Source organism: Eschrichtius robustus, chromosome 15 (assembly GCF_028021215.1).
Source record: "Eschrichtius robustus isolate mEscRob2 chromosome 15, mEscRob2.pri, whole genome shotgun sequence".
NCBI lineage: Eukaryota > Metazoa > Chordata > Mammalia > Artiodactyla > Eschrichtiidae > Eschrichtius > Eschrichtius robustus.
Window position 1 is genome coordinate 21,901,019 of NC_090838.1, and position 1,153,433 is coordinate 23,054,451.

At 42.4% G+C, this 1,153,433-nt stretch overlaps 8 protein-coding genes, 1 long non-coding RNA gene, 4 other non-coding genes and 4 pseudogenes across 21 annotated transcripts; 11 read left to right on the forward strand and 6 right to left on the reverse strand.

Moving 5' to 3' along the window:
• Positions 1-45,034: 45,034 nt before the first annotated feature.
• On the reverse strand, positions 45,035-45,403 carry LOC137777740 (cAMP-regulated phosphoprotein 19 pseudogene; annotated as a pseudogene).
• Positions 45,404-47,394: 1,991 nt separating this feature from the next.
• Positions 47,395-55,893, forward strand: MRPL33 (mitochondrial ribosomal protein L33). The gene is made up of 4 exons (XM_068564589.1): positions 47,395-47,481; positions 48,337-48,355; positions 50,096-50,202; positions 55,587-55,893. The coding sequence occupies exons 1-4, from the start codon at positions 47,460-47,462 to the stop codon at positions 55,634-55,636; spliced, it is 198 nt and encodes a 65-aa protein (XP_068420690.1). The 5' UTR covers positions 47,395-47,459; the 3' UTR covers positions 55,637-55,893.
• RBKS (ribokinase) lies at positions 55,871-141,696 on the reverse strand. Of its 2 annotated transcripts, none has more exons than XM_068564588.1 (8): positions 141,501-141,696; positions 115,637-115,769; positions 109,133-109,196; positions 108,132-108,194; positions 104,199-104,363; positions 96,358-96,449; positions 90,721-90,909; positions 55,871-56,137 (listed from the first exon to the last, which is right to left on the reverse strand). In XM_068564588.1, exons 1-8 carry the CDS (start codon positions 141,593-141,595, stop codon positions 56,054-56,056), a joined length of 885 nt encoding a protein of 294 aa, XP_068420689.1. In that variant the 5' UTR covers positions 141,596-141,696; the 3' UTR covers positions 55,871-56,053. The 2 variants fall into 2 exon arrangements, with proteins under 2 accessions (XP_068420689.1, XP_068420688.1); XM_068564587.1 differs by lacking the exon at positions 55,871-56,137 and adding an exon at positions 57,490-57,701.
• A 290-nt stretch (positions 141,697-141,986) lies between these two features.
• BABAM2 (BRISC and BRCA1 A complex member 2) lies at positions 141,987-584,265 on the forward strand. Its single transcript, XM_068564980.1, has 12 exons — positions 141,987-142,097; positions 145,743-145,894; positions 190,592-190,668; positions 234,552-234,646; positions 280,427-280,621; positions 299,047-299,121; positions 381,516-381,625; positions 485,477-485,576; positions 488,596-488,666; positions 491,503-491,585; positions 545,763-545,916; positions 583,885-584,265. The coding sequence occupies exons 2-12, from the start codon at positions 145,767-145,769 to the stop codon at positions 583,946-583,948; spliced, it is 1,152 nt and encodes a 383-aa protein (XP_068421081.1). The 5' UTR covers positions 141,987-142,097; positions 145,743-145,766; the 3' UTR covers positions 583,949-584,265.
• Positions 151,001-155,625, forward strand: LOC137778101 (mitochondrial import receptor subunit TOM6 homolog pseudogene; annotated as a pseudogene).
• A 51,617-nt stretch (positions 584,266-635,882) lies between the features above and the next one.
• Positions 635,883-658,949, forward strand: FOSL2 (FOS like 2, AP-1 transcription factor subunit). Of its 4 annotated transcripts, none has more exons than XM_068564763.1 (4): positions 635,883-636,993; positions 646,928-647,179; positions 651,648-651,755; positions 654,214-658,949. In XM_068564763.1, the coding sequence occupies exons 1-4, from the start codon at positions 636,892-636,894 to the stop codon at positions 654,733-654,735; spliced, it is 984 nt and encodes a 327-aa protein (XP_068420864.1). In that variant the 5' UTR covers positions 635,883-636,891; the 3' UTR covers positions 654,736-658,949. The 4 variants fall into 4 exon arrangements, with proteins under 4 accessions (XP_068420864.1, XP_068420867.1, XP_068420865.1 ...); XM_068564766.1 differs by lacking the exon at positions 635,883-636,993 and adding an exon at positions 638,384-638,971; XM_068564764.1 differs by lacking the exon at positions 635,883-636,993 and adding an exon at positions 639,077-639,159.
• Positions 658,950-945,640: 286,691 nt separating this feature from the next.
• Positions 945,641-970,217, reverse strand: LOC137777881 (uncharacterized). Of its 2 annotated transcripts, none has more exons than XR_011076663.1 (4): positions 970,092-970,217; positions 969,527-969,666; positions 948,255-948,417; positions 945,641-945,791 (listed from the first exon to the last, which is right to left on the reverse strand). It is a non-coding gene; the product is annotated as an uncharacterized lncRNA (long non-coding RNA). The 2 variants fall into 2 exon arrangements; XR_011076662.1 differs by having other exon boundaries at positions 969,959-970,192.
• LOC137777799 (ubiquitin-fold modifier 1 pseudogene) lies at positions 964,349-964,741 on the reverse strand (annotated as a pseudogene).
• A 234-nt stretch (positions 970,218-970,451) lies between the features above and the next one.
• Positions 970,452-1,007,190, forward strand: PPP1CB (protein phosphatase 1 catalytic subunit beta). 2 transcript variants are annotated; one of them, XM_068564279.1, is made up of 9 exons: positions 970,452-970,545; positions 970,776-970,915; positions 989,032-989,163; positions 991,261-991,491; positions 993,688-993,792; positions 995,592-995,663; positions 1,000,075-1,000,226; positions 1,002,795-1,002,929; positions 1,005,437-1,007,190. In XM_068564279.1, the coding sequence occupies exons 2-9, from the start codon at positions 970,864-970,866 to the stop codon at positions 1,005,539-1,005,541; spliced, it is 984 nt and encodes a 327-aa protein (XP_068420380.1). In that variant the 5' UTR covers positions 970,452-970,545; positions 970,776-970,863; the 3' UTR covers positions 1,005,542-1,007,190. The 2 variants fall into 2 exon arrangements, with proteins under 2 accessions (XP_068420380.1, XP_068420381.1); XM_068564280.1 differs by lacking the exon at positions 970,452-970,545 and adding an exon at positions 970,659-970,677.
• Positions 1,007,191-1,009,341: 2,151 nt separating this feature from the next.
• LOC137777771 (phosphatidylinositol 4,5-bisphosphate 3-kinase catalytic subunit alpha isoform-like) lies at positions 1,009,342-1,012,826 on the reverse strand (annotated as a pseudogene).
• A 9,759-nt stretch (positions 1,012,827-1,022,585) lies between these two features.
• Positions 1,022,586-1,054,907, forward strand: SPDYA (speedy/RINGO cell cycle regulator family member A). 2 transcript variants are annotated; one of them, XM_068565044.1, is made up of 7 exons: positions 1,022,586-1,022,603; positions 1,023,773-1,024,025; positions 1,026,028-1,026,086; positions 1,028,475-1,028,560; positions 1,033,511-1,033,682; positions 1,041,077-1,041,374; positions 1,054,819-1,054,907. In XM_068565044.1, exons 1-7 carry the CDS (start codon positions 1,022,586-1,022,588, stop codon positions 1,054,905-1,054,907), a joined length of 975 nt encoding a protein of 324 aa, XP_068421145.1. The 2 variants fall into 2 exon arrangements, with proteins under 2 accessions (XP_068421145.1, XP_068421146.1); XM_068565045.1 differs by lacking the exon at positions 1,022,586-1,022,603 and adding an exon at positions 1,041,449-1,041,451 and having other exon boundaries at positions 1,023,791-1,024,025.
• On the reverse strand, positions 1,054,854-1,073,562 carry TRMT61B (tRNA methyltransferase 61B). 2 transcript variants are annotated; one of them, XM_068565043.1, is made up of 7 exons: positions 1,072,843-1,073,562; positions 1,068,008-1,068,108; positions 1,065,098-1,065,290; positions 1,057,030-1,057,121; positions 1,056,094-1,056,320; positions 1,055,300-1,055,377; positions 1,054,854-1,055,216 (listed from the first exon to the last, which is right to left on the reverse strand). In XM_068565043.1, exons 1-7 carry the CDS (start codon positions 1,073,554-1,073,556, stop codon positions 1,055,173-1,055,175), a joined length of 1,449 nt encoding a protein of 482 aa, XP_068421144.1. In that variant the 5' UTR covers positions 1,073,557-1,073,562; the 3' UTR covers positions 1,054,854-1,055,172. The 2 variants fall into 2 exon arrangements, with proteins under 2 accessions (XP_068421144.1, XP_068421143.1); XM_068565042.1 differs by lacking the exon at positions 1,068,008-1,068,108 and having other exon boundaries at positions 1,065,098-1,065,288; positions 1,072,926-1,073,559.
• TRNAR-UCU (transfer RNA arginine (anticodon UCU)) lies at positions 1,070,377-1,070,449 on the forward strand. The gene has a single exon. It is a non-coding gene; the product is annotated as a tRNA-Arg (tRNA).
• A 13,802-nt stretch (positions 1,073,563-1,087,364) lies between the features above and the next one.
• Positions 1,087,365-1,136,283, forward strand: WDR43 (WD repeat domain 43). Its single transcript, XM_068564513.1, has 18 exons — positions 1,087,365-1,087,600; positions 1,094,224-1,094,361; positions 1,098,350-1,098,471; positions 1,110,180-1,110,300; positions 1,111,069-1,111,208; positions 1,115,291-1,115,393; positions 1,115,918-1,115,982; positions 1,117,963-1,118,134; positions 1,119,672-1,119,758; positions 1,120,953-1,121,084; positions 1,122,400-1,122,531; positions 1,129,058-1,129,144; positions 1,129,745-1,129,776; positions 1,130,766-1,130,829; positions 1,132,885-1,132,998; positions 1,133,507-1,133,576; positions 1,135,713-1,135,762; positions 1,135,864-1,136,283. The coding sequence occupies exons 1-18, from the start codon at positions 1,087,376-1,087,378 to the stop codon at positions 1,136,053-1,136,055; spliced, it is 2,046 nt and encodes a 681-aa protein (XP_068420614.1). The 5' UTR covers positions 1,087,365-1,087,375; the 3' UTR covers positions 1,136,056-1,136,283.
• Positions 1,110,698-1,110,782, forward strand: LOC137778239 (small nucleolar RNA SNORD53/SNORD92). The gene has a single exon (XR_011076817.1). It is a non-coding gene; the product is annotated as a small nucleolar RNA SNORD53/SNORD92 (small nucleolar RNA).
• On the forward strand, positions 1,120,271-1,120,348 carry LOC137778237 (small nucleolar RNA SNORD53/SNORD92). The gene has a single exon (XR_011076815.1). It is a non-coding gene; the product is annotated as a small nucleolar RNA SNORD53/SNORD92 (small nucleolar RNA).
• Positions 1,121,281-1,121,356, forward strand: LOC137778238 (small nucleolar RNA SNORD53/SNORD92). Its single transcript, XR_011076816.1, has one exon. It is a non-coding gene; the product is annotated as a small nucleolar RNA SNORD53/SNORD92 (small nucleolar RNA).
• Positions 1,136,284-1,153,433: the final 17,150 nt, after the last annotated feature.

Consider the following 1,153,433-nt stretch of genomic DNA (forward strand, 5'->3'; position numbering starts at 1 on the left):
ATCTTTGCCTCCATTCTTTTTCCGAGGTCCTGGATCATCTTCACTATCATTATTCTGAATTCTTTTTCTGGAAGGTTGCCGATCTCCACTTCATTTAGTTGTTTTTCTAGGGTTTTGTCTTGTTTCTTCATCTGACACATAGTCCTCTGCCTTTTCATTTTGTCTATCTTTCTGTGAATGTGGTTTTTGTTCCACAGGCTGCAGGATTGTAGTTCTTCTTGCTTCTGCTGTCTGCCCTCTGGTGGATGAGACTATCCAAGTTATTTTATTTTAAACCATGGTATGCAGTGGAGGGTAAAGATGCAGTGAATATAGGCCTTTGTACTGCTGGTAACAGTTTAATTAGTACAGTCATAAAGAAAGCAGTTTGTTAACATATGTCAAGAGACGTAAAAATGTTCACACTTCTTACCTTAGAGCAATTCCACTTATGGGAGTCTAACCCAAGGAAATAAATGAAAAAGTAATATTTAACATTATGATAGGCAAAATTTGGGCATGACTTAACTGTCTTTCAATAAGGGAATGGTTAAATAAGTCATGAAAAAAATTATGACCTTCTCCATGCTGGAATACTATATAGTCATTGAAAATGGTGGTTATAAAGACTCTCATAACATGGTGGAAATGCTGAGAAGTTAAAGTAGAATGAAAAAAGTAATGTACAAAATTATATGCATCGGATTTCCCTGGTGGTCCAGTGGTTAAGCCTCCGCACTTCCGCTGCAGGGGGCATGGGTTCGATCTCTGGTCGGGGAACTGAGATCCTGCATGCCATGTGGCACGGCCAAAACCAAAAAACAAAATTTTATGCATGTAGGATTCCAATTGTACAAAAAGAAACTGTAAAGAAATAGTAGCAAAATGATATTGGTGGTTATGTTAGAGTGTTGGGATTAATGTGGTTTTTCTTTTTTATTCTTTCTGTAATATGGTTTATTTTTGTAGTAAATGTTATATTTCTTTAAGAACTGCAAAATCGTTGGAAATTATCAAAAGACTCTGCTTCCTTTCTCCTCTCTGGATTTGAGTTTCTACCTCTATAAATGAAGCAGTTAGACTAGAAGTTGATGACTTCTAAGTCATCCCGGTTCTGATATTGTATATTCTCTGATACAAGCAAGTGGCTCTTTCTGTTATAGATTCAAAGCCAGAATTCAGTATTCATGCTGAAAATGGACAGATCAGACTGGAACCTGTTTTGTGACCATGAGCTCAGGTTATGCTTACGTGTATCAAAGCCTCCATATTAACTTGAAGAAGAAGAAAACAGAATGTTGTTTGAATCTGCGTAGACACACCTTTACGCTCAATGTTCCCACCAGGACTTGGGGTCCTGGTGCTGGGTGTTTGAGCAGTGACTTCCCAACTCATCCCAGTGTTGAGGGGCTGTGTCTTGGACCTGCTCCCTCATTTTCCCTGCTATGAGCTACATTGGAGACCCAGTAGGATTTCACTGACCCTGGGATACAAATGAGGCTGGCAGTCAGGGGAAGCATGTTGTGAGTCCACTGATCTGGAGAATGTGTGTGTGTGTGTGTGTGTGTGTGTGTGTGTGTGTGTGTGTGTATGAAGGGGCAAGGCTGGAAGAATGCCACTCTGCTGGCACAGCCTTCGTCAGAGCCCTGAAAAGGGCTGAGTGGGCTCTGACTCAGCTCTGTGACTCACTCTCTGTACTGCCGTCTCCATGCTCTGGGCACATCCTCTGGACCATTTCAGCTCAGCCTCCAGTGGAGGAAGGCGAGATTTGGGCCCGTACTCCTGGATGACTCACCCTGCTGAGCTGGAAGGAAGGGGCCAAAGCCCCCTCTCCTGCACACCTCATCACCACCCTGCCTCCCCAGGGGTTCCCGTGCAGCCCCAGACCCCATGCGGAGGTTATGGCTGCTCCACTAGAGGCTCCCACCCCGGTGCTACCCACCCAGCCACACCTCCCTGCTCAAATGCCATAATTTCCTTGGTCCCTTCACTTGATTGTCCCCTGTGCTTCTTGTGGGCATTTGAGGTCAGCTTATAAGGAGACTTGTAAGGCTCTCCTGGATTGCCTGTCATTCTGTCCTTCACCTCTCACAAAACTTTACAGCTTAGGAAATAGTTTTATATCTCTATTGTCATTTGATTCTCTCTGAGACCCTAAGAAGGCTGGCAGGGCAGCAAATATCACCATTGGACAGGGAAGGACGCTGAAGGTCAAAGAAGCGAAGGAACTGTTAAAGAGATTCATGAAGGGTATTGAGGGCCAGGATGGACAGAGGCTTGCCGGGGAAGGGCACGGCTGTCAGGGGAACTGCAAGGCTTTTGGTTGGACAATGGGCTGGGGAAGAGGGACAGTGCTGGCCAGTTTGTGACATGACGAGAAATATGCCTGCCTGAGGGCAGAAGACAGATGAGGTGTTTTGACTTTATGCCAAGACCAGCGTGAACCCATTGAGGAGTTTTAAGCAGGGGACCCGGGGCGGGGGCATGGCAGGGAACCGGAGGCGGGCACGCCGGGAGGCTGTTTCCATGGTGCGGATGAGAGTGGCTGGAATGCCTGTGTGCAGTGGATCCTGGGACGGTGTCAACCCTGAGAACGTTGTATATGTTTATTCCTGTAAAGGGGGTTGGATTTCTCTGGAGATGGTGACTGGAGCCAGGCAGTGGGTGAGACAGCTCGGGGAAGAGGGAGGGGCACTGGGGACACCAACACTTAAGAGCTGAGCAAAGGCAGGTGCGGCCCCTGCGACAACACCCTCACAGGAGGAGGGCACGTCATAAGTTAAAGCACCTGCCCGCCGTGACTGCCTTCCATGTGGACAAGGCCCTGTGAAGGAGACGGGTTACTCTCACCTCACAGAGGCTCATGGGTGAAATGACCTGAGGGGACCCCTAGTTCTCCCTGTCGTGGTCCCTCTCCTTCTTCCACCCAATGCGGGGCTGCACGGGTCACCAACTGAGAACATAGCCTTGGCAGGCTGCCAGGAAGTGGCCTCTTGGGAGAGTTCCCAGAACCTCCAGTGTGCTGTGGCTGCAGGCTCTGGGCTCTTTGAGCCCTTTTAGCCTTGGGGCGTGCTGGAGGGGGTAGGGTTTCCAGATAAAGTATAGGATGTCCAGTTAAATTTGCATTTCAGATCAACAACAAATACTTTTTAGTATAAGTATATCCCAAACATTCCATGGGATATACTTATATTTTTAAAGTATTTGATGCTTATCTGCAATTCAAGTCCAACTGGGTGTCTGTCCTGTATTTTTATTTGCTAATACAGGACAGACACCCATGGGGTACCTCATTGTCCTCTGCATACCAGGGCCTGTGGGATTTTCCTTCGTCTGAGGCCATGTTAAGACCTAGCCTCTGCATCCCTCAGCATGTGGGGCTCAGGGTCACATGGGGAGACATGCCCTGTCCCTGATGGCCTTCCAGCTTCTGGTTAGCTGGCGTCTAACCCAAGCTACTGTGGCCTTCCACGTGCCTGTGGCTTCCCACCTGGATGGATAGCCCTCTGCCTCTGATCGTGAGGCCTAACAAGTAAGGGCACCAGGACTCTCCTGCTTCAGCCAGCAGCATCTACCAGGGTGTTGCATCCAGGCCCAGTAGGTGGCCCAGGAGCCTGCAGCCCTCGGCCAGCCAGCAGCTTGCACTGTGGCGCCCAGGCTGAGGACTGGAGGAAAAGGGAGGTGTAAGCTCTGCACATAGGGTAGTGGAGTGTGTGTTTGTTCAGAGGCCTGTGTTAGAAAATGGCAGCGCCACACCTGGCCTGGGCTTTATACAGTTCAAGGCACTTTCGAGCGTCTGAGCTCGTTTGACCCTCACCAAGTCGCAGTCAGGTGAGCAGGGAGGGAGCTGCCTCCTCCTTTATGGATGAGCCACCTGGGGCTGAGAGAGGTTAGGTCTTTGCTCGGAGTGACCAATCCTAACACATGTGAGAGTGGTGGCTTCACCCTTACACAGAGCAAAGTGATAAAATGTGCTGCAGCTCCAAGGAGCCTGGGAGTTGAAGCTCTGGGCGAAGTTCCTCCATTCTCACAGTAGGGGGCAGAGCTGAGGCCTTGCTGTGAGAACCAGGTGGACAAGTCTGCCACCCCACCCTGGCCATAGACAAAAAACAGGCCAGTTGCTCTCACTGGTGGAGCTTGAAGAGCTTCCTCAGGATGCATCTTATCTCCATCCTTCCTAGACATGGGTGGGGGGGAGAGATCTTGGTGAGGACCTCCCTGGAGCAGCAGGGCAGGGTGCTGAGTGCTGTGAGTGAGGATCTGGGTCCATCACAGCAGAGTCTTGGTGGATGCTGAACAGACTTTGAAGGAGGAAGACACAGCGATGTGTGTGGCCGAAACTGCACACGTGAAGGGTTGTGTATATTTATTCCACAAGTATTTTCTGAGCATCCACTACATGCCAGTCACCGTTCTAGGTACTGGGGATACCGCAGGAAAGAACAAATATGCACACACAGATGCCTCACAGATTGTCTTCTCTTGCTAGTGAGCTGACTATCTTGACCCCAGCAAATGGAATGTAACATTCAGCCCCTTTACCGGTTTCTAGAAAAAAACTTTTCCCTCCAAACATGGGGTGGGGTAGGGCATGTATGTATGGGGCAAGGGGTATTTTGCTAAAGATTTACGGGGCCATGATGAGAGGCCATCACCCCTCTCACAGCCTCTCACTCTGTGAATCAATCCTCAGTGTACATGACCCTTCTCCTAAGTCCCGCTTTGGCCCTGCAGCCATCCTGGGGGTGCAGTTCCCTCCCTTCATCTCCCACCGTGAGCTCCCAGCCCAGCCAGCCTTTCTCCAGCAGTTTTCTCACAGACATCCAATCTTGGGAGGGAAGCCTTTTGCGTCATTCCACTGTCACTGTTTGGTCTTGAAGGACACAGCCTGTTACTGGGAGGCCCCTACTTTCTGACGTGGGGTTGTTGTCCCTCGCCCATTTCTACTTCTCAGAATTATTCCAGGGTGAAATGACCTCGTGTCTGAAAAGAACTGTACTCAGAACTCTCCAGCACTGTAGGTCATGTCAACCAGAAACACACTTGACAGTGACTTGCTCTCAGCGTTAGGTCAGCCAGCGGAAGACCAAGCACAGTGTGTTTACAGGAGGAAAGGTTGAGCTGCTCCCCTTTATTTTGGATTGGATGTAACCTTGTCCTCACTCTTTTGTTAACAAAATAAAACAGTAAACACATACTATCATCAAAAGAACATTGACAGCCTGTGTTTATGTTATGTCTGTCTCTATTGCAACTGCTTTGTAGATTTTTAACAAAATGAGTTTTCACTCAGTGTTGGGGGGTATGATAATTAAAACAGAGGGAGGGCTGATTATTTTACTGTGTCTTTCATTCTTGCTCTTTCTCTTCCTTTTTTTTTTTTTTTTCTCCCTTAAAACAGAGATATTGACCCTTCCATTAACATTGACTTTGGCCATCTCTGACAAGGCCAAAGCAGAGAAATTGGGTTCTAAGAATGTCTGTGTTCACTCTGCGAAGACTCCACTCGGGAGTCAGGCAAATGCTCTTTCCGTCCACTGTTCCCAGGGGCTTTATTTGCTGCTCTGCCCTACCCTTCCTGAAAAGGACCTTCCGGGGTGATCTGGACACACGAATATGTTGCCTAGGGTGAGAGATGTGTGAATGAGGAGAGCAAGGAGAGAGGAAAGGAAAGGAAAAGAAAAGAGAAGAGAAGAAAAGAAAAAAAAAAGGAACAATGAGAGAGGCTAGAGAATCAGTGTAAGCGTTGTGAACTCAGTGACAAGGATGACAGACACAATGGTCATTTGTACCTTTTAATCAGGAGTTCGATCTTTTGGCTGAAAGTAACAGAAACACAGCTGTGGTTAGTTTGAGCCCCAAAAGAGGTGCTGGCTCACATGAGCTGACTGTGGAGACAGCAGAGAGGGAATAACTGCGTTCATGGACACCCTCGGGACTCGCCCTCCCTCCCCTCTTGGGTGTTGGTTCCACTGCAGCTCTCAGGGCTATGCCAGAGCACAGAGAGCTCCTCCCACCAGCTCCAGTACTGACATAAACCCCTGAGACATCTTGGCAAACAGCAACATCCCATTTTTCAGTCGTCAGATTTCAAAAATGTTAAACTCTGATACTCTCAGCTATCAGTGAAGGAATGGGAAAATGGAAACACTAATGCTCTGATACACTGCTGGGAGGTTGTAAATTGTCCCAGCCATTTTGGAGGGACAGTTGGCACCATCTATTCTGATTTTATATATTTTTAATTTATTTTTTGGCCACGCTGTGTGGCTTGCGGGATCTTAGTTTCCCGACCAGGGATTGAACTTGTCCCCTCGGCAATGAAAGTGCAGAGTCCTAACCACTGGATGGCCACGGAATTCCCTCTATTCTGATTTTAAATGTGGATACTATTGCTCTGATGATGCCACTTCTCAAAATCCTGACCAGTAACTCTCAAACATGAGCATAAAGAAATATCGGCAAGGGTTATTTGTAGCACAAAATTAGGAATAACTTAAATGTCCATCTTTAAACCATGGTACATTTTATACTCTGAAAATATGGAAACTGTTAAAAAGAATGAAATACGTACTGACATAAACCCCTAAGATATCTTGGTAAATGAAAAAAGTAATTTGCAGAATGACACATAATATGGTATAACTTAAGCATAACCAAAAACAAAACCTTGAAGTAATAATAGATATACCTGTGTGTATGTTTATAACATGTATTTCTAATTGTATCCAAATGCCTAGAAAAAGTTCTGGTGAGGGACTAAGATTAGGTGTGGAGATCGTAGGAGACTGTCAGGTTTGAATTTTTTCAATGATAACACATTTATGTATAATTTATGTATTTAGACTTAATGTTTAAAACTTAAAAAGAAAAAACTATGGAAGCATTCTGATTGGTTCAACTTGGGTCATGTGACTATCCCTAGACCAATGCACTGTGGCCAAGGCGTCCCTAGGGTTCTACAACTGGCCCCACGTGGGTTATACATTCAGCCCTGTGAACAGGGGAGCAACACACTTGATTAGCAGCTCTTTCCATAATTACATGTTGGAGTGGTGAAAGAGCCGTTCCCCCCCAAAAAGGGAGGTGCTGTCCTAGGCAGAAAAAATGGTAAGTCCCTATAGTGAAAGCTTTTGAGCCAGCATTGTCGTTGTGGGTTTATGTAGGTGTCATCCAAGGCTGAAAAAATTTGTTCAATATATTTCTATTACGATATAGGACAAGGATTTGTTCTGCTCACTGCTATATACCCAGAACCCGTGGAAGTTCTGGGTATATAGTAGGTACTCGGTATAATAATAGATGTTGGTTGAATGGAGACAACACTACACTACAATAGTCTATGATTACTTTAATAGTAATCTACAAATGGATCGCTGCAAAGGCAACTCCTCCCAATGCTCTCAGCTAGGGCAGAGGGAGAAAGGAAGAGGAAGACAAACCACCAGCTCAGGACTCCTCCCAAGGCCAGGGAGTTGCCATGACAAAGGCTGGGACAGTTTGACAATGACCTGGACTAGATGTGGGAGCCCCAGGCCTGACCCCAGCCCCTGTCACCCCCTCTACAAGAGAACTTGATCCTGCTGGGTCCTGCACCCACCCCACCTCCCTACTTCCTATGGGCTGAGGTCTTCCCTGGAAGGGCCCAACCAGCTGGAACCTTTCTTCCCGGGCCTGCCCTCCCAAGAGCATGATGGTGGGATGAGCTTCCTTTAGCCAGGTCCAGAGCGTGCCGTCCAGGACCTCTGTGTCCCGGACCATGCAGTTATCCTGTTCATGATCTCCGCTGCCATGTGGACACCCCAGCCCCTATGCCTCCTTTGCTCTTGAGTTCCCAGAATGCCTCTCACTTGAGCATGCTTTCTGAATGGAGAAATAGGGGAAAAATAATATTGTCTTAAGACAGAGCATTGAAGTATTATAATATTATACAAACATATACATAAATATATAATATATTGATACTATAATATTATAATGTATATAGCATCCATATTTCTACATAGTTTATTTTTGGGGGTTGAGACTTTATTGTAGATATACAATTTTGTATCTCTCTCTCTCTCTCTTTTTTTCTTTTTCACATACAAATCACAAGCATTTTTCCAGGTCATAAAAAAACTTGTGAAGTCATTTTAATTAAGGCCAGGAGAGGCCAGTGTAGAAACCAGTGTATATTTCTAGGCAAAGGAGTGGAGGGAGGAAACACAACGATGCTGCAGGGTAAAGGAGTTCAGCCAGGAGTCCAAGTGGGGCCATGAGGGAGGGTGCTGAGGTGGCAGGGCTGGTGGTGTCCTGGATGAGGAGGCAGATTGCCCCCTGCTTTACTTTCACTCCTGCTCCAGTGACCCTCAAGAGACCAGGCAGTGAGCCTATCTTTAGGTTCGATGGGTTTTCTGGTTGGAGAAATTTGAGAATTTTAATTGTGGCAACCAAACCGATTTAGTTGCAGAATGCTGGGCTGAGTCTGGCTTGGCTGAGTCTTCTGTAAGAAACCAAGAGGAGCTAGAGGTGTGCGTGTCTGCTGGAGACGAGAAACCCAAGCCAGGTAGCCCATGAACTGTGCAGATTCCAGGATGGGTTTTCAGATACCTTTCCTTCACTTCCCACCAGCTTGTCCCCTCCCCAGCCTTGTCACTGCTGGCCACCTCAACTCCCACAGCTGAGAGTCTGACTGATGAGCACCTCCATCCTTTGCTCTCATCACTACCCAGCATTTGATGAGTGTCATTCATTCATTCAAAATATTTATTGAGCAGCTTCTGTCTGTCAGATACCAGGTTATGCTGTTGTTATAAGACACATCCTTGTCCTTAAGAAGCTTCCATCTATCCAGCAGTCAGATCAAGGGACCACAGAGATCACCCAACCTTTTGTCTGACTAACAGGAACCACCCCTGCCCCTGCCACGGTGAACTGATGACAGCTTTGCACGCTTCCGCAGAAGAATACACACGTGCAAAGAGATTTGCATACAATTGAGGGCAGCACCAACTTCCTGGACCCATTTATGACTTAAGGGTCTATGTTCAAGCAAACACTTGATCTGATTTAACCAATTTATTTTATAGATCAGGATACTAAGACCTAGAGAGAGAAATGACTTGTCCATAGTGGATTAGGGGCTGAGTCAGCCCTAGAAGCCAGGATTACTGGCTCCTCAGACACTGCTCCACCAGACCTCCTCTCTCTTCCCTGTTGGCTGGAGGAACCTGGCTGGAGAGGGGACGTGGGCCAAGCCCAGGGGTGCCAGCCTATAGGTTCTCGTCTTCACCAGTCCTCTGGCTCCTGGGGCATACGGGCTGGTAGTCAGGAGCTCCCTGAACAGTTGCTCTGACCCTGATCACCCCAACAGGTTCCCCCCAGACGTCAAGGGAAATGTTGTGGAGGGAACAGGATGTGTTTTCCTGCAAAATCATTTGTCTCGCAAGATGATTTGCATACTGGTGGGGACACAAATGTCATTCCCTGCCCATTTCCTCCCTAGAGAAAAGTGTTCCCATCATAGCTTTCCCTTCAAGGGAGGAGACAGCTGTGTGGGCCCAGTCCCAGCCCCAGGGGACAACTTCCCGATGGAGGGGAATCAGATGTTAGTGAGGGCTCCTGGAAGTACGGAGCCTCCTTTATTTGACCTCTTCCCACTCCCAGGACTTGGCTGGAAGGGACTCATGGCTCCAGCTCTGGCAAACAGCCTGCTTCTGTGATCCCTGGAGCCCTGGGCATCCCACCTTGCTCTATATTATTGGAGTTAAATTACTGGGGCGTCAGCTGCTAGAAGAGAGGGTTGAGGTGATGATAGGTGAAAAATAACAACAAATACTTAGTGCTTACTCTGTGCCAGACATTACTCTAAGCTTGTTACATGTATTGTAAATTCATTTAATCCTCACAACAATCCAGTGAACTTGGGTCTGTTATTTTTCCCATTGTCTACATGAGAAATCAAAGTTCACAGAGGTTAAGTACCATGCCCAAGGTCACACAGCTGGTAAGCTACACAGCCAGGATATGAACTCAGCCAATCTGCCTCCTAACTAGGGACTCTAAACACTGTGATATAAGAGGGAGAGTTAGAAGGCTGAAGGATTATTCTAACCCTTGAGGGCTGTGCTATAGTCCAGAAACATGGGCATGGCATTCAAGGCCCCTTATGATCTGGTTCCAGCCACACTGCTCCTACTGTGATCCATTACGAAACACTCCATGAACCTGCCCCAGCTGGTCTGCACTTACTGTTTCCCCTGTCCAGACAGCACTTCCCCATTTCTCTGTCTGAAATGTCTATCTGAAACCATGCAATTTAGATTGGGACTTGAACCCACAGTCTTTGAACTGAGATCACACACCTGGTCGCAGGACTTAATGAAACTCAGATTCTTGATGTCTTATCACAGAAAGGATTCAGTGAGAGACAAAGTGATAGGTAAGAAGTGGATTTATTTAGAGGGAAACACACTCCACAGACAGAGTGTGGGCCATCTCAGAAGGCAAGAGCGGTACCAGGGCACGGCATTGTCAGTTTTTATAGGGGTGGGTAATTTCATAGGCTAATGAGTGGGAGGAGTACTCCAGCTATTTTAGGGAAGGGGCGGGATTTTCAGGAATTGGGCCACCGCCCACTTGTTGACCTTTTATGGTTGGCCTTGGAACTGTCATGGCGCCTGTGGGTGTGTCATTTAGCATGCTGATACGTTACAGTGAGTGTGTACTGAGGCTCAAGGTCTAGTGGAAGTCTTGTCCGCCATCTTGGACCTAGTTGGTTCTAACCATTTATGTCGTGTCCTATGGCTATGTCATTCTTTTAAAGGTTGTGCCCTGCCCCCTTCCCTCCTATTTCGTATCCACTGAGAACCTCTGAAAAGCCCTTCCATCTGTAGGCCGAGTCAGGTAGGCCCTTTTCTTTCTTTTTTTTTCAATGTGAGTGACCCTCATCAAATTGTCCTCTAATTATTGGCTAATGAGTCTTTCTTACTTCTAGATTTTGCTCCTAAGGGCTGATATCTGTTTTATTCATTTCAGACTCCTCAACATTAAACCCAGTACTTGGTAAATACTCAGCAGATGTCTGTTATGTACAGTGAACAAAGCATGTTGCAAAATAATATGTACAATTTGCTAAATATTGTATTATGTACACTGTAAATGTATCACAATCCAGTTATATCCCAAAATGTTAACAATGATTTTCACAGAATTTGGGCTTTACAGGTGATTTTTATTTCTTTGTTTGTATATCTGCATTTTCCAAAACTTCCATAATGAACAGGTATTACTTTTGTAATACCAAAGGCAAACTAAATTATTTTTAAATTGTTTTGGAATGAGTAATAATGCTAATAATTTTTGAGCACTTACCACATAAAAAAATTAAGGACTTTATATGTACTGTCTCTCATGCTCACAACAGTTCTCTTTGGTAAGTAATATTGGCATTATTACCATTTTACAGATGAGGAAACTGAGGTCCAGAGAGATCAAGTAACTCACTCAAGGTGACACAATTAGTAAATAGTGGGGTTGAACTTGGAGCCCACCTTGTCAGACTCAAGAGCCTGTACTACAGCCTCTCTGCAACCACCCTCTAGATGGAAGATGGGCAAAAGGAAAATTTCTCCTTTTAAAAAATCGACCTTTTATTTTGAAATAATTTCAAACTCAGAATAGTATAATGAACTTCTGAATATCCTTCTCCAAGATTTAGCAGTCATTAATGTTTTGCCACATTTGCTTTATCACTCACTTTCTCTCTCTCTCTTCATATATATGTATTATTATTTTTATAACAGCTTTATTGAAGTATTACATCCCATACAATTCACCCATTTAATGTGTACAATTCAATGGTTTTTAGTGTATCCACAGATATGTGCAACTATCACCACAGTCAATTTTAGAACATTTTTGTCACCTCAAAAAAGAAATCCTATATCCTTTAGATATCTCCCCCATAAACCCCACTCCCCCCAGCCCTAAGAAGCCATGAATCTCCTCTCTATTTCTATAGATTTGCCTATTCTGGTCAACACATTTTGGACATGGAATTATATATGTCATTTTTGTGACTCGCTCTTTCACTTAGCACAATGTTTTCAAGATTTATCCTTTCATACTGCATTCCTTTTTATAGCCAAGTAACATTCCAGTATATAGATATATGCTACATTTTATTTATTCATTCATCAGTTGTTGGACATTTGGGTTTTTTCTACATTTTGGCTATTATGAATAATGCTGCTATGAACATTTGTGTACAAGTGTGTGGACATAAGTTTTCATTTCTCTTGGGTATATACCTAGGAATGGAATTGCTGGGTCACATGATAATTGTATGCTTAACTCTTTGAGGAATATTAATGTGCATATTATTACTTCTGGACCATTTGAGAGTTAAGTTGCAGACATGCCCCTTTATCCCGAAATACTTCAGAGAAAACAGACCAAGGACATTCTTTTTCATAACTACATTTCAATGATCAAATTTAGGAAATTTAACATGGATATAATATTATCACCTATTATATGGTCTATATTTAAATTTTGCCAGTTATGTCCTTTAAAAGTGGCATTTTTTTTTCCTGATCCAAGATGCAACCCAGGATCACGCATTGCATTTAGTTGTCTTTGTCTCTTCCAGTTTGGAACAGTTCCTCAGCCCTTCTTTATCCTTCTGTGGCTTTGTAAAATGCCCCTCAGTTTAGGTTTATCTGATGTCTGGCTGGCTGAGCTTCCAGTGTCCATTTGGTGGGCACTGAGGTCAGGTCAGGCAGCTGCAGACCGGAGGAGCCCGGCCAGGGCACAACCTCAGGGGAGGAGCTTAGGGGAAGCTAAAGGAACCAGGGAGGGGACACCGCGGTGGAAGATTCCCCACCTGGAGGATTTAGTGGGAAGTGACCCGAGAAAGACTGGCTCTGTGGGGACTTCTCCCTCACCCTTTCCTGGGAACTGCTAAGAGGGAACGAGAGGGTGTGTCTCGGGGCCAAGTGCTTCCTGTTGTGGCTTCACAGAGGACTCCTGAGGCCTCGACCAGCCTGGGCCCCGCCTGGGAAAGGCTGCAAAGAGAGACGTCGGGATGTCCGGGAAAGGGCGGGTGGGGGAGACCAGCAGGCCCAGTGCTAGGAAGGAGCTGCCCCTTTCTGGGAAGGACTTTGATGCAAGAGTCCACCCCTATACCCCTCCCTCCCCCGTGCCCTGCCCTCCAGCTTCCGGCAGCCCCAGCTCGGTTCTCTGGAAGGCACTGGGGGGAGGAGGCTGCCTCCGATTCTAATCAGAGGCAGGAGATGGAGATGGGGAGCTGGAAAGCATCTTGCTTCACTTGGCCCTGAGCCTGTTTGTTCTGCAAGGACTCCCAGCCCAAGGCCCCGCCAACCTTTGCAAGAGGCCTTCTAGGAGTTCCGTCAACGTGATGGAGAGGAGCAGAATCTTCAATCCTGATCCCCAGCTGCCAGACAAAGTTCTGCCTGAGGCAGCAGTGACTTGTCCATTTGTTCATTCATTCATTCATTTTGTGGCTGGAGATCCCTGTTCCTCAACCTTCTCTCTCCCTCTTGGGGAAGAGGCTCGGTGGGGCTCCCAGGTGGGCATCCTGTACCCAGCTTGCTTCTGTTGAGAACACCTCTCCTCAGAGCCCCAGAGGACCTGCCCTCCCTCAGCTCCAGGGCCTTGGGTTCAAGCCACGCCAGGGCTGAGCCGACCCCAGCTCAGTTTACAATGTGGTAACCGACACCACCTGGGAAGGGCAGAGCCTTAGGGAGCCAACCAGAAAGGAGTAAAGCAGGGAGAGGAGGAAGGACACTAATACTTTGAGCACAGAGTGAGCCCAGAGACCAGCAGGCACGTGGTCATCACCTGAGTTCACGCTCTGACCGCCAGCAGTCAAGCTCTGTTCTGTCCTCACAAGCGTTGACAATTGGAAAAGTTCATGTAAAAACCCAGACTTCTGATTTTTCTTGACAAACGAAAAGATCTGGCAACCCTGAGCCTGCGTTCCGTGTGGCAGCCATGGTAAGTCAGGAAACCTTATTGCTGAAGTTCTCTTCACTCCTATTACCCGCCTATTCCCCAAGGGCACCTGTGATCTCTTTAAGGCCTCACCATCACCTTGTGAGGCCAGGGACATTAACCCCACTTTATACATGAAGAAATCAAGGGGAGAGGTCAGTAGCCTTGCCTAAGGTCCTGGCCAGGGAGAGGCAGAGCTGTGCTTCTCACCCAGGTAATCTGCTTCCCGGTCCATGATCTCTGCATTCCCCTCAACTTTTTCCTGGTCAGAGAGCTGGTACTCCCAGCAGCAGCTGGATGGACTACAGATGCAGACAGCAAATGAAAACCCTCTGGCTGCCCAGGTCTGGGGTTTCGTAGGCCTCAGCAGAGTCCTAAGCTGGGCAAACCAGCTCTCAGCGGAGGCTCTGGAGAGGCAATTCTTTACCCACGCATGGAGCGGGAAGTGACTGGTCAATGGTCCCACCACCACTCAGGCAGGCGAGAGGACCCGGGCACCTCTGGTCAGTCTAGGTGGTGTCTCCCTTCCTGGCTTCTCTCCCCTTCGCTGGAAGCAGGCTCCCTCTGGCAGCATCTTGCTCCATTTGGCCTTTCTGCCACACATGGTGCAAACTGATGGCGCAAAAGGGCCAAAACCATCGCAGTCTGCAAATCACAGCGCAGTCCAGACCAGTCAGGCTTCCTCGAGCAAAGCACTCTTTCTGGTCAGTGGTACGTTCTCTTCCTGGAGAGGCTGGCTGACCCTTTTCCTGGAAGGGCTTGTCCAGTATTCCCCAGCAGTTTCTAGGAATGAATGGAGGATCAATGCCTGAGGATTACAGGGTGCCAGAGGAAGCAGGGTAACTGCTTTATAAAAATAGCTCAGCTGTGTATGGCACCTTACAGTTTATAAATCCTTTCACATCCATTATTATGTGTATTATTTGGTTCTCAAAACTTGATGAGCCAGATAGAGCAGTAATTGGCAAATATAGATCATCTAGGAAAGGGCACGGAATTCTGAGTTCCATTCTCAATCCTGCCACTTACCTTGAGCAAGTTCACGCCCTCTTTTTTAGCTTTTATTTCCTCATTCACTAAAAAAGATAACAAATTTTTTTATAATGGGTGAACTGTGGTGTTTTTTTTAGTTTAAATAAATTTAATTTAAAAAGATAATAATCTCTCCCAGCAAGGCTACTCTGCTTTATAACTCCAGGGGGTGCTATTTACATGGAATACCATATGATGGGTCCCCTTGAAATTGTGCCACAGGTGGAACTCCTCATATGCATGTCATGAGGATTAAATGACATAATTTATGTGCTAGCACACAGTCTGGGAGATAGTAGGTGATTAACAAATGCTTGCCAAGTGAATGAACTGCTCACTCAGTCACGATGGATTTTGAGGGGCACTCACAGGAAGAAGGAAGTAGTACTGGCTCCCTGTGGCTGGTGTTGCATTTCCTGCCCATTCTTCTGTGACTCTTGCCAATTTGCCCTTTGTCCTAGGCCTCTGGGCTCCCAGCCGGCTGGAGGCACAGACTTATCTGTGGGGACTGGAGAGTTGGGCCTGGGCTGGGTAATGACCAGCCTTCCGCTCACTTGAAGTTTCCGCTGGGGAGCTGGAAGCCACAGCATCCAGATGGCTAATTGCTTTGTGCCTGTTTCTGCAAATCACAGTGATTCACTGTCCCTGCTGAAAACACGCTCTCTTTTCAAAGATTTAATGGTTTCCAAAATTAATTTAGCCTCATCTGTTATCCCCCTGCCCTTCTGCACTGTCCCCTCCCCCCCAATATCCTCCCCTGTCCCAGGATGGAGCTTTCTGCTCCAGAAAGCCGGCTTTCACTCTGCTAGGCATAGTGGAGAAGGTTGGGGAGCACAGACCCCTTTCCAGGGTCACCTGAGCACACACTTAATGTGGATTTTTGGGGAAGAAGCCTAGGAGGGAAGGGCTGATGTCAGGGACACACTTATCTCTCACCATCCTACATGGTTTTGGCCACCCAACCCACTGACACTCCTAGACGAAGAACTCCAAGGAGCTCCCATTTGCACTGCTTTGCTTATAAAACTCCTAAAGATCATCTGTTTTTTACATGTGAGGGACATGGTCAGCTTTGTTTGTTTTAGACAGCTCATTATGGGTCCATGAGACCTTGGGACCAGATCCCTGGCTAAGAAGCCAGATTTTAAGGAGTTTACCTCCATCCGATTCTGTATTGTTTCTTGACCATCTTTAGGCTTCTGTTCTTCCCCAGTAACATAAAGGTGATATAATCCTTACCTCTGCCCACTGTTCATTTATTTAATAAATAGTTACTGAGCCTCCCTGTATATCAGGCATGTGCTAGGGATTGAGGGTACAGTAGCAAAAAAAGCTCCACAATCCTGGCCCTTCCAGAACTCAACTTGCAGTCTAGAGTGGAGAAAGAAAAGGCCCGTGGCCAGCAGGCTGATATATTCTCTGTTAGGGAACATCAGGGGCTAAGGGTGCACCCCATCTTGTGGAGCCAGGAAAGGCTCCCTGGAGGAGGTCATGCCTGAATTAAGTCCTAAGTGATTAGAAGGTGTTATCTTGAGGAAGAAGAAAAAGAAAGAGGAGAAGGAGAAGAGGAAAGATGAGCAGTGTCCAGGTAGAGGAAATAGCATATGTAAAAGCCCAAGGCAGGAGAAACCACGGTTCATACTGAGGATCTGCAAACCAGTGCAGCATGACTGACAGGAAGACAGGGAGAGCAGGAGTGGTGAGAAAGGTGGCTGGAGACAAGCGTGGGGCCAGAGCAGCAAAGGCCTTTTAGCACCTAATGGAATCACTGCAGTGTTTTAAGCATGGTCCAACGTGTGCTCTGGAGAAATCACTCTGGCTGCAGTGTGGAGAATGGATTGGATGGGGTAAGACTGGAAGTAGGAAGGTCAGGTATGCAATGGCTGCATCTCAAAAGCATTCTGAGACCCTGGGCGAGATACTGCTAAACATTTTTTATGATACAAGTCAAGAAAATATCTTTATGGATTTGTAAAATTCTCTCTGTAACTCTTTTGGATTTTGCTTTATATATGTCAAGGCTGTGCTGTTGAAAACATTCAAATTCCCAGTTATTATATCTTCTTGGTGAATTGTTCCTTTTATCAGTATGAAATGTCCCACTTTGACCCTTATAATGTTTTTACCTTAAATTCTATTTTATTTTGTCCATCAATAAGGGACTAGTCGAATTGATCATGGTATATCTATACAAAGGAGTACTATGAAGTTGTGAGAAAGAATGAGGGGCATCTCCGTACGTTCCTATTGAGTGATTTCTAGCACATATGAAATATAAGATGAAAAAAGCAGGGTGGAGAAAACAAGTATTGTATGCTACTGTTTATTTGGGAAAAAACATTCATCTACATGTGTGTGTTTGCTTATATTTTAAAAAGGAGAAGAATAAATCATAACATTAAAAAAAAAAAAAAGTTCTGTCTGGGAGAGAGACCAAGCAGAGAGGTCATTGACAGAAGCTAGACTTCTCTGAGTAAACAATTTCATGGACTTGACTTGTGAGCCATATAACTACTATACACAATTACAAAATAATTAGCATAGAAAAAAGCAATTCTTAAAAAGAAAAAGAGAAAAAAAAAAAGAAAGAAAAAGAAATGATACTAATTACGTGTCAAATTGGTGGCAAAACTTAAGGAATTATTTCAAGAGACTTAAAAACACAGTAATTTGAGTATGTGACCGTAGAGGAACATACCTTATGAAATGATTACAAAAAACCCTGTAAAAATATGAAACTTCTTTTTGTAATCATATTGTTAGTAATATTATGAATATTCTGAAATTATTATATATAGGTAGAATGATGCAAATAAGAAATTATGTTAACGTCATTAGGATCCAAGGTTTTCAGTGAATGAGAAAAGAGATATAAATATAAAAATCAACTAAATTAAGTAAAATCCTAAATTTGAATTGAAAATATGGACTTACAATCAGTAAAATAATCTGCTTTCTAGTGAGGTCCACTGAGAAGGTCTAGAAACCATTACCAGCCTGGTGACAATGAGCACCTCTAGACCTAGACTGTGATTTCTAAGTACCATGTCCCACTAAAAGGACCAGGACTCCTTAGGGGAAATAACTGATTACAGGATAGGATAATGTACAGGATGAGTGTGGAAGTATCTAATATAGTCAAATTCATAGAGACAGAAAATAGACTGGTGTTACCAGGGATGAGGTGTTGTTTAATGGGTAGAGAATTTCAGTTTTGCAAGGTGAAAAAGTTCTGGAGATCTGTTTATAACAACGTGAAAATAACACTACTGAACTGTATGCTTAAAAACAGTTAAGATAGTAAATTTTATGTTATGTACTTTCTTACCACAATTTTAAAAAAGAATAGGTTCAAGGCAAAAAAAAAAAAATTGTGTGATAACAACATTGTGTTTATTTTTAAGGAGAGTCCTTAGCTGTTATGGACACATACTGAAATATTCACAGTTTAAATGATAAGATATCTTGGACTTGCTTCAAAATAATCTAAGACAAAGATGGGGGAGTAAGTGGGGTTAGAGTTGAAATAACATTACCTACATGCTGATAGTTATTGAAGTTTCTATAATGGGTATGTGGAGCATCATGATACTATTTTCAATATTTTGCTTATGTTAGAACATTTCCATAATGTATTAGTCAGCTTTTCTGTGCTAACAATCCTTTAAATCTCATTAACAAAGTTTAGGGAGGCACTCACTCTTGGGTGTGGGATTGGGGCTCAAAGGTCTTTTCACATCTCAAACTGTCACTGTTTCCTTTTGTACAGGTTGGTGGTTCTTTTGATGATATAATTCTCTCAAAAACTTTGTCTTTTTTTTTTTTTTAACTATTTGAGTTCAGTCAACTTTGTGTGTCCATCATTGTACCCATAATTCTTTTGGAGACTTGTGTCTCATTCTAGATTTCATCATAGATATTTTGAGTTAATCTGCTTCTGTGGAATCCTGTCCATAATCTCTTTTGTATCCAACTGAAAGGATTTACTGGGGGACCACCTCATTCTATTTAGAGTTTTTTTTAAACAAGTTAGTTGCTTTAGTGGTGTTTCTTCCTCCCCTACTTTCCTAGACTCTAAAAGGAATAACTGATGTTATTCATCTCATCCGTTTCCAACATGCTGCCTGACCCATGGGAGTGTCTCAGGAAATACATGCTGTTGTTGAACTAATGACCAGATAAATGAAAACCTGTTCAGGTAACCAATTTTACCCTTAGATTGTGAATTTATTGATACTTTTGAAATTAAAATGTCCATGTAATCAGCTCAGTATTTCGTGAGCACCCCTTAACCCAAGTCTTTGTTTTACATGGCAATTTTGGTGGAACAAGATGGGTGGGGATGTGGGATCTGACCGTGAAAACATGGCAAATGACTTATTCCCTTTGTTTTCCTCTACTAGTATTGAAATTATATATTCTATTTCCCAACATAACAGCAAATTTATGTTTTTTCTAACAAAGCCTAAATTAATTCCTACTTCTAGCCTGCTCTCAAGTCAGACAAGGATCTAAGCTTGATGTACCCTCCCTCAGAACTCTCTTTCTTATTTCAAAGCCACAATTATTAGTCTTCTTATTCTTACTATTTGTACACAGCACTTAATTATATTTACTACAATGTTTTAGTGTTTCTTTTTCCTCACCATAGATTCTTCTGATTCCTACCTTCTGGGTTCAGTTTTCTTTTTGCAAAAGCATTGTCTGTGAGTAGTAATATTTCTAAGTGCTTGTATGTTTTAAATTATCCTTGTTTCACCTTCACTCTTATTTTTTTTTAAGATTTTTTTTTTGATGTAGACCATTTTTAAAGTCTTTATTGAATTTGTTACAGTATTGCTTCAGCTTTGTTTTGGTTTTTTGGCCCCATGGCATGTGGGATCTTAGCTCCCCAACCAGGGATTGAATCTGCACCCCCTGCATTGAAGGCAAAGTCTTAACCACTGGACCACCAGGGAAGTCCCTCACCTTCCGTCTTAAACTATAGTTTCGTTTAGTACAGAATTCCAGGTTCACAGTGATTTTCCATTAGAACTTTGATGCTATTACTTCATTGTCTCTTAGTCTCTGTTGTGGTACAGGAGAAGTCTATTATCAGGTTGATTGTTTTTCCTTTTTAGGTCATCAGTTCTTTCTTTTACTTTTAGAATTTCTTCTTTACTAATGGTCCCTGGTTTCACTATAATGCTTCTGTATTTCCTCATTTCTGAAAAATCCTCAACCATTATCTTTTAGAAAAATGCCTTTTGCTAAACTCTCCACTTTCCCCCCAGAATTCTTATTATAAGAATGTTGGGGGCTTCCATGGTGACGCAGTGGTTAAGAATCCGCCTGCCAATGTAGGGAACATGGGTTCGGGCCCTGGTCTGGGAAGATCCCACATGCTGTGGAGCAACTAAGCCCGTGCGCCACAACTACTGAGCCTGCACTCTAGAGCCCATGAATTTTGGGGTAAAATCATCTTCCCTCAGAATTTTGGAGTCATTGTCTTCTGGGATACAGTATTGTTTTGCGGTGTCAACTGTAATTCTGATTCCTAGGACTTTTTAAACTCACTTTTTTCTTTCTGAAAGTTTAAGGATCTCCTCTTTTCCCTGTTGCTATGAAACTTCATGATACTTCAATGAGCGTTTTTCATCCTTTATTTTGCCAGGCTGGAGTTTCGGGACTTCTACTTCTAGGCGAGTAAGTTTTAGGCTTTGGTAAGTGAGAAGGATGAGATGGGGTATGAAGCTTCATGAGCTGTAGCTTGAGATGTCCAACAACACGTACCAGGTGATAGGTCAAAGATTCAAGGGGCCAGTGACCTATCCCTGTACCTACTACCTCTTTAAAATAAACTAACTTCTATTTTTATCAAAGTATATAGAAAAGAATCAAATAGAACCTTCTATATTAAAATCTTTTATATAAAAGCATCAGCCCTCTGCCCCTCCCTCCCTGTTTGTAGTCTGCCTACGAAGAGATAGTTACTTCCAACTCTTCTAGCTGTTTTCTTCTGATGATTTCTGCTTTTTTTTTAAAAAATATGCTTATACTGATATTTCTTGATACTGCATGGACCAACTCTGCCATGGCATCCTTGTGACCTTGCACATATCCAAATAGGCTACAAAAGCAAAAGGTTGAACCACAGCTAGTGTAAGTCTTGGTGGAATGCCTTGTGATCCTCCCAGAAGATGAGAGGATGGGAGACTTGTAAGGAGTTACTAAGAAGCTATCTCCACTCACCTCCCTATCTTCCCTCGAAGGCTGTCACGAGACAGGTTCTCATTGCCTTTGGGTTTTGATGAGATACAGGGTTTTCTACCCTGCCCCCATACCCCCGGGCTTTAGGTAATCAGTTCTTTTTCTCTCTTGGCTTTAAAACTTTAAAATTTATTCTTGATATTCTCTAGTTTCACTATAATGTTTTTAATATTATCTCATTTCTGGAAAATTCTCACATATTCTTTGAAAAAAATTACTTTTTGTCACCCTTTTCACTTTCTCCCAGAATTCTTATTATAGGACTCTTGCCACTTCTTTCTTATCCCATCTTTCCATCTCTTTGATCTTTCTGGTTATGACCTAGGAGACTTCCTTACTTCTGTTTTCCAAATCATTAAAGCCCCATACCTCAGAATAGAGCTGCAGAATATAAAACTGCTTAGCCACAGTCTAGAACTGGCTCCGCAGTAACATGTATCCCACAACTCATGTTTCAGTCATCCAGCCCCTTTTGTTTCAGTGTATTTGTTTGTTTGTTTTTTGGTGTATGGGACCAGGATCACAGGGAGCTGGCATCTTTGGCTTCTTCCCTTTGCTACCTATGTGAGTAAAAAATTGTCTAAGTCTAAAGGTGGCTAATTGTATCTTTACTGGTTAAATCAGTTAGGGCTTGACTTTGCTTTGCCTTGTATGCTTGAGCTTGACAGATATTTTCTGTTGATTTCCTCCATGGTAACTGAGGTTTTAGTTTTCTTAACATTTCCCCTTTTCTCATGTTCCCATGTAAGTGTAGCATGATTTAAAAAATTAAATCAATAGTCAATGCTTATTTTATTATGACTCTGTAAATAGTGTTTACTGCTGAACAATGGTATTGCATAGTTATATTCCCTCTGACTTTGTGATTTTCTTGCAGTTAACAGTTGCCATAGTTTTTCTTTTGCTTATTTCTTTTTAATAACTATTGCTAATATTCAAAATGTTCTCTACATATCTGTTAAATATCTAACAATGTTTTTTTTCCAAATATTCAAATGTATCCAATAATCTGTCACTGTCCTCTCTCTACCACCCCCACCCCCCATACCCTCTGTCTTCTTGCTTCATTTTGAATGAGTTGCTCTCTACACCTGGAGCTCAGGTGTCATTTTAGGACTTCCTTTTATCAGTCTTCTCCTTTGAATTGCTCCTCTGTTTTCTGGAATTTCTTTATTCCTCCTTCTTGGCTTAGTTCTTTCATTTCACTGAATCACACCCTTCACTATCTTCCTAAGAAAAGGTATGTGGGAGGTAAAAATTTTGAGTTCTTACAAATCTGAAAACGTCTTTATTCAACACTTACACTTAGCCTTTATTTGGATAAGTACACAATTCTAGGATTAAAATAATTTTCACTCAGAACTTTGGGTTCCCAACACTATCCTCCAGTATCCTATATTGCTGTTGAGATGTCTGATGCCACAGCTTCTTACTCCTTCACATATTATGTGATTTTTCTCTCTAGAAGCTATGCTGTTATTTCTTTTATCTGGTTATTCTGAAATTCAAAATTATTGCCTTGGTATTTTCCCTCCATTCTACTGGACATTTAGTGGGTACTTTCAATTTTGATATTTATGTCTTTCATTTCTGGGAAATTTTCTTACATTGTTATTATTTTAAAAATTGTTTTCTATCCTTTGCTTTCTCTGTTTTCTGAAACTGCATACAGATGTTGGAACTTGAATAATCCTCTAACACTCTTTTCTCTCTTAATTTTCATCTATCTTTCTATTCTACTTTCTGGGAGATATCTTCAAGTTTATTTTCCTACTCTTTTGTTGAATCTTTTATTTTAGCTGTCACATTTTAAATTTCTAATTGCTCTTGCTCATTCTCTGATTATTCCTTTTTTACACCATCCTATTCTTTTTCATGGATATGCATCTTCTTTTAGCTCTCTGAGGCTATTAAATATATACATAAAATTTTAAAAATGTTCTTCTTATATTATCTCTTCTTCCTCTGAGTTCCTTTTTTTTTTTTTAATATTTGTTTGCTTTGGTCTTTCTCTTTCATGTAGGAGACTTTCTGCAAATTCCTGGTGATTCTGGGCTATCCATTCCTAGGTAACATTGAGCATCAACATGATTGGCAGCTGTGTGTATGGGCAGGGATTTGACTGGTGGGCCTCACTCTCAGGCCATTTCATTGGGAAACCATGAAAAGCCAACACTTAGAGGACTTCTCTTGGGGGCTAGTAAATTTTTTTCCAGTGAATCTTCTATCCAGGGAACATATGCCTGAAAGTTCCTTTCTGGGAGTTTGGTAAGGGAAGAGTGCTGCAGAGGGCCCTACTGTTATCATGTGTACTTACACTTAATCAGTCATCTGCCCTGTAATCTTGCTGGAATCCCTGAATTCGGGGATGCTCTGATTCAATTTCTCTAAAGAAAAAACCTCCACTCTCTGGTGGGGCATGGTTGCCTGACTGTGTGAGATTGGAAGGGGATCTAGAGTTGTAATTTTTCCATATATCTCTTTCAACCAGTTCCCTAGGGTTTAATCCCATGCTTCAAACTCACTTCTTGCAGAACCTGCTGCCTCCAAGTCCCCTGCCTCTCTGGGCTCTATGGGGAGAATCTGCTCACTCCTCACCATCAGTTTCCTCTCCAGGTCCTTCAAGTCTTGGTTTCCTCTGCTCTGCTAACTCTGTTACCGTTCTTCCAGCCACTTTCAATCGTCCAAAAATTACTGAACTCAATCTTGTCCACTGATGTCCTCACTTCCACCCTCTGTATTCTCATGGGTCTATACTTTAAAAAGAATTTTGTGGGGTCTGTGGAGGAAGAGGAGATAAAGATACACGGTCAGTTTGTTATCTCTAACTGGAAGTTCATACCTATTTAAAAAAATGTTTCCAGATTATATAAATAGTGCCTTGTAGAAAATTTGAGCAGTTCTTTAAAGCAAACTCTTATGATCCTACCATCCAAAAATAATCAATATTAACATTTTGGTGTATGATGCTTTTTAAAAAATAACCTTTTTATTTTAGAAAAGTTTTAGATTACAGAAAAATTACAATGATGGTACAGAGTTCTTATATACCCCACACCCAATTCTTTCTATTATTAACATCTTACATTAGTATGGCACATTTGTCATGATTAATGAACCAATATTGGTACACCATTATTAGCTAAGTCCAATCTTTATTCAGTTTTCCTCAGTTTTTTTCATTTCCTTTTTCTGTTGTAGGATCACATCCAGAATACTATGTTATCTAGTTGTCATGCTTCTTTAGGCTCCTCTTGACTGTGACAGTTTCTCAGAATTTTCTGGTTTTTGATGACTTTAATAGTGTGGGGGAGTACTGGTCAGATATTTTGTAGACTGACATTCAACTGGGATTTGTCTGATGTTTTTCTCATGATCTGACTTGGAGTATGGATTTCTGGGGGAGGAAGACCACAGAGGTGAAGCACTAGTCTCATCACATCATATCAAGAGTATGTATATCGATATGACTTGTTACTGTTGATTTTGACCTGATGACCTGGCTAAGGTAGTATTTGACAGGTTTCTGCACTGTAAAGTTACTCCCCCCACTCCTTTCCATACTGTTCTCTTTGGAAGGAAGTCACTATGGACAATCTACAACTTAAGGATTGAGGAGTTATGCCCCACCTCCTTGAAGGCAGAGAGTATCTACACATGTTATTTGGAATTCTTCTATATGGGAGATTTATCTATTATCCCTCATTTATCTAATTATTTAATTATTTATTCATATTAGTATGTACTCATGAATATTCATTTTATACTTTGGGTTATAATATGGTAATATCTTATTTTCTTGTTCAAATTGTTACAGCTTTAGCCATTAGGAGCTCTTTCAATTGGCTCCTGTGTTCCTTTGTGTTCTCTACCGCACCACCTCCCCCCATCATTGTGGAGTTTTGAGTACTTCCTTACTTTCTGGCATTATAAGATGCTCCTGGACCATCCTGTATTTCCTGCCCCAGTTCTAGAATCAACCATTTCTCCAAGGTGACCTAGTCCTTTTATTGGAGAATGGTATTAGAAACCAAGATCTGGGTGCTAGGTGTGCTCATTGCTACTGGGATGTCATTGCTTCTACATCCTCTCAGCTGACATAGCAAGGAAATAGATGTGTATACTAACCCATGTATGTACGTATATCTATAAATATTTCCATATGTAACCATCTGTATCGATATTAAGTTAAGCATGATTTCCCACTTATGTCTTCAATTCTAATTCATTACCACATGGATCGTTCTAGCCTTCTCTTGTCTGTAAACATCTACTCCAACAATAAGAAACCTGGCTCCCACCATGTGCCATTCATTTACTTAATTATTCAATTCCAATGTACATGTGTTGTCAACCACCCACTTTTTAAAGTAGGAATTTAATTATTCCCAAACTACTTATTTCACATATCCAAGGTTCAATAAAGGACTTTATGACACTCTGTCCTTACAGCCCCTGACCTGTGCCAACCTTCAGTTTGCCAAACTAAAATGCCAATTCTCACATCGATGTCCTCTCCAGGATTTGGGTTGATTGTTTTTTTCTGGTCTCTCTCCAGCTGAAATGTCCTTCTGTAGGTCTACTGACAGGAATGCATCATCCCAGATATTCCCTGAGTAACAAACTCTTATTCTACCAAATCTATGCCTAAATCGTTGACCAGGTGGTGTAAAAGGTAGAGCTTGTCTCTGCTGGGAGAGAGGAGTGCGTCCTCTACATTCTTCCTCACCATGGACAGAGTTCTCAGAAGCCACTTTGGCTGTAGCGAGAGATAGAAGTATCCCTTAATGGTGTGTTCCCATATCACCACACACCACACCGCCTGAGGAAACACCACTATAAATAGCACTTGGTCTCCTTACTAGTCCACCACAGCCGAGTTAACCCAGACATGATGGAGACTTGGTGGGAAGAGGAAAAAGCAGAAAAACAGATAAAGCAAGAAGAGGAGAGGAAAAAGGACAATGGAGAAAGGGCAGTGATGATATTAATAACATATATAATTAATGATTTTAATAATTACATTTGCAAAAAACTTGCACATGCATGGTTTCATTTATTTCATTAAGTAGAATGACTCATAAAAGTATATATTTAGTTTTAACCTATATCTTATAGGTTAAATTGGCTTTTGTGTGTTCTAGATTTAGGGATAGGTACATGATCCAAGCTGGACCAGTGAGAGTTGGCCCTGGGACTATTGCTAGAACTGTTGGAAAAGAAGCGTGTTCTCTTTCCATTGGGATTATACAGTAAGTGTGAATGGATGGTCAATATATCTAGTTATTTGTTTGCTTATTTATTTGTTTATATGCATAGAAGAAGATCTGAAGACAGTATCCCAAAATGTTAACATCAATTAATTTTTGGTGATAGGGTAATTGGTGATATTTATGGTTTTTACACATGTATGTATTATTTATATTTTCTATAAAGTCATATATTACATTTATATTAACATAGATTTTTCCTGTTATAAATTATTGTTTTTAATTATTTTATAATATACTTATGTTACAAAATATAAGTACATAGTAATATGTTTATAATATATTGTTATCTAAATAATAGATTAGTGTAATTTTTACACTAATATAAGACAGAAGTCCTTTACCCCCTAAAGTCCATCTATTCTTTCCCTTGGCTACTGACTCAAACCCAGTTCCCTATGCCTGGTAGGACATGCATCCTTAATCGCAGGATAATCCAGTGTCCTAGAACAACTTTTTTCAAAATAAAGTTTTTTACCTTTTCAAAGTAAAGTATTTATGAAAAGGTATTTTTCAAAATAAAATACAATATTTAGGAACTGAGAGGTTCTATTGGTTTTGTCCACATCCCATCAGACGCTAGGCCTCATCAAAGAACAGGCTGTGTTCTCAGCTGGCAGTGGCAGGAGGGCCAGGGACAGAGGGACCAGTTTTACTTGACTTTGTAGTCATTTTAGAAGGAGCTCAGTAGTTTTTTTCCATAGCCCTGCCAGAGAGGGGAACAGCTCCCACCCCCCCAACGAAAGAGAAACAGCTCCAGTGGCAGCCCCGTTCTTCCTGGGGTTCCCTCCTCCAGTGTTTACGAGAACCCCTGGGAATTCTCCACAGACTGGGCTGCCCTCCCTGCCAGACGCCTGCTCAATCCTGCTCTCTCCCACCGTGGACACAGGCCCCACCCTCAACTCCCCAAAGCACAGCCAAGGCCAGGCTGCAGCATTAACAAAACTCCCCATAACCCCTGAAGAGATGCCACTCATTCCAAAAGAAAACCACCTTTTATAATAACGACTCAGAGCCTGTAGTTTCACATTGTTCTGAATTGCATTGTCTCTTTTCCAGAACAGGTTTAAGTTTTATCCCTGCGTAACACAAAGTCCTATTAAAATATTTTCCTAAAAACAAAAGGGATTATTCCCACAAGAGCAATTTGCTTCCACCTCCACAGAAGATAGAGGAACTGGGATTAAAAACCCAAACCCACGCAGTTTAGCATAGCAATTTGTCCTCTTTTCTCACCATTGCAGTTTTCAAAAACAGGAGAAACCACTTTCTACACATTTTCGTATCTACCTATTAGGAAACAAAAGCCTGAGTCTGACAGAGGGTCAGGGGCTTGGCTGGGGGGGTGGGAATGGGGGGTGGGGAGTGGGGGGATGGGGTGTCGGGTGTGGGAGAGACTTAGGAGGAGGGTGGGAGGTCAGTGGACACAGAAAGCACCAGTTTCCCAGAGGCTGGCACTTTACATCTTGGAGTCAGATATGGGGAGAGAGGGACAGACAGCAATCACAGGCAGTTTGCCTGACCACTGAGTGTTTGTTATTTCATCTTCAAAGGAGGCACCTGGGAGAGCGCACCTCTCAGGCCCCTTCCAGCTCCCGAACTCTCCATACCTCAGCCAGGTCAGTGAGGTAAGGGGCCGCCTCCCCAGGTGTAGGTCTCCACAGACCTTTTCCGGGATTACATCAGCGCTCATTCTTCCGCCTCCAAGGGCGCCTACACTTCCCTCCTCCCCTCCCAAAACTTCTTAGCTTGAGATAACACGCTTTTGTTCTCTCGCTGACTCCACACCCCTGGGGAGAGGGAATGAGGAAACCTTCGGGAAAATTCGGCCTATCTGATGAAGGTAAGAGGTAGGAGGCTGCCCTGTTACTCCTCACGCCTTCCAGGTTCCCGAGGGCCCCGGCCCAATTCAGGAGGCGTTTCTGGGCTTGACTTCCTGGCAGGTGAGGCTCGCAGACACTGGGGGTGCTCAGGAGGGTGGTGAAGGCCCTTGGCTCATAAATCCTCATCTTGGGGATTCATTAGGGATTTTTTTCCCAAGGACTCCACCAAGGAGGAGGTGGTTGTCTTCTAATGGCTTCTCATCAGACTCATGATCAGGTCCAAACTTCTCAGCCTGGCATCCTGGATTCTGCAGAATCTTGCCTTGGCCTTCTTTGCCAACCCCTTCTTCTGCTATTCTTCCCAGACCCACTGAGCTGTAGCTACATAGAACTACACTATTCCCCTGGACATGTTATACATGTTCATGCCTCTGTGGCTACTTTGCATATTCTGTTTCCTCTGTCTGGAGTGCCCACTGCCACTTCTCTTCTTAAAGAACTCCTATTCATCCTTCAAGAGCCTACTCTAAAAGTCAGCTGCCTCTTCAAAGCTTTACTTGACTCCCCAGGGTTGGTTGCTCTGTGCTCCAAGGCATAGGGTTCCTTCCCTGGCTCATCACCCAGTAGGGTAATTATTAGGATTTGCATGTTTAAATTCCTCCTAGTTGCTCCTCTAGGGCAGAGACTGTGTCATTCACCTTTGTAAACCAGTGCTGGGCCCTAATAATTCCTCAGGCAATATTTGTGTAAGAATGAACACCATTTCTGCTGGATTTGTGGTATTTCTGAGTAGTATTAAGAGAATGCTTCAGTTACCATGGACATTTCCTGGCCCACAGCGCTATGTCTCCAGACAAGGGTCGTATATCTGTCAGTCTGTGTATTCACACAGCATCAGTACGGTACTCCTCATATAGTTTTACATGTGTTTTATTTATTTTACACATTTACCTGCTGGGTGGTTATTACAGTTACCATCATAAGACGAAGAGACTGAGATGCCAAGAGATTAAGCAACATCATGTTCAATGTTATAGTACACGCATGGCAAAGCTGGAACTTGAACCCAGGTATTCTTGCTGCAAGAGCCACAAGATCTCTGCCTACACCAGAGATTCTCAATAACGAGTCTTTGAATCAGCAGATCGGCCTCACCTGGGAACTTGTTACTCATGCAAATTGTTGGTCCCACCCCAGACCTACTGAATCAGAAACTTCTAGGGTGGGCTCAGCAATGCCTGTTTTGACCACCTGCAGGTGATTCTGTTGCATGCTCAAGTCCAAGAACCCAGGCCTACATCATCGTAGCTACTCCAGTGGCTGCGCAGAGCCAGAGGAGGGCGCTCCAAGGCAAACCTTTATCCCTGAATAGTCATGGCAGCTGGAATGGAAACCTAGCCCCAGGTAGAAGGGAAGAAAACGCGTGGACTGGGAGTTAAGAGCCAGAGTTCTAGTCTCACCGGTTCTGCAATTATTATTTATTTATTTATTATTTTTGGCTGTGTTGGGTCTTCGTTTCTGTGCAAGGGCTTTCTCCAGTTGTGGCAAGCGGGGGCCACTCTTCATCGCGGTGTGCGGGCCTCTCACTATCGTGGCCTCTCTTGTTGCGGAGCACAGGTTCCAGACGCGCAGGCTCAGTAGTTGTGGCTCACGGGCCTAGTTGCTCCGCGGCATGTGGGATCTTCCCAGACCAGGGCTCGAACCCGTGTCCCCTGCATTGGCAGGCAGATTCTCAACCACTGCGCCATCAGGGAAGCCCCGGTTCTGCAATTATTGACAGTGATTTTGAGCACCTCTCTGGCCCTCAGTTTTCTCATCTGTAAAATGAGGATGTTGACGAAATGATCTCATCTCTAATTTCCCTTTATGCTCTGTCATTCAGCTCTCCTTTGGAATGTGTTGTCCATGCCAGGAGTGGAATGAAGACGGGGTATGAGTGCTCATTTTACATGAATTTTTCCCATACTTGGAAATTGACATTTCCAAATTCCAAATCCTTGGACGAGCTATCCTCTACCGTCTTCTTCCTTAAGGGCAGGAAGTGGGAGCAAACATTTGAGTTGACTCATGAAACTTTATTAGGCAAAAAATAGAAAACCGTTTGATGACACTGCTTTGGACCCCCTTCTGTTGCCCGAGGCTCCTCCCCCGGGCCTTTCCCTGATTCCTCTCCTGTCTCCTGCTTCCCCACTGTGACTATGCCAGACCCTCTTGCTCACAGGACCATCTCCCTGTCCTCCCTGTGAGCTCATGTGCGTTCCCTGCCCCTCGACATGGGGATGCCCAATTCACAGGCCTTGCTTACTCACCATCCTTCTGAGGAAGGGGGAGGGATGATGTGTCAGGGTGACTTCCTAGGTGCACCAGGGGCTCAGCGGCCGAATGGGGGTGCCCATGGACACAGTGAAGCCCTATCCTACTGTTTTCATGTGGACCTGAGGGCTTTCCCAGGTGTACACCTACTAGTGGGTGGGGCTGTGCCTCCTGCATACCTGGTGGGGCCCAGCATTTAAATGGCAGCTGGATAACCTCCTGTGTACAGCAGGCTGAAAAGAAGGAAGAATGCCTCCTGCCCCTTTGAGATGATGATGGAGATTCAAGACAAGTAATTGCATTGTAAAAGTAGAGCCCTGAATCAGAAAGGTGGGTTGAAGAATTTTAATCACTTAGGACCTGGGTGTCAGCAGGAGAACATGGCTGAGCCCTCAGGTCCGGAGGGGCTGTGAGAATGTGGGTAGTTCTAGAAGTCAGTCAAGGGAGATATCGCCTTCAGGAAAACCACACGTGCCAGATAAACAGCCAGAGTATCTGTCAAATCAGCATCATACTCAGAGAGAGACTTTCAGCGTGAGGTTTCCAGAGTCCGTGAAAAGCCTAAAAACTGCAGGACATCACGTGTTGCTGGCAGCCCTTGGGTTAAAAGCCAAAGAAGGTGGTTCTTAAACAAGGTCCCAGGAAGAGCAGGAGCCAATGTTGATTCTTCATCAGCTTAAGCTCAGGGAGGCTGCACGTGTCAGCTGCAAGGGACCCAGGGAAGCTGGATACCTCTGGGACTGGGCATCGGTGGAACTACGCGTTAATAAAGAATATGTGTATATTCCAAACTCATCAGATCGTGTACATTAAATATCTTCAGCTTTCTGTATGTCAATCATACCTCAATAAAATGATTTTTTTTTTTAAAAAAAGAATATGTACGTGGATTTGTGTGTAGCTATAGCTTCTAATATACCCTTTAAATCAACATACATTGTTAGTGGTTATTGATTTCAACCCAGTACCCTGGATTCCCATGTTAACACCTTTGGTTGATGGCTGCTCTCTTTTTCCATCCTGAGCCCCCCAGAGTGGGCCTGGTAGTTGAGTTTAACCTGGAACCTGATGACCTGCCTCAGTGGCCCTGGGACTTCCCAGGATCCAGGGGGCTTGAAGGCCTGGGGAAGAGCCAGGCATCAGTTAAGCTTTCTGGCACTGCTCCAGGCTGAGTCCCTCCCCTCTCCCGTCTCCTCAGTCTGTTCCTGTCCCAGCTCAGCCTGAAATTGGCCTGCTCTCCTGCAAGACTTCGATTAAAGGAGTCTTCTGCGTATGTTCAGAAAGGATTTCAACCTCCTTAAAATCTCCTAAACATCCTACTCTCCAGCTTATATGACTTCACAGACCGCAGAGCACTCATTTCTGGTGTTGTCTTCCATTCAAAGATTGGCCAAGTCCAAACACTTCTGTCCTTTGTTGCTGAGGTTGTGCAGGAGAGAGGAGATGTGAGCTATAGTCTGAACAAGCTGATGCAATCCAGCTGTGGGCTCTTTGGCAAGTCATTTTGCTTCTCTGGGCCTCAATTTTATCATCTGTAAAATGGGAATACTGTTTCAGATGCCCTCTGAAGTCTTCCAGCCCTAACATTCTGAGATTCTGGAGCCCGCTTTGGCCAAAAGAGGAGGCTCAGAGGTCCTGTCCGTCACCCCACAATGCCCAGGTGGAGGTAGAAAGGGATGCGTGCAGTGTCAGGACAGCAGGGAGGACCCTGGGCCCGATGAGTGCTTTCCCTTCATGGGCTTGGATTAGAGGAGTGCCTGTTGGGTGGGGCCTGGCTGGAAGGAGTGAGACAGTCTCCCCCAGACCCCCCCTGCCTGAGTGGTTGCCTCACAGGCTGTTACGTAGCTCTCACCACTTTCCAGGGTGGGGCAGGGAAGGGCAGCTGGGGAGCAGCTGATGCAATAGGCAGGCACAAGCCTGTATTCTTCGAAGACTAAGCAAAAGTTGGCTGGGCTGGGCTGGGCCAACCTGGGCTGCAGTTGCAAGGCCCTGCTCTTTGCAGAGCTTCAGCTTCCTCTTCTCTCCTTAGAGCTGAAATGGGGTTCACTGTCTGGTCATCAGAGCCAGTAACTGATACTTTGTCCATTTACTCCTGGTGCTCTTTAACCTGTAGCTGAAGAGAGTATCCTTGAACGCTAGGAATGTGGACATGCGTGAGTGTATACACACACCACACACATACCACGGCCCCGCCACACACAGTGGGGTCATCCAGAGGTAAGAAAGATAGTTGTTTTGAGAATCTGCTCCCACCAGACCATGCTTCCCACGAGCTCTTCCAGGAGGAAGTGGATCCAGTCAGAAGGATCAGAGAGTGTCAGAAGATCTGGAAATTTCCTCTATATAGTCAAAGCCTCAAAACATGCCCTTGGGAATGCCATTTCTATTCAAGGCCCCATCTATCAAATATAAATGAGACTCTGGGCTACTTTTCATATCCCAGGGACCTGGACGCCCAGAACACAATAACTCTTAACAATCTTTTAAGTTAAAAAAAAAAAAAAAAAAAAGAGTCTGAGAGGGAAAAAAGAGAAGGTGCATCAAGTCTTTGACAAAGGAAAATTGCTAAATATTGCACTCAAACTAGCTTGATGATGAGCAACTATACCTCCATCATAAATTGCAAAGAACTTTGTCTGACTAAACCTATGTTTCAAGGCTCTACGTTCCCTGCAAATGGCTCAAGAAGGAAAGTCAAAGTACAATTAGGCCCTACGTCACTCATAATCATCATGATTTACTTTGTGCTTACTATGTTCCAGGTCCTGTGCTAAATGATTTACATGAATTTTCACATTTCATTCTCACGAAAACCCTATGAGAGAGTCTATTATAATCCCCATCTTACAGATGCAGAAACTGAGGCACAGAAGTTTAAGTAACTTGCCCAAGGACAGAGGGCTAGTAAGTGGTAGAGCCAAGGTGTTAAGCTGGTTCTCCTGAGTCTGGAGCCTAGGCTCATAACCATCTGAAAAACCCACATTTACAAATAGAGAGTTTAAGAGGGTTAGAATCCTTCAGATCACAAAAGGGTTCATCAGAATGTTCTCTACACCCCAAATTCCTCTATAGCTTCAGTCAATAAAATCCATAATTTTATTTTCTGGAGTTCATGTCCAAATTTTAAGGAACATATTTTTTTAACATAACAGATAGACTTTTGCTCTTTGGGAAGGGTCACTCCTAGAACTTTCATCAAATCAGTTCATTCTGTTAATAGTTAAGAACTGACTTACTGTCTTATTGGTACTGAATACATTTAGAAAGGAGGTTTGGGCAAGGTAGTTATACTTTAAGTATGAATTTTATAATTATACATTTGTATATATTCACACATAATCAAATTTAATCAAATGGACAGCCTGAAAGAGTGAAATTATAGTGTTTTCATCGTGGTGCAGGAGTTGGGGGCTTTCTTCTTGAATTGGCCATCAACTTGATTTATAGATGTTTTATCTCATTAACCTTAATGTCATGGAGCTAATTAGTAACTCTGGAAACTGCAAAACACACTAGAAGCAGTCCCGTAGCTCTTTAACTTCACCGTGCACCAGATTAAACTGGACCCAATTATTCCCAATCACAGAAGACAACTTTTGAAAGGCTTTGCCTCCTTCATTTGGAATGGCTTACTGGAATGAAAATCAAGCTTGATGTGGATCCTGATTTTCCTTTTGGCCGCACACCATGTTACATCAAAACAGTCTGAATCCTTCAAAAGCTCTTGCTTCACAGAGAGACAGGCATATGCACATTGCAGTGATTGCCCCTGTTTGGGTAAAGTCCTCCCAGGACCCTGTGGAGGGTCCCGAGGATCTCACTGCCTGCGTTCTGCCTGCTGGTGAGCATCAGGGCAACATGTTGGGACCCAGCCCTGTTCAGGAGGCTGCTGTCTTGAGCATGGAGAAGGTCTCTCAGGTACTAACAGTGCTATGGGCATCCTTTTCCTTCCCATTCCCTCTTCTTACTTCTGGGGCCAAGATGCTGAGGCAGAGGTTGTTACAGCCTTTCTTCCCTTCTAGCTTTCTATGGGAGGATTCTGAGCTGCTTGCCTTCCCACCCCTCCCTTCCCCCCCACCCATGCCCCCATTTCTTATGGCTGAATTAGATGGTGGCTAGGATGCAAGGATGATAGACATCAAAGAGGCTAAATTAATCTACATAAGAAAAAGGGGGAAGCTACTCTCTGGAGAGAGAATGGGCTGGGTACGCTGTTGAGTGGGATATTGGGTGAGAAAAATGGCCATTTTTTCAAGAAATTTCTCAAAGATTTACATGATTTTTAAGGCATTTGGAGTTTAACTTACATTTCTTTTGAATTGGATACCATGTGAAGATGGAACTTCATAAGAGAGAAAGAAGGCTCAGTTTGTTTGTTGTTTTGTTTTGTTTTGGTTTTTTTGGCCACCAGCGGCTTGTGGGATCTTAGTTCCCCAACCAGGGACTGAACCTGTGCCCTTGGCAGTGAAAGCGTGGAGTCCTAACCACTGGACTGCCAGGGAATTCCCTTTTTCTTTTTTTTTTTTAAGAAGGCTCATTTTATTCAAGTTACATGTCAAATAATTTTCTGAGAAAGGAAAGTGATTTGGGTAGAAAAATTCAAGCTGATGACTTGCAGTGAGGTTTTTTGAATTTGCATGGTCCTTGGACAGGACTGTGAAGTGTAGGAGTAGTAGAGAGCAGCCTGTGATGAAATATTATCAGGTGGGGATCCTTGGATTTGTGGGTGAAGCTGAGGTTTCCTTTGGGGTGATTTCACATGACCAAACTCCAGTGCTGGAATAGGTGATACAAAACTTTAATCTCTTTCCTTGGTTTAGTTTGCAAATGGACTAGATTGTTAACATACAGACAAATTTTTGTGTGGGGACTTGCTCCTTAAGTGCCAAACTGATGTTCTAATGCCGTTTGACATGTCTCCCGGCCGAGTGACTCAGCCCTGGCCTCATGAACCCTCCACAGGCTCTCCCTCCCTCAGGGGTGCAGGTGTGTCCCCACCTTGGTCAGAGGCCAGGAAACTAACCACAGTATCCTGGCTAGAGACATAGGCTTCTGCCTTGGAGGCAAAACAGGGTGAAACACAGGCAGGCAGGATCCCAAACCACAGAAACTCAAGTTAGGTCATCTTTGTGAACATGACAATTCACTGTCTCTCTCGGTCAACAAAAAGAAACACAGACCCATTCAAAAATGGTTCTAAAAGACTGAGAATATGCATAACTATGGCAACTTGACATTGAATGCTATTCCAAAGCAACTGAGAAAGTTAATTAGCCATTCTTTTCACAAGCCAAGAAAGGTGTAATGATACATTCACACCCGTCTGTAGCAGGACAGTCAAGTACAGGAGTTTAAATCACTTTTCTGGCAGGCAATGAGTACAGTGTTTGAGTTCGTGTTCCCTCCTCACATGCACCTGGCAACTTGGGGGACTGCATGCTGGGCAGGAACCATCCTTCTGGGAGATATTGCAGACATTCACAGGATTGTCCCTCTGTGGGACCTGCCTCTCTGGGACAGTTAGAAATTACGTTGAAGATCAGGTTATGGGGGAGGAAGCCATGATGGAAAATTATTGTTCCTTTGAAAGTACTTATTCACGGAAACTTTGCTATGACTGGTATGGCCATTACCGTGGTCATTTCATTTTACCTTAAACGTGGACCCCAGTCCAAGGCGGAGGTAGATAAGCCCTTGGGAATGCACAATTACTACTTGGTTCGCTTGCAGGAATCAAGCAAATGAAATTGATGATAAAAATGACACTGCTTTAGAAGGCATTCTCTCATGTTCACAGTATATTTAAAATAATCATTAGGAAAAAGGGCCTGGTGTTTTGAAGAGTCTGTCAGAAATCTTCAGCCCAATTTGTTCCTAGGACAGGATGAGAATGGAGTTACTTCGGTTGAAATCCTAACTTCTATTGTCAGGATTATGCAGAAAGTTTGGATAATGCTACACATAGGAGAAACAAAGAGAAACACTTTCTCTTCTAGACTGGCATCCCTGAAGACTAGGAATAAAATCACTTCAACTATGAATTACTGATCTGTTCCTCTAAGGCTAGTTAATAATGAACACTGTTTGTCCTTTGTAGGATTTAATATTTCCCCAACCCACAAGAGCCATACTGGTTGCCTTTGATCCTGGGCTAGGTCTTACTGACATCTGTTTTTTGTTTTTAAATTAATTAATTTATTTATTTTTGGCTGCATTGGGTCTTTGTTGCTGTGTGCGGGCTTTCTCTAGTTGTGGTGACAGGGGGCGACTCTTCGTTGTGGTGCGCGGGCTTCTCATTGCAATGGCTCCTCTTGTTGCATACAGAGCACAGGCTCTAGGTGCACGGGCTTCAGTAGTTGTGGCACGCGGGCTCAGTAGTTGTGGCTCGCGGGTTCTAGAGCACAGGCTCAGTAGTTGCGGCACACAGGCTTAGTTGTTCCGTGGCATGTGGGATCTTCCCGGACCAGGGCTCGAACCTGTGTTCCCTGCATTGGCAGGCGGATTCTTAACCACTGCGCCACCAGGGAAGCCCCTGACATCTATTTTAAACAGAGGAAAGAGGGGAGTATCAGAATTGATGCTGACTGTATTAAATTCTACCCCTTATGTACATGCTTGAGGCAGCTTCATGGAATCCCTCCTCCAGACCAGATGAGTTATTTCTGGAGCTGTGGCTCCTTTGGCCACCCATACCCCACTGGTTGGCTCAGCCCCTGCTTCTTGTAGCAGACCTACTTGAGAACACCAGTGTATTTCTTGGCTACATTTCCATATAGCCTTTTAATCTTCACAGATGAGACAATTTAATACACTCCTACCTCACATGGCCATGAGTTCTACTCTGGGCCAACATCAGGACCAATCCTGTCCTTGGCAGAGGGCTAGAAAGACCTTGATCCTAGAAGTTGGCATCTAGTCATGATGGTTACTGGCCCCACTCTAGCCTCATACCCTGGCCCTAGAAACTGGACTCTTACCTCATCCATTCACTTGACAAATATTTATTGAGCACCTACTATGTGCCAGGCCCACAAATATGGCAGTAACTAAAACATGAAAATACTCACCTTTCTCTAACTTATACTCTGTTTTAAGGAACCAAGTCTTGTCTTACCATTCCCAAGTTTCAACATTGGTTCCCTGATCAGGAAGTCACTTCTTCTAGAACAATCTTTCTCAAACTTCAATATGCATACAAATCACTTGGAGCTGCAGATTCTGATTCAGTGGGTCTAGGGTGGGGTCTGAGATTCTGAATTACTCACTAGCTCCCAAATGTTACTGCTGCAGCTGCTGGGGATGTTGCCTGGATTACGTTTTGAGTGGCAAGGATGTACAGCCAGTAGCACCACCAGTGAGTCTGTTAGAAACACAGAATCTCAGGCCTCGCTTCAGACCTCCCGGCTGAGAATCTGCCCCTTGACAAGATCCCCAGGAGTTGAGAAACCATGATCTAGAACAGTGATTCCCAAAGCACAAGCATCAGAAGCACCAGGTGAGAATTATAAACTACCTGGGGACCGCCCTCCCATCCCTCACCGAGTTGTATTATTGGGTGGTGAGCACCCCAGGTGATTCTGATGGATACCAGGTTTGAAAACCTCAAAGAGCATTTGCAGAGGGCACTCTCCTAGGCTCATGGGACCTCACAGTGAAAAAAGCTTTAGAGTTGATCTGACGATAATCATCTGAGATTGCGGGCTCCTCTGAAGTGATCGTCACACAAGTCCCAGGTAAGAAACTGAGGCCAGGTCCTTGTGCAGGGGCCCGTGGCTAGTACACGGTGGCGCTGGGCCTTGCTCCAAGTTCTCCTTCCACCGCAGCCGCCTCTCCTGCTGCTGCCGTGCAGCCCAGGCCCGCCCACCCCAGGACTACCTCTCCTTGACCATGCCCCCAATCTTCCTCTCCTCCAGCCCCTCAACGCCAAACCTCCACACCCTCACGGCCGCTTTATTTCAGCACCCACAGTTGCTACCCTCTCCCCACCCATCAACCAGACCACACGTTTAACTGGTTGGCTTTCCCCAAAGACTGATTCTGCCAGCCCCTCGATAATGTTTTCAGCTCTTTGGGAGAGGTGCAGTGCGTGGGTGGGAAGGTGTTGTCTGCTGGCCTTCCATCCATCTGTCAGGAAGGCAACTAAATTTCCTGCTCTTTGTCTGCTGTTTCAGCCCCTCTTTTGCTAAGCGTCCTGCAGCCTTCTGGAATGTATGTGAGCACCTCCTCTCTTTGCTTACAGCTTCGACTTTCTCGTTCTTTCAAACTGGCTACGTTCTCCCCTCCCCTGCCTACACAGGTAGGTGCTACTCACCGTCAAAGTTAAATGGACACACCTGGAACTTATGGTCTAAGGTAGAGGCCTTATTTCGGAGTCCACAGATCCCTAGCCCAATAATGTAAAATCCTGACTGTACACTAGAATCTCCTAGGGAGTTTAGAAATCCAGATTGCACTCAGATCAATTAAATGAAAACCTCTGGTGGTGGGAGGCAGGCACCAGTGGTTGACAGCTCTCCCCAGGTGATTCTGATGTGCAGCCAAGGTTGAGAACCACTGGAAAGTCCAGGTAAAATTGTTTCTGGATGGGCATATGTGCATTTGGTGGAAAAGCTAAGCCATAGCCTTTAGCAGATTCTGAAAGTCTTCAATGATACTTTTCTCCTTACCTTCCTCCCCCTCAAAAAAGGCGCAGTGACTGGTCTAAGATAACAAACAAGAAGAACTTACCAGTTATTACAGAAACACCAAATACATGTGTTAACTAAATAAACAGGCACCAACGTGTAGAGCAGCAAAAGTGCCTATTGTTGCTCCTCAAGCGAAGGGCACTTGGGAATGTTGTGTTTGGTGGGATGGGAGAGTCCCTGCCTCTCTCCCAATTAGCCAGGAAAACAGTGTGATTTCAGATGCTGCCACTGCAGAGATCTGATCACACCACTTAACTCCCCTGCTGCCCACAGAACCAAGGCCAAACCCCCGACGATAACATCCTGGTTCCTTCCTTCCTGGTTACCCGGCCCCAGGCATCCTTTCTAGTCATTGCGCTCATTTCTTCACACACTCTAGCCCCAGAAGGATGCTCACTGCTCATTGTTTTCGACACCTCTCTGCCTTTGCTTCTATTCTTCTCCTGGTGCCTCCCACTCTCCCTGTCTCAAGTCGACATGGGAGGGGAGGTAGGATTGAAGAGACGGAGAACGGCTGGAGCAGGGTTCCCTAGTACAGAAGGTGCTCAGTCCATATTTGTCAAAGTGAGTGGGGCAGCTGCCTTGTGTTAGGAGCTCCTGCTGGGGGGTGGGGTGGGGGGGGGAGAAATATACAGAGATTCAGAAGCTCTGGCCCTCAGGGGACTTAGATGCCAGCAGGGAGGCAGACCAGTGATCCGGGTGCAGGAAACATAATAGGTGCTCTTAAGGGAATCTGTGGAAGGGAGAAGTGGGGTAGGATGGGGAGTGTAGGGTCAGGAGAGACTTCATCCAAAAAGTAACTGATACTCTTCCAGAAAGGGCAGACCCCAGTGAAGAGAGATGGGGCTGAACTAGGAGAGCGAGGCCAGACTATGGAAGGCAGTGAATGCCAACCCGAGGATGCCCACTGCTCACAGATTGAATCTGGTTGGTGCCCCCAGGTCCTGCCAGCTTTTAGTCTTGCTGCCTCAGGAAGTGTTTGCTATAATACTAAGCTGTTGAAGCAGAGGACCCAATTTTGAAGCTGTCCCATCTGCCTGCAGGTGTCTGAGCTTGTGAAGGTACCAGCTTTTTGCAGCCTTCTCCAGCAGAGTCTCCCTCCTCAAATGCCCATGTTCCCAGGCCCCTGGGACACGTCAGGGAGCCAGAATCACTGACGCTGTAGACAAGAACGGTGGCTGTACTTCCCAACTGTAAGTCAGGCAGGACATAGGTAGGACAGTGGGCTGGACAATGGGCAGTCAGGGACCTCTTAACACAGCAGAGGAGGCGGGGAACAGCATCCAGATCCTCGGGGTTGAATCCCAGTGCTAAGAGCTGGGAATGCGGTGTTGACCAATGCAACACAGACACTGTGGCTAAAGCCCCGCGAGAGTAGATATTCAATAGATTTGCTCTTTTCCTCCATCTACTTCCCTGGGTTAAGAATCTAGGTTAAACGGCTGTACCTTCTCCCAGCTGCAGAAAGAGGATGAGTGCCCCTCCCGTAAGGACTATACCCTTTCCATTTGGGCTTCCAGGATGATCTAATTGTTCTTCACTTTAGTAAGGCACAGAGGGCTCATTACGTAAATTCAGGCAAACATACACACCCCAGATCATGAATTACATCTGTATTAATAAACATTTTAATTAACACTTACCAACTGCCGACGAAGTATGAGGTGTAAATAACACGTGGGTGCAGGTTGAAGTAATGAGACTAGAAAGCCACTGCTTCCTTTCTACTCCATTCAAGAATTTCAAGAAACAGTGTACATGCTATCTCTTTTAAAAAGTAATCATAAGTTCTGAAGCCCGAAACAATCAACAATACACAAATACTTACCATTGTTTGCCATTTAAATGTAAATATTTATTAATAATTTAACATTTGTTTTTTGTTTGTTTGTGTTGTCTTTGGCTATGCCTCGCGGCTTGTGGGATCTTAGTTCCCCGATCAGGGATTGAACCTGGGCCCTTGGCAGTGAAATCGCGGAGTCCTAACCATTAGACCGCCAGGGAATTCCCAGTAATTTAGCATTTGTATGGTGCCTCTCTTCTCAGATTTATTCATTCATTTATTCAACAGATATTTGATAGAGGCAGCAGGCATTGTTTTAGGCACCAGATTACAGCAGTGAGTGAATAAGACAAAATTCCTGATCTTAAGATGTTTACATTCTGGTGAACGAAGATAGACAATAAGGAAATCAACAAGTACACAAATAATATTAAATGGTGATAAGTGCTGTAGGAAAATATAAAGCCAAGTAAGGAGAATAGGGACGGTGTGTGTGTATTGCTTTTTTAAATAGAGTGGCCTCACTGATTAGGTGACATATGAGTGACAGGATTTGTTGATGGATTAGATATACGGTGTAGGAGAAAGAAGTGTCAAGTTGGCCGCCGGGGTTTTTATTTGAGCAACTGGAAAAATGGAATTGTCACATACTGATTCAGAGGAAGCCTGTGGGGTGCAGCAGAAGTTTGGGAATTTGATTTTGGACATGTGATGTCAAGTAGGCAGTTAAATACACTAATCTGAAGTTCGGAGGGAAGGTTGGGACTGGAGACATAAATTTGAAAGTCTTCAGCTTGTAGATTTTTAAAAACAAACCAGATGTGACCTTCAAGGGAATGAGTGTAGACAGAGATGAGATTCAAGGACTGGATCTGCCTTCATGACCTCATCACCTCTCAAAGGCCCCACTTGCAAACACCATCACACTGGGGATTAGGTTTCAACACATGAATTTAGTGTGGGGCTGGGGGGTGGGTGTACACAAACATTCAGTCTATGGCAGATACTCTGTAACTGTGGTCCCAAATTGTTTCTGAAGTGTTGTTTCCTATCTCTGAGGCAGCAGAGGTCTTAAGTGGTCTTCTGCTCCAGGCTGTTCCTGCTGCTGCCAAGGTGTCTCCAGGGCTCTCTCCTAGCTGGACCAGTCCTCTGCATGGTCAGACAGTGTGAGAAGGAAGTACGTAATGGGAAGTATGACAAAAGGCTGCAGGGCCTGTGGGTGGGGTTTGAAACCTCAAACTGGAATCCAGAGCAACAGCTCTGGAAGAGAATGTGGCCATTCCATAGTCCAGAGTTTCTGTGACCTGTGGAGTCTAAGATTCTGAGGACATCCCTCAAGAGATGAAGCTTTATATTACACTGTGAGCTCCGGAGACAGATTTCATTTGCATGAAGATTCTATGGTTTAAAATAAAGCTTGAAATCCACTAAAATCTAGTCCAGTGGCTGTGCATCAGATTGTGGCTTCTACAAAAAGGAATCAGAGCACCTTGGAGAAATGGCTGATTCCAGGTTTGGGCCAGGGAAAGTACAAGGTTAACCTGAGACAGCTGGTGACAGAAAGCAGGGAAGGAAGTGTGTCAGAAGAACACTGGGGACTTCCCTGGTGACGCAGTGGTTAAGAATCCTTCTGCCAAGGCAAGGGACATGGGTTCGAGCCCTGGTCCGGGAAGATCCCACATGCCACAGAGCAACTAAGCCCGTGCGCCACAAATACTGAGCCTGCACTCTAGAGCCCGTGAGCCACAAGTACTGAGCCCACGTGCCACAACTACTGTAGCCCATGCGCCTAGAGCCCGTGCTGTGCAACAAGAGAAGCCCGCGCACCACAATGAAGAGCATGCCCTGCTTGCTGCAACTAGAGAAAGCCTGCGCGCAGCAACGAAGACCCAACACAGAGAAAAATAAATTAATTAATAAATTTATTTAAAAAAACCCAAAACATTGGACCAACTTGAAGGGACGCCTAATGACCTACTTTGGGAAAATTCAAACATCAAAAATAATAATGACCATGTTTGATTATAAAACAATGATTAAAAATCCATTAAAGTGATACTAAAAAGTTAAAGAAAATTACAGAAAGGGGAAAACCTCTTTGTCACCACTGGAAGTGACTCATGCTAAGTTCTTACTCTGAATGTTAGTAATTAAAGAGAAAATAACTAGCATTTACCCTGACTTTTTAGGAGGAACTATAATTCAGCCTCAGCTGGTTATAGAAAACTCTGCTTTTATTTATTTATTTATTTAATTAAAAAAAATTTTTGGTCGTGCTGCACAGGCATGCAAAATGCAGGATCTTAGTTCCCCGACCAGGGATCAAACCAGAATCCCCTGCAGTGGAAGCACAGAGTTTTAACCACTGGACCACCAGGGAAGTCCCTAGAAAGCTCTTCTTTACAGAAGAAAGCTAGCAAATGAATAAGAAGTTAAATGTTAGAAAAATTACCATTGTGTACCCCCAAATGTAATTCCTGAGTCATAAAAAGATCATCAATGGATGCTAAAACCATGAGGAAAGGTTCTTGGGGAGCAGGATATTCTCATATGCCAAAGTACCACCCTACAGAAAACTGCAAAGAGAAAGAAAATCTACTTTTACAACGGAGAGATCTAGAGATCACCCAACCTAGCACTAGCAGGGGGACAGCCTGACATTCTGGACCTCCTGATATGTTGGGATATGAAGCTGAGAGCATCGTGTCCTCTTGTCAAAAGTGTTTTAAATGAAATCTACTCAAGCCTTTAGACTTACCTTCCAATTTACAGGAAATGCAGGGGATAGAAGAATAAGTAAAATGACCACATAAGAAAACAATCAGACAAATTCAGTATTCAAGGCACTCCACAAGAAACTAGCTCAGTCTCTTTAAAAATTCAGTATCACAAAAAAGAAAAAGTGAGGGGTTTTGTTTTAGATTTGAAAGAGATTAAAGATTTATGACAACTAAAGATAATGTATGATCCTTGACTGGACATTTTTTTTTGCAATTTTATTTTTTAAAATTTTTTGGCCATGCCACATGGCATGCAGGATCTTAATTCCCCAACCAGGGATTGAACCTGCACCCCCTGCATTGGAAGCACGGAGTCTTAACCACTGGACGGCCAGGGAAGTCCCAGACTGGACACTGCTTTTGAAGAAACCAGTCATAAAAGACAATTTGCCTCTGGCTTAGAGATTAGGAAACTATTAATTATTTTTTGAGAGGTTGTGCAAAACTACTGTATTTACAAAAATGGCACAAAAGTGAATTCAACTGTCAATGCACGTGCACACTTCATTCACATCTTCAACAACAAAAGGTATTCTAACACTATAAAACTGAATAGGAATAGTAGCTTCAACAGCAGCTATTAAGCATTAGAGTCACATAAGTTACACCAGAATGGGCAAATATTGCCCAAGTAAAATTCTATTGTTAAAGCTGAAACAGATTTAAGGCCATTCAAGTTCAAGCACAGGATACAAATCTTTTGAAGCCCCATCTATTTGTGTTTGAAATATGTGACCTTTCTTCTAACTTGCGGTCTTAAACTTCTGTTTTACAAAATCCAAAAGGAAAATACAGACGAAATCAATACAACAGAGGTTATATTAAATAAGAGTAACATACAAAGCTATAACTAAGATGAATTAAAGAAAGCCAAAACATTAAAATTGTAAAACTTGCTTGTTACTTGTTGGAACCAGCCCTACACTAGGAGTTAGGTAATATATACAATTATTTTCAAGTAGATTACTTTATGTTGCTCTAACATGTTCTTTTTATCAGTGCACTGTTAAACTAATCAAAACTCTACACATGTATATTCCCTTACATACACACTACCACTACCTGCAAAGCCATAATTCTCAAATGGCTTAGTGAGTGAAAGGAAATAAAAAGCGGAGAAGTAACATATTAAGGAGAAATAATGGGAATTAGAAGATTCATGCAGTTCAGCTCTTTTAATTAGCCAGCCAGCTTGCTAGCAACAAGAGATGGTTTCCTTTGAGGAAGGTCCTGTGGAGTGGGAACGTGGTCACCAGTGACCTCTGTCTGATCCGGGCTGCAGTAGGAAGTTGCTTGTTCTTCATTTTTGCTTTGGCCATGTTGTAATCCCCAGAATCAAAATATTTTTGCCCTTTCTGCAGTCTTTCCTTAAAATACCTGAACCTCCAGGCTTTTGTCCCAGATGAGGGTATCTTGCTTTTAATTTTGCTTCTTCAGCTTTCTCTGCACTAGTCACTTTGTCTTCCATTTCCTTCTGCTCCTCCTCAGAGGCTGGAAGTCCTCAGGGACTTCCATGGACACACTGCTCCCTCTTACCCAGCTTCTCCCCCAAACTATTAATTTTTTAAGGAATAAAAACACTATTGTAGTTATAATGATCTTATTCTTGAGAGATACTTAAATATTTAGGAGTGCAAGGTTATGTCTCCAATTTGCTTTAACACAGCTTAGCCAAAAGCCCTAACCATATATGTAGGCATATACATATGCATATTTAAAAAAATTCCATATACATCAATATACATAGCAGAATCTTAACATTTGTTGAATTGGGTATATAGTTTGTTCATTATACTATCCTTTCTACTTTTTGATATATTCGAAATGCTTCTTCATAGAAAATTGGGGAGGGGGAAGAAATACTGTACAGACTCTGGGCCTCTCCTCTGGCATCCAGGTCTTTTAAAAGACCCTAGATGACTGATATACCTTCAGGAATGAGAATCACTGATCCAGTGCCCACACTGAGCCTGAAACTGAGGTCTGAAGAGTTGAAATGACTTTCTAAGGGACAGAACAAAGACTAGAATTCACGTTCCTTGGCTTCCAGTCCTGTGTTCCTTTCTTATAGATCCCCAAAAGGAATTTCCTAAATAAGAAACCTTACCTTCCTGAACACCTGAAGCTCTTGTTTGTCAGCAGCTGAACTGCACAAGGTAAGGAAGGGTTTGGGGACCTAGAGGGTGCTCAGTTGCTGGAATTAAGTTATGGGGGAAAAAACCCATTAGAGGTACTAAGGGCAAGGAGAGTCCTAATTTTAAAAATTGTGTTGTATTGGAGAGCTACATTTTGTCTTTTTTTTTTTTTTTTTTTTTTAACTTTTATTTATTTATTTATTTATTTATGGCTGTGTTGGGTCTTCGTTTCTGTGCGAGGGTTTTTTCCAGTTGCGGCAAGCGGGGGCCACTCTTCATTGCGGTGCGCGGGCCTCTCACTGTCGCGGCCTCTCTTGTTGCGGAGCACAGGCTCCTGACGCGCAGGCTCAGTAGTTGCGGCTCACGGGCCTAGTTGCTCCGCGGCATGTGGGATCTTCCCAGACCAGGGCTCGAACCCGTGTCCCCTGCATTGGCAGGCAGATTCTCAACCACTGCGCCACCAGGGAAGTCCCCATTTTGTCTTTTTAATAATTTTATTACTTGCAGTGAGGATGATCCATGAGAATAAATCTTTCACATGTTTGTAAAATTTAATATATAGGTAAAATCACAGATTAGAAAAAATCCTAAAGTCCTGATTATTGGGAAATGAGGTTTCGGCTGAAGTACCTGGTGTTGAAGGAGCCCAGGTTCCTTGCAGAGAGGTGAAGATTGGAAGATGGCAAAGTGGTTAGGTCCCAATGTCTAGAGGGAAAGGCATGAGTCTTTGCAGTCAGACAAAATCTGGGTTCAAATTCTGACTCTGCCGTTTACTAGTTTTGTGACATTAAGCAAGTTATGTCAGCGCTCCCAATCTCAGCTATTCGGTCCCTATTGCCACGCAGGTGCTTAGATACAGCAGTTAACAAGATGCACAGGGCCCTGCCCTCCTAGAAATCCAACATATAATTAAGGAATAGGGATATTCGGGTGGAGTTCTCAATTCTGGAGGGACTGAGAGTAGATGTTAACTAGGTGGAGATGGAGATGGGCCAGAGGAGGCAAAAGAAGGCAACAAATTTAAGGAAATAACGCGGGAGCCCGATAGCCTGAAGCGGCTGAGGAACATAGGGAGTTGCTGTGGCTTTAATGTAGGCGGCTGCGATTATTTATGAAACATGTATGGAAAGCACCTAACTCTGACCCAGAAGTAGGAGTCAGGGTCTGGGTCGCGAACCCCGAGCGATAACAAAGTCCCTCTCCAAAAGGGGAGGGGACTCCACACTCCAGCACCACAAAAGAGACACCTGGAGTGTAAAGAACACAGCTTAGAGGCGGGTTCAGCCCTGAGATTTACACAGGGGGCGTGGCTTCGGAGCACTCCCGGAATCCTCTTCCGGAACAGGCCTGTGCCCCGGAAGCAGTTATTCGTTGCGGGAATTCGGACCTGTTACCGAGGCTGCTGTCGAAATGTTCCTGTCCGCGGTCACCTGTAAGTGGGGCTGGAGGCGGCGGCAGGGCCTGCAGCGGGGTCGGGAGGCCGTGACAGGCGGGCCCCGGGAAGTTGCGGGGTGGGGTGCGCGCGTCGGCCGGGAAGCTGCCGCTGCGACTTCCCAGGCCTTCAGGACTACAGCGCCCGGCATGCCCCGCGCCGCGCTCACGGCGGGGCTAGTGGGTCTCGGGGGTCTGGGGCGCTGGTTTTGGATCAGTTGCGGTTCGTTCGGACTGTAGAGTCAGCCCGGCAGGAGTGGGGCGCTTTCCCCCGGCCTCTGTAGCGGTGTGTCAGTAGAATCTCCGGACGTGCTAACTGGGGAAAACCTCTAGTTCAGTCGTTTAGAACTCTAAAAATGAGGAGCAGTGATTGACTCTAGGTCATACAGCTGGGCTGGGAAAGAAGCCCTCTGGCTCCCAAGACAGTGTTCTTCCATGCACCAGGCTGACTTCCCGGTTAGAGTTAGTTTCACTTCTCCACCTGATGTGATGGTTGTTGGAGTTTGCACAGGTTACCTTACCAAACAAGAGGCTTGTTCTAGTGCAAGTGTTTGCACCTTAGAAGAGGAGCAAGTGGAGCAGATCTTAGTTTAGGAAGATTTAAAAGGTAACCAGTCCAACTGAAAAGAGACTGCATAGCATTACATCCAGAACTGTGGTGGTCTGATTGGATTTTTAAAAAGCTTCTGTAAAATCCTAACGGGATCCCTAATAGCTAGGGAGTAGTTACTTGAGTGACAATTTATGGCCTACTTCATGATTTAAATAATTTTGATTATCCTGACATTATATGAGCTTTGCATAAGCAAGATAATAAATCGTTATTTTTCTTTTCTCTTTCCTCCCTACAAAAAAGTTGCCAAGACCAAGTCAAAGTAAGTAAAAGTTTTTCTCTTTTTAAACTTCACTTGTTTATGTTAGATTCATTAGTCCCACTGCTGCCAATGAATCCTTATGTTAAATTAAGCATTTGGCTTCAATTTTCTAAAAGTTGATTTGAGGATTAGTTACTTGATGAATTATTTTGGCCCTATGAACTGTTTCAAAAAATATTTTCCCTCCTTCCCAACTGACCTACTTAAGTGAACATTCAAATAATTTACTAAAAGTTGCTCTTGCTGTCTTGTTCCTAAACAAATCATCAGGGTCCCCGTGCTCTCTTTGGACTACCACTGCAATTCTGTTTCCTCAAATTGAGGACCAAGGGAAGTTTGTCTGGAGCCCACTACAGGAATCTAGCAGAGCAAGCTGTGATTTGATTAATCGACAGAGCCTGTTTTATTGAGTTTTGTAATCCTTTGCCTTCATGGTGTAAGCATTTCAAAAATAGCAAAGGCTAAAGATTCCATGCTGTACCAGAGAGACTATAAATACCAAACTGGTATTTCAAAATAAATTTTGTAGACAGTAACCGAAGTAAGATTTTCTGCGTTAAAAATAGAAAAATTCTAAAGCAGCCTTTGTTTACAACCCAAGACACATCACAAATCCTTAAAACTAGGTTTTTTGGATTAAAGTTAATGAAAAACATGTATGTTAGTGTTTTACCCTCAATATTTTTTATTGATTATTATAGCTTTTCCCACAATCCAGTTATTTATTTCCCACTTTCAGGTTCTGTAGGAATCTCCCATGCCTTCAGTTTCTTTAGAGATGCTCCCTGCCTGTCATGTTTGAATCCTTGTGCCATTTGTCATATATGTCTTGCCTTACAGACCTTGTGTACACAACTCACCTTCCATACTATTACTGTTAGTTCTTCAAGGTGCAGATGTGGACTTACAGGGCTTTGCATTTCCTGTAGTGCTTTCCACAGAGTAAGCACTTAATAGATATTTGTTGAATCTTTTTGAATGAATGACTAATTATCGTCTATCTTAATCAACAGATATTATATCCCTCTTAGTATGAGGCACTGTGCTGTACATTGAAAGGGATGCAAAGATGTGTAATATATCTTAGCTATATTGTATATTTGAATGCTTCAAATTCTTTTTTGGAATTAGATGAGAAATCAAATAGCATGATCTACATAGGGAGATAAGACATGTGCAAGAGTAACAAATAGTATGAGGTATTAAAAGGTCCAGTGAGGCAAAATATGAACTTTAATGCTTTGGATGACTAGAACTTAAACAAAATATGAAGGGGAACAAGGTTTTGCACATTGTCAATGTAAAAGTTCCAATACCTTTATTCAGTCCTTTCCTGATTTTACTCTTATTACTCATCCCTGGAAGATAGGGCTCTTCTGAGACAGCCATCTTCCTGACTGGCCAGCTAGGGTTACCAGTACTTGCGTATTTTCCCCACTCCTGACTTCTGCTCTTTCTAAAAGGTGGGTGTCTGAGTCTGTTCCCACAGTGTGGTTTGATTGTTCTTGTTGCTTTGGTCAGGTCATTACCAAGGCACGCTGTGTAATGGAACAAACCTTGGGAATCAGAACCTTTCAAGCTGTGATATATGGAAAAATGGGCTGTCTTAGAACTGAACTTAAGGCTTAAGTGATGTCTCACAAGTAATACTGCTGAATAGGGTTCTCAGAATGTGCCATCCCCCCATGACTGATTTTGTTCTGTTTCCTCAGCTTGTAACAACTTGCTTTTAAATCTTAGAACAATTCTGGTGAAAATGTTGAGCCAAGCTGGAACAGGTTTTTCCTTCAACACTAAGAGAAGCCGACTACGGGAGAAACTGACTCTCTTGCATTATGATCCAGTAGGTAAGATTCAGAGAAGTTACTCCATAATAAATTCAAATGCTTTCAAGGCCTGATGCCCCTTTCAGATTGATGCTGAACATCTTTGGCAGTTTTGCGGCCCCTTTGTCACTATAGCATTCATTCCAAGTACATATTGAAAGTTTACCGTGGTGCTAGTTAGTATCCCAGGTGCTGGGATATGCGAAGACACAAGATAGACTCAGTACCTGTGGCTTTGGCACTTACAGTCTGGTTTTGGAAGGGAGAGAAAGGAAAATTGACAAATTATGCTAAGTGCTATGAGAGAAACAAGCAGGATGCTGAGATACAGGATGACGTTGGGGGGAGGTGGAGCCTACCTTTATCCTTTAGATAGGATGGTTCAGGGAAAGTCTATCCAGTAGGAGATAGTTAACCAAAGATTTGAAGGTGAGAAAGCAGCCATGTAAATAGAATAGGGGATATTGTTCTGGAAACAGAGAAGAGTCTTGAAAAAGGGAGGGAATGTTCTGCTGGGGTCGTCTGCCCAACAGTGGCAAGTAATTAGGTCCAGATTCAAGTTAAAGGAGTATGCTGTCTATATATTAGAGTAGGAGGGTAGGAAATTTCATTTGCTGTTTTGTACCATCTGCTAAAATGACATAGTAAGTGACAAATGGCCTCAGTGGATAGAAACATTTGTCTGAAAAAGACAAATGTTCCCAAGTCCAGATAAAAAGGGTCAGCACCCTGATTACTGTTGGTGGTAGCCTATCCTGTTTTTGGATTTCATGAGCCAATTTATGCAAAATTAACTAGCAAACAAAACTGCAGGCCATTCATCTCATTTTTGTGCCTTTGCTTCTAAACAGCCCCTTTATAATTGCCTCTTAATAATGGCTGTGCCAGAGCTTCTGGGTTGGTAATCACGTGGGGATTCTGGGAGACTGGCATGCTCAGAGAGGGCACAGAAGCTTCACTCCCCTTCCCCGTACCTTGCCCTGTGCGTCACTTCCATCTGGCTGTTCCTGAGTTACTGTCTCCAGGCGGATAGTGTCAGAGTTGAGTTGAATTGTGAGACACCTGGTTGGTGATCAGAGTTGAAACTGGTGCTAGAATCTTATTTATCCAAATTAATCCATGATATAATGAAAGATAGGCACTTAATGTCATAATCAACTTTTTCTTTAACTAAGAACAAGACCTGCTAGACTCACTTGTGGCCAAGAAGGAGCAATGGGACCGAATTTACTTTCCCACTTGAAACTCAACAACAACAAAAGGACAATATAGGCAACAAAAACAGTGATCCTTGAGAGAAAGGAAACAAACTAGTGCTTGTGAATAACCAGACCAAATGGAAAATTCTGTCTTCTTTGTTTACCTACACAAGTCTTCAGGTCTTCAGATATGTGAATGCATAGTAACATAAGCACCCATACTCTCCGGGCAATCTGAACCGCATGTTATAGGTTAGGAATCTGGTACCAAGGATCTTAATCAAGGACACACAGCTAAAATATGTGACAAAATACAAATTTGAACTCAGGACTGTCTGACTCCAAGCCTAGGCCCTGAATCACTACGTATGGACCTGTTATCGAGAGATTTCATAGGAGGCGAAAACTCACTTACTGGTGCATGAACTGTGGTTGGGCATTAATGCGAATCTGGCTGACAGCTATGTTACTAGCTGCTTTCAGAGTTTGTACGGAAGGTCTCACAACCACTGTTCTTTATGCTGCATTCGTCAATGTCTAAGAAAAACAAAAATAATACCACCTTAAAAAAAAAATGAGGGCTGTACCAATGTAAGGAGGCATTTAAAAAAGGCTCTGAGAAGCCCAGTTGTCAGCCTAAAATTGGTATAAATTCCATTCTTTAACAGAAATAAAATTTCCTGCTGTTTTTTTGGTGTTAAGATTTCTGGTCATTCTTTATTATAATAAAAAGGGGATTCTAGGTTTGTACCTGATAATTAGGAGTCTGAATTTCAAGATGATATCTCATATGGTGGAAAAATTATTAGAATGATAAGGTATATGTTTTAGTCTGCGTTGATATAACAAAGTACCACAGACTGGGTGACTCATAAACAACAGATCTTTCTTTCTCAGAGTTCTGGGACCTGGGACGTCCGAGATCAAGGTGCCAGTATGGTCGCTTTCTGGCGAGGGCCCTCTTCCTAGTTCATAGGAAGGGGTTCTTCTTGCTGTGTTCTCACATGGTGGAGGGGCAGGCAAGCTCTGGAGTCTCTTCTATAAGAGAATGAATCGCATTCATGAAGGCTCCACCCTCATGACCAAAGCACCTCCCCAAGGCCCTACCTCCTAATACCATCATCTTTGGAGGTTAGGATTTCGATGTAAATTTGGGGGAGCGCAGACATTCAGACCATAGCAATGTGATATTGGATTGGTGTGGTGGTTTTCTCCCTCTGATTTCTTTGTATCAGCTGGTGAAAACCCGAAGTGATGAACTTTACAAGAAAGTAGCTGTTTTTCTAGCATTTTAGCTCCTTCAGAGTTTTTTAGGAACTTGTACAACATTAATAAATGTTGATTGAATAACCTTCTCTGATATTTTAAGTGTGAAAATGTATTGGAATTTTCACTGTTAGTGTGGAGGTGTTAGGAACTTATTATTTGTCAGACTGATTTTAAGTTTTGAGATTGGGAAAGGATACAACCATAAACAGTTCTGACTGTAAGTTGAAAGTGGAAGAAAAGATTCATATATTACTTTCAAACAGATGATTAGAGCTTTTCTGATAAGGAATGGTTGGAGCCATGACAGCACAACTTTGTCTCTTCTGAAGAAGAGAATGTTCTGGGATAGCAGAGCGATTGGCTTTCTGCCCACTTACTGAATGCCGTGGGGGCTTGCGTGATGTTTGCCTTGCGGCCTGCCCCATTGCCCAGGGTACCAAATAGCTTGGCAGTTCTCCCAGCATATTTTACTGCAGTGAATAAATGGTTAGTTTAAGGGTAATGTTTTGCTTGTCTGCTTTATGAAGGAAATCAGGCAAGGAAACATGGAAAAATTCCCAATTATTTGAGTACTTTATGGTATACTCTATGGCTAGAACCAGCCTAAGTCCTTTCAAACTCCTTTTCCTCATATAAAGCTAGATGCAAATTTCCAAGGAGGAAGGATTAAAGGCTGAGGCATAAGCTTATTAAACTTTGTTAAATATATGAAGGTTTATTATAAAGAAAATGAAAACTTGTCAGTTTTAATTCCTTGGATGACTAAACAAGACAATATAGACTTTAATTGAAGCAGAATAGATTTAAATTAGATGTAGGGAAAGAACTTGACAGATTCATTCTTCTGTGAATTAAGCAGCAAATATTTTGACAGAAAATTAATTTATGTTTATGATTGTGGATAGCAGTGTGTCATTTCAACTCATCTAACACATACTGAGTGTTTGCTGTCTGGCAACCTGTGAGGGAGATGGAGTTATCCCTCTCATAGGGAAGAAAGCTGAAGGAAAAGTATTTTGAGAAATTTGCCCAAGGACTCACAGTAGATAAATGGTGGAGCCAAGGTTTGAACCCAGTCTTTTTGACTCCAGGCCCCATATTTTTTCTATTACATGGAGCCAAATTAGTCTGTTTTCTTTTTTTTTTTTTTTTTTAATCGGGACCTTCCCCTGCGGTCAACACTGTCATTCTTAACCTCTTATCACCATTTCTCTACACTATATGCCCTTTCCTGTTTTAGCTCATCCAGATGCTGCTGCTGCTTTAGAGGCTAAACTTGACCCTCTCTGTGAGGCGTTTCCCTCACCATTCCAGTCCCCTTTGATCTTTAGGTTCCTGTGGGGCTTACTGGACATCCATACAGGCACCTCATGATATACTGGTATTGAAGCAGGGACTTTTACGCTTTCGTAAATTCCACTTTGCCTAGCACAGTTTTGTGAACTTAAATATCTGTTCTTTGAATTAAGGGAAGGAATGCAGCAAGTAAATCAAAATTTTTATGAATAAAGCCTTGCTTTACTAATATTCATCAGTTACTTCTGTTCAAGGTCATTTAAATCATCTCCTGACTGGCTATCCATGAGACAAATTCTTTTTTTAATCCATTTTTTAGTTCCATGTAGAAAAACATGGGGGAAATATTTCTTGCAATGAATAACATTGTCTGATGGGAAGCTGTTTGGGTTCTTTACTACTGTCTTACAGTGCTTTGTAGTCTTCCTTGGACTTTGAAGGAGCATCAGTCCTACTTATGTTTGATATTAGATGATTTGAAGTATATTAAAAATATCCCTATATACAAAGTAATAAAATATGTATTTTAAATTTATAGATAAAATTCTGTTGACTGGTTAATGGTTATTAATTTCAGCTGCCCATCAGAATCATCTGAGGGTTTTGAAAAAATACAGACTTCCAGTCCCCCTCTAGTTGTACAGAACCAGAATTAGGGTAGAGGTGGAGGTAAGAAGTAGGAGTGTATTTAAATAAGCTCTCTAGCTAATTCTTAATCATAGACAGTTTGGGAATCTCATATACAGGGTATCCATATTGATACAGAAGAATAACAAAAAAACAAGGCTAAAATCTCTTTATGTGGTAGGGACAAGTGAGTTGCTGTTGTGTCTTAGTCTTTTGAGTTCCTGGATCTTCCTGGATGCACTGTTTTTGGTTTTTTGGCAAAGAAGAATTCAGGTGGTTTGTGTGTGTGTGTGTGAGAGAGAGAGAGAGAGAGAGAGAGAGAGGGAGGGAGAGATGTGTGATGTTAATGGAGTGCTATAATAGGGCGTTACAGGAACTATGAAAACCTTATTGCCTAGCATCTAGTCTCTAATCTTTCACCCAGGCAGTTAGAATTTTTGTTTTGCGTGTTTCAGAGAACTGTACTCTGTTACGATGTTTAAAATAATAAGATTTGGGTTATGATGTTAAATCTATTACCAAACTTGAAAATTTATATTTGGGTATATGAAACCATTTCTGGAAAGTACAAGGTTTAATGTGTATTTACTCTTTCAGCCAGGCTTCCTTTTCTTCTGTGGTCTGCTCAGTTTTTACTGCTTTTTTTCTGGAGTCTAGCTCTTGCTTTACTTCCTACAAGAGTGGACATTAGCTGGGTGAAGACATTGTTTTTCATTTTTTTGCTTGTAATTTTCTTTTTTTAAATTTGATTATTTCACATTGGTTGAAATGTGACCTTGTGGGGTACCAAGGATGCCACTGATTGGCTGGTGCACCTTCCCTTGTTTTCCTTACCATTTTCTCCAGTCTTCTCTGATCTCTGGGATTGAGGAACTGAGTTAGCAAGTCAGCTCCATCCTCATGACAAAGGAAAGTAAAAGAAGAGAGGGCTCATGGTCTGATATGTATTTTTATTAAAAAATGGTGACGATACTTTTTAGTTTTCTGCTACAATCCTTTTTTCTCCTCCGACAGTGAAAAAAAAAGTCCTCTTTGTGGAACAGAAAAAAATACGCTCCCTCTAAACAATGGATTGAAAATGAATTTGATTTATAAATGAGAAGACTGAGGGCGGGATACTGATTCAGAAATTCTGCAGCGTGTAATGAAAGAAGAGGAAATGGCATGGAATCACTGCCTCCTGTGATTTGAAGGCCATTGTGAAGGAAAACAATGCAGTGAAAGAAAGTTCTTCATATTAGGACATACATCATTGCATCACATTTATTTATCTTTCTGGATATTTTTATAGCCCTTAATAAAAATATTAAAATAGCCTGTACTATTGTCTCTTAGTGGTGTTTTCCCCCACTATTTGAAATTTTAAAAACTACATTCCTAAAAAATAACCATTGTTTCATATAAGAAAAGAAAATTTTCCATAGTGAGATTTGTGCAGGAGTTTCCAGTCTGCTCTTTCTTGTACTTCACAGAAAAGGCAGTCACAGTCCAGAGTGATCTTGAAAGAACTCCCGTGCAGTAGCAGAGATGGCAGCAGTGAGCAGGAATGGCAAGAAGGGAGCCAGCTGTAACACAGAAGAAACCAAGAGAACTGCTATTTTTGCTTTGTGCTTATATAATTAGAAAAATGCCATTGGTCCATATTCTCAAACTCATGTCTCCAAAGTAGTATCTAGGATTTTCTAGGACAGCTTTGGACTGCTTTAACTCCTAGATTTTTTTTTTTTTTTTTTTTTTTAAATAAGAGGTGCTATAGTATATTTCCATAAAGCTAATGGCTAGGGCTTCTGGGGCAGTGGTACCACACAGCTAATCAGCTTGGAAATCCCTATCAGATAAGGACTCCTGCCCTACCCAGATCTGTACACTTTGCCACTCAAGCTATTGTTTACTACAGATTTTCAAAATTGCCCATTTTCTCCTTTACTTGTCAAATTTCTGGTTGAAGGTAAGGATCAGCTCACATTTTGAGCTCTGCTGGTACGTATCCTACTGCATTTATAGGGGAGAAGGATAGAGTGTTCACCATGACCACAAGCATTAAGAAACCAATGTTGTTCCAAAATAACAGGTGTTCCTCCCTGTGGCCCAATCTGTCTCCTGAGGAAATGTGAGCGCAGCTCTCTGGAAATGAAATTAAGACAGTTGTTGAATCTTAGAGGCTTGTGGCATTATAGTCAATCAGCTATTTTTCTGGCATCTTTTGTTAAAGCTCTAATTCAAAGCAATACTAGGTGAGATCTTGGCTGTTTTTAGATGGAAACTACATTGTGGTCTTGGGTTACAAGAAAAATCCTTCACCTGATCCTACCTAAGCCCAGTGTAAAGGGTCTGTGACATGCATGAATCACTTTTCAAAAAACTTAGAATCTGGCTTAGCAAATGACTTGTCTATTCAGCACATGGGCTGAAAGCAGCCCACAGGTGGTATTTACAATTAAAAAAAATCAGTTGCTGATACTTAAATGTTGAAAGATTTCAATAAACATCCAAACTTCTGGCTTCCCTTGCAAAACCAGAAGCTTTGACAACACTAAAGGCAAAGCTGAATGTCAGCGCCCCGCTAAGGAACTGCTTGAGTGGCCCAATTCATATGCCTCCTTCCCTTATTTAACATTCTCTGCTCTGACTCTAGACGCCGTTGTATGCAACCTCTGCTGTATGGTGTACATTATAGTATCATGATGTGTTGGCAGTAGAGTTTGCTGGTTCCTGAATAGTAGTATTGTTTGTACAAGTCTTCGTTGTGGAATCCTTAATTCTGTCTAGTTGACGTCTGCATGAAAAGCAAAGAAATCATCATTATAAAGAAATGAATGAAGGCTTGAGGATGACTTAGTAAATGAAAATAGTATTTGCAAAGAAAGGAGAAGATGACAGTAAGTTGCTAGTTAAGAGTGGCCATCCCCAAGTACACTTTATTTCCAGGTATATTTATTTTGGAGTTAATAGCAATCAAAACAGATCAAGGGGCAGGTCTTTTTTGTACGGATAAGATGACTGTGTTCCTATAGCCTGGACACTGACTGCTGCGATGAAATTGGATCTCTTGAGCATTTCTTCCAAGGACAGATTAGGGTAGTAAGCCAGGTAGAAGGCCAACGCTCCCACAAAACTGTCACCAGCGCCCTGTAATTAAAAGCACAGTTGTAGAGATAAGCATGTGGCCATCTGTTGCCCAAACTGTATTTTCAAAATATATAAGTACACTTTTTATCTTAAAATAGTTTTAGATGTACAGAAAAGGTACAAGGATAGTAGAGAATTTCCATATACCCCACATCTAGTTCTGTAAACATCTTACATTATTATGGTACATTTGTCACCACTAACGAAATAATAGCATTATCGTATTAATTTAACTACATACTTTATTCGGATTTCACTAGTTTTGCTTAATGTGTTTTTTCTGTTCCAAGATCTCATCCAGGATACCTGGATTACATTTAGTTGTCATATCTCCTTCGACTGCTGTAGGCTGTGACAGTGTCTTAGACATTTTGTTTTTGATGACCTTGATAGTTTTGAGGACTGGTTGAGTATTTTGTAGAATGTACCTCAATTGGGATTTGTCTGTTTTTCTCATGATTAAACTGTGTTTACGGTTTTGGGGAGGAAGACCACAAAGGTGAAGTGTCATTCTCATCATCTCGTATCAAGGGTACATACTGTCAACATGACTTATCACTGATGATGTTAATCTTGAGCACTTGGCTAAGGTAGTCTTTGCCAGGTTTCACCATAGTAAAGTTACTTTCTCTTTTTATACTTGCTCTTTGGAAGCAAATCACAGTATAGTCCACACTTGAGGGGTGGGGAGTTGTGCTCTACCTCCCTGAGGGTGGAGTATCTCCATAAATTATTTGGAATTCTTCTCTATGGGAGATTTGTTTCTTCTCCCTCATTTATTTATTCAGCTGCTCATTTATATCAGTATGAACTCAGGGATATTTATTTTATTCCTTAGGCTATAATCCAGCACTACATTATTTATTTTGCTGCTCAAATTGTTCCAGCTTTGGCAGTTGGGAGTTCTTTCAGTTGGTACTTGTGTCCCTTTGACATACTTCCATCATTTTATTTTTTGAGCACTTTCTTATTTTCTGACATTATAAGATGCTCCAGGCTCATCTTGTATATTCTCTGCCCTAGCCCTAGAATTAGCTGTTTCTCCATTACAAATTCATGCAGAATGTGGTGAGAGCCATTCAGATGTTATTTTCAAACTAAATGTAGGGTCATATAAGGCTTAGTTCCATTTCCCCTGAATCTCCATAGGCCCAAATTGGTGAAGGCCATGTAGGGACCCATGGAAATAGAAAATACCAAAGAAAGTCTGTTGACCTCTGCCTTCAGGTAGGGCAGTACCTAGTCATGTGTTCATCCAACAAATGTATTTAAAATAAATATGATGATACAATTTCACTTGAAAAATCATTCTGGTATTTAACAGCTTTCAGGGTCATTTTCCAGTTTTTCCCAGTTTGTTGCTTCCTTAGTCCCAAGAGCTTTCATAACAAATATTGAGGCTATACCTTGGTATGCACGATTGTTTCAGTTGCAGTTTAAGTATTTACTAAGCTGTGTGCCTAGCACAGTGATGGGTACTTGAAAAAGAATAAAATCAATTGTGGATTAAATGCTAAATAGTGTGGCAGAGTTTATAAATACTGTTGAATTTTAAGGAAGGGTTGAAGAAAGCCTGCCTAAGGGGAATCCTTATGAAATGAGACAGATTTATAGAGAGAAGGAAGGCCTCAAAGAATAAAGATATAGGAGGAGGAAGGAACAGAGTGAGCTCATGAGACAGTGAATGGCTTTAAGGAGAATGACATTTCCCCTTGTTTACACAGATAAGCAGTCAATATTCAACTTGCCAAGGAGTCATAGTAACTCAGGTGTGAACTCAACACTTTCCTTCCTCCCATAAATGTTTTCTGAGTACCTAAAATATGTCAAGCTCTATGCTAGGTGCCTTGCAATTGTTTATTATTAAGTGTTTCCTGAGGGAAACAACGGAGAAAGAAAGAGACAGACAGGCATGCCCTCCCTCAGTTCACAACACAGCAATGTGACAAGAGAAAGGTCTGAAACCAGAGAAATTATGAGCTGGGTGGAGGGTGTATTATGAAAACATGGAAAATACTACAGTATATGAAGAGTTATGGCAAACTCTAAGATTTCAAGTCTTGATTCCTCCTTACATCATACACAAAATTAAATTCCAGGTAGGTTAAAGGCTTGAATGTAAAAAATAAAACAGGGGGCTTCCCTGGTGGCGCAGTGGTTGAGAATCTGCCTGCCGATGCAGGGGACACGGGTTCCAGCCCTGGTCTGGGAAGATCCCACATGCCGCGGAGCAACTGGGCCCGTGAGCCACACCTACTGAGCCTGCGCATCTGGAGCCTGTGCTCCGCAACAAGAGAGGCCGCGACAGTGAGAGGCCCGCGCACCGCGATGAAGAGTGGCCCCCGCTCGCCGCAACTAGAGAAAGCCCTCGCACAGAAACGAAGACCCAACACAGCCAAAAAACAAAACAAAACAAAACAAAACAGTAACATAGTATGAAAATTTAGATGAATATTTGAATAATTGCAAGCAGGGAAACCACGAGCCAGTCAGTAAACCCAAAAGCCATAATGAAAAAAAGATTAGATTTTAATTAAAAAAAATTTAAAAATATATGTCCAAAGACACTGTAAATAAAGCCAAATGGACTTCCCTGGTGGTCCAGTGGTTAAGACTCCGTGCTTCTGCTGCAGTGGGTGCGTGTACAAGCCCTGGTCGGGGAACCAATATCCCGCATGCCGCGCTGTGCGGCAAAAAAAAAAAAAAAAAAAAAAGATCCAAGTTAAAAAGCACAAATGTGGTGAAAATTCTTGTTAATACATATGACATACTCCTAATACTCAAAGAACACCTTCAAATTGCTGGAGAAAAGACAAATGCAGGATAAAAATGGACAAAGGATATAGGTCTGCAATTTCAGAAAAGGAAATGTAAATGGCCAGTAAACAAACATGAAAAGATACTACGTTATCAGCTGTTAAGTAAAATGCAAATTAAAATAATATTTTTTACCCATCAGATTGATAAAATAGTAAGATTGATAGCAAGAGCAGCAAGATGAAGATGGAGAGGACAATGATACTCTCATATATTGTTGGTAGGAATGTGGAAGAGTAATACAGTGTTTGTTAAAAAATGTGTGTGTCCTTTGATTTAGCAGTCCTGCTTCTGGAAATCTACAGAAGTGAAAACTCCTATAATATTGGGCTATGTGCTCAAAGATGCTTATTGCTGCATTGTTTCCAAAGGCAAAACACTGGAAATAATGTGATTTTCTATCAAATAGGAGAATGGATGAATAATCTCGTACATTTGTATTATGGAAAAATATGCAGCTATTAATACGAAAAGGTTAGCAATACATGCACATACCTGGAGAAATGTCCATTAGTTAAGCCAAAAAAGATTTCAGCATCATGATGGATAGGAGGTTGCGGGGGTGGGGGGGGGAATGGAAGAGAGAGGAAAGAGAACACCTGTGTCTATGAATATGTGTGTATTTTTTTTTAAGAATACAGAGAAAAATGAAGAAGGATTTGTATCAAATTGTTTTTTTAATTAGTTTATTCGGCTGCGTCGGGTCTTAGTTGCGGCACGCAGTCTCCTCGTTGCGGTGCGCGGGCTTCTCTCTAGTTGTGGCGTGTGGGTTTTCTCTTCTCTAGCTGTGGCGCACGGGCTCCAGGGCCCGTGGGCTCTGTAGTTGTGGTGCGCGGGTTCCAGAGCGCGTAGGCCCCGTAGTTTGTGGCACGCAGGCTCTCTCGTTGAGGCGCGCGAGCTCAGTAGTTGTGTCGCGCGGGCTTAGTCGCCCCGCGACATGTGTGATCTTAGTTCCCTGACCAGGGATCGAACCCGCGTCCCCTGCATTGTAAGGCGGATTCTTTACCACTGGACCACCAGGGAAGTCCCGAGAAGTTTTTAACAAAGGAAATTTTACTAACGAAGTTAAAAAAAAAATCAGGATCGGTCACGGTGTGAATTTGCAAATGGGCCAATTTCAGCCTCTGAATGATTTCCCTCTTTTTCTTAGTTAAGTGGACATCTACTACAAGTCGGGGTGAACTGAACTGAGAGAACCTCTTGCCTGCATTTGGAGATACCCCATCTCATTGAGGCAATTTCCTTTGCAACTAAGGACTAGGCAGTGACGCCCTCCTGAAAGTCCAGGGGACTGGGAGGAACATTTTCTGGCTGTGACAGTGGTTGCAGAAAAACTGAATTCTGGGATGTTAGTGGCAGCGTTGTGATGGTGTCCAGTGCCCCACGTCAGTAACACAGCTGGTCGATTTGTTTTCAACCAAGAACCTTGATTGAGGCAATCCCGTGTATTAAACTCCTCTGAGAGGCCAGAAATCTTGTCTAGTTCTTTCCTATCTGATGACTCCCCAGAGTTATACAGTCCTTAAAAGTAGTATATGCTCAATTATATGACTGCTGATGGGCCAACTCTCAGCTGCCCCAGTCTCCACCTTCTCACCGGAAGTGAGATGGTGGGGGTAGGGGTGGTGGTCCACATGCTTCTTCACAAAGAGGGCAGCAGTCTGGCCTCATTCCCCAAACACAGGGAAGTAGGGAGACTCCTGGGGCCATCAGCTCAAAGATGTGAAGGCCAGTGAATACTATTTTAAAAGTCACATTACATCCAACAGTGGAAAAGCTCTTTGAAATTTAAGAGTGAAAAGGTAGAAAAGTACTACTTAACTTTCACCAAAGAGTGTAAGGGAAAGAAAGGGAGTGATATATATTCATTTGCACTTCTCTTAGGCATTTAAAACATTGTACTGACGATTGTGTGTACAGGCCTACAGTCTGGGACAACCTGAAAACTCTCTGAGGGCAGAGACCATATCTCTGTCCCCTGTGTCTCTTCCACTGCCTCACCCAGTGCTTTGAGTTGGCCTGACTCATGGTCCTAGTTCCATCGTGTTTTTCTCTTCCAGTGATCTCTTCCAAGGGGGCCAGATGTCCCTTTCTGAACTACATGTGACTTTCTTTTGTGTCAGTGAAAATGGAGGTTAGGTTGCCACAGCCCAGAGTTACTTGATAGTCTCATTGTTGAATCTATTTATACCACAGGGCTTTCAAGTGCCAATAAATTACTCGGCTGTTGATTCACATCTTCAGTATAACTATTTTTATACACTGGTTATAATTTTTTTTTAATGGAAAGTGCTTTAAAAGTAGAAGCTGTATTGTATCACTGTGATTTTCCTGTAAGTAAAGTACTTTCCAATCAATCATTCTTGGAATAATGGAATAGTTCTCATTGATACAACATGATGGCTTTAACCTTTTACTGAAAATTATTTTTGTGCCAAAAGGGGTGATGGCATAATTCATCTTTCTTCAATAAAAATACCCACGTGGCTACTATTCATTGCCTTCTCACAATAATTGCCTCTTAAGGAAGAGCCGCTCTTAGAGAATGGATGTAGCATTCTGAAATTCCTGCTCTCCTGAGGGCCTGCACACTCCTGGGTCCTGAGGGGTTCTGGCCTGTGGGACCCGGGAGGCAGATGCAGGAACAGTGAAGTGGAAGGAGCAAAACACACCCTATGGAATACCTGAGCCCTCTGGTGGGGGCCTGGGGGAGGGCGAGGCACTCTGCAGGGCTGGTGGCGTAGGGATGACACTCATCAGCAGCTGGTGAGAGGACCCCAAGGGGAGAATCTGAGAGGTGGGTGCTCCTAAGGACAGCACCTAGAGCTGGGGTGTGGGGTTGCGGGGAGGCAGTGTGGCCCTGGGGAGTCTGGCTGCTCATTTCCCTTCTCCTCCCTTTCAGACCATCCTCTCTGTGCAGCTGCCCGCACTCCCTGTTCCCTCCCACTGCCCCTTGCCTGCCTGAGCCCTTGACCGTGACCCCGGTCTGCTCTCTCACTGAACTTAGCAGCTCACGTCCCAGTCTCTCAGGGGTCTGCTCTCTGACGACAGAGGGGAGCACAGTGATAAACCTCTTGGAGCTGGCAGGCAATGCCTGCAAATGGCTGCAGGTGCCACCCCAGCAGAGCATGCCTACATGCTGAGCCAAGTCCAGGTGGTCCGCAAGGGCTCTTCTGTCTGAGGTTCTGCTCAGAGTCCTCCTCTCTGCTGGGCACTGTGCAGGTTATCGCCTTTGTTTCCTAAGAACCCTGTGGAGGTGGGCGTAGCTGGGGCTGCAGTGTCTGGTCATACAAGGTGGCTCTGCACGAGGGTGCCCCGGTGATGGGGTGACTGTGGGTCTGCAGGCCGTGCTCAGCTCCCCAAGCTGCGCCTATTCAGAGAGGCGCCTTCTAATTTGCACAATGTGCCATGGAGGCTGGCAGCAAGCCTGGGGGATCCTTATTTTAAAACTGAGGAAACTAGGATTTAAGGAGGTTAAGTAACTCGCCCAAGGTAAGAATAAAGGTGGTAAATGGCAGTCAAGATTGTACCAAGGACATCTGTGTGGAAATCTAGCAATAGAGCAGGTGGAGAAGCTATTTTGGGAGAGAGATTGGGCTTCTGGCTACTGCTCAATTTTTCCTATTTCCCCATGGGAGGGGCTTATGGTTTCTATAGCGATGAAGAATTACAGGGATGAGAGTGAAGACCGTGAATCTTTAATGATGTCCCTCTGTATGGGATCCCGTTTCCCACTGCGTGCTTGGGGCAGGAGCAGAGAAGAGAATGGGAACCAGAGTTGCCCTGGGCAGGTGTGGGGGAACAGGGAAGGTACAAAGGGAGTAAAGATTTCAGGAAAGAATAACCAGATGGGGCTTCCCTGGTGGCGCAGTGGGTAAGAATCCGCCTGCCAATGCAGGGGACACGGGTTCGATCCCTGGTCCGGGTAGATCCCACATGCCGCGGAGCAACTAAGCCCGTGTGCCACAGCTACTGAGCCTGCCCTCTAGAGCCCGCGAGCCACAACTACTGAGCCCGTGAGCCACAGCTACTGAGCCCACGTGCCACAACTACTGAGCCCACATGCCTAGAGCCTGTGCACCGCAAAACGAAGTGCAGCCTCTGCTCGCAGCAACTAGAGAAAGCCCCCGTGCAGCAAAGACCCAACACAGCCAAAAATAAAAAAATAAATAAATAAATTTATAAAAAAAAAGAATAACCAGATGAATAACTGGAGAGTCTAACCCGGGTAAAGAAGGAAGAGAGGTCAGGAGGGGGTCAACAGGCCAGAAGAAAATGGAGGGAACTAAGGAAAGTGAGAACACAAGTGTAGGAGAAGAGGTGAGAGAGCTGGTTGTGGTCAGAGTGGGATGTGAGGTTTATTCCCACAGAACTGAAGCAGTGCCAGGTATTAACCATTTCCTGGGAGTCGTCATGGGAATGGGAGGCTGGAGTGGAGGTGAAGAGTCCCTGGAGGTGAGGGCATCTAGGAACTGTGAGTCTTGGTGATGGTTCATCCTCATGGTACTGAAGTCGTCCTATGATGGTAGCACTGGGGGGGGGAGGTGTGGAGAGAGAAATGGTGATGTAGATGCCAGGCTTAGATAAACAGAGAATGACCAGGAAAGGAGGTTGAGCCTTTATAACTGAATTGTATGAGCCACGAAGATGCAGGAATCTCTTCAGGGGGGTAGAGGAGGGATGGCTGGAAGCTGCAAGAATGTGCTTTGGGATCAGGAGCCGCTTTCACCTATAAGGGCTGTATGGGGAGGTAAGGATGTAAAAGAGCTTACTTATGAGGAACAGGACAACCATAAGGTTTAGAGGGGAGAGAAGCACAGAGCAGTAAGGCACCCTCCTGGGTCCCTGTGTCTCTCTGACCCTCCTTCTTTGTCTCTGCCATGGTCTCTCTTCCTTCTCCCCCACCATCCGTATTGGTATTTCCTCAGGTTCTGTCCTTCACCCACTGCCCTTCTCATTTCCCCTAATTTCCTGGGTGTGTCAAATACTGTGCTGTTATGGTTTTGACTGCTATGAATATGAGGCGTCCTAAGTCATTATCTTTAGCCCACACTCTCCTCTATCTTGGGATTCGTGTATCTTAACTACCTGTGAGTCAGCTCGACCAGCTGCAGGTCTCTTGCAGGCAGTTCTAACTCAACATACCCGAATCGAACTCATAACTCTGGCTGAACATGGGCCTCTTCTTATCTTTTCAGTCTGTGGCAACTCTACCCTGAAAATCTGGGGGATCTTCTGGATAATCACCAGTTGCCAAGTTTAAATTCTAAATATTTTGCTAATCTGTCCTCTCATTTCATCCCTACCCCATTGCCCTACTTCATGCTCACATCACCTCTAAAGGACCACGTTAACTTCCTAACTAGTCTCTCTGTCTCCAGTCTGGCCCCTTCCACTCCATCCTTCATACTGCTGTAAATCAGGCCACCTTACTTCCATGCCCAAAGCCCTTTGATCATTTCTCATCTTTCTTAGGATAACATTTTAGTTCCTTAGCATGGCACATGAGGCGCTGCCGCCCACCTACCCAGTTTCATCTCTTACTTTTTCCTACTCACGCATGTAACCACAGGTCTTCATTCATTGAGATATCTCCCCTTGAACTCATCCTTAGACTGACTCCTACTCCTCTCCTAAGACTCAACTCAGTTATTAACTTAGTCATCTTATATTTGCTGACTGGCACCATATTCAAAGCACTGTGTTTTCCCTGATCCCAGGAGTCTGGATTAGGTACCGTCCTAGATGCCCCTGCTCTCCTCTGTGATCTTCATCACGTCCACGCCCTCAGACTAGTGCAAGGCCAGGCTCGCCGCTGAAATACATGCTGACTGAATCAAGGACCATCAGGAGGCTGGGTGTTGAGTGATTAGGTGAGAAGCACACGGTGTCCCAAGAATGCCCTGTAGGAGGGATGATAATGAGACAGACTTGTGAAAGTCCTAGTTTGCCAAATTCCAGTTGATAGAAAAGTGGGTGAATGGTAAGGCATGATGGGTATTAATTGTGGCTGGGGGAAAAAAAAAAAACAACAAACGCCATGTGGTGAAAATCCCCAAGGTAAGAACTTGTCAGGCGCCTACAACAGAAACCCAGATGATCTTGCAAGAATGATGTCATCATGAGGCTTCATTTGTTAGGAATCTGTACCCACGCTGGATGATTCATCACCCAAACTGCCAAGGGACCCTAACAGTTAAAGTCCTTGCATTCCTCCCTGATTTGTTAACACATTCCATCTGACAAGTAGATACCACTTTCCTTTCTTTTCAAAACCTCTCCCTACACAAAGCTGTTCAAAGCCTACACTGTGGACCTGAATTCCTCAGCCAGGCTCGTGGTTTTAGAGGCCAGGGAAAAGGCAAATGGGATGAAATATGACTAAATCCCAAGTCAATGTGCTATTTCTTCTTCATAAAAAAGAATATTGCAAGGGGCTCAGGAAAGGGACAGGATCAGTGCAAACCCACCAGGCTCCCTGCTACTTTCCACCCCCGTGCAGGCAGGGCCGCTGAGGTGGCGCTGAGGTGGCTTTACCCTCAGGCTAACTTGGTGGCAATTTCTGCTTTGCTCCTGCTTCCAAGTTCTAAGAATGGGGCTTCTGCCTCTTTCCTGTTTGCAGGAGGTTGAGGCATGAACAGCTGGTGGGGCCTGGGAGAGGAAAAGTCATTCTTTGTCCTTAAAGGGCTAATCATGGAGGGGCAGGAGACATGGATCTTGGGGAAGAAGCACCGAGGGAACACACACCTGGAATTGAATCCCACCTTCTTCCCTTTTAACTGTGTCATCTTTTGAGAATGGTAAACTACAGTGAAGCCCCTCTGTACACAGCTGGGAAAAATGTTTTTCTCAAGTGGGAACATGTTTTCTCCCCTGGGACAATGCAGTAAGTGGTGTGGAGTTAAACGGGCCTGACTTTAAGCCCTGATTTCACCACTTAGGCAAGTGACTCAGCCTCTTGTGTGACCTCTCTTGTGACTATTTATCTGTAATATGGGAACCTACCTCATAGGAGGTAAATACTGAATTGGATAATGTATGTGAAAAGGCCTAGCACAGTGCCTGGAGCAGAGCAGGTGTTCAACAAAGGTGGGGGAGACTCGATGGTACCATCTTAGACGCCCCTTAACTTGCTAACTTTTTTGGAAAATAAAAGCCCATGATCTAAGTCAGAGGGTTCTAAGGAACAAAGAGGGTCATGATCCTGCGGATCCCAGGGCCAAGGGGTTTATGCTGTGCCTGGCTTCATGTTCCCAGCTCCAAGTAGAAGAGGGCATTAGGAATGCTCTCAGTCTGGAAAGGCAGAGGAGGTAGAAGCATGTCCTGTAGCTCTTAATTACAAGGAAGCCAGGTTTCAGAGAGTTCTAGCAGTGGCCATCTGTATGTGCTGGGGTCTCTGAAACCCATTTCACTGTGAGGGCAGGGGAGGTACTTTCTGAGAACTTCAGAGTTTGTGAGCAGGATATTAAAGAAATGTGAAGTGAAGAGTATAAAGGTCAGTGCAAGACTGGGGAACCTGATAAATCTCACGCTTTCATTTGGGTGAAGGAACAGAGGGAGAACAGTGAGTGAGGGTTTGGGGAGAGGCCTAGAGCTGGGAAGGGCTGCAGGACAGCATGGGAAGGAAGTGACCTGCTGGCGGGGAAAGCTATGCACCTCTACCTGTGCTGCTGCTTTGATGGAGGACCCTGCTTTCCATCACAGTCAGCCAACCACTGGGCAGAGGGCTCCTGCCAGGGAGAGGAGGTGGTGGCAGAGCCCGGAGGATGACAGGCAGGCTGAACAGATGGGGCGGGGACAAGGTGACTTGAGAGGACACTCCTCTAGCCATGCTGGAACCCGAAGTCAGGGCTTCTCATGGTTAGTGATGGGCATGGGCCACCCTCTCCACCTTCTCCATGTGACTGACCTCACCACTCACTCCAAATGTGAGCAGACCCTTCATTCCATCCAGGGCATGCATTCTCGGGGGTGAAAATTCATTCTTGTGTGTGAGGGACGACCACAGTATGTAAACAGACAGATACACACACACACACACACACACACACACACACACACACACACAGAATATGAATGAATATCTGTGGTATTAAAATTTCATGGAAGAAGAGGACAGTTAGGAAAAAAATCTCTTAAAAGGCTCCTTGAGGTGGGTGAGTGGGTGGTGATAAATGAAAGAAAGGTGTTTGAGAAACACCAAAGTAGGGCCTCTTGCCGCAAAGAACTGCCAGTGGCCCAGTCAGGGTCTTCCGGTGCATTAAGAAGCCCTAACCAGCAGCCTCCAAATTACAAGGCTCGCTAGGCAGGTGTTGGTAGCTCCCTGCTTTCTTTCCACTGAGCCAGAAATTCCTACATCTCCCAGCCAGTTCCCTTCCTGTTTACTTCAATCTACAGTCTCCATGGCCACCAGTGAGCCGTAGGCAAGCCCCAAGCCCTGGAGCCAGGACTTTAACCAGGAGATTAGAGCTAGCGTGGCCTGGCCTATCTTGCCGAGGCCCTATCTTGCCGAGGCAGGAAAGGGCAAAAGTTCTCTCCTGGGCAGACAAAACTGAGTAGTCCGTCTGATAAACATACCACGAGATACAATGCTGCTTATACAAGAGCCCCGTTTCACAGCTTGAATCTGAATATTTCTATCTTCTCTTATCAGCGCATATTCACATCATAAGGATGAGATCATATCCTTTCCAACTTCAACCTTCCAGCCTTCCCTAACCAGATCAGTTTAGGGCAACACGATGGACAGTGAGAATCCAGTTTTCTTATCATTATTGTGTAAGTGCTGCTGATTTTTATTCTAAATAAATCTGTAGGGAACATAGACTACTCATTATGTCATAAATGTCCATGACTTTGGCTTCAACTATTAGCCACCTTAATTTATTACATTTAAATTTCAATTATTTGGCTAAGATAGTCTGCTTTTAAAATACTCTGACTAAAAGAAAGCAAATATTTTCTGCCTTAATATATTTCAAATGATCACTATTTCATATCGATCCGAAACCACATGTAGCAAAGTTTTGATGTGATTTTTATTTGTCTTTTAAACAGGCATAATGTATTCCTTGGCTCTACAATTTATTAGCAATTTGACTTTTTAAAAAAACAGCTTGATTGAGATATAATTCATATGCCAAATAATCCGCCCATTTAAAGTATACAGTTCAGTGTTCTTTAGTATATTCACAGGGTTGAGCAACCATCACCACAGTCTAATTTTAGGAAATTTAATCCCCCCTAAAAGAAACCTCGGACCCATTAACAGTTACTCCTCATTCCTCCCCACTCCCCCCAGGCCTAGGAACCACTAATCTACTTCTGTCTCTACAGATTTGTTAAATAGGCACACATTTTGAGCAAAATAATTTCCTATTCTAATTCCATAATTAACCAACAGCTTATTTTCCCATAATTAACCAATAATTTAATCATAATTAACCAATTAGATTCTTATTGAGTCTCTTGATTTTAGCTGCCACTTTGTGTGAAAAGTGAAGTTGATGTTGGCCTAGTGGGAACTGTTTTCTGTGTTACTAAAACTGCATTCCCAATAAGCACTAAGGCAACAGATTTAGCTTCCTTCCTGCCCAGATATGTTCACTCAACAGTCTGTAAAGCTTTAAAGTTAAGTTACAAATGCACCAGGAGCTTGGTGTTTTAAGAATTCCTATGGTGAAGTTGTTAGTAAAGCCTAACCTCTGAGGGAAAATCCACCCACATTCTTCTCAAGCACAGACACATTAACTGGTCGGTCTTAAAATCTCAGTTTCTATAGATTTGGTTTGCTCGAGGGATTTTGTTTTTGGGCCTCTCTGCAATGACTAGTATATGGCAATGAACACTCTCGCTTCCTTGCTGAAGGTCATGACTCCCTTGCACAGGGCTGAAATGGGTGGTTTCAGTACAGACCCTTTCACTGCTAGTGTGTGACAAGTTCTGGGCACGAGAGTACAGTGCCCACATACACAGTCCATCCTTACTCACCATCGCTAAGCTTTCCATAGAAAATAGCATGTCTGAAAATGAATACATCTTCCTAGCCCCTTGTAGCCACCAGTCAGGCAATGGTTTTCCTTTCTTAGCACCAAATAAATTGGTGGGCTGAAATGGCAGAATCTTAGACACATCCACCAAGGTGATGAATCGGTCATTATATAAACAAAAAGGTGGATCTGGCCAAAGGAATGATAAATACAGGCCTTTCTCCAACTCTCTGCCCTGACATAATGCTCAGACTACCAGAATCCTGTCTGCAGAATGACACGACTTTCACTTTTCACTTTTTTTAGTACTTTCTGGTTTACAGAGCATATTTGTAGATGTGACTCGCTTTGAATCTCATTACAATTCTGTGAGGTAGGTAAGGGTGGGTCTTTCATTTTCCAGATGAGAAACCAAGTGTAAGAACTTGCTCAAGGTCAAATGACTAGGTGGCAGAACCGGGATGTCTCAGGAAGGCCAGTCTCTCTTAAAGCAGTCCCCCGGAGAGGCCATACATGTACTACAACTTTGCTCAAAAACTTTTGGAAACTTGTTCTTTGGAATGCCTTAAAAATCAGTAGCACATCTTTGAATATCCTCAATGAAGGCAATATTTCATCTTCTAAGTCAGTGGTTCTCAAACTAGATTGTGCCTCAGAATTGCCTGGAGGGCTTGTTAAATGCACATTGCTGGGCTCCACCCCCAAAGTTTCTGATCCATTAAATCTGGGGTGGGGCCCAGGATTTGTGTTTCTAAAGAGTTCCCAGGTGATCTTGATGTTACTGGTCCCTGGCCACACTTTGAGAACCACTATCCTAAGAAATTTATTTCTGGAAAGAGTGAATCATTTAAAACCGTCTAGTGATTAAGGTGGGGGGATCAAGCTAGGAAATTCCACCAGTGGCCAAAACAATGGGTGACTATCAAGAACAACACTGGCTCTGGGGGAAATCTGAATAAAGAGCTCCAAAAAGGTTCTGAATAATGGCAGTTGATCAGACTAATCCCTTTGGATGCGTGCTCAAGAATGCTTCTCCTGAGTGTTTAGGAACACATTGTGCAGTCGTACATGTCTGAGATGCTCATTATCAACCTTTTGTTTTCCAGCTTTAGAAAAACAAAAGAAACCATGTAGGTGACATCCACATTACAGAGAAACAATATTAAGGAAGGATTAATAGCTATTTACAGCAGCTGAACTAGTCAGACTGGTAGAGTGGGGTCCTTTCAGAAATGCTGCAAACATGATGGGTGTGGAAGATGAGGGGAAAATTTTGACTCTTCCTACCCTGACTTTTCTGTTGAGATTAGAATGGAAAAAGTGAAGAGATCTAATTTTGGATGCCAAAGATAAACATGCAACATTTTATGGGGAAAAAAATTCTAGCAGAAAAGAAAAATGAACTACATTAGGTACTTAAGCTGGGAGTCAATCCTTCATGTCACAGTAGGGAAAAAAGAGGTGGAGAACTGCCTAAATATTGGTTCTAATTTTATTTTCAATTCTACATTACATTAAACTCTCCATGTACTCCTTTAATTTACAGCAACTGCTGACACAAATTGGTGTGCCTTCTCTTCTTTGACATCAGTATTTCTCTTGAATTATGCATTTCCATCTGGAATGAGGTTTATGGGGCCAAAGCCTTCTTTCATTTAGATGGATGAAAACAGAGAGGGATCAATGGGGAGTCGAGTGCAAAGTCAAAGTAAGGTTGGGAGATATATGTTCAAGGCAGCATATTACTGCCCCAAAAGATTGTAAGGGGTATTAAAAAATGACTCTGGTCTTCCAATTTTCAACATATTGATTAAAATTCAACTACTAAAGAACAAGAAAAACTCTACCAACCTTCATCCCAGAACTGCTAGATTTTTTATTTATTGGTACCCTACTAGTATTTAATAACAATTTGCAAGAGTACAGTGATCATAATAACTGCATCACCTTGATTTGATCTAAAATTGAATCAAAGGCAAAAGAAGTTGCCAGCCTGATGCCACGTTTCACCTATCCCAGCCTCACCACCTGAACGTACATGGTTGAGGTGTTCTACCTCAGAGCTTAGCACCATGAACTGGTCTGGTTCCATTATTGGTGACAAATTCCTGGTCCAAGTCAGCCAGTGGTCCATACTGACAGGTCATTTGCTGGCTCCATCTGGGGCCCAACTCAGCGTCTCGGAGTCCATTCTCAGCTTCAGGTGTTTGATGGGTTCTGGGTTGGCCAGTCACACCAGTATTGAAATGGACATTCTGATGAATCTGTTTTGAGCTAGTTTTATCCTATAAGCAATCCTCAGCTATTTCTGAAAACCCTCCATTTTTAATCTTTACCCATCACCCACTCCATCCCAAGAGTGGGAATTGGGAGTAAAGTGAAAGTCTTTGCTCTATACATTGCTTGATAGTTTAGAAAAGAGAATTTTATGTTTTAGTGATAATAATTTCATGTGAAAAATGTTCCTGAGTCAATATGGCCTCATGAAAGCAGCTCGATCATGTTCTCTGGCTGAAAACGGCTATGCCCAGTAGCTACGTCATGATGTCACTTCCTCTCCAGCAGAGCCCTAGTTTGACAGTGGCCGGCCAGCCTGAAGAACCTGTGAGGGTCTATTGTCAACCTGGGGTTCGGCCCTGCTCTAGCAACCTGGGAGTGGGTGGGCCAGGAGCCCAGGAGCCCAGCGGGCTGCCTCGGTGCCTCTTCAGGGGCAGGGCCAGCATGCGCACAGCAGGCTAGCCACACAGAATGGCCTGTGGAGACTTAAGACTGGTTAAAAACCCCATTCTGCCCAAAATGTCTGTGGTGTATTAATTTATTCTATAATTTAAAGAATTCCATTATTAATGAAAGAGAAGTAGAATCCTGAGTATGAGCTAAAACTGGAATAAAAAAGGCCCATTCTCCAGGCACTATTAATGGAAGCTTTGTATATAAATAACTTTATATACTGGTGAATAAATGGCACTTAAAACTAAAATGTCTGTTAGTGATTCACTGGGTTCTAAAGACTGCCCTTGCCTTCTGTGGTCAGCGATCTTTTTTCTTTGTGACTCCACTATTCTAGACAGAAAACAGTTAATCCAATATGATTTAGTATCTCACAAAAGATTCCACTAAAACATTTTCTGCCAAATGTTCATCTTCTAACAGCTGCTTTTTTATTTCAGTGAGAGGTACTTGAAATAAAATCATTGTTCTCTGTGAAAACTGCATGCTAAATAATACAGAGCTACCAGATTATTAAACAGCAAAGGCATCTGATAATATTAGCACCAACCACAGGTCCCACTTCTGCTGATGCACAACATTTTGAGTAATCAGTCATTGCACAATATTATATTTATATCCTTTTTTGCTTGAGCTGTTAGGCCACAAAATCAGCAGGCAGTTGCTGTTATAAAAGGGTTCTTTAGGTTATTTATAATGTTTCTGCTTCCTTACAGTTGCTGCTTCACTCTTGGGTCTTGGGCCAGGTCTACACTGTGAAGACGAAGGAAGGAACTGAGCAATTGTTCCGCTAATCTAACTGCTGAAAGCTGGTGGGGATGATTCACAGCACACTGTGTGTGCCTTGGCTGGAATATCTGGTATTTTTGTCTACACAACCCAAATTCATCACATATTGGCTGATTCGTCACTTCATCAGGGGGAGAGTGTGTAGTTTCGTGAAGGCTCTGTCTCTATCAGGAGTAAGCTAGTGTCTTGGGCACAGGTGGTAGGGCGAGATATCTGAACTAGCGCTATGTTGCACAAGAGTTTCCTTCAAATGTTATTTACTTTACATGAAGGATAAGTTTCTGCTCCAGATGTTTCTCTGTTGCATAGATCAGTGCTTCCCCCAAATGGTGGCAGGCAGCCCGGCATGCCTAATAGAAGGGCACATAGGAATCATCAGGGTATTTCATTTCATTTTCTTTTTTGTAAATTACACGGGCATCTTCCTGTTCCACCTGCAGAGAATCACTGATGATGTGAACTGTTTCTAATGGGAGTAGGTCTTAGCGCTTAGGTAAGTCAGGGCTCCAAAAAATGCTGAAAACCATGGAGGCTGATAGAATGAGCTATTTGTTTTGACTATGAAATAAGCATCTAACGTAGGCCCCCCCCCCCAATTTTTTAAAAAAGGAAATGGACTACCATTATGTCCTCTGAATTCTTTTTTTTGGTGGGGGGGTTGGGGTGTCTTCTGAATTCTTAAGAATTCTTAAAGCCACTTCTCCACATCCCTGTTGCCACGTCCCTAGTCGAGGCTGCTATGATCTCTCAGATCAATGTAACTTTTTTTTTTTTAACATCTTTATTGGAGTATAATTGCTTTACAATGGTGTGTTAGTTTCTGCTGTATAACAAAGTGAATTAGCTCTATGTATACATATATGCCCATATCCCCTGCCTCTTACGTCTCCCTCCCACCCTCCCTATCCCACCCCTCTAGGTGGTCACACAGCACCGAGCTGATCTCCCGTGCTGTGTGGCTGCTTCCCACTAGCTATCTGTTTCAATGTAACAGTCTCTGGATGGTTCTTCCTGCCTCCAGTATTATGATCTCCAATTTATTCTTCACACAGCAGCCATGTTAATCTTTTATAAAGTATAGATCTGATCAAATCTATCCCTTGCTTAACCTCTTATCAGTGGCTCCCCACTGCCCGCAGGAGAAAGTGCAAACTCCCAGGAGTGGCAAACGAAGCCCTTCACGACCCATCCCTGTTCCAGCTGTCCCTCATCCTTTCCCACTCTTCCTGTACTCTAAGCTCTTTCCAATCAGAACTAATTGAAAAGGCACAGACATGACCTGCTGTCTTGCCTCTGGGCCTTTTCATGAGCTCCTGCCTCTGCCTGGGTTACTTTCACTAAGGTGAAGACAGCCCTCCGCTCATCTCCTTCCCTGGCCCTCGAAGCAGGTTCGCTGGGCGCCTCGGGCCAGGCGGACCCCTCAGCTGCACGCCCGCGGCACCTCGGGAGCCTCCCTATCACGGCACTTCTCATCCTGTGTGGGCTACACACCCTCCTAGACGGAAGCGCTGTGTGGCCAGGGTCTGTCTTATCACAGCAGCATGTCCCCCCCCCCACGCAGAAAATTCAGGTCATGCGCGAGGAGATGAGTGCACAGTGGGGTGCTCCTCACCCCTTCTGCCATCATTTTCCACAGGAGTCTTTTCCATTTCTTAAAGAACTGATTTCAGTTCTAGAGGGCACTTTTGCTTCATCAGCCCTGGAACTACGAGAATAAAGTGCCAGGCAGCCCCAGGATCCTGACTACGAAGAAACCCTATTTAGGATTCTCTCTCTAGTAGTTTTTTTAAAAAAATACATTTATACATTTATTTATTTTTGGCTGCATTGGGCCTTCGTTGCAGTGCACAGGCTTCTCATTGTGGTGGCTTCTCTTGCTGCAGAGCACAGGCTCTTAGGTGCATGGGCGTCAGTAGTTGCGGCACGCGGGCTCAGTAGTTGTGGCTCACGGGCTCTAGAGCACAGGCTCAGTAGTTGTGGTGCACAGGCTCAGTAGTTGTGGTGCACGGGCTTAGTTGCTCCACGGCATGTGGGATCTTCCCAGACCAGGGCTCGAACCCGTGTCCCCTGCACTGGCAGGCGGATTCTTAACCATTGCGCCACCAGGGAAGTCCCTCTAGTAATTTTAAAAGATGTAAGACACGGAAAACAGAAGGTCTAAGATATACCTTATAGGGGTTCCAGAAGGAGAGGATGGAGAAAATAGAGGAGAGGCAGTAATAAAAGAGAGAATGGTTGAGGATTTTTCAGAATTGATGAAAAACACAAATACTGAGATTCAAGAGGAACAAAGAGTCATGAGCAGTAAAAATAAGAATAAATTCAGATCTGAATTCACTGCAGTAAAACTGCAGAATGGCAAAGATCAAGAGAAATTCTTACAAAATATTACTATTCTTCTGTCCAAATGTGTTTCTAATTAGATTCCCACGTGCTAAACCTAAAAGTTGAAGTCTCAGTAAAGAGGATTTTCCTAACTGGGAACAGGACAGTCACAGGGAGGTCATCTCGCAAATGTAACCATGATCGTTCTTTTCCCAATTTTTGTTTGTTTTGACCAAGGATGGAAAAGGATATAAAACTTCCTGTTTTTAGAGAATCTTTCAGGGAAGATGTAATTCACCTAACTTCTGGTCCCAAATCACATAGCTTTTTCAGGGGTTGTCCCATCGTATGGCACCCTCCTGTAGATTTTAAAGGAATGGAAGTAGGAGGAGGAAAGTGGGAGTGACTAGTTAGCCCTTTAAACTCTGTCCCCCTGTAGTACATTTACTCACCCACACATGCACACATGAACACATGGCATTCATGTCACTCACAGATCATTCACATGGAGCACACATTATCCACATTGAAAATACACAAAGTACACACACCACTAACCTAACACACACATACTCATACTTTCACGCAAAGGGCAGGCAGACGTTCAGCAAGCTATGACCCACATAGCTGTTTTCTCACTTCCTTGTCCACCTCTATCAGCAGCAATGGGCACTGAGGGCAATGGGCAAGGCTCTAACTCACGGGGCTCTACACTTTGGCTCCAAACGTTTTTTCACCTCCATATAATTCTAGGCCTACCCAAGAATCATCTTCGTGCAATGGAAACCACTTAGGAGACCTACAGTACAGTCCTGGCAGCTCTGCTCCTGAGGACACTATTGCAGCATCCTAGGAAGACGGGCAAGGAGTAGACTACCAGCTCACTGCCATGTCATCACACTGATGTCCAGGGCACTGAAGGAGTGGGAAGAAGAGGAGCTTAGGCATAGGAAGCTCAGAAGTCTTAACTGTAGATGGGTAAGCAATCTCCCACAACCTCATACCATCCCTTCATACCATCCCTTCTTACTGGGAGAGGGACTGTTTCCTGTCCCTTCAATTAGGTGCCTTCGAGGCCCACAGAACACTCTAAATCTAGATTTTGCTCTCCTGACTTTTGCTAAGGTTTTTTTTTTTTTTTTTTTTTTTTTTGGCTGCGTTGGGTCTTCGTTGCTGCGCATGGGCTTCCTCTAGTTGCAGCAAGCGGGGGCTACTCTTCATTGCAGTGTGTGGGCTTCTCATTGCAGTGCCTTCTCTTGCCATGGAGCATGGGCTCTAGGCATGTGGGCTTCAGTAGTTGCAGCATGCGGGCTCAGTAGTTGTGGCTCGTGGGCTCTAGAGCACAGGCTCAGTAGTTGTGGCACACGGACTTAGCTGCTCCATGGCAAGTGGGATCTTCCCGGACCAGGGCTCGAACCTGAGTCCCCTGAATTGGCAGGCGGATTCTTAACTACTGCGCCACCAGGGAAGTCCCTTGCTAAGGTTTTAACTGTTGTTTTTTCCTCTCCATTCTCCCTCCACCCCCATACCCCCCTTCTCCCCTACCATTGCTCTTCTTTTAGTCTCTGGCCATTATGAGTTCTGAAGCAGGGCCAGGTCCCCTTGGGAGCCCCTAATATGCCCGGCACTAGGCAGATGTACATGCAAGTCCAGTTCTGGCCATGGGACGGTACTTTAGGAAAACGGAAAAAAAACAGTCTTGTATCTGGCCCTGCTTCAGTTCCTCAAAGTGAAGATGACATTTCTGGTAAGCAGTTACAATTAGATTTTTAGAGCCCTGGGTTTTCAAATGATCACAAGCAGGATTAAGAAAGATAATTTAAAATGTTTAATTCTGCCTGATTAGCTGGTAATTGAAGTGATCTGCTGATGTGGAAGTAATGTAATAGAGTTAATATGCCCCCCGGCATGACAGATGTCTTGTGCCTTGTCGATCAGTCTCTTTAGCAATTACCTTGTCCTCTGTCCTTTTTTTTTCTTTTTTAATAGTCAGTGAACTTCTTTTTGTCATCTTCATCCTTTCTGGCAGCCAGAGTCAGCAGACTTCGCACAGACATCATGCCCATTTATTGGTATCATTCCTAAGTTTTAGATGGCTATTTCAGGGCTTCCCTGGTGGCACAGTGGTTAAGAATCCGCCTGCCAATGCAGGGGACACGGGTTCGAGCCCTGGTCCGGTAAGATCCCACATGCCACGGAGCAACTAAGCCTGTGCACCACAACTACTGAGGCTGAGCTCTAGAGCCCACAAGCCACAACTACTGAGCCCGTGTGCCACAACTACTGAAGCCCGTGCGCCTAGAGCCCGTGCTCTGCAACAAGAGAAGCCACCGCAATGAGAAGCCCATGCACCGCAACAAAGAGTACCCCCGCTCGCCACAACTAGAGAAATCCCACGCGCAGCAACGAAGACCCAACGCGGCCAAAAAAAAAGAAAAAAGTTGGCTATTTCAGAGCCTCATTTGGATATGGATTTTCTTTATTCTATGATGCCAATTTCAGAGATGTCATTTACCCTCTGTAAGTTTTCTTTTCTTTTTTTTTTTTCTGGCCTGGCCTTTCTATGACTCCAGGGAAAACAATCCTAGGATATGTTTTAAAATGGGAAACTGGGTAAAAGTGCCTATGTGACCCTTTGTAATCCAAAACTTCCTCCCCCAATCCTGCTCTGTCCCTAGGCAGTCACTGGCTTGCTTCTGTTCATTATAGACAAATTTGTGTTTCCTAGATTTTTATATAAATGGAATCATGATATACGTACTCTTTATTGTCTGGCTCCTGCTCGGTGTAATTATTTTGAATTCATCTATTTTATTGCTGTATAAATAGTTAATTCCTTTTTTTTTTTTTTAAACATCAAGTCATTTTTTTTTTTTTTTTTAATAGTTACTTTATTTATTTATTTATTTATTTATTTATTTATTTATTTTTGGCTGTGTTGGGTCTTCGGTTCGTGCGAGGGCTTTCTCTAGTTGCGGCAAGCGGGGGCCACTCTTCATCGCGGTGCGGGGACCGCTCTTCATCGCGGTGCGCAGGCCTTTCACTATCGCGGCCCCTCCCGTTGCGGGGCACAGGCTCCAGACGCGCAGGCTCAGTAGTTGTGGCTCACGGGCCCAGCTGCTCCGTGGCATGTGGGATCTTCCCAGACCAGGGCTCGAACCCGTGTCCCCTGCATTAGCAGGCAGATTCTCAACCACTGCGCCACCAGGGAAGCCCAAGTCATGTTTTTTTTAATGACTTTTTTTTCCTCCATATTTTAAATTTATTTATTTATTTATTTATTTTTGGTTGTGTTGGGTCTTCGTTTCTGTGAGGGCTTTCTCTAGTTGCGGCAAGCGGGGGCCACTCTTCATCGTGGTGCGCGGGCCTCTCACTATCGTGGCCTCTCTTGTTGTAGAGCACAGGCTCCAGACGCGCAGGCTCAGTAGTTGTGGCTCATGGGCCTAGTTGCTCCGCGGCATGTGGGGTCTTCCCAGACCAGGGCTCGAACCCGTGTCCCCTGCATTAGCAGGCAGACTCTCAACCACTGCACCACCAGGGAAGCCCAGTTAATTCCTTTTTATTGTTGAGTAGTGTTCCATTGTATTGACATAGCACAATTGTTTTACCCATTCACTTGGATGGACATTTAGGTTATTTTTTGTTTTACAAATTAACTATTTGTAAATATTACAAATAAAGATACTATGAACAGCTGTTAAAAAAATGGGAAACTGTGTAATTATTTTGTTTGCAAATCATTAAAAAAGAGCATTTGTATCTGAGATTGATTGTTTCCCTTGGCACATTCAGCGTGGCACTGAAGGACTATAAGGAGTCCTGTAGATCTTCTAGTGCCCTGAGAACACTGGAGCTCAGTGAGGCTAAGTGACTGTAACACACATACTAGTTATTTTCCCAGAAGGAACTGGAACTCTTTCGTTATTTCAGGAGGACCTGTTATTATATGCAAAGCACTGTATTAAGCATTGGGGTTGCCCAAAAAGAACTCTCTGAGCTGGACCTTGAGGATGGGTAGGAGTCTGCTAGGCAGGGAAAGAGTAGTGTTTTTTCTTTCCTTAAACTGGAGAACTAGTTTGGGAAGATTAAAAAAGAAGAATTACATTTTCCTTAGCCTCTCTAGTTAGTGGTTCAGACCCTTACTTAAAGAAGTTTGGGCTTCCCTGGTGGCGCAGTGGTTGAGAATCTGCCTGCCAGTGCGGGGGACACGGGTTCGAGCCCTGGTCTGGGAAGATCCCACATGCCGCGGAGCAACTAGGCCCATGAGCCACAATTACTGAGCCTGCGCGTCTGGAGCCTGTGCTCCGCAACAAGAGAGGCCGTGATAGTGAGAGGCCCGCGCACCGCGATGAAGAGTGGCCCCCACTTGCCACAACTAGAGAAAGCCCTCGCACGGAAACGAAGACCCAACACAGCCATAAATAAATAAAAAAAAAAAAAAGAAGTTTAATGAAAAGATATTTTGGTTACAGACTCTAGGAGTGGTGCACCTCTCCTCCTTGATCATTCAAAGACAAGAATGAATGAAGTGATCTGTGCCTGAATCTTTGACATCTGGGCTGGCACCATCCTGCCACATTGCCAGCCATGCAATTCTGCTCCTTGCCCTGTACAGGAAGGTGCTGGAGTTGAATGGCAGTGGGACCTGGGTTTCTCTCCAGTAATGTACAGAGCCAAGGTCATACCCACCCTGTGTGATGGTGAGTAGTGCAAGCTCCTGGTACGTGCTACCTGGTTATGCCACCGCACCCCCCCCCCCAACCCCGCCCCGCAGATATCCAGGTAAAGTGAACATTTAGGCACACAGGGACCTACTAATGAGTGCTAAGATGTACTGAGTGCTTACATGAGCCAGGCACTGTTCTTAGACTACACATGAGTTATTGCATTTAAGTGAGGCTGCACTGTACTGCACAAAGCAAGAGTGGAAGCATCTGAAAATCTAGAGAAATGGAGCAACTTACAGAAGCCTATAGCATGACAAGTGGCAAGGAGTCGGTGCTGGAATGCCAAATAGAAGGGACTGGACGCTAGGCAGACTGCCACCAAATCAAGAGGGTGTGGTAAGGAGGACATGGATGTCAGGGTCAGGCAGACAGGCAGACAGACCTAGAATCAATTCCTGGCTCTGCCGACTTACCAGCTGGATAACTCTGGGCAGGTTGTTTACCTTTGGGGGTATAACTTCCTCCTCTCTAAAGTGGGCATTAGCCTGTCTTGCAGGGTTGTTCTGAGCGTGTGAGAAAATGCATAAATAGTCCAGCACAATGCCTGGCCTAGTGTAGTGCCCTGCTTTTCATTATTAGCCAAAGGATCCTTATGTCCCCAAGAATCTGTAAGAATCAAGGAATTTCAGAGGTTGAAGACGACTCAGAGATCACCCACTCCAGACACATCATGTTTGGATGCACAACCTGAGCCCCAAACATAATGAGTCATTTGCCCAAAACTGTCTGCTAGTTATTAGTTAAATCAGGATTAGAACCCAGGACATCATCTGCCCTTAGCCACCAGGACCGATGATTACAGTTGAACCATACGAAAAACTCTTGAGATATTTCACTAGAAAGGTGATTTAGGCTGATCCTGTTCATTTGCCTCAGCTTATTTTCTCACAGAACAGCTGATTTTTCAGCATTCACTTTAGGTCACTTCTGAAGCATGCTGATTGGCTTTCTTGCATGTGTTAGTCTACTTGGGCCACCATAACAAAATACCACAGACTAGGTGGCTTAAACAACAGAAATGTACTCCTCACAGTTCTGGAGGCTAGAAGTCCAAGATCGAGGTGCTGGCAAGATAAGTTTCATTCTGAGGCCTCCTCTCCTGGCTTGCAGGAGGCCACCGCCTTGCTATGTGCTCCCATGAACTTTCTGAATGCACATACAGAGAGACTGAGCTCTCTGCTGTCTCTTCTTATAAGGACACTAATCCTATTGGGATCAGGGCTTCACCCTTATAACCCATTGCATCTTAATTACCTCCTTATAGGTCCTATCTCCAAATACAGTAACTTTGGGGGTTAGGGCTTCAACATATAACTTTTAGGGGAAGCACAATTCAGTCCAAGGGCTTGTGTTACATATGTTCCTTCATCCCTCATGAGCCCTTCCATTCAGGTCTGTTTCAAATCAGAGGTATATGAACGACGAAGTACATGAACTATTAAGTAAGTACCTCAACATGAGGCATCTCCTATGGCCTGGCCCCTTTTATAGCTCCTCCAGGTCATTCATTAGCCAAAGACCAAGAAATGTGGCAAAGCCAAAGTCTAGATCATTCATTCTGTTATCAGTTGAGAGAATGAGGGTTGAAGAGTTAAACCGAAATATATAAACAGACTCATTCAGAAAGAAAACTTGAACATGAGTGAAGTTTCTCTGAAGATCTGCCGTGCATTTGAGTGATGAACAGAAACAGTGCAGCTTTGACATTTATTCTGATATTTCCAAAGGAAACTGTATAAAATAACATGTTTTTGAGGGAAATTTTTTCTTTAGAAAGATTAAGAAAAAAACTGTCAGAAGTGTGTAGTGAAATATCCAGATTTACAGAGGCTGAAGTGCTGTGGCTCTGAAAGGCATGTGGATCTATTTCTTTGGCATCAGGACTCTATTCCATTCAGAGGTCATCCTAAGTCAAAGGGCTACTCAGCCTCCACATATAGAGATTTGGGAAAGCTTGAGAGGTTCTTTATGAGATCAAGAGTGAACAGTGGCTAATTCGGCTCCTTTGTGAAAATAATGCCCAGTTGCCCTTTGAGAAAGGATATCACCTATCTTACTTGCTAGACATGGCTCCAAATAGTTTTTTGCTATGTCCCCAAATCATCTTTACTCCAAATTTCAAAGTAATACGTGAAAAATGCAAACAATTCAGAAGAATATGGAGCAGAACGTAGAGGTCCTCCTTTATAACACTTTCCTATCCCCCATCCTGTTCCCCTTCCCATGAGTAATGGGAAAGTCTGGTGGTTTTGTTTGTTTGTTTTGGATTTTAAATTATACTTTTACTTACAGATAGCTAGAGTTATTTTATTTTTTTAGAGTTATTTTTAAATCAATGGCACCATACTATTATCATTTGACCTTCTCCTACTGATGATTATATAGACCTGTCTAACCGATTTTTTGGTTATTACAAACAAAGCTGAAATAAACATTCTTGTACAAATATTGATATATGTGAACACTTCTGTAGGACAGATTCTTAGAAAGAGATATACTGGGTCAAAGGGAAAACATATTTTAAAAATTGGTATTGTCAAATTGCCTTCCAAAAACATTCTATGAATTTATACTCCCACCAGAATTATATGAGAGCATGTGTTTTTCCAATTTATTTGGACTTTGACATTATCAGTCTTTATTTTTTGTTGACCTGATGGGCAGTGAAGGCAATCTCACTGTTATTTTGATTTGCATATTCCTGATTTCTTGTAGGGTTGAACAGTGTCTCATTTCTTTATCTTTCGTATTTCTTCTTCAGTGACTTGCCTACTTACTTTATTCTAAAGAAATGTTTCATTTATTTTTGGGGATGTAGAGCCTTCCCATAATGACACATATTAATCCTCTGCTGTTGCAAATATTCAAGTTTGCTGTTAACAGATATTCAAAAGTACAGATATTCAAAATTATGCATAGAAAAATCTAGGCGGATTTACACTAAAATGTTAACAGTGGTTACATCTAAGTGATAGGATCATGAATATCTGACTTTTTTATACCTTTCTGTGTTGTCTGCTCTTTTCTCCTCTTGAACACTAAGCATGTATTAATTTCATGAGTAGAAAGTAAAAAAAATAATAGAGTGATTGGTGGGGTAAAGGTGATGAAGGCTCTCAAAGCAATTCTAAAAGAGCATTTCCCAAGGTACTTTGAGTATTGGCAGTATCAATATATACTTAATTCTCCTAAGGTCAAACTTTGAAGGAAACAACAGTCACTTCTTGGATAATAAATTGATATGGAGATACAGTTAGTCTTATTATTTTATAGTTACCTCTTTAGCACCCAAGATTCTATCATTCTTTACCCACTGTATTTTATGGCCCAACCCTTTCTGAAGTATTGGCAATCAACAGTGAGGGGCACTCAAACATTCTGGCTATAACAGAAGCTTCTGGACAGAAATGTGCAAAATCTCTATTCAAGGACAAAATGGCTGCTGAGCTACAAAGTCCCCTCAGCGACTCCACCAATTATTAACAAATGCAAGGAATGTACATGTTGATCAGAAAGAAGGAGGTGGGAGAAAGAAAGAATGGTTTGCTGGGGAACCACAGTTTAAGGAGCGTCACAAAGACTACCACTGGCAGTGCCGTGGGAGACCTGGTGAGTACTCAGTCCTCTCAGCAAGACTGTGGCTCAGCAGGAAACAGTGTCTGAGTTTGCCGGAGTTGAGAAACATCTCTTGAGAGCACCCAAATTCAATCGTTCTACTTACATCTGACAAAATTAGTTTGGCTTTCCAGTGGCCAGGCGGCTGGGGATGGGAAGAGGGTGTAGGCTGGGGGGAAGGTCACACCAAGATGGAAATAACGGCCCTTCAGATGTTGGATTTTCAAAGACTGAACTGTCATTCTGGATGGTACCTCAGAAGTGGATTAATGGGAGCCTATGCTTGTGAGCAGCCTGGATGGCAGAAGGCCAGACCCCAGGATGGGGGGACACACCAAGGAGGAGTTACCTTGGAAAACTGTGGGTAATCCACCAGCCCCAGCAATCACCCCGCCCTCATGAGTGCTTCCACGCCAACTGTAACAGAAATGATTCCACTTCCTACTGGTGCGGTCTCTAGTTTGGAGCTGCGTCTCCAGCCCCGAGTTGTCCCTTGGGGGCATCCATGCAGCTGGGCTGATGCTGTCTCATGCCTCACCAATAACCGTGAAGACTACAGGACTCAAATGCAACGGATAGAAAGAAAGAGGAATAAAAAATAGGGAAGACGAGTCCCCCCTGCCCCTCGCCTTTGGTTACTCTCGCTTACTTACATATCCTGAATTATGATGATTTATTACAAAGTGAGTGATTCTTGAGAAGACAGATTTAGCTTAGGGGCTGAATTCTTGAAATTAAGAGTGTCAATGTAGATTTTAGGACTTAACCATTTACATGAGGAAATTTATAAATCGGGAATTTTACAGAGCTTTATAGGCCAAGGATAATTAAGGTTACAATATATCACGCTATCACAGTAATCCTAAAGTGTCACCATGCTTATATGTGTGTAACTCTGACTATGGAGCGAATTATTCAGTGCAGTCATGGACACAAGAAGGCAAAGCCCCTGACCTTCAGGTTGGAAGGACTTGAGTGAGGACATGAGCGCCAGAGATGGGAAAAGAGACAAATCTGTCATGTCTTCCAAACTGAGCCGAGGACATCTGCAGCTACTGCCACCATCTCACTTTAGTACAAGGGGAAAAACAGATGTAAAAATAGAGGCGATACATCCAACTATTAACACTGAGGCAAAACTGGATATAGCAGTCTGCAGAGGCACAGCGTAGAGCAGGCGATGGCTCCTGCTAGGGCAGGCTGTCTCCAGTGGACAACGTGCCAACTAACTAAAGAGGTTTCCGCCATCCATGCCAGCATGATTGGCAAATAAAAACTAGCTATATTTAGGTTGCACAGCAGGATTTTTTTGTTAAGGTGTAACATCATAAGGGATGAGGAGGAGGAGAAAAGCGAGAAGGTTACAAACTGCCCGAGAGCAAGTAATACCCTCCTGACAGGAAAGTGAAGGAGCCCATCTGTTCAGAAGAAAATGCCTCCCTGGGAGTTCCTCACCTCCCCAGGTGAATTAGCTCCTCTTTACCAGACTTATGAAGAAGCTGAACAGTTGTGTGCAGGACAGGCAAGAATTTTAATAATGAGTGCTGGATGAGAGGAGGAAGACAGCATGAAAAAGCTGAGGGAGACTCTACAGCCAGAAAATAACTACCCTTGTTTCCTGTGTCACCTCGGTTCCCCTGGGGGGATGTTAAGCGTCCAGTCAGTAGATTCAGTACAGCAATTAAGTGGAAGATTCTTTATCGAAGGAGTATCCACTCATTAGTGAAGTGCTTTTTGTTGTTTTTGTTTGTCCTTTGTCTTCTCAATTGAGATATCATACACATGCCCTAAAATTCACCCTTAAAAAAGTGCACAATTCAGTGGTTCTGAGTATATCTACAAGGTTGTACAACCATCACCACTATCTAATTCTAGGACACTTTCGTCACCCCAAAGAGCAACCCTGGGTACATTAGCAGTCACTTCTCATTCTACCCTCTCTCCAGCCTCTGCTAACTGTCAATTTACTTTCTGTTTCGATAGATTTACCTACGCTGGATATTTCATATAAATGGAAGCATACAATATGTGGCCTTTTATGTCCGACTTCTTTCACCTAGTATAATGTTTTGGATGTTCATCCATGCCGTATCATGTATCAGTATTCCTTTTTATGGCTGAATAATGTTCTATCATATGTATATACCACAATTTGTTTATCCATTTATCTGTTGATGAAAATTTGGTTTGTTTTCAATTTGGGGCTATTATGAATAATGCTGTGTGAACATTTCCGTATAAGGTTTTGTGTAACATATGTTTTTTTATTTCTCTTGGCTATATACCTGGAAGTAGAAGTGCTGAGTCTGTTGTAACTCTAAATTTAACTTTTTGAAGCACTTCCAGAGCATTTTCCGAAGTGGCTACACCATCTTACATTCCTATCAGCAGTGTTTGAGGGTCCTGATTTCTCCACATCCTAGTCAACAGTTGCTATTATCTGTTTTTGATTATAGCCATCCTAGTGGTGTGAAATGGTATCTCATTGTGTTTTGCCTTTAAAAAAAAAATCCAAGCCATCTGTATTCATAGTTCAAAAAGACAAAGCTGAAAGTGTAAATGCCCCATCCCTCTCCACTCCTATTTCTATGAGGCAAATACTTTAAATTCTTTTACTGGTTTCTTCTGATTTTATCTTCTATTTCTGGTAGTATGCTTATACTGTTGTCTTTTAAAAAAAATCTGTTTTAGATATTATCTCTTGAATTCCAACAATGGAAAATGAGCATTTAATTCTCTTATCTTCCCCTATGTGTACACAAATACACACTCACTTTATCTTTCCATTTTCACAGTATGATTATAATCTCTCTTTTTGGTTAAATCAATAATTGGCACTTACATTGTTATGACTATGCATTCATAGCCATGTGGTGTACAAAATTTATATTTACTTAATCATACCTTTTCCCCTTAGACTCCAGATGACCTAGAGGACAAAATTTGCTGTTTTTTTTTTTTTCATTTCCTCAGTTTTCTACATATTCATTACTACTTCATCCTCAAATTCTACAAGAGCTAAAAATCTTTGTGCATATTCAAACACACAGGATATCTGGATATTCCACTATTTCTTTCTTTTTCCTTTTTTCGTTTTTGTTTCTGGGAGACGTTCCTTCCAGAGCCCGCCATGCTCCTGCTCTAATCTGAACTGACTGGGCACGGGCTTCCTGCATAGCTATTGTCCTGGAACTTTCCTTCATCGTCACTGACTTCTCTCTTAAGTTGCATCACCTGTTTCCTGGATCTCATATCTTCCTGTCTTAGTTTTATCCCAGTTTACAATAGCGTATCTTCCAGTAGCTTCTTTATTCCTCTCTTCCTCCATTACCATCTTGTTTTTGTTAAATATTTTCTAGTGTACCATTTTAATCGTCTTGTTTCTTTTAGGTGTTTTTTTTCTTTTTTTGGTTCTTTTCTTAGTGATTGCACTGGTGATTCCAGTTAACACCTTAATCTAGTTTAGATTAATACTAACTTAATTTCAGCAGCATACAAAGTTGTTCATGGATGCTTTCATGCTACCACGGTAGAGCTGAGTAGCTGTAACAGAGCATGTATGCATATGGCCTGTAAAGCCTAAAACTTTACCATCTGGCCCTTTACAGAAAAAACCTGCTGACCCTGATCCAGCGTCCTGATCTTCCCGATCCCATTTTCTCTCTCCTGCCTCCAAGCATTAAGCAATCTGTTCTCGCTGAACTCTCACTGTGTTTCACCTTTCCTGAAACCTAGAAATTAACTGCAAGTGCTAAGAAACCAAATGAAAGAGCACAAAACTGTATCAACAAAGTGTGAAAACCTCCTTGGTGCACATCGCTGTACATAAGATGCTCAAAGTTATAATCCGTCATGATCTGTGAAATCCAGTCCTTCAACATGAAATTATTGAGGATTATTACTGCTGATTCCAATTTGAACATTTCCAAGGCTAGTTTCTCCATCCTTTAATCCTCTGCCCAAGCAGTGCATTTCCACATGAGTGTTCTATGGTGGGCATGGGTGGTTTTACTCTGATCAGTATCTATTTCCCATCCTCTTATAAGAGCTCTTTGATTTTTATTTGACACTGGGGATGGGGACATGATGTGAGGCACAGTGTGAGTAGGCTGCTGCCAGGGACCACCACCTGGAGGGCACCTGTCTGAGCTCAAAGCCCACCAAAGGCAAGCAGAGCTGACAGGGAGAGGGTGAGCAAGTGAGTCTTGATGACACGGTTTAGCTTCTGCATTCTGCTGTACCTTTGAACCTTCCACTTATGTGCACCAAATAAATCCCTTGTTCTGTGTAAGCCGTTTGAGTTGTGTTCCTGGTGCTTATGAGCAAAAGGAGTCGTGACTGACACAGACTTTGAAGGCAGAGGCTGAGCCACTTCTGGGCAGTCACAGAGGTCCAATAGCTTCATGAGGACCCTTTGTTTTATATTTAGCAAAAGAAGAACAAACTCTTCTGCTTTAGTTCAGGACCTGGAATAGTTTTAGTCTAATGCAGGATTGACTTCAGAACTAATAAGGAATCTCTCAAATTCAGGTTACTGTCCTTGACAAAACAGAAAAACTAATGGTTTCAGAAATAAGTAAATATGATGAGAATAACATCGCCAAGTATAGTTTATCAAATTCCTGATAAAGCACATTTTAAAAGGCAATCAGGGGCTTCCCTGGTGGTGCAGTGGTTAAGAATCTGCCTGCCAATGCAGGGAACACGGGTTAGAGCCCTGGGCCGGGAAGATCCCACATGCCATGGAGCAACTAAACCTGTGTGCCACAACTACTGAAGCCCATGCGCCTAGAGCCCGTGCTTCGCAACAAGAGAAGCCACCGCAGCAAGAAGCCCGCGCACTGCAGCGAAGAGTAGCCCCCGCTCGCCTCAACTAGGGTAAGCCTGCATGCAGCAACGGAGACCCAACGCAGCCAAAATAAATAAGTAAGTAAGTAAGTAAGTAACTGAAAAAAAAAAGACACACACACACACACACACACACAAAGGCAATCAGGATGTAATTTCATGTAATAGAAGCATTCCTTGCACTTATCTATTTCAATGCATATTCTTAACTAAAACTTCATCAGATGCCCTTAGGCTTCTTTTTTTGATAAATGACCCACATTTTAAAGTCTTTTCTAAGCAAAGAAATAAACATATTTTATAAATAATAATATGTCAGTTTCTTATAGGTAAAAACCCTAAAATTTTTATTCTTCCCCAACTCTAATTTCTTGTCCTTGACGTTTACTTACTTTTCTAGTCTAGGCCATAAGCAAATAACTTTTATTTCCCCAGCTTTAGAGGAAGACTGAGCCTTTTCCTAACTTGTTTCCTTTCCGTCGCTGCTCTGTAGCCGTGCCTTGTCCACTTAACCTGCTTGTCCTTAACACAGCACCTCACACAAGTGTCTCAGTTTTGAACCTCCAGCTCTGTTACTTCCTTGCATTAGGATCTAGAGCAAGTTTCTAAATCTGTAAAATGAGGATAATAATAGTACCTGCCTCATATGGTTGTTGTAAAGATTCAATGAGAGGTATGTGAAAGAGACACAGTAAGCACGTAGTAACGCTATTATTACTACGATATAATAACCAGTGGTCCTTGTGATTTCATTCCACGCAAGAGGCTTGTAAGACCCGGCGATGTGTTTACTGTTCAAAATCTAGGCCCCATGAGGGCAGAGACTTTGTCTTGTTCATCACTATACATATGCACCTAATATATGACTGGCATATAATAGGTATTTAATAAATACTTATTTAATGAATGAATGAATGAATATAGGTAATATGGGTATAATTTTACTGATATTCCAATTTTATGGACGAGAAAACTGACTCAGAGAGGTTAAGTGACTTGTATAAAGTCCTACAGTGGGTTAGAAAAGGTTAAGATACAGTTCTCCTGCCTGATTGTCCTCTTCCCCCATATTACCTCTAAGGGCCTCTACCGCGTGATCCGAAAATTCAGGTGCAGTATCTTAGTTACTAAATGATGATTTTCAAGGGCCAAAAAGGATTCTGAAATTGAAAAACCTACCGTAGTATCCACAGCTTTGACATTCTCTGTGGGAATGTGCTTTGGGACAGGCTCTGTCTGTGACAGCATCACACATCCTTCAGCACCTAAGGTGATGATTACAACCCGGCAGCCCCTTTCCATGAGCACCAACGCAGCCTTCCCAGCATCCGAGGGGCTACCGACCTCAAGGCTGGTCAGAATCTCAGCCTGAAATACATACAAAAAGAAAAGAAACTGTGGTGAGAATAAGTAACTGGGTCTGCTTCTAGATTAGATCTGTTTTTCTAGGCGATGTCTCCCTTCTTTTTCATAACAACCAATGCAGTGGGGAACTTTGGTAGGTACTGGCTCAGGAAAATAAATAAAATAAAACAATAATAACAATGACAACAAAAAAGCTATAAAAGACATTCTTGAGACAACTGGGGAAATTTGAATGTGGCCTGAATATCAGATGACGGTATAGAATTACTGGTAATTTTCCTAGGTGTGATAATGGTATTGTGGTTCCTCTTAGGAGATGCAAGCTGAAGTATTTAGGGGTGAGGGATCATGCCTGCAACTTTCAAATAATTCAACCAAAACAAAAATAAATACACACAGGGGAGAGGGGAAGCCAGTGCAGCAAAATGTTAACAACTGTTTGGGTGGAGAGGATATGAGTATTCACTGTATTGCCCATTCAGCTTTTCCTTATTTGTGATGATTTTCATAATAAAGAGTTAGGAGGAACAAAGAGAGTTTTACAAAAGAAATAAGGGAAGTGGGGAGGGAGGAAAAGAAGAAAGGAAGGGGCCACTGCCAATGATTTTTGGTATAAATCATACCCATACATTTCACACCTAAATTCTTTCAGGCTTCTCTTGGGCCATAATGCCTTTTGCATATTACTAGTTTGCAGACCACTCATTTCTTCTGTTTGTTTTGCTTGAGTAGATGGAAGCAGAGTAGGAGAGGCTCTGATATACAGCAGAAAAAGCAACGTGCTGATGTTCAGAGACCTCCACTACTCACTAACTCTGGAAACTTCCCCAAGTCACATAAAGTCTGTAAAATGTAGGGCTTGGACAGGATCAGTAGTTTCCTCCTAGAATATAAAAAATCCTCTGGATGAAGTAGGGGTGAGGGGCTGCAGCCCTGCTTCCTCATCCAGGGAACCTTTATGGTTCTGGGATTGGCAGCTGAAAATTCACTGGACTAGATGAATTATATGATACTTTTTGACTTAGAAAGTTTATAACCAAATTTTGTCTTTTCTCTATTACAGTTTAATCATATACTATCTCTTCCTAAGAATGGGTGTATCCCTTCCTTTGCTTGCCCTGAATGTGCCCAGACTAACCCTTCTTGGTGCCTGTAAATCATTCCACAGTGTCTGCTCATTCTTGGTGTCAGTCTTCCCAGGAGCATGTGTTTCATTAACTTGACCATGTAGCCCCCAGCCCCCCCTTACCATCTTTTCCATAGACCCTTTCTTTCAGTGTGTGTGGGTTATACTGTGAGGCCACTTTCTTTTTTCTTTTTATAAGTTTTGCATTGATCTTCATTACTGGGATATTTGTGTTGAGTTGGATAGTTTATATTCAGAAATATCGATTTCTTGTGGTTTTTAAAAACGTTTTAAACAGCTGTTCTTTAACGAAAAATCTTGAACATGAAAAATAATGCACACCCATGTACATACCACCCACCTTTAATACATTTTACTTTATTAAATTTTACTTTATTTGCTTCCAATATTTTTCTTTAAAGAAGTTAAATGATATCTTCCAGATATATTATTTAGCATTGTGCTTTTCACCTTAACATTTTAAAATTTGTGTTGATATATGTAGCTTTCTAAAAAAAACTGCACTGTATTCCATACTGCAGATATATGCTACAGTTTGAACAAAATCTGTTCTCTTTTTCATGGACACTTTGGTTTTTTCCATTTTCCCCTTTTACAGGCATGTACTCCTTCTTCCTCTGGCTATTTAAAAATATATTTTTTTTAATTAATTAATTAATTTATTTTATTTTTGACTGTGTTGGGTCTTCGTTTCTGTGCGAGGGCTTTCTCTAGTTGCAGCAAGTGGGGGCCACTCTTCATCGCGGTGCGCGGGCCTCTCACTGTCGCGGCCTCGCTTGTTGCGCAGCACAGGCTCCAGACGCGCAGGCTCAGTAATTGTGGCTCACGGGTCCAGCTGCTCCGCGGCATGTGGGATCTTCCCAGACCAGGGCTCGAACCCGTGTCCCCTGCACCGGCAGGCAGACTCTCAACCACTGCGCCACCAAGGAAGCCCTAAAAATATTTTTATCTTTATTCAACCCCTTGATGTTATGCAGTTCCACTAAAATGTATGTTAGTAGAAAGTGATATTTATTTATCTTATGTGGTACTTCTAACACGCTTCTCATCTTTTGAGGGCTCATGCCTTTTCTCAGTTCTAGAAAACACCTTGCAGTGTTTCCTCTAACATAGCTTCTCTTCAGTTCCCTCCATTCTCTTCTTCCTTCATTCCAATTTGACACATGTTGAAGCCTCTCAAGCTGCTAATAACTTCCTCTTTAACAGTTAAAACTATTTTTCTTTCCGTGCTATTTTCTAGGTGAATTGAGTTTTCTACCTCCAGGTGAATTGATCAAGATTCACTTTCAGTTCACAAATTCTTCATTCCAGTCTGATGTTTATCTTTCTAATGAGTGCTTTAAAAATTTTTCAATGACTGTTTTTCATTTTCAGGACTTCTAATTGGTTGGTTTTCATATTCACAGACTGTTGCTTTGATTCTGTTTCTCTTTCACAATTTCTTCTCCTTTTTTAAAGAATGAGAATCTTAATCATACTTATTTTAAAGTCTTTTTGCATTGTTTTATTATTTGCATTTCATCTTGGGCACATTTCTCTTCAGATTGTTGATTCTGCTGGATCTCTAGCATCAGTACATTTCTTCACCTGCAGGCTCACTCTGCTCGCAGTGAGTTGGAGAGTCTGCACATTTCACTCCCATCAGGTTTATCCCTGCCTTTCTAGTGGCTTTACAGCTGCAGCCACTAGGTCCCCAAGGGTCTCTAAACCAGAGCCAGGTGTTAGGTCGGCAACAGAGAGTTCCTGTTCTGGGGGTATTGGCACTAACTGCCAATCCAGTCGCTAAGTCATCAGTTGGCTTGGTTTTCTTCCTGATCAGAGGCAGTCTCTCTGTCCTCCTGTCTCTGCAGGTTGGGAGCTTTCTATATGTTGTAGCCTCAAGCAGCAGGCATAGCAGCTTTCTCCACTCTTTTTCCTTAGCAGGGAAGCCTTAGCCCAGCACCTCTGGTTTCTAGCCTGGGCACTGCTCCAGTCTCCCATGAGTGGCACACTTTCAGTGCCCATTACCCATTGGAGGCAAACTTCCACACACCTATGCCAGCTTCTGGGACTGGAGTACAGCACACCCAAGGCTGAATCTCTGTGATTTTGTTCCATTTCTGATCTGTGGAGTTATTTATCTTGTTTTTGAGCTTGTGAGTATATTTTCATTGTCTCTTTTTGTATTTATATACCAATGGTTTGTGTGTGGCACAGAGGGAATATCTTAAAGCATGAATTTACACTGTTATCATGATTAGAAGTCATCTATGAGAATGTTAAGCTTTAAAAATTTTTCTTTTTTCTATTAATTTTTTTAAATTAATTTTTATTGGAGTATAGTTGATTCACAGTGCTGTGTCAGTTTCTGCTGTACAGCAAAGTGAATCAGCCACACATATACATATATACACTATTTTTAGATTCTATTCCCATATAGGTCATCACAGAGTATTGAATAGAGTTCCCTTTGAGATCAATTTCCTTAACGACCAGAGTTCATTCATTTATTCGTTCATTCAATAAGCATTTACTAGGTGCCAACTATGTGCCGAGTACAATATAACAGATGATAATTTCCAAAGATAACTATCAATATATATCACATCATACATGCTCTTTTCACACTGTGACAATGACAATCTTCTATTGAGAGGTGGGGTACCAGGGTGGACTTTCCTATGTCAATCAATAGAATGGGCCAGAAGAGATGCTGTGTGACTTCCAAAGCTAAGTCATAAAAGCCACCATGTCTTCTGCCAGGCTCTTGCGCTCTCTCTCCCTCACCCTTTCTCAGGAGACTGGATCTTGTTGGAACCCAGCTTCCATATTGTGAGGAAGCCCAGGCCACAAGGAGAAGCCATGTGTAAGTGTTCTGGCCAACGGCCGCATCAACTAGCAAGCATGTGAGTGAAAGAAGGTTCAGATGATTCCAGTCTTTGAGTCTTCCAGCTGGGACCCCAGATATCGTAGAGGAGAAACAAGCCATGCTGTGTCCTGTCTCAATTCCTGATGCACAGAAACCATGACAGACAATAAATAATTCCTGTTGTTGTAAGCTACTAGATTTGGGGGTAATTTATTATGCAGCAATAGATAGCCATTGGGATACAATAGTGAATAAGAGATGTCTGTTCTCTCCCAGGAGAAGACAGAGGTATTGAACAAGCAGTCCGAGCTGTGATGAGTGTTTGAAGAATCATTAGAGATGCTCTGTAAGTATCTAGCAGGGAAATCTAAGCCAGTTTGGCAGTTGAGGGTAATCTAACTTCTTATTGTGAAATGGTCACTCTCTCCCACAATTCCTTTTTCCTAGCACAATGCCTGGCCATGGCGGTTGCTCAAAAATATTGCATAACCTATTGTGGCTTCTTAAAATTAGTTTCCTTGTTGCAGTCTTCTTTCTTATTTCCTTTATGTTCTGAGAGGTGAAGTTAATAAAAAGGCAGGTCAGGAAATCCTAGAAACCTTCATTCAGCCTTTGCACCAAATGAAAAACTAATAGTTCGTTAATTATAAACTTTCTTTCTCTGTATGTTGCATTGTATAATATGTCTTGCCTCCCAATGTTGGATGAGAGTGCTGGTCTAATACTGTTTGGCCTATAAGAGGGAAAATATTGAAATTTTCTTCCTAAAATGCTTTAGAATGGCACGATATGAATATATTGATGGAGATTTTATGCAGATATATACATTATGACCCTCAGGTGGACTGAGACGGTGCTCCCCTAGCGGAGTGGCCACCAGGGCTTCCCACGGCATCAATGGAGAACCTGTCTGTCCACCAGTGCAATCACAGGGTCTTCACAACAGAATGCAAATGCTCCAGGGTTGTACATTAGTTAGCATTGCTTGATAAAATACAGGACTCTCAGTTAAACTTGACTTTCAGATAAACAACAAATAATTTTATGGTATGTTTAGTATATTATTCCTTATTTACCTGAAATTCAAGTTTAATTGGGCATCCTGTATTTTTGTTTGCTATCTCTGGCAACTCTAATACTAACAGTAATTAGTCCATAGACTATGGTGATTAAAAAAGAAAACAGAAACTAATAGTATGAGGGCAGGGTGGGGACTAAAATTAGCTGAGGTTTGATAAATGCCCAATTATGGGTATGACTAAGGGAATCCTTTTTCTTCTAGGACTCACTAGTTTCCTTTTCTCTACATCCCAGTCATTCAAAAAAATCTGTTTTCATTATGCCCAAGAATTCACATGCAATCAAGTTGATGAGGTAAGGCCTGATTCTTTGCTTTATCCACGTACATGAAAGTCTCTTGGTTTCTCAAGGAATGAGCAAAACCTTCCATCCTTACCTCACTTTCATTGCAGCAGAACACATCTGAGAGAGTGTAGAACTGGGGGTCTAGGTCAGCAATGGCGGGCGCTGGGTTGAACAGTGTTTTTACTACAAAGGAGTGAAAAAGGGGTTCCGTGGTTATCATTTTTAACATGGTGCACTTATGGACATTGAGTAAGGGAAGTCCCCAAGTACAACCATATTCCCCATTGGATTAAAAATCAACTTAGTTACAGATGTAGAAAAGTCTGGAATCTCAATCTCTGTGACAGCCTAGTAGCAATTCCTTCTTATGTCCATGTGCTCTACTTTTTACTTTACAACATTTCAGCTTCAAGGGCAAGCATCAATATTTACAACTAAGGTGATTACAAAGTTATGGCAAAGGACAACAAGAACATTAAACAACAAGAACAATTAAAATTAAAAATTTGAATGTTGTGGCATGAAAGGACACATATAAATGTGAACATGCAGTCTGGTGAACATTTTTGTGGGTTACTGTGAGTGCTTAGATGCAAGGCTAGTTCATAAATCCATTTTCCAGGAAAGTAAAAAAGAGATGATAGAAAGGAAACAATGAAGAGCTTAAAAATTTCCTGGTAAGAATGGTAAGTAGGAAGTTCATGTACATATCCACGTTTTGAACACCTATGTATGTCTTCCAAATATGTTGCACTTACTCATGCAAACATACACATTCACACAAAAGCTTACAGTCTTGGCTTCTGTGGGCAATCTGGGAATGTAAAGGAAAGGTTGATAAAGGAGGAGAAATTCAATCAGAGGCTAAGAGCTAGCTCAGACTACAAGAGGAGGATGGATGGGGACAGCAGAAAGAGGAAAAATGAGAATGTCACGGCCATCACAGTGTTAGAAGAAGTACATTTTTCAGAGGAGGAAAGTGAACCTCAGAGAGATGAGGTCAGTCTAAGGTCCTAACACTGGGAGACGGTTAAGCTGGGTCCCTACCCAGGGTCCTCCAGCTTGAAGTCCAGGGTTTGGTTGTTTCTAAAGTGGCTGCCTCTCTAGGCCAGGACTCTCTGTCCACAGCAACACAAGCCCCCCATGCCAATTCACAAAATTTAAAAACAGCCTTTGTTCTGGAACTTTGTAAATTTTTTTTTTAAGTATTTAGAAGTTATATTCATAGGAAGCTCTCCCTCTGTCAAAACACTTATCCACCAGAGTACCCAACTAGATTGGTTGGTCTTCTTTCTTCTACCCAGGTCCACTGACTTATGTGCGTTTAGTAACCTTAATTTACTATAAACTCATAGAGTAAAACTCTCTAGCTGCAGTCCCCAGAGACTCTTCTAGAACAGTGGTTCACAAACTTGGCTGCATATCCGCCTCACGAGGACAGCTTATTAAAATGCCTGACTTCTGGGCTCCACCTCAAACCCACTGAATCAGAATCTCTGGGGGTAAGGTCAGTGAGTGTGCACATTGACAAGTTCTCCACGTGGCTCTCCCATGGCTAGTTTGGCGCTGATGCGTTCCACGTTCCTAGGGAGATGTGTATCAGCACGTGGCTGGTGGAAGCTGTCCACCACTTCTGCCTAGGGAGGAGCTAATCTACTGCTGCACCTTCTTTGGTCTTACTTAACATTTTGGTTCGGTCAGTGGATCTTGTCCAGTGATTTATAGGCTAACACTATTCCCATGTTTTCATTATTTTAGAATCTAGAATGTCCACCCACAGAAATTCTATGGTATATTTTTGGCTGCTCATATTTTTGCACAGGGTTATTGTGAGGCTTAAATTAGAAAACGGATGTAAGAGCCCTGTGTAAACTGTGAAGTGTTGTACAAAAGTAAAGGATTATTACTGTTATTATATTGTCCTTTACCCATAGCCCAACACCCCCGCCTGTCCACCCATCTCTTCTGCCTTCTGATGGAGTTTTTAGCCTGGCAACAATCTCTCTCATTGGTTTTCCCGCTTCTGCAAGGTCTCAGAGATGTCAATTATGCATAAAAACCATCATTGCCCAGCATTCTAACACACCCATTTACTTTTTACGTTTTCAAAATAAATATGTTGTTCCCTATTTTCCTCAAGCATTAAATTGAAACACCATTGCTCACCTAATCTGATCCTCAAAGCTGCACTCAGCAGCTCTGAGCACAGGTTAGAGCAAGCTATCAGTATGCAACAATAGGGTAGAGCCATTCTTCTTATAAAAGTTCCATTTTATCCTAAAAGATCCTTGATCCAGCAATTCCTTTTCTAACCCTGTCCTACAGACATACACAGGCCTGCAAAGATGAGGTACAGTGACGTTCATTCAGCTCTGCTTGTAACAGAAAAAAACCAAAAGAAACCTAAGTATCTATCAGAGTGGATAAAAAATTATGACACATACACCCAATGGAATGCCCTGCTGCTGTTCAAAAGAATGAAGCAGATCTCTGTTTTGTCACAGAAAGACTTCTATAATTTATTTATAAGTGAAAAAGGCAGTTTTATAATAAAGTCTATGGTAGGATCCCCCTCTTTTTTGAACAAAACAAATAAAACATAACTATATGTGTATTTACATTTATACACTTACATAGAAGAGAAAAAAGTCTGAGAGGTTACTCACTAAACTAATAAGTGATTAGTTACAAAAGGCTGAGAATAAATCTGACCACAGATTAACTGCTACACATCATGCAAAGACATAATTCTTAAAATATATATAATATCTCACATCAAAAAACGTGTACATGGGCTTCCCTGGTGGCACAGTGGTTAAGAATCTGCCTGCCAATGTAGGGGACATGGGTTTGAGCCCTGGTCCGGGAAGATCCCACAAGCCACGGAGCAACTAGGCCCGTGTGCCACAACTACTGAAGCTCGCGTGCTTAGAGCCCGTGCTCCGCAACAAGAGAAGCCACCGCAATGAGAAGCTTGTACACCGCAACAAAGAGTAGCCCCTGTTCGCCGCAACTAGAGAAAGCTGGAGTGCAGCAACAAAGACCCAACGCAGCCAAAAATTAATAAATAAATAAATTAATAAAAAAAAAAAAAGAATTGCTAGTGTATAGATACACAACAGATTAAAAAAAAGAAAAAATGAGTACACTGTGAGTGAAATGATGTAATGTCTGGGTTTTGCTTCAAAATAATCCAAGGTTGCAATGGGGGATGGGAGTAATAAGTTGGGGTATAGGTGAAACAAGATTGGCCAAGTGTTGATAATTGTTGAAGCTAAATGAGAGTATATATGAGTTTACCATACTTGAAATTTTTCACAATAAAAACAATTTTTTAAAAACAATTTATTTTATTTATTTATTTTTGGCTGCACTGGGTCTTAGTCGCTGCATGTGGGCTTTCTCTAGTTGCAGTGAGCGGGGGCTACTCTCCATTGCGGTGCACAGGCTTCTCATTGCAGTGGCTTCTCTTGTTGAGGAGCACGGGCTCTAGGCACACGGGCTTTAGTAGTTGTGGCACGCGGGCTCAGTAGTTGTGGCTCACCGGCTCTAGAGCGCAGGCTCAGTAGTTGTGGTGCACGGGCTTAGTTGCTCCATAGCATGTGGGATCTTCCTGGACCAGGGCTCGAACCCATATCCCCTGCATTGGCAGGAGGTTTCTTAATCACTGCACCACCAGGGAAGTCCCAAAAACAAATTTTAAAGAAACAATGACATTGAATTTTAAGCAACAATTGCTGGATTGAGAAATTCTACAATTTAATTTGACTGTAAATACTGTATAAAAATAATCAAATCTTATTTGCCTGTATCTTAAGAAGGGAAAGCATTCTTACCAAAAAAAAACTGGATACACAGGCTTAGAGTCTAATAACTAAATTTAGGGGAAAAGTGAAAATACCATAAAGAAAGGAGTCTCTTTGGCTCATGCTACCATAAATAAGCATGAATACTTTACCACGATGAAAAAAAAGTGAAGAATTAGCAGATGTAGTTCATCAAAGAAGAATGCAAATTTGTAATAGTCAAGATGAAAAAAAAACTGATGTCATCCTGGAACCATGCAAAACTAGAGAACACAGGATGTACCATGGAGTAACTTGGAGTTGCAGAGGTGACTGACAGCACCCAACAGTAATTATTATCCATTACAACGTATGACGGACTAAACTCCCAGTTGTCTTAACAGCATGTCAATGGCTGGCGCAATAATGTCAATGAGGAACTGGTGAGGCCCAGGGAGGCAGTTGTACAGGCGCAAAGACAGGAAAATGAGGTGGAAGCTCTTAATGATGTCACCATGCAGGGCAGGGGGCTGGACAGCTAAGAAGGCCCTAATAACGAGCTCAGAGAAACAGGGGGAGAAAATCACCCTAAGTAAAGAAACCATAGGAAGGTTGGGCTACCCAAAACACTGGCTTGGCAGTCTCCCACTCTAGAGGTTCTTCTCTGTGACTTGAGCAGCAAAAACACCCAAAGCTTGGGCTATGTGCTGGTCCATGTTATTGTGAAAGTCAAGGCGGCCAGCCAAGAAATTTTGTTTGCCAAATGGAAAAGGACTAAAGTGGCATTAAAAGATATTTTGTATCCTACCTAGAGTTTAATCTTGGCGATCTTACAATCTCAATTATTTATAATTGTTCCTGTAATGTCGCATTTGCTTTGAAATGGATATAAAGACCAGAACCAACAGGCATAATTTCATCACAAGCAGCTGTACCACCAGCTCTGCCGTGGGCCTAAGTCACACCACTGCGACCTAGAGAGGAGGGGGCTGTAGAGGGCTCCCAAGTCATTTTTGGTGTTGCAGGTGCTGTTTAAAACCAATGCTTTCATTTTGGTAAAGAGAGCGATTTCGGAGACAGTATATTCAAAGATGAAGGCGGGGGGTCTTTTTCCTCTGTATTTTAACAACTGATATATAATCCAGTTATACAATGTATTTAATTCAAACGTCACTGCTTGTAAGTATACAGATAAGTACACAGATGAGGGAGCTGTGATAATAAACCCATAGATGATGATGATGACAACAAGGATTTTACCATCTTTCTTGTAGATGGAATAATGCTGACTAGCACATATGCAGCCTTGTGGGGTAATGGACAGGACACTCAGCACTCAACAGATCTTTACGCTCTGTGATCAGCCCATTCTCACACTGTGACACTGAAGAACTGTGAGAGCTCTCAGAAAATGAGGCTCAGTGCAAGGAACTGACTTACTTGCATGAGGTCCCCCATTTGGTAAGTGATTGATTCTGAATTCAAAGCCATACTTCATGACTCCCAAACCAGTGCTCCTTTCATTGTACCACTCTTCTCTCAGGTGAGAATGTAGACGCATTAAATTCAAACACACACACACACACACACACACACACACACACACACACACACACACACACACACACACACACACACACACACACACACACACGCCACTCACAGTATAAAATCTGAGCTGTGTCTGACTGGTAACTACCAAATGGGGACCAGCTGAGTTCTAGACAGAGGCTCCTGTGTGCTGGGGCGCTTGCGTGTGTGTTTTATGAGGCAGATAGGGGACACATTGCTGAGAACACTCTAGGGTCTTGTCTCTGTGACTCGAGCAGTAATAACACTCAAAGCTTAGGCTACATGTTGGACATTGTTACAATTCATGGATTTCACTTTTCTAGAGATACTCTTCATAAAGGCTCTTCCTTGATATCAACGGGATGTGGCAGTTTCTTTATTTAAAGTATGCTCTAGGACACAGAACTTGGGTCTTGGAGTGTGGAATCCTGGTTTCTACAGTGACCTTGGTTGAGCTAATTACTTAACCTCCCCGAGTCTGTCTTCTCCCCTTCAATCTGGGAGAATAATGCCTGCCATATTTTTGTCATAAGGTTTTTCTGAGGACCAAATATATATGAAAGTGCTTTATAAACTGTAAAGTACATATAAGTGCAGGAATTACTACTTCCAATATTACTATATAAGAAAGATCATGCAGAATCACTACTTAGGCATGCTGGCTCTCAGTAAAAATGTGAAGTAAGCTAGGTGATCTTTGGCTCTCCATCACCTACCCCCACCCATTCCTGATGCCCCAGATCCTCCAGCTCCTCAACTAGAAGAACTGCCTGGCAGGTGATGGAGGAGGCATTGCTGGACGCTCCCCCCCCACCAAATGACAGCCTGAGTCAGGCTGCCTGTCCATCCGGGTAACTCTAGCCTCACCTGTGAGAGGTTAGCTCCTCAACTGTGGTTCCTGTACCTTTCTCTCCGCCACAAGCTGGGTAGGTAACAGGCCATTAGAATAGGACAGAGGGAGCAGTCATCTCCGAGAAGCAAGGGACAGTAGGAAAAAAAGAAGTTACATGAGAATATACTTTGACCTGTACAAGGAAAGACAGGAGCATGAATGAAGTGGCACGGTGTACTCACACCACCTGATTACGATGAGCGCAGTCAGTGCAGAGAATGCTCACCATAAGCCTTAGACTTTATCTGTGACACCCTGAGAAAATGTAACCAAATGGGTTTTGGCTTAAAATTCTTTCTGACAGCTTCGAGTCCATTAAAAATACATTAAATGTCAGTGAGAATTTGCCACAGCATGTTGTTTTGCCAAGAGGAAATTTGTTAAATCAGGACATACATTTTAAAATTCTCCACAAAATCATTTCAGTAACTTATTTTCCATTTATTGCTATGTAGAACACTATACACTTTGAGAGAATCACTTATATAAACACACAGATACATACACACACTTACTGTTCTTTTTCTTCTTCTTTTTTTTGGTTTTGTGTCTTGATGAGAAAGTTTTATTTGGAAAAGTCAATGTGGTTCTCTCCCTATTTTCTTCTTAGTATAATTCACAGAACTATGGCCACAATATCAAGGAGAAGCCACTGTCTTAGAGTGGCTACTTTTTATTTTGATTTTTTTGACCAAAGGGTGCTGAGATCAGGATATTATCCTAATTTTAATTTAAAGAGAGAAGTGAAAGAGAAAAGAAAACTGGTGTTTACTGAGAAGTACTACACCATACTTGGCATCATAGTTTATTTCATTCTTAGACCAATTCTGTAGGGGAGTATTTCTGTATGCATTTAACAGACAAGGCTCAGAAAACTCAGATAATTCTGCTAAGACCACAAAGCTAACAAGGAACAGAAATGGGATTCTAACTCAGAAGACGCTTTCCCCACCAGTCAGTAGTAAAAAAGAAGCAAACAGAAAGAAACTATCTGGAGTTTCAAAAAGTTGGTTATGTGCTGGGGTTGAGAGAAGGGGAGTGGGTGGGAGAACAGATGAATCAAGATTAGCCACGAGTCGATGACTGTTGAAGCTGGGTGATAGGTTTCCTTATACAATTCTGCCTGCTTTTGTGTGTTTGAAAATTTCCAAAGTCAAAGATCAAACAAAACAAAAAGAGTCGCTTAAAGGACACTGACAACATAGAAAATATTACATATAAATAATCTTTTGTTGTTTATAGAAAAGACAATAAAGTTTTACAAAAAGGAGAAAGAACAAATCTTCAGTTCCTTGAGATGTTTATCCAAATGTACCTGGGCAGTGATTATACATGACCTGCAGCTTAACCTCTGGTTGTCAGAATGGAACTCATTCTACTACTTAGAGTGTATCTTGGACAATGGGCTGCTTCAAAGATTCTAGTTACTACTTGAATTATTTCTGCTAACTAGATTGGAGGTTTGTATTTCAGAATATCAGAAATGCTATTCATGTTATTTTTTCACTATATTTAAGGTTTTCTAACATTATCGAGAACTACAGGAAGACAGTGAATCTCACAGATGGGAGAAAGAATATTTTACTGCAGAAAAAGTGTGGCTTTGCTTAACTTGAAAGGTTAACTTTCACTGAGACAGTGATAAAAGCTTTTACAGAAAGAAGGACAAATGTGTAGAATTACCTCCACTGCCGTGGGCTATTCTCAGGGCTTCCAAAGAAGCTGCTGGAGTTACTTCTAGCTGGCAGATCATTACTTTGGCTCTGCTAATGGCACTGGCTGCTTCCCTCAGGTCTTCAGTATTCAAAAGTAAATTTGCTCCAGCCACTATAACGATGATATTCTGGCCTATAAAGAATTTTTACATGTTTATACTAAAAATCAAGCAAAACCAGGCAACGACATCCTGCAATGTTACAATTACCCTTAGAAAGTCATTATATATAAAATGTGTTGTAGGTATTAATTCTAGCATTTCTAAGCCATTCAGGTTAAATTTCGTATTCCTAATGGATCTTCCTTTACATCTCTGTAGGAATCACATTATTCTGATCATCTTGAGCAAAATCTAAAAAAAAAGATTTCCCTTATCAATATTCTTATATATTTACAAAGAATATTAGCTGATGAATTATATATAACATACTTAAAAATTTTCTCTTATGGGAAATGGCTGGTACAATATATGTGGTAAAGATTCTGAATCCTAAATGACAGAGGTCATAATGATGAGCATAAACAGGAATCAGCTTGCTTAATGCTAAAAACTAATGCTCTTTAGCATGCAGTCAGTTCATGTGTGTACCCCAGGGTATTCAGAAAAGTGATTTTGTAAATCAAAACACATTTTATGATATCAAACATGAAAAACTATACGAGATAACTTAAGGTAGGGAGAGAGTGATATTTGGCCTATACTGTACTAGATCAAACAGAAGCAGGACTAAGGAATCTTGTATGCTTATCACTTGGACCCACTCTCTACAATCCCACGCAAGTGAGGGAGGAGTGGTGGTGCATTCTCTCTGTCAGGTGAACTCTCAGGAACTGTGCTGTCCAATACGGTGGTCATGAGCACAAGCCACATGGGGCGACCGAGCACTTGAAATGTGGCTTGTCTAGACTGCGATGTGCTTCAATCGTACAATACATAGCAGATTTCAAAGACTGAGTTGTAAGAAAAGAAGGTAAAATATCTCATTAATTTTATTTATTTATTTATTTAAATTTATTAATTAAGTTATTTTTGGTTGCATTGGGTCTTCGTTGCTGCACATGGGCTTTCTCTAGTTGTGGTGAGCGGGGGCTACTCTTTGTTGCGGCGCGTGGGCTTCTCACTGCAGTGGCTTCTCTTGCTGTGGAGCACGGGCTCTAGGCACGCAGGCTTCAGCAGTTGTGGTGCGCAGGCTTCAGTAGTTGTGGCTCGCAGGCTCTAGAGCGCAGGCTCAGTAGTTGTAGTGCACAGGCTTAGTTGCTCTGCGGCATGTGGGATCTTCCTGGACCAGGGCTCGAACCCGTGTCCCCTACATTGGCGGGCGGATTCTTAACCACTGCACCACCAGGGAAGTCCCTCATTAATTTTAAAGAACATTTTGATTTAATGTTGAAAGGACAATATTTTGGATATATTGAGTTAAGTGAATATATTAAGTGAATATATTAAGATTAATTTTACCAGTTCCTTTTTACTTTTTAAAATGTGGCTAATGGAAAATGTAAAATTATGGACATGGCTTGCATTATATTCTATAGGACAGCCTGACCTAGAGGGATGAGTTGCATCAGTCTTTTCTGTGCTCTAGGCTGCTTGTGCTGATCTTGTATAGACGTGACCTAAAATTACCTCTGACCGCAGAACACATGCTGGCCTATCATCTTACCACAGATGTGTTTGTTGGCCAAGGAGGACTTAATAAAGTGGGGATGGTTCAGCATAAACCCTATCTCAGTACTGGAAAAATTCAAAGTACCCGCACACTGAAAGACAGCATACCTCCTTGCCGTTCTCCTTCAGTGACCTCATTCTCTCGGCTACAGTCAACTGCTGCTCTGTGTTGCTGACTCCTGAATAGACATTTCTGGCCTGGCCTTGGCTGATGAGTGACAAAGCCCAAGACGAAAGCTGTCTGGTGGACACTGCCATATGGCTAGCTCGTTCATGCCTCAAATTAAACTTGTCAAAACCGCTACTCATCCCTTCATTTAAAGATGCTGATTGTTGTCTCTCTGGGTATTTGTGTTAGCTCTTCTACTACAATCTATACTCTTGAGGGCATTACCATACACTATAAACCAGACAAAGTCTACCATAACAGGCACCCCATACACAATATTAAATATCTTTGCACGGAAAATGCAGTATTTTGTTACACAGATAAGGAAGAAACAGAACTCGATATCCCTAGAACACAAAAAAGAGTTAAACTTTAAGGCAGGGAATGAGCTGCTGTTAGCAGCAATAATTACTTAAATGTAGCTTAAAATAATGGACACAGACGGTTGTTAGAATGAAATCTTTTGTCTACTGTCTTTAAGTGGAATATATTTTTTTGGGGGTTGTTATTGCAACTTTGAGATCACTAAAGTAGAACTAAAAATACCATAACTTCATGATAAATGATTTTGTGAAACTGCATTATAAATAAAAGACATATTGTGACAAATCCTAATTTAAAACAATGCACTCTAACTTCTCACAAAGCAGTAGGTTCTTCTGTCCTAGGTGCTCCATGAAATGCTCGGTCCTTCTGAATGCTAATTCTGATTTAAAAAAATCTTGTGTAGCTGTTTTTATACTTAAAATAGTTGGCAGCAATTATGAAAAGTTTACTCGAGGGTAAAGGGAAGTTACTGGGTTTTTTCCCCCCATAAATTTATTTATTTATTTATTTTTGGCTGTGTTGGGTCTTTGTTGCTGCGCGCGGGCTTTCTCTAGTTGCGGCGAGCAGGGGCTACTCTTCGTTGCGGTGCTCGGGCTTCTCATTGTGGTGGCTTCTCTTGTTGCGGAGCACGGACTCTAGGCACGCGGGCTCAGTAGTTGTGGCATGTGGGCTCAGTAGTTGTGGTGCACGGGCTTAGTTGCTCCGCGGCATGTGGGATCTTCCCGGACCAGGGAACGAACCTGTGTCCCCTGAATTGGCAGGCGGATTCTTTTTTTTTTTTTAATTTAATTTAATTTAATTTTATTTAGTTATTTATTTATTTATTTATTTATTTATTTATTTATTTACTTATTTATTTATTTATTTATTTATTTATGGCTGTGTTGGGTCTTCGTTTCTGTGCGAGGGCTTTCTCTAGTTGCGGCAAGTGGAGGCCACTCTTCATCGTGGTGCGCGGGCCTCTCACTGTCGCGGCCTCTCTTGTTGCGGAGCACAGGCTCCAGACGCGCCGGCTCAGCAATTGTGGCTCACGGGCCTAGTCGCTCCGCGGCATGTGGGATCTTCCCAGACCAGGGCTCGAACCCGTGTCCCCTGCACTGGCAGGCAGATTCTCAACCACTGCGCCACCACGGAAGCCCGGCAGGCGGATTCTTAACCACTGCGCCACCAGGGAAGTCCTGGAAGTTACTGTTTTTAAAAGACAAATGTTTCAACTATTGCAAGGCCTTGTGACAGGCATAGTTGTATATATAGACTTTTGAGATTTGGTTGCTGTTTAAAGAGCAGACAAAATTGAACACTAACAATAAGGTAGAAGTAATTGGTTGCTGCCATTTGCTCAGTAAATAGTCTATAAATATGATTCATCAACTTTCTTTTGCACCCATATATTTACATTTATTTACTTAGTGTAACTGAAATGACAGATGAATACTTAACTACTTTTAGAGAGAAATATCAGTTCTGGGTTCACATGAAGGGTAATGGGATGCTACAGAATATAAGTATAATTTTGAGGCAACTATACCACTTCATATGTATTGGATGAACAATTTTGTATTTGAATGATCAACTAGGGAAGTGTAAGTAAAGGGCAACATATATATTTAGATTGGAAAGACCACACATTAGAACTTGGAGTGGTGGTTATGGTAAGAGATCCATAGGAATAGGGTAAAAATTGATGCTTCTGCTCTAGTTCTGGAAATGATACTCCAATATGTGAAACACATACCTTCATTACTGACAATTATAGAAGCAGTTCCTGTTGCAGCATCTTTAGTCTGATATGTAAATTCTAAAAGAAAAAGGAAATCACAGTCACGTATGTACAGCCTGGCAAGGATAATCTATTTTAACAATTTCAATGCACCACTAATCCTTGGAAAAACTTTTTAACCTTTAACCATCTGGAATGATAAAAAAGAAATAAGTAATTAGTGCTAATTTATACCCATCACCTATACAATGAGGAAAATACAAGTCTTCACACTTAGTTGCGCCTTTTTTCTACATTAGTGGCAACCCAGCAAACCACCCCCGCTTCCGATGCCTTCAGATTATTCACAGTTGTACACATATGCATTTTTCTAGACCACCATATTTCTTTTCTTCAGTGAAAGAAATGACAGACTTGAGATGAAAGACTAAAGGTCAAACTCATAAAATGAAATTGTTTAACTTTCTTCATTTTCATAAGCTTCGCATCTCATCAAGAACTATGGTCTGGCGTGTAGATGGAAATGTTGATCAGGCAGCCTTTGGCAGCAGCAAAGAGCCTTGAACTGGAGCCAAAGACCTGCACTCTAGTCCTGGCTCTGGCTCCAGCTAACTGTGTGCTCTTGGACAAATTCAGAACCAATCTGGCCTTCGGTTTTCTCTTTTGTGAAATGATGGTATCAGCATCAGTGGTTTCTAAGATCATTTCCAGCTATGACATTCAATGACTTTTCTTAAGATATCTTTTGTGAATGCAGCACCTGTTTTCTCTTGTCACCTACTTTTGAAACATTTCTATGAGATGAACGCTTGTGACCTCCTATCATTTTATTCCTGTCTGGAGAAACGTACATGAAAGAATTAACCAAAGGATATTTAAGCAAGACTAGACAAAGTTGTGTATAAAAATTCTCTGGCCACCAGGGGAGGATCTAATAATTCTATTGTATTTTCAACTTGTAACCAGATTCCAGAAGAAAGTTATAAAAACTAACTTTAAGAAAGATGAAATTTTACCTGTAGAAATATCATTCTGTTTCAAGTTTTCTATATAATCATTGCCAAAGGAATCTTTGCCAACCTGTACCAAAGAAATGATGAACGTTAGATTTTTTACATTTAGTAAAATGCTACAAATGTAGTTTTTAGAATACTTAGCATTTTAAAAGGGCATATCTGCATGGTACTTTGTAAACATTAACTAATTAATCTTCTTAATGTAAGATGCTATACTTGATTTCAGCCCAAAGAATTGTTATATATTAATGTTCCATTTGTATCCTGCCTAAAACGTGAAACATTTAGTGACTGTCACAAGTTCTGTAGCTTCACTCTCATTTTGATCTTTTCATATGGAAATTGCCATTGAGACAGAGCTGTCCACCATCAACAACCCTCAATATTTATGAAGAATCTCAGCTGTTCATACTTCAGTATAAATGAAGGTATATTTGTAATGACCTGCCTGGTGTTTTAGAATCTTCTTATCTTCTCCACTGACCCTGACATGGGGCAAACAGGAGGGAATTTAAAAAGTCCTAGCTAACTTGGGTAAGTTGGTGTAGTGGAATTCTGTTGTTTTGCATCCTAGCATCCATTCTGGTAATGATACTTCGATTTTTCCTTTGGACTCTTTCATTCACAGACAACATGATTAGGGTTGCACATTTTTTACAATCAATGAATCTATATTGACACATCATTATCACACAAACTCCATACTTACATCTGGGTCTACTCTGGGATTGTACATTCTTTGGGTTTTGACAAACGTATAGACATGTATCCACCATTATAGTCTCATACAGAATAGTTTCACTGCCCTAAAAATCCTCCGTGCTCTGCCTATTCATCCCCCCCTCCTCTTAGCCCCTGGAAACTACTGATCTTTCCACTATCTCCCTAGTTTTGTCTTTTCCAGAATGCCATATAATTGGAATCATACACCATGTAGCCTTTTCAGAATAGCTTCTTTCACTTAGTAATATGCATCTAAGGTTCCTCCATGTCTTTTTGTGGCCTGATTACTCATTTCTTTTTAGTGCTGAATGATATTCCATGGCATGGATGTACCAGTTTATTTCCCCATTCACCCACTGAAGGACATCTTGGTTGCTTCCAAGTTTTGGCAATTGTGAATTAAGCTGCTATAAACATCCATGTGCAGGTTTTTGTGTGGATCTCCTCCTATTTTTACTTTTAACCAGCTTGTCACCATTTAAATATCAGGAGACTCCACAAAAACAAACACGTTTCTGGGAAGTCCTGAAAATTTAGAGGTCCTGGTAAACACCAGGCTTACATTCTTGCAAGACAACAGAGCTGAACCTGTCTCATTAGTGAGCACATGCTCTCTAGTTCACCATAGCCCCCACCTGGCCTACTGCAATGTATGTTACCTGTTTGGCCCCATAGGCTTTTAGGCTTGCCACACCTGAACTATACTTCTATTTTTCTGTCCTGCAGATGAGCACGTTGTCAGTGGATAACATCTCTATCTAGGTCTCAGCAGTCCTGGTATATTCTGCTCCTCTTTGGACATATCAACAGAAAGAAACCTAGAGGTTTACTTGATCAAGAACCTCAATGAGTGATGATAACATTTCCTGGTAAGCTTTTAGACTGTCTAGGTTAAAGGTCAGAAAATGTTTTCTGTCAAGGGCCAGATAGGTAGTAATGATTTAGACATTGCAGGCCAGATGGTCTCTCCTGCACCTATTCAGCTCTGCTATTGTAGTGTGAAAACAGCCAAAGACAATCTGTAAACAAATGGGTATGGCTGTGTTCCAATAAAACTTTACTTACAAAAGTACATGGTGACCAAGATTTGCCCCATGGGACATAGTTTGCTGACCTCTGATTTAAATGCCACCTCTGATGCCTTCTTCCTCAAGGAACACTTTTCCCTGTGCTCCTTTTCTGGTGGAAATGCTGATTAGGCAATAATCTCAAATAATATATAAGTTGTTATTAGCAGAATTTCTATCTCTACAATGAAGTACAGAGGGTTGCTGTGGGGAGAGTCCCCTGGTAGAAGGAGGTCATCGACTAAAGGTTTCCTTTATAGAAGGCTGGCCATTTTCTACCAGGTAAGAGCCAAGGCATCCTGTTTCTTAGGTCAAAGACTCATACCAGAAAACAAAATCTTTGTTATCTCATCTTTTAAAAAAAAAAAATTTATTTACATTATTTAACTCTCTCCCATGGGTAATCAAAAGTGTTGTATAGTTGGGAAAGTATCATTATAAGAATGCTGTAGGAATTAAGAAAGGCCATCCCTAGGCATGTGGAGCCTGATACAAATTAGAGCAAAGGAACTTCTCTACCCTTCCCTATCAGTTTTTTTTTTTTTTTTAAATTTATTTATTTATTTATTTTTTGGGTGTGTTGGATCTTCGTTCCTGTGCGAGGGCTTTCTCTAGTTGCAGCGAGCTGGGGCCACTCTTCATCACGGTGCGCGGGCCTCTCACTGTCGCGGCCTCTCTTGTTGAGGAGCACAGGCTGCAGACGCGCAGGCTCAGTAGTTGTGGCTCACGGGCCTAGTTGCTCCGCGGCATGTGGGATCTTCCCAGACCAGGGCTCGAACCCGTGTCCCCTGCATTGGCAGGCAGATTCTCAACCACTGCGCCACCAGGGAAGCCCCCCTATCAGTTTTATACAGGCAAAATCTGTTTAAGGTGAATACCAAGGGCAGGCTTGATAAATGGTGCGATATTACAAATATTATGAAGTGCCAGGATTCGGAAGAATTGTTGGAGGGGAGGAAGAAACCAAAACATGGAGTTTTGCCCTCAAGAAACTGATAATATTGGAGGGAAAATAAGACATGGAGACACAACTATAACAGCAGGTGGAATATCATGTGCATCAGAGGCCTAATTAGGAAGGGATTTCATGCTCAGGGTGTGAAAGCTTTTGCAGGCTTGCTGCAGCTGTATTTTAGAGGCTTCGGTAGCTGCCTGTCTTCTTCCTGCCCAGAGAATTACCTGATTGGCTACATCCCTCAGTGGTTGTTATGGTTCCAGATTTATTCTAATAGTGATTTCCTGGCAAATCTGTTGGCTGGCCTTCTAAGTTCTACATGAGAAGTGGAATAAAATCCTTTGTTTTTGCCTTCTTTGGTATTCTCTTGTCAAAAATAAATGGAAAAATAGCAACACTGTTGAGGATTAGAAGAAGTCGACTCTAGCTCCATTAACTTCGCATGGAGGTTGTAGTGATACATTACAAAGTAAAAGTAGTGAAATAAGCCTAATAGGAAGACAATATTTTCATCTGTGTCATGGAAGTCAGAAGCCCCTTCACATTAGCTGTGTGATCTGGGGCAAGCCACTTTAACCATCTATAGGCTTCAGTTTCCTTATCTGGAAAGACCCAGCCAGTTTGCTGCGAAGGTAAAATAAAATAATACGCATGAAAGGACATTGAAAACTTTAAAGGATTAAGTAATATGACTTGGTGTTATCATCATCATCATCATCATCATGGCTGTACTCCTGCTACTATGGCTGCTTCTCTTGGGGTAGGGGCAGGGCTACTGCTGCTTGGAGTCAATCTTATAAACTACTTTCCTGCCCATCTAGTTCTCCCAGACGCTTCTAATTCTTCCTGTTGCCGCCTATCTTCAACAGAAAAGCAACTGATCGTGGAAGCAAGCATGTGGGTGCATTATTTTAAAAATGAGACTGTATTACTGTTATTATTTTAATAAAAACATAACAGCTCCATTAATGGTTTGGTGTAAATAATGCTGTTAATATAACCATGTATCTTGGGAATTCCCTGGTGGTACAGTGGTTAGGACTCCACGCTTTCACTGCCGAGGGTGTGGGTTCGATCCCTGGTTGGGGAACTAAGATCCCACAAGCTGCCTGGTGAGGCCAAAAAAAAAAAAAAAAAAAAAAAAAAAAATATATATATATATATATATATATGCATACACACACATATATATGTATATATATACATAACCCTGTATCTTATTCCTTTCATAAGAACAATATAGCCAACTGGGAGCATATCTATGCCCAGGGTTACAATATTCATTGTATTGAAGCGGGGACAAAAAGCAATGGAGATCTGAGTCCTATTTAAAAAGTCCTTTACTAAGTGAGAGAGTAGCACTGACATAGATACGCTACCAAATGTAAAACGGATGGCTAGTGGGAAGCCGCTGCATAGCACAGCGAGATCAGCTCGGTGCTCTGTGACCACCGAGCGGGGTGGGATAGGGAGGGTGGGGCCCCCTATGATCCTCGGACTGTGGCCTCGGCCCGCGACTCAGTTGAGTACTGACTACACAACTCTTAACTACCTGAAGTGTTTCATTACACGTGTCACGGTACGCATCTCGATGGATTCTTGCTTAATAGCCCTCATCACAATGTCCTGACAAATATTTCCCCTTAGCTCGGTATCAGATGTTGTGCCTGTGCCAGTGCTCCTCCATCAGAGCTCGAGTCTGAGCTTGTTGCAGGGCAGTAGTAAGTTAAGGTTGCTAAGAAAATTTTCTACCTGTTTTTCTTTTGCTCCATCTGTTCATTTTTATCTTGAGTGATTTCATGATTTTGGTTTTCTACTTGGAACTTGTTATCTTTAAGAGACCTGCTATAAGGCAGTTTGGCTAATTTGCTAAATAAAATATACTTCATAATTGAATGAAATATTATGATTAATGGATAACAATAACTCTTATTATAAAAGATATTTTTCTTTTTAAGAAGCCTAAGAATACAATGCAATTTGTTTAAGCTTAAATAAATCATGTCTAATGGTCCCAGGGTATCTAAGCAAAGTAACCTTGTATAGGTCTTAGCTGAAGCCATGTTTCCATGTCCTTTCTGTACAGACACCCAGGCTAAATTCCACTGTGGGGCTAAACAACAGACGACTAAATCAGTCACAGTAGATATAAAGAACTTTCAAAATTGTACAGGTGCTCAAATAACCATCATACACAGACCAGAATAAAACAAATAGCACCTCTGTTTAATCAGCCTCCTTACTCGAACATTTCCCCAAATGCAAAATAGAAATATTTGAATTGTGAAACTCAACTTGGGAAATGAATCACGAAACCACAGGAGTGGATGTGAGAGAAACAGAAGGCATGCGGGCTCAGTAGTTGTGGCTCGCGGGCTTTATGGTGTGTGGGCTCAGCAGTTGTGGTGCACGGGCTTTGTTGCTCTGCGGCATGTGGGATCTTCCCGGACGAGGGACGGAACCTGTGTCCCCTGCATTGGCAGGTGGATTCTTAACCACTGCACCACCAGGGAAGTCTCCCAGATTCCTTTCTGATCCAAGATACAGCATTAGAAGAAAATAGCTTAGAGATGAGTAAATCATCAGTTATTAGACCAAGTTTCCAAGAGCTGTGTTGCTGGAGTGAAACCTGCTAAAAACAGGATGATTTATGCTGTTGTTTAGAAGCTGGACCACAGAAACCCACTGGAGTAGGCTAATTCCCCTCACTTCTTACACTCCAGTTATAAACTCATTAAATTCAGGGAATGCAGCATTAAGTTATTTGAGGACTGCTACTTCCCAGAGGATTCAGTGAGGTAGAAACTAATATGAAGGACATGGAAGATTACTCTCTCCTATTTAAATCTTTAAAAACAACGAACCTGGGCTTCCCTGGTGGCACAGTGGTTAAGGATCTGCCTGCCAATGCAGGGGATATGGGTTCGATCCCTAGTCTGGGAAGATCCAACATGCCATGGAGCAACTAAGCCCGTGCACCACAACTGCTGAGCCTGTGCTCTAGAGCCCGCGAGCCACAACTACTGAAGCCCGCAAGCCTAGAGCCTGTGCACTGCAACAAGTGAAGCCACCGCAATGAGAAGCCTGTGCACCGCAACGAAGAGTAGCCCCCGCTCGCTGCAACTAGAGAAAGCCTGTGTGCAGTGACGAAGACCCAATACAGCCAAAAATAAATAAAAATAAAAATAAATAAATTAAAAAAAACACGAACCTCTCAAAGACTCATACAGATACTTAAACATGCATGTACATGTACTTGTTTATAGCAGCACTGTTCACAACAGCCAAAAGGTGGGAACCGCCCATCAGCACATAAATGGATAAACAAATTGTGGTATATACAATGGAATATTATTCAGCCACAAAAGGAATAAAGTACTAATACATGCTATAAGGTAGATGAACCTTGAAAACATTATGCTAAGTGAAAGAAGCCAGACACAAAATGTCACATATCATATAATTCCATTTATAGGAAATATCCAGAATAGATAAATCCATAGAGACAGAAGGCAGATTGGTGGTTGCCAGGGGCTGAGGGGAGGGGGGGGAATGGGGAGAAACTGCTTAATGGGCAAGGAGTTTTTACTTTGGAATGATGGAAATGTTCTGGAACTAGATAGAAATGGTGGTTGTACAACATTGTGAATGTACTAAATGCCACTGAATTGTTCACTTTAAAATAGTTTAAAAATATGAGCTCATGTCTTAAACCGGGTTCTCGCCTCTAGAACCCTCTCCACCATACTTTACACTTACCTTGCACACCATAGATGTCTTTGCTCCAAGCCTAGCAGCTTGGACACACTGGTTGGCACCTTTCCCTCCAAAGCCAATAAAAAACTTATGACCATGGATGGTTTCACCAGTTTTTGGCAGACGAGAAGTAAGGCTATCATAATTTTAAAAGAGAAGGAGAAAAAAAAAAAAAAAAAGCACATTGGTAACTGCAGTCAAGTTAAGCTCTTCAGAAGACAGAGGGAAGTTTATCTGATGGAGCTCTAGTCTTAGCAGCCAGAACTGCAGGCAGAAGCAGGAAAGATTACCTTTTCCTTGAAGATAACATTCAGTAGTTTGCATCACTGTCAAGAACGCATCTGCTTGACAAAACTCTTCTCTCTCCCACTGCCCCACAGCCATACTGCTGTAGCTCTACTTCAGATGACAGCTCTTAGAGTCTGTACTGCATCAGGGTTGTTCACGGGTGCCTCTGTTTTCCATCTTGGGGAACTCTTGGAGGGAAGTAATTTCATATTCCCCCTTCCCAATGCCCAGCACAGAACTTTATTCACAGTGGGACTTAATAAATGGGACCAAGTTATTGTGCATATCTGTATAGGTTTATCTGGTCATTTACAAGAAGCAGGAAGTGTGCCAGGATTCTGGTAGTCCTGTTCAGGACCTAAGGAGAAGAGGGAAGTTGCAATTCGGGGCACTAAAGAATCTTATTTGTTTCCTTCCGGGTGGGGTGGGAGTGGGGTATTTAGATGGCAGGGTTAGGTTTCAGTCCTAGTCTCCTCCCCCTTCCCTATTAAGATGTTATTTAATCCCGAATTCTAAGTCACCTTGGGGATTCATTTTTTCCCTGGGTATCTCCCGTGTATACCTGAGGGATACATTAATAACTTTGTTTGTTTTTCTCTTATTCATCTGTTTTTCATTACAGGGGTCTCAGCCAAGAACTTAGAAAGGTAGAGGGAAGATTATTTTTCCACCCCTACATCTCTTTTATATATATATAAATAAAAGCATTCTTAAGATCTAAGTTTAGTTTAAAATTTTTACTATGGAAAATTCCAAACATATAAAACTAGAGGAAATGCTATATTGACTTCCCCTATCCCCATGTACCCATCACCCAGATTCAACTATTGTCAACTCATAGCCAATCCTGTTTCAGTCTATACCTTCACTGACTTCTCCAAATGCTAAGGATTTTTACTGACATTACTGTCTAATGAAGATAATAGTAAACGAGGCAAAAAGCATCAAAGACTTGCTCCAGGATATGATTTTCATAACACTGAAGGTGGAAGATGCGAGGAAACAGAATCTTTGAAGAACAGATAACTTTAAATGGAAAAGGAGTTCTGGGTATAGGGGCAAGTGGAGAAGATTGGCTCAAGTGGCATGAGGACTGGTTGAATGGCCACAAAGAGGGCCAAGGGCCAGATGGAGCCAATGGAGAGATGGCAGGTGCTCCAAAGGTTAATTAGCTTTAGACAGGAAAGAAAGGCCAAGAGAGAAGTTCACAATAACTCAACTGAGAACCTACTCTGTTTTAGCAGATTAGAAATTTACATTCATTTCCCACCTAGGCTGTGATCTAACTGAAAACAGCCTGTCTGCAATGGAATGACATACGACTGATGCCAAGAACACATGATCATGTCAATAAAAACCAAGTTTGACCTATGAACCTCCTTTATGTATTTCTAAAAGTCTCAATAAATTGGGCCAAAACTACTCCATTCCCTAGCAGTGCCCTGTCAAATACGGTTATTTGAGATTCAAAAGAGACTCATCAATAATTTGAAAACATCCCACTCTACTCCGCCCCTTTTCAATTCTATTTTTATCTTGGATTCTAAATGCATTTATAGTACTGATGAAAAAAATATACATCTACAAGGTTCACTTCTGAAAAAGGTACTCAATCAAGAGAAAAATGGTTTTAATGTAATGTTATTATCCTGTCATTTAATTTAGCAATGACAAGTGATGATGAGATTTTGATTTGCATCAGAAATCTTAAACATTTTAGGATTCTGTTATGAACAGGCAATGATGAGTAATCTGTGTGATTGAGTAACTATATGAATTCTTGGCTTATTGATGCTGCTGCAAACAACATTCATAGCAACCTTAAAAAGAAAAAATATCCAATGTGGCTAAAAACAGGCCAAAATAATTAGTAAGACTGTCACTAAAGAAACTCATGACTTCCACTATATTTATACTTAGATCTGGGTCATAACTCACTGGTTTGAATTGAGTGTATTTTTTATTATCAACTGTGGGAAACCATGAAAAATATATCACCAGATTATTACCGGGATGTACGTGTTTGTGGGGGAGGAGTGAAATCAGGGGTGCTGCGTGTATGTGTTTGATGTGGGAGCAGATGGCTGGGATTTAAACTCATTTCTAAACAACTTATATTAACACAAGCACTGTACTAATTTAGCCATCACTGAAATTCCTCACTCCTTGGAATGCTACTATTTTCTTTTCCTTCTACATCTTCGTCCTATTCTTATTTCCTTCCTCCCTGAGTTGTCGCCTTGCCCTGCGTGAGGATAGGGACCAATGTCTGCACCACCTTATCCCCATTTGCTGACTGAATGAACCTTTGTAAGAGTCTCCTGTTACCTCTGAAGGGTAGCAGAATATGCTACTCCAAAATATGACTGGAGAAGGACGTGCTACTGCAAAATATGCTGCTTTGGTATATTGATTATCTTGACTGTAGGCACGTGAAAAACAGCAAATGCAGGGAGAGGCTTTCTCCGAACTCCCCTTATCTGCCTACGGACAGATCCTCCCAAAGGAACTCAACTGCCATAAATCCCCTTCCTGGGAGTTTCATCAACCAGAGAGGATTGACTCTTGTCACAGGAGAGACTAGAAGTCAATACCACGCCTAGACAGACATTGTCACAGACTGTCACAACTCCCATCTATTCTTCTAAGGGGCCATTCATCTGTCCTAAAAATCATTCACTCTCCCCTAAAAGACCTACCACTCCCCTCCCCCTTCCCTATTAAGATGTTATTTAATCCCGAATTCTAAGTCACCTTGGGGATTCATTTTTTCCCTGGGTATCTCCCGTGTATACCTGAGGGATACATTAATAACTTTGTTTGTTTTTCTCTTATTCATCTGTTTTTCATTACAGGGGTCTCAGCCAAGAACTTAGAAAGGTAGAGGGAAGATTATTTTTCCACCCCTACATCTCTTTTCCATGTCTCCCTGTATGGTATCCGTTCTTTCCTCTGAATTGAAGATGTGGAGGTGTTGACGAATGAGGGAGAAGAGGCTGGGATGACTGTGCAATTGTCTGGCAATAAAAATTCCATGTTTTACAAGACCTTGCCCACTGCATTCCCAATATTGGCAGCATTCCTTTCTATAAGCAAGAACTGTAACTAGAACTCATACTATCATTCCTTCATTCACACATTAATTCAACAAACGTTAAATCAGTGTTTTCCAATGAACCTCCTAAGGGCAAAGTAAGCTTGCTGACAATGAGATAAAACCTAACCATGATGCTAATAACACATGAGTGAAAAAAACATGTCACAGAATAAGGAGATTAGTATGACCTGATTCATGTTTCTTAAAAGGAAAAAGATACATGTTCTCATATGATATGTAAATGCACAGGAAATGAAATGTTAATGACAGATACCCGTGAGAAGGATGGGAGTGGGGGGCAAAAGTGCACGGAAGTACAGTAAGTCCCCTACTTACGAACGAGTTCCGTTCCGAGAACGCATTCGTAAGTCCAATTTGTTCGTAAGTCCAACAAAGTTAGCTTAGGTACCCAACTAACACAATCGGCTATATAGTACTGTACTGTACTGTAATAATAGGTTTACAATACTTTTCATACAAATAATACATAAAAAACAAGCAAACACAAAAAATAAAACATTTTAATCTTACAGTACAGTACCTTGAAAAGTATGGTAGTACAGTACAACAGATGGCATACAGGGGCTGGCACTGAGTGAACAGGCAAGAAGAGTTAACTGACTGGAGGAGGGAGAGGAGGTAGGAGATGGTAGGATCGTCAGCAATAGGAGACGGAGGGTAAGCTGCAATTTCACTCATGCCTGACGTTGATGGAACGCACGTTCGCATCTTGGAAAGTTCACAACTTGAAGGTTCGTATGTAGGGGACCTACTATATTCAACAAGAGTATCTTTGTGTTTTATGGGAAGCCACTTGTGACTACTTCAGATTCATCTGGCCTCGCCGCATCTTTTTCTAGCCGTCAGTTGCCTCCGGCTGGCTTCTTGCAGGTGCAGCCTAACAGAGCCTTGCCCAGGGCCATCCTCTCCTCACTCCAGGATTTCTGTTTCTGTTCTGGGCTGTTCTGCAGGACAGAGCAACCTGTTAAACACATCAAGTATCTTGGTATAAGCTCTTCTGCTTCCCGGCTTCACTTTCCCTGGCCCTCACTCTTGCTCCCTGGATCACAGTCCAGCACAGAGGATGTGCACTCAAGCCTTTGTCTTATTGCCCTGCTTTCTGTTGAAAGATAGTTTATTGCTGATTATTTTTTTAAAAGTGAATGAATTAAACAGTGGAAAGTGAATTGGAGAGCAACTAGAACATGAGTTACAAACGGGCAGAAGCATTTCTGAATTATAGATCCTAATTTACTTTGAATTAGGCTTTTCTATCTTTTTTTCTTTATTAAAATCATGAAATTAAGGTCAGGTTGAGGAAAGGACCTGCACAAAGCACCATCCGCTGTATGAAAGCATCACCATAATTCTTCCCAATTCAAACATGAGCTCTTAGTAGGGTGTCAAAGACAGACCAATTAAGTGCTCAAAGGAAAAAAAAAAAAAAAAAAAAGGGAAGCAGTACTGGTAGAAATATATATACTGTTGCTACCATTTAAAATTTTTAAATAGTGTAAATTTCTGAATGAAGGAGAAAACCAGTCATAAGAAATATATTTGAATTTAAAACAAATTCGTAACTTTAAAATGTCATGATATTTTATTTATTAAAAAAAATTTTTTTTTAAAAATGTCATGATATTTTAAAGTTGGACAGAAGGAAGCACCGATAAATGTTCAGGTGGCCCCCCAGTCTTCTGGGCCATGAGAGGTCATGCAGTTAGAGTTTGGTTGTATGAGGAAGGAGGCCTGAGCCACTTACAGATTGCATTACCTTTGACAGCTTTTCCCTCTTTGAACCAGCTTCTTCTCTTGCAAAACAGGTTTAATAATACTTGTCAACTCCTTAAATGCCTGGGTTTTGTACTCTGAGTTATTTCACTGACAGGTGTTACCAGAACAACTTATCAATTGCTTTTAACTTCTTGACAATGATGTGCCTGTTACAGATTCTCAGAGATGATTCATATCAAAGGAAGGAATGACCTGGTGAAACGGATAAGAAGCGATTTGACCAAAGAGGTTACACTGATACTGGCTCCAGCCAAAAGTCAAGGAATATGCTGCTTTTTGGCTTTTGAATTCCATCCTTTCTTCTTCTGGCTGTAAGCTTCTGACACTGTACACCCCTGTAACAGGGGATTGTACCATTAGTTATCACCCAGTTAACATTCATTATGCTCATTTATTATTCCTACTGCCTGTATTTTTCAACCATATCTATTCTTCCCAGCATTTGTGTATGTCACATTTACAAGCATGGGGTAATTCCCAAACCAAGCTAGTGATACCTGTTTCTACCTCTGTAAAAAGAACTTAGCCTTGCAGCTAAAACTTCATTTTGTGGTGCCTAACCCTAAATTTGCATACATACACGTATGATTTATTTAAGGAAATGAAACATGAATTATGCTTTAGATGGTTCTTAACTGATTTTGATTTCTAACTTATATCTTTTCCTAGCTAACAAGCCTGTGGCTAAAAAGTCATTTTGTCTGAAGATGCAGCTACTCTTGAATTTATAGAATAGATAAACAATACTCTAGTCAGAAGTGGCCAGCCTTTCAGAGTGTCATATACTTGACCCTTATTTATTTAAATTTTGCTTAGGTGTGAGAAAGTGTGCTAGGCATTGGGAGAGCCAGTAAAGCCAAGCATGTTATGGTCTTCTCCCACGTTATGGTCTTACATGGCTTTTCATTCACACCTCTGTTCAAATGTTACCTCCTTGGAGAGGCCTTCCCAGACCACCTTACAGGTGAGATACCCCCTTCCTAACTGAATTTTTGTAAAGCATTCATTCATTCTGACAAATAACACTAGGTTTTTGGATCAGATCCAGCCTTTTAATTACTCTTAATTGTGTTAGTTCTCCATGTCCCAATCCCCTGTGGGGTGACATGATGAGAGAAACCTTTAAATCATGAATTTTGGGAGTTGATGTAGGACAGCTGACACAGCTGCTGTTCCTCCTCCCCTCTAGGGTGGGATGGGGCAGAGAGAGAGAGGGAGGGAGGGAGGGGGGAGAAGAATATGACCTACTGACTTTTGCTCTGTAATGTAAACAAATCCTCTTAGGGGAAAGGAGGGAGAGGTCTTTAGGTTTACAATCCCTAGAATGTAAATAAATGTATCCAAGGAAAAAGTCTCTAAATCTCTCCAGAGGTCTCTGACTTGTACAGTTTGTCTGCCGTTCAAACATTCTTTAATCCAAGTGCCAACAGTCTTTCTCAGAAAGTCATGATCATGCACAAATGTGGAAACGTTCATGGAGCATTGCATCCCAACAATTTTCTTCATAGCAATATCATTGCCCAACGTTACAACACTCACTTATTTCTTTCCTCTTGCCCTAGCTTCTTTTGGATTAATTGTATTCCATTTCTTCTTCACTACTGATGTGTTATTAACTCCACCTCTTTTTTTCTATTTTTTAAAAGCGATTGATCTAGGGTTTACAATAAGCACTTTAGTTTAGTTTATTTCCAAATATTACTAAACCACTTTACTTATAAATGTAATCTACTTTACGGTAGTATTCTCCCATTACCCCTTCCTAACCTTTGTGTTATTACTGGCATACATTTTACTTCTACATAATATAAACCGTACAACACTGTGTTATTATTTTTATTTGGATTGTCAATTGCCTTTTAAAGAAATTAAGAAATGAAGAAAAGAACGCTTTGCATTTATCCATAGATTTACCATTTCTGGGACTTTTCATGCCTTTGAGTGGATCTGAGTTTCCATCTAGTACTATTTTGGTTTCACCTAAAGAACTTCCTTCAATATTTATTGCAGTGCAAGTTTCTAGTAATAAATTCTCTTGGCTATTGTTTTCCTGTCTTTATTTCCCCATCATATTTGAAGGATATAGAATTTTATGTTGACAGTTTATTTTTCCAGTACTTTAAAGATTTCATTTTTTTCTGGCTTGCATTGTTTCTAATAAGAAGTCTGCAGTCAATCTTCGCTCCCCTTATGTAATGTGTATTTTTCCCTCTGGTTGCTTTTAAGAGTTTCTGTTTATAATTGGTTTGCAGGAATTTGATTACAGTGTGCTTTGCTATGGTTTGCATTATGTTTATCCTACTTGGGGTTCACTGAAATTCTTAGATCTATGTGTTTATATTTTTCATAACATTTGAAAAAAATTCAGCTATTGTTTCTTCAAATAGTTTTTGTGCCTCTCCCACTCTTTTTTTCTTCTTAGATTCCATTTACACACGATAGACTGCTTGTCTCATATCACAGAGGCTCTGTGCATTTTGCTCAGTCATTTTTTCCCTCTACGCTTCAATTTAGATAATCTCTATTCACTGTCTTCAAGTACAGTGATCCTTTCTTCTCTAATGTCTACTCTGCTGATAAGCCCATCAAATGAATTTTTCATTTCAAATACTGCACCTTTCATTTCTTACATCTCTATTTGGTTCTTTTATACGTCTTCCACTTTTCTCCTCATTATGTTCAAGTTCTTCTTTAAATCACTGAGCATATTTACAAGGGCTCTTCTAAAATCCCTTTCTGTGAATTCCATCATCCCTGTCATTTCTGTGTTGGTTTTGACTTTTGTTTTCTTGGTTATGGATAACATTTTCTTGATTCTTTGCATGTCTAATGACTTTTGATTGAATGCGGAACATTGCAAATGTTACATCGGGTGTCTTAATTCTATTGTATTTTTCCAAAGGGTTGAACTTTTTCAGGCAGTTAATTTGTGGATCTGTTTGATCCTTTGAGGAATGTTTTTGAGAGTTGTTACAGTGAGTTTAGAGTACCTTTACTTTAGGGCAAGTTTACCCCTTCTAACTAAATTGTGATCCTTCTTGGATCTCCACTGAATGCTCCAGCGGTTCAACAATGTCTCTGGCTGGACAGAACTCAACACCTCCCATTCCTGTACAATTTCTGGGACATGTTCACCTTAGAGCTCTCCAGTAGTTGCCCAGCTTTGTGGAGTTTCTATATATATCCATTTAGCATTTAGCAACAGAGTCAAGGGGACTCCTCTGCAGATTTCTGGACTTCCCCCTGATTAGCTCCTTCTCTTCCAGTATATGTTCCCATAAATCCTAGCCACCATGGTCATCCTAAGTTATGAACTCAGTTTTCTCAACTCACTGATGCTGCCATGCTTCCCTTGAGTTCCTCCTCTCTGTGCGATGGTCAGTAATGTGCCTCCAGGACTTACCTTGTTTGTCTCCTTTCTCTTCTGGATAACACTCCTGTTGTCCAATATCAGAAACAGTTGCTTCATATGTTTTGTCCCATTTTCTAGTTGTTTATGGTGGGAAGGTAAGTCTTATACTAGTTATTCTAATATGGTCAGAAGTAAATATTTTTGAATGAATGTTCTACACCTTAAAAGACACTTAGTTGGGATGACAGAATCCCACATACATAATAAATCATACAGGGACTTCCTTGGTGGCGCAGTGGTTAAGACTCCGTGCTCCCAATGTAGGGGGCCTGGGTTCTATCCCTGGTCAGGGAACTAGATCCCACATGCATGCCGTAACTAAGAGTTCACATGCCACAACTAAGGAGCTGGCGTGCCGCAACTAAGGTGCCCACCTGCCGCAACTAAGGAGCCTGCCTGCTGCAACTAAGACCCAGCACAACCAAATAAATAAATAAATAAAAAGCAAAAAAGCATATGGCTCCACATTAAAAAAAAAAAATCATACAATGAGGTGAGAGCAGGGCAAAAGTGCTATGTATGACTGTAGCCCAAGTAGAATGGTTATTAAACAAATGTGGTCAGAATAACAGAGACAAAACAGGCTCACATCCTTCTTCAGTCTTCCAACGTGGGATAGAGGACTGAGTACAGAAGGTACCAGAGGCATACAGGTCAAAGTATTAAAAATATATCTAAAAACTAAAACACTGTCTAATGTCAACTAATCTTTTTGAATAATTATATATATATATATATATATACACCTCCTTACTCCCAGCTGAGAAAAGTCCTGGAGAAAGAATAAAAGCTTGGCTAGGGAGGTGCTGAATGAGCTAATTTTGGAACTACAAGGTGCAAGAGGAGAGGGCAGGAGAAATACATATACGTATGTGTATGGGGGATTAGTGAGTGGGGATTGGACAACTATAGGATGGCATAAAGGTATGTGGGACAATCAGGATGCAGAAAAAAAGAAGCAGAAAGAATTGTTGAGACATTTATCAAAGTTCCTGATGAAAAATGTTTTAATTCATTGAAGAAGACAAGCAAAGTATGAGAGTGTCAAATAACTATAGACCAATATTTTATTTTCTATTTTTCCAATTAATTATAGTAAATTTTAAATTTCAAAATGACTCCTGTCACCACATTGTAATTATCTCTAGGCTAGTTCTTCCTGCCATCTGCTGGTGTAGGTAAAAGAAATATAAATGGAATTAATTTTATTGTAAGCAAAATATGATTAGAAGGCTAAATCAGCACACAAAAATAATGTATTCTGGAATCAGTTATTAAAAATGTTAATTTACCTACTATGTTTGGTTTTTAGTGCTCATGCTTCTTTCACATTCCCATCATCATGAATAATCAAGAACTGATTATATTGTATTTGGGCTTCACAATACATTTGTAAGATGGGTCAGGATAGGCATTATCATCATTTCTGTCTTAGGAAGGAAGTGAGAACTCAAAAAAGTAATGGCTTATCAAAATGTACACAGCTGTTAGGTAGATGAGCCTAAATCTTAATTCTGGATTTAGGATTCCACTGCCATGGTCCTTAAATCATTCTATGCTACTTACAATCAACTTTCTCTCAATTTTTTTAGATGAAAACTTTAAAAATCTACTCTCTTAGCAATATTGTATTATTAACTATAGTCACACTGTTGTACATTACATCCCTGTGACCTATTTATTTTATAACTGGGAGTTTGTTCCTTTTGAGCCCCTACCCGTTTCACTCACCCCCACCCCCACCTCTGGCAACCACCCATCTGTTCTTTGTATCTATGAGCTTAGTTTTTAAATTAAATATATATATTTTTAAGATCCCACATATAAGTGATCTCAAATGGTATTTTTCTGACTTACTCCACTTAGCATAATGCCCTCCAGGTCTATCTATATTGTTGCAAATTTTTCTTTTTTTCTTATGGCTGAATAATATCCCATTGTGTATATACATACACCACATTCTCTTTATCCATTCATGCATCAGTGGACCCTTAGATTGTTAGTTCTATTTTTAACTTTTTGAGGAACCTCCATTCTATTTTTCATAGTGGCTGTACCAATTTACATTCCCACCAACAGTACACAATGGTTCTCTTTTCTCCAACACTTATTTCTTGTCTTTTTGATAACAGCCACTCTAGACAGGTGTGAGATGATAATACATTGTGGTTTTGATTTGCATTTCCCTGATGATTAGTGATGTTGAGCATCTCTTCATGTACCTCTTGGGCATCTATATGTCTTCTTAGGAAAAATGTCTATTCAGAACTTCTGCCCATTTTTTAATTGGATTTTTTTTTTTGCTCTTGAGTTGCAGGAGTTCTTTATATATTTTAGATATTTTTTCTCAATTTTGACTGTAATATTGGACATTCAGTAGATATAACAGAAATATTTAACATTATTTTTATGAGCATAAAAAATAGCAAATTCTGTATTGAAAAAGACTTATAGTTCATTGCATCGCTCTACTTCTTTTGATTGTGACACTAAGTGATGTTACAGGGGAGAGTGGTGGCCTCCACTACACTGTCATAATAGTTAAGTATTCATTCTTAAAATCTTATTTGTATTTCAAATCTCTTTGCATAACCTATTCGCTATGATTGGAAATTTCTTTCCCCTTCTTCTTTTTGGAGCTAATCTATATGCGTCCTTTGAAATTCAACTCAGATATTACTTCCTCTAGGACTCCGAATGTAACCATGTGGGTTAGCTGCCCTGCCTCTACTCCCTAGCAATCTATGCATGTTTGTCTCATAGCCTGTATCACATTTGCTTCTGTATCACTATGGCCTAAGACTGTGCCTATACACATCAAGTGTCCAATAAACAGCTGTTAAAATATACATACATTAATAGTGCCAGATACCATTTTTTGAGTGCTTATCATAAGACAAATATTGCACTAAGCACCTATGACCACTAAATCACTTAATCCTTACAATAACCCCAAGACAAGGTTATTATTTTCATCTCCATTTCACAGATAAGAAGAATGAGAATTAGATTAAAAAACTTACCCAAGCTCACCCAGTAAAAGATGGCAGAGCCAGGATTCAAACCAAGGCTGGTCTGACTACAAAACCCATTATAAGATATTATGTACAAATGTACTTAATGTCCCTTGGAATTATTTATATTTCATGTTTTTATAATTTCTCATGTAATTTCTGGTAGCTGTACTTTTGAAGAATATTGGAGTTTTGCAAGCTGAACCAAGATGGTAAGGTGGAAAGACCAAATAGTGTTCCTTTCCTTAGAGTTCAGGAGGAATTCAGGAGGAATTAAGTTGATGGGTCAAAGAAGACATAATAATGGTATTTAGAAAGTAATGAAAACTAAATTATAACAACAACAACAACAACGACAAAAAGTACAAGTATACCTCAGAGATATTGCTGGTTCAGTTCCAGACAAGCACAATAAAGCGAATATCGCAATAAAGTGAGTCAAATGAATTTTTTTGGTTTCCCAGTGCATATAAGTTATGTTTACACTATACTGTAGTCTATGAATGTGCAATAGCGTTACGTCAAAAAAAACAATGCACCTACCTTATTTAAAAAATACTTTATTGCTAAAAAATGCTAACCATCATCTGAGCCTTCAGCAAGTCATAATCATTTAGCTGGTGGAGTGTCTTGTCTCGATGTTGACGGCTGCTGAGTGATCAGGGTGAGGTGTCTGTGGCAATTTCTTAAAATAGGACAGTGAAGTTTGCCACATCAATTGACTCTTCCTTTCATGAACGATTTCTCTATGTAGTGTGCGATGCTGTTTGATAGCATTTTACCCACAGCAGAACTTCTTTCAAAATTTGAGTCAATCCTTTCAAACCCTGCTGCTGCTTTATCAACTAAGTTTATGTAATGCTCTAAATCCTTTGTTATCATTTCAACAATCTTCGCAGCATCTTCACCAGGAGTAGATTCCATCTCAAGAAACCACTTTCTTTGCTCATCCCTAAGAAGCAGGTCCTCATCTGTTCAAGTTTTGTCATGAGATTGCAGCACTTCAGTCACATCTTCAGGCTCCATTTCTAGCTCTCTTGCTATTTCTACCACATCTGCAGGGACTTCCTCCACCGAAGTCGTGAACCCCTCAGAGTCATCCATGAGGGTTGGAATCAACTTCTTCCAAGCTCCTGTTAATGTTAATATTTTGACCTCTTCCCATGAATCACAAATGTTCTTAATAGCATCTAGAATGGTGAATCCTTTCCAGAAGGTTTTCAATTAACTCTGCCCAAATCCATCAGAGGAATCACTCTGTGGCACGTTTAGCCTTATGGAATGTACTTCTCAAATAATAAGATGTGAAAGTTGAAATTACTCCTTGATTCATGGGCCACAGAATGGATGTTGTGTTAGCAGGCATGTAAACAACATTAATCTCATTGTACATCTCCACTAGAGCTCTTGGGTGACCAGGTACATTGTCAATGAACAGTAATATTTTGAAAGGATTTTTTTTTTTTTCTGAGCGGTAGGTCTCATCAATGAGCTTAAAATATTCAGTAAACCATGTTGTAAACAGAAGTGCTGTCATCCAGGTTTTGTTGTTCCATTTACAGAGCACAGGCAGAACAGATTTAGCCTAATTCTTAAGGGCCCTAGGATTTTCAGAATGGTAAATGAACACTGGCTTCAACTTTAAGTTGCCAGCTGCATTAGCCCCTAACAAGAGAGTCAGCCCGTCCTTTGAAGCTTTGAAGCCAGGCATTGACTTCTCCTCTCGAGCTATGCAAGTCCTAGATAGTATCTTCTAACATGAGGCTGTTTTGTCTGCATTTGATAACCTTTTGTTTAGTGGAGCCACCTTCATTGATGATTTTAGCTAGACCTTCTGGATAACTTGCTGCAGCTTCTACATAAGCACTTGCTGCTTCACCTTGCACTCTGATGTTATGGAGATGGCTTCTTTCCTTAAACCTCATGAACCAACGTCTGCTAGCTTCAAACATTCCTTCTGCAGCTTCCTCACCTCTCTCAGCCTTCACAGAATTGAAAAGAGTTAGGGCCTTGCTCTGGATTAGGCTTTGGTTTAAGGGAATATCGTAACTGGTTTGATCTTCCATCCAGACCACTGAAACTTTCTCCATATCAGCAACAAGACTGTTTTCTTTCTTACCATTCATATGTTCACTGGAGTGAACTTTTAATTTCCTTCAAGAACTTTCCCTTTGCATTCACAGCTTGGGTAATTGACGCAAGAGGACCAGCTTTCCACCTGTCTCTGCTTTCGACATGCCTTCCTCACTAAGCTTAATCATTTCTAGCTTTTGATTTAAACTGAGAGATGTGTGACTCTTTCATTCACTTGAACGCTTGGAGGCCACTGTAGGGTTATTAATTGGCCTAATATCAATATTGTTGTGTCTCAGGAAATAGGGAGGCCCGAGGAGAGGGAGAGAGATGGGGGGAATGGCCAGTCAGTGGAGCAATCAGAACACACAAAACATTAAGTTTGAAGTCTTATATGCGTGCCATTCATGGTGCCCCAAAACAATTACAATAGTAACATCAAAGATCACTGATCACAGATCACCATAACAAATAAAATAATAATGAAAAAGTTTGAAATATTGCAAGAATTACCAAAATGTGACACAGAGACATGAAGTGAGCAAATGCTGTTGAAAAAATGGCGCCGATAGACTTTCTCAATGCAGGGTTGACACAAACCTTCCATTTGTGAAAAACTATCTGTGAAGCGCAATAAAGTGAGGTACACCTGTACCAAAGAACTGCTTATAATTTTTATCAAGACAGCCTAAAGGACTTGGGAGTTGAGTTTCTTTAAGATTTTTGGCAGAGTACAGTTGACTCTCGAACAACTGGCTTGAACTGTGTGTATAGCCAGATTTTTTTCACTAAATACATACTACAGTGCTACAAGACCCATGGTGGGTTGAATCCACGGATGTGGAACCGTGGATATGAAGGGCGACTGTAAAGTTCTTCGTGAATTTTTGACTGTGTGGGGGTTGGCACCCCCCAACCCCTGCGTTATTCAAGGGTCAACTATACTTGTTTGAAAACAGGTAACTGAAAATTTAGATTTGTTATTTCTCACTTGGAAATGAAGACTTCTAATTTAGAAAAAAAAAAATCAATATTATTGCTACCACAGTCTATGGATTGTAACATTTTAAATCAGTGGTAAAAGTCCAGATGTAAAATATAATATGTAAAAGGCACTTAAAAACTGTTGCACAAGTTAGTTTCTGCAATATTATGGAAGAACTGCATTAGAAAACATTTTTGACCAAAGAGGAAAAGCCAGTATCTAATACGTGATATATCTGGGAAACAAACTAAGAACAAAACAAAACACCTCCAAACAAAATAACCCAAACTCCAAACAAAACCCCCAAGTTTCGTTTAGAAAACAAGTCGACCATATACATACAAAGATAATTTATATCTGCCTTGTGCAGATATACAAGAAATGCACCAAGTCAAGCTAGTATTATAAAAATTGTGAAGAAAGTAAAGAAAGATAGATGGAGATTATTTAAAATGTTCATATGAAAATTTTAAGACCACAATCAGTTGTCATAAGAACTTTACACAATTCCAAGAAATCTTCCTTTATGATTTTTGTTGTATGTTCCTTAAAGATCATATAACAAAAGGGTAACGCATCACTATGTGGATACTACTAACAAGTGATTAAACTTATATCCAATGAGGCAAATTTTGACTCAGTATAGCTATGGAAGAAATATATTGGAATCATCTCAGACCCGTTTCGGGATACCCAGTCCACTGTCAGCACACATTTATTGTGTTACTATATTCCAGGCTTTGTTTTGAGGTTCTGAGGACCTCCAGACCCTGTCCTCACTGAGCTTACAGTCAAGTGTTAACACTGTATGCTCACTGTCAAAATGGAGAAAGATCCAGCCACTTAACTAGGAGATAACTATCCTGAGCAGAACTCACGTAATTCAAGAACTGATATCCACTGGACAGTGTCACGTGATACAATGTGTCAGGAGTTAACACTTTGTATTATCACAGCTGACAGACTGTATAACCAGGTATGGTGCCACTTAAAAATTGATGTGCTCATCTGTGCCAAGTATGCCTTCCCAGGGTCAGGAATAACCCTATCCCCATTCTCTCAAAGGGTAATTTCTCCAAATTACTACAGTATTTTGCCACATTCACACTACTTCATAGCTCCTGCTTTTACTGATAAATGCTTGTTCCCCACCCTGGTGGCACATTAAAATCTATGGGAGGAATTTATTTCAAAAAATATTGATGCCTGTGCCCTATCCCTGGAAGTCTGGTTTAATTGATTCTAATTGGCAGCCAGTGTTGAGACCTTTTTCTTTCTCATTTCCACAATATTTTGTGCTAGCTGGAGTCAATTTTATGGCTCCACTTTCATTTTTACACTATTAGTTCCTTTGCTGCAGAAAGAACTCTCTTTCATGCTAGAATCCTCACAGTTTTTTTTTCCCTCTGAACACTCTCATTTAAAATCTTAAGGGGTGGCCAACAGAAAAATGGACAAAGGACACATGCACGGGCAATTCTCAAAAGAAGAAATACAAACCAACAAACATCTGAGAAAAAACTCAATCTCACTAGTAGTAAAACAGGAGATAATATTTATCACCTTTCAAACCGGCAGTGTGTTGGTTAGTTTTCCAGGAAATAGGCGTTTCTCACATTGCTAGTGGGAGTGTAGTTTAGAACACTTTTTTATGAAGGCAAATTGGCAATATATTACAAAAATTTTTAAAAATGTTATTTCCCTTGATCTAGAAATTCTACCTCTATGAATTTCCAGAAGGAAAAAGACACAAGTCCAAAAGGTAAGTGTTCAAAGAAGTTCATCATAGCAAATGGAATCAACTTACAGGTATAAATTTAGGACACTGAATTACTTATCTCCAAGTAATACAGTGGTGACAACAATGCTGTGGCTGAGTGTGGTGGTAGGGGAGGAGGTGTGAGGTTACTGAGCTCCTCTTCTGCACAGTCATCCCCCCGCCCCCAACAAACATATACCTAGAACACGTATGCATGCACGTGGGGATGCATAATTGCATAAGAGGACATAAAAGGGGGATTGCTAGCAGGAGCCAAAAATAAGAGACAAAACAAAAAAATCTCACACAATAAACTGGAATAGGAAAAGGAGGGTAAGATGAAGAGTAGGTAGTTTAAAAAGAAATGCAAGATAGGGAAAGGAAAAGTGGTACAACTGCTATGGAAAATAATATGGTGGTTCCTCAAAAAATTAGACAGAATTACCATATGATCCAGCAATTCCACTTCTGGGTATATATGCAAAAGAACTGAAAACAAGGACTTGAACAGATATTTGTACACCCATGTTTTATAGCAGTATTATTTACAATAGAGCAAAGGTGGAAGCAACCCAGTGTCCATCGATGGGTGAATGGATAAACAAAATGTGGTACCGACACACAGTGGAATGTTATTCAGCCTTAAAAAGGAAGGAAATTCTGACACATGCTACAACATAGATAAACCTTGAAGTATTATGCTAAGTGAAATAGGTCAGTCACAAAAGGACAAATACTGTATGATTCCACTTACATGAGGTAGCTAGAGAAGTCAAATTCATAGAGAAAAAGTAGAATGGTGGTTGCCAGGGGCAAGGGGGAGGGGGGACAGGGAGTTATTGTTTAAATGGGTACAGAGTTTCAGTTTGGGAAGATGAAAAATTTTAAATCATGGTCCTTTTGAGTTCACGGTTCTCAACCCTGATGCATACTAAATTTAGAAAGTGATCCAAAAAAACCCCAAAGGGGACTCTGTCCAGCTGGAAGAAACTGACCAGGTGGGGCGGGGGGGGGGGTGTCCCTATTTTTATTTTTTAAAATTAATTTTTATTGGAGTATAGTTGCTTTACAATGTTGTGTTAGCTTCTACTGCACAGCAAAATGAATCAGCCATACATATACATATATCCCCTCCCTTTTGGATTTCCCTCCCATTTAGGACACCACAGTGCATTAAGTAGAGTTCCCTGCACTATACAGTATGTTCCCTGCACGGGGTCCCTACTTTTAAATGTTCCCTGCTGCAGCCCTTTCCCTTCTTGGCAAAGACAAGCTGTAGGCAAGAGGAGATAAAAGATTTTGATTTTTCTGTTATCTTAAAAAAAAAAAAAAAAGTTCTGTAAATGGATGGTGATGATGGTTGTATAATACTTGATACCACTGAACTGTACACTAAAAAATGGTTAAAATAATAAAATTTATGTTTAGTGTATTTTACCATAGTAAAAAATATGAAAAAAAACCCTCTAAAGGACAATATTAAGTCCTCTGATACAGATAACTACATAATTTGCTTTTTCTCCCCCCAAGGAAAATGCTCCCTAGTAGCACTTTTGAATACCTTCTTGTCTCTTGCAAATATATGTCAAACTTCTGAAAGGCTACTCTAACCTTCACAACAATGTGTTAGTATTTGAGAGTCAAGAGATACAATTTTAATCCTGGCTCCAACCTTAACGGTATTTGCTGGGGGAAAATCACTTAATTCTTCCCAGCCTTGTTTCCAATAATTAAAATGAACAGTGTGGAACACAAAAATGAACTCAAGGTTCTTTCCTACTCTAAAAGTCTCTAGTTTCACAGTGTTTCTTTAAGTTCCCCAAACACACCTTTGCTACATTATAAATATCTTTGTTACATGGGTGGTGGAGTTTGTGTAGTTTCTGTTTTTACGAGTACTGGTATACTTAATATCTTCTTAGTTTCATTATCTCCAATAAACAGTTGTGAATTTCCTGAGCTAAATTTGTCATTAATTTCTCCATACAATTATAAAAGCAAATCAATATTTTTTCTTAAATCTCAAAACCAATTTTGGACTTTTCCTCCCAAGAGGGGATTTGACTGCCTTTTAATTATTTGATAATACATATTTTGATTTTTAAGGAATATAATCTTTTTCCCCTGCTAAAAAGCATGAAGCATAGAATGCTTTTGTTCCACAAAATGAGATTCTTTCCAAGAACTCCAGTTTCCAGGTCTTATCAATTTGGGAAAGCTAACTGTCAGTAACAGGGTTTGCTCATGAAGGACCAGAGAGCAGATGCTTGACTCATGCCCATTTTTCTTTATTTTTTTAAAATTTTTATTTATTTATGGCTGTGTTGGGTCTTCGTTTCTGTGCGAGGGCTTTCTCTAGTTGCGGCAAGCGGGGGCCACTCTTCATCGCAGTGCGCGGGCCTCTCACTATCGCGGCCTCTCTTGTTGCGGACCACAGGCTCCAGACGCGCAGGCTCAGTAATTGTGGCTCACGGGCCTAGTTGCTCCGCGGCATGTGGGATCTTCCCAGACCAGGGCTCGAACCCATGTCCCCTGCATTGGCAGGCAGATTCTCAACCACTGCGCCACCAGGGAAGCCCATGCCCATTTTTCTTAACATGTTTTCAACTCTTTTACTCCCTAAGTATTTCTTTAACCTTTAACCTCTTCTTTATCCCCATTACTACTGTCCTAGTTCAGGTCTTCATCAACTCTTGTGAAGACCATTGCTTTACCTTTCAAAATGGGTCTCTCGGTCTTCAAGGAGAATGTCTTTGATGCCTTCAAAACATTGCCTTCTTTTACATCTGCCTTGGGCACTGAGAGAGCTATGTGAAATACAAATCTGACCATGTCATTCCTATACTTTGAACACTTCACTGGCTCCCAGGGTCTACAAAATAAAGCCCAAGCACCTTAGCATGGCTGATGAGGTCTTTCATGGACACCTTCCATCTGATGATTAGTGTGCAGTGTGCAGACCCAGGGGTTGCTGTCCCTGGCACACCCTGGCATACCCACATCCATGACTTCACTCCCTGTGTTCATCCCAACTGGCCAGAATGATTCCTCTTCTTCTTCTTCTTTTTTTTTTTTTTTTTCCCTGGATTAGCACCTGCTTATTTTTCAAGACTTGGTTCAGGAGGCATCTTATCCAGGAACTTTCCCCTGTTCTCCCACAGAACCTGCAGGTACTTAGCACACCATACTACAATGATCTATCTTTGTGTTCTGCCTTCTTTGGACTATAAGTTCCTCAAGAGCAATGACCATGTTATACTAATTGCAGTATCCCTAGCACTTAGCACACTCTCAGTATTTCAGTATTACATACAAGTAATCAAAATACTGGAGCAACGTTCATCACAAAGCCCACTTCACCTTGCTCTCCCTAGAATGCAGACACTAGGGCACGAAGAGCTGGCCAAGTAATGGATTGCAAAAGGGACTGCTTAGTAATACCAAACAATAGGTGCTCTTTCTTTGTCATACGTAATTTACCTTTTAACATATATTTTCTTTGAAGGCACCAAAATTACCAAATTTCCCATGAATGATTTCATTTGAATTTAGGGAATTCAGTTGACAGAAACATGTTTAATGAAACATTAATTTAAAGATTGATTGGTAACTGATAAGCAACTTTGAAGACCAATTTAAGGAGCAGAAAGAATAATGAAGGATGATATTATATTCCTCTACTATTGCGAATGCATGATACTTCTTGGACCAACATTCCTCTGGCTTTTACTTTCCTGAAAAAGTGACTGCCAAAGTGATTTTTCTGTTCTAAATTTGACAAGTCAAGAAGCTTCTGGTGGAAGGCAGGTTAGAGGGTACCGTAATATGTCAGACACATGTAACCTTTTCTAGGTACAGTATAAAATTTTGGCCTTTTTTTTTTTTTTAAAGTAATCTAGGTCCAACATTTCATCCACTTTGGATTGAAAAGCTTCTAAATTCACTTATGCCACCTTCCAATTAAAATCTTTTGAGAATTAAGCAATCATTTCCTGACTTGCCAAGGATTAAATTTAGATGCTTGGTTGAACATGAGCCTTACCTCTCCAGCCATCACTTTTAATTGGAGCATGTAAAAGGATAACACAGGGTTTTAGTTGACATCATAGTCTATTGCCATGGAAATGTAAACATGGGTTTGTATTAAGCTTGTCTCAAAGCAAGTTTTAGGGGTACAGAGAGATGTGAGACAGGAGATAAATTATGTAAAATGGATCCTCTCAATGTTGGAGTGCCCTTGGAGCGCAGACCTCAGTGATCTCATCCTGTCTCATGGCTTTAAATACCATCTATACACTGATGACTCTCAAATTCATATCTCCAGCTAGATCTCTCCTCTGAACTCCAAACACATATATCTAACTGTCTTCTTGACCCCTTCAGCTGGATGTCTAACAGGCATCTCAAATCTCACACGTCCAGCCTGAGCTCCTGACACTGCCCTCTCCCTACGCAACTTGCTCTGTCACAATCTTCTACATCTCAGCACACATCAATTTCCCCTTCCACTTGCAGAGGGCATAGAACTTGGGGTAATCCTTGACCTATCTCGTACTCCTCAGCAAATCCTGTCAGCTCTACCCTCAAAATATAATCAGAAGATGCCCACTTCTCCCCACTTGCACTGTTTTCAAGCTACCATCATTTCTTGCCTGGATTATTGTAATTGACTCTGACCTGGTCTCCCTGTTTCTGCCCTTGCGGGTCATATTAGGTCACTTGTCTGCTCAAACCCTCCACTGGTCTTTCATTTCATCCAGGGTAGGACCCAATGTCCTTTAACCATCAATTGCCCTCCTCTCTCCCTTATTTTCGTCTTCAGCTACACTGGACTCCTTGTAGTTCACTGATAATAAGAGGTCTGCTCCTGCCTCAGGGCCTTTGCATATGCTCTTCTTCTGGTTCTCTGTATGGCTTGCTTCCTTTCTTCCTATAGGTCTTTACTCAAATCACCTTCTCAGTGAGGCTTTCCGTGGCCAATGATCTAAAATTACTACTTTCATCCCCCTTTCATGCTTTATTCTCCTACTCAGCATTTATCTAACAGAGTATGTATTTTACTTATTTCTAACTGATACTGTCTGTCTCTTCCACTAGAATGTAAGCTCCATGAGGCAAGGATTTTTTGCTGTGTTTTTCATTGCTGTATCCTCTGCACCTTGGGAAGTCCAGAGGCACATGGTATAAAATCAATAAATATTTGCTGAATGAATAATTTTAAAAATGGGTGACACATGTCATAAGAAATAAAGATTAGTGAAAGCATGATTAACCAAGGTCTATGAGCCTAACGTCTAAAAAGTTTCATCTGTTGTTGGGTTCTCATGGGAATCTGTCTTTGCAGGAACTTTGACTTAATTTTCCACAAGAACAGACTTGATTTCTCTTATCTTTGCAATGTGGAACTTCAGAGATGATTGTTGAAGGAGGAAGAGAATAATGATAAATACAGGTGGGTATTAAATAATGTTCATTGTTTGTCATGTTGGGTGAGCTAATGATTTTTAAAAATTATTAGTACATAGAGCTTACTATTCATAGTGGACTGAAATTAGAAATGAAAAAAGTTGCTCATTGATTGAATTAGCAGTGCCTGGCACACAGTAATGTAATATATAAAGTGAGTTGGACTTGGATGCCATCCAAGAGGGCTTAGTTACTGAAGTAGTTTTATTTCTAAAGTGATTTTACAGTATAGGCATGGGTGTCCAGGCTGGTTATGGTTAAACTTAGATAGGAAGTAAGGAACAGTAATGACGATACTATCTTTAGACCTGAACATTATAAACCCTTAGTTGTTATTCCTTGCCAGCTTACAAAGTAAACACTTAATGAATGCACAGACTATAAGCCCTTAAATGAACTGTACATGAAAAGGGCAATAAATATGAGCCAGAGTTAGAGGTACAATGACATAATGGAAAGATAAAGGTTGAGAAACCTGGGTTCCCACTAACTGGCTGTATGATTTGGGGTGAGTCATTTAACCTCTCTTAATTACCTCATCTGTAAAATGTGGAGGATGGACTGATAGGCTTCAATGATTCTCCAAGCTCTAAGTATTATAAGATTTTTTGACTTTAATCACTGTGGTATGCAGAATTATGCCCCACCCCCAGACCAACCCTGCCTCAAAGATGTCCACATCCTAATCCCTGGAACTTGTGAGTACATAATGTTACACGACAAGGGGGGAATAAAGGCTGCTAATAAGCTACCTTAAAATAATGAGATTATCCTGAATTATCCATTTGGGCCCAATGAAATCACAAGAGTTCTTAAAATGTAGAAGAGGGAGGCAGAAGAGTGAGTGTCAGAGTGATGACATTGCTGGCTTTGAACATGGAGGAAGAGGCCATGAGCTAGAATGTGAGCAGCCTCTAGAAGCTAGAAAAGGCAAGAAAAAGATTTCCCTTAGAGCCTCCAGAAAGGAACGCAGTCCTACAACTTGATTTTAGCCCAGTGAGACTTGTGTCAGACTTCTGACTTGCAGAATTATAAGTATTAAATTTGTACTGTTTAAGCCATTAAGTTTGTGGTAATTTGTTACAGAAGCAATAGAAAAATAATACAATCATGATATGTACCATAACCAGTGAAGTTGGACCCAAGTTTATCACAGAAGCAGGCTTTTAAATAAAAATCCTATACTCAGGTATTCTGTAAATATCTTCAGAGGCAGAAGTAATCAGAAAAGAAATCATGAAAAGTTTGTTAGTAAAGTCGTGGGAGAGAATCTATAGGGGAATAAAAAGTTTTAATAGTGACTCATGTGAAGAACAGAAACCTGGATATCTTATAAAGGAAAGAAAATGGCAAGAGAAGAGAAATTAGAAAGGTTATCCAGGGACTTCCCTGGTGGCGCAGTGGTTAAGAATCCGCCTGCCAATGCAGGGGACGTGGGTTTGAGCCCTGGTCCAGGAAGATCCCACATGCCACGGAGCAACTAAGCCCGTGAGCCACAACTACTGAGCCTGCGCTCTAGAGCCCGCGAGCCACAACTAATGAAGCCCACATGCCTAGAGCCCGTGCTCCACAACAAGAGAAGCCACTGCAATGAGAAGCCCGCGCACCGCTACGAAGAGTAGCCCCCGCTCACCGCAACTAGAGAAAGCTTGCACAGCAACAAAGACCCAATGCAGCCAAAAATAAATAAATAAAATACATTTATTAAAAAAAAAAAAAGGAAAGGTTATCCACAATGTAAGAGTTTCTTCTCTGGACCTCACTTTACTCATCTATAAACTGAAGAGATTTAGAGATTATAAATAATCTCTAAATTCCTCTAGCTCTGAAATAAGCTTTTAAATCCTGACAGATGCTAACATGGGCATTTGAGACCCTGCCCTCCCCAAAGTTTGAAGAGTATTCATCTCAGAAAGTACTATAATTAGCGTTAATGTGTGATGGTCAAGCTTCACAGAAAGCTCTTAGTTTAACAGGAAGGTGGCTCTGAATTCTAACCCTGGCATTCTTATTCAGGGAGAGTGCGTGGGAAAATTATTTAGCTTTCTTTCTCTTCTGTACTTCACGTATAGAATTATGGTAAAATTTTAGCTAGATGGATTTTCTAAGGAATGAATTATTTTAGATATCTGAAGGTTTATTCCTTTATGTAACTAAACTTTAAGTATATTTGATGGAACTATTTCTAAAATAAAACACGTGCCCCATTTGTATATAAAATTTAACGATTACCATATTCCCTTTTCTTGAAAAGAGTCATTGCTAGTAACATCAATTACTATAGTGAACTGTCAGACGGTGATGCTCTAGACAGCAGTCAGCAAACTATGGCCTGCAGGCTGATTTTGTAAGGCATAGTTTTTACATTCTGTACCTGTTAAAAAAAAATAAAATAAAAAAGAATATGTGACCTAGACCAAATGTGGTCCAGAAAGCCTAAAATAATTACTATCTGGCCCTTTGCAGAAAGGTTTGCTGACTCTAGCTCTAGAGAAAGATGTGTAGGCCTCTTCACCAAATGTCCAGAACTAGATTGGACTTTATGTTCTGTCACTAAAGGAAGCACATCTATCTTGGCACAATGTAGCTCAAATATCTGTGGGAAAAAAAAGGCTCTTGGTGTTTTGTTTTTTTGGCCACACTGCACACCTGTGGGATCTTAGTTCCCTGATCAAGGACTGAATCTGGGCCCGCGTCAGTGGAAGCGCAGAGTCCTAAACACTGGACCGCCAGGGAATTCCCCAGGCTCTTGGCATTTAAAACTCTTTTGTTGCTTGTTGATACACTGTCCTCACTCAAGTTTTTGGTGATTACTATAACTGCCCCTTGCAGTCTCTCCCCCTTTCTAATCTCCACCTTTCTAATCTCGGTCTGGAAATGTGATAACCTAGTTTATAAACATTTTAAGCAATATAAGATTAAGTTGGTTATGTGAAGATCCTAAAACTATTTTCTAAGTAAAACACAGGTGGTTTAGTGCAGGGATTTGGTGACTTATTCTGATTGTCCCAAGGCCTTTTTATTTCATATTTCCAGGTTCTCGGCTATCCTTTGGAAAAGCAAGGTTGCAGGACAGATAAAGTCTTACTGTAGTATAATCATTTTTTATTTTTATAATATAAAAATAGTATTATATCTAAAATGCCACTCACCAAAAAATTAAACTGAAGCAACCTAAATGGTAGGATTTCTTGGGATATGTTTTTTTTTTCTTTATAATAAATAAACATTGCTTTTATAATCAAAAAAGCCATTTTCATTAAAAAAAAAAGATAAATTGGGAAGATCTCTTCATCCAATCTCACTCTCAACTATTTTCATCTAGCATATTTTGTTTATTTGATCACTTTTAAAAAAAATGGTTGTAAATATTGTGTTTACGGGTTTTTATTTTGACTCACACTTGGTTTGCCATAGGTAACCTATGGTTACTCTAATACTGAAAAATAAGCGGTAAAGATGAAATGCGGGAAAGCCAACAATCAATACGGTGAAAGATGACCGCCTAAAATTTTGACCTCTGCTCCACTCATTTTATACACGTTCACACGAATAATACCCAATCTGGATAATATTATAGCTCAAAACACTTTAGTTCATTTAGTCTTCAAAACAACGCCGTGAGGCGGGCACATTCTCGGGGGTAAAATGACGTGGCCAAAGTCACTCGGCTAGCCAGAGGAGAGTTCAGCAGCCTGGTCAAGAAAACAGGAGCAGGTCTTTGGAGGCGCTGCTAGTTACACCAGAGCTTTCCCTACACCCCGGCCTTTATGTTCCCTCATCTGACAGTTACGTTTACAAACTCAAACCCTGACTCTTCTACCCTGTCAAGGCACGCTGCGGGCTGGGGAAACCTGGAGCTCACACCACAAGTCAACACTCTCCATCCCCAGAGCCCCAGTGCCAAGGCAGTGAAAAGAGAGAGCGCAGTCCGCCCTTCGCTCCAGCCGCAGACTCTGCGTGAGGGCCCCGGACTAACCTGACCAGGTCGGTCATGCAGGAGCCCACCACCACCACCGCCGCCGCCGCCACCTTCTCCTGCCACTGCCTCCCGGGTTCCCCAGAGGCGGCCATTGCGCAAAGTCGGCGCTCTCCCACCTGGAGGCTGCCCTTTAACCTTTGCCCGACCCCGTAACCAGAGACTCCGCTTCCACGCTCCCTAACGACGCGGGCCTTCCGGACGCCCACGCGGGTCGCCCACCTGGATGCCCGAAATAACCCCGCCCACCTACTGCCCCCAGTTCTCCCAGGAATTGTCTCCCTGCACAGCCTCTCGTTACAGAGCCCTCCTAATCGTTCCACGCTCCGCGCAGCTCGCCGCGCACGAGGCAGGCGCGGAGGAAAGAACTTTCAGGCACTGCGGGGACGCCCTTCCGAGCGCCCGGCCTGGCGCGGCCGGGGACGCGCACGCCGCCCGGCTCCTGGGCCGCAGAGGGGGCGGGGCGGGGCAGGACGTCCGGGGACGCGCACGCATCTGGCCCGCGGTGCGCGCGCAGGTTGGTGCGTCGGTCGGGGGCGCGCTCGGGTAACCTGTACCCCCACGTAGTCGCCGGTTACCGATCGGACTAAGTTCCAGGTACCTGGACTGGGGCTGGTGCGGGGAGGTTGGATCCCGAGTCGCACAGGTGGCGCTGAGGACCGTGGTTTAAATATGCCCAGGGCTCGCCTTCTCTTCCTATAGAGAAGGCCCCTGTTCCAAAGATGCCCTGCTCATCCCCATCACGCTGGTCCCCTCAAGAACGAGCCCCCAAGGCCAGAGGCTGCTCTCTCCACACTTAGCCCGCCCCCTGGTCCCTGAATAAGCTCAGACTCCCTCCTTCCCGCCTGATGAGGGAATCATACAGTTTGGGGGAAGGAAGAGCGTCCCCTTTTAGCTGTCCCGTTTTAGAGCGGGGTGGTCATTCTTTGGGTTCGAGCCGACTTGTTTTTCTTGAATGTTGCCCCTTGGAGAAATTGCTTCCCAGTGTAACTTCCCTCGTGCGCTGTATGACGTCGACGTGACGCAGCAGGACGCCACCCCTTTCCGTTCCATGACGTAAGCTGGGCACATGTTTCCGTGTTTGTCATCCCATCTTAATTGCAAGAAACTAGGCGATGCTTTAGACGTCTTTGTATTCCCCAGACTACCCATCAAAGGACCTCATGTGACCCTATCTTGAGGCAGCAGACCCCTGTAAAAATTGTATTTCTGCACTTTCCTTCTGTATGTTATACGTCAAAACCAGGAAATAGAAAATGCACAACTAGCATTCAAGGGAGGCTGGCCACCGTAAAATTTTGACTATCTGGGATCTATTATTGTGCTTTGATGTGTAAAAGCTACTACTGGGGGGTGATCTCTCATCCGTGTCCCTGGCTCAAAAGCCAAAGAACCATCATTCTTGGCTGTTTGGTGACCTCTGATTTTGGAGTCAGGTTTTTTTTTTTTCCTCTTCCTTAGAGAAGTCACAACAGCTACGGTTGAAACATTTTAATGCTGCATGAAATCTTGCACTGTCAAAAGATAGTATTATGGCTGTTCTGGAAACAAAGACAAATTCATTCCTTCAGGTGTCATTCTAAGGTCATGACAGTTGCTGAATTGGATGGGATGTTGTCACCTGAAGTATAGTTTGGTTTCTGGAGCAGGTTTGTTCCCTTTAGCATTTGCCTAGTGAATCACTCAGGCCAGCTTCAGCAGTAGGCCAACAGTAGTCTAATTTGTTTCTAGTTGTCAAGCAACCATTAGTTTAAATTCATGACTTTTTGTTCATTTTACTAGATGTATGTGTTAAAAGAAACATAAATTCACTTTGATGCTTTTCTCTTTGGTAATTGAAGTTATGTTTATTTGAGAAGAAGATGAGTATAGTGGACTTTGAGAGAGATCGGAATTTGAATTCCGATCCTTCTGCTTGCTAGGTTTGTGACTTTGAACAAGTTACTTAGTCTTGCCGAGCGTTGGTTTTCTTATCTGTGAAATGGGAACAATAATACTAATCAGAGAACAAGGTAGTTACTGGGAAGTAAATGAAATTACAGATAGAGATGGATAATATAGTGCTTGATACTCAGTAGATTTTCAGAATGTGTTGGTTCTGTTTCCCTTTTTCATAGAAATGAGAGGTAAAATAATAATAGGTATTGGGGGGAAATACATGGAAGAATAATTTTGTAATGTAGGTAAGGTCCTTTTGCTTTTTCCAAGATGAGTATTTCTGTTTTGCATATGATCTAGATAAGCATCCTTTCAAGAACTGTGACATCAGTGGGTAGAAATAAAAGTGGAAATGTTGCAGAACAGGAAAAAAATAGACTTCAAAGTGATAATATGGTCTAGTATACTATTCAAAGACAAATTATAAAAGTTATCCATATCATCTGTAAAATGGGAATTCTGATATATGCCTTACCGTCCAGAGTTGTGAAGGTCCACTGCACTAATGTATATGGAAGCTCTTTATAAGTGATAAAGTGTTATGAAAATGTACATGATTTTAATGACTGAATACAGTGCATTAGATGTTTATTCTTATTTTGTGATGAAATATTGGAATGGTGGAGGAAGATCATCTGTTAAGTGGTCGGAAGAGGAGGTCGTTTTATATTTGCAGAAAGGATGATTTGAGTACTAAAGTATAAAGCTTTATCTGCTTCAGAGGTACTTCTGGGTGTCATCACTATGTAGGGTCACAGTGTTATTATTTTTTGAAAGATCACTGCCCTTTATTACTACTCTGAAGTGATTAAAACAGGTACTAGTTTTCAACGTTTAGCAGGGGGCTGTAAATCCTCATATGGCATTATATATGAAAACTAGAACGAGAACATCATTTACTTGTAATTGTAACTTGCAGGAAATTAATTTGCTTTTGATGTGGGATTACCCTTTCAGATCGAGGAAGAAAATGATCATTTAAATTGACTTACTCACCTCTGAAAGTGGAGGCTTTCATTTAGAAATCTATTAAGAGGAATTCAGGTACTCCCTCCTCCAGCCCCGTGGGTTTCCAAGTAACTTAGAGATGATTTATTGGTTTTACTTTTGTATTTTCAAGTCTAAGAACTTCTTAGTGCCTTAAAGTCAAAAACTTTTAGATCCATGTTAGTTTGTGTTGCTTAATATCTGGATAGGTGTGTGCTTTCATGATTTAATTGTTAAGTAGATTTTTGCCACATCTCAGATATGCTATCTTCTACCGAATTTTTTGAGGGCATAATGTCTTCTCTTCATACCTAAATATTTCTCTAGCTTTTGTCTCCTTATTCACATAGTTATTAAAAGATGTTTATTGGGTGCTTAGTGTGTGCCAGGTACTTTTGTTAAACACTAGGGTTTCAAGATAGTTCTGCAGGGGACTTCCCTAGTGGCGCAGTGGTTAAGAATCCTCCTGCCAATGCAGGGGACATGGGTTCAAGCCCTGGTCCAGGAAGATCCCACATGCTGTGGAGCAACTAAGCCCGTGCGCCACAACTACTGAGCCTGCACTCTAGAGCCCGTGCTCCGCAATAAGCGAAGCCACTGCAATGAGAATCCCGCGCACCGCAACAAAGGGTAGCCCCCTCTCGCCGCAACTAGAGAAAGCCCGTACGCAGCAACTAAGACCCAACGCAGCCAAAATAAATAAATAAATAAATAAATTTATTAAAAAAAAAAAAAAAAGTTCTGCAGGGAAGAGATCACTAAGCAGGTAATTATAATACACTGTGGAGGGGAAGTAATTAAAAGAGCTATAGCAGAAGTAAATAATTTCTAGTAAGTACCAATTGCAAGTAGGATATGCTTCTTCTAGAATTTTACATAGTTTTATCAATCGAGTTCTTACTGTTTGTGGGGACACAGAGGGAGGGATTCCTAACCTAGTGATGTGTGTGTTTTGTGTGATGCGGAAGAGGATTGTCAGTGAAGACTTCTTGAGGCTTCAACTAAGGTAGGACCTGCCAGTTGTAAGATAGAGTGGGACAGCTTTTAAGTACAGTGAGGCAACGTAGACATTGGCTTTGGAAAGGGGGAGGAAATTGGATTTCAGGGGTTGCTGCTGCTCCTGAAAAGTCTGCGTCCCGAGTAGGTGAGCAGTAGGGAGATGGATTCTTCCAGAGGGTCATTGGAAGAGGCTGCTCTAAGACAGGAAATGAGGTATCATGCAAGAGATACTTCTGTGTGCTGTGCTAGTTTCCAGGAAGCGTGTTATGTCTCGTTCCTTTGGATATTCTGATCATCATTCTTTCCTTCTCCTTTCAGTGGTGATTTGCAAGTCAAGCTAAAATGTCTCCGGAAGTGGCCTTGAACCGAATTTCTCCAATGCTCTCCCCTTTCATATCTAGCGTGGTCCGCAATGGGAAAGTGGGACTGGATGCTACAAACTGTTTGAGGATAACTGACTTGAAATCAGGGTATGTACCAGAACCAATCCAAGCTTTACCTAATAGCAAACCTTTCTCACCAGGCTTGTAAAAATTGAACACCACAGAAATTCATCAAGTCATGACCTTATCACGTGTTGACTGGTTTTGTCCAGTTCTTGACATTTTATGTTTCAAGTTGTTTTAGCTGTGCTGTGGGCCATCGCTTTATGATCAGAATGTTCTTTTTTTTTTTTAAAGGCATATCTCTTTGTTAACAGTGTGCCGTGTGGTTTTTAGCAAGTGTGTTTTTCATCATTGACTTGTTTTCTTGCTGTGTCTTCTGCAATTCAGTATGCACTGTAAGAGTTGGGATTTGAGATTGCAAATCTGACATTATCTGATAGAGTCTCTCCTAATAGGAAAATTATAATAGCCAAAAATGAGTCATTTTTCACAACTGAGTTGAAACAGTAATATCTCAGGCCAGAAATGTTGCATTAAAATCCCAACTTTTTCCAAGGGGGGAAAGCGGGGGGTAGGGAGTGGGATGGATTGGGAGATTGGGATTGACATATATATACTAATATGTATAAAATAGATAACTACTAAGAACCTGCTGTATAGCACGGGGAACTCCACTTCTCTGTACAGTAGAAACTAACACAACATTGTAAAACAACTATACCCCAATTAAAAAAAAAGCAAACCCAACTTTTTATTTTGAAATACATTTACTTAAAGAAAAGGTACAAAAATGCTACAGAAAATTAGCATCCTTACATGCTGATAATTACTCTGTAAGCCTTATTTGAATTTTGCCAGTTTTCCCATTAATGTCCTTTTTTGGTCCAGGATCCAATCCAGGATGCAGATTGCATTTAGTTGTCATGTCTTCCTGGTCTTCCCAACCTGTGACAGTTCCTGTCTTTCTTTGTCTTTCATGATTTTTAAGCTTTTAAAGGTAGCACTGGTTAGTTACTTTGTAAAATGTTGCTCAGTACAGGTTTGTCTAGTGTCTTCCCTTTATTAGAGTGAGAAACATTATTTTTCCACCCAAGAATACTACAGAAGAGATGTTGTACCATTTTCAGTGCATCAAATCAGGGAGTACATGATGTTCATAAGTCTAGTTATTGGTATATTAACTTTGACCACTTGGTTAAGATTGTGTGTACCAGGTTTCTCTACTGTAAAGTTAACTGACTTTCCCTTTGTAATTCGTAAGTGTCTTGTGGAGTGACATTTTGAGACTGTGCAGATGTTCTGTTTCTCATCATACTTTTGTCCATTAATTTCAGCATCCATTAATTGTTCTTGCCTGCAATAATTGTTACTGTGGTTCTTGTATAGGGGTGATTTTTAATGTCCCTATTCCTCCCACATTTAGTAATTTGAATTCTGTAAAGAAGCACTATTCCTTCCCACCCCCCCAGTTATTTATTTCTTCTGTTATTTATTTATGTCAGTATGAATTTTTAGGTATTTATTTTATTCTTTTGGTTATAATCCAAATACTATATTCATTTATTTTTTTGGCTCAATTGTTCTAGCCTTTGTCATTGAGAGCCCTGTCAAGTTGGCTTTTGAGCATATTCCCATCATTTTTTTTTTTTAATTTATTTTATTTTTTTAAATTTATTTATGGCTGTGTTGGGTCTTCGTTTCTGTGTGAGGGCTTTCTCTAGTTGTGGCAAGCGGGGGCCACTCTTCATTGCGTGCGCGGGCCTCTCACCATCGCGGCCTCTCTTGTCGCGGAGCACAGGCTCCAGACGCGCAGGCTCAGTAATTGTGGCTCACGGGCCCAGTTGCTCCACGGCATGTGGGATCTTCCCAGACCAGGGCTCGAACTCGTGTCCCCTGCACTGGCAGGCAGATTCTCAACCACTGCGCCACCAGGGAAGCCCCCCATCATTTTTTGAGCATTTTCTTACTAGAAACATTACATTCTTGATTCTCTTTTAGCTTTTGTTTTTTAAGCTCTTTTGTTTTTGCCTTCTGCAAATCTTGCTATTTTCATACTAAGCTGAAGACCTGGATATAAGGTAGTAAGTTAGAGAAGACTAGGTTAGTTGGACATTTTATTGGAATGGTAGGCTGCTTTTTAAAAGATCTGGTATTACCTTCAATTTAATTAATTAGCAGGCCTGGGGTTTCCTTTTAGGGTGATGAAAGTGTTCTAAAATTAGTGGTGATGGTTACACAATTCTGTAAATATACCAAAAATGATGGATTTATGCACCTATAAGGGTGAATTTTATAGTTTGTGAATTATATCTCATTAAAGTTGTCATTAAAAAAACACATCTGTGTACCAGGGATGTTTGCTGGCTTGTATGGCTAGGACACGCAAAAAGGTCTTTTTTCTTTAGTTTGTCACAAACATTCTTTTCAGAGGTATTGAAGACATGAGAGGGGACTGATGGCCAGAGGACTGGGGACTGGTTTATGTAAGATGATGTAAACATATAAACCCAAACTTCCTACTCTTCTATTGGTATTCTGAGAGAACAGTTGGATTCATCAACATAAGGTCACTTTACTTTTTTGTAGACTCCCTTTTCGGTGCTTCCCAAATCCTGAATGTTTAGTTGAGTGTTTAAATGCAAATAGTGGATCTGATGATCAATTTGAAATGAATACACTAAACCTGGCTCTGTCTGGACTAGCTCTGTGAAAAATATTTGAAACAGTGTTTAATGACGTGTAGTATTTATGGAATTTACTTTCTTTTGATTTAAAAAAAGAATAAAAATACCTCTACCTACATTAACGAAGCTGTTACACATAAAATGATGTGAAAAGCCTTATTAATCTAGAGCATTATTGATGCCTTTTATGTAGTACGTGGCTGAAAGATTCACGAAAGTTCTTTCGAAGCTCATTAACAATTCTTTTCTCAATCCTTCCATCAACCAAAGTGTGAATTCCTCAAGTTTCTATAGCAAAACAATGGCAGAGTTAGAGAAGAGAATTTTTTTCTTTTGGTGTGTCACTTTTGGCATTTCCCTTTCTTTTAGATCAGCAGCACTCAGTTATGAGAATTGGGATTAGCATTTGGAATTTCTGTTAACTCAAATGGCGCATACCCTGTAGGACACAGTGTACACGGAAGGTATAAAATGAGGAGACTGATTTTTAGGGGTCATAAGAACCAGTCTTGTTACTATATATAGCTACTTGCCCTTGAAGAGATGAGGTACCAGAGTATCTATATTCTAGGTCTGACTCACAGAAGGAATAGATAGGCAAGAATCTATGCAAAGTAAGTTTTGTTTTTTTTTTAATCGCAATTCATCTTTATTTCTCTTATGGCAACTAAATCTTTCTACCTTATCTAAGATTATGTGTGTTTCTAAACTCCGTTGCTAGGCTGTCAGTATTAAGGCCGGGATTCTTGTTTAATTAATTAATTTTTTTATACTCTTTTTAAAAAAATTTTTTATTTGTTTTTGGCTGCGTTGGGTCTTCATTGCTGCACGCGGGCTTTCTCTAGTTGCGGCGATGGGGGGCTACTCTTCGTTGTGGTGCGTGGGCTTCTCATTGTGGTGGCTTCTTTTGTTGCGGAGCACAGGCTCTAGGAGCATGGGCTTCAGTAGTTGTGGCACGCAGGCTCAGTAGTTGTGGCTCCCGGGCTCTAGAGCACAGGCTCAGTAGTTGTGGTGCACAGGCTTAGTTGCTCCGTGGCATGTGGGATCTTCCCGGACCAGGGAGCGAACCTGTGTCCCCTGCATTGGCAGGCGGATTCTTAACTACTGCGCCAGCAGGGAAGCCCTGCCCATCTTTTAAGTGGATTGTTTATATATTTTTTTATTGATCTTAAAATATTATTTACGTATTTTGGATACTAATCTTTCGGCAGTTACATATATTACAAATATCTGCATTTAGTCTGTGGCTTATGTTCTTAATTTGGTGCTACTGATGTCCAGAAGTTTTAATTTAATGAAGTCAGATTCATCAATATTTTCCTTTTTAGATTTGTGCCCGTGTGTGTGTGTGTGTGTGTGTGTATTTGTAAGAGAGAGAAAGGGACCACTTCAGGAAATTCTGTCCTACACAAAAGTAATATATCTTTCTCTAAGAATTTTAAAGTTTTCCTTTTTTGGTCTTTAAATAGGAATTTATTTTTTCTGTAAAATATATTGTGAGATAGGAGTATAGTTTTTTCCCCCAATGGATAATTGGTTGTCCCAGCATCATTTATTGAAAAGGTCATCCTTTGCCTGTGGCCCTGCAATGCTACCTCTCTTATTAAGTCAAGTTTACATCACTCATGGATCTGTTTCTAGGCTTTCTGTCCTGATCAGTCAGCCTCCTTGTCCTGTGCCAGTTCCCACTGTATCAACCATTACAACTTTATAGTATGTCATGATAGCTGGTAGAAAAATTTCTCCTCATCCATCTTATTCTAATACTTAAAACTTGTCTTGCTTAACCGTATATCCTAAATACTTTTTGTTAACCTCATTTATTTTATTATATATATTTTTTGGCCATGCCACGTGGCATGTGGGATCTTAGTAACCCGACCAGGGATTGAACCCTGGGCCATGGCAGTGAAAGTGCTGAGTCCTAACCACTGGACCACCAGGGAAGTCTCAATAACTTCATTTAAATGGTTGCATACTGTTCTATTATGACGTACTGTAATTCATTGAACAAAACCCCCTCTTTTTAACTCATGGAGGAAAGGAAATGAAGGGAAACTGACCTGGTGAGGGGCTAGTTGAGAATTGATGGTTAGAAAAGCTCTCTATGAGGAAATGACATTTAAAGGTGAATCATGAAAGATGAGGATAATTCAACAAAGAGCTGGGGAATTTGCTGTAAAAAGGGAATACCATGTTCAAAGGCAGGAGAAAGCTTCCCATGTTCAAGGATCTGCAAGGCCACTGTGGTTGGACTATAGGGAGGGAGTGTGAGAGGGAAATGAGATTCTAAAGATAGTCAGGGGCCAGATTATACAGAGCCGGGTGGGCCATGTTTGGGAACTTGGATTTTATTCTGGGTGGAATGAGAAGCTATTGAAGGATTTTAAGCAGAGTGACATGATCTTCTTTATATTAAAAAAAATCACTGGTTGTTATATGGAAAATGGCTTGTGCAGGATAAGGTAGACTAGTTAGCTGTCCATTACAATAGACCAGGTGAGAGATGGTGGAGTCTTGGAATATGGTGGTGGCAATGGAGATGGAAAGAAGTGAATGTATTTATAAGCTGTTTAGAAGGTAAAATGATGAGTTTGTTAAATTTGGGTTTTGAGAGAGAATCAAGAATGACTTCTTTGTTAGCTTGAGTGAGTGGGTAGGTAGATGGTCATGCCATCTGCTGACATGGGAAGGTGAGAAGATTGATGGAGGAGCTGCTTTAATCTGGATTGATTGTTGTCTAGGTCTGCCAGGCAGCTCTCATTGTATCACTGTATCATTCCCTTAGCCTCTTTCCTGTGTTGAATCTCATATCTTACTTTCTTGTTTTACCCTCTAGCTTTGTTGGAGCATGTACTCCAATAGCATCCTAAGAAAAGGAGAAGAGGAGGTTCATTTTTGAGTTCCTGCAAGTCTGAAAATATCTTTATTCTACTTTAAACTTGGTTGATAATTTGGGCAGGTGCAAAAGTGTAGGTTGCGCATTATCTTCCTTTTGAATTTTGGAGGCCTTGATCTGTAAGTTTGGGAACCCCCAACACATATTGTTGTTTTATGGATGCAGTATTTTCTTTTCTGTAGGATATTAATTGTAGTTTTTTTTTTTTCAGTTGAGGTATAGTTGACTAAATGTTTAAAAAATGTTTAAATATTTCTTCTATACCTTGCATTATCTCTGTTTTGCTCTCTGTCTTTCATGTTGGTGGCTTTCCTTAAACTGATGATTCTTGGCTGTCCATGTCTATTAAAGGCTGAGGTTCTAAAATGTGAATTTGAAGCTCTTTGAGCATAGGTGGGCTTGTCAACTACTGAGCCTCACTGCATTGTGATCAAGCAGTGTGGTGTTGTGATTTATATTTATCTCATATATATTTGGTCTTCAGCCACAGTTCTAGGCTCATAGCTTCCCAAACCCTTGAAATTTCCTGAATGACAAGAGCGGTGAAGTAATATTTGGTCTCTTGTCCTCAGTTCCTGAAAATGCTTGAGGGAAGGTGACTTTTGGATCCCACCCAAGGGTGGGAGCTGGTTGCCAGGAGAACAAACCATGTGCTTGGAGGGTTGGAACTTTCAGTCCCACCCCTTGACCTTTGGGGAGGGAAGAGGGGCTAGAGGTTGAATCAATCACTAATGGCCAATGATTTAATCAATCATGCCTATGTAATGCAGCTGCCATAAAAACCCAGAAGTTCTGGCTGTTGATTCGATCCTTTAATGTCCCTTTATAGTGAGTCAGTAATCTAGTGAGTAAATGGGTTTTCCTGAGTTCTGTGAGCTTTCCTTGCAAATTAGTAGAACCTGAGGAGGGGGTGGTGGGAACCTCTGATTTATAGCCGGTGGGTCCCTGGCATCTGAAGTGGAGGTGGTCTTATGGGACTGAGCCCTTTAACTGTGGAATCTGATTTTATCTCTGGATAGACAGTGTCAGAATTGAGTTGAATTGTCAGACACCAGTAGGGTGAGAATTGCTGTTGGTATGGGGTAGCCTCCACACATACATTGGAATTGGGTCCAGGAACTGTTTTTCAGGCAGTAAAAAACCTGGCCTTTTCATTAGGTGATTGTCAGTTTCATTATCTGGAGGTCTTTTCTCTGGGGCTATAAAAAGTTAAAGTGCCTATATGGATGTATATATTCCTATGTGTCAGCAAAATTTCAGTTATTAGACCAAAGAGTATGTAAATTTTAAGGCTTTTGATGTATTTAGTATATTGGTTTATTGTATTTATATGTAAGGATATGTAAATATACACATACTTGTTTTCAGAAATGTATTATCAATTTATACTCCCACTAGTAGTATATGAGGATGCTAGTTCCTCTAGTTTTGATAATATCAGTATTATAAATTTTGTAATATTACTTGCTAATTCAATAGATGGAAATGGTATTTGCTCTTTTATTTTGCTTCATTTATTGGCATGTGTTTGCATGTCTGTGTGTGTGTGTGTGTGTGTGTGTGAAAATTACGAATTCATGACATTTGTCCATTTTTTTGGTGGGGTATTTGTCTTTTTCTTATTGATTTGTAAACTTTTTATATATTATGAAGATTAACCTTTTGTCACAGGTATTATAGATGGTTTTTCCCGAAGTTTTCAGTGTCATTCAATTAAATTAATTTATTCAATATGCAGAATATCTTAAATAGCATTCATTTTTGAGGCAGTAATAAATGTACAGCATACAAAAAAATAAAAGATAAAAAAAATAAAAGATACAAAAGGGTATTAAGCAGAAGATAAGTCTCCTTTCTATTCCTTTCCCCAAATTTTCTTCTCTGGAGGAAACTACTGCTTACCAGCTTCTTTTACTTCTTTTTAGAGGTGTTCTTTGTAGATGTAAGCCCTCTTTTTTTTTTTTTTATTTCTCTATAAGCAATAGCTGTGGTAAATTATTACAGTAATGGCTCCTGATAAGGCCTGCCTATCTTTATTTATCTCTTCTCCTTTGAATATGATTTTGTCCTTCCTTTCATCAGCAGGTAGAGTCTACTTCCTCACCCCTTGAATCTGGGCTGGCTTTGTGACTTGCTTTTACCAGTAGAGTGTGGTGAAAATGATGTCGTGTGGCTTCTTAGTCTAGGCCCTAAGAGGCCTTGTGTTCTGCTTCACTCTTGTGGAAGAGCCCCACCACCATGTTCAGGAGTCTCCTGGTCTAGTTTCCTTTAGAAAGAATGGCTCAGGTATCCCAGCTGTCCCAGCTGTGCTCAGCTCCACAGCCAACCCATCAGCTGAGTGCCGCTGAGTGGGTGAGCCAGGGAGAGACCAGCAGAACTGACTGGCCAACCCACAGATTGATGAGAAATAAAAATTGTTTTCTTAAGCCACTAAGTTTTGGGATGGCTTGTTATGTAGTAATAGATAACTGATATAGTAACATATTAAACATTCATATTAACTTGATATTTTGAAGATTATTTCATATTAGTACTTATAGAGCTGCTGCCTCCTTTTTAATCTCTGCATAATATTCCAGTGTGTGAATGTACTATAATTTAATCAGTTATTATTGATAGTTGTTCAGTTTGTATCTATCTTTTGCTATAACATGGGGTTGTAAAGAATCTCCTTTTGTATTTATCTTTGATATGCCAAAACTTTTACTTTGTAAGTTGTCATCAAATCTATTTCCTTCATGGATTTTTTTAACATTTTGCACAATTAATGCCTTTTCTACTTTGAGACCACCTATATTTTCTTCTGTAATAGTTTCATTTTTATTGAAAAGTAGTCAATTAATCTGGAATTTATTTTGGTGTATAATACACTGTAGAAATGGGATTTTATTACTTTTCTAAATAATTATCTAGTTATTCCAGCACTGTTTATAAAATAAATCCTTTACTCTGTCACTATTTTGAAATGCCATCTCATATGCTAAATTCTTATATTTATTTCTGACCTTCTATTTCTTTTCAATGGTCTGTATTTGCCTTGTACAATTATATAGCTTTTCAATTATTATAGCTTTATAATATGTTCGAGTACTTGTGGTCTCACCTGCTGGGAGTTTGACATTGCATAAAACTTCTTTATTTATTTAGAGAGAATGGACATCTTTACAACAAGGGTCAGCAAACTTTCTGTAAAGGGTCAGAAGTAAATATTTTAGGTATTAAAATATTTACCATCTTACTGTTTGTGTTGCAGCTACTTAGCTTTGCCATTGTAGCACAAAATCTATGATGATACAAAAATGAATAAATGTGTTCTAATAAAATTTTATTTAAAAAAATAGGTTAAGTGGCCCATGGATCATAGTCTTACAATATTGAGTATTCCTGCTTTATAATATTGAGTATACATCTTTAGCAATATGGTCAATTTCTCTTATTCACATCCATTTTTGTGTATGTGAATAAAGATTTGTGTTTTCTTCATTGTGTTCCTGCACATTTACTGTTAACCTCCTAGGTGTTTATTCTTTGGCTGCTATCATATGGAAATTCTTAGTGGTTTATTGGCATATATGAAAGCCATTATAGAATTTAAAGTAGAATCAGGAGACATATTGGAAAATTTAATATTTCAGTAATCTCTTATCAGAATACTTAAGAATACTTAAGAATTTGGAGAAAAGAAACATAGCCAGGACCAGAAGAGCTCAAGCAAGGCTGGAGAGAGGGGCTGGGTAGGCACAAGCCAGAAGTCAAGGTGGATGGGGCTGGAGCCCAGTGAGCCATCTTTAGAGGTGTTGGATCACAGCATGATATAATGGTGAGCATGTAGGTTTTTCAGCCAATGAGGTCTGAGTTTGAATCCTGATTTTACTGCTTAGTAGCTTATGACCTTTGGCAAGTTACATACCCTTTCTGTGCTTTCTCTTAAATGGGGATGATATTAATAATTATCTTATTAAGTAGTTATTGGGGTGAGAGGCCTTGCGGAGCCCAAAAGTGCTGCTGTGGCTTCCAGTGGGGTTGACATGAACACTGCTGGCTCGGTAAATGAAGCTCCTGAAATTCTGGACGACGTGGGATATTGGCTTCAGGGTGTCTACCACTTCGCCACTGATAGGAATGATTTCTGGAAGAACTTGATCCTCAGTTTGGGACTTTTTGCTGCGGGAGTTTGGCTGGCCAGGAATTTGAGTGACATTAAACTAATGGCCCCTCAGCCTGGCGTGTAGCCAAAAAGACACATAGAATCCCTGTGCTGTACTTGAACCTTCCAGAAACAGAGCCTCCAGTCTGTGACCATCATAAGACTTGCCCAGAGGGGCACCTTTCCTTCCCTGCCTGATTTCCTTTCTTTGCTGAGTCCACTCAGAACACCAATCACTGGTGAGCAGTCAGGCTTCAGCTACAGTGTTGTTTTCTGTTCTGTAAAGTTCTGTACATAGTTCCTAAGTTTCTGCAGGGGATGATCTTTGCTCTTGTCCTGAGGAATAACCTAATGGTATTTTAACAAATACTTGAAATAAAGACTGCACATAAAGGCAAAATAAAAAGTAGTTATGGAGATGAAATGAAATAACTTATATAAAGCACTTAGAATAGCTTGGTCATAGTGCTCAATAAATAGTAGCTACTATTATATTATTATTGTAACATTATGTATAATGTATATATAATATATTTTCATAGTTTATATGTATATTATATATATTTATTATTTCACTGTATTATCGTTGTTAGTTGGTAGAATCACATTGGCATTCCAGAATCAGGGACTCTATAAAGAATGAGTGTCTATGCAAGCGATATAAAGGAGCTGTCTAATAAGACCCAGGCGAGCAGAGCAAGGTAAGAGCTCACACATGGGGGCTTCCCTGGTGGTGCGGTGGTTAAGAATCCTCCTGCCAATGCAGGGGACACAGGTTCGAACCCTGGTCCGGGAAGATCCCACATGCTGTCGAGCAACTAAGCCTGTGTGCCACAACTACTGAGCCTGCGCTCTACAGCCCGCAAGCCACAACTACTGAGCCTGTGTGCCACAACTACTGAAGCCCACGCACCTAGAGCCTGTGCTCCGCAATAAGAGAAGCCACCGCAATGAGAAGCCCGTGCACTGCAACGAAGAGTAGCCCCTGCTTGCCGCAACTAGAGAAAGCCCTCGCAGTAACGAAGACCCAATGAAGCCAAAAAGAAATAAAATTAAATCTTTAAAAAAAAAAAAAAAAAAAAAAAAAGGAGCTCACACATGTATTACAAAGGTCAGAAATCATAGAGCAGAGAAGGACAGGAGAGTCAGAGACTTTTGTTTCCAGGGTAACTCTCTATCCTGTTCATTGATTTTTTGGAGATCTATGGAGACAGGAAAAAGTTAATGTGGCTAACTTAGACCCTGCAGGTGGATATAATTTGGAATATTTGATTAGGTTGAAGAATGAATGAGCATGGAGATATCAACTTTTTTTTTTTTTTTTCCAGCAGATAGAACCTAACAGTTTTCAACAGCTATTAGAGATTGAACATTGCTTGTCTTAGGCAGAGACATGCAGCAGTTCTTAGCAGAGGGTTGAAGAAGCCTGCCTGGCAAGGCCTGGTAAGATGGTGTGCAGGCTAGATTAGGGAGCCCTGTTGGAAGGTGGAGAGCTAGTGAGGGCAGTGGTGGGTGGGGTTGTGGATATTTTGTACTTAGGATTTTTTGGGAAAAGTCAGCGTGGTGGTGTTGGCCTTGACTCAGTGAACCCTGCAGGCACTGGCCTTGGGAACTTTTGCTAGGATTCCACAGTGTTCACAGAGTCTGGGGTGGTGAATGCTAGGATAAATCTGAGTCTGGAGTTTTAAATGTTTGTCAGTCTTGGGCTTTTCATGCCCTGCAGTGACTTAATTTCAGTGTGACTTCACTTGGTATGGAAGTTGGGGAAGGGGAAGAGGTGAAGGGAAGTAGCCAGTCTAACGTGTAAAGGAAAGAGGTATAAGATTAATTTAGTCTGTTCCTAGCTCTACTTTGCATTGTTAAAGAGAACAAAAAAAATCATTCCTACTGTTATCTTTTGTCCTCTCTATTCTGTGCAATTTTAAGGTAGTACTTTTTGACTAGTTTTTGTTTAATTAGAATGACAAATCTGCAAAATTCTTTAAGATTAAAGCGGGGCTCTTTTATACATGTTGATAGGTACATAAATCTGTTTCAGGGCTCCAAATTAACTGTCCTGTGCCATCAGTCATATGTTAAAGGACTCCTTATGCGCATGTAACACAGACCCCTTTTTAGCTTCCACGTTGCTTGAATAATCTTGCTTTTTGGTGCCATGGTCTTGAGAAATAATTTCGTAATTTTCCTTTCCAGGGCCACATTTCCTGAGTCATTTGGTTATCTTTCTAATGGCATGTTATGAAAACTGTTTTTCCCATTGACCTTGCTTCTCTTGACTTTTTGAAAAACGTATCCTTTTTGTTTTCTGAAAAGGTTTTTATCTCAGCCTTTGCTCTTGCCAACTTATTGATAAGAGATCTGGAATCAAGTGGAAGTTTTGGGAAACATCTTGATGTTCTACTGTTAAGTAGGTATAATGCCCTCAGAACAATTGCTTTTTTCATCTATAGACTCCTAAGACTTTTCCATTTAAAAAGCATTATTTAAAAATTTTTGTGGTTCGGTAAATTATTAACATGGAGTTTCAATTTCGGGCTTAGCACATACTTTGTTTTTAATGTGGTAAAATATACGTAACACAAATTTACCATTTTCACCATTTTTAAGTGTACAGTTCAGTGTCACTAAGTACATTCACAGTGTTGTGCAGCCATCACCACCATCCGTCTCCAGAACATTTTTAATCTTGCAAAACTGAAACTCCTTGCGCATTAAACAATAACTCCCCATTCCTCCCTTCCCTCAGCCCTTGGCAATCACCATTTTATTTTTTGTCTATGAATCTTACTACCTTAAGTACCTCGTATAAGTGGAATTATGCAGAATTTGTCTTTTTGTAACTGGCTTATTTCACTTAGCATAATATCTTCAAGTTTTATCCACGTTGTAGCATGTGTCAAAATTGTCTTCATTTTTAAGGCTGAATAATATTCCATTGCATGTATAGGCCACATTTTGTTTATCCATTCATCCACTGATGGACACTTAGTTTGCTTCCACCTTTTGGCTATTGTGAGTAATGCTGCTATAAACACGGGTGTGCAAACATCTTTCTGAGTCCATTTTCAGTTCTTTTAGGAACATACTCAGAAGTGGAATTGCTGGATCATATGGTAATTTTATGTTTAAGTTTTTGAGATATCACCATACTGTTTTCCACAGTGGCTGCCCCATTTTACATTGCCACCAGCAATGCACAAGGGTTCTAATTTTTCCATATCCTCACCAACACATGTTGGTTTTTAATTTTTTTAAAAAATAATAGTCATCCTCATGAATACGAAGTGGTATCTCATTATGATTTTGATTTGCATCTCCCTAAAGTTGTTGAGCATCTTTTCATGTGCTTATTGGTCATTTGTGTATCTTCTTTGGAGACATGTCTATTCAAGTCCTTTGCCTATTTAAATTTTTTTGTTGATGTTTTCTAGTTGTAGGAGTTCTTTATATATTCTGGATATCAAATTCCTTATCAGATATATGATTTGCAAATACCTTCTCCCATTCCATGGGTTGCCTTTTCACTCGGTTGACAGTATCCTTTGATGCACAGAGTTTTTACTTTTGATGAAACCTAGCTTATCTATTTTTTCTTTTGTTGCCTGTCCTTTTGGTGTCATGTCCAAGAAATTAGTGCTGAATCCAATGTCATAAAGCTTTCCCCCTATGTTTTCTTCTAAGAGCTTTATCATTTTAGCTCTTATGGTTAGGTCTTTATCCATTTTTAGTTTTTAATTAAAAATTTTGGGGTATGGTGTAAGATAAGGGTTCAACTTCATTTTTTTTTGCACATGGATATCCAGTTTTCCCAACACTATTTGCTGAAAAGACAATCTTTTTGCCATTACATGCTTTTAGTATTGTTGTTGAAAATCATTTGATCATATATGTGAGGGCTTATTTCTGGGCTCTCTATTCTATTCAGTTGGTCTATATGTCTGTCTTTATGCTAGTACCACACTCTTTTGAATACCATAGCTTTATATAAAGTTTTGAAGTTGGGAAGTGTGAGACCTCCAACTTTGTTCTTCTTTTTCAGGATTGTGTTGGATATTAGGGAATCCCTTGAGCTTTCATTTGAATTTTAGGATGGCTTTTTCTATTTCTGCAAAAAATGTCATTGAGCTTTTGATAGAGATTGCATTGACTCTGTAGATCGCTTTGGGTAATATCAACATTTCAACAGTCTTCAGTGAACACAGAATGTCTTTCCATTTGTCTGTGCCTTCTTTAATCTCTTTCAGCAATGTTCTGTAGTTTGAGTGTCCAAGTCTTTTGCCTCCTCGGTTAAGTTTATTCCTAAGTATTTTATTCTTTTTGATTCTGTTGTAAATGGGATTGTTTTTGTAATTTCCTCTCCAAACTGTTTATTGTTAGTATATGGAACTGCCACTGAATTTTGTGTGTTAATTATGTATCCTGCAACTTCGGTGAATTTGTTTATTAGTTCTAACAGTTTTTTTTTGGTGGAATCTTTAGCGTTTTCTGCATGTAAGATCATGTCATCTGTAAACAGAGGTAGTTTTACTTCTTCTTTTTTGATATGGATGCCTTTTATATCTCTTTCTTGCCTAATTTCTCTTGTTAGGACTTCCAGTACTATTTTGAATAGAAGTGGTGAAAGCAGGCATCCTTGTCTTATTCCTGACCTTACAGAAAAGGCTATCAGTCTTTCACCATTGTTTATTTTTTTTTTTCCTTCAATTTATGCTTTGATTGAAGCCTTTGGCTGAGAAGGCAAACTAAATTAAGTACTGTGAGGAAAGCTAAAACAGTGCTGAAATTGTGAACTTATTCTTGAACTGTAAATTCTTATGAAAATAGCTTCTGTAAAGGAGGCTGCCCCAAGATTTAAGCCAGAATAAGTAGCAGGGAGAGCATCCTCATAGTTTTAGAAGCAGCTGAGGTTCTGAAAACTCAAAGAGGCTTTTTTACCTTTTCAGTCTGTGCGAGCACATAGATTTACGTTCACACTGTATTTTTAGCCTTATAGTGTAAATGTATCTGAGTACATACTGCTCCGTGTAGGACTGAGGGAATGCAGTCAGAAAGAATAGAGGGAACCAACGTGTAGACACTTTGGGCTGCATACTAGTGGCTTTTAGTGGAATTCTTCCTATAAACTAATCACGATGATGGTAGCAGTAATAGTAGCTGCTACACCACCACATCGTGTCCTAGGCACATTAGCTACACTGCCTTTTGCAACATCACTGCACAAGGTGTAGGTGTTGGCATCCTCTTGTTACAAGGAAGGAAGCAGTCCTGAGAGGTCAAGGTGAGGGTCCCAAGCTGCTACATGGCAGAACCAGGATTTGATACTAAGTCTCTGACTGCTCAGTCCTTTTGCTTTCCCCTAAATTTGTTGTCCTTGTTTGATTTTAGTTCTGATACCATATCTTAAGCTCCTTTAAGTATGGACCTTGATTCATTGTGGTACCAAGAAAGTGCTGGTCAGATAATAAATGAAGGTACTGCATATATGTTCTTTGGTTGGTTAATTTGATCTCTGAGAAGCTGATATCACTTCTCTAGCCTGCCCCTCTCTTAGCTCCGTCTTTCTGTGCTTGCTTCTCTTTAAAGGCTGGAGAAGGCTGTGCTGAAATTGAGTCAGGCCTTTGTGTCATTAGCACCCCTCTAGAGGGAGTGGAGAGCTGTTTATCAATACACCTGCTTCTACCCAGAGTAGAAACCTGTTAATTGAGAATTAACGACCCCCAAAATATTATTCCTTGTTATTGTTACTGTATTAGTGTGTAGACCAGGCTGACATTGGTTAACTCAAGCAACTCTATATTGAGCAGTAAGGACAATAATGTAATAAGAGCTGTTATCATGAATAATGCTATCATTATGAGTGCTTTGAAAGATACTATCACATTTGATCCTTATAATAATCCCTTAAGGCAGATGAGGTAACTGAGACTCAAGTAAGTTAAGTGACTTGTTCAGGGTTGTCTAGCTAGACCATTCCATCAAAAGCAGGTCTCCCCTGTTTTTCTCCATTACGGGATCCAGCTTCTTGCCAATTTCAAGCATATATTGCCTCAAAGAAGGCAGGGGTCTCATCTGGCATCACAGCTGTGTCCTCAGTGCCTAGAGTAGGACACGGCACAGTAGAAGAACAATAAGTATAAAGCTGGGAATCTGAGAGTAGATTTCGTGGTTCCAAGTTCAGGGCTATATCGCAGTTGTCTCCTGGGGTGAAAAAGGTCATTACAGGGCATCATGGATCAAAGAAGTGGTTCGTTGTTGCTACTGCTCCCTTCCCCTGGACATTAAAGGTCTAAACTCATTGATTTTAAAAAACTTTTTTTGAAGTACAGAATACATGCAGAAAAGTACACCTAATCATATGTTATGTAACTCTGTGAATTTTCACAAACTGAACATGTCTGTGTAATGAGCAGCCCGCGAAACATGTGAGCAGCCCGCGAAACATGTTTCCAGCTCCTCACACATCCTCCTGGTGCTCTTCCTCCCCTGTCACATGCACAAGGATAACTACTGTCCTGCCTGCTGAAAGCATAGGTTAGTTTTGCCTTTTCTTTTTTTTTAAAAAAAATTTTTTAAATTTATTAATTATTATTATTATTATTTTTTGGCTGTGTTGGGTCTTCGTTTCTGTGCGAGGGCTTTCTCTAGTTGTGGCAAGCGGGGGCCACTCTTCATCGCGGTGCGCGGGCCTCTCACTGTCGCGGCCTCTCTTGTTGCGGAGCACAGGCTCCAGACGCGCAGGCTCAGTAGTTGTGGCTCACGGGCCCAGTTGCTCCGCGGCATGTGGGATCTTCCCAGACCAGGGCTCGAACCTGTGTCCCCTGCATCGGCAGGCAGATTCTCAACCACTGCGCCACCAGGGAAGCCCAGTTTCGCCTTTTTTTAAAAAAAAACTTAATGTAAGTAGAATTTATATTCCACAAAATGCCGTTTGGTGTCTGGCTTCTTTTGTTCAACATTATGTTTGTGAGATTTTATATTGTTGTGGATGTATTGATTCTCCTGCTTGAGTAAGGAGTATTCCATTATTTGAACATAGCAGTTTTATCTCTTCAGCTGTTGGAGGGCATTTGGGTAGCTCCTAGTTTTTGTCTTTTATGAATAGTGCTGATGTGAACATTCTAGTACATATCTTTCGGTGAATGTATATATACATGTTTGAATCCTTTGGATTTTAAATTAACTATTCATTAAGTAAACATTTAAAAATTATTTCAGTTTCATATTGTATCTAAGTAAGGGAGAAGGTTATGGAGGGAAAAAAGAAGCGATGGAGGGAGGCAGAGGGACAATATGGGGAGATAAAATTGGGACAGGAAAAGATTGTAGAGAAGAAAGGGTGAAGAAAGCCAGAGGCAAGCGTACAGCCATTGAGAGGGACTCCTCAGTAAAGTGAGCTACTGAAATGGAATCCTGTCCCAATCCTGAGTGTGGACTTCAAGATATCATTACTTCTTTTTCTTTTTTTTTAATTAATTAATTTTTTTGGCTGTGTTGTGTCTTTGTTTCTGTGCTAGGGCTTTCTCTAGTTGCGGCAAGCGGGGGCCACTCCTCATCGCGGTGCGCAGGCCTCTCACTATCGTGGCCTCTCTTGTTGCGGAGCACAGGCTCCAGACGCGCAGGCTCAGCAGCTGTGGCTCATGGGCCCAGCTGCTTCGCGGCATGTGGGATCTTCCCAGACCAGGGCTCGAACCCGTGTTCCCTGCATTGGCAGGCAGATTCTCAACCACTGCGCCACCAGGGAAGCCCAAGATATCATTACTTCCTGAAATGCACGTGTCTCTTTAGCCTCATCAGCTCCTCTCAGAGGCTCTTTGGCCTCCAGTCCAGCCACTGCCCTCCATCTGCAGTGTCAGCACCACCAGCTGTTGTCTGACTAGTCTCTTCACAAGTGTTCTAGCTCCTCTCTCATCTGTTTTCTACCTAGCAGCCATTTATATTATTTTCAGGAAATCTAAAAAATGTAAGTTAAAAATCAAAAGTAGATCTTGTGATCATTCAGAGCTATTGAATGGCTTCCCTTTGCTCTTAGAATAAAACCTCCAAATGCTCAATGATTTGCCATGTGATTGGGCACCTCTCCCCTGTTCAGCCTTATATTGTGTTGCTTTCCCCGTGGTTTACTTCCGTAAAGCTTCACTGACCTTCTCTTTGTTACCAGAAGGCCCCAAGCCCTTTTCCAGTGGGGGCTTTTGCTCACCTTCTTCCTTTTCCTGGATCATTCTTTCTCCTCCTGTTATGAATTGTTTGATTTCTACAATGCTTCAGATTTAGCTTGAATGTAAATTTTTCAGAGTTTCAGAGGGCTCTCCTAGCCCCCATCTAAATTAGATTTCCTGGTTGTGTTCTCCTGTAACATCTTATTTTTTTTTTAACTTTTTATTTTATATTGGATTATAGTTGATCAGCAATGTTGTACTAGTTTCAGGTGTACAGCAAAGTGATTCAGTGATACATACACATGTATCTATTCTTTTTCAAATTCTTTTCCCATTTAGGTTGCTCCTGTAACATCTTATTTTAGCACTTCTGCCATTTGAAATTATATTCACAGCTGATTATTTATTTAATGCTGTGTCTTATGCCATACTTTTAGCTCCATGAAGGCAGGCACCATGCCTGTTTTGTTCAGGACCTTACACCCTGTATGTGGCACAAAGTAGGCACTCAGTAAATACTTGTTGAAGCTCTAAGAAACTGTGCTGTGAGTGGAATGATCTCAGTGACCCACCACTGGGAAGTACTGTCTGTATTGCCAAAGTGCCACTAGAGGAGTGTTGATCAGGACTGAATGGCAAGTAGGTTAAGTGTCAGTCTACAGTATAACAGGTATTGTATGACTGTATCTGTGTACAGAAGTCTTCTATACATGTGTACATATGTATATCTAAACGTATGGAGGAAGGTTTGGAAGGATATTTAAAAACCTCAATTCAGTGGTTAACTTGGGAGAGGGAAGGAGTATGAGCCGTGAAGGGATACTTGGTACTTTGATTTCCATAGTATTATAATTTTTTTTATAGTGAAAGGTTTTTACTTGTGTGATTCATTTAAAAAAAGGTAGATCTGGCTTAAAAACAGTTTCTGCTGTAGGAGCCCAGAGGGATGAGACAGCATCAGGGGAAATTTTTATTAGTATTAGGAGAAAACACAGACATTGGGATAGAAGGTAGAAGAAACGGACTTGAGGAAGAATGAAATTCAAAAGAGAGCATCTTTGTCACTTTGTGCTCTTCCCGGTGTAGGTTTATCATCAGGACTCTTTGTGTGAGTATATACTTTATATTGTAGGAATGACAGAACTTTCAATAGCATTCCTGGGAAAGAATATAAAATTTATTTTACTGTGAATTGGATATTGGATACTGACCATGGCCACCAGTGGATTCAGAGCTCTAAATAGACAATATCTATCTATCTGTCTCTCTCTCTATCTATCTATCTATCATCTTTTTACCATAAAGAAATGGACAATAACTGTATTTAGCATTTGTGAGTAGTATAAAGCTCTTTTTTTCATTGGCTCTTTTTTGCCCTCAGTAAATCTGTGAGGAATGTTTTTATAATCATCCCTTTAAAATTTTTTTTAAAACATGTGAGGACATAAGTCTCAGAGAGATTAAGCAACTCATTCAGGGTTACTTAGCTGATAAGTGGTGGAGAACAGGACTGGATCCCAGGTCTTCTCTGCCAGATATTATTTATTTATTTTTCAAGAAAGCATTGGCCAGAAAAAGATAGGAATCACTTATTAATATAGTATACTGTGAAACAGGTGTTTTGGCCATCTACATTTGTGAAACATCTTTAGATATGGTAGTAAGAAAACCCATTTACTGGATGGATTTCAGAAATTTCTTAGGCAGTTGAGACTAAAACTTAAACATCAGGAAGAGGTCAGTATTAGAAGTCATTCAGAAAAAGTAGCTGTCTAAAATAACAATATTTTCTAGGCAATAAGTTACTACAAATGAGCTGGCTCTCAGTGTTGCAGATAATTTGACAAGAGTTTGTAGATGTCTACAAATTAAAGACTAAACAATTTCATAGTTGGAACTGGGGCACAAGTTAAACACATGTAGTTATTTTATTGTCTGTCACTGATTCATTCTTTGACCTAAATTCTCAGACTCCTTCGTATTTTTTTTTTTGCTTTTTTCCATTATTCAAGTTATTGAACAGTTGGAAGCTTAAGTGATGTTGCAAATTTTAGCTAAAAGCATGTAATTATTGGCATTCTGGAATAATTTCTTATAGCACAGCCCTGTGTATTTATTTAATTTTTCCTAAGAGTAGTATTGATTATATTTTTGGATAATAAAAATGTCTTCAGGAGTTGTTTGTTATTGGCAGGTTTTTATAAATACACTAGTCTCCCTTTATCCATGGGAGATATGTTTCAAGAACCCCCAGCGATGCTTGAAACCACAGATAGTACTGAGCTCCATATATACTTATGATAAAGTTTAATTTATAAATTAGGCACAGTAAGAGATTAACAGCAACAATAATAAAATAGAACAATTATAACAATATACGGTAAAAAAGTTATGTGACTGTGGTCTCTCTTTCAAAATATCTTGTACTGTAAGCACCCTTTTTCTTCTTAAGATGATGGAGGTGATCAAATGCCTACATGATTAGGTGAAGTGAGGTAAATGGTACAAGAATTGTGCCTTAGTGTTAGGCTACTAATGACCTGATGGTTGGTCAGGAGGACGATCATCTGCTTCAGGTGATCTTGGATCATTGAGCCCTGATGATGTCAGCAGTTGTATGTCAGGAACAGACTATGACATGGTTGGGGATTCCTGATGGGACAGCCCGAGATCTCAGAAAGGGCATGAAACTTAAAACTTATGAGCTGTTTATTTCTGGAGTTTCCCATGTAATATTTTCAGACTTTGACCGTTGGTAACTGAAATCTTGGAAAGGAAAACTGCATTTAAGGGGGGACTACTATATATTTAGTATATCCATCTTTGTACATATTTGTGTAAGAAATAAAAGAATGTGTAATCAGAAGGGATTCTGGGGACCAAATAGTTCAAATGGAGAATTGAGAGTCCAGGTAGATTGGCAGAATTGCAGAGATACCAGGTCTTTAATCATGAGTTCAGGACGCAGCAGGCCAATACTTTAGGTGTGGAGGCCTAGGATTTAGAACTGAGCTATACTATCTTTAGACTTTCTAAAAAATTATGACTTGCTGCCACAGATTATGCCAGCAGTCATATTATAAGATTGGGTGACCCTTCCAAACTGGATCGTCAAATTAGTTAATATCTTCTTAACAGGAATGAATCCAAGAACGTGTTGGAGCTACATCTGGATGCAAATGAAGTAGTGTTACAAATTCTGAGCAGTCAGATAGATAATCCAATGATAAATTTTAAGCAGTGAGCTATATTGATATTACTGTCAACTTAGCAGGGATATCAAAAGAACACTTGGCAAGGAGTAAATAGTGTTTGTTACTGTAGTGGGAAAACCAAAGGGAATAGAGAGATTGGGGGACATCAAAGTAAAGCAGTTTATCTTTATGGTCAAGGACCTTCAGCATTTAAAGGATATTTAGATAAATGTTTCTCAAACTGTCTTTGGTGAAGGACTAGAGTTTTAAAAAACTTCCAGTCTGTCACCAACTGATACTTTTCTAAAATATAATAAGAAAGAATTACTAGAAAAATGAAATATTTATATTAGATCCTTCTTTATATTAGATTCATCAAAATTAAAACTACTCTTATAAATTGCTCTAAAAGTTTCTAAATTCTTACTCTCAGTATCTGTGCTTGTCTCGTCATGGATTAGTAATAGTTTATAGTCTAGCACTGGTCCATGGGCCCCACTTTGAGTGTCACTATTCAGAGGATTTCTACATTCTGACGGTCCCGGAGTTGGCCTTTTTGAGAATTCTACCTGAGGGGTGAGACAGTGTAGTACATTAGTGATAAGTAATTCCTAGCTACACATTGGATAATCTGAGATACTGGTTTCTTTTTCTTTTGAAACAAATACAGTAGAACAAATATGTTAGAAGCTTATAAGAATGAAGACTTCTCTCAAAACTTTCAGTTAGTTGGTTCAGTAAAAACTCAGACAGAGCATCATTACTTTGTTTATGTATTCTACATATAGACCAAAGAAGCATGACTTTTGAGTAAGGAGAGAATGTTTACAGTATAGTCTTTTCTGGGGAAACCTTCTTCCTTTATTCCTGCGCATTCTAAAGATCAAACATTTAAGGACTTCCCTGGCGGCCCAGTGGTTAGGACTCTGCGCTTCCACTGCAGAGGGCGCGGGTTTGAGCCCTGGTGGGGGAACTAAGATCCCGTATGCTGTGTGGCATGGCACCCCACCCCCACCAAAAAAAAAAAAAAAAAGATCAAACATTTTTTGCTATTTGCTTGTTAAAGCTATATATGGATTTATATTTTCTAAGTTGATAAACATCTTAACACTATGCCAGTGACTTGGGTGGCATTTCAGTTTTTCTGTCGAAACTGATGATTTTTATTGACTGGGCTGGGCACATTAAGTCAATTTTTATTATATTGTTTTTTGTTAAAATGTTAACATTTGCCATTTCAGGTGGTTTAATGTAGTTCATGGTAGAATTCATTTCTTTATAAAAACTTAATAAAGAACTGGTGTTGGCTTTTTAAGTCGTGTTATAGTATAATATTGTCTTAATCTAGTCTAGAGTTAACAGAATTTCAGGATCGGAAGGCATTAAACCCTAACAACCACCATGTGATATATTAGCCCCTTCTAATGCTTCCCTGCTAAGCGCCTGCCCAGGCTGTGCCTGCGTATCTCCAGTCACAGGGAAACTCCATGAGTCCCAAGGCCACTTATTGGGCAGCTGTGCTGTTAGAAAGTGCTTTTGTGTCACTTCTACATCTTGACACAGTATGGAACAAACAATCAGTCCTCGATGCGACAGCACTTCACATAAATGAAGATAGCTGTCATGTTTTGTATTTTTCTCTTCTGCAGGCTGACACATAGCCTTTGCTTATACCATGTGATTTGTGTCCTTTTACCATTCTTGTTGGCTTTTCTGAATGTGATCCAGTTAGTCTCTCTGCTTCTCAAAGTGTAATACCTAGAGCTGAATGACATGTTTGAGGGATGGTTTTAACCAGTGTGGAGTACAGTACTGTTATGTTCATTTTTCTGGAAGTTATATTCTCTGAGGTTGTATTGGACAGAGCTTTGTGTTGCAAACCATTGGCAGGTTGTAACCCATTGGTGTGTTATAAAATCATTTTAGTGGGTCTCGATCCACATTAAAAAAAATATGAAATAGGATAGAATTGAATAAAAAATATCAGTGCATTTCATGTAGTAGAGCTAAGTATTACAGAAAAATGTTTCAATTTGTATATATAGACACATAGACACTCGTGTATACACACGTACCCGTATATGTACATATATACTCAGCACATGTGTGTGTAGTGAGTGGTGGTATAAAGTGGTGATATGTAAGTTTCTTACTGTGTATCAGAAAGGTGTGAAAGCCTCTGGTCTAGACTAGAGGCTTCCCCTCCTTGCTTTTCTCTGATGGCTCCTTCTGTTCTCTTCCGGCTCTGCTACCACTTAGATCCTCCAGCTGATATTCTTCTCTTTGTTCGCCTGTGGGTCCTGCTGTGCAACATGAGGGGCATCCTGAGCTCCATTAGATTTGACTTGGGACCTGGGAAAATCATTTTACTGCTCTGATTCAATCTCTGCACGATGGGACCCCTTCTGATAATTTTTGTCTGTGGAATAAAGAAGGCATAGTAATGAGTTGAGGGGGTCAATTGAAGATTTTTGTTTGTTTGTTTGCTTTAAATTCTGAAAATTATTACCCAAGCAAAATTAAGGCTTTAATGAATACAGTGTTTGAGATAGACTTTCCTTCTCCATATTTCTGGTTTTGCAATTTGTGCTTTTGAATACTCCTAACAGTAATTATATACTCTGTGCCAGGCCCTGTTCTAAGCACTTTATATGTATCAAGTCAGTGGATCCTCATAACAGCTCCATGGAGTGTGACTGTCATCCCCATTTTACAGATGAGGAAACCAAGGAAGAGACCGATTATTTAACCTGCACGAGGCTTTAAAATTCATAGTGTATAACAATTGTATCTCAAATGGCAATCTAAGAAAAAAATCCTCTAAAACCACCTACACCTAAAATCCATGGATGGCACATTTGTCCCATTATCTTGTAGTTCCAGATATGCTCATATAGCAGATGCTAAGTTTTTTCATAATCACTTAAAGAGAAGAATTTTAGAATTTAAAAAACTTTTCTTTCATCTTTGGAAAGCACCTCTCACCAACAGGAAAGGGAATCCTTTAATGACACTTCAGAATCTATTAACTCTCCCTCTTCCCTCCGCTCTCCCATTCTCTCTCCCCTTCTCCATTTTTACCTCCACCTTGTTGTCTGTTTCTACTGCGGTTCACTCTTGTACTTTTTCTTGTTGTTTTTTCTTCTCTCTGTCCTCCCCTGTCCCCTACCAGTTTTCCATTTATTCTTTTCTGTACCCTGCCTTTGTACTGTTCATGTTCGCTCAAATTTATTTATTTATTTAAATTTTTATTTTATACTGGAGTATAGTTGATTAACAATGTTGTGTTAGTTTCAGTTGTACAGCAAAGTGATTCAGTTATACATATACATGTATGTATTCTTTTTCAAATTCTTTTCCCATTTGGGTTATTACAGAATATTGAGCAGAGTTCCCTGTGCTGTACAGTAGGTCCTTGTTGGTTATCTATTTTAAATATAGCAGTGTTCAAATTTATTTTTCATAAGAAGAAATATACTGAGCACCTAGTAAGTGTGAGGCACTGTGGAGATACAAACAAATAAAACGAATATCATGAAAATCAGTAAGAGGAAGATCAAAGCTCTGCTAGTTCATTCCCTTGAGAACGTGAGCCACTGGAGCATGCCAAGATAAATACTCTCCAGTCCTTTCCTGTAAGGAGCAGGAATTGAGATTGGGATTTAGCATATAGGTTATAAATGGTATAAAATATAAAGCAGAGTTCAGAGAATAGGGAATACATCCATTTAGGTCATGTTTGGGGTCAAGGAATGAAAATGGTGGCCTAAAACTGTTACAGGAATATTTTTATTGAACAAATTAAGTACTTGATATAAAAATTGCTTTTTCTAAAATTATGTTGTACATTAATTGTAAAAAACAGTATGTAAGGGCTTCCCTGGTGGTGCAGTGGTTGAGAGTCTGCCTGCTAATGCAGGGGACACAGGTTCGAGCCCTGGTCTGGGAAGATCCCACATGCCGCGGAGCAACTGGGCCCGTGAGCCACAATTACTGAGCCTGCGCGTCCGGAGCCTGTGCTCCGCAACGGGAGAGGCCGCGATAGTGAGAGGCCCGCGCACCGCGGTGAAGAGTGGCCCCCACTTGCCGCAACTAGAGAAAGCCCTCGCACAGAAACGAAGACCCAACACAGCCATAAATAAATTAAAAAACAAACAAACAAACAAACAAAAAACAGTATGTAAGTTGGCCTTGTCCCTGGGTATTTCTATAATATTTTTTAATGTAAGAATCACCAGCATTCCCACAGTTGGAATAGGAATCCATCCAGGACATTTATGTAATTTGTTTCAACTTTGATATGACCTTGGAGTACACTTGTCCTCTCCGGCTCCACTTGCTCACCTGTACTATATATGCAGTAGTTTTCAGGTGCCTCCTGTGTGCCACCAGGTAGGCTGCTGAGCACTAAGGGATCCAAGGTTTAATGTACTCTAGTTTATTATAGAGCTTTTGTTTTAGCAGAGCATCTGTCTCCTTGGTTTTGCCCTATTTAAGGACACTTGCAGGTACTTAGTTTTCCTTCCTCTCTCTTGATCAGATCCAACTAATTCTTAGAGCCCGGGTTCCAGTGAACCTTCCTTGACTACCTGCTGAAAGTGGTTTCTCTGCTCTCTCAACTCCTATTGTGCTTATTTTCTTTCACCACTAATTTGGCAATTAATCATGTTAATTGCTTTGTGACTGGTATCTATTGTTGTCTTGAATTGTTATTTAAATTGTGCCTTGTTTGACTTTCACAGGTTTGATTTTTGTCTTCTGATTACAGTTCAAGGTTCTTGAGAATAGAGACTCCTTTCTGTATCTCTTATAGCAGTGATCTTTTTTGATTATGTACCTCAAATAATTTGATTATGAACCCCTAATACATGCATATTTATTTAATTATAAAACATACTTGTATATTATAAAACATATATGACATATATTGAAAAGAATGATACACACACTATTACTGTATATAAAGTAGATAATCAACAAGGACCTACTGTATAGCACAGGGAACTCTACTCAGTATTCTGTAATAACCCATATGGGAAAGAATCTGAAAAAAGATATATGTATATGTATAACTGCATCACTTTGCTGTACACCTGAAACTAGCACAACATTGTTAATCAACTATACTCCAATATAAAATAAAAATTTAAAAAATGATATAAAATGAAATAAGCATTACTGTAAACATAATTTACATAATTTTAACATGGTATTTTCACTTGTCATACCTGAAAAAGTAATCTTTTTAAACTCAGGGCACTTGAACAACTATGTGGGAACTGAAAGAGAGTGCCAGGGTCAGTCTGTATATTACGTATTGGTAAGGATTAATTTCTCTCTCTCTGTCCATATATATATATACACACACATGTACATATACATATATATGCATATATATATATATATACACACATACATATACATATATATGCATACACACACACACACACACACACACACACACACACACACTCTTTTCCCCTGAGTTTTTCTTCCTGCATCCTAGTGCGTTGTCTTACATACTCACGTGAAGACAGACCATGGACCATTGACCTGTTAGGTGTAACACTTTAAATTTTATTTATTTATGCGAGGGCTTTCTCTAGTTGCGGCAAGCGGGGGCCACTCTTCATCGCGGTGCGCGGGCCTCTCACTATGGCAGCCTCTCTTGTTGTGGAGCACAGGCTCCAGAAGCGCACGCTCAGTAGTTGTGGCTCACGGGCCTAGTCGCTCCGCGGCATGTGGGATCCTCCCAGACCAGGGTTCGAACCCGTGTCCCCTGCATTGGCAGGCAGACTCTCAACCACCGCGCCACCAGGGAAGCCCGGTGTAACACTTTATATAGTCATCTTAGTAATGTTCAACAAATACTTATAAATTGATTTCAAGTAAAGAAATGTGTATCCCCCATCACAAATTTTTGGAAATGTTTCCATAAGAGTTAAGAAAAATTCAATTAAAGAAGAGATGAAGATCATGAAAATAGCTGTTTCAAAATTATTTAGTATTATGGGAAAGGAAAATGTGAACTTGCATAAGCACTTTTTCATAAGTTTATCGACCATTTGGATCCCTTTTTATGAAGTGCTCCTTTGGGTCTGCTAACTTAGTTATCTTTTTCTTATTAACACTACAGGAGTTCTTTATATGGTCTGGATATGAGCCTTTAATCAATTTTATAGGTTGCAGATATCATCTGTCACTCTGTGGCTTGTCTTTCACTCCCTTAATGGTGTTTTTTGATGAACGGGAGATCTAATATTAAGGTGATCCTATTTACCCATCTTTTCCCTTATAGTTAGTGCTTTTGGGGAATTTTTGTTCACCCCAAGTTCTTGAAGATATTCTTACATTATCTCTCTCCATCCCAAGTTATCTTCTAAAAATATTTTTCTTCACTGTTTACATTCAGAGCTTCAATCCACTTAGACTTGATTTTTGTGGAATATTACCAGGATAGGGATCAGGTTTCATACTTTTCACTGTAAGTATACCCAGTTGACCCAGCACCATTTATCGAAAACAATTTCCTTTCCTTACTTCTGTGTAAAGATGCCTTTGTCATAAATCAAGTGTCCAGATATGTGAGGATCTTTCCCTGGACTCTCTATTCTGTTCCACTGTTCTATTTGTCTGTCTTTGTACCAATGTCATTATTTTAATGATTTATAGTAATTTTTGATATCCAACAGAGCAAGTTCTCCTACTGAGTTTTTTTCCTTACTGTGGTAAAATATAACATAAAATTTACTATTTTATCCATTTTTAAGTTTACAGTTCAGTGGCATTAAGTATATTCAGATTGGTGTGCCGTCATTATCACCATCCATCTCTAGAACTTTTTCGTCTTGCAAAACTGAAACTCTGTACCCAATAAACACTATTTCTCCTTTCCCCTCAGCCCCTGGCAACCATCATTCTATTTTCTGTCTTTTTGAATTTGACTACTCTAGGTACCTCATATAAATGGAATCATACAGTATTTGTCCTTTGGTGACTGGCTTATTTCACTTAGTATAGTATCTTCAAGGTTTATCCATGTTGTAGCATATGTCAAAATTTCCTTCCTTTTTATTGATTGATTGATTTTGGCTGCATCGGGTCTTAGTTGTGGCACATGGGATCTTTCGTTGCGGTGGGCAGGCTCTTTGTTGTGGTGCACAGGCTTCTCTCTAGTTGTGGTGCGCAGGATTCAGAGTATGTGGGCTCAGTAGTTGTGGCACGCAGACTCTCTAGTTGTGGCATGTGGGATCTTAGTTCCCTGACCAAGGTTCGAAACCCTCTGCATTGGAAGGCAGATTCTTAACCACTGGACCACCAGGGAAGTCCCCAAATTTCCTTTCTTTTTAAGGCTATTGAATAACATTCCATTATATGTATATACTACATTTTGTTTATCCATTCATCAGTCGGTGGATACTTGGGTTGCTTCCACCTTTTGGTTATTGTAAATAATTCTCTCAAGTTTTCTTCTTCAAGAGAATCTGGTCTATTCTTGGTTCTTAACATTCCATTTAGAATCTGCCTTTCAGGTTTCAGGTCAACCTAAGGAGAACTATCATCTTTTCATTATGTTTCTCTTAATCTTAACACGATATCTATGTTCATTTTTGTTTATTTTCTTCTTAATAATAGCTTTCTAAATAGTGTTCTTGTGCATCTTTTGTGACATTTGTTTCTATGTATTTGATTGTTTGATGTTATTTTCGATGGCATCTTTCTAAAAGTTTTTATTTTTTAACTGATTGTTGATGGTATATAGATGTACATATACAGTATACAGTTGATTTTTGTTGTATGTTCTTTGTCTAGCAACTTTACTAAACTCACATATTATTTCCAATGATGCAGATGAAGATTTTAAAAGCTTTCTACATGCAGTCATATTATCGGCAAATAAGTATAGTTTTATTTCTTCCTTTCCAATATTTATACGCTTATTTCCCCATGCTACATACTGTGTACTAGCCAGGACCTCCAGTACAATGTTAAGTAAAAGTAGTAAGAAAGGATATCCTTGTCTCATTCTCTATCTCAAAGGGAAAAATTTAACATTTTGTTACTAAGTATGATGTTGCTGTAGGTTTTTGGTAGATGGCCTTTATCATAGTAAGGAAGTTTCTTTTTTAAAAAAATTTATTTATTTTATTTATTTTTATTTTTGTCTGCATTGGGTCTTCATTGCTGCCCGCGGGTTTTCTTTAGTTGCGGCGAGCAGGAGCTACTCTTCATTGCGGTGCGTGGGCTTCTCATTGCAGTGGCTTCTCTTGCTGCAGAGCATGGGCTCTAGGCACACGGGCTTCAGTAGTTGTGGCACACAGGCTCAGTAGTTGTGGCTCTTAGGCTCTAGAGTGCAGGCTCAGTAGTTGTGGCGCACGGGCTTAGTTGCTCGACAGCATGTGGGATCTTCCCAGACCAGGGCTCGAACCTGTGTTCCCTGCATTGGCAGGTGTATTCTTAACCACTGTGCCACCAGGGAAGCCCCAGAAGTTTCTTTTTTTGGTCCTTGTTTTCAAAGAGTTTTAAAAATCATAAATGGATATTTAATTTTATCAAACACCCTGCACTTATTGAGATAATCCTCTTAATTTTCTTTTTTATTCTGTTAGCAGAGTGAATTAAATGCACATATTAGAAAAGAAGAAAGGTTGGACAGTAATGAGCTAAGCATCTATCTCAGAAAGTTAAAGGATTCCCCCCCTCCTAGTTAACGGCTAAAAATAGTATTTGAGCCCATCATTCCTACTGAAATCATATTGCAATTTAAACCACATTTTTGCTATAAGAACACCTACTAAGATTTAAAAATACTCCCTACTCTAAAGTAGAGTTGAAATCTCTCATTTATAAATGGAGATATAGCATGGAAACTGAGAATAACAGTTGATGCCACATGAACTGGCAAACACATATTTTTGAATATTTTAATTTTATAATTTTTAAAACATTCTGGGCTGACTCACTTATTCTGGTAATGGCATTTTGGATTCCTATGCTAAGAATTAAATCTATCACTTTCTAGTAGGGCTCAGAAATAGATTTTAGGCTTTAGAGATGTAGAGGATGTATTTGGTATATCAGGAACATCATATGTCATCAAGTAGGTAGTTCCATTCTCCTGGATAATGATCTAAAATAGTGGTCCCCAACCTTTTTGGCACCAGGGACCAGTTTCATGGAAGACAGTTTTGCCATGGACTGGGTTGGGGGATGGTTCAGGTGGTAATGCAAGCCATGGGGAGCGGCAAATAAAGCTTCTCTCGCTCACCCACTGCTCACCTCCTGCTGTGAGGCCCGGTTCCTAACAGGCTGCACACCGGTACTGGTCCGCAGCCTGGGGGTTGGGGACCCCTGATCTAAAACATCTACTTCAGTGTGATTTTGCTGCCTCCTTTTACCAATTTTAATTCATGAGTCTTCTTGTAGAAATGCCTAAGACTTGACCTAGTGGGTTTTGATACAGTCAACTTAGATGGACCATAATTCCCTTCCAAGACTGAGGGTGAAAGATTCTGTGAATCAGAGGTTCAGATGCCTTCACAGATAAAATGCCCATTTTATAGATTATTTAGATAGCTGTTAAGATATCCTACTTCTGTCTTCTAGCTTCTTTACTGCTGACTTTCAGTCTAGAAACCGTGATAATTTTGAAACTGATTTAGTCTGAGTGGAATTATTGATATTAGATTTAGTTCAGAGAAAATAAATTAATTCTGTAAAATGGAAATGTGCTGAATATCAACTGACAATAATTCACTCTGATTTATAACTTAATAGTTATTTAAAATGCAGTTATTGGTCTTTGAGCCTGTTTTTTCTTTATACTCACCTGTTATTTTAGGTTGCCAAAGCTGAAGACTTCCTTCTTAGCTGCTGTTAAATATTGTTGGTTAAGCACAAACGTCATTATCAAGAAAACAGGAAGCTATGTAGGAGAACATGCCAAATGGTGAATTAATAGTCAGGGTAAAGGAAACTGACGTAGACTCAGGGAAGGAACCCTAGACTCATCTACTTTGTTCTTTTTAGGTGGCTTGGAGAATAGAAATGGTTTGTCATTATTTTTTCCAGAAAGTATGTCAAATAATAGGTTTAGCATTAAACTAGAAAGCATATATTTTGCATTGTCTTAAAAATGCTGATGTCTTAAATGTTGTAGAATATCTTCATATAACTTTGTTAATCCAGATTAATTCTTGGCTGTCACTCAAATCATATAAAGTGTTGTGAAATTGCCTACCTTTTCCTCTTTAGAGTGAAACTCTACTAATTAGAGTTCGATCTCAGTAATTAGGAACAAGTAATAATTTAAAGAGGATTCAAATCCAAATTTATGTTTCACTATTTATTTAAAGAGTTTGCTGAATAAATCAAGAGTGTCAACATTGTGGCGCCTATTTAATCAAGTTATAAGGTTATAAGGGCCTTGTTCCCTCTTTTGCATCATTGATTCACATGTATACAGTTCATATTACTGAGAAATCATTTTCTTTTCATTAAAGCACATGTGGTTGAACACTTTTTGGCAACTTATTGTCAGCTTTTACTTTCCATTATTATAAGTACTTAATAAAAACACATTTGTTGAAAGGAGTTATAATTCACATTTTTCAGTAAGTCTGATGGTTTCCCCTTTAATTATTGAGAGATGATTTAGTTTGGTGGTTAAGAAAATGGGCCCTGGAGCTAGACATCCTGGGCTTGGATCCCAGCTCTGTCACTTATTAGCAAGTTGCATGTCTTCTGTTTGCCTCAGTTTCCTCATCTGTAAAATGGAGATAATAATAGCATCTATTTCTGAAGGTTGCCGTGGGCTTAAATAGTTTAATCTAATTAAAGAACTTAGAACAGTGCTCGCCACATAGTAAATGCCCAACAAATGTTAGCTGTTGTTGTTATTATTATTTATTGTGAAAATAGAGTAATTTTAGGTAATGACTTTAAGTTTAAATTCTGAGTTGCATGTACAACTCTTCAAAGGGAGGACCTTCCACAAATAGTCACACTTTTAGCTTTCTCAGAGGTGAGGATGAGAGCGCCTTCCCAATTCCAGTTAAATCATCAGTTTTTGTCAGGAAAAGAGCACTAGACCGGGAATCAAGTCTTATGCAAACCTTTCATTCAGCAAACCTTTATCTCCATACATAGTCGGTGGAGTAGCCACGTTATGGACACCAGTGCTGCTGGATTCTAGAGATTTAAAGATTTAAAGATGCTTAGGCTTGGGCTTCCCTGGGGGCACAGTGGATAAGAATCTGCCTGCCAGTGCAGGGGACACAGGTTTGATCCCTGGTCCGGGAAGATCCCACATGCCGCGGAGCAACTAAGCCCATGCACCACAGCTACTGAGCCTGCGCTCTAGAGCCCGTGAGCCACAATTACTGAAGCCCGCGCGCCTGGCGCCTGTGCTCTGCAACAAGAGAAGCCACTGCAATGAGAAGCCCGTGCACCGCGATGAAGATTATTAGCCCCCGCTCGCCGCAGCTAGCGAAAGCCCGCGCGCAGCAATGAAGACCCGATGCAGCCAAAAATAAATAAATAAAAATTAAAAAAAAAAATTAAAAAAAAAAAAGAAAAGATGCTTAGGCCCAGGAGACTAAGATGTGGCCAGAAGTGGAAGTGGTTTCTAATCTGTTGTCATCTGTAAAATGACAGTTTTTGAGTTTAGCTGATGATTACAGTCATACAGTAAAATTTCATCAGTGCTGGGTGCTTAGCACTGTGCTAGATGCTGTACTAAGACATTTTTAAAACTGTAAAGCAGTTCTTGGCACCAAGAATCTTAGATCTGGTAGGAAAAACAAACCACAATTAGAAAATAGATCAATAATAATATTGAGAGTCATGATTAGATGTAAAATAAGAGATCATAGGAATGAGAGTATAAGAAGGTTATTATGCTTAGCATTTCAGCGTGCCAATGGTTAGCTGCAATTTCTGTAATAAAGAACCAGAGTAAACTGCCTGATTTGTTGTTAACCTGAATCCCCGCTTGAGAATTCCCACTTGCATAATCTTTTTAAAAGGGAACTCAACCCACTTTGTTCTCCCACATGTTAAACTTTAAAATCTTGAGTCCCCAGTATATTGAGGTAATTAGAATTTAGTGAAAGATACATTTTTAGAGCATAGTTCACCCCAAAATCCTTTTTATGTTATAATGCCAAGATATGTGTTTTGTTCTTGTCACTGCTGTATTCCCAGCACCCAGCACACTGCCTGACCTATAGTAAGCACTCAAGAAGTATAGTTGAGAGGGAATTCCCTGGCGGTCTAGTGGTCAGGACTCCATGCTTTCACTGCTCAGGGCGTGGGTTCAGTCCCTGGTCGGGGAACTAAGATCCCACAAGCCTCTGCATGGTGTGGCCAAAAAAAAAAAAAAATTAAACAAACAAAAAAATATGTTGAGAGACAAATTTGAAATTACATTTAAATTGTCAGTAATTTCTAAGTCATTTAAAAATTATTTTACTATTAAAAGATACTCAGTTTGGAATATTGGGTTGTTTTTTTTTTTCCACATTTATTTATTTATTTATTTTTTTCACACACACACACACACACACACACACACACACACACTGTATTTTATTTTTACAAGAGATAAATAGACTGGCACCAAGCATTGTACATGGATGACCACAACAAAAGCAACAATGATTGCAATTACCAAACATGAAACACACTCATATTATGTCATAATATTGACATTCAGTCCAGTAATCCTCCACTGTAACAGCTCCTTTACTTTGCAGTGAAAATTGATTCGTATATTCTTTGCCTCTGAGTCCTTGTGGGATTTTTTTTTTTTTTAATTCAGACAGAAAGTCACAAAAATTATACTCATCCTCATCAGTTCACTCAGTCCCATGTAATTAATTTTTTTTTTTTTCATCTTGATCTTTTGTTAGCACTTTTATGAGTTCATCAGTTTTTCATTAGAGTTCTGAAAATGCTTATTCATTCAGTTCAGCAGTACAGTCAGTTACCAGAAACCTGTACTTGTCAGAGTCTTTTCCATGACTTTCTTGAAGATGAAACCCTTTTATAGGAACATATTTGCAAAATCATCAGAGTACACCCAGAACTGTCTGTAAATGACAAAAGACTTAAAAATGACCACGGTTAAAGATTTGATGAAAGTTCATAATAATGCAGTTGACAAGAAAATTAGTTATTTCTGAGATATACATTTTAAAGTAATAACTAGGATTATTACTTATAACATTATACCAGAACATATAAGATTTTTAGAAATTTCATGTAATGTCTGAAACATTTATATTAACATATTTCCATACAAATACAAATATAAGATTTTTAGAAATTTCATGTAGTGTCTGAAACATTTATATTAACATATTTCCATACATATTTCCATACAAATACAAATATAAGATTTTTAGAAATTTCATGTAATGTCTGAAACATTTATATTAACGTATTTCCATACAAATAACCCAATGAAAGTTTAGTATTAGTTGTTTTGTTTGTTTTTTTATACTGCAGGTTCTTATTAGGCATCAATTTTATACACATCAGTGTATACATGTCAATCCCAATCGCCCAATTCAGCACACCACCATCCCCACCTCACCGCAGTTTTCCCCCCTTGGTGTCCATATGTCCATTCTCTACATCTGTGTCTCAACTTCTGCCCTGCAAACTGGCTCATCTGTACCATTTTTCTAGGTTCCACATACATGCATTAATATACGATATTTGTTTTTCTCTTTCTGACTTACTTCACTCTGTATGACAGTCTCTAGATCCATCCACGTCTCAACAAATGACTCAATTTCGTTCCTTTTTATGGCTGAGTAATAATCCATTGTATATATGTACCACAACTTCTTTATCCATTCGTCTGCTGATGGGCATTTAGGTTGCTTCCATGACCTGGCTATTGTAAATAGTGCTGCAATGAACATTTGGGTGCATGTGTCTTTTTGAATTACGGTTTTCTCTGGGTATATGCCCAGTAGTGGGATTGCTGGGTCATATGGTAATTCTATTTTTAGTTTTTTAAGGAACCTCCATATTGTTCTCCATAGTGGCTGTATCAATTTACATTCCCACCAACAGTGCAAGAGGGTTCCCTTTTCTCCACACCCTCTCCAGCATTTGTTGTTTGTAGATTTTCTGATGATGCCCATTCTAACAGGAGTGAGGTGATACCTCATTGTAGTTTTGATTTGCATTTCTCTAATAATTAGTGATGTTGAGCATCTTTTCATGTGCTTCGTGGCCGTCTGTATGTCTTCTTTGGAGAAATGTCTATTTAGGTCTTCTGCCCATTTTTGGATTGGGGTGTTTGTTTCTTTGATATTGAGCTGAATGAACTGTTTATATATTTTGGAGATTAATCCTTTGTCCGTTGATTCATTTGCAAATATTTTCTCCCATTCTGAGGGTTGTCTTTTCGTCTTGTTTATGGTTTCCTTTGCTGTGCAAAAGCTTTGAAGTTTCATTAGGTCCCACTTGTTTATTCTTGTTTTTATTTCCATTACTCTAGGAGGTGGATCAAAAAAGATCTTGCTGTGATTTATGTCAAAGAGTGTTCTTCCTATGTTTTCCTCTAAGAGTTTTATAGTGTCCAGTCTTATATTTAGGTCTCTAATCCATTTTGAGTTTATTTTTGTGTATGGTGTTAGGGAGTATTCTAATTTCATTCTTTTACATGTAGCTGTCCAGTTTTCCCAGCACCACTTATTGAAGAGACTGTCTTTTCTCCATTGTATACCTTTGCCTCCTTTGTCATAGATTAGTTGACCATAGGTGCGTGGGTTAATCTCTGGGCTTTCTATCTTGTTCCATTGATCTATGTTTCTGTTTTTGTGCCAGTACCATATTGTCTTGATTACTGTAGCTTTGTAGTAGAGTCTGAAGTCAGGGAGTCTGATTCCTCCAGCTCCATTTTTTTGCCTCAAGACTGCTTTGGCTATTCGGGGTCTTTTGTGTCTCCATACAAATTTTAAGATGATTTGTTCTAGCTCTGTAAAAAATGCCATTGGTAATTTGATAGGGATTGCATTGAATCTGTAGATTGCTTTGGGTAGTATACTCATTTTCACAATGTTGATTCTTCCAATCCAAGAACATGGTATATCTCTCCATCTGTTGGTATCATCTTTAATTTCTTTCATCAGTGTCTTATAGTTTTCTGCATACAGGTCTTTTGTCTCCCTAGGTAGGTTTATTCCTAGGTATTTTATTCTTTTTGTTGCAATGGTAAATGGGAGTGTTTCCATAATTTCTCTTTCAGATTTTTCATCATTAGTGTACAGGAATGCAGGAGATTTCTGTGCATTAATTTTGTATCCTGCAACTTTACCATATTCATTAATTAGCTCTAGCAGTTTTCTGGTGGCAGTTTTAGGATTCTCTATGTATAGTATCATGTCATCTGCAAACAGTGACAGTTTTACTTCTTCTTTTCCAATTTGTATTCCTTTTATTTCTTTTTCTTCTCTGATTGCCGTGGCTAGGACTTCCAGAACTATGTTGAATAATAGTGGTGAGAGTGGACATCCTTGTCTCGTTCCTGATCTTAGAGGAAATGCTTTCAGTTTTTCACCATTGAGAATGATGTTTGCTGTGGGTTTGTCATATATGGCCTTTATTATGTTGAGGTAGGTTCCCTCTATGCCCACTTTCTGGAGAGTTTTTATCAGAAATGGGTGTTGAATTTTGTCAAAAGCTTTTTCTGCATCTATTGAGATGATCATATGGTTTTTATTCTTCAATTTGTTAATATGGTGTATCACATCGATTGATTTGCGTATATTGAAGAATCCTTGCATCCCTGGGATAAATCCCACTTGATCGTGGTGTATGATCCTTTTAATGTGTTGTTGGATTCTGTTTGCTAGTATTTTGTTGAGGATTTTTGCATCTATATTCATCAGTGATATTGGTCTGTAATTTTCTTTTTTTGTAGTGTCTTTGTCTGGTTTTGGTATCAGGGTGATGGTGGCCTCATAGAATGAGTTTGGGAGTGTTCCTTCCTCTGCAATTTTTTGGAAGAGTTTGAGAAGGATGGGTGTTAGCTCTTCTCTAAATGTTTGATAGAATTCACCTGTGAAGCCATCTGGTCCTGGACTTTTGTTTGTTGGAAGATTTTTAATCACAGTTTCAATTTCATTACTTGTGATTGGTCTGTTCATATTTTCTGTTTCTTCCTGGTTCAGTCTTGGAAGGTTATACCTTTCTAAGAATTTGTCCATTTCTTCCAGGTTGTCCATTTTATTGGCATAAAGTTGCTTGTAGTAGTCTCTTAGGATGCTTTGTATTTCTGCGGTGTCTGTTGTAACTTCTCCTTTTTCATTTCTGATTTTATTGATTTGAGTCCTCTCCCTCTTTTTCTTGATGAGTCTGGCTAATGGCTTATCAATTTTGTTTATCTTCTCAAAGAACCAACTTTTAGTTTTATTGATCTTTGCTATTGTTTTCTTTGTTTCTATTTCATTTATTTCTGCTCTGATCTTTATGATTTCTTTCCTTCTGCTAACTTTGGGTTTTGTTTGTTCTTCTTTCTCTAGTTTCTTTAGGTGTAAGGTTAGATTGTTTACTTGAGATTTTTCTTGTTTCTTTAGGTAGGCTTGTATAGCTATAAACTTCCCTCTTAGAACCGCTTTTGCTGCATCCCATAGGTTTTGGGTCGTCGTGTTTTCATTGTCATTTGTCTCTAGGTATTTTTTTATTTCCTCTTTGATTTCTTCAGTGATCTCTTGGTTATTTAGTAAAGTATTGTTTAGCCTCCATGTGTTTGTCTTTTTTACGTTTTTTTCCCTGTAATTCATTTCTAATCTCATAGCGTTGTGGTCAGAAAAGATGCTTGATATGATTTCAATTTTCTTAAATTTACTGAGGCTTGATTTGTGACCCAAGATGTGATCTATCCTGGAGAATGTTCCGTGCGCACTTGAGAAGAACGTGTAATCTGCTGTTTTTGGATGGAATGTCCTATATATATCAATTAAATCTATCTGGTCTATTGTGTCATTTAAAGCTTCTGTTTCCTTATTTATTTTCATTTTGGATGATCTGTCCATTGGTGTAAGTGAAGTGTTAAAGTCCCCCACTATTATTGTGTTACTGTCGATTTCCTCTTTTATAGCTGTTAGCAGTTGCCTTATGTATTGAGGTGCTCCTATGTTGGGTGCATATATATTTATAATTGTTATATTTTCTTCTTGGATTGATCCCTGGATCATTATGTAGTGTCCTTCCTTGTCTCTTGTAACATTCTTTATTTTAAAGTCTATTTTATCTGATATGCGTATAGCTACTCCAGCTTTCTTTTGATTTCCATTTGCATGGAATATCTTTTTCCATCCCCTCACTTTCAGTCTGTATGTGTCCCTAGGTCTAAAGTGGGTCTCTTGTAGACAGCATATATATGGGTCTTGTTTTTGTATCCATTCAGCCAGTCTATGTCTTTTGGTTGGGGCATTTAATCCATTCACGTTTAAGGTAATTATCGATATGTGTGTTCCTATGACCATTTTCTTAATTGTTTTGGGTTTGTTTTTGTAGGTCCTTTTCTTCTCTTGTGTTTCCCACTTAGAGAAGTTCCTTTAGCATTTGTTGTAGAGCTGGTTTGGTGGTGCTGAATTCTCTTAGCTTTTGCTTGTCTGTAAAGCTTTTGATTTCTCCATCAAATCTAAATGAGATCCTTGCCGGGTAGAGTAATCTTGGTTGTAGGTTCTTCCCTTTCATCACTTGAAGTATATCATGCCACTCCCTTCTGGCTTGCAGAGTTTCTGCTGAGAAATCAGCTGTTAACCTTATGGGAGTTCCCTTGTATGTTATTTGTCGTTTTTCCCTTGCTGCTTTCAATAATTTTTCTTTGTCTTTAATTTTTGCCACTTTGATTACTATGTGTCTCGGCGTGCTTCTCCTTGGGTTTATTCTGTATGGGACTCTCTGCGCTTCCTGGACTTGGGTGGCTATTTCCTTTCCCATGTTAGGGAAGTTTTCGACTATAATCTCTTCAAATATTTTCTCTGGTCCTTTCTCTCTCTCTTCTCCTTCTGGGACCCCTATAATGCGAATGTTGTTGCGTTTAATGTTGTCCCAGAGGTCTCTTAGGCTGTCTTCATTTCTTTTCATTCTTTTTTCTTTAGTCTGTTCCGCAGCAGTGAATTCCACCATTCTGTCTTCCAGGTCACTTATCCGTTCTTCTGACTCAGTTATTCTGCTATTGATTCCTTCTAGTGTAGTTTTCCTTTCAGTTATTGTATTGGTCATCTCTGTTTGTTTGTTCTTTAATTCTTCTAGGTCTTTGTTAATCATTTCTTGCATCTTCTCAATCTTTGCCTCCATTCTTATTCCGAGGTCCTGGATCATCTTCACTATCATTATTCTGAATTCTTTTTCTGGAAGGTTGCCTATCTCCACTTCATTTAGTTGTTTTTCTGGGGTTTTTTCTTGTTCCTTCATCTGGTACATAGCCCTCTGCCTTTTCATCTTCTCTATCTTTCTGTAACTGTGGTTTTTGGTCCACAGGCTGCAGGATTGTAGTTTTTCTTGCTTCTGTTGTCTGCCCTCTGGTGGTTGAGGCTATCTGAGAGGCTTGATGGGAGGCTCTGGTGGTGGGTAGAGCTGACTGTTGCTGTGGCGGTCAGAGCTCAGTAAAACCTTAATCCACTTGACTGTTGATGGGTGGGGCTGGGTTCCCTCCCTGTTGCTGTGGCGGTCAGAGCTCAGTAAAACCTTAATCCACTTGACTGTTGATGGGTGGGGCTGGGTTCCCTCCCTGTTGGTTGTTTTGCCTGAGGCAACCCAACACTGGAGCCTACCCGTGCTCTTTGGTGGGGTTAATGGCAGACTCTGGGAGGGCTCACGCCAAGGAGAACTTCCCAGAACCTCTGCTGCTAGTGTCCTTATCCCCACGGTGAAACAGAGCCACCACTCGCCTCTGCAGGAGACCCCCCAACACCAGCAGGTAGGTCTGGTTCAGTCTCCCCCAGGGTCACTGCTCCTTCCCCTGGGTCCCGATGCACACATTACTTTGTGTGTGCCCTCCAAGAGTGGGGTCTCTGTTTCCCCCAGTCCTGTCAAAGTCCTGCAATCAATTCCCACTAGGCTTCAAAGTCTGATTCTCTAGGAATTCCTCCTCCCGTAGCCGGACCCCCAGGTTGGGAAGCCTGACGTGGGGCTCAGAACCTTCAGTCCAGTGGGTGGACTTCTGTGGTATAAGTGCTCGCCAGTCTGTGAGCCACCCACCCAGCAGTTATGGGATTTGATTTTACTCTGATTGCGCCCCTCCTACCGTCTCACTGTGGCTTCTCCTCTGTCCTTGGACGTGGGGTATCCTCCTTGCTGAAGTCCAGGGTCTTCCTGTCAATGATTGTCCAGCAGCCAGTTGCGATTCTGGTGCTCTCGCAAGAGGGAGTGAGAGCACGTCCTTCTACTCCGCCATCTTGGTTAATCCTCGGAATATTGGTTTTTTAAACCTTAGATCTAACTGTGTGTTAGGACAAGTTGCCATTATACAAATATAATTTTAATGAAGTTGGTAACTTTTTATTTACTAGCATTTTCATACTTGTGTAAGGAAATGCCTTTCTAGGAGAATGAACTTTCCCACTGTATTAGTTCTCTGTAACTGCATTTGACTGCAGCTTCATGGGAGGCCTTACACAGTTCTGGTGTAAGGGTTCCCAAACCCTGCCACATAAGAAACTGTGAGAGATAATAAATGTTTGAAATGTGACATTTTGTGATATCACAATATAAAGACTTTCATATACTTTACCTGAAGGCTCTTTACAGGTAGATCATCCTGCCTTCTTTCCTTTTGTAAAGGAGTGAAGCACTTTAGAAGAAAAAGATAAATCAAGCCATCATAGCCAAGTTTCCTGAGGCAAATATAAAAAGAATGTATTTAGCTTTAAAATATTTATATAATTGTAGAATAGTTCATGTTCATTATTAATCAAAACAATGCAGAAAGGTAGTTGAAGAACATTCTAAAAATCACCCCAAATCCTGCTACATTTTGGTGACGGTCCTTTTGAAATCTGTTATGTACATAGACATACACACACATTGATCTATCTTTTCCGTACGTGGAGCCATACTATCCATATGTGGTTTTCAGTATTTTTTAACCCATGCCCTTTTTTGATTAACAGAAAAACACTCTTTGAGTGTGATTTGAAATTTTATGGTATATTAAATAACATGACCAAAACCAGTTTTATTTTATTTTTTTATGTTTTTTAATAAATTTGTTTATTTTATTTATTTATTTTTGACTGCATTGGGTCTTCGTTGCTGCTCGTGGGCTTTCTCTACTTGCGGTGAGCGGGGGTTACTCTTCGTTGTGGTGCACGGGTTTCTCATTGCGGTGGCTTCTCTTGTCGCGGAGCACGGGCTCTAGCCTCTTGGGCTTCAGTAGTTGTGGCACACGGGCTCAGTAGTTGTGGCTCGCGGGCTTTAGAGCACAGGCTCAGTAGTTGTGACGCACGGGCTTTGTTGCTCCGCGGCGTGTGGGATCTTCCTGGACCAGGGCTCGAACCCGTGTCTCCTACATTGGCAGGTGGATTCTTAGCCACTGTGCCACCAGGGAAGTCCATCCAAAACAAGTTTTAGACAGAGGTAATTTAAAAAGGGGAAACATTTTAGTTTAATCTTAAAAGAACCTTTAGGTAACATGACATTGGTTTGTTTCCCATAAAACTATTTATCCTAGGTAATATGGAAGACAGAGCATAACAAGGTATTTTAAATAATTTTCTCAGTATTTAATTGGAGGAGAAACTGCCTACTTTTTAGGAGAGAGAGACCAGCTTAGCCTTTCTTGCCTCTGTTCCCTTGAACAGTTCAGTTCTTGGCCCCAAATTTGTGTATACCTCTCAGCAAAACAGAAGCCCTACAGTTCACTGGAGATTAGTGACATAACCTGTGTATACTCCTGTTTGAGGAGTATTACCCCTGCCACCATCCCCACTTCAAGTAAGTGATCTTTCCAACAACAGACAGGACTCTTCTAAGGTGAGTTTTTCTTCTATCTTTTCTTCTTTTTCGTGCTGTGTTAGTGGCCTGTATAGATTGGCTGGCCCACCCATGGATCTGCCTCTGTGTCCACGTGAGATTTGGCTGTCCTCTCACTCTTCCAGCTCTTGACTTGCCTTCTCCCTAAACGTGTGCTTCTCTGCTAGTTGCCCCTGTTGAATAAATCTTCTTGTCTCCCTTGCCACTGCTGTTTCCCTCATCCAAGTACCTAGCATCATTCTTGGCCTGAAATGGACTCGTTTCTGGTCTCCTCGTTTCCGTTTTGCCTCTTTACAGTTTCCTTTTCCATACAGTATACTGGGTAATCTTTTAAGAGCTTAGAATCAGATAATATTACTCTTTCTAAAACCTTCCTTTGTGCTTAGAGTAAAACCTGAATCAACTGCCACCACTTGCAAGGCTCTGCGTGGTCTGTCCCTTGCTTAATCTCTTGTCCTAATCTTTTGCTGTTTTCTTTCTCAGTCACTCTGCTCTAGCCGCATTGCCCAGACTTAGCAAGATTCCTTCCCCCAGAAATATCAGAGTTGTTCCTGCCTTCACGTCTTTGCACCAGCTGTTTCCTCTGGCTGGAACGCTCTTCCCCAGAGCTTTGCGTGGTTGGCCCCTTCGCGTTATTCAGGTTTCAGATTTCACCTCCTCCAGGGGTCTTCCCCAGTCTTCCAATGTAATGTGGCTCCTGTTTTATTGCAGCTCGTTGTTTTATTTTCTTCATCACATTTAGCAATCTTAAACCATCTTTGTGTGTTTGTCTCTTTTTTTATCATTTCTCCGTCCCTCGCTAGAATTTAATTATCGTGAGACTGTAGCTCTTGTCTGTCTTGTCCACCCTGTATTCCTAACACATAGAGCAATGTTCAATAAATGTTATCTAAGTGAAAAGAATCAGTGAGTGAATCACGCAGGTGGAGGAATGTATTTTTTTACACCCTGAGGTGGCTGGAACCAGCCCTTCAAGTAGGAAGGGAGGAAGGTGAAGAGGCAGAGCACAAAAACACTTTCCTAGTCGTGGTTAAGGCATAAAGTGAATAATATAAAGTGTGGCCTCACCGTGAATGTAAGAATTTAGAAACTTAATTCACATTGAAGAATGATGAGTTACTCAAACAAACCAGAATCAGATTAATCCCGAGGATTTCCTGTACTATTAATAACTTCACTCATTAAGCGATGTAGGTAATTTGATGATCTTCAAGACCCCAAAAGACACTTGATTGAATATTTTTTTAAAAAATCATTTAAAAACATTGCTGGTTGAATATAATATACGAGAAAAAATTCTTAGTGTTGCTTATAGGGTCATTTCTGTCCGTTTGTATTTTATAATGCGAAAATTTATGTGTTTTCCATAAGTGTTTTCAAAGAACTACTATGTTGTGGGCTAGGAAAGATTATACTATAAGAGAAATATTTTAGTACCTTTAAGAAAATGTGCCCTGAAGAATTTTTTATATTGAAAAGGAGACTGTGTTCTTAAAACCTGTAAAAAATTAAAGTAGATTACTCTGCAATGACTAGTGCAATTTTGTTTAGTTTATAAACTAATATTTTTATTGGCCACTAAAGATAAAGAGGAATAATCAACCTAGTGATTTATGTTAAATACATTAAAGTTTCTGTCTGCTTCTTTTCTCTTTCACATTCAAATAGTTTTGGGGAAAAGTAATAGTTAATCTGAGATCTGAGTTAGTTTTTTTTCGAGCCAGCACTTCTCAAATTTAGTTTCAAATGACTGTTGCCCTTCAAAGTGGCCATCTCGGAAAGTTGTACATTTGTTCTAACAATGCTTCCATTCCTTAAACTACTTTTGTAGGTTCCTTTTCAGAAATGTTTCACAGGCGGTTTTGGAATTATGAATGAAAATTAGCCTTCTTTACAAATTAAAAACGTTGCTTTTTTTTTGACTACATGAAGACATACAACTTCCTTAACTGACTTCATATTACTATTTTATTAATTTATGAAGCCAATACTGCTGTTATGCAGTTGAAGTTATGACGCAGAAGATTATGAGAGATATCTTACAAAGTAAATCTCTGTAAAGAACAAAGAGTATTGTATAACTTTGTGCAGTAATAGATTAAAAAAAAAAACAAGCTGTTGAGACCTGGGTGACTAACTCACCCCCCTTTTAGATTTGCATTTTATCTGAAACTGAGTGCAGTGCATTGTGCTCTGCTACAGATGTAAGTTATGGGGTGCCAAATCTAGAGGAAGCGCCTTATTTTCGGGAAAAGAGAGAAAACCATCTGGTACCAGAAAAAGGCCAAAAGTGGGCTCTTTTTAGTACTAACTGAGTGAAAACTAAGAGTCTATATTTAAAATATGACCATAAAACTACTCTTCTTTTACAGTTCTTGGCATCAAAGACTACAGACCTGTTTTGGATCATATACCTGTTTTCAAAGTCGAGATACACTTCTTTGAGAGAAGTAGTTGAAGCAGTGTTGGTATTTATTGTTAGAAGGCATATAGGTTTTATTGTGGGATAAATGAATTATTTGTTTGAGTGCGAGTCTTGTTGTGTCTTGGCCTCCATGACCATTAAGGGCTTTTATTTTGTTCTATAAGCCAGTGTTTTAATCGTTTGTCTTTAAGGATCACTTTTTATTAACTTATTAAATATTGTAAATATGCGGGGTTTTAAGAAACTCTTTTCTTCTCTTTCTTTTTTTTAAAGCTGCACGTCATTGACTCCTGGACCCAACTGTGACCGATTTAAATTGCACATACCATATGCTGGAGAGACATTAAAATGTAAGTAAATGATGACTCTTTTACTGAAAAATGTAGATTACAGTGCTAGCTATTGGATTTTGTGCTTTAGTTTGTATTTCTGGCTTTTAGGTGTTATCTCCTAAGATACTGATCAGAAGGATTTACCACTTTTTGAAAATTTGTCTTTCAGTCCTAGTTCTAGTCAAAGTAAGGCATGCAGCTCAATATCAAAAAAACAAACAACCCAGTCCAAAAATGGGCAGAAGACCTAAATAGACATTTCTCCAAAGAAGATACACAGATTGCCAACAAACACATGAAAGAATGCTCAACATCATTAATCATTAGAGAAATGCAAATCAAGACTACATTGAGATATCATCTCACACCGGTCAGAATGGCCATCATCAAAAAACCTAGAAACAATAAATGCTGGAGAGGGTGTGGAGAAAAGGGAACCCTCTTGCACTGTTGGTGGGAATGTAAATTGATACAGCCACTATGGAGAACAGTATGGAGGTTCCTTAAAAAACTAAAAATAGAACTACCATATGACCCAGCAATCCCACTACTGGGCATCTACCCTGAGAAAACCATAATTCAAAAAGAGTCATGTACCACAATGTTCATTGCAGCTCTATTTACAATAGCCAGGACATGGAAGCAACCTAAGTGTCCATCGACAGAGGAATGGATAAAGAAGATGTGGCACATAAATACAATGCAATATTACTCAGCCATAAAAAGAAACGAAATTGAGTTATTTGTAGTGAGGTGGATGGACCTAGAGTCTGTCCTACAGAGTGAAGTAAGTCAGAAAGAGAAAAACAAATACCGTATGCTAACACATATATATGGAATTTAAAAAAAAAAAAAAATGGTCATGAAGAACCTAGGGGCAAGACGGGAATAAAGACGCAGACCTACTAGAGAATGGACTTGAGGATACGGGGAGGGGGAAGGGAGAGAGTGGCATGGACGTATATACACTACCAAACGTAAAATAGATAGCTAGTGGGAAGCAGCCACATAGCACAGGGAGATCAGCTCGGTGCTTTGTGACCACCTAGAGGGGTGGGATAGGGAGGGCGGGAGGGAGGGAGACGCAAGATGGAAGAGATATGGGGATATATGTATATGTATAGCTGATTCACTTTGTTATAAAGCAGAAACTAACACACCATTGTAAAGCAATTATACTCCAAAAAAGATGTTAACAAAAAAAAACAAAAACAAAAATAAAGTAAGGCAGTCGGCAGGGAGTAAGTTGTGGTCAAGTGGGCATGCACACGTTTTATCTTTTTTAGCAAAGGTCAGAAATACAAATGGCTACAAGGTCAGACTGGTAACATGAATGAGGGAAGCAGGCTAGGTGTGGCAAAGTGGGGAACTCCTACCCAGTTTCGAGGGGTTGCCCTTACTGATTTATTGAGTAAAGGCAGAAATCTGAATTTTTATTTGAGTTCTCAGTTTTAGATGTAGGCCACTTCTTCAAAATTACAATGTGGGCCAGCATTATGCAGGCCAAACCAATGTGTGTGTGGGCTGGCTTGAGCTCTTGGACCACTGGTTTGTGACCTCGATGAATAGTATGCAAGACCTACTGTAGGATTTAGTCCACCATCTACAGCATCTGCCTAGGTTGCATCAGCCCTTCTCTGCCATAATTACCAGTACTGAAGCTCTAGCCTAGTGTGGAGATGATGATAGCTTTGGTTGGTTAGTATCAATAATCTCATCAGGAATTTTCTTTCTTGAAACTGTACTAGTGAATGGGGGTATGAAAGTCTCTCAATTCTTATACAGAGGAATAAAGAACAAAGATGTTGAAGGTGGGACAGATGGGTAAGCGGTGCCTTTCAGACCACTCTAGGCTAGGAAAGGCCACATCTTAGTATTTGTAGAATCACTTTATATTAATTTACCAAATGCAACGTGAACCAAAAAATTTGTGACATGCTGACTTGCTAACCTTTCATTGTTAGATCATTCTCTGGAAACCATTAAAATACAAAAGAATTTCACCTGTCTGAGGTAGTAGGGACAGACTAGGTTGCTACTTTTTTGGGGGAAAAATATTATTGACTAAATTTGAAGAAAATGATCAAAGTAAATCATTCACATTTACTAAAAATGTAAATAATTCAAACATTTTTTAATACATGAAAACAGTAGTCCTCTGTTCCATTTCTCCCCAGCCCTAGTCCTGTTTCTCAAGGCAACCACTTAAAATATTTAAAAAAAATTGTTTCAGTGTTTAGTTCTCCTGGGGATGATCGCCCCATATCTAAGTAATATGCTTATGCCTCTGTTTCTTGGCTTATCAATTTTAGATATTACTATCTTTTGATTTCCTGCTCTGATGCATAAGGTATCAGCCTATTTTCACTGCACCCTTTCTCTCTCTCTTCTCCTCTGTAGTGTAGTTATATCACCACTATCGGTGCCTGTGTTGGTTACCCTGTAACTTCAAATTTTTTCTTTTCTTTTCTTTTAAAGGATCATTTAAAGCATTGTATTATATAGTTAAATGAACAGCTCCTAAAAGTTCTTAGTAAGTGCCTGGCACACAGTTATCACTGTTATTACTTAAGCAAAATCTCTATGCAGTAATGATGACCGCTTAGTATGCTTTTATTTAGTTTCCCGTTAACCATAGACAGTGTCTTTTGGCTCCCCACTTTATAAGATGAAGATATTAGCCCCTGCCCTTCCTTCCATTCCTCTTCCTCACCTCCCAGCTTCTGTCTTCTGTTATTTTCCTTTTGCATTGTCAAGGGTGATAACTTACTGTCTGTTCTAAATCTACAGTTGCCATCTGTGCCTTGTCTACAAATTGCTTGAATGATTAACTCTGCAGGCCTGCTCCTGCAGTTATCACTATGGGATTTACCTTTATTATTCTCTTGGATTTGACCTTGTAGTGTAGAATCTGTGTATTGAAAATTCTGTGTTTTTAGAATTATGTCTTGGTAAACAGGTTACCTTGTTATTTTGCTGGACCACAGTCTCAAACAACTTGCTCAGATTCCACTCCTCCCTCTATCCTTCCACCTTTCCTGTAGCTCCTCTGATAATTTTTTATTAACACAGTCATAATTAGGTATCTTAATTTTTTTTTTTTTAATAAATTTATTTATTTATTTATCTTTGGCTGCATTGGGTCTTCATTGCTGTGCTTGAGCTTTCTCTAGTTGTGGTGAGCGGGGGCTACTCTTTGTTGTGATGCATGGGCTTCTCATTGCAGTGGCTTCTCTTGTTGCTGAGCACAGGTTCTGGGCACATGGGCTTCAGTAGTTGTGGCACACGGGCTCAGTAGTTATGGCTTGTGGGCTTTAGAGCGCAGGCTCAGTAGTTGTGGCACACGGGCTTAGTTGCTCCACGGCACGTGGGATCTTCCCGGACCAGGGCTCGAACCAGTGTCCCCTGCATTGGCAGGCGGATTCTTAACCACTGTGCCACCAGGGAAGCCCAGGTATCTTAATTTTTAAGAGCTCTAAGAGCTCTGTTCCTCTTTTGCAACATCTTGTTCTTATTTTATGAATACAGTATCTTAAAAGTTTTTGAAGGATATAGTTTTTTTTTTTTTTAGTTTTTTTTCTGTTTTCTGAATTATTTTGATTTTCCCCAGGGATTATATTTTTATCATCTTTTATTTTTTTACCTCTGCTATTCTATAGCCTTTCCTCAAATAAAAGATGGGTTTTGGTTGTCCGTTTATATATAAAACATGATAAAACTCTGATTGGGACTTCGGTATAGGCAGGACTTAATTGAGTATGTGGGTTAATGGTGGGCAGGCTGTTAATATGAGCACCCCTATGTGTCATATTTGGAGTTCAGCTGTTCTGGCTCTCCCCCAGATAGCTTATTCTGTTTTTTAAGAAAGTCTTCTGAATTTTTTTCCTGGGGATACACATCTGGCCACCATGCCATTTTTGGGAGATGGGTATATATAGATTATTGCCTGTGGAGCTTTTAGTCAGTCTCCCTGTTCTTAGCCCCTAGTCTCATTCTTGCCTCTCCTTACACCGGATGACTACAAGTTTTTATGGCTTTACCAGGACAGATGGCTTCCTCTTCATCAGTAGCCTCTTCCTCTCATTATTGCAGCCAAAGCTTTCTCTGCCCTATCTCTTCAAGTACTACTCTTCCATCTGCATTCTGCCTTCTAGGAATTTGTGGAAATGTTGCTACTGTTTTCCCTTCCTCTTCACTCTCCTGTTGTTTTTGATTTTTATCTTTCTGTTCCTCCACTATCATTTAATGAGAGGGTGGGTCTTAGAAGAGAGAGGAAATAAATGTTTGTGGTCAGTCCACAGTCTTGAGCCAGAAATAATGTGACTTCACAAAGATCTTTCTAGCTGTATGAGTTTATGTTAGGAAGCATTTACTAGTATCCTGTATCCTCTCACTACTGTAAGATTTTATAACTTTGGTGATTAGGGTATTTGGACTGGTATTTACCATATCTTGTAGTTATGTCCTATTAAGTTATTGCTTGATATCATCATTATATGCTAGAGACTTAATTTAGCCTGTAGAATGCTCTATAATAATTGAGTAATAAATGAACTTTATAGACTGAGATTCTTGCACATTAAGGTGAGTCAGACTCCTAGCCTTAAGCAGTCCATAGCCAAATAAAAGGAAAAGACAACTGATTATGGAAACTGTATATACAAAAGTTTATTGAATTGGAAAAATAAGAATGTGACATTCTGTTACTTGTATCAGTCTTTTGCCAACAGAAATTCAATCTTTAGAAGTTATTTATTGTACAAGGAATTTGTAATTGGAACATCGCTCTTAACAATTCAGAAAACAGGAAGGACATACAGTACTTTGCAGATTTGGAGTCTGTTTCTATTTTGTCTTTATATATTTTACTCTGCCTTCTCAAAGCAGATTAATGACACTATTATGTAACGAAATTTTATATTTTGAGATATTTTATATACTAGGAAACAGTTCTTCTATAAATTTTGCAGTTAATGATAGTAAGAATGAAAGACAAAGGAGAGGGCACATTTCTACTCATGAATTCATGAATTTATTCCTACAGAATTACCCACGTGTAAAATGAAATAATTGAAGTAAAAAAGACCAGAAGATTACAGTACATTAGGAATGACGTTATTGTCTCCTCAGCTCTTTTCAATGTGAAGAGAAAACTGTTGGGCATTGAAAGCGTTGCCAATTTGTGTAAGATTCTCATGGAAAATATCAAAGGATATCTGAATTAAAGAGAAGTCCTTCTAACACAACATCGTAAAGCAAACATGCTCCAATAAAAATTAATAAAAAAAAAAAGTCCTTGAATTTCATGATTGTAGAAGAGACAACTGGTACTTACTTAAAGAGGATTGGAAAAGTGAATCTTCAGTGATCAAATTGATTTAAATAAAACAAATGTTAAGATCTAGGATGGTGCCACTAAAATGAGTGAAAATATGCCCATTACAGCAAAATTCACAGAGGAAGATCAGCGAGATTCTTATAAATGCATATTTGTAAAAATAGTCACGCGCTATAGCACTTAACTCTTGAAGAAATTATTGTTTGTGTTTTTTTGTGTCCTATTTAAATAGGGCGGGTGTGAAGCTGTTTTGCTCATATTTTATTTCTAACCTGTACATTATTGCCTGGTATTTAGAGGGGAATTTGTGTTTGTGGAATGAATGGACCATGTTCATTCTTTGGATATGATAATGAAGAGGTTTGATGAGGAAGTGACAGAACTCTGAAATATTCTCAATTTTACAAGTTTTTTGAGTAACACTATTATGTAACTATAAAGAGAGATAATTGAAATATTTTAAGTTATATCAAGCAAATCTGTGGCCGAAATCAAATGGTTTCCTAACACTGGTTTCAAATTTGAAATTATCTTTTGTTTAAAATTTCTATTTTTCATACTAACAATTTATTTTAATCAGGGACTGTTTGGTTATAAGAAACCCATTGGAACAAGCATAAACTAAAGAGTTTGTTTGTTTGTCTTTATAAGGAATTAAGTGAACTCCATGGTGCCCAAGGGCAGGAAGTATAGCCAGGCCTCATAGGGACTGGACGGGTGGCAGACACAATAATAGCTGGTCAGCATCTGTGTTCTTGTACGTCTTTGTCTTCCTCCCGAAACATATTTTCCTGTCACCATATTCACTTTATTCTTTTTCCCCCAGATTTCTGTTTCTCCTCATGTAGAGCAGAAATGGCTTCCTGAGCCCCCTAGGACATGGTGACTAAGTTCAAGGCCACGAGAAGACAGTCTATGGTCTTCGAGTGAGAGGGTCTGTTTGGCATCTTGGGCTGGGTGTCCACTTGGGATCCAGTCATATAGCCAAGAGCTCTGGTTCATGTATTATCATGGTTACTAGAGGCCAGTTTAACACAAAGTGAGCATGGGCTGGGCAGGTACCCAGAGAGGTATCTATTAGAGTTCTTTCTAAAGAGATTCCAAGTGAAACTAGAGGCATTTTGCCTTTGTCCTTAGCAGTAGAAGCAGTGCCATTGTTTATCATCTGAGAGGAATGATGAATATTTCAGAGCCATTTGTGACAGAGTCAAGAAGTCATGCCAAAAAATGATCTCCAAAGGTTTTGAAGTTGAAAGACTTTCCCAGAGGAAAAGCCTTTTTTTCAGAGGAAAAAGTGAAAAAAAAAAAAAAAAAAGATTATGATTTGAATGATATGTTATGTCTCTGTGTCTTCAGAGGAGCAGTATAAAATCGAAGCATTTCCAAGGCTTCGATACTGTGTCACTAAATTTAAATTTGTATTTTTTGGAGAATGATTACAACAAAAGGAAACTAATCTCAGAACTGCTATTTAAATGGAATGTATCATTTAATTAAACAGTGGTCAAATATACACAGAGATTTTTATAGACAAATTGTAAATAGTGTTCCAGAACTTCTGCTTTACTGAATCTTGAAATTTGACTTCATTTTTATCCTATCTCAAGTGGTTTGGCTGCCCTGTGTGTGTGTGTGTGTGTGTGTGTGTGTGTGTGTGTGTGTATGCATTGACACAGTGCTTCTTGCATCTCAGGTCTATTATATATTACTTTGTCTTAGCTAATCAGCATAGTAAACTCAGAATGCTCTTTTTTTCTGCTCTTTGTCCTTTAAAGACTTCACTTATGTAGCAGTGTGTAGAGACACTCAAGGGCTTTGCCTGATGGCTGTCAAACATAAACTAAACGCCAAACTGGTAGCACCAGAAGGTCCCAGTGGTGTTTTGGAGAAGTTTGTTGCATCAGCTGAAAGAGATATTAAGGTTCTGTTGATTTAATCTTATCTGTAAGAATTTTGCACTTTGCTTGGTTTGTTCTTATACCTTATATCCTGAACTTTGGTCAGTAGGTCCAAAGGTTGGCTGCTGTGGCTGTAGCTGTTGGCAGTCTTGTTGGGATGACAGTGTTATTTTATGAAAAATTTCTTGTATTGTTTAAAATAAATAATCTATTTGGAAAATGTTAACCGAGTAATCTTTCTGCTTTAACCTTTTCTCCCTTCCCTTCAGTATTTTAGCGACCGAATCCCACAGCCTAGCATTCGAGGCTGTCACAGTCTGCCCTTCCAGCCTCTCCTTGGGCCCCCTCGGTGGAGCTCAGCTGACGACAGTCCAAGTCAAAAGCCTATATACATTGTACTGGTTGAAGTAGATTTTTTTTGATAGTAGCTTTTATTAAGATATATTTTACATACCATAAAATTCAGTCTGTTTAAAAAAATTTATTTATTTATTGTTGGCTGCGTTGGGTCTTCGTTGCTGTGCGCAGGCTTTCTCTAGTTGCGGCGAGCGGGGGCTACTCTTCATTGCGGTGCGCGGGCTTCTCATTGCGGTGGCTTCTCTTGTTGTGGAGCATGGGCTCTAGGTGCGCGGGCTTCAGTAGTTGTGGTTCGCAGGCTCAGCAAAGTAGCTTCTATGTAAAGAAAACAACCTAGAAACCAATAATCACATTCAAAGTTACTATTAAACCAATAGTCACATTCAAAGTTACTATTAAACATCTGTGCATTTTGATTATTTACAAAATATAGATGATTACCTCATTAAAGGTTCTCTCTGATCTTGCATCAGCCTCATTGTAACTTCACAAGCTCTTCGAAAAAGACCTTCTGTTCCCATAGGACCCATTCCGTTAACCATATTATGAGTCAGGCGAAATGGAACAGTTTCTGGGACCTCAAAGTTTTCTCCCTTAAAACAATGAATTTCATTAAAAAGTAAAAATTTTGGAATTTTAAAATCTTTATGCAAAAAATTTAGAGCTTTTAGCGAAGAGCAAACATACCCTCAAAATATTTGTATTTGCAACTTACGTTAGAGGCCTACATCCTGAACGAGCCTTATGACTCTACCTTTGCTTTTGAGGAACTGAAACACAACTCCTTGGATAAGATCTAGAGGATGGATGGATTCATCTTTCACTGAATTACTAAAGTGAATAGCATTATAGAGCAATATTTATGCATTCAATATTTAGCCTTATATTAACTCCCTTAATGTCCTTCTTCAATAGTATAAAGTAGAAACAAAAATACTCTCATAATTTTCTTCTTTTCTTTAGGACTTTCACTTTAAAACAGGAGGGGAAAAGAAATAGCCAAGCGTTAGATGCTCACAATCCCTGAAACAGGAAATGTAGCATGTAATATAATGAAGTCCAGTTCATTTATTTTCTGCCATTCTCTAACACCTGCCTTTCCTAGGGCTTTTCCATCCCTAAATTCCTCTCTTGTATGAATCCCCTGTACCAGTGGTTTATCTTTGATTTGTTTTCAGTTGGGTCTGTGAGTCACCTTTCTTGGTTTCCTGTGACAGCAGACGGCAACCCATAGAGAATGAGGGTGAAGGAGAAAGTGGGTTTAATTATTAGTCTGCCTTTCAGGATCATAACATTGGAAAATTGGAGGGGGGCCTTAAGGAGAGTCCAACAACCTTATTTTATTCCCAGACCTCAGTCTGGACCTACAGAATCTGAATTTCCTGTGATGTTTCCTAGGTATCTGCATTAAAAAAAAAAACAAAAAAAATTCTTAGGTGCTGCTGCCAGGTTTGGAAACAATCACATTAAACTACTCTGTCTCTCTAAAAAAAAAAAAAGCCTATATACAAGTGATTTGCTTGTTGTACTTCTCAAATATCCTGCCTTTCTTCCTCTTTCTACTTTTGTTCACACTGTTTAGTCTTCAGTAGGATGGACCAAGGCAATAGTAAAATGGCTGGACTGTTCTGTGACATATTTGGTTCTTCATTGGCACTTGCCAACCTGCTGCTCTGATGGCTGTGCTCTCTGTGAGGCTCCTTGGCTGGGACTCCAGGATCATCTGCAAGGAGAGGAGGATTGAACCAATTTTACTAGGACTTGTAACAGTTGCGCTAAGTAAAAAGTTGGACACAGAAGTCCAGGAATTTAGTTTGGCATCATGCCAAGAGGCATTATAATTTTTCTTGGTAGTATATTTCATTTTACTTTATTTTTATCTTTTTAAAAGATTCATTTACTTAAAGATTATTATTATCTAGCGTTCAAGGTATTTTTAGAGGCTAATTAGGGAGGCAGGTCACCTTTGATTTAGTGAATGTTCTAAAAAAATGCTCATTGAAAGTCAAGTAATAAGTGCTAATTTTGTGGATTAGAGATTAACTCTCCCTTAGATTTTGAGGATTCCTTTGTCTGGTATTTCAGAATGTTTCTTCTTGGAATTCATGGAATGTTGGAAGAATTTTTAATAATAGCAACTAACATTATTAAAAATTTGTAAAGTCAGAAGTCAGCTTAGTTATAGGCTAACTATATATCTATAAAATCTGGCTTTGATGCTGATTATAGTTTATTAAAAAATGACTGATAAAATTGCTAAGACTAACTTATTGAGCATATATTTTATAGAGAGTTAGGCTTATTTATATACATCTTCTCATTTAATCACACAGTAACTTTGAGATAGAAATTTATATCCCACTTTTTTATATTAACGTTATGGAGGTATAATTTACATAAAATAAAATGTACCCATTTTGATGAACAATTCCATACATTTTGGCAGCTATAAATAGCTATTTAACTACACCACAGTCAAGACGTAGAACATTTTCATCCTCCAAAGATATAGAACATTTTCTTTCCTCCACAAGTCAGTTCCTTCCACCACCATCCCCCAACCCTTGATCCTTATCTTCTCTCTGAAATTATAAACGGTTTTGCCTGTTTTAGAATTTCATATAAATGGAATCATATACTATGTAGTTTTGGGTGTATGGCTTCTTTCATTCAGCTTAATGTTTTTGAGATTCATCTATACTATTCCTTATATCAATGCTTTGTTCCTTTTATTGCCAATAGTAGAACATTGTATGGATATACCACAGTTAAAAAATAATTCATTCATCTGTTGAAGGGCATCTGAGTTATTTCCAGGTTTTGGCTTATATGAATAAAGCTGCTGTTAAATTTTTGTACATGTCTTTTTGTGGAGATATGTTCTCATTTTCTTGGGTAAATACCTAGCAGTGGTACTGCTGTGTTGTAAGCTAAGTGTATGTTAATCATTAAACTGTTTTCCAAAGTGGTTGTACTATTTTACATTCCTACTAGCAATTTACGAGCTCTCTAGTTATTCCATATTCTTACCAACATTTGATATTGTTGGTCTTTTAAATTATATTTATTCTAGTGGATGTGTAGTGGTATCTCATTGTAGTTTTGCTTTGCATTCTCATGTGCTTATTGGCTATTCATATATCTTTTGTTAAGTGTTCAAATGTTTTGATTGGATTGTTTTTTTTGTTGAGTTGTAAGTGTTCTTTATATAGTCTGGAAAGAAGTTGTTTGTCTGTTTGTCAATATTTTCTCATACGTCTATGGCTTCTCTTTTCATTTTCTTAATGGTGTCTTTCCAAGAGCACAACTTTTTAACTTTGATGAAGTCAAATTTAACATTTTTTCTTTGTTGTTTATGCTTTTGGCTTCTTGTTTAAGAAATCTTTGCCTACCTGAAGGTCTTAAAGATTTTCTCCTAGAAATTTTATATTTTTTACCTTTAGCATTTTGGTCTATGATCCAATTTGAGTTAACTTTGACCATATGCATGTTAATTAACCATTTAAGTGTGGGCCCATTTCTGGACTTTACATTGTATTCCACTGATATGTCTATCCTTATGTGAGTATAACTCTGCCTTGATTATTATAGCTTTGTAGTAAATCTTTAAGTCAGGTACTATAAGTCCTACTACTTCTACTATTTTTATGTCCATAGAAATTTTAGAATTAGCTTGTTAATGTCTGCAAAAATCCTGCTGAGATTGCATTGAATCTGGAGGTCAATTTGCGGATAATTAAGATCTTAATAATATCGAGTCTTCCAATGGATGAAAATGATAACCTCTCCATTTATTTAGGTCTTCTTTAATTTCTTTAAGTATTTTGTAGTTTTTAGTGAGCAGGTCTTGTACAAATTTTGTTAAATCTACCTCTGAATATTTCATATTTTTTGATGCTAATTTATAGTATATCTATTTTCAACTTTCTTTTTCTAACTCTTTGTTGCTAATATATTGAAAATATAATCCCCCCATATTTCTTTTTCTTGCCTTAGGGCACTGACTAGAGTCTCCTACATGTTGTTGGATTCAAGTGATGAGAGCAGACATTCTTGCCTTGTCCAGATTTTAAGGGAAAATGTATAGTCTTTCACCATTAAGTATAATATTGGCTGTATATTTTTCACAGACACCCTTTATCAGTTTGAGGAAGTTCCCTTCTATTCCTAGTTAATTGAGAGTTTTTTGTTTTGTGTTAAAATCAGGAATGGATGTTGTATTTTGGCAAATACTTTCTTCATCTATTGAGATGATCATGTGGTTTTTAAAAAATTTTATTAGTATGGTGGATTGACTTTTGAATGTTCAACTTACCTTGCATTTCTGATGTAAACTTCAGTTGGTCATGATGTATTAGCCTTTTTATATGTTGTTGGATTCAATTTGCTAAATAAAATAGTTTAGAATTTTGCATTTATGTTCATGGATGATATTGGTTTGTGGTTTTCTTTTATGCTTGTTACTGGTTTTAGCATCATGGCAAAACTGACTTCAGAACAGAATGAATTGTGAAATGAGAACCATTTTCCTCAGTTTTGGGGAATAGTTTGTGAAGAATTCATATTATTTCTTCCTTAAATGTTTGGTGGAATTCTCCAGTGAAACCACTTTAAAGTACAGATTAAATTTCCTTAATAGATATAGAACTTAGGTCATCTACTTCTCAAGTGTCAGTAGCTTGTATCTTTAAAGGGATTTGTCCATTTCATCCAAGTTGCTGAATTTATTGGCATAATGTTTTTCATAATGTTCTCTTGTTTTTTTTTTAAATATGTAAAATCTGTAATGTTGTCACATCTGTTCTTCCTGATATTGGTAATTTGTTTCTTCTTTTTTCTTTTTACCAGTCTGGCTAATTTTTTAATTTTATCTTTTCAAAGAACCATCTTTTGACTTTATCCATCTTCTCTGTTGTATTTCTGTTTTCTATCTTATTGATTTCCATTCTGATCTTTGATATTTCTTTCTTCTCTTACTTTGGGTTTTCTTGTTCTTCTTTTTCTAGTTTATTAAGTGGAAGCTGAGGTCATTGATTTGAGATCTTTCTTTTATGATATTGGTGTTTAATGCTATAAATTCCTATCTAAGTACTGCTTTAGCTCTGTCCCTCAAATCTGGATATGTTATATTTTCATTTTAGTTCATCATATTTCTTATTTCCCTTTTGATTTCTTTTTTGACCCATGGGTTATTTAGAAACGTCATTTAGTTTCCAGAATTTTCTAGATTTTTCAGATATCTTTCTTTTAGTGATTTTGAATTTAGGTCCATTATGGTCAAAGAACATACTTTATATGATCTACATCTTTTAAAATTTACTGTGACTTGTTTTATGGGTTCTGGTATGGACTGTCTTAGTAAATGTATAGCATCTTGTGAGGGTACAAAGTTGGTGTCAGTACATGCCTACGTTTCTGTTAATTAACTTTGTATCTTAGGATGATTCCCTTTTTTTGCACGATTATGGTACTGGCAATAGTGACTTCATATCAGAAAAGAGGGACTAATAGTTTTTCAGAATAGGTAAAGCAGAGACTTCTGGTCTGACCTAAGAATTAAAGGTATTTAGGAAACCAGGTTCTTAATGGAAGTGTATGGAGGGCCCAGATGTGCTTCTGTTTCTTTTGAACTAGTCCTTTTTCTTTATTATTTTGGCCCTTAAGGGCATTGAGCTGCTCTCACCTCCAGGATATTTCAACAGACGTTAGCATAAGACCTTTTGGGGCATTTGATGGGCATTCCAGATGGCACAGGCACTCCAGATCACTTCTGGTTGCATGGCAGGCTTTATGCGGCATTTTCTGATTGCTGATCTCCATTGATTTTCACTGGATCATTAGTCTGCTTTAGGGGAAATAATTGAGATTGCATATTTCCATTCTCCCAAAGGATATGAACCATGTCTAAATTTCCTAGTATGTGGCATCATTCATATTAACTTGTATATGTTGATTCTTAATAAATCAATCTCTATATTTATTTGTGTGGCAGATATGGCTCTTCCGTTTCTATCAAAATAAAAAATGAGACTTCTATTTGATATAAGCAGCCTACCTCTTCATAGAACAGTTCTTTTAATACTTTTCCCAGGCTGCTGTCAAACCTCCAATTTATTGAAATCCTTCTTCACATTTCCAGAGTTAGGCGAGAGATCTTTTGATTCTTCTGCTGGTTCTATATCAGCATATAAAAAACAAAACCAGCGGTGGCTTTACCCTTCCCATTTCCCTTTTGATGCCATTCACATTAATACCATTAGTAACAACCCCACCAAAAAACAAATCAATCAATAAATAAGATTCTTGTTTTCCTTCTGCCTTTGGCTACAGGGCTTGGTTGTAAAAGGAAGAGAACAAAGTGTTTTAGTAGGATCATGTCTTTAGCGGTGGGGAATTAGAGCCATTAAAAAAAATAAGCAAGTTAAAAATTGTGGCCAAATAGGAAGGTGGATGCGAAGGGATTTAGGAACTTCCAGGGAGGTCTCTAGACTTCAGATGAAGTCCACATACATCTAACTTGTGGGGGAGGTGAAGGGACAAAGGAAGAGAGAGAGTTAACTTGAGGAGAAAGAGAAAGAAATTTTAAAAAAGTTTTCATGCAGTCTGAATAAAATTTATATTTCCCCCCTCCTTGGGCCTTAGAAATTAGACTCTTTTCCTATTATTGTCGCTCTATATGGGAAACCCTGTTTGATCGTGGTGCTGTAAACCTAAATTGATGTGGTTGCATTCAGCGTATAGAAAAGTTCCAACTCCATCTCTAGTTAGTTCTTCCTTTGTACTTATGCCTAAACCTCTCCATCTGGAGAAGTGCCAATTTGCCACTAAATTTAAATAAATAAGAACATTTCTCATCAATAGGGGTGGCAAATTTAGCCCCTCTTCAGAGCACTGAGCAATTTATGACCATATGTTAAATACCATAAAACAGCTTTAAAGACTTGGTCCCTGGCCATTGCCAGATTGCACCGTAGGAGTAGGCAGCACTGTGAGGGGCTGGGAATGTTTCCTCCGGCCCTTGGAGGCCTCAGTAGCTCCCTGATGTCACAGCCAAAGAGGCCTGTTTTCAAACATTCCCTTTATAAAGGTGAAATACTAAAAGATTCAATTTTGGCATTTGGGTGCAAAGAAGGCAAGGCTTCTTTTTGATTTTTAAGGGTCAAAATTAGTATGGAAAGTGTTGTGTGGGAGAATGAGTAACTTGGCAGCAGTGAGTCCAGAAGGCAGGTCTAGGAATAGGTAATAGATATCCTACTCATTCTTTTTCTTGGAGCATGAACTGGACTTTTATAAGACATAAGCAAACCAAATGTCACATGTTTCTCAATCGTTTTCATTTTGCCAACTTTTATGGAATTAATATTAATGTTAAAAACAATTTTTAAAATTTTGTCCTATAGGGCTGCCAGTTCTAAGGATTTCTTTTCTTCCAGGAGGATGACTCATTATTTGGTGAACTCCAAATATTAGTTTTTCTTCTTACCATCATCACAGCCTGTGAATCATTTATGGCATTCAGTGGGCTTGTGGCTGAGAAAATGAAGGTGTGTGCCAGCAAACATGTGATTTTTGGTCACGTAAGTGCTGTAGGACCTTAGATGGACTTCTAACATGTGAGGAAACCACTGGTTCAGGCAGGGGGCAGTGTTATTAAATAGGAATAGGCACCAAGAAGCTTTGTACAAGATGTTTCTGACTATTCTCTCTGAAGGATAACTCTTCCTACAAAGGAAAATGATGAAATTTGGCTGTCAAAAGTACAGGATTCCTAGCCTTCTTAAATGTGTAAGTGCCAGCCCGAGGGCTGATTTCCTGTCAGTTCCTGTGTGGTCTGCACTACATCCTTCTTGCAACAGATCAGTATTTTAGGTCATCTATCATAACTGCTATCCTGTAAATTCTTGGAAATTTGATCTCAGTTTGCAGAAGGCAGCTGGCATACTTCTCTAGGAAGTGCAGCTGGAGAGCTCCTGTCTCCCTCTTCCTCAGGCCAGGAAGTACCCTATTGTTATTCATCGTTGCTTTCTTCCTTTGAAAGAACAAAAATCTTCAAAACTTTGGCAACTTCTAAAAGTGCTGGGTAGCAGTTTGAAATTACCCTTTCCATTTTGTCGGTCTAGGGCAAAAACTTGAGTGATCTTTGACATCATTTGTAAATCTTGTCTGTTTTTTTCCTAACACATGTATATGCATTAGTGGAAGTTTTCCCCCCATTGCAAATGAGTCATGCTTAAGTCTTCAGAGTCACATGGGGTACTTCATTTTATTTCGGGCTTTGATTTTCAAGGATATTCTAATGACTTAGGCCATGTTGTTGCCCAGTTATTTCTTCTCTGTGTGTCTTCCTCTTAACAGTGGGAATTTTCAGTTCCTGCTACCAGCATCCATTAAGACTGTTCACCTTGGATATGACTTCAGTATTTGCATTGGATTTTCACTCTTTGGAAAGCAGAGATAATTTAAAGCACATGTCTTCACTACTTAATGTGAAGATAAATGTCATCTTAGTTCTAATTTGTCATGCCACAGTGGGTGAACTATGTTGTGGGACTTAGAAAAGAGCAATTTTCTTACTTTCTTATGACTCGGAGGTCACATTTTGACAACCTGATTTTATTCATGTAGAATAGGAGTTACCTTTAGCCCAGTTCGTCTGAGAGAAGAACCTGTTTATAAAGAGAATACAGACCCATGCATGAGTTATTTTAAGTGGCATCCTTAACAGTCTGTCCTGGAACACATCATTTCTACTTCTGACTCTTCTTTTCATATTTATGAAAACCCCATCTTCTGTGAGGTTCAACATCATTGGCGTAGCTCTCTGTTTCTTTTGTGTTCTGGTTCTTAAGATGAGAGGAAAGGAAAGAGAAATTGTGCTGCTTTACAGAAAAAGTGAACTTTCTGAAGGTGGATTTTATGTCAGATTTATGGACATCAGGCAGTATCATCATAGAAACAGACTGAATCCTGATAATGCACTAAGGAGAGCATGAAGGAAGAAATTTGGATTCCAAGACATGGGAGAATTTGTTATCCAGATTATTTATATCCAGTCAAATCTGTGGTTCCTGAAATAACATATTGCTAAACTCTAGGGGCGGAATCCCTGGGATCTCTAAGGTCTATATGCCCCACATAGTAGCTGATCAGGAAATGCTTATTTATTAAATGAGTGAGACCAGAGCACTAAAAGATTATATCTTATGTGGAAAGTCTCAGTTGGAAGGATACTAATTTTCAGTGGGACTTTCAGTGGGACAAGGGCGTATCTAAAGATTTGAGAAAGAGTATCATGGTTTTTGCACTGAAGACAGGGAAAGAGAGCTCTGAAAGCTTATATAAATCTACCAGGTTGATATGCATGTTTAGAAAGAACCAGGGAAAAGACTCACAAAAGTAGTTTTGCCAACACTTGGCTACAATAGGACTAAATGACTTTACTTTGTAAAGAACAACTCTTGATTGATGAATCTCTTATTTTAAAATGATGAGTATAATACATTGGGAAGAAAAGAGTAGGTTGAATTTATCCTGAGAGTAGCAGCGCTTTTGATTCTGTCTTCAGGATGGGTCCAATAAGCAGATCATGAAATGATTAGTTAGACATGAAATACGTTGCTTGACAGTATGCCTAAAGACTGTCATGACTGAAGAATGAATGCTACCTCATGTTGAAATCAGACAATTTGGTCATCCTAATGTAGAGCAAATTGCAAAATGTTTTCTTCTCCAGTTAATTTTTTTTTATTGTTCTTATCTTCCTGTTTCTTCTTTTCTGTTTTTCTAAGTGTAATTTCATTACTCTTGGGTAAGACAAGTTCCAGGCAATCACCCTTAAACATCAGATTGTTTACTTGCTTTCTCAGGGTTGGCCATCTCCTATAGAAAGGAAAGAATTCACGAATCTCAGAGCACTTTCTCCCATCCACTCATCCAGTCATTGCTCAGCACCTCCTCAGTCCAAATTCTGAAGCCCAGTATTTGAGGGCCTCCATTGTTTGGCACTATCATAACCTTGCCAGCACTCTCTCTTCTCTTTACCCCCTTCTTTACTCTAAACCAGACAACTTGGACCATCTGTCTCTAGCCTTCATTTTCAACTCTATCTGCCCTCTCCCTTCTGAACATCTGGTTCTTCCCAGTGTAGTCTGCTCATCATCCCCTGGGCACGTAATTTGCTTTCTACCCCCCAACTTTTGCTAATTCTCTTACCCTTGCCTACAATTACCTTCTCAAGTTTCTTTGTTTATCTAAGCCTACTATGGACAGGACTAAGAGTAGACATTTTAAGAGAGAATTGATTAGACTGAGCATGATTTTATTTTTTTAATTTTTTAATTTTTATTTATTTATTTATTTATGGCTGCGTTGGGTCTTCGTTTCTGTGCTAGGGCTTTCTCTAGTTGCGGCAAGCGGGGGCCACCCTTCATCGCGGTGCGCAGGCCTCTCACTATTGCGGCCTCTCCTGTTGCGGAGCACAGGCTCCGGATGCGCAGGCTCAGTAGTTGTGGCTCACGGGCCTAGTTGCTCCGCGGCATGTGGGGTCTTCCCAGACCTGGGCTCCAACCCGTGTCCCCTGCATTGGCAGGCAGATTCTCAACCACTGTGCCACCAGGGAAGCCCTGAGCATGATTTTAAACTGAAACAAAGTAGTGAAGTAGGAGACTGTGGCAGACTGTCCAAAGATGGTCACGACAGTATCTCCTGTCCTGCGTGGTCTTCTGTACTGAGTGTGACCTTGCCATTCCTCCTTCAAGAGTTGGAGTATAATTTTCCTCCCCTTGAATCTGTGTGGGCTTGTGATTATTTTGACCAATAGAGTATGATGCAAGTAATGCTGCTTGACCTCTGAGGCTGGGTCATCAAAGGCAATTCAGTGTTTGTCTTATTAGCAGGAACACTTGGGTTTGGAGCTTTGAGCCACCGCATGAGAAGTCTGACTGTTTTGAGTTTGCTATGCTGTCAAGTAGCCAAGCCGCATGAAGAGTTCACATGTAGGCACTGCAGTTGGCAGTTCTTGCCTTGGGGTTATCCCAGCCCAGGCACCAAACATGTGAGTGGAACCATATTGGACCCTTCAAACTAGTCTGTCCATCAGCTGAATTCCACTGAGTGATCTCAGGCAATGCTGTGAAGAGCAAAAGAATCAGCCACCTACATTCTACCCGGATTTCTAACCCACAGAATCTGTGACCATAATAAAATGGTTGTTATTTTAAGCCTCTGAGTTTTGGGGTAGTTTGTTCAGTAGCGTTAGTAATTAGAATACAGACCCTGAAGAATAGCTGTGGAACAAGAGCCTGTAGGAGGATGGCAGAGGTGGAATCAAGAGCAGAGACCAGAGGTTAAGTCTCTAGAGGGAAGAGGAAAAGACAAAAGGATTAGGAAAGAAACGGGTAAATTTTGAGGAGGAAGGGTGGGGAATTCACACTGATGATCTATTAATTATGTATGTGTATGTATATATATATATATTTGAATATATGTTATTTATTTTCATATTTGGATGAGGTTGGAGTTGAAGTCTCCTTCCAAGAGGTGGAAGGTCTGGAGAGGGCTTGGCTGCGTGGTGGAGAGTATTCAAGACAGTGCAGATAACTGACCATCAGGTCCTTGCCTTTGACAAATACTCTTGTGAGGAAAGAGAGTGGCTTGGTGTTTAGTCATTACGGTGTGCCTTCCTTGCGTGAGCTTTGTGCGTAGTGTATACTGTCAGTGTGAAGTACTGGGAACCCTTGGAAGAAGTACAGGGGACTCTCTCCAGAGGAGTGCCTTGGACCACCACGACTCTGTGTGAGTTCTGAACCTCGACATGGCTCTTCAGGATTTCGAATAACCCAAAGATGCCTGTGGTTTTGGGGAATGGAAGGGATCCTACCTTTGGAGTGGGGCATTGATTTTAAGTAGCAGCTTTCTTGAGAGAAGAGGGGAACAAATCTACAGTTTTAGTTATGGAGCTTCAGAGGGCTTTTGTCCACATTGAAGACTCGGCGCGTGTTGTGATTGAGTGGTGGAATTGCTTCTATAAAATAATTGTTTTCTGTAGCCATCCAGCAGTCTGGCCACCAGACACATGCAAGTCAATTTGTTTCTGTGAAGGATTATGAGCTCCATGTCTAAGTGTACTCTTAAGAGTCTGGGAATCCTGTAGTTTTAGATAGTTTTCCATTCAGTAAAATATTTAATTTGTTGAAATCTTTTAACTAATGTTGTAAGAAGAGAGATGCTGTAGCCTCACTGAAATCCTATTACTGGATAAAAGAGCGCTACTTTCATGACAGGGTCACCATGATGTATCAACCCTTTACTTCACGTGTTGTGGTCAAGATAGAATTTGCCCCTGTGTTATAAGGAATTCTACTATATTTCACTTGGTCTCTGTTACATGCTTTTAGATTATACCATTTCTTAATTTTTTTTTTTTTCCCCACTCTGTTGGAATGACCTTGGCACTTCTGAGATGTTGTGACTTGTTTTGCTTATTTCTCCACCCTTTCCCTGAAAATTGTGATACATGTAGATAACTTGCTCTTACAGACCCTGCTTGATTTGTTTCTTTCTGACTTGCGTAATTTTCCTGGCTGGAGCTTGACCGTCTCTGTCCTTTGTTATCATCAACTTAAATTATCAAACAGAAACACTGTCATCGTGATACCATTGCTTTTAAAAAACTGTTCATTTTATGTTGCTTTCTTTTTCTTTTTTCCTTTCTTTTTTTTTTTGAATGTTGGCTAGAGCTTTAACTGTTTTTACTTTGGTAGTGGTTTTACTTTTTAAAATTTTATCATTCCTTGTTTCTGTAAAGCATTTTCTTTTATCTACTTTTGAAGAATTTTAATCTATTCATCCTTATTTTTCAGCATCCTAAATTTTCATTCATTTCAGTAGATTTCCCCCCACTTTAGCTTCTGTGGATTACGGGACTTGCTTTTGTTCATTGTTAGACTTGTTTGACTCTGTCGTGTGTGAACTCAAAGGATCTTTCATACTATTTTTTTTGAATCTTTCTTGGTCCAGCTGCTGGGCATTTCAGAGTTATTTGACAGTAGGAAGTATTATTCAGTTTTGTTTTTTTTTTTTTCATGAATTCCACAGGCTAGTGCTTGGTTTTCACAAAGTTTCTGAAAGTTTATGAGTGGGCTTTTGCACAATCTTCCAAGCCTTGTTTTGTGGGAGCTGAAGTAAAAGGCCCAGGCTGAGATTGTTCTTTGTGTGCTCATTTGCTTCTGCTGCTGGTGTTCTGGTTTGTGCCAGTGGATGCAGTCAGCAAAAGACACATTGCTAAACAATGAACTCAGAATTGAAAGAAAGATTGGTGTGGTTTTTTTTTTTGTTTTTTTACCCCATCTAGCATTCTGTGGTTATTTCTCCTGATTTTTTGGCAAGTGTTGCTCGTCTGTGTCAAGCTGTGGCCACAGCAGCTTTAAATTTTTGCTTTGTATAATTCAGCTAGGAATTAGAAAGAAGTATTAGCAATCATATAGCATTCCAGATTTTCCAAAGTATTTTTACTTAAATGATCTCACTGTAATTGCCCAACAACTTTCAAGAGGGCCAGTTGCCCTGTTTTACATACAAGGGAGGACTCACAGAGTCCAAGTGACTAGGTCACATAACTGGGAAGTCAGGGAGCCAATTCCAAGACTTCTGAGTACAAGCCCGATGCTTTTCCCACTGTAACATGCTGGGAAAGAATTATTGTCTTTATTACCATACACTCACAATTGGCTTCTTAGTAGAAGCAGATAAGAGCAAATCAACGTGGTGAGAAAGTGATGCAGGGAATAAGAACAAGCAGTGGCATTGCTGAATAGGAAGTAAATACAACATCAAATGTTAATGCTTCAGTCATACGTCAGCTGGGAAAGGTGGTGGTCAGTTTGACTAGTACCTGACTGGGAAACGAACTGACAAACTTCCACTTTTGTGTGGATCTCTCTTGGACACTTGAAGAGTAACAACTCATGGTTGGTTATTTTTGTTTTGTTTCTGAGGGCAAAAATCACAAGCAGAAGCTGCTGAAAATAGAATGAGAAGTTAATCAGGTTTATGAGAGATAAAGCCTTAGTTTCAACTCTGAGATGTAGAGAATAGTCTGAAATGCTGATTTTACTGTGTGTGTCTTTAAGCCTGTGATCTTCAGTTATCTTATAGACCCTAAGTTAGCAACATAGCTTTATGATTCAGATCTATTATTATCTGGCCGAATACATCTTTCATTGTCTTAATTATATCTTTGTGATATAGTAAAATCTGTTGTTTAATTTGCAATCAGATCACAAATTAGACAACAGTTTCGAGCAACTTTCTAAAATCACTTGGATGGTTTTGATTTAATGTGGGAAAGATGAGGGAAGAAAACTTAAAGGTCAAGATAACTTAAAGGTCAAGATAATAAGGTGGACCAGATATGTAGAGCTAAACTTTTTGGGCACTTTTGAGTTGAAAAAATTGGCTTTTCATTTAAAAATGTACTTAACATTTATTTTGAAATGAAATTATCAAAAGATTTTGACCTTAGCATAAGCTTTAAATATCAAATACTCAGTTTTATTTTATGAAACAAAAGGAATCTGAAAGAAATTAGACATGATCAAAAGCAAATTTAATTAAAATAGAATATTCTACCTTCAACCTATTAGTCTTGCTACAATTCCTCTTAAGAGACATGGATTTGTTAGAATTTATGTCATCCTAATAATTAACTGAAGTGAAAGAATTTTATTTTTAGAGCTACAGACTCTTTGATGTCATCTAATCCACTACTGATTGTAGCAATTTCTTTAGTAGTGTCCTTGGTAAGTGGATATATAGCTACTATCATTAATAGGAATCTTATTATTCATGAGACAGCATTGCAGTGCTCTTCAAAAAATATTTTTGTCCCAGAGACAAAACAGCTTTATTTTGTCATCTGCATGACAGTTTTATGGTACTGAAAGGAGCACTCAGTGGAATTCCTGTTTGAATTAATTAGCCAAGCCAATATTCCTTTTATAGTGGTGATCTTTTTGAAAAAATGGAATTACTGGAATTATTAGAACTACCAAGTAATTATCGGGGTTGAGGAATTGTGGATAATGGTAGCAGACTGCAATGAAGAAAAAACATGGTCCTAATATTTAAAGAAAAGGAAGGAGAGATATATTCTTAAAGTGACAGTTTAATTTTTATATTGATGTTGGGTAAGCTTCAAGAGCTGGTTATTAAACAAATGGTCTGAGAGCATTTAAAACATGTTATATCTTTAGTAGCCAACATAGGTTTACTTAGAAGCAAGTTATGCCAACCTAACCTTATTTCTTTTTTGATGGTAGATCAGCTGACATAGCAAATCATTTCAGCAGAAAGCTTTTTTTGTTGCTGTTTTTTAAAAAATATTTATTTATTTATTTGGTTGTGCTGGGTCTTTGTTGCGGCAGGTGGGCTCCCTAGTTGCAGCTCACGGGTTCCTTAGTTGCGGCACATGGGCTCCTTAGTTGTGGCATGAGAACTCTTAGTTGCAGCATGCAATGTGGGATCTAGTTCCCTGACCAGGGATCAAACCCGGGTCCCCTGCACTGGGAGCGTGGAGTCTTAACCACTGCGCCGCCAGGGAAGACCCTCAGCAGAAAGTTTGACCACTTTCATGTGATGTCTTTCTGGATATGTATGCTGTTAAATCAAAAAATGGTTAAGTAGATTCGCAGTAAATTGTACAATCATTGGAAAGTCTCTGAATGAAGTACTCTAGGGTTGTATTTTTGACTATGTTTTGTTCAAGATTTTTGTGAGTGATATGGACATATTTGCTCAACTTGTGGAGAACACAAGTTTAAAGAGACTGATACAATGATGCGAGACAGACAAATCCCAGTAGGCTGGTATGTTGGTTCAAAAACAACAGGATGAAATTTAACTGTGTAAAGTCCCTTATTTAGATTTCAGAAATTAGCTGTGTAGGTAGAGGAAGTCAGTTACATGAAAAACAATCTGGGATATATAGTATGAACCAATAACATGATGTGACTACTGAAAAAGCTAACTCAATCTTTTGCTGTATTAACAGAAACATTGGGTCCCCAGCTAGGAATTAGGTTCTTCTGCTGTGTCTGTGACATAGTGGACTATACATGAGTATGGTATTGACAGTTGGGCAGCACAGTGTAGGAGAAACATTATCAAACTAGTGTGTGTATGACAGAAATCACGACACATAGGCAATGCTTGAAGAAACCAGGAGTGCTAGTTTTTAAAGATAAAAAGAACTGGAAGTGGAGGCTGAGAGAGGTTAAGTAAATTGTCCAAGATGGTATCATTAGTTAATGGCAGATCCCATTCTCTACTCTTAGTTCAGCGTTCTTTCTACTCATCACAGTCTGTTCTCCCAGAAAGTATTAAAACCAATACTACCAGGGACAGGTTATTAGGAAGAGGATTTGGGCTCTGCACAAGAGCTTCTAGTGATTGGTGTTGTCCTCTAATATACTGAGTTCTTTGTTACTGGAAGAATTAAAATAGATTCCATATAACTTGTTTATTAGAGACATTGTGTATTTTAAGGGATAATTGTAAGCTGTCAGAAACTGAGCTGGTTATCATATGTGGAGGGCGATCAACCATATTCCTTTTTACATCTCTTGTCCTGGTTAATTATTAATAACGCCCTCTTTCTCACTCTAGGGTGTCCCAGTTTGGATGATAAATTGTATGATTGCCTTCATTATAAGGTCCCTTCCAACTCTGTGTCTGCTGAATGAAGATTATTTCAACATAAATTATATTGTTTGTCATCAGAGATCAACTCTGGTGTCAATATGTGGAGGCTTTGAGAAAGTCCCTTAACTTTTTTTTTGGAAAATTTCAAATGCAAAAGTAGGGAGAGTGGTATAATGAATTCCTAGGTACCTATCACCTAGCTTCACAATTATCAGTTCATGGTCCATCATGTTTGATGAGTCCTCCGTCAACTTTTTCCCGGATTATTTTGAAGTAAATCCAGAGTGTCATATCACATCATCTATAAATATTTCAGTATGTATTGCTACGAGATAATGACTCTTTTTTAAAACATAACTTTACTATCATTGTAACACTTTAAAAAGTTGATACTAATTCTAAAATCTTTCATTACCAGGTAGTATTCAAATTTCCCTGAGTCAATGTATACAGACACACACGCACACACGTAAACAAAATGTGCATGTGTGTTACACACACACATATGTAAACAAAATGTGTGTGTGTTTTACAGTTTGTTTGGATACTGAGAGTGTATATATTGCAATAGACTGATGTATTATTTACAGTCATCTCATCCCTGGTCCCTCCTTCTTTCTCCTGTTTTTCCTTTTCCTCTTCATGGTGTTTTTCTTTCCTGTTCTCCCTCCTCCTCTTCCTCCTCCTTCAGTCTTTTTTCTCTCTTCTTCTTTTTTTTTTTTCATTTTCACTTTATTTGTGAAGAAACTGGGGCATTTGTCCTATAGAGTTTTCCCCCGTCTGAATTTTGATGATTTCAGCCATGTCATTTGCTCCTGTGTTTCCTGTATGAATCAGTTTTCAAAATAATGAGTAGTTTCCTTCACATCTTCCAAAGATAACGTGATTTTTTTTTTTAGTGTATCATGATTAACTCATGGTTAATTGGTTATTGATGTGTTTTAGCCCATTACACTTATTATTGTTGTTGACGCTTGAAGTGACCCATCTTTGGTCAGTGAGAGAGCCTCTTCGTGGTGTTTCTGAGTCTTGTCAATATGACCCCAAAAGCCTTTGATGGCTTTCTTGCTTTCTGGCATGACCAGATATTCCAGGCTCATATTGTACTTTTTTCATTCCAGGCCTCACGCCAGCATTTTCACTCTTCCTCTCCCTCCAGGGAACAACTGCGGGAAGCAATTTCTTGTAAGAAATTGTTGCACTTTGCAAAGTTGCATGTCTATCTCTAGTGAGTTGCTGAGCCAGATTCTCTCAGGTCTCAAGTTACCCCTTGGTTTGTTTAAGTTGGTAGATCAGGCAGCTTTAATAGTTTGAGCCATTCTCCTCTTTTTGAAGTAACTTGGTTGGTTTGTTCAGTCTTTATTCCTTTCTTTGCCTTTTGAGTACAGGCATGCTGTGTTCCTTTTCTGCTTGTGAAATAGAAGTGGAAGGACCAAAGCCTTGTCTCATGATGCTGAACTTTAGTGGCTCAGACCAAGTGCTGAGCAAAACTGTCAGAGGTGTGATTTTGGAAACTCCCACCTAGTCATGGTTAGATATTAAACATTTCATTTCTCCAGGAGGAATGTACATTTCTTCTCTGAACAGCCAAATTTTCTGCCTTAAGTTTGGATACTTAGAACAGCAGAGCCTGAGACAAGGATTTGGGTACATATAGTTTATTTGGAAGGTGATCCCTGGAAACACAGTGAGGGAGTGGGGAAGAGAGACAAGGGAGGCGGAAAAGCCAGAAAAGGGTGCATAAATGAGTGGGTTATTGTTGTGGGTAGATGGGGTTAAAGCCTACTTCCAGCCTCCCAACCATGTAGAACTCCTCCATATTGTCCCAAGGAAGGGCAAAGAAGTTCTTTAGATATCCATTCTCATCCTTTGGTCTTAGTGTCATTCACTTTCAGGCACTGTAGCTTTTTGTCTGTTTGGTTTTTTTTTTTTTTTTTTTTTTTTTGCCAAGCTCTCTTTTAGGCCAGAGAATGTCCTTAGGCAGACAGGTGAAATTACTTGAGCTGGTTTATAGTGTATGTGGGGGGTAGCAGGATGAGGAGGGGAGTTAGGGAAATGGGGAGTGGGGTTTGGGGTGGGGAAGTTGTTTTGCTCCCCAGAGACCATTTGGCCATATCTGGAGATACTTTTGGTTGTCACAACTGAGGGAGGAGGAGAGTGTTACTGGCTGGCATCTAGTGGGTAGAGGCCCGGGATATTGCTAAACATCCTACTCATAGAGTGGCCCCCTACAACAAAGAATTATCCAGCCCCAAATGTCAGTGGGACTGAGGTTGAGAAGCTTCCGTGTACAGGAATCCAGAGCTGCAGTGAGTGCTGAGGTGGGTGGACCAGGTGGATATGGGTGGGGCAACAGCGGCATCTGCTACACTTCTCTAGATATGCTTTGGGTTTCCTACAACTCTGCTTTTGCTGACGATGTTCCCTTCCTAACTTCATTTCTAAATCCTTTTCATTCTTTAATTTTTTGGTATATGTTCTGTATTGTTTCACTTTTTATGAAAGAATATATTAATGTATTTTGTAATTTTTTTTTCTTTTAGAGTTGTTTTTGTTATCTAACACCCAGCTCAAGTGCCACTTCTTTGATGAAGCCATCTCTTATATTCCTTACTAATACCTCCATTTTCAGAATTTCCATGGCATGTTATTTTGTCCATTTAATGTGACACTAATCAGTTTTAACCTTATACTGTTTTTTTCTTTCAGATTGTTATTTTTAAAAATAACATCTATCCTATAAAAATTTTGAAAGAATTGTACGATGAACATCTGTAAAATCTTTATCTTATTTGTCAGTTGTTAACATTTTACCATATTTATTTCTCTCTTTACTCACACACGTGTGCATACGTATGCAGATATAGATTATATTTATATCTATATATCTAAATCTTTTTGCAGAGCCATTTTAAAGTAAGTTGCAAACATTTTGATACTTCACCTCTAGTACTTCAGTATATATCTCTCATTAAAAGGACATTTTTCTTCTATAGAATCTCAATGCCATTATCACGCTCAAGAAATTTAACATTGATACAATAGTATTATCTAATATGTGGCTCATATTTATATTTCCAGTTGTCCATTAATGTCCTTTTAGCTTTTTTCCCCTGATCTGTGGTCCAGGGAAGGATCGTCACTGTATTTACTGCTCATACCTCTTTTATTTTCTTTAATCTAGAATAGTTCTCTTACCATTTTTTTTTTTTCCTTCACTCATGATATCTATGGTTCTGAAGACTCCAGGCCTGTTGTTTTGTAGAATGTCCCACAGTTTGGTTTGTCTGATTATCTCTTCATGATTGCATTTAGCTTAAACATGTTTGCCAAGCTTTCTAAACAGGTGGTGTTATATCCTTCTCAGTGCAGTCATCATAAGGTCCGTGATGCCCGTTTGTTCCATTGTTGGTGTTGCTAAGTTTGACCACGTGGTTAAATTAAGGTAGCATCTGCCAGATTTCTCCATTATAAAGATACCTTTTTTTATATTGTAATTTATTAGTTATCTGTGGGCTGATATTTGAGACTATCCTGTTCCCCAACAAGTTTTTGTCCAATGGTTTTAGTATCCATTGGTTGATGCTATTCTGAATCAATAATTTATTAGTGTTTATAGTTATCTTCATAAATGTCTTACCTCTAAGATCATACCTCCTAGATTGCAACCTTAATTGGAGTAGAATCTCTTAATTCTTATTCTGTTACTGACATGACGTAGAGTATTGTATATGCTCAATATTTTTTGAGGTATTGAGTGAATTAACAAGTAAAGATTATCTCTAAAAATGAGAAAAAAAGCCTTCTTTTATCCTGCCAGTTCAACCTAAATCTTTACAGTTACATACTCTTTTTTCTTAAGCTTCTTCAAGTATAGAATAATCAGTTACCTTTTTTTGTGTGTGTGTGTGTATTGCGTCACATACAATACTATGATTTTTTCCATGGTATCCTCCAAATGGCAATGTCTCTTCTCTGTAAATGCAAAGTTACTTACTCTGTATATTTAAATCAACTTTTTTATCCATCTCACTATGATATTTAGTTCACAGAAAATGAAATGTAAATACATAGTAATGTAGACGCTATATACCTAAATTAATTAATTAACATCAGTTTCACTATGTCATGACAGTCATTATTACTGATTTGTTTAAAAATTATATTTGATACCTAACTACTTTCTAAAACTACAAAAAACAATCATAGAAAGGTTGAGAAAGCTTACTTTCTTTTTATGGTTTCAGATGCATTTTAGTCATTAAAAAAAGTTGGTAACAAATTGTATTAATGAAACATTTTGTGAATATGCATCAGAAAATTATTAAGATTAAAGTTGTCTACAATAGAATATTTATTACTCAATAAAGTAATGCTAATTCATAGCATTTGACTTAAGATATTGTTATTTTATGTGCTGAAATAAGGATACAAAATTTCAAGGTTAAAGGTTCATTTAAAGCATAGCATCTGAAGATGGGACATTATACCCCTTTCCTAATTAGCCTAAGTTTCTAAGAATCAGCAACATAGCAAATTCCCTTTGACATACCTAAGAATTATGTAGCTTAATTTCCTGACAACTGTCTCTTTTTATAAACCACTGAAACAACTGACATGTTTTATCTGGAGAAAAGAAGACTAATAGAAGAAGTCATTTGCAGATGATTTAGGTACTGCCATGTAGGATAATGCTTAGGGTAGGACTTCCATGAATAGGTAAAAGTGATCTGTAGGCATATATATTTTTTCTGTACAAGATAGTACTTTATGCATCGACTAATGACTGCCCAGCAACAGAATCTGCTGCCTATGAAATAGTGAGCACATTTTACCTGGAAGTGGTCATGGAAGTTTGCGTGACCGTCTTACTTTCCCTTCATTCCCTTTGTTCTCTTCTTTCCTTTTATTTGTTCCTCTAGCTCTGTGCTGCCTAGCGTGGTCACTGCTAGCGACAAGTGGCAATGGAGTATTTAAAATATGGGTGATCTGAATTTGAGATGTGCTGTAAATGTGACACAACAGATTCTGAAATCTTAGTACTAAAAATAATGTAAAATATCTCATTAATTGCCTTTATATTCATTGTGCATTGAAATAATACTGTTTTGTATCTATTGGCTAAATAAATAATTAAGATTAATTAATTTTAGTTAATTGTTTTGTTTATGATTATTTATTAAATATTTATTTATTACAATTAATTATCAGTTCCAGATAAGAAGGAATATTCTCCACCCTATCTCTCTCAGTGGTTACAATTAAAAACCCTAGAATACCTAAAGAATATAAACAGCAACTACCTGAGGACTCAGAAAAATAAATAATAGCAGACATACTAAGAAGAGAGATCAAAGCTCAAAGAACGGCCCATATAGAGTTTAAAGGTTAGTTTCCTGTCGCCCCCCGCCCCCCCCCCATTTTTCCTTTCCCATCTCCTGGTTTAGACCCTAGAGTACCCTGGATCCTGGAACTATGCAATGGACCTGGACAGAAGAAGCTGCAAGGAAAACCCTTTCTCTCGGGTCAGAAGATCAAAAGGGTGGGGTGGGGGGGCTTTAGGATGGAGCTTTTTAAACTCTCCTGGCCTTAACTCAGGTAAACTCCAGTGGTGAAACTGGACTCCTGCAGCAGCCTCTCTAACTCTTTTGCTGCTTCACCTTTAGGTGGACACAGTCATGGGAAGCACACGAGAACTTGGGAAGGCTAAAACTCCTGCTTTCTAGCCGGAACACCAGGAAAAGGCACCCCTGGGAGTCAGAGAGTATAGAGGGAAATCACGGAGAGCTGGAGAAAAAGCTGGAGAAAAAGTGAAACTGATGTTAATTAATTAATTTAGGTATATAGCTGGAGAAAAGCATCCTTTAATTTGTGTATGGAATCTCAGGCTTATTTTCGAACTACACATGTATGGAACTGGACAGAATCAATATAGCAAAGGCTTTGAGAATTAAACTGTGGTGTAGACTCTTGCCCAGGTCCCTGACTGGTCTCTGGGTAACATACACTTGGGGAAAACCAGGATAGCATTAAAAGGCTTTGAAAACTCTACTGCCATTTGAACCAAGTCCATAGAACATAGTTTAGCACTTTCAGTCTGAACCTAACTTTATATCAACTTATTTGACAGCTTAAATGAACAAACTCCTTGAAAGACATAAATTATCAAAACTCACTGCAGAAGAAATAGATACTCTGAATAATATTATATCTATTAAAACAATTGAATTCATAGCTTTAAAAAAGCAATCTTTCAAAAATAAAACTCCAGGTCCAGATCATCTCAGGCGAATTCTACTAAACATTTAAGGAAGAAATAGCACCAGTTCACCACAGTCTCTTCCAGAAATTGAAGTGGACACAAAATTTACCAACTCATTTTATAAGGCCACATTCTCCAGGTATAAAAACCAGTCAAAGAAGTACAAGAAAAATAAAGTTTAGACCAGTATCCATCATTTGAAGAGAGAAGCAACTCTTCAAAAAATATCAGCAGATTGAATCTAGCAGAACAAAAAAATGTATCATGACCAGGTGGGCTTTATCCTAGGAATAAATAACACGTTCAACATTTGAAAATCAATCATGTTATTCTCATTATTTACAGACTAGTATACAAGATAAACTGTATGATCATATCAATAGATGCAGAAAAAACATTGGACAACATTCAAAATCTGTTCATAACAAATACTTTTAGCAGACTAGGAATAGAAGGGAATTTCCTCAACCTGAACCTGAAAAGACATCTACACAAAACCTACAACTAACATCATACATGGTAAAAAAAACTAATGCTTTCCTCCTAAGATTGAGAACAAGGTAAGGATGTTTACTTTCACCACTCCTGTATAACTTTATACTAGAAATTGTAGACAGAGTAGTAAGGCAAGAAAAAGAAATAAAAGGCATGCAGGTTGGAAAGGAAGAGATAACACTGCCTCTGTTTGCCTCTGTTTGTGTTCTAGCGGGAAGTGACACAGGAAACTGTTACAGAGTAGAAGAATCTCAACCCTTTGATATGACATGATTGTTTATGTAGAAAATCCCAAGGAATTTTTAGAAAACTCCTAGAACTAATAAGTGAGTTTTCTGTGGTTGTAGGATACAAGGTCAACACAGGAAAATCAATCATATTTTTTTATGCTAGCAAGAACAGTTGGAAACAAATTTTAAAAACAGTGCCATTATAATAGCTACTCTCTCTCAAAATAAAGTACAATAAATAAAATGGAAAGAAAAAAGAAATAGTTATAAATTTAATAAGATATGTTCAGGATCTATATGCAGATGAAAGGAATCAAAGACCTTGGGACTTCCCTGCTGGTGCTGTGGCTAAGACTCCACGCTTCCACTGCAGGGGGCACAGATTCCATCCCTGGTTGGGGAACTAAGATCCTGCATGCCACATGGCATGGCCGAAAAAAAAAAACAAAGGAATCAAAGACCTCAGTAAATGGAAAGACGTATCATATTGATGGATTGGAAGACTCAATATAGTTGTCATTTTTCCTAAATTAATCTATAGTTTTAGTGTAATTCCCATCAAAATCCCAGCAGGATTTTGTAGATATTGATAAGATGATTTTAAAATTTATTTGGAAAGGCAAAGGAATTAGAATAGCAAAATAATTTTGGAAAGAGGAACAAAGTTGGAGGAATCAGACTACTAAATTTTAAGACTTGTCATCAGGGTGGTACAGTATTGACAAAAGAATAGACATGAATCAATAAAATAAAATACAAAGTACAATAATGGAACCACATAAATATGGTCAGTTTATTTTTCACAATTATGAAAAAAACACTTCAATGGAAAAAAGGGGTAGTCTTCTTAAAAAATGGTGCTAGAGTGATTGAGCACCTCTATGCCAAGGGAAAAAAAATAACCTCCATCTATATCTTAAACCATGTACAAAAAATAATGAATCACATTCTGAAATGTAAAATTTCAAACTATAAAACTCTGAGAATAAAACATAAGTAGGAAGTCTTTGTAACTTGAGTTAGGCAATGAATTCTTAGATACAGCATCAAAAACACAATCTGTAAAAGAAAAAAGTTGATGAATTGGATTTCACCAAAATTAAAACCTTTGTTCTGCTGAAGATGCTGTTAAGAGAGTGAAAAGATAAGACACAGTGGGAGAAAATATTTGTAAATCACATATCTAACAGAGGACAAATTTCAAGAACATATAAAGAGCTCTCAAAAGTCAATAATAAGAAAACAAACAACTGAATAATAAGCAATGAGCAATAGATTTGAACAGTCTACCAAAGAAGATATACAGATAGCAAATAAGCATGTAAAAAGATGCTCAACTTCCTTAGTCATTAGGTAAATGTAAATTAAAACCATAATGAGATGCCATGAGACACCTGTTGGAAGCACTAAAAACAACAAGGACTATGAGAACAACAAACTGACCACATCAGTTGGTGAGAATGTGTATCAGTTGGAACTCTCATGCATTGTTTCTGTGACTATTAAATGAAACAGCCATTCTGGAGAAGAGTCTGTGACTATTAAATGAAACAGCCATTCTGGAGAAGAGTTCGGCAATTTGTTTTAAGGTTAAAGATACACTTTTTCATATGATCTAGCAGTTCCACTCCTAAGTATTTACTAGAAATGATAATCATTTTTCTAGAGATGGAAATTTTGTATTCATACAAAAACCTGTACATGGATGTTTGTAGCTGCATTATAAGACTGGAGATAACCCAAGTGTCCTTCATTGGGTAAATGGATAAACAAACTGTGGTACATCCATACGATGAAACACTAGTCAGCCAAGGAAAGGAACAGACTATTCATACATGCATTTAAATGTATCAATACATTTGGCTGGATTTTAAATACCTTACTATATGATTCTAAATATGACATTCTGGAAAATGTGAAACTGAAGGGACAGAGAACAGATCAGAGGTTGCCAAGGATGAGGGATGGTGGGAAAGTTCAACGACAAAGGCATAGCATGAAGAGATTTTGGAGGGTATCCTAATTTTGGTAGCATTTATACAAATCTATGCATGTGAATCTACACATATGATAAAACTCATTTAACTCTACACAAAAAAGGTACATTTTACTGTATATAAAATTTTAAAAAATAGTTAAAAATTTAATTTCATCCTTTTCTTTTTACTCTTTTCAAGTTGCTACTAATAATTTTTAAATTATGTATATGGCTTGTATTATATTTCTGTTGCGCAGCGCAGCTTAGATACTGGAAATGCAAATAAGGAGTACGTGTGGTCTCAGTCTAGAGACAGGAATCTGATAGAAGGAAGTCTCATAAGGAAAGGAGGGAAATTTAAATGATCTCAGTTTAATCTACCCCCACTTTCATCCTTTCCTCTACAGATAATTTTTGAGGGCCTGTTTCATGCAAATTATAACAACTCTCAGATATAATTCTTTATAGTCTCTTTTTCTTAATATAGGAAAAGAAATTTTACCTCTTAAGACCAAAAAATGTGCTGTACAATGGAATCATTGGCAGTATCTCTGAATTTGTGGGGAAAACAGAGTGTATGTTTGAGGCATTTGATAAGTTTCTTCATCATATCCTTGTGATGAATGTTCAGGTTTGTAGGTTTTTTTTTTTGCAAAATTTTAAGATTTATTAATTATTGATGCTGTGTAACTGAGCATTTTAATTTTTATATTTTTCTGCATTTAAAATGTTTCTACATATTTGAAATACTTCATGTTTTAAAAAGATATCAATCAATTAAAAAAATAGTAGGCATATAGATGGTAGATAGACAAAAATGATAGATAAATGGATAGTGATATGGGCATAGACTAGATCCTAGTACTTCATTCAGCCTTTTACTAGTCCTAAGCATGAGGGACTCCTATAAACTTCAAATAAATAATCCACACGTGTACAAATGTTGTAAGTTACAAAGTGCTTTCGAACCTATTATTTCATTAGAACTAGACAGCATCCCATAAGGTATGAAGAACAATGATTTTCATGTCTTACATTTTTTTCAGATGAGGGAAATGAGGTTCAATGAGTTTCAATGATTTATAGAAGGTTACACAGATAATATACTGTGAAACTATTACTCAAATCTAACCTATTCCCTTGCCAATCTACCCTATAGGAAGGAGTATGAGGGGGTAGGGGAAGTCTTTACTACCCTGTCTTGCTGTCACCCAGTGGATTGGGGAAGAAAGGGTAGAAGAGAACTGAGTACACACACTGAACCTCAGAGGTGGGGGTCTGCTTCGTGCATGGGATACACTCGTGGTCCTGCAGGCCTCCAGTACGTGTCTTTTGGTAGAACCTGGGCAGACAGTCCCCACAGACGGCATTAGAGGTAGCTGTACAGTTAGCCTTCTGGATACGATTGATGACAGCACAGGTGATGCAAGTCTGACATCTGTGGTGGCCCCAGCTGCTTTTGTATCTGAGGGGAGGGCAGGCTGTGCAGTATGCATCTCTACCTTCTCCGTAACCACAATCCTGCTAGTACTGGAGGGTCTCCTGCAGAGGTGGGGAGGCGGCTGTGGCTCACCGCGGGGACAAAGAAAATGGCAGCAGCAGTTCTGGGGAGGACTCATTGGCGTGAGCCCTCCCGGAGGCTGCTGTCAGTCCCACCCAACAGCCTGTTGGCTCCAATGCTGCAGGTTTGTAGTATTTGGGGGTAAATATTATTGTTTGAATGATTGCACCCAAGAGGTACTGATAATTGAACTGTGGCTGCCAGAGAGGGAGTTTCCCAGAAGCATGGTTAGCCAGTCTGTGTATAACTTGAAAGTGAGAGTGCCAGCCCTAAATTGGAATAGAACCTAAGAATATTCTGATGGGTTGTAAATAGAGAGGTGAATCTAACAAGATTGAAATGTAATAGAGATAAATTTAAACTCCTGAAATGGCTTCCGAAATTCAGGTATCCAAGTTAAGAATGAGGGATATATGGCTTAGCATTAGTGTATATGTAAAATTTGGGGGCTTTTAGTTGATAGGACGCGTAATATGAGTTAACATTGATATGGCTGCCAAAAAAGCTACTTCAATTTGCAGTGGTATTTATTAATAGAAGTTTAGTATCTAAAATGAAGGCATGGATTTTTTTTTACTTGATTCTGTGTTCTTTAGAGCACACCTGGAATCTTGTGTTTGGTTCTGGGTATTACCCTCTAAGAGGACTGTTGACAAACTGGTACACATGCAGAGAAGAGAGAGGAGACAGTGATAAAGGAAATGGAGACCAAGTCATAAGAGGAATAGTGAAAGAAACTGGGATATTTAACCTGGTCAAGAGGTGACTCATGGTGGGGTTGAAAGAGAGGTCTCAAGAACTGCCTGCAAATAATTGAAGGGCTCTGATATTAAAGTGAAACTACACTTGTTCCATAAATTCCTAAGAACCAGTAGATGAAATTTTCAGAGAAAGATAGGTTGCATTTCAGTGTAAGGAAACACTATCAAGAGTTAGAACTAACTTTTGGAAATAAGTTAACCTCTCCAAAATCTTTTGTAGAACTGTTGCTTAAACCTGCCTTTCTGTTGAAAATCTCCTTCAGCCTAGCATTTCCACAAGACTCTTGTCTGACCCTTACTTCCCATAATTGGGAGTTTCAGTAAATAATCATTTTATGTAGCCACTGATAGGAATAATTCTTCCATCATTGGCAAAATACCACTTATTTACCATTTGAATTGCTTCTTTGAAACTGTGTTTTCCTGGCAGTTATTTAAGCTTAAGATAGACAAAATAGCACTATACTATAAGAATAAGGAAAGGAGCTTGTGGACAAGCTGTGTTCCTTCTGTAACCGGGGAGCAGGACATGTGGCCCGCTCTGTGGATCTGGTGATTGGGCCTTCCTGAGATGGTGCTGATATGCTCTGAAGAGTGTCAGCTGGCAAGGCACAGCATGTAAATAAAAACTTTCTAGCACCGATTGTGATTTCTATGAAGAATTGTAGATGTGTATTTTCAAAGAGAAGTTTTCCTGCCCCATTGGTCCTACAGTGGTAGTCTGTCAATTTTCAGGGAATCATGAAAAATAAGACTTGAAACTGCCATTTTGTGGTTACGTGTTTGTTATACTTCTAGCCATTCTAGGTGTTTTGTTTCTTTACTTTTTCTTTCTTTGTTTGTTTCTTTCTTAACCTCACCTTATATCACCTCTGATCCTATTTTTATTTCTTTGTTCTCTTGCCTGCTTTTCCTTTTTATGAAAAGTTGGAGTAAGCAGTATCCAAGTGATCTGTACTCTGTGTTTGTATCATCTTCTCCAGGGTGAAATAAAGGAAATGCGATGTTATTGCTCTTCTCCATGATTTGTGTTGGTCTTTTTCCACCATCTCTGCCTTGAGGTCAGGGACTATGTTTTCTACTTCCTAGATAACTCCCCAGGTATCTAATATGTGCATCTGTGCATGGTGGGTTTTTAATAAATGTTCTCGTCTGATTTACTGACCATTCTCCCTAGCAAGGAAACATTGCTGCATTTTATTCCCAAGAGGCTATAGAGTATTAAGGTAGAGTGTTTTAGGAGTTCTTTGAGGTTGAAAGTAAGATTTTGAGAAATTCTGAAATGTAAGAGTGTGAAATTCTGAAAGATATTTATTTCTTTGTTTTGAAAATTACTTGTATAATATTTTTACTATGTGTAATATGGTAATCTCTATTTTCTTTCTCTCTAAAAGGATCCTTTCAGTTGAGGGTGTAATAATTGGTATACATTGTTTCCTTTAAAAAATTTATTGCGTATTTAAATAATTTTGGCAGCTTTAAAAAATTTTTTCAAATCAATGAAAATTAAAAAAAAATTAACACTCCCAGTACTCTCTTTTAAAAGGACCCATTTGGGGAACTTGTTGAAAAATAAAGGTCTTTGTAAGTATTCATCTTATAAAAACATTCTTTGCTTTTAAAAAGGACTCATTGCAGAGTTTCTTTAAATGGAGAACTCTCCAATTGCATTTTCAAGATGATTTTATTTATAAAAAATAATTTACTCATAACCGTTGAGTAAACACTTTCTAATTTATTTGTGTTTAAGTTTGGATTAAAATGGGATGAATTTTTGCATCAGATTAAAGAAAACAATGGCTTTATTGAGATATAATTCACATACCATGCAATTCACTCTTCGAAATGTACAATTTAGTGGTTTTTAATACATTCACGAAGTTGTGCAACCATCAACACAAATTCCAGAACATTTTCATCTCCACAAAAAGAAACTTTGTGCTTGTTAGCAGTAACTCCCCACTCCCCCGTTTCCAGGCCCCTGGCTACCATCAATCTACTTTCTGTCGCTATGGATTTACATATTCTGGACATTTCATAGAAGTGGAATTACACAACAGTCATACAATATGTGGCCTTTTGTGTCTGGCTGTTTTCACTTAGCATAAAGTTTTCAAGGTTTATCCACATTGTAGCATATATCAGTACTTTTTTTTTTTTTTTTAATAGTTGAATAATATTCTATTATATGTATATACCACATTTTATTTATCCATTTATCAGTTGATGAACACTGAGTTGTTTCTTTTTGGCTATTGTGAATAATGCTGCTACAAACATTCATGTGCAAGTCTTTGTGTGGACATACGTTTCCATTTTTCTTGGGTGTATACCTAGGAATGGAATTGGTGGGTCCTGAAGTAACTCTATGTTTAGCATTCTGAGGATTGCCAAACTGTTTTCCAAAGCGATGGCACTGTTTTATATTCTCACCAGCACTGTATGAGGGTTCCAGTTTCTCCACAGCCTCACCAACACTTGTCATTATTTGTCTTTTTGATTGTAGCCATCATAGTGGGTCTGAAGTGGTATCTTATTGTGGTTTTGATTTTCATTTCCTTAATGACAAATGATGTTGAGCATCTTTTCATACGTTTATTGACCATTTCTATATCTTCTTTGGAGAAATGTCTATTCAAATCCTTTGCTCATTTTTAATTGGGTTGTTTGCCTTTTATTGTTGAAGTAAAAGGGTTGTTTATATTCTGGGTATGAGTCCTTTATCAGATATGTGATTTGCCAAATCCTAAATCCAAATTTTTTCCCATTCTGTGGGTTGTCTTTTCACTTTCTAGGTATTGTTCTTTGAAGGACAAAAGTTTTAAATTTTTATGAAGTCCAGTTTACCTACTTTTGTTGCTTGTGCTTTTGATTTATCATCTAAGAAAACATTGCCTAGTTATGAAGATTTACTCGTATGTTTTCTTTGAAGATTTTTATAGTTTTTGCTCATACACTTAGGTCTTAGATCCATTTTGAGTTAATTTTTGTATATGGTATGAGTTGGGACTCAAGTTCATTCTTTTGCATGTGGCTATCCAGTTCTCCCAGCACCATTTGTTGAAAAGACTCTGTCTTAGTCTGTTCAGGCTGCTATAACAGATTACCATACACTGGGTGGCTTAAACAACAGATGTTTATTTCTCACAGTTCTGGAGGCTGGGAAGTCTGAGATGAAGGTGCTGGCAGAGTCATTGGTGAGGGTCTTCTTCCTGGTTCATAAACAGTCTGTCTTTTTGTTATAACCTCGCATGGCAGAAGCGGGAGGGGCCTTCTCTTGGTTCTCTTTTATAAGGGCACTAATCCCATTCATGAGGGCTCTGCCCTTATGACTTAATCACGCACAAAGGCCCACCTACAAGTACTGTCATACTGGGGATTAGGTTTCAACATATGAATTTTAAAGGGACACAAACATTCAGTCTATAGCAGACTCTTTTATTTAAAAATTTTTTTAAAATTGTGTAAAATATATATAACAAACATCTCAGTAGTGTTAAGTACATTCACATTGTTGTGCAATCTCCATAACTCTTTTCATCTTACAAAACTGAAACTCTGTACCCTTTAAAGAACAACTTCCCATTCTCCCCTTCTCCCAGCTCCTGCTAACCACCATTCTCCTTTCTGCCTCTATGAATTTGACTACTCTGGGTACCTCATATAAGTGAACTTATACAGTATTTGTGTTTTTTATGACTGGCTCATTTCACTTTCCATAACGTCCTCAAGGTTCATCCATATTATACCATGTGTCAAAATGTATTTGTGTGTGTGTGTGTGTGTATGTATGTGTGTGTGTGGACCATTTTTAAAGTCTTTATTGAATTTGTTACAATATTGCTTCTGTTTTATGTTTTGGTTTTTTGGCCACAAGGCATGTGGGATCTTAGCTCCCTGACCAGGAATTGAACCCGTACCCCCTGCATTGGAAGGCGAAGTCTTAACCACTGGTCTGCCAGGGAAGTCCCAGAATGTCCTTTTTTAAAGCTGATTAATATTCCGTTGTATTTGTACACTGCATTTTGTTTATCCATTCATCTGTCAATGGACACTTGTGTTGTTTTCATTAGTCTATCGTGAATAATGCTGCTGTGAACCTGAGTATGAAAATATTTGTTTGAGACACTAACACTGATTTCACTTCTTTTGAATATATACCCAGAGTAGAATTGCTGGATCATATGGTAATTGTATTTTTAAATGTTTGGGGTACTGCCATATTGTTTTCCATAGCAGCTGCATCATTTTACATTTCCACCAGTGGTGCACAGGGGTTCCAGTTTCTCCACAACCTCGCCAACACTTGTTATATTCTCTCTCTCTTTTTTCTTTAATAGTCATCCTTATGGGTGTCAAATGATGAAAAACTCTTTTTGCCCCACTGAATTGTCTTGGCACCCTTGGCAGAAATCAATTGACTATAAATATGAAAGTTTATTTCCAGAGTCTGAATTCTGTTCCATTGATCTGTATGTCTGTCCTTATGTCGTTACCACACTGTCTTGATCACTGTGGCTTTGTAATAAATTTTGAAATTGGGAAGTGTGAGTCTTTCAACTTTGCTCTTTTTCAGGATTACTTTTTGGCCATGGTGGATCCCTTGCATTTCCATATAACTTTTAGGATTGGTTTGTCAATTTCTGCAAAAAAATAAGCCAGCAGGATTGCATGAAATCTGTAGATTAATTTAGATAGTATTGCCATCTTAACAATATTAAATCTCCTGATCCATGAACATGAGTTGTTCATCTCCCATATACGTAGGCTTTCTTTAAAGTCTTTCAACAATGTTTTGTAGTTTTTAAAGTGCAAGTCTTAACACTTCTTTCGTTAAGTTTATTCCTAAGTATTTCATTCTTTTTGATGTTGTTGTAAATGGAATTATATTCTTAACTTTATGTTTGGATTGTGTGTTAGTAGTGTATAGAAAAGCAGTTGATTTTATACATCTATCTTGTATCTTGCAACCTTGTGAAACTTGTTTATTAGTTCTCATAGTTTTGTGTGTGTGTGTCTGTGTGTGTGTGTGTGTGTGTGTGTGTGAATTCTTTAGGGTTTTCTATATGCAAGATCATGTCATCTGTGGATAGAGATAAGTTTAGTTTTTCTTTCCAATCTAGATGCCATTCATTTCTTTTTCTTGCCTAATTGCCCTGGCTAGAACCTCTAGTACAGTGTTGAATAGAATTGGCAAGAGTAGATATCCTTGGATCAGATTTCTAATGTTTAGTGGTTTGGAAATATGTATTACTGACAGTGCTCCTTTGAGAACTTGAAAATCCAGCTTTGTGTCCTCCTGTAGTAACAAAAGTAATAAAATTTCTTCTATTGGAATTTAGCATGCTATTTAGTTTTTGAACATCAAGGCACAATAGATTCTAGCTTGGCTTTTTCCAAAACTTTAATGCCTCTGTTCTATTAACTTATGGGTATAGTTGAGTAAGAATGAGTAATCAGTACATTTATATTGTCTTTGCCTCTTAGTCTTGGCTTGGGGTAATGCTTTATAGTTAGAACACTTGAAGGAAGTTTATAATTTGTAATAGATATAGTTAAAACCAGGGATAATGATTGTGGTAGGGTGAAGGAGAGGTAGTGATTGTACTACTTTTGATAATTTAATTCCACACCCAACTTCTGAAGAGTCTATTTTCTTGTTTAGATTTATTCCCTACAGAAAGTGGTAGAAGTAACTCTTCCATACTTTATTCTTTTTTTTTTTAAATAAATTTATTTATTTATTTTTGGCTGCGTTGGGTGTTCGTTGCTGCGCGCGGGTTTTTTCTATTTGTGGTGAACAGGGGCTACTCTTCATTGCGGCGCGCGGGCTTCTCATTGCGGTGGCTTCTCTTGTTATGGAGCACGGGCTGTAGGCTCACGGGCTTCAGTAGTTGTGACACGCAGGCTCAGTAGTTGTGGCTCGCAGGCTCTAGAATGCAGGCTCAGTAGTTATGGTGCACGGGCTTAGTTGCTCTGCGGCATGTGGGATCTTCCTGGACCAGGGCTTGAACCTGTGTCCCCTGCATTGGCAGGCAGATTCTTAACCACTGCACCACCAGGGAAGCCCTATTCTGTACTGTAGATTTTGTCAGTACTTAGCCAATTCAGAGAACAGAATTTCTTTCATATATTGAGCATTTCTTGAATATATTCTGTATCTATTGTACTTTGCCCTGTCGGAGAAGACATGAAATAAGTATAAGAGCATATTTATTCTCTGAATGCTTACAAGATATTTAGGAAGATCAAGTTTATGTCCTTACTTTGTACTGCTGTGTATTTGTGCTGCAGTGTATATGTTCTGTCCCCCTCACTAAATGTAAGCTCCTTGAGGATAACCATCTTTGTATTGACATGGTATGTATCATAGTGCCTCACATGTACCATGTGTTTATTATGAATTTTTAAAATTAATGGAGCTACGAAACCAATATAAGACTACAGTTAAATACTCACTGAATGGCATAACCAATCAGTATTGTTGAATTTCAGAAGTAACAATGATCAGTGTGTACTGGATTTATTAGGGAAGGCTTCATGCAAGAGAAGGTAATTAAGAGGGCTCATACAGGATGAGTAAGAACTGAGCAAGGGGAAAGAGCATTTCAACTAGGTGTCATAGTTTGGAGGTCAGCGAGTGGATCATGTTGATTGGAATAGAAAATTGGTATTGGCTTGTAGATAGAGAGAAGGGTGGGTAAATAAGGAACATTGTGTTTTGGAGGCCTTAAATGCCAGTTTGAAAAGTTTGCTCTTACTCCATTTGACATTAGAGAACCATTGAAATTTTTTGAGCTAGGATGTTTTGGGGCAAAGCAGTACTTTAAGATTTATTTTATGATAGTATGTATTATGGGCTGGACGTATTGGGAGACCATTTAAGAGGGTATGGTAGTAATTCTTCTAGTCTGTTGAGTCCTTAAAAACAGAGTTTTTTGTTTGATCTTTCATGCCCAGCATAGTGCCTAGAGGAGAGTTCAAATTTTTGTTCTTTGGATGCATAACTGTATGGACTAAGTCATCTGGGCCTGGGTTGAGCTGTTAGCAGTAGGAAATATGCATATGCGAAACATTTTGGGGAAAAAATTGAGATGACTTGTTTTCTAAGAGTATAAAGGGTGTGGGTCAGTTCAAAGATGACATTAAAGTTTCAGCATAGGTGACTAAGGAGTAGCAGTGCCATCCCTAGAAATGGGGAAGTCAGTTAGGGGAAGAGAGGAGTGAGAAAAGGGATAGTCATGAGCATGTTTTTAGACTTGTTGAGTTTGAAGTTGAAATACATAGTACACAGGGTTAGAAAGGCTCAAATGAAAACTGAATTCTGAATGTTTGAATTTAGATGTCACTATGAAGATATTATTGTTTGAGCAGTAAAAATGACTGGACTGATACAACACTATGTGTGTGCATGGGTACAGAGGTTGTGGGCATGTATGCAAGTATACACACTCTTGTACACTAGAACCCAGTATGTGTGTTAGATTGTGGATATACTAATCTGCTTGTTGGTGTTAGTGGAATGATGAGGACTGATTCTTGGGGTGAGCAGAGGGAAAAAAAAGGAAGCTAAAGAAGGAGAAAGGAGAGGAACAGAGAGGTAGAAGATCTTATAGTACAAATTTGCCGAGGAGCTTTTGTAATTTATCTTATGCTTCAATATAATACTTTCAATAGTAATAACACTGTTACTAACAATAGTAGTACTCCTGTTTGACTTGTTGAGTGCTTACCATATGCCAGACACCTAGCTAGACATGCTATCTCTTTTTACCCTCATAACAAATCTGTGATGTCAGTACTATTATATCTTCTTTTTACTGATGAGGAAACTGAACTCTAAAGAAGTTAAAACTTGCCCAAATGACTTGAACTAATAAATAATTAGGAGATCCTGTGGTTTTAAATCTGACTTTTTGGACTCCAAGCCAAATGTTCTTTCCACTATACCAAAGGTTTGTGTGTTTAATTTCTTCAAGACAAGGACTTTATCTTCAGAAAATCAGTCCTTGATAAAGGCTTATTAATTAGCAGGCAGTGATTGGACAGTAATGTTTCCTATTAACAAAATCTGCATGTACTTTGGATGTTATTGCTTCTACTTTTCTACATGGGTATTTATATTTATAGTGTATTAGGAGGTAACACTTTCTGATTGCATGCTGTGGATGTTAATTTAAAAGAAGATATCAGTTCTTTCGTTTCTGAAAGTGCTTTTCAGTATTTTTGTTAAACTTCTTTTAGAAGTTTTTCTGATGCACTCCTCAGATCATTCATACATTTGCAAGGAAATAAGAAGGGCTGACATTTTCTTTTATTTCAGGGGATATCATTTTCAATGCCCAGTACCCAGAGCTGCCTCCCGACTTTATCTTTGGAGAAGATGCTGAGTTCCTGCCAGACCCCTCGGCTCTGCATGTGAGTACTGCAGGCCTGTTTGGATGATCTCTGTTTGCTGAAAGGAGAATAAAGTTAGCTTCTGATAATTCTTTAACAGATACATTTGCTGAACATATGGATTTTTTCCACCCCTTTTTTCTCTGTCCTATGAAATAAGTATAACTCGTTATGTGCCAAAATAATAAGAGATTTTTTTTCATTGCAGTTTTACTTTCAGACTATTTTGAATTAATGAAAACCTCTAGCATATTGGTTAAAATATATTTACTTCAGCTGAAGGAGACATGTTGAAAACATTTTCTTTGTTTTAACTTAATATTTCATGCCTGCAATCAATTTTCTAATGTTTACTAACACTTCATCACGGGGCTTGTTAGGGGAGTGTTTCTTGGCTCTTCAGGAGGCCTTTTTTTGTATAGAAGTGAAAGTGGCAAATTTGGACTTACATCTGCATTTTCTCAGTATTATTATCAGAAGGGTAAAGACCAGATTAAGTGTTCTTTATTAAGCAAGACCAAAAACTTTGTAGTTGAAGTAAAATGTTTCTGGATTTAAAGCAGAGAAAAGGGTGGTAGTACTTGTCAGAGCACATGTGGTTTGTATAAAAAATGTTTTTTTCATGGCTAGTGGAGAAAAGCATGTGCCATTTTGTTTAAAAGGTCTGACCAGACAAAATGTCTCTCTCTTTCCCTTCTCAAGTTTGAATTTGCTATGATGCCTATACCATAAGAGGTTCTATTATTGTTCAAAAACTATGTTCTTAGTTTTGTTTTTTGGAAATTTTTTTTTGTCTCATTGAAGTTTTGTAATTAAAAGTTTGAGGACTTGCTTTGAAATCTTGTCCCCCCTCCCTTTTTTAAAAGGGAAGTATTAAACAGGAAGTACTAACCCAAACCTAAAGAATTATCTTAAATTTTGGAACACAGCTGTAAAAATACAGTTGGCAAGAGTAGGATGGGTTTGTTGCAAAATTTCTAATAATTACACATAAACTGTTACTTTAGTTGATTTTTTACAACATTGTAGTTTAAGTATGGTCCCTTTAGATGCTTTGTGTTACAAATTCACCCCATATTGAAGCTGAAGGCCTTACCTGGAGAAAATAAGGCAGAAGTACCCCTGCAGATCTGTCCTGTATTAAATACGCCCAGTGGAAGGTAGCATATGCTAAATGCCAAAGATATATTACAGGCTAAGAGCTCCAGAAGTTTAAAGAAGCTTGTCAGAAAAGGCTTTGTTGCGGAGGTGAAACTTATAATACTTGAAGAATGGAACAAAAGTGGGGAGTGTGGCACAGAGTATTTCAAGTAAGGGGAATGACATAAACAAATGATATGTATAATATATTGTAGAAGAAGGTACTTGACAGGTTTGCTGAAGAGTAAGTTAATATAAGGAAGGGCTAGAAAAGGTTAGAAAGATAACTTGGGATAAGATTGTGGAATGCATTGAATGCTAGGTTAAGAGCCACTGAAGGAAATGATACTTGGAGAATTATCTAACAGCAGTGTGGTCTGTATAATGGATTAAGAGAGATTGAGGACTGTTGTAAAAATCTGTGGGGGGGAAGGGGCTTTGAGCTAGCATGATGCAAGAGGGAACACTATGATGGAAAGGATAAGAAATATATGTTTACAATTTCTCTTTTTGGAATTGCCTTTAAAATTTACAAGGCACATCTTCAATATTAGCAAGGATTGTGAGTATAGACGTTATCTTTCTATCTATCTGTCTATCTCTCTATTTATTTTGGTGAGAGTATAGACTTTAAAAGCTAGAAAGGACCTTAAGTTTTATCTTATTCCACTTTTCTGTTTTAATATTCAGGAAATCGACCTAGATTTATTTTATTTTATTTTTTTAACATCTTTATTGGAGTATAATTGCTTTACGATGGTGTGTTAGTTTCTGCTGTATGACAAAGTGAATCAGCTATATGTATACATATATCCCCATATCTCCTCCCTCTTGCATCTCCCTCCCATCCTCCCTATCCCACCCCTCTAGGTGGACACAAAGCACCGAGGTGATCTCCCTGTGCTATGCGGCTGCTTCCCACTAGCTATCTATTTTACATTTGGTAGTGTATATATGTACATGCCACCCTCTCACTTCGTCCCAGCTTACCCTTCCCCCTCCCCGTGTGCTCAAGTCCATTCTCTACGTCTGTGTCTTTATTCCTGTCCTGCCCCTAGGTTCTTCAGAACCATTTTTTTTTTTTTTTAGATTCCATATATATGTGTGTTACCATACGGTATTTGTTTTTCTGTTTCTGACTTACTTCACTCTGTATGACAGTCTCTAGGTCCATCCACCTCACTACAAATAACTCAATTTCATTTCTTTTTATGGTGGAGTAATATTCTATTGTATATATGTGCCACATCTTCTTTATCCATTCATCTGGGAAATCGACCATATTGTTGTGTTGGAGTTGATATTATAACTTCACTCTTCTGATGTTTAGTTGTTTTTTTTTCTTTTTTTTATAAGTGTAAACAACTTCTTATTTATTTATTTAATGGTGCATATTTTATTTTATTTTTATTTATTTATTTATTTGGTTGCACCGGGTCTTAGTTGTGGCAGGTGGGCTCCCCAGTTGCGGCTCGTGGGCTTCTTAGTTGTGGCTCACTGACCCCTTAGTTGCAGCACACAGGCTCCCTAGCTGTGGCATACGAACTCTTAGTTGTGGCATGCATGTAGGATCTAGTTCCCTGACCAGGGATGGAACCTGGGCCCCCTGGAGTCTTAACCACAGCGCCACCAGGGAAGTCCCCTGATGTTTAGTTTTGAGTGAAGTTATCATAAATGTTTTTGAGAAATTAGCTGAAAAAGAACAGCCAAAAAAATAAAGCACTATATCTAAAAGAAAGATTACAAATCTAGGGGAACACCTCTCTTTAGCTATAGTTTATCTAAGACCTCAGGCAGGTTACCCAGTGCTTCTTTATGGACCAGTCAGCTGGACAAGCCTAGATAAGCAACCAGGATACACCCTGCACTAGCTGGGTGAGGTCTACACAGCTCTGGAGGGTGCCCTGTATCTTTGCAAAGAACGGTTTGAAGTAGCTTAAAGGATACACATAAGGTTAATAAAAATATATGAGGTGCTCTAATCCATCTGATGAAGCCACTTTTTTCTAAACTCAGACTCTTCATTCAGGAAGGTGAATTTCATTATGGACTTTGAGATTCTCAGCTGAATGGAAAGTACTAGATAGATACCAGATCTAGAGATAGGTATCTCATAGATATCAGGGAATCATAAAATTATCGTTAGGATCTTAATGGTACAGTTGGTCCCACTTCTGGTTTTACACTTGTTTTGTTTTACACTTGTTTTGCTAGAATAATTTAGGAAGCCTGTTAAAAATACAAATTTTTGAACCTCACTGGACATACTGAATTAGATAGATGCTTTAGGGAGCCACAGAGTCATTAAGTTCCCTGGGTGATTTTTATGTGTTAGTCTGCTATTGTGAACTGCTATTGGGAACCACTAATTGAATCCATCTCTTACAGTAATATCTCCAATAGAAGGCCATTTGCCTTTGCTTGACATTATTTCCAGTGAGGTATCATTTTCCATTTTGGGAATAGCTCTGATTTTTTAAAAATAACTTCTTTATTGAGACATAATTTATATGCCATACAATTCACCTATTTAAAGTGTATAATTCAGTGTTTTTTTTTAACATCTTTATTGGAGTATAATTGCTTTACAATGGTGTGTTAGTTTCTGCTTTATAACAAAGTGAATTAGCTAGACATATACATATATCCCCATATCTCCTCCCTCTTGCGTCTCCCTCCCACCCTCCCTATCCCACCCCTCTAGGTGGACACAAAGCACCGAGCTGATCTCCCTGTGCTATGTGCTGCTTCCCACTAGCTATCTGTTTTACATTTGGTAGTGTATATATGTCCATGCCACTCTCTCACTTCGTCCCAGCTTACCCTTCCCCCTCCCCATGTCCTCAAGTCCATTCTCTACGTCTGCGTCTTTATTCCTGTCCTGCCCCTAGGTTCTTCAGAACCTTTTATTTTTCTTAAGATTCCATATATATGTGTTAGCATATGGTATTTGTTTTTCTCTTTCTGACTTACTTCACTCTGTATGACAGACTCTAGGTCCATCCACCTCACTACAAATAACTCAGTTTCGTTTCTTTTTATGGCTGAGTAATATTCCATTGTATATATGTGCCACATCTTCTTTATCCATTCATCTGTTGATGTACACTTAGGTTGCTTCCACGTCCTGACTATTGTAAATAGAGCTCAATGGACATTATGGTACATGACTCTTTTTGAATTATGGTTTTCTCAGGGTATATGCCCAGTAGTGGGATTGCTGGGTCATATGGTAGTTCTATTTTTAGTTTTTTAAGGGACCTCCATACTGTTCTCCATAGTGGCTGTATCAATTTCCATTCCCACCAACAGTGCAAGAGGGTTCCCTTTTCTCCACACCCTCTCCAGCATTTATTGTGTGTAGATTTTTTGATGATGGCCATTCTGACTGGTATGAGGTGGTACCTCATTGTAGTTTTGATTTGCATTTCTCTAATGATTAGTGATGTTGAGCATCCTTTCATGTGTTTGTTGGTAATCTCTGTATCTTTGGAGAAATGTCTATTCAGGTCTTCTCATTTTTGGATTGGGTTGTTTTTTTGATATTGAGCTGCATGAGCTGCTTGTATATTTTGGAGATTAATCCTTTGTCAGTTGCTTCATTTGCAAGTATTTTCTCCCATTCTGAGGGTTGTCTTTTTGTCTTGTTTATGGTTTCCTTTGCTGTGCAAAAGCTTTTAAGTTTCATTAGGTCCCATTTGTTTATTTTTGTTTTTATTTCCATTTCTGTAGAAGGTAGGTCAAAAAGGATCTTGCTGTGATTTATGTCATAGAGTGTTCTGCCTATGTTTTCCTCTAAGAGTTTTATAGTGTCTGGCCTTACATTTCGGTCTTTAATCCATTTTGAGTTTATTTTTGTGTATGGTGTTAGGGAGTGTTCTAATTTCATTCTTTTAACATGTAGCTGTCCAGTTTTCCCAGCACCACTTGTTGAAGAGGCTGTCTTTTCTCCATTGTATACTCTTGCCTCCTTTATCAAATATAAGGTGACCATATGTGTATGGGTTTATCTCTGGGCTTTCTATCCTGTTCCATTGATCTATGTTTCTGTTTTTGTGCCAGTACCATACTGTCTTGATTAATTTCAGTGGTTTTTAGTTGTGCAACTATCACCACAGTCAAATTTAGAACATTGTCATCACCTCTAAAAGAAATTCCAGACCCATTAGCAGTCACTTCCGTATCCTCCCCACCCCCACCTGTGTTCACTCTCAGCAGTAACTAATGTATATTTCTGTCTGTTTATTTGCCTATTCTGGATATTTCATATAAATGGAATCATATAATATATGGTCCTTTGTGACTGACTTCTTTCACTTAGCATACTGTCTTCAGTGTAACATGTATCACTACATCATTTTTTGTTGCCAAGTAATATTCTATTGTATACATGTACCACGTTTTATTTGTACTTTTGTCAGTTGATGAACATTTGGGTTGTTTCCACATTTTGGGTATTATAAATACTGCTGTTGTGTGGACATATTTTTAGTCCTTTTGGATATATAGGAGTGGAATTACAGGGTCAAATGGTAACACTATGTTTAACTTTTTGAGGAACTCCCTGACTGTTTTCCAAAGTGTCTGTACCATTTTACATCCCCATTAGTGGTGTATAAGTGTTCCAGTTTCTTCACATTCTCACTAACACTTATCGTTATCTATCTTTATGATTAGACCCATCCTAGTGGGTATGAAGTGGTTATCTCATTGTGGTTTTTGGTTTGCATTTCCCTGATGGCTAATGATGTTATGCATCTTTTTCTTTGTTAATTGGCCATTTATTTATCTTCTTTGTAGAAATGTCTATTCAAATCCTTTGCCCATTTTTAAATTGGGTTATTTGTCTTTTTATTGTTGAGGTGTAAGTGTTCTTTATATATTCTGGGTACAAGTTCTTTATCAAGATATATGACTTACAAAATTTTCTCCCATTCTGTGGATTTTTTCACTTTCTAGATAGTATTGTTTGAAGGGCAAAAATTTTTAATTTTTAGGAAGTCCAAGTTGTCTTTTTTCTTTTGTTGTTTGTGCTTCTGGTTTCATATCTAAGAAACCATTGCCTAGTCCAAGTTTAATAATTTTTGCTCTTACTGTGAGGTAGGGGCCTTGCTTTATTGTTTTACAAGTGGAGATACAGATGCCCCAAGCACAGTTTATTGGAAAGACTATCTTTTCCTTATTGAATTGTTTTGGCATTCTTGGCATTCTGAAACTCAATTGACTATAAATGTGTGGGTTTCTTTCTGAATTCTCAATATGTATACCCGTACCACACTGTCTTGCTTTCTGTGACTTTGTAATAAGTTTTGAAATTGGGAAGTATGAGTTTTTGAATTTTGTTCTTCTTTTCCAAGATTGCTTTGACTAGTGGGTTGCTCTCATTTCCACATTAATTTTAGGATCAGCTTGTCAATTTCTGCAAGGAATCCAGCTGGGATTTTGGAAGAGATTGCATTTAATCTGTATATCCAGCTAGAGATTATTTCTATTTTAACAACATTAAGTCTTCTAATCCAGGAACATGAAATGCCTTAACATTTTTAAGTCTTTCGTTAATATCTTTTAATTTTGTAATTTTCAGAGTACAGGTTTTACACTCGGTTTGTTAAATTTATTCCTAAGAACTTTATTGTTTTTGTAAATAAACTTGTTTTTAATTTCATTTTCAGTTTCACATTGATACTATACAGAAACAATTGATTTTTGTATATTGATCTTGTATCCAGCAACCTTACAGCTCTAACTTTTAACATAAAGTTTTTCTTTCTATTGAGCAGAAATCTCTTTACAGAATTATGTTCTTCATCTTTTTCTACTTTTTTGATGTAAATCAGTTTGTTGTGGAAGCTGGGTGATTACATATTTTGATATTGAGATGTGGTCATAAAATACTGATATTGCTTTTCCTTTGATCTCTTAAACTCAACTTAAAGTGTTTCATAAGATAGAAATGGAAGCAGCATTGCAATTAGCTTACAGTATGTCTGGGAGCTTCTTTTAAGATCAACATTCATAAATTGTAGTAGATTTCTTAAAAATTTGCCTCATTGCTCTACATTATATATGCTAATAATTTATTCACCAAACCATGTAAGGTAATATTAATTGAAAGTTATGACCTAAGGCCTAAACAATGGAGATAAAGCCTGAACTCTACACCATATGAACCAGCAATCCCATTCCTGGGCATATATGCAGACAAAACTATAATTTGAAAAGATACTTGCACCCCTATGTTCATAGCAGCAGTATTTACAATAACCAAGACATGGAAACAACCTGAATATCAGTCAACAGATGAATGGGTAAAGAAGATGTGGAATATATATATAGGAATATTACCCAGGCATTAAAAAGAATGAAATAATGCCATTTGCAGCAACATGGATGGACCTAGAGATTATCATACTAAGTAAAGTAAGTCAGAAAGAGAAAGACAAATACCATATGATATCACTTATATGTGGAATCTAAACTATGACACAAATGAACATATCTATGAAACAGAAACAGACCCATAGACATAGAGAACAGACTTGTGGTTGCCAAGGAGGGTATGGGGGGAAGGGAAGAATTAGGAGTTTGGGATTAGCAGATGCAAACTGTTATATATAGGATGGAAAAACAGCAACATCCTGCTGTATAACACAAGGAACTGTACTCAATATCCTGTGATAAATCATAATGAAAAAGAATATTGAAAAGAATATATATATGTATAACTGAGTCACTTCACTATACAGTAGAAATTAACACAACTTGTAAATCACTGTACTTCAATTAAAAAAAAAAGCCTGAACTATACTCTAGATATACTCTATACTATACTCTAGATATATATATATGTGTATATATATATATATATATATATATATATATATATATACACACACACTCTAGATATATAGTGTTCTCTGGTTAGCAGGGTTAGCACACTACTTTATTTAATAGACAATATGAGAAAATCATGTGAATACAACATAGTACATGGCAGAGGGAGCAGTTAATTTGGTTTGGGGCTGGTGGTGGAAAGTTTTTAATACAACAATAACATGATAATCATCCAGTTAATCTGTGCTTAGAAGTATTTTTCAGGGACACTTAAGAAGAGTTGATTCTTGGTTGGAGAGGTTGTTTGTAGAGCTTTTTGCTGTTTGCACTTTTGCTTTGAGCCTCAAGTCTGAAGCATATGCTGATTAAAGAGCTGTCCCTGCCCTATAAGTGAATTTGTCAGTGACTTTGCTTTCACTCTGTTCTATCTTATGTGTTTGCCATACTGTTTCATCTGTCATATTGTAACTAAGAGGCTGACTTATTGATGCCCTCCTTTACTAATGAAAAAGCATAAAAATCAACAACAGACAAATTGGGGAAAATCCTATCTGTGGGTATTTATTGATTACACACTGTGTGTCCAACACTGTGTTATATGGAATTTGACCTCAAGGAGGCTAAATTTTAGGGAGACATAGATACATGAAAACAAATGGCCATAGGTGTATATACTTCAGTGCTGGAATACTTGATACCAAGAAGTGCTGTGGGATAATTACATAGTGTTTTCACATATATTATGTAATATGAGAGGAGAGGATGATCACTAAATTAAGACAGAGGCTCCATTAAAATGAAAAAGGGGGCTTCCCTGGTGGCGCAGTGGTTGAGAATCTGCCTGCCAATGCAGGGGACACGGGTTCGAGCCCTGGTCTGGGAAGATCCCACATGCCGCGGAGCAGCTGGGCCCCGTGAGCCACAGCTGCTGAGCCTGCGCGTCTGGAGCCTGTGCTCCGCAACAAGAGAGGCTGCGATAGTGAGAGGCCCGCGCACCGCGATGAAGAGTGGCCCCCACTTGCCACAACTAGAGAAAGCCCTCGCACAGAAACGAAGACCCAACACAGCCATAAATAAATAAATAAAAATTAAAAAAAAAAAGAAAAAGGGAAAATTATCATGGGTTGGAACTGCAGGATTAAAATCATCAGAAAGAAGTTGGAACTTGTGCTGAACTGTAAGTGATGGGTCTGCTCTAGCGGTTATAATTGCTTCTCCTTCCATTCTATTCCGTGCTCACTCTTTTCCAGCCACACAGGCCTCCTTGCTATTCCTCCAAAAGTCTGAGGACCTCCTTAGAAACTTTTTATTTGCTATTTACCAGTTTCATTCCCTTCTGCCTGGAACCTTCTTCTCCCAGTTATCTGAATGGCTTGTTCTCCTCCTATCTTCAAATGTCATTATATAAGAGAGGCCTGCCCTGACATCCCTATGCAAAATAGTAGTAACGCTCTCCCCATTACTTTCTCATCATTATCCTGCTTTATTTTCTTCACTGCACTTTATCACCATTTGATAAATTTGGGGCTGCTTATCTATTAGGTATCTGTTTCTGCTAAGGTGACCAACTGCCCTGTTTGTCCCGGAGTGAGGGATTTTCTGGGATTTAGTATGTTCACTGCTAAGACGGGACAGTCCCAGGTAAACTGGGATACATGATCACCTTTGTTTATTCACTGGATTGGAAGCTTCTTGAGAGAATGGAATTTGTTTTCTTCACTGCTGTATCCTAGTGTCTAGAAGGGTACCTGGTGCATAGAGGTGTGCAGTGTGTATCTGTTAGATGAACAGTTTGCCTTTAAGGTTCTGCATCCTTAAGGGACTTGTTGGTTTCCAAGACTAGAAAATGTCTTAAATGAAAATTTCAAACTAGAAGAAAGAGATTCAATTTTTGAGAAATTTGTAGGATAAAAATCAGTTAACAGAAACTCTGAAGCTGTGATTTTTCAGCCTCGCTTTTGTAACACCGTGTGGTGTGTTCAGCTGCCTTAGAGGGTATTGTGAAATTCTTTCCCCCCAAAGTAATAGTGATAATTCACTTTAATTTAAAATAAAATTGCATAAAGGAGGAAGGGTGGATCATATATTTAAATGAGAAGAACATGTTGCAATTATAGCATGGTTAGAAACCACTGATATCTGACTTCCTAGTTTGAAGAAGGTGACGACGATTTTGTGTTTGCGACAAGCATCTTCAGGGTAGGGAACCTAACGCTACTGCAGGTACTGCCCACTGGTTGTGTAATTATTTCACTGACTCTGTTCTGCTTGTGGAATGTAAGTGTAGAAAGAGTAGTGTGCTCACACCTTGTTGCTTCTCCTTCCCTGCTCTTCTCTGTGCTACCTAAAGAAAGACATCTTTTGAATGTGTCCGTGGAAAATAGTGTCCGTATCCTGTGTACATGAAAGATATTTGAAATATATGTGAAGAAAGCACTAAGCTGAGATAGACTGCATGGCCCATTGTTCACAAATGCCATCCAGATGTGTGGTGCTGCTGTTCCTCGACACTACCATTGCCACGGCCATTAACATATTATAAAATAGAACGCTCTGCATTTTTATAAAAGACTCATCCTTCACCCTCAAGCTGGACATAATGCTCAAGACAAATAAGTGAACAGAATTGCAGCCTTGGGTGATACGAGCAGGAAATAGAGGTATGTGCACACGGTGCTGGGGGGACATGGAGGAGGAGCAGTTTATCAGATCCATGGATAGTAAGTGTCAAGGACTTAGAAACATATTATTTGGTTGTTTATAAATAATACACATTTTATGTAACTTATTGAAGAATAACATGCCTAGAGAAGAGTGTACAAATCGTAACTACCTAGCATGGCAAATTTCCAGAAAGTAAAGACATTATGTAATCGGCACCCAGATCAAGAAACAGAACATATCCAGCTTCCAGAAGCCCCACTCATGCCCTCTCCCATCACTGTGACCACCTTGCCCAAGAGTAAACACTGTGCTGACTTTCTCACCATTATTAATTTGCCTCTTTTTGATCTTTCTGCAAATGGAATCAAACAGCATGTACTTGTGTGCCTGACTTCTTTCACTCAACGTTTATTTGGGAGCTTTACCCGTGTAGCTGTTGTTGTTGCCTGCTCGTTGCTCATAGTGTTTCACTGTGTGAGCGTACCACGGTTCATTTATCCATTCTAGTGTTGATCAACGTTTGGATTATTTACATTTTTTTTTTGCTGTTGTGAATAGTGCTATTATGAATATTCTGCATGTCTCATTGGACATATGTGTGCATTTCTGATGGGCGTATACTGAAGGGCAGACTCACTGGCTCACGTTGTGTAGAGGATTAAGGGGAGGACTGTTAATATATACACATGTGCATACACACATAATTTTGATGGTATGTGTTATAAATAAGTCTTTAAAAATACAGTTGTAGAAAAACAGAACATCTTGAAAGTACAAACAGGGTACACTTAAAATGAAACTTGACCATTTTGTCAGTCAGCGTTCAGTCAGGAGACAGAAACCATATCAGTAATTTGAGGAGGGTAGAGGAAGAATGCCCCAAAAGGAACAAACTGGGAAGACCCTTTACTCATGGCTCCCTGCAACCCCCCAAGGCTGAGACTCTGACCTCCTTGTTGGAGAGGGTGTGGCTACAGCCCCCTGGATGATGGAGACCCTCACTTGGGGGTTCTGGTAGGCCAAGGCTGGCAAGTAGAAATGGGCTAGGTGCCAGTTAAACGGGCTGGAGGGTGAGCACTGCTGGGTCTCCTGTGTGCCTCTAGCAGCTGCACCATAGGTGCAGCTCTGAAAAGTGCACTAGAGCCAGGGTAAGAAGCTCCCTTTCTGTCACGCCTTGCACCGTCCCTCCATCACTTTCTATTGACAAGCTAAACATTGCACCAGCTGACAGAGGAAACATGTTTAGAGGGCCCAGTTCCAGTTTCATAAGCAGGACAAAGAAGAGTAGATTTGGGAGATGAGAGGCAATAAGGGAATAACCAGCACAACTATGTAACACCAAACTTACCTTCCAGTTTATTTTTTCTGCTGTGTCTAATTTGCTGTTAAACCCATCTAAAGAGCTCTTAATTTTAGGTAATATATTCTTCAATTCTACAATTCCATTTGGTTCTTTTCTATAAGTTCTTTAGTGAATTTAGCTTTTCATCTATAGTTTTCTCCATTTTCTTGTACATACTAATTGTATTTATTTTCAAGTCCTTATGAACCAATTCCAATATCTGAAATATTCTTGGGTCTATTTGTTTTGCCTGCTTTTTTTCTTTATCAGTGATATGATTCTGTATTTGGTGTTTCTAGTTGTTTTGAGTGGATGTCAGACATTCCAGTTCAAAAACAATAGAGGCTCCAGGTGATGCTCTTTTCTTCTAGAGAGAAAGTTCATTGTCCCCTCTCACAGGCAGATACACGTTGACCGATCACCTTAATCCAGACAGGGACTCTGCTGGGTTGAGGCTGGTTTATGGCTTTGGTAAGGGTACGTCTGCCTTTGCTTTACTACTGTTTCTGAAGTAGAGCTCTTCAGGGTTTTTAACCAAGAGTCTGGAGTGGCCACTGTTCTTAGACCCTTTTAAGTGCTTTGGCCAATAAAATATTTTAAAAATAGACACCATGTTATTTATCAAATTATTTGAACACCTGCACAGCATGGATCTCATGGATCTCCCTGAGAGGTCTCATATTCTAAATTTTGTCTTGTTAAGCCTGCTGGTAACTCTGCTCTGCTTTTCAGAAGCGGTTGCTTAATTTTTAGCTTCTTGCCCTTGGGCTGCCCCAGAATTTATCAGATGTCTTGAGGGGAACTGGCTGCATGTTTGAGGTCTCTCAAGACTCTGTTCTGATGATTTTTCTGAGTCCAGCAGCAACTTTGTGCTGTGCAAAGCCTGGTTTCTCAGCCTCCTTCCTGTGCCCAGAATTTGCAAATGTCCCAGGGATACCTCTCCCTGATTCTCTCTCCTTTCTGAATTCTCAGCCCCTCCAGTTCTCATTGCTTCAGCAGACGTCGAATACCTTCAACTATCTGGCTTTCTGGTTGTTCTTACTGAGACTGCTGGTTTATACAAAGCCACTCCATCTGATCTGGAAGCATAAGTCAGTTGTCCTACATATAGTTTTGCCCTTTACTGACTTATATACACTATTGATACTATGTATAAAATAGATAACTAATGAGAACCTACTGTACAACACAGGGAACTCTACTCAATGCTCTGTGGTGACCTAAATGAGAAGGAAATCCAAAAAAGAGGGGATATATGTATACCTATAGCTGATTCACTTTGCTGTACAGTATAAACTAACACAATATTGTAAAGCAACTATACTCCAATTAAAAAACAAAACAAAACAAACAAAGCAAAAGTACAAAACCTTAGTGGACCATAAATACCACTTCCTATGTTGGCAAGAATACAGAATTAAGAAAAATCATTATTAATAATAAAAATACTTAATGTTAATAAAATTTCAATAACATTAATAAAAATTATTAAAATGCCAAAAAACAGTGTACTTCTTCCTTTCTTACGAAAACCTAGATTTTTTAAAAATTTATTTATTTATTTATTTATGGCTGTGTTGGGTCTTTGTTTCTGTGCAAGGGCTTTCTCTAGTTGTGGCAAGCGGGGGCCACTCCTCATCGTGGTGCGTGGGCCTCTCACTATCGCGGCCTCTCTTGTTGCGGAGCACAGGCTCCAGACGCGCAGGCTCAGTAATTGTGGCTCACGGGCCCAGCTGCTCTGCGGCATGTGGGATCTTCCCAGACCAGGGCTCGAACCCGTGTCCCCTGCATTGGCAGGCAGATTCTCAACCACTGCGCCACCATGGAAGCCCGAAAACCTAGATTTTAAGTTCCAATAGATTTTCCTAAGGTGGAAAGAAATAAGGGTAAACATTATTTAGAGATGGCATCTCTAGTTCTCTTGATCTGAATGCAGCTTGGATTCAAAGGATGCATCAATGTATGATCCAAGTGAATATGAGAAAATTATGAGAAATTTCGATGCAAACTTGGTTTATGTGCTGATGAGTTAAAAACTCTGTATTTCCACCATTATCTATTTTTACTTATCAGCCATGGAAACATTTTATGAGGTAGGAAATATGCTGATATTGTTATTCTTTGAAAAATGTACCTCCTTAGGGGAGACAGTGGAAGGCCCCTGGTCTAGGAATGATGATTTATGAGTTCATCTATTTTTTCAAAGGTGTTGCTACCATAACCAACTGTGGAATAAGATGAGTATTAATGTATACACATATGCATACACACATATCATTTTGAAGGCATGTGTTACAAACAAGGCTTTTAAAAGCACAGTTGTAGAAAAACAACATCTTGTAAGTACAAACAAGGTACATTTAAAATGTTCACTCTTGAAGTAAGTCAGAAAGAGAAAAACAAATACCGTATGCTAACACATATATATGGAATATTAAAAAAAATGATTCTAAAGAACCTAGGGGCAGGACAGGAATAAAGATGCAGACGTAGAGAATGGACTTGAGGAGATGGGGAGGGGGAAGGGTAAGCTGGGACGAAGTGAAAGAGTGGCATGGACTTATGTATACTACCAAATGTAAAATAGATAGCTAATGGGGAGCAACCCCATAGCACAGGGAGGTCAGCTCGGTGCTTTGTGACCACCTAGAGGGGTGGGATAGGGAGGATGGGAGGGAGATGCAAGAGGGAGGAGATATGGGGATATATGTATATGTATATGTATAGCTGATTCACTTCGTTATAAAGCAGAAACTAACATACCACTGTCAAGCAATTATACTCCAATAAAGATGTTAAACAAAAATAAATACCAAAAAAAAATGTTCACTCTTATAAGACAAATGAAAAAAAGGCAAACCAACTTATTTTTTGAAATCTAATGGCAAATATAACATTTAGCATATATTGCCAGTTCTGATTTACTCAAGTGAATTTGTAAAAATGCTTTTGGGAAAATGAGGTACTGAACTGCGTGCATGTGAAGCATTTCAGTTCAAAAACTGCTTATTCAGAGGAGTTACTTGATGATCAGTTTTGAAGATTATTCATTGTCTTTGGTTGGTCATCTCTGTCATCCTCTCTTTATCACCTTTTTTCCTCTCCAGCACTCTTCTCAAAGAGTTGGATTTTTAAATTATAACAGGGTATTTTTATTATTAACAACATATAAAATACAGATAAGTACCAATAAAAACAAATCCTTAATCCCACAGTTTAGAGATGAGTATTATTAACATTTTAGTGGATTTACTCTCAGTATTTTTCTATGTCTTTGTCACACGCATACATGTCCTTTACAGTTTTCAATATATATTCTTTTACCTTACATATTATTGTAAGCATTTTTCCTTTGACATGATGAATTCGTCTGAAGAATCTTTTAAAATTGGCTTCTGTTCTTTTGCCCTGTCCCTGATGGTTAGTGCATCCCCAGGAACATAAAAAGTGTATCTCAAACCAGTCCTTTTTCTTTACTTTCAAGTTTGTTTTTCATCGAAAACAAGGAACTTCACTTAAGTGAAATGGGAATAATTTGTGAATTCTTAATACCTAATAGTTGGTGATTATAATATTACTTAATATTACAATAACTTGCTTAAAAAAGTATATTAATTCATCATTGTAAGTCTAATTTCTGTGAACAGGGATTCTACCCACACTTCTCTTAAGAAAATAGAGGTGAAATTAAGGTTTTAGTGAAACAATATCCAAGTTGTTTTTGGCTAACATGTATACAGCATTGAGTAGAGATAAAGCACTCTACCTTTCAAGAGGACTTTGATTTAATTGGAGAAACAGAACTTAAACATAAATAGAGAAATATTGTAGCATATTGTTACAATATTGTGTATTGTCATAACACATTATATATACCTCTGTAGCACTACTATTTTGTCCAGTTGTTGTTTGTTTACATTTTTTGTCTCCTCTGCCATTCTGAGAACACCTTGCAGGCAGAGACCATATATATATATTTTTTTTCTTAACATCTTTATTGGAGTATAATTGCTTGACAATGGTATGTTAGTTTCTGCTTTATACCAAAGTGAATCAGTTATACATGTACATATATCCCCATATCTCCTCCCTCTTGCGTCTCCCTCCCACCCTCCCTATCCCACCCCTCTAGGTGGACACAGAGCACTGAGCTGATCTCCCTGTGCTATGCAGCTGCTTCCCACTAGCTATCTGTTTTACAGCTGATAGTGTATATATGTCCATGCCACTCTCTCACTTTGTCCCAGCTTACCCTTCCCCCTCCCCGTGTCCTCAAGTCCATTCTCTACGTCTGCGTCTTTATTCCTGTCCTGCCCCTAGGTTCTTCAGAACCTTTTTTTTTTTCTTTAGATTCCATATATATGTGTTAGCATATGGTATTTGTTTTTCTCTTTCTGACTTACTTCACTCTGTATGACAGACTCTAGGTCCATCCACCTCACTACAAATAACTCAATTTCGTTTCTTCTTATGGCTGAGTAATATTCCATTGTATATATGTGCCACATCTTCTTTATCCATTCATCTGTCAATGGAGACTTAGGTTGCTTCCATGTCCTGGCTATTGTAAATAGAGCTGCAATGAACATTGTGGTACATGACTCTTTTTGAATTATGGTTCCTCAGGGTATACGCCCAGTAGTGGGATTGCTGGGTCATATGGTAGTTCTATTTTTAGTTTTTTAAGGGACCTCCATACTGTTCTCCATAGTGGCTGTATCAATTTCCATTCCCACCAACAGTGCAAGAGAGTTCCCTTTTCTCCACACCCTCTCCAGCATTTATTGTGTGTAGATTTTTTGATGATGGCCCTTCTGACTGGTGTGAGGTGATACCTCATTGTAGTTTTGATTTGCATTTCTCTAATGATTAGTGATGTTGAGCATCTTTTTATGTGTTTGTTGGCAATCTGTATATCTTTTTTGGAGAAATGTCTATTTAGGTCTTCTGCCCATTTTTGGATTGGGTTGTTTGTTGTTTTGATATTGAGCTGCATGAGCTGCTTGTATATTTTGGAGATTAATCCTTTGTCAGTTGCTTCATTTGCAAATATTTTCTCCCATTCTGAGGGTTGTCTTTTTGTCTTGTTTATGGTTTCCTTTGCTGTGCAAAAGCTTTTAAGTTTCATTAGGTCCCATTTGTTTCTTTTTGTTTTTATTTCCATTACTCTAGGAGATGGGTCAAAAATGATTTTGCTGTGGTTTATGTCATAGAGTGTTCTGCCTATATTTTCCTCTAAGAGTTTTATAGTGTCTGGCCGTACATTTAGGTCTCTAATCCATTTTGAGTTTATTTTTGTGTGTGGTGTTAGGGAATGTTCTAATTTCATTCTTTCACATGTAGCTGTCCAGTTTTCCCAGCACCACTTATTGAAGAGGCTGTCTTTTCTCCATTGTATATTCTTGCCTCCTTTATCAAATATAAGGTGACCATATGTGTATGGGTTTATCTCTGGGCTTTCTATCCTGTTCCATTGATCTATATTTCTGTTTCTGTGCCAGTACCATACTGTCTTGATTACTGTACCTTTGTAGTATAGTCTGAAGTCCGGGAGCCTGATTCCTCCAGCTTCGTTTTTCTTCTCTCAAGATTGCTTTGGCTGTTTGGGGTCTTTTGTGTTTCCATACAAATTGTAAAATTTTTTGTTCTAGTACTGTGAAAAATGCCATTGGTAGTTTGATAGGGATTGCATTGAATCTGTAGATTGCTTTGGGTAGTATAGTCATTTTCACAATGTTGATTCTTCCAATCCAAGAACATGGTATATATCTCCATCAGTTTGTATCATCTTTAATTTCTTTCATCAGTGTCTTATAATTTTCTTCATACAGGTCTTTTGTCTCCTTGGTAGGTTTATTCCTAGATATTTTATTCTTTTTGTTGCAGTGGTAAGTGGGAGTGTTTCCTTAATTTCTCTTTCAGATTTTTCATCATTAGTGTATAGGAATGCAAGAGATTTCTGTTCATTAATTTTGTATCCTGCTACTTTACCAAATTCATTGATTAGCTCTAGGAGTTTTCTGGTAGCATCTTTAAGATTCTCTATGTATAGTATCATGCCATCTGCAAACAGTGACAGCTTTACTTCTTCTTTTCCGATTTGGATTCCTTTTATTTCTGTTTCTTCTCTAATTGCTGTGGCTAAAACTTCCAAAACTATGTTGAATAATGGTGGTGAGAGTGGACAACCTTGTCTTGTTCCTGATCTTAGAGGAAATGGTTTCAGTTTTTCACCATTGAGAACGATGTTGGTTGTGGGTTTGTCATATATGACCTTTATTATGTTGCGGAAAGTTCCCTCTATGCCTACTTTCTGGAGGGTTTTTATCATAAATGGGTGTTGAATTTTGTCAAAAGCTCTTTCTGCATCTATTGAGATAATCATATGGTTTTTCTCCTTCAATTTGTTAATATGGTTTATGACATTGATTGATTTGCATATATTGAAGAATCCTTGCATTCCTGGGATAAACCCTGCTTAATCGTGGTGTATGATCCATTTAATGTGCTATTGGATTCTGTTTGCTTGTATTTGGTTGAGGATTTTTGCATCTGTGTTCATCAGTGATATTGGCCTGTAGTTTTCTTTCTTTGTGACATCTTTGTCTGGTTTTGGTATCAGGGTGATGGTGGCCAGAGACCATATCTTAACTCATCTTTAATTTCCCTAACACTTACTTGTGGTATACGCATTTAGTAAGTACACACTACTAAGGTTTGTTTTGTTTTGTTTTGTTTTTAAATGAATGAATATGCTAAGTACCACATTAATGGTACAGGAGTTCTGATGAAGTGTTGATTATTGTGCCTTTATGGTCATCTGAGGCTTTATGAGGGAGGAAGGGTTTTAGCTGGGTCTTTAAGCAGCGGTAGGATTTAGAAAATGAACAGAGGTAATGGCACTGTAGTCAGGAAGACAAAGCTACAGTGAAGTATCACAAACCAAGTATGGCATGTTGAGAGCATTGAGCAAACCAGTTTTCTTTTGTTTTTTTTTTTAAATTGAAGTACAATTAATTTACAATGTTGTGTTAGTTTCAGATGTACATCAAAATGATTCAGTTGTGTGTGTGTGTGTATGATATTCAATATAGTTCCCTGTGCTATACAGTAGGTCCTTGTCATTTATCTGCTTTATGTATAGTAGTGTGTGTATGTTAATCCCTAACTCCTAATTTATCTCCCTCACAGCGCTGTCCTTTTTGGTTACCATAAGTTTGTTTTCTGTCTGTGAGTCTATTTTTGTTTTGTAAATAAGTTCATTTCTATCACTTTTTTAGCTTCCACATATAAGTGATATCACATATTTTCTTTCTCTGCCTGATTTACATAGTATGATAATTTCTAGGCCCATCCATGTTGCTGCAAATGGCATTATTTTGTTCTTTTTTATAGCTGAGTAGTATTCCATTGTATGTATGTACCACATCTTCTTTACCCACTTGTCTGTTGATGGACTCTTAGGTTGCTTCCATGTCTTGGCTATTGTAAATAGTGCTGCAATGAATATTGGGGTGCATGTATCTTTTCAAATTAGAGTTTTCTCTGGTTATATGCTCAGGAGTGGGATTGCAGGGTCATATGGTAACTCTGTTTTTAGTTTTTTAAGAAACCTCCATACTGTTCTCTACCGTGGCTGTACCAATTTACATTCCCACCAACAGTGTAAGAGGGTTCCTTTTTCTCCATACCCTCTCCAGCATTTATTATCTGTAGACTTTTTAAATGATGGCCATTCTGACTGGTGTGAGGTGATACCACATTGTAGTTTTGATTTACATTTCTCTAATAATTGGTGATATTGAGCATCTTTTCATGTTCCTGTTGGCCATCTGTTTGTCTTCTTTGGAGAAATGTCTATTTAGGTCTTCTACCCATTTTTTGATTGGGTTGTTGTTGTTTTTTTGATATTAAGCTCTATGAGCTGTTTGTATATTTTGGAGATTAATACCTTGTCAGTCACATCGTTTGCAAATATTTTCTCCCAGTCTGTAGGTTGCCTTTTTGTTTTGTTTATGCAAACCAGTTTTCTTGGAGTAGAGTTTGCATAGGTAAAGAATAGAAAATATAGTTACAGAAGTAGATGGAAGCAAAATTGTTAGGGGTTTAGGATACAAAAGATTATTCATTACAGATTTAGGCTGTGATTTTAAGAAACTGCTGCAGTCTTAGGTTTTGTTTTATTTTGTTTTCCTTTTTAAAAAAAATATGGTTTACCAAGACATGCTTTTGTGAGATATTCATGATCTGAAGATATTTTTTCCCCTGTGGTATTAAGGATTCCAGAAATTTTTGATGCCTTTATTTTTTAGCCACCTGTTGGTGAGTACACTTCTGGAAATAGTTATGAACTTCATATGTGTACATTAGTTTTTCAGAGGAGTCAAATTTTATTTTACATTTTTAAAGAAAAATGTGTACTTGATTGTTGATTATGTTCCCTCAGAATGTCTAAATTGATTATTTCCCATTCTCTACTTGTTTCAAAGGCTAGTCTTACAGCTAGCTTACTTTGTGTGCTTTTGGTATGCAGGGCCTTGTGAGTGAAGGGCTATTTATTTTTTAATAAACTTGTAATTTTTAGAACTTTCAGTTTTAGAACTTTTAGCTTTAGATTTACAGAATAATTGCAAAGATAGTACAGAGAGTTCCTGTGTACCCCGCATTATTTTGCCTATCACTAACGTCTTACATTACTATGATACATTTGTACAATTAATGAACCAATATTGATTCATCATTATTAACTAAAGTCCACACTTTATTCAGATTTCCTTTGTTTTCTCCTAATGTCCTTTTTCTGTCTAGGATCCCATCCAAGATACCACATTACATTTAGTTCTTTTGTCTGTTTAGGTTCCTGTAGTTGTGACAGTTTCTAAGACTTTCCTTGTTTATGATGACCTTGACAGTTTTGTGGTGTACTGGCAAGGTATTTTATAGAATGTCTCTCAACTGGGATTTGCCTAATATTTTTCTCATGGTTAGACTGCGGTTATGGGCTTTTGGTAGGAGGACCTCAGAGGTAATGTGCCATTTTCATCACATCATATCTAGGGTGCATACTATCAATATGACTTATCACTGTTGATATTATCCTTAATTACTTGGCTTGAGAGAGTGTTTGTCAGTTCTTTACTGTAAAGTTACTCTTTTCTCCTCCTTTCCATACTGTCCTCCCTAGAAGGGAGTAACTGTGTGCAGGCCACACTTAAGGATTGGGAGGTATGATATACCTCTTTAATGGCAGAATATCTACATAATTTATTTGGAATTCTTCTGCATGGGAGATTTGTGTGTTCTCCCACATCACTTATTTATATCAGTATGGACTTATTTATTTTATACTTTGGGTTACAATCCAATACTACATTATTTATTTTGCTGCTGAAATTGTTCCAGCTTTGGCCACTGGAAGCTATTCAGTTGGCTCCTGTATCCTTTTGACATGCCCCCATTATTATAGGTTTGTTTGTTGGATCACTTTCTTACTTTATAGCATGACAAGATGTTGAGGCCCATCTTATCTCTTTCCTGCTCTTGTCTTAGAATCAGCCATTTCCCCAAGAAGCCCTAGTTCTTTTAATTTTATTGGAGAAAGGTATTAGAAACCAAGATCTGAGTGCTAAGTGTGCTTGTTGCTACTGGGGTGTCATTCCTTTTGGGTCCTCTGAGCTAACAGAGCAAGGAAACACACATATCTATAAATGTTTGTATATATTAACCATTTGTATCTATATTAAGTGAAACATGATTTTATACTGATGTCTCCAACTCTAATCCACAACCACGTGGATCATTCTAGTCTCTGGAAAGGGATATTTTAACATATCGTTTGTGTGTCCTGATCTCTGCTCTATTGTAATACTATTTCCAGCTGCTTATTTGTTAGTTAATTCCTTCTACAAGCATGTATTGAATCTGTACTATATTTAAGCCTTTGTACTAGGTGTTAGGAATACAAAGATGAGTGATTGATGTAGTTACGCTTTCTTCAGTACATGTTTATCAAATACCTCTGTGTCAGCCCCTGTGCTCCATGCTCATAGTTCAATAATAGAGAAAATGTGGCTGCAGATAATTATGATATAAGGTAAAAAAGAAAGGTAATAACAAAATTCAGATGGAGAAATGCTTCAAGAAGGGAAATCACACAATGAATTGTATCAATTAGAACCTGGTAGCATTCAAGTGCCAGAAAATGTCACCTAACTGGCTTAAGTAAAAAGAGGATTTATTGGTCCACATAACAGAAAAGACCAGGGATAAAGCTAGCTTGGGGCATGACTGGTTTTAGGATCAAACAGTGGCATCAGGGCTTTGCTCTGCCTCCTGCTTTGCTGACATTGTTCTCACACCCTTCATAGCATCTCCTAATACCTCTAGGTCAACATCACAATACCAGAAGAAGAGCAAATCTGACATCATGACCAGAAGTCTTAGAATTGAGACTTGTTAGTCTTTTTTTTGTTTTGTTTTTGTTAGTCTTGATTAACCTCACTTGGGTCATCATATCCATGAACATTGTTGCCTGGGGGATAGAAGGTGATGGTCAGCCTAGCTTTGTACATGTGCTCCATTCCTTTCACAGGTGTTGGTTTTATGATTATTAATTGAGCTATACATTTTTGTTTTGTGATGTTGTCTAAATATTTGTTATATTTTACAATAAAACATTTAAAAAATAATTGAATACATTCAGCATTCAAAAATTAACGTAATTGCTCAGATTCAGGAAGTCCAGTTAATCCTAAGAAGGTAGTATAAAGAAAAGCACTTCTAGATACATCATGGCAAAATTACAGAAAACCAGACAATAAGAAAAATCTAAAAATAGCCAGAGAAAACAAAAGAGCAACTGTTAGACTGTTAGTTGACTTCTTATGGCAACATGGAAGATAGAAGACAGTTTAATGATATCTTTAATGTGATGAAAGAAAACCACAACCATTTAAAATTTGTATCTAGCAAAAATATTCTTCAAGAATTTAAGTAAAATAATGACATTTTTAGGTAACAAAAGCAGAGTTCATCATCAGCAAACCTTTACTAATTCTTCAGGGAGAAGAAAAGATTTCAGTTGGAAGATTAGAGATGCAGAAAGGAATGAAGAACAACAAAATCAGTGAAGGGAGATAGCAGTAAAGAGGGGATAAAATTATAAATCATCCAGAAGGTATTTCAACTACACCTATGTTATACATTTTGGTGGATGTTAGCACTTATGTTCCCAATAAAATTTATGTAGGCAAATATTAAAATTAAGTGACTTTTTCTTGGCGTTTACTTGGGAGTGGGGATGTGGGTGTCTATAGGGTGAGGAAAAAAATAGCATTAAAGCTTGGCTTTACACGTGGTCAACTTAATATTGACCATGTCTGCCATCCGTCCTTTTACTCTTCTGTTCTTGTATTGCTTTGTGTAATACTGTGATTCTTTCGTGGGGACCACTGGAAATATACTGAGCCTCCTATCTCCTGAAGATTCTAATTTAGGTATTTAGTCTAGGTTAGAGCCTGGGCACCAGTGGTTTTATTATTATTTTTAAAAATAAATTTATTTATTTATTTTTGGCTGTGTTGGGTCTTCGTTGCTGTGCGGGGGCTTTCTCTAGTTGCAGCAAGTGGGGTCTACTCTTTGTTGTGGTGCGCAGGCTTCTCATTGCAGTGGCTTCTCTTGTTGCAGAGCACGGGCTCTAGGCGCACAGGCTTCAGTAGTTGTGGCTCGCAGGCTCAGTAGTTGTGGCGCATGGGCTTAGCTGCTCTCTTCGTTGCAGTGTGCAGGCTTCTCATCGTGGTGGCTTCTCACGTTGTGGAGCACGGGCTCTAGGTGCACAGGCTTCAGTAGTTGTGGCTCGCAGGCTCAGTAGTTGTGGCTCGCGGGCTCTCAAGCGCAGGCTCAGTAGTTGTGGCACACGGGTTTAGTTGCTTCGGGACATGTGGGATCTTCCTGGACCAGGGCTCGAACCTGTGTCCCCTGCAGTGGCAGGTGGATTCTTAACCACTATGCCACCAGGGAAGCCCCACCAGTGGTTTTAGAAAGCCAATTCTAGTGTACAACCAGGGCTGAGACCTAAGGGTACTGAAAACAAATATGGTTGAGATAGACCTGAATTCTAGTTTTAGCTCTGTTGATTACTGTGTGGTTTATGCTGGCCAAGGTACTTAGCATCTATACATTTATTTATTTATTAATAAAACTGCTAATATTAGTACCTCTATCTCACAAGGCTGTTGTGAAGAATAAAGAAAGTAACATTTGAATGGAAAAATGGAAATAAAACTAGAGGTGTAGAAGCCAAAATGACCAAGGGCAATGTATAATCTTAGCTATAGAAGGTTTAGCAGATGTTTGTATTTTCTGAGAAGTCCTCTGGTTTCCCTTTATAACTCAAAGCAATTTATTCTGATCTTTGAGTTTGCATTTCAACTCATATAGAAGTGAGGTTTTGTACTTATTGAAAGTCTTTAGGGTTGGGATTATTTTGCTATACTTGGATTATCTACGGGGATGGAAACGTTAAAAAGGAAAAGAATATTATAAAATTTGAAACTGATTCTAATGTATGCTTTCTCCAACATTTTTAAAAAGGAAAAAAAAAAACAAAAAAAAAACAAACCCTTAGCCATTTAAAACAGTTTTTCAGATAAATTATCTGTATCCGGCTGAGAATTTTATGCCAAACTGCGGCCCCCACACAAGCTTTGGAGAGCCAAGATAGTTAAACCTGCAAAGTAAAGTGCCAGCTCAACCCTTACAATGGTCTGATGTAATCACTTAACCAGAGAATGGTTTGTAGCCTTGAATTGACAATGACTCAGTAGACCCTGTATACATTTTTTAAATGTTTTTAAGTTGTTGGGATTATGAAAATACCATAGAAGCACAATATTATTATAAGCAAAACATTCAGCATATTTAATGCAGTTTCTTGAATATGTTTCAAGAACATTTGTGAAGAAGCCAGATTGAAAAGTAAGAAGTCTGGATTATAGATTTTTAAAAGAAGGACAGCTAATTACTTACAGTATCTAAAATATAGTGTACCAGAAATGATCAGTCACATTTTTAAATCAAAGGAGTCCTTTAGAAGATTTGAAAAAATTAATTGGTAAGAATAGTAATTAATATAACAATTGTAGATAATTTGTATGTTTAAAGGTACATTTTAAAAGGATTTATTTCTTTTATTACTTTGGCGATGTTTGCAAGGTTAACATGAACTTTTAGCACAGTCAGCTTCTACGGGAATTATTTTAAAAATGTAAAATTTGTCTCAATGAAACTCGATTTAATTTAAAAATTAGGTTATTATATTAAAAGTGTAAGTTAACCATTTGTTTTACTTTCAACCCCTACCTAGGTAATACTACTAAACCCAAATTCACTAAATCCACCCACATTAAATTTAAAAGCATTTTAGGGTCAGGAAAAGATGAAATAACTGTTTCCAACATTTGAGTTTGTGTGTTTGTCTTGATATATGAATAGAACTGACTAGAAATAATTTTGGTATTAGTTATAGACTTATGTTATAAATGTATCTTTTGTAACTCATAGTGAATAAATCATAGGCACCCTTAATTATATTTTTACCAAATCAGAAAATCCGTATTAGTAATTATCAAACTTTTAAGACTAAAAATAAACAGCTGAAATACTCTCCATGAACCTAATGACTTCCACTTCCTGAAGAGAGCCTAGGAGCCATTTCTCAGTTTTTTTGTTAGTAATTTTTTGTACCTTTTTATTTATAACTATTTAAATTGTGATCTAAATTTTTGTGCTATTTTGCAACATGCCCTGTGAGAATTTTTTTCCTAAGAAAATAATGCAGTGTAAGACGTTAATAACATTTAAGATAAAGGATAAATGGAGATTTTGAAAACTGAGAAACTCTTTTAGCTAGATTAAAAAATTATGATTAGTTTAATGATATAGCTTTTTTAACTTTTAGCATAAATTTAACTAGCGATTTTTAGAAATCAAAGCAAAATCTTAGATATAATTTTTAGAAATCAAAGCAAAACAAAATTCTTTATAACTATAGAATTGCCTCATTTTAAAAAAACTTTGTATTATGGAAAATTTCAAACATATACAAAAGTAGGAAGTATTATATAGTGAATCCTCATGTGTCTGTCACCCATAATAATTGTCAGCTAATAATCAATCTTGTTTTATCTGTACCTTCATCCACTTACTCCCTAGCATACTATTATTTTTTTTAACATCTTTATTGGAGTATAATTGCTTTACAATGGTGTGTTAGTTTCTGCTGTATAACAAAGTGAATCAGCTATACAGATACATTTATCCCCATTTCTCCTCCCTCTTGCGTCTCCCTCCCACCCTCCCTATCCCACCCCTCTAGGTGGACAAATCCTGTACATTTTGTCATTTCATCTGTGAATATTTTGGTATGTTACTAAAAAAGATAAGGAATCTTTTAAAAAGCATAACCAAAATACCATTATCTTGTCTAAAAAAATTAACAGTAATTCTGTAGCATCGTGAAATAACCAGTGTTTAAATTTCAAATTGTCTGAATCAAAATCTATGCATTAAGATTAATTGTTATGTCTTTTAAATATCTTTTTTTTTTTTTTTATACATTTATTTATTTATTTATTTATGACTGTGTTGGTTCTTCATTTCTGTGCGAGGGCTTTCTCCAGTTGTGGAGAGCGGGGGCCACTCTTCATCGCGGTGCGCGGGCCTCTCACTATCGCGGCCTCTCGTTGCGGAGCACGGCTCCAGACGCGCAGGCTCAGTAGTTGTGGCGCACGGGCTTAGTTGCTCCGTGGCATGTGAGATCCTCCCAGACCAGGGCTCGAACCCGTGTCCCCTGCATCGGCAGGCAGACTCTCAACCACTGCGCCACCAGGGAAGCCCCTTAAATATCTTTTAACTTGTAAGTTTTCTCTGTCTTTTTTCCCCCATTTGCAATTTATGATTGAAGAAGCAGAGATATTTGTCTTATAAAATTGCCACAGACTAGATTCTGTTGATTGTATTCCCACGGCACAGTTGAACATGTTCCTCTGCATTTCCTATGAATTGGTAGGTGGAAATATGTCCCAGATTTTGTGCACCTTCAACCACCTGGTATGTAGTCACAAACCAAAAATAACCCCCACCCTCCCAAAAAAAAGAGGTTCTGAATTTTGTTGTAGGGACTACATGCTGTAATGTATACATGAGCTATAGAGGCATCTTTAGTTTTTATTTAGATAATTGTAAATAATGCATGACTGAAGATTAAAATTTACAATGACACTGGTTATAGCAAAATGAGGCAAATGTTTGTATAGTAGATAGAAAAGAACTATCAAAAGCAACAGAAGGATTATTAAGGTAAAGTATCCTGGACTCATTCATTTTAAGGATAGCCTATTCACTTAAAAACCTCTAATGATCCACTGTATATATGTACCACATCTTCTTTATCCATTCCTCTGTTGATGGACATTTAGGTTGCTTCCATGTCCTGGCTATTGTAAATAGAGCTGCAGTGAACATTGGAGTGCATGTGTCTTTTTGAATTATGGTTTTCTCTGGGTATATGCCCAGTAGTGCGATTGCTAGGTCATATGGTAGTTCTGTTTTTAGTTTTTTAAGGAACCTCCATACTCAGCCATAAAAAGGAACAAAATTGGGTCATTTGTAGAGACGTGGATGGACCTAGACTGTCATACAGAGTGAAGTAAGTCAGAAAGAGAAAAACAAATATCGTATATTAACGCATATATGTGGAATCTAGAAAAATGGTATAGATCTTATTTGCAAAGCAGAAATAGAGACACAGATGTAGAAAACAAATGTATAGATACCAAGGGGGAAGGCAGGGGTGGGAGGAATTGGGAGAGTGGGATTGATACATGTACACTATTGATACTATGTATAAAATAGATAACTAATGAGAATATACTGTATACCACAGGGAAACTCTACTTGATGCACTGTGATGACCTAAATGGGAAGGAAATCCAAAAAAGAAGGGATATATGTATGTGTATAGCTGATTCATTTTGCTGTACAGTAGAAAATAACACAACATTGTAAAGCAACTATACTCCAATAAAAATTAATTAAAAATATTCATTTTTCTCTAAAAAAGAACACCTCTAATGATATCACTGTTTTTAAATACATACTGGCAGTGTAATATGCTCTCATAAAAATGACCTTGATTCATCGGGAAAGGTGAATTATATTTAATATGGCTTATTTTTAAAGAATAACAACAACTAGAGAGTCAACAGTTTGGCACTTAAAGGATTGAAGAATTATGTATCATAGCTGTAAAATATGGTGTTATGATTAATCTGCAATTCTTGTTAATACTATATGTAAATATGTACATTTTAAAGATAGGAGTCATATAAAAATTACAGAAATTCTGCTTTATCAATAATAACTGGGAAATAAGGTATACTGGTTAATCAAATATTCAGACTCATAAAAATTTACTGTGGAAGTTATATATAGATCACCAATTCTTTTAAAATAATTGGTTTTTGATAAAATACCCTTTACACTAAACCTATAACATAATTTGATCTTTTTTTGATGATTCAGAAGCTTTTAAGGGGCTGTTTATAGCATCAGAATTATTATTAAGCTTGATTGTCATGATGTTGTAGCTGCGTAGTAGAGTTGATTAATGCAGATTTCCAAAGTTATATTAACTCCTAGAGAATTATCACTGGATTAGGAAAGCCCAAATGGGCTTTGTGACTGTGGTGTTCATAGAGAGCCAAGCAAAGAGACTTATAGGAACCAGTATGCATGGATATATGTGAGTGGCTGCAGACATAGATATATGTTTACATGTGTGCACATGTGCACATATTACTGTTAAATTTATAATGAATATTGTTAAACACATAACACATATATACCGACTTGTGACATGTGCAGCCATTACCAGTACTGAGGAAATTGCAAATTGAAGGAATTTGATCAAAATTTACCAAGAGGAAATTGGCTCTGAAGCATAATGATTTTGGCTGGAGAAGATAGTGATCCTGGCACAGTACACTCTCTATTTCCTTGTGAGGGCTCCAAGATGAGAAGAATTAGCTACATAGAGGCAGCTGCTTGGTAGTTTTCTGGAAGCACAATTATTAGGTTTATGAAAAACAGGAAGATCAACAGCTCATGCAGGTTTTTTGAACGGGGAACTGATTTAATGTGCTATTTTGTACCCCTTGGACCTTGTCTGTTGAGCCATGATAATTTGATTTTGTTTTTAATAATTTTTTAATTCTTATTTTAAGTGTGCTAGCTTTTGGAAAGATATGATATCTTAAAACGCTTTTAAGATAATATTTTTCAGACTGTTCAAACTTTTAATGATTGATGACTATAATTAGTCATATTGCAATATTGTATTTTCAGAATTGCTGTCCCGTTTTCCTTTGTCTACTTCTGCTCTTAACCGCGGATTAGCTTGGCTCCCAAAAGCCGGTGTCTTTATTGACCCTGGAAAATTTTCGGATCCTTTAATATATTTAACTTAGTTTATGATGAATTGAATAGTAGTGATCATTCATTTGACAAATAATTTGAGTGCCCACGTTGAATAGCCTATGATGTCTAGTACATCCCTTGTGCAAAGATCAATAAGATACTGTCCCTGTTCTCAGATAGTTTATAGTCTAATAGAGGGAAGATAATATGAAAGAACTGTATCACCCAGACAGTCATTCTTCGTGAACATTAGTGGGTGCATTGAATAGGAGAATTTTCTTTTTATCTTTAATTTTCAATGCCTGAGGACTTTAGCCATTCGTTTTGCATTTTGCTTATGTGACGCCAATAAACACCTTATGTATCTACCATAAGTGAAGGAAGCAAGGAAGGAACTAAAAAATATCTTGGTAAATTCCCTAAAGTCTTAATTCAGGTGTTGCAAACTCAGATGCCTAAAGGAGCCAGCAGGTAATACAAATGAGTGAAAAAGATCAGTGTATATAGCACAGTGTATAGCAGGTCACAATCACCACAATTGGTGGTGATTGTGACCTGCTGAAGTGTGTATGTTTTGTCTAAAGATTTTCAAAAAAAAATTTTGTGTGGGTCAGAGAAAGCATGTCTGCAGGCTGAGGCTGCCAGTTTGCAACCCCTCTGTAATTCCTTAATATAAATGGAACCATCATAAAAGCATTTGAGAGGAAAGATGTGATTTAAAATTAAACACAAATAAATACTCCCAATTTAAGAATGATGACACCATTTGGTAAGCTATTTGGTGTTTTTTTTCTGGGGCATAGATGACATTGGATTAGGAATGATGGGATCCCAGGAGGAGCTGCCTGGAAGATATAGATCTAGGCAGATGAGGGGATCAAGTTTAGTAGATTCTACTACTGTAGGAGAAATAGGAATTCACAAGAATGATCTTGGCTCTCCATTGTTGAAGATTTTTTTCTTTCAGGGTATGGATAGCCCTGGATTTCAGGTGTTAATTATTGTTAGAAGCAGGTCACAGGTCTGGAGACACGTTCTGTTACTTCCTGGGAAATATGCAGGGCAACTTGAATGGAAAGTTCTAGTGGATGGAGTCTTTAGCCATCATTTAAACAGTGGATCTTATGTGAAAGCCTAATGAGTTTATGTGAAATTATTTGGGTCTTTGATCACAATAAGAAAATTTGTCGGAAAGATGATCAAACTTCCTGGGTTTCTACCTTGCTATCAGAATGTCTGAACATGACTCCAAAAATCACGAAACAGATTCTCTAGGGCCAAGGAGTGGGTATCACTCCAGGCTTACTGAATCAGTGTCTCAGAGTGTAAGATCTGAGAATCTGTCTTTTTGAAAGATACTTTTACAGTTATTCTGAGGATGGGAACTACAGCTGTAGGTAGACAAGGTTTCATATACTTGCTGGAAGATATCAGGTTCTTTGGTCAATGAAGATTGCATATTGACAGCCCTCTATTGAAGAATTTTTTAAAAAGTGGTGTTTATTGATAGAAAGAACCCCATTCTGTTCGATAAAAGTGTGTTGATGGTAATAGATATTGGTGGCTTAGGATGTAAGGGCATTGTTAAGGTTCTTGAGGCATTTCATTAGAGGGGTTTGTATCTGTGATTGTTTACCCTAACTGAGATCCAGGGAAGATTGTTTGGGTGGTACAATTTGAAGTAGATGCTTTTGTTTAGTTGACTGTGAGGAGCACCACAGTTTTGAAACAACTGATGAGAGGAATGGCTTTGGGGGCTAGAGAGGGATGGTAAGTTTAAGGAAGTGACAATTCATGAAACCGAGTAGTCACTGTGTATTGCTAAGTTGACAAATGGTTTGAGGCTGTCACTGTGGCTGCTTTGTGGGGGCCTATTTTCACTCTCTCTGGAGAGAGAATTTGTGCAAAAGATATAAAGGTTTACTAGTCAAAGCTACACACTTCAAGCTTGGCATGGAGCCAGCATTGATAAGACACCATAGTACAGTTTGTCCATGCTGATTGTTTCACTCAAGTGGAGGAAAGGTAAAAATATCTCCTGTTTACAGGACCATGAAGCCAGTAAAGACCTCCTCTCTAAGCTCAGTGCTAATGAAGGGCTGGGCTGCGGCTTGTTGTATGCCTTCCCAAGACACGTGCCAGTAATCAAAGTGTCCTTATCTGGACTGGAACGGTTGTTCACTTTTCTCCTTTGTATCCTTCAACAGGACTATTGGCTTTTTCAGAAGTCTCGCTTTATTACCCACTGAATCAATTACCTTACTGGTGTTTGAAAAGCTCTGGGATGGGGAACATCTCAGATACCTATTTCAGATCCATTTTAACTAAAAGTGTATTGAATGAGTTGTAATATTAATATATAGGACTGGACTCTTCCTTCCTTCCTCCCTCCCTCCCTCCCTTCCTTCCTTTTAATTTACTTTTTCCTTAAGAGAGATGATTTTAATCATTGTTGGGTTAGTGGAAATAGCTTGATCCTCTGTGTAGATTTTCCTGCAGATAATGTAAGAAGCTGTCTAACTTTTTTCTCTAGCAGAAAACATAAGGACCCACATCAAATCTATACTTTAGATTAAAGGGCTTTTAAGTAGTTATGAGTTTATGCATGTCTCCCTCTATTCTGTGCCTTAGAGGAGGTAAAATAGTGATATGGTGTATCAGTACTCTTTTATTTCTTCTTTCTTTCTTCTCCTTCTCCTCCTTACTCTTCTTCTTCTGACAGAAAACCTGATTCAAACTGGCTTAAACAATAGAGGGAGTTCATTGGCTTACAGAACTTAAAGGACCAGAGGTGGGCTTCAGATAAGGCTTGGTCCAGTGGCTACAATCGTGTCATTTAAGGACCTAGTTTCTATTTCTTTTCTTCTCTGCTCTACCTTCCACTGTGTTGACTTTATTCTCAGTCTCCATATCCACCCAGCGGCTCAAATCTCTTCCTTTGTGAATATAAAATTGTTACTCCAATTCAGACTTTGTATTCTCCTATCATGGGAGGAAGGAACACTTTTATTTCTCAGATGTCTTTCATTTTTCTCATTGGGTTTGATTGGATATGTGCACGTAGCTGAATTTCCTAGGCGCGTAGGAAATGTTGATGGGGTTAGGCAGTCAGGACCTGTGGAGCTTGAAGTGGAGGTTCTTACTCAAAACCCATGCCTGAGAATGGGGAGGGGTGGTTTCCCAAAGGACATTTGGGATTGTGTTACCAGAAGGGAAATGGGTGTTGAAAATCAAACAATAGATGTCTACAAATGTGGGTTTAGACCAAGGACATTATATGGACCTAGGGTGAGGTAGAGTTTTTAGGGGGAAGGATAAAGACATTGAAAGCTCTTACTACCTTGTGTATTGCATTTAGCGGATGTCTTTTCCTTTAGTTCCCCTTTAGTTCCTTTAGTTTACATGGCTTTTCCTTCCTTGCTCTTATAGCTGCCTGTGGCTGGGGCAACAAGAAGAGCTTGAGGCAGCCTCCTTTTCAGTTGGAGTTTCCCCTGATCATTCACACACAGACTGTGTTACTAGGACACTGGTTGCTCTAAGCCCACTGGCCAGGAAGGCCCAGGACTGGGATTTTGGCTAAGAGGAAGAGGGTCTGGCAAATACTGCAGGCCTAGAATTAAGTCCAGGGAGCTCAGCTAAGGTGAGGAGAAGCAGTTGTACAGTGTAAATCATTGTAGCCCAGGGGCCAGGTCTAGCTAGGGAAATCATCTAGGGCAGGGGTCAGAAACCAGGGGTCAGAGCTTGCAGGTGTTTGGTTAAAAAATAACAACTTGGTTGAAGCTGTTTGTTCTCTGTCTTGTACCATACTGCTCATTCCTATAGGTCTTTTTGTGATTATCTCTGTGATTAGTTGGAAAGAAATGAGAATCTACCCTGAGGTCTGGTCCTGACTGAGGCAGAAAAAAAGTTGTCTTGATAGGGGAGAATGGATAGGACTCCTGTGATGTTGTGACTCACCTATGGCTATAATACACTCAATGCCAACAGAGGATCACTTCAGTCATCTTTTGCCATGATTTAAATAATTTGCTCCAAGCTTAAAATCTCTGTGCAGATGGGATTCTTAATCTTCTAAGTTTAAAAGACTCCTGAAGACATTTTGTAATGAAAAGTGAAACCCTAACAAAGTGTTTGCTTTAACTAAATGATTGCAGTTAATTTCTTGTAAAGAAACACAGAAGCACACTTTAACTTAAAATAAGCTCACACTGTTGTTTCTTGTAGTACAGCCAGGAAAACCAGTAACAAGCTGTTTCCTTCAAAATCACATCCCTGGATGATATTCGAGCAACCTGGACAATTTAAATGCATCCCCAGGAAAAACAATTTGAATTAAGTTGGAAATCATATTTGCTAATTTCCTTTCTGCCATTGCAATGTTGCCTTTTATTCTCAGAGTCTGAGTAGCCTTGATTGAGAAGGTGTGTGGCATCAGTGTCTCAGGTAAATAGTAACTTTCATTTCAGAGCCACAGCCAATCTTAGGTCACAGAAGGATTTTTTTGTTTGTTTGTTTGTAGTTGTTGGGGTCTTGGTAAACTGGATGCATGCACAACTTAAAGGAATTTAAATTTCTTTAAAACACTTTGTTGGCCAGACAGAAGGATTTCTAATGTTTAGGGTTCATTAATCAAGTTTTAGTCTACACTGGCATTTTATCCAAAATTGAACTTAATAATATTATTTATTCGTACTTTTTTTTGAGAAACAGTAGGTGTAAAACTTGAGCATTTTGGCCCCAAATAGATTTGATTTTGTATTTGAAAGATAGCACCTTAAAGTTGTGTGGACAAAGACAACATCTTAGGGAAGAAATAGAGTGGATTTAGTTTTTATTAAATTCAGCACTCAGTGACTTTAGTGTTTCCAGTCTTAGTTCTTTTATACACATTTTGGAAAAGATACCATTCCTATTCTCTAATTGGTTGTACTGTTAAGAGAAGAAAGGCTAGTAAAGGCTCTGGGAAGGGTACTCTTTCTTTTCAAGAATGTTTCACTTGGGGAGGTGGGTTTCAAGATAGAAAAGAATCTGCTCTTTACTCTCTTCCTCTTAATAAACAAGGAAGGCTGGATCAAGAGATGTGGTTTGAGATTCCTTTCTTCCTCTGCTCCCTCCCACCTCCCTCCTTGTTTCCATCTCTCCACCCCCAATTCCAAAGAAAGAAACAGAACTTAGAAAATGTGCTGGGTGATCCTAGAGACCTATTTGAAGTGGTAGTTCAGCATGTCATGAGGCTGCATGCTGGTCACTTTCTTTTTAGAGGAGCTGACAGGTAATCTGTAGAGCAACTTCTGATGGACAAGAAGGGATATTACAATTTTTTGAGTTTTTTAAATGGAGCCAAAGCTATAATTTTTAGATACTTTTGTACATTTTAGATTAAAAGCATGGTTGACTGTGGAAGAAAGCAAACAAGTATGTCAGTTCCAATGAGTCTGTCACCCTAGCACAAAATTGGGATGGTAGAGAAATTCTGGTGTGATGCACCAGTAGGTCATCTCTTGGTAGATATTTGAAGATTCCCCAGAACTCCTCTGTTAATTGGAAGTTTCGCTTACCTAGCAACTGTCGGTGAGGCTGCCTACTGAATGGCATTTCAAAAAATTCAGATTTAGAATTCTTTATTTTGCTTTTTCTTCCTTATGAGCCTGTTGGTTCTATCATGAAATCATGTGGGAAAGTGATTTTTCATAAACTAAGCTATTTGTGTATTTTGATTGATTGTAAGCCAGGGAATGGACTGCTGTATTTTTTTTTTTTCTGCAAGAAAATAAAAAAGACTTCTAAGAAAAGCCTAGATCACAAAAAGGCTTAAAAAAAAAGAAAAAAAAAAAAAATCCCGGGAAGTTGGTTGTTGATTGAGAGGGAGGTCAGAACCTTGGAGAGCGCTAGAGAAAGCAGGGGCAGAACCACAGCGAAAGCTGCCATGACTGGCCCCAAACAGACTAGATTTTTTTGAGAAGATGGCATTTCCACTTTGCTTATTGTCAAGATATGTATGATTTAAGGAGATGAATCCCTTTTACTCCAATCATGAGCTGTATACATAGACTAATTTGGTGACTTGGGACTATAGTCTTAAAAACTAGAGAAAATGCTTTTCTTCAGCACATCTTGAAGGTCCTCCAGGCCATTTTATAATTCTGGATTCCTCCTAGGAGGGCCTCCGGGGTCAAGATGAAGATGGTCACAAATAGGAAGGGTAAAAGAAGCATAAGATTTCAGAGAAGTATTCACTACTTATTAGACTACCCCATTTTTTCCAAAAAATAAATTTTTTTTTTCAAATGACATCTTAGGTAAAACTTCAACAAAACCCAAACCCAAACCCAAACAAACCAAACCAAACCAAACCAAAACCAAAAGCAGAATGGCAGAGGTGTCCTGGTTAAAACAGGTTAAGAGGTCGGAGTGCCTTCTACTCACATTACTTCAGTAGCAGCCACTGAACACAGGCTGCGAATTGCCACATTTTACCAGAATACATTCAGTTTACTGGTCAGACATAGTTCTTAAGTAAGTGTGAGAATTTAACTTAACTGTACTTTCAGGAATGCTTTTACTAGCCCATATTAATCCTAGAAGTGGCCTTATATTGGTTGTCTTCTTAGCTATTCATTTGGATGTCACAGATTTGCATCTCTTTCTAATTAACTTCTGTGCTTCCAAGAAGCTACTGAGTTTTCAAGACTGTAATTAACAACAACTTCAAAGGACATGGCAACGTTCTCACATCTCAGACTCAGTCAGCTCTGCTTATAAGAATGAAGAGAATTATTAGAATATTTGAAAATAAAGCCACTGAGGATTATAAAACTACCCTAATTAAAATTTTGCCTTACCAATATTTATTTCTGTGAGTACTCTACAAATTTTATTAGAGCAGAATACAACTCCGATGTTCTTTCCCCTTCCACATGCCCCAGTTTGTTTTTAATAGTTGACTCTTCTCAAATATAAAATGCCAAAACATTAACTACAAGTTAATTATAACTATAAGGGATATGATTGGGAGTGCTGTGTTGTCCTTTTTGTTAGCTACATGACTATAAATACATGAAGGGAAGTTACATGGAAAAGGAAATAGACTTGCTCTGTATAGTCCCAAAGTTAGTTTCTCTTAATCCAACTTTCCTCTCACCCACTCCCAAATTTATGTTATGTTAACTCTACTTTAAGAAGTTAAGAAGTTGGTATATTTTAAGAAAGTATGAAAAAATGTTTAAAGTAATTTCACTTAAATTATTTCAGATGCTATATTAGAGGAGTTATAAATACTCAACCCTGTTCTAATGTATAGTGTAGACATTCATTTCTGATAATACTTGGTCCTCTTAAAAACAGATCAAATAGAAAATTTATTTTTGTTATCTTTTGTATTCTCCGGATGAAGTGACATCTTAAAAATTCATGCTGTTAAGTTACAGTTCTGTTAGAAATGTAAGATGTCAACTGGTCATTTCCTGAGACTTTCCACTCGAGGAGTGTACTACAAAAGAGTTTTGGTTGAGAGAAGAATACATTCCTACAACTGTGACTGTTACATTATAGCATATTGCATTAGCTTTCTGGAAATGTTCTGTGAGGCTTGGAACTTAGGAAACACCAGGTTCAAGGTTACTTGAAGCGTATTTATTTAGAAAGATTTATTCTCCAGAAGGCTGTGGAACTAACTTTTAGCTGATCAGAAGAGATGATTGAAGTCTCATAAAATATGTAGATGGCAAGTGGAATTTCTTAAACTTTGAGATTGAGAAGCAGGTTGAAGTGAAATGTCTGAAGTATGCTATTTTATTTAAAATTTACCTTTTTTCCATTATGGTATATGCATGTGTTTTGCATGTGCACATATACACATATACATACATATCTGTAGAAACATACTCAGAAAATTTGGAAAATATAGAAAATTAGGAAGAAGGGAAAAGAAAAACTCTTCTAAACAGCTCCCAACTATAGACATCAGTTGTTAACATTTTTTATAGTAATTTTTCTGTGGATAGATGGTTTTTGCTGTGGAGGGTTGGAGGGGTAGGGGTAGTCAAAAATTGTGATCATAATGTATATATAGTTTTATATCTGTCTTCATTTAATATTTTAATGAAAGTATTTCCTATGCTGTTACATAGTATTTGTGAACATATTGGCTGCATATTATTCCTTTGAATGACTATAACAGTTTTTCAACTGTTTCTTATTATCAGGCTTTTTAGGTTATTTGCAATTTGCAATTTTATGATATTATAAATGACTCAAAGTATATTTTTTGTCTATGAAGATTTTTTTCCCCCTTATTTTTGTTGTTTTCTTAGATAGATTCCCAGAAATAGGATTTCTAAGGGTATTGAGATTTTTGAGAATGAACATTTTTAAGACTCTTGATAAACAGGATTTCTAGGGGTAATTGAGGTTTTGAGAATGAACATATTTAAGATTCCTTTTTTTTTTTTTTAGTTGGAGTAAGTTGCTTTGCAATGTTATGTTAGTTTCTGCTGTACAATGAAGTGAATCAGCTATATGTATACACCTATCCCCTCCCTCTTGGGCCTCCCCTGACCCCATCCCACCCATTTAGGTCATCACAGAGCACTGAGCTGAGCTCTCTGTGCTATACAGCAGGTTCCCATTAGTTATCAATTTTACACATGGTAGTGTGCATATATATATATATATATATATATATATATATATATATATGGGAAAAAAAATCTTCCTAAAAAAATCATATATATAAAATGCTTGTACCAGTCTGTGCTCTCGTGTGTAAAGTGTCTGTTAAACTACATCCTCACCAGCATTAGTTATTTGTTTACAGAAAGAACTTGGCTAATTTAAGATGTAAATTTTGTTTCTAATAATTATTGCTTGATTTTCTTCTCTTGTGGGGAATGCTGGGTGAGGGGCAGGCCAAATTAGTAAGTCCCAGGGGAACAAGAAACAACTTGTGGGACTGAGGCCCTGTCTTGGAGTAAAAGTCAGGCTAATGAGTTCAAACTAAGACCTGATCCAAGGGAGCCAGTTGAACCATGGGAAGCAGGTCATGGAGCTTCAAAGAGGAGAGGAGGAAGCTCCGAGTGAGCACAGCCAGAGGTCAGATGTAGGAACACCCAAGAAGGGCCAAACGTTGGTACTTTACGAGGTCCCAGTGTGGCTCCTTCTGGGGGATAAGAGTAGTCTTCTTGGAGAGTGGCGGGGGGGGGCGGGGATCTGATAGTATAGGTTGGGAGGGAGACTTACCTTTATTCTTTACACTCTTTTATGCTATTGGAAAAACATGCTATTACTTTTACCATGTATATATTACTATTTCAATGAAATATTAGTTTATGAAAAAGAAGAAATCAGGAAAATCACATTTCTTTGCTTATTAATAAGGTTACATACTTTTCATATATTGTTTTTTAACTTTTTATTGAGATGTAATTGACATATAATATTGTATTAGTTTTAGGTGTACAACATTTTGATTTGATACGTATATGAATAACGAAATGAGTACCACAATAAATTTAACTTTCATCACTACACATAGTTACAGATTTCTTGTGATGAGAACTTTTAAGATTTATTATCTTAGCAACTTTCAATTTTACATGGTAAATTAACTGACTGTAAAAAAAATGTTCTTTCTAAATCCTTCTGCTGTCTTAACTCTTGGAGTAGTATAGGTAGAAGGCCTACTTAGTGCTATATAGTACAGTATTGTATGTTGTATACAATGCTAGAGAGTTGTGTGAAATTTTATAGTAAGAAGTTTCAGACAATTTTAAAGAAGTATTTCTAATTTATGCCTGTACTTTATCCTTTTATTAATTGAAAATTTTTATTATAAGCTTTATTTTTTAAAAGAAAAATTTTTTCCCTTAGAAGATTTTTTTCCCCTTCATTATTAGGCAGTGATGGTCCCAGGGCTCATTTGCTAATTTGCTTATTTCCCTTCTTCATCTCCCCAGCGCTGTGAACCTAGTACATTGTTTCCCAGCTTTTTTCATATATTGGTGCCATTGTGAATGAATTTGCTTCAGTATGGCTGAGAAGCCTTGTTTTGAATAAGTGAGATGTGATTTGCGGGTGAAGTGAGTTAGGCGTCTGAAAAAGTTATCCTTAGCTATGTTTCTCACATAAGGAAGCTCACATAAGGAGCTGAGGATTGGTTGTGCCTTTTCAAGCCTGCGGGGCCATTGATCTGGGAGGATAATGTGCGTGGTGGAGTGTATTGATGACAGAGATGTGGGAAGGTTGAAGGTCACATGAACAGGAACATCCCTCAAGTCAGGCAGCCTGGACAGGGAACCAAAGTGAGGAATCAAGAATTATTGCTAGGTGGGAGACAGGTTGTGGCTACAAAGAGGCAGATGCCAATTCTTTGGTTAGAAACGGATATTTTAAGTGACCTGAATGGGGGAAGGTTGTCAGGTTTACATTCTACACTCTCAGTTCTACACTTGAGTATCCTCAGAGTTATTCAGCCTCTCTAGTTAACCAGTCTTGGAAAAAGCACTGCTGTGATACCTTCCCTGAACTGCTTCATAGGTGTCTGGTGAGAATGAATAAAGTTTCATAATAGTAGTTACTTCTTTTGCTTTTGTCTCTTTTATTGTATTATATCACTTTCTCCTAATGCATTTTCATTACTCTTTTCTATGTTAGTATATTATGTGTCCTATGCCTATTCTTCTTGACCATCCACATTTCAGATTTCCTCTTTCATGTATTACCAAAAATAAGCAGAATAAGAACTTGGTGCATAGAGAGAGAAACTTATTTTTCTTTTTTTCATAAAGAGGCCTCTTAATTTATGCTCTCTCAGTCTTTCCTTGAGGAAGCTTTGGGTATTTGTCTCTATCTCCTACTCAAGAGAGTGGAAAACCCCAATGTCCTGCATTGTTAGACTTGTTTTTAAAATATGCTTTAGTCTTAGGAAGTGACCAAAAAAATCTTGTATATCTTCAGGGTTCTCGCCTTTGAGGCCAAGTAGTTCAAAGCACAAATTACTTAATATGTAAAAGTGGTCAAGTAGCAGTAGTAGAGGAATTTTTATCACTGTGACCGTGTCTCTGCTTCCCTTGATGGGAACGTTTTTCAGCTAAATCATTTCCCAGTGAAGTCTTCATTGAATGGCCAAAGAGGTCAAATGCATTTCCATGTATTGGGAGGTTGTATTTAATGGAAAGGGACTGCTTGGCATGTCTTTACTATGCATTTAACAATTAGATTGAATCACTTGAAATGAATTCAAATTGGTAAGAGGTGTTTGCCAGCTTATATGCTTTCATAATTAAAAAAAAATTTGTGGATGTAAGCTTGTAACTTGCCAAATAGCTAAAGAGAAATGATAGAATTAAGAGTTTAAATTGAGGCAACTAAAGCTTTTTCTTTTTGTACTGGAACAAGGACTTGAAAGGAATACTTGACCAGGAAATGGAAGATTGTGTATTTTTCCTATTTATCAGTGTTTAATGATGATCTCTGAAGGAAATGCATAGCCAGCTATATAATGATCACTTTAAGTTCTATACTGTGTTGTTATATCCTTCTGCGGTCTTGAGTAGCCCCAAAGGACCTCAGGCTCTTGAGGTCCAGAGGTTTGCCTGTGAGGACTTTGTACTCTTTCTGTCAAATCGCTTCATAGCAAGGGCCCTCTGTCCTTCAGTGTAGCATGCTGAAGCTCTTACTTTTTCCTCTGTTCATCAAGTCTTCATTTGGATATCCCTTAAGACCTATCTTTCCTGTAAGTTTAGTGGTGTCTCCATTGTCATTTAGTCCCTAAATCAACCCATGCAGTGGAGCAAAATAATTACCATCCTTTTAAAGGATGCATTTCTTTACCTTTTGTTTGTTTCTTTTGATAGAAGACTTTTCTGGTGAGATTGGTCATGATATTAATGAATGTGGTTTTTAAAAATTATATACATGAAATATGTCAACATTTGGAAGATCTGTATAACTCAGTGAGTCAGTATTTTCTAAATGATCAATGCATGATACAAAGTCATACACGAGTAAAAGCTTCATTTAAAGTGTAGGATAGACAAATGGAATTTAGGGTAAGAGTATGAAGTGTTTATTAATATAGTTTTATCCTACTGTATAACACAGGGAACTATATTCAATATCCTGTAATAAACCATAATGGAAAAGAAAAAAAAGTAGTTTTAGTTTCCACATTGCAACTAACCTTTAAGAAACTGCCACTTGTTGAGTTTTGGTGTAGTATCAAAGAAGATCCAGAATTATTTGAAAAGGCTATTAAAATACTCCTCTTTTTTCAAAGTACATATTTGAATGAGGTTGGATTTTCTTCATATACTTCAACCAAAACAACATATTGCAACACTGAATGTAAAAGCACGTATGAGAATCCAGCTCTTTAATTAAACCAGACATTAAAGAGATTTGCAAGAATATGAAACAATGCCATGCGTCTCATGAGTTTTGGGGAAAATACAGTTTTTTCATTAAAAAATGTTTTTATGTTAACATGTAATAAGATTGTTATTTTAAAATGAATTAATAAATATTAAAAAAATTTCTCAGTTTTCATTTTTAATATAGTAAATTTAACCCATATAATTCATATATATAGAAGCTCCTTGGGGTCCTCAATACTTGTTAAGAGTATAAAAGGTTCCTGAGACCAAAATGTGTAAGAACCTCTGCTGTGGTGCTTAAGCAGGGACTTGGAGTCAAATTGCTTAAGTTTGAAACCTAGTTTTATTGTTTAATAGCTCTGTGACCTTGGATGAGATACCAAACTACTTTTGGCCTCAGTTTCCTCACCTATAAAATGGTATAATAATATAACATAGGTTGTCATAAGGATTAACTTGAATAGACGAAAAGTTCTTAGAACTTCTATAGTACTCAGCAAGCTATATAATTACTACCTGTTGAACATTTGTAATGTATTGCTGTTTTCCTTTATAGGTGCTAAATTTCTAGCTTTCTAGAGATTGGGTGTTTTTGGGTATTGACCTGGTCTGTTATCAGTGAAGTCCCTGATATCCTTAACTTCTCTACCCCTTTTTCTTCTAAGTCAGTGGTTCTCAACCTTTGCTGCATGTTGAATCACCTGGGGAGCTTTAGAAAACAAACAAACAAACCTCATTACCCAAGACGTACTCCAGATTAACTCAGTTAAACCGGAGTCTGGAGGTGGGAGTAGGGCCCAAGCATTAGTATTTCTAGGTGATTCCAGTTTGAAGATTGATGACCACCACTCTAAAGCCTGAGTATTCAGACCCTCTACCCTGAGATTCTGTCTTTCCCCGCATGTTCTCAAGCAAATTGTAGCTGATTTCTCTCTCACCTCTTGTATCACTGTACTTGGAGGGGAGGTAGGTGTTCCTGCTCCTCAGTGCTGCTGGCAAGGAAAGGTCATTCCCTTTTCCCGGACCCCACCCCCAGCCTTGAAACTCAGGCCCTCAGGCAGTGGGACCCACCACCCCCTCCTTGTTGTTATCTAGAGGCATTCTTTGAAGATTTTAGCACATGGCTCACTGTTATTTTCTCAGCAATATTGCTCTTGCCGTGATTCCAGGTGATTTAATATTCATACAAATGCTCCTCCCAACATGCAGGCCTCTCAGTCCCTGACTTCCTTTCCTCTAGTGGTCTCGTCCTTCCTTCACGTCCTCAGCCAGGCACATGCTCAGCCAGGCCTCATCAGTACCGCTATAGATCACCTCCATCGTCTCAGTTGCAAACATCCCATTCTCTGACCACGCCTCGTGTCTTTCCGATTTCCTCTTTTTAGCATCTCAACTCCAACAATTCTTCCAGCTCACCAGGACCTTGGGTCCTACCACCTTTTCACTAACTCTCACTTCCCTTATGAACTTACTTTGCTTTTTCCTGGCTTAACATCAGTGGTCCATAATTATGATCATTCTTTTGCAAACCCTCTAAGATCTCTTGCCCCTCTTTCTTTCTTTTGTACTTACCTGGCAAAATCCCAACCTTTGTTAAATCCAGATTCCTCCCACTCCACATTGCACCCAGGCAAGGGAATTTATGCTGTTGGTCTCACTTAAAAATCATACCTCAAGCTCAGTGGGGCTTTTGGTGCTAATTGGAACGCCTCCTCCATTTCCCCAGTCCATTTATTCCTCCCCCATTTCCCCAGTTCATTTATTGTTTATTGTTCTAAATGACTATTTCACACCTTCTTCTCAAACTTCCCATATCCCCTCCTTCTTCCTCACTCTCAGCTGATCACCTTATTTCAAGGAGACAACGTAAGCTCCCAGTAGAGAACCGCCACAAGCTCTTATCAGCACTTAGGACAGCCTGCCTGCATCTGTACTCCTAAGCTGGCCTCTTCTCCTGTACCTACGGATGGACTCCCTGTGCTCATTGCTAGGGCAACCCTCTTGGAGATCCCATCCCTACCTCCCTAATCGTCATCTTCTCTGGTGGAATCTTGCCCCACCTCCCTTTACATCAGCACGTTCCCCCCTCTATGGGGATATTCCATCAAGCTGTAAACATCTGAGCACAACTTTTTCTTGACCCCGCTTCTGCCTCTGGTTACCAGTTTGAATTGTCTGTATTAGCTGTCTGCAGTTTCTTTCTACTCATCCTATCTTTAAACCTCCACAGTCAAGCTTCTATTTCACCAAAGTAGCACTTGCTGAGCACACTATTGACCTGTGTCAATAGACCCAGCAGTCAATTGCCAAGCCTCATGTTACTCTCAACACCATTTGACCCAGCTGATCACTTCTCTTTTGAAGCCCTTCCTTCATCACTTTTCAGGGATGCATGCTTTATTTTTCTCGGTAGCATTTATTACCATCTGATATTGTTTATTATTTATTTTGGCCCACAAGAACGTAAGCTCCTTTAGCAAGGACTTGGCTTGTTCCTGTCACTGCCTAGAACAGTGGCTGATACAGAATAGGTACTTGATAAGTATTTGTTGAATGAATGAGAGCTTAACAGCTACTATATACTTACCACATCTTTCCCAGCTCCTTTCCTGGTCATAAGCTATCAGAGACATTCCCTTCCTCTTTTTCTTTGAACTTTGCATTTCCTAATTGTATTTTCCCTCATCTCTACTCCATTCCTATCTTTTTCAGGCTGAACCACCACCATTGTGCTTATATTTCTGTGGGGTGCTAATGTTTACAGAGCATTTGTTTATGTCTGGTATTACAGATGCAGATGGTCTGTGGATCTGAGTTGAATGACATTAGCTTTTAATGCTGAATTTAGGTGCAGAGGGAAATAAATTAAAATTATGAAAGACTATGAAGCAAATTCAGTCTTCCAGGGCTACAATTATGGTCTTCTAGGATGTTTAGGTTTCTTGTTTTGTTACTACCCTACTTTACACTTTATATTTCTGCCTACCCACGGTGGAATTCTCCTTGATTTTCTGCAAGAATTTTTAGAAGGCAGGAAAAATCACCAAGCTCAAAAGACCCTTCTAACTTCAGCTCTGAGTTTATCATAAATTAAGAGTAGTCTGTTTCCCTGTTAGACTGTTGGTGGGAATGTAAATTGGTTCAGCCACTATGGAAAACAGTATGGAGGTTCCTTAAAAGAACTAAAAATAGAGTTGCCATATGATTCAGCAATCCCACACCTGGGCATATATCCAGAGAAAACTCTAATTTGAAAAGGTAAATGCACCCCAGTGTTCATAGCAGCACTATTTACAATAGCCAAGACATGGAAGCAGCCTAAGTGTCCGTTGGCAGATGAATGGCTAAAGAAGATGTGGTACATGTATACAGTGGAATACTACTCAGCCATAAAGAAGAATGAAATAATGCCATTTGCAGCTACATGAATGGACTTAGAGATTATCATACTAAGTGAAGTAAATCAGAAAGAGAAAGACAAATACCATGTGATATCACTTACATGTGGAATCTAAAATATGATACAAAGAAACTTGTTTACAAAACAGAAACAGACTCACAAACATAGAAAACAAACTTCTGGTTAACAAAGGGAGAAGGGGGTGGGGGAGGGATAAATTAGAAGTTTGGGATTAGCAGATATATTATATATATATATATATATTATATATATCTAAAATAGATAAACAACAATCCTACTGTATAGCACAGGGAACTATATTCAACATCCTGTAATAAACCATATGGAAAAGAATATGAAAAAGATTATATATACATATATGTTTAGCTGAATTACTTTGCTGTACAGCAGAAACTAACACAACATTGTAAATCAACTATACTTCAATAAAAAAAAGAGTAGTCTGTTTCTCTTAGATTTTCATTATTCTTTTTCTCTATATTGATGTGCTAATATGATACTGGATTTGTGTGAAAATGCATTTGTTACTGGTCTTTTATTTTTGGCTCCTGCAGAACCTTGCCTCCTGGAATCCATCAAATCCTGAATGTCTCTTACTTGTGGTGAAGGAACTTGTGCAACAATATCACCAATTTCAATGCAGCCGCCTCCGTGAGAGTTCCCGCCTCATGTTTGAATACCAGACGTTACTGGAAGAGCCGCAGTATGGAGAGAACATGGAAATTTATGCCGGGAAAAAAAACAACTGGGTAAGGTTTTTTGAGAATGGGAGAAAAAAGGTCACTTTATCTGCAATAGAATAAAATAATCAATTCAGACATGCATTTATAATAAATCCTGGCCATTTCCTTAGATAAACATGATTTAGGTTGCCCGTGTACTTTCTCAGTCTCACATCCGCAGCCCCTGACTTCTGAATATCTGCGGCTGCGGATGTGAGACTCCAAATTTTACAAACTTCCCAGGCGGTATCTTTGAGAAACCAGATAAACATTAATGTCTTTTCAAAACTCTGAATTATGAGAAAGTATATAGTATTCCAGTCAGATGAGAGGGGTCAGTAACTCTGGAGGTAGCCAGCTTATACGGATCCTTTTATAATTTCTTTACATTGTATGATCCTTTAAAAATGCACGTCAGAGTGTATCACTCCTTTGCCCAGCACTTTCATATCCCTCTCTTCTTCTTTCATAGTAAAAGCCGCAGTCTTTCCAGAGGTGTAAAAAAGCTGTACATGATTCCTGTCACCACCATCCTCCATCCATCATTCCTTCTCTCTCTTCGTCTCCCACTTTCCTGTCTAAAAATCATCAGCTCCAGCCTCTGTAGCACCCTTGCTGTGCTGCAGACACACAAGATATGCTCCTGCCCTAGGGTCTTTGCATAGCTTTCCCGTTGTCTGGCATATTTCCCCTGGATATTCGCAAGGCTAATATCCTTCCTCCTTAACGTTTTTACTCATGTGTTATGTTCTCAGCAATGCCTATATTAATACCCCCATTTTTTTTTAAACAACTTTTTTTGGGTATAATTTTGATACCATAAATTCACCTGTTTTAAGTGTAAAGTTTAATGGTTTTTAATGAATTTGCCAAGTTGAGCAACCACCATCAATCCAGTTTTTGAGTGGTTCCATCACCCCAGTAATATCCCTCATGCCCATTTATAGTTAATCCTATTCCCACCCCCAGCCTCAGGCAACCACTAAACTAGTTTCTGTCTGTATAGATTTTCTTTTCTGAACATTCATGCACAGGCATACTTGGGAAGTATTGCGGGTTTGGTTCCAGACCACTGCAAATAAGCAAATATCACAATAAAGTGAGTTACACGAATTTTTTGGTTTCCTAATGCATATAAAAGTTATGTTTACACTACACTGTAGTCTATTAAGTGTGCAATAGCATTATGTCTATAAAAAACAATGTACATACCTTAATTAAAAAGTACTTTATTGCTAAAAAATGCCAACTATCGTCTAACAACAGAGAAGGTTTACAAACCTCCAATTTATAAAAAATGCAATATCTGAGAAGGGCAGTAAAATGAAGCACAATAAAATGAGGCATACCTGTGGTGGAATCATACAGTATGTGGTCTTTTGTGACTGGATTCTTTTACCTCACATGTTACGTGTGCGGTTCATCCATGTTGTAGCATGTGTCAGTACTTCATTTCTGTTTGTGGCTAAGTAATAGTCCATTTGGTGGGCATACCACATATCCATTCACCAATTGATGGGCATTTGGGTTGTTTCTGCTTTTTGACTGTTATGAATAATGCTGTACAGACATTCACGTGCAGGTCTTTCCAACATCTCTTTTTAAAATTGTAACTTGTACACCCTCCCCCGACCCTCACCCTGCTCCACATTTTTTTTTGCATCTCTTTTTAACAAACTATATAATTAACATATTGTATTAGTTACATGTTGCCACATAAAATAATCATACCAGAATTTAGTGGCTTAAAGCAATAGCATTTATTATCATAATTTTTGTTTGCCAGGAATCTGTGTAGACCCTGTGTTTGAGGGTCTCTCACAGACTGCACTCAAGGTACTGGCCAGGGCTGTAGTCACTCAAGGCTCAACTGGAGAGAGATCCATTCTAAGTTCATTCATGTATTTCTTGGTACCGTTCAATTCTCTGTGGGCTGTTGACCTGAGGGTCTCAGTCTAGTGCTGCCTGTTGGCTGGAGGCTGCCCTCAGTTCCTTGCCTCTTCTTAGGGCCTCTCCACAGGGCAGTTCATAAAATGGCAGCTGGCTTCACCAGAGCGAGTAAGCAGGAGTGAGTATGTGAGCAAGACAGAAGTCACAGTCTTCATAACCTAATCTCAGAAGTGACATCTCATCAATTTTGATGTATTCTGCTTGTTAAGTGCAGTCTACACGCAGGGGAGGCATTACATAAGAGTGTGAATACCAGAGATCACTGGGAGCCTACCACACTTACGTATTATGTTTATTGTTTGTTTGTCTCTCCCCAGCGGAATGTAAAATTCCACCAAGGCCAAGATCTTTGTTCCATTCACTGGAAATATAGTAAACACCTAGAACAGTGCCTGCCATATTGTTTACATTCCGTAAACATTTGTTGAATGAATTAATTAATAAACTCTAGTTTATTTAAGCACAGAATAAGTTTAGGTTCCCTTCTCTGTGTTAATTCTTTCAGATTTCACTTAGTCTTTCTTTTCTTAGGTTAAATATGCCTTTCCCCTTTTGTTCTTCAGCTCTTTCTCAAAGGACATGTTTTCCAAGGTTTTATACATGATTAATGCCTTTGAATCAGTAGGACTAAAATTCATCCTTGTTACAAATCATCTTGTGTTCAGTTCAAGGTTTTTTTGTTATTTTGTAAATTTATTTTGCTTATTTTACTGTGGTAAAAGACAAAATGAAATTTACCGTCAACCATTTGTAAGTATACAGTTTAGTAGTGTTAAGTATGTTCACATTGTTGTGCAATAGATCTCTAGAGCTTTTCCATTTTGTAAAACTGAAACTCTACCAATTTAAATACTAATTCCTCTTCCCTCCAGCCCTTGGCAACTACCTTTCTACCTCCTGTTTCTATGATTTTTGACTCCTTTAGAGACCTCATATAAGTGGAATCGAACAACATTTGTCTTTTTGTGATTGGCTTATTTCGCTTAGCATAATGTCTTTGAGGTTCATCCATGTCGTAGCATGTGACAGGATTTCTGTCCTTTTTAAGACTGCCTGGCATTGCATTGCATGCATGTGCCACATTTTGTTTATCCATTCATCCGTCAGTGGACATTTGCATTGCTTTCACCTCTTGGCTATTGTGAATAATGCTGACTACACATGGGTATGTACAAAGATCTTGCTTTGAATTCTTTTGAATATATCCCCCAAAGTAGGATTGCTGGATCATATTGCTAATTCTATTTTTAATTTCTTTTGTGGAATCTCTGTACTGTTTTCCATAATGGCTGCCCCATTTTACATTTCTACCAGTAGTGCAGAGTTCAAGGTTTTACACTATTGTTTTGAAACTTTAATCTGTTCATATGGATAGTAAGGAAAACTTTATTAAACTTAGTGTATCCTCTAATCCCAACATTTTTCTTATTAAAAAATCAACTTAGTTGTCCTCTCAAAAGAGGTGTTAGGTTAACTTGACATGACTTCTTGGTGAACCTGTCTGTGTTGTCTTTAGTGCCGATAGATTCCTTTAAAGACATGATTGGAATCACCGTCAAACTAATTGATCTTTAGTTTTTAGGATTTTCCTTCCCTCCTAATTCCCCCTTTTAATATTAAGGCTGAATTTAAGTATATACAGTTTTATGGTACTATTTCTTTTTTTTTTTTAATTTTATGTATTTATTTATTTATTTATTTATGGCTGTGTTGGGTCTTCGTTTCTGTGCGAGGGCTTTCTCCAGTTGCGGCAAGCGGGGGCCACTCTTCATCGCGGTGCGCGGGCCTCTCACTATCGTGGGCTCTCTTGTTGCAGAGCACAGGCTCCAGACGCGCAGGCTCAGTAATTGTGGCTCACGGGCCTAGTTGCTCCGCGGCATGTGGGATCTTCCCAGACCAGGGCTCGAACCCGTGTCCCCTGCATTGGCAGGCAGATTCTCAACCACTGCGCCACCAGGGAAGCCCTATGGTACCATTTCTGATCTAAGGATTTTTAAAATTATGTTCATTGGCTCAGCTAATACTTGAGATATAGTTCTTCTGAGTGTAGAAGTTTAAATTCATTTAAAATAGCTAGGTAGTTTGAATTTATAGTATATTTAAAACTTCTCATTTAATGTTATTGATTCTCCATTCTTTAAACCTACTACTGCTACATTTGCCCCAGTTTATTTTGATATACTATTGAGTAATTTGTAAGCATTAGGGCAATGATTATGGACTTAGGGTAAGTAAAGAAACTGAGAATCCTGTAAGAAGGCAAGGTGGACAATTAGAGGTTAAGCTTGCAGCTGACCAGCCCTAGGGAGGGCCCAGTGGAAGTAGGAGCCGAGACTCTAGAAGTAAAAATATAGGCATACGAGTTAGTTCCTGGTCTAGGAACAGGGCATAAAGGTGAGTCTTGCAGGATGAAACACATTTGAGCATGGCATGCTGGTTCAGGAATATGTTAAAGGACAGCTTGCTAATGGAATACAAATCCAGACCAAGAATTTGGGTGACAAACACAGGACCCTAGCAGAAGGAAAGCAGTTTGGTTTTGAGCCGAGATTTTTTGAATCAGGGACTGTAATAGTTTCCTATTGCTGCTGTGACAAATTGCCACAAACTTGGTAGCTTAAAACAACACAAATTTATTATCTTACAGTTCTGGTGGTCAGAAGTCCAAAATGGGTCTCCCTGGACTAAAATCAAATTGTCGGCAAGGCTGCGTTCCTTCTGGAGGCTCTAGGGGGGACTGTTTCAGGGCACTGAAGAAACTGGCTGATGTGCTTCAGAGATATTATCTTTGAGATATTAGGGAGAAGCAGAAAGGTCCTAGGGATTGTAGAAAGCAAAAACATTCTGGAGATTTTTGAAAGAATTACACTCAGGTCTTTAGGTGGATGATTCGCAGACACTTAAATAAGAATGCAGTAGTCAATTGGAACAGCAGTTGGGTAACTAGGTCCTAAAGGAAGGTGGACATAGACAGCAGTATAGCAAGAGGAGGTCAGGGGGTTATATGGTTGCAGAACAACTTAGAGGCATAGCATACGTGGGGGACAAGAATTAGAAGCACACATATGACTGCTTTACTGATTAGTAAATCATATCTATTATGTCTTTTTGGAATATTGAAGCAAGGGGACATTTTAATATGAAATAAATTGATATAGGAAATAAAATATGAAAATTAATATATTCCCTAAATAAAATTATTATAAGAGTCACTATGTTCTTCCTGGGCTAAATGTGAATCCATGTATTTTGGTTCTCCTGATTCTACTAGGCCATCTGATAAATATTTTCTGTAATGAGTCCAAGACTGTGCATAAGTATTGAATACCTTTGGATTACAACATCCTGTATTCATTTGAGAGGATGGTGACTTTTTGTTTTCGCCTTTGCATCACGGAGTTTTTCTTTTTGGAACATGTGTTTACATTCTTAACCTTACATTTCTGCTCTAAAAGTAAGAGGCTCTGAAAAACCTGAGATGCCTCTTCCATTTTACCTTCAGCTGGCAAAAGGGAAAACCATGTAGTAGAAAGAGGGAGAGGGCTCTGATCTCCTGTCAGCCTTCTGACAAGCATATTAATTTGAAATACAGTGCTCCCTCCACACCACTGCAGACACTCTTCTTTTTCCTCCTCAATTTCCAGTTAGAGGATTTCAGCAAGTGCACATTTGAAAGTAAACATTAAAAAAACAAACAAACAAACAAGAAACGAACACAAACTCTTTATTAATTCTTTACCATGGTCTTTTTATGAAGTCATCTCTCTTATTGCCTTGTCCATCTCCTTTAATAAGTAGAGTTTTGAAGATTGTATTCTTAGTCTATGCTGGTTTTATAATTTTTAGTAAACACCAGTATTTTTTTTAGTTGGGAGAAAACAGATGATACATTGGGATGCAAGCTTACCTGTTCACAATGAACAATTCTAATGTTCCTGCATGATCAGAATCATTTTTAAAAGGTATATTAAAATATTTAATTTTGAAAGATATATTAAATAGTTATAGATTCACAAGAAGTTGCAAAATAGTACAGAGAGGGCTTGTATACCCTCACCTGGTTTCCCCCAGTGGTTATGTTTTACATAACCAAGAGATTGACATTGGTACAATGTATGTGTATGCCATTTTATCACATGAGTAATTTCCTGTAACTACCACTGCAATTAAGATACAGATTACCACAAAGATCTTCCTCCTGCTACCTCTTTGAGCAGAGTTATTAAGATTAGAATTTTAATTTCAATGAATGTCACAATGTAAGCTATAGGTGTTAAAATTGTATATACTGTTTTGCTACAACATATCAAAATAAAGGTACATTATAAGTTTTCTCAGTGGGTAAAACCTAAGGTCTCACTTTATATTGTATCTGTCAACTGCCTTGTCAGCATTTCCTGCATGTGTCTGTTATAGCTAAAGAACCAGAGTCTGTTAATGGTGACAGAGCGCAGTAAGCAAATTTGTGAATTTTTCTTTGGCTTTTGTTTTAATTCCCAGAACTCAAAGTTAGTTTATCATCCCTAATATTTTGATTAAAGGCATTTGTCTTTCCTGCCGTGAAATGAAGGTTTTGAGATGTTCTAAAACCACATATTTTCACATATTTTACATATTAAAGATCACCAGTGGGTGATCTGTGAGATAAAACATTTTCTTAGCAACCGATTTTTTCCTTTTGTGGGCATTTTCTTAATAATGATATATGTTGGAGAATGTGAAACAATTACCGTTTTTTGTTGTACCTGACCACAAATCCCAGTAAGATTTTTAAAATTTATGGCTTATAAATTAAACTCTGGCAACATTTAAAAATATGAAAGGAGCCATTTCATGATAGCTCCTCATTTGAGTTAATGACTTGATGCTTCTGTCACCCCATCTTGCTGTGATATTACATTTGAAGGGAAAGTATATGAGCACTGTTAAAAGATAAACTGAGACATATCAAAATTTTTAAGAGTTTATTTGAGCAAACACTGATGCAAGGTGGTTAGGAGTGTTCTACTGATAAGAGTTACGGGCAAGGTTTTTACAGAGAGGAGTTGGACGCAAAACAAGGAAACTGATTGGCTAGAGCCAACGTGGTTGCATTTTTTGGGAAAGACTAGTTGACTGTTTGGGATTGGCTGTTCTTCTTAACCTTGAGGCATTTACAGGAATTGATTCTGGCTTAAGTTGGCTACCAAGGCATTAGAGCCTCCTCACTCTTCTGGCCTCGTTGTTTGATTACTTTTAGAGCAGTGTGCTTAGAGTGTAAGCTCCTCTAGGGCAGAGGCCATCTAGAAATGTGTTGGAGAGAGAAGTGATCTGGGAGGTGGGAGCTTTGGATTCTAATTCTGTCATTAGTTGTATTTTTAAAATATTTACTTATTTTGGCTGTGCTGGGTCTTAGTTGCGGCATGCATGCGGGATCTAGTTCCCCAACCAGGGATCGAACCTGGGCCCCTTGCATTGGGAGTGCAGAGTCTTACCCACTGGACCACCAGGGAAGCCCCTGTCATTAGTTTTTGTGTGTGTCTGACTAAAGCGTTTCCCTGTGTCACTTTGCTGGAGATAACTACTCTGTCACCCCAACCTTGACACAAAGATTAAATTAGATCTCCTGTGTGCGAAGCAAACAAAATTAAGCGAACGGTGGAGTTGTGTAATACAAAGTATTATTGTTATTATTATTAGCCTTCTTTTGTATATATTGGAAGTAACTTATTATAGTAGTTGCTCAGTAAATTGTAGTTCAGTGATTGTTCCTGTCTTATCTCTGAAAATGCTGTTAATCATAAAGTACCATGTGTGGACGAGTAGAAGCTGATATCACCAAGGTGTAGATTAAGTATGGAAAACAAGGGGAAGGGGAGAGTTACTTTTTAAGAAGGAGAGTGTTGCTTATCTTTCCAGGAGTAGTTTTGGTGGGGTTCTGAGGTTGGGGGAACAGATTTCAGGGTATCAGCAAGGGAAGTGGTGAAGACGAAGTAAAGGCAGTAAGTTCAGATTGTATTTGGAGGAAGAAGGAAAAAACATATTAGCTGCAAGAGGCATGGGTCCCATGTTCATTCCCACTAACCAGGTGACATTTACCAACCTTCCTGTTAGGAGTGTTCCAGGTTCATAGCATTTGGTAGCTCAGGTAGCTCTTCAGGTATTTGTGACAGGGAGTAACTAACTTAACATAGGAATTAATGTTAGTAGAAAAATATCTTGAACTGTGCTGTCCAATGGAAAAATATCTTGAACTGTGCTGTCCAAAACAGGAACCGCTGACTGTACATAAGTGACTGTTGAGCACTTGAAATGTGGCTGGTCTGAATTGAGATGTATGCAAGTGTGAAATACACAGCAGAGTTCAAAGAACTGGCACAAAAAATGATCTTGTTAGTAATTTTTTAATGTTGATACGTGGAAATGATAATATTCTGGATATATCGGGACATATTATTAAAATTAATTTCACCTGTTTTTCTTTATCTTTTTATTTTTTTTTAAAGATTTATTTATTGTTTATTTATTTAAATTTTACTTCTGGCTACGTCGGGTCTTACTTGTGGCATGCGGGATCTTCATTCAGGCGTGCGGGATCTTTCTTCATGGCGCGTGGGTTTTCTCTCCTCTAGTTGTGGCGCGCAGGCTCCAGGGTACGTGGGCTCTGTAGTTTGCAGCACATAGGCTCTCTAGTTGTGGCACGTGAGCTCAGTAGTTGTGGCGTGCGGGCTTAGTTGGGATCTTATTTCCCCGACCAGGGATCGAGCCCGGGCCACTGCTGCATTGGAAGGCAGATCCTTTACCACTGGACCACCAGGGAAGTCCCTCTTTATCTTTTTACATGTGGCTGTTAGAAAATGTTAAATAATCTCCAATGGCATATGTATATATGGCTCACATTTGTGTATTGCATTCCTTCTCTCTATCTCTCTGTCTCTTGGGCAGCACTGGTCTAGAATGGTGGGAGAGGAGGGCGAGAGTGCTCAGAGAGAGATCAGAATAGCTGGAGGGTCTGGAAGTGGACGGCCTTTTCACTGCTGGCCACGAGGATGGAGTAGGTGTTCAGTGACGCCAGTCAGCCACAGGGAGCAGGGGATACAGGGGGCTTCTCATCATCCCCCTTTAATTTATGCTACTTGGGAGTTATGTTCTGATGGCATTTGACCTGTGGCAGGGATAAACTTGTGGCTCTCCTTTGGAAAGAGTGTAGCATGGTAGTCAAATCTATAATAGTCACTTCTTGAAACTGTCCAGATTTGTTTGTTTGTTTTTGTTTTTAACCACATGGAACTATTATGAGTTGAGCATTATTTAAAATAAATGATCCCAGGACAGAGGCTCTCACAATTTTATTGTTTGCATAATGGAATTTGTTATATTGGATTTTGACCTGTATGTCAGTAGGAGTACTTAGGATCTTGGTCACAGTAGTTTATACCTCAGTTTTTTAGTTTATTCACTAAAAGTAGTGTGTGTGTGTACCTAAATTGCTTTATGTCACCAGACATTTAAAGTCAACATGATAGCTTTTCCAATCTTACTTTTTTTTTTTTAAATTAGCCTCCATTTTTTAAAAAAAATTTATTTATTTATTTATGGCTGTGTTGGGTCTTCGTTTCTGTACGAGGGCTTTCTCTAGTTGTGGCAAGTGGGGGCCACTCTTCATCGCGGTGCGCGGGCCTCTCACCATCGCGGCCTCTCTTGTTGCGGAGCACAGGCTCCAGACGCACAGGCTCAGTAGTTGTGGCTCACGGGCCCAGTTGCTCCGCGGCATGTGGGATCTTCCCAGACCAGGGCTCGAACCCGTGTCCCCTGCATTGGCAGGCAGATTCTCAACCCCTGCGCCACCAGGGAAGCCCCTTACTGACTTTTAAAAGGACCTTTATTACTGTTTTTTTTTTTTTTTTAATACAAGCATCAGTAGAAAATTCAAGTTTCCTTTAGCAGCAGGGCCAGTCAAGTGGAAAAGACCTGGTTTTACGGAAACATTATGAAACAGAGAGGGAATCCTTTGCCTGCACCTCGCACAGCAGCGTGTGAGGGAGGGCTGGAATGGTGCCGCTTACTTGCATTTGTGAAGCCACTTGTTTGTTCTGAGTCTTGGGTGCCCCATTTTCGATGGTATTTAGATGTTGGGAGCACCCCTCAGCATGAGGAGAACCTACGAGTACCTCCAAAGGACCGGCTCAGTCTACTTTTTATAAATTTTTTTTTTTTTTAAACTTTGGGTTTGTTTATTTATTTATTTATTTATTTATTTATTTATTTATGGCTGTGTTGGGTCTTCGTTTCTGCGCGAGGGCTTTCTCTAGTTGCGGCAAGTGGGGGCCACTCTTTATCGCGGTGCGCGGGCCTCTCACTGTCGCGGCCTCTCGTTGAGGAGCACAGGCTCCAGACGCACAGGCTCAGTAATTGTGGCTCACGGGCCTAGTTGCTCCGCGGCATGTGGGATCTTCCCAGACCAGGGCTCGAACCCGTGTCCCCTGCATTGGCAGGCAGATTCTCAACCACTGCACCACCAGGGAAGCCCTGAGTCTACTCCACGTAGTAAAAGGAAAAAGATGAAGAATCTTGTATTTGATGTGTTCTGTAAGAAAGCCCCTCATACTTTTTTAGGACTTTTGGGAAATGTACATATAACTCAACCCTGCCTCCCCCGAAGAGTTTCCTAGTTTTTCAGTTATTTTCAGTGAATTTATGGTAACATTAACTTTTTCACTGCAAAAACTGTGGAAAGAGTGTTGATTAGATCAGGAGGCACCTAAGCCAAACAGAGGTCTTGCTTGAGAGTTTGGAGTCAGTTCTGAGAGTGAGATTGGTCTTGTTATGGGTAGCTGGTGTGTAACATGTAACTCTAGGACCTTTTTTTCTCATATTATCTAGTCAAAAGAATCAGAAAGTGGTAAATAGAGAGAAAGTAAGACGAAGCACAGAGAGAGCAGAGATAAGAGACAGAGAGAAAATTCTGGGGGCATTAGAGTCCTTTGAACTGAGGCTGGGCTGCTTTTTTTTTTTTTAACATCTTTATTGGAGTATAATTGCTTTACACTGGTGTGTTAGTTTCTGCTGTATAACAAAGTGAATCAGCTATATGTATACATACATCCCCACATCTCCTCCCTCTTGCATATCCCTCCCACCCTCCCTATCCCACCCCTCTAGGTGTGGGCTGCTTTTTTAATCTTAGATTCCCTGAGATACCGCATATCTTTTAAATAAATTCTCTTTTATTTGCTCAAGTTAGTTTGAATTAGAATCCTGTCACCTGAAACTAAGAGTCTTAACTTAGTTACCGCCACATCCTGTAAATCTCTCTCTCCAAGCATCACACTGTAATATTTTGTTTGTCTAGTCAAGATAAACAGACTGTATTTTGTTGGTCTTAAGATCTCCATTACCCAGCCTGGGACTTGGCATGGTAGGTGCTCAATAAATGTTTGTTGAATAAATGAATGAGTGCATGAATTATGAGCATCTCATCATACACACTTTTAATTTTACTTTTCAAATCCCTTAACATTTCTTTGAGTGGGTAATATGTTCATAGTGTTCAAAAATCAAAATGTATTAAAAGATATATAGTAAAAAGTCTCCCTCCCATCATTGTCTTGTGTCCACCCAAATCAAACCACCTTCCTTTGCTTCTCCCACCCCAAATAAGCACTGGTGTAGCTTTTACCTATTGTAGTTTTTCAAAGTTTCTTTATGCACATATATGCAAATGGTAACATATAGTACATACTTTTTATGCAAATGGTAACATATATACTCTGTTTTGCACCTTACTTTTGACTTAATATAGCTCAGAGATTTTTTTCCATATAAGCGTTCCTTTAAAAAAATAATTGTATATTATTACACTGAATAATTGAACCATAATTTATTTAATCTGAATTCTATTGTTGGGCATTAAAGTTGTTTTGAATCTTTCGCTGTTACAAATAAGACTGGAATAAATAATCTTGTACATGTCACTTTGCATGTGTTCCAGTATGTCTGTAAGATAAATAACTAGAAGTGGAATTGCTGGATCAAAGATTATGTGTGTTTATAATTTTATCACCAGAATGCCCTCATAATGTTTATACCAATTTATTAACCCAGCAGCAGTATATGAGAGTGGTTGTTTCTCCACAGCAGTGCCAATCATAAATCAAACTTATTTGCAGGTTTCTGTCAGGTTCCACTTTGCATAATGGCCGGGTAGCTCCTATTAGACTAACCCATCCTCAGATATAAAGCCATGTGCCTCAAGGCACTGGAGAGTGATCAAAAGCAGCAGATACTAGATGGGGGTTGATACTTAGAAGGGAAAGCAGAGCTTATGGGACAAAATCCAAATGTTTAATATGCGTGAAAGAAAGCAGGAAAATATTTGATTAAATAATGCCCAGATATTTCCAAATACGGTGGAAGACATACATTTACAGATTCAAGAATCTCAACAAACCCCAACCAAGACAAATGCAAGGAAAAAACAAGGCACATCGTAGTCAAAATACTGAAAACTAAACATAAAGAGAAAATTTCAAGTGACCACAGAACATAACACTTTATATGTAGGTGAAAATTATTTGTGTCACCACTAACTGTTCATCAAAAACAGTGGAGGTGAGAAGACAGTACAGTGATATCTTTAAAGTGCTGATAGATTTCTGCCAATTTGTTTGGTGGAAAATGATGTTCAATTTAGTTTTAATTTGTATATTTTTTGATATGAATGAGGTTTAGAATATTTTCATATGTTTAAGAGTCATTTGTATTTCTTTTCTGTTTATCCTTTCCTGTTATTCTCTTGGGTTTTAAATCTCTTTTTCATTAAGAGCATTAGCTCTTTGTGATGGAGTTGAAAATATACTTTCCTCAGTTTGCCAGTTGTCTTTTAACATTGCTGATGGTGTTTTTTTCCATCCAGAAAATTTTTATGTTCAGGTAGTCAAGTTTATCTATCTTTTCCTTTGTGGCTTCTGAATTAGAAAGTCATTCTCCGCTGCAAGATTTTATAAAGACATTCGTCAATGTTTGCTTCTTTACAGTTTCAGTTTTTACACTGAAATTCTTAATCCACTTGGACTTTTTCCTTATATATGATGTGAAATATGGATCTAAGTTTTATTTATTCCTTTATGGCTCCAGTTGTCCCACACTATCAATCACGCACTAAATCTTTTTGGGCTTATTTCTGGACTTACTTCCTGTTCCATTAGTCTGTCTGTTGATTTAACACCAGTACTATGCTGCTGTAATTACTGTGTGTTTATATGCTGCTTTGTTATCTGGCATAACTAGCCTCCTCTCATGGCTGGTATTGATTGTTTATTTTTCCACATGGTCTTTTGACTCAGCTTTTTAAAGTTCCCTCAAGTAATGAGCCCCAAAGCCTGAACAGGCCAGGTCTTCCTGAAAATGCTCTCAGAGCACTCTGCCCTTTCATGGATAGTATTTTTCACAGGTTGTAATTTATAGGAGTATTATTTTGGATTAATGTCTGACTCACTCACTCACTAGACCATAAGCTCCAGGAGGGCAGGGATCTTGTCTCTTTTACTTACTATATTTGCAGTGCCTCGTATAGGGCCTGGCAGATTTTAGGCTCTGTACAGTAATGAATGGATGAATAAATTTTAAGTCTTAAGGTTGAGTTCTGACTCGTTTATTACTCTCTCAATGACTGCAGGCAGGTTTCTTGACTAAGCCTCAGTTTTCTCATTTCTAAAATAGGTATAAATGAGTTATATCTGCTGAACAGGGTTTGAGAATAATTAAATGATATATCTTAGAAAATATTTTTGTGAAGTGTGAGATGTTCTAATCAGACTAACTTCGGCTTTCCTTCTCACGTGTGGTAGATAATTATGCATTTAACAAGGAACAACCTCCAGATTTAGGCTATTGGTTGTCAGAGTCTATTTAAAGAATCATCCTTACCAGGCTGTCACCAGCTAAAGTTATAGGCACTGTTGAGTATTTCTTAGCTTTTAGCTACCTAAGCAGTAAGAGCAGTCAATTTCAGATGACAGCTTGTTTGTTGACAGCGAACAGTCTCTAAAAAAAGAAATAAAATTTCCCTTTGCAGAGCAACCTGGGTTTGGAATCCATTCTGCGCAAGATGTCTACCTGTCACTTCTGAAAGGAAAAGAGAACTATGACACAGCTGCTATTACCAGAAGAAAAGCTTAGACTTAATAAATTGCCCAAACTCCATGTTGTTAGTTTAAGTTACTTGCCAAGGTACTATAACTTGAAAAAAGGAAGGATGCACATATTTATTGCTAATGCTGGGGAAATTGCCATTAAGGCAGTTGGCAGAACAGCTGACATTTTAACAGTCATAGGTCAGATAATCTTCTATGTCTATCCAAGAGAAGATTTGACCAAGGATTGACAAAAAGAAAATCAAATGATTATGTTGACTTGGCTGCATCTAAATGTCTCATTTTCGGCTTACAGGAAAGATTGCTATGGAAGCAATCTTTTGACGTTGCAACAGAGTGGCAGTAAATTGCTTGAATAACTGTTGGAACTTCAAATATAAAAACACAGGAAGAGTCACTGTCTGAGGTAGAACTCCAGGAGGATTTTTCACTTGTGTTTTACTCCTCATATAATGTTTATGGCTCAAATTTTACATTAAGACATGTTTTAAATCACCACTTACTCAGTTTCACAAAAAAAGATTAGCTTATAGGTCACAAGGAAAATCAGTGGCAGAACTGAAGACTGAATTCTAGAACGTTAGTCTCCAACATTTCCAACGCTGTTAGAAACAAGTACTAAGTTTTCTTTATTCTCTCAAAGGCAAAATAAAGAATGTATAGTAGGTTTGAAAGTTGGAGATCATAAAGCACTTTTTATGGTTTCCAGTAGACCAAATTCTTTTCACACTCTTAAGTTTCTTTTATTTTGAATTTAGTTGTGTAAATCAGCCCATTGCTGATAAACACAAATTAATATTAGTCCTGAGATCAGCATTTCTTTTATTATAAATTTAGCTGTATAAATCAGTCTTTTGCCAATAAACATAAATTTATATTAGTTCTAGGATCAACATTTTGAGAAGGGATAAAGTAGGGATCGTCTGAGCATTTTTAAAAGAATGTTGGTCTAAAATAGCCAGTAGAATAAAAATACATTGTACAAACTAAAATAGGGCAAAAGAGCTACAGTGCAGTACGTGAACTAAAATAACTAGCAGTTCAAATGAGTCCAAGTGCTAAATATGTAATTATCTTTCCGATTACCTTATATGTACAAGAGTTGTTTTAATTTTTTAAGTCTCACATTTCACTCCTTTTGTTGTTGTTTTCAAAAAAACACATTTTTTGTGTATTTTTCACATCTTTGCTCAATTGTTACCTTGTCAGACTCCTCTGTGAAGGAGCTAAATCCCTACCGTTTGAGACTCTTGAGCCAAGGAGGGACATAATCTGATGAGTGTGTTGAAAAGATCTCTCTGCCTGTGGTGATGGGAATCGACTGCAAGTGAGCGAGGGCAGAAGCAGTTAGGGGTAGTTGCAGTCAACCAGGCTGGAGATAATAATGGCTCAGATCAGGTGGTTGTGGAGGTGGTGAGAAGTGGCTGGACTGAGGATATAAATTGACAGTGGAGTCAGTAGGATTTGCTGCCATTTGGAATGTGGAAGCAAGAGAAAGATAGGAATCAAGGATGATGCTGAAGTTTTTGGCCTGAGAGACAGAAAGAATGAAATTGCCATTCACTGAAATGAGGAATAAATATCAAAGGAAAAGCACAAAATCAGGATTTTTTGTTTTCATCGTGGTAGTTGGATAATGAAACTCGAATTAGGAAGAGGTCTGGGATGGAGATAAAATAGTTGAGAATCATCAGCATATAAATGGTATTTAAAGTCAAGAGCCTGGATGAGCTCACCTGGGGGAGTGTAGATAAAGAAAAGAGGTCTTGGGGTTAAGCGTTGGTACACTTCATTGTTTAGAGGTTGGGGAGACCAGAGGGAGGGCCAGTGGAGAAGCAGGGAAGAGCCAAGAGAGACTGGGATCCTGGAAGTCAAGTAAAGAATGTTCCAGGAAAAAAGTGATCAGCTATGTTGGAATGCTGCTGATAGAACAGTAATAAGATGAGGACTGAGAAATGACCATTGGATTTGGCAATGTTGTGGTCATTGGTGACCTTGAGCTGTTTTTGTAGAGAGGTGTGGAGGAAAGGCTGACTGGGAGAGGGTTCTGGAGAGGATAATAAAAGAGGAAATGTAGACCTCGAATATAGACTAATTCTTTACAGGAGATTATTTTGTAAAGTAGAACAGAGAAATGAGATGGGACCTGAAGAGGGATATGAAGTCAAGAAAGACCTTTTTTAATGATGTTTGCATGCTGATGGGAGTGAGTGGGTAAACAGGAAAAAATACAGAATATAGGAGAAAGAATGGGGACAATTGTTGGGAACATGTATTCTTTTGTGAGTGTTCCTCCCTCTATAGTACTGTATGCAGCACTAAAGGAAGACTTTTCTCTTCTTCTTCCCAAACTCCTACTGAGCTAGATGCTCCTCTTATAAGTTCCCATATAACTCTGTTGCTCCTATACTTAACCCTTTCAAAGTATGACTTCTGGTACTTAGGGCCAAAGAATCACACTTCACAGGATATGTTAGTCCTCTAGGAGCTTAACAGTACACTAAAACCACATCTTTCTAGCAATTTTGGACTATAACAGAAGGTAAGAATTTTATTAGAATCTTTCACAAACCTTCTCCTCCCATCCACAATGACAAGCTCTTTATAGATCCTTAAGTAGCTCTTAACTATTCTCTCAAGTGTTGAGTTGCAAGTAGCCTGCACGATTGGGGTTCCATACTGTGTCAAGAATGATTCTGAGGTTTCTGGTCTGAGAGACTGAAAGAATGGAATTACCATTTACTGAAATGAGGAATAAGTATCAAAGGAAGAGCACAGCTGCTCAGCTTTAAGGAGTATCGCTGTTTCTCACCGTTGGCATTCCTGGTGACACAGTGACTTCTGGGACCTCAGCTTTGATTCTGTCCATTTGGTTCTCTCTTTTCTGCCTTTTCTGTCATGGGGTTAGGCTTGTGGTGATGAAGAAGTGATCTGTCCTTAGCCAGAGGTTGATGTAAGTTAAAAGATGTTGTAAGCAGTAAAACAGCAGACAACTATGCAGATTGTAGTTACCATTTTTATCTTTTGAGCTTAAGGTTTATATTTCTGTTTGCATTTTCAAGGTTTTAGGTCAGAGTTTTAAAATTAGGGCCAGGACCTTGAAGCCAGTTGCTTGGGTGTTTGTAGAAAGGAGTGGTGGCTCTTGTGGAATCTTCTGTAAGAGGTGTGCATGCCTCCTTATGTGCGTTCATCCACCCATCCATAAAAAATATTTGTAAATGCCTGCTATGTTTAAAGATGTGCTAGGGAGTTTAGGGCTCTCATTTTTTTAAGGGGGGGTAGACAGTGGAGATTCAGGGAGCTGTCTAGTGGTCATAATATGAAAAAGGTGGAGACCTACTCTTTAGAGTAGCTCTAGATCATCCCCAGAGTTCTTTATTCAAACAGAATTTCATAATGAAACCCAAGATGTCAAAATCCCAAGCTGCACTGCAGGCTTGCTGCCAGAGAGGCTGGAAGACCCAGGACCCCACCAGCTCAGCACCCCTCTTTGTTGCCTTTGCAGAGGTTTCTTAGAAGCCCTAGGCGTCTGCATAGCCCAGTTGGAAAAACCCCTCCTCTAGACTACGCCAGAGTTTTTTTAAAAAATGTGATTCCTTAGCCTTTCCCATCATAAAAAAGAAAAAATATTATTATGATTTCCCATCATCATAAATTGAGAGGGAAACTTTTTTCTTTTGCATGAGTTTTCTCTTTTAGAAAAAAATAGAAGCTATTATTTAAGCTTAGTTAATGTTTTAAATCACCAAACCTCTGCACATCTTTCCTATAGAGACTAGTTCATGGAAAGAATTACTGAAAAATTTTAGTTGATGATAATGATATTAACAGATTGTCAAGTGATTAGAGTCTTATTTGGGGTACCCACTGATGTACTGCTTTATATGCGTGGGTCGAAGTTTGACCTTTGTTTTTACTTCCAGACATACTATAAAGGATGGTGATTTATGTCATTAGCTTATGGGTTATAAATATTAGTGAAGTGGTCTGAATGCTTTAGTAAAGTCAGATGAATCGAATGGGCAGGTCTGTGCCTATTGTTTGGATTAAAAAAAAAATCACACATTCATGTATTCTTTTCATCCTTTTAAAAAACAAAAAGGTAAAACTACTGCATTATAATTCTATTGCACATTTAAAATGCAGATTTAAAAAATTCTAATTGTGCTTTTTAGTAACTAATAATTTAATAGTGCTTTTTGATCCTCCCCTACTTTTTCAACCTTCTTTTCTTGCTTGATGTTAGGAAACCCAAATTGAAGATACCTGCAGTTCAAACAGGTTGAACTTGTGGCCTTGGCTGTAATTGTCACTTCACAATCTATTTTTTATTTTAATCTTATTATTAAACCTTTTTGTTCCCTGCAGACTGGTGAATTTTCAGCTCGTTTCCTTTTGAAGTTGCCGGTGGATTTCAGCAATATTCCCACATACCTGCTCAAGGTAAAAGTATATGATTATCAGTATGAGAATGTAAATGAGCTTTTTAAGTCATTATTTAACTCCGAGTACTTGCATGGTTTGCCAGCATTTTGTTCAGATGATGAATTCTATTAAAAAATATATTACATGAAGATCCACGGAGTTACTGTTACCTAAAAGCTAAAATAGTGGCCCTAAAAATCATTTCAAAATGGATTTTCCTTATCAGACAAAATTAGTAAAAGCAAATTAAACATTGGAAAAAAAACTGCCTTTGGTTAATAATCTTTTGGGGATGAAAGGCTCTCTTAGAAATTATCTTAATATGCATTCTGTCTTTAAGTAGGATTGCATATTAACTATGCTGTGCTAAAGGATGTTTCATTTTCTTTATTTATGTCGCAGTTGATCCTGGGCACCTTGAAAGTTGGACTGTCCTGGAGAGACCTAGAATTGAGTTAGGCCGGTGTATATGGCATTCTTTAAAATATGATGCAGGCAACTTGTGGCTTGGGAGCAGCTACTTTGGGAAGGGGTCTGCAAAATGCTTTGTAGAGGAAATCCAGATCCACACTAGGCTGTGGTTAGTGTGAAAAAAAACTAAATGGACCAGGGAACCAGCAAGTTCTGAACAGGAAGCCTTAAGACAAAGGCCTAAGTTTATCGTAGATGTAGATTTGGGTCGTAATTTAAGGTATCTCCTCAGCCATCTTCAGCCCATGGTGATATAGCTTTGCTCTAATGTAAGAAAAATTTCTGCCTTCCAAATTTGATGTTGTTCAGAGGGTTAATGGTATTTATTACAGTGTAGCGAGAAGACAAAATCCTTGTGCAAGTGTTCCTGCATATTATAGTAGTCATAAATAACATTAGATCTTAATCTTGATAATGCCTGGAAATACAGTATAGTCTGGTATATAAACTATAGACCATAGGAAAGATTAGGGAACACTTTTTTTTTTTTAAACATTCTACCCAAGGGACTTATTAGTTTCTTTTCCCCTAAGTAAAACATGGGATTTTTGTGCCTCATTAAACTTTCATTTTTAGTTTCTAGTTGACTGTTTTCCCACTGTGTATCCAAGAGTTGTGACCTGTGATTACCAAGCATAATTAATTTGGTTTTAGCAGTTACTTTGCTCTATTAGAATAGCAAGCAGTCTCTTTGGAAACTCTTAAATCACAGACTCATTGACCTCTATATGTCCAGTTAAAACTCTATTTCTGCTCATTTAAAACAAAATTCAGTAGTATATGAGAGTATATTATTCATATAATCACTTTAATCCATAATTTACAGTTATAGTTCCTGTGTTTTGATCTGTTGGGCCTTATCAGTTTGAATGGTTGTCCTGTTTGTTTGAACTTAGTGTTGTCTCTGCTCATGTTCTTGAAGGTCAGAGGAAAAAACATACTTCTTGGATCATAATCTATATATTTTTTCCTCTTCAAAACCAAATTTCCATGTTTTCTATTCTAAGACTTCTAACTTTATATTGTTTTGCCCTAACTTTCCTTGCCAGTCAGATAGGAAAAAGGTGGAACCTATTTGGCAGAATTGGGAACCTCTTTGGCAGAATTGGAAAGCATTTTTCCCTTCCCAAAGTACAATGAAGTGATTTTTCTACTATAGATTAAATGCCTACCTTGCAGCACTAATGTCTTTCTGGATCTTTAGTTCCTGCAGAGAGGAAAAAAAACAACAAGGATAAAAAAAGAGAAACTCTTGTATAACACAAAACAAGGGCAAAAAAATACCTACCTGCATACCAAAAGTAATCCAGAATACCTGTTGAGGGTTTTAAGATCTAAGTTCCTAAAGTTGTTGTATCATAATCTTGGGACATTTGGCTATATGCTTAAAACTAAGTTTGCATTAGGAACTGTTCTACATGTTATCTGCATTTGGATGCTCCTAATCTAATTACCTGCCTGCTGTCTGATAGTCTTAAGTCCAAAAGTAAATTCCTCAAATTCCTAGGGTTAGGATACTCTTCACAGCATCAATGTAGTTTTGCCTCACCATCTCAAAGAAATGAAAGGTAAAGTAGAACTTTTAAATATTGACATATCATGGAGTTTGACTACATATCCTACCAATTTGCTACAGTGAAATTTTATCACCCTATGATGAAGCCATCATTCACTCATAAGTTTATATTTCCAAGTGTACATGTTTTATCCACTAATGAAATTTTTTGATGTTAGAATGAAAAAGTCATGAAATATTCAGTGATATGATTTTGCCTTATACTATACTCCAAGCATATATGGTTCTTTTTTTTTTTTTGGCTGCGTTGGGTCTTCGTTGCTGCGTGTGGGCTTTCTCTAGTTGTGATGAGCAGGGACTGCTCTTCATTGTGGTGCATGGGCTTCTCGTTTCGGTGGCTTCTCTTGTTGTGGAGCACGGGCTCTAGATGCGCTGGCTTCAGTAGTTGTGGCACGTGGGCTCACTAGTTGTGGCTCACGGGCTCTAGAGCGCAGGCTCAGTAGTTGTGGCACACGGGCTTAGTTGCTCCACGGCATGTGGGATCTTCCCAGACCAGGGCTCGAACCTGTGTCCCCTGCATTGGCGGGCAGATTCTTAACCACTGTGCCACCACGGAAGTCCACGTATATGGTTGTTACATGGGATAGAATGAATTCATTCTGAAAATGAGTCCTGACTTTAGTGTCTGAGTTTTATTCTTAGCTGTGGTAAGTCAAAGGGTTAGATAAATCATTTACATAAAAACTCAGTCAGTAAAAAAAAAAATACTTCTGTATTAATTAGGATTCTTTATTTCTGGGTGATAGGACTCCAGCACAAACTAGTATAAATTAAATGGGAAATGTGGTACAAATCCTCTGCTTCCATAGTCCACGTAGCAGGAAATAAATTACAGGTAGGCATAGACTGACTTTCCCATGTCTGTCCTACTTGGGCGCAGGTGTGCACCCCTGAACTTCTCAACTGAAGAGAATACGCTCCATCCATGTTGTTGCAAATGGCAAAATTTCATTCTTTTTTATGACTGAGTAATATTCCATTGTATACAAGTACATCTTATTTATCCATTCATCTGTTGATGGACATTTAGGTTGCTTCCATATCTTGGCTATTATAAACAGTGCTGCTATGAACATGGGGGTGCATGTATCTTTTTGAATTAGTGTTTTTGTTTTCTTTGGGTAAATACCCAGGAGTGGAATTGCTGGATCATGTGGTAGTTCCATTTTTAGTTTTTTGAGGCACCTCCATACTGTTTTCCACAGTGGCTGCACCAATTTACATTCCCACCAACAGGGTACCAGGGTTCCCTTTTCTCTGCAGCTTTGCCAACATTTGTTGTTTGTGACCTTTTTGATGATAGCCATTCTGACAGGTGTGAGGTGATATCTCATTGTGGTTTTGATTTGCATTTCTCTGATGATTATTGATGTTGAACATGTTTTCATGTGCCTGTTGGCCATAGGTATGTTTTGTTTTTTGGAAAATGTTTATTTCAGTTCTTCTGCCCATTTTTAAATCAGGTTGTTTATTTATTATTTTATTTTTTTAAAAAATTTTTCATTGAAGTATAGTTGATTTACAATATTGTATGTACAGCAAAGGGATTCAGTTATACATACATATATTCTTTTTCAGATTCTTTTCCATTGTAGGTTATTACAAGATACTGAATATAGTTTCCTGTACTATACAATAGGTCCTTATTGTTTATTTTATGTATAGTAGTGTGTATCTGTTAATCCCGAACTCCTAGTTTATTCCTGCCCCCCCCATCCCCCTTTGGTAACCATAAGTTTGTTTTCTATGTCTGTGAGTCTGTATCTCTTTTGTAAATAAGTTCATTTTTATCGTTTTTTTTTTTAGATTCCACATATAAGTGATATCATATGATATTTGTCTTTGTCTGACTTACTTCACTTAGTATGATAATCTCTACGTCCATCCATGTTGCTGCAGATGGCATTATTTCCTTCCTTTTTATGGCTGAGTGATTTCAAATTAGAGTTTTCATCTTTTCCAGATATATGTCCAGCAGTGGGATTGCTGAATCATATGGTAACTCTACTTTTAATTTTTTAAGGAACCTCCATAATGTTCTCCATAGTGGCTGCACCAATTTACATTCCCACCAACAGTGTAGGCAGGTTCCTTTTTCTCCACACCCTCTCCAGCGTTTATTATTTGTAGACTTTTTGATGATGGCCATTCTGACTGGTGTGAGGTGATACCTCATTGCAGTTTTGATTTATTTCTCTAATAGTTAGCAATATTGAGCATCTTTTCATGTGCCTGTTGGCCATCTGTATGTCTTCTTTGGAGAAATGTCTATTTAGGTCTTCTGCCCACTTTTTGATTGGGTTGTTTGTTTTTTTGATATTGAGCTGTATGAGCTGTTTGTATGGGTTGTTTATTTTTTTGATATTGAGTTGTATGAGCTGTTTATATATTTTGGATAGTAACCCCTTATTGGTCATATCATTTGCAAATATTTTCTCCCATTTGGTAGGTTGCCTTTTCATTTTGTCAATGACTTCCTTTGCTGTGCAAAAGCTTTTAAGTTTAATTAGGTCCTGTTTGTTTATTTTTCCTTTTGTTTTCTCTGCCTTAGGAGACAGATCCAAAAAATATTGCAGTGATTTATGTAAAAGAGTGTTCTGCCTATGTTTTCGTCTAGGAGTTTTATGGTTTCAGAACTTACATTCAGGTCTTTAATCCATTTTGAGCTTATTTTTGTATATGGTGTGAGAAAATGTTCATATTTCATTCTTTTACATGTAGCTGTCCAGTTTTCCCAGCACCGCTTATTGAAGAGATGGTCTTTTCTCCATTGTATATTCTTGCCTCCTTTGTCATAGATTATTTGACCAGAGGTGTGTGGGTTTATTTCTGGGCTCTCTATTCTGTTCCATTGATCTATGCATCTGTTTTTGTGCCAGTACCATACTGTTTTGATTACTGTAGCTTTGTGGCATAGTCTGAAGTCAGGGCATGTGATACCTTCAGCTTTGTTCTTCTTTCTCAAAATTCTTTTGGCTATTAGAGGTCTTTTGTGTTTCCATATGAATTTTAGAATTATTTTTTTCTACTTCAGTGAAAAAATGCCATTGATATTTTGATAGGGGTTGTATTGAATCTGTAGCTTGCCTTGTGTTGTGTGCTCATTTTAACAATATTAATTCTTCCAATCTGTGAACACGTTATATTTTTCCATCTGTTGTGTCATCTTCAATTTCTTTCATCAGTGTCTTATAGTTTTCTGAATACAGGTCTTTTACTTCCTTAGGTAAGTTTATACCTAGCTATTTTTTTTTTTTTGGATGTGATTGCAAATGGGATTGTTTCCTTAATTTCTCTTTCTAATAGTTCTTTGTTAATGTATAGAGATGCAACAGATTTCTGTATATGAATTTTGTATCCTGCAACTTTACTGAATTTATTGATGAGCTCTAGTAGTTTTTTGGTGGCATCTTTAGGATTTTCTATGTATAGTATCGTGTCATCTGCAAACAGTGACAGTTTTACTTCTTCCTTTCCAACTTGGATTCCTTTTATTTCTTTTTCTTGTCTGATTGCTATGGCTAGGACTTCCAATACTATGTTGAATAAAAGTGGTGAGAGTGGGGTGCTATCATTCTTTCATATAGTAGGGGAAAATAGGTAATAGCATGACTGTTTAAAATGTGTGTGTATGACAGTCACAAAATGTGACTTGTCATCAAAGATTGAGTTTTAGTAAATTTTCCGTTTTAAAATTCCTCACTCTCCTCACCTTTCCTTAGGAACAGGGAAGAATTTTGCATTCTCTGCAGCCGGAAGAAGAGAATTAGGCTAATTAATCTCCCTGGATTTTTTTTTTTTGATGAATTCTTGCATTGTCCTTTATTATTTGGAATTGTTTGAAAGTCCATTTATTTTTACATATTTGCTAGGAAGGAAACTGATAACTTCCCCCAAATATTCTCTTTTTTAAAATATAGCAAGCTTGTTAGAGTGATATGTATTGATTATAGTTGTTTCTCAGCAAGCATAAGGTAGCAAACATCAAAAAGCCCTCTGATCCTGATAACTGAATATAAATTCAAAGACTGTTCATTACAAAATTTTTTCTCTAAACCACACATTAAAAGATGCTTCAGAATGTGATACCTTTTAGAGGCAAGAATATACAATGGAGAAAAGACAGTCTCTTTAATAAGTGGTGCTGGAAAAACTGGACAGCTACATGTAAAAGAATGAAATTAGAACACTCCCTAACACCATACACAAAAATAAGCTCAAAATGGATTAAAGACCTAAATGTAAGGCCAGACACTATAAAATTCTTAGGGGAAAACATAGGCAACACTCTATGACATAAATCACAGCAAGAACCTTTTTGACCCACCTCCTAGAGTAAGGGAAATAAAAACAAAAATAAACAAATGGGACCTAATGAAACTTAAAAGCTTTTGCACAGCAAAGGAAACCATAAACAAGACGAAAAGACAACCCTCAGCATGGGAGAAAATATTTGCAAATGAAGCAACTGACAAAGGATTAATCTCCAAAATTTACAAGCAACTCATACAGCTCAATATCAAAAAAACAAACAACCCAATCCAAAAATGGGCAGAAGACCTAAATAGACATTTCTCCAAAGAAGATACACAGATTGCCAACAAACGCATGAAAGGATGCTCAACATCACTAATCATTAGATAAATACAAATCAAAACTGCAATGAGGTATCACCTCACACCAGTCAGAATGGCCATCATACAAACACTAAATGCTGGAGAGGGTGTGGGGGAAAAGGGAACCCTCTTGCCCTGTTGGTGGGAATGTAAATTGATACAGCCACTATAGAGAACAGTATGGAGATTTCCTTAAAAAACTAAAAATAGAACTACCATATGACCCAGCAATCCCACTACTGGACATATACCCTGAGAAAACCATAATTCAAAAAGAGTCATGTACCACAATGTTCACTGCAGCACTATTTACAATAGCCAGTACATGGAAGCAACCTAAGTGTCCATTGACAGATGAATGGATAAAGAAGATGTGGCACATATATGCAATGCAATATTACTCAGCCATAAAAAGAAGCAAAATTGAGTCATTTGTAGTGAGGTGGATGGACCTAGAGTCTGTCATACAGAGTGAAGTAAGTCAGAAAGAGAAAAACAAATACCATATGCTAACACATATATATGGAATCTAAAAAAAATGGTTCTGAAGAACCTAAGGGCAGGACAGGAATAAACACGCAGACGAAGAGAATGGACTTGAGGACACGGGGAGTGGGAAGGGCAAGCTGGGATGAAGTGAGAGAGTGGCATGGACATATATACACTACCAAATGTAAAATAGATAGCTAGTGGGAAGCAGCTGCTTAGCACAGGGAGATCAGCTAGGTGCTTTGTGACCACCTAGAGGGGTGGGATAGGGAGGGTTGGAGGGAGACGCAAGAGGGAGGAGATATGGGGATATATATATATATATATATGTATAGCTGATTCACTTTGTTATAAAGCAGAAACTAACACACCATTGTAAAGCAATTATACTCCAATAAAGATGTTAAAAAGAAAAAAAAAGAATTTGATACCTTTTAGTTTAGGGAATTTTTTGGATCCAATAAAGTCACACTTAATAAGCAGCTTTTAGAAATAAAGACTGCTTTAACTCACTCTTGTGAAATCTGGTTTTAAACAAAACAGTTGTCTGGTGCTTGAAAGACCATAAAGAATTCACAGGAAACCCTCATGTTATCTGAAAGGAAATAGTTTCTAATCAAATAGGGGTAGGCATACCTTTATAAAAGTAAGAATATGTACCTGGAAGAACGTGCCATAAAAGTAGAGTGCTTTTTATTCCAGTAATAAGTCTGCTTTATCATTGCTAAAATTGAGCCAAAATCTGCATTTGAGGCTTAATCACAAGATAGTAAAATTTTAGGCTTGTAGGCCATGTGGTCTCCATCACAACTACTTAACTTTGCTGTCACAGCATGAAAGCAGCTACGGACAATATCTAAATCAATGATTGTGTCTGAATCCCAGTAAAACTTTATTTAAAAAAATAGACATTGGACTGGCTTTGGACTGCAGACAATTGTTTGCTGGCCCCTTTTCTAAATTATGGGATGGAGGGTGGGGGAAATTCTTCACAAAGGCACCTGGGGCATCATAGAAAGATGAGAAAAAGATTTGGTTCAGTGAGTTTAAGTGGATTTTAATACCATGGTCTCTTTGTTTTTATTTTACTAGCACCTTCAGCTTGGTTGAAGTCTCCCTCCCTCTTTTCTTCCCTCCTCTTCCTTTCCTTCCTTGTTTTCTTCCTTCCTTTATTCCATCTTCTCTCTTATTTTTAAATAATCTGTTAGCAGCATACAGTTTACTAAATTTTCTTCCAAGTCTTAGTTTCCCTAACTGTTAAAATGTGATTAGGCTATAGCACAACACATTGGGTTGTTGGGAATATCAATGAGATGATGAACATGATGGTACTTAATACATTTCTGAGCTTGGAGTAAATGCAGAATAGAAATGGTTTTGATTTTATTTAGTCATTAATTTATATTTCAAAGTATTGAATTTATTGTGGTCTAGGAAGAAAGTAAGCATTTCATTGAAATTAAGATAGAGTTATGTTTACTACTTCTTTTTCTTCTGTCCTGTTTTTCCCCCATCTAGAATTCAAAACCCAAATTTTCACTTGCCCCAAATTTTCAGATATAATTTATGGTAATTCTGACAGTAGTATTTTTCCCTACTGAAAATGAAGAATAGTCACAGGCAGCTTCTGTGAACTTCCTCCTTTCAGTTTTCTTTTATTGTTTTCTTTTGCTTTTATTTTTTTATGGTGTACTTGTGTTTTTATCTTCTAAATTATAATTTTAGAATGGAGCTGTGTCTCAAATCACTATCAGTTGACCTGCTTTGCTACCCTGTCCCCATATATCTTGATAGTTCTTTACGTACAGTGTATTCTGTTACATACAATGCTTTAGTAACATGGATTAGTTCGCACATGATTGATAAATAGTGGAAGTATGTCAGTATAAGTCAGAAGTTGCCATGGTTTAGTTAATAGTTTGACCACTGAATAACAGCAGCTGAATGAAAGTACACTAATGCAGATGAACTAACAAGCTGTGGAGGGTTTTTGTATGGCACACAGTGTCCATTCACTCCATTCCTTTCACGTGGCTCAGTTTTGCTGTACACTCTGTATTTAAGTATTTATCGCATGGTTTCTCCCCGTCTTTGTGGAAAGAAACACAAGACAATAAGCCAGAGCTTTCCCTCTCTGGCATCACTACATTTTGTCCAAAACCTGCTTCTCCGCTATAACTTCTAATGATGATGTCCCTCTACTCTTTCCCATAACTCAGCAGTTTCAACCTTTCCTTGTAGCCCCTTTCATTAAGTTATCTTCAGCTTTTTAAAAGTCCTATATTTAGTATAATAATTCTTTGTTTATTACGAATATAGCATGTCATTTTAAGTACATTAGAGTTTTATTGGATTTACTTTGGTTTTTGTTAATGCTACGGTTACAAAGTTGTACAAGCGACTAACTGTAAAGTAAGGTCTAGCCTTGCTATATTTTTCTCATAAGCCTCTTATTCTTAATGTATAGTTTACTAAAATGCAATTTTTTAAAGGAATGCATTTTCACATTACAGCAAAAACAATTGTATTCAAACAACCAGAGATTCTGTTCTTTTATAGGCTAGGCAGCTTTAGTCCTTTATACTTACATGTCATGCGATTTTAAAACCTTCTCTATCCTCATACTTCTCTTCAGGAGGTATTCCAGATTGCCAGCATCTCTCTTAAACTGTGGTGTCCAGAAATAAGCACAAAATTTCAGATAGGATTGATCAGGTCAGTGTTCATTAGAACTTTGAACTTCACCATTTATTGAGTATGTATTGAGTTTGTAAAAAAAACCCAAACTTCCTTATTTTTCTAATCCTGTTTTATGCAGTTGGTTTTTTAAGGCAAAGTATAGACGAATCCCTTCATACTGTCTTTTTGAATTTGCCCTTTTTGTTCAGCCTGTTTATGGGGAAGGTATTGCCACCTATAATTCAGAAAGGGAAGTATGGATTGGAACCAACTAGCACAGTGAGGGTAACAGGAATTATGGGCTGTGATCATTACAGGTTTACCATTTTTTATTCGGAGCTGTTTTCTCAATGGTGACATTTCCTCTCCCCACATCATAAGGTTACCACCTGGCACATGACAGGGCTAGTGTCAGTTTATCAGTGTCATCTGTTACCATTAATCCATTTTCATCAATCAGCTGACCTACAATTCAAATAAAAGTAAAATCTGGTTTGGGGCATAAGATGATTGCATAGTCAATAGTAATGCAAGTCATAATAATTTCAGTACCGTAAGAGAAGTACAAAGTTCTTTAATGGGTTGGTGAGAGGTTACATCTAGTTAGAAAAGACCTTTATAAAGGAGGTGACATTTGAAATGGGCCTGAAAGACTCGTATTGATAGAGAGAAGCTAGGGAAAATATGAGCGTGGTTTTAGTTGACAATGAAAGAACATTTGGAGAACAGCAGAAAAGTCTAGTTTGCCTAAATCACAGAACATGTATACAGACTAGTGGGAGATAAGAAAAGAAAGGCATTTTAAAGATATAATGATATAGACAGAGCCTTAAATATTCAACTAGGGAGTTTAGTGATTGTTTTGAGTGATTGCTTTGAGTAGTACTATGATTGGGATTGTATTTAGGAAGAGAAGTCTGCCAGGAGACATATATAAAATGATTGGGGAGAAGGAAGAGGGAAATGAGGCTGATAGTCAGGGTTCAAGGGATGTAAAACTGAATATTAAGGGTCTAGGTGACCACGTTTCAGACTTGCTGAAGTTTTCATACCTGTTAGCTGACGTGCTTACTCACCTAACTCAATGATCAACCTGGGAAAATGAGGGAGAGGAAAGGGTGCAGTCAGAACGTTCTAGTCAGTGCTACCCAGAGTGTATGTTTTGGTTCATGATGAGCTAAGTTCAGAATTGATAGTCTTTAGAAACATTTAAAGCAATTTGACAGAATAATCATGTCTGTTGACTGTAATGATAAAAATATTGGGTTTGCATTTTGATGTTTAAAATTTTTTTCTTTTTATAAGAACTCATTTTTAATGTATTTTATGAAGCCGTCAATATGTGAAGAATTAGGAAAAACAAAACAAAATGAACAGTAACAGGTCCTTCATTGTAGATATTTTGAGGAGCCCTGTTCTAGCTCACACCTTGCGTTCTAGGGCCCCTGGCTGCCATTGCCTCTCTTATCCTGAGACACAGCAGTCTTTTTAAGTATCCTTGGGGGTTTTCAGTTTTGTTCTTTTTGCTTAGCTAGGTTTTGTATTCACGGTTACACAATGTTCCACTCTCCTTTTTTTCTTAATAAACGCACCGCCAGGATTTGGAGTAGGAGAAGGAAACTGCAGCCCTTGATTAGGATGGCATCTAATATAGAACTGGAAGAGAGGGATTTTTTTCTTTATAAAATATTTTAAAACAATTTTAACCAGCACACTTATATTTTGATCTAGTTTCATGACAAAACAATGTCACAGTGATACCTGCCCTCTTTCTAGCATTTTTCTGAAGATCCCTTTCCTTCCTTGAATCCATTTACTGCAGCTTTGTTTTTACATGATGACCATATTGTTGGAATGGGTGACACCCAGAAACAAGGTTGGTGTCATTATTTGTTCCAAGGGTGCTTATGCAAAGCTTTGACTCTCTTGAAGCAGGATAGACAATGGTTTAGGTTTTTCAAGCTTTGTGCTAACTCTACAGCGTAGTCTATACACCCTGAATGTCTATTCGGTGTGTGGGTACTTCATGAAAATAGTCTTTTACATAAAATCCTGGAATATTGATGGTGATGGTATTCTTAGTCTCTATTCCATAGACCAGCACTTCACAAAGTGTGGTCCTGGGACTCCTGGTATCGCCAAGACCATTTCAGAGGGTCCGTAAAGTAAAAACTGAGTTCAAAATAAAATTAAGAATTCATTTACCTCATGATTGAGTAGTGGAATTTCCCAGAGCCTACATGGTGTATTAGTTAGTATGTAATCATCACTCTGATGGCTAGTGGTGTGTCTGCTCATGTTTTCTTGCATTTTAAAAATTTCTTAGTGTTTACCAAAACATATTCAAGAAGAAATAGATAACTTGAATAGTCTTATGTCTATCATAGTTAAATAGTTAAATACCTTCCCATAAAGGAAACTGCAGGCACAGATGACTTCACTGGTAAGGTTTATCAATCATTTAAGGAAAAATAATACACAAATTCTACACATTCGTTTGGAAAATTGGAAAGGAGGGAATGCGTTCTGACTGATTCTATGAGGACAGCATTACCTGATAACAAAAACCAGACAAAGATATTACAAGAAAAGTAAACTACAAATGAATCTCTCTCATGAATATAGATGTAAAATTCAAAATGAAATTTTGTATTGTACTGAAATTCAGTATAATAATATATAAAAAAGATGATATATCATGACAAAATGGAGTTTGTCCCAGGGATGCAAGGTAGGCTGCATATTTAAAAAATCAACACTATGATTAACCATATTAACAAACTAAAAAGAAAGACTGTATGATCATCTTAATAGCCACAGAAAGAACATTTGACAGAACCAAACATCCATTCCTGATAAAAACTCTCAGCAAACTAGGATCAGAAAGGGACTTCCTCACCTGATAACTTGCATCTATGAAAAGTCTATAGCTAATATTATACTTAATGGTGAAAGACCACTGTTTTCTCCCTAAGGTTATTAGCAAGGCAAGGATGTTTACTTTCACCAATACTGTTCAATAGTGGAGTTTCTAGCCAGTGCAATAAGGCAAGAAAAAGGAATAAAAGGCACTCAGAGTAGAAAGGAAGAAGCAACTGTCTTTATGCACAGATGCTAAGATTATTATGTAGAAGAACCTAAGGAATCTACAAAAAAACTTCTATAAATAATAAGTGAATTTTGTCATGTTGCAAGATACAGGATCAATATATAAAAATCAATCATATTTCTATATACTAACCAGAAATAATCCGATATTAAATTTAAAAAATATAATTTATAATATAAAAATATGAAATATTTAGGGATAAATATAACAAAAGATATGAAATATCTGTATGTTAAAAAGTATAAAACACTGCTGAGTGAAACTAAAGAAGACCTAAGCTAAAATATATACCATGTTCGTATATTGGAAGACTCAATATTGTGAGATGTCAGTTTTTCCCAAGTGAATATATAGATCTGTCTCAATCCTATCAGGTCAAAACCCAGTGGCTTTTTTGTAGAGACCATCAATCTGATTCTAAAATTTATTTTGAAATACCAAAGGCCTAGAATAGCCAAAACAATATCCTGAAAAGAACAAAATTGGAAGACTTAGACTCCCTGATTTAAGGACTTATTATAAAGCTACAGTAATTAAGAAAGTATGGTGACAGTTTTAAAAAGGCAGATAGATCAATACAGATCAGTGGAACAGAAGAGTATCCAGATATAGACCCATACATACAGAGACAACTGATTTTTGACAAATGTGGAAAGACAATTCAGAAGAGAAAGTATGATCTTTTCTACAAATGTTGCTAGAACAACTGGATATCTATCCCCCCCCCACAAAAAAAGAAAAAAGAAACGTTAATCCATACCTTTAAATCCATAATTTAACTCAAATGGATTATGAACTGGAAGTTTGTACCCCTTAATCTCCCTCACCTATTTCTTCACCCTCCTCCCCTTTGGCAACCACCAGTTGTTCTCTGTGAGTATGTTTCTGTTTTATGTTTGTTTATTTGTTTTGATTTTTAGATTCCAAATATAGGTGAAATTGTACAATATTTGTCTTTCTCTGACTTATTTCACTTAGCATAGTACTCTCTAGGTCCATCCATGTTGTCCCAAATGGCAAGATTTCATTCACTTTTTTGTATGGCTGTGTAATATTCCATTGTGTATATCACATCTTCTTGATCCATTCATCTATGGAAGGACATTAGGTTGCTTCCATATCCTGGCTATTGTAAATGATGCTGCACCAAACATAGGGGTGCATATATCTTTTCAAAGTAGTGTTTTTATTTTCTTTGGAAAAATACCCAGAAGTGGAATTGCTGGATGGTATGATCGTTCTATTTTTAACTTTTTGTGGAACCTCCATACTGTTTTCCATAGTGGCGGCACCAATTTACATTCCCGCCAACAGTGCATGAGGGTTCCATTTTCTACACGTCCTCACCAGCACTTGTTTTTTGTTGTCTTTGTGTTTTTGATTATAGCCATTCTGACAGATGTGAGGTGATATCTCATTGTAGTTTTGATTTGCATTTCTCTGATGATTAGTGATGTCAAACATCTTTCCATGTGTCTGTTAGACATCTGTCTGTCTTCTTTGGAAAAATGTCTGTTCAGATCTTCTGCCATTTCTTAATCAGGTTGTTTATTTTTTGATGTTAATGGTACAACTTCTTTGTATATTTTGGGTATTAACCTCTTATCAAATATATCATTTGCAAATACCGTCACCTATTCAATAGGCTGATTTTTGTTTTGTTGATATTTTGTTTTGCTGTGCAGAACCTTTTTATTTTTATTTAAAAAAAATTTTTGCCCATGCCACGTGGCATGTGGGATCTTAGTTCCCCGACCAGGGATCAAACCTGTGCCCCCTGCAGTGGAAGCGTGGAGTCTTAACCACTGGACTGCCAGGGAGGTCCCTACATTGATGTAATCTCATTTGTTTATTTTTGATTTTGTTTCCCTTGCCTGAGGAGATATATACAAAAAATATTGCTAAGCCTAATGTCAAAGAATGTACTCCCTTTGTTTCTTCTAGGAGTTTTATAGTTTCAGGGTTTACATTTAAGTCTTCAGTTAATTTTGAGTTTATTTTTTGCATAGGATGTGAGCAAGTAATCTAGTTTGATTCTTTTGCCTATGGCTGTCCAGTTTTCACAAGACCATTTAGTGAATAGGCTGTCTTTTCCCCATTGTGTGTTCTTGCCTCTTTTGTCATAGATTAATTGACCATACAAGTAAGCATGGGTTTATTTCTGAGCTCTCTGTTCTATTCCGTTGATCTATGTGTCTCTTTTTGTGCCAGTACCATACTGTTTTGATTACTGCAGCTTTGTAGTGTAGTTTGAAATCAGGGTATGTAATACCTCCAGGTTTGTTCCTCTTTCTCAGGGTTGCTTTGGCTATTCAAGGTCTTTTTTGTTTCCCTACAAATTTTAGAACTATTTTTTCTACTTCTGTGAAAAACACCATTGGTATTTTGATAGGGATTGCATTGACTCTGTAGATTACCTTGGGTAGTATGGTCATTTTAACAATAATAATTCTTCCAATCCATGATTATGGTATATCTTTCCATTTGTTTCTTTTGTCTTTAATTTCTTTCATCAGTGTCTTATAGTTTTACAAATACAGATATTTTTCTTTAAACCTCCTTGGTTAGATTTATTCCTAGAAATTTTATTCTTTTTGATGCAATTGTAAAGGGGATTGTTTCATTAATTTCTCTTTCTGATAGTTCTTTGTTAGTGTATAGAAATGCAACAGAGTTCTGTATGTGAATTTTGTATCCTGCAACTTTACTGAATTCATTTATTAGTTCTAATAGGCTCTGGTGGCATCTTTAGGATTTTCTATGTATAGTATCGTGTTATCTACAAACAGTGGTAGTTTAACTTCTTCCTTTCTAGTTAGGATTCTTTTTACTTCTTTTTGTTGTCTGATTGCTGTGGCTAGAATTTCCAGCACTATGTTGAATGAAAGTGGCAAGAGGGGCATCCTTGTCTTGTTCCTGCTCTTATAGGAAATGCTTTCAGTTTTTCACTGTTGAGTATAATTATGGCTCTAGGTTTGTTATATATGGTCTTTACTATGTTGAGGCATGCCCCATATACCCACTTTGTTGACAGTTTTTATCATAAATGGATGTTGACTTTTGTTTTTTCTTGTTTTGAATTTTTGAATTTTATTTAATTTATTTTTTTATATAGCAGGTTCTTGCTAGTCATCAATTTTATACACATCAGTGTATACATGTCAATCCCGATTGCCCAATTCATCACACCACCCCCCCCACCAGCCCCCCACCGCTTTCCCCCCTGGTGTCCATACGTTTGTTCTCTACATCTGTGTCTCAATTTCTGCCCTGCAAACCAGTTCATCTGTACCATTTTTCTAGGTTCCACATATATGCGTTAATATACGATATTTGTTTTTCTCTTTTTGACTTACTCCACTCTGTATGACAGTCTCTAGATCCATCCACGTCTCAACAAATGACCCAATTTCGTTCCTTTTGATGGCTGAGTAATATTCCATTGTATATATGTACCACATCTTCTTTATCCATTCGTCTGTCGATGGGCATTTAGGTTGCTTCCATGACCTGGCTATTGTAAATAGTGCTGCAATGAACACTGGGGTGCATGGTTCTTTTTGAATTATGCTTTTCTCTGGGTATATGCCCAGTAGTGGGATTGCTGGGTCATATGGTAATTCTATTTTTAGTTTTTTAAGGAACCTCCATACTGTTCTCCATAGTGGCTGTACCAATTTACATTCCCACCAACAGTGCAAGAGGGTTCCCTTTTCTCCATACCCTCTCCAGCATTTGTTGTTTGTAGATTTTCTGATGATGCCCATTCTAACTGGTGTGAGGTGATACCTCATTGTAGTTTTGATTTGCATTTCTCTAATAATTAGTGATGTTGAGCAGCTTTTTATTTGCTTCTTGGCCATCTGTGTGTCTTTGGAGAAATGTCTATTTAGGTCTTCTGCCCATTTTTGGATTGGGCTGTTTTTTTTTTAATATTGAGCTGCATGAGCTGTTTATATATTTTGGAGATTAATCCTTTGTCCATTGATTCATTTGCAACTATTTTCTCCTATTCTGAGGGTTGTCTTTTTGTCTTGTTTATGGTTTCCTTTGTTGTGCAAAAGCTTTGAAGTGTCATTAGGTCCCATTTGTTTATTTTTGTTTTTATTTCCATTTCTCTAGGAGGTGGGTCAAAAAGGATCTTGCTGTGATTTATGTCAAAGAGTGTTCTCTCTATGTTTTCCTCTAAGAGTTTTATGGTGTCCTGTCTCACATTTAGGTCTGTAATCCATTTTGAGTTTATTTTTGTGTATGGTGTTAGGGAGTGTTCTAATTTCATTCTTTTGCATCCTAAGATGCAAATTTCATTCTTTTACATGTAGCTGTCCAGTTTTCCCAGCACCACTTATTGAAGAGACTGTCTTTTCTTCATTTTATATCCTTGCCTCCTTTTTCATACATTAGCTGACCAAAGGTGCAGGGGTTTATCTCTGGGCTTTCTATCCTGTTCCATTGATCTATATTTCTTTTTTTGTGCCAGTACCATATTGTCTTGATTACTGTAGCTTTGTAGTATAGTCTGAAGTCAGGGAGTCTGATACCTCCAGCTCTGCTTTTTTCTCTCAAGACTGCTTTGGCTATTCAGGGTCTTTTGTGTCTCCATACAAATTTTAAGATTTTTTGTTCTAGTTCTGCAAAAAATGCCATTGGTAATTTGATAGGGATTGCATTGAATCTGTAGATTGCTTTGGGTAGTATAGTCATTTTCACAATATTGATTCTTCCAATTCAAGAACATGGTATATCTCTCCATCTGTTGGTATCATCTTTAATTTCTTTCATCAGTGTCTTATAGTTTTCTGCATTCAGGTCTTTTGTCTCCTTGGTAGGTTTATTCCTAGGTATTTTATTCTTTTTGTTGCAATGGTAAATGGGAGTGTTTCCTTAATTTCTCTTTCAGATTTTTCATCATTAGTATATAGGAATGCAAGAGATTTCTGCGCATTAATTTTGTATCCTGCAACTTTACCAAATTCATTGATTAGCTCTAGTAGTTTTCTGGTTGCATCTTTAGGATTCTCTATGTATAGTATCATGTCATCTGCAAACAGTGACAGTTTTACTTCTTCTTTTCCGATTTGTATTCCTTTTATTTCTTTTTCTTCTCTGATTGCCGTGGCTAAGACTTCCAAAACTATGTTGAATGATAGTGGTGAGAGTGGACATCCTTGTCTTGTTCCTGATGTTAGAGGAAATGCTTTCAGGTTTTCACCATTGAGAATGATGTTTGCTGTGGGTTTGTCATCTATGGCCTTTATCATGTTGAGGTAGGTTCCCTCTATGCCCACTTTCTGGAGAGTTTTTATCATAAATGGGTGTTGAATTTTGTCAAAAGCTTTTTCTGCATCTATTGAGATGATCATATGATTTTTCTCCTTCAATTTGTTAATATGGTGTGTCACATTGATTGATTTGCATATATTGAGGAATCCATGAATGCCTGGGATAAATCCCATTTGATCATGGTGTATGATCCTTTTAATGTGTTGTTGGATTCTGTTTGCTTGTATTTTGTTGAGGATTTTTGCATCTATATTCATCAGTGATATTGGTCTGTAATTTTCTTTTTTTGTAGAATCTTTGTCTGGTTTTGGTATCAGTGTGATGGTGACCTCCTAGAATGAGTTTGGGAGTGTTCCTTCCTCTGCAATATTTTGGAGTAGTTTGAGAAAGATGGGTGTTAGCTCTTCTGTAAATGTTTGATAGAATTCACCTGTGAAGCCATCTGGTCCTGGACTTTTGTTGGAAGATTTTTAATCACAGTTTCAATTTCATTACCTGTGATTGGTCTGTTCATATTTTCTGTTTCTTCCTGGTTCAGTCTTGGAAGATTATACCTTTCTAAGAATTTGTCCATTTTTTCCAGGTTGTCCATGTTATTGTCATAGAGTTGCTTGTAGTAGTCTCTTAGGATGCTTTCTATTTCTGCGGTGTCTGTTGTAACTTTGTTTTCATTTTTAATTTTATTGATTTGAGTCCTCTCCCTCTTTTTCTTGATGAGTCTGGCTAATGGTTTATCAATTTTGTGTATCTTGTCAAAGAACTAGCTTTTAGTTTTATTGATATTTGCTATTGTTTTGTTTGTTTCTATTTCATTTATTTCTGCTCTGATCTTTATGATTTCTTTCCTTCTATTAACTTTGGTTTTGTTTGTTCTTTCTCTAATTCCTTTAGGTGTAAGTTTAGATTGTTTATTTGAGATTTTTCTTGTTTCTTGAGGTAGGCTTGTATAGCTATAAACTTCCCTCTTAGAACTGCTTTTGCTGCATCCCATAGGTTTCGGATCATCGTATTTTCATTGTCATTTTTCTCTAGGCATTTTTTGATTTCCTCTTTGATTTCTTCAGTGATCTCTTGGTTATTTAGTAACGTATTGTTCAGCCTCCAAGTGCTTGTGTTTTTTACGTTTTTTTCCCTGTAGGTCATTTCTAATCTCATTGTGTTGTGGTCAGAAAAGGTGCTTGATATGATTTCAGTTTTCTTAAATTTACTGAGGCTTGATTTGTGACCCAAGATGTGATCTGTCCTGGAGAATGTTCTGTGTACACTTGAGAAGAAAGTGTAATCTGCTGTTTTTGGATGGAATGTCCTATAAATATCAATTAAATCTATCTGGTCTATTGTGTCATTTAAAGCTTCTATTTCCTTATTTATTTTCATTTTGGATGATCTGTCCATTGGTGTAAGTGAGGTGTTAAAGTACCCCACTATTATTGTGTTACTCTCGATTTCCTCTTTTATAGCCGTTAGCAGTTGCCTTATGTATTGAGGTGCTCCTATGTTGGGTGCATATATATTTTTTTAATTGTCATATCTTCTTCTTGGATTGATCTCTTGATCATTATGTAGTGTCCTTTCTTGTCTCTTGTAACGTTCTTTATTTTAAAGTCTATTTTATCTGATAATGAGTATAGCTACTCCAGCTTTCTTTTGATTTCCATTTGCATGGAATATCTTTTTCCATCCCCTCACTTTTAGTCTGTATGTGTCCCTAGGTCTGAAGTGGGTATCTTGTAGACAGCATATATATGGGTCTTGTTTTTGTATCCATTCAGCAAGCCTGTGTCTTTTGGTTGGATCATTTAATCCATTCATGTTTAAGGTAATTATCGATATGTATGTTCCTATGACCTTTTTCTTGATTGTGTTGGGTTTGTTTTTGTAGGTCCTTTTCTTCTCCTGTGTTTCCTACTTAGAGAAGTTCCTTTAGCATTTGTTGTAGAGCTGGTTTGGTGGTGCTGAATCCTCTTAGCTTTTGCCTGTCTGTAAAGCTTTTGATTTCTCCATCGAATCTGAATGAGATCCCTGCTGGGTAGAGTAATCTTCGTTGTAGGTTTTTCCCTTTCATCACTTTAAATATGTCCTGCCACTCCCTTCTGGCTTGCAGAGTTTCTGCTGAAAAATCAGCTGTTAACCTTACGGAGATTCCCTTGTATGTTGTTTGTTGCTTTTCCCTTACTGCTTTTAATATTTTTTCTTTTGTATTTAATTTTTGATAGCTTGATTAGTATGTGTCTCGGTGTGTTTCTCTTTGGGTTTATCCTGTATGGTACTCTCTGTGCTTCCTGGACTTGATTGACTATTTCCTTTCTCATGTTAGGGAAGTTTTAGAGTATAATCTCTTCAAGTATTTTCTCAGACCCTTTCTTTTTCTCTTCTTCTTCTCTGACCCCTCCAATTCGGATGTTGGTGTGTTTAATGTTGTCCCAGAGGTCTCTGAGACTGTCCTCAATTCTTTTCATTGTTTTTTCTTTATTCTGCTCCCTGGCAGTTAGTTCCACCATTTTATCTTTCAGCTCACTTATCCATTCTTCTGCCTCAGTTATTCTGCTATTGATTCCTTCTAGAGTATTTTTAATTTCAGTAATTGTGTTGTTCATCACTGTTTGCTCTTTAGTTCTTCTAGAACCTTGTTAAATGTTTCTTGTATTTTCTCCATTCTATTTCCGAGATTTTGGATCATCTTTACTATCATTAGTCTGAATTGTTTTTCAGGTAGGTTGCCTATTTCATCTTCATTTATTTGGTGTTGTAGGATTTTACCTTGCTCCTTCGTCTGTAACATACTTTTTTGTCATTTCTTTTTTTTTTTTTTTTTTTTGATGGGTGGTGCGCTATTCCTGTCTTTCTGGTTGTTTGGCTGAGACGTCCAGCACTGGAGTTTGCAGGCAGTTGGATAGATCCAGGTCTTGGTGCTGAGATGAGGACCTCCGTGAGGCCTCACTCCAATTGATATTCCATGGGGTCCGAGGTTCTCTATTAGTCCAGTGGTTTGGACTTGGAGCTCCCACCACAGGCGCTCAGGCCCCACCTCCGGCCTGGGAACCAAGATCCCGCAAGGTTTGTGGCATGGTAAAAAAAAAAAAAAAAAAAAGTAAAAGAAAGAAAGAAAAAAAGCAGTACAATGTCAAAGAATAAAAAACAAAATAAAATTAGAAAGATAAAAGACTTATTAGGAAAGATAAAAATATAAAAGGATCAACAACAGTGAATCAAGAAGGTAAAACAGAACCCTGATCTAAAAAGAGGAAAAAATAAAAAATAAATAAATAATAAATAAATCCTTGGCTCTGGGGGTGGAGTTTAGGCAGGGGTGGAACCTAGGCAGGGGCAGGGTTTAGGGTGGGGCGGGACCTAGGCAGATGTGGCGGGGTGACGTTTGAGCATGCAGCGGAGCCTAGGCGGGGCGACGGTTCAAGCGTGGGTGGGGCTTCTGCTTAGGACCCGAGCAGAAGGGGAGGGGCAGCACATTGAAAGTAGGGCCTCCGGAGTGTGGGGGTTCCGGAGTTTGGAGGTAGGGCCCTGAGTGAGGGTGTGTGGGTGGGGTTTAGGCCCAGCGCATTGGAGGGGGTCTCAGAGTTTAGAGGTGGGGCTCTGGGTGGGGGTGTAGGGGTAGGCCTTGGGTTCTGCAGGGCAGGAGGGAGGCTCGGAGGGCAGAGGATTAGACCCAGGAGCCCAGTAGGCTCCCCAGTGCCTAAGTGGACTAGGAAAGCACTGGCTGCATTCCCTTCCATTCCTTCGCTCCCCTCCCCCACTGTCTCCCCCAGGGTCTCCTGTGTCACCACTGGACCCCTAACCTTGGGTGGGTCCCGCTAGGTGTTGGAATTCCTCCCCTCCCCCAGCCACCCCTCAGGGGTGCCAGTCCCGGAGGTCTGGCCTTTACTTTTGCTCCCCTTTCCCTCCCTCCCACTCCCTCAGGACCCGTGCAGCTGGAGGAGGCCTAGGTGGGCAGAGGATCAGGCCCAGGATCTCAGCAGGGTCCTGGTGGCCCAAGTGGGCAGGGGAAACCTGGCCATGCTCCCTATTGATTCTCTGCCCTCTCAGTGGTTCCCCAATCTCCCCCTTCAGGTGTGGGATCCCTTCCCCTCCCCCAGCCGCCCCTCTGGGGCGCCAGTCTCGTCCTGCCTCCACTTCTCCTCCCCCTTCACTCCTCTCACACCCCATGTCCTACCCGGTCACTGGGGGTTCCTCCCATCCCCTTAGGTGTCCTTGGTCCCCCACCGGTGCCTGGTAGGTGCCCTAGTTGTGAGGAGATGAGAATCCCGCGTCCTTCTAATACGCCATCTTTACTCCACCCTGTATTCCATAGATTTTGAATCATTGTGTTTCCATTTTCATTTGTCTGCAGATATATTTTTATTGACTCTTTGATTTCTTCAGTGACCCAGTGGTTCTGTAGCAGCATATTGTAAGCCTCCATGTGTTTGTGTTTTTTGCAGTTTTTTTTTCTTGTAATCGATTTCTAGTCTCATACTGTTATGATCAGAAAAGATGCTTGATTTGATTTCATTCTTTTCAAATTTATTAAGGTTTGTTTTGTGGTCTAGCATGTTATCTATTCTGGGGAATATTCCATATGCACTTGAAAAGAATGTGTATTCTGCTGCTTATGGATGGAATGAATATACATATAAGTCCATTTGATCTAATGTGTCATTTAAAGCCTGTGTTTCCTTATTGATTTTCTGTCGGATGATCTGTCATTGATGTAAGTGGGATTTTAAGTCCCCTGCTATTACTGTGTTATTGTCAGTTTCTCCCTTTATTTTTGTAGTAACTTTTTGTATTTAAGTGCTTCTATGTTGAGTGCATTTAGATTTACAATTGTTATATCTCCTTGTTGGATTGCTCCCTTGAGTGTTATGTAATGTCCTTTGTCTCTTGTAACAGTCTTTATTTTAAAGTCTATTTTGATGTAAGTATTGGTACCCCAGCTTTTTTGTTTGTTTGTTTCCATTTGCATGGAAGACCTTTTTCCATTCCCTCACTTTCAATGTGTGTGTGCCTTTAGATCTTAAGTGGGTCTATTATATGCAGCTTATATAGAGGTCTTATTTTTTTTTTTTTTTAACAATTTAGCCGTTTGGTGCATTTAGTTTGTTAACACTTAATGTAATTATTGATAGATGTGTACTTACTGTCATTTTGTTAATTGTTTTCTGGTTGTTTTTGTAGTTTTTGGTAGCACTGCTCAGTAGAAATATAATGCAAGTCACATATATGAGCTATGTATGTAATTTCTAGTTGCCACATAAAGAACTAAAAAGAAACAGGTGGAAATAGTTTTAATAATATATTTTATTTAATCCATCGTTATTCAAAATATTATTTCAATATATAATCAAAATGAAAATTATTAATGAGACATATTATATATATTTTTTGTACTAAGCCTTTTAAGCCTGGTATGTATATTACTCTTTACCACCTCTTAGTTCAAACTAGTCATATTCCAAATGCTCAATAGTCACATTTGGTTAATGGCTACTATATTGGACAGTACACCTCTACACAGTGGGAATGAAGAACACCAGTATGGAAAAAGAAGTACAGAGGAGAGAGAGAGAAACAGTACTGTCAGTAGTGAGGTTTTTGGTTTCATTCCTTGAGGTTTGAGGACCTGTCTTGTCTCTAACTCCTATGACCAGCTGTTCTTTGGAGTTTTTGAGCCTTTCCAATAGTTTTCCAATAAATAATCTTTTTTGCTTAAGTGAGTATCATTTGGGTTTCTGTCCTTTATGATCAGAAAAATCTTGACTTGTACATGAAGACATTATTGTCTCCATTTTTTTTAGATGAGGAAACTAAAGCTGAGAGAAGTTAACTGGGTTACGTGGGTTACCTTATCTGTATGTGGCAGGGCACAGGGTTTCAGTTCAGGTTTGTCTCACTTGAAAGCCCAGGCTCCTTCCACCACAAGAAGTTGTCATGGAAGCTAGCAGTAGAGCAGACCTGTTTCTTCACATAAAGGGGTGGAACTTTATTCTTACATATTCAAAGGTCAACAAGTTCTTTCTAGCCTCTTATAGTGGAATTATGAAAATACTTCTTTTTTTGACAGGAACTTTTTGGTGGGAACATATTCTACCTCCACCCCTCTCTAAAAAGTTACTTCAGCAAGTCACTTGGCCGTGAATGGAACCTGCTTCAGTCCTCCATATCTTGTGGTCACATATGTGCTGCCTTGTATACTGGTGGAGTCATCCAACCTTGTTTCATTTGAAATCTATTACAGCCTCTCCAGGCAGCTTTATTAGCACCTCTAAACAATTACATCATTAAAGAGCAAGACTTATGAGCCCTGTTAAGGCTGCGTAAGATCTGTTTTCCACCCTGAATATAGTTAAGCAAGATCTCACAATAATTCTAGAATGATTCAGTCTTTTCTCGGTGCCATAACTGATGTTGCAAAAAACTGGAAATCAACATGAGGCTATTCTTTTTTGTTTTTCAGTCCAATACTCTGCTGTTCAGTTGATAGTTGATCCATTTTAGGAAATTGTCATAATCCCATGTGTTGATGATTAACATGCACAGAGCTGGGGTTTTATGCTAGAACACTCAGGCAATCCATAAACTGAGTAAAAGAATTTATATTTGATGGCACAGAGCTAGAAATTCAACTTAATTTATTTACCTTGTTAGCACACTATCAGATGTTTCATTATTAGACAATAACATAACAGTTCAAGGCAGTTTAACTTCAGTGGATAATGTGACATAAAGCTCCCCAAAATTAAAATCTACAAAGCAAGAGTGCTCTCGTATTTACAAGTGTGACGTCTGAACCTGCTACCACCATCACATCTCTTATTCAGAAATTCCATCCATGCCTCTTTTATGCCATGTATTAAAATTTTAAGAAAAAAAGATAATACGTTCACATTAAGGGTCTTCCCATTCATGATCCTGTCATATAGCTCTTGCTGCACACCCACAGTTTCTACAGTTGGCAGCCAGTTCTTAGTGCTGTGGGAACTCTGCTCATGAGATCCTGGCCATGATGAGAGTCACCTCCTTGGATCTGGTTCTTCTTTAATCTCCTCTCTATTTTCTAAGCCTAAGTAGTCTGGTTCTTTCCTTTCTTAGGTGTAGGATGTAAGAAAGGAAACTACATCTGCACACACACTCAGTTTGGAGGGGCTCCTGGGGTAGCTGGCAAAGCTCTGTTTCTTGACCTGGTTGGTTCTTTCCAGGGTGTTTGCCTTTTAGTAATTCACTAAGCTATAGATACTTTTTTGTGTCAGTTTCAGTATTTGTAGTTGTATTTTTCAAAAAGAAGGTAAAATAATAAAAATAAAAACAATGTATTGAATGTAGACAGTTTTTTTTTCATTTACATATCCATGTTGTATTTTATTGCTTTGGCACAAAGACTATTGCAACGTGCACAAGGAAAGATCAGCTATGATGTAATTTTCACTTAAAATGAGTTTCTGCTTATAACATAGACAATTTTCTGGAGGGCATTAAAAAAACAATTATCTGAGTCATATAAGAACATTTGATTAAGTTTTAGATTAACCAACATTGCCTTTTAAATAGCTAGTGAGAAATAAGAATGATACAATTTACATATATGTCAATGTCTACCATAAGTAAATTGTATTTTTCTAGACTTGATATTTAGAGAATAATAATACTAACATTAGTATTTAATTATTGGGTGCCTGCTATGCCTTGAACTGTTCCAGATGATTTAAATATTTCATTTAAATAACATATCAGGTCTATGTGCTAAGTAGTACTATTAATGTCAGAGTCAAATATTTTCAGGAAGATTAAATCAGTTTCTCAAGGTCTCTAAAATGGTAAGCCAAAGAGGAACACTTTGGTCAGAGGTGAATGTAGACAGTTTTAAGGAATTATATTTTATCTCCATTTATCCTGCCTAGTCTTATCTTTTGCTAAGAAACTCAGGGCTGTGAAATCTATTATATTGTATGGAAATCCCCTTCAGAGCCATCCTTGGGAAGGGGTCCATCCATTCAACAAATATTATTGAATTGTTACTGTGTTAGGCACTGTACTTGATGCTGAGGATATACATGGTGGAAAACATGATATATGTGATCTGTGTCCTCACTGTGCTCTCTAATCATATGAGTGATACCACAGGTTAAAAGGCTATTTATTCTTTAGTATACTCTTTGGGAATATTGTCATAAAGATTTATATTTATATCTGAAGTCATTCTTCTTGGTAGACATTTATCCCATAGGTAGCACAGCAGTTATTTACTATTGCATAATAAATTATTCCAAAACTTAGTGCCTTGAACCAGTGAACATTCATTATGTCATAGCTTCTCTGGGTTAGGAATTTGGGAGTCACTTAGCTGTGAGTTTCCAGCTCAGAGTCTTTCATGTGTTTGCTGTCAGGATGTTGGCAATGATGTAGTCATCTGAAGGTTTATCTGGGCCTGCAGCATCCGCTTCCAGGATGGCTCGCTCTCAGGGCTGTTGGCGGGAGGGCTTGATTCCTTATCACATGGGCCTCTCTATAGGCTGCTTGAGTGTCCTCACAACATGGCACCTGACTTTCTCCGGGGTGAGCAATCTGAGAGAGTAAGGAAGAAGCTTTGGACCTAGTGTCTGAAGTCACACAGTGTCACTTCCCTTCATTCACTTCTTTAGTAGTGGCTTAAGTCCAGCCCATACTTAAGAAAAAGAGAATTAAGCTCTAATTCTTTTTTAAATTTTATTTATTTATTTATTTATTTTTGGCTGTGTCGGGTCTTCGTTTCTGTGTGAGGGCTTTCTCTAGTTGCGGCAAGCGGGGGCCACTCTTCATCGCGGTGCGCGGGCCTCTCACTATCGCGGCCTCTCTTGTTGCGGAGCACAGGCTCCAGACGCGCAGGCTCAGTAGTTGTGGCTCACGGGCCTAGTTGCTCCGCGGCATGTGGGATCCTCCCAGACCAGGGCTCGAACCCGTTTCCCCTGCATTGGCAGGCAGAATCTTAACCACTGCACCACCAGGGAAGCCCAAGGCTCTAATTCTTGAAGGCAGGAGTTTCAAGGAATTTGTGAACATATTTTAAAACCACCACAGGAAGTAAGTAGGTAAATTGGGAGATAGAAAGACAGGTAAATACTAGGACCTGAAAGCTTATGAGCATTATGTTATCCCTGTATCCCTCTACTTACTTACATCAATCTTACATTCCAACCATACCAAACAATTAGCTTGAACGTTTGTCACTCTTCCTTGGTTTTGTGTCTTCTTCAGTCTGGAATCCTCTGTGTTACAGTTTCTACCTGTTGAAATCTTACCCGTCAGATGTGTGGCCTTATACCACTGTTACTTCTAGGAGGAGTGAAAGTTTGAGGAAAGGCCTAAAGGTAGACAAGTTTGAATTCTGTTCAAGGAAAAACAAGATTGTTGAGTGTGGAATGCCAGACTAAAGGGTTTGAACTTCATTTAGTACGTGCTCAAAAGTCAGTGGCAAGGTACAGTCAAAGGGATGCCTTAAGATTTCACTGCGGATGGCACACGGAGGCAAGGAGCATAGGTTAGAGGAGACAGCAACAGTCTAGAAGGGAAGTGATACACTGGCAGTGGTACATAGGAAGGAAAGGATGATGTTTGTGAGTTTAAGCCCCTTATGGCAGACTTAGTCTAATTCACCTTTGTATTTCCCTGCATTCTGGTGTACCATCCTGAACACAGTATATACTCAGGAAGAATTTGCTTTTAAAGAAAAAAACACATATGTGTAAGTATATAGTATCTGTAGAATGATTTCATGGCAATGTAGATGAAGGAAGATTCACTTGTACATTATTCAAGTGAACTCTCCCTTTTCTACTGATTTTTTAAAAAAGAAACATTATGATCCACATTATAGCAATTAAAATCTTAAATCTAAAGAAAACATGAAAAAGGAAATATAATTCTAGAACTCATTCTATTTTTATTTGGTATACATAGTTTACTTGGTGTGATGAGACTAGCCTAATAAAGGATAGAAACAGACTTCTGATTATGTAATAGCCTGCAATTATTTTTATGACTATTGCATTCCAGTCTTCTTATGCAATATTTACAATGTACATGTGTGGCAAGGGCACAAAATACAAGTTCTAACAATCTTAACCGTAAATCAGAATCAAGTCACGCAATGTAACATTTGTGAACTTACTTGGCTGAGGCAGACAACCTTTGTTAAGAATGCATAAAATTCTAAGTTTACAACTCTGTGGTAGATTTGAGGTTTTAAGTTCTAAAATTTAATTACCCTTCCCACCCTATAATTAATTCTGCCAAGACATTTTGATATTGGTTTAATTGTGAAGATGGGGGAAAACTTGTATATTACATTTTGGAAAAAAAATGAAATGTTTTAAATATTGTATGCATGTGATGAGAATTTCAGCAGATTATGGCTACAAAAGATTATGATTCAGCCTGAAAACATAACCTATGGAAAATCATCAACTGTGCAGAATGAGCTCTTCCAGATGACAGATCTTACTAGGAAAACCTGCCAATAAAAGAGAGAATGCTAGAAGAAAAAGAATCCTGTTGACTTTCAACATATGGCCTCGACACTGACATTCTTATAGCTTTTAGTTTATAGCAACCCAAAATAACTGGGTTGATAAAAACCAAAAAAATGAATGCATGAAAAAAAAAAACCAACTCTGCTCTGATTTTTTTTCTTTTATTTCAGAGGACTTTTTTTTAATCTTTTATTTTATATTGGAGTATAGTTGATTAACAATGTTGCAGTAGTTTCAGGTATACAGCAGAGTGAGTCACTTATACATATACATGTATCTATTCTTTTTCAAATTCTTTTCCCATTTAGGTTATTAAAGAGTATTGAGCAGAGTTCCCTGTGCTATACAGTAGGTCCTTGTTGGTTATCTGTTTTAAATGTAGCAGTGTGGGGACTTCCCTGGTGGTCCAGTGGTTAAGAATCTGCCTTCCAATGCAGTGGATGTGGGTTCGATCCCTGGTTGGAGAACTAAGATCCCACATGCCGCGGGACAACTAAGCCTGCGTGCTGCAACTAAGACCCGACGCAGCCAAATAAATAAATAAATTAATTAATTAATTAAAAAAAATCTATAGGCCTAATGCTTTAAATAAATAAATAAATAAATATAGTGATGTGTACGTGTCAATCCCAAACTCCCAATCTATCCCTTCCTCCCCCCTTCCCCCCGGTGACCATAAGTTTTTTCTCTAAGTCAGAGGATGTTTTTAATGGAGTAAGTATGAACGTGTCTGTGTATGACAGTGATGAAGGGGTACATCTTCATTATATTTTCACCTTTCAGGATAATAGAGACTCCTAGCAAACTGAAAATAAAGACAAATATCCATATAAATTTATGCATTCGTGAGAAAACTTGAATCATTGCCTACTATCCTCTTTATTGGTTCTCTCAGCTACATACTCCCTGCATTGGTCCTTTTCTTCCCCTGTCTTCTTTCCAGGGATCTCGCTTTTTATCCCTTTCTTTAGTTCAACCTTTCGACACTGCTTAAAAAGAAAGGGGCCACTTGAGATGATCGGTTTACTTCCTTGGTACTCTACAGATTATACAATATGTCTAAAAGTTCTGTGATTGTTAGCTCATGTATTCGTTTTCACTTTCATTCAATATTGAGTACCTACTGTGTGCCAACCACTGTAGTAGAGAAACCCATAGTTTATAGGATAAATCCTGTCTGATGTATTGATATTTCCAGATATCTGTGGAATATAATGGATCAAAGAGTTAGTTACAGAAAGTTAAAAGTATAGGTCAAGTCTACCTCTAATATTTCCTTCCCTGAAATGGAACAAACTCAGATAGTCATTCCCTCTAGAGAGCTCTTAGTTTCTCCTAAGTTCCATTAAGGTTGCCCACCAGCATGGGGATTGTGGTGCTAGTTTAGAGCAGGATTGGCCCAACAAGAAGATTAACTGCCAAGTAACTGCAAAGCAGTGGATAAATGCAAACACACAAAAGTGTCAATGTTCCAGCTCTGCTGATTACTAATTGTTTGCCTTGGTACATCCACAGTTACAACCTACTTCAGAGAGTGGCTCTGAAGATTAAATGAGTTGATACCTGTAACTGGTTAGTTCAGGGACCACCACAGAGCACTCGAGGCATGTTACTTATTATCATTCCTATTACTATGATTGTTACAAAAAAGAATTCTTAAAATAACAGGACAAATATTTACTAACTACTATGATTTACAAACAAATCCAAGCCTAGATGTTACAATAAATAAACTCAAAAGAGTTAGACCTACTTTAAGGCACAGTTTCAAATAGCTTCATTAAACCTAACCGTAATCAAAGTACTTTTTCACTCTGTTTTCTCTAGGAAAGTCTTTCTTTAAGAAAATCTTTTAATCTTTTTTAATTCGCACGAAGCTTTCTCGTGTCTTTTTCTGCTTGCTCCGGGGTGCTATGAAAACTTACCCCTTTGTTAGCTAACCTGAAAGTTTGTATTTATGGTAGCTCCTATTCTGATGCCCCACTCATGTCTCTTTTTTCCTATGGAGAGAAAATACTTTGTTATCTCTTACTTCCAATGCCCACACCTTGGCTGTCTTCAAAAATCCCCAGGTAATTATTAATTTTGACCAGTAAAAAAAGAAAACTAAAACATTAGATCACATAGGAAGCATCATCCTGTTTTATCCCCAGTTCCGGGAAAAACTCACTTACTACTGTAGTCTCTGAAGTACCTTCCTTATTAATCTTAAATTGTCGACAGCTTGGCTTTGCACTGGCAAAGATATTTGCTTAAAGAGGTTATGCATTCCTCTATTTTTATGGATATTAAGACGCAGGTAGTGTTTCAAATGTAAAGTTCATTGGACTTTACTCTCAAGTAAAAGTTACACTCAGTATGGGTGCACTTTAGTTTTTGTAAATTATACCTTTAAAATAAAAAAAAAGGTGCTAAATCCAGGTAGGCCCTAGGCAAGAGCTCAAGCTTGTAGTCAGACAGCCTGTGTCGGAACTACAGCTACACGCCCACCACTTACTGTGGAACCTTGGTGGATTACTCAGACCCATTAAGCTTCAGTTTTCTTAATTATAAAGTAGTAATATCTGTCCGAAATGTCACCTATTAAGAGCACTCTCCCGTGACTTCCTGTGCCCCATCCCAATCACACCTTCTTCCTCACTTCAAAAGTAAGCACTGCCCTGACTTTTTAGGAAGAAGCCCTTGAGATTCCTTATGGTTTCATCACCCAAGTGTGTATCCCTCAACTATATTTGTGTCTTACCTGTTGTTTTAAATTTGATGTGTCTTTTAAGTCTTTTTTTGTCTACAGGTTCCTTCTTTATTCTTTACTTTTTTTGTTGTTGTTGTCAAGAACCCAGGTCACTTACTTGCAGAGTTTCCCACAGTCTAGATTTTGCTGATTGCAGACTCATTGTGCTGTGAAGCATGTTCCTATGTATTTCCTGCAAATCGGCAGCTGAATCGAAAGGCTTAATCAGATCTGGGTTTAATTCCTTTGGCAAGACTATAGGTGGTAGTGTGTTCTTTTATCAAGAGGCACGTAAATGTCTGGTTGTCACTCTTTTTGTGAAGGTAGCAGCCATTGGTGCTTAATGCTTAGATCCATTAATTCATTGGGGGTTGCAAATGGTGATGCTGTAATTTTATCATTCTATGTATTAGCTGGAATAATTGAATAAGGAGATGCTTTCTCTCATCTACTATTTGGTTATCCAGTGATACAGTTCATATGGGAAAGGCAGGTTCAAAATCACTGAATTCCAACCCCCCCCCCAATTTTGTTTCTATAATGCAACTCTGTTCGTTTAAATTTAATTCTTAGTCTCTTCCTACCAATTTACATAATGATTAAATTCCTGAGAAGTAGTTAAGATTTTCTCATGTTATGTTACAGTGGTTTGAGGGGGAAAACAGCTTGGGTTTAGTTCCTTTGGTAAAACTATAGGTGTTCTTGCCTTATTCTTTGAACAGTAAAGAAAATTTGTGGGAAACAGACTATGTTGAAAACTTGTTGATGCAACACAGTGATTTACAGTGTTCAGTTGTGCTCACTCTCAACCTGATGCGTCTGTAAACTGGGCGGTGCTCTCTGGCTGTGTTGCACCCACGCTCTCTCTGTGGAGCTGGCGGCAGCGCTGGTCACCCTCCCTTTGTCTTCAGTGCATCTGAGGACCACCCCCCCCCAGTTGTACTTAGTGGTGATGGCCCTTTGCTGCTTCCTATCTGGCCATGATTTCACTTAGGAGTTTAACACTCCCCCATCCACCAAACCACAAATGAATTCAAAGAGCGTAATCCTGGAATTCTATTTCAGCTAGACAGTTGCGTATGTGGTGTTTCCATTGGAGCTGAAGCTGGTGAAGCTGATAGAGACCAGACCTTGAATGTTGTAGAGAGCAGACTGCATTTTGTCAGTTTTACTTTTCAGAAATGTTTGAAATGGTATGTAGAGAATTAAGAATTATCTGTTACCACAGCTTTACTCTTGTGACAAGAGCCATGACAACCCAGAACCATGACAACCAAGCCATGTCAGCCAGGAGTCCTTCTCTGACCCTGAACTCAGTTCCTACCTAAGATTTAGGATTGCAAAAGCATTGTCTAACGAAGAGTCAGTTATATGCTTAGGGAGATGCTTGAAGTGGGTGCCACTTGACCTTCAGATTTCTTCATTGCACTCATTTAGGAAAAGTTGATAGTCTGCTGCGCTTTGAAGTCTCCCTTTGTCTCTATTTATTCATGTGTAAGCTCAAGTTTAGAACTTTTTTTGGTTGTTCAGATTAACATCTCTTAGGGCCATATGGAGTTCTCTCTAATCTCTAGTCAAATATCAGATGCCACTGGTACCATTTATATTTCTTTATTCAGCAGATGCAGAGTGCCTTATTTCTGAGAGAAGAGTCTATGACCAACACTTAACGGGACAAAATCCAAATTTAGCCCTTTGTAGATTTGTGTGTGTGCCTATAAATAAAACAGGATTTTTACTTCCCTAACCCTTCCTAAGTGTCATTATACTACTGGTAAATCTCCAGTAGACCCATTTCCCTTTCTGTGGACTTTCACATTCTCTCTTCTTTTCTGCCCTCCATGGCTTTAGCAGGGGTGAGGAAAGATGAAAAGTTTGGAGTATTTATTGGAGGGAATGGTCACCCAAGCAGACAAGGACCAGTGGATGGCACTTGTTTACCATCCATAGACAGCCCATTGATTTGGATAAATTTGGATTTTCAAGCTCTTGTTTAAGATGTAAAATTTCCTTGAGAATAGTGAACTTTATACTTTTAGTGTACATTTAACTAAATAAGTATTTGAGATTATGCTTCTGCCAGAAATTTTTGGGGAAGGGAGGTTTGGTATAGACCAGGAAAAGGAGGGCAGTTTTTTAAGAAGTTCCTCTAGGGCATGCCTAAGATAGTCACAGATTTTCCCAGTTCATGGACCCTCGGGACCACATCTGTATCGAACCTTGAAGATTTTCCATACTACTTAGTTAAGAAGTCAGCTGTTGCCTTTGCCTGCTTCCAGTTTTAATACAAAGTACACCCAATACAGCTAATACAAGTTCTGACAAGCAAGCTTTTTTCTTGATCACAATGGAAACTATTTGGATCTAGCAGAATATGCTGGGACACACAATTGTCTGGATTGGACCACACCTCTGTTAAAAGCTGAGAGGGCTGCTTTAAAATAAATTTTTTTTTAATGCGGATTAACTTGGCCTTCAGGCTCCTAACAAGTTAGTGAGGGAGCTGTACAGCCGTGAGGCCCCACCTCTGCAGTAAACAGGGGCTTCCGAGTTCATATTGGCATTCCCTTCTAGGCAAGGAAAATTTGTCCTTATTTAAGAAAGGATGAAAGTGCAGTCATCCCTCAGAATCTATGGGAAATTGGTTCCAGGACCCCTGAGGCGCTCAAATCCCTTATATAAAATAGCATAGTATTTGCATATAACCTATGCACCTCCTCTAGTATACTTTAAATCATCTCTAGAGTACTTATAATACCTAATTCAATGTAAATGTTATGCAAATTGTTGTAAATACAATGTAAACACTATGAAATTAGTTGCTGATGGTCAGCAAATTCAAGTTTTGCTTTTTGGAACTTTCTGGAATTGTTTTTCCTCAAATATTTTTGATCCGTGGTTGGTTAAATCTGTAGATGCAGAACCCTTGGATACAAGGACCAACTGTAAGGTTAAGTTTGAAAAAGCATTACACCTTCCTATTACCATTTCAAATTAGGGTTACCATAAAAACAAAGTGAGTGAGTGAGTGAGTGTGTGTGTGTGTGTGTGTGTGTGTGTGTGTGTGTGTGTATGCACATACAAGCCCAGGGTATCTTTTTTCAGGGTCGCCACCTGCTTTTGTCTACCATGTAAGTCTTTGTGTTCTACAGTTTTTGACAGATATGGAAAGTCATTTTAACTAATTGTTCAAATGTAGTATACAGTATTTTCTATTGTATACTTCAGAAGTTACTGCAGTAGGCAGCTAACTCAAATTGAGTGTTCTTTGGCGTGTGATTACTATAACTATAATACAATCATTTTCACTTCATTTGAATAAGACTCTCTACTTCCTCATTGTCTCACGGACTTTTCCTCATTTATTGTATACATTTTATATTTTATATTGTATAAATTATATATTATAGATTTTTAGACTTAATTAAAATCTCGAGGTAGAAAATTTCATCCATTTTTATAAAATTTTACATTTAAAACGTTTATGGAAGTAACTCCTGTTTTAGTAATTTAACATACAGTTTAACTGAGGTTGTTTAAATCCTAGATGACCATTTAACATTTTTAATAAAGAATCTTATCATTTCATTTTTTTTCATACTGTATTTCTGTATTTCTGTACCATGAGCTCTTAAAAGACAGACTCAGTGCCTTATTCACCGTGTATCATCAGTACCTAATTTAGGTGATCAGCAGTGTTTTCCAGCTCAACATATTCTTTCATTAATTGTAAATTGGCAGGGGGAGTAAATGACTTGGAAAATATATAAGAATTCTCTCAAATACTATCGTCTTTCATTTTCAGAAGCTGAGCAAACCTTTTAGCCTTTAGGTTTTGGAGACAAACACTAACATTGCCCAAAGCTTTGTCTACTAACTGACAATAGAATTAAATATAATTAATGGGAGTGGAGAGACTGGTTAGTTATAAAAGTGCATAAATGTTTGTAACAACAAAGCACAACTTTCTATATTTAAATATCTTCTTACAGCAGATATAAGTAAACTTTTTGCTCTTTAAGGACTAAAGTCTTAAGAGAAGACTGCAGCTCTTTGTTCCTATATGTTTTATGAATTTAAAATATTTTTATAGAGTGTATAAGATGCTATTAAAATTGTAGTAACTTTTGGCTTTTATGCTGTAGTGTAATTATCCTTGATTACAGACTTCAGAAGAGGTAGTGTACGGAAGAGCTGTTCATCTCACAAAAAATTTCACATAAGATTCCAAAACTTACATTCTAAGAACAAAGGCTCTTCTTTTTGAGGTACCTTATACCCAAATAAATGTTATTTCAGAGAAAAATGAAGGTTTTTGTTTTTTTTTAAAGACAACTGTCTTTGGTTTTGAAGAACAAATATTCTTTAGCATGGATTGTTGTGAACACCCAGAATGTTCCCAATACCGAGTTTGATCATATCGCTTCAATTCTTTTCCTAACCTCCCTCCCCCTCTCTCAATCCCACCCTAAAGAAAATGGCACCAGATCATGTTATCAGACTTCCTTTCTTTAGTTCACTAGAGTTTCAGTGTCTTGGGAAGGTAGGACAACGTTAAATGTAGTTTTCATGAAATCCATTATGTCAAGACAATTAAATACTAGCAGAGAGGAAGCAAAGATGACCACTAGGTTTCTGGCTTGGGTAACTGGCTAGATAGTGGTGCCATTTATTTAGATGGGGAGGATAGAGATAAGAGAGAATACGAGTTTGGGGTGGGGTGAAGAGGTTGAAACATTGACTAAGAATTCCAGTTTGACGTGTTAATTTGGAGTTGCCTAGTAGACGTCTAGGCGGAGATGTCCAGTAGATAGGATCTGTAAGTCTGGAGTTTGGAAGAGAGGTTGAGGTGGAGATATAAACTTGGAAGTATTTAGCATGGAGGCATTGCTTAGACGCATTGGAATGCCTCTGGTCATCTGAAGAGAAAGTGTAGAGACAGAAGAGCCCAAGCCCTGAGGATTATCTAGAGGTCTTGTAGAGGAGAAGCAGTCAATAAAGGAGACTGACAAGGGTGGTTACTGAAATGGTAGAAAAATGAGGAGAGAGTGGCATTGCAGAAGCCAAGAGAGGAGATGTTCCAGAAGAAAGCTTGGTCACCTGTGTCTAATGCTGCCGAGCACTGACTGAGAGGAAGACAGTGTTAAAATATGTTGGCTAGATTGTTTGTTCTTCATTTATTCATTCATTCATTTGTTCACTTGTTATTCATTAAAGAAGTGATTCTCAACTCAGATCTTAAAGTTATTCATATTTGCAACTTGAACCAGTTTTTCATCTCTTAGTTTTGTGTTAATCGAACATACACATTAACATATACTCTCAAATAAATTGGGGACTATTGATCTCAACTTCTCTAGCAAATTACTTCCTAAGTAAGGGAAATTTACAGAGGGAAAAATGACAATAAAAACCATTTCCCGCACCGCAAGAAAGAGTAGCCCCTGCTCACCGCAACTAGAGAAACCCCGCGCGCAGCAATGAAGACCCAACACAGCCAAAAATAAAATAAAAAATAAATTAAAAAAAAAAACAAAAAACATTTCTCAAAAAGCCATCAGGTGTGCCAAAGTAGTCTCAAAAAATTTCAGGGTGGTGGATAATTGGGAAAGGTGATAGGGAAGGCTATGTAAAAAGGTAGGGAATACATAGGCACTTCTTTGGATTTCATGTGTTTCTTTACCTGCATGATGGGTAGATTGGCATTAATTGTATCTGTCTGGACTATTTCATTAAAGGAAAAAAAGCTCTTGCACATATATCTAGAGAAGGTCTTCAGAATTTGATGACTCCAGTGACAGTGTTTCTTCATTTTCTTTTTGTTGTCATACAAATAAAGTAGGAATTTGAAAAAAAGGTAAATAAAGGCTCTTTGCTTCCTTTATTAGGAAATATAGCTTACTAAAGAAAAGTTTTATAATTAATTATTGAATTGCAGTATTATTTTTTTTATGTATTATAAGTACATTATTTCACTGTTGATAAAGTAGGACCATTGTATTTGTTTGTTTGTTATTTTAACAGGATAAAATCACAAAAAATTCAATACGTGTACATGGGAGAGACCCAGGAAAACTGAGTAACTCCCATTGTATACGTTTTTAGACAAAATTTTGAGCTCTAGGCCCTTGGTCAGGTATCCTTCCTTCATAATTCTTTTCATAGGAAATTCAGAGTTTAATTACATTATTTGGATTTACAGTGCTTATTAAGGAATATGATCCTCTGTAAATAAATGCACCACCTTTAATTTGAAGTAAAGGGGGGCGGATTTCATTTTATTGATTGAAACAGTGTCAAAGGCATTAGAAGATTTACTTTTTTTGTTCTCAAATGGACCATTTTTGAAGAAGGCAGAATTATCCCAAGGTTTTATTGTTAGCAGCATAAACAGTGAAAGTTATTTTATACTATTTTACAAATATGTTACCCAAAAATCAGTCATGAATCTTGGCTCATAGTTAACTTTCTACTATAGATATATTTCTACAGATTTAGTGTACATTTATTTTGCATAGTGAATTCTTAAAAAGGAACTACAGGAGCTCATTGTTTAAGGAACCCTTCAGCCAATCCTTTTATAAAATGAATAACTTTTTGTAAGTTCAAATTTTTAGATTAGATTTTTCAAAGTAGTTAACATTGGGTACCCTTTATCTTATTTGTCCTTAATTAATGGTGTGACTCTGGGGAAGTTAAGAAACCTCTCTGAGTTTCAGCCTTCTTATCTCTAATTCCAGAATTAGACTAGATAATCTCTGAGCTTCAGCCTTAAAATTCTGTGATGCTCATTTTAAAAACAACTGTACCATACAGCATTTAAAAAATTGTTAAGAACCTGTGTATTCTTAAATGAAAGCAGTATTAGAACATTGAAAAAAAAAAGTGAGTATGATCTCAGTAACGTAGATTTGTCTGTTGGGCAGACTACTTGGAAGAGGCAGAAGAAGCCGTAAACTACCTGCCTCATCTAAGAGGAAAAAAAATCTCCAGAAATAACGGAAGAGATGGTACTGCTTTAGATGAGCTATCTATCAGCTGATGGCTTTTTTTTTTTTTACTGCGGTAAAATATATGTAAAAAAATTTACCATCTTAATTATTTTAAGTAGTATACAGTTCAGTGATTTAAATGCATTCATATTATTGTGCAACTATCACCACTATCCATCATCATAACTCTTTTCAACTTATAAAACTGAAACTGTATGTCCACTGAACAATAACTTCCCATTCTCCCCTCCCTTCAGCTCCTGGAAATCACAATCACACTTTCTGTCTGCCTGATTTTGACTACTCCAAGTACCTTGTATAAGTGGAATCATATAATATTTGTCTTTTTGTAACTAGCTTATTTTACTTAGCATAATGTCCTTAAAGTTCATCTATGTTGTAGCATATTGCAGAATTTCCTTCCTTTTTAAGGCTGAATAATATTGCAATATATATATATTATATATATATATATATATATATATATATATATATATATATACATACCCACATTTTGCTTATCCATTCATTTTTCAGTGGACACTTGGGTTGCTTCCACGTTTTAGCTATTGTGAATATTAAAATAGGTGTACAGATATCTCTTCAAGACCCTGCTTTCAGTTCTTTTGGGTATATACCCAGAAGTGAAATTGCTGGATCATTTGGTATTTCTATGTTTAATTTTTTGAGGAACCATCATACTGTTTTCCACAGCAGCTTTACCATTTTACATTCCTACCAGTGGTGCACAGAGTTTCAATTTCTCCACATCCTTGCCAACACTTGTTGTTTTCTGTTTTTTTGAGACTAGCTGTCCTAATGAGTGTGAGGTGGTATCTCATTGGTTTGATTTACATTTCCATAATAATGAGTGATGTTGAGCATCTTTTCATGTGCTTAATTGGTCATTCATATATCTTCTTTGGAGAAATGTCTAAGTCCTTTGCCCATTTTCGAATTGGGTTGTTTTTTGTTGTTGAGTTTTAGGCGTTCTCTATATATTCGAAACACTAATCCCTTATCAGATGTATGCTTTGTAAACATTTTCTCCCATTCTGTGGGTTGCGTTGTTATTCAGTTGATACTATCTTTTGATGCACAAAGTTTTAAAATTTTCATGAAGTCAAATTTATGTTATTTCTTTTGTTACTTGTGCCTTTGGTATCATATCCAAGAAATCATTGCCAAATCTAGTGTGAAGCTTTTGTCCTGTGTTTTCTTCTAAGAGTTTTATTATTTTAGTTCTTACATTTAGGTTAATTTTTCATTTTGAGTTAATTTTTGTATATGGTGTTAGGTAAGGGTTCAACTTCATTCTTTTTCATGTGGATATTGTTTTTCCAGCACCTTCTGTGGTGATGGTTGTTGAATAACAGTGAACAAAAACAAGCGATCCTGTTATGAGAGACCAATTGTGCCCTTGGTTTTCAGTGCCCTGTAGACCATGCTGTTCAGAGCATGGTTCAAATAGAAGAAAATTGCTTTTAAAACCACGTGAAATTACCTTGGCATTCTCATTTTTAGTAGCCCTCTACAAGCATATTAGTTTTATTATTTCATTGAACTCCCTGTTTGATTAACTGGTGACTTGATTTAGTAAACATTTGTAAGGGTATGTCTTCCCTGGAGATATATTAAGCTTGGAGTATGTAAGGCATCTTTTCCTCTTCAAACAGTGTTAAGTTAGGAAAGTATTGTGGTAATATTATGAGTACAATTGTCTAAGAACATTAAGAACCTTAGTCTGGATCTTTATAACCATAAAAGGCAATGTGTCATGCTTTCCTGTTTTGCATGGATGAGAAGGGAGTAAAAAACACCAGAAGAATTTTTATTGCATAGAAATATTTCCTTCCTAGCAAGCAGTGTGTGAAGCAATAATGAGACTAAAAAACAATCTTATATAGTAGGGGGAGAGGAAGGCAGAGAAACACAGTGCAGCCACACAGACTTGAGGGCTGGTCACGAAGCTGCTGATTCCAGCCAGAGTCCCTTCTCCCTTCCTGCACAGCTCTTTACTTTAACGTGGGTCTTCTCACAGCCCTCCAAGACAGGCTGGACATGTTGTAGCTTCCTCTCTCTAGAAGAGGAACTTGTCAAAGTCTGTGGTACAGATAATTGGTGAAGACAGGCTAGAACCACACTTCCTTAATTGCCAGTCTATGGCTAAGACCAGGGAAGTATCCTGGTGTTAAGTTGTTTTCCATGAGGCAAATTACTCAGTGCAGAAAATGTCACTTTTAGTGCATCCAGTGGCAGCCTAACCATTGTAGACCATCACCACTAAATACCACCAGTCCACCTGAACTGCAGGTTGGAGAGGAGCTTAAAGTGGTCATCACACTTCAACACATCTTAAGAGTGCACATTTTCCACCAGCCTGATTTACAGTGGGCCCCTCTCACATTTTTAAGCCATGCTGCTCTCACTTCTTTTACTACCATTTCCTTCATTTCATCCCTAAAAGAATTTAGGTTGCTGAGCAGAAATGGCAATCTCTTTTTACACCAAATTAGAAGAGACCCACGGTTTCCTTAGTTTGCTTCAGACCCATTGCCTTTCAGTAGACCAAACCTGCTTCTTTCTCTTGGTGTGGAAATGAGACAGCTACCGAAAAGGCACAGGAATAAGTTCTATCAGATGCTCTTCTAAAGCTGTGTTTACATGCAGTTTATTTTTTAAACAATTCTGTACTATATATAAGAAGTGAGGTAATAATACCTTAATATATATTCTTATAGATTATTATATAGTAATAATATGTTCTGTAACTTTTTAGTAATGAGTTAATAGTAACAAAGTGAAGACAACCTAAAGTTGTTTATTTTGTTTGGAGGTGAGGAAATAAATCCTTAGACTAAACAAACAGAGAGCTGCCTAACATTTCTTTGGTGTGACTGTGATGTGATTGTGGGACATTGTCGTGGGGGAGAAAAAATTAAAAAACAAGCCATTCACTCTGATACCAGTCATTTGAAAGTGAAGAGCAATTGTTCTTCAGCATAATGCATTTTTCTGTTTTAGGTTAGAAGTGTTGCATTCCCGGGAAGACACTACAGTGCATTCTCAGTGCAGTGCAAATATGTGGTGTTAGTTCTCTGATGTGGTTGAGAATTGGCATTGCATAGCTTTAAAAGACATATTTTAAAGATGGAAGTATGAGGACCAGAAATATGGGACGAGGGAATACTTTATACCATCTGAATTCTGTTAGCGGTTAAACACAGCAAAGGCTCAGTTACCCCTGGGTTCCAGTCCCAGCTTTATCACTGACTCGGACCATGGGCGAGTTATTTAGCTTATTTATGCCTTTGTATCCTCTTCACTAAAATGAGTGTAATACCTGTCTCATAGTCTCATTGTAAGGATGAAAGTAAATAATGCATGTCCACTTCATATAGTCTCTTGCATATAAATCCTCCAAAAATGATAGTAGTTGAGGTAGTTGTTATTTTTGTGGTACCTTAGTTCAAAGGCTTTCAGAGTATTTTACTAAGAGACTCTAAGCTTGATTAATCCAGTCAACATTACAGTGACTAGAAATGTTCTTTCACCTGGAGACATACCCCTTCATTCTTTAGTCATTTCTCCTCTCCTTTATGTACCTTCCCTCCTGCTCTAAGTGAAAACTGATTCTTCCCTCTTTTGTGGAGGCCTCATTTTTTCCCCACTTATCCTGATTTGTTGAGAAAGTATTAAAATGTAGTCATTTGTCCACCTGTACCATTCACCTCAAGTAATCATGCTGACTTTGTCCATCTAGGACTCATTCCCACCTTTTTAGGCAACCTCAGTACCTGGGTCATGTCTCTTTTCCATCCTCTGCCATCCTCCTTACCAACTTTGGTATGTGAGATGGTAGTGCATTCATCATTCTTAAGCCTGCTAGACTCTTTTTTTTTTTTTTAAATTGGTACTGTGGTTTGTTAAACTAGCCAAGGTATTTTTTTTTTTTTTTTTGGCTGTGTTGGGTCTTCGTTTCTGTGCGAGGGCTTTCTCCAGTTGCGGCGAGCGGGGGCCACTCTTCATCGCGGTGCGCGGGCCTCTCACTATCGCGGCCTCTCTTGTTGCGGAGCACAGGCTCCAGACACTCAGGCTCAGTAGTTGTGGCTCACGGGCCTAGTTGCTCCGCGGCATGTGGGATCTTCCCAGACCAGGGCTCGAACCCGTGTCCCCTGCATTAGCAGGCAGATTCTCAACCACTGCGCCGCCAGGGAAGCCCCTGCTACACTCTTTACGCCTCCATCTCTGCTCCCCGCCTCCCCTTTCTGCTGTACCTTGTACTCCATCATCGCTGCTGCACTTCTAAGATCTCAGTTCTCTCCTCTGTTTGCAGAGTCCTGAGCTGCTGCCTCTTCCATCCAGGTCTGTGGAGCTGTGTCCTTGCCTTGATCCATTCACTCCTAGACGCTGCTGATACCCTGCCCACCCTTGTCCCAGAGACCTGCTGCTTCAGTAACACCTCTGTGGCCCTCCTAGCCACACGCTTAGTCCACTGCGTTAGTCGCTGTGTGCGTTCCCCCTTTTTGCAATCTGATGGTAAAACATTAAAGAAGAAATTCCCAGAACCATGCTGATTTGGTCCACTACAAATTTGTGATTCTAATTTCGTTTTAGGCCCTTATTGTGGCTCGACAGTAATTTCTTATCAATTCTGTAGCACATTCTCTTCAGTGACTAAAAATATATATTCCATTCTCCCTGTGCTTCCAGTTCTAAACTAGCCCACCCTTCCTCTTGGGAGATGATCTTGCCTCTCACTTTACTGAGATTATTGATGTTTCTTGCTACTGTGCTTGTACGCTCATTGTCCCTGGGAGATTGATGACAAAATGTTACCTGGCAGCATTGTATCTCTGAGGTCTGATTGAGCCTTTAAGTAAGCAGGTATCTAACTCTCGCCTTTGTCCCAGCTTTAGAAAGTGGCCATCTTTGAAATAGATGATGTTTCTTTTATTTGTTTATTTATTTATTATTTCTTTATTTAGGGCTGTGTTGGGTCTTCGTTGTTGCGCGTGGGCTTTCTCTAGTTGCAGCGAGCAGGGGCTACACTTTGTTGCGGTGCGCGGGCTTCTCATTGCAGTGGCTTCTCTTTGTTGTGGATCACGGGCTCTAGCTTCCCAGACCACGGATCGAACCCATGTCCCCTGCATTGGCAGGCGGATTCTCAACCACTGCGCCACCAGGGAAGCCCCCGATGATGTTTCTTTACTTGTATGTGTGTGTTCAGTTTATTCATTGATCTGTATTTATTGAGTATAGTGTCCTGTGTTAGGTAGGTAGTAAGGAAAATTAGAAAGAGAGTAAAACACATAGCCCGCCCTCCGTTTCTCTGAATTGATAATGAGGGAGACATACCCACCTAATTTAAGTAAAACTTCATTATTATGCACTTGGTTCTAACCATGAATTTGGTTACCTAAGAAGTGTCCTGCCCTTTCTTGTGGTGCAGGGTAGAGCAAGGTGCCACTTGACGGGCAGCATGGCTGTCTTTTCCTTCCGACTCCAGGGCTGCGGCAGCTGTTATTGTACACATGAGCGGTGGAGACAGCAGCAACCAGACAGAATTTTTACAGTTGCGCTAAACACTTGGAGAGGCTCTAAAGTAGTAGGAACTACCAAATTGATTAGAATAATGGGTCTGAAACGGCCTCTCTATAGGGTGTGTGTTGGCTTTTTAAATTTTTTATTTATTTAATTTTTATTGGAGTATAGTTGCTTTACAATGTTGTGTTAGTTTCTGCGGTACAGAAAAGTGAATCAGTTATACGTATACATATATCCACTCTTTTTAGATTTCCTTCCCATTTAGGTCACCACAGATCACTGAGTAGAGTTCCCTGTGCTATACAGTAGGTTCTCATTAGTTATCTATTTTATACATAGTAGTGTATATGTGTCAATCCCAATCTCCCAGTTTGTCCCATCTCCCCTTCCCCCCTTGGTAACCATAAGTTTGTTCTCTACATCTGTGACTCTGTTTCTGCTTTGCAAATAAGTTCATCTGTACCGTTTTTCTAGATTCCACATATAAGCGATATTATATGATATTTTTCTCTTTCTGACCTACTTCACTCTGTATGACAATCTCTAGGTCCATCCACGTCTTTGCAAATGGCACTATTTCATTCCTTTTTATGGCTGAGTAATATTCCATTGTATATATGTAGCACATCTTCTTTATCCATTCCTCTGTCTATGGACATTTAGGTTGCTTCCATGTCCTGGCTATTGTAAATAGTGCTGCAATGAACATCGGGGTGCATGCATCCTTTCAAATTGTGGTTTTCTCCGGGTATATGCCTAAGAGTGGGATTGCTGGTTCATATGGTAGCTCTATTTTTAGTTTTTTAAGGAACCTCCATACTGTTCTCCATAGTGGCTGTACCAATTTACATTCCCACCAACAGTGTAGGAGGGTTCCCTTTTCTCCACACCTATAGGGTGTTTTAAGAGGGAAATTAGAGCTGGGCTTGGAAAGGAGATGTGTCGTTTGATGAGGTGGTGTGCAGAGGACATCTCAGGGATATGAGTGGCAATCTTGGCTGGAACAGCCTGAGAGCAGGCCTCGACTCTGTTGAGAGATGTGCACAGATAGGGCATTTCTCTAGAGGACAATGTATACATAAACCATTGTAGAAACTTATACATGGAATCTGACCATCATTTTGTGTGTGTGTGTGTGTATGTGTGTTGAATTATATTTGAAAGTAGAACTTGGGTGGGCTCTATAACCCAGGCAGTTCCTTTTCTCCTTTCTAGAGTTATAGGTCTTGAGGGAGCCAAGGGGTATGTGGAAGGAAAGATGTTTATTTTGCAAGTACCCTTGGGTGTCTTCATTTTGGGTGGTTTCCTGAAGAGATAGTATCGATGCCTTTTCATGTGCTCTTGACATTTTAGTCTGTTGCTGGGGAGAGTAATCCTAGAGATTTGATCCATTGGAGGAATCCAAGGAGCCTAAGTTTTGGACTCTGACAGCTGGTCTAGGACAGTAGTTTAGGGCCTATGGTCTATGGTCCATGAAAACGAGTCCTGAGAAGCCCTTCTTTCTTCTCACAGTCTGTTAGGAAACCATGGTAAAGAAAGAAACCCAAGGTAACCTTAAGTGTCCCCATTTTTGACACTTTCCCAGTCCTGTGTAATTTATTTTAAATGATAGAATGTGTATTCAGGCTCTCTGAGTGTCATTTTACTTAGTGTAGTGTTAGAAGCAAACCAAACTAATATCTTTTTTATTTTTGTTTAAAAAAATAAAAAGAAGATTGCTCTTACAGAATGAAGAGTAATAACTAGTAAGGACTAATAAAAGGAAGGCATTACCAATCCATTTTTACAAGAAATAACACTTTCAACCTCTCTATTTTGTGTATTTCCTAAGTTGAATACTGCTCTTAAATGTCATTTATAATCAGATATAGGGAATGTTTTAAATATCACAGTTCAGTGGGGGATGAATAGAACATTACTTGTATTGTGTTAACATACGTTGTTTTAAGGTGCATATTAAGCTTTATTGGGCAAAGAGATAAATATATTTTGTCTCTGTTAATGTTTAACTCAAGTAACAGTAAATCTCTTAAGTCTACCAAAACATGAAGCCATTGCACAATACATTGTACATTATAACTGTATTCTTCAGAAGTGATTTATGCATCTGACTTTTATGGCACTGAATTTCAAAACCTCATAAAGAAATCATTTTAGAGAAATGTCATGCTGACCTGTGTTGAGGGAGAGGTAAGATTTGCCTATGTGATCAACTTCATACCAACTTCATTTTCAGAATTACAGATGTAGTTGAAAAGCTGCATATTACAGATATTCAATAAATATTTGTTAAATGACTGCATTACTTGAGTTGTGTATTAATGATCCGTCTAAAATTCGAGATTTTTAGCCCCAATAACTGAAAGTTTATTTCTTGTGTATCATGTTATCATTCCTTCCTGTTGGGCAACCCGAAGAGAATCTTAGTGCTTCTGGGACGTTGCCTCAGGATCATCACAAACTACTTGTATGTACTTTAAAAATTCATATCATAGCATCTTTAATATATGGCAGTTTTAATATTTTGGCATCTCCTACACATTGACTTATCAGGGAAAATTATGTCTTTATTTTACTTTAAATGAAGTACTGTTTTCAGAGATGATTTCCTTAAATCCATCTGCACTGAAAAAATGTAATTAATCTGACATTTTGTAAAGGTTTCATTGAATTATATTCTTGTCTTATGCTGTACAAGGATAAGTAAGTATACATTTTCAGCTAAGATTGGCTTTAAGATGTGTTAAGGAAAAAAGATAACAGTACGTATTTTATGATCAATATATTTTAATTAGTCAATTTTCAAATGAGCTTGTCCATCTGTAAATTGTAGATAGGATATGCCCTAGTGCAGAGAAAGGTATGATTAGAGCTTAGACAAATAGAAGAAAGAATTTTCAATATATCTGTGTAAAGCTCATATCCAAGATAGGCTGGTTTGTATATGATCCGGTGTACTAACACATTGACACAGTCCCCAGTACAGGGAAAAACTTGACTTGGGCTTTAAAACTCAAATACCCTTTGAGTTCATAAAACAGTTTTTTTTCTTTCTAACTAAATTAAGTTAATTTAATTACTTATTAACCACAGTGAGTTAATTTAGACCCCAAAGTAAACATGCCTCCATCTTGGAGAAGCTTACATTTTCACTTTACAGATGAACAGGTTTATCAGTGAATACTTGTTTAATGCATGTTGATACCTGTTTCAGGGTTAACAATTTTTTTTTTTTAAGTTTAGCATGGCATATAGTTCCTTTTGTGATTGATTGAGGTATTTTTTTGCCTCAGGAAGGAAGGAAGGCAAATGTTGAAATATGCTTTCAAGGGCCTTATCTATTTTTCTAGTCCTATGACTTTATAATTTAACTACTGTAAAACTTCACTTAGAAATAGCAATACAAGAACTTATTTAAGGTGTACTTTCCCCCTATTCAGATTAATAATTTCAAAAAAGTTCTTATGGTAAGCACAAAAGTGCTCCTGTAACTCTCCAATAAATGTATCTTCCTTGATTCCAACATGGTTTCTTAAATTGTCTCTAATGGCTTCATATATTTCAAAGTATCTACATAGTCAACCTACCTTCCAAACTGGGAGAAAACAAATGTTTACCTTGACTTGGTTTTCCTCTGCTGTGCCACTATACTTTAGCAGCCTCTTGATATATTTTTGTTTAAAGAATGCAAAATTAATTTGAAAATCAGTTTAAGCAAATCTTAATTAGCAGAGAAGCAACCCTGCTGTTTAAACAAAACAAAAAAAAATCTACTCATGTAATTCGTTATAGTATATCTGCCTGTTCATTTTTTTCCTTCTTTAATGTAGATAAACAAAAGGTGACTGTGTAGGCAGTTTGGACCCTTTCAGTGTGGAGACTCTTACCTTTCAGTTCTAGGAAATTATCTTATATTTTTCCTCTGAAAGTTTACTCCATTTCATTTTCTTTGTTCTCTTTCTCTCGAACTCCAGTTTGTTGGAAATTAGACTTCTGGATTAGATTTCTTTCCTTTTGTTTTATTATGCCTCCCCTGGTTCTCTTTGCTTTTTTCATTCTCCTTTCTGGGAGATTTTTTTGTCTTTATCTTCAGTTTTTCCATTGAATTTTAAATTTTGCTATCATATTTTTAGGATATTAATTCTGTGGGGTTTTTTAATTTCACTTCTTCCCTGAATCCCTTCTTTTTTATGTTGGAAGCTTTCCTTGAAAGCCTGGTGGTTCTTTTATATTTAAGAATGAGATACTTAAATGGAATAAAGAGTACATATACTTGAAAAAAAAAAGAATGAGATACTAAAAGTCTAAATAGAAGCTGTGTGTGTATGTGTGTGTATGTGAGAGAGACAGAGAGGAAGAAGAGAGATTGATTGTGTATTTGTGGGTGTGTAAGGAGTGCGTGTTGATTGAGGGCTCAGCTATGGAAAAGATTCAGGCAGTGAGCTATCTTTTTCATTGGGAGATCCTCAAATGCCGGTATCAGTAGGTATTTCTGGGGGAATTTTTAACTTCTCCAGAGAGTAAATTTTTTGTCTCTTGCCTGGAGATGGAGGAGAGGTGTGAGAACGTAGAGGCCTGGCTGCTGACATTCTAGGAGTGAATTTCCACTTTCAGCTCTGTGATGTAAAGAGCTAGAACAACCTAAGTCCCACCCTTACCACAAGAAGAAAAGCTGGACAGACAGATTTTCATGAAACCATCACAGAACTAAGGTCACAGAACAAATGACCATCCCAAAACCTGGAAAGAGACTGGGGCCTTCAGTAGATGCAGGACATAAGCATTCCCTTACCTGAGGTAGAAGTCACTGGATGCTTGTAGGATGATGAAACTAGAAATTTTGATGAATTGCTGGAAGCCAAGGCTGTTGAGAACCTGAAGTTTCTGGGGCCCGCAGTCATAGAACGGGCTCTCTTCCTTTTTTGCAATCTTATACACACCTTGAATCAATACCGCTCTTTTCAGCCCTGCCTCTGACCGCAGCTCCCACAGAAACTAGTACCTCTGTCCTGCCCTTTGGGACTTTCTCAGTGTGAAGAAACAAATGGGAATTTACTTCTCATCACCATGGCCTTCTGCAATTTAATCTGTCATCTTAACTGGAAGTCTTCTTCACAATATATTGTTGACTGAAAATAGCCTGTTACAAAAAAAGAGTGTACAGTATAAACCTCGTTTGTGGGTGATATTTTTCTTCTATTTGTATTTTCTCTATAATGTTACAAATAAAAAATGTTTAACAGAATTTTCAGAAAGCAGAAATATACCTGTAATTATTCACTACTACTTAGAAGATTCTCTTTGGTTTTTTTTCAGCTTGTTCTCATCTAGATGTTTAGGATGATAAATGACTAGTATTCTACTGAAACTTGCCATTTGGGTGCTTAAGGTGGTGACTAGCATAGTTCTTTATAGCTGGACCCCAGTGATTGCCTTAAAGCTCACTGTTAGGATCCCCTCCCTGACCCGAGGGCTTTAAGTTGAACTGCTCTGGAGCTGCAGGCGTGGAAGATGGCCCATGGACTTCTGCAATTACTCTCTTCTCCCAGGTGAGGAAACTTTTATAGGACAGGGTGGCTATTTAATTCCCAGGAAATTCTGAGCTGCTCGATGCCAGTGGTGCTCAACCTTGGCTATACCTGGAGAGCTTTCACAACTCCCAGTGCTTAGGTCTCATCCCAGACCAATTAAATCAGAATCTCTGGGGAGGGGACCCAGGCATCTGTAGTTTTTAAAACTCTCCAGATGATTTCAGAGTCACTGCTCTAAAGGGCAAATTAAATGTTTTCATTTCTAAGTAGCCCTCTGGATCTTCAGGGAGAATCTGGAAAAACAATCTCTGGACTCACTGTATCTCAATACGCACCTGGCAGGATTCTGTAGCCACTTCATACCCTTTGACTAACAGGCTGTGCTCATTGTGTGTGTGTGCGTGTGTGTATCTGCCTTGATGTGACAAATCTTTAGCAGTAAGAGGAGAGGCAGTCTCTTCTGTTTTTTATTGTATCCCGAGTGTCTAGAACAGTCCCTGTTCTAATAGGTTATCAAAGATATTTGCGAAATTAATGATTTCAGCTTTTTAAATTTTTATCTAAAAGGGGGCAAAGACTGTTTAAATGGTCAAAACATCATTACACATTCTTGATTTTCAAGGGCTCTACCAGCCCGGAGTGTGTGGGATTCAGTGAGGAAAGACCTCCTTTTCCTATAATGTGTGTATTGAAAACCTATGGTTTGCACAGGGCTTTGATGGCTATGATCAAACACACACCTCTGACATTGTGCCTAGGAAGAACTACAGCTCAGAGAGCCAAACCTTTGGAGAAATAACAAACATCTCAATACAAAAGCAAAAATCACTGTGAACCAGATTCATTTTTCCATTTAACAACTATGTCTTGGCCATCTCTATCTTCTAGTCATTGTTCTAAATGCAGGAGGCCCTGAGGTGAGTTTAACAAATTTCCTGATATTGGTAAGTAATTTTAAAATACACCTTTAAGGCCTGATTTTCATTCTTTTCACCGTCAGATTTTGGGCCAGAGCCCAAATGATAGATTTCTGGGTATTATAATAGATGATGAAATTCATAATTACATTTGAAACTTACAGTAAAAAACCTGATGAGAAAATAATTAATAGTTATTTTTATTGTCCTTATTTTACAGAAGACGAAATACTTTTCACGCACTTTGAGTAACTTGCCCACGTTTGTAACAAGTAGTAGCTCAGTTGGGACTTTAATCTAGGTCCTCTATCTTCAAATGTTAAGAGTAAGAGGCTTAATATTCTACTTGTTACCTTATGGCAGATTGGATTGACTTTGTACTTGGTGCAATGAAATTAAATACGGTTAAAAAATTTAGTCACCATAAATAAGCTTCAATGCCATTGATATTTGTTTTGAAATTACCTAGTAGCTATCACTGTTAAGCTCTGTGGTGGTGTTTTGGCTTGTGTGCGTGCATGCATGTTTGTACGTGTGTGTGTGTGTGTGTGCGTGCGTGCGTGCGTGCGTGCGTGCGTGCGTGCATGTGTTTAATGAGTTAGCATTGTTTTACAGAAAGATGTGGGCATTTGAAGGTGCCCTCAGATGAGTTGGCAGAGCCACTCATTACACTTAGGCAGGGTTTTTCAGTCGCCAGTGTTCAGATAATCTTGGAATAATTTTTACCTGTCTTCGTTAACAGGGATTATATTTATAACTTCTTAACTCCTAATACATGAGTAAAAGGTGGCAATCAAGAGGTGGCCAGATGACAGAGAGCTTGTATCTGGCACAAAGAACTTAGGTCACTGAGAAAAGTAAAATACCTCTTGTAGTTTCTGTTCTAGCTGTTGTTTTCATGTCCTCATTGTCTTTCCTGGAGGTATCACCTATCAGTCCTATTTTGACTTGAAATAGATAGAAATGCTTCTAGCTCAGGGTCACTCCAAGGCGGTTATACTTGTTTAAGATCTCTATTCTTTAAGATAGATTTATCTTCTGGTTTACCTCTGGAAGATATTCATGTGTAAATTATACATGTAGCCAAACAAAGGGCCCGTGGCCAAGTAGAGTGATTTTGCTTCTGGAATTAGAGGACAAGGGTTAAAGCCCAGACTTGCCATTTGCTGTGAGTGTAGCCTTGAGCAAGTTGCTTAGCTTTCTGAACCTGTTTTCTCACCATGAAGATTAGGATAGTACTATTTAGGTTTCTATTTTCCTGGGCTTTGGAAGAATCAAATGAGACGTGTCAAACACATTCTTAACTACCAAGTGCTATGTAACTAATAGATATCATTTAAAAAAAATCTACCGTGGTGATAATGTTATTTTCCTCGCTCCTTAGCCTTAATAATATATTTTCCCCTTGTAACACTAGCCTTGTCAGTTTAATTTTTCAATTTCACATTTCATATAAAGGTAGGAAAGTAGTCACTTTGTTTTCACATTAGCTCTGCTCTCCATCAGAACCTCTTGTTTTCCAGCCCTAAAACAATTAAAATGCATCCTAGTGTCAATTAGGACCTTGTTTTGATTAAAAACGGTGTGACCGACAAATACTAGCTCCTTTGAGAGTTTTTTAACCAAATGGATACATGATACTTGGGGTTATTTGCTCAGAGTTGCAGTGTCTTCTGGTGAACTTGCATGGGAAAGTAGGGGTGCCCTTCCCGGGGCGGGGCCAGGGAGAGTAGAATGTGTATTTGGATGACTGTAGGAATGGGAAGGAGTAGTGTTCCATCTCTCCCTGTGGTGTGAATGGAGCAGTTTCCTTCCTCAGAGTCAGGGAAGTAAGTACAAAGATATAAACAGTAAATAAATACAAATCTCTGATGTTTAACATCATCCAAAATAACCCCCTTGTCTCTGAAAGGTAAATTGTTAGAACCAGGGAATATGGAGTTAAAGTGAAATATGGCTTAGTTTTCTCCTTATGCTAACTTGGGGAAATAATTTTGTCAATAAGTTGTGTATAGTATGCTTATATGATAATTTCTCTAATTGTCTTACACATAAAATTTAGCAACCATTCTCTGGGTTTGCCATTTTCAGTCTATGCATTGCTAAAATCAGCGGTAGATTTCAGCCCATCAGTGTAGTTCAGTAGAACTGGTTATTATGAGGTCAGAGTAACTCTAATACCTATCTAGGTTACTGCAAGAACAGTAAATTACAAACCATTATCCTTCATGTGTGAACATAGATACAGAAAGCTTTAACAAAATGTTAGCAAATAGAATTTAGTATTATATTTAAAATGGTAATAATACATCACAACCAAATGGAGTTCCCCCTGGAATACAAGGTTGGTTTAACTTTCAAAAATCAATGTAATTAACTGTATTAATAAAATAAAGAAGAAACATCACATGAGCACCTCAGTAGAAACTGGAAAAACATTTGACAAAATTCAACACCCATTCATAATGAAAGAAAAGAAAAACTCTCAGCAAACTATGAGTAGAAGGGAACGTCTTCAATCTGATTAAGGGCATCTGTAGTAAACCTGTAACTAACATCATACTTAATGATGAAATGTTGAATGTGTACTCCCTAAGATCAGGAAAAAGGCAAGGACGTCTGCTCTCCCTACTTGTATTCAGCATTGTACTGGATGTGCTAATCTGTGCAATAAGGCAAGAAAAATAAATAAAAGACATAATGATGGGAAAGGAAGAAGCAAAACTGTCTTTGCAGACGTTACAATTGTGTGTGTAGAAAATCCAATAAAATCTACAGAAAGGCTGCCAGAACAAAGGATGAATTTAGCAAGAGCACAGGATACCAGGTTAATATTAGAAATAATTTATTATATATACTAAGAGAAAAACTAGAAAATGTAGTTACAAACAATAACATTTAAAGTAGCATCAAAAACATAAAATACTTAGGAATAAATTTAATTAAAGATGCGGAAGAGATCCACACTGAAATCTATAGAATATTACTGAGGTAAAATATAGACCTAAAACAATGGAAAGATAAACCGTGGGTGGAGCCCAGGAATCTTGAAAACACCCTGGGATGCCTGGAAACAGGGGCCTGGGTAAAGAATAGGTTAGAATGGGTTCGTAAATCTCCCATAGTACTTTGTACCTAACCAGCCAATCTTAATCATTATATCCAATTTCCCTTTCCCTCCCTCCCTCCTTCCTTTCTTCCCTTTCACACACACACACACACACCCACAGTACCCTGATCACTTGTACTTATTTCTGCCACTCTCAATGGACTGTGAGCCCTTATAGGTTCAGGATCATAGGATCATACCTTCTTTGTCTTCATATTCTCAACATCTGGCTTAGTCTCTCTCTGGCACACGTGCACTGAGTGAGCGGTGCAAAATACCTTTTGCTGGTATTATCTTCAGGCCATTCTCTGTGGTTTCCACTGAAGTATAAAAATGGCAGCCTTTGAGGAACTTACAGTTTAGTTAAGATGCGATTTGTCCCTATTATATTTAGTCTTATTGAGTTTTAGTCATTAACAAGTCTTTGAGTTATTTTGACCCGGAGTTGAAGAGTATTCATTCTGTCCTTTAAGTTTGTGTATACCACTTTACCATCACAAAACTCTCGTGAAGAGTGTTTTATGTGCTCATGCCAACAATTCCATGTGGTAGACAGGACAGATACTATTTTTTGCCATTCTCAGGGGAGGAAATTGAGTCAGAAAGGTTAAGCAACTTGCACAGGGTTTCCTAGCTAGTAAGTAGTAATGCTGGGGCCTGAACCCATGTCTTTTTATTTTCTTTACTGCACCACACCACTCACCACCATCTGGGCTGAGACATTTGCCTCTCTTTTGCAGAAGACAGCATGTCATCCGCATAGCGTCAGCACTCTGCTACCTTTATTCTCTGCGTACCCATACCTTGCCTTTGGGGCCTAGAGCCAGCTACTGTGTTTACTTGTAATGAGAATAAATATAGAACATTAATTTCCTTGTGGTTTTTTGGTTCCTTTTCAATTTTTAACTTATCCTTAATTTAGTTTTGTTGTTATTTAGCCATTCCTTTGTTTGTTTACTTGTTCATTCTTTTATTCATCCAGCAAATGTTTATTGACCATCTACTAGGTATTTCAGGCACTGAATAAAACCGGAGCTGAGCCCTCAAAATGCTCACAGTTAGTGGGGGAGCAGATAAGAAATCAATTATTATAATAATTAAGAGAGCAGTACAGATTATCTTGTGAAATATTTGAACCCAATATGAGAATCAAACACTAATACTGTTGTGAGAGATTGGTGGCATGAATATATGGGAAACCAGGGGTCTGGAGGGGGCTAATTTATGAGATGATAACCAAATTCTTATCTGTCCTGAGCCAGGTTGAGGAACACATTGAAATAGCCAGGAGTATTTTCTAGCCTGTTCAGGGCAGGGCCAGGTTAGATTATCAGAACAATGAGCTGGCCCCTCCTCAAATTTAATTTAAAAGTTTTAAATTAGATTTGAGAAAGTTTTCCATAAAAAGATTAAAAACAACACAAGTATCTATATGTGGAGAAAGAGATGACAAAATTATGTTTAAATTCAGTGTTAACATCTGTAATGAGGATGACTTATGGTCAGTATAATAAATGCTTTATTAATTCAGAGACCTTTTTAGTCTTGTTCATGGCTGTGCCTGGCCCAGGGTAGGTACTCAATAAGTCTCTATTAAATTTCAATAAATTTAGAGGCATTTAAAAAAATCTAAATATAGGTAGAAAAAGAAGATTGTGTTAGTCACAGAATACAGAGTTTGAAGATACTCCTCTTGGTCTGACCTAAGTATTCAATTTTTTAAAATTATAAACTTCAGCATCCTTACTAATAATGAATCTGATGAATATTTGGCTATATTATTACAAGTTAAATGTAGGTTAAGTCATATAATTATAGAATGTTAAGAGTAGAAGAGCTTTAGAAATCATCTAGTTCAGTCTTAAAATTAATGTAAATAAGTAGGTTTTTCAGTCATTTATATGGCTCAGAAATTGAAATATATAAACAGGTGTACATTGAAAAAACTCACTCCCATCCCATTTCCATGTGCTCCATTCCGCTTCCAGTTCCCTATAGGTAATCACTTTTATTACTTATTCTTATATATTCTTCCAGGATTTCTTTATGCAAGTACATGTGTGTGAGTGTGTATATATATTCTTATTTATCCTCGTCCTTATACAGAAGGTGGCATACTACATACACGACTCTGCATTTGGATTTTTTTACGTAACAGATGTATCTTGGCAATCTTTTCATGCTGTATAGCTCCCTCTTTTGTTTCTTTTTTTTTTTTTTGTTTTGTTTCTATTTTTTTCACAAATGCCTAGTAGTCTATTATGTGGACGTATCATGGCTTCTTTAATCATCCTCTACCGACACCCGGGTTGTTTCCAAACTTTGTCTATTATAAATAAAGCTGCAGGTGAGTAACCTTGTATATGCATTATTTCCTGTGTTTGCTGGTATATTTGTAGGCCAAATTCCCAGAAGTAGGATTGCCAGGTCAGAGGGTAATGCATTTGTAATTTTGATGTGGATTGGCAAGTTTCATCCATAGCAGTCCTCTCATTTTATAGGTGAGGAAGCTGAGGCTTTGGGAGTTAAATCACCCATTAGGAGTGATGGAGCGAGGACATTTCTCCAGGAGGCCTTTCTAGACCAAATTTGGGTCAGGTGCATGTCCTCCATGTTTCCATAATACCCTTTGCCTCCCCTAACAAAGCCTTTATCACATGTACTGTAATTGTTGATTTACTTTCCTGTCTTCCTGACTACATGCTCATCGCTATAGTTCTGATACCTAGCACAACACAGGGCCTGATGCAGAGTGGGTGCTCGATAAATATTTGTTGATCGGATGAATGGAAACAAGTTAAGTCTTCTCATTCATAGTCCAGAGATCATTCTATTCCATTTCTCACTCTAACACTCAACTTAAAAAACATGTTAGCTACACAGATAAATGCAAGATATAGGGAGATGTATTTAGAATTGTTCATGTGAAAAAGATTTAGGGTATTCAGGAGTCATATGAAAAGAACTGGGAATCAGCTGTTAAAATTCTCGTGTAATGTAAGACTTCATTAATGGAAGTGCCATTTCCAGAACGAAGGAGGTGATAGTTCCCAAAGCTGTCTCTGGGGTTTTAAGTAGTAGTATAATTCTGGGTGCAGCATCCTAAGAGGCGTGTAGGTGAAGAAGAGGACCAACAGCGGAAGGTGATTAGGAGAGTGAGGACCTGGATTTCTACCAAGTATGTTAAAAGAACTAGGGCTATTTATGTAGGAGAAGAGACAATTTAAGGAAGATGTTCTGCTTTTAGATATTTTGAAGGGCTTTACAGAGAGTAGAAGACTTTTCTCTGTAGTTTCAGAGGGGCTAACTGGAACTCTTAAGTCAGATTTACAGATTTTAACTCAATGTAATTGAATCCAGAAGTGAATGCACGGCCTCGTGAAATGTCATAAATGGTTTGGCTTTTTGGGTTCTCTTCACGAGGAAAACAAAGCAAGTCAAGACTTGTGCGGAGTAGGAACTAGCCCACCTAACACAAGTACTCCCCCCACCCCCCAAGAGAGACCTCTTTTCCAGGGAGGGACCACTAGAGAAGTTGATTTCTGTGGAGTCCATTCCAAGGGGTTGCAATGTCAGGAAGGAGTATCTGAGGAAACGCGAGAGACGTTGGAAATAGGGTCAGGTCCTGAGAGTGAGGAATTCAGCCCCCTCGTCAAGTGACCTGAGGTTCAGAACTAAGTTTTAGTTTCAGTAGGTAACCAGCATGAGAACCACTCCTGCTCTTAGCCACATATGCTAAAGGCTCCATAGAGCGAGTGCGGTCTGACGCCCGTGTGGATAGTTCAAGGGCCACATGCATATTGCACACTGGCTTGAACCTAGTAGTAGTCCTTAAAGCTGGGTGAGCAGGGTAAGTGGGGCCTAACAGGAAGGAATTCAGGCAAAACAAAGGTTGAATGGCTGATATCTGTCAGAAGTGTTGTTCTAAAAATTGAACTGTACGCGAGTTGTGCAAAGCTTGGAAACCTATTGACGTATGTTTAGACCCTCATTTAGAAAAAGAGAGGTTGCAACAATTTGGGAGTATTATTGATCTGAAAAAAAATCAAGCTATGGTGGAAAAAATAAAGGAAAACTTTTTTTTCCTCAGTGGGGGTGGGGTGTGGGGGAAGGTACAGAAAGAATACTAGGTAGTCTAGGCTTTGGGGTGAGCACGAGGGGTCAGGCCGACAATTTCCCAGTCCTTTCATGTCCAGTGTCACTGAACCATGCCCCAGCTATTTCCATGTATATGTGGTTTACATAGTTACCATTTTTCAGTAGTTAGAGAATATTCCATTATGTTAATATTTCAGAGTATTATCAGCCATTCTCCTCATATCATTAGATATTTAAATTCTCTCTCCTTCCTCCCTCCTTCCCCTCCCTCCTCCCTCCCTCCCTCCCTCCCACCCTCCCTTCCTTCCTTCCTTCCTTCCTTCCTTCCTTCCTTCCTTCCTTCCTTCCTTCCTTCCTTCCTTCCTCTCTCCTCTTATTTCTAATAACACTGCCATGAACATCTTGTACTAATTCCTGCTATTTACTTTAGGATTATTTCCTTGGAATAATTCCCCCAAATACAATTATTGGGTCAAAGGATAAGCACAGTTTATTACACATTTCCAGGTTGTGTTCAGGAAAGATGACACCAGTTTATTCCCAACAATGTGAAAATTATCTCCGTGATTAATTAAAGCTCTGTTTTCTGTGGGATGCATCAGACCCAGAACCTTGCCTTGGAAACTAAACCCATCCATTGGCGAGGATGGTCACTCTCGGACGGTAACTAGATAAAGGCAAGGCATTCAAGCTGGCAGAAGGAGAGACCGGTTACAGTAATTGATATTTTATTTCAGTCTCTAAGAGCATGAACAGGAGCAAGGTGGGATACAGTTGTAGGAGATCTGTGATGCCTGGCAGCCAAGCACCTAGGAAAAGGAAAATAAAACTCAGATTCTTTTATTGGGATGCATAGAAAGTAAGTTTTTGGCCATATGTAATCAGGCTAGACCCATAAAACATAACCAGAGAATCTGGGACTAGCTGGGGAGATGGCTGGGGAGGTGGGAACAGGAGGCAAAGCTTTGTGTACTCCAACCCTGGCCTAATTGGATTTTTGTCACTTTAATTTATTTTGCTAAGTTAATAGTTATACTTATGATACCTTAAAATGGTCTTTCATTGCCTTATTAAGCTGTACATCTTTCCAGGGTTCATGTTTCTTGGACTGCTTTTTCAATTAAAGTCTGGTTATTGACTCTTTTTTTTTTTATGTGCTATGGATAGTAACCTTATATCACGTTTTTCACATTTCAGTATTCTGCTCTCTCTGCCCTTTAGCTATCTAATATTATATTGGTATGTTTGACAGTTGATATATTTGGGGGAATAGAAATTTTTTTATAATTGAAAATATCTTGTCTGTGATAATATTTTACTTTTGGGGAGCAGTTTTAAAGTTCTGTCTCTTCCATAGTTGGAGTAAATAATGCTGTTCTGGTATCTTCTACATATAATTTCACTCTTTAGCCTGCACGTATGGTATGAGCTTAAGGCTCTAAGTTAGTTCTTTGCATTTCTGTTCACTTCTTAGTTGCTCACTAGCACCCTTTCCTCTAATAGGATTGCTTCTGGCTGATCATGTACTAACCCTTTGTATTTATTTATGAATACTATTTTGAGTTTTTTCTACTTCAACTAATACCCTATCTTTCTTAAAAAGATAATAGTTTTTCTTTTGTAACAGTTTAAAATTTGATAGTTTGAAACCGCTATCATAACTTCAGTGTTTTTCCTTTGGTATTTTTCCTACTTTTCAAACACATGTGTTTTAGTACTAATATCAAGTTCTGTAAAATCAGTATTTTATTTAATCTACATAATAATTTAGGGAATGTTGTCATCTTTACTATATTTAGTTTTCCCAGCACGGAGCAAATTATATTTCTCCATTTATCCATCCTTATTTCTGCCGTCAGACTTCATGTCATCTTTGATTAAGATGTCTCTAATTTTCTGATTTAAATTAATACACACTTATTGAATTTTTTGGTCAGCATTATAAATGGGGTCTCTTCCAGTGCGTTTTCTAGCTGTGGCCCATGATACATAGGCCTGTAGTAGTTTCAAATGGCTTTTTATCCTGCAACTTTGCTGTTAAAGTATTTTAAATAATATAATTTTTTAATTATAATGACTTAGTTATTTTAAATAATGACTTAGTTATTTTAAATGACTTACTTAGTTATTTTAAATGACTGGTTATTTCAAATTGACTTTATTGAGTTATATAATCATATAACTTTATAACTTGATGATACTGAATTATGTCATATATAAAACGTATTTTTTCTTACCTTTCTGTGTTTATACTTTTAAATCCTTTTCTTCTCTAATACCTAATGGCCCATTCAGTGACGTAACTACCTTTTTGCTTCCCTAAGAACTAGGAAGTAGGGGAATCAAATTACCCAGTGAAAGTTGCAGCCAGCACATAAATGGATAAAGGTATTCACCTGTGATATTCTCTCTGGGAGATGAAATGGATCCCAGGTGAACAATATTAGACCTGTTTGAATGTGATCATGCATCTGGAGGAAGAACGTATCAAACAAAAACTAAGGAAAGAACAGGAAAAAAAGATTGTTATAGAGTCAGTTTGGCAGTAACTGCTCCAGTGTTATCCAGTATAAAGGATGGGTGAGTTTTGAATAATCTGAAAGTAGAGTTGGATGCAGGAGGATGTAACTCACAGACTAAGCACTCCTAGTGTCCCATTGGCCCCACTGACAAGGTTATTCCTAAGGTGAGAATAGGGGCTTGAAATATTCCATTCCCTGTGACTGTGATTTATCATTACAAAGCAATGGACTGACATAATGGGGAAAGAACGCACTAACCATATGAACTTAGAATTATTTTAGTACCTAATTTCCCATGGTAAACTAACAAGTTAGCATTCTGGCTGTACGTCACCTACCCCTGAGCAATGGCTCTGCAGTTGGTGTGCAAACAGAATCGAGTTTCTGAGCCCAGAAGGCTCACTAAGAATACAAATTTGCTCCTGAGGCCTCTTGGAGAGAGCCCGACGACCTGGTTGTGGTGTTTGCGTTGGCAAAAGGCTGAGAATGGGTATTTTAGTTTTCTACGGGCACTTACTGCAATGATGCTATGATTCTTACTACTTTCCTCTCTTCATGTGACAAATTACATTATTTTCCTTGTGTCCAGTCATGCAGTCCAAGTATAAACTTTGCTTGTTCGTAATGGAAAGTTATTTTAATGTGGTCTTGTATTTTACTTATTAAGATTTTTATTTAGTTATCAGAGCCATACTCATAAAAAACCATTGTGAATATCTTGTCTGTTTATGGAGAATAAAACTATTTTTGTCTTCATCTCCTAATGTATATAAATGTTGAATCACTATGTTGTGAAACTAATGTAATGTATGTCCGTTAAAAAAAGCTATATTTGCCTTGTGAAGTAGATTGAAAAGCATAACATTCTTATCTATTTTTTGGAAAATTTAGAAACATTCTTACCAAACTCATTGGCCATAGGCATTTTTAAAATGGTAATTTCTAATAACTTTTTTTTGTTGTAAATTGTCCGTTCCAGTTGGCTATTTCTGGATATCTCCTTTTTGTTTTCTTGTTATTTTGAATTTTTATCCATTCCCATTTAATTACTAAATTTATTACCAGGTAACTAAAATTTTATATTGCCCTAATTTTAATTTTTTATTTATTTATTTATTTTTTAAAAGTTTTTTTTTTTTTTTTTGGACATGGACCATTTCCAAAGTCTTCATTGAATTTGCTACTACAACATTGCTTCTGTTCCATGCCTTGGTGTTTTTTTTTGCTTTTTTGGTTTTTTTTGGCCACAAGGCATGTGGGATCCCAGCTCCCTGACTCCCCGACCAGGGATCGAACCTGCACCACCTACACTGGAAGACAAAGTCTCAACCACTGGACTGCCAGGGAAGTCCCATGCCCTAATTTTTTTTAAAAAAGTATTTTCTAACTAGTAATCTTGATTTGATAATATGAATTTTTCTCTGGATTAATGTTATGTTTTGTTATGTTTTTTTCTGCTTTTGATATCACTTCTTTTCTCTTTTCCTAAATTCTTTTAGATAGATTCTTAATTGTTTTTATTTCTTTCCTTAGTAATCTAGACAGTTAGAAAATCTTTTGTTTAAGAGGTCTGATCTTCCTTAATATGGCTGCCTGACTTGTAAAAGTCCTATTAGTTGAAATACTCTCTTTATGGATATATGTGTATAGCCATGAGTAGCTCATTTGAGAACTGTCTTCTAATCTTCACACTCAAGTGATTTTATTACATTTTATTTCAATAGTGATAGGAAGCACAAAGAAGACGACACTGGAAAGGAGGCTCTGACTGAAAGAGAGAAGTTATTGGCTGTTGAGGGTTTTTTTGTGGGTCAACAGAGAGAAAACAGCCAGGAAGTGAGCTGCCAAATGAAAAGGCAGGTGAAAGCTGCTGGTCCATGAGGTGTAACCCTGAATTCAAAGTCAAGGGGCTGCCTGTAGGCCAAGCCAAGCAAGTGGCTTTAATATCATCAGTTGTGGTGCCACTCATTTATTATGGTCAGGAGGGACCAAACAAGAAACTGATTCTGCACAGACAGGCCAGGGTTTGCCAACAAAGAGTTTACACACACTGAAGGCAACCGACAGGTATCGTTTCCAGGGACATGGGCCAGGCTCAGTGTGCATGGATATAGCAAGGAACAGGTGGGTCAGGTATTCCAAGGTGATCTGGGGTAACAGTGACAATGATGGTGGCCGTAGTGCTGGCTACCCTTTACAGATGTTGTTATTGATATAATAGTTTTATAACTCTTCCCATTTTACAGTTGAGGAAACAGAAGCTCGTCCAGGTTTTAAATAATTTATCCAGCCAAGTTGACATAGCGAGTAAGCTGTGGAGCCATGATTCTCACTAGCCTGTCTAATCCCGAAGCCTGTGCTCTTTCTACTGTATCCCATGGCCTGGCATCTAGCATGCACAGAAGCATTCACACATGATTCAGACGGCTGACAACAGGATTACAGCTGCTGAACCTAGGATGGAGGTTATATGTTTTTCAAGTCTGGCTTTTCCATACTTAGTTTATGTCAGCAAGAGCGGGCAGGTTATGTGTTGGCAGGTAGAGTGAAGCAAGGTCTCCTAAATTCCTGCCACTGAGATTATAATTCTAATGCTCCTCTGCCTACTTCTCTCACCTGTGCCAGAAGTGATATTTGTGTAAGTTTATGGAGCAGAGTGAGGGCTGAGGTAGAGTCTGTCTTCCCAGGCTGTGAGTCAAAGGGCTTCACCTCTGGTTGCCCCGGTCCCCAGTCTGCGAGAGGAACCTGCAGGGCTCGTGGGGTGCCCCACCTTGTAAGCTAAAGCCTGTGCAGGCAGCCACCCAGGTTGGGGGAAAATATTTGTTCATATTTATTTTTATCTCACCTTCCTAGAATTTCTACTGTTTGTGCATGTTTTATGAGGTTCATAATGTATTGGCACAGTGGTTCATGTATATAGCTTACAAGTAAATACATATAAGACATATTGATGTGGAGCCCAGACATTTTTTACTGACAGCTTATGATTTTAAATGTTTGGAGGTCAGTACGCTAGGGCAATAGACTCCAAACCTGGATGTGCAGTTCAGTCCCTTGGTAACTTGAAAAAAAAAAAAGTCCAGATTTCCTTGGCCCAAACACACTTACTGAATCATATTCGCCAGGGGTAGGGTCCAGGAATGTGTTTTTAGACAAGGACCAGAATTGGAACCACTGCTCTAGGGTATGGTCCCTAAAAACAATCTTACTGCTTTCAGTTGCTGGAAAAAAATCTTAGTGCCATTGGTAACGAATAGACTATTGGAAACCTGTAGTGCTTTGAAGACTGTTTATGGATCGGCTTACTTGTTTATTATTTGTTAACCCCTGTTGAAAGGTAAGCTCCAAGAGGTGGGCCATTATCTAGCCTATTCCCCTCTTGTTCCTAGAATAGTGCCTGGCACATAGAAGTATTCAGTAAATATTCGTTGAATGAATGAATAAATAATGAAACCCTTTCCCCACTGCGTTTCGGTAATACGTGTCCTTTCTTCAAATACCAAAGAAAGAATTGGTTTCAGCTGGGCTGCCGTCAATTTGAATGATTTGGTAAAGTCCTTGGTTATTCCACTGAGCTGATTGCCATTTTTTAATGGTCAAAAATTATGTTAATTCTCATATTTTATTGTATTTTTAATGCCACCAAAGAAAATAGTGGAGGTTGGAAGGTGACGTAGAGGTCCGCTTTTATTTCATTTCTCATTTCAGATCCCTGTGTCTTTAAGGAAAGGGCTATGCTACAGCTTGGTCATTCTCCAGATCCAAGAGGAAATGGATTGTAGCAGTTGTGCCTTTGTAGAGCAGATGTTTTGGTTGGAAAAGCTGTCAACCATCTGACTCATAATAAATCCTCAATTCCAGTAAATTCCCAGTTTTCAGTTACAGTAGGTAGGATGCAAGAAAACAATGTCTTCCACTTTGGGATCTTTGAACTTGTTTCACGTATTAGCACCGCTCCCTGTGCGTTACTGTGTGTGAAAGGACGAAACACTAGGGGAGGTTAGAGCAATTTCAGGAATAGACTCAGTCAGTTGGTGTGTTTGTAAGGGAGACCACTGGAGTTGAACCAAAGCCACTGACTTGCCTGACATAGTACTAATGACGAGAAGTGTAACAGCATTGAGTTTTCTTACATGTTCCCCTATTAAAATCATTTCTAAATTATGTTAATTTGAATAATCTATAAACAAGCTTATAGTTTTCTGTTTTATGGTTTCCTTCCTTTTTTCTCCATAAAACTTTGAAAGTAATTATATGGTTCCTTACATGATAGCTTGAATTTTAGAAAATTTGTTTTATGGGGAAATCTGCTCAATACATATAAGCTTCTCAAAATTCTACCGAGACCTATATCCAGTGTTCCATATGGATAAATCAGGATTAGATAAATAATATTAAACATATCAGATTTTGTATTATGAGCTCGGTGGAGGGAATTCATTATTGACGTAGTAACGTGCCATCTCATTGTCCTCCCTCTGCTTTTATCGAGCAGTCAGTTTCTTTTTAACCATCACTGAAGTGAGAAGAATACCATAATCTTCACAGAGATAATTGAAGAATTCCAGGTCCCATTGCTTCTTCGTAGAGCGACAGTCCCATTGCTCTAGTCAGGGGCCTGGCTTTGACTTCTGAGAGCTTCTTAGGTGACCTCTTCTACCAAATGAAACATTAAAATTTGGGAGTAAGCAGTTCATTTGTCCAGAACTCCTGACATTTCCTGGGTTGGTCTTTGGCTTTCTTATCCAGCACCAAATTATTCAGAAGTAATACTATTTTCTTTACACTCCTTCTGTATCATTTTGTTCTTTCCAGTTTTAGCTGATAAGGGGTCATTATATACTCAGAAAACCTCAGTTAACACAGTACATTTAGAGAGCATTTTTTGGCCTTTATATTCTAAGGCACGTTTGTATATCTTCAGAATTGCTGTTGCATCTCTTCAGTGATGGAAAAGGTAGATAAAACTGTGTCCCTGCATTCACCCACTGATAAAAACTGGTATGTGGGTGAGTCATACCTGGCAAGAGGTAAGAGGCAGACGATTCCGACTACAGCATAAAGGGGAGAAAGCAGAAGTGGTCAGTTCCATGAGAACATGTCTTATTCATCTTGTCTCTCCCGTAGTGAATAGCATGTGATGCCTTGCACGTAACAAGCCTACTGGATTGTAGTGGGAAAAGCATGTGCTATGAGTTAGAGAAGACTGAATTTATTTCCTGATGCTCCACTTACTAGTAGAAGATTTGGGATATTTTCCTTAATCTCTTTGAGAAATTTTTAAATCTGCAAAATAGAGATGACTGTATCTATCTTACAGGGTTGTTGGTGATGTAAGTTTAGGCGTGATGTATGGCACCCAGGCCGAAATCAGCCTTATTAAGTGATTTTCTATAAGAAGCACAGCTAACCCAGGTTTGACTACTTTAGACATCAAATCTTGACTCCAGGATCAGGTGGAGGTCAGCCATTCCACATAGATAGCTATAACCAAACCTGGCAAGGTTCCTTAATTTGGGGAATATGGCAATATTTGGGGAGATTACTTAACCTGTGTTATGATTTGAGAACTATACATATTTTATTACACAATTAAGCATAAATATGTACCATAAAACTTTGAAGCATGTGTGTGTAATGGGTTTCTGATTTAAGATTCCAACTTCTCTCTTCCTTTTTGTTTGTTTTGTTGTTGTTGTTGTTGTTGTTCTTTTATGGCTCTTTCCACTCTCTCTTCCTTTTTGTTCCTAAGAGAACAGTGTCTTTGTATGGCCTGGTCTGGATTTTATCATCTTTTAATTCTTTTCTTTTTTTATATTTGGAAGAATCTCAAATTTATAATAGAAATGGAAGAACAGTACAGAGCATTTGTTTTTTTTTAACCATTTGAGAGTAAGTTGCTCTGTGATGCCCTTTTTACTTTCATGTACTTTAGCCATTTCTTATAAATATGTACAGTCTCCTACACAATCACAGTATAATCATAAAAATCAGGAAATTAACACTGATGCAATACAACCATCCAAATCTAAGACATCATTCAAATTTCACCAATTATCCCAATGATTTCCTAATAGCAGAAGAATTCCGTTTAGAATCATAGATTATATTCAGTTGACAAGTCTCTTCAATCTGTAATAGTTCCTCAGTTTTTCCTTGACATTCACAACCTTTTTGAAGATTATAGACCAGTTTTTTAAAATGTCTCTCAATTCGGGTTGTCTGATGTTCCATTATGATTGGATTCTGTTTATGCGTCTGTGGCAGGAATATCACAGAAGTGATGCTGTGTTCTTCTCACTGCCCTCTCTCACGTGGCACACCCTATCTGTTTGACTCATTACCAATGTTGTGTTCACCTTCATGACTTGTTTAAAGTGGTGTCTGTGAGGCTCTCCCCTGCAAAGTTACTTTTTTTCTTTTGTAATTGGTAAGTATTTTGTGGGGAGGGCCTTTGAAACCATACAAATGTCTCGTTTTTCATGAAACTTTATTTATAGCAGTATGGACTCATGATTTCCCATTTGAGTTAATGGATTATAGTCAGTTACCATCATTGTTTATTTTTATTTTTATTTTTTTAACATCTTTATTGGAGTATAATTGCTTTACAATGGTGTGTTAGGTTCTGCTTTATAACAAAGTGAATCAGTTATACATATACATATATCCCCATACCTCTTCCCTCTTGCATCTCCCTCCCTCCCATCCTCCCTATCCCACCCCCGTAGGTGGTCACAAAGCACCAAGCTGATCTCCCTGTGCTATGCGGCTGCTTCCCACTAGCTATCTATTTTACGTTTGGTAGTGTATATATGTCCATGCCACTCTCTCACTTTGTCCCAGCTTACCCTTCCCCCTCCCCGTATCCTCAAGTCCATTCTCTAGTAGGTCTGCATCTTTATTCCCGTCTTGCCCCTAGGTTCTTCTGACCATTTTTTTTTTCTTTTTTAGATTCCATGTATATGTGTTAGCATACGGTATTTGTTTTTCTCTTTCTGACTTACATTATTGTTTATTTTGATGCTCAATATTATTTCTATATCTATCCGTGTGTATTAAGCAACTATGTTCATACGGATACCTCCAATACCAATTTAATATGCTGGATTTGTTCTGTTTTCCTCTTTGTACGTATTTGTAACTTTCTTCTTTGAAAGTGATAAATCCAGTTCCCATTCTCCATAATATAATTTGGATATATTAGCCAGCGATAAATCCCATTCCTGTTCTCCGTAATATATTATGGATATATTACCCAGCGATAAATCCCGTTCCCGTTCTCCGTAATATATTGTGGATATATTACCCAGCGATAAATCCCGTTCCCGTTCTCCGTAATATATTGCGGATATGTTACCCAGCGATAAATCCCGTTCCCGTTCTCCGTAATATATTGTGGATATATCACCCAGGGATAAATCCCGTTCCCATTCTCTATAATATATTACGGATATATTCCATTGGTTACACAGCCCCCACCCCCACCCCCCCCATGTGACCAGTCTCCCATTGTTGCTGCTGTCTCTCCCTCGTGTGGGCACCCTCCGCACTCTGCTTGGGCTCCGACACCCTACACCAAGTTGCCTTTCTATGGGGACATCCTTCTCGCTCTGCTCTGGACCACTGTAGACCTTCCACCCCCACCCCACATTCAGCCTTGCTCTCCAGTCCATCTTTCCCAAGCTGTTAGAATACTCTTTCTAAAGCAATCTGATCATTTTATTACCTTGTTTGTAATCCCTTTTTGCGTTGCCCTTAAAAAAACAAACTCCTGGCTGAACTGCATCAAGGTTGTTTACGGTTGGTCCCTTAAACTTGTCCAGCTTCATCTGTCACCCCTCCTTACTAGTGCCATCTGTTTCAGCCTTCCTGAACATTGCCCTGAATGTGCCATGTACCTCTGTACCCCCGTGTCTTTCTATGCACTGTTCTCTCTTTGTTTCACTCCCTTATACTTTTTACTCCTTTAGAGCACTGGGATTCCTTCCAACTAAAAACGTTATCTCCTTGAAAAGCCGTATGTGGCAGCCAGTTTTGCCCTTTCTTTAACACCTCTCCTTCTTCCTGCCATAGATTCACACCTCTCTTATAATACACCTTTATTCTAACAGTTTTAATCAGGTGGTCAGTTATTGTTTTTTTTTATTGTTTATTTAGTTTTCCTACTTGTCTGTAAAGGCTTTGAGGGCATGTGTCCCTAGCACCTTCTAGGTAGTGCCTAACACAGAATAGGGTATTAATACATGTTCGTAGAATGAATGAATGCATGAATCCTGAGGTCAGTCCCAAAGGTATACTCAGTATAGAAGGAGAATGGAAATAATTGAAGACAGAAGAAAATAAAAGAAATCTGCAATATATTTTGCCCAGGATGCATAGGCTTAGTAGGTCCAGCCATGGTTTATCTGGGGGAAAAGCCCTATTTAGTTTGCTGAGGCATTGGGAAGGTTTTCTGCCCGTGTAGTTTTTTAAACGTGGTTTGCTTGTTTGTTTTTTAACGTAGTTTGTGAAACCTGTTTTGGATTGTTGTGCAGATTTTCATGTACACTTACCAACATTTGATTCAGTAAGTAACAGACGCAAGAGCTAAAGGGTTCAACCTAGTCTGCTATCTTAATTGTATTCTTTCATGCTTATTTGATATAAACTTTTTTCAGTAAGTTGAATCCACATTCTAATGTGAACAAGAAATGTTAAGCTGTTAATAGCTTCCCTGGAGAATTGCAACTTGCTAGGATGCTTCAGTACTTTCATCATCATTTATGTATCGTGAAATGTCACAATTTCTGTTCATAAGCACAAAACTGCAAATGTACGTCAATTGGTCTATCTTAAACCTGTTATTAGCTTAGAAATTAAAAAAATATTCTTCACTAACCCAAGCCAAGGATAAGGTCTAACTCAATTTATAGTTCTTCTAAATCTGGTCATCAGCACCTCTATAATTAGTAAAGTTCTAAATAACAAAGCCACCTACTCAATAGTTATGTATGCTAAGTCCAACATTTAGAGTTTTCCATTTTGGGAACTTTTTAGTATAATATGTTCTTCATATGCAAATTTCTACTCTTAATAATTTCCTCCTGTTTGGGGGGATCTTACATTTCCTTTTTGATTCACACAGACCTCATTTAGTAAGCGGCATAGAGTTTTCAAAGCAGGTTTGGATACAGTAGATTGACGTAGTGAAAAAAAGCACTGATGCAGGAGTCAGCAGTCATGGGTTTTGGTTTCAGCCCTGTGACTGATCAACTCTGCACATTAGACAAATCACTTCCCTTATCTCGGTTTCTCCATCTGTAAATCTATGAAGTGTGGGTATTGGAATCAATGACTACAAACTTTATTTTTAATATAATAGAAACCTTTTTACAAATGAAATCTTTCTCCCAGTGCCCGGTATACAAAATGCCCTGTATATGTCTTAAGACATATACTTTAAGGTACACATGATCCCAAGTTTTCCCCAGAACACAGGGTAACAACCCCTGGCCCAGATCTCGAAGGGGTCTTTTTTATTTTTAACGTTCTCTGATTTTATTTACCCTTCGCGCATGTCATTTCACCTTTGGCACATTTCCAACATCATTGACCCGAAGGGGATAGTGTTCACAATGCCAGCTCTCTTGACCTGGCCCCTTTCTCTGGCTCCTCCATAGCTTATGGATGTGGCTGGTTAGAAGAATATTTGAAGAGTACCTTACTGTACTTTTCAGTTTCTACCATGATTCTTTCCTCCATTTAACTCTGAGGTTTTGGAATATACCACAGATACTTATTTTTAAATCCTAAACTTTGTCTCAGATACCTTCCACACTCTTCCACAGCCCCGTTCAACATCACAGTTCATCTGTGTTCTCCTCCTGTTTAATCACAGGATGGCTATCTCAGTCCATTGCTTTTCAGTTCTCTCTTTATTTTTGGACCTATTTTCTCTCCCTTAAGTGTCAGTTCTCTAAGCTGGTGCTTCTGAAACTTTAATGTTCTACAGATCATCTAGGCATTTGTTAAGCATCACCCAGGTGAAGCTGGTGCTGTTGGTCTGATGAGCAAGGCTCCATCCACACAGGCTTCATTTAGCTGCCGGCTGTTCACAAATGTAATGCCACATCTGCCTTTGGGGTCTGGTACTGGTCCCCTGTGTCTACACGTTTTGAACTAGATAGTCTGGAGTAAGGAAGTGGTAGGACTGTCTTCACTGAAAAACATCCAAAGCTTGCTATTTAATATCATGCATGCTGGGAAAGTCGGAGCTTCCTTTCGCTGCTTTCTACCACCTCTAGAAGTTTTGCTTTTTTCCTCTTCGGATGCCCATTGCTCTCCTGCTTTATCTCCTCTCTTATAAAAGTATAATGCCAGGAAAGAGTCTGATGAATTCACCCTCAATACATAGAAGAAACTGATGAGTTTTCAGCCTTACCTTTTAAGGATTAATCACGTCCTATCTTATCGGATCTCTTATTGAAGAAGAAAAAAAGAACATTTCTCATCTTGATGTGTTTACATCTGCCTCTTTGAGTTGGGAGATGGATTCTTGCAATTCTTTTTTTCCTTACTGTTTCCATCAAAATGTCTTGCCCATGGTAGGTAAATCATAAATGAGTATTGACTTAGTGATAGCACATGGTGTGTTGTTTGGAAGTTGATTAGAAATGGCAAAAAGATTGCTCTTGCCTTTTTGTCTTGTAGGGTTTGCTCTCTCAGTCAAGTGTTTGAACTTGACTTTTCCTCTTATTCTAGGGGATGACCTGAACCCAAGGGATAATGGCTCATTCTGCCCCAAATTACACCTACTGATTTATATTGGAAAGTCAAATTAATAAGGTACATAGACCTCTGCTGTTTCTGCTAGGGAAGTCTGCTTGTGGAACCCATTTTTGGATCAGCAGTTTACTGGCAAGCATATGTGATCATTCTTTCACACACATATTCATACATTTGTTCATCAAATACTTATTCGGTGCCTATTTTTGTAGTAGGCACCATTCTAGGCAGTGGGAGCACGACAATGAATGAAACACTGCTCTTAATACATGATACATGTATACATGTATACACGATAAGAGCACATATCTAACTAACTTTAAAATGCAGATGAAACAATGAAATGTTACCATATGAAGGGTGTAGCTACATACCTGTAGGATTTCAGAGGAGAAACCATTACATCAGAGGGCGGGATCAGGAAGTCTTGTGAGAGGACATGGCATCTGAGTGGCACTTTAAAGAACAGATAGAATTGGGAGATTTGGGGTTGGGGGAATGCAGGGCTGGAAGAAGGCATTTAGGATCGAGTGGCAGGATGGAGTTCGGGCAGCTGCTGCAGTTAGGGTGTGTCAGCGGCAGAGTGGGAAAATGAGGTTGGAAGGATACCTTGGAGGGGCTGGAATGCCAGGCCACTGTAGGGCCAGGGTGCACTTTTGAATCTGAGAGAAATGCAGTGTTTACTTCTCAGAGCTCATTTTCTGCTCTGGAATCATTCCTCCAGCCAGTTCCAGAGGGATATGGCTCTAAGCCTCTAGTTCTTTTCAGAGCTCCTATATGCCCTTTAGGTTCTGCAGATAACATCAATATGCAAATCAAAAGATCTCTGATTACTTCAAGGAGAGAGTGTCTAGTAGGCTCCATTCTCTGTTTTAACACCTGTGGCTTGTGATTGTCGCCAGTTAATGAGGGTGCGGCACCAGGTGGCTGAAACAGCATGGAAGTAACCAGTTGCCTAGTTGCCATGGGCACCAGACTGTTTGAGCCAAATGATTCGCTGGGTGGGTGGGTGCAAAGGTGTTATGCACTTCTAGGGTGCCGTTCCCTTCTGTCCTCACGCACAGAACCACACAGGAAGAATCTCTAAACCCCATAACTCAAAGCCACCTAGCCTGGAAAGGATAGGGTGGAGCTTTAATAGTAGAAAGAATAGCATGGTAATGGAAATGATGTCAGACCAAGAGTCGGGGAGGAAGGAGTAAGAGAAATGAAACTTAACATTTACCAAGCACATTCTTCATGCCTGGTTCTGTGCTTGGCTACTTTCATATACATTTGCCGAAGCCTTGCAAACCTGTTGCTTTCCATAATGCCCACATTTGGCATGTCATATGGAAAAAATATAAAAACATGCAGACTCTTAGCAAAATTTTTTTATTTCTGTAGCTAAAAGATCACCATTTCTGTGCAGTTGTTAAGTTGTATGATGAACTTGCAAAACGTTGTATGTGTTCAAATGGCTTGCTGCTGCGGCTTGTCCGCCTTTAGCGTTGGCACCTCCAATACCTTTTCATTCACTGGGTGAGGTTTAGGGTGGCTATAGAGCGGGGAGTGCAGGCTGTTCCATCCAAGGCCCGGGATGGGTTACTGTGCTGTTTCAGGTCCACCAGGATGAGAAGCAGTAAGTGCAGGAAAATAGCCGAGCTGCAGCCAGAGCCTGACGCTGCGGCAGATTGCTCTAGCAAAGCTTTCTTCTGGCACGTGCGGAGGCATGCCGCTCACCTTTGTTCTAAAAGCCCTTTCTAGGCTCTGATTAGGGCCTGGCACTGCGTAGCATGTAACAAGTATTCAAATAACTCAGGAACGAAAGTCTCTTCTTAGCACTTAGTTCTGTAAGTTTCAATTTGCCATGGTTATCATCTATATTAGTCAGTTTAATAATTTACAAGAGAAAATGCTGGTTATAAGTGAAGGAAAACCACTTCAAACCAGCAGAAAGCACGTAGGGCAATTTATTGGCTTTCCAAAGCTGGGAGAAGGTTGAAAAGCCAAACAACAGTAGGAGCAGGACACAGCTGGACCAAGCACCACGGGAACTCAGGGTGTGAGTGCTACCCAGGGCGCTCTTCTCTCTCAGCTCTGCTTCTCTAGGGTGCAGGCTTTACTCTCTCACCCTACAGCCTGGCCTCTTCCATGAATGGGAAATATGGCTACTGACAGTTTCTTTCGCCTGTGCAAAAGGACTGGACTCTTCCGGGACCCATCAGCTGTTCTCAGGGGGTTGGAAGTGGCATCTCTGCCGGGAGCTGTAAGGATCGGGGCTTACGGGTGGGGACTAGAAGAGAGAGGGGCTTCCCAGGAGAAGAGAAGGTGTCAGGCAGGTAACATCACAGATGTCCACTGTATCAGCTACCATTTCAAATCTGTCTTTTTCTATCCCTTACAAAGAGCTGTATGAACTACTTACATAAAAGCTTTATCTACCTTTTCCTTAAGTTATGGAACCATACTGGGGATGTGGTAAATGGTGTCGTATTTGTTCCATATGCGCTTAAAGAAAACTCACTATTGTTTTAACTTGTTTTGTTGGGCTCCTGGATGACAGTCTGGCACAAGGTTTGTATCTGTAGATGTGCATAAAGTCACAACTCAGATGCCTGAGGATGCGGTTTAGTTTGATTTGTAAAACAGTTACAAAAACTGATGCTTATATAAATAAGCTTAGCTTCTTATCAGACTCATTAAGAACACATTGTTAGGGTAATAGGGGAAACCCCACACTCCAGATTCTTTCTCTGGAAACATTGGTGAGTAGAGAAGGTGGTGGAAGCCAGGAAACATCCTGTGCTTCCAATGAGGACCCTGGCTGTACTGCGATTCCCCCCCCCCCCCACCCACCCACCCACCCACCACCACCTCCAACCCTCTGGAGAGAAGGCTCCATTTTACACACCTTTTAGTCAATGCTGTGATTATTCAAAGAAAGTTGGTGGTTCTCAAGGCTATGTCTGTTAGGTATAATAACCGTTGGGACAGGAGTTGACCAACGAAATCTTGATCATCATCATTTTAAAAGAGCCAGGAATTTTTTTCCCCAAAGTTGTTTGCACAGCATGTGTTTCAATTTAGTTTTATAAACAGAAGCTATAACCAACATATTAAGGTTAAGTACAGCTTCACAAGCAGATTCCTGCATAAATGAGAGCAGTGAAGTGGTTTTTGTTTATGAAACTAATAAGCAAGATATAAAAAAAAACAAAACAAAACCCTAACCCCACACTGTATGGTGACATCTCATAGTAATGAACTCAAGATGTGACTTTTAGAAAACACGGGTAGGTGACAGCAGCTCTCCCCTGGTATCCTGGACTCCCCTTCTAAGAGCTGGCTGTTCCAAGAACATTGTAGTTATCCTTTCCCGGCCCGACAATCAGCTCTTCTTATTTCCACTGAGTACAGTTAGTTAATCGTAGAGTGTGCCTAACCGTACAGAATTGAAGGAAGATTGATGTTATGGCTTAGAACTCCACAGCCCTCATCAGTGTTCTTGGGGAAGCCACCCTCTTTCCTTCGCTGAGTCTGTGTGAAGATGTCAAACAAATACATTTTATTTGGCATGGTGACCTTTATAGCTTTTAGTCTTCATACTCTTAAAATTTCTTGCTCCGCAGTTTCTAAAAGTAAACACTAAAACACATAAAGCATATACTCCTCAATTAGTTTTGAATACCCATTGGTGCAGGCAGGATAGTCTATTTGGGATAAAAAGGGCATAAGAAATGGCTCCTTAAGTTGCTTATGGTCGTTTGGAGCACACAGGATTTAGACACCAAATGGAGGACAAGTACATGTATAGTAAACCTCTGCTATCTTTTCTGCATGTGGGTTTCCAAGTTGTTTATATCTTTCTTTGAGCACTGATACTGAGTCTTTTCTTTGTGCCCAACAACATGCCAGTGGGTATAGCATCATGGCTAAGAGTCCAGGTTCTGAGTCAACATACATGGGTTCAAAATTCATTTTCACCATTTAATCACTTTCAAGCCTCAGTTTCTTCATCTGCAAATGTACAATAATAGTACCTACCTTTTAAGGCTGTTATGGCAATTGTATGAGATAATGCACAGAAAGCACTAAGCAAAGTGACTATTGAATAAACACCGAATATATGTCAGCTGTTGTTATTAGACATAATAGGAAGTAGGAGATCTCTACCCTGCCCTCAAGAAATTCAGTCTGTTTGGAATTTAAAATATACACTGCTTAAACAGCATGGGGAATTCATGAGGCAACATGTACAAACTACCAAGGGTAGACATAGATCACACTGCAGTTGAAAGGAATCTTAATGGAGCAAGCGAATTTACAATCAGAGTTAAAGAAATTAAAGTCACTGGGACTTCCCTGGCGGCCCAGTGGTTAAGACGTCGCCTTCCAATGCAGGGGGTGCGGGTTCGAACCCTGGTTGGGGAGCTAAGATCCCACATGCCTCACGGCCAAAAAACCAAAACATAAAACAAAAGCAATATTGTAAGAAATTCAATAAAGCCTTTAAAAAATGGACCACATTAAAAAAAAAATCTTTAAAAAGAAAAAAGAAATTAAAGTCACCACATTAAGTCACCACATAAAGTCATTAAGAAAAGGAGAGAAAGAACATTTTAAATTGTGCTTTATTTTTTAATTGAGATATAGTTGATGTACAATATTATGTTACCTTCAAGTGTACTACATAGTGGCTTGACATCTACATACATTATGAAATGATCACCACAATATTATTGACCATATTCCTTATTTTGTATATTATATCCCTGTGGCTTATTTATTTTTTAACTGGAGGTTTGTACCTCTTAATCCCCTTCACCTATTCTGCCCTTCCCAACCCCCTCAAGAGAAAGAGCTTTTTGATAAGGGAAATGGCAAGGGCAAAAGTGTTAGTCAAGATCTAGTAAAATATATGGGGAGTGGCCCAGTTTGTCTGGACCAAGCAGAGGGAATCTTTTTACTCCCATTTCTATTTGGAGAAATCAAATCAGACGTTAACTCTCTTAAAGGCTACCTTCACAAGATATATCAATGTATCAAAGTAATTTTTAGGCAAGAACTCAGTATGTGGTGAGATAAGCAGTAACTAGGCCTTCAGAACCCCAACCCCAGTGCTGCAACCCCTGCTGCATGGAAAGGAGGGGCCCAGGGCCAGGAGCCACACCAGCAGGCAAAAGGGCCCGACGCGACACGACACGACGCCCATTGATTCCTTACTCTTGTATCCATTTTGCTTTCCGACTACACTGCCTTTCCTTGCACTTGTATATTTCCCAGCACTTTGATGAAGAGGAAATGACCTGATTTCAAAAAAAATGACCAGTGTCTTTATTGGACAGAGACCGCTTAGCAGTGAGGCCAAGGTCTTCTGTTAGGTGCATCGTTTTCCTTGTTCTTCCATATTTCTTTTGCTTAGATTTAATTCCATTCCCTAGCATGTTCATTGTCATATCTTAATGCTAGTAGAATACAAATTCAAATTTTGACTGGAACTGCTTATGCTGACGTATAACACAGTGAGTCAAGAGGACTTTTTATCCTAAATCTCCTCTCTCAAGTAACGAGAGGCCACTGCCGAGTCTCCATAAGCTGTCTTTGACCGCTCTCTTGAAACTTCCATTCCCTCCTCACTCCTTGCCCCCTTCCCCTGCTTGCATTATTCTCCATAATATTTGTAACATATTATCTATTTTCCTTACTTTGTTAAATGTTTGTTAAATGAACGGTAGCATCATGAGAGTCTTATTCTCTTACTTGAAAGAACTTGACTTTGAAAAATCTAAATTTATGTAATTTGATGACGAATCTGTAATATCAAAATACTGGGCCTCTAAAGTACAAACCTCACTTAGTATATTTTAAAATAAGGTTCTGTGTTTGGAATTTTTAACTTGCTTACATCTTTTCAAAAGCTCATAGCTTTCGTATAATGAGGTGCTTACTCAGACCTAGTTTTTTCGCCCTAGGAATCATGATTAATCCTGGGTCTTGTTTAATATCGTTTTAAATGTAACTCAAAGTGGTTCTTACTCTATTTTTGACAGACAGTATAATAGCTTCCTTATAGTCTTTATGTCCACAAACTGGTTTTGCTAGTAATGGTTATAGCTTTGTTGTAAGCCTTTTTGAATTGAGAAATACAGTGGCTATGTGACATGTGGTTTGTAATATATATTGTCCAGCTAATGTCTATCAGCAATTAGTTAATTGTTAGTTTGTTCCTGTATTGACACTCAACATATAGGGGCTTGTTTAATGGCTGCTTTCCTCACTTGGAAAATTAGCATATCAAAAAGGTACAGCATAGTGATAAATTGTACTTGTGTTTGCTTTCATTTCCAAGGCTAATTGTTGTCTTTTCTACACCCTTTTGCTATTTGCAATGAGCGGCGATTGAGAATAGGTGTATAGATAAACCATTATGACCTAAGCAGAATGTTAACTTTTATTAGTCGGTATACCCTTCGCTTACCTATGGTTCAGCTTTGAGTTTTCTTTGATAAAATCTTAAGTAGTCATAGATTTAAGGAACTAAAGAGATAAATATTGAGAATCTTTCTGGCAAAAAGCATTTTCTGTTTAACTCCATTATTTCCTCATTCTTACAGTCATTCCTGCATTAATTCAGTTTTTTTCAACCAATTTGCTATATATTTACTATGTTCCAGACACTGGGGATACAGAAATGAACAGGAAAAACTCCCAGCCTGCATGGAACTCACCATCTAGTGACTATTCACTGCAAGCCGTAGGAACCCCTTTGTGCTACAGCCAAGTGCCGAGCCAAATCCATAGTTAGTTTTCAGCAAAATATCATGGCCATTATTGCCTCACCCTATGTATATCAGTGCCTGACATGCTTTTGTAAAGGTAGGAGCCAGTATTTTTATTTTTTTTATTTTTATTTTTTAGCTTCAGCAGATTCGGCATCTTTCCCCCATTTTAGCTTGTTGCAGTTTCAAATGGTGCAGATAGAAAGCCCTGAAAATGTATACTTATACATTTTTAAATGTCCCCTACTACACTATAACCACCCCCTGTTTTCCAAATGCTGCCGTTAGTGGTTACAATAATCATCTGTAATGTTAGCTTCTAAGAGCCATGGTACAAGAGCTTCTTTTATAATTTCCCAGATGGAAAGGAACACATGTACAAGCCTGTTAGAGTTGCAGAAACTGGAAACAGCTCTGTGTGGATTTGTATTTTTGGAACTCTTTGGGCTTATTTAAGCTCTCAAAGTCAAACTTACGTATCCATTAGGAATCAAATACCAACTCGGGGGAAAACTCACGTGCCACACCAAGGGGAATAAATCATATTAAAGTAGTTCATAAAAGGGAACTCCTGGAAACAACTATTTTCATATTCAGAGTAATGTTTCGTGTACTTTTTGCAGGACGCCAGATAATAAATGTTGATTATATAAACCAGGGTCATTCCGGTTGTTTGGAGGACTGTCTCTGAGCATTTCTGTTCTTTGCTTAAGTAGTAGTGAAATGAGAAGTTAAAAAGCAGGAAAGGGAAATAATTATAAATTATCCATAGGCATATGGAATGAAGCTGTTAATTAAAAGGGTTTTTACTGGCCCCAGGTTTTGCAGTGTTTTTTTGTTTTTACAGAGTTTTGTGACTTGAGGTCAGAGCCTTGACCTTTAACAAGGAAACTTAGTCATTGGGGAAAGGTATCTGAAAGTCAATTCAATGTTAGTTCTTTTTTTATTGCCTCTCTTAAGATGATCAGCCCAACTCGAAAGGGTGACTACTTCTACACTTAGATTATAAAATGAATTTGTCCCGGGACTTCCCTGTTGGCATAGTGGTTAAGAATCCGCCTGCCAATGCAGGGGACACCGGTTCAAACCCTGATCCGGGAAGATCCCACATGCCGTGGAGCAACTAAGCCCGTGAGCCACAACTACTGAGCCTGCACTCTAGAGCCCACAAGCCACAACTACTGAGCCTGCGCACCACAACTACTGAAGCCTGCGTGCTCTAGGGCCTGTGTTCTGCAACGAGAGAAGCCACCGCAGTGAGAAAGAAGCCCACGCACCGCAACGAAGAGTAGCCCCCTCTCGCTCTAGCTAGAGAAAGCCCACACGCAGCAACGAAGACCCAACGCAGACAAAAATAAATAAGTAAAGTAAATAAATAATAAAATAAAATGAATTTGTCCCTCTGAATGTGAATTTTTTCAAGCTCAGCTTCAACCTTATTTTAGATATTTTATGAGTTTTAGAGTCATATAATTACATAGTTTCTATTTGTTGAGACTATAAGTATTTTTAAAATTTTCCATCCTTACTTTGCAGAAAGGAATATTCAAGGTTGGATTCTTTATCATCTATAAAAGAGCAAAAAGTGATAGATAAACTCAGACTCCCAATCTTGGCTTTCCTTTTAAAACCGCTAGTTCTAGGGACCTTGGTGTACCTGGCGGGGGGGGGGGGGGGTGGGTGGGTTGGGGGGGGGAGGACAGGAGCAAAGAGCCAGTACTTAGTTTCCAGACATCACTGGTGACAACAACTTTTGTAAAGCAGGTTGCTGAAAATCACTAGGTGTGGAGAAAAATGGTTAGGAATTAACATTAAATTGTTTATTGATTTATCCATTCAGCAAACATTGGGTGGTTTCTGTGTTCCAGGCACTGTACTAAGATCTTCCTTGTACATACTTCCTGTGTCATACCACCTAAAAATATATTCCAGATATACATGTGTATTGCAAATCTACATGTAAAAATAAAATTGTAACAATGTTAGATGAAAAACTAGGAAAATGATTAAACAACCCCTGAGTTATTAACCAGATTTAACTCTATAGAAATCTAAATTTTCTTCTGATCTCAGAAGAGCCCCTAGATAAAGTCAGAAGTCAAAAAGAGAAAATATTTATAATACACGCGATAGACAAGGGTTAGTAAATCTAATAAACAACAATAACAAAAAAAGTCTAAGAACCTTTAAGCAAAATGGGTAAAGGATTTGTTGGGAAAATTTACAGGAGAAATGTAAATGACCAGTAAACAAGTGAAAAAAATTGCCCAGCTTCATTCATTGAGTCTAAATTGAGATACCATTTTCCAGCTATCAGATTGCCAACATTAAATTAAAGAGTGACAACAGCCAGTGTTATCCAGTGACTCAGGATGAACGGAAAGAGGCTCTCTCTCATACTGATGCAAATTCATGGGTCCAAATTTGAACTGCTGCAAAATTTTTTGAAAAACAATCTATTAAACTCTATTAAAATGTAAAATATTTATAACCTTTGACCCAACAGCTGAGTTTTAGTTGTCTCCTAAGAAATATGAATCCCACTAGTAAAGGGTATATATACAAGGATATTTATTGTAGCACTATCAAGTAGCTAAGAACTACAAACAACCTGAATGTCTGTTGCTAGGGGAATGGTTAAATAAAAAATAAATCCATGCCGTGGAATATTATGTGGCTATTTAGAAAGCAGTTGGTAGAGTCCTGTGTATAATATGACTCCATTAGGGAAGACAAGACACAGGGTTAAAGAGTTATTTATATGCAAGTGTGTGTGTGTTTTTATGATCATAGAAAAAGCTGTTTAAGGCCACATACACGGTTACTATTGGTTACCTTGAAAAGTCAGGGTGGAAATGCTTTTTCTTTTAAAAACTTCTGTATCATTTGACTAGTTACAACAAGCCTAAATTTTGTAATGTAAAACGAAAAGACAATTGAGAAGTTATAAAAGAGAGAATGAAAAGGGAAGGGTAAGTGGCTAAAGAGACAGAAGAAGACCAGGAGAGTATAGTTTCTTAGAAGCAAGAAAGAATTTCCCGAGGAGAGAGATTTCCATGTTAAATACTGTTTAGAGATGAAGTAAGCTAAGGACCGAGAGGCATTTGCTGTGTTTAGTGGCTGCCTGTGGGAAGAAGTAGGGTCAGAAGGCTACTCTAGTGGGCTAAGGGGAGGCTAAGAGGAGGGGAGGGAGTGAGGCAGGGAGTGTGGACCACTCTTTCAGCAGTCTGTGCAGGGGAGGAGAGAGAGAACCCAGGGAACTAGGCAGAGACCAGCATGATTCTTTTCTTTCTTTTTAAAATGTTTATATTTTAAGATGGGAGAGACTTCCGGTCCTTGTCCCTATGTATACTTGCCACACTTGTGCATCCTATAGGCACAATAGAAGGCAAAGCGAGGACACTGAAGATGCTAGAGGTGAGCAGGTGAGCATGATGTCCAGCTTCCTAGGATGCAGGAGAAACAGGGCTGAGGTTAGTTTTAGATCAAAGGAAGGACTTCATATCTGAGATTCTCACAGCTCACGGGCAGTGATTCTTAAAGTCTGGGTTGGGACCCTCCTAGGATGGCTGCTGAGCCCTCCTGAGGACCTGTGAACTGATTCAGAAATGTGGGTCAGTTCTTACCGGTCCTTTGGGGTGAAAGATGCACAATGCTATTAAGTTTTTTAAAAAAAACCTACATTTGACTTGGAGCCACTATCAACCAGAAATAAATTATTAAGGGTTATTAAAATTTGCTATTCACAAATTGAAATCAACATGCTACGAGAATTTATTCTAATTTGGTATTTTCTTCTGGCAGTCTGGCAAATACTCAGTGCTTGGCAGTAATCGTAAAGCACATGCACATAGTTGTAAATCCCACAGTTTTAATTCAGGACAATTCAGTGTATCATCCGTGTTGGTTTGGGTTGGTTATGACATTCGATTGTTGCTATTCTTGCTTTTTAATTATAAATTACAGTAAGTTTAGCTTTATCGTTATCAGTCTAGTTTATTGTGGGTTGTTTGATTGACCTCTCAATGTTTCTTGATACATATTTGGATCAACAATGTTTTTGTCGTGATATTCTTATAAGTAGCCTTTTAAGATACGTATGTCTTGTGGTTCACATATGAATCATCCATAATCATTTTGCTAAAGCAGATATGTACATAACACCCTGCCGTTTGCATGTACAGTGGAATACTTCATAGTGATATGCTTCTTGGTAATGTTTGCCATTTAAATAACGTATTATCAAGGTAGATATAATAAAATGACTGGGTATTTTAAGATTTTGTTGTTGTCTAGTGATATAAATCATGTTTATAATGCTTCTTCATCCTAGGAAAAGTAAATTTTAAGCCATTTGTATGCATTATGTAAATTATAAGCCATTATATATCTTGCTAGCAACATGTTTACTGTAATTTGTTAACTATGTTTTTGTCTAATTCTCTGTTGTCACCAGATTCACTTTTCCCCTCTTGGAATGTGGGAACAAGTGAAATTGGTGGCAGTCTTTTTCTCACTGTGGTAGGCTTTGGTCAGAAAGTTTGAAAGCTATCACTCTAAAAGAGTGACTAGGTAGGTGGCAAAGGATGTGTGGCGTCTTGAATCCAGGTAACTCACACCACTGGTCTCATTGCTAGTGGGCTGTAAGCTGGTCACCAGAAAGGTGTCATGAGAGAAGGAACTGATGGCATTGTGTTTTTCACTAACTGTTTAAGGATGTGAATGAAGACCCGGGAGAAGATGTGGCCCTCCTTTCTGTCAGTTTTGAGGACACTGAAGCCACTCAGGTGTATCCTAAGCTGTACTTGTCACCCCGAATTGAACAGTAAGTATCCATGTCATTTATGTTATGTAGCCTGATGCTTCTCCTTGTTAATCAAACATGCTTGCTACCTCTTTTGCCACTCTTAAACTCTTAAAATGACTTCTCTTTATTGACTTTTGTTTTCTTAAAAATGAATTATATTCAGAGTTTAGATTTCAGAGTAAATGCAGTTAGTATTTGCCGCTGTGATCTTTGGATGAGACTTAGTTGTGCAGTTTGTGATGTGAATACTGTGCATGGTAGATTGGATTCACAATTGTGACTCCTTCCAAATGCCCCTGTGTATGTACGGTTACCCGAAAGAGGACTGCTGAACAACATCCTACGCAATTTCTTGTGTATTTGTAATGCTTCCAGTTGTTTGCAAAAAGGTAACCAGTATCCTGACAGTATTAACTTATTTAGATTAGTGAAGGGAATAGAAAAAGCAGATAGCTTAAAACGATGACGTGTTCGAATTATTTTTCTGTGTTGAAATAGTTCTATATAACTTTACACAACATTCAGGCTACATGGTACAAGTAGTTTATTTTATTTATTTTTTTTAACATCTTTATTGGAGTATAATTGCTTTAGAATTATGTTGTGTTAGTTTCTGCTGTATAACAAAGTGAATCAGCTATATGTATACATATATCCCCATATCCCCTCCCTCTTGCGTCTCCTTCCCACACTCCTTATCCCACCCCTCTAGGTGGTCACAAAGCACCGAGCTGATCTTCTTGTGCTATGTGGCTGTTTCCCACTAGCTATCTATTTTACGTTTGATAGTGTATATATGTCAGTGCCACTCTCTCACTTCGTCCCAGCTTACCCTTCCCCCTCCCCGTGTCCTCAAGTCCATTCTCTACGTCTGCGTCTTTATTCCTGTCCTGCTCCTAGTTTCTTCAGAACCTTTTTTTTTTTTCTTTTAGGTTCCATATATATGTGTTAACATACGGTATTTGTTTTTCTCTTTCTGACTTACTTCAATCTGTAGGACAGACTCTAGGTCCATCCACCTCACTACAAATAGCTCAATTTCATTTCTTTTTATGGCTGAGTAATATTGCATTGTATATATGTGCCACATTTTCTTTACCCGTTCATTTGTCGATGGACACTTAGGTTGCTTCCATGTCCTGGCTATTGTAAATAGAGCTGCAATGAACATTGTGGTACATGACTCTTTTTGAATTATTGTTTTCTGAGGGTATATGCCCAGTAGTGGGATTGCTGGGTCATATGGTAGCTCTATTTTTAGTTTTTTAAGGAACCTCCATACTGTTCTCTGTAGTGGCTGTACCAATTTACATTCCCACCAACAGTGCAAGAGGGTTCCCGCTTCTCCACACCCTCTCCAGCATTTATTGTGTGTAGATTTTTTGATGCTGGCCATTCTGACTGGTGTGAGGTGATACCTCATTGTAGTTTTGATTTGCATTTCTCTAATGATTAATGATGCTGAGCATCCTTTCATGTGTTTGTTGGCAATCTGTATATCTTCCTTGGAGAAATGTCTATTTAGGTCTTCTGCCCATTTTTGGACTGGGTTGTTTGTTTTTTTGATATTGAGCTGCATGAGCTGCTTGTATATTTTGGAGATTAATCCTTTGTCAGTTGCTTCGTGTGCAAATATTTTCTCCCATTCTGGGGGTTGTCTTTTCGTCTTGTTTATGGCTTCTTTTGCTGTGCAAAAGCTTTTAAGTTTCATTAGGTCCCATTTGTTTATTTTTGTTTTTATTTCCATTTCTCGAGGAGGTGGGTCAAAAAGGGTCTTGCTGTGATTTATGTCATAGAGTGTTCTGCCTGTGTTTTCCTCTAGGAGTTTTATAGTGTCTGGCCTTACATTTAGGTCTTTAATGCCTTTTGAGTTTATTTTTGTGTATGGTGTTACGGACTGTTCTAATCTCATTCTTTTACATGTAGCTGTCCAGTTTTCCCAGCACCACTTATTGAAGAGGCTGTCTTTTCTCCATTGTATATTCTTGCCTCCTTTATCAAAGATAAGGTGACCATATGTGTGTGGGTTTAACTCTGGGCTTTCTATCCTGTTCCATTGATCTGTGTTTCTGTTTTTGTGCCAGTACCATACGGTCTTGAGCACTGTAGCTTTGTAGTATAGTCTGAAGTCAGGGAGCCTGATTGCTCCAGCTCCGTTTTTCTTTCTCAAGATTGCTTTGGCTATTTGGGGTCTTTTATGTTTCCATACAAATCGTGCAATTTTTTGTTCTGGTTCTGTGAAAAATGCCACTGGCAGTTTGATAGAGATTGCATTGAATTGGTAGATTGCTTTGGGTAGTGTAGTCATTTTCACAGTGTTGATTCCTCCAATCCAAGAACATGGTATATCTCTCCATCTGTTTGTATCCTGTTTCATTTCCTTCATCAGTGTCTTATAGTTTTCTGCATACCGGTCTTTTGTCTCCTTAGGTAAGTTTATTCCTAGGTATTTTATTCTTTTTGTTGCAGTGGTAAATGGGAGTGTTTCCTTAATTTCTCTTTCAGATTTTTCATCATTAGTGTTTAGGAATGCAGGAGATTTCTGTGCATTAATTTTGTATCCTGCTACTTTACCAAAAGCATTGATTAGCTCTAGTAGTTTTCTGGTAGCATCTTTAGGGTTCTGTATGTATAGTATCATGTCATCTGCAAACAGTGACAGTTTTACTTCTTCTTTTCCGATTTGGATTCCTTTTATTTCTTTTTCTTCTCTGATTGCTGTGGCTAAAACTTCCAAAACTATGTTGAATAATAGTGGTGAGAGTGGGCAACCTTGTCTTTTTCCTGATCTTAGTGGAAATGATTTCAGTTTTTCACCATTGAGAACGACGTTGGCTGTGGGTTTGTCATATATAGCCTTAATTATGTTGAGGTAAGTTCCCTGTATGCCTACTTTCAGGAGGGTTTTTATCATAAATGGGTGTTGAATTTTGTCAAAAGCTTTTTCTGCATCTATTGAGATTATCTTATGGTTTTTGTCCTTCAATTTGTTAATGTGGTGTATCACATTGATTGATTTGCGTATATTGAAGTATCCTTGCATTCCTGGGATAAACCCCACTTGATCGTGGTGTATGATCCTTTTAATGTGCTGTTGGATTCCATTTGCTAGTATATTGTTGAGGATTTTTGCATCTATGTTCATCAGTGATGTTGGCCTGTAGTTTTCTTTTTTTGTCACATTTTGTCTGGTTTTGATATCAGGGTGATGGTGGTCTTGTAGAATGAGTTTGAGAGTGTTCCTCCGTCTGCTATATTTTGGAAGAGTTTGAGAAGGATAGGTGTTGGTTCTTCTCTAAATGTTTGATAGAATTCGCCTGTGAAGCCATCCGGTCCTGGGCTTTTGTTGGTTGGAAGATTTTTAATCACAGTGTCAATTTCAGTGCTTGTGATTGGTCAGTTCATATTTTCTCTTTCTTCCTGGTTCAGTCTTGGAAGGTTGTGCCTTTCTAAGAATTTGTCCATTTCTTCCAGGTTGTCCATTTTATTGGCGTATAGTTGCTTGTAGTAATCTCTCATGATCCTTTGTATTTCTGCAGTGTCAGTTGTTACTTCTCCTTTTTCACTTCTCATTCTGTTGATTTGAGTCTTCTCCCATTTTTTCTTGTTGAGTCTGGCTAATGTTTTATCAATTTTGTTTATCTTCTCAAAGAACCAGGGTTCAGTTTTACTGATCTTTGCTATCGTTTCCTTCATTTCTTTTTCATTTATTTCTGATCTGTTCTTTATGATTTCTTTCCTTCTGCTAACTTCGGGGTGTTTTTGTTCTTCTTTCTCTAATTGCTTTAGACGTAAACTTAGGATGTTTATTTGAGATGTTTGTTGTTTCTTGAGGTAGGATTCTACTGCTATTCACTTCCCTCTTAGAACTGCTTTTGCTGCATCCCATAGGTTTTGGGTCGTCGTGTTTTCACTGTCATTTGTTTCTTGGTATTTTTTGATTTCCTCTTTGATTTCTTCAGTGATCTCTTGGTTATTTAATAGTGTATTGTTTAGCCTCCATGTGTTTGTATTTTTTACAGTTTTTTTCCTGTAATTGATATCTAGTCTCATAGCGTTTTGTTTGGAAAAGATACTTGATATGATTTCAATTTTCTTAAATTTACCAAGGCTTAATTTGTGGCCCAAGATATGATCTATCCTGGCGAATGTTCCATGAGCCCTTGACAAGAAAGTGTTTATCTGCCGTTTGTGGATGGAATGTCCCATAAATATCAGTTAAGTCCATCTTGTTTAATGTGTCATTTAAAGCTCGTGTTTCCTTATTTATTTTCATTTTGGATGATCTGCCCATTGGTGAAAGTAGTGTGTTAAAGTCCCCTACTATTATCGTGTTACTGTCGATTTCCCCTTTTATGGCTGTTAGCATTTGCCTTATGTATTGAGGTGCCCCTATGTTGGGTGCATAAATATTTACAATTGTTATATCTTCTTCTTGGATTGATCCCTTGATCATTATGTAGTGTCCTTCTTTGCCTCTTGAAATAGTCTTTATTTTAAAGTTTATTTTGTCTAATATGAGAATTGCTACCCCAGCTTTCTTTTGATTTCCATTTGCATGGAATGTCTTTTTCCATCCCCTCACTTTCATTCTGTATGTGTCCCTAGGTCTGAAGTGGGTCTCTTGTAGACAGCATATGTACGGGTCTTGTTTTTGTATCCATTCAGCCAGTCTGTGTCTTTTGGTTGGAGCATTTAATCCATTTACATTTAAGGTAATTATCGATATGTATGTTCCTTTTACCATTTTCTTAATTGTTTTGAGTTTGCTATTGTTAAGTCTTTTCCTTCTCTTGTGTTTCCTGCCTAGAGAAGTTCCTTTAGCATTTGTTGTAAAGCTGGTCTGGTGGTGCTGAATTCTCTTCGCTTTTGCTTGTCTGTAAAGCTTTTAATTTCTCTGTCTAATCTGAATGAGATCCTTGCTGGGTAGAGTCATCTTGGTTGTAAGTTTTTCCCTTTCATCGCTTTCAGTATGTCCTGCTACTCCCGTCTGGCTTGCAGAGTCCCTGCTGAAAGATCAGCTGTTAACCTTATGGGGATTCCCTTGTATGTTCATTGTTGCGTTTCCCTTGCTGCTTTTAATATTTTTTCTTTGTATTTCATTTTTGATAGTTTGATTAATATGTATCTTGGCGTGTTTCTCCTTGGATTTATCCTGTATGGGACCCTCTGTGCTTCTGCACTTGATTGACTATTTCCTTTCCCATATTAGGGAAGTCTTCAACTATAATCTCTTCAAATATTTTCTCAGTCCCTCTCTTTTTCTCTTCTTCTTCTTGGACCCCTATAATTCGACTCTTGGTGCGTTTAATGTTGTCCCAGAGGTCTCTGAGACTGTCCTCAATTCTTTTCATTCTGTTTTCTTTATTCTGCTATGTGGTAGTTATTTCCACTATTTTATCTTCCAGGTCACTTATCCGTTCTTTTCCTCAGTTATTCTGCTATTGATTCTTTCTAGAGAATTTTAAATTTCATTTATTGTGTTGTTCATCATTGTTTGTTTGCTCTTTAGTTCTTCTAGGTCCTTGTTAAACGTTTCTTGTAGTTTCTCCATTCTATTTTCAAGATTCCGGATCATCTTTACTATCATTACTCTGAATTTTTTTTTCAGGTAGACTGCCTATTTCCTCTTCATTTGTTTGGTCTGGTGGGTGTTTACTTTGCTTCTTCATCTGCTGCATGTTTCTCTGTCTTCTCATTTTGCTTAACGTACTGTGTTTAGGGTCCTCTTTTTGCAGGCTGCAGGTTCATAGTTCCCATTGTTTTTTTGTCTGCCCCCAGTGGGTGAGGTTGGTTCAGTGGGTTGTGTAGGCTTCCTGGTGGAGGGGACTGGTGCCTGTGTTCTGGTGGATGAGGCTGGATCTTGTCTTTCTGGTGGGCAGGACTGCGTCTGGTAGTGTGTTTGGGGGTGTCTGTGAACGTATTATGATTTTAGGCAGTCTCTCTGCTAATGGGTGGGGTTGTATTCCTGTCTTGCTAGTTGTTTGGCATGGGGTGACCAGCACTGGAGCTTGCTGGTCGTTGAGTGGAGCTGGTTCTTAGCGTTGAGACGGAGATCTCTGAGAGAGTTCTCGCTGATTGATATTACATGGGGCCGGGAGGTCTCTGGTGGTCCAATGTCCTGAACTCGGCTCTCCCACCTCAGAGTCTCAGGCCTGACACCCGACCGGAGTGCCAAGACCCTGTCAGCCACACAGCTGAGAAGAAAAGGGAGAAAAGAAAGAGAGAAAGAAAACATAAATAAAATAAAATAAAATAAAATAATTAAAACAAAAAATAAAGAAATATTATTACAAAATTTTTTTAATTAAACATTTTTTTAAGTAATAAAAAAAAAAAGGAAGAGAGCAACCAAACCAGTAAACAAATCCACCAATGATAACAAGTGCTAAGAACTATACTGAGATAAACATAAAAATCAGAAACTAGTCAGTTGCACACAGCAAGCCCCAAGTCTACAGTTGCTCCCAAAGTCCACCGCCTCAATTTTAGGGTGATTTGTTGTCTATTCAGGTATTTTACAGTTGCAGGGTACGTCGAGCTGCTTGTGGAGATTTAATCCCCTGCTTCTGAGGCTGCTGGGAGAAATTTCCCTTTCTCTTCTTTGTTCACACAGCTCCTGGGGTTCAACCTTGGATATGACCCCGCCTCTGCATGTAGGTCACCCTGTGGCATCTGTTCTTCGCCCAGACAGGAGGGGGTTAAAGGGACGGCTGAATAGGGGGCTCTGGCTCACTGAGGCTGGGTGGAGGGAGGGGTACAGAAGGCGGGGAGAGCCTGTGGTGGCAGAGGCCAGTGTGATGTTGCATCAGCCTGATGCACGCCGTGCGTTCTCCCGGGGAAATTGTCCTTGGATCACGGGACCCCGACATTGGCAGGCTGCACAGGGTCCCAGGAGGGGAGGTGTGGGTAGCGACCCGTGCTTGCACACAGGATTCTTGGTGGCTGCAGCAGCAGCCTTAGCGTTTTATGCTCGTCTCTGGTGTCCACACTGGTAGTCACGGCTCACGCCCGTCGCTGGAGCTCATTTAGGCAGTGCTCTGAATCCCCTCTCCTCGCGCACCCCGAAACAATGGTCTCTTGCCTCTTAGGCAGTTCCAAACTTTTTCCCAGACTCCCTCCCGCTAGCTGTGGTGCACCAGCCCCCTTCAGGCTGTGTTCATGCAGCCAACCCCAGTCCTCTCCCTGGGATCTGACCTCCGAAGCCCGAGCCTCAGCTCCCAGCCCCCACCCGTCCCAGCGGGTGAGCAGACAAGCCTCTTGGGCTGATGAATGCTGGTCGGCACCAGTCCTGTGTGCGGGAGCCTCTCCACTTTGTCCTCTGCACCCCTGTTGCTGCGCTCTCCTCTGTGGCTCCAAAGCTTCCCCCTCGTCCACCCCCTGTCTCCACCAGTGAAGGGGCTTCCTAGTGTGTGGAAACTTTTCCTCCTTCACACCTCCCTCCCAGAGGGGCAGGTCCTGTCCCTATGCTTTTGTCTCTGATTTTTCTGTTTTCTTTTGCCCTACCCAGGTACGTGGGGAGTTTCTTGCCTTTTGGGAAGTCTGAGGTTTTCTTCCAGTGTTCAGTAGGTGTTCTGTAGGAGCTGTTCCACATGTAGATGTATTTCTGATGTATTTGTGGGGAGGAAGGTGATCTCCATGTCTTACTCCTCTGCCACCTTGAAGGCCCTGTGGTACAAGTAGTTTAATATCACATTTGTGTTTTAACTCAATAACTTTATTCTGCAGTAATGAATCTTATAAGGACTAACCTTGCAACGTGCTTATTGTTGGCTAAAATTCTTTACTAGCTTATTCTACTTCAAAGGAAGCTGAGGTTCACCGAAAATGGATTGTAAGCAGATTTGGTTGGGAACTTCTGACAGGACAGATTTTTCATCAGCAGAGAGAGTTTTTACAGACCAATTGAAATGTATTATTAAAATTCTCTGTAAGTCATTTAGTCAGGGTTGGCTGATTTCTGTCTGAGATGTGGTCACCATCCACATTCATGTACTAAGCTGTTTTCACCCCCTCTGTCCTTAGTTGCTTTAATTTATGAATCATGGACATACCGTCTTACACACTGATAAAAGACATGGCTGTTTATCCTCAAATATGGAAGATTATGAGCATTAATAACCCACAGGCATTCTCTGCTCTATTTATATACATGACAGCACCTAGAACAGGATCTTACAGTAACAGGCGCTCAATGACTGTTTTCATTTATAACTGAAAATACTGACTCATAGCAGTAAGAGGCCAAAGGGTGTTGAAGGCAGTACAGTGAAGTGGTAACAGGCAAGGGTTCCAGGGTTAAGCATATCTGGTTTAAACCTGGGTTCTGTCACTTAGCAGCTGGCAAAATAGGTAACATCTTTGAACTTGTTTCCTCATCCGTAAAATAAGGGTAATAATACCTATTTCATAGTGTTGTTTTGAGCATTCTATTAAATACTGTTCATAAAGCATTAAGTGCAGTGCCTGGCACTATAGCAAGTAGTAGCTATTAATGTTATTATCACTGATATAGTTTACAGGAGAAGAGTGAGTGACTGAGTGAGTGGGTTAGTGGTTAGTAGGACAAGTTGGGGCAGAAAAGGAGAGGATGAGTAAACAAGTGAGTGAATACTAGTTCTGGAGTAGCCACTTAGTACATACATAATGAGTGAAATTAAGAAGGTATTTTGGTGATGACAAAAAAGAGTTATCAATAAAGCATCACAAGATGTGGGTAATAAGAATGTATCAGTTAAGCTGCAGCCAAGAATTTGCCAGCTCAGGAAAGCAATGTTGCCAGCATCCACATTAATTTTCCTTGAAGTGACTGCACCTACTTTGCAAGTAAACTTGCTAATAAAATATTTCTCACTCTAAAAGTCAAAGATAGGAGGGGAAAAATTATTGGTGAAGGGAATATTTTAAAAGTGATTTTCTATTTCTAAAATCTAACTTTCTACATTTACCCCCCTCTTTTTATGTTAAGAACTGGCCACAGCTTACTTTTCCAGATCAGTTTCCGGTCATTTCCCCTTCTGTAGCCTGTCCTTCACTTGAAGTTTTCTTAATTCACATGTACTCTCTTGCCTCCATGCCTTTGCTAAAGCTGTTACCTCCATGTAAAATGCCCTTCTCTAATGCCCTCTTTGCATTGAAATATTGTACATTTTCTAAGGCCTTAATCAAATGCCATCTACCACCCATTCTCCCTGAGCACAATTAGTCTAGCCTTCCCCTGAGCTCTTATAACACTGAATTTATATCACTCTTATACTCTGCCCACCACAGATTTAGTTAGTGGTGTGCGGTTTTTTGTTGTTTTTTTTTTTCATCTTTTAACTATGAAGCAACTCAAGGGCAAGGAACACGTCTTTTCATTCCTTTAATGCTTTTACGAATGCAGTACACAGTAAATAATAGCAAATAATAGTAAATAATTGTCAGTGTTCTAGGTCAGTAAGTAATTCTCACAAGAAAATGTGAAGATGCTGCACTGAGAAGTTGTACAATTTTCCTGGTTGATACAAGTTCACTTAGTAGAACTGCATTTGTAATACCAAAGAAAAACGAACAAAAGTTCTTATGCCCTTCAGTAGAAGTTGTAAAAATAAGGTTTTAGAGAAAGGTTAAAATGGAAAGTGGCCAAATTGTGGTATGACCTTCTAAGGGCTTACATAGTTGCTAAAGTTATTAATATCTTTGGTTAACTCTTGCAGAGTTCAGAGCATAGAAAAGAAGTAATGTCATTTCATTAAGGCCAAGGTCATAGGATAGATTATAGGAACTGAGTGAAGAGAGGTTGGTACTATCTTTGATATTGTGTTAAGCTCTCATTTGTTTTCTGCGTTTCATGCTATCCTGTCAACTTTTAACTATCGAGGCGTTGATTATAGAGTCAGACTTGGAGAGTTCTTTCAGGAGTCATGGGAAAAGCATCCCATGTGGGCCCGCCCGAAGCTGATGCCAGAAGCTTGCCCTAGCCGAGGCTTGTACTCTTTTTGGCTTCTGCTGTGGCTCTTTCTAGGAAGTTCCAAGCCCCATGCAGTGTATTTGACAGGCAGAGGCCCAGGAGACCAATAGCCTGATCCACATTAGGTAAAAATTGTCAAGAAAAGACTCTCCATGGGCATGGAAGGATATCTTGAGCTTGGGAGAGCCCCCATTTTAGTCTGGCTGATATATCTCTGCCCCAGCTTGTCTGTGCAGTAGGCAAGGGTACTGTGCTCACGTTAACTAGTCTCAGAAATAGGAGAAGGCTACTTTGGGGTCTTGTCATCACATGTAAGGAAAGGGATCATTTACTGTACCCTAAAGATTTCTAGGGACATGGATATCAACTGCCCCCAAATTAGAGACTGCCACAAAAGGGAACATCTGTCAGAGACATTGGGTAGAGAGCTCCCAAGTGTATTATAATTTATGAAGCTCTGCAATGCAGTCTCACTTCAGAAGTCTGTCCTGGAATTGTTGTCTGGTGTTTCTGGCAGCGCTGGAAAGCATGACTGACTGGTCGCCTTTATAGTGTTTAGATGCGTGTTGTTTCCTGGTCTCCCGCTGTGTGCGTATATGGCTTGCAAAGTAAACGCTTCTGAGAACTTTGTGTTCTTCTCCAACAAGGGACATTTATGAAACGCACATATTTCAGGGTCCATACATTTGTTTTCCGAGGAACCAAAACCAGTCAGTTGAATTAGACACAAAGGACTGTTCATTAAATAAAAAATAGTTAGTGGTAAAGTATGGAAAAAAAGCTAGTGGTAAGTTATGCAAATTAAATTTTGGTTGAATAATAGGAGTTGGCCGGGGGTGGGGGGGGGGGAACTAGATTCCAAACCAGTTGCCTTTTTTTACTGGCATAAAAGCTGGAATCGTAGGATAACGTCATCAGAGCTGGCACTAAACCTGCTCTACCTTCCCCTCCTCCCCAGACTGTTGGCAGTTCTGGTGGTGACACCAGAGGTTAAATGGGCAGCAGAGGCTGCACAGTTCTCTTCCCCAAAAGGTGTGGGCCCTTTCCTTGGCTTGAGCTGGTTTGTGGGAGTAGTTTGAAGAAAACCAACTCGTCACTCCCTGTGCTGTTCCCACTCTGTGCATAAAAAGAGGACTTCAGCCCCTGAGGCGGACCAGGTGGCATCTTTCACAAGTACAGAATTTGTTTTTAGAACTTTGTGTTGTTGAGTTACAGCCCCGCCTTGGAAATAAATACTCAAAGCTTACCAGCCCACAAACACTCACCATTAGTGAGGCCTGTGCGCCTGCAAATATCCATGCATTCATTCTTTCAGGCAAAAAAATGCAGTGAAAAGTGACCAAGTGTAAGGCCCTTTGCTAGATGCTTCAAAATGAGATATGGCTTATGCCCTTAGTTTGCTTATAATCAGTAAGGGAGATAAGAACAAATATGACATGTTCCAACTTGTATGTAGAAAAAGCACGATTAGATTTGGCATTAGAAGCCCTCTGTTCCTCCACTTGCGAGCTGGCAGTCTTGCTCAAGATACTTAACCTTTTTGAGCCTCATTTCATCTTCTGTAAAGGGGGATAAATCTTAGGCTTCAGTTTCATCCACTCCAAGGTGGGATATATATGAAAGTGCCTAGTGTAGTGTTTGACTCATGGTTGATGTTCAGTTAGTGCCTCTTGAGTTGTATAAACACCTAAGAAAAGACATTAACTACTGAAAGACTTCAAGGGAAGAGGAGGAGATCACATTTCCAGTCAATTTGTGAGGAGGGGACTTTGGAAAACTTTGGAAGTGTGGCATTTCCAATGCAGTGTGGCTTTTCTAGAGATTAAATATGTAATACTGTAACAATAAAAATGTATTTGTTTTGTGCTTTGAAATGTTCAGATTGCTTTAAGATTTACCATCCCATCTGATCTTCGTGATAATATTCCTAGCATGAGTTTTTTTTTAATTGAAGTATAGTTGATTTACAATGTTGTGTTAATTTCTGCTGTACAGCAAAGTGACTCAGTTATACATATATATACATTCTTTTTTTATATTATTTTCCATTATGGTTTATCATAGGATATTGAATATAGTTCCCTGTGCTATACAGTAGGTCCTTGTTGTTTATCCATTCTGTATATAAAAGCTCACATCTGCTAACCCCCAACCTCCCACTCCATCCCTCCCCCAACCCCCTCCCCCTTGGCAACCACCAGTCTGTTCTCTATGTCTGTGAGTCTGTTTCTGTTTCATAGAGAGGTTCACTTGTGTCATATTCTAGATTCCACATATAAGTGATATCATATGGTATTTGTCTTTCTCCTTCTGACTTAACTTCACTTAGTAGGATAATCTCTAGGTCCATCCATGTTGCTGCAAATGGCCTTATTTCATTCCTTTTTATTGCTGAGTAGTATTCCATTGTATACGTGTATGACAATTTCTTTATCCATTTATCTGTCGATGAACATTTAGGTTGTTTCCATGTCTTGGCTGTTGTGAGTAGTCTAGCATGAGTTTTATAATACATCTTTTTCCCTCTAAAACCTGGAATTCTTAGACCCTTCCTAGCATCCTTCACTGCTTTTACTTCCTTTTCCAACCCATTAAATTATGCTAAATTATGTTTCCCGTGATTCCACCCCTAGGCCTCTTTCATGGCCTCACCTCTTTGTGGATGATCCTCAAATCCCTATTTCTAATCCCAGCTTTTCTCCCTGTTTGCAGATCTGCTTTTCTAGCCACTTGATAGATACATCCTTTTGTGTGTTCGGTTGACGCCTCAAATTCAAAGTGTCTGAAACCAAACTCATCATTCCTCCAGTAGATGAGTGTTTTCTGCTTCACAGCCTTCTTTCTGTTCACAGCACTCTCATGGTCTTCCGTGCCCAGGTGCTGCATCTCAAGGGCAATAGCCAGCCCACTGTTTTATACTAGAAGCCCTATCTCCACAATATCTCTATTTTTGTCATTCCTCCTGTCATTTCACTTCAGTCCTTCAATTGCCATGTCTCCTGATGGCCTTGTAACTTTTCCTCCTATTTCAGTTTATTTTGCACAAAACTCTCACTATCTTCTTGAAGTAAGTTCCGGTCATGTAGTGTCCTTTCCTTGCTCCACACCACCAGTGCCTCCCTGTTACCAACTGAATTAAGCACAGCTCTCTCATCACCCAAAGTATTCTCTGTTTTAATCCCAGCTTGCCTTTCCACCCTGATCTGGCTTCTATATATTTCCTGTTGTTCAGCCAAACTCGTTTTTTGTGTGTGATTTCCTGTGAACACCCTTTGTACTTTTTTCATTGTTGTATCTTTGCTTGGACTGCTTCTTATACTAGAACATTGAATTTATTTTCCTCTCCTATAGGGTCTGTCCTCTTTATTCTTCTCCATCGCCACCTTCTCCGTGGAACTTTTCTGCCCACCACCACCTGCCTCTCCAGCATGACTGCACTCTCCCCTCCTGTGTTTGTGCCTCTATTATCATACTGTTTCCCTGGACTATAAACTCTATAAGGGCGGGCTGCTTTTTCCAGCAGTTGAGGGTTGGTGAGCCACAGCCTACCTTCTGCCAAGCTGGCCCTGCCCTTGGGTCCCACGTGAGCTCAGCCGTAGTCGCCACCTATTGGACTCCCTGGTGGGGCAGAAAGCTTTGGACCTGTTGGATCCCTGTGCCTGCAAAGGCAAGTGGTTTCCATTGTTGTTTCTTGTTGCTGTGCTTTGTGGCTAGCCAGCAGACTTGTTTCCCTGTGAACCCTGGCCTTGTTTCTGAGAGGTGGAGCTTTATTTTGTAGGAGTGGCTTATCAGCTGAATCCTGGAAGTGGTACATATGCTTCTGATCTCATGTGACCTGTCATCTACTCCTGCTGTGGCCTTTCCAGCCTCTCTTTCCCTGCCTTTACCCCCACAGTGTGCCTGGCCACAGACATGGTCACTTGGAACATTTGGATAGCCTGTAATCCACAAAGACTGGGATAAGCGGAAATTTGACTAAAGGGCCTAGAGAAAGGGGGTGGGGAGAACTGAATATTAAAGTAATACTTAGAATTATGGGTGAGATTTCATGAGATTATGGATATTAAATTCAGATAAATCAGATAAAATAAGTTTTTTAAAAGCAATGAGCAAATTCAATATTTTGTGATTTTATTTAAATTTGATACTGAATGCAACATCTTAACGGGATGGGGAATTTTCATTTTAGATGCTCAAAAGATTTTTTAGAATAACTAGAGAAATTGTGCAACTAAACACAGGTAGATTTAAAAGAAAAGTAAATCTTGCCTTTCATTTTTAAAGCTGTATCAACTCTCTCAAGAAATGAGACCCCAGATCTCTTGGGATGATTTTGTGTCAGGATTTAAGTAATAGAACATCATAGTAAACATGGTTTAATTTAGCCTTACTTATGTTTGCTTGAGTCACTGAGATAATCCTATAATAAATATTGTGCTCCTGGAGTGGTTTTTTTTTTTTTTCTCTTTGATAAATATATAGTCCTGAGTATGCTAAGACAACCAGCTGTCAGGAGAGATGTGTATTTGGTTTTAGTGGAGTGAGCTATCTTAGTCTCTAGGGACTTGAGATGTTCATTTTACTAGTCCGGGAGCAGGGCCAGAAGGGTTCTTCGTGACTTAGAATGGAATTCTGAAGAGTAAGTTCAGCAAGTTTTCATTAGTGAGTTTGGCCTTTTGTCTTGCCTGTGCCTCCCAAAAGATCAAGAGCTCAGCCTGCACTTGGAAACATTACAAAAAAGACCAGAATGGAATTTAGTTCGGGGAAAAAAATCGATCAGTCCCCAAATACCATATTTTTGGAAACATTCTGGTGCAGAACTCCTGTCCCCCCAGCCGCCTAAGTTAGAGACAGATTAATGTTTTTATCTAGCTTTCTTTTTAGGCAGACAATAGACATTTAGAAAGAAGATGTATATAGGTCTGTGATACCTTAAATCTCACTGGTACATGTTTCTTAAACTTGTTGGACCCTTAAGCTCTGTCTTAGATTTATTTTGTGTCTTTGGGCAGTTCTGTGTCTTGTTTCTTTCAAATGCTGTTCTCTCTACAGCATAATGATTAGCTTAAAGCTGTAAGATATAATGTGTCCTCATTTAAAAGCTGAGGCCTAGCACCTTTCTACTAAACATCTCAAGGATTTTGTGCAGAGTTTTTTCTGTAATGAAGGCGAGAACCTTATGATTTTCAATTTAACAGTATATCTCAACAGCGAAGCTCTGAGCACGGATCATTACGTGCAGTCAGTGTTCATTTATATTTATTCACAAGTAGGAAAATATTCCTCAGTGAAAGGTCTGAGATAAAGAGTGGGTAGTTCATGAAAACATTAAGCTGTGTTATAGGCGGGAACAGAGAAATAAGAAAGCGGAAGAGAAAATAGTCTAGAATGTTCCAGAACTGATGGAAGGCACCAAATAGAAGAAATACAAGGAATCTCAAACAGGCTAAATAAAAAGAAATTGACACCTAGATACATCATCTGAACAGCAAAGAGGAAAAGTATCTGAAATTGACACACTATGTGTAAAGGAATAGCAGATTGACACCAACCTCGTTGACAACCTTGGAGAGTCATGGACTTTACCCCAGAAAAATGTACAGACACAGAAAGTTCAAATAAAGTTCTGAAAGTAACACACCTGCCCCTGAAGCCAATTCATAAACTTCATTTAAGGATCCTTGTTCTAGATTTCATTTCTTCATTGTTAATTGCCTTCTGTACTATCTCATGCTGAAACAATCCTGGAAGCTTCAAATTTAATATCTAAAGTGCAGATTATCATCTAACATTGCCCATCTCCCCTTCCTCAAAATCTACTCTTCTCCTATGTTCTTATTTTCATTAATGACTTAACTGTCCTTCTACTGACCACAGCCATGAAACCTAGGCATCCTATTTTTGACCTTCCTCCCGCCATTGTTTCCTGTATCTAAACAACTGCCACTTGATGTTGCCTCGATGGTGTCTCTCACATTTATCTCCTCACCCTTCCCCCCAGCCGTATTTCAAGACTCTATGTTCCTAACTCTTTGCAGATTAATCTTTCAAAAGCATAACTCCATCCATGTCACTGCCTTGCTTAAACACTCTTAGTGTCTCTTTACTGAACAGGCGAAAAAACTGCCTGCTACATTGTCCTGTGTGAGGAGCTCAGTGCCCACCATACTCCCAGCCCCTGTGTACCACATATCCCAGACACGTGAACCACGGGCGATGCAACCAGGGACAGGTACTTCTGGGGATTCTCCGTAATATGTTTTTTTATAGGTGTAGCTGTATTTGTTTAAAACTTTTTATCCGACATTTTTAGGTGTGTTGTAGCAAGAGGACTCCTTAGGTTATCTAGGTGGCCATATTGCCAAGATGTTCTTCTGCCTTGTGTCTTGATTGTTCTAGTTTCCACAGGGTCGACTATGATTGTAGATGTGCTCTGAATGATATTCCACTGATATTCTGCTGTGCAGCTGTTGAAACTCTTTCCTGTTTTTCTTTACTTCTTGTGTTTTTTAGTAAACCTCTATCCTTTCAGATAACTTAGCTGAGCCATTGTCATCTCTCCATCAGACTATTGAAATACTGTTCTAAGTGGTCTCCTGCACCCACTCCTTCCCCTTTTCCATCTAGTTGCCACTCTGCAGGTGGAGTGGACTTCCGAGAACAAATCTGCTCTCATCATTCTCTTGCTTAAAAGCCAAGTTCATCCCCTTTCCTCATAAATGATCACTCACCAGCTTTATCCAACTTGTTGCTTTTCCCCATATCTCCCAGGCATATTCCTTTTTTTTTTTTTTTTTTTTTTAAACTACCTAATCTAGTATATCCTCAAGTTCTAGCATTTTTTTCTTCATACTATCTTGAAGTCTGAACTCCTCCAAGTCTATTTCTTCCTATCTTGTTGTTTCAGTTAACTTCCTTTTTAATCCTTTTTGTCAATAACTGGATGGAAGTAGAAACTAGTGTGTAAATGATGAAATTATGAAAAAGATGGTCATCAGTGCTATGAGGCACTTATCCCCATTCCTTCCAAGTATGAAGAACGATCTTTAATGTCGAAACCTTTTACATGAGGGTGGAAGGAAGGCTTGACTACAAGGAGTCAGCACAGGAGAATTTTTTAGGATGATGGAATTGTTCTGTATCATGATTGTGGTGGTGGATATACAACTCTATGCATTTGTCAAAACTCATAGAACTGTGCATCACAAAGACTGAACTTTACTGTGAGTAGAAAATAAACTAAAAAAACATTTCACAGACCTATGCAGATAGAAGTAATACTTTTAGCCTTTCATGTTAATAAGTGAATTAAATGCCTTTTAAATGAACTTATATTTTTTTAATCACAACAGGTTGTATATGTATTTGAACAATGGATACATATATACACTTGTATATGCTGTATATTTGTGGATATATATGTATATATATGCATGTAGGTGTGTGTATACATATATGTATATACACATACATATTTTTATGTATGTGATAGCTCTCTCTCATACACACACACACACATCACACACACACACACACACACACACACACACAGCATTTATTTGGTCCTCAGATGCTTGGTGTCCAATAAATTAGTAAACCTGTAAGTCTAAGGCCCTATAGTGTCATGAAGCCAACAGATTGGGAATGTTCGCTATAAGGGGTATATAATGAATGATCATTTTTCTAAGAATTCTGTTGATTGATATTTGCTTCAGTAAGAGCACATTTTAACTGCTTTCTTGCTCTCAATATAGCTAACATAATCACTATGTTAGGAAGCACCCTTTAACCTTATTATTTTGGCTCACAGTGAAATGACTGATTCATGAAGACCCTGCCACTTGCACTCCTCTCTGCCCAACACAAACACCTAGGTTTCTTAATTTAGCTCACGGTGGGGACAGAGGTACTCCAGGAGCAAGGATCCAGGGTACTGAGCCCTGACACTTGGGAGCCTTCCTCTTGTGTTTGGGCCTTGACCTCCATGAAGCTCATGTGGTTCATAGCACTTCTGTCCCAGTGCTTCTAGCTCTCAGACGTTCCACTGGTTCTCATGTTTCCCAATATGTTTCTATCTCCATGATCTGTGAATTGGTCTATTACATTAATGTATCTTTTACTTAGTTTACAGAGCAGAGTGTGGATGTCGATAGGGGGATAAGTCAGTTGGGTTTTAAAAATAAAGTCATTCTATCTCGTCTTCTCCCTGAAAATGTGTACGGTTTGTTATATCCACAACATGACTTCAAAGGGTAATTATTTAGTACCAAAAAGTAATGGCATGGTTCTTGATTACAAGTGTTTGGCGTGAGTAGGTAATGACTAAGGTTCTTAGTGTATAAAATTTATATATAAAGTGGAACCCCTTATACCATTCTTGGAAGAAAGGTCTAACACCAATGTTTCAGATTTTCCTTTGTGACCTGTTACTAAAGAGCAGGTGATTTGATCCTGGTATGTCTGATTTTGAATCTCATAATACAGGGCTAATAATCTTATTGGATTTTTTCTGGACTTGTTAAAATTCAGACACGCTGTCTTTCACTAGCAGCGCTAATGACTTTAATGAATGGAGAAGCCTTTAGTTTTAAACAAAACAAATGATGAGTTAACATAATATCGTAAATAGGACCATAACAGGGAATGGACATCTTGTCTGTGAACATTATCTTTTATAGAGGGCTTCAACAAAATAGAGGTCATTCATTTTTTTTTTTTTTAACATTTTTATTGGAGTATAATTGCTTTACAGTGGTGAGTTAGTTTCTGCTTTATAACAAAGTGAATCAGCTATACATATACATATATCCCCATATCTCCTCCCTCTTGTGTCTCCCTCCCATCCTCCCTATCCCACCCCTCTAGGTGGACACAAAGCACCGAGCTGATCTCCCTGTGCTATGCAGCTGCTTCCCACTAGCTATCTGTTTTACATTGGGTAGTGTATATGTGTCCATGCCACTCTCTCACTACGTCCCAGCTTACCCTTCCTCCTCCCCGTGTCCTCAGGTGCATTCGCTACTTCTGTGTTTTTATTTCTGTCCTGCCCCTAGGTTCTTCAGAACAATTTTTTTTTTTTTTTTTTAGATTCCATATATATGTGTTAACATATGGTATTTGTTCTTCTCTTTCTGACTTACTTCAATCTGTAAGATAGACTCTAGGTCCATCCACCTCACTACAAATAACTCAATTTCGTTTCTTTTTATGGCTGAGTAATATTCCATGGTATATATGTGCCACATCTTCTTTATCCATTCATCTGTGGATGGACACTTAGGTTGCTTCCATGTCCTGGCTATTGTAAATAATGCTGCAATGAACATTGTGGTACATGACTCTTTTTGAATTATGGTTTTCTCAGGGTATATGCCCAGTAGTGGGATTGCTGGGTCGTATGGTAGTTCTATTTTTAGTTTTTTAAGGAACCTCCATACTGTTCTCCATAGTGGCTGTGTCAATTTACATTCCCACCACCAGTGCAAGAGGGTTCCCTTTTCTCCACACCCTCTCCAGCACTTATTGTTTGTAGATTTTTTGATGATGGCCATTCTGACTGGTGTGAGGTGATACCTCATTGTAGTTTTGATTTTCATTTCTCTAATGATTAGTGATGTTGAGCATCCTTTCATGCGTTTGTTGGCAATCTGTATATCTTCTTTGGAGAAATGTCTATTTATGTCTTCTGCCCATTTTTGGACTGGGTTGTTTGTGTTTTTGATATTGAGCTGCATGAGCTACTTGTATATTTTGGAGATTAATCCTTTGTCAGTTGCTTCATTTGCAAATATTTTCTCCCATTCTGAGGGTTGTCTTTTTGTCTTGTTTATGGCTTCTTTTGCTGTACAAAAGCTTTTAAGTTTCATTAGGTCCCATTTGTTTATTTGTGTTTTTATTTCCATTTCTCTAGGAGGTGGGTCAAAAAGGATCTTGCTGTGATTTATGTCATGGAGTGTTCTTCCTATGTTTTCCTCTAAGAGTTTGATGATGTCTGGCCTTACATTTAGGTCTTTAATGCATTTTGAGTTTATTTTTGTGTATGGTGTTAGGGAGTGTTCTAATTTTATTCTTTTACATGTAGCTGTCCAGTTTTCCCAGCACCACTTATTGAAGAGGTTGTCTTTTCTCCATTGTATATTCGTGCCTCCTTTATCAAAGATAAGGTGACCATATGTGCGTGGGTTTGTCTCTGGGCTTTCTATCCTGTTCCATTGATCTATATTTCTGTTTTTGTGCCAGTACCATACTGTCTTGATTACTGTAGCTTTGTAGTACCATCTGAAGTCCGAGAGCCTGATTCCTCCCACTCTGTTTTTCTTTCTCAAGATTGCTTTGGCTTCAGGGTCTTTTGTGTTTCCATACAAATTGTGCAAGTTTTTGTTCTAGTTCTGTGAAGAATGCCGTTGGTAGTTTGATAGGGTTGCATTGAATCTGTAGATTGCTTTGGGTAGTATAGTCATTTTCACAATGTTGATTCTTCCAATCCAAGAATGTGCTATATCTCTCCATCTGTTTATATCATGTGTCATTTCTTTCATCAGCGTCTTATAGTTTTCTGCATACAGGTCTTTTGTCTCCTTAGGTAGGTTTATTCCTAGGTATTTTATTCTTTTTGTTGCAGTGGTAAATGGGAGTGTTTCCTTAATTTCTCTTTCAGATTTTTCATCATTAGTATATAGGAATGCAAGAAATTTCTGTGCATTAATTATGTATCCTGCTACTTTATCAGATGCGTTGATTAGCTCTAGTAGTTTTCTGGTAGCATCTTTAGGATTCTCTATGTATAGTATCATGTCACCTGCAAACAGTGACAGTTTTACTTCTTCTTTTCTGATTTAGATTCCTTTTGTTTCTTTTTCTTCTCTGATTGCTGTGCCTAAAACTTCCAAAACTATGTTGAATAATAGTGGTGAGAGTGGGCAACCTTGTCTTGTTCTTGGTCTTAGTGGAAATGATTTCAGTTTTTGACCATTGAGAATGACGTTGGCTGTGGGATTGTCATATATGGCCTTTATTATGTTGAGGTAAGTTTCCTCTATGCCTACTTTCAGGAGGGTTTTTATCATAAATGGGTGTTGAATTTTGTCAAAAGCATTTTCTGCATTATTGAGATGATCACATGGTTTTTCTCCTTCAATTTGTTAACATGGTGTGTCACATTAATTGAGTTGCATATATTGAAGAATCCTTGCATTCCTGGGATGAATCCAACTTGATCACGGTGTATGACCCTTTTAATGTTCTGTTGGATTCTGTTTGCTAGTATTTTGTTGAGGATTTTTGCATCTATGTTCATCAGTGATATTGGCCTGTAGTTTTCTTTCTTTGTGACATCTTTGTCTGGTTTTGGTATCAGGGTGATGGTGGCCTTGTAGAAGGAGTTTGAGAGTGTTTCTCCCTCTGCTGTATTTTGGAAGAGTTTGAGAAGGATAGGTGTTACCTCTTCTCTAAATGTTTGATAAAATTCGCCTGTGAAGCCATCTGGTCCTGGGCTTTTGTTTGTTGGAAGATTTTTAATCACAGTTTCAATTTCAGTGCTTTTGATTGGCCTGTTTATATTTCCTATTTCTTCCTGGTTCAGTCTCAGAAGATTGAGCTTTTCTAAGAATTTGTCCATTTCTTTCAGGTTGTCCATTTTATTGGCGTATAGTTGCTTGTAGTAATCTCTCATGATCCTTTGTATTTCTGCAGTGTCAGTTGTTACTTCTCCTTTTCATTTCTAATTCTGTTGATTTGAGTCTTCTCCCTTTTTTTCTTGATGAGTCTGGCTAATGGTTTACCAATTTTGTTTATCTTCTCAAAGAACCAGCTTTTAGTTTTATTGATCTTTGCTGTCGTTTCCTTCATTTCTTTTTCATTTATTTCTGATCTGATCTTTGGAATTTCTTTCCTTCTGCTAACTTTGGGTTTTTTTTGTTCTCTTTCTCTAATTGCTTTAGGTGTAAACTTAGGATGTTTATTTGAGATGTTTGTTGTTTCTTGAGGTAGGATTCTGTTGCTATTCACTTCCCTCTTAGAACTGCTTTTGCTGCATCCCATAGGTTTTGGGTCGTCGTGTTTTCACTGTCATTTGTTTCTAGGTATTTTTTGATTTCTTCAGTGATCTCTTGGTTATTTAATAGTGTATTGTTTAGCCTCCATGTGTTTGTATTTTTTACAGTTTTTTTCCTGTAATTGATATCTAGTCTCATAGCGTTTTGTTTGGAAAAGATACTTGATATGATTTCAGTTTTCTTAAATTTACCAAGGCTTGATTTGTGGCCCAAGATATGATCTATCCTGGCGAATGTTCCATGAGCCCTTGACAAGAAAGTGTTTATCTGCTGTTTGTGGATGGAATGTCCCATAAATATCAGTTAAGTCCATCTTGTTTAATGTGTCATTTAAAGCTCGTGTTTCCTTATTTATTTTCATTCTGGATGATCTGCCCATTGGTGAAAGTAGTGTGTTAAAGTCCCCTACTATTATCGTGTTACTGTCGATTTCCCCTTTTATGGCTGTTAGCATTTGCCTTATGTATTGAGGTGCCCCTATGTTGGGTGCATAAATATTTACAATTGTTATATCTTCTTCTTGGATTGATCCCTTGATCATTATGTAGTGTCCTTCTTTGTCTCTTGAAATAGTCTTTATTTTAAAGTTTATTTTGTCTAATATGAGAATTGCTACCCCAGCTTTCTTTTGATTTCCATTTGCATGGAATGTCTTTTTCCATCCCCTCACTTTCATTCTGTATGTGTCCCTAGGTCTGAAGTGGGTCTCTTGTAGACAGCATATGTACGGGTCTTGTTTTTGTATCCATTCAGCCAGTCTGTGTCTTTTGGTTGGAGCATTTAATCCATTTACATTTAAGGTAATTATCGATATGTATGTTCCTATTACCATTTTCTTAATTGTTTTGAGTTTGCTATTGTTAAGTCTTTTCCTTCTATTGTGTTTTCTGCCTAGAGAAGTTCCTTTAGCATTTGTTGTAAAGCTGGTCTGGTGGTGCTGAATTCTCTTCGCTCTTGCTTGTCTGTAAAGGTTTTAATTTCTCTGTCAACTCTGGATGAGATCCTTGCTGGGTAGAGTCATCTTGGTTGTAAGTTTTTCCCTTTCATCACTGTCAGTATGTCCTGCCACTCCCTTCTGGCTTGCAGAGTCCCTGCTGAAAGATCAGCTGTTAACCTTATGGGGATTCCCTTGTGTGTTAATTGTTGCTTTTCCCTTGCTGCTTTCAATATTTTTTCTTTGTATTTAATTTTTGATAGTTTGATTAATATGTGTCTTAGCGTGTTTCTCCTTGGATTTATCCTGTATGGGACTCTCTGCATTTCCATACTTGATTGACTATTTCCTTTCCCATATTAGGGCAGTTTTCAACTATAATCTCTTCAAATATTTTCTCAGTTCCTTTTTTGTTCTCTTCTTCTGGGACCCCTATAATTCAGATGTTGGTGCATTTAATGTTGTCCCAGAGGTCTCTTAGATTGTCCTCAATTCTTTTCATTGTTTTTTCTTTATTCTGCTCTGTGGTAGTTATTTCCACTATTTTATTTTCCAGGTCACTTACCCGTTCTTCTGCCTCAGTTATTCTGCTATTGGTTCCTTCTAGAGAATTTTAATTTCATTTATTGTGTTGTTCATCATTGTTTGCTCTTTAGTTCTTCTTGGTCCTAGTTAAACGTTTCTTGTACTTTCTCCATTCTATTTCCAAGATTTTGGATCATCTTTTTTTTTTTTTTTTTAAAACATCTTTTTGGATTATAATTGCTTTACAATGGTGTGTTATTTTCTGCTTTATAACAAAGTGAATCAGTTGTACATATACATATGTCCCCATATCTCTTCCCTCTTGCGTCTCCCTCCCTCCCACCCTCCCTATCCCACCCCTCTCAGTGGTCACAAAGCACCAAGCTGATCTCCCTGTGCTATGCGGCTGCTTCCCACTAGCTATCTATTTTACATTTGGTAGTATATATAAGTCCATGCCACTCTCTCACTTTGTCCCAGCTTACCCTTCCCCCTCCCCATGTCCTCAAGTCCATTGTCTAGTAGGTCTACACCTTTATTCCCGTCTTGCCCCTAGGTTCTTCTGATCATTTTTGTTTGTTTGTTTGTTTTTTTAGATTCTATATATATGTGTTAGCATGCGGTATTTGTTTTTCTCTTTCTAACTTACTTCACTCTGTATGACAGTCTCTAGGTCCGTCCACCTCACTACAAATAACTCAGTTTCGTTCCTTTTTATGGCTGAGTAATATTCCATGGTATATATGTGCCACATCTTCTTTATCCATTCATCTGTGGATGGACACTTAGGTTGCTTTCATGTCCTGGCTATTGTAAATAGAGCTGCAATGAACATTTTGGTACCTAACTGGTTTTGAATTATTGTTTTCTCAGGGTATATGCCCAGTAGTGGGATTGCTGGGTCGTATGATAGTTTTATTTTTAGTTTTTTAAGGAACCTCCATACTGTTCTCCATAGTGGCTGTATCAGTTTACATTCCCACCAACAGTGCAGGAGGGTTCCCTTTTCTCCACACCCTCTCCAGCACTTATTGTTTGTAGATTTTTTGATGATGGGCATTCTGACCGGTGTGAGATGATATCTCATTGTAGTTTTGATTTGCATTTCTCTGATGATTAATGATGTTGAACATTCTTTCATGTGTTTGTTGGCAATCTGAATATCTTCTTTGGAGAAATGTCTATTTATGTCTTCTGCCCATTTTTGAATTGGGTTGTTTGTTTTTTTGATATTGAGCTGCATGAGCTACTTGTATATTTTGGAGATTAATCCTATGTCAGTTGCTTCATTTGCAAATATTTTCTCCCATTCTGAGGGTTGTCTTTTTGTCTTGTTTATGGCTTCTTTTGCTGTGCAAAAGCTTTTAAGTTTCATTAGGTCCCATTTGTTTATTTTTGTTTTTATTTCCATTTCTCTAGAAGGTGGGTCAAAAAGGATCTTGCTGTGATTTATGTTATGGAGTGTTCTGCCTATGTTTTCCTCTAAGAGTTTGATGGTGTCTGGCCTTACATTTAGGTCTTTAATGCATTTTGAGTTTATTTTTGTGTATGGTGTTAGGGAGTGTTCTAATTTCATTCTTTTACATGTAGCTGTCCAGTTTTCCCAGCACCACTTATTGAAGAGACTGTCTTTTCTCCACCATATGGATCATCTTTACTATCATTACTCTGAATTCTTTTTCTGGTAGAATGCCTGTTTCCTCTTCCTTTTTTCGGTCTGGTGGGTTTTTACCTTGCTCCTTCATCTGCTGCCTATTTCTCTGTCTTCTCATTTTGCTTAAGTTACTGTGTTTGGGGTCTCCTTTTCACAGGCTGTAGGTTCATAGTTTCCGTTGTTTTTGGTGTCTGCTCCCAGTGGGTAAGGTTGGTTCAGTGGGTTGTGTAGGCTTCCTGGTGGAGGGGACTGGTGCCTGTGTTCTGGTTGAAGAAGCTGGATCTTGTCTTTCTGGTGGGCAGGAACACGTCTGGTGGTATGTTTTGGGGTGTCTGTGACCTTATTATGATCTTAGGCAGACTCTCTGCTAATCGGTGGGATTGTGTTCCTGTCTTGCTAGCTGTTTGGCATAGGGTGTCCAGCACTGTAGCTTGCTGGTCGTTGAGTGGAGCTGGTTCTTAGCTTTGAGATTGAGATCTCTGGGAGAGCTTTCCCCATTTGATATTACTTGGGGGTGGGAGGTCTCTGGTGGACCAATGTCCTGAACTCGGCCCTCCCACCTCAGTGGCTCAAGCCTGACACCTGGCCAGAGCACCAAGACCCTGTCAGCCACACGGCTTTTGGGAAGTCTGAGGTCTTCTGCCAGCGTTCAGTAGGTGTTCTGTAGGAGTTGTTCCACATGTAGATGTAGTTTTGATGTATTTGTGGGGAGGAAGGTGATCTCCATGCCTTTTTCCTCCGCCATCTTGAAGGCGCCTCCCCGTTCCTGAAAAAGACTAAAATCTGTTACCTTGCTAAATTTCAGCTAAACCAAACCATTCATTTAAAGAAGCTGTACATCAGTGGAAAGTTTATTTTACCAACAATCCTTTTTTTTCCTACATGCCAAGAGCTTTCCCCTCCCACTTTTTAATCCTTCCTTTCCCTACTCCACCCCAGTGTTTAAAAAGGATGATGTAAGATTGGGTTGTTTTGTGCCAACTTTTCATCCTGGAACACATTTTTATAGCCGTGTTCCTCTGAGAAAAGTTTATGACAAAATGGTGATAACACTTCCACGTTTCCCTTTCCTCCTCTCACCTAGTGCTTTTTTCCCAACTTCGATTTTGTCAGAGTTTGACATGACCAGTATAATATGTGTGCTAAAGCCAAAGAAAATTATTTTGAAAGCTTTTGAGGATTTATTAATTATACTCTCATATAGGAGTCCTTGGGAAAAAAACAAATTGTAGAGTATATTATTATTTTTTAATCTTAGATTTTTCTGTTCATACAATAAGGAAACCCTTCAAAATATTTGTTGGTAGGTATCATTTGTTATGGTGATTGGCTTTTGTTATTTCTAATCTGTTAGTGACTGTTCATTTGCTGTTTGCACACTCTTTCTTAAGGGTGCAGATAAACTTGTCCCTGTTTGTTCTCGCTCGGTGGAGAATTTAACATTAAGGGTCCAAACGGTAGAAACAGCTGAAATGGTCAACAGTAGGGAAATAACTTAAAATACTTTGGCATAGAATGAAGCAGTAAAGAACTAGGTAGATTTCTGTGTACTCACATGGAAAGTTTTCTGAGTTGAAAAAAAAGAGCAAATATCAGAAAGATGAGCAGAATCGTACATTTTTATGTTAAAAAAAAGCTAAACATGAAAATCATAGTGTATGTTCTCTACAAGTGAGTGTGTGTGTATGTGGGTGTGTATGTGTGTCCTGGATACTAATTATAGCTGATGCTTAATGAGTACTTATGTCACAAGTTTTTAGTATGCTATACCCATTAACTCATTCGGTCCTTACAACATCCCTATAAAGTTGGCTACTACTGTTGTCCCCATCTTCTAGATGATGAAACTGGAATTCACAGAGGGTCAGAACCTTGCTGAGTCACCTGCCTAGCAAGTGGTGGGACTGTGGTTTGAGACTAGGCAGTTTGACTCTAACAGGACTAAGGGTACAGATGAAAGGGAACTTTAGACTGTTGGTAATGCTTTAATTTTCTTCAGGGTGAATCTAAGCATTTCAATTATGAAATTAAAATTAATTTTTAAAAAAGTGGAAAAGAATCATATTGGAAGAAATCTACCATATATTGATGATTTATGTACTTTTTGGTGGAGCCTGTGTTCTGCATATAATAAATGCTATTTTTGCTGGGCTCTGAACATTTGGTAATTGTCTGAAGTACTTTGCTTAATCCCTCTCATCTTCTAGAGTTTCTCAACCTTAGCAATGTTGACATTTGGAGCTGGATAATTCTTTTCTGTGAGGGGCTTTCCTGTTCAATGAGAGATGTTTAGCAGCATCCCTGACCTCTACACAGTCGATGTCAGTAGCTCCCACCAATCCCCCAGTCATGACATCAATAATATCTATAGTGTCCCCTGGGTGAGGGACGGCAGGAGATGCAAAATCACTCCCAGTTGAGAACCACCAGTCTACTATTATCATCCTTCAGGAACCTTCAAGAGTCTATTTGTACCTGTGCTAAGCCTTAGAAATATCTTCCATTCACAGTATTGAACAGTTTTCCTTTATTATATATTGATATGAAGGTTGTGATGCCTAGGTCATGCACAGCGGTTAGAAACTGAAATACACTCTTGGACCCTATAGTACTCTCCAGTTATTACCCTTTTTATGTCTTATTCACAACCTTTAGTATTTACATGCCATGGGTGCTGTATAGCCAGCTTGCTTTTAGAGTCTCTCCAGTTCACTGTCTGTCTACTTCCTATCCTCCCGTACTCTCAGGAAGAAAGACCACGGTCTCTACTTGGTACCATATTTACATTGTGTTTCTCCATTTGAAGCTTTGATCTTTTTCCTACTTTCCATTCCACAGACACATATTTCCTAGTCAGTCTTCAGTCTCCTCACAGGCTTTGTTGAGCAGAGCAGTTTTGCATGTTTACATTTCTGGGCTGATTTTTATAGCCTTTTTGGAAGGGTCCCCCAACAGTTTAGTTCCAAGGACTAACATAGCTCGAAGACCAACAGGGCCCAAGGTCTGATTCTGCCTTTTGCCCCATTTCTCAATTCTCGGGAGATAAATGTAGTTGAGTCAAAAACAGAATCTTCCCCTCTGTTCTCCATAGCTACTTTACCTCTCTTCTGGCCCACCTACCTCTCCCATCGGGATTAAGTCTCTAGTGAAATATAAAGGCAGGCACTGGTTAAGAGCACTGCTTCACGATAAGACAGATTTGGGTTTGCTGCCTGACTGCGACTCTCTGGTTATGTGAACTAGTGTAAATTATTTCTCTGTAACTCGGTTTCTTCATCTATAATCCTCATAGAATTTTTGTCAGGATTGAATGAGAGAATGTATATAAAGGGTTTAGCATAGTGCACACTAGATACATAGCAAATTCCTGTTTTATTATTACTGTCATCCCGGTCAGCAGCATCATGTGCCTCCTCCTCTTGAAATGTTTGGAGACCCCAGTTTTTGAAAATTCTACTCCAAATACTATCCACCAGGACCATAGGTAATACCAGTCTCTTGAATTCATTTAGGGTAAGCTAGTGGGGGAAATATAAGAATAGACATGAGAATGTCATGATAACTGTGACAGCCATTACCATCAGTGGACCACCTTAGACTCTTGACAGGCTAGAACTATTGAGTGACTCTGGATGCTGCTCGGCCTCTGAGATCTTAAGGCTGAACTGGGCTTTTGATTGGAACTAGGCTGGGAAGTCTTCAGCCCTCTAGTGAATTCATTCTGATCCTAGCTTGGGTCTTAATCTTAAGAACTCTTATATGGATCAGATTCCCAGAACTTCTAGGAATTTTAAGAAAAGCCAATACGGGCTTTTCAGTTCAGTGCAGACTTAAAGGTGTCCAGGATTCTCAAAGGGAGTCCTGGAACTAAGGAAGTCTTCTGATTTCAGCAGATTGCCTTGGCCCTGAAATTGGACTAGTTGCAGAATGAAGTAGGATCTGGAGGATCTGCCCATCATTTGAAGCCTTTCTGGAGATCTGAAAGGAGGATTTTGCCCTTAATCACTGTTCTTCTACATAATCACTATTGCTTGCATACCAGACAACTAGAGATTTTCAGTTAGTTGCAGAGTGAAGAGAGGGCCTATATAGACCCTGACCTTGGGCTGAAGGGTTCTGAACTCAAAGATCACAATAGGCCCCAGGGCAGCTTTACCCTACCAAGCCTGGCGTGGAGCCTCTATTCCCACCAGCTTTTTGGAGCCCTGTCCTTTCTTAGAAATTAAAGTTGCTTACTTCTTCATTTTAACGAGTCATTTTTACCTTTCTTTTACATCATTTGCTTAAGTTCACACCTCTGTGATATATAACACCGCCATCAAACAGATTAAGAACTTCAGAAATATTATTTAGATTTGCCCCCTCCCTTTTTGTCTTTTGTTTTTAAAGAAGAAAAGACAAGTGGTAAGAAATTGATCATTTTTCCCATCAGGAAATTCTTTCGGTAACAGGACACATTTTCTAATGTGGATGTTATACTCGTTTTGTTTTATGGTCCCGTCCTGTGCAGGGCAAGACATTTAGCATCCTTAGCCCTGCCTGCTGCATGAATAACCCCTCAGATATTGAGACCACTTAATATGTCCCCATATATTTCCATATGCCCCCTAAGGGGGTGCTATCATCCCAGTTGAGAAGGAAAGTAAGAACCTTTTTCCTTTGAGTTCCAGATTATAAAATGAACACTTTGTTAGATTGCTTATTTGAGACTCTTATTCCTGTTCTTAGCAGAGATTTCCAGGAGTCCCAGAAGTACTTTACTCTCATTCTGTGGTTGTCTAGCCTGTTACTTTCAGATCAGGATCTCATCTCTTGGGACGTAGCATCCACAGAGACAATGTCACATAGCTCAGGCTGGCACATTCTAGTTTGGCTTTCCCCTTCCCTGATACGCTGCCCTTCGAATCGGGCTGCACAGAGACGTCTGCTTTGGTGCCACAGTAAGGTCATCATGGCTGGTTTTTAAGCTTACTAATTTTTCAAGTGTGGGAAGCCCCCCAGTTATAAGTTACATTTCAAATTGTACGCATATGTTGGTTATTTGGACTCTGGGGCATGTTTTGCCGTAGAAACCATTCAATACATAGTTAGGTTACCAAGGAAACTGGATGTACTCAAGCCATAGTGCCTGCCATGTATAGTGCCACATTCTGAGGGGTAGAACCCAATCCTTTTTCTTTCTCTTCCGTGGCTGTCACCTGTACAGCTTGCCTTGCTGGGCCGTGGCAGGGAGCCAGCAGTGATCCAGTCACAGCAGATTGTGCTGGCTCAGTTCAGCCGACAGAAGTCCGTACGCCAAGAGGCCTCCAAAGCTCAGGCATATCTTCTCTCTACAAAGTATAAATGCAGGGCAAACAGCAGTTGAGCTGTCACTCCGTTCTGGACTGTTATCTGGAACAGTAATAAGCGACTCTCCTTTATTGCTTGTGAAACCCCTCCACATCCCAGAGCCAGGGGAACTGGAGCCAGAAAGAACGCAGAGCGGATGGAGTACTTTCTTTTCTTCCTTATGTTATCAAGTGTCCTTGCAATAAATGACTGTCTCTGTAAGTTGTCCATGTGGACCCTGTGTCACCCAGAGAAAGCCAACCAGCTCAAACCAGACAGGGGGGCCTGTCCACAAAAGCTTATTACCCCATAGTCTAGGTTCTTGAGTATGAATCACATTTCCCTGTCATTTGTCACTTATTACAGTAACGATAGGAATCGAACAACCTCTAGACCCATTGTACTGTTCTAAAGACAGGAATGGTAAGAGTATTATTGTTGTCGTGTTTTTATTGCCTTTTTTGAAATTAAGCTGAATTTGGGCTTAAATGTTTATAGTGCCTATTTGTCACCTGCCCTGTCCCCTGGCATGGTGGGTTACAGTCGACCTGCCAAGCACTGGGCACATAGTTCTCAGCCCTTCCGTGTTAATTCCTTAGCATCTTCGCTTGGTGTCCTCTAGTCAGGGCGATGGGTACCATCCTACTGTCTTGTCATCACCCTTTGGGGCTTCCTTATTTTAGTCTTTTATTTCCTGTCTTTGTATGCTGGCTTAGTAACAATATTTTCACTTTACATGTATATTGCACTTCTGACTTTAGAAGTGTATTCTCCATTGTTATCTTTGCAGGCTAGCTAGGACGGGTATGGCCATCTCCATTTTCCAAAGTGAAAATCAATACTCAGATACCTTAAAGGACTTGCCCAACTCTCACACCCTCTCCCGGCAGGTCTGGAGCCAGAGCTCAGGGCTTCTGGGGCCCAGGCTTCTCGTGCTCTTCCCACTACGACGCTGTATGCCTGTGCTGTTGCTGTTTCCTGTAGCTCTGCTTACTCCTTGCTGTTTTCCTTCTTTGGATCTTTACTTTGGCACTAACCATTCCTACTAGAAAACTAAGCTTCCTTCTCTAGCTGCTCTAGTCAGTGTTCTTGGCACTTTGGCCCTGGCAGCCTCTTACTTCAGCAAATTGGCACCCTAGGACAAGCTCCTGCCATAGCATATTTATTAGTGAATTGGTACCTTTGTGCATTTTATAAAGTGAATTAATGCCTTCAGGTATTCACCTTGATGGTTAATAATCGTATTTTGTTTTATATAGTCTTTTCATCAGAAACATATGTTATCTTCCATTATGTAGGGGAGGTTAACTAGTTAAATTACTTGTCTAAAATCTTAATAATAAGAGCAGAAGAGGGGAGAAGGGAACTCATTTCTTTGAGGAGCTCATGTGAACCAGACACCTAACTAGGAGCTTCAAGTATGGGATCTCATTTCGTCCTTGCAAAAGCCCTATGATGTTTTATATCTTACAGGTGAGGAAACTGTAGGTCAGACAAGCTAAGTAACTTACACTGCAAGGAAAAAGTAGAGGGAATATTAAAACCTAGACTTCTCTGTTCTGAGGCTCATGTTCTGTCTACTCTCCCACGTACCTTCGTCTTGGGCAAAGGGCGCCTGTTTGCAGGGCTTATAGTAACAAACAAAAGAATGCCCTGGACCCAGGGTGACACAGCAGGGAAGGAGGGAAGCTGGAGGACAGCTGTTTCTTTTTCCTGACAACCCCCAGAAAGGAGCGAACACATTCCTTTTTCTTTCCTCTAAAGATCATAGATCTATTGACAAATGCTCCGATGTATGAGCTTGTTGCTTAGTTGAACTAAGGTAAACTAACCAAGAGCAATGTGTCAGTGTTTTAGTAGCTGTTCAAGGCGGGCCCGATCAAAGACGTCACCCATGCTGAGCAGTTAGAAAGCTGCTTGGGAAGAGCGCTGTTTCTCTCTCAGAAAGGCAGGGAGACCTGGGGAAAGAGGACCAGCCCGGAAGGCAGGAGTACCGTGCTGTAGCCGTGTGACCCTAGGTTAGTAAGTCACCTCACCTGGCTGGGTTCCAGTTCCCTTACCTGTAAAACATGGGAACTGAACTGGACGGCCCTCCCAGCAACTGCAATTTTATTATCATAAAAATATCTTTATGGTATTGGTAGGAAAAGAATCTTTAGAAAACAAGACCGTGAGAATGATGAAAAACCTCTTGCTACTCAAGTCCTTGCCAATTACAGTTTTTTGTAGTGTTAATAGCTCCCAAGGGTCTGACTTTTCTAAAGAAAATAGGGGGCCACAGGAGGCAGTGCTCCTATCAAACTTGTGGGTAAGATAGTTATTGATTAGTGAATGACCGGGGAATAGTGTTTAGGGCCTTTAAAGATACCTGTGATTTGGGGTTTTGCTTTGTAGGTTTTAAAGAAAACATATCTGAGGTTTTAAAATTTCTCTTGGGCACTGTGTTTGCAGCTCTTCTCACTGACTCCAGATGACTTGTGATGCCTTGTTTATGCGTACATGCTCCAGGCAGATAGGCTGCTCTTGAGGTGTGGAATAACTAAGAAAGGAGGATAATGGCATACTTTTTCGCTGGACAGTCAGATTTTTCTACAATAATTCTTAAATAGTGAGCTAAAACTAATAGCTAATTACTAATACTTATATAATAAATATGAAGAAAACTATAATTTAGAGCAAGATAGTTAAAAATACTTTCGTGCAATTTGGTCTCTTCCTTAATAAACTAAACATTTTAACATTTGCTGTTTAAACTACCTCTGGCTTTCCCTAAGTAGGAAATTCAGTTCAAATCCTTTCTTGGAGAGGACAATTTCCAGAGCTTTCTTGGGTCGTCAGACCCCTTTTGGTGTCAGTGGTCTTCCTCACTTCTCACAAGCATGAATACTCACCAGAGGGTGGGCGGGTTTGCACGGTAAGGCAACCAGATTACTGACTGCCGCTGCACCGTGAGAGAGAACCTAATCCTTCCAGGCGCTGTTTTTATTTTAAAGGAATGATTTTTAAAGGAGTAATCCAAGTGAATATATCATGGAATATGTAAGAGAAAACTTACTGGGTAGTTATGTTTTCCTGAGGCGTTTTGGCTACAGTAAATGGCCCACAGCATCACTCTTCTGCATGCTCAAAAAGCCACGCTTATGTTTAGCAACACGTCTCTTTTTAAAGGTTTAAAACTCTTGCTTTAAAAAAATTTAGAATGAAGATCCATGGACCCCTAAGGGGTTGGACCTCAGCCCTCTGCCCTGGCCTCCTAGAATTGCAACAGGGCTTTGGCGCTTTCTTGCCACGTTTCAGATGCTTTCCCAGGTCGGGCTTTCAGGACATTGGGCAGCTTCTCAGCTCTGGCCAATGGCCTCAATACAGCTTTGATTTCTCTCTAGGCCAACCCTTCCCCAGGGAAGGGGTGCCTCAACTTCAGGAGATCTTCGCCCTTCCCCAGGTCTAGTGTGGGCCTTTTTTTTTTTTTTGGTTTTGGCGAGGAGAAGGGACCTTGCAGGAGCTGAGTGGTAAGGAGAAGCTGTGAGGCTTCCCTGCTTTACTGTGAAGGTGTCTGGGGTGCGTGGTTGGCCGGGAAGGACTGGGGATGGGAAGAATTGGAGAGAACCAGCAATTGGAAAGAGCCCAGGACAAACGAAGCTGCCTACCCGTAATGAATTCATGCTCTAACACCAACAGAAGTATCAGTATTTTGGTTTGTAAAAATAGTGTGATACCAGAATACCGAAAACCAGCATGGTAATCACTAGTAAATTTCTCTTGCTGGGGTAAGGAAGGGAAGGCTTCACAGAAGAGGTGTGATTTGAGCTGAGTCTTGAGGGACAGTCACCAGCTACTAGGCATTGAGCCCTAATTACAGATCAGTTGATTTGGCTGGTGACTATACCAAGAGTTTCATGTAAAGTTACACAATGCTGTTGCTTGCCAGTAGTTCAGTCTGCAATTTAGTTGGGGGGGAGGGGGGGAGGGGGTGTGTAGACAGTTCTCCTGTTCTTCAAAGCCGTGTCTCTTCTACCTCTTCTCGTCTTTGTAATAAAAGCTTCCAGTAATCACTTGAGCAGTTTTGTGTGTTATTCTTAGTGGGTAACACTTTGGTACATTAACACCTCATAACATTTCACATAGAGTTGTTTTTTTCTCCCCCATGACTTTAGCATTTAAGAATGTAAAGACACATTAGGGTTTTGGATCCTGTTTCTCGGAGGCTCCTCTTTTCAGAGGCTTATTCACAAATGGCTTGTTGTTGTTTTTTTTTTTTTTGCTCATACTTTTTCTTTAATGGGCATTAAATTGGCCCATTGTTTGTCACACCTGTTCTCTGAGCTGCTAGTTGGTGTATTTGAAAATGCGAAGCGTGTAACAATCACTTTTTCTATCTAAAAGGCTTTTCTTCTGCTTTATTCCTGTTCGTATACATGTGGATTTCTTGATACTGCATTTTTGGAATGGCTTTTCAGTTCAGCTTCTTTTGGTCAAGACTTTGGAAATACTAGTGCAAATCTTAGCCACTTAAGTTGCTGTCTGATTGAAACTATGTTAAAAAGTAATTAATTCATTTCACTTGGTTTTGCTGTCTTTGAGATCTCTCTGTCTTTGCTGAACGTGTTGAATCAGGATTTTGGTGTTTTATTAGATGGCTTTCTGGAACCCCAAAGCAGTGCTTCTCAAAAGTGTGATCAGGAGACCACTTGTTTATAGTATAGATTACTTGACTCCATCCCAGACCTACCAAATCAGAATTTTGAGGGCTCAGAAATCTGGATTTTTAAAAGCTTCGTAGGTGGTAGTGTGCACATAAAGTTTGGGAAGTTCTTCCTTGAGCATTTATTTATTTGGGATTTATTACCTAATTTACTCCAGGACATGCATGAGTGAGTTTTGGTCTTTTGTTCTGTGGACTCTCTTTGATTTGAATTATGTGAAGCATATTCCTCAGAAAGAGTAGGGTCATACTTTCCCTGGTATTCAGCAGTGTTACAGAGAAAATTAAGCTCCAACAGTATTATCTAAACCCAAGTCACTGGACCCTCTTGGGCCTCTTGTTTGTGTGGTGCTTTAGAAATATACAAGGGCAGCAGACCTACATGTGATGCTTGGAAATCACCTTCCTGGGTCACAGAGGACTACATAGTGCATTAGACATCAGAATATAGCTAGTCTAAGCTCTGGAGCCTTATAATAATAGTAATTAACATAATGATACTTTGTATTTCTCAAGTGTCTTTAAGCCCAAGGCCTTCAAGTGCCACATTAAACATGGTATGCAATGCCCTGGCAAGAGAGGTCAGTGTTAAGTTTCTCAGTTTATAGATTTAGAACCTGAAGCTGAATAAGAAGGTTAAGCTTGTTCAACACTTTTCTGGGATAAATGACACATTCAACTTGGAGAAACGGGATTATTTCAAAGGAAACGTTTGTGATTTGTGGGGAGTTGGGAGAGTGGTAGTGGTAGGGTATTTTGGAATTCCAGAGTATATCCTGAGTGAAAATACCATTTTTGGTTACTTTAATTTATGCCTTTAGTAACTAGAGGTGTTTACCTGGAAAACACCATCATTTTATTAGAATTTCTGTGCATTTTATAAATCTCATATTCCCTCAGGCTCCTTCATCTGCCTTTCCTTTACTGGGCCTTCTTTATTTTTCAATCATTTATAGAGTCAGAGAGTATTAAAAATAAAAATAAAACCTTAAAGATCATATCATCAGGCCCCTTTGTTTTACAGGACAAGATACTTGGGACTAGAAAGATTAAGTAAAAGACTCACCCAAAATGGCCCACAAAGTTTGGGTATGAGAGATATGAACGTTTAAATTGTACTGTCTTAGCAAATTTCAATTCTGCACTACAGTGTTACCAGCTGTAGTCACCATGTTTTACATTAGACCCTCAGACCTTATTCTGTTACAGCTGAAAGTTTGTATCCTTTTACCAGCCTCTCCCTAATCCCCCTACCTCCAGACCCTGGCAACCACTTTTCTGCTCTGTTTCCAGAGTTGTTTTTTTTTGTTTTTTTTTTTTTGTTTAATAGATCTTTTTTGGAGTATAATTGCTTCGCAATGTTGTGTTAGTTTCTGTTGCACAGCAAAGCGAATCAGCCATATGCATACACATATCCCCATATCCCCTCTCTCTTGAGCCTCCCTCCCACCCTCCCTATCCCACCCCTCTAGTGTTTTATTATATATCTTTTCTCAAATGAGCTAGAACATATATTAAATGAATACAGTTTAATGTTGAGAATCAGTTCAGGTCCTTCAGAGACCCTGTGTAGTTATCACCATATTTTCTTCCCCTTTTTCTTTCTTTAATATTCTTTTTTTAACTTCAACTTTTGAGCCTACGGTATTTCCTTGCTATTACTACCTTTTAAATTTTCTCCCATTTGCTCTTCCTGTATTCTTCCTATCATCTCCCTTCTCTCTCTTCTGCTTTTATGAACTAATACTATTGCATCCTAAGTAATTAAATATCCCAGAAAAATAAGATTGAGTAGGTTTTTTTAAATTCTGAAGATCTTTAGGGTTTAGAAAAAGCAGACTTAAAGAAAAAATAAAAAGTACTTGGAGACTTCTGGAATATTTGAGGTTTTTTTTTTTTTTTTTTTAAGCACTTCAGCAGCTGTGGAAATAAATCATTCTTTATTATCTCAATCTTCAGCCTCCATTAGCTCAGCTGCAAGTGTATACACATCTAGCACTGATCTTACGGGTGATTTCTGGTGACTTTTGCCTTACAAATAAAATGAAGAACAGTTCCTAAGATAACAGATTGAGAATTTGAAGAGAAGAAGATAGGAAATTTATTCACTTATTCATCAAATAATTGACTGATAAGGATCATCTCCTTATAGATTACATTGTATTTTAATGCAAGCCGATGAGAATCCTGGTGATTTATGCAACAGAGTTCTTCATCTTCATACCAAGATAACTGAGCTAAACGTACACAGTAAGAGTACTTGGGAAAAAATGGAAAGGGCCATACAAAAGCCTTGAATTATGGACTTCTTATTTGAAACAGTTCAGCTCTGTAAATATTTATTGGGAATCTAAAAAATAGATATTAGTGTACTAAAGGCCAGGTGCTGGAGATACTGAGCTATAGGGAGAAAAGTAGGAACAGTGAGGGAACATAGTGTTTATTCTTCCCTCTGGGGAAGAAAAACAGAGGGACAGAAATACTAACCACATAGTTCCCCATCCTGACCACCAGATGGGGCTGTCAACCATAGGCAGCTCAGTTGCTGTTCCATCAGGCTTCCAATTGGATAGCAAGGAGGTGGAAGAAGTGTGGAACTAGTTGTGGTATATGTGGATAATTCATAACATGAGATACCTGTATGTTAGGCACAGTATTTACCTGAATTCTCTAGCTCAGTTTACTGTTTTTACCTCCTCTCTCTAAGAAGAAAATTAGAGTAATCTGATGTGATTTGTTTATGAAATAATGCTAGTTATTATTAACTCTTCCTTTTCTGATGTTTACAAATCTATTTTGGGTGCAAGTACGGATAGCTTTTTCTAAGTATATGTACCCACACTTAAGAGACAACATGAGAAAACTTATTTCCTACTTTTTCGGCCTGTAATCTTGCTTTCCTAGTTAGTTTTTACTCTTCCTTCAAGATTCAGATCAAATGTCACCTCCTCGCCAGAACCTTTCTTGGCACTATTCTACCAGACAGAGTTAAGAGCGCTCTCTTTCATACTCCTACATGACTGTTTATGCTCTATAATAGTTTTTATCTCATTGAATTAAATTTTTTTCAATTTATCTATCTTTGTCACTAATTGGAAGATTCTAGAGACCATATAGTATTTATATTTCTATACCCACTGCTGAGTACAAAACCAAATACAAAACCTGGTGAGTATCCATCACAGAATAAGTAAGTTTTAAATATTTGTGACTTATAGTTCTTCATAGACTATTTAAAGAATATTATGTTATTAGTAGTTACGGAGTCTTTCCCAGGATTATAAATAAGCTATCAGGAGTCATCTTACAAAATAACTGATTTTAGAAGACTTTTAGAAAGAAGCATTTATCTTAAAAGGGGAAGGGTTATAGGATTAGTTCCAAGGACCATGCCATATATATGGCTTAACTTTTCTTACTATAGTTTGCTCCCATGCAGCCAACTTATGGAATTTTAAGACTTATTTGGAATTTTCATTTTGTGACTTATTTGGAATGCGTTTTTTATGACTTTGATTGAAGAGAAATAAATATTTTCTTTAGATGAGTTTAAGTAGTCTAGGGACATCTTTGAGTAGTAGGCCAAAATTGATTCAATATTATGAATTTTTAAGTGGAACTTAATAAGAAAATGTGATTCACTCCATTCAATTCAATTGATAGAAATCTTTTTCATAGCCAACTTTTCTTTAAAGGGAATTATGTGTTTCTGTTTAGAAAACAAACGCATTTGTCTATAATTTTTAGACTTGTGTGAGGATGAAAATGGTAAGCTCTTTAACTTAAAGAAAATTGTAAGACTTTTTTTTTCTTATAAAAATAACATCCCAGTTATTTCCCTGTGTATGGAAAATTTCTGTTTCTCTAATCTTGACTGGGAAAGTTTCTCTTGGGCAATTAGGACTCTAAAGAAAAGTATTTCATCATCTTCAATGAACATTTATCAGGTGATTGCTATGGGAAGGTCATATTACAGCCCCTTGGAAAAATCCCACTTATCCAAAGGTGAGACTCCTGACAACCCCCTGGAGAAGAGCCTTGATCCCTGGACTAAGAGAAGGGGAGTTTGAGTACTGAAGAGCCTATTTTAAAGACACACTCTGATTTTGTTTTATACTGACCTGGCAAACTTGCTTAGCCTATTTTTACACCCATAGCATATATGAAGCAACATATAAGAAGGTAGGTCGGCTGCTCTGAGTATACTTTTGGTAGCAGGAGAAAATACAGCTTTAAAAAGCAGCAAAAAAACCCACCTCAAATAACAGTATATTAACTGACATCTCCAGTGTTGGCTCCATATCATCGATAGAGTTTAATAGAGTAAAATTCATTAATTCTGTTCAGCAAATTATTTAAGGACATGAGCTGGGGGATCAGGTAGGCCTGGGTTCTAATCTCAGATACACTACCTACTAATGATAAAATCATGAGTGATTTACCCAACCATTCAAGCTGAACTTTTCTTCTATGTCAGGAATATGATGAAAACAATTTAAAAACAAACCAGAAAGTTATCTATCACAAATATAACAAAAGTTAACATGATTTCTGTATAAACTGGTCAGAACACTTAAGATCTCTTTGTAAAAGGATAATAATGTCCTTCAGTTTACAAAAGAATAAGACAACTAACAAATATGGAACCATGTTCACTGGCGTCTAATAATTCAAAATAAAAACAGCACAATACTTGCAGCAGGTCTAAGTCAGCAGGACAGTAAAACTATACAAATAAACTCAAAATGAAGAAGCTAACATAGGGAGAAAAGATAGAGATCCAAAGGAAAAACAACAGTGTCTGCTTATATAACGTTCTTTGTAACAGGAAAGTTAAAAAATGCTGATATACATGCTGTTCTCTTAATAAGGTAGCTCCCACTTTATGCCTCACTATGTGGTCCTAAAACTATCAGTAGCAAAGGTAGTTTTGGTAAGGGACTCCCTGTCCCCACTCTGGATCTCTGTGCTATTACTGTTTGACCCCACTAAGAGGGTTCATCTCTTAGGACTGGCAATATTCACACTTACATTTGCATTTTCCATTCCTTAGACCTTCCTGCTCTGCCTCCTTCGTTATTTGGAAGCCAAATTCTTAACCTTTCAACAGTATAAAAAGGCAGTGTAACACAGCTTGAGACTTCTACCTTACTTCTTGATCCTACTTGGCTAATGCAGCTTTTTCCTGCATTATTTTTATTTGTTATTGCATGACTGACACTTTGACTTTTTAGATAGAGATTGTGGGAGGTTTTTTAAATAGAAAAGAAGTTAAAGTTGGCAGAGTAGGAAATTTTTGTTTATTCTCATTAAGGCCTTTGTCCTTTCTTTCTCAGTTTCAAGTTATCACCTGTGGTTTAAGCTATCTGGCAGCCTCAGTTCTGCTTTAGTTCATGCCTGGAAATTTTTACTGGTATGGAAAGCATATTTTGGAGCTTTAGTATCATCAACAAAATTCTCTTTTTCGTTTGAGTGGGTGAGGGAGAAAACATTTGATCTGAAATTCCTATGTTCTGAGTGAATTGATTTATGTCAAAGCATTTCAGGAGTTTGTTTGTTTGTAGAAATGAAAAGTATAGTCCTCTATTCATTCAACCAATTTTTTGAAGTGCCTGTCACATGCCAGGCACTCTGCTAACGCTGTTTGGGTGGGGGTAGGGAGTTGTGGAATAAAGATGAAGATGTCACAGCCTCAAGAGTAACAGCCTACTGGTGGAGAGGAGCACGGCAGTAACCAGCTGGTACACTGTAGCAGTCCTGTACTGGAGGTGGGCACGCAGAGCCACAGGAGCCGAGCCGAGAGAGCCATGAGCTTGGTCTGCTGGAGGCCCCAGGCCTGCAGAAGGGGTGACTCCTGCCTAGGACACTGGAGGAAGGATAACATCTTTCCAGGAGGGGAAGGAGAGGAAGAGCACTCCACACAGAAGGGACTTGGGAACTAGGCCCAGAGGTGAGAGTGTGCCTGGCATTTTTGGGCACTGTGAGGGGACCAGTACAAGTGTCTAATCATGTGTCGTCCTAGCTGTAGCTCAATCATGTGCCAGAATTTAGTTAGCTAATGCAGGTACCTAACTAAAAGGTAATGATCCAGTAGGGTTCCACATCCTCGAAAAAAAACCCAAATTATTGTTGTTTAGAATGTTCTTTTTGGCTGGGCCCTATGCACGTAGCTTACCGACGTGTTCAGGCTGAAGCCGATGTCCCTTCAGGTCCCTCAGCCACCTAGCCTGCTGGGTTAGTGTCTCTCTTCACACATAACGTTCACAGCATTTCCCTCATTCACTCGGCCACGGTGCCGGGCTGCAGAAGCAACAGTTTAAAGGAGGCCACACACGTGCCCTACGCATAAGCACCACCCACACAGCCACACAAATATGCTTTTTTGTATTCCCTCCCATTATTCCTAATAAAAATTTGAGTTCCCAGGAGGTGCTTTCTAAATATTTGGTGGCTTTTTTTTTTGGGGGGGGGGGCACAAGCACTAGCATCTAGCACATGCAAATATCACATACAGATTTATCCGGAGAACTGAACTAAGTGAACTGGAAAGGGACACAATAAATTGTTTAAAAAAAAAAAAAAAACAGTGGTGGGTGGGACTTTATAATGAATAGTGAGTGTGGGCAAATGAGCAAAGGATGTGATTTGGTGGGTGTTAGTGACAGTAGTGAATCGGAGAGTTTGGAAAGTACAGAAACTTGTGGTCCAAGCGTTGTCAGAATCTGGTACGTGAAAGATTTCTACTACTCATGTTTTTCTTTTCTTTTAATTCAGTGCTATTTAGTCAAATTTCTGGAGACTACTACAAGGTTAAAACTATTAGGTGTGGTTTTCTGTGAATTTATTAGTGGTGGTTTGTAATCGTGGTGATCCCATTTTTCAATCGTGAAGAGTCAGCTTTCCAACAGATTCCCATTAGAGGAAAGGCTCATAACTGAGGAATTATTTGAACCTGCCAGACACCTTCAGGGAATTATGGGTAAGCAGTTTTCTTTTCAAGTGGCTTATAAAGCATTTGAAAAATGGCATTGTGGGGCAAAGAGCACATGTCCAACCATTGCCCTTTTTGGGAGAGGAACACTAGTTGGCACGTTCTCGTCTTGAGTTGCCTGAACCCCAGGGCTACTTTGTGACCCCTAGGGCTCTTGGGGTGGCTCCAGAGCTTGGGGTTGGCGCTGGAGGAAGCCGACGATCCACCCAGGGCTTGAGCAGGTCTCAGTAGTGCAAATGACCCCAGAGCTTGTCGTGGGCATGGGGACAAGAGTTGGGCTCGGAGTAGGTGGAAAGCGGACATTAGATATAGATTAGATGAGGATATGCCAATTTATTTTCCCCGTTTTCAAAGAGTGTCTGTTTTGGTCCAACCTCTTAATGTCTCAGAGCTAGCTCTTTCTTCCTTTTATTCTGGAAATACTCAGAACCCAAACTCTCCTTCCACTTTTCAAACAAGGGTCAGCCAGAGCTCTGCAGCAGACCTGTCCCGGATATTATCCTGAAACCCCTTGAGCAATGCTGAGCCCTGCATTCATAATGTAAAAGGAAACACAAGTGGGTGTGTCCTTTCTGGCACTTGTCCCCCTCCAGTTTGTTCTTTTGTGGTCAAAAAGTCTTGCACAGCAGTTACTCAATGCCAGGCTGGCACAGCTGCAGCTAATTTAACCACTCATCTGTTGAGTTAGGTGCTATTTCCATTTTGCAGTTGGGGTAAACTGAGGGATGAGATAGTTAATTGTTTAATTTAAAGCCAGAGATAGACTCTGGTGGATCTAGGACCAAACATTTGGACATCCTTTTGTTGCTTTCAATTTCAAACATAATTCACTAGATTATACTGCTTGCTATGCCTTAATTAGTGTAAGTTTAAAGTTTAACTATTGTAACCATCTCTTCACATCAAATACTCGTTCGTAAAATGAACACCGGTGGTTTCAGATGAAGCCTTTTGAATTTATGCTCAGGTGGCCAGGAGTTGGCAGTTGTTTAGACAGAAAATTTAGAAATTTGAGATGTTGTACTTTTATCGTTTACATGCTGCTTCCAGTAGGTGTTTAGCGCAAGCTGAAGAAGGTACCATCTTTGAACTCTGAGTGCAGGGCTCACACCTGGGCAGTAAAGATAAAGGGCACTTGAAACGTATACCACTTTCTGCAGAAGGACACTGTGAGAAGCTAGAACTTGCATAATGGTTAAAGTACAGACTCCGGAGTCAGACCAGGGTTTGAATCCCACCTTCAGTACTTACTAGCTGGGTAATACTGGACTAGTTTCTTATGAGTCAGTTTTGTCGCCTGTGAACTGGGCATAAGGACAGTTGTGGGGATTGAGTAAAACATGTAAAGCACTGAGAGTAGCGTCTGGCATACACAACCACACCCAGGAAGCACCATGCAGGAGAGCTCTTACCGGCGTGGCCTCCTCTGTGCCAGGCTCCTTACTAAGTGCTGTTATGCTCATTAACTCATTTCATTTTCCACATCAGCCACCCAGGTAATCCTCTTCCTTCCACGGCTAGAACAGTGTTAGTTGAACATTTGCATTTTGAAGCATCTTGACTGAATGTGACACTGCATTGGTGACATTTTGATAGTTGTCACTGCATGGTTTAGTTCCAACATCTTTCAGCACATTCAGAAGCATCAACCTTTACATGTTGGGGCGTCTCCAGCAGCAATTATAGCCACAAATGAAGAAAAGCTATACATGTTCCCATAAAATATCGAGATTTGTGTCACAGGCCTCTGGTGACAAAGACTTGTTGAACTGCTAGATGTCAGCTTTTTTTTTTCCCCTTCAGATAAAATTAAACTGTGGAGTAACCATCCAATCCATAAGAATAAATTGGTTTTTCAATCACCATTCTATAGAAAATCAAAACTCGTACCAAATATCTTTACGTATAAACATTTTTTATTGTATATGGACAGATAGAGTGGGGTGCCCCAAAGAAAAGATGTTGGAATTGTGTTTGGGGGCTGGCTTCTGGCATTTCCCCCCCGTGAGATCCTTGCTCTTCCCACACGCCTTTCCAGCCTGCAGCTCCTCTGCTTTCTCCATGACCTTCTTCTGAATGTGAAGCTCTGAGTGCTGGTACTTGTTCCAGCCAACTCAGTAGGTGGACTCTGGTAAGTTTTATAATTAGTTTTCTTAACAGCCCAAACTGGCTACTTTCAAAGTATTTCTGTTAAATGTGGCCTCTTGTGTTATATGGGGGTAAGTCAGTAGCTGGCTCTACTGGGAGGCTTTAGAGATGTAGAGAACTATATGCCTATGGGGAAAAAAACGTTTTTTTCTGGACTTGAGGCAGGTCACAGAAAATGGATATCTGAAAAAAAAATCCCATATGACTTAGATGATCAGGGCACCACGGTTATCACAACTTAAACTCCTTATGTAAATAACATAGAGCTAGGAACAAAGGTCTAGGAAAGAAGCATAAGGCAGTCACCACTGCCTGGTACTTAATAAAATGCCAGATTTAGACATGAATGCCATAATGCAAGAGAATCATGAAAAAACTGTGCTTACCAGGCCTTAGAAAGAGAAAAGGGAAATAAATAGAAAGAGCAAGAGAAGTTTTGACTACAGCCAGAAACAAAGATGAAAGGTGAGGCAAAGCCTGTCCCCATCTTGACACTGTGTACTCCTAAGAGTGAAACTCGTATAAGATGGGTTGGGCTGATGGCACTGGGTCAGAGGGCACAGAATTGGACCCACGTGGCCCAAGACTCTTAAGGTGAGGTCGTCTAGCATCATGAGAATGGGAATTAAGGCCACCTACCCTTGGGGGGGTGTTTCCCTGAGGGCGCTGCCCGCTGGAAACTGCTAGAGTGTTCCCGTCTGGGTTCACCTCTAGGCCCACAGCTACTCACCTCTACTCAGCTGGGGAGGCAGAAACTAACAGGTGATCCTGGAGACTGGAGAAGAATTTTTCTATGGACCTTTCTTCTTAACAGACACTCCCAGACTCAGTGACTGCTTGCAAGGGGCACAAGGAAACACTCTTTCAACTTACTGTACTTAATATCTTGATACCAGGGACCATAGGGGTGGAAAACAAATGCTTATCCCTCTAAATGTGACATGTCTTGTCACTTTAATGCAAGCAGTAAAAATATAGTATTGGTGGAAACCTGTACAAATAGAGCAAAGCAGTTCTGCACGTACATTCGATTGGTATTTGCTCTTCCCCTCTATGTGGTTTTTGTCGTGTCCGACACGACTGAGTGGGAGCTCCCCCCACCCCCCAGCCCTAGCTGGAGTTAGTGGAGTGTGTCCCGGCCTGGAACAGGCCTCTTGCTAGGCTGTCTGAGCGGAGGGAGCACGAATATAAACCTCGGGCACATAAGGACACACACAGGCCACAGAGCCTGTGAAGGGCTCTGTCATGTTCCCAATGGACAGATGTTTATCCCACAGCATTCCTCTTGGGGTTTGTCCAGTGCATTAAAACAGCAACAACAACAGAAAGAAACTGTTTAATTATTCCCTTTTGCTGCCTTTGCTTGTTTTGTTTTGCTCTTTTCTTTTCCCATACATTAAGAACTATTCGTGTGAGGAAATTCTGCCCAGCTGCTTTCTGGAACAGACCCTTCCCATAGCTTAAACCAGGAACCCTTTGTTCTTGGATCAGAGTGGAGCTCAGATTGCCTTGTCACATGTATCTTGGCGCTTCTTTCCTGAAGTTTATAAGCTTTTTAAAATCCATTTCCTTTTTACCCCAAAGACGATCAGCTTTCATAACTTTTCTTAAAGTGAATTCATCCAGAGCCCTTCATTGTTGCAGGTTTTCTTCTATGGTTCAGTCAGTATTTTAGTCAGCAATCATATATTAAGCAGGTACTAAGTCTGGTGACTACCATACCACTATACTAGGTATCAAAAGAGAAATTCAGCTCTTTTCTCAATCATTGGTTGTTCATATTTTCATTTACTTACTCATTTCCTTCATTCAAGAAATACTTTTTTAGCTTCTAGTGTCTACCAGGTCTGCACTGGGTGCAGAAGAATCAGTAATGAGCAAAACCAGACGTGGTCCTTGCCTTCAAGGAATTCCCAGTATAGTGGTGGAAAAAGACATGGAAAGAATTAATTGCAGTTCAGGGTGATACATGCTGTAGTAGCAGGGTGTTCAAGATTCTTTGAGGAGTGGGAAGAATGTAACGGGCTCTGCCTCAGGCATCAAAAATAACTTCACAGAGTACCTAACATGGGAGAGTATTCTAGACAGAGACAACAGTATATCCAGAGACAAGGAGGTATGAAAGAGTACATTTGGAAAATGATAATTGGTTCAGTGGGGTCAGTATCTAGGGTGCAAAACCAGGAGTTACAGGAGATGAAGCTGGAAAAGTAAGATAGGCAGCCAGGTTGGTAAGGTCATTTTACATGCCAAGTTTAAAAATCTAGGGTATGTTGTATAGAAAATGTGGTGACGGGGGCGGGTGCTGGCAGTAAAGGCTCTTAAGCAGAGAAAATACATACTCAGTGTTACGGGCTGAATTGTGTTCCCCCAAAATTCATATGTTGAAGCCCTAAACACCACCACCCAGTATGTCAGAATGTGACTGTATTGGGAAATAGGGTTTTTAAAGAGGTAATTAAGTTAAAATGAGGTCATTAGTGTGGGCCCTAATCCATATGGCTGGTGTCTTTATAAAAGAGGAAAGTAGGGCACAGACACGTACAGAGGGAAGACCATGTGAAGACACAGGGAGAAGACCCTCTACAAGTCAGGGAAAGAAGCCTCAGGAAAAAAACCAACCCTGCCAACACCTTAATCTTGGACCTCTAGTCTCTAGAACTGTGAGAAAATAAAGTTCTGTCATTTAAGACAATGACTAGTGAAACACTTTCAAAGAGAATATTTAAGTAGCTTAACAAAGGAAAACATTTTTGAGAATCCTTAAGGATTTCAGAAATATATTTATTTGTTAAGTACAGTTGGCCCTCCATATCCATGGGTTCTGCATCTGTGGATTCAACCAACCAGGGATTGGAATATTCAGGGAAAAAATTCCAGAAAGTTCCAAAAAGCAAAACTTGAATCTACTGTGCTCAGGCAACTATTTACATTGTATTTAGGCTAATTTACATAGCATTTACATTATGTTAGGTATTATGAGTAATCTAGAGATGATTTAAAGTATTTGGGAGGATGTGCGTAGGTTATATGCAAATACTACACCATTTTATATAAGGGACTTGAGCATCCATGGATTTGGGTATCTGCTGGGCTCCTGGAACCAATCTCTGACGATTGCTGAGGGACAACTATAATCTGTGTATTTAATGACAGGTTATTTTTATCTACTTGTTAAAGCAGTGTAAGTCCCTTTAGTAGACAACACTTTGTTGGCTGAGATTTAGTTACTCTATGTATTCCAAAGTAGTTAATCTATGGTACCTATAAAATCGAGAAGATAATAATGTTCTGATGCTAATTGTTTTTCCCATGCTGTCTTATTTAATCTGCATTTCTACCCCATGAGGTGGATACCATTAATATCTTTCTTATTACTGATGATGAAACAAAGTCTTAGAGAAGTTAGTAATTTTCCCAAGACCACACCACTAGTAAATGTCAGAACCAAATTCTTCTATTTATCTGGCTAAATGAGGGTTTTCAGTAATACTTGGAAAGACTTTCTTGGACCCCGTCCAAGTGCTTTCTGTTACGGAAGCAACTCAAGGAACCCAGTGTAACGCACTTTCACATAAAAGGTGTTCCTGTGGGCTAGACTTGGAAAATACTTTTAAAGAAGGTCCAGCACAGAGGTGAACCATTTTATTATAAAGGGCCAGAATTTCCTGTGTTGGATGGATAAAAAAATACATCTTCTCTATCTTTGGCTATTATAAAAGTTTTATCCTTTATACCAAATTTAAAAATTTCACCAGAATCTGATATTCTCGGAAGGTCGTCACTCATAGCCTTGCATACTATAATCAGAGTATGTTTGTGACTTTTATAAGCCATGGCCTGCTACCTCTGGAAGTCTGCTTGTGGCCTGGTGTGGTATCATGGGGGTTCGCCAGTCTGCTTTGTATGGGCAATAATCACTCCTAGTGGCTATGAATTTTCTCCTTTCATTTATTCCAAATTCTCCCCCCATTTTGAGGTTTTGGAAGGTGGGGGTGTGCAAAAAATGAAATGGGTTGATTTTATGACCCAAGGTCTTTTGAACCTTTTCTGTCCAATGCATTGTTGAAAGTTATCAGTGTGTTTATAATTCTCGGAGGACAGGAAGATTAGTTCTGAGCAAGGTTCTAATCTCTGAAACTTGTCTCTTAAATGGATTTGAAGGACCTGCCTGAAAGTTGAATGGCTTCAAGTCAGACTTGAAATGCAGATAAGAAGATATTAGTATCTTCACATTTTTTTCCTTTGTGTCCTATCTGGGCACAGATCTGGTAACTTCCCCTGTGGTGCAAGATAGTTTAGTCTCACTTCTCCCCAAATCAGTTAATTCAACCAAACTTTCAGAAAGACAGAGACACTATAAGTAAGGGTTCTGTCTTATTACTCAGTCAATTATTGGTTTGACACTAATACCCCTTTTTTCTTCCTCATGGTGCGGTAGGGCTTCTGAGCAAACTGATGAAAGATGTAGCTTACCTCCAGTATGTGGGCTTCTGATTATCTTCCTGCTCACATTGAAGACCCGATAACTGAATTTTATTACGGGTTTATTTAGACCTTTACTTCTTTTGAAACCCCAGTAAAGGACTATGGGTCAGTTTTTAAGAGCCCTTTTGAACCCTGTATTGGAATTTTATTTCAGGCTGTGGTAACAAAGCTTGAAACATATTACTTTAATTATTGTTGTAGGTGTCTTTGGTTAAGGGGGAAAAAATCACTTATATTTTAAAAACATTTTTATTTTACTCTAAGTATGTCCAATATTGATGAAATGGTTGCTTATTACCCATTCTGGATGATAATTTGACAATATGTGTTAAAAACTTTTAAAAGGTTCATATCAATTTTTCCAGGATTTCAGTGTGTTGATACAGTTCTAACCTGGGTCTAACCTAACCTAACCTGAGGCCTTTTTAGCTGACATCTTTATGTTCTTTGTGACCTCTTCAAAGACACAATCTACATATCCAGTAATAAGGGGTTAACTAAGTATGTTGTGACATATCAGTATCACAGAATCCTGTCAGCCATTTCAAAAATAATTAATGGCATGAAAATATACTTATAATACAGGGCATTCCAAAAGCCTTAAGTGCAGTTTTAAGTTTTAGTAACTTCAGAAGTATAAAATGCTTCAAATTTTCAAAAAACATTCTTTGAAAGTTTAATTATTTAAATTTATTTTCCACTTATTTCACTTTGTGAATTTTGAGAATTTTGAGTCATTTAAAGTTTCTTGTTTCAGGTAACATTTGTCAGAGAGACTAAAACAAAAAATGAAAATCAAAAATTTATCTGTTTGAAATTTTACAAGTAATGCGTATTTTATAATCTTAAGCACTAAAACTGTAAAACAAAAGATAAGTAGAGGTGATAATTTATTAAAGTAGACTTTTTAAACAATATGTGCAGCTTGATTCCAATTATGTAAAAAATATATTCTTGCATGCATTGGAAAGTAAAAAGGAAGGCTATTTCCCTGATACCCCAGAGGGTATTTTCCTCTGTGCTTTTCTCTATTTTTGAAGTTTTCTACAATGAACATGAACTACTTTTCTTATTCAGAAAAATGTTATTTAAATATTTTAAGTATTAGAACTAATATTTTGACTTCTCTGAAACCCAAAGATCACAAGTAGTGTGTGTAAAAAACTAGGAATATTAACTCCATCCACCAATTGCCATTAAAGTAATTAACTTAGCTATTAACTCTGAAAATAAAGAACAATTATAAAGTATAAGAAAGATTCCTCCCTAAAATAGCTAAAAGCTATGTTACATATCTTTATGTTTGATTGAAAGTATCACATTTTTAAAAGTTATTTTTAGATGTTTGTGAACTACAACGGAATCATACAACTGTAAGAGGGAGATTAGAGGGCGTTTTGGTTATTATTGTTTTGTATTTTATGGTTCTAAGAGATTATACAAAGATAAATGGGTAGAAGCTATAAAGGAAAAGAATTTAACTTTGCAAGAAATTAATTTCTCTCTCACATTTTGAAACATTTTTAAAAGAAAAATCAAACAGTATATCCATAAAAGGATATACAAATTTTAAAAAGTTTTAAGTGAAGAAACGATATAAAAGGATATACAATGCAAAGTACATTTCCTCCATTCCCAGACCCCCTAGACTTCCAGTTCCTCTCCCCCAGGATAGCCAGTTACAAGTCTGTGTGTTCTTCATGGGTATAAAAGTGTTCATGAATGTACCTTTTCTGTCACTTGTATGATATTGAACTATACAAAGTATGCTGCAGCCTTTTTTTTCTTTTTTTTTTAACTTCAAAGTATATCATGGAGATTGTTCCATATTAAGCCAGGTGGGTCCATTGGATGGTTATAACATAATTCATTTCATCAGATCCTCGTTGATGGGCATATGAGTTTTTGTTTTCATTTTTTAGTCTTTTGCTACTATCACTAACAATGAATATCTTTATATATACCCTGTGGAGTACTGTTAAAACAGTCACATCTGTCAAATGATGAGAGATGGTGGTGATATTCTCATATCCCTATAGCACTTGATAGTTTTGAAGGCTTTTCCCCTATATCTCCTTATTTGCCTCATTTGTTTGCCTTCTGAAATGGTTAGTTCTCCACTGCTGGAAGTGGGCTACCATCAGGTGCATTTCCAAGGTTGCTATGGAGAGAGGATCATTCATTTAATGGTTGGGGGTGCCCTCTGGTTAGGGAGTCAAGAAATGAGGCAATCCATTCTTGTTTTCCTGTCCAATAGGTCTTCCCAAAATAAAGGCTTTTTTTTTTTTTTTTTTTTTTTTTTTAGCAGTTGGTGTTTTCTTACTAATACCAGCTGAAGACAGGGGAAAGAAAGAGGGCGATCTCGTTGTGCTCTAATTGTTTTTCATGTTTAGTGCCCTGTGCTCATTTTTAATTGGACTGCTGTGGGTGAGAATTTCATTTACCCTTTGCTTGAGGTACCGCTTAATTCAGTATTACTTAATAAATTATGTCATTGATACCAGGGCCAGCTCTTCCCGGGTATGTGTAACACCTGGAATGTTTAGTGACTTGTAAGAGACGTGTCAAAGAAGTTATAGATTTGGACCTTATTTTCTTCAGATTTTAAAATTGATGTCATTTCCTTCTGTTCAGCTAACTTAGAAACAATGGCTACTTGATTTCTTTGTGTGTACATTTTAGAACAGAGGACTTTCTTAGCAGGATATATGTTCTTCAGAGTTTAGTTCAGGGATATGATTAAAAGGGACCAAAAAAGTCAGAGGAACTTGGGAAATGTAACCGTGCTGAAGATTACCTACCTCTGTTGTGTTTTGTTTTCTTCTGAGGGGTGCATGTGTGTGTTTACATTATTCAACATACCATCCTTAATAGAAATGACCGGTCCTTTTCTTCTGGCATCTGATAGCATGATCAGGTGAGTGCATTTGTTCAGGGCTTTGAAGAACAACATCTACAATAATATGCATGGGTTTGTCTCCCTATTTCTAATTGTTGGACATTCATTGTGTTAATTTTTCCTATCAAAAAGGCAAGAACAGGTTCTTGTAAGCCTTTGGAGAATCTCCGCTGAATGGTTACAGAGCAGGGAAGATGCACCTGTGTTTCATGCCCCCCCCCCCCACATTTAGCCCCAGTATACGTACCCTGCGTGCATTTGCTTCCCTGTTCTGCTTCTGGCTCCTTTGGACAAGAAGAGCACTGAAAGGGGAGGGGGCCAGAAGTCCAGGGCTGAGGGACTCTGCCTTGACATGTCTTTTTTTCCCCCGGACATTCTGGAAATGTTCTTTCTATCAGCTTATAGTTCCCTGCACAGAAGACTTGTCTCAGCAAGATGTGGCTGATCTCAGAGTAGTGTGTGTGTGAGATAAGTAAGGACAAAAGTATTCCTGTGTTCTCTTGTTGAATAGAAAAAGAAATCAAATTCAGAGTATCATCAACAGAGCATTCCAAATATGCTTTCTGGGACTTGGCAATTTAAAGCAACTTTTAAAATCTAAAACCTCATGTATTAGTCAGCTCAGGCTACCATAACAAAACACCATAGACTGGGTGACTTAAACAACAGAATTTTATTTCTCACAGTTCTGGAGGCTGGGAAGTCCAAGTGCAAGGTGCCAGTCTGGTCAGTTTCTGGTGAGGGCTGTACTCCTGGCTTGCAGAGAGCTGCCTTCTCACTGTCTTCCTCACATGGCAGAGAGAGCAAGCTCTCCAGGTCTCCTTTTATAAGGGCACTAATCCCATTGGACCAGGGCCTTGCCCTCATGACTTCATCTCACCTAATTACCTCCCAAAAGCCCCAGCTCGAAATACCATCACATTGAGAGTTAGAGCTTCAATATATGAATTTGAGGAGGGCACAAACATTCAGTCCTTGCCTGAGTTAGTCTTGTGGGGGGTGCCCTGGTACAGGTTACCATCTACTTTTGACAAGACCCTAATTGAGCAAAAACTGACTAATGATATATAAATAAGTGACTCTGTTTACTTTTCCCCCCCTTTAGTGTGTACAGTTCACAGTGTAGTCCAAGTCTCTAGGCCTCATAAGACTTCAGGCAAGGACCAGGTAGGCTGCCAGATCCCTCAGATCCACACAGGCCCAGGGAGGGGTGAGGAGGGTTTTCTTTTTTAATTAGCTATCTGGGATGTCCTAGGGTTCAGAGCACCAGGAGGGTGTACTTGAAGTCATTAAAAGCGGCTACAGTGACCCAAGCCAGCTCCAGTGATCTGGCTCCCGGGTTTCGGAGTGCAGCAAGGGCGAGACTTTGGATCACACTGAGTGTGGCTTTAGTGTGTGCAGACTGCCTTCATGCCAGGATCACAGTGTCCCTGAATTTTCCTTGCTGTTTTTAGATTTTTAACTCAGTCAAGTCCAGTTGTTGGATTAATGTGATGTTGTCATTTCTTTTTGATTTATCAGTGCATCGCTTAATGATGTACTGCCAAGAAATCAATGACAGCTCTGTATTGCCAATGAAAGTTTCTGGCAGCTGAAAGCATTCTGTGGTACAGGTTGATACATGACCTTTGGGTTTGCAAGCCTTGGATATAATCCAGGAGAAAACGAAACTGAAGATGAGATTGAGAAATCGGATTTACAAAGTTTAAGAGAATTAGGAGGATGAAGAGAAAATAAAGATTAACCGAAAACTCCTTTAGTATACAGGCATTTGAGTAAAAAACAAATTATTAAGGGGCAGGATCCCTTGCTTTAGAGTAGAATGGTACTTTCCAGCCACTTTATCTGTGAAGCATCTTTCACTAAGGAGTTTTAATTTTCCCATTAATCTTTGTAATAAAATCAGAAATGTAGTTTTCAGTACGACTGTGCTGTAAACCCTTGGGATGGCCTATTCGTCCATTCATTCACTCATTAAACCAATATTTATTGGGTACTTACTATATACCCGGCAGTGTTCCAGGCACTTGGGGGTACAGCAGTGAGTGGAACGGACAAAAATTCCTGCCCTCATGAAGATTACGCTGTAGCTGGTAGAGACAGACAATAAAATAAACAAGAAAAATGCAGAAAAATAAAGCAGGGAAAGGGGATAGGGTGTGTGGGTGGGGGTAGGGGTGAGAGATGAAGTCAGTCGGGGGAAAAGCCTCCCTGGGAAAGCGACATTCGAGCAGAAGGAAGTACAGGGGCGAGCCGTGCGTAGATCTGGGGGCAGGAGCACTGTGGAGAGGAGAATCGGCAAGCACAAAGGCCTGAGATGGGAGGTTACTGACAGTGATCAAGGATCAGCAAGGATCCCAGCGTGGCTGGAGCACAGCGTGGCAGTGGGGAAGATGAATGATGTGATCTGTCGTTTTATCAAGATCACTCTGACTGCTGTCATGTGAATGGATGAAAGGGACAAGGGTAGAACTCAGGAGACCAACTAAGAGGCTTCTGCAAGAATCCAGGAGAGGGGAGACGGTAGCTTTGAGTAGAATGATAGCAGCAGAAGCGATGATGAGTGACAGGTTTCTGAATATACTGAGACAGTTGAGGATTTGCTGATAGACCGGATGTGGAGTGAGAGTGGAATTAGGGGTAATTCCAGGGTTTTTGTTCGGTTGGTTAGTTTTTATTGGTTTAACTTGAAGAATTGAATTGCCCTTTACTGAAATCAGAAACACTGTGGGTAAAGCAGGTTTTCGGGAGAAGATCAGGAGTTAGGTTTTGGATGCATTAAGCTTGAGATGTCTGTTAGATCTCTAAGTGGATGCGTCAGTTAGACAGTTGCGTATGTGAATCTGGAACTCAGGGGAGAAGTCTGGCCTGGAGATACGTATTGAGAGTTGTTGATAGATAGGTGGTATTTAAAGTCTTGAAACTGGATGAGCTCATGTAACAAGCAAGGGTACGATGGAGGAGAGAAGACCGAATCTGAGCCCTGGAGCTCCAGCATGAACCAGCCCAGGGCAAAGGTGAAAGTCTAAGTCCATGTCAGCAAACTTTTCCTGGAAAGGGCCATAGAGTGAAGAGTTTATGCTTTGTGGGCCAACAATTCAACTCTGCCAATGTATCACAAAAGCAACGATAGACAATATGTAAAGTAAGGAACAAGGCTGTGTTCAATAAAACTTTGCAAAAACAGGCAGCAGCCTGGATTTGGCCCATGGACCATAATTTGTACCATAATTTGTACATCCCCGCACTTGTCTCTATGCCAGGAGTTTCCCTTCTTCTTTCTTTCTTAGACTCTGGGACTTTCTTTTATTCCAGGAGTCCCTTTCGATTAGATAGCCATAGCGTGTAGTAGAGCCAAGAGAAGTCCTAAATTCAAGATTTTACTTTAAGTTCTGTGCCTTGTTATTTTTTAATTCACTTATATGAAGAGAATTACATAAAAATTACTGATGATGCGATGATGGATAATCAATAGAGGTCAGTTACAGAGAAGGAGGCATATTTGCAGCAGGAAAGGTTTAGGCTGTATATAAGTGAAAACTTTTTGATGGTAAAAGTTGTTAAATATTTTACCCAATACAGTTTATGGGATAACTGTCTTAAAAGGTGTTAGTTTTCTTTTGATTTTGTTTTTTAATGTTACTTCTACAATTTGGAGTAATCTGTGTACATTTCATAGCCTGAGGACAAAGGTGTAAATGCATGGCATTGAGTTTTCTTTTTGACCATTGATAGTAATTATCTGTTCAGTTAGTAATGTGTGTTTAAGGTTCCTTCATGTCTTTTTATGGCATGATAGATCATTTCTTTTTAGTGCTGAATAATATTCCACTGTCTGGATTTACCACAGTTTATTTATCCATTCATCTACTGAATGACATCTGGGTTGCTTCCAAGTTTTGGACATTATGAATAAAGCTACTATAAACATCCATGTGCAGGTTTTCGTGTAGACATAAGTTTTCAACTCTTTTGGGTAAATACTAAGGAGCACAATGGCTGAATTATATGGTAATAGTATGTTTAGTTTTGTAAGAAACTGCCAAACTCTCTCCCAAAGTGGCTGTACCATTTTGCATTCCTACCAGCAATGAATGAGAGTCCCTGTTGCTCCACATTCTTCACCAGCATTTGATGTTGTCAGTGTTCTAGATTTGGGGCATTCTAATAGGTGTGTAGTGGCATCTCTTTCCCTGATGACATGTGATGTGGAACATCTTTTCATATGCTTATTTTCCATCTGCATATCTTCTTTGGTGTGGTATCTGTTAAGGTCTTTGGCCCATTTTTTATTTTAGTTGTTTGTGTAATTATCCGTTCATGGGTCTTGGTTGGTTGATTGGTTGGCTGGCTGGTTGAGGAGGCGGAATTAAAAGTGTACTTCCAAAGAATTGTCACTGATGTGTAAAAGATCCTTATAACCATCTAAAGAAACTAGAACTATGAAGAGTCAGCGTCAGAAAGGATTTGGAGTGTTTGTACTGTAGTTCAGGGTTCTCAGCCTTTAAACAGAAGACCGAGTTGGGGTGGGGGGAATCTGCTGTGGAATTATTGCAAAGACTGCAAATTCACATGTACACCAACTGTTGTTTGCAGACTAAATAAATAATGTCTAACATCTGTATACCATTCCTTTACAAATGAATACAGACTCTGCTGTGATTAATAACTTGGAATTTTATTTTCAACTGTCACTGCATTGAAAGTCTCTTTTTATCATTATTTATTTTCTAATTGCACAGATTCTTGAAGTATAACTGCTGCCATTCGATTAGTCCGAGAGGGGTTTTGATGTGTTAAAATGTCCCTCATGCTTGAAAAGTTTGGGAAACGCGTATCTAGTCCAACCTCCCAACTTACTTTACAGGCCGGGACACTGAAATCCAGAGGAGTTACCTGACAGCCTTGGGGTGGTGGAGACTGTAAGTAATAAAGTAGGGACTAGATCCTAGTTCTTTTGGATCCAAAAGTGAGGTTTTTTTTTTTAAGTACGTCATTTATGGTTCCCATTAATCCACAGCATCCGTTTGAATCAGGAAAATTCACAAAAATATACTTCTTCCCTCAACGTAAGTGAAGGTCATATAATAATAAGGCATGAAGTAAGCAAGCCATAGCAACACAACGTGACACATGATGGTACCTGGGTTCACCTGAGAAAAGACGGAACATTTCTCCAGCCCAGCAGCCACCTTACCGTGGAGCCAGTCACCAGCGCAGACAACATCTAAACAAGCCCGGCAGGTGTTCACTCCGTTACCATTCTTACGCACATTCTGCAGACACACTGTCAAACCAGCCACACAGCGTTGCACTTTACTTTTGGATAGAAGATGCTACACAAAAATAAAGTGCATTGATCTGTTTGTGAGAGCTGAGGGCAGACACCAACATCTGGTAACCAAATGGCAGTGGTGTACAAAATGCATCTTCTGTTTATGTTTGTGTGTATTTTTCTTTTTTATAGTTTTTTTTTTTAAAGAAAGGATTTATTTCTCTTGGGAAATCTTCATATCAGAGAGCCACAAGGTAGTTATTTGCTCACAAAGATACATACATAACTCTTTCCTTTGGGCTCTTATTCACACAAAACTTAACTCCTAGTCTGTTGAGCAATAAAGTTTGCATTTGGGCACAGGAGATAAGTGTACACTTGCTCGGTTGTGTCGGCAACTCCTTTACTATTGTTAGCTTTCTTTTGTAAGTGAAATAAATCTCAGGCTTTCTGTGAACCTTAACCAAAGATCCAGGGCTGTGACTTGAGAAGATTATTTGCACTGTCTTCTAGTCAATTCTCTCTCTCTCTCTCTCTCTCTCTCTCCAAGTAGTTTTACAACTCATGAAACAGTTTCTGTATACTGCCTTACATATAGGAGATATTTCATATTAAATGCATCATTGGATGACATGCACACACTACTTTGTGAGGTGGCTTTAATTAAGTCACTTATTTTCTTACGACTTTATCGTGATCATTTTCTCTCTTGGTTCATAATAAGATGGAAAAGAGTTCTGCCTCCACCATTCTGAGATTTTGTGCTCCTCTCTCATGTTTACTGAGGCTGAAAAGAATAAATAAGGCTATTTAAATCATGGGTGACTGTAACCCATTTATGTTGAGAAACTGGGTCTTTGAATAGGTTAAAAAGAACATAAAGGCAGGTGTAGAAGGTGCTCGTCAGCTGAAAAGACCTACCCAGTTTGGGGTAGTATTAATGTATCAAAACCTCATTTCTTATCAGAACCAATTATATTAGAACAAACTCCAGAGATAAATTCATCTGCCTGCAGACAGAGCCATACACCTGAACCCCTGGTGGGTGTTTGTGTTTGGGTGTGTTTCTAGGTAGAATGATCTCATGTTCTGCCCTTACCGCAGAATTGTGCAACACTGACACACACCTGTGTTTTGATCTTTAAAATCTGTCATGGTTACATATCAAGCAATTTTAAAAACCTTCATGGATGATCCGGAATGCACACCTGCCAGAAACATCACTGGGCACAGTTTTGGAACTGGCTTGGACTCCTGTAATGTTAAACTTCAGTTATATTGAAAATAAATTAGGTCTCAAGTTCCAGTCTTCAGCCTGAGACTCTTGTCTGAATACATATTGGTCCACAGGTGATCCCCAGGGCAGGGGTCAGTGCGTGAAAGCTTTCCAGTTTACTATTAAAGAAGAGTGGGGACAAACTACCTAGAAAGTAAAGCAGATTACCTCGATCACCACCTTTCTTTTATTTTCATTATTTATCTTAAATACTTAAGGTATTTTTTTGCCCTTTTAAATACATCTTTTTCATAAAAGTTATTATTTATTTATTTATTTATTTATTTATTTATTTATGGCTGTGTTGGGTCTTCGTTGCTGCACGCAGGCTTTCTCTAGTTGCGGCGAGCGGGGGCTCCCCTTCATTGTGGTGCGTGGGCTAAAAGTTAGTTTTAAATGTGACAAAGCACTTCCTAAAAGAATTGGTCTTATGTGGAATATCACTGATTTCTTTCTGTAAAAGCTGGTGAGTACCCAAAGGTAGGATTTAGTGTGGGAAATGGTAAAGAAGAGTGAAAGAGAGAGAGCTGAAAACACGGCTTCCTTATTTAAAAGAGAATGACTCATGAATGCAAATTAATGCATTTCTGTTATGTCTGCAAATCCATGGTTAAGTCCTACCTTAGCCTACCACCATATTTTCAGGGCAAAATGTTGATGCAGTAAGTTTTTTAAAAATTATTTAATTTTAACTTTTTATGGGCCATTTCAAAAATATACAAAAGTAGAATAGTATAATGAACATCAGGTAGCCGTCACCATCCTTCCTTTATCTGTGGTCAGTCTTGTACCCCACTCACTTCCCTGTCCCAGCTGCCCCTCCCCCCCCCCCCCCCCCCACACACACACTGGATTGTTTTTGAAACAAATCCAGAAATGCGTGGCAAGAATTTTCACCCTTATGGGGAAATTTTAGAGGACATTACTGTCAAAAGGGAGGTGAGAAGTATGGTCTAAAGGAGAAAACAGAGGAGAAGAGAGGCAAGTCAAATTCGACAATACTGAGGAAGGGCTGTAGCCTAGCTCATTATTCTGTACTATTTATTGTAACACTGTGGATCATAAGGAATTCAACATTTTTAATAATGGAGAAATAGGTTTTGATTGTACCCGTTACTGGCTCTGTGGTATGTGAACCTTGGTTGCTGACTTTTTTCTGTTGCATGCAGTCACCTCTCTCTCCTGAGCACCTCTGTAACTCAGCCCGGGTCTTGCCTAGGAAAGTGACAGTAGCAAGATACTGAGCTCCTAGAGACCTGTAGAGAAAAGCCACTAGACTGAGCATCTTGAGGGCAGGAGCCATGTCTGTTTTGTGTCTTTTTTGTTGTGGCTTCCACAGTGACTGGCAAATATTTGTTAAATAAGTATATTCTTCCATCTCTAAAGCTCTCACTTGAGTAAGTGGAGGAGGAATTGCAGAGGCCTTTTTGCCTACAGTTCTGCTCTACAGTGCTTTAAAGACAAAGCAGAGTCATAGGAACAGTTCAGGGGATTCTTTGTACTTTGAGTCTTTTAATGTAAAATTTTATCTATTCTGTCAATTTATCTGTATATTTGAAGTCTAAAGAAAAATCTTGATAATGGCCTCTGACTTTTACTAACAGAATTGAAACAAACACACACACATATATACACATAGTATTGTTATTACTGTTCTTCTATAAGAGGACCATTGGGATTACTTTTTAAAGATGCTTCTTTACTACTTTTGTAATTTACAAGAGCATGCTTCCCCTTATCCCACCCCGAGTCCAGGCAGTAGATATGAAGGAATTCTCTGGGATTGAACCTGAGGGTTGCTGGGCATCAGAAATACAACACAAATCCACCATTGATTGTTAATGTCTTTGGGTCCATAAATATCAGCAAATTTTATATGAGGCATGGTGGATTTTGAACTAATGTTTCTTAATTAACTGTGCTATAATGACACTGTTTATTTTCCCCAAATACACCTGTCCCTTACAAATTATTCCTGTTTTTGTTTTTAAGGGAATACTGGGTGGGGTACCCTTAGCACTCTCTGTAGTGAGTTTGGGTTAAGCAGCTACCTGTTAAATACAGCATTACATATGACTCTCACAGCCATTCGCTTACACAGTCTCTGTTATCTATAGCCTGCAATGTGGATTGAGATGGTTGACGTGGAGGAACTCAGAAAAGTTGAGACTTGCATAAGATGATAAATTGCAAACATAGGCTAGATCCTAAGTATCTTATTTGCAAGTTTGATGTTTTAAGCTCTAGACTAGGTAAACCCTGAGACATTGCCGCCATATGATCTGCAACACAATGCCAGCCTCATATATTTGCTCCTGATGCCTCTCATGCCCTCCTTTCTGGGCATATATCACTTTCTTCATCCTACCTACACATTCACCTGTGTGACAAGGGCATAACATCCCAACCATCTGACTCGCTTGCCACTTAAAAAACTCTGTTGATGACTTCCTTAAACTTTGTGGTGAATAAGCTTGAAACTGATTTATTATGTGGGTCAGGGGGACCCTACAGTTCAAGGGCTTGAAAACAAGTTGGTTACAGTCTTGAACTATGCTGAGAAATAGTTAGGGCTAGAATCCAGAATCCAGTAATGGGCCTGAAATCACTGAAAATAATTCTCGGATATCAAAGGGTAGAATTTGGCCTGTGTCTTATAAACAACTGCCTGTATCTTGTAAACAGACTCAATCAGATAGTAACAGGTATTTGTCAGAACTGCATATACCAGAGACCGAAATGGAAAAGTGGAAAGAAGCCATCATGAAACTAGGTTTCCCCCAACAACAGGCCTTGGGGCCCTTTTAGAACTGCCGTCTAGGTATGTAGTGGGATGGTCTCTGCCGTCTAGGTGTGCAGTGGGATGCTTTCCTTCCTTGTGAGCTCCCTAAGGACAGGAAGGCAAATCCACACTTACTTGAACCCCTTAGTCTCTAGGCTACAGTTGAATACAACAAACACATATTTAATATTTGGTTTTTTACCTGCTTAATTGTAAGTTAGTACTGAATACAGATAGACTAGAGTTTTAGACAAGGTTTGCTGAATTTATGAGTCCCTTCATTAAAAAAAAGATTTATTTCCTGTTGCCTATCAATATTCCAAGCATTGTAGATTTATAATTAAGTATAAATTATAGTGTTACTCCCGAGGGGCTTGCAATTTAGTTGGGCAGAGAAGACATATACAAGAAACAATAAAGAACACAACAGTATACACCCACTGTAATGGCTAAAAATAAAAACAGCGACCAAACCAAGTGTTGGCAAGGATATAGAGAAACTGGAACTTTCATGGGAATATAAAATAGTCTACTACTTTGAAAAGCATCTACTTTGAAAAGCAGTTTGGCAGTTTCTTACAAAGTTAAACATACACCTGCCAAATGACCCACTCGTTCTACCCCCAGGTATTTAGCAGAAGAAATAAAAGCATTGTCCACACAAATATTTGCAGATGAATTTTCATAGCAGCTTTATTTATAATAGCTAAAAGGTGGAAACAGCTCAAATGTCCATCAACAGGTGATTGGATAAATACATTGTGGCATACCTATACAGTGGAATATTACTCAGCAGTAAAAATGAATGTACTATCGAAACATCCAACAATGGATAAATCTCAAAATAATCATTCTGAGTGGGGAAAAAAAACTAGACAAAGAAGAGTACATACTGTATTATTCCATTTATATAAAATTCTAGAGAATGCAAACAAGTCTACAATGACAGAAAGCTGATCAGCGGTTGCCTGGGGGTAGGAGTGATGTAGTTGCAGGAGGGAGAGATTACAAAGTGCAAGATACTCTGAGGGATGATGAATCTGTTCATTATCTTAATAGTGATGATAGTTTCTCGGGTGTAGTGTATACGTATGTCAAAAGTCACTAACATTGTATGCTTTGAAAATGTGCAGTTTATTTTATGTCAGTTTTTCCTCAAAACTGTAGGAAAAAAAAATATTGATTGCTTAATATGATCATTTTCATTTAACTGATGACATCAATCAAAGAGATGTTTCTGACTGGAGCTCAGTGTCCTACTGATGTTGGCAGGAGATTATACGTGAAGCCGGGTAGAAAAGCTAAAGCAATCACAATTTGTGGGTCTTTGTCAACTGGACTGGGTTTCTAGCGCCTTTTCTTAGCTTGTATTTGCATTTGTTTCAAAGAAACTGTTCCTGAGCAGTAGTTCTGTACCTATGAAGAATAAATCAGGCACATTATAAAATTACATTTTGGTTAGATTTTAATTTGTTCGAGTTAGAGGCTGATAATTCTGCACTCCTGAGCCCTTCCTCCTCAGGTATTAGGCAAGACGCTAGATTTATGCACTGCACTGAGTGAACCCAAGTCAACCCTCAGCGAGGAGTCTGAAGGCCTGGTCTCTGGCTGTGTCTGTGCCACTTAATAAACACTTGACATTGGCAAGTCATGTCACACAGTCCCAGTTTCCTCATGTGCAAAATGAGAGTAATAATAATACCCGCCCTGCCTGCCTCCCAGAATTGATATGAGAGTCATATGACCATTCTTTAAAAACTGTAAAATGGCATAAAAATGCAAGGGGTTATTGCCACTTCTGTTGTTATCTTGCCTGGGGTTTCATTGCCTGCTTGTTCGTTGCTCAAGAAAACCCAAGGTAGGTAATCTTCGCAGCTTACAAGAAGGAAAAGAAGGCTATGTCATGAAACTTCTATGTAGAGACAGATGATGTCACTAAAACTTATGACATTATTGCCACGGACACCCCACCCTGCTCCTTCAAAAGCAGTTCTCTCTTCCCTTTTTTCTCTTCCCTTCTCTGCTTCCTCATTTTGCTTCATTCACTTAGTCAGCAGATATTCCCTGAGCACCTGCCAGGTGTCAGGTCCTGTAGGCAATAGAAATAAAACAAGGAAGAAAACAGATGAGTCACTGCCTTTGAGAAGCTGCCCTTAAAGTGGGGGGAGGGGGGCGGGGGGAAAGTGGGGTGTGGTACAGTTTGATAAGCGTTACGAGGGGGAAAGGAGGAGGTGCTCTGGAGCACTTGGACCCCCTGATCCAGATGTGGGGAGTCGAGGGAAGGAGACATTTGAACTGAGACCTGAGGATAAGGAAGGGTTAGCCACGCAAAGCATGGGAGCGAGCGTTCCACTCGAAAGAAACAGCCTATGCAGAGGCAGAGAGGAGAGCTTAGTGTGACCAGAGGTTACAATGGAAGGCAGGTGGGCGAGAGACAGATGACGATGTTTCCTGGGGACAGATCGTGTCGGGGCTCGTGGTAGGAGCAGGGGAGACCATGGGTCCGTTTGTCAGCTCCCTGTCTCTGCAGTAGGTTTTCTGCTCACAGCTCCCAAAGTTCCTTGTGAAGTCCTGTTGGTGGTCCTCAAGATTAAGAAGGTTGCTAGGCAAGATTTTCTTGGATGGAACTAAGCTTATGGTGACCAGACTGACTTTGTTTACATTGTTTTTCTGCCAAGAAAACAGAAACCTCTCCAAATAAACAGTGACTGTCACTGATGCTGGTTAGTAAAACCGTACTTTTCAGTGTTTCCCTCACAACTTGTTGTATAGTTCCAACATAGGCATTTTAAATGGGAATCCTATTACCAGAGAGAAAATTGTGCTCTAGCAGGGAAAACCAGAAAGATTTGAGTACAGGGGAAGCTCTCTGAGGTTAAATGCAATGAGGTTTTTTTTAATAGTAGGATAATTAATTTCTGTTTCCCCTTTTCCCAAATGTCACATTGGTGTTTTTAAACACCTTGGGGAAGGTATGCTAACTTTTGCAAGTTGCAAGAATGCTGTTAAGAACACATCTGCAGTTTTTGCTTATTTGTACTTGTGTTGGTCTTCCCTTTATCCTTCTGTTTTATAGCTTTAGATTTGTTTGGACACGGTTTCTTCTATACTTTTCAGATTTCTTAGTCTCTTATAGATAGTAATACGATATAACCTTTACAGAATTTTCCCCAGGTGTCAGGATAGTTTATTGTTTATTTGTTTTTATATCCAGATTTCTGTCTGGGAAAAAAAATTCCTGTGACATGAGAATTCCAGAGGGCAGGGGCATGGACCCCATGGAGCCAACTCCTGGATTCATACTTCAGCAACCGAGGGAAGACAGTTTCCTTCCTTTTAAGTGGGGGGTGTCTTAGAAGGCCAGAGTCTCTAGGTACACTAGTGAATCATCATTGAACAAAAAAAATGTGTTGTCTGTTCACATTACATATGTGTGTGTGAACAACCTGTGTGTGTAAAAAGTGGCTCTCATCGGACATAAGGTCTCAGTCAGTGTATTTGACACAGGCCATTAGTCAACTTACCAGCAGAAATGAGTGTGCCAGTTTGAACATAACACATTTTTCACACAAAACAGTTAAAAATTCAAGTCTGTCTAATACAGAAGTAGCTTTGGGCAAGTCTAACACACACATAAAGTATCAATTTGAGCAAGCAAAGACAGAATCCCATCCCAGAGGCACTGGGGCTGTGACTAGTGCCAACAAGTTAGAAGGTACTGCACCGTGAGCCGCCATACTTTAGAAGTAAGCGCCAGCTTCCACCGTGGTGAGCATCGTGCCTCTCACAATAGTGCGTAATTAATCCAAAGTTAAAGACTTTTTTCAGAATTAAAAAAAAAATTTTTTTTAAGCTAAGCTTGGTGTTTGGAAGCAGGGACTCAGCAGACAGTGTCCACTCTGCCATTCACTTGGCCTGTGTCTGTGCGCTTGTCACTGATCTTTTTTTTAACCTCAGTTTCTTCATCTCTGAATTGACACACCAGTTTACCAATGAAAATGTCAGCTCCAGGAGGACATGAGCCTTTATTTTCTACTGAGGAACAACATTATGGGTAGAGGAAAAATACGTTCTTTTGAGTCACACTGACTCTTGGCTCAAAGCTTCAGCGCATGTGTGTCCTTGACCAATTTATTTAGCCTCTCTGAGCTTAACTCCTCTATCTGTAAAGAAGCAGCTCATAATACTTAACTTACCAGGCTGAAAGAAGAAGTAAAAAGAAATAGTGTATGTGAAATCACAAAACAGAGGACTTTTATGCTTTGTGAGTGCTCAGAATGTGCTTTTCTCCTGTTTACAAGTACCGCAAATACTCGCTATGGAAAAGGGGCATGGCATATTAGCTTAGAGCGTTTCCTCTTTACAGTTATCTACATGTCCTACCCTTAAACCTAGATGGAAGATGAAGATGGTAAAAGAGATTAGCTAGGTAACAGCTATTTTTGTTCGAAGGAATCAGGAAATTATGTCTACTACAGCTATGCTTTAGAGCCCTAGTAATCACACCTGAATCATCGGCATCATCTGGGGAACTTTCTGACACAAAATATACGTCCCAGCTTCTGTTTCTCCCCGTAAGTAAGATTAAGTACCTGAACAACTCTCTGACTAAAAGCTCTGGAAATGAAATAAGATAAAATAAAAACTGAAAGAAAGTAACATAACCTCAAAAGCCAGAAATAATGTTTAAGCAGGAATCCAGCAGAGTAGGTTAGCACTCAAGTCAGCTTTCACCCAGAGACATCTACCTAACCATGATGCCCTTGGACTTGGGTTCTGATAACTTGTTGGATGTAGGGGACAGGAGCCAAATCCAAGGTTTTGCCCAAGGTGAGGAGTCTAATAAGAGGGACCCATATAAAATTGGGGCCCCAAAGTGCAATACCCTCCATGTAAAGATAAATGAGAAAGGAATCTGTAATACAGAAGGGGACAGCAAGGAAACATGCCTGCCATGACCTTGGTATTAGATAGAAGGGAGCAAAAGCTCTTTGCTGGGGATTCACAACTACAGGCAGCCTTCAAGCAAGTTTGCAGCCTGCATTTATACTGTCAGAGGGTCTGAAAACCTTTAACCAAAGACTTTCCTTTAACATAGTTTTGGGTTGTTGGTACCCAAGCTGCCTTCCTGCTTTACATTCAAAGCACCTGCCCCCTCCTTACCTTCCTTGCCTTTAGCTGCAGTTACTAAATACCAGGAGACTGGGTCTTCTTCCAGTCTTCAGATATTAGAGCTTTTAGTTGGCTGCAGTATTCTTCGTTAATATCAGTCTTACCTCAGGCCTTTAGGTAAGCAGAGACCCCCTGTGATATCCATAATCTTGGGTCTTGACCTGCACGATGCAAGTGGGAGGGGGAAAAAAAGAGAGAAAAGAAGAGAGCTTTTTAACTATGCCCTAACTATATTAAAAGTCAATTCTGATCTTAATAACCCTCCCCAAATAAACAACCCTAAAGCAGGCTCTTTGTGGGCTTTAGGGATGGAGGGCAGGGGGGTGTGGATTAAGAGTGTGGTCATTTTGGCAGCAGGACAGAGAGGGGAGCATTCTGACCAGAGCAAGACCCCCTAGGGCAGCCAAAGAAGGAGAAAGTGGGTGACTGGGCCTTAGGGCCCCTAGGGCCGCTCCCACTAAGCAGCCTGGGAAGGCAGGATCAGGAGTGCCCACTGTTTAGGTGCGATTATTAAAAGCTAGAATTTGGGGTTTGTTGGCTCGAATTTGTGTACCTGTTCCCATGGTTCTGTCCCAGCATACCTTTTAGTGCCTTCCTTGTCTTTGCAGTTCTTGGACTCGTTTTTATAATGCAGTGCTAATCCCTTTGCTGGGTCAGCATTGAGGACAGACAATTGATTTTGGAAGCATCGTGCCAGTTGGTGTAATCCCAGAAGCAAGGTGGCATTTGTTACATTGCATGCTGAATTGACTTCTTGGCCGACTCACAGCCTCTGCTCTTTCATTACCTGCTTGCAGCAAGTTGCATGTTTTACGTGCATATTCTTGGCTAGGCTGGCACAGGTTAGTGCCACCCAGCTCTTCCTGTTCCTAGCCTGTATATGCTGCTCAGGCGGCTGTGGGTTTTTCTAGCAGATTACAGTCTTTGTTTCTCAGTGTAAAATTTTCACAAAAGACTTTGTTCCCTACCATACACCCAACTCCTGGAATTGTGCTTGGCAAACAGTGAGTGCTCAATAAATTCTCTGAATGAATTCTTATTTTGTATAGACTGCAGTTAAAGTCCAGAGGATAAAACTTAGAGTAGGTATTCGCTAAGGAGATGAGGAACTAGTGTCCTAAGGCAAGACTGGAGAAGAGCTCAGGAATTGTGTTCTCCCTTAATTTGGCAGTAAAGCAGGTGAGGAGTAGAGAACCAGCTAGCGTGCTGGGTCAAGGTTGGCAGACTGGGTTCTAGGAAGGTAGCAGCATGCAGCAACTGAAGTTTCGAGAGCCTATAACCCTTGAGTTTCTGGCCAAAATTTGGGAACCATAGTCAGGTATAGAACGAAATACCCTGGACAGTAAGACAAAGTAAGTGCTCCGTAATTGACAGTAAAGCAGGGCATGGGTAGAGCTGGGCAGTCCCCAACACCCTGTTCTTCTGTAAAGTAAGTATTAGGAAACCCCTCTTCATTCTGTACGTGGTAATAAGAATGAACTGCTAATCACAGTTAGCACTGCTGTCTTCTCCACTAAATGTATGAAATGTGCCTTTTAGGGGAATAACACATTTTACTCTTGCTTACCTTCTTCACGGTTGATTTAGAACCTACTTTCTGAACAACCCTTCCTATCTATTAGGCTATTGACAGCGCACAACACTAAAAGGAGAAGGCAGGACGAAAGGTTGAGCCTCTGCACTAAATTCCTTTCCCTCATCAGTCATTGTTGAGTCTTCTGTGTTCATTTTTCACGGATCACCATTCACCATTTGCCTCTCACTAGGTCCAAGTGTCTCTCTGCTGAATATTTTTGTACATTATTACCGTCTACTAATGGAAGGCTGCAAAGGCTAATCATTTGTTAGAGAAGTGAATGAAATATAATGTTATCTATAGATATTAACCCTCTTCTTCACTCCCTGTTAATAAAAGCAGTGTATCATTTCAGATGGAAAAAAGGACCACGAACTATCCATCTGTAACCATCCTGCGCACGCACTCAATTAGCCACAGGGGTCAAGTGCATATTAGTAGGCAGCTGGGAGTTTGCCGAAGCAATTAATTGGCCTCCTCCTCTAGGAATAATAGTTTAAGTAACTTCCTCCTCTTGCTTACTTGACTGAAACAGCCAATCAAATTCAAACAATAGGTAGCATCATTGACCTTTCCAAAAATAGACTAGAACTACAAGGTTTGGCTTTTGTAATGAAAAACTCTAGGCCATTTACAAGTTTACGAAGTTTTTTGTTTTTTTTTTTTTATGGGGTGGGGGGCGGTAAATTTCACTAATAACCAAAGAGTTATATCCTGTGTAGAAAACAAACTTATGGTTACCAAAGGGGAAAGGGGGTGAGGGTGGAGGGGAGAGGGATAAATTAGGAGTATGGGATTAACAGAGACACACCACTGTATATAAAATAGACAAACAACAAGGACCTTCTGTATAGCACAGGGAACTATATTCAATATCTTGTAATAAACCATAATGGAAAAGAATATGAAAAAGAATATATATATGTAACTGAATCACTTTGCTGTACACCTGAAACTAACACAATATTGTAAATCAACTACAGTTCAGGGTTTTTTTTTAAGTAGGGAAAAAAATGTAGGAAAAAAAAAGTTATGTCCTGTGTTTCAGTAAAAAAAAAAACCAGTATGCTATTCTATATTAAAATGTCTTTTTTTGTTGTTGTTTTTAAGGATTTAACTATAAGGAAAGAAGGAATCCTAGTATTATACAATGAGGATAGCAGAAATAAACAAGATGCCAGATTTTAGAGATGAATCTGAATTTCATATTCTTTGGTCCTAATATCACATAATGATTGTTTTTACCCAAAAATACCATATGGCTAATGTGGACCCTCAATCTCCTCAACATTTGTTTGCTGCTTTACGCACACATTTTCATTTATATTTATTTTTTATATACGGGGCTTCGAGTAGGATGCCAAGAGAGATGATATTTTTGAGGAAGCCAGTGCCCACTCAAAGAGGCTGTGATGTTGGCCGAGGTGCCACATGGCGCTCTAAATCTCCATGTGCATAAGGAGCACCCTTTAGCTTGTGGCTTTAGTTGACACCAAGAGACAGACTGTTGTTAATTTTGCTTAAAAGCTCTTCTGTTGTGTTTAGGTGGGTTTTTAATATGAAGGGAAGGAAAGAAAAAAATCAAGAACAAGCGTGGCCAAACTCTTAAGATTTGGCTGTATCAGGAGTTTCATCTCCATTTTGTAGCCGCATCTAATCCTCCACAGCTTCTTGCCAGGGATTTCTTAAGTCTTGAGACTTACAAAGATGCTGGCAAGAAACTGCAGTGCATCAGCAGGAACAGGTTGCAAAATGAAGACAAAGCCTCTGGCAAGACGCAAGGACTGGTAGAGGCCTGGCCACAAAGCGGAGCTGAAGCTCCGGATGGTGAAGGATCACCGTGGTCACAGTACAGATGCAAAGACGGGATGTTCCTCCCTCAGGGGAGTCACGTGGGGTGAGCCACGGGGATGGTTGGCCAGGGGAGCAATTGGGAACAGCAGGCCAGGGGTATCCTTTACCAGAGGAAGTTAAAAGCTTTAGAACTGAGAGTGCTCCGAGGTCTCAGAACGATCCCTGGATGCAGTTCACTCCTCCACTCTGATAAGGAGTGTGCGACCAGCTGGAAAAGCACTGCTGGGTCAGAGAAGGAAAATAAACCCTCGGGAAGATACCAGAAAGATTTGGTTAAATACTGCTTAATGGAGGGCAACTCGTGACCGGGGTGCTTACTGTGTTCCCAGTATCGGATTACTTTAGCTTTGCTCTGTTAGTTGTCCTCAACTTTGACCTTCCTCTCCCCCTCCCTGGCTCCTCCCCCACCCCACCTGTCCCCTGCTTCCTGTTGCCCCCCCTCCCTCCTTCCTTCCCTTCTCCTTTGGTGCCCTTTCCCTCCCTTTCTTTCTCCGTCCTTATCCCCTTTCCCTTCTCCTCCTCAGATTTAAGAAGTGACTTTTCTCTCAATAGCTTTATCAAGGACTGCTTATATTCTTACCGTGTTAAGAAGCTCCTCAGGACTTCCCTGGTGGCACAGTGGTTGGGAACCCGCCTGCCAGTGCGGGGAACACGGGTTCAAGCCCTGGTCCGGGAAGATCCCACATGCCGCAGAGCAACTAAGCCCATGCGCCACGACTACTGAGCCTGCCCGCCTAGAGCCCGTGCTCCGCAACAAGAGAAGCCACCGCAGTGAGAAGCCGGCACACTGCAATGAAGAGTAGCCCCCGCTCGCTGCAACTAGAGAAAGCCCGCGCGCAGCTGTGAAGACCCAACGCAGCCAATAAATAAATTAATTAATTTAAAAAAAAAAAAGGTTCCTCAAAGGATAGAAAATTCTACTTTAATTCCAGCATCTAGTTGTTTCAGAAGCAGCAGGGTGAATTGGACTTGACAAAGCTGGACTTAGTATTATTGCTCTAGTTTATGTGTTGGGAACATGTTAGCTGGGGCTTTTGTTAATTTAATACATGCAGCTGGGGGAAGAGTAGGTCATGGCATTATTTAACATTGCCCATAACATTATCTTTAAATATCCAAAAGAAAAAATTGAACCTATGAGTACAAATAATCAGAACTCTCATCTTTGCTTTAGATGTACTGAAAAAGAGAGAGAGAAAATAAAAGCAAAAAGGAAAAGAGACTTAAATATAATAAAAATTTTCAACAGGTAGTGCAAAATAAAGCCTGTAAAACACAATACAAATATGTGCCTTTAGTGCTTCAAAAATGGGAAATTCCTCCCATTTTTTACTGCCATTGATTATGGCAAAGTGTTGGCATGTATTTTGTACCTTAACCTCACCTGTGTCCTTACACCCCCTCAGAATGAATACATTCTTATTGATGAACCATTGTGGGAAACCTCCTGTATTACCCCTCATGTATAGGGTAATAATGTGCCAAAATTAACACATACCAGAACTAGGAAAGTCAAAATGAAGTGTCAGAGTGAGCTAAGGTGACAGGTTGTACTTTGACCTTGGTAATGAATTCACTTAGTTTACTTCTTTTAAGTCTCTGTGAATATGTTGTCCTAGGGCTGCCTTATATTTTAGGATCTGGGTTTCTCATTTCAAAGCATTTATCAATTAATTCCATAAGAAAAGGGCTTACTTGTAAAGGCTGCTGTGAAACAATTTTGATCCACTGTAGCCGTTAAAAAACAAGTAGCAACATCAATATTTTTCATTTGCTTTAAGTCTTTTATATTCAGATCGATCCTCATCACTCCATAGCCTATTTTATTTTATTTATCTGCATACCTCAGTCAGTAATTTTAGGGAGAACTTCATGGATAAGTATCAACTAATTCCTGCCCATGATTTTCTACTTTTTTTGTGTGGGTATGAGTATCTATGGAACCTCAGGGTGGAGAGTTGAATTTGTCCTGCTGGTTAGTTAATATAGCACAGTATCATGACCACCAGCCTGTTCAAGGGCTGTTTATTTTCTCTTATTACTTCTTAACCCTCATCTCCATTTGATTCCCATTCCCATTAATAATGTTTTTGATATGCCCTTGAAATAGGTATAGTGTAGTTTTGTGGACTTTACGTAAGTGATGCTTTTCATTTACATAGGTGATATACTAAAGTTCTTGTTCTGTTTCTTACATTCACTAGGCTTTACGCTTTTAAGATCTTTCCTTTTATATGTAGGTTGTTGAACCTGATTGCCATGTGGGGTTCCATACCAGGCATCCACCACATTTTGCTTTTCATCCCCGTAGTGACAAACAGCTAAGTTGTCTCAGCGTGCTGCAGTGAACATTCTTACAGCAGGGCCAGATCGCCCTTCCGGAAGGGCTGTGCCGATTTACAATCTCATCAGCAATCCTGGAGGATGCTCGTGCTCCCACATCCTCGCCAATACTTTGTATTCTGTGAACTTATAATTTTTGCCAATCTTAATGGCATCTTGCTTTAATTTTTATTTCTCTGATTACTAGGAGACTGATCATCACTTTGCTTTTACCCGTTTAAGTTTCCCCTTCTGTGAATTGCCTATTCATATTTTTTGCCCATTTTTACATTATTTCATGTTGATTCCCTGGAGTTCCTTACATATTTTAGTTATTAATCCCTTGTTTCAGTCTTTGCCATTACCTTCTCCCTGCATGTTACCTATCTGTTCATTTTGTCTGTCAATGTCCCATCTTTGAACAGATATTATTTATCCTATTTAAATTTTTGTAGCTTTCCGGGAAAAATATAATTTTTTAAATAAATTTATTTATTTTATTTATTTATTTTTGGCTGTGTTGGGTCTTCATTGCTCACGCGGGCTTTCTCTAGTTGCGGCGAGCGGGGGCTACTCTTCGTTGAGGTGTGCGGGCTTCTCTTTGAGGTGGCTTCTCTTGTTGCGGGACATAGGCTCCAGGCGCGTGGGCTTCAGTAGTTGTGGTGCGAGGGCTTCAGTAGTTGTGGCACGCAGGCTCAGTAGTTGTGGCTCGCGGGCTCTAGAGCTCAGGCTCAGTAGTTGTGGCGCATGGGCTTAGTCGCTCCTTAGCATGTGGGATCTTCCTGGACCAGGGATCAAACCCGTGTCCCCTGCATTGGCAGGCGGATTCTTAACTATTGCGCCACCAGGGAAGTCCAGAAGTATAATTTTGTATTTGCATTGAACTAGAGATTGGCAGTAGATGGTATGAAAATTATGATTGTTACTAGGCCATGACCTTAGAGAATTTAAGAAGCAGCCTGGTCTCTGAGACAGAAGCAGCGTGCAGAATGTTACCTAGGAACTTTTAGGGATGCATAAGCACAGAGGCCCTACAGTTACCTGCAGTATGAACCAGTGCTTGAGTCACCTGTGGGGCTTGTACTGGCTCTTTGGAATATCTTTTCTCAGTCTCTATAGGAATAGGGTCACTGCGACAGTGCCACTTCCACGCTGGGTTGGTAAAAAGCCTCTTTTACTAGATTCTCTAGTCACTGTCTTCTTCAGCCAACCTGGATCACTGAGCCATTGAATTGAGGACAGCTGCCCAGGACAGTCGCTCGTGCATGCAGCCGACTTTCCATGAGCTTTTGCTGTGATAAGACACTGCTGTGTGGGGAATTATTTGTTACTGCAGCATTGCCTAACCTATCGTAACTAATAAAGTAGGTACTGTTATCGTCCCCCACTTTACGGATGAAGAAGGCACGGAGAGATTAACTTGCCCAGGTTTCTGACTTTCTGACTCCAGAGTCCACCATTTTAGCTTCAATGCAGTTTTTCCTGTGAAATTAATGAGATCTAAAATTTCAGCTGGCTTAGGTCCCAGCTCTTTTGTAGAGTATGGATTGAAGCTAAGTAACTTACTTTGCTTGTTTTAACTAAATAGACATTACCAATCTGTGGCATTTGTATGTACCTGACTTATAGCTATAGTGGATGAATATAAATTTATTCCTCCCAAAGGGCACTAGAGTAGTTTGGCTACTTCTAGAGGAGTATATAATTTTACCAATACTTCAACTTTTAAAATTATAAAAATTACATTGCTGACTTTCTTTTCAAATTGGGCAGTTTTTTCTGATTATTCCATGGAAAATGTATTAGGACTCAGGGAAGCTTTCATGTAGAACAGAGATGGAAGGAAAGATAAAATTTTGAAGGCTGGAAGGGTTTCCAGGTGAAAGGGTCTGAAATGAGCAAATGTATTTATTTTCCAATATTTGTTGAGCACCCACTCTTCTGGGTGCTACATATTTGAGCAATATAGGCAAAAATCTATGTCCTCATGGTGCTTATATTCTAGCAAAAGGTAGGAAAGAATAAGGCAGGTATTCACAAAGCTTCCAGGTTATAAAGCTCAGAGGTAGATAGGGAACCTTGAATGCCAGCCTTAGGAATGTGTATGTAATTCAGCCAGAAGGAGAGAGGGCCAAGAGTCTCCCATCAGGATGACCTGATCAGAGCCATAGACCAAGACTCCATTAGACAGGTGGAACTCAGGAATATTAGAAAGATCAGGAATGGAGAGTAACCAGAACTGTTGACATCTTTTCTGAGTCTTCATTTTTCTTCTGGGTTCTTGATGATGATGATGATGATGATGATACTGATCCATGAGATGGTGATTGGGGCCTGAGATCCCACCTGTGTTCCACTTGCACAGCTGCTCTTGTTGCCAAGCCAGTGCCCTTTGGCATGTTCCTCAATCCAGAGGAAGGGGCATCTTTTTGTCATTTATCTTTGGGGGAGGGGTATATCATTTTATAAAGATTCCTTATATGCCTACAGCAGCCCTGATTAAGTGGCAGTGCTAGGATTTGACTGCAGCCCTTCCTAACTACAAACTCTGTGTGATTTTGCCACTATTTACCACTATTATGACAACTACCCCTATTACTACTGCTACTACGACTACTACGATTACTACTACTACTACAAGAGGGAGGAGAGGGAGAGGATAGCATCTGATATTTCTTGAGTGCTTGCCCTACGCCAAGCACAGCATTCAGTGATGTACACGCGTTATTTCATTTGATCTTCACAGTCTCCCCGTGAGGTGAGTACTGATACTAGCTGTCTAAGTGGCAGAATGGGGATTGAAGCCAATCTTTCTGACTCCAAATCTGAGGGCTTACCCACTGTAGTAGTAGCTCCCCTGAATACTTAAGGATGAAGTATCTCAGAAAAGAGAACTGCTGCACTATTAGAAATCAAATAAAAAACAATAACAAATTTTTAAAGCAACAAACTTGACCAGGGGATAGCATTAGTTCAGTATTCTGTCAATAAATGTTTCACATGATCTGTATACACAACCATCTTGAATGCTGGCACTTGAGGGGAAAAAAATAAGGTTAAATTAGAGGACACTGTAAAAATAGATAAAGATTGTTGTGAAAACAATGATGGCGATTTTGGGATATTTCAAAGAGAGTTGAAATTTGGTGGTATAGGCCGACTGTTAATCAGGTCTAATTTCATTTCCTTTTCCATAATATGAGTATATGTCTAGTTCACTGCTAAGTCCTGGTAGCTTCTCCTCTGTGATTTAGGTCCCTGGTTTCTGCTGTTATTGTTTTCATTTGTGTTTTGTTTCTTTGCTTCATAAATGGAACAGGGAGAGGGAATACATTTTTCCTGAGCAATTCATAAAGAATTGTGAGTGAGAGGGTGAGGTGTTAAAGTGTGTGTGTGTGTGTGTGTGTGTGTGTGTGTACACCTGTGAGAATGGGATTGCCCACCTGCACCAGATTTCACTGAGCTGTGACAGAAGATTCTTGTGCAGGTAGTTAGCTCTGGGTACCGCTCTCCAGAGTTCATGCTGGTCCAGAACAGCCCGGCTGCGATCAGAACAGATTCAGGGTGGGACAGAGAGAGCCCAGCCCAAGATGTTGTGTCTGTAGCAGGCCATTCATGTTTATGGAACATTTCTTAACTGGATATTGCTATTAAAAAAAAAAAAAAGCTGAATTGTTGAGTTTGGTTTATAAGTACTGTAGGACAGTGGTTTTTGAGAACTTTAATAGTTTTTTTTAAGTTAGCAGAAATACCCCCTTTTCCAACCCCAATATTTACAACTTAGAATCAGGACCCACCCTCGTGGGACTCTGCTTACTCAGTCTTTCCGATGTCCAAAAGGGGCCCCTGAGGCCCTGCCTTCTAGACAAATTTTTCTTTTATTGTACCTTTCCCACAATTTCGGTTTCCTTTTCTTTTTTCTTGCATACCTGCTTGAGTGTTCACCCTCTTCTCCTATTCTTCAGACCTTCATGTAAGTTCCTTACATAAAGGAACTTATGTTCCTACTAACAATTTTCTCCTCTACCTGTTTAGATAGGATTTGACAAACCTACCAGGTGAGCAAGGGCTCTGGAGTTGACAAATGGGGTGATGGGGTAAGCAACCTCTAAGAGAGTGTCAGATAAACTGATTGATGATAGGTTTCACCCTCTTTCTTCTTTGATCCTTGGTCCCCTTTCTCTGCTGGGAGGCCAGAAGCGCGGGCAGGTGCTTCTAGTCACAACTCTGCCTCTACCGGCTCTGTCTGTGTTCTCAGGCAAGTCTTTTAACATGCCTGAGTCTCAGTTTCCTGAAATGTACAATGAGGCTAAATTAGGTCTGAGGGTCCCTCATAAGTTATTTGCAGTAATAAGTTTGGATATTCACGGCCAGCTGAGTTGGTCATAGTTGCTGTCACACCCCATTCCCACAGCTCAGAGATCTTTTACTGGCTAACTGTGGGCCCCCGGGCTGTGTGTGTCCATAGCAGGAAGTCAACAGCTCTCTCTCCTGATTCTTCCTCAGAGTGGAGGTGGAGTTGGGGTGATGATTACTTTGTTTATCTCTGAGGCAGTGTTTTCTGTCATGGCTGCATTGGGTGGAGAAGGTTCCGATTACCTATTCTCTATCTGTTAGGATTGGCATCTCACAAATTGGGGGTGGAGACTTGGCCAATAATAGAAACTTTGGACTTTAGCCTGATCTTCAGATTCCCTGTAGAAGGTGTGGCCTGGGGGAAAAGGGTTACCTTGATAAGGAACAGAAAAAATTTTTTTAAGTTTCTAGACACTGACTTATAAGCATTGCCAACTGAGAGGAGGGAAGGCCTGCCAGGTTAGTAGAAGATGATGTATGTGCTGTAATCGTGTTGTTATTGTTGTCACATTACTCATTCATTCATTCAACATACATTCACTGAACAGCCATGTGTCAGATACCTGTCCAGCCACTGAGGGTTCTTTATTCCTCAGGGCCAGTACTGAGGACTGTTTTTACTTAGACATTTGGCCTGCAGTTAGGGTTTCCTGCCATTAGGAGGTAGTGATTTTTTTGATCATGCTGCAAATCCAATCCTAGGGATTGAGATATAGGCATGGTTTACTTGAGATAAAGATTCTTGTATGATTTACCTTTTTAGAAGCAAAATTATTCCATAAAATAGGTAACCTTAAACTCTAAAGCTACACGTCTATAATTTAAAGTAATTGGTATAGAGAGAAAGCAGAAGTCTAGGTATAATTATGTACCTTGTTCACATACCTTTAACTGTTCTAATTGTTAACCCTGTGGTTCCATTTCCATAGTGTCTAAAAGAGGAACTTTCCATTCTTTTCTTACGCCTCTTTCCTTAAATGTAGAAATCCCTGGGCTCATTGGCTCCATGGCTTTGAGTAATGTCGTTCCATCTCTTCAACACGTTAGCCTCTTGAAAAAGAAAAGCCTGCAGGGGGAGCAGGGGTAGGGGAGAGCCTTTCTTCTGTGGCTCTCCTCCCCTGCCTTCCTGCCTTGTATTAATTTATAAGATATTTGGTACCTCTCACGCGTCTGGGATGGAGCCAGGTCCTATAGCTACAAAGATAAATAAGAAAGATGTGTTTCCACCCTTGAGCTGCTCACAGTCTACGAGGAAGAACAACATAGGAAATAGTAAATTATGCTACAACATAGAAAGTACTGGGTTTTAAAATTTTTTTTTAAATTGTTTTTAAATTTAAAATTTTTTAAATTTTGTATTGTTAAAATTGTTCTTTTTTGTCATCGTTTTAAAATTTTTATTGAAATATAGCTGATTTACAATGTTGTATTGGTTTCAGGTGCACAGCAAAGTGATTCAGTTATATACATATATGTATATATCTGTTCTTTTTTAGATTCTTTTCCATTATAGGTTATTGCAAGACACTGAGTATAGTTCCCTGTGCTATACAGTAGGTCCTTGTTGGTTATCTACTTTATATATAGTAGTGTATATATTTTAATGCCAAACTCCTAATTTTAGAGCACTTTTAATGCACGTACAGAATTACCGTAACACTTGGCACTATGGTGCTATTCGAAATATTTAACAATCAGTATAGCTCTGGCAATGATCAGTCAGAATTTATGGAACTCCATCATCAGAATGGAGCCAGCTGGTGCTGTTGCTCTGGTGTGTACAGGCTGAGTATCTGTGATGCCTGGAACACGCAAACTATGATTGTGGTGCACTGACTGATCAAATCCAGTCTTTATCCCATGTCCCTAGGAGAAAGTGCTGTGTTTGCATTATGAATGACGTATACTAGAATAGGAGAGAGTGCTGGTAACTTCCTGGAAGACTAAAGAGTAAGCGTTTCACCAAGGTTTGATAATGGTTAGGCTGGATATTAAAGAAGGCCTCGGAATGTGCCCAGTGGCAAAGGTGGTAGCAGGAGATAGTATTTCACCTTCACGTCTCAAGAAAAGAGAAAGATGTCAAAAGCATGTGCTCCAGTGACTTTTTTTTTTCCAATGAAAAAGGAATTATTTTCTGTTTTTCCCCTTGAGAAAGAGTTATAAAATGCAAGAGAAAGAAAAAGCAAGGGCAATCAAGCCTTCCTCCTCCTAATAGTGCCAGTAGAAACTCCTGGATTAGGTGTTCCTTGAAAGTGAAGTACAGTAGTCATTAAAGCTTATTCATTAAATACTTTTGGCCAGTCCCTTAGAAATGAATCTCCAAAAAGGTGATTTAATTTCTTTTAAACAAAACACTTAAAACATTTAAGCAGAATACTTAAAACAGAGATTTTGGAACAGAGATACAAAGTGATTTCATATCAGGGTTAAATCTTAATTCCTTATGCAAATGAAGACAGAGGTAGACAATTCAAATATTTTAAATCTGGTTTCAGAATGAGATCTATATATGATTTGGTTCTCCAGGTTTATCATGATACTTTTCTTGGCTCAGTAATAAAGTGAGTTTGCATTCCCTGAGCATATAGTAGCCAGAACCTTCAGAGGGTACCACAGAATTTCATTCTAATGTTGTCTGAATTTCCTATTAGTCACCACAAAAGAGAATAGTCAGGTTGGTTTTGGAAACTGATTAACTGTTGTCTTTACGTTGAGTTAGGTTGGGACTTAAAAATATATATATATATATATATTTTTTGTAAGTGAGGTGAGAAGTAAAGTCCTTTTCTCTCTTTTTTTTTAAATTTATTTATTCATTAATTTACTTATTTATGGCTGTGTTGAGTCTTCGTTTCTGTGCGAGGGCTTTCTCTAGTTGTGGCAAGCGGGGGCCACTCTTCATCGCGGTGAGCGGGCCTCTCACTATCGCGGCCTCTCTTGTTGCGGAGCACAGGCTCCAGACGCGCAGGCTCAGTAGTTGTGGCTCACGGGCCCAGCCGCTCCGCGGCATGCGGGATCCTCCCAAACCAGGACTCGAACCCGTGTCCCCTGCATTGGCAGGCAGATTCTCAACCACTGCGCCACCAGGGAAGCCCTAAAAATAATTTTTTAAGAAAGTTTTCAAACATCCGCAAAACCAGAGAACGTAGTATAGTGGGCTCCAGATAGTCATCCTCCATTTTTAACATTTTGTCATACTTCATCTATCCTCTCTTCATCACTTTTTAAACCTGCATTCATTTGTGTGTATGTATGCACATGTGTGTGTAGCTCTGTGCAATTTTATCTGATGTATAGTTTCATGTAACCATCTCCGCAATCATGATCTAGAACTGTTACATCACCACAGAAGAACTCCTTTGTGCTATTTTACATTTGTACTATACTTAGAGATTTATTTATCTATCTATATTTAGAGATTTATTTATCTATCTATCTATTTTTGGAGCACAATTATAAAAGGTACTATGCTTTCAATTTTGGTTTCCATATGTTCATTACTAGTATATATGGTAATATTAATTTTTATATGGTAATCTTATATTCTACAACCTTGCTGATTTTGTGTATTAGTTCTATGAGCTTTTAGTAGATTCCTTGGGGTTTTCTACATAGGCAATCATGTCATCTGCAAATAAGGACAGTTTTATCTTTTCTTTCTGATCCATATGCCTTTTATTTTATTTTCTCACCTTATTGCACTGGCTAGGACCTCCAGTACTATTGAATCAGGGTGGTGAGAGCAGACATTCATGCCTTGTTCCTGAGCCTAGGTGGGGAAGCTTTCAGTCTTTTACTGTTAAGTATGATGTTTGCTGTAGGATTTTTATAGAGGTTCTTGATCAAAATGAGGACACTCTCCTTTATTCCTAATTTGCGAGTTTTTGTCATGAATGGCTGTTGGATTTTATCATATTTTTTCTGCGTCTGTTGATATGCTTATATGATTTGGCAAATGCCATCTATCCTGTAACTGCTGCCTTCCCCAAGTACTCATTGCAGGTCTCATATTGCCAGTGGTAAAATATGTTAATCTAAAGAAGAGGAAGATTCTAGAGAAAGCAGTTTGGCATATGAATTCATGTTACTGTTAATTCTACATCTATGAATGTTAAGAAGAATTGGTCAAATACTTGTTGAAGGTCTGACCTTTGAGGTTCGTTCCTTTCTTAGCATTGTTGTAATATTTACTGAGGCAGGTATAGAGCAGAGAAGTTAAGATAATGCACTTTGGAATCAGATTTTGTTCTAATGTGGCCTTCATCATTTACTAGCTTGTGTGACCTTAGGCAGACTACTTAACTTGTCTAAGCCTCAGTTTCCTCATCTGTAAATGGGGCTAATAACTATCTCATGTTGTTGTGAGGATTAAATGAGGTAACATATATATATATATATAATGCTTAACAGGTAATAGACATTTAATAAGTGCTCGCTGTTGTTGTTATTTTGTTGTTACAACAAAACACAATATATTTTTTGTATACAAAAAAATACAAGTGTTTGTATATTTAACAGTAATTTATTAAACTCTCTTTAATATGCAACAGAGTTATATTAAGTGCAAATTCAGTCTTAGAAGAATGTACCATTTAATTTTCAAATATCCCATATATTTGAATAAAAGAATGAAAACTTTCTTCTCTTCCGTCCATCCAAGACCAGTCAGTGTTTGGTCCTTACCCTCCCACTCCTTCCCTTTGCACCTGTCCTCTTTTTCTTCCTTTCTCCTTCCTCTTCATTTCCCTGTATTTTTGGTAACAATCAAGCTGTCCTAGGTGAGCCAATTTCTACCCCTCCACTCTTGCCTACTCTCATGGGAATTTCCTCTTTCCCTTTTTCCTTCATTTTACTTTTTCAGTTTCTCATAGTTCCCATAGTTGTATTTTAGGCTATCTTTCTCTTTAATCTCTTCCATTTCCTTGGAGAACCTCAAGACGGCCCAGCAACCTCAGGACAGCCACTCCTCATGGTTTGCTCTTCTATTTCTGAGCCAAAAACGACCATGATCATGACTAAGCTATCTGAGAGACACCTGAATCCAAAGTAATAATAATAAAAAATTAGTGACATTAATGTCTAAAAGCCTGATGGTGCCCAGAATTCCTTAATAGAATCTCTACTAAATTTTCTACTTCTCTCCTCATTTTCTTTTAATTAAAACTTCCTTTCCTCAAATGACAGTATGAAGAAAAATTAAAAGCTCCAACTTAATTTTTGGTTAATTGCTACATTTCAAAAGAATTCACTTCTATTATTTTCTCAATGCAAATTTACGGTATTTCTGCCACTTTATGAATTTTAAAAAGCTTTAGTGGATTGGCCCGAGTCTAACCTCCTTTATAACATTCTTTCTAAAGGGAAATGCATTCCCCAAACTCCTCACAAACAAGCCAACTTTAGGAACCCACTCTGTTGGTAAATTGGGCCCTCCCTGTACTAAATGTCCCAACTTGTAGAGGATTGCAATTCTTTCAGGTGTTTTAGAGAACCAAACCAGCCTGCAAGTGTAGTACTTGGTTCATCCTCCTTGGAAAGAAACCCATCTAATTAGAGTTGCCATGACAATTCTGTTTTCATGCAGTGTAACAGGCTTATTGACCTGAAGTCAAGGTTGATGGAGCACAGGTACAAGTTGGTGACAGAAACCATCATCCATGATCTTAGAGTATTGGCTCCATTTCCCTCCTAGATGCTTTTCTAATTTATGCCCCTAACAAGCATGTATTAAGCACCTATAGTGTGGAAAGCTTATATACGTCCATGAAATATCTACCGTAAGAAGAAAGAAACAATGTAAAACCCTCTCATGGGCATAGAATAAAATCCAAATACCTTACCATCACCTTCATAATCCAGCCCCTGCCAGCACATTTGACCTTCTCCCGCCCTCCCCTGTGCCCTGCACTTTGGCCTCATTCGTTGACCTCTTTCTGTGCTTCTAGCGCTCCAGGTTCTTTGCCTACCATTTGAGCTTTTGCACTTGCTCTTCCCTCTGCCAGAAAGACTCTCTTCCCCCAGATGTTCACTTGCTTGGCTCCACTTTACCATTTGGGTGTCAGTTTAAATTTATTTCCTCAGAAAGGCTTTCCTTGATTGCACTGAAGTTGCCTCCCACATAAACAGTCATGCTCTTAAACATTATGATATTTTATTTCCTTCTTTGTGCTTTCTGTTCTCCTCAGTTATTTTATTATCATTTATTATTATATTGCTTGTCCCTTAGTAGAATGTAAACTCTGTAAGAGAAAGAACAATTGTCCTGTTCCTTGCCATGTCTATAAATATTTGTTGAATGAATGCATTGAGTGAGTGAATGAAGAATTTCATGATGCTCAAGAAAGGCTCCATGGATTGCTGCTTATTTATTTTGGAAAAGGTGATGGATATGACTGGACAGACATAATGGCCAGAAGGCATTTTATGTGTGAGGAATGATCTATACTAATAAGTGCTGTGTGGAGGTCAAAAATCATTTGTTCAGTAAGAGCATTTTTGAGTATCCAGATGAACTACAGTGAAGGGACCACTTGGAAGGTGAACGTGAAGGAAGCTGGCTCAATGGATTTCAGAATGTTAAGGAAGTAGTTCAGGTTTGACCTGAGAGATACAGGGACTCATTCCAGATTCAAGAAAATAAACAGTGGGCCTACAGTAGAAAAAGCAGAAAGCCTAACATGCTTAATTTAAGCATTTCTCTATTTGAAGAAACATGTCTAATGTTGTAGAGTCTCAGGGGAGAGGAGAGAAAGAGGGGCCAGTGAGACTAGTGACCTAGAAAGTTTAAAAAGAACCTTTAACTATGCTTTCCTCCAGGATAAGTTGGTTTTTGAAGTTCATTGAAAGTGTGATTTTTTTCAAACAGTTGACAGTGGATACCCACTAAACGAATTTATTTTTTAGTTTGGTTTGAATGTTGATTCTCTTTCCTATGAAAGAAACAATCAAGTACAGAAGCATTAGAACTCATTAGATAATAATAATAAATAACATTTTAAACTATGAGGCACAGGATTCTTTAATTCACTTTTCACAGTAACCCTGTGAGCTTCATTATTATCTCCATTTTACAGATGAGCAAAACTGAGGCTTAGGGAAGTTTTAAACAACTTGCCCTAAGGTCAGTATACTAAGTGGATATTGGATTTCAAATCCTTGAGCCCATCAGTTCCAGAGCAAGAGCTCTTAACCTCCGCCTTTTTCTGGCTCATTCACACTTTAAGCTAATTTTTTAAAAGTTTTTATTTCATATCACGTATGTATCTCCATGCTTTTATTTGGGATGCTGACTTTCCTACTAAAAATAAATTACTTCTTTTTAGCCCACAGGTACATATTGCTTGCCTACTATATTCAAGGTATTAAATAGCATATTAACATTAATTGAAAAATCACCTAGCCACTTATATATTGTATTACGCTACAGAAAATTAAGTTCATTGAACTCATATTTCCTTTCCCTAAAATTCTCTTTGTGTGTCATATAACAGTAGATCTAATATAAACATAAGAATTGAAAGCATAATTTATATGGTTTGGGAATAGGGTTTTTTATGTTGATATTTAAAAGAGAAAAAAGTTACTAGAATGAGGAACTGCCTTATATCTTTTACCTAGTTTTACCAGTCGTTTATATTTTGCCCCATTTGCCTTAGTATTCTGTGTATCTGTATCTATATATTATGATTATTTTTAACTCAGCCATTTGAGTGTAAGTTGGGGACATGGACGTTAGCCTAAATGCTTCAAATTGTATTTCCTAAGAACATGGGCCTTCTCTTACATAGCCACAGTGCAGTCATCAAGTCAGGAAGTGTATCACCGACACAGCGCTATTATCTAATCCACAGTCCATATTCTAATTTTGTCAATTGTTCCCATAATATCCCTGTTAGCTATTTTTTACTCTGGTCCAGGATCCAGTCCAGGATCACATGTTGCCTGTAGTTGTCGTGTCTCTTTGTTTTTCTTTCGTCTGGAATGGTTTCTCAGTCTGTCTTTATCTTTCTTGACCTTGACAGTTTTGAAGAGTACAGGCCAGTTATTTTGTTCCTCAATTTGGGTTCATTTGGTACTTCCTCATGATTAGATTCAGATTATGAAATTTGGCAGCAGTGCTGCAGACATGGTGTGTGTCCTGAGTGCATCATACCGAGACGCACGTGAAGTCAGTTTGTCCCAGGATTGGTGATGTCAGCTTTGATCGCTTGGTTAAGGCGATGTCCACAAGGTTTCTTCACTGTAATGTTACTAGTTTTCTCTCTGTGATTAATAAGAAATTCATGGAGACAAGTGTTGAGACTATGTAAGTATCCTCATCAGACTTTAACCCACTAGTTTTAACATCCACTGATGATTTTCTAGCTTCATCTTTCCTTCTACATTTATTAGTTGGCTTTCTACTGTAAAAAAGAGCTTTCCTCATTTATTTATTTATCCATTCATCTGTCAGTAGAGGACTTAATGATTCTGTTTTATTCCATAGAATATACGCCACTACTGTCATTATTTATCTTGTTGCATAAAGAAAGATAAATTCATCTCATTGTATTTGCTTTAAAAAACAGTTGTATTTTGAGTGCTGTGTAGATTTCTATGGCTGCTGTAACAAATTGCCACAACTTTAGCAGCTTAAAACAACATAAATTTGTTATCTTACAGCTCTATAGGTCACAAGTCCAGTGCAGTTCTCACTGGGCTAAAATCAAGGTGTTAGCAGGCTGTATTCCTTTTTGGAGGCTCTAGTGGAGAATCTGTTCCCTTGCTCACTTGGGATGTTGGAAGAATCCAGTGCCTTGCAGTCATAGAAGTGACATCCATGTCCTTGCTGGAGGTCAGCTGAGGGCCTTTCCTAGCTTTTAGAGGCTGCCTGCATTCATTGGCTCATGGCTCTCTTCCTCCATCTTCAGAAACAGCAGATCCAGTCCCTCTCACACTTCAAATCTTTTCTGTCTCTTCTTCTGTTGTCACATCTCTCTTACCTACTCTTCTGTTGCCTCTTCCACCTTTAAGGACTCTATGAACAGATTGGGCCCACTCAGATAATCCAGGACAATTGTGTCAAGGTCCTTAACCTTTATTGCATTGCAAGGTCTCTTTTGCCACGTAAGGTAACATGTCCACAGGTTCTGGCGATAGAGCTTGGACATCTTTGGGGAGCCATTATTCTGCCCACCACAAATGCTTATCCTTGTTCAAGCCTTGTGCTAGGAGCTTACTTCTATTTAATCAGACAAAACGTCAGGCAGAGGATTACAAGCAAAGAAACTGTTCAGTGAGAGATTATTTCATGTTTAGTTAAAAGGAATAGGCTTGTAGTCGCAAGTGGGAGCTGAGAAAAGTATGTAGTAGTAACAGGGCCTCAACAACTGTGCTTGAAAGGTTGGACAAACCATTGAGGAGTCAAGCGAGCATGTAGGGCTTCATGTCCAAGTGTCCCTGTTGCAAAATAAAACTGTGGTGCTACTGTCTGCAGGGACTTCCCTGGACCCAGGCTGGTGAGCAGAATCATGTTGGACAGTAATGGCTCAGTATTCCTGTTTCCTGGATTTAGTACCTGCCCTCTTTACAGCATCTAGACCTTCTGCTTCTGAATAATGTGCTTTCCTCAACTAGTCACTATTTCTTAATTTTGTGCCAGAGAAGTTTGTACATTAAGATTGGATCTTTCAGGTGTTATAGGATTTCTCGTAAAGCTTCTTTAATAAGAGATACTCCCAGCTTTCTGAATCCAAATAGCTACCTATCTGTCTACACCACTGCATTAGACCAGAGTGGAATGATGGAACCGAAAGAGATCTGAGAGTTAGTTGGCCCCATCCTCATTGTGCATATAAGGAAACTGGACAACAGAAAAGCTAAGTGATTGCTAAGGCCCCACCGCCAGATGGTCTGTGGTGGGAGGCCGGGGGTTGGGTGGTGGTGAAATGTGTGGCTTTAGGAATTAAATGTCCTGGCTCGATCCAGTGTCCATGATTTACCAGATGAGTTAATTGAGTCAGTTACTTAACCTGCCAAGCCTTACTGTTTATCTGTGAAATATATCAACCTTACAGGGCTTTCATAAGGATTAAATAAACATAATAAATGAGAGTTCTCAGTACAATGCCTGGCTCCCAGAAAGTGTTCAGTATGTGTTAGCTGTTATGACTGTTCTTCCAAATAATGGTGGGAATCAGATCAATAATATGGAGTCCCCACGTCCTCGGGAATTTTAGGTTCCCAACCCCAGAAGCAAACTGTACTACCCTGCTCACCACTCAGGTGCTCCATTCATCGGGTCCTTGCCCTTCCCTTTCCACCCTCGCCTGCCAAGTTCAGGACCTTCTATTCTTTACATTCACTTCTGTTTATACCCTGGTCCCCTTCACCCACACACAGGTAATAAATGGCAACTGTAACTTTCCAGTGGCACCAAAGAACAGAGTATACAGGGTAAAATGTCATAGTTGTGTCCGACTGTAGCTCCCCCTTAGTCTGAAGGTTACTCTGAAGCATGACCTCCTCAGCCCCAAGTGGAAAGTGGAGTAAAAACCCCTCTGCACTTGGATTTCCCTCAGGTGATCTAGAACTATTGTCCTCTCACCATCACTGCCCACCCCCCCATACACACACACACCTACTTCCTCTACTTATTTCTTTTACCCTGTCCGTCTGTCTGTCTCTACACACACACACACACACACACACACACACACACACACATACACACACACACACACACTGAGGCCCAAGGAAGGTCTCTAAGACACCCAGGCAGACCCTGTTTTCTCTGATTCTCTCCCTTTTCTGCCTCTGTTTCTTTCCATTCCCGTCTGGGGGCTGCGCTATAGCTATCTTCTTCCCTATGCTCGGGGCTTCTCTGGCCTGGGTGGTACCACCCTCTTCCTTAGGACAATCAATGAGCCTCAAGTCTTCACCTCAGTGAAAAGAGGGGAAATATGATTTACTGGGAAATGCAAAGTAGGTAGATTTCGTGTTTTCACAATGTCGTTCCTGCTAGCTCTTTTTGGGTTTTTGTAGTTACTGTTGTTGCTTTAGTTTAGTCACAGAAATGGTATGATATGTTGCATACCGGTCTGCAACTTGCTTTTTTCTCCTTTAACAATACATCACGGCCAGTTTTCTAACTCAGGACCTGTAAGTCAGTGTCATTCTTTCTCGTGGCTGCATCAGAAGATTTTACTCTAATGGATTCAACTCTGCAATTGACAGATACTTCAGTTGTTTGAAATTTGTTGTTTACGTTTGTGATTTGGTCCTACCCATACGAACCTGTCATTTATTCTCTAGGAACTGGCGTTCAGTCCTCTCCCTACTGAGGAGGCTCCAGTCTCTCAGAATATGCTCGATAGCATATGTTGAGTCTGGAGGACAGTTGGTGTGTTTGCTGCTCAGGCAACGAGCATGGCTGCAGCTTTGTAGTTTGAGGATATGATGTGAGTGAGTGTGAGGGCTCCTCTGGCTCTGAAGAGACCCTGATCCCATGTTAGTGCCCAGTAAAATGAGGAAGTACTCAGAAGAGACAGTTGTCCTGAGTTTGCCATCACCTGTATTGAGAAGCAGTCTTGGTCCGACTGGGAACGAGAGGTGCTGATGTGAGCCCAGCCCCCTCCTGAGGGGCTGTAAGCTCTGAGATGGACCACTGAGCCCTGCATACTTTGATGCTCAGTATTTGCCAGGTGGCCCCGAAATTGTGGATCCCTCCTCTGCCTTTCTCCTCGAAGATTATCCACATGGACTTCTATGGGATTGTTATTTTTGGAGAGTACTCAGGACTCCTGAGAGTTATAGAGTGTCTTAAACTGAACCCTTACATCAAGGGGTCCATTCAGCATGTTCTTTTGTGTGAATGGGTGAAATTGATGCCACTGATGCCATATTGACACACTCACTACTGCAGGGTCAGGATTCAATAGCTATGGTTCAGTCATACTTTTCGTTTACTTATTTTTAAAATATTTATTTATTTATTTATTTGGCTGTGTCTGGTCTTAGTTGCAGCATGCAGGATCTTCGTTGCGGCGTGTGGGATCTTTCCTTGAGGCGCGCAGGCTCTTTAGTTGCAGCACGCGGTCTTAGTTGCCCCGCGGCATGTGGGATCTTAGCTCCCCGACCAGGGATCGAACCCATGTCCCTTGCATTGGAAGGCAGATTCTTAACCACTGGACCACCAGGGAAGTCCCAGTCATACTTTTTAAATAAGTCATGTTGACAGCTCCCTCTGTGCTATTAGTATTGCTCTGTTAGTAAATTTTGAGTGTTTTGGTTTTAAAAGCTTAAGAAAATAGTAGTAGTCAAAATTTTGAAGCAACCAAGAAAGTGAGTTGCAAAGAAGTTATCAGGCCAATTTCAATTATATCTGACCAATTAAATTGGCATCATCCTTGTCTACATTTACCAGAATTCGTTTCCTTCCCGACTCAAACTTTCTCCTTCTGTTGCATCTTGTGTCACTGGGTTAAAGAAAGAAAACACACCTGCCTTCTGGGGTTGTCACATTACCCACAAACCCAGATTTCCCTGAACTGCCCGGACCAATGTGCTCTCCTGGGCCTCCTGCTGCTTCTCACCAGGCCTGCCCTGCAGTCTTTGTCTGGGAGTATGTAGACCTGTGTTTACTGTTGTGGCTGTTTAGAATCATCTATTTTAGAGAACTGGATAAAAATAGCATTTAAACCGATGGAGGTATTTTTAAAGTACGAGATACAGGTAAATAAATTATGATATTCAGAAGCAGTCTCCAGTTTTGCACAGATGGGTGTTAACAGAACTGAACTCCTACTTCCTTCATTAGTAAGTGAACAATTTATTTAGTAAAATAAAATGTTTTTTAAATGACAGGAATCTACTCAATACATGTTGTTTTTGTTAAAATTCTGACTACGCTGATAGCCTCTTCAGTCCCTCACCTCTTCAGATTCCCAGATGTCCTTTTTCATCATCTTTTTCCTCAATTACTTCTCCCCAGTGTCTCCAGAAAATGGGTCCTGCCGCTTTCCGGGTGGGTTTTGGAGCATGCGGTGTGGAGGACTGGGGGTTCTGCGGAGGGGAGCAGCGCCCCCAACCAGCATCCGTGTGGTGTTTCGGTAGAATGATAACTTCTGTACTCACATTTGTGGTCCTTTCCTGGGGCGGTAGCTGGGACAGGGACCAGACACCTCAGCTGCAGCAGCAGAATGTGGGGCGGAGGCGGGGCTTCTGCGCAGGCGCTAGCCCGCAGCCCCCGCTTCCCTTCACTGCCTTGCCTTGGTCCTACTCTCTGTCCTGTTGGGCAGCGTGGGGCTGTCGTGGGGAGGAGGGGCAGGAAGACGGGCAGCTGGAATGACATGGATGACTTGGCTTTTAAAGGTGGAGCTGGGGCCAGACTGAATGTTGCTAAAGTTGGCAGACCAGCAATCTTGCCTGTTAGCCGAGAAGGTCGTTAACTCCGAAGGATCAAAGACTCCTCCTTCTGTATGTTTGACGTGGTAATTCTTCTGCTGGTGCCGGGGCAGTTGAAAACCTGTCCTATTAGTTCACATCGGAACCAGCTGCAGGATTTTTTTTTTTTTAAAATCACACATTTTTCCATCGTAAGATTCTAATATGTTACCCTAGAACAGGGATGGGAGGAGAGAGATTTCTTCTCCTCTCCCTTCTCCTCTCCCCAAGAGAATCTCTGGAGGCTATCACATCACTTGGGTGTTCTGGGACAGCTGAAGGTGGCCGGTCACTGCCTAGTGGCTTGTCTGTGGCCCGCTCAGGTCTGCTTGTTTCTGCTAGAGATGATGTTCAAGAGCAGACTGACTTCCCACATTAACCAGAATCGCATGTGACTACGCCGTGTGAACCAAACCAAAACAACAACAAAAGTACTTCCCTTCATGCCCTGAACAGTTGGGTTTACCAAGTTAGTCACAAAAGATAAAATCACTACATCAAAAGTGCTCAACCTCTAACTGGTGTTTTCATTTACGATGACTATTGGCCAGCTGTTGTTAAACATTAACGATAACACATGTATCCTGAGGACAGGGAATAGTGACTTCCCAACGTTTGGGGGTTGTGGCACCTTATCGTTGTCTCTGAATGGTTTGGATGTTGGGCACATGTTTTTAATTTAAAAAAAACAAAACAAAACACTTTAACTTTACACAAACCCTCTTGTGATAAGTACAGACATCATCAGAGCCAGACCCAAGAGTTGCTGTCGCCTGTAAGCTGAATACGTCTTTTCAACGTCTGCACGCAAATTCAGTCTGAACTTTCTCTGGCTTGCTAAAATTTGGGGTGCTTCGTGCTCCAGTCAGTGGTACTTGGAGTGATTGCACCTCCCGACCGCAGAAGTACGCCTGAATAATGCTTTAGGCCTCTGCTGACAACCCCGAGCTCTCACAAAACTTTGAAGGTTTGGCCCACATTCCATCAAGAAGCCAACATCCCCATCCTAAGTACAGGCCTAGCTTAAGGTTAACAGTAAGACCAACATTTTATTGCTTCATTTTCCTATTAAGCTCTGGGTCGCTGATTGAAGCAGAATTCCAATGTATTGACACACCACCACATTGTTAACACGATAGGGAGGATTTGATTATGGGAGAACAAATCCAAAAACGGTAAATTGGCAAAAAAAAAAAAAGAATCTGGGGTCTTGCTTCTCAAGGCAGCTTTTGTGGTTGCATTCCTTTATTTGATGTGGTTCCCTCCTTCTCCTGTGCCAAACGGTGCAATGTGGGAAAAATGATGAAGTTGCAAAAAAGGGCGGGCGCGGGGTAGGGGCACAGGAGGAAATAGGGAGTGAACTGTTTAGTGACAGGAGAAAGAAGACAGAGCTTAGGGATCAAAGACAAAAATACCTGTCTCTCCAAGCAGGAAGCAGAAAGAAACACAGGAGTCCTTTCCCCGTGCCCAGGTAAAGACTGAGCCACTGTCAGCTGGCACCTTTCAGGCCAACCCGGCCGAGCGCAGTAGACAGAGCAGCCGAGAGCTGCCTGCAGGTGAAAAGAACAGCTTGAGAAGGTCAAGGCTGAGCGCTGTGCATTACCAAGAACAGCGGGGTTAGCCTGGGAGGGCCCGGGGGAAGAGGGCTGGGGAACAAAGGCCGCCTCCCATCAGCAGCTTATGGGAACCAACACGTTTTAACAGCAGCCAACCTTGGAGGCAAGTCCCAGGGCAGCATTGGAACCTAAGTGAGGAAAAAGGTTTCCATGCAGGAACAGGATTTTATTTATTTACAATTTTCAGGCTGGGCAGCTTTTCTACTGTGTGGTTTGTGACTACCCAAAGTGACATTTTCTGAATTTTAAAATTATCTCTTTTTGCACTGTGAAAAGAGCATATATGATTCATCTTAATATTTCTGAGGATCAGTCGCCAACGAACAGCTAGTATTTCGGGTGGGAGGAAGGCTTTTGTAGGCAGCTTTTTCACCTAGCATAGAAGTAAAAGCACCAGAACATGCCTCAAACGTCATTTGAGATCATATAAATAGCTCTCTCTTGCACAGTTCTAATCCAGTATCATTATGAGAACTCCCACAGTCCACGAGTTGCCTAATGTTCACCTCACCCTTGCCTGGAAAAGGCTAATGCTTGTGGTTTACCTGCTGATCGAATACAGTTTCTAAGAGGTTTGACCCAAGGGCCCACTTTTCATTTTGGCTAATCTAATCTAGGTCTTTTGGCCTATATTTCTTCCTGGATATTTTTCCTACCTTCAGCATCTGTAGAACTTTCAAGTGATCCTTTAATCCTAGATCAAGAGTCAGAAAACTACAGCCCGCTGGCTGGATCTGTCCTGCAGCCTGTTTTGTATGGCCTGCGAGCTCAGAATGATTTTTACATTTTTTAAATGGTTAGAAAAACATTTAAAGAATAATATTTTGTGACTTGTAAAAATCGTGTGAAATTCACATTTCAGCTTTCATGCATAGAATTTTCTGGGAACACGGCCGTGCACACTCGTTTACATATTGTGTATGGCTGCCTTCCTGTTACAGCATCAGAGGTTAGTAGTTCCGACAGAAACCTTAGGGCTGCAAAGCCAATACTTACTATCTGGCCCATTACTGAAAAAGTTTGCCAACCCCTGTCCTAGACCCTTAAAACCTTCTTTTTCACAGTGACTGTTTCAGAAAAGATAATATACACTTACTGACTTCTAATGTCCATTTTGGAAATTTAACTCTCATATCTTTCCTTACTTATTCTTTCAACTTTAATACCACAAATATTTATTGAGTGCCTACAATGAACTTGGCCTTATTCTTATTTCTGGTGTTTTAGCAGTAAACAGAACAAAGATCCTCGTTCTGGAGGAGTTTACATTCTAGTGAAGGGTGATGGGGGAAGACAATAAACAAATACAATATGTAGAATGTTTTATGGAGATATACGCCATTTATACATCCTTAAAAAAGGTAAGACAAGGAAGAGAGGTTGCTGGAAAAGGTGGGTTATTTTAAATAGGTTGTTGAGGAAGCCTTACTGATAAGGTGGCATTTGAGTAAGACCTGAAGCAGGGGAGGAAGCCCAGTAGATGGCTGGGAAGAGAGTTGCGGGCAGAGGGAACAGCAGAAGAATTGAGCCAGTGCACTGAGATGGAGCAGCCCCAGCTTATCCTTGGAGGCCAGAATCCAGAGGAGAAGTTATGTTAGACTGGACTGGGCCTAAGGAACCAATCGGTTGGAGCTGCCGTGGGCTGAAACGGGATGAGAGCAGGAGCAGTGGGTTTTGCAGGCAGAGTTTGCTGGCGAGCAGGTTAAGTCTGAGGTGCATTTTAGACATCCAAGTGGAGGCGTTCAGTAGGCAGTTGGCCACATGAGTCCTGAGTTCAGGAAAGGTCTGAGCGACAATATAAATTTAGAAGGTGTCGGTATAAAAGAGGTATGTTAAGCAAGGAAACTGGCTGAGATTCAGGCTCAAACCCCAGACCCTTCCTTCTCTCCAGGACATCTCTCACTCTATGACTAAACAGAACTTCTTTTTTAACCTTGAATTTTCTTTCCCGCCCACTTCACCATTGGCATGCATCAGGATGTACCATCATAGCTTCTTATTCCCTCTCCAGGCAGATGCCCTTTTACCAGTAGATATCCCAGGCAGCCCAAAGTATGAAATAGGCTTTTCTCATATTGGGGCAAAAAGCTGCTCACCGTGGTCCAGGACCCACGGTCTGCTGTCTGCAGAGTTCCTAGCCTATGGTTATTTGCCTTGCCTTGTTGAGTAGTCTTTGTGTCCTCCTCCCTTCCAGCCCCAGTCTTGTTTTACTGCTCTTAGCCTTGCCTTCTGGTTAACCTGCATGTGACTGGACTTCATTTTGCCCATGTACACACTTAGCAGCAATCACCTTTTTTCTAGTTGTTTCCATGAATGTCTCATCTCCCGTACTAGGCCTTGAGCTCCTTAAGAGCATATCTCTGCTTTCTTCATCTCCTGTTTTTGTCCACAGTGCCTTTCAAATAGTCAGTGACCTAATACCTCGGGGATAGGAGGCACATTTGCTTTTACCACACACCTTCCCGTCCTCAGTCCCTGTTGTGCATCCTCAGGGTGAGGTACAGAGCAGGGTGTGAGGACCACCTGCACCTGCATCCACTAGGGAAGCAGGTCCCACCTCAGACCCGCTGAACTTAATCAATCAGCTTCTCTGGGGTGGGGCCTGGGTATCTGAGCTTTTAATAGGCTCCCTAGATCATTCTTACGGAATCATGAAAATAGCGCACAGGAAAGATTCCAATCCCACTTTGACTGTTGCCAGCCTTAAACCTTGGACAAGGCATCTATTTCAAGCCTCAGTCTTCTCATCTCTATAGTGAGTATATTAATACTTGTTACCTACTGTGTAAGGCTGTTGTAACAATCCAAATGAGGAGCACTTTGGAAACAAATTGTAAAGCGCTGTGTACCAGTAGCCTGGCTAACCGCATCTGGTATCTTTTCATTTCTTTGTGTGTGCAAGCCAGGCTCCAGCTACCTATAGATTAGCTCTTTGAGCACAGAGACCAGTGATGTGTGTGAAGTTGCCTCATGCTGTTCATAGGCCTGAGCTTTTAGTAAATGGCAGCAAACAGGAATCAGGTGGGTACACTTCTCTACCCGGTCAGGCAGAGGGAGTTTTTTCTCTGCATCTTGTTTTGACCATCATTAAAACCTGTGTGCAATGAGGAGGAGGGAGTTATAAAAATGCTTGTGGGTTTAGTCTAGGGTAACTATTGTATGCATTGATTTTTTTCCCCCAGCTTTATTGAAGTATAATCGACAAATTAAAATGTAGGATACTTACAATGTACAATGTAATGGTTTGATATATGCATGTATTGGGTTTTTTTTCAGTAAGTATGTTTCAAAAGTAATTCATAGGAAAAATAACCTCTACCTGTGTAGTAGCAGAGCAGTAAAGCCATTCATTGGCGCCTCAAAGTTGTAACAAACTCAGAATAAATTCACTCATTCCTAAAGGCTAGTATTTGAAAATAGTTTCTCTTCTTAAAGAAATTGTGGTGGAATCGTACTGCAGGTAACACGCCAGGGATCAAGATACAACAAGAGGAAAAAAGCTTTTCTTTGCCTTTGCCTGTTCATGTCTTGCGTGGCTGGGCATCATTATAAGTAGTTCATACCAAATCTTTTTTTTTTTTTTTTTAACATCTTTATTGGAATATAATAGCTTTACAGTATTGTGTTAGTTTCTGCTGTATAACAAAGTGAATCAGCTATATGCATACGTATATCCCCATATCCCCTCCCTCTTGCGTCTCCCTCCCACCCTCCTTATCCCACCCCTCTAGGTGGTCGCAAAGCACCGAGCTGATCTCCCTGTGCCATGCAGCTGCTTCCCACTAGCTAGCTATTTTACATTTGGTAGTGTATACAAGTCCATGCCACTCTCTCACTTCGTCCCAGCTTACCCTTCCCCCTCCTTGTGTCCTCAAGTACATTCTCTACGTCTGTGTCTTTATTCCTGTCCAGCCCCTGGGTTCATCAGAACCATTTTTTTTTTTTAGATTCCATATATATGTGTTAGTGTATGGTATTTGTTTTTCCTTTCTGACTTACTTCACTCTGTATGACAGACTCTAGGTCCATCCACCTCACTACAAATAACTCAATTTCGTTTCTTTTTGTGGCTGAGAAATATGCCAGTGTATATATGTGCCACATCTTCTTTATCCATTCATCTGTCGATGGACACTTAGGTTGCTTCCACGTCCTGGCTATTGTAAATAGAGCTGCAATGAACATTGTGGTACATGACTCATTTTGAATTTTGCTTTTCTCAGGGTATATGCCCAGTAGTGGGATTGCTGGGTCATATGGTAGTTCTATTTTTAGTTTTTTAAGGAACCTCCATTCTGTTCTCCATAGTGGCTGTGTCAATTTACATTCCCACCAACAGTGCAAGAGGGTTCCCTTTTCTCCACACCCTCTCCAGCATTTATTGTTTGTAGATTTTTTGATGATGGCCCTTCTGACTGGTGTGAGGTGATACCTCATTGTAGTTTTGATTTGCATTTCTCTAATGATTAGTGATGTTGAGCATCTTTTCATGTGTTTGTTGGCAATCTGTATATCTTTTTTGGAGAAATGTCTATTTAGGTCTTCTGCCCATTTTTGGATTGGGTTGTTTGTTTTTTTGATATTGAGCTGCATGAGCTACTTGTATATTTTGGAGATTAATCCTTTGTCAGTTGCTTCATTTGCAAATATTTTCTCCCATTCTGAGGGTTGTCTTTTCATCTTGTTTATGGTTTCCTTTGCTATGCAAAAGCTTTTAAGTTTCATTAGGTCCCATTTGTTTATTTTTGGTTTTATTTCCATTTCTCTAGGAGGTGGGTCAAAAAGGATCTTGCTGTGATTTATGTCATAGAGTGTTCTGCCTATGTTTTCCTCTAAGAGTTTGATAGTGTCTGGCCTTACATTTAGGTCTTTAATCCATTTTGAGTTTATTTTTGTGTATGGTGTTAGGAAGTGTTCTAATTTCATTCTTTTACATGTAGCTGTCCAGTTTTCCCAGCACCACTTATTGTAGAGGCTGTCTTTTCTCCATTGTGTACTCTTGCCTCCTTTATCAAAGATAAGGTGACCAATGTGTGTGGGTTTATCTCTGGGCTTTCTATCCTGTTCCACTGATCTATATTTCTGTTTTTGTGCCAGTACCATACTGTCTTGATTACTGTAGCTTTGTAGTATAGTCTGAAGTCCAGGAGCCTGATTCATACCAAATCCTAACAGAACATCTGCTAAGTTCATTTGTTGTTTTTCGGGGCTTTAAAAGCTTTAAATGCTTTTCCATATGCTAACAAAATCCTGATGGTAGTCATCTGTTAAGATTGTCCCTCAAAGGCTTTTCTGAGATGCTAACAAACTTAAACACATTTCTGAACAAAAACTTGGTTAGTGTTCATGTCATTGGACAGACTCTGTTTGCAATTACAATATTCTCATCTTTTGTATTTCTTTAAGTGTAAAGTTTCCTTGCTTGCATTTCACCTCCTGTCTCCTGGAAAGTGTCCATCAAGTCCTCTGGCCCTCAGAGTTTCCAGGGGTTCATTTGCCTAGAATGAAAACGTGCCTAACCATTTCAGTTCAGGTACCTAAATAAGTTTAATTAATATTCCTGGAAACAGCCTCACGGGCTCAGTCAGCCCAGGCATCTGCCTGAAACACCCAAACCAGGAGGAGCCTGATGGATCTGACACATGTGGAACCAGATGTCACAAAAGTGATCATTGGGGCTTCCCTGGTGGCGCAGTGGTTGAGAGTCTGCCTGCCGGTGCAGGGGAGACGGGTTCGAGCCCTGGTCTGGGAAGATCCCACATGCCACGGAGCAACTGGGCCCGTGAGCCACAACTACTGAGCCTGCGCATCTGGAGCCTGTGCTCCGCAACAAGAGAGGCCCGCGCACCGTGATGAAGAATGGCCCCCACTCGCCGCAACTAGAGAAAGCCCTCGCACAGAAACGAAGACCCAACACAGCCAAAAATAAATAAATAAAATTAAAAAAAAAAAAAAAATGATCATTGAAGACCTGAGAGTGGGGTAGATTTAGGTCAGAGAGACCTGGATTTAGATGCCCTTCTGCCATTTTACCACCTACGTGACTTCAGAGATGGTTATGTAGCTTCTCTAAGCTCTAGCCTTCTCATCTGTACAATGGGATAGCACCTCTCTTGGAGATTGATGTGAAGAAGAGAGGATATCATATAGGAAAAGCACTTGGTATAGTGCCTAATACGTAGTACTTCATAAATGGAGCTATTATTCACTACTCCATTCTGTGGAGAATTCATTTTACCAACTAAATCCCTCATATTGCCTTTTAAACTCTCTTTATTTACACTGTGACTAAGCAAAGAATACCTGATTCAAATTATCCATATAGTATGCCTTCACATTTTTAAATTACTCTATTTCATAATTCCGTAGGCTTCTAAGTAACTTAACTTAGCAATTTCAACTTCTTTAGACTTTGCTCCAAATAGGAACGTTTTCTGTGTGTTTAATCATACTTATCATTGTCTCAGAACATTTCCATTTTTATATGTCCCTCTAAAAATGGGAAACAAGAAATGGAATATAGTGCTCTAAGAAGACCTGATTTTATGCTGTGAAGTATGTTTAGTGGAAATATTAGATCAGGTGCATAAATGTAATAGAGCCAGGCCCACACTGATGCTTCAGTGAACCTCTCATCCAGTGCGACTCCCCAGATTTTCTCCTACTTGTAAACTTAACTTGTCATTCTGATCTTTTATTTTCTTCTCCTGTTATATTCATTGAGTTTTTTTCCATTTTGAATTACACCCTGATTTTGTTTAACTGAGTGGTGGAGAGACTCTTAAGAGGCTCCAAGTTGAATCTATAAAATGAGACAAGGGCTAACAGCAGCTCTAGAAAATGCTTTACTAGGAAAAAGAAAATCCAGTTAGGAAAAAACAAAAACAAAAAGCAGACTCTTTCCATGGTGTAGTGTTTATGTACTTTTGGGTTTTCAGAACCTACATATGATTTTTTTTTTATCCTACCCAGTTAACTTCTTGTGACAGATGATATCTTAAGAAAAAGTGAGATGACAAGGTGATGAATTTCATGGATGAAGGCTTTTTGAGGATAATTTCAGCCACTTATACTGTTTCAGTATGTAGGTAAGGATTAGTAGGGGTAAGAGTTTTAGAAATTCCACACCATCCTTCTTATGAAAGAATGTCTAAAAAGAAGGACACAGGCTTTGGAACCAGAAAGACTGGGATTCAAACCTATCTCTGCAACTTACTTGCTGGGTAATCTTGGACCTGATACTTAGCGTCTTAGAACCTCAGTTTCCTCATCTGTAACTTGGGCTAATTAGGTCTATCTGGCAGAGTTCTTGGGAGGTTTAGAGATAATGAAATGCCTATCAGAGTGCCTGGCAAAAGTGGATACTCAATAAATAACAGTGACTTTTGTTTTATTGTAATGGCTTTCCTGGCAAGCCACCAGGAAACATACTCTGTCATTATAGAGTGCCCCAGATTCTTGAGGTCCCTGGCATTTCTCTACCTTGAAAGGAATTAACAGTGGTGCCCTAGTCACATATTCAGAATGGAAAACTCAAGTCCTTAAACAGATTTAGGCATACAGTTCGTGTTTGTTGGATTGAATTGAAGGCTCACCTTTCTTTAGATTTCTCTTAGCTTGGGGCCTAGTGGCCGCTGGTGTCCATCTATCATCCTTGAAGTTCCCCATTTCCATGCTTCACCCTCCAACACTCCCCTGAATCATACTACGGAGGAGGCAACCAGGGCAACTTCCTCTCCCTCAGAACCAGGTTCAAAGGCAGAAGGGGACACTAAGGCCGATTCAAACATCTCTGACCTAACCCTGGACATAGAACACTCACACAAGAGGCATTCTTGAATAACGTCTCTCTTGGAGCGCATGGTGCTATTTTAATATTAGTGTAACTCTAATTGTTACTTTAACCCTTGAGAGAGATGGGTCCTTTTGAGAGTAGTGTTTTCCCCGCTGCACTCGGGAAAGTTGAGTAAGACCAAAGAGAGCAAACTTGGCAGCAGCAGGAACTACAGCTGAAAATCATTGGCCCTTCTCCTTTTCTCCAGTGCCAAATCATGTTTTCTTCATTTTATTTGGCCAGTAAGGTAAAGCCCAACATGGGGAGAAGGGAGTTATTATTCCATAATGAGTTAAAACTCTATTGTCCCAAGTCAAGCTTGCAGACAGGCTGACTGCCTGCATTTTTCCATGTCAGAATGCTCAAAAATATTTCCTTTATGCTGTTGACTGTAGCCAATCCAAGTCTTCAGTATTAGAGACGCTCTGAATACTTGCTGACAGAGCAAGGTCCACAAGGGCTCAATTAGCTGTATTTGCATGGAAACAATAGTATTAGTACATAGACAGTTCTTATATTTTACTTTTAGAGCCAAGGAGACAGACCTGGAAATGTTTTTCTGGCTAACTTTTGGTCTGTTCAACTCCACTGTTGGAAAGGTTTCTCGAGCTCTGGCCTTGTCCTTCTAATTTCTATCCACAGATTCAGTTTCAGTTCTAAGAATTATCAGGCAGTTTCATGTTTCATTACAGTCCATAAAGAGATAGGCGGTGCTTTCTCATCAAAGCAGCCCTTTTCACCCGTTTCTTCTCCCAAGTTCAGCCTGAGACCCTGCCACACCAATTTTGGTTCCCCACCTTTTAGCCCTGCTTTCTCCCTGCACCACTCCAGAGATCAGAAGAGTCTACAGCCAGTGGTCCCTTTCATCTCCCCCTCACCCCTTCCCCAGCCCCAACTCAGCCACTTAGTGAGTTAGTGAGGCCCTGCTTCTCGCCAGCCAGCCCTGCATTCCTGGGAATGGCTGAGTGAGGCCGGGCATCCCTGCACAGGGTGAGTTTTCTGTTGTACATGCTCAGTCCAATATTTTTTGATTCATGAATATTAAAGGATTCGAGATCACAAGGCCTTACCTCCTCCATCTTGCACACTTTGAAAACATAATAGCTCTTTTATTTCAAGGCACTTGACTTTGTTTATTCAGCGCGATCAGGGCAGCATTCAGGCTACAGCAAGCCTGTTAAATATTTACCAATGAGGCGGATATTTATACATGAATCAGCGGCACTTATCAGCGTGTGATGCTGGAAGTCAGGTTCAGAACCCTCACAGGCAGAGAAACTGCTGAGTTAAATAAAGTGTGCAGCGAGCGTCCTTTAAAAAATCAACTCTCATTTAAAACTGTCCTTGCTGGTATCTGAAGTGCTTCACACATTGAGGCTTCCCCTGCACAGCTAAGTCATTCACAATTGGACATGACAGAGTGGTCGGTCCCTCACATCCAAGAGGCAGTGAATCCGGTTGTTTGATGGTTGGGGTGGGAGAATACTGAGGTGTGAACAAAATCGGGAGGAATACTTGTCCTGCTGCCTTGTGGAAAGCTGTAAGGGGAGATGGGCTGTACAGCACAGTGCCTGCTTTGGTGGTGGTCTGAGTACTTCTAAAAGCCCTTTAGCCTCACTGGAATCCTGACCCTGCTCACTTACCAGCCATACCCACTGTGTCTTTCCATCCCTGTAGCCCTTTTTTTTTTTTCCCTAAGATTTAATTTTTTATTTATTTTTGGCTGCATTGGGTCTTCATTGCTGTGTACAGGCTTTCTCTAGTTGCGGCGAGCTGGGGCTACTCTTCATTGCGGTGCGCAGGCTTCTCATTGCGGTGGCTTCTCTTGTTGCGGAGCACAGGCTCTAGGTGCGTGGGCTTCAGTAGTTGTGGCGCATGGGCTTAGTTGCTCTCTTCGTTGCAGTACGCGGGCTTCTCATTGCGGTGGCTTCTCTTGTTGCAGAGCATGGGCTGTAGGCGCACGAGCTTCAGTAGTTGTGGCACGCAGGCTCAGTAGTTGTGGCTTGTGGGCTCTAGAGCACAGGCTTAGTAGTTGTGGCGCACGGGCTTAGTTGCTCTGTGGCATGTGGGATCTTCCCAGACCAGGGATCAAACCCATGTCCCCTGCATTGGCAGGTGGATTCTTATCCACTGCGCCACCAGCAAGTCCCCTTGTAGCCCTTTCAAGATTAAAATCCCCCCTGTTCTCAGGAAGGCACATAATTCAGCAGTAACAGCAGCCTGGACTCTGGCAACAGGCTTCCCTGAGTTCAGATCCTGGCTTTACCATTTCCTAGTTGTGTGAACCCAGGGAAATTTCTTCTGCTCTCTGAGCCTCAATTTCTTCACTTATAAAATCACAGTGATAATTCCCACCTCGTTGAATTGTGGAGAGGATTAAATTAGATAATGAGAAGGCACCTAGCAGCAAGGGTTAGTTCTTGATAATCACAGAAGCAGAGTGCAGAGAGATGGGCCTGGCAGCAGAGCAGCCGGTCTTTGGATTTCTCCATACCTCTGCTGCTTCCTATTATTATAGGTAATTTTTTGTTTAATGGCTGTATTTCAGAGGCAGAGAGAGAGTTTCAAGTTGAGAGGATTACCCACACGCTGTTTTCACTCCTTGTATTCAATTTAGTGAATGATTAAGAACTTATCCTGTAATACTATTTACAGGTCAAAGGCCATTACTATCAATTCCAGAGAACTGTCTGAATTTTTTTATTTTATTTTATTATGTTAAGGATTGTTCCTCTAAGCAACCTATGAGAAGCCTGGATCTTGGTATTCTCTGTTATGCAGATATTCCAAGAACCACAGGCTGTAAATGCTGGATTTATTTTTCTTGTACTATAGAATTTTCTTCTTAATCCGTTTTCCATCCTAATGGAACCATTAGACACTTCCAGTGAGATGTGTGCCCTCTGTATACTTTTGCATGAAAAGAGGGGACAGAAAGCCTTCCTCTCGTTCACAGAAAGTCATAGGAATTTTCCTAGCCTTCTTCAGAGTTGAGGCTAAATCTCATCCAGTGTCTACTCTGAGAGTAGCAAATGGAAATGAGGTTCTTGCTGATTCTGTGCAGTTGCAGGGTGTACGTGATATATTAATGTCATACTTAGTCAAACGCTGTCTCAGAATTTTCTCAGTTGTCAGAGTTATTGTGCTTTTTAATTACCATCTGAGTAGGATAAGTCAACAGCGAATACTTCCACTCCATATTGAGTTGCTCACACCACCTGGAATTTTATTTGTTTCTTGGGATTTCTCATTCCTGTAAATAAATAAACAAAATATTCATTTTTACCAGAAAAATTAATTTCAGAAATCTGTAGTCAGTAGGGAGACAGGCTGGATCTGGAGTCCTTTGAGTAGTTACATATATTGTTCCTTGTACCACAAACTCTAGACTGAGTCAATCTGCTCTACACTATTTGAGAATGATTTTCTAGACTGTTACTGTTATGAAATGTTTTGCTTCCATTTACAACCTCGTTACTATGGGGACTTGGATAATGAATAATCACAACATTAAGAGATTTTAGGGGTCTTTTTATATCCCGTTGTCTTACAGAGAGGCTTTAAGAGGCTTACAGAAATATACATGTTAAAATAAAATTCAAATAGGAAAAACAAATTAGGACCGAAGGAAAGTGAGAGTAGGAAAGAAGATGAAATCAAGATTAAGGATGATATACAAAATGCATGCTATAAGGTTCTGAACAATTTTTTTAATAATCTTACGCTGGTTAATTAAACTGAAAAGAGAATCTCCAGGAAAGTTCTGGAAAATGTTTCTGGATCAACAGAGTCTTAGTGTTTGGATTGATGATTTTTGACTGTACCTTCTTGTTTAGATGAATTAAATATCAGTGTTTACTGGGATTAGTTGCACACTTCCTACCCATATTGACCCACAGACACGGGACCCCGGTGTTTCAGAAAATGTTTAATTAATTGCCACCATTTAAAAATTGAGAAGTTAAATCATCTGGATTTCTGGCTTCACTTGAAAAATTAGGATCTGGTAAGACCAGGCTTGTATTCCTCCATGTCAGAGATAGCTGGGGCTGATCAGTGAGAGCCCTTCCCACTGTGCACAAAATCCCCAGTTCCTTCGAGAGTCCCCACCTGGTTCTCTCCACTCATTTACAAAACCTGCCTGGGCTGGGTAGACCCCAGGCTTTTGCATCCCCTGCCCTAGACCACCTGGCTCACACTAAGAATGAGGAAACTAAAGCCCAAGGAGGCTGCCCAAGGCAACAAAGCCGGTGAGCTGCAGAACTAGTCCCTTTGGTACGCTATTACACCATTGTGTCAGTTCAGTTTTGTTCAGTTTAATGAATGACTTACCTTTGCTCAGCCCAATTATGAACTGGGCATAATCAAGAGTATAAAAGTCTGTGTTTCAGTAACAGGTACAATCCATTAATGTTGGTAAGACATTTACCCATGCCAATCAAAATTTGCTAATTTGTACTGTTGTGTGATAGGATCAGGAGTTGTCGTTAATCATTAGTTGTTAGTCATGTGTAACATGAACATGTTGTTTTAACAAAATGGATAAAATATATATGGAAATGTAGTCGTGAAGTGAAGCCCCTGTAACCCTCATCATTATTTCAGGCAGTTGGTGGGCAGAGCTGGACACGAGAAGCCAGGTCTGTTTGGGGTGTCACTTAAACTGCCTGAGCCCTAAGAGAAGTGTCCACTGTACTCTTGTCCTTTCAGTGCGCTTGGCGGCTCCTCAGCTCTTCATATCCCAGCTTTTCCAGGAGGAGGATGTCTCATTGATTATGTTCCTCAAGTGTGCCACCTGCTCACCAACAAGGTAAAAGCAAGTCCCCTGCCTCCCCCACCTTGTGAGGCTCCTTCCTCCAGTGTCATCTCCCCAGCATCCTGGTGCACACACCGTCCTCTCCACCCCATCCTCTTAGTTGCAGCCTCTGTCTGACATCGACCTTTCCTACTTTGAATTACATCTCATCAATTTCTCCCCTGATTTCTTTGCCCTCCTTCCTTTTCTGAGGATTCTGACCTCCTGTTCCAGTCTTATCTTCATCTTATAAATGTATATCTCCTCTTTCTTGAATTTCCTTTATGCCCTAAGTTTTTGCTAGATCTTACACCTTCTTACAGTTTAAAATTTTGGAACTCTTTCATTTCCCAATTATCTGTTGCATGTGTGTGTGTGTGTGTGTGTGTGTGTGTGTGTGTTTGCCACTAGTTAATATCACAGTAATTCTGTAGAGCTGCTTTCATCTCTTCCTGCTTTTCTGTACTGCACTTCTTAATAGTTGGTTCTTGATTCTCCCTGTCATGTCTAGGAGCAGTTTGCCAGAGTCCTGCTTCTAGGGGCAGGATTTCCAGGTCAGCTTGTCTTATAGTCAGGCACATCAGATTATCTAAAGCCGTCTCTTAGCTGTGTGAATGAGCCCTTACATTGGCAAGTAGCTGCGTTTCCACTAATGGTTGTTGTCAGCTATTTCTACAAAGTATAGAATATGCTTGTTAATGTCCAGCCAGTGTATTTAGCTAAAAATCGGAGATATTAATCCGCAAGCAATACTGACTTTCTTTCTTCTCCCACATGGACTCAGTTTGCTTAATTCCCAAAATCCTATTTTCTTTGCTCCTGTTGACTTGTTCACAACGGCTTGGAAAATAAATCTTTTGTTTGTCTCTTTCATTCAAAAGATAGCTCATCTCTATATAGAAAATATTTTAGAAATATAATAATATTTCAAAGGCTTCAGTATTACTTTTTAAATGTCAGAGAAACTAAAACCTGGCAACTCCACAGTCTGTGGGCTCAGCACAGATTCCAGGGTATTTAACTCTCACGGAGTGGCTGCTTCTCGTTGGACCAAATTCCCGCAGCCACTGCCCTCCTTCAAAACTGATCAGAGGACAGAGTTCTTATTTACACTGGGGGACTTTGCACTGCCTTCAAATCTGTATCCCAGTATTATAGAGAAAAATGCAAATTTGGTCTTCCAGAACCAAGAAGAAAAGCCTTTTTAAAGCTCTCCAATTGAGATTAATTTCTAGTCATACATTTTCCTCAAAAAAATTATAATACCATTTTCCCAGAAATACAAGAATCAGTCAGTTTTTCTTATCTGGTTCCCTTTCATTAATTTTGCTTGTCTTTTAAAATTGATGTTCTTCTACTTGCCACAAACGAGGACAGTATGGGCTGCTTTTAGAAACAATCTCTTCAAATGAATTTCCGTAATTACATTGGAATCTATCTTTATAGCCAGTTTTGTTGTGGGTTTCTGTTAGAATGGTTTTCTGTTTTTAAAATCAAGTATACAGAACTGTTTTCATCCCCTTTTTAAACAAAGCCACTTAAGCAAACTTATCATCTGTTTTTCTTTTCCCAAAATAACATTTCTGATCCTGCATTAAGCCTGCAAAGCAAGCACTGTTTTTCTAAATTGACATAAAGCCCCTTTTATATAAATAGAATTGTTTTACTTTTAAAGGGTACAAATGGCTATCAGTACCAATTGTGTCAAGGTTATTTCAAGCACTTTATCTCGAGCTTTTGTTATCCATGGAAACTCAGTGTGACTACAGCCAATGTAAACAATTTGGGGGGTCTTTTTCTCCCACTGTTTCTTTCAGCCATTATGAAGACATTTCATAAGGAATGTATTTTTGTGTTAGAAGCTGATGGGTAAATGACTAACTTTCAGATGCCTAGCTTAATGAGTTCACAAATTTTTTTTATAGAAACTGTCATTTGGTGATAACAAGGAAATATAAAAAGGCAAAATAAAATCTCCTGTTGTAACACTCCTTATTCTGAATGTTATGAGCTTAAAAAGAAAGAATTGAGCATTACTGTGCCTTTTCAATAGGCGTTGTAGTTCAAGATAATCAAATAGACCCATTTGATGAGAGGAAGCTCTTCTTTATAGAGAATTCCAGCTGATAAAGGCAGATGGAATGAGAGAATACAAAAATCACCATTCTCTCAGGCCCTAGTGAAGCAATCGATACAGACAAGGATCTCCAACAGATGGTAAAACCATTAAGTAAAAGGTTCATGGGAACTAGATCTTCCCATGCTTTGAGGGGTGTACCCCTGGATTACTCACTATGGCAGAGGGGAAACATCCCCTTACAGTAGAGTGGTCTGGATGGCATCACCTTAACCAATGATCAAACTCAGTATTACCTAGGAAGTTTTCTTGCCCAAAATATTTAACCTGAATCTAGTCACACCTTTAGCTCTAACTTCCAATTTTAGAAAATATAGAAGGTAGAGAAAAAAGGAAGGAAACAATCAGAGAATCGAGAATACAGAATAAGACAACTAGCCCAATCTCTTTGGAAAGTCAATATTATATACACACATCCACACCCCAGGAGGTACTATTATTCTATAGTAAAAGACTTTCTAAATTAAATGCCTGATCCTTGTTTACGCCCTGCTTTTTTCAAATATGTTTTGGGGACAATTGGGAAGTTTTGAAAATGGACAGCGTACTAAATGAATTCAGAGAATGATTACTAAATTTGGTATGACAACAGTATTGTGGTTATGCAGGAAAATGTCTTGTTTTTCGGAGATGCATGCTGAAGTGTTTAGGGGCAAACTGTCATGATGTCTCTAATTTCCTTTGAAACATTTCAGCAAGATTGATTGACGGGTTGATAGGTAGGTAGATGGCTGGATAAAGCAACTAGACACAATACTCACAGTTGTTGAATGGAGGTGTGGGAATATGGGTGTTCAATTTGCTATTCTTTCTACTTCTCTGAATCTTTGACATTTTACATAATAAAATGTTTAATGATTTCCTACCCCACTTCTCAGCTTTGGGTTCCTATTCCAGGTGCAGTATGTGATTCAAGGCTATCACAAAAGAAGAGAGTATATTGCTGCTTTTCTCAGTCACTTTGGCACGTAAGTTCTTTGTTTAAACCACGAATCAATGACGCACTCACGTCCTGATGACCCTAATACAAGGGCTTGATTAGGAAAATAGCAGTTCTTCCGTACGATGCCTCTGAATGCCATTTTGATTCTTCTTGGTGCGTTGCTTACACTGAAGCTCCCAGGAAGGCCTTTTTCTTTGGCATTCTTTAGCAAACAGTAGAATCAAATGTCTTCCCGGAGCAGCAGCATGACCAGCCCCAAACACTGCAGTAACAGTGGGCGTAAGGCCTGCTTCTTCTCGGGCTCTTTAGAGTCTGCACAGCACTTGCGCCTCCGTCATCACAGAGCAGCCATGAGGTGAAGCAGGCAGGCATGGCTGGCACATTCTACCGAAGACAGCCCCGAAACCTTGGCCAGTTCAGGCACCCGGCGGAAGTCACACACCTCGGGGAGAGAAAGCCAGGCTGGGATCCTGTTCGCAGAACTCAGGTCTCCTGATAGGAGGACCACCACTCCCCACAGGGCCACAGAGATTGGCGGAGGAAGTCTGGCGTTAGACACCATCGCGATGACTCACACTTGGGATTAGGAGTTGGAAGAAGGTCCCACAAGGGAGGAGGGAAGTGTGTAGCTGCAGTTCCAGGGTGGGCATCTCCTCCCGCCCTCCCTGTGCTCTGGCCCTTTCCTTCACCTTGCCTGTGGTGGGCTGCTCTGCAGCTGTTTCCTTACGATGGTAGAGCCCTTATCAACCTTCCCCTCAGGGCTTAGTTGGGAGGCGGGGGGTGGGGAATGGACTTTCCTTACAGTCTCTTTAAAAGGTGGATCCTCTACCTACCTGAGGGGACTAAGCCCTAAGGGTTTTAGTGGTCTAGTTACCTCCCACCTTATTCCAGAGAAGGGGTGGGTGTGTGTGTGTGTGTGTGTGTGTGTGTGTGTGTGTGTGTATTAAAATTTTAAATAAGTAAATGAAGAAATTAGGGCAAAAGGAATAAGAAAGAGAAGATGAGGTCAAGAATAAGGTTGGGGGAACTTCCCTGGCGGCCCAGTGGTGTTAGGACTTCGCTTTCCAGTGCGAGGGGTGCGGCTTCGATCCCTGGTCGGGGAGCTAAGATCCCACATGCCTCGAGGCCAAAAAAACCAAAACAGAAGACAGAAACAATTTTAAGAAAGACTTTAAAAATGGTCCACCTCAAAAAAATCTTAAAAAAAAAAAAAAGAATAAGGTTGGGATATAATTTTACAAATGTGGCATAATTATAAGCAAAATTTCCGACTCCTCAAAACAATTTCAAGAAATTTTCTCATTATCCACAGTGAAATTTGTCATATCCCCAAAATAGAAGTATCGATATCTAAACAGTATGACTGCCTCTCACGTGAGTCTCTAATACTTCAGATTTTTTTCAGCTTTATTTATGAGCATTTTGAGAAAGTGCTTATGATACAAACAGTGGTTAATAAATGACACCGTTTGTCTTCTCATTTTTGAGTAAGATTATCTTTCTTATATATAATCGAAAATGCAGATGTTAACACAATGACCGCCAAAGCAGGTTGCACATACCTCAGGGGTGTGTGCCCCACCTCGCTCCATTGGTATTCACGAAAAGGGTGAAAATTGAATTTACACTTGTTTTTAAATCTCATTCGGTTCATGTACATTTTTGTGTTTTTTTAGACATATAATATAGTAGTACTTGTATACAATTACGAAATCATATACAAGTACTACCATATACTGTACTATATGCGTAATGAAAAGGATTCCGTGCTTGTTTTTGCTTACGGGATGCAGGATCTAAAAAGTTTAGATATCAGTGTTATGATGTTGAGTAAATTACGTATCCTTAAAAGAAATACAAACTGGTGAACAGAGTTGTTGACTTAAGTCAGCAGATCTTAGTGATGTATCAACAGTCTTTGAGCAAATCACTAAGCCTTCGGTGCCTTAGTTCCTTTACATTCCCAATGAGTTCAACTGTTCCTTCCTACTTAAACCTGGAGGCCATCAGTATTAATGGTCTGATTGGCCTGACTCAGCCAGGATGAAGGCATCTCTAAGGACAACAAAGGCCTCTTTGTGTGGACAAGAGAGAACATTATCCTTGTCCTCGCTGTGTGGTTAGTAGTGGCACGTTATGGTAACACCCCCCCAAGCACTTAGCTCTTGAGGGAAATGGGGGAGGTGAGCCTATCAGAATTCTCTCCAGGCCCTTCCATGCTCACAGGGTGTTCTCCATTGACGCATGAGGTGTGCATCTCCCATCTGAACCCAGTGTCCACCCAGCTAACATTGCTACTTTGTCTTGAGCCTGGTGGGGAAGATAGGGGGACACAAGAGAAAGGATTCCAAATACTTCGGAAGAAAGTAGTATATAATCCTGTAGTTAGTAATATTGTCACTGCTTGTTACTGTTCAGTGCCTAAGTGAAAGTGAGACTTCACTATCACTGTACAGACATAGGGTCATTGTTGCCCTGATTTCTTCATTTGTCCTTTTGCTCATCACTAGTAACTAACATTTGCATAACATTTTACGGTTTACCTTACTTGTTTTTCACAACTCCATGATGAAGTTTACACATATGATTATATTTGTTTTACAGATGAGGAAACTGAGGCTCCAAAGGTTAAGTGATTTGCCCGAGGTTGTAACAGATAGTAAAATGGCAAAGCTGTAACTTAAACCTAGCTGCTTTCATTCCAAATCCCACATCCTTCCTGTGGTAACACTCACTTGTCTTATATGCATCTCGGATTCAGTAACCCTGACTTTATGAGTATATTCTTTACTTGTTTCCATCTCCTTTATACCTTGTTTTTATGAGGGTTTTTTGTTTGTGTGTATGTTTTTATTACTTAGGGGTGTCGTGGAATATGATGCAGAAGGCTTTACAAAACTCACTCTGTTGCTGATGTGGAAAGATTTTTGTTTTCTTGTACACAGTGAGTATACTTTTGCTATTAGCATGGCAGCCTGCATTTAAAAATGTACTAAACCACATGTAATAATGAACATGACAAACTTTAGTGTCCTGACTTGGTTCCTTTTACTTTAGCATAAGTATATTTACTGCGTGGTCTTCAAGAGAAAATATCTCTAGATCAGTGGTTCTCAACCAGGTATCATTTGCTGCTCAGGGGACATTTGGTAATGTCTGGAAACATTTTTGTTTGTCACGACGGGTAGGGGACCAGGGCTGGCGGTTGTTACTGGCATTAGTGGGTAGAGGTCAGAGATGCAGCTAAACATCCTACAATGCATAGGACAGGTCCCTAAAACAAAAAGTTATTGAGTCCACAATGTCAGTAGTGCTGAATTTAAGAAACCCTACCCTAGAGAGATTTCTGTTTTCAAAGTACCTTTCCAGATTCAGGCCTCAAAACTTTCAAGATTACTCGAAACATATTGCTTTGCTCATTTGGTTATCATTCTTATTAAGCGAAAAAAATCTGTAACTTTGGTAATATATAATATATATCTTAAAGGTGAGACTATGTTTTAATGAATTCCTGACATGACTTCTCAGTGTTTTCCACACAGTAGGCACATTTAAATTCCTGTTGTATTATATTAATCAGTCAGTAAACATTGCTCCAGCTTTTCCTTAATGGATCATTTAGTCTCCGTTGTATATTTCTTTGTTATATAAGAACCAGCGACCCATCGTGCAGGGTTTAAGTTGCAAGTCAGCTACGAGCTTTATTCTTTAGTAATTTGATATGCAACATGCCCAGACTTCAAGCCAAAGGCACAGAAGTTTCAGCTCTCCTGAGTCCAGTTACAGAAAAGCAGTGGGTTTGGGTTGACTTCACTCAGTATATGGAACTATACCCTAGACTTTAATAAACTATTTCAGGATGCACAGCTTTGGCCCTGTTTAGCCAAGCTGTCAGTGTAAAGATAATGACTTGGGGGCATTTTTCTTCCCCAGCAGTTTTACTTTCTTGGTTATGATTCGCTTAGGCTAAAATAGTGCTTAATTTGTCTTACCTGACATCACATCAACAGATAGTAGGGGAAGAAACCCAAAAATGTCCACAGTGGTAGAGGGAAGAAAGCGCTAATGAAAACCTTACCACGGTATAATCTACATAGAGATAATTGAGAGTTGGCCATACGTACTTCTAAGAAGTTGGTTATCCCTATCGTTTAAGGTATTTCCCAATGATAACCACCTTGTCATGCAGCGCTTCATACGGAGCTCCTACTCGATAACTAGTCTTACACTGGGACCATCTTTTCAAATGCATCTGAAAAATGCAAGCATGTTGATCGATATTAATTACGCGTACAGATAAGCAGAGAGTTGGAGAGGTGAAGATTTTCATCTTGGGTGTGTCTCCAACTAATTATATGACCTTGTTCAAATCACTAGGACAAGCCTCCCTCTGTTTTAGTTCCCTCTTACGTCACTGGGGATTTGGTTGGTAAGTCCTGTGGAGACATCAGCAGATGGAGCTTAACCTACAATACAGGGCCAGGTGGAAGAGGAGGTCCCACAGTCAAGGCCTCCTGGCACTCTCCTCTTTGCTCACCATCTTCTGTGGCTCTACTGAGCTGAGCTGCGTACTGCTGCTTCCAGCTCTCACGTTTAATTCTGACCTTATCACGGCTTTGGTTTTCTGTTCTGAGTGTTAATCACTTTCTGAGATCTCACTTCCTATTTGCTCTGTCCACTTTGCCCCACCATCTTGATCCCAGTGATTCTGTTTCTAGCCTGGTAACCTGACCCCAGATCCTGACTGTATGCTTCGTTTGTGTCTCATGACCCTGGACAGCTGCCTGGGGGATTAGTCTGGTGTGTTTCCCCTAGCCCAGCTCAGCAGTAGGGACCTGTACCCTGCCATGAGTGGTGGTGGCTATGGTCTGAGGCCTCCCAGAGTAGCTGTGAGAGAAGGACGCAGAAGGAAGGACACACAGAAGGACAGTTACAAACAGTAAATTAGATGACTGCTTCAACCAATTTCTTCATCCCAAAGTGGCATGAAATCTCAACAGTTTGTCCCGAAACTTACTTTGGTCTCCTAGCCATGATTCCCTTTTCAAAAAAGATGATGTCAGATCATATCAGATATAAGGGAAAAAAAGATATCCTTGGCACTGGTCTTTCTCACCTGTGTTTTCCACGTGCAACTCAAGGATGCCGGTTCTGGCGGGGCCTGGCAGGAGAGCTGTTCAGGGATAGAAGCGCATCCGCCTCTCAGCTCCTGCCAGCTCTCCTCTCAGTGCGTCCAGTGTTATGGCAGTTCTTGTTCCTCTGGAAGGTCTGTTCCCCAAAGAATGTTTTCCCCACAGTACCGTGTATCCACTATTTCTTACAGCCCCTTCTCTACCTTCCTCTGTCACATGCAAAATTAAGTCCTAAAGTCGTATTTTCACTTAGTTTTGATTACCTTCTTCAGAAACATAGAACCCCCAGACACTCATGAGAACAGGTACAGGGACCTCGAGATTTGTTGAATTTACTTCTTCCGAAGTGTTTCCTTAGGCTCTTACTCCTTTCCTCCCCAGGCCGTTTGCTCCCCGCTCTTAGCGTCAGGGCCCACGTTCTCGGCTCTTTGGCAGATAAGACCTTGTCTGTGAATCAAGGGACTTTGATGCTGTTTCCCGCTCCATCATTAACTCACAGCCTGTCTTTAAATAAATTATTTCCACCCTTTTGCGTCTTTCTTGTATCTAAAATGTAGGACTTGTAACGTCAGAGTGAAGCTTGGTTAGGTAATGCATTTTATTCAGTCATACAGTTAAGCATCTGAAACTTACCTTCTTTTGCAAGCATCTGCTTGCTTGGTTACAACCCCCATGGGACCACTTATTCCCTTTTTTCTTGCCATGAAGATGGGAGTTGAATATGGGGTGGCAGAGACTTAATGATAGAACGTTGCCTTGAATTATTCTGAGATCTCAAGAACAAGAAAAAGGAAGAAGGAAGCGCCTAGAGATGGAGCCAGTCTTCTGTGGCTGGTTCACCGCTCCATGCAGATTGAAGACCTGGCAGGACACCCGATAACGTCTCTGCTCTCCCGCACCCTCTGTTCTGCCCAGGCCCGGGAAGAGGTTTGTCGAGAGGGCAGGTGCTGGCAATAATTCTGAGCATTCTGGATGCTAGAGGAAAGGTGCACTCCTCTCTTGAGGCTGATGGCTGTGACCTCAGACCTTGCCAGAGTGTTCGGAAGTAAGAATGCCCTAGGGGAGAAAGAACATTGTACGTAGTCTGGGATCTCTCAGGAGACACTGCAACTTCCTGGCGTTCTGGCAGTTCCAGGAGTGGGAGCTGTGGCCGTGGAGAATTTTCATCCATTTATTCCTTCTTTCTTTCCTTCATCCATATCAACATATCGCAAGATTTGGAACCACAGCAGGATCAGGGACTTGCTTTCATTCAGAAACTGTTTTCAGAAAGGTTTCCTGGCCATCATCTAAGAATTATCTGTAGTGGTTATGTAGGTAATTCTGTATTTGCCAAGCTGTATTTACCTCTGGAGGTAGATGCTGTCTTTAAGGCAGCAGCTTTTCAGAATACTGGATGACAAGAGAACCAGATAGCAAGGCACAGTAACACAGAACAAAAGCAACCACTGGGGAAAATTGGCTGTTTTTCATGGGCCCCTGTCAGCTGCACTGTAAGGAATGCAGCTGCCTAAGGTCACAGGGTTGCTGCTTGAAGGAGAGGGTATTGAGATCTTTTCCAGTTACCTGTAACTCCTTGGTAGATGACCCTCTGAGTCATCCAGCCTGGACCATAGGCCTTATCTCCCTGGCAAAATACATATTAGACCAAATCTGACCATCTTAGGTGTTCCATTTCATTTCTTCTCTTCTCGACCCCTAACCCAATCAATTTAATCCAATTCACCTGAGTTCTGAGTTGATTGAGAACCTGCTGTGTGCTCAGTATTGTGCTAGGTCCCAGGGGATATAATAAGTAAATAACTCAGGCTTGACCTTAAGACACCTAGAGTCTCCCGCAAGGGTTGGTTGGCCACGGCCTATGGGCCAAACTCCACCCTGAGTCTATTTTTATATGGCCCTTGAGCTAAGAATGGTTTTTATGTTTTTAAAGAGTTGTTAGGGGAAAGAAAAGAAGAATATGCAACAAAAATGGTGAAGCCTAAAATATTTCCTCTTTGACTCTTTACAAAAGAAGTTTGCCAACCCCTGATCTAGTTAATAAGAGATCAGATAAAGGTGTGGTACACTGATACGCATTTTTAAAACCAAATATTCTCTAAGCTCGCTTACTGTATGCAAGGCACAAAGTGATGAGTGACACAGAGAAAACTTCATATGTTATATATATAAGAGAGAATTAGAAAGAGAGACACCATCCCTAATGGAGTCTAATGAGAGAGACAGACAATAAAGAAGTCAACTAACACATATATGTTACAGATGGTGACAAACACCATAATGGAACAAAACAGAGGGCTTTGAAAGAGGCTAAGAGGGGAGCTGTTGTTAGGATGGTCAGCGAAGCCTTCTCATAGGCGTTGACATTTCAGCTGAGACCTTAATGAGCAGCCATTCAGATTCAGTGAAGAGATTTCAGGGGAAAAAAAGTCCTCTTGTGCAAAGAGCTACAAAAGGTAGCAAAGGGCTTTGCATGAGCCAGTGTGACTGGAGCACAGTGAGCAAAGAGAGTCACACAAGAGAGGTTAGAAAGAGAGTCAGGGCCAGATAAGATAGTGCCTCACAGGCCATGTGTATCAGGATGGAGTGGTAATAAACACTTGAAAAACAATGGTTTAAGCAAGATAGAAGTGTATTTCTTTCTTGTGTATAAGGAAGCAGTCCAGGGCTGGAATGACATATCCAAAGGTCACATGGGACCCAGATTTTCCTTCAGGCTTTATACTCCATCATCCCTTGGGTGTGACTTTCTTGCGTATAGGCCAAAAAAGCTGTTGGAGCTCCAGCTGTCACGATCCAAGTAAGAGAATAGAAAAAGGATGGAAGGAGGGTACAAACCTTCTTATTTACTGAGACTTTGAAGAAGTCTCATGCACCACTTCCAATTACATGTCATCGTTCTAGAACTTAGTTCATAAGGCCTCAGCCTGTGTGCTAGGGCAGACTGGGAAATGTAGTTCTTTTTCTGGGGCAGCAAGTGCCCAACTAAAAAACAGAGTTCTTTTAACTTGAGTGAGAAAGAGAGAATGCCTATTTAGTAAGAAACTACTAGTCTCTCTCACATCAAGGAGAGGAGTTTAGATATAGGTCAAGTTTCCATCAGAAAAGAGATGGCACATCACACAGGTAACTAGGGAGAATTCAGTGGAAGGACTGTGTCCAAAGGTTAAAGAAAACCAAAAGGGATGGTTAGCAGCAGCAGCGAGTCTTTACCTTCCCTAGGACTGCATGGGCAAGAGGAGAGTGTGGTTACCAGAAGCTGGAAAGAGCTATAGCTGTAGCTGTAGGAAAGGGTTTCCTGGCAGGAACTGGGGAAAGCCTTTGGTTGAGGAAGGTAGCTACTACTAACAAATGAAGGAAGGATTATTTCTCCTTTCAGTTCTATCGGTTTTGTTCTTAGGTACATGTACGTTTATAATTGTTATATCTTCCCACGTATTGACCCTTTTATCGTTATGGAATGTTCCTTTTTGTCTCTAGATATTTCTTGTCTTAAAGTCTATTTCATCTGATATTAATAACCCATCCCAGCTCTATTTTGTTTATTGTTTGCTTGGTATACCTTTTCCAGCCCACTGCTTTCAACCTTTTTTTTAAATGCCTTTAAATCTAAAGTGTGTCTCTTGTAGACAGCATATGGTTGGGTTTTGCTTTTGTATACGTTTAAACAAACTCTGCTGTTTTATTAGAGAGTCTAATCCATTGACATTTAATGTAATTATTGGTATAGTTGGATTGGGGCCTGCCATCTTGATATTGTTTGCTGTTTGTCTCATTCCTCTTTTGTTTCTCTTTTACTGCCTCATTTTGTGTCAAACAAATGTTTTTAGTGTACCATCTTAATTTCTTTGTTGATATTTTAGCTACCTTTTTCTTTTTAAATTTTCTTAGTAGTTTGTTCTAGAGATTGCAGTATCCATCTTTAAATTAACACAATCTACTTCAGTTTAATAGTGACTTAATTCTGGTAAAATATAACAACTTTGCTCCTCCTTATCCCCCTTGTTTGTGCTATTATTGTCATATATGTTATATCTATATATGACATCGTGTAAATATAACAATGCAGGTTTTTCTGTTAGTTATAAACAATCTTATATTTTCAAAAGAAATTAAAAGAAGAAAATAATTTGCATTGTATTTTGCTCTGTCCATTATTTCAGGTAGGTCTTAGTAGGACTTTGAATGCTCTGTTACTCCATTTCACAGTTGTTATAGTAGAGGCAGAAGGAGGTGGCAGGGTTTATTTGTTCTAGCAGATGATGAGTTTCTTACTCTGATTTTTCTTCTTTATTTTCAATAATTAAAGTTCACACAGATTCCCTAATATACTTCTTTTGGTATTTGTCCTTATCTGTCTCTCTTTCCACTCATTTGGTCATTCATTAGTTTTAAGCTTACATCAGTCCAGAAAACAGTAATTTTGCTTTACAGAGAGCTCAGTTTCTGGTAAGACTTTTTTTTTCTTTTTTTCTTTTGAAAGCTAGAGGAAATTGACAACTGCAGACTAATTCTGCTAGTCATTTAAATAATTCTTTCCTCATAGGCCTGTAATCAAGGCCAATAAGCTAGAAATCAGGACAGCTTTTGAAATTTTAAGTAAAAATCAGAGCCTTCTGTTTATTGTTGCAAATGCCCCTTCCAAGCTCTGATTGTGTCAGGCTGTGTGATTGCTAGTATAACCAAGGAAATTATTTGCATTGATGTGTCACCGTCGTTTCACCACTCAAAGCAAAGCTGCGAAATTGACAGCCACTCAGCTCCTGAGCAAAGTGGTGTGAACTCATCTCTTTGCCACAGAAACAATGTCTTGTAGAATATTTAGCAGCAACAAACAAGATGGCTACTAGATAATTCAGTGAAACCAAAGCTGTGTGGTTTCCCAAACCTGCTTGCTTTTTGGATACAGATCTCATTTTTATATAAATAAATAGATTTGAAGAGTAAATCAGAATAAACAAAGTGATTAAAATTAGGAACCACAATGATACGCATTAGAATTCATTTCAAGCCAGATTTATAAAAAGTGTGATATTATTTTAGAATTAATATACTTACCTCAGATCAGGAATATGTAAAGCTTTGTGGTTTAATTTTATCATTTTAGTAGTAATAATAACTATCAAAGCAACAGGAACTAAAATTGATTATGAACAAAAAGTGAAACCAGTCAGTTCTCTGTACTGTTCAAAATGATTTAAAAATATAGAAAAAGATAAAAGAAAATCTACTTTCTAATGCAAAATGCCTTTTTGCTTTGCTTAAGAGAACTATGGGTATTTTAGATACTTTAAACATTTGGGTTAATTTTTATCCTGGACTTCCTTGAAAGTGGTTAGCTCTGCTGGGCAAAGTGGTTTTCGTCTTTTGATTACACACACAAACACACCCTCTTCAAGGTTTACAGCTCAAATAGCTCCAGTCCTTTAGCAACCACTGTCACTATTTTGATTCAAATTGAAACTTCTGTTTCATGTTTAGAGTCTACTTCCAGAAAGTCTTTTTTTTTTTGTAATTTCTGACCCTGGTTTGAGAATTCATTTCATTAATTTTCATTGGGAACATTCTCTTCATTCTAATACCTTGTGAGACCTTTTCAGTGACCTTAAAGGACTTCTTGTAAGGAAAGAGGTCGTAAATCAGATACACAATACCAAATACCCTCTTATATATGTTACATTATTCTTTTCAACTGTAATTGTTGGATTAAAGTGATTGCTAAAGTGAGTTTATCTGATGAAAGAAAGGTCATGAATACTCAGTGATTTTGACTTAAAAACGTATGCAGCGCCTTTGAAATTAACAAATTGTAACCCAAGAAGGCACCTCACTCAATGAAAGAAAGGAAGCTGTTTACAAAGAGTAACTTTTATAGTATCAATCTCATTCAGTATAACCTTTTCTTAGAATTAATTTTAAAGTATTATTGAAACATGGGCATTATTTTGGTTGTAAAACTTTTGCTGTTGTTGAAGATAATAGTTATAGTAACAGGAGTTAACAGATATTAAGTGTATACCATGCTCTAGAAATTGTTCTCAGTACCTTGCGTATATATATTGTTATTCTTCCTCACAACACCCTTCTGAGGATAATTACTAGTAGTGCCCCATTTTACAAATGACAAAATTGTGGCACAGAAAGGGTAAATGTATTCACTGTGACAGAGTTAGGATTTAAATCCAGGAACTGATTCCAGAGCCTATGTGCTAATAAACAATATTACTATAATGCTTCAGGTCATTGCTTGGCAGTATCCCCACGTATGTGATGAATGTCGAAAGCCTTTGGAGTTTCACAGAGAACTGTAAGTCCCAGGAACAAACGTAGAGGGTCAGTGACCATGCATGCACTGGGAGATACGCATATACTGTCTCATCTCCCAGGAATGTAAGTGGGCATCTCACCAAAGACATTACTGATCTGAAGGCAGTGAGGCATGAAGCTAGTGTCACTCCTCAGTGATGGTGACAGTTTGTCTAGCTGCGATCCCCTGTCCAGTGGCACAAATATATTGGCTCCAGTAGGGTTTCACTCTGTGGCCATAGAAAGAGAAAAGTAAGTGACTTAATTAAGGAATTATCAGCTCCTGCAGCCACTATAGAAAACAGTATGGAGGGTCCTTAAAAAACTAAAAATAGAGTTACCATATGAGCCAGCAATCCCATTCCTGGGCATATATCCAGATAAGACGAAAACTATTATTTCCAAAAGATACATGCACCCCAATGTTCATAACAGTGCTATTTACAATAGCCGAGACAGGGAAGCAACCTAGGTGGCCATCAGCAGATTGATGGATAAAGAAGATATGGTATACATATACAATGGAATATTACTCAGCCATAAAAAAGAATGAAACATTGCCATTTGCAGCAACATGGATGGACCCAGAGATTATCGTACTAAGTGAAGTAAGTCAGACAGAGAAAGACAGATATTATATGATATCACTTATATGTGGAATCTAAAAAATAATATAAATGAACTTATTTACAAACAGAAACAGACTCACAGACATAGAAAACAAACTTATGGTTACCAAAGGGGAAAGGGGGGGAGGGAGAAATTAGGAGTATGGGATTAACAGATACACAGCATTGTATATAAAATAGATGAACAAGGATTTTTACTGTATAGCACAGGGAACTATATTCAATATCTTGTAATAACCTATAATGGAAAAGAATGTAAAAAAGAATATATATCTCTCTCTCTCTCTCTATATATATATATATATATCTATATCTATATATCTATATCTATCTATCTCTGAATCACTTTGCTATAAACCTGAAACTAACACAATATTGTAAATCAAGTATAGTTCAATTTTTTCTAAATGAAGATTGGGGATAAAAACATAAAACAATAATGAAACAAACAGAAAAGAATTACCATTTCCTGATTATCAAAAACTAGATTTAACCTGCTTAGACATAGTAATGTGGTCAGTTATAATGGTTCATTATACAAAGTCCATGCAAACCTACAGCCAAAGAGGTTTGCATAGATGTGGGGTAGCCCAGGTTCTAAGACAAGTGGGAGTGGTAGGAACTGTGGCAAGCTGCATGCTCCTTTACATGATTTTGATTTTTTTTTTTATACAGAGTACAGTCCAAGCATTTCTGTGGGCTGGATCTATCCTGATAGCCTATGAATCTTTTTTTAAAAATACTTTTTATTATAAAAATTTCAAACAAACACAAAAGTAGAGAGAAAAATATAATGAACCCCCATGTACCCATCACCCATAATTGTAGTTTTGTCTACCTTATTTCTTTTTTTTTTTTTTAATTTTCTGGAATATTTTGAAGCAAATGTGAAATATTATTTCACTTGTAAGTAATTCAACGTGCATCTCTAACAGATAAGAATTTTTTTTAAAAAGCTGTATCCAAATAACATTATTACATCTAATTCTTTAATATTATCTAATACCCAGTCTATGTTCAAATTTCCCTGTTTGTCTCAAACATGTTTTTTTTACAGTTAGTTTGTTCAAAGCAGGATCCAAATAAGTCAAGACCCATAAATCTTGAAAATCTTTCTTTAGAAAAGAAATGTGGACACAAATAATGGATATCACCACCCATTTTCCTTCCCCATAATTTAGTTAAGAAAGTAAGGGGTGAAATCGTTGAAAACATCGCTTCACCCATGGGCCTATAGGAGACAACCTCTTACATTAGTGTACCACCTTACAGTTTTAAAGTGCTTTTAATTATCTCATTTACAATATGAGCTATCTATCTCTATGCCAGTTTTGAATAGAATTCTTAGCAGTTAATTGAATGGTTAGAGGTCATCTTGCCCAGGGGTTTTTAACATTTTCTTGTGCCAAAGACCCCTTTGGTGACCCCTCTGGATCCTTTCTTCAGTGTTTTGAAATGCATAAAATAAATTATGCAGTACTACAAGGAAGCCAATTATATTAAAATACTATTATCAAATCTTTAAAAAGTAATAACAGAGATATAAGAGCTTCTTTGTAAATACCTTAAATAACAATATCCATGGCAAATCTAATAACCACTGCAATTTTGAAATAGTGATGAGCATAAAGAATATTTGAAGATATGAGCAACAACCACAATGTGATATAAAAATATCTGTGATTTCTCTTGATAACAAAGTCAAAGTACTGCTAACACTGCTACAGTTGGTTGCCTGCATTCATAATTAGAGGAAATGCTAAATTTCAGTTAAAAGTAGTGAATATAAAGACATACATTTTTCCCATGCAAGTTCCCAGATGCCCTGAATTTTATCCAAGGACCCTTGTGGAGGAGGAGGAGGTGGTGAAGGGGGGTGCATGGACCTCAGATTACTGAAAACTCTCTGTATTACAGGGATAGGATGTGGCTGAATGCCTGGACCGAGGCCATGCATGATGTTAGGGGAAGAATAGGACTAGAAACCAGGTTTCTTAAATCCAGTTATTTTTCCTATGTTTGAATGGCTCAGTTCTAAGATACTAAGACAGGTGAGTACTTTTACAACCGTATGTGTTCAGTATTGTACTGCCGACATCTTAACATCTTAGCTTGAAGAACTGAGTAATGTTCAGCATAAGGAAAAAGCCAGAAAATAACGCTCAGATTTAAGGTTTAATGACTTCTCCATTTGCATATTGTATGCTTCCTAATTGTACAAATTCAACTTTCGTAAGTCCGCGAAGCATATTTTTTTCCATCTTTTTTGAGGTATAATTTCCATATAGTAAAATTCACCCGTTTTAAGTGAACCCTTAAATGAATGTTGGCAACCACGTATGGTCATAGAACTAGCACCACAGTCAAGACATGGAACATTTTCATCACCCTAAAAAGTTTCTCTTGTGGCTTTGCAGTTAATCCCCTCCCTTGACCTCCAGCCCCAGGGAGCCACTGATCATATTTTCCATTACTATAGTTTATTCTGTTTTAGAATTTCACAAAAATGGAATCATAAAGAGTATAGTCTTTTATATTTTCTTTCTTTCACAAGTCTTTGTGTGGACATATGTTTTTATTTCTCTTCGGTAAAAACCTAGGAGTGGGGTTGCTGGATCATATAGTAAATATACGTTTAACTCAGTAGCATACTGCCGTACTGTTTTCCAGAAGGCTGTAAGTTGTTACATTCTCACTAACAGTGTATGGGACTTCAGTTCATTCACATCCTCTCCAACACTCGCTATTATCAGTCCTTTTAATTTCAGTTGTTATAGGGTGTGTAGTAGTGTCTCATTGTGGTTTTAATTTACAATTCCCTAATGGCTAGTTGAGCATCCTTTCATGTGCTTATTTGCCAAGTAAGTTATTTTGTGAAGTGTCTGTTCAAATCTTTTTTCTGTTTTTAATTGGATTGTTGTCTTATTTTTGAGTTACGAATTCTTTATATATTTTGGATACAAGCCCCTTTTCAGTTGTATCTTCTGCAGATCTTTTTTCCCAATCTGTGGCTTGCCTTTTCATTTTCTTAACTATGTCTTTCAAAGAGCAAAAAAATTAAATTTTGATTAAGTCCATTTTATTACTTTTTGATCTTAAGGGCCATGCTTTTTGTGTCCTGCTTAAGAAATTCTTGCCTAATCTAGTTCAGCAAGAATTTCTGCCTTGTCTATTCTAAAAAGATTATAGTTTTAGCTCTTAAATGTAAGTCTGTGATCCATTTCAAGTTAATTTTTGTGTATAGTGTGAGGTAAGGGGCATGCTTCTTTTTTTTCTTTTTTTTTTTTTTTTTTGTAAACTAATAACCATGTGTTCCAGCACCATTTGTTGAAAAGACTGTCCATTCCTCATTGAATTACCTTGGCACTTTTGCCAAAAATCAGTTGACCAAATAAATGTATATCTATTTCTGTAATCTCTAGTCTGTTCCATTGATCTATGTATCTATACTTTCATTTTATAGTAAGCCTTGAAATCAGGTAGGATAAGTCTTTAACCTTGTGTTTCTTTTTTCAAATTGTTTAGGCTGCTTAGATCTTTTACCTTTTCCTATACATTTTAGAATTAGCTTGTCAGTTTCTTCACAAAAAGAATGATTGGGATTGCACTGAATATATAGCTCAATTTGGGGAGAATTGCTGTCTTAGAAATACTGAATCTTCTGATTCATGAACATGGTATATGTTTTCATTTATTTACATCTTCTTTAATTTCCATTAGCAGTGCTTTGTAGTTTTCAGTATACAGGTCTTGTACATCTTTTGTTAAATTAATTCCTAAGTCTGTTTTAAGCTAATGTGAATGGAGTATTTTTTTAATTTTCATAGTCTAATTGTTCATTGTTAATATATAGGGGTACAATTGACTTTTGTATGTTGACCTTTAGTAGATTTCTTAGAATATTATGTACACTCTATATGTCATCTTCAAATGAAGACAGTTTTACTTCTTCTTTTCCAATGTGTATTCCCTTCCTTGTTTCCTCCTTCCCTCCCTCCCTCCCTCCTTCCCTCCCTCCCTCCCTCCTTCCCTCCCTCCCTCCCTCCTTCCCTCCCTCCCTCCCTTCCTTCCTTCCTTCCTTCCTTCCTTCCTTCCTTCCTTCCTTCCTTCCTTCCTTCCTTCCTTCCTTCCTTCCTTCCAGTGGCATCCAGACCTGACCTATGCCATAGCTATTCTCATTTGTTTGTTGATTTAGTCCTTTATTCACCACATATTGAACATCTGCTTTGGTTCAGGCACTTTCAAGACGCTAGGGATACCGGACGAATACTGCCTGTTCTGGAATGGCTCAGTCTAGTGAGGAAGATAAACATATAAAAACAACAGTGAAACATTTAAAGTTCAATGCTAGGCGTACACCAGATGTTTCAGGAATGCAGAGAAGGGGCACCCAACCCGGTAGGACAGGAGGGCTGTAAGAACATTTCAGACAGAGAGGCTAGCGTAAACAAAAGCACTGTGGGAAAACACAGAGTATACGTGAGGAACTGTAAGTGGCTTAGAATTCTTCTAATGTATCAATATAATAGAGCCTGAAGAATGTCTGATTGAGCTAGCGAGTCTGTAAGAGCCCAGAACTCAGAGAGCATCGTATAGCAGTCTGACGGATATGGACTTTATCCTGAGGATAGCAAGAAGTTACTGAAGAATGCTCAGTAGAGAAGGGGCATATATTTGCTTTTTATAAAAAGAGATTATTCTGATACTATGTAGAAGATGATTTGAAATGTGAACCTGGAAACCTAAAAAGATAGTTTAGGCAAAAGATGATTAGACCTGAACTAGAGCAGTCATGATAGAGATGAAGGGAAAGAAAATATTTCAAGAATGGAAGTAAAACTGGCAAAACTTAGTAGTTGATCCCAGTCAAGGACTAAGAAGAAGTAGGATGATTCCCAGGTTTCTTCCATAGGCATCTAGACAGCCGATGATGCCATCATTTGAAGCAAGGATTACGTTAGGAGGAGCAGATTTGGAAATGTTGAGCCCAGTTTGGGATATGTTGAATTTTATGAGCCACTGGATATCCAGGTGAAGAGTCAACGAGTGAACATTTACATGAAACAAATGCATGGTGGAGGCTCTCACCAGCTTCACCTGGAATCTGTCCCAAGCTAGAAACCCCTGGTCATCCCCAGTTTGGATGATTCAGAACTATTTGGCCTGACTGAACCCTTAACAAAAGGATTCAGTCATACTTCGCACTGAATGGGGTTCTGGTTTGGAACTTGAAACCTTGTTGGTAACTTTTCCTCCCATAGAGGTGGTCCAAATTCTTGACATGGCCTGGCCTAGAATGTACTGAAAGAGGCTTTGGGGAGTGACTTCTGGACTGAGAATGACCCTTGGCTAGATTTAAACCCTTGTATTCAGATAGGTGAGGGTGAAGGGAATGTCAAAACACAATTAAAAGGACAAATACTGTGTGATTGCACTTATATGAGGTACCTAGAGTAGTCAGTTTCACAGAGACGGAAAGCAGAATAGAGGTTACAAGGGAATGGGAAGACAGGGAGTGGGGAGTTGTTGTTTCATAGGTAGAGTTTCAGTTTGGGAAGATGAGAAAAGCCCTGGAGATAGATGGTGGTGATGTTTGCCCAACAATGTGAGTATACTTAATGCTACTGAACTGTACACTTAAAAATGGCTAAAATGGTAAGTTTATGTTCTGTATGTTTTACCACAATTTTAAAAATGAACAAATAAAAAATTCATTAGTGGGCAGGCATCTTATTCACATTTCATCAGTCTCAGTCAACCTGGTATTTTTTCTTTATCTAATTCATTCTCAATCAGAGGTTACTAAGATGATAAGAAGTGACCTCTAATGATAGGTGGTGATGATGAAGATGATAATGCCATTGTTTTGTATAAATAGTGTCACTTATTACTGAATGCTTATTATGTGCAAAGTACTGTACTAAGTACTTTACATTCCTAATTCCATATAATTCTCTCAACAGCCCGATAAGATGGCTACTTATCCCCATTCTACAGTAGAGGAAACTAAAGCACCTAGAAATGAAGTAACTTGCCAGAAGTCGCACAGCTAGTAGTAGAAGGGAACAGCATTTGAACTAAGACCTTTCCAGAACTCTGGTTCTCAGCAGTTCACTAAAGCTTCCCAGCCCACGTGCTAGGACATACTGCTGGGTTGCGGACAGGCTACAGATAGGCTACTGATGGTTTCAGTCCTTGGAGAAGCTGGACCCTATGGTCAGTGACCTCTGCCAGCCTCGTAAATTTTTCCCATAGTGCCATAAAATCATAGCACTTTCTGAGTACATGCTATGATTTGAAAGAGGCTGGGAAGCACAGTACATATACTATATAACACTATATACGTAATATAGTGTATATGTATTGCCACTTCTATAACACTTAAAAGACTCTAGGTATGTATACCGTCAGGAGAGTCCCTACCCCAGTGTACATGGTGGGTACAAATCCTAAGTCTTAGTTCTTTTCTGTAAATGAGTTACTTCTCCCAGTGCTGCTTCTGATACTCCCAACTATGAATCTGTCTCTTTGTACTGTGAGTCTTTTGAACTCTCCCAAGTGTTGAAAAGGCGGATTAAGGATTCCCTGTCTCCAGGGAAACCATAGTACCTGCCAGTGATCAGCAAACTTTGCATACAGGTGAGTCTAGTGAAGATAATTACAAAACGAATCTATCCATGAGGCGAGGGAATTAGCAAACTGCATTCACATTTTAAATGCCAGGCACCCAGCAATCTCTGACCTAAACCATTGTCACCCCTCAGTTTGTTTCCCAATAAAGATACAAATTTAGTTCTGTGCATTTTTCCAGTTAGTCTGTCAGGTTAGACATAGGGTCTCATTTAGCTTTATAGGTCCTAGCATTTGTAGAAATGGGGTTTGTCTTTTTATGTCCTCCCAGGTGGCAGCTGCATTTAACTAACTCCATGAATGTTTAAGCGTATTCTTTGTGACAGGCACCATACTGAATACTAAAGATATAGGGCTGAATGGGACATGTTCATTTTCTAAAGGAACTCACAGTCTGCTGTACTCAGATTCCCTGAGGCTTCTCCCAATGAACAGTCTTCTTTTAAAACCTCTTTGGCTATGCTAATATTTCTTATTTTTTCATTTGGCTGTAGCGTGGAAACCTCATATGTTTTGTAAACTGTCTCCTGTGTCAGACAAATTAAAAGAATTTGCAAAGTTAATCCTTCAGCTCGTGTTTGGTTGAGACCTCAGAAATGAATTGTGGTCTCAGCAAAGCATCTCTCAGTGGCATAACCTTTGTTTTATGTTGGAAGAATGGAGTGGGCCAAACCTTCAGTTCAAATCATTCCACCACAGTCAGGCAATGAGGAGGTAGAACCCATTTCGATGGGACAGTGCTTGAACATTGTGTTTACAAGAAGATGAAAGCATGCGCAGTTGGCCTCCAACCAAGAGGACAGCATACTTCAAAAGACCCATTCTTCTGGGAGGTGAACAGCCCAAGATTGCAGGCTTAGTGGACTCTGCAGAGAGTAGACAAAAAGAGACTCTACCCTCAAAGGTTCAAAGACAGTTTACTCCAACATGGTTCCTTGTTTCCATTATGGCCGAGATCGTGGAGGCTGCAGAAAACCAACACAATCCGAAAGAATTGCTTCTTGATTTCAGCTTTTCAAATTTAATTCTTGTAACAACTAGAAAGTCCTTTGAAACAACCCTGGGTTTAACTTTGTTACCCTGAGAGCATTTGCGTTTTAAGCCACGTTAAGACCCAAGGAGTTACTGACTAGCGGTTATAGTGCAGAAGTGGGAGGAAAGACCTCAGCTGCTATTTCTAATCTCATTTTGTCTGGTAAAGTGAGTTAGGTCAGCCTCAGTTTCCCCATGTAAAGTGATAATATAATTAAATCAGTTGGTGTTCTTAAACATAGTAATATGGTAAGGGGCAGAAAATTGAAAAGCAGGGGTTGCTGCTCCAGTGGTCCCCACTCCATGACTCCTGGGTATTTCCAATGTGGGGAGACATGCAGGGGGTAAGACCTTGTCCAGAATTCTCTGGCGTATGCAGACTTGTACTAACACACACACACACGGGCACACACAAATACACACCCCAGTGATAACACTCAGCAAACTTCATCCTCCTGGAACTAAGTAAGGCCGTGAGGAAAACAGAAGTAACTGTCACACACACACACACACACACACACACACACACACACACACAATATAGGAACCGTCCCTAAGAATGTCCCTTAAATTTTGCATTTTATTGTTTGAATAAGCAATATATTCACCTAGTTAAAAAAAATGCACACTATGAAAAGTCTCACCCTCACCCCTGCTCAATCCACCCTGTTCCTCTTCTTGGCACTTTTATTAGTTTTTCAATTCCGGCTTACAGAGTTTCTTTATGTGAATAAAATAAATATAAATATATATTCTTGATTCTTTTCTTTCTTACGTTAGAAGTAGCATATTTCACACTCTGTCTGCACCTGGAACAAGTACTTTTATCTTGTTACCACGGATGTGCAATCCCTAACATCCCCTCAATCTTGGTTGCTGAGTTAACACAAAGACTCAGACCCTGCAGCTTTCCAGCTCTTAAAAATCTAGGTGGGATTTGTATTATGCTTTGTCATTCCCAAGTTGTTACTAGAAATGTGTCTTCAACACCCTGTATAAAACTTTTCAATATTTCAAAGTACTTTCCTATTTATCATCTCATGTAATTTGTATCTCCCCAAGCCCCGTGAAGTTTTAGGGCAGGTATTGTCCTTGTTTTAAGGTGAAGAAACCAAGGGCAAAGTCATGTGCATTGGGCACACACCTGGGTCTCAGGGCCATCCTCTATACCTAATGCCACTTTACTTTTCTGTTTTCCAAAAACAAGGGAGAAATTGCCTTCCTCCTTTTGTTAATACTTCTCCATATTTACCATACGGTCTTTCGTAGTTTTTAAAAAATTTTTCCTTTGAGATAATTGTACATTTACATGTGAGTGTAACAGATAACCCAGAGGAATCCTGTGTGCCCTTTACCCAGTTTCCTGCAGTGGCAGTAACATCTTGAACAACTGTGGTACATTATCAACAACCAGGATATTGACAGTGACACAACCAAGACGCACAACGTCTCCATCACCCCAAGGATCCCTGGTGCCATTTTATAAGCACACCTCCCTCCTTCTCTCCTCATCCCCAGCCCTGACCCCTTCTTACAGACATACCCACACTCTAATCTATTTTAATGGAGGTCGTAGTAGTCAGGAAAGCCTAACATACAACAAGCAACCCCCATCTCTGTGGCTAACAGTAAAGGTTTATTTTTTTGTGCTATCACTTCACCAACGGTCATTAGGGAGTGGGGGAGGGCTCTGCTTCAAGCAGGCATCCTGGGACCTGGCTGCTTCAGTTCAGTGGCTGCACCATTCCCTGGGGCCTCGGCATCCTCCACTGCATCTTCTGCCTCAGACCAGCACGTTCAGGGTTGTAGGGGCCAGGTCTAGAAGTGGTATTTATCCCTCCCGTCCACAGTCCATGGGTCAGAATTCAGTCATGTGACTCTACCTCGCTGCAGGAAGGCTGAGAAATTTGTTTGACTTTGCCCAGGAGGAAAAGTGTTTGAGGAGCACGTGTACAAGAATAGTCATGGTGGCATTGTTAGTCGTGGTAAAAACTAATGGGGAAGTAGATAAATAAATAGTGTTAAACTCACCCCATGGAACATTACACCGTTGTGGAAATGACAAAACCATATCTGCACACAGTAAAGATGAAATCTTAAGAAACCCAATGTTGACTGAAAGAAGCAAGTCACAGGAGACATACTATGTGATAGAATTTGTATATGAAAAGCTCAAAAACAAGCAGAACCAGATAAAATATTATTTAGGGATACAGAAATAGGCATTAAAACCACGTTTTTAAAAAAACAAAAGAATGGCAAACAGATACTTGAGGATAGTGGTTATCTCTGGGGAGAGAGGCAGGGGGATTGAGTGGAGAGGGAGCACACAAGGCGCTTCGACCTGCGGGTAGTGTCTTTGTTCAGAGAGGGAGTGTGGATTCATTCACGTTCTATTTTTTCACTATGTTAAATGTGCATTACAAGTATTCTTTGACATGTATCAAACATTGCATAGTAATTTTTAAAAAGAACTGGAACACTATCATTAGTAGTAATACAAATAAATCTTTATTAGTTCTAAGAATGTGACAAGGAGCAGACCCACCACTTGAAAAGGTGACTATCAGTTGGTGTCCCTCATGCTGTGAAAGTGACTCACTTTGGGGCTGGGTGCCCCTGAGATCACAAACGTTGTTGGCCGCCATGGTTTTGATCAGCCCCAGTGCCCTGGTCAGAATCCTGTCTGGTTCTCCTGTATGGATCAGTCGTCTTCATACTCTCAGTGTGTAGTGTGACTTGTTGTGTGCCGAAGGGATTATTCCTTGCAGAGAAATCCCGCAAAGCTATATTGTGATCCTTCCCAGTGAAAGGCAAGCACTATGTATCTAAATTTCCTAAAAACCGTCCCTTTAAAAGTATCTCCTACCTACGAAGATGCAACTAAATCCCAAATTTCAGCAAACAAAAGCTGAGGCTTGTAACAAACAGGAGTCATGGCTAGACAGTTATCACCACAGGCACAGGTCCAACTTCCAGGGCAACCAAATGACTTGATAAACACATCACATCTTCTTTATCGCTAAGTGAAAGACCTAAAAGAAGCAGCACGGTAACAGTCACCAGCCAGGATCCATCCCTTATCTGGCTGCTGGCAAACCAGCTTGTAAATAATCAATCCAGCCCTCTGGGTTGCTGTTCTCTCCATCCCACCCCCTTCCCCCTTCTCCTCCTCTGAAGTTTCAGCCTCTGCCGTCTCCACCCTCTGTAGGGGATTCTGTGCTCTCTGCACCCAGAATGAGTCAGCATATGGATACATACCCACGTTTTCAGGGGAGTGGACTGAGGTTATCAGAAAACGCAATTCCTCTAACCATAGATAAAAATCAAGGCATTCACGGCAGCCTGGAGAGTTAGTTCAGCAGCCGCAGCCCGCCCTCTGGAACAGACAGTACAACTCCTTTGGGAAATACCTTGCTGGGGAGTGACTTTTGGTCTCTTGGGTAAAATGTTCACTTCTCAGACAGCAAACCCTTTGTAAAAGGGAAACAGACTCCGTCAAAACTGGGTGGCGACGAGATAAAGGCAGGCCACTCCTGTTTGAATGTTTGTCATATTGGTGGGGATTTTGTTTAACAAGGTGCCTACCTTATCTGTCTTCTTTAAGATTTACAGCTTCAGAGCCCATAAAAGGGAGGCTCCAGATATGAACATGGGCTGTAGAAAGAGTAAAAACAAACCCAGACTGTTCAATAAAAATAATCTGAAGATATTTTGGATTTTGTTCTTGTCGTTTTTTTTTACACTGAAGATCACATCAGAGGCTCTAACAGTACTTGACTAATAGTACTTAGCAGTACTTGGCTAACATACATATTATGAAAATGCTGGAAGGAATATTGCCTTGGCATTGTTTATAGTACATGTGCTATTTTTCTCTACTCTGGCCTGGAAAACAGGGTTAAGGCCACTACTTTAATTCAATTAAAAATTATTTTTTGAAGCCCCATCTTGAGCCAGGCAGTATATCAGGTACACAAATAAGATATGGTCCTTCCCTCAAGGAACTTAAAATTAGAAAATCATCAGTATAGCCCACTGCTCCAGAAAATTATATTAAAATTGTCTCTTAAGAAAGGACCAGATCTAAGAACAAGCCCGTTTCGTGCTGATGTCTGGTACCTGTGTTGCCACTTCGTGGGCTTTATGCTTTGGAGAGGGTTTTGGCCACTGCTGCTATTGGTCATGGATTTGATTGAACCTGAACTGGAAACCACCTTCATCTTCTCACTCCTGAACCACGAGTCCTGTTCACCCCAATGGCAAGATTCTTCCTTCCATCTGTTGATATCTTCTCCTGTTTCTATGGAAGAGAAAGTATCTGGGCCCTCAATCCACATCGCACTAATAGTTGTCGTTTAAAGACCACTCACTGTGAGACGATCACTGTGTTAGATACTTTATGTGCATTGTCTCATAATCCTTACAACAATCCTGCCAGATAAAAATCACGATTGCCATTCTCCAAATGGAAAGGTAGAAAGCAGAGAGGTTTAGTAACGTGCCTAAGATCCCACAGGTGGTAAATGCAGAATGATTAAATCAGGTCCCAAATGTTTAAATTCAAACGCTGAGTCCTTTCAGCTCTGCCTTGCCTCATCTTACTCACACAATGATGTAATGCTATTATTTCTTGATTCTTATAATGATATGATCTTGCCCTGTTTCCCTGGGATGCAGGCGTCAGTTATGCAGAGGGTACGTGAATGCCAAGTTGACATATACAGATTATGTGCCAGAGCCTTGGAGACAAAAAGGATGTAGAGCATCTTATTTGGTTTTCCCGATTTAGAAGATGATAGCTGTCCATGAACACACAGCTAAAGCTCTGTGGAATGCTTTACTTGTCTGGCAGTGTCGGAGATAAAGGGAGGCAGCTGCTTCACATGTATGGAATTCTTCAGAAGAACGCAGACCCAGAGTCTTAGAGTTTTCACCTCTCATTCAAATAGAAGAGGTTTTTGTAAATGCAAGGTGGTTGGGTGTGTTTGATTTGGTTGGGCCTCAAGCTGGACCAGAGCCACCACCTGCCACTAGGGCTACTTCCTGCTGCATCAGGGACATTGTTCCTTCAAGGTCTCGCCCGCCCAGGGAGTGAACCAACATAACCTCCTCTCCTCACAAAACGGGCCCTCACGGGCACCACTGTGCCTCCAGCTGCAGGGACGTGACTCAGCCAGTCTTCAGATAGTTCCTGGTGTTCTTGTTCAAAGAAAGAAATTCTGAGAGATCAACCTGTCAACGTATTGTGAAGGAAAGAAGGCTCTTAAATATCCATGCCACTCTTTTTTTCAGCTTTTTTGAGGTATAATTGACAAATAAAAATGGTATATATTTAAGGTGTACAGCTAGATGTTATGATATATTATATACTGTGAAATGGTCAACACCATCAAGCAAATTCACATACGCATCACCTCACATAGTCACCTGGTTTTTTTCCTTTTCTTATTTTTGTATGTGGTGACAACATTTAAGATCTACTCTCCTAGCAGATTTCAAGTATACAATGCAGTGTTGTTAACTGCAGTCACCATGCTGTACGTTAGATCTCCAGAACTTATCCATCTGGCATAATTGAAACTTGGTACCCTTGGGCCAACATCCCCCCATTTCTTCCTCCCCCACAACTCTGGCAACCACCATCCTACTCTCTGTTTCCAAGAGTTTGGCTATTAAGATTCCACACAGAAGTGAGATCATGCAATGTTTGTCTTTCTGTGTCTGACTTATTTCACGCAGCACAGTGCCCTCCAGGTTTATCCATTTTGTCACAAATGGTAAGATTTCCTTCTTTTTTAAGGCTGATTAATACTCCATTGTCTATGTAAACCACATTATCTTGATCCATTCATCCATCGATGGACATGTAGGTTGTTTTCGTATCTTGGCTCTTGTGAATAATGCTGCAGTGAATATGGGAATGCAGATATCTCTTCAAGATACTGATTTCATTTCCTTGGATGTATACCCAGAAGTGAGATTGCTGGATTATATGGTAGTTCTATTTTTAATTTATTGAGGAATCTCTATACTATTTTTCATAATTAGTGAACCAATTTACATTCCCATCAGTAGTTCCCTTTTCTCCATATCATTGGTAACATTTGTTATCTTTTGTCTTTCTGCTAAGAGCCATTCTAACAGTGTGAGGTGATATCTCAGTGTGGTTCTGATGATTAGTGATGTTGAGCACCTGTTGGCCCTTTGTGTGTCTACTTTTGAGAAATGTCTATTCAGGTCCTTTGCCTGATTTTTAATTGGGTTATTTGGTTTTTTGCTATTGAGTATGAGTTTTGTAAATATTTTGGATATTAACCCCTTATCGGATATATGGTTTACAAATATTTTCTTCCATCGCATAGGTTGTCTTTTCACTCTGTTGATTGTTTCCTTTGCTGTGCAGTAACTTTTTAGTTTGATACAATCCCATTTGTCAATTTTTGCTTTTGTTACCTGTGCTTTCGGTATTATATCCAAAAAATCTTTACCCAGACCAATGTCAAGAAGCTTTTTCTCTATGTTTTCCTCTAGTAGTTTTATAGTTTGGGGTCTTATGTTCAAGTCTTCAATCTATTTTGAGTTGATTTTTTATATGGTGTGAGATAAGTGTCCAGTTTCATTCCTCTGCATGTGGATATCCAGTTTTCTGAACACTATTTATTGATGAGACAATCCTTTCTCCGTTGTGTGTTCTTGGTAATCTTGTCAAAGATCAGTTGACTGTGAAAGTGTAGATTTGTTTCTGGGCTCTCTATTCTGCTCCATTGGTCTATGTGTCTGTTTTTATGCCAGTACCATACTGTTTTGATTACTGTAGCTGTGTGATATATTTTGTAATCAAGAAGTATGATGCCTCTAGGTCTGTTCTTCTGGCTCAAGATTGCTTTGGCTATTTGGGGTCTTTTATGGTGTCATATGAATTTTAGGATTTTTTAAAATTTCTGTAAAGAATGCCATTGGGATTTTGATAGGAATTGCATTGAATCCATACATTGCTTTTGGCAGTATGGTAAATGTCCATGCTCTTTACAGTAAGGGTTCCATTAACATATAGAAACTGAAACAATACCATAATACTGGGAAAGATTTTAGATACATACAGAAATCAGGTATCACCCCCACATTCATCCTTTATAGAGCCATTAGTTAAAAGGGAAAGGGCCAACCAGGAAGGTTAACTGTACAATGTAACATTGGAAGACTCTGCCTATCAGTTTGAAATTGGCAAGTTTAAAATGGATTTTGAAGTTTCATAGATGTGTGCTTAAGCTTGGTAATTACCCTCAGCTTATGAAATTTATGCTAATTAGTAACATTTAATAATTTCAAATGATTACTCAGTTAATTCTAGGCACATGGTAGATTCTAGAGGTGGTTTCTACTGTTAAGGGCATTAACTTTTGGTTGGCATGTTTGTAGAAAGTACAGATACAGTGGGTACAAATACCTTTTAAGAGGAGAGGAGAAGGGAGAGTTAATATTAGCTGGTAGAGAATTGGGAGAATTCTTCTGGGAAAGCATCCAAAAGGTTTTAAGATTCTACTTTGAAGGTGGGGTATGATATACAGGAGATAAGAGATTCTTTCTAGTATTTATTCCACTTTAACTATTCACAAAAGCAGCAATGGCGGTCCATGACCGAACTATGTTCAGAGCTGTAATTCAAAAAGCCTAATAGAAATCAAACACTTATCCATGATAAAGTCGTATCATGGATAAATGAAATACTAAATTTTTTGCTTTGGTTTGAAATTGTGTCAGTTTGGTTTAGTAATGTGGCTATTTCCTGGGGAAATGATAGTTAAGGCAAAATCTCTTAAAACCTGTAGCTTCCGGGAGGGAAATGGAGTGGAGGATGAACCCCATATAATAAAAGGGGTAACCTATTGCTTGGACAAAGGCTCAAAATAAGGGGAAGGCCGACATGGACCAACTCCGGGATTCCAACCTCAGTGTAAGTCAGAACAGTCTAGTGAACGTGTGCCTTCATAGAAGTTCATATTTGCTCCAAAGGGTGGTGGGGTGGAACAGAAAGCTGAGAACTGGACAGAAGTTTATTCAGTTTGTCTCAGATTCAGAGGTTACCACACAAGGTAAACCAATAGTCACGGAGCCTCTCCCGTGTCAGAAAAACAAGCTGGTGCCAGACAGTGTCTGCCAGCACGTTGCTCAGGGTCTAGCAGGGAAGTCTGGGAGACCAAGAAAGCCCACAGCAGGGTAGGGATTTCCAGAGTTCTGTGGAACTGGAGAAGGTTCTGAGGAAGCGGGAGAAGGCTTCCCTAAGACCCCATGTGAACTGGGAACTGACAGGGCTGAAGTAGCAGGTGGAGTGAAGAGCGATAGGAGATGGGGAGGCTGGGGCCCAGCAGCACCCGTGCTCACTCAGACCTGGGAGAGTGCGGAGCCCTCCAACACAGGAGGTGGTCTTCACAGCCACCGCTCTCCGCCAGTCTTCCGGAGTCCACAGAACTCTTTTTACGCTGGCTGGTGGAGATAAAAGATAAGAGCTAAGACAGACACATGGAGCTGAAACAGCATCCCAGGCTGGGAGAGGGTCTTTACCAGATTCCCTGGATTGAACAGCTTCTGTTCCACCCAGCATTTAATGGCAGGACCCGACTCCGTGAACTGAGGCTCCAAATCTTGGAATGGAGGGTGATTGCTCCTCTTCTTGTACCCTCTTTGTCCGCTTGGGTCCCACAAGGTTCCAGCCCCGATCCTACATCAGGACCCCTCAAAGCCTTGAAAAAGCCCGACACCTGGACACCTACCTCCCTGCCTCTCTCCTCTCCCCACCCTCCTCTATTACTGAATCAGAATCCAGAATGGGTGGGGCAGGGGGCGGGCATTGCTGAACTTGCATATTTTAAAAACAAGCTTCCTAGGTAGGCCTGATGCGTAGCTAGTCTTGAGAACTACGCACATAGTAGAAGGAACACTCACTCACAGTCAGAAAACCTGGGTTGAGTTTCCAGCCTCACCATACACTGGCCCTGAGACTGTCTCCTCACCTGTAAAATGGTATTGTTGTTTATCCCGCCGACTTCACAGGGTTTTGTGAAGATTAAATCACATGAAAGCCAACTGGAAACCCTCACGTGCTCTGGGAATGCAGGTGCTACTTACCCCTGTTTGCCACTCCCCTGCCTCCACCCCAGTTTAGAGCCAATCCCCTCCCTCCTGGATTGTTTCTTGGCAGCTGGTTGGTTTGTCGCTCCTGCGCCCTGCCACCAAGTTAATCGTCTTGAAACACCACTTCCATTGTGTTTCTCCCCTGCTCGGAAGCGCCCGCCGGCCTCTCTCAGGACACAGGCTCCCCTTGCCCACCGGGCTTTCTCTCTCACTCAACTTTGGCCTCTTTGCTATCTCTCCTTGACCTCCATATATTTCTTGCACCATTTTTTAAAACCTATCTCCAGTTTTCTAACCTGATCACCTCCATCTCAATCTGAATAACGTCATTGTGAGACTTCAACGTGTATTATATTGAATGGTTCTTTCATTGTCATGCGTATTTGCTTCATTATTCCCGTTAATTTGCTTGCCAAGGTCCAGGATTGCTAGGCCTAATTGATCTTTTAAATTATGTTATTCTTACGTGCCGTGCCCCCCACGGTGTTAGGCACTTGGCAGGAGCCCAGGGACCCCCCCGCACTGAGCTGGGAGGGTGCGGTGCTCAGAGCACACTTGCAGTCTATAAAGCACTTTCCTTTACAGGTGTCTTTTCGTCATCTCAACCCTGAGAGGTAGATAGTTATTCTCCCCATTTTGCAAGTGAGGAAAGAGGCTTGGGGAGGTTGAGTAACATCAAACTTGCGAGAATGACAGGGAGACAACGGGACACTGTGTCCTGAGGGAAACCAGAGCTCGGCGGAGCCCACAGTGGGGTGTAGACGTGAGCGACAGTTCCTGCAGGCAGTCCTCAGGCCACGGCGGGTGCCCGGGGCTGAGGCTGAACTAGTGAGGTCCGAGCGGAAAGGACCAGACCCAACAGGCTGCAGTAGGTACCCCTTCAGGGGGCAGCTGCTCCCCAGGGTGAGGAGCAGAGGCCGGGTGACTCCAGCTGGCCTCCTCCTTGGGACAAGTCAAGTGAGCGGGAGATGGGAAGGATTTAATGTGACTCAGCCTCTGCCCAGGTCGAAGCCATGCAGTGGGCTTTGTAGGCCATTTCCTGGGGAATTTTCAGATGGACCAGTAATTTCATCTTTCTATTCCAAAGCGTCCCTGTGCCCTGGGGGAGGCTGATGATGTGGCCATCCGATTATGGCCAAGTGGTCTGATCTCTTAAAGGAGAAGCTGAAACAGCAGTGGAAACGTCCTAGGTTTAGAGGTATCAGTAATTCCATTCCTGACCAAACACTGATGAGAAAGAAACCCTTCCAGTCTTCTGGCTTCAGCCAGAGTGTAGATTAACAGTGCTTTGATATTTCAGTATTGCTACCTAATTTATGAAGGTACAAGCTCCTTGCCGGTAACCTGCTCCTGCCTCAGGTTGCATTCATTGTACTTATTGACTAACTGGAACAGGCCTGGGGTGGGGCTGCTGAGAGCTGGCAACGCCAGGCCCAGAAAGGCAAGCAAGCTAAAGACCAGCAGGCAGGCCTGAGGGTTGGACAGCTACCCAGCAAACGGGTGGAGTACCAAAGCTTAGTTGTGTGGGTAGAGAATCCAGGGCGCAGTGAGGGAATCGGCTACTGGGACAATAAAGATTAATGTCGAATACATATGCATTTATTAGTGTGGCTGGGTCTTTTGTCAAAAATGTCATAAATTCACAGTTCAGGATGTTAGCGTAAGTAAGATTACTGATATTTCTCCTTCAACAGCCAATAAGCACCCCTTACTAAAAGTTCAGAGTCTTTGATTAATCTTCAACTTGAAATATTAAAATTCTGGTTTTCATAAGCTGTTAGAAGTAGCTTTCAGAGGATTTCTTCCCCCACCTCCACCCCAAAGCCCTGCCCATATCAAAGGTTAGGAGTAAACCGTATTTTCCTTAAAACATTTGATGAAACCCTCCTCCCTTCCCCAAGTCTACCAAATTTTGATCTTAAAAAAAAAAAAAAGGGGGCTAATATGACAGTAAGATTTGTACCTTCACAAGTAAATATTACAGTTTAGCTGGGTAGCTTGTGGAAGCTTGTCAGGTCGCAGTGACTCACTTGCATAGATGAAGTTATTTTTAGAGATGTAATTTGTACTGTTTAGAAAAGAATAAAGAGATGGTAAAAGGCTAGATCGCTCATTATAGTTTACAGAGCTCATGAACCCAGCATCCATGCGAAAGATGACTAAGCAACGGGTCGGTTGGTACTTTCTCTCAGAATTTTACAGACATGAGTCACCCACTTGAGATTGCAGACACAGCACCGAGGTACCTGTGACTCAGCTCCCATTTAGGATGAGCACTAGAATTCAATTCTGATACACTTTTGTAGTTAAGGACTGAGGAAATTACGTAGCAAAGCAAAATATGCCTTTCTGCCCCGAAGCCGTCGGATGTTTTTAGCAAGGATTGATTTATCTTCATCTCTGGCCTTTGAAAGACTCTGCTTGTGGTTCGTGCTGGCTGATATGACCGTTCGGTCTGCTGCTGTCCATGGCAGTGCCACCTGACCCTAGGGTACCGCTGTCCTCAGTGGAAATCTCAGCTGCACCCTTTCTGCGCTAAGCTGCCCAGCATTCATTCAGGCCCACTTCCTTTAACCAAATGTGTGTGTGTGTGTGTGTGTGTGTGTGTGTGTGTGTGTGTGTAAGTCTTCAGCCTAACATTAAAATTCTAGTTTTCTTAAGCTGGGAGAAATAGCTTTCAAAGGCTTGCTCCCTTCACACTGTACCCAGGTCGGGGAGTAGAAGAAACAAAAGGATATTTTCTTAAAGTTTTTTTGTATGTTTTTTTAAAAGCCATATACACAAACATACATACCCACGTGTGTGAACACACATTGGTAAGAATGATCTGTGTACATAAGCAGACTTGTGGAAGTAAATGCATTATTCTCTCTGCGGGGCTGGTACTTTGTTCTCAGGCGCAGGGCTTTGCTGGCCAAGTGACCCCGGAGGTACAGCCTCCCGCTAGGATTGCTCCCTGGTCATCAGCACATGCTCATTATGCAGTCCCTTTGGAGTTAAGCCCTCAGAACTTGACCCGTCCTTTCAAACACACAGAAAATGGTCCTTTGCAGTTTGTAGACGTATCGATAGATTATTCATAACCAACAAAGAATTTTTTTCTTTTCTTTTTTTTTTTAGCATTTGACTTCTTTCTTTCTTTGTTTCTTTTTATTTATTTATTTATTTTTTGGCTGCGTCGGGTCTTAATTGCAGCAGGCGGGATCTTCGTGAAGGCGCCCGGGCTCAGTGGTTGTGGCGCACGGGCTTAGTTGCCCCGTGGCATGTGGGATCTTAGTTCCCCGACCAGGGATCGAACCTGCACTCATTCCCTGAATTGGAAGGCAAATTCTTTACCACTGGACCACCAGGGTAGTACCCAAAGAATTTTATATTTTTTACTTTTATCAAAGAAACATGAACATGGTTACAAAAGCAAATACTCCACAAAGAAATTCAGTGAAAAGCAGAAGTACTCTGCCCCACGCAGCTCACAGACAATCACTTCTAACCACTTCTGTCACCCGGCAGTTACCTGTGAAACCATTGCATTCCTCACCTGTTGTGCCTCTGTAGCACTATTACTAAGAACGTCAGGGCATGCAGAGGTTAAAAACTTGGTCCTGTTGTCAAAGAGAAAAGCCTTGTGTCCGTTCAACTCAGACATGTGCGGACCTCCTAGAGACGCAGCCCTCTGTTGGGAGCAGTGGCCACAGAAATGGGGAGGTGCACTAGGAGTTTGCCTTCTGGTGCGGGAGGCGGATATGCAGATACAGTAATACAACCCTTGTGCGGAGAGCCATAACACAGGCGTAAAATACAGGTGTATAAAACCCCTTCTGTGGGGTTTTACGGAAACGCCCTAGAGCTGCGTCTTCAAGTGCTAGCAGAACTAAGCTGTGGAGATAACCAGGAGAGGATGTCCCAGAGAGACTAGAGTGCTCGTGGACTGATGAGGTGCATTCAGAAGATTGGGAATAATTCATAAAGTTGCATGTTTAGGGTATGTGAGTTAAGGGAGTAATGGGAGATGAGGCGGGAAAGAAATGTGCCTGAGGATGAAGAGCCTTGCATGTAAGGAGTTCAGAGTATGTCCTGTTACTCATGGAGAGTCTTGGAAGGATGCTAAACAGAGCTGTGACATTATCTCACTTATGCCATAGGTCTGATGGCAGAGTGGAGGATGAATTCAAGTGGGAAGAAGCCGGGGGTAGGAAAACCACTTGGGATAACTAGTCTGGGCAAGATAATATAAGGCACTGAAACAGTGGAACTAGGGAGGGGGAGGAAAGGACAGATTCTAGAACTACTTCAGACGCGGTGGAACTACTTCACCAGCAGGCCTTTGTGAACACTCAGATTTAGGAAGTAAGGGAGAGTTGCAGATTGCTGTGTAATTCATGGCTGGGATAGCCAAGTAGAGAGTGGAAACTTAAGAAGGGGCCCAGGGGGAAAAGCGGGGGGCAGGGGGGAATGAATTCGGGGATTGGGATTGACATACATACACTAATATGTATAAAATAGATAACTAATAAGAACCTGCTGAATAAAAAAAAAATAAAATTAAAAAAAAAAAAAAAAAAGAAGGGGACCAGAGTTGAGGGGAAAGACAATGAGTTTGAATATATTGAGTCTGAGGTGTTTAGGTGGTAAATAGGTGGAGACAGGCAATAAATAGCCAAAAATGTGAGGCTGAAGCTTAGGGAGAGCCATCCTAGTTGATGCAGATCTGCAATCCACGTAGCATGGGACTGGGGGAATGGCCACAGGACGAGCCTGTAACATGAGAGGACTGAAAACAACTCTGGGGACGGCGGCAGCTGGTGGCAGTCAGGAGACAGATGGAGACGAAGAAGCAGCAGCGAGGAAAGATGAGAACCAGGAGAGAGGGACACCAGGAAGGCAGGAGTGGCAAGTGAGGTGAGAGTGAAAAGCATTTGCTTTGGTAGTTAACATGCGCCATGTTAGGGTGGGAAAAGCAGTGAAAGAAACATCCATGCATTAGAGTTGGGGGAAGCCAGGTGTGAGTGGGTTATGGAATTAATTGACAATGAAGAAGGTGAGCCAGACCTCTTTATGGGGTTTAGAGAATTAAAGGAGGAGCTAATGGGAAATAGCTAGTAGGGGTGGTGGTCAAGAGGGGTCCTTATGGGAAGAAGAGATTCTTCAGCAGGATGAGAAGGGAACCAGTGGAGGAGAAGTTACAATTTAGAGGGAAAAGAGAGAGAGAGATCATTGAAAGACAAAATCCTAGAAGTGGCTTAAGGGTATGGAACCTGGAACACGGGTCAGGGAAAGAGCTTTGGACAAGAAGGAACCCCACCTCCTCTGAGACAGAAGGAAAGGATGCACATATGAGAGGTGGGGAGGGAGGAAGTGCCAGGAAATGAAGATAATTCGCCCTCGAGTGTCCATTTTCTCTAAGAAGTTTGGAAGCCGGATTATCTCCTGAGTGAAAATGTCAAGGATAGGATTCGGCTTTTTAAAGAGACAGAAAGTTTTGGCATAGTCATCAGAGCTGGCACAGCACACTAAGAGTAGTTTACTTCATTTCTATACTACCAGCACCTAACAGTGCCTGGGGTGTAGCCAGCACTCAAAAATGTCTCTGAATCAATGAATTTTTAAATTGTGGTCACAGAGTAGTATTTTAGAAGTTATTATTTTGCAGCTGAGCATGAATAGATGATACGGTTGGGGATGTGGCCCTGGGGAAGTGGGTGCTGGATAGGTTGCCCTTGTAGATGCTGAAGTTACCCTGGATGGTTACAGAAACCAGAGTGGAGAGGAGGACTTGAGGCCAGTGCAGACATTATCAAGAAGTTAGTGTGTAACCAGGAGACTGAGTAGATAACAGCAAAGAGGATCAACACAAGTGATCTAGCCAAATGGTAGAAGCTTCGAATGGGGATGCTTTTCTTGGGGGCAAGGCTGAGTGTGTAGGTGAGTCCGGGAAAACAGGTGGCTTCTACTCAAGGGAGTGGCCAAGGGAGAAAGCCAGGTTTCACGTGAGACAAGGAAGTGGCAGGAACATTCTGAGAAGAAACAAGAAGGCGTCTCTCGGAGTAGGAGCAGAGGTAACCACAGTGCGGTACAGACTGGGTGTTTATCCTGAGAGGATCCAGAGTGACAGAGGACATCAGGAAAAGACAGGAAGACGGATTTTCTTTTCCGTTTTTGTCTTTTTTTTTTTTTTTACAGAAGATGAGCCTGGGGCTTCCCTGGTGGCGCAGTGGTTAAGAATCCGCCTGCCAATGCAGGGGACACGGGTTCGAGCCCTGGTCCGGGAAGATCCCACATGCCGCGGAGCAACTAAGCCCGTGCGCCACAACTACTGAGCCTGTGCTCTAGAGCCCGTGAGCCACAACTACTGAAGCCTGTGCACCTAGAGCCCATGCTCCGCAACAAGAGAAGCCACTGCAATGAGAAGCCTGTGCACTGCAACAAGAGTGGCCCCCACTCGCCGCAACTAGAGAAATCCCGCACGCAGCAACAAAGACCCAATGCAACCAAAAATAAATAAATAAAATAAACAAATTTTTTAAAAAAAGATGAGCCTCACTGAAAGTGAGAGACTAATTAGCTAGGGAGAAGGTGGCTGAGAAAAGAGATATCTGGGGGTCTGCACAGGGACAGTGAGTAAGAAGGCAGCCCCAGCAGCAGAGAAAGCCATGGTGAGAACTTGACACTGTCTTCAATTCTGCAAACCCTCAGAGAGCCACAGTTAACTGGTGGTCGGATTGTCCAGGACGCCACCTCCACTAGCACATGTATTCCAGGAGAGCTACTCCGGAGGCCTGGACTGTCCCAGCTCCAAAACCCAATCAGGATAGATCATATCTTGGGTCACAAATCAAGCCTCGGTAAATTTAAGAAAATTAAAATTGTATCAAGTATCTTTTCCAACCACAACACTGTGAGACGAGATATCAATTACAGGAAAAAATCTGTAAAAAATACAAACACATGGAGGCTAAACATACACTACTAAATAACCAAGAGATCACTGAAGAAATCAAAGAGGAAATCAAAAAATACCTAGAAACAAATGACAATGAAAACACAACTACCCAAAACCTATGGGATGCAGCAAAACCTTCCCTTCTAAGAGGGAAGTTTATAGCAATACAATGCTACCTCAAGAAACAAGAAGCACCTCAAATAAACAACCTAACCTTGCACCTAAAGCAATTAGAGAAAGAAGAACAAAAAACCCCCAGAGTTAGCAAAAGGAAAGAAATCATAAAGATCAGATCAGAAATAAATGAAAAAGAAATGAAGGAAACAATGGCAAAGATCAATAAAACTGAAAGCTGGTTCTTTGAGAAGATAAACAAAATTGATAAACCATTAGCCAGACTCATCAAGAAAAAAAGGGAGAAGACTCAAATCAATAGAATTAGAAGTGAAAAAGGAGAAGTAACAACTGACACTGCAGAAATACAAAGGATCGTGAGAGATTACTACAAGCAACTATATGCCAATAAAATGGACAATCTGGAAGAAATGGACAACTTCTTAGAAAAGCACAATCTTCCGAGACTGAACCAAGAAGAAATAGAAAGTATAAACAGACCAATCACAAGCACTGAAATTGAAACTGTGATTAAAAATCTTCCAACAAACAAAAGCCCAGGACCAGATGGCTTCACAGGTGAATTCTATCAAACATTTAGAGAAGAGCTAACACCCATCCTTCTCAAACTCTTCCAGAATACAGCAGAGGGAGGAACACTCCCAAACTCATTCTACGAGGCCACCATCACCCTGATACCAAAACCAGACAAAGATGTCACAAAAAAAGAAAACTACAGGCCAATATCACTGATGAACGTAGATGCAAAAATCCTCAACAAAATACTAGCAAACAGAATCCAACAGCACATTAAAAGGATCATGCACCATGGTCAAGTGGGGTTTATCCCAGGAATGCAAGGATTCTTCAGTATACACAAATCAATCAATGTGATAAACCACATTAACATATTGAAGGAGAAAAACCATATGATCATTTCAATAGATGCAGAAAAAGCGTTCCACAGAATTCAACACCCATTTATGATAAAAACCCTCCTGAAAGTAGGCATACAGGGAACTTACCTCAACATAATAAAGGCCATATATGACAAACCCACAGCCAACATCATTCTCAATGGTGAAAAACTGAAACCATTTCCACTAAGATCAGGAACGAGACAAGGATGTCCACTCTCACCACTATTATTCAACATAGTTTTGGAAGTCCTAGCCACAGCAATCAGAGAAGAAAAAGAAATAAAAGGAATCCAAATCGGAAAAGAAGAAGTAAAACTGTCACTGTTTGCAGATGACATGATACTCTACCTAGAGAATCCTAAAGATGCTACCAGAAAACTACTAGAGCTAATCAATGCTTTTGGTAAAGTAGCAGGACACAAAATTAATGCACAGAAATCTCTTGCATTCCTATACACCAATGATGAAGAATCTGAAAGAGAAATTAAGGAAACACTCCCATTTACCACTGCAACAAAAAGAATAAAATACCTAGGAATAAACCTACCTAAGGAGACAAAAGACCTGTATGCAGAAAACTATAAGACACTGATGAAAGAAATTAAAGATGATACACACAGATGGAGAGATATAGCATGTTTTTGGGTTGGAAGAATCAACATTGTGAAAAGGACTATACTAGTCAAAGCAATCTACAGATTCAATGCAATCCCTATCAAACTACCAGTGGCATTTTTCAGAGAACTAGAACAAAAAATTGCACGATCTGTATGGAAACACAAAAGACCCCAAATAGCCAAAGCAATCTTGAGAAAGAAAAAAAAAAACGGAGCTGGAAGAGTCAGGCTTCCAGACTTCAGACTGCACTACGAAGCTACAGTAATCAAGACAGTATGGTACTGGCATACAAACAGAAATATCGATCAGTGGAACAGGATAGAAAGCCCAGAGATAAACCCACGCACATATGGTCACCTTATCTTTGATAAAGGAGGCAAGAGTATACAATGGAGAAAAGACAACCTCTTCAATAAGTGGTGCTGGGAAAACTGGACAGCTACATGTAAAAGAATGAAATCAAAACACTCCCTAACACCATACACAAAAACAAACTCAAAATGGATTAAAGACCTAAATGTAAGGCCAGACACTATCAAACTCTTAGAGGAAAACATAGGCAGAACACTCTATGACATAAATCACAGCAAGATCCTTTTTGACCCACCTCCTAGAGAAATGGAAATAAAAACAAAAATAAACAAATGGGACCTAATGAAACTTAAAAGCTTTTGCATAGCAAAGGAAACCATAAACAAGATGAAGAGACACCCCTCAGAATGGTAGAAAATATTTGCAAACGAAGCAACTGACAAAGGATTAATCTCCGAAATATATAAGCAGCTCATGCAGCTCAATATCAGAAAAACAAACAACCCAATCCAAAAATGAGCAGAAGACCTATATAGACATTTCTCCAAGGAAGATATACAGATTGTCAACAAACACATGAATGGATGCTCAACATCATTAATCATTAGAGAAATGCAAATCAAAACTACAATGAAGTATCACCTCACACCGGTCAGAATGGCCATCATCAAAAAATCTACAAACAATAAGTGCTGGAGAGGGTGTGGAGAAAAGGGAACCGTCTTGCACTGTTGGTGGGAATGTAAATTGATACAGCCACTACAGAGAACAGTATGGAGATTCCTTAAAAAACTAAAAATAGAACTACCATATGACCCAGCAATCCCACTACTGGGCATATACCCTGAGAAAACCATAATTCAAAAGGAGTCATGTACCACAATGTCCATTGTAGCTCTATTTACAGGAGCCAGGACATGGAAGCAACCTAAGTGTCCATCCACAGATGAATGGATAAAGAAGATGTGGCACATATATACAATGGAATATTAGCCTTAAAAAGAAACGAAATTGAGTTACTTGTAGTGAGGTGAATGGACCTAGAGCATGTCATACAGAGTGAAGTAAGTCAGAAAGAGAAAAACAAATACTGTATTCTAACATATATGTTTGGAATCTAAAAAAAAAAAAAAAAGGTTCTGAAGAACCTAGGGGCAGGACAGGAATAAAGACACAGACGTAGAGAATGGACTTGAGGACACGGGGAGGGGAAAGGGTAAGCTGGGACAAAGTGAGAGAGTGGCATGGACATATATACACTACCAAACGTAAAATAGACAGCTAGTGGGAAGCAGCCACATAGCACAGGGAGATCAGCTCGGTGCTTTGTGACCACCTAGAGGGGTGGGATAGGGAGGGTGGGAGGGAGGGAGACGCAAGAGGGAGGAGATATGGGGATATATGTATATGTATAGCTGATTCACTTTGTTATAAAGCACAAACTAACACACCATTGTAAAGCAATTATACTCCAATGAAGATGTTAGAAAAGGGGGGGAAAAGAAATCTGCATCAGGCACGTCTTGCGGCTCCCCTGACCAGAGGCTCAAAGTGCAGGCTGCAGCTGATTACCTGACCGTGAAGAGGCACGGAGACACTGAGAGTAAACAGTTAGAAACTTTTACAGCAATTTGACATTGCTCTGGCATCCGAGCATGATTGTTTTTCTGGTCACTCAGTTTTATTTTGTCAGTGTGTGACAGATTGGAAGTTAAAGTAAAACACAACAGAAGTAGCCCTTCACCTCGGAGCATTTGCGACGCCCCTCTGCAGTATGTCCACTTCCGCCTGAGGCCTTGACACAGGAACCCCCGCTCCTCCGACGGCGCTCAGCGGCCTGTCACCCTGCTCTGGTCCTGCAGTCCCAGGGGCCATCACGGCCTGTCCAACCACAGTGTTTCTTGGCCGTAGAGCTCAGCACCTCATGAGCAAAACATGGAAGAGGGTGAAACATCAGCTGGTGCCACTAACTGGCCTGCCCGAGGGGCCCCTCAGAACCACGTGGTGTCTGCACGCTGCTTTCTCTGCCACACGCAGGTGAATGTGGCGGCAAAGTAGGTGTCCCTGGACGTGAGGGTTAGTCAGCCAGAAACCTCAGGACAGTTCAGCAGTGATGCACATCAGCAAAGCAAGGCCATTGATCTCACTATCTACTTTTTATCATCCAGAGAAAAATGGCATATTATGAAACACAGAGGAAGAAAATAAAGTCTGCCTAGTAGCTAGGCAGCCTCTCTTCCTCTGAACACCAGTGCGTTTAATGCACCCTCCCACTTCAGGACTTCTCATTCTATAGTGTGATTATCTTGTTTACTGACTTTCCCCAGTGATGAGCTCTTTAGGGCAGAGTACATTTTTGCTTCATCTCGAAATCCCCTGCCCTTTGCACAGGGTTAGTGCAGGTAGGGCAACTCAGAGCCTTTGTAACTAAATGTACAAACTCACATACTCTTTTCTTATTTGACTTATAATAATGCATGTGGTGCTACTCTCATACCAAATCATAACTGATTTTTAAATAGTTAAAAACCCCATAAGTCATTCTGTGCTGTGCTAAAAGATGCCCTAACTCTCACCGGTCAAGAGTCCCATGGTCGGGAATGCTCATGGCCACCATCTTTGAGTTTCAAACAAGCAGCTCTCTCTTCTCTGTTGTACAAGTCTTAAAACTTCCCTGCACTTTAAACCAAATACATAAACATGTACATACATATATTTAGATAGAGGTGTGTGTGTGTGTGTGTACACATATAAAAAATGGCACCTCTTGGTAAAGCATTCCTCTAGACCTGGGGATCCCACACCTTTCCTCTGGATCCATATCGGTGCCTACTCAGGGCACCCCTTTGCAGATTCTAGTTTAATTTTTCCATGCGCTAGGGATAAGTGATGACTTAGCAAGTTGAACATTTAAAGAATCAAACCTATTTCTCCATTCAACCAATTCATAATATACCTAAAGTGAACCCTTTGGCTTAACAGAAACAAAGGTAATTCCATCATAGAGAGTATTGGTAAAGGGTCAAGAATAAGGTGGGGCGGGTGAGAATGGCCGTTTTACAGTAGGAGCCGCAGGCAGGCTGAATGAGAAGGGATTAGCTGTTGAGTCCACATCAGGCTCTGCTAAGGTGTGACCAGGTTTAAGGTACTTTATGTTAAAGCCCTTTGGATCTTCCCTCTCTTTTTTATTCCTAATCTGATTCTTTTCATCTGTCCTTCAATGCTCTGTGTATATGAACTTCAGCTTCTGTGTTCATAACCTTAGTCTTAACTGGAGCCTGATGGGCTGTACCACACACACCGTCTTAAGAAGGAAAAGCTATGTGGGCCTTCCCTGAGCTGCCCACACCAGCATGCAAGAATTGTATTTTTATCCAGGAGACCTTGGTTAGTCCCTATAGGCTAGAACAAGGGGTAGAATTAAGGTAATTAAGCTGGCGCCAATGTGTAGGACAGGTAGAGAAGCAATTCCTCGACGCTGAGAAAGCTTATTGAAATAGTTCAGGTGTGAATTGATTAGTATTTGGAGCTGACCTAAAAGGGTTGGCATGGGAGGCCTAATGCAGTTGTTCTTAGGTTTAACCAAAAGCGTATTCAGCTGTGTAAAGCGGACTGATATTTTTAAAAATATACATTCCCGGGGCTTCCCTGGTGGCACAGTGGTTGAGAGTCTGCCTGCCAATGCAGGGGACACGGGTTCGAGCCCTGGTCTGGGAAGATCCCACATGCCGCGGAGCGACTAGGCCCGTGAGCCACAATTGCTGAGTCTGTGCGTCTGGAGCCTGTGCTCCGCAACAAGAGAGGCCGCAATAGTAAGAGGCCCGCGCACCGCGATGAAGAGTGGCCCCCACTTGCCGCAACTGGAGAAAGCCCTCGCGCAGAAGCGAGGACCCAACACAGCCATAAAAAAAAAAAAAAAAAAAAAAAAAAAATTCCCACTTCTCTTTGTCCACGATGGAAGTAGATGTGCCTCCAGCCCCACCCGTCCCCTCCCGGTGGGACAGCACCTTGTGGACAGTCCTCTCCAGGATGTGCTGCCAACAGTGAGCCTTTCCAGAAATGGAAACAGCAGGATGAAGAGTCAGAGTTGACTCAAAGGTCCTGAGCGTGGTCGAATATTAGATCCAGTCTGTGAGGGTGAGCGAGGAGCAAGCTTATGGCTTTTATTTCAGACATGTGGCCTGATTCTTCCCCTGTCGATAGCAGGACATCCTGATGATGTCAGAACCATGGGTTTAAAATCTGAAGAAAGACTTGAATTCAAGGTCCAGCTCTGTCACATAACTGTAATTCTAAATGAGCTTCTTTCTGTCCCTGAGTTTCAGTGTTCTTAACTGTGAATGGGGGTAATATGCCCCCTTGAACATCACAGATGAGACGATATATATGAAAACATTTAAGCCAAAAAGCTTGTATTATGACATTCACCAGGCCTCTGGGATTATCAGACTGCAAAGGTGAGCAGTCAGAGAAGGATGTGGAGATTTTGACGGCATCAGAGGATATTGAGAGACTGGGCTTTCTGGAACTTGCTAAAGGAGGAAGGCTGAGGGCCAAGCCTCCAGGGTTAATAGTCCCTCACCTGAGCTTTGCGAGGGGCTGTTACTCGGATGGAGAAAAGAAGACGGTAAACATTTTAAAAGGAAGGGAAGTACAGATCAATACGGTGTCATGGAAATCACGGGAGAAGAACAGAAGTGAGCAACGGTGTCAAATGCCATTAAAACCCCATAGATACGACCATAAAATATTTTCCCAATCAAAAGGAAGAAAACAAGGAAACCAAAACATCAAAAATAAAAATTCTTAAAAGTCTGAGCTCATTGTACCCAGGGGAATAACTCGTAAGGTCTGGACGAACAACACATCCTAGCCCTCCTCTTGGTCTATCACGGCTGTGCGGGTCAGTCTCAGACCTCTGTGCACTTTCTGATTCATGGCCAGAGAACGTTGCTTGCCTGTAGCAACTCCTGGCTGAGATGGCAGATGAGCCAAAATGCCCCTGAGTAGAAACTCCTTCCAGAATGTCAGAAACAAGCAGTAAATCTAATTTGTAGCACTTGTGGTAGAAAGAACACGGGCTTCAGACCCAGACGGCCCAGGGCTAAGCCTGGCCCCATCTCTTCTTCATGGCTGCCGGAAAGTGCTTGGCCTTGCCACACGCATGGCCTTACTCCCTAGTAAAAAGGGGCAAGAGAGAACCATGTGGCAGGAAGCACCCAGCACATTGCAGTATTCAGTAAATGTTGATTTCCTTCCTTTTTCTCAGCATTTAAAAAAAAAAAAAAGAAAGAAAGAAAAAAAAAAAACAAACCAAGGAATGGAACACAAAAATAAAAACCACCATGCCTAATTTTTCTGTAGCAAGAGATTTTTCAGAGTTGCGTTAATGGAGAACCCAAAGTCATACTGTAAAAGCAGCTTTGGTAGCTGCGGTTACTTTCCTCCTGCAGGGAGATTTGCCAAGTCACAAGGGGCATCAGACAGTGAGGCTCGCTGGATGCAGGGTCAAGACCTGGGGTTCTCTGTCAGCTGCCTAAGCAGCTCACCACTCCGTACCACAGGGCTCGTCAGTTACCAGATGGACAGATGATTTCCAAGGCCCCTTGCTGAACTGTGATTTAACAAGTATGTCCTCTGTTGTGATAAGACATGGCGATTTTTAAGTATCTCACCTGCCTAGCTCAGCTCTGCCCTGAAATCATATCCGTCAAAAACACAGCCAAAAGGAAGGGAATAGACCAAAGAGGTGTCACTTAGTCCGTGTGTTTCACTCACAGGGACCTCAGGCCTGACTCTTACACCTGCTAATAAGTTTGGTGCACTAGTTCCCTAGTTCCTAGCAGCTTGACTGTCCAGAGAAGGTCTGTGGTATATAGGTATAGCCTAACCTATAGCCTGAGCCGGGAGATGGGGGTGGAGGGAACCAAGAAACTATAGACAGCAGATGCTAGACACTTAGACACACTTGCCTCATTCAGCCTGACGTCATGGCTGTATGGCCCACTCTGAGAGCTAATATTCATAATTGCGACTTTGAGTCATTTAAAGGGGGATATGGGGCTTCCCTGGTGGTGCAGTGGTTAAGAATCCTCCTGCCAATGCAGGGGACACGGGTTCGAGCCCTGGTCCGGGAAGATCCCACATGCCGCGGAGGAACTAAGCCCGCGCGCCTAGAGCCCGCGCTCCGCAACAAGAGAAGCCACCGCGATGAGAAGCCCGCTCGCCGCAACTAGAGAAAGCCCGCGCGCAGCAACAAAGACCCAACTCAGCCATAAATAAATTTATTTATTTTAAAAAAAATGAAGGGGGATATGGAAGAAGTAAATGTGAAGGCTGCTTTAGAAAGATTTCAATCAAAAACAATAAAAAGGAAAAAAAAAGTTTTGGAGCTTCCAGTTATTGAGTGCAAATATGCTTCTCTTAGGAGAACGGTGATCCAATACCTTTGCTTGAAAATGATCTTATTCCTTTACATTTGGATGTACAAGTCAAGCAACTCAAGTCAAGGGTTTGCCTCAACACGCTCACCTTGTGTTTCACAATGTATTCTCTTTAATTCAAGTTAGGAGAATATGACAGTTTAAAAACATCATTTTAGACAGCAATCATACTTTCATCTGAAGTGAAATTTCTAAGCAGAGTTGCTATCAAGGAAGAACATGAATTAATTTCCATTCTCCTACTGAATCCCCCACCCCTTCTCACAGAAGAAATAATGACTAAGGAGATGGCCAGAAAACAACTAAACAAAAACTTGGATAATTCACGAACCAAATAGGAATCTTGAAATATACAAAGATTGATTACATTTCTGGTCTTTTTTATCCAAGCACAAAGGAAAACTGACCAAGTTTTCATCAGGCTTCCCCTCTGTTCAAATGTTTTCTGGTCTCTGGTCAACTTTTGCTGCAAAACCCATTTGACCTTACATTCTCCAGAGCTATGATTTTTTTATTTTAATTTGAAGGAAGAAGATTATAGAATTAAAAATGAAGAGTTCCTAAAGACTCCTGAATTTGCCCCACATAAAATGATGGGCAGAACTAACTTGGAAGCTTAATTGAAAGAACCTGGCTACCTTTAATCTATGGGTTGTATTTTCTAAACTGGAAGTCAGGTTAGAAAAAGAAATTATATAGACTCAGGTTTGTTTGTTTTAATTGCTTCTAAGAGAAAAGTGAGTAATAATAAGTATCATTTATGAATATCTTCTATGTGCCAAGTATTCTACATATATTCATTATGTCATGTAAACCACCCAACAGTCTTGCAAGGTAGGTATTATCCCATTTTAGAGATGAGAAAACCTAGACTCAGAGAGTTTAATAAATTGCCTGAGGTCACCCAGGTCATAACCGATAGAGTAGGAATCAAGCCCAGATCTGTCAAATTCCAAAGATTGTATTCTTTCCACTGTACCATCCTGTTCTTACATTCCTTTAGGCTCCAACCTTTATTTATTGAGCACTTTCTATGTGCCAGATGTTGTACCACCTGCTTTACTTTCAACCTGGAGGTTGGAGTTTTTCCAGTTTTATGGATGAGGAAAGAAGCTCAGTTAATCTACCAACGTGATACAACCTCTAAGTGGAACCTAGGTTGCCACCTCCAGAGCACATGTTCTTCACGTGACAATTCAGCCTCACCGAGATAAGCTCTTTCCTGTCCATCTCACCAGATGGAACTGAACCTAAAGCAACCAAAGAATGGAATGGCTTATCTTTGAACGTTTCCATAGCCACCTAATCTAGCGGGTCAGACATTTTCCTGTAATTTTGATACCCCAGCACAGTATAAACCTGGAGTGGAGGATGTTTGGCATGTGTAATACACAAATAAAAAATAAGTTCATGCAGGTTTCTGCATAGGGGAATGACATGGTGACCAGGATTTTAACCCTGTCTTATGAGGAAACACAAAATCACTCTTGAGGGGCCTGGTTTCCAAGCACTGCCACGTATTTGGCCTAAACTATGTCCCACCCCAATCTTACACCCAATCCCAAATCTCAGGCCCTACGGTAAGGATTGTCCGCCTAGGAAGGTAGAGTTGTTTGAGAGAAAACGGAAGACTCCTGTAAACCGGTTACAGGCCATCCTCAGGCTTGCCACGCAGGGCCTCCCTTTGACTGTAAGGGACGCACTAGTAAGTCTCAGGGGATGTTTCGTAAAGAGGAATCGTTTCCCAAACTGAGACGTGAATGACTGCGCTCCTCTAATAATAAATAATAACATTTTTGATTTATGTGTTATACCTTGCAAAACATTCTCCATTCTAGAAGATTTCTACCATGTTGGGGGTATTTAAATTGCAGGAAAATGTCTGACCCACCAGAGTGGGTGGTATGGGATATCTCCCCTAGAAATGTTCAAGGGTAACAGTGCCCATGGAAGAAAATCCACACTCCTTTGCTTTGTGCTCACGACTTTGCACAGTTTGGCATCTTTATCCAGAGCCTCTCTGCACCGGCATCCTGTCCTCTGGGCCGGTATTCCCTCTGCCTGATCACCCGCATTCCCTCACTCTCCTCTGCTCTGACTCCTCGACACTGTTCCCTCTGCCTGGAATTCCCTCACCTTTCTCTCTCCCTTCCCACTGCAACTGCCTGTCGGAATCCTGGTTGTCTTTCAAGGCCCTGCTTATCTAACAAGCCTTCTAGAAGCCCTGAGATGGATTATCTTTCCACCCCACACCCCAGGCGGTTACTATCTCTATTATAACCCTCACCATCGCTTCCCTGCCTGAGAACAGTGACGGTCAAGTGCGTGCTGGCGTTGTCCTGTCAGGGGGAGGACCGGGCTTTGGTCAGCTTGGCCTCCCTAGAGCCGGCTCATAGTAGATGCTCCACGAATGCTCGTCAAATTAGATACTTGTTGCTGTTTTCTCTAGGATATAAAGCTCGTAACCAGACCCTTTCAAAAATAAAAATAACTAGATTCGTTTCAAATTTTTTTTTCTTCATAAAGCCAAGTTAGTCGTCCTTCACTTTGGAGTAGTCTCAGTATTTGCAAATTTGTGCCTGGTAGGATATTCTAATTTTTAAAGACTGGAATTTAAACTGACCAGTGTCGGTCCTGCTGCTTTGAAAAGTTTTGTCCTTTCCTTCTAATCATTTGCATTTGGTACATCAGCCGTGCATTTTTGAAATTAAAAGCTTATGACTCTTTAAAGACTTTGCCCAGCTTTTAAATAACAAGGATTTTGCATTTGAATATATTTTAATTTATTTAAGGATTATTTTAATCAAATTCTTCCTTAATTTAGCCAGATTTCTGTTTTAATCCTCCCAGGCCAGGACTTTATTTATTGTGACTACATTCTTTTAAAGATAGAAGTTTAAACAGTATTAAATGCTGTTTATGGTGTTCTCTCTTGCTAGATTTTTTTCTGCATCTCGTAGAAACATGTTTCCTTTTTCACATGTCTAGTGCAGTCAACATCTCCTCACTTTTATGATCTCTGCCAGTCAGTCCCTAGATACATAGCAACTACTTGATTGTGTCTAGCCCAGTGTTCACATGTGGAGGATATAAAATAACAAGAACGCTTCATCGTTAGCAGTTCAGCCGAGGCTGGATTATGGGGATGCGGAGGATGGAGAACTCAGTGAGTGACAGAGCGGGCAAGAGAGGTGTCCTGGAAGGTCACAGAAGCAAGAGCAGGTTGAAGGGACTGAACAAGAAGCCAGGACTGAGGAAATACCAGGATCCACAGGATCCAAACGGGATGCAACCGCAGGGGACACAGAAACCAGGTGGCACTGCAGGAAGCACAAAGTGTAGCCCACCATCCATTTCCAGGAAGCATGGGTCCTCAGGTGTAGCATGGGGCCTGCAACATGGGATGTGCTCACAAAACGTGTGATGGATGAAGAAATGGACGAACCAGGGAAAGCAGACAGAGAAGCGCTGGCGTAGGGAAGGTTTCTCATGCTGGGGACCCCTCGGTCCTGGCCTCAGCCACTGGTTTTCTCCTTTTCTCCTGGTGAGGACAGCCCCGAGTGGGCCTTGTTCAGGAGTACGAGTTGGACGCATGCAGAGTTCTGGGACAGAGGCATTTCCTACAAGTTGAGTCTTGATGAGAGGAAACCCAGATAAACCCAGAAAAGGGAGGAGGGCCCTCCAGGAAGGGAGAGCAGCTTGGCCACAAGCTTCCAAGGCCAGCGTCAGCTCCCTTCATCTTTGCATCACCCGTTGCTCTCCGCATGTACCAAGGTGAGGGCAGTGGTGGAAAAGAAAGTGTGATTGATAAAATAGGGCAGGTTATGGCTTTTCTAAATTGAATATATACAATACCAAAAGAGCCAAATAAAAAAGGAAAATTGTTATGTCTACACAGTATCGAAGCTTTATCGACTTCTTTCCTCTCTACGGAGTATCCTCCAGACTCCCATTCTGATTCAGCTTTTAACCTTCTAGAACCAACTCAAAGTCCATCTCGTCTGCAGAGCTTCCACCTCAAGCAGGGTCCCCCTTCCTCTGCATGGACACCATGTTCACGCCTCAGCCGTTGTCCGATGTGCTTCACTGTGGGAGCTTCTCCCCCTTTCTCAGGCCTCCTGTTCCCGCCCATGCTCAGGGCATGGACACCTTCATTCTCCCTGGCACCCTACCTTCCACTCAGTAAATTTGGGAGAAAAGGAGGGACCCAGCTGACCAGCTGATTTTGCCAACCTGACAGTGTTCTCACGAGAGAATGTGCATCTTCTTAGTGCCTGTATAAGCTGTAGTCCAGTTTTTATGCACCATTTTCTACCATGCTTTTTATTTTTCTTTACAACTTTGGTGTCTTTTTTTCCCATGAAGACCATTCAGCTTCCCTGACCCTCTTAGTTTTATAAATGCTCTCATTTTTAAAAATAGTATTTATTTGAATATATATATATATATATATATATATATATATATATATAGATAGATCATATAAAACATACCTACGTACTTTAGAGACTAATAAAACACCACCAGGACTTCCCCGGTGACGCAGTGGTTAAGAAGCCGCCTGCCAATGCAGGGGACACGGGTTCGATCCCTGGTCTGGGAAGATCCCACATGCCACGGAGCAACTAAGCCCGTGCGCCACAACTACTGAGCCTGCGCTCTAGAGCCCGTGTGCCACAACTAGTGAGCCCGTGAGCCACAACTACTGAAGCCCGAGTGCCTAGAGCCCGTGCTCCTCAACAAGAGAAGCCACCGCAATGAGAAGCCCGCGCACCACCACGAAGAGTAGCCCCCGCTCGCTGCAACTAGAGAAAGCCCACGCGCAGCAACGAAGACCCAATGCAGCCAAAAATAAATAAAATTAAATCTTTAAAAAAAAAAAAAAACACCACCAACTTCAGAAATGGAACATAACGCCAGTATCCTAGAAGCCCTAAGCATGTCCTTCTCAGAAGTAACCACTACTCTGAATTTTATGTCAACTGTGCCCTTGATTTTCTTAATAGTTCTATCACCTAACATATGTCCGTAAACAATATATCATGAATTTTTCCTGTTTTTGAACTTTATATAAATGGAATCATGTTGACTGTTTTCTGCTGCTATGAATATGTGTCTTTGCTTTTTGAAAAACTTTTAAAAACTGTAAATATTTAAAGCCTACTCAAGTATGTAAAAAGTACAAAAACAAATACTATGTATCCACCTTAGCCAAATCTCAATATTTTGCTATAAGTGCTTCTGGTTTTGTTTTTGCTTTGTTTTGTTTTGTTTTGTTTTTAAAGAAAGAGCATGTTATCAAATTGGTTGCAGCCCCCTGAGCACCCCTCCCTGATGCATTCCTGTCCCCCTCTCCTTCCCCATTACCCCCAGAGGGAACTACTATCCTTAATTTGGTGTTTACCATTCCTGTGCACGTTTTTATGCTTTTTACTCCATAGACATTCATAAACAGTGTGTAATAATGTATGCATGTTTTTGGACTTTGTAAGGTCATACTTAACAGTGTTCATCTATAACTTGCTTTTTTCACTGAACATTATGTTCTTGAGATTTATCTATGTTGATACACGTAACCCTAGCTCATTCGTTTAAACTGCTATAAGGTATTCCATTGAGGAATGTACCACAGTCTCCAGTTGATGGACATTTTAAGATGTTTCCAATTTTTGTTATCACAAACATTGCTACAGCAAACCTTCTCCTAACTACCTTCTTATGCACATGCGGCAGTATTTCAGGAGTGGGAATGCTGAGTTATGAAGTACGTACATCTTCGCTTTTACTGTACAAGAGGTTATAGAAATTTACATTTGCATCATCAGTGATGAGAAATCCCAGTGTTCCACTTCCTTGACAACACTTGAGGATTGTTGGGTTTTAAAATTTTTGCCAATCTAATGGTATGAAGTGGAATCTCCTTGAGGTTTTAGTTTTGCCTGTCCCTTAAATGCTCCTTTCCTTTAGTTCAACAAGCCTTTAGCAATGTGTCATGCTGTGTGCTAAGTGCTAATTCATGGCCCCGATCCTTAGGAGTGCTCGGTCTTTGCGGTGATTCCTACCTGGCGAGGCATGTCAGAGTCACTTAAGGTGCATTTTCAGGAACCAGAGGTCTGAGGTGGGGCCCAGGCATCTGCAACGTCAATTCCAGGGTGATGCCGATGCTCACTTCCAGTTGAGAACCTCTGAGCTCGTGGCGGGAGAAGCCGAGCTAATTCAGCCTGGGTTCGTTTGTGCGGGCAGGTGGGAGAACCTGGCTCTCCCTGGGCCAATGCTATGGCATCCCTTTCACCTTGAGATTCTTCTTACAGTTTTATTTGATTGGCTCACTGGGTGTTGGAATGATTAATTTGTATCTGTTGATAGAAAGTACCTCAAAAGCAAATGCTAAACACAATGTAAGCAGAGGCCGGGCTTCCTATAAGTTCACCCATCTGGGGCAGCTGTAAACTCGGAAGGAAACAAACAACAGCAAGAGAAGGAGGAGGAGGAGACAGTCTCTGAACTCAGAACAGTGCCTGAGGAAAGCGACCCAGAGCTCACACAACATCACTTCATATCGTGCAGCCCCTGATCCACGCCGGGTCCTGGTCCTAGGGATGGATAGTCAGCCATGCCTGACTCTTCAGAAGCTGAGATACATGCGGGGTGAAGTAGACAAAAGGCAAAGAGAAGAGGCAAGAGAGAGAGACCATATTGAGACCGAGCTGGCCTTGGTGAGAAGTGGCAAAGGAAAAAGAGCTGGCTAGGAAAAGGCAACAGAAATAAATAGAGAAAGTTCGTGGTCGGGGGCAAACAGCATGCACATCCCAGTAGCCCTGGGGACCTCGGTACCACACTAAGGGCACATCAACTCTTTAACAGAGGATGGTTTGGGGGGTCTGGTAGGAAGTATTTGTGAAAGAGCAAGCGAAGTCTTCTTAACACTTGAGACTCTTGTGTATAATGGTCTTTCCATGTGTTCTCTGTCATCAAGAAAAGGCTAAATTATTTTCAGTATGTTATATTTACTGAGACGTGAAAGTCTGTACAAAGTTTAGAAAGATACCCATCAAAAGAGTTAAAATTAAACACTGTGAAAATTTATGCTGTAGTTAGAAATTTCACATATATGGAGGAGTGTATAAAGTCGGATTAAAAAAAAAAATACAAACTAAGGAAAAGGACGAGTAGGGGGAGAGAAGGAATATTTATTTAGTACCTGCTCTTTTTTTGTTCAGTTCTTTCAACAATGCTATAAGAATTATTATCCTCATTTTGCAGATGAGAAAATCAAGATTCAAAGAGATGAAATGTTTTGCCTATGGTCTCACCGCTAATAAATGAATGAGGCTAGGATTTGAACCCATTTTTATCTGACTCCAAAGGCTGTAGGTACCTTTTTCCATCATACCGTGCTGTCACCTCCCATATTAGGATTTTTAGCGTTTACAGCAAAATTCAAGAAACTCCAGGCTTTAGTTTGGTAATACTAGTAAAACCCCAAAGGTAATCTGTTTACATGATCAAATCACAAAAAGATAGTGAAAAATTGAAACCAGTTTAATAACATGTGGTTAATATTTAGTCTCCTTGGTCACTTAAGTGAAAGGCAGTGATAGTAAAAGGAGACACCATTTGATTTTTAATGCCTTGAGTAGGGACACTTCTGAAGTGGAAAACTTGACTTTTATACTTCTTGTAGGCCATGTATGGTATTTAACTTTCTAGTGGTTAGAATCTGTGTGTCTCAGAGGTTTAGCGTGTGGTTAGTAAGATCAGGGGTGGTAAGTAAATAAATGGCAGCTTCCCTAATTGGTTGTGTGCCCACTGTGGGGGCAGCCTGGGAAGGAGACGTGTACAGACTGCTTTTAGGAAGAATTGACCTCAGTGGGAATCATCTTTGGAAGGGAAGTTTACAGCCATTCAACGTGGGGTTAAAACTGTCTCCTAATGCGGCTTCGAGGAACCAGAGGGGCCTGAGAGGACGGGAAATGGGAATGGGCCATTACCACCACAGAGTGACTCCATGAGCACCTTCCCTGCTAAGCCAGGAACACACGAGTGTAGAGTTTGGAAGGTTTGGAGAAATGAAATAATGGCTGACTTGTGAATAATGACGAAAATATTTGGTGATGTGACTCCCAGGGAAGCAATTATGGTTAACCCCTCGTTTGTTCGGCATTTTCAAGGATTGAACCGTCCCACATAACTGACTTTTCCAGACAACTAAAACTTTCCTATTGCTGCGCCTTGAATGTTTTTAACCATGCTTGGTGGAAATGTTTTTGAAATAGATTATACAATTATCCTGCCTCCTTGAACAGAAGCTGCAAGAAATAACATTTCCTTTTGTTGCCTTTGACTGCAGGTCTGAGAAGACCTGATTAGATAGGTTTAAATGGTTAGGGCTTGTAATCGTCTCACATAACAAGAAATCCAGAGCTGGGCAGTACCAGAGAATGATGAATTCTCAGCTCAGTGATGTCAGGCTGACTTTCCGCTCATGGTCACGAGATGGGCGCACAGGTCCAAGCCCCAAGATCTCACATGATAAGATCTAGGCGAGAATGAAATGGGGGCTTCTCCGTACATGTGTCTTTAATTAGAGAGGAAAATATTTCTCAGAAGACCCCTGGCCAACTTCCCCTCAGGTCCCATTGGCAGGACTGAGTCACATTTCTATACCTTGGTTTTATGGGAAGTCTGAGGGAGTGAATACCCAGCACTCTCCGACTATGGGGTGGGAGGAGGGCTCTGCCCGTAAAAAAGAAGGGTGGAGAATGGCTGTTGGGTAGGCAACCAAGAGTGTTGGCCATATTACCAAGATTGGGAGTAAACGTCACTATGTACGGTTATAGCTTGAGGGATGGTCGAGCTTTTTGCTCCTACACTGAATCACCCCAGACTGGGCTGCTTTTTGATTTCCTAAGTCTGCTTTTATTTAGTATTCTCTCTCCTTGCTTTATGCCAGACTGCTAATTATCACTACTTGCTGTTAATGTCCCTTGCCCTAATCTTGCCATAATTAGATTTTTTTTTTTTTTCTGGAAAAACCATATGATCAAACTTGTTAGAACTATGCCTGAAATGTTGAGTGAGTATCTGGCAGCTGTCCTGTGGGTCGGATACATAGTGTGGCATTTCTTTTGGCTGTTCAGTGTCACTTTTCCATTGTTGAGGTTTTGGGGAAAGTGAGCAGTTTTTAGAGAGTCTTATGAACTTAGAGAAAACTAATGAAGTCTTCTTCTGGTGCAAGGATGAGCACATAGGGCCAGTTACGCTTATTTACTAGAGAAGGTAAAACCGTCGGAACTTCAGCATGGTTTAGAGAGAGGCAGCAAAGTTTATCAGTGCATTCAGCCCCCTCTCAAAGCTGCACGGAGGGTGGCTGCTTGGACAGCACCACCAGCTCTGGGACTGTGGCCAGGGGAACCTGTTACTGCAGCCACTGTCCAGTATGAGGCAAGCTGGTGCAGAACTTAATTATTCCTGCCTTCTGCCAGGGTGTCAGAGCCCTGTGAGTGACTCCTGTGAAATGCCCAGCTTGAGCAGAATTAGCAGTGTTTGGATGTGACTTGTTTCAACAAGTTCTTGAAGAAAGTAATGCTTCGGAAATGGTTATTGAAATTATACTGAGCAAGTGGGGACCATGGCTTCTGTGACTCGAGAGCTGACCAAAATTCAGTCTCTGTATACAGAAAGAAGGAAATAGGAAGCAGTTGTGAACATTAATACTGACAGTGAGTAACTGAACCAAATGGAATGATTCTACTCTGGGAATCAAACCCGAGCTAGTAGACGGGTTGGGTTCTAAGGAAGCAAATGTTAAAATGTTCAGATTTGACATGGCTGAGATGATGAGCCCAAACTGCTTAGAGCCTTGGGAGTTCCATAAAGCAAGTTAGCTGTTTGAAGGCCCACCAGTCATTATTTTACTATGCATCAGAAAATCATGACTTTAGCCTATAGGCAAAATGTGAAGTGTCAGAAACATTCGGGGATGAGGAAAACAAGTTTTAGTTTTTTTAAAATTCTGACTAATTTGCACCATTCAAATCATTCTTCTAAGAAAAATGCAAAGTATTTCTCATAAATAGTTTATTTATTCACTCCTTCTTACGCATAGAACATTTTTAAAGAAGCCATCCTTTTAGTGACTGCTGACTGATCCAGGCAGGATACACCCTAGTTAAGCTGAGCAAGATATTTATATTTTTCTAATTTTCTTTTCTCATATGTGAATTAGTATGTGGATTACCGATTGTACCTTTGAAGGACTCTGACCAGTCCTGCCCCCTTAATAATGTAGCCACTGTGTTTGAGTTTTAATATTGGCTTCAAAAAAGCTTCCAGCAACTCATTTTCTAGAAAACAAAATAACAGGAACAAAAAATATAATGCATTTCAAAGCTCCAAAAAGCTGGTAGCTTGAGAATCATGAAGCCTATGGTATTATCTGTATTACTGGGATACTGAGTGGTGACTGTACTTACTTTGAATTTGTAAATTATTGCCATTGAATTTTATTATTTGAAATTATTGCTGTTTTGAAGGGAAGCTTGCATGTTAAATGCTTTTCACCAATGCCATTGCTATTGCTTTGGGGGTTAATCTGAATCTCATTTTAATGTGTGGAAACTTATATATACTATAAACATAGTTGAAATCAAAGGAAAGAATATGTGAATAGGCATTTTTCTAAAATTAATCAGAGGAAATGAAATGAGTAATCAGAAAAGAGATAAACAATTTTAGAAAACGATATTTATTCAAAGTGACTGAACACGGGACTTCCCTGGTGGTCCAGTGGCTAAGACTCCACGCTTCCAATCCAAGGGGTGCGGGTTCGATCCCTGGTCGGGGAACTAAGATCCCACATGCTGCGTGGCGCAGCCAAGAAAATGTAAAAAAAAAAAAGAGAAAAAACAAAAAAAACCCAAAAAGACTGAAGACATTACAGATGAAGCTCTGTAAGATGAAGGGATTCCAAAGGGTTTTCTGAATCCAATTACTTACCATTTGAATTAGTCTGTTTTTCATGTTTTGTATTATTCCTATATGTTACCAAATCTTTGCTTTGGCACAAATAGACATGTATTGAAACTGCATTGAGGCACTTGGAAAATGTGATTAAAGAGTGGACATTCAAAATCTTGCCACTTTTCTTTGGTCGTGGTGTGATTCATTTGTCAGAAACCCCCTGCAGCACTGAGTCAGAGTCAGATATACTTAGACGTCTAAGAGGCCTTACCAACTGGACAGTTTTTTAAGTTTGCTGCAAGCCTAACTTCCCTCAAGAAATCATTTTGGGTACTTAGTGGGCCTAATCCAAGTCAAGTGTCACCCTAACTGACATGGTGATACATGTATAACTATCTAGTATGTATTTTTCTGTCATGTATTTGCCTCGTGGAGCCGAAAAGTTGAACCCGATACATCCTTCACAGTGGAGACTTTAGCTTACTAAATTGTAATTTTGACGTAGTGAGTATGTTGTGAGGAGGTTATACCAGTAGACCCAAGAGCAGGTGGCAATGTGACCGGTAGAAGGAGCTTAGGATTTAAATCATAGGACTGGATTTGAGTCCTGTGTCTGCGTAGCTATGGCATGAGCAAGTTAATAAACCTCTCGGAGTCTGTTCATCTGTTGAATGCAGCTGGTAAAAATAATGTCTGCTTCAAGGAGTTGTAAGTATCGAATCAGATAAAGTATATAAAGGTACTCTGCAAAGCTATAAAAGTCTATACACATCTTTCTTATTATTTTTTGTAAATTAATGTGCCTGTTCTGTGTCCTTCAAGTAGGTAACATTCACAGAAATACACATTATATGCCTTGAGGAATGTGCCATTGAAACAGACTGCATTTTTAATGATGGTTTGCCTCAACTGAAAGCAGGAAGTCATTTTTTTAAATTTATTTATTTATTTATTTGGCTGTGCCAGGTCTTAGTTGCACCACGCGGGATCTTCATTGCTACGTGTAGGATCTTCAGTTGCAGCATGCAGGATCCCTGGTGGTCCAGTGGTTAAGACTCCACACTCCCAATGCAGGGCGCCCGGGTTCGATCCCTGGTCAGGGAACTAGATCCCGCATGCATGCCACAACTAAAGATCCCGCATGCCGCAACTGAAGGAAGTCATTTTATTTTTTAAAATTGAGTTAAGGGATCCCAAAATGAACAAATAAAGCACATAATACTTGTTAACAGCAAATATTAGAATCAGTCTATACTACAACAGTAGACATATGTAGTCCCTGTTGCATTCCATTAAAGAACTCCTACTGGTTTAGGGGATATATATGGTAACACATATGGAAAAATGTAAAACTGCTGAGTATCAAAATTCACTGCTTGATTGGAAGTAAGTGATAACTTTATTTTTTTTCTGGTGGCCCAGTTGCCATATCCTATAAAAAAGAAAGATTATCACTTGCCCTCTTGATCCCCTTTCCAAATCCATTCTTTAAAGATGGTCTCCATCCCACCTCCTCCATCAAATTCTAGATGAGGAAGACAGTGCCTAACCTTTGAGGAGTTTCTGATATAATGGAGACTTAAAGCAGATATACAGCTAACTCCTCTATGGAATAGTGGACAAGGTAAGCGCCACAGCAGGTCAGGTGGCTGGGGGTGCCCAGCTTCTGTAACCATTTCCTAGTATTCCTTCAGCACCTGCACATCAGGCCTCATATTGGTTGAATTTTTATTTATGGGTGATTTGCCTCTCTACCTAGATTGTAAACTCTGTGAAGACAGGGAAGGCACCTTGTATTTCTTGGTCTCTCTCTCCATACCTTTTACCTAAGCCTTAACGAGTATTTGTGGTTCAAATAGTCTTGTACCCAACATTCAGGTTTAGCCAAAAAAGTGTATTAAAAGGCATTTAAGCCCTAACTTTCTTTTCCTTTCTTCTGTCTTTGCAGTTGACCTGCCGCTCTTTTTTCCTCGAGACCAGCCGACTCTCACATTCCAGTCCGTCTATCACTTTACCAACAGTGGACAGCTTTATTCCCAGGCCCAGAAAAATTATCCATACAGCCCCAGATGGGATGGAAATGAAATGGCCAAAAGAGCAAAGTAAGTGAATCAATTGTTATTTCTTGCAAATAGAAACATTTTGTTTATCTAGTCCAGGAGTTGGGCAAGCTACTGCCTGCAGGCTAAATCCTGCCCTGTGCCTGTTTTTGTAAATAAAGTTTTATTGCAACAGCCACACCCATTTTTAAACTTATTTTCTATGGCTGCTTTCATGCAACCATAGCAGAATGAGTAGCAGAAACAGGCCACATATGGCCTGGAAAGCAAAAAATACTTGTTATTTGGCCCTTTATAGAAAAAGCTAGCCAACTCCTCATCTAGCCTCATCAGGTAAGATTGCCTTTTTTTCTTTTTAAATGGGTTATATGATTTTTCTGAAATCTACCTTTCTATTTATTTTATTTCTTTTTTAAGATTTATTTATTTTTGGCTGCATTGGGTCTTAGTTGCGGCACACAGGCTCTTCGTTGCGGTGCGGGGGCTTCTCTAGAGTTGTGGCGCTAGGGTTTTCTCTTCTCTAGTTGTGGCATGCGGGCTCCAGGGCATGTGGCCTCTGTAGCTGTGGCAAGCAGGTTCCAGAGCGCTTGGGCTCTGTAGTTTGCGGCACGCAGGCTCTCTAGTTGAGAAGCGCGAGTTCAGTAGTTGTGGCACACGAGTTTAGCTGCCCCGCGGCATATGGGATCTTAGCTCCCCGACCAGGGATCCAACCCGCGTCCCCTGCATTGTAAGGCGGATTCTTTACCAATGGACCACCGGGGAAGTCCCTCTACCTTTCTATTTAGATTAGAGAATAAGTACTAGGTAGAAATTGGAGTTAAGGAATAACTGGTGTCGATGAAGAAAATATTGGCATCTACTTTCATTTTTTTTTTAAAGGAAAACTTCAGCTGACAGTAAACAAATAGAATTTTTGCCTAGTAGTCAACACATGGATCCAGTACCTAGTTTTTCATATGGACCTATAATGTCTTTGAAGGAACAGAGTGAATTAGATATCCCATTGCATCTCTGCAGCCATTACCCAAAGTAGGGCCTATGTCTTCTTTGATTGAATAAATGGCTACACAAATAGCTTAGGACTGTTAAAATCCTTATGGAAGTAAGTTGGGAATTTGATAAAGGTTGAAGTTAGCTGGAGCTTGGAATTTAGAGGTACTACTATTGCACATGAATCTCTCTATAGAAAGCTTTCACCAGTCATATGGAATACGTAAATGTAAATGCAGAGAGTTTTTTACAGGTAAGACTTTAGTATCTGGAACACCAGTCTTCACAAACCATGGCCTTCCTAGATTGAAGCAACAGTGGATCAACACCATAGCTTCCAAAAGTAAATCATAGGAGTGGCAGGTGGTTATTACTTTATCACTCCGTACAGCCATATGCTCACACCTGTGATCCCAGCTGAAGGATGATCAGATCCAAAGAATCACAGAAATGAAGAATATCAATTCAGCATCCTCTTTATTGCTCATCCAGTATTTACTGAGCATCTACCATGATCCAGGCAATGTGCCCCTTTCTGGGGATACAATGATAAATAAATTAGAAATTGTCCATGTCTTCATGGAATTTATAGCCCAACAGGAGAGATCAAAGCCTTTATCATACCAAACATTGTGACGGTTTTAAAGTACCTACTAGTAAAACCTGGCCTTCCAGACCTAGAATGCTCCTTGATTGGTAAGACTTCTTGCTCTTTCCTTCCCCTCCCGGGGCCTATTTCCATCCCCAGGTACCCACTGGCATCTATATGTTCTGTAGTACAAGACCTTCACTCATAGCAGGGTTGGGGCTCTTTTAAATAATGACAGGGTAGCTTTCTCTAGAAATCCAGACCTCCCCAGATTCACATGTGGAATCCAGAGCTGTTGTTTACCTGAACCTTTAGTGTGCCCTTCCTCCCTGTATTCCTCTTTGTCTGTGATGCCCAAGTCTGAAATTCTATTTAAGGGAAAAAAACAAACATATGCAAATGTAACTAATAACAATGAGTAAGACTGACTTATCTTGAAATAAACTTGAAAAGGGGGATTATGATGTAAGTTTTACATTTGAGGGATTGCAGTTGTTTAATTCTCCGGGCTTTCCCTGTGTATACATAGGATCTGCCCTTAGAAGATGGGCTGTTATTTGTGGTATGTGCTGTGGAGTCTGAACCAGATGTGTTTTTGTGGTTTCCATGGCAAAGCTATCTCAGTGTGTGTGTGTGTCCGTTTGTCCGTATACGCACACGCGCGCTTCTTAAGTAGACATTTTAGAATGTATGAATTGAGTCTTTAAGGAGTTGCAGACCACAAGCCTATGATTTCAGTATAGGAATATCGTAAGTGAAGCCTGTTTATCTTAACAGATTGGTTCAGAGTTGCAAGAGGCATTTGCTTTACTTTACCAGCCTAAAGAAAACATCCGAAGTAATGTTAAAAAAGTCTGCTTTCTACTGTAGTGAAGATGGATCCATTTTAAATGTAATAAAAGAGAAAGCCAGCAGCTCATGCTAGGAAGAAGAAATAGTTTAAAAGCTCCTTCTTTAATTGACCTGAGTAACTTCCCTGAGCTGTGTCAGAAGGCCAGGTAATGGATAAGCACAACCAGAGAACTGTCCTGCAGTACAGACCAGAGTTTGGTGGAGAAGGTGGAGAGACAGGACAGAAAGAGAGAAAGGTCAGCTGCAGCATTCCTTACACCCCCTGCTGAAAATATTGTATGTACACAGTGCGTAAAAGGCTATAATTCACTTGGAGAGCTCTGCCCAGGACATAAACACTCTCACGGTTTATGAACAGCGCTAGAGCCCTTTGAGTGGAGTCAGCTGCTTATTCCCTCCTGCAGAGCAAAATTCTAAGCATGTGAATTCAGAAAGGACACTTTCTGGCCAGGGCTCTTCCTGTGACATGTACTTCTTGCTCGTGGCTGTTCAGCAAATTCTGTCCTCACGAGTGAATTACCCTCTGCTGGGTGAGCACAGGCTTCAGGGTCATGTGTGCCCCAGTTCCTATCACAAGTTCTAATCTGTAAGCTCTGTGGCCTTGGGCAGGGCTATTAACCTTCCCGAACTTCATCGTGTAAAACAAGACTGTACTCCTCCCTGCTGATGGGCTTGATATGAAGGGTCAGTCAGTGGGTGGACATGTGAAAGACCCTTGGGTTTAGCTTCTGCTTTGTCCCACGATGCCTGTGCCCACTGCTTTCCTCCTGCTGTCTTTCTGCTCCTGCAGGTCTACCCTTCCTTCCACATTCTTCCTTATGGTTTTCCCATCCATGCTAACTTGCAGGCAGCTCTTTCCCCTCTTTCCAGTGTTGGTTGACTGTTGGTCATATACTGCTTTGAAATCTCTTTTGTATTATTCTTTGATTTTTTTCACATCTTTGTATATATCTCATTTCCTTAATCGACCTGTGAGTCCTTTGAAGGCAAGGGTTTTGCATATATCTTTTAAAGATATCTTTATCTTTTAAAGATATTTATTGTCGTGTAATTTACATACACTTATAATTTACATACAATGAAGTGGACAGATTTAAGTGTATCTTTTTTTAAAAAAAATATTTATTTATTTTTGGCTGCACTGGGTCTTAGTTGCAGCATGCGGGATCTTTGTTTTTTAGTTGCAGCAGGTGGGCTCACAGTTGCGGTATGCAGACTCTTAGTTGCAGCACGCATGTGGGATTTAGTTCCCCAACCAGGAATCGAACTCGGGCCCCCGCATTGGGAATGCAGAGTCTTACCCACTGGACCACCAGGGAGGTCCCTAAGTGTATCTTTTGATGGAGTTTTGACAAAGTTACCTTCCACCCCTTTCCAATTAGTCTCCTCACCCCCAAGACAACGCTGTCTGATTTCTATCACCATGTCTTAGCTTTTCCTCTTCTAGATACTTCTTATAAATGGAATAATACAGATTGTACTCTTTTGTGTCTTTTGTATTCAACATAATTATTTTAGAGTTATCTGTTATGGCATTCCTTTTTTTTACTGCTGAGCAATATTTCGTTATATGAATATACTATAATGTACTAATCCATTCATCTGCATATTATATTTAGGTTGTTTCCAATTTGGGGATTTTTATGAATAGAGCTGGTGTGAACTTTCTTATATAAGCTTTTTAATAGACATATGTTTTCAATTCTGTGGGTAGATACCTGGGAGTATGTGTATGATTAACTATATAAGAAACTGACAACCTTTTTCGAAGTCGTACCAGTTTATACTCCCACCGGCAATATGCTGGGTTCCAGTTGTTCCGTATCCTCTCCTCCAACACTTGGTATTATCAGTCTTTTTAATTTTAGCTGTTCTGTAGGGGATGAAGTGATATCGCATTGTGTTTTTAATTTTGATTTCCTGATGAGTAATGATGAGCATATTTTCATGTGCTTATTGGTATGTCTTCTTTTGTCAAGGGTCTGTTCAAATTTTGCCTATTTTTAATCAGGTTGTTGGTCTATTTATTATTGAGTTTTAAAAGTTCTTTATATATTTGTCAGAAATATGTATCAGAGATATTTTCTCCTAATCTATGGCTTGCCTTTTCATTTTCTTAACAGTATCTTTTGATGAGCAGAAATTTTTTATTTTTAATGAAATCTATTTTATCAGTGTTTTAGGTTTTTTTTTTAACTAATTTATTTTATTTATTTATTTTTGGCTGCGTTGGGTCTTTGTTGCTGCGTGTGGGCTTTCTGTAGTTGTGGTGAGTGGGGGCTACTCTTCATTGCGGTGCGTGGGCTTCTCATTGCGGTGGCTTCCCTTGTTGCGGAGCACGGGCTCTAGGCGCCCAGGCTTCAGGAGTTGTGGCTCGCTGGCTCTGGAGAGCAGGCTCAGTAGTTGTGGCGCACGGGCTTAGTTGCTCCGCTGCATGCGGGATCTTCCCAGACCAGGGCTTGAACCCGTGTCCCCTGCATTGGCAGGCAGATTCTCAACCACTGCGCCGCCAGGGAAGCCCTATCAGTGTTTTATTTTTATGTTAATGTTTTTGTATCCTCATAATTATTTGCCTTCCACAGGGTCATGAAGAGATTCTCCTATGTCTTTCTCTAGAAGCTTTGGTTTTGGTTTGACATTTAAGTCTATGATCCATCTCAAATTAATTTGGGGGTATGGTATGAGGTAGAGGCTAAAGTTAGTTGTTTTGTTTATGTATCTCCAGGTATTTAAGCAACATTTGTTGAAAAAAACCTGTCTTTCCCCGTTGAATTACCTTCATGCCTTTGTCAAAATAAATAGACCATACATGAGTGGCTCTATTTCTGGATATTCTATTTCATCTATCTATTTTTCTGTTTATATACCAATACCAATGTTTCTTAAAATCAGGAAATGTAAATTCTCCAACTTTATTCTTTTTAAAGATTGTTTTGGCTGTCCTAGGTCCTTTTTTTTTTTCTGTATACGTTTTAGAATCAGTTTGCCACTTCCAACCCCAACCTGCAAAAGAAAAGCCTGCTGAGATTTTGATTGGGGTGGCATTGAATCTGTAGGTCAGCAAGGGAAGAATCGACATTTTAACAATACCGAATTCTTCCTATCAGTAAACATGGTTTTATTTAGATCTTCTATAATTTACCTCAGAAGTGTCTTAAGATTTCAGTGTAGAAGTCTTGGATATTTTTTAATGTTTTTGCTTTTATTGTGAATGATAGCTTTTCAGATTTTATTTTCCAGTTGTTGCTAGTATATAGAAATAGAAATGATTTTTCTATATTGACCTTGTGTACTGTGACATTGCTGAATTTACAATCCTACTAAGTTCTAGTAGCTTTTTTGTAGATTTCTTAGAACTTTTTACATAAATAGTCATATCATCTGTTAACAGCTTTACTTCTTTCTAGTGTTTAAATCTTTACATTTTTTAGTTTCTTTCTTTTTTTTTTTTTTTTTTTAACCTACTTGCACTGACTGGGACCTCTAGTCCAGTGTTGTACACAAGTGATGTGAGCAGACATCTGGCCTTATATTTCCACATTAAAATTGATGTTAGCAGTAGGTTTTACATAGATGTCTTTAGCAGATTGAAGAAACTCCCTTATATTCCTACTTTGCTAAGAGTTTTTATCATGAGTGAGTGTTGAATTCTGTAGAATGCTTTTTCTGCCTCTATTGACATGATCCTGTGGCTTTTCTTTTTCTATTAAAGTGGTGAATTACATTAATTAGGTTTTGACTGTTAGACCAACCTTGCATTCCAGGGATAAATAAACCCTTCTGAGTCATGATATTTTACCCTTTTTTATATTATTATATTTGATTTGCTAAAATTATGTTAAGAGTTTTACATCTGTGTTCATGGATGATAGTAGTCTGAAATTTCCTTTCTTGTGTTGTCCTTGTTAGACTTTGATAATAGCACTACACTGGCTTCATAAAATGAATTGGCAAGTTTTCCTTCCTTATCTGTTTTCTGAAAGAGTTTATGTAGGTTTGGCATTATTTTTTTCTAAACGTTTGGTAGAGTTTATTTGTGGGGAAAAAAATTCAATGTCTATACTAAATACAGGGATGTTCAGATTTTTTAAATTTTTTCTTGTGTTAGTTGTAGCAAGTTGTGGGGTTCTTTTAAGAAATTTATCCATCATATTTAAGTTGTTGAATGGATTGGCATAGAATTGTTTATAGCATTGTCTTATTTTCCTTTTAATATCTATGGGGGCTATAGTGATATAACTTCTTTTACTCCTTACAGTGAAAATTTGTATCTTTTTCCTCTCCCTTTTTTTTTAAAACAGTCTACCTACGGGTTTATCAATTTTTCTAATCTTCTCAAAGAAACAAGCTTTTACTTTGTTGATTTTATCCATGGTTTGTTTTCCATTTTATTAATCTATGCTTTCATCTTTATTATTTCCTCAACTTATTTTCAGTTTAATTTCCTCTTCTTTTTCAATTTTTTCAAAATAGAAGCTTAGATCATTGATTTTAATCCTTTCTTCTTTTTTAATATAAGCCTTTAAAGGTATAAATTTCTCTCTGAAGTTTGCTTTAGTTGTATCCTGCAAAATTTGATATGTTGTTTTTTCTTTTTTGTTTTTATACAGCAGGTTCTTATTAGCCATCCATTTTATACACATCAGTATATACATGTCAATCCCAATCTCCCAATTCATCCCACCACCACCACCACCACCCCCTGCTGCTTTCCCCCCTTGGTGTCCATACGTTTGTTCTCTACATCTGTGTCTCTATTTCTGCCCTGCAAACCAGTTCATCTGTACCATTTTTCTAGGTTCCACATATATGTGTTAATATACGATATTTGTTTTTCTCTTTCTGACTTACTTCACTCTGTACGACAGTCTCTAGATCCATCCACGTCTCACCAAATGACCCAATTTCGTTCCTTTTTATGGCTGAGTAATATTCCATTGTATATATGTACCACATCTTCTTTATCTATTCGTCCGTCGATGGGCATTTAGGTTGCTTCCATGACCTGGCTATTGTAAATAGTGCTGCAGTGAACATTGGGGTGCATGTGTCTTTTTGAATTATGGTTTTCTCTGGGTATACACCCAGTAGTGGGATTGCTGGATCATATGGTAATTCTATCTTTAGATTTTTAAGGAACCTCCGTGCTGTTCTCCAGATTAGCTGTATTAATTTACATTCCCACCAACAGTGCAAGAGGGTTCCCTTTTCTCCACACCCTCTCCAGCATTTGTTGTTTGTAGATTTTCTGATGATGCCCATTCTAACTGGTGTGAGGTGATACCTCATTGTAGTTTTGATTTGCATTTCTCTAATAATTAGTGATGTTGAGCAGCTTTTCTTGTGCTTCTTGGCCATCTGTATGTCTTTTCCATTATCATTTTGTTAGAAAAAGTTTTTAACTTCCTTTGTGATTTCTTTTTGAACCATGAGTTATTTATAATCGTTCTGCTTGAATTTCAAGTGTTTGGGGATTTTTCTGGATGTTTTATTGTTACTGATGTTTAATTTCTGTTTTGGTCAGAGATTATAATCTGTATGATTTTAATCCTTTGAAATTTGTTGAGACTTGTTTTATGGCCCAACATGTAGTCTATCTTGATAAATAGTTCATGTGAACTTGAAAAGAATGTGTGTCCTGCAGTTCTGAGGTGTAGTGTTCTATATACATATTAAGTCAAATTACTTGTTAGTGTTATTCAAATCTTCTATGTCCTTACTATTATTTTTTGTGTTTATTATTATAACAGTTACTGAAAGGAGGTGGTAAAATTTCCACCTATGCCTTTGGATTTGTCTGTTTCTCCTTTTAGTTCTGTCACTTTTTGCTTTTTGCATTTTGAAGTTTTGTTATTTAAGTACATACATATTTGGAATTGTTATGTCTTCTTGATAAATTGGCCATTCTGTCATTATGAAATGATTCTTGCTATTTCTGATAATACTACTTCACTTGAATTCTGCTTTTTCTGATATTAATATAGTTACACCAGCTTTCTTTTTCTTTTTTAATTTTTAATTTTTATTTTTTAACATCTTTATTGGAGTATAATTGCTTTGCAATGGTGTGTTAGTTTCTGCTTTACAACAAAGTGAATCAGCTCTACATATACATATACCCCATATCTCCTCCCTCTTGCGTCTCCCGCCCACCCTCCCTACCCCACCCCTCTAGGTGGTCACAAAGCACCGATCTGATCTCCCTGTGCTATGCGGCTGCTTCCCACTAGCTATCTATTTTGGTAGTATATATAAGTCCATGTCACTCTGTCACTTTGTCCCAGCTTACCCTTCCCCCTCCCCGTGTCCTCAAGTCCATTCTCGACATCTGCGTCTTTATTCCTGCTTTCTTGTGCCTATTTTTTGCTTGGTATATCTTTTTTCATCCTTTTGCTTTCATCCTATGTGTGTCTTTATATGTCAAGGAAACCTTTTGTAACTTGGTTTTTTAAATCTAGTCTGATAATCTCTGCCTTTTAATTGGAGTATTTCATTCATTTACATTTCATATAATTAATGAGCTGGTTGGGTATAAGTCTGTCTTCTTACTATTTGTTGTTTAATTTCCCCTGTTCTTTATCCCTTTGTTCTTCCCTTCCAAATCTTCCATTTGATTTATTTGAGTATTTTTTAGTATACCATTCTCTCTTCTATTGGTCTTTTAGTTATAGCTCTCTGTATCATATTTTAGTTATTAACACACTAAAATATATTCTTAATTTATCTCAGTCTACCATGAATTAATATTACAACAGTTCAAGTATAATGTAGAAACCTAAAACAATGTAATTCTCTTGTGCTATTATATTCAGATGTTTCACTTCTTCATATATTATGAATCCCACAGTACATTGTTATTACTTTGGCTTTTAATAGTCAGTTGACTTGTAAAGAATTTTAGAAAAGAAAGAAAAATTATGCTCCATTTTATTCTGGCTTTCTGCACATCCACACCCAGGCAGATAGATAAAGTTTCCCATTCTCTTTACCACTTGTCTGAGCCTCCCTCCTCAGAGGCCTGGCATTTGAGTAACATAAATACAGAGAGGAAATGCATGTGGCAGTTAAGAGCACTGACCCTAAAGTCAAGAGAGAGTTGGGTTTAAACCTGTCTCTGCTATCACTAGCTGTGTGACTTTAGGCAAATTCATAGTCTGTCTCCTTATCTATAAAATAGTGAAGCTAGTTTAGAATATCAAATGGGGTGTGTGATGATTTTCTATTGTTGATTCCACAAATTTTATATCTTAAAACAGTACAAATTATTATCTCACACTCTCTGTGGATCCAACACAACTTTCCTGGCTTCTCTGTTTAGGGTCCCAAAAGACTAAAATCAAAGTGTTGGCTGGGGCCGTTACCACATCTGAGGCCCAGGGCCTCTTCCAAGCTCATTCAGGTTGTTGGCAGAGTTCAGATCCTTGTGGTTGTAAGACTGAGGTCCCTGCTTCCTTGCTGGCTGTCAGGTAGAGGCCATTCCCTGCCACATGGACCCCTCCATCATCAAGCTTGCAGTAATACATCAAACACTCATGTTTCCAATTTCTGACCTCTGTGTCACTGACATCTAGTCTCTGGTTTAAAGGGTTCATTTGATTAGGTCAGGCCTACCAGTTAATCTCCCTTCCTTAGAGTCATCCATCGGTTCCATGTAACATAACCCACTTACAGGAATGAAATTCATCATTTTCACAGTCCTGGGGATTATACAGGGAGTGCACGCCAGGGGGTGAGGAATCTTAGGAGCTATCTTAGAATTCTGCCTACTACACAGGGTAATGTAGGTGAATTGTCCAGCATAGGATCTGGCATGTCATAAGCATTCAGTAAATGTTAGAATTCAGCATCATCATACCTGGAGGAAAAACAGAGATTTTTAATTAAAAGATAGCGGAGTCAGCATTGCTAGCTACACATGCAACCGAGTAAACAGTCCCTCAAACCTCAGTGACTTGGCCAGAGATTCTTAAGTTCTAGGCTGCTCCATCCATGGCTGCTGTCCCCTATGGTTGTGTCTTCTTGGTGCCAGTACAGCCAGTTTGAAAAGTGGAAAAACTCCATGCTTCAACTGTATAATCTACATAAAACCAACTATCACTTAAAAAAAAAAACTGAACCCGCTATTTACCTACCTTGGTACCTTATACACAGCTTTAGCTCTGTCTAAATAAATGAGTCAGATAATTTTTTATAATCCTTTCTAGTTTGATAAATCTATGAATAGGTGGAGTGAGTTTTCCCTGAGTTTCATTGTATAAAGCATTAGGTTGATCCTAGAGGCCTGAGTATGTTCTCAGAACAGCACTGAACCCTAAAACTACCTACTGCAATGGCTTGTCACACATTAAATCCATTATATAAATGGAATATTTCAAAAAATAGCTTCTCATAGTATGAGTGTGTTTCATGTTTGGTAATTGCAATCATCGTTGCTTTTGTTGTGGTCATCCATGTGCAATGCTTGGTGTCAGTCTATTTATCTCTTGTAAAAATAAAATACAGTGTGTGTGTGTGAAAAAAAAAAAATAGCTTCTCGGTCAACACATGGGGGCAATTCATCATGAACCTTCTAAAACATTTTGTTGTTTCCCCTCTTGACTCCATGTCAGAAAGAGATGTAATTTTCTTATTTAGAAACTTATCTAGATACTCCCAAAGCAATCCCTAATTTCCCATATGTGGCTCTTCACCATGCATACTTCTATTATTTGTCATTCTGTTGTCTTTGCAGAATAACTTTCTCTTTCAATCATTTTTTAAAATTGTACATTCTGGGCTATTTCAATTATTTTTCATCGTTAATACCTTAGTATTCCCAAAGACACTGTTTCCTTCAAACTTCTCATTAGCTGCTAAATGCTTCAATCCAGTCTTAAGCATTAGCCCTCTAAGTAAAACAGATAAAAATAGATCGTCTCTCCTCAAGAGAAGGGGGTCACCTGATGTGCTCCTCATCCCTATCCCTTACTGTGGCCTCCGGGGCCCCTCTGGGAGGCCATGGAGCACAGCGTGGAAACCCCAGTCCTAAGAGGGCACTTCACAGTACGGTCGCAGGAGCCCTGAGGCCTGAGAATTCTTTAGAGACCAGGGGAGGGCTGGTGGGGAGAGGGGTGATCTTGAAGCATAAGTGGTTATAATGTGAGCCTACTCACATCTTCTGGTTAAGATTTAATTGTGGCATCAGGCCTCTCTCTGCAGTCCCTGTGCTTGGTAAGCTGGCCAGAGGGAACCCTGACTGAACCAGCTTTGGGGCCCAGGTATCCAGTCATCGCTCTGTGTTAGGGAAAACCCTGACGGGGACTTTGCAGCCCTCTCCCTCTCCCAGGACCACTAACCGCCCCCCCCCATCCCTCCCCTTTATATCTGTATTTTTGGAACTCCCATCTGGCACCCGGGGGTAGGGGTTGACCGGGAAGGTAAGACTTGCGGCCACTGTGACTGCTCACCCTCACAGCTGCAGAACTGAGCCATTCTGGGCAGGAAGCGTCCTGGGAATGGAAGGGGGAGCCCCGAGCTAGGCAGAGCAACCAGGCTGGGGCTCCCAGAAAGCTCGGCCACAGGGGGCGCATCGCGGCTCAGACCTCAGTGGCAGAGCCTGCAAGCCCGGCTGCTGCTATGATTCATGGGTTTTCTTTTTTTTTTTTTTTTTTTTGCCTTGAGTTTCCTAGGAATAGTTCCCTTTAAAAACTCCCAACCTCATCTCAGCTGAACTCCCCTCAAGAGAGAAGAGGGAATTTTCCAGGCCCAGGCCAGCCTCGCTTGGGGGATGAGAGCACCCGTAGAAGACAGGAGAGGAACCAGTGATGGTGCCTCCCGAGCAACTGGGGAAGGCTAAGGGCGCCAAACCTTCCTCTCCCCCACGCGCCCTGGGTTCCCGTGTTCACAAGCTGACCCATCCCTCCTAGGGTTTAGAGAGAGAGAAGTTGTGAGGAGAAAAATAAAGCAAATAAATACCATGAAATTCTTGGATCTTTGAACTCTCACAGAGAATCATTTTGAAAAGTATCTTCAAGGGATTTGGTTTGTTTTTTCTTTCAGGAGAGAGAGCAACAGAGACGGGGAGGAATCCAGATCTGCCTGGCATCCAGGCATCCTCTCCAAATTGCGTAGGTCAGAGAGAACATGTTATTTGTTAGAACCTGACATCTGTTGCTGTGAAATGATAAGCTCCATTAAAAAGCCCGGCCATCAATTACTGCTGATACAGCCCTCATCCTGGAGTGGGCCGCTCACCACACTTCCAGCCTGTGCAGACCAGGCTGTACCAGGCGCGGAGCGTTCGCAGCCCCACGCAGCCTCCCCGCTCCTTCCACAGGACCTCTCAGGCCATCTCTCCCAGGCTCTCCATCTGGGTTCCTGGCTTCCTTTGATTCCACTCTTTGGCCGCTCTGAGGGCTGTTTTCAGGACTGAACCCCCTGTCCGTGCTGCTTTCTCAGTGGGAAACAGGGTGAGGCTTTACTCTCTGGTCGCAGTCATGCAAGCCGGAAGGAGCTGCACACAGAAGAGTAACTGGGAGATGAACGCATCTTAGTCGGGGGAATTCGCTTAGTTGTGCTGTTGTGAGAGCTCCTGATCAGCTCAGGCTTGGGTTCTGATTATCCCTCCCAGGATGGGAAAACGTTCATGATAGCCAAGTACACCTACTTCCTCGTTTGTGAGTTACAACCCTACATTTTCTTGGAAAAATAGACAGATGTCCTATAAAGTCAGAAAGGAAGGAATAGGGGAGTTGGTTTTGGATTTTTATAGTATACCAAAGTAGAAACACACGCTTATTCATGGAATCGGAGTCGCCTTTGAACGGTTGGAAGGAAAAACGTACAGTAAGTAAAGAAAATGCAAAGGATAACAGCCTGGGAGTTAGGAGACCTGGGTCTCATTTGGACACCATTATTAATTTCCTGTGTGAACTTGGAAAAGACACTTCACCTTTCGGGGCCTCAGTACCCTCATCTGAAAGTACTGGGCTGGTAGCTGATGATCACAAAGCTCTAACATATTTCTGGGATTTTAAGTGAAAATTGTGTTTAAGGTAGTTTAGCATACGTTTTAATTCGTGTTGACAAAATTCCATCTGTGTTGCCAGAGGTCAGACACAAATTGAAAACATTGCTAAATGGAATTAAGTACACTCCGTACGTGATGCCTTTTTGTACAACCCGTATCTAATATTTATAGAACACTTCAGCTGTGGGACGTGCACACATATGCCCTGAACACACACACCCAGTAAAATACTTCTAGATGTAATACTTTTTCAGATGTCAAGTTAAAACAGCTTCTCGGGAATTAGGCTTGACTGTTCAGATGTGCGTGTTGGTTTCTGACAGGTGCCGCCGGGGCTGCTCAGGGCTTATGATGTGGAGTCCAGCCAAGGCAGGAGGGCCAAGCCGCATGGTTCTATCATTTCTCATTAAGGCATGCATTCTAGAAATAGGGGAAGCATCAAAGAACGACCATCCAATCTGTGCACATCATTAGTGACAAGCAGAGGCCTTGCTTCTGCAGAAATGGGATTCTGTCTTGTCTGTGGTCAGATCCTTCAGCACAGGGGCCCCCTGTGAAAATGAACTAGATTCATGACTTGTTAAACTCACAGCTTTATAGAGGTGAGCAAAAACAGGGAGCAGATATTAGGGTAGTAACCACTGTGCCAGTGACCTCCAAAATCCACAGCCAATAGCAGAGCTAGGTTGGGTGACCAAGCAGGGATGCATTTAGAAAGGTAAGTGTGACAGTAGGGGCCAGTCTCAGGACGTGGAACACGCAAGGAACCTTAGGCATCATCTAGTGCCACCAGAATTGAGTATGGTCAGCATTAACCATTGTGGTGGAAATTAAATGGAGTGATTGGTATATTTAAAACCCTCAGCACAGTGATTGGCATAGACTTGACATTCACTTCATCATTTTCATTTCCTGGAAGAACTTGTTCAAGGCCATGCAGTACAAAGATTAGAACCCTTTTACCCAATCACTGGTCCAGGGCCGGCCCAAGCCGCCTCTGACCTCTCCCCTTTACTCTGCCTGTTTCCTGCTCCCTTGCTCACAGGAGAGCACAGTGGAGTCAAGGGCTGGAGGGCAGCATGCCTGCATCCACGTACCCACCACCTTCCCTTGGGGCGGCCGGGCATCGAACCTTCTTCCTAGTGGCTCACCCAGCAGGCTGAGGGACACTGTGGCCACGGGGAAAGCCCAAGGTATTCTTGAGCAGAAATAGCTCTCCTAAGAGTATGGAGACCTGACACTGAGTACCTTTAAGGGAAGGTGAACATTCCTGTGGCTGAACTTACTACTATAATCAATGGGCAAAAGAAGAAAAGGGGTATGATAATGGAGCAGGCCAAAGGAAAGACACTGCTTCACAGCTGCCTCCAAACCAGCCGGAAGGCTGCACATCAAGAAGAGGACAAAAAAATTCCAGTGACTCCTATCTTCCCAGACAGAACTTCTGGCACTTAGTCATGCCTAATGGAAAATGGAAGCCAAGAAAGCAGAAGTGAGGCTGGAGTGATCTAGGGTAGTCCTTATCCAGAGTCACTTCTGAGGAGAAAAAGTGCCCTGGATGGTCAGGGCTGAGTTGCCAGGTAGAAGTGCCATAGCCATGGGGAGAACAGGCTTTAGAGCAGCCGTGATTATAGGAATCAAGTGTAACAGTGGCTTCTGCCGTGAAGTTATTGCTAGTAATTCATTCAGCAAACGTTTTAAGAGCTATATACACTATAGTTGACCCTCAAACAATGCGAGGGTTAATCCACATATAACATACAGTCGACCCTCTGTATCCAGAGTTTCTCCACATCCGCGGATTCAACCAGTCATGGACTGTGTAGCACTGTAGTATTTACAATTGAAAAATATCCGTGGTTAAGTGGACCCGCGCAGTTCAAACCCATGTAGTTCAAGGGTCAACTGTATATACAGAGTATGTGCAAAGCACTGGGGACCACAACACACACACACACACAGGGTTGCTGCCCTCCAGGTGCTAAAACTCATCCACCTGTTGTGAAGAGTCCCAACTACAAAGCCCGCTGATTGATTTTTGGAACCATCCATCACTGGTTGAGATTCTGTTCCAATGACAGGGCATCCATGGCATTAACTACTCAGTACACGGAGTACAAGTCAAAATTGCAAAGTGGGAAGCTCTGTAGCTCTTCTAAAAATCAAATTTAGAAGACCAAAATTTTCCATTATTGATCATTTTGGGGATCGGATAATCTTTAAACTGTCATTATTTCAGTCTCCCAAAAAAGTGAAATTTATGGGAACGTATATGTAAAGGCAAGACTATGTTGTTTCTTTCTGAGAATAAGTGATAATGGATCAACCAGTCTCTCCTGATCATCTTATAGACAATAATAATAATAAATATGCATTGAGGGCTTTCACCGCACCAGCACAGCTGTAAATGCTTTATAAATTTTAATTCCTGTGATTCTTGTAACAACCCTATGAGACAGGTACTGCCGTTGTTACACCTATTTTACAGATGATGAAGCTGAGGCCCCACAAAGTGAAGTGACTTGTCCAAGGTCACAGTGTAACTTAGTGTAGGAACTGAGGATATACCTTGGGTTTCCCAACTTTTAGACTGGCATTCTGCTCTTATAATGCCCTGCCACTCTTCCTCAGACTGATTGCCTGAGTTATCCCAAAATTGCCAGGCGACTGAGCTCAGCTGTCTGTCTGGAACTGCAGAGTCTCTGGGTGCTCTGCCTCGGTCGACGCTCAGGTTTGGCGAGCCCCAGTGTGGATTTGTAGTGGCAGTCATTTTGATTAGGTCCTGCCCAGATCACCAGCATTTTTCCCATTCTTTTATTCATTCATTCAGAAAATATTTATTGAATTCAAAGTAGGTATCAGGCACCATGTTAAGTGATGCGTGGGACACAGTCTGCCTTCACTGGACCAGAGGTGAGATGAAAATTCTACATAAATAACTCATCAGGCAGCAGCATGTGCAACATGCAGGTGAAATGCAGTCGGAGTCCCGAGGAGAGGCGATGATGTCTGTTTCCTGAGATTGAGGTGGCTGACGCTGGAGGGTGGGTAGGAACTGATGTGCAGAGATGGAGGGAGGACACTCCTGCCAGAGGGAACAGAGGCTCAGAGGCCGGGAAGCATGGGGTTCCAGGTAGGCCAGTCTCCTTTGAAGAGGGCAGCAGTAGATGAGGCAGGAGAGAAGGAAAGAAAAGAGGCAGGTAACAGAGTTCTGCACGGTAGAAGGAACGATGCTCTGGGATCAGACCAGCCAGAATTCAAATCCTGGTTCTACCACTTTCTGGCAGTATTTTGTTACCTCTGTGGATGTTGCTTTTCTCATCTGTCCATGAGGATAACAGTCCTCTCTCACAGTGGACTGTGAATGTTAAGTGGGAAAATGATGGTAAAATGTCTGGGGTATTGTTGGTGTTCAATTAATGGTAACTTGTTATTAACTGCTGTGCTAAGACACTTGATCTTCTTATTGCCTGTAGGCAATAAGGTTTTTCTTAAATTAGCAGATTACATATTGATACAGTGACCTGCCTTGGCATAGATATATAAAGCATAATAGAGCCTTCTTGCCTTGGAAATATTAAGGAAGGCAGTAAAAACTGAGACCTGTGGTCACACTTGTGCACCACTATAAAGGAATGCTTGTCTTGGGCCCTTTCACCTTTTCTTTGCCACCTCAATGCCCAAGAGACCCACTGTTTATTCTCCAGAGTTAGGGTTTCCAGTTTTAGCAATTAAAAATACAAGTTGCCCCGTTAAATTTGAACTGCGTGTAAACAACAAATAATTTTAGTATAAGTATATCCCATGCAAAATTTAGGACATACTTATACTGAAATGTTATTTGAAGTTTATTTGAAATTTAAATTGATATGGGCATCCTTTGTGGAGGGACAGCTCAGGAATCGGTCAGAAAAATCTGTCCGCCTTCCTGGGGAGGGGGACTCACCCGTCCTCTAGTCTTGTCCCTCAGGTAATAAAGGCTCTGCTCAGCAGACTTTGGCAGTGCCTTTAAATCACTTCCTGGGTAGAGACAGTAAATGCTGATGGGTCCCGCTGTGTGTGTTTGGGGCAGGATGTCTTGTACCAGCCTTCACATCTCCCCAGCCTTCTTTCTTCAGAACATTCTCACAGACAATTGGCAGAATGAAAACAGCCTTTGTGGTCTGATAACTTGTCTCACGGAATAAGTGCAAGCCCTCTTTCACAGAGCTTCTTCCAGGAACATTGCTAAAAGTGGCGACTTTAGCTGTCCCTGTGGCGTGAGTGACTTGAGGCGGCCAGAGCAGGCATGATGGTAACTGACCACATGCTCCCTGCTCTGGGGAGTCTGGGGACCGCAGTACTGGAGCTGGGAGGACAGTCCAGCTGCCTCACGATGCAAGTGAAACAAAGAAGACCCAGAGAAGGGAAGTGCTTTGCCCAAGGTCACACAGCTATCCAGAATTTGAGTCTGAACCTCAGCCTGGGTCTACTACCTTGAGTTCTTCTGTAATAATTCAGGGCGTCTGAGAATTCCCAATACACTTGTTTGGTTGACTTGTGAACGTTTTCTCGGGACTACTTGACAACTGTCATCTCCAGATCTCCACTCGGCTGCATGTCCTTCAGCGCTGCCACTCTCAGCTTCATGCTTGCCGCCCCTAAGAGCAAAATCACTACTGGTGCGGAGTTCATGGCACTTTCTAGACCAGCTTGATCTCAGCCCTCCTCCCCAGCAGTGCCTCCTTGCTGATCCCTTTGCCCCACCCTGACCAAGTGTTCCGCGGTTGAGATGGAAAAATCCATCTCAAAGTAGAGGGCTTTTAACCTCACTTTCAGAGGAGTAATTTCACCTCCACGTAACAGGAGGTGAAAATTAAAACAAAGCAGGATGTAAGTTGGGGCAGTATAGCACCCTTGGGTTTAAGTGCCTTTGACCTGTTCCCCTCAGATTAGAGTGATTAATCTGGATGCCAGAGAGTTCTTAGAGGAGCCCTTTACTCAGTGGTGTCGCTGGCGAGGTGGCATTAGCCCTAAGACCAGCTTTATATGCACATTCGGAAAACAAACCTGGCCGGGTGGGCAGAGCCGGCCCACGTGGAAGCCCGGAGCGGCCATCAGGGGGTCTTCCACTCTTTTTTATTTGCTTGTTCTTGCCACAGGCTGTCATGAGACCAAGAAAACTTGTTTTGAAAATGCTTGACAGCCGAAACAACCTGTTCTCGGCTCTGGACGAGAGGGTCTGTCCTTTCTGACTATTTCTGTACTGTTTGATGTTTGACTAGCTGCTGACTGGAAAAAATGAAGTTGCTGTTTTCTTCTCATATTGTTCACAGGCAAGTGCCAGTGGCTTGCCAGGCCCTTGTTTCCCGTTTTTTCCAGCCCTCCACCAGAGACATTTTAAGACAGTGCCTGAGTTTAACTGATGAATGAACATTAGCGACATATACTTATGAGGATATAACCGATGGTTACATCTCTGCAAGCCGAGCTCTGTATGTGGGTTGTCTTTCCCAATCCCATTAGATTTCAACCTGTGATTTCCCACTTGTAGTTTGGTCCTCTCTGGAGAAGTTGAATGTGTGAGTCAAAATCTCCAGTTATCCCAGTGGCTACTTTGGCCTTCCGCACTGGTGGCTCTGAGGCCAGCAGCAGCACCTCTGTTCCTCCCCGGGGTCTTGGTCTTAGATGGTCTCAGGTGGGTCCTGTGACTGGGAAGGAGCCACTTCACTTCTTTTCTGCAAATAGAGGGGTTGGACAGGTAAAGAATTGACAAACAATAGCCCCAGGGCAAGCTTAGCTAGCTGCTTGTTTGTATAAATAAAGTTTTATTGGAACACAGCCCCACCCATTCATTTACATATCGCACACGGCTGCTATCACTCCAAGGGCAGAGTTGAATTGCAGAGACAGGGTATATGGCCTGCAAAGCTGAAAATACTTGCTGTCTGGCCCTTTACAGGAAAACATTGCCGATCCCTGGATTAGATGACCTTTAGGGTTTTCAAATCCAACTTTCTATGACTTTTGAACTCGTGCAGTTCTTTTACAGCACAAGCTCCTGAAGCACCTAATAAGGGGATGACCAGAAGGGGGCCTCTCTCTTCCCTGCAGTAGTTACAATGCAAAGCACGCCTTGAGGTTGCTGAAATCTACACAGGGAGGGGGCTTATTCTGCTGTGTTTTTATAGTTTATTTTGCTGTATGTCTGTATTCGTTTATTGGTCTGAGGGCTCTGGCGTCCGTGGGGTCCACCAATTTTGGTAAAAAGACACCCCAGCTGTATAAGTCTGACTGAATTCAGTGGCATGGTTCAAGGTGGGACACCCGTCTGTACCCACGTGGAGGAGAACACTGATTCATCTGCTTGATAACTATGGTAGGAAAGGGAGCCAAATGCTGCCTTGAGAACCTGTGTGGCTGCCTGGACCCACCCCACCCGCCGTTTGTGTTTGCCCGTCTCTGAGTCTGAGCAGTGAGATGGGGCAGGATAGCTCAAAGTGGCAAGGTAGGTTGGTGGCCATGGTGAGAAAAACAGGAAGAAGCCTTGAAAAATGCAGAGACTAGGGAAGAACTAATCTTTTTAATCTTCTTCCCCTGGTGCCAGTCCAAACAAGATTCTAACATAAAATTTGCATCCCAGTGGCATGCATCCCATACCCACGTTCCCAGGGCATAATAGGGGATCCAAAGCACAGAACTGCATGGTCCCCCGGTCAAGGCCTCCCTGGCCTATAAAGAACTTCTGTGCAGACTAGAAAAAGGTGCCCCTTTGGGTTGGTGCAGACTTGGCTAATAGCTTTGGGTAAGAAAAACCTCCCCCTTTCTCTAGGCATCTAGCCCTGGGCGAGCACACAGCTGAGTAAGTGGGCAGGGACTGGATTTCAGCCCCCACTTGCTCGTTTGGCCAGACTCCTTGGTGCAGAGCAGATGCTGCCCTCCCCAGTGGAGCAGCCACTCCTGCCACCTGGCATCTTAGAAGTCTGGGGGGGGCTCCTCTCACAGGGCCTTGCTGACCAACAACAGGTTAACTCTGCTTGGCCTTGGTTTTTGAGACCACAGCAGCCTGGGCTGGTCCCCCGCACGCCCAGTAATACCCATCCCCTCAGCAGTGCCACAGTGCAGGGTGGCTTAGAGCCCCGGGGCTGGGAGCACAAAGACGTGGTCCTCCCCCAGCTGCACCAAGGGCCCTGATCTCGTTGAGGTGCTTATTTTGGAGAGCCCACGTCCTGGCTCTTCTTTGCCAACTTCTGACCTAAAACTGGCTCCGCTTAAGGAATGCACATAATGTTCCACAGAGTTAGATCTCAGAGGTAATATGCTAGCAGCACAAAGAAATTTGCTAAGAGGGCCAGAACAGACGAGCTCACAACGGTGGGGACTGACCTCACTCCCCAGGCGCTGGGTTACGCGTCGCCCAGTGTGCGCGGTGACGACATTCTGCCAGGACACCCTCCTCTGCAGGGTGTGTTGTCGGCATGGTTTTGAGAAGGCTGTTATGAACTCTCCGTGGGTGAGACAGCTTTGTGGTCAGATCTGGTTTCCACCTCTCAGCTCACATTGGAAATTGTACTGGGGCCGGCCGGCCATGTGGGCAAATTTTGAAAGATTCCTAACCTACCCTTTTCATTCTGCATCTATCAGCGGTTCCCAGCAGTTCAGAGGCCAGAGGATTGGGAAGAAAAAGAGGCTGGGAGCCCGGAGGAGCCGAGGATTCAGTATCTACTTCCTGTTCCCTTTCTTGGATCTTAAAAGGCTCCTGGGAATAAGAAGGAATGTAGTTTGTCACTGTTCTGAGCCCCTTAACCGTGCAGAGCGCTGTGCTAAGGAGCAGTTAGAGTCGTGTGGACGAGAGCACTTCTCTCTGTGCCCTAGAAAGATGCGATCGGGAGGAGAGTGGGTGGAGTGTGGGCGTCAGTGTGGCTGCACCCCGTAGGGAAGGGTGGTGGGAGCCCGTGAAGTGGACATTGGGGAATAGCCCTGTCCGCTAGTTTCGGACCAGAGCCCCAGGGCCTAAGAGAAAGAAATCTCCCAGTTAGCAAATGCTCCCAATTTAAAAATTTTACTGTTCCAAGTCACCAGACGCATGATGATGCCGCACACCTTTAGCTGCAGAGGTCATGGCCAGATATGGGGTGGGGAGCAGCGCTCAGAGGGCCCTTCTAGTGGAATGTGGGTGCGCCAGAGCCATGCCTTTCCTGCTCCAAGCCTGTGGCCACAGAAGGCCCTCCGGGGCTGGCAGTGTGCTGTCGCAGGGCACTGGCTCATACCTGAGCCCCACTCTGCCTTTACCACGCACCTGACCTTGGGTAGGTTACCTACTCTCTCCAAGCCTGTTTCTTCATGTGTACAGTGGAAGTAGAGTAATGCTATCTATTTCACACATGACTGTTGCTTGCATTAAAATGAAGTTGTGTTTTTTTTTTTAACATCTTTATTGGAGTATAATTGCTTCACAATGGTGTGTTAGTTTCTGCTTTATAGCAAAGTGAATCAGCTATACATATACATATATCCCCATATCTCCTCCCACTTGCATCTCCCGTCCATCCTCCCTATCCCACCCCTCTAGGTGGTCACAAAGCACCGAGTTCATCTCCCTGTGCTATGCGGCTGCTTCCCACTAACTACCTGTTTTACATTTGGCAGTGTATATATGTCCATGCTACTCTCTCATTTCGTCCCAGGTTACCCTTCCCCCTCCCCGTGTCCTCAAGTCCATTCTCTACATCTGTGTCTTTATTCCTGTCCTGCCCCTAGGTTCTTCAGAACCTTTTTTTTTTTTTTTTTTTTTTTTAGATTCCATATATATGTGTTAGCATACGGTATTTGTTTTTCTCTTTCTGACTTACTTCACTCTGTATGACAGACTCTAGGTCCATCCACCTCAGTACAAATAACTCAATTTTGTTTCTTTTTATGGCTGAGTAGTATTCCATTGTATATATGTGCCACATCTTCTTTATCCATTCATCTGTGGATGGACACTTAGGTTGCTTCCATGTCCTGGCTATTGTAAACAGAGCTACAATGGACATTGGGGTGCATGTGTCTTTTTGAATTATGGTTTTCTCAGGGTATATGCCCAGTAGTGGGACTGCTGGGTTGTATGGTAGTTCTATTTTTAGTTTCTTAAGGAACCTCCAGACTGTTCTCCATAGTGGCTGTATCAATTTACATTCCCACCAACAGTGCAGGAGGGTTCCCTTTTCAAAATGAGGTTATTTTTAAAAGCATATTATAAACTGTAAAATACCAAGGATCAAGTTAGTTCATTTACTTATCCAACAACTATTAAATGCCTACTAGGTGCAGGTACTTTCAGGCAATGTCCCCGGTACTCCAGGCCCTCCTGTAAACAGGAGCTATTCTATAAATGTGTGTTAAATTAAAGTGAAACAGGAGTTCCTCAGCTAGGCGATGGGAGAGGAGGGTGGGAGGAAAGGAAGCTGCTCTGGTTTGAGTTCCTACCGTGTGCCTGGCGCTGTTGCCTGACAACCACCGCATGGGTCCTTTGGGCCCATCAGAGAGAAATACATGGAGACTCGGGGAGGGTAAGTGTGACTTCCCCGAGACACACAGCCACCAACTGACAGACCCATGTTTGAGTTCAGTTCCCTCTGATTCCAGATGTTCCCTTGCCACAGAATGACACTAGCAGATTTCCTCTCTAGCCCACTTTTCTCCTCCCAAGCCTCCCCCAGGTCAATAAGCCAGGCCAAATCCAAGCCAGAGATGATCACCCCTGATTCGAGGCCGGTAAGTGGGAACCATGTGGAATCAGAGCAAAATGAGGCTCTATCACCACAAGCCAAACCTCATGTTCACAAGGGCGCAGGTTTTAGGAGAACAATGGCCTCCGATGCATGCTCGGAATTCCTTCCATGGCAAGCCACTGTGAGAAAGATCTCACCCAAACAATGTACTCTTGGCCGAGGGAGGGCGGGTGTCTTTTCAGGCATAAAGCTACCAGCAAGGACCCAGAAGTCACTCAAGGGAGTTGTTGGTTTCCCCAGAAGGTCTAGCTTTTTGAAATCAACTTAGCAAAGGATTCTATTCGCCCCTCCGCCCCCGCCCCCCTGCCCCCCAGTGCTGAGTCCTCCCTTGTCTCTAACCCCTGGGAGAGGAGGAGGGGCATGGAGCTCCTGTCCTTGTGTGGGTTTCCAGCTCAGCAATCAATGAGTCCTTTTCTCAAGTGTAGCACCAAGTATTTATTCTGATAAAGGATAAAAAAAAATTTTTTTTAAGAAAAAAGAAGAACTAAAGAGGTTGTTGTCTGGCTTGGTCTCCAAAAACCAGTCCTTAAACAATTGACAGTTATTGCCTAGACTTAAGATGATCGATTTAGGAAAGAAGGATCTTCATTCATTGTCATTCAGCCATTCAACAGAAATTTAGGGTATTTCTGGGTCACTGAGGTGCAGCCCCCAGAAATGAACGCAGGAAGCCTCCCGTGCCTACACAGGGGAGGAAACATCTGAAGAGCTGCATTTAAAGATGGGCAGACCCACGGCTCCAGAGCCAGTAACACCTGGGGAACTCCTGCCCAGGAAGTCAGCCTGGCCCTGGAGCTCAGAGCACACGGTGGAGGCCTCAGCTGCTCCCACCATTCAGTTCACGAGGCCTCACTGAACCTCGGCGAGACAGCCACAAAGCTCCACCCAAGGGTGACCACAGAGGTAGACAACGTGTATACAAGGGACACCAACCAGCAACCCCAGGCAGTTTAGGTAGGATTGTTTTGTTCCAGAAGGCAAAAGGAGGCCCCATGGGTAGGGGTTCCCAGGGGACAAATTCCAGTTCAGGAGAAGGAAAAACATTGTAACTCTTACAGGTGCTGCAGGCTCTGCGGAGGGCCTGAGGCTTATGCCAGGCCTTGAGTGTGAGTAGGTTTCGGGTAGATAGGGAGGCCCCCAAAATGTTGCATGGTTCAGGAAAGTACCCTTTACCTGCAAAGCAAAGGGACTCCTACATAGCTGGCTCCCAGAATTGCCAAGGAGAATTAATTATTGTTTGTAAAACACTCTAAGATTCCCCGATGAAAGACCTTGTATAAATGCAAATTATTATTATTGTCATTAAAAGTGCTAGACGTCTGGCCTGCTGGATGATGGCCTGGCAGAGCTCTGAGCAGAAACGAAAGCCAACTCCAGGCAGAAAGCTTGTTCTGGTTGTTCCAGAGCAATAGCAGGAAGAAGGAGCTGGCGGAGGAGGGCTTGGCCCCCGACTGTGAAGTGAAGCCATCCAACTCCCACCCAGAGTGAGCAGGCAGCAGTCTGTCTGGGAGTCCAGGGCCTGTGTGTCCCCTGAGGGCCAGGCCTTACTCAGATTCATCCCTTGCCCCCTGCAGAAACCAGCCCTTGTCTAGCTCAGGAGCTCAGCATGGATGAGTGAATGTCTGGTCGTCTGCTGGTCTGAAGGGTGGATGCTGGCCTCCATTCTTGGGGTCCTAAGTCAGATCCGGAGACAAAAGGGAGATAGAAACCTCTTGCCATGCCTTTGATGGTACTTATTAAGGAGGGAACCCCTTTAGCAAAGCACAGGGAGAGGTCATTTATTAAATTACTGCTTCCACTAAAGAAACTGTCTCTGGCTAAAGTGGTTAAATTGATCCCAAAGCAATAATATTAATAATGGATAATGGTACAGTCGGCTCTCCATGTCTCGTGAGTTCCACATCCGGAAAATATTTTTAAAATATTCAAAGAAAAAAATATATATTCAAAAAAAAAAATTCCAAAAAGTTCCAAAAAGCAAAGTTTGAATTTGCCAAACACAGCAGCTATGTACGGAGCATTTACATTGTATTTACAACTATTTACATAGTATTTACATTGTATTAGTCACTTAAGTAATCTAGAGATGATTTAAAGTATACGGGAGATGTGCATAGGTCATATGCAAGTACAGTCGGATCTCCGTATCTGCATGTTCCATATCCGTGGATTCAACCAACGGAGGATCAAAAACCAGAGTTGGTTGAATCCAAGGCTGCAGAATCCAAAGATATGGAGGGCCAACTACTATGCCATTTCTTTTTAATATGAATTTATTTATTTATTTTTGGCTGCGTTGTGTCTTCGTTGCCATGCACGGGCTTTCTCTAGTTGTGGCGAGAGGGGGCTACTCTTCGTTGTGGTGCAGGGGCTTCTCATTGCGGTGGCTTCTCTTTGTTGTGGAGCACGGGCTCTAGGCGCACGGGCTTCAGTAGTTGTGGCACGTGGGCTCAGTAGTTGTGGCTTGCGGGCTGTAGAGCGCAGGCTCAGTAGTTGTGGCTCGCAGGCTCTAGAGCGCAGGTTCAGCACAGGCTTAGTTGCCCCGCGGCATGTGGGATCTTCCTGGACCAGGGCTCGAACCCGTGTTCCCTGCATTGGCAGGCGGATTCTTAGCCACTGCGCCACCAGGGAAGCCCTACTATGCCATTTTATATAAGGGACTTGAGCATCCTTGAATTTTGGTATCTGCGAGGGTCCTTCCTGGAACCAGTCTCCTGTGAATACCAGGGGATGACTGTATGTTAGACCTGGAAGTAAGCTCAGAAGCCATCCCCTCACTTTACAGATGAGGCATTTGGGGTACAGAGAGGCGAAGTGGCTCATCCAAGGTCACATAGCAAGTGAGAAGCAGAGCCAGGATCACAACTCAAGCTTGATTATGTCAGGGTAATAATACCTCGCATTTTATAGTACTTTACAGACATGGTACTTCTCAACAACCCTGGCGAGTTTTAAGATGACAGATGACTTTACTGTTAAAGGAACCTTCCGGGTACCCTTTGCTCTTCTGGGGCTCGTTATTCAGAGAACATTTATGGTGCCTCCCATGTGCACTTGTGTGAATTGCACGTGCCCTTCTTTTCCTTCTCCCAGACATTCAGACTAGGCCTTGTTCTTCTGTAGGGTGCATTAATACTTCCAGGAACCAGGTGGACAAGTGAGAGGGAGGTCAAGTTCATCCCTTTCACCCCTTGTTATCACGGTCATAATTCTACTGAAAAGTCACCCAATGCAGGTCCCTAAATGAGAGCTAAAGATACCAGTCACCACCTCTGAACACACAAACCTACGAGAGGGCGGGCCATTTAGGGGGGTTTGTAAGAACAAACGTAGGTATAATGGGAGTTGGCAGTAAGGAGCCCTCAACATTCATTACTGGGCCACTGGCAATTCCAGTTTTATGGAGTTTTTCTGTTTTTGTTTTTGTTTTTTAAAAACATAAGCACCTTTTTAAAATTAATTAATTTATTTTTATTTTTGGCTGCATTGGGTCTTCGTTGCTGTACACTGGCTTTCTGTAGCTGTGGCGAGCAGGGGCTACTCTTCTTTGTGGTGCACAGGCTTCTCATTGCGGTGGCTTCTCTTGTTGCAGAACATGGGCTCTAGGCGAGCGGGCTTCCATAGTTGTGGTTCATAGGCTCTAGAGCGCAAGCTCCGTAGTTGTGGCACACGGGCTTAGCTGCTCTGCGGCATGTGGGATCTTCCAGGACCAGGGCTCGAACCCATGTCTCCTGCATTGGCAGGCGGATTCTTAACCACTGCACCACCAGGGAAGTCCAATTTTACGGAGTTTTAATGAAGGAGAATGAGATATACCTAAAATGATGTTTGGGAGGGGGAGGATCACCAAATCAAAGAAATTTAGAAATCACCTCTCCCATGCCTTTGTTGTGTGGATGAGGAAACAGAGGAGTGATTCAGTGTCACACAGCAGATCTCGAGGGGGAGGCCCAGTCTCTGCACTCAGCTGCCAGCGCCTTTTCCGCTGGAAATCATGGCGTTGTGGAAAGAATGTGCTCTTTGGAGTCCAGCAGCTCTGGAATCATAAATAGCATTGCCACCTATTAGCTGTGTGATCTTAGAAAAGTTACCTTGCATCTCTGAATTGTAGATTTCTCATTGGCAAAAATAAAGATATAGGTGTCCCCCACTTTTTGAAAGTTCGCTTTATGCCACTTTGCTTTTACAAAAGACCTACATTAGTACCTGTTTTCAGTAACTAAAAGACATCCAAAGAGGATTTTCACTTTTATCAAAAAAGGCAAAAAGCAAAAATAGCATTCAGCGTGTGTTTTGTGGCGAGCCCTTGTAGAGGCAGCGTGCGCCCCGAGCAGCCAGAGTGGCGCCGCCAAGCTCCTTCCCCGGGAACCACACTCGGCATCTCAGCATCAGGCCACCAGAGCTTTGAACTGTGTCTGTGAGCATCTTGCTTTGTCTCATTTTATTTTTGCATCCGTTAGCAAGATGTGTCCTAAGGTTATTGCTTCTTCGCTTTATGCCATTTCGAAAGGTTTCATAGGAATGCTCTACTTTCAGATGGTGGGGGGAACCTGTACTAACACCTGCGTGGTAGTAGGCCCATTAGGAGGAGTAAATGTAAAATAGTATAGATGAAAACAAATAGCGTGAAGTCTAGCATGTAGTAGGCACCTCCCTTCCTTTATACTCCTGGCTTCCAGACTTTTTTTCACCACAATCCACAGGAAGACATTTATTTTACATCCACAAAAGTTTCACACACAAAAAATTCTACTTGCCACATGTGATGTACTCTGATTTTGATTCCATTTTATTTTAATGCTGGTCAAGACCCACTAGGTCGATTTCACAACCCGCTAATGGATCACACCTATCGTTTGAACAAGCCTGTTTCATACCATGTGTGGATATCATTTATCCACATTGTATGTATGTCCTTCCTTTCGTTCCAGGCCTTTCCCCCCTCCCTCCCTCTCTGTAACTGGCACACGGCCACACAGCTAGCTGTCGCCAGCACGTGCCGGGCCCTGTGCTCGTGCAGGGTGGAATGAGCCCTGCGGGCCTGCAGGGCAAGTGAGCTCTGCTGCTGCGCCCCTCCCCATCTTTGCCATGAACCTCAGCATGGTTGAGAGGACCCGTAGGGCCCTCCACCTGCAGAAGTTCTGCCTCCTGCCAGCCTGCTGTGGAACTTGCCCACACTCCCAGCCCAGGAGCCCACCTGAAGTTCCCATTAAGGCCATTGCACCCCAGCAGGGAGGGTAGGCCTCGGATGTCCTCTCCCATCCAGTAGTTTCTTCTTTTGGAATTGCTGCTTTTCCATCTGTAAGCCCAGAGAGCCAGGCGTCTGGGAATATCATTTCAGCTGCTGGGCAGGGGGATTAGACTGAAGAGGGACCATGGCCGTCCTTGCTGCCCCTCCCCCAGATCTTCAAGGGGTATCTGTGAGCACCCAGCTAGGAGGGCGAACACCCAGAGTGTGGGCGTGACCAGGGGGTGCACTCAGAAGGCAGCAGGCAGGGGCCCAAGCCGCGCTGGGAGACAGAGCTTCGGCCTCTAGATGCTGAGAGTCTGTTGGGAGAAACCCAGTTTACAACCAGGCAAGCAATACTTAAAAGCCCCAGAGAGACTCTCTGCGGGGAAGAAGATTGTTTCATGCTCCAAAGAGTTGATCTCCTAAGCGTTCTGTAAGCCCTTTGGGGGTCCGGCACCGTCCTGTGCGGGCCGATGCCTGGCGGTGCTGAGCGGAAGCCTGGAGGCACCATCCCCGCTGGGGCGTGACCAGGCCCCGCACTCCTCGTGGTCAGCTCGCCTGGGACCCCGAGCACTTCCTCTTTGAAGGCCATCCTTTGGTTTTTTCCCTGTTGCTGACTAATGGGGGGAGGGTAATCTGTGATTTTGCCGGTGACTCACCGCCATCAGACAGGCGGCGGCTTCTCCCCAGCAGTCCAGCGCAGGTGAGTTGCGTGAGTAGGAGATCCCAGCGCCCTCCACGGGCATCTGCATGGCCACCAGCAGAGCCAGGGCCGAGCTCCCGCCCGTGCGGTCCTGGGCAGAGCCAGCAGAGAACATGAGACGCCCGTTGCCAAGGTACCTGCCATCCGAGGCACACCAGGCAGGCGCAGATGGTGAGACAAGGTGGACAAGGGGTGGTGGCTCTGCTCTGGGGTCCCAGGCCTCAGGCAGCACCATATTCCTTAGCCCCACCTACCCACTCTCTGCCCTAGCCTTAGCCCAGGCAGGTGCACTGCATCATCTCAGCTGACACACCCCACCCCGGGGGAGAGGGGGGCCGGCCTTTCTCAGTGGCCACGCTGCTGCCCCCTCCTCCCAGCTTCTCATCAAGCAGGTTCACGACGGAAAGAGCATCAGCCTGAGAGTAAGGAGATAGGGAGGATGGGCTCAGATTCTGCCTACTAGCTCTGGGGCCTTAGGGCAGCCCCCTGGGACAGCCATGCATGCATTCATTCATTCCTGCTGTCAGGCCCTAAGGAAGGTGAGCACCATGGGGCACTAAGGGTGAACCACCACCAGATTCTGCCCTCCAGGGGCTTCCAGAGAAGAGCTAGGCCATATGAGAGGGACCATCAACTTCTCCAGCCCTTAGTTTTCCCTTCCCTGTAATGATCAGACTATGTGGCCGCTAAGGTTTCTTTCTGTTATAAAATTTTATAATTCTAAAGTACCTCTTTAAATAAGCCAAGCTTTCACAGTCGTTTGAGAAATGTTTGTTGAATTGCTGTGCGTCGGGCTCTAGACTTGAAGCTGGGCTGCAGAGATGTCTGAATATGAGCAGCGGGGCTTGCCGTGAAGGAGCTTCTAGTGGGACGTGGGGGGATGGCTGGGCTGTGACGGACGCTTGCAGACAGAGCTGGGGGCCCAGGGCAGGAAGGCAGCCCTGCGGCTGGGGGAGCCCACGAGGACTACCCTGCCCCTCCCTCTTTGGCCAGTTGGCCCACGTGGCCTCCTCCCCTCAGACACTGCAGCAGGGGGCGCCCGGGGAGCAGAGGCGACTACAGCCCCCGACCCCGACTCCTGAGCAGGGCCTGGCCCTGCAGTTGCAGAAGCTGGCTGCACGCTGCTCAAGCCCCAGAGGAACTGGCCCGGCTCCAGGAGGCCTCCTCGGAGAGTCTCAGAAGGAGAAGGAACCACTAGGTAATTGTGATCGTTTCAGTACGCATTGACAAATACCCTATGATTTAGAAGGAGCCAGATTTCATCCCAATACTTTGATGTCTAGAAATGGATCCCAGTTGATTGTTTGTTGAAGTCCTCCTAAAACAGCATTTTATTTAATTCAACACATGCTGAGACTACGGTCTCAGCCTTCTCACGGGCGAGGAGCCCGAGCTGTATAAGACAGAGCCTAGACACCAGTCTAAACATCTCAAAACTCAAGGCTGACCATGGCTGGGCCTGAGGTTGGAGGCCACTGTGCCATGGAACCCAGCAGAGGGGAGATTGATTCCAGCCGAGGGCGAGGACCTCTGCCCGAAGCTGCGAGCGTGTGATTCTGTGTTCTCGGTATGATATCAAGCCTTTGCACCTCAAGCGTGTTAGTTTCCTTGTTTTGCGATCTTGGACCCCCTAAAAATGAACCAGGCCTGCTCAAGGGTTGGCACATTTAGGGAGACTGTATACATGAACCAGTTACAACCACTTGTTTGTTCCTAAAGCCCATACCAGCAGCCAGGCTGACATCGCTCAGGGCACAGCTACAAAATAAGCTCCCATCGTGCCGGGCACTTGCTTACCAAGGCGCCCAGAGTTGGATGGGCCGTCTTCACAGTGGCCTTTGGAGGGTTTGGGGTGACCGGCATTGAGGCAGAACCGGGTCTCTCTATAGAGATTCTGTTATAAGGATGACCCCTTTGCCACGGGGACAGCAACCCCAAATGAGTCAGTATTTACAGTGGCCGTTCGGGACAATGAGGACAAGGCAAGACCACAAGGATGATTAGCGGGACTTGTCTTACACTATTTACAGGACTGCTTTGATTTTCAGACCGCAGTCGGCTTGCGTATGACTGATTAAAAACATGTGCCAGTTGAAGTCACAGCTGCAGAAGAAAACTGGAAAAAGAAAGGAGCCCTTAGATGTTTGGGAACTTGCCTCTATTTGCAAAAATGAATTCTGACTTGATTTGTGTGTCCTTGGTTTCCTGACGAGGAGCTCCGTGTCCCCGAACCTCTCCTCCCACCCTGCCTGGTCCACCGCCGCCCTGGCCTGGCTCAGCAAGCGTCGTAGGGCTCCCCTTACGATTGCCCAGAGAAAAGCATGTGGGAATTCCAGAAAGAGACTACTGAGTCCAGTTTGGGAAAAGAGCAATTGTTTAGGCTCCTGCCAAATAAAAGGCCCCAAGTATATGAGGCTAAAGGCGGCAAGATCACAAGGTCTCCTCCTTGAAGTCGCGCTCCCGCAGCAAGACGAGCTCCGGTGGCACTGGGGTCAGGGTGTATCTTAACTAAACTCGCTCAGCGTCTGTTTTCTCACCTGCAAAGTGGGACCTTGACTCCTGCCCCACGGGACAGTGTTGTGAGTGCCACCTATGCGATGTTTAATCTGCTTTATGGGCTTCCTTCCTCTTTCTCCGGAGTCTCCAACCTCTTAGGGCTTTTTATTCTCTGTTTTTGTTTTCATTTTCTTAAAGCCGTACTGATTCAATTGTTCAGATGTTGATTGCATGGATTTTTGTTCTTTTGAAAAGGTCCATTGAATAAATCAAGACCTATAATTCCAGCAGGGAAAATCCCTTTTGATGAGCCTTGTTGAAGAAAGTTTCCTGACTGCCTTCATCTCAAGGCAAGGCCTCTGAGGATCTTCCTGACAGCTCCCTGTCACCACTCTCTTTAGTGCCGCCAGAGCCCCTTCCCCAGAACACATAGATGATTGGATTTTCCAGGCATTGTTTCCCCCGACAACTTAGTTTGAGCTCCCTGACTCTGGACCTCCTCTCAGCTGGAGGGCAGACATGGCCGAGAGGAACAGGCCTTCCTTCCCTCTCACCAACTGCCTGTAGTTCCCTGAACACCTGATCGGAGCTCTGCCGTGTTTGTGAAAAAGCATCCCAGATAAGGCGACCACCATCTCCCCTCACCACCATCACCTACGATGCGTCGGGGCCTGGGCTTGGCTGGTGCCTCCATTGAACAGGTGAAGAGGCAGGACACAAAGAGGTTAAGTGGCTTGCTCAAGGTCACGTGGGTGTCTCAGAACCATAACTGGGTGGCGCTTAGAGATTGCCAAGTATCCGTCTTCCTGTTAGAGGTGAGGAAACTGAGGCCCAGCTCCCGATGACCCAGCGAGCCAGGGCCTGGACTAGAGCCCGTGTCTTCTGCCTCATGGCTCAGTGCTCTTTTCACTTGCCCCACTGCCTCCCCTTTATAATACTTGTTGCTGGACAGAAAAAGGTCTGCTTGAGGACTGGGCCCACTTCAATACCCCCGTCTGGGGTAGCCAGAGCCACGTGATTCTTAAACGTCCATCTAGTCCACGGCTGCGACCTCCCCCCAACCAAGCTTTTGACCAGAGCCACACACGGGAGCGCATGCAGCGGCTCAAGCAGAAGCCGGCCGGGCGCAGGCGCCTCCCGCTGGTACCACGAGCACGCCTCCAGCAGCTCCGGGCTGCATTTCAAGAGGTACGCAGTGTCCCAACCACTTTGGCTGGGTGTCCGATGCTGAGACTGACCACCTCTGTGCCTCCAGCTGCCAGCTCAATACGATACGTGAAAAACGATCCAAGAAGGCCCAGGGGAAAGGATGAGCCGGGAGCAAGGACCATAGGACCTCTCCATCCACACAGGGGTTTTCTCTTCTGCAGCCACACATGCCCTGGCTGTCCGCCTCTCCCCTCAGACCCAGCTGGGTCCCCACAGTAACAGTTGACACCCGTTGATCAACTGGTTTGCCAGGTACCAGGCCAAGTGCTTACACAGAGCATCTCATTTAATCCTCATGAGGATCATCCTTTAAGGTAGGCGTCATGGCTCACCTCTTAGAGTTGAAGAAATTAAAGCTAAACCAGTGAGTCACTTGCCCAGGTGGTACAGCCAGTAAGGAGCAGGGCCAGGCCTTGAGCCCACACTGCCTGTCCTTCACAGCCTCCAGCCTGCAGGGCCTTGGAGGTCATCAGGCACAGCTCCCTGCCTTGAAGATGAGGGATCTGGTGCCCAGAGAAGGGAAGAGGCTTACTCCTGGACCCAAGGCCCAGAAAAGTAGACCTGCTGAGCAGCCCAGCACCCTGATTCCTGGCCTCAGGGGTCTGTCTACTCCGCCCCTGCTGTGCCTGTGAGCTGAGGCCATGAGCCAGTCCTGCTTCCAATTCATGGAAAACCTACCTGGCCTCAGCCTGGGGTCAGTTCTTTAAGTTTTATCCTGCTAGCCTGAGACTCTGGGATCGGATGGAGTTGTGATCTTATAAAACCCAGAGTGAAGGGACTTCCCTGGCGGTCCAGTGGTTAAGACTCCGTGCTCCCAGAGCAGGGGGCACAGGTTCAATCCCTGGTCGGGGAACTAAGATCCTGCATGCCCCACAGCGCAGCCAAAAAAATAAATAAAACCCAGGGCAAAGGGACTGAGATCAGTGAAGAGGGTCAGAGCCTTATGTTGTCCGAAGGCAACATTTAGCTCTAATTTGGTCTAAAAATAATTTCTCTTCCAGTGGGAGTAGAATGAGGAGCTTGGCTGCCTCGAGGCCTCTCTCCCTGAGGGCCCTTTTGGCCAGTTAAGGGGGACGTGAGAAGACCTTCCCCCCACCCCCCTGTAACACGCTTACACTTTTAAAGCTTACCATACACTTTGTCTTTGGGTGAAAGCGTTTTTTAAAAGGTGACAGACAACTAGTGCCATTGGCAAGCAGTATACTCTGGGCAGCTCTCCATTTTCTCTGATAAAAACTGAAATAAATGAAAACAGCACTTCAAAAGAAAACCTATCGATGGATGGGAGCCAGTTGTCATTTTCCCCTTCCTCCTCCCCTCCCTGAGCCGACTTGGTGAGGACCCGCGTTGAGAAGGACTCACTGACAACAGCTGGCAGCATCATGCCTTTCAATAGCCCTTCTCCGCACTGCTTCCCCTTGGCGTCACACCCTTTGCCCTGGCAGGGAAAGCCCAGGACACCACAGGAAACTTCAGAACTTTCTGAAGAAGGAGAAAGCTTGCTTTAAAGCTTGCTCCCTCTTGCCAAGACCTTTCGGTCTAAGGAGCTTGCACTGGTGTGGCCCCTTCCCCAGAAGTTTCCAAGGAAAAACTGAGCTGATGAGATTTGCCCAGTGTGAGGCCGGGCCTGAGGAGGGAGAGCGGGGGAGAGACACCCCTGCCCCGGTGCCCAGGGCCCGTTCCAGCAGCAGCCAGCACCACTCCCTCATCGGGCACCTATCTTGGAGCCAACAGCCTGTGCCCCTGATGTCCTCCCCTGTGACTTGGGACAGGGACGCCACCCCGCCCAGTGGTGCTGGGGTACGTCACACTCCACGGTGTCCGTCAGGCAGTAAAGCAGATGCAGCGGAGACGGGCAGCAGCCTGTCAATATCTGACCCTCTGAAGAAGGGCCACCAGGCTCCCCTCCAGCAAACACAGATATCGCTGGGGAGATAGCAGCAGGTGAAGCACAGGGAAGGAACGAACGGCCTTCACGTCCGAGGGGCGGCAGCCAGTTGGCAAGGTTCCATCCCACACGTCTTGTGTGTGAGCGTCACATCAGGGTGGGCTTGTTGCCCCTCCTCGCTGTGGGGAAACAAGGCTCAGGGCTTCTCTCGCCCGGCCAGCCTCACCCTCGGTCAGGGGCTCCTTCTGCCTCATCACAGTGCCCCTTCCCATAAGGACGATCGTGGGCAAGGGATTTGCGGTCCTAAGCCTCAGAGAAGGTGGCGGCTTGGCTGGATCAGGATGCAGGTGGAGTTGTGTTTACCCTTCTCACTAACTGTCGGCATAGGTTGAAGTTTGAGAACGGACGACAGTTTTATAGTTTTCTTCCTCAGAACCTAAACGTTGCATTTGCCTGCTTTGTGGGGTTGCTTTCTGTCACTTTCCTCGACTGCGTGCAAGGGACGTGCTTGAACTGCTCTTGCAAACCTGGTGGCCATCGGTAGTTACCTTAATTACAGCCGTGAAGTCCACACTGGGCCCTCTGTATGGGCAGGCCTGTGGGGTCACTGAGAAGGGGACATGCCCCCTGCTTTCCAGGTCTGGCAGTGCAGCCCGGCCAGCAAGCCGTGTGCACACGTGACACGTGCCCCAGCAGAAGCACAGAGAGCGTCTGCAAGCAGGGAGAGAACCTTCTGGTGGCCAGGGAAGCCTTGATGGAGGCAAGGGCATTTGGCCTGAGCGTAACTAAAGCCCCGAGGTGGAAATGGCACGTGTGAGGAAGAGCAGGTGGCCAGACTGCAGGGAGCGGGCGTGCGGGCTGGCGTCCTGGCCGGTGCGTGGGCTTCGGGGGCTTACAACGCCCCCCGACTGCACGTGACATCACAGTGAGGAGCCTTACCTGCAGTTTTTCTGGGAGAGGATCCTTAGCTTTCTCAGCTTCTCAGAGGTGGGGGGAGGCACGATCCCAAAAACGTAACCGAGGAAAAGTGCAAATAGTAAAAATCATGGCATGCCAGGCTGCGAGTTTGGGCAGATGAAGGGTCTTGGTTGGGGTGGTGGCAGAGACCCACATTCAAAGAGAATTGATTTAGTTGCAACAGAAAAGCGAAGTAAGCCTTTTGTCTCGGGGAGAAACAGCAGTCTTGTGAAAGGTAACAAGACAGGGAGCCCAGGTGTTGGGACACCGGGGAGGAAGAGGAAGAAACTTCAGGATGAATTCATCGCAGGGGTTTAGGGAGAAGTGGAAACTGAGGGTTCTGTTACAGAAGTACCAGGGGGCCGAAGCACTTTCAAGTGCGTAATATTGATGAAAAAGTGCATTTGGAACACACTGGCTTGAGTTATAGAGAGACGTCCAGGTCACAATGTCCTGCAGGTGGTTGGAAATGTGGGCCTGGAAGTTTGGGAGAGAAATAAGGGCTGGAGACCCAGATTGGTTGGTGGCGGGGTTGGGGGGAGGTTCTCTGCTGAGGGTGTTTCGAGCCTGAGAGGAAGCGAGGGGAGTGGCGAGCAGGACGGGAAGAGGCCAAGGAGAGATTTCGTGTGGGAGTGGGGAAGGCGGGAGGGAGAGAAGGAGGGACGGAGGGGGTCTAGACGTGTAATGTCCCAGGGAAAGAGAGCTCCCAGACACAGGCGCCCACGCGTGAATGTGGCAGAGAGGCTGCAGAGACTGGGACTGAAAAAATTCAGCAAAGCACGGAAATTTGAAAGAGGGTTTCCGGTGACTTGGCATTAGGGGAGGGGATCAGGCAGGTGTCATCAGTGACTGCTCTTAGCGGCGATTTAGCGGCGACCCCGGGGCTGCTGAGTTGTGTGGGGCTCTTCGCCGGACGCTGAGCCACCCATTTGACACTGAACCGCCGACACTGAACCACCCGTTTGAGTTTCATGACTGCTGAGCAGTTCTCTGCTCTCTTCTCACGGATGGGCTTCACCTTGTTGCCTCTCGCAGCTTCAGCAGGTCTGCCCTCTGCCTTTAAGTTAGCTCCCCGACTCCTAATGTGGGGCTTCTGACCTCCTGGGAGCCTGGAGTGCCCAGCTTATTAGAACCATATCCTAAATAACATAGACGTGGGTACGGTACTGAGGCCTTTGTGGTACTGATGGTGACAGGTGTCTTGGTGGCCCTTCCTAGCTCAAGTCACAGGTCCAGGTGAGCCACTTCTGGATAAGTCCACTGTGACTGCTCTGATCTCACAGGCATCAGGGGTGCGGGAGGGAGGGCTGGGAGACACACGGGGTGCCCACCGCAACCTCTGCGGCTTCCTCTCCCTCTCCTTTCTACCTCACCCTTTCTCTTCCGGAAGAGTGTTTAGTTCCCAGCTCCTGACAAGCCATCCCATGCCCCCAGGCCTCTGCTCCTGCTGTGTCTTTTGCCTCGAACACCTGTAAAATGGCTACTTCACTGCCTCCTTCACTGGTTGCCCAAGGCTGGTGCCTCATGGCATTGCCATAAATGCCCTCACCACCGCAGTTGGTATTTCTTACGTGTCTGCTCCTTCTCTAAACTGAGATCACCTGCATGGCAGGTGCCACATCTGGGTCATCTCACAACCCTTGGCACCTCAGGCAGTGCCTGGTACAGTCAGCATGGCATGTGCCCCCCTCCTGCTGTTGGACAGAGAGCCTGCTTCTCCAGATTCGAACCTGGTTGCCGGAAAAGCCAAACGGTCTGCCCCAGACCCTGTCACTAGTCTGTGACTGACCAGGGAACATTCTCCTGATACCCAGCCTGGCTTTCTTTCCAGCAGATCAAACTACAAATATGTCTGCCAACAAATGGAGACCGTGGATCACTTAGAAATCCCTCTTATTAGACCCTCTCTGTCTATATGAAGTCAAAGATCCACTTGAGTAAAAGTGCAACCTTGTTGATATTTCAGATCATGAAAACGACTGGGTGGTTGGCTTGATCACTCTCTGGCTTGTACCCTTGGACCCTTGGCTTTGACCTGGGGAAGGGCAGACGGAACCCGAGTACTGATGTCTAATAGGAATTGGCAGCCAGGAAGGTCCGAGTACAAGCCCTTTAAATATCCATGAGAGATAGCACGGTAGTGAACTGTATGGACCTCCCTTGGAAAAATCCAGAGGGCTTTGCATCAGCAGGGAAGGGAATCCAATCCAAGATGCATGAACAATAAATAACAACTGTTCCGAGTTAGGTTGAAAGCTCTGAGTTGCACTTTTTTTTTTTTTCAAAGTGTTTGTGCTAACCACAATTTTTTTTTTCTCCCCCTTTCCCACCAGGGCTTATTTCAAAACCTTTGTCCCTCAGTTCCAGGAGGCAGCGTTTGCCAATGGAAAGCTCTAGGAAACACCAGTCTTGAGAGGTGGCCAGCCAGACTGCTCTGTCCACATGCGTGTCAGCACATATGGCCGCTTCCTGGAAGCCATTGGAATGTCTTCACGGCAGCATTTTGCTCACACAGCAGCTTTGCGCCCCGACTGGAACCCAAACTTGAGCTGGCTGGCGGGAACCTGGGCCCCAGAGCCCCTCACCTCTGGTTGCTCCCTCTTTGTTTCCTTCAGTATACTGCTTAGTTGGAAGAAATAAAGTCACAAATCAGGATGCTGTTATTTTTCCAGGGAACGTTAAGACATCATAAATGCACACACCCTGATTCCAAAGCCTTTGTCTCTGAGACCTCTTTTAAGTTTTCAGATAAAACACCCATTTGCTTTTTTCTTTCCCCCTGAAGCCAGCGCCTTGTGCGTGTGTGTTTCACACCCAGCCTTTCCCATTTGGACAGTCCCTCATTGGAAAGGTGCTGCCTGAATGAGTCTGACCAACTGGCAAGGTTTCAGCCACCTACCCAGCTGGGCCCTAGGCCAGCACTCGGGAACAACTGGGTGCCAGCGTCAAACGCCGCTCCCCCATCCATCTCCAGGCCCCTGTGTGTGTGCCGTGTACAAAGCCCATCCTGACCCAGGAGGTAGTCGTTAAAGGTTGCTGAATGCATCAAGGAATCCACCCCTCTCTCCATCCCTCCTCCCGAGGCTCATGGGAGAGTTGTTTGGGCTGACGAAGCACTGTGCGAATTATACCTGAAAGACACAGGTTGGGTCCCGTGGGTGATCCCTGGGCTCAGGCCTGCCAGCTCCGCAGCCATCCGGGAACGGAGCGGGGGAAGGTACCCTGAGCAAGCTCCATCTTCCCTAAATTTATGGATTCTCAGAGCCAGGTGGGGTTTCAGAAGTCATCTTGTTTCCACCCCCAAGCCCTCTCCCCTGCTGCTCCCTTCAGTGTCAGAGGCGAGAACTAAGGCCCACGAGCTACAGAAACTCTGCCAGCAAATTAGGGCAAACCTGGGAGTCGGGAGCCATCACACGACTTCCCTCAACTTACACCCAGGCTGGCCACAGCCAACTTGCCTGCCTGACAAGGTCTAGTTTAGTTTAGCGCCGTTCCACCCTGAGGGCTTTCGACACAGGGAAGTGGGACCTCGGCTCGGAGGCGAGAGAAACCAGCAGGCTGAGTGGCCTGTGCTCTTACTTCGGCCCACCTGCCTCTCCCGCTGTAGGGCCCGCACAGGTGGAACCCAGCCTCTCACTCTTCCCTCAGCTCCTCTTGTTGTTGGGGGAGCTCAGTTTCACCACGTCAGCCTGAAAGGGAGCCAGCTCGGGGCCCTTTTGGGGGCCAGTGAGGGTACCCCTCCATCCTGTATTCTCCAGCACCCAGGAATGTTCTCAGGAGGTGGGAGAACAGGTAGAACAGACCTCCCAGCTTGGCTTCCAGCCGAAGCGCTGCCCAACTCTGAGATCTTTCACCACTTGAGTACTTTGCCTTGAAACCTTGGGAATTCCCATGACAGAGAACAGTCCAGTGTCCTGCGTCGGCGCCGTAGCTTTGCCGTCAGCCGGCAGTGTGACCCTGAGTAAGTCACTTCTCCGTGTAGTCAGAACCACCCGGCGAGCTTTTTAAAGAGCTGCTGCTCAGGGCCCCGCTGCAGGCCCGCTGAATCATACCTCATTAGCTGGGGCTTGGGCGTCCGGATTTTGATAAAAGTCCCCAGGTGATCCTGTTGAGCATGTGGTCGCAACCATGCTGGAGTCTCTTCTGACCCTGGCCAGCTGCCTACCTCCTCTGCCCCAGGGCAGCTGTGTGCCAGTTTCCACTCTCCTGCACCGTGACACGGTCACTTAGGATGGAGGGGCGTGGATTGGGCTCGCTGCCCACAGAGCCTAGAGTAGACAGACTCAGGGTTTGCTTCAGACCCCGTAAGGGTTTCCAGCTCCAGTTCTAGCCGGGGGTGGTTGGCAGCTGTGGGGCGAGGTGAGGTCACGTGGCCTGGACCCCTGGCATTTCAAATCGCCAGTCCGCAGTGACAGCAGCCAGTATTGGGCAGTGTGACCTGGGAGTGGCCCTCCTGCCCCGCCAGTCTCTTGGAGTCCAGATGGCTCAGGCTGGCCAGATTGTCGACGGTAGCCCGCACGTCTGGGAAGCAGGCCCAATCCAACCAGAAGTGCTGTCCTGCACTTTATCTCAGCACATCTCTGCAGCAGACCTGTGAAGTAAGCAAGTGAGGAGGGTCGCCCCTATTCTACAGATGAGGAAGCAAGATCAGAGAGGTTAAGTGAGTTACCCATGATCACCAGCCAGTCAGTGCCAGAGTCAGGACTCAGCCTGGGCTCCCAGCTCCAGATCCAGTACCGCTTCTCACGTTCGTCCATGACTCTAGTAAACAAACTGAGACTTCTTTCTTCCCCAGCGAAGGATGATGTACTATGTGTAGGTTTGTGAGCATGGAGATTATATGATTTTTAAGACTTTTCAGCCCCCTTAGCACAGAGGGAAGGAGTTTGGGCTCATTTTCTTACGCGGAACCAAAGAACAGACGGTGACAATAGCCACTTCATATTTCAAATGCCAGGGACTCAGAACCAGTGTTTGTTTGTGAGATTTTTATCTCTACCCACAACAGCAACGGAAGCAAGCGGCACTTGTAAATGGGCGACAGTCGCCTGTATATTTTTTAAACACTTCTTGCTAGTTCGGCCCATCACTGAGCATTGTACCTGCGCACAGAGTGCAGCCCAGGACTAATTAGTAAATGGCTATAAAATGCTTTGAAGATCAAAAGTGCCATATACGACAGCACATTATTATTACCTTGTAAATCCTGTCTCCAGCTTACTCGGCCCTTGTAATATCAGTTGAATCTTTAGCTCAGCACAGACAAGGAAAAGGACTCAGATGTTATGAATGTTTACTACTAATGGCTGCATCAGGGCATCTCCTGGGGTGCCGGGGAGGAGGCATAAGAGACCGGGGCAGCCAGTGTTCAGCCTTCTCCCAGCCTCTCAGTTTCCTGAGGACCCACCGACAACAGGGAGAGGGTGCTGTGTTAGAGAAAGAGAGAGAGAGAGCTCGTTTTCTCCTGGGGATGAACTGGAAAGAGGATGGGCTTGAGGAGGAGAGAGACTTGTATTTGAATCCTGGTTCTGCCCACTTAGTGGCTGGTAAATATTTAATGAGCAGTTCTTCAGCAGTTTAAAAAAGAAGAGAAATAAAAGGAGGGGGCTGGTTTGTATTGTTTGCCAATTTCCATGGTGTAAATGCTCCCACCATGACCGATTCCAAGCTCCCAACATGAGGTCACTGGATGCAGGCTTGGAAAGAGCAGGGAGAGTCGAGTGGTGGGAGCCTCTGTTGGGGTGAGCGGGCTCCAGTGTGGATCTTTACTTAATCTCACTGAGTTTTGTCTTCCTCATCTGTAAAATGGGAATAAATACCATCTGCCTCCCAGGGTTGTGAGAATTAAATAAGAAAAGTATATAAAGCACAAAGCACAGAGCTTGGCGCATAGAAACGTTTGCTAAACGGTGGCTGTTATTATTGCAGACCAGAAAAAGGATTTTCTGATGTTGACTTTGGCCTTTTCCTAAAAAGTCAGAATGCCCCTGTTAAAAAGTCCTGCCAATGAATATGCCCCCTTTGGAAGAGTGACCCTGTCTGTGTGACTAGGAAGACAAAATGATGTCATCTTGATTTTAACAAATGAGGGGTTAGATGTATCTGTGAGAGTTCCCTCCACCTCTGCCCCACGCTCGTCTTGCTTGAACTCTCGGCAGGTCCTCAGCCTCTCACAGTGACCTGCTTCTCTGTTCGGCCTCCCGCCTCCGCATAGGCAGGAAAATCTAGAGCCGCACAAGCCACTTTTGCTTCTGACTCAGTTTCAGTTCCTGACAGCTACAGACCCTTGTTTTGGAGTCACAGCCTAGCCAGAGAAATGACCACATTCGGTTTGCCTCTTGCTTGGGCCTATAAATAGAACAAGCCCAGAACTTGCCCCAGTTCATGGGGACTGGCCTGTGCCACAGTTCTTAACGTGAATGTTAAGAACAGCATCTAATGGTAACGTGACATCGAGTTCTGTTAATGGCAACATGATTAATTCATTGGTGCTTTTTAAAATGAAAACAAGAGAAGAAACATCACCTTTACGTTTATGCATCTTTGGTACTCACGGCACTGCTAGGAGAGTAAAAGTCAGGAGAGTAGACCAGACGTGTAATAGACGCAGGGTACTGAGTGGTGGTAACAGTGATCACTGCCCTTAGTGAGCTATGAATGACATTCCATACTAGCTACTTTTCTAATCCTTGTAACAACTAAGTGAGGTAGGTGTTATTATCCCCATCTTATAGATAAAGAAACTAAGCCTCAAAGAAGTTAAATAACCCACGTACAGGGAACGGGTATATTTCCTTATTCATCCATCGTATCTACTTTCCCTCCCTTCCCCTCTATCTCTCCCTTTCCATCCCCTTCCTCATTACACAAAGGAAGTGAACTCAGGTCTCTCTGTTTCTTTCTACTTCCTTTTCCCAGCTTCTCCAAATGAGATATTTATTGAGCATCTACTGTATACAGAGCCCTGTATAAGACTTTCATATACTTGTTTTTGCTATTTTCCCCAGGAGGAGAGGGGCTTGGGGTGGTGGGGGCTGGCCAAGGTCAGATGCTGGTTCCAAGGCCAGGCTTCACACAGCAGTTCTGTGTGTCTGTGTCCCCAACTAAGATACTTTGAAGCAGTCTTTGTAGATGCGGATAGGTCTAGCTATGTGGCTGTCTAAATATACATAAATAACAGTTGATTTTCAGATGGTCGAGCCAGGGCCAGCCCACAGTTTTAAAAAAAAAATCTGACTTCAAAGCTTGTGCCATATTCTCAGGTTAAAGTCCAACACACACTTGGTTGAAATAATGGCCTGACATCTGGGAAAAACAAGACGAAAATAGTTGTTCTGATCATTAAGGAAAATTACCAAAGGAAGGTATTACCAAAGACAGCAGGATCCACGACTGACTCCAGGTTAAATATGCAGTAACGCCAAAGGTTATTTCCTAACGTAACTCATGTTTTCCTTCTCCAGGGTTCCCACATTGGCGCCTTCATTCTCTGATCCCCTTCACAGAGCCACACTTTACAAGCCTGCAAGGTCATGCTTGGGGTCATGATAAATTATGACTAATGATGGCAGTAAAAGTAGCCCCACAAGCAACCCAGGAATGACCAGCGTGGCCCTCCCTGCTCTGGGCCAGCTGCCTTGGTACCATCTTGGAATGAGCCAAATGGCGTGGGACAGACACTTGCTCCTCCAAAGCAGAGCCCACCGTCCCCTTCTTTGAAGCCCCCGGAGAGCAGAGTCCCTCCACAGAAGTCTCCTCATTCCAGGTTCTCTTTGGAATCTGCCCTTTGAGCTGGTTTAGGAACCACTCATAAAAATTCATCCCTTTCAACTCCATGATCACATTTCTGCCACAAAATGGGACTCCCAGCTCCCGGAGACCTGTGGCTGTTTGGGCAGGTGCCAAAAGAGTAGAAGCTAGGAGGGTACCAGGCGCCTCTAGAAATAAGGTGGTGGGTGGGTGTTAATAGTGACGGTTGCCCTCTTGAGCACCGTGAGTGATATTCCAGGCCCTGTTCCGGGTCCTTTGCATCCATTCCCTTCTTGGTCCTCTGACCCTTCAGAGAACTAGGACAGGCCACCGCTGCAGAGAGAGAGCCAAAGGGAGGCCTCAGGGCTCTGATGGCAGTTCCTGAGAAGTACAAAGTCATTTGAGGAAGGCAATGTCGTCCACCTCCCCAGGGGAAATTTTGAAGGGATTTCGAGTCATTCGGGTGCGTGAGTAGGTTCGTGGAGGGGGTTTTACCTTGGGTTCATTTTACAGCCCAGCTGAATGAAGGCTGGTGTCATGCCTGGGGACACGAGATCTGGGGCAGGGGTCACTGACACGGCCAGATTGCCCTGAGGGGAGACGCATTCCACCTCGAAGCACATGCGCACCCACACACGCACACAGGGTGGCTTTAGATGCCCTGATGCTGCTTAGCCTGCCTCGGTGCCCACTCCCGGGACTCAGCGCAGGCACAGGTTGGGGGAAGACGCCTCACCGCAACTCCGCACCACAGCTCGCAGCCTGCGTGGGCCGGCGGGTTGCCCAATCCAGCCCTCTCCCCGCTTTCCACCCTCACTGAGACCCAGGCTGCCCTCTGGGGCACCCCCTTGCCTCGCCTGCTGTCCCCCCAGCCTCCCAGGACTGGTGGCCCGCACCCTCGCCCACTCCAGCTGCTGGCCGATTGGCGGCCGGCAGCCACCGGGGAGCAACCCCTTCCAGAGCTCTCTCCAGGCTGGAGCCTCGCGTGGATGAAACCGAGCCCTGGGCTGATTGGCTTGTTGTCAGGAGTTGAGGCCCCGCGGGCTCTGGAGCCAGCTGGCCTGGGTCAAGTCCCGCCTCCACCACTTACTGGAGGCGTGACGTTGAGCAAGCCGCTTGACCTCAGTTTCCTACCCTGCAAGCAAATGGGGCAACTACCTGCGTCCTGGGCCTGGCAGAGGACTCAGTGAATCCGGACGTGTGAGGTGCTTAGACCAGCGCCGGCAGAGTAAGTGCTCAGGCAAGGCTGTCTTTGATGCTAGTGCCTTTTAGGTCTGATGCAGGCTGCTCCTTGCCTTCTTTTTACTGCTTCCTTTCCTTTCCTATCCCTACCCTTAAGCTTCACCTGACGAAAAAAAAAAAAAAGAACCCTTTTCTGCCCCTGACTTCCAGTCCCATAGACGCTACTCCCTCCTGGAGCACCTGCGACACCCCTGCTGCCAGCTCTCCCTCCCCCACCAGCCCCACCAGCCTCACCAGGCCCGCGGCCCCTCCCCCCTCCCGGGGTCCTCAGTGAGCCTGTGCTGGGTGGGCAGCTTGACCTGAGGTCCCCAACTCGTCACTTCCATCAAGCTCCTAAGACCCCCTTGTTTCAAAATTTTTGCTTATTAAACTGCATTTCTTAAGTAATCATTTATTTCCCCTTTGAAACCAAGGACTTACATACTTGCTTACATCCCGGTGAGCGCCGGAGACTGGAAGTTACCTCACTGAGTGGGCATGTTTCCAGTCAAAACTAGAACCCTTTACTAGCTGGGGTTCCTTCTTGCTGGTAAACATGCAATAAACATTAGCCTTCCTTAAAATCTTGACTGTCGATGACGAACCCCTTTCCTGCCTTTCGGAACCCCTGTTAGAAAGCCTGGTCTGCCTGGGCCAGGCCCACAGGCTAGCTGGAGAAACAGGAGGAGCTCCCAGTGTAACCATCACAGCTCCCTCTCCAGCACCCCGTCCCCCACTCGTTCGCATGTGAGCCACCCTGGTCTCGAAAGGGCACCCAGAGAGTGAGAAGCAGGTTTCCAGGTCTGGAGAGGGTAGCACCATCCAGAAACCTTGAGGAGAGTCCCACACCCAAGGAAGGGTGGGCAGGCCTGCAGAGGCTGTAGGAAGAGGTGCCAGGGCCATCCTGGAGCCCAAAGATGGGCTGAGTTCAAGGAGGACACAGGTGAGCCCAGGCTGACAGGTTAGGATAAACAAATGTAAATTAGAACAGAAATCGGTGCCCAGCCAGGCAGCCCTCCATCTGCTCCACACTTGTTTACTGAGCACTTTCTATGTGCCCAGAGGCGGGAGTTGCTTCCAGGGCAGAAGTAAGAATTGAATCCCATTGATGCGTTAGACAGACATCTGTCAGCATCCCCACTGATCCTGGCACTGAGGCTGTACTGATGATAAGACCAGCCCTGCCCACAAAGAGCCGGGGAGATAAGGCAAGTACCCCCTCCCCTGCTGCTGATAAGCTATGGAGGCAGTGATAAGCTGTGTGGTGAGAGCAGCAGATTCACACTCCTTACGTCCAGGCCATGCAAATCAGGGAGGGCTTCCTGGAAGAGGGGCCAGCTAAGCACAGACTCAGCCTCTTGGCCGCACCAATATTTTATCCCTTTACCTCACCATGATGTTTCAACTTCCTGGCGAGTTCCGCAACTGGTCTAAGGAGAACATGATGCCTAGTTCGGATGCATTCAATTATTTCTTGAGCATCTACTTGGCGCCCAGCACTGTTCTAGACACTGGAGATAACAGCAGTGAATAGAGCATAACAATCCTTGCCCTCATGGAGCTTCCAGCCCCATCAGGGGTGAGGGAGCATGAACAAGATAAGTAGGAAATTGTGCACGTGGTAGAAGATAAGAGAGGAGAAGAAAAATAAAGGAGGGACAGTGGGAGTGTGCTTTTAACCAGGGTGGTCAGGGAAGGCCTCACTGAGGAGGTGACATGTGAGCCAAGACCTAAAGTAGGAAAGTGGAAGGGGCAGGGCACTGCCCTCCGCCTTCCTCTCCTGGAACCTGCCCCATTCCCAGGCCCCAGTATGGGCTTGCCTCAGGTCCCCAAGGAACCCACCCAGAAAGTCAGTCCTGGAACCCAGAACATCCAGAGGTGGCAGGCAAAGAGCAGCGAAGCGAGAAGCCTGGGCTGAGTCCTGGCTGGCTGCTCTCTGAGCCTCAGGTCCCTCATCTATAAAATAATGAGCCCTTTTCACAGGCTGATTATGAAAATAAGGCTGACTGGGCCTGGGGAGCCTTTGGGAACCACGAGATGTAGCAGCTATGTAAGCAGTTCGCCTCTGCCACCACTTAAGATAGAGGCCCTCCTGCTGCCCAGCCGGGGCCTGGTAGAGGTGCCTGAGGACGCGGTGAGGGTACCACCAACTGCAGAGGACATGTGTGCTGATGCCCATCTCGCCTGCACTCCCCTGCTGGCCCAGCGGAGGGTGGAGGGGAGAACGGGGGGCAGGTGCGCCGGCAGCGGGCCGCCTTTCCCCCCACTCAGCTCTAGAGAACCCGATGTGGGTGAACAGGGTCCCCTGGGGTGCTGAGGAGGGACCACAAGGAGTCCTGCCTGAAAGCTCTGCTTGTTGGGTCCTGGATCAGCCCGAGGTGGGTGTGACCTGGAAGGTGGGCACCTGGGCAGGTGTCACAGCCAGCAACAAGCTCCCAGCCCTCCACGTCATTCCCATCAACACTGTCAGTATCCTAGTCTTTTTCTCAACATGAAAGGAGCAGAGGACAGAAGCCACTCGTGACCCATCCTCCTAACATGACCGTGTTTGGTGGGGGGGTGTTAAACAGTGTGCAGCAAGTTCTTTGTACCTATTCCACGGAGGGAAATGATAGCCCAGCTGCGGCCTGAGGAATAAAGGCATTTCCTTCCAGTCTTTCTTTCTATTCTTTTTTAACGTGTTTAAAAACAATACAAAACAATTTTGTATCCTGCTTTTCTTTCTACTTAACATGATTTCATAAGGGTTTGCCATCTTGCTACAGTCAGCACAACCATCTTTGAAAGATCTACCTCATATTTCTCCATAGTTCCTACACCACGTCCTTTATTTGGGGCCATTTAAATTATTGCTTGATTTTCTCTATTATAAATATATTCCATAAATAATTACTTAAGTCTACTGTAGGAAAGGCACTAGGGCAACACTAATCTGGGGCGATTCAATTAGCAAGCAGTAGGGGAATGGGTGTGGTGGTGGACCAGCTCATGCCTCAGAGACTCCAGAGCAGGGGGGATGGGGGAAGGTGCTGGAATATTCTGGTAGGGTGGCGGAGGAAGGACCGAGGTGGGTGCCTTGGGTGAGACCCCGCGGAGGGTGTTGTGTCTCCAGGCTGAGCTGAGGGGGGCGGTGAGGAGAACAGAGGCAGTCAGCCACCGAAACGCTTGGCTTCTGAAGGCCTTCCCACGAAGGCTGAGGTGTCCAGCTGCTGCAGGTGGACACAGAGAGCCCTGAAGGCTTGTGAGCAGCGGAGGGACAGAATCAAAGTGATACTTAAGGCAGGTCCATCCGTGTGGTGACTGGAAGTCAGCCAGCAAGGGGCAGAGGAGCCCAGGGCCGGCAGCTGCTGAAGGAATCTCACCTCGAGGTGAGGCCGAGGCGGGGGGCCCTGGAGCAGGGGGGGTCCTGGGAAGGGGAGAACAGGAAGAGATGGGAATGAGACGGCATGCGGGGACAGCGCCTGGGCTTTGAGACCAGCAGGCACAGAGCGCGAGCAAGGCAACCTGCTGGTGGCCAGGCCGCACTGCTGCAGGACCCGGCAGGGGCAGCGGGAGCCTGAGTCCTCTGTCTTCAGGGCCTGGGCGTGGAAGCAGCCGGGGGGAGCCCACCCGGGGGCAGGCCCAGGCGGAGGCCCCAGGGAGTCCCTGAAACCTGGCCTTTACAGACCTGTGGGCATCAATGCGGGAGGAGCTCTGAGACCAAAGGGAAGGCCTCGGAGCCTCAGAGAATTAGTGGGAATGCCCTCTTCTGCCAGCCTCTTGCCAGCCAGGGCCTATGGGAGGCCCAGGGGCTTGACCTGAACACAGCCCAGAACCCCCAGGCTGGAGGGAAGGCAGCAAACGGTCTGGAACCAAAGAGACAAGAGTCCTCACTGAGCCACTCACTGGCCACATGACCTTCACGTCTCTGAACCTCAGCTTCTGTGTCGATCCAGTGGGATGATAATAGCACCTACCTAACGGGCTGGTTGTGCCGATTGGGCAAGATAATGGACATAACACACCTGGGATGTAACAGACAGACAGTGGATGGGAGCTGCTGCTACCATTACCGTTATGAAGGTGCCCTCAGCCCACCCCCAGCTCTACCCCAGCCACACCTGGCCAGCCTGGGAGGCTTTGGGGGCAGCAGCTGCGGAGGGGACGGCCTAAGCCCTTAGCACCCGCCTGGCACCATTCACAGACCAGCACATCGCAGAGGTTTCCCCGAGCTTCCCTTGTGAAGGCCCCCGGCTGGCAGCCTCAGTGCTGGGGCACTGCACACACTCTCCTAGGACACCTACTGTGTGCCAGGCTCTGCTGGGCACTGGGAGATCAGCTCCAAGAGACATCAGATCTGGCCTGCCCCCAAGGCCTCCCACAGAGAAGCAACTACATTCCAAGGAGATCGGGAAGAGGAAGAGTCTATGGTGGAGGCGAAAAAGGGCTCTTGAGATAGATTCCAGCTAGGGGATCATAAAATGTAACTTGGGAGAGGTGGCACTTGTCTGTCCCACGGGCTCAGATGGATGGGAGCTGGGAAAGAACATCCCAGAAGGAGGGAGCTGCAGGGGAGTCGGCTGGGCCAAAGGTGGGATGGATGACAATTCCCATCTGTCTACCCCGTGCCAGCCCCAGGGTCAGACCCTTCGCCACATCATCTCTCACCCTCACAATGACCCTAAGAGGTAAAAGTTTTTATCCCCATTTTACAGACAAGAAAGTGGAGTCCCCATAGCGTGACCACACGGCTCATAATAGGCATCACTAGGAGGAGAACGCAGGTCTCCGGGCTCCCTCTCCCAGGCTGCAGGCCGTGGGGTCTGAGTGGAGGCGGAGGGGAGCCGAGCAGGGAGGCATGTGACCACACCCACACGAGCCAGGGTGTCACCCACTCTAGGAAAAGCCACGGTGTCCCCCCAGCACGAGTCCTCTCTGAGGCATCTCCCTGGGACACAGGAGACCCTGGCAGTGGGGAAAGACCCGGAATCCAGCCCTTCCCAAGCTGCCCGCCCCGTCAACCCCCATCTCTGCCTCTACTCCTGCCACTCTGTGGGAAAGGCGGGAGGCAGGGGGCCTTACCCAGGCAATGGGCGACCTTTACTCAGGCACTTATCAATGCATCACCAATGTCCAGGCTTCTGAAGACCATCAAGACCATCTGGGCCAACACTAACACAGATGGGCAAACTGAGGCCCAGAGAGGGGCAGGGACCCAGCATGAGGCTAAAACCCAATCTGACTCCCAGTTCAGTGCTTTTTCACCTGCCTCTTTGACTCAGCTGAGGCAGGGACTAAGCAGGCTGGTCCCCAGCATCACGGGGCCGGTGCAGGAATAAGGTGGGAAGGAAGACCTCAGAGGCCCCGTGGAAGGCAGGCGGGTCCTGATCTGCAGGGGGCCTTCCAGCTCAGGCCCACCTCGTATAGGGAGGGGGGAGGAGGTGAAAGTGCAGCCCCTGCCTCCCAGCTACTCAGCAAACCCTGGAGCTGGGCCTGGGGCTGCAGCAGCCCAGAAGGGGCACCTTTTTCCAATTTGCCCTCAGGCCCTGTAGAGACCGCCCACAGCCCGGATTAGAGTCACCTGGCCCATTCTGGAAAGGATCCCTGGCCGGCTGAGGTGGTTGCTGCAGCTCGCTGTTGGAGAGCCCTTTGGCTTGAGGGAGGGCAGGAGGGGGCAGTGGCGCGTGGAGCGCTGGCCCGGCCCTGGGCGGGTTGCCTCTTTTCTCCTGCCCCGTCTGGGAGCCACGACTCTGCGTCTGTTTCCAGGTACTGTTTGCTCGCATTGTGCCCATTCCTGTCAGGGCCACAGGCATCTGCTTTGGGCTCCTGCCTCTTCCCACCCCGGCCCCTGGCCTCAGCCCCTGGGCCCCCCACCCCAGAGCCCCACTGGGGCCGCCCTTACCCCGCGTGGGGGGCTGCCACCCCTGTCCAGCTGCAGTAGGCCAGCGCTCAGTCCTCAGGGCCCCTGGCCCGGCTTCGAGCCCCTAGGGGCCTGGCAGCCTCCCCACCTGTGCTGAACGTCAATCCTGTCCGGGGGCCCCGAGGCTCGCGAGGCCTCCCACGCGTGGGCCAGAGCTGACCTCCCTCTGCCTTGTGGGCTGCGTGATCTCAGCAAGACTCTCCCCTTGAGTCCGGGTGTGGGTGTCTATCCCCCCTCCTCACAGGATGCCCTGAGCTGTGGACCCCTACCCCTCGCCCACGCCTTCCCTCTCCATCGTGAGACTCAGAGCTGCCCGACAGTGACCCAAGGCTGGGGAAGGGAGCTTTGTGTTTGGTGTCTCCTTTCTTCCAGCGGCTCAAAGCACTTTTACAAGCATTAATCTCCTTTATCCACCCCCGCTGTTGTTTTGTTTGCTCTTTGTATTTTATTGTTAGCTGAGGTTTTGCGTTTAACCCTTGGGCACCCAGCAAGGCGTAATTCCTCAAGCCCAAGGTGGAGCAGTCACTGGACGCCTCCTGGCCAGCATGACTAGAACCCGGGGGCCAGGTCCCACCCGGCTGCTGCCCAGCTCCTTCTCCCGTACCTGCCTTTGATTGGGTATCTGTCCGCAGCATCCGCCCAGGCAGCAGGGAAGCTGTCCCTGGGAGGCCACTGCCGGATGAGCTGTGAGGTGGTGGCCCCAGAGGCCACGAGTTGTGGGAAAGAGAGCGCTAGAAGGGGAGGCGGGAAGCCTAGGTTCCGCCAACCGCTGCTGTATGACCTTGGGCCAGTCACTTCGCCTCTGAACCTGGTTTTATTGAGGTATACGACAGGGGTGATGAGACCCTTGTGGCTGTCAAATCGGAGTCTGTGACAGTGATCTGTAAATGCTTCAGCTCTGGGCAAACATGCAGGACAGAGCACTCCACCGTCGGGACAGACGTCAGTTGAGATGACCCCGTGGGGATGTCAGCCCTAGTTCCCACTTGGATTCTAAGATGAAAGGAGCTTGTTCCCTTCTCCCCACATAGCTCTGAGCCTGCGCTCCTGGGCCCAAGTGGCCAGAGCAGAGGGCAGGGGAGGGAGGTGGGTCAGAAATCAGCCTCAGGTGCCCCCAGATAGATGTCCTGACCTGAAGGGGCTCCTTCCACTGCTCTGCGCCATGGGAAGCTTCTGTAATTCGTGACTCTCAGACAAAGGTGCACCGTCACACTGCGCCCACATGAGGCGAGGGTGATGCCAGCCCCTCCAGGGCCCGTCAGTACAGGGCCCGCCCTGTTGGTCTGTGTGGTTTGCTGCCGTGGTGCTGGCCTGCCCAGAGGGAGGGATGCGTTCTCTGCAGACAAGGTCGCTGTCTGCTGACTGAGTCTCACCCCCATGGGTGCTGAGCCTGCACGGAGGGGTGCTTTATTCTAATTCACACAAAGGTGCCCAGTTTCTGGTGGAGGCCCTGCATGACTGGGCCCAGTCCAGGGCAGGCCACGGTGGGCAGGCCACAGTGGGCAGGAGGGGGTGGCCCGCCACCCTGCTCGACAGCGGGCTCACCTTGCCCTCCCCGTCTGTGGCCCTGGAGCCACCCCAGAGCAGTGGAAAGCATTTCAGCATTTCCTCCTAAACAGACCAGTATAATAACAATACACCTTCCCCAAGCCCTTGTTTGAAATTCCAAACTCCCCAAAGCTCTGAAAACCCAAAGTTCTTTTCATAACCTATATGGCAGCAAGACCTGGCCTGATCAAACATGAGGCTACCTATAATTTTCCCACTTTGGGTGACTATTCATGGGTGTTAATGAGGAAATACTAATGTGTTTCATCACGGGGTACTGCCCAGACCTCACTGGATTCTGTGAGGTGTTGGACTATGCATTATATTACCTTCCTAAAAATGCAAAAACATATGAACTCTGGAACACAAGTGACCAAAGGTTCCAGATAAGAAATTCCAGATCTGTGATAAGCAGCACTTAGCGTGGGCCTTGCCATATCCCAGACACTGTGCTGAGAACTTCTCTCATGTAATCCCAACAACTCAACTTATTTCCATTTTATGGATGAAGAAACTGAAGCCCAGGAGGTTCTGTAACTTTGCCATTCACGCAGTTAACTGAGGAGGGGGTGCCAGGATTTGAACCCAGGCAGTCGGGCTCCCTGCTATTAACCTTATGCTGTAAAGATGAGGAGACTGCGGCCCAGAAGGCAGAGGGACTTGCTTGAGGTCATCCAGGGAGTCCGGAGTGGAGCTGGGCCTCGGTCCTAGAGCCCCCCAGCCACGCCTGCTCCTGCTGACTGGGGGCCAGCCGGCGGTGGCAAGTCCCCCAGCAGTTGCCCAAGGGCTCACAGCCTGCTTGGGCTGAGTTTGTCCAGCCCATCCGGGAGAGTTTAAAATAGAACATGTTCCCATGGAAAGTTTGAAGATTTCACTGGATTGAAACCAGATGACCCTGTGCAAACAGACCCCACCAGCAGGCGCAGGGTCTGGGTGTGTGCTGAGCCCCACGCCGGTTCCCGGACCGCCCCAGGGAGAGAAACTGCCAGGGGGCTTCCCAGAAGCCAGTGACACAGGACACCGGACAGGACGGCCAGGCCTTGGCTGACGGGTAGGGGCAGGAGACCCTCTTTCCAGCCGGCAGAGAAGCATCCCCACACTTTCACTGGCTCCATCTGTTTTCCAGTTTCTGAAGATGGACAGAGAATCTGGAAGAGCATTTCCCCATTGCCACATGCTTCCAGTCGTTTCTCTACTCCACTGACTTGTTCTCCTGCAAATTCACTCCTTTATTTGCACACCAACAGTCATGCAGCAAACTTACAGAGCATCCCTGGTGAGGAGGCCTGGCCGCGTGTGAAACACTCAGGACACAGCCCTGCCTTTCAGAAAGGCCCGGACAAGCTGAACCGTCATCACAACAGGGCCGGGGGTTTAGGCTGCGGGCACAGGAGCAACCCCAGGCTGGTCAGGGAGGGCTTCTCAGAGGAGATGCGAGCAGGAGCCTGGAGGCAGGGAGAAGGGGTGTTCTGGGCCAGGAGACAGGCCTGGCCACTCCAGCACAGGTGCATAGAGAGGACGAAGGGTGAGAAAGGGGCCGGAGGTAGGCGTAGGCCCCATTAAGGGGCTTCCCAACCCCATTGGGTTGATCCTGAGGACGCTGGGGAGGCAGGAGAGGATTCCACATCTTCCTGGATCCAGGCTGGTCTAGGAAGACTCGTCTCCTGGCAGTGGCCACGTGGAAGTGACCGGAGCATTTTCCACGTCAGTCTCCTTTGGGGCAGGGCCTGCCCCTGTCACCTCTGTAAGCCAGCTCCTGACACGGTTCTTCAGGGAGAGAGTACTGAGCCGAGGTGACCCAAGGGCCATGATTTCTAGGTCATAGAAATTAGACCTAGAGATCATCACAGGAGGATGGCCTAGCGATTGTCATCCAGCACACAGGTCACATCATGGCCCTTGGGTCACCTCAGCTCAGTGATCTCTCCCTAAAGAACCATGCCAGGAGCTGGGCTACAGAGGTGACAGGGGCAGACCCTGCCCCAAAGGAGACAGACGTGGAAACTGCTCAGGTCACTTCCACGTGGCCACTGCCAGGAGATGAGAAATATTTATGGGTAATAATATGATGTCTAGTGTAGAGAATGGACTTGAGGACACGGGGAGGGGGAAGGGTAAGCTGGGATGAAGTGAGAGAGTGGCATGGACATATATACACTACCAAATGTAAAATAGCTAGCTAGTGGGAAGCAGCCGCATAGCACAAGGAGATCAGCTCCTTGCTTTGTGACCACCTAGAGGGGTGGGATAGGGAGGGTGGGAGGGAGGGAGACGCAAGAGGGAGGAGATATGGGGATGTATGTATATGTATAGCTGATTCACTTTGTTATAAAGCAGAAACTAACACACCATTGTAAAGCAATTATACTCCCATAAAGATGTTTAAAAAAATAATATGTCTAGGATTCTTTTCAAGCATTTTTTAAAAGTGGGGTGGGAAGTGAAAGAGATTAGAAAATGTTGATGTGTTGAAGCTGAGTGGTGGGCTCACGGGGGTGGGGGGTTGTCATGATACTCCCTTTTCCTTCTTTTGAGTGTATTTGGGTTATTTCATGATTTTTGTTACAAGTATAGAGAAGATTGTGTGAGTTTCCAGAACGCTGACTCCACAGAGCGACTGGAACTGGGCAGACGGGACCTCAGTCATCCCTCCTTGGAAGTGGGTAGGATGGGGGATCCTCTGGATTTAGGAGGCCCAGAGGGGCCTCGGGCCTCTGGCTCAGATGACGGCACCCCAAGTCGCCCAAGAGACCACCCCCCACTCTCTCTAATCCCCTCATCCAGCCAGTCACTGGCCCTTCTTACTCTACCTCCAAAGTTGAAACAGAGAGCAGTGCCCAGGGATGGGGGTCCGCCCGGGCGGGCGTCGTGCTCTTTGAGAGCAGAGGTCTAGGCCGATGGCTGCCAGAGAGATCAAGGGGCTGGTCATTGATGGCTGACCCTCACCATCCTGGCCACCTGCAGAGGTCATTGGGCCACAGCGCACAAGGTTGCCTGAGGGCCTGGGGTGGCCACATTTCTGCTCCCTGTTTCACCCAAGCTTGGCCTTTAAGTGGGCCTCACCAGGCCCACTGTGGGGATGGCAACTACATCCTGGGGACCTTGCTGCTCCCGGGTTCCAGAGCCAGAGGCCTCGGCTGGGCAGCTGGATGGCAGAGCAGTACGGAAAAATGCTGCTCACCTCTCAGAGAGGCCCCAGTTAATTACCATGGCAGGAAGGAGAGCGAGGAGCCTTCCAAGGCCCAAAAGAGGCAAACCTGCCTCCCCCGGGGGCCCGGCTGCCAGCCCAAGTCTGGATAATTTGAAAAGCCTTCCTGCTGATTCCTTCAATCTCCACCCAGATGCTTAATGAAGACAACGGTTTTTCCGTGCTTCTCGAGCCGCCGCACTCAGCCTGTGCCAGCCCCACGGGGCTGTGCGGGCCGACAACTTGACTTTCCCAGGCTCCTCCCACCCGGAGCAGGGCCCAGGAGGCAGCTTCTCAGTCACGAATCAGCCTGTGAGGCTGGCTCTGAGCCTGGGCCTCCTGCCAGGAGCGTGAGCCAGAGGGAGCTGGGCTCAGACGCTGTCCCAGGCCTTCGCTCGGGGCTTGCTGCCCTTGACCCTGCCCCTTCCCCACCTCCGAGTCCACCTCCCCAGGGTCCTGCCGGCTCTGGGGCCCCAAAGAGTGACTCCTGTTGATGGGGGAGCAGAGGACGGGCTGACGAGAGAAGGGGGTGGCCAAGGGCAGAGGGCAGAGAGGAACTGCCAGGGCTCCGGCTGTGGAATGAACCCCCCGAGTGCAGGAAAGATCTCCCCACCCCCATCAGGGCCTGCAGGCAGAGTGGGCAGGCAGGCAGCTGTGGCCACCTAGCAGTGACTCGTGATGACCAGCCATGATTTGGGGGATAGAATCCGAGGGGTCCGGAGGCCCTGCAGCCAGCCCAGCCTGCAGCATGGACACGCCTGTTCCAAATGAGCTCTGGGAGCCCAGGCCAAGGGGCGCCCTGCCTGCTTTCCTCCCAGGCTCTCCCGGAGACCACCCACGTGGGCTCTATCAGCTCGCATTATTGTCCAGACCTCCAGCTCAGCCCACAAACCCAGCAATCTCGGAGCTGCTCAGGCTTTCCTCTTGGGGACTGCTTAGTCCCAACAGCTGACCCGGGAAGGCATCTGGGCCACAGGGAGTGAGGCAGGAGGTTGGCATAGAGCAGAGGAGGGTGGCCCAGCCCTGGAGAAGCTCCCTCCTGGACCGGCCATTGACCCCAAGGACACAATCTCCTGAGAGGAGCCCAGGCTGCACCAGGGTGGAGGCTATCACCCAGCATCTGCTCTGCCCTGCGGATGTCCTTGATCTCTCTTCCCAAAGGCACCCCCCCTTCCCATGCCCGGGGCTCTGCCCTGATGGAACTCTTTGCTGCTCCCATGTGCACCATGAAACTTGACTCATGCTGGTCCCCTCTTGAGAGCGCCCTTTGCCTCCTCTGTTCCCTTCACGGAGCCCTGGCTCCCCTGCACACTCAGTATATCTTTCTGGAACATGGGTCCTGCCTAGGGTCAGAGGTATTGGAGCGTTGTGATCAGGACCACAGTCCTACGGTCTGACAGTCCCAAATTCAAATCCCAGCTCTGCCACTTCCTACCTGGGTGACCTTGGGTGAGAGACCGAGGCTCAGTTGCCTCATCTATAAAATGGGAATAATGGCCACTTCGCAGGTTGCTTTTTAACAGGGATTCAATGAGACAAGTGTGTGACATGCTAAGTGCGGGGCGAGGCACGTAGTAACGCGGTGACCATGAACACTGCGGCGGTGGTGCCGGCCCTTGTCCCTGTCACGGTCCCTGCCAAGAGTGTAGGTTCCCTGAGGACCGGAACCATGTCTTTTTGTTTCTGTATTCTCTCCCCTCCCTGCGTTCCCCGTCACACCCTGCGGAGTGAGTGGGACTGGCACGGGGTGGAGGCCCAGTAAGAATCTGGATCGAGTAGAAGGAGATGGGGCCCCACTGGGAAGACAGAAGGGCCATCATGCTCCCCAGCAGTGGACAGGTCTGAAATGAGATGACTCTGGGTTGCTCTGGCCACCCCCAGCCCCAGCCTGAGGTCCAAGCTCCTTCTGAGGAGGCCCCACTCAGCCAGGACCCCTCTGGCCGTGGGTACGAGTGCCCTCGGAAGGGAGATGGTCTTGCCCTGGAAGCCCTGGAGACCTCTGCTTCGCGGAGGGAAGGTAGCATCTGGGCTCCTTTCTATGCAGCAAACAGTCCTGAACACTGTGTGCCAGGCCTATTGCTAACTGGGGCCTTGGGCAAACCTCTCTGAGCTCTGGGTCTGTCATCTGTCACTGAGCACTCTATAAATCACCTACTTCAAAGGGCTGTTAGAACATTAAATGAGATAATAAAGCACAGAGCCTGGGATAAGGTGGGTATTCAACAGTCGTAAGCGGTCCCTTCCCCGTCCCCCCATCCCCCCGCCCTGGTATACCCCACCCTTTGTGTGGTTGGCAGGGGGCAGGGAGGGGGGTTGTGCCCTGGTCTGAGGAAGGTGAGGGGTCCCCGGGCTCAGGCTGCTACTGTCTTCCTGCCTTCTGTGCATGGCGGCTCAGGGCCCGGTGCTCTGTCAGCTGGGGCCCAGGAGGTGCCAGCCCTTCCTTTCTAGCCTCAGGGGCCCCAGCTCCTGCCCTGAGCCTGATTCCTACATTTAGAGAGCCCTGTCCAAGCCAGTAGGAACCCAGGTTCTCGGTGCTAGAAAACCCCCTTCGGTCATCCCAGGTCAGCCTGACCCTGGGCCAGGCCTGGGGACTCCTTCCTCTGCCCTCTCTGAATCTTCAAAGGACGAGTCAGTGCAGGCCCCATTTTCCAGGAGCGGCCGAGACTTTGAGATGTTAAGTCTCTTCTGGTTTATCTGGAGGAAGGAAGATGACGTCATGAGGTAAACCGCACAGCCTGAAACCACGAGGCTGGGTGCCCCAATGATGTTTGCTTTTCAGCAAAAGTCACTCATGTGCACAGAGGGACAGAGAGCCTGGGCCATTCTGGTTAGAGGGGAGCTGGGAAAACAGAGGGAGATTTTCAAACATGGAACCGCAAGAAAGGAGAGGGCTCCCAGACAGGACAGACGTCAGAGGCCAGGCAGGGCGGCTTCCTGGGGCGCTGCGGGGGGGGGCCCCCTGGGCGGCGTGGCTCCTTGGCACCTGAGGCACTGAGGATCGTGCTCACCGTGGTGGGCGTAATGAGTAGCAATAATCATAGTAATGTTGGCAATAAATGTCACGTACGTGGGTCCATTACCCTGTTACCTCCTCAACAGCACCCCATGAGGTCGGCGCGATCCCCACGCAGAGATGAGGGAGAAGAGACTGGTGGGCCTCTGCTCTGTGCTTTCAACCTTGAAATGACACCGAGGCCCGTGTGGAGGCTTCCCGGGTTCCAGCCCCGTAGTCCCCACCTACTTACTGAGTTACCCTCCGCGAGCCTCAGTTTCTTCATTTGTTCCACGTCCTGCCTCGTAAGCTAAGAGATTTCCTAAAACAAACCCTACTCTCCAATCTCATTCCATTCCTTCCTCAATGCTTTGAGCAGGTTTCTCTGGAGAAACTGGCTCTGAAGAGCAGGCCCGGCACTGGTCCTGATGGACTGGCGAGTGGGGGTGGAGGGCGTGACCTCTGTGTAGGGGGGACCAGTGGACAGCTCGCCTGAGGACAGAAAGCTGTACGGGGAGACCAGGTCTGCACGCCCCCTCTCCAGGGCTGCATGAGCTGGGGGTGGGCAGTGCCTAAGGGAGTTTTCTGTAGCTCTGGGTGGGTCTGGGCGGGAGTGTAAGGGTAGGTGTGATGCCCACAGGGGTGGGTGAGATCCCTAATTCTACGGCCAAGACTGTCCAAGTGCACTGACCTGCCCCAGGCCCCAGTCCCTCTGCTCCGGGGAGGGGCCCCCGCGCCCGCTTAGACCTGCTCTGAGGGCTGCAGGGGCCGCTGTGTCAGGCAGGGCACGGGAGGCTCAGTGCAGGGAGTTGGCCAACGTTTCTTCACTGGGGTCGCAGCTATTTGGGCTGAAGCTCACCCTTTTCAGTTCTTTTCCTTATAATGCAGATACCCCGTGAGAGGGACAGCACCCCGTCATCCTCCAAGGTCAGCGTGCAGAACGATACACCGACACCCAGCACAAGCTCTCGTTTTATAGAGGAGAAAACTGAGACCAGAGAGGGGACAGGATTTGTCCACAAGCACGTGATTAGCTGTCAGCAGCGCGGGAGCCAGGACCCAGTTCTCGCTCCCTCTTTCCCTCTCTTGCTGTGGGGCTTGCCCTCCCTGTAGCTGTCGTCATCCTACTATGAATTACCCATCGTATTCTTTCCAAGGTACCCCCAGCTGCGAGCAGACAGCAAGCTTGGGGTTGAGGAGCCCTGGCATGTAGATGTGGAGCTGAGGGAGGGTCCCGGGGGTCCAGGGGCTAAGGGAGGCTGCCAGAAAGAGATATAGCCTCCCTTGCCACTTTCCCAGGGCCAACTCAGCACCTTAAGTGTGAGGGTTAGTCATAAGCAACTGCTTGACCTCAAAAGTCGTAGTTCACTGGGTTGGTGTCACAGTGGTGCTTCCCTGACTCATGGCCCGGGATGACACGAAGGCCTGAGGAACCGCCGGAGATCCCACTGGCCCAGCCAGATGCTCTGGGGTCCCTCCTGCCTGCAGCCCTCTTGCCTGGTGACTGGAGCTTTAAGGAAAGAGAGCCATGGGCAGTGGAAGGTGGGCGGAGAGACAGGCAGCTGGGGTCTAGCCCTGCATCTGCCTGGGCTTAGTGGGGGTGCCCAGGGAGTTCCCTTCCCCAGGATCAGTTTCCTTGTCTGTAAAATGAAAGGTCAGATTAGATGGTCTCTGGGTTTCTTCCCAGCTCTGAGAACCCAGCAGTTTTCAGGGAGTTCAGGGTGGTTTGGGCTTGAGGACTGTGGCCCCCAAGAGCTGCCAGAGCTTGGAGCCCTCCCACCCTGCTCCCATGCCCTCCAGGTCCCACTGGAGCCAGGCTGCCTGACCCTCAGAGCTCACCCCCTGCCCTGGCTCCATCCATGGGAAGAGCCGTGGTGTGTCTTGGCTAAAAGGCCTCCCAGATCCCTGAATCCCACTGTCTCCCAAATGGGCAGAGTGAGGCCAAGAGAGGGTAAGGAACTTATCCAAGGCCACAAGCAAGCCAGGGACCAGCTTCCCACAGTGTCAGTTGCCTTGTGTTTGCACCTGAAGGAAACCTCTCGTGGGAGAGCTGGAAGCAGCCAGGTGAGAAGGATTCCTCAGCAGCCCCACCTCCATCGCTCCCACCACCAGCATTTCCAGCATCGGCTCTGACCCTCCAGCACCAGCACCATCACTTGCCCTCCCCCTGCCCCTTCCCCTTCCTTCACCAGTACTTATGGGCTCTTTTCACTCACTCATTCTCAGAGGTAGGATAGTGCCAGTAGGAAGCAGGATGCAGAGCCAGGCAGCCTTGACCTGGGGTAAGCTTTTATTCTCACTGTGCTTTAGTCCCTTGGCTGTGAAACGGGCATGCTAAAAATATCTTCTCAGAGGGTTGTTGGGAGGCTTAAATAAGTCGATACCATAAAGTGCTTAGAACAGAGCCTGGCACATTTACTCAGTAAAGATTACCATTCATTCATTCATTCATGCATGCATGCATTCACTCATTCTGTCCTGACTGTTTCCAAATAGGTTAGAGATGACTCACAGTGGAAAACACAGTTATAAGAGGCCTTCAAAGTCAGGTTAAAAGAATACAAGGCTGGGGTAGAGGAGGAGAGAGTTGTCCGGGAACCGTGGGCTGAGCTGCTGTCGCATCTGAGCACAGCTTCCAGGCAGTCTCGTCCAAAAGCTAGTGCTGTTGGTGTCAAGCTCTCCTTTTCTGATAAAAAGAAGTGTATCAGCTTTTCAGGAGAATAGATTTTTCTGGTTCATCGTTATAAATGACAATGTATTGGGCAGAGCCTCCCCCTGGCCTCCCCCATCCCATCTTTTTGAATCCACCCTTGAGAAACTCGGGGCTCCTTTTCATGCCATTCCGCTCCTGGCCTCTAGAAGCTGGGGAACTGGGAGCGAAGGCCTCAACCGCCCCAGGACAAGGTGCTCGGGGAGCGGAGCTGGCAGCTTCTGATGCCAGGGGGAACTCTGGGAAAAGCCAAGTCAGTGAGACATGAAGGGCCTTCCCTCTGATGCAGAGCGAGCCCCCTCCCGTGGGCTGCTTCCCAGCAGCCGGAGCAGCAAGTGCCCCCGGCAGGGGGACTGGGAACGGTCGCCGAGAAATCCCAGAGCTGCCCACACACTTCCCCTTCTCTCAAATGCCAGGAGGTGAGGGGAAGGTGAGCAAGGCGCTCCATACTGAGTCACTGGAAAGACTGGGGGACCCACTGGGGAAGGGTCTCATTCCATCTCCTCCAGCATCCCTGAGAGGAAGTGCAGTCATAGGTGTGGCCTGAGACCATCTCCGCAGACTTAGCACCAGGGAAGAATGGAGACTGCGAAGGCTCCCTCTCCCCTGCCACCCCCCACACTACGCATGTTGTACACACACACACACACACACACACACACACTTCACCACACACACACACACTTCACGAGAGGGCGCTGGGGACAATGGGAACCTCTCTCCCGTCCTGTGAGGCTCTGCCTCATTTGCGAAAGATTCACGGAGCCCTCAGCTCTCCAGGAGTCCACCTGAGCGGCCCCCCAACTCCCCTTCCTAAGCCAGGCCCCGGGGGTGGCTTCCCAGCAGCCTGTGGGCTTCCATCCTCAGCTGCGGGCCTCTGTGCAGCAGGAGAAATCCCCCTGCTCGCATCCCTCCCTGCAGAGAGCCCGCAGGGGAGCCCATCGCAAAGGGCACGGGCTCCTGGGGCCCCAGGGAGCAGCTGACCCCCATCCCCCATCCCTGTTGCCCTGAGTCAGCGGGAGGAAGCAGGGGAGCTGGCCCAGCAGCTGGCCTCGCTGCTCTCCCTCTTGGTTGGGGAAATGCCTTTGGTGCCAGAACATAACCATCCAGGATGAAATGATTCGCCCACATCGAGGTCTGCACTAGCATGGTTTGTCCGGAGGGGTTTTTGAGGGCCGACACTAGACATGAGTGTGAGGGAAGTCCCAACCGGTCCTTGGTCCTCTCCTATAATTTACAGCTGGTATCAAGAGGCAGAAAGTAACAGAGGCGGGTGGGGGGACTGGGCTGGGACAGGGTTGCATTTCGGCTTGGGGCCAGCGAGGTGGCTGCGGGTAGAGTTGCCTCGTCTCCAGCCCCACTTGGTGCTTATCGCCTCTTACCTGGACTGTGGCCATAGCCTCCTCGTGGTCCTGGCCCAAGCCTCGCCCCTCTAACTGATGTTCCGTTGAGACTGCGCCCTGTGTGCTGATCAGGGGCCTAGTCTGTTCCTGGTTCCGACACCTTCAGTGGCTCCCACCGCCCATGGGGAACAGAAGAGTGTCAGGGCCTCGCAGTGGGCCTCAGGCACACCTCCAGCCCCTCCCCACTGCTCTAAGAGAACTCTCTGCCCCAACCAAAGGCCCTGGGCTCTTCTGGCTCCAGGCCTCTGCTTCTCCTGGCTGCTCCTCCTGGCTGCTCCTCCTCTCCCTCCCCTCAAGGCACAGCCCAAGCTCCACCTCCTCCAAGAGGCTTTGCCTGACTGTCCCATCTGAGGGGGAACATCCTAGGAACTCTTGGCATTCACCTCTTGGGGAAAGAACCCAGTTTTGGAGCCAGATAGACCTGGGTTAGAGTCTTGACTCAGTTCTAATCCCATTCACTCGTTGCAAGTCACTTGGCTTTTCCGAGCTTCCATCTCCCACTCGGTGAATTGGAATAAGTCCCACCCTGCAGAGTACTTGGGGGTATGGAAACTGAGAAGCATCTGTTATTTTGGCCTTTCCAGGGTCCATTCCTCTTTCTTTGGGTGATATCAGGGATTTGTACTCGGCTATGTGGTCCAGGTAGGGCTAATCTTACTTCCTGGTTCCAGTGTGAGCACATGATCCAGGCCCAGCCCGTAAGAATATTCCTTTGCCCTGGCCACAGAGATAGGTTCCCAGGGATGGACATGTGACTCACACCAGGCCAGTGGGAATCATACTTGGGACTTTAGCTGGAGTTACTGAGACTTCATTTCCATTGAAGTTACTAGACTTATAGAAGGAAAGCTGGAGCCTTTAGCCATTGTTAAGTGTTGAATGGTGTCTCCCAAAAAGATACGTTCAAGTCCTAACTGCCTCCGAAGGTGATCCTATTTGGACATAGGCTCTTTGCAGATGTAAGCAAGTTGAGATAAAGCCATTCTGGATGAGGGTGGACCCTAATCCAATGACCTGTATCTTTATAAGAAGAGGGAAATTTAGACATGGAGACACACAGGGAAAAGGCCACATGGCAACAGAGGCAGAGATGGGAGTGATGCAGTTAGAAGCCAAGGAACACAAGGATTGCCAGTAACCACCAGCAGCTGGGAGAGAGGCCTGGGACAATTCTCCGCTCAGCACCTCCAGAAGGGACAAACCTCGCCAACACTGTGATTTCAGACTTCTGACCTCCACAACTGGAAGAGAGTAACTAGCTGTGTGTTAAGCCACCCGCGTTTGTGACAGCAGCCACAGGAAACTTAATACAGCCACCAAATGAGAGGCTGTGCCTGAGACTGAAGCCAACCCTGGAAACAGGGCCTCGGACACACACTCTTGGCACCATGGCAACACTCGGATCCGACAGGAGCTGAATCAAGAGGTTTAGGGGACTTTTCAGTTGCATGAGCCAATTTATTCCCTATTTTACTTCTACTTAAGTTGCTTCAGCTGAGTTTCTATCTCTTTCAACTGAGAGAGGCCTGGCTGATATACAGTGAATATAAAACACACAGCACAGTGCCCGGCCAATAGGAAGCTCTGTGTGGTTACTATTACCGCTGTTGTTGTTGTTTCTATTCCCAACTAGACTGAGCGCTCTCCAGAGAAAGGGCCACATCTCTTGTCTGTGTTGCTGGCTGAGTTCCCTGGAAGCAGGCTCTCAGACAGCGTGCAGGATGTTTCTTAGGGAGTGGACTTGGGATCAACCCCTGGGGTCAAGGGGACAAGGAAGCAGGACTGGGCAGAGGGGAGCCGAGGAGAGATGCCCAGTGACAGCCTCAGCCAGCCCCATGGGAGTTCTGGAACTAGAGCTGCTCTCCAGAGTCATTCCAAATGGGCCCTTTATACCCTCGAATCCATCCGTCATCAATCTGTGCTGCCCTGGGAAAGGCGAGATCTTGGGAGAGGCAGCTCCCTATAGCTGAGGCCATGCCTGAAGGGGCAGATGACTGGCTGGCCCTCTCAGGAACTGGGGCAACAAGTCCTCACCAAAGGGGATTGGGCTGGGCCATCATGATGCCCAGCACACTCGGGGCATAACTCAGAGCCTGGCATCCAGTAATTAGTCATTGTTGAAAACATTCCTTCATTCATCCAAACCCAAGGTTGATGGGGCAAAATCAGGTGTCCTGGTGGTCTGAGACGGAGTCCTTCAGGAGAGGGACCCTGGTGGTGGTTGGACCTGAAGGAAACACCACGACGGGGCTGGTGAGGATGTGGTCAGGGTGGATGTGACCAGGATTGGTGGTTCGGCCTTGCCTGGCACAAAGCAGGTCAAGGGAGTGCTGAAGGATCAGGACGCTGAGGCAACGTTTCAAGTACTTCTCTTTAGCACTTTAGGCTCCTGGGGCTATACAATCTCTCTTCCTTTCTTGAGTTGATTTCTGTGTGTTAGGGTGGAGTCTGGAGGCTGGCTAAGTCTTTAAAGTTTCCTTTCTTGTGTCTCTCTTGCCTCCGCAGGCAGCTCTTCCTATAGCTGGGGTGTCCCCCAATCCCAGCCCCAAAGAGTGGCCTCCTGCACAAGCTCCACAGGCCCAGGGCCTAGTGATCTGTGCTGGCTGGGCCAGGCCCTCCTCATCAGATGAGAAACCAAGACTCAGAGAGAGGAAGCTCGCTGTTCAAAGTAACAGTCAGTGGTTGAGACAGGAAGCAGGACCCACTTCTCCCTGCTCAGCCTTCCTGGTGCGCAGCGCAAACCGCAGCTCAAGCCACAGTCCTCTGTCCACGGAGCATCCAGCCCTCTGCCTTCAGCTGCTTCGTGCACAGGGCTGCCTCCTCGGCACAGTGTTTGGGGACAGGGGCTGCCAGGCTGCACGTGCCACGGGGGTTAGCCCGGTGCCTTGGCTGAGGGTCACGCGGGTGTCAGGCCTCCCAAAGCCTCTCCAGGACGCGGGGAGCAGCCAGAAGGCCCTCCGGGGCCACCTTGTCCTGCCCTGTCCCCTTCCCCTGTCACAGGTGAATGGAAAGTCTGGAGGTGAGACCTTCCTGAGGCCACACAGTGAGTCGTCCTGTTTTCCCTACAGTTACTCCCCTCCCTGAGTTTACTTAAAACCCTTAACTCTATCTTATTTCCAAATGGTCTTAACAGAGAACACAAGAATTGTTTTTTTACACCGACTAGACCATACACCTCTTAAGGGCGGGTTGCCAGCAGGGAAGGATGCTGCGGATGGGAAAGGCAAACCACTTCACCTGTGCGCCCCTGCCCCGCTTAAGTAACCTAGTCTGCTGTCTAAGAAGGTGGCTCCGTTAGGTGCAGGTCATTTTGCTCTGTGAGCACCTGGCTGGCTTGGACGTGCAGAGAAGGGTCTAGAAGGAGTCAGGCAGGAGGGGATGGGGAAGCTGAGTGGACTGCCTGACAGAGGGAGAAAACTGGAGAGGGCACACAGGGAGGGGAGGGTGGGGGGAGAGAGCAGGGCGGGGCCGGAGCCCATGAGAAGCTGAGGCCTGGGACTTTGGGGCCCTGCAGGGAGAGGGCAGATGGAAGTCTCGTGACTGAAGGGCATTTGGAGAACCGGAGCGTGCTGTGTTCATTCGGAAGCTCTTTGCTTCTCTGTCCTCCCCGTCCACTGGCCGGTGAAGACCTCTACCTCTGGGTGTGGGAGAGCTGGCTTTTGATGGAGAGAGAGGAAGGGACAGATAGCCTGGGCTTTCACAGGGTGGCATGGAGAGAGAAATGCAGAGGCGGGGCCCAGAGGCTAAGGGACCCTGAACCTAAGCCCCCCATCTCACCCCCACTCTGGGTGATCTGCAAAAATCCTGGGGAGGGCCCTGGGTTCCTCGGAGCCTGGTGTGGGGTTTCACATTGATCCTGTGAGACCCCAGCCGACTCGGTTACAACTACATTTTCTGATTTGCTCTTTCCCACGCCTCTCTGTGGGAGCTATCGTTTTGCCCATTTTCCACCAGAGGCACCTGGGGCCCAGAGAGGTTAAGAAACTCACACCTGACCCCACTCCTGGCTGATTGCTGAGCTCCCCCTAGCTCTCTAAATACTCATGCGCTGCACGTGGAGGGGACCGAAGCACAGGCCCTGGCGCTCCATAGATGTGGTTCGAATTCTGCCCTGACACCGACCAGCTCTGTTACTTTAGGTAAGTCAAACTCTCTTCTGAGTTTCAGTTTCCTCATCTGTAAAGTGCGGGTTCTGATTCAGGCACGTGTTACATGCTGAATGAGTATTAATATCATCATCATTATTACTCAGCAACCAGAGCCCCGGATTGAAGCCCTCCCCCGGGAGAGGCTCGTCCTGCCGAGGGAGTCGCATCCTTCCTGCCCTCCTTCCCTCTCCCTCCCAGGCTCTGTGATAAGGTGCTTTTAGGACAAGGCTCCAAGTTCACCCAGGCTTTTCCAGCATGCCCTGTCCCTTGAGGAGCGAGGGTCCTACCCAGGAAAGAGGCAGCCCTAGCGGTGACCCTGGGAAGGGCCTGTGACCACACAGGCTCCAGGAGGGGACTTCGGGACCAGGAGCGTGGCCAGAAATGGGGGGGATGGAGGCGTGTGGTAGAGGCTGGTTGCTTGGTTCCCAGCTTAAATGCGGAACTGCAGAGACTACCCACCGGTCCACAGGCCAAGGACCGGCACCCTTCCCTGCCTTGCCATGCTCTCCTGCCGCAGAGTTCCCAGAGTTCCTGGATCCTGTTCCTGGATCTTAGGCTTGACAGATTAGTGCCTGTCTGGACCGGAAAACCTGTTCTCGACATCCCCCGCCGCCCCCCCCCTCCCCCCCCCCCCCCCAGTCCCCTGCCTCCGCCAACGACCGCCTTTCTCTCCTCAGTCTGAGCTGCAGGAATCCAGGCCCTGGCTGGGGCTCCCTCCCTCGTCCCCTTTCTACCCCGGCATCTGCTCAGCCTCTGAGCAGCCACCAAACCTGCAGCGCTCTGCAGTCCTGGGCTCAGGGTGCTGCAAGATTCAGTGGTCCCTGTGGCACCGGTGCCCTGTCTCAACTTCAGGAGGTGTCATTACCCATTTTCCAGATGAGGCCCAAGTTTCCTCAAGTCCATGCAACTTGCCCTTGGGCCGCTGGGATTTGAGTCAGGGGACTGGCTGATGCCAAAGGCTGTCTGGAACTGAGAAAGGGAAAGGGAGGATGGGGCGGGGGTGTGGGGAAGATAACCAGTTCTCCCTGTAAATAGAACGTGTCAATCACATTTCTTGGGCAATGTCTGCAAATGCCTTTTAGCATCACTTAAAGACATTTAATTACTTAATACAAATAATAATAATGATAGTGACTCTGCTGGGCTTCCTTTGTGCCAGGCACATCCATTAACTCATTCAATTGAATTGGTCCTCAAGTTGAGATTAGAAAAGCCGCCCCTCCCTCAACAGCAGTTCTGGCCAACCGAATTCTGCTTGCCCTGACGCCTGGCCTCCCAGGCTGTCAACTCCCCTCTCTCACCTCCTTACCTGAGCCCAGGAGAGGACAGGACAGCACTCCCCCAGCTCTGAACTGCTGGTCATGTGTCGAGCTATTTCACCCTTATTAAGAAGAAAAAGAAGTCACCTCCCCCTTGGGGTCTTCTCAGCCAGCCAGGCCACCTGCCCCTCCACACTGTGGCAATCTCCATCAACCTCCAGGTCATGACCCCACTGGCCTTGTCACTGACTCTGCCAGCTCCTTGGCTTCCACTTGGGGAGATTTCAACAGTCAGGTGCGCAGTCCATTCAGGTCCTTGCCTCACAGTTTCTTGACGTTTCCAAGCCCCATGACTTATAGCTTTTCTTCAGCAAGCTACCCCCTGGCCAAAATCTGAGACTTGACCTCACTGGAAAGGGCTCCATTCTTTCAAATTCCCATTCAGAATGCACTTCAACTTGCTGTGCATCTATGTCTCCTGTATGCCTTCCAGGGACCCCCTCTACCTTCTTTTCTCCCACTTGCCCACCTTCCTTTCCTCCTTAACTCCAGGAGCCCTCATTTCTGTTGCACATTCACCTGCATCCTGTTTCCACCCCACCAAGACATCCAACCAAGACAAGAAAAAAAGGGAATGCCAGGCTCTTCTCACTTATGAATATTGATACATAATTCTGAAATAAAATATTAACACATTGAATCAAGCATTATATTCTAAAAAGTACATCCTGACCAAATAGACTTTATTCAGAGAAAGAGATGTGGTTTAATACTGCTAAATTTTATACAATGACTCATATTAATATATCAAAAGAGGAAAAACAACTTGGCCATTTAGATGGATGCCAAAAAATATATTTTATAAAATTCAATATCCATACCTGCTTTAAAAAAATAAACTCCTAGTAAAATTGAAATAGAAGGATCCTTCTTTAATGTGGTTTTAAAATATCTATGTCAAACCAATAGACAGCGCCATGCATGATGTTGAAACATCAGGGATATTGCTATGAAAGTCAGGCATAAGAAGAGGGTGCCAGGATTTGCCACTGTTCTTTAACATTATTCTGGAACAGACAATCAATGCTATTGGTTAGAGGCAATTGCCTAGAGGCAATGATAACCCAGTAGCAATAAGCCATCAAGAGCCCACTTCTTAGTTTTAAAAAAATATCATTCTCCACTAAAAGGAACCAGAGCTGATAGCTGATCCCAGGGCTAGAACAGGAAAAATACAAGATGAGTTTAAAACATCTTTTTGTGCCAGAAACTAAGGAAACAGTCAAAGAATAATGGGGACATGTCAAAATGACACAGGAATCTGCCTGAAGGCTAAATCTGGGACAATCTGAGCATCAAAATAAATAGTGATGGTAACAGATTACAACCTTTTGATTAAAATAAGAATCCGTGAGTCTATACTGATATAAGGGAATAAATGAATAAATGATGGAGAATGGAAAACTCTTCCTTACAGTAGAATGCCAACTATATGTATAGAACGAGTGATGGAAATAGATATTCACCATTTGGCAACCTTCCTAGTTGTTGAATAAGGCTGGAGTCATCAAAGGATGCTAAGGCTGGTGGGCGGAGATTTGACGAGGAACAGGGTATTGGTGTAGTATTGGAGTATCTCCCCACCGCATACTTATCAAAGACAAAGAAAAAGATGGTGAGTTGATGATGGAGAGACCTGGCAGGCGCCAACCTGACCTGGTGATCAAGGTTAACATCACTGTTGGTGGGACAGGTCAGTAACACATGCCCAGATGTGATGTCCTGACATGAGCACAGCAGCATTTCTGTGGTATTCTTGCCAAGAGTGCACACCCTGAGAGTGAACACAAGGAAACGCTGGAAAGATCCGCACTGGGGGACATCCTCAGACTGAATGGCCTGTACTCTTTAAGACTGTCAAGGTCGTGAAAGACAGGGAAGGATGGACCTGTTCCAGATTGAAGGAAACTAATGAGGCATGACAACTAAATGCCACTCAGAATCCTGACTTGGATCCTGGACCAGAAAGGCAAATGAGGCATTGTTGGGACAGTTGGAGAAACTTGGATGGGGTCCATGGATTAAAGGATGGCTTGAAACTAATTTTGATTTCCTAATTTGGAGGGTTGAATGATAGTAATGAGGAGAGGGTGTTGTTTGGGGGAAGTACAAACTGGAGTATTTTGGGGTCATGGGGCAACCTGTCTACAAGTTCTTATCAAGTGGTTCAGGGGGGAAAAGGCAGATCTATATATATTTATGAAGAGCGAGGGAGAGAGAGACCGGGCACAAATAGAGAGAGAGAGCACAAATGCGGTAAAATGTTTATCAGAGAATCTGGATGAAGGGGATATAGAAGTTCTTTGTATTGTTCTTGGAATGTTTCTATAGGTTTGAAGTTTTTTCAAAATAAATGATCAGTGAATAAACCTCACACCCAGTCATGGTGCAGACAGCTCCCACCCGGCTCTGCTGACAGGTGCAAATGTGTGGTACCCAATGCTCAGGAGCACTCTTGCTCCTGGTTAGCTGCCCCCTTCGTTCCTGACACAGAATCTCTAAACTTTCGCCATTGGCTCAGCCTCCCATCTGTCTCTCTCTCCCTCCCCTTTTGTCAGATGACCTAACTCCGGTTTTTCAGAGAAATTATAGGACATCATGAAGGGTCTCTCTTAATTCCCCTAACATCTTTTCATCCATCCTTAGCGTTTTTTCTTAACACACTGCAATATGGTTCATCTAACCTTGAGACAGAGAGTAAAACCCCCCTCACTACAGTGCCGTGGGTAACAGGTCAGGTCTGTGATTTATCACCCACGGAACGGACACCCTCCTAGAGGCCTTAGGCTCTGGTCTGCATAGATTGTTCTCTACAACTGTGACACAGCTATCATCTGAGATGTCTCTTCACCACTCACCTGTTTCCATTCCTGGTTTCCTAGCTCTTCCCCTTTTCACCTTGTTTTGGGGGAAAGTACCTCAAATAACAGCTTCCAGTGAAAGGATTCATAGGAGGTGAACTTTTTTTGAGATTTTGCACGCCTGAAGATTTTGCATATCTAGTTATTGTATATATTTTTCTATCCTCACACTTAGTTTTTAGTTTAACCATGTATTGGTTAGAGATTGTTTTCCTTCATAATTTTAAAAACATAGCTCCCTTGTCATTTTGCTTTCTTGAGAAGTCTGGGTTCATTTGGATTCCTGATCCTCTGCGTGTGACCTGCTTTTTTTTCCACCCTGGAAGTTTTTAGGTTCTTTTATTTCTCTCCATTCTGAAATTTGACAACGATGGTCCTTGGTGTAGGTCTTTTCTCAACTATGGTGTTAGGCATTTGGTAGGTCCTTTCATATTGGTCACCCATTTTATCAGTGCTGGGAAATTTTTTTGTATTGTTATTTCTTTGATTATTTCTCCCCTTAAATTTGTCCATTATCTTTTTCTGAGATTATTTACAAGCAAATGTTGGAACTCTTGGATCCACTCTCTAATTCTCTTTATCTTTTACTTTTCCTCTTTCCTAATTTTTTGCCTTTTTACTCAGTTTTCTGGGAAAGTTTCTCGACTTTATCTTCTGACTTTTCTGTTAGATTTTATTAAGGTTTTCTATCAGGTTACTTTCAAAGAGCTCTTTTATTTTCCAGTGTCACCTTTTAAAATATCATCTTGTTCTTATTTCATGGATGCAGTAGCTTCTCTCATTTCTTTGAATAGTATAGGTCATTTCAAAAGGCTTCTTGTGCCCCTTATTGGTTAGTTGGAGGCAGGGGAGTCTCAAAATTGCTGTGCTTCAGGTTCCCAGCCAGAGCCTCTATCCTGAGGCCTCTCACTTTGACAGTTACCTGTACCCCTTATAATTCCATCCCTTCACAAATCCTGCCCATCTTATGCCCATTTCCTTAGCAGCTTGCTGCCACTTCTCAAGAAAACACCCAGGGATCGAGCCCTACAAATACAATCCCCGGAGCAGGCACCTCAGTCCTCCTCCTCTCCATCTATGTCAGGGCTCTATTGGAACTGAAGGTTTCATAGGAATTTCTGGTGACAAAACAATCAATGAAGGAACTACTTTGGGTGAGAGGGACCTCCCAGTTCCCTCCCTATGGTACCAATTAGCTCCCTCTGTCCTTGGGGAAATGGTCTCAAGGGATGGCAGTGTGCAGGAGCTGGCGCCAACCAGCTTAAGAGAGCCGACTGTCAGAGTTTCGAGAATTGGGCGAGCTGGTTGATGTCACATCAGTAGCTTGAAGTCAGCCATAGTACTTATACCACTGAAATTGGCAAACACTACATGTCAAGTTTTTTGGTTTTGTTTTGTTTTCTGAGAGCTTGGTATTAAACATTTACAGCATGTCCCTGAATATCAGTGTCCCACATTCGGCGCTCTGGTTCCTAGGGAGTGGGGCTGAGGGGCAGGACAAATGCCTGCAGTTGTGCAGTATGGCAGCCCTGATGGGGATGCACGCTCTGAGGCTGGGTTTGCTGTGGAACACCTCTGTAGCTTGCTACATTAAAGCACTGATTTTACTTTATGTACTTAAAATCATGGCTTATTCTGCAAACTAGTGCAACTTGCCTTCAAACTACCAGCTCTGGGACACCATATCCACATAGCAGGGCACCAGGGAGCCAGCCACAAGCACTGGGGGCTCCTGATTGTCTCCAGGAAACAAATGGGCCTCCCCCAGAAAAGGCAGGCGGGGGCTCTCTAGTCCAATGAGTCCTCAATGGACCGACAGCCCAGAAACACCCACCTCGTCAGTCTTAGAGCCTCATGCTTCTTCACCTTCTTGAATGCCCTTGGAGAGAGAGCTTGGAAGGCTGGACTGGCGTTGGTTCACCGGAACTTGATATGATCCCACCCTCAAGGCGACAAGAGGAGTTTGGGCAGCTAAGCGTGAAAGGGAGCATCTGTGCCCAGCACCCCAAAGCAGTGGGCTGCCCTGGGTCTCCACTCTCCCTGTCCTGTCGTGCCCTCTGCTTTCATATCCTGCTACGGCTTTTCTTCCAGGCCCCCCAGCGCCAGCTTCTGCCGCCCAGCCAGACCGGGGATGGGCTTCCCCGAGGGAAGAATCAGGGGAACAGGTGAGGAGGCACCCCACCAGCCCCTCGTGGACCCTGGCTGATTGGTCCTAAGGAAGATGCTCAAGTGTACCCTGGGGGCTGAGGATACAAGAGCCAGGGTGGCAATAGATTCTAGGAATGCTGGGCCAGCTCTTCCCTTTTCCATCCTGCTCTGACTTAACTTCTCTCTGTGCCTTGGTTTTCCCAAATGTGAAATGGGGCTAATCACCCTCAAAACACCCTTGCAAGGTACTAATTACCATCTGTAAGAGACTGTGAGATCTTTGGATGGAATATAACAGTACTAATAATGGATAATAACACTCTGCCCTTCTCTAGGGCCTTTCATCCATGGATCTCAAAGCCTCTTACAAACCTTAATTAATTCTCACTACACCCCAGTGCAGGAGGCTGATGGTCATTAGCCTGATTTTACTGATGGGGAAACAGAGAGAATCCAAGAGGTGGGCTTGAGGCCACACAGTAAGTCGGCAGCGCCATGAGGGCTAGAACACACAGCCCCCGGCCCCTGGGAAAGGCTCAGAAAATGTGGGCTCCAGCCCAGCCCTGCAACGAGGCTGATGGGACAGCGGCAGAGCCTTCCACCTGCCAGGGCCCTGGAGTGGCTGCCAGGGGAGTCTGGACCACTGAGTTCTGGGGACACTTGGGAACATAGGAGGAGGTCCATAGCCATGGGTTTTGGTAGCTTGGTCCAGCGATTTGGGAAGAGAAGTAACACTGACAGGGCGCCTGGTGCGTGCCAAGGCCCTGTACAAGGCACCTGTGTTATTTGATCACACCCCACCTGTGAGGTAGGCATATTGCTCCCATTTCACAAGTGAGATTAACTGGCTTGTTGAAGAAGCCACCATTTATGCTCACCTACCATGGACCAAGCAACATGCTGGTGCCTTCACTGTCAACAATATGGGCCACAAGTCATCTGGGGAGCATGAGATGGGGAAACTGAGGTACACAAAGGAAAAGTGACTCGCTCAGTGGTGTGACCTTGGACAAGTCATGTTCTTCGACAACCTCTCCCTTCCCCCACCACCCTCAAGTCCTCAGAGTCCCCCAGCCCTGACTGCCTCCCAGCCCCAGCGCTCAGGCGAGGCTGAATGAGACCACGGCGGGAAGGGCTTTGAAGTGCTCCGAGGCAGCACCCAGGTCCTCCCAGGGGAAGATGAAAAGCCTCCTGTCCTGGGCTCTTTGTCATCCCACAGGGAAGCTCTCAGAAGATGGAAACAGCATGGTCACCTGGGCTGACCTGGGATCACCTGGGGACGGTGGCCCATGGGCTTCCCTCCAGGCCTCTAGGGAGGCCTCCCATGTCCTGCCTGGGGGACCCTCTGGGGAGGACCGGGCTTCCTGGGACAGAGGGCTGAGGGTGTCCCTTCCCACCGGAAGAGGCCAGGGAGAGTTTGAGGCCAGGGCGTGTGACTGGCCAGCTAGGGCCCCTCTCTGGGGCCCAGTTCTCCAAGGGGGTTGACCTAGGAGACCTCTGGGGTCCCTCCCAGCTCTGACAGTCCCCGAGACCCTGACTCAGAGCCACACTCCCCAGAATCTTGGCTGTTTTTAATGATTGCCTCACAGGAGCCCAAAGAGTTTGTTAGAAAGCAGATTCATCCCAGTGACAGCGGTGGGAGCTCTGGGCCCGAGCAGGGTGTCTGGAGACCAGGGTCGGACCCCTGGCCCCCACAAACAAGCTGTGTGGTCTGGACAAGGGCCTTCCTGCTCCTTGCCTCAGTTTCCCTGTTGGTAACGTCTGTGGGGAATGCCTGAGGGGGCTTTGAAGGCTGGAGGAAAGAAATGAAGGAGATGGGGGCAGGGGTGGGGGGCCGTGCAGGGGACACGGTGCTCACAGGGTAGAACGGGTCGGGGGCAGGGCGCGGGGTGGGGAGAGGACCGTGGAGTGATATTCGGCAGGGCTGGGGGGTGGAGGCGGGAATGCAGCTCCAGCAGTGGTTTTGCTCACTGCCTGCTCAATGTTGATAGAAATACTACCTAATATTTGTACAGCCTTTTACCCAAGTTAACAAAATGCTTTCTCTCCTGTGTTGTCTCTTTCAATTCCCCTCCCCACCCGTGGGAGAGGTATATGAGCACTCCCAATCTACAGATGAGGAAACTGAGGCTCAGAAAGATGAAGTAATCTCAAGGACACCTAAGTAGTAAGGGGCAGACCCAGGCCTCTCCCTGAGACACACTTCTCTAGAAAGTTCCATACCACAGAGTCCCTCCTGGAACCAGTGTTGGGCAGGTCTGACCTGGGTTGAGGGCCTGGATCACAGAGCCCACTCGCTGGGCCCTTTTCCTCTTCCAGAGGCCCCTTGGATTGGGGGTGGGGCGTTGGCCCCGAGGGAGAAATCTCGGATGGTGAGTCCAGGGTGCGGCCAGCAGTGGGCGGGAGGCGCTGGAGGCTGCCGCTGGCTGGGCAGGGCAGGGCAGGGCGGGCACGGGAACAGTGTGACCTGGACAGCGTGACCTGTGATAATTGAGTGCTGCACGCAATGGCTGCTGCGGAGGTGGTGAGGCCCCCCCGTGCCTGGGGGCGGCCTCACTGCCGAGGCTGGGTCCTCCCTGCCTCCCACCTCCTGCCCTGCTGGTTCCCCTTTGGCCACAGCTCCGCAGCTTCTAGGAGGCGATGTTCTTTCTCCCACCAGGCAGATCTTCACCTGAGAGCCTGCTCAGACCTGCCTTCCTCACAAAGCTCGGTAGCAACTCCCTGGGGCAGAAAATGTCTCTTCTGAAAGCAAGACAAGAGTTTAATTAAGCCCTAAACGCGCACAGTTGAGCCTGAAATTAGGGTGGTGACAGGAGGGGTAGAAGGCAATCAAGGACGGGGTGGGGGCGGGGTGGGGTGCTGAGGGGGGTGGTTTCAGCCTATCCCTGGCCCAGCTGAGCAAAACAAACCTGCAAGCAAACATTTACAGAGCCCGCGGGCGCAGTTACAAAAACATTTCTAACCTAGAGAGGGGAGAATGCCATGTTCCCTCTCGTGTTTGGGGTAAGTCTGTAGGGGATTTGGAAAGTGGAAAGAGGGAACCAGGAAGTAAAGCGAGGCCACCTCCAAGACCAGATCCCGGGTCCCTGGGTGTGTGGGGTGGGAGCTAGGGGGGAGCTAGGGGGGAGCTGGGCGTCCTGTTGTGACTGCAGCTGGGCAAGGGGGAACCCTCCTCACCCCCAAGGCCAGCTGGGCTCTGTGTGAGCCAGGCCGCCACACGCACAGGTGTGCCAGGGTTGGGGCTCCTGCCCAGCACCCAGCCTGGCTCACCCAGGTGGGCAAAGCTCATCCTGCTCCCCAAGGAGGCAGGCAGCAGCCAGCCAGGAGGTGCCCGATGGGCTGGGCTCCCGGCTGTAGGGACAAAGCAGCCGACACTGGCTTTGCAGACGGCTGCGGGTCTTGGGGGCAGTCAGGTGCTTTGTTGGGGGGCACTGGCCTCAGTCCCCTTCTCTCCTGTCCCCAGGTCTCCCCAGATTGTTGCTGAGACAGTCAAACCACAGCCTCCTCCTTTACCTGGCAATTAATCCTGCTGTGCCCTGCAACTTGGGTTGGGTCTTAGTCTGCCAGGGACTGAAGCAAGAAGAGATGGGCCGGCAGGCGTGTTATCACTTGTCTCGGGAGCAGAGAGGCGGTTGCCACAGGGCCCCTGCGTGCGTGTAGACGTGCATGCGTGGAGCAGTGAGGGAACAGGCTGTCCTCGGAGTGCGTGCCTGGCCCTCCTTCCGTGTGTGTGTGTGTGTGTGTGTGTGTGTGTGTGTGTGTGTCGGGGGGAACTGATTTCTGTCACTGAGGCACGGGACCCAAGGGCAGACCCTGTTTGGTTGACGCAGAAGCTCCCGTGGGCCCCCATCTGACAGGCCATCTGATCACTTAGTAGAGATGCTTGTAGGTTCTTTGAATTTAAGGGACACTCTGCTGAAGACACCAAAGTGGGGGCCTTTGCTGGGGGCCGTGGGGAGCACCAGCCAGGGTTCGGCCACTAAGCTGTCCCCACTGGCTTTTCCTAACTCAGGCCTTAGACCCTGATGGCTTCCCCTTCCCAGGACAGATGGGAAATCCTGGCACAGCTTTCCAGTCCCCGAATCACAGGTGTCCTGGAGGCATGATGACCGCTGGGCAGAGGGTCAGGAGAGGCCCGAGGGTCATTCGGGGAAGCCTCCCTCACCCATCTGTGCTTATCTCCCCTTGCCAGCAACCCTAACCCTTATCCTGTGGCTACTGCAACAAATTACCACAAACTTGCTGGCCTAAAATGACAGAAATTTATTCTCGCACAGTTCTGGAGCCCTGAAGTCCAAAATCAAGGTGTGGGCAGGGCCTCTTCCAGGCCCTGGCAGCTGCGGTGTTCTGTAGCCTTAGCGCACCCGTCTCTGCCCTGTCTTCACGTCGGCTTCTCCTCTGTGTGTGTGATCTCCCTCTGCCTCACTCTTATAAGGACACTTGTCACTGGATTTAGGGTCCATCCAGATAATCTAGGATGACCTCCTCGTGTTGAAATCCTTAATTTCATCACATCTGCAAAGACCCTTTTTCCAAATAAGACCACATTCCTAGGTTCCGGGGATGTGGACCTGGACATATCTTTTGGGAGCCACCTGTTACCCCACCCAGCGGTCAGTCAGCCATGGGTTGGACCCCTCCAGTGATGGGAAACTCGTTACCTCATGGGTTGGCTCAGTTCGCGTCCAGACAGGTCTAATTATTTTAAAGTTCTTAACTTGGGTGGAGTTGAAATTCCACTCAACAGGAACCTCTACCCACTGGCCCTAGTTCTGTCCTTCAGAGCACATAAAATACACCTAAATAAATAAACTCTATTCCCACTACCTCCTGCCCCCGATTACAATGCAAAAACAAAATCAGAAAAAGATGAGCCAGCTTAATCCTGGTGTCAGAGACAGTGCATAGACCCTGAGGTCAGGAGACCTTGACTCACTGGTGGCTCTGTCCCTAGAACCTTGTGCCTCGGTTTCCTCACCATAATGCCAAAGGGCTGGCTGAATCACTATTTCCAAGGGACGCTTTTGGAAAATGCATCCTGGGTATTCATAATTTGCACTGGCCTACAAAAGCCTGTGAGAAGTCCTGAGTAGAGAAACCCACTGAAGTCAGTCTTTTCCAAACTTATTTGAAAATAGAGTCGTTTTATCGACTACCATTTTCTTTTATCACCCCGCAGAACTTCTGTGCTGCTTTGGAAGGAGGACCGATCTCTGTGATGCCTGGGCATCCTTTCCAGCTTTCACAGTCTGTTGAGGTCAAACCAAACAGCTGAGTTCGAGTCTTTGGTTCCCATCCCCAGAGTTGTTGCCAGGCGTTTTGCTGGAAGTAACAAATGATCCATTACATGATGAGAGTCAAGAATCTGGAAAATGAGAAGCCCTTCCCCCAAGCCGCAGACAGCCTGGGCAAGGCTGCGGGGGAAGGCCTCCTCCCAAGGGCCCCGGGCCTGCTAGGGGCCCTTGGGAGGAAACCACGGAGGAAAGAGCATTTCTGCTGCTGTGCCCCACAGGACCTGCTCACCACATCCCTCGGATCCAAACTTCACCTCCACCTCAGACTCCACCTGCCCGGCCCTCCCTCGTTAGACAAAGCTACCTCGGAACTTGCCTCTCCCAAAGCTTTCTGCTGAAGGTCCCAACGAAATCCCTCCTACCTTTGCTGGGGGGAAAAAAATCTCAGAGAAGCTGGATCTTCTGAAATGGGAGCGAGAAGAAACCTGGACCTCCCAAGGGAAAGACAGGGCTGGTGGGGGAAGAGAAGGGCCTGAAGCTGTGTCCCAAGGGGAGAGGAGAGAGAGAGCCTGAGGGCGGGATGGGTGGAGGTGCACGGCTCCAACTCTGGGCCCAAGAGAAAGATGGGAACGTTGACACGAAAGCTAAATAAGGAGACTGGCATAGACTGAGAAGGCCACCAGGTTTATTTCCCTGGCGCCAAGCGAGATTACGGCCAGGCTACTGTCCTCCCCCAGAAGGGGCAACCCAGCTCAGATCCACCTTGTAACGTAAGGAGCCGCTGTGGCCTGACAGTTTCGTCTGCGGATACGGGTTCACCATGCTCTCAGACACAGATCCAGGCCTGTTTATTGAGCACCCATATATCAGGCACTATGCTAGCTGCTTTCACACGTATTCTGTTTAATCCTTACAGCCCCTAATATTTTACAGGTGAGCACGCCAAGGCGGAGGTTTAGTATCTTGCCAAAAGTTGAGAGGCAAAGTGAGGAATAGAACAGGCTCTGGCTCCCAATCCCACCCCCCAGCTTTTGATGGTATTTAGTGATGCAGCCCCTGGGTCCTGATGGTGTGGGCAGTTCTCCCGTAGGTCGGGCCTGAGTCCCTCCTACCCTTGCCTGAATTGGATCGGATGGAAGGGCCATGTAAGTAGGTTCGTTCTGCTCCCAACCCAGCCTCAAGAGACATCAGGCATCCTCTGGTACACGTAGTAGCCTTGCAGTTACTGGGGTGGGGAATGTTGGCCTTCTGTTGACGAAAAGAAATAGATGTGATAATAAATAAATGCCCAACCCAGTGCAGCAATCGATGTCCCTAACAATAAGGCTCTATGTTTGCTCTTGGCTGTGGGTTATATTCATTGGCTATAGTCACCGCTCAGGAGCCCCTGGGTGTGTCATCCGGGTGGGGCCCCAGGCACACTTACCAGGGGAAGGAGCAAACCTTCCTGCCTTAAGCTACCAGAATTCACCCCAGGAAGTGAGGCTCCTGCAGACCTGCTTCGGAGTGCCCCAGACCAGAGTGAGGAGAAACGTACCAGGTTCATGGGGCAGTGGAGATGGTGCTCTGCACTTTGCATCAGGAAATGAGTCTGGTCCCAGCTCTGCCTCTGCTGCCCTGGATGATCTGAGGCAAGCCCGTTTCCCTCTCTGAGCCTCGGTTTCCACATGTGTAAAATGGGGTAGGGAGGTGGGGTTGTACCCTATGATCTCTCATGTTCCTTCTAGCTCTGACATTACAGGACCCTGTAGCCACGGCTCCTCCTAGAGTTGCTTTATGTATTAAGCACATGGGCCCCTAGCTGGTGGGTGGGCACCCTCAGTGCTCCAAGAACCCAAGCTCTTCCTCTGTGAGGTGGCTGGATGTCCATTCCTGCCTCAGCTTCCCCAAATCCTTCCTTTCTTTTCCACTTTCTCTAGCTGTCATGTGTATCGAATTCCCTAGTTTGCAAGACATTTTCAGAAACATTATCCCACTGGAACCTCAACCCAACCCTGTGAGATAGGCAGGGAAAGGGATGCAGTGCTCTCAGCCAACCATGTGTCAGGCCCTTCCTGTGTTGTTTCACTGAATCTTCCCCATAGCTACAGAAATCCTTTGGGGAATAAGCAGAGTATAAATAAATAGACAGTGGACGGATATTTAGATGAATGCATACATGCATAATCCTCACCATGGCCCTGAGGTCTTGGTGTTATTATCGTCACCACATCACAAGGGAGGAAAGTGAGGCTTGGAGGGGTTCAGTAACTGCCCAAGGTCCCCTGGCTCCCAGGCAGCAGAGCCAGGATTGGAACCCAGGCCCCTCTCATCTAAGCCCATGGCCCTTTCTGAGCATTGAGCTGTGCACAAATCAGCATTCTCTGCCCCACTTTGCAGATGAGTGAACGAGGTGTATAGAGATGAAATGATTTTGTCAGGGGTTTGCAGCTCTGAGTAGCAGAGCCAGAATTCAAACCTTGTCTTTCGCCTACACACCTAGGGCTGTTGAAACATCTCAGTTGCCTCAAAAGAAAAACCAGTGGTGTCCCTTCTTCCCTGCCTCCTTCCTTTCTTCCTTCCTTCCTTCCTGCCTCTTTCCCTCCCTCTCTCCCTCCCTCCCATTCTTCCTTCCAGGAACATCCCCTACCTCTCAAGTGCCTCCTTGTCCGAGGCAGGCAATCGCATGATGTGCTCATTGTGCAGATAACAGGGCCACCGCTCCTTGGGTTCTGTGTGTCTTTAGGGGTGCGGGTCCCCACAGCAGCCCATGCGCTCAGTGACCCACAGTAGCTGATCCACAGGGGTGCCGGGGTGGGGTGTGCTGACACCCAGGGGGTGCTCAGTAGGGGTTCTGGCAGCGCCTGCCCCCTCTGTGAGTGTCGTACTTGGGGTGTCTGTGAGTCTGTGCACATCTGCCCTCTCCACATGAGCACGCCCCAGACGGTTGGTGTGCTGGGGACTGCCCGGCGGGGGCGGGGGTGGGAGCATTGAACGTGGACGCTGCCCTCCCAGGCCCTCGCCCACTGCGGTCCCCCCCACCTCTCTCCTCTCAGTCTCCACGCTGGGCTCTTCCCCCTCCCTTCCATCCTGTACCAGGGTGATCAGCTTAAAGCTAGATTTTTATTCTCTGGCTGTAGCCCATGATTTGTGTCTCTCGAGTAAGGCAAATACAAACAAAACAACTTCCCCCTGAGGGTAGCATTCAAACTTGTTTGGAAAACTCAGGCTTGAGGCCGTAGCTCACATTGCGTCTTCTTCTAAGAAATTATCGGTGGAGGATCATATGTGCTTCAGATCGTTCTCCCTCTCACATATATATCACAATTCAGATCTCTCTCCCGCTCACGCACACGTGCGTGTGCGTGGGCATGTGTGTAGGGGTGGCATTTTAGGGTAAATTTATTGACGTATAAAACATACATCCAGTGAAGTATACAAATTTGTGTGCACAACTCACTGAGTTTTCACAGCGTGAACACACCTGTAAGCCTGACCCAGCCAAGAAACAGAACTCAGCCCTCATGCCCTCCACTCTGCCTGACCTGCAATGACTTCTAACATCATAGATTCGTTTTGCCTTTTAAAAATTATATAATGGGGGGGCTTCCCTGGTGGCGCAGTGGTTGAGAATCTGCCTGCTAATGCAGGGGACACAGGTTCAAGCCCTGGTCTGGGAAGATCCCACATGCCGCAGAGCAGCTGGGCCCGTGAGCCACAATTACTGAGCCTGCGCGTCTGGAGCCTGTGCTCCGCAACAGGAGAGGCCGCGATAGTGAGAGGCCCGCGCACCGCGATGAAGAGTGGCCCCCGCTTGCCACAACTAGAGGAAGCCCTCACACAGAAACGAAGACCCAACACAGCCAAAAATAAATAAATAAATAAATAAATAAATTTTAAAAAAAAAATTATATAATGGAACAACACAATCAGTATCGCTTTGTGTCTGGCATCTTTTGTTCATTGTATTTGCTAACTTTGTATATGTGTCTAGTATATATAGACACACATATACATATATGTGTGTGAAAAAATACATATGCTCCCCCCCTTTTCTTGCTTAAATATTCTAAATCAAAATGCAAACGTTATGTCATTTAATCCCCATGTTTTTCAGTATGCATCTAAAAAATATGACTATTATCTTACGTGAGTGAATGCCAGTATCTTACCTAACCAAAAAAAAAAAAAAAATTTCCTGGGCATCACCTACAATCCCATCCATACTAAAATTTCCCAAATTGTGTGTTTATAAAGGAAATTCATAGATACAGGTGCAGCTCTGACCCCCATCAGCGCACCTGTATCCTTTTCTCACTCCTCAAGTTGGTGTGTATTAGCGTTGCCTTTGGAATGAAATCCAAACCCCTCCAATGTTAGCCACAGATTTCCAAGTCTGGCTCAGCGCTCACAGAATGGTCAGTGTCAGCTGATTCAGACTCCCCTCTGGTTTCTGAATCCCCTTTATAACACCTACCAGGTTCTGGCCTCTTTTTGAACATTTTCCCCAAACTGCCCATGAAATTGACATGATATCGCCTTCCTTAGGCTGCGGTCAACTCTGCCTCCCCCCCGGCACCAGTATCCCCCCTTTAGCCCTAGCCTCGTCCTTTGGGGCCATACCAAGTAGGCTTAGCTCTTTTTCCACAGGGAATGCCTTCAGGTATTTGAAATAGCTCAGGACCGTTCTCTCCTCACCCCCACCCACCCAGACTATAAAATTTAGGCCATGCCCCTGGACCTAGTCAACCCCATCACTTGATTCTTGCCCCTACATACGCCGACTTCCCTGAACTTGGGCTCTTCCTAATGCTGTCTGCTCTGCAACCTCCCCCGCCTTCACGTGTCAGCATCTCATCAGACTCCTGAGGCCAATGTCACTGCCACCACCTTCGTGAGGCCTTTTCTCAGGTGTTCCACCTGATATGTTCTCACCCTCCGCGTTAGCCAGAGAACCCTGGTGGCTGCCTTGTGGCGTTTAGGGGTGCCTTGCGCTCTGACTTGTTTTAAAGTTGTTTGAGAATCTTTCTCATCCCTCACCAGATTCCAAATTCTTTGAGGCCAGCCACTTTCTTACTTGGCATCGTTTATTTTTGAAATGTCTAGCAAACGGTAAGTGCTAACAGTAGGTGCTGTTTATGGGCTCACTGGTGGACTCTTTTATTTGCAATTGACAGATACCCAAATCAAATTGGCTCCAATAGAAAAGGGAATCTCTTGCCATAGGATGGGAAATCCAGGAACACAACCACTTTAGGCAAGCTGGGGTCCAGGAGACCCAACAAAGTCATCAGAAACCTGTTGTTCTCCATCGCTTGGCCCTGCTGCCCTCTGGGTTGGCTTTATGCCTCACAGTCTCTCCCCTGTGAAGAGCATGGTCTCCCAGTTGGAAAGAGAGTATGTCTTTCCCAAGGGTTTCAGCCAAAGCCTCAGGTCTGACTCTCAAAGGCCAGTCTTGGGTCATCAGCACACCCTGAAACAGTCAGTAACTGTGGCCAGGGAAGTGGGTGTTTGGTTTGGCCAGGACTGGATCATGTATCCTGAGTCTATCCCTAGAGCTCAAAGGTTAGGATCAATGGGGAAGTGGAGGTTCACCCAAAGGAAAATCAGGGTCCTCCTACCAGAACGGGGAGTGGGTGCTAGGCCTGCCAAACGACAGAGATTCAGCAGTGCTGGAAGGAGCCCTGGATCAAGCAACAAGGCCTCCTGCTCTTGGTCATTCTCTGAGCTCCTCTTGTATCCGCTACAGACCCAGCATGTGAAGGAGAAAAGCAAAGGCCTGGCACATGGGAATCTGAAGACTTGGGTACACCCTGCTCTGCATGCAAGGTGGGTGTGACCTTGAGCCCATGGCTTACCTTTCTTGAACCTCAGTTTCTTAATCTGGAAAATAGGGCCAATAATGTGGGTCCTGGCTACTGCATAGGCTGTTGAGAGGATCAGATGACACCCTGGTGGGTGGAGTGTCTAAGTGTGTAGAGATGGTTTGTCATGATTCCATGCAGAGCTAGGGGGAAGATTCATTAGCGCCTTCTATACCATGAGTCTGGTGCCTGAATGCACGTGTTCAAATTCCAACTCTGTTTCTCTTTTGCTCTGGAATCTTGGGTGAATTTACCTCTCTTGACTTCAGTCTTCCTCATCTGTTGAATGGGGATGATTGTAACTACCTCATAGAGTTGTTGTGAATATTAACTGAGTTAATATATACGACAATTAAAACACTGTCTGGTACAGGGGGAGCCCTATTAAAGGTTTTTATAGGTGTCACCATTGTTGTTGCTTCATGCCTCCACTATTGTGTGTGTTCTCTTTATTTTTCTCAGCTAGATTGTGAACTGCCTGAGGGCAGGGTCCATCCAGGCTTCAGGTTTCTCCTCCCCCTTCCTCTACATGCTGGGCAAATCCTGGGGCCAGGCTGATGGGTCCCACCCTCTGACCAGATTAGAAGTGGAGGAAGCCTTCCTAGAGCCTCTGGCCTGGGGTGGGGCAGGAGGGGGGAAGCTCATGCTGGGTCTGAATAGCCCCCTGGGTTTCTGGGTCCTCAGGATAGGAGGGTGGGAGAAATGTGTTTTCATGTGGGACTTGAAGATGCCTGGCAGGAGACTCATGCCGGATAGAGGAGTGGTGGGGAAAGAGTTTCCCCCTTTAGGGCTTCCGTGCATCCCTTGCCCTATGACCGGGCCTATGTTCAGTCCAGCCTCTTGGTGGCAGATAAGAAAGCAGGGGCCTGGAGATATCAAGGGACTTGGCCCAGGTCACAGAGCCGGCCATAGCAGGGCCGTCCTTGGACCTCTGTTTCTCAACACAAAGCCCAATCTGAGCTGCCTCTCCTCATGCAGATCTTAGACCCAGAAGAGGAAGCGAGCAAAGCTGTCCTGTTCCTCCTTTCCAGACCCAACTAACATTCCTACCAGAGGTAACTTCTGTTCTGACTCATAAAGATATTTCTGAATAATAGCACTGGTCAACTTATCTCTGGAATGTATCCGGCTTAAACACACACACACACACACACACACACACACACACACACACACGCATACACACACGCGCACACATGCAACTGGGGAAGTACCTTCTTCCTGGCTGAGTCTTTCTAGGGCAGTCACTACTCAGAGTCTCCTAGGGGCCATAAGTGGGGACCAGAAAGGCCTCATTTGCATATGCTTTCTGAGAAGTCTTGCACGGACTTCAATATAACGCTAAATGTGGTCTAAGGCAATCAAAAGGGCTTGTTGTTGTTTGCTTGTATTCTTTAAATTGAAGGTAACATACAGTAAGGTAAATAGATGCCCTAATCCGAGGGTAGAACTTGATGAGTTTTTCACATATGTACAGATGTAACCACCACCCAGATGCAGAACATTCAGTTTTAATATTATTATTAGGTTGGCCTCTAGAGCGATAGTTTCTGGACTTCCTTGCTTTCACATCTCCTCCTTGGTGTGAATCCCATACATGAAATGGGAATCATGGTGGGTGAGGGCCCATGTCATGTCTCAGAATACTGAAGCCGGTGGGCCCCTCTTGGAATGTAACGGAGGTTGTGTTAGGCCACAGGGAGGAGTCAACATTGCTTATTCATCCAGCTCTTTCCTCCAGATGCTGATCTCTTCTGATCCGTGGTTCCCAGCCTTTCTTTCTGCCCCCACACCTGAACGATACAACACATTCCCTCTGGATTAGTGGCTGAATGTATCAGTGACGTTTAAAGGGAGGGGAGGTGCAAGCTTGAAAAGCTGTGTGCGTTATTCTCATGTTTACCCCGACTCGGGGTGAGATGTGAGACTTACTGATTGACTGTATTTCCCCCATCCTGAAATGCCACCCATGAGAAGATACCTCTGGGTTTAATAGCATCCTTGCTGGTTATTCCTCATTTGCTGAGTGTGCCTTTCCCACCCCCACCAGATCCACTGCTCACCCTTCCTTGCCCTTCGCTGTGCCTGGGAGGCTGACAGGGGATGGGAGAGATGGTCTGGGATCCTTTCCTCCATCCTCTTCAGTGTCTTTCTGGCATGGGTTGCTTCTCTTTATCCTGCTGGATGGCCTTCCTCTGTGGTCCCAGTGTGCAATAGGTTCTAATAACACTATTTTCTTCCCTTTTGAACCCTGGGCATGGTCACAGCTTCCAGCTGTTACTGGGCCTTGGGTGCGGCAAGATCCCTTGTTGCTCTCTTAGCCCTGCTCACACTTCTCTGTGGAGATGGTCCATTTTTAAAGCCTCTTCCTTTGAACCATCCGGGCTGAGGTCTGTTTCCTGATGGACTCCTGAGTGATCCAGAGATCTTGGGACAAACAGAAACGCTTCTGGATTAAATAGTCACTGATGATAACATGTACCTGGCTTTCAGAAATGTTCAAACATCATCAACATGTATGGTTTACCATAGAGAAATGATGGCAGATTCGCTCAGGCATGGTGGATAAAGGACCATTTATTATTAAGCCATGGACTTTGCTTCTGACCTGTCAAGCCTGGGAGCATGGATAACAGGCAGAGCCCTGGGTGTAAAGTCAGGTGAGATGGGTTTGAGTTCAGGCTCTGGCAACCATGGGTTGGGAAATCTTGAGGAGGCTGCCTTGCCACTCTGCTCCTCGGCCTCCACTTTGGCAATCCAGAGGCACCCTGACTGTTGTTACATCTCTGGCACAGATGTTATGTGAGGAAAAACGAGGCCATGTATGTGAAAGGGCTTCATGAACTGTCCAGCACTCAGATGTGCAGGCAACCATTTCGGGGCCAAACACTGGACAGGAGGCACAGAGGAAGAAACACCTAACTTCAGTGCAGGGAGGTCCCAAGACCCAGAGAGGCAATGAGAAGGTGGCACAAGCTACCTTTTTCTCCCCATCCCAGCTTATCGCCTCCTCTTCCCTCACATGACATGACCTTTCCGTACCCTGAGTGATAGTGCTGGGCAGAGAATTAAGGAGAACCTCTAAGTGGAGGAAAAGTCATGCACCAGAGGAAGTCCATGCTTTCTGGAGACCAGTAAGAGAGAAACAAAGACATTCCAGTAGGAGGCAGGTCACACATGTCCTAGGTAAGAGGAAGAGCCTGGAGTCATAGAGGCCCAGCTGTACTTCCAACTGGGTCACTAACCCTCTAACTAATTCTCCTGGTCAAGTTACTTAATCTCCCTTTCTTGATCTGCAACCAGGGAAGAATACCCACCTCAAACGTTTGTTCGGAGGCTTGCATGAGACAATCCCCATAAAGTATTCAGCCTGACTACTGGTAAGTGCTCAGTAAAGATTGGCCCCTATCCTTCTTAGTATCCTATTCCAGGGAGTCAGAGGATCCCTTCTAACTGGGTGATCCTGGAATGATTCCCCCCAGAGAGGGCAATGAACTGGGCTTGGAAGCTAAATTCTCGGTTTGGCATTCACAGTTAGTCCGAGGCACCAGCTGCACCAGCCGGTCAGTGCCCACAGCACCAGGCACGGCGCAGCTCTGTGTCTGGCGCTCCAGGACTGAGGGGCGAAGGCAGGCTGCAGAACGCAGGCCTCCCGGCGGGCAGAGGGAGCCAACACAAGTTCTGGAGCCGGGGAAGGCCGGGATCAAAGCGCTCCGAGGCAGGCCGGGGCGCACCAAAGGGAGGCTAGCGACTTGCATCAGCACAGCTTCCGTGATGCTCTGCAGACGTCTCAGGGCTGCTGGGCTTTACGGGAACCCACAAGAAAAGAAAGGGCTGGGGAGCAGGCAGGGCGGGGGCGGGTGAGGGCGCGAGCGTGCGCTCGCCTGCCCGCGCGCTCCCGGCGGCGCCTGCCCGGGCCTGGACGCGCCCGGGACGGCGGAGGCCACCGAGGAAGCTCCCGCTCCCTTTCCCCCTCCTTCTTTTCCCCCGAATTACTGGAAGTACTGTGTGGGAGAGACCCAGAAGCATCCGGATTTTCAAGCGCGGGGTGGGGGAGGCCCGGGCAGCCGCTGCTGCTCAAAGGAAAACTAAAAGTGCGTCTGTTCGCGCCTCTTCGAAACGCGGCTGCTCCCGGGAGGGCCCTGGACGCCCAGACCGCGACTCCCTTTGTAGCCCCCTAAGAGCTCGCCAAGGCGGCCGGGGGCCGTGTGGCGCGGGAGGGGACGGAGAGGCGAGGAAGAAAGTGTCACGATTTCTTCTCCTGCGCTCCCCCCCCTCACCGTCCCCACCCCCAGTTTTCTGGGTTTTGCCGCTGCCGCTGGGGAAAGGGCTGAACGGTTTTGCGTCAAAGGACTGCATTTACACAGTCCTGCTGAGAGAAGAGCGTAAACACACCCAGGAAGGCAGGACGCAGGATTTAAAAGACAAAAACATAAAACGCCAAGCCCCCGCGCTGGGTGCGCGCATCCGTCTGCCCGACACTTCTCGCCCTGACCGGGGGAGTTGGGGACTCTGCCAGGCAGGCGGCGGCGGAGGTGCGAGGAGCCCGGCCAGCCTCGCCTCTTCGCGCGCGTCCTTGGGGATGGAGCTCAGGACAGAATGTGTTTTATAGTTGTAAACAATGACCCCGAGTATTGTTTGGGATTACCGTATCTTGGGGCCATTGGGGCGGCCAGATGCCGCCAGCCGTCCCGGAAACGCCAGCGCTTTATATAGAGCCCCGGGAAAGCTTTGAGTTCCCGGCTCTATTTTTCTTTCCTAGCAACACCCCCACTTTACAGATAAGGAAACTGAGGACCGAAACCGTGATGTGTTAACAATGCATAACGCTTCACAGCCTTCACACATCTTCCCGTTGGGTCCTCACAAGGACCCTGTGGGGATACAGATGGTACACGTAAAAGTTGGGTAAACCGAGACTAAGGCAGAGCCTGGACCAGAACCCAGTTTCCTTGACTCCTAGTACAGTGCTCCTCCGGATCATCTCTGCAGAAGGACTGAAGTTCCAGAGCTGACAAGGGCCTTTGAAGGTCATGTCTCAACCCCTTCGTTTGATAGGAAGAAACTGAAGCCCAGAGAGGTTAAGGGACTCGCCCAAAGTCTCACAGCTCGTAAACAGCACAGCCTGGCGTTCATACTCCAGGGCCTGTGCTCTTTACCCCGCACCCCGCCCAGCGAGGCGGGAGAACCTAGGAATCCGCACTACCTACTGCCTGAACTTCGCTCCAAAACAGCTGAAGACAACGTTGGGGCACACCCTCTCCCGGGCCTCCCTCTTCCCTATTTTTTTTTTTTCTTCCAAATTCGTAACAGTCAAGGTTGCTTATAATGCCCGATTACTCCTATTAGATGCGTCCCAATTGCCCAGCGTAGAAGGCGGCCGGAATGTCTTGACTGTTTAATTTCGTCTTCAAGGCTACTCCTAACAAATTAATTTCACGGCCGAAAAAACGGGGCGGGTGGGGGGAAGGGGCGGGAAGCAGTGGGCAGCCAGCCACGGAGGGGAAACTAGGCAGGCCGGCCCCGCCCGGCGGCGCCGCGCCCCGCCAAGGCCCGGCCTCAGGGAGGTGCGGATACCCAGCGCGCCCAGGGCGCCCGCTGCTTCAGGCGGCGCCGCGGAGGACGCCGACGACCATGCGCGGCCGCGCCCTCCCTGCGAGCGGCTCAGCGCGCCCGGCTCCCAGCCTCGCGGTGGCGCCGCACTGAACCGCCCGTCTCGCTCTTCGGGACTGTGATTATTTTCTAAAACCCGGCGCCGAGGCCCCTGCGGCCGCTCTCGGGGGCCCCGCCCCGCGCCCCTTCCCAGGGTGGTGGAAGGCGGGGAGGCCGCGGCGTGCTGGGGAGCCGGCGAGGGAATCCCTCTCCCTCCACGTCACCCGAAAGCGAGGGAACCCGCACTCGCGTCCTCTAACGCAAATGACCATCTTTGGCAACGTGCGCCAGCGGAGCAGACCAAGGGCGCGGGGCCGGGGGTGGGCGGGGGGGGGGGGAAGGGCCAGGAGCCTCGGCTCCCTCAAACCGCGCCAGCGGTCCGCTCCCACACCCGCCACCCCCTTCCTTCCTCGCGCTGGGTGCGCGGCTGGCGTCAGCGCGGCCGGGAGCCGGGGCAGGGAGGGTAGCGCTGCGCCCGCCTCCTCCCGCGCCTCTTCCTCCTTCTCCTCCTCCTCGGCCTTCTCCCTCCGCCTCCCCGCGCGCTCCTCCCTGCAAGGTGGAGTCTGGGGTTGACGTGAGGTACAGGGGCTGGAGAATAAAGAGTGTGGAGTTGAACTCGTGCCATTGTAGTGACTCATCTCGGGCAGAACGCTGGGGCTCCGAGCAAACCAGCGAGCAAGCGAACGGCGTTCGGCGGGGACAGAGAGAGGGAGTGAGAGAGGCGCGGACGGGCAACGCGGGCCCGTCCGGGAGCGGGCGCCGGGGAAGGGGTGCAGGTCCGGGCGCCGCAGCTGTGGCACGGGGAGCGGGGCCACGTCCCTCTCCGCGCCGGCTCAACTGGAGCCCCACCGGCCGCGGGCCGGGCGCAGGCTGCCTTCTTCTAGTCAAGTGTCCGAACCGCTCGAAACTCCGGCGGCGAGTCGGCCACAGGAAGTTTATTCTCAGCTCCTTTTCTAAAAGGAGGAAATAGAAGTTTCTCCAAGCGGGCAGCCTTTCTTTTCGCCTTTTTTTGCCCTGTCTGAAATCGGGGGTCCCCAGACGTGGCAGGCTTGACTCGCCGGGCTCCTATTCTGTTTTACTTTCCAATTTTTGATTGAGCCGGCGGTCCGGCCTGAGCTCCGGTTGCGCGCGAGGGCGGGAGGGCGCGCGCAGGGGAGGGACCGAGGGACGCGCGGACTTTTTAGTGGGAGGGACCGGGTGGACAGCCGGACCCGCAGCGCTCATAGAGCAGGAAAGAAGTGCAGCGCTCGGCGCTCGGGGGTCAGTGTTCCCGGGGTGTCGCCGCCGAGGGGGAGAAGCCCGGGAGCGAAGACTAGAGCCCAAGGCGCGGCCCGCAGGGAGCCAGCGCTCAGCAGCCGGTGCGCGGCCTCGGCGAGGGCGGGGGAAGAAAAACACCCTGTTTCCTCTCGGGCCCCCACCGCGGATCATGTACCAAGATTATCCCGGGAACTTTGATACCTCATCCCGGGGCAGCAGCGGCTCTCCTGCGCACGCCGAGTCCTACTCCAGTGGCGGCGGCGGCCAGCAGGTAGGTGCGGGGCCCGGGTGCACCTGGCGGCGCGGGCGGATCCCCGCCATCCTCTCGCCGCCACTGCCTCTCTTGCTTTCTTTTCCATTTCTTGGTTTGGCGAGAAAATTCCTACGGGCCACCGTTGTAAGTTCTGGATTTTCGTCTTGTCCTGCCCACACCTCCTTTCATCCCCTCTACCCGCCGCCAACACTTTTTTTTTTTTTTTTTTTAAGTGGAGCGTTGAGCGGGCTGGAACAGCCAGCAAACCCTATCCTTCACACTACATCTTATCCAGACCAGCTCCTGGAATTGCAGGTCCCCTTCCCAGGAGCCTGTACCTCATCTCCCAGGAATCCACCTCTATTCTCCTCTCTTTCCGTGGTGGAACAAAAAAAAAAGAAAATTCTTTGCACCCACGGGCCCCTCCCTACATCTCGGGACCTTATTCTTGCGAAAAACCCTCTCCTTCTCTCCCCCGGCCCCCATCGGTCTTAATTTCTGAAAAATGTTGGGGACTCGGAAACATGGTTGGGCTCCTTCAAGTAATCCGGAGTGGGCGCGGGTTGTCGCTCTGGGAATCAGGTGCGAAGGTCAGGAAAGAGGAGGTCAGCCTTGATTGGCTCGGCTGCGCCTAGGTGCCCGGCGCCCATGCATCTCCTGTTAGGGTCGGAGGAGGAGTCTGCACTGCCACCAGAAGGGGCGCCTTGTGGGTCTGGGAGTACCTTGGGGCAAGGACGCCTGCAGAGAGAAGGGGGGGGGTGAGGGTGGAGGGGGAGGGTGGAGAGACCTCGCTTGGGCTCCTGAGTGGTTCTGGAAGCCGAAAAACAACTTGTTTCTAAAGCAGGCGGACTGGTTTGCACTGGAGGGATTGTGCGTGCGATCTGTCTATAAATACCAGAATAAATAAATACCAGAAGGGTGCTGCTGGGTTGGTGGTGCTGGTGGGGTGCCTGTCCTCGGCAGCAGCCACCCCCCCACCCCGAGGCTTGTGAGGGAGCTGGCTTAACAAACAAGGCCACTAGAACCTGAAACCCGCCTCAGTCAGGATCTGCAGTCTGTAGCCAAATTGGCTGCAGCAAGAGTTGCTCTGGTAAGGCGGTGGCCTTGGCCTCTATACGCCAGCCAGCCAGAAGGGGCTGGGGTGGGCTTCCAGGGAGGAGGGACCCTGATGGAGAATAAAATGGAAACACGGTTCTCTCTGGTAACTGAAGAGGGGTATCTTATTACAGACTGGCTCCCCATACCTGGTGAGTCCTCAGAACGGCTTTTCTGTGTCTTCCCTCTACCTGCCCTGGTGTCCCCATAAGCACCTCTGTAGAGAGCCTGGTCTGTGCATTGAGGGTGCAGTCAGTGCACCCCTAATGACGAATACCAAGGTGAAGAGTTTCAAATCTTGTTCCACAGTGTTTGATTTTGTTTGCTTTCCAGCCCCATTGGTGGTTTGTATTGAATCCAGCTATCATTAGGCAATGGGTTAGAGTCATTTATAACCCATTCCCTCATTCTCCGATTCAACAGCCCCCAAAAAGTCCCTCTCTGCCTCTCTGAACCAGGAAGGGTTCTTTTGATTTCTCATCTGCTCCTTTGGCTGCCGTTTCTGTGGCACTCATCATTGAAATGTTACAACCTCGCCGCCTGGCTTTTCTCAGACCCTGGGGCCTGGATGGGAAGTCAGACCGGACATCAGTGCCCCAACTGAATAATCTGTGTCACTAGGGCTTTGAGCCCAGGATGTGAGCGGAGGCAATTCCCTGTTTTGGAAGAAAATCAGACAGGAAACCAGTGCTAGGCAGAAGGAAGAGAACTCAGTCCAGCAGAGTGTAATGGGGCCTCATTACCGAAGCAAAAAGCAGCTGTTGGCTAATTCCTAGCATGCTGTAGCACATGAGGATTTTGCAATTAGTAATAACTGGTGCACAGGGTTCTTGCATATACGCCTGCCCATTCGGCCCAGCAGCTTGAGTGAGGCGCCTTTCAAACCAGAGGGATTGGCAAGGTAACGTAGCTTTGGACAAGTTTCTCAGCCTATCCACTCCTGAGGGAGGGGGTGGGGGGAGGGGGGGAGGGAGGCAGGGTTTTTTTCTATCATCTCTGTGGCTTTAAGCAGAGCTGTTCTGTGGTCCTAAGGACTGACGCGAGAAGCTTTTGTTACTTCACAAGTCTGTGACCCCACTCTGGCTCAAGGTAACTTTATTGCATACCAGATAAAACCTGTAATCACTTTATTTCTCTTAGCTTCCTTTATGGGGAGACTTTCCTGGCAGTTAGTGATGGGCCTTCTTCCTTTTGTGGCATCTCAGCGGACCAATCAGTGTAAGAGCATTCTCTGGTTTCACCCTGGGCAAGTGAATATTATTTTTTTCTGCTCTCTTTGTTTGTGGGGTCTGATATTCCTGAGAAGTTTATTGCTGTTTACTCAACCTAGAACTTTCCTCTCCTCTCTCGCTTCACAAAGCTTGATCTTAACACATGGCCATGAGTTTCAGTGACTTGGGGAAGGTGGTGGGGGGCAGATAACTGTTGAAACCTCTGTTCTTGTATATGGCAGGAACTTGAAGCATGAAAAATATTTCCTGTTCCAGTTATAGTTTTAATCTCAGAGGTTGGTCATTGGTGATTTGATTTGTCTCTAATAGTTGCACACACCTCCCCCTCCTGGCTTTTTCTTTTTATTGTTGTTGTTGTTGTTTTCTCTCTCTCTCTCCTAACTTTCCTAGGAAAACACCTCCCAGATATATGCCCTGCCTGGCTGCGCGACTCTTAAACGGTTTCAGGCCCTGAGCATTACGCAATTCAGCCAGTTACACAAACATAGGTCATTTCATAACTTGTTTTCATCAGCTGGGCCCCCTTTTAATGAAAAACAAAACAAAAACAAGACCCAGAACTTTTCCAAGGCTGCCATTTGTCTGTTCCTCAGATAACTTGTGAAAATAAATCAAGGGGGACAGTTCAAGGAATACCAGACTAGCTCTCTTCTTTGGCAACCATCCTTTTCCAAGACACACACATACACACACACACACACACAAAATTCCCCAGAGTGAACTTTTGCCAACTGTACCCAGGCTGGGACATTCCTCACATCAAAGAACTTTTACCAGAAATGACTGTGATTCCCAAGTCAGCCCCAATCATACCTCTCTAGTGCCCCCTACGGGACATTCTTAGAAGAACTATCTGGGGAATGTATTTTTCCAGCCCCAGAGAGTGTTAAAACTTGGTGAGTTTTCGGAATTCTTAGGATTTTTTCTTTTTAATCCAGATCAAATAAATGCCATATATTTAACAGTGGTTAAATAGGAGCTGCTTGACTTCGAGATGCAGTTTCTCTTCTGATTTTGTTTTTTTTCTGAATAAAACGTGGTTGAAAAAGGAGTGCTTTTTTTCTTTCCCTATTTTGATATCTGTCAGCACAATGTCTTCAAATTCCCAAGGCTTGTTTTCTTGATATTGTTTGTATTAGGGCATTGGGAATTTTATTTGGGGAGGTGGTCTTCAGAATTGGTGGGAAGGTGGGAGGTGTATATTAACGGTCTGGTGCCTTTTTAAAAAATTTTTGCCTTGATCTCACAGATGTTGTAGATTAGGATCAAACGAAATGTTATCCCAGGAATTTGTCTGTTCCGCTGATTCTTGATGGTGGAAGTCAGTGTCACTGTTTCATCAAAGTGAATGGGGTGAAACAGCAGTCATGTATTGTCTGAGTGGCAGTTGAATTTTCCTATCCAAACTCCTGAGTGCATTTCCATTACTTTATTTCTGCCTGCCTCATTATGCAAGGTGAGTGTAAAGTTAGGAGCCTCTGTTTTTTTCTTTTCTGTCTTATTACAAACACACCCGAACTTAGGCATCCAAATCACTGTTGTCCCCTTCATTATTGTTCCTTGAGAAGACTAAATACTTATTTGAATGCTGTGGCTATTAGTCAGATTCAGAAAGGTTTTACAGCATCCCTCTTTGGGATTGCCTTCAGCAAATTCTTTTGAAAACCCTCCCTCCTAACATATCTTTGTCTTTTGAGGGTGAATTTGATATTTGGAAGTTATCAAAAGATCTGACATATAAAGAACCAAGTGTGATGTATGAGGTCTGGGTGATCTGTCTGGGTCCAAAGCAGGGTGTGACCCCAAATTCTGTTGGTCTCCATCTCAGGAGTCTTCCTGGGACAGCAGTCACCAAGACAAGGCACACCAAAAGCAGGCGCCTTTGCCACCTCTACCTTAGATGTCCCCGCTCTGTTATACAGGAATAAAGGTACTAGATTTGGAGAATTCGGGAGGCTAACTTTCTGGTCTATGTGTTGAAAGAAAGAAAAAGAATTAGTGTTTTATGGCTGTGTCTCATCTGTGTTGTATGTGGTGTCTTTTGATGGCCACAGCATTTCAAAATGATGGCAGCTGCCCTGATTGAGGCAAATATATCTGTTCCAAACCCCATTCGGTAACTCTGTCCCTCTTGGACTCACTGGGCTGGAGAGGGAAGGTGTAAGGCTCCTCTTGCCCACTGCTGTCTCGCACCCTGTCACGTGGCAGTGACTTGGCCATGCTCACCTGCTGTGGTTGTAGAGAAGATGAGACGGCATCCCCTTCCCGTGGAGTGCACAGCTGTCCCAGGATTGGTGGAGGTACAAAAGGGATCCACAGAATGGTGGAGAGAATCCTCTCATGCTTTGGAGTGGAATTTCTGTCCAGAAGGGCCCTGGGAGGAAGGACACTGGGGAACTTGGTGGAAACTCTGTGTTGGTCACCTTATTTTCCTTGCTTTTTTCTTTTCTTCTTTGCTGTTCTTCACTCTGGCAGTTAGGTGAAGAAAGATAGCATGATTCTTTCAAGTGAACCTGACAGGAGGCAGATCACCTGAGATAGTGTTTGTATACTTTAAAATTTGGGGAAATCATGAGTTATTAGGACCATTTCCATGGTGAACTAAGTGGCTTTACTCAGAGAGGAATGAAAGGTCAAAGGTCAAAGTGATGTCCACTGCAGAATCTGTGAAAATTGGTTGAATTCCATATAGAAGGCTTTGGAGAACACCCCACGTTTGGTAAAAATACAGAGCATTTGAGACAAACTGGACCTCAACAGGGTTATTCTGGGGCAGTTGAGGCAGCATTTGCCCTGCCCTCTCCTCTTCCCCAAGCCAGTCTCCTGGGATGTTGGAATTTTCCTTTTCCTGTGCTGGAAAACTAAAAAAAGGGGTTCTTAAGAGAAAGAACCCAGTCTCTTCCCAGATATGCATAATCATTTCTGCCTGCCGAGGCAGGTCACAGGTATTCATGGGGTTCATGGCTCGAGTGCTTTGTGGCCCAGTCAAGAATCAATCTGATGGAGAAATGCCTGGCTGAGGGGATGGACCCAAAACACCAACTCTGACTTCCATCTCAAATGCCATTTCTGCCCAGCTCAGGAGTTTCGGGGATAAGCCCTGCCCCATCCACGTCTGCAAGAAATAGGAACCCAAACCCTACTTCCTAGACCTTTCTGCAAAAGGCCGTGGTTGTGACCCTTATTTCTGAATCCAAGGCCCTGCAGAGTTCAGAAAGGTCATTTTCCCAAATTAGCAACTGCTGGGCTACAGGGACCTCTCTGACCTGATGAAGTTGGGTGGCCCTAGGGGCCCTGTGTTCTGAGCTGTCTTTCTCATAGGCAGTGGGAGGACACACGTACTTACTGAGCGGCCCCACAGCTCCCTTAAATTCAGGATGCTTCAGGATAAGGCGGTTCTGCTGCCCAAAGACCTGCAGCAAGGCTTGTAAGGCTTGAACTTTGGCTTCAGGTTCTGGAGATTCAAGCTGTCTAGTGAGAGTCCATCCCTTGACTCCCTGGGTTAGAAGAATAGTTGTGATTTTTTGCTTTCTCACTTCCTCTCTTTATTCTTTTTCCACCAACCTGAGCATGAGAGATGAGAATGATCCTCTAGGACAGGGCTTGCCAAACTATGGCCCAAGTATTTTTGTAAATAGGGCTTAAGAGAGCACAGGCACGCCTATTTGTTTACATCTTGTCTGTGGCTGCACTCACGCTACTATGGCCGAGTTGAGTAGTTGCACCAGAGACCTTATGGCCCTCAGAGTCTAAAATATTTACTGTCTGGCCTTTTACAGCGAAAGTTTGCCAAACTGCTCTAGGAGGTCGGTGGGGGTGGGGGGCAGTTTGTCCTTTTATAGGCATTCTTGCCCACCCAGAAGTCAACAGGATGACACAGTGAAAGAAAGCATTTGGAGGTTCTGCCAGGCTGGAATACCACACAGCCATCCAGCATCTTCAATTCTGTCCCTAGAGGAGGAGATTCCAGGGGGCTGGAGAGCCCCAGGGGAGTCAAGTGAGGGTCCTGGGTTACCTCCTGTAGCCCCCCACTCCCAGCACACACCTGGTGCTGCAGCAGGGATCAAACCACCCTAATGCCCGCAGCTGGGAAACCCCATCTTGGTTTGTGTTCAGTGTTAACCCGTTCGTAGAGAACCATGATTTCTCCCCAGCATGACATTTGACTGATTCTTGGGTCTTTTGTCAGAGAAGAACACCAGCTAACTTCTGGGATCACAGACTCCTAGGCCCACCTCTTCTCTCCGACCCCAGTGTCGCTTTCTGAAAAATACCTTTGGAGTTGAGACAAGACACATCTGCCAGATCTCACTTAAACTTCTGTGTGTGTCTCAGAGAGCCTCCTCCGGCAGACAAAAGCCTTCTTTATCTCGGAGCCCCAGTCCCCTCAGGGGCTAGGACGTGTTTTCCTTGCAGTTTAGAGCCAGTGTGTTATCCAGATGGCTTTACCTCCCTCTGAAACAAGTTGTACATGCATTTAGAGGCAGTCATTACCTACTGCCTTTTTTTTTTATTGCTGTCTTGTTTTGTCTAGACCAAGCCACTGCTGCAAGGAATCTGGCTGATGGCTGGGCACGGCCTTCTGTAGACCTGCCATCACAGAGTGAGTGGGCTGGAGGGCCCCGAGAGGGGCTGAGAGTCAGCACTTAGTCCTAAGGGATCTTAGTCGCTCAGCTTTGCTTCAGGTTTTTGGCTTCCCTCTCCCAGCCTGAAATGGGAGCTCTTTTGTTTGTTTTTTTGGAATGAGGAATGAATTTCTTGGGTGCTTTCCTGAAAGGAAAGCTGACAGTTCCCCCACACAAGTGGAAGGTCACATTAAACCATCCTGCTGGATGCCTCGGGTGTCTTTCAAACCCAGAACCGGACTTGGGGAGAGAAACAATAAAAACGTTGGGTGCTTCCCAGGAATGAGAAGCTGGCAATTCTCCCTGGAGCCACCCCTTTTGCACTGTAAATGCACAGACACTTACCATGATGATGACGGTGATGGTGGTGATGGTGGTCGTGATGATGACGATGCCACCTGCCACTTATTTGGAGCAGCATTTCTCGACCCTGGCTGCACATTAGAACCTCCTCAAGCATTTTTAAAAAACACCTTATCAGAACCCCACCCCAAAGCAATGATTTTAGAACTGTAATGGTGGGGCTGGCTCCGGCATTGGTGTTTTTAAAAAGCTCCTCAGAATATTCTAATGTGCAGCCAGGGTTGAGAGCCGCCGGTGTGCTTTTATAGTCTGTGACTACAAGTAGCTACTTATTTAATCCTCATGATAGTGCAGTGAGTTTGGTGTTACTACTCCCCTTCCCAGACGGGGAAACTGGGTCCTCAGTGATTCACCAAGGCCTCAAACCCAGGCCTCCTGACTCAGACTACCCCCCATTCTCCCTCCCAATCCAGCAGCCCAAGAGAAACATAGCTGCCTGGGCTTTAGTGCTTCTGCACCCACGCAGCCGCTCACGTGTTCTCACTGCCCTGCCTCCTCACAGCCAGCCCTGGTTGTCTGTTTTTCCTCCTTGAAGATCATTTCCCACTTGTATCCTTCCGTGTTCACTGCACCCTGCCCTCCTTCACACACACATACCCAGATACACCTGTTACTTTTCAGTCAGCTCTGGATAAAAAGTCCAGTTGTCTTTGCCTTGGGAGGTGACTCAGAATCCATTCATTGCACTGGGCAGCTCTCCTCACGGACTCCCAGAATCCATTGCGCTGGTAACTTCACAGAATCCCAGAATCCACTGCACTGGGCAGCTCTCCTCACGGACTCCCAGAATCCATTGCGCTGGTAACTTCACAGAATCCCAGAATCCACTGCACTGGGTCACTCTCTTCACTGAATGCCCCTGCCCTGGGCCCCCAGGGCAGTCTGGGAGGTGAGGCAGCCACATTCCACCACCCAGACTGGGGTCAGGCAGCTGGCGGGGGAGTGAGCAAGGAAGGGTCCACAGCTCCCTCAGCTGCAGTGGAGTACTCTAAGCTTCACCTTATTTACACAAAGGAACCCGGCTGTCGTCACCAGGGGCGAAGACCGTGGTGGTGGCAGCTGCCGTTGCTGCTGGCGCTTCTAATCCTGGTTGGTCTGATTGGGCCAATATAGGGGAGATGCTATAGCATCCATGCTAATGGCAGTGGGATTTCATCTGGGGTCAACCAGACCTGTGGGGCGTCCTGGGTGAGGGAAGGTCTGTAGGGACCCTTGGTGGGGATGGCCCTGATGCTCTGTCCGAGGGCAGTGGGGATGGATACCAGCACTTGGGGCTGGATTTCGAGGCAGGAAGAAACAATGCTACAGAAGCTCGTGTTGCACCGTATTTGAGAGACCTAGGCTCTTTGTCAGGCTGAACTGGGTTTGAATCCTGACCCCACTGCTTATTAGAACGTGGCCTTGGATAAGTTACTTAATCTCTCTAAGCCTAAATTTCTGCCTCTAAAATGGAGATAATGGTAGTTCTTACCTCAGAGGGAAAATTAATGGGATAATCTAGGTTAAACACTACCATGGTGCCTGTCATTTAATAAGTGCTCAGTAAGTGTTAGTTATTATTGTTGTCATCATTTCATCCACCAAGTTAGGGAAGAAAGGATGTGCAGAACCTTTCTGTGGCAACAGGAATCATCCGAGGCTGAGGGTTTCAGGAGGGGAGCTCTCCCAAAAATCTGGAAGTAGGGGATCTTTCCCTTCTCCCCCCTTCTCGCTTTCTAGTAGCTGCCCTGAAGGAAGGTCAAGCCCAGCTGCTGAGGAGCATGGCCCATTTTAGCTTTTGTACTCTGTCATCATCTTATATTTTAAATAGAATGCTTCCTGCAGCATGTTCCACAGAGCTCTGCAACGTGGTCTGGGCATAAATTAAGTGACAGGGAGAAAAATCAGAGCTAGCAGCAAAGTTTCGCACAGACACGCCTGTGAGCACAGATAGATAGATATGTAGATAGATAAAGAGAGACACAGTGTGTCTGCCCCAAGCAAGATGGGGGTGAAGGTCAAGGAGGACAAGGACAGCAAGGGGAAGTCTGGCAGCAGACGCTACCACTTTCAGTCTCATGGGTCAGAGGACATCTTTTCATGGACCTGGTCTCACCCTGATGGGGTCACAACCCCATCATGAACCTGTTTGGAAAGTAACAAAAGCAGACATAATAACCTTCCTGGTGATCTTCGTTGCTGCAAAGCAGTTGGTCGGCAAATCTCCTCAAGGGATCCTAAGCTGGTACCCTGGGGAATAATGGCAAGTGACCCAGAAGCTCAGGAGGCCCAGATGGAAGACCTGCTCTCCTGCAGATGGGGGCCTAGCTGGCCTGGAGGGCTTGAGAGAGGGCCTGCTGAGTGTGAGCTGCTAGGGACCACATCTATCCTAGAAACCATTGGGGATATGACCACATCCTCGCTGAGCCAGTTGGGGATGGAGTTTCCAGGACCTCAGTCAGGGATCAGATCTGACATGGGGGGTCCCAGGAATAGTTAAGATCCCCTTGATTCTTGGATGTGCAGGAAGTCCACCCAGTGTCTTGACCTTGGCTTCCCAGGCTCTGACTCTACTTTCTGCCAGTTTTGGCCTCCTGGCTCTGCTTGTCCTGTTCTGCAGTATTTATTGGCTCAATCCTACTTTTCTCCTCATTTCAGAAATTCCGGGTAGATATGCCTGGCTCAGGCAGCGCCTTCATCCCCACCATCAACGCCATCACGACCAGCCAGGACCTGCAGTGGATGGTGCAGCCCACGGTGATCACCTCCATGTCCAACCCGTACCCCCGTTCGCACCCCTATAGCCCCCTGCCGGGCCTGGCCTCTGTTCCCGGGCACATGGCCCTCCCAAGACCCGGCGTGATCAAGACCATTGGCACCACCGTGGGCCGCAGGAGGAGAGATGAGCAGGTACAGTTCCGGTCAGGAGCCGCATCGGTGGCTTTCCAGGCCTTATAACACAGGGTTTTTCTGAAGACTGGCAGGGAGCAGGGTCGATGTTCTGGGAGCACTGGGGAGGTGAAGGAGCTCAGGACCCTCATCAGTGCAGGCAGAGCTAGAGACCTGAGAGTCAGGCACTTCGCCTGTGTCCCTTAGAATCTCTGAGTCTTAGTTTCCTCGGCTGCAAAATGGAGATAGGGTCTTGCTGGCCAGGACTTGCTGCCACCCGAATGAGATCATGGTGGGAAAGCGCATAGTGAGTGGTGAGGCGTCAGCATGTGGGCAGGACTTAGGCCCTGCCTACAGCAGTATCATTCTCTGATCCTTGGTACAGGGGCCACAGGACAAGCAGCCAGTGAACCCTGGCTGGGAGGTTTCTGGGGAGTCCTTAACTGTCTCCCAGTATCTGGTAGACACCCAGCAGTCCTAAAGCCTCCCTGCCCCTGCCCCTTCTAGACCAGTACTGCCCACACTACTTCCATTCTCCCTCCATGTTTCAGGCCTCCAACTCAAGGCAGGAGCCCGTTTCAGGTGCCTGGGATGCACATTCCGGAAGTGGAGGGACTCTGGGGTCTTTGGAGTCTGCTCCGCTGCTTGAGCTCCCAGGGCTGGGGGTGGAGGTGGTCAGATATCATCAGCCTTTTTTTTTCCTCAAGGGGCTCAGCTTTGAGCAGGAGTCAGCCTGGCTGAGAGAGACGCCAGAAAAGGGTGGGGCCTGTGCTCTCTACGTAGCATCTACCCAACACTCAAAAGGCCCATTGTCTGTATTAACAGATTACCAGGGCAGCGATGGCCCCCTGCTTCCCAAAAGAGAAATCAGAGTCATGCATAATTCCAGAAAGGAGGGAATGAGCCTTCCAAGAGCCCCATCTGTCCCCCTTCACAGATGACACAGCCAAGGCCTGGACACAGCTACCTGGGGCTACTTGGCAAGTGAGTGGGCAAGCGTGGCCTAGAACCAGGCCCCTGGACCCCTGTGCGGTGGTCTTTCTACAACACCATGCCACCACAAGTCCAGGGAAGGGAGATACTTTGGCAGTAGAATCCCTTTTTCAAATGAAATGTTAGCTTGAAGAATTACTTCAGTTACAGCTTTGGAACCCCTCCCCATTTCAACCACTGTCCGCCTCCACTCCTTGTTCCAATACAAGGACCTTTCAAACGTGGTGCCCAGTGGATGACTGCAGATCCAGTGCCACTAGTTCCCAGGACACTTAGAATCACAAGGGTCACTGCGCTGAGGAACCGGACGCTCTCACAGGAGCCCCGTTCCTCTGAGGACAAAGCTGGGCCTTGTATCCATTACATGTTGGTTTGTTCTATTAGTGGCAGGGCCCTGTGCAGGGGCAGCATGGAGAGGTGAGTGTAATAGACAGTAACAGACACAGCTCCCGGGTGCTGTCGGGCTTCTGCTGCTGGGGCAAGTGGCCAGTATCCCCCCTCACTGCTGCTTTCCATACCTGTAGTTATAAATATTGCAGTAGCAGTGATCCTAAGGTCCTCTATAAATGTGCTTCCTTCAGGGAGCCCAGGGTGCTAAGCTTTATAGTCACTGATGATTTGGATTCTCTCTGTACGTAAGGGACCCCTGAGTGAGAGCCAGGCTTGTGAGGGACTCTTGGGTTAGCAGGACAACAAAGCAAGATGTGCTGAGTACTCTTCATCCTTTTCTGGACCTAGCTCACACCAAATTTAGAAGTTTATATCTGGAAGAGTCTTTGGAGACCAGCTTTTCTATAATTTTCAATAATTATAGAAAATTCAATAATTTTCCCTCTGCACCTATTTTACAGATGAGGAAACTGAGGCCCAGAAAGAAGGGCCTTGTCCAGGCTCACACAGTGAGTTAGTAGCAGAGCCAGGACTAGAATCCACCTCTTTTGACCTTCAGCCCTGTGGTTTTCCCACCACACCACCTAGGCGTGCCATAAGACAGTTTGGAGAATTTCCTTCCTTTTTTGAGAGGGAAGGAGAGAGCCAGAAGTGTTTTATCCCGTGTCAATTAGGAGTTCAGATAATCATCTGGCAGCTTGGAGGAAGCCTAGGTGGTAGCATCCTAGAACCTTGGCTCTTTGGGTTCCTAGCCCTAGGGTCTTTTCTCAGAGGCTCACTTCCGCCTTCCCAGCCTCCCCCAGGGGGAGGAACCTGTTACCAGGGGCTGGCCTGGTGCCTCACTGCCCTGCCCCGGAACCTGCCCCAGAGGCTCCCTCTGAGGCCAGCAGTGGCGGGGAGGGGCGGGTGTGTGTGGCTTGTGGATGGGTACGTGGTGGTGCTGACACACTCAAGTTGTAACCGTGTTGTCACCACCCCTGAACACTTCCTAAGCCAAGAGCTCCCACAAGTTGCCCCACACCTCACCAGATAGGGGCGAGACTTCTAGGGCAATTGGGAGGCCAAAATTTGTCCAGAGGCAGCCAAGGGGGAACGGAGGCCAAAGTGGACCAGGACCAGCTCTCCATCTTTTCTGCCCCTCATCAGTGAAGGAGGAGGGGGGCTAGCTGGGCCTCAAGGGGAACCCTGGTAGCCTTTCAGTGCTGAGCCCTGAACCCACGACTGCAGCAGGGTTACCCTCTTGGGCTCAGGTTGAGACAGGGTTAGGAATAGCAAGTATTCAGGGCCTTGGCCAAGTGGCCTTGTGACCTCAGCCGATCCCCACAGAGAACAGGGTGCCTGAATCTGTGGACTCCGGGTCTCCAGTTGATTTGCTGCCCAGTGAGTGCAGAAAAGGCATCAGAGAGGAGACCTCTGAATTGCATCTTCTTCTTTCTAGCACTTTCTAGTTTAGAGAGGACTCTCACACTGCATCTCATCTGATCATTGCAGAAACTTTGTGGAAGGCAGGGCAGGTCCTATTAACCCCATTTTACAACTGGGGCTCTGAGGCTCAGAAGGGTCAATAATCCGTCCAAGTCCACCCAGAAGTGCCACATCTGTGCTTGGCTGCCAGCTGCCTGACACCTCTCAGAAGAGAGACTGTGGAGCCATTGGCTTTCCTGGGGAGGCGGAGGAGGGGGCTTAAGGAGGGACGTGGAGCCAGGACTCCAGTGTGGACTCCAAGACCGGGTCTCTGGAAGGGGCCTGAAGACTAACAGAGATGTTACCGCTGGATGGGCTCAGGTCAGTGCGCACCACCTGGAGGCTGCTGCAGGGGGTGAGGGACACAGTGATGCTGTGCCCTGTGCAGGACATCACAGCCACGCACCTTCAAGGCTGCAGGGAGCGTCCTGGGGACTCTGGCCTGGGCCCAGCCCGGGCAGTGGCTCCCTCCCTCACAGGATGGCTGGTGGTCCAGGCAGCATCCATCAGTGGGGCGGCTTCTCTCTTAGCCCCTCCAAAAGTGGCTTTGGCCCTTTCCCCATGTGTCCCTTGAGGGTAGGACTCAGGTCTTATTCCCCCAGAATCTTCTAAGCCCCAAGTACTGTACTTGGCATCTTGTAGGTGTGCCGTCAGTCTGATGACTGAAGGGGTGGTCTGTCTTTTTGAACTGCTTTCTGCCTTGGCCCCCAGCCATCTCCTCACATCACCTCTGCGAGGGGCTGGTGGCCCTTCTCTGGAAGGGGGGCTCTATGTAAACAGAGTGTCAGCCCTGATGGGGGAGCAGAGTTCTTGCCCTCTGGCCTGAGCCACGGGCCCCTAACCAACCTCACTGTGAGGAGCTGCAGGGGGATTTTTGTTCATTTGGTTCGTTGACAAATCTCTAACCCCCCAAACTGTGCCTGGCGTGTAGAAGGCCTCGTTGGTTGAATGAGTGGATGTGGTGGGCAGCAGGGTTTAACCTGCCTAAGGGCCCCTCCTCCTTTTGCTGGTCCTGTCCAGCCTGGCACTGTGCCAGGCACACTGGTGAGTCCTCGGGGTTGAACTGTGAGCGGCCAGCACTCGAGGGCTGACAGAGGGACTTGGGAGTGGGTGGCCCTCCCTCTGGCAACAGAACGTGCCCCCCTGGGTGGTTCTTACTCTGGGCCCAGCTCCTTAATCGAATGGAGATAATGAGGCTTGCAGAGCAGGCAGAGTGATGGGGAGGCGTAATTAGGCAGAGCGGAGGAAGCTGCTTAAGTGGGTGGGGCAGGCCTGGCACGAGGGGACTCTGGGGGAAGCAGTCCCAGCTCATTCTCTCGGGCCTTGGCACTGAATCGGGGCTGACCTGACACGTGCTGCCATCATGCTTGGGCTGGTGAGTCCCTGACCCATGGCTGCCCTGTTCTCCCTTCAAACACGTGACATCACCTTCCGGTGGGGTTCAGCTCTAAGTGCCCTCCCAGGCGTCCAGACAGCAGTGAGCCGCATGTTCTGGGCCTCTGAGCCGTGCTCCTCTTGCCTTCGGCCCTCCCCTCCCCAGTTCCAGAAGGGCTTCTTCCCCTACTTAAAATGCAGTTAAAAGCCAAAAAGATGGTGAGCCATTTATCCGAGCCTAACCATGATCCTTGACCTTGGCCTCTAGCTGTCCCCTGAAGAGGAGGAGAAGCGTCGAATCCGGAGGGAGAGGAACAAGCTGGCCGCGGCCAAGTGCCGGAACCGCCGCCGGGAGCTGACAGAGAAGCTGCAGGCGGTGAGGAGCTCTGCGTGGGGTGGGCGCTCTTCTGGGTGGGCCAGAGCAGGGACCCCAGGGCTCCTGGCCCTCCCCCCTCCTCCTTGCCCCTAGTGGCTGACACGTGGGTCAGTGCAGACAGAGACATTCCTTCCTTTTAGCACATGGGTCAGCACTGCCCTGATTAAAGGAGAGGGCTGGGGAGAGGGAGCTGGCCTTTAGCACCAGCCTGGGCCCAGAGAGCATTGGACAGGCTTCTTGGGCCTGGTACCCTTTCTCATTCAGCACCTGAGCGATCCCTGCACTGAGACCTGCTGGGGCTCCTGGGTGAGGGATGGCAGAGGGTGTTGGCATTGCCGGGCCCGGGAGCCAAGGCAAGCCCAGACCTGCCTCCTCTGGGGCTCCTCTTCCCAGGGTGCCTGCCACCAGCAGGAGTGGCCCGGCCTAGCTTCAGCCATCTAGTCTGGGCGGGCGAGCGTTGTGGGGAGCTGCTCTCTGGGCTCCTTCACCTCTGCAGGGGTCGTGACGCTCTCTGGGTCCCCTGGAGATGGGTCACGTGCAGCTGAGTTGTGCTATCCTGGGGTTTTCTCATCTCCTTCGTGGCTGGGAGGGTTCCCTGCCTCTGCCCTGAGCCTGAAGCTGTCACCTTGGTACCTCATTCTGCCCTTGTGAGTCATTCTCCCCTGCTGCCTGATTGCCCACACCTGGGGGCCCATGGCCCTACCCCTCCCTCTCAAAAGCTTGACCTGACCAACGTCACATAACTCCCTCCAGAGCCCCGCCCTCCGGGATGGGCCGTATGCCACGTGGAGGAAACCCAGAGCCAGGACTAACTCTCCTGGGTGGAATGTGTGCAAAGTGAGGAGATGAGGGAGACTCTGTTGGCGGTCCTTGCAATGCGGAGCCAGGATGGTGCTTTAGAAATCATTGCCTTGCACATCCTATTACTTTAGTTAATCCTCCCAGTTACCATTCACCTGCTGCCGCTTCCCTTTGTCCATCCTGGAGCCCTCGCTCGTGGGTCTTGAATGTGCACTGCGTGAATTCCGTGATGCCTGTAGTAGTGCCCTGTGGAGGTGTTAGAGTCGGGGAGGAGGAGTGGGAGTGCTCCGATGTCACGTGAGGCAGATCCGTTAGTGATCAGCACTCCCCGGGGAGACTCCCCGAGCAGAGCCCTCCCTACCACTAACCTTCCAAGGAGCCATGCCCCCTGGGTGTACCCCAGGTGCTTCTGCCACCAGCCCCAGAAGAGCCTGCCCCCTGAGGCCCCGCAGCTTTCCCCCCACCTCCCTAGAAGCCTCACACCCTACTCCCCCGCACCTCCCCACCTACGGCCCAGCCACCCAGGCCCTGAGCCACATCCTCCACAGGAAGCCTCTCATAAGCTCATGACGTTCATCAGACCCTTCAGACAGATGGAAAGTTTTTTTCACTTCGGAATGTGCTGTACTCTGCTTAGCGAAGCTCTGGCCCATGTCATCTCGTTCTCAAACAGGAATCTGTGTTCAGGAAAAGTGGGGAAGAGGCTGGTGACACATGCCTTTCCGTATTCCATAACGACCCCCTGCATGTGCATCTGTTGCTTCTCTGGCTTTGTGTGAAGGGAAGGGCTGAGGTCCATGCCAGCCTCACATGCCCGCTCAGGCTGGCAGGGGTCTCATCTGTTAAAGCACAGGGGCTGAACTGAATGTTCTCCCGGGGTTCTGTGAGTCCTGAAACATATGCTTTCTACTTAGAGCAAAAAAGGGAAGAGGGACGGTGAAGATCCCAACGGGATGGATTGAGCACTTCCTATAAGCCAGGCACTGTCCTAGGCTTGTGTGTGCAGACAGAAATCTCCACTGTCAAGCAGCTTAGAATTTAGTGTCGATGTGTCCACGGCAAGCTGGATGGGGTTGAGGAGGCACGAGGAGAGAGGGGTGGAGCTGCATGCTGTGCTCCCTTCCCCCGCCGGATCTCACTATTATTCACCCCTCAGGGGTACCGGGGGGCGGTCCTGGCACGAAGGCAGAAGAGCGTAGTAGCATATGGACTCCGGAGTCAGCTACATTGGGGTCAAATCTGGGCTACCCTACCTGCTTGCTCTGTGGCATTGGGCAAATGATTAAACCTCTTGGAAACTCAGTTTCATCTGCAAAATGGGTTGCTGATAGCTGCTTCAAAAAACTGCTAGGTTGAATGAGATAATGCCTGTGAAGTGCTTAACACAGTGCCTGGCACAAAGTGAGTGCTCGATCATGACAGCTACAATTGTTAATTCACCCTTCCTCCAAGCTGACCTTCCTCTCCTCTCAGTCTGGAGCTTTGGGAACAAAAGGAAATCTTAAATGTGCAGGTGGCTCAGAAGCAGTGGGGTGTGAGCTTGCTGCCTTCAAGCTCTGTCCTCTGAGCACGTGGCTGGTTTTCCCTTTCTCACCCAGATTTGACAACCCCCCAGCGCACCCCCTGCTGTCCCTCACATACCCCTCTTCCCCTGCAGGAGACGGAGGAGCTGGAGGAGGAGAAGTCAGGCCTGCAGAAGGAGATCGCCGAGCTGCAGAAGGAGAAGGAGAAGCTGGAGTTCATGCTGGTGGCCCACGGGCCTGTGTGCAAGATCAGCCCCGAGGAGCGCCGGTCGCCCCCGGCCTCCGGGCTGCAGGCCCTGCGCAGTGGGGGCAGTGGAGGGGTAGGCGCCGTGGTGGTGAAGCAGGAGCCCCTGGAAGAGGACAGCCCCTCGTCCTCATCGGCGGGGCTGGACAAGGCGCAGCGCTCCGTGATCAAGCCCATCAGCATCGCTGGGGGCTTCTACGGGGAGGAGCCCCTGCACACCCCCATAGTGGTGACCTCCACTCCTGCCATCACTCCAGGCACCTCGAACCTCGTCTTCACCTACCCCAGCGTCCTGGAGCAGGAGTCTCCAGCGTCGCCCTCTGAGTCCTGCTCCAAGGCTCACCGCAGAAGCAGTAGCAGTGGGGACCAGTCATCAGACTCCTTGAACTCCCCGACTCTGCTGGCTCTGTAACCCAGCTCCCAGGGGGGTCCTCGTCACTGCCTCCTTCCAGGGACCAGCACCTTTCAGCACTCCAGGGCCATGAGGGTAAGAAGGGGACCCTGCCAGAGAGCTTCCTGGTTCTGGGGAGACCCAGGTGGGATTTGGCGGTGAGGCGTTGGAGGACTTGGATGATCTCTTAGAAGTCACAGGACCTCCTCCCTTGTTCATCTTGCAAAGCAAATCCTGTTTCTTGAAAAACGTTGGAGAACTTGGTTTGGTGGACCCGGGCATCTCTCTGGCTTCTGAAGAGCCTGAAGCTGGTGTGGACCGTTCCCGTCCCTTTGTCACGATATGTCTCTGGAGTGATGGTGTCTTTCTCTGCCCCACCAAGCATGCTCAGTGCCTTTTGGTTTCACCTTCCCACTATTTGCCCCTTCCTTCCCCCAGTGTCAATTTCACTTCCTCTTGGTTTTTATCAAATTTGCCATGACATTTCATCTGGGTGGTCTGAATATTAAAGCTCTTCATTTCTGGAGATGGGGCAGCAGGTGACTCTTCTGCTGGGGCTGACTTGTCCAGAAGGGGACAGTCAATGTGCAATACAGAACCTTTCCTCCCCTGACACTCCCGGTCCACCACCATCTCCAGAACCACCAGCAGGGCTCCCTGAGCTCTCAAGGAGATGCCACCATCGCTGGGAGGCTTGGAAGACCCTTCCTCCCCATCCTCGGAGACGGCTTTTGGAGGAGCGGCTTGGCCAAAAGACAGGGTGTGAGTGAGACAGCCGGGGCACAGATGGGGTTTGCCAAATGCCTAATTACCGGGCCAGGAATAGTGCCAACAAGCCACATGGGTGTCTTGAGTAGGACGTCTCCTGTAATTACTGCCTCGCCGTTCTGCCCCGGACCCTTCTCTCCAGACCAGGGAGGCATCTCTCCCTAGGAGCCACAAATCACTCCAAGTCCCTGCCGGCTCTGCCCTCCCCCACCCTGTCTCTCAGGGTGATGCCACCCACAGAGGTTTAATGAGCGTGGGCCTGGCCCCTCCCCAAGCCTCAAAAGCGCCTCTGCTGTGGACAGAAATGCAGGGGGAGGAAGGAGGGAGGCAGTCGGAGTCGGGTTCGCCTCGCAGCAGCCCCAGCACCTGCTTCTCACCTCTCACCCAGGTGCCTGTTCAACCCCCTGTGGTCATCTGCTACCTAATGGATCTAGCGCTTTTTCTTTTATACTCCCCTGCCCCCTCACCCCAGTGTGCTCCTCAGATCCATCAGCCAGTTGTGAACAGCTGGCCCAGAGCTGTCACTGTGGCTTGCAGCGTACATGCCATTCTTGGGGGCTGCTGAAATCAGAGATGAGATGTGTTGCTTCCCGCTGCAAGCTAGCTGCTCCCTTCCCATGGGGTGGGGGGCAGGGAAGGAGTCCTCCAGCCTCGCCAAGAGCACAACTCAGCAGAGCTCAGCGTGGTCCCCACCTCCCACCCCTCAAAGCCTCTTTCTCCCCAGGGCTGATCTTCCAGAATGAGCTTCTGCTGGGCTAGTGCTCTGAGGGAGACCCTGCTATTGTGATTCAGCTCTAGAGATCATTGTATGATAATTTAAAACTATATAGATATTATTTAAATCAACCCAGTGGGGGTTAGAACTCAAAGTTGGACTCCAGGGAGAGAGAGAGAAAGAGAGCAATGACATGGTTCCCTGTTCCCTATTCCCTTCACGTACCCAGGCCTGGCACACCGGCCGGTATTTAATGTCCATTATCCACTTGCCATGCACTAGACACACAGAATGGAACAGCCGAATGCCTAAAACACACAGACCGCTATGACTGGGAGTGACGTGTGGAGAGATAGGGCATGAAGAGAGAGGAGATTAAAAGAAAAAGTATTTTGTCCCCAAATGCTTTAAAAATGTTATTTCCCACATTCCTTGGCTGTGACGCTGCCTTCCCAGTTCCCCAGAGGTTCTGGGAGCGGCGCTCCTAATAAGATTGGGCCGCTGGGTTTCTCTGGCTTCAGATTAATCAAGGACGCAGAAGTCAGCAAGGAGTAGCAGGAGATGGGCAAAGAGAACTGGGGTGTGCTCAGCTCTGAAAGGCTTAATCATCTCAAGTGGTATTTGTGGCCAATTGGGAGCTATTTGCTTCTTTTTGCATATATATATATATATTTCTTAAATGAAGCTGCTTTCTGGTGTTTTATTTCTAAAAGTCCCTTTGTGCCCCACTTTGCACAGCCCTGATCCCAAGGCAGGTCCCGGTATGAGACTTGGGGCCGGGCTGTACATGCCTGAGACAGTGTCTGGCTTTCGTTCTGATTTCAAGCTGCGTTGGCTTTGGGACCAGCAGAAAGCAAAACCCCAGCCGCCCCTCAGGATCTTGAGGCCTCCGAGCTGTGTTTCTATTCAGGACCCTCTAGCTTTGTTCTGGGAGGTAGTCTGGCTTCCCCAAAGCCAGAGGTTATTCGGAGAAGGCTGAATATTCACACCTAACGCACTAGTGTATCCTCAGTCACTTCCTCCTGGCTGTTCCCCAAGTTCACACCAGACCCAGGCCTGCCTCCTCCTCCTCCTCTTCCTTCCTTCCTTCCTTCCCCCTCCTCCTCCTCAGGGAGCAGCCGCAGGGGGGAGGCCTTTGTGCTTGGGCAGGGAACCCTGTGCTCCCCTTGTGTCCCCAGCCGTGAGGCAGCTGGTGTGGACTCCAGTTGGGCTGCAGGCAGCTCTGGGATGGCGTAGGGCAGGCACCCCTTGACAGGCTGGTGTGAAACACACCGTCCCCTTGGCCACCTGGCTGGCCTCTCTGGCAATAGTCCTCTTCCTGGCTGGGTGGATGGGGGCAGCTGCTGACACAGGAAAGAGAGGAGATCCCAGGTGAAGTTTAGGCAATTGCCAGAGCCAACTCAAAGCAGGGAGTTCACTGAGGAAGTTTTCAGAAAGAAATCATTGTTCTGCCCGTGAGACAGGCCAGGTGTCTTCACTGTGCCCAATCACACAAGCATCTCAACGCCAAGAACCATCAGAGGCTACGGGTTCCCTTTCTCAGGCTTTGGGGAAAGGAGTCTCCTCTGTGCTCCCACATGGCTCCATTTTAAGGATGAGCTCAACTTATAGGCATTGGGACTTTTCTCCCATTTCCTTGACGGACCACCAGTGCTTCTCGCAGTCTCTTCTTGTAACTTTCAGGTTGATTTCCTCCTCTGGTGAGACATCCACGTGGCCTCTTTAAGAAGGAAAAGAATAACACCTACTATGTGCCAGACGCTGTGTTAGGCACTTTTATATATATATACCTTCTTTAGGATGAGACTGAGCGATGAGGACTTCCCTTATTAAAAGCCCACAAGTAATGAATAAACAAAAACACTTGGAGGTGAGAAGGTCTTTCTCCAAAGATCCAAGGCAAGATTGCCTTCAGTCCGAGGTTTGTTCTCAAAGACCCACCCCCTACAATATCCTTCCACCTCTAAACTTGTTTTCCCTGTGATGTGCTCCTTTGCACTTTTCAGATGGTTGACCTGAGTTTTATAGAATTTGTGGACCAATAGGATACGTGGTGTGTGTAACTTTCTTTTAAAAACTTAAGTAAAGGGGTCTTGCTATTTTCTGCTTGTTGAGTCTTCTTGGCATTCATCTTAAAAGCCAGCATCTCACTATTTATTGACAGGTCGTGTGTGTGTGTGTGTGTGTGTGTGTGTGTGTGTTCGTGTGTACATTTCTAGGTGTGCCCATGTCCTCCTGCACCTTTTAAAAAGGAAACCCAGTCACCCCACTACCTATTTGACATCTTTTCATGCTTCTAGTATTTTGGTCATACATCAAAAAGGGTTTTAATTTTTTAATGCTGACATGTTCAGGAGGAGCTGGGTCAAATTTTGAGCGGGGCATGGGAAGGGGAGGGGGAGAAGAAATTGACATTTATTTTATTATTTATTTTAAATGTTTACATCTTTGTGTTGTACCAAGCCTGAATAGAAACAGATAGCATTAAAATGCTCAGTTCCTCTCTCCCTCTCTTTCTTCTTTATAATTTTTCTAAAAATTTAGGCTAATGATACTTTTTTTGTTTCTAAAATGATTTGTGATTTGTGCTGTATAAACTGTATAAAAAAAGGTCTGTTTTTAAAGAGGGACTGTCATTCCTCTAGGGACAGTGGTCACCAAGAAGTCTACGTTGTAAGAGAACACAAGGAAAGATCCTGCCCTGTTCCTCAAAAATTATTTTCTCTGTATGATTAAAAGTTTATTCCATTTATTTTAGTTTGTGGTTACTTGATATTGAGGAAGAAAATCTTCACCTTTGTATAAAGAATAGGTATCAGGGTGTCTTTTCTGCAGTGAGAGATGTATATATAGTATTTTGGATATAGTGGACAATCATAAGCTTTGTGCATCTGTATTTGAGGTATGTCAATGATGTGGAGTAAAGACTGCTATAAGATCCTGGAGGCAAAAAAAAGTTGTACAAGATTCCTACAGCTTGATGGGGAATTTAATTATCTTTCTGAGCACCTTGTTTTCTTTCTTTTTTTAAGTATTGGTGAAATGGTCCCATTGGAAAGGCTTCTAAATAGGCCTCTCCAGGCAGGGCTGTGAGCTCAAAAATCTTTGTATACTTTTGAAAATTGAGGAGTAGCTCTGCTCTAAAGCATCTCTGGTGGTGTTTTGTTGTTGTTGTTCTGTTTTGTTATTTTACTGTAATACAAGCCTACAGTATTTGCACTAAAGAAAGCTTGTTAGAAAAAGCTTGCTGCTATGGAAGAGAGAACATATTACAACTTTTTTTCCTTTTTTTTTTTTTTTTTTTTTGGTTAGCTTCTCCACTTTCAATTGAGTAGCATTTTGTAGAATAAAATGAATTAAGATTGAAGAGCCTCTGATGGTTGGTTTATTCTGTGTTTTCTTCCCATCTCTCCTGTCACATCTCCTTTTTTCTTCTAGACTTTTCTACCTTTGGCCCCGTGGGCAGAGCTGGTCTCTCTGGTGGGAGTGGGGAAGCAAGGAATGGCTCCCCGGGAAACTCTTTCTGCAAAACTGGGAGGTGAGCCACTGGGAGGGGCTTAGACCTTCCCCACCTCCTTTCTCTTGCTTCTTTCTCTTCTTGACCCTCTCCAAACCCTCCCAGTCCTGTTTCCCACTTCTCAGGGCCTGATTCTCAGCTGGCTGCCAAGTGCAAGCCACTAATGGCTCACAGTGCTGTCCCTTCCTGGGGGTACTTTGGATTGTATTTCAACAAGGTTGACTCTGGAAACTCAAGAATCTTCAAAAAACCAATTTAAGGTATCGCTCAGATGGTCCAGGTGGTCACGTGAGGTCACGCGCAGGAAAGGCCTCTGGAAACAACCAACGTGCGCAAATAAGTGGGATGATCACATCTCTGGACTTCCTTTTTGAATAGACCCAGTTTGTTGGGTGTGGAACACTGAGAAGTGTCAGCCAGATCCCATTGCCCTGTAGACCAGGAAACCCCGGGGTAAAGGGGGGAGCATCTGTCCTGGGTGCTCTTTGCCTGCAGTATAAACGGTAGGGAGACACACCTGTAATCAATTAGCGCTCGTGATGGTTGGCAGCTGCTGAGAGTCAGGCCCTGAGATGACACCACTTGCTCCTAATCTGCATAAGACGAGCCCAGGGTGTAGGCCTCGTTTCCTGGAGGACCCAAGAGCACTGGCCTGTGAGTCACAGGGGCCCTGAATCCTAGGCCTGCCCCCATTACCCGTAACCTCTCTGAGCCTTAGTTTCCTCTCTGTAGAGGGGGAGGGGAACAATAATACTATGAGAGCAGCTGCATGGGAAGGATTCCCGTATCTCCTTTCCCTTCCGAGAGGGCCTGGAATATAAGGGAACGGGGCACTCAGAATTCTCAGCACCGGGCCTCCAAGCCACCTCTTCTGCCTGAGTAGACAACAAGGAAAGGGTCTGGGGTGTCTCAGGGGTACCTGTATTTTCCTGAGCAACTGATGCGTCTCTTTGTGAGTGTCAAGGAGGCAGGTGCTGGGAATGTTCATGTCGGCTTCTGTCGGCTTTCGGGATTATGCTGTCCCGAGAGAAGCAGGCGTCTCTGCTCGCCTCTCGTGGCTAGGCGCTTCTGTCACATTTTTCATCTTCCAGTAACACTTCGAAATCGACTTCGTTTGTTAAAATTCCCACCTCTTCACTCACATGGCAATTAGAGAGGTTGATGGTTGCCAGGCGCTTATTAGATGGAGTCATAAGCAGTCCTGTTTCTTTGGGTGGCTGTCAATGCCTTCAAAGCATGCAGACAGCTTTTTAGTCTTTTATTGAGAAAAACAATAAGGGGCCACCTCCACTGGGCTCTAACAGGGTCTGTTGGGGAATTTGCAATTCCTGCTGAGTCTAGGCTGTCTTGAACCAAACTGGTTCAGTGACCTGGGTTGATGGTAAACTCTATTGATTACATTTCCAACAAAGGTGGAGTTCTAAAGATTAAGCGGGGTTCTCTCCCTCGGGAAAGACGACTTGGTGAACGACTCCTGGGACTATCCCCTTTTGCTGGACCTAGAGTTTCCCAAGTGAACACAACTTTGTCACTGGGCTTTCTTTGTTCACTGGACCGCCGCTGAATAAGGGAAAAGGAATTTCTCCTGGAGTTGCTACTTTCCAAGGCTGTCAGCAGTGTTTGTCTCTTGGGTTACTGAATGAGACACGTATGTGAAGGCATAGGAGAAGGTATGAAGTGCTGAAAAAAAAAGGAGGAGACTTGGTTATAAAGTTGACTGATGCAACTTGATTATAGCACGGCCACTGGGCTCGGGGCTCCCGGGCCATGTTTGAAATGAAAGGGTGTGATTTCCCTTTGGGTCCTGTGTCTTTAAAAGATGGACGGGTACTGGTATGTGGGCAGCCCAGCCCCCCCGCCGCTGGTCCAGGGCCCTGCCAGGCCTGCGCACAGCAGGCCCCAGAGAGGAGGGCTGACGGCCTCCCGTCCCCACCAGCCTGGCACTTGATCCAGAATGCTGCTTCAGCACCTGCCCTTGCTCTCTCTGGCGGAGTCTGTTCCCCCCGTGACAAGACAACAAAAGGACGGTTTCCTGAGAAGCTGTGAGCTGTTAGGACAAGTCCACCCGCCATTCTTTACAACCAGCCTTCACCTTTGCCGGGACCTGCCTGGAGTGGAGAGAAACCGTAGCCTGTGACTCTGCTCTTTGGGGCAAGATCGTCCTCCTTCCTCCCCACTGGGCCCTGATGGACAGACGGCCCAGCGAAGCGTCTGGGGCGCCATCCACAGTCTGCGAGATGTTGTCTCTGGGAGGTTCCCCTGGTTTAAAGGAAAAAAATAAAACCTGCTTCAGGCTCCACCTCTGGAACTAGAAACTCCTTAATCAAACGAAACACCTTAACAAGTCCTTGTTAAGGACTCAGCCAACGGAGCAACAAACCAAAATACACACATTCGACTGGTTTGTAACGGTGCTCAGCTGAATGTCTCTGAGGACACTTTGGAGGACCCCAGTCCTGATCCAAAGGTGAAACGCAGTTTTTTAAATTGAGGTGAAACTCACATCACGTAAAAGTAACCATGTTAAAGTGAACAATTCAGTGGCATTTGGTACCTTTACAATGTTGTGCAACTACCACTTCTATCTAGTTCTGAAACATTTTCATCACTCCTAAAGGAAACCCTGACCCATTACGCAGTCACTCCCCGTGCCCCCTGCCTCCAGCCCCTGGCAACCACCAATCTGCTTTCTGTCTCTATGGATTTAAATTTAGGTAGTATTTTTGAGAATCCCAATGACTATTTTCTGAACTAAAAAACAATCATGAAACATTAGCATGGAAAAGAATAGCTATGAATAGTGATGTAGTTTCCTCCTTATTTTAGTGCTTTGTAGATTTCATATCCTTTACATTCGTGGTCTTGTTCAGAAGCCCAAGAGACAAATGTTGCTGAACATGTTGGAAATTATCAGCTCCAGGAGAAATTCCTTTTCCCTTACGCAGTGGTGGATCTGGTAGACTGGCAAAGACAGTCACCATCTTGATCTGCTACATAAGACATGCCTTTGTTTCTCAGGTAAAGATGGAATAAATCTGAAAAGACAGACTTTGTTCACGGATGAAAACAGGCGCCTTTTCCGTGTTGTAAACATAGGAGAACCACATTTAAATTAATTTAAAAAAATTAATGTGCAGATGGAGACTGTCACCATCATAGTCTTGCAGGTATGAGGGAGAAAATATTCATTCAAAAATATGCTTGTGTCCCTACTAAGTGCATGACACTCTAAAGCCACCACTGGGGACACAGTTGTATAAGACTCTATTTACCCAAGTGTTATATGAGGTGTCTCTTTGCCTCACAGTCAAATTTTTCATTTGAAATAACAATTAATTACGAACTAGAAGCTTCCCTCAAGGAGGTTACAATCTGATGGGAGTGAAGGGACAAGGAAAACAGACATTCACAGTGGAAGATGTTAAGTGGCTCGACCTGTGGCAGGTGAGGGTTTCAGAGAAGATTCTGCAGTGGAAGAGGCCCTGGGCTGGGAGTAGAAGTGGAGTCTGTACAGGACAGAGTGGAGAGCAGGCATTCCTGGCACAGGGAACAGTCTGAGCAAAGACCCAGTGCGGGAGGAAAGCGTGGGACAGCTTTGGGGACCAGGAAGTAGTCCCCAACATCTGGAGCATGGGCAGGTTTAAGGGATGCTGGAAATTGAACCTGAGATCTCGAGAGCATCAATGACAGGCTTGAATCTTCTCATCAGTCAGTCATTCAGCCCAATGTAGTGACTATTTGTGCCAGGCCCTGTCCTCCGTGCTGGGGAGATAGAGGTGATAAGGAAGCACACACATGCGTGCACACACACACACACACACACACACATACACGCACACACCTGCCATCGTCTAATGGGAGTACGACCAAGTAATTACAAGTTCACTGGGCATCTCAAAGAAGACACATAAGCTGTCACGGGTGCAGTTATCACTGGCACTTCCCTTAATCTGTGGGGCTTCCCAGAACTAGTGGCATTTAAGCTGAGACCCCAAATGTAAGCAGAAGTGGGAATTTTGTTTTGAGGTATTGGGAGCTGTAGGCAGGGGGGCGGCAGGTATGGACATGGCTTCCGTCACACACTAGGAATATTGAGGCAGCAGATGTGCAGGATGGGGAGGTGGGAGCGGGGAGCAGGGAGGCCGGAGCGGGGAGCAGGGAGGCCAGGGGCTCTGCCCACAGCTCAGGAGAGAGACAGCATGTCTCCTGCCTGCCCTCCTTTGCCTGCTTTAACAGAGAAGGGTCCCTCCTGCTCCCCAAGCCTCATTCCTCCCACCTTCTTCTCAGGGACCTTCATCAAGCAGCTTATACCTCTTCTTATTCCGTCGTTGACCTCTGCCTCTCTAAGGGCTCTTCCCATTAAATGAGGTCAAGTCTTGCCCATCTTAAAAATGATAAGAGCCCTCCCTTGACTCCATCCCTATTTCAGCCTCGGAGGAGTTATCTTTACTCGCTGGGCCCACTTCCTCACCTCCCACTCTTTCCTCAACCCACTCAAGTCTGCTTCCACCTCCACTGCCCTGAGACTACTTCCTTGTGACCAAATCCTACAGATATATCTCAGCCTGCATCTTCCTTGACCACGGCACAGCAGCTGGCTCTGCTCACCGCTCCTTCCTTGCAATGCCATTTTCTTTGGCTTCCCTCTTCCTGCCTTTGACTCTCATCTCTCCCTCACCACCACCAACTCCTGTCTCACTTCCTAAATATGCTTCAGATCTGAATGTGCTATCCAACCCTACCATCACCATCCTCATACAAACCCCTGTCATCCCTCACCTGGGATGTCACCTCCAATCCCCATTCTGCAGCCATAGCGCCAACATTTTGTGTGTTCACAGTCTGCAGGTTCTGGGACCCAACCACTAAATTGATTATGTAAGTCTCCCACTCAAAGCCTGTCGTAGAGATATATCCATTAGTATTACATTCAGCTGCCGGTGACAGAAAACCCAAATAAACAGAACCTTGGACACACAGAGCTTTAGTCTCTCCTATAAAAGTCTGGAGCCAGAGCTTGAGGGCTGGTCTGGTGGTTTCATGAAGTTGTCAGGGGCCAAAATCCTCTAGCTTTTCTTTCCTGTCCATTCCCAAGATACGGCCCTAATTTCCATGATCCATGTTCTACCAAACTCTAGCCATCATATTTGCTTTCCAAGAAGCAGTATGGTGGAATGGGAGAGAGGCTTCCCCTCCCCCTCTTTTATTTCAACTCCTTCCCTCTTACAGAGAGTTTCTGGAAAAACATTATGACACTTCTATTTATATGTAATTAGCTAGAAGTTACACCCATGGTCAGAGCTAGCTGCAAGGGAGTCTGAGAAATGTCATCTTAAATACAGCCTTAGTGATATACAGCCTTAGTTGTAAAACTGGAGGTTGTGTTATTGAGGAAGAAGGGAAGAATGGGTACTGGAGTAACCAACGGGCAGTTTCTGCCATAGTCTGCCCTTTGGCCACCCCAAAATTTATATGCCCCCCTCTTCTCATACACTGAATTATTTCCTTTCCTCCCCCGGGGAGACAACTTCAAAGCCTCAGGCAGATCAAGGGCCCAGATCATCAGGCGATGTGCAGCCCTCTCCATGGGCATCAGATGAAGCTCTGTATGGTCTGAACACATCTAAGCGAAAACACTCCACCCCATACTTACTTGCCAGGTGCAATAGGAATAGGATAACTGCAGAGAAGACTCCCATTCAGAAAAGGGAATCAAGGGACACATCCGACACTGGTTCATGGCAACTATCAGATACTGATAGACTGGAGGAGGGAACCCCCCTCCCCGGCAGTGGAGCTTTGTCCACTGTCTGTGTCTCTGGGCTTCTCCTTCTGGGAGGCCCTTCTTGGTGCATTATCCGCCATGGCTATGCCTGAAACAGGCATTGGTGAGCAGGGCCCCTGGGAGCTTCAGAGTGTTCACCGTCTACTTCCTGCTACTGCAGGTTCTGGGGCCCAGGGATTGTATTAGGAAGTAACTATTAAATGACAGGCCATAGTCAATACTTTTTGTTGTTGTTTGTTCAATGCATTAAAAAAAAAAATGCTTAGCAGGATTTCAATCTATCTGCTTCTTGTCTATTTCTTATATTAAACCCGCAGCTACAGATCTAATGCAGCCATCATTTTAACACTGCATGGGGACCCAGGGTGGCTTGAGAAGGTTAAATTCAAACCTTCCCTGTGCCTAACCACACTGCAATTTACTTTGATGTGAAGACCTCTAGAGAGATATTTAAGGAAATCTCCTCCCAGGCTCCCCTCCCTCCCTCATCTAACACACCTTTGCTACCTGGGACTTCAACTGGAGGATGGACCACGAGGGTGCACACCTGACTTCCTTCCACACTTGCTTCCTCTCTTACCTCCTCCCCAACATCCTCCAGACTAGAGACTGAGGCTCTCTCCTCTGTTCTCCTCTTCATTTTTTTCCTTTTTTTTAGCTTGCACACTTATTTATTTATTTATTTATTTATTTGGCCACACCATGCGGCACGCGGGATCTTCATTCCCTGACCAGGGATCGAACCTGTGCCCCCTGCAGTGGAAGCGCGGAGTCCTAACCACCAGGCCGCCAGGGAAGTCCCTGTTCTCTTCTTTAGCTAAAGCCCTAAGATCAATTCTGTCAGGTTAGCTTCTTGAAATCTTAAAGAGAAAGTTAAAGACATCCAGAACATCCTTTTCCTTGATAGCGACTGTCTTTCAAGACTATTGCCTGGCTGAAAAATCTTATTTTCAATGTCAGAAGCTAAATACTACTTATCTCCTTCTCTGAATTTTTTTTCTTTGATAATTCTGACACCACTTTCAAGGCAAGCAGACGAATGCACTGATGAGGAAGGAGGTCACATGCACAGAAATGCAAAAGAGAAATGCAAGTAATCCTATTTTGAAAACTAGGATCCTGCTTACATCATTAAAAACTTCCTGTTTTGCTGAGGGTAAGTCCAAAATGTGTAAGCGGGTTCTTTGGGGTTTGATTCCTGCTTCCTCCCCAGGCTCATCTGGTCAAACTCCCAGCCTCACATTTTCTCAACAACCACACTGGACTTTTCTCAGTTCCTTCAACACATTTTGCTCAGGACCTTCATAATAGCTTTAGTGTAGCCTGGAAATCTCTTTGCCTCTCTCTCTGACCATCTCCTGTTCATTTCTCAGGTCTCAATTTAAAGGTCACTCAATTTAAAGGTCACTGAAATTTAAAGATTTCCCTGCCATGGCATCCCTCAGATCATCTTGCACCTTTGGGACTATTTAATTATTTTAAATGGCATATTAAGTATCTCTGTTCCCCACTGGAACATCAGCTGCATGAGGGCAAGAATGATCTCTCTTCTGTCCGCCTGACACAACCTTAGGTCATCATAATCTCTAACCTAGATTAGAATGATGAGTTCCTAAAATGCAAATCTTCTTGAAGTCCTTCCTCTTTTCACTCAGGTTAAAGTCAATCTCCTTTGTGCAGCTTCCAAGGCCTTGTGTGATCTGGCCCCATCTCTTCCCACTTGACTCCCCGTCCCCTTGCATGTTGATCTAGATTGAAACGTCTTTCAGGGTATTATAGGGGCTAAACCTTTGCCTATAAGTCTTCAGGTAAGTTATGCCCAATTTATGGTATAAACAACTTCATCCTTCAGCTCTTAGCCAAGAGCTGCTTTGATTGATGGATGGACTTGTCATCCATCCTGTTCTAGGTGCCAGGAACTGTGCTAAGTGCTGAGGAAACAAACAGCAAGAACAAGACAGATGGGGCCCCCAGTCTCCATGTTGTCTTCCCTGACCACCCTCAGCCCGAGGCTGGGTTCCATGTCTCTCCTCTGGGCTCCCCTGACTCTCTGAAAACCCCCTAGCGGTGCCTCATCATACGGCTGCAATGATTGTTTACCTGTCTGTCTCCCCTGCCAGCCCAGAAGCTATTTGTTGACTGAATCTAGGAAGCATCAAGGTCCTCAGCTTGGGGGTAGTTACAAGAAACAGGAAATGGCACGGAACGGATGAGGTGGGCCACAGACGCTGTGGGCAGGGGGTGCAGGGCAATGTAGACCGGGGGCAGGGACGGAAGCAAAGGAAACAGCAGAGGCCCCTGCTTCTCCTCCTTCCTCAGGGAGTTACAGAAAGTGTGGTCCGAGAAACGTGTTTGGAGCCAGACACAAAAGGTCTGGCTGTATGACTCCGTTTATTCTGTTACCAGAATAGGTACACCCAAAGAGGTAGAATGTGGGTTGGTGGTTGCCAGGGGCTGGGGAGAGAGAGGATGGGGAGTGATAGATCAACGGGTACAGGGTTTCCTTTTGAGGTGATGAAAATGTTTTAGAAACAGGTAGAGGTGGTGGTTGCACAACATTGTGAAATGTAATAAAGGCCGCTGAATTGTACACTTTAAAAATGGTTAATTTTATTATGTGAATTTCACCTAAAGAAGGGAGGAAGGAAGGAAGGACTCAGAGCTGGAGTAAGGGGAGAGTGTAGGGACCATTTCTTTCCCTCTGCCAGTCCCTGATGAAGTCACAGTGACTCCTGGGACTCTGGGGCTGGCTGGGTCTGCTTTGACAGGAGAGTCTTCCAGGACATCTGGTTCTTCTCCAGGTACAGGTAAGCTTGGAACGCCTGGACACTGGCCCCTATGCACCCGGGCATGGGGCAAGAGCATCACAGTCTTCTCAGATGCAATGACTGGACGGCAGGCTTTCCTGGATGGGGCAGAAGAGGCGTGCTCCACACACACCTGCACCGAGAATTGGGTCTCGAAAGCCATAGTGAGTAAGTGTGAGTGTTTGTCAGGGCATGAGACTGGTGTGTCTAGCTGAGGGGCAATGTGGTCAAAGGGAAACCACCCAAAGTGGTACTGTCCTCAGGTCCTTCTTCTGCCAACAAGTGGCTGTATAATCTTAAGCTAGTCACTTCTTGTTTCCCAATAAAAATAAAAGCTACAGCCATTGCTGGTGGGAAAGAGAAATGGTACAGCCACTCTGGAAGACAGTTTGGCAGTTTCTCACAGAAATAAATATACTCTTTTTTAAAAAAATTTTTGATTTATTGAAGTATAGTTGATTTACAATGTTGTGTTAGTTTCTGGTATACAGCAAATTGACTCAGTTATACATATATATAATAGTTTTTGGACTTCCCTGGTGGCACAGAGGTTAAGAATCCACCTGCCAATGCAGGGGACATGGGTTCGAGCCCTGATCCAGGAAGATCCCATGTGCCACGGAGCAACTAAGCCCGTGTGCCACAACTACTGAGCCTGCTCTCTAGAGCCCGCGAGCCACAACTACTGAGCCTGCGTGCTGCAACTACTGAAGCCCGCACACCTAGAGCCCATGCTCCGCAACAAGAGAAGCCACTGCAATAAGCCCGTGCACCACAATGAAGAGTAGCCTCTGCTCGCTGTAACTACAGAAAACCTGTGTGCAGCAATGAAGACCCAATGCAGCCAAAAAAAATTAAAAAAAAAAATAGCTTGCATTTGCTAATACCAAACTCACACTCCTTCCCTCTCCCCTCCCCTTTCCCCCTTGGCAACCACCAGTCTGTTCTCTATGTCTGTGAGTCTGTTTCTGTTTCGTAGATAAGTTCATTTGTGTCATATTTTAGATTCCACATGTTAAGTGATATCATATGGTATTTGTATTTTTCTGACTTACTTCACTTAGTATGATAATCTAGAGGTCCATCCATGTTCCTGCAAATGGCATTATTTCATTCTTTTTATGGCTGAGTTATATATATTTATATATATACATATATATACACACACACACACACATACATACCACATCTTCTTTATCCATTCATATGTCAATGGACATTTAGGTTATTTCCAATACATACGTATCTACCAATAATTACCTTAAATGTTGATGGACTAAATACTCCCATCAAAAGACATAGAGTGGCAGACTGGATTAAAAAAACAAGAGCCTAGGCTTCCCTGGTGGCACAGTGGTTGAGAATCTGCCTGCCAATGCAGGGGACACGGGTTTGAGCCCTGGTCTGGGAAGATCCCACATGCCACGGAGCAACTAGGCACCTGATCCACAACTACTGAGCCGGTGCTCCGCAACAAGAGAGGCCGCGAAAATGAGAGGCCCGCGCACCGCGATGAAGAGTGGCCCCCGCTTGCCACAACTAGAGAAAGCCCTCGCACAGAAACGAAGACCCAACACAGCCAAAAATAAATAAATTAATTAATTTTTTAAAAAAGTAACAAATCTTCAAGTACAACTGGTGTCTTTAAAAAAAAACAAGAGCCTACATTAAACATACTCTTTATGAACCCACAATGGTGCTCCTAGGTATTTATCCAAGCAAGTTGAAAAGTTATGTCCACACAAAACCCTGTACATGGATGTTTACAGCAGCTTTATTTATAATTGCCAAAACTTGGAAGCAACCAAGATGTCCTTCAGTAGGTGGATGAAGAAAGAAACTGTGGCACATCCAGACAATGGAATATTCTTCAGCGATAAAAAGAAATGAGCGATCAAGCCACAAAAAGACATGGAGGAAACTTGAAAGCATATTGCTAAGTGAAAGAAGCCAGTCTAAAAAGGCTACATACTGTGTGATTCCAACTATATGACATTCTGGAAAAGGCAAAACTATGAAGATAGTAAAAAGATCAGTGGTTGCCGAGCATTCAGGGGGAGGGAGGGAGGGATGAATAGGCAGAGCACGGAGGACTTCTAGGGCAGTGAAAGTACTCTGTATATTATAATGGTGGGTAAACGGCATTATACATTTGTCCATAGAGCGTACAACACTGAGAAAGAACCCTAACGTTAACTGGGGACTCTGCGTGGTCATGATGTGTCAGTGTGGGTTCAGGGACTGACTGTAACAACGCCGGTGGGGGATCTTCATGGTGGGGAGGCTGTGTGTGTGTGTTGGCAGGGGGCAGAGGGTATATGGGAACTCTCTGTACTTTCAGTTTTGCTGTGAACCTAAAACTGCTCTAAAAAATTAAGTCCATTTTTAAAAAGGGACCTAAAAAAATACAGGCTATCGCTGTTGAGTGCTTACTCTGCACCAGCAGAGTACTGAGCACTGCACACCCACTCTGCCTTTAGTCCTCACAACCATCCCCAGGTTACAGATGGGGACGCTCAGGCTCTGAAGGATGGGTGACTCGTCCAAGGGCACCCAGCTGGTCATCGAAGAGCCCCAAGAGACTCTGTAGCACCTATCCTTGGCTACCTTTCTGCCTCAGTTGACTGTCCAAATGGTAATGATGACGACAGCATCCCCGCCTGGGAGGTTGTGAGCGTTAAATGAGCCCTGGGTGAAAAGGTCCTTTGTAGGGGTTTTCACAGAAGTTATTATTTGATAAAGTTGCTGTGTAAAGGGTATGCGTAATAAGCTCTTGGAAAGAAGAGTTCAGTTAAAAGCAAGGGTGTGGCCTTTCTCAGACCTGTGGGAACAGGAGGTGTATAGGTTGTGGAGGTGCCAGGGCTCTCACCTCCTCTCCACGTGCTCGGGGGTCCTGGTGGCGGCCGGCGCCATCCCAACCCACTCCCTGCACATCGAGCCCAGGACCCAGCCCTCAAGCAGCAGTGAGGTAGAGCGCAAAGGAACTGGGGCGTCCCCTCCCTATTTTTCACGCTCAGGATGGAGCACAGAGCTGACTGACCCCGAGGGATCTAGCACGAGCCATTCAAGCCTTTAAATCCCTGTTGGGTCACTCATTAGCTGAGTGAACTTGGACGAGTTACTCAACCTCCCTGAACTTCCATTTTCTCATCTGCAAAATGAGAATAACTCCACAGGGTTATTGGAAGGATTATGTGAGATAATGTACTTAAGGTGACTCAAACCTAGTAAGCCCTGCATGATAATTATGTCATGGTTATGCAGCCATCCTTCCTTATTACGACACGACTGAGGTGGAACCCAGAGAGTGCAAGCAGCTCGTTCCAGGCTACACAGCCGGTTTGCGGCAGGCCTGGGCTTCCTCTGCAATCATTTCCACCCCTGCCTTGGTCAGGCCTTTTCTGAGAATCCCTCACAGATCAAACAAATCGATAGCCTGCATTTCACACCCCGGTCAGTAGCCCCCTGCCCCCATTTGGCAATGGAATTAGAAAACCACAGGCTGTTACTTTTTCCTGGCTATGCCACTAGTTTGCAAACTGGGATGATTTCCTTGAGTTCCTCAGTGCTGAGCTCCGCCCCCTTCATCTGAGATGGGCCTCCCTGTGGGCTCCAACAGATCAGCACACCTCTCCCTCTCCAAGAACAATATTAGCATTCCAGAGCCCCTGGCCTGCTCACCCTGCAGCCAGAATCAGTATCCAGACACCCACACCCCCAACTCTCCTGAGTGGACCCAGACTCATCAGTATTTCTCTGACTTGGTGACACCTTATCCCCTTCTCAAAAGTGCTGCCTGACCTACAGGTCTTTTATACAATTAAAGTGAATTAAAAGTATGTAATTCTGTTTGGAACATTTCGCAACAGCCCTGCAGATAATGACAGACAACTCTGCGTTGTGAAGCAGAGCCGGGAGCTCTGGCTCCCGTCAAAGCTGGCTCGGATACCCCAAAGCCAGGCATTCGGTGGCCAGCATTCTCTGCCCTGGACAGATCTCCCTGAGGCATTCTCTGCTACTCTGAAACCCCTGCTTCCTCCCGTCCCCACCTCCCACCATTTCAGAGACCTCGCACCCCATAACCACTGCCTCATAAGCCATCACTCCTCCCCCTTCCCTGTGCCACAGGGCCTGCTGACGGGGCCACCCCATGGCCCCAAGGAGCAGGTGTGAGCGGGTGACTGGTTGAGGGTAGGGATATGGCGCTGTGGAGACCCTGAAGGGGTCCTCGCCTGCCAGGCCGAGCTGGGAGATCCATGGAGGGTCCCCAGGAACGACCACTAGCACTTAAGCTGGCCTCCAGCTGTTCCAAGCACTTACCAGACAGTTACCTATTAAGCAGATACTATTATTACCCCTACTTTAGAGATGGGTAAATTGAAGCCCAGAGAGGCTAAGTAACTTGTCCAATGCCACGCAGCTTGAAACTGGCAGAGCAGAGATGTGGGCCCATCATTTGGGCCCGGGTGCCATTGGAACACGGGAACTGGCTACCCCCTAAGCTAATCCCACCCACGCAATCACCTCTCCCCTCTGCCACTGACAGGTGCCTTCTGTGTTATCTGCAGTTACATCTTCGAGACACGGCTGGGTTCTCTCTGCAAGTCAGGACAAGCGCACAGGGTGGCTGGCCACAGGTTGAAGGCCCTCTGCCTGCTTTCCCCGCCCTCAGACCCAGCCTCACCCCAGCTTGGGAACCCTTCGAGGGTGCTATGATCTGAATGTTTGTGTCCCCCCAGAATTCAAATGTTGAAGCCTAATCCCCAAGGTGAAGGTATTAGGAAGTGGAAACTTTGGGAGGTGATTAGGTCATGAGTGGAATGAGCACCCTTGTAAAACCGGCCCTAGAGACACCCCTTGCTTCCTTTCACCAGGTGAAGACACAGCAAGAAGTCAGCTGCCTGAGGCCCTGGGAGGGCCCTCACCTGACCATGCTGGCACCCTGATCTTGGACTTCCAGCCTGCAGAACTGTGGGAAATAATTCCTGATGTTTATTTATTTATTTATTTTTTATAGATTTGTTTATTTAATTATTTATTTTTTGGCTGCATTCGATTTTCATTGCTGCAAGCGGGCTTTCTCTACTTGCAGCGAGCGGGGGCTACTCTTTGTTGAGGTGCGCGGGTTTCTCATTGCGGTGGCTTCTCTTGTCGCGGAGCATGGGCTCTAGGCGTGCAGGCTTCAGTAGTTGCGGCACATGGGCTCAGTAGTTGTGGCTCGCGGGTTCTAGAGCGCAGGCTCAGTAGTTGTGGCGCACGGGCTTAGTTGCTCCACGGCATGTGGGATCTTCCGGGACCAGGGCCCGAACCCGTGTCCCCTGCATTGGCAGACGGATTCTTAACCACTGCGCCACCAGGGAAGTCCATTCCTGATGTTTATAAGCCACCCAATCGGTGGTATTTTCTTATAGCAGCCCCAGTGGACTAAGAGAAATGGTTTTGTGCAGGCACCTCGCTGCCAGGATGACCTGGCCGGGTCTGTGGCCAGCTGCCTTGCACACCGCATGCAGACCTGGCAGTCAGCCCCAAGGCAGCAGGTCCCAGGTCAGGCCTAGAAGCTCCCGCAACCCTAGGAGAGGCTGCCCAAGACCTTGTCCTGGGCCTGCTACTTGCCTTGGGGCTCAGCTTGCAGATGGGGCCGTGGGAGGTGGGTGGGGACTGAGGGAAGGCACTGCCTCTGGCTCCGCCCTACCTGCCCCCTTCCCCAGCTCTCCCTGTCTGCACCAGCTGCCCCAAGCCCCTGCCGCCTGCTCTCATGCCCTTTCTCATCCAGTCAGACCTTCTCTCGTCTCATCAAAACACACAGCCTCAGTTCACGTACATCTAATGAGGAAAGGCCTGCACCACCGCTCAGCACAGGGCCTGCCCACAGCCAAGCAGTCCAGTCCTGCCCCTGGCCTCTGCTCCATGGCTCCTCCACCGCCCGGTAAGGGCGGCCCCTTTAGGCCCGCTGCCATTGGCAACACTCTTCTGCCTCCTCTCTATCTGGGAAACGTTTTCTTATCCTTCAGAGCCCAGCAGAAGTGTCACCTCAGGTAGTGTCACCCAGGCAGGGGGGAGCCTCCACCCCAGCTGCTACTTCTCAGACCATGAACCGAGAGGTCTTGAGGCTGTTGATTTGTTTGAGGTCCCTAGACTGATCTCCCCAAGGATGGGTACTCATCTCTTCTTTTTTCCTTTGGATTACTTTAAAAAAATTCACATTACACAAGTAATCTGTGAATATGTGCATACTGTAAAAAAAAAAGTTAGAACAATACACAAAAAGCATAAGCCCCGACTCCCTTCCCATGGTTAAAAGTTGTGTGAGTTTCTTTCTCTCTATATAAATTGATTTAGTATCTTTTTCCATAAATGAGATTAACCTATAGGTGTTGTCCTATGGCTCGCTTTTTTCACTTGATCATAGATTATGCGTGTGGTAGGCAGAATAATGGCCCTTCTCCCAAAGATGCACACGTCCTAATCCCCCAAATCTGTGAATATGTGACCTTCCATGGCAAAAGGGACTTTGCAGGTGTGATTAAGTTAAGGATCTTGAGATGAGAAGGTTATCCTGGGTCATCTGGGTGGTCCCCATGTAATCATAGGGTCTTTATAAGAGGGATGCAGGAGGGTCAGAGAAAGATCGATTTGAACATCTTACACTGTTGGCTTTAAAGATGAAGGAAGGGGCCACAGCCAAGAAATGAGGTGGCCTTTAGAAACTGGAAAAGACAAGGAAATGGATTCTTCCCTGGAGCCTCCAGAAGGAATACAGCCATGCAGACATCTTGATTTTAGTCTGGTGGGATTTCTGACCTACAGAACTATAAGAAAATAAATCCGTGTTATCTTAAGCCAGTTCGTTTGGGGGTAATTTTCTACAGCAGCAGTAGGACTAATATGGTGGGTATACAGCTGAGATAAACAATAATATTTATGGCAGTAATTAGTATTTATTGAGTATATACCGTATGCCAGATGCTGTTCTAGTGCTTTGGGTGGTATATTAGTGTGCTAGGGCTGCCATAACAAAATACCACAGACATTTATTTTCCCAGGGTTCTGGAGGCTAGACGGCCAAGATCAGGGTGCCCACAGGGTTCATTTCTCCTTCGGCCTCTTTCCTTGGCCACCCTTTTGCTACCTCTTCACATGGTCTTTTCTCTGTGTGCCCATTTCTTTGTCTTCTCCTCTTCTTACAAGGACACCAGTCATATTGGATTAGGGCCAATGGCCTCATTTGAACGTCATCACCCCTTATAGGCCCTGTCTCCAAGTAATTTCTGAGGTACCGGGAGGTTAGGGCTTCAACATGTGAATTTGGTGGGGGACACAATTCTACTCATAACATGTGAGATAATTCTCATTCAATTTCCACAGTAACCCAGTGAATTAGAAGCATTATTATCACAATTTTACAGATAAGAGAACAGGCACAGAGTGGTTAAGTTACTTCCCCAAATTTACACAGCAAATAAGTAGCAAGGCCAGGTCTGGGAATCACCTGTTCATATCCTTTGCCCATTTTTCTATGAGGGAATTATCTGCTGTTTTAGGTTTGCAGGTGCACGGGTGCTCAGGAAGCATTGATTAACGAATGAATGAGTGGGAGTAGCTCCCAGGACTCCTAGAAGAACATGGGCCAGGCTGGGCTGAGCCTGAAGGCTGCTCGTGCCCACACCTCCCCAGGCTGGCAGGGAATGCCTCCAGGGGAAAACCAAAAACCAAGCAGGAGATGGGTGGCCAGCAGGGGTGGTGGGGGAGGGATGGTGCCACCCTCCGTTCACCAACTGAGCACACTCCTGGGAGACTTTCTGGACGAGGGGGATGGTCTGGTTTCTCTTAACCCTCAAGGAACTGCGGCAGACAATTTTGTAGCTTGAGGTGTTCCGCGGACAGTGTTGGGATGCTAGTGTCAAACCACTCCACCTGTAGCTCCAGATTCCGGATTTCAGTTACTCAGATGTCCTCAGAGAACTCCTCTTCAATATGGACAATCCAGGCCAGCTGCAGAGGAGGGATGGCCAGTGGCTTGGCCAGCTGTCTCTTGGACACAGGTGGCTGACCAACACCCATGGCCGAGGGCTTGCCTTGACCTGGCCGAACAACTCATTCTGGTCACTGTGGCAAAGGAGACAGCTGCCCATGAGGCCCAGGCAGGTCTTTGGCTGGCCGCCCAAATCAATGGGAATGCCCCAGTTACCTCTCAGGGACAGCAGATAAAGATGGCCTCAGAGCACTCGGCCCTCAGAGCGTGGAGCTCCAGCAGACCCTTCCCACATCAGACTCTCAGCTGGCTGTGGTCCAGGGGCCACCACACGGGCCACCACACGACCCACCATCGCTGCTTCTTGACCTCTTCTCTCCACTCCATCCCAGTCTGTATCAGCAGCAGGTAGAGACACTCAGCAACAACTTTATCTTGATCCAGTATGGTGCTCATAGAGGGGAATTCGAGGGCCAAATAGAAGCTAAGAGAGTTGCCATTTCATCATAGGCTCTTGGTGTGAAAAAGCGTAAATATCACGTAGCCCCATTCTTCCCACTCAGCATTACAGGAGTTGAATTTCCTATATAACATCCCCAGGGCAGAACGATTACCCAGCCTTTGCTTGAACGCCTCCAGTGATGGGGAGCTTACCTCTTTACAAAGCAGCTGGTAAGATCCCCAGGCAGGTCCCACAGCTGGAGAGTTCATCCTTACATTGGGCCCTCCTTACACTGTAACCCATCCGCTTGCTGCTTCTTCCACCCGTCATCCCCACAGAAGATGGCCATTCCCCGTTCCTCATGGCTCTTCAGAGATTTGAAGGCAGCAAATGGGTCTCTTCCTCTAAGAGAAAAGTTATGCGGTTTAGCAGGAGGAAAGAGATCCAGCCCTGTCAACCCTCAGGGAAGGTCTGCCCTGAGTTTCAGGCCCACTACAGAATGGCTTTGCTTTACCGACCTTCTCTATGAACCCGCATGTGGGCCCAGGGCAACAGTGTGGTGGGTCTCTAGGCCCTTTGGACTGCAGACACATAGCCTTGCTGGCTGGGAAGGCCTCAGCCCACTGTCTGAGTCCCAGTGGAGTGTTTCTGGGTCCCTAGGGCTTGGAGATAGGGACGCAACACCCCACAGACAGCACTGACCTTGGAATTTGACCGCCCGGCTCCCTGTTCTGGTTTCACCACCTCTGAAGCTTCAGTTTCTGAGCTTTAGTTTCCTCCTCTGTAAAAGGGGGAAATATCGTGTTGTTGTGAGGATCAAATGACATCACATATGGGAAAAAGCTTTGTCGACCAAAACATGCTCTGCAAATGAGTAACCAATTCTAGTGGTTAGCAAAGGGGGTGTGGGGCTTGGAGTTTCTTTGCTCTGGGCCTTCCTAGGGGGTGAGTGTTGAAGCAGAGTTGGTTTAAAGGGGGCTTTGGACTCCTACTCAAGCCCTGTGGCTAATCCTTGGCACCCTAGGGGGCTCCCCACTGCGGGGCTCACAGCCCCCCATCCTGCATGACACCTGCAGGGCCTCTGTGCCCGTGTCTCCAGGAGTGGGTTCTGGCCCAAGTGCCTCAGCCCTGCTTTGGAGACCTGGAGAGAGCGGGTAAGCCTCACGAGGTCAGGGTTTGGGATGGGGGCCAGGCGGGAGGTACAAGGTAGGGCCCCCTGTCTTTCGGTTGGTTCTCCTCTCTTCTCAGGAGACCCCAGGGCTGCCTGCCCAGAGCTGCACATGCATGGCCTTCAATTTAGACAGAGGCTAATTCTAATTCCCCAGTAGAACGGGTTTATTGAGAGAAGCAATGGAGGATTGGGAGTCGGGGCCCAGCCTGATGACAGTGGAGGAGTGTGGAATGAGGAGGTCTCATCTAATCCAACTCATCATTGGACAGATGGGCCCCTGGAGGGGAGGGCTGTCCCAGCCCAGTAATGGGGGGCTAGATTTGCTGTGTTGGGGACTCCTGTGTCCCAAGCCAGGGCTCTTTCCCGGCAGCTTCCGTGGGTCTCTGCAGACTCTGTGCTTCCAGCCTGCGGCCCTTGACTCCGGCCTGTCTTCTGGCAGGCCTGAGCCCCGTGACTGGACAGCGATGGCTGCCGCCCTCACCCTCCTGGGGTCACAGGAGCAAGAGGCCAGGAGCCTCCACAAATAGCAGCGTGTTGCCACCTGCCTAACCCCAATCCGGTTTATCCTGAGTTGGCAGACGCACCAGTGGGACGTACTTCCCAGGCGGGGCCAGGCTGGGCAGCCCCGTCCTTCCTCATGCCGCAGGCCGCCAATGCGGGCTGGGGGAGTGCGGGGGGGGAAGGGGAGACGGGTCTGGATTATCTGGGGGGGTGTGAGATGAGGTGGGCGCAGGCAGCTTGTTTCAGCAGAGGCGCATCCCCACCCCAAGATGGTAGCATCCATTCCAGGGGGCAGCAGCGCTGCCGGCAGGGGCGTTCGCCCGGCTGGTGCCAGAGACGGGGCAGGTGCCGGGCTGTGACGGTGGCCTCCCCTCTCTGCCTGCCCATCCGCTCTGCTTGGGCTCCCCAGCTATAATGCAGAAACAAGTCCCATCCCTTACCTGCCCGGGGGGACACTGAGCCGGAGTGAGGTAATGTCGGCGTGGCTCAGCCCTCCATTGAGAGACGCAGCCTCTAAACACAAGTCTACATTTACTGCCTAGAGCTCTGCTTGGCTCCCTCTGGGGCCCCTGCTGCTTCCTGGCCGCCTGGAGACCCGGGAGCTGGGCCAGTGTGCACGCTGCCCAGGCCCGTCCTAGGCATGGGAGAGGGATCTCCCAGCACCCAGCACCCAGCTTTCTGGGCCCCCCGGCCCTTGGCCTGGATTAACTCCTCACAGCCCATTGTTCAGGGTTCAAGGAGCCGCCCGCTCCTGGCATTCTGGTTCCACCAGGAGTCTGGGCGGCCAGGCGTGGCCAGGGCCTAATGAGCAGGGTGTGCCCCGAGGAGTTGTTAGGAACAGGGTGACAGCTGTGGGCAGGTCCCCACCCTCGGCCGTCGGGCGGGCCGGCTTGCACAACAGTCACCTGTGCTGCAGACACCACGTGGCATCCTTGCCAAGCGTTTATTTTTAAAAAACAAATAGCTTTGGTGGTAGGGGCGGAGAAGGTTTCTAAATATTTAAAAGACATCATGCCAGCACTTTTGAACCCCCAAATCTATTGTATTGGGAAAGATGATGCAAGTTTGTAAAATTGCTCCCAATTACAAACAGGGTAGAACGCCAAACCCATACCTAGGTTCTTGTCTCCCTCAGCTCGCCCCTTCCCCATGATTTTAAAAGGAAACGATTTCTGCAATCACTGGGCGATTGTGGGCAGGTGGGCCTCACACTGCGGCCATCCTCCACACCTGGGTCAGGATGGGCTTCCTGCTCTCTGCTCTCTGCGGGCAAACGTAACTGCCCGTTGTCCTTTCCGGGGTTGAAAAATGCTGGCAGGAGGGTGGATTCCTGGGCCTGCCTGGGTTTCATGATAGGGCTGTCACCTAAGATCTTCAGCAGCTCATGGAGTTCGGGACCAAATCAGTCCTCCAAGTAACGACCAAGTGGACTCAATATGCTGTGTGTTTCTGTGTGTCTTCTCTGTTTTCCAGAAGCAGGTCTCCTGCCTGGTAGCAGGAGTTAGTCTGATGGACACAGGGGGCCTGTCGAGAACGATGCTGAAGTACGTGTGAGTGTGTAAGTGTGTGTACGTGTGTGTGCACGCCGGGAGTCTTGCATCCCGAGTCCTGCTGTCAGCTGGGAGGCTTCCAGCTTAGAAATGGGACTGTGGAATCAGAGGGCTCAATGGGAGAGCTGTGGGGAAGGCCAAGCGCAGGTGGGCCTGAGAAGAACACTGCGATGGTAGCAACGTGTTCCAGAAGCTGGGTGGATGCTGCTGGGTCTAGCAACATAGGGAGAGCCTGGGGACACCAGACTTCCAGTGGGGTGGGGCCCAGAATATAGGCTGTTCCTCTATAATCTCTTTCCAGTATCGTAAGCACTGGGGCCACAGCGAGGGCATCTGCTGAAATTCAGCCAGTCGGCCATCTCCATCATCAAGCAGCTTCGCCGTGCTCCGCGGCAGGCTCTGAGGATACCCAGAGATTAGCCATCTCTGGTCGGCCCAGCTTCAGGTCTCACTCTAGCCCGGATCTCTCTGCTGAGCCCCAGACCCTGTCGAGCTGCCCACCTGACACCACTCATCCAGTCTTCACAGGGCTGCAGGGCGAACACCACTGCCTCTGCTAGAAACGCCGGGGGGATAAAAGAGAATGCAAACCTCGCCTCTGCCCACCCCCATCCCCCCAGTCCCTGTACTCCAGACACAACAGCTCCTTCAGGTTCTGGGACAAGCCAAGCTCATTCTTCCATCCACCTCTGCAACACACTGTAACTGCTATCCGTCCCTCCATTTTTTCAATTTATTTCAGAAAAATTAAGATCTCACCTTCCCTCTTCTGGGGAGCATTCTGCAGTCAAGCCCTTCAAATCTGTCTCAGTGGAGGGAGTTTCCATCACCAGCAAGCAAGGGAAGAGGGTCGTTGGAAAGACCTGGAGGTTGATTGTTAGAGCAGACGACTGCCATGGGTGGCGGGGGGAGGGTCAGAGTAGAACATCTAGAAGTATCTTCAGTCTTACAAATGAGACAGTTCTACATTGTGATGGAGTGAGGTAAGGGGGGCAGGGGCTGTGCCTAATTTAGCAGGAGACCTTGGGCAAGTCCACTCCCCATTCTGAGCCTCCATGTTCCCATTGACAAAATGGGAATGATGAGTCCCGCCTCTCAGGGTGTTATGAGGACCAAACGATATATACCCCTTATGAAAGTTTTTAACACGGACCTGACCCATAGGAGATGCTTAATAAGTGCCAGCTCTTTTTCCCCTTCTCTCAAGGCAGCAGTCCACTGCAAAGGCCGGGAGAGTCTAGAGGTGCCCCCAAAGCATTTACATCCCCCAGGACACTTCTGGGACGATGAGGAGGTAGAGGGACTAATCAGCAGGAACTGTGACAACCGGGCATTAAGAAATTGCCAGCACTGTGGCCATCCTGCTGGTCTCTTAATTAGCCCGAGTTAATGAACAGCATGATTCATGATTTGCTGCTTCTCAATGATGCCCTTTCTGCTTGCCTTCCTCCCACCTTGGCCCGACTGTTGCCACCCCCATCCCACCGTCCGCATCACCCGCCAGCCACGCAGCAGGCCTAGATGTCAGCCACATGTGGGAGGAGGGGGTCGACTCTCCTTGGCCCCCTGGGCCCCCAGCCCTGCCCCTGTCTGGTTCTTGGACCAGCTGAGCCCAAGGGAAGTCCCAGCGGGTGCTGAGGAGCTCTGTGTAGGAAGCCCTGAGTTAGCCTCCCGACAGGGGTGACAGATGATGGACTTGGCCAGGGCCACATAGTGTGTTAGGGGTGGAGCTCAGGCTAGTGCGCTGAGGCCTCGGGTGCAGGGACTCAACATGCTCCCCTCACCTACCTCCTTCCTTTGGCCCTGCCGCACACAACTGAGGCAGGGCCTTGTCTGTACAAACCTCTAGGGGGCTGGCTGGCCCAAGTTCTCAGAAAATGGGTTCATGGAAGAGGTCTCCTGAATCTTCCAGCTCCATCCCTCTCTGTCCTCTGGGGAGCCGAGGTGGGCAGAGACCTAGGAAGTTTAAAGGGTCCACCGTGTTCCTCAGCCCTACGGCGGTGCCCACTTACTTGTCCACGGCCACCCGTACCACTTTCCATGCCTCGATTTACCTTGCCTCTTTTAGTTCAAGGACTACATAAATATTATGAAATTAACTTGTTTGTGTTTGACTCCTCATGAGTAAGGTTTGTTAGGTTGTTCGTGGTAGCATCTTTTGTTTGTTTCTTTAAATTGTGGTAAAATACACATTACATAAAATTTACCATCTTAACCGTTTTAGGTGTACAGTTCAGTAGTGTTAAGTATATTCACATTGTTGTGCAACCAATCTCCAGAATTTTTCATCTTGCAAAACTGAAACTCTAGACCCATTAAACCCAGCTCCGCATTTCTCCATCTCCCGAGCCTCTGGCAACTGGTTCTTTTTGTTTTTTATTGAGGTATACTCTGCATATAGTGAGATGCATAGATCTTAAGTGTAAAACCCGATGAGTTTTGACAGATGCATATATGTGTAACCACGTCTCCAAACAAGATATAGCATCTTTCCATCACCTCACAAACTGGCCTTATTCTCCTTTCCTTTTTCTTTTTTTAAAAAAAGTTTTATTAACGATAATCATAATCACCATGTTGTACATTAGATCCCCAGAACTTTTCTGTCAATCCCCACCTCCTTCTCCGAGGCAACCAATGTTCTAATTCCTATCATTATAGGTTAGTTTTGCTTGCTCTAGAACTTCATATAAATGACCTCATACTATATGTACTCTCTTGTGCTGGCTTATTTCTTTTAACATAATATTGTTGAGATTCATCCATGTAGCATCTATCAATACAGGCACACCTCAGAGATCTCGCAGTTTCAGTTGCAGACCACTGCAATAAAGCGAATATTGCAATAAAGCGAGTCACATAAATTTTTTGGTTTCTCAGTGCATATAAAAGTTATGTTTATACTACACTGTACTTTATTAGGTGTGCAATAGCATTATGTCTAAAAAAATGTACATACCTTAATTAAAGAATACTTTATTGCTAAAAAATGCTACCTATCATCTGACAACACAGGGTTGCCATAAACCTTCAATTTGTAAAAAACACAATATTTTCAAAGCACAATAAAGTGAAGCACAGTAAAACAAGGCAGGCCAGTAGCTTGTTCATTTCTATTGCTGAGTAGTATTCCAGTGTACAAAAATACCACAATGTGTTTATTTATCCACATAGGGATGGATGTTTGCTTGTTTCCAGTTCTTGTCGTTATGAGTAAAACTGCTGTGAACATTTTTGTACAAGTGTTTTGGTGACTGTATGTTTTCATTTCTCTCTGGTAAATGCTTGGGAATGGAACTGGTGAATCATAGGGCAGGTGTATGTTTAAGTTTATAAGAAACTGTCAAACAGATTTCCAAAATGGTCAGACCATTTTACACCCCCGCTAACAATGTCTGAGTCCCAGCTGCTCCCCATCCTCGCCAACATTTGGTATTGCTGGTCTTTTTAAGTATAGCTCTTCCAGTAGGTGTAAAATGTGGTTGCACAGAGGTTTTATTTGCGTCTCCTGATTAACTCAATGATGTTGAGCAATCTTTATTTGTTTATTGGCCAATCTTCTTTTGTGACATGTCTGGTCAAGTCTTTTGCTCTCTTTTATTTACTTACCTATTTCTTTATTTGGGGGGGGGGTCCTTTTTATTATTGATCTGTTGATATTCTCTTTATATTCTGGATACCAGAACTTTGTCAGATATATGTTTGGTGAATATTTCTTTGTAGACTGGCTTGCCAATTTCTGTAACAATGTCTTTTGATTTTTAAAAAATTTTGATGAGGTCCAATTTATAAATCTTTCTTTAAAAAAATGTTTTGTGCTTTTTGTGACCTGTTTAAGAAAACTGCCTTCTGCAAGATCATGAAAATTTTCTCCTCTGTTTTCTTTTAGAAGCATTATAGTTTTAGCTTATCTGTTTAGGTCTATAATCCGTCTCAAAATAATTTTTGAGTATGATGTGAGGTAAGGGTCAATGCTCATTTTTTAATATATGAATATCCAGTTGTTCTAGCACCGTGTAAAATTAAAGATTTTCCTTCCCCATTGAATTACCTTGGTGTCTTTGCTGATTTGCTAATAATCAGTTGATCACACGTGTGTGGATACATTGGGTTGGCCAAAAGTTCGTTCGGGTTTTTCCGTAAGATGTTACAAAAATCCGAACGAACATTTTGGCCAACTCAATACCTCTAGACTCTGTTCCCTTGATCCCATTGTCTATTCTTATGTCAATACCCACTGTCTTGATTACTAGAGCTTTATAGCAAGTCCTAAACCAGGTAGTGAGAACCCTCCATGGGGTAGACAATTTTGAAATACCAACAATTCCCTCCAGTATTTATTCTCTGCCCTTTTCACCACTCGGGCAGTTCTGCGCTGATTGCCAAGGGGAAGTAAGCATAAGCACAATCCCAAGATGCAGGGCAGACACAAAAGGGAGACTTCCTGGCTTTGGTTTTGAAAGCCCAAGTCCTCAGAGGAATAGAGACATAACATCTGGGGAACACAGCACGATAAAGAGCAGGGCGCCCCTCAGCTTCTAGTCAACAGCACTTCTAAGACAAGATAACCCACCCTAGGATGGGTGGAAGGCATTAGAGCGACCAGGCACCCCTGCGTCGGGGTTAGGATCTCAAGGAGGCAGGGGAACCCTTGCAGAACCTCCCCTGTCTCTGATGGTCCAGGGCAGCAGGATGAACCCTGGACCCTCACTGTGGCCCTGGGGAAGAGCTGCGTCCTGACTAGGCTATGGATCAGAACAGCAGCCATCCCAACAGAGGGATGGGAATTTACCCCGGTGCTTTGGTTCCCTGTAAACCTCCCAGAAGATCTGTCCTGACCCTAAGAAAAGGGGGAAAGGATCATGAATTGACTGTGATTAATGTCCTGCTAAACTGGTAGCAAGGGGTTTCAGCTGAGTTATAGGGAAGGAAAGAAAGTAATATCCTAAAACACCTGAGTTTATTGCTTAAGATTTATTCTGCTTTATATGGAACTTGTAACAAACTACATTTAAATGACCGAGGCTAATGATAATAAACAGTGAAGATGGGGGAGAGGAGCCCTCCTTTCTGCTGGGAGAAGGGCTGGTGGGGAGGAATCAGGGGGCTCCCTGACCAGGCCATTTGCCTGCCTCACTAACGTTTCAGCCTCTGCGTTTTGGATCTCAAAATGCCATCAAACAATTCATCCTCCTAACATGTTCTTCTGAGATCTAGTGCCTCTGTCCCGAAACACCTTAATAAAGTCCTTCCGCTTAATGCATAGTTCTTGTCTTTAGCAATTCAAAGGACATCGTGCTGGGTCCCAAGTGACACCTCAAGATCCCCATGGAGCAAAGCTTGGAGGTGAGCCCTGTTTCCTACACGGAGGGACTGTCTGGGGAGCTGAGGCTCAGAGTGAGGACACTGTCTTTTCCTGGTTGCAGAGAACGTTGAGGTAGGGCTGCCTCATGCTTCCCAGTCCTGGTGTTATTTTCCATGCCATCTGTGTCCTGACTACACCCATTTTAAGTATGGAGAAACTGATGCTTCAGCTCTATGTATTAAGTGCAGGACAATCTAGTTTGCATGTTGTTTTGCTTATAGTAGCATGTTCAGCTTGTACCTTAACTCCAAGCATGTAAAATAAACACTTGAAAACACATTGAATTAATACCTCCCTTTGCTGGGATCTCATTTCCACCAAATGTTCAGAAATGGGACACATGGAAAATGGAAAACAGACCAAAAATATTTGCTTGACTGGCACTGTGGATTAGGGTGTACAGGAGAGTATAAACCCACACACCCACTCCACATACACACCCTGCAGGTTGAGCCCTGGATTAGGGCCCTTTCAAAGCAGCCAAGGCTAGGCTGCCAAGTTCAGGGTTGCCCTGGGCCTGGCTGTGCTGGGGTGAGGCCAGGGGTGCTTGGGTCAGAGAAATGCAGTGTCCTGGAGCTCACTGAGAGGCCCTGCACCCACTGCCCAGAAAGGGGTGTGGGCTGCCACCTCCTGCTGAGAAGGCCATCGGCACCCAGGGGTTGGCAGAAGGGAGAAAGGGGAAAAGGACTTCTAGCTTATTGCTGAGTAAAGGCTAGCTCCTGTCCAGGGTCCTGTGGCCCCTTCCCCCAGCAGGACTCCTGGCGCATGTCTAAGTGGCCCTGCTCTAGGGAGCATTGAACTCATTCACCCTCCCAGCAGTTGACGCTCATGGGCCTCTTACTCATCCCGAGGTCATCAGTCATGTTTCCAGGAGTATGAGTAATTCAGGGAGGGAGGGGGAAGGGGAGAGGACTCACACTTGGGGGGGGGGGGTGGGAATGATGTTGAAGAGGCAATGTGGCCCAGAATGAGCCCTCATCTCTCTTATTCCAGAGCTGGAAATGCTACTCTTTTTGAGAAATAATGCATCCTTAATCTGCTGTGAAGTGTGATGTGTGTGTGTGTGTAGAATGCTGGCAGTTTAAGGAAACTGGACACCAAAGCAACAAGGACTTCTCCCTTCCTTCCTAGGCAGCTGGGGAAGTGTGGTAGCCCAGAGGAGGGATGCCAATAGGGTACGTTTTAGACTTATTGATAAAATATGAACTCGATTTTTTCTAACACATTATCCCATTTGTCTCTCTGAGGGGAACTGAAGCTCAGAGAGGTCATGTGAATTGCCCACCACTGGGAACTAACAGAGCTGGCATTAGAACCCAGGTCTCTAGACTAGTCCAGCACCTACGTCTCTGGACTGCAAGGTCTGGTCTTTGCCAGCCTCTGGACTTGTTTTCTCTGCCAGACCAACTCTCCACAGCTGGGCTCAGCCTGGACCCGACAGCCATCCCCACCCTTTCCTATATCACATTCTCACAGAGGTCCCGGCAGTGGTTGCTCCTGGTGAAGTTCAAGTCCAGATTATTTTTCCCCCTTCCTGCTCTGGGGCTTGGCTGCCTTCAGGGTAGAACATTTTCTGAGGTAGTAACAGGTGGAAAAGCCAGGAGACCACATGTAGGATGGAGAGTTGGTGAGCCAGTCAGCCCAGACTGTAAGAGATGACCAAGCAAGGGTCCTCCTGGCCCAAACAGCGGTCAGGCATTTTGGCTATGGATTGGCTGAGGAAGCTGACATCTTAACCCTGTACCTGAGTTTCTTATGTTTCCCGGCACGCTCCTCCCTAGAGAATGGATGGAATACATCCTTAGTTCCCTGGAAGAGGAAACCCTGCAGGAAATGCACCTGGAAAGAGAACTCCCACTTGGTGAGCACCTACTATGTTCCCGGACATTGTGCTATGTTTTACATGTGTTATCTTTTTGGATCTTCACAAAAACTCCCTGTGAGGCAGGCAGTATGATCCTCATTATACGGGTGAGAAACTGAGGGTTCAGAGCTTATGTAACTTGGGCTACATCACCCAACTAGTAAGTGAAAGTGGCAAAATTTGAATCCAGATCTGACAGCTCAGTGCCTAGTCCATGGAATCATCCTGCCTTAGAAAGTCTACAACAGCTCAGGAAATATATCCTAAACCACCTCGTCTCAGGGGCTAACCTCAGATCGAGATCAAAGAAAAAGCCGTTGTCACAGGATAATGACTTCTTGAGATCAGAGCCTCTTATCAGCTGAATTGTGTCCCCCCAAATTCATCTGTTGAATTCCTAACATGATTGAATTGGAGACAGGGTCTTTAAATAGGAAATTAAGTTAAAATGAGGTCATATGGGTGGGCTCTAATCCAATGTGACCGGTGTCCTTCTAAGAAGAGGAGATCGGGACACAGACACACACAGAGGGAAGACCATGTGAAGACACAGGGAGAAAGCGGCTGTCTGCAAGCCAAGGCGAGAGAGTTCAAAAGAAACTAGCCTGAAGACCCCTTGATCTTGGACTTCCTGCCTCCAGAATTGTGAGAAAATAAATTTCTGTTTAAGCCACCCCATCTGTAGTACTTTGTTATGGCAGCTCTAACGAATTAATTCAGAGCCCCTTTTAAAAATCATCTCTGTGTTCCACACACAGTAGGCACAGAATCCACGTTTTCTGATGGGAGGAAGGGAGGAAATGCCTCTCCAGTAGGCAGAGACGATTCAAATTTTGACTTTTGCAACCAGCCTCTGTCCTTCTGTTGAAACTTCCTGTTTCTGAGGAACAGAGATTTTTACAGATCCCAGAGGGCATCCAGTAAACCCAACAGGGATTACCAAATAATTCTGGTTTTGATGAGCTCAGTGAGTATGAATCAGAAGCAGACAGAGTAGTGTTTCCCTTGAAATATACCCACGATAACATTTTAGAGGGAGAAGCAAAAATATGTTTGGGAATTTATCGCCAGCCAGGAAAGATGGACAGTGTTGGGACCCTAGGCCAGGTGGAATAGGGCTTTCCTTCCTTCTGTGCAGAACAGGAGCCACATGGGCTTGCGCGAGGTCTGATGCTGCTATTGTTCACGCCGGGGCCTGTCCTCGTGGTTCTCACCCAACTCTCCTATTTGAAAAAGGAAATTCTGGGGTGAGGGTCCCTCCTAGGAGCCCTCGTCATCTCGGTGGGCTGTGGCCTACAGGATGACCTGGCTCCAGCTCCCCCAGGAGGGAGTCCTGGTAGCTTCCCCGGAGATGTAGAGGTTTGGGACAGGGAGAGAGTATGGGGTCCACACAGCTAGGACCCCTCAGCCTCTGACTCGGGGAACCAGGGCTCCAGGTCCTATGATGGGACAAGATGGGGCATGGGTGAGAAGGTCGAGGCAGGGCGGGCCACACATCATGGTGAAGTCTGGCTATTTTTAAGAGAATCCCATGAAACTGGCCGTGGCTGAGGAGGAACTGTGAAAAATCGTGGAAAGTGAGTTCAAGCAGGAGGTCCTAGGGAGGCCTCGGGATGGTAGGGTTTGGAAGCAGTTAAGAGCTCAGACATCCTGGCTTCTGATTTTGGCTCTGCCACTTATTGGCTGTGGGATGTGGGCAAGCTTCAATGCCTACGGCACCTCAGCCTTTATATCCGTCCACCGGGGAAATCCGATCTACCTCCAAGGATCGCTGGAGGGTGGCGTGGGGCGATGTGTGATGAAACCTCCAGCGCAGGCCAGACCCCCGTAAGAGCTCCATACTGGGGCCAGTCTCTCTCTGAGAGAGCTGGTCACCCATCTATCAGAGTCACTTGCCCACATTAGATGAAGTGTCTGCTCTCCCAAGAGGGGATCTGACCACGCTCTCCTGGGTTTCTACCTTCGGGGGGCCTCGCTTCCTGGAAAGAGCATCTCAGCTCCTTCAGGATCGGCTCTGCTTAGCTCTTCAACCTCATTTCTCGCCACCTTCCCCTGCACCCTCTCAGGATCTACTTACAGTTCCCCAAATCTCCCTCCACCCTGCAACCTCCGTGCCTTCTAGCACAACGCTCCTTCCTCTGCCTGAAACTCCCTTTCCCCTCCCTCCATCTGGCGTCTGCCTACTCCTCCCACAGCACGTATCACAGAGTCCCCTCCCCACCCTCTCCTTCCCTCCTGGGGGGCAGTCTTTCCTGCCACTCCCTCTGAATGGCACCGAGCCCCCTGGCCTCTGGCCCCATCTCCCTCTGCCCCCGGCACACCTACACTCTGCAGTGGAACTGTCTTTCCCTTCTAGGCCACGAGCTCCCAGTGCCTTGTCAGCTCTCTCTCCCTCCCCTGTGCCTAGTCCAGTGTTTGAAACATGGTAACAGCTCAATAAACGTGTGCTGAAAGACTTGATGACTTGCTAAATGAATGGCTTCTCCTGGATATGGGGGCCAGTCTCATAAATGAGTCACCATGCCTTGCTCCCACCCACTGACCCAGGTGAAACACTCCTTGTGATGACATCACTAGTTGCCCTTAATTCTCAGAATCACCCATGCCTTCTTCTTTCTTCTCCTTTTGGTCCTGTTTGCTTTTCATCTCCCTCCTCCTCCTTCCTTTCCTTCCTCCCCTGGGGGCAGCACATCTAAATAAGGTGATGTTCCCCCTGCGGCCGGCCGGGTACAGCCATGATTTTCACCCAGTTACACTCTTGGATAATGGTGAGATAGAATCCTGAGATCCATCCCCAGGTGAGAAGGTGGGACAGATATGATTCCTGTGGTGCACCTAGCGTTGGACAGACACAGAGACCCTGCAGCGAATGTGGGACCCTGGTGTTCTTGAGTTAACTGAGTAGGAACCTGAAAGGCGTGGGTGGGGGAAGGAGGAAGGTGTTTGATGAGACCTGGGCCAAGGAGAATGGGCACGGTGTGTGGGAACCTGGCAGGTTTGGGACCCTGAAAGCCTCCACATTCAACACTGGTTCTGGTGTGGGTGGCAAGGGGGCACCACCCTCACGCATACACTCATGGCTGGCTGCCTGTGGTCCCTTGGGGAGGGCAGTTGTCCTTCCCCAACCCAACTCAGATGTTTAGGCAGGAGCCCAGAGGTGACCGCTCCAGCCCTGACCCCCAGCCAACCCCAGGGTACACCCCTGCTCCTTTTCTCTCCTTTTCCCCAAGACTCCCCTCAACTTCATTAAATGTCATGGAGGTGTTTCTGGCCTAAGTTATGAGGACTAGCCTTTCAGAGTGTGCCTCGAGATCACTGCCATTTTCCAGTTGTATACTTTTCCATGAGAATGAAAAAATAAATTAGTACCTGCTTCTGGAAAACTGATGTTTATAGGATCATGAAGGAGCAGATGGGATATTTGTGACTCTTAAAACAGAATACCACAAATATCTGAATAGAAGGCAGCTTCTGAGGCTGGAGAAAAATAATATTATAATGAATAAGAGGACTGCTACTTCATGTATCTGGTGGAAAATGTATGGCATGAACTGACCTCAAAAAGTTGGTTTGTAAATAAGTAAAAGTAAATTAACCTAAGAAGAGATAAATCAAAGGGTACTTCTTGGGAGGGATTTACACGGCAGAGGGGCACCAGCTGGCCATACATCTCTAGCCCCACACTTCTCACACTTCTCCAATCATCTCCTTGTCTGTTTCCTCACTGGCTGGTGAGCCCTATATAAGGCTTTATAGGCCCAGTGTCTTTATATAGCATCTCTCTCTCAATCCCTAGTGCCAGGCACAGAACCTGGCACACTAGGTAGGGTGATCGTGTATCATTTATCATCCAAACTGGGACACTTCAAGAGTGAAAGGAGGCTATTACTCATTATGTCAGGACAACAGTTATAATCTGGGACTAATGCATGAATGAACAAATGAACGAATGAATTAATGATTCTTTAAAAGGCTGAGGCTGTTGGCACTAAGGCAGCCAAGATGTCACTGTCAAATAGAAAATTCATCTACATGTCCCATGTGTACCATAACACGGTTTATGGTCCATCTGTGTTCTTCTCGTGCAGACGAGGACTCCTGCTGCAGAGAGAAAAGCTGGGCTGGGACTGCAAGGCCCTGCCGGTGCTGCTCAGAGACTCGTCCACCGTGGGCACTGCTTGCTTGGTGCCAGGCACTGAGCTAGGTGCTCTGTGTTCTTACTGCGTTTATTCCTCCCACCACCCTTGCGAAATAGACGCTCTTACAACCTTTTCTAGGTGAGTCAACCAAGGCTTAGTGAAGTTAAACAACGTGCCCAACATCACATGGCTACCGATATCAGAGCCGCAACCCAGGTCCAGGTCTGTTGGGTGCCGAACCACGGGGTTCTAATAGTCCTCCACCCGGCTTTTGTGCGGCCTGCTCTCTCCTGCTTGGTGCCCAGTAATATCAGGTTCATCTGCTGGAGAGGAGTCACGGGGCCTGGGGGCTAGGGAACAGAATGGGAACAGAGAGTTTGCCTCCCTGGAGGCCAGTCCTGTGTGCAGTTGTGGGGTGGACAGGGCAGTGGCCAGGTCAGGACGGTGAGCAGGGGGCTCTCCGTGGGCAGCAAGCCCTTCGCGCTCTCCGCAGGACAGGATGCCCGGACCCCAGTGTTGCGTCTGAGTCCACACAGCCTGGGAGGGTGGGTTAACGAAGAGAAAGTGGGTCCCTTCTACATCCTACCTCTTGCCCTCCCCACCCCACCTTCACGCCTCCGGGGCTGTGGGGTTTCCTTGGACCCGGCCTGGCTATTATTCCAGAATGGCCATCTGAGGCCCAGCCACAAACCATCGGGAGAGCAGGCCCAGGGGTCTGAGGTCTCCAGCAAGGGTGGACCATGCCACATCCAAGAGCCCGGGGCGGGGGAGAGGCTGGCAGGGGCCTGTCCAGGCTGAAATGCAGGAGGGGAGGCAGTGCCAGGACCCGTCTTCCCTCATAGGCACTGCTCGGCACCCTGCTGGCTGGATGCAGGGAGTGGGAGGAGGCGGGCCAGGCTGGGTGGAGGCCAGGAAGGGGCTCAGCTAGGGCTCTGCTGCGCACTGGTCCCCACCTGCCGGCCTCTGCCTGCGACTCTCCTCAGACAGGCCTTGTCCCCTGGCAGCCAGTCGGGCCCCAGCCTGGGGACTTTGCCGGCCAAGTACAGCTAACTGGCGCCCTCTAGTGTCTGCCTCTCTCAGTCCAGTTGCCCCTCTTGGGAACAAGGCACATCACACACAACTCCCCTGAGCCAGTCCCCGGGCCAGGCCCCCCACAAACCTATCATGTATCTTCCAAACCAGAACGCCTCTGAGAGTGAGAGGGGGCTCTGTGGACAGTGAGGCTAGGACAACAGACATAAAATGGGACTGTCCCAGGCAAGTGGGGGCGTCTGATCACCCCACCCAGGTCAGAAGCACACCCTCCCCGTTGTGGCTGCCAGAACCATCTCTGGGAGGCGTCCCATTAAGGAAATGAGAACCCCGTTAGCACAAGGCCTGGGAGAGTAGGTGATCGAGAAACGTGTGATCAATAAACAAGTACCAGCTACACGTGGTGGTGGTAATCACCTGTTTGCTCTAGCTCTGGGGGCCCTGTTCCAGCCGGGCAGTGGGGAAGCTGCATCTCAGTCTCCTTGTGAAGCAGGAAGGAGGACTCTGGTTCTGGAGCCTTGGGGCTGATAAAGCAGACGCAAACATCGGCCAGTGGTTAACCGAGATGTCCCCCTCCGGCCATTTTGGGTCTTGCTGGGGCGTCTGGAAAGAAAAGCACCCCTCCAGCAAGAGAACGACATTTTGACACGGCACCTCTTCCCGCTGGTTTTCAGGTGGGTCTTCAGTCTCCCCGCCTGTCCCTCTTTGCGCATGCTTTCGCGATGACCTCTACTCTGCTGCTCGCTCTGTGCCCTCCTTGACAAACACAGGCCAGTGGGTGGGCCGCCACCTGTCCCCGCCCCACCCCTCCCCCTCCATTTCCTCATCACTGCCTGTGGTTTCTGGGGAAGGCCTCAGGGAGGTGTGATAACTGCTGGCTCCCCGGAACTCCCTGATGTGGGCTGATGCCATGTGGCCGGCATCTGTGATCCCTGCACCAGGTGGGACCCAGCGCAGGGAAGCAGGATGGGAGCAAAGGATTTCCGCAGGGGGAGGGGAGGGGAGGGCCCGACAGGGCTCAGCTTGGAGAATTCCAGAGCGAGGGCTCTGGGGTGGCACTGTGTGTGTGTGTGTGTATGATTTGAAGAGACATATAAGTGACTTTGGTGAAGTCAGGCGGATTTGGGGGCTGGGCAGACGCCATTCTGGAGAATTCCTTGGCATAGGGATGTTGGGGCAGGTCTGGTGCCTCGTGTGGGAAAGGGAAGAAAGCTTTAAGTCAGTTTTTGTATTCCTCAAACCAGTTTGCCCACATCCTTGGCGTCTGTGCCCCATGAAGGACCTGTTTGCAGCTGGGCATGTCTGGACCTGAGGGGCAGAGCGCCTACGTGAGGCCAGTGGTCTCTCCAGCCTCTCGCCCAGCGGTCCCAGCCACTGCTGGAGTGGAGGGAGCCTCTGGCTCTGCCCGCTGTCCTCCTGCTCCTCACTCACTCCTCCCTCCAGTCCTCCCCCTCCCCCACCCCATCCCCTCCTCACTCACTCCTCCCCCAGTCCTCCCCCTCCCCCACCCCATCCCCTCCTCACTCACTCCTCCCCCTCCCCCCACCCCTATCCCCTCCTCACTCACTGCTCCCCCATTCCTCCCCCTCCCCCCACCCCATCCCCTCCTCACTCACTCCTCCCCCAGTCCTCCCCCTCCCCCCACCCTATCCCCCTCCTCACTCACTCCTCCCTGCAGTCCTCCCCTCCCCCCACCCCATCCCCTCCTCACTCACTCCTCCCCCTCCCCCCACCCCTATCCCCTCCTCACTCACTCCTCCCCCATTCCTCCCCCTCCCCCCACCCCATCCCCTCCTCACTCACTCCTCCCCCATTCCTCCCCCTCCCCCCACCCCATCCCCTCCTCACTCACTCCTCCCCCCCAGTCCTCCCCCTCCCCCCCACCCCTATCCCCCAGCCAGCGGGCCCAGCTGGCAGCAGCGCAGGCTCAGTCGCAGCAGCTCTTCTCTCTGCCGCCTTTTCTGTCCTCGGTGCCCTGGCTCTAACATAAAGCTTCCTTCTCCAGCCCACCTGCAGGACTCTGCACGACCAGCAACACACAAGCATTGGGTTTGGAGCAAAAAACCCTGGGTTTTTGGGAGATTGGGATTGACATATATATACTAATATGTATAAAATGGATAACTAATAAGAACCTGCTGTATAAAAAAATAAATAAAATAAAATTCAAAAATTCAAAAAAACAAAAAACCCAAAAACACTGGGTTTGAGATCAGGCTCTGCCGTTTACCAGCTATGTGGCCTCGGGCAAGCTAAACTCTTGGAACCTCAGTTATCTCATCTGTAAACTGGGGATAATAATACATGATGGTCCTTATCTCATGGGGCTGTCATGAGAATCAAATGCATCATGCACGTGCAAACACTTTGCAAAGGGCTCCACCAATGGGAGGGATTATTATCGCTGTTTTCATACCACACTCAACCCAAACAGAACACTCACCCAAGACTGGAAACATGTGCTGAGGGCTGCTGCTTTACTCATATGGTCACTGTCTGGTGAGCTCACTGTGTGCCAGGCACTGTTGTAGGGACGTGGGCTCTACAAACAAATATGAGCCCCCGCCAACCTAAAGCTTACATTCTAGGGGGGGGGAGCTCCCCCACACCCCAATCTGCTCAGCTCACACTCTGGCCTTTCTCCTGCATCTGCAGACCTAGCCAGAGAAGTCAGACAACATCGGTCAGACTGCTAGGAATTCTCTTCCTAAGTACCTCGCAGTCACCTGATGGCCTGGCAGAAGCCCTTGGGTGGGAAAACAAGGTCATTCTGATACTTGCTGGAACACTCAGAGCATTGTAGCAAGAAGAGAGCACGGTCATTAAGTCTAATCGCCCATTTTACAGATGAGGAAATTGGGGTCCAGAAAAGTTTAACTGCCTTACCCTCGGTTATGCAGCTGGTCACACAGTTATTTATTTGGTCAACAATTATTGAACTCCTACTCTGTGCCTCCCACTGGACACCAGGGGCAAGGCTCTGTCTTAGTTTTGGCATATGAAAGCAGGTAGGCGAATTTCAGGTGGTGATGAGTGCTGGGCAGAAAACTAGGCCTCCAGATAGAGAGGGGGAGTGACTAGGGGTTATGGAGGTCAGGGGAGGCCTCCGTGAGGTGTCAGATTTGAGCTGAGGAATCAAGTAGAGGCCTTGAAGGACTCCAGCAATCCCCTCCCTACACTTAAAAGGCAAAGGAATGCCTCTCCATCCCTGCCCCATGGGAAAAAGAAATGGCATCAGAAGAGAAAAATGGGGCTTGCCCCCTCCTGGGGGCAAGCAAGTCTCTCTGAGCCTAAAGCTGAGTAACTCCTGGCATGAGGAGTGAGGTGGCCCTTTCTGTTACCCAGAGCTCAGGGTACCTGGGGCTGCTTTTGTTTTTTTAATAGACTGTATTTTTTAGAGGAGTTTGAGGTTCACAGCAAAACTGAGCAGGAAGTACAGAGAGTTCCCATTTACCCATGGTCCCCCATGTACCCCCGCCCCACACACGCACAGCCTCCCCACCATCCACGTTCGCCACCAGCCTGGTACATCTGTTACAATCCATGAACCTACACTGACATGTCGTTATCACCCAGAGTCCACGGATTACCTTAGGCTTTACTCTCAGTGTTGTACACTCAACGGGTTTTGACACCTGTGTCCATCATAATAATATCACACAGAATAGTTTCACTGCCTTAACAATGCCCTGTGCTCTACTTATTCACTCCTCCCTCCCTCCGAACCCCTGGCAACCACTGATCTTTTTACTGTCTCCATCGTTTTGCCTTTTCCAGGATGTCATAGGGATGTCATAGGGTTGGAATTGTACAGTAGGGAGCCTTTTGAGATTGGCTTCTTTCACTTAGTAATTTGCATTTAGGTTTCCTCCATGTCTTTTCATGGCTTCGTAGCTCATTTCTTCTTTTTTTTTTTTAAATTTTATTTATTTATTTTTGGCTGCGTTGGGTCTTCGTTGCTGCACGTGGGCTTTCTCTAGTTGCGGTGAGGAGGGGGCTACACTTCGTTGTGGTGCGCGGGCTTCTCATTGAGGTGGCTTCTCTTGTTGCGGAGCACAGGCTCTAGGCGCGCGGGCTTCAGTAGTTGTGACTCTTGGGCTCTAGAGCACAGGCTCAGTAGTTGTGGCGCACGGGCGTAGTTGCTCCGCGGCATGTGGGATCCTCCCGGACCAGGGCTCGAACCCGTGTCCCCTGCATTGGTAGGCGGATTCTTAACCACTGTGCCACCAGGGAAGCCCCTCATTTCTTCTTAATGCTGAGTAAAGTTCTGTCTGGATATAAGGGCTACTTTTGTTTCAGTTTTTGTTTTTCAGTTGGGCTTCTATCTAGCTTTTCCTGCAGCAGTCTCAGCCCGCAAGCCTCGCATTCCCCAGTGGTGGTGGTGGAGCAGGGATATTGCTGCCTGGTGCTTGCAGCAGGTCCGGCTGGAAAGGATGGGGCCTCTCCGGGCCCCAAGGCTGCACCACCCCCGGTCCCCAACAGGTGGCCACACCACCCAGCTCTGGCCGGCCTCTAGTTGGTAATGACTGAGAGGGACAGGGGCATCTTGGGAGACTGTGTGAGGGAACAAGGTAGAAGTGGTGGCTGTCCCCCATTGGCCACCTCTCTTTCTCTCTCCGTCCTCCCCGGCAACTCAGGCAGCCGAGCTACATTTCTTGGTTTGGGGGAGGGGGAGGACCTGGAGCATTTTGCCATTCGCGTTCTTCAGGGAAAGAAGTTCTGGTGCCTGGCCCTCACACGATACTGTCTTCTAGAAGACTAGAAACTTCCATTGTGTTCACAATGGAATCTGATCCCCCAAGTAGGTAGTTCTCTGGGCAAATGACCCCACTTGCATGGGGAGAGCCTCCCTGGGGTAAGGAGAAAGGGTGCTGGTATATTCTGCTCTTGGAGCTGGCAGCGTAAAGGGGGAAATATTTCTGGAGAAAGAGGCTGCTCCTTTTGTTAGCAAGACTGAACCACAACACCTGGAAATGGATACAGAAAATGTATGTATATACCATACAATGAAATATTATTCAGCCTTCTAAAGGAATGAAATTCTGATAAATGCTACAATACAAATGAACCTTGAAAACGTTTTGCCAAGTGAAATAAGCCAGATACCAAAGGACAAATATTGTGTCATTTCACTTACATTATGTATCTGTAATAGCTAAATTCATAGAGACAGAAAGTAGGATGGTGGTTGCCAGGGGCTGAGTGGGGAGAAGGGGAGTTAGTGTTTAATGGGATCAGAGCTTCAGTTTGGGGTGATGAAAAAGTTCCGGAGATGGATGGTGGCGATGGTTGCACAACTTTGTGAATGTACTTAATGCCACTGAACTGTACACTTAAAAATGATTAAAATGGTAAATTTTATGTTAGATATATTTTACTACTGTAAGAAACCTTAAAAAAAAAAAAAAAAAAAAAGACTGAACCAGGATCATAAAGTCCACAGAGCCCATCATGTTCTTTCACCATTGTTCACACTACCGCCCGCTATGACGATCCAATATGGAACCCTACAGCTCCCACCCATGGAACCCTACGGCTCAAGAATGGAGCTCTGACTACCTCAAACAAGCTTTGAACCTCAAGTGAAAGGACCTGAGTTGAGCCTAATTGCTGAGCCCCATCTTCCTCAGATATAAAACAGGGAAAGAACACTTGCCCTTTCCTATGTCACAGAACTGTCACAGGATCAGTGAGGTTATGGATGTGAAAGTACTTGTAAATTCTGAAGCACTCAGTACAGATAAGGAATCATAAACAATATCATCCTTATTGCTTCCCTAGGTCATTGGCTCCATTTGGGGACAACTCTAATTGCTGGAAAGTTCAGGCAGAATTGTGAAGTAGCAAAGGTTGCTCTTGGTATCACCTCTCCTCTTACATATGTCTTAGGATGTGCCATTTACCAGTTTCATCTTCCATCCCAACCCCTTGATATCGTGAGCGATGCTCACCTCCTGCCTATATCTTTTCCCTTGGGAACTGTGTTAGGAAAACCCACTTCTCCTGTGTGTCTCCTTTGCTCTCGCACTTCTGTCACACTCACAGCCCTCCTGACACCAGATGTGTGGGGTTCGTCCCCACCTCCCAACACCAAGCAATTCTGTGACACCAGCTGGGTGTCCTACAATTTAATTTGGAATTTGATCCAATTCTGACACTGTCTACCTGGAGATAGCATCCAATGCCACACGTTAAGGGCTTAGTCCCACAAGAGTGCCCCCTGCACACTTCAGATGCCAATTGCAAGTCCAGGTTGTCACCTGTGCTGCCGACTGATTGGCTGTAAATCGGAGGTTTGACTAATTTGCTGTAGTGGCTCACAGACCTCAGGAACACTTTATTTACTGTTTACCGGTTTATTATAAAAGGATATAATTAGGGACAGCCAGACGGAAGAGATGCATAGGCAGGGTGTGTGGGGTTGGGGGGGGGGGTGGTGAAGAACTTCCTGCCCTCTCCGTGCACGTTGTTCTCCCCACGTGTCCGCCAACCTGGAAGCTCTCTGAACCCCATACTTTTGGGATGTTTATGGAGACTTCATCACGTAATGATCGATCATTAACTCCATTTTCCCTCTCCTCTCTCTGGAGAATACGAGGTGGGGCTGAAAATTCCAAATTTCTAATCGTGGCTTGGTCTTTCCAGTGACCAGCCCCCATCCAAGAACCCACCAAGGGCCACCTCATTACATCAAAAGACACTGCTATCACTCAGGAAATTCCAAGGGATTTAGGAATTCTGTGTCAAAAACTGGGTCAAAGACCAAATATTAGAACAAAAGGTGCTCCTAGTGCTCTTATCACTTAGGGAATTATAAGCGTTTTAAGACTCTGTGCCAGGAACTGGGAAATATTTTTTCTATTATCTCACAGGATTCAGGATGCCACCTCCTCCAGAAAGTCTTTCCAGATGCTTCCTCTCTCTCCCTCATCTGAGCCAGATGGGGTTTTGGGAGCTGTGTGATGCAATGAATGTATAAATGAAATTATAAAGACCTAGGTTGAATTCTGCTGCCATCATTTACTATGCACGTGACCTTGGCAAACAACCTCTCTGAGCCTCAACATCTCTCTGTAAATTAGTGGCAATAAGTTACTTAACAGGACAGTAATGAAGATTAAATGGTATAAACAACAGTGCTAGAATATGAAGGATGCTCAAGAAATAACAGTTTCCTTCCTCTGAACTTTCATAGCCCTTTATCTGAGCTTTCAGCCTTGTGTTATAGGTATTTGTGTCATTCATTCATTCCTTCAATGAACGTTTAACTGAATATGAAGGCAAAAAGTGTTATGACTAAAACTAAAGATAAAAGAGGATGGTTAGGAAAGATTTCACTGATAAGGCATTATTTAGGGAGAAAATTGAAGGAGTGAGTCCTATAAATATCAGAGAAGGATTTTGGGGCAAGAGCAGAGTCCCTGAGGCAGGAACATGCTGGTGGGTTTGAGGAGCAGCAAGGAAGGAACAGCCAAGGTGGCCAGATCAGAATGAGCAAGAGAGGGAGGGAGGAAGGACAGAGAAGTAGCAGGGACCACATCACATGGGGCCTTTGTAGACTGTGGCAAGGACTCTTTTTGTTCCCTGGTGAGATGGGAAGCCGTTGGAGCCTGTTGAGCAGAAGAGTGGAAGAACTGACATAGGCTTTCAAAGGAACCCTTTGTCTGCTGTGTTCTATGCCATTGACTGCATGGTAGCAAGGGTAGAAATAGGGAGATTGGTTAGCAGGCTATTGCAGTAATCCAAGCAAGAGATACTAGTGGCTTGGACCAGGAAGGCAAATGAAAGTAGAAAAATGGTCAGATTCTGAATATATATTGATTTGAAAGTAGAGCCAATACTACTTTGCTGGACAGTAAGAGAAGGATCTAACGCCAAGGTGTTTGCCTGGGGAAATGTGAAGATGGTGTTTTCATCACCAAGATAAGGAACCTACAAGGAAAAGCAGGTTTGCGTGGGGCGAAGTGGGAATTACAAATTTGGTTTTGTATTTATCTGGTTATTACTATTTACTATGGTCTTCATTTGTTTCTCATAATCCAGATTTCCTTCTTATATTACTTTCCTTCAGCCTGAGAACTTTAGCATGTTCTGTAGTGAAGACCTGCTAATGGTGACATTTTTTAGTTTTTCTTTATCTGGAAATATCTTTATTTTACCTTCATTTTTGAAGAATAGTTTTGCCGAGTGCAGAATTCTGGGTCGAAAGTTTTTACTTTCAGTACTTTAGAGATGTTGGTCCACTGGTTTCTTCATTGTTTCTTTTCTCCCCGGGCCCCCCAACTTTTTTTCAGCTTTATTAAGGTATAACTGATAAAACTGTAAGATATCTAAAGTACACAACATAATGATTTGATATAGGATCCATGGAGAAAGGATTGCCCCCACCTAAGCTGATTAGCACATCCATCACCTCCCATATTTATCTTTTTTTGGGGGTGGGGTGAGAACATTTAAATTTTCCTCTTAGAAAATTCCAATTATACAGTACAGTGTTATCAACTTTAGTCACCATGTTACACATTAGATCCTCAGACCTTATTTATCTTATAGCTGAAAGTTTGTACCCTTTTACCAACCTCTGCCTATTTCTCTGACCTATAGCCCCTGGCAACCACTCTTCTGCTCTCTGTTTCTATGATTTTGATTCCCTCCCCCCCGCCTTTCTTTAAGATTCCACATATAAGTGGTACCATCAAGTATTTGTCATTCTCTGTCTGACTTATTTCACTTAGCACAATGCCCTCCAGGTTCATCCATATTGTTGCAAATGACAGGATTTCCTTCTTTTTTAAGGCTGAGCAATATACTATTGTACACATATACCACATTTCCTTTATCCATTCATCTTTTGACAGACACTTAGGTTGTTTCTATACCTTGGCTATTGTAAGTAATGCTGCAATGAACATGAGGGTACAGATATCTGAGATAATGGTTTTGTTTCCTTTGGATATATATACAGAAGTGGGATTGCTGGATCATGTGGTAGTTCTATTTTTAATTTCTTGAGGAACCTCCATACCTCCATACTGTCATGACTGTACCACTTTACATTCCCACCAACAGTGCACAGGGTTCCCTTTTCTCCACATCCTGATCGGCATTTTTCTCTCTCTCTCTCTTTTTTTTTTTTTTTTTGATAATTTCCCTGATGATTAGTGTTGTTGAGCACCTTTTCATGCACCTGTTGACCATCTGTATACCTTCTTTGGAAACATGTCTATTCAGGTCATTTGCTCATTTTTAAATTGGGTTATATGTTTTTTTGCTATTGAGTTGTATAAAATTTTGTGTATATATATTTTTTATTGGAGTATAGTTGCATTACAATGTTGTGTTAATTTCTGCTGTATAGCAAAGTGAATCAGCTATACATATACATATATCCCCCTTTTTTGGATTTCCTTCCCATTCAGGTCACCACAGAACACTGAGTAGAGTTCCCTGTGCTATACAGTAGGTTCTCATTAGTTATCTATTTTATACATAGTAGTGTATATATGTCAATTCCAGTCACCCCGTTCATCCCATGCCCCCACCCCCCTTGGTATCTATGCAAATTTTGTGTATATTTTGGATGTTAACCCCTTATTGGATATTGGCCTCCATTATTTCTGGTCAGAAGTCAGGGTCATTTGAGTTGGGTTTTTTCCCCCTATATGTAATGTATCCTTTTTCTCTGGCTACTTTCAAAATTTTCTCTTCATCTTTGGTTTTTAGCAGTTTAACTACTGCATGCCTTGAGGAAGTTTTCTTTGTATTTATCTTGCATGGGGTATACTGGGCTTCTTGAATCTGTAAATGTATATTTTTCACCAAATTTGGGGGAAATTTGGGCTATTTCTTATTTTTTTCTCTATCCAGTAGTCTCTCCCCTTTCCTTCTGGGATTCCAGTTACATATGTTAAACATTTTGATAGTGTTTCTTAAGCCTCTGAGGCTCTGTTTTTTTTTTTTTTTCAATCTTTTTTCCTCTTTGTTCTTCAGATTGGATGCTTTCTATTGGTCTAATATCAAGGTCATTGACTCTTTCCTCTGTTATCCCCATTTTGTTGTTAAGCCTAGTCAGTAAATTTTTAATTTCAAATATTATCCTTTTCAGTTCTAGAACTTCCATTTAGTTTTTTAAAAATAGAGTTTATTTCTCTGTTGATGTTTTCTATCTTTTCATTTGTTACAAACATATGACCCCTTACCTCATGAAGCATAGTTATAACAGCTTACTTTAAAATTATGATCTGCTAATTCTAACATCTGGGTCGTCTCAGTTTCTGTTGATTGTCTTTTGAGTATAAGTCACATTTTCCACTTTTTTCATGTGTTGAGAAATTGTGGGATATGCTGGACATTGTGATTAATTTGTGCAGACTCTGGATTCTGTTCTACAACTCCCCAAAAATGCTGGACTGTTTGTTTGCTTTAGCAGGCAGTCAACTTGATTGTATCAAACTATAAACTGTCTCTTGGGCCACAGTTCAAAACTCAGTTCAGTTCTTTTATTCTTATCTGGGCCTCTTAAGCCTGCCTCATGTATTACATTTCAGAAATTGGCCAGAGACCTGGACAGAGTTTATACATAAAATATGTGGTTCTTCTTCTCTGGGTCTCTCTTTTCCTGGATTCCTCCCCTCACTTTCTAAAGGCTGTGGCTGCCTTAAACTCTCTCCTTTGATTCTTCAGGCCAGAAGGATTGCAGGTTTTCTATCATTTTATCTGCCTGTTGTGACTCTACTGTGGCCTGCTTCAGGCAAAAAAGCCCAAAACAAAACAAAAACAAAACAGGAAACATACCCTGTGCATTTGCTTTTTCCAAGTGTTGATTCCTCTCCAGAAACTGCTTGCTTCTGTTCACTCTCCAGGGCCTTCAGGTAACTGCTAGTTTTTAAGAGTTCATAGTTATTATCTACAGGAGTCTGTCTCATAGGAGCTTACTGAGCTATCCTGGAAACAGAACTGTCAGTAGTTTTGGTTTGGACACATTAAGTTGCAGATGTCCATTAGATACCCAAGTGGAAATGTTCACTAGCCAGTTAGATATGCACCTAGAGTTCTGGAGAGAAATCATTCAACATTTGAAAGGATATAGATGGTGTATGAAGTTATGGGTGTGGGTAAAATCAACCAAGATGTGAATATACTTGTAGAAGAGGAACAGACCCAGAACCAAACCCAGGTGTACTCCAGGGTTTAAAGATCAGCATGATGAGGAAGAAATTAGCAAAGCAGATCAGGAAAGAGTGGACAACAAAGGAAGAGAAGAACCAAGAAAGGGTGATCCTGAAATCCAAGAAAAGAAAGGATTTCCAAAAAAGGCAGGGTAGTCAACTGTATCAAATGCTGCTGGTAGATTACGATGAAGATGAAAAACTGACTGCTGGATTTAGCGACAAGAAGGTCATTGGTAAACCTAAGAATAACTGTGTTGTTCAACTAGTGGAATCAGAGCTCACTGAAATGAAGTGAGGAATTGAAGTCCAGGAGAATGGAGAAATCTATCAGGGACTTTTACCATCAAAGAAGGAAGAAAAATGTGATTGAAGCTGGAGCGGGTTATGAAGTCAAGAAGTTTTGTTTTGATTTTTGACATCAGGAAAAATTATACCATGTTGGTTTGCTAAAGTAGGAAGTAATTGAGAGGGGATCATTGGTGTGTTGAGAGAGAGGGGACAGGACCCTGTGCACAGGTGGAGAGTTGGTCTTAGATAAAGTCATAAGCAGCTCATTCATAGCAACTGGAGGGAAGAAGAGAAGCTGTTGGGTATTGGATGTGATGGGGGTGGGAAAGACTATTATGAGAGGACCCAGAATAGGGGGAAGTCAAAAGAGGCAGCGGGCCAAAAAGAAATCCCTTTTATTTCTTAAACCAGTTTGTGTTGGATAGGACCAAAATCATCCTAAATGATCAATATGGTTGTTATGAATCTTTCAAAAATGAATTTTCATAGACCAGAACATTATTATTTATAAGAAATGGCTACAAAGTAATGAACTTTCGTATAATAGACAGACCAGAAGTTCTGAGTCCAAATGGGTATTTGCCATTCTTTCACTTACTTCTGGGAGCCAATTCCAAAGAATATTGTCACACCTTAAAATATCTTTTGACTCTATTCTGTTTTGAATTACTTTAAAAATCTGTGTTACATGTTTTGAATACCCTCAAGGATGACAAATCATGGTCTTTTGTTGGTGGATTAGGTGTTGGAAATATACATAAGCTAGTTGGAGTTGAGTCTGGCAAATATCTTTTATTTTATTTTATTTTTTTGGCCACACTGCATGGCATGCAGGATCTTAGTTCCCCGACCAGGGATCGAACCCGCATCCCCTGCATTGGGAGTGCAGAGTCTTAACCTCTGGACTGCCAAGGAAATCCCTGGCAAATACCTTTTTAGATCAAAACCTGTCACAGAAAGTCCAGTGCAACCTGGAGCCTTAGTATGGGAAAGAAAAGAGCCACTGTCCAGAGTTTGTTCTTTTGGAGTAAAAAGTCATCTGTTGGATCCCTCTTGGTTAGCCTGACCATTCAACCTCGTGGAATATTTTCAACAGACACCATACGCTGATGTCAAGGAAAATAGCCAATGTGAACTTCATTTCTGATGTGCAGGAAGTTAAATTTTCTCCTTTGAGACAAGATAATCCTCAGATGTGTGTGAGGCAAGAGAGCCACAGGAGGGTCTCCTCTTCTCGCTTACCTTTCACAGAGGGTCTGTATCTTTCTTTCTTTTTCTCTTTCTCCCTCTCTCCCTCACCCCCTTTCTCATGCTCACAACCCCTCCTCCCCTTCTTTATTGAATTGTAATTGACCTACAACACTATGTTAGCTCAAGGTGCACAAAATAGTGATTTGTTATTTCTATACATTACAAAATAATCACCACAGTAAGTCCAGTTACCATTTGTCACCATACAAAGATATTACAATATTGTTGACTATATTCCCTGAGCTGTTCATTGCATCCATATGACTAATTTATTTTATAACTGGAAGTTTGTACCTTCTAATCACCCTCACCTATTTCACCTATCCACCCTTTCCCCCCTGCTCTGGCAACCATCTGTTTGTTTTCTGTATCTATGAGTCTGTTTTGTTTATTCATTTGTTTTGGTTATTAGATTCTACATATAAGCGAACTCATACAGTGTATTTCTTTCTATGTCTGATTTATTTGACTCCAGGTCCATCCGTGGTGTCACAAATGGCAAAATTTTATTTTTTAGGGCTGAGTAGTATTCCATTGTATATATATATACACCACATATATACATATATATACATCCATTCATCTATCAATTGACACTTAGGTTGCTTCCATATCCTGGCTATTGTAAATAATGTTGCTATGAACATTAGGGCGCACATATCTTTTCAAATTAGGGTCTTTGTTTTCTTTGGAAAAATACCCAGAAGTGGAATTGCTGGATCCTATGGTCGTTCTATTTTTAATTTTTTGAGGAACCTCCATACAGTTTTCCGTAGTGGCTGTACCAATTTACGTTCCCACCAACAGTGCACAAGTGTTCCCTTCTCTCCACATCTTTGCCAAAACTTATTTTTTTGTTGCTGTTTTTGTTTTTGATAATAGCCATTCTGACAGATGTGAGGTGATATCTCATGGTGGTTTTGACTTGCATTTCCCTGGTGATTAGTGATGTTGCACATCTTTTTATGTGTCTGTTGGCCAACTGTATTTCTTCGAAGAAATGTCTAAATATTCAGGTTCTCTGCCCATTTTTTAATCTGGTTGTTTGGTTTTTTTGAGTTGTATGAGTTCTTTGTATATTTTGGATATTAACCCCTTATCAGATATATCATTTGCAAATATCTTCTCCCACTCAGTAGACTGCCTTTTTGTTTTGTTGATAATTTCCTTTGCTGTACAAAAGCTTTTAGTTTGATGTGGTCCCATTTGTTTATTTTTGCTTTTGTTTGCCTTGCCTGAGGAGACAGATCCAAAAAAATATTGCTGTGACTTATGTCAAAGAGTGTACTCCCCGTGTTTTCTTCTAGGAATTGTATAGTTTCAGGTCGTATATTTAAGTCTTTAATCCATTTTGAGTTTATTTCTGTATATGGCGTGAGAAGGTAGTCCAGTATGATTCTTTTGCATGTAGCTGTCCAGTTTTCCCAGCATCATTTATTAAAGAGGCTATCTTTTCTCTCTTTCTAAAAAATGTATTTATTTATTTATTTGGCTGTGTCGGGTCTTAGTTGAGGCATGCGGGATCTTCTGTAGTTGTGGCGTGTGGGCTTCTCTCTAGTTTTGGCATACAGGCTCAGTAGTTGCAGCGCACAGGCTCTCTAGTTGTGGTGCGTGGGCTGCAGAGCACGCGGGCTCAGTAGTTGTGGCATGTGGGCTTAGTTGCCCCACAGCATGTGGGATCTTAGTTCCCTGACCAGGGATCAAACATGCATCCCCTGCATTGGAAGGCGGATTCTTAACCACTGGACTACCAGGGAAGTCCATATCTTTTCTCCATTATATATTCTTGTCTCCTCTGTCTTAGATTAATTTGTTATATAAGTGTGGATTAATTTGTTATATAAGCCCTTTCTGGGCTCTCTATTCTGTTCCATTGATCTATGTGTCTGTTTTTGTGCCAGTACCATACTGTTTTGATTACTGTAGCTTCATAGTATAGTTTGAAATCAGAGAGCATGATACCTCCAACTTTGTTCTTCTTTCTCAAGACTGTTATGGCTATTTAAGGTCTTTTGTGTTTCCATACAAATTTTAGAATTATTTGTTCTAGTTCTGTGAAAAATGCCATTAGAGTTTTGATAGGTATTGCATTGAATGTGTATATTACCTTGGCTAGTATGGACATTTTAACAATATTAATTCCTGCAATCTGTGAGTACGGTATATCTTTTCATTTGTTTGCGTCATCTTCAATTTTTTCCATCAATGTCTTAGAGCTTTTTTTGAGTACAGGTCTTTTACCTCCTTGGTTAGATTTATTCCTAAGTGTTTTATTCTTTTTGATGGAATTGTAAAATGGAATTGTTTTCTTAATTTCTCTTTTTGATAGTTCATTGTTAGTGTATAGAAACACAACAGATTTATGTATATTAATTTTGTATCCTGCAACTTTACTGAATTCATTTATTCTAATAGTTTTTGGTGGTGTCTATAGGATTTTCTATATATAGTATCACGTCATTTGCAAACAGTGACAGTTTTACTTTTTCCTTTCCAATTTTTACTCTTTTTATATCTTTTTCTTGTCTGCTGTGGCTGGACTATGGCTTGGACTTCCAATACTATGCTGGATAAAAGTAGTGAGAGTTGGCATACTTGTTTTGTTCTTAATCTTAGAGGAAATTGTTTCAGCTTTTCACCATTGAGTATAATGTTAGCTGTGGGTTTCTCATATACGGCCTTTATTATGTGGAGGTATGTTCCCTTTATGCCCACTTTTGGAGAGTTTTTTTTTTTTAATCATAAATGGATGTTGAATTTTGTCAAAAGCTTTTTCTGCATCTACTGAGATGATCATATGGTTTTTATTCTTCAATATATTAATGTGGTGTGTCATGTTGATTGATTTGTGGATATTGAAACATCCTTGCATCCCAGAGATAAATCCCACTTAACCATGGTGTATGAGCCTTTTAGTGTATTGTTGAATCAGTTTGTTAATATTTTATTGAGGATTTTTGCATCTATGTTCATCAGTGATTTGGCCTGTAGTTTTCTCTCTCTTTTTTTTTTTTGTAGTGTCTTTGTCCAGTTTTGGTGTCAGGGTGATGCTGGCCTAGTGGAATGAGTTTGGAAGCATTCCTGCCTCTGCAATTTTTGGAAAGAATTTCAGAAGGATAGGTGTTAGCTCTTCTTTAAATGTTTGGTAGAATTCACCTGTGAAGCCATCTTGTCCTGGATTTTTGTTTGTTGGTTTCTTTTTTAAATTTTATTACTGATTCAATTTCATTACTGGTAACTGATCTGTTCACAGTTTCTATTTTTTCTATATTCAGTCTTGGGACATTGTACATTTCTAGGAATTTATCCATTTCTTCTAGGTTGTCCATTTTACTGGTGTATAATTGTTTGTAGTAATCTCTTATGATCCTTTGTATTTCTGTGATGTCAGTTGTAACTTCTCTTTCATTTCTGATTTTATTTATTTGGGCCCTCTCTCTTTTTCTTGATGAGGCTGGCAAAAGCTTTAGCAATTTTAAAAAATATTTTCCAAGAACCAGCTCTTAGTTTCATTGATGTTTTTTAATTGTTTTTTAGTATCTATTTCATTTATTTCTGCTCTAAACTTTCTGCTTTTTTCCCTTCTACTAACTTTTGGTTTGTTTGTTCTTCTTTTTCTAGTCCCTTTAGGTGTAAGGTGAGATGGTTTATTTGAGATTTTTCTCGTTTCCTGAGGTAGGCCTGTATCACTATAAACTTCTGTCTTAGAATTGTTTTTCCTGCTTCCCATAGATTTTGGATCATTGTGCTTCCATTTTCATTTGTCTCCAGGTATTTTTTTTAAATTTTCTTTTTGATATTTTCAGTGATGCATTGGTTGTTTAGTAGCATGTTGTTTGACCTACATGTTTGTGTTTTTTGCAGTTTTATTCTTGTAGTTGATTTCTAATCTCATATCATTGTGGTCAGAAAAGATGCTTGATACTATTTCAGTCTTCTTAAATTTATTGAGGCTTGTGACTTCCCTGGTGGTGCAGTGGTTAAGAATCCTCCTGCCAATGCAGGGGACATGGGTTTGAGCCCTGGTCCAGGAAGATCCCACATACCGTGGAGCAACTAAGCCCGGGTGCCACAACTACTGAGCCTGTGCTCTAGAGCCCGTGAGCCACAACGACTGAGCCCGAGTGCCACAACTACTGAAGCCTGTGTGCCTGGAGCCCATGCTCTGCAACAAGAGAAGCCATCGCAAGGAGAAGCCCATGCACTGCAACAAAGAGTAGTCCCCCCTCACCACAACTAGAGAAAGCCTGTGTGCAGTAACAAAGACCCAATGCAGCCAAAAATAAATAAATAAATAGATTTATTTAAAAAAAAATTTTTTTTAATTTATTGAGACTTGTTTTGTGGCCTACCATGTGATCTATCCTGGAGAATATTCAGTGTGCACTTGAAAAGAATATGTATTCTGCTGCTTTTGGATAGAATGTTTATATGTATAGAGAGAGAGAGAGAGAGAGAGACCGTCTGATCTGTGTCATTTAAGGTCAGTGTTTCCTTATTGATTTTCTGCCTCAATGATTTGTCTATTGATGTCAGTGGGGTGTTAAAGTCCCCTAGTATTATTGTCTTACTGTTAGTGTCTACCTTTATGTTTGTTAATAGTTGCTTTATGTATTTAGGTGCTCCTATATTCGGTGCATATATATTTACAATTGTTATATCTTTTTGTTGGATTGATCACTTGATCATTATGTAATGTCCTTCTTTGTCTCTTGTTGCAGTCTTTGTTTTAAGTTCCATCTCATCTGATTGTATTGCTATCCCAGCTTTCTTTTTGTTTCCATTTGCATGGAATACCTTTTTCCATACTCTTACTTTCAGTCTGTGTGTACCTTTAGATCTGAAGTGAGTCTCTTATAGGCAGCATATATATATGGGTCTTGTTGTTTTTTTTTTTTTTGTATCCAATCAGCCACTCTATGTGTTTTGATTGGAACATTTAGTCCATTTATATTTAAAATAATTATTGATAGTTATGTACTTATTGCCATTTTGTTAATTGTTTTCTGGTTGTTTTTATAGTTTTTTTTTTCCTTTCTTCTTTTGCTCTCTTCCCTTGTGATTTGATGACTATCTTTAGTGTTATTTTTTTAATTTCTTTCTCTTTTTTGTGAGTATATCTATTATAGATTTTTGGTTTGTGGTTACCATGCGGTTTATAATAACTATAACTATATATACGTATAAAACATATAACATATATGATTAAGTTGATGATCTCTTAAATTTGTACACATTCTAACAAACCCTGCATTTTTATTCCCCCTGCCACATTTAATGTTTCTGACGTCATATTTTACATCTTTCTGTTTTGTGTATCCCTTAACTACTTATTGTGGATACAGATGATTTTACTACTTCTGTCTTTTAACCTTCCTACCAGCTTTATATGTGGTTGATCTACTACTTTTACTGTATATTTACCTTTACCAGTGATATGTTTTCCTCTCTTTATTTTCATATTTCTAGTTGTGGTCTCTTCTTTTCTGCTTAGAGAAGTTCCTTTAACAATTCTTGTAAAGCTGGTTTAGTGGTGCTGAACAATTTTACCTTTTGCTTGTTCATAAAACTATTTATCTCTCCTTCAAATCTGAATGATAGCCTTGCCTGGTAGAATATTCTTGGTCATAGGATTTTTTTCTTTTCATCACTTTAAATATATCATGCCACTTCCTTCTAACCTGCAAAGCTTCTGCTAAAAAGTCAGCTGGTAGTCTTGTGGGAGTTCCCTTGTATGTAACTAGTTGCTTTTCCCTTGCTGCTTTTAAGATTCTCTCTTTATCTTTAATTTTTGTCATTTTAATTACAAATGTATCTTGGTTTCAATCTCTTTGGGTTGATCTTGTTTGGGACTCTGTGCTTCCTGGACCTGGATGTCTGTTTCCTTCCCCAGGTTAGGGAAGTTTTCAGCTATTATCTCTTCAAATATAGTCTCTGCCCCTTCCTCTCTCTCTTCTTCTTCTGGGACCCCTACAGTGCAAATGTTAGTATGCTTGATGTTGTCCCAGAGGTCTCTTAAACTATCTTCATTTTTTAAAATTCTTTTTTTTTTCCTGATGAGCTTGGGTGAGTTCCACTACTCTGTCTTCCAGTCTGCTGGTCTGTTCCTCTGTATCATCTAATCTGTTGATTCCTTCTAGTGTATTTTTATTTCAGTTATTGTATTCTCAGTTCTGTTTGGTTCTTCTTTATATTTTCTAACTCTTTGTTAACCTTCCCACTGTGTTCATCCATTCTTCTCCCAAGTTCATTGAGCATCTTTATGATACTTATCTTGAATGCTTTATCAGGTAGATTACTTATCTCCACTTAGCTTAGTTCTTCTTCTGGGGTTTTATCTTGTTCCTTCATTTTGAACATATTCCTCTGTTACCTCATGTTGCCTAATTCTCTGTTTTTATTTCTATGTATTAGGTAGGTTACATTTCACAATCTTGGAGAAGTGGCCTTATGTAGGAGACATCCTATGGGACACAGCAGCACACTTACTTCCCTTTGGTCACCAGAGCTATATGCTCTAGGGATGCCCCGTATATGGGCTGCATGTGTCCTCCTGTTGTGGCAGGTGGACTACCATGGGCACACTAGTAGATGGGGCTCACCACCAGCCCTGTTGGCTGCCAGGCCCTACTTTGTGCAGAGGCTGCCCGCTTGCTGGTGGGTAGGGCCAGATCTTGGTACAGCTGGCTACAGGGCCCAGGAGATCCTGGGGCTGGGGCTGGTCCACTGGTAGGTGGAGCCAGGTTACCACTAACCTGGCTGCTCTGCGTGTGGCGGGTGGGGGGGGAGGGAGTCTCAGGACTGGTGCTGACTGGCTGGTGGGTATAAGCCCCTGGTGCTAATAGGCTAGAGAGAGGACTCCAGAATAGCACTTGCCAGCACCGGTGTGTTTGTGGTAGAATGAGTTCCCCAAAATGGCTGCCACCAGCATCTTTGTTGTCAGGGCGTGTCCCATTTGCCTCTCTGGGAGGACCTCTAAGATCAGCAAGCCTGGGTTTCACCCAGGCTCCTTTCAAATTACTGCCTCTGTGCTGGGTCTCAGAGCAGGTGAGATTTTGTGTACCCTTTAACAGCAGAGTCTCTGTTTCCTACAGTCCTCTGGCTCTCCTGTATGCAAGCCCCCAGCCGTCAAAGCCAGATGTTCTGGGGGCACATCTTCCCAGTGCAGGACCCCTATGGCTGGGGAGCCCAGTGTGTGGCTCAGACCCCTCACTCTTTGGGGAGAACCTCTGCAACTGTGATTATCTCTCATTTGTGGGTCACCTACCCAGGAGTATGGGTCTTGACTACACCACATCTCACCCTTCCTACCTGTCTTGTTGTGGCTCCTTCATTATACCTTTAGTTGTGAAAAATCTTTTCTGCTAGTCTTCAGTTCATTCTCATCGATTGTTTCTCTGTACATAGTTGTAATTTCGGTGTGCCAGTGGGAGAAGGTGAGCTCAGGGTCTTCCTATTCTGCCGTCTTGGCCACACCCTCAAGTCTGCATCTTTAGCTAAGATAAAGTCACTAGCAGACATTTGGACTGCCAGTTTTCCTGAAAACTTTGAATTTTCCTAAAGAAACCACTCAGGCAGTATTTGGAAGTGTGGAATAAGAACTAGAACAGGGGTCAGAAGCTACTGGCTCATTTTGGCTCTTTCATTTATTAGCCGTGCAACCTTGGATAAGAAACTCACTTGAGCCCCAATTTCTCCATCTGTAAATAGCAGTGATTCGTATTTGACCCAACAAGATTAAAAGCGGAAAGGTTTATGAAAGCACCTAGCAATGTGTAATAAAGGAGTCATCTTGCTCGGGTTCAAATCCTGGCTCCAGGCAAGTTACTTAGCTACCATGTGCCTCAATTTCTATGTAAAACAGACATAATAATAGTATCCACCTCATAGATGTTTATATCAATCAGAGTTTAGTGCAGAAAACAGCAGAGAAACAGTATCTGCCTTCCTCCCATGTTCCAAAATTCAAGCAAGTCCTTCTAATTTGTGGAACCAGAGCATCAGCTGCAAGCTACTTTCTAGCTTCTGCAGTAGGAAGGTACACAGGAGGTTGCTACGGGGGCTGAGGAAGCCAATCCACACGCACCTCCCAAGTTATCACCAGGATGAAGTGAAATGATGTATATGAGGGCTTAGTAAGTGCTCAACAGACATCAGCCATTGTTACTTTCAGCACATAGCTAATGCTTGAAATATATTTGTTTATTCATTCTTAATGGACCAGAATATAATCTACTCTGTTTATACAAATAGCATGTATTATGGACCCAGGTTTTCCCACAGCAGACTGAAGGTCTGAGTCTCCCTATTTCAATCAATATCATTCAGGCTTTAGACACAGGTGTCTAGTCTACTGTGGACCATTGCTGCCCTTCTTTGAGAAGACTACTAAGCGATTTGAGATAATATATGTAGAATGTTCTATCTCTGGAGGGATACTTAAGAAACTGATGACAGTGGTTTCAATGGTGTGCGCAGGGCTGGAGGTGGGGGTGGGAATTGGTTGAGTGGGGAAGAGGAGGGAGGGAGACTTGCATTTCACTTGCAGTCAGAAGGGTCTACATTCTGTCATTCCTTTGAATTTTGTAATATCTCCATATATTACCTATTCCAAAAATTGTAGAAAAATTAAGTCTTTGAAGCATTCACTGATTTATTATTGGCATTCAACTTCAAAACAAACCCATCCTAGGTTCAAGCTACATGAGTCATAGCATCCTGGTTTTTAATGCCCTTTCAGGGCACTCATCACAAATCAGAGTGGGTAGAAATGGGTTGTTGACAGAAGAAGTTCCAATGTAAGGCAAAAGGCATTGTATAACTCTGCCCCAACTCACAGTTCTTGTGAAATGGTGTCTAAACAATCTGCTCCAGGCCTTAGGTGAGTGCCAAGAGGGTACTTCTGCTCCACAAATACTGATGGCCAGTTGTCTTCCAGAAGGGTCCTTGAGGAATAGCTGCTCCTGGTAGGCAGCTACTGTGAGGAGAACAGCTCAGCATAGGTTTGCCGTAGACCACACCATTGTTCCTTCCCCCCACCCCACCTTTGGTCAGTTCCTTCAGTCTGCAGATAATAGTAAATAAACCTATTCAACAGGTTAAGTAATTCAGGAAACTGGGAAGGGGGGATATGGATTATGCAGCTATTTCCTTGCCATAATTCAGGCACTTAGGCAGTCTTGGGTGAGCGGCAGCCAAGTGCTGAGACGGAAGGGTCAGGGGAACAGATCTGATGACTGGGCAGACTCCAGAGGCTCAGTGGGTGCAGAAGCTCTGGCTTAATCCTGAGCTGAGGTCAGGAGTGTGATCAATGACAGCACTGACACGGTGGCTGTCATTACGGAGAGGGATGTCTGCAAGTGGCAGGACACTCGGGGGAACACTCTCAGCAGAGAAGATTGACAGCATCTTCCTGATGAAAGTCTGGGATCAGCCTGTGCATTCTGCCACTGGCTGCTTGACCGGTGTATGGCTGTTAGCATAACTGATGCCACCTTGGGCCTTATACGACTTCTCCTGTCCTTTTGCTGACCCTACTCAGGAAAAGTACTGTGCAGTGAATCACTTCTCTGTCATCAAGAGCTTTGTAGTTAATAGATATTGCTTAATAATCATTTGGACCTGGTAGCCTCTATGCTCTGTTAGCCCCCAAACAAGGATGAAGACCTTTGCTGACATATTCCTGGCACCCACGAGACCAGTTACCCATCATAAATCTTAACTTAGGAATGCGTGTCCTGTTTCCAAGCACCTACCCCCCTACCCCGGGTTAACTATAGAATTGTCCCAATGGCCCCTTGGCGGCACAGAGTGTAGCTGCAGGTGCAGCTGGACTGTTGTCTGCCTGGTCCAGAGGCCCCCTGTGAGTAAGTTACCCTGCAGTAAACTGACCCATGGATTGTATGGAGCTGCCGGCCTCAATTTTCGGTCTCAAGATGCCTTCTCAGTTTTGTGGGCACTTTTGTTCCGTCTGTCCTTGAACAACTGGGAACAGAGTCCATCAGAGGTTGGTCTAGGAGGTTGGCTTTTATTCACCAATTTCACATCATAATTCAGTGCACACATATGATATATACACTCATGCATTATTGAAACTACACTTTAAAGAAACAGTGTGTACTAATTAGTTGTGATGCACTCTGATTTTTTTTTTTAATGCTAGTTACAACCAACCAAATTGATGTCATAACCCACCAATGGGTTCGAACCAGTAGTTTGGAAAACACCACCCTAACCACATAAGCTAATCAGCTCTGGTCTGTCTGATTCTCAAGGGTGGTGAGCCACACAAAGATCCCAAGAAGTCTCTTGCACAACTGATTATCTTGGCGTATCTATCCATTCCCAGAGATTTGCATATACGAACTTCAGAGCGCACTTGTGTGAATGTACACTTTGTCCTCCTTGACCTGACCTCAGACAGACTCACTTTCCTGACATTAGAGCCACAGTGCTGAGTGCACTTCTTCATTCCTTGCTTCTCTGATATTTGAACCCAGCACTGTATCTTTCCCACTCAGTCCCCATGGGAGGTCCCCGAAGTTAAAATATTTGAATTACAGAATGTCGAGGATGAAAGAGACCTTAAGAATCATTTAATACAACCACCCTTTCGATGCACCTCAGTAGTCTCCAGTATCTGCTTGCATTCCTCCAGAGACAGTGAGCTCAATACTGACTGGGGCAGCCCCTTCCATCTTTGGACAATATTGGCTAAACCAAAACCTGTCTTCTTATGCTTCCATTTATTACTTTTTGTGTCAAAATTAGTCAACGTGTCTTCTTGGAACAGTGCCTGGCACATAGTAAGCACTAGATAGATATTTGTTACTAGTGACTAGCAGTGGTTGTATTAGTGCTATTAACAGTAGTAACTAATCTAACCCTTTTCTCACGTGACTGCCCTTCCTGTGTTCAAAAGAAGGCATCACATTGCCTGGGTCTTCTCTTTTCTCTGCTAAACACCTGCAGTTCCATCAATCCTTCTTGCTGTAGTGTGCTTTCCTGCCCCTTCGCATCCAGCTTACTGTCCTCCTGATGCGGGCGGGTCTCTGACAGGTTGATACTTCTAGGAAAACATCAGCCTTCAGAATTGGCCACCGGACTCCTCATGTGGGGTACCAGGGCAGAGAACAGAGACTCTCACCTCCTGTGACCTGAGCACTTGGTGGCTAATAATGCTGCCCAGGATTTTTAACAGCCCACATCAGAGCAGAGGGAGGCCTGCACCCACAAATAATGGAGGAGTGGGAGGCGTGGCATCCCTCCCTCCAGAGCACAGGTCCCTTGGGGGAAATGCACCAGCTGGCGTCCTGGAAAGAATGAGGCCTGCAGGACTGCGGCGAGCCCACCCAGGAAGAACTAAACATCCTGTGGCTGCACCAGGGAGTCTCAGACCCAAATAGCTTCAGGGAGATGAATGAGTGGTGGGACTGTAATGCATTTGGGAGGCACACGCTCCCCCTAAGGGAGGATGCACTTACCCTGCTCCAGCTGGTTCTTACCACGCAGGAATGTGGGCCCTTATGTTTCACGATCATCCACATTTTCCAAAAAGCCAGGAATATGAAGTTTTAAATATAGAATCATCCTACTTTAAAAAGTCAACTAGTTCAACGTTTTCATTCAAAATATTGTATGAGGCAACAGTGTCCAGACTAGCCCAAAGCCCTATGACCCTCAGTTCTCCTTTTGGACCTCTGTTCTCTACCTGCAGAGCAGGGGGCCTTGGAGGCGGGAGCTGGGGCTGGGTGGAGCCTGGAGACTTCCTCTTACTTCAGTGTCTCCAGACAGTTCTCAAGTCACACTGCAGCCAGAGCCAAACTTGGAAAAACGGCTCTGCTCTCTGAGCAGCCAGAGGGAGCTTGCTGGAGTCTCACACTAGTTTTTTCTGGGCAGGTGGAGAGAGCATTTGAGGCTGCGATGCGGTGGAAGAAGGTTTTGAATGGAATCCAACCCCGTCCCCCTTAAGGGGCGGGAACATTACCAGCTGGTCAACATTACCTGCTCTGTGGGGGAGGGAATCAGGCTTTCCTTGGCCTCTGGCTTCCCGAGTGACCTCATCTGTCCTTCCCAATGACTCTATTTGCTTAACTATTTGCAAAGTAGTGCACATAAAAACACTTTTGTGTGGTTCAAATGTAAAGCATGCAAGACAGTGTAAAAACGTAGTTGCTTATCCTAAAATTTTCCACTCATTATGGGATCCACAGAACCATAGATTTTTAGAGCAAAAAGGGGCCTGTCAACCAGCGAGCCAGCCAAATGAGGTAAACTGAGGCAGAGAGTAATTTGCCGAAAGTCTTGCTGCTGGTTCACTAGTTCCTTTATTTCACGTCATCCTCCTGTGCTTTGGGAAAATGAACCCCAGCTGCCCCTCACCCCATCCTACCACTCACACCCATCACAGCTGGCCTGATCAAATTACCTTTGCGATAGTATCACATTTTGTGCAAAGTAGAAAATTTGCATAAAATATTAATAAATTTTAAGATACGATTTTATTTTAAAAGATTAATAAAAATATTAATGAAGCCTTCATTTATATGTAACACATGAAATAATGCAAGTCCCCAAAAGTTTTAAAAATGCTTCGCAAATTGCATAATTTGAAACCTGGCAGGCCAAGCGAATTATAAACTGTTTATGCTACTACCACATGGTGCTACAAATTTAGCTAGTAAACAGCAACTACTACCAGACACTGTCAGGATTGGTTTTAATTTGCATGAGCTTTAAAATGTGCAGGTTTTCAAAATGCATTTTTCACATGAAATGAAGTGCCTGGTACTCCACTGAACACATTTTATTGTTTTCCCAACTGGATGAAACCTGCTCTGGTCTGAGAGTTCTTGGTGATGTGGGAGACATTGCTGGCTGCCTTCCCAATAGCCATTCCTGCTTTCTACCTTGTGAGTAGAATCCCAATTTTGCTTAGATATTGATCAACAGTATGCTCAAGGAAGGTGGTACCAGCCCTAAGAGATGAGTCATGCTTGCTCTAGGCTAGACATGGTAATCCCATCTCCCTTGCCAGTGATTGACCCAGTTCTGCCCGCTGAGACCCAAGGAAGAGTCAGCTAGAGACCTCTGGGAATGATTTCTCTTGACAAAACACAGACATACACCAAAAGAGCCGTGTGTCCTTCCTGCCTTTGGGCATTGTTATATAAACATGGGATGCTTGGAGATGTGGCAGCCATTTTGCAACCACGAGGAAAAGCAAAGAGAATCATAGAGAATACCTATACGCTAGGCTGAAACATGTGTTTTATGGTAACAATAAAGGGACAAAGAAGAAAAGGGAATAGACACAGAAATGTAAGGCATATAGGGCCAAACCTCCCAGCAAGACAGGACCAAGTCAGGGTTACATTGGGCTGCCTCTCTTAGCCCCTGAGCTATTTCTCCTGCACTGGAGATGTGAAAGAAACATATGTTCTTGGAGTGGGAGCAGAGGGCACTCAGAAGGTGTGGGGTTGCAGGGGACCCAGAGTGTCCTGTGCACCCTGAGGGGAGTGTGTGCATGTGCCATGTGCAAGTGTGCTCTGGAGAGGACACAAGGGGTTCCCTGTGCCCCATAGGTATGTATGGAGTTGTGGGATAATGTGGAAACTCTCCTTCCCTTGGAAATTAAGCCATTCATCAATTCACTCCGTCATTTTACTAATTTACAAAATGCTGACTTTGGGCCACACCCTGTGTTGCTTCTTTGGGGGTTGCAAAAAAGCAGAACACAGCCTTGCTGCCTTTTGGGAGTTTGCAGTCCTGGATAGGGAGAGAAATCATGCTCGCAAATTATTAAGAACCAAGATCGTACAAATCAAATAGCAGGTGAAGGGCCGAGGCAACCAAGGCTTGAGGGTTCAGAGAGGGAAATGGTCTCTGGGGACTGGGGAGTCAGGAAAGGCTTCGTGGTGGTAAGGGCAAGAAGAGGAAGGAGTCTGATATGGAGGTTTGGTAACTGGAAGACAGGGAGAACAGAGATTCTCAGTTTGGGATGTCAGAAGATGGAGGCTTCATCTTCCTTCTTCCTTGCACCAATGGGAGAAGCTTAAATTCTAGGTCTTAATCTACATTCTAATTCTTTGCTTCATTCATGTCAATAAATTTTCATTGAGCAGCTACTGTGTGCCAGCATGGTTGGCAGTTGGGGCTATAGAGAGGCAGATCCCTCCAGGAGCTCTGTATCTGTGTTGAGACAGCCAAAGGCAAGGGATAAGTGCTGCTCCAGGGAGAGACCCCAGGTGCCACCAGGCCTGGCCAGAGGAGGGACACCAAGGAGGGCAGGGGGAATGGCAAGGTAGTTTTCAGGAGCACAGATGGCAATTTATCTTGGGCGTCTAGGGAATCTGCTAGGCTGGGGTGGCTGCTGCCCTGCTGATGAACCCACCCCCCACTCAACTTTTCAGTAGGGTCCAGTCCCTGTGACCAAGAGCTCACCCTGTCTCTTTGTGTGGATGGTACCCCTGGTCCATCTGATCATTTTGGTCTCTCATCCCAGAGGAAGGGGACTGAATAGGGAAAGACTCTGCTTTGCCACCCTGAACAGATTCTCTTTGCCTTGAGTTATATGGACATCTGTAAGTTGACACCTATTGTCCTGGGGTGAGGAAGGGTGTGACAGGACAGCGCCGGCCGTCCTCTGCACATATTCCTCTGTAGGCAGAGCTTGAAGGTTGCTGGGAAGAGGTGGGCAGTTGTGAGCTGCCTCCAGGGCCTGCTCCCTGATCACTGGGGACCAGCAATGCTGACATCTCTACTGGATGGAGGTGGCTCCATCTGAGGTCACCTGGTAGGAGAGGACACCAGGGGCCTTGGGAAGGAAACTCCCTGAGTGTGGCATTCCATTTGCACAGTGCAAAGACCTGAGGCCATGTGGAGTGGCCAAGCTGATAAGGCAGGAACCACTGGGGCACAACTTCTTCTTTGGCCATTGTTAGGGGTCTTCTCTGCTCATCCAGGCCTATTCCTGCCCAAGGTCACTGTGTTGGAGGGACAGAAGGAACTGGGAAGTGGCAAAAGTAGCCCAGTGCCTGGGGATGAGGTGTGAGACAGGTGGTGAGGTAGTTTTGAGGTGAGAAGGTAGCTGCTGGCCTTTGTTGGTTTTGGGGCATCTCCAGCCACAGGGAAGTGTTTGTCCTTCCCAGGACGGGTCATTACTGGTCCATCCTCATTTCCATTCAACAAATACCTTTTGTGTAGGACCCAAAGGGACACAAAAGCAGTTCCTGCCTTAGGGAAGTTTGCCACCTATAATAGCCAATTTGGATGCTGAAAGAGAGATCCAAAATATTCTAGAGCTTCAAAGGAGGGTGAGATCACAGCTGGTAGGAGGTGACTGGAAACAAGCTCCAATAGTAAGCATTCCTGCCTCGCTGCCGGGAACCACATGCTGCATTGAGCACCTCATACTCCTGGCTTCATTTCATCCTCGCTTCGCTGAAGTATGGATCAGCCCTTCCTTTTATAGATTGGGAAACAGGCTCAGAAGACATGAAGTGACTTGCCCAGGGGCAAACAGCTTCAAAATGGCTAAGCAGAGATTAAGGTCAGAAGTCTCTGGCTCCAAAGCACACAGTCATATGCATTTTGCCTGGCTGCCAGATGAGACAGATGGGGTTTGAGCTGAATCTGGAGGGTAGGAAGGAACTTGTTAGATGGAAGCAGGAGGAAGGTAGTTCAGGCTGAAGTTACAGCCTGAACAGAGATGTGGGGTCAATGTGGTGCCAGAAATGTGTGATTTGCTCAAAGGGAGTCTTTCAGGGTAAAGGTGGAAGGGAAGGCTTAGGTTCATTGTGGAAGGCTTGAGGGCCTGGGCCAGGGACTTGTGTCCTTTCCAGAAGGGAATCCCTGATGGAGGGAGGAGGCCCAATAATGAAGAGAAGGGAAGAAGCAAACCAAGACCGAGGAGGAAGGTGGGCAGCGGGACACGTGAGCTGGAGGTGAGGGGAAGCGGGGAGGAGTCGCCTCCCTCGTGTGGGCAGTGGAGTTTCTTGGAGAAGAGCTGCCCAGAGAAGCACTGTCTTGGGCTGAAGGTGCAGCAGGCAGATGTCAGGGAGGAACCCAGCAGTACCCACCACCCTGGGGAGGAGAGCGAGAGGCCGGGTGCGAGGCCAATGAGAAGAGGGAGGAGGGGGCTTGTGAATGGTCAAAGTGAGAAAGGACCCTCTGTTGGCTGGGTTGGGGGGGTGAGGAAGGGAGCGGGTCTGGTGAGAAGCACAGTCAATTCTCAAATATTGTCCTCAGTCCCAGCCCTGGCTGTGACGTGCTGTGAGTCTGTAAGTCCGTGTATCTTGGTCAGGGCTGAAGTCACCCTTGGGGGAGCAGGTCCCCACGGGATGATATCTGCTTTCACAGGTCCCATGAGGCATATTGGACTTGTGGTGCTGGCTCTGCCCTGGGCCAGGCTCTGTGCCCTTGACCCAGATGCAAGCAGCCATGCCCATGCCTCCCCATCTCTGGGAATCCGCACCCCATCCCATCAGACCTGCCGGCCAACCCTCTATCAATCTGCTCATGGCTCACCTCCATGCCTTTGCCCAAGCTCTTCCGATAAGCGCACATCACTTCTTCCAGACCTGGCTCAAGGTTTGCCTACTCTAGGTAGCTTTCCCGCAGGATCCCACCCTTCGTTCTCTGCTTGGCGGCTCTGTGTACCCTTACATGCTCTTTCCTTTTACTTATACAGTCTCTAGGCTTCATTTTTTGTATATGTTCATCTTATCTCCCCAAAGAGATGATGAGATCTTTGAGGGTAGGGGTTACATCTTACATCTTTTCTGTCTCCCGCATAATACCTAAAATTGGCTCATAGAAGGCCCAGCATTCACAGAACATCAAATGAATGGGAATTCCCTTCCACCCACACATGGGCCCTGTGGCTCTAGGAATGTGACCCCAAAACATACCCAGAGGATGTGGTGAGATGCAGGTGGGGCGCAGGGCCAGGCAGGAACTGAAGCATGCCTCCACCATGATGTTTCTCTGGAATGACGCTTAGCTGGAAGGGACCTCGGTGATGATCTAACCTTCTTCCTCCATTGACTGGTAAACAAAAGTCTCAGGTGGGGCATAGGTGCCCCCAGGGGCACAGAGCTGAGCCGAGACGCCAAGGTACACCATGAAGACCAGCAACAGCCCCCTCTGCTGGAACCCAGTTTCCCAGGTCTCAGATCCGTGTCTTCTCAGTAGCATTCCCATGTTAGATACACTCTTCTCTCCATGACACAAACCTTCTACTTCTCTGGCCAGTTTTTCTTTGTCTCCTTTGTAGGTTTTTCCATCTCTAGCTGCTCACTAAATACCAGCGTTCCTTAGGATGCAGTCATTACATGCTTCTCTTTCCCCCCACCCCCATCCTCTCTCCCTAGGCAGACTCATCCCACCACACCTGGAATGGCCATCTGACTTCCGCATAACTCTGGCCCAGAATTCTCTTCAGAGTTTTCGATCCATTTATCTGCTGCCTCTTTGGCATCTCCCGAGTGTCCATACCTGAACTCATGACCTCCCTCAGCATTCTCCTCCCTGCCCAGTGGTCCCTACTCAGTGCGTGAACCACTGTCCATGCCACTGCACAGGGCAGAAATTGAGGCATTGTCTTTTCTCCCCTCTTATGCATAATCCATTGGTTTTACTTCCTGGACATCTCTCTACCCACTTCTCTCCATCCCCACCACCATCAGCCGGCTTCAAGCCTCCTCCACCTCCTGCTCAGAGGGTAACAGCCTCCTGTCTGGGCTCCCTCCTTGTCTCCCTATGGTCCCTACTCCACACAGCCATCAGTCCCCTTTTGAAAATATTAGGCAGATCCTGTCACTTTCCCATTTGCGACCCTTTATTAGCTCATTGTTTCTCTTAGGGTAAAGGCCCAGATGTGACCAAGGCCTACAAGGCTTGAATAGCCCCTCCTACCTCCCCTGCCTCAGCCTCCCTTCCCTCTACATGGTCGCCACCCTGGCTCTTCCCAGGATCCTGCTAATCACAGAGCCTTGAAATCAGCCTGGGAGAGGTCCCCTGGCCGCATGTGTTCATATTATCATCTTATGTGCATTTGTAAAACTAATTCATATTTCCCTTTCTACCTGCCTAGCATATAAGCTCCGTGAGGTCAGGGGCCTCACGGGGCATGTAGAAGTAGCTCAAGAAGCATGTGTTGGCTCTTAGGCCTCTCTCAAGGATGATGTTCCCGAGTTCTGGTCACCGAGGTATGGGGCAGATAAAAACCCAGGTGACCCAGCGCTGCACGGGCTGGACATACGGCACACGAAGAAAGCACCTTTATTCTCTTATCAGCCCCTGCAAATGTTTCTTTGGATCCATTCTTCCCTGCAGGGAAACCCCAGGCAGCTCCCACTAATTTTCTGGTCGCTCTCATGTAATAAAATATCCAGCCCTGTGGGAGAGATATCAAAATGCCCAGCTTCCTCCCAGCCAGCCTGGGGAAGTTGTGGGGCGGGGGAAGTAGTCCCCTTCTGTCTCCATCTCCTTTCCCCCTTCTGGGAGAGCTCGGTGCTCTTGGGTGGAGGGCACGGGTGGGAAGGCGGGGGAGGGCAGGGAAGGGCCTGCTGGACTTTTTACAACTGTTATCTCTCCTTGGTGCCCTGCCTTCAGGTACCAGATTCTCTGGTGGAGGAGTCTGTGGTCACTTCAGAGCCTCTCCTATCGCTGAGGTTATTTTCCCTGTGGTTTTCTGCCACAGGCCACACCTCCTCAGCCTGGTCACACAGGGTCCCTCTGGCTCCACCAGTCCTATAGGAAAAATATAGTATTTTATTGGTTGTTTTTTTGTTTGTTTGTTTTTTCTTATTCTTTTCACAAAAAAGAGCTCTCACAATATATACCTTTATCTTCTTAGTTTCTTTACTCAATGTTATACCCTGAAAACTTTGTTGGTTGGTGTGGGCCACCCCCATTCTTTTTCATTACTGTATAGTATTCCATAGCGTGGCCATACCACAACTTATTCAACCCCTTCCCTGGTGATGGACAGTTACAGACTTTCCAATATTTCAAACAACAGATGCTTTGTTCAAAAGAGCTGGGAAGCTACAGGGGTCGATGCTGGCAAGTCCCAGTACTCAAGAGGGGCTCCGACAAGGCTCACATGGTAATGAGAAGGCACACAAGTCAGGGTGGTAGGGGAGGTCTGCACCAGCAGTTGGGAGCCCTGGGCTTGAGCCCACTCCCCTTCTCTGGGCCTCTGTTTTCCCTCCTCTGAAATAAAAGGGTTGGGAGGCTCCAGGTTCTCAGTCTGGGGGTTGCTCACCTAAATCACCTGGGAAACTCTAAACAACACGACTACCAACAACACAATGAAATAACACCAATAAGAGCAGTGCCTGGGCCCCACTCCTAGAGATTCTGATTCTATTGGCCTAGGACAGGGCTCTTTCTCAGTCATTTTTTAAAGTGCCCCAGGCAACTCTAATATGCAGCAAGTTTTGAGAACCACTGTTCTAGACCAGGGCTTCTTAAATTCTACTGTGCACACAAAGTATCTGGGGACCTCCTTAAAATCTGCTTCCTGATTCAGTAGATCCTGGGTGAGCCTGAGGGCCCAGATTTCTAACAGGCTCCCAGATGCTGCCAGGGTTGCTGGTCCTGGACTGTAGTTTTTTGAGTGGAAAACTAGATCCTCTAAGCCCTCCTTCCATCCTAATGTCCTTTTCGACCATCCTATTTGCACACTGACCTTCAGCCAACTATTGCCGGGCTAAGTGAGGCTGTTACGTAGAGTGTGCCTGAAAACTTGGATACAAAACACAGTGGTTCCCCAGGACCATGCATGGCAGCTGGGGAAGCCCAGGGGCTTGACTCCAGCCGTGGGTGTATCGAGCCCAGAAGACAGCGGGCAGAGGGTTGGCAGGGCTTGTGAGGTCCAGCTCCAGATCCAGTGCTTCCGTCTCAGCCATAATTTAGGCAACGGTTGGCCTAGGGGCCTCCAAGAGAAGGCAGCTGTTTCCGGTCAGGCCACCTGAGCCAAGCTGCAAGGGATTCAGAGCAGGGAGTGTCACCTAGAAGGAGGCCTGCCTCTAGGCAACCGCATTAGACACCTGGAAGGGGGTTCCCCTAACAAGACAGAGGACATAAGCTTGGTCTTTTCATCCCAGTGTCCCTTCTGTTTACAGTATTTCTGGGCATCTTTATCAATCTGAGGCCAATTAGAATTAGACCATCTAATTGTTTTATCTGCAAAGTCATGCATTTATTTTACATTTTATATCGTTTCTGTTTCAAAGTCCTTTCAAAGTATTCCACTAGGTGTTATAGTTTAGACAGTGGGGGCTATCTCCCATTCTCCTTTTTGCTTGCAAACCAGGTCTCTGATTTCAGGTCTGAGAGGACTGCTGTTATATCAGCATTGAGACTGACTCCTGAATCTTGTTGGAAAGTAATTTCTAGTCTGTCTCTAAAAATCTCCCTTTTGATTCATCTTTTCTCTGCTTACTACACTGAATCAAGATGTAATCAATTTTTATGTTCTTTAATTTTTTAAATGGACTTTATTTTTCAGAGCAGTTTGAGGTTCACAGCAAAATTGAGAAGAAAGTACAGAGTTCCCATACATCCCCTGGACCCCACATGCACAGCTTCCGCCACCATCAACATCCCCCCCAGAGTGGTACGTCCAGTACAGTCTATGAACCAACATTGACACAGCATGGTCATCCAGAGTCCACAGTTTACATTAGGATTCATCCTTGGTGTTGTACAATCTGGGGTTTAGACAAATGTGGAATAACATGTATCCACCATCATGATATCATACAGAATAGTTTCACTGCCCTAGAAATCCTCTGTGCTCTGCCTATTCATTCCTCTCTCCCCCGACACCCCTGGCAACCAGTGATCTTTTCACTGTCTCCATAGTTTTGCCTTCTCCAGGATGTCACATTGTTAGACTCACACAGTATGTAGCCTTTTCATATTGACTTCTTTCACTTAGTGATATGCATTTAAGGTTCCTCCATGTCTTTTTGTGGCTTGATCATTCAGTTCTGTTTAGCACTGAATAATATTCCATGGTATGGATGTACCATGGTTTATTTCTCAGTCCACCTCCTGAAGGACATCTTGTTTGCTTCCAAGTTTGGGCAATTGTGAATAAAGCTGCTATAAACATCCATGTGCTGTTTTTTGTGTAGACATAAATCTTTAATTCTTTTGAGTAAATATCAAGGAGTGTGATTGCTGGATTGTAGGGCAAGAGTATGTTTAGTTTTGTAGGAAACTGTACCATCTTGAACTCCCACCAGCAATGAATAAGAGTTCCTGTTGCTCCACATTCTCACCAGCTCTTGGTGTTGTCAGAGTTTGTATTTTGGCTAGAATAAGTGTGTGGTGGATTTTAGTTTGCATTTCCCTAATAATATGATGTGAAACATCTTTTCATATGCTCATTTTCCATTTGTATGTCTTCTGGTGAGGTATCCATTCAGGTCTTTTGTCCAATTTTTTAATTAGATTGTTCATATTCTTATGGTTGAGTTTTAAGAATTTCTTTATGTATTTAAGATGACAGTCCTACATCAGATATGTCTTTTGCAAATATTTTCTCCTGTCTGTGGCTTGTCTTCTCGTTCTCTTGATTCCAATCAATTTTGACAGGGGAGGTCTCAGAAATCACTTTTAGTAAATTCTGACCTGTTTTCTGGGCTCTCTCGATGCCTGCTGGTTTAGCATGCATGCTGGGATTCTTTAAGTCTTACCCTGGATTGGTCTATTTTGCTTTTTTCATTGCTAATTTAGCCTTTAATCTTCATACCAACATGCGAATTTGTTGGTAGAGATCTGGCAAGCCTGGCTTATAGGCTCCTGGGAGATTCCGAATTCTTCAGAAAGGAGGTGTCTGTCCTGTCAAGATTTGGAGAAATCTTGGGCAATAGTTCTTGGGTGTGCTGAGATCAGGGTTTAAACTCTATGGCAGATGGCATGTGTGAGTCTCAAACAGGATGTATTTTTAAAGGAAACTGATGTTTTGGAGTGTCAAGGGCCTTGTTAAGAAAAAGACAAGAAATCCAGGCAAGGGGAAGGAAGAGGTAGAGGGATTGGGGTCAGATCTGTGTGAGTGGCAGAGAGTGTATGATGAAGAGCAGGGGGGGTGTTAGAAGTGGGGGGTTAGTGAGAGAGGTGGTTTTATCCCAGATGGTTTTACATTTTGAGTCATCAAGTTCCTTGTTTAAACTTGACCAAAAAAATTTGAAGAATTGGAATTCTGCTTAGAAGCGTCAGGGTACCAATCAATAAACACTGCTCACTGGGCCTGACGAACTTTATTCTGGTCTTGTTCTAAGGTACCTCTCAAATGAGCAGTTCTACTTAAATCAAGTGTTTCCCCCTCGTACATTGTTGGTAGAAATGTAAATTGGTGCAGTCACTGTGGAAAACAGTATGGAGGTTTCTCAAAAAACTAAAAATAGAATTACCATATGACCCAGCAATTTCACTCCTGGATATATACCTGAAAAAAAAAACAAACAAAAAAAACCCTAATTCAAAAAGATACATGCACTCCAGGGGCTTCCCTGGTGGTGCAGTGGTTAAGAATCCGCCTGCCAATGCAGGGGACATGGGTTCGAGCCTTGGTCCAGGAAGATCCCACATGCCATGGAGCAACTAAGCCCATGTGCCACAACTACTGAGCCTGCGCTCTAGAGCCGTGAGCCACAACTACTGAGCCCATGTGCCACAACTACTGAAGCCCACGTGCCTAGAGCCCGTGCTCCGCAACAAGAGAAGCCACCACAATGAGCAGCTTGCGCACCGCAACGAAGAGTAGCTCCTGCTCGCCACAACCAGAGAAAGCCCGCGCGCAGCAACGAAGACCCAACACAGCCAAAAATAAACAAATAAATAAATAAATTTATTTCTAAAAAAAAGATACATGCACTCCAATGTTCATAGCAGCATTATTTACAATTGCCAAGGTATGGAAGCGACTTAAGTGTTCACCAACAGATGAATGAATAAAGGTGTGGTATGTATGTAATGGAATACTACTAAACCATTAAAAAGAATGAAATTTTGCCATTTGTAGCAACATGGGTGGACTTGGAGGGCATTATGCTATATGAAATAAGTCAGACAGAAAGACAAGTACTGTAGGATGTCACTTATATGTGGAATCTAAAAAATACAATAAACCAGTGAATATAACAAAAAAGAAGCAGACTCACAGATACAGAGAACAAACTAGTGGTTACCAGTGGGGAGAGGGAAGGAGGGAGGGTCAATATAGGGGTAGGGGAATAAGAAGTACAAAACTATTAGGTATAAAATAAGCTACAAGGATGAACTGTACAACATGGGGAAGATAGCCAATATCTTATAATAACTATAAATGGAATATAATCTTTAAAAATTGTGAATCACTGTATTGTATACCTGTAACTTATATAATATTGCACAGTGACTATACTTCAATTAGAGAAAAAAATTAAGTGTTCCTCAAAGTGTCCATTGAAGGCCCAAGTCATCCTTGGTGAAGTTCTGCTAGAGGGGACACAGGTTGGATTGAGTAGACTCCTGGCTACCGTCAGCTGAAAGTTACAGTCAACTGAAGTTGCTCTTACCATCTTTTGTCTCGGGCCCCTGACCTAATGGTCAGCTGCCTCTGAACACAGACCCAACTACCAGAGTCCCTGGCAGGTAGAGTATATCAGAGAGAGAGAATGCTCTCTCCGAATCAAAATCAAGGTCTCAGGACAAACAGCCAGGATGGGAGGACATTCTTTTCTGGCTTTATTGGTGACTTACAGCAAAGTTTGCTCTCAGAGGGTGCTGATCTGGAGAGAACTGCCAACTCCCTGTTCTGTGAGGCTGGTTCAAACAGCCAGCTTACAGGAATGATGCCTGTGTTCCACTGTGTGGTCCTCCTCCTCACGACAAAATAACACTCAAGGACACAGGACAGAACAAAGGGATGGGTGGAAGCAAATCACCAAGGACGCAGCCCTAAAGGGGAACCCTAGCCAAATATAAACACCCAGTATTCGACAAGTGAATAAAACAGCCAAGGAACCTCAAGGAGAACGGAGTTGAGGTCCCGTGTAAACTGACTTGTTGATTTGGACGATGGTCCACGGGCAGTGAGGCTCAAGGGCACCACACCTGGACAAGAGCCACAGGCCACAGTGACAGGCAGGTCAGGCTGGATCTGAGTCATGGCACCAAGACTGCAGTCAAAAAAATCAAACAAAACCCAAGAGAAAATTAGTCAAGGCCGTTTCTTTATAAACTTGCAGCCACAGGGAACCGTCTGCAGTCACTTTCGTTTCCGCAGGGGTTCAAAGGTGTCTGAAAGGAGAATAAGTTTCATAGGGGAAGAAAGAGGAAATACTGGCAGTCTCTGATTGGCAAGCATTTTCTTCGGGGGGATTTTGGAAACAGGGGAGACTCTGATAGACCTTCAGATCTATTTGCCAGTCCTTGATTGGTTCACTCTCCATTAGTTATAAGACTGGGAAATTTTCAGATTTTCCTGGAGTTTTTTTAGGAGGATTATTTTGAGAGATTTCTCAAGCATAGGAGGACACCTGGGCCAGACAGAGACCAAGCAGGGCTCCCTTCCTTTGTGTGGTTATGTAGTGTTCTTGGTCCCAAGAGTGCAATTGTTGGGACAAAGTTTCCTCCTGTGTGCAAAGCTGCAATGGGACTTTGCAGGGACTGTGCAGGCAGTTCCAATAGGCCCATGTTTGGATGGCTGACAAAATTAAGTAAGTGATGTAACACAGCTACAGAGAGGGCAGGAGCAGTTAATCTGCCATGAGGTAGCACTGGCTTCTGTTCACCAAGGGGCTCCGGAGGATGACTGGAGCCAGGCTGGGTATTTTCATCAATGTAGCAGTTGTTGAGCATCTGCTGACATCAGGTCCTGTGCTAAGTACTAAGGACACAGCAGAGAACCATTTGGCCCTTGCCCTACTGGAGTTTGCAATCAGAAAGACAGGATAGACCTTGAACAAGCAATTCCAAGTGTGTTGAATATTGGAGGAGAAGCAAGGCCAGGGAACCATGAGACAGGGCCTGACACTCGCTGGGCCAGAGAAAACATTTTAGGAAGAAATATTTATGCTGAGCCTGGAAGGAGAGTTAGTGAGGCCAAGAGGTGGGAAGGGGATTGGTGTGGCCTGAGAGTTCCAGGCAGAGGGAACAGCATGTGTTAAGGCTCTGAGGTGGCAAAAAGGATGACACATTCAAGGAAGTGAAAGGAGCCCAGCAAGCCTGGGGTCCGAGCAAAAGGGTAGAGGAAGGCTTAAGGCTAGAGGGAGGAGGAGGACATGCAGGGCCTTAGAAAGCATGCCAAGATGGTTAGACTTTGTCCAAAGGGCAGTGAGAAGCTGTCAACGGCTTTTATACGAGGGTGTGACATCAGATTTGCACTTTGAAAAGATCCTTTAGGCTGTTGTGTGAAAAAAAAAAAAAAACAAGATTGGAACAAGCAAGAGAGGACATGGAGCAGCTATTGCAGCCATTCAGGGGAGAAGAGATGGTGACATGGGCCCGGTGTGGGGCGGTGAAGACAGAGAATGATGAGTGGGCTCATGAGGTGATTGAGGGTCTAGAATTGATGAGACTCAGCAATGAATGATCTGTTGGGGCTGAGGAGATGAAGCTTTCAAGAATCATTCTTGGGTCTGTCTACAACCACTGTTGCCATTTCCTGTAGGAGTGCAAATGAGTGCAGGAAGATCATACGTCCCGTTCTTAACTCCTTGAGTTTGAGGTCCTATGAAACATCAAAGTGGAGATGCTGAGTCAATGAATCAATGAGTTTATGGGGTTTGAAGGTTGAAAGAGAGGGCTGGCTGGAAATGGAAATGTAGGAGTCAGTGATGCATAGATTTTAAATGAAGCCGTTGGGGGAGGGGGTTTGAGGGGTGAGATCTCCTTGGGAGACAGAGAGAGAGAGGAAGGTCCAGGCCAGAGCGCTGAGGAGCTCCAGAAGCAGAGGGAGAGCTGGCAAAGGAGGCTGAAAAGGAAGAGCTGGAAAGAAGAAAGCAGGAAACTGGAGACATGCAGGCCCAGGACAGCATTTTCTTTTTTTTTTTTTTTTTCTGAGATATACATTTTAAAGTAATAACTAGAATTATGACTTATAACATTATACCAGAACATATAAGATTTTTAGAAATTTCATGTAATGTCTGAAACATTTATATTAACATATTTCCATACAAATAACCCAATGAAAGTTTATTATTAGTTGTTTTGTTTGTTTGTTTGTTTTTATACTGCAGGTTCTTGTTAGTCATCAATTTTATACACATCAGTGTATACATGTCAATCCCAATCGCCCAATTCAGCACACCACCATCCCCACCCCACCGCAGTTTTCCCCCCTTGGTGTCCATATGTCTGTTCTCTACATCTGTGTCTCAACTTCTGCCCTGCAAACTGGCTCATCTGTACCATTTTTCTAGGTTCCACATACATGCGTTAATATACGATATTTGTTTTTCTCTTTCTGACTTACTTCACTCTGTATGACAGTCTCTAGATCTATCCACGTCTCAGCAAATGACTCAATTTCGTTCCTTTTTATGGCTGAGTAATATTCCATTGTATATATGTACCACAACTTCTTTATCCATTCGTCTGTTGATGGGCATTTAGATTGCTTCCATGACCTGGCTATTGTAAATAGTGCTGCAATGAACATTTGGGTGCATGTGTCTTTTTGAATTATGGTTTTCTCTGGGTATACGCCCAGTAGTGGGATTGTTGGATCATATGGTAAATCTATTTTTAGTTTTTTAAGGACCCTCCATACTGTTCTCCATAGTGGCTGTATCAATTTACATTCCCACCAACAGTGCAAGAGGGTTCCCTTTTCTCCACACCCTCTCCAGCATTTGTTGTTTGTAGATTTTCTGATGATGGCCATTCTAACTGGTGTGAGGTGATATTTCATTGTAGTTTTGATTTGCATTTCTCTAATAATTAGTGATGTTGAGCAGCTTTTCATGTGCTTCTTGGCCATCTGTATGTCTTCTTTGGAGAAATGTCTATTTAGAAGATTGTCTTCTGCCCATTTTTGGATTGGGTTGTTTGTTTCTTTAATATTGAGCTGAATGAGCTGTTTATATATTTTGGAGATTAATCCTTTGTCCGTTGATTCGTTTGCAAATATTTTCTCCCATTCTGAGGGTTGTCTTTTCGTCTTGTTTATGGTTTCCTTTGCTTGAAGTTTCATTAGGTCCCATTTGTTTATTTTTGTTTTTATTTCCATTACTCTAGGAGGTGGATCAAAAAAGATCTTGCTGTGATTGATGTCAAAGAGTGTTCTTCCTATGTTTTCCACTAAGAGTTTTATAGTGTCCGGTCTTACATTTAGGTCTCGAATCCACTTTGAGTTTATTTTTGTGTATGGTGTTAGGGAGTGTTCTAGTTTCATTCTTTTACATGTAGCTGTCCAGTTTTCCCAGCACCACTTATTGAAGAGACTGTCTTTTCTCCATTGTATATCTTTGCCTCCTTTGTCATAGATTAGTTGACCATAGGTGCGTGGGTTAATCTCTGGGCTTTCTATCTTCTTCCATTGATCTATGTTTCTGTTTTTGTGCCAGTACCATATTGTCTTGATTACTGTAGCTTTGTAGTATAGTCTGAAGTCAGGGAGTCTGATTCCTCCAGCTCCGTTTTTTTACCTCAAGACTGCTTTGGCTATTCGGGGTCTTTTGTGTCTCCATACAAATTTTAAGGTGATTTGTTCTAGTTCTGTAAAAAATGCCATTGGTAATTTGATAGGGATTGCATTGAACCTGTAGATTGCTTTGGGTAGTATAGTCATTTTCACAATATTGATTCTTCCAATCCAAGGACATGGTATATCTCTCCACCTGTTGGTATCCTCTTTAATTTCTTTCATCAGTGTCTTATAGTTTTCTGCATACAGGTCTTTTGTCTCCCTAGGTAGGTTTATTCCTAGATATTTTATTCTTTTTGTTGTAATGGTAAATGGGAGTGTTTCCATAATTTCTCTTTCAGATTTTTCATCATTGGTGTATAGGAATGCAAGAGATTTCTGTGCATTAATTTTGTATCCTGCAACTTTACCAAATTCATTGATCAGCTCTAGTAGTTTTCTGGTGGCATTTTTAGGATTCTCTATGTATAGTATCATATCATCTGCAAACAGTGACAGTTTTACTTCTTCTTTTCCAATTTGTATTCCTTTTACTTCTTTTTCTTTGCTGATTGCCGTGGCTAGGACTTCCAGAACTATGTTGAATAATAGTGGTGAGAGTGGACATCCTTATCTCATTCCTGATCTTAGAGGAAATGCTTCCAGTTTTTCACCATTGAGAATGATGTTTGCTGTGGGTTTGTCGTATATGGCCTTTATTATGTTGAGGAAAGTTCCCTCTATGCCTACTTTCTGCAGGGCTTTTATCATAAATGGGTGTTGAATTTTGTCAAAAGCTTTTTCTGCATCTATTGAGATGATCATATGGTTTTTATTCTTCAATTTGTTAATATGGTGTATCACATTGACTGATTTGCTTATATTGAAGAATCCTTGCATCCCTGGGATAAATCCCACTTGATCGTGGTGTATGATCCTTTTAATGTGTTGTTGGATTCTGTTTGCCAGTATTTTGTTGAGGATTTTTGCATCTATATTCATCAGTGATATTGGTCTGTAATTTTCTTTTTTTGTAGTATCTTTGTCTGGTTTTGGTATCAGGGTGATGGTGGCCTCATAGAATGAGTTTGGGAGTGTTCCTTCCTCTGCAATTTTTTGGAAGAATTTGAGAAGGATGGGTGTTAGCTCTTCTCTAAATGTTTGATAGAATTCACCTGTGAAGCCATCTGGTCCTGGACTTTTGTTTGTTGGAAGATTTTTAATCACAGTTTCAATTTCATTCCTTGTGATTGGTCTGTTCATATTTTCTGTTTCTTCCTGGTTCAGTCTTGGAAGGTTATACCTTTCTAAGAATTTGTCCATTTCTTCCAGGTTGTCCATTGTATTGGCATAGAGTTGCTTGTAGTAGTCTCAGGATGTTTTGTATTTCTGCGGTGTCTGTTGTAACTTCTCCTTTTTCATTTCTAATTTTATTGATTTGAGTCCTCTCCCTCTTTTTCTTGATGAGTCTGGCTAATGGTTTATCAATTTTGTTTATCTTCTCAAAGAACCAGCTTTTAGTTTTATTGATCTTTGCTATTGTTTTCTTTGTTCCTAGTTCATTTATTTCCACTCTGATCTTTATGATTTCTTTCCTTCTGCTAACTTTGGGTTTTGTTTGTTCTTCTTTCTCTAGTTACTTTAGGTGTAAGGTTAGATTGTTTACTTGAGATTTTTCTTGTTTCTTTAGGTAGGCTTGTATAGCTATAAACTTCCCTCTTAGAACTGCTTTTGCTGCATCCCATAGGTTTTGGATCGTCGTATGTTCATTGTCATTTGTCTCTAGGTATTTTTTGATTTCCTCTTTGATTTTTTCAGTGATCTCTTGGTTATTTAGTAACGTATTGTTTAACCTCCATATGTTTGTGTTTTTTACGTTTTTTTCCCTGTAATTGATTTCTAATCTCATAGCGTTGTGGTCAGAAAAGATGCTTGATATGATTTCGATTTTCTTAAGTTTACTGAGGCTTGATTTGTGACCCAAGATGTGATCTATCCTGGAGAATGTTCCGTGCGCACTTGAGAAGAAAGTGTAATCTGCTGTTTTTGGATGGAATGTCCTATAAATATCAATTAAATCTATCTGATCTATTGTGTCATTTAAAGCTTCTGTTTCCTTATTTATTTTCATTTTGGATGATCTGTCCATTGGTGTAAGTGAGGTGTTAAAGTCCCCCACTATTATTGTGTTACTGTCGATTTCCTCTCTTATAGCTGTTAGCAGTTGCCTTATGTATTGAGGTGCTCCTATGTTGGGTGAATATATATTTATAATTGTTATATCTTCTTCTTGGATTGATCCCTTGATCATTATGTAGTGTCCTTCCTTGTCTCTTGTAACATTCTTTATTTTAAAGTCTATTTTATCTGATATGAGTATAGCTACTCCAGCTTTCTTTTGATTTCCATTTGCATGGAATATCTTTTTCCATCCCCTCACTTTCAGTCTGTATGTGTCCCTAGGTCTGAAGTGGGTCTCTTGTAGACAGCATATATATGGGTCTTGTCTTTGTATCCATTCAGCAAGCCTGTGTCTTTTTGGAGCATTTAATCCATTCATGTTTAAGGTAATTATCGATATGTATGTTCCTATGACCATTTTCTTAATTGTTTTGAGTTTGTTTTTGTAGGTCCTTTTCTTCTCTTGTGTTTCCCACTTAGAGAAGTTCCTTTAGCATTTGTTGTAGAGCTGGTTTGGTGGTGCTGAATTCTCTTAGCTTTTGCTTGTCTGTAAAGCTTTTGATTTCTCCATTGAATCTGAATGAGATCCTTGCCGGGTAGAGTAATCTTGGTTGTAGGTTCTTCCCTTTCATCACTTTAAGTATATCATGCCACTCCCTTCTGGCTTGCAGAGTTTCTGCTGAGAAATCAGCTGTTAACCTTATGGGAGTTCCCTTGTATGTTATTTCCCGTTTTTCCCTTGCTGCTTTCAATAATTTTTCTTTGTCTTTAATTTTTGCCAGTTTGATTACTATGTGTCTTGGCATGTTTCTCCTTGGGTTTATCCTGTATGGGACTCGCTGCGCTTCCTGGACTTGGGTGGCTATTTCCTTTCCCATGTTAGGGAAGTTTTTGATTATAATCTCTTCAAATATTTTCTCTGGTCCTTTCTCTCTCTCTTCTCCTTCTGGGACCCCTATAATGCGAATGTTGTTGCGTTTAATGTTGTCCCAGAGGTCTCTTAGGCTGTCTTCATTTCTTTTCATTCTTTTTTCTTTAGTCTGTTCCGCAGCAGTGAATTCCACCATTCTGTCTTCCAGGTCACTTATCCGTTCTTCTGCCTCAGTTATTCTGCTATTGATTCCTTCTAGTGTAGTTTTCATTTCAGTTATTGTATTGTTCATCTCTGTTTGTTTGCTCTTTAATTCTTCTAGGTCTTTGTTAAACATTTCTTGCATATTCTCGATCTTTGCCTCCATTCTTATTCCGAGGTCCTGGATCATCTTCACTATCATTATTCTGAATTCTTTTTCTGGAAGGTTGCCTATCTCCACTTCATTTAGTTGTTTCTCTGGGGTTTTATCTTGTTCCTTCATCTGGTATGTAGCCCTCTGCCTTTTCATCTTGTCTATCTTTCTGTGAATCCAGGACAGCATTTTCTGAGAAGAGGGGTAGCAGTCAGCTGTTAAATGCTGCTGAGATGTCAGGTAGGATGAGGTCTGAGGGCCTCACTGTCCACTGGATTGAATAAATTGTTGATCTTAGAGTATGTCTGGTAGAGTGATGGGAGCAGAAGCCACGGTGGAGGGCAGGGGAGACGAGCGAGGGGAAAGGGTTTTAAAAGGTCACCCCCCTCGGGGATGGGTGAGGGGTTGTGGTGGCCAGCCTGCAGGGGCTGGTACAGGAATCCAGGTGAGAGATGCTACAGGTCAAGAGCTTGGAGCCTCACTCTGCTTAAGAAAACCTGGATCTCAGTGTCTCCAGAGAGGAACAATTGGAAACTTGGCTCCAGGTGGCTCCCAGAGCAAAGAAGAAAGGAAGTGGGGAGTAGGAGGAGGCATCCCAGGTTTCCATGGAGACCACACTGAGCTTCTGGCCGCTCTCTGGAGAGCCTGCGATTAAGGCCTACAGCACTGGGTGCTCCTGGTCACACGTGTTTGGCCCCTAAGAGGCCTACAGGGGTCAATCAAGGAAGAAACGGAAATGAGCAAAAGTAAGGAAGTATTGTGTCTTGGGTTGAGGACTGGCCTTTGGGGCAGAAAAAACAGTATTCAAAATCTGGCCTCACTACCTGCTCTCCGTGTGATCTTGGGCAAGCTTCTAGACATTTCTGTGGTTTATTAGAGACTGTCTTCAGAAATGTTACAGTATGAAAATGTATGGGGATTAGAATGGAGAAAATTAAGAATTTGAAAATTCCTTTTCCTCAGGTTTTCTCTTCTGGGTTCTAACAGGTTATAACCCTGCAGTTATAAAGATGGTCCTTCCAGAATCAGGGAGAGAAGAAAGGACTACAGGCTGGCCTGCCTCAGCCAGCAGTGCCCTGAAGAGAGGCACACAGGCGCTCCCCGGGAAACAGAACCTGAGGTGACAAAGCTCCGCAGGGCTGTGCCCGATCCAGGCCTGGCTGCGCTGATGAATGGAGCCCAGCGCAGGTCTGCCTGCCCAGCCCCGCCTGGCCCAGCAGGCCCATCTGCATCAGTGCCCTGGGACAGAAGGCCGGCCCCCTCCCACTCCCAGCCCACGTGCAGGCCCTCTCCCCAGGTGATGCCCATCACAGGTAAACAAGGAGCCGGCCAAGCAAGCACACTTGTGCATCGTCATCATTACCAAGGCCATTAACACCGTGTGCAGTGTGTGTGAGGGTGGCTGACCGCCCAGCCCCACAGCAAGCTGGTGATGCCAGGCCTCAGCCATCCTCTGCCCCACAGCCAAAGGCCCAGAGGCCCCAGTCTGGATCAGCAGTACAGATGGAGAGACGTCAACAGCCGGTAAGTTGCCCCGATTTGGTGGTAGAGAGGCGCTCTTCCTTCTCTGGATCCGTGGTCCGGGAGAAGCCCTCCGAGCAGGTGGTCCGCTCTGAACACAGGCCAGGGAAGCATGTAGGGCCAGGCCATGAGGGGCTGCAGGAGCCAGGATCCTCCCAGCATGGTCCTAAGCACGCGAGGTTCCCAGGAAAGACCAGGAGACTGTGGCTATTCCCTTTGGATTTGAAGAACAGATCATAACTCTCAAAGGATGCAAAAGAAACGGAATAAGGGAAAGCTTAACCACATGGCACAGTTCCCTCGGGAGCACCGCCCTCAGTGGGCAGAGTACTCTCACACCACTTCTCTCCCCAGGGCACTCCCCCCGGCCCTGCCCCGGGGATCTCAGCTCTGGAAGATCCAGGGAAGAGCTTCTCCTGTGCCTACTGGCCATGCTGGCCGACCTGTCTCCATGGGAACCCTCTTTCCAGAATGGAGATGCGGGCCCTGGGCCTTATGTTGGTATCTGCTAGTGCAGGGTCTGTGCCGAGTCTCTCTGACTTGAACCTGACCACTCCTGGGCTGTGGTAGAGAGGGCAAGCACTCCGGGTTCTACCCCGAGTAGCTGAGCAATTGGGCAAGTTACTAATCCTCTCTGGGTTTTCATTTCTTATCAGTAAAACTGGCCTAAAAATTCCATTGCTGCAAGTGGTCGGGGTGATTCAGCCTTACGTGATGAATGGGGAAAGAGCCCTGGACTTGAATCAGGGAATCAAAGACCTAGCTCAGGCCCTTAGTCACAGACTGGCCCTCCTGCTTTCTCTGCCTCGGTCTCCTCCTCTGTACAGTGGGGGTGGAGGGGACTGACTAGATGGCCGCTAAGGTTCGGGTGCCCTCTGACCAGTTCTGACCTAATCCCTGCTGCTTTCCTGCCTCTGGGTGGGATCCTCCCAAGGAGGGGAAAGGAGGTCACAGCCGAGCGTCACCAGCTGGGATGGAGCAGAGCATCCCTGTTCGGTTCTCTGGTCCTCTTGAGATGGCTTCCACAGGTCAGTGTGTACCCGGAGCCCGGGCTGTGAGGTGGTCGGGCTGGGTGGCCCGCTCAGACTCAGCGCCCAGGAGGGAATGGTCGTACTGCCAGACTCTCCTGCCCAGCTGGGTGCACGAGCCAGTGGCTGCCCTCCACCAACGCACAGTCAGGCTCCTTCCCGGGCTTCCCTCCGGAAGGGTGTTTAAGACCATTTCCCCGGGCTCATCTCTCAGTCACGCCTGGGAGGAACTCACAGCTGTGGAGGTAGAAGACTTGGGTCAGAACCTCCGCTTTACAACTTACTGGTTGGGTGACCTTAGTCAAGGCTTTTAACCCTCATGAATGTAGCTGGTATTAAATGAGATAATTCATTTATGAGTTTGATTAGAAGATGCCTGGCACCTAGTAGGTGCTTGGCAAATGCTGTTCAAGTCTTCACCTGGGTGTAGGTGCACTAAGGTGTACAGATGGGGAAACGCATTGACGACACCCCCCAAGCCCTGCTCGGTGGGGGGAGGGTGGGAAGGGGCCTGGGGGCTGTCTGGCTGATCATCTCAGGCTGCAGATTGCCCCATCTGCTCAGACTCTGTGTTGTGCAAATACCACCATCTTCCATGTGCTGGGAGGCATAAAGGTTGGGAAGCACTGGGGGGTCTGGGGGGCTCAGAGTCTGGAGATGGTGGATGAGAGAGGGACCAACAAGCAGAATAACCTGTGATTTGGAGGATGTCAGGGCTCATGCCGTGGGGGCCTCATGCTTCCCGTCTGTAAATGGTGGCCAGTTGGTGACGGTGCCCTTCTCTGCACAAAGGTTTGTGCGGGAGGGAGGTACCCTATATGCTTGAAGTAGGCAGCTCGTCTCACCCCTTCCCCAACTGCTGTTGTCCAGTTCTTCACACGGCACGTGAGAGAATGGAATTCATGCCATCAGTCTCACAGACCAGGAAACCAAGATGCAAGGAAGAGGAAATGCCTGCAGGTGGTAACAGGCACCATGGCTGGTCTGGAACTGTAGCCCACACATCCTGGTACTCAATGACTGGGCCTCTCCAGGCGCCAGAATCTGGCGCTTTCCCCATCTACTCCCTGACCTCGGAGGGAAGCTCCAGCGTTTTACCCAGTGTGTTCCTGTGGGTTTCCTCTCTGGAGAGGCTGCCAGGTCAGTCTGACTTTGTCAGCATCCATGGCCTGTTCTGGCATCAAGCCACGTCCCATGGACCTTTGGCTCGTCCAGAACAGCAGAGATGAAGCCCTCTTCATCCCTCAGTGCTGGGCACCGGGCAGGCCTGGCTCCACTGGAATCCATCATTGAACTTGATGCCCAAATCCCCGCCTAGGCCAATTAATTCAGAAGGTCCGAGGGTAAAGCCCAGGCACAGGTATTTTTCTTGAAAGCTCTCCAGGTGATTCCAATGTGCAAGCCAGGCTTGAGAACCAACGAGGTGGGAGAATAACCGTGTGACCTTGGGGAAGACCATGGGCTGTGAGCTTCAATGTTGCTTCTCCATTATTTTTTCCCATCGTGCTTCATGGTATTAGAGCATTGTGCCTGTCTCTTTCTCCTTAGTGTTCTGTCCTAAAACATGATGTGTATCCCTTTCATCTTTTCTGTTCTGTCCTGTTGAGCTGACCTTTTTATAGTAGTCTTGGTCTCTTTCCTTTTTATTCTGACTTTCATTCATTTATTTATTCGCCCAACATTGAATGAATGCCTGTTACAACAGGCAATGTGCCAGCCGCAGGGGACATAGCAAAGAACAAGGAGGCCAGGTCTCATGGAGTGTATGTTCTACTGGGATTTGCCCTGTCCTATTTTTTTTATTACTAATGCTGTGATATTTGAAAATTGTATTTTTTCTAGACATGCATTGCTGGTCCCTTCTTCATTTTGTCTCTTACTTTTTCATTACTTAATTAAACTCTTCTTATCTTTAGTATATTGATTATAAGAAAATCCGCTGCCCCAGGGAAGCTAAATCTGCTCAGTTACTTGCACTGGACAGTGTTTTGCCCGTGTGTGTGTGTGTGTGTGTGTGTGTGTGTGTGTACAGCCAGGCTTGTGTTTTGTATCCACAGGAACACTGGCATCTAGGTAACATTCAGGTTTGGAGATGCCTAATCCAAGCCTCTTTTCCCTTCTGTGGCTGGGAAGGGCTTGGAGAACACAGGCTTGGTTAAACCAGTTGTCTCTGCCTTTGGAGAACATTTAACCAATGAATGAAGATTTGTTGCGGGCCTCATATGTGCAGGACACCGAGCTAGGTGCTCTGGTGGGGAGGGGTGCCAGGGGTGCCAAGACGACAGGAAGAGAAAGGCCCAACTTCTCCCTCAGGAGGCCCACCAGTATCATGCGACTAGTTCCACGCAGGAATGAGTGACACAAGGCCGTCATGGTGAGGGCCAGTAGGTGCTTCAGAAAAGCTGAAACTTGGGGCAGACAATTCTCAGGGCATGACTGGCATACGTGCAGATTATTCTGAAATTGACACCCCTGGTTCCACCCCTCCCACAGTTCTGGTGTGTACCCTTCCTCTTCTAGCCATGGGTCTTTTGTAAAATAGGCACCAGGGGGTACTTGTCCTAAATGACAGGCACACATTCTACCACACTGGCAGAGCTCACCCAGGAGCCAGGGATTAGGTTTTCCTTTGTTGAAAGAAGAGAACAATTTTATTTACTCCTGCTCACAACCATTAAAAAGAATCACAGGCATCACTTCTAGCTCCCAGTACACGGGAATTTGGTGTAGCTGCATCTTTCACCAGAGGGAAAAGCAAATCTGTTTTCTTTTTCTCAAAGTCTAAGGATTTCTTTATGGATCTGATCTACTACTCTCTGAGGTAGTGGTTTTCTTTTTTTTCACTGTGACCCATGTTTAGAAATACATATTGTATCACCACATGTAGTTGAAATGAAAGTTTCTCAAAACCTTACCCTTACTATATGCAATGCCCTTGGTTATGTTATATCCCATTCAATTTTTTAATGGGCTGATCATCCACCAAATTAAATTCATGGGATAATAATGGGTTGTTAGGCCCAGTTTGAAGAATACTCTTCTAAGGCCAGTGCCCCTTTAATCCGCAGAGGCCCTGTGGCCCAGGCTTGGTCTAGCCCCGCCTTGTGGATTCTTGGACAACAGCACACTCTCAGCTTTTTTAGTCACTAAGATGCCTTCTGACCAAGTCATGGACTGCCATCCCTAAAAGATTTGAATTCATAGGCCTGTGCCTTTCCCAAAAGGAACATCTGCTGATTGTTGCTAAAGTCCGAAATGAAGCATCTTACCTTCTCTAGGACATGTCCTCGTAGGACATTTTAGTAGCAAAAATCAGAGAAGCTTATAAGCTTTTGGAGTTTGCCTCTGGCTTTTGACAAGTCCTTTGTCCCTTGTTTTCACAGCTGCTAATAGATCACATAGGTCATCAGTGCTAATTAAGGTAACACATGTAATGAGCACACCACAGAGGATGACAAGAATGCCCAAAAAATGTTATTCCCCCACTGCCTGACAGTTGATGAGAATTCCTTGATGCACTGACAAGACTCAAAGATTTTTTTTATCTAAGAGAGAATTCAGTCTGTACTATACAAAAATGCTTCACACAGGTTAAATATGTGTTTAAGTCATTTCTCAATTTTTCTAAATGGAAAAGAGGTGAGAGGTTGGTATGTGTGCCAGTCCAGCTGGGCCATAATAGTCATGCAGAGAAGCAGTAAGAGACGGAAAGGAATACACAGACTGCAGAGCCAGGCTATTTCTGCCCACTTCCCATCATGCTTCCCAACCCACCTCCAACTGGCTTAAGCATGAGTGGGGACCTATGAACACCCGTTCAGTCCAGTAGGTTCAGGGATGCTCCTCAAAGCTGCTGGTGGCCTGGAGCTGAGTGGACTCCTGACATCCTTGTAGCAGGACAGCAGCTTTGGGTCTCTCACTGAGCTTGTGGGCAGTTTGGTGAAGATAACAAGTGTCAGATGCTCAGAAGCATGTATGTCCAAATGGCCCCTGCAGACACGCCTTGGGTTTACTTCTTCTTCCTTCTCTGCCTTGTGTGCCGCCCTCTGCCAGGCTCCAGGACCAGCCGACGGTCAGCTGGTCAAGTTGTATCAGTGCCTCCACACTCTTGGTGTGACCTGAGACCTCCGTGCAGCCCTGAGGCTGAGCCTTTGGCACAGCTAAACCAGTGGTCACCCATAAGCCACATTTTTCTGAGCAGGTGAAAAAGGAAAACAACATCTTACTATCTGGAAGCCAGAAACAAAGGGCCGCCCACTTAGTCTTCACTTTATACTTAAGAGAACCCAACTATGATTTTAAACATTTGAGAAAAGTGTCAGCAGATCAAGACCTGAGGTTGGGTAATAGAAACCAGCTCCAGACTCCTAGCTAGATCTCAGAAGTCAGGCTCTCAACCTTGCTGCCATAAGGGTCACCAAAATGCAAGGATGATTTAAATATATTTGTTCTGTTAACCAAAGGCCATTGTTCCTTGATACTTGTGGGAAAAAATTTCAACTTTACCCCCTCAAGCCTATTTTGTCACCCAGGCTTTAAACTCCAGTGCCATCTGCCCAGTTTAGACCCAGCCCAGCATTCTGACTTCGTTTGCCAAAGGAAACTTCTAGTTCTATCAGATGAGTTCCATGGCTCACCCCTCTGGCTAACATCTGTCAATTCAACATGCAGACAATAAATGTGTGGCACGCACTTCAGCCCAACACTCCTGGCCACCCCTGGCTCTAGGGGCAGGGCTCGGAAAAAACCTCTCTGTGCCATGGAGACTAGGGAACCCAGCGGCACTCCTGAGACACTGTGGGAACACATTGCCCACTAGAGATCTCACATTCGGAGATGGCTGGTTTACAGTTGTTACAAAGTACTTTCACTCCTTTCACGGCTTTTAGTTCCATAGCTTACAGCGGAAAAGCTGGGGCTAACCTAAGGGATGCCCCCCAGGCTCTGATGGCTGTGGCCGACCTGGGATTCCAGCCCAGTGCCAGCAATTTCCAGTCCCCCGACACTAGCAATTTCTGGGCACTCACCATCCTGGAAGGCCATGCGAAGGGGGCTGTGTGGTCCTGGTCTTCTGGTGCCTTTGTCTAGAACATGCCACCCATCTTTGACCCATCTACCTTGAGAAATCGTCTACCTAAATGTTAATATTTATCATTTACAGCTGGCCACTGACCCCTTTCAAAGGTGAAGACAGTAAAATTTATGACAGGCGCCCTATCAGACAACAGAGGAGCATAAAAGCAGGAGGAAGAGTGATAGCCCATCGGTCTGCGGACGTCTGGAGGGCTCCAGCATGGGGCTGCGGCCACGCACTTTCCTCCTGGGGCTGCTGCTGCTTCTGGGGCGAGGTAAGTCTGCCTTCTGCTCAGAGGGCAACCGGTGGGTCAACCCTGCTGGTGTCCCATGTTGCTTCGGCACAGAGCTTGGGAGAGGAATTTTCATGAGCACGAAATGCACAGGTGAGAATAAGCAGGCTACAGCGCTGAGCTTAAGTGCCCACAGCTGTGGGGGGCAGGCAGTTCTTAGGACAGGTGAGAAGTGTGGGCGAGCTACAGCCCCGTGGTGGGGAAGCAAGCCATAGGTGTAGGAGTCGCAAAGACCCGGATTCTAATGCTCTGTGCTGTGTGGCCTTGGGCAAGTCCTACCTCCCTGGACCTTGATTCTTAACATGGAAAAATACCACTATGACCACTAATGGTAAGCACATTTTGATCATTATGTGGGCTTTGTTTGTTTTTGCTGAAAGGGCAGAGGAAGGCAGATTTGAGGATGATGAATTCTAACGGATTGCACTGCGTTCTTTAGTACTACTGACTCTGAAACGAGTGGACTCCAAGCCAGGGCTTTGGATTTCTTCTGAGCTAATGGTTAGAAGACAGTGCCTCTGTCCCTCTTCTCCCAGCCCCTGGCTCTTCCTTCCTCCCTTTGTTCAGAAAGGCGGGATCTTTTAAACCGAAGAGGGCCTTAAAGATGATTTTTTAACTGTCTCCAAATGAGAGGCCCGGGCCCAGAGTCAGAAAGCTCTTGCCCTGGAGCCCCCAGAGGGAGAGGAGGAGGTGGGGACAGAGGCCGGGGCCTGGCTGGGGTCCAAGCGCTACTTCGGCTACCTACCTAGGACATGTCAGTCGCCCTCTCTGAGTCGCTGGGTGGGATGCGAGGCCAGAGAGAATGGGAGTGCCTGCTCTGCTTCCTGCACTGGGTGACTGCATTTCCCTGATTACTCCTGAGGCTTAGGAATCCTTATGTTTATGGACCATTTGAATTCTTTCATGCAGTGACTGTTCTAGTGTGTTTCCCGTTTTTTTCAATGGGTTGTCCTTTCTCCCACTGATTTTTTTTTTTAGTTTTTCATATGGGCTGTGCACTTGCTATTTGTTGGTATAACCAACAAATATCTTCTGAGGCTTGTCTTTCATTCTCTTTATGGAGACTTTAAGTGAACAAACTTCTTAATCTGGGGGGAAGTAAAGGGAGACCAGCCAAATGAGAACAAACGGAGGCATGTATTCCAGGGTTGCTATGGTAAAAGCTGCTATCGTTTGCGTTTGGCAGAGACTCCGAGGCAGGCAGGGGAGTGGGAAAGCTTGACGACGGAAAAGGGGAAGGCATCAGGGGTGCTCTTACTGGCGGCTGTTGCCAGGGGGACGCTAGCTGCAGGCGGCTAACTAGAAGCCAGGCATCCTAAATGATTCGTTTGGGAAACATACGTGGCTTTCTCTGGTTGGTCCTGCGTTGGAAGCAGGGACAAAAGTTGGGGAGCTGCAGACATGGGCTAAGTCCTGACTGTTCTAGGCTGATTCCTTGCCCGTCTACTGCAGATGTGTGGGTCACAGTTGTATTGTCCTCTATGGTCTGGCCATTGTCTGTTTGTATACTGTCTGTCCGTTTCTAAAGTTTTTTTAATCTTTTCTGGTTTGTACTCTTTGTGTCTTCTTTAAGAACTTCTCTCTGGCCTCAGGGTCATGAAGATATTATCCTGTATTTCCTTCTAAAAACTTTATAAATTTGCTTTTCTCACTGGGTCTTTTTAAAGACATCTGGGATTGATTTTGGTGACTACTGTAAGAGGAGAACCCAGTTTTATATGTTTTTTTGCGAAGATACCTGGTTGTCTCAGCACCATTTATTGAAAAGTCAGTTGCTTCCTCACCATTCTGAAGAGCCGCCTCTGTTCATATATAAAGGACTCATGTGCATACGTCTGTTTTAAAACTCTGTTTTGCTTTATTTATCCCATTGTCTACCCCTGTGCCAGTAGCACGTTATCTTAATTCTATAGTTTTGTAGTAAGCTTTATTATTTGTGAGAAACAAGTCTTTCTGTTTTTTCTTCTTCTTTAGAAGTGACTTGGCTTTGAACTTTCATATAAATTTTACTATTTGTCAATTTCTACCCCCCCCCCCCCCCCCGCCAAAAACAAACCTGTTGGGCTTTTGATAGAAATTGCTTTTAATTCTGTGAATCAAGTAGGGGAAAATAGGTATCTTTACAATATTGAGTCTTCCAAACCATGAGCTTATAATTAGACCTTTAACGCCTCTCAATGCTTTATAGTTTTCTCTGAGGTCTTGCATATGTTTTGTTAAATTTATTCGTAGGTACCTAATACCTAGGTACCTCACCTAGGTGTACCTAATACACCTAGGTACCTTGGTGTATGATAAATGGAATGTTAAATTGTCATTTTGAAAATGTTATTGGTATATAGAAATAAATTTTTAATTTTGTACCCAATTAAGCTCTTATAAATTTTAGTAAGTTATCCGTATATTCTTTTGAATTTTCTATATACACAATCCTGCCAGTGATGACGGTCTGGTTGCTCTCTTTTCAGCCTGTGTGCCTTTTCTTTCTTTTGCCTCGCTGTGCTGGCTGGTGCCTTCGCTACAACTGTTCAGAGCAGTGATGGTTGGACGCACTCTTGTCTTATTCCCAAGTTCAAAAGGAAAGTGTTTAATGTTTCCTCAGTAAGTGTGGTTTTTGCTACAGGCTTTTCTGTAGCTACTCTTTATGAGACTAAGAAAGTTCTATTTTATTACTAATTTGCTAAGCGGTTTTAAAAAAAAAATCATGAGTGGGTGCTGAATAAATTTTTCTGCACTTATTGAGATGATTGTATGATTTACTCTAATCTGCTAATATGGTGAATTAAGTTAATTGACTTTTTACTATTTTGTTCATTTTTTTCAGTCATTGCTTGTTAAATTCACCAAAGACTGCACATTGTATTTACTTGTGCTGCCTCTTTAAACCCTTTTAATCTAGAGTAGTTCTTTAGCCTTTTTTTCCCCTTTCTTTCTTTTGTGTGTGTGTGTGTCCTTGAAAAATTGAGGCTGGCTTTTTTTGTGCCCACTGCAATTTGGATTGGTCCAAACTGTTTCTTTGTTGCTAGAATCAGATTAAACTCTTCAGGTAGAAATACAATGTAGATCATGTTGTGTCCTTGATGTGTAACATTCAGTGATACATGTGACATTAGCAAATATTTTCATTGGTGATGTTAAATTTGATAATTTGGTTAAGGTGGTGTCTGCCACATTTCTCCCTTGTAAAGGTACCTCCCCCCATGTGATTTATAATTTGTCTGTAGGGAGATACTGTGATACCGAGTGACTGTTCTTATACCCAATGGTTTTTTAGCATCCACTGATGATTCTTGGCTGAATTATTACCATGGTGAGTGTAAGATGGTGATTTTTAAATGGCGGTCATTCCTCCTACTATTGTTAGTTGGCATTCCTCCATAAAAAAAAAAGTCTCTTCTCTGCCCCACTCTTTTTAGGTTTTATCTTTCTAATATAAAACGGACATATGGATTCTTTTATTAATCAGTATATTATAACCCAGTCCTGTCATTACTCATTTTAATGCTCAAGTTATTGGCCAGTGAGAGCCACTTCAAGATGACTCCTGTTTCCCCATCAATTTTTAAGCACTTTTTAGCTTTATGGAACAAGTTATTCCAGGCTAATCTTCTGTTTTCCCTTCCTCACCATGCAATTAGCAACGTCTTTAAGGTGCCAATTGATAGGGGATTTTATTTAGAAACCAAGATCGAGATGCTAGGGGTGTTCATTGCTTCTGGAGTGTCATTGTGTCTAAGCTCTCTCAGTGGACAGAGCCAAGAAATATTGTTTTCTTTTTAATGAGATGAATTTATACAGATATCTCCTAATTTTAGTTAGAATTAGGCTTTTATCTCCTTCCTCTATTCCGGATTTGTATTGTCCTTATCCCACAGTGTAAGCTGAGGTTACAAAAATATTGATACATTTATTCATTTGCTGAATCCTACAATACATCCAACACAATATTGGAATTACTGAAATAATAACACCACCACAAGCATATGTCTTAGTACATATGTCTTATTCATGTTTTTGGAGGGAGAGCTTAGGGTAAGTTCCTAGAACTGGGATTTCTGGGTCAAAGGATAAATACACATATAGTTTTGTTAGATATTACCAAATTTCCCCCCAACCATAGGGATTATACCATTTTACATTCCCATTGGCAATATATATGAAAATGCCTACTTCTCCACAGCTTGACAACAGAGTGTATTGTCAGGCCTTAGAATTTTTGCAAATGTCACAGATGAGAAGTAGTATTTTAGTTTTAAATTCTCTGATTGCAGAGGAAGTTGTCTTCTTTTTTTTAAAGACCATGTGGTCTCAGTTTCCAAAATGCAATGAAAAAGGGTAAGTTCCAAAAGCATCAACACTTTTCAAGTCTCATGCTTGCATCATGTTTGATAATGTCCCATTTACCAAAGCAATTCATATGGCCAACCGCAGGTTTAAGGGGTAGAGAAATAGACTTCTCCTCTTGTTGGGAGGAACAGCAATGTTATACTGCAAAGTGACATACATTCAAGGATGGGAGAGATTTGTGGCCATTTTGCAATGTACTTCACCTACGTTCTTTGCTCTTGTTTTCCAGGATTTCATAGCTATTTTTGCATGTTTATTTTTCTTTATGAATTTTAGAAACAATTCGCCTAGCTTTAGAGAAAAAAAGGTATTGGTATTTTTATTGGAATTGCCATAAATCTGCAAAATAGAGAGAAATAGACCACTGTATCTTCTAACCAAGCCAGGCCATATATTGATGTATATGAAGGCTTTTACTTTTTGCTATGTTAATTTTATACTTTCTATCTTGCTAAATTATTTCATTGTTTGAATTAGTTTTATCATTGATTCTCTAGAGTTTTCATGGTTAGTCCCACATTATCAACGAATAAAGATATTTTTCCTTTTTCTGCCTTTACTTCTTTTCTTTTCTGATTGCATTGTCTAATTCTCCAATACAATGTTAAATAGCAAGGGTGATAGTGGGGATTCTCACCTTGTTCCTGATCTTAGTAGGAAAGAAATTTCCCCTGTTCAGTTAGATGATGGACTTTGGGAATCATACATACATACATACACATATATGTGTGTTTTGTGTGTTCACATTAAAGATGTATCCACAAAATTGTGTTTTCTTGAGTGTTTTTATTTTTATCAGGAATGAACGTTAAAGTTTGTTGAAGGTCTTTTCAGCATCTATGGAAATAAGTGTATTATTTTTTTCCTTTTAGATTTATTATTATGTTAAATGGTTTGCTAATGTTGAATCATCCATACATTCCTGGAATAAAATCAAGTTGGTCACAGTGTATTTTGTTTTTATATACTGCTGGATTTGGTTTACTAACATTTGTTTAGGATTTTTTTCCCTTATATGTTCATGAATGACATTGAACTTGAGATATAACTTTTCTTTCTCTCACTACTGTTGGATTTTGATACCAATGTTATACATTCTCATAAAATAAATTTGGTAGTGTTCCTATTTTTCTCTTTTCTAGAATAGTTTTTAATAATGGAATTATTTTTTTTCCTTTAATTGGTAGTAGAACTCACCAATAAGACCATTTAGGCCTGAAATATTATTTTTTAGTGGGCTTTTGACTACTGACTCAATTTGTTTAATGGTTATAGAATTATTCATATTTATTTCTTCTTAAGTAAGTTTTGGAAAGTTTTATTTTTCACATTTACTTACACACAATTCAGTGGGTCTGCAGTTTGGGATGACTTCAGGGATCTTGTCTCTGTTCCACATAGTGTTGTCTGGGATTGACTTGGAGAGTCTGAAATGCCATATCAGGGGACTTGGTGCTGGGGTGCCTTGGTGCTCCTCCACACAGCCTTTATCTCTACACGAAAAGCCTGGGATTCTTTACCTTGTGACTCAGGTCCAAAAAGAGCAAAATTAGAAGCCACAAGGGCTTTTAATGCCTAGACCCAAGAATAATTTCTGCTGCTTCTGTTGGTAAATGCAAGTTTCAAGGCCAGCGCAGATTCAAGGGGAAGGAAATAGACTTCACTTCTTAAGGGGGAAGAGTGGCAAAAGTCATATTGCAAAAGGGCATGCAGGATGGAAGGAAATGCCAAGGCCATCTTTGGAAAAATATACAGTCTATGTTGTATATGTGTTTCCTAGTTCATTCATTTTTGTGAGTTAATCTTGCTCAACATTTGTAGTGTATCTTGAATGTGTGGCTTAATATCTTTCATCAGTTTTGAAAATTTCCCAGCTAGTATCTCTTGAAATATTGCTTTTACTCCACTATTTCTGTCTTTTCTTTCTGCAGTGCCAATTAAATGTTTGTTTGCTTTTCTCACTTTATGTGCCATGTCTCTTAGCCTGTCTTCCAATTTTACCATCTTGTTGTCTTTCTATACTGCATTCTAAGAAATTTATTATAACACATATCCTAGTTTATTCATTCTTTCTGTTGTGTCTAATTTGCTGTTTAACCTGATCATAGAAGATTTGGATAATTGGTTTTATTTTTCAAATTTAATTTACATTTAGTTCTTTACCAAATTTGCAAAGTTACTTTTTAAAATAATTTTGTGTTCCTATAAATATCCTCAAGTTTGTCTTTTATTTATTTATTTATTTTTAAAATTTATTTATTTTTTTGGCTGCATTTTGTCTTTGTTGCTGTGCATGGGCTTTCTCTAGTTGCGGCGAGCGGGGGCTACTCTTCCGTTGCGGTGCACAGTCTTCTCATTGCGGTGGCTTCTCTTGTTGCGGAGCATGGGCTCTAGGCGAGCAGGCTTCAGTAGTTGTGGCTCATGGGCTCTAGAGTGCAGGCTCAGTAGTTGTGGCACACGGACTTAGTTGCTCTGCGGCATGTGTAATCTTCCCAGACCAGGGCTCAAACCCATGTCCCCCGCACTGGCAGGCGGATTCTTAACCACTGCACCACCAGGGAAGCCCTAGTTTGTCTTTTATTTTTTAAAACATCCTATTTTTATAATTTTTGTCTGATAATTTCAGTCTCCAAAGTTTTTGATCTATTTCTGCTTTGTTTTTTTCTGCTAATACTTGCTCCTGGTTACCTTGTTTGTTTATGTGCTTGGTTATTTTTAGTGTGTGATGCTTTGACTCCTTGAAAAGTTATTTGTGAGATTCTTTGAGGCCTAGGATGAAGGCCTAGGATGAAGATGGCTGTCTTCAGAGACTATATGAACATCATCTGTCAGACACTTGGGACATTACCATTAAGGATCACTTCAAACTAAATTTGTTTGAAGAATAGCCAAGCCCCATGCTAAGCACTGTACATATATAACAGCTTCCCTTTAAGAGGGATGTACTAGTCTCCCCATTTTATAGATGAGAAAACTGAGACTCAGAAGTTGAATAACTTGCGCAAGTTCATTCAGCTAATAAGCACAGGAGCCAGAATTTAGTCCTGAGACTGAGTCCAGAGCCAGGGCCTTTCACCATCTCCCTGCATTACAGCAGAGCCCAAGGGAGGAAAGAACCAAACCAAACCAAGGCTTTTGTTTAAGCTTTAAAATGGGCTCACCAAAACCCATATTAAAACAGATTCCTGCTCTGAAAGTTTTGGTTTAGAAAACTGAAACATCATTATCTCAAAACTACAATTGGCTAAAACAAGTTGGCAAGGAAATCCCTGTGCCTAGTAAAATACCATTTTCACTAGAATTTCATTTTCCTGGCATGGGTCAGAAGTTCCCCAGGAGACTGTCATGCTTGTGAATGAAAACTCTTGCCTTGGTAACACACACATGCCAGGCCTGTCGCTGCAAAGCCGAAGGTGGGAACTGGGTGAACTCATTGTGTGAGGAAAGGAATGCCTCTTTCATTATTAGAACAAGTAAAGTTAGTCAACGTTTGTTTCACAAGGGCCTGGAGTCCTTCCTGGAGGATGCCAGCCCAGCCTTCTAGAAGTACTCTTTCCAAATAAGAGTAGAAAGCAATCTTGGAGGACTTCTGGTGGCCCACGTCCTTCCAGTTATTGAAGGGGGGTCGGGGGGACTTGCTCAAGTCACCTATCTAGTTGGTGGCAGATGGTGGAACTCTGGTGTCAGACTCTCTCCTCTACATCAGATGCCTGAATCCCCATTCCCAGCCCCCACTTCAGCTCACACACATGCCTCCAAATTCCTGCCCTGAGTAGCGGGCACAGGTGTGGGATTTTCTCTGGGGGCTCAGAAGTCCTACTTTCCTGGGATGTCATCTGCACCTTGTAGATTTTGAGGACTTTATTGTCAATCATCATTTTCATCAAGTTGCATTTTTGCTACTGTCAGTTAACCGTCTGAGCACCTTCTAAGAACTCAAGTAGGGCTGAGCCTGCCTAGGAGATAATAAACCAAATGTAAGGAACCCTCTGGGGAGAGAGAACTGATCTGCATAAAAATCACTGGAGAAGAATTAAGTACCAAAATAGGTGTAAGTAGCTGTAATAAAAGCAACAGGATTCAGAGAACTGAGAGATGAATGTGGGCTGGAGAATTTTCACGTGGGAGGTGAAACTCGATTGAGCGCTGGAGGGTGAGTGGGCTTAAGATAAAGGCAGAGGAACAGGGAGGGCATGCAAGTGGGGGAAACGACATACCCAAAGGCAAAGTCAGGGCTCAACGTGACGGGTTTGAGGAGCAGGGAGTGGGCCTATTGGGCTGAAGGGCAGGGCTGGTGTGGGGGAGGTGACGAGTTAGGTAAAGTGAGGTTCTGAAATCCTTAGATAAGAACAGTAGAGATTATTACAGTGTTTTTTTGCTTAAAGAGACTTCTAAAGTGATTTAATCCAAATCTGTTATTTTTACATTTTAAAAACCTAAACCGTATATATAAAATAGATAAACAAGTTCCTACTATATAGCACAGGGAACTATATTCAACATTCTGTAATAAACCATAATGGGAAAGAATATGAAATGGAAAATATATATGTATAACTGAATCATTTTGCTGTTCACCAGAAGCTAACATAACATTGTAAATCAACTATACTTCAATTAAAAAAAAATTTTTTTTAAACCCCAAAAAACTAAGCCTTACAGAGGTTAAGTGACCAGTTCAAGGTCTTGCAGCAAGTCTAGAATTTGGATTTGCTGTATTGGGAAGGGGAAACTATTAAAGGTTCTTCAGCAGAGGAGTGGCCTAATGGAAGTGGTATTTTGGGCAGGATGAGTCTGCCGGCTTCAGACATAAAAGGTCATGCATTGAAAGAGGCAACACACTGGTGAGTCAGAGGCTCACCTGGCTCTTAGAAAGAGGCCCAGCAGGGAGTTTCCTGGGCTCTGGGAAGGCCAAGTGCTTTCCTCCTGAGTTAGGCAGCCATTTCCTCTTGCACTCTTGCATCTCAGGGAGAAGCAGTGGTCCTCGAGCAATGCTCCCTTCTTCAGACCAGAACCTCCCAGTTGTCTCTGGGAGGAGACCTTCCCGATGGGGGAGACATGAGGCCCCCACACAGTTTCCTGGGATCCCCCTCCTGTTGGAGCTCACTAATCCTTGCTTCTGCCCCCATCTGGCTTTGGGGGTCCCTGGTCCCTTTAAATTCTGGCCCCTTGGGGCTGAGGCAAAGCTGGAGCAGAGTGGTGGTGGAGGATGGGTCAGGGCTCTGACCTGCCACTGCCCAGGACCACTTGTTCATCTTTACCATGGGACTCTCTTCTTTGGGTTGTTCCTTCCTGGCTGTGGCCCTGCCTCAAGTGTCCCCATGAGGAGATTAAGGAAAATACAGTCTAAAAGGGAAGCAGTCCTTGTCTGAGGTCATATAATGAGCCAAGGGCCAAACGTCAAGCCAGCTTTGAATGTGCTCTCTCCTGTTAGGACTGCTCCTTAGAACCATCTTCCCTCTCCTGGGGCACAAGATGTTTGAGGGTGAGTGTTGGGTGGGCATCAGAGATGGAGACGGGAGGGTGCGTTGGTCTCTGTCCAGGATGGAATTTGTAGTGTCTCCCCGGGGTCATCAGCACAGGACATGGGTATTTAAAGAACGGTGGTTTGGGACTTCCCAACCCAAATTATCTCTAATTTTTTAATAATCTCATCAGACTAAAGGTTGTGTCTACCCAAAAGTTGTAAGAGTGTTAATTCTAAATCGTTTTTTGGCATTCCTGCTGTTAAATCTATTTAGATTGACTGCTGGGTAAGGTAAGGACAGCTGAAAATACCTTTCTTGTAGACACGGCAAAAGAACAAATTTCCGTATGTTGGCAACTCGGGCTATAGAACAACACACACAAAAAACCTTTTTATAATTGCCTTTTAAAACATTTTTATTTTATATTGGACTATAGTCCATTTATGATATTGTTAGTTTCAGGTGTACAGCAAAGTGATTCAGTTATACATACACATATCTTTATTCTTTTTCAGATTCTTTTCCCATTTAGGTTATTACAGAATATTGAGCAGAGTTCCCTGTGCTATACAGTAGGTCCTTGCTGGTTATCTGTTTTATATATAGTCGTGTGTATATGTTAATCCCAACCTCCCCATTCCCCACCTTTCCCCTTTGGTAACCGTAAGTTTAACAGACTTTGGTCCCAAGGAAAGCAGGCCAGACTAGGTTAAGGAGAACTGAGCTCCACACACAGCCTTCGATAACTTGCTGAGTGGTCTTTGGCAAGTTTGCTAACCTCTCTGGGTCTCGGTTTGCTGAGGTATTAAACGAGATGATCTCAAAGTTCAGCCCACCGCAGCCATTCTAGAATTCTAAGACAGAGGTCAGTCTAGCTACCCCAGAAAGGTTCTCTGGCCCTTGGGCTGCCCTCACCGACTGCGGCACGTGGGTGCCCAAGCACCCCGATAGCATCCTGTGCTCCTCAGAGCACTGTTGGTATAGGAGCAGCAGCCGTGCCTGACCCGGGCGGTGCCTGCCCGCAGGTCGAAAACAGCATCCCACAGGCCCTAAGTGTGAATGGGGATAAGATGCTGCACAGGGCGACCGGCAAAGCCCAGAAGACCTGCTTACAGCCCAGGACAGCACAGAAGACAAACCCTGGCTGACTTGGACCCTCCCCTTCCCAGCTTACCCAGGTAGCTCACCGGTTAGTGGATGGCAGTGCTGGTGCGAGGCCTGACCCTGCCCTTGCTGGTGTGGTTTGTGTGAGCTGGTGAAAGTTACCTAGCCTCTCTAAAGCCTGTCAATCCTGCCTCTACTTACCCTTTAGGGTTGCTGTGAGGACATTGCACTTTTTCAAAGAGCCCCCAGACTTAATGTACACTGAAGAGTGGCCTTAATTCCACATGTGTTGGCCTTGACTGTCCTTCCCACTGCCCAGGGCATATGCCTCCCATTCATCCAGGGAGACAAGTCCTCCCTTGCAAGTGTGTGGCCTCTCCTATTCACACAGCGCTTTCCTGTTCTCGCAAGAAGCCCGTGAAGAAGCCAGGGAAGCCAGTCTCATCCCCATTTTATAGATGGGGAAGTCAAGGTCCAGAGAGATTGATGCTTGATCAAGGTTACGACATGGCCATCTTTCCTCAAGCCAGGGATGGAGGTGGAAAATTGTGCTCTAGACACAGTCTAAGTAAAAAATAATAACAAAAAAATAAAGGAAATCTACTAATTAAGAGATCATGAGTTGTTTTAGTTTTGCTTTTGAAATCACACTCCCTACCCCTGGCCAGCTGTTGGGCTGGCAAGCTTTGGGTTTCCTTGAAGAGTCAGGGCTGTTAACCTCAGAAGCACACGAACATCACTCAAAGGGCTTTGAAAATCTGCTGGGGTCCAGCACACCAAGGCCCCCCACCCCCAGGCCAATCCAGTCTGAATCTCAGTGTTGGGGGCTGGGCAGCAGGCAGTGGGTTGAGAACCAGTGGTTCAGAGGGGCCTCCCAGAGGAGAACCGTGTGTGACTTTGCCTTGCCAAGGCCTAATACTATGATGGCCCTTTGTTGGCTCCAGGACCCCAGTGGTCACAGCTCTGTCCAGCTTGGAAGATTGATCTCAGCCAAACCTGTTCCTCAGAGTGTGCACACACATTCTGTTTTCTGCCTAGCAGGGTGGAAAAGTACTTGTCTTTTTCCCTTATTGACCATACTGAGGTGGTAGTTTTTCAGGGAGCTCTAAGCCCTTCATAGATCCATGAGCTTGAGGCTAAAACAACCTTCCAAATGGGAAAATTCCCTTGGGATTCCATGATTGGGGTCCAGTCAGGCCACAAGTGCTTTGACAATTTCTCCCACAATACCTCGGGGTGCTATGGGAAAGGCAAGAATTTTTCTTCCGTTTACTGGTGGGAAGCAGAATGGGAAGCAGAGTGGGAAGCCCTGGAGTGAGGGCCCAGGAGTCAGTGGGGATAGGACCCAGGGGTCCTAAGTCTCCATCCGGGTCCTCAGGTCTAGACACTTAGATTCCAGGTACAGCCTCTTTGTGACGCCCCAGGGCAGTTATCAGGGATGATTTAGATCATCAGGGTAAACACGAACTCTCTAGTTATATAAGGAAATCCCAGAATATTGAGACTGGAAGTATCTGAAAAATGGTCTGTACTTAATCATCTCTCTTATACTGATTATAATAATCATAACTACCAGTTACTGAACCTTTAGCACATGTCAGATACCATGCTGATATCATGTTTACATGTGATTAATCCTTACAGCAACTCCACAAGGCAGGTGTTATCAACCTCACCTTATAGGTGAGGAAACGGAGGCATGGAGAGATTGACTAGACCAAGGGTGTCCAAGCTCCTAACACCTGCCTGGTGTATGTACCACATGCCCCCCATGGTCCCCACCCGCTGCCTGGACCAAGTGCCCTGGGCGGCCCCATTCTTTTTTTTTTTTTTTTTTTTTAACATCTTTATTGGAGTATAATTGCTTTACGATGGTGTGTTAGTTTCTGCTTTATAACAAAGTGAATCAGCTATACATATACATATATCCCCATATCTCTTCCTTCTTGTATCTCCCTCCCTCCCATCCTCCCTATCCCACCCCTCTAGGTGGTCACAGAGCACCGAGCTGATCTCCCTGTGCTATGCGGCTGCATTCTTATTCAGGTAGCTCTAGCTATTCTACCAAGGGACAACCTGCCTCCACTGGTCCAGTCCTGGTTTGGGGGCCACATGGAACAAGGCCATCCCCCTTGGTATCCAGACCTTTCAGACACTGAAGGAAGTTCTCATGCAGCCCCCTAAGCTTCTCTTTTCTGTTCTTCCCAAGTATGCTTAAAAATGATATCTGACTCTCTGTGCTTCAATGTGTCGTACCTGTTCTATGATCTTTTCTCCTCCTTTCTTGTCTTCTTTGGATTAAACATTTCTATTGTTTCAGTTCCCCCACAGTATCCTGCCCAATATTAGCTTGCTGATTATACATTTTTGTTATTTTTGTATTTGATTATAACATGCATCCTTGTTATATTAAAGTCTAATATAAATGAGTACTTTAATCACTCCCCAGATAAAGAAAAACCTTACAACAGTGTAACTCCATTTAACTCCATTCACATCTGCCCACAGCAATACGTTACATATATTTTAAACTCCACAATATTATTTTTTATTTTTTGTATTGGAGTTGGCAAACATTTTTTCTGTAAAGGGCCAAACAGTAAATATTTGGTTTTGTGGATCATGTATGGTCTCTACCACATATTCTTCTTTGTTTTATAACCCTTTAAAAATGTAAATATCATTCTTATCTAGTGAGCCATACAAAAATAGGCTGTGGGCAGATTTAACCTATGAGCCATAGTTTGCTGGCTTCTGTTTTATACAGGCAATGTTATTTTGGATTTGCCTACATGTTTACTTTCTGTACGTCATCTCTTCTTACATTACCATGCTTGCATGCGGGGTCATCTTCCTTGTAGCATTTTGAATATGTCATTCCACTGCCTTCTGGCCTCCGCCGTTTCCGATAAGTTGACTGTTAATTGTAATGTTGGTCTCCTATGCATGAAAAGCTGTTTTTCTTCTGCTGTTTGAGCTTTTTTTTTTTTTTACCTTGGCTTTAAACTACACCTGGACACATCAATTATTACAGTTGATGTGTCTAAGTAAAATTGTGTTTTTCTTACCTAAAGTGGTTGTTTTGTTTGTTTGCTTTTGTTTTTATCCCTGCTTCTTTGATCTGTGACTCAATATTTTTCACCAAATGTGGGAAATTTTCAGCCATTATCTCTTCAAATCTTTTTCTGCCTCTTTCTCCCTCTGCTTCTTCTGGGACTCATTACCTGTATGTTTTGTATGCTTGACTGTATCCACAGACCTCTGAGGCTCTATTTTTGTTTCTTCAATCTCTTTTCCTCTGTATTTTTCAAAAATGTACTTTCTATTGATCTGTCTTTAAGTTTACAGATTCTTTTTTCTGCCATCTCAAGTCTGTTACTGAGCCCATCTAGTAAATCTTTCAGTTATTTTATTTTTCATCTCTGGAATTTTCTTTTTATAGCTTCTATTTGTTGAGTCTTTAAACTTCACATTTTTCTTTAATTCTTTGAACATAGTTTCATTAATTCTTTGAACTTATATGTAATAGCTACTTTGAAGACCTTGCCTGGAAAACCCAACATCTGGGCCCACTCAGAACACGTTTTCATTGGCTTCTTTTTTTTCTGGAGTATGGGTCTCACTTTTCAATTTCATGGCACATCTAGTAACTTTTGGTTGAAAACTGGACATGTCTGATAAAATTTAACAATTTTTCATATTCCATTTCTGAGGGTTGTTGGTTCATTTTTCAGTAACCTGCCTGGAATTAAACTGTGGAATCTGTTTCCCTACAGTGGACAGCCACTGATGTCTTTGCTCAGTTTTTTATTTCTTTTTTTTTTTTTTAACCTGGCATCCTAGGAGTCACCCCTGAGTCTGCATGGTTTAGTGATCAGTGATTTGGACAGAGGTGGTATCCAAAGACCTTGAATTTGTAAGGCTCTGTTTATCGGTCTGTGTGTAGGGTGGGGAATAAACACAAAGTTGCAGACAATTCTCAAGTTTTTCTTCACTTTAATTTTACGTGGGGCTCTTTCAGGTCTTCCCAGAACACACACGGACTCCCAGCCAACCAGGAATATGTGAGGTGTATCTCTGCCCTTCCCTTTTCCTCCTTCTCATTCCTGGATCGCCCCACTGAATATCCCATTGGTTTACTCCTCACCCCAACTGGGAAAAAAACATCAGGCTAACAAAGCTGCAGATATTATCCCTTTATTTCCACATTATTCCACCACTTTTCACTGTCTATTGTCTGTTGGGATTTTTTTCTCTCTCTTGGTTTCTGTTTATTTGGTATTATCTCCTGGTAATTTTTTTTTTTTATTGAAAGCCAGGCATTGTGTATGAAAAATTAGATAACTGTATGTTCCAGATGGTGCTGTCTTCTTCCATAAAGGCTTTACTTTGGGCAAGCAGTTAGGTAGGGGCAGATCACCCTAATCTAATACTGGGAATCGAACTGACTCAAAGCTGGGCTTCAGTCTTTTTGGAGGCTGGTCTATTTCCACTTTATCCATCTTCCAAGGGTCTAGCTCTTTGAAGTCCCAAATAAAAGACTGGGACATTCACCAGGACACCTCCTCCTTGATGGGCACTGGACTCCAATGTTTCCCCCCAGCTCCGTGGACAGTCTGAAGCTCTGCCCAGCATATTAGCCACTTAGCTGCTGATTTCTGTTGCCCATGATTTGGCAAGTGTTTCAAGGGTAAAAACAGCATCAAATGTTGGACGCACTCTCTCTACTGTCCTTTTCTCTGGCTCTTTACTCCTCAAGTTCTTGCTGCCTTTATGACTCTCAACAGATGGGCACACATGCGCGCACGCACGCACGCACACACACACACACACACACACACACACACACAAAATGGGGAAATGCATGATTTAATGTCTGCAGAGGAAAAAAACTAGGCCCAGAAGATTCCATGATGTTTTCAGGGAAAGATGTAGGGATCCATCTCTTGTCTTCGAAAGCAAGCTCTTCTGAGCCCCTTTAAAACCTTTTAGATTTAGAGTCAGCAGATAGGGTCTCTCAACCCAGCCCCACCTCTCTAAAGAAAAATTTAAACTTTCATTGCTATAAATTATACTAATAATGACATCTGTCTCTCTGGATTATTTTTTTCTTTTTTTTTTCTTTTCTAAATGCCCTTGTTGATTATCCATTCCATGTATAATAGTTTGCATCTGCTAACCCCAACCTCCCACTCCATCCCTCCCCCAACCCCACCCCCTTGGCAACCACAGGTCGGTTCTCTATGTCCATGAGTCTGTTTCTGTTTCGTAGATAGGTTCATTTGTGTCATATTCTAGATTCCACATATAAGTGATATCATATGGTATTTGTCTTTCTCTTTCTGACTTACTTCACTTAGTATGATAATCTCTAGTTGTATCCACGTTGCTGCAAATGACGTTATTTCGTTCTTCTTTTTGTAGTTCTTTTAAGTGGTAGTTTAGGTTGTTTATTTGAGATTTTTCTTGTTTTTTGAGGAAGGCCTGTACTGCTATGAACTTCCCTCTAAGAACTGCTTTTGCTGTATCCCATAGATTTTGTAAGATTGTGTCTCTGGATTGATAATAAAACAACTTCTTTCATCAAAATTAACAGATTTCAATATATACTTTGTGCAGGCACTGGGCTAGATCTTCTGCTTATATTATTCAATTTTTAAAAATTTATAAATTATAGAGTACAAGCATACCCATGATCATAAATGTTTTTTTTTTTAAGAAAACTGCTAGTTTCAACAGAGACCAAAGGCTTTCTTTGAGGAGCAATTTTTTTATTTCTCAGGCATGAAGCCTGGAGGACCAGGAGATGTGCTGAGTGGGACATTTCTCAAAGACCAGGGGAGAGTTGCTCTAGCACCTGTGTTCCTCTACTTGTGAAGGTGCTGGCAAAGGCCAATGAGGAGCTGTGGCAGCAGCAACCAGCCTGGTAATCTAGAGATGGATCCCAGGCTCCCAGCGGGGATGCCCAGGGCTAAGGGATATTGCTGATCACCAGAGATGTGATCTTCCCATTTCACCTTGATGACCTCTTTTCAATAGTGTCTAGATCAGGGGGGTGGGATGAATTGGGAGACTGGGAATGACAAATATACACTATTGGTACTATATATAAAATAGATAACTAATGAGAACCTACTGTGTAGCTCAGGGAACTCTACTCAGTGCTCTGTGGTGACCTAAATGGGAAGGAAATCCAAAAAAGAGGGGATATATGTATACGTATAGCTGATTCACTTTGCTGTACAGTAGAAACTAACACAACATTGTAAAGCAACTATACGCCAATAAAAATTAATTATAAACAAAAATAGTGTCTAGATCAGACATTGGTTCACAAACAACGGCCCACGGGCCAAATCCAGCCTTCTGCCGCTTTCTGTATGACCTATGAGCTGAGAATGATTTTTACATTTTTAGGTCGATTTTTTTTTCACATGGACATCTAGTTATTACAGCAGCATTCGTTGAAAAGACTGTCTTTTCTCCATTGTGCTGCCTTTGCACTCTTGTCAAAGAGCAGTTGACTCTATTTATGTGGGTCTGTGTCTGGGCACTCGCTCTTGTTCCATGGGTCTGTTTGTCTGTTCTTCTGCCAGTATCATCCTGTAGCTTTATAGTAACTTTTGAATTTGGGCAATGTCAGTCCTCCGACTTTGTTCTTCTCCTTTGATATTCTGTTAGCTATTCTGGGTCTTTTGCCTCTCCATATAAACTTTAATATCAGTTTGTTGATATCCAAAAAGGTGTTTACATTTTTAAATGGTTGAGAAAAGTAAAAAGAAAGGTATTTAATGGCACATGAGAATTATATGAAATTCAAATGTCTCTATAATTTGTCTACATGTTATCTACGGTGGCTTTCACAGTACAACAGCAGAGCTGAGTATTTGTGACAGAGACTGTATAGTCTGCAAAATCTGAAATATTGACTATATTGAAGAAGTTTGCTGAGCCCTGGTCTAAATCTTAGGCTGTGACTTACACTCAGTTTGGTTCTGAGCACGGCCCATGGGGCCAGACAGCCCATTTTCAAATCCTTCCATCACCAAGTGTTCACTGTGTCACCTTTAAAATGTCACTTACCCTTTCTGGGCCTGTTTCTTAACTGTAAAGAGGGGATGATAGCATTTATCTCATAGAGTTGTTGTGAGGAGTAAATGAATTATTTCACATAAGTGCTTAGAACAGTGCCTGGCACCTAGAAGCTGCATGTAAGTGTTGACTACCATATACATTTTTATCCTGGCTTAAAAACAGTGTTACCAAAATGGTCTCAAATCTCTGCCCTGCGAATTCACCTACCCCACTACTCCCAGAGGGATGATCATCTTAAAACACACCCTAACAGTCATCTCTTCAAAGACTGGTCATGGCTTCCTGTTGCCTGTGGAACAGCCTGGCATTCACAGCTCCACAGCCCAGCTGCCATCTGTCTGTGCAGCCTCATCTACCCTGCCCTGCCCTGCCCTGCCCTCCCCTCCCCTCCAGTTATGAACCCTTTGCTCCAGCCCTTCCGAGCACTCTGTGTTTGTCCACACCTCAACACCTTCCCATCATGCAGTTCTTTCTGCACAGAAGCATTTCTTCCGGGCATTTCAAAAGGGTCACTGAGATCTGGGGGCAGGATACAACCAACATTCCTGTTAGGAGCTCCGAAGTGGAAATCAGTGCCTGATCTCACCGTGGGCGTGAAATGGAAATATACTCTTGTTCCTCATGAAACTCCAGATAAATTCTTTTCAGGGTCAAAAAGTAAAGCTGCAAAAGAAGGGTGGGGTGGAAAAGAAATCAAGCCCTCTCCCCCAAGTCAGGTCTCCCTTCAGCCTTGTCTGATGCTGCCTGGGGGTTCTTGCATGATATGCCCTTACAAGGAGTGGGCTTTCTGGGCAGAGAACTGAGTGGGGAGAAGCCAGAGGAAGCAAGGGAACCAGACCTCTGATTACATATCAGTATCATAAATGTTTCTTGAAGGTGTTGAAGTAAGCATCAAGATTATGTAACAGTGTGAAAAAAAAGCTCATGATACAACATTAAGGGGAGCTTGTAGGATACAACACTGCATCCACATTGATTACAACTGAATAAATGTGTGACTGACCAGGAGCCTGATGGTGGACAGGCGGGTGTGAGCATATGAAACCACTCTTGGGCTCTAGGGGTAGTGGCACCGTGGGTGATTGTCTTGGTTCCTTTATTTAAAAATGAGTGCTGTTATTGTACACTGCACTATTATTTCTGTAGCTAAAAGTTTGATGGTAGGTTTGATGGGAAAACTCATTAGCTTATAAAATGAGTCTCTCATTGTACATATATTATATTTTTAAAAAGTAAAAGAAAATTAAAAGTTTTAAAAGACTGGCCCAAAGTAAGCTGGGACAAGGACCGTGTCTTAGCAGCTCTCCACCTGCCTTTTCTTCCTCTTTGCCTCGCAGTCAGTAAGCCCACTGGAGACAGCCCCTGTCCAGCCACTGTGTATAGTTATGGCTAAGCTCCTAAGCTCACATCACCTTCAGACTGTTCCCGGATGTCCTCTGCCTTCCCTGATTTGTCCTGGATCCCCAAACAACAGCAGCTATTTGTCCAACATTACTCTCCCGGAGAGTTCTGCCCTTCGCTAAGGAACCAATAAAGGCATCTGTGGTAATGTGCCCATGAATGATATAGGGTTATTGCTGACCCCTCCCAGGTAGCACTTTTGCTCTTCATCCTGGGGATTCTGATTAATAGGCTGCATTAATGGAAGCACAGTGTCCCGAACAATGGAGGTGATAGTTGGAAGAATGGAACCTGGACTTTCCTAACACAAGGGACGTTACTGAGCAGGGCACATAGGTCGGGCAGGGAGGAAGGGCACGAAAGCTGCAAATCTGGGTGGGAGTTAATTTCCAGCTAAATAACCTGAACTGTTTTTGCTTTCTTTTAGGAACTACCCAGGCCCATACCTCCCCTGGAGAGAACACACTGGAAGAGCAGCTATGGCCAGAGTTCAGGGCTTTGTCCTCACGGGACGGGGAGCGAGTTCCCCTCTAGAGGGTGAATCTAAGTCTTGATGCAAGTTGGCAGGTTCCCTCCCTGAGGCCTTGAGGGAATGGGCTAGATGAGTGGCTTCTCCAGGGACAGCCAGGCTGCCTGGCAGAGCATAACTGTATCTCCTGGAATTTGGGGCACATCATCCCTGCAGAGTGAGCAGGTGGTTCCCAGAAGTGTCTGGAAAGATTATCGATGGGCTGGTTATCTCTGTGAACCTTGAAGCAGATGCTGGGAGTTATCTGAAGGCATCTGGGTGAGATCTTCCCAGAACATCTACAAGATAAGAGTTGAGAGTAAATGCTTTATCTCTTACCGAAATTGGTAATTCACGAGAAATTAACTTGCGTCTCCTTGTGACAGAGAGATGTGGTCAAGCAACTCATTTACTGCACATTTTTACCCCATTGGAGTATTTCCCCTTCCACTCTCAATTCTGGGGAGAAAACGTATAACCTCCCTTCCCAAAGCCCTCCATGTGATTCACAGAAGCAGAGGCTGCTCTGGATTTTCACGGGCGTCTGAGGAGGCCAAGAGGTCCTGAGGACCCCAGCACTGGCCACCCATTCCCTCCTGTGCTCTCAGCAGCCCCTCTGGGCTTAGGACACATGCCGTTCCAGTGGGAATGTGAGAGTCTCCCAGTTTCCACCTTATCCAGTTACCAGCAGCAAATAGCATAATGCCTCATATACCTACTTTCGTGTAGATAATCAAATTTAAAGAAGGAAAGCAGATAATACAGAAAACATAATAGGATAGAATCGATTTAAAAATTTTTCAGTCTAGATATACTGGGTCTCTTCTTAATGATTTCTTTTTTATTGTAAAATATACATAACATTTACCATTTTTGAGTATACAGTTCAATGGCATTAAGTATATTCACATTGTTGTGCACCTGTCACCACTATCTATCTCCAGAACTTTCTCACTGTTCCAAGAATTGTTCTTATTCTTTATCCTCCCTCCCTCTCCACCCCACTGTTCTGGGGTATCCTTAACTGCCATCTGCTAAAATCATTGTCAATAGGCACGTGTCCCCTTTTACTAGGTGAACTGGGTAAGGGGTTAGAAGAACATGACTATGGAAAGTTGTTGCTTCTGGATTTTGAGCTTAGTACAACAAGTATGTGGTCATTTCTACACCAAGTTTTCAGGACCTGTAATATTTCCATACAAGGCAGTTGATGTCTCTGATGTTCGGTTTCAGCGGCAGAGCCTGAAGAGTTTTCCATTCCCATGCAACTCAAAGAAGTCAGGATCTGATGTGCCTTCTAACTCAGGTATGTGACGCTGAGCCATGAGCCAGGAAGGCCAGCGTCTTCTCTCTGGTGTGGCCAGCAGAGGCTCCAACACTACTCCTCTTGCACTTTTTGGCTCTTCAAGTCTTCCCTCTTCCCCATCCTTAGTCCTTCCTCTTTTGGCCCCCTCAGTCATTCCTATGGAGGGACACAGCCCAACACACCACGCAGAGATAAAATCGACATGACCCCACAGTGGTTTGCCTGGGTGAGGGCAACCTCTGAGAGCTCACCTCCAGGTGGGTAGACCGTGTCACAGGAGCTGTGGCTTGGAGCTTGGTCACTCACGTGCCTTCCCCAATCCTGTAATGTAGCCACAGTGGCAGCTCTAGACATATTATTCCTGTAATGGGCTACATTTATCTAATACCTGGATGCTATGAATGTTGCTCTTGAGCTGGTCCTCTTCTCCAGCTTTATCCTATTATGTGGCTGCATTATAAACTGCGTTTAATGGATTTGTTTATGTTTGCATTGTACTGACTTACCAGGGTTTCCAGTTAAGCATGCTATTCTTACTATTCTGTCATGTAAGGAATGTGTGTAGAAAAAGAAATTGATGTACTTCTTAGGAAGTGGCTTCTTTAGGAGGCTTACCTTTAATGCCCCCATAACATGACCAAGGAATATATCAGTGGTTTCTAAAGAAACTTAATTCTAAGGATGCTGGGGGCCCAGGTAGGTCATGGAGGCTTCCTGGTGTACCATTTGCATACAGCTTGCATCTGATGTTTATGTGTGTTCACAGGCTTTGAGTCCTTCAAGCTAACATGATCCCTTTTGAACCCAGATGGTTTTCGTTTTAATTTGTTGCTCTCTCACTCATTAATGGTAGCCCAGAAATGCAGAGCCAAGGGATAGAGGGAAGTAAGAGGCAGAAAGAGGGCCAGGTGAGAGGGAAATGAGGGCTGTGAGTGACCTTCCATGGGACACCTATTTGGAGATACTGAGTCCAGTTAGCAGTGTGGCCTCCAGAGAGGAGTGAGCCTCTTTGGAGCAGGTTTCCAGGACTCCCAGCAACTGCCTGATCTTCAGCTTCCCACTCCCACAGCCAACAGATGCAGCCTCAGCAGCTGTCCTTGGGGTGGGGGACACGGGTCTGCTTCTCCCATTTGGCGCCCTTGGCCCGCGTTGTGGGGAACATAGATCTGACCTTCTTACATGCGTTCTTGTCTTTGCAGTCCACTCTCTGAGACCTTCTGATATTAAATTTGTGGCAGCCATTGGCAATGTGGAAACTGTGAGTTTGTCAAAGAGGTGGAGGTGGGAGGTATAGGGTTTGGGACTGGTGACCTTCTGAATGAGCTCCTAGTAACCAGGCAGAACGCTTCGTTTGGGGAGAGAAGAGCATTCTCTGAGTTGGAAAACATCCTAAAATCTAGGGTTCTGAGTTGATGTTGTTGTTGTCTTAAATGAAATGAATGCCTCCCTTTACATTAGGATGAAGGAACTTTTGGAGTTTCATTAAAAAATCAAACCTAATGATAAATTAAGTCAAAGGTCACACAGAATTTTAAAAGTAATCTCTTAAACTTTCTCTTTATGAGATAAAGAACAAAAATGTCCTTACCTGCATGGTAAACGTTTAAAAATACACTCTTCTTTGCTAATAGGTTGTAAGTGGTATTGTTCTATATGGTCAGGGAACAGAGAAAGAAAGCAATAAGAAGGGAAGGATGGAAAGAGAGGGGAGAGAGGAGGTGAGCAGAAAGAGAAGAGGGTTGGAGAGCAGAGCGGAATCGTCAGTGTGATTCCCCAGTCAGTCCTGGCTTCCCACAGTCCCACCTGCCCTGGTCTCAGCACTGCTGCCCCCCAAGTCCTAGCAGCCCCCAGCCGAACAGACAACTGATCAGGTGTTCTCAGCTCTGCCCTGGGGCCCGGCTGTACCTCCTGCACCAGAACCAGGACTCCCCTGCCTCTCCCCTCCTGTGCCTTCCTCCTGCCTCCACCTACCACGTGTCCTTCCCCATGTCCTCCCGTGTCCCTGCTGCACTCTGTACCCCCTGCAGCCTCAGCCCCTGCCCCTGGGCCCAGCCGGCCTCCTCGCTGCAAGCCCCGTCCTGCTACCCCATGCACAGCGCCAGCCGTGTGTAAAGGATGGGACTTCACATTAGAAAACTGACCAGGGCCCAGTGAAATCTGCAGCCAGGGCTCCTACCCTTGTTCTCTTCTACCTGTGATGGTGGTGTTAAAACTGCACATGTGACCGTGCGTGTGTGTGTGTGTGTGTGTGTGTGTGTGTGTATGAGGGTGAAGGTGGAGGTTTCCCCGTGGGAGGGATGTGAAGGGGGGGATTGGAATAATGAGAAAAGAGGTTTCATGTCACGCAGAGCACACTGACTCCGCCGAGCCTGTGTGTCCCTGCATGCTGATCGCTACATCGCGGAGCCAGGAATGTGTGACACCAGCTGGAGGACTCAAATTCTCCTTCCTTGGGCAGGGAAATTCACTGCAGGGAAATCTCCACCCCAAGTCAGGTTTCTAAAGTTAAACCAATCAACAGTTTCCACTCTCTGGTCCCAGCCCTGAGAGAGTTCTTTCACTCATGAATTATTCAGCCCCACATCTCCTGCTATCACTCAGCTCACCCTTTCTCCTCCTGGGAGCCCGAGGCCCAGGGCGCTGGGAGACGGTTTCAGCCCATGACGGTCTCCTAGCCCCGGAATCATTATCATCACACTGACGGGCACCTCCACCTTCAGGGCAAGCCCTGAATGCACAGTTCTTAGGAGGCTACCTTCCTCTGTCTGCCCTGAGAGTCACCTGTCGTGAGCTTAGCCTGGTTTATAAAAGACATCAGGCCAGGGAAAAATAACGGAGGACAGTGAAATGAAAAAGATGGAAGTCTGTAAGGCTGATGCTTTTGTTTCGAGTTCCTGAGGCTTTCTGTCGCCAAGGCCAATCGCTTACTTGTGTCCATTACTAGCACTTGTTTGTCTCATTGCTCTGGACTTCCTTGTCCTCACAGAACGTTAAAGATCAGATTCATCAAAATTATTTTCAAACTAATCACATTGTGATACATGTTCAGTATAAGAAAAAACTCAAAGCACATGTAGATAGTATAAAATATTGAAGATCTCATTCACATCTCCTATTCTCTGGCCTCAACACACGCACACACATACACACACACACTCCAACATATAGGGTGAGAGAGAGAGAGAGAGTGTGTGTGTGTGTGTGTGTGTGTGTAACCTAAATAGGGTTATACTGCAATATACTAGCTGTGACTTTTTTTTCCCCTTGACTAAGAGTCACAGACATTTTCCACGTCAGAGAGGTTATAACGCACTATATCAAATTCCATGAAGCCAGGGCTTGTGTCTCACTTAGTTGTGTGTCTCCAGTACAGGCAGCCAATGAAGAGTGCGGGGAGAAAAATGGCGGCAGCAGGCAAAATGGTGGCATGGGAGTTTGCTGGGTTTGTCCCAGCCTTCCCTCTATGACCTCTCCCTGAGCTCTCCCTCACTCTCTCCACCTTGTTCCTCTTGTTCTCTCCTTTCCTTCCCCTCACCACCCCCATCCAGCTTTTCTGAGGGAAACCTCTGCTGTCCATCAGGTCCCGTTTGTTTGGGCACAGGCTCTCCCCCTTGCCTCGGCCCCGGAGGCTGGCCTCCCTCAGGACTTCTCCTGTCTGGCATGCTTACGCTCCCTGACTTGCATCTGCGTGTGATTTTCTGTTTAATGTGTTACCTTTCCCTGGAAATTTTCCTTTCAAGCTCCCTCTTATTGAGAAGCAGAGAGGACTCCATCCCAGTTAGAGGAAGGTCATGGTCAGCCTGCCCTCCCAAGAGGGCTCCAGAGGTGTGGCCCAGTTCTACAGACTGAATGGCTGTCACTGGAGCTGGGTTGTTAAGGACAGGCAGGTCCTTTGAAGGGAAGCCACAGCAGGCTGGGTGTAGGTAGTGTGGGTACACCATCACCTGTCAGCACCACAGACACTGTCTTCTAGGAGTCCTGAGAGAGAAAATTGGTGTCAGAACCTGTGAAAATAATACTACTGACAACAGGTAATATGTCCTGGGCAGTTTCTATGTACTGGGCACAATTCCAAGCATCAGAAATTAGTATCGAGCAAGTATATATTGAGTACTTATGATGTGTCAGGCACTGTTCTAGGTCCAAGGAATATAATCAAGGACAAAACAGACACAAATGCCTGCCCTCATGGCGCTTACATTCTAGGCAAGGGAGACAAACAATACACAAATACATTTTAGATTATGGAAGATCACAATAAAACAATCTATTCTGTTTCTATGTGGGATGTTAATATTCTACAGAGATGCATTTAAGTCCAGGCTCTCCCACCCAGTTTTCTATTCTGAAGAAAACATTTATAGCTTTTATTACTCTGAGTTTGAACCAATGAGCTTTGGAGAAAACCTAACCTTCTTTCTTCCCTCCCTGAAAAACGAACATGGGTGGATTTGGCCTTTTTCTGGATCCACGGGTTCCCTTTTGTTGTTGGGAGGGGGTGTCTGGCAGGCAGCTGGGGTCTCCCCAGGACGGGATCTGCAGCCATCCCCGGCTGAGCTGCTCACACCTTGCATCTTTTCCAGCCTCCAGACTCAGGGGCGGATGACCTGGAGAAGCAAGAATGGTAATTGTCCTGGGGCCACAGAGCAACAGAGTTGAGAGGAACCTCAGAGCTGATCCGCTCTCATCTCCCTGCTTCATTGGCAGGGACACCCGAGGGCCAGGGAGGAGACACCTGCTCCAGGCTCGCTTAGGATCAGGCGGCAGAGGGGGGACCAGAATGCAGCCTCCTGCCTCTGTGGCCAACACTCCCCGTGCCCGGGAATCCCCCGAATAGGGGAATAAGGGAGGAAAAGTGGAAAAGGCCGAATGTGGGATTCTTGCTTCCTCCACTCTCCTTGCTTCCTCCACTCTCCTTGCTCTGCTCTGGAGGAAGCCGGCAGGGTTGGACCAGGGTCAGGCTCGTTCAGCACGGGGTCTGCATCCTCTTCCATCTTTGGACCAGACTAACGGGGGCAGGGAAGAGGGTCCAGACCTGCTCACCCCCTTTTGGTGACTCCATTGCCATCTGAGGTGTGTCTCTGTCTCCAGGTAGGATAAACCAGAGCCAGAGCAACGCTAAACCAACGCTTGTTATGAAAGAGACCACAGCAGTCGGGGGCAAGGGTTGGTAGGCGACAAATGCAGTCTGAGGCTTATATGCTTGCTTCTACTTGCAGGACTGAAAGCAAGGAACCACAGGTGTGCATGGGAGTGGTGACCGGTGAGTTCTGTGTTTTCATGGCCAGAATCCAGATTGTCCCTGCCCCTCCCGACACAGCAGCATTTTGGTTAGTGAAGAGGAGGTACCCTATTGGCCACCTCGGGGCAGAGCCTGAGGAAAGGGGGAGGCATTCTGAGAGGACAGATAGGGAGCCAGGGTATGAAAAGACACATTCCCTGAAAGGAGGGCATGAGAAACGTATCTGAGGGTCCCTGAGCAAAGAGACTCCAGGAGACATTGGGATAAGCTTCGGAGACGTGGGAAAGGGGTCGGGGGGGCGGCTGGACCAGAGTCCTGAGGCTGCTTCTCCCCCGGGACCCCAGGGCTGGACCTACAGCACTTCATTTGGGAACCTGTCCACCATTCACTGCCTCAATCCCCTAACCCCCCATCACACCAAGGAGAAGACCCAGCTCTAATTTTCAGTTTATTTCATTTTGTAGTAATTCCCTTACTTACAAAATAAATATCTCAGTTGGATTCAGGAAAATGAAATGAGAAGAATGAAAACCAACTGTAATCCTGCTATCTAGACATAATCATTGTTAACATTTTGGCCTTTTTATATATGAATGTGCTTAGGAATATGCTATCTGTAACCTGGTTTTTTTCACTTAATATCAGAGGTCCCTTACAAGTAGATTAAGTCATCCTACTGGAACCCCTGAGTCCCTTAACGCCGGCTGAATTAGCCTGGTGGATAGAGTCACCTATGCTTGGTGCTCACAAGTCGAGAGCAGGGACACCGCTTTTCACTCCATAATTAGTGAGGAGACTCGGGCGACAGTGCAGACGCTCTGCTGAGCAGAGCGTGAGGACGAGTGCGGTAGCTGGTGTCCTGTCAGTCAGCCAGTGAATTTCACCGAGGGCCTGGAATTATGAGGCTCCCTGCAAGGCTAGGGATAAATAAGGTCCTGGTCCTGCCTTCAGCCCTCGCCATCCAGCAGGAGAGGCTGAGGCCTGGTATGCAGCCCTCCAGGATCTGATTGACAGGTGAGAGGATACTGATGGCCCAAGTGGTAGGAGGGTCCGCATCTGCTGCCTGCACAGTGTCAGCTCCCTTCAAAGGCAGCCCCTCTAAAGCCGCCTCCTGGATTCCGTTCCCACAAAGCCCCAGGCACTCGCAGACGGGGGCAAAAAGCAAGGGGGACTGGGGTGGGGCGGCGCCACCTCCCTGCCGTGACACTCTCCCCACTCTGCCCTCGCCTCTCTGGGGAGCATTACGCAGCCTAACTGCTCCTGACAGCACTATTTTTAGCGGTCCTCTGGCTGTCAGCTCTGGGACGAGTTTTCTGCATGTTCCCCGGAGATCTCCCGCCCTGCTGTCACTCTCAGGAGGAGGGAGGGTGGCGGGAAGGCAGCCTGCCCGGGTCCCTGTCCCAGCACGCTCTCCCTAACGAGTCTGTAGCGCAGGACAGTGAAGAGCTTTGGTGTCCGAGAGCTCAGGCTCAGATCCCAGCCACCTCAGGCAGCCCTGAGACCTCGGGGAGCTAGCCTGGCTTCCCCCAGCCTCAGGTTTCCTTCACACACACCTAAGTGCTTAGCACGTGGCCTGGCCTAGCACCTGACGAATGCTCATTTTTTTCAGCTCCGTTTACTTCTAGGGGCCTGCTACGAGGAAAGGGGGAGGCATTCTTGACCTCACAGCCCGAGGCAGGTCATGCTTCGGAACAGGGGCAGTGACCCTGGTACCTCACCCCAAAGGGGGTCAGTCTTTACAGGTGACCTCCGCATGCCGAGACCACAGCCTCAGACCAGCTCTCTCTTTAGTCCTTTCAGATGTCATCAGACACTTCAATCCATCTGTCCTGAGGCCCGTCTGCAGCCCTGGGAAGGGAGTGGTACCCCATAACGGTGCTGAGTAAGCTCTTTTTCTGACTCTTTGCAGGGTTGTGCACTCCTGTCAGTCCTGGGTTTCTAGATGGGAGGATTTGGGGTGGGGGGCTGGAAGAGTCAGAGGCTTAAAACTAGAGATCTGTGTGAAAGCCGAAACTTACCTCCTGCACTGATTTTAGTCTGCTTCATGGGCCTAACTTAAAAAATCAGGTCAATGTCTGCCCCCCAGAACCCAGGAGTGGTGTAGTGCAGCCTCCCGCTCAGAGACTGGCATGTGGGCTGAGGCAAGGGGCAAGCTTCCGGCCCTCAACAAAGTTGTATTTAACTGATTTTTCTCTCTGCTTCCCTCCCTCTGTGCAGAGACTTGTGGATTCAGGCAAAAGAGCTGGTGAGGAACATGAAAGAGAACCAGGTAAGAATCCATCCGACTCTGTTGGGGGCCATCTGTGTTTGCTGAGAGGCAATCAGGCAGCTGACGCCCCGGGGCCATCATGCCCTGAACTCGGCAACCAGTGTGGCCTGGGCCCTCCAAGACTGCCTTTCCCCTGGTGATTCTCTGGGGGCCAGTAAAATCCAGGGCCACTTCTCATGTTCCCAGTATGGTCCTGCCGAAAGTCAGCAGGTGGGCTAAATAACTTCTTGCTCAGCGAGGTGGTTGAGAGCTTGGGTTCCAGAGGGGGACCAGTTTGAGTGTGAATCCTGAATTTCCACCTATTAGCTGTGTGATGTTAGGTAAGGCGCTTAACCTCTCTTAGCCTCAGTTTTCCCACTTATGAAATGGAAGTAATAAAAGGGCCTGCAGCACAGGGCTTAGGGTGGATTCAATGAGGTGTTGGATGTGCCTGGCACAGAGGCAGTGCTCAGTGCAAGCCTGCAGCTGTCATGGTCACTGAAGTGGCCATTGCTGTCGTTATTAGTTACCATACCCATTTTAGTTCTTGGGTGGAGGCTTCTGTAACATACATGCTGGGGCCCTGGTCCCCGCTCTTCTAGCAGATCAGACACTCTTTACTCAGAAACTCACATCTGGGCTTGTTAATTAGCCACCTCTAATCTTTTGTGCTCTCCTTATGAACAAGTATCAAATCAAGGCAAGCCTTGCTACCAAGCTGGCTCTAACCAGGGTCTCAGCCTGGACCACTGGAACCAAGGGAAACCACTGTTAAGGCCAGTCATGCATTCATTAAAGAGTTCAGGCGTTCAAGCCAGGTCATTCCAGGTTATGCAAGGGCAGGGACAATTACAGGAGTGACGCCGTAAAACGTTGGTTTCCTCCTCACAAGAGACTTCCTGAATTTCTGGAATGGTCGTACCTTTCTGGAAAATGGCTAGGAGGTCTTGAATCCAATCCTGCAATTTTACAGATGAGGAAACTGAAGTCCCAAAAAGTCTTGTGACCCGTCCGAGTTCACTCAGCAAGTTAAGAGCTAAAATCTAAAGTGCCTCATTCATATCCAATGCTCCTCAAGTACACCATGCTGCCTCTTAAAAAACAGAAGTTTATTTTTTGTTCCACATAACACATGTTCATTAGAGAAAGATCAGAAAACACAAACAGAAGAATATTAAAATCATCCTTAAACATGATGCCCAGAGAGAATTACTGTTCCCAACTTGGTGTACATTCCCTTCCACATTTTTTCCAAGCACGTTTATTTGTATATATTTTATAAAATAGGGACGTTACTAGATGTAGAAACTTTTTATAATCTGCTTTTCTCGGTATCATATTTCCCATGACAATAATTATGTTTTCCATCATCTTTTTTTTGTTTTGTTTTTTTTTGTTTGTTTCTTTGTTTTTAAACAGAGTAGTTTTAAACATGTCAGATTTTGAGGGTCTTTGTGGGTGAGGTTTGGTGATTTTTTTTTTTTTTTTTCAGAGACAGCTAATATCAGAGTAGAAGAGCTCTGTGAGGTTCATGAGTAGGAGCTGAGTTTCTTTTTTTTTAATTTTTATTTATCTATTTATTTATTTATGGCTGTGTTGGGTCTTCGTTTCTGTGCGAGGGCTTTCTCTAGTTGTGGCGAGCGGGGGCCACTCTTCATCACGGTGCACGGGCCTCTCACTATCACGGCCTCTCTTGTTGCGGAGCACAGGCTGCAGACGCGCAGGCTCAGTAGTTGTGGCTCACGGGCCTAGTTGCTCCGCGGCATGTGGGATCTTCCCAGACCAGGGCTCGAACCCGTGTCCCCTGCATTGGCAGGCAGATTCTCAACCACTGCGCCACCAGGGAAGCCCCCAGCATCGTTTTAACAACTACATGGTGTTTTGTCTTATGAGCATTCCACAACTTACACAGCAGTCCTCTGTTTTAGACATTTATATTGTTTCCAATTTTTGACTCTTATGAACAAGGCTTGGATCGAATGGTAAGCCCTTTAAAAAAAAAAAAAAAAAAAGGTTTTGATAAATTTTGCCAAACTGCCTTGTAGAGCAGTTTATACCACTTTAAATTCCCACCATATACATCTCCTTTTGGGGAAAAAAAATCCATACATATGGTTTTATGGGGGTGGGTGTATGAAATGGAAAGACATGCAAAGAAAGCAGTTCTTTTGGCTTCAGGTTTCACCACCATCTCTTTTTGATGCTATTGTCCTTTCTTCCAGCAACTTGACTTTCAAAATGACTGGAAGCTCATCAGTGTGTTCTTCAGTAACACTAGCCAGTGTCACCTGTGTCCCTCCGCCCAACAGGTAAACCACAGGCTGGGAGGCAGAGGGATTGCAGATGCTGGGGTGGGTGCAGAAGGAACTAAACCTGCCTGATCTACATCTGGCAGGCTGGGCCTGATGGCATCTGTTTCAGAGTTAGGGCAGGCAGGCAGGCAGGCAGGCAGGTAGAGAGACAGACAGATACCTAAGGGCTCAAGGAAACATATTGAGGGAGAGGTATTTTTAACTTACCATCCTTACCATTCAGGAAAAGGAAACCATGGTATAGATAAGCTGAGTCAATGATCATTCTGCAACTGAGGAAAATCCGCTTCCTAGTTAAAAAATCATTCTGCCTCTTTTAACTCTGATTTCATTTGAATGCTGAACTTAGGAAATAAAGCAGTACTTTTGATAACACCTCTTGAACTCTAGTTCACCGTGAACTCTAGTTTTAGTGGGAAGTTGTCCAGTTGTTTATTAGGTAGACTATATCTTCCAGGTTCTTTGGCATTGCCAGGAATGGGATATGAAACATGTGACTTTTAAAATATTTATGTGGGTGACTGACTATGACTTAAGTCTTTATTGACAAGTGTCCAGGTTAGGATCAATTGAAAGTGAGAGGGTGGCTTAGAGGCCTAGGCTATGGTGACATAAATGGCACACAGATGACTCTTCTGGAGCCTGAAGGCTGATTGCCACCAAGCTGGCCCTGCCACTTACGGCAGTTCAATTACCTGCCTACTGTCCTTTCAGCAGCCTTCCAGGGCCTCCACCAGGCCATGGCACAGACAAGGGTGAAGTTTCTTGAGATGCTGTCCTCTTCTTTTCTGTGCCCCTCTCCCAAATACGTACTCTTGCCTTCCTCCAAATGCCCCATGACTCCTGCTCCACCACCAAAACCCCCTCCCTTTAGTGATGTTAGGCCCTGGGAGAATGCTGACAGAAGCCCACCTTCCCTGATCAGCTCTTGTTAAACAATATTCCTGCAGATCTCCTGGGTTTGTGGCATATAGATCTTGAAGCTTATTCTACTTCACCTCTGTTTTCTCCCATACCAAGTGAAATTTCCATGCCCTGTTTATTCTCTGCACCACCCCCTGCACTTTGGCCATTACGCACACCAACATTTACTCATGAATTTACACATTCATGCATTGAAATGCTCAAACAAGCATTTAGGCATTGCTGCATTTCTCTGTATATCCACTCATCCATCCATCCATGCATCCATTCATCCATCCATAAGTTATCTGTTCATGCATAAATTCATTCTCTCTTCCTACATGCAGGCACACATTATAGTATTTATGATGAGTTTGTTCATGCTAGCATTTGTTTGATTTTTTAACATTTAAATATATTCATTGATACTTACACTCATTCATGATTTCTTCCATATATTTTATCTTGTGTTCAAGCATTCCTATGTGAATTCTTGCATTCTTTCGTGTATTTATTCCTTCAATACATTACATGCATTCTTGAATACATACATGATGTATTCCTGTGTGCATGTGTCCATTTATGCATTATTTATTTTTATTAAATTTTAGTTACACAAGCAATGCACAGATGCTTTCTTCTTTTAAAAAATGAAACATTATAGTTAAAGCTAAAATACCCTTTAGCCACCACCTCCAATCCTCTCTCTCTTTTTATTTCCAAACTTTTTGCATATCTGTAAATCCTAGTATTCCTTTATGTGTGTGTATATAAGAGAGAGATTTAACATAAATAGTGTTATATCGTATGTACTACTGAACAGTTTTTTTTCACTAATCAAGTGTTTTTGAGATCCAGTCATGTTGATACATATGAATTGAGTTTATTCCTGTTACTTGCTAAATAGTATCCCACTGTGTACATTTACTACATTTTATTTCACTGTTTCTGTATTGATGGCCATTTAGGTGTTTCTAGTTTTCCACTAATATAAACAATCTTGTTCATTTACTTGAACATGGTGGTTTTCTAAATACAGTGATTATATTTCATTGTATTCAATTACAATGTAATTTATTATATTTCAGATTATAGATTGAAGTATATTAGTGGGTCAAAAATCAGTTTAAAAGATTACAACCAAAAATTATAAAAAAAGAAATAGACTAGAATCAACTACAAAATATGAGAGTTCATTTCATGTAGTAAGGTAAGTGTTGGTTTGTGATTATTTTTGCTTCATTTATATATAGATATGTGTGTACCGGGTTGTGATGTGAAACATATCTCACACTGTGGGTCATGATCAAAGCAGTTTGAAGAAAGTGCCTTGAGTAGATTCGTAAACATAGAATTGCTGGTCATCAGATACATACACTTTAAGTCTTAAAGGACTGCCTAATTGCCCTCCAAAGGAGCTAAACACCTTCATATTCTAATATCCTGGGACCAATCCCAATATATAAGGGGCTTTTCCACGCCACCAAGCAATTCTCAGACACCGGCTAGGTGTCCTACAATTCAGCTCAATTCTGACGCGATCTACCTGGAGACAGCATCAGATCCCACAGGTTAGGAGCTCAGTCCCGCAAGACTGTCCCCACCCCCCATTTCAGATGCCAATTCCAAGTCCAAGTTGTCACCTGAGCTTCTGCCCAACTGGCTATAGATTGGAGGTTCCAACAAGCCCCTCCTTGAGTTCAATTAATTTTCTAGAGTGGCTCACAGAACCCAGGGAAACATTTTACTTACTAGGTTCTTGGCTTATTATAAAAGGATATAATTCAGGAACAGCCAGATGGAAGAATGCATAGTGCAAGGTATGGGGAAAGAGCGAGAAGCTTCCATGCTCTCTCCAGGTGGGCTACTCTCCCAGCACCTCCAGGTGGTCACCAACGGGCAAGCTCTCTGAACCCATCCTTTTGCGCTTTTACGGAGCTTCGTTACATAGTAGTCAAGATTGACTAAACTGTTGGCCAACGGCAATTGATTCAACTTCCAGCCCCAGGTTGGGTGGCGGCCGTGGGCAGGGGGACTGAAAATTCCAACTCTCTGATCCCAGGGTTGGTTCTCCCGGCAACCAGCCCCCATCCTTAGGTGTAGTCCCAAAGTCACCTCATTAACATAGCAAAATACACTTTTATGCTCTCATCACTTAGGAAATTCCAATGGTTTATGAACTCTGTGCCGTAAAAGGGGACAAAGACCAAATATATACCTCGTATTACAAATCACAATATCACATATTCTCACCAGTGTCTGAGCACACCCATTCCCTACAACCTTTCCAACACTTGTTGTTATCAAAGCTAATGATTTTTTGTCAGTATGTGAAATTCCCTCAGGATCTAGTCATGTTGATACCTATGGATTAGGTTTATTCACACTTAGAACCTCACACTTTTAATTGGTTGTAAACATATGACAAATGTTCATGCTTCACTCCTGATTTCTAAATGACTACATACCAGTGACTTAATCTCTGTAAACTGAACTCACTGTAGCAATGTTTACTAGCATCCACTCAAATTCCCACTGTATTGCATTTTTCCTTCCGTCTTGATTTTCCTTTTGCACAAAGACCACCAAGGCTTTGGAGCCTAGAATAAATCCCACCTCCACTTCCATTTCCCCCAAAGGACATTGTGGCTCATGGTTCTGGCTCTCAGCCTCCTTGGCCTGGGCGGGCTGGTTCCTCCCTTCACTCCTGCACTCTTGCTTCTGCAGCCCAGACCCACCCCTCACCTCCTAGTCGTCCTGGTGGTGCTTCTGGCCACAGCTAACCGGGATCCCCCATCTGAGAAGCTCTTACACAGCACTTTTGCATCCCCAGAGCACATCCCAGGCATGGCCTCTCCCTCAGGGGTTGTTCTGCAGAGTCCCAGGGGCCGCAGGAGGTGCTCTGAGACTGTGGGCTCCAGGCTTCCACCCGACCTCACAGAGCAGCTCTGCCTTTAACTGTGGCACACATATGTCAGGTTTCCTGAAATAGTTCATATGAGAAAAAGGTATTTTATTGTTAAGAAGAAATGTTAAACTCCGGTCCTGCCCTACTTAGGACCTGGAATTTTCCTCCCCTAAGAGACCTTTGGGCTCCTTTCATGGGGAATAGACAAGGGCTTGTGTCCACACTTGTTCTTTAGGGATTTCTTAAGACCAAAGTCATAGGAGAGTAAGACCAGGAACCATTCATTAGGCAGTGATGGTGCTTCTTCAGGGCTGCTATGGTGGATGCAGCAATTCAAAGGCAGGTGCTTCAGAGGTAACTGGTAACCTGGCTCATAGCAGTGACACAGGGATGCTTTTAGGGTCTGGACTCTTGCTTACTGCTCTCCAGTTAAAGTCTAGTTATATGGAGTAAGAACAAAATTGCAAGAAGAGAAAAAATAAAGGAAAAGAAAAACAAAAACAAAGCCTGACACTGCCAAAAATTTGTTACTGAATCAAGTTTGTTTGCCCCATGCATGACAGGCCAAATGCTGGGACACCGAGGTTTGCAGAAAGAAAGGATTTATTCACCAGGCAGCCAAGGGAGGTGATGCGAGAGCAAATCTCAAATCCACCTCGGGATATTTATGAGATAAAGAAACAGGGCAGTCCAAGGCGTGGGGAATGTGGGGGATAGGTGATTGGAGAGAAGAAAAAGGTGAGGTAATCGTTCTGAGCAGGTGCAACTAAACTACATGTTTCTTCAAGGGACACATGCTTCTTCATGGGATGCATGTTCAGAAAATGGTAGTGTTAGCATGTTCTGAAGGTGGAGTTCTGGGCCCTCTGACCTCAGACGGTCACTGATGGGACACTCAACACACGCCCAGTCGGAGGTCTCAACCAGTCTTGTCCAGTTGGAGCTCGAGCCAGTGAACAGCTGACTCCAAGTTCCTGAAACACAACTTGGGCAAACATCTTATTGTTTAGGCTATGGAATGCTTGGAGGACATGCAAGTTTTTATAAAAACAATTAAAGGGAGCTTGATCAGTGAAGGCATGTTACAGTTCATTATTTATTAAGCAAGTTGTAGTTTAAGGTATCTAATGGATGACAACATTTGGTTTCAAAAATATACCCATTTAGTCATTGCAGATGCCTTTAGAAACAGGTGTCAACATTTTGGAGGACATGCTGGCAGTATGACTCAAGAAACCTAAAAGTGTTTGTGTCTTTTGACTGAATAATCTTACTTCTTGGAATAAATCCCAGATAAATAACTTGGTAGAAAAAGTTAAGTCTGGTTGCAGGCACATGTTTGATAACAGAGCATTCTTCTGATTCTGGGGGCAAAATATGGAAATGTGTAAGTTCTTTTGAAGAAATAAGCTTTTTCCTGACTTCGAGTGATGGAGGAGTTTATCATGTGTGACCTTATAGGCAAGGGACATTTTATAGGAGCAGCATGTCTTCCACTAAGGAACAGGGACAGTTGGTGCCCCAAGTACAACCATTCAATACCTGGAAAGCCTAGGTGGGCCCTGATTCACTCTGTAGCAGTGAATCGGCACCTTGACTAAGAGGTTTCTAAATCAGGGTTTGCAGTCCGAGGAGACCCATACAGCGATTCCCCGAGGGAAGAGGGATGCCCTGAATATGATACAGGCAGTGAGGACCTTTCTAGACAAAGTTCCTATGACTCTTAAGAAGGGAAAGTGTGATGCTTAATGTCATGCTTAGGGAGAGAAAAAATGAGACAGAAGCTTTATTGCTGGCTATGGCAGCAGAGTGGGCTGGACTGGCTTCCAGAGGACAGCCTCGCACCAAAGCAGGGACACAGGAGCGGGAGGCTACCCTCCACGCAGTCCCAGCCCGACTGATTGGCAGCTGTCTCCAGAGTCACCGCCTGTGTCCCCCCCAGGAAACAGAACAGCTGCTAGGCCTGCTTTGTCTTCCTGTCTGAGCCAAGTCGCCTCAGGGGACAGCAGGTTTGCAGGCAGCTTAGGAATCTGTCTTGTTGCAAAGTTTATTTTTGTTTTGTTTTGTTTTTACACTGAAAAGGTAAACCAGGGTTGTTTTTTGAAGTGCTCTCGTTTGTTTATTTTCATTACCTGCAAGGAATTGGGTGGGAAGAAGGTGTCTTTAAATACTCAGTGACAGGAGCCCTTTTCTTAGGGCAGATGTGGCAGGGAAAGGTCTGATAAGAGTGCCATGTGGAAGTTTTGAGGTTCATCTGGGTCCTTAAATCCAAGCGTTCCCCCTTTGGACCTGATTTTCTTCAGATCAAAGTGATTCCATCAGTCTTTGGGAATAAATCTGGTCTCATATCCCTCATGTGAGCTTTAGAATTGCCTTGACCTTGGGTTTGCCCTTCCCTGACACGGAACTTCTCATTTGGGAGAGTTTACTTTTTTCCTGGTGGGTGATGTGTTGGGTAAGTCAGAGAATGGACAAAAAATCCCAGGAAGCTCTGGGAACTCTACACTTGTGTGTGGGAAACTGGGGTCTAGACGGGGCTTTTGTTACTATCATCTCTGTCGAGGGGGGATGGGGGGTTGGGGAGGGGAAGGGACAGGCCAGCGTGAGCCTGGGCATCTTTGCCCCGTGTCCCCCATCCCCAGCCACACTCAGAACATTTCTCCTTCCACAGCAAAGACACGTGGCAAGCAGCATGGACCAGCTGACGAGAATGCTGGACCACCTGTACCAGGAGGTGAGGTTGGCAACTCCCTCAGCCTGGTGGGACCACGCACCCGGGACTCCCTCACGGGCACCTGCAGCAGCCGGGAGAAGCTGCCCTTCCGTGGGTTGGTGGGATAGGTTCTGGTTTCTTTCGAATGGACTCCACCGGGACGGGGAAATGGACTCCCAGGAGGGAGACCAAGACCCCAGTGAAAGGGAAGGCTCTGGAGTGCTTTTGATGAAAACACGGGTCACAGATCGAGCTCTTCACTCTTGCAAAGGATATTACTAAGAGGGCCCCCTGGGGAGGAGGGAGGATACAGCCCTGTTCCTCCCTGGGGTCTCTGTGACCCGCTCTTTCCTGAGGCCCGGTTGACTGTGTCTGGGGCAGTGATGGCCTGGAGCCTGGAGGGACCTTGAGAACTCTCAAGGCTTCCCTAAATGCCTAGGGTGAGCACTGCAGGTCCTGGAAATCCCAGGGGAGCTCTGGGTTCTCACCTCCCCCGTCTTTCCCTAGGGAGGAAGAGGGTCCACAGTCCCATTACCACTGGGTCTTGCTGCCCTATGTTGGGGAGGTGCCCTGCCCACCATGAGGGGCGGTGAATGACACATTTCTGGATGGCACAGCCGACAGGGCTGACAGCTTTGAACTGACCCCAACCAACCATGTCCCAAAGGGCCTGCCTGTTTAACCAAGGAGAGTCCCATCGCGCTCAACCAGACTCCAAACTAGGCTCAAACCAGGGGTTCCAGAGAGGCCGCAGGGCAGCAACAGCGACTTTGCAAATGCTCATCTTGCCCCTCGTATCCCCCTAGGTCCCCAAAGCATATGTGAACCTGGTGGATCTCTCCGAGGCTCTGAGGGGCTCGCCCTGGCATCAGGCGACTCCGCTCAGGTAAAAAGGGAAGTGAAAAGGGACCAGCATTTGTTGACTGGTGCCACGCACCAGGCACTGCGTGGGGCACTTCACGTGCATCAACTGATCCAAGGGGTGGAGTTGGAGAGAGACAAAGCGACGTGTGTGAGATCACACAGCCAGCGGGGGCAGAGTCAGGCTGCGGAAGGGGCCCTCTGCTGCATTGTTTTGGGGACTGAGTTAAAGGACGAAATATGCAGCCTGGTTGACTAGTGACAGGTGCCCTACCCCCACCAGAGTGACTTGAGAGTTTAAAAAACAGCTTGGGCAAAACAGCTATAAGCCAAGAAGTGTTACTTCCAGAAATTGGAAAGACAATTTAGCCTAATTGTATTTTATTTTCACACAACTTGATTCCCATGTATTTCTGAGATTTTTTCAGAGAATTTAAACTTTCTGAACCCAGATCCTGAGATTTCTGGCTTGGCATGTGGAAAAGAAGTTCACGTGGATAAAGTCAGGGCAGAGGCGTTGTAGGTGGTGGCAACGGAAAGGAGAGGACAGTGCAGAGAGGAGAGGACAGTGCAGAGAGGATAGGGGGGTTTGAAGAGGAAGAAAGGCGAAGGAAGGGCTCAGAGTAGGGGAAGGGAGAACAGGAGGTGGGTTTCTGGGGGAGGAACAGTGAGGGAAGCGGTGCCTCAGGAGATGAAGTGGGAGGGAGCATCTCCATAACATACCCTTTTTTCTCTCCAACGTGTGCTTCCTTCCTTCCTTCCTTCCTTCCTTCTCCTGGGCCGTCTGAGACTTCCAGCTTCCCCTTCCCCTGCTCCCAAAGCAACTCCCAGTGCCCCCAGCCCCACCTTCCTCCAAGAGGGAGTCTAAACGGCCCCACACGGCACCAACGCTCACTTCCGGCTTGTTTTAACCTGCAGTCCCACGGCCGAGCCCTGCAGGTGTTCAGGGGAGACCTCGCGGCTGTCCAAGGTTGTGACCCAGTGGGCCTATCAGGTGAGCCCACTCTGGGACACTGCCTGTTGGCTCACAGGGGCAGGTGGTCATGAGAACAGGGATGGTGGGAACAATTAGGGTGCACGTTTGCTGATGTAGGACCCCCCACCAGCTGAAGTCAGAACTGAGAGTCAGGAGCGAACGACGGCAGCTGCTCTTGGGTCACTTCCAGGTGCTGACTTGATTTTCCTGCATGTAAAGTGGGAACTGCCGTACTGGTTGGGGCGGGGAGTGGATGGAAGTGGAGGGTGGTGGTGGTACCTAAGGTAAAAGATGCTGAAGAATTTTGCAGATCATTCCGAGGTGCTTTTTGTCATCGTCATCCCTTCTGCCACTGCGTCTGTGGCTGGTAGGCTGCTTTGCCTGGACTAGGCTTATGCCCCAGCCTGTAGCCCGGACTACGGTCTGGCTCCTGAAGGTGTGCGTCTAGTTTACAGGAGAGACCCCAAGACAGTGTGGGTGGCTCAGTGGAAGCCTCCATCCCCACCAGCAAACAGTGCAAAGCACGGTTCCCGCTGACATGTGTTAACATGATGATTTTTATTGAAGAAGAAGTTTTGTATAAGAAGCTTTCTATATGAAGCTGTATGTCATTTCTCTTGCTTTGGAAGTGACATTTTTTGAGTGGTTAATAGCACATCCCTCTACAGAACTCAGCCCTTGAAGAGAGAGTGGGGACCCTAGCTACATACTGGGCTGGCGTATACTTCTTGAGCTCCCAGAGAATAGTTCTCAGGTCTTACCTGATGATGGACTTCAGAGGAAAATGAAAACCTGATTTAGTTAATCAAAGGGCCCTGAGGTGTGAGATGAGAGGGAGCTTCCAAATAGCATGTGATTCAGAATAGCATGGGTGGGTGATTCTGACCGGGGGGCTGCTGGGAACTCCCTGGTGTGAGGATGGGGCAGGCTGAGCCTCGCTGGTGCTCCTTTCTTCAGGAAACCTGGGAACAGCTCCTGGCCTCCAGCAAGTACAATGAGCAGGAGTCCTTCGCAGTGGTTTTCCAGCCTTTCTTCTACGAGAGAGCCCTGCCGCCACTCTCGGTGAGTGAGGGCCTGGCCCACACCCTCTCCCTCTCCCTCTCCCTCTCCCTCCCCTGCCCTCTCCTCCGCAGACGCCCCAACCCAGTTGAGCTTCACTGAGCCCAGGATGTGTAGTCTCAGGGGGAAATGCTGCAGTGTTCTCTTATACTTTTTGGACAACTTCCCCGTGGGGTTGGATAGCCCTGTGAGGAAGGTTCCGAGAGGCAGAGCCGCCCAGAGGTAAAGAGCACGGACTCCAGCCAGACGGCTTCGGGCTTTGGAATGGGCCGGCTGTGTGACCTTGGGCAAGTTGTTTGAACTCTCTGTGCTTTGGTTCCTCATCTGTGAAATCAGGGCCTTTATTAACATTCCGTCTGCTAAGGTGGTTGTCAGGATGATTAAATACATGTGAGGAACTTAGAGCAGCACCTGGTTCTTGGAAGCCCGCAGTTATCTCTCAGCTATGGTGACTATTCAGGATGGAATTTCCAGGCACCACACTGCACTCCTCCCTCTGCAGGCTCCTCCACATCTATCCCTGCAAGGGAGGGTAGTTTGAGTTGTTTCCTCACCCAGGTCACTGGGCAAATGCCCCTCACCCCTGGGGGGCCGTGCAGACCACAAGCACTGTGGTGGGTGCACACGTGCTCAGCTCAGCAAGGTCTCTGACGCCTCTGGGGCTGCAGCACTGGACATCTGGGACAGCCCCTCCCTCCAGGCTCCTGGCTCCTGCTACTGGAGTCATTGTGTCCCTCCAGGACTTCAGTGATGTTTAAATAGTGGTTTAATAGGAGGAGGAATATTAGTTCCCGTCCCCCCCTCCTACTCAGACCATACCTGAATCACTTCCCCGTCACCTGCTCCTTCTGCTGTTTAGTTCAGTATGTACAACCCCACAACGATGCGGAGCAGCCAGACGTGTGACGTGCCCCTACAGGCCCTCACCTCCGAGCCCTGACCCCAGACAGCAGTTCTATAAGTTCCCGCCATTATTGATGGGGAGGGACTGAGAGATAGAATCTGGGTGCGTCAAGACCCCCATCTCTGCCGGGAGAGCTTCAGAGTGCGCGGCAGGGCTGTCCCATCCCCGGGGGCTCACGGGGCTTCTCATCTGGTTCTCTTTCAGGGGGAGCGACCACTCCAGGATCCCACCGTCCTCGCCTTGACTCTCTGGAACAGAATGGTGAGTGGCTGGGAGTCCCGGGGCGCTGCCCTGCCAGCCTGGGGTTTAGTCTATGGAAGGAGGATCAGGGCCTCTGCCGTCGTGCCCCGTCTGCTCACCGCTCTGAGGGAGGGGTTGAAGGACACCAGCAGGACCCCAGGATGATGATTCTGGGCCATCGGGGGCCCCTCCCACATCCAGTGACAGCCCATCTGGGACCACCTGGGAGTTTCACCTCCTCTTCCCGGAAGCTGGGCTGCAGCCCTGACAGTGAGCAGGGCTCCCTGGGCAGCCTCAGTCCTGCTTTTTCTGGACGCAGGAACGTTTCCTTGGCATCTGTCTGGGAGGCTTCACTTGGGGTGGGGCACTAGGGAGCAGGCTCACGTAGCAACCTGGTCCAGCTCTCCCTCATTTTACACTTAAGTTTCCAATGCCCAGGGTGGTGCCTGGGGTGAGTGTGGAGTGATGAAGACCTGGGTTCAAAGCTCTCACAAGCTGTGTGAAGTTAGGGTCTCAGCTCCCTTTCTGCGAAACCCCTGAGCCAACACGTGGAGAGTGTATAGCTCCCTCCCGGCCCACAGTGAGTATTCACCATGGGTGGCCCTTCTTACTCTGACTGTGACGGGCTTTCCCCAGACTCTGAAGGTCCCCCAGGGCTGTCTGGGATTAGTCAGTGGATGGAATGTTCCGTCAAAACTTTGAACCTCTCCAGAGCACCAGACAGAGACCTGATTTTGCCATTTATTTTTTTCCCATCCAAACTATCCTAGAATCCCAGTGACAGAAACTTGGTTTTCTTCTTCCTTGCATTAGAAAAATTTCTCTCCATCTCGCACCTGAGTCCTATGAGCAGCTGTAGTTGGGTGTGCAGTAGCCAGTAAGACAGCAGGGAGGGCAGGGGCCAGCCCAGGCAGCCCGGATTGATGGAGTCACGCTAGCCTTCGGAGAAGGCATTTGATTTCTTTGAACGAGGACCCTTGTTGGTGGGCCTGACCCCTGAGTGGTCAGGCCCCAGAAAACCACTTTGCTGCTGATCTCCTGTGAAGGGCCGAGGAAAGGAACCTGACCAGCCCTGCACAGGCCTCCCTCCCTCCACCCTCTCTCTGGGGGAGGAGGGCTGATTCTTCCAGCTCAGCCAAACCTCTCTCCTCCTCTGTTACCCTTCTCCCAAGCAACAAAAGAAAGCCTAGAGGGTGCCTGCCCTATGCTGGGTCCGAGGAAGATACAGGAGGCACACCAAATGGCCTAGCGAATAGCTGGAAGGGCACAGCAGGAACAAGGTCATGCCCTGGACAGAGCACCCAAAAGGGATATGGGCAAGAGGCCAGGACAGCCCCACGAGGGTGGGATTGGAATTGGCTTTGTCGGCATGGGTTGGGGGGAAATATGTCAGAGGAGGTGGGGCTGGCATTCCCAGGCAAGAGGAGCCGTGTGAGCAGAATAAAATGCACTAGCAAGGGGTGGTGGGAGAGGAATGGGATAAGGAGGCCCCACGAATGAGTGAAGTGCCCTGTGCAATCAGACAGGCACACGGCATGCACAGCGTCCTGAAACCCACACGAGGGTGAGGATGGGCAGGTGCCCAGAGGGGAACAGAAGGTCTCACACTCAAGGCCAAAGGACTGGGACCCAGTAGGTGTCCCAGGGGCTTTGGGGAGGAGGCGGCTCTCCTAGGTGGGCAGTTACCTGCCCAACCAACCAGCAGTCATTTCCCAGGGAGAGGCCTTGAAGTCCCTGTAGCTGAGCCAGCGAGGAGGGAAGCGTGTCCCCTGGCTTCCTCTCGGGCAAAGTGCCAGACCATCCCATGGCTTCCGAGTGAGCACAGCTGCCAGAACGCATGGACGGCTCCTGCAGGCCCAGGTTAATTTTTGAGAAATTACGAAGGTAACAGGTTAGGGGAAAGGGCACTGGGTAAGGAGCCAGAAAACCTGGGTTCTGAGTCCAGCTGTGCTTTTGGTTGTTTCTTGAGATGAGTCATGTGCTCTTTCTGGGACCCATTTTCTCTGTTTGCCAGCCTCAGGGGACCTTGGAAAATATAGGAGCAGTTCACCCTTGGGTTCCCTCCTGTGTCCTCCCAGGGATATGGGGAGGCCGGGAGCCTCCCTGCCTCCACCTCTGTGTGCCTCTGTGGTGTTGTGTTTAGCTGCGACTACAGAGGTAAAAGCCAGCTATGTCCGTCATGCCCACATTTGCAGACACACAAGAGCCCCGAGTGAGGGACACCCTCTTACATGGGGAGCAGAGAGGGGCCAGCAGAATCGCTGTGACCAGAGGGGCCCAGCTTCTACCGCTTCTCTCCTTGGCCTCGACCTAGGACACAGCGATGGTGGCGACCGTTCCGGGCCACACAGTGTCTGCTCCCCGGGCCAAGTCCCGAGGTGCGTGTAAGCTCTGAGAGCCAGTGAAGGAGAAAACCCCACACACCCACACGCAGTCATCATGAGCGGCCCTGCCTCGGAAACACACCTGGCTGCATGAGCCACCCAGACGGAAGCGGAGCTCCTGGCGCAAAGCGGAGGAGGATTTTGTGTTTGGGACGTAATTCAGTCCCTGGGCCCTTCCTGCCTCCTCAATAACTTCTGATAATTCTTATGTAACAGTAGTGTTGATGAGACCCACCTGTGGGGACTCAATTGCCAGGTCCAGCAGTCACGGCCCCCCACCTTATGCCCAGCCCTGCACTAGCGCCAGAGCCGCAGGGCAAGGCGAGAAGGGCTGACAGTCAAGCGGGACTCTTGAGAGCGTGTCTAAGGTCATCCCCCAACCCCTGCCACACTCCAGTTCATCTCGGGGGCAGGGAAGCTGTGCAGAAGAGATGCAAGCAATTAAAGGGCTGAAAAGTGGAGCGAGAGCCCAAGACCAGAGTCCCCAGGGTGTGTGTGGGTGTGTGCAGTGCAGGGTGGTGGATGGAGGGACACGCAAAGGGTCATCTGATATTGCCGAGTCATTTCCCATCCTGAGCATGGAGGGTCAGAGCGTGTGTGAAGGGGATTAATGGCAGCAGGAAGGATGTAGGTGACAAAGAGACATTTAGGACAAGGTTCTTAGTGCAAATGGGTTTATTGGGAAAACCTATGAATTTTCCTTCGGAGTCCTTAAAAAATTAGGTTCTGTTATATCCATTCGACTAAAATTATCACAATGTGGCTTTCTCAACATTTCTTTCCAGATTCTATTATTGATTAAATTCTTGAAAGATTGGAGAAGAGAAGTCAGGCCACTTCGACATTGGGCCACCGACTCAGGCCCACTGAACACTCCCTTTCAGAGCGGCCCTGAAAGTTCTGGGTTGGAATCCCATACTTAGGAGTGTCCACCATCAGAATAAAACTGAAAGGAGATGGGGAGTGCAGTTCCTCCTCCAGCCCCTGAGCAAAAGGTTGCCACTCCTTTTACAGAAGGTTAATTACACCCTCTTATCTGACCCTGTCCGTTTGGGTGAAGGAAGGTTACCTGAGAAGGGTAAAGTTCTTTCCCTGCTTCTTGTTTGCTGGGCACGGATGCCAGGATAAGATATTGCTGAGGAATCTAAAAGGCTCGTGGAAGATGGCAGAGCCCGTGACTGAGCCAGATACGGGGGCTCCATCCTGTAGCCTCCTGCCTCTTTTGTCCCCGTCAAGGTCTGTGGGAGGGAAGCGGAGGGGAGAGGAGGGACCGGGTGCCCTAGGAGCCCAGCTCCCGCGGGCAGCAGGGCTGGCAGCAAACATGAGGTCCCCAAACAGTAGAAGACGGTGCGTGCAAGAGAAAAATCTGTGATCTCTCAAAGCCACTGTATTTTTCTGTTAAGTGTTTACAAATGTATAACTAACATTTAAAAATAACAGAAGAAACTTAAAATCCTTGCTCCGTTGAATTCTCCAACTGCCTTCATTTTTCGATCTTCCCTCCAAGGCTTTTACCTGAGCCGATCCTCTGCTGCTTTCTCTGGCGGGTACACCATACACTTTTTGTTTATCTTGTTAGGTAGGCTTCAGTTATCATTTAAGTAGCTGCCTCTATCAGCCACTGGTACCACTATCACTGTTCCTGAATTGCTAGGCACTCTAGTTGTTAACGTGGCGCCGTGCTATGTCCCATGTCACTGTACCTCTGTGTCCCAGGTAAAGACATGGGGCTTGCCAGGTGACAGAGGGTTTCATTCATTCCCTGCTGGTTTACACGAGAGCCACTTATTTGCCCTTCCTTCCCATTCCTACTCTCCTCTCTGAGGGAAATTTAATCAGGGAGCTGGGCAGCAGCAGGGCAGCAAGGAGGGGGATGCGACATCAAGCTGAATAACTGGCTCCTGGGTGATCAGGTAGCCGGTGACCCTATGAGAGCGATTCGGTTGAATCTGGACATCCATGTCCTTGTGTCAGCTCAACCTCCCTGGTGTTCAGTTTCCCCTGTAACAGGAGGGGCGGGCTGGGAATCAGTGCTTCCTCTCCCGCAGTGGGCCTCAACTTGAGCGTGCGTCAGAATCCCTGGAGGGCTTGATAAAGCACAGGGAGCTGGACCCCACCCCAGAGGTGGGGGCTGGGAATTTGCCGTTTCTAACGTGTTCCCAGGTGATGCTGGCGCTGCCCGCCCAGGGTCACACTCTGAGAAGCACTGAGCTAATGAGCCTTTCTCAGTGGTACCCTAGGATGCTGCCACCTGTGTAAGACTTTTCTGTCCTAAACATCACCTTCTTTTCTAGATGGAGCCAGCAGGACAGAAAGATGAGCCATTCAGTGCAAAAGAGAGAAGGCCAGTGAAATGTCCCTCTCAGGTAGGCAAGGACTGGAGGGGGCGGGGGGGCGGCATCTCCTGCTGAGTTGGGGAGAAAGGTGGGGTCACAAAGCAGGGGGCTTTGCTGTGAAGTGGGTCTTACCTGGTTGAGACATTAGCCCATGAGAGTCTCGGGTCTGTTCTTCCGGGCCTGGGCACACCTAAGGTTTATACCTGTGGGTCAGGAGAGCTGTTTTAACAGAACTGAGGCCCCTTCCGTGCTTGTAGGGACAAAGCCACAGCTCACTTGGCCCCAAATGCTAAGATGGGTATCTTAAATATGTGCCTAATATATAGTAGGTATAGAATTAATGTTGCTGAATAAATTAATGAAAAAATAACTGAATGTAAATGAATAGAATTCTTTTTTATCACTTAATGCTAGTCAAATTTTTGGCTTTCTTGATGAATTGGTAAGTTTTTGTTACTAGGCTGTAAGAACTGTATAATTCACCCTCTTTTCCTCTTTGCCTTGGCTCTCAGGAAACTTAAGATTAGGTTCTCTTTTCATGGAAATATACCTGCTTTGCCTGTTGGCATGAACCTCGGGTAGAGGGCAAAAGATGCTGACTACTGCAGATGGGAAATTTCAAAATGTTAATGAGCTCCTTCAGGGAACTAATGGGCAGGGAACTAATGGTCAGTACAGAGAAGAAAAGCCAGAGAATGTTTCTCTCATCATTTAAAGGATGGTATGAATGTTTCAGATTGGCCAAAGGCATTGCTGGGTGATAAAAGTTGATGATTATAGGATATGGATTTCTGGATCATGGTTACAACACATCACCTTTCTCTGCAGGAGAATCCCTATCTGTTCACCTACAGGAACAGCAACTATCTGCCCAGGTTGCTAAAATCCCAGGCGAAGTCTGAGGTATGGAGAGGTTTTTCTGTGGTTGACAAACATGCAAATGAACCAGGGGCGGTACCTTGCTGAGTCTTTTGAAGCTTCCAGGGCAGTTCTTGTGTTCTGGACCCCCATGGGTAGGTTGGAGAAGAGTGAAGGAGCACATGTGTGGTTGTCCGCTTGGTGCTTGAAGCAGGGCTGCCCTCCAGCTCCGTCTTTAAAACGGCCTCAGCAACCAGCATCCCAGGCTTCACGGGGTGTGTTGGGGGGCTCAGCACTAGCTGTTCCCCGTCTATTTTGATGTGAGACAAGAATTTCAGGCCCTCCCCAAATCTCTGACAAGTCCTTTAAAACTCATCTGAGCCCTTAATCTGAAGAGAAAGTCCAGAAAAGGCAGAGAAATGGGGTGAAGTCTGAAAGCTGTCAGCATGGAGACCGGAAGGCCTCAGCTGTCGGCCACACTTTAGGCGCCACCTCACACTCACGTCCTGCTTATGACTTATCTCATGAGTCTTTTTCTGATACTTCCCGTCAAGATTAGATAGGGCACTCCACACTCCTCTGAGGATGCAAGAAACGCTTGAAGGTTGTCCTCCTTCTCAGAGGACTGGGGACCAATATGGGTTGAGACGAATTTGGTGGTGGTCCCAGCACCACCCTTGCCTCCCTATTGGATAAAAGAGGGTGCGATTTACTGCCAGTGGTGTAGGCAAAGCTGATGGCCTGGGCCTGCACCACAAAGCCCAAGAGATACAGCGTAAAAGACTTGATTTATCAGCTTGTCCCATGCTTTCTAACTAATATCACAGCAGTAAGGATACATCTGAGAGGCAACATGGTGCCGTGAGTTGAGAGAGCTGGCTCTGGGTTCAAATCCAGACTCTTGCACTTACTGGCTCTGTGTCAGGGGGACTTACCCTCTCTGTGCCTTAGTTTTCCAAATCTGGGAAATGGTGATGGTCATAGTCATACCTAATAGAGTTATTAAATTGTAATAAGTTATTCAGTATAAGGCACATATAACAGTATCTGGCATGCCATGAGTTTTATAGAAGAGGGAGCAATGCATATCTTCAGGATACATTTACTGAATACCAGCTGTGTACCATTAGGATGCAAGCTCCATGAGGGCAGGGGCTCAGAGCAGGTACCTAGTCACCATTAGCCTAGTAACTACATGGGTGGGTGGGTGGGTGGATGGATGGGGACCAGGCATAGGAGATAAAAACACAAATACGTTGCTTGTCCCAAGGAACTCAGTCTAGTGGAGTCAACCAGCAGTGATAGCACAATGTAAAGAGTGCTGTAAGGTTTCCACGGGGTATTCTGGGAACACAGCAGAAGAACAAATGACAGACAGGAGAGAGTTGAGAAGGCTTCCCCAAGACTGCCCATGACCTCAGCCTGAGGGTGACAAAAGTCAAGCCAGGTGGGTGGGAGTGAGGGAAACGGAGGGAAAGGGAAAGAAAGAGCAGAGGTAGGTGTTCGGACAAAGATGTGGAGGGACAGAGAGTCAGGTGGATGGTTTGGAATGTCGGGGGCTTCCTACGCCGTGCTGAGGAGGATGGACTTTATGCTGATGTTAGTACAGGGTAGAAATATGCTTATTCAACCAACAAGTGTTTATTGAGCATCTACTGTGCAGTGTTCTAGGCTCTGGACTTACAAGAAGCAAAATGGCTGAAAATTCCTGCTTTCACTGAGAATTTGGGCAAGGGGGTGATTTTTATATTGAGAGAGAAAGAGTCCTCTGAATGGATTCAGAAGGCTGGGGAGGAAGCCCACAGGCCGGCAGCAGTGATGATGGTGAACAGGGCCATGTTCCAGGAGGAAGGGACAAGGCCTGAGCTTAGCCTGAGGCTGAGGGACTAGGGAAGGGGGGCCGGCTTGGGAGCATCTGGAAAGGGTGTTGTGGACACTCAGATGTGAGTGTTGAAGGAAAGGGAGAAATCCTACATGATGCTTAGGTTTCTGTACTAAGTGATATCTTCCAAAATAGAGGCCCACTTCTCACCCAGTTTCTTAGGTTGCAAGATCCATTTCTTCTTATTTCTCCGTGTGTCTCATTTTAGGTGAGAAATGGAATGGAAGTCAGGTGTCCTGACAAGGCTCCCTCTGACACGATTCCCACATCAGGTACACGGCTTGAGTCAAGTGATTTTTAAACTCATTTGAGGTCTAAAACCATCAAAGTAAGAGCAGCCTTAAGATGACAGGGGCTTACTTGTAAGTTCATGCCTGTGTTTGATTATTCTTTAACTAAAATATGATAACATTATCAGAAAGCATTTATTGAGCATTAACTGTGTGCCAGGCCATGCTCTGCAAAGGGCCCAGTGTCAGGTGAGTGAGCTGATGTCATTGTCCTCGCTGGGAAGCCTTGATGAGGTGAACTTATTCTCTGAAAAACAAAACTACCTTTAAGCAGGAAGCAAAAATAACCAGTCCAAGCTCCGGGTCAGAGCCATATGCAGAGTGCACTCAAACACTGGAAAGCATGCCATCTTACAAACGTGCCATTTTCACTGCTTCTCTGTGTTTCCAAGATGACTGGTGCTGGGCCATGAAAATGAGGCTCATGGAACATTCTAGGCAGAGACCTTCCCAAAGAGGGGCTGCCTAAGGGCTGAAACTTTTCCTCCAGGTGAGCCAAACTCTGAGTGATGGCTCTGTGCACATGATCATGGGAGGTCACGGGAGAGCCGTGTGGTGGCCCACGTGACTCACAACCTCAGCCCAGGAGCATTTCTGCAACAGTGCGATAAGTTCTCATGCTTGGTCCTAGAGGGTGACTCATTTGTTCATTGATTCGTTCACTTGTTCACTCATCTATTAGGTGATTGTTGAATGCCTCTTATGTGCCTTCCAGGATGGAAAGTGAAGTTTGGAGATGTCACAGTGTGCAAATCCTTGTAGTCACATTGTCCCCTTTTGCTGAGTATTAGTAGAACAAGTTTAAGTGTCAGCCCACCCTTCATGCCTGTCTTAGCTCTACACGCTCAAATCTAGCCAAATGACAGGCAAGTAAGTTAAAAATCTTCTCACCAAAACTTCAGTGTGTAACTGGTTCTTGACTAAGTTGCAGAATAATGGAATAGGTGATAAAAGTCTTACACACGGGGCTTCCCCGGTGGCGCAGTGGTTAAGAATCCCCCTGCCAATGCAGGGGACACGGGTTCGAGCCCTGGTCCGGGAAGATCCCACATGCCACAGAGCAACTAAGCCCATGTGCCACAACTACTGAGACTGTGTGCCACAGCTACTGAAGCCTGTGTGCCTAGAGCCTGTGCTCCGCAACAAGAGAAGCCACTGCAGTGAGAAGCCCGTGCACCTCAACTAGAGAAGGCCCGCGCGTAGCAACAGAGACCCAACGCAGCCAAAAAGTAAATAAATAAAATAAAAGTCTTTTAAAAAGAAAAGTCTTACACACACACACACACACACACACACACACACACACACTTAGTCTTTAGACTTTTTCCCCCCGTACTTAGTGACAGCCCCTTTCTATTGGTTAGTTTACTAGCAGAACTTCAGTAGCAGAAACAAATTGTTAGCTTCATATGTGGGCCCTCCAACAGCAAAAACTCAAAGATGTATGTATGTATAGAGAGAGGGAGGGGGGAATTTGAATGTTTTAATAGCCATACTCTTTACAGTGAAATGATATCCATCCTCTTTTAATCTTATCATTCTGAAAGGATGGTGTGTAAAGATTTTGCAATCTGTCTAGATTATGTTCCCGTCATGACAGTGATAACCAAGCAATCCATTAGAGCATATCTGAACACCTGAAAGCCAAATAAAATGTGAATCTCTTCTTTATTCCTTGACCCTGAAGATTATCTTGTTTATTGGCACTTGAAGATGTAAGCACAAGAAACCTCGAGACCTTGAGATCTTAGATACTCTGGTGATAGAAGCTGTTTGGATAAGCAGATGGATAGACTTACGCCTCCTTGATCTAACCAAGTGGGCCTGGGACCAAAACATTAGCACCGGCCAGCTGGGTGGCAGAACTCATGGGCTAATGTTGGGCCTGCACCTCTGAGTCCCCCTGAAAAGTGTCTTTAGAAAAATGGCAACAACTAACTGGACAAAACCAAAAAACACATTTCATTACTGCGCTTGATCTATGATTGGACATTTTAATCATACTTGTGGCTGTCAGGGTGGGAAAAAGACTTAGCACAGGGTCACGTTATTATTACCCTTGATAATCATCATACTGGTAAGGTTGTTCACACTTCTGGAGATCATGTTGGCAATTTCTAGTTGAGATGAAGGCATCTGATACATACTTGTAAGAGCAGATCATCTTATCTTTACAACCCCAGTGACTCAGCACATGGTAGGAGCCTGATGAACGTTGTTGAACTCATCTTAATTATGGAGTATTTCTACTTCAGCAAATCAAAAATTCCCAGAGTTGAAAACGATCTTAAAAACCAACTGGATCAAAGTGCCTTCCGTTAAGACACCTTTTCACTAAGACTCTCTTATAAAATAACTGTTTTATCTCCAGAGTTGTTTTCAAAAACCTTCTTTGTAGTCCCCTTTTCTAGTGTCTCTCTCAAACCAACTCACAGATACACCTAGCTAATGAAAACTGATAATTTCAAAATAAGATACTGCCTTCATCAACAGGTCCCGGCCCCTGGCTGCCCGGGTGCCTCACGCTCACCCCATTTGGAGCCCCCAGGTGATGAACCTCTTCTACTGATCCACGGGGCTTGGGATGAGATATATAGAGCTGATGTAAGTAATTTTTATTACCAATCGCTATTTGGTAGCATGAATAAATGAATGCACACAGGCGTGCTTCCAATTTTTCCCTTCTGGTCAGTGCATACATGCAATTTACTGAGTGCTACCTCCTGTGGACTTTATAACTTCATAAGTACTTACATCATTTTATATTACTTCATGGCCCCGTCCCTAACATAGTTGGGATAACTAAGAAAAATATGCTGGGCCTGGTAGATGACTTAAGGTTTTCCCAGTGAGAAAAGGAGTAGCATTTTGTAAACAGAAGAGTGGCAATAAAGAGCCAGAGGGCACATGGCTCATTGGCTATCCATTGAAGCTGGCTATCTTGAAGTCAAGCTGCTAATTCCTTGCAGAGGGGAAAAGTCATAGTATTTGAAAATAGGAGTCCACAAAGCTAATTCTATGCCACTGTCACCAGTAGTATCAATTAGAACAGTTCATTTATTTTAAGCTATTGATTCCTTTCTAAGTCCCTGATGTCATTTATTTTACCCATTTGGCTAAAATGAGCTATTCAAACGCTGATATGAAAAATGCCCAGGTTACAGGCATTGGGTGACCACTAGGTGTTTCACTTCATTGTGAATCAGCTGTCTACTGTCCAGTGTACGTCCTGAAACTGTTTCTAGAGTCACCACCTGCTCATGAGTCTTGTGACCTAACCTAGCCTGTGACTAGGAAGTAGTGACGCCCCACAGGGAATAACAGCCTGCCTGTCCCCTCGGCGTGACCAGCCTACTGAACAAGTCCAAACGCACCCCCAAGACACTCAGATGAATGTATTTTCCTTCCCTGCAGTTTCCATCATTTAAAGCTTTGAGAGCTGTAGTCTCTGACACAGAGCCTCTTCCTTAGCCTTTAATTCAACTGAACACATTTCTTGAGCTCCTACTGTGTGTCAGGCACATATTTCTTCATATAAACTTATGCCAAAGCACTTCAAAGACAGAAACAAGGCCCAACCTGTGACAGCAGTTTACCACCATTGCAGAAGTCCTTATATAAGTCCCTAAAATCTGAGAGCAAAAGGGTTGGGCAGCCCTAGCTGACAGTCGAGAGAAAGTTGGTTTTTCAGATTATGGCCCCAGGTTTAAGTTGTTGGGTTACACAAGAGAAAACTCCCAAGTGTCAAGTCTTTCTCCTGCTGTTCCTTTTCATGTCCAATGGGCAGTTTCCCCATTCTATACTCTAGTCAAGCATTTTCTGTCTATTCATGATCTCTTATCATAGTTTGGATGGCCTTCTGATAAGCGGCCCCTTCTGTAAAAATCTTGATGAGTGAACGATGTGTTTATCAACTGCTTTCAAGGTGGTGGACAGTTTGTACCAGAAAATGTTTAGCTAATCAGCCCACACAAATTTAATCTTATCTCTAAAGAGTTCTTTCCCCAAGGAGAGCAATTGCTAAAGTGCTTTGCTGTGGTTCCAGGCTGTGTCTTTATCATATATGATAATATTAACAAAGCTCAAATCAAGGTCTCCAGAATGTCAAACCAATGAAATGTGTGTTGGATTCTATTTGAATAAGATCCCAGATGAGTCAAACTCCTCCCATCTAGACTTGGTTCATTTGGTTTATTATCTCTTACAGGTCATTCCCTACAGAATGACCAACAGGAAACCACCCTTCCCAACATACCTACCAGTCTATCTACACGTATATACACACACGTAGATGTGGACATACACGCGTGCACGCATATGTGTGTGTTTCCTTTCTGCCTGCTACAAATTTAGGAGACAGGAATGGCCAGTTTCAGCTGCCCCTTTAGCAAACTGCAATGTGCTTTCAAAGCAAATCTATCCATCTCTTCCACATTTTATCAGCCCCAAAGATTTCCCCTAACCTTTGCACACCAGTTAGTGTTCACGGAATTCACTGAATTACACATTATGGCAACAAGAATGCGGTGATTGACTATCACCATTAGGAGCTAAAATAAACCCTCTAGAGTTGAGGGGAGGAGGTCTTATTTTCCATTTTGTTGCCTTTTTTACCCAGAGCCTGATTTCTTTGAGAAGAGTCATTTGAAAGTTCTCAGGCTTGGCCCCGTCGATGTGGGCTAATGTGTGCAGCTGGCTTTGTGATTTGATAATGTTCTTCTAACCACATAACCTTGGGCCCACCCCAGACCTACTAAATCAGAAACTCTGAGGGTGGCAACCAACCATCTGTGTTTTAACAAGCTCTCCAGATGATTCTGATGCATGCTCGAATTTGAAGACCACTGATCTCTATATTTTGCATACACACATTCACAGCTATGCATGTGTTAGTCTGCATGCTGTCATAGGGAAGAGGCAGGGACTTTTACTTTTCCAATGAGAGGAAATCCTCAGTGGGAGCAGCAGCTCCACATCTGCAGACAGCATGGAAGTCAGGTAGACAAGATGTCTCCATGGAAGGAGACAAGACCTAGAGAACTCTTTGAACATTGTTCCCACTGACTGTTAACACAGCTTTCCACGCAGGTGTGATTATACACCATGATTTGGATGTTGATGAGTGAAGTAGGCTATATGTAGCCCGCTGGTGTCGAAAGCATCTTGTTCTCTGTGTTTTACTGCCCTCGTTATAGAGTGACTTGGTAAAGAAGGGCTGTCGAGAGAGCCTCCTGGCAGACAGATTTCAGTTTATCCATCTTAAGCAGTGGTCCACTGAAATGATGGGTTTCTTTCCCCACTGAAGTAGTGGGTCACCCCGTGGTACAAATGCTATATTAGACTTCTTCCAAAGCTGAAAGCTAATTGACAAGTTGCTGCAACATCGTGCCGCTAGAGACCATGAAAGGCACATCTGAGGAAAGATGAAGCCGTGTCAAAGTCAGAGTGACTATGGGAGGAGGTGCCCCGGGGGAGTGGGAGGTGAACTTGTGATTTGAGGGGACAGAGCCACATATGGCATAAGGAATTTAAGTGTGATTCCCAAAATGCACTTGGATTCATGTCCGTATGTATATAAGGTAAAGGGGTAGATAGATATAGGACAGGCGTATATATGCAAGTAAATACATACATGTATATGTATGTGTGTATGTGTGTGTATATATGTGTAATATTCATGTTAAGCTCCTAACTTGTTAGCCAGGCATAAAAGGCCCTTGGCCCTAACATACATTTCCAATGTTATTTTTTTTTTTTGAAGTATAGTTGATTTACAATGTTGTGTTAATTTCTGCTATACAGCAAAGCGATTCAGTTATACATATATGTATTGATACATTCTTTTTTTAATATTCTTTTCCATTATGGTTTATCATAAGTTATTGAATGGTCCTCTGTGCTATACAGTAGGACCTTGTTGATTATCCATTCCATGTATAATAGCTTACATCTGCTCACCCCAACCTCCCACTCCATCCCTCCCCCAACCCCTGCCCTCTTGGCAACCACAAGTCTGTTCTCTATGTCCATGAGGCTGTTTCTGTTTCGTAGATAGGTTCATTTGTGTCATATTCTAGATTCCACATATAAGTGATATCATATGGTATTTGTCTTTCTCTTTCTGACTTACTTCACTTAGTATGATAATCTCTGGTTGCATCCATGTTGCTGCAAATGGCATTATTTCATTCTTTTTTATGGCTGAGTAGTATTCCATTGTATATATGTACCACATCTTCTTTATCCTTTCATCTATCGATGGACATTTAGTTTGTTTCCATGTCTTGGCTATTGTGAATAGTGCTGCTATGAACATGGGGGTGCATGTATCGTTTCAAATTAGAGTTTTGTCTGGATATATGCCCAGGAGTGGGATTGCTGGATCATATGGTAATTGTATTTTTTGTTTTCTGAGGAACCTCCATACTGTTTTCCATAGTGGCTGCACCAACTTACATTCCCACCAAATGTATAGGAGGGTTCCCCTTTCTCCACATCCTCTCCAGCATTTGTTATTTGTAGACATTTTTTTTTAAATTTTATTTATTTATTTATTTTTGGCTGCGTTGGGTCTTCGTTTCTGTGAGAGGGCTTTCTCTACTTGCGGCAAGCGGGGGCCACTCTTCATGGCAGTGCGCGGGCCTCTCACTATCGTGGCCTCTCTTGTTGCGGAGCACAGGCTCCAGACGCGCAGGCTCAGTAGTTGTGGCTCACGGGCCTAGTTGCTCCGCGGCATGTGGGATCTTCCCAGACCAGGGCTCGAACCCGTGTCCCCTGCATTAGCAGGCAGATTCTCAACCACTGCGCCACCAGGGAAGCCCTATTTGTAGACATTTTAATGGTGGCCATTCTGACCGGTGTGAGGTGGTACCTCATTGTACCATTTGATTTTGCATTTCTCTAATAATTAGCTATATTGAGCATCTTTTCATGTGCCTGTTGGCCATTTGTATTTCTTCTTTGGAGAAATGTCTATTTAGGTCTTATGCCCATTTTGTCAACTGGGTTGTTTGTTTTTTTGTTGTTGAGTTGTATGAGCTGTTTGTATATTGTATATTTTGGAAATTAAGTCCTTGTTGGATGTGTCGTTCGCAAATATTTTCTCCCATTCCGTAGGTTGTTTTTTCCTTTTGTTTACGGTTCCAGTGTTATTTCTTGTTAGTCTCCTTCCCACGCCCTTCACTTAAGTCAAACTGTACAACTTTCTTTTCTTTATGGACGTCACATGATTTACCACACCGCATCCTTATCTCATCATATCCTGAGTTCAAACATGACCTTCTCCACGTAGCCTGCTCTAAACTCCCCTCCCCACCCCCACACACACCTCTGAGGGTAAATCATCCCTCCAGCTCCTGAACCTCTTATCACTTTATACCTCTCATAGTATTCATCAGCTTTTAAGTTATTATAACTATGGATGTTTCTCATTCCCTGCTTATCCTGCAAGCTTCCTGAGCACATTCTCCATTTCTGACCACTGTTTTGTCCCCAGGGCCCCCAGCCACTGCTCGGTGGCCAATATGTTTGTCATACAAGTAAGTAGCTGCTTAGCCACATCATAGCACATGCCTAAACTCAAGAGATAAAATAGTAGCAGGCTACGGAAAACAGTTTGGGGTTTCCTCAAAAAGCTAAACATAGGATTATCCTATGGCCCACCAAGTTCCACTCCTTGGTATATACCCAAAATAATTCAAAACAGGCATTCCAATAAAGACTTGTATATGAATGTTCATAGCAGCACTATATATAATACCCAAAAGATGGGACCAACCCAAATGTCCATCAACAGATGAAGGAATAGAAAAATGTGGTATATCCACACAATGGAATATTAGTCAGCCATAAGAAAGAATGAAGTACTGGCACCTGCTACAACATGGGTGAACCTTGAAAATATTAGGCAAAGTGGAGGAAGCCAGACACACAGGTCACATTTTATGATTCCATTTACATGAAATATCCAGAATAGGTAAATCCATAGAGAGAAAGCAGATAGTGGTTGTCATGGGCTGGTGGGAGTGAGGAGTGACTGCTTAGTGGGTACAGGTCTCTTCTGGGGGTGATGAAAATGTTTTGGAACTAGATAGAGGTCATGGTTGCACAACATTGAGGATGTACGAAGTGCCACTGATTGTTGACTTTAAAATGGTTAATTTTATGTTATGTGAATGTCACCTTGATAGTGGTTGTCATAGTGTTTTTTGTGTTTTTTTAAATTTTATTTATTTACTTATTTATTTTTGGCTGTGTTGGGTCTTCGTTTCTGTGCGAGGGCTTTCTCTAGTTGCGGCGAGCGGGGGCCACTCTTCATCAAGGTGCGCGGGCCTCTCACCATTGCGGCCCCTCTTGTTGCGGAGCACAGGCTCCAGACGCGCAGGCTCAGTAGTTGTGGCTCACGGGCCTAGTTGCTCCGCGGCATGTGGGATCTTCCCAGACCAGGGCTCGAACCCGTGTCCCCTGCATTAGCAGGCAGATTCTCAACCACTGAGCCACCAGGGAAGCCCCTGGCATAGTGTTTTTAAAAAAGTGGTATAAAGGCATTTCCTTTTTCACTTCAGAAAAACCGAGCTGATTTTTTTCTAATAAGATGGTATAATATTCTATCCCAACTATCAACAGATCCTAGAATGGATGAAGTATGGGTTTCACCTCCACCACAATCCCCTCCTTACTCCCAGATCATGTCGCCAGGGGCTGTTTCACGCCCTGAGAGTAACTGCCCACCTGTGGCATCAGGTTCACCCAACACCAGCAGACACCCCTCCAAAAGTGGGGCCACCTTCCACCTCCCGAGCCCTGTGTCCAGGCGCCCCAAGGAGGAGACCGGCAGTCAGGCTCCACGGCTGCTACTGCTGAGCTTTAGGACAAGGATGGGCTTTTAATATCTTTGTCCAAGCTGAATTGTTCTACTTTGTCTCAGTTTCCCTGGAAGATGCTCCTTTGTTTTCAGAGGAGACAAGAAGCCCACCTTCTGTTCATCTTTGCTTTCAGTTCACAGGCTGAAGCTGGCTGACATCAAGGTCATCGGAGCCCTGGGTGACTCACTCACGGTGAGTTACTGACGGTGGAAGGAAGGGGCAGGAGAGGAGAAGATCTTGGTTAATAGGGGAATCTCACTCCTGGCCCTTAAGCGTTGCCAACTCTGGTCCCAACCTCAGTCCCTCCCCACCTCCATGCCCACCCTGGAATCCAGCATTCCCTGCCCATCGTGTTTTCCCACCTCCATTCTAACCTCATCCTTCCTCTCCTAACATGGGAATGAAGGAGAGAGCAGGAAGTGGGGGGACCCCAGAAGGAGCCCCTGAAATGAAAGTAACCCAGCCCAAACCACACAGCCTGTCGGTGGTGGGGTGTAGGGCCCCTTCAAAGACACGGTGCTTTGTTTTGTCCATGTAGGAAGGCGAAGGGAAGGTCCCAAGGGCAATGGGATGATGGGACAGGAACAAGTGCTAATGGGGGAGGGGTGAGAAAACCGGGGTCAGGGAAAGAGACAGAGGTACTAACGATGACCCAGCCCGTGTCTGCAGGTGGCCTGTGGTGACCTCCCAGGCCCAGCAAAAAGCTATCCAGAAAAAGCAGAATCCGGTCCTTAGAGAGCCAGGGTAGGGGGTCTCTGAAGCTCTCGAACTTCAGGTCCACAGCGACTCATTACAGAGGAGTCCAGCTGCTGTTCTCTGGATCAGTAGAATCGAGGGCCTCCAGCTGAATTTTCCCCCAAATACCAGCTGACACCTTTCATGTCTGTGGCCTCTTCACATTGATATGATCTCACTCAATATCCTCAACAAAATCCTGGGCCATATGACTCTCCTCAAACTGAAACCAACAAAGAAGGTGAAACTGGTTGAAGCGAAGTGAGTACCGCGGCCAATGGCTTGTAACTGCTGGGTGAGGACAGGACTCCCAGGTCCTGACTCTGAGGCCAGAATTCTGTCCCTGCCCTGTAGCCGTCTCCTCCATGACCCCTCAGGTACTCTTCACCCCGAAGGCCCTATGGCTCCTACCCTTCTGGGAAGGACAGGCAGGCTGGTCCTCAGCACTTCCTGCTGGGTGTGGCCTGATATGGCCTCCCGCCCCCACCCCCGGTCTCTTTGAAGATGCTCTCGGGATACGGAGTCATCAAGAATCAACACAGCTGGAAATGCCCTGGCCTTCCAGTGGTTAGGACTCAGCGCTTTCACCACTGTGGGCCAGATTCTATCCCTGGTCGGGGAACTAAGATCCAAAAAAAAAAAAAAAACAGAATCAGCCCAGCTGTTCAGGACTACCTGGGGAGGCAGCAAGGCTCCTCCCCCGGAGGCCAGCCTTCCCCCACAGGCTGCCTGGGAGGCTAGCCCTTGCCCTTGGCATGACCTTTGGAACGGCTCTGCTGGGAAATAACATGCTTTAGGCACGGGACATGCACCTGCAGAGTGTGTCAGGGTGTGGTTTTAAAAGACCCTGCTCTTTCTTTAGCTGAGGAGTAGGTACGTGGCGTTTCCTTTTAATTTTTCCATTTGTACATATTTGAGACCTATTCATATCAAAGGATTACAGGATACTTCCTTTTATGATGTAGTTCACGACTTTTAAAAAATGAGGGAAATGGGGCCCTGAAATGTGTCCTCTGGAAAACCGTACACTGCAGTATAATTTTCAGAGCGCTTCTGCCAGCCTAGGGTCCGGGCAGGGTTTCTCAGGGTGAGGCCGCCCTTGGAGGGCCCCAGAATTCCCAGCGGCAACTAGCACTCGTTTCTGACGAGGCAGGATGCAGGTCAAGACATGGTGCTATCAAGACTCTAGATTCTAAAGTGCCGGACATTCCGGCCCGGCCAGGACAAGAACACAGACCCTCTGGCGAGCAGGCAGGGAAATCACCCCCTTGTGGTTCCCTTTCAGGCAGGTAATGGGGCCGGGTCCAAGCCTGGGAACGTCCTGGATGTCTCAACTCAGTATCGAGGTCTGTCCTGGAGGTGAGTGCAGGCGTGGCAAGGCCCGTAGACGCCCCGTCGCAGGGCAGGGGAGGACCCCTGAGCATGTAGAAAACAAGTTCTCTAGCAGAAGGATGAGTCAGCCTAGTGCTTTTCCATGAGAAATTTCTAAGTTTAATTTAAGGAAGGTATTTATCAGCTTCCCCAAACCAGATATTCCCCCAAAACAAGCCAGGACCTGAGCAGGAGGAGTTTAGGGGAAAAACTACTCAGACGTTTGGGTTGGAAAAGTTTGGGCTTGCATTCCTCCCTCTGGGCAGCCACCTCAGAAGGAGGCAGCAGCCTTCAGAACCAGGGTTGTGTAGGAGCCCCAGCTGCCCGCTCTGTGTGACCTTGGGTAAGTTATTCAACCTCTCTGAGCTGGTCTCATCTTTGACGCAGAGACAATAATACTGCCTTAGCATTGTCGCGAGGCTTACAGAGAACTTAAATGCCCAGCACAGTGCCTGACACAAAGGTAGGTATAAATGGTAGCTGGGATCATTATTAAAGGGCCTTCATTTTACAGATGATGAAGCATGGCTCAGAGAGGGCAAGTAACCTGTCCAAGATCACACAGTCAGATGGTAAGAGAGCAAAAAGTAGAGTAGTGACTCCTGACCCCTAATCCAGCACATCCCCCATCATGTATATTTTGTGCAGGCTTGTTCCTGCTCTGCCTGTAATCAAACCCAGGCCGCCACAGGCTGCGGTGAGCAGCACTCCTGCTTCACCTCTGCTATGAAAGCCCAGCTCATGCCAAGCAGGAGAGGGCAGGTTCGGTGTTCCCTCAACCTGGAATCCAGCATCTCTGGCACCAGTTTGAACCTGAGCGTTGAATCCCTGGTATCCTCCCTGGCGATGCTACACAGATTTAAACCCCAGACGTTTTGAGAACCTTTGAAATGTTCCCAGACGTACTTGGCAGAGAATGAGGGGATATGGAAAAGTAGGGAATCCAATCAACTCTGGAATGCTGCTTATTTTCATGCCTAGAAACCCATCCAACTTTGATTTCCTTGGAATTTTAGAAGCAGCTCAGAAGATGGGTTGCTCTCTAGAAGATACCCTTTAAAATCCGGGTTTTCCCCAAGCCAAACAGGAGGAGAACCATGAAGGCAAACTTTTTTTTTTTTTTTTTTAAATAATAATAATGCACAGCTGCAGTGGCTAGTCGGCGCTGGGCTGGGCTCTGCATCCAAGGAAGGGCCACTTCCCCTTTGGAAGATGGGGCTGAAGGGGCCCACTTAATTCCCCTGCCTCAAGGTCAAAGCTCAAAGTTAAAAAACAAAAAGTCAGCCGTGACGGTTTAAGCCAGTTTTTTGTTTGGACGTTCTGGTTTGTGGGGCAAGGAGAGAGAAGTTGCTGTATTCTGGTTTTACAGTTTTTATACAGAAATAATGAGGAAAGGGCACGCCCCAAGCCCCCAGGGTGTTTCTCAGAAGGAGCAAGGTCTGTCTTGGTGGTGTCTGAGGTGTTTCAGCGTCGCTGGCAGTTTTAACCTTCATTTTCTTTTTTGTCCCCACGACGACGCAGTGCCGGCGGCGATCAGAACCTCAGCAGCGTCACCACCTTGCCCAGTGAGTACGCGCTCCCGGGGGTCCGGGGCGGGCTCGCCGCAGCCCTGCGCGTTTCTGCAGCTCCCCCTGGCGGCGGCCGCGGGCTTGACAGGGAACCGGGCGGCAGGAGACAGCCGCGTTCGACAGGGGGCGCTGCCTCCCCGAGGCGGTCGCCCTGCTCTGTTGCTTGAGAGCGATTAAAGCCTTTTTTTTTTTTAAGAGAAATTGTATTTGTCCGAGGAAGGAAGAGAGTAAGAGGGAAAGAATGCTCACGCCAACTCTTAGTGCAAGTTATTATTAAGAAATGATTGAAGAAGGAAGTAAAGGAAACCCATGTTTGCTTTGCCTGTCATTCAGAGCAGAGTACTTTTCTGGGAGGCGTTGATCTAGGCTTGGGCTGTATTAGGCACCACTGCGTACAAAGACGTGGAATTTCTGGTGTTGGTTTAGGAAACGCTGCTATTGCAGCAGTGATGATGAAGTTACCTTGTTCAGGCTGTGCAAACATAGCCATATTTGGGGTGCAACCTTTTCTTTAAATTACTTCATCAACAACCTGTTCGGAATGATTTTTTTAAGCCTGACTACATTCTTTGAATGGTCTTATTCATCTTTTTATTCTCCTTAGTGCATGCACAGTGCTTGTTCTTAAAGTACGTGTACAAAAAATGTTACAATTGAATTATTCTCCCTTAAAATCTTCTAGCTAACGATTTTGCCTGAGAGGAATTTAATCGGTCTCATTCTCATTTACTTTTCTCGTAATTATCCCTCTGTTATATCTTTAGCAGCTAAGAAATTATTTGAGCTTTAAGTCACCAAGACTTTGATGATAAAGGTGGTTTGATCGCCACATGGGCAGAACTGGTTGGACTTCATGTGTGTTATCTGTTCTTGCTATTTGCAAATCCTGTTGATTTTAAGTAGGTACAGTTCTGTGGCACAAGTACTTCCCATCTTCCTTATTTCTAGGTCCACACACAAGAACTATAAATAAGCTCCGCCATCTCTAGGAGATGACTTGGGTTGCTTTTGTGAATGTAATTGGGCTATGAGCTGGGCCAGCATACACAACAACTTGCTGGGCTCTCTGATTCCCATGCTATTGTGGTTGATAACATGATTGGAAATCATCTGACTCAAGATCTTTCACTAAAATGATTTATAAAATATTAAGACAGCGTCACCTGGGTGGACGCCCCTGACACGCTTAGCCCAGCAGTGGAACATTGCCTGTTCAGACTTCCTTACTAGAGTTGTGAAGACAGATTGACTGTAGGGACTGGATAATCCATGGAGAAATAATCACGTGGCAATGTGTTGGAAAACTTATGAGAACGTAGGGTCAGAACAGAACCTCAGTTCAACTCCCTATTCAATGTAATCCAGCAAATACACCCGTGCTGGGTGCTTGGGAAACAGGAGAATGAGGTGAGGTCCCTGCCCTGATGATGTCACTGAAGTCTCTTTAGGGACATGTCTCCCTAAAGACAGACATGTGTACCAATAATTACAGCCATGTACAAAGTTTAGGGGAAAATAAATAAGAAGGCTGTTACCCTGCCTTTTGAAAGAGGGCTTTAAGAACTGTAATTCATCAGATAAGGAAAGGGGATTGAATGTTCCTGGCAGAGGTAACTGTATGCACCGGCAAGTTCTTGTCCTGTCCAATGAGTAGTGCCTTCTGTGACATTCCTGATAAGTACCTAGCTAGCCAATGCTGGATGCTTCGAGTAATGGTAAGTCTAGGACAATCCCTTCCATTTTCAGATAGCTCTAGTGATCTCGCAGCTCTTCCTTCTACTGAGTAGATCAGAGTAATTGCCATCCATTGGTACAATGTCCCTAGAGCCACAAGGAATGAGTTCAATCCATCTGTGTTGTGTAGGCCCTGTAGCAGTGCTTGGTTGGAGAGAGTGCTCTGCTGGATGGCATGATGCCTGAAAGTCCTGACTGATACCTAGCCAGTTCCTTTCCCACATCCTAGTAGATTGTAGGTCTGGGGAAAGTACCCTCTAACACGAGCTGAGAGATCAGGTTCTAGCCTAGGATTCTATTCTTAATAACTGTATGACTTTTAACAGTTCTCCTAACCTTTCTGAACTTTGAGTTATTCTTAATTCAGTCCATAAACATTTATTGAGCCCATGCGAGGCTCAGCGGTGTATACAGACCCTGCTCTCAGGAGTTCTCAGCCGAGCTGGGGGGATGCAGAGTGAAAAATGTAGATCCAGCATGGTAAAGGCATTAGAATGTATGAGATTGAAAAGATGAACAGAATCAGCAAGCAATTAGACTGACCAAGGTAGATGGTGAGAAGAGAGCCTAAAAATCAGAAATGAAAGAGGAGACATAAGTATAGAAATAAAAAGGATTATGAGAGAATACTTTGAACAGTTGTACCCATACAATGGAATATTATTTGCCAGTAAAAAGGAATGAAGTACTGATACATGCTAAACATAGGTGAACACTGATAACTTGCTAAGTGAAGGAAGCCGGTCACAAAGGACATGTTGTATTGTATGGTTCCATTTATATGAATGTCCAGAATAAGCAAACGTATAGAGATAGAAGGTAGGTTAGTGGTTGCCGCGGGGCTGGAAGAAATGGGCAGTGACTGCTAGTGGAGACGGAGTTTCTTCTGGGGGTGATGAAAATGTTCTAAAGTTTATAGGGGTGATGGTGGCACAGCTGCATGAATGTACTAAAAGCTATTGAATGGTACTTTAAATTGGTGAATTCTACGTTGTGTGAATTATATCTCAATAAAGGGGTTACATATTTAGAGAAAAAAGCAAAGTGCCTGAGAGCAGCACCTGAACCAGACTGGCGTTTATTCAACGCTGATCCGCTGAGCACCCACGTGGTTCGGCATCAGCCTGCTGGACATTTTATTTCGGGGGCCAAGCGAACAGTAAGGGTGAGGGCTGTGGGGTGGGCGCTCTGCTTTGTCGCCAGCGCCCCCTGGCACTTATCAAAGGAATCTGAAGATCGCCTCGGGGCAGTGACGACGAACATCTTTTCCTTATATTTCCAGACATCCTCCGGGAATTCAACCCGTCCCTGAAGGGTTTCTCTGTTGGCACCGGAAGACAAAACAGTCCTGGGGCCTTCCTAAACCAGGCCGTGGCAGGAGCCCGAGCTGAGTGAGCAGTGGAGCCTTGGGGGTGAACCACACGGGCCCCCTGGGAACCCGGTCGGGGGCTTAGCCTAGACCAGGGTGTATGGCTAAAGGCTCGGGGTTTGGTCCGGAGGGAGGAGCCGAGGGTCAAAGGCTGGATTGGGTGGGCTCTCTTGGGGGTGTCCTCTGCTGTGGGACACGGAAACCTGCTGGCCCACCCACCAGCCGCGCCCCCAGGAGCTAGTCACAGTTGATTCTGATGCCAGGTACATGCTTTGAGCAAATTACTTTGCCTCGTCTCTAAACCTTATGTTCACATAAGACAGCAGCCATAGGAGGACTCACTGAGCCCCAAGTCTCACCACTCTGTTAATGCTCCATCTTTCGTGTCACCTTCTCCCTCTCTTCCTCAGACTTGCTTTTCAGGCGGCTTTTTCAGGCTCCATGCTTTGCATCCTTCCTGGTTCATGGGAAGAGCACCAGTCCTGGCGCCGGTGGGAGTGGGGGGTGTCTGAGTCCGAGCCCTGGTTTCTCCCTTGGCCTCTCTAAGCCTTAGCCTCTAAGAGGTGGGGCTGAACCTCTCCCATGGGCCGGCTGGGAGGCTCAATGCCGTGTTTTCTGGTGTTTTTTTTTAAACATCTTTTATTTCTTTAATGTTGTATCTATCTATTTATTTATTGGCTGCGTTGGGTCTTTGTTGCTGCGCACGGGCTTTCTCTAGTTGCGGCAAGCGGGGTCTACTCTTCGTTGCAGTGTGCGGGCTTCTCATTGCTGTGGCTTCTCTTGTTGCGGAGCACGGGCTCTAGGCCCGCAGGCTTCAGTAGTTGTGGCTCGCGGGCTCTAGAGCGCAGGCTCAGTAGTGGTGGTGCACGGGCTTAGTTGCTCCGCGGCATGTAGGATCTTCCCGGGCCAGGGCTCGAACCTGTGTCCCCTGCATTGGCAGGCGGATTCTTAACCACTGCGCCACCAGGGAGGCCCTCAGTGCCGTGTTGAAAGTGAAAGTTCTGGTGAGCTGTAAATAGCACAGACAGGATGGTGGTCCCAGCAACAGTGCAGCAGGGCTGCAGGACCCACCTGGGGAAAACTGTTTGCGAGCAACAGGACCACTGAGTCGTGGTCCAGGGGCACTGGATGCAGGGTTCCAGAGAGCGGGGTCGGCTTTCCTGGGTCCTACAGCTCCATTTCTCCCCACCATCCCAGAACCCTGAGTGCTTCTTTGGGTTTGCTGCCAGTCAGAGAACCAGTGAGTGCCATATCCAATGTAGGAAAAATAAATGGAAAGATCCTTTTTGTTTCTTAATCCTCTGTTTCTTCCAGAATAATCACGAACTTTACTATGTAGTTTCCTAGGGATTCCTATGTTTAGATTCCTAGGTCCCCTGACATCATTCTCCCAGCTCTTAACACCATCCTGAATCTACGAGTCCCCGACTAGAGTAACTCTTATTTATTCAGGACAGGAAAAGTGACAGATTATCTGAAGCAGAGATCATACAAAACCTAATAGGTTTTATAACGAATTCGGTGGCTTCATTTTCCTTTTGGTGGGGAGGGGGTGAAAGGCTACTGGTTTACGGCTTAAAATTTTAGGCTTACGTTAATATTACCTTAATCTTGCTTTTCTCCAAGCATATTTCAGCTGGTGGTGTAAGAGGAGAGGCAGTTCTAAGCATGATTAGGTCAGGAAGGCATCCAAGAATGAAACCTTAGTTGAAAGCATAAATGTAATGAAAAATGGAGTGTGATTCATATGGCCCTGGATTTCTTCCCTGATTTCCCCAAGGCCTTGGGGCTCTTTTGTGTGAGTAATTTATTTGTCCAAGCATGTCCTGTGTTGTAGGGAAGAGTTGGGGATTATTATTCCAGATTATTATCACTATTACCATTACAGATGAAGAAACTGTAGCCCAGAGAGATGAAGTGGCCTGAACAAATGCATTATCTTGACCACGTGGTCTGTCATCTTTGTGCCCCCAGGCTTTACCACAGGTCCAATAACGACCCTTTATGTGTATATAGCAGTGTGCAATTACATAGTACCCTCACGTTTGTTATCTCTTGTGTTCTGAACAGCAACTGTGAGATGGACAGAGCAGAGGGTCAGATGCCCATGTTTTCTTAATGATGACATTGAGGCTCACAGTGGCCAAGTAATCATCCAAAACTCTGGTCCATAGAAAGAACAGCAGCCCTGCTAACTTCAGAGCAATAGATGAGGAAACTGGGCCTCAAAGAGGTGAAGTGGTTTCCCCAAAGTCTCCACCCAGGTGACCTGATACCTAGCCTATTATGACTAAGAGCAGGCCAGTTGGGCTAATAATTAAGAGAGGAAGAGGGTGACAACTAATGTTTCTAAGTCCTGTGCCAGGGACTTTATTGATGGTGATGGTGATGATGGTGGTGGTGATGATGGTAGAAATAATTCAATGGATTGTTTCTAATATGGATGTTTACCACGTGCTCTTTTAAGTTCTTTATGGGCACCTGATTTAATTCACCCAACATCTCTGTGAAGAAGGTATGCTTGCCATCCCCATCTTCCAAAGGAAGAAACTGAGGGTTTGCAAGGTTAAGTACTTTGCCGAGGTCTCACAGCTGGTCAGGGGTGGAAGCAGGATTCAAACCCATATGCTGCCTGGCACCAAGAGTGGCTCTTACCCCATGAGGCTGCTTTGCTCATCTCTACTAAGACCCATTAAGGTAGGGGGGGTTATCTCCTATCTTTTGGATGAGAATTTAAGTCACATTCCCACAGTTAGCAAGAAGCAACTAAATGTCACACCCAGGTGTGTCTGACTCAACCATGTCACGTTGAAAGTGAGGGCACCCTTGCAGCTGAGGTCTTGCCACCTGCAGAAATAGCCATGTGTGACATGAAACACTCATATGCAGCCCTCTATTTGTCCTGAATGAGCCTGGCTTGGAAGAGAAAGAAAACTATGAAGTCAAATACGCCAATCAGAAAACAGTCCCGCTAACAGTCACCCCCTCATATGTAGGGAGCTCTGCCCTTCCCAAGGCACACTCATGACTCCCACCCCCAGCAGAGACCGAGTGGGGAAGGAGCTGTGTGACAGGGCATGGCCATCAGTCCAGTTTTCCTGCTATATATCTTATTCCCGATTTCTCTGCTAAGTCCCCTCCCGACCCCAGCTTCACAACCCCCGCTGGTCACATGACTTCTTCCTGTGTGTGCCTGCAGGAATTTATCTGCTCAGGCCAGGAGGCTGGTGGACCTGATGAAGAATTACACGGTAAGTCTAGGGGAGGTGGCACCTGGGAGCACTTGAGGTAGGATGGCCAGAGGAGGTAGTGGGTGGGAGGATCATGGAGAGAGAGAGGGTCAGCTCTGGGGTGGGAGCGGGGTGGGGGTTGGGGGGGGGGGGACAAGGCCACATGGCAATCCAGAGAGGCCACCTTTAAAAAAACAACAAATAATTTAGCACCTGTGACCTCTGACCTCAGGACCCACAAACCAAAGAACAGAAATTATTAATGTCCCCACTAAATTCTCCTGTGTGTGAGGACTCATCCCTACAGCATTCAGCACTTTGTATTTTCCTGGACTTGACTCTGGGGCAAGGCTTTTACTTGTTTGTTTCCTATTCATTTCAGAATATAAATTTCCAGGAAGATTGGAAGATAATAACCCTGTTTATAGGAGGCAATGACCTCTGTGATGTCTGCGATGACCCGGTAGGTCTCCAGGCCCTCACCCAAGACTCCCCTGGGAAGGATTTCCACCCCAGGTCGCTGGAGCAGTGCAGCTGGGTTGGGACTTGGCTGGTAGTCGGGCATGGATCCAGCCTGGGCAGTGTATCTGGGGCCACGCAGACACTGAAACACAGGCTCTGTTTGCGATGAACTCACACCGCCAGGGCAGGGAGATACAGACAACTCACCATGCTGATGTGTTTCTAGAGCTGCACACAGAAGAGAGGTCTGGGGTCAGAGCTGCCATGGGATTTGGGGGGGTGGGGGAGGGAGGGGTGGCGTCAGAGGCTTACAGAGAGCAGGAGACTTTCCAACTGGGCCAGAAACATGAGAAGCTTTGTCAGGAAAAAAGGAGACCAGCAGAGCAAAGTGGTGGGTCTAGCTGTGGCCTGGGAGCACCTGTCCCAAGGGGTGACCCTGCCCCCCAGACCCCTCAAGGCCTGTTTTCCTGGCATCAAAGTCACCAGGGTCTGGGGGTTTCAAGCTGCAATGCGAAGGGCCCACAGTGGGGCCTGGGGGCTGCTGGCTGCCAGGGTGGGGCGGGGCGGGAGGTGGGACCATGGGTCCCTCCCCCACTTCCCTTGAGGCTTTGATCCATTTGGTAGAGCAGGGCTCTTGGCTAAATTTCATTCAGAGACAGGGTTCCACTGCTTTTTTAAAAAGTTTGAAAACCACAAGTATCGAGATCAGGGGAAATCACCATTAAAATGTATTTATGCTTGGGAAGGCGGTTTGCAGGACCCTCTTCCCCTCTCATAATCTCCTTAAGTGATTTGACTGAGCTTTGGCTTCCCAGGCACTTGAAGTTCCATCAGAAGTGATCAGCCCCTAAGACCAAACAATGTTCAAGCTGTAGGAGATCCTAGAGGTCCCCTGCTCCAACACTCCAGTTTAGAGGGGCCCAGAGGTGTGATGTGCTTTGGCGAAGGCCCTACATCTAGTTGACGTGAAGTGGATCCAGAGCTTTCCATAGCTCCATGCAGAAGAAAGAGTGTTTCCCTGAGGGTCACAGCCTTCACCTCAAGCCTGAGGACCGTGGGGTGAGGGTGGCGGCTAGGGCCCCAAAAGATAGCCTGTGTTTCAGTGTTGCCCATTCTGGCTGAAATACAGGGAGGAGGGGACCCAGGAGAGGAAGTGGTCCTGGTCTACCGAGAGATGGGGTGATGAGTGGGGTCAGAGACCTTTCCTCTTCCTGCAGGTCCGCTATTCTCCGCAGAACTTCACGGACAACATCGGGAAGGCTCTGGATATCCTCCATGCCGAGGTACAGAGGCCAGGCCACACGGCCTCGGGGCAGCTCAGCCACAGGCCTCCTCCTTGGGCCTCAGTCTTAGCCTGGAGGCGGCTCTGGCTTCCTGTTGAGACCTCCCTGCCAGGTCCCCTTCTCCTGGACACCAGCACAGACCGTGCTGTCAGTCCTGGCCCCAGCAGCCTGAGCACATATGCGTCAACAGGGAGCAGAGGGGAGAGAGGGGGCAGGGGTGAAGGCTGTGGTTGGGGCCAGATGAAAGGCCACAGACCTGATAGCCAGCAGGAGACACCGGCCCCAGCCCCGGGTGAGAGGCTGGAGCAGCCTGGCCTCGATCCTCTTGGGGACGGACCTTGCCTTTGCTCAGGTGCCTCGGGCGTTTGTGAACCTGGTAAAGATCATGGAGATCATCAGCCTGAGGGAGCTGTACCAGGAGAAGACTGTCAGGTGCCCGAGGCTGATCCTCCGGTGAGTTGGCAGTTCTCCACCTATTCCTGAAAAAGCCGTGGGACCCTCAGCGGAGAGTGACTCTGGTTAGTTAGAAAAACCAAGGGCAGGAGTGTGAGGAGGGCTAAGACCCCATGATCTAGCCTGGAGGAGACACCCCAGGAGAGGCTTCCCGTACCCTTGGAGGTCATGCGTTTGCAACCCGACGTGCTTCTATTGCCAGACAGCTCAGGACACCCTTCAGTCCTCCAGGGAGGGAGGAGTAAAACATGACGGATGGAACGAGCCTCTGTGGGCCGGTCTCACCGGCCACCGCTGGGGCCTCCTTCTAAGTGTGCCCTGCCCCCTCCCAGAGGCCCAGCTCCAGGACAGAAGGAGCCTCTGGTCAGCGTGGGTGCTCCAGGCTGGGCATTCACAAAGGTAGGGCTATTGTCACTTTCTAAAAGAGGGGGTGGTCAAGTCAGAATCAGCATGGTCTAGAGGACAGTCTTATCCCCCGCCACCAAGAGCAAGAGCCCTGGCCCCGAGAGGCCGCCTTCATCCCCAGCTTCCAGAGCCAATGATGGCTCCCCTGCTAATGTTACACATGACCCTCAGGAATAAGATGTCCTTCTACCCCAAGCGTGAACCATCCCTTCCTGCAAGGTCTCCTCTGGACCATTAACCCAGGTCACAGTGGCTGTGCCCCCCACCCCCTTCTCCCCTCCCCAGCTCTGTAGAGGCCTCCACCACTGCCCCGAGCACATCACGTGATAATGACCCGTGTGCCTCTCCCCCACAAACCCTGAACTCTGTGTCCGAGTCACTGCCAGCACGGTGTAGGGGCTCCGTGGCTGTTTGCTGAATGACTGAATGAATAATTCACAAGGGTCAGATTTGCTCTAGGAAGTGAAGGGGTATCTTGGCTGGAGTATCTCTCCAGTGATAGGGAAGTGAAGGGGTATCTCTCTTCCCTGGAGATCCATGCCAAACCGCCCCTGGGGGCCTTGACTGCACAGGTCCCCTGCAGAAGGCCTGAGGCTGCTGTGAGCAGGATGGCTGCAGGGTGGCACGTGCCTGTTAGCACAGCCGGCATCAGGCGTGCTATTTTCGGCTGCTGCCTCATCCCCTGCTCCCCTGCTCCCACTCTCCCCAGTCACTGGGCCACACGGGGGGCTCAGCTTGTTCATTCCATTTCAGAGCAGCTCACCCAAAAGTCTCTGGCTGCCCATCACTGCAAAGTCTTTAGACAATTAAAGCTAAAGGTTCAGAGTCCAACCTGGAATGGCCAAGTCACTGGCTGTGGGGTTAGGAAGGCTCAGGGTCACCTTGTCCTGCCACCTCTCCAGTGCCCTGCACTCCCTGCCTCTCAGCTGTCCCGTCTCAGTGGCTGTGCTTTCCTTGGTGGCACTGAGTCTACACTGAGCCATCCTCACTATTATCACCTCCTCCCCCTGGACCAAAAGCCCAGATTTGCAAGTTGGCTAGTCAGGGCAGAAGTACGGACTGGACAGAAGCAGCTTAGCTAGGGATTAAGAGCTCAGGTTCAGACCAGGGAGACTTGAGTTCAAGTCCTGGCTCCCACACTCAGCATCCATGTGACCTTGAGAAACTACTTAACCATGCTGAGCCTCAGTTTTCTCATCTATAAAATGGGGATAATGAAACTACATCTTCTAGAATTGCTAAGAGGATTAACCAAGTTAATACCCATAAAGCTCTTGGCACAGTAAACATTCAGTATGTGTTAGCATTATTATTATTGGTGTCACTATTATTTAAAAGGAGGCATGCCTTATCCATACCACACTGTTCTCAGACATTCATAAGGTAACGCAGCTCCGTAAAAGTCACTCCTGCAGATGTCAGAAGACGTAACTACTTCGTTTTCGTGGGCAAATCCAGGTCTGGGAAATTTTCTTCACTTCCATTTGGTACAATTGACAGGTTAGCCAGCCAGGGCCCTGTCAGCACAGGCTTCTGGTACCTCCGAGTTAAATATATTCTGGATCTCAAGCCAATGCTTCTGCATCATGCACTCAGCCAGGGGTCCTGGTGGAAGGGGCATCTCTTTGGTTTGGCCTGCAGGAATCTGTGTCCCTGTGTCTTGAAGTTTGATGATAACTCAACAGAACTTGCCTCCCTCATCGAAGTGAATAAGAAGTATCAGGTAAGCTGGGAAAGGCTTCCAAGATTGCACAGCAACCGCTGTGTGGTTTCATCACTCTGCTTAGAAAACGAACAGACACTTAGTTTATGTTGACCCCGACTGTGTGTGACGTTACCACTGACCCGTTTGCAGATTTTAATACTCCCCCCTGCCCCCCGCCGCAAGGCAGCAGGTTCAATGTATTTGAATCAAGTTATAGAGCCGAGTCACTGAACACACGTCATCAAATCTCAGTTCCCGGCCTTGCACAAAAATGAGTATTTCCAATTGTCCATGGAGAATGAGTACGAGGCTCTGACTCCTGGGGACGGGGTTGGGGGAACTCTTGCCGCCCGAGAGAGTCTGGAGGATTCAGTGAGAGAACATGCATTCCCTCTGCCCTCCCCTCCGGGGGGAACAGGTGTTATTGGGGTGCACAGGGAGAAAGAAAGTCAGCAGATGCTCTCCCAACATCCTGTGGGTTGTTCCTTTTAGGCCTTTCTCCATCAAATCTTTGACCAGAGCAGCTGACTCCCTTGACTCTCTTGAGTTTTCCCCCAAATAATCATCCAGTCACTCGAGAGAACGATGGTAGTCTTCCAGCTCTTCTGGAGTGGGCTGCAGACAGCTTCCAGGGTGGATCCATCCTTCAAGTCCATGGACTCCTTGGAGCAGAGCCCTTCCCTGCAGCCTCTTTCAAGGCAGCCGTATCTGCCAGCAGTGTCAGGGCTCAGGGGAATGAACCTCTGTTTATCATCCTCTGAGGCCATCCCCCAGCCCTCTGGGTGACTCCCCAGCTGCACTTCCTTCTGCCGTGAGCAGGTGCCTCTGTCTCAGACGAGGAAGTCCATGCCTCACCAGGAGAGGGAAGGCAGCCGAGGTTATGGCCATGAAAGCAAACCTTTTCCAGGTGGGGTTTGGGTGCAAGCAACAAGCGCTTATGCAATTCCGGTTAATTTATTATTTATTATTAATCCAGATGTATTATTTAAGCAGAATACCTGGAAGAGCTAAGGTCAGAGGCCAAGCCACCAGAAATTGCAGAGTCTTGGAATTCTAGGAGCCAAGCCATAAGAATAAAAATCAGGCCAAGGAACTAGTCCAGTGGAGACACCATGGACACCACTGTCACTGCTCTTCTAGGAACTGGATGCAGCTGCCACCCCCAGCAGAATGGATTCTGTGCTGTCCCTCCATCTTTCTATCACTAGCTTCCAAACCAAAGCCTGAAGTGGGAGCATCTACTGGGCGACCCGTGGGCATGTGTGAGGGGCATTGGGAAAGCCAGCATCTGGGTTTCTCACCTTCTGCAGTGCAAGTCAGGCTGGTCTTCATACAGTGGAGTTTGTTTTTTTTTTTAAATATAGGAAATGGGTCCAGATGCTGGGCAACTAAAGAGAAGGAGAACTAGTCACAAAAATGGCCTTCACTGACCTCTCTAGATTGGCCAGCTGTTCCCAGGTCTGATCTTGGTTACCACGGAGACCCTGATCTAGCATCCTGGACAGGCTCACAGCTCAGCCACATGAGGCCATCATGCCCTCTCTCTGAATCCTCTGACTCTCTACTTCCTGCTAAAGCTATCATTCCGTCCTTCTCCTTGGAGATGATCATTGCTGTTAATAACCACCATGTGCTGGGCATTCTCCACACTATTTCCTTTATTTCTCAAGAGGTGCAAGGCTCCACTGTGAGCCGTTATGGCTGATCCACGGAGGCACTGGCAACACTGAAAGGGACTTAGGGGTGGTCCAGGCCTCGGTGAACATCCTCCACTTACAGATGAGGAAACAGAGGTCCAGAGAGGGAAAGCATCTTGCTGAAAGTCACACAACTAGTTAGCGGTATTGCACCTTCTGGCTTCGTCAAGGCTCTACATGTAACTGGAAGAGACTCCCCCCAGGAGGTCAGAGGTGAGGTATCCCCAGCATGGGGACTCTTTTTCTGGCTGGAAAAAGAAGGTGTTCTTGATGTCATGATGTCTTCTGAAGTGACTGCTCTAATGTTCTGGGTGTGGAAGCCTGACTTCCCCCTCCAGCCAAGGTCCTGGTCCAAATGATGGAAACCCGGCAAGCAGTGAAATGGCAGAGTCTGGGAGAAGTGAGAGCCAGAACTGGGGTAACTGGTCCTTCTGGAACTGAGCCCAGGTGGAAGCTATGAAAGTAACAGCTCTGTTACCTCCTAGACAGATCTGAGAATCTCAAGTGTGCACACACAGGAGCACACGTGCTCACACTCACTTCATGCATGAGTGATATAAATAGGCATTAAACGTCATTGTTGATTCACCTTTGATTTTCTGAACACATGTAGGACAGAAATAAATGTAAGGGTTATCCAAAAAAGTCATTTAATCAAATTTGTACTCACCCCACTTCCACCCTAGTCTTTAATCAGAAGCTTTAAAAGAGGATCAAACTGATGGACATGGGTTTTTCTTTTTTCCCAGCCTAGGTCAAATAGATGCAAAGGCAGTAGAGGTTAGGGGCAGGGACTGAGATAAAGCCTGATCTGAAAAGTAACTAGCTGGCTCCTGATCAGTTGGGATTTTGCTGCAGATTGATTTTACTCAAAAGTCAGACTCTGTTTAATTCTGTAGTGGAGAAAGAGTTCGCACAAAGACCGGGCGGATGCAGAGAGTCTCCTGACCCCTGTCCCCCTTCCTCCTGCAGGAGGGGACTCACCAGCTGGTCGAGAGTGGGCGATATGACACGAGGGAAGATTTTACAGTGGTCGTGCAGCCATTCTTTGAGAAAGTGGAAATGCCAAAGACCCCGGTAAAGCCTCGTGGATAAGTGGGAGCCACAGGTGTGCCCAGCTGTTTCTGAGCATCATTTGTGTTATCCGATGTCCCTATAACACAGCCCCTCTCTATTCTGTCCTGTGACCAGGAGGGGTTGCCTGACAGCTCTTTCTTCGCTCCTGACTGTTTCCACTTCAGTAGGAAGGCTCACGCCCACGCAGCCTGGGCCCTGTGGAACAACATGGTAAGATGACCGAGGTAGGAAAAATTATTCTCCCTCTGATAGGAAAAAGATTCCAGGAAGCTTTCGGCGGACTTCAGAGGCCCATCACTCAGGCTGTGTGATTCCTTGCACGGAGATGACAATAAACCCCATTTCCTCCGTCCCTCCCTCCCTTCTCTGGCCCCACCCTGCATCCTGACTTTTCCATTCTTGCCAACTCTTTCTCACTCTGCATCCTCCTGCTTCTTGGTTTAGCTGGAACCTGTCGGCCAGAAGACAAGAAGGCATGAGTTTGAAGACAAGGTCAATATCACATGTCCAGACCAGGTACGGTGAAGAGCGCAGCCTTGCCAGGGGTCTACCTAAAGCCTCTTTCCCAGCCTTTCAAAGTCTCTCATTAAGGTTTCTCAGTTCCTTCCATCCCACGTTCTCACCCCCACCCCCAGCTCTGTTCACCTACCCACCCATTCCAGACTCCAGTTAGCCATCCACAATGCCCCATCTGATTGGACTGTGAAGGGTGACAGCCAGTGGCCGCGAGACCCTACAGCTCGCCTCTGTCTCCCCATGTCCCAGCGAGCCCTGGCATAAGTCTGCACATGGCTCTTTCCAGCTGGGCAGAGGGACATGGCAGCACCATCCAGATCTCATTTTGAAGGCCAGGGGTGGGGAGGACCTCCAGGGCAGGAAGGGACAGAGGATACCCCATCTCCATAGTGCCACTGTCCCCATGGTAGGATGGAAAGAGTGAGGGGCTGAGACCTAGAAGAATATCTTCTAGGATGGAGGTGGGGTTTGGGGGTGGAAGGTCCATTGGAAGCCAGAGCTAAGAAAGCAGACATTCACCAGAAAGGCAAAGCAGATCTCCACGTTCACTCACAAATGGTCAGAAAGATTCTTGGACCTTTGCAGCTGCTCCCTCACCTCTGTCAGTTCCCCTAGATTCCCAGAGGGGTCCCAGGCCTAGGACGGGAGCCCACTCAGCTGGGGCTTGCAGGGGGCAGGACCTCAAAGCGCCTGGCTTTCCTTGTCTGGGCGGGAGGCGCCCAGGCTGCTGCCGGGCGGGAGTGGCATGGGGTGGGATGGGGGCCTGGGAGTAGGGGACATGGGCTTGTATTAGCAGAAAGTGAGGCTCTGCTGGGAAGGGGCAGTGTGGAGAAAGAGAGGTGACCCAGCCACCTCAGCCAGTTGGGTGGGAGGCAAAGAGCAGAGGTGCTCATTCCTGGGAGCCGTGCAGGGTTTATTCCGGTTGTTCAAGAGGCTTGCAGAGAAGGCCGGGTACATCCTGGGAGGGAGCCCAGCGGTCAGCCTGGTGGCAGGGGGCTTGGGAATGTGGAAAGTGTTTCTGCGCACCGGAGCAGAGCAAGGAGCAAGTCAACTTGCTGCGGTGGCTCACCACCCCCCTTCCCCTCACAGGCCTGGCCATTTCTGAGCACCTACAAGAACACTGTGCAGGTATCCGCTCATTGCTTCCTTTCGGCTCAGCCGCCAATGCAGTGGGCGGCCCCCGAGCTGGGACCAGCCCTGCAAGGCGGGGTGGGAATGTGGGCAGGTGTTCCCGATGGGCAGTCGGGGGGGATTCACACTCTTCTGTGAAGTCCATCCACCTACACCTTCAGACAGCGGGGAGGGCAGAGTAGGAGCCATTGATAACAGCACAGTTAGGGGACCAGCCAGTCAACTCTCAGCCTCTCCAGACATAAGTCAGGAGAACCATCCCCCTCATAAAGCTGCTGCAGAAGCAGGGCTGGCATGCGGTGGGCTGGGTCGTTTTGTTGATGCCCTGATTTTTGCACTGGATGGTGGGGGCCGTGTGGGGGGGTCTGAACTAGGTTAGCAGATGGAGCCCAGCCAGATTCTCAGAATCACCCAGGGAGCCTTCTTCAGATGTCCTGCTAGGCCGTCCCCAGGGTAGGGCCCAGGGATCCGTGTTTGTTAAAGCTCTCTGGTGAGTCTGATGCCAAGCCGGCCTCTCTGGCCCCTGGCAACCCTGAGATTCTGGGGTTCATTCTACACCCCCAGGATCACGGGAGCCGGCTGCTGTGCAGTGACAGAGCCCCTTCTGCCTCGCCACCCGCCTCAGGTAAGCCCCCTGCGGCACGGCAGGACCCAGGGCCCCTCCACAAGAACTCAGTTATGGCCGGGGCTTGCTTCCTATCTGGCTGGTCGCCTGGGACGAGTCCCTGCTTTGTCCCTCTCTTCTGTAGCGAAGTCTGACCCAGCAGGACCCAAGGCGGCCAGGGTCCTCCCATTTCAGCCCGCTATGGGGAGCACGTGTGGAGGAGCCACAGGAGAGCCGCCCTCAGTGGCCCAGCCTGGGGTGTGACCTCGGCCGGGCCCGGAGGCGGGGTGTGTGGTGCCCAGGAAGGCCCCAGAGGGAGCCAGCTCTGCGGGTTGCCCTGCGGCCCCAGGCTCTGCAATCACTGCTGCTGCCTGCCGTAGGGCTGGAAAGTTCTCTGGAGTCTTCGGAAGAGACTTGGGGGCAGGGAAAGGCCCAACATGATTATTCCTCAGATTCTTGGTGGAAATCCGGAACCCAGCTCTAAATGGGCCGTGCGTCGGGCTCTGCACCGCATCTCGGATGGGCCAGCGCCCATTTGGTCATGCGCTCGGGCCACAGCTGGTGTCCCACGTGACTGCTGGCACCAAAGTGGTGGGATCCCACCGTGCCCTAGCATCCCCTTTCCTCCTCCCCCTCCCTCTCAGCACCTCTCCCTTCCCATAGGCCCAGGATCGTTTATTGTGTCTCTGATGGGGAAACTGTTTTCATCTAAGCTCTGCCTCTGTGGCGCCATGGACGTTCAGTCCTGCACAGCCGAACACACACGCGGGTCGTGTTTCTGGTCTTGCTTAAAGCAAGAAGCACTGGACTCTGACTGCAGCTTCCTTCGCACAGACTCAAGTGTGTCTGTTTGTCTTTCCAGTGCACACCCTGAGACCTGCAGACATCCAAGTTGTGGCCGCTCTGGGGGATTCTCTGACCGTAAGGACTCGTGGGCCCCACGTGGCTGGGGATGGCTGTGTCAGCTCCAGGTCCCCGTCCTCCTGACCCCAGGGCCCGTGCTCCTGGCCTCTGCATTATCCCACCCCTCCTTCCTGACTCTGTCAGTCTGAGCGCAGGACAGTGGTTTGATTTTGCAGCCACTTTCTCCATCAGGTGTGCGAGGGGGACTCTTTTTTCAGGAGCGAACTGAATTGTCTCAGGCAGTAGAGGTTTTGAACACCTAACGTCACCTTTTGAACCATTGCAAAAATATGTCATTTGACTCAAAAAATCTCCTAAACCTAATGTGGGTGCTCTTTTCCCTTTGGATTATACTTTACGAGCAGCTCCAACCTTCACATCCGTTTCATCTTTGCATCTGCCCCAAAGCAGGAAAGGCTGCATAGCTGTGGCAAAAACTCTGCTCTTAAGTTCCAAGAAATAGGGCCATTGTACCATCCCCAAACAGCACTTTCTGGCAGCACTGTTAAGGCCATGAGATTGTCTTACAGAATGTCCCAGAGGGAAAGGGGAGAAATGTGAAGTGTATGAGAAATCTGTCCACGCAGCCCATTCAATCTATGGGCTCTTTCTTCATGCGTGTAAAGAACTTGGGAGCAGAATGCTGCTAATAATACTATAAGTGTCTCATATTTGTAAAGCACTTTAGAGGCTTCAAAACTGTTTTTGCAGCTATGATCCAATTTGGTCATCCAAACAATCCTGTGAGATAAGCAGAGCATGGCCTCAGCTCCGTAAGGAGGCAGCTGAGATTCAAGAAAGGCACGCAGCCGGGGAAGCAGCAAGCCCGGGCGTTCTGGCTCCCAGGGCGGCGTTCTGCTCACGCTATGTTGCGTGCGTGGAGAGCACCTTGGGAAGCCCTGCGCATACACAGCCTCCCTTTTCTCTGACTTACTGATTTTCCTGTGGATTTTTATATGTTTTCAAAGGCTGGCAATGGGATTGGCTCCAAACCGAATGACCTTTCTGATGTCACTACTCAGTACCGGGGGCTGTCATATAGGTAATGTTAACCCATGACCCCCTCCCACCCCATGCTCACCCGCAGAGATCGGCTGGGGGTTTGTCTCCTGTAAATGCATAAATAACAAACAGCAAGGACCAGGTCTGGAGGGGGCTTTCAGAAGGAAAACCTATATATTTCTGCCAAATGTAACAATTTGGTGAGTAGAGAGGATATTTTACTGTTAATAACCCTTTTCTTTTAACTGTGCAGAAAGAGCAAATCAGGGTACTTATCAGACTTCTGGGTCAACAAATCCAACATGAAATGCACCAGAAAAGCACCAAATCTCTGAGTCTTCACCTGCCCGTTTGCATGTAGATGTGCACATGTAGATTCTCCCATGTCTCTTGTTTACTGTCTGTATGTATGGATTCATGTTGTTTATTCATGTTCTGTAGCCACACCTCTGCCTTTATGTATATGCACACATCTGTACAGAAAACTCCAAAACGCAGCACCCACTTCAGGCAGAAACAACCGAGACAAAAATCACAACCAATAGACGTTGCTGAGCCCCTCCCATGTGCCTGTATGATGGAGGCGGGTGGGTGAGAGGAGTATATGGGAAGCACAGGCAAATGCTTATGCTCAGTTGGCAAGTGTTATTTAAAAATAAAAGATGCCTGAGTGCCACAGGACTATAGAAGAGGGAATACCCAACCCTGCCAGTTGGGATAGGAGGGCTTCCAGGAGAAGGTGGTAGCCAGTTACGCCTTGACAGATGAGCCATTTGGCAGGCGAGAAAGGGCCTTCCAGGCAGGAAGTAGGAAAGCTTAAGGCGTGTCAGGAGAGTGGTTGGATGTGGGTATTCTAAAGTTTCTTTCTTTCCTAATAAAGTTCTTGTTTATGAACCCTTCACAGTCATTGGCAATTAGCTCAGGATTCAAAACCACTAGAACACGGCCTGCCACAAGAGGGCAGAGCGCCGATGAGAGGCAGGACGGCCCAGTGCTGGCCCCCTCCCTTTCCTTCCGAGAGGTTCAAATGAAAGGTTTCTTCTAAGAAAGCGAGAGGGAACGGAGTGGGGACGGCGAGGACTGTGACGGTTCTCTGGCCAGCCCTGAGGACAGTGCCAGAGAGAAAGTTTTTCCCAGGTGAGAGAAAGGCATCCTCACTCAGCCAGCAGCCACCCACAGAGAGGATCCAGGGTGTGGGTAGCGTGAGGACATCACCCCGCCTGGAGCTGAGCTAAAGACCTCGCAGCTCCGGAGGTCCCACACACCCTCTGCCAGGTGGGGGGTCTCTCCCAGGCTGCCGAGGGACAGAGTGGAAGTTGCCTCCTGACCACTGGGCTCCAGGCTTTACTGAGGCTGCAGCAGAAAGAAAAGACAGAGGGAGAGCAGGAAAGCAGAGCTTATTACAGTCGAAAAAGCATGAGGTTGTGGCAGCTTTACTTAGTCTGAGCTAAAGAAGGCAGTGGCCTCACATCCTAGTGTGGGAAAACAGAAAATAAAGCAGACAAACCAGCCAGCAGATGACAGGCAAGCTACACCTGGTGTAGTCAGGGGAGTGAGGTGATCTCCCCAACTTCACAAACAGTTCAACTGCACGGATTCCTAGGATTCAGATAGAGACAGTCTTCTGCTAAAGGTTTCTCTCTGCAGCTATGGAAAAATTCAGCCATTGCTCTGTTTCTTCCTGTGAGTGAGGTCCAATAAGGCCTGATGTTTCAATCTTCTGGTTCCAATTCCAAAGCCTTGTGTGCCCAATGGCTGCTGTCCCTTTAAACCCTTTATTCTAAATGTTTCAAAGACCTGCCCCAAGACCCATGTGCGTTAAAGATAGGAGCTCTTAAATAAAAAAAAATAAAAAAAAAAAGATAGGAGTTCTTGGTCAGAGTCTGAGAGACAGTTTGACACTTGATAAAATATGTAGACTAGGGTTTCCCATAGTGTGTTCCATAGAACACTAGCCCCAGCCTTTTATTTTGGGGAAAATATTTCCTACTATATCCTTCCTCGGGGGAATTCACATGCATGTTAGCATCCTAAAGGCTCTGAGAAGCCGCCCTACGTTGAAGAAATCTGTTTAAATTGTGTCTGTTGAATCCAGTGTTTCCCTTAATCCCAGAACTCTTTCTTTGTGCATAACTCTTTCTTTGTAAATACCTATTAGCATCCCCTGGGAAATGTCCATGCAGTAGACTGATCTGAGAAAAAGCAATTTTCTGAAGCCATTAAAACTTCTGGATGGGAAATATGAGGCAATTAATTGATTATAGGTAAATTAAGAATGCAAATCGAGCCTCTTCCTCCAAGGAAACAAAGTGGAGAGAGTGGACCTCACGGAGTCAGAAGGGGGAGAAGAATTTTTGGTAGGTGGGCGGCTGTGAGCAGGACCTGCAAGAAGAGGTTTGGCTGTGAATATTTCCAAGGCCCCTTGACCTGTAAGAATCACACAGCAGTGAAAGGCCCCAGCTCCGGGTAGCTTAACAATGTGGTAGGCCCAGAGGTCTCTAGAGAATTGCCTTTCCAATTGAAATGTTTGCTTGATTGGACTCATTCAAAGGACCAAAATAATATTTATCAAAAAATGCATTTCTTTGTCTTATTAATTAGGAGGTCAGTCTCATGTTATTGAAACTCCGCCAATAGATGTTATCAAGCATCTTCTCAGCATCTCTCTGCACACTGCGGGTGACTAGGGAACAAAGCCCAGCATTTGAGCTCTTGGTGTCATACAAATTACATAAATCTGAAGGGTCTCGTGTAAACCAGCTGTTTCATATGGGTCTGTTTTCTTTCATGTTTCACACAGTTCTGATCAGAACGAGGGCTTTCATATTTTTGTTCCTCCATATTTATTTGTATAATTCTCTCTTTTCTCCTGGAAACGGGCTCAGAGAGATTTCTGTAGCCTATTGGTCCTGATCAGCTACCTCACTTGTTTTAGAACAACTATAGTTTTAGACAAGAAATTACAATAGAATGTACTTGACGTGCGTGCGTTTACATTTATCTCTGTGTTTATATGTTGACTGAAGGAGAAAAGGAGGCAGAGTTAGAACACAGTGATTGGAGGAGGTATATGGCTTTGTAATTTCCTGCCAAGTGAAAAGTGTTCTGATTAAGTGCTTTTAGTCCAAAGAGGGAAGGATCAGGAAGCAGCTAAAGTAGTAGCTTCATACAGAGTTGGAAAAGGATCAGAAGCTTAAAAAAAGATGCCCAACCAAAGGCCAAGTGAAGCTCAGACATTGGATGGAGGTAGGAGAGAGATTCCTGAGTGAGATAGAAAGGTAGGGCTTACCTGGCTTCTTTTTCTCTCCACCACTTGAGGTTCTTGAACCTTTGACTTAAGCCCCTGACCACCATAGTGTGAAATAGTCAACTTCATTCCAAGCCTTCCTTTGAATGAAGAACAGCCAAGACTTTGATTCATGGCCTGTCCTTTGGAAGGTTATACTGGTGGGCTGAATGCTAACACTGTGTTCTCAAAATCTCTTGGCCTGGGATAATATGCTGGGACTGAGGAGGGAAGAAAGAAGGAGGCACAGAAGAAAAATAACAGTAAATACAATACATCTGAACATTGGACTTTGTTCAAATAGAAATACTTTTCTCCTTGCCTCCCCCATGTAGTCAGTTTAAATGCATGAAAGGCAATGAAACTTTGTGTCTCTTGAAGTTAGACTGAGGGCCATAAAACTAGATGAGATGAGATGAGATGAGATGAGATGAAATTAGATCCGGCATTGGAAGGCAGTGAGAGGTCATCCCCCCAACCTTCCAGTGGAATTTACCTGACCACTGGGCAAAGAAGAGCTTATCCATTTTCTAAAGGTTTCCAGCTCAAGCTGGTTTTTAGTTACCTTTATGGTTTTTAGTTTCCTTTAGAAAGTTGATTAACCCCTGTGTGCCTCAGCTTCCTACTCTGTAAAATGCAGACAGTTCATCTTCATCACAAGCTTGTTTGGAGATGTGAGATAACTAACGTAGAGCACCTGGTTCATGGCTGAGCTCATAGTATATACTCAGCTAAGTGCGCTCCCTCCTGATTTGCTGAAGAAAAGAAGCAGCCCTCTTTCAGCTTCAAATCCTGAATTTGGGGGAACCAACTCCTCGGGGAATTCAAATATTCTCAGAATCCCCCAAACACAAAGAGATGTCTCTGGCACATCTGACAGGTACTGATGGCATGGGCATTGTTAAAAGCTGGGAGCACTTTTTTGTAAAGCCTATGTATTGATTCAATCTCTCTCATTGGCTTTGCTCACTCTCTACAGTTCAGGAGGGGACAGCTACCTGGAGAAGGTGACCACCTTACCGAGTAAGTAACCACCGGTGGCTTGAGGTTGTCCTCTGGGTCCATCTGACCCCCAGGCTCCCTGAAAGTGCCTCTCAGCTAAGAAAGGAGGGAATAACATCTTCCTTATGGACTGTCATTGAAATGAGAGGAGAGGCCTGTGACAGGTGGCTGAAGAGGGTGGAATAAACTCTGTGTTTGGATTCCGGAGACCTGGGTTCAAGCCCTGACCCTTCTGTGTGCTGGCCAGGTGACCTGGGCCAAGTTACCAAACATTGTGAGCCTCAGATCTCCTCAAGTGGCCCAGAGAGTGTGGAGATAGTCAAATGGGACAGTGAGTATTTGCTGCACTGTAAATTATAAAAAAAGAAAGAAAGAAAAGAAAAACTGAGAGGCTCTTGTTGTCTTGGCCCAGCCTGTCATCAAGTCATTTGAGGCCCCACCTCCTCTCAGGAGCACACTCTGCCTTCCATCCTAAGCCCTCTGTGTCCTGTGCACCCTTCCCCTTCCAGATATCCTTCGGAAGTTTAACGGAAATCTCACAGGCTATGCGGTGGGCACAGGCAACGCCAGTGACACAAATGCCTTCCTCAATCAGGCTGTTCCTGGAACAAAGGCTAGGTATGGCATTTGGGGAGGGGAGGGGGCCTGTCGGGTAGGGAGTGGGAGGCATGTAGTCCCCTTTAAGGTTGTAATTCTGACCTCTGAGTGCCAGGAGGACATTTATCCATTCGCAGCAATGATTGGAGAAGTTCCGGGCCGCTCTCTTCTGTGGCTGCACCGTGACCAAGGCCGCAGGGAGGCTGCAGGGCTGGATCTTGGACAGAGGCCATGCTCCTAGAGCCTGAACTCCCGGCCTTGCTTTCCTGTGCAGCATGTTCTAATCATGCAACTAACTGACCCACCTTAGCCAATTTTTAAAACTTACCATGGCATCATGGTACTCTCTACAGCACCTCACAAGTGGCCCTTCCCCCAAAAGATCAGGGAGTACCAACCAAATGGATGGGCAAGCCAGAATCTCCAGCCTTAGAGGCTGCTTAGAGGGGCAATAAGTCACGTCCTGTCCCTACTCCTGCTGTGGAGCTACAGGAAGCGCAGCTGAGAAGCCAGAGGCAGCTGGAGCCAACTGCTCCGCCTCGCAGGTTGATCGTCCAAGGAGGCCCCTCACCCTGCCCCTAGAAGCCTCGGCCACCTGGGTCTCCTTGCTCCTGGCCCAGCCTGGGAAGACCCTTCTTAGTGATAGAAACAGCTGGGGACAGATGGACCCACCACCAGGTGCCAGGAGATCACCATTCTGTGGATCCATCTCACACTATAACAGGGACCTAAACTAGTGAGGAGCTGGGGATGCCTGAGGTCTAGTCTTTCCATGAATTCTAAACCCAGGTATTTGTATGGTGTATATTTATTCCCCCACCTCTTTCTAAAAGAAACATTTAACTAAGTTTACCAAAAATGACACAACATATACACAAGAGAGAAAAATCACAGCCACTGGTGGGGGGAGGAGGGGAAGAAGCAACTGTGTCAGTATGAGCCTTTTTACAATTCTTGTGCCTAAGCATCAAACTCTCAGCTTCCTGGCAGCCAGGGTAAAAAGAGGAAGCATGCCAAAACTTTCCTAGATCTAATTTCAGAATCTACACCAGTCCTCCAAAGGAGATGAACGGTTTCCTAGTATGGAATCCTTAAAGACCCTTGGCATGTGGAGTCCTAGAAAGGAGACCATACGTAACAAATATAATTGTCAGTACCCTTGACTATTGCTTTAGGACAAACACACGACTGGCTTTGCAAACGGTTATTTGTTGTAAGAACTCTCCAGAAGAGGCAAGTAGCTTCCTGTCCTGAGACTCAGGGTCTCTGCCAGCTCATGGTGGCGGGGAGGGGTTAATGCCATAGAAACCTCTAGTTCAGGCCCTTTAGGATGAAAGGTCTGGGCACTGTTCCTCAACAGGACTGATTTCCTCTCCTCCTCAGGGAACTTTCAAGCCAAGTCCAGACTCTGATACAGAAGATGAAAGATGACCATGTGAGTCAGATTTATGGTTACTTTTACATTGCTTTTATTTTTTTTCTTTTTGGCTGCGTCGGGTCTTCGTTGCTGCGCGCCCGCTTTTTCTAGTTGCGGTGAGCGGGGGCTACTCTTCTTCGCGGTGCATGGGATTCTCATGGCAGTGGCTTCTCTTGTTGCGGAGCACGGGCTCTAGGCACATGGGCTTCAGTAGTTGTGGCTCGCGGGCTCTAGAGCGCAGGCTCAGTAGTTGTGGCGCAAAGGCTTCGTTGCTCCACAGCATGTGGAATCTTCCCAGACCAGGGCTCGAACCTGTGTCCCCTGCATTGGCAGGCGGATTCTTAACCACTGTGTCACCAATGAAGCCCTATGGTTATTTTTAAACACTAACTTTCTGACCCACTAAAGGCCCCAAAAGGAATTGTCTGCCATGAAACCAGTGAGCCCCCTGTCACTAGAGGCATTCAAGCAGCAGTAGGGCAGCCCCTGTCGAAGGCCCTCTGGAGGAGATTACGTCAGCTGGGGGGAGGTTTGTTGCTGATCACAATGACCTTGAAAATCCCTCCTGATGCTAAGAATCTGTGGTCTATAAACAAACCTCTGAAGTTCTGTCAGCTCTGAGATTCTGATGCTGTTATTTCAAGAGGGCAAGGAAGTTTTAGAGGGTTGAATGGATTTCCTAGAGCTGTGGTGTTTTTGTTTGTTGGAAATCATCAGGCATTTTCCTCCCTCTGTATAGAGAGTAAATTTCCACGAGGACTGGAAGGTCATCACGGTGCTGATTGGAGGCAGTGACTTATGTGACTACTGCACGGATTCGGTAATGCGGGCAGGCCAGACCTACTCATCGCCCTTGATTTGACCTGTAAGCCTTGGAGATCCTATTTGAGAACAGCCCCTAGAATCAACCCTAGGATTGTCCACTTACACCTGTGTGTGTGTGTGTGTGTGTGTGCGCACGCACACACACGCAATTCACACACGTGCACACACGTGCACACACACACTTCTTGCCCCCGAACCCTTGCGTTTCTGGCTCCACCCCCATGTCCCAGCTGGCGTGAGGCAGCAAGTGGCAGATATACAGTGCTTCTATTCCTGTTTCTTACAACTCCTGAGAATCCAGAAAGAGAAGAAGCAGTAAAGCCCAAGCCCGTGAAAGGGGTACTAGACACATTCTGCTCCTGAGCTAAAGCTCTGGCTGAAGGCTCCAGTCTTCTGTCTGGCCCATCTTCGGCAACAGCGAGTAGCCAACTGTTCATCTCAGATTATGACATGACGAGCTGGTCACGGTTGGAGGCCAAGGGAGAACAAGGCCTTGGGTCTGGAGCCGGGTGGGGAGGCTGCCCTCTCCCCCTAACCAGCTCCTCTTCTCCATCCTGTCTCTTCCCAGAATCTGTATTCTGCAGCCAACTTTTTTGACCATCTCCGAAATGCCCTGGACATCCTGCACAGAGAGGTGGGTGGCAGGCTCCCACAAGCTGGACACAGCTCAAGCGTGTTGGGGGGAAGAGGGTGAAATGCCCCCTCCCCTGAAGGAGACAGACAAGGACATGGGGGCTCCTGCCCTTTCCAGAGTTTGGGGCTTCCCCCCAAGGAAGCCTCATTCTATTTGGAATCAGCCCTGAGGGTCTCAGGCTTGAAGAAGGGAAGGCAGTCCCCCCACCTCTACCTGGCACATTCCCTGGTGGAGGCAGCTGGGCGGCTCCCAGGCTGGGCACCGCTCTCTGAGTGGCAGGGGGTGTCTACAGTAGGCCCCTCTCTGGTCTCCCCACCCCCTGGCATGGACAAGCCTTTCCAGCTGCCCAGGAGGGGGCGCTCTGACTACCAGATGCCTCTATGGGTTGCCAAGACTCTGGGCCTGCTCAGCAGAGTTAGCCCGGGTCGGGCTGGAAGGAGACAGTCAAGGGCTAATGTCCTGGCAAACGGGGCACCTACCTCACCAAATTGAAAGCTAACGGATTTGGGGCTTCCCTGGTGGCGCAGTGGTTAAGAATCCACCTGCCAGTGCGGAAGACACGGGTTCAAGCCCTGGTCCAGGAAGATCCCACATGCCGCGGAGCAGCTAAGCCCATGCGCCACAACTACTGAGCCCACGTGCCACAACTACTGAAGCCCGTGCACCTAGAGCCCATGCTCTGCAACAAGAGAAGCCACCACAATGAGAAGCCCGTGCACCGCAACGAAGAGTAGCCCCCGCTCACCACAACTAGAGAAAGCCCGCATGCAGCAACGAGGACCCAACGCAGCCAAAAATAAATAAATAAATAGATAAATTTTAAGAAAAGATTAAAAAAAAAAATACCAAAAAAAAAAAAGAAAGCTAACGGATTTGGGTTCACTCACTGATGGCTGAATGAGCTGAGCCCTCAGCATTTAGACTCGGGTCTGCCATGTTGTCCCACTCCAGGAGGCCCATTCACGCTGCTGCCAATGTGGGTGGCACAGCCTGCAGGGTCCTAGGTGGTCACTTTGGTGTCGACACCTCCCAGAACCCAATTCAGGGACCCCGGAGCCAGATCCCACTTCTTGGGGCCCTAAGGCAGCTTGTGAAAGAAGCCCATCAGCCCCTCTCTCATCTGAAGCCTCTCCCGTAGGTACCCCGGGCGCTGGTCAACCTCGTGGACTTCATGAGCCCCCGCGTCATGCGGCACGTGTTCCTGGAGAACCCCGACAAGTGCCCGGTGCAGCAGGCCAGGTAGGCGGGTGCTTGCTGGTCTGGCTCATGCGGTGGGGACTCCTCAGGGTGTCTGTGACTTGGTCCGTCCATGTGTGCAAGTCTGTAAAGGGGTCTGTGCCAGGACCACCTCCTTCTGGGAAGCTGGAGCCAGGGCCCCCGCTTACCAGCCTCAGGGTGCCAGCGAGAACCTCTGGGATACGGGGAAGCCACAGGGAAGAGGTCAGGGCTGGGACAAACGCTAGTTCTCAGAGGCGGTGCAGCCGAGCCTGTGAGAAAGAGCAACATATAGGGATGTGTCCACAGGTGGTGGACGCGTAATGGAAAGCAAGGGAACGGTCCCCAAGATTCACTTACCCTTGTGGGGAAGGAGCGAATTGGGGAAGGACACAGGGAACTTCCAGTTGGGAGTGTTTTGTTTCTTAAGCTGCGTGAGAGGTGCAAGGTGTGTGTTTTATTATTCTTCCTACATTATATATCCATATACTCATTTAACAAATACTTTGTAAATTTTGCTGTGCACCAGGTACTATTCTGAGTGCTCTAGAGATATCTTTTTCAACATTAAGTGTATTTTATGGATGTGAAATAATCCATAACAAAACAAAAGGGGACACAGTGGGGCACTAGTGTGAACTCAGGAGGTGTCTGAGGCATGAGCATCAGGGGCCCCGAAATACCAGCTCCAGTGCCAGAGCATGCACTTGTACTTTATTTCTAAATGCTGAACATTGGCTTTTCATTGTCTAAATTCACGTGTTCAGCGTAATTTGCTGCAGGCCCAGGGCCTGTGGTCCAACACTTGTACTCTGTTAACGTGAGGGGGTGCCCGTCCATGCGCCCTCGGGACTTTGTGCATTCCCGTCAGGCCTGAAACCTGCCCTGAGCAGAGCCTCCTAAGCCAGGGCTCCAGTGAGCGCCTCTCCCCGCCCCACGCAGCAGTCTCTGACCGAAGCTTCTGCTCTGGGTCCTCCTGCCTCCCCCTCTCTGTGCAGCATTTTGTGTAACTGCGTTCTGACCCTGCGGGAGAGCTCCCAAGAGCTGGCCAGGTTGGAGGCCGTCACCCGAGCCTACCAGGTAAGACCAAGAAGGTCTCTCCTCCCCCTCGATGAGCACGCCAGTCCAGAGCCCCCCGGGGGAAGCACATGGGGAAGGGAAAAGCTGTTCAGGCTTTGAGGGGTAACATCGCCCTCCAGGCCACTTCCTGGCTGACGTGTCTCAGGCACCCCAGTTGGAGTCATCCCCAAGGAACCCAGGTGGCAGAGTCCTCATGTCTGAGCTGTCCTCAGTGGCTCAGCCCTGACACTTGGCCTGAAGAGGGCGGCAGCCCTAGGTGCCCCATCAGACTACCTTTCCCTGCACTGCACCCTGGAGGCCCAGCTGTCCCCCCAACCTCCCACCTCCCCAACCGGCAGGCAGGCCACGCACGAATGGGGAGGTTGCAGGTCCCGAGCCTGGGGGCCCTCTGGAGACTCTCCCTAGGTTTTTCTGTTCCTTGCGGGACTTCCTGCCCGGCCCTTCAGAACTTGCGGTCCACTTAAAACCAAAACCAAAAGGTGGCACAACCCATATCCAATACTCTGGAAAGAGATTTACCATCAGGTGTGTCTGTGTTCTCAAGGGAAGAACGGAGTCAGCCCACCTGTTGAGGGAGACGGGGACAAAGACACTACCCACCCACCCCCACCCCTGCCCCAATGGGCACCTGGAGACCCAGGGCCCGTGCAGAAGGCACCCATGCGTGTGTCCCCAGAACAGCATGCGTGAGCTGGTGGAGTCAGGTCGCTACGACACGCGGGAGGACTTCTCCGTGGTGCTGCAGCCCTTCTTCTACAACATCCGGCTCCCCATCCTGGCGGTAGGCTCCCTGCCCTCCCTGACAGGGCTGCCAAAGGGAGGAGAAAATTCAAGGCAGAAATGCCAAGTGCTGCCGTGAGAGTGAGAATAAATGGGGCAGACCCGGGCAGATCTCCAGCTGCTGGTCTGGTGGGTACAGCTTCCCCGAACATCAGCGCTGCATTCCCAGAGGCAGCCCCACGTGAGGTGTTCTCATTACTACTCATCACAGCCTCCATTTTGTTGAGCACCTACTATGTGCCAGGCACTGTGCGCACCATGCATCAAATCTTCACAACTGCCTTTTGAGGTGAGTTTTATCATCCCCACATAACAGAGGCTCAGAGACTTGAAGCATCTTCCCTAAAATCATACAGGAAATCAGGGACAGAGGTGAGATTTGAACATGTCCAATTCCAGACTTATTCACTTTCTGCCCCACAGCCAACACTGCAGTTATAACGGAGGGTACCGTTTCCGCCCCTGGCTCTGCTCTCCACTTGACACTTCCACTCTGAGCAGGAGAGCTCTGTGAATGGACCAGGGTGGGGACTCAGTTCTCTCTACCTGGGCCTCCATCCCAAGGGCCTGGCCTACCTGGAAGGAAGCCAGAGGAAGCTTTGGGCACCTAGGCTTTGCCCAGGCCTGCCCCAAGGCTTGGCCTCTTCTCCCCACCAAGGTTGCTGGGACCAGCTGGCCAAGGGCTGGGAAGTAGCTTTTCCCAGCTGGCTGACCAAGGCTTCCTCAGGGACTAGGATCTCATTCCCTCAACCGTGGCATGGGTTACATACAAGTGCCTAAAAATACATATAGCACTTTTTTAATTTAAGGGGAATTGTGGGACCAGAAAGCAGATTAGGGGTTTGGGATCACTCAAGGCTATTGATCTGTGGGACTGCTCTGATCTCCCTCTCGAGGTGAGCAGGGCCTTAGGAAGCCACAGGCTGGGAGCACCCTTGGGGGAGGAGGGCATTGAGAGGTCAACCCCAGGGGTCAGGCCCACCAGCTGTGGCCCACTATCCACCCTCTGCACCAAAGGAATCTTAAGGACGTCTGTTTCTCTCCTTCAGGATGGGCGCCCGGATGTGTCCTTCTTCGCCCCAGACTGCCTCCATCCAAATCAGAAATTCCACTCCCAGCTCTCCAGAGCCCTTTGGGTCAATATGGTAAAATAAGTGGGATGTCCCTGGTTCTCTGGGGTTCTAGTCTAGAGCAAAGCACCAGGCCCCCTAGAATGGAGCTTGTTCCTGGCCTCCCTTTGCAAGCAAGATACAGAGGAGCAGTGGCCGGCGCATCTGTGGAAGTCTGTATAGAACTGAAAATACGGAGTCCTTACAATTCCAGGATCAACTGCCTCCCCTCTTGTGGGCTTTGAACTGCGGTGCGGGACTCTTTACATGAATGCAAGGCAGAACCCTCACGTTTATTCAATATTTTCTATGTGTCAGCAGCTGTTCTAGGCAGTTTAAGCCATGTTATCTCATTTAAGCTTCTCAACAGCCCTGCAAGAAAAGTCTTAGGAGTTTATGAGGAAGCTGAATCCTACAGAAGCTAAGAAACTTGCCCAATATCCCACAGCTGGCAACTGGCAGTGCCAGGAGTAGCAGCCAGACCCCCTGAAATCAAATTCTGAGCTTTCCCCACTGCAGGATGCCCTGCCAGGGAATGTTCACTTCAGTGGAAACAAATTAGTACACGCATGTCTCTCTTTTCTTCCTCAATCAGCTTGAACCACTAGGAAAGAAAACGGATACCCTGGACCTGACGGCAGATATACCCCTCCCCTGCCCTGATCAGGTAATGAGGGAGGGCCCGCTGTGCTGCTGTCCAGAAACCCAGAGCTCAGACCCCACCCATCCCCTTCACCCCGCACCACAGCTTCCCCTTTGCCCATCTTGCCCCCTGACTGGGAGCGGATGGACTTCGGAGGATGGAGGGAAGTGGAGGAGAACAGAGAGGGTAGAAGAGGGTACAGAAGCACCTGTGTCTTTGGGAGAGGCGGGTGGCAGAGGAGGCCTGGGCCCAGTAGAGGGAGAGGAGCAGGGTGACAGATGTGGATTCTTGAGAAGCGGCATTAAGAAGCCGGAAGGTGGCAAGACCACTCATTTCAGCGGCGGCACGCGGGGCAGATGGGAAGGTCTGGCTGCAGGTTGGAGGCCTAGCAAGAAGCCAGCTGGGCTCAGAAGCTGTGGTTAGTGGTCATCGAGCCTGGATGGGGAATGTCCGGCAGGGAAAGGGTCAGAGAGGAGAGCCCTGGAGCTGGGTGGGGGAGGGACAAGCAGGCCCGGCCTTGCCATGACTGGGGTGAGGCTGGCTGGGCTCCTTTTAAGGAGGAAGATCTAAGTGGTTGTTAAACCTGATTTCAGGCCCAGGGGTGGGGCAGGTTCACGTGCCCATTGCCTTCAGCTCCCTCTTCTAGCCCCTGTCTTATGGCTCTTTAACCAAATAAGGCTGAGGCCAGAGAGCCCTCAGAGGCAATAAAAGCAGGAGAGCCTGACCCAGTCTGGGAGGCTGGGTTTCCCACCTGGGTCGGGCTGCTTCGCCCTCTCGCACCCCCCCAGCTGAGCAGGGAGAGGACCTGCAGCTCCCCCGTGTGTCTGCCAGGGCTCCAGAGACAGTGGGCAGCCCTGCCTGGTATACCCCTCCCTGTCTGCTGCCTTCCCCACCGCAGTCTCAGGCCCAGGCTCAGCCTTGTGTACCATCAGCTTCATCAGGAGGGTGGGAAGAAGGGATGCAGGAGTGAAGGCGGTGGTAGCAGAGGGCTCAGATGCTGGGTCCAGGGCTTGGAGCAAAGGAGACGGTCAAAGGATGTAATAATCAGTGCAATGTGGGCAAGGTCCTAGAGGGCCCTTCTGTGCCAGGTGTAAACCCTTTAATTGCTAGATCCATGTACAGTGAGTTCTAGGGGAGGGGCCAGGCAATCTGGGTAGTGGGGGCATTCGGGGAGCAGAGCAGTGGCTGTAAGCCATACGGGGGTAAGTATTTCAATATTTTAACAACCCATATGGCCGTACTGAACATCAGGGAAAACCCTCTCCAATCTGCCAATTCCCCTTCCATTAAATAGTAAAAGTAATAACAACCCATTCCAGGGAGCCGTCATCTGCTCTCCTCCTCACAAATATCTGTTAAGTACCAGGTTGGAGCCTAGGCACTGGGGCAGGTAGAGCCCTGTCACCATAGGCTTCAAAGTCCCAGACCAGGCAAGGAGCCCCAAAAGGCTGCTGCTTCACCCAGAATCTCAAGCCACATTGGGCTCCGCTCCTCCTCCTGGACAGAACCTGACTGAGCCATTGGTGAGCAGAGGAGAGCAAATCCAGCCTCCTGGAACCGTAGAAGCCCAGCCTGGGAGAAGCGGTTGCCAGGCAACCCCAGAGCACATTCCAAAAGGATCCATCTGTTGGCCAGCCCAACTTCACCGTACCAGGCAACGTAGAATTCTGCATTCCTCAGGTCCCATCTGCTCCCTCCCATGTGCCTTGGAGCTATATAAAAGTCCACCAGCAACTCAGTGTGAGCTGACAGGGGCCAGGCAGCACATATTTTAATCCTAGCTGAGTCTAAACATAGAGGCAACAGGGAGGACCCAGCAGGGAGGAGGGGGCAGGGACGGACGCAAGCATTGGGGAGCTCTCTCAGCTTCCTGCCTGCTCCTCCCCCAGCCGCAGTCAACGGCAAGTGCATTCTGCCCAGCCAGGTCGGGCACTTAACAGTATTCCGTGGATTTCTGTTAGATTTCAAGGTTGGACACAGGATCTTATGGCCAACTTTTGATCAGTTGCTCTGTGGGCTGTGACTGTTGTCCCCTTCCTGCCTTCATGGCCTCTGCCCACTCCTTCCCTAACCCAGGGCAGCTGGCTGTGGCTCCTCCTCAAGCTTTGAAGAAATCAGCCAAAGATGAGCAGAGTCCTTTTTCAGCTCTTATTTTTCTTGCCCTCTCTAGAAGCGTTTGTCAGAGTTAGCCGCCTCCTCCGTGAATTTATTCCTCCTTGCATTTGCGGATGTAAAACCACCTTGATTGTTCTGTCTTTCTGCCCCCTCTCATCTCTTTTAATGACCCTCCTTCCTTTCTCCCAGCATTGAAAATGTGGACATTCTCCAACTTCCATGTCTCAGCCCTATTCTCTTTTCTCTTTCTTTAGGTCCCCTCACTCTGAGATCTGTCCATTTCCAGGGTTTCCCGTTAAATTTCTTTGCCTAGGATCCCCCAATCTGTGTCGTCATTTCTTACTTTTTTCCCCAAACTTGAGCTCTATTTCTAACCCTTAAGAGATCTTTCCCCCTTGGTTGCCCTCTATGGTGTAAGCTTACCCAGAAGGCAGATTAAATATATGATCAGGGTACCCACAAAATGGGGGAACCAGGGGGAAACACGGAGAGACAAACTGAAATAATTTCAAGTGATATTTCATCCAGTCTTTCATCTTGAGAAAAAGCTGAGGTTTGTTGGATTCCCTTATACTTACTTTATTGTTTAGCAGTGTTTCTATTTTGAATTACATATGGGGTCTATTATCTTTTGAATGCTTTGGACTTCTAAATCTCCCATTCCTGCCCTGACCTCCTCATCGTCTCAAACTCAACATATTCATTCAAAAAATAATGTTTGAGTAACAACGTCAAAATAGGAATGAAATAGTTGTCTTCCCAAACTCTCTGATCCTTAGGACTTCCTATTTCTGTCCATATTGTTGTGGCTGTCGGAGCTCTGCAGGTGTGAAACGTCAGGCACGCTATCTGACAGGATTCTTCCTAGTGCTTTTCCCGCTGGCACCCTTTCCGTTCCCACTGCCACCACCCCAGTTCAGGTCCTCATCCCTTTGTGTGTTAAAGGTCACCTGATGCTTCCCATCATAAAGCAACAGAGAATTTTATAACCTTAGGATCTCAGTGCGGAGGGCCTTGGAGTCCTGTTGAGGCAATCTCTCATATAATAATTGAATTATTCTACCACATCCCTCCTAAGGCAACTAGAGGCTATGGCCTCTGCTTAAACTTCCCCACTCTCAAGGCAGTGCTTTTCTAACAGCCAAGTGGCTACCTGTTAACAAGTTGTAAAATCAGCCTAGTAGGTCGTGTTTGGGATGGGATGATGGTATGGGATAGGATGGGAGGATGGGATGGGGTGGGAGGATGGGATAATAATATGGGAGGATGGGATGGGATGGGACAGAAATGTCAGAGGGTGTTCCATGCACTGCTGTTATGTCCTCCTCTCTTCTACCACTACCACCCTCCCCTGGGTCTTCTCCTCAGTTTCCTCAACTATTTATCGCAGACAAGTGTTCCAAACCCTGCCTCATGTAGTAGGTATGTCTCCTTGGAACGTGGCCCCCCCTTAAGTTGGTGCCCGGCCCTGACAGTACACACCTGGTTTGGTTCGAGCAGCACAGAACAGAAGAAGACCAGCTCTCCTTCACGGAACTTTACACCTAGTAACACTGCCAAGATGAACATGACCTTTTCCCGAAGCCGCTGACTCACGTTGCTGACTCACGTCAGGTGGCTGTCCGGGCTGTGCCCACCGGCAGGCCACACCATCTTTGCGCAGCTCTAGCTAGGAGACCACTTCCTTGTGCTGGCCTTCAATACGCTCAGCTTTCTACTTACTGGTGTTATCAACCTAGCCTAGGAGAGCCAGCAGGCTAAATGGACTCCCTCTTCCCTGTGCTCAGCTCCAGGCCTTTAACCCAGTCTGACTCATGCACACACAGTGCAGTCAACGGTGACTAAAACAGGCCCAGGGCACCCAGGCCGCCTGGCCGCCACTGTCCTGGACCTGTTCTCATTGTTCCTGTTCTGGCCTCACTCCCCACCGCATTCCAGTGTCTCCCTGACGCCTTAGTTCAGTCTCCCCTCTCTGGCCCCTCCCTCTACCATTGGATCATGTGATGAAATAGACTCTCCAGTTTGATTTTAAGCATGTCTGGAAGGGCAGGGGGCGTCTTTGCCCTCCGGTTCTTCCTGTGGTAGCCACTCTGAGACTAGCTCCAGCCCCCGGACCCTGTGCCCAACTGGGGCTCCCGTGAAGTGGGGAGAGAACGATAACGAGTGACCCCGCTCCCAGTGAGTCTCGTCTTTGAGGACCACACATCCGCAGCTCTTGCAACCGTTCCTCAGCAATTACTGCACTTACTGGACACACTATCCTCTGATGCTTCACTGCCTGATGCGTCTCATGTTCTCTGCCTGACTGGGTTGTAAGCCTCTGTATCCTCCCCTCATTCTGGCACCTAGAACAGAGCTCTGAACACGTGGGGCTCTACAAAGGTGGGTCATTTATTTATAGGATGCTCCCAGTGTCCCCTCAGGGGACACTGAATAGCATTGGCCAGAGACAAGCCTTGTTAGCCGGGGCGACGTGCCATCGTAAGCTCTGTCTCCTTGCAGTGTTGCAGATGGTCCAGGGCACACGTCCTGCCCTTGGCCCTGAGTGCTCCTCTGAATCGTGTTTCAGCTAGGAATGCCGAGACTCAGAGGTTAGGAGAGACGTGCACTGCCCAGGGAGCCAAGGTCTGTGCTGAGGGCTAGGGCTTTTATGTGCATAGATTTCATCCTCCAAGGTGACTGCTGAGACCTTCTCTTCCTCATCCCTCTGTCTGACCAGCAGGGGCTTTCTCGGACCTGATCCCCGCGATCAGGAGGAATTTCCCCGTGAGGAATGGAAGGAGGCCATTGCTGGTCAGCAGGCTTGACGGGTCGGGCCCGGCTCTGCACTCACTGCCTGCTCTCCACCTGGAGCAGGTCCCTCCTCCACTCTGCCCCTCAGTTGCGCCTCATCTGTAAAGCGGGGGCATTCAGGGGTTGCAAACTCAGATGCAGTGCCAGGCAGGAACACGATTGTGTGGGTGGGATCAGGTCTGGGACAAGAGGAGGTGGTAGGGCCAGAACTGAAGGGCACACACCTCTTCTGGAAGCATTCAGAGTCGTGGTCTTCTCTCCTCTCCCTTCTCTTCCTCCTCTTCCTTTCTAAGCACCTTTCAGGCCAAAATGGAGCAGATGGGCAGTCAGCTTTCAACCCCTGGTTCGGATCTCCAATGACCTCTTCTCCAACATTCCGGTTCTTCCTACTTACTCCCATGTTATTCCCAAATTTTCAGACCATGGCCCTTCTACCCGACTCAGCACGTCTTGTGAAGGTGTTGACAGCCCTGGGCTGTTTGGCCTGGATCTCTGGCTTATGAACTTCTTATTGCTTCACTGTCATTTTCACATTTTCTCATTACCTGCTTTCCCCCATTTCTCCTTTGTCTACTTCCTTCTTCGACTAACTTATCACCCACAACTGAATAGACCTGGATTCTTGACTGGGCATGTGTGAAACTGATTGTGAAATAAATAGGCGAGCAGGGAATGAAGAGGCTGTTTCACGAGAAAAAAACACAACCAGAGTATGTGAAGCCAACCTGAAGGGGTAAGATACATCAGTCAAAGGAGGCAAAATAATAATAATAGCAACAGACATTAAAATACATTGATGATCATAACACTTTTTGGTGAAGAGAAAAGTGCTATAATGTGAATCTCTTGCCAGAGAAATGACAAAGGAAAGAAAATCATTCTGAGGATTAGGGAGATGTTCAATTGTCAGGGTGAAAACGAAAGCGCAGAACCCTGAATAGAACATGTATGGAACCCTTTTTAGGCATTTTATTGTGCATCCCTTGTCAAAGCTGTTCTGTAAAACCCTCTAGGGAATGAATGAAATTATGTTTGTACGGTTCTTTCTATTTAAATGCAGAAGATCATGTTAAATAAATCTACAGGACAGGATTGTTAGTATTTAATGTTTCCTAAGCAATCTTCCAGGCTGTCAGATAACCTCTCCCTGTGGTTTCTTTTCTCTCTTAGGATGAACCCTTCCTGAGAACCCCCCGGAATAGTAACTACACATACCCCACCAAGCCATCCATTGAGGTAACCGCTGACGCACGTCTGCCTCTCTCAGGGACAAACCATTTCCACCTCCCGGCGACTCGGGGCGTGGTGTGGGTTTCAGAGAGTTAGCTTAAGCAGAAACGTACCCCTCTTACATACTGGAAATTGGCATGTGAAGAAAAGGCTCCTGAACCACAAAGTCCCAGGATTGCCCTAACATGTTCTCAAGTGTTTACCTGATGTCAGCAACCAACTAGAGGAAGCGCCTGTGGATCAGTTTTCTTTGACCTTTGCACAAACGTCATTTCTGATCAGGCAGCTCAGCCTTTCAAGAAGAGATGAGGGGGAGGCGGTGGGTATGATGCACTGTCAATTTCCTGTAGTTGAGTGGGAAGAACCTCATTTCCGGGGGCTGGGCCCAACAGGAAGCTGACACATAGGCAGGTGGGTCTCCAGGGCTTGTTTCGTTCAAGTCGATCATTCTAGCTCTGAGGATTCAGGGCCCATGGCTTTAGGGACAGCTACTGCAAAGATGGCCTGAAGGATCCTGAACCACACCAGGCCTTGCAGGACTGGCCTGGTCCAGACCACATGTGTCGGCCACCAGATCGAGGGATCAACCACCAGTGTCGGATGAGCACCTATGGTTTGTCCAGTCTTGTGCGAGGGGCCGGAGGGCATTCAGAGAAGTGTCCGCGTGGTCCTGCCCTCAGGAGTTAGAGGTCATTCCAGACTGGGCACCTACTAGGTGTCAGACACTGATTTCAGGAAGATCGAGCAGTGGACCAGACAGATGGGTCACACCCCTCATGGAGCTTACAATCTACCGGAGGAGGCATCCAGTAGACAGCTAAGCACAATCATTTCAGATAGTGAAGACAGCTCTGGGGAAGGTGATGCAGGAAAGTGAGATGGGGCAGGGAGGGTGGCATGTTCTGATGGGCTGTGCAGACCACGTCAGGCCTCTCTGAGGAGGAGAGATTCGAGCTGGGCTGCGTATGATGAAAAGACGCCGGCTATCTGGAGAGCCAGAGCCAGAGTCCCCGGCAGGACCAGGGAGCGCAAAGGCTCAGAAGTGGGGCTGAGTTGGGTGTATTTGATGAGAGAAAGAAGTCAGTGTGGCTGTGGGCATGTGAATGAGGTAGAGGGTAGGTAGGTCATGAGACCAGAGGGGTGATTGAGGGACCGATCACACAGAATCTGAATCCCTAAGAAAGAAGGTTGGACTTCAGGTGGAGTGCTGTGGGAAACTGTCGGAGGTTCTAGGAGCAGGTGATGTAACCTATTTCACCTTTTTAAAGACTCCCTGACTAGCGTGGAAAATGGATTCGGGGGCAGCAGGAGTGATTGAGGAAAGACCTTTTATAAGCCAGCTGAAGCACTGAGACTAACTTACCTGAAATTATTGAAGAACCGTTAGATGCTAAGCGCTGGGATACAAGCCCTGTGGTAATGCCACTGTCCAGCCTCTCTGAATTCTCTCAGGTTCATGTTAGCCCAACAGAGGCTTGTCCCAGGCCAACCACTGACAAAATCCATGAGAATTGAAATGTCAGCTACATCTTGTCAGTTGGGCATTGATTGATTTATCTAACATGCGTATATTTATTGGATGCCTAAATGGCACAGGCACTGTGCAAAGTGCTGGGTATACACTGGTGAACACAGTGGTTCTGATTCTGTCCTCTTGGATCTTAGTCTCATGTGTCTTTGCTTCTGTTGCTGGAAGAGTTAAAGACCCAGGCCTAGAAAGTGGTGGGATTTGTTTCTCTTTTTTAAATACCTTGCTGTTTAAATTAGCCACAGACAGGCAACACCAACACTACTTGAGAACTTGTTAGAAATGCAGAGTCTTAGGCAGCACCCCAGTCCTGCTGTCTCAGGATCTGCATTTAACAAGACCCACAGGGGATCCGGGTGCGCTGGCGTAGGGTGCCAAGTACAGTTCTTCCCTTGGGACAGACGAGAGCGCTCCAGTTCCAACCTGGGTCTGTTCATCTGCATGGGTTGGGCTTGTCTCTGGCTCACCAGTTCTCTGAGATGTTTCTAAAGTGCTCACGGCTATAGAATTTTTTTAAATTGCATCTTCCCCGGATATTTGTCATCCGCACACAAACGTGTTCTTGATTTCAGTAGAACTCCCACACAGAAGAAGGACCCCATCCGGGTGATGAATTGAGCAGTTCCTTGGAATAAACTAAATTACATCAGATTAAGCAACTAATATTTAAAGGAAGTTTCATTTTTGCTCCCTTGTGAGAGGAGTGTTTTAACAAGGCATGTCTTCCTCATCATCTGACCAAATGAAAGAGACAAGCTCCCAAAGCCTTTGGCAACCACAGGCCTAGAGAATCAGTCAACCGGACAGCACCTGTGTGTGGAGCCCTACTGTGCACTCAGCCCTACTGGGCTTGTCCCTCAGGCCCCTCTGGGCACGTGCAAGCGTCGGCACTAGGGAAGGGACTCTATCTCTCCCCCAACTTCTGCGCCCTCTGCTTCCCTCCCCATCCGCTCCTCCAGCGCCTGGCAAGTGTGCCTTATATTCCAGAGACAAGAGAATTGGACTGAAGGTATCCAGGTTATAGATGTTAATTTATGTACATACAAGGAATTGGTTGGCTATTAAGTTAAATACGCCAAAAGAAATGATATGCACATATTCAGAAATGATATGCAGAAACCAGAAACTTTGCAATCGTAAAAATTTCACGTTACTGTCCTAAATATATTGTAATTATTGTTTTGGTCCTAGCACTATAATTAGTGTCCATTAGTTTCATGTTAAACGACACCACCAAAACCCACATGGAACCTCTTATTAGGCATCCAAGTCTGTGTTCCTTTGGGAGACCACCTGTCGCACACCTTCACTGTTTTCTCCCCTGCTTTGGATGACTGTGGGCTCCATTTAAGGGTGTAGATAAGTTGAGGTGGGAAAGAGTGTGGGTGTGCATGAGTGTGTCCACACATCATGTGTTTTGTGCATGGCGGGTGGGGAGAGACCTATTTTCTCCTCTCTGATTCCCCTCTCACTCCATCCACAACTCACAGCTCTAGCCTCACACGATCCCCTACAGTAACATAACTCCAGCCACCACCAAGAATTCCTTAGCTAGTTCTTCCTGGGCTGAAGCTAACTTTCCTGCACAGTGAGTGTCAGGTGTTGTGTCTTTCCTCCTGTTGATTTAGAACTGGGGCAGTGACTTCCTGTGTGAGGGGTGGAATCCTTCCAACAGTGTCCCCACGTCAGGTGAGTATAAACATCATCAAGGGCCTTCAGTCAAGGGCCTGGCTAAGTGTCAGGTTGTTGGGAGAACCTACAAACACACCTGGGAGCCTTGAGCAGGTCTTGCTGATTCCCATGCAGTGCAGACCTTGATCCCGGGTAGCCCATGACAAGCTAGGCTGCAGCGCTGCTGGGCTCCCAGGCTCTCCGCAGACCACACTTCTCCTCTCGGCTTAGTCCCAATGGCAGCCTTTCAGACCTCCCTGCCCAGTGAGGTAGGTGTAGTCAGGGATTGGGGTCCTCTCTACCTGTGCTCATGACCCACCCGCCCCCCCGACCCAGCTGGAACTTTCCTGGACCACTCCAGTGTGAATTGGGCTCCTCTCAGGATGGATAAGAGCCATCAAGCCCCATTACCTTCAGTGCCTTACTTGCTCTGAATAGATGGAAAATACAAATTTTCTAAAGCCTTAGGCTGGAAATAAGTTTAATGGGAACCTGTGGGATAAGAACAGAATCTCAGACTCCTAGTCAAGTTAATAGTTTCAGAGGAAGACCTCCACTGACCATCCATCTTTCTTCCTGTCTCCCTAGTCCATGAGCTCCGACCAGCGGACATCAAAGCGGTGGCTGCCCTGGGTGACTCGCTGACTGTGAGTGCTGAGCCGGGCCGGGCCCTGTGCGGAATCAGCTCTTCCTCCATGTCAGCTCTGTGTGCAGCACTTAGCTGAGAACATACCTGTGTCCAGCAATGAAACATAGCCAGGCAGCCACAAAACACCACCAGGCAATCTAGAATGCCCTCCCCTCCACCCTTCCACAGCCCGGCTCAAATACCACCTCTTCCACGGGGCCTCCCCTCCATCCCCTGCTAGAAGCCGTCCATCCCCCTTCCCCACTGTTCCCAAGCATTTCATCTGCGTGCGTTAAGGCAGCGGTCCCCAACCTTTCTGGCACCAGGGACAGGTTTTGTGGAAGACAGTTTTTCCACGGACGGGGGAGGGGGGCAGGGGATGGGTTCAGGTGGTAATGTGAGCGATGAGTAGCGGTGGGGAATCGCAGACGAAGCTTCGCTCGCTTGCCCACCGCTCACGTCCTGCTGTGCGGCCCAGCTCCTAACAGGCTTCGGACCAATACTGGTCTGAGGCCTGGGGATTGGGGACCCCTGTGTTAAGGTACTTATCCAAGTCTGCCTGCCTTTACCAGGGAACTCGTCTTCTTCACCCAGACTCCTAGGGTGGTGGGTCTTACCCACACACTGCCCAGCACTCGCTCGCCCCATTTAAAGATGTGTTCTTGGGGGCAGAGGGGACCCAATACCTGCACATAGCACAGTGTCACTAAAGGAATTGTATTGGCCAACTACTTAGCTATTGTCTGTGTGTGAGACACTCTGCTAGCAATTCAGAGGGAAAATAAGTACGAGATGTAGTCTTAACCCTCTAGAAACTTGTCCAGCTGGGGAAATAAAAAAAAACTTACACAGAAGGAGGTACGTAATCATATAGGGGACAAACAGGACTTGTGAAATCAGGTATTCATTTCAGTGAAGAACAACTTCTCCATATGTGTGTGAGTGTGTTTTAATTTTGCTATGAACGTGGGGAAAGCTGTGGAAGGAAGGATACACACCAGGCTCTTAACCATTAATTGATTCTGGTAGTGTGTATATGAGGGTAGGGGGTGAGGAGGGGGTATAGAACCTGTAGCAGGAGGTAAGGTTATTAAAGTAGGGGTAAACTATTAATTAAATCATCTTTGTATCACTTCACTGGTTATAGTGAATGTATATTACTTTTGTAATTTTCAAAGAGGAATATTCTCTTTTTTTAAGATAGGGCCTTTAGAAAGCAACTGTACTCCAATAAAAATTAATTTAAAAAATAGGGCCTTTAGAAAAAGCGTTATGGAGGAGGCAGAAATTGACAAAGGTGTTAGAGAATGAACTGGAGACTTAATGGCTGGAAAGGAGGAACTTTAGCATTCCCAGAAAGGATGGAGTGGCTGGTAGTAGGCCGGTCCAAGCCCCTCATGCTTCAGATCAACTTGTTTAGACCTGAAGGTTTGTGTGGACAGGAAAGGAGGGGATGAACAAGGAAAGGAAAGTGGAAACCAGGTCATGGTGAGCTCAGAATGTTGGTGAAGGGGTTTGGCCCTGACCCTGTGAGTAAGAGAGACCTGCTGAAAGGTCAGAGTCAGGGGGAGGCGCGAAGGAACAGATGTGCTTGGCAGAGCAGGTGGGCAGCCCCGTGAGATGGGAAGAGACACTGGAGACCGTGGGGTCAGGTGGAGGCCAGAGCTGTCCATGGTGAGGAGATGAGAGTCTCACCTGGAAATATGGCAAAGGAAACACGAAGAAAGGGATGGAAGCCAGAGAGGTTGGGAGGAAGAATCTTGCTTCTTCCACAACTTGGTTACCAGTTGCGTGTGGAAGACTGGGAAGTTAGGACGACTCCGAGATTAAGTGGCCTGGGGAAAAGCTGGTACCACTTCCAGAAAAGGTAAATCCAGGTCCCAGCTGCTACACCAGGGCAAGAGGGCCCCTCCCCAGTGCCCCCAGCCTGCACCTGACCCAGCCCAGCTCTAGAGCCTTCTCTTTGCCTTTCAGACAGCGGTGGGAGCCCGACCCAGCAACTCCAGTGACCTCCCCACATCCTGGAGGGGACTCTCGTGGAGGTGAGGGTGCTCTCCACTCACCTCTGTTGATGACACCCCCACAGAATCGTGGGTGGCGTGTTTCCCGGTCACCCCTCCAGAGATGAGGCCGGGTACTCGGGCCCGGTGCTGGGATGCAAGGCGATGCCCTGCTGCTTCTGTTATTCCTAAGGGGGATGGGAATCCTGCCCCAGGGCAGACTCTCTGGTTCTGACTCAGAAATATGATGGCCTGTGATTTTAACAAATGTGCTTTCTCTTCCCCAGCATTGGAGGGGACGGCGACTTGGGGACCCACACCACACTGCCCAGTAAGTAGCAACACGGAGAGGCACCATCACGGGGCCATAACAACCCCTCGCTGAGGCCAGGGCCCTCCCCCTGAGCGAGGGAAGAGAAGGTTGTCTGTAAGGAGAGAAGTCAGCCTGCCCTGGAAAGACCCAGAAGCGTCCTGCCCACACCTGTGCCCCAACACTGCACGTCCATCTCCCTCTCACCTGTGCTCTCTGCCCCTTCCCTCTTCAAAGACATTCTGAAGAAGTTCAACCCCAAAATCTTCGGCTTCTCCACCGGCACCCGGGAGGAGACGGCCGGGCTGAATGCAGCAGTGGAAGGGGCCAGAGCTCGGTGAGTAGACGTGGGTACCGGAGGGACAGAGGCGGGCAAGGCTGAGAGATCGGGGATGAGAGAAGGGTGGTGTCTGGGAGCCGGGCCCACAGACGGGCAGTAAGAGCCATGGTGCACGGAGCACTTCTGCTGCCCGGCCCTGAGCTACCCCCTCACGTGGATTATCTCCTGTAATCCTTACACCCCTCAAGATGGGTACTAGCGTGAGGACACAGAGGCTTAGACCGTTTCCTGAATGGCGCAAGGTTATCAGAGCGAGTGACCAGAGGAGCCAGGATCAGACCAGGCTGAATCAGAGCCTTCGCTCTGCCCACTGCGCTGTTAGCACCCCTCAGGGCAGCGGGGAGAAGCCCTTGAGGGTGGCCGGACAGGAAGCATGCGGCCGGGGTGCAGGGTGCCCTCCTGCTGACTCCAGCTGACCTCCCAGCCCACAGCAGGCTGGGGTCGGATGTGCAGGTGACGACCCCCAGCACCTTGGGGACACAGAGCAGGACCTCACGGCTGGCTGCCCTTCCCTTCTCCCTTCTCTCGCCTCTGCACCTCCAGCCCTTGGCTCTGAAAAAGCCGTTATTTTGACACTAGGGAGTTAGATGGTAGGGCCCTCAAAACAACGTGGCAGTTGTTTGTTTTCACTTGGATTTCTGTGGTTGACAACAACCCAGATAATTAAAGTTGAAATGCCTGACAGAGTTCATTGATTTTCTGCACAGAGCGTGCTGGGTCTTTGCTTTGTAGAAGGGTTGCTGCACTCAGATCACCAGGGAAACAGAACCGGCCTGACTCACCCTGTTTACAGGGAAAGTTCCTTTCAGACGCGGTAAGGAGGGCCCCACGCTCTCGCTTTGAGCCTCTGAGCCACAGGAAGCGATGTCAGGTCCTCAACGTCATAAGCAGGAAGAATTATTTTCTTTTCTGCAAAAAACTGGGCTTCATGGGGCCGTAATATCAACCTCTAGTTGCTGGTATTACCATTATTATTATTATTATCATTACCTTTTTATTATTATTTTTTTAGAGCCCAGGCTTCATTAACCAGGAATTGATTCCTTAGTCTGTTGACATTCAAGGCCCTTTCCCCTTTCCTGCTTCACTTCTCTTAAACTGCCTTTTCTATTTCACTGCTGCTTGGTGTCTCCATCAGGCACCAAGAGCGCCTGGGGAAGACTGGCAGGGGAAGTAGCCGAGATATGCAGCTTCTTGTTAGTATCTCTGCGGTCCCGTGTTAGGGGAAAGGAGAGCAAGCCATTAGTCAGCTTAAGTAAGCAAGTTTGGAGAACTGTTCTGTGAATTTCCCTTATCTGTACTGCCATTTAGCATGGTGTGGATAAGGATGAGTTCACCTAAAGAGAAAGATAAATACCACAGCAGAGCAACCAGGATAATGAGACCTGAGGTCAGACCATCTATGTCCATATCCCAGCTCCCAGACTTGCTGGCTGTGTGACCTTGGGCAAGTCACTTAGTATCTCTGAGTTTCCTCATCTATAAATGAGAATAATAATAGTACCTATTTCTCAGAGTTGTCACAAGGATTAAATGAGACCAATAACCCATGGAAAGCACTTAGTACAGTATATAATATGTATGCAAAAAAAGTTTGTCATTATTAGAGTATTTTGTTTCAAAGTTTTATTCAAGATCGAACTTCCTTTCCATCCATCAATAAGCAAGAATTCACTGAACACCTGAGAAGGACTGAGCCCCAAGATGGTTACTAAAAGATGCAAAAGAATAAAAAAAGTGAACTGCCTGTCTATAAAGAGCTTGCTTTCTAGTTAAGAAGCCTAAACCAACAGGATATAATTTTTGGAAAAAAAAAAACAGTGTTGTGTAAGGCAACGTTGCAGACTGAAATGATTTTGTTCTTTGGAGCACGACTAAGAGAAGAGAAAGGTATAAAATGTGAACCGGGCAGGCTAAATACAGACAGATGCAGACCCGGAAGGGACCCCAGAAGTCATCTAGTCTTGGCTCTTTGTTTAAAAGATGAAAAAATTCAAGGCTAGCAGGATCCAGTAACTTGGGTGAGCTCCACAGCACGTTGGTAGCAGAGCTGGTAGGGGACTCCTGGTCCTGTAACTCCCAGAGCACGGCTCTTCACATCAAGACTGAAAAAGGAAACAGAGGCGGTGTGGATAAACAAGCCCAGAGAGAAGGCCCATGGCGGGGGGTAGGGCTTGCGCTGAGCCTGAAGCATGGGAAGAACATGGCTGGGAAGAGGGGAGAAGAGGGCATTCCTGACTTCCCCTAGTGCTCTTGAGGGCTTATCACCCGTGGATTCCCCTAGTCATATCTTGAACCTATTAAAAGGTTACAGGGATTTCTGTGGTCACCTTTAACCAGGACAGGCTTTCTTTATAGCTTTCTGACACACGCATCAATAGCAGTAGCATATGAGATACGGTCCTGAATGTATTTAATGAGAAACATGGCAGGGATGGTACCGTGTGTGCTTGGCCACATGCCCAGCTCATTGTGGACATGCAAAGATTTAAAATGCCCATTCTGTACCAGTTACTGCTTTTATGACTTCTTCCATGGAAGCCTCCATGGGCTGTATCCCTTCTCATATACATATCTTTTTTTAAATAACAGTTTATTGAGGTGTAATTGACATGAGTACACTGTACATATTAAAAGTGTACAATTTGATCAGTTTGTTATATGCATATACCTGTGAAACCATTACCACAATCAAGATGATAAATATATCCATCACCTCCAAAAGTTTCCCTGTATTTCTTTGTAATCAATCTCTCCTTCCCGCCCCTTCCTGTCTCTACCCTACTCCCTGGGCCCCAGGTAACCACTGACCTGCTTTCTTGTCACTATAGATTAGTTTCGGTTTTCTAGAACTTTACAGAAACAGAACCATAGACTATGTACTCTCTTCTTGTCTAACTTCTTCCACCCAGCAAAATTATTTTGAGATACATCCCCATTGTTATGTGTATCACTAGTTCATTCCCCTTTACTGCTGGGTAAGGTTCCATTGACATACCTGTCTCTTATCCAGAAGCATTCAATTCCTCGTTCATGGCAGGTATCTAGGAGATGAAGGAAGAACTAGTCCTGTCCGTATTTGTCTCCCCCATCCTGTTTTGTTGCAAGCGGGAGAAGTGAGGAGATGGGGAATGGTGTGGAAATCCAAAGGAACTACAGAGAAGAATAACAAAAGGATTAAAGGAACAGAGAGTGGGACTTAGAGGTAAAGGTTAAAGGAGTCGTGAAGCCTGGAAAGGAGAAAGCTGAGGGATCATTTGGGACGATGAATTTTTTCAAATATACAAAAGGTTATTTTTAAAACAGGTAGCCAAATAAGAACTGAACAGGCTCAGTTCAGTTTCATCCTGCAACGAAAAGAGCTGGATGAAATATAAGGGAATGTCCCTGATGGGAAGGTCGAGCAGATCCCCCCTGAAGTGGCTTCAGAGGACCAGGCCTGCAGAAGGGGTGGTGAGATGCAGATTAGCCCTTGGCAGGGTCAGGATCAATTATGGCCCCAAGGTCCATGGCAGATCTTTGATTTTTAAATAGGTTGAGATTTCTTGAGAATTGAAAGCCTTTCAATGCATTCTGAAGGAATGAACTTTATATAACATTTTTCTTCCTGAAACATCTCCTTGCCAGGCCCAAATCCTATAGCTTGAGCCCTCCCTCGTGAGCCAGCCCTAATGTCCCCTTCTCTTCCCCCGCCCAGGGACATGCCAGCCCAGGCCCGGGACCTCATGGAACGAATGAAGAACAGCCCTGTGAGTACAGGACCCTGGGCCACCCCTGGAAGGCGCTCTGTCTGTAGCTGGGGTGGGTGCAAGCCGCCCTAAAAGGGCCCCCTCTGTATCGCTGCAGCTCAGGCTCTTGGCTGGCCTTTAAGAGGGGCCAGACGAGCCAAGAGTAGCAGGCCTTGCCACCAAGACGCCGCCCGTCTCTGCCACCCCCCTCCCCAGGCCCTCCCCCCACCCCCCAGGGCCGGCTGCAGGAGGAGAGAGGGGCAGAGAGTGGACGGAGGTGGCAGGCCTCGGCCTCTGGCAGCTTTCCACTTTACCCAGGAGCTGGCTTCCAGAGCCCTATTATGTAAACTTTGGCTTCTAAAAATAGGCTGCTCATTCCAACCCTTCCTCCTTCCCGCTAACCCGGCCCCTCTAAACCTCGCCACCAGCACTTTTTTGAACGCTCTGTGTTTATGCCTTGGAACTCAGCGCCTGGAAGGACTCCTATTATGGCGGCGCTGAGCGGAAAGCACGCTCCTCCGGGGGCCTCCCCGTCCCCCTCCCACCTCTCAGTCCACGCGGGGCTCCTCCTCCACCCCCCCTCCCTGGACCCAGGCCTGAAGAGAGGCCAGCTCTGGGCTTTTGCTTCTAGATGTGTCTTGTGCCCTCGGCTCCTTTGAAGGCCTTTCGATCCCGTTTTAGGGGTGGGTTAATACACACCACCTCCTCCTGGACTGCAACTTTCTTAAGAGGGTCTCAAAGGGGAAAAGGTCCTCTGTACTGAGTGAGCACACACGTGCACACGCATGCACACACGTGTGCACGCATGCGCGTGCGCGCACACACACACACGCACAGTTCCCTGGCGGAGTCCTTGCCCCAGCACCAGGGTGAGGGCGGGAGAGCCTGCACTTGGCCTCTTCTCTCCGCTGTGACACAAAGAGAGGAAAAGGCACTTGGGGGACCGTCTGGCACGTGCACGTGCCCCCCCACCAAGGCCTAAATGGGATCTTCTGTCCCCTCAGGAAATCAACCTACAGAAAGACTGGAAGCTGATCACCCTCTTCATTGGGAGCAACGATTTGTGCCATTACTGCGAGAATCCGGTAGGCCCCTGAGCAGCCCCCTGGGGGCCCTGAGAGGGGAGCTGCTGGCCAAGGTCACCATCCAAGCCCAGGGCCCGGACCTCCCTCACAGGAGGCACACGGGCCGGCTCTCCTAGGCACCTGAGTCTGCCCAGGAAGCCCCGGCTCACACGTGCCAGGAGAGGCCTGCCTTTCCCACTGCTGAGTGGCCGCTGCATTGGTTCCCTGATTCCAGAGGTGTCTGGATGTCCCCACTCTTCAGGCACTGCCAAGGCGGCCTCTCTTATGCACACAAATACTGTTCTCTGGTATCCAGTGGATAACTAGGGAGCCCCACCCTCACCTGCTTGGAGTCCCTGCCCACTTTTTTTGGCGTCTCTTGGTGGTGGGGAGGTTGCAGGGGGAGGATGAAACAATGTCATAAACAGGGTTGATTCAGCTGAACTAGTCCTGATCGATGGCTTACTGCCCCTTCAAGGACAACACGCGTTAACCAACCTCTGCCGGCCCGGGAACCCAACCCGCTCCTAACGTTGTTTCCAAGGGGAAATATGTCCAGACTTACGAACTGTGGGAAGTAATAACTTTTGGAATACATCTTGTTCTAAGTTGAGGATGTGCTATATTTTATTTGGCCAGAAGAAAAAAAAAAAGTAGCTTCCATAATTCAGAGGTTGTGGTAGAATATTTGACAGTCCCAGGCGGCGGGGAGAAGGCATTTATCATTCCTTTGGCTCAGACACAGTGACCAAATTCTGGATGAGAACCGGCCTCCCCCAACCCAGGAGCTTTCTCCCTCCCTGCCCAGACTCCAGAGGCAGAAGCGACCCAATCCCATGGGGTTTTAAATGCCATTGTGTCCTGCACTCATTGGGGTCCAGGGAGCCAGAAGTGACCCCAGAATACCTGTCCTCATGCAAACAATCAGGGTTATGCTCCTGAGAGCAGCTTTTTGTGGAAAGACCTGGGGCCTCCATCAGGATAAACTCCAGCTACGTTTTAGGAAGGGGCTAAATCAGCCTCCAGTTGGGAGATGGGCCAGAGGAGGAGACCCTTGAGCTGAGTTACAGGGATGGGAGTGAGGGGGAGGCAGTGCAAAGGGTCCCAGGCAGTGGGGCCAGCACGGACCAAAGCCCAGAGGAAAGAGACAGCATGGCCACCAGGGGCCCTGTCCTGGTTGGAGAAGGAGAGGCCGGGGAACGGATGGGACTGGAGTGGCAGTGGGGTCCAGCACTGACAGGCTCTGGGTTAGAGGAGCCGGGAGCAGGGTGGGGTGGGGATTGTTCATGGTACCTAGTAGGGGTCAAGGGATGACTTCTTCCAAGAGACTGTGTCCACCAGCCGTAAGGGCTGGGCTTCCCAGCCCATGCAGTGCCCTCCTGTGCTGGGCCTCAGGCCACTCTCCTCCTCCTCCCAGGAGCTGAGGCGAGCCCCTTGCTTCTTCACAGGAGGCCCACTCAGCCAGGGAGTACATTCGGCACATCCAGCAGGCCCTGGGCATCCTCTACGAGGAGGTAAGACAGCACAGGGGCGGCACGTTCCCGGGTTCCGTTTCCTGGCAGCAGCCAGGCTGTCTGCTCGTTCCTCAGGGGTCATTCCCTGCGTGCATCTAGATGAGTTGTGTTCAGTTAGTTAGATGCACACCAAGCAGAGCCCCACCGTGAGCAGGTCCCTGGATGGGATGGGGGGGTGGGGGGGAGGCAGCTGCCTAGCTCCTCTGTGGGGAAGATTCTAACTGGATCCGACTGCATCTGTTTGGTGGCAAAGAAAGAGCTTGCTTCTGGAGCCAGTCGGCCTGATTTGTAGCCAGGTACTGTGGCTTACTAGCGATGTGGCTTTGGGCAAGTGCCTTGTGCCTCGGTTTCCCAATCTATAAAGCAGGGCCAATAAAGGAGATTCTGTGAGATAATATAAGGCACGTTCCCTCTCTGGGCCTCAGTTTATTTAAAGTTGGGGAGGAGGACATAGATTGTAGATGATCCCCCAAGCTCTTTCCAGCAGTAACCAGTGCGCCCCACAAGTGCCTGGGGACTACTGAAGCCCACCCCTCTGCCCACAGCTTCCAAGGGCTTTCGTCAACGTGGTAGAGGTCATGGAGCTGGCTGGCCTGCACCAGGGCCAAGGTGGGAAATGTGTCATGCCACTGGCAGCCCAGTAAGTAGATGTATGTGGCTCCAGGGGGAGGGCACCTGGGGAGAGCAGGGCTTAGATGTCAGTGGGTGAGACTGATACAGGCGGAGCCAGACCTTCTTGTCTGGGGAGCAGACATCAGCAATTAGCCAGGGGCTTGGAAAACCATTCAGAAATGCTGCTACCTTATTGAATGCCTACTGTACGCAAGTCGCTTTATTTCCCTGGATCCCAGTTTGCTTTTCTGGAAAGTGAGGCAGACAGTCAAATGACCCGTGAGGGCCCCTGACATTGTCTGTGATGCCAAACTCCAACTTCAGCAAGTTGTTCCTGTTTGTTTGAGAGGCAGCACAAGGCAATGCGCCTGCAAGACAGCTCTATCCGGCCTCAAATCCTGGCTCTGCCATTTTAGGAGCTGTGGGACCTTGTACAAACCACGCAACCTCTCTGGGCCTCTTACTCCTCACTTGGGAGGTAGAGGTGAGGTCTAGCGGAAGTGCATATAAAGTACATGGTCGCTGTGGGGCAGGTGCTCAGGAAATAATAGTAGCTTTTTTAACGTGCTTGATTGATAGGACTGTCCATGAAAGCCAGGCTTGGAGCTAAGGTGCAATGTGCAAGAATTTCTGTTGGGTCTGGAATTTATTAAAGCTCAGCTGTGACCCTGCAGGAAGTTGCCATCTTCTGAGTCCAGAGGTTCGCCCAGAGTTCCTGTGACTATTGTTAGGGGGGAGGAGATTCTACAGGGAGCTGAGGAGTCCTGTCCTATCTGGGGTCAAATGGATTCGCTGGGAAGGTGACCAGCTGGTCCCTATTCTCGCATGGAGTGGCCAGTGCTGCCCAAGAGGCCCCTCACTCTGGAGCCCTGCGGGAGAGTCCTAAGCAGCCGAAGGTAGAGAAGGGAGGCCTCAGGAACACGTGGAAGAAAGGCTGGGCCACCTTGGCAGTCTTCCCCAAACCCCAGCCCTCCTGGAGAAACCCCAGGAGCTGCACGCTTGGGAAGGAGCAGTCGGGCGGCCGGGGGAACAGGCAGCCTGTCCGCAGGAGAGCCGGGCATTGGTGCCAGCCCTTCCACCTTCTCTCCCAACAAGCACCTTCTGGACCTCCTGCCCCTGAGTTATGGTTCTGTGATCCGGGCCCAAGAGGAAGCAAGGCTGTGTTTTGGGGACACCTCTGGGTGGGGGGGGGCAGCCTCCTGGGGGCACCGAGCCTCAGGACTCCTTGTCTCCCAGGAGCAACTGCACCTGCCTCCGAGGCTCCCAGGAGAACTCCCTGGAGATGCAAGAACTGAAGACAGTGAACTGGGACTTCCAGGTGACCCTGTCCCCCCCCCATCTTCTCCCTACCCCCCTCCCATCTTTACTCCTGGAGTGAGGGCTCTACTGAGATCACAGCCCCTGAAATATGTGTCCAGGTGAATCAGACACCAAGGCAGGGGAGGGGAGTGAGAAGCTCGGAAGGGAAGCCGGGGAGAACTCCCACCTCTCAGCTCCCAGAGGGGAGACGGGCTGTGTTCACTGCCCTTGGGCTCCTCCCTCCTTACCTTCTCACGTCCGTCTCTGCTCTTGCCGTGCCCTCCCTTGACCTGCCCGTGCCCTGGGCCTTTCCGCAGTGTATCCATCTCCTGCACAGGGCTTGTCTTCTTAACTCTTCCGAGAAGCTTCCCCCCACTAAGTACCCCCGGCAATTTCAGTCAGCACTTCACTGCCCCTAAAGCCCTACGTGGTTTTGATTTTTCCATCTCCCAGATGAATGATAAGCTTCTGGAGGATGAGCACAGCTAGTCTAGCCCTTTTACAGTCCACCTTTTGGCACTTAAGAAATGCAAAGACCATGGATACTCATCCCCCAACGTCACAGGCATTTTGAGGAGCTGGTGTTGAAATGCTCCCCATTTGAACTGAGGCCCCGTGTTCTAACTCACCTCTTCATGAAGTGAGAGCAGGGGAGGCCTTGGGCCCAAGCAGACATCAGGGCAGAGCCGGGTGGCGCCCACACCTGGTGCAGACTAAATGGGTGCTCAGGCACTAGAGCAGATCCTCTGAGTCCCTTGCCCCTGATGTGACCCCTCCAAGGCCACAGGAACAGACCGTCTGCCCAGCCTCGCGGGCGGTTAAGCAGCCTCTCTCCCCATCCCCAGAGTGGCCTCTCCAGGCTCTCCTACCAGTACCTGCAGCGTGAGGACTTCGCCGTGGTTGTGCAGCCTTTCTTCCAAAACACTCTTGTCCCCCTGAACGACGTAAGTTGCGGGCGTGTCTGGGAGGTGCGTGTGCAGAGGCCGTATCTTAGGCGATGTATTTCCTTTTCTACGTGGGCTTCTTTGGACCATCTCTCTCCAAGAGCGCTCCCAAAGGGTTGCTGTTTCTGCTTTTCCTCCTTTCCCCTGCACCCACCTTTTCTGAGTATAACTTGAACTTAGATGTACTTGGAAAGAAAAGGTGAAAATTAATAGTGACCAAGCTCCCCAGACATGGCCCTGCTCTTTGCTGGGCTGGGACAAAATGGAAAGCTTCCTAAAAATATTATTCTTCTTTTTCAACCATTAGAGCAGGGATGCTGAAGGAAAAGGGATGTGGACTATAGGTGGCTATAATTTTTAAAAAATAAAAATTCCAAAACCAGGGAATTTCTCCATCAACATCTGAGCCAACTGGCAGCAGAGTTGAAAGGATGAAAGTTGAAATGCCCAGGATGCCGTGGGATGGGGGGGTAGCAGTGCCCTTGTCCCAGGAAGATAATCCCCTTGCCTTTGGTCACAGAGAGGGGGCGCTGACCTCACCTTCTTCTCCGAGGACTGTTTCCACTTCTCAGAACGCGGGCATGCTGAGATGGCCATCGCTCTCTGGAATAACATGGTCAGTGCCTGAGGGTCGAGTGGGTTTGGGTCAAGGGGACAACCCGAGGATGCTGACTCTTTCCCACAACGAAAAACCTACTGGCTGATGTGGCTCCCTTCTCCCCAAAGCTCCAAATGGCAGCTCACGTATTTGTCCTGACAGAGTCTATTCTTTCGGTAATGCCCCAGTGCTGTCGGGGGATAACTTTGTCATCAGATAGACTGGATGAAAATACCAGCTTCAGCCCCTTACTGTGTGACCTTGGGCCAATGATCTCTCTCTGGCCATTTGTATCAATATCTACAAAAACAACAAAAATGACACAGGTCTTAGAAGATTGAGATAATATGTGCACCGCACCCAGCACAATAATCCACACGGTCCCAACTATTATTTCTTTAAACATCAAAAAGAAAAGAGCCACTCAGCCTGTTTTCCCAGGCTGCCACCTATTCTAGCCCTAATGGGGAAAAAGGGGACCTTACGAAATGAACATACAGCCCAGAGGCCACAGGGACAACCCGGCCTTGTGCCTTGCTCTGCCCTTTACGGCTGGCCACTCATGACTGGACAGTCAGCTATGTTTGCACAGAGCTCGACCGGTAACCCTGAGCGCTGTATCCTCTTGCACGGAGCAAGTGAATGCCTTTCCAACCCACTGGCTTCTTTTGATCTAGGCTCTGCGGGTAACCCGATCCCCACCCCAACCTGCCTGCTCCCTCGTTTCTCCCATGGTGACTAAACAATCCACACGCCTGCTCCTTTCATTGCCGTTTCAGGCCTGCTGCGGCCCCGGCTCCGCAGGCACCACTGTGCAAATATTCCCACACCTGTCAGCTCCGCCAGTGTGGCCAGTATCTGACTCGGCTGACTCACAATATTGTCTTTCTCCTTAGCTACACCACCTCCTCCTCCTCTCAGAACAGCACGTAAGGAGGTTTTCTCCTTGGCCTACTTAATTGCAGACTCAGCCTTCCTCTGCTTTTGTTTTCCTGGTGTTTTCCTCCTGTTGACACCACATTCTGCCCCCTCCTGGAACTTTCGTCATCTCCTGTCAGTCCAGGACTCAGAATTGCGATCAGAATACCTCTGAGTTCCCTTCCAACCCTACCTCCACGGTAGTTTTTTAAATCAATGTTAAAACAATTCCTGAGAGCAGTTATGTTTCTTTTGAAGACTTTTTTGCTTTGAAGTCCAGCTGTCCTTCAGTGGCTGAGTCACTCAATTTCATTCCTTTTAAAATCCCCTCCCCCCACCCCCCACAAAGACTGGATCTCTCTGCCTGGTCCGTTTCTCCCCCTGTGACCTCGGGGGAATCCACAGATTCCAAGGAGGGGCAGGAATGCTAAGCCCTTAGCCTTTCCCTCCCAGCGTCCCCATCAGGGTATGGTCTTCCTACCTCAGGGCATTCTGAGCCTGAGGACCAGGACCCTCCATAAGTCTCCTGGGGGGTCGATGGCCGTATTGATGACTTGAACATTACAGGGCCCATTGGTCGCATTCTGCATGATTTAATGTAGTTCTGGCCTTTCTCTTCCAAAACAGCTCAGTAGGTCTTCCCATTCACCCAGGTGAGAGGCTTCTGTTTCATAAAAGCAAGTGGAAGGGATTTAGATCTGAAAACAAAAGGTAAACACTGTCATGGAGCCATATTATTAATACTACAAGACTGTCCACAGCTCCCCAACCACCTCTGTCCCAGCCATAACCCAAATTTAAAAAACAACAACAAAAACAAAGCAAAGCAAAACAAACCTAAAATCATCTATGAGTGTGTTATCCTGTGCTATATGATTTGTGGAAATAATTACAGGGTCCAGTGTTTTCCTCCAAAACCATCTCAGATATAAAGCTATAGCATCATGCCAACTTTTCAGGTCGTCTTCTTCCTGGAATTTTACCCCTGAAGTGACATAAAATAAATGACGAACCGATAGACCTGGAAAGGCTCTTAGAGGTCATCTAGCCAGAATGCTCTGTAACTAAAATACAGAGACATGGAACAATCTGCCCAAGATCACACAGCCAGCTAGTGGCAGAACAAGGATTAGAACACGGGTCTAATTGCCAAGCGTCCTGGCCACAGCACCACCCTGCCTCCCTGCTCCCAGCCTGATAAGCACATGTGTAACCAGTGAATTCATGTCTCATAATTAGAGTCCTATGACATAGTGTCTGCAGGCTTTGGCCGACACCCTGAGTACCCCACTGTGGCAACAAACACACTTGAAACTGTTGCATCTCCTGCCCCTCCTCTCTGAACAGTTTATGCATCCTTCTCCAGAGACTTCCGCAAAGCCAGAAATACCAACGGCACTAGGGAATTTTTTCTCTTCCTTTTTTTCTTTTCTTTTTTTCAAATATTTATTTACCTATCTATCCATCTATCTATCCGGCTGTGCTGGGCCTTAGTTGCAGCATGCGAACTCTTAGTTGCGGCATGTGGGATCTAGTTCCCTGACCAGGGATTGAACCCGGGCTCCCTGCATTGGGCGCTCAGAGTCTTAGCCACCGGACCACCAGGGAAGTCCACTTTTCCTTTTTCTTTTGTCTTCTAATGAACGGTTTTTTCTCCTCTTTTCTGATGCCTATTCCTCTACTGCTGCCTGCTCACTCTTCTGTGGAAATCTTACTCTCAGCTAACATTAGCGTCTCCCTGGGCGCTGAGTAACAACGCTAGCCTCCTAATTGGTTTCCCTGTCTCCAGGCTTACAGCCATTAGAATAGCTCTGGCTGTGTATTACAGTTATCCGGGGACTCTTAAAAACAATTAATACCTACAACCACTTTGGGAAACCTTGGTATGTCTACTAAAGCTGAACACATGTATTCCCTATGGCCCAAAAATTCTACTCCTACGTATATCTCCCCAACAGAAAGGTGTACACAAGGTTCACCAAAAGATGGATACAACAAGAATTTTCATAGCAGCACTATTCATAACCCCCAAACAGGAAACTCCCCAAATGTCTACCCAAAGCAGAAGGGATAAACAAACAGCACATTCATAAAATAGAATACCTCACAGCAATGAGAATAGAACTTCAACAACATGCAACTATATATATAAATTTCAAACACAAGCAAATAAATACATGGTCTTATCGGGGAGTGGATAGTACTGGAAGAGGGTAGGAGGCAGCTTCTGAGTGTTGATTATATTCTGTTCCTTATCTGGATACTGACTATGTGGGTATGCTCATTTTGTCATAATTTATCAGCAGCTCACTTATGATTTGTACTTGTTTCTAGATGTATGTTAGCGTCAATAAAAAAATTATTTAAAAGAAAAACCAGAAAAAAAAAAAAAACCCAAAACAAAACAAAAACCCAGTGCCTGGGCCTCATCCCCAGAAATTCTGACTTTGTCTGGGGTAGCACCTGGGTTCAATACGTTTTAGACACTCCCCAGGTGATATTATTGCATAGGGCTTGCAAACCGCTGCCTTAGATCTCCTCACCCCAGGGCAACCGCATAGTCTGCATAAATGAAATCTGACCAAGTCATGACCCTGCTCTCAAACTTCCAAGGCTGGCCCCTCCCTGAGGAAGAAAGGCCAGGCCCCTTAGCGCAGCACACCAGGCCTTCAGGGACTTGGCCCCAATTAACCTCTCCAGCGGCCGCTCCCATCTCCCTGATTTGCATTTGGCAATCCAGCAAGGAATGAAGTTTCCTGCACCACCCATGCTGTCTCCTGCCTCTGTGTGTTTGCCCTTGCTCATCCCCTTATCTCGGGCTGCCCTTTCAGCCTCCTTCCCCCGGCTAACTCTGACCCACCTCAACACTCAACTCAGGTGCCAGCTTCTACAAGAAGCCTTCTCCGAGTCCCCAGAGCTGGCCCCATGGCACCCTACCTTGTCTCAGTCCTGTCATTTGCCACATCGTTGGTATCCACAGTGTCTGTCTTAGGAAAGGTAGGTTCTAGAAAAAACAATTCCCTTTCTTGTGGCCAGCCCCACGCCTTTATGCCTCCAGTTCATCCGTCCATCCCCTCAACCACTATTTCCTGAGCACCACTATGTGGGGGGACTGCCCCAGGTGCTGGGAAAAGAGCGTCCCTGCTCTTGGCGAGCTGCCAGTCTAATGGGGAAAAGAGATAAAAAGTAAATAAATCAATGAGGTAATTTCTGACCACATTCATGGCTTAAAAATAAATAAGCAGGGTCATGTGACAGAGAGTAACAGTGGGGAGAGGGAGACCTCACCGGAGAGTGACGTGTGAACTGAGAACCGAATGTCGAGAGGCTGCCGGGCACGCAGAGGTCTGGGGCCACAGTGTTGCAGGAAGAGGAAACTGGACCTGTGCGGGCCAGAGTCAGGAAGGAGCTTGAAGCGTGTGAGGAGCGTAAAGGCCAGTGTGCCTGGAGGCAGGGGAGCAAGGTCAGAGGTGGGCAAGAGCAGGGGCCAGGTCCTTGGATGGCTTTCGACGGTGGAGCCATGTGTTCTGGTTTGCCCTCCGGCTGCTGCATAGAGACAGACTAGAAGGAAGCAAGAGAGGAGTTGGAAAGACCATTAGGAAGCTGCTGGAAGTCCAGGTGAGATGTGAAGGTGGCCGGGACCAGGGGATGGCAGTGGGGGAGGAGGGAAGTGGTCAGATTTGGGATGTGTTTTGGACTGGCTGGTGGATGAGGTAGAAGAGGAATAGGGGTGATTCTTCAGTTTAGGGTCAAGGAAACTGGGTGGACAGTTGAGGTATGTAGAGAGAAATAGCGTTGGGAGGGGAAAATCAAAAGTTCTTATTTTGGACATGGCCAGTGTAAGCTGCCTTCCAGAAGTCCACCTACAGGTATCAGGTACCGTGTTAAATGTGTGATTCTGGAGCTCAGAGGGAGTCAGAAATGGAGATTTAGGGGGAAAAATATGGGGGTTATTAGCATAGAAGTGGTATTCAAGACCATGGGATTTTCTGAGAGCTCCTAGAGAAAGAATAGGTGGAAAAGAGCAAAGGACCAACCACCAAGCCTGGGGCTTTCTTCCAACTTTTGACCCAACGACTGATGGGAAGGAGAGAAGGGGGAGGTGGGAGGGAAACAAGAGAAGTGTTGTGAAAGGGAGGCATCAACTTTGACAGATTCTGCCGAAAAGTCAAGCAAGATGAAGCCAAAACAAGTGACCACTGAACCTGGCAAGGTCCTTGGTGACCTTGACCAGAGCTGAGTCAAGTGGTAGAGACTGAAGACCTACCGAATGGGTGTTAGAGAGAACGGGAGGTTGGGAAGTGCAACCAGGGGCTACAAACAACTCTTCTAGAGTTATGAGGAGTAATGGTGAAGGCAGCTGGAGGGGAGGTGGGATGGGGAGGGGATTTCAAGGCTGGGAAATAGAGTAGGCTGTGCACCGATGCCGAGGAACCAGTAGAAAGGGAGAAACTGATACAGTCATCAAACCCATATGATCATTACCTTCCTCGACACCAGTTAGTTCCTGGGTTCCTGGAATACCACTGGGACTCAGCCAACCTGATCTGTAGCATTTGTTCTGTCACTAGGTGGTTCTGTTACAGTAGGAAAAATGCTATCTTACCTCCATAAGCCTCCTCCCGCTCACACGTGTTTCATCTTCTCATCTGACGCTCACAACACCGGATGTGGAGTGGTCTGGTCATGGTTTAATGCCCCACCCCTAGCCTGGGGCAGTTCAGGAGCCCACCTAGCACCACACAGCTCATTATCAGCAGAGCCAGGACCCCAGCGAATGTGCCCACCGTGCTCTGTCCAGTCACCGTGGTGACTCTCCCAAGACCAGAGCAGCCCTTCCTCCTCTCATTGTTACTAACAGACAGGTGTAAAAGGCTTTAAGACAACAAAAAGCAAGGTCACGGGTCAGGTGTGGTCATTAGCCGGCATAGTGGACTTTCCCTTCCCTCCTGGGCAGTACCTGGGGTTCAGGAGCCGATGAGGTCAGGAACAGGCAGGGAAGCAGATCATATGATGGGTGGACGCTAGACATTCAGGACAGAGTCTGGATAAGTGAGTGCCAGGGATCCATTCTCCTTGGTGCTGGCCACATGCTGCCAGGGGGCAGGCTACTGGCTTAAGATGCTGGGGAGGGAGTCACAGCAGCTTCCAGCTCATTCTCAGAGGGTCCCAGGATCAAAAGCATGAAGCAGAAGCTCCCCGAACCACAGCTGCTCCCCGGGAGGTTTCAAGTAAATCTCTTCAGCTATGCAGAAAACACACGAAAGTAGCTCAAGTGAGAAAATGCCAATTTCTTAAGGTTGACAAGCCAAGCATAGTAATGAATCATGGTAACCAGTATGTTTTCAAAATTTTCCTGAAATTGACTATCCCCAGACACTTCAAGAAGTTGGTAAATAATGATTATCACCATTTTATAAAGTTGAAAATGCGGAGCGTCTGCAGTCACAACTACCCACAAGGAAAGCAGGAGGTGGAGGTCCTGGGCCCTGCCCTTCCACTCTCTCGCTGCAGCCTCTGGACCGGTCAGTCTCTCCTGGGCCTCAGTGTCCTCCTTAGTAAATCCAGGACACAGACTCAGGGTTGCCCCCTCCTCTGATGGACTCTGACCTGTCAGTCTGTGAGTCAGAAGTCAGGTCCAGCTCTGGCCCCAGGGCCGCTAGTGTCTGCCATGGGTCTTGCCCCTTTGCTGCTTTCAGCCTTGCAAAGGGAGGGAATCTGGTGTGAGATTCTCCTCCCTCCGACAGGGAGGTCTCTCCCAGCTTTGGAGGGAACCAAGGTTTCCTTTTCTCTTTTCAGCTGGAACCCGTGGGTCAAAAGACAACCTCCAACAACTTCACCTATAGCCGAACCAAACTCAAGTGCCCCTCCCCTGTGAGTAAGGTCCTGCCTGTCTGGAGTGGAACAGGTGCCTGGGTTGGGGGAGAGGGGAGGTCCTGGCCATCTGGAGGTACAAAAGTCCCCTGGGAGGCTTTACCATCGTGCACGTTCATTCACGACCACCATTCTCAAATCTCACCTCTCCTGGCTGCCTCGACACTTACTTCTCAGGTCCTCAGGAAGCAGCAGCCAGGAGTGAGGGAAGGGACAAAGGAATGGGTTCACCGAAGCAGGACGAGGCCCGGGGAGGCAGATGAGCGAGCACTGGCCAGAACCTCATTACCCCCATGACCCTGGAGGGTCTGTGGCATCCTCTGTCCTAAACATGCGTCGAGGGGCCCTCCCATGCCAGGCACGCTCCTGGGAAGCTGGGGGTTGGGAGGAAAAGAGAAATAAGACGCCGTGTCTGTTCTGGGTGCCCGCATCCTCTTCCTGGCTTTCCAGCACCACCAGTGTCCAGGCCCGCACCGCCCTCACCCGGACCAGGGACAAAGCCCCAACCTTGTCTCCCCAGCTCTCCTTTCTCCCTCCTCCGTCCGTCCTGTAATCGCTGCCAGACCCAGAGTGGCCCACCTGGAAGGAATTCCAGTCTTGTCGAGGCTGTCGAAACCCTCCCCTGGTCCCCGCGCCCACGGAGGAGAGTCCAGACGAGAGGCCCACCTTCCTCTATCACCTTAGGCACACACTCCGCTCCTGGAAAAGGGAGCGGCTTCCCAGAGAAGCCCCACGACAGCCCCCGTCGGTGCATCTGCTTCTGCCGTCTGCTCCTTCTGGGGGCTCATCCCCCATCTCCGCCTGTGGGAAATTTTCACATGCTGCAAGGCCCAGATGTTGCCCTCTCTGGGCTACTGTTCTCCTTGTCTCACCCTACCACTCCCGCCCCAGACACACACATCAGCATTGGTCTCTCTTTTCTGTGCGCACCTCTCACAAGCACTGACCCAGGCTCCTTTGTGGTGTGGTTGTTTCTGAACGCGTCTTATCTCCCACTTGAACCGTAAGCGAGCGAGGTCACATCTGAGCCCTCAGGCCCTCTCCCAGTTCTAGCACGGGGCTCCACACGGCCACCACGCCACCAGCATTCACCGGGGGGAAGGAAAGGATCCAGGAAGGCAGGCCCTTCACATTTGGGTTCTTAACCTACTGCAGAACCCGCTGTCCTGCCACACCGACCTTCCCCGCTCACGGGCACTCCTGGGATGGGAGGATGGGAATAGCTGTCCAGGGGCGGCCTAGAGGAAACAGAGGTGGGGACTCTGCAAGCTCCCCAGGACTCTCTTCCATGGGTCACCTATCAGTTCCCAATCTTTGAAAACTGAGTTGACAGGAAAGGAGGTTATAGCTGGGTGTTGACCACTTTGGATACCCCTCCTTATTCAGGGGGTTGGGGCACACAGTGTGGATGAAGGAGCTTTACGAACAGGGGTGAGCTGTGGAAACAAGGTTATTGCACCATCTCTGGGGTGGGGACTACGCAAGCCTCAGATGGGTGGTTTTCAGGCCGTGACCCCTGACCCTCTCCTCCTCCACAGGAGCACCCCTACATCCGCACCCTGAGGAACAGTCGGCTGCTCCAAGACCAGGCTAAAGCAGACTCCTCAGTGCCCTCCTGGGCCATGCCAGTGGCAGCAGGAGGCGGCCTTGCGCTTGGTGTTGGCACAGTGATGGCCTGGAGAGCCCTAAGAGGTCGCCAGAGGGAAAATCCTCCCATAAGTCTGAACACTATGAACTTCTAGGCCCTCCAGACCTGTGCGGGCTCTCATCCTGAATTCCCCAGCCACGTTCCTCACCAGCCCTCTACCTTGGCCACCCCTGGCCACTACGGAGGTCACTCGCTTCAACACCTGGTAATGTAGGAAGCCAAAAGGACAGTCACAACTTCTTGAGGCCTGGGACCTATGATCCTGGAATTGGCACATTTAAATAAAGGCCAAAGCCGTTCTATTCTTGGGTTTGCCTGCTTGAAGCTCTCGCCTTCCAACCTGTTGTGTGGCGCAGATGTGAGAGCTGGGACCTTTCCTGTCTTGTCTCAGCCAGAGCTGCCCAAGGGATGGCCAACCTGAGCCCAGACTGGCACCCAACAAGCATATCCTCAATCACCAAAACCACTATTTCAAATGTGGGAAAAACCTTGGTCACCAGGGTTTGGCTGGAATTTTGGAGCTTGCCTGCCATCACTCAGTACCATCCAACACATACCTGTTATGCATCTTTTCTGTACCCAGGACAAGGTAGAGCATTGTGGTACCTCCAAGGTTGTGCATGTCACGGCCTGGCCAAGAGACGAACTCTTTCAAAAATACAAGATGCTCTGTGACAGGGTGTGATTCAGTCCTGGGGCAGTGGCAGGTAGATGTGTCTGCTTTCAAGAATAGGAGTTCCTTGGGAAAGGTTTCCTGGAAGAGAGCAATTTTGGAATGTCATTTTAAAAAAGGATTGGGACATGAATACTTCACATATCCTCAACCTGATTTTCTCAAGGTGCTAAATTTAGGAAAGAATTCCTCTTTCTACATTACCAGGTTTATGAGAGAGCTAGAGAGAGTCTGATAACACAGGCTTCCTTCATTCAGCCCCTAGCAGGGGCAAGGCCCTGAGCTGGATGTCTTACACAGATAAGCTCTTTTATTCAGCACAAAAACCCAGGGAGGGGTTGATGAACATTTTTGAAGACAGAAATAGTGATTGCACAACACTGTGAATGTACTAAATGCCAGTGAATTGTTCACTTTAAAATGGCTAATTGTATGTCATGGGAATTTCACCTCAATAAAAAACAAACAAAAATCCATTATCATCGGGATCTAAGCACCTCTCTGACCCCAAAGCCTGAGATGACAAAGAAAATGAGTTAGAATCCCAGATGTACCAACTGAATGTGTGGCTTTCACAGCAAACCCCATCACCAGCCTAAGTCCCAGTTTCTCAGACACCTCATCCATACAATTCGAATGACAGTACCCATTTTGCCTGTCTCCCAGCACTGCTAAAAAACAAGAAGCTGTAGAAAAGTGCTTTGTAACTCTAAAATACTGCACCCACGAAAGTGGGTTGTCTTCTCCTCTATGAAGAGTTGAGCTAGGGTCTAGACTGCTGGGGGTGTGGAGGGGTCCAAAGATGGGTTTGGGAACTGGGGAGTAATGTATGGACGAAGACTGCCTGCCTTCCTCTCATGAAGGGTCATCATATTGTTTCTCTTTGGCAAAAATAGAGTCTGCAGACGACCTACCCAGTCCCAGCTTTCTGCTGGTTTCAATTTCTGCTTCTGTACAAAGGGAACAGCATACATGCCCCACTTCTTCCCGTGGACGAAAAACAATATCACATACCCTAAAGAACCACCAATCCCAGCTTGTGTTCCTGGCTTAACACAGTGTGACAACCAAGATAACTCATTAAGTCGAAGAGTTCGACTTTTTTTTTTTTTTTTTTTTTTTTAATCCCTTAAGTTTCCCTTCCAGTAGCTCCTACTTCAAAGAACCATGGAATTCATAACCACAAGTCTCCCCTCGCTTGGGTTGGGGGTTGCAATTTACACTACCTGAGTAATCCAGGTGCCCCCAGTCTGAAAAGTTAATGAAAGGTGTGGTTCCCAGGCTGGTAACCAAGGACCACTTTGCCGAAATAAAGAGAAATCCTCTTTGGAGGGACACAACCACAAACCAGGCCCAAAATTCCCACCAAATATACACTAAAAAGCCAAAATTTAAAAATACATGAGAGCACTTACTTGAACCTGGTGGTATTATATATACACTGGAACATGTCCTTTTCCTATAGGAAAATGTTCAATCTAGTTAGGAAGACAATCACGGCCACACCAGGAACAAAACCACCAAATCCTGAGAAAGCTACACTCCGCGGTACTCTCCATAGAGGCTTTCGAGTTCAAGAAAGATGAGTGTGGATTAAACTTGGTCAAAAGACTTCACAAAGGACATGGAACTTTAATTGAGCTCTGAAGAATGGAGAGGTGATTTGGTTAGAGGCTGAAAAGAATGGGGTCATGGAGACTGGGAAAACTCCATCTAAGTGGAGAGGTGAATGAGCATGGTGTGTATATAGGGACACCAAGAAAGATGTTGTCCAGAAAAAATGAGGATGGATGAGCCAGATACAGTCAGATTAGGGGGACACTATGGAAAGGACAAGGAATTAATAGTGATTATATTGTTACAGTGGTTGTAATACCAGGCTGCATTTGATTTGGGACTAAAATGCTATTGGGAAAAGATTGGTACAAAGAAAAATAATATCAATAAGAGTTGACTTAGAGTGCTTACACTATGACAGGCAACATGGTGCAGAATAATTAAACTTCCACATCCCTGTTATCATCCCCTTTTACAGAAGAGAAAACCAAGACTCAGAAGAGTTAATTGGCCCAGAGTTATACTTTCATTACATAATGGGACATTCATCAAAACGAATACTGGTTTCCAGGGTAGGGGAATAACCCAAAAATACAAAACAGATGATTCTAGCAGTAAATTGGGCTGAACTGCAAATAAATGTGATATAAAAGAAAAATCTAGGAAAGAGGGATACACATTATCGTCACAAGGCTATGATGGCACCACGAGTTCCTGTGCCTCCAACTGCTCTGAAGAACTCAGCCATCTCTAGTTAGTAAGCTATGATTTTAAAAATTAACTATAGGGACTAAGATTTATTTTGCTAGAGTATATGTGGAGTTATAGCAGCTAGCAAATCTTTTAATTAGGAAAAAAAAAAAAAAGAAGAAACAATCCCAGTGAGAATTAGTAGACACAACAAATGACAGGATTAGACCCACATTTTACATAATAGTATTGAAGACAGACTATATGTAAGCAGATTTTGAAAGATTAAAGATAAAAGGAACTATTCTGTATGATGCTGTAGTGCTGGACACATGACACTATGCATCCTTCAAAGCCAAAAATACTGTACAACACAAAGAATGAACCCTAAAGGAAACCATGGACTTTAATAGTGCATCAATATTGGTTCATCAATTGTAACAATGTACTCCACTAATGCAAGATGTTGATAATAGGAGAAACTGTACAGGGGTAGAGAGGGGGTATTTGGGAACTCTGTATTTTCTGTACAATTTTTCTGTAAACTTAAAACTGCTCTAAAAATAAAGTATATTAGTAAAAAAAGGAACTTAAAACATGAGACAAGACAAAGGTAATTTTTTAATGAAGGCAGATTTATAAAAGAACTAAGAACCAAATGGAAATTCTAAAAATAAATTATTAAAAATAATCTTCAGGGGCTTCCCTGGTGGCGCAGTGGTTGGGAGTCTGCCTGCCAGTGCGGGGGACGCGGGTTCGAGTCCTGGTCTGGGAGGGTCCCACGTGCCGCGGAGCGACTGGGCCCGTGAGCCACAATTGCTGAGCCTGCGTGTCTGGGGCCTGTGCTCCGCAACGGGAGGGGCCGCGATGGTGGGAGGCCAGCGCATCGCGATGAGGAGTGGCCACCACTTGCCGCAGCTGGAGAAGGCCCTCGCGCGGAGGCGGGGACCCAGCACAGCCATAAATAAAAAAAAAAAAAAAAAAAAAAAAAAATCTTCAGTAGATTTGTTCAAATAACAGATCTGACACTCAACGAACCAACATGTCTTGTGTATTTACTGTATATCAGGCACTGTTTTTAACAGTAAGTCTATATTACTCATTAATTCTCACAACAGCCCAATGAGATAGGTACTACTATTATCACAATCTCACAGACAGAGAAACTAAAGCAGATTCGGTGTCTTTTCAGTCTTTTTGTAAGAATTAAATTAGATAAAAACAATAGTTTAAAAAATAGGTATTCAATAATTCCCATATCCCTTCCCATATCCCATATTAAAGCCAATAGATTATTTAGGAGGGCTTTGTGAAACAACCTTAATAATGAAAATATATTTGGTACCTTACAGTTTGCAAAGCACTTTTATACGTTCTCATTTGATCCTCACCACAAACTTGGAAGCAAAGTGCAGTATTATTAAGAAAAAATATCCCAAACTTGGAAAGAAGGCAGGAGAGTGACCACGTGTCCTATTAATGTCACTGTTGAACAAAGCTCGTCTAAGAAATATTTAGTTATCTAGAATACACTTGTGTTTGACTTCGCTATTTACTATTTGATTAGAGCCCAGATATTATGAAGTTATGTTGACTAATGGATTTCTGACTCGTAGAAAAGATAAAATCAAGGTTATGATTTTATCACCCTGTAGAACATTAACTAGTTTTCCATTAGCAACATCATTTCAGTATTCCTTTGACCAGCTAACAACATAAATCTCCATTCCTCAAATTCTCCTTTGAATCAGACTTGACCATCTTAATAATTCCCTCATTAATCACTGAGTTAAAGTCTTGACATACGTTCATCCTATATTCATATGAGAATCATATTTTAAACTTTTTAGAAAGAAATGACTTTTAAAAAATACCTAAGGGGAAAACTAATTTTTAAAAATTATACGAAAGTATATAAAACCACAGGATATATTATAAAAACCTAATAAATTTGAACAAGTGGAAACCGACAACCCAGTAATTCCATCCCTAGGTGATGGCTCTCAAAGAAACATTTGCAAATGTGTCTCTCTTGGGAGATGTGTACGAGAATATTTATGGCAGTGTTGTTCATAAAAACAATAAAGCCGGAAACAATGAGGTCAATGTCCATCAATAATGGACTGGGAAAACAGCTCATGGTGCATTAATATAACGGAGTAATTATGCATCAGTGAAAATAACTACAGCTGCATTCATCAGCTTGGGTGACTCTTACATATAACGTTGAGCGAAAAGAAGAAAAGTATTACAAAGAACACATGTAAGACGACTCCATTTAAACATGGAGACAGGCGGTAAAAGTAGAAAAGGAAATCAGCGTAACCATTATCAGAAACACCAGTAATGTTACGTTTGAGAGAAGGAGGGGGGTTGGTGATTGACGAGGGATATACAGAAGGCTTCTCGGATATTGGAATGGCAATTTCTAAACGTGGGTGGTAGTTTCACAAGATCTTGCTTGATAACTATTCTTATAATTGAATGTATATATATTTCAGGCTTTTTCTGTATGTGTATTTCATATTTTTTAAGTTAAAAGAATGAAGGAGGAAGATGTTTTATAAAAGAACCAAGCTAAATTAAGCTGCTTATTCATTCAGTGACCAGTTGGAGGAAGTTCTTTACCCAAGGGCCACCTACAGAACTTTGGTGAGTGTTCAAAGTCACTAAAGTGAAGTAAACATAAGTCAAAGTTGATCCGGGCAAAGAAAAAGAGATCCCACATCCAGCTGGTGAGGAATCAGCCTCCCTGCAGCAGGCCAGTTTGGGCCCAGCTCCTGAGCAGCATGGCGATGTTGGGTGGCAGCCAGGGCTCACCAGGCTTCAGCAATAGGAGGCCACTCAGGTGTGTCCCCCCGGTATTCCATGCAAAGTCCAGAAGACTTGTCACCGTAAGCTTGTCCCACTGTTCTGGCAGCTGGCACTGTGATACACCAAGGGCCAAGGGAACATGTGCCTTCCCGGAGGCCCAGAGTCTACCCCTCCTGGGCCCTGGCTACCCCATCCATTAACAAGAGTGCTGCCATCAGGACACTGTCACACAGTGCTGGGTGAGCAGGAAGTGAGGACGATGAAAGAAGGAGGGGAGGAAACAGAGGCTTCTCCTAAATACATTCACCCAGATGGCATTTCAGTCAGTTGAACTTCACTCTTTATGATCAAATAAAGTCTCAAGCACAAGCAGGCTCCGGGAGTAGGGGAGCTGGGGATCAGATGGGAGCAAAAAGGGATTCCAGTCCTGAATGATTAGGAGTGACCTTATTTCTTCAACTGTAATAAAGCAGGGATAATGTCTACCTTAAAAGGCTGTCAACAGATTAAATGAGAAAAAAATGTATGAAAAGGGTCTGGCAGAGGAGGAGCTTGATAAAATGGCAGCTGTAATTATCCTCCTCTCCTGTGTGCAAACTGGGCTGAAAGCGTGTCCATGAATCCTCTCCCCACCCTCGGCAGTGCGTTGTCCACTCTGGTTCTCCAAACATTTTCAACCTAAGCCTAGAATAAAGCGATTGGCCTTCCAGCTGAAGCTCAGGCTCCCCCCCTGGTAATCTAAGAAGAGGCGTCTCCCTTGGATAGAACAATTAAGGCAGCAGCCCTGGGTCCCGCACGCAGAGGTGAACAGCGTGGCCTCAGGTGCCTCTGACGGTTCCTTTCTCAGCATCAGTGAATTCAATTCGGAATTGTCTGAATTGCTGATATCCCAAAAGGACTATGAAAGAAGTCGACAGTACAGCCTTCCAAGTGTTATCATCTTGGTTCCTCTAACTTGGGGAATATCTCAGGGTCCAGGATACAAAGGAGGGCAGGCTCTCACCTCCCAGTCCCCAAATCACCTGGGAGGCAGCCGTTTCCTCTGCTCACTGGGCCAGGGGACGCTGTAATGTTACAAAGTCTGGTTTTAGTTGATTTCTAAACCTGTCTAGGTTTAGAAATAAAAAAGCTAGCCCTGCCTTAGACCATTTCGTGCTCTGCGCTCTCAAAAGCCAGAGTGAGACAGGACCTCCCTGCACCCCTGTCCCCTGTCTGTGGGGAGAGGGAGGAGGAGGCCAAGGGGCGTCAACCCCCTAGAGAGGAAGTGCCGGACCCTGGGGCAGAGCCGAGGATGCCCTACCCACAGGGAGGCCTACAGGGCAGCTTGGTTTTTTCCACTTGCTGGAAAAATAGCTCAGAGCGTATCTCCTGTGCCCTGCAGATCCATGATAACATCGTTATATATGGAGGCTCCATGTCGACCTTTCTTTTCCAGTTCTATTTCTGTAACTCATTTTACACAGGAGGGCACATGATCAGGATGTCTTTGGGTCTGAAATCCCCTGAGGAGACAAGGAAACAGTTTCCAGAATTGTCCCCAGGGCAGCCCTCTTTATAGAAGGCGGCACAGGTACCTGTGACACCAGCCTGGTGCTGGCATATCTCACAAGGCTGCTGTGAAAGTTCGGGGAGGGTCTGAGGGTTGAGTATGGAACACACCTGGCACAGAGTGAACACTCAATGAATTTAGCTCCTATTAGTGTTATTTATAGACGCACCTCAGGATTCAAATTTGATGTTTTTTGTTCCTCTGCCAAATGCTTATTTATGTATTCAGTACCCCCGCCCCCCTCCGCGAGTTGATGTTTATGTTGTTCTTATGATGGAAACATTTTTACCGATTGATGTCTTCCTTCAGCCAGTTCGCCACGCAGCCTATGGAACTGAGGCTCCTTATCACGTGCTCGTGTGGGCGAGGAGTAAACTTGGATGAGGAAGACTCGGGTCACCTCCAAGGGATTTACATTCTGCTGTAGGGATTGCCACACTATTTCGATTATGTACCTGCAAAAAATGTCAGCACGTGAACCACAATATAGCGATGTTTATTTACAAACTATATAGGTATATAACTATACTAATATATCAATCACAAAACTCACAAAAATAGACATTTGTAAAGAACAAGATAAAGGTGAAATAAAGGTTTTGCTCTTGCTAAAATAGTAATATTTGGGGGGGAGGACAGCGTTTTGATTGAATATGTTTCACTATTTTTAGACTCTTGATTTAGAGCTTTGTGATATGACTATTCAAAGGCCTTGTTTCAGGTTAATTTTCTTTCTGAACTTGCTTTCAAAGATAGTCATGGCTTGGGAATTCCCTGGTGGTCCAGTGGTTAGGACTTAGTGCTTTCCCTGCCAGGACTTAGTGCTTTCACTGCCAGGGCCCGCGGTTCAATCCCTGGTCAGGGAACTAGGTTCCCACAAGCCACATGGCACGGACAAAAAAAAAAAAAATCATGGCTGAAAAAAGATTCCTCACAAAGATGGATAGTTCCAAACAGAAGATGTACCTGGTTGGTTGTGCTAAGTCATGATTCTCATTCAATTGTACAGATTTTTGTTGAATGTCACTCATGAAATACCCTTCTTCCTGATGTTAATCTTTTTTTTATGTTTTAGCAAACTAACTGGAAGGTATCCGATTTGTCACAAATGGGTTCACACTCCACTGATGAAGTCATTTTGAAATTTTAAAAGCAGGTTTAAAAGGTTTACCTCCCAGATATTTTTAATGTACACAGATATGAGAGTTTATGGAGGAAGCTCCTCATTGTCAGCAGCGGAATCACATAATAGTAGCAACATTTCCAAACATGTGTTTTCAAAGCCAGCTCCCAACACCACCTTTGTTTTTTTTGTTTGTTTCGTTGTTGTCATTTTGTTGAATTTTATTTTTTTATTTTACTGAATTAAAGTTGATTTAAAATGTTGTGTTAATTGCTGCTGTACAGCAGTGATTCCGTTATACATATATATATATTCTTTTTCATATTCTTTTCCATTATGATTTATCACAGGATATTGAATATAGTTCCCTGTGCTGTACAGTAGGACCTTGTTGTTTATCCATTATCTATATAATAGTTTGCATCTTCTAATCCCAAATTCCCAGTCCATCCCTCTCCCACTCCCCTACCTTTGTTTTTAAAGAGTATTTTCACACACCACACTCTACAACTTACTTTCAGAAAGCAATTACTTCCTCTCCTTTTCCAAGAAGTGAGGTGGTTTTTTTTTGTTTGTTTGTTTTTAATATTTGCTAGGTGACATATTACCAACAACCAGTTGTCATCAGAGAAAAGGTCAGCAAGTTTGAAACAGTTGTCTATTGATTTTAAAAATGTATAACTCATCTTGAGGCTTGATGGTTTATACAAGCACATTGCCAAAATATTTTCACGGTGACTCCCCATCTCATTACAAAATGTTACAAAGATTCTATTGCACTTAAAATTCTGGCTCCAGTAACAATAACCACATTGATGATATCTTATCTCATTTTGTATGCTTTTGGCTTTGCTGCAATACCTTGCCAATAAATGATACAGTGAAAGAATTTCATTGACAGTGCTGTGTTTGTACTCTTACCTGGGAATCTTTTTTATTCTAGTCAATGGAGTACCTCTATTAGTGAAGACGCTTCCAGGGTTTTTTTTTTTAAGAAGTAATTTTCTGTTGAGTATATGTCTTCACTGGTACATATTTCTTTCTTTAATGGTACACACAGAAAGAGAAAGAGCAACTGTATGTATATTTCATAACTGAAACAATTCAACAAACACCGTAAGCTAAGTTATATTGGGTTTTTTATCTATATTTTATCCAGATGCCCAAAGCTTCATAATCTGTTCTAACACTTGGCAATATTTTCTATGCATCTTCCAACAATGGACACAGACAAGCATGTACCTATTCTTTTCGCACTGTGTGGTTTCCCTTGTTTTATTTTAGTCATTATGGCATGTGGCTCTTTGCCTCTGCTAGTAAGAAAACTAAAAAAAAAAAAAAAAAAGGAAAAAAATTACCTCTAAACATTTATCAGTCAGTTTAGTGAATTTTGTGAGGTGTTGAATTCAAAACCCTATGATTTCAAACATTGCTTTTAAAAAATATAGTGGTTTGCTGACATGTTACCAAATGCTTAGTTTTTAAATGTCTTGCGAATCCAGGTGGTTTCATTTCATTAGCTTAAATCTGAATGTACAATAATGCACTTAGGAAGGGGTTTATTAGTACTAGGAAGAGGTGCTTATAAATTCATATTCCATACAGACTTCTTGACTTCTTGATAACATCAATGTCAGTGTTTTTGGGGTTTTGGTTGTAGGGTTTTTTTGTTTGTTTTTTTTTTTTTGGTCTCCTTGTCAGGTCTGCTTAGATCATCGTTGTTTTTCTTTCTCAATGTGGCTTTGAATGAGCCCTTACTCTCATGGCTGTCAGCTCTGCCATTTTTCTTGTTGCTTTAATTTGTCTGACAGCTTGTTGTCAGACAGATTTCAACTCTGGTTCTATTACTCTCTAACTCTATGACCTGGGAGGACAGTCATCACAGCATGTTGAAAGTAGACAATTGAGCAAAGGACCACTTTCAATCCCTCTGTGCTGGGTTCACACTGCCACACCCAGGAAACCACCATACATGTTACACTTGCATGAGAATGCCAGGGTCAATCCACAAAGAAAATATTAGGAAGGCCAGCTTCTTTATTTTTAGGTTAAAATGGCAAATAAGTAGAAAATGTAATATTTTCTTCCACATCCTAATGGGTCATCCTATATAATTCTCTTTGGGGACAAGTCCTCAACTGAAATCACAGTTATCACTACGACCCATCATTCTAACACTCTTGCAACCCAGTGTGCTTTCCTAAGACAGAGAGAATGGTCTGAAGATAAAGCTGGTCTCTGGACTCCTGCCTAATAGGACCTGAGCATGGAGTGATCCCTGAAGGGTGGGGTTGTGTTATCTGTCCTGGGTAGTGGGCGTGAACAATTAAGAACTACTGTGCTAGATGGAGAGACAGACAAGTAAACACATGTAGTGAATGTTGAGTAAAGTTGCATACAATACAAGGACCCTCGTGAGACAGAATGAGGAGAAATTCAGGAAGATTTCAGACTAGAGGTAATGGAACCTTTGAGTAAGTTATGAAAGAAGGGTAGGATTTCATTGGGAGGAAGAAAAAGCGTCTGAGTTATGGGATGAGTGGCAAAATATTTGGGGAACGTGGAAATATTCATAGCTGATCAGAAGAAACAGGTAGCGAAACTGGTTTCTGTTAAGGACCTAAGATGTGCCCTCCTCACATTAACACTGTGCAGTGTTTTCTTAAAAGAGAATGGGAGATTTGTTTTCTTCCCTGATGAGAAACAGTGTCTGCTAGTGTTATCCTCCTTAGTACTTGAGCCTGGGAAATTGTGAAGAAACTTGGAAGCCATGCTAAGGAGTTGGACTTTGTCCAGGATGCATTTGACAGTATGTTAGAGGCAGAAGGGAAGGATTTGTTTTAAGTAGAGGCATGGCATGATTAGATACCTTCCACAGCACTCTTGAGAACATGCTTAAATACAGTACAAGTTCCACTGATGTCAGAATCACCTGGAGAGCTTGTTAAAAAAAATGCAGATTACTGGGCCCTGCCCCAAATCATGAGAATCAGAATTTCCAGGGATGCATACAGACAGCAAGTTGTATTTCAAAACTCTCTAGCTAAATTTTTTTCTTGCATTGATCTATCACCCTACTGCCTCACCTCCACCTAGAACGGTTCAGGTGCACATTAAAAATTGAGAACAAAAACTAATAGAAAAAATTTTTTTAAGAATTTAAAAAATTGAGAACAAATACATTACTGGTTTTAGGAGATAACTGTGTGGTTGGTTTCTGAGCTAGAATATGTCAGCAAGTTATTATACTTCTATCTGATAGTTACCTAAGCTACTCTTAGGTTCAAACTTGAAATTCTATGTTCATTCCTTTTCAACTTTAAGTCTGTTGTTATTAAAGTGTCTAACTCTTCCCCTCTCCCAAACTTGTATCCCTCTCCTTTTCCTGGTTCCCAAGTTGTTCTACATAAATCACGTAGCCAAGGCCAGGTGCTTTACCTTTAAACATTTTATCCTTACAACAACTTCATGAAGAAGGTATTAGGATTCTCATTTTTAAAATGAGACTGGAAGCTGGACTCTATAAGAATAGATAACTCATCCACAGTTACAGGGTTAGCAAGTAACAGAACTAGAATCTGAAATCTGTCTGACTTCAAAACCTGTGCTGTTGAAATTTTAAACACTAACAACAAGTGTTGGTGAGGATGTGGAAGAACTGGAATTCCCCATACAGTGCTGATGGGCATGCAAAATCGTTCAACCACCTTGGAAAACAGTTTGACAGTTTCTCCTAAGGTTAAATGTACCCTTATCACATGACCCAGTAATATATTCCTATATTTGCCCCCAAAGAAAAGAAACATACATCTATACAAAAAGTTGTACAAAAATGTTGATAGCAGTTTTGTTCATAATAGTCCAACACTGGAAACTGTCAAACTGCCCAACAACAGGAGAATGGGATAAACAAATTGCCGTATATCCATACAATGGAATACTACTCTGCAATGAAAAAGAATGAACTACCAATCCTCACAACATGGATGGACCTCAAAAACATAAAGAAGCCAAATATGTAGGAGTACATACTCTGTGATTCCATTTATATGAAATTCTAGAAGAGGTTAAAACAGATCTATAATGACAGAAAGCAGATAAGTGGACTCCCTGCTGGGGCAGGGGCAGTGAGTGCAAAAGGGGATGAGGGAGGGAATTCTTGGTGATGGGACTGCTTTATATCTTGACTGTGGTAGGGTTACATTTGTCACAACTCATTAAACTGTGCACTGAAAATGGGTGATTATATCATATATGTTATAGCTCAATAAAGTAGATTTTTAAAAAAACTACTTGTGCTCTTCCCACTAAACCACACTGCCTCTTTCCCTAGCGCTACCCTAAATCACACACTCTGCCCACAGACCAGGTGAATGGTGCAATGTGCTGTGGCATCTACAATGGAGGCCTGGGAGGCTGCACAGCTGCCCCTGGTGACCAAGTGTGATTTTGGTGCAATATCATGCCAAGTTTAGTCCTTTACTGATCCCTAAGTGTAGTTTAGCCTGAGCCCCCATCCAGTGGGGGGGCAGCTTTTGTTTTCCTTGTTGTCTGTGCTAGGGAACCAAAAGGCAGGGACCCCTGGAAACTTCTCCACACTGAGCTAGAAAGGCACCACCATGGAGAGAAGTACTTCCATGCCCCTCCTCAGGCACCACCAAGAAACCTAGTGGGAGCCCAAGCCAGGAACAATGGCAAAGCTGTCACCTACCCTGGCCTCCTTCCAAGTGCCTCCCACACTGAGGAGGGGCTTCTGGAAGAAGAAGGAGGGCATCTCCTCCATTCCCTGGAACTCAACATTTTCAGCCATCTAGATGCAACTTCATGTAGCACCTTCTCCTTGACTCCTTCTCCAACTTCTCCCTGCCAAGACCACTACTCCCTTTCTAGCCTCTGAATTCGTTTATTACCTTGCCTTCTCATGAACAGCTTAATTATACTGCGTATGATATTGTCCTGTATGCTAATTGCTTTGTGTGTCTTCCTTAATGTCTCTGATAAAAGTTTTTTACAGCTGTTCTCACAAGGCGGTGGTGCTGTATTGATGGACTGATTGACTGATTCCATCTTTACCACTGAACCAATGCCAAAAGTAAATCCCATGCTTTGCCCCCTCTAAAATACTGTAGCCATACCACAGAAATATAAAGGACCATAAGAGACTACTATGAACAATTACCTGCCAACAAATTAGACAATCTAGAAGAAAGAGATAAATTTCTAGAAATATAAAACTTACCAAGGCTGAATATGAAGAAATAGAAAATCTGAACAGACCAATTACTAGTGTAGAAGAGATTGAATCAGTAATCAAAAACTTCCAATGAACAGAAGTCCAAGACTAGATGACTTCACTGGTGAATTCAACAAACATTTAAAAAAAAAAAAAAACTACTACCAATCCTTTTGAAACTCTTCTAAAAAACAGAAGAAGAGGGGATACTTCCAAACTCATGAGGCCAGCATCACCACGATACCAAAGTCAGACAAGGACACTATAGGAAAAATTACAGGCCAACATCCCTGATTACCATAGATGCAAAAATCCTCAACAAAATATTAGCAAGCTGAATCCAACAATAAACTGAAATGATCATACACCATGATCAAGTGGAATTTATTCCAGGGATGCAAACAACCACAAAAGCAATGTGACAAACCACATTAATAAAATGAAGGATAAAAATCATATGATCGGATTTCCCTGGTGGCGCAGTGGTTAAGAATCCATCTGCCAATGCAGGGGACATGGGTTCGATCCCTGATCCAGAAGATCCCACATGCCGTGGAACAACTAAGCCCATGCGCCACAACTACTGAGCCTACACTCTAGAGCCCGCGAGCCACAACTACCGAGCCCACGCACTACAACTACTGGAAGCCCGCACGCTCTAGGGCCCGCACGCTGCAACTACTGAGCCCACACGCTGCAACTACTGAAGCCCATGTGCTCTAGGGCCCGCATGCTACAACTACTGAGCCCGCATGCTGCAACTACTGAAGCCTGCGAGCCTAGAGCCTGTGCTCCGCAACCAGAGAAGCTACCGCAATGAGAAGCCCACACACCGCAACGAAGAGTAGCCCCTGCTCACAGCAACTAGAGAAAACCCGTGCACAGCAACGAAGGCCCAACACAGCCCCCCAAAAAATAAATTAAATAAAAAACCCTCATACCTTAATATTTTTAAAAAATTTAAAAATAGATCATATGATGATCATTTCAATAGATGTGGAAAAAGTATTTGACAAAATTAATCATTTCATGATAAAAACTCTCAAACTGGGTAGAGATGGAACATACATCAAAATAGTAAATGCCACATATGACAAGCCCACAGCTAACATCAGACTCAATGGTGAAAAGCTGAAGGCTTTTCCTCTAAGATAAGAAACAAGACAAGGATGCCCACTCTCACCACTTTTATTCAACATAATATTGGAAGTCTTAGCCAGAACAATCAGGCAAGAAAAAAAGAAATAAAATCCTCCAAATTCAAAAGGAAGAAGTAAGATTGTCCTTTTTTTGCAAATGATATGATATTATATGTACAAAACCCTAAAGACTCCACCAAAAACCTGTTAGAATTCATAAACAAATTCAGTACAGTTGCAGGACACAAAATCAATATTAAAAAATCAGTTGCATTTCTATATGCCAGCAATGAACTATCGGGAAGAGAAATTAAGAAAAAATTTTTTATTTACAATAGCATCAAAGGATACTTTGGAAAGAATTTAACCAAAACAATTCACAAAATGGCACTAAGAATATACATATCGAGGGGGCTTCCCTGGCGGCGCAGTGGTTGAGAATCCGCCTGCCAATGCAGGGGACACAGGTTCGAGCCCTGGTCCGGGAAGATCCCACATGCCGCGGAGCAACTAAGCCCGTGCACCACAACTACTGAGCCTGTGCTCTAGAGCCCGCGAGCCACCACTACTGAGCCTGTGCTCTAGAGCCCGTGAGCCACAACCACTGAGCCCGCATGCTGCAACTACTGAAGCCCGTGGACCTAGAGCCCGTGCTCTGCAACAAGAGAAGCCACTGCAGTGAGAAGCCTGCGCACCACAACAAAGAGTAGCCCCCGCTCGTCACTAGAGAAACGCCCATGCTCAGCAACGAAGACCCAATGCAGCCAAAAATAAATAAATTAATTAATTAATTTTAAAAAAAGACCCAATGCAGTCAAAGATAAATAAATAAATATTTTTTTAAAAAAATAGATAACCAACAAGGACCTACTGTATAGCACAGGGAACTCTAATCAATATTCTGTAATAACCTATATGGGTAAAGAATCTGAAAAAGAAGGAATATATGAATATGTATAACTGAATCACTTTGTTGTATACCTGAAATTCACACATTGTAAATCAACTATACTCCAAGAAAATTTTAAAATAAATTTTAACAAACTGTAAGATGTCACTTCACATCTGTTAGGACGGCTGTTATCAAAAAGACAAGTGATAACAGGAGCTGGCTAGAATATGGAGAAAAGGGAACACTTGTACACTGTTGGTGGAAATGTAAAGTACAGCCACTAAGGAAAAAAGTATGGAGGTTCTTTAAGAAATTAGAAATAGAACTACCCTATGATCCAACAATCCCACTTCTGGATATATACCCAAAGGAAATGAAACCATTATCTCGAAGAGGTATCTATACTCCTGTGTTCATTACAACACTACTCACAATATCCAAGGTATGGAAACAACTTAAGTGCCCACTGATGGATGAATGGGTCAAGAAAATGTGGTTTATATACACACTGAATATTATTCAACCTTAAAAAAAGAAGAATATCCTGTCATTTGCAACAACATGGATGAAACGGGAGGGCATTATGCTAAGTAAAATAAGCCAGACAGAGAAAGACAAATACTGCATGGTATCACTTAGATAGAGAACCCAGAAAAAAAAGTTTAAAAATTAAGGTCAAACTATAGCAACAGAGAGTAGAAAAGTGGTTGCCAGGTGCTGAGGGTGGGGGAAGTCGGGAGAAGCTGGAAAAAGGTTACAAACTTTCAGCTACAAAATGAAAAAGGGCTGATGATCTAATGATGGTGTAGGATGGTGACTATAGTTGATAAGACTGTATTGCATAATTGAAATTTGCTAAGCGAGTAGAACTTAAATGTTCTCACACTAAAAAAGTTGAATATGTGAGGTGATGGATGTGTTAATTAATTCCATGGGGGGGAATCCTTTCAAAATGCGCATGTATATCAAATCATCACATTGCACACTTTAAATATTTTGTAATTTTTTTGTCAATTATACCTCAATAAGTCTGAAAAAAATAAATAAAAAAAAATACTATAACCGTAAACCAACCAACCGCTCCCACAGACAGCTTCTCATTTAGTTTTCCACAGACCAAAGAGTTTACATGTGTTTTGTGCCTGCAAAATCTCAACGGGAATAGAAAGAATTGCAAAATAATCTCAACAGGTAGCTTAATATAAGATTTCCTTGTTTCTTTCCGGGAACAATCACCTGAATTTTATTGACATAAACTAAATATAGGCCCTTTTTGCCCTTTGTCTACTGAGGATATATTTCTAAGTCCTTTTACCCAGTAACCACTTGAAAATAGCCTAGTGAATCAGAGACCTGCCCAGTTTCAACCCTGGCAATGAATGAGTCTGCTGGTGTAACTTACACATAATGGGTAGAGATGGATGGAAGAGCCAAGGCTCCTAGTTAGTGTTTTTTGCTGTGACCCCAGTTGGGGTCTGGAATGCACTGATATCTTCAATGTACTGTGGCTTTGACCCTGGCATATAGAGTCCTGAGCCTGGCCAGATTGGGCAGGGCAAGGGCAAGCTGGTATTGAAAAGAGACAAGGGGGACTTCCCTGGCGGTCCAGTGGTTAAGACTACACACTTCCACTCTAGGGGCACGGGTTCAATTCCTGGTCGGGGAACTAAGATCCTGCATGCTGCACGGCCCAAAAAAAAGAAAAGAGAGAGAGAGAGACAAGGCTAGAGACCGTGGATCCACAACAGGGCAAGGACAACAGTGAGTGGGTAAGTCAGAGACAGGCAAGGTATCCAGAGCTAAAGAGGTGAAGGACAGAGCAGGGAGTGAGGGAAATCCCTCACTTAAACAAGATGAGCTTGGGTGGTAGATACACAGGTGGAGAAACCCTGAAGGGCCAGTCTTATTTTGCTCCCCAGGGAGACTGTGTTCTTAGAGGTTCTGCCAAAAACCTGTCCTTTCTTAACAAAATGATGGGCTATCAAGAGGGGTTAGAATTGTCAGGTAACATACAGGACACTCAGTTAAATTTGAATTTCAGATAAGCAACAAATAATGCTTTAGTATAAGTGTGTCCTATGCAATATTTGGGGCATACTTATATTGAAAAAATATTCATCACTTAGCTGAAATTCAAATTTAATGGGGCATCCTGCCATCCTAAACCTGTCAACCTTAGGAGGGGCAGATAATTAATTTCTCACCAAAGAAAATGTTTGAGAATCACACCTTGGCAGAAAGCTCCCACCCCAACAGTGAGATATGGGTGTAGACATAGTGAAAATAGAAGGAAGCAAAGGAGAGAGGATTTGAAGGGAGCAAGCAGGAGTATTAAGAGATTGGAGAGAGAACAGAAGAGGCAGGAAAAGAAAGAAAATAAAGTGAGATTAAAGATGTAAAACAGGGGCAGAAAAGTCCAAGTGATGCCAGCCTTACAGGGTATTGAGTCACTTGCAGAGGGAAGCAGTAAGCCCAGGCTTCAGCTCTGAGCAAAATAAGCTGACACTCTTCCAAATGGAAGAGGGAGCCAGCAAAAAGAGTGTGGTCAAGCAAGACAGCCTGAGATCAAGAAGAGAAGGGTAGCTTGCTGGCTGTGTATCCTGGACAAGCTATTTAACCTTGCTGAGCCTCATTTTCTCAGCTGTAAAATGGAGATAAAAAAACAGGGTTTGGGGGGCTTCCCTGGTGGCGCAGTGGTTGAGAATCCACCTGCCAATGCAGGGGACACGGGTTCGAGCCCTGGTCTGGGAAGATCCCACATGCCGCGGAGCAACTGGGCCCGTGAGCCACAACTACTGAGCCTGCGCATCTGGAGTCTATGCTCCGCAACAAGAGAGGTCGCCATAGTGAGAGCCCCGCGCACCGCGATGAAGAGTGGCCCCTGCTCGCCGCAACTAGAGAAAGCCCTCGCACAGAAACGAAGACCCAACACAGCCAAAAATAAATAAATTAATTAAAAAAAACAAAAAACAAACAAACAAAAAAACCCAGGGTTTTATACCCTAACTCTTGCACATGTACCACTATAGATTTGTTTTACCTTTTCCAGAATTTTGTATAAATGTAATTATAGAGAATATGCTCTTTGATGTCTGGCTTCTTCAATTTTTTAAAATTCATCCATGTTGTTATTCTTTCATTGTTGAGTAGTATTCCTCTGTATGGATATACCACAGTTTATTTATCCCATTTACCTGTTGTTGGATATCTTGGTAGTTTCCAGTTTGGGATTACTGTGAACAAAACTATCAAACACAAGCCTTTGTGTATATGTATGTTTCATTTCTATTGGGTAAATATCTAGCAGTGAGACTGCTGGGTCATATGATAAGGGTCCATTTAACTCTAGAAGAAACTGCCAAGCTTCTTTCCAAAGTGGTGGTACCATTTTGCATGCCCATCAGCACTGTATAAGGGTTCCATTTTTTCCACATCCTCACCAACACGTGTTATTATTGATCATTTTAATTTCAAGAGCACAGGTTTTGAAGTCAAACAGACTTCAAATTCTAGTTCTGCCACTTGCTACCCCCATAACCTTGGATAAGTCATCTGGTCTTACTGAATCTAGTTTCCACATTTTTAAAATAAGAATAATATTCATACAATGAAATTTGACGTGGCAAGTGAAAATGAAAACTATGTGTTCAATTGTCTAGCACATCTAATTACTTCCACATTGTATTTATTCAGTTAGTCTCAATTCTGAAGACTAGTTTGTCTGAGGTTCAAATTTAAGAGCCCTATCAAGATGTCTTTGTATAAAAATTACCTGAAATAAAGTGCAGCCTGTTGCCACAGGCTCACCACAGTGATCAGGCAGAGCTACTAGGTCTGCCTTCACACCTGCCCCAAGGTGGACAGGGGAGGAGCTTACCCTCCAAATCAGGTGTAAACACACTCTCCTAGAGCTTCCTCTCCAGCAGTGGATAACAGAAAAATAATGGGACTTGGAGTCATTAGCCAATTTCTTAAACCTTCTGAGCCACAGACTTTTCATGTGTAAAATGGGGTTTATGATTCTTATGACATACTATTACTGTCAAAGATCAACACTTGACAAACTGTAAGTGCTACGCAAATGATAGTTTTACTTCCACTAGAGAGAAGAAAAAAAAAAGATTACATCCAGATAGGGACCTTCTTAAAACTAATCAAATGGCAGATACAAATCCTCCTTGTCAACTTTCCTAGCCACATTGGAGATGATGGGTTTCTGTGCCAATGGGCAATTGAGGAAGTTCACTACAGGAGGGGCCAGTATCCCAGTATTCCTATTTGGCACAGGAGAGAGGGAAACGGGCCACCAGAGGCCAGGCCAGGCCAGGCAGACAAGATATTGACCCCTGGCGATTCCAGTTCAGTAGGGCTGCGGTGAGCTCCAGGGATCTCCAAGTAACCAATCTCCCGAGCCGATTCTAATACTCAGGTCTGGGAACTACCGGCTAATAGTTCTAAAAATGTGGTCCTCTGACCACTAGCATCAGCATCACAAGGGAACATAATAGAAATGCAAACTCTCAGTTTCCATCCCAGGTCTATCCCATCAGAAGTTCTGGGGGTGGGACCCAGCAATCTGTGTTTTAAAAAGCCCTCCAGGTAATTCTGATCAATATCCAAGTTTGAGAACCACTGTAGTAGTCAATGACCATTAAGCACTTCCCAACACAGAGGGGCTGAGGCCAGAGCAGGAGGAACAGCAAGGGAACAGATCGGTAAAAAAAAATCAGGGAGTGTTGCTGCTTCCAGCCCAGATGGCTATGGTCACACATAGGGCTATGCTTGATCCAAAAAGACAATAAGAACTGACTGCCCCCTACTCCACTCTGTCCCTCTGGGTCCTGCTCGCTGGGTGAACAAGGTGGGCAGCTTATGTCCTGGTAAGCAGAGAAAGGCTGGGGTCCCCCGGCTTTGTTGATCTTTTATTCTGAATTTCAGTAGAGTTCGGCACATTGATTGAGACAGGCTGCCAACCCCCAGATACAAGACCCCAAACACGAGTTTGAAATGTGTTAGACTGTGATAACCAAGCTTTAAGAAGGCATTGAAAAAAAAGACTGGAAGGAAACATGCCAAATTAGAGGTGAAAGGGTGGGCCAATCTTCTGTTTTGTTCAGGTTTCTGAAGCTAACCACCCCTGCCTCCAGCACGCTCATGAGGAGGGAGAAGGCCAGGGTCCCAATATGGAAGCAGAAAGCACTGCGGGTGTTGCCATTGGCCCAGGTGAGCGAGGGTTGGACTGAGTTTCCCAAACACTGTTCCAGGAGATGTTAACAAGTGTGTCAAGGCGAAAATAAAAGGGGGAGGGGTCAAAACAGTTCGGAAAATTCTGCTTTTAATAGTTCTCACCTGGAAATTCACATTGCATATTTGCATATTAAAGGTGCTGAGGACTCCTGTAATGAAGGAACCTGTATAGCTTCATTTAATCCAGTATTTCCCATCTTTATTGAGCGCAGACCCTTCTGTCTTGACACGCGCAGAAGCATCCTATGGAGCAGCGTTCTGCAGACTGTCAGCTTGGGAAACACAGATCTACAAACATTGTCAGAGACGTCCTTTGCGCTCCACCTCCTGCCTCTCTCACTGCAGTCTACTGGCCTGCTTGCCTTCCGCCGTGGATTCAGACCAACCTAAACACTTAAACCTCGCTTTGTCTTGGACAGGAAGTCTAAAAACGGCCTCTGCTTTATGCAACCCTAGTTAGTGTCGGTCTCCATGCTTGGTATTCTTGGTCTCTTGCCTAGACACAATTTTTTTTTTTTTTTTTTTTTTTTTTTTTTTTTTTGGCCCAGGCTGTTTGTTGCCAGACATGAGTCCTTGACAATTCTTCTTCAGAATTCTGGGCCTGCGTTCTGAAAACCCAGACTCTGGGCCTGACGTGCCTCCTGCCCCGGCTCTTCCAGACCTGAGCCTGGCCTGCTGGGTGGCACACCCCTGCCTGCTGCTCCCTACATCAGCTATCTCTGGGAGTGACCTTGGACCTGCTCGTTTCTAGTACCTGTGCCCCTCCCTCTAGAAGCATTCCTGCCCCTCCCCTGGGTGTTCCACGTCCTGTTCTCATTCAGATGCCAACTCAGCTCCCAGAGCACTTTGGTTAATTTTCAGGTGTTTTTCTAAAGAGTCGCATTTGGGGGTAATAAAATAAGGCATGACAGCTACTGGTGATAAATCTGCCAGGGCCTGGATGGAATGTCCCCTCTGAAGGTTCTCTGCTGGTTGGTGACACTGTGCATTCAAGGCAGGTGACCACCATAGCATGTGCATGTGACCAAAGAGCACCAGAACTGGGGGCAGACAATTCGCATTATGGACCTAGATCTGTGACCTTGAGCAAGTCCGTTAACCTCTCTGAGCCTCAGTTTTCCCATCTATAAAATGAGGTTAATAATACCTGTCCTGCCAAGCTTAAAAGGAGGCATCAGGAGGAGTAAGATGAAACAAAGTGTTATGGGCTAATTAGCAGGTGTACATTGCCATAACAATGTAAGGCATTATTATCAGTGTTTTACAATTTAGCGTCTTCTGCCCACATCACAGGCTCAGGATGGGAGCAGGGTGAAGGGGGTTGTTGCTTTTTTTTTTTTTTTTTTTTTTTTTTTAGATACAAATAAATATCTTTCAAAGGTTGGCTCTACAAGCAGTCATGAAGTGACAGTGACATTGCTGACCACTTCCCCCATCCACCCCACTGAATTAAAAGTTTCAACGAAGTGACCATTCAGCCTGCTGCTTTGGCACAGAAACATGGCCATAAATGAATGGGGTTGGCCACTGGACTCCGGGAGATTTGAGTTCCCTCTCTGGCTGGATAAGCACCACGCCCAGGGGAGGATGAATCTGCCCCTCTCCACGGAGCAGGCCCTCCCTGCCAGGGTAAACCCACTGATGAGACTGGAATAGACTGTACGGCCCCTTCGAGGAGACACTGGAACAGTGGGTGATGACACTTGCTCTGGAATCAGATGACACTGATCTGTGTTCCAACCCTGCCACTTACTAGCTCTGAGACCTCAGACATAGAGTTTAGTTTCTTTTGCCCTTATACTTCTTTTAAATGGAGGTAACAGTGCCTACCACACAGGCTGACATGACAACACTGTGAAAACTACCAAAGCTCTATGTGAGGGCTTCCCTGGTAGCGCAGTGGTTGAGAATTCACCTGCCAATGCAAGGGACACGGGTTCGAGTCCTGGTCTGGGAGGATCCCACATGCCGCGGAGCAACTAAGCCCGTGCTGTACAACTACTGAGCCTGCGCTCTAGAGCCCGCGAGCCACAACTACTGAAGCCCACGCGCCACAACTACTGAAGCCCGCGCGCCTAGAGCCTGTGCTCTGCAACGAGAGAAGCCACCGCAATGAGAAGCCCGCGCACCACAACGAAGAGTAGCCCCTGCTCGCCACAACTAGAGAAAGCCTGTGTGCAGCAACGAAGACCCAATGCAGCCAAAAATAAATAAAAAATAAAAAATTTTTTAAAAAGCTCTGTGAGTGCAAGCTAGAGGCGGTGGAGGTGGAGATGATGGAGTTGGTGCCGTGGTGCCAGTGATGGAGAGGCAGCAGCAGAAGTGGCAGAGGCAGTGGTGGAAGTAACAAGTTGGTGGAAACGGAAGTGATGGTGGTTGTGTATAGCTGGAGTGGATTCCAGAGGAGAATTGGGTCTGTCCAAAGTCTCCGGGAGTAATGTCCATCCTAGAAAGAGAGCCTCAGAGATCCCAGAACAGACGAAGTGAGAGAGTGGCATGGACAAATATACACTGCCAAATGCAAAATAGATAGCTAGTGGGAAGCAGCCGCATAGCACAGGGAGATCAGCTCGGTGCTTTGTGACCACCTAGAGGGGTGGGATAGGGAGGGTGGGAGGGAGACGCAAGAGGGAGGAGATATGGGGATATAAGTATATGTATAGCTGATTCACTTCAATATAAAGCAGAAACTAATACACCATTGTAAAGCAATTGTACTCCAATAAAGATGTTTAAAAAAAAAAAAAAATCCCAGAACAGAGAAAAGACCCCTAACATACCCATGGGATCCTAGCAACCACCTCCCTGGAGTTTAGGAAGGCTTTGGTCACAAGGGGTGCTTGGTAAGGCTGCAGGACCCAAACCTCTCCACCGCAGGGATGTCCCAGGGGGCCAGCCGTGGGAAGAGGGGAAATGCTTGCATTCTCTTTCTGTCTGGTCCTGGGTCACTGGACCACAGAGTTCAGCAAGTTGCAGACAAGGCTGGGAACTAAGTTCTTTTTGAATTCCAAACTATAATCTTCTACTTTCTGGTGAAGGAGACTTCAGCCTTTCTAACCACTTCTCAGTGAGGCCCAAGTGGGCCTCACTTCTGAGGTCAGGGGGATGCTAGATCAAATCAGTAGATGACTGGCCAGCTTTTAGGAAAGATGAAGATCTCTGCTCCAAGAGTGGCCCACAGACCAGCAGTATCGGCATCATTTGGGAGCTTGTTAGAAATGCAGAGGCTCAGGCCCTGCCCCAGACCTACTTAACATTTAAACAAGATTCTTGGGAGAGTAATTTTGTGTATGTGTGTATGTGTCAGCAAGACTGTATTCCTTCTGGAGGCTCTAGGGGGAGAATCCATTTCTTTTCATTTTCCAGCTTGTAGAGGCCACCTGTATTCCTTCGCTGTAAGACCCCTTACTCCATCTTCAAAGACAGTCATACAATATTCAAAAAAAAATTTAAGAAGCACTCATATAGTGAGCCACGTCTGGACTGAAGTCCTTCCTCAGTCTCTGGTGGCATTTTTCACAGTATTCAAATATTCATTCCTGTTCATTCAATAGATATTTACTATGCATCTACCTTGTGCCAAGCATTGCACCAGACCCTGGGGACAGGGCAGTAAACAACACCAGTCTAGGTCCTGAAGAGCATGTGGTGATGTCTTCCAAAGGAATGGAAACCAAGGCCATGGCCATAGCCAGTTCTCCAGGGCAGATGCTTCCCTGGCTGCATTCAGGGAGATGTCCAGAGCGCTGGACACTCACTGTGACACATTCCCCTGTGGAAACCTCACCTTGCTGTTGACAGCAGAGCACAGTGAGCGTTTATGGCTGCAGGTGCTGGCATTCATACCTGGCATACAGTAGGGACATACTGTATGCACATAGAACTGGATCACTCAACTACGGCTGACTGCCTCTCCTCCCCCAGCCTTCTCTCTTCTCCCCTTTTCTGCATCCCCTCTGTCCCTTTCCTTCCTCCTCCTCCAGAATTGTCCCCCAAAAGGCCTCCTTTATTCTTTTCTACCATTTTCCCCTACATCTTCCAAAAATCTCCATGTGCATTTTACCAATCTGTGTAGCAAAAACAGCTGGGGATCCAATGGCTCTCAAGAGTTTGTTTTAAGCCAGGATGACATACACATATCACGTACCCCTGACGCACAGCACTTAGGAACATCTATAGCTTTGTAACGTGACTCTTCCTTTTGAAGGCTCTTCAGTTCAAATGCATAGTTGGGGCAAGCCAATCACCCGCCCACAGGCGCCAGGACGCTGGGGTGCCTCAGCTGCCCACTCCAGGAAGATTAGATGCAGCTGTAAGGCTCTGATATGCTAGGCGGCCCTGCCACTGGATGATATTTTGAAGGGCCAAGGGACCTCCCCTTTTTGGCTAACAGCAGCAAACACAGCTCAAACCCAAGGGGGCACGGGGCACAGAGCAAACAGGGCTGTTTGAAGTGGTATAATCCAAATTCACACTCTGGCTATGAGGCAGGAATTTAGAAATTCATTCCTCCAGAGGGGAACGAAGTATTGGGTTGTTCCAAAGTGGCAGCATAGAGTAGATGCCCTAAGTGCCTGAGCCCACACCCCACCCTGGTTCTCACCAACATGCAACCAGAGCTAGACTCCCTCCACATCCACAATCAACATTGTGGGTGAGGCCCAGACCTCAGCCTTCCCTGTAATTTCGATGGATATTGTGTGACTCCATGCCCAGAGGACTGAACTTGATCTCTCGGATAGAATATCCAGCATAGATTCTCTCTTACGAAAAGGAAAGAAAATTGCCTCTGGCTTTCCAAGTGAAAGAAATAGATTCCCTCTCCCCAAGCCCCTGTTTACAGCAAAGCTGACGCAGATGGGCTGTGTGTTTATTCGAGGCAGTCACTTGGGTTTGCAAAATACAGAGGGCTCAAGTCCCCTGTACAGGATGTGGGCTGGGAGGGGGGAGCAGGAGCCTTCGTGATGAAGTAGGTGCTTGACCTCCTTCACCCTCACAACTGCACTATTTGTGAAGGAGGCACGAGGGATTCCATTTCAGAGATGAGAAAACTGAAACTCAGCAGGATGAAGAGAAATTCCCTCAAAATACCCAGATTCACAGAACAAAACCAGGATTCAGAGCCTGGTTGGCCCAATTCCAAAGTGCTTCCCTCTACAACCCTCTGCATTCGCTCCAGAAACCTCCTCCAGGGAGGGCAGGGGCGGGGAGCACATGTGGAAAGGGAGACTTGTAATTAAAGCTCGGAAAATCCATGGCCTCCTTGGAAACTATCTAACTGATCATTCACCCCACGTTGTTTCCCAGCAGTGGAATTGGGGCTCAGGCATCAACAGTCCCACCTCCCTCAGCACCCCCGACACCTTTCCTGGTCTGGAGCCAATCCTGGTAGGTATACAGCCTCTCACCCACCAGCCGGTGTACTGGAGTCACCTTTCCAGGCACACATCTGTTGCAACAGACACTCACATGTCCACTTACCTTCTCTAAACCGTCCAGTCACCACCGAGTTCTTGGGTAGCTCCTGTTTCTAGGCCTGGAGTCCCTACCCCTTTGGCTGGTCCCTGCTATGAAGCCTTGCCCTTGGCTCACCCAGCTCTAAGCCCGATGGACTTTCAAGTGGCTACCTGTCTACTCTTGCTTCTCCCCAAGACCAAGAGACTCCCCTTTCCGTGCCCCACACTTGGACACTAGCAAACCCTTATCATTTGTCAAACCCAATTACTGGTGTGGACACAGTAAGTTTTTGGTCACCTCCCTCAGAATCCAACTCCCCAAATGGGTGCCTACCTCTTCCCCACCCCCAATGCTAAGATCCTGGCATTCCTTCCAGCTCGGCCCAACTGAGCCACGACCTTCACAGGTGCAGATACAATGATGGTGATGTGACCGCGAGGACTGGTGCATTATTTAGCGTCAATGTGTAAAACACGTAGGCTAGAACTTTCACCGCCTGCTAGTAAACATGGAGTTACAGGATTTAATTACAGCACTGGGACAATTGATTTTTACCAATAACTTTTCATAAGATGATTTATTGATTTTAACATGACACAGCCAACTCAGGCACACCAGTTCCTGACTTCATGTAATACTGATATCCCATTCATCTTCCCATCCCTGGAATGACAAAGCACTGGCAGGTAGAGATGTGAAATGAATGCCTGAAAGCCCAATCAAGCCGACAGTACTCATGGCATAACATCCAAGTGCACCCCTTCCGAGGGAGGTGCTGTCACACATCACCATGGCAAGGAGCTGGAGGGAGATGGGTAATGAGAAGTATGGGAGGTGCCAGGCATATTGTGAATGTGGAGAATGCAATTTGCTCATTGACAGTGTTTGCTCATGCAAGGCACCTACGAAGGGTATTACCAAGTAATAGGGCAGAAATCGATAACTCACTGACAACCAGGCAGCCTAGAATCTTTGGCCCATACCCAAGAGCACAAGAGAAAGCTGTCCGAGAGACCAGCAACCACTCTGGCCCGGCCTGCACGTTAGGCCCTGGTGTGCCTAACCGGACCTGCCTGTCCCAGCTCTGCCCACCCTCCTCCATGGCGGGGTCCCACCAGTTCCCTTACTTGTTGCCCCTGGCTGGCCGTGGTTCCTCCTTTGGGATGCGCCTTCTCCTCTCAGGAAGCAGCACGCACTGGACAGACACCTTAGTGCCTCTTCAAAGCCAACACCCCAAACACGCCAGGATATACCTGACCAGCCTGCCGAGACTCTCACTGCAGCCCAAGGAGCCGCCAGCTCTTGCTTCCAACACTTATAACTTTCACCTGGGTGCCTACTAGAGCAGTGTTTCTCAGAATCACCTGGAGAGCTTAAAATTCAGATTGCTGCTAATTTAGTTAGCCTGGAGGGAGTCCAAGAATTTGCCTTTCTAACAATCCCCAGGTGATACTGATGCTGCTGGTCCCAGGACCACCTTCGGCGAGCCAACCACTGTGTTAGTGAAAGCCTGAGAGTGCTTTGAATCAGTGTAAGGCACAGCTAATGCTTCACTATCTTGCAAAACTTGTCCTGAGCCCAAGATGGAACTAGACAGGAAAGCACGTCAACAGCCCTATTCTCTCGTCCAGTATAAGACATGGTTCCCCCTGAGCGAGGCCTGGCTCTAATATTGTTCTTGAGTTCCTGTTTGGGGGCAATCAACAATTAAATGAGACCTTTATGGCACTTTAAGAACACACTGTGTGGGATGGGCCCCAAGATAGACTTTTACTGAAGTCCAGGCAGCTGCAGATTACAGGTCCTGGGCCTCCCATGAATTTACAAGGCTGGTGATTGACAGAGGCCAGACAGCCTGGTGGGGTGTCCCCGTCTGGAGAAGGCACACTCTGAAGCTCCTCTCTGGGCCTTCCCTGGAGTTGCTGCTTCGCTCTGAAGCAGGCCTCCAGGACTTCATTTATTTACAAAGCAAAAGGAATTTGGAGCTGGTGCACTGGAGGTAGGTCATTCAGCAGTCTGCTCTGGCCTCCCCATTCTAGGGAAGAGATCGCTGGGCTTGGAGTGAAGGAATGCAGGCTCCAGGCCTCCTCAGCACTAAATGGATATTTGACTTCAAGCATCGTCTCAACGTCACTGAATGGCTTATTTCTTCTGTTAGGGGGAAAAAAAATATCTGTCCCAATCACAAATGCATAATGATGTTCTAGGACATTATTTAATTTCATTAGTATTATTGTTATTTTTTCTAGGAGAGGATTATTTACCCCAAAGCAGCTTCTTCCTTGTTCTGGGACACTTTCCTGGCCCTTCCCTCCTGTATAATTTTTGCCAGTGTTTCATCAAACACTTGTTGAGCCCCTCCTCCTTGCCAAGCACTGCACCAAATACCAGAGCACAAAAATGAAGCAGACAAGATTCTCAGCCTTAAAGAGCTCTCAGCCTAGTGGGAGTGATAGCAAGTGTCAAATAATCCCATTCTAGTGGGATGTGTTGATACCAGGGTGTGCAGAGGGCACTCTGAAGCAGAAGAGAGGCCTAATATTCCTACCTAATATTTAGTCTTCCATCTTCCTTAGTAACAGGACTCCCAGTTTTTAGTTTGATATGGGGCCACCCAAATAAAGATTATAGTTTCCATCCTCCCAGGTAGCTAGATGTGATTATGTGACTAAGTTCTGGCCAATGAGATATAATTGCAAATGGTATGGAGATAATTCTAAGAAATGCCCTTAGACAACAATTAGCATGTGCCCTTTCTTCTTACCCCTTCCTCCATCCTGTTGCCTGGAATGCAGATGTGATGGCTGGAGCTCCAGCTGCATCTTAAACCATGAGGATAGAGATGTCCTTGAAATGATAGAGCAGTGAACTAGAAAGGAGTCTGGGTATGTACCAGACTTTATGTACCAGACCTGGGTTGCCTATCTCCAGAATTCATTTGCATGAGAGAAAGTAAATAAACTTCTATCTCATTTTTAAGCCACTATTATCTGGGGTTTTCTGACACATGCAACTGAGCCCAATCCCAACTAATTCAAAGCCAGGTTGTGAGTGGCTTTACGACTTTGGACTTCATTATATAGGCAATAAGGAGCTATAGACAGTTTATAAGCTGTGGAGTAACTTGAGGTGGAAAGATAAAGGGAGAAGGAAAAAAAATGACCCAAGATGTAAAGAGACTGTGGAAATTTATTTCTGTTGATAGAAATGAGGAACCTCTGATTTGAAGGGAAGGTAGGTGAGCATGATTTTAGACTTGTGGTCTTTGAGGTGACTGCAGTGATTCAATGTTAAAGAATCCACAAGGTAACTGGGAGTGTAGAAGCGAATCATAAAAGAGAGGTAAGGACTGGATCCATAGGAATTACCTGTATAAAAGTAATAGCTGGGCTTCCCTGGTGGCGCAGTGGTTGAGAGTCTGCCTGCCAATGCAGGGGACACGGGTTCGAGCCCTGGTCTGGGAGGATCCCACATGCCGCGGAGCAACTGGGCCCGTGAGCCACAATTACTGAGCCTGCGCGTCTGGAGCCTGTGCTCTGCAACAAGAGAGGCCCGCGCACCGCGATGAAGAGTGGCCCCCGCTTGCCGCAACTAGAGAAAGCCCTCGCACAGAAGCGAAGACCCAACACAGCCAAAAATAAATAAATAAATAATTTAAATTTAAAAAAAAAAAAAAAAAGTAATACCTGACATACTACAACGTGGATGAATTTTGAGGACATTATGCTGAGATAAGCCAGTCACAAAAGGACAAATACTGTATGATTCCACTTCTATGTGGTACCTAGAGTAGTCAAATTCATAGAGACAGAAAGTAGCATGATGGTTGCCAGGGGTTGGGAAGGCGAGAATGGGGAGTCAATGTTTAATGGAGACAGAGCTTCAGTTTTACGAGGTGAAAGGATCTCTGGAGATGGATGGTGGTGAAGTTTGTACAGTATGAATATACTTAGAATATACTTAATACCACTGAACTGTACACTTAAAAATGGCTAGGATTGTAAAAACATATACATATGTGTGTGTGTGTGTGTATGAATAAATAAATAAAGGAGATATCTATTAACTTTTAAAAGTAATAGCCCAACCTCAAGAGTAGATGAGGTTTCCTGGGAAAGAGGGAAAAGTGAGCCAGAAGGGCTCACCTTTGGGAAACAGAAGAAGGAAGCTGGTCTAAAGAAAGATAGACAGTTGGTCTGAGAGGTGAAAGGAGAGGGAGGAAAGCCTTTACATCACAAAAGGCAAAGAGGGAGAGAATTTGTGACATGATTCAGAAACTTTTGGAAAGTAGCAATGCCAGAGAGAGAGAGAGAGAGATTGTTCAGCAAAGTCTAACCAAATTGTTTTGGTAACAAAAGAGTCTGTGAGTTAGCATTGCATGCAAGACTGAAACTGCAGGTGGTGATCATCTAAATTGGATTTTTCAAAGCTGGTCAAAGGAAATGTCATGTACAGCAAGACTGGGCCTGCGTGAAGAGCAACCCAGGCACCCATTCCATTGTAATTATTTTTGTAATTATTTTCATGCATGGCTTGCATGAAGTGCAATGGAGAATCCATCCAATCAGAAGTCAGTTTCTGAGCTATGGTAGGAACCCAGAAGTGCAGGGTAAAATGTGTCAGCAGCACACTGGGGGAAATGCCCAGGAAGAGGGAAAAAAATGGTCCCAGAGAGAAGAGAATTCTAGAAAAGAATCTTCACTGTCTTAAAACTGCTCCCTCCACTTTGAGTCGGTCTGGAGAGGTGACCTTTAACACTTGATCCATCTGGGATCACTTTAAGAACTGAGGCCTGTGAAAAACACCTTGGCTTAATGTCTGGTAACAGAATTCCTCTTAGGGAGGAAACTGTCTTCCCACAGGATAGTACCTTTACCAGCCTTCAGATGGCAGGTGTGACTGGAGGCATAGGCTAGCAGGAGACAAGCTTATGAAGGAAAAGGTTAAATAGGGCTGCATCGGTGAAGGGATGGGAGAACAGAGTGGGGGACCAGCCCGAGTACAGAGTCCCCAGAGGACTTCTGAAAGTAGAGGGTTCTCACAGTCCACTGTTTGCAGCTCTGTAATGAAAACGCACTCCTTCTGTCTCCTCAAACTTTATTGGAGTAGGGAGGTTTGGGTAAAAAGTAAGGAACAAAGGATGAATTCCCTGTTGGCACAAACACCAGGGTAGCAATAAAGGGAAAGGCCCAAGGCCAGAGCAGAGAACAAGAACTGGTTGGAGACAGGAAACTGGAACCAGAGGTGACCTTGAGAATGAGAGCAGGAAGCCCCCAGGCAATGAACGTCTTGGGTAGATTACCGTGAAGGTCTGGCTTGGTGAAGAGCCGTGCTGGGGCTTGCGGCTGTTGGAATAGCCAATCAATCTTTTTAGCAATATACCACTTGTATCCTTAATCCGGCTCCGTCCTGTCTCCTTCAATCCAACATAACAAGTTGCAAAGAGGAGGGGGTGGTTCCTAATGTCACATGAAACTGAGAGATCAAAGAGAAGGAGAACTAAGGAAAGGTCATCAGATTTGATGACAGTGGAAAGGAACTTTTCAGCAGGAGTAAAGGTCAGGGGCGCTACATGCAACGATGTGGATTGTGCACTGCACAGAGGCAGCCCATCTGTAAGGCATCCTCCCTTCCTGGTCATCACAGAGTGGATATTCATGACAATTTTCCAGCCAAAGGGAGAAAAGTATCTTGTGGAATGGGTCCCTTTTCTTAATTGGCACAATGTGATGGGCCAGCAGCAGCCTTGGTGGAGACAGAAGGCAGACGGCACGAAGGTTATAAACAAATCGCTAGCGAAGAAATGAAAGCCATGCATTTGGAGCTCCTACATGGGTATATATACTATTTATCTATAGCTGCATGTCAAATTACTCCAAAATTTAGCAGCTTAAAACAACAAACATTTATTATCTCACAGTTCTGTAAGTCAGGAATCCAGGAGCGGTTCAGCTGAGTGATTCTGGCTCAGGGTATCTCATAAACCTGCAGTAAAGCTGTCGGCTGGGGCTGCAGTGATTTCAACGCAACTGGGGCTGAAGGATCCACTCCGGAGCTTTCTCATGGGGAAGCTGGCAGACTTCCGTTCCTCCCAGTCGTTGGGCTGAGGGTCTCGGTTCCTCACCACACCACGCGGGCGTTTCCATAGAGTTGCCCACAACATGGCAGTTTGCTTCCCCCAGTGTGAATGATGCAAGAGAGAGAGATGATGGAGAGAAGGGATGGGGTGAAAGAGAGGGAGGGGAGGAGAGAGGACAGGAAGATGGGAGAAAGGGAGAGGAGAGGGAAGCATGGATACATTTCCAGGGGAAAACAAGATAGGAGAAGGGGAGGGGAGGAGGGGGGAGGGAGGAGAGGAAAAGAAAACTGTGGATACATTTCCAATACAGAAACCATAGTCATTTTATAACCTAATCTCAGAAGTGACATCCCATCCTTTTTGCTCTATTCTGTTCTTAGAATAGGTCAGTAAGTCCAGCCCTCATTCAAAGGGAGAGGAGTACCCTAGAGTGTGAATACTGGGAGATGGGGATCATTGGAGCCATCTTAGGGGCTGCCTGTCAGGATATCAAGTTTCAACCACTCTTCCAGTGAGATCATTACTGGAGAGAGAAAGCAAAATCTTTCTCTCATCCTAGTGGGTGAGATCATTTAAGAGACAAACAGAATTTGGGAAAAGTTCTAAGCTCACTTTCAGCAGAAACCAGAGTGTGCTCCAGTTAGTGACACAGCGCCTGAGTTGAGCCTGATTGCAGAAATCATTGCCGTTGGCTGCCCCTCAGCAGGGACCTGGTCATTCGCTTTACAGGGATTTAAGCTTTGGTGCCCAAGCAAGTTGTCTGCATCTACTTCATGTGGGTATGAAGAAAGTTCATGAATGCCAACAAAGGTTTCTAATCCGGAGGAACAGCCCAAGCAAAAATCTAAAGAGCCATTCAAGGAAAACAAAGCACCTCACAGGCCGGCTTTGACTCTGCTTTCTGAGTAGGCAGACCTGTTATGGAGAAGTATGGAGGGAAGGAAAGGCTCACCAGATCAGCCAGTAACAGGCAGCACCTGTGTCCCGCACCTCCAATATCCAGGGCTGGTCAGGCCCCCTAGAAGGCTGGGCTTGAGACTGCCAACTATACCCTAGAATAAAAGTCCTGTGTGGAGGGACTTCCCCGGTGGTGCAGTGGTTAAGAATCCACCTGCCAACTCAGGGGACATGGGTTCGATCCCTGGTCCAGGAAGATCCCACATGTCATGGAGCAGCTAAGCCCATGCGCCACAGCTACTGAGCCTGCACTCTAGAGCCCATGAGCCACAACTACTGAAGCCCGCGTGCCCTAGAGCCTGCACTGCAACTACTGAGCCCACACACCGCAACTACTGAAGCCCGCGCACTCTAGGGCCCACATGCTGCAACTACTGAGCCTTCATGCTGCAACTACTGAAGCCCACGCACCTAGAGCCTGTGCCCCGCAACAAGAGAAGCCACTGCAATGAGAAGACCATGCACCGCGACAAAGAGTGGCCCCTGCTTGCCACAACTAGAGAAAGCCCACGCGCAGCAACGAAGACCCAACGCAGCCAAAAAAAAAAAAGTCCTGTATGGAGAGTAGCCTCTTGTCTCATCCTGACTCACATTCCCCATGGGACTCTCTATGGAGACAGAGAGAAGCACAGGGATAAAAGAGAGGTATTCTCAACTTGGAACGTACTAAAACAGGAGGGAAGGGGGCAGGGCACAAACTTTAAAGGAATGACATAGCCCGAGGACATGACATAAACTGATTAGAACCAAATGGGTCCAAGATGGCGGACAAGTTGACTTCCACTAGACCTTGAGCCTCAGTATACGCTCCCTGTAACACATCCGCAAGCTAAATGACACGCCCACAGGCACCATGACAGTTCCAAGGCTGACCATAGGGATCAAAAAGTGGGTGGTGGCCCAATTCCTGGACATCCCTGCCCCTTCCTGAATTAGCTAGAATACTCCTCCCACTCATTAGCCTATGAAATTACCCACCCCTATAAAAACTGACAACCCCATACCCTGGTGCCGCTCTCACCTTCTGAGATGGCCTGCACTCTGTCTGTGGAGTGTGTTTCTCTCTAAATAAATCCACTTCTTACCTATCACTTTGTCTCTCACTGAATTCTTTCTGCGATGAGACATCAAGAATCTGAGCTTCATTAAGTCCTGAGACCAGGTATGTGATCTCAGTTGGAAGACCGTGGGTTTTGGCCAGGTTCGAGTCCCGGCCATGTGGGTTTGAGTCTCAGTCTGAGGTTCACGGTTTCAATACCATTAGATGACAGCCAACTCTTCTGGATTCTTTTAGAGGCGCCTGTAATTTCTGAACCACTCTGGAGTTGATTCAATTCATAAATATTAATTGAGGGCCTGTTATGATGATGGGTCAGCTCCAAGGCCATCGGCTGCCTCAGATGAAGTGGGCCAGGCACTAGGAGGTGGGCCAAGCTGGTGGGCATCGTGGCAGGAAGTTGTTGCGTCAAAGGTTACAGTTCAGGGTCGGTTCATCGGGCAAGGAGACGTGCAGTAACCATGAACCCAAACTTCAAAGTCAAGGGCAGAGACTGACAGGAGATCAAAGGCAAGACACACATAATACTGAATCTGCATAAGAGAGCCAAGGCTAATGCTCAGCAGTTCCAAGTGAACGGGGAAAACATGCATAGCCCTGGCCAGAGAGTAGAGGCCAGGAGCCAGCATCCTTTCCTGAAAATAGGGCTCGCTTCTGACATGTTCAGCACCCTATCCCCAGTATCTGGCACAGTGATAATTCAGGTGCTCAGGCCAGGCAGGAGAACACAGAGGCGTGGTCATCTCTGTAGATACCCATAAGTCAAGGTTTGGGGTCTAAGGTGGGCATCAGAAAACAATCAGGGAAAAGTGTCCAGACCCAGAGGCTAGGAAAGGTGGCTCAGGATCCAGAATAGGTGAGTGGGGTCACCTAACAGCCCAACCAAGGTATGAATGCTGATTCCAGGGAATTCTCAGGATTAATTGTAGAATAATTCCAGGATTAAATATTTTAAGCAGGCTTCTGCTTCTGCTGGACTGAGGACTGAAGCCATGTCTGTCTTTTATTGGGTATCGCCAGCCTGGCCCAGAGCCTGGCATGAAATACATGCTCAGTAAGTGTGTGGAGGGAGCAACTGCTCCCAGAGTAAAGTGGGGATCTACAGAGGGTGGGGCCCAGGTCCAGGGCCCAGAGAGTCCTCACAGGTCAGTGCAGAGGTAGAAAGGTTTTTCTTCCAGGTTATAAGGACTCAGGTGAAGCCAACAGAGCCCAGATTTCAGACTGAGAGCAAGCAATAAGATGCCAACCTTCTATTTCATATTCCTCACCCTGTCAACCTCCCCTCCTGGGTCTCCTTCAGAATACAGCAGAGGACTCCGATGACAGCAGCCATTCACCTTTCCCAGGGCCCAGTCTCCAAATGATGGATCTGTGTGGGCAGAAGCCAAGCTAACAACTTCAACATGAGACTGTGAAATATTCCCTATATCCATAACTAAGTGGGTGGCCTTGAGCAAGTCATTTAACCTGTCTCTATTGTAGCCACAAACTCTTTCCTTATCCGTACTAAGAAGCTTTTTAATTGGATGTAGTCCCACTTGTTTATTTTTGCTTCTGTTGCCTTTGCTTTTGGTGTCAAATTCAAAAAATCACTGCCAAGATCAATGTCAAGGAGCTTCATCTCTCTGAGTTTTCTTCCAAGAGTTTTACAGTTTCAGTTATTACATTTAAGTCTTTCATCCATTTTGAGTTGACTTTTGTGTATGGTGTAAGATGGGGGTCCAATTTCATTCTTTTGCATGTGGCTGTCCATGTTTCCCCATTTATTTCAGAGACTATCCTTTCCCCATTGTATATTCTTGGCTCTTGTGTTGAAAATTAACTGACCATACATACACGTTTTTACTTCTAGGCTCTCTATACTCTTCCACTGGTCTATGTATCTGTTTTTATGCCAGTACCACACTGTTTCGATTACTATTGCTTTGTAATATAGCTTGAAATCAGGAAATGTGATGCTTCCAGCTTTGCTTTGCTTTGCTCAAAACTGCTTTGACTATTTGGGGTCTTTTGTGTTTCCATAGATTTTAGGATTATTTTTTCTATTTATGTGAAAGGTGCATTGGAATTTCTACAGAGATTGCACTGAATGTGTAGATTGCTTTGGGTAGTATGGACATTTTAACACTATTAATTCTTTCAATCCATGAGCACAGAATATCTAAAGGAAACCATCACAAAATAAAAAGGCAACCTATAGAATGGGAGAAAATATTTGCAAACCACATATCTGATAAGGGATTAATATCCAAAATACATAAGGAACACATATAACTCAGCAAAAACCCAAATAACCCAATTAAAAATGGGCAAAGGATCTGATTAGACATTTTCCCAAAGAAGACATATAAATGGTCAACAGGTATATGAAAGAGTGCTCAACATCACTAATAATCAGGAAAATGCAAATCAAAAAACCACAATCACTTCACACCTATTAGGATGGCTGTTATCAAAAAGACAATAAATGCTGGCTAGGACGTGGAGAAAAGGAAACACTTGTACACTGTTGGTGGGAATGTGAACTGGTACAGCCACTATGGAAAACAGTATGAATATTCCTCAAGAAATTAAAAATAGAACTACCATATGAACCAGCAATCCCACTTCTGAGTATATACCCCAGGGAAATGAAACTGTTACCTCCAAGGGATATCTGTACTTCCATGTTCATGCCAGCAATATTCATAATAGTCAAGGTATTGAAACAACATAAATGTCCACTGAGGCATGAACGGATCAAGAAAATGCGGTATAAAAATACAATGGAATATTATTCAGCCTTAAAAAAGAAGGAAATCCTATCACTTGCAACAACATGGATGAAACTAGAGGGAATTATGGTAAGTGAAATAAGCCAGACAGAGAAAGACAAATACTGCATGGTATCACTTATTTGTAGAATCCTAATAAAAAAATAAAAAACAAAAAAACCCCACTTTTTAAAAAGGTCAAACTCATAGAAACAGAGAGTAGGAAAGTGGTTGCTAGGAGCTGGGAGTGGGAGAAATAGGTAGAAGTTGGTAAAATTCTACAAACTTCTAGTTACAAGATGAATACAGTCCGAGGATCTACTGTATAACATGGTGACTATAGTTGATAACACTATATTTGTATAATTGAAATTTGCTAAGAGAGTAGAACTTAAATGTTCTCAAACACACACCAAAAAAGGTGAATATGTGAGGTGATGGATGTGTTAATTAACTTGATGGGGGGAAATCCTTTCACAATGCATAAGTGTTTCAAATCAGCTCGTAATTCATGTCTTACCATTTTATAAATTATACCTCAATAAATCTGAAAAACAAAACAAAAAACTATTTCCTCATCTGTGAAATTAAGGCATTTGACTAGGAGGAAGACTCTGCGGTTTCCTTTTTTTCTGATATTCTGTGACTCAATTTTTCTGGCTTTGAAGAGGATATGGGTTAGGATTGACCTACCATGAAAACACGGGGTGGCTCATCAGCTTCTAACGAGGACTGGAGTGGGTCTAGAGGAGATGCATGTACATACCCTCTGCGTTCCGTTTCCATGGAGTTTGGTTCTGGAATGCCGTGTCTGTTAGGAAGGTGAAGCATATTTCCTGTAGGCAGTTTCTTATGCTTCCTAAGCTCTCTGGGGAAGAGGCAGCATGACAAAGCTGAAAGCCTGTAGCCTTAAAAGTGAAGAGACCTGGATGCTGGTTCCGAACCAGGCGTGTGAGTCGGCAATTCACTCATCCTCTTTGGGTCTCCATTTGCTCATCTCTAACAGACAGAATGCCCACCCTGCCGGCGCACAAGAGTGTTGGGAAAGGCCTCCCCAAAACATTAAATGCTAAACAGATGTGTCATATTGTTAGCAGAATCCTGTCAAATGGCTGGTAGGACGTTAGAAAATGTGTGGGGCAAATAGTCCATAGTTTGGAGGCACAAAGGACTCCTTAAAGATTTGTACGTTCTGGAAAATTAAGATGAAAGCTGGACTCTGTGCGTCTGTCTGGCAAGAGGCAATGTGGCATAGCTGTCGATCCAGTAAAACTGGAGGATCATGATTCCAACGTTGCCATTTACTAGCTGGGTGACTGCGTGCACACCACTTCACCTTTCTTCCTTTCTTTTTTTTTTTTTTTAGTATTTATTTATTTATTTAGGCTCCGCCGGGTCTTAGTTGCAGCACGTGGGATCTTTAGTTGTGGCATGCGAACTCTTAGTTGCAGTGTGCGTGTGGGATCTAATTCCCTGACCAGGGAATCGAACCCGGGCCCCCTGCATTGGGAGCACAGAGTCTTAGCCACTAGACCACCAGGGAAGTCCCCACTTCACCTTTCTTGAGTCTCAGTTTTCTTATCCATAAAATGGATATAATCTTTGGCCCTGCCTATTTCCCAAAGTCATCACTGGGTCAAGTAAGATCATTGTTTCTAAAAATGTGGTCCACTATAAAGCCCATCACACACTGGGCATCAGTACTCCTGGGAGTGTCCGGCACTTAGCAGGGACTCCTAGTAATTAACCCGGCTGAGCCAGCGAGGCACATGCAGCCTATATATAGCACCAGCTCCAGCATCAGAGTAGGTGAAAGAGACAGACACTACATGAGACGATTTGTGGGCAACTACAAGTCTTCATCTGCCTCCAAAACTTTCCCCTCCTCCCTAGCCTAGAACCCTTCCCATTAGAATCACTCCCATGGAGGACGTTCAGTTGAGAGAGAGCTCAGAGCCCAAGGGTATCCAGGCAAAGGGCAAGTAGGGACTAGAATCCAACCTCAATTCCACCTAGCAGGGCCTGTGCCTGCCCACAGGGAGGGGCGCTTTTCTCTAATTCTCATGGGCGGCCTGCCATATGGACCAGCACATCCCTCACCTGGAAGTTAGGAAACAAGTGATCAGGGTTTAAATGAACAAATGTTCCCCGAAATGTGAGGGTCACTCTTCCACTGCCTCCCATTAGTAAACAGAACTCTGGAGAAATAAAATGCCAACCAGTAAATCCCATGTGTGTGTGTGTGTGTGTGTGTGTGTGTAAACCTTAATCCTCAAGGGTGTGGCAGGAGAGGGTAGTATGATGGGACCCACCCAGGAAGCCCAGTGTAGGCCCTGGGAGCTGCGAGACGTGGGCCAATGCTGGATGAGAGAACAGAGCAGCATGGCACCCATCTGGGTTCCAGGGGAAGAGTTAATGGAGGGTACTTTGACCAACACAAACTTGGCTGGCCTCAGAATCTCATGAAAGATCGGTCCTTCCAGCTTAGGCTGTAGGGGAATACCTACAGTGTGTGATATTACGTGAGGGGTCTCACTCCTCTGACCTCTTGGATGAGCCCTTAGCCTTCCACCAAAGTGCTTACTAGAGCACTTCTACCCCCTCTTCATTTTGGTAACATGGTCAGACCCTGAGCACTGCTAGGTGGCTTCAAGTCAACAAGAATAAGCAGTCAAGGCCACTCCGAGGTCACCTCATCCACATGGACTCTGGTGACTCCCGTGCCCCTCCCTTCTCTCCAGATGAGACACCTTATTGTCTGAGCCTTGAAAATCCTCCAGGGAGTTCTGGGAACTGGACTCTGCGCAAGACAGTAAACAGAGACCATGGATCGTGCCATCATGGGAAGGGAAGAGGTTTTCCTTCAGGGAGGGCAGCATAATAGCCCAGGACGTAGCTCCCTATAAACCTTGGCAGTGCAGCCTCGCAGCCAAGGGCATGCTCACCTCACAGCAAGAGGGCGGGTCTGGAGCCAGGTGTCTCCACCAGCTTTCTAGAAAAACAGAAGGGCCACAGAAAAGGGCTTTCCTTCTGGTGGAATGAAGGCTCTAACCTAACCCTTCCCCTTGGAGTCTGAGAAACTAATCTGTGGAGAGAAGGAAAAGGAAGAAGACATATCTAGGGCAAATTGCACATCCTCCCCTGAACCTCTGGTTTTGAGGAATGGGGAATAAAGGGCTACTTATTATCAAAGGCCTTGCTGGTGTGGATGAAGGCCTAGACATAAACCCTTCAAGGCATTTTCAAAGGTTCCTTCAGTTTTAATGCAAAACTAAGCTGAAGGCCAAAAGAGTCACCTTTTTTCAAGAATGGATATTATGTTAATACAATAATGCAACTGATTCTTCTTGCCCTCATTTACAGCCCATTCACATTTCTCATACTGTTGTCCGTGTTTTTGATATGTTTGAACATCCACAGAGCATTAGGAAAAGCACTCAGCCATGCTCTCCCAGTCATCTCAGTGAGTGATGGATTCTCTGTCTTCTTCATCAGGGTTCCCCTTGGGGCTCTCATAACAGATCACTATGAAGCAGGCCACCCCTAACATCTGCAGGGCCCAGCACAAGAGTATAAATAGAGCCCCATTTATGTAGGTCTAATATTTAAAGGTTATAGATCAAGCTAACAAATAAATAAAATGCTATACCATCCTATCCTAATAAATACATATTCCCAATGACTTAGAAGGCCAGTTTCAAACTTAGAACTCTCACCCTCCTCAGAATTCTGCTGCATAGGGAGAGCCTGCCCCAATGCTTGGGCCTGGGCTCATGGACTTTTCTTCCCATCCGCCACCGCCTGCCCATATCCCAGCCCATATACCCAAGCTCCCGCTATACACCCCACTAACAGCCTCCCGTTTGCCTCCCTTTGTACAAACTGGCCCTACTGGCTGTGACCTCTGCCTTTCGTAGGATGAACCTGGAAAAAAGGCCTGAAGAAGGCTGGAAACAGGCTTGGGATCATTCAGGCAGGGAAATCAAGGTACCACAGAGAGTCTCTAGGTACCCAGAGAATATTCTAGAATTCTCTAGGTACCCAGAGAATGTTCTAGAGGAGGTACATGGGCTCCAGGTAGTCACATCTCCTTGGCCCTGCAGACTCCTTACCCGTAGAGAGAGGCATAGCTGAAGGAGGGTCATAGTGGGGGTCCTGTAAAGCCCAGGGTCCAGAGTAAGAGAGGGCATCTAAGGGCATTATTATTATGTAAAATCTGAATCCAGGAACTCAGTGCTCACCCAGATCATTCCCCATGACTTTGGGCAATCCACTTCAACTCTCTGGGCAAACTTCTTCATTTATAAAATGTGGGGTTTGAGCCAAGAATTTTTAAGTGCCTCTACAGACCTAAAATCCAATGCTTCCACTCCAAATTAAATTCCAATAACACACATGGAGTACCTACCATGGGCCAGGCACCATGATGAGTGCTTTTGCACGCACAGTCTTATTTAATCCATGATTCCCACGCTGCACACTCACTTCCCAGCCAGACAAGTTTATGGAGCTGTGCTCAGGCTAGACATCCAGGGATGGACACTAAAGATGATACAATGCTAAGAGCATCCAGAAGCGAACATCTGGCATCCAAACAAACCCACAGTCCCCCTACAGCAGCAACCGTGAGGGGCTGGCCGACAGGTGGGCACTATGAAACAGACCCCGGGGGGAATGGGTGCCTGCTGCCTAGTCTATGGGTGGGGAGGGAGCTGTTTAGGGCTGCAGTGCAGACACTATTTCATACTCACAAAAAGCAATAAAGCTCCTGGGTCATTCTCTTTGCTCTTAAAGGGACAGGTCTGGGCCAGGCAAAGAGAACAGTCATGGGAGAAGGGAAGCTAAAATCGAAGGAGGCATTAAGGTCAATTCCATGATTCTTGTGCTAAGACTTGAGGCGGGTCTGCGGGTGTTTGGGAACACGGCTTCCCATCCTTTTTCTGTTTCCCTAAGATTCTCTAGAGCTTCACAGCCCCCAGTTGGTGAAAACATCTCTCCTAAAGGCCCCTGTTCTTGAGGTCAAGTTGACTCATGTACCTCTTCGCCTTGGTTAGCTGGCCCTCCTCAGGTCACAACTTACTATCTGACCTTGAGGGAGTATCTTCATTCTCTAGGCCTCAGTGTTCTTAACTGTAAAATGAGCCTTCTGAGGACTACAAGACATAACACCTGTTACGTGCCTGGCACAGGATAAGCAGTCAGCCATTGCCAGATATGAAGGATAAGCAGTCAGCAATTGCTAGATACGAGTATCATTGTGCTTTCCAGTGGGAGAGCAAGAAAAAGGGAGAAGCCAATTTGGAGCCAGATCAGCCCTGCTGTCCTCCCTAAAGAACAATGTGCCACTTCTTCCCTGAGGACATCGATCTTTGACCTGTCACAGTCAGGCACAGGACAGCTTGTAGTCACACTGCAGAGTTGATCAGCCAACCACACCGCACCCCCGGGGTTCAGCAAATATTGATATAGTGTATAATGTCTTCCGAACACAATACACCACTTCTCAAACATGAGCCTGACCTTCTCTGACCCCAGAGGAGGGTGAGGGCTTCCACATCCCTTAAGTGGCTGCACATCTAGTAAATCTTGCCCTTGTCAGGGGCAAACATCGCAGGGCGTGCCATCCTTTTCACGGCAGGATGAAAGCTCCCACTGCCTGCTTTTAGGTTTTTCCTTCTAAGCCAGCTCCTCAAGAAGGGAAAGAAGGAAGATAAAAACAAATGTTGGAAGCACATCTTCTGTGCCAAGCGTTGGACAGAGGGCTGTGCGTGCATGACCCGATTTAATCCCAACAGGAACCCAATAACATGGGTGGTACTGGCTAGAGTTTATGGATGAGGGCACTGAGACGCAAGGCGATTCATTAGGTAGCTCAAGCAAGATCACAACATTTGTCCAGGGTGGAGTTGATATGTAGACCTATGTCTAAAATCAGCGTGCTTCTGCTGACAGTACACAGGAAATGAGAACTGAGAAAGATGGAAAAACCCCACCACCCAGATAGATCTATTCCTGGGACCACTACCTGAGCTCAGGCACATTTAGCTGTGCTGCCTTTCTCAAAGGCTAATCACAGAATGAAGCAAAGTCAAAACTGTAGTTCTACAACCTAGTGCTTACCAGTGGGGAGAAGGAAGTGGGGAGGCACATCACAGGGGTGGAAGAGTAAGAGGTACAAACTATTAGGTATAAAATAAACTGCAGGGACTTCCCTGGTGGTCCAGTGGTTAAGACTCCGTGTTTCCACTGCAGGGGGCACGGGTTCGATCCCTGGTTGGGGAACTGAGATCCCACATGCTGTGCGGTGCGGCCAAAAATAAATAAATAAAATAAACTACAAGGATATATTGTACAACACGGGGAATATAGCCAATATCTTATGATAACTATAACCTTTAAAAATTGTGAATCACTGGACTTCCCTGGTGACGCAGTGGTTAAGAATCCACCTGCCAATGCAGGGGACACGGGTTCGAGCCCTGGTCCCAGAAGATCCCACATGCCGCGGAGCAACTAAGCCCATGCACCACAACTACTGAGCCCGTGTGCCACAACTACTGAAGCCCGCGCTTAGAGCCGGTGCTCCGCAACAAGAGAAGCCACCGCAATGAGAAGCCCGCACACTGCAACAAAGAGTAGCCCCCCTTCACCGCAACTAGAGAAAGCCCATGCGCAGCAATGAAGACCCAAAGCAGCCAAAAATACATTTAAAAAGTAAATAAATTTTAAAAAAAAGGAAAAGTACGTTCCTTTAAAAACAAAATTGTGAACACTATTATTGCACACCTGTAACTTATGTAATATTGTGCAGCAACTATACTTCAATTAAAAAAATAAACAAACAATTCTAAGTTCTATGGGCCACTGCCAAGCAAATCCTGACCAGCTCACATCTCCTGACCCTCTGAACCAAACCTTGTTTTCAGATTCTTTGTAAATAAAATTGCATCTATTCCTTCAGAATCCCCAATAATAATAGATATTTATCGAGATGTCCCTGTGATTGGGCCCTGCACTACATCGGGGCAGGATGGGACAAAGGTGTGGCACATCCATTTCTTAGCATAGCTTAAATCAGAATTTGCCCTCAAGTTATTTGTAATCTACTTATAAGTCACAAGGATCATCCTAATAATCAATGGTATTTATAAAATGCATGAGAATTCAGAAATTAACTCCATATTTGGGCACCACCGAAGGAAGACCATATGTCTCCTGGGATCTTCATGACAACCCGGTGAGGTCAGTAGGGACTATTCTGAGAAAACTTGTCACAAAGTGTTCAATGACTGTCCCAGAGTCACAGAGCTAGTTAATGCTGAGCCAGGACTGGAACCCGGGTCTGTCTTATAAATGATATGAACCGCCATTGTAGAGCGAGCCATTTTATAGATTACAAACAAACAAACAAAAACAAACAAACAGGGACTTCCCTGGTGGCGCAGTGGATAAGACTCCAGGCTCCCAATTCAGGGGGCCCAGGTTCGATCCCTGGTCAGGGAACTAGATCCCACATGCATGCCGCAACTAAGAGTTTGCATGCCACAGCTAAGGAGCCAGCCTGCCACAGCTAAGACCCAACACAGCCAAATAAATAAATAAATAAACAAAACAAAACAAACAAACAAAATCTGGGGCAAAACATAGAGAAGTTAAGTGGAATGGCTTGCCTCAGGTCACACAGCTAGCCGGGATCTGAACCTAAGCAGCCTGGCTCCAGAGTCTGGTACTTAACCATTATACCTTCTTCTGTAACAACTTAATTTCTACACCGAGTTCCCCATCCACTGGGGAAGCAGAAACCTAAGTTCTGTGATTTTGTGATTCTTCTTCCCTTTTCTCTGAAGTGTGTACAAGTTCCAGTGGCGGGGGTGGGGTGAGGGTGGGATCTGCACAATGCCAAAGGGGCATCTCATCCAGAGGTGGTCTGGGTTTCCCTGACCCATCTGGGCCTCAGTAATCATGTCCCACGTGGGTGGCCCTCATTGTCCCCTGTTCCTGTCCTCCAGCGGGGTAGCATGCTCAGGGCAGGGGACTCACTCCCCGACTGTGTGCCACGCTGGCCCTAGGAAGTTCTGTGAGGCCAGCCAAGGCCTGATAGGCCACGGTTTACCATGCGGCCGACCCCTCTGTGGTCTGGCTACCTCCCCAGGGCTCCACTGCAGGAAGCCAACAGCCTCTCAGCCCCTCTCTTGCCACCCAGTTTCAGTTCTCTTGGGTTTCCCCCAAACTTTCTGTCTACGCCCATAGTCCCCTCTGGTCTCCTAAATATAAATTTATGGGGTCCCAAAGATGGGAAGATGCCTTTGTTTCTTCCTCTGCCCTATCACATCCCTCCCCTGAGGTGACAGGTTTAGAAAGGCCTGGCTGCTTGTGGCGGAGAGGTCGGTTACGGCAGGGAAGCGAAATACTTGAAGAGAAAGAAAACAAGAAACTTCGATTAGGACAATAATAGATAACTATCTACACACATATTGAGGGGGATTTGAGAGCTGAGTTAGTAAGGCTTCACAGAATACCTGCATTTGAGGGAGATCGTACAGCAAGTAAACACTGATCAACAAAGAGGAGAGAAAAGGCAAGTATTTCTACCCAGCCAGCCCAGGGATAATTACACCACCCTTCACAGCACCAGAGAAACTGAGGGGAGAAGATTGCGAGTTGTTTCCTTCATGCTTGAATTAGAGTAAAGGTGAGACAATTAACTCCATTCATTCTTGAGCACCTGTTATGTGCCTGGTACTGGCACCTGGTACTGGGGATTCAGCTGAGAACAAAACTGACACAGAAGATGTGCAGCAGGTCCAGGGCCAATGAGAGGCCATGAAGTCCAGCATTCCAGGTGGATGCCACGGCCACGCATCCTTAAGAGCCACGGGCTCCCAGGGTGAGGGGTGGACACAAGGTCACAGACGACAGCTCTTGGCAGAGGGCTTAATCACGGTGATCACCCAGCAAAGGCAGCTGCTGTACCGACTGTCATTGTGAGTCTTCCCCAGCCAGGAGCCACATCACTGGACTCCCGTGGGCATCTCCACTGCAGGCAAAGGAAGCCGGGCAGAGGAAGCCAGGAAATCTACATCACGTTCCGTGGCCCCAGGGACCTGTGTCTCCCAGTGCTGGAAACACAGCCCCAGACATTAGCTTTGGTACAAGCCCTCCAGGCCCCCAAGCCTAGAGAGAAACCTGCTTCCCAACACGACTCCCTCATTCCTTCTGGGTGGACTGCCTTTATTTGGCCAAGCCCCGTGGGCAGGGATTTAATTAACTCTTTACATGCCTTTGCAAAACTCAGCATGGGAGAACAATTCCTCCTCTCTCCACAGAAAATGCTGATGCCAAGGGAATGTTTTTATTTGGTTATTATCCTGTCTCCTCTTGATGAGATCCTATAGTGCCAGTCAAGCAGGGCAGGGATCTGTCTGAGCACCTCAGGGACTGGACTGAAAAACTCTTGGGAGAGTGGGAAGAGTCTGTTTAGTTGGGTTTGAGGTTGGCAAGAATGTTGCATGCCTACTACCTGCAAAGCATGGTGTGAGATATACAAAGGTAGAAAAGAAGTAACTCTTTGTTTTCAGGATAGTCCCTGATACAAGAGAGTAAATAAATTGTGGTGAAAGACAGGAACAAGTAATCTGAAAGGAGGGTGACCCCCAAGACCATCAAAGGCTCAAAACCCTGAGTTTCGAGGCAGAGGTCTGACGGGAAAGGGAAGAGCCAGGGCAGCTATTTGATCCTCCCCCAGCCCCACCCGAAGTGACTGGATAAGGTCAGACTGTGAGAGAGGATCCCCGCTTATCTGTGACACACCCGCCGAGCTGGCCTATGTAACCTGGTCGCCTTATCAGGAGCCCTGTCTCAAACGGCCAGTGAGGGCCAGCACAGCAAGGAGGGCAGCAAGGTGGTTCCAGGTCCCCATGCAGAAAATGAAGACGCTCAGGCTCCCACCGCAAGTTCCACTAGGCTGTAGAACAGACTTCTAGAAGGTCCCCTTGGCACCAGGTACTCCCTATATCAACCCATGGCAGGTGGGACTTTCATTCCGAACTCTCTGAAAGCCAGTCTGAATCATACCTCTGTCGTCTGTTCCCTGCCCTAAACCTCCAGGGGCTGCTTTCTGCTGCCAAGCTCCTACGTCAGCTCCTCAGCCCAGCATCCTGTACCCCAACCCCCGTCATCGGACGGCAGGTACCCTTCCAGCATCACGCCGGTACTCATGCTGGTCGCCCACCTAGAACACTCTCCCCTGGCTTCATCTGTTGAAATCCTGTCCCCTCTCTCTCAGGGCGGCCTCAAATGCCCTTTCCCTCACCGAGGCTTCCCTGTTCCCCCAACACCCCCGTTCCTGCCCGCCGCCCCCCCTCCTGAAACGACCTTGCATTTCATACCTGACAGGTGTCACTTGTCACACTTCACCCAGGACGGGCCTCTCTCACCCCATTAACTTGGCAGCTCCCTGAAATCAGTCCCCATCCTGTCCCCTCTGTCCCCCTTCACCAGAGTCCCACACAGTAAAGGAGCTCTCTGTGCTTCTACCCCCTCCGTGTTGCCCACTGGCCCCGCTCCCCTGCACGAGTCACACCTGCTCCCTCTCATGAGGTGATGGTCAGGGCCACTAGAAGCCTGCTGGGGAGATCCTTTGTTGTTCAGCTTCGGCATTCATTCACATAGAATTAAATTGCTATGAAGTCCTAATGGACCTCTCCCATCTCTCCTTTCCTTGAAACACTTGCTCCAACATTTAAAAAAAATTTTTATTGGAATATAGTTGAGTTACAATGTTGTGTTAGTTTCAGGTGAACAGCAAAGTGAATCAGTTATACATATATCCACTCTTTTTTAGATTCTTTTCCCATATAGGTCATTGCAGAGTACTGAGTAGATTTCCCTGTGCTATACAGTAGGTCCTTATTAGTTATCTATTTTATATACAGTAGTGTAGGTATGTCAATCTCAATCTCCCAATTTATCCCTGCCTCCCCCCCGCCCAGTAACCATAAGTTTGTTTTCTACATCTGTGACTCTATTTCTGTTTTGTAAATAAGTTCATCTGTATCTTTTTTTTTTTTTTAGATTCCGCATATAAGCGATATCATATGGTATTTGTTTTTCTCTGTCTGACTTGCTTCACTTAGTATGATAATCTCTAGGTCCATCCATGTTGCTGCAAATGGCAATATTTCATTCTTTTTATGGCTAATATTCCATTGTATATATGTACCAAAAGAGAATTGCCTAGAGAGCCTCCGTGCACATTCCTTCGACACTGACATTTTACTCAGAACTTTCCACGGGAAAGAGGCCCACTCCTGAACTGAGGAAGCTTCGCCTTGCCTGGCTTTTCTTGCGAGGCACTGCCTCCGGTTCTCGTCCTACCTCTCTGATTATTCTGACTTCTCTTTCTCCAGCCCCTCAGTCCCATTGGTCCCCAGCCCTCTTCCCTCCTTGATGGTCCCTCCCTCAGAGGATGGGCCCACTGCTATAGCTCCTACTACCTCTTCAAAGTTGTTGACCTGAAAACTACAATCCTCAGGTTCCTATCTCCCAACAGCCCTCTGGGTATTGGTGCTTGTACAATACATGCAGTTAGGGTCTGCAAATTTAAATCCCCAAGTGCAAACTTTGTCCTCCTCCTGGACTTCCCTGTTTCTGCCAACACCACCATCCAGTGCAAGTGGGGCCTTCAAAACCCTACTCTGGCCCCGAAATGCTCAGAGTCACTCTCAGAAATGGGCACTCTCAGAACTCATTCCTGAACTGCCCTTTCCCCCACCCATGCCTGTTTCCCCCGGCCTTGCTGCTGCCACTCATCCCTCTTTTTCAGGCTGCCCCTCCAGCGCCAGGCACAGATGGACCTTCCCTGGCTGGGAAGCTTCTTGCTATTTCCCAGCCTCAGACTTGGGTTCCCTCCTTTACCAAGATGGAGAAACAGACCCCCCCCTCCAGCCAGGTCCTGTGTCCACACACTGTTCTCTGCTCATGGCAGCCCCCAGGTACCCAGCTCGTGTACCTTTCAGACAGATGCCATCAGTTGTCCAGGCTAGAACGCCCAGAATCGGCTTTAACTCCTCCTTGTCCTTCAGTGCCCAGATGCACTCACTCTTCTGGTATAATGACTCTGGAATCTCTCTCTTTAGTTCCTTTACCCTTGTTTGTCATCACCCTCAAACATACCGATTACTCCCTCCCTCCACGGGCTCCCCTGAGCTGTGGTCCCACTTCCATTCCAGTGCTGAACACTTGGCCGTGAGTCTGTCTCCTACCACACTGTGAGCCTGGAGGTGGGGCTCATCAATCCTGTACCCCTAGTGTTCAGCAAAGGCCTCTTTATATCATAGGCGCTCAATAAATGAAGAACTGAATGAGTGCCTGCCTGCCAGGTGCAAACTCTGATGTGAAGTGCTAGGTGGACCCTGAACTTGCCCCTTGGGAACGGTTGGATATGGACATACAAGATGGATAACGGCAGCAGGACACCAAGGGAGAGGTCCAGACTGAGTGCTGCAAGACTTCTAAGAAAGAAGAGGTGACCAGAGGCTGGGGCTTCAAAGGCATCCAGTAAAACAGGCAGACTTAGATAAGCAGAAAGAGTGTGAGGTTAATGCAGGGAAGAGAAGGGGAACAGAGAGGAGGGTTCAAGAGGCAAGATGGCGCTTGGCTTATAAGAGACAGTAAGTAGACCTGTTTGGGGAGGCCAGGCTGGAAAAATGGGCTGCAGTCCAATTGCAGGGTCAGAAAAATACCAGGCTAATGGCAATAATTTAGCTAACTTTTATTGAGCACCTACTAGATACCAGACACTAATCTATGTTTCATTTGTGAATTATCTTGCTTATTCCTTACAAACTTCTGAGGTAATTACTGTGATTACAGCCATTTTATAGATGAGGAAACTAAGGCACAGGATGGTTATATTACTTGTCCAGGGCCACTCAGTGATCAAGTGGTAGAGCAGCGCTCAAACCCAGAAAGTTTGATGCCAGGTCTCACACTCCTATCCATTATCCTCAGCAGCCTCTCAGGCTAAGGCTTGGTCTTTATCCTGAAGGAAGCAAGGGGATATTAAAAGTGGGGGGGGGGGGGGTTGGGCAGGGAGAGGAGAGGGAGAAGAGTGTCTTGAAACCACTGGGGCTTGGGGAATATTCATCTATGCGCACTCTTTAGGGTGGATCGGAAAAGGAAAACCTGAAGTCTGCAGGGTTAATTCAGAGGAAAGGGACAAAACAGTGCTCTGGGTCTGAATTCCATATCACTACTTATTAGGCACCTTGGTCCTTTCTTGGGGACTCAGTTTTCCCATCTGTAAATTGATAGGAAGGACTGGGGTCCCTTCCGGCTCTGAGGTTCTATGGTTTTATGAGGATTTTGTGATATGAGGAGATGGCCGCCTGAATTCATCCATGGCGTAGAATCAGCCAGGCCTCAGCTCCAGCCCCACACTGTTTATGGAGCCTTCCTGATACAGCCTCTGACTCGCGTGCCCTTGTTGTCAGCACCACACATTGGTCACTTGACGTGAACAGCCTCAAACCTTTAGGGGACTCTGAGGGTTGTCCTCAACTGAACCCACAGCTCCTGGAGGCCAGCACACTCTCATACTTCCCTGGGCTTTTCTCTCAGCATCTGACTCTGTGCACAAACACCACAGATCTGAAAGATATCCTGAATTTTGAATAACCCCCAGCTGTGCAGGCCCGAGGTTACCTTGCCTGTGTTTTTAGGGCGCCATTTACGTCGTGCATCAGGTAACCAGGACATATTCCTATGACAGAGTTCCCACCTGTGCTGGCGTTGTACCCTTGTCATAGGCCCCTTCCTTGCGTTCAAGGCACAGCAATGCTACTTCTTGGCTGAGTGATCCTTATTCTTTTTTTTTTTTAAACCCTATTTTCTTTTTAATTTATTTATTTATTTATTTATGGCTGTGTTGGGTCTTCGTTTACTGTGCAAGGGCTTTCTCTAATTGTGGCAAGCGGGGGCCACTCTTCATCGCGGTGCGCGGGCCTTTCACTATCGCGGCCTCTCTTGTTGCGGAGCACAGGCTCCAGACGCGCAGGCTCAGTAATTGTGGCTCACAGGCCCACATGCTCCGCGGCAAGTGGGATCTTCCCAGACCAGGGCTCGAACCCGTGTCCCCTGCATTGGCAGGCAGACTCTCAACCACTGCGCCACCAGGGAAGCCCGATCCTCATTCTTTTTAGTGTCCCTTATCTGTAAAATCAGACTAGTAATACCTACTTCCTAATGTGATTGTGAGGATTAAATAAGACAGTATGTGTTGATGCATGTTGATGCATTTTATGAAATGCTATCTAAATATAAAGTAATGTACAATAAATCCTACAAGGCGCTGAACTAGGTTTAAGTTCTGACTCCAAAGTGAACTAGCTATTTAATCTGGACTAGCCATTTAATTTCTAGTCTCTTCCATCCTCATATGCACGATCTCCCTTTAAAATCCCTGTGGTCATCTTGACCTGCCTATTCTCACCCCTCCCCACTCCCAGACTCTGGCAATCAATTTCCTTCTCCACCTTCAAGGCCTGGATTAAAACCCTAATGCCCACTCAAGTCAGAATTGATTCTCTCTTTTTCTGGGCCATCAGTTTAGATAATTTACACTCCCCTGCAACTGGCTTCATCCTGATTATATATCCATCTTCCTCTCTAGACCAAGGGTCAGCAAACTTTTCCTATAAAGGTCGAGATTATAAATATTTTGGACTTTGTAGGTTATATGGTTGCAACAACCTGATTCCACTACTGTAGCATGAAAGCAGTCATAGACACTGTGTAACTGAATGGACTTGGCTGTGTTCTAATTAAGCTTTCTTCACAAAAACAGGCACTAGACCAGAACTGACCCAAGGGCCATACTTCGCTCACCCTGCTCTAGACTGTCAGTTCCCTAAAGTACTGACAAGCTTTTATTCTTCTCTGTGGCTTCATGTGTAGCCTCAAGGCCAAGCACAGAGTTTAGCCCCCAGAGGTCTCAAATAATTTATAAATTAATAAATAGCAGTAATAATAATAGTGTCCTTTTACTGAAGCCTTATCAGGTGCAAAATACTTGGAACTCTGTAACGAAGGTATTTATTATTTCATTTTACAGATGAGGAAAATAAGAGATTAAGGACTTTGCCTGCAGAGCTGGTAAGTAGCAGAGTCACACCCAGGTCTGTGCAAATCAAACCCACCGTGCCATGCCACATGTGTTTGCAAATGTTAATTGGAATGCATTTGAGTGGTGTGGTCGAACTAGGTGTCCTCTAGTTTTCCTGGCAAAGCCAGCAGAAGATTCTTTACGGCCCAGCCTGGCTTCCCACGCAATCACGGGCTGCCCCACCGGGCTGTGGGGAGGCACCACCGGACATGCTCATCTGTCTCCTCCTCGCTTGCCCAGCACCGGTCCGCACATCTGCTCGGGCACACAGCTCAGCAGCGGGCACCGTGAGACTTCCGTGAGTGTGAACAAAGCCTGCCTTGGGGGGCTGGGCCCCTCTGTGCACCAAGAGCCTGCCCCATCCCATCCCCCACGTTCTCTCTCAGGAGCCCAGGGTGTGAGAACCATCGCGGTGACCTCCCGACTGCTGGAGTGGGACCGCCATCCCAGGCTCTTCAAGAGACAAAGGGAATTTATGGGAGGAGGAGGAGGGAGAGCAGGAGGTGGGGTTGAGGGCCAGATGTGAGTTTCATTATCTAACTGTCTGTTCCCTAGGCCTGTCTCAAATCACTTAGAATCCCAGGCCTTAAAAGGACAGAGAGAGAGAGAGAGAGAGAGAGAGGAAGCAGGTCATTTATAAGTAAATGGTCCTCCCAGACGTTCCAGGAGTGGGGAACAACGTGAAGAGTCCAGGCTGAAAGCAGGTAGTAGAAGACGATGCTTGGAAGTACACAACAGAATTTAATCTCTACACTTCTAGGAGCCACTAAAGCATTGGCTCAAGCAACTGAGATTGTGGAAAAGTCCCTGAAGCAGTGGTCAGGGAGAGTGGAGGAAACCAGTTAGGAAGCTGCTGTCGTAGGTGAACTGTTCACAGGCCCTGAGGTAGGGTGACGACGCAGTGGGAATGGGGACTGAGCTCCCCTTGTTCTTTGATAGCACTACCCGTGCTCCCCACCTGTTCCTTCTACTTCCTCTCATCTTTCATTCGTTCAACAAATATCAGCTGAGCTCTACTATGTGCAGACACTGTGATAAACACGGATACACCTGTTCCATTCTCTCTCTTCCCCATCTTTTCCCTTTCCTTTCCTTCCTTCTTCATGCCTCGCAGTCTCTCTTTCCTTTCACCAGCTCCTTGCTTCCCCGACATCCTCCTTTATGCTACTTTTCCAACTGGAATTCAGGGGCAGAGGCCCAACCCCCATCTCCTCCCCAGGGGCAGGGGGCTGGGTGGAACCACTGGAATGGAGACCATGCACAGGGGGCCCTCAGAGCTCAAAGTGAGCAGCAATGTGGTCTGGAGACCAAACAAATGCATCCAACCCCCCCACCCATCCGGTTTAAACATACACACCGCACACCCTTACCCCATCATAAACCAGAAAAAAGACAGATATATACCAACCCCTCCAAGGTATGCATCAGTGACCTCACTATTAGTTTAGTGGGGTCACTAAACTCAGCTGGTATATTAGTTAGGGTCCAACCAAAAAACAGAAAGCACTGAATACTCACAACGAGGGGGATTTAATGCACAGAATTAGTTACATGAGTGACAGAGGAGCTGGTAAATCTATCAGGGGATGATGAGGCAGCCCTGAGCGGCTGGAAGCAACTATCACTCCCAAGGACTAGAGGGACAAGGAGAGAGAGAGGCAGCGTTACCTGATCCCAGGGGCGAGGGTCACCTGCCAAAAGCTGGAATAGTAGCAGACCTATCTGGCAGGTACCAGAGACCCAAAAGGAGTCACTGCCAAAAATGCCCTAGCTTCCCACCAACACCTCCGACTGGTCAAACCCACCCAGAAGCCACTGACACGGAGCCTCCAGTGGTCAACCTCCCTGTGATTCAGAGCAGAGCAAGAGATCCGGAAGCAAATGGGCTCAACTGGTTTGCCTTTGCATTTTCTCTTACCATGTACCTGTGCCAGGCCTCCAGAAGCCCACCTTGCTTTGCCTTTGATCCACAGGTTTTAGTCCCGGGAATCAAAGAGAAGCCACTTTCATCCTGGTGGCCAGGTGTCACTCTGGGCTCCATTTCCCTACCCCCTTGGATCTTGCCTTCTGGATGTTCAAACTTGCTTGTTTCCATGACATCTTCCTTCCTTCCTTCCTCCTCCCTCCCTTCCTTCTTTTCTTCCTTCCTTCCAGTATCCCTCATTCACACATTTGATTATGTGTGGATCACCCTCTATGCATCAGGCACTGTGCTGGGCACTGGCCACATTTTGGAGGATGAGAAATACTCCCTGCCCTCCAGGAGCTCACAGTCTAGTGACAATTCCATATATAACCCTCAGAAGTAAAGGCAGGGATGGTCACTTCTGCCTGGGGAATGGTCAGGGAAGGCTCACAGACGCGCCAATGTTTAAGTTGAATCTTGAAGAACATTTCACAGCTAAGTAAGAAGAAGTAGGGCTTTAACAGCATATTCAAAGATCTGGAGGCAAGAAAGAGTTATAATCCAGTGGGGCAGAGGGTGTGAAGGTGGGACAGACAATGGGTAACATCTAATAGACAGGCAGGGCTCATTGCTGGAGGGCCATGTGGGAATATTTCTCCTGGGAGCTATCAAAGGGTTTTAAACAAGAGAGGAAGCTTATCAGAACTGACCTGCAGAAAGATCAATCTGGCTCCAGCATGGAGGCGGACTGAGGTGAGACCTGACGCTGGAAGACCAGGGAGGAAACTGGTGTCTGTGCAGGAGTCCAGGCAAGCCAGGCAAGGTGAAACCAGCATCTCTGGGAGAAATCCACAAGCACCTGGTCATAGTCAAGGTTTGATTATTTGAAAAGAAGGAGAAGAAAAGAGAAGGAAAGAGAAAAGAAAACCTGCTGGGAGAAAGTCAAGCTTTTTTCCAGTAAATCAGTTGTCAGGGGCTTGGGTTGCTAAGCTACAGGGAAAATGGAACAGCCCGCTCTAAAAGGAGCTTTTGGGGGAGGTGGGTGTCATCAGTCAGGGTGCTCCCTCCTCCAGGCCCAGAGGAGGGGAGGGTGGGTTCTCCAGGAAGGACCCACAGGGTGCAAATGGCAGCAGCACAGCAGCGAGAGGAGGCTTCAGGGCCTTGGCTGTGTCTGAGATGCGAGCTGGGTGTGCATCTCATCAGCTACTCACCACGGCTGCTGTGCACAATGCTCCCAGGCCAGTGAGCATAGGGGGCTTCCCCTACATGGGGTCACAAGCTCCCATCAGTCTTTTAATGTGTCTTCAGGCCATGGAGGTGTGGGTTTTTCTGCATCTCTACTCTTCCAGGTTTGCCCTATGTAACCAAAGAGGCTTTTTCTTAAAAATCAATTTCATCACCCAATGACTTAACTACTATCACCTGTAGCTCCTTAAACAAAATTCAGAGAACGGGGGTGGAGAAAGTTGTACCGCAGCAAGAAGGCCATCAGTGGAGGCTCAGTTTACTTTCCAGCGTCTTAAATTGACGGATTTGCCCCTGGATCTCAAACTTGAAGCAACAAGGCCTGGGCTCTTGTAGGGGGCTCATCATCAGGTCTGGTCACACTGTTTGTGGCCAGGAGCTCCAGGTGCACATTCCTGGGACTCTGTTGCCCTATCCAGGCCCAGCACACACCAGCTTTGCGTTTATAATAGTTGCTCGGAGACAAAGTATAATACTCTTCAAGGTCAATCATGTCCCACCTCCCTCCTTCTCTGACATGCAGATCAGAGAACATCCCCCTGGATGTTCTCATCCCCCTGGACCAAGTGCTCCTGGAGGTAACTGTTTAGGGAGCTGAAGCCAGTGTAAGCTGCCTCCCAGGATCAGACCCCGAGAAGTGAGCACAGTGATGGGGTGCCTGGAAATAGAGAAACCAGAGGAGCAAAAGACAGGAAACTGGGAGTCTGTCGACATGTGGCGGTGGGGACTGGTGACAGATGATGGAATCAAGACCTGATTGAGGAGAGAAAGCCTGGCAGAAGAGGTGAACTGGATCACAAGGGCTGCAGCTGAAAACCAGCAAGAAGGAAATCAAGGCTGGAGACAGAGAGAGAAGTTTCTGGAGGAGACGGCCAGGACAGGGAGGACCTAGAAGAAGAAACTGATCATTGTCAACATTACCTGTTGAGCTCCCACCTGTTGAGCAAAGACTGTGCAGGGCCCAGTGGTGGCACGAGGCCAGCTCTTCCCCAATCCTTGCAAATCTACACTACCCAGGCCCCAGGGGTTTATCTGTGCCTCTCTTTCCCACTTACTACCTAGGGGGCCTTGGGCAACTTACTTAACTTCACAGTGCATTGGTTTCCTCATCTGTAAAATGGGAATCAAATCATCTCTACCTAACAGAGTTATTGTAAGGATTACATATGTTAATATATGCGAGGTGCCTAGAACAGTGTGTGGCACAAAGTGATTACTCAATAAATGTAAACTATTATAATATACATCATTATTGTCATCATCTGCATTTAAGTGTGAAATGAATAGCTTCTAAAACACGGAAGAGGGGGGAACTCTCACCCCCGTTCTGTAACTAGGGGGAAAGAAGGCTGAGAAGGTCAAACACTTTCCGAGGCCACACAACAAATGAGTGCTGGAGCCAAGATTCAAACTCAGATATGGCACTTCTACTCTCCAAACCTCAACTTCCCCATGTAAAATGAGTAACGCCACTTCGCAGGGGTGTTGTGAGGAAAGTAAAGGCTATCACGCTGAAAAGGACAACACACAGCATTTTCTGTGTCTTGTCACCAACAATCAAAAAACATGAGATGGGGCTTCCCTGGTGGCGCAATGGTTGAGAGTCTGCCTGCCAATGCAGGGGACACGGGTTCGAGCCCTGGTCTGGGAGGATCCCACATGCCGCGGAGCAACTAGGCCCGTGAGCCACAATTACTGTGCCTGCGCGTCTGGAGCCTGTGCTCCGCAACAAGAGAGGCTGCAATAGTGAGAGGCCCGCGTACCGCGATGAAGAGTGGCCCCCGCTTGCCGCAACTAGGGAAAGCCCTCGCACAGAAACAAAGACCCAACACAGTCATAAATAAATAAATAAATAAATAAATAAATAAAAATTTTTTAAAAAACAAACAAAAAAAAAACATGAGATGGTTCTATATCTTCTTCCCACCACACGTGGATCTCTTACTGTTGTTTCCTGGCTCCCCATCCTCACCCCCTGCCCTAGGAAATCCTTTTGACCTCGATTTCTGAAATACCTTTCTGCCCTTTGCTCACTCTTTGTGCTTTTAGTTTCTTTCCCTGGAAGTTTCCATCTACTTCCAAGGCTCCAGTCCCTGTTTGCAGTTAGTGCCTGTACCTGGGCCTTTAGCTGGAGAATTAAAATACTGTTTCATTCCAAGGACCAACCCCAAGCAAAACATGGGATTGGGTAGAGCTGGTCTTGGACTTCACTGCTTCTGTATGCCGCCCCTCTTCCCAGCCCCTGGCACCTGAGGTCCTTCGGTTTTCTCTTCCTCTAACCAAAACTGATCTCTGGACAGAACTGGAAATTCCTTCCCACTCAGGTAAAAGTAACAGATAATCACTAATACCTCCAAAGAGCATTTCTATTTTAATGAGAGTGAGAACCTTCTGCCCAAGCACTGAAATCTCCCTACAGAGAATTTCACTTTGGTGCATCTCCAAAGTATAGGGCCTTCCCTATACCATGCAAGCTGTTGGAACACACCTATGCATCAGCCAGGCCCATTCGATGTCTCTAGACTGTTTCCTTGCTTTGGGAGCAGTACGTCACGCCTATGACAGCTCTTATCTTTGTATCTTAAAGAGCTCTGGGAATGTTAATTAACGCAAGACAGAGTCTAAAAATGCAGACCTGCAGGCGGCAACTTCCAGCTACAACTGCAGTTCCTTTTACGATTATAAGTCTCCATTAAGAAAGAAATTCAAGGTTTCTAAAGCCCATGTCAGCCCTTGTTCTAGCAAAGAGGTAATATATGCCTCCAGTGTTTTGGACGTATTTTAGTTCCGTTCCTAGCTGATTTCTAAAAAGTATTTCATTATTATTATTCCATTTGTATCAGGTACCGACATCAGTATACAGGTTCAAGTTTTAGCTCCGAATCCCAACTTCATGACCTTGGGCAAGTCTTTTGAGCCTTCTATCTCAATTTTCTCATCTATAAAATGAGAGAATAGTACCTAACTCTGGAGATGTTGTGAGCCTTAAATGAGATAATATCTGCAAAGTACCCACCCCAGTGCCTGGTACTTAGAGGCACTCGGTGAAAGTCAGTTCCTTTCTCTCTTCTTCCCCCACATTCCCATTCCTTTGCTACACAACACTGTAGAGAAATAAACAGAAAGATACATTCAAGGTTCATCCAGCACCATGTGTTCTAAAAGGACATACATTTGATTATTAAAAACTTCAGACACACATTGCTTTTGTTTAAAGACTTTTAAGGGAGGGATTAATTAGGAGTTTGGGATTAAAATATACACACTACTATATATAAAACAGATAACCAACAAGGACCTACTGTACAGCACAGGTATACAGCATACAAGATATACTCAATATCTTGTAATAATCTATAATAGAAGAGACTCTAAAAAAGAATAGATATATGTATATAGGTACGACTGAATCACTTTGCTGTACACCTGAAACTAAAACATTGTAAATCAACTATATTTCGATAAAAATTTTTTAAGACTTTTCAAATATTCTCTTTCACCTTTTCTACCCTATCCTAGGAAAGAGAAGAGTAAACGATGAACTGAAAAGAAAGTTGTGGAGAGCTGTGTATGCTGATCATTGGGCTAGACACACCAAAATAAACAGATTGCTTTGAACAAAGAGATTATTTACAGTCTACAAAGTAGAATTATGAACCTGGCCCAAGCTGCAATGTATAAGAAAGAAGCCAGCCAAGTGTTCCCTCCTTTGGAAGCACCGTGACAATTAAACTGTCATCTGGTGTGGCTGGCATTCATCTCAAGATCACAATAACAGAAATCTTGTCCAGTTCATCATGGCTTCTTTAACCTACTCTGGGTGCCCCAACTGTGCTAGATCCAGGTAGGTGGGGCAGGTCGATAACTGCAAATTGCTAACACCTATCTAATTTGGGATCAGAGCCAGGAGATCAGGAGCAGTGGTAAACTCCAAGAACGAATGTGAAGTTATACTCAGGAGGCAAAGCAGGATGTTAAGAGACCAGGCCAGAAAATAGAATCATACACTGTGGATGGGTCCACGATGAGGTGCTGGATAATGGAGCAGTTGGCATCAGCTGATCCAAAAGTGCCAGGCTGGGCCAGGCATATAGCAGGAGCCAAGTGCCAACCCTGGAAAATGAAAGGAGTAGATGGAAGAGGAGCGGGGACCAGGAAATAGCCAAAGCTGAAAACAAGTAGAAGAACAGGTTAAGGTCAGAACTCTGCAATCCCACTGCTAAATCCAAGTGTGAATGACAGCAAGAACAGAGGCTAAGACACAGGCTGAGGGCTGGTGCATTTCCACCAGACCAGGACCGGAACGCTGTGATGGCAGGGATCCCCCAGCCTCGTTCACTGCCTTGTGCTCAGAACCTGGAGCAGAGTTTGGCAAACCCACAATAAGAACGGCATAAATACTGGCCATTGTCAAAATCAGCAGAAGCCAATGAGTGAGCAAGGTGAGGGAAACCGGGGGTTCGACCAAACGGAGGACACAACACCTGAAAGTGGGCTTTTCTCAGTGAGTGTCTCTCCCTGCCTCAAAGTGCTGGTAGCCAACACCTTCAATGGTACACACCTCAGACCTTCCCCTCACCTTCCTAAGTTCTGCCTTAATTTCCTGTGGTTACCGTAAGGAATTATGACAAATTTGATGGCTTAAAGCAGCAGAAATTTATTATCTCACAGTTCTGGAGACCAGAAGTCCAAAATCAGTATCAGTGGGCCAAAATCAGAGTGTTAGCAGGACCACACTCCCTCCAGAGGCTCTAGGGGAAAATCTGCTCCTTGCCTCTTCCAGCTTCTGGTGGCTGCTGACATTCCTTGGTTTATGGCTGCATTACTCCAATCTTTGCCTCTGGTTTCACATGGCCTTCTCCTGTGTGTGTCTGTGTGTGTGTGTGTGTGTGTGTGTGTGTGAGAGAGAGAGAGAGAGAGAGAGGGAGAAATAGAGAGAGAAATCTCCCTCTGTTTCTCTCTTATAGGGACACTTGCAGTGCCATTAGGGTCCACTTAGATAATGCAGGATAATCTCTCCGTCTCAAGAGCCTTCATTAGATCACATCTGAAAAGAGTCTTTTTTTCTTATAAGGTAACACTTGCAGGTTCTAGGGACTAGGACCTGAGGTCTTTGGGGAGCCATGATTCTTCCTACACAGGGTTTCAGGCATCAGTGGTTGGGACAGGATTCCAGTTTGCCTTTCCCTGGAGTGACGTGGCAGGGCCAGGAGGGGAGGAGAGCTGTCACCAGGACAGAGGCAAGACAAAGCAGGGCAGAGCAGGGATGTGGGAGAGGCTGGTTGCAGACTACACGGCAACAGGCAGGGTGACATCAGTGAGGCCGTGGGGCAGAGTGGAGCTCAGCACCAGCATCTGGGCAGGGACATGTTAACGGCCTCCAGGAAAAGGCGTGAGTCACTTGAACACCTGGCCAGGGGAAGGAAGAGACCAAGAGTCCAAGGTCTAGCTGATTGCACTGCTTGGGTTCAGAGCCTTGGTGAGCCTCAGACCTCAGAGCCTGTGCCCGACCTCCCTAAAGTGGGCCCAGCTGGGCCACAGTGAACAGGAACCAATCCCTGTCCTTGGTGAGTTCACATCCTAGTAGGAGAGGCAGGCATAGCTCCCTCTTCACAGGGCTGTCTTCCTCTGTGTCTCTTATAAGGACACTTGTCCTTGGATTGAGGACCCACCTGTACAATCCTGATGATCTCACCTCTAAATCCTTAACTTGATTACATTTGTAGGGACTCTTTTTCCAAATAAAGTCACACCCACAGGTTCCAGGATGTGGGCATGTCTTTTGGAAGCCACCATTCAACCCACTCCACCTCCCCTGTCAAAATTTACCTGTCCCGTGCTTAATTCCTTCAGCTCCCAATGCTGATGTTAAATATTTTGAGCAAAACTGTTAATGATTTACTGTGTTACCTCTCTGTTTTATCAGAGAACTCCTAGAGACTTAATGTCTTTGTCAAGAGACAAAGGCTCTCTAGGAATTTCAGGCTCTCTGAAAAAAGATAGCTTTGGGGAAAGGCTCTTTTATCAGCAGCCCTCCTATCAGATCACAATTTGCTGTGGATTTGCTCCAGTGACCCAACCACTGGAAATCATGGGAGAGTTTGAAAATGCTGATTTCACCATTTCATCTCCTGGCTTTCTAAATAACTTTTGCTTCTTTTTATTCCTAATCCTTCCCTTTCAAACCAATTAATAGTAACCCTGCACTGTGCTATGTAATTTACAAGTACCTTGTTTCATCCTTGGAACATTTCTATGAGATGGGAACTATCTCATACTATGTGTATTTATTAGTGCCACCATTGAAACAGGAGGGAAGGGGGCAGGGCACAACATTTAAAAGAATGACATAGCCATAGGACATGACAAAAACTGGTTAGAACCAACTAGGTCCAAGATGGTGGAAGATCTGACCTCCAGTGGACCTTGAGCCTCACTATAAGCTCACTGTAATAACATAAGCATAAGCTAAGTGACACACCCACCAGTGCCATGACAGTTCCCAGGCTGACCATCAAAGAGCAGAAAGTGGGTGGTGGCCCAATTCCTGGAAATCTCCACCCCTTCCCCAAAATAGTTGGAATAATCCTCTCACTCATTAGCCCTATGAAATTACCCAGCCCATAAAAACTAACCATTCCATATTTTGGGGCTTCTCACCTTCTGAGATGGCCCACACTCTGTGGAGTGTGCTTCTCTCTAAATAAATCCACTTCTTACATATCACTGTCTCTTGCTGAATTCTTTCTGCAGTGAGACATCAAGAACCTGAGCTTCAGTAAGTCCTGAGACCGGTGAGTGATTCTAATTAAAAGACTGTGAATTCAAGCCCCAGTCTGGGTTTTGGCCAGGTTCGAGTCCCAGCGCATGGGTTTAAGTCCCAATCTGAGTTGCACAGCTTCACCACGACTGAGAGACCCCCTTCTTTTCAGGAGTATGGAGTCTCAAACTGGCAATATTGAGAGACACAAACATGCAAAAGGACCAGACAGATTCCTTCTGCATGTTTTCCTGTGAGCATAGGGTGAGGAAAGAATGAGGAAGAAAATACAATTGAGAAAACGAACAAGTCTAATTTCTGGTAAGGTGGGATGCCTTTAACACCCATAAAGGTATTCGGTAATACTACTGTCCCATCCCCAGCAGGAAGAGCCTTTGCCCCAGTGATGGTCTGTCAGACTAAGCTGCCTTACCGCTCAGCAAGAGGAAAGCTAACATTTATTTCAGCATGTAGATTTTTAGACCATTTCCCTCGCATTATTTTACTTAATCCTAAAAATAATCCTCTGAGGAAGGTGTTACTACCCTCACTTTACAGATAGGGCACCGGAGCTCAGAAGGCCTTTGTGGTTTGCGCAAGGTCACTCAGCTGGGCAAGGAAAAGCCATGACTTGAGCTTACATGTTCTAACTCCAGTTTTGGAGTTCTGTTTTATATTGCAGCTCCGAGTTGAAGATAAATCCTGGTGATGCTCTGTTGCCTGTTTAGATTTGAAAAAGGATCCATGTGTCTCAGGAAGGTGGAATCCGGAAACCTGCAAAGTCACAGCTGGTGTCCCCAACCCCATGTGTCTCCTTCTCTCTCAAGCAGACTTTGCCTACCTCTGCCTAGAAAACTTCTTGAAGACTCACCTCAAATGTCTCTTTGAAAGTTCCTAGATCCACCACCATCTGGCTCCAGGTAGAATAACTATTCTCAGACCCATAGAGATATGTGCATTACTAATAGAGCACTTTGAATATGCCTGCCTCCCCCACTAGGATGTGATCTCGCCAAGGACAGGGATGGGGTCCTGTTCACTGTGGCCCAGCTGGGCCCAGTTTAGGGAGGTCAGGCACAGGCTCTCGGGTCTGAGGCTCCCAGTACAGCCCACCAAGGCTCTGAACCCAAGCAGTGCAATCAGCCAGGCCTTGGTCTCTTCCTTCCCCTGGCCAGGTGTTCAAGTGACTCATGCCTTTTCCTGGAGGCCGTTAACATGTCCCTGCCCAGACGCTGGTGCTGAGCTCCACTTTGCCCCACAGCCTCACTGATGTCACCCTGCCTGTTGCTGTGTGGTCTGTACCTGTCTCTCCCACATCCCTGCTCTGCCCTGCTTTGTCTTGCCTCTGTCCTGGTGACAGCTCTCCTCCCCTCCTGGCCCTGCCACATCACTCCAGGGAAAGGCAAACTGGAATCCTGTCCCAACCACTGATGCCTTAAACCCTGTGTAGGAAGAATCATGGCTCCCCAAAGACCTCAGGTCCTAGTCCCTAGAACCTATGAGTGTTACCTTATAAGAAAAAAGGGTCTTTTCAGATGTGATTTAATGAAGGATCTTGAGATGGAGAGATTATCCTGCATTATCTAAGTGGACCCTAATGGCACTGCAAGTGTCCCTATAAGAGAGAAACAGAGGGAGATCTCTCTATTTCTCCCTCTCTCTCTCTCTCTCACACACACACACACACACACACACACACACACACACACACACACACACACACACACACACACACACACACACAGGAGAAGGCCATGTGAAACCACAGGCAAAGATTGCAGTAATGCGGCCATGAACCAAGCGTTGTCAACAGTCACCAGAAGCTGGAAGAAGGAAGGAACGGATTCTCCCTTAGAGCCTCTGGAGGGAGTGTGGCCCTGCTGACACCTTGGTTTCAGCCCATTGATACTGATTTTGGACTTCTGGCCTCCAGAACTGTGAGAGAATAAATTTCTGCTGTTTTAAGCTGCCAAGTTTACGGTAATTTGTTATGGCAACCACAGGAAACTAACGTGGGCCCCAAAGGGTTTAACTTTGCTTTCCTATGCTCTTTCAACCCCCATAGTTTATCAGCTGTCTTGGCTGCCTCACTCCTCCAGTGTCTTGCGGCCCCTTTCTCTAAGAACCTAGAACGATAACCACCATTTATTGAGCGCTAGTACATGCAAGGCAGTAAGCCAGGGCCTTCACATGAGCTGCGTCCCTAATCCATGCAGTAACCCTATGAGATGGGTATTGAGGCCAAAATAAGTTAGGTTACTCACCCAGGATCACTCAGCTAGAAAATGCTGGAGCTGGGATCTAAACCCAGCTGTGTCTGACTTCAAATCTTGTGGCCATAGCCCTGGTGCCTCACTGCCCGAGTAGGGACCTTGTCTAGTTGACTGTCAGTTCTTCAGAAGCCTACCGGGATCTCATACAAATAACAAGAGCTTATTATGTGCCAGGCATTGTGCTCAGCACTTTCCATACATCATTTTATTTTTCTCATTGAAGCAACTCCATGAGGTAGGAGCTCTTAGGAACCCTTTCCACAGACAAGAAAGCTACCACTAGTGGTAGAGCCAGCACTGAGCCCTGGGTTTCCTAGGGGTCCTGGACCAGGGTCATTTCCTCTGATTCTCTCTGCTTCTCATTTGCACTAGCACACTAGGCTGTAATTTGACTTGGATGCAGTTCAGACTTCTCAAAGGCTTCTGTGTTGTGCACAGTCTGGAGGACTTCCATCAAGTGTATGTGTGGAGCTTGCTTATTAGTTTCCAGAGAGTTCAAAATACCCACCGTGCCACAAAATATTCCACTGCCCAGACATTCACTAACACCCTGCCCACATTTTCAAAAGTCTCTCTACCTAGTCCTATCTGCACCCTCCTCCCCCTTCTCATTAGAAAACTTGAGAAAGTTACAGGGCAAAATTAATATACTAAAAAAATCTGCAAAATATAAATTGTTACAACATTGGTCATTATAGCAATGATCATATAGAAAAAATAGGAAAGAAGAAAAATGTGAAGGATTTCACCAGAATTTGTATCCCAAGAGAAGTCTTTAAAAAAAAAAAAAGTATCTTAACAGAGGGAGGCAGAGGGAAGAAAGCCAGGGAAGAGATAGGATGAGACAGCAAAATTCTTTATATTTATAAACCCTGAATATCTAAATTGATTTATTTACAATCAGTGGTAATTTGTACGCTCTCATATGAAATGTTGAACAACTTAATTGAACCAGCAAGCCACACAACATGGCCAACAGACAACAAACTGGCTTTGGAAGTGAATTAGGATTTCCTTGATCATTTTGGCTCTTTGCGGGGTTTGGGAAAAAAAGAAGAGTTGAACGAAAGGCAGAAAAAAACTGTCCATGTTTGTCAACAGAAGCAGAATAACGACAAGAGAACAGGACCAGAGCTGAAAACCTAATTTCATTCTTAGCTCTGTCACTCATTTGCTGTGCGACCTTAGACAAAGCACTTGCCTTCTCTGGGCTTCAGCTTTTCACATCTGCAGATGATTTCTATGGTGCCTTCAAATTCTGTAACAATATTTTTAACTAATATAGAATCACAACGATGTTTTTTGTTTGTTTTGCTTTTCTTCTCAGAGTTGCATAATCAAGTAAAAGAATGAGATGTTGTTGCTGCCAAACACACACATTTATCCAGAGGGCAAAACCACACAGATGTTTGATTAAAAATCTTCAGACAAAAGCTGTGCCTCACATCCAAATCCCAAGCTCAGTGGAACTGCCCTCGAGATGCCAGCCGGAGCAGCCTTGCTACTAGAGAGTAGGTCCATGGAGGCCTCTGAATCTCTTTCATTGCAACACTCCCAGAAAGCCAGCCCTGTCATTAGCCTGCAAAGTAAACACCATCCTCGGCAAAAGCCCCGTCAGAGTCACCTAGAGTCAACCTCTCTCTTTTAAAAAAACAGCTTTCACCATTCATTGCTCCACCAGTCCCTGCTTTAAAACATGAAAACAAACATGGGGCTCCCCTAGGAAATCACCCTTGCTTTTCATCCAAAATCACTGAAGGCTGTGGATAGGACTCGGAATTATGTTTCACTGGCTGGTCCAGATCACACTTCGTCTGGGAAGAGAAATCGACAGAGGGGACAGAGAGGCAGGGTTCTGGGGCTGGGGGTAAGAAAAGGGCCTCTCTGCTGTGATGCCACAGAGCTATGGGTGGTATTAACACACTCAGAACATTTTACCCAGAGTCCAGAATTTAGACTTATTAATAAGCATTTCTTTATACTGAGTTTTTACCACATCATTTTGTTCTTGTTAATTAAGATTCTGCTCCATTACATTAAAGCTGCATCTTGTGTTATGTCTTGAATCCCCACCTAGGTGGCAAATTGTTCGAGGGCAAAGGAAGTTCCAGTTGTTTGGTTTCTAAGCCCAACAAGGAGCCCAGTGCAGAACTGAGCCAAGACAGACAGACTCCCTTCGCCAGGAAGTCAACAGCAGCTCTTTAATGTGCCCAAAAGCCTTTCTCCCACCAGTTCATCCCCATCCATTTCTGTGACCCACAAAGTACTACTTCCTCCCCCAGGTCTGAGAAGACTAAGGAGGGCATTGAGGAAAGTGTTATTAGGTCCCTACACAGCCCAGACTAGTCTATACCACATCTGGGACTTTCTGAATAATGATTAAAAATAATAATAATAACTGCTAACATTTACTGAGTACTTACCATGTGCAGGCACTGCTAAGTGCTTTATTTGGCAACACAATTCATAACAACCTTATGAGATAGCTACCTTATCATCCCCATTTTGCAGATGAAAAAACTGAGACCCAAGGTACACACCTGGGATATAGATCAGGGCTGGCTAACTTGAATCCTGTGTTTTAACATCTCAGATATACTGCTTCCTGAACAAGTTTTTATATGCCTTAAGAGAAGAGATTCTATCTTTTTCTCTTCTGGACTGTCACAGAGCCTAGAGGAATTCTGAGCAATAAATAGTAGACTCTTGGCATCTGCCTGTTAACTGACTGATTGATGGAAGACCCTTGCCCAGGGTGGTCAAATGCCAGACACAAGAGTGAAAAAAGGATAGAGAGGGATCCTGCAGCGAGTTTGGAGAGCTGCTTAAAGCCAGGCCAATTTAGGGTAAGGTAGTGTAGCCACAGAGACCCCTTCTAGGCAATACTCAGAAACTTCCAGAAAGCCCTGAGAAAAAAGATGGTCTTCTCTCCTCTGAGAAAGACTCTCCAAGGAATAATGAGGCATCCAGATACAGCAAGGGAACAGGGGTGGCTATTTGACCAAACCTAATTCACTGTCCCCATCACTGGTGGTCACTAAGGAGCCAGCGTTGCTCTTTGCAAGAAACTGCTCATCTGTTGTCCTGGCTGACATCTAGTTTAGAGAAAGGTACAGTGCTCAACTGTTCCTACACTCTGGGTGGTCTGCAGAATTTTTCTTCCTTTTCCTACACTAAAGATGTGAAGGGGGAATTCCCTGGCAGTCCAGTTGTTAGGACTCCACACTTCCCTGGTCGGGGAACTAAAGTCCTGCCAGCTGTGCGGCGTGGTCAAAAAAAAAAAAAAAAAAGAAAGATGTGAAGGATTGCAGCCCCATTTTCCTAATGGTTTATATTTCAATATTTTACTTGCAAATCAATTATTTGGAACTGAGAACACATTTCCCATAGGGAAACATATTATTTAAAGAGGTTAGGATCTCAGGTAGGTCCTAAAGGTCTTATTTTATCCATTGTTAATAGTACTGAGCTCAGTGGTACATATCAGCTACAAATAATCATGTTTGTATAGGAAAATGCAATCTCAATTCTATATCAGCATTTCAGGACAGGATTCCCCCCTAGCCCTTGGAGTAAGGATTCCTGAGAATGAGAGGATTGGCAACTGTGTGGTGCCTGATAGCTTTCTAACTGGATTTGGAGGGGAGATCAGGATTTGAGGGCATGAAATCAGGTTAGCCTTATTAAGGAGGTCACATTTGCTGAAACAAAGAGTTTATCAACACCCTTGATGTCTGTTAACTTAGGATGGCACACGTGAGGGTATAAGTCATACTCCTGACACCCTTCGGGGCATTTTAAAGTTCAAAGGGATTTCCACCATACTCAGCCTGTTAAATCCGAGAGGCAAAGAGACCATCTAGTTTCAGCTCCTATCCTCCACCTATTACTCCGAGTTGAGGGACAAAGAGTTGAAGAAGGAATGCCTCCAAGAAGCTCCTTATTTTTAAAAAATAATAATCATGATAATAGCTACTACTTTTTTTAGTACCACTTTATGCCAAAGACTTTATAATTTATTGTGTTTTAATTTATTAAATCCTCACAACTCTATGTATAGATTTATCATTAACCTCACTTAGAATATGAGGAGACTGAGGTTTAGCTTGCTTAAGTAATTTGCCTTAGATCACATGGCTAGTACATGGAAGAATCAGGATTCAAATCTCAGTCTGTATCAAACCCCAAATTCCAGACTATTAACTGCTTTGCTATACTTGTTTTTCCCAATTAAAAAATTTCCAGAAAAGACACCACAAAGTAAAACTTGCTTCAAGTATGTTAAAAAATATATGTATTTTTATTTAAATGATAATCTTAAAAATAGATATAAGCATATTCTGGATCGTCAGGCAGTCCAATTATAACTGAGTCCTGTTGCAATTTAATGGCTCACTATGTTTTGTTTGTGATTGATTTCTAGCCAAGAGAGGCCAAGTATGATAATGACACACCAAGTGAATGAGGGTTTTACAAGTGATCGAACAGAGACAAATCATAGGAGGCTCGCCTCCTCACGCAGTCTCAGCACACAGCAGTATAGGTATTCCAGACACACAAGGATTTGCTCCTTAGGTACCATCCTCACACTGGAAGCAGATACTTTACACAGATTCCACCTTTCTCTATCCAACATTGCACACTGTTGACTCATCGTTTCGAAAACTAGCTACTTGGCTGCTAAACTGCTTTAGTCCCCAGTGCGAATTGTTAAGGACTAAAGATTTTCACCAAGTCTCCTCATAGCTATTCTTCTTTCCTGATGATGCAATGAGTAGTTATAAACATCCACTAGAATCTTCTCATTTGCCTTCTTAGAAGAAACTCAGATAGCTAGTGGGAAGCAGCTGCATCACACGGTGGGATCGGCTTGGTGCTTTGTGACCACCTAGAGGGGTGGGATAGGGAGGGTGGGAGGGAGACACAAGAGGGAGGAGATATGGGGATATATGTATACATATAGCTGATTCACTTTGTTATAAAGCAGAAACTAACACACCATTGTAATGCAATTATACTCCAATAAAGATGTTAAAAAAAAAAAAGAAACTCGAAGAAACAAGACAGAAACCTACTGGTTCAATCATGTATGGGTAGCCCATCAAACGTGTTTGTGAAAAAGGAAGAATCACAAAGTTTAACATTTGGAAAAGTGGGAGAGAAGAAAGCAGTGAAAAAGCAGTACAAATAGGAAGCACAAAATGAGATTACAGAAATAAATCCAAATGTATCAGTAATTGCAATAAATGTAAATGGATTAAACTGACCTATTAAAAATAGAGAAAATATTAGATTGAAAAATATTATAAATCCAAATATATTTTTATAAAAGACTTGTTAAACTGTAAGGATTCAGAAGGACAGAAAAAAGTATGAAAAAATATAGAGCTGTCAAATACTCACCAAAATAAATAAATAAATAAAAGCTAACGTGGCTCTTATACAAATGAGTTTAAGACAAAAAGTATTATTAGGGATAAAGTGAGTCACTACATTTTGATAAAAGTGTTAAGTCATCTGGTAGATGTAACAACTCTAAATGTGTATGTACTTAAAATTTACCTAGAAGGAGTCATTTGAAATGGTCTTAAAGGATAAATAGGAGTTTACCAGAAAGACAGGGGGAGAGGTCCAGGGAGAAGAACATGCCAGACAGAGGAAACACAATGCACCAAATCCAGAGGTGAGAAAACATAGCACGTACAGAGGTCTAAAGCACTGCATAATTACACTGATGAAGCCTTTGTTTCTTTGACACTTTCATGTACCAGAAAGAACTAGACCAAGTTCCTCTTCAGCATAAAACCGAAGCCACTAGAAAAAGAATACTTACTTACATGGGGGACGGAAGGAGTAAAAAGAACTAATGGTTTCATTTTCCCTGGCAAATCCTGCACTGCAGATTTGCAAAGTCCCAGAGTAATTCACTCTGGTGATGTCATTTTAGCCTTGGATGATGGCACATCCTAAACAATCATGTGGATAACACCCTTCGGCTGTGACTGAAAGGTCTAAACAAGATCAGCAGCATTGCTCAGCCTCAGAGTGCTAGCAGGCTGCCTTAGTTCCTCACTTTCAAAATTACAATCTGACTTGTTACACATAATAAGAAGAGAGCAAGAATGGAGAAAGAAAAATAAGTGTGGAAACGATTTCATATTAATGTCATGACCTAATGCATCCATTTGATCTCAGTTGGCAAAGGAAGCAGAAGATCCAGTTTGACAAAATATCCAGAATAGTTGCACAATGGGGTTCTGAGTTGGGAACGTCCTTTATATATTGTCAGTTTCTTTATATATTGTCAGCCAATCATGAGCAAAACACCTTAAAGAGTAGCCAAAAAGTTTCAGGAAATGATGTACACTTTAGAAGGAACTGCTTTTTAAAATTTCATATAATTCGGAGAATTTGTGTCCTTTGAATTTGGACCCCATTTTTTGCTGATATTTTTAACTAAGGAATTATCTAATATGTGGTGAGAATTAACACTTATATACCCATTTTTAATTTTGGTGATGAAAACTGGAAAATCAGGAGAGGCAAGAGGGATGTGGGGAGGGATTGTTTCCTTTTCTGGTTTCTCCAAAAATGTCCTTTTCTGCAAGTTAAGCCTGGCTTTTGCTTTAATCATAGCAGAAAGCATTCTCCACATCAGAGAAAGTGAAGAACAGGCCTTGAACCCTGTGCCCTATTTTCTCTCCAGCTATCCAGGTTTGTCCTCTGCCCTATAAGGAGCTATTTCCCCCTCTTCCCTTGTTGGTTTCTCCTTTCTTTGTTCATTCCTCAGTTTCTTTCTTGCCCAACACAGAATGGCAGAATTTATGCAACCTAGTACTTTATGTAGAAGCTACTTTATTCTAATAATTCAGCAAGTATTTACCAAGTGTCTGCTGTCTGCCAGCACTGTTCTGGGTGCTGGGAATACTGCAGTGAACAAAGCAGAAGAAATCCTTTTTTTTTTTTTTTTAATTAATTAATTTTTTTGGCTGTGTTGGGTCTTCGTTTCTGTGAGAAGGCTTTCTCTAGTTGTGGCAAGCGGGGGCCGCTCTTCATCGCGGTGCGCGGGCCTCTCACTATCGCAGCCTCTCATGTTGTGGAGCACAGGCTCCAGACGCGCAGGCTCAGTAGTTGTGGCTCACGGGCCTAGTTGCTCCGCGGCATGTGGTATCTTCCCAGACCAGGACTCGAACCCGTGTCCCCTGCATTGGCAGGCAGATTCTCAACCACTGCGCCACCAGGGAAGCCCCAGAAGAAATCCTTTCTGTCACCGAGTTCCCTTTGAGGCCTGCCAGAGAAGGTGGCTCAGAGGAAGTGATATCTGAGCTGACATCAGAATCATGAAAAAGACTGAGCCCAGGGGAGAACACTTGGAAGAGTGCTCCAACCAGAGGGACCAGCCCAAAGCAAAGCCTTTGAGAAGAGCATGAGCTCTGTGCATCCCAGGAAAAGAAAGGAATTCAGTGAACTATTCCTGGGATCCAGTCACCCACCCATGAAGGCCACTTGTAGCTGCTAGGTCACTGGGCTGGAGCCATGCCAAGAGAGAAAGACGTGCCCCCTGCCGAAGGTGAGAAGTTCAGATTCTGAAGGGCCTCTAATTCCATTCCAAGCTATGGAGTGGAGGGTGGGGATCTCGTGCTTCCAGAAATCAGTGTGGCAGCTGTTGGCAATGGCAGAGTAGAAAGACTAGAGAGAGAAGGGAGGCCAGTGCAACAGTCCAGGCTCCAGAGGTGGTGGCAGAGAGCAAGAGAAAGATGAGGTCTCTCTAAGAAAGGGAGAATGGGGCACAGTGTCTTCTAGAGAAAAATCATCAGTTTGGATGAGGAAGAATGGGGGATTAGGAATATGAAATAAGAGAAATTAGCTTAGGACATTTTGCCCACAGAGTTCCAGAGTCTGAGCAAACGCAGGAGAGAGAATCCTTGAGAGGTCTAAAGAGAGAGAACTAACGATGTGATGAATCAGAGAGGGAACACCAGGTTCCCAGCAGACCTGGAGCTAACAGACAGACACATGGACAGGTACACACACTTACAGTCACACACTCATGCAGCAATCGCAGCTGCCTTTTCATTGTGTGCCAGGTTGAGGGAAATGAGCTCAAAGTATCTTTTTTTATACAGAAGGCAGGAGGACCAGTCTGTTTGTATAGACTGCATCCTCAACACCTTTCAACCTTTATTCCCTCTCAGTAAACATAAAAATCACATACCCCCTCTTAAAGTTATTTGAAACTTCAAAATAAAAATAGTAACTAAAACCAAAGCAAGGTGATTTCAGAATGTTTCTTCAAGTTACATATGCCCCCCTGCCCAGATTTTGGTCTGTACCCTTCTGACCTAAGGGCTCTCCATGAGGATCCCTGCTGAGTTGTCTGAGCCTGAAAGGGTGGCCACATCTGCAACACCAGCCTCAGGCTGCATTCATTAACCCAAAAGGGAAAAGGAAAAGGCAACAACTTAGTGGACTGCCAAAGCTTGTCTTTAAAAATATGTAGATGGGTTTAGTCAAATGAAGGAGATGGATCCTGGGGTGAAGACAAAGCTTACCTTGCTTCAGAGAGCAAAGCTAGGCCCAGAAACTAAAATTTTCAGGAAAAAAAAAAGTTTCAGATTAAAAAAAAAAGATCTCACTAAAGATGCTAAAGATCAGAACTTTCTGACAGTGGAAGAACCACAGGTGAGCTGGATTGCAAAGCAGGAGCCTGCCCTGGGTCTAAGGTCCCTTCTAACACTTTCATTCTATGATTTGGTTTATATCTAAACACCATGAGCGTGGCACTGAGGAGGCTGCTTACAAAGATTTTTGTTTTCTCTCTCTTCAGGAAGAGCCAATTAAGAAATATCAACATCATTAGCCATTAGAGAAATACAAAGCAAAATCACAATGAGGTACCACTTCCCACTCACTAGGATGGCTATAACAAAAAAGATAGACACTAATGAGTGTTGACAAGGATGTGGAGAAATCAGAACCTTCATATATTGCTGGTGGGAATTGAAGATGGTATAGCCTCTTTGGAAAGCAGTCTGGCAATTCCTCAAAATGTTAATAAACATAGAGTTACCATATGACTCAGCAATTTCACTCCTAGGTATATACCCAAGAGAAATGAAAACATACATCCACACAAAAACTTGTACACGAATGTTCATAGCAGCATTATTCATAACAACCAACAACTCAAATGTTCATTGGAAACAATTCAAATGTCCATCAACTGATGAATGGCTAAATAAAATGTAGTGGGACTTCCCTTGCAGTCCAGCGGTTAAGACTCCACGCTTCCACTGCAGGTGGTGTGGGTTCGATCCCTGGTCAGGGAACTAAGATCCCGCATGCCTCGTGGTGCAGCCAAAAAAACCAAAATGTGATATATACATACAATGGGATGTTATTCAGCAGCAAAAGGGAATGAAGTCCTAAGACATGTTACAACACGGGTGAACCTTGAAAACCCTGTAAGTGAAAGAAGCCAGTCACAAAAGACCACATCTTGTGGGATGCCAACTATATGAAATGTCCAGAATAGGCACATCTATAGAGACAGAAAGTAGATTTGTGGTTACCTAGGGCTGGGGAGGTGATGGAAGGGAGAAGGATGGAAGAGGAGTCTGGGGGGAAATAGGAAGTGACTGCTAATGGCTACACAGTTTCTTTTTGGGATAAGGAAAATGTTCTAAAGTTGATTGTGGTGATGGCTGAGCAACTCTGCAAATAAACAAAAAAAAACTGACATCTAACACAACATTGTAAATTAACTATACTTCAATTAAAAAATCACGTGCCATTAAAGAAAGAAATTGATAAATTTAAAAAAATTGACATATACCCTTAAAATGGATAAAAATGTATGGTATGTGAATTATATCTCAGTAAGACTGCTAAAAAACCCAGAATTCTAGCACCAAGTTCAGAATGCAAATTGACTTATATATCCCAGACCAGTTTAGATTTGTGCTGTCAATACATAGGGGGCAGTGGGAGAGAAGGAAAGAAAGAAGGGGGAGCAGGGAGGAAGAAAGGAAAAAGAAAAAGAAAAAAGAACTATGCTCACAGCAAAATGGGAAGTAGATTTTTGGCATAAATGTTATTTGTAATTTGCTAATTAAAGCAGGATCTCTATCACATAAATATGTGCTTCTGAATTCTGACACCAGAGGTGTTTTATAGCATGATTTCTCCTGAATTTCCCCCTGATACCCAGAGAGCAGAGCCCCCTGACCTGCACCTAGTATTTAACACACAGACACACGCACGCACGCACACACACACACTAACTTGATTAAAGGCCAGGCCTCTGGCCCCAGAGATCCAGCACTTCATGCTGGTTCAAATGTGACCCATTACCCTAAATATTTCTTCTTGAGATAACACCATCCTGAACTCACGGGAGCAGTTCTGTACCTCTTTTGCCCTATGTCTTCAAAACAAAAGGTTTGTGGGTTGTGTTGCTGCCCATATTAGAAATAAAAACTACTCTGGAAAGATCTGAGTGACAGAAGCTCTTAGATAAGAAAAGACAGATGAATTAAGTTGTCAAATCTTTCTTTTCAAAGAGTATGAATGCAATAGGTTCTTGCATAACAAAGTATCATTAGCCAGGAGTGCTGAGAATCCCTTTTCTTTCTTCTCTTTGTGTTCCATCTCATAATCCTGGAGGTACTTGAGAATTAGATGTATTTGCAATAATTGCACAGGTGACTGAGGATATTTCACAATAGCAAACCATTCATATTACTTTTAAAATGTAAATATGTGGATGTAGCATGCATGAAACATAATACTGATTCTCTATATTGACTAGATAGATATTAAAAATGAGAATTGCAATAATTTAATTTTATAAATATATTTAATAAGATTTAATCAAATAGAGTTAAATTTAAAGTTCAGCTATATTTAAATAATCTTTATTTAAATGTTGGTGTATTCATGTATTTGTTTTTATTTTGCCTTTAATTTTAATAGATAATACAAATATTTTAAAGCAATAACTTTTTGAAAATATTCAAAGTAATTATAATTTAAAATGTACATTCACTTAACTTACATTTTGATAAAAATATACTCAAATTTTAAACATTTTGAATATAATTACACTTTATTTTTACTTTGTTATTACTGTCAATTGAATACATTACACGAAAATCTTTAAGAACATAATCAGTGATTTTGCTGAAATGAAAAAAATGTTGTGGAATAAATGAATGATTTATGAATTATTTAAGTCTTTTGTCACTCACACAAAATGTCATTAGCTCATCCAAACATGTGCAACAATTAAATTCAGCCAGCTTGGATATTTTGCTACCTTTCATCATATTGAGACTACAGCTTTATCAGTGTTTTGGGATTTTGTCATTGATTTGTCAAGACAGAAGGATAGGACAATCTTATTTAACAGTTTTTAGCCTTTTTTTTTTTTTTACAGCTTTTAAATATGTGAACATAGGGTACGTGGGTCTCCACTGGTGCCCTTGCCCAGTCTACTTCCTTTCCTTGACCCTACCAGGCACTAGCCTTTACAGTTACTTAGAATTTTTCAGGACTTTGGGTGGGTAGTCTCTCTATAAATCCAAATTACTAGGCTTTATTAAACTTTTTACATGCCAAAGCAGACAAACAACATACATTTTTTAAACACCCACATTTGAAAATTCTTCTAGGTATAATCCCTTGTAATGTACAGCCAGCAAAGCAACTATGACATTCCCTCATTTTCCTGACTAAATTTAGAAGCAAATATTTTCAGAATATGAAATTAAATTACAAAGGTCATAGGACAATGAATAATATGCCATGTGTGGTTAATTACACTTAGTTCTTTAAAAAAAGAAAGTCATCTTAGCCTCTATATAAAAACTGTGTGTATGGTTATTTCACTTTGAAATGTCAAAGGGTTACTTGGTTTCAAAAAGAAAATGGAAAAGCACAAAGCTATTTATGTAATACTGAAAGAAAATCTTTCTTAAGAGAATGTAATGTTTAATTCTTTATGGCTTCCCTTTGTCCTGTGGCTAGCTTACAAATATGCAGTGCACAATACTTTGTGCCATTGAAATTAAGGGTTCATGTATTTTTAGTCTTTTCAGAGAAAAGAACCAAATAATTAAGATACAGAAAAGATATGATTGTTTCTCAACAGTTACTAAATCTGATGAACCATTATAATCATAAGGTACATAGAATTACATTTAATCTTTTTTCCATGAGGAGATAACCTGTACTTTTAACTTCAAACAAGAGGCTGTTTTTTCTACCCTTAATACTTCAGACTTCAAAAGTAAAACATTTCTGAGATACTTGAATCAAAGGCAATTGTCTGCCTAATTTTTATTTCTGCCATAATTAAAGCAGGGAACTTAATTGTCAGTGAACTCATTCTAATACTCCAGTAAGACAAAATAAGCAAGCCATGCTGTTAATAGCAATGATGGAAGTGATAGCTCTGGGCAGTCTAGCAAATGCTTACCTGTGACTTGGGGTGTTCACCTTAAAAAAGACACACTGAGGTCAAGCTCACTTTTGGTTTTTTGGGTAATTTTGCCCTGCCATGCCCTGGGAGATCAGAGAAAGATTTTTCCTCTCAATTTTTTTTCTTCCCTCTGTTGCCCTAGGACTTACACTCTTGTTTATTCTGATTGGTTTAACAAGTATCAGTGGACACTTACTGTCAGACACTGTGCTTGATGTTAGGAATTCAAAGATGAAGAATACAGTCTTTGGGGTCAAGAAGCCCAGTCTAGAGAATTCAGACAATGGGAATACCGTGTGATATATGCTCTCTGCTAGAGGCATGCATGAGGTTCCTGTTCCAGCCCAGCCCACAGATTTTGAGTCCAGAGGAGGGATTCAGTTTCTTCATCTGGATAACTTCTCTATGGTACATTCAAACTGTAAAATGTACATGATTCTAGTTTTTTTTGTTGCTGTTGGAGTATAGTTGACTTACAATGTTGTGTTAGTTTCAGGTATACAGCAAAGTGAATCAGTTATACATATACATATATCCACTCTTTTTTAGATTTTCTTTCCCGTATAGCCCATGTCAGAGTATTGAGTAGAGTTCCCTGTGCTATACAGTAGGTCCTTATTAGTTATCTATTTTATATATAGTAGTGTGTATATGTCAATCCCAATCTCTCAAATTATCCCTCCTCCACTGCCCCTTTACTACCCACCCCCTGCCCGGTAACCATAAATTTGTTTTCTACATCTGGCTGATGACTCTAGGTTTCATATTATTTCAGATGAAGTGTTTAACAGCTACACTGATGCAGCTATAGACTTTCTCCAATGCTGAGGCCAGGATCAGTCTGTCTCTTCCAGGCTTCTCGAAACGTTTTCCTTATGTTATTAACCTACCTAAAGTCCCACAGTTACATTTTATCCATGGGGGCTGGGGGGTTGGTATGGGTGTGTTTTGAAAGTGCAGTACCCCTTCAATTCACCCTCATTTGGTGGAGAATGGTTTTGTCATCTTACTCAAGTTACTTTCCACAGATTCAAATTCTAAAAGAATTTACTTGTCTTTGATCCTTTTGAAACGGATACAAGTCTGAGACATACTCCTCTCTTGTTTTGGAAAAGAGAGGCCTTAAAATGGTTGTATCTTGTGATTTATTGCCAGTGTACAAGGCTGATCCCAGGCACAGGCTCTTGGTTTGTATCATCCAAGCTCATAGGGTTTGCTGATGCAGGAATCATTCTGTTCTTTATAGCTTTTCTGCTGGCCACTTCTAAATAAGGAGAACCATCTTCCAGCTTGAGTTGTAAAACTCATGTTTTGTTTTGCTTTTTTGAAGAGGTTTCAAGAAGACCCAAGGTAAAATGAGATGGACTGTAGATCAGTGAATTTCAAGTGGGAGGGATAAGAGCTTTTTCAAACTACACAGTGCCCCTCTGCCCATCCCTATCCATCGCAGCATTTGAGAATCACTGCTGTAAGGGAGTCTTAATAGGAGATTAGAACCTGGAGACCAAGCTCCATGTACATTTCTGTCACCAGCTCCCCAGCTGTTCTGTGATCCTGGTTCTTCACCTAGTCAATACACTAATCTGTTCATCTGCATATTTTGAATTTAAATAAATAAAAATTTAAAGTGATTTAAATCCCAAAGAATGAAATATGTAATGAAAAAGCTATCATAGGCAAAAATATATTTAGACTGCCTACTATACTTACCTCCAAAACAGCAAAGTTGGTTGAACTGGGTTCTTTCAGTAAGTCTTGTTTCCCCCTCAACGAAGCAGACATTCAATTGTAGCTAAAGAATCCAGTTTCAAAATGATGCCCGTTCATTCCCTGGGATGCAATTTAGGTGTATTATCCAAACTCCAGAGGCAGATCCCTTTATCTAGATGAATGACAGAGCGCTGACAGGACCCAGCAGAGCCAGGCAGTTACAGACCCACCGGGGGTAAGTATGTGGCTTGGAGACCTGTATGAGATGTCTCAGAGAGCCCTTGGATTTGGTACTTCCCACCGGTTACCTGAGCTCATCTCATTCCTGGCTAAAGGCATTTTCTCCTTAGCTTTCTCTAAAAGTCTCACCTTGCCCTGCCTCCCCCTCTGCTTTAGTTCTAAAAACCCTTGTTCTCCCAAGTGTCCTAGGAGGCAATAGCTCTTGTCTGGCCCCTCTGGTCCCTGTTCCCCTCTTGGACCTACCTACCTCTGTGGTTAGCAAAACCTAATGTATTTATTACCTGGCCATTAACAGAAAAAATCTGTCAACCCGTGGACTAAAGTACCCATGGCTCCTCTGTTTGGGGATGCGTCAGCAGAATCACTCCTGGCCTCTCATCTTCCCCTCACTCAACATCCCCTCAGGAAGTCTTGTGAATTATATGACTGTTGAACTTGGGAGAAGGAACTGAGCTTAGATCAGCCCTTCTCTTCTCAGAGCTAGCCTGTCTGGTCCACTCTCTGCCATGCAGTACGGGGCCAACAAGTCACTCTGCTCTAGAACTTTATCTCAGGGGTAGACTCACACTAACCCAAGCTCGCAGAGACTGCTATATAGCCAGAATACTAATTTATTCCATTTTAATGATAAATGCAACCAGCTAGCCAATGGGCCCCCACATCAGCAGATCAAGGCATTTGCTCCCTGTAGACAGGGAAAAAAGTGATTTAAATTCTGTATTTAGAGCGTCAAATCTGCGTAAGGAGAAGTAGGGAGATGATTTATCAAAGGATACATTTGCCACAGAGACCTAAGAGCTCAAGTCCTTGGGCCAAGGCCCCTTCTCCCATGAACACTATTTGGGAAGCTGCTATCAACTTCTGGCTTCTTAGCTTGGGTTTTCTATGCTATAGGCTAACAGCAGCTCTGCCCACCGCCGCTGTTCATCCAGGTTTTCTCTAAACAATTACCTTTACACTTGTTAAATTAACAGTCACATTCTGGTGCTTGCCATCCTGAGATTACCCCCAAGTCACCTTGGCTGAATTTATAGGTGTTTCCAGTTACACACTGGTTATCTATCAGTTTACTCTTTCAGTTCACTTACCATATGTGTGTGTGTGTGTGTGCGTGTGCGTGTGTGTGTGTGTGTGTGTACCTTACCCATTTAACTCCCAGAAGGAAACCTCATTTCCTACTTCCAGTTTTCTTTGGAAGCCATTACCCCGTTTACTGCTAACAAAGGCATTTTTGAGCTCTTTGGAAAGAAAACTTTCAGTATAACTGTTTTTATTATACTTTAAAACTTAACTACCTGAATTCAAGCACGTAAGCAGTTTTTGCTGATCTCATATTGCAATAATTTATGAGACTGAGCTAATGATGACAAATACCTTGTAAAGACTCTCAGTGTAACTCATCTGGTCTTTAACCACTGTTAGTCTTACGCAATAAACTCAACACATCTTTAAGATCTCTGATTTGTTTCCAAAGGAGGTGGATAAAAGTATTTGACTCTTAAGCAAAGAAATAGCTAGCTGGATGCCTTGGACAACCAGAAACAGTCTCAGCTCAGAACCAGTCTTTCCCCACTGTCTTCCTTTTTCTCCTCCCCAAACATCTCTCCTGTGTGAGGCACAGTTTGGGGCACTGTAGCTATAACCGTGAAAATATGACATAATAAATGATTCTTGACCTAACAGGGCTTATGTTCTAGTTGAGGGAGACAGACTATAAACAAACAAACAAACAAGAAAAATATCAGTAGCTAGTCAGTGCTACAGAAAAGAAAAATGTATAACGTAATAGATGGAGGCCATCAGTTTAAGCTAAGACCTGAACAAAAAGTAGGAGCCAATTATAGGAAAATGAGGGTAAAGAACATTACAGTATAGAAGGCCCGGGACAGGCCCAAAAGGAGGAGTAGGCTTGGTGAGCGAGGGAAGAGAAAGAAGGCTAGAGGGTGGCTGGCAGGGAGGAGAGCAGGAATAAGAGTAAGTCTTCCATCCACAGCACGGGATGTGGAATGTGCGCAGGGGCAAATACCCGATAATTTCCTCATTTAGAGGGACTGTGGAAACTGTAACATGTTTTTTTTCCCTGCCTCATGTTTTTGTTCTATTTCAAAAATATGTAATAAGGAAAGGTGGGTGTGTAATATGGGTTGGTTCAGTCTCCATAGCATTGTCTCTGGCCAAACTCACCTGTAAGTCTTTTCCAGATTTACCAGGTGATACTATGCTCCAAATCAATCAAATGACGTATGAGAAGAGCAAAAGGGCAAGGCTGTTAAAAATTCATCACCATGCCCCTCAAGATCTCGGAGGTCACAGGTGTTTAAAAGCCAAGGAAGGAAGACTAAGGCCCAAGTGAATAACTTTTTATGAATTGTTCTATTAAATTTGATAAACTTACCCCTTTGGAGGGATGGAGGTGTCAGGATTCTGGGTCTCAAAATGTGTCTTCCAGCTCAGTGATACTAAGGAAAGGATAAATCAGGCCTCAAAATGTACATTGGCCCTGAAGTTTGCACGTTCATAAAGTCATTGTTCTCAGTTTGTTCGGGAGAGAGCTGGCTCTGTGGAATTGATTCACATTAATCAGAGTTATAGTAGACTAATTAATAAAGTACAATGCCATTTATTCATTACCTATGAGAGTTACAACTACTGACTGAAATTCATGTTTTTGGTCAGCACACACTCTGGCTGGTAGGAAAACATATTTAAGAAATCAGATTAAAGTCAGACGGTTAAATGTTAAATATGGAAGTTGAACAAATCAAGTTGGATGTTTGGAAAGGCTGTATTCATTAAGCAGTCTTTCTTTTCATTGCAAGGACATACAGTCCCGGGTGGGCAAATGATCTACTATTCAGCTGGACAGGGAAGGCCAGTGCTGGAGAAACATTGGCAAATTTTTACTCCTAGTCTCTCCTTTTTTCTAGAACTGGGTCACTGATTCCCAGAGGGTGGTCTGAAGGTCACCTACAGTAAATGTTCCTCGGGTATTTATTAAAAATGCATTTTTTCAGGCCCCGTCCCACACTTCTGAATCAAGATCTATGGTGTTGGGCTGGGAATATTGATTTAAATTATTTTTCTGGGGAACTGTAAGCACACCAAAGTTTGTTTTTCTTTTTTTTTGTTGTTTTTTTTTGTTGTTAAACAAATTTTTTTTTTTTAATTTTTATTTATTTGTTCATTTATTTATGGCTTGTGTTGGGTCTTCGTTTCTGTGCGAGGGCTTTCTCTAGTTGCGGCAAGCGGGGGCCACTCTTCATCACGGTGTGCGGGCCTCTCACTATCGCGGCCTCTCTTGTTGCGGAGCACAGGCTCCAGACGCACAGGCTCGGTAGCTGTGGCTCACGGGCCTAGTTGCTCCGCAGCATGTGGGATTCTCCCAGACCAGGGCTCGAACCCGTGTCCCCTGCATTGGCAGGCAGATTCTCAACCACTGCGCCACCAGGGAAGCCCCGGGTTTTTTATTTAATTAATTAATTAATTAATTAATTTTAAAAAACAAATTATTTGCACTGTTTTTTTGTTTTAAATTTATTTATTATTTATTTTTGGCTGTGTTGGGTCTTCGTTTCTGTGTGAGGGCTTTCTCTAGTTGCGGCAAGCGGGGGCCACTCTTCATCGCGATGCGCGGGCCTCTCACTATCGCGGCCTCTCTTGTTGCGGAGCACAGGCTCCAGACGCGCAGGCTCAGTAGTTGTGGCTCACGGGCCTAGTTGCTCCAGGCATGTGGGATCTTCCCAGACCAGGGCTCGAACCCGCATCCCCTGCATTGGCAGGCAGATTCTCAATCACTGCGCCACCAGGGAAGCCCCGTTTTTTTTTTAAATTTATTTTATTAAAAAATTCTTTTTTGAGTGCGTTGGGTCTTCGTTGCTGCGTGTGGGCTTTCTCCAGTTGCGGCAAGAGGGTTTCTAATTGCAGTGGCTTCTCTAGTTGCAGAGCACAGGCTCTAGGCGTGAGGGCTTCAGTAGTTGTGGCACACAGGGTCAGTAGTTGCAGCTCACGGGCTCTAGAGTGCAGGCTCAGTAGTTGTGGTGCACGGGCTTAGTTGCTCCGCGACACATGGGATCTTCCCGGACCAGGGCTTGAACCCATGTCCCCCGCATTGGCAGGCGGATTCTTTACTTATTATTTTTTTATATTTTATTTATTTATTTATTTTTGGCTGAGTTGGGTCTTTGTTGCTGTGTGTGGGCTTTCTCTAGTTGTGGTGAGCGGGGGCTACTCTTCGTTGGGGTGCGCGGGCTTCTCATTGCGGTGGCTTCTCTTGTTGTGGAGCATGGGCTCTAGGCGCACGGGCTTCAGTAGTTGTGGCTCGCGAGCTCTAGAGTGCAGGCTCAGTAGTTGTGGCTCATGGGCTTAGTTGCTCCGCAGCATGTGGGATCTTCCCGGACCAGGGCTGGAACCTGTGTGCCCTGCACTGGCAGGCAGATTCTTAACCACTGTGCCACCAGGGTAGTCCCTCAATATCTTGTAATAACCTATAACCTGAATTTAGAAGGGAAAACTCAACAACATTGCCGAATGATAGCCCAGTTTCACAGGGTCGCTTCCTTGACTTTATAACGAGCAGTATTTTCATTCATCATTATTATGGTGACTCATTTTCTCATCTAATAAATGATGGCTCTTTCATTTCCTTCATAAATGTTGATGAATTTGTTTCAATATCATCATCAGTACTTATTCTTGTAAAAATCTGTTCAGCAGTTCTAAAGGAAGCATATTCTGCTGGAACATATGATACTCCAAACTCCGGAACTCCACACTCCAGAGGCCCTCCTTTGGACATGCTCGGCAGGTGGATTCTTAACCACTGCGCCACCAGGGAAGTCCCCACACCAAAGTTTTGAAAGCCGCTGCTAAGCTATATAACCTTAGGCAAGTTAGTCACTTAACTTCTCCAAGCCTTAGTTTGTTTGTCTGTAAAACAGGGATAATAATAGGTCTTATCTTCCTGGGCTACTACAGGGATCAACTGAGTCAAGACATGTAAAGCCCTTAGAAAAGTGTCTGGCACCTAGTAAGCCCTCAATACCTGTTTCCTGTCATTATTATTACCACCATTATTGTCATCATCTTCATTGTCATTATTTGGCCCACCGCATTCTTGTTTGCTCACAGATTTGATTTTTTTAATTAAGCAAAGCCAAGTTTATTGGTTACTGTAGGAAGGGAGACCATACCCTTGACAGAGTCTTAGTAGCATCTCCCAGATTGTTTTTCATTGATGACATTTCGGGGTTTCTGCTTCTTAAGGCTGGAAAAGATGGTATCCTAAGCCATTTCTAAATCATGCAACAGGATGGATTTATTTTTAGGAAAGTTTCTAATGGCATCCACAGTGTTTGAATTAAAGCTTACTTTTGATCTCAGAGTTTGGCACATCCTTGCCCCTGCCTTAAAAGTCAGGTTGCATCTTACTTTGGGGCTAAAAGTTCTGTCTACTGACAACAGCAACATATCAAGTTTTTTAAAGTCATTTCTTTAAAAGTTGTCACTTGTTATGAATTACCCTTATATTTACACCTTCCTTTAAAAAATGAACACAATGGGGACTTCCTTGGTGGTCCAGTGGTTAAGACTCTGTGCTTCCACTGCAGGGGGCATGGGTTCGATCCCTGGTCAGGGAACTAAGATTCCCGCATCCATGTGGCCGGGAAAAAAAAAAAAAGAAGAACACAATGTAGAAATAGAGTTCTCTCGACTAGTGTTGGTTGAGTGATGGTGATTCTAATTAAATCGGGTGAAATCTTGGAGGTACCATGCTAGTATGTTTGGCACTAGAGTACCACATACCAACCATGTTTGGTAACTTGTCAGTGTGCAAGTAGAACTTAGAGCAGCACCATTCCTATTAACCCTTTCTTCTCTGAATACTTCAGAGTATTCAGAGTGGGTTATAACTGTTAATTAAGCCTCAAAACATCTCTGTGACACGGATAATTACACTAGTCATTCCTACATTTTAGACGGGCACATTACAGGAGGAAGAGGTTAAGTGAAGCTAATTCTTCCAGTTAGGCTAATTCAGCAGCAAAACCACTCAGGGAATGTTTAAGCGTTGCAATCTAAATAGTTCTGCAACTGGTTTCCTTAAGTATAACATTTAAAACTGAGTTGTAATAGTACTGGAAGTCCTAGCCACATCAATCAGACAAGAAAAAGAAATAAAACATATCCAAATTGGAAGGGAAGAGGTAAAATTGTCATTCTTTGCAGACGACATGACATTCTAAATAGAAAACCCTAAAGGCTCCACATAAAAACTGTTCGAACTAATAAATGAATTCAGCAAGGTAGCAGGATACAAGATTAATATATAGAAAAGTGTTGCATTTCTTTACACTAACAATGAAATATCAGAAAGAGAAAGTTCAAAAACAATACCATTTAAAATCACCGCAAAAAACAAACAAGCAAACAAAAAACCTAGGAATAAACCTAACCAAGGAGGTGAAAGACATATGATTAAAACTATAAAACATTGATAAAGGAAACTGAAGATGATTCAAAGAAATGGAAAGATATCCCGTGCTCATGGATTAGAAGAATTAATATTGTTAAAATGGCCATACTGCCCAAAACAATCAACAGATTTAATGCGATCCCTATCAAAGTATCCATAATATTTTTCACAGAACTAGAACAAACAATCCTAAAATTTATATGGAACCACAAAAGACCCAGAATTGCCAAAGCAATCCTGAGGAAAAAGAACAAAGCTGGAGGCATAACCCTCCAGGCTTCAGACAATACTACAAAGCTACAGTAAGTAAGATGTTACGGAAAAAGCCAAAAGAACTTTTTGGCCAACCCAATATATACAATGGAATATTACTCAGCCACATAAAAATAATGAAATATTGCCATTTGCAGCAACACGGATGGACCTAGAGAATATCATACTATTTGAAGTAAGTCAGACAGAGATAAACAAATATTACATGATATCACTTTTATGTGGAATCTAAAAAATAATACAAATGAACCTATATACAAAACAGAAATATTATATGATATCACTTTTATGTAAAATCTAAAAAACAATACAAATGAATTTATATACAAAACAGAAACAGACTCAAAGACGTAGAAAACAAACTTATGGTTACCAAAGGTGGGGGGTGGATAAACTCAGAGTATGTAATTAACAAACTACTATACATAAAATAGATAAGCAACGAGGATTTACTGTATAACACAGGGAACAATATTCAATATCTTATAATAACCTATAATGGGAAATAATCTGAAAAATATATGTATATAACTGAATCACTTTACTGTACACCTGAAACTAACACAATATTATAAATCAACCATACTTCAATTAAAAAAGATAAAATAGGGCTTCCCTGCTGGCGCAGTGGTGGAGAATCTGCCTGCCAATGCAGGGGACACGGGTTCGAGCCCTGGTCTGGGAAGATCCCACGTGCTGCGGAGCAACCAGGCCCGTGAGCCACAACTACTGAGCCTGCGCGTCTGGAGCTTGTGCTCCACAACAAGAGAGGCCACGATAGTGAGAGGCCCGCGCACCGCGATGAAGAGTGGCCCCCGCTCGCCGCAACTGGAGAGAGCCCTTGCACAGAAACGAAGACGCAACACAGCCAAAAATAAATAAATAAATAAATTAATTAATTAATTAAAGGAATTCCTTTTAAAAAAAAAAAGATAAAATAGAGTTGTTGGGAAATGAATACATCTTGCAAAAGCAAAAATTGAGTCTAACCTGGTGAAGAAAAAAGGAAGGTATACCCTGGGTTTAGCCAGGGCTTAACTACTCTGACTTCCTTTATGTCCAGTCTCCCAGTGCTGGACCTCTCCCCTTCTAATCAATATGGATTCTTGTCCCTCCCCTCTCATTTCCACTCACCAGTAAACTGTGACTCTACACTACCCACTGATCTGCAGTGGAGGAAACAGCCTGAGTTACTGATGGCAGGCATGGCTCAAACAGCTTGCTGAGAGTGAGCCATGCCTACCAGACCCACAGCGCTCCACTTGGCTCTCCCCCATTTCACTCACGTGCTGGTTTCTGCTAAACATAGCCCAGTTCCCAGGTCACCAGCTGGCAAAGCTCTGAACTATTTTTAGCTAGGTCCAGGGCTCAGGGCACTAAATCTGGATAGGAAGCTGAGATACCATTCTAGCTTTTAAAAATAATAACTTCTATTTTTCTCTCGTTACGATTTATCATGACTTCATTTTAGACTTTCTGGAAAATATAGCTGAGGAAAAGGTGAGAACATTTAAAACACATAGCACAAAAAAGAAAATTAAAATTTTCTTTAATTTTAGGGTAATACTCTTCATTGAGGTGCTATATCTCTATCTATCTATCTATATAGTAAAGCATACTAATCTTAAATACACATTTTGATACACTGTGTAAGTATATACTTGTTTAACCCAAACCTAGATCATCATAATGGATATTCCAACACCCCAGAAAGTTCTCACTTGTCCTTTCCAGTCAATATCCTTATGCCCCAGAGGTATATCCTATCCTTACTTTTACCACTTTTGATTCGTTTTATCTGTTTTTGATTTTAATATAAATGGAATCATATGGTATATACTTTGGCAGCACCACATGCAGGATCCTAGTTCCCTGACCAGGGATCGAACCCATGCCTCCTCAGTGGAAACTCGGAGCCCTAACCACTGGACTACCAGGGAGTTCCCTAGTATATACTTTTTACGTTTTCCTTTTTTCACTCGTTATGTCTGTGAGATTCATGCATGTTGTCACATGTAGCAGTAGATTGTTGTTTCATCTGTTTTTGCTGTACAAAATTCCACCATGTGAATACACTACAATTTATTTATCACTTCTCCTGTTGAAGGATATTTAGTTTGTTTCCAAATTTTGGTTATTAAAAATAAAACTGTCATGAACATTTTGTTCGTGTCTTTTAGTGATCACATGCACCCATTTCTGTTGGGTATATACCTAGGAGTGGAATTGCTAAGTCATAGGGTAGCCTTAGATCTGGCTTTTATAAATGTGCCAGTTTTCCAAACCAATTCTACCAAATTTACATTCCCAAGAGCAATGTGTGAGAGTTCCAAAACATACCTTCACTTGATAATTTCAAATCTTTTAAATTTTAACTATCCTAAAGCGTATGAGTTGGGGACTTCCCTGGTGGAGCAGTGGTTAAGAATCTGCCTGCCAATGTAGGGGACACGGGTTCGAGCCCTGGTCCAGGAAGATCCCACATGCCGCAGAACAACTAAGCCTGTGCGTGTGCCACAACTACCGAGCCTGCACTCTGGAGCCCGCAAGCCACAACTACTGAGCCCGCGTGCCACAACTACTAAAGCCTGCAGGCCTAGAGCCCATGCTGCACAACAAGAGAAGCCACCGCAATAAAAAGCCTGCTCCCAGCAATGAAGAGTAGCCCCCGCTCGCCGCAACTAGAGAAAGCCCGCGCACAGCAACAAAGACCCAAGGCAGCCAAAAGTAAATAAATAAATAAATTAAATAAATAAAGAGGATGAGTTGGTATCTCATTGTGGTTTTCACTTGCATTTCCCTGGTGACTAATGATGTTAAGTACTTTTTCAGACACTTACTGGACATTTGGACAATCTTTTCTATGAAATGCTTCTTCAAATCTTTTGCCCATTTTAAAAATTGGGTTGCCTTTCTTCTTATTGGTTTATAGGATTCGAGTTATTTGTGGGACCCTCAGATTCCTCATCTATAAGAAGAATAAGGACCATGACATTAAAGTTCTTCCAAGCTCCAACAGTCTACTATTTTACTCAATGGATGCTTTTGGTAGAGACAAAATAGATGAGTTCAAATAAACAAAACACATCAGAACACAAAATATATACTTAAAGGAAAACACAGAATGAAGAAAATACATGTGCTCAATATACATAAATAGGATCTTCCCATCCAAAATATATTGATAAAAATTGATATAAATATATAGATCCAAAAATGTATGGTCAATATCCAACTGTATTCCATAAGTAATTAAGGAAAATGAACCAGAAGTTTGCACATCTGATTATAAATGTAGTAAATCACTATCTGGAAAAATGGAGAGGCTTGTTAAAAATGCGAATTAAGGGCTTCCTCGGTGGCGCAGTGGTTAAGAATCTGCCTGCCAATGCAGGGGACCCGGGTTCGAGCCCCGGTCCGGGAAGATCCCACATGCCACAGAGCAACTAAGCCTGGGCGCCACACTACTGAGCCCGCATGCTGCAACTACCAAAGCCCGCACGCCTAGAGCCCGTGCTTTGCAACGAGAGAAGCCACCGCAATGAGAAGCCCACGCACCACAAGGAAGAGTAGCCCCCACTTGCCACAACTAGAGAAAGCCCGCACGCAGCAACGAAGACCCAACGCAGCCAAAAATAAATAAATAAATTAAAAGAGAAAAAATTAAGTAAAAGGGGGAATAATGTCTTTAAAAGGAGATTTACTTATGTCTTTGTTCAACAAACATTTGAAAGACTAGATCTCTAGTCTCTTCCATCAAGGAACTCAAACTTAGGGAGATAGATGTAATAATTATAGGCAATGTTTCTGGAGGGCTTCCTATGTAGGAGGTACTATTTAAGTGCTTCAGATGTATTAACTCTTTTTTTTTAATAAATTTATTTATTTTATTTATTTTTATTTTTGGCTGCATTGGGTCTTCACTGTTGCGCGCGGGCTTTCTCTAGTTGTGGTGAGCGGGGGCTACTCTTGGTTGCCGTGCAAGGGCTTCTCATTGCGGTGGCTTCTCTTGTTGCGGAGCACGGGCTCTAAGAGTGCGGGCTTCAGTAGTTGTGGCCCATGGGCTTAGTTGCTCCGCGGCATGTGGGATCTTCCCGGACCAGGGCTCAAACCTGTGTCCCCTGCGTTAGCAGGCAGGTTCTTAACCACTGTGCCACCAGGGAAGCCCAGATGTGTTAACTCTTAATACTCATGACAACCCTGTGAGGTGGATATTATTATTGTCCCTGAAGCACAACGATGAAATAGCTTGCTCAAGGTCATGGCATTCCAGTTTGGGGAAGTATCATCGTTTATTTAATTAATCCCTAATCATTAGGCCCAACTGATAAGTAACAGGGCTGGGATTAGGATGGAGGTTGGGTGGCTCCAGAGACTGAGCTCTGAACCCCTGCACCAAATACCTTGCTCTTTTTATACACAAATAATGGGAGAAAAGTATCAGTAGGTACAAACTACCATGGGAGCACAAGGAATAAAACAGTAGACTTGTCAGGGGTGAAGGATGGAGGGTGGGGCCAAAGATGGGGGTAAATCAGGGAGCAGAGTTTACAGAAAAGTAGGCAGAGGCAACGTGGACTATGCAAGACCTGCTCAGGTGTTTAGATTTTACACTGAAGATGATGTGGCCTGAAGGATATAAGAGTATAGGCTGGAGGATGGGAGGACCGGTTGGGAGGTTTCTAAAACTGTCCCAATGAAAGGAAAGGAACATCTGAACATAGGCAGAACCAGTGAAGAGGAAGAAGAAGAACCAAATGACCAGAGTGTGTACTCCACCAACACAGAGAAATGTGTGTATGGAATAAGCAGGCTGGGGGAGAGGGAAAGCGGGCCAAAGATTACAAAATGACATATAGAGTACTGATAACTTCTGAAAATGTGTAGGCACACACACTGAACTCCCAGGGTGCAAACAGAGGGAGAGAATGAACCCAGACTGACGGCTCAGCATGTTCTGAACTAGGTCCTCTATGAGTGTTACCTCATTTAGTGCTCCCAGCTCTGCCAGGCAGTATGATTCCTATTCTACTGGCAGGGATACTGAGAGCCCCAGAGTTTAGGTGAGCTGTCTGAGGGACATGGCTTGTCTGTGATGGAGCCACGGTGTGTGCCCTGGATTGTATGACCCCAAGTTCCTGCTCTTGCGACCCTACCATGGAATGTTCCTCATTCTAGTAGAAAACTTCATGAGCCATGACGTTTGGATCAGGACAATTGAGGGAGAAATTCAAACTAGGAAAACTAGTGTGTGGAATACTAGCTTGGAATCATCACCCTCCTTCATCCCCCTGTAAATCCTGTACCGCCAACTTCTGTTAACCCCGTCTCCAAGACAGTTCTAGATGTTTCCACATTTCCATTCCCAATGTCATCACCGTAGGACAGCCTGGGTCAGCCCAATCCTGCCCAGGCTCATTTACTTGAATGGCATTGTATCCTGCTCTTTCTCTGATCAAACCTTTTGAGAAGGAACTCTTCAAGACTTCCTAATGAAGTTGCTTCCTAAATGGTCTTCCTGTTCCCACTCTTGTTTTCCCCACCTTCTGAGGGATTAGGTCATGCCTCTGTTCTCAGCCCTCCATGGGCTCCCATCACACTAAATATAATCCAGTGTCCCCGGCATGGCTCACTCTCTTGGGACCTTCTCTGCTTCTGACTCCTTCTCTCAACCTCTCTGCCAAGGCTATTCTTCATCTATGTCAAGCATGTTTCCACCTCAGGGCCTTTACACGGTATTTCTCTCTGCTAGAAATAATCACCCCTCACCAACCTACTCTGAGATATTACATGGCCCTCACTCTCATTTTATTCAGATGGCTACTTATTTATCATGTTCTCAGAGATCCTCCCTGACCACCCCCTCTAAAAAAGCATTTTTCTTTATCCCCAACTTCTTACCCTGCTTTATGTTTCTTTATGACCCCTAGTATTACACAGGCACGCATGCACATTCCACCTCCTAGGAAACCAACTATTCTGCTTTGCCCAGGGGGTTCCTGGGCCAAGGCACTTTCAGTGTTAAAACCGCAGAAAGTTGGGACTTCCCTGGCAGTCCAGTGGTTAAGAATCCACCTTCCAATGCAGGGGATGCGGGTTCGATCCCTGGTCAGGGAACTAAGATCCCACATGCCACGGGGCTACTGAGCCCACACGTCACAACTAGAGAGAAACCTGCGCGCTGCAACGAAAGATCCTGTGTGCCGCAACCAAGACCTGACACAGCCAAAAATAAGTAAACAAATAAATTTTAAAAAATAAATAAAATGTTAACCCCCCCCCCCCCACCAAAAAACAGAAAGTTCCAGGCAAACTGGGATGGACTGACCACCCTACAGTTCCTCTACCAGAATACAAACTTGATGAGCAAAAACTTTATTTTGTTCTCTGCTGTATCCCCAGCACATAACACAGTGCCTGGCACAGAGTAGGTGTTCAATAGATAATCACTGAATGAGAATACATGAACAGTTTCCTGTTTCAAACAGCATCAGGTTTAAACTCTCCTGCCCAGCATTCCAGTTCCTCCTTGACTGCTCATCTTAATCACCCCACCCTATTTCCTACCACTCCCTGTGTACACCCTCTGCCCCAGGCATTCCAGGCTCCTTATACTTTTGCAAACTTCACCAGAAACAATCCCTTCACCCAAAGAGCCCTCCCCTGGATCTCCTACCTGAGCGTCTCTTTGTTATGTTTTGCTTTATCTTTTGAGATCTATGCCAGTGAAAAATGGAGGAGGGATGCATGGGTCCCTATCAGAATTCCCTAGGGCATTGTTTCAAAATACCTACTCCTCTACTCCCAGTGCTGAGAATTAGATAGGACTTCCTAAGGGGAGGAGGGGAAATCAAACATTGGTATTTTCCAAAAGTTCCCTAGATGATTCTGACAACACACACACAGACACTTTATGTGAAAGGCACTGATGTAAACCCCACAATGCTTCACAACCCAGCTCAAGCCCCCTCAGCTGCACCACTTGTATTATGGCCTTACCTGACCTCACTGTCCTCTCCCTCAGGAATTCTAAAAAGCTCAGGATCTGAACCATACTCCTGAGCACTACTCCTGCAGGGCTGGCATAAAATATGGACAAATCAGGGTTGCATAAGTGGGACTGTTGGCCTGGCCCAGGAGCTCTCTCAGGTGTGTGGGGCAGGCATTCCCCACCCTCCCCCTGGCTGTAGGTGTGAATGAACCCTCCTTCCCTCTCATTCCAGAAGTACCTGCCCTACTGAGAAATCACCCAGCTTCTGCCCACTCCCATCCTGCTTTGAGCAAGCTATCCCTGCCATCAAAGCAGATTACAGCCACTGCCAGGGCCCATCCTTCTCCTCACTTCCCACTTCCTCTCACAACAGTGTCCCAGAGCTGGTCCACCGAACCAGCCCCAATCTCTAAGTCGCGCTGCCTGCCTTTTTCAGCCAGGGCTCAGAAATCAGACCAACCTGGTGACTCACAGCAAGCCGAAGGCTTTTGAGTCTTCATTCCCACATCTATGAAAGGGAAGATACTGACCTCACAGGATTTTTAGAGGGATTAAATGTGATAGTCAGTAAAAATTCCCAGCACATGGTACACTTAGGAACCTCCTGCCAGAAGCCTTATTTCTGACAAAGGAGCAATGCCTGTCACCTGGACATTGGGACACTGGCTCTCCCAGCCAGGTTGGGTTCTGTCTTAACAGAAACATCACTACTAGAAGTAATCCAAGGTCACTAGAGTTTGGGATTACTCAGTCTCATTCTCTGGGTGGTTTGTGCCAACCTGGAGAGGAGTCTGAGGGGCTTCTTTTTGGCAACTAGAAAGTCATTCTTTGAGCTGGTGGCACTGTTAAACCACATATGAGCAAAACAGAAAACTGCTGTGCTGATCGTTGACCAGACTGCCCTGGTAGACCAGAGGATGAAAAATAGGATAAGGATGGGGTGGGGGTAAAGGGTTCTAGGGATTCCTGTGCAGGAAAGAGAGGCAGATGAAAAGAGTAGGTTCTTGAACAGCATGACGGCTTTCAAGTCAAAATCAGAGGGGAGGGGAGGGATCTGGGCTAAGAATCACTAGGTCTAGATTCAAGTCCTAGCTTTGCTATTAAGTCAGTGCAATGTACCCTTCCTAGACCTCAACTTCCTCAACCACAAAGGGAGTGAGATCAAAAGTAATTGCATCTTTTCTCTTAAAAGTTTCCAGCACACACATGTTCACTCCCTTTTTTTCCTCCTGCCCTTACATTCCCTATCCTTTGGTTTGGAGCCAACTCCTTCCTGGCAACCAAAACTCCAGACACCATGAACTGTCCTCAGCCACCCCACCCCTGACCCCCTTATGAGATCAGAGGTGTCAGAGCCTACCTCACTCTCCATGGCGCCCGTCCAGGCTTTGTCTACCATTTGGGGCCCAGGTCTGCCTGCAAATTAGAACTAGAATTGCTTCATGCCTATTGCTTCAGGTAGTGGAAAACACTGATAGATGTTTTCTGCCATGCCAAATTGGAATCCTCAATGGCTTTTCCCATAAACTCTGTTATACGTAATTGGTGTTTAGAGTCCATATTACCATGGATACTCTTCTACAGTTACATTAAGGATTAAATTGATTTTGCAGACGGATCTAGGATTTAACCACCACTTGTACCACAGTCTCTGTGGGAAAATATATTCTGTGTTCCAAACAATTGACCTTTTGGGGTTGATCCAGTTCCTAAGTTGGGGACAGCCTGTACAATATTATGTTACATTCTGGGTTTCATTTGTGTGTCCTAGGATCAAAGACTTGTTAGAGCTGGAAGAAACTTTGGAGATCATTAATGCAACTAATTTTGTAGGTAATTAAGCCAAGGTTCAGAAAGACAGAGAGATTTGTTTAAGGGTATTCAGCTACTTTGGTCTCCCACCTTCAAGCCAATGCTTTTCCCACTATCCAAATCATTTTGTGGTCATTTTCCCAAATAGCCATTAAACCACTTGAAAGTTGGGAAGATCATGTTTTCTTCAGTACAGAATCAAACATACTAAATATTTCATAAATAGTGAAACAATTCATTATTCACTTTGCTTTGGAGGTCTGTTCACTATAAGATGTCCTCAGATAACAAGTAACATTAGGGTATTTCAATTAAGAATGTATTTATAGTAGACTAGATTTGCTTTGAATCAAGATTTGAATAACTGAAAAATATTCTATTTAACCAGTGTTTCCTATATAAAAGGGTCTATTAGGGTTGATGTCACTCCAATAAATATTTTTCACAGCTCACAGACACATCTGGTTTTAGTTTTAGGAGATACATGCCATTAATTTTAATGTGGTCTTAGGGGAGAGCCACTCATTTTATAACTACATTAAAAAACTTAATAACCCTTTGTTTATTTACCAAAGCCAACTGAAACAGAGACTTATGAAACCATTCAGAAGCAAACCTTCTCCAATTGAAAACGTGACAAACATAATTTGGATATACTATATGAGGAGAGCCACTGTCATTAGAAACAAAACATTTAAACTGTTTTATTTGAAACAAACTTTCCCATTTGGTGTACTTTTCTTCACCAACAAACACATTGAGTTATTTCTTGAATATCTTTGAATGAGCAAGATAGGAGAGCACTGAAAGAGAAACAATCTCATGTAGGTAGATGACATGGTTTTATTGTAACAAACTAGGGAGTGACCTAAATAGACAGCCCTGTAATCTAATTACAAGAAAAAAAAAAAAAAAAGAAGAGCCACAGATCAACTCTTCAAAAATTAGTCATCCTTTGTGATAGCTGCCCATCCAACTTTGTCTTATAGTTAAGTTATACAGTTAACTCCTTCAATTACTAGGCATATATTTTATTTTATTTTTTTTATGGTATAAGAAAATGTATTTTCACAAGATATTAATTACGTACCAATAAAGCATTTAAACTAAATACAACACTTCAAAACATTCTGCACAAAGAAGTTACAGATCACATTTATTTAATAACAAAATGTCTAGTTTTTTAAGAAAATATTTTTTAAGAACTTACTGCAATAAAATTTTCCAACCAAAGAAAAAAATATTAAACAAATTATGGTACAAGACATCATAAAACTTATTAATGTAACAAATCAGGCAGAATTTTGTGCTAGAAACAGAATGGAGGATATCTAAATAAAACAAAAAATGGGTATTCATAAATTTCTGGTTAACTGAGGCTTAATGTTGTTAAAGACCGGGAGTCTTTAAGCATCAGACTTTGTTTATAAAAATAAAAAATTCCCCAAACATTAGCAACATACTACCTCAGCACAAGTTTTTTTCCCCTTTACAATTCAGAATGCTGCTGTTCATTTGTCAAGTATATGAACAATATCTAGTTATTTCATTAAACTTAACCAGTATTACCCTTCGGATACTGATTCTGTTGCATTATTTTTTTTCCCAATGAACCTAGAACCTATGCACACTTAGATAAAAATTGGTCTTAGAAATACTTTATTCATGAATAATTCTACACATATTCATTGAAAGCCTACATTTCCAGGCCTAGAAAGAGCAAGACAGACACCAGGCCTGCCTACAGAGAGCTTACCATCTAGAATACCGCAAGTCAAGCACTGGTTTTCAATCACTACGAGCCTTCATTTCACCTTTCAAGATGTGCACAGATATTGATGTCCTCTCTAAGGGCAAACAAAATCTTCCCTTATGCATATCATTCTTTAGATTCTCTACGGGGAATTTTGAAATCTGTATGTTGACAAGGCCTCTGCTTTGCTTTCTCTGATTGCCTTCTGCTCCTTATAACAATGTCAAGTATTTTATTTTCCTTTCAGTTCTTCCCAACATAGCCTCTGCAGTTTTGTCTATCCAGTTTGGCCTTTTCTGTGACACTCTGTTACAGCTTTCTGCTCCCCTTCATTTTTGTTTCTTTCCTTCTTACTAGAAGCCTGGTCATCTGGGCTTCCCCATCTTCCTTTCCTAGCTTCTTATTCATTCTAGTAACTAATCTTAACACTTCCTTAAATGTTGGGTCTTCAGTAAGTAGAATTAGTGAGCATTTCAGTTAGCATTTCCTTGAGCTCTGTTGTGAACATCACATCTTCTTTACAACAATACTTTCTCCCTGAACGTTATTTAGAAATATTATCCTAATATTCTAGGATATTAGGATTCCTGTTTTAAAGGTTTTTTAAAAAGAGATCAATAAAGGAATGCATAATTCAGCAACTGATGCTTCTACTTTAGTCTCAAACTCTTTGGCGTGGGATACCAATGTTACACATAAGGGGCTAGATCAAAAATTCAATTTTTGGCTCTTTGAATTTTAAATTAAAATTTATAAGAACTCAAGAAGTTTGAAACTTTAAAACAAGCTAAATGATAAAAAGGTAGTTATTCATTGATGTGATCCTTTATCATAAACGATATATAATGAAGAATTCAACTATTTTTGTGTCTGCAAGTCAGATGCTATCAAGCAAACTGCCACATATGGATTGATAATCTTTTTTACATTTTTAACTCAAAGACAAATAGGAAGATTCAGTAAATTTTAATTTTCCAAATGTTCTCAGAAAGAATGATCAGAAGCCTCCTCCAGTTATAAGACACAGGTGGATAATCCATTTACCCCCAATGAACTACCTGTGTGTGCTGTGAGGTAGTAATGTGATCTTCCCTGGTGATAACACCCTCAACAGAGAAGTGTCCCCTCTTCACATGAAGAGTGTGAATAACAACAAGGGACAGAGAGTCACCTTTCATTACTTCACCAACTATTGGTGTCTTCATAGGATTTCAAATGCCTGGCTCCAATTTTACAACAATAACAATACCAATATTTATTCTGGAAGGGGATTTTATGTTCCAAGCAGCAGATACTAACAACTTCCGACACAATCTCTAGGAATTATTCCCAGTTCTGAACCGTGCTTTAGAAAACCATTTCCAGCAGTCTGTGCAAGATTTATTCCTATTCCATCATTGGTAATAATTGCACCTGTTGCTGCAGGAACTTTAAATTCTTCTGCTGCAAACTTTAAGACTGCTGTAAAAGGTGTACTTTCAGGAACACTGAGTACTTTGTACGGCAGCTGCGGGTCCAACGTCAGTGTGATCTTAAAGGAAACCTTCGACATGGTGCAGCCGGTCTGGACAGAAACCCCACACTAACCTAGGCATTTATTTTGTGATCATTTTATCTTGAAGCATATACTAGAGAGTTTCCTTAAGAGACAATGTTCCACTGAGAGAGAGAGAGAGAGAGAGAGAGAGAGTTGGGGGTGTCAGAAGTGGGGGAAGGGGGAGGGTTTTGGCCAAGGGCAGGGGAAGAGGCATTTGGTTATACCTGGCTTTATAATTTGGGGGGCTAAAATGACTGAGGACATGCCTTATGGCTTAGCTGATCACTCTGGTGCTTGATTATTCTCTCATATGGGTATTGAAATGAAACCAAAAGTAAATCCTAAGCAAAATTCTTGGCCCTGCCTAGGTGTATACCAGGTCTGGCTCTGTACTGACAGGGGTGGCCTCCTACTGATGCATGTGTCCTTGTCTGGTTTCTCAGTATCCTTGAATTAAGCTGACTACAAAAGTCTATGACATTTGATATACGGAATGGCTGCCCTCAAGGTACATCTAGTAAAATTTAGAACTTACTGCCATTTAAGACTATTAAAGACTTGATTAAGAGGAATCATATTCATGAAAGGACAGCCTGATGAATGTTGATTCATTCATTTATAAGCTATCCTGGATTAGTCAAGGCAGCAAAGAGCTATATATCACTATCACAACCTTCACACTTGGCTACCTAAACCTATTCACTTTCACACCATATTGGCTATTGGCCAATATCAAGAGGCATATAAAACATCCCTATGAAAGTCTGTGCTAAAAGGAATCATGAGGCTGCTGTTCACTGTGTTCCAAAGTGCCTTCTTTGAGGACACTCCATAGGGACATCTTTCTGGTCTCAGCACAGTGATAGTTGGGTTCCTCTGAGCACTAGTCTGGCCCAGGTATTTCCTGTCAGTAAGTACAAATAAAATCATGATTTTATTAAGACCCTAAATCATGATTCCCCAAGTCCTTTACAATCAGGAAGTCCAGTTTCCCTCCACAGACATTTCTGGAATTACCCAAGGATATTAACATGCATGTTATGCCTCCCTAAGCCCAGTGGTATGCTGGTAAATGTTTAACAACCAGCTTCCTGGTGGAAAAAGCTGATAGATTTGTAACATGTGCTAATTTCCTTGGTATAAATACTCCTCTCACTATGGCCAATATAATATCACTGAAGGTACAGTTGGAAAGAGATGCATAGCAGCATTTCATTATATAGCATTTCCACCAAACAGATACATGTTAACAACCTTTAGACTATACATAATAGTAAAATGTAGCAACATAAATAGACTGTGATGAGTCTTGAGCAATAATTACCTCTGTTTTTGTTATATGTATTTGTAAGTCTATATAATTTACTTTTTAAATAACGACTCTGTTTAACAACTGGCTTGCAAAATTCCCTGAAAGTTTAACAACTGGCTCTCATGATCCAGTGTAAGCTGGCTCCCACACACCACTATCTAAAGCCACACTGGGTTGGGAGTCTAGCTAATAGTTTGCCCTTTAGTCTGTTGGATTAACAATCCTGGTCTCATCAGGAGCAGGACCTTAGCCTGATCCTTTTCCTAAGTCTTGCCACATGTCCAGAAGGAGAGGGAGGCAGTTTCCTACATGCAATCAGAACCACTCCCTGCCAGTCCCCTGCTCTAAAGTCTGCTGGTCTCCAGGCTCAGGTGCTCTACAGAGCTGCTGCCCACCACACATTGGTGGTGTTCCACCCAATGTCTCCTACACCACTGGCAGCCTTCTCGTGTCTCTGCTTCCAAGCTGCTGACTTCCCTAACTGACAACCCCCATTCTGCCCATGGACCACTGCTCACACTCAGGCCAAGAACTTCCTGAGAGTCAGTATCTGCCAAGTGAGGCTTCTCTCTCTTTGGTACCCGCCTACCATTGAACCTCATCGTGGCTCTGACTGCCTCTATCGCTGCTGCTGCCTGCAGCACTGTCTCCTCTGCCCTCTGGATCTCCACCTCTTACCTCTTCCTCTGCCCTCAACCTCTTATCCACATTTTAAGGTCCAAATAAACTTTGAAAACTGAGATTCACATAAATGTGACATGAAAAATCACATAACAAAGTAGGATGAAATGGAAGTGAAGAATGATCCCAATTTTACAAAATGGGTATACATCTATCTATCTATTCCCTGCTTTTAGAAAGTTCGCTGTATGCAACTTTGCTTTTATGAAAGACCTACGTGAGTATATTTTTCCGCTAACCAAAAGAAATCCAAAGAGGATTTTCATTTTTACAAAAAAAGGCGAAAAGTAAAAATAGTGTTTAGCGTTAGTTCTGCAGCAAGCTATTACAGAGGAAATGCACACATCAAGCACCGCCAAGTTCCTTCTCTAGGAACTATACTCAGCATCTCAGCATCAGGCTGCCATAACTTTGAACTGTGTCTGTGAGCATCTGTGCTTTATCTCGATTTATTTTGTGCACCTGTTAGCAAGATGTGTCCTAGGGTAATTGCTTCTTTGCTTTATGACATTTCGCCTTATGAAAAGTTTCGTAAGAATGCTCTACTTTCAGATAGGGGAACTACACCATATATATGTCTATATAAATAAATATATTTATAATATAATTATATTATATATGATATAAAATATATAAATATGTATTCAGAAATAAAACAGAAAAGTGGTTATCTATGGCTGGTGAAATTATAGGTGATTTTTATATTTCTTCTTTGTTTTCCAATTTCCTTCAATAAATACATTTTATTCTGGGGGGGGGGAAAAAAGGCTGCTTTAATGGCAACTCTGACTTGAACTGATAATGAGGCAAAATGCAGTCTTTATTTACCTTACATGACATGGATATTCATATGATTTTCTTTAAAAAAAAAATTAATGCTTCAGTTTATAGTGAGCTGCCCCAGAAGCTGCTGGGGTGTTAAGTAATACATAGTATATACACTAAACTTCAAAATCTGAAGACGTCTGATTCTGAATTCTTATATAATATTTTTGGAGGGGGATCCCACAGGAAAGTTGGTTGGGCCCCTAGTTATAGAGCTCTTTCATTTTTATAATAGTCCCTTCTTACCCAGGATTCTAAGGCACTAGAAAACCTGGTGGGGTGGGGGTGAAGGGGCATGTCCATCTGCAGGCAGTACCAGACAGTACTCAGAACCACCCTCTGAGCTCTTCTGACTCCCAGAACTCTGCTGAGACCGGCCTCTCTCTGCCCTCCTCCACTTGGGGTGATTTTCTCTAAGATGCTCACTTTCTCTCCATGCAATCCAGTTTCCTTTGGGTGTCCCTTGTCCCTTAAATATATCTGCATATATATAAACCCTAATTGAGGACAAGGTTCAAAGTTTTTTCTCACGGGGTTCACGGGCCCCATGAAAATGGGAGGATAAGAAGACACCTATTTAAGTGTTCTAAACATTCTGTTACTCTTTTAGAGGCTCATGGAAGAGATTTGGGAAAGTGGCATCCAACTCCACAAGCTGGTCTATTCACGTCCCAGTTCCAGCTCAGCCAGAACACTTACTCCACTTGCTATTGATTGGTTGCAATTTTCCTTGGTTGGTAGAAAGCTTAGAATCATATTTGTGACTTATCCCTAGCAAACCACAGGACCTTACACCATGCATTTTACATACAATACTGCTGCTTTTATCTTATCTTTCCCACTCTTGGTTTTCTTTTGTGCTCTTTTTCTCTGTACATATTTTTAATTTATCCTACTGCATGTATTTACATAAGTTACTTTAAATCCCTTCTTCTGGAATAAAGCAGGGTATAAATAAATGGTCATTAACAAAAGAATTTGATGAGGATCCGTTTCTTCACCTCTAAAGGCCCTAAGATGAACTGGTGGCAATAAGAGTCTATGAAAACTACTCCAGACAGGATCACCATTATAGCTTGTCACCTGTTCTGTGTTCACCACCAATCCACAAGCTAAATCTTGAAATGGAGAGAAAGCTAGAAAAAAAGGGATCAGGAAATCCTATCTCTGTAAGTCAACTGAACCATCATAAAGCACTTAACTGGATAATGCTTTTTCCCCAAAAAAGCTATGATTTCTGTTCTCGACATTTATGTTGTAACACATGCATATTTAAGCATCTCAGTTCACATGCACTGAGAGGGAGTATATCACAATTGTTGAGTGCAGACTCTGGCACTAGATGCCTGGGTTTGAATCCCAGATCTGCCATTTACTTGGGGCTAGGTATTTAACCATTCTGTGCTTCAATAAATTTCACCTACAAAGTAGAGATAATAATAGTATCTAGGGCTTCCCTGGTGGCGCAGTGGTTAAGAATCCGCCTGCCAATGCAGGGGAGACGGGTTCGTGTCCCGGTCCGGGAAGATCCCACATGCCGCGGAGCGGCTAGGCCCGTGAGCCACAACTACTGAGCCTGCGCGTCTGGAGCCTGTGCTCCGCAACGGGAGAGGCCGCGACAGTGAGAGGCCCGCGCACCGCGATGAAGAGTGGCCCCCGCTCGCGGCAACTGCAGAGAGCCCTCGCACAGAAACGAAGACCCAACACAGCCAAAAATAAATAAATAAATAAATATTTATTTAAAACAAAAAATAATAGTACCTACCTCACAGGGCTGGTGTAAGGATTAAATAAAATAACATATGTACTATAACATTTAAAACAGTGCCAGAGCACATACAGGGATCTCAAAAATGTTAGCTATCATTAGTGGTATGTGAGTGGGAGAAGCACTACCTTGAGCTTGAGACAGCATCTTGTTTGTGAGTTTCTGGACAAACACCTGAGGAATGAGTGAAGACTTTTGTTTGGTCTGACCACTTCTGAGAACAGGCCAAAAACTCTGGCTTACCTAGATCCTTTGCGTGGCTACTCTTCCCCCTGCTTTTCTAGAGGCAGAATTCTGTGGTGGAAAGAAGAGGTGGGCAACCAACCTTCCTGAGCCTCCGCGTTTCTTTGTCCCTCTCTTCTACATACCAGATTCGGTGGGAGCTGCAGGCACAAAGATAAATTGGGTTTACCGTGTAGGAGCTCACGGTCGAGTGCAGGAGATAAATGCAAAAACAATTACAAGGTAGGATGATTAAGCAATATATAATGAATGTATTTTTCTTGTTGTTGTTCAAAATGCACTGTGGAAAAGCAGTATCCACAGAACGGAAGATGTAAGATATATGAAAGCACTCTATAGAAGGCAGACAACGGTACCCACGTAAAATATTATTGCTGACCCTCCCAGGGCCCACTTTAACTTATTTCATCCAGGGACACTTGGGCAACCAACCTTGTGGAACCGTAGGGTATAAAACCCCTTACATGCAACATCAAACTGTTCCAGCAGAGTAACGCCTTCTTGCTTTCCAAACGTGTAAACCCAGTTTCAAACATGGGTAACGCAGTCCGCATTTCCCTCTTACCGGGAACGAGGAATTGCTTGCAAAACCAGGGACTAAAACCAAGAAAAGAAAAGCAAGGCGGGAAGAACACAACCACGTCTGCTGAGCGCCCCGGACCCGGGCAGCTGGGAAGCGGGAAGGTCAGCGCTGCCTACGCGCGCTCTGCGTAATGGGCGCTTCCCCAGCGCAGCAAACCCCGGGAGCCTCAGGGGCGCCGCCTGCGCAGCCGCGAAGATTCGGCGCAGTAGAAGTGGCGAGAGAGGGCGATGCACCTGCGCGAAGGCGGTGGCGCGGCGGCGGCGGCGGCGGCGGCGGCGGCGGCGGCGGGAGAACCTAGTCCAGTGCGATTGCGCGGAGGCCGCGGGCGAGGCGGGGCCGCGAAGGAGTGCGCCTGCGTGGAGGGCTGCGTGGCGCGGTGGCGGGGAAGGGCGGTGGGAAGTGAGTGGCGGTGCGGGAGGGGCCGTCGGCGGCGCTGGTGAGCTTTGCGGAGTTGGGCGGTGCCGAGGAGGAGGAGGAGGAGGAGGAGGTGGTGGGGGCTGGGTCTGACGCGGCCCGGTTCTTGGGGGCTCCACTTGTTTATTTATTTATTTCTCGTGGGTACCTCCAAGTGTGTGCGCGTTCCACTGCTTGGTGGGAAGGGGGTGGGGGGAGGGCCCGGGGGCAGGGGGAGTTGGAACCGGGGTCGAAACGCCGCCTGATTTGTAGGTGAGGGAACGCCGAGCGGTCGCCGCAGCGTCCGCCGTCGAGAAGCCCTTGTTCCCGCTGCTGGGAAGGATCGTCTGGTGCCGACAAGATGGCGGACGGGGAGCTGAACGTGGATAGTCTCATCACCCGACTGCTGGAGGGTGAGTCGGGGCCGGCCGGCCGCGGGGAGGGGGCGCCACCCTCAGCCCTCCTTGTCCCTCCGCCGCCGCAGCCCGAGGGGACCCCCCCTTCCCGCCCCGAGGCTGCCGCCGAGAAGGGGGCGAAGAAGCTGGTGGGCCGGGGGGAGCGGCCTCCGGGAATACGGCCGAGGGGAGGCTGGGCGTCAGGGGCTGTCCGCGCGGGCAAGTAGTGCCCCCGCGGACCTTCGGGGACCCGCACGGCGGCATGCCGGCGGGGGTGCCGGGTGACCCTTCGCGAGGAGGGTGCTGGGATGCGTGCTCCGGGGCATTGTACGCCCGTGGGACGTGTATTTATTCTCTGTTCTCTTTGTGCCTTGCCCTTGGATGCCTCTGTTTCTTGTTACCGGAGTGAATTAAAAAAATTTTTCTCCTTGAGACGACTGTTTGATCTGTTCGGCATTTTTACATGATGCTACAGGACAAACTCTATTCAAGGAGAAGATAACGTGAGCGGGAGTTGAGTCCCGCCCATGTATTATTTAGTTCTAAAGCATAGTAAGCCAAAAGTCTTTGACCGAGCTGAAGATGCACGCAAGAAATATGTAGACACGTTTGCTGAAGTGGTTGGTTTTCGGGTTTGAGATTTTTAGCAGATTTGAGCAGGATTTAATTTCTGCACAAACTTAGAAAAGGTCGATTGTAAAGCCTCTCTTGTGTTTAAAAGATATTTACAAGTCTTCGCAGCTTTTGAAGTTTCTGGGCCCTTCTGTTTTTAATTGGATAGTTTTATGTTAGGGTCGGGGATTGAGGGAAAGGGAAGAGATGGAGAGGCCAGGATATTATTCAAAGTCAGTCTCTGTCTTCTGCCAGTGAATCCCTTTACCCTAAAATTTGCGTCATCACTAGCTGCTTTGTGAGTGTGTAGGAAAGAAATTACGCCATTAAAAAAAAAAAATTATTGTTCTCTCTGTCAGAAACCGTGGAAGGATTACATATCCATTGTTACTGGCTTTCAAATTTCCTGAAGATAATTGTTTGCCACAGTGAAACAGTATGTACTTACATTTGGAAAATCATCACAGAAGATTGTGTGATTGGGGGGCGGAAGGGAGGGCGCTAGTTCCTTTTTTCAGCCAAAGTGTCGGTATTTTATCAGTTCTCTGTGTACCCGTTGTGTAACAAACTACAGTATACTTGCTCCAGATGTGAAAGCCTTCCAGCAGTCTAAGACTGAGTCTCTTAAGACTGAATAAGAAGCAAAGTTTTACCAGGAACTCTTGTTTGCTTTTTCCTTTACTATGAAGTTATTCTTGGGAGGCCCCCTGGTGCCTGCAGTCAGTGTTCACTGTTTAAGACTTTGTGGACTCTTAACAGATGTGAACATCTTACTGGGTCTGTGAGACATTTGCTTTGAAAAAGTGTATGTATTTTTTGTAATTACGCATTGTTGTAAGACAGAAGTGTAGCTATTTAAAAATTTTAATATCTTGTTAACTTTGGGGGAAGTTTATGCTCACCATGAACTTGGCTTGTAAATTTAAATATTTAAAAATCTGATGCTTGTATCTGAATTTCTTTATTTTTATCTTACATAAACCTACATATTTATATACTATATAGGCATAAAACACAGCAGACTTAGGTGCTTTTAAATCTTTGATATGGGATCTTTTAAGTCAGATGCACCTTTTTAACATTATAGGTAATTAAGAATCTTCACTAGTGGATTGTTCAAGGTTGTTAGAGAAAAGATATGGTGAGGAAAATAGGCTAAGTGATTCTGTTTGTTTCTGTGAATTCAAATTACATACGTGTTCGGTTCTGGTTTTGGATGATTATTTTCCAGACTTTTTCCCCTTTTAAATTAGCAAGCATTTATTGACCTGCTTTGTGCCAGTCACCAGGAATCCAAAAATAAGACACAATCTCTTCACTCAGGGAACTCCAAATCTAAACAAGTGACTTTCAGGCTTTTTCAGCCCGCTCTCTGACAGTAAAGAGTATCATTACTTGCTTCTTAAGCCCGGGAAGGATGTTTAGTTTTGACCGTGCCTCCCTGGGATTCTTAAATTCTCTTCTTCTTCTTCCCTTTTCCAAAATCTAGACCTGTCCAAAGACATCCAGACAGACTTGGATTTTCTAATAAGTAATTGTTTTTAATCTTCAAATAAGAATTCTTTTGTCTGTCTTGATTTTCAGTGATGTTACATGCTAATTAAATTTAACTCAAATTCAAGTAAAGCTGCTTAGCAGAATAGCTATAGTTAGGTTTTTTTGCTTGTTTGTTTTTAGTATTAAATGAAAGTATTGTACAAGGGAGGGGAAATCAGCAGGACTTGATCTCATTTTAAAATGTTGACTGTAGTTCCATAACATATTCTTGATTTTTTTATTACATCAGATTGCCAGTCAGCTATAACCCTTTTAGTAACTTTTATTACCAATCAGCTATAACACTTTTAGTAATTTTATGAGTTTCTTTGTGTTTCGGTGGCCAAATGATGTTCATTTCCAAAGTGCCTTTTACATTTAAATTTTTTGTTATTATTTAATGCAAAACAGTATACTAATTTATTGTTTGGATAGTGCATGTTCCTTCAGTATATTTTCTTGAGTTAAGTTTTACTTACCACAAAGCCAAAGATGCCTACCATTCTATCCCCTTTAGTGATCCTGCTACCACATTCTTGTAGTTTATCATAGTGCTTTTGACTGGTTGTTGAAATTGAAGCTAGTTCCTATGGGTATCCTGGAAAATCCAGTAAAAGCTTTTTACTTTGATCAGCAGTTCCAGAAGGAGTTAGGATGGCAGTGGGAGTATAGAGAAATCACCTGGGGAGCTTTATTCAGACTATAAATGTTGAATTTATTTTGGAGGACTTGGAAAAAGGTTGAGTAGAATCTGCTTGTTTGGGAAGAGGGTTGTGTGGAAAACTGCTACCCGATGGTTGAGATTGTGCCAGCTCCGTTCCCAACCACAGACTGTTCACAACAGTTTTATTGAGATACAATTCACATACCATACAATTTCACCTATTGGAAGTGTATAATTGAGTGGTTTTTAGTTGTGCAACCATCAGTCACCACAATCAACTTTAGAAAGTTTTCACCACCACCACCCTCAAACACAACCCTGTTTTCACTAGCCAACAAATCCCTTTTCCCTTCACCACTCCTCCCAGCACTAGGCTACCCCTGAGCTACTTTCTGTCTATAGATTTTGCCTGTTGTGGACATTTCATCTGAATGAAATCATACATTATGTGGTCTCTTGTGATTGGCTTTTTTTAACGTTTTGAAAGTTCATCTGTGTTGTAGCATGTGTCAGTATTTCATTCCTTTTATGGCTGAATAATATTTCATTGTATGAATATACCACATTTTATTTGTCCATTTATCACTTGATGGACATTTGAGTTGTTTCCCCTTTTTGGCTGTTGTGAATAATACTGCTATGAATGTTCATGTACAAGTGTTTGTGTGGGCATATGTTTTCATTTCCCTTGGGTATATAGCTGGGAGTGAAATTGCTAGGTCAAATGGTAAGTCTGTTTAACTTTTTGAGGAACTGCCAGACTGCTTAAAGCCTCTTTTCCAATTAAATTGTTTAATTATGGCCCAGCAGTCTAAAGATCAGGCAGTTTGAAGGAAGTGCTAGTTGATCTTGGCAACCTCAGCTTCTGCAGGGATAGTGTTGTTGTGTAGACCCAAGGCCAGGTCTGTTAGAAAGAGCAGGTTGAGGAATAGGGGAGATGGCCTGAGGGATACTTTCTCTCTTCTCTTGCTTCTTTTTAGATGAGAAGCTAGAGAAGGCATAAAGATGGTACATTGTTCAGAGATTAAGGGATTAGGTTGGTTGGTTGCTTGCTTGGTTTTCCTGTCAGTTAGTTCCAGCAGGTGAGGGAAATTTTGAAAGTTTGAAGAAGTAGTCCAGAGTATTTTTATTTTATTCAAAAATACAGAGCTGGAGCTTTTCTGGTAAATGTCTAAACCAAGATTAGGATTTATTGGGATTTAGAAATCTATTTACATTTGAGTCTAGAGACAGGATTATATTAAGGTTTAGGATTAGTGAGGAAGACAGTAAATTTTATCAAGTAGGTTTTTTTCATCTGATGTCTTATTATCTACATTTATCATTTAACAGTATCCATTCCAATAGTATACGTTCTCAAACAACTCTAACAGGTAAAATAACGTCAGTGTTAAGAATGTCAAGATATTTAGAAATAATTAAAATCTCAGTTTCAGAAACAACCTTGATCCTGGAAACCTTGGGCTATAGGGATGCAAGAAGAAATGGTTTGTAAATGTCAGTAGGCTTAGCAGTGGTGTGGTGGTGGAGGATAGGGATTCCCAGTTCAATCTTCTAGGATTTAATTTTGAGTGAATACAAATTTATACCCTCAGGCAGCAATCACTGCTCCTCTAGCAGCTGTAAGTAGCCATTTCAAGGCTTATTCTTTCTGGGAAAATAGAGGATCAGTGAAGATAGGAAGCAGAAAGAGATTAAGGTTACAACTCTTCTTTCTTTTTGTAAACCCTCCACCTTCCCCCAGGATTGAATATGATTACCTTTGAAGTCTTGGTTATTGGTAGGTGAAATGCAGGGTTTTTTTTTACACCTCATTCTCTGAAATACACTGTACCTCAGAGATTTTCCATCTTTTAGATAAAATGAAAATGCTTTAATGGAAATTAAGCCTTTATTCCACAATTAGAAGTAAGGGACTAAAAATGCAGAAACTCATTCTGAAGTTAAGTAAGTACAAATAACTAGTAGCCAGTCTTTTCCTAGTTTAATGGAGGAATTCAGTTCCTGGTCTGGGTGGGTACTTGTCATGCAGTAGAAAAAGTAGTAAAAGGACAGGGACAATTGTCCTTTAATCTGCCTACCCACTATTCACATGTATAGCAAAGTGATTTATGAGGACATACATAACCTTCCTAATAGTCACTGACCTCAGGGCTCTCCCTTCCCAAATTTACCCGCATCTGTGCAAAGACAAATAGAGGTATTTACGTAATCTGGTGGGAATGTTGCCTTTGGGTCTTGATATACGCTGGCACTGTGTAATTTGGAGGTTTTGACACAGTTTATTTCCCTATAAAGGAATTTAATCCTTAAAATGTTCATCAGACTATGCCTGAGTTCCCATCTAGTCAATTACCAAACTATTGATCAAAACATTTTCTTGCTTTGAGTGCTTGTCTAACACCATGTTAACTTTTGCCTTAATCCTACCTACTATTTTCAAGATTCAGAGAAATCAAAAGTTACTTTTCATATTAAAAGAAATTTAAGGACATCTATTATATAGCTTTCTCTAATATTTAGCAGTTATTATGGCTCTTTTTTATTTTAAATAGTAAACTGAGAGGGAAACTTTATAGGTACTTGTAGGTTCATCTGTGTTGTTTGAATATGTATCAAATAATTGAGCCAAAGTAGTGAAAGAAAATGACCAGGCTTCTGGAGTGAAAGTGAGAGAAAGATCTAAGTTATATAATGACAGAAAGGAACATATTTCATGAACATCAGACCTTAACTGCAATAGTTATGTGAATCCTGAAGGATAACAGATATGTAAGCAATTAAGTGTTTATTCTAGGTACTTCAGTAAGTATTGATATAGTGGGGGACCATGTTTATACTCGCTAAAGGTACAGGTTCTGCATGTATTATAATTTCAGCTCTTCCTCAGTTTCTTCTGCATTTTGAGGATGATAATAGACCTGCTTCATAATGTATCTGTAACAATTAAACTGGTAGAACGCTTAGAACATAATAAAAGCTCAGAAAATGTTAGCTACTGTTATTGTTTAGTATAAACCTGAGTATAAAGTAATAGAGGGCTTCTTATGCTGCTGAGCCCTGGACCCTCCTCAAAGGAGTTTTTGAGAAGGCTATTTCTTGTGGGAATCTAACAGATGTGCCCTCCACATTGTTTGTTGCATACAACCACTCATACATAGTATGTATGTATGTATGTATAAAATATTTCTTTCCTATTCCCATTATTCAGAATTTATAATCTGGTTTGACGTATTAATGTTGGTGCTGAGGGGCAGAGATATTTTTAGGCAGAATTAAATGGTGAAAGGTGATTTAAGGAGATTTGGTATATGCTTTCTTTTGGCTAGGGACTAGAGAGCAGTGGATTTCAAACTTTGAATCTTGGGACTACTTTATACTCATAAAAATAATTGAGGACAATAACTTTGATTTGTATGAGTTATTTATTAGTACTGTGTTAGAAATTAAAACTAAGAATTTAAAAATATTCTTTAATTCATGTAAAATAACGATAACCTATTCATTTTACAAAATCAGAGTTTGTTTTCTACAACAAAAATAATAGTGATAAGCACATGTCTTTAATGTCTGGTTTTGTAGAAGACAGCAGAATTCTCATATCTGCTTTGCTTCAGTTTGTTTTGATACCTTGTTTTGGTTGAAGTATATGAAGAAAATCTGTATTCTTACAGATACGAAGTTGTAAAAGGAAGGATTATTTCAATAGCCTTTTTAGATAATGGTGGATATTCTTTAATATTATACCAGAAATCGACAAGTGGTAATTTCTTAAAGGTTAGTTGTAATGTAGAATCTGAAATATTGTTCTCTTACATTAAAATCCATTGATCTATCTTGCATTTTAAATGGATCTTACAAATGACTTTGTAACATGCACTGGTCATTTTGAAAATACTGGTTAAACTGATCTATGCAGATGTTCAAATGTTGACACATTTTATACAACATCAAAAAATTCACATTTGTTAATATTACAGCAAGTTATCAGAAGAGTCCTTAAGTATGAAGAAGCTGTCAAATTCATGGTGTTGGATACAAGGTTTCCAAAATTTTAATTTTCACTAGCAACAAATACTGTCAGTTGTCTTCTTTGAAATGACAGGCTCACTTTGTTCATTTTCAAGAGTATCTGTTAAATATCTTAAGTGTGAATAACCATAGTTTGTCACTTGTGCTTTCCAGTAAAAGAGATGTTCTGTGAAAAAAAGTAGCTAGATCAGCTTGGAACTAAAACAGTCATATGAGTGCTTTTCTTGAAGACAACCATTGTACTTTGATATGCAACAGAAATGCTTCATGGATACTTTCCATTTCATCATGCAGAATATTAAAAAGATGTATACTTGATGGTGGCGATGTAAGAAAATTGATTGTTTTTACTGATTAATCAAGGGCATTTTTAATTGAAACTGGACCTTTTTTGTTTCGCTGTGTGTGGCAATTTAGTGCCACTGATTTGGTTTCTGCTGAGGTGTCGGTGTTTTAGGTGTTTTAATCACCATTGCTTTTGCACCATGCAGATGTCAACACAGTGAAAAAGGGGATCACACTCCTGAGAACCACAGGACTAGGGCGCTCCCTTCTTCTGTTCCTGAAATGTCTAGTCCTCCCCTATATCTGTTAATTTTCTTCTTTACTCTTTTTTCATTATCTATTTGTTTACTAGTGTACCTGGAATGATTTTTTAACTTATGGCGATACACAGACCCCTCTGAGAAATCATGAAAGCCCTGGGCCTTCTCAGAAAAATATACATGTTTATGTGCATACACAGTATTACGGTTTGGGTTTTTATACAGAGCTCCTGAAGGCTATCTGTATGCTCAAATCACATTAAGCAGGCAAACTTAAGATAAATTGAAATTATGGCAGTTGCTTAATTCTTTCATTTAAAACCAAAATTCCCCATTCTAGCCAACTGTAAAAATTTTACTTTTTTTCCTTTTTTGTGGCTTAAAGTAGACTCATACGAAACATGGAGAAACTGCCGTTTCATCTTAGAAAAAAAATTTAGGAAATCTGGATTTATGTTAACTTTGCTGTTGATTAGTATGTAACCTTGAGTGAATCTTTTTGGTAAGGTAGAAGTTAAAATATTAAAGGTTAATGAAGATTACTAAGATTTCATGTGGCAGTTGTAATAGTGGAATTAGGTTTTTTTTTTCCCCCTTGGCATTCTTTCTGTTTTAGAGAAGGCAGTTATTAGTAAGAACTTGCTGGAGAAAATAGCAGATGGTTATTGAAAGATAAAATATAGTGTACACACAACACAGACATGTATATCACACACCATTTGTAATTTAAAAAACAAACCTGCATTGAAAAGGTTTTTACATGAATATGAAATTTGAAAAATAATGATTGAGTATAATTTTTTGTAATCATGAGAAGAAGGGACTTCTTTTGGGGGAAGATAACATTTTGCTTAATTGAGGTTCAAAGTTAGTGTTCTGTATCATTAAAATCAACTGGAAGTGTTCATCTGTTAATACTGATCTATAATGAGATTATATATATTTCATCTTGGAAGGTGTCTTAACACAGATAGGTAGGTACTACTGAAACTCAATCCAAAAGCATGTGATTTTAGTTAAGTGATTTTAGTCATCACTTGGAAGGTATTTATAGAATTTTATTAGTCCTCTCTTAATATTTGCCTTTTATCATGTGATAACATTGCACATTAGTCAATTCCAGTGAGAGGTTAGGTGGACGCTCCTCACCTGCACAATTAAATGGATTTTGATTTATTTTGCACTAACACTGAGGTCTAAAGAATGCTGTTAGAACTGTGGTTTGAGCTTAGATAATAGTGTCTAGTGCAAATCTGTGAGGGAATGAAGATCTCACTTGTTTTAACATTTGACAGCCCTGGAACTGTATAAAGCAACCTGACATTTGCTTGTGATTACAAGCAACATTAGTTGTCAAAGTGACTTAGCATAGTGTATGTTTCACACAAAAGTATTTTTTCACATTTTAATTTTAGGTTGAATTATTAAGAAACATTATCAGGTTTGCAGCAAGATCTAATTTATAAAACCTCAGTGCTCGATAGTAGTGATTGAGGGTGATTCTCACTCAGAAAAATTTCAGTATTGGCTCTCAGCTCAAAAAAATCACAATAAAACTTTATCACTATTAAACCACTGAACTGCTGTGTGGTAGGGCAAGTCAGGATAGTCAGCTTTTGTTTCTGACAAACATTTGTGTAACTGACAATGGTTAGGTTCATGAGAACTAATGAAGTACACCATTGATACCACTACTTCAGTAGTATGATAGATTAAACTATTTTTCCACTGAGTGATTGCACCATAAGCTTTAAACACCTTCAGTTTTCACAAGCTTTATTAAATTGTCCAACTAAGTCTTTTCCTGCTCCATGAGTATTTTTACCTCCATCAGTGTTTTGGGTTTGTTTCTTTAGCTTCTTTGAAAGTATTCTTTTTATTTATTTTTTTTATTTATTTATTTTTAGCTGCGTTGGGTCTTCGTTGCTGCGCACGGGCTTTCTCTAGTTACGGCGAGCGGGGGCTACTCTTTGCTGTGGTGCACGGACTTCAGTAGTTGTGGCACGCGGGCTCTAGAGTGCAGGCTCAGTAGCTGTGGCGCACAGGCTTAGTTGCTCCGCGGCATGTGAGGTCTTCCCAGACCAGGGCTCAAACCCGTGTCCCCTGCATTGGCAGGCGGATTCTTAACCACTGTGCCACCAAGGAAGTCCCTTCGGAAGTATTCTTGCCTGTGGTTGTCCCACACAGACTATTCATAGAGGCTAACTTTTCAGTCACTTCAAATTCAGTATTGGCTCCTCAAGTAAGCAAAAACTAAGTATTGGCAATACCTGTGAACTCATCAAGAGCCAAGGAAACCACTCAAAATCATTTTTGTTTTTTTAACTGATTATCAACGTTGCTTCCAGTGTCCTCAACCCTTCAAGAACTGTTTTTACGGAAAGACTAATAAATATATAGTCTTAAACAAGTTTATAGTCTCAGGGCATACTTCTTTGGCTTTTCCAAACAAATATGATTTAATTAACTCAACATTAGTAAATGGCTTTCCTCGCTTTCTAATACATGAACCAGTTGGAAGCTTACTTTCATTGCAGCCTCATTTTTATTTTTCTGAAGAAGTTCTGCTGCGATGAGATTCCATTTACAATTAAAAATTTTTTTTGATTGTTACTTTCCTATGAGATGGGAGTGTTGTGATGAAGTGCTTAGTTTCCTAATGTGAACATGCATTTTATTCTTTTAGCACAGCTATAATGTCATAAATACAATGCCTAGTCATCTAATTCAGTAACAAAATAATCCACACTCCACTGGGCCTTAGACCTTCATATTTCAGTTTTCTTCCTTTGACATGATGAGTATGCACTGGTAATAAAAGTAAAATAAAATGTTGCAGCACAGCAGTAAGTAGACACGGAAGACACTGTTGAGTTATAACTGCATCTCTGCAATTTCTAGTACCCTGGGAAGCAGTGCGAAGCCATGAGGGTGCCCCATGTGGTCTCTATGGCAACTACTCAACTCCACCATTATATTGTGAAAGTACCCATAGGTAATACATAAATGAATGAGAGTGGTTGTGTTCCAGTAAAACTTTACTTATGGACGCTGACATTTGAATTTCATATAATTTTTATGTGTCACAGAGTATTGTTCTTCCCCCGCCTCCCCCTCCAACTATTTTTAAAAGTATGAAAATTACTCTTAACTCACAGGTCACACAGAAACAGGGATTGGACCAAATTTGACCCTCAGGCCTTAGTGTTTTCCCCCTTTTCTGGTGTAAACATGATTGTGCAGAAAGATTATTTTATCGGGAGCCAGGAGACCTTGATGCTTTCACCTAAGTTGAATGACTCATTCGCTGAGATAACATAGGGAGTTAAGGCCAGTAGTGTCTAGTCCTTGGCAAGGTATTCCTCAAAATTCTTCATATAATCGTCTGACTTTCTAGTGTGTGCCCAATGATCATATTTTGTGTACTTCTCTGTTTTCATTTGAGCAGCCACTCCATTGTTGAAGAGCAAACAACACGGGAAATTTTTGAGGGTTTTGATCTTTAAGAAAAGGAAAGCACCAGTGTGTTCAGCAGTCATCCTGGAGGCATAGGGGAATAGACTCCAAATAAGAAGTGGCAGTCTTACTGGACTAAAGAGGAGAGGTGGAAGTCTGGGGCAACTAAAGCAGTTGAAACTTAAGTCCAAAAGAGGAGAGAATCACATAGACTCTAACCTCAAAATCTGCAGTCAGGTCCCCCTAAAGTCATTGATTTCTAAGATACACACGTGCAAGGGAAGATTCTAAGTAAACCAGAAGAAAACAGTGTCTGGGAAGCTAAAGATATGAACAGAGATTCCAGCATCCCCCACAGTACCAACATGGCACAAGGTGAAGTTCAGTCTTTATGAAGTAAGAGAGGCCATATTATACCCGGAGTTTTCTCTTGAGACCCCCATCATGGCCACTCTCCAAGATTGAGGGCAAAATGAAATAGACCAGCCCTCAAGAAAATGTGGGTGAGGGGCTTCCCTGGTGGCACAGTGGTTAAGAATCTGCCTGCCAATGCAGGGGACACGGGTTCGAGCCCTGGTCCGGGAACATCCCACGTGCCGTGGAGCAACTAAGACCGTGTGCCACAACTACTGAAGCCCATGTGCCTAGAGCCCGTGCTCCGCAACAAGAGAAGCCACCGCAATGAGAAGCCCGCGCACCGCAACAAAGAGTAGCCCCCGCTCACCGCAACTAGAGAAAGCCTGAGTGCAGCAGCGAAGACCCAACACAGCCCAAAAAAAAGAAAAAGAAAAAAAAAGAAAATGTGGGTGAGTCCTTGGTACTCTGTCTGCTGCTAAAGGAAGCAGCCCTCCATGGAGGAAGATGTCATATAGAACTAGTACAGTTTTTCATCCATAATCAAATATTTCATTCAGTGAAATACTACAGGAATGCTAACAGGATTAATGGACCAAAAATTCAAGAGGAGAAAAAGGTATAAATCCACAGAATTCACACATTAGAGTTATCACACAGACTTGAAGATAACTGATTTAATACGCTCAAGGTAAAGAGGCAAAGAAAAATTTTATCAGACCTGGAAACTGTACAACTAAAAAAATATATTAACTAAAATTAAGAATTTGGTAGTGCATTTACTAGCAAATTAGAAACAGCAAAATAGAGTAGTAGTAAACTAGGGGAAAAAAAGAGTTGAGTAGAAATTATGCAGTGCTGAGAGAGAAAAAATAGAGGGGAAGTACAGAAAGAAAGCAACAGAAGACAATGGAAGGGTTTAACATGTGTAATGGGATTCCCAGAAGGGCAAGAGATGTGGAATAGAGGATATATTAACCAAGAATTTTCCAAAATTGAGAAAGATACCAAAATAAGATTAAAGAAGCTCTGTGACTTCCAAGTGGGAAAAATGTAAATAAAATCATATTGAGACCCATCATGGACTTAACTCCTAAAATCAAAGAAAAAAAATTTTAAAAGCTCCCAAAGGAAATAAGTCATTACCCTCAGGACAATAATAAGAGTGATGGTTGATATGTCACCTGAAACTACAGAAGCCAGAAATCAATAGAATGACCTCTTAAAGTGCTAAAAGAAAAAAAAAAGAATGCTAACCTAGAATTCTAAATCTAGTGAGCATATGCTTCAAAAGTGAAGGCAAAATAAAGATAGACTAAAACTAAGAGAATTTATTGGTAATAGATGGCACTAAAAAATGCTAAAGAAAATTCATGTTGAAAGAAAATGATCGTAGATAAAAGCACAGAACTGCAGAAAGAAATGAAAGATAGCAATAAAGATAAATGTATATAAATATAAATTAAGACTGTTTAAAATAATGATTGTGAGTTGTGGGGTTTTAAATATATGGGAGCAGTATATGACAACTGTAGAGCAAAAGTCTGGAGAGTGGTAAATCAGTCAAAAGTGCATATGTTATCTCTAGAGTAAGCGCCAAAAGAAAAAGAATATATAACTAAAGAGCTAATAGAGGAGAAAATGGAATAATAAAAGATAAGCAATTACTCCAAAGAAATGTAAGAAAAGAGAAAGGAATAAAAAACAGGTGAGACAAAGCAAACGACAGGATGGTGTACTTCAACTCAACTTTCCAAATGATTATGGTAAACGTGAGAGGAGCAAACACTCCAGACAAAGCTCAGAAGACATAACCATGTACTGTTTACAAGGGACATATTTTAAATTTAAGGGCACAGATTTAGGGTAAGTAAAAGAATGAGGGGCTTCCCTGGTGGCGCAGTGGTTGAGAATCTGCCTGCCAATGCAGGGGACACAGGTTCGTACCCTGGTCTGGGAAGATCCCACGTGCCGCGGAGCAACTGGGCCCGTGAGCCACAACTACTGAGCCTGCGTGTCTGGAGCCTGTGCTCCGCAACAAGAGAGGCCACGATAGTGAGAGGCCCGTGCACCGCGATGAAGAGTGGCCCCTGCTTGCCACAACTAGAGAAAGCCCTCGCACAGAAACGAAGACCCAACACAGCCAAAAATAAATAAGTTAATTAATAAATTAAAAAAAAAAAAAGAGGAAAATACATTATGCACATACTAACCGAAAGAAACCTGAGTTGGCTATATATTTATGCCAGAAAAAGACTGTAAGGTAAGAAGAATCGCTAGAGGGAAAGAAGAGCATTGCACAATTAAAAGGAATAAATTCAACAGGATGATATAACAATCTTAAATTTTTTAAGTATTTAATAATATAGGTCAAAAACACAAAAAGGAAAAGTTGATAGAACCAAAAGTTTGAAATAGACAAAACTACAACCATAGTAGATTAACACACCTTTCTCAGTAACTAATAAACAAGAAAAATATCAGCAAGGATCCAGAAGATTTAAACAACACAGTAAAATTGACCTAATTGATACACATGGAACGCTTTACCCAGCAACAGTAGGATATTACATACTTTTCAAGTATGTATGGACACTTACTAAATTATACTGTACCATAGAGCAAATCTCTGAATTTGAAAGAAAAGAGAGATCTCAGATATGTTCTCTGAATTCATTGGTGATAAGCTAGAAATCAATAGCAGATAACTGGAAAATCCTCAGGTATTTAGAAATTAAGTAATGTAAATACTTTCACATATTTTCCTGGCTAAAGAAGAAATAACAGTGAAAATTATAAAATACATTGACCTAAATAATAGTGAAAATATGTGTTAAAACTTTTACAGTTGCAGCTAAAAGCAGTGCTTAGAGGGATACATATAGTTTTAAATGTATATATTAGAAAAAAAGGCTGAACATTAAACTATTTCAAGACAACAGAAGAATAAATTATAACCAAAAAAGGTAGAAGGAAAGATATAATAAAAATAAGAGCAGAAATCAAATAAAAAGGAGATGTATGATTTTTTTTAAATGAAATCCTTGGAAAGATTGGTAAATTGATAACCCCCTAGAAAGACTGATAATGTAAAAAATTTTTTTAATTTACCAGTATCAAGAAAGATAGGAGATACCACTATTAAAGGAGACTAAAAAGATTGAACATATAATGCAATAATGTAATCCTGGATTGAATTCTGTACTGGGGAAGAATACGCTGTAAAAGACATGATGGAGACAGTTACTAAAATTGTAGTACATTCTTTTTTTTTTTTTTTTTTTTTACTTTTTTATATATTTATTTATTTTTGGCTGCGTTGGGTCTTTGTTGCAGTGCGCAGGCTTTTCATTGCCTGGCTTCATTGCGGTGGCTTCTCTTGCTGCGGAGCACTGGCTCTAGGTGCATGGGCTTCAGTAGTTGCGGCACGTGGGCTCAGTAGTTGTGGCTATCAGGCTCTAGAGCGCAGGCTCAGTAGTTGTGGCGCAAGGGCTTAGTTGCTCCGCAGCATGTGGGATCTTTCCAGACCAGGGCTCGAACCCGTGTCCCCTCCATTGGCAGGCAGATTTGCGCCACCAGGGAAGTCCCTTTAGTACATTCTTCAGATTAAAGATTTGTATCAATATTAAATTCCCTGAATCTGATAACTTGTATTGTGGCTGTATAAGAGATGCTATTAGGGAATAATACTGATGTATTAAGGGGTAAAAGAGCATGATGTATGCAGTCTATTCTCAAATGGTTCAGAGAAAAGTTTTAAATATATGTATTTTAAGCATAATAAGATTCTAAATAACAGTGCTAATAAATTTGATAATTTAGATGAAAAACTAACCTTGGCAAACTGACACAAGGAATAGAAAACCCGAATAGTCTTGTATCTGTTAAAGAAAATGAATTTGTACTTAGAATACTTTTCAAAAAGAAAATTCCAGACCCAGATGGTTTCACTGGTGGCCTAAACATTTAAAGAAGAAATTTTACCAGTTGTATAAAGTCTCGTACAGAAAATTAAAAAAGAGGTAACACTTCCCAACTTGATTTCTTAAGCTAGCACAACCTTAATACCAAAATCTGACAAATAACAAGGAAAGGAAATTACTGGCCATTATCTCTCAGGAATATAGCCACAAAAATCCTGAGCAAAATATTAGCAAATTGAATCTTGCAATATACAAGAAAGATAATGTCATAATTTGGTGGGGCTTATTCTAGGAATCCAAGTTTAGCACAATCAGTATAAGTCATATTAACAGAAAAAAGGGGATGAAATTATGATTATCTCAATAAATGAGATAGTTTATTTGACAGAGTTTAAAGACTCTTCATGATAAAAGTTCTTAGCAAACTAGTCAAGTATGTACAAAATTATAGCTATCATACTTAATGGTGAAATAATTGAATGTTTTTCCCTCCAAGTTCAGGAACCAGACAGGGAAGACCATTAGCACCACTTCTATTCAACATTGTCCTGGAGGTCCTAGTCAATTCAGTGAGGAAGGAAAATAAAAGATGTAAAGATTGGAAAAGAAGTAGAACTGGCTTTTCACAGCTGACATGATTGTATATATTTGGAAACTACAAAGGAATGTATAAACTGTTAGAATAGGAAGTAAAGTCGGTTTTCAAAAATCCATTATTTCTATATGCTAATATTAAACAATTGGAAAATGAAATAAGAAAACACATTTACAGTAGCAGTGCCCCTCACCTCCCATCAATTTAATGAAAAATTTGCAGGACTGCCACACTAAAAACTGTAAAACAGTGCTGAGACAAACAAATGGCAACCTAAATAAAAGGAGAAATATTATGTTGTGGAATGGAAGACTCGGTATTGTTAAGATATCAATTCTCCCTAGACTTACATACTCATTCCCAGTTAAAACAAGTTGGGGGTGAAAGGGACAAGTCAGTTTTAAAACATATTTGAAAATGCAAAAGGACTAGATTAGCCCAGGAATCTTAACAAAATGAGAACGATTATATTACCTGATACCAAGACTTTATTAAAAACTATAGTAATTAAGATAGCATAGTACTGGGACTTCCCTGGTGGTCAGTGGCTAAGACTCCGCACTCCCAAAGCAGGGGGCCTGGGTTTGATCCCTGGTCAGGAAACTAGATCCCACATGCCACAACTAAAAAAAAAAAAAAAAAAAAATAGCATAGTACTGATGTAAAAATAAACAGGTTAACGGACTATGTAGAGTGTTTAGAAACAGACCCATTCATGTATGGTCACCTAATTTTTCTACCAAGTTAGCCCTGCAATTCAGTGGAGAAAGGATGATCTTTACAATAAACGGCGCTAAATCAGTTGGATATCTTTATGGATAAAAGTGAGCTCATACAACTTAACATCAAAAAAAAAAAACCCAATTAAAAAATGAGCAGATGGGCTTCCCTGGTGGCGCAGTGGTTGAGAGTCTGCCTGCTAATGCAGGGCAGACGAGTTCGGGCCCTGGTCTGGGAGGATCCCACATGCCGCAGAGCAGCTGGGCCCGTGAACCACAATTACTGAGCCTGTGCGTCTGGAGCCTGTGCTCCGCAACAAGAGAGGCCGCGACAGTGAGAGGCCCGCGCACCGCGATGAAGAGTGGCCCCCGCTTGCCACAACTAGAGAAAGCCCTCGCACGGAAACGAAGACCCAACACAGCCATAAATAAATAAATAAATAAATAAATTAATTAAATGTAGGGGGAAAACATTACCTTCATTGCTTCATAAACTTCATAATAAAAATTATAAAAATCCCCATAGGGGAAAGTTATTCCTGTATCCATCCTGAATACATTTAAAAAAAAAAAAAAAAAAGAGCAGAGGACCTGAATAGACATTTTTCCAAAGACGATATACAGATGGCCAACGGGCACGTGAAAAGATGCTCAACAGGCAGCCTTGATTTATTCCTTTTTATCAGTTGACTGATAAACTGAGACCCAACACAGCCAAATAAATGAATTAATTTTAAAAAATTTCATACCAAGATTAAGAATTGTTCCTATTGCAGAGCATTGAATCTAAGCTAGTATTCTAGATACTTAGTGGAAGATACAAAGTTAGATGTCTTTTTTTCATCTTAAAAAAATTCACATGTTTATGGGAAGTAGGTAATTGATGTTTGAGATCAAACTAGTACTAATGTAGAAGTTATGCTAAGTTCCTATAATAAAGGCAGTTCTGCTGATAATTGTTTTGAATTTCAGGGATGATCTTATTAACTGTCATATTTGCTTAAAACGCATTTCAACATTGGCTCTGTTTCCTCCTTGTTACTTATATATTACTATACTTATGGAATATATACATGAATAGGCTTTTGTTGGGGGGGGGGGGAGGACGACTTTTTTTTTTAAGCCTCTCTCAGCCTGACAAAGGAATCAGCAATTTTTAGCAAGAAATTCATGGACTTAATTGTAAATGGGAAGTGATAGGAGTATATAGAAGTATAGTCTCTGTTTCCTTTTTTAAATGAGATAGAATGGGAGCTAGCAGTATATTTAAAGAGAAAGAGCCAGTGGAGAAGGTAATGATGAGAGGAAATGATTGTTGAGTTCAGTAGGGCAAATAAGGAACTACCCATGGACCGTTCCTCCCCACTCCATCCCAGAAGTTACTGAGAACCATATTAATTAATGAGTTTTAGTCACTTGGGCTGTGAGGCTTTAAGTTGGCCACTGGAGAACAAAGAAGACCGCATTTCCATGGCAGCTGCTTTGAGGAGCGTCAGAAACCAGCAACAGTGGAGATAGAGAAAAGCCAGAGGTCATAGAATAACCTTACTGTCAGCCATAGGACACAACAGGATATCTGGTAGTTTGCTGCCTACGTGACTCTTCTGATCTTCAAAATATGGGCATGACTCCTTTTTAAGAATTATTATTTTATGGATAAATTTTAGAAAACTGACCATTTTATTTATTGTTTACCAGTACGAGGATGTCGTCCAGGAAAGATTGTGCAGATGACTGAAGCAGAAGTTCGGGGCTTATGTATCAAGTCTCGGGAGATCTTTCTCAGCCAGCCTATTCTTTTGGAATTGGAAGCGCCACTAAAAATTTGTGGTATGTAAATGGGTAAAGTTGGAAACAATCTGTTTTGAATCCTATATTTACATTGAAGATGATTGAGAAAACACCTAAAAATTTTTGTTAAAAAAAGGATTGTTAGGTTTTATTACATTAAATTATAGAAATTGAGACTTGTATAAAATGACAAGTTAGAGACAAGAAGAACATGTTTGCTATATATACAACAGATTAAGAGATTGCTGTTCACACTATATAAAGCGTTCTTAGAAACAAGAAAAAGGTAATACAATAAAATTTAAGGGGTGGGGGCAGATTGTAGAAGAAATTCAAATGGCCAGTAAATGTAAGATCTCAGCCTCACCAGTAATCAGTGAAATGCAATTTAAAAACAAATCTGGAACTCTGATCAGATTGAAAAAAAAATGTCAAAAATTGATATCCATTGTTGTCAAGGATCTGGAGAAAGGGCATTCCAGTACACTGGTTAGAAAAAACAGGTGTAGAATTTCGGAGATATCCATGGTTTTCTAACTTAGATGTGGTCATTTTAATTTATTTTGAAGATTATATAACTTTATACAATTTGTATTTGATCTTTCAAGTCTTACAGTGGCTTTTGGCCAAAAACTAAAACTTTAACCTTAGTTAAAGTTAACCTTAGTTGAGTGATTGCATTTTTTTTTTTAACATCTTTATTGGCGTATAATTGCTTTACAATGGTGTGTTAGTTTCTGCTTTATAACAAAGGGAATCAGCTATACATATACATATATCCCCATATCTCCTCCCTCTTGCATCTGCCTCCCACCCTCCCTATCCCACCCCTCTAGCTGGTCACAAAGCACTGAGCTGATCTCTCTGTGCTGTGCGGCTGCTTCCCACTAGCTATCTGTTTTACATTTGGTAGTAGATATAAGTCAATGCCACTCTCTCACTTCGTCCCAGTTTGATTGCATTGTTAAAGCTAGAAAAACTGTTGGCACAGAAAGCATTTTTCTGTAGTTCACATAACATGGGAAGTGGTATAAATGATGTATTACACTGACTTTTGGTTTGATAGTGCAGTTCTTCCTCTAGTAGCTGTTAGTATTTGTCACTTAGCTTTTATGAACTTAACCATCAGCTTTTGTTCAATCAAGGATTATTTGCTATATGCAGACCTTTTCATTCCCCTGCATGTTTTTTAGTGATGCACATTCACACCATGTAACCTGCAGATGCGTAGTGTGCTCTTAAAATACTTTTTTTCCTCTTACGTGGCTTATTAAGTCATGTACTTGGTGTTCCTTTATATAATGCGTAGCAATTAAGAGATAATAACTAAGTTAATGTTGAATAAATTAATTAGCTTAGAGTATCACCTGTAAGTAAGAGGTGGTAGTTGAAATTTTGTGGAAATGAAGCAAATTATAAGTCATCGTAAAATTAAAGAGTCATATTCTCAACAAGATACTCTAAAATGCTTTAATATAGAAATAATTTGAAGGTAGTAGAAGTTATTTATACTAAATATCTCTAAGTTTTTGCTGTTTGCTCACTACTAGGTATAAAAAAGTGGACCTAAGTTAAACTACCAGATAGTGTAACTGTATTAGCATAACAAATTACCCCAAAACTTCTTGGCTTAACGACATTAATTTATCATCTCATAGTTTCTGTGGGTTAAGAATGCAGGCACAGCTTAGCTGGGTCCTCTGGGTCTGAGTCTCTCACAGCCCATTAAGGTGTCATCTGGGCCTGCAGTCGTCTCAGGGCTCAACTGTGAAAGGATTCAGTTCCTCATGGGCCAGTGGACTGAGGACCTCAGTTCCTAATGAGTTGTTGACCAAAGACCTCCTTTAGTTCTTTACCAGATGTGCTTCTCCATTAGGTGGCTTCATCATCCAGCATGAGAGAAGGCAAGAGAGAGTGCAAGCAAGATGGGAAGTTACAATTTTTTGTAACTTAATCTCAGAAGTGAAAGCCCATCTCACTTTTGCTGTATCCTCTTTGTTAGAAGTAAGTCACTAGCTACAGCCCACATTCAAGAGAAGAGGATTACATAAGGGTATAAACATTCAGAATCATTTCATAGAAGCTGTGTACCACAGTAACCATAAATTTTCTAAAACTGTTTTTTTCTATTTTTAGGAGATATTCATGGACAGTATACAGATTTACTGCGATTATTTGAATATGGAGGTTTCCCCCCGGAAGCCAACTATCTTTTCTTAGGAGATTATGTGGACAGAGGAAAGCAGTCTTTGGAAACCATTTGTTTGCTGTTGGCCTATAAAATCAAATATCCCGAGAACTTCTTTCTCTTAAGAGGAAACCATGAGTGTGCTAGCATCAATCGCATTTATGGATTCTATGATGAATGTAAGTAAAAATAAAAGCTTATTTCTTATTAAAGGGAAAATTCCCTAATAATTTTCCATTTCAAAAGAGTTCCTTCAATTCAGAGTTTTTAAAAATATGGTCTAGGGCTTCCCTGGTGGCGCAGTGGTTAGGAATCCGCCTGCCAATGCAGGGGACACGGGTTCGTGCCCCGGTCCGGGAAGATCCCACATGCCGCGGAGCGGCTAGGCCCGTGAGCCACAACTACTGAGCCTGCGCGTCTGGAGCCTGTGCTCCGCAACGGGAGAGGCCGCAACAGTGAGAGAGGCCCGCGCACCGCGTTGAAGAGTGGCCCCCGCTCGCCGCAACTAGAGAAGGCCCTTGCACAGAAACGAAGACCCAACACAGCCGAAAATAAATAAATAAATTAATTAATTTTAAAAAAAAAATATGGTCTATCAAACAGAAGCCCAAGAAGAAAGCCTTACATAGAAGAGGAACCTAAAACTGGGAAACATGTTATTAATTAAATTGGTTCCTGGGGATCTCCTTGGTCATGTTGTTTCAGGTTAATTGCAACTTACTCAGCTGAAAGGCCCTCTTATAATTAGTTTATATAGTAAAAATATCCAAGTGGAACAGAGAGGTCACTATAGACTGTAGCCTGTGGTTTTTCTAGTCTCCATTAAGGTTTTAGCTCTCAACTTTCTTGTGATAGGACAGAAACTCTTATTGACCCTGTGTCACAAAAAATATTGAGAGGTTCTATGAAATTATTTAAAAGTTGAAGTTTATTAGAATTTTAATCTATGCCTATAAAACTAGAGAGATAAGGATACTGAATACTCTGGATGTCCTTATTTTGTTGTACTCTTTTTCATCAGTAAGAAATCACTGATTCACTGTTGTGTGGTAGTGTTTCCAAGTGTTATTACTGAATTACCCTACTACATTTGACTTCGGTCTTTTGTTTTTGTTAAGAGTATGGGAGTGAATGAACATGTTTGGTTAATTAAATTTAGAACCAATTAACAATGATTTTCAAATTGAATTTTTTTTTTAATGCTGAATTCTCCATTAGAATCTCTTTTTGCTTTTTTCCATCCTTAATTATGGTAGAGTCCTATTACAACCCCTGCCTCCTTGATTCTTGTAATCGTTTATTTGACAAATGTTTGAGGATGTACTATATGCCAGTACTTTTCTAAATACTGGGAATGCAGCAGTGCTCAAGAGAGATGATCTCTATTCTTATGGAGTTTACATTCTAGTGGGAGTGATTTTGTATTTGATTTTACATATTGCATTTTTATTTCTAACGTGTACTGTTATGGTTTCAGTTGTTTAAATCAGACCAGTAGACAGGAAGTGGATTGTAGTACATCAGGCTGCAACCACTTTTCTAAAGCTACTTCAGAAATAGAGGTATATTATTAAAGGATAAAACATGGACTTGAATATCCTCAAGGATAGAAATGACATCAAATGAAATGTATGTTGAGAGCAGCTTGTAAACACTTTGAGTTATACTTGTTCATTGAGGGGCAGGTTATGGCATAAAAGCGTAGGAAATTAGTGCTTTGTGTCTTTTTATCCCTCCCTTGGGTTAGTTGTTGCAACTTACTGCCAAATTCAGAAAAATCAAGTAACTCCAAAAAGGTGAACGTGCACTTGAGATTGTGCTTGTTGTAGCTCTTTATGCTAGACTCCAGGAAAATTATAGCCTTTGTGTCTCTACTTACACTTACTATGGTGCCAGGTAAAAATTTACTCAAAAGTGAATGCCGGTTAAGCACCTGGTAATTCTCCTTTCTTGGCAGTAAGTTTATGCCGTGTTACCAGTGCATTAGAGTTAAAACAGACGGTCTCCAGAGGCACCCTTTTCACTTCTGCTTACCTAACTTGGCTAGGTATTTAACATCTTGAATGGAAAAAGTAAACTAATAGTCTATTAGATTGTTTCAAAGTTGCTATGCTATAGTGACCTTAAAAGGCAAAAGTGTTTGATTTGTTTCATAAATCACCTGGAACTATATTTGTAGTCTCTGTAATTTTACTGAAGGTGCTGAATGTTTATTATATTTATTACCTTTTTAAAAGTATACAAGTCACACTCATTATAGAAAAAACAAGTGCTAAATAAACATAAAGAAAATTGGAATCATTCATAAGTCTGTTGCTGTTAGATAACTAATAAGAACAGTTTTAGATTTATTCTATTGCTTGTCCTTTTTATAGGCAAACGAAGGTTTAATATTAAATTGTGGAAGACCTTCACTGATTGTTTCAACTGTCTGCCTATAGCTGCCATTGTGGATGAGAAGATCTTCTGTTGTCATGGAGGTAGACTAGTAAATTCACCTTATGGGTTTTTCTTCTTTTTCTTCCATTATTTAGAAAAGGCCTATAATAATTGAAATGCTGTGGAAAAACAAAGCAGTGCTTATTTGAAAACTCAAGTGATTAAAACTGTTTTAAACATGGCTAAAATGTCTTTTAATAACTAGAAATTTGCGGTTATTTACATAATGAAAATGCAAATTTAGTACTTGTCTTTAAAGAATTTCACATATGAGGATAAACCAGAGTTTTGCTTGAAAAAAATGTCTTTCCTTTGCCTCAGTTTTGACAGAAGGATACCTCTACTATCAGTAAAAATGAGAGGATCATGACTATTTTCCCATCTATATTAAATACTTTTCATCAGAGTCCAAATATAATATTAAATATATTTATGTTATATAAATATATGTTTATATTATATAAGTATAACATATATATAATATTAAACTCAATGTTTAATGTTGTCACATGCCAAGAGTTCTAGGCTTTATGTAATATGTCTGCTTTAGTCCTAAAAATAATTTTTTAGTAGAATGATAAATTATTCTGTATGACGTGTTAAATAAACTTGAATATATGAAAGTTCATTTGAAAAACTAACATGTTTCTAGCACTTGGCTGGATGCCGTGCAAATATATAGATAGTGTATGATCTGGTTATCTTGAGGCATTTAAAACCTATTGATAAAACATTTTCAAAACAGATAATTGAGTAATGAAAGGAATTTAATTATGTGTATTTGTTGAGACAGTAATTATAATGAAAAGTCAGGAAAGGTAGAGAATTGTTGGGCAGACATTTATGGAGGCATGGGTTTTGGAGGCGAAAAGGACTTGAGACAGTCTTTCTAGTTCAAGGAATGTGTGAGGACTGGCCCAACTAGAATGTCAAATATATACGGGGAATGATGGGATCAGATTATGGAGGTTTGAACACTGAGCAAAGGAGTTTTTTGAATGGTTTAATAGCCATATTAGGTTTTTGTACAGGGAGATAGTTTAATGAAAATACTATAAGAAAATTAGTTTTTCATTTGTGTGCAGGAAGAATTAAGGTGGAAAAATGCTAAAAGATAGATTCACTTATCTAGGCTTGAGGTAATTGTTTATTCTCTGATAGGACATAATTTACTATGTTAATTGAAACATTTTACAGTAGATACTAAACATTTGAGAAATTGTAGCTCTTGCACATTAGTATAGTTAAGAATAGACACGTAGCCGTATGAATATTGAATATGGAATGTGAGGTGATACTTGAATTGTCTTCCAAAGAGAAATGCTAGGCTACTTAAAAGATTTCAAAGTGTTTTCATGTGCTTTTCCTTGTTTATCTTTCTGATCAACAATTATGCTTTTATGTAAGATATTGAGCATGTTGGAGTGGGATGTAGGAAGGTCTTAATGGGACATGTTGAGCACTTTAAGTAAACATGTTTAAGTGGTAAGAAGTGGCAAAACTTCTTAGTAGGAAGGATTGGAATTGAGTGCGTTCCTATGAAGAGCAGGGAGTGATTGGAAAGAAAGAAGAGTGGTAGGATTTTTTTTTCCTTGAAAGATCTTTTGAAATGAGAAGGAGTTTTATTCCCCTGGTAGGGAAAAATGGAGAAGACCGAATGGTAATGTTCTGTTGTATCAAAGTGGGATTCTATTTAATAACCCAGTATATTAAAGATAACATTGAAAGGAACACTTGAAGTATCTTTAATTTCACATAGTAAATCTCTTTGATTAAGTGCTTTTTATTTGAGGGAAAATTTTTTCAGTGTCAGCACTATGAGTCATCTTGTCATTTATAGGACTGTCCCCAGACCTGCAATCCATGGAGCAGATTCGGAGAATTATGAGACCCACTGATGTCCCTGATACAGGTTAAGTATATAGAGAAGTTTAATCAATGTTTAATGTAAAATTTTGGCATATTTGAACTTAATTATATCTAATGGAAGTAGGATTGTATTGTGTAATAAATAATAGCGCTTTTTTTGTAGTCAGTAAACTAACTACAGATTACTTGGAATAATACAAAATATTTCACTTTCCACTAATACTCCAAAGTACAGAAGCTTTAAACTTTATATATAACCATAATATGGTTCTGTCAAACTTACTTTTTCACAAAAGTTCTGCTACTGAGTCCCCTTACCTTCCAGTCTTTCTAAATTCCTTTATTCATATCAACATTGGTTATGTTCTTCGAACAGTTGTTAAAAATTAGTCGGAAGTTTTTTAACTAAAATAGTCTTTCTTAGCCAAGGTTACAATTACCTTCTTTTAAATTATCTAGTAGTTTTCTGTTATTTTCTGTATCATCTATATTTCAGATTTTTAGAGGTCTTAAGGCTCTTGAGACAGAAGGCTCTAGAGATGTGTGGTTAATGTTACGAAAATTGTGAACATTTATGTGAAAAAAAATCTGAAAATTGACTATGCAGACATTGAGAATAACTTTCAGATTTTCAGTAAAGCAAATAAAACAGAAGCAAATAAGTTCCAACTGAGGATAAATTGCTGTGTTGATTAACAAATGAGCCTAATGTAATTTTATAAATAAATGTTAGGTATAGTTGCCACTTACCCTGACTTTTCTATTGGCTTTTAAATGATAATTATTCATATTTGAGTACTGGTATATATATGGACCAATTACGGTGTTCATATCATAAAATACCATGACGACCTATGAATTGAATGCAGTTAGTGTGTTGTTTCCTCAGTTCAACTTCTGCTTAACACATCAGTACCTTTCTGTGTGACATTTCTGACAACCAATGTGTGCAGTTTTTCCATACCACAGCCAATTCTCCAATACCATGCGGGTATCTGGCAACTCATTCCAATTCTGACACTAACCCCTGAAGTTAGCCCAGACCCCACAGGTTAAGGGCTCCATTCCACAATTCTGCTCCCACTTCAGATGCCAGCCTCAAGTGGGGTCTCCAGGAGAACCACACTTCTACCTGGCAGACTACAAATTCAGAGGTTCCCACAACCACTTCCTCAGATGCTTTACTTAGACATGTACCAGTTTATTATAAAGGATACAATTCAGGAACAGCCACATGGAAGAGATACACAGGGCAAAGGTATGGGGAGAGCCCTGTGTTGGTAGGTGAACAGCTCCCACACCCTTTGGCATCAGCGTGTTCACCAACCTGGAAGCTACCCAAATCTAGTTGTTCGAGGGTTTTTATAGATCTTCGTTTCTAGCCCTCCACTCTCACCCCTCCCCAGAGGTGGCGGGTACGGAGTGGGAGGGCTGGAAGTTCCAACTCTCTAACCATGTGTTTGGTCTTTGTGCTGACTGGGTCCCATGGTGAAGTTTCTGGGTCCCCCCCAACCCAGCTAGGTCCCCTCATTAGCATAAACTCAGATGTGATGGAAAGGAGGCTCCTTATGAACAACAAAAGACACTTCTATCAGGAAATTTCAAGGGTTTTAGCTTTGTGCCAGGAATGGGAACAAAGACCAAAAGTATTTTTATTATATCACACTGTCATACTGTTAAAAGCATTAACAAAAGCAAAATTGCCCTTCCGCTCAGTTTCTACCAGGCTTTAAAAAAAAAAAACCAAAAAAAAACTTACATTATTGGATTAATTGTCCCATTGTTATTTGTGTAGTCAGACCCACCACGTATCTCTTGTATTCATCAGTTCTCAACAAAATTTAATATCTAAAATGAGGATTGCCTAGAGTGCCATAGGGTCTAGAAATCCTATTATACATTAGGAACATCATATATATGTGGGGGGGAAAGGTCTTTTAGCTTACTGATAAGAGAATTATTTATTGGTAATTTTGTAAAGGAGAATTGATTATTCATCAAATAGGGTTGGGCTGGATGGTACTTACTTCATTTCCCACTCGTAAGAGCCAAAGACTATAGAAAAGTAAGCATTAAAAAATATTTGTGAACCAGTGCCTGAGTAAACCATGGCCAAACCTCTAAATTGGATTGTTAATAACAGGCATCTGGTTGCTTGTTTTCAAGTGTGATTGTACTGTTCTGCTCGGTGTACTAAAGCATACTGAAAGTGTAATGATATCACTCAGAATGCTACTCATGACTATACAGCAACCATTATAAACACAGTTGTATAGATCCTCTATTAATCAGTAAGCCACCAACATGTTGCATATTGCAGTAAGTTGTCTCATAACTTACTTGAGTAACACGATGTTTTTGTATTGATTATAAAAAGAAAACATGCATTTTTCTAGATTTTGATTGTAATTATGGAATATATTTGACCAAACCTAATAGAAACTAGTATTTAAATAATAGGGTATTTATTTAAAATAAGGTACAAGGTACAATATAAATATCAAGTCATTCCATCTTCAGCGTTTCTGTTGTTGGTATAGTTCAGACATAAATCAGTTTTAAGGATGGCACGTTAGGTTTCTCTTTTTATCATATTTTAATGGGAAGTTTCCGAGATGCTAAAAACAGTCATTTTGAGCTTTCATATTCTCTGTAATCTTTAGAAATTTAATTTATAAATTATGTTTTTTGAGACAGTAGCCTAATGATTATATTGCTTATTCATTAGGGAGTGGATTATAAATATTGAACCTTGACTCTGAGATTCTTGTCTCAATCCATTAAGATTAAGGAACGCCACATTGTTGTTGCTACGATTATTTGATTTTGTATGCATCTAGGCTGTTGCATTTTCCAGATAATTCCAAAAGCAACTACATTCTAGTTTTATTGTCACATTAAAATTATAGAATAATATCTTGACCTCCTCACTGCTTCTTCTGTGGAAACAGGCTGGAAAGTATGAGCATTATAGAGCAGTGTGTGTGTGTATTTAAAGAATCAGCTTCTGATTCTTTAGAAACCAGAAAGAGCTTTTAAACTGAGACCATCCCAATGGATTTTGTATGCTGGTGGATTTCTTAAAACATCATGACAGGAGTTTAGGAAATAATGATAGAAATTAAGCGTGCATTGCCACGATTTCTACAGGGTGTTTTAGGTACTTCCCCTATCAAGACAAGCTGTACTGTGACTCAAAATGAAGATCTCCTTTCGTGATAAGCTATATTATGAGGTATATGGATTATCAAAAAAAACTTTAAAGCTGACTCATTCTAAAACAGTCTTCCGTTAGTACCATAGTTCTTAGAAAACTAAATGTCACCATCTCAACATCCACCCTTTCTTAATCTCACTACAACTTGACTTTACCCTCTCTCTTACCCTCAACCATCAAGATACTGCTTTCATTACAGTCTGATCATCTAATTGTAAATAGCATAGGTTTTTGTCCTAATCCACTTGTTCATTGTACTTGAAACTTAACCATTTCCTACTTCTAGATAATTCTTACCCTTTCAGGAGATCCTACTATTCTAATCTCTTTTGTTTTGGCTATTCCTTCCCAATACTTTTTGCTCATTCCTTCTCTGCCTGCTTATTAAATGTTTGATTCCTGAGTTCATTTACTGGTCTTCTTACTTTACATTCCCAAGATGGTCTCAGTTCCTTCTAAGATTTACACTACTGTTAGTAAGATGAAGATACTTAAATAAATATTTTTAGCTCTGACCTCTTTTTTTAAGCCCCAAACATTCTAAAGTCAAGGATCTGATCTGATTTTGTTCCTCCATATACTTTATTTAAATCTTCCAGGCCTTTGTAGAAAATGTTTTCTTCCCTCAAATTGATCTATAGATCAAATGTAGTTCCAATGAAATCTCGATTAGGTCCACAGAATTTGACAGACTGATTCAGAGGTTTATATGTGGAAGAACAAAGGATTAAAAGTAACCAAGACAATCCTGAAGAAAAATACTAAGTGGGTAGGCCTACCAAATAGAAAGATTTATTTAAAAGCTCTAGTGTGTAATTGGCTCAGTGTTAAATAAAGTAGATTAATGGAATAGACTACAGCACCAGAAACAGGATAGTTAGCTCTGTAAGGAAAGGATGAACTATTCAGGAAATGCTACTGGGTCAATTGGTTATCCATACGGAAAAACTAGAGACAAAAGACGAACAACCTTTTCCAATATCATATGCTTTAGAGTGAGCCATGCACACGTCTTATCTGTGGAATGGGTTGGCGAGTACTGCCTTAAGTCAGGCACAATTGTATTTGCATGGTTCCTTTAACAGAAAATGGCTAAGTTTGATAGGCTGGGATACTAGGGGGCAAGTGATTATTACTATTTATTAAAGGGTAAGAGGACAGGAGAAGAAATGTGATGTAGATATACTTTATTTCATAAATTTTGTTTTTTTCATTGCTGTGTTTTTATTCTTTAAAGGGTTGCTCTGTGATTTGCTGTGGTCTGACCCAGATAAAGATGTGCAAGGTTGGGGAGAAAATGATCGTGGTGTTTCCTTTACTTTTGGAGCTGATGTAGTCAGTAAATTTCTGAATCGTCATGATTTAGACTTGATTTGTCGAGCTCATCAGGTATGAAATACAAAACTTTTGGATGTTTTGATGTTTATTAACTTCACCCAGGTGTACTCCTTTTATTTTTGAGGAAATTGAGATCCAAGAAAGCTAATTATACAAGGAAAGCAGTAGAAGAGGTAAAGCCTATACCTTGATCTCACAATTAACAGTCTAATGATTAGTTAACCCTTTCTCACCCCCTCTAAGGGGAAAGGTTTCAAAGGAATATATTTTTGTAGTGTACTGCAATACTAACAAATTTTTCAGTTCTTGTCTGAAGCTTTCTAGAAATATTTGACCCCATTTTAATATGATAGTTACATATCATGGATAAAAATCAAATGAACTGTGTGGATTTTGATAAGAACAAACCTCACTGTAAAAAGACAATTGGGGAAATTCAGTTATAGGCTGGGCATTAGATATCAAGGAGTCGTTGTTAATTGTTTTAGCTCTGTGATGATACATACTGCTATGTAAGAAGGAGGTCCGTATTTTTCGAAATGCCTCCTCAGATACATAGGGTAAGATGATGTATTTAGGGTTTGTTTTAAAATACATCAGCAAGACGCAGACATAGAGAATGGACTTGAGGACACGGGGAGAGGGAAGGATAAGCCGGGAAGCAGTGAGAGAGTGGCATGGACATATATACACTACCAAATGTAAAATAGCTAGTGGGAAGCAGCCACACAGCACAGGGAGATCAGCTCGGTTCTTTGTGTCCACCTAGAGGGGTGGGATAAGGAGGGTGGGAGGAGATATGGGGATATATGTATATGTATAGCTGATTCACTTTGTTATAAAGCAGAAGTTAACAGCATTGTAAAGCAATTATACGCCAATAAAGATGTTAAAAAAATAAAATACATCAGAGAAAAGCGGGGGTGGATAAATGAAATAAATGTAGCAAGGTCTTGGTAATTATTGAGTCAGGTTGGTGAGTAATTGGGAGTTTATTGAACGCTCTCTAGTTTTGTGTATATTTGAATTTTCATTAAAAAAAAATACATGTACAATTTAGGCGTATTTGGGGGTGTTTTGTCCTTCACCGATTATATACTCTTTAAGGAGGGAATTGTGACTTGTTGGCCTTTGAATATCCATTGCCTTGTGAATTTACTGACATATTGTAACACGTAGTTAGTGTTTGTTGAATAAAATAACAAAAGCTTATTTTAACAATATATCAAGTCCTCATGCTCTCTAGAACATAACTAATTTAAAATACATTGAAAAGCATTTTTTAAAATCTTTTTTTGCTACTTTTTTAAGTATTTGAAATTTGTAAATATAATATTTAAAGATTCCTTGTTATTTCTTTAAGGCAAAATTTGTTAATTATATGCTATTCTACAATACTCCCCTTTTTTCTGTGGTTTTGCTCCCCATAACTCTTGACTACTTCTACCTTCTTTATGTGATCCTATGTGATAACAAAGATGACAGGCTTCTCATTTTCTGCACGTGTTGTATATCAAATGCCTTTTTTTCTATTGAAATTTCCTAGTTCAATTAAGTGAAGTTATGTCCCCAAATCCTTTGCTTTTGGCATAGTTGTTTTTTAATCAGTGAACATTGTATTTATAGTTTAGGTAATTAAAATAAGTCTTCCACAAGATAACAGGGCAGAGTTGCTGAGTTTCCTAATAAAATATCCACTGATAATCAGTTTTTTCAGCTATAGGTCTCTGTTCATTTGTCTTTTCAGAAATAGTGATGATTTTTAAAAGTCAGGTTACTGAGCTACCTTAGTTTGCATGATCTTTTTCTAGACACCTCTAAAATCCTGTTCTGCTTATTTTCAAACTTATTGTCTCTAAAACTAAGAGATTTATGATGGGAAACAACACAAACTACAGATATTTCCTTTTTTTAAAACCCTGTTCTTTTAGTAAATATGTGAATAAATAAATGAACGAGCAAACCGAGAACTAAAAGGACATACTGAGTGCCAAGCAGTATGCTGAGCTGGAGTAGATAAGGTGGACAAAGTCTTAACAGAAAAGGTTAATATCTAAATTTTACCGTGAGGTAGTAACAACCGGCACATGTACCTGATACTAAAGTAGGAATTATATAAAAATGTAAATAATTGTGGAAGTGCTTTCTCCAAATATTGTAGGATAATTTTGCTTAATCAAAGAATACCTAGAAGACTTGAGAAAGTATTCTTGCCTACTACAAATAAATAGAAAATATTTACATGTCATTGCATACCTCTCAAATCTGTAGACTGGGAAACATAAATTGTTTAGTTCACTCAGGAATTGACAACAGATTCTAGAAATCATGTTAAATCATTAAGGAAAAGAGTTACACACATAGAAGTGTAATCTATAGGCAGCTAATTTTTAGTAGCGTGATCTGTGTAAAGTAAGCTCAAGTTAGTAAAGTTTTCAGTGTGTGGCTATGTAATACTCATAGGAAATTAGAAAGTGGAACAAAAATCAATCTTCCAAAACAAAACAGGGTTTTGGTTTTTTTTCAGGTCTTTGTCACATTAATCTTAATATTGATGGTTGAGAATTTCAAAGAACACATAAATAAGTGTGTTTTTTCTTTTGACTTTTCCTTTGCCAGGTGGTGGAAGATGGATATGAATTCTTTGCTAAGCGACAATTGGTAACCCTATTTTCAGCCCCAAATTACTGTGGCGAGTTTGATAATGCTGGTGGAATGATGAGTGTGGATGAAACTTTGATGTGTTCATTTCAGGTATGATGTAATATATAAACTTTTAACAACTAGAAATCTCTCTCTTTTTTTTAATTGAAGTATAGTTGATTTACAATGTTGTGTTAGTTTCTGGTGTAAAGCAAAGTGATTAAGTTATACATATATATGTATTCTTTTCGTATTCTTTTCCATTGTGATTTATTACAGGATACTGAATATAGTTCCCTGTGTTATACAGTAGAACCTTGTTGTTTATCTAATTTATATATAGTAGATTGAATCTGCTAATGCCAAACTCCTAATTTATCCCTCCCCGACCCCTTTTCCCCTTTGGTAACTAAAAGGTTTTAACAACTAGAAATCTAATTAAAACTATTGTCAGAAGAATTTTCTTTCAGATCGTGTTCTTTCCTTGAGTTAGTATAGAAAATCAGTTTTGTTCAGAAGTAAAATCACTCATAGACTCCTTTAGAGATTTCTATTTTCATTCACAAACGCTCCAGTCTTTTTGGTATATATCCCATAATTAGAGTTTTAGGAAACCTGAGTCGTGTCAGTCATTCTTGATGCAGATGTTTAAATTGTTAAATTACTGTATGAATCCTTAGATCGTGGCTTACCTACTAAAAGAATGTAAATTCAGTGAATAATTTAGATTTTGTTTTCTTCTGCAAGATGAGTAGGTAGGACAGGCATTGAGTGGAGAGAGTTATATTATGAACTCCGATTAAAATAATGTAGAATATTTACCTAAGAAAAACTTTCCAAATAATCTTGAAGTATCAATTTGTGAATGTAGAGACATTTACATTTTAAAAAGAGACCAGCTTTAGCTTTAGTGTGCTCCTTAAAATCATTCTTGTTCATGGACTTGTCACTTTAATACTTAGCTTTTTGCAAAGGTTATTTTATGTCCTTAACATCACACACTATATTTCTCTTTTTAAATGTAGAAGGGGTTTGTTTCTATCAGTTAGTAGACTTGAATGCTAAATGTTTGATTTCTCATTTTACAGTTTAAACATAGTAACCAGGCCTTATCCTTCAACAGTTGCCATAATGGAGTTGTATTAATATATTTCCCCCCCACCACTGGGGCACTATGACACTCTGAATAAAAATGCTTATGAGTCTTTTCTACACGTTTTTTATGTAAATACTGAAATTCTCTACCTAAAATGTAGGTTAAAGCTCTGTTTACACCCACAAGAATAAACATAATTTTTAAATGTCAGATAGTAACAAGTGTTGGTGAGGATGTGGAGAAGTTGGAACCTTATGCATTGATAGTGGGAATGGAAAATGGTGTGGCTGCTTTGCAAAACAGTTTGGCAGTTCCTCAAAAAGTTAAACGTAGAGTTTCTATATGACCCAGCAATTCCACTCCTAGGTATATACCTGAAAGAATTGAAAACAGGTACTCAAATACATGTATATGCATATTCATAGGAGCATTATTTATAATAGCCAAAGGTAGAAATAACCCAAATGGCCATCAGCTAAAGAGTGAATAAACAAAATGTGGAATATCCATAAAATGGTATATTGTTTGGCAATTAAAAGTAATGAAGTACTGGGAATTTCCTGGTGGGTCCAGTGGTTAGGACTCTGCACTGTCACTGCCAAGGGCCTTGGTTTGATCCCTGGTTGGGGAACTAAAATCCCATAAGCCGTGTGGCATGGCCAAAAAAAAAAAAGTAATGAAGGACTAATATATGCTACAACATCAAAATCACTATCTTAGTGAAAGAAGCCAGTCACAAAAGACCACACGTTGTATGGTTTCATTTATTTAAAATAGCCAGAAAAGACAAATCAAAGAGAAGGTAAAGTAGTGATTGCTTGGAGTTGAAGGGAGTTTTAGGGGAGTGGAGGATGGAAATGGGGAGGGAGTGATTGCTTATGGGAACAAGGTTTCTTTCTGGGGTGACAAAAATATTCTAATGTTAGATTATAGCAGCGGTTGTATAGCTGTAAATATATTAAAAATTGTTGACTTGTTACATTTTAATGGGTGAACATTATGATATCTAATTTATATAGCTTTTTTAAAATAAAAGATCTGTGTACACATAATAAATTAAGATCTGAAGAGTTTGTGACTAATTACCCTCTAAATAGTAGAAGAATTATGATGAGAACCTAGGCGTTTTGACTCTTAAACTAGTATTCTTTCTTCGTCATAGAGATACACTAGTTTGAAAATTTTTTTATTGATACTTAAATCTAAGGATTGGGTAGTTGATGGGATTTGTGTACTTGAGCTTTTGTACAGCAGAAAATAACAACATTGTAAAGCAACTATACGCCAACAAAAAAATAAATAAATAAAAATTTAAAATTATCAATGGAATGACCAGTAATAGCAATATTCAGACATTTACTGTACTCTTTAAACGTGAGAAATGTTTGTGGAGCTTTGCTGTTTTCTTCTACAGTTTTGTAATTGATGTCATTTATTGAAAAGCCCACTTATTGTAACAGTAATTTCCTTAAATTTATTGTACTTGAAAAAATAACATTGTTATTAAATTATTTACTTTAAGATATTGAAACCATCTGAAAAGAAAGCTAAGTACCAATATGGTGGACTGAATTCAGGACGTCCCGTCACTCCACCTCGAACAGCTAATCCACCGAAGAAAAGGTGAAGAAAGGAACTCTGTAAAGAAACCATCAGATTTGTTAAGGACATACTTCATAATATATAAGTGTGCACTGTAAAACCATCCAGCCATTTGACACCCTTTATGATGTCACACCTTTAACTTAAGGAGACGGGTAAAGGATCTTAAATTTTTTTCTAATAGAAAGATGTGCTACACTGTATTGTAATAAGTATACTGTTATAATATTCAACAGAGTTAAATCCAAATTCAGAATTACCCATTAAATTTACATCTTCACGTATCACAGTTTTTAAAGTTGAAAAGCATCCCAGTTAAACTAGATGTGATAGTTAAACCAGATGAAAGCATGATGATCCATCTGTGTAATGCGGTTTTAGTGTTGCTTGGTTGTTTAATTATTTTGGGCTTGTTTTTGTTTTGTTTTGTTTGTTTTTGCTAAAATAATGGCAAATTCTTTAAATTTTTTCCCAGACATTTTAAAAAGTGAAATGTGGGAAGAGCTTTAAAGACATTCATCGACTATTAATTTTCCATTGCTTATTTACTTATGTACCTGTTTGATCTTACTAAGAAAACTTATGCCTCATTACAGTAAAAAGGAATTTTAGAGATATTTTTAAAAAATATGCAAACTGTCCAATCGAGTGATTTAATCAGTTTGGGCAAACATTACAGCTGATAGTGAATATTTTGCTTTATACAGAAATTGCCACTGATTTGGATTTGTGCACTCTAATTTTAACTTATTGATGCTCTATTGTGCAGTAGCATTTTCATTTAACTTTAAGATAAGGCTCATTTAGTATACCCAACTAGTTGGTAATGTGATTATGTGGTACCTTGGCTTTAGGTTTTAATTCGCACGAAACACCTTTTTGGCATGCTTAACTTTCTGGTAACACCCTCACCTGCATTGGTTTTGTTTTTTGGTTTTTGTTGTTGTTGTTGTTGTTGTTTGTGTTTAGATCCACAGAACATGAGAATCCTTTTTTGACAAGCCTTGGAAAGCTGACATTATCTCTTTTTTCCTCCCTCTGTACGAAGGATGTATTTAAATGAATGCTGGTCAGTGGGACATTTGTCAACTATGGGTATTGGGTGCTTGACTGTCTAATATTGCCATGTGAATGTTGTATACGATCGTAAGGCTTATGTCACTAAAGATTTTTATTCTGATTTTTCACGATCAAAGTTCATATGATATTGTATAGACATGCTTTGTAGTGAACTATAGTAGCAATAATTTCTGTACATGATCAAGGGTTTATTGCCGCATTTCTTTTCCTGTTCTCTCTCTTTTTTTTTTAAGGGTAGTATTTACAAATGACGAGTAGAAAAGTCAACATAAAGATTTTAGAAGGAGAACTTACAGGACACAGATTTGTGATGCTTTGGATGCAGCACTTTTGGATGTGATTCTAAAAGCTTTTATTGAGCGTTGTCAAATTTGTAAGCTTCATAGGGATGGACATCATATTTATAAATGCCCTTCTATAAGTGCTACCATAGATGTGAAATTCTTGACCTTAATATCGTCTTTGAAAATGTTAAATTGAGAATTCTGTTAACTTACGTTTTAAGAATTGGCGTATTACTGCAAGAGATTTGATTTTCAGCACAGTGCAACGTTCTTTCAAATGCATATGTCTTTTTTTCTAATTCCATTTTGTTTTAAAGCACATTTTAAATGTAGTTTTCTCATTTAGTAAAAGTTGTCTAATTGATATGAAGCCTGACTGGTTATTTTATTCCTTTTTTTTTTCCTTTACAATGAGACATTTAAACACACATTTTATTCAAATAGATTTTAATGTCTTTGACGCATACTGAATTGGTTCTTTTTTAAAACTGTCCATGTACTGCATGTGATGTATTAGGTTAGGTCACACAGGCTTTTTATCTAATGTGATTTAAGTATCTTCCTAAGTGAAGAGTAAGTTGAGCAATTTTTTATAGAATTTTAGATGTACTCTTACCAGCATAGTGTGAAGCGGGTCTAGAAATAAGCCTTTGGCAGGAGACAGGGCAGTCTTTTATTAATCTTAGTAATAGTCAAAACACATTAATTTGGATCCTACATATTGGGTTTTTGTAGTAATTTAGCCAGGTCAGTACTGAATATGAAAAAAATAGTCACTAATTAAGCAAATTAATATTGGTCACTGAATTTGAAGAATAGAAATTTATCATGTTTTAAAATTATTCAAGCAGTCTTAAAATACTTTAACAGCTTCTATTCATCTAATGTGTTCATTACAAATACTATTTGCTTGGTAACTCTGCTACTTGAAATAAATAAAACATTCTTAGGAGAAAAATATCCTATAATTCTAGTGTCACTAATTTCTGTTGTTCTTCCCTGTTGCTAATTTATATCATTTTTCCTTTCTGATTTTTAATAATTTTCTATATTCAAATTTATCTTTATTCTAAACGTCATGACATTCAGAGTCATTAAACACACTAGATAACTGATAATGTGATGGATCACATGGATTATTGTGGTCCATTTCTGTTCTTGAATGGAAAGAATCAACTACAAATTGCATTTGAAGCTTTAACGTTCATTATTTTAATTTTGCCCGGGGACCAATTTTAATCATGATCAGCAAGACAGGTTTGTTCAAAATGTTGAGTCAAAATACCTGCAAGCAGAATTTTAAAGTTTAAAATGTGGCTAGTTGGAAGTATAAGAGGTTATAATAGGCCTTTAAAAAAAAAAATTTGTCTAAGGGAAAACCAGGAGCATCTTGAGATGTGTCCCTTAAGAGTATATAAAAGTGTATTATATTGAGCCAAGGAACTTAAATATATCTCCATATATAAGTTCAGGTACATTCCTGTGTCTGCTTGGCAACTGTAACTTCTGAACCAAAAGAAGAAATTTTTTTCTTTCACATCTTTACACTAAAAATGTGTTTAGAGAAGGAAAATAGGCTTACTTTTTACTCTTGCTGCCCTGACTCAATCGACCTCTTCTCTTCCTTGTAAATCCATCCCTGAATAAAAGCTGTGCCTGAGAAAACACTTAATAGCCTGATATACCAGTGCCCTCACGTAGAAATACTCTATCCCTTTTTTGCTAGTAGATTTCAGTGTTCTGTAATTTCCTTAAACAGCTAAAAAGTGGTTAAAGGGAGCTTAAAGTGACAGGATACCTTGCAAAATCAACAGCAGTTCAATAAAACAAATTGATTTCCATATAAGTATACAATGAAAGTTTTATTATCTTTATTCTCTTTATAGTGTTTCAACAAAAGTGAAATTTAGATACAGTGTAGAAATTTTGATCTCTTGTTCAGTTTTATCTGTACTTTTGAATGCCAGAATTTCTAAATAAATCCCCTGATTAGAAAAAAATTTTTTAATAAGAAATTTTCATTATTTTCCAATCTTAGTGTAATTTAACATCAAACTCCAGTTTACATGGACCTAATGCAATAATAGACTTTGTTGTGTCCACATTTCAAAACATGAAACATTTGCAAGACAAAAAATAACATTCTTTTTCCTTCTCATCATTTCTATGTATTTTGGGGTTTTTTTTGTTTTTTTAAAAAAGATACAAACAATCTTGAAGTTTACCTTTTTGGACTTAAGGCATAACATGAAATTGCACATTATTCTAAAGCTTAATTTTGAAATGAATTAGTTCTATCAAACCCTGTTTGTGTTTACATTATTTAAATTATATAGTATTTTATTTCTAATGCTGTTCATGGATTGTGCATTTCCTGTGCAATCAGTCTTTGCCTCTTGACAGTTATTAACAGTGCAGTATAGAATCCATATACTGAGCTTTCAGTTTCTTAGTTATCATTTCAGTTCAAAGCATGTTGCTTAATTGTGTGGAAGATCCAATCCATTTTTGTTGTCCAGCCACCATAATGTGCATCATTCATTTTATGAAATATTCCAAAGCCTCTTGCTCAGTTTTATCTAAAGCTAGGGTCTTTCAAATGTATGCAGTATCATGAAAAGATTGTAGTTCTGGCATTCCAGAGCCAAGCATCATTGAGAAAAGATTTATGAAGAGATTGGCATGCTGCCGAATAGCTAGATAAGCCTTGTAACACATCTCCTGAAACCTCTCAAATTCTCTTGTCTTTGTGCATTCTTGGGCTCCTTTACTAATCACTATTAAGAAATCTTGGGTCAAAACAAATGGCACACGCTCTCGTTTATAACCAAAATTTTTCTTCTTGTGATCCAAAAAGTGTCCAAAATCTATATGAAACAGTTGTCCATCATCTTTAACCACGATGTTACTATTGTGACCATCTCCAATTCCCAAAATGAAGGTAGCAACACAATACCCAGCACACGAACATGTAAACAGATCGATGGCTGCATCATATTTCTCCCTTGTTCTTGTCTTTGAGCCACTGACGTAGTGTGTGGCTGTTGAACTGCAGGGCACCTTTCAGGCCTCCTTTAGACTGAATTTGCATAATAGTGAGAATTTCTCACCACCTCAGTAAGTCCCACACAGTCACCAATTGACAACCATAAGGTAACATTTGAAGATCAAAACCTTGATTTTGTCAGATATTTTCCATAATGCAAATAATTTGAAGTGTTAGCATATCTTGCCATAAATCATCACCATTTTTAAAGATGATCTCGTTCTGAAAGTAATTCTGACGTGATGTCTGGGTTCTCCCCATTCAACCACAGTGGCCTTTTTGCAGAGGACATAATTCGACACTGTTCAAGCTTGAGATTTCCCAGCTGATGAGCAGGGTTTAAAGGCAATAGAAAGCCCTGAAGAGCATCCATGAAATCTAGTAGCCGCATTTGCTCAACTAAAAACTTCATCTGTACCTTCCGTGTTTCATCCTTCTCTTGTTTGAGAATGTCAGTTAATGAGCTCTTCCCATAGCTTCAACCTGCCTGTTCAGGTGTTTGAAATACACCCCACATGCACAGCAATAGGACTCCAAAAGCAGGCCAGACCTCTGTTTTATTGTGCATCTCAGATTTTAAATGCCAAAAGAAAAAGTGCCTAATCCTTTGATTAGTCAATGCTTTTTTGAGTAAAAATCTCACAAGTAGGTTATCCAAATACTGTTCATATTTCAGGACCTGTACTAGCGGAATTAGGTACTGAGGAAGTTTGTCATCTGTTAAATATTTTTCTAAGCATTGAACAGCAAATCCTCGAACCATGAGATCTGGGTAACTGCAGTCCAGAAGCTCCATAGCCTGTTGAGGTTTGATTGGAGGCCAATCGTTTACCAAGCAGTACATCTGAGCTACTTCATCTCTAGAATTCCATTTAACAGACAATTTGGGTAGAATTTCAGGGATAGTTACACAATAGTGTCTGTGGCTCAACAGAAAATCTCTTGCTCAGTGATTTCAGATAGAGGATCTCGTGTACAAATTGCTTGGAGCGGTTGTTTATCATTTTCTCAATTCATTGTCTAGCTAGGCTGTTACTCAGTCCTGCATGGGAATAACTAAATCCTGCTTATCGGGATACAGACCAATTGGCATGCTCTTCAATCACTGACATATCTGGAAACTTCACCACTGCCGAAACCAGTCAAACTCCAACTCTAAACATGGAGTTTCTTTATTTGGATTTGATCCAGTAACACCGATAAGAGTTCAGCAAATCTTCTAGTCCATGAGGTACTGGCCAAAGATTCAAAGCCATTTTTCCAGATACTAGAGTTCATCTGTGTAATCAAGTTTATATTTCCCCAGGCCAATGGACAGTGTTCCTCTTTAGCACCCTTTCGGCCTTTAACAGAACAAATGGAAAGGCAAAGTCGAGCAGCATGAGGAAGATCAGGAATGTATATATCGTAATTCAGCCATTCATTCCACCTGGGACTGGAACAAGGTACTCTTGTGTTCACAAGAGTGTTCACATTATCACATAAGGGTTCTCCTCCATGGTAGATACCTGTTCTAACATAGATCTTGTCAATGTCTCGAATATTTACATTCACATAGGTTGCACAAAGAATTTTTATTCTGAGTGCACTATTTATAACCCAAAGGGATTTTGTAGATGTTTCTCCATTCGTATATGGTGTAGCTGTGGAGATGCATCTGGAATAAGATGGCATTGTAAAACAGTCCATTGGCAGTTGAGAGTAGAGCCTTTCTTTAGCCATCAGCATCAAACTGGGCATCCTCCCAAGCATTATACAGCTTCTTATATACTTATACTAACTCAGAGGATATTTTTCTACGAAGTATTCGTCACATCCACACACTTTTAAATATACTTGCCCTGATATTCTAAAATACAGAGTTTCAGTTGTTCAGACGATAGCAACATACTTTGAATTTTTTTCCTGATTGCTTCAGCAATTACTTGTTCTGGCACACAGTTATGGTTGATTTTCAGAGTATACTTCTGCTTGTCATTATTTGGAGAAACTATTACCCAAATCACCACTATTATTTGCCCTTTATCCAATTTATTATGTATGCGCTTTGGCAGTTCTCGTGAAGATTCTACATTTGGATGATAGACATACATTGCTCTACCATGAGGTGAATTGAGATCCCTAAGATCCACAGCTTCTTTACAAACATTGAGAATATTTCTTCAAAGTCCTGTACTTCTGGATCTTTAACCATATCGAATTCACACACTGGCATGCCAACGGCAAAACCAATTTCTCGGTTGAGGATCGTTTCTTCATGGTTGCCTACTGGTTCAATTACTTTTTTATTTATTGATTGATTGATTTTTACTTTTATTTTTATTTTTATTTTTTTGGCTGTGTTGGGTCTTCGTTTCTGTGCGAGGGCTTTCTCTAGCTGCGGCAAGCGGGGGCCACTCTTCATCGCGGTGCGCGGGCCACTCGCTATCGCGGCCTCTCTTGTTGCGGAGCACAGGGCTCCAGATGCGCAGGCTCAGTAATTGTGGCTCACGGACCTAGTTGCTGCGCGGCATATGGAATCTTCCCAGACCAGGGCTCGAACCCGTGTCCCCTGCATTGGCAGGCAGATTCCCAACCACTGCGCCACCAGGGAAACCCTCAATTACTTTTAAAAAGGGTTGAAAAAGCTTAAGGTCACAAAGTCGTCTTGTTTCATGAAAAAATTCTTCCCCTTTCTGCTTCTTGGGTAACACGAAAATGTAAGGAGATTCATCTTGAAGAAGTTGGTGGCGAGGGTATTTTCTCACTTCTTTAAATAGTTCATGTTTTATAGTTATTAGTGTAGCGTCACGGAGGCATTCTGAAGTTACTATCATCCCATTAGGTAGTAAACATTCTACTAGGAGTCTTGGCATCAAGTGGATGCCCCACAGTTCACCTGATGATGGTCTTGGAGGCATTGTTCTGATCCTTTACAAGTTTTACATATAAAAGTACTTTGCAGAATTAGATGCGTGGCTGTCCCAAAGCAGAAATGCTCGGGGCTCCTCGAACCTCCGCGGCTCTAACCGCATCGGGTCCCAGCCCCGCGGGCGGCACAGCCCCGCCTCCCAGACCCCCTGTCCCTCTGCTCCGGAGCTGCCCGGCCAGGCCCGAGCCCTGCCTCCCCAGCGGCCCAGCGGCAGCAGCCCGAGACCTCAGCGGCCGCCTAGAAGATTTTTGAAGTCAAAACTTCCTTCAGCTACCACCTCTTACATTGGTTGACTTATTAAATCATAAACTTATTTAATTTCTTATTATTTTTTCTTGTACAGGTTGCCAGTGTTTTTATTAAACCTTATTTTTACAAAAGTGGCCGTAAATCTTTTTTCCTCTTAGGGATCTTTGCCAGCTAATGTAGTTACAAAATCTTAACTTGTAACCCAGATTGTTTTGGGTATCAATAGAGTGGAAGATTACAAATGTGTTGTGAGGTGTGTGTTGTATGTATGTGAAAGGGAGCGAGAACAAACTGCCTGAAGCTCACAGATTCAGCATTTCTTTTTTTTATTTTTATTATTTTTCTAAAATGATTTTATTTAAATAATTTTGACTCAAACTTTTAGCATTCATTGTAATTTATATTTTGCCTTTGAATCTTTTTTTTTTAACACCTTTATTGGAATATAATTGCTTTACAATGGTGTGTTAGTTTCTGCTTTATAACAAAGTGAATCAGTCATACATAAACATATGTTCCCATATCTCTTCCCTCTTGCATCTCCCTCCCTCCCACCCTCCCTATCCCACCCCTCTAGGTGGTCACAAAGCACCGAGCTGATCTCCCTGTGCTATGCGGCTGCTTCCCACTAGCTATCTATTTTACGTTTGGTAGTGTATATATGTCCATGCCACTCTCTCACTTTGTCACAGCTTACCCTTCCCCCTCCCCATATCCTTAAGTCCATTCTCTAGTAGGTCTGTGTCTTTATTCCCGTCTTGCCCCTAGGTTCTTCATGACCTTTTTTTTTTTTTTTCCTTAGAGTCCATATATATGTGTTAGCATACATATACAATGGAATATTACTCAGCCATAAAAAGAAACGAAATGGAGTTATTTGTAGTGAGGTGGATGGACCTAGAGTGTGTCATACAGAGTGAAGTAAGTCAGAAAGAAAATCAGCATTTCTTTGATACTGCGTGCAAAAAGGTGGGAACCTAAGATCTATCCCTGGAGGTTTTCAGTCAAGCCTGGCCTGGGCTCACCAAGTAAGATGTGTTTTAATTTTTGCAGCTTCCTAAATCTGAGTAATTCAGTAGATGTACAGGCCAAAATTCTTCCCAAGAGAGCAATGACACCACAACTAAACATGTGAAGCGATCAGACTTTTACACCAATTATAACTATTATTACAATAGTGTGCCTTTTAGCACACTAATTTATAGTCTATCTTGTATAAACACTGATTACTGACAAAGTCACAAAGACAGAATACAGTACAACAGGAAAGAAGTAGTCCAGAGGAGTCCCTAATGTATGTAATACGTTTAACTGGAATAACTTTTAAGTCTTAAATCTCCTAGTGTATTTCTTAGGAAAAAAGAGCCGAGGAAACAAAACCGGGTGATGAAACTTTTTATATCCGGCTACCTCCAATATGTGATTCTCAAACTGATATTGGCATAGTTTCTGAAAATGCTGTCACTTACCAACAGATTATTAACAGACTGACACCTACCCCACCATTCTTGGGGTAAACATGAGCTCTGTCTCTAGCTCTCTTAGTGTAATAAGGATTCCTGAGAATGCAGGCGTGAGGGGCGGAATCACTTGACAAATCGTATTCCGGTCGAACCCAGGAAACTACTCAATTTACCAAATTAAAAATTAATAACCTACTTCAATACCTCAGAAGAACTTATGTGAGGCCGAGGGTCCCATTCTCTGTTACGCATCTGTTATGCAGTATATGCCTTAAGTTTTAGAAACAAATCCCTGTCTCCTGGGATAATTGCCTCAGGTTTTTGTAGCCCATCTCTAGCTGGGGCCTGGTAACACCACTGAAATTAATTTGATAATATCAAAAATCTAGGTTAAAAGCTTTCTATTTAATAGGGCTTCCCTGGTGGCACAGTGGTTAAGAATCCGCCTGCCAATGCAGGGGACACGGGTTTGAGCCCTGGTCCGGGAAGATCCCACATGCTGTGGAGCAACTAAGCTCGTGTGCCACAACTACTGAGCCTACGATCTACAGCCTGCGAGCTGCAACTACTGAAGCGCATGCGCCTAGAGCCTGTGCTCCGCAACAAGAGAAGCCATTGCAGTGAGAAGCCCACACACCGCAACGAAGAGCAGCCCCTGCTCGCCGCAACTAGAGAAAGCCGACAAGTAGCAACAAAGACCCAACGCAGCCAAAAATAAATTAATAAATAAATTAAAAAAAAGAAAACACCACTTTATAGCAGTACACCATATATACTCAATAAATACTTGTTAAAAAAAAAGCTTTCTATTACTGTACCGTACAGCCTGTTTTTCGTGGGAGACCCTAATCTTTTATTAAGGGAGTACCCTAAACTCTTTGGGTATCCTCACTGACAGATTAACACAAATTGTGATCTATTCCATTTTTGAAAGAAAATCAATTATTTGCTGTACAGATCCGTTAATATATTGGGCATTCCTTCAAAAAGTTGTTCTATTTGGTCCTTAGAAGCCTTTGGGTCTAGATCAGTCTAATTGTATGTGACTAGAATGTAAGCTCATATGGACAGAGATTTTTTGTGTCTTTTGTTCGCTGATGTGTCTCCAGCTTCTAGAGTAGTGCCTGGCACATAGTACGTATGCAAATGTTGGTTTAATGAATGGCAAATGAGTTTCAAAAATCACTATTACTACCACTATTTTGACACTGTGACCTTTTGGAGAAATTAGCAAAAAATAATATAGTTGCAGTTTTTATTTATCTTCATCTAACTGCTTTTTGTCTCGTACAAGAATGCTGGAATAGTCTCAGGAGAAAATTGATCTGGGTCTATATGACAAAAATAGTTTGTTGTCAAAACTGTAATCCTTATTTGGTAAAATATTGGTAAGTATGAGAAGTCAGCGTTCAGTTAGTTGAAGGAACGTTTCTCAGCTAGCTGCTGACAGGCACATTGGGGAAGTTGCCTATTGTTCAGAATCAAACTTTCCAAGATCCTTATGGGTACTTTCTTGCCTCCCCTTTGCTATAGTTTATTTAGGTTCTGTTTTATTGACCTTAAAGTCATCTTTGTTGTGAGCCACTTCGAATATTTTTAGGAAAGTGATATAGTTTGTATAACATTTTGTGTTTCAGAAGTCACCTAGTAAATACGAACACTTAAAACCAGGAATCAAAACTTGAAAGTGGAGAGGCTGTTGCCTCATTTTAACAAATAAGGATTATGTCATAGGCAGAAGCAAGAATGGGGAGAAATCAAGAAAGATATTTTCATTAATGAGCAAAAAAATGAGGTACAGTGGAGAAAACTATTCTAGAGAGAAATTTTATACAGTCCTTCTATCTAACTATTGTTCTATCCTAATACTTCTGAAGACTTTTTATCTCTACCATATAAAAGAGCAGTCAGCCAGGCTGCATTCTTGGTCATAGTGCAAAATTCCAGGAAGGGAATTTTGCCCAGCTTGCATCAAGGGCCGGCCCTTATGACTCCAATGAGTGAGGAAGGGGAGAGATGATATTGCATGAATATAGCTGCTATCCCTACACCCAAGTGGTTTGGGAGGTTCAGTAGAACATTTCCTAGAAAAGGGGTACTGAAAATAAAGGTGTCCTCTACAATACACCTTAAAAGATAAAGTCTGAAAATATGACATTGGCAAGATGTCAACTAATGGAAACTCTTACTTAAAACTGGTAAAACTACCTGGGAAATGAATTTAGCATTGATAATCTTGTATAGTTGAAACTGTGCATACTCTAAAACCCATCAGTTTCACTTTAAAGCATTTATAGAAAAACTACATGAGTGCACCATGGGGCATACATATATAAACAGAAGTATTGTAGTATTCAAAATATTTGACTTTAATACATGGGCACTGACCAGACACCAACTCATCAGAGCCTGTGCAAGCTATAAATAACTAATTTGGCTTTACAGAGGCATAGCAGCTGATAACCAGGTCTGTGCATGGGAATACTCAGAGCATTCATAGCAAAAAATAACCCAAGTGACTTGACAGAAGCATTGATTCATTATGGTATATTTACAGAACAATCCTATACAGGAATGAAAATGATTCACTGTCATTCATTAGTATGTCTAAATCTTGAAACTATGAAGAATACAAAGAGTATTAAATTTTCAAACAAGATTTGTTTAAGAATACGGTAGGGCTTCCCTGGTGGCGCAGTGGTTGAGAATCTGCCTGCCAATGCAGGGGACACGGGTTCGAGCCCTGGTCTGGGAGGATCCCATATGCCGCGGAGCAACTAGGCCCGTGAGCCACAACTACTGAGCCTGCGCTACTGGAGCCTGTGCTTCGCAACAAGAGAGGCCGCGATAGTGAGAGGCCCGCGCACCGCGATGAAGAGTGGCCCCCGCTTGCCGCAACTAGAGAAAGCCCTCGCACAGAAACGAAGACCCAACACAGCCATAAATAAATAAATAAATAAATAAAAATTTAAAATAATACAGACATATACTTTATAAAAAAAAAAAAAAAGAATACGGTAAATCTAAAAAGAAAATGGAATGGGGGAATTAAGTCCCTGGCGGTCCAGTGACTAGGACTTGGCACTTTGAATCCCTGGTAGGGGAACTAAGATCCTGTAAGTTAGGGAGGTGGGGATGGGAAAAACAAAAGTCACCTCTGCTGGGAAGTAAGGGGAGGAGCATACAGAATCTCAACAGTATTGTTTAATGTTCTATTCCTTGGATCTTAGGTTCATGCTTTTTGGGTGGGCAGTGGCTTCTTGAGTTTTTGTTTTATGCTTAGCTTGCATATATGTTACTAATATTCTTTTGTACATATCAAATATTTCATTTTTAAAAAATTTATATGCAATCCCATTTGTGGAAAAGAGGCCTAGCTTTTGATTTAAAGTGAAAGACATGCAACTCTTCCTTTCACTTGAACCCTTCGGAGCCACTGTAAGGTTATTAAGTGGCCTGATTTCAATTTTGTTGTGTCTCAGGGAATAGGCCTGAGGAAAGGGAGTGAGACAAGAGAATGGCCAGTTAGTGGAGCAATCAAAACACACATTTATAGATGCATTAAGTTTGCTTTTATGGCCTCCGTGTGTGGTACCCCAAAATAATTACAATAGTAACATCAAAGATCACTGATCATGGATCACCATAACAAATATAATAATAATGAAAATGTGTGTAATATCGCAAGAATTACCCAAATGTGACAGACATGAAGTGAGAAAATGCTGCTGGAAAAGTGGCGCTAATAGGCTCGCTCTATGCAGGGTTGCCATAAACCTTCAATCTAAAAAATGTAGTATCTGCGAAGCACAATAAAACAAAGCAGTATGCCTGTAGTAGACATTCATTGTTCAGTAAACATTCTGTACTCAAGGCTGGAAATTAGTAATCACGGTAAACCCTGATACCTTGGGGAAAAGAGAACCACCAGGGAAAGAGAGAATGAGGCTCAAAGCAGTGTTTTCCTAGAAGAATCAGTATTTAAGGTTTTCACAACCAGTTTATGCTTCTTGGTTCATTCCCCCATTTAAGGGCCATGGGGAAAACATCCAAGGCGCTTATAAGGAAAAATGAGTTCGCAGATTGTGTCCTCTTTCATGTAGGTGATTTTTTGCCATCATCTAGCTGTGTGAGAGCCCGAGAAAGAAGGGAACTAAATATTCATTCTTCAGAGTTGCTGACTGAGGAACTAATTGCTAGGAAGTGCCACAAATACGCAAGGCCAAATTGCTTTTTAAGTGTGATAGTTGTGGTAACTGAAAAATCTAGAAGCAATGCAAATATCAGAATGATTTACATTTGGTCCATCCACTCTGGACTATTATGCAGTCGTTAAGAATATTTAGAAAGACTGTAGCAACATGAAAAAAGGCCATGATACGTTAACAGGGGAAAAAAAGCAGGTTATACATTAGAAGGGAAGCGAAGAGTAAAAGATGTCACGTACAAAATTTAAAAGCTATGAAGAATCCTTTTACTTAGTCATTGAACAAACATTTATTAAGCACCTTACATCCCAGGCACCAGGTCAAAAAGAAAAGGTTCCTGTAGAAGAAATTAGTTTAGAACAATAGATTTAACAGGATAGAATAATATTACCCCTTCTCACAAAGAGCCACACCTTTCTTTTTTGGTTTAGGTTGTCTCTTCCTCTGTTTCTACAGTTATTTTAACGTAGCAGTAATTTACAATTGCTGCTGCAAAGTTCACCTCTGATTCTTCGTCCTCCTGCTGTTGACGTCTCTGTTTACCGCGTTCCTGCCAGTGCGTGTGCCTGGTGCGGTGGTGGACGGGTAAGTTAAGACCTGACGTCCCAGCCCGGCAGGGCCTCTCCATCTCGCAGCAGGGAAGATAAATGGCTCTAATCCAAGCCTGACTTTGGTAAGTGTCCAAGGTTAAGGCGTTACATTAGAAGGCAAGAAGCGGTCTGGGAGTGTCGAGGCGTTTTACCAGGACCTTGCCGGGAGGGAAAGCAAGGCCGGGTAACGGGTAAAGGTGAGCAGACGGCTGACGCTGCGAGCACAGCGCGACGGGGGAGAGGAGGCGCGCGCCTTGGGCTGGCCCGGCCCCCCCGGAGGCGGGCTCTGCGCGCTGATTGGCCCGCGCCGGCCTCGCTCCGGGTTGGCGGGAGGTCTCCGAGTCCGCAGTGCCGCGGTGGAGTGACCTGCGAGCAACCGTCTGAGGCCTGGGGCGTCTGGGGAAGGCTGGCCGCTGGCCGGGCCCCGTTCACCAGCCTCGGTTTTCCGCAGGTACTCTCCGCTCGCGGCCCGGCTTCGGGCCTCGCCGGCAACTCTCCAGTTTTGGTTGTGCCTGGTTCCTCCGTCCCCTCTCGCCCCCAACGCCGCCGCCCTCCGTGTGTGAGGCGGCGGCGGGGGCGTTTTGGCCCCTTCCGTACACACTGCCGCCCGTGAGTCCCCCCCTCAGGTGCCGGCGGGGAGGAGGGACGTCGCGGTCGGACGGCGCCGGCCGGCGCAGGGCCGCGGGGCGGGGGACGGCGGCGAAGTAGAAAGAGGGAGGCGGGGCGCCCCCCTCGGCCGGGTTTGTCGGGCTTCGCCGGCACAGTGCTTTTTGGCTCACCTGGTCGTGCTCACTAGTGGGCGGGGGAGGGGAGGGGACAAAGGGCGAGGTGGGGAGATGCGTCCCCGAGTACTAGCCGTGCCCTCTCCTCAGCGGGCGCTCCCCTCCTCGGGAAGGAAGGCCCTGAGGAAAGAGCTCGTGCCTTCCCGCAGCCCGCCCGCCCGCCTGCCTGCCTTTATCCCGCTGGGCGCCGGATAGGGGTATTTTGAGTTCGTCCTGCCTCTTCTCGCGTCCCATTAAGCACATCTTTTCTTCGCAGGAGCATCTGCACCAGAATCCGGAGACCTGAGCTGCTGTATCTCGGTGCTATGCCCTTGGCCCATTTCTCAAAATCTACAAATGTCCGTTTCTTACATTTCCAGTACGACTGGAGCCCAACTAGCTTCAATTAAAAAAAAAAAATTAAAAAACTTTAGAAGTAATTTAACATTTAAAGACTGATAAACCCATGCTATGTTAAAATTGAGATCCTGTCTCTACAAATTTTATTCTTTATCATGAGCACATGAAAAAAAATACCTATGGTCTCTGTTACCAATAAAATTTTAACATTTAAATTACATGTATTAGTTGAGGTGAAACTTGGTTATCTGTCATATTGGGACTCTTCTTTCTTTCAAAGACACCCTTCCTGTAAAAAAGATACAATAATAGTGCTGCCATGTATTGAGATTTTGCTAGGCATTCAACACTGTGCATTATCCATATAGTTCCTTTTCTCACTAACCCTACAAAATATGTATTATTAACAATGCCTAGTAAGTAACTTTAATTGAGTACTTACTATGTACCAGGTTCTAAAAAAAAAATAGCTGCTTTTATTATCTCAATATCACAAGTGAGAAAATGGAGGCTCCCAGAAGTTAAATAGCCTAAGACCCAATCGCTAGTGAGAATCAGGTCTATTCTCCAGTATTTTAACGTATATTCTCAGGTGGCTCTGTCCCTCTGCCTTCTGTCGTGCTGAAAAATCCTCTGTCTTAAAAAAAAAAAAAAATTCTTGGGAATTCTCCTGCGGTTCAGTGGTTAGGACTCGGCGCTTTCACTGCCAGGGCCCGTGTTGGATCCCTGGTCGGGGAAATAGGATCTGCAAGCCGCGCGGCGCGGCCGGCCAAACTTAAATAATAATCATCATCATCATCATCTCATTTGACTATTGTCATTCTTTTAGTATGTCTAAATGAAGAGCAAAAATAGAAGTTACCTCAAGTTGGAATTTGACCAAAATGTTGCATTGATAGCTTCTCTCCTTAAGCTCCTTCTCCATAACTCTCCCGCCAGTGTTTGCTTATTAATCTCAGTGAATCTCTATTTGAGGAATGTCCTCCTCTTTCTGTTTTCTCAAATTTTATATGAAGCAGAATAGTGTAAAACATTTATTTTTTTGATTGATAGAAATTTTGCATTCTATTTCATGATATATCCAAGGTTGTTTTAACAAAGCAGCACTTTTAAGTTACTTAACATTAAGTAACATTAAGTAAAACTGACATCCTGGGAGATATGCCACAGCTATTCTATATGCTGGCACATCTGTCCCCCACTCCCCCAAGCCTACCCCCCACACCCCAATGTGAGAAGCCTATTTAGTTTTTTCCATCTAGATTTGTAAGGTTGCTCTTTCTTTGGGGGGAAAAAAAAAAAAGAGATGCAGATGAGACCTCCAGCTGTCTCCCAAATGAGGTGGGCAGGAAGTAGCAAAACGTTCTTAACACAAGTCTCAAGGCTCAATTTATCACACATTCCTTTTTCTATGGAGTTTGTAGCACTCCCCCACCCTCAACTCCATAATTGCCTTCGATTTGCTTGGACCTTAGGATCTAGGAAGAAAGATGAGAGGAGAGGAGGGAAGCAAAATAGAGGGAGGAGGAGCAATTATAGAATTAACTTAATATAATTTACTCTGCCTAGTTCTTCATAATCTAGCCCTGTACTGTCTAATATGGTAGCCATTAGCCATATGTGGCTGTTGAGCAGTTGAAATGTGGCTGGTGCAACTGAAGAATTTTTACTTTAATTTAAAATTAAATACTGAAGGAGTGTAAAATATTTTTCCCTTATGTACCACATCATTGTTTTGGTAAGACTACATTTCACTTTAACTGTTGGAAATTTAGCATCCAAAATTGAGATATACTGTAAGTGTAAACACCAGATTTCAGACTTAGTATGAAAAAAAGAATGTAAAATATCTCATTCGTTTTTATATTGATTACATGTTAAAATGATATTTTGGATATACTAAGTTACATAAAATACATTCCTAAAATTAAAAATTCACTTGCTTATTTGTACTTTTTAAATGTGGCTTTAGAAATATAGTGACTCACATTATATTGGACAGTGCTGATCTAGCCCCACTATATCCAATCTTATTTTCCATTCCTTCCTTCAGCAGGGAAGTTTCTGAGGGTCAGGAAGGAGAATCTGTACCTGACTCCTTGAACATCAAGGGAGGCATGGCTGCCTGGGTCACTGTGAGTTATGGATTCAGAGGTTCTCATTAGGGTCTTAGAATAGTTTCCTGCTTTGGCTATTCGTAACTACATTTCCTATTACCCTATAAGTACTTTGACCATAAAAGTAATGCTAACTAGTAATCACGTGAACTAATTACCACCAAATGTAATGATTATGCATATTGTTACATATTGATGGATTAACTTTGTTTCAATTTTTATTAGTCTATAACAGTTTACATTCATTTACACTGGTAATTGGCCACTCAGATAGCATAGTCATACACTCACAACTTTAGAAATTAAAGTGACCCTACCAAATGTAAAATAGATAGCTAGTGGGAAGCAGCCAGCCACATAGCACAGGGAGATCAGCTGGGTGCTTTGTGACCATGTAGAGGGGTGGGATGGGGAGGGTGGGAGGGAGACACAAGAGGAGATACGGGGATATATGTATATGTATAGCTGATTCACTTTGTTATAAAGCAGAAACTAACACACCACTGTAAAGCAATTATACTCCAATAAAGATGGTAAAAAAACAGATATTAAAGTGACCAATTTATGAGACTCCCTCAATGCACTTACATGCATTTCTTTGCTAGAATTGTATTTAACTTTTCAATAAATAACAATCAATGCTTGTTGAATCAGTGAGTTTTATAACATATCAAGGAATTAACCAGTTAGAAAATATGTTTTTGTGTGTGTGAGATTGCTTTTTAATATAATAATTGATGTTGATAATAATTTAGTTCTGGAAGTAGTTTGCCTTATTGTATAAAAAATTTGAGCTGACATAATAATCATATGATAAAATTGTCAATACAAGCAGAATAAAAATTATCAGGAAAAAAGAATACCGCAAACAGATTATAAACTCAGCATAGTTTCTATAATTAAGTTTAAAATTTGGTTTTGAGTTCCCTAGTAGTCAAAGCAAAATAGTATGCAGAATCTTATTATTTGGGAAGAGAAGGTGTATCAGTTACCCAAAGGAAGCATAGCTTTTCTTGGCACTAAATTCTAAAAGCAGTTTCTCATGTGAGTCATTGTCATAACTAACATTTTAGTAGCAAGTTCAGTAACATTTCCTATGACTGCATCTGATAGTGTCATCCAATCTGTTGTTTTTATATAGAAGTGAACAGGAGTGTGATAAATAACTGTGTGTTTTATTTTTACAGGAATTGTGGGAAACCAAAATGAGGCATAATCAGCTATGTTGTGAGACACCACCTACTGTCACTGTATATGTAAAATCAGGGTCAAATAGATCACATCAGCCTAAAAAACCCATTAACCTGAAGCGTCCTATTTTTAAAGATAGTTGGCCAGCATCTGAAAAAAATGCACATAATAGCAACAAGTCTAAACGCCCCAAAGGACCCTGTCTAGTTATACGGCGTCAGGAAATGACTGCTTTCTTTAAATTATTTGGTAGGTTTAAAATATTGTAATAGCGGTAATTATAGAGTACTTAAAAATGAGAATATAAGATCTATTTTATCATTTTTATAATAATCAAAGAGGATACTGTTATTTTCTATGTCAGATTTTCTATCTCCAACCAAATTTGCTTTTTTTTTCCATAGTCCTTTTTTTTCCCCCCTCAATGCTGGATTTTTGTTTTGATTACTTTTAGAGTAGAAATTCATCATCTACCTTTTAGACTACTTAAATCCAAGTGTCAGATGTAAATTCTGGGCAGTTCAAGGTCATAGCATGAGTTTTGTTTGACCTAAAGTATAAATACTACATAAAGTCTCAGGTGAGCCAACTAACCCAGTGTCACTGGGCCTGAGGGGTTTCCCAGGACTTTCAGTGCTGAAACTGAGCAAACTGGCAAGGTTAGTCAACCTAGAAAAGTTTCAGTATTATATCTGGGGAATATTATTAAAAATTAACTATGCTTTATCATCATGCTCATATAATGAAATTGAGTTTAAATTTGTTCAGATCATGAAACAGTGCTACTTTGCTAATAAGCTTCTTAAACATAGCCAAAAAGAAACTTCTTTATAGTACTTCTACTGGCCAAGAAAGAGGATTGGTTTTTGTTTTTTGAGGTAAGGCAGTAAGGTAGACAATAAAGGGTTGGATAGATGGATTCTGGTAAGTATCTGCAGGACTGAATCAAATCAAGTAGCTATCACAGTCTGGTAGATCCAGGTAACAGCCTTCCTTGCTTATAGAGGAAAGCATATGCATAAAAGAGGAGAGAGTTGGGGACAAGAGTGCTTGCCTTACTGAGAGGACAGAAATCTTTAAAAAAAAAAAAAAGGAGAGCAAGCTGGTTAAGATTTAAAGAAAAGCAAAATAAGATAATAGAAGACAAAATGTAAGTAATACAGGTAGAAAATGTTGAACTATAAAGATGTTCCTTGTCAGGATCTAGAATGCTGTTAATAAAAGTTTCCCTCTTTATTAAGAGTAGAGCAAAATTATTACCCACAAACTTTATTATTATTCGTAACTGAATGTGAGAAATAAGAGAAAATACATGGCTCTACCATTTTAGGTAATTTAAGAAATAGAAATGGAATTAACAAGGCAGAAATGATTTATTCTCAAAAAAACAATACTTGGAACTTTCCATTTATTTGACTACATTGATGATATTTCTAGGATATAACAAGAAGTTATGCTTCTTTAACTTAAAATGCAGGGGGAAATGGAAAAAAGTAGATCTTTCTCAAATTATATTCTGACAGCTACCCATATATTTTGGGATTATATATTTTAGCCTTTTAAAATTGAAATGAGTGTTTCTGACCTATTTTGGGGGTGTTATTCTTTTTTTAACAGTATGTTTGTTTGTTGATCTTTTTGTCATACTCAGTTTTTTCCAAAATTAAATGTTATAAATGACTAATGAATTATGAATCTCCTTTATATAGATATTTTCATGTGTATTTGGATAATAGATAATTAGACAGAGATAAGTAGGAGAGAAAACCCAAAACTAAAAATACCCCGTACCTAAAAGGAGAAAGTAGTTAAAAAAAAAGTAAAACATATTTAGAAAACAGTATTCATTGAGTCATTATATCTTAAAGACTTACCTTTTATCAGATTCCATTTCCACCTGTTAAAGATTGATTTTGGAAAACAACAAAGGCTCATCTAGAGCTACCCAAGACATATTTCTAAAAGAGCTATAGAAATATTCAATAAATCAAACACTTCTATCATTCCTCCTCCAGTCTGGGCTATATATTAAGGCAAATCAGATGGGAAGCCAAAGAATAAAGCAGTAGCTTTTTGTACAGCGCTTGCAATGGCAAACACACTAAAGAACTGAAACTACACCTTGGACAACCCTGGTCCTGCCATTTTTGTTTGATTTCTAAGCATCATTTATCGTCTCCTTATGTAAAAATCAATGCTTCAAAAGGAAACCTGTTTTCAAAAGACAAGTCATAGCTATCTTTTGTTGTAGATGACGATTTAATTCAAGATTTCTTGTGGATGGACTGCTGCTGTAAAATTGCAGACAAGGTAAATTTGTTAACAGTATAATCATTAACCAGCATTATTATGTTACTAGGCTATCAGGACTTTAATGAACCTTATTAGGATTTTCTATCTTACTAATTAACGTTAGGAAAAGAACTAGCCTACATTGCTCCTTCAAAGTGGAATCCATTAGCATACAACATAGATTCATTCTATCTATACTTGAAGCATTGTAAAATATTATTGATTAAATGACCTTAAACCCATATCTGTTTGATTTAAAACAAGAATCAATATAGACTTAATATGTTTTTTGTTTGGGTGGTTGGGGGGTTTTTTGTTTTGTTTTGCTCTTTTTTTAAAATTGAAGTTTAGTTAATGTATAATATTATATCAGTTACAGGTGTACAATATAATGATTCACAATTTTTAAAGGTTATACTCCATTTATAGTTATTATAAAATATTGGCTATATTAGGCTTAATATGTTTTGATCAGAATTATTACTTTTTATCAGGTAATAATATCTGAGGTTCATTCCACTAAGGCAGTCTGTTACACATTTTAATATTTTGTAGATAATTTAGATAAAACGAATCCCAATAATCTTGTAGAGTAAAATTAGTTTATCATGTTCTTTATTTAGGAATCTGTTTCATAAAAGAACATCATGATGCTGACTTATATACTAGGGATTGTGATGTTTCTATACTATTTAGGTTTAGCTGATCAGTTAGAATTTCAGCTTTATAAATGTCATCTTAGACCAGTAAGTCATATCAGAAAATTCAGCATGACTTCGTATCACATTTAAAATAACATGCTATGGGACTTCCCTGGTGGCACAGTGGTTAAGAATCCGCCTGCCAGTGCAGGAGACACGGGTTTGATCCCTGGTCCGGGAAGATCCCACATGCTGTGGAACATCTGGGCCCATGTGCCACAACTGCTGGGCCTGCGCTCTGGAGCCTGCGAGACACAACTACTGATCCCGCGTGCTGCAACTGCTGAGGCCTGTGTGCCTGGAGCCCGTGCTCTGCGACGGGAGGGGCCACCGCAGTGAGAGGCCCGCGCACCACAATGAGGAGTAGCCCCCCCACGCCGCAACTAGAGAAAGCCGGCATGCAGCAACGAAGACCCAACGCAGCCATAAATAAATAAATAAATAAATAAATAATGTGCCAACCAACAGAAAAGGGAATGAACAGAAGACTAGCTCATGATTAAATACCCACTAATTTCATATTGATGTGAACTCTTACTTTAAGCTTAAGATAACAATAAAATCAGAGGGTTTTTTTAATTTTGAAAATTTTTAGAAAATTTCAAACATACAACTTATAGTAGAGAGAATAGAACAAAGACCCTCCATGTGCCTGTCATCCAGCTAAAACAATGATCAACTCACGGCCATTCTTGTTTCTTCTAATCTCTCTCCCCAAACGTGGATTATTTTGAAGCAAGTCCCAGACATCCTAACATTTTATCCATAAATATTTAAAGGTGTACTTCTAAAAGGTGAGATCTTTTTAAACATAATCAGTGTCACTGATGCTTTTTAAAATTGACAGTAATGCCTTAATGTCAAATATCCAGTTCATGTGGAGTTGTAAAGTTTAAAATTTTACAATTTTAAGCACCTTATAGTAATTAAAGTTGTTGGACAGCAGGGGGCAGTGCCTTTAAAGTAACTAACCAGGAGTACTGTATCTTAACAGTCAATATATCAAGAGTCCTCTACTGAAAGTTTACCTTGAAAATTTGGAATCACCTTTGTGGCCAAACCTGTGAAGGTAGCATGAATTAGGCATTTTATGAGAGGGAGTCTATTATCAATATATCAGTATCATAACTTGTTTTTAACTTGAACAGGCAGAACCTGGCATGGGTCCTAATAGCAGGCTAGACATATGTCTTCCTAATAGTACATTTAAAACACTTTTATTCCAATGAAAATAGAGCCATGTTGTTCTAATTTCTGGTTAGAAGTTATTTTTCAAAAATTATTTTAAAAAGTGAGTATGGATGTCTGCAACTAACTCAAAGGGTTGAGGGGAAAAATTTTTGCATATACACATACATCAAGCCAGTGTGGCAACAGAAAAACAATTGGTGAATCTAGGTGAAGGATGTATGTTTATTCACTTGATTATTATTTCAGCTTCTCTATAGGTTTGAATAGATGGCAATAATAAAATTTAGAGGTTAAAATTATAATTATAAAATTATAATTTAATCATAAATGACCCAGAACTATTTCTCACTGTTCATATGGATTAAAGAAAGCCAAAAAAATAAGGACTCAAATAAATAGCTAATTCTATAATAAGGATAAATAATGCTTTATTGTTTTAGTTTATAAAGGTAACTATTTTAAAGCAGTTTTACTATGAAAGCAAAACATTAACTTTTAACTTTTTTCCCTATAGTATCTTTTGGCTATGACCTTTGTTTATTTCAAGAGAGCTAAATTTACTATAAATGAGCATACCAGGATAAATTTCTTTATTGCTCTGTAAGTATGCTTTCTACTAAGTGATTTTTGTGCAAGTTATTTATAATATATACAATACCTTATTTAAAATAGAGGCTGTTTAAAACCTGATGTATATCTTTGAATAGGCCTTCCTGTTTAAAAGCTATATGTTTTTTTACTTTAATAGGATATTCTTATGTTCTTTTCACTGGTCTTATCCTGCCATATGCCTAACATTTATTATTCAATATTCCACTTGAGTTTGTACTGTACCTTTCACATTTCCATAATTTATATAGTGTTCCACATAAATTATCCCAAATTTTCCTCTTTTGGACTTAGAGATTTTTTAAAAGCCAGAATATTCTCTTTGAAATTTAATGTATAGTAAAAATTATTATCATTATTGCCCTTTTACACTGAACAGCTTGTGGAAAATGCTCTAGACATCTCAATATCAAAACCTTTTCTACCTAGTACCTGGATATAATGCTGCAGTTTGGAATATATGAATATAATTTTATGTACCTAACTAGGGAACTACATATAAAAATATTTAAGTTGAATACCACAACAACCGTTAGCACTGAAGAATTTATTTAAAGTCTGTTTAATTCAGAATCAAAGAGTGATTTAGAAATAGGACTAGAAGAAATTGATCTCTGCATGTTTTCAGCAGACACATTTCCCCATGCATAGGAAAAAATGAACTCAATATAAAATTTGAGTTGATGATTGCTAAATTGGGGGAATATAATAGTATTAGCTAATATTGAGTATCATGTGCAAGGTACCACAAAAATGTTTTCTATAAACTCATCTAATCTTCCCTATAAGATACATTTTTTAATTATCTCCATTTTACAGATGGGGAAATTGAAACTTAGGAAGATTAAGTACTTTCCAAGGTCACAAAAGTTAGTAATCAGCAAATTCAGGTGTGACTTGCCAGTGGCCAAATTCAGCCATTTAACACTAAGCTGCTGTTTACATGTCTCTTAGCATTATATCTGTATGTTGATGCAATATCTATTTTATAGTTTTTTTCTCACCTGAAAATTGAAAACAAATCAAAAGAAACTTTATTTAAATCTTACCAGATGCCCCAAATTGGATTTGACAAGTTTTGTAAAGTTATTACCAGCAAAGCACTGTGTTAGCTTACACTGTGTAGTAGCATGTCAGGTTGCGTTGCATGTTGTATTATAAGCTCCATATGAAAAGTAACATGAATTATAATTTCCATTTTTATATCTAATCATTCTTTTGATACAACCTCACTCAATAGTTCTCATTAAATATTTTCTCAGCCACAGTTCTAACTCAACTCCTTTTCCTTTCTATATATTCTTATAACACTCTGAACTTCTATTATCATTTTCCTATATTCTCTTTCAGTTATGTATTTATTTCATACTTGATTGCCTTTTCTACTTGACTGTAGACTCCTTAAGGGCAAGGAATGTGTATCTTACTTTTTTTGCATACTTCAGTGACTGACATAGGAGGTTCTTAATTCTTTATTTGAATAAACATAATTAACCCTATGCAAAAGAAATGGACTCTGCTCCAAGAAAAATCTATTTCAAATTAGAAGACAGCTTACATGTGTAAGAGACAGATATTTCATTACATTGAGCCTGAAAAATTGTTAATGTAGAATAGAATCATAATGTGGTCCTGATACTAGAGTACCATAGTCCATTATAGATTTTTTATAATCCGCAAGCATGAAAGGGGCCAACCTCCAGCTCTATCTACAGTTTACTAAGAACTCTCAGGGATACTAAAGTGAGAAATTACTTCATGTAATTTCACAAAGGACATGATTTGACTCATATAACTGAATGGGTTTAACAATGAGGTGCTTTATAATAAGGTAATATATATATATATAATGTAATATAGTAAGGTAATATTAAAATACTTAGTTATTTTAAGGGAGGATAAAATATGTAGGTATTCATTTTATATTAATGTAACTAAATATGAATATGCACATGGTTAAAAAATATATATAGGAGGGTATACAATTAAAAGTAAGTCTTCCTCATATCTCAAGACCTTGACCTCCCTCCTCAAGGACAGTTAACAGTTTCATATGTATGTGTCTATAAATAATTTTCTATATATGAACCAGTGTGTATATTACATGAATAGAGATGTACTATACACTTCTGTGCCTTTAAAATTTTTTTAATGTGAAATATTTACAAAAGAGTGTATGGAATGTATACGTATGTGTGTGTAAAAGAATAGAAGCAAAACAAATACTCATGTACCCATGACTCAAGAATAGAACACTGCCAGAATCTTAGAAACTCACAGCACAGTTTCCCAGTTAGAGCCCCCTCCCTTCCACAAGTAATCATTTTCTTACTTTTCTTTATTCTATGTATATAACTCTAAATAATATATTATTTGGTTATTCCTATTTGGGGGCTATATAATAAAATAATTATACACCATAATTACCATTATCATTCTTCTGTAACTTTCTTCTTTTGCTTTATAATATTATTTTGAGATTCATTTCTATTGATACATGTAGCTGTAGTTCATTTCATTTTTACTGCAGAATAATATTCAATTGTTTCTTATATATTTGCATTTTTTCCTACCATCTTGTTGTGTATTTTGTGTATGTCCCATTTTTTTCTTCTTTCCCCTCCATTTTTATCTTTTTGATTGAGATTTTTTTTTTTTTTTTGGCTGCGTTGGGTCTTCGTTGCTGCGCGCGGGCTTTCTCTAGTTGCGGCAAGCGGGAGCTACTCTTCGTTGCGGTGCACGGGCTTCTCATTGCAGTGGCTTCTCTCGTTGCGGAGCATGGGCTCTAGGCATGCGGGCTTCAGTAGTTGTGGCTCATGGGCTCAGTAGTTGTGGCCCGCGGGCTCTAGAGCGCAGGCTCAGTAGTTGTGGCTCACGGGCTTAGTTGCTCCGTGGCATGTGGGATCTTCCCGGACCAGGGCTCGAACCCGTGTCCCCTGCACTGGCAGGCGGATTCTTAACCACTGCGCTACCAGGGAAGCCCAGATTGAGATTTTAATATTTTTACTTTTGACACCTTCTTTTCCTCTACATGTTTGGAAATCTTACATTCTATATCTATTATTTTAGCAATTGCCCTAGTTATTTTTAATTACAAGACCCTTAAGCATTTTAACTCTAATCACTCTTCCCAACTTCTATTCTCTTGTTTTGCAATTCTACTAGTTCTACCTGATGCCCTCCAAAAGGTTAGACATTATTATTGTTGTTTTATAAATTCAACATTTGTTTAGATTTGCCCATATATCTATATATCTTTGATTAGTATTCCTTCTTGCATCTCAAACCTTCCACTTGGGATCATTTGTCTTCCTTTCTGATTGCTTTTATTTTATTTTATTTTATTTATTTATTTATTTTTGGCTGTGTTGGGTCTTCGTCTCTGTGCGAGGGCTTTCTTTAGTTGCGGCAAGCGGGGGCCACTCTTCATCGCGGTGCGCGGGCCTCTCACTGTCGCGGCCTCTCCTGTTGCGGAGCACAGGCTCCAGACACGCAGACTCAGTAGCCGTGGCTCACGGGCCCAGTTGCTCTGCGGCACGTGGCATCTTCCCAGACCAGGGCTCGAACCCGTGTCCCCTGCACCGGCAGGCAGACTCCCAACCACTGCGCCACCAGGGAAGCCCCCTGATTGCTCTTAAGACCCTCTTTTCTTGGGTGTTTGTTAATTCTAGTATCTTCACACTTCAGGGACTGTTTCTGTTCATGGTGCCTTGTTCCCTTGTATGTTTTGTAATTTTTTTTATTGTGAGTCGCCTGTTTTTCTTAGAAAGTCATCTATGGAGCTTGCATTGTTTCCAGTGAGAAATCTGCTCCATCCTTATCTCTGTTCCTGTGTTATCTAACATGTCTTATTTTTTTTCTCTGACTGCTTTTAAGATTTTCTCTTTATTACTGGTCCTAAGTAATTAATTATGATATGCCTTAGTATAATTTTCTTCATGTTTTGTGCTTTGGAGTTCACTGAGCTTCTTTGTGGGTTTATAGTTTTCATCAAATTTCAAAACTTTTCAGTCATTATTTCTTCAAATGTTTTTTCTGTCCACCCACCACCCTTTAGGGATTCCAATTTCACCTTTATTAGGCTGCTTAAAGTTGTCTCGCAGCTTATTGATGCTCTGTTCATTATTTTTGTTTCCTTTTCTCTGTGTGTTTCATTTTAGATAGTTTATATTGCTATGTCTTCAATGCACAAATCTTTTCCTCTGCAAAATTTAATCTGCTGTTAACCCTACTCAATGTATTTTTCATTGTACACATAGTTTTCATGTCTAGAGGTATACTTCAATGTGTCTAATCTTTTTGAACATCTGGAATAATTATAACTGTTTTAGTATCCTTGTCTGTTACTTCTATCATGTGAGTCAGTTTTGATTGACTGATGATTCTTCTTATCTGTCCGGTTTTCCTGCTTTTATGCATGCCTGATCCCCCCCTCGGGTATTTGAGTGTAGGGAAAGACCGTAAGAATAGAGGGAACAGAGTGACTAACATTCACCCAGGGCTGGAAATAGTGCCTGTTCCCACCAGCCAGACTGAAAAAACTTATAATTCACACTGAGTAATTCAGTACTGAGTAGAGTACTCAGGAACGTCTTGCCTTAGTGGCGAGTAATTAGCCCCAGACTGAACATTGCTCCAGATCCACCTAACAAATCATGAAAGCAAGACTTGAAAGGATCAGACTGTTTCCATATAACTGCATCCCAGAGCAAAGCTCAAGATTGATAGGAATATAAAAGTATCCAGAACTCAACAAGGTAAAATTCACTGTATCTCTATTTTTGATCTACCTTTCTTTAATCATGCATAAGGTTGAACATCTTTTATGTGTTTATAAACGTGTGTGTGTGTGTGTGTGTGTGTGCGTGTGTGTGTGTGTGAGAACTGTCTGTTCCTGTCCTTTACCCATTTCTTTTTTGAGTTGTTGGTCTTCTTTGCTAGGTATCTGGCTAATACAGTTGAAGAAGATGAAGAAGAAGCCAAATACGAAATTTTTCCATGGGCTTTAGGGAAAAACTGGAGAAAATTATTCCCTGATTTCTTAAAGTTAAGGGACAAACTCTGGGATAGAATTGACTATAGGGCTATTGTAAGCCGGAGATGCTGTGAGGAGGTAAGATTTTTACATGAGTTTTATATATATAATCTCTGTCTTCTCTTTATGTAGTTTTCCTTGTCTTGTTTTTTAATGTGCTTCTAATGTTTCACTTTTTTTTTTGTATATGAAGGGTAAACCATTAACCTTGATGATTACCATGAGTACAACTTTTATATTACAATGTTGATGTTTTAATTTTATACCACAATAATTAAAAATTGTCATTTCTGTTTTTCAGAGAAGCCTACTTCTGTAGAAAGTATTTTTATTTTAGAGTGTTTCTCTTCTCTAAAAGATCACCAGTATATTGGGAAAGAATAGCGTGCACATTCCAAAATACGTCATGGTAATAACATTGGAGATGAATAATAATTTCCATTAAATAATTTCTGTTAAAGTATCAAAATTTCAAGTCCCCAAGGTTGAAATGTGAACTACATGGTATAAAATAAGTTTAAAAACTATACCTCTTTTCACATAGCATACATAAAGTTTCCTTGATGCCAGATTCTATTAATATAAAGCAGAAAGACACTAAAAATTAAAAGATTAGTTATTTTATCTAATGTTCTGGTTTTCAGTAAAGAAAGTTAATGTTTCAAACTAAAAAAATTTGGAGTAGAAAATTAAAGGGAAGGCAATGATCACTATGAGGCAGTACTAGTTCAGAGAAGTTTGGTGAATGTGGGCTAGATAATGCTGTAATTAAATGAAGTAATATGGGACTTCCCTGGTGGCGCAGTGGTTAAGAATCCACCTGCCAATGCAGGGGACACAGGTTCAATACCTGGTCCGGGAAGATCCCACACGCTGCGGAGCAACTAAGCCCATGCACCACAACTACTGAGCCTGCGCTCTAAAGCAGGGGTCGCCAACCCCCGGTACCGGTCCACGGCCTGTTAGGAACTGAGCTACACAGCAGGAAGTGAGCAGCGGGTGAGTGAGCGAAGCTTCGTCTGCCGCTCCCCATCGCTCGCATTACCACCTGACCCATCCACCCCCACCAGTGGAAAAATCGTCTTCCATGAAACCAGTGCCTGGTGCCAAAAAGGTTGGGGACCTCTGCTCTAGAGCCCACGAGCCACAACTACCAACCAAGCCCACGCGCTACAACTACTGAAGTCTGCGCGCTCTAGGGCCCGTGTAGCCACAACTACTGAGCCTGCATGCTGCAACTATTGAAGCCTGTGCGCCTAGAGCCCGTGCTCCGCAACAAGAGAAGCCACCGCAATGAGAAGCCCACGCACCGCAACAAAGAGTAGTCCCCGCTCGCTGCAACTAGAGAAAGCCCGCGTGCAGCAACAAAGACCCAATGCAGCCAAAAAAAAAAAAAAAAAAAAGTCATATCTAGTTTAATGACTACAGGCCAAAGGAGCCAATTAATGGATTAGTGTCAGACCTGAGGGAAGACTTCAGAGGTGTGTCACAGAACTCTGCCCAGAATTAACCTTGTTAATTATATTAATGAGATGAAGATATAGCAGTTATGCATATTTGTGGATTAAATTAGGATTGTTGAATGTTGGGGGAGATGCAAGGATTCAGAAATAACTTAGAAGACTGTGCAGCAGGCCAAGTCTTTACAAGATTATATTCAATAGAAAAATATGAAAAGTTGGGTATGTATGACCCACCTCCCCAAATTAATGGATCCTCATTAAGGAATTTAAAGGACTCATTCCAATTACAGGGCATTGAAAAAGTCCTGTCTTGTTATTTTTTGTCACTACCTCCCTAGGTGAGGAGTGGGTAATTTGCGCACCTGTTGCCATCCTTGATGTGATAGCGGGCCTTATTTGAACACTCTGATTTTTTCAAAGTAAATGCTTCAAGCCCTGTAGAACACTCAGCTAAGTACATGGAGGGGGCACTGGAGGCAAGAGGCCAGGATAGGCAATGCTTCCTCATGGCAGGTTGCTTACCCACTCCTAAAATACAACGACTAGCATTTTAACTGCAACAACTTTATTCTGTTGGAGCTGGAATTACCTCAGTTGCTGGCACCAGACAAAGAGACAGAGAATTATGTGGCTTAATGGTGTATGTGTAAAAGACTACAAAGTTTTAGACACCTGGAAAGTCAGTTGTGTAATAGGATTTACAGAAAAGTTTAGTCTCTCAAGGCTTCAGCACTGAGAACTAACAGATCTCTCTCCTAATTCCAGATCTGCATATCCAATTTTTTATTTACATTTCATTATCTAGTAGATACCCCAAACTTAACATGCTGAAAATTGAGTTTTTGATTCCCCCACACAGACCTCCACACTTGCTCCTCCTGCAATCTTCCACATGTTAATAAATGGTGACTTCATCATTCTAGTTGTTCAGGCCAAAAAACTGTCACCCTAGACTTTTTTTTTTCCACATCTATACCTTAAAGAAAAGCCAGCATCTTACCATTTCTCACCACCTCCACCACTAAACCCTACTTTAATTGTCATCTCTTGCCTCAACTATTGTCATAACTTTCCAAATAGTCTCCCTTACAATCTTTCTTCCCTATAGTCTATTCTTCATAGCAGATTTAAAGAGTAAATCTTTTAGAAAATCAAATCATGTCTCCTTTACTCAAAAGCCTCCAGAGGCTTCCCATCTCACATAGAGTAAAAGACACAAAGTGCTTATCCTGGATCTACATGGTCTGCCAACTCTCCTCCTTTATCTCTTTCACTTCATCTCCCATCCTTGTTCATTTCACTGCAACCACTCTGGCCTACTTGCTATTCTTCAAATGCACCAAGGACACTCCCACCTCAGGGTCTTTGCATTTGCCATTCCTATTACCTGGAATGCTTTTCCCCAGAAATTCATATGCTTCACTTCCTCACTTCATTCAGGACTCTGCTTAAATGTCACCTCAGAAAAACTGTTCCTTACCACCCTATACTGAGTAGTAACTCCCTCAATGGAATAAAAATTGAAGAGTCCAGTTGACTTTTGGCAAGGGTACCAAGAAAATTAAGTGGGGAATGAATCGTCTTTTCAACAAATTGTACTGGAACAACTGGATGTCCACGTGCAAAAGAAAGCACTTGGACCCCTACTCCATATTATATATAAAAAGCTAACTCAAAATGGATCAAAGACCTAAATTTAAGAGCTAAAAACTGTAAAAATCTTAAAACATAGGGGTTACACCTTCATGACCTTGGATTAGGTTTCTTAGATATAATACCAGAAGCACAAGCAAGAATAGGAAATACAGATAAAATGTACATCATCAAAATTTTAAACTTTTGTTCTTCAAAGGACACCATTAAGAAAGTGAAGAGACAACCCACAAACTGGAAGAAAAATTTTGCAAATCATCTCTCTTATAAGGCACTTATATCTAAAATATATAAACAGCTCTTACAACTCAGTAAAGAGACAACCCAATTTTTTAAAGGACAAAGGATCTGAATATGTATTTCTTCAAAAAAGATATTCAGATGGGCAAAAAAGCACATGAAAAGATGCTCAACATCATTAGCCATCAGAAAAATGCAAAATCAAAAACACAGAGATATCACTTTACACTCACTAGGATGACTATAATTTTTTTTAAAAAAAGACAATAACAAGTATTGATAAGGATGTGCAGAAATTGGAAACCTTATACACTTCTGGTGGGATTGTAAAATCATGTAGTTGCTTTGGAAAACAGTCTGGCATTTCCTCAAAATGCTAAACAGAGTTACCATATGACCCAGCAATTCCACTCCTAGTTTTATACTCAAAAGAAATGAAAACTATGTCCACACAAAAACTTGTGCATGAATGTTCATAGCAAGCAGCCTTATTCATAATAGTCAATAGTTGTGAAAACAGTCGAAATGTCCAGCAGCTAATTAATGGATCGACAAAGTATCTATACAATGATATATTACTTGACAATTAAAAGGAATAAAGTACTGATACATGTTACAAAGTGGATGAACCCTGAAAACGTTATGCTAAGTGAAAGAAGCCAGTCCCCAAAGGACCACATATTATATGGTTTCATTTATATCAACTGTGAAGAATATATAATCCAAAGTGACAGAAAGTGGTTGCCTGGGGATGAAGGGAGAGAGGAATGCAGTAACAGTGCCTGACTTGTAGTAGGTGCTCAGTAAATATAGCTGACTGACAGAATGAATGGAACTTAAAGCTTCTGATTCTTTTTCATACCTTCTTATCTATGAAGACAAACAACAACAAGGACCTACTGTATAGCACAGGGATTCCCTGGGCTAATTCTTGGGCTTCCCTGGTGGTGCAGCAGTTAAGAATCCGCCTGCCAATGTGGGGGACATGGGTTCGAGCCCTGGTCTGGGAAGATCCCACATGCCGCGGAGCAGCTAAGCCCGTGTGCCGCAACTACTGAGCCTGTGCTCTAGAGCCCATGAGCCACAACTACTGAGCCCACGTGCCACAACTACTGAAGCCCACGTGCCTAGAGCCCATGCTCCACAACGAAGAGAAGCCACCGCAATGAGAAGCCTGTGCACCACAACGAAGAGTAGCCCCCGCTTGCCGCAACTAGAGAAAGCCCATGTGCAGCAACGAAGACCAAACCCTACTTTAATTTAAACCCTACTTTAATTTTTAACTTTGACCTCCACAGCCAAAAATAAATAAATTAAAAAAAAAACAAAAAAGAATTATTTACCGAGCTCACCTAGCACTGACCCTTATCCAGATAGATAAGCTAGATAAAGATAAGATTTTTTTTTTTTTTGGTTGTTCCAACCAGGTACATTTGAATCATGTTGGTGTACAGAAAAAGAAATTACCTAGTAGATTTTATCCTGTTCTCTTAAGTATTCATTTAACAGCTAATTTATGAGTAAGACACTAAGTTCAGTGTTGTGGAGGTTTATTATAAAGAAGTATTACATCCTCCTTGCCCTGAAGTTTGCTTCATTATAGTAGCAAGACATGCTGTTAGAAATTTAGTTTTCTATGCATTTGTTAAGAGTCCAGTACTGGCATACTGTCAACCCATTTTTTAGTCACATATCCTAAAATAAACTCAAGTTACGATAGTAGCTACAAACTGGCTTACAGTAATTATACTATACACTTGCATTGTGCTTTACAAATTTATATTTTCATATAAATTATCTTCTTATCCTTACAAAAATACTTGTGAGGACCAAGGAGGTTGAGATTTACTCAAGATCATATATCAGTTAAGTGGCAGAGCCAGAACTTGACTTCACATCTAATGGCTTCCCAGTGTTCTGTTTTCTCTGACATCTAGCCTCCATCTCTTACGTTGGTTAGTTTAGAAAATGCACTTATATCTATTATGTTATCTCAGGAATGAAATAGCTTAATAGATAAGAGTGTGTGCATGCATTTTTCTAGGTGTGTTAGCATGTGGAGAGACTATGATGCCTAGCTTATTACAGAAAGAACAGTACCAAATCTTCTATATTGTGCCCTTTACTTCATATTTCCCTCTGCTTTTTTCACTAGACTTTGCTATATAGGATTCCTACAAAAATTATATTGCTGAGGGCTCATAATGTTAGTGGCCTCTAATTCTTAAATATTTTCATCTATCATTAAAAAATATTTAATGACTGCATAATATTGTGGAGAAGGCATTTGAAAGAGAGGTGTATGAGAAACTATTCCTGTCCAGAGGGGGCTTTCGGCAGAACAGGTTACATGCATAAAAATATACATCTGAGTGCTAACATTTACATGCTGAGTCCTAATATAGCATTAACAATAAAACAAGAAAATCTGAAAGCTGGAGTTTCTAGAAAGGTGGGACTTATGTTGGGCATTGAAGGAAAAGAAATACTAAGACAAATAAAGGGAAAGGACATTCCAGACATGAGCAATAAAGACAGAAATATTGAGAAAAATAGTAGATAAATATGGAAGGAATAAGAAAATTTGATATTCTACTTCCTCACCTTGGGTATCTCTGCACCTAGTTTTACATTGTCATAGAAATGTGTATATTTAGAGTTAACATCTTTATTTACTTCTACCTTTTAAAAGATATATAACTTTATTACATGTCTTTGGTTGAAAACTGTTTTGAAGGATTTAAGAAGTAGATTATAAAATAAGTCCAATCCTAAAGTACACTTCAAAAATTAGCGTTGCTAGTATTCTTTATGCATTGTTTTGGGGGAGGCACAATAACCCTATTTTCTGAGGGAATCAGCTTTAATCTGGGGGTTTTAAGGTTTTCATTCTTAACAGCAAAAGCCTTCTTTCCAAACAAAATTTTACACACAATCCCCCAAATTGAGGTCCTCCACCTGCTCTGTCTTCCCTTAGCCCCTCCTGTGACCCCTAACGTTGTCTGTGAAACCTAGGGCTCCTCAAACCAGTTTGAAAATCACTCGTCTAGGCAATTAATAAAGCACTGTCTGTCTTTTTTGAATTATAGTTTTGTCTGGATACCTGAATAAATTTTTTTAAAAAGCACTGTCTAGCTCTCAAATTCTACAATTCTCATTTACCTTGGGTCATTGATAACCGCAACTAAACATTTTTGCTTAGAAGTAACATTCTAACATTCTGTTTAGAAGTTTTAGACACCATGAGGTCAGCATGTAGGTACACTTCACTAGCTTGTCTTAAAATGGCTATCATTTGCCAGATGTTTACTATGTGATAAGGATTTTACACATATTTAACCTTCAGGACAATCCTATGAGGCAGATGGTATCCCCAGTTTTCCATATGAAGATACTGAGGCTCAGAAAGGTTAAGTAACTTGCAAAGTATCATACAACTAGGAAGTGGCAGAGCCAGAATAAGAAACTAAGTCTATCCTGACTCTGAAGGCAGTGTGTTCTCTAACCGACCTTAGAGAACAATGCCTGACAGGTAGTGTGGAATCTTAAGTACTTTCTGAATAATCCCTCATCTAATCCTTGCAACAATCCTCTACAATAGACACCATTATTCTCTCCATACCACAGACAAGAGAACAGGAACAGAGAGGTTAAGCACCTTACCTGTGTTTTCATTCACCATATCTCTTGCTGTGATTGCAAACATGTTAAGATTAGCCTAACATACATAGCTGGAAACCTCAATTAAAAATATTGTTTTCAACCCAGTACATTCCAGAGAATTATGTATTGTTTTGGGCTAACTGTATTATCTTTCCCAAACCTATAATATCCAGAATTGAAAAACCTGGAAGGTTGCTTCAGTTCTATTTCCTGTTTGAAATAATTTAAATACTTTATCAATTATTATCTTAAGGATCCAAGCAATGAATCCCTTTATAGGTAATATTGCCTTATCTGGAAATGCTTTTCTTCTAAAAAAAAAACAAAACAACATTGGTGACATTTTTAGATCTAGTTTTACAGGTAGCTTGTTCTTGAGTTATAATTTTTGTTCTCAATTTTACTAAATTTTAAAATCTTATTAAAATTCTAAAAGAAAGCTTTCCACCATAGGTTATGGCCATTGCTCCAACCCATTACATATGGCAACGAGAACGCTCTGTGCATCACAGTGGAGCTGTTAGAAACTACCACAGAGATGAAGTTCAACTGCCCCGGGGACCTAGTGCCACACCGGTAGATTGTTCGCTCTGTGGTAGAAAAGGAAGATACGTTAGACTGGGATTGTCTTCATCATCATCTTCATCCAGTGATACAGTAGAGGTGGTGGAGAAACATTCTCAGGAATCACACAACTCATTCTCAATGGACATAATAGTTGATCCTTCTCAAGCTTATAGCTATTCTCAAGGTATGACTTAGAGATATGTCAGAATTAGATCTATGAATGTTATTAATAAATCCGAGTTATCTATTGACCAGTAGTCAGTCCTTATAGGCAGGAGTACATCATTATTTATATACTACAATATGAGTTAAAGTAGTATTGAAAGTTTTCCCTTTTCAAGTACTACTTTTTGCCTTGGTATTGTTTTGTGGTAGCTTACCTAAGCTAAGAGATTTTTAATGTGACTTTTGTTAAACTGAAACCTAATTCACCATAGATCTCAAGTATTTTAAGAGCCTGAACCATTTTCTTTGAAATGTTTATTTTATTCAAAAGAAGTTTTAAGAAGAGAATAAATTTACTTGTAATCTCACCATGCAGATTTATCAGTAATTAACTATTGGTTTCTTCTACACACTTTTTAAAATTGGGATAAAATTGACATATAACACTGTATTAGTTTTAGGTGTATAACATAATGATTAACACAATAAATTTAGTTAACATCCATCACCACACAGTTACGGTTTTTTTTCTTGTGATGAGAACTTTTAAGATACACTCTCTTAGCAACTCTCAAATGCACAATCTTGTTAACTATAGTCACCATGCTGTAGATTATATCCCCGGTATATCCCCAGAACTTATTTATCTTATTACTGGAAATTTGTACTTTCCACTACCTTCAACTACTACCCCCCCCCTCCCCGCTTCCTCTGGCAACCACCATTTGGTGGTGTATCTATCAGTTCAGGTTTTTAAATTTATTTTTAATTTTTGTTTAATATTTATTTATTTAGGCTGTGTCGGGTCTTAGTTGCAGCGTGCGGGCTCTTCGTTGCGGTGGGCAGGCTTCTCTCTAGTTGTGGTGCACAGGCTCCAGAGCGCGCAGGCTCAGTCATCCCATGGCATGTGGGATTTTAGTTCCCTGACCAGGGATCGAACCCACGTCCCCTGCGTTGGAAGGTGGATTTGTAACCACTGGACCACCAGGGAAGTCCTGAGTTCAGTTTTTTTTAGATTTCACATATAAGTGAGATCACACAGTATTTGCCTTTCTCTGTCTCACTTATTTCACTTAGCACAATGCCCTCAAGGTCCATCCATGTTGTCACAAATGGCAGGATTTCCTTCTTTTTTAAGATATATATATATATAGATAGATAAATAGTCACATTTTCTTTATCCATTCATCCATTGATGGACACTTAAGTTGTTTCCATTTCATGTCTTGACTATTGCAAATAATGTGGCACTGAACATGGGTGTGCAGGTATCTTTTCAAGATAGTGATTTTGTTTCCTTCAGATAATACCCAGAAGTGGAATTGCTAGAACATATGGTAGTTCTATTTTTAACTTTTTGAGGAACCGCCATACTGTTTTACATAGTGGCTGCATCCAACAGTGCACAAGTGTTCCCTTTTCTCCACATCCTCACCAACACTTGTTATTTCTTGTTAACAGCCATTCTAACAGGTGGGAGATGATATCTCATTGTGGTTTTAATTTGTATTTCCCTGCTAATTAGTGATGTTGAACACCTTTTCATGTACCTGTTGGCCACTTGTATGTCTTCTTTGGAAAAATGTCTATTCATTTCCTCTGCCCATTTTTTAATTGGATTTTTATTCTGTTGAGTTGTATGAGTTCTTTATATATTTTGGATATTAACCCCCTTGTCAGATATATGATTTGTGAATATTTTCTCCCATTTGGTAGGTTGCCTTTTCATTTTGTTGATGGTTTCCTATACTGTACAGAAGCTTTTTAGTTTGATGTAGTCCTGTTGTTTATTTTTGCGTTTGTTGCCTTTGCTTTTGGTGTGAAATCCAAAAAACAGTTGCCAAGACCCATGTCAAGGACCTTACCCTCTGTTTCTTCTAGGAGTTTTGTGGTTTCAGGTCTTACATTCAAGTCTTTAATCCATTTTGAATTGATTTTTGTGCATGGTGTAAGATAGTGGTCCAGTTTCATTCTTTCACATGTGGCTGTCCCGTTTTTCCAACCCCATTTATTGAAGAGACTATCTTTTCCCAATATATTTTTGGCTCCTTTGTCATAAATTAACCATATGTGTGGGTTTATCTCTGGGCTGTCCATTCTGTTCCACTGATCTATGTGTCTGTTTTTATGCCAATACCATACTGTTTTCCTTACTATAGCTTTGTAATACTATACACTTTTCTATTTCTATTTTCTATTTAAAAAAATAGAACCATACTGTATCTATGCTTGCTTTTTTTTCACTTATCATAAAGCATTTCCCGATGTCATTATTTAGTCTTTGAAAACCTGATTTTTAGTCATGACATGGTATAAGTACCACAATTTATTTGCATATTTTTTTTGTTGGGATTTAAGTGGTTTTGAATAATGGTATTTTATATTAATTTGAAAATAATCATATGAACTGGAAATACTTTTAGTCAACCACAACCTAATTTTCATTTAAATTATTATTTATAAAGGTTGAGTACTTCTCTGACATTTCTCGATTTGAAACAGAACCAGAATGACATTCTACCAGCAGTGATCCTTTTTATTTCTTATAAAGCCTTTGCCCCAGATTTTCACCCATCTGAAGATGGGACTGGCAGATTTCTTATGGTTCTAATTCTATAATGAGACCCACATTATTTCAGAATTTCACCTATTTATTTTTACCATATTCTTATGAGATTAGCAGTGGCTACTGAAGTTTTACTGAGAAATTAGACTCTTAAGACTCTTGAAGGCAGGGGTCATGCCTATCAATCACTGTTCCATTCCCTGGCCATAGTAATCACTGAACAAATTTGACTGACAGCATAGTCTCTTCCCTTGTAACACCTCCAAGCATAATTTTTATTTGTTCACTCATATTTGAAAGTAAATAGGGTCTATCATAGGCTAAATTATAAGAGCTGCCTTTTAGCATCCCTCCCCTCTCTCCTAGCCCCTTTTGTCTACAGTCTTTGATCCTCATAATAGGTAAGATTTACTAGATATGTAAAATGTTCCATGCAATGTGTTAAGGATTTTACATTCATAACCTCACTTAATATTCACAGCCAACCCCAAGGTAAATACTAGTATCTCCACTTTGTAGATAAGGAAACAGAGGCTTAGAGAGGTTAAAGAATTTGCCCAAGATGATTGAGAGAGTGACACTTGAACCAGGTCTGACTCTACTACAGCCTGAATTCCTATGATGTTCTGCTGCCCCCTTTGATGAAATCCTGCCTTCAGTAGTGAAAATAAGCTGCCACAGAAGTCTTCTAGCAGATTGCTAAGGACTAAAGAATTGGTGAAAGCATTAAGAACAAAGTCCCTGGCCCTGAACCACGATGGCGGAGTAGAAGGATGTGCTCTCACTCCCTCTTGTGAGAACACCAGAATCACAACTAGCTGCTGGACAATCATCGACAGGAAGACACTGGAACTCACCAAAAAAGATACCCCACATCCAAAGACAAAGGAGAAGCCACAATGAGACGGTAGGAGGGGCGAAATCACAGTAAAATCAAATCCCATAACTGCTGGGTGGGTGACTCACAGACTGGAGAACACTTATACCACAGAAGTCCACCCACTGGAGTGAAGGTTCTGAGCCCCACGTCAAGCTTCCCAACCTGCGGGTCTGGCAACGGGAGGAGGAATTCCTAGAGAATCAGACTTTGAAGGCTAGCGGGATTTGATTGCAGGACTTTGACAGGACTGGGGGAAACAGAGACTCCACTCTTGGAGGGCACACACAAAGTAGTGTGTGCATCAGGACCCAGGGGAAGGAGCAGTGACCCCAGGGGAGACTGAACCAGACCTACCTGCTAGTGTTGGAGGGTCTCCTGCAGAGGCAGGGGGTGGCTGTGGCTCACTGTGGGGACAAGGACACTGGCAGCAGAAGTTCTGGGAAGTACTCCCTGGTGTAAGCCCTCCCAGAGGCTGCCATTAGCCCCACCAAAGAGCCCAGGTAGGCTCCAGTGTTGGGTTGCCTCAGGCCAAACAACCAAGAGGGAGGAAACCCAGCCCCACCCATCAGCAGTCAATTGGATTAAAGTTTTACTGAGCTCTGCCCACCAGAGCAACAGTCAGCTCTACCCACCACCAGTCCCTCCCATCAGGAAACTTGCACAAGCCTCTTAGATAGCCTCATCCACCAGAGGGCAGACAGCAGAAGCAAGAAGAACTACAATCCTGCAGCCTGTGGAACAAAAACCACATTCACAGAAAGACAGACAAGATGAAAAGGCAGAGGGCTATGTACCAGATGAAGGAACAAGATAAAACCCCAGAAAAACAACTAAATGAAGTGGAGATAGGCAACCTTCCAGAAAAAGAATTCAGAATAATGATAGTGAAGATGATCCAGGACCTCGGGAAAAGAATGGAGGCAAAGATCGAGAAGATGCAAGGAATGTTTAACAAAGACCTAGAAGAATTAAAGAACAAACAAACAGAGATGAACAATACAATAACTGAAATGAAAACTACACTAGAAGGAATCAGTAGCAGAATAACTGAGGCAGAAGAATGGATAACTGACCTGGAAGACAGAATGGTGGAATTCACTGCTGCAGAACAGAAAAAAAAAAAAAAAGAATGAAAAGAAATGAAGACAGCCTAAGAGACCTCTGCAACAACATTAAACGGAACAACATTCGCATTATAGGGGTCCCAGAAGAAGAGAGAGACAAAGGACCAGAGAAGATATCTGAAAAGATTATAGTCGAAAACTTCCCTAACACGTGAAAGGAAATAGCCACCCAAGTCCAGGAAGCGCAGCGAGTCCCACACAGGATAAACCCAAGGAGGAACACGCCGAGACACACAGTAATCAAATTGACAAAAATTAAATACAAAGAAAAATTATTGAAAGCAGCAAGGGAAAAACGGGAAATAACATACAATGGAACTCCCATAAGGTTAACAGCTGATTTCTCAGCAGAAACTCTACAAGCCAGAAGGGAGTGGCATGATATACTTAGAGTGATGAAAGGGAAGAACCTAAAACCAAGATTACTCTATCCAGCAAGGATTTCATTCAGATTCAGTGGAGAAATCAAAAGCTTTGCAGACAAGCAAAAGGTAAGAGAATTCAGCACCACCAAACCAGCTCTACAACAAATGCTAAAGGAACTTCTCTAGGTGGGAAACACAAGAGAAGAAAAGGACCTACAAAAACAAACCCAAAACAATTAAGAAAATGGTCATAGGAACATACATATCGATAATTACCTTAAACGTGAATGGATTAAATGCCCCAACCAAAAGACATAGACTGGCTGAATGGATACAAAAACAAGACCCATGTATATGCTGTCTAAAAGAGACCCACTTCAGACCTAGGGACACATACAGACTGAAAGTGAGGGGATGGAAAAAGATATTCCATGCAAATGGAAATCAAAAGAAAGCTGGAGTAGCTATACTCATATCAGAGAAAATAGACTTTAAAATAAAGAATGTTACAAGAGACAAGGAAGGACACTACATAATGATCAAGGGATCAATCCAAGAAGAAGATATAAAAATTATAAATATATATGCACCCAACATAGGAGCACCTCAATACATAAGGCAACTGCTAACAGCTATAAAACAGGAAACCGACAGTAACACAATAATAGTGGGGGACTTTAACACCTCACTTACACCAATGGACAGATCATCCAAAATGAAAATAAATAAATAAGGAAACAGAAGCTTTAAATGACACAATGGACCAGATAGATTTAATTGATATTTATAGGACATTCCATCCAAAACCAGCAGATTACACTTTCTTCTCAAGTGCGTATGGAACATTCTCCAGGATAGATCACATCTTGGGTCACAAATCAAGCCTCAGTAAATTTAAGAAAATTGAAATCATATCCAGCATCTTTCCTGACCACAACGCTATGAGATTAGAAATGAATTACAGGGGGAAAAAACGTAAAAAACACAAACACATGGAGGCTAAACAATACATTACTAAATAACCAAGAGATCACTGAAGAAATCAAAGAGGAAATCAAAAAATACCTAGAGACAAATGACAATGAAAACATGACAATCCAAAACCTATGGGATGCAGCAAAAGCAGTTCTAAGAGGGAAGTTTATAGCTATACAAGCCTACCTCAAGAAACAAGAAAAATCTCAAAAAACAATCTAACCTTACACCTAAAGGAACTAGAGAAAGAAGAACAAAGAAAACCCAAAGTTAGCAGAAGGAAAGAAATCGTAAAGATCAGAGCAGAAATAAATAGAAACAAAGAAAACAACAGCAAAGATCAATAAAACTAAAAGCTGGTTCTTTGAGAAGATAAACAAAATTGATAAACCATTAGCCAGACTCATCAAGAAAAACAGGGAGAGGACTGAAATCAATAAAATTAGAAATGAAAAAGGAGAAGTTACAACAGACACCACAGAAATACAAAGCATCCTAAAAGACTTCTACAAGCAACTCTATGCCAATGAAATGGACAACCTGGAAGAAATGGACAAATTCTTAGAAAGGTGTAACCTTCCAAGACTGAACCAGGAAGAAATAGAAAATATGAACAGACCAATCACAAGTAATGAAATTGAAACTGTGATTAAAAATCTTCCAACAAACAAAAGTCCAGGACCAGATGGCTTCACAGGTGAATTCTATCAAACATTTACAGAAGAGCTAACACCCATCCTTCTCAAACTCTTCCAAAAAATTGCAGAGGAAGGAACACTCCCAAACTCATTCTATGAGGCCACCATCACCCTGATACCAAAACCAGACAAAGATACTACAAAAAAAGAAAATTACAGACCAATATCACTGATGAATATAGATGCAAAAATCCTCAACAAAATACTAGCAAACAGAATCCAACAACACATTAAAAGGATCATACACCATGATCAAGTTGGATTTATCCCAAGGATTCAAGGATTCTTCAATATATGCAAATCAATCTACATGATACACCATATTAACAAATTGAAGAATAAAAACCATATGATCATCTCAATAGATGCAGAAAAAGCTTTTGACAAAATTCAGCACCCATTTATGATAAGAACTCTCCAGAAAGTGGGCATAGAGGGAACCTACCTCAACATAATAAAGGCCATATACGACAAACCCACAGCAAACATCATTCTCTATGGTGAAAAACTGAAAGCATTTCCTCTAAGATCAGGAACAAGACAAGGATGCCCACTCTCACCATTATAATTCAACATAGTTTTGGAAGTCCTAGCCACGGCAATCAGAGAAGAAAAAGAAATAAAAGGAATACAAATTGGAAAAGAAGAAGTAAAACTGTCACTGTTTGCAGATGACATGATACTATACAAAGAGAATCCTAAAGATGCCACCAGAAAACTACTAGAGCTAATCAATGAATTTGGTAAAGTTGCAGGATACAAAATTAATGCACAGAAATCTCTTGCATTCCTATACACTAATGATGAAAAATCTGAAAGAGAAATTAAGGAAACACTCCCATTTACCATTGCAACAAAAAGAATAAAATACCTAGGAATAAACCTACCTAGGGAGACAAAAGACCTGTATGCAGAAAACTATAAGACACTGATGAAAGAAATTAAAGATGATACCAACAGATGGAGAGATATACCATGTTCTTGGATTGGAAGAATCAGTATTGTGAACATGACTATACTACCCAAAGCAATCTACGGATTCAATGCAATCCCTATCAAATTACCAATGGCATTTTTTTACAGAACTAGAACAAAAAATCTTAAAATTTGTATGGAGACACAAGAGACCCCGAATAGCCAAAGCAGTCTTGAGGGAAAAAAAACGGAGCTGGAGGAATCAGACGTCCTGACTTCAGACTATACTACAAAGCTACAGTAATCAAGACAATATGGTACTGGCACAAAAAGAGAAACATAGATCAGTGGAACAAGATAGAAAGCCCAGAGATAAACCCACGCACCCATGGTCAACTAATCTATGAGAAAGGAGGCAAGGATATACAATGGAGAAAAGATAGTCTCTTCAATAAGTCGTGCTGGGAAAACTGGACAGCTACATGTAAAAGAATGAAATTAGAACACACCCTAGCACCATACACACAAAAAAAAAACTCAAAATGGATTAGAGACCTAAATGTAAGACCAGACACTATAAAACTCTTAGAGGAAAATATAGGAAGAACACTCTTTGACATAAATCACAGCAAGATCTTTTTTGATCCACCTCCTAGAGTAATGGAAATAAAACCAAAAATAAACAAATGGGACCTAATGAAACTTAAAAGCTTTTGCACAGCAAAGGAAACCATAAACAAGACGAAAAGACAACCCTCTGAATGGGAGAAAATATTTGCAAACGAATCAACAGACAAAGGATTAATCTCCAAAATATATAAACAGCTCATGTAGCTCAATATTAAAAAAACAAACAACCCAACCCAAAAATGGGCAGAAGACCTAAATAGACATTTCTCTAAAGAAGACATACAGATGGCCAAGAAGCACATGAAAAGCTGCTCAACATCACTAATTATTAGAGAAATGCAAATCAACACTACAATGAGGTATCACCTCACACCAGTTAGAATGGGCATCATCAGAAAATCTACAAACAACAAATGCTGGAGAGGGTGTGGAGAAAAGGGAACCCTCTTGCACTGTTGGTGCGAATGTAAATTGATACAGCCACTATGGAGAACAGTATGGAGATTCCTTAAAAAACTAAAAGTAGAATTACCATATGATCCAGCAACCCCACTACTGGGCACATACCCAGAGAAAACCATAATTCAAAAAGACACATGCACCCCAATGTTCATTGCAGCACTATTTACAATAGCCAGGTCACGGAAGCAACCTAAATGCCCATCAACAGACGAATGGATAAAGAACATGTGGTACATATATACAGTAGAACATTACTCAGCCATAAAAAGGAACGAAATTGGGTCATTTGTTGAGACGTGGATGGATCTAGAGACTGTTATACAGAGTGAAGTATGTCAGAAAGAGAAAAACAAATATCGTATATTAATGCATATATGTGGAACCTAGAAAAATGGTACAGGTGAACCGGTTTGCAGGGCAGAAATTGAGACACAGATGTAGAGAACAAACGTATGGACACCAAGGGGGGAAAGCTGCGGGGAGGTGGTGGTGGTGGTGTGATGAATTGGGCGATTGGGATTGACATCTATCCACTGATGTGTAGAAAATTGATGACTAATAAGAGCCTGCTGTATAAAAAAAATAAATTAAATTAAATTAAAAAATTAAACAAAAAAAAGAACAAAGTCCCTGATGAAGGTTGTATGGAGTGAAGTGGGAGAGAATTCCAACCATAATTTGAACAAATATTTAAAGAAAACAGAACAGAAGCACTTATATTTTATTCAAACTAGCCCCTTAGATATCAAGAGTAGTCACACCCTATGTTTAGGCTTTGATATTTCAATGGGAAATTAGAGTGCACCCAGGGGGTAAGGGGCTCTGCCAGTCAGCTTGCTTCGAGAAGAAAAAAGAAAGCAGGTCTTTGAGGGATTTTGGATGAAAAGTGGGGCACTTGATTTAGGGCAGTTGTAAATGGAACTGTGCTTTCTTCCTGTCCCTGGATGAAAGCCCTGACACCCTGGTTTAGGATATATATGTCCTATATAGGAAGAAATAAGTATTTACTCATTTGTGTTTTGTTCTGAGTGGGAATTCAAGACTAAATGTAAAAACCTGTTGTTTCAGGATGACAGAGGGTAGGCAATACAAAGAAAAATTATTGGTCATACATACACTTGACCAATAAACATTTACATTCATTTTCCCTCAGTAGGCTTAACAAGTCAGTGGGCTAACGGCGGGTGGAGAGGATTAAGGGTAACATGGTATTATCAGGAACAGTGGTCTCTTACTGCCTCAGCAGCTGTTTTGATGCCCAGTAATGGCCTCTACTAGCAAAATTTTCTCCCTCCAGTCCATATAAGATGGTTGGAATCACCTAAGGTTTGTGGCTGCAGACAACTCAATTCATTCTCCAGGAAGAGACACAAAGAGCTGATGCTCTGCTCTAGGCTTTTATGATAAAACTTACCAATAGCTGGTATCGATGCTTCCATCCTTCTTTCAAACGCAAGCAACTTCTTGCTTCCCAGGTTAAAAACATGTTTTTCTGCCTTAAAATTTTTTTCTCAAAACAACACGTTCAATGAACAAGTTTTATATAAACATGTTTATGACATTTACTAAAATAGTTGATTTTGATAAGGTTGTGGGAGATAGATGAGGCATTCTTTACAAACTTACATGCATCACAATCACCAATCACGTGCTAGCCACCTTATAAAGGTAGTCTCATTTAACACCTGACCCCCCCAAGAAATCCTGAAGTGGCACTATGACATTCATTTTACTGATGAAGAAACAAACTCAGAAAAGTCACAGCTGCAAAGTAAAACAGCAACAATGAAAACAGCAAGATGAGAACCCAGTTCTATCTAAATAGCACATTTTTGTACTTACTAAACTACATTGTTTCTCTTTACCTTATGCTGTCTTAAGCCTTATGACACCTAGGCTAGTATATCTGAGACATGGGTACATATTATTATGTATTATCTGAGGACTCCCCAGATTTTAGAGTGAAGCCAAGGGAAAAAAGCAGTATACCAAACCTTAGTCCTGGGTCATGTAGGCAGGCACAAGACATTCCGTTATATAATCTAAAACCAAATAATTTTTCCTCAGAAATAAATCCTTCTCTGAACTTCCTTATTGACTTTTGTCATTACCACTGTTGTAGTCATCCCAATTTAAAATCCTTAATGAAGGCATAATCAGGGCTTATAAATTAATGATGTGATAAGGGCAATGCTAATTATATGATCAACATTTATGAGCACAAAAGATTTCAGAATTAATTCTGTAGGGTGAGAGACATAGTGAAGGCTGTTCCAAGGAAGTTATTTATGAGCTGGGCTGAATCCTGTTTGCCCAGAGAAATAAGGCAAACAGTAGATGTTTGCCTGAACAGTAGATGAAAGTTTGAATATATATAGCTTCTCTCCCTCTACATCCAATGAACCACCAGCTTATCTGGTTCTTCCTTCACAATATTTTTTTACACTTGCCCCTTTTCCACCCCTCATAGTTGTATATTAATACAAATCACCTCATAGTTGTATACTATGTATTGCTATGACATTTCTGATTTAATAGTTTTTTCCTTCCTTTAAATACTCAGACACCACTAACAGACTTTTAAAAAATATCTGCTTTTACATGACCATGGAAACTTCAGAAGTTCCCTACTTACTCTGAAGTATAAAGTTCAAACTCAAAGTCTTCCACAATCTGCGAGCTATATACTTAAATTTCCCCCTAGAACAACCAAGTCAACAGATGAAATAACACCTGATCCAGTGTAGGCTTCAAGCCATCAGCAAACTTTTACTGACCATTTACTGGGTGGAAAAGTCAGGGCCTCTGGAAGTTACTGGGAAGACAGTTGTGAACCAGTCACAAATCTCTAGGAGTTTATATTATGGTAAATGAGAACCAGACATGAACATAGAAAGCTAACTTTAGAAGAAGGCACCTGTCCCACAAGCCAGATTATAAACATGCTTAGTGTTCAGTGGAGAGATGGATAAAGGGCTTAAGCTGGACTTTGATTAACTATATAAATAAATGTTTATTTGCTTATATAGTTTGGTTTTCAACTCATTATTAGAATGGACACTGTTAGCTCTTGTTCAGTTCAACATCTACTGAGCATAGTGTACTGAACAGAAACTATTCTACATGAAATAGGAGAAGGCACAACTTTTCTTTGCTCTTAAGCCAGCCCCTTCTCCAAGAAGTACAATTAGGGCCTGCATTCAAAACGATAAATGAAGGACAGAATTTCACTAGTAGTTAAATAGAAAGGCAGAAGAAAGGGGAGTATTCCATGATGGAATCTAAAAATATACATCAGAGCGTCTATAGATCTGGAAATGTTATGAAAACTTTAAAGCCATTATTATTGTATGAGTGTTCGGATACTTACCATTCAGAAATGGTACCAGAAGACTACTCCGCTTATGATTCAATCAGTTCTCCAAATGCAACCAGAGTGATTGTTTTTCAAAACACAGATCTAAGCATGTTACCACTTACTTCAAGAAATCCTTCAATAGCACCCCATTTTTCTTAGGATAGACAAACTCCTTAACAGATCTACAAGATCCTCCATGGCCTGACCCCTACCTATCTTTCAGTCAACCTCATCACTGGCCTTTTTTGTTCTCATTTTCCCTGCTGTAGTTAACTCTTACCTGCCCTTCAGGTCTCAGCTCAGTTGACACTTGCACAGGTAATTACTTGATCAGAGCAAAACCTCTACTAAATCCTGTACTTCTCTGAAGTATTTATAACAGTTTTAGTTTTATATTTGTGTGATTATTTAATGTCTATCTCTACTATAGGCTGTAAAGTCTAAAAAGGCAGAGATTTTAGACTAAATTTTTCCACAGAATGAAAAATATGTAAAATGTTATTTAGAATATGTACATTATTTTAAGTAGTTCTAGCCTAAGGGATAAGTAGCATATATCCTCCCAGGCTCTACTACTTCAAAACCTATAAAACATCTATATTTAAATAATAACTATAAGCTTATGTTTATCTGTAAAATATGGATAATCTTAAGGATGAGCTACACATATTAAATAAAAAGATATTACAATGTTTTTTTATTTTTTAATTAACTTATTTATTTATGGCTGTGTTGGGTCTTCGTTTCTGTGCGAGGGCTTTCTCCAGTTGCGGCAAGTGGGGGCCGCTTTTCATCGCGGTGCATGGGCCTCTCACTACCGCGGCCTCTCTTGTTGTGGAGCACAGGCTCCAGACGCGCAGGCTCAGCAACTGTGGCTCACGGGCCTAGTCGCTCCGCGGCATGTGGGATCCTCCCAGACCAGGGCTCGAACCCGTGTCCCCTGCATTGGCAGGCAGATTCTCAACCACTGCGCCACCAGGGAAGCCCTATAATGTTCTTAAAACAATGTAAGGCACATGGTAAATGCTAAATAACATTATTCATAGTGCCTATGAATAATAATAAGCCCTCGTCCTAATTAATTCATATTTATAAAAAGTGTATCTCTCCAAACATTATTTTTTGGCTGCGCCATGCAGATTGCAGGATCTTAGTTCTCCGACCAGGGATTGAACCTGGGCCACAGCAGTGAAAGCACCGAGTCCTAACAACTGGACCACCAGGGAACTCCCCAAACATTTGATTTATATAACAGAATAACTCTGATGTTCTTTCAAACTGTTAAAATGATTCTGAGAAAGATAAGAGATTCAAGAATTGCTACATCTTTTGTTACAATTTTTAAGATAGTTATTCTTATCAGTTTCCCCCTATTATTTACTATAGCCCAGATTTGTTATTTTTTAAGACATGTACAAGCCATTAAAATACGTACTTAAAATACACAGATACTTAAAATTTATCTCAAAATGCATATTTTATTTTGGTAGCCAATGACCATCAATCAAACAAAGAAAAGAAAACTAATTTCATGAAGAAAGACAAATCTATGGAGTGGTTTACAGGAAGTGAAGAATGAGATGGCTCAACTAAACCAGCTTGGAATCATTAACTACAAAATGTCAAACTAACTGCAAGACAAGTGTCAAAATGGGACATTTAAGCAGTTTTGAAATGTTACACATCTTTCTCTAGCTTTTGTTACTTTTCAAAATTACATGTAAAAGTTATACAAATCATAGTAGTAGCTAAAAATACCAATATATGAAAGTAGTGATTTGCAATACAAAGTTCTATTTTGATATTTTTCTTCACATCTTCAAATCAGTTGTCATCTGAGGTACTCAGTTAAGTTGTGGTTTGCACTTCCTCAACTTGAGAAGAAAAGCTAATTTGAGGGGAGGAAAAGGTAAGGTCATTGCAATTATGAGAAGAAAACACCATGTAATATAGCATGAAAAAATTACTCACCTGTATGACCAGTTTGCCAGTGTATAGGTCTAGCAATATAGGGAAATGATCCACAGGGAAAATCAGAATGTGATTCTTCTGTTATAGAACAAAATATGTATTGTAAGCTACATAAAATATTTTATAATTTGTTCACAAAATTGTTAAAAAACAAATTACTGTCCTTTTCCTGTAAGTTTTTTTCTCTCAGACTTTTATTCTTTTTAGCATTTGTCTTGGAGCTCTTCTGACAGTTATCTTACAGAAACAACTTGCCAAGGATGACATGATAAACCTATATATGGTTTTATAACCAAATGGATAAGCCCATATCATAAATCAATGGATGTCTGAAAACTTGTTTATGGCCTAAGTAATGTGTACATACAACAAGGACCTAAATTTAGTTCTTTGAAAAATTCCTAGAAGTTGCTTTTTGGAATATTAGCTATTTGCATATTGGGTCCTATTAAATTCTTTCCCTTCAGTGATAATCACTGATCTAAATTTAAAACATTCTTTAGTATATTTAAAGTATTTCATAAGCCAATCCCCTTGTCACAAGTAAAATATGAATATTATAAGAAGTTCAGTTCTTCAAAGGTATCAGAGTTTTACATAAAAGGCAGGAAAAGTCATGATTCTGTCTCTTAAAAGATTTTAATTTAACAGAATAAATACCACATTTCAATTTCTATAGGAAAAACATAATAAATCCCTGAGAAATATTTTTATAATGTATTGCCCAATACATTCAGGAATGTATTCTCCATTTATTATTGCAAACACATGCATAAAATAAAACTGAAGCTCACCATGGTCATCTTCTTGAAACATCTCACCTTCAATTCTAATTTTCTTTTGAGAATGTAATTGTAAATCTGTGTTGATTTTAGGTTCCACTTTTTGAGGTAAAATTCCATTTTTCTGTTTTGCAAGGCAAACCAACCAATCTCTGACAATAACTTCACTTATCTTTTCACATGAGAGGGCAAGTTCACAGATGCGAATTCCATCTAAAAGTTCAATAACCTGTGTGATGCTTTCAAAAAAGTGAAAAATCTACTTTAAATTTCTACCACAACAATAACTTTATACTTAAGTTCACTATACGTCTTACCCCAATTTAAATGCTATGCTTAAATCAAAAGGGGAAAAAAAGTAAATATGCAAGTTAGGGCACGTAAGAGGAGAATACTAAGTAAAAACAATAAAGAGACTATAACATCATTGTTCACATTACACTTTTAAAAACTTTTCTTCTAAACTGTCAGAAGAAATATGCATCTTATATTACCATTTATGTGAAGGATGATTTAAACAGCAATATAACTGAATTTGGGACATATTGTTTCATAACAGTTTTTTTTTCTTTTGACTTTTTAAAAAAATTAATTTGTTTATTTTGGGCTGCATTGGGTCTTCATTGCTGCGTGCGGGCTTTCTCTAGTTGTGGCGATTGGGGGCTACTCTTCGTCGCAGTGCGCGGGCTTCTCATTGCGGTGGCTTCTCTTGTGGCGCATGGGCTTAGTTGCTCCACAGCATGTGGGATCTTCCCAGACCAGGGCTTGAACCCGTGTCCCTTGCATTGGCAGGCGGATTCTTAACCACTGTGCCACCAGGGAAGCCCATCATAACAGTTTTATGAGATAACATATACACTTAACTCAGTTACAAAATGAACACTTTAGCCTAGCACTTAAAACAAAACTGTGTTTAAAATAACATTACCAAAATGTCACATTACTCACTTTGCTAGATATACAGCACATACACCACCCTGTTTAAGATTTGGGTATAAAACAGGCAAAGCAACTTGAGGATTCAACATATCCAAAGCTACCTGTAGTGGGGGAAAGAGAATCAGACTGAGTTTTGTTTAAATAAAGCATGTGTTTTCTTTTCTTATTGAGGTGAAATGATACACTTTGGGAAAGCAATTACCCAGTTAAAGTATTTCATTTTTTAGAATGTAATACTAATGACTGTCATTTTACCCCTCTCAAAAAGGCATACTTATAATTATACAATTTGTCTTAGTACTTGACTACATAAAAATTGTAATGGCATGTCTTGTACTTGGCAATATTGATAATACAGGAATCTTTAGCTATATTTTATACACATACATACACACACACACACACACACACACACACACACACACACACAGTTGCCCCTTGAACAACGTGGGTTTGAACTGTGCGGGTCCACTTAACGCAAGGATTTTTTTTCAATAGTAAACACTACAGTACTACACAATCTGCGGTTGGTTGAATCTGAAGATGTGGAACCCTGGATATGTTGGAACCATGGATAGGGAGGGCCGACTATAAGTTATACTCAGATTTTTGACTGCACGTAGGAGTGGTGCCCCTAAACCCCATGTTGTTCAAAGGTCAACTGTATATGTAAAGTTTCAATGCTTTAGTTTAGCTTTTGGCAATAGAAATTCACATTATCTCAAATATGTATTTTTATGTTCAAAAGTTTTGAATATTAATTTTAGAGATTCTAAAATTCAAGAATCATGTCCCTTATTTCTTTACTCTTCATTCAGTTGCAGAATACAGGGCTGTACTCAAAAGATGTCGAATGAATGCAAAGAGTAAATGAAATTACAAAAAAATTCACTGAAAACAAAAATACAGTCAAATAGAAAATAAAGTGACTTACTGATAGATAACTCTAGAAATCTAATGTAGTTGGCACATCATTATATTTACTAAATTAGAAATTATTCTGTTTATGTGTTTTTAAAAAAAAACAGTAATAATGGGTCATCATTCATTATTAATTTATTCACCAAATATTAACTGAGCATCTACCATGTGCCAAGTATCTTGCTAAGTGGTAAAAATATAATGGGAGCTTATATTCTATTTTGTTTCATAGGAACTTATATTCTAATTAAGGAATAGGCAGTAAACAAAAATCTAATAAATATGTAATTCAGAGGGTAATGAGTGACATGAAGAACTACAGGATTATAAAGGAGGATATGAAGGATAGAATGACAGGGCAGGGGAAGGAAGTACTATTTTATACATAGGCTGGTCAGTGAAGATATCTAAAAAAATGATTAAGGTTACCCTGTGGAAACTGAGGGGGGAAGTATGCTCCAGATGGAGAGAACAGCAAATACAAATGCTCTGAGGCTGTAGGATACTTGGTGAGTCTGAGAAGGCCACAGTCACTGCAGTGGAGACAAAAGTGGGAAAGTGGTAAGAGAAGAGTTCTCAGATGGTGGGGATGTGGTGGGGATGGGGAGGGACAGATTATGCAGAATCTCACAGACTTTACTCAGGAAGAGAAAAGTCACTGGAGAGTTTGAGACATGATCTGACTTTTTAAACTTCTTTGAATGTGATAAACATAACATATAAAGTTGCCATTTCAAGTGTACAATTCAGTGGCATTAAGTACATTCTGACTTGGGCAAGGAAAGATGATGGTGACTTGCAGTAGCAAATAGCATTGGATGTGATGAGAACACAGAGCCAATTAGAATTAGAATTGTCTGTCGGATGTGAGAGAAAGAAGTGAGAATGAATCCAATGTTTTTATCCTAAGCTACTGAAAGAATGGAGATGTCATTTACTATTGAGGAAAATGATTTAAGACAATGGGAAGAATAAGCTTGGGGAGAAATATTCGAGAATTCAAGATTTGGACACAAGTTTAAGATGCCTATTAGGGCTTCCCTGGTGGCACAGTGGTTGAGAATCCGCCTGCCAGTGCAGGGGACACGGGTTCAATCCCTGGTCCGGGAGGATCCCACATGCCACAGAGCAACTAAGCCCGTGAGCCACAACTACTGAAACCCATGCACCACAGCTGCTGGGAGCAACTAAGCCCGCTGGCCACAGCTGCGGAGGCCCATGCACCTGGAGCCCTTGCTCCGCAATGGGAGAAGCCACCGTGATGGGAGGCCCACACACCGCAGCGAGGAGTGGCCCCCAGTCACCACAGCTGGGGAAAGTCCGCGTGCAGCAAAAGGGGCCCAATGCAGCCATAAATAAATGAATGAATGAATAAATAAATACTTTAAAAAAAAGATGCCTATTAGATATCCAAGTAAAGATCTCAATGACTAATTAAAGGGCCAACAGTGTGGACATAAATTGGTTTCTGTGACTGTAGATTTAGCGTATTATCAACAAGGACCAAAAATAAGACTACCAAGAAGCCTGCCAATCCAAAGCTCCATGCTCAGCTAACAACATTACCATTCATTAGCCACTCAAACCAGGAACTTAGAGTGACTTTAGAGTCACTTTAGAGTCACTTTTAGAGTCACTTAGAGTGACTTTAGAGTCACTATTTTCTTTACCTTGAATTCTCTTTTGAGAATCTGTGGTGTTTTGATGCTTCTATTTGGATTAAAATTATCCAGTCCTACAAATCTACCTTTTAGTATTTCTCAAATTCATCCTACTGCTAATGCTTTAGGTCAGGACCTCATCATATCTTGTTGAAACATTACAATAGCTTTCTACATAGACTATGTAAATTCCATTCTTTCACCAGAATTATTCTGAAACAGGAATCTGGACATTCTACTCCCCTACTTAAGAACTCATCAATAGTTTTCCATTATCTAAAAGATAATGTCCACATGTCCTAGCTTGATATACACACAAGTGTTCTTCATTATCTAGTCCCTCATGACTGTATTTGCAGCTTCATCTCCTCATTAGACCCAATTCTACAGCCAAAATGTTTCATGCTTCTGAGTCTTTCTAATAAATGTTTGTATGTCTACCTTTTCTTCTATATCGAAAGCTCCTTTAAATGTATAATTCATGGGGCTTCCCTGCTGGCGCAGTGGTTGAGAATCTGCCCGCTAATGCAGGGGACACGGGTTCGTGCCCTGGTCTGGGAAGATCCCACATGCCGCGGAGCAACTAGGCCCGTGAGCCACAACTACTGAGCCTGCGCGTCTGGATCCTGTGCTCCGCAACAAGAGAGGCCGCGATGGTGAGAGGCCCGTGCACCGCGATGAAGAGTGGTCCCTGCTTGTCACAACTAGAGAAAGCCCTTGCACAGAAACAAAGACCCAACACAGTCAAAAAAAAATTAATTAATTAATTAATTTTTTAAAAAAGTAACAAATGTTCAAGTACAATTGGTTAAAAAAAATGTATAATTCATTTTTGTCTTAGCATAGTACACGGCACACAGCAGGTCTCTAATAGATGTTTGTTGAATCAAGAAAGTGGTTCAGTAATTCAGAGAAAGATGATAATCCTCCACTTAGATGATTAAGGTCTATTCCATGGAGGAGACAATCTTTGATCTAAGCTTTGAAGGAAGAGTAGACGTTAAACAGGTAGAGAGGGACTTCCCTGGTGGTGCAGTGGTTAAGAATCCGCCTGCCAATGCAGGGGACATGGGTTCGAGCCCTGGTCCGGGAAGATCCCACATGCAGTGGAGCAACTACGCCCATGTACCACAACTACTGAGCCTGCACTCTAGAGCCCGCGAGCCACAACTACTAAGCCCGTGTGCCACAACTACTGAAGCCCACATGCCTAGAGCCCGTGCTCCACAACAAGTGAAGCCACTGCAATGAGAAGCCTGCACACTGCGACAAAGAGTAGCCCCCGCTCACCGCAACTAGAGAGAGCCCGTGTGCAACAATGATCCAATGCAGCCAAATAAATACATTAAATAAATAAATAAATTTATTTTAAAAAATAAAATAAACAGGTAGAGAAAAGGGAATAGGAGAAAACTAATAATGATGAAAATCATAGCTAATATTAATTTAATGCTTACTATATATCAGGTACTGTTCTATGCATTTTACAGAAACACCTCATTTAATCCTCAACAACGCTATGAAATAGGTATTATTACTGATTACTATTCCTGTTTAATACATGAGGTGACTGAGGCACAGAAAGATTAAGTAATTTACCCAAGGTCATATTGGCTATTATGGAGCCTAAGTGAACCAGGCTGAATAAACTCCAAAACTTACTTCCCTCTATTCACTCCCTCCTTTTCTCTCCTCAGAGATAATCATTGTCCTGAAGTTGGTAATGTTGCCAAATAATTTTATGCTTTTACAACATATGTATATAGCTACAAACAATACATGGTACTGTTTTTAAAATTTTATATGTATGTGGCCATTCCATACTTATTCTTGAATAATTCGTTTTTCACTAAGTTCTATGTCTGAGATTTTTTTTTTTAATTGGAGTATAACTGCTTTACAATGTTGTGTTAGTTTCTGCTGTACAATGAAGTGAATCAGCTATATGTATACATGTATCCCCTCCCTCTTTGACCTCCCTCCCATCCCCCACCCATCCCACCCATCTAGGTCATCACAGAACACCGAGCTGAGCTCCCTGTGCTATACCGCAGGTTCTCACTAGCTATCTTACACATGGTAGTGTGTCTATGTTAAACCTAATCTCCCAATTCATATCACCCTCCCCTTTCCCCCCATGTCCACACGTCTGCTCTCTACATCTGCATGTCTATTCCTGCCCTGGAAATAGGTTCATCTGTACTATTTTTCTAGATTCCACATATATGCATTAATATACGATATTTGTTTTTCTCTTTCTGACTTACTTCACTCTGTGTGACAAACTCTGGGTCCATCCACATCTCTACAAATGACCCAATTTCGTTCCTCTTTATGGCTGAGTAATGTTCTATTGTATATATGTACCACATAGTCTTTATCCATTCATCTGTCAATGGACATTTAGGTTGTTTCCATGCCCTGGCTATTGTAAATAGTGCTGCATTGAACATTGGGACACATGTGTCTTTTTGAATTATGGTTTTCTCAGGGAGATTTATTGATGTAGATATAGTACATTTATTTCACTATGTTAAATAATACCATTGTTAGTATTCCATCATGTCCATTCCTCTTTTGATGGTTAAGTTGTTTACAAAATGTATTAAAATTTGTTTAAAATCTTTTATTAGCCATTTTTTTCTTGTTCTGTTCTCTTTGTCTTTGTGGTTCAACACCTTTTTTATTCATCTACCCTCATTTGAGATGGCAGGAGTATAGGCAGGTTATATAAAAAAGCTAAAGAAAGGAAGGTTGAGATCAGATTCTGAAGGACACCATAAATCTTTGAATGAAAAGCTCCTAATTCGTTTCTCAGCAGGAGAGTGACAGTATGAGAACTAGATTAGTCTAAAGATGAGGAGAATGGATTGGAAGTGTGAAGGCCCAGGAGGTGAGATGGCAGCTAGGAGAGGAATTAAGTAGTCAAGGAAGGAATAATCAACTAGGATAACAATAACCAGAAATCAAGTGGTGGGAACATGCATAGAAACTTATGTTTACTAGTATGGAGGTTCCTTAAAAAACTAAAAGTAGAGTTGCCATTCAAAAAGATACATGCACCCCAATTTTCACAGCAGCACTATTTACAATAGCCGAGATATGGAAGCAACCTAAATGTCCACCGATAGATGAATGGATAAAGAAGATGTGGTACATATACACAATGGAATACTACTCAGCCATAAAAGAGAATTAAATAATGCCATTTGCAGCAACATGGATGGACCTAGAGATTATCATACTAAGTGAAGTAAGTCAGAAAGAGAAAGATAAATACCGTATGATATCACTTATATGTGGAATCTAAAATACAGCACAAATGAACTTATTTATGAAACAGAAAAAGACTCACAGACATAGAAAACAAACTTATGGTTACCAAAGGGGGAAGGGGGGGGGGAGGGATGAAGTAAGAATTTGGGATTAACAGATACAAACTACTATATATAAAATATCAATAGATAAATAAGGTCCTACTGTATGAACTATATTCAATATCCTGTAATAAACCACAATGGAAAGGAATATGAAAAAGAATACGTATATATATGTACAACTGAATCACTTTGCTGTACACCAGAAAATAACACAACATTGTAAATCAACTATACTTCAACAAAATAAATAAATAAACATCTTCTCCCCCAAAGATATTTATGTTTACTATACACCTCTTGAGTTTTGGTCAAGTGCTACCTTCAAGCAGGACTTTTACCAACTGACAATTTTTAGAGACTTTCTTAAAGAAACGAAAATTCTTCATGATCTAGCTTTAACTTAATAATTCTATATTATGAGTAATTTATTTATGAACACCAACTATAATTCTTTGCTCCAACAGTATATGACTCTTCCCCAGAAGCTGACAGTTCTCTTCCTTCTATATGCTCTGAGTATTCATCTGACACTATTATTCAAGAGAGATTCAATTGAAAAAATCTAGTAAGGAGTATTCTTTCTTTTGGAACAGGGATGGATGTTTCAGCAGGTTTCCACAAAGTTGTAACAATACTGTTAAAATCCTTTGTTGTGTTTCATGCTCATCAAGCAAAATTCTGATGACCAATTAAACTCCCAGGTATCTGTGAAATTCCTATGGATGGCCTACATAGAACAAGTCCTCTTTCTGCCCTTATTGAGCTATATAATATGCAAGCCAAACAAGGATGAGAAAAAACAAAACAAAACTGTGGTCCTTGTGTCCAGGAAGCTGTGCCACTGTAGCTATTGGCTTTTGTTATATTAGAGATAGGAACCAGTCCCGATAAAAATCACCTCTTTGAACTTTACTTCATTTCTCACCTAGTTTCCCTTATAAAGTTCCTAAAATAATCTAAATTTCTAATAGCCAATTAAGAAAAGCGAAGAAGGAACTTCCCTGGTGGCACAGTGGTTAAGAATCCACCTGCCAATGCAGGGGACACGGGTTCGAGCGCTAGTCCAGAAGATCCCACATGCCGCGGAGCAACTAAGCCCGTGCTCCACAACTACTGAGCCTGTGCTCTAGAGCCCATGAGCCACAACTACTGAGCTCGTGTGCTAAAACTACTGAAGGCTGCGCACCCAGAGCCCATGCTCCACAACAAGAGAAGCCACCACAATGAGAAGCAGGTGCACCGCAATGAAGAGTAGCCTCTGCTCGCTGCAACTAGGGAAAGCCTGCATGCAGCAATAAAGACCCAACACAGCCAAAAATAAATAAATTAAATAAAATAAATAAATTTATTTTAAAAAAAGAAAGAAAAGTGAAGAAGACTTCTTACCCAGACCTCAGTCCATAGCGTCAAGCCATGAACTGATAATGGCATCATCAAGGATAAGGCAACTTAAACTAGAATTCTGAAACTTTGAGGTCATCTAATAGCACTATGGCCCACATCTCCACCATCACTGTTCACAGCTTAAAATGGCATTCTCTCATCATCTATCCTTTTATCTTTATAATACTCTGCTTCTCCTCCCCTCACTCAACCTCCCACTCCTCCACCTCCTCACAAATCCCTCCACTCCACTTTCTGGAGCTTTGTTCACAATAAATATGCCTCTATCCTCAACATCTTTAATTAACACTCCTCTACATCCTGACTTTAACTGTCAAAAGATGCCTCTTGCCTCTTCCCTCAAAAATGGAGGCTATTTATTCCCCCAAATCTCACAATATGAGGTCAGGTGCGGGGCTCAGTATGCTCCCAATGCTGCTTCCAAATTATTATTCCTTTATCCTAGAAATGTTGAAGTTCATGATGCTCAACTACTCCTCCTAGTATTTCATCATTACCCCACATTTATTAACAACTTTGGCAGCTAATTCAGTATATCTCTCTGCTCTAAATCCCACCATGATATTAAAGGAAAATATTCCTCCCACTCTTAGAGATAGAAATGGGGCAAATAATGAAGGAAGATCCTTTTCCATATAAAAGAAGTGTGGCCCTTGTTTTCTTTGTACTCAGTATTAGGTAATATCATAGGACTCACTTTAGAAAACTTACCGCATCAAAAGTTAAAGATTTTATGTCTTCAGTTGCTCCTAAAATATCCTTATGAATAAAATCCACGTTGTCTGGCCACTCTTCTACATGACTCATTTTCCATGAATCACGCCAGTGTTTGTAATTCTTCTTAGCCAGTTCAGGGTGGTCTTTTCGAATTTCAAAACTTATGACTCGTCCTAGTGATCCAACTTAATTTAAAAAAAATTATGACACTACACAGTATTAACCAGTACATAAAGAATGTCAAAATTTTATTTTGCAAAGATATTACATGGATGTGAAAAAATAATTCAAATAGTTCAAGATTACAAAAGTCTCTACCCTATCCCAAATACCCAATCAGTCTCCCTGATCAGAGACAATCATTCCACCGTAGTTATTTACCCTTCCCGAGATAGTCATTGCCTATAGTACAAGTGTGCAAGTATCTTTCTCTGTTTTTAACACACGTTGTTACCTATCATATATACTGTCCTGTACCTTCCTTCTTATTTACCAATGCCATTTCAGTGATTAATGATCTACTGCATTTTTTTAAACAGCTATTATGTTCCATTGTATGACTATGCCACAGTTTATTTAACCAGTCACCTACTGATGAACATTTAGCTTGTTTCTAGTCTTATGCTATAACAAACAATATTGCAATAAAAATTATTTTGCCTAAGTCTTTGTACACATGAGCCAGTATATCTATAGGATAAAGTCCTAAAAATGGAATTGCTGACTCAAGGGATATGTGAATATTTTTATTTTGAAAATTATTACCAAATTGTCCTCCAAAAAAACAATGACACCAATTTACACTCGACCAACAATGTATTAGAGTGCCTATTTCTCCATATTCTCTCCAACAAAGAGTTATCAAACTTTTTATCTGTGTCAATCTAAAAATTGCATATAGTTTATCATTGTAGTTTTAATTTGCATGTCTTTTGCTATGGATGAAGTTAGGCCTTTCAGATACTTAAAAGATACTTGTACTTTTGTGTGTGTCTGAAAAACTTTCAAACTATTTATCATAGTAATACTGCAGTTTCACAGAAAACTACTACATTTTAACTTACGGCAATTAATTTTCTACCCACCTCTATATGAGGTGATTTGATACCATTTGGAGGCTGTCCCAGATCAATCAGTCTATAGTTAAAATGAAGAGTTTAAATCGCAGCATGTCTCTTTAAAATTTAAGTCCAGCTGTAAGTCATCATGTTCTCAAGGGATAAACATTAATGTTAACAGTAGCATAAGCTAAACACTTAGAAAAGAAAATTATGGTGAAAATAAATCCATCCTGAAGGTAAATAGCAATAATTTCTTGATCACTCATAGTTTGGGATTATTTATGCCATGACACTCCTCCAACACTATAGATATTAGAAATACATTCCTCCTGTTTCACAAATTTTTTATAAATTCACTTTGTCAAATGTATTTAGGAATCTGTCACAGATTGTGAAGAAATGGCTGCCTTTAACTATGCACAGAAAAGAGTCCAACAGAAGATGTGAGGAGCCCACAATGAATTTCCTGACCCAGTATAAGTTGGATTATGTTTATATGTGATGACATTAGGTCAAAAAACAAAAGGTTTAAGTTTAATTCAGTATATGTCTATATGTAATCTTTATAAAATCTACCCACATACACCTACAACTGCTCTAACAATGTTTATTAGCTAAAAAAGAATGCACTAATAAAACCAACATGAATGATTAAAAAAAAAAATCTACCAAAAGAGAATGCTGTCTATTGTTAGGTGAGAAAGGGAACACTGCAGAGGCAGCCAAACAAGCCAAAGCAATCCTGACAATCAGAGGAATTAAGTGGTCAAAGGGAGCAATAATCAACTACAATAACAGTAATCAGAAATCAAGTGGTGGGAACATGAACAGATATTTATGTTTACTATATACCTCTTGATTTTTGATTAGGTGTTACCTTCAAGCAGTACTTTTACCAACTGACAATATTTAGAGACTTTCTTAAAGAAAGGAAAATTCTTCATGATCTAGCTTTAGCTTAATAGTTCTATATTACGCATTAATTTATTCATGAACAGCAAAAATAATTCTTTGCCCCTGATAGTATATGACTCTTCTCCAGCAGCTGACAGCCCTCCTCCTTCTATATTCTCTCATACTGAGTATTCACTTGGCACTATTATCAACAAAAACATGTACATGTGTGCACAAAAGACAAGTACAAGAATGTTCAGAGAAGCACTATTCACAATGTTCAACTCAAATGCCCATCAACAGCAGAATGGATAAACTGTGCTTTACTTACAAAAATGGCAACTAAAATGAAATAACCATTGCTACATGCAATGGCTGAACCTCACAAACAGAATGATGAATGAAAGCAACCAGATTCAAAAGAGTACACTACTACAGGATTCCTTTTACGTAAGATTCAAAACAGGCAAAACTAATCAATGGTCATAAAAGTCAGAGTAGTGGCTACCTTCTACCTTTGGGTAGGATAAGGACTGAGAAGGCATTTGAGGAGGTTTCAATGGTACAATAACATTCCCTATCTTGATCTGGGTAATAACTACGTGAGTGTGGTCACGATATAAAAATTCATTGAGGTATACACTTATGATCTGTGTACTTTTCTGTAGCTATGTTATGTTCTAATAAAAAATTTAGTTAAAAAAAAGTGTGGAGGGAGCAACAGAAAGCAAACAGAGAGAGGGTTAGACAGAGAATGACTTGAATAAATGTACAAAATGGAAAGAAAAACAGTTGCTTACATTTGATTTCAAGGAGAATGCTCTCTATCACAAAGTTATGTGAATATTTTCTGAAACATCTGTATCTATTTAACTTCCCGTTATTATGAACAGATTGAATGTCTTCTTTGTCATCTAAATTCAACTCATTTATCCCAATCTCTTACCCTGCTTTTGATAAAAACAAGCTCATTCCACCAGAGCCCGAGCCAGCTTCCAAAACAGTATCACCTGGGTGGATATTCATCATCAACAGTATCATATTCATATCCTATGATTGAAATACAGCATGAGTGACTCTGTGACCAATAAATACGTACTAAGCACCTAGGCTTACAAACACTATGTTGGACTTGGAGAAAAGAAGTGAAAATAAAAAAGGATTAAACTCTGGCCCTGCCTACCAAAAATTTATATTTTACTTGATGAAACGAGAGATTCAAGAATCAGGTAGCAAATACAGAAGCACTTCAGTATAATATTGAAATTACAGAAAATAAGTAAGAATAGGAGCTCAGAGAAAGGAGCAATCAGCAGACTGCCCTAGCTTAAAGACAGAGAGAATTTAAGGAAACAGTCACAAAGTAGAAACAGGTTTGCCCATCTCAGGAGGAGCAGTAAGGAGAGACCTGAATCCATGCTAACGCATCTGAACTTAACCTGGTAAGTAACTGGGGCATGTCACTGAGGTAATATTAATGGCATTTTACAAAGATTAATCTGTGAGACAAATACAGGATGTATTCGAATAGAAAAAAATTAGAGGTAGAAAGACCAGTTAGGAAGTTATTACATAATCTCTGCATGAAATGATGAATGCTCATTTAGAATTAGGATACCAGGAATAGACAGAAGGACTCATTTGCCAAACTTTATAACTAAAGAATTGTTTTGTTAACAGAAATATCATGGATGATAGTAGTAATAGCTGTTTATTGAAACTTCACGAGGTGCCAGGCTTCTGTTAACTATGCAAACTGCTTTCAAACATTATCTTGTTTAATCAGAATAATAATATGAGAAAAGTTATCACCATCCCCATTATAAGGATGAGAAATCAAAAAAGTAATTTGCCCAAAGTCACACAGCCAGGAATCAAGTGGGCAAGTCAGGGGTAGAACTGATGTTGAACTCCCAAACATCTCCTAACCACACTGTTGATCATTTCACTATATATTACAAATGCTATAGAGAGAGAAAAATTTAAATGTTAGCATTTATTTCAACATCCCCCCAATAACAAACCTTTCGAAGTTGCTAATAAGCAGCACATCTGGTAAGGTTTTACTATCTTTTCCTTCTCTGGCAAAAGCTGCTGTGAAAATTCTAAAAGAAATAGGAGGGTTTCTAGGATCCTCTGTTGAGTCACAACAAAGTTGTGTATTAAATATAGGTTTGGATGCATAAGAAACTATTTAACAGGTACAGTTACCCAATTAAAAACCAAAATGTATTTTCTGAAATGATGGACTAAGGCTTGAACCAAATGATACTTAGACACATAATTCTTAAGGTGTATTAGTCAAAAAGTTTCATTAACAAATTCAAAGTCTTTCAGACATACATATCCTCTCCTATCTGCCAGGCACGTGGGAGTAGACGTGGGAGGGGGCACAGATAACTTCACACAGGAGTGGGAGGCAGCTCCAGTAGCCATTTCAGTGAAATGCCCTGGAGAAGGCAGTTCTATTTCCTTGGCTCTTTCATATAAGACTAGAATTATAAAATTTTAAAAAAACTTTAGCACACTTTAACTTTTGCTTCCTGCCATTCAGGTTACCTGGTCTCCATGGAATGAGGTTGGAGCCCACTTTACACATCCTAGCAATTTCAGTCCAAAACTGGGGTGGGAATAGCATTTATTCATTTCCTTGCCTCTTTCCAAAAGGGATTTGAAGCTACTGGGAGACTCCTCTGAAGTTATGAAATATCACTCTACTATTGCGTTTTCTATACATTTTAAAAGTTTAGGCTTGGGCTTCCCTCGTGGCGCAGTGGTTGAGAGTCTGCCTGCCAATGTAGGGGACACGGGTTCGAGCCCTGGCCTGGGAAGATCCCATATGCCACGGAGCAACTAGGCCCGTGAGCCACAAACTACTGAGCCTGCAGGTCTGGAGCCTGTGCTCCGCAACAAGAAAGGCCGCGATAGTGAGAGGCCCGCGCACCGCGATGAAGAGTGGCCCCCGCTTGCCGCAACTAAAGAAAGCCCTCGCACAGAGACGAAGACCCAACACAGCCAAAAATAAATAAATAAATAAATAAAGGACTTCCTTTAAAAACAAAAAACAAAAAACAAAACTTTAGGCTTTCAAACAATCTTTTCAGACTTTTTCCTTTTTTTCCTTGGCAGGAATTTTAATCTCTTTCCTAACTAATTCAACAATATAAACCTAATCCTTAGCAGAAGGTTTTAATAACTGGGCTGCACTTTAGTCTTAAGTGGCAACAATTTCTACTCTCCAATGGTCCTTATATAAGTATTCCAAACATGCAAATCAGCAGAAAAGATTAATTTAAAAATTTAGGGAGTGTTGGGAATTCCCTGGCGGTCCAGTGGTTAGGACTTGGCACTTCTACTGCCATGGTCCCAGGTTCAAACCCTGGTCGGGGAACTAAAATCCCGCAAGCCACAGGGCGTAGCCTAAATAAATAAATAAATAAATAAATAAAAATAAAATAAAAATAAAAATTTAGGGAGTGTTGCCACTTATACTTCTACTCCAAACCTAAAAGTGCTTGATATTGACCCCTGTGAAATGTTCACACTTTACACGTAACTGTTAGGAAGTTTATTCAAAATTGCTCCCTCAGACCAACTTTTAATATTAAGATAAAACTACGTAATTCTACGGAGGAGACAAGCTTTCAAAAGTCAGTGGAGGGACTTCCCTGGTGGCGCAGTGGTTAAGAATCCTCCTGCCAATTCAGGGGACGTGGGTTCGAGCCCTGGTCCCGGAAGATCCCACATGCTGTGGAGCAACTAAGCCCGTGTGCCACAACTACTGAGCCTGCACTCTAGAGCCCGTGAGCCACAACTACTGAAGCTGGCATGCCTAGAGCCCGTGCTCCACAACAAGAGAAGCCACCGCAATGAGAAGCCCTTGCAGTGCAACGAAGAGTAGCCCCCGCTCGTAACTAGAGAAAGCCCGCGCGCAGCAGTGAAGACGCAAAGCAGCCAAAAATAAATAAATAAAATAAATAAATTTATTTTAAAATATATATATATACACTGGATTCCTACTTAGAACCTTCCAACAGTCACCCAATGCACATGGAATAAAATACTCGTATCTCCAACCACAGCACATCTCATACCATTCTCTCCCTCACCTAACCCACTCAGCCCACAGCAGGAACTCTGCAATACTCTTCCCTTTGCAAGCACTCTGCTCCTAGATCTTTGCAAGGCTGGTTCTTCCTTAGTTAGTTTATCAAATGTACCTCCTCAGAGACCTTCTCTAACCACCTGACATAAAGTATTCTCCTCCCCCAGGTTACCCAACACAATGTTATTGTTAATCTACTTGTCTTCATGGCACTTAGCACTACCTGAAATTATCGAATTCTTTCATTTACTTGTTTGTTCCTTGTCACCTCCTCTAGGACATAAGGTCTATGTTGAGAGCAAGGACTGTGGTTCACCACTTCACCTCCCTAAAATACTGCCCTGAATATATAAGGTAGGCGAGTATTTACTAAAGAAATAATGATTCCTCATCTAGGACTAGGAGGAGAAGTTGTTACAAAGGAACATTCTGCTCAAGGACAGTGACTGTGACTAATGATTAAAATAAACCACTAGCAATGGATGATTAGCATAAGATTGTAACAAGGAACTAGGTAGGTAATTTACTTATAAATAATATTCCTTTTATGTTTAGTGTCTAATTTTAGCTGTTTTCATATAAAAAATTTTTTTTTCTAATGGGAAAAGCATAGTGAGGGCTTCCCTAGCGGCGCAGGGGTTAAGAATCCGCCTGCCAACGCAGGGGACACGGGTTCGAGCCCTGGTCCGGGAAGATTCCACATGCCGCGGAGCAACTAAGCCCGTGCGCCACAACTACTGAGCCCGCGTGACACAACTACTAGAGCCCGTGTTCCCCAACAAGAGAAGCCACCGCAATGAGAAGCCTGCGCACCACAACGAAGAGTAAGTAGCCCCCAGTCGCCGCAACTAGAGAAAGCCCGCGCGCAGCAAAGACCAAACGCAGCCAAAAATAAAATAAATTAAATAAATTAAAAAATACATTTTAAAAAGCATAGTGAGATATCTATTGTTGACAAAATATACCTCTAATAACATGCCTGATTAAATATGATGCTTAAAATATGGCCACAGTGGTGCTAAAAAATTGTCCCCAAGAGTTCAACGTTCTCTTGAATGCTGAACTCGAAAACTTAAGAATTATGGGGAATAAATACACATTCTTATTGCCTAGTGAGTCCACATCACTCTGTATAGTAAATCACTTTACAGATCAGAGAATCGAGGCTCCCAAGTTAAAATTAAAATCTGGCTATTTCTTCCTAAAATTAGTAATCATAAAATATGTAAAAGTCATAGCCATTGGTTAAAAAAAAAGTGAGAATAAAAACTTGAGGGCTTCCCTGGTGGCGCAGTGGTTGGGAGTCTGCCTGCCAGTGCAGGGGACACGGGTTCGAGCCCTGGTCTGGGAGGATCCCACATGCCGCGGAGCGGCTGGGCCCGTGAGCCACAATTGCTGAGCCTGTGCGTCTGGAGCCTGTGCTCCGCAACAGGAGAGGCCGCGATGGTGAGAGGCCCGCGCACCGCGATGAAGAGTGGCTCCCGCTTGCCGCAGCTGGAGAGGGCCCTCGCACAGAAGAGAGGACCCAACACAGCCATAAATAAATAAATAAATAAACCCAAAGTTTAAAAAACTTGAAACGTGCTGAGATGTGCTTTAAGTACATTAATCAGGTCTGTAGTACTGCATCCGTTTTGCTCTTGGTGGAACCAATATGAACCTAACTCCCATCGCATTACCTTAGGACATGTTATGGCAGGCCCTCTTTGCATCAGTAATACATAGTCTTCCAATGCTGGCCTCCTCAGCATGAAGTGCTTACCAGAGGAACTCCTCAGTATCTGGCCGGGGAACTTCCCCACGATCTCGCTGAACGGGACTGGCCCCCAGCTACTAGTCAAGTGTCCAGCGTTGCTCAACGTAAATAATTTTTTAAATTGTGTTTCTCTCTTCCCAGTCTCAGCTAAAATCAGCTCCCCAGCCCGAAAAGGCACCTCTCGGGTAGTTGAACAGGAAGAGGAGACGTGAAGTTCGTCATCCTTGGTGGCAGACTGGGCCAAGGCGGGCAGTGAGGGACCCCCGGATCCCTGGCGTGCGGGACCCGACTGGTCCTGGTCTTCACTCGAGCCCTCGCGCTCTCGAGGGGGTGACTCCTTTCGCGGTGTCGGTAGTCTGAGGCTTTCCAGTGACGAAAGACATCTGGTCCCAAGTCCCCGGACGCGCGGAGGGAGAGATGGAGGCGACTCTGCGTCTGGGGCTTTCCTCTGTGCCGCCTCGCGCTCTCCTTCTTCATCTCGTGCGTTTCTAGGCGAGAATTTGCAACACAATAACCGGGCTCTCTCGAAGGGCTCTTGCCCAAGGCAGCGCAGGAATGGACAGGTCCCGAACCCTGGGCACCTCCGGAGACGCCTCAGCGGTAGCAAGACCAGACCCAGGCGCCTGGTTGACAGCATGACTACCCGCGCAGGCGCAGTCGCAGGCGAGTGACGCAGGGCCGAGGCTCCGCCTCTCGCCGCGCGCAGCATTGACGCAGCGGCCTGGGGGCTGGACAGCTATTTCGCCGGAAGAACTCCGCTACAGCGCCTGCGTCCCGTGGAGGGGCGCAGCGGCCGAGTTGGCAGCCCGGGGATCCGTGAGGTCCTCGTTGCGTAACTGTCCCGGGAGTGGGTCTCTTTCCCGCGCAGGGGCCCATTTTCCTCTTGGAATGTGTGCAGAGTAAACAATTTACCGCTGACAAATCTCCACCAGCCTCGTCCGGGTACCAGGGTTAGTTAGCTCGCTGGTAATCAGAAACAGAAACGTCACTTGGTCACCATAAGTAAAACTGGCCCCGAGATGCGTTTTTATAGACTGCAGTTGGACGTGCCACCCGCTGACTGGAGCTTCTTTCCCAGCTGACCGCCTCCTTCCCCTAGTCCTAGCGAATCCCTTTTGACTGGACTCTGACCACCTGCATGCCCTCCCCAGGCCCAGAGAGTCGGCGACCCTAGATTAAAGTGACTGTATTCACTGTGTGCTCATTTTACAGAGTTGTTTTTAATCATTAAAATATAATAGTTAACTAAGTGTTTTACCCTCCCCAAAACTAAGTAAAATTATCTTAAAATGGGAAAAGGCCGATGTTAAAACAGGGGTGGCGGGGTAGAGGGGTGTTATAGGCTCCATTTCATCCCCTCCAAGTTCATGTATCGAATTCCTAACCTTCAGTACCTCAGAGTGGGACTGTATTTGAAGATAGGGTCTTTAAAGAGGTAATTAAATTAAAATGTCACCAGAATGGGCCCTAATCCAATATGACTGTTGTCCTTGTAAGAAGAGATTAGGACACAGAGGGAAGACCATGTGAAGACACAGGCAGAAGATGGCCATCTACAAGCCAAGGAGAGAAGCCTCAGAGAAACCAAACCTGCCAACACCTTGATGTTGGACTTCTAGCTGCCAGAACTGTGAGAAAATTAATTCTGTTGTTTAAGCCAAAAAAAAGAAAACAAAAAGAGCATTGACTGTATTTTCTAATTCTCTCTCTTTAAAAATTTTTATTCCCAGGTTTTGGCACCTCCCCCCCCCAAATTTTTAAATAAAAACGAATTTATTTAATCCTAAAAATAAAACAAAAGATAATTAAAAACTGGGAAAAAGTTATCTATAGAGTCCAAAATCTCATTTAACATTGAATATCACTAACCTGTTCGCTTAATATTAATTCAACTGGCAGAAGTTTATTAAGGGTCTGGCAATATCTAATGTGCCTGGTCTAACGAGGCACATTAGATATTTGTTTCATTTAAGTTTACAACAATCCTGAGTCAGAAATAAGTATTCCAGTTTTACGTGTAAGAAAACTGACCCAAGGAGATTAAATGATTTGGGCAGCAGCCCATAGCTGACAAGTGACATGACAGGGTTTCCTATCTAGGTCAGTTTGGTTCAGCACTCCATGCTCTTTGTACTGTAACACCCCTTCTCAAAGGCCAGTCAACAGTACATTTGAATTCAGAGTTAACATCGGAATACATTCACAGAGCTACGAATTCAGTTTAAATTTGAGAAAATGTCTTATTACTTTCAAAGACATAAATTCTTTCTAATCTGTGCTTTCTAAAACATCAACCACCATAAACTCCATTATCAGGACTTCTCTCTTTTAATCCTAAAAATGAAAAAACAAAACAAAACAACCCTGCTCTCGCCCTATCCCAACTGCATGTCTCACTTTTGGTTTTGATTTGTTTTAAGAAAAGTTCTTTTGACTAACCTTTATGTTATCATTGCTAAATATGGGTCTGAGTTGGAACCTTCTGAATCCTAAGCTCTACAATTATTTTTAAATTTATAATTCCTAATTTATTATCTCGTTATTAAATGATATTTGGCTGTTATTTCAGAAGGAGTAAGAATTAGAAAGATGGTATATTGACAAAATATAGGAAGTAAATTTACATATCTTTGATTTCTGAGATAAATTGTGAACAGTTAATGGCATTCCTTTCTTTCTATTATTTGAATAACAGACACGGTGATATAGTTTGTCCTACACACATCTAATGAAATGCATTAACATATGCTGAAAAATATAATTATTCTTTATGTATTCATGATCTTTCAGAGCATTTAAGCTCTCAAAAAGAAGTCACTATGTGTGCTTTTCTATTTCTGGCTATACTTTTCCTTTCCTATCTTTCCTATGAAACTGCCAACTTGCACTCTGAAACTATTCTCTGAAAATATAAGGCATCATCAACTCATCATTTTTACTTTAGGGTATAAGACCAGAAAGATACTATCGTCTAGTGGCATTTAGTCAAGCAACCACTTTAAAATCCAAATAGATGTCAAGAAATGCTATTACTGATGGCTGACATTTTAAAATCTCCAGTCAAACTATATCTCTATGTCTAGTTCCACAAACGTTCTCCTCTAGCTCTTTGCATATGCTTCTTCCCTCTATATAACTCCAAAAGACTGGGAGAAGTGCCTCTCCTCTGTACTCTTGGTATGTCCTATCTTTAGACCTATCATGGTGTGTGTCATACTGTGTGGAAGTTGTTGTTTACTTAACCATTTCCCTGGTTAAGAGATAAAATTGTTCAGAGAGCTGTGTCTTGTTCATCATTATAATTCTGTCATAGTTATATCACTGTAATCCTGTTATATCATTGTATCATATCATTATATGGTATATATGATATATTGTATATATAATATCGTCATATTTCATAGCTGTATCATTATAATCCTGTCATAGTACCTGGCACACAATATGCCCTCAATAAATATTTGTTCAATGAATGAAGAAAGTAGGAAATGAGAAAAAATAGCAGCTCTGATACCTAAGTCCCTATACTAAATAATTCAACATGTAAATATGATCCAATTACATTTAATAGTTACATATTTTGTTCTGTATCTACACATGTACTTAGCTTTTTTAGAACTGTTGAAGTTTTTCTTACTGACTTTTAGTGAAATAGAAAGTATCTAAGTCTAAGAATATAACTTCCTTTCTCTTGCCTTTTCATTTTTTTCCTGAGTTGCTGCTAACTTGAATCTGGACCCTGTAGAACTCCTCTATGATTTACTGCTGTATTACTAGAAATTGCAAATTTAAATCTAGAGAATTTTAAAATTTCCTTAAATATGTGTACAGTTTTAAAGAAAAATTGCATGATATTTAGACTTGGAGAATCTTCTTACTTATCATCACCCACCACCACTCACTAAACACCTTTTTTGGTTCCTAAAATAAAGGACAGTATACAGGATGATTCAGAACCAGTTTGTTAGCACCTTGTGAACCATCGTTTTAGAATGTTGAGAACTGATCAGTCCTCCTTGGGATTTAACTCCTGGAGAGGATCCTAGATCCTCCTTCCTTCTCCTCAGGGTCCTTCTTTTGGAGAATGGCCTGACTCTCACCTCCATCCCACCAACCCTACTGCTGGTCAGGGTCCAGTGCTAGTCTGGGTCTCAGAGAACCTCTACACTGCACCCCTCCCTTCTACCCTCCATCTCTTTCTCAGTTGTCATCAACTCACACTGCAGAACTCAATAACCAATCTTCTGATTTCTAAATTGTGAAGCATTTAAGCTTTGTGTTTATGTTCACTCTCTTTGTTTATGAATGCTCATAAACTCCTCAAAATTTAAAACCTTTTTAAAACTTAAAACCTTGGGCATATCCATCCATCTATTCATTCGCAATTCATTCATTTATTTACTTTGCATAATTGACTCGTAATCATGCTTATCTCGCCTCGAGGGGACTCCCCTGAACACCCAAGACAAATACTGTTCTAATCTTTCTTCTTCTTTTTTTTTTAATAAATTTATTTATTTATTTATTTATTTATTTATTTATTTATTTATGGCTGTGTTGGGTCTTTGTTGCTGCGCACGGGCTTTCTCTAGTTGCGGCGAGCCAGGGCTACTCTTCATTGCAGTGTGTGAGCTTCTTTCTCATTGCGGTGGCTTCTCTTGTTGCAGAGCACAGGCTCTAGGTGCGTGGGCTTCAGTAGTAGTGGCATGCAGGCTCAGTAGTTGTGGTGCATGGGCTTACCTGCTCTGTGGCATGTGGGATCTTCACGGACTAGGGCTCGAACCCATGTCCCCTGCATTGGCAGGTGGATTCTTAACCACTGTGCCACCAGGGAAGTCCCTAATCTTTCTTCTATGTATTGCTTTTTATTTTGTTTTTGTAAAATTGTAGTCATACTTTAATCTTTTTCTCACATTAGCTCTTTGTATCAAAGATTATGAATGACCATAAGCAATAGTAAAACCTTAGCAAGACCATGTACAAGTGTCACTGTTGCGAGCTTTCATACTATAAGAAATCCTGCCTAATTGACTATTGTTTGTGCTCTGTAAATTCACACTATTTTGTAAGGTTGTATACTAGGATACTGTTTGGCTATAAGTGAAGGTAGGAAATTCAGAGCTAAGATGGTCCTCTGAAGTGTCAGGTACTCCTGGGTGTGGTGTCCATTCCAAAGCTTACCTTATGGCTGCTCAAGCTCCAGCCATTACATCCCAATTTCAGTCAGTAAGAGGAGAGAAAAGAGAAGAAGGTCATGCCCTCTTTCCTTAAAAATACTTCCCTAAAAACACACATATCACTTTTGCTTACATTTCATTCACCAGGACTTAATCACATGGCCAGATCTAGCAGCAAGGGAAACTGAAAATTTAGTCTTTATTACAGCTGAATATCAGCCTAACCAAAAGTCTGAAATTTTATTAATATTGAAGAAGGGGGAAATGGATTTGAAGGCAACTAGCATTTTCTTTCCCAGGTGCATGCTAGCTAGTTTAGGCAATCCCCATTTTAAAAAAAATGTGTTGTGTTCCTAAAATTTGTCAATAGGATGTTTACAATCTTGTATAAGTAACAGTTATGTTCCCAGCTCTGCTCAAAAGCCTATTTAGGGATAAAGTAGCTGAAGCAGTGTTCACTATTGAAAAAGACAATGGAAAACTATTAACAAGCCACTTGTATCATTTAAACAAAAAATTAAATATAAAATCTGTGTTTTCAGCTGTCTACTAGACACCATCTCTGGTTGACCTGCTGGTACCTCAACAGCATGGCCCAAACTGAACTAAGTCATCATTTCCACCTTTGTCCAGTCCCCTGGAACACTGGACCTCCTATATTCCCTATATGAGTTTAAAAATCACAAGATTTTCTGTTACTTCCAGGCTAGAAAATTCCAGGTCATCTGTGATTCTTCTCTCTGCAACACTCTCTTCCAACACTGACAGACGCATATTCACAACCTCTGATCAGTGGTCAGGTCCCGGGGATTTCCTCTCCATTTCCTTTAGCCACCACCAAATCTGACTACCTGCATCTGAAGCCTCCCTACTCCTATCCTACACTGTTTCATTCAGTTATTCAATAAACATGTGTTGGGTATCCACTGTGTGCCATGCGTTGTGCTAGGCTGAGGGTACAGAGATTGGAGAGGGGGATGGGAGTAGTTCTAGCCCTCAGAGAATTCACAGTCCATTAGGGGAAACACAGTGTCTTACCAAGGTCAGAGTGGTGGGAGCTCTCTGCCCAGCATCCAGGCACTAAAGAGGTGTGCTGTCTGTGAGGAATTCAAAAACAATACCAAAACCAACTGAAAGCCAGTCGGCTTCCTCTTATCACCAGGTGTCACCTGTTCTGAACAATGTCAGTAGTAAGATACTTCTCTCCCCCCAAATATTTGATTGGCTCAAGTTCTAAACAAGGGTTGTGGCTACCACTGAGTTTTAATTACATATGCATGTATGTGTGTATGTATGTATGTATGCTTCAAATTAGCACATTTTTATTACTTGTGCTCTGATAAACATTACAGTGTATAAGAAAGTTAATTCCAAGAACTCCTAATTATATAGTTGGCCCTGACACATGTGGACTCACTTATAAGAGTTCTTTTTAAGTTCCTGAAGTTTCAGAATTATTCAAGAATAATTCACATCTCCAGCCCCTGTGGTACCACATATTCCTGTGTTAAAACAGGATATTTAAAATAAACAATGACTGCACAACAATTATAAAGATGAAGAAGCAGAACTCAAGAAATTCAAGAAGCAGAACTTCAACTGGTCATTCCAAGACTACTTGGAATTTTTGTTTGAAATGTTTCAGCTGTAGAGACATCCGAAAGCTACTTAGCTACTCAAAGAAACAAAGGCATGAACAGTATTACGATATTTGAAATCCCTTATGAAACATGATTTTTATGAAAAAACTCTACCTTATGTCAAACTCAACCTTATGTTTCAGCCTTTTCTTAACTATTTGTGTGTATGCTGTTTCATGTAAAAGAAACTGTTTAAAATTAAAATTACTACAAAATGTTGTCTAGCAATTGGGAGCAAACATAGATTGACAAATCTAGCAGCACTAACTATTGAACATACATATGCGGAGATCAATTTTGCTAAAGTTATTGACAGATCTGCAGAAGTTAAAGGCTTGAAAACAAAACTAGCATTACTTAGCATGTTTTTGAGGCTCATCCATGTTGTAGCATATAACAGTAGTACTTCATTTGTATTGCTAAATAATATTCCATTGTTTGGATATACCATATTTTGTTTCTCCATTCACTACTTGATAGACATTTGGATTGTTCACAGTTTGGGGCCATATGAATAATACTGCTATGAAATGTGTGCATGGACATATGTTTTCATTTCTATGGGTAGGTATCTAGGAGTGCAATCGCTAGGTTGCAAAGGAAGTTCATGTTTAATTCTTTTAAGAAACTGCCAAATTCTTTTGCAAAGAAGCTGTACCTTTTTACACTTTCACGAGAAATAGATAAGGGTTCTGGTTTCTCCACATCCTCACCAGCACTTGTTATTGTCTGTCTTTTTTATTATAACCATCCTAGTAGACATGAAGTGGTATCTCGTTGTTTTGATTTGCATTTCCTTAACAGGTAATGATGTTGAGCATCTTTTCATGTGCTTTTTAGCCATTCATGTATCTTCTTTGGTGAAATGTCTATTCAAGTCTTTTGCAGATTTTTTAATTGGTAGTTTGTCATCTTATTTATTTATGTATATTTTTGCATGTGGATATCCAATTGGCCCAGTAATATTTATGAAAAAAACTATTCTTTGTTCATTAAACTATCTTGGCACCTTGTATATATCAGTTGACTTTAGAAGTAAAAATTTATGTCTGTACTTTTGATTTTGTTCCATTGCTCCATGTGTCCATACTTGCGTTATCACTCTGTCTTGATTACTGTCACTTTATAGTTAGTTTTGAAATCAGGTACTGTGGCTGCATCACTTTGTTCTTCTTTTAAAAAATTGTTTTCACTATTTTAGGTCCTTTGCATTTCCACATGTATTTTAGGATCAGCTTATCAATTTCTACAAAAAAATCCTGATAATATTTTGATAGGGATTGCATGAATGTATAGGGCGAATTGAACAGAATTGCCATCTTGACAATACTGAGTTTACCAATTCATGAACATGGAATGTCTTTCCATTTACTTAGGTTTCCCTTAATTTCTTTTTTTTTTTTTAAAGGTGTTAACACGCAGCTAGTTTTTTAAAAATTATTTATTTATTTATTTATTTTATTTATGGCTGTGTTAGGTCTTCGTTTCTGTGCGAGGGCTTTCTCTAGTTGCGGCAAGTGGGGACCACTCTTCATCGCGGTGCGCGGGCCTTTCACTGTCGCGGCCTCTCTTGTTGGGGAGCACAGGCTCCAGACGTGCAGGCTCAGTAATTGTGGCTCACAGGCCTAGTTGCTCCGCGGCATGTGGAATCTTCCCAGACCAGGGCTGGAACCCGTGTCCCCTGCATTGGCAGGCAGATTCTCAACCACTGCGCCACCAGGGAAGCCCAGCTTTCCCTTCATTTCTATCAACAATGTTTTTACTTTTCAGAGTACCAGTCTTGAACTTCTTTTGCTAAATTTATTCCCAAGTATTTTATTCTTTCTGGTGCTATTTCAAATGGAATCGTTTTCTTAATTTAATTTTCAGATTGTCCATTGATAGCATGTAGAAATACAATTGATCTTTTTGTATATTGATTTAGTATCTTATGACCTTGCTACATTCATTTATTGGTTTTAGAATTTTTTGTGAATCCCTTGAGATTTTCTCTGTGTCATCTGTGAATAGATACTTTTACTCCTTCCTTTCCAATTTGCATGCCATTATTATTATTATTATTATTATTATTATTATTATTATTATTATTAACATCTTTATTGCACTAGCTAGAACCTCCAGTAAAATACTGAGTAGAATTGATGAGAATGGACAGTATTGCTTTGTTCTCAATCTCAGGAGAAAAGCATTCAGTCTTTCATTATTAAGTAGGAAGTGAGTTGTGGGGTTTTTTTGTAGTTTTCCTGTATGAAGTTGAGATGTTCCTTTCTACACCTAGTTTGTTAAAATTTTTTTTTTAAATCATGAGTGGGTGTTGGATTTTGTTAAATTCTTTTTCTGTATCTTTTGAGATTATCATGTGTTTTTAATCCTTCATTCTATTAATATGGCATATTAGATTTATTGATTTTTGAATGTTAAACCTAGTATTCCTGGGATAAATCCCATGTGATCATGGTATATAATCTTTTTTATATATTACTGGACTTGATTTGCTAATCTTTTGTTAAGGATAGATAGGATCTTTAATAATTCCTATTATCTTTAGGACTAATAGGAATTCGTTAAGTTAAATTGTTAGTTAGTAGGTTGGATGAAGGGTTGGCATTGGGGCCTGAGAGAGGATTGGAAGAGCGTAAATTACGAGCATGAGTAACAGAGCAGAAGCCAGAACAAAGGTGGCAGGGCAGAAAACCAGGATCAGATCAGAGCCTGGGGTGTGACGTTTGAGGCAGTCTGCAGTGAGTGAGTGATGATACTGGGGAGATTGACAGAGACCAGGCTATAGATTGTTCTGTAGTCCACATATAGTGAGCAGCATAGAATTTCTTCCATAATTGTCAGCAAGCTTGTGAAGATTTTTCTTTTTGTTTTGTAAAGTAATCAAGTTTTTTTTTAAATATTTATTTTTATTTATTTGGTTGCGCCAGGTCTTAGTTGTGGCAGGCGGGCTCCTTAGTTGCAGCTTGCCAGCTCCTTAGTTGCCGCATGGATGTGGGATCTAGTTCCCTGACCAGGGATCGAACCCGGGCCCCCTGCAGTGGGAGCGCAGAGTCTTAACCACTGTGCCACCAGGGAAGTCCCTGAAGGGTTTTAAGTAGAGAGGTAGAATGATCAGATTTATGATTTGCAAAGATCATAAAAATGTAGCAGCCTGGAGAAAGGGAGTCCAAACAAAGCGGTGGTGGCAGTTCGGGTGAGAGACATAAGGCTCAAACAAGAACAGAGGTGTAGAATTGGAAGGAAATGAGGAAATTGAATGTGGAATTACTTCAGAGATAAAAAAGGCTGCTTAAGATGTGGGGTTGGATAATAATCAGGGTTGATTCCTTGCTTTTTACAGTGGCTAACTGGGTGGCTGGTGGTATCACCAACTGAGGCAAAGGATAGAAAAGAATCAGCACAGTTAGATTCAGCTGCATGTGCCATAACCCAAAATGTAGTAGTTTAAACAAGAGGGAAGTTTGTTTTCTGTTGTATAAAAGAAGTCCTGAGGATTTGGTCCAGGACATATATAATGCTTCAGGGTCCCTAGGTTCTGCTATCTTTCTGCTCTACCATTCTTAGCATGTTATTTTCTCCTCAAAGTCCAACACGGATGCTTCAGTTTTGGCCATTACATTTCAGTTCCAGGGTTTAAGAAGAAAAAAGCAATGGAGAATAGAATACCCTCTCACTTTAAGGATATTTTGTTTTGGCCCATAGTCATATGGCCTACCATTGTTGCAAAGAAGGCTGGAGAATGCAGTCTTTATTCTGGAAAGACACATGCACAGATAAAGAAGTGCTGTAAGGAACCCTGATGTTACAGAGTGGGACGTGAGGAACATCCATGAGAAACGATTAAGAAGAGCAGCCAGAGAAGTAAGAGAAAGCAAGGAGGGTGCGACGTCACGGAAGACAAGCATGCTAATGACAAGTCAAGTAAGATGTAGTCTTAGAATGGACACATATGGTAGCAATGTGGTGCTTGCTGGTGAGAAGAGTTTTGGTGTAGTGGTAGGTGGGGCTGAAAGTCCCATTGCAGGAGAGAAATTGAGAGAATTAGACTACTCTTTTTTCTTTTAGTTTTGTTTTAAAGGAAAGAAAAGATTGGGACAGCAATTGGGGGGGAAGAGGGGTCAAGGGAATTCTGTTGTTGTTGTTTTTTTTTTTTTTAAAGAAATTCACGTTCTTTTATTTATTTATTTATGACTGTGTTGAGTCTTCGTTTCTGTGCGAGGGCTTTCTCTAGTTGCGGCAAGTGGGGACCACTCTTCATCGCGGTGCGCGGGCCTCTCACCATCGCGGCCTCTCTTGTTGCGGAGCACAGGCTCCAGACGCGCAGGCTCAGTAATTGTGGCTCACGGGCCCAGTTGCTCCGTGGCATGTGGGATCTTCCCAGACCAGGGCTCGAACCCGTGTCCCCTGCATTGTCAGGCAGATTCTCAACCACTGCACCACCAGGGAAGCCCCCGGGAATTCTGTTTTTTCAAGAAGAGAAAAATAACATTATGTTAATATGTTGATGAGAAGGATTAAGTTGAGAAGTAAAAACTGACACAGACTTTCTGGAATAATATCCTTGAATAATATCCTTGAGAAGGATTAAGTCGAGAAGTAAAAATTGACACTGATAGAGGAAAGACTTTTTGGAATAATATCCTTGAATGGGCAAGAGAAGCTGGGATCTAGAACTTATGTGGAAGGGTGGCCTTTGCTAAGATCACAGAAAGTTCATCCATAATACCAGGAGAGATGGAGCACAAGTGGGTAGATTCTGTGGTATTGGCAGCTTGTGAAAGTGCTCTTGTGATTGCTTCTATTTTCTCATGAAATAGTAAGCAAAATCATCCACTGAGAGTGAGGATGGAGGAGGAGGAGGTTTGGGGTAATAGGACAGTCTGTCCTAATGTCTAGGACAGTGGAAGAGTGAATGGATTAGGGAACAACTGTTTGATAATCTGTTAGCATTAACTTCCCATGTGAAGTTTGTGATCACGAATTCGAAGTAGATGAGTGTCCTGATAAAGTGGCTGTGGCTTTCTCTAATCATGTTCAGCTGCTTGTGGGTGGAGAGTTAGATTTTACCAGGCTTGTGTTTTGTTTTGTTTTTTTTGGCAGTGCTGCGTGGCTTGCAGGATCTTAGTTCCCTGACCAGGGGTCAAACCTGGGCCCCCTGCAGTGGAAGTTGGAGTCCTAACCACTGGACCACCAGGGAATTCCCCAGGCTTGTGGTTTTACCAAGACTATTTTGTGGGCAAGAGGCAAGGGAGTTGAGGGTTGTAATGACAGAGTTTAGGATAAATTAAGAGGGAAGTGCAGCCACTGGGGAGTAGGGATGAGGGCTGGTGAAAAGACTGTAGGATCAAATGAATTGATGGTCCGGTAGGGTAGAAGGACTGGCTGGATGCTGAGAGCTAGAGGGAGTGAGCTGGAAAGATAGGAGTTGGTGGTTACAGAGTGGTGTGTAGAAATTAAGATTATGTAAAAGGTGCAGTTATTGTATGGCAAGGTCTGAGACATGACCATGGGAGTGAGTGGCTGGTGTAGCATAGAGATTATTGAAAGGGAGGAGGTCAAGGAATTGATATGCTTGGGTATCAGGGGGTCATCTATATAAACCCTACATACTCTCATTGGATCAGGTTGCCGTGCTCAGAGATGACTTGGGTTAGAAATCAAGCTCTTCCTCCATTGCCCGGCTCTATATGTCAGTTTTCTTATCGGAAAGATGTAGATGTTGATAGTTTCTACATCCTAGGGCTGTTGTGAGGACTAAATGAATTAATACACAAAAAGCACCTAGAACAGTGCCTGACATATAGTAAGTGCAAAATAAGCTTTTATTTTTATTTGTATATTTATGACTAACAAATCCATAACTCTAGGTCAGACCTATCTTCACACAGACTCATGCATTTTTAAAAAAAATATTTATTTGTTTATTTACTTTTGGCTTGTTGAGTCTTTGTTGAGACTCTGTGTTTGCGGCACGCAGGCTTAGTTACCCTGTGGCACATGGGATCTTAGTTCCCTGACCAGGGATCGAACCCACGTCCCCTGAGTTGAAAGGTGGATTCTTAACCACTGGACCATCAGGGAAGTCCCTCATGCATGTTCTTTTATAACAAAAATCCTAGAAATAGTTGTCTATACTTTTCTGCCCTTTCTCACCTCCCATTTTCCCCTCTACTCTCTAAAATGAGTTTTTTTCCCCTACCTCTCTACTAAAAATGCTTTTGAAAAGTCACCAATGATCTTGATCTTGCCAAGTTCACTGATTAATTCTCAGTCTTCATCTTAACAGCATTTGACATGGCTTTGATTATGTCTTGCTTCTGAAATCCTTATAAAAATTTTGGTTTTCCAGGGCATCTCATTCTCCTGGGCTTTCATCACTGTTATCCCTTCTTAATCTCCTTTGCTGGGTCCTCTTCCTATTCCTGATAGATTGGCACATTTTTGGGGCTAAGTTTTTTTCTCTATTTATGCTTACACCCAAGATGATCTAACCATACAGTTTCAAATAGCTGTATGCTAATGCATACAAAATTTATATCTGTGAACTACTCATATATCTTACTTCCTACTGAACAACTCTATTTGGATGTCTACTGAGCATCTCAAACTTAACTGTCCAAAGCAGAAACAGTTGATTTCCACTCCACCCAGACCCGTTTCCCCAATTCAGCTAATGGTATCACCATTCACTTATTCTCTCAGGCCTTAGAGTCATCCTTCACCCGTGTCTTCTACTCATCCTTCACAATCAATCCATTTAGCAAGTCCTGTTGGCTCCAACTTCAGATTAAATCTGGATTTGGACCACTTCTCACCACCTCTGCCACCGTCATTCGAGTCCAACCCACCATCCTCCTTCTCTCTTGTCTCTTTGCTTTCATTCTTGCCCCTCTACAGTCTCCATCCAGCATCCAGGAGGCCTTTTAAAATGTAGATCAGTTTATGTCTTTCCAAATAACATAAACTGCAAATTTTACCATGGCTTTCCCTACTTGTAAAAGACTCAAGAGTCTCCCATGGCCCAGAGGGTAGTGTTTTATGGCTTTCCTGCTGGTCAGTAAGCTGTGTGTGGGCTGAACAGTAGCTGGCATTTCTTGAATCAGAATGCATAGATTTGGTGAAATGTTACGGAGACTTTAAACTGTCTATTTGGTGCAGTAACATGGGATAAATCTTGACGAAAGAAGAGGGAATAGCCTCTCCCACCGTTACTTTAACACTGTTATGATTGAATAAATTGTTATGTGAACACATGATTACAGCCTGTAAGTGGATAAGGAAAAATGGAAGCAGTTGTCACAATCACGGAATTATAAGTGAACATTTCTTTCAAACACTTCGTTCAATCGTGTTATTTAAATTAAAAAAAAGAAACCCCAAACCTTTTTCTTTCTTTCTTTTTTTTTTAAAGGAAGGAGTCTTGTCAAGCCCCTCCACACGTCCCCAGAACAAGTTAGTACTGAGCCCACCGGGCCACCGTCCACAGGTAGGCCGTCCAATGCTCGCTTGCGTCGCGAAGAGCCACTTCCTCTGCTCCCTGCACTCCCTCCGCCCCACTTCCTCCCTCCAGGCCCCGCCCCGTACCGGTGCGCCTGCGCACAGGCGAACACGTGGCTGCCGCGGAGCCAGAGCAGCAATGGCGGCGGGTGGTGGAGGTGTTGCGGAACCCTTTTCCCCCGCGGGGGTCCCCTGCGCCTTCTCGCCGCAAAGCCAGGCCTATTTCGCTTTAGCGTCTACCGACGGTCACCTGAGAGTGTGGGAGACAGCCAACAACCGGCTGCACCAGGAGTACGTGCCTTCCGCGCACCTCAGCGGTACCTGCACCTGCCTGGCCTGGGCGCCAGCGCGGCTGCAGGCCAAGGTAAAGCGAGCTGGATGGCGCGGGGCGGGTGGCCGCTCAGGATCAGCCTCAGCGCTTCGCGGCTCGGCGGCGCGCGGTCCAGCATCGCGCGTGGCCCTCCGAGGCCCGGGGCGAGGAGGCACCGAGCGCGGTGGAGGTGCGCTCTGGGCCCACGCCGTCAGCCCCGTGTGTGGCCTGTCCTGAGGGCAACGAGAGAGGGCGCGGCCGGATCCGACGGGCAGCGGACTGGAGCTCTCCTGGCCGGCTCCATGCGGTCTGGGCCCAGCCGTCGCGGGGGCCGCCATGTTCGCCGAGGCCCCGGGTCCCCCAGGGGCGGCTTTCTGCTACCAGGCCTGGCTCTCCTGCTTGCGCTTTTCAGAGCTCTGGCTTTTGACAGAGCCCCACCTTGGGGCTGTATTGTTCTTCTCCGACCCCTACCCAGCTCATCAGCCTTGGGCTGGGCAGTTAGAATGAACAAGTCTATTTCCTTGCTTCCGGACACCCCCCTCCACCCCCCACCCTTGGGGGCCGGCTCACCACGTGTTCTCTTCCACGTCCAGGATGTGAGACTATTTGAAAGTGTTGACTTTTCCCAGGCTCGTTTCCATTCTAAGCTATCTGAACCTTCTTGCTTTTAAAATTTTAACATCTGCTCGGCTCCCCCTTTATACATCCCCTTTTCCCCAAGTCTGAACTCTGCATTAGGATGTGGAGGTAAAGTGAAGTTGTAGTTTAACCTAACGAACGTGAGTCCAGGTGGAGTTTCTCTTACACGGGGCACTGCTGAGTTAGGGAAGGCTTTTCACTCTTAGGGACTCAATGAAAGATGTCATTCACTGTGGAGTCACTTGGCTACATCTGCACTAATTCACACGCACGTGGGAACTGCATTTATAAGGTAGCCAACCCGAATCAGTGCAGTGTGATTTGGAAGCATCAGGTATTGAGTTGTGTGGTATTTAGCTGACACTGTGTGTAAACCTTAAAAAGTTAGTGTTTAAACGCATACACACAAAAAAAGGGAAAAAAAAGTTAGTGTTTACTATAGATCTTAACTCCACCTGACTATCCTAGGAAACTTTCCGCTAACTTTTTAGGTTGAAAGTAGGGATACGTCTAACTTGTTATACTTCGGATGAGTATGTTGAGGTGTTTTTCAGATCTTAAGCTTGATTTTCACAGTCTCTAGATGAAGTGACTCCTGTTGATCACTAAAGAGACCTTATCAGGGCCCTTAAGTCAAGCACAAAACTAGGACTTTAGAAAAAATCAGTTGTCATTAAGATGACAGCCCTCTGCATATTTCTCCTTTTCAAATTTCTGTGTTTGTATTTTAACGGTCTTGTAAAGTGTTAATAATTCTAATGGTGAGAGGAAATGTGGAGCAGTGGTTAGATGCATGGACCCAAACTATACTTCCTAGCTTTGAACCCAAGCTTGGCTTCATTGTAGGAATTGTGCTTCTAAATGGGAATAATAGTACTCACCTCATAGAGTGGTTGTGAAGGTTAACATACTTAATGATGCATAAAGCATTTAGAGTAGTTCTTGGTATGTAAATGCTGCAAGTGTTAATTGTTGTTATTACCTCTTATTTGCATGGTTAGTCCTGCAAGGTAGATAAAGACTAACTTTTTGCTTTGTTCGTGAAGAAGAAACTGAGGCTTTGGAAAATTAAGCAACTTGCAAAAAACCAAAAATGGAACCAGCACTAGAATGCAGGTATTTAGAGCTTAACTCTCTATTATCTGGAACAAATCATTCATATTAGGCTGGCAGATATTTGTCACCCACTTGATTTTCTCTTGACTTACAATCATATTGTGTGTCTCAGGAGTAAAACTTTTGCCTGGTCTTAAATTTCCTGTTAAAAGTCAGTTTTGGATTATTTATAGCAGTCTGATACAATAGAAAAATATCTAGGTTTGGTTTCATATCCAGGACTCAAACTTGTTTTGTCACATTGAGCAAGTCACTTTACTTTTGGAGGCCTCCTTGAAAAAGAGTTGGGCTACATTAAAAAAAAAGTTCTTACAGGTTTCAGTATCCTTTTACTTGTATGCTCTCACTTTAGTCACCTGACTCTCTGAAATGCCCTATAATTGTTACATTTTTAAAAACTGAGAATCAGAACTAAGAAAGTTTAAATGACTTCACCAAAGCCTTATTAACCAATGAAGTAGCTGTGGCCACTAGAGTCAAAGTACTTTGACTCCTGGTCCAGTGCTCTTACTGTAACCTTAGATCTTGAGTCACAGAATTGAGAGTTGGGAGGATGTGATTTTTAAAGATAGTGGTTGCTACAAATCACTCTTCATTTTCTACCTTTGCTCCCAGGTCCCTGGGTTATGATCCTTGCCACTTAAGTTTTAAGATGCTCTCTTAAGCCCTTATTTTACATGTAAATCAGTTTGTAGGAGTATTCTGCATCTGGTTCAGTAACTGGCAGTTTGCCACCCAAGGACAAAGTTTGGTGACATTACTCTTATAAGTGGAGAAAAATGAGTTGGTGCTGGGTTTCTTGGGTAACAGGAGCTAAAGCAGTGGTTCATAAATTTTTAGAAAAATTAGATTGCTCCTTGTTCTTGGTCACAAAATGATTATAATTCTTTGCATTTATGTCACAATAGTTATTAGAAGATTTTTGTATATATTATATAGCTGAGCATTTTATTTGGGTGATGGAGCCTGGGGGGAAGAGGACCTCAGATGATGAGAAAAGTGCAGGGAGCTGGATTGATGGACTATGCATGGATGCTGTTTTTAGAGTTCCTCAGGTTTATGTGTGTAAACTGGGGCTGAGATGTTTAATGATACGCTAGAGGCGCACAGTAAGTGGCTGAGCTACCCAGGAACTGACCCTGCTATTTCATTGCTTCTTTAAGATCCAAACTTTTCAATTTTTCCTTCTCTAACTGCTGTAGAGCCCTGAAGAAACAGACTGGCTACCACAGTAAATGCATTTATGTTACTTTGCTGTCACTGCAGTTAAAATGACCCCATATAGCTTAGTGCTTATTAAAGGAAGCACATGGCATTGCAGGCATTGGACAGGGCAAGCACAGTAGCATTAAGGATGTTTCTAGGAAAAATCTGAGCATCCCCAGTCCTAACCCTTAGGGACGCAGCACAATCCAGTTGTGTTCCTGTATAATGCTCTGTCTTAAGGTCTCTCCAGTGTTTAAACTTCAGAAGGCTATGGTTTGCCTGTTAAATCTTATTGGCAGAAATAGAAGTTCCTGTGTATTAGAATTTGTTTTTGATGTAAATACTGTATGTAATTACATGTAAAATGCACACATTTTGTTCATTGTTACCCATGAAACTTAGACATTTGCTAGAGTAAGTGACAGTAAGATAGGCCAAGAAATGGCATAGGAGACTAATTGCAGAGTGAAACTTGAAACTTTGCCATAATTTTCAGTGACTAGAGGTCAGTATTTTTCAAAAATAGGTTTTGAACTATTAGTTGATTGTGAAATAGATTTAGTGGGTTGTGACAGCATTACAAAGATGAAGTAGTCAATATTAGAGTGTATTTTGCATGGTAAAGGATAAGTTTTTTGGTGAAACTTGTTTCAGCTATATACACATGTTTTTATGAGTGTGTGTGTATTGGCTTTCCACGTAAACTCTTTTCTTACTCTGGGATCTTAGTCTAGAGTCAGGGCTTAATTGATCAAAATCAGATTTCTCATCACCTGGATGTGCTTTTTCTCTCTGTCTTCACTTCATTTGTACTATGCCTTGCTTTTATAAATCATGCACATTTAGACTCATTCAGCCTTCTGATTGCCTTCTAGATCAAATACTGCTTTCTTGAGACTGCTGTTGGCATTTATTGCTTAGCTCGGTCAGCCTTTCACATTGGAAAAGACTCTTTAGTCTAAGTAATAGACCAAATCCTTTTGGTCTTCATTCCTGGTACTTTCTGGAACTCAGATTTTTTTTTTCTTTTTTTTCTTTTTTTTTGTCACGCCACGAGGCTTGTGGGATCTTTGTTCCCTGACCAGGGATCAAATCTGGGCCCCTGCAGTGAAAGCGCCAGAGTCCTAACCACTTGACCTCCAGGGAATTCCCTGGAACTCAGATTTTCTGATCACAGATATATGAACTAAATTTTTAGCCTACCCTTTTCATTACTTTATATATTTACACATGTAATTAATGTGCACATGACATGAATCAAAGCAGTATGACTAAGACATTAAAGAAGAAATACAGACAATTCAGATATACTGTGTCTGTAGTGCAGAGCAGAGCGTGACTTGTGTCATAAGAGAAAGAAGAGGTGTTTGTGGAGAGATCATATTTGAGGTGGACCTTGAAGCAAGGATCGATTTTTAACCAAATTGAAAATTGAGACGGATAGAAAAAGGCCCCTCCCAAAAGAGGGAAAAGCAAATGGGAAAGTGTATTCGTGATTAGGGAATGTAATGTAAGGATGGAATTGGAAATAAGACTGGAAAAGGTGGTTTGGAGGCAAATTGTGGATGCTTTTGAATGCCAAACAGTTTTTTTGATTTACTCTTCTCTGGGGAGTATTGAAATTTTTGATCACAGAAATAACAGGTTCTGATAGAAAATGCCAACAGAAGTCTGTCATAATCTGTAATCATCAGTACCACTAAACTCTTGGTTTCAGAAATACTTAGTAATGGGGTAATAGTTAAAATATTAGATTTCACTAAAATGCACACTGGTTATATAAACTTCTTATCTGGTTGATGTGTTCCTTTTTTGGACATGCACATCCTGCTGAATGGGAAGTTATTTTTAAAAAGATCATCCAACTCGGAGAAAACATACATGAGTCATTAGTTCTTTGAGGTTAATTAATTGGATTATTATTTAGGTTTAGACCAGTGATCCTCAAAATTGGGCATAGATTCTGTGATACTCCTACCCCTAGCCTCTGCTTGCTTCTCCCAAAAATAGAGATTTTGCTGATAGGGAAATCAGGGCTTTGAATATGTTAACGTTTAATTTCTAAAATTTCTTTGTGCTTTTTAATGCAAATTCACATCTGCAGAAAAACATATACATATTTGGACCAGCCTATGTTTCATATGTTAGAAACCTCATTGTAGATAATTTTAATTTGATTTTGGGAAAACCAAGAATAGAAGAAATACTTTCTAGAATCTTTCAGAGGAGAGTTTTCTGATGAGGTAGTAGTAGGTTGGTATAATTTCCTCTATTGACCTTGCCTGAAATTTGTGTCCATAACCTTATGCAGAAACCACATTTGCACTCTGGAATCATTCAGAGGCGGCTTTAGAAATTCATGTAACTGAAGGTGGGGCCTAGGACACTTCCTGACTAAGAAATGTTACTGAGGGGACCATCAGACATTTTTATACTTTGGTTATTAATTGTGACTTCTCTTTTGAGTTTATTAATGTAGATACATTTCTCAGGACTTGCAAAATGTTCATTATTTTTTCTGTATTTAAAGTTATCTTATTTTTTGTTAAATCTTTTAACTTTTTGTTGACTTAGAGTGTCCAGTGAATCAAGTTCTTCAAATGTAACATCTCTAGAGGATAACTAAGAGGAAAAAAATGGAAAATGCCTTATAAATGTGCTCCTTGATTTTCTTTATGCACTGGTAACATCGTAGTTTTCATTGGTGGTTTTCTGGGTTGGGCAGATTTTATGTATCCTGGGCTGCTTTTTTGTGCTGTGGAGCAAAGATCTTCCACTATGGAGAAAATGTTCTCTTTTCTGTAATATTGGTCTCTTTTACACTAAAAGAATGGATTTCTCAGAACTTCTTTATGCTAAAACATAGGCTGGCAAGCTTTAATTTTAAAAAATTCTAAACATGGAAGAAAAGTTCTAAAATTGTAAATTATTATTCAGCATTATAAACTCTAAAGTAGTACTCTAAAGTTGTGATCAATTGGTTGTCTTTCTGACGGATAGACAAGAGCTGTTAGTTTCATTTTTTGAATTAAAGAAGTCTTGGGCTGTTTGACACTATATTGAAACTTGTGCCTCTTGAGTCATTAGAATCACGAAGACAACATGGAACTTTCATACTGACCCTTAAAGAGTCACTGGAGCAACCTCTCTAGTGTGTGCTTTGCACTGCTGTACGAGTTACAACCATTTTTTGACTCTTAAATGAAGTAATTGTATGTTTATAAATATAAAAACATTAGAGTCCCTTTTCTTGAAAATGAAGCCAGAATGCAAGGAAAGATTTTGGGGGAGGGGGGAGGGGGAAAGCCTTGGCTGCTTGTGTATGGATCTGTGATCTCTTTGCGTCGGAGTGGAGGCTTCATTTGGACCTGTTGGGAATGGTTGGTTTCTGAGAAGTGGAAGCAGCATTGAGGCTGTTTGGACCTGTTAAGAATAGAATACTACCAAGAGCATACTCTGTTATCCTATTTGCCGTCTTTTCAGAGAGATAGGGGATGGGGACAGAGTATTATGAGTTCTTTCCATTGGAGTGATTATTTTCTAAGTAGTGAGAAAGAAATCATCTGAGAGCAAATCACATCTCCACTTTAAAAAAAAAAATTTCTTAGAAGCAGTCACATTCATTTGTGGGCTAGTGGGCATTTGCATTTATGCATTAATGATGTCTCAGTGTTTGAAATAATAAAATAAAAAATTGTTTTTTCTTTTTTTTCCAGGAAGGTCCACAGAGGAAAAAAAGGAAATCAGAAGCTGTAGGGACAAGTAACCAGGTTGATTTGTTGGCTCTTGGTACAGCAGTTGGTAGTATTTTATTATACAGTACAGTAAAAGGAGAATTACACAGTAAATTGATAGTAAGTATGTGTGTGTATTTTATATACAAGAGAGATGACAGGAAACTGATTATTAGAGATTTATTAAAAACAAAGCAGCTCAGGATATGCTTTGGATCTGCAGTATGGGGGCATTTTTCTGCCCCTTCCATATTTAAAATTTTGAATGGTAATATTTGTTAAAGCTGTGATAGGTAACTTAGTCATTATTATAGGTCAGGATATGAAGAGTGTGAAGAACTATTGACTAGGCTTAGAATAAGAAAGGGTAGAAAGAATTCTGAGTATCACAGACAGCAGCTGCAGAAGGAGCGCACCACCTCCAGGGCTAGGGAATGAGGGAGGTGGTGGAATTGTTGCTGAAACTCAGAGCTTTGAGAAGCAGGTATTGCTCTCTGTGCTGATGTCTCTTGAGGGAGAGTGGCCCCATAGACTTGCGGTCCAGACCTCTGAGGACGGGGTTTTAGCTGACTGCTGGTGTCTCTGAAGGCAGCTCATGAGACTGATGAACCATCAGGCAGCTGATGGTTCTCCAAGTGTTGAAAAAACTGCATATTGGGTTCAGCTGCTGCCGAAAGGATTGCGCCTGCTGGGGTGAAGAAATGTTGGGGTGATGCAAACTGGGAGACAGGAAGGAACACCTCATTGTTCCTCCTCCAGCCTTGTCTCCCTCCTGCACCCTTATTGGGGGAGCCTACTAACGATCCGGCTGGCAAAGCAGAAATGGGGTTTGCAGAGCCCCAGCGTCCAGAGCAGAGAAGTGAGGGCTTGGTGCTGCAAGACAGTAACTTAACTGGCATAATTTATTTCAGACAGTGTCTACTACAGTATGTTTTTGGTGTTCACTTAACTCCTGTCTGTATATAGGAATGCTTTCTGTATATATGAATAAAAGAATGTTTTCTCTTTTAAGTAACATCTATCCATAGACAATTTGGAACTACCTGAAGTTGAAAAGGGAAAACAATTGTACCTAAGTTTATCACCGAGACATCCTCTTTTGATAGATTGCATATTTCTTTGCTTTATGCATATGTTTAAAAAATACAGTTGGGTTCTGTCTGTTCATTTATTTTGTATTCTGATATTTTCCATTAAATTACAACATGAGTAATTTTCATATTTGTCGAGAACTAGTTACAAACATTTTCAGTGACTGCATAAAATCCTGTAAATGGGGTAGTCCATTGGTGGTTTAACTGTTACTGACCATTTAGGTAGTTTCCGATTTTTTTGTTACAAAACTCTTTTCTTCTTACACGGGTTCCCAGAATTACTAACCTGTAATTAATGAGTCAAAGGTGTGAGTGTTAAGCCTTTTTATACATAGTATAAAAATTTTCTGAAAACTTTTCTAATTTGTACTTGTATGAGCAGTGGAAGGACGGTACATGTATTTCAGTAGTGTTTTTGCCATCGTTGATTATTCCATTAAAACAGCAGTAAGACTAACACAAAAAACCCAGCTAATTTGATAGGTGAAAATTTTTATCTGATTTTAAATCTGCATTTAAAAATATATCACTTGCTGGGACTTACCTGGTGGTGCAGTGGTTAAGAATCCGCCTGCCAATGCAGGGGACACGGCTTCGAGCCCTGGTCCGGGAAGATCCCACATGCCACGGAGCAACTAAGCCTTTGCACCACAACTACTGAGCCTGCGCTCTGGAGCCCGTGAGCCACAACTGCTGACCCCGCATGCCACAACTACTGAAGCCCACGTGCCTAGACCCCGTGCTCTGCAACAAGAGAAGCCACCGCAATGAGAAGCCCGCGCACGGCAACAAAGAGTAGCCCCTGCTCGCCGCAACTAGAGAAAGCCCATGCGCAGCAATGAAGACCTAACGCAGCCAAAAATAAATTTATTAAAAAAATAAAAATAAAAATATATCACTTGTTTTTATATTAAAGATTATAAAAATAATATACAACTGAAAAAAATTTAAAGCATTCAGAGGTATATGTAAAGGAAATCTCCCTTTATTCCTCCTTCCTCCAAGTTGAGTGTGGTCCTCATGTGGGCTTTTACCCCACCTAGTTAGGGTCCCATCCTTTGATTTGGTCAGTTTTCTGTGGTCAGTAGGTACCTAGTATCTGGTGCACTGTGATAGCTGCTTTACTCAGTTACTGTGGCTGCAGACATGATGCTGATGGAGCCTAGAACTCCTTTTTAGAATAGTTTGATACCTCCCAGGATTATATATAAATCTTTAACAGGGAATGAGTTTATTAGAAAGGAACCAAGAGGGTCAGGGCAAGGAGTGTTGGGATGATGTGGTGAGGCAGAAAGGGCCCAGGCTTTGGAACTAGTCTGTCCTGAGGTTGAATCCTAGTTATATGATCAAGGATAAGTAATTTAACTTCTCATCTCTTCAGTATTATATAACCTACGTTGCATGACTTTGAGATTTAGACGTAATTATATATTGAAAGTGCCTCGTGTAGTGCCTGGCATGTAATTGGTATTGAGTAAATGTTTGTTGAATGAGTAACTAATGAATGAGTGGACACTTGCTAGATTGCTTTCCAAAAAGGTACGCTAGCCCCTAGCAACGTATGATAGTGCCCTGTAATCTTACCAGGGTGGATATTATAATGCTAAACAGATTGGCAGATGAACAGACTGAAAATATTACTTTGTTTTGCTTTGTATCTCTTGAATTACTAACTTCTAAAAATTTTCTTACTGAATTCTTTCTATGGAATTTATCTGTTCATATCCTTTGTTCAGTTCTTTGTGTGTGTGGCTATAATGTAGGACTTAGTTCTTTGAGTAGATAGCTGCTAGGAAGGAAGGGAAGTAACTGAACTTAGCCTTTAAAAATACTTTTCTTTTGGATTTCCCTGGTGGCGCAGTGGTTAAGAGTCCGCCTGCCAATGCAGGGGACACGGGTTCGAGCGCTAGTCTGGGCAGATCCCACATGCCACGGAGCAGCTAAGCCCGTGTGCCACAACTACTGAACCTGTGTTCTAGAGCCTGTGAGCCACAACTACTGAGCCGTGCACCACAACTACTGAAAGCCCATGCTCCTAGATCCCATGCTCCGCAACAAGAGAAGCTGCCACAATAAGAAGCCTGCGCACCACAACGGAGAGTAGACTGCACTCACTGCAACTAGAGAAAGCCCACGCACAGCAACAAAGACCCAACGCAGCCAAAAAATAAATAAATTTATTAGAAAATATACATTTTTGTTTTGAGGTGGGAGCAATCTGTATGATAGAAGTAGTGATTTTGAGTTTTATGCTTAGATATGTACACAGTGGTGACTCATTGTATGTATATTTAATGTGAATTCAGATGGAAAGAATGAAAACAATAATTGCTCACAGTGTAGGTGATTTAGCACCTTAATTCTGCTGAATGAACTTGTCCTAGAATGTGTGTGAGACGGGAGACTTGAATTTGCTCTTTCCCAGTTGATGTCTCCATTCCTGTGTGCCTCTGAGTGAGCGAGCATCTTGCTATGCTGAGTATGTTTAAAGTTTCATTCATATGGTATGAGCTACAACACAAGGAAACATTTAGTGTTTCCCTGAAGGAACATTGATTTTTAAAGTTGAGAGATAGTTTTGGTACAAAGGGATTTTCAAGGATAGTTTTAACTAGACATGATTTTAAACCCTTTAAGATTTGACTTTATTAGTTCACTCAAGTGTCCCAAACTTTTTGCCACTGTACATGAAGAATTTTATCATGCTTAGTGCTGGCATTCCTGTCAAAAGCAGGTGGCATTTAGGACTAGTGTCCTTTGACTTACGATGTAGAAGTATGTTTTTCCAGCAGCAGCAGAAGGGAAAGTTAACATTTGATAAAGTTATAGAAGATTTATCTCATTTTTGATGTTGGAAATGGATAGATGCATTTTAGTTAGGTTAATGGATAGGCTTTTTTAGTTAGGTTAAGGCCTAGCATTTTAGTTAAGTGTTTAGTAATGATTCTAGGGTGCATATTGTCATATCAGATGAGCTTTATTTTTTTTCTTTTAATTTTTTTTTAAATCTGCAGAGTGGTGGACATGACAACAAAGTCAATTGCATACAGTGGCATCAAGACAATGGCTGTTTATATAGTTGTTCAGATGATAAACATATTGTGGAATGGAACACACAGACGTGCAAAGTAAAGTGGTGAGTAACATTGATGGTTCTGGGGTAACTTGGTCACTGTTTGGGAATGCATTAGAGTTTGACAAATCAAGACTATATTCTTGATAAAAGTAAAGTTTGATATTGGACACTGGGGAATGTAGACACTAGTAAGGTTATAGACTGTTCTCAAGGAACATTTAATCAAATTGGACATGGAAGATTTTAATACATAAAAGTTAAATAATGGTACAAGAGTAAAATAACTGCACAAGAGATGCCATAAGGTAGCAAGTAATTACTGGTCAAATGAGTAGGGTAGTGTTGGGAAGGCCTGGTGGAAGAGAAGGGATTTCAACTGGGTCTTCTAGGAGAGGTAAGATTTGGAAAGAAGAGGGTGGGAGAATCCTTTTGAGGGTGAGGAAAGGAAGGTGGGGTGGGGATGTGGCAGGAACAAAGGCTAAGAGAAAGGGAAGTTAAAGATTTACTTGGAACCCAGTAGAGGAATTTAGAGGAGGCCCATATTAGGGAATAATGGCTGGTGGAGGATATGAGCCAAAGTATCTTATAAGAGAGTCTGGCCTTAAGTGTCATAGATAAAAATCTCAGACAGCTCTTCTAGTTCAAGCACCTAATCCTGTGATTGACTGCATAGTAGATGCTCAATGAATGTGGACAGTTGAATGTGGTTGAACTTATGTGGATGAGGACCCTAAGGAGGATAATGATGCCCATGGTCTTACAGCTAATAAGTGGCAGGGGAGTTCTAATCTTGCTGTCTTGAATTCTGGCACGGTGTTTTTCTACTGTAGTCAAACTTCTTTTGTGGAATTTTAGATTCTGTTTGGTAAGCATGAGACACTGAAGGTCAATGTCTTGGGAACAGAGTAACCAAAATAATGCTTTAGGAAGAAAATGTGCTAGCACTGTGTAAAATATATGGGAAAGAGCTAGTTCACAGGCAGAGAAGCTAGATCCCGGGTGGTGGTTGTAATAGTCTGGGCGTAGGATGGTAAGAGTGGGAAGGAAGAATGGAAAAGGTACCAACCAAGAAGAATCTTGGGTAGGATTGGGGGAGGGGGTGCTATTGAGTGAAGAAAGGAGTTAAATAAAATGTAACTAAGTTTTCAGCTTTCTGAACTTACTAGGTGTCTAGTGGTGCAGTTAATAGAAACTCAGAAGAGGGAAGTGGTTTTAGAGTTTTTAAGCAAATTGAATTTGAAATAACACATGAAAGGCAAGTCCCAGCAGAAGGGGTGCTGATAGAGGCTTAGAATTTTAAGGAGGGTTTGGGGCTGGAGGTGCAGAGAATAATCATTTGCCTAGAGGTTCAGTAAGTGCATTCCATTTACCTGTGGTGGTAGTTTCCATACTCATAGTTGTAAAGAGACGCCTGTGGAGATTCTCATCCACTAGGTCAGGGGTGGGGCCCATGCAGCTGTACTTTTAAATGCTGTCTGGATGAGAGTTCACCAAGCCACTTCCTTCACATAGGGACTAATGTTCAAGGCACCGTTCAACATGTTATGCACAGTATTGTATTTGTAACACTGCGAGGTGGTCTCCATCCCTGTTTTATAGTTAAGAAATAGGTAGAATCACAGCCTGAGCTTTCATCCAAACTGTGCTGTCTCATACAATATTTTGTTTCCAGTTTCATTCTTGGCATTCTTACGCTATAGTTAACTGATTTTATTTTCCATTTTAGGTATTATCTGTTGATTTCCTACTATGGAAGATGAGGATTTAGCTCTTAGCCTCTACCTTTTTCTGTCCCCATTTTCCCGATATTTTAATGTCACACTTTGATTAAGCAGTATTCATTGTTCACATTATGCCTACTTAAATATTGTTACAGATGAGACTTGGACTGTACTGTTTATATTAACTTTTGGCACAAAATTTTGCTTTTCTTGGGGTTTATAATTGCTTTATTGTTCATTTGCTTAGTTTTGTATATACCCGTCATTAGTTCAGTCTCATTCCTGCAGTAGTGTAAATCTCATTTATTTTCAGACACATCAGTTAATCAATCAGTTATTTAATCTTTGGAGGCTTCCCTCCAGTTTCATTTATTTCTTGGAGGACTTCTCTGCCTTCTTTCAGTGATTATCCTGAGATTTCCTTTCATCATCTTGAAAATTCTCCTGTCAGATGGAGCCTCTGTTTCCTGGATCCCATTTTTCTCTTTGTTGGTTTATTCCTTCTTTTTGGTGACACAAATTGGTAGCTTCCTGGAAGACAAGCAAAATCTCAATAAATTTACCATCCATGTCTTCCAGTGTCTATTCTATCCTCACAGTTGATTGATAATTTGAAGATACAGACTTTTGGGTTGGAAATAATTCCCCTCAGGATTTTGTTTTTTAATTTATTTATTTAATTATTTATTTTTGGCTGCGTTGGGTCTTTGTTGCCGTGCGCGGGCTTTCTCTAGTTGCGGTGAGCAGGGGGTTACTCTTCGTTGCGGTGCGCAGGCTTCTCATTGCAGTGGCTTCTCTTGTTGCGGAGCACGGGCTCTAGGCGCTTGGGCTTCAGTAGTTGTGGCTCGCGGGCTCTAGAGCGCAGGCTCAGTAGTTGTGGCGCGTGGGCTTAGTTGCTCCTCTGCATGTGGGATCTTCCCAGACCAGGGCTCGAACCTGTGTCCCCTGCATCGGCAGGCGGATTCTTAACCACTGCGCCACCAGGGAAGCCCTCCCCTCAGGATTTTGAAGCATTGGTTTGTTGGTTTTTTGGCTTTCATTGTTAATTATTTTTATATTTTAAAATATCCTGTGTTTTTTTTTCTTTAGTCAGTGAATTATGTTGACACTTGAGGGACCATTTAGCCTGGGAATTCATGTTCTGCATTCTTCTCATACTGTGTATTTGATAATTTCATTCCTTCTCTTTTCTTTGATCTTTCTCTTATACTACATACTGTTAGGTGTTATATCTCCTGGACTAATCCTTTAGGTTTCTTACCTTATTTCATTTTCTCTTTTGTCTTTTTCTTCTGTTACCTGGGAAATTGCTTCAATTTCACCTTCTAAATCTTGTATTGAATTTTTAAGTTTCTCTAATTAAATTTTTAACTTCTGGGAGCTGTTTTTCGTTCTTTGAGTATTTCTTTTTTGTTGCATCATGTTTCTGTCATGCGTATAATATTTTCTAACTCTCTGAAGATATTATAGGATTTAAACTTTTTTACTTTTTATCATCTCCCTCTTGAGAATGTTTTGATTTTTGTTTGATTTTGGTTTCTTTCATGTTAAAGGCATTCTTCAAGTGACTGGAGATCCTTGGCTGCCTGTTGTTTTTCAAAAATGAAACATTAAAAAGCTGATTGGAAAGCCATTGTGGGTGTGTGGCTCAGTTGCTGGGCTTCATTTGTAGAGTGATTGGGAGACCTTCAGTATCAGGATATGTAGGTCATTCCTCTGGAACCTGTCACATTTCCCAGAGAGGAATCTTCTGATCTAGTGCTTTTCAAGCTTTAATGTGCACATATGTTATATGTGTTTGCAGATCTGATTTAGTAGGTCTAGGTTGGGGCTTGGGAATTCTAACAAGTTCCCAGGTTCTGCTGATGGAAGAGGGTTACACAAGTAACAGGGGACAGGGGTGTGGTGGTGTTGGCTCTGTGCTGGCCTTTTCAGTGGTCATTGATGAAGTAGATTCAGGAAGCTTGTCAGGATGGTGATCATGTCTTGTGTCAGTTCAGTGAGTAGATGTTGAATAAGGAATACAGGTGAGTGTTGAAGCTCTGGGAATTGGTGAGAAATTGTCAAGAATGTTAGGAACCAGTGAGGGTAAAGGAAAAGTTCTCATACATTATTGTTGCATTTCCTTGATTATTGGTGAGGTTGGGTGTTTCCATCTTTATTGACAAGTTGTATTTCTTCTGTGAATTGCTTGTTTATATATCCTTTGTCTATTTTTATTTTGAGTTTTTTTTAAACTCGAGTTCTTTCTTGAATATAAAGAGCTATTTATGTATTCTGAGTATTAATGCTTTGCCTATATATTTTTTTCTTTTTTTTTTAATAGATCTTTATTGGAGTATAATTACTTCACAATACTGTGTTAGTTTCTGTTGCACAGCAAAGCTAATCAGCCATATACATACACTTGTCCCCATATCCCCTCCCTCTTGAGCCTCCCTCCCCTCCTCCCTATCCCACCCCTCTAGGTCATTGCGAAGCACCAAGCCGATCTCCCTGTGCTATGCTGCTGCTTCCCACCAGCCAACTATTTTACATTCGGTAGTGTATGTATGTTGATGCTACTCTCACTTTGCCCCAGCTTCACCCTCCTACCCCATGTCCTCAAGTCCATTTTCTATGTCTGTCTCTTTATTCCTTCCCTGCAACTAGGTTCATCAGTACAACTTTTTTTTAGATTCCATATGTATGTGTTAGCATACGGTACTTGTTTTTTTCTTTCTGACTTACTTCACTCTGTACTAGGAGACTCTAGGTCCATCCACCTCACTACAAGTAACTCAATTTGGTTTCTTTTTATGGCTCTTTACCCATTCATCTGTCGATGGACATTTAGGTTGGTTCCATGTCCTGGCTATAGTAAATAGTGCTGCAGTGAACATTATGGTACATGTGTCTTTTTTCTCTGGGTATATGCCCAGTAGTGGGATTGCTGGGTCATATGGTAGTTCTATTTTTAGTTTTTTAAGGAACCTCCATAGTGTTTTCCATAGTGGTTGTATCAATTTACATCCCCACCAACAGTGCAGGAGGGTTCCCTTTTCACCACACCCTTTCCAGCATTTATTGTTTCTAGATTTTTTGATAATGGCCATTCTGGATGGCATGAGGTGATACCTCATTGTAGTTTTGATTTGCATTTCTCCAGTAATTAGTGATGTTGAGAATCTTTTCATGTGCCTCTTGGCCATCTGTATGTCTTCCTTGGTGAAATGTCTATTTAGGTCTTCTGCCCATTTTGTAACTGGATTGTTTGTTTTTTTGATATTGAGCTCCATGAGCTGTTTGTATGTTTTGGATATTAATCCCTTGTCTGTTGTTTCATTTGCAAATATTTTCTCCATTCTGAGGGTTGTCTTTTTGTCTTGTTCATGGTTTCCTTTGCTGTGCAAAAGCTTTTAAGTTTAATTAAGTCCCATTTTATTTTTGTTTTTATTTCCATTACTCTAGGAGGTTGGTCAAAAAGATCTTGCTGTGGTTCATGTCAGTGTTTTTCCTGTTTTCCTCTAAGAGTTTTGTAGTGTCTGGTCGTACATTTAAGTCTTTAATCCATTTGGAGTTTATTTTTGTGTATTGTGTTAGGTAGTGTTCTAATTTCATTCTTTTACATGTAGCTGTCTAGTTTTCCCAGCACCACTTATTGAAGAGGCTGTCTTTCCTCCATTGTATGTTCTTACTTCCTTTGTCGTAAATTAGGTGCCCATATGTGCGTGGTTTTATTTCTAGGCATTCTATCTTGTACCATTGATCTATATTTCTGTTTTTGTGCCGGTACCATACTGTCTTGATTACTGTAGCTTTGTGGTATAGTTTAAAGTCGGGGAGGCTCATTCCTCCAACTCCATTTTTCTTTCTCAAGATTGCTTTGGCTATTCAGGGTCTTTTGTGTTTCCATACAAATTGTAAAATTTTTTGTTCTAATTCTGTGAAGAATGCCATTGGTAGTTTGATAGGGATTGCACTGAATCTGTAGATTGCTTTGGATAGTATAGTCATTTTCACAATATTGATTCTTCCAGTCCAAGAACATGGATATATTTCTCATCTGTTTATGTCATCTTTGATTTCTTTCATCAGTGTTTTATAGTTTTCTGAGTACAAGTTTTTCGCCTCCTTAGGCAGGTTTATTCCTAGGTATTTTATTCTTTTTGTTGCAATGGTAAATGGGAGTGTTTCCTTAATTTCTCTTTCAGATTTTTCATCATTAGTGTATAGGAATGCCAGAGATTTCTGTGCATTAATTTTGTATCCTGCAACTTTACCAAATTCCTTGATGAGCTCTAGTAGTTTTCTGGTGGCATCTTTAGGATTCTCTATGTATAGTATCATGTCATCTGCAAACAGTGACAGTTTTACTTCTTCTTTTCCAATTTGTATTCCTTTTATTTCTTTTTCTTCTCTGATTTCTGTGGCCAGGACTTCCAAAACTATGTTGAATAAGAGCGGCGAGAGTGGACATCCTTGTCTTGTTCCTGATCTTAGTGGTCGCTTTCAGTTTTTCACCATTGACTGTGATGCTTTCTGTGGGTTTGTCTTATGTGGCCTTTATTATATTGAGGTAGGTTCCTCTATGCCCATTTTCTGGAGAGTTTATCATAAATCAGTGTTGAATTTTGTCAAAAGCTTTTTCTGCATCTATTGAGATGATCATATGGTTTTTATTCCTTAATTTGTTAATGTGGTGTATCACATTGATTGATTTGCGTATATTGACGAATCCTTTCATCCCTGGGATAGATCCCACTTGATCATGGTGTTTGATCCTTTTTTAATGTGCTGTTGGATTCTCTTTGCTAGTATTTCGTTCAGGATTTTTGCATCTATGTTCATCAGTGATATTGGTCTATAGTTTTCTTGTGATAACTTTTTCTGGTTTTGGTATCAGGGTGATGGTGGCTTTGTAGAATGAATTTGGGAGTGTTTCTGTGTCTGCAGTTTTTTGGAAGAGTTTGAGAAGGATCAGTGTTAGCTCTTCTCTAAATGTTTGATAGAATTCACCTGTGAAGACATCTGGTCCTGGACTTTTGTTTGTTGGAAGATTTTTAATTACGGTTTCAATTTCATTACTTGTGATAGGTCTGTGTAGATTTTCTAATTCTTCCTGATTCAGTCTTGGAAAATTGTACCTTTCAAGAGTTTGTCCATTTCTTCGTGGTTGTCCGTTTTATTGGCATATAGTTGTTTGTAGTAGTGTCTTATAATCTTTTGTATTTCTGCAGTATCAGTTGTGATTTCTCCTTTTTCATTTCTAATTTTATTGATTTGCGTCCTCTCCCTTTTTTTCTTGATGAGTCTGGCTAAGGGTTTATCAATTTTGTTTATCTTCTCAAAGAACCAGGTTTTAGTTTTATTGATCTTTGCTATTGTTTTCTTCGATTCTGTTTCATTTATTTCTGCTCTGATCTTTATGATTTCTTTCCTTCTACTGACTTTGGGTTTTCTTTGTTCTTTCTCTAGTTGTTTTAAGTGTGGGGTTAGATTGTTTATTTGAGATTTTTCTTGTTTCTTGAGGTGAGATTGTATTGCTATAACCTTCCCTCTTAGAACTGCTTTTGCTGTGCCCCATAGGCTTTGGGTCGTCGTGTTTTTATTGTCATTTGTTTCCATGTTTTTTAAAATTTCTTCTTTGATTTCTTCAGTGATCTCTTGGTTATTTATTAGCACACTGTTTAGCCGCCATGTATTTGTGTTTTTTACAGTTATTTTCCTGTAATTGATTTCTAGTCTCATAGCGTTGTGGTCAGAAAAGATACTGGATACGATTTCAATTTTCTTAAATTTTCCGAGGCTTGATTTGTGACCCAAGATGGAGGATGTTCCATGTACACATGAGAAGAAGGTGTATTCTGCCACTTTTGGGTGGAATGTTCTGTAAATATCAATTAGATCTATCTGGTTTATTGTGTCATTTAAAGCTTGTGTTTCCTTATGTATTTTCTGTTTGGATGATCTGTCCATTGGTGTAAGTGGGGTGTTGAAGTCCCCTACTATTACTTGTTACTGTCAATTTCTCCTTTCATGGTTGTTAGCATTTGCCTTATATATTGAGGTGCTCCTATATGTTGGGTGCATAAACATTTATATTTGTTATATCTTCTTCTTGGATTGATCCTTTGATCATTATGTAGTGTCCCTTCTTATCTTTTTCAGTCTTTATTTTACAGTCTGTTTTATCTGATATGAGTATTGCTACTCCAGCTTTCTTTTGATTTCCATTTGCATGGAATATCTTTTTCCATCCCTTCACTTTCAGTCTGTATGTGTCCCTAGGTCTGAAGTGGGTCTCTTGTAGACAGCATATATATGGGTCTTGTTTTGTATCTATTCAGCCAGTCTGTGTCTTTTGGTTGGGGCATTTAATCCATTTACGTTCAAGGTTATTATCGATATGTATGTTCCTATTACCATTTTCTTAATTGTTTTGGGTTTGTTTTTGTGGGTCTTTTTCTTCTCCTGTGTTTCCCACTTAGAGAAGTTTCTTTAGCGTTTGTTGTAAAGCTGCTTTGGTGGTGCTGAATTCTTTTACCTTTTGCTTGTCTGAAAAGCTCTTGACTTCTCCATCGAATCTGAATGAGATCCTTGCTGGGTAGAGTGATCTTAGCTGTAGGATTTTCTCTTTCATCACTTTTAAGTATATCCTGCCACTCCCTTGCGGCCTGTAGCGTTCCCACTGAAAAATCAGCTGATAACCTTATGGAATTCCTTTGTATGTTATTTTTTGTTTTTCCCTTGGTGCTTTTAATATTTTTTCTTTGAATTTAATTTTTGTTAGTTTGGTTAATATGTGTGTTGGTGTGTTTTTCCTAGGGTTTATTCTGTATGGGACTCCCTGTGCTTCCTGGACTTTGGTGAATATTTCCTTTCCCATGTTAGGGACGTTTTCCACTATAATCTCTTCAAATAATTTCTCAGACCCTTTCTTTTTCTCTTCTTCTTCTGGGACCCCTATAATTCGAATGTTGGTGCGTTTACTGTTGTCCCAGAGGTCTCTGAAATTGTTTTCAGTTCTTTCATTCTTTTTTCTTTATTCTGCTCCTCGACAGTTATTTCTACCATTTTGTCTTCCAGCTCACTTATTCGTTCTTCTGCCTCAGTTGTTCTGTTATTGATTCCTTCTAGTGTATTTTTCATTTCAGCTATTATGTTGTTCATCTCTGTTTGTTTGTTTTTTAGTTTTCTAGATCTTTGTTTTAAACATTTCTTGTATTTTCTCAATCTGTGCCTCCATTCTATTTCTGAGATTCCAAGTCATCTTTACTATCATTACTCTGAATGCTTTTTCAGGTAGATTGCTTATTTCCTCTTCATTTATTTGGTCTTGTAGGTTTTTACTTGCTCCTTCATCTGTGACTTTTTTTTTTTTTTTTTATGAGTGGGATTGTGTTCCTGTCTTACTGGTTGTTTGGCCTGAGGTTTCCATCTCTGGGGTTTGTAGGCTATTGGGTAGAGCTGGGTCTTGATGCTGAGATGAGGACCTCTGTGAGACCTCACTCCAGTGAATATTCCCTGGGGTCTGAGGTTCTCTGTTAGTCCAGTGGTTAAGACTCGGAGCTCCCACCGCAGGAGCTTCGGCGTGACCCCAGGCTCGTGAACCATGATTCTGCAAGCCGCCTGGGGCGGCAAAACAAACAAACAAAAAAGACAACAATGACAAAGTAAAAAATAAAATTAGACTAGGAAACTAACAGTTACGTTAGAAAGAATATAGAAGATGAATCAACAGTCGGAAGGGACATCAATATCAGAGTAGTAAAAAAGAGGAGGGAAAAAGAAAGGGGTGGGGGGAAGGCCTTGGCTGTGGAGGGCAGGGCCTAAGCAAGGGCAGGGTTTGGGTGCTGGGAGGGGCCAATGCTCAGGTCCCACAGGGCTGGAAAAGGCCCTGGGGACTATGGGGGGTGGGACTTGGTCTCAGAGGGCAGGGGACCTCATCTGGGAGCCCAGCAGGCCTCCTGGGCTCAAGTGGGCAGGACACACGCCCTCCTCTCCTCTCCTGCTCTTCCGATCTGGGAAGGCCCCTCCCGCCTGCCTCTCCAGTTCTCCCCTCAGCCTCCTTCCTATGCCCCCAAGGACCCAGGAGACCTAGACGGGGCTTTGGAGGTGGGGGTACCAGCCTGGGAGCTCAGCAGCCTCCTTTGCCCAAGTGGGCCAGGCGATCGCCCTCTGCTCCTCTCCGGCTCTTCCCCGAGAGTCCCTCCCGCCTGCCTCTTGATCTCCCCGGCCTCAGGGGTGCCGATCCTGTCTGGCCTCCACTTCTCCCCCACCCAGTCCCCCTGCGTCCTACCGGTTCACCTTGGGGTTCCTCCCCTCTCCTTGGGTGTCAGAGTCCCCCACCAGCGGCCAGCAGGCGCCCTAGTTGTGGGGAGAAGCTAACTCCACGTCTTCCCACACCGCCATCTTGACTCCGCCTCCACACTTACTCTTCGCCTATATATTTTTGATTTTTTTCTCTTAGCCTTTTGCCTTTAATTTTATGACTTATTTTGTGGTACAGAGTTTTATTTAATTAAACTTGATTATTTTCTTCCTTTGTGATTCTTTGTTTGTAATTGCTTTGGAAGGCTTTTCCTAACCCCATGATTATAAAAACTTTCTCATAAGTATTTTTTTAATACTTATTTTTAATCAATTAGTTTTGGTTTAAGTTATTAAGTTTAGTGTGTATGTAATATAAGACAGGAATCTAATTTTGTTTTTCCAAATGAGTAATTTGACATATTCCAATGTGACTGGCAGAGCAATATGTTTTCTTTCACTTTAGAATTAACCTTTTCTCGTAAGAAGATTGCTCCTGTTACTTCTGTTTTTTTTTGTTTTTTTTTTAAATGAATTTATTTTTGGCTGCATTGGTTCTTTGTTGCTGCACACGCGCTTTCTCTAGTTGCAGCGAGAAGGGACTAGTCTACGTTGCGGTGCGTGGCTTCTCACTGCGGTGGCTTCTTGTTGTGGAGCACAGGCTCTAGGCACACGGGCTTCAGTAGTTGTGGCTCACGGGCTCTAGAGCACAGGCTCAGTAGTTGTGGCGCACAGGCTTAGTTGCTCCATGGCATGTGGGATCTTCCTGGAGCAGGGCCTGGACCCATGTCCCCTGCATTGGTAGGTGGATTCTTAACCACTGTGCCACCAGGGAGGTCCCGCTACTGTTACTTCTTGATTTTATGAGTGAATAGCCAAGCCAGGCTCCTTGTTGCTTATAAATAGCATTAACGTATGCAACAGTTTGCAAAGACTCTTGCTGTTAATCATATTTGTGGTATTAGAAAGGGATCATTATACCTAATTTATTTTATTCTATCAGCTAGGGGCATATATTTGTGGATTTGGGGTAGAAATAACCTTTTTGTACTGTAGGTTGAGAGATCATTTGTGTTACTAAGTAAATTAAATTCTCAGCCTTCCAGAGAATGCAGGAACTATGGAAGGGATAGGATAGGTTTGTAGAGGTCCAGCCAGCATGGTAGTTTCCTGGGCATTAACAGAATCACCTCATGGATCACAGGAGACACAACTACCCGTTTTACCTTCTTATAACTCTTATTAACCCATTTCCTGGTACCTCTTGAGATTCTCTGTCCTATTGGGGAAGCATTACCTTGGTGATATGTCCAAGGTTGGTTACCTGAGTCAAGATTTTAGGGAATGCAGTTTGGCATAGAACCTTGAGTGGTATTTTTTTTTTTTCCTCTAGTTGCAGAAAGCTGGGCTACTCTTTGTTGTGGTGCGTGGGCTTCTCATTGTGGTGGCTTCTCTTGTTGCGGAGCACAGGCTCTAGGCGCACGGGCTTCAGTAGTTGTGGCTCGTGGGCTCTAGAGCACAGGCTCAGTAGTTGTGGTACACGGGCTTAGTTGCCCCGTGGCATGTGGGATCTTCCTGGACCAGGGCTCGAACCCGTGTCCCCTGCATTGGCAGGCGGATTCTTAACCACTGCACCACCAGGGAAGCCCCTTGAGTGGTATTTGTAATGCCTAGTTTGCCTTTTGTTTTCTTTTTGCTTTGAGTTAAGTTTCCTCCCCATTCATTGAGATGTTTTTATTTCTCTTCACAATACAGCAAATGGAAAGGTGATAATAGCAGCGTCAGTTCTCTGTGTATCAGCCCAGATGGAAAGATGTTGCTTTCAGCTGGTCGAACAATCAAACTATGGGTTTTGGAGACCAAAGAAGTCTACAGAGTGAGTGAATCAAATTAGTTGTAAGCATAACAGTTGTCTAGAGTAAGTATGGCGAAAGGCAGAAGTCTGAGCCAAAGAATATTGTTTTAAGAATATAGATGTGTTATTTTCAAGCATATGAAATAGTACAATTAATAGACAGAAGTAGTCCTCCAAATCTGTTAAATAGATTAGACATGTCCTTTTTGCATGCATTGGAAGAATGAATGTAAATGGAAAATGAAATGAGTGGAATTTGAATTAAGTATCTTACTCTCTTCAATAATAATATAATTATATAATAATGATAGTAATTTTTTATTTCTAGCTTGCATCCAGCATTTGTTTATATTATTGTATTTAGCTGTGGAGATTTAGAATTACATTTTGAGTGTGCTCAGGGGTTACTGAACATTTGGTGCTGTGATGATGCCTTAAAATTGTGGTTTCGACTCACTGAGAGTAACATGAAGACCTACAATTCCTTGGCTGTGTCTGAGCACCCAAGCACCCCTTTTAAAATGGATAGAGTGAAGTGAATCTTTAACACAAATACGGAAGAAGTAAAGATTGTGGGGTAGGCTCACGGGAGTTGGAAGGGACAGCTTTAATGTTCAGTTTTTTTCGGATGGAGTTCTTTAAAGTGAGAGGAATATAGCACAAATAACCTTGGTAGTCTGGAGCTCTGATTTCAGATATGTATCATGTATATTGTTTATAATACATATGAAGTCTTAATTTTTGTTACTGCTTTACATCCTCTCCTAAATGAGATTTAACTTTCTCTAGCACTTCACGGGACATGCAACGCCGGTTTCATCACTTATGTTCACTACTATCAGACCTCCTAATGAGAGCCAACCCTTTGATGGAATTACAGGTCTTTATTTCTTATCTGGAGCAGTACATGACCGGTTACTTAATGTCTGGTATGTAGTCTTTTGGATTTTGGGAGGTAACATTGCCTTGAAAGAATCGGTCATAGCTTATTTGGTTAATATAAATGATGAATATGAGATTTGCTTTATTGTATTTAATGTTAGATTTATTTTATATTGACTTGTAATGAGGAATTGAGCCTGCCTAAAAATCAGATCTTTATGAGAAAAATTTAAGAGCATTACATAATAGAACTTCCTCCATGCTTGTTTAGAGATAAAGTGGGCTGAATATTTTTGTGACTGGGCAATTTAAAAACCTTTTTAAAAAATTCTTTTAGGAAAATCTCTGATTTTGTTGAAAGAGATGACTATCTGGGTTAGTGCAGTAATGCCTATTTGATGGTTTACTGAGGACATTAAATTCCTTGGTTGTGTCTGAGAATTCCCAGTAAGCCTTTCCTTGCAGTGGTTTCTGTCACTAATTCCCTTTGAAGCTACTTTTGAAACTAAAAATCAATTTGGTATTAAAGAGCCATCAAAAAGTTTTTAAATTTAAGAAATAGGGGCTTCCCTGGTGGCGCAGTGGTTGGGAATCCGCCTGCCAATGCAGGGGACACGGGTTCGTGCCCTGGTCCAGAAGGATCCCACATGCCGCAGAGCGGCTAGGCCCGTGAGCCACAGCTACTGAGCCTGTGCGTCTGGAGCCTGTGCTCCGCAACAAGAGAGGCCGCGATAGTGAGAGGCCCGCGCACCGCGATGAAGAGTGGCCCCCGCTCGCCGCAACTGGAGAAAGCCCTCGCACAGAAACGAAGACCCAACACAGCCAAAAATAAATAAATAAATAAATAAAATTTAAAAAGTAATAATAAGAAATTTCTAGGATTTTATAACATCATCTGATGGTGAAATTAACTTTTTTTCTTTTACCTGATGTTCATGGACAGAATAAGTAGAGATTGTAAAAATAGAAGTAGTTTCTTATCCTAATGATCAGTTAGTTGAGCATGCTCTTGACCATATAAAGTTACTCAGAAGTGAGACTCATCAAATATGTATTTCTTAAAGTAGTCGTGTGGGGAAGGTTCATATTAGTCTGGAGGTGGACCTCTGTTCACCTCCAGACCGTCAGCTTAGTTCCTAATTATGCCTCTCATAATCAAATTGTGTTGGTTTTCTGTCCTGTGTCTCATTTTTGAGGAGCGCCTATTGGAATATCTTATTTTGGTTCTAGAGGGTTTATCCCTAACATAAGAAATTAGTAATGCCAGAAAAGTTAAAATCAGCCACCCCAATCTCCTGACATTACTGAGGTGCTTCAGTCTTTAATGCCTCACCTCTTTGGCTCCTGAGACTAGGGGTCTCCAGCTCCAAAATTTTTTGTATAGCAGAAAAGTTGATTTCTGCTGTCTTAAGATCCTGAAGATAGTATGTGTATACCTGGGGCTTCCTAGTAACAGAGGAGTAAACCATAAAAAACAAACAGATTAAAACTGCATATTGAAAGGCTGCCCCCAAAGGCCATTCATGAAAACTTTGTGTTTTGTTAGGTAGAGCAAGCCGAGGGTTCCCTTATAATTACCTTTGAAAGACACGTTTCTGAAAGAAAATAACATTTGAAGGCTTCTTGCCACTGAATGAGGATTAAAATTTAAAAAAAGCCCAAAAAACCCTTTCATATTACTGCAAGGAGGAAGTACTATCTCCTGTTGATGGGCTAAAATAGCAGCTTCTGCTGTATATAGTGGTGTGATAGCAGTGATTTTGAGCATGTATATAGTACCAGTAACTTCATTTTAGAGTGAATCTTGTTTTATTAAGAAGTTATTATGCATGAAATATTCAGAATTTATCAAATCAACTCTTAATTTTCTTCTAGACACAAAAATACTGAAAGACTGTTTACTGGTAAATGTATAAAGTCTCACTAGTTAATAAAAAGAAACTGATCTTGAATCATGTTTGTAAGTCACGCTTGTTACTCTGTTACTCAGTCTTTATTTTAGTTTTTTAAATTTGTGCCCAGATTTTTTAAACAGCTTCAATGAGTTATAATTGACATAATAAATTGTACGTACTTAAAGCAAAAGGATAATTAAGTTTTTACATATGTATACAAATGTGAGATTATTACCACAATCAAGACAGTGGCCACATGCATTGCTCCCAAGAGTTTCCTCGTATCCCTTTGTAATCCCCCTCCCCACCTCAGTCTACAGGCTTGTTGGCATGTTTAGGATATTACAGATAAAGTTGTTAACGACATTTGTGTACAAGTCTTTGTACAGACACATGATTCATTTCTCTTGGGTAAGTACCTAGGAGTATAATGGCTGCATCTTACGATAGGTGTATATTTAACTTTTTAAAAAACTGCCAAATTTTTTCCAGAGTGGTTGTACCATTTTACATTCCCACCAGCTGTGCATAAGAGTGCTAATTCCTTCACATATTCACCAACACTTTATGGTCATTTAATTTCAGCCATTCTGATAAGTGTGTAGTGGTATCTCAGTGTGGTTTTAATTTGCATTTTCCTAATGACTATTGATGTTGAGAATCTTTTAAGTACTTACTTGCTATCTGGATATGTTCCTTGACAAAGTGTGTGTTCAAATATTTTGGCCTATTTTCTGCTGGGTTGTTTGTATTCTTACTGAGTTTTGAGAGTTCTGTGTATATTCTGAATATAAATCAATTATTAGGTATATGCTTTACAAATATTTTCTCCTAGTCTGTGGCTTGTCTTTTTTTTGAAGCTAAGCAGTTTTTAATTTTGATGAAGTACAGATCATGTTTTGAAGTCTGTTTAACCCAAGATCACAAAAGTGTTCTCCTGGAAGTTTTTTAGTTCTAGGTCTTGTGTTTATTTGGTTCTGTGATCTGTTTTGAGTTAATTTGTGTATATGGTTCAAGGAACAGATTGGGGTTCATGGGTTTGTTTTTGTTTTTTTGTTTTTTGGATATCCATTGGTCCCAGTACTATCTCCAGTGAATTGGTGCTGCATATATACACGTCGAGTCAATTGCCTGTTATTTGCAGTCGTCATGTTGTATAAAGTCCTCAGGAGCACTGATTCAGCGATACTGAACTCTTACTCCTTGGGGAAACACCAGGGTTTGGTTTCTGCAAGCCTCTGGTTACAACATTTTTGTCATCTAATTAATACATAACCTTGTTTTATGTGTATTTCTGTTTAAAGATACCCTAGTTTATTCATATACACACACACACATAGCTGATTAACTTACGTCAGAACAGAGTTTATCAAACTTAAACATTTTCTCCATAAGCATATCACAGCCTTTTTACTCTTAGGGACACTAGACCGCACTTCAGCATTATACTTGGGGGCCATTTTAAATAGTGAAATCACCAACCAAAAGCACAAAAGCAAAAAGTGTGGCACTAAATAAGCTGTGAAAAGAATACTTAGTATGAAAGCTGAAATAAAAAGGCAGAACATAGCCTTGTTAAACCTCATGAGCGTTGGGCTGCTCATATGCTTCACTGCTCTATGTATACCTGTTAAAGACCATGAAATCACCACAAGTAGTGATTTCGGGGTCTACAAATAAATTGTAGCAAGTAGGCAAATTCTCAAAGAATCAACAAATAGTGAGGATCATTTATCTATCTATTTATCTATTTCTGGACTCTGTTTTCTCAGTATTGCTATGATGTTAATTCTCCTCAAATTAATGTATAGATTCAATGTGAGTCCAGTGAAAATCCCAGCAATCTGATTTTAAAATTCAAGTGGAAATTCAAAGCACATAGAATAGCCAAAATGACTTTGAAAAAGAAGTTGGAAAACTCACTTCAAAACTTGCAGAACTGCAGTGATCCAGACAGTTGGCGTTGCCATCAAGATAGACAAATAGGTTAATGGAAAAGAACGTTGCTCATTGTTTAAATCTGCCACAAATGCATTAATGCTTTCTCTTTTCCCATGCAACCATGTTACATGGTAGTGACACAAATGCTTCCCTTATTTTGATCTTTAATTACTTTATTTAGCTTTCAAAAGATGAAAATGCTGTTGGGAGCCGATTGCTGGAACTCCCTTTAGGTGTTTGCCTTTTTTTTTTTTTTAATGTCTTACTATCTAATCATTGGTTTTGTTATCTAGGCAGGTCCGGTCAGAAAACAAAGAGAAGAATGCAGTGATGTCTTTCACAGTTACAGACGAACCTGTCTATATTGACTTGACTTTGTCAGAAAATAAAGAAGAGGTAAGTGGCTTGTTTCTTTTGAGAATTTGTTTTTGGACTTCACAAATACTATTTTTTAAAATCAGGGTTTTGATGATTTGATGATTCAGGAAAGAGAGAGAACAAAATAAAACAAAAATCTTAGACTATTCGAAGTAATCATTGGATTCTGTGTTGAGTGCTCATAAGGGCAGAGGACAGGGCGCAGTGGCGTTTTCAATAATCCTGACATGTGGGCCTGCCGGTTGGTTCCCTGTTGTCAGCCAGTGCGCTTGGTTGTTGACTTAGCTCCTCTAACTTCCATGCTGCGTTCTCATGGACTGTGCTGTCTTCTTAGCCTAAACATTTATTTATAGGCTTGACAACAACTACTTGAATTGTTATTTTGGTGGCAATGATTATTTTTAAATTCAAGAGTTGTACATCCTTACTGTTTTGATTTATCTCTTGTTATTTGAAGGGTGGAGAGGGTAGTTGAATTTTCATAAGTAATTATTAGAGTAGACCAAAGTATATTACCTATTAATGTTACATTTTTCTTTTAGCCTGTCAAGTTAGCTGTTGTTTGCAGAGATGGTCAAGTTCATCTTTTTGAACACATATTAAATGGGTAAGTAAGAAGTTTCTCAAGTCAGAAATTTATTTTCCTTCCCTGACTTGCTACTTATTTATACTCCCGCCTCAATATTCTTAGCTGTATGTTACTTTCCATTTAGATTGTTCTGAAAGCCTTCTTAATTCTTTGTCCGTATGACTACATACATTCCCAGTGAGAACTCAAGTTTTATTTTAAAAGAAATTGGTTCAGTAGGAAAGCTTTGCTTGTGAACTTTGGTGAAGGCTTAATTTCTGACTTTGATAGTGTCACACATTTGTCACACATTTGTGCATCAGTGAATGCTTGTGTTTTGGTGGACAGAGAGGAGTTGCTGATATGATGTGTAGTAGTCATAGACCAGGGGTCAGTAAATTATGGCCTGCAGGCCACATCCAGTAGAGACCATATGTGCCCCACCCCGCCCCCCAAATGAAAGTGTTTACTCTCTGGCCCTTTATAGAAAAGTTTGCCAACTCTTGCATGTGCTGTAAACATGGTCTGAGACTCAGTCATGTGCATAATTATGTTAAACTTTAAAATGGTTTCAACTTTTTATTGTCAGTTGGTACCCTTCCTTTTACAATTCTAGTATAGGGATTATGAAAGCAGTATACACTTATTTTAAAACATTCAGGATGCATAGACAATTGATTATAAAACTCAAGTCTCCCTCCATTGAGTTCCACTCCCTAGAGGTAACTGTTAACATTTTGATGTGTAGCACTTGAGGCCTTTATTTATATAGTCATATGTATGCATGGAATGTATAATTGAGGGCCCAGAAGTGGTGGGCCATGGTAAGGGCTTGGGCATTTGTCCTTGGGCAGTAGTAAGCTGTTGAAGGATTTTAAACTGAGGATTGATGGGGTTTGACCTGAGTTTTAAGACATTAAGTTTTAAGTCGTTCTATCTGATGTGAAGAGAATAGACCATAGAAGGGTAAAGGCCAAAGCAGAGGCCAAAAATCCTGGATAGAGATGGTTGTGGAGTCGGGAAACTAGGAAGAGTGAGTTGGAAAGATAGTGGGGTGCTTACAGTTGGGATTATGGAAGGTGTGTACTTAGTGGTGGTAAGATGTCTGTGGTGTGAGGAGCGTGTGGCTAAGGTGCAGGGAAGGACAAGGTTGCTGGAGGTAGAAGGCTAAAGGAACTGAGAGGGCAGGGTGTCAGAAGGATCATCAGACTGCATGCTGTGTATGGAAGTAACTAAGAAAGGAATTCCTCAGCGGACTTGTTGGACAGAATGACAGCCGCTCACATCTTTAAGAAATGCCGAGTGACCCAGAGGCCATTGGATGATGGCAGGAGGGGAATGTAGCTGGTAGCTGGTGATGGCAATTTCAAAGGTTTTAGAGGTGGTGGAGGGAGAGACTATTTGTCTTAAAGTGTTAATGAAGAACAAGAAGCGTACTTGAATCATTGCCAAGGGTCTTGGCACTAAGGGTGTGGGGAGGGCTGCCAAGGCGAGCAAGGTGAGGAGAGCTCTTAGCGAAGAAGTTGAGGATCTAACTTTGTTTATGTTTTGCTGATCATTTTGCTCCTGGAACTGTGATGCAGAGGTCATGGTGAGGCTTCAGGGGTTGGAGGCCATTAGAGATGGGGCTGATTAGAGTAGGGCAAGAACAGAGCCATTTGGGGCTGAAGCTCAGGGTGGTGAGAGAGAGAGCCTTGGGAGCTTGGGGCCTTTTGTAAGGGTTGACAAAGTTGTATAGAAGAGCAAGTGTGCCTCAAGGCAGGTTTTGGTGGTGAGGTCTTGAATGTTGGCAGGGTGGGGATAGATGAAGTCTTGACAGGAACTCTTGACAAGATGGAAGAACAGGATGGATGAACAGGAAGTCTTGACAGATGAAGAGCTCTGGGGACACTGGTCACTACTGGTCATTCCTGATGATGTGGAGGCCAGGGGAGGGTCACATTTCATGACACCAACTTCAGAGAATTAGTGTGAGATGCTATTTCACATTTTCTAATCTCATTTTCTTTCCATTTCCAGATACTGCAAAAAGCCTTTGACTTCAAACTGCACAATTCAGATAGCAACGCCTGGGAAAGGCAAGAAATCAACACCAAAACCCATCCCTATTCTAGCAGCTGGTTTTTGCGCTGACAAAATGTCATTGTTGCTTGTATATGGCAGTTGGTTTCAGCCCACCATTGAGCGAGTGGTACGTAGCTACTCCTCTGGAGTAAAGCAGTGCAACATCAACATGTCTGTGGAAGAGAATGATTTTAAAATGATATATTGGTCTGCTTTTTGGAATACTTAAGAAGATGTCATATATTTCCCTTTAACTGAAGGACTTTTCAGTGGATGGTTTATTTTAACTTGTGAGAACTCTGTATATAGTTGGTCCTTGAACAACACAGTTTTGAACTGTGTGGGTCCACTTAGGCATGGATTTTTTCCGATAGTAAATACTACAGTACTTCACTATCCAAGGTTGTTGAATCCACAGATGCGGAACTGTGGATACGTTATAACTATGAACAAGTTATAAGTGGATTTTTGACTGCACAGAGGGTCGGCACCTCTAACCCCTGCATCGTTCAAGGGTCAACTATGTAATTTTACTTAACCCAGTATATCCAAAATATCGTTTTAATGTTTAGTATAAAACATTATTTGAGATATTTTACCCCCCTTCTTCCTTTATTTGGTATTATGTCTTTAAAATCTGGTGTATATTTTTCACTTACAAGCCCATCTCAGTTTGGACTAGCCACATTTCAGGTGCTCAGTACCCACAGGTATGGGTGAATTTTGCCCAATTACCCAAAAGATAAATCTTAGTAAGAGATCCCTTAGTAATAGCACACATTGAATATTCTAAGTGGAAATGTAATGGGTGGGGCAGTGGTTTAGGTTTTTTGATTACAGAAGTTTCTTTGGAGACTTTTGGTGAGTTATTACGAGCATGTCCAATAGGTGAGACTATGAGAGGAATATCTCTTGCTCAAGCAATCTCTTGTTGAGTCTATTTAAAAATACTTCTTACTTTAAAAAAATGTAATACATGGTTATGGTGTGATAAGAAAGGGAGAGAAGTGTTAAACTGTAAACATACGTCTCCTTACCATACGTAGATCCCATAACCTCACTCTCCAGATGCAGCCTGTTTCCTGTGTGCTTTGTGTCTTTCCAGACATTGATTAGGTGGGTATAGAGAATTACCTATAACTTTAAAGCCTTATAGATACGTATGTACTTTGCTGCATCTCACTTCCCCTCCTGTTTAATACCATATCAGGACATAGAGATTCACCTTAGAGCATTTTGTTAATCAGCATTGCTTGTCTTTGACTAGCTTGTGGAAGGATAGCAGTAGGAAATTGAGGGTAGGACCAGTCTTTTTTAGGACAGATTATAAGGTGATGAGCTAATAATGTTTTCTTTAAAATCTGTTACATTTTAAATGTCAGTCTTTTAAAACTGCGTATGTGAAAGATTTGAGCAATACATAACTGAAGAAAGTAAACATTATGCCTGGTATCTTCAGAGTTTACCCATTTTCCTCATATGGCATCAATCTGAATGGTGATCAGTCTGAGTGACCAGGAGTTTTCTGTGGAAGCCGTCTATACTTTTTTGTATTTTTATAAAAATGCATTTCTTTTTCACTTTATTCTTACTTCCGATTACTTTGTTTGACACTTTTTTTTTTCCCTTCCACCCTCTTTCCCTCTTTAAAATTCTATTCCCAGGCTTTAAATTCCAAAGAACCTCATATGTGTTTAGTAAGAGATATTTCAATCTGCTGGGCCCCAAAAGTAGAAACAGCTGTAACAAAGGTGAGTGCATTACGTATTAGAAGTTAAGAAAAAAGATATTTGAGTGAATTGAATTGTTACGTAATACTGTGTTTAAACTCTTAATATCCTCTTTATGATCTTGTCTTAACAAATTTTGTGGGATTAGGTTTTAGATATTAAGACTGTAAAACTTTTTTCATTTCTGTGCTCTTGATTTGTTGAACAAATGAGTGAATAGGTGACTAGAAGTTGAAGACCTTGGATTTATTTAATTCTTCCTCCTCCACCCCACCCCCAGTGCAGGATCACTGAGTAAATATCAGTATCAAATTTATCAAATTATTTCATCAATTTCTGTACTTAAAGGGGCAAAACTTTGTTGAGAGGAATGCTGTATTTCAGGGTGGAATAAAACCTAAATCCATGATGGGGCTGGAATTAAATACCAGATATAAGAACATTTTGGTCATGCTTTATTTTGAATATAATGTGGCATCTACATGGAGACATCATATGTTTGGCAGTCTAATGAAAAAAAGGAAAGCCAAGACATGCTATGATGACATTCATATGGTTTCGCTTCTGGCTGAGTTTCAGAGATGACACCTTTCTCTTGGCTGTCTGAGCATTTCTGGCAAAGATCAATTATTGGAGGTAGTCATAAAATGTACAGCTTCACTCTTTAACTTTTTTTAAAAATTATTTATTTATTTTTGGTTGCTTTGGGTTTTCGTTGCTGCGTGTGGGCTTTCTCTAGTTGCGCCGAGCGGGGGCTACTCTTCGTTGCGGTGCGCGGGCTTCTCATTGCGGTGGCTTCTCTGTTGCGGAGCACGGGCGTCAGTAGTTGTGGCTTGTGGGCTCTAGAGCTCAGGCTCAGTAGTTGTGGCACATGGGCTTAGTTTCTCTGCAGCACGTGGGATCTTCCTGGACCAGGGATCGAACCCCTGTCCCCTGAGTTTTTAAGTCAGTGTGTCATTGTGTAATCTGTAGATTTTGTTTTTCTTGGTTCTTACTCTTACATGTTGCAGGCTTTAAAACCATGAATGTTCAGATTATACTTAAATGCCAGTATTCAATTAAAATATATCTTTAATTCATATACTATTGAGTTAGTTACATTAAATTTTTCAGTAGGAAAACCTTTTAAAAGCTGTTAGTTTTCTCATTGGGGATAAATCTTGCAAGGAGTAAGACAGTTTCCTTTGTCACACCCCTACTGTTCCTGTTTAACAGGTGAGAACACCAATGATGAATTCTGAAGCAAAAGTTCTGGTGCCTGGGATACCTGGTCATCATGCAGCTATCAAGCCTGCTCCTCCACAGACTGAGGAAATAGAGAGCAAGAGGAAATTAGGGGAAAATGAGGTAATACACTCATTCTAACCATTTTTGAGTTTGAAATTTAAGATTACTTGGGAGATTCTAAGAATTACATTGGATGGAGCCAAAGTTGAAACTTCAGAAAATGGAGAGGACAAAACTCTTATTAACTAAAGAGGGTGCTCTTCTGGCCATTTGTTCATTGTTAGCTGCATAAGGTAATTGTAGATTAAGCCAGGACACGCTGTGATGATTTTCATTGGGTTTCGCCTGTTGCTGAGTTCCAATGATGCCTTGTCTCTTGGCTGTCTGAGCATTCCTGGCTGGTTTAATGCTAGTTAGTCTTTAAAAGTGATCGTCATTATAACCTCTTAAAGTGCGTATAAATTCCATTTTTTCTCAACTCTTAAAACCCTCTTGTGATTATTGTACTTGTCTGTGAAAAATCCTGTTTTTTGTCTTCCATTCACTTGTCACTCTTGACTAAATAATCTAGAATTTTAACTGTTTTATCATTAGAGAAAGAGTGTTTCTTTACCTGAATTTAAATGTCGTGCTTTATTGGGGGTGGGGGGTTGGGGAATAACATTGCTGTTCTTAAAAATTGTTTTCTCAATAACATGATACCTGATTTAAAAATAAGGTGCCAACTTCCTCTAGTTTGGCCTAGATCCTACCCTTTAATTTTTTCCTACCTTTTTAATGTTTTTCATAAAACATAACCCAAACAGGAGGCTTTACCAAAGCCTCTCTGTTTGCTTTGGTAGTAACAGAACGTTTGTATTTTGATTGAGCTACCGAGGGACTGGCAGAACGTAATTGTTAGATTTGCTTTCATAAGGGATTAGTTATGTACAAGTGAGTTTTTGTATAGCAAACAAAGAGAAAAATAGGAAGACATCTTATAAATTTTGGGGGGAACATAACTGTCTTTATGCTCTTTTGATAATATTTGTTAGCAAAAGATCTGAGGTTGATGGCAAGGGATAATTACAGAAGGGGAAGCTTTTGTGATTATAGGTCTTTTCTTGTGCTTTAGTAATCAGATGCCAGATCCTTGTCTTTTTTGAATCTTCATATAGAGGGTTTTTTATGAATTACATTTTCAAATCATGGTTTTCAGTTGTTTTTTTCACTAGAGTCTGGAAACTTGGATTGCAGATATTACACTTGTCTACGACATTGGCTTTATGGTGATGAGATTCTATTGGAATGAGGAAGAGCATATTTGTGTTTTTCAGTGTTGAGGTGTGAATCAATCAGTGGTTTTTGTCTTCTGAGACATAAGCACAAAGTAATTTGACCAAACTGCTTTAGGTGTTGTCTGATATAACATTAACTGGTCATTTCTGTTCTGTAGGTTAGCATTGAAGAACGCCTGGGAGCACTGGATATAGATACGAAAAAAGAAAAGGGCAACCTTCCACAGACAAACAGTTTTCCAGTTCTCCTCACACAGGGTTTAGAAAGTAATGATTTTGAAATGCTAAATGTAAGTATTATAGCAGTTTTTAAATGAATTAAGATGGTTAATTTTTCTTAGAAAGTGATTGACAGCACATTTACAGAGTGAATAGTCATGTTATGTAGCTGTCTTGAATTTAATGTTTTGTGAGTTTAGTCAAATATATATCACTTGGTGGCACTATACAGACAGTCACCAACCTACAAAGGGATTGTATTAAATTATTTTGAACCTGGAATGCATTTTCTCATAGAAATATTGTTGTGGATTGTTACTAGGTTCTTAGGCTTTAGTTCACAAAAGCCTTTGTAAACATTGTGTAGCTGAATTATAATACTCAGCATTCTAGATCACAATTTATATTTTTTTCTGTAGGAAAATGCGTTCCTGAGTTTTTACTCTGGATTCCAGAAACTTATTTCCCCCTGGCCGTGAGAGGGGGCGGTGAGGTGGAACCTTGGCAATGGATAGGAGGTTTGAGGGAAAAATTCAAGAGGGTTGGGGGTATATAAAAGGGAGGCACTTACGATTTCTGTGTTTGTAAGTTGGTGACTGCTTGTATGATGTTGCTTAATTTGGTCCTCTTAAATTCAGAATTTGGAAGTGGTCTGTAGAGAAAATTTAAGTGTAAAAAATTGGACTTAAGCACTGCCTGATCAGATTAAAGCAGTTTATATTTGCTAAGTGCATTTATTCCTAGTGACTCTTAGTGATATTATGGTCCCACTTAGTATAGATGTGACTTTAATATGCAACCTATGAATAAGGTCTCTCTGACTTGTGTTTTGATCTAAATGGGAATATCTTATATTTGTGTTTAAGGGGATTTTGCAAAACAGGAGGGGGGAAACCAGGCATATATAAAAACCTAAAATTACTTTTAAAATAGTTTGTGAGTGTATGTATTTTGGGGGGTCAATTTTAGTTTAACATGGCGTAGAAACCTAGGTGAGGATTTGGTGAGGAATAAGCTATAGAAAACAATTGACAGTGTTTTTAAAATATAACTTATCTGCCATCATTGCTTACTTAACTGTGCTTTGAAAACTTCTTCAGTAGTACAAGTGAATCAGTTATTGTTTTGTTTTGTTTCCAAGAAACATTTCAAAACATTTAATAGTACAGTGGGCCACCATGAACCCATCACCCAGTTTCAAAAATTATCAGCACTAGCCAATCTATCTATTATTGTTTTATCTGTTTGCTCACCCCCTACCCAGGTTACAGTGAAGCAAATTTCAGACCTATTATTTATTTCATCCACAAATATATCCCTGTTCAACTGTAACAATAGCAGTTCCTTTTAAAAACATAACCACGATTATCACACCTAAAAAGGTGAATAGTGATTCCTTAAAATCATCAAATATCCAGTTAGTATTTGTCTTTCGCTGATTGTCTTGTAAAGTTTTTTTTCTTTGCTTTCTTCAAAACTGGATCCCAACGAAGTCCACACTATTTGGTGGATTTGCCTTTTCTGTCTTTTGCAATTTGGGGAAGCTAGGTTATTTGCTCTAAAGAGATTTCACATTCTAGATTTTGCCTCCTGCAAATCCATTTTACTGGGTCATTTAACCCAACAAGTATCATTTAATATAATTCTTGTCCGTCATATTTCCTGTACAGTGGTAGTTGGATCTAGAAGCTTGAAGAGATTCAGATTAGAATCATCTGGCACTTCAGATGTGACAGTGTGTACTTTTGTCAGGTGTCATAGAGTTGTTGGGAGAGTAAAGGAAATGATGTTTGTGAAAGCACTTCTTAAATTGTAAAGAATTGTACGTGTAAGACCTTTTCATTATTAAGGATTTTGAGGTGATACGTTGTATTGTTTAAGTAGAAGTCAATAACCTTTAAAAAAAAGAAAAAAGAAATAAAAACTAGAATACAGGAGTATTCCCATAATGTATTACCTGGGATATCATGCATTCTACAGAGAAAGAGGCAAGTAAAAAAAAAAATCAAATATTTTTTCCCCTGGAAAGTGTGTTCCTCATTTCCAAAGGTACCTTCTGAGGATATGTGAACTATAATAGGAGGTCATTAAAAATAGGAATGAAAGGGGACTTCCCTGGTGGTCCAGTGGGTAAGACTCCGCACTCCCAATACAGGGGACCCGGATTCGATCCTTGGTCAGGGAACTAGATCCCACGTGCATGCTAAAAACTAAGGAGTCCGCATGCCGCTACTAAAAGATCCCACAACTAAGACCCAGCACGGCCAAAATAAATATTAAAAAAAAAGAAAGAAGAAAGTGAGCAGTGTCAGGTATGCAACATAGGACCAAAGGTGAAGTTAAAAATCCCTACTGTAGAGCACTTGACATTAAAGTTTATGGCTTTTTAGGAAAGTGGCAACTTGACCTAAAGAAATAGTCTATAGCTTATGCAAAAAAGATATGCTTAGGCATTTATGTAATCTGTGGCACCCATAGGAGTTAGATATTTTAAAATATTTTAAAAATTTTATTTAAATTAAGTATTTCTTAAAAGTTCCCATTTACGGTAGTACCCAAAAATGCCTAGGATAAATCTACAAAACATGTTTCTACCTCTACATTGAAAATTACGAAAATTGAGAGAAATTAACCAAGACCTATGTTCATGGTTGGAAGATTCAATATTGTTAAGATGAGCAGTTCCCCCCAGATTATTCTATGTATCCAGTACATTCCCAATTAAATTCCAGCAGCTACCTTTTAGAAATTCAAAGGACATGAAATAACCAAAGTAATTATAAAACGAAGAGCAAAATTGGAGAACTTACCCTACCTCATTTCAAGAAAAAGCTGTAGTAATCAAGATAGTTTGGTATTAGTGAAAAAATAAATACAGATTAAGGAACCAAAATAGTCCAGAAATAGACCACATGCAATTGGTTTTCAGTAAAGGTACTACTAAGTTGGGTCAATTGGGAAAGCAAAGTCTTTTCAACAGTTGCAGTTGAATCAATTGAATATCTATATGGAAAAAAATGCATCTCAGCTCTTTCCTCACATCTTACACAAAAATCTACACAAAAATAGGTCACAGACATAAATGTATAAACCAACCCTCAAAACTTCTAGAGGAAAATAGGAGAAAATGTTATGCAGATTTGCATGGAAAAAGCCTTCTTAGGTTCATCACAAAAAGCATGAAACACTTAAGGAAAAATTGGTCATTGGGATTTAATAAAAATTAAAAACTTTTCTCTTGAAATGACAATGTTAGGAGAACGGAAGGGCAGGCCACAGGCTGGGGAAAAAAAAACAACTTATATATCAAAGGATTTATATCCAGAATTGATAAAGAACTCTTAACTCAATAGTGAGACTCAACTCAAATAAAAAACAATTGGTAAATGCGTGAACACATATTTCAAAAAAGAATTCCAGTGGCCAGTGAGTGCATGTAAAGAGGTATTATACATCATTAATCATCACAAATGCAAATTAAAACCACAGTGAGATAACACTACATACCCATTATAGATTGATTAAAATTTAAAAGACAGTACCATCTATTGGAGAGGATGTGGAGTAACTGGAACTCTCATATCTTGCTGGGGGGAATGGAAAATGGTACGCCTACTTTGGAGAACAGTTTGGCCATTTCTTAAAAGTGAAGGACACATCTGCCGTAAGATCCTGCCATTCTACTCGTAGATGTTTACCAAGAGAATTGAAAACAAATATGTTCATACAAAGACTTGTACACGAATGGTCATGGCAGCCTTATTTTTAATAGCCCCAAACTGGAAAGAACCCTGAACGCATGAAGGGATAAATTGTTATCTAGCAATGTAAAGAATGTATATTGCTTCATCAGCAACATGAATGAATCTCAAACTTATGCTGTGAGAAAGAAGCCAGACAAAAAAGTACATACAGTTTGATTTCATTTATAGAAAAATTCTAGAAAATGCAAACCAATATGTAGTTCAGTGGTTGCCTGAGGGCGGTGGGGTGGAAGGGAAGGATGGAATGTAAAGGGTCCAAGGAGACTTGAGGGTGATAGAATGTTTATTATAGTGTTTGTTTCATGGGTAAATGTGTTTGTCAAACTGATCAAATAGTACACTTTAAATGTGCACTGTTATGTTTCAGTTAAAATACAGTAAAGTTTTTTTAAAAAAATCCCATCTTCAGTATCATCTTCTTGCTTCTTGTAGCTGTGGTTTATAGTCTTGGCAGAAGTTAATAATACTAACTCCTCTATTCATTATCATTTTGCTTGGTTTGGGATAACTTACTTTTTTTGCTTATTTTTAATTTGAAAATTGTTATCACAGAACCGCTGTCTTTAGTGAGCATAAGGATTATCTGAGAGCTTGTTAAAATTTTCTGTCCTGCAGTTTGGAATAACTTCTAAATAGCTAGGCCATACATACCATTATTTGCCTGTGACAGTTCTGGTTTACACCTCTTAACTTGGTGTAATTACTAATAGTGACTCCTTTCATTCACGGAAGTGTCCCAGTTTGGACAACAAATTATCTGATCACTTTACATTTCGAGCACTAGAGGATTTCACAAACCACGTGTTTTTCAAACCTTCAGCCCTACGTTATGTTTCTTAACCAAGCTTTTGGTATAAATAATGTGCAGCAGCAAGTTCAAGATTGTATTCCTTGACCTGAAGTGCTACTATTTTACTTGGCCATTTAAGACAGTGAAACCTGGTAGTTTGGTGAACATGCTGTGAAAATTGAGTACCTTAACAAAAAGAGATGCAGACATAGAAAACAGACGTGTGGACACGGGGGAAAGGGGGAGTGGGATGAATTAGGAGATTAGGATTGACATATACCCACTACCATGTGTAAAATTGATAGCTAGTGGGAACCTGCTGGATAGCACAGGGAGCTCAGCTCAGTGCTCTGTGATGACCTAGATGGGTGGGAAGGAGGTCCAAGACAGAGGGGATATATGTATACATATAGCTGATTCACTTCATTGTACAGCAGAAACTAACACAACATTGTACAGCAACTGTACTTCATTTAAAAAAAAAATATTTGTAGACTAGTTCAGACAATGTTCCCTGTAACTTGTACATCATTGGAACTTTGTGATAACTGATTTATAACAAAGACTTGATTTGAGGGATGTTTAGTATCATCAGACACCTTGTGAATTATTTAAGTTCTCAACATATTTTGCTTTGGATCTTGTGTTCTCATTATTTGAAAATGACAATATTAGGACAGTCCATCCGTCAGTTCCCCAATGATTATGTATAAAAATACATAATCTTTCTTTTGCATAATAAACTGTAATTATGTCAGTGATAGTTTTTAAGTAGTACTTGATAGATTTAAGAAGGGCTTGGTGTAAAGATATTTTTACAAGCAAATAAAATCCATAGGGAATTCTGAAAGGGTATGTTAAGACCATTAAAGTAGGTTGAAAATGAACTTTCCATGTTTTTGCCCTGTAATACCTCTACTGTTTATATCCTGAACATGATCTTTATAGCAACAACAGCCAAAACATAGCATGCACCAACCATTAGGGAAGTTCCTCTAGTAGTAAACCCTTTTTTTTTTTTTTTTTTTTTTTTAAAAAAGAAATGTTCTCTTTTTTTTTTTTTTTTTTTTTTTAATTTATTTATTTATGGCTGTGTTGGGTCCTCGCCTCTGTGCGAGGGCTTTCTCCAGCTGTGGCAAGCGGGGGCCACTCTTCATCACGGTGCACGGGCCTCCCACTATCGCGGCCTCTCTTGTTGCGGAGCACAGGCTCCAGACACGCAGGCTCAGTAATTGTGGCTTACGGGCCCAGTCGCTCCGCGGCATGTGGGATCTTCCCAGACCAGGGCTCGAACCCGTGTCCCCTGCGTTGGCAGGCAGACCCTCAACCACCGCGCCACCAAGGAAGCCCCAGTAAACCCTTTTGAAAGATAAATATTTAAAAGTATTAAAGCGGAAGGGGGTATCTGGATTTTGAAACCTGAAAGGACTCATTTCCCACCCTCTCCTATAGATGAAGCATCTGGGTGGGGTTTGGAGAAATAGAAAGGCCTGCCAGAATTTGGACTAATCTGCTCTATCTCCTTTTCTATCCATACAACGTGGGGTGGAGACTGCGTTTCACCCTTAAAGTTTTTGACTCAAGCACTCATTATATGATCTTTTGATTGGCTTAAAATTTTATCAAAAACATTTAAAAGGTATGTTTCCTTGTAAGTGTGATTTTAGTGTGTTTTGCTCACTCTTGTGTTGATATGACAAGATATGTTTCATAAAACAAAGGTTTGAGAACTTCTCTAAAGTGGTGTATATACCTGTATTTAAATGTCGAGAGGTGTTCTTTTCCGTTTTATATCAAAAATTAGCTTATAAGAATTTAGAATTTGTGGAGCAGAAACTTGTTTAATGGAGTAAATGTCCTGATACTTGAAGACTGTACTTGTCTGATAGCCATAAGACATAATATAACATTCTCCATTTAGTCCCAACCTTTATTTGCTACAGTTCAGTATTGCTTGGTTTTTAAGATAATTTTTAGTGACAGTGTTCCCTGTAGTGTCCTTAGTTTCTGAGTATGCTTATTTACATTTTTTTTTTCTCACAGAAAGTACTTCAAACTAAGAACTTAAACCTAATAAAGAGAACTGTATTAAGGATGCCCCTGCATGCTGTCATTCCGTTGTTGCAAGAGGTAACTGAGTACGCTTCTCGTTTTAAGGTCCTAATGCTATGACTCAAAGACAAAATCCAGTATTTAGAGAAATGGATTTGCAGTATGTAAGCAAGCAGGGTATTTAGAGTCGATGATAGATGATCACTAGATCTACTCAGACAAAATTTGCCTAACCTAGATATTTTTCTATGTATTTTAAAAATTGAGATATAATTTACATACCTTTAAGGTGTACAGTTCAGTGTTTTATAATATATTACAGATTGTGCAAGTGCCACATCAAAAAGAAATCCTGTACCCATTAATCACTCCCTATTTGTCCTTACCCCCCAGTTTTCTGGCAACCACTAATCTATTTTCTGTCTTTGTGTCTGTTCTGGACATTCATTCATATAAATCCTAGCCTAGATTTTTATCAGATAATTATTTTTATTTTGGGAATGTATTCCTAGATTATGTTAAATTGGTTGAACATTTAGGAGTTAGGAAATTTAAGAATAATGATTTCCTAATGCAGTCATTCTTTTCCTTTGTTCTTATGGATGTGTTATCGTGGGAATTGATGGAGATTGGCTGCCTCTGAAGTACTGTTGCTAATACTGTTTTTCTCCTCCTCAGCTTACAAAGAGATTACAAGGACATCCTAATAGGTAAGATGTTTAGGCGACTTAAATTGCTTTGATTTTATAAGTATTTTAAATGTGATTGTTTAAAAACAGCAGTGTCTGGCAACATGAGATTACATAGTAGGTAGCCTCAAATTCTAACTAATAAAACTCAAATTAAAGTGTCAGATTTTGCTCTCTGCATTTACTTTAAATTGAATGATTCTTATTTCTAAGATTGTATTATAGTTTTTCCCTTCAGAAAATTTGAGGTTTTTCAGTTTTATTATATCAGGTCATTTAATGGATTAGTCTTATTTAATAATTTAGGCCTAATCACGATGTGTAAAACTGGCCATTTGTAGAACTTGTTCAGCCTCTGGTAGTTGCTTAAGACACTACAAGGAAAGATTTTATATAACTAAATTTTGTGGGTCTTTTTTGCTAATTTGATGATTTAATATTTATATAGGGTGTTGATATCTCAAAGATCTCAGCTTGTACTATAGTATTATCAGAGTCTATAATACAGTTTTTCTTTTCTAAGTTTTTTTTCGTGATAAGCTCCATTAGCCTTTGGAGCTCACAGAGGAAATCTAAAGATTTCATTAATTAGGCCTGGCTTACATTTTTGGTCTATATTTGTCTTTTAATGTTGGTGTGGAAATCTTTTGCTGTTTGTACCTGATGATGAGTAGATGATGGGCTCAGATATGAGCATAAAATGCAAAGTCAGCTGAGCCCAGTCTACTGCCTTGGTATCAGCTAATTACGAAGTAAAGCATAGGTTTTATATCTGGAACTGAATTATTTTAGAGGAAGGGATTTTTGTCCTGTTATCTAGTCCATCCTGCTACCCCCTCCCTTCCTCAAAAGATGAGTATATTACACAGACCTCAAATAGACCCAGTGAAAGAATGAACGGCTGTCATATTCACAGTGGTTTATTTATTAGTCATTTTCTAGATCTTTATAACTCTGTTGTATTTAATTTCGAATTTGTGAATATTAGTTGATGTGTTTTTTTTTTTCAGTGCTGTTTTAATGGTTCAGTGGCTAAAATGCGTGTTAACGATCCATGCATCCTACTTGTCCACAGTAAGTCTTTTCATCTGTAGTTGCTGAACAGTTTGGCTTTGATAAGGATTATCAACTGATGGCTTAACAGAACCATTTTCTCTCCATCTGCCCTTTAACCATCAGCTGCTGCTTTTAAAGAATTTGTTTTTTCCCCAGGTGCAATGTCACGTTGTCATCATTGTTACCTTTTATAAACTGGCCCTTCTTTGGCCCAGATTTTAAAAGTAATATATATTCTGTAGAGAAGCTTGAAAAATACAGAAAGGAGAAAAGTTACATACTAGCCTTCAGGTGTTTTTCTATATACATACCTGTTTAGCAAAATTATCTTTACATTGTGTGTATCTCTCCCATCCTCTTCTAAAAACTTAGTAGCTTTTTAAAGTTTATATCCACGCTAACACGTCTATATTACCTTGTGATAAAAATGAAATGAATATCTTAATAGCTGACGTTTTGCTGGGACTACTGTCAGCTCTTGATCACCTATACAGATGGAAGGGAGGGAGCATAAAATCATAAAGCAACACCAAAAAAAACACCAGTTTTATATGTCACAGTATGAGCTGGGTCATTGCCACATCATCAATTTAATTATAGTTTAAGCTAGAAATAAAATCATGCAGTTGACTCGTTCTTCTTTTATTTGGTTACCTAGAACCGGACAATAGGTTTTCTTGAAAGATTTTAGTGGATAGTTGAAATTTTTTAATTACTCCTTAAACTATAGCTCTTCCCTTCTTAACAGTTTCACCCAGTTCTTGCCTGATCGCTGTCCCTTGTCCTCTGTCTCAGGATCCTTTTCCTTCAGTAGTTTGGGACAGGAAAAACTATTGGTTAACCTGTTTTGAGTTCGGCAGTTCGTTCTTTGTATGTCTGTGGAGATCTCTGTCAGGATGTTAAAATGCGGGGAAGAGATATGAAACAGTAAGAATGCATATTGGGTTTCCCTGCTTACGGAAATCTTGGGAGTTGGATTGGGGGCAGTGTCTGAGTGGCGTGGTGACGGGCATGGAAAGATTACCACAAGCGTAGGATGACACTCGTTTTGTGACCTCACTGAATTGCTTAGAAGCAAAGAGAGCCCTAGGAGGACTTGTAGTGAAATCCCTTCTGGAATCAACCCCTAAGTTGTAACCACTGGAGTAGTAGTCTTATAACATTCTAGGTTAGGGCAAAATAGACCATGGAAGTATGGTACAGGGTGGACTCCAGCCTAAAACAGTTTTCTCTCCTCAGAAAACAGTGCTTTTCCCCCACCTTTCCTTCACTTTTTCTTTCCTTATCAGATATCTTTAAGTACCTTCTCTAAGTCAAGCACTGTGCTAGGCATGGGGGCTTTAGTAATGTACAGACACTCTCATTTTTACTGTTTAAAGTTTAACATTTGAATGAAACACTCTTAATTAGTGTCAGAAATAGGAGGGCAAGTAAAGGCTAATTAAAGGGCAAAGAGTGGGGTCCCTTTTTCTGAAGCTCTGGAGGGACAAAGAAAATAATTTCCTGCTTTAATTTCTGAAGTATAACTCAGAGGGTTCATTAACAGGAAGTATGTTTGAAATACCATAAGGTCAGCTTTGTATTCTGTCACTTTGTCCTGCTGGTCTCTGGAAGCTGTGAAAAGCCTTCCTCTAGCTGCTGGGACCTAATGGAGGTAGATAATGTGATATCATCAGAGAGGAAGTTTCAGAGTGAAGCCCTTTTTAGCCCAGAGGTATGTGCTTGGGGGTACTCTTTAGTTAGTGTCTCCTTTATGTTGATCTTCTCTGAAATAATATGATCAACACAAAGAAGTCCCACCCTGCAGTTTGTCTCTCCTTGCAGTTTCTCCTTCTGACCTTGCATCATTATTATTTTTTTAATGTATTATTTTTTTGCTGTTAGGACAGTAAAGCCCTCTGAAAATTTGAGATGTTGCTAGGCTGTGTGACAAGCAGCCACTGCCACTGGAAGTACAAGCATTTGCTGGGGGCTGAATACTCAGGCATATCTGAGCATGATTTATATATTTGTCATCCATGTTTTATTATAATAGTATCAAAGTATCATTTTGTTGTTGTTGTTGTTCCTTAGTTGCCTGACCTGGTACCCCAGCTGGGGACACTGTACCAGTTAATGGAAAGCAGAGTAAAAACTTTTCAGAAACTCTCCCACCTTCACGGAAAGCTCATCCTTCTAATCACTCAAGTGAGTAAATCAGATTGTTTTGTGCTGAACTTTTGAATGTGATGGGAATGGAGAGAGGAATAAGGATTGTTTACCTGAATGTTGAAAGTGCCCTGTTTCAGCAAAAAATTGGTAAATCAGGACCTAGTCTTTGACTAGGAAATGTTATGTATTTGACAGTAAGTAAACTTAGTTGTGCCTGTGTCAGCTTTAACTCGGAGGTTCTCACTGTCATATTTCAGTTGTTAATACAGTTAGAGTGGTTGTGGTGCTATGAACGACGAGTCACAGGGTATTTCTACAGCTTTTTGTCGCAGAAAGAAACTGGATTACCTTAAAAGTATTTTCAGCTTTTATGGAGTAATTCTTTCTTGTATTTGACGAATATGCCTTTTGCCTTGTATTTGATCTACATCGTATTAAGGGTCATCCATTATAGTGGTTGAGGATGAGTTTACTGTTGGGGAAGGTTGTGATACTTGAGGTAAACTTACACTCTACTTCACAATAGCACTTGATTATCTTTCAGGTTACAGCGTCAGAAAAAACAAAGGGACCGACTTGTCCTGCACAGAAGGCAAAGTTGGTGTATGAAGAAGGTAAAGCTTGGGGCATAGGCTAAACATTTAGTTTTTCACATTGACCCAGTTCTGTGACTTTGTAAAAACATCAGTGTGAGATCGTGCTTTGACACACACCTTCCCTAATAAAACGGGCAAGCTTGTGGCAAAACTGGCAAAAATGTGATCAAATAAAAGCAAAGGCACAAATATAATACAGAAACAAAAAAGGGCATTAGGTACGGAAGAGATTTGAAGAACACTATGAACAAACTATGCCAATACAAAAAACCTAGATGGTATAGGTAATTTCTTGGGGAACTTTAATGACCAAAATAGACTTAAAAATAAAAAGAAATAGAAACCTAGAACAAGCTAATAGCTTTAAATTGATTTAATCAAAACCTTTCCCCATAGGGTACCAGACACAGGTTTTATAAGTGACTTTTATCAGTCTTTAAGGAACAAGTCATTTTTGTCATGTACAAACAATTTAGACATTTCATGAGTCAAAACCGGACAAGTATAGTCAAGAAAATAACATCTTAGGCCATCCTCAAATATCCTAAGTAGCAGATTGATTACAGAAGTGCTTAAGTAAAATAATATGTCATTACCAAGTAGAATTTATTTAAAGATTGTAAGATGACTTAGCATCAAGAAATCTGTTAATGTAGTTATTACCATGTTAACAGGTTATCATGAACACTGTTATTTTAATAGATAGAGAAAAATAATTCAATGAAATTCCGTCTTTGTACATCTCATTATTTGATAATCTAGTCACACCATTGAAATATTCAGATAAGCAAGTTTACTAGATACCAAGATCTAGCAAAAAGAAATTGGTAGCATTATTATGTCCCAATAATGTATTATATGTCCGTAATGTCCCGGTCAGAAGTGTCTTAGGAAAAAAAGATCTCATTCACAGCAGCAACCAAAACTATGCAGTACCTAGAAATACCTCTAAAAAATGAAACAAAACCTTTATAGAGAAAACTATAAAATATAACTGAAGAACATAAAAGCATACCTGAATTAATTAATTACACTTTTTGCGATTTTTTTTTCCTGGTTTTATTGAGATATAATTGACATATAGCATTGTGCTCGTTTTAGGGGGTACAACATAATGATCCTATATGTATATATTGTGAAATGATCATCACAATGTTTAGTTAACATCCATCACCGCACGGTTATAAATCTTTTGTTCCTGTGATGAGAGCTTTTAAGATTGAGTCTCTTAGCAGCTCTCAAATAAACATTAGAGTATTGCTAACTGTGGTCACCATGGTGTACATTATCTACCCAGGACTGACTTATCTTATAATTGGAAGTTTGTGTCTTTTGACCTTCACCCATTTCCTCCACCCCTATCTGAGACCTCTGGCAACCACCAATCTGTTCCCTGTATCATTGAATCTCGTTTCTGTAGATTCTATATGTGAGTGAGATCATACAGTATTTACCTTTTTCTGTCTGACTTATTTCACTTAGCACAAGGCCCTCAAGGTCCATCCATGTTGTTGCAAAGGGCAGGAGTTCCTATTATTGCCTGGCTGAATAATAATCCATTTTGTGTGTGTGTATATCACATTTTCTTTATCCATTCTTCCATCAGTGGACATTTGGGTTGTTTCCCTGTCTTGACTATTGTAAATAATGCTGCAGTGAACATGGGAGTGCAGTTATATCTGAGATCCTGATTTTGTTTCCTTTGGTATATATTTAGAAGTGGACTTGGTGGATCATATGGTAATTCTATTTTTAATTTCTTCGGGAGTCTTCATAATGTTTTCCATGGTGGCTGAACCAGTTTACATTCCCATCAGCAGTGCACAGGGGTTCCTTTTCTCCACATCCTCGGCTTAGTTTTTTTTTTTTTTAATTATTTTTTTAATTGAAGTATAGTTAATATACAATGACTTAGTTTTTTAGATGGGATTTTGTTAGGGTTTTGATACTTTGTCCTGCTCAATGAGATCTTGATGGAATAGTATAATACATGTACTTTTATGCAGATAAGAATATAAACAATGTTCCTTCTTAGGTGGATGATAGCTGAATATATTTCTAAAAATAAATTCAGGAATCTGATTCTGTTTAGCTTTCTGGGCTATGTCCTCTGCTTTGATCACAGAATTAAAGCTTGTTTCCCCCTCCTTACAGAATCTTCTGAAGAGGAGTCTGATGATGAAATAGCAGATAAGGATTCTGATGTGAGTAATTTGTTTCCTGGTACATAAATCTGCCTTATATCTTTGTCCCCTGTAAGAACGAGGCCTTCAATCATGCTTTCCTTGCTTAATATTTCTACCAGGATAATTGGGATGAAGATGAGGAAGAGAAAGGAAGTGAAAAAGATGAGGATGTTGATGAAGAGGAAGAAGAGGAAGAAGAGGATGCTGAAGAAAAAGGTGAAGAAAACGGTGAGGACAGAGATGTGGCAAGTGAAAAGGAATTAAATGGAGATTCTGATTTAGATCCTGAAAATGAAAGTGAAGAAGAATGAACAGAGAAGAACAAGTCAAACGAACTATGTAAACTGGCTCACCTTACCCACTGCTGCCGAGTTCTCCTATGGAGTGTTGTCTCTGTGACAGATGCCAAGGACCGCTGCACATTTCCAAATTCCTAATGGTGGCTCCCATGCCACTTTGCTATCTTGAGCACCCCAGACTTAACTGTGTAAATAAGAGAGTTTCATTCAAATGTTAATAAACTTTACACAGCAAACAGATACATTTTCTGCAGTGTACTGACATGAGTGTCCAATATATGGTATATTTTTATAATGTAATATCCCGGTATGATTGGTTATGCCAAGAATTGATGTAAGTGAAGATAAAGACATTTCTCATGTAAGGGTTCAAGAACTGGACTTTTGTGAAGGAGTCAGCTCTTATCTCAGGTTGGTATCTTTCATCACATCCTGGTATGAAGCAGCACTAGTGAAAAAATTTTAATTTGGTACATTTTCATAAAATATGGAGGGATAAACTAAAAACTGGAGTAAAAATGATTGTGACTAAAAAAAATAAAATCACCAGTATCCCTAGCTTCTCTATTGACTGTGGTAATCTGATTTGGGTCAGATTGAATATTTGGAGTGCTTCCCCAAAACAACCACTTATTTTTTAACCTGTCATGTGAAGTATTTTTTTAAAACACAGAAAAATTATGATAATTAAAAAACTAAAGAATTAGCCATATTAAGGATTTTTCTTGATTGCAAGTTGCCTGTAAAGAATCATCAGTGTATAGATTTAGAAGTGCTCATTACCTGCAACTTTTTAAAAGATTCAGTTACAGCTGCTTTTGAAGAGGTTTTCATTTTTATTTAAATTACTAATGGATCAAAGAACAGTTGTTTATTTTTTCTCTTTGGTTTTAGATATTAATGATAACCTTGTTGGAATTTTTTTCCAAAGAAAATATTTTTATAATTCTGTAATTTAATGTGTTCCTTTTCATTACCCACTCTTGGCAGTGTTAGGGTATGTTTACCTTAAAATAAATCCGACTCAAGATTTTTTATGTATGTATAAAGTATTTTGGTGTGCTACAAAAGCCTTTTCAAATTATCAGTAATTTTTTTCTTTTTTTAAAGAATGAGCCAGTATTTGCTTAGTGCTCTCTAGGGAACATGCAGATGGAAGCTCAACTCTAAGAAAGGGCTGGGCAGATGTGTTTATTTTTCCCACCTGTGAATATGTAAAACATAAAACCATTATCTCCGAGGGACTTCTGATATCGGTGGCAGACAGATTTCTGTGCTCAACTAATAGAGCTGGAGCCATATAGAGCATCTTGGGAAAGTTAGAGTCAGCTACTGGTGTAATGTATAGTTATATTTGTCTATAAATGGAGCTGTTTATGGCAATTTAATACCATTCTCTTTGTAAAGTGAATAAATATTCATCTTTACCCAGTGCTTGTCTTGTGGTATATGTAGGGGAACACAGCCACAGGTTTGGGCTTGTGGTGTGAAGGTTTTAAAAAAATCATCTTACTCCACTAGCCTGAATAGGTAAATGCTTTCAAGGCTTTTTGGATAATCTAGCATTTGTAACGAAGTGAAGGAACCAAGAACTTTGTTAGGAGCTAGTGGTTGTTTCTTGCCCCACCTGGCAGGGCCGCGCTCCCACCACGCGAGGTTGCGGTGGCAGTCACAAGGGTGCACGTGCCCATGGGTCAGGCCGTGTCCTGTGGCCTGGGTCAGATTTCCCCCACACCTGGCTCTACCTAGAGAACGGTAGTAATTGCTTACTGTTTCTTGTTTTAGACAAATCCAGAGTTAAATTACAAACTTGTTACAAAGACTGTTTTCTAGTTTCAGGGTATTCCAGTCCTAATCCAGACAAAGTTTTGAGTATGTGGTGTTGTCTTTTTTGAGGTGAATTTTTCTTCCTAGCTTTTTAATTTTTAATAACCCTCTGTTCATGATCAAATCAAGGATCACATATTGTATTTGGTTATCATTGCTTTGTTAATCCAGAATATTCCCCCTTGTGTGTATGTTTCATGATTTTGATATTTAAGTAAGTCCACATAAATTAAGCTGTGTTACAGAATGTCCTACAGTCCAGGTTTGTCGGATTGCTTCCTTATGATTAGATTCTCATTTAAATGTTTTTGGCAAGAATACTAAATAGGTGGCGATATTTGAGGTTAATTTGTAAAAGTAAATTCTTTTGGACATAGGTGAGTATATTAGTATGTTTTGATGTAAGTAGATGTTGAGGCTTCAGGTTTGGGATTTTTGAAGCCTTAGTGCAGAGGGATGTTTGAGGGTCAGAAGTGGGATCTAGGGACTTCCCTGGTGGTACAGTGGTGAAGAATCCACCTTCCAGTGCAGAGGACGCAGGTTTGATCCCTGGTCAGGGAACTAGGTTCCCACATGCTGCGGGGCCGCTGAGCCCATGCGCCACAACTACTGAGCTTGTGCGCCTCAACTAGAGAGCCTGCATGCTACAAACTACAGAGCCCATGCACCCTGGAGCCTGCACTCCACAACTAGAAAAGAGAAAACCTGCACACAGCAGTGAAGAGCCCGCACGCCGCGATGAAAGATCCTGCATGCCTCAAGAAGATCCCGCATGCCACAACCAAGACCCCATGCAGCCAAAATAAATAAATAAAAAGAAATAATAAAAAGAAATGTAAAAAAAAAAAAAGAAATGGGATCTAGGTAGTGAGATAACTTGGGTACATTGATGCTATGTATGTAAGGCTGTTAAAATTTTGGTGGAGGTAAACTCTCAACAATGTACATTCATTCATGTAACAAATATTGATTGCCTACTCTGTGTCAGGGATTAGTCAGTTGCTTGGTACATATACATCACTGAGTAACAGTGAAAGACAGTGAATAACTGAATAAGGAGCTGACATTCTATCAGAGAGAAGTAGGCAATAAACTGTATAAGGTATAAAGAGTAAATGAATTCTATATAGTATGTTAGAAGATGGTGACTTCCGGGGGGAAAAGAGTAAGGGTGTTGGGATTAGGGAGTGCAGTTGCAGAATTAAATATGTGATCAGGGTAGGGCTTATTGAGAAGATGAGATTTGAACATAGACTAGGCGGAGGTGAGGAAGTTAGCTAAGTGGGTATCTGTGGGAGAGCATTCTAGGCAGAGGAAATGGCATGAGCAGAGGCCAGCACACGTGTGATGTGTTGAAACCACGAGAGGAGACCAGTGTGACTGGAACGGAATGAGAGGTGATGGGGACTTAGGCCAGGGTAGTAGTAATGGACTTGGTGATAGTTGGTTAGTTTCAGGGATTGTTTCTAGTTTAGAGCAAGCTGGGTTTCCGAGAGGTGTGAGGAAAGGGGGGGAGTCAGGTATGGCTTGCTGGAGCACCAGGATGAAGCTGTGGGTGGGGCATCTTTGGGGAGGGAGATCAGGAATTGGATTGCGGACATACTAAGTTACAGGTATCTGTTAGGAATGCAAGTCCATACCCAGTTGATTTGAGGGGCGAGTTTGGATGGAGGGCCAGTAAAGCCACAAGACTGGGTGAGCTTCTCCAGGGAGTGAATGTGCATGGGAAGAGCACCCAGCGTCGGAGAGGAGAGGAGAAACCCCAAGGGACACAAAGGGGGAAGGTGAGGTCGGGGAGATTGAGGTTTACTTTACCATTTTCTTTGAATTCTCGACATCCTTCAGCTGTAGTTTCTTTCAGCTGTAATTGATATTACTGGTGGCTCCTTCCAGGCCGCAATGACTTTTGTGATGCCCTTCGTGTGACTGCTTGTTGATCCTTTCTTGGAAGGTTACTCAGGCATAAAATTTGTTCTCTTGATGCAGTAGTGTTGTGGTGCCTTTGTGGAACCTTGGCACTGTCCCTCGTCATGTGTCCAAGCTGTACACTGGATCACAAAACCGGCATGAGAGAGACCACAGCGGTGTGAACGGACTAGCAGGCATCATTCAAACAGGAACACAGGAAGAAAGCATAGGGTAGGTGGCGCTCTCCTGTACAGTGCTGGCTGACTTGGTGTGAGAAAATGGAATTGTACTTGTCAGCACTGTAATGGATATTCATATATGTGTGGGTAATTTTTAAAATATGAAAATAGTTCTGAGAACAGGGTGAGTTAAATCGCACTTTAACAGGTGACGGATGTCAAATGGAAAATCCAGAAGTTGGAAGTTATCACTTAAAAAATTACCTGGCATATTCTTTCCAGGTAATAGTGGCTCAAAGGCCAAGGAAATATTATTCTTTTTGGACGCTAAAGTTTAAAAAGGATTTCCTAATGGAACTAAGTATGTAGGAAAACATGTTGTTACAGCCTTGCCTTTGGCCTTGTACTTTATTTTGTTCTAGTTTGAAAGAGGAAGAGGGATGTGGTTGTCTGGCAGTGCAGTCGCTGAAGTCTGAGACAGCTTGGCTGCCTCAGCTGGCCCTGTGCGGGCATGATGGTCCAGAACTGGGCCACTACTTCCACAGGTTCAGAAACGTAACTTTGTCCTTGTCCCTAGACTTGATGTATCAGTAGTTTCATACAGTCAGAACATCAGCCAGGCTTCCAAGAGAAATTGGTATTTAAATGGTATATTTATTAATAGAAATACACTACACCTCTCCAGTGGAGCAGTGTTCATGTTGGGTGGTGACATGTCTCCTTTTGCACAGGAAAGTCACACAGTAAAAACCAGTTTTATAACTGGAAGATTACCTTTGCACCAGAGTGTGGAATTGGAATAGAGACATGAATTGGATGGTTAGTGGACAGTGTGTAGTCGGTACTAAAGGGGTTGGAATTCTTGGCTTCCTTGCGTGTTGCTCTGACCCTTCTCCTTTTATTTTATTTTAATTTATTTATATTTATTCATTTTTTGCGGCATGTGGGATCTTTTAGTCACGGCACGTGTGTGGGATCTAGTTCCCCGACCAGGGATAGAACCCGGGCCTCCTGCATTGGGAGCACGGAGTCTTACCCACTGGACCACCAAGGAAGTCCCCTGACCCTTCTTTTAACAGGACCGTTACTGTGGGTGGAATGTGGGTGTTTGGGTCTCCTCAGGCACCCACTTAGGACTGCCAGTTAGGGTGCATTCTAATGATTCAGGGACCATGAGTAGCACCGAATATGGTTACACCTAAGAAACAAACTTGCTATTTTCTGCCAAACTTTAACTTCGTTAATTATCCCCAACCTGGCAAAGTCTGCACTCCCCCACCCACCATTTTTTTTATTATTATTATGGTAAAATATACATATCATTTTAACCGTTTTTAAGTGTATAGTTCTGTGGCATTAAGTACATTTCCATGGTTGTTCAACTGGCAAAATCTCTTAATTGGTGATTTTGGTGGAAGGATCAGGTTCAGGAAACGAAAGGGCGAATATGAATACAGTCAGTCTGTTGGGGAGACACCAAAGTTAGGGCCGAAAGCTCCAATTCTGGGTCCAAACTACAACATGGCAATGGTAAATCTCAATTTCTTTTTTTGGTCTGTGACAGGAGAGTAACGACAATGCTGTTTGTCGCAAGGATGCTGTGAGAACCAAATGGAGCAGTGCCTGTGGGACACTGAACACGAAAGCTCAGCACGTGGCGGAGGGGTGGTTTTGGGAACAGTTGTTAGGCATTTTCCAGTGTGGGAAAGGGGGAGGGGCACAAGTTCTAAGGGAAACTCCTTTCTGTCTCTGACGTTTTTTAGAATTTCAGACAGAGCCTTATGGGTAAGCACAGTCCCCCTTTTCCACAGGTGAAAAAGTGAACTTAAGTCTTTTTTCTTTAACGTATTTTAAAAACCTGTTGTTTCACAAGTAGTGACATTCATTGAGTATATTTTGGAACATATCAAAAAGCATAAAGAAGGAAAATAAAATGTTAAGAGAGGTTAACCATTTGTAACGTCATGGTGTATCTCCTTTTAATATTTTTCTCTTTGCATGAGTGCATACACATTTTTCTTATGAAATTGGAATCATACATTAATATTATTCTTTGTCACATAACATATTGTTAATTATCCCTTGAAATAAGGATGCTTGTGGTTCTTAGTATTTTACCTTATTAAACTTGAACTTACTCTCCTATTATAATTTGTTATAAGTAGTGCTACGGTGAAATTCTTACCTTTTGTATTTTTCTTTAAATGTATCCTTATGAGATAGTCCCATGAGTAGTGTTACTTAATTAAATACATGAATATTCTCTTCAGACTAAAGAAATTTGCCAAAACCCTTTTCCAGAAAGGTTGTGTTGATTTTCAACCCCACAAAATGGTGCGTTTCCACCTCATCATGAACCTCAGGTCACCTGCATTTTTTGTTGCCACTTGTATTTCTTAAGAGTATTGTGGGTTCAGGTTCTTGTCCATGCTTAAAGGGATTGTCTTATTTACCTGTAAGGGCTTTTTATATATTAAAGATACTCACCTCTTGCCAAACAGATGGCACAAATATTTTTTCCCCAATTTGCCTTTTATCATACTATTTTCCTTTATAGTTTTCTTATTTTTTTTTTGTTAAAAGGAATTCCTTTATTTTTATTTTTTATTTATTTATTTATTTATTTTTGACTGTGTTGGGTCTTAGTTTCTGTGCAAGGGCTTTCTCTAGTTGCAGCAAGCGGGGGCCACTCTTCATCGTGGTGCGCGGGCCTCTCACTATCGCGGCCTCTCTTGTTGCGGAGCACAAGCTCCAGACGCGCAGGCTCAGTAGCTGTGGCTCACGGGCCTAGTTGCTCCGCGGCATGTGGGATCTTCCCAGACCAGGGCTCGAACCCGTGTCCCCTGCATTGGCAGGCAGATTCTCAACCACTGCGCCACCAGGGAAGCCCAGTTTTCTTATTTTTAAGCTTAAAAAGTTACCCCCAGGAAGATAATTCTTGTATAATATTTTGTTCTAGTCGTTTTATATTGTTATTTTTCTTATATTTACCTCTATAGTAACTGGTTGTGATATATCAGTGCATTGTGAAATAAAATAGGTTGCAACCACCAGTTTTCAAAGTAGAAAAGGTAATTATAGAAAAGATTGGTGCATTGCATGTAGTTAAGGGTAACTGTTTTAGAGGTTGCAATGTAACGTGTTTCTGTGGGTAAGACATTTGAAAGCTGCTGCTCTCATCCATATGGAATTATTTTTGGTATTGCTGTGAGATGAGGCTCTAACCTAGGATTCCCCTGCACACACCAGTTTTTTCCACACTGTTGAATACTGTTTAATGTGGACTGAATTTGTGTCTCCCTAAAATTCGTATGTTGAAACCCTATAATCCCCAGTGTGATGTTATTGGAGATGGCGCTTTTGGGAAGTAATTAAGTCATGAGAGGGGAGCCGTCATGATGGGATTGGTGCCCTCATAAGAGAAACAAGAGAGCTTGCTTCCTTTCTGCCGTATGAGGATATGGTGAGAAGACTGCCAGCCGCAAACAGGAAGCAGGTTCTCACCAGGTACCAGATCTGCCAGCACCTTGGTCTTGGACTTCTCAACCTTTAGAACTGAGAAATGAACGTTTGTTGTCTAAGCCACCCAGCCTATGGTAGTTTGTTATAGCAGCCTGAACAGACTAAGACCCTCTTTTCCTATCCCATAGACTTGAGCTTTCTTTGTCACATGGTAGGTCTGTTTCAGTGCTGTCCATTCTATTCTATTGATCTCTCTTCTTGTGCTTTGTAAGTCATTTTGTTTTTGTTGGTACCTTTATACCTCTTTGAAATATTTTCCTAAATATTTTTTGCCTTTTCATTCTTCCATATTATTAAAATAGTAAAGATTCTTTGGTTGTAAGAAACAAAAATGCAGGTTAAGCAAAACAAATGTATTACAGTTTCAGAGAATCTGTGTACACAAGCGGAAACAGCTGGGGAAGAACCCTAGGGCCTTTGTGTGGTCCCTTATTTGCTGCCCTCTGCTGCCCTCTATTGCCTCAAAGTTCTCTCTGTCTGCCTTACAGTCCAAGTCTATGATGTTATAATCCAGCCACTTGCTGATTCTCAGGAGAGCTGGATATTCTCTGCCTCTCCAGATCCCCTCTCCACCTGTCTCCGTCTGCTCTTCGCCCTAGGTGGTTGAGTTTTACAAACTGCATCAGCCCAGCTCCCTTTCCTGGCTTCTGGTTGGGATCAGCCAAGTGGGTGGTACTGGCAAGTGATGGGCGGGTGGGAGGAGAGGAGGTGTGAGTATTTATTCTCACGGCGAGCCCTCTGTCAGCCTGTGGTTTGGCAGGGGCTGCTGTGTTCCCCCACCTGTGTCTTAACTCTGGCTGGAGTCCACGAACAGTTCGGCCCCTTTGTTCTTTTTCAGAAAGATTCTTTCCGTTATAGGTTATTACAAGATATTGAATATAATTCCCTGTGCTATACCGTAGGTCCTCGTTTATCTATTTTAGGTATAATAGTGTGTATCTGTTAACCCCAAACTCCTAATTTGTCCCCAGCCCTGCCCCGCCCACCTTTCCCCTTTGGTAACCACAAGTCCGTTTCCTATGTCTGTGAGTCTATCTCTATTTTGTAAAAAAGTAGAAATGCATTCTTGTAAAAAAGGATGAAACTTGACATATAAGGCTAAACTAACTTTGCCCACCTCCTCTGATCCCCTTCTCTCCCCACTTGCAATGGTTTACATGCGGAGGTAACCACTGTTATTTTAGATTCTGGATCTCTCCAAAACTTTCTCTATGCATTTGCATACCTAGAGATGTGCTCTCAGGAAATAAGTAGTTTCTTTGTTCCCACATAAATGGTATCATACTGACATAGTAGCATTCTCCAACTTGAATTTCGCTTTTTATTACTCAGTATATCTTGGAGGGCTTTCCGAGTTAGTAATATAGAACTATTTCATTCTTTTAAACTGCATCAGGATCAGCTGGCGGGCTGGTGAAAGCACAGACTGCTGGGTCCCACCCTGGAGTTTTTAAGTCAGTGGGGTGGGGAGGGGCAGGGAATGTGCATTTCGAACAAATCCCCAGGTGGCATTGATGCTGCAGTTCTGTGAACCTACTCCCTTTTGGGAACCGCTGCAGTGGTTTTAGGCTGTTGAGCCATCCCCTGATAGACACTGAGGTTGTTTCCAATTTCTCAGAAAAATAAAGAAGGTGGCAGTGACCCTGTCTGTACTTCTGGTGCACGTGTACCAGGATCTTCCTAGGGTGGGTATCGAGAAGGGGAATTCTAGGCCACAGGGTATGTGTGCTTTAAATTTTAGTAATTACTGTCAAATTGCCTATCAGTGGGCTATAGCAGGTTACCGATGAACTTTCAAATAATTTTCTCCCAAGTTAAAAATAAATCTGACGGGAATTTTGACTGGGCTTGAGATAAAGCAACAGATTAAGAGAATTGGTTTCATCATGGAATGTTATAACATTAAAATTTGCTTTTCTCATTTGAAAAGTAAAAAATTTACTTTTCTCATTGGATAGGCATATAATATGATTATTATTTTTTAAGAATTGGGAAATGGTGGCTCCTGCTTCGACCTCCTTAGGTTGGGGTAATTACATTGGGAGTAACGATCTAGTTGCTCCTTTAAGAGTCTGTGAGCATCCCAGCCTCTGCAAAGTAGATAAGATTCTCATACATCATATTTACCAGGCTGTTACCTCATGAGTGAATGGTTTTGTGTGTTAATTCAGCAGGATAGGGGAAGCACTGGGATCTGTATAGGTGGGAATCTTTTCATGGGGAAGGAATTTTTTTGCCCCTCTTCTCCCACACCTGGGTTCTCAGTGTTTTGCATACAGTTGATTGTATTTGACATACAGCATTGGAATGTCCCTGGGATTAGGGCTGTGACAAGTATAAGGCAGGAATGGGGATGAGTAGGAGGATACAGTTAAGCAACTAATTAGAATACAAGGTAGAATGAAGTAAGTGTCATTTACTTTCGCAGGTGAAGGGCCATGGAAGCCAGGAGAAAGAAGAGATTGATCTACTCCTAGCCAGGGATTAGAATTGAAGACTTGAGTACACTGACCCAAGCCTTGAGGGAGGGCCTTCTAGGAAGCAAGAACGATTACAGTGAGTGGCAAATAGACGCTTAACAGGCGTGTTCTAAAAACCTGTAACTCAGACACTTACAGGGGAGGTCCTTGATTCAGTTAAGTGGCAAGTTTTTCTCAGGTGTCCCCAGACGGCCCTTTCTCCCTCACTAGACATTCTGTGTCTGGAGTTCAGGGCCCACATGTGTTGCTTCTTGTTCTGCTCGAATTTGCTGAGTTTAGCGGGTGCACTTAACACCTGGGCACTGTCATCACATTCTTCTCCCATTCTCACCAGATTGCCTGGGTTACTTTCTCAGGTTAGAAGGACGACGTCAATGTAAAAAACGACCATTAGATGCCAGCCTTGCTTTGTGCAAATTTTTTCTTACCGCAGACAAGGCATTTTGAGGAAAAGCTGCTAGTTGTGACCTCTTCCTGTGTAAACTCCCATGATGGGTGGGGGTTTTGTTTTCTGAACCCCACCCCTGGGCTTGGCCCAGAGAAACCTTGAGATGCTTCCAGCTCTCTTTCTTTTCTGGTGACCAGGTCCCAAAAGAGAACCTTGAATGTCTCTAGCCCAGCAACATGCATCATGAGAGGGACTGAAAGTGAATCCCAATTTAGAGGAGATCGGGTCTCTAGGCTGTGGGCTGGCACCTCCAGATACACTGGTTTGGGCAATACCCATGGAGCAGGCAACTGGTCTATCTCCATCCCTCCTGGACCCACCACACCCCGCACTGGACTACAAACAGCAGTCTGACAAAATGCCTGGCAGCAGCAGCTCTTAGTCTCTTAAGAGTCCCTGAGCATAGAGAGCTAGAGCCCACGTTTCCCTGCATTTCAAAAGTGAAGTAAATAACAATAAGGCCAGAATCAGAGAAAAATTGCAATACTGTTCACCAACTACATTAATTTTCCCAGTAGACTTTTGTCCATGAAAACCATGGTTTTACATTATGTCAATGACAGTGTGGAGGCAGAATTTTTTTTTCACTTAACTTCTTTTCCCACCTTATGAAGATTTCCAATATACAGAAGTTAAAAGTAGTATGATTATCTCTATGCACACCACTTAGGTTAAGCCGTTGTTAATATTTTGCTTCATCTACATTTGTGTGCATTTTTATTTTGCTGATCTTTTAGAAAGTAAATTGGAGATGTCATGACAACTTTACTCCTAAATACTTCAGTGTGAATTTTCTAAAAATTATGACCTCTAACACAATCACAATACCATATTACACCAAAAAATTCGAACAGTAATTCCCTAATATCATCTAATATCTAGTTCATATTCAATTTTTCCCAACTGTCCCCCAAATATCTTATTTTTTAAATTAATTAATTAATTTATTTTTGGGCTGCATTGGGTCTTCGTTGCTGTACATGGGCTTTCTCTAGTTGCGGTGAACGGGGGCTACTCTTCATTGCGGTGCGCAGGCTTCTCATTGCGGTGGCTTCTCTTGTTGTGGAGCACGGGCTGTAGGCGCATGGGCTTCAGCAGTTGTGGCATGAGGGCTCCGTAGTTGTGGCTCGCAGGCTCTAGAGTGCAGGCTCGGTAGTTGTGGTGCACGGGCTTAGTTACTCCACAGCATGTGGGATCTTCCTGGACCAGGTATTGAACCTGTGTCCCCTGCATTGGCAGGCGGATTCTTAACCACTGTGCCACCAGAGAAGTCTCACCCTAAATGTATTTTATAGTTGGCTTTTCTCAAACCAGAATACAGTCAAGGTGCACCCATTGGATTTGGTGTTTGAGCCTTCTTTAGTTATTCTTGCTCTAAGACCCCCTCTTCCCTTCCCCCACCCTTAGTTTTTTCTATGGCATTGACATATTGAAGAAACCAGGCTAGTTGTCTTGTAGAATGAGCCACATGTTGGATTTGATTGTTTCCCTATTGTGGGTTTAACTCATTTCTTTCTCCCTGTATTTTCTATAATCTGGATGTTAAATCTCAGTATTATCCAATAGAACTTTCTGTGATGATGGACGTGTTCTCTGTAATGTCCAGTATGGTAGTCACTAGCCACACGTGGTCACTGAGCACTTGAAATGTAGCCAGTGTGTCTGAGTAACTGAATTTTACATTTTATTTAATTTTCATTCATTAACTTATATTTAAATAGCAACACGTGGCTGGTGGCTGTGGTATGGAACAGAATGGATCTTAAGGCTTGATTAGATTTAGGTTTAATAGTTTTGATAAGACACCAAAGGTGATGCTGTATATTTCATAGTGCAACCCATCAGGAGGAGAGATCGTAACACACTGTCCTGCTATTAGTGAGAGTAGTTTAAAAAAAAAACTTTATCGAGGTATAATTTACAATCAAAAACATTTTAAGTGTATAGGTCAATGGGTTTCAACAAAAGTTTACACCTGTATAACCATGACACAGTCCAGATATAGGAAATTTCCATCACTGCAAACAGTTTCCTTGTGCATCTTCCCAGTTAATCCCAATGTGCCCCTCCCCACAAGTCTGGGGCAACCACTGATATGCCTTCTGACACTATGGAATAGCTATCTTTCCAACAGCTTCCTATAAATAAAATCAATACATGTACTCTTTTGATTTTGAGTTTCCAATGAAAGATTCTCAACACGATGTTTTTGAGATTCACTGATGTAGCATGTATCCATAGTTTGTTCCTTTTATTGCCAGGTGGTATTCCATTGTCTGGGTATGCCACAATTTGTTTATCCTTTCTGTTGATGGAGATTTCATTTGTTTCCTGTTCAGCACTGAAAGCTAAACTTTCCCCCTAAGTGCTGCTTTAGCTGTATCCAACAAATTTTGATAGGCTGTGTTTTCATTTTCATTCAATACAAAACCTTCTCTAATTTCTCTCTTGAGTTCTCCTTTTTAAAAATTATAGTTGATTTACAATATTGTATTAGTTTCATGTGTATAACAGCATGATTCAATATTTTTATAGACTATACTCCATTTGAAGTTGTTATAAAATATTGGCTATATATGTGAGTTCTCCTTTGACTCATGGATTATTTAGAAGTGTGATCTTTAATTTCTAAATATTTGGGGACTTTCCAAAGATCTTTATGTTAATTTCTAACTTAATTCTGTTGTGGTAAGAGAACTTCCTCTCTATAAATTATTTTTAAATACTTATTAAGACTTGTTTTATGGCTCAGTTATATGATCTATCTTGGTGAATGTTTCTTATGCACTTCAAAAGAATGTGTATCTGCTCTTGTTGGGTGGAATGTTCTATAAATATCAATTAGGTCAAATTGTTTGACAGTGTTGTTCAGGTTTTCTACTTTTTGTGTCTACTTATCCTATCATTTATCAAAAGAGGTCTATTGAAGTATTAAACATAAATGTGGATTTGATGTTTTTCTTCAGTTCTGCCAATTTTCTCTGCATGTATGTTAAGCTTTGTTATTTGTTACATACACATTTAAAATTGTTATGTCTTCTTGATGAATTGACCTCTTTGTCATTGTGAAATGTCCTTCTTTAAACTGGATAATATCTCTTATCCTCATGTCTACTTCATCTGATATTAATGTAGCCACTCCAGTTTTCTTATGCTTATTGTTTGCACAAAAATCTTTTCCTGTCTTTTTACTTTTAATCTGTGTTTTAAATTTTAAAATGTATCTCTTGTAAGCAGCATATAATTGGGTCTGGCTTTTACCCAGTCTGACTCTCTCTTGCTTTTTTTTGAATGTTTAGACTATTTACATTTAATGTATTTATCAGTATGATTGGGATTAAGTGTACCATTTTGCTGTTTTTTTCTATTTGTCTCATCTGTTCTTTGTTCCCCCTTTCCTCCTCTTTTTGTGACTTTTGGTTGAATATTTTAAAAATTCCTCTTTATCTTCACTACTGGCTTATTTGCTCTACATCTCTGTTTTGTGTCTTTAGTGATGGCTCTGGGGTTTGCCATATGCATCAAAATACGCATGGCCCTACTGAATTCCCTAGTGAATGCCCTGAGTTATCAACAAGGACTCTCCTTTCTGGTTAGTTGGAACTTAAGTGCTATGTAATCTCTGGGAGCTGTTCAGCTCACTGTTTCCTGGTAGCTCTTTGTCTGACCTCCTGGAATTTCATTCTATGTATGAGCATCTTGTATTCAGTAAAGACTCAAGGGTACCTCCTGTCAGGTTTGTTTTTTTTTTTTTGGAGCTGTTTTTCTCTCTCCCTCTCTCTATCAGAACTCTGTCTTTCAGTTTCCAGGTGTCTCAGCTTCTCTGAACCCCCATCTCTGTCTCCTCAACACAGCTGGTTGGGGGCTCTCCATTCCTACTCTGTGGTCTGGAATGTGCCTCCAGGCAGAAAGCTAGGATTCCTGCCAGCCTCACTGCATCTGTTTCCTTCCTTTCAGGACTCACGGTGCTACCTGTTGTCCATTGTCTGAAAATAATTGTTTCATGTATTTTATCTGGTTTTCTAATTGTTTATTGTGGGAGAGTAAATCCGGTCTATGTTATTACATCATGTCAGAAGGAGAAGTCTCATTTAACTTTTGATTATTGATCTTTTTTATGTGGCTACACAGTCTTTATTATAGTAATTTAAAAATGCATATAAATAATCTATGTTCATAGCAGAAAACCTTGAAATACGAACTGAAGTAAAAATCATCCATAATTCCCTCCATCCTGAAGCAAGCAGAAATAATGTTTTAGCATATATCTTTCCAGACTTTTCTATGTGCATGTGTATCTATAAATACAAAAATAAGACTATACTACCCCCATCACAACGATGGTTTATAATGGCTGCCTAGTTCCCAAGAACACAGGAGAAATGGCTCCTATTTTTCGTCCACATTATGACAATTCATGAGTTTTACAGGAGAGCCTCCTACATTTCGCAGACGTTTGCAAGACTCCGGATTTGAAATTTTTCATGTGTAAAAGAAACCCATATATATATACATATATGTATGTGTGTGTGTGTGTATATATATATATTGCAAGTGTGCAATTGTAAAATTTTGAAAGAGAAAGAATTTTATTTAACCAAAAAAAGAGAGAGGGAGAGAGAGAGAAAGAAGGAAAGAGAAAGAAAAGCGGCAGATTCAACATTACATTTTTAGGCCCCAAAAGGGCTTGTCATCAAATGCACTGTTTGAGTGGGCAAAGACAGAACATTTTTTTTTTTTATGGATTGTCAGATTTCAAGAATTTTGTCCAAGTCTAGACTGTTAATAATTTGGATCTTTTAAAGATAAAAAGAAAAAAACCAAATAGGCCACTCTGCTAAAAAATAAAAAGTACAAATTAAAGCTCTGTAGCTCTTTTCATGACATGCCCTACACTAGCCCTGTCAGAGGTGGCCACTCATCAGCATAGAGTGTCTTTTCCTACAAGGAAACTGGGCATGGCAAAAGCTTTGGAGTTAGAGTGGTGAGGACCCCTACCACCGACTCTGTGACCTTTGGCAATTTCCTCATCCACAAAATGAAGATAAGTGCAACTCCGAGGGTGGTTGTGAAGATGAAATAAAATTTGTAATGTAACCAGTGACCAAAACCACACAGGTGTTCATTAAAAAAAAAACTCGGAGGTGTTACAAAGCTCCAGACCATAGCGCCAGCAGAGCACAAGTACAGTCACCTTCTCCAGCCCTCAGTACATTTATTCCCTCTATCTTCATACACTTTCCAGCTCAAGTCTCTCTTTTTTAATAGTTTAGTTGTCATATTTTCCCCATAACACTGCAAATTCTATCTGTGACCACCTTGGCTTCTACACTCAGATGTGCTCAGCTGTCATAGATATTTTCTCTCTGTCTCTCTCCCTTCCCTCCCCTCCCTGAGTCTGCACTTCTCCTCTGTGTGTCTCTTTGGTGGAGGTGAAGCCATCTTGGTCCTTTACACCTTTGTCCCCCTCCTCCAACAACAGGCACCCTAAGAAAAGCATGCACACTGGATGTGCTTCTGGGGGAAGCACCCCCGTGTCTCCCACACGGTCCTTAGAACGCCACCGCGTCTGCTGTGGTCCAATCAGCCTTTCAGAGGGCCTCCACCTGCAGGCTCACCCTGCCTCTGGGATGGATGAGGCCGCCTCCTGGCAGCCCTGTGAGCTCCAGGAAGGTCAGCATGAGAGGAATACAGGATATTCTCTCCTTGATCTCACCAGAAGAATGTGCCAATCACTCCTTGAGGCAAGAATGATGAAGCGTCAGGATACTCTGTGCACAGATGGTTTTGGGGGGTTGGTGCAGGCCACCTCCGGGGGTTGAGATTGGCTGCGCGAACTTCAGTTGTGGTTTAGTGCCATTGAAAGGTGAGAATATTGGGTCTGTAACTGCCTGGCAGTGGGGGAGGAGCAATGGGTACCTCAGAGGCAAGGTGTCTTGGCCTGGGGCGGCCACCTTCCCGAGTGCTAAAGTCAGAAACTGCAGCCTTTCTGTGAACAGTGAGGCTGGACATGCCCACACCAGTGGGGCAGAGATTAGACGATTAGAGTCCCAAGGAGACCTGGGTTATTAATGCTGATGGGTTCTTTCTGTACCCATGGCATCTTGGTGTACAGAAACAAACAGTAAAACATAAAAACCACAAGTTTTGGAACCAGATAGACCTCTGTTCAAATCCAGAGTCTTGGGCTTCCTGTCTATGAGGTCTTTGACACGTGGCTTTCCCCTTGGGTTCCTTGTCTTTCTTGCAGAATTAGAGATAAGCCATTGTTAAGTAAAAATGTAACTGCATGGCACGTAGTAGATGATCACTGAAAGTTAATTTCCTTTCTTTTTTTTCTTTCCTAAATTTGGATTACCTTTGACATTATTCTTATAACAGTCCTAGGACATAAGCAGGGAGAATATTTTTATTCCTATTTTAGAAATGAGAAGATGGGATTTGCATGAGGCCACAGGGACAGGGCTGGGTCTGGATCCCAGAAATTGATGCTACAGTAGAACTGCTATAGAACTAGACAAGCTGGGCTTTCATCCTGGTCCTACCACTGCTAGCTGGGTGACCTCTCTGAGCCTCATCTGTAGAGTGGGGATAATAAGAGTGTCTACCTCCAAATGTTGTTGTGAGGATAAGTGAGCTAATATTTATAAACTGCTTAGACTGGCCAGTAATAAATGGTAGCTCTGATTATTAAATGAGCCTTACAAGGCCCTTTCTCAGGGCCTTATTTTTGGATATTTTCTTGGGGCATTCCAGGAAAGTGTCCTTTAGAGTTCTGGGTGTCCTGAATGGTAATGAGCGGTAAAGGGAGTTAATCAGCATCCATCTATGTCCAGTTACTTCCCCCTGACAGGAGCGCGTGTTGCGGGGGCCCGTGCGTGTGTGTCATGTTAGAAACCAGGGTGGGCTCCCCAGAGCGGGCGTCTGCCGGCGTCCACTCGGGCAGCAGACGTGAGCTTGCCGTCAGTTGCCATCTCCCTTGTGTGTCTCTGCGTGACAGTGGTTCAGGGAAAGCTCGCTCTTTAT

Excerpts from the sequence above, each read along its gene's own strand:
- MRPL33 (XM_068564589.1), top strand. The coding sequence starts at position 47,460 with ATGTTCCTGTCCGCGGTCACCT. Across the intron at positions 50,203-55,586 it reads CTTGCATTATGATCCAGTAG|TGAAAAAAAAAGTCCTCTTT; the intron begins GTAAGATTCAGA and ends CTCCTCCGACAG.
- RBKS (XM_068564587.1), bottom strand. The coding sequence starts at position 141,595 with ATGGCCGCCTCTGGGGAACCCGGGAGGCAGTGGCAGGAGAAGGTGGCG. Across the intron at positions 104,364-108,131 it reads TATAATTGTCAGTAATGAAG|GCCAGAATATCATCGTTATA; the intron begins GTATGTGTTTCA and ends AATTCTTTATAG. Across the intron at positions 57,702-90,720 it reads TCAAAGCTGTGGATACTACG|GGCGCTGGTGACAGTTTTGT; the intron begins GTAGGTTTTTCA and ends TTTTAATTACAG.
- BABAM2 (XM_068564980.1), top strand. The coding sequence starts at position 145,767 with ATGTCTCCGGAAGTGGCCTTGAACCGAATTTCTCCAATGCTCTCCCCT. Across the intron at positions 145,895-190,591 it reads ATAACTGACTTGAAATCAGG|CTGCACGTCATTGACTCCTG; the intron begins GTATGTACCAGA and ends TTTTTTTTAAAG. Across the intron at positions 280,622-299,046 it reads CCGGGAAAAAAAACAACTGG|ACTGGTGAATTTTCAGCTCG; the intron begins GTAAGGTTTTTT and ends TGTTCCCTGCAG.
- FOSL2 (XM_068564763.1), top strand. The coding sequence starts at position 636,892 with ATGTACCAAGATTATCCCGGGAACTTTGATACCTCATCCCGGGGCAGC. Across the intron at positions 636,994-646,927 it reads GTGGCGGCGGCGGCCAGCAG|AAATTCCGGGTAGATATGCC; the intron begins GTAGGTGCGGGG and ends TCCTCATTTCAG. Across the intron at positions 651,756-654,213 it reads TGACAGAGAAGCTGCAGGCG|GAGACGGAGGAGCTGGAGGA; the intron begins GTGAGGAGCTCT and ends CTTCCCCTGCAG.
- PPP1CB (XM_068564279.1), top strand. The coding sequence starts at position 970,864 with ATGGCGGACGGGGAGCTGAACGTGGATAGTCTCATCACCCGACTGCTG. Across the intron at positions 989,164-991,260 it reads AGCGCCACTAAAAATTTGTG|GAGATATTCATGGACAGTAT; the intron begins GTATGTAAATGG and ends TTCTATTTTTAG. Across the intron at positions 1,002,930-1,005,436 it reads CTTTGATGTGTTCATTTCAG|ATATTGAAACCATCTGAAAA; the intron begins GTATGATGTAAT and ends ATTTACTTTAAG.
- SPDYA (XM_068565044.1), top strand. Across the intron at positions 1,026,087-1,028,474 it reads GCTGTAAAATTGCAGACAAG|TATCTTTTGGCTATGACCTT; the intron begins GTAAATTTGTTA and ends TTTTCCCTATAG. Across the intron at positions 1,028,561-1,033,510 it reads ATAAATTTCTTTATTGCTCT|GTATCTGGCTAATACAGTTG; the intron begins GTAAGTATGCTT and ends CTTCTTTGCTAG.
- TRMT61B (XM_068565043.1), bottom strand. The coding sequence starts at position 1,073,556 with ATGCTGTCAACCAGGCGCCTGGGTCTGGTCTTGCTACCGCTGAGGCGT. Across the intron at positions 1,065,291-1,068,007 it reads AGCTTGTTTTTATCAAAAGC|AGTTGGATCACTAGGACGAG; the intron begins AGGGTAAGAGAT and ends TTTTTTAAATTA. Across the intron at positions 1,057,122-1,065,097 it reads AATCTTTAACTTTTGATGCG|GTAGCTTTGGATATGTTGAA; the intron begins GTAAGTTTTCTA and ends CCCCCACTACAG.
- WDR43 (XM_068564513.1), top strand. The coding sequence starts at position 1,087,376 with ATGGCGGCGGGTGGTGGAGGTGTTGCGGAACCCTTTTCCCCCGCGGGG. Across the intron at positions 1,094,362-1,098,349 it reads AATTACACAGTAAATTGATA|AGTGGTGGACATGACAACAA; the intron begins GTAAGTATGTGT and ends TTAAATCTGCAG. Across the intron at positions 1,118,135-1,119,671 it reads AGCCCACCATTGAGCGAGTG|GCTTTAAATTCCAAAGAACC; the intron begins GTACGTAGCTAC and ends TTCTATTCCCAG.